This window comes from Schistocerca gregaria, chromosome 11 (assembly GCF_023897955.1).
Source record: "Schistocerca gregaria isolate iqSchGreg1 chromosome 11, iqSchGreg1.2, whole genome shotgun sequence".
Taxonomy (NCBI): Eukaryota; Metazoa; Arthropoda; class Insecta; order Orthoptera; family Acrididae; genus Schistocerca; species Schistocerca gregaria.
Genome location: NC_064930.1, coordinates 33,265,506 through 34,418,938, shown reverse-complemented (window position 1 = coordinate 34,418,938; position 1,153,433 = coordinate 33,265,506).

The window sequence follows — 1,153,433 nt, the reverse complement described above, 5'->3', positions numbered from 1 at the left end:
TGCGCACTTTTCCAAATGGGAGTAATGTCTCAAACTGTCTACTCTTTGATCGATTCCTGGAACACCAGTAGTAGTTTCCGAAGCACATCTAGAGGCTTCCTGTAATCTGTGGACGTTCAGAGTTTTGATGAAAGACATAAATTGCATCGGGGTTGAATATAACGGGCACCATGCGGACTTTTCTCCCTGGGAGTAATGTCTCAAACTGTCTACTCTTTGATCGATTCCTGGAACACCAGTAGTAGTTTCCGAAGCACATCTGGAGGCTTCCTGTAATCTGTGGACGTTCAGAGTTTTGATGAAAGACATAAATTGCATCGGGGTTGAATTTAACGGGCACCATGCGGACTTTTCTCCATGGGAGTAATGTCTCAAACTGTCTACTCTTTGATCGATTCCTGGGACACCAGTAGTAGTTTCCGAAGCACATCTGGAGGCTTCCTGTAATCTGTGGACGTTCAGAGTTATGATGAAAGACAGAAATTGCATCGGGATTGCATATAACGGGCACCATGCGGACTTTTCTCCATGGGAGTAATGTCTCAAACTGTTTACTCTCTGATCGATTCCTAGAACACCAGTAGTAGTTTCCGAAGCACATCTGGAAGCTTCCTGTAATCTGTGGACGTTCAGAGTTGTGATGAAAGACAGAAAAGTCATCGGGGTTGAATATAACGGGCACCATGCGGACTTTTCTCCATGGGAGTAATGTCTCAAACTGTCTACTCTTTGATCGCTTCCTGGGACACCAGTAGTAGTTTCCGAAGCACATCTGGAGGCTTCCTGTAATCTGTGGACGTTCAGAGTTTTGATGAAAGACAGAAATTGTGTCGGGGTTTAATATAACGGGCACCATGCGGACTTTTCTCCATGGGAGTAATGTCTCAAACTGTCTACTCTTTGATCGATTCCTGGGACACCAGTAGTAGTTTCCGAAGCACATCTTTATTCTACCTGTAATCTGTGCACGTTCAGAGTTTAGATGAAAGACAGAAATTAAATCGGGGTTGAATATAACGGGCACCATGCGGACTTTTCCCCATGGGAGTAATGTCTCAAACTGTGTACTCATTGATCGATACCTGGGACACCAGTAGCAGTTTCCGAAGCACATCTGGAGGCTTCCTGTAATCTGTGGACGTTCAGAGTTTGGATGAAAGACAGAAATTGCATCGGGGTTGGATATAATGGGCACCATGCTGACTTTTCTCCATGGGAGTAATGTCTCAAACTGTCTACTATTTGATCGCTTCCTGGGACAACAGTAGTAGTTTCTGAAGCACATCTGGAGAATTCCTGTAATCTGTGGACGTTCAGAGTTTTAGTGAAAGACAGATATTGCATCGGGGTTGAATATAACGGGCACGATGCGGACTTTTCTCCATGGGAGTAATGTCTCAAACTGTCTACTCTTTGATAACTTCCTGGAACTCCAGTAGTAGTTTCCGAAGCACATCTGGAGGCTTCCTGTAATATGTGCACATTCAGAGTATTGATGAAAGAGAGAAATTGCATCGGGATTGAATATAACGGGCACAATTAGGACTTTTCTCCATGGGAGTAATGTCTCAAACTGTCTACGCTTTGATCGCTTCCTGGGACACCAGTAGTAGTTTCCGAAGCACATCTGGAGGCTTCCTGTAATCTGTGGACGTTCAGAATTTTGATGAAAGAGAGAAATTGCATATGGATTGAATATAACGGGCACCATGCGGACTTTTCTCCATGGGAGTAATGTCTCAAACTGTGTACTCTTTGATCGATTCCTGGGACACCAGTAGTAGTTTCCGAAGCACATCTGGTGGCTTCCTGTAATCTGTGGACGTTCAGAGTTCTGATGAAAGACAGAAATTGCATCGGGGTTGAATATAACGGGCACCATGCGGACTTTTCTCCATGGGAGTAATGTCTCAAACTGTCTACTCTTTGATCGATTTCTGGAACACAAGTAGTAGTTTCTGAAGCACATCTGGATTGTTCCTGTTATCTACAGACGTTCAGAGTTTTGATGAAAGACAGAAATTGCATTGAGGTTGACTATAACGGGCACCATGCGGACTTTTCTCCATGGGAGTAATGTCTCAAACTGTCTTCCCTTTGCTCGATTCCTGGAAAACCAGTAGTAGTTTCCGAAGCACATCTGGAGGCTTCCTATAATCTGTGGACGTTCAGAGTTTTGATGAAAGACAGAAATTGCATCGGGGTTGAATATAACGGGCACCATGCGGACTTTTCTCCCTGGGAGTAATGTCTCAAACTGTCTACTCTTTGATCGATTCCTGGAACACCAGTAGTAGTTTCCGAAGCACATCTGGAGGCTTCCTGTAATCTGTGGACGTTCAGAGTTTTGATGAAAGACATAAATTGCATCGGGGTTGAATATAACGGGCACCAAGCGGACTTATCTCCATGGGAGTAATGTCTCAAACTGTCTACTCTTTGATCGATTTCTGGAACACAAGTAGTAGTTTCTGAAGCACATCTGGATTGTTCCTGTAATCTACGGACGTTCAGAGTTTTGATGAAAGACATAAATTGCATTGAGGTTGACTATAACGGGCACCATGCGGACTTTTCTCCATGGGAGTAATGTCTCAAACTGTCTACTCTTTGATCGATTCCAGGGACACCAGTAGTAGTTTCCGAAGCACATCTGGAGGCTTCCTGTAATCTGTGGACGTTCAGAGTTATGATGAAAGACAGAAATTGCATCGGGATTGCATATAACGGGCACCATGCGGACTTTTCTCCATGGGAGTAATGTCTCAAACTGTTTACTCTCTGATCGATTCCTAGAACACCAGTAGTAGTTTCCGAAGCACATCTGGAGGCTTCCTGTAATCTGTGGACGTTCAGAGTTTTGATGAAAGACAGAAATTGCATCGGGGTTGAATATAACGGGCACCATGCGGACTTTTCTCCATGGGAGTAATGTCTCAAACTGTCTACTCTTTGATCGCTTCCTGGGACACCAGTAGTAGTTTCCGAAGCACATCTGGAGGCTTCCTGTAATCTGTGGACGTTCAGAGTTTTGATGAAAGACAGAAATTGTGTCGGGGTTTAATATAACGGGCACCATGCGGACTTTTCTCCATGGGAGTAATGTCTCAAACTGTCTACTCTTTGATCGATTCCTGGGACACCAGTAGTAGTTTCCGAAGCACATCTTTATTCTACCTGTAATCTGTGCACGTTCAGAGTTTTGATGAAAGAGAGATATTGCATCGGGGTTGAATATAACGGACACGATGCGGACTTTTCTCCATGGGAGTAATGTCTCAAACTGTCTACTCTTTGATAACTTCCTGGAACACCAGTAGTAGTTTCCGAAGCACATCTGGAGGCTTCCTGTAATATGTGCACATTCAGAGTATTGATGAAAGAGAGAAATTGCATCGGGATTGAATATAACGATCACAATGCGGACTTTTCTCCATGGGAGTAATGTCTCAAACTGTCTACGCTTTGATCGCTTCCTGGGACACCAGTAGTAGTTTCCGAAGCACATCTGGAGGCTTCCTGTAATCTGTGGACGTTCAGAATTTTGATGAAAGAGAGAAATTGCATATGGATTGAATATAACGGGCACCATGCGGACTTTTCTCCATGGGAGTAATGTCTCAAACTGTGTACTCTTTGATCGATTCCTGGGACACCAGTAGTAGTTTCCGAAGCACATCTGGAGGCTTCCTGTAATCTGTGGACGTTCAGTGTTTGGATGAAAGACAGAAATTGAATCGGGGTTGAATATAATGGGCACCATGCTGACTTTTCTCCATGGGAGTAATGTCCCAAACTGTCTACTCTTTGATCGCTTCCTGGGACAACAGTAGTAGTTTCTGAAGCACATCTGGAGGCTTCCTGTAAGCTGTGGACGTTCAGAGTTTTGATGAAAGACAGAAATGACATCGTGATTGAATATAACGGGTACCATGCCGACTTTTCTCCATGGGAGTAATGTCTCAAACTGTCTACTCTTTGATCGATTCCTGGGACACCAGTAGTAGTTTCCGAAGCACATCTGGAGGCTTCCTGTAATCTGTGGACATTCAGAGTTTTGATGAAAGACAGAAATTGCATCGGGATTGAATATAACGGGCACCATGCGGACTTTTCCCCATGGGAGTAATGTCTCAATCTGTGTACTCTTTGATCGATTCCTGGGACACCAGTAGCAGTTTCCGAAGCACATCTGGAGGCTTCCTGTAATCTGTGGACGTTCAGAGGTTGGATGAAAGACAGAAATTGCATCGGGGTTGAATATAATGGGCACCATGCTGACTTTTCCCAATGGGAGTAATGTCCAAACTGTCTACTCTTTGATCGCTTCCTGATACAACAGTAGTAGTTTCTGAAGCACATCTGGAGGCTTCCTGTAATCTGTGGACGTTCAGAGTTTTAGTGAAAGACAGATATTGCATCGGGGTTGAATATAACGGGCACAATGCGGACTTTTCTCCATGGGAGTAATGTCTCAAACTGTCTACGCTTTGATCGCTTCCTGGCACACCAGTAGTAGTTTCCGAAGCACATCTGGAGGCTTCCTGTAATCTGTGGACGTTCAGAATTTTGATGAAAGAGAGAAATTGCATATGGATTGAATATAACGGGCACCATGCGGACTTTTCTCCATGGGAGTAATGTCTCAAACTGTGTACTCTTTGATCGATTCCTGGGACACCAGTAGTAGTTTCCGAAGCACATCTGGAGGCTTCCTGTAATCTGTGGACGTTCAGAGTTTTGATGAAAGACAGAAATTGCATCGAGGTTGAATATAACGGGCACCATGCGGACTTTTCTCCATGGGAGTAATGTCTCAAACTGTCTACTCTTTGATCGCTTCCTGGGACACCAGTAGTAGTTTCCGAAGCACATCTGGAGGCTTCCTGTAATCTGTGGACGTTCAGAGTTTTGATGAAAGACAGAAATTGTATCGGGGTTGAATATAACGGGCACCATGCGGACTTTTCTCCATGGAAGTAATGTCTCAAACTGTCTACCCTTTGATCGATTCCTGGAACACCAGTAGTAGTTTCCGAAGCACATCTTTATGCTACCTGTAATCTGTGGACGTTCAGAGTTTTGATGAAAGACAGAAATTGCATCGGGGTTGAATATAACGGGCACCATGCGGACTTTTCCCCATGGGAGTAATGTCTCAAACTGTCTACTCTTTGATCGATTCCTGGGACACCAGTAGTAGTTTCCGAAGCACATCTGGAGGCTTCCTGTAATCTGTGGACGTTCAGAGTTTGGATGAAAGACAGAAATTGCATCGGGGTTGAATATAATGGGCACCATGCTGACTTTTCTCCATGGGAGTAATGTCTCAAACTGTCTACTATTTGATCGCATCCTGGGACAACAGTAGTAGTTTCTGAAGCACATCTGGAGGCTTCCTGTAATCTGTGGACGTTCAGAGTTTTGATGAAAGACAGAAATGACATCGGGATTGAATATAACGGGCACCATGCCGACTTTTCTCCATGGGAGTAATGTCTCAAACTGTCTACTCTTTGATCGATTCCTGGGAAACCAGTAGTAGTTTCCGAAGCACATCTGGAGGCTTCCTGTAATCTGTGGACGTTCAGAGTTTTGATGAAAGACATAAATTGCATCGCGATTGAATATAATGGGCACCATGAGGACTTTTCTCCATGGGAGTAATATCTCAAACTGCCTACTCTTTGATCGATTCCTGGAACACCAGTAGTAGGTTCCGAAGCACATCTGGAGGCTTCCTGTAATCTGTGGACGTTCAGAGTCTTGATGAAAGACAGAAATTGCATCGGGATTGAATATAACTGGCACCATGCGGACTTTTCTCCATGGGAGTAATGTCTCAATCTGTCTACTCTTTGATCGATTCCTGGAACACCAGTAGTAGTTTCCGAAGCACATCTGGAGGCTTCCTGTAATCTGTGGACGTTCAGAGTTTTGGTGAAAGACAGAAATTGCATCCGGGTTGAATATAAAGATCACCATGCGGACTTTTCTCCATGGGAGTAATGTCTCAAACTGTCTACTCTTTGATCGATTCCTGGGACACCAGTAGTAGTTTCCGAAGCACATCTGGAGGCTTCCTGTAAACTGTGCACATTCAGAGTATTGATGAAAGAGAGAAATTGCATCGGGATTGAAAATAACGGGCACCATGCGGACTTTTCTCCATGGGAGTAATGTCTCAAACTGTCTACCCTTTGCTCGATTCCTGGAAAACCAGTAGTAGTTTCCAAAGCACATCTGGAGGCTTCCTGTAATCTGTTGACGTTCAGAGTTTTCATGAAAGACAGAAATTGCATTGAGGTTGAATATAACGGGCACCATGCGGACTTTTCTCCATGGAAGTAATGTCTCAAACTGTCTACCCTTTGATCGATTCCTGGAACACCAGTAGTAGTTTCCGAAGCACATCTTTATGCTACCTGTAATCTGTGGACGTTCAGAGTTTTGATGGAAGACAGAAATTGTATCGGGGTTGAATATAACGGGCACCATGCGGACTTTACTCCATGGAAGTAATGTCTCAAACTGTCTACCCTTTGATCGATTCCTGGAACACCAGTAGTAGTTTCCGAAGCACATCTTTATGCTACCTGTAATCTGTGGACGTTCAGAGTTTTGATGAAAGACAGAAATTGCATCGGGGTTGAATATAACGGGCACCATGCGGACTTTTCCCCATGGGAGTAATGTCTCAAACTGTCTACTCTTTGATCGATTCCTGGGACACCAGTAGTAGTTTCCGAAGCACATCTGGAGGCTTCCTGTAATCTGTGGACGTTCAGAGTTTGGATGAAAGACAGAAATTGCATCGGGGTTGAATATAATGGGCACCATGCTGACTTTTCTCCATGGGAGTAATGTCTCAAACTGTCTACTATTTGATCGCTTCCTGGGACAACAGTAGTAGTTTCTGAAGCACATCTGGAGGCTTCCTGTAATCTGTGGACGTTCAGAGTTTTGATGAGAGACAGAAATGACATCGGGATTGAATATAACGGGCACCATGCCGACTTTTCTCCATGGGAGTAATGTCTCAAACTGTCTACTCTTTGATCGATTCCTGGGACACCAGTAGTAGTTTCCGAAGCACATCTGGTGGCTTCCTGTAATCTGTGGACGTTCAGAGTTTGGATGAAAGACAGAAATTGCATCGGGGTTGAATATAATGGGCACAATTAGGACTTTTCTCCATGGGAGTAATGTCTCAAACTGTCTACGCTTTGATCGCTTCCTGGGACACCAGTAGTAGTTTCCGAAGCACATCTGGAGGCTTCCTGTAATCTGTGGACGTTCAGAATTTTGATGAAAGAGAGAAATTGCATATGGATTGAATATAACGGGCACCATGCGGACTTTTCTCCATGGGAGTAATGTCTCAAACTGTGTACTCTTTGATCGATTCCTGGGACACCAGTAGTAGTTTCCGAAGCACATCTGGTGGCTTCCTGTAATCTGTGGACGTTCAGAGTTCTGATGAAAGACAGAAATTGCATCGGGGTTGAATATAACGGGCACCATGCGGACTTTTCTCCATGGGAGTAATGTCTCAAACTGTCTACTCTTTGATCGATTTCTGGAACACAAGTAGTAGTTTCTGAAGCACATCTGGATTGTTCCTGTTATCTACAGACGTTCAGAGTTTTGATGAAAGACAGAAATTGCATTGAGGTTGACTATAACGGGCACCATGCGGACTTTTCTCCATGGGAGTAATGTCTCAAACTGTCTTCCCTTTGCTCGATTCCTGGAAAACCAGTAGTAGTTTCCGAAGCACATCTGGAGGCTTCCTATAATCTGTGGACGTTCAGAGTTTTGATGAAAGACAGAAATTGCATCGGGGTTGAATATAACGGGCACCATGCGGACTTTTCTCCCTGGGAGTAATGTCTCAAACTGTCTACTCTTTGATCGATTCCTGGAACACCAGTAGTAGTTTCCGAAGCACATCTGGAGGCTTCCTGTAATCTGTGGACGTTCAGAGTTTTGATGAAAGACATAAATTGCATCGGGGTTGAATATAACGGGCACCAAGCGGACTTATCTCCATGGGAGTAATGTCTCAAACTGTCTACTCTTTGATCGATTTCTGGAACACAAGTAGTAGTTTCTGAAGCACATCTGGATTGTTCCTGTAATCTACGGACGTTCAGAGTTTTGATGAAAGACATAAATTGCATTGAGGTTGACTATAACGGGCACCATGCGGACTTTTCTCCATGGGAGTAATGTCTCAAACTGTCTACTCTTTGATCGATTCCAGGGACACCAGTAGTAGTTTCCGAAGCACATCTGGAGGCTTCCTGTAATCTGTGGACGTTCAGAGTTATGATGAAAGACAGAAATTGCATCGGGATTGCATATAACGGGCACCATGCGGACTTTTCTCCATGGGAGTAATGTCTCAAACTGTTTACTCTCTGATCGATTCCTAGAACACCAGTAGTAGTTTCCGAAGCACATCTGGAGGCTTCCTGTAATCTGTGGACGTTCAGAGTTTTGATGAAAGACAGAAATTGCATCGGGGTTGAATATAACGGGCACCATGCGGACTTTTCTCCATGGGAGTAATGTCTCAAACTGTCTACTCTTTGATCGCTTCCTGGGACACCAGTAGTAGTTTCCGAAGCACATCTGGAGGCTTCCTGTAATCTGTGGACGTTCAGAGTTTTGATGAAAGACAGAAATTGTGTCGGGGTTTAATATAACGGGCACCATGCGGACTTTTCTCCATGGGAGTAATGTCTCAAACTGTCTACTCTTTGATCGATTCCTGGGACACCAGTAGTAGTTTCCGAAGCACATCTTTATTCTACCTGTAATCTGTGCACGTTCAGAGTTTTGATGAAAGAGAGAAATTAAATCGGGGTTGAATATAACGGGCACCATGCGGACTTTTCCCCATGGGAGTAAAGTCTCAAACTGTGTACTCTTTGATCGATTCCTGGGACACCAGTAGCAGTTTCCGAAGCACATCTGGAGGCTTCCTGTAATCTGTGGACGTTCAGAGTTTGGATGAAAGACAGAAATTGCATCGGGGTTGAATATAATGGGCACCATGCTGACTTTTCTCCATGGGAGTAATGTCTCAAACTGTCTACTCTTTGATCGCTTCCTGGGACAACAGTAGTAGTTTCTGAAGCACATCTGGAGGCTTCCTGTAATCTGTGGACGTTCAGAGTTTTAGTGAAAGACAGATATTGCATCGGGGTTGAATATAACGGACACGATGCGGACTTTTCTCCATGGGAGTAATGTCTCAAACTGTCTACTCTTTGATAACTTCCTGGAACACCAGTAGTAGTTTCCGAAGCACATCTGGAGGCTTCCTGTAATATGTGCACATTCAGAGTATTGATGAAAGAGAGAAATTGCATCGGGATTGAATATAACGATCACAATGCGGACTTTTCTCCATGGGAGTAATGTCTCAAACTGTCTACGCTTTGATCGCTTCCTGGGACACCAGTAGTAGTTTCCGAAGCACATCTGGAGGCTTCCTGTAATCTGTGGACGTTCAGAATTTTGATGAAAGAGAGAAATTGCATATGGATTGAATATAACGGGCACCATGCGGACTTTTCTCCATGGGAGTAATGTCTCAAACTGTGTACTCTTTGATCGATTCCTGGGACACCAGTAGTAGTTTCCGAAGCACATCTGGAGGCTTCCTGTAATCTGTGGACGTTCAGTGTTTGGATGAAAGACAGAAATTGAATCGGGGTTGAATATAATGGGCACCATGCTGACTTTTCTCCATGGGAGTAATGTCCCAAACTGTCTACTCTTTGATCGCTTCCTGGGACAACAGTAGTAGTTTCTGAAGCACATCTGGAGGCTTCCTGTAAGCTGTGGACGTTCAGAGTTTTGATGAAAGACAGAAATGACATCGTGATTGAATATAACGGGTACCATGCCGACTTTTCTCCATGGGAGTAATGTCTCAAACTGTCTACTCTTTGATCGATTCCTGGGACACCAGTAGTAGTTTCCGAAGCACATCTGGAGGCTTCCTGTAATCTGTGGACATTCAGAGTTTTGATGAAAGACAGAAATTGCATCGGGATTGAATATAACGGGCACCATGCGGACTTTTCCCCATGGGAGTAATGTCTCAATCTGTGTACTCTTTGATCGATTCCTGGGACACCAGTAGCAGTTTCCGAAGCACATCTGGAGGCTTCCTGTAATCTGTGGACGTTCAGAGGTTGGATGAAAGACAGAAATTGCATCGGGGTTGAATATAATGGGCACCATGCTGACTTTTCCCAATGGGAGTAATGTCCAAACTGTCTACTCTTTGATCGCTTCCTGATACAACAGTAGTAGTTTCTGAAGCACATCTGGAGGCTTCCTGTAATCTGTGGACGTTCAGAGTTTTAGTGAAAGACAGATATTGCATCGGGGTTGAATATAACGGGCACAATGCGGACTTTTCTCCATGGGAGTAATGTCTCAAACTGTCTACGCTTTGATCGCTTCCTGGCACACCAGTAGTAGTTTCCGAAGCACATCTGGAGGCTTCCTGTAATCTGTGGACGTTCAGAATTTTGATGAAAGAGAGAAATTGCATATGGATTGAATATAACGGGCACCATGCGGACTTTTCTCCATGGGAGTAATGTCTCAAACTGTGTACTCTTTGATCGATTCCTGGGACACCAGTAGTAGTTTCCGAAGCACATCTGGAGGCTTCCTGTAATCTGTGGACGTTCAGAGTTTTGATGAAAGACAGAAATTGCATCGAGGTTGAATATAACGGGCACCATGCGGACTTTTCTCCATGGGAGTAATGTCTCAAACTGTCTACTCTTTGATCGCTTCCTGGGACACCAGTAGTAGTTTCCGAAGCACATCTGGAGGCTTCCTGTAATCTGTGGACGTTCAGAGTTTTGATGAAAGACAGAAATTGTATCGGGGTTGAATATAACGGGCACCATGCGGACTTTTCTCCATGGAAGTAATGTCTCAAACTGTCTACCCTTTGATCGATTCCTGGAACACCAGTAGTAGTTTCCGAAGCACATCTTTATGCTACCTGTAATCTGTGGACGTTCAGAGTTTTGATGAAAGACAGAAATTGCATCGGGGTTGAATATAACGGGCACCATGCGGACTTTTCCCCATGGGAGTAATGTCTCAAACTGTCTACTCTTTGATCGATTCCTGGGACACCAGTAGTAGTTTCCGAAGCACATCTGGAGGCTTCCTGTAATCTGTGGACGTTCAGAGTTTGGATGAAAGACAGAAATTGCATCGGGGTTGAATATAATGGGCACCATGCTGACTTTTCTCCATGGGAGTAATGTCTCAAACTGTCTACTATTTGATCGCATCCTGGGACAACAGTAGTAGTTTCTGAAGCACATCTGGAGGCTTCCTGTAATCTGTGGACGTTCAGAGTTTTGATGAAAGACAGAAATGACATCGGGATTGAATATAACGGGCACCATGCCGACTTTTCTCCATGGGAGTAATGTCTCAAACTGTCTACTCTTTGATCGATTCCTGGGAAACCAGTAGTAGTTTCCGAAGCACATCTGGAGGCTTCCTGTAATCTGTGGACGTTCAGAGTTTTGATGAAAGACATAAATTGCATCGCGATTGAATATAATGGGCACCATGAGGACTTTTCTCCATGGGAGTAATATCTCAAACTGCCTACTCTTTGATCGATTCCTGGAACACCAGTAGTAGGTTCCGAAGCACATCTGGAGGCTTCCTGTAATCTGTGGACGTTCAGAGTCTTGATGAAAGACAGAAATTGCATCGGGATTGAATATAACTGGCACCATGCGGACTTTTCTCCATGGGAGTAATGTCTCAATCTGTCTACTCTTTGATCGATTCCTGGAACACCAGTAGTAGTTTCCGAAGCACATCTGGAGGCTTCCTGTAATCTGTGGACGTTCAGAGTTTTGGTGAAAGACAGAAATTGCATCCGGGTTGAATATAAAGATCACCATGCGGACTTTTCTCCATGGGAGTAATGTCTCAAACTGTCTACTTTTTGATCGATTCCTGGGACACCAGTAGTAGTTTCCGAAGCACATCTGGAGGCTTCCTGTAAACTGTGCACATTCAGAGTATTGATGAAAGAGAGAAATTGCATCGGGATTGAAAATAACGGGCACCATGCGGACTTTTCTCCATGGGAGTAATGTCTCAAACTGTCTACCCTTTGCTCGATTCCTGGAAAACCAGTAGTAGTTTCCAAAGCACATCTGGAGGCTTCCTGTAATCTGTTGACGTTCAGAGTTTTCATGAAAGACAGAAATTGCGTTGAGGTTGAATATAACGGGCACCATGCGGACTTTTCTCCATGGAAGTAATGTCTCAAACTGTCTACCCTTTGATCGATTCCTGGAACACCAGTAGTAGTTTCCGAAGCACATCTTTATGCTACCTGTAATCTGTGGACGTTCAGAGTTTTGATGGAAGACAGAAATTGTATCGGGGTTGAATATAACGGGCACCATGCGGACTTTACTCCATGGAAGTAATGTCTCAAACTGTCTACCCTTTGATCGATTCCTGGAACACCAGTAGTAGTTTCCGAAGCACATCTTTATGCTACCTGTAATCTGTGGACGTTCAGAGTTTTGATGAAAGACAGAAATTGCATCGGGGTTGAATATAACGGGCACCATGCGGACTTTTCCCCATGGGAGTAATGTCTCAAACTGTCTACTCTTTGATCGATTCCTGGGACACCAGTAGTAGTTTCCGAAGCACATCTGGAGGCTTCCTGTAATCTGTGGACGTTCAGAGTTTGGATGAAAGACAGAAATTGCATCGGGGTTGAATATAATGGGCACCATGCTGACTTTTCTCCATGGGAGTAATGTCTCAAACTGTCTACTATTTGATCGCTTCCTGGGACAACAGTAGTAGTTTCTGAAGCACATCTGGAGGCTTCCTGTAATCTGTGGACGTTCAGAGTTTTGATGAGAGACAGAAATGACATCGGGATTGAATATAACGGGCACCATGCCGACTTTTCTCCATGGGAGTAATGTCTCAAACTGTCTACTCTTTGATCGATTCCTGGGACACCAGTAGTAGTTTCCGAAGCACATCTGGGGGCTTCCTGTAATCTGTGGACGTTCAGAGTTTTGATGAAAGACATAAATTGCATCGCGATTGAATATAATGGGCACCATGAGGACTTTTCTCCATGGGAGTAATATCTCAAACTGCCTACTCTTTGATCGATTCCTGGAACACCAGTAGTAGGTTCCGAAGCACATCTGGAGGCTTCCTGTAATCTGTGGACGTTCAGAGTCTTGATGAAAGACAGAAATTGCATCGGGATTGAATATAACTGGCACCATGTGGACTTTTCTCCATGGGAGTAATGTCTCAATCTGTCTACTCTTTGATCGATTCCTGGAACACCAGTAGTAGTTTCCGAAGCGCATTTGGAGGCTTCCTGTAATCTGTGGACGTTCAGAGTTTTGGTGAAAGACAGAAATTGCATCGGGGTTGAATATAACGATCACCATGCGGACTTTTCTCCATGGGAGTAATGTCTCAAACTGTCTACTCTTTGATCGATTCCTGGGACACCAGTAGTAGTTTCCGAAGCACATCTGGAGGCTTCCTGTAATCTGTGCACATTCAGAGTATTGATGAAAGAGAGAAATTGCATCGGGATTGAAAATAACGGGCACCATGCGGACTTTTCTCCATGGGAGTAATGTCTCAAACTGTCTACTCTTTGATCGATTCCTGGAACACCAGTAGTAGTTTCCGAAGCACATCTGGAGGCTTCCTGTAATCTGTGGACGTTCGGAGTTTTGATGAAAGACAGAAATTGCATCTGGATTGAATATAACGGGCACCATGCGGACTTTTCTCCCTGGGATTAATGTCTCAAACTGTCTACTCTTTGATCGATTCCTGGAACACCAGTAGTAGTTTCCGAAGCACATCTGGAGGCTTCCTGTAATCTGTGGACGTTCAGAGTTTTGATGAAAGACAGAAATTGCATCGGGGTTGAATATAACGGGCACCATGCGGACTTTTCCCCATGGGAGTAATGTCTCAAACTGTGTACTCTTTGATCGATTCCTGGGACACCAGTAGTAGTTTCCGAAGCACATCTGGAGGCTTCCTGTAATCTGTGGACGTTCAGAGTTTGGATGAAAGACAGAAATTGCATCGGGGTTGAATATAATGTGCACCATGCTGACTTTTCTCCATGGGAGTAATGTCTCAAACTGTCTACTCTTTGATCGCTTCCTGGGACACCAGTAGTAGTTTCCGAAGCACATCTGGAGGCTTCCTGTAATCTGTGGACGTTCAGAGTTTTGATGAAAGACATAAATTGCATCGGGATTGAATATAATGGGCACCATGAGGACTTTTCTCCATGGGAGTAATATCTCAAACTGCCTACTCTTTGATCGATTCCTGGAACACCAGTAGTAGGTTCCGAAGCACATCTGGAGGCTTCCTGTAATCTGTAGACGTTCAGAGTCTTGATGAAAGACAGAAATTGCATCGGGATTGAATATAACGGGCACCATGCGGACTTTTCTCCATGGGAGTAATGTCTCAAACTGTTTACTCTTTGATCGATTTCTGGAACACAAATAGTAGTTTCTGAAGCACATCTGGATTCTTCCTGTTATCTGTGGACGTTCAGAGTTTTGATGAAAGACAGAAATTGCATCGGGATTGAATATAACGGGCATCATGAGGACTTTCTCCATGGGAGTAATGTCTCAAACTGTCTACCCTTTGATCGATTCCTGGAACACAAGTAGTAGTTTCTGAAGCACATCTGGATTCTTCCTGTAATCTGTGGACGTTCAGAGTTTTGATGAGAGACAGGAATTGCATCGGGATTGAATATAACGGGCACCATGCGGACTTTCTCCATGGGAGTAATGTCTCAAACTGTCTAACCTTTGATCGATTCCTGGAACACCAGTGGTAGTTTCTGAAGCACATCTGGAGGCTTCCGGTTATCTGTGGACGTTCAGAGTTTTGATGAAAGACAGAAATTGCATTGAGCTTGACTATAACGGGCACCATGCGGACTTTTCTCCAAGGGAGTAATGTCTCAAACTGTCTACTCTTTGATCGATTTCTGGAACACAAGTAGTAGTTTCTGAAGCACATCTGGATTCTTCCTGTAATCTGTGGACGTTCAGAGATTTGATGAAAGACAGAAATTGCATCGGGATTGAATATAAAGGGCACCATACGCACTTTTCCAAATGGGAGTAATGTCTCAAACTGTCTACTCTTTGATCGATTCCTGGAACACCAGTAGTAGTTTCCGAAGCACATCTGGAGGCTTCCTGTAATCTGTGGACGTTCAGAGTTTTGATGAAAGACATAAATTGCATCGGGGTTGAATATAACGGGCACCATGCGGACTTTTCTCCCTGGGAGTAATGTCTCAAACTGTCTACTCTTTGATCGATTCCTGGAACACCAGTAGTAGTTTCCGAAGCACATCTGGAGGCTTCCTGTAATCTGTGGACGTTCAGAGTTTTGATGAAAGACATAAATTGCATCGGGGTTGAATTTAACGGGCACCATGCGGACTTTTCTCCATGGGAGTAATGTCTCAAACTGGTTACTCTCTGATCGATTCCTAGAACACCAGTAGTAGTTTCCGAAGCACATCTGGAAGCTTCCTGTAATCTGTGGACGTTCAGAGTTGTGATGAAAGACAGAAATTGCATCGGGGTTGAATATAACGGGCACCATGCGGACTTTTCTCCATGGGAGTAATGTCTCAAACTGTCTACTCTTTGATCGATTTCTGGAACACAAGTAGTAGTTTCTGAAGCACATCTGGATTGTTCCTGTTATCTACAGACGTTCAGAGTTTTGATGAAAGACAGAAATTGCATTGAGGTTGACTATAACGGGCACCATGCGGACTTTTCTCCATGGGAGTAATGTCTCAAACTGTCTTCCCTTTGCTCGATTCCTGGAAAACCAGTAGTAGTTTCCGAAGCACATCTGGAGGCTTCCTATAATCTGTGGACGTTCAGAGTTTTGATGAAAGACAGAAATTGCATCGGGGTTGAATAGAACGGGCACCATGCGGACTTTTCTCCCTGGGAGTAATGTCTCAAACTGTCTACTCTTTGATCGATTCCTGGAACACCAGTAGTAGTTTCCGAAGCACATCTGGAGGCTTCCTGTAATCTGTGGACGTTCAGAGTTTTGATGAAAGACATAAATTGCATCGGGGTTGTATATAACGGGCACCATGCGGACTTATCTCCATGGGAGTAATGTCTCAAACTGTGTACTCTTTGATCGATTTCTGGAACACAAGTAGTAGTTTCTGAAGCACATCTGGATTGTTCCTGTAATCTACGGACGTTCAGAGTTTTGATGAAAGACAGAAATTGCATTGAGGTTGACTATAACGGGCACCATGCGGACTTATCTCCATGGGAGTAATGTCTCAAACTGTCTACTCTTTGATCGATTCCTGGGACACCAGTAGTAGTTTCCGAAGCACATCTGGAGGCTTCCTGTAATCTGTGGACGTTCAGAGTTATGATGAAAGACAGAAATTGCATCGGGATTGCATATAACGGGCACCATGCGGACTTTTCTCCATGGGAGTAATGTCTCAAACTGTTTACTCTCTGATCGATTCCTAGAACACCAGTAGTAGTTTCCGAAGCACATCTGGAGGCTTCCTGTAGTCTGTGGACGTTCAGAGTTTTGATGAAAGACAGAAATTGCATCGGGGTTGAATATAACGGGCACCATGCGGACTTTTCTCCATGGGAGTAATGTCTCAAACTGTCTACTCTTTGATCGCTTCCTGGGACACCAGTAGTAGTTTCCGAAGCACATCTGGAGGCTTCCTGTAATCTGTGGACGTTCAGAGTTTTGATGAAAGACAGAAATTGTGTCGGGGTTTAATATAACGGGCACCATGCGGACTTTTCTCCATGGGAGTAATGTCTCAAACTGTCTACTCTTTGATCGATCCTGGGACACCAGTAGTAGTTTCCGAAGCACATCTTTATTCTACCTGTAATCTGTGCACGTTCAGAGTTTTGATGAAAGACAGAAATTAAATCGGGGTTGAATATAACGGGCACCATGCGGACTTTTCCCCATGGGAGTAAAGTCTCAAACTGTGTACTCTTTGATCGATTCCTGGGACACCAGTAGCAGTTTCCGAAGCACATCTGGAGGCTTCCTGTAATCTGTGGACGTTCAGAGTTTGGATGAAAGACAGAAATTGCATCGGGGTTGAATATAATGGGCACCATGCTGACTTTTCTCCATGGGAGTAATGTCTCAAACTGTCTACTCTTTGATCGCTTCCTGGGACAACAGTAGTAGTTTCTGAAGCACATCTGGAGGCTTCCTGTAATCTGTGGACGTTCAGAGTTTTAGTGAAAGACAGATATTGCATCGGGGTTGAATATAACGGGCACGATGCGGACTTTTCTCCATGGGAAAAATGTCTCAAACTGTCTACTCTTTGATAACTTCCTGGAACACCAGTAGTAGTTTCCGAAGCACATCTGGAGGCTTCCTGTAATATGTGCACATTCAGAGTATTGATGAAAGAGAGAAATTGCATCGGGATTGAATATAACGGGCACAATGCGGACTTTTCTCCATGGGAGTAATGTCTCAAACTGTCTACGCTTTGATCGCTTCCTGGGACACCAGTAGTAGTTTCCGAAGCACATCTGGAGGCTTCCTGTAATCTGTGGACGTTCAGAATTTTGATGAAAGAGAGAAATTGCATATGGATTGAATATAACGGGCACCATGCGGACTTTTCTCCATGGGAGTAATGTCTCAAACTGTGTACTCTTTGATCGATTCCTGGGACACCAGTAGTAGTTTCCGAAGCACATCTGGAGGCTTCCTGTAATCTGTGGACGTTCAGTGTTTGGATGAAAGACAGAAATTGAATCGGGGTTAAATATAATGGGCACCATGCTGACTTTTCTCCATGGGAGTAATGTCCCAAACTGTCTACTCTTTGATCGCTTCCTGGGACAACAGTAGTAGTTTCTGAAGCACATCTGGAGGCTTCCTGTAAGCTGTGGACGTTCAGAGTTTTGATGAAAGACAGAAATGACATCGGGATTGAATATAACGGGTACCATGCCGACATTTCTCCATGGGAGTAATGTCTCAAACTGTCTACTCTTTGATCGATTCCTGGGACACCAGTAGTAGTTTCCGAAGCACATCTGGAGGCTTCCTGTAATCTGTGGACATTCAGAGTTTTGATGAAAGACAGAAATTGCATCGGGATTGAATATAACGGGCACAAAGCGGACTTTTCCCCATGGGAGTAATGTCTCAATCTGTGTACTCTTTGATCGATTCCTGGGACACCAGTAGCAGTTTCCGAAGCACATCTGGAGGCTTCCTGTAATCTGTGGACGTTCAGAGTTTGGATGAAAGACAGAAATTGCATCGGGGTTGAATATAATGGGCACCATGCTGACTTTTCTCAATGGGAGTAATGTCCAAACTGTCTACTCTTTGATCGCTTCCTGATACAACAGTAGTAGTTTCTGAAGCACATCTGGAGGCTTCCTGTAATCTGTTGACGTTCAGAGTTTTAGTGAAAGACAGATATTGCATCGGGGTTGAATATAACGGGCACAATGCGGACTTTTCTCCATGGGAGTAATGTCTCAAACTGTCTACGCTTTGATCGCTTCCTGTTACACCAGTAGTAGTTTCCGAAGCACATCTGGAGGCTTCCTGTAATCTGTGGACGTTCAGAATTTTGATGAAAGAGAGAAATTGCATATGGATTGAATATAACGGGCACCATGCGGACTTTTCTCCATGGGAGTAATGTCTCAAACTGTGTACTCTTTGATCGATTCCTGGGACACCAGTAGTAGTTTCCGAAGCACATCTGGAGGCTTCCTGTAATCTGTGGACGTTCAGAGTTTGGATGAAAGACAGAAATTGAATCGGGGTTGAATATAATGGGCACCATGCTGACTTTTCTCCATGGGAGTAATGTCCCAAACTGTCTACTCTTTGATCGCTTCCTGGGACAACAGTAGTAGTTTTGGAGCACATCTGGAGGCTTCCTGTAATCTGTGGACGTTCAGAGTTTTGATGAAAGACAGAAATGACATCGGGATTGAATATAACGGGCACCATGCCGACTTTTCTCCATGGGAGTAATGTCTCAATCTGTCTACTCTTTGATCGATTCCTGGGACACCAGTAGTAGTTTCCGAAGCACATCTGGAGGCTTCCTGTAATCTGTGGACATTCAGAGTTTTGATGAAAGACAGAAATTGCATCGGGATTGAATATAATGGGCACCATGAGGACTTTTCTCCATGGGAGTAATGTCTCAAACTGTTTACTCTTTGATCGATTCCTAGAACACCAGTAGTAGTTTCCGAAGCACATCTGGAGGCTTCCTGTAATCTGTGGACGTTCAGAGTTTTGATGAAAGACAGAAATTGCATCGAGGTTGAATATAACGGGCACCATGCGGACTTTTCTCCATGGGAGTAATGTCTCAAACTGTCTACTCTTTGATCGCTTCCTGGGACACCAGTAGTAGTTTCCGAAGCAAATCTGGAGGCTTCCTGTAATCTGTGGACGTTCAGAGTTTTGATGAAAGACAGAAATTGTATCGGGGTTGAATATAACGGGCACCATGCGGACTTTTCTCCATGGAAGTAATGTCTCAAACTGTCTACCCTTTGATCGATTCCTGGAACACCAGTAGTAGTTTCCGAAGCACATCTTTATGCTACCTGTAATCTGTGGACGTTCAGAGTTTTGATGAAAGACAGAAATTGCATCGGGGTTGAATATAACGGGCACCATGCGGACTTTTCCCCATGGGAGTAATGTCTCAAACTGTCTACTCTTTGATCGATTCCTGGGACACCAGTAGTAGTTTCCGAAGCACATCTGGAGGCTTCCTGTAATCTGTGGACGTTCAGAGTTTTGATGAAAGACAGAAATGACATCGGGATTGAATATAACGGGCACCATGCCGACTTTTCTCCATGGGAGTAATGTCTCAAACTGTCTACTCTTTGATCGATTCCTGGGACACCAGTAGTAGTTTCCGAAGCACATCTGGAGGCTTCCTGTAATCTGTGGACATTCAGAGTTTTGATGAAAGACAGAAATTGCATCGGGATTGAATATAATGGGCACCATGAGGACTTTTCTCCATGGGAGTAATGTCTCAAACTGTTTACTCTTTGATCGATTCCTAGAACACCAGTAGTAGTTTCCGAAGCACATCTGGAGGCTTCCTGTAATCTGTGGACGTTCAGAGTTTTGATGAAAGACAGAAATTGCATCGAGGTTGAATATAACGGGCACCATGCGGACTTTTCTCCATGGGAGTAATGTCTCAAACTGTCTACTCTTTGATCGCTTCCTGGGACACCAGTAGTAGTTTCCGAAGCAAATCTGGAGGCTTCCTGTAATCTGTGGACGTTCAGAGTTTTGATGAAAGACAGAAATTGTATCGGGGTTGAATATAACGGGCACCATGCGGACTTTTCTCCATGGAAGTAATGTCTCAAACTGTCTACCCTTTGATCGATTCCTGGAACACCAGTAGTAGTTTCCGAAGCACATCTTTATGCTACCTGTAATCTGTGGACGTTCAGAGTTTTGATGAAAGACAGAAATTGCATCGGGGTTGAATATAACGGGCACCATGCGGACTTTTCCCCATGGGAGTAATGTCTCAAACTGTCTACTCTTTGATCGATTCCTGGGACACCAGTAGTAGTTTCCGAAGCACATCTGGAGGCTTCCTGTAATCTGTGGACGTTCAGAGTTTGGATGAAAGACAGAAATTGCATCGGGGTTGAATATAATGGGCACCATGCTGACTTTTCTCCATGGGAGTAATGTCTCAAACTGTCTACTATTTGATCGCATCCTGGGACAACAGTAGTAGTTTCTGAAGCACATCTGGAGGCTTCCTGTAATCTGTGGACGTTCAGAGTTTTGATGAAAGACAGAAATGACATCGGGATTGAATATAACGGGCACCATGCCGACTTTTCTCCATGGGAGTAATGTCTCAAACTGTCTACTCTTTGATCGATTCCTGGGAAACCAGTAGTAGTTTCCGAAGCACATCTGGAGGCTTCCTGTAATCTGTGGACGTTCAGAGTTTTGATGAAAGACATAAATTGCATTGCGATTGAATATAATGGGCACCATGAGGACTTTTCTCCATGGGAGTAATATCTCAAACTGCCTACTCCTTGATCGATTCCTGGAACACCTGTAGTAGGTTCCGAAGCACATCTGGAGGCTTCCTGTAATCTGTGGACGTTCAGAGTCTTGATGAAAGACAGAAATTGCATCGGGATTGAATATAACTGGCACCATGCGGACTTTTCTCCATGGGAGTAATGTCTCAATCTGTCTACTCTTTGATCGATTCCTGGAACACCAGTAGTAGTTTCCGAAGCACATCTGGAGGCTTCCTGTAATCTGTGGACGTTCAGAGTTTTGGTGAAAGACAGATATTGCATCCGGGTTGAATATAAAGATCACCATGCGGACTTTTCTCCATGGGAGTAATGTCTCAAACTGTCTACTCTTTGATCGATTCCTGGGACACCAGTAGTAGTTTCCGAAGCACATCTGGAGGCTTCCTGTAAACTGTGCACATTCAGAGTATTGATGAAAGAGAGAAATTGCATCGGGATTGAAAATAACGGGCACCATGCGGACTTTTCTCCATGGGAGTAATGTCTCAAACTGTCTACCCTTTGCTCGATTCCTGGAAAACCAGTAGTAGTTTCCAAAGCACATCTGGAGGCTTCCTGTAATCTGTTGACGTTCAGAGTTTTCATGAAAGACAGAAATTGCATTGAGGTTGAATATAACGGGCACCATGCGGACTTTTCTCCATGGAAGTAATGTCTCAAACTGTCTACCCTTTGATCGATTCCTGGAACACCAGTAGTAGTTTCCGAAGCACATCTTTATGCTACCTGTAATCTGTGGACGTTCAGAGTTTTGATGGAAGACAGAAATTGTATCGGGGTTGAATATAACGGGCACCATGCGGACTTTTCTCCATGGAAGTAATGTCTCAAACTGTCTACCCTTTGATCGATTCCTGGAACACCAGTAGTAGTTTCCGAAGCACATCTTTATGCTACCTGTAATCTGTGGACGTTCAGAGTTTTGATGAAAGACAGTAATTGCATCGGGGTTGAATATAACGGGCACCATGCGGACTTTTCCCCATGGGAGTAATGTCTCAAACTGTCTACTCTTTGATCGATTCCTGGGACACCAGTAGTAGTTTCCGAAGCACATCTGGAGGCTTCCTGTAATCTGTGGACGTTCAGAGTTTGGATGAAAGACAGAAATTGCATCGGGGTTGAATATAATGGGCACCATGCTGACTTTTCTCCATGGGAGTAATGTCTCAAACTGTCTACTATTTGATCGCATCCTGGGACAACAGTAGTAGTTTCTGAAGCACATCTGGAGGCTTCCTGTAATCTGTGGACGTTCAGAGTTTTGATGAAAGACAGAAATGACATCGGGATTGAATATAACGGGCACCATGCCGACTTTTCTCCATGGGAGTAATGTCTCAAACTGTCTACTCTTTGATCGATTCCTGGGAAACCAGTAGTAGTTTCCGAAGCACATCTGGAGGCTTCCTGTAATCTGTGGACGTTCAGAGTTTTGATGAAAGACATAAATTGCATTGCGATTGAATATAATGGGCACCATGAGGACTTTTCTCCATGGGAGTAATATCTCAAACTGCCTACTCCTTGATCGATTCCTGGAACACCTGTAGTAGGTTCCGAAGCACATCTGGAGGCTTCCTGTAATCTGTGGACGTTCAGAGTCTTGATGAAAGACAGAAATTGCATCGGGATTGAATATAACTGGCACCATGCGGACTTTTCTCCATGGGAGTAATGTCTCAATCTGTCTACTCTTTGATCGATTCCTGGAACACCAGTAGTAGTTTCCGAAGCACATCTGGAGGCTTCCTGTAATCTGTGGACGTTCAGAGTTTTGGTGAAAGACAGATATTGCATCCGGGTTGAATATAAAGATCACCATGCGGACTTTTCTCCATGGGAGTAATGTCTCAAACTGTCTACTCTTTGATCGATTCCTGGGACACCAGTAGTAGTTTCCGAAGCACATCTGGAGGCTTCCTGTAAACTGTGCACATTCAGAGTATTGATGAAAGAGAGAAATTGCATCGGGATTGAAAATAACGGGCACCATGCGGACTTTTCTCCATGGGAGTAATGTCTCAAACTGTCTACCCTTTGCTCGATTCCTGGAAAACCAGTAGTAGTTTCCAAAGCACATCTGGAGGCTTCCTGTAATCTGTTGACGTTCAGAGTTTTCATGAAAGACAGAAATTGCATTGAGGTTGAATATAACGGGCACCATGCGGACTTTTCTCCATGGAAGTAATGTCTCAAACTGTCTACCCTTTGATCGATTCCTGGAACACCAGTAGTAGTTTCCGAAGCACATCTTTATGCTACCTGTAATCTGTGGACGTTCAGAGTTTTGATGGAAGACAGAAATTGTATCGGGGTTGAATATAACGGGCACCATGCGGACTTTTCTCCATGGAAGTAATGTCTCAAACTGTCTACCCTTTGATCGATTCCTGGAACACCAGTAGTAGTTTCCGAAGCACATCTTTATGCTACCTGTAATCTGTGGACGTTCAGAGTTTTGATGAAAGACAGTAATTGCATCGGGGTTGAATATAACGGGCACCATGCGGACTTTTCCCCATGGGAGTAATGTCTCAAACTGTCTACTCTTTGATCGATTCCTGGGACACCAGTAGTAGTTTCCGAAGCACATCTGGAGGCTTCCTGTAATCTGTGGACGTTCAGAGTTTGGATGAAAGACAGAAATTGCATCGGGGTTGAATATAATGGGCACCATGCTGACTTTTCTCCATGGGAGTAATGTCTCAAACTGTCTACTATTTGATCGCTTCCTGGGACAACAGTAGTAGTTTCTGAAGCACATCTGGAGGCTTCCTGTAATCTGTGGACGTTCAGAGTTTTGATGAAAGACAGAAATGACATCGGGATTGAATATAACGGGCACCATGCCGACTTTTCTCCATGGGAGTAATGTCTCAAACTGTCTACTCTTTGATCGATTCCTGGGACACCAGTAGTAGTTTCCGAAGCACATCTGGGGGCTTCCTGTAATCTGTGGACGTTCAGAGTTTTGATGAAAGACATAAATTGCATCGCGATTGAATATAATGGGCACCATGAGGACTTTTCTCCATGGGAGTAATATCTCAAACTGCCTACTCTTTGATCGATTCCTGGAACACCAGTAGTAGGTTCAGAAGCACATCTGGAGGCTTCCTGTAATCTGTGGACGTTCAGAGTCTTGATGAAAGACTGAAATTGCATCGGGATTGAATATAACTGGCACCATGCGGACTTTTCTCCATGGGAGTAATGTCTCAATCTGTCTACTCTTTGATCGATTCCTGGAACACCAGTAGTAGTTTCCGAAGCACATTTGGAGGCTTCCTGTAATCTGTGGACGTTCGGAGTTTTGATGAAAGACAGAAATTGCATCTGGATTGAATATAACGGGCACCATGCGGACTTTTCTCCCTGGGAGTAATGTCTCAAACTGTCTACTCTTTGATCGATTCCTGGAACACCAGTAGTAGTTTCCGAAGCACATCTGGAGGCTTCCTGTAATCTGTGGACGTTCAGAGTTTTGATGAAAGACAGAAATTGCATCGGAATTGAATATAACGGGCACCATGCGGACTTTTCTCCATGGAAGTAATGTCTCAAACTGTCTACTCTTTGATCGATTCCTGGGACACCAGTAGTAGTTTCCGAAGAACATCTGGAGGCTTCCTGTAATCTGTGCACATTCAGAGTATTGATTAAAGAGAGAAATTGCATCGGGATTGAAAATAACGATCACCATGCGGACTTTTCTCCATGGGAGTAATGTCTCAAACTGTCTACTCTTTGATCGCTTCCTGGGACATTAGTAGTAGTTTCCGAAGCACATGTGGAGGCTTCCTGTAATCTGTGGACGTTCAGAGTTTTGATGAAAGACAGAAATTGTATCGGGGTTGAATATAACGGGCACCATGCGGACTTTTCTCCATGGAAGTAATGTCTCAAACTGTCTACCCTTTGATCGATTCCTGGAACACCAGTAGTAGTTTCCGAAGCACATCTTTATGCTACCTGTAATCTGTGGACGTTCAGAGTTTTGATGAAAGACAGAAATTGCATCGGGGTTGAATATAACGGGAACCATGCGGACTTTTCCCCATGGGAGTAATGTCTCAAACTGTCTACTCTTTGATCGATTCCTGGGACACCAGTAGTAGTTTCCGAAGCACATCTGGAGGCTTCCTGTAATCTGTGGACGTTCAGAGTTTGGATGAAAGACAGAAATTGCATCGGGGTTGAATATAATGGGCACCATGCTGACTTTTCTCCATGGGAGTAATGTCTCAAACTGTCTACTATTTGATCGCTTCCTGGGACAACAGTAGTAGTTTCTGAAGCACATCTGGAGGCTTCCTGTAATCTGTGGACGTTCAGAGTTTTGATGAAAGACAGAAATGACATCGGGATTGAATATAACGGGCACCATGCCGACTTTTCTCCATGGGAGTAATGTCTCAAACTGTCTACTCTTTGATCGATTCCTGGGACACCAGTAGTAGTTTCCGAAGCACATCTGGAGGCTTCCTGTAATCTGTGGACGTTCAGAGTTTTGATGAAAGACATAAATTGCATCGCGATTGAATATAATGGGCACCATGAGGACTTTTCTCCATGGGAGTAATATCTCAAACTGCCTACTCTTTGATCGATTCCTGGAACACCAGTAGTAGGTTCCGAAGCACATCTGGAGGCTTCCTGTAATCTGTGGACGTTCAGTGTCTTGATGAAAGACAGAAATTGCATCGGGATTGAATATAACTGGCACCATGCGGACTTTTCTCCATGGGAGTAATGTCTCAATCTGTCTACTCTTTGATCGATTCCTGGAACACCAGTAGTAGTTTCCGAAGCACATCTGGAGGCTTCCTGTAATCTGTGGACGTTCAGAGTTTTGGTGAAAGACAGAAATTGCATCGGGGTTGAATATAACGATCACCATGCGGACTTTTCTCCATGGGAGTAATGTCTCAAACTGTCTACTCTTTGATCGATTCCTGGGACACCAGTAGTAGTTTCCGAAGCACATCTGGAGGCTTCCTGTAAACTGTGCACATTCAGAGTATTGATGAAAGAGAGAAATTGCATCGGGATTGAAAATAACGGGCACCATGCGGACTTTTCTCCATGGGAGTAATGTCTCAAACTGTCTACCCTTTGCTCGATTCCTGGAAAACCAGTAGTAGTTTCCAAAGCACATCTGGAGGCTTCCTGTAATCTGTTGACGTTCAGAGTTTTCATGAAAGACAGAAACTGCATTGAGGTTGAATATAACGGGCACCATGCGGACTTTTCTCCATGGAAGTAATGTCTCAAACTGTCTACCCTTTGATCGATTCCTGGAACACCAGTAGTAGTTTCCGAAGCACATCTTTATGCTACCTGTAATCTGTGGACGTTCAGAGTTTTGATGGAAGACAGAAATTGTATCGGGGTTGAATATAACGGGCACCATGCGGACTTTTCTCCATGGAAGTAATGTCTCAAACTGTCTACCCTTTGATCGATTCCTGGAACACCAGTAGTAGTTTCCGAAGCACATCTTTATGCTACCTGTAATGTGTGGACGTTCAGAGTTTTGATGAAAGACAGTAATTGCATCGGGGTTGAATATAACGGGCACCATGCGGACTTTTCCCCATGGGAGTAATGTCTCAAACTGTCTACTCTTTGATCGATTCCTGGGACACCAGTAGTAGTTTCCGAAGCACATCTGGAGGCTTCCTGTAATCTGTGGACGTTCAGAGTTTGGATGAAAGACAGAAATTGCATCGGGGTTGAATATAATGGGCACCATGCTGACTTTTCTCCATGGGAGTAATGTCTCAAACTGTCTACTATTTGATCGCTTCCTGGGACAACAGTAGTAGTTTCTGAAGCACATCTGGAGGCTTCCTGTAATCTGTGGACGTTCAGAGTTTTGATGAAAGACAGAAATGACGTCGGGATTGAATATAACGGGCACCATGACGACTTTTCTCCATGGGAGTAATGTCTCAAACTGTCTACTCTTTGATCGATTCCTGGGACACCAGTAGTAGTTTCCGAAGCACATCTGGGGGCTTCCTGTAATCTGTGGACGTTCAGAGTTTTGATGAAAGACATAAATTGCATCGCGATTGAATATAATGGGCACCATGAGGACTTTTCTCCATGGGAGTAATATCTCAAACTGCCTACTCTTTGATCGATTCCTGGAACACCAGTAGTAGGTTCAGAAGCACATCTGGAGGCTTCCTGTAATCTGTGGACGTTCAGAGTCTTGATGAAAGACAGAAATTGCATCGGGATTGAATATAACTGGCACCATGCGGACTTTTCTCCATGGGAGTAATGTCTCAATCTGTCTACTCTTTGATCGATTCCTGGAACACCAGTAGTAGTTTCCGAAGCACATTTGGAGGCTTCCTGTAATCTGTGGACGTTCGGAGTTTTGATGAAAGACAGAAATTGCATCTGGATTGAATATAACGGGCACCATGCGGACTTTTCTCCCTGGGAGTAATGTCTCAAACTGTCTACTCTTTGATCGATTCCTGGAACACCAGTAGTAGTTTCCGAAGCACATCTGGAGGCTTCCTGTAAACTGTGCACGTTCAGAGTTTTGATGAAAGACAGAAATTGCATCGGAATTGAATATAACGGGCACCATGCGGACTTTTCTCCATGGAAGTAATGTCTCAAACTGTCTACTCTTTGATCGATTCCTGGGACACCAGTAGTAGTTTCCGAAGAACATCTGGAGGCTTCCTGTAATCTGTGCACATTCAGAGTATTGATTAAAGAGAGAAATTGCATCGGGATTGAAAATAACGATCACCATGCGGACTTTTCTCCATGGGAGTAATGTCTCAAACTGTCTACTCTTTGATCGCTTCCTGGGACATTAGTAGTAGTTTCCGAAGCACATGTGGAGGCTTCCTGTAATCTGTGGACGTTCAGAGTTTTGATGAAAGACAGAAATTGTATCGGGGTTGAATATAACGGGCACCATGCGGACTTTTCTCCATGGAAGTAATGTCTCAAACTGTCTACCCTTTGATCGATTCCTGGAACACCAGTAGTAGTTTCCGAAGCACATCTTTATGCTACCTGTAATCTGTGGACGTTCAGAGTTTTGATGAAAGACAGAAATTGCATCGGGGTTGAATATAACGGGCACCATGCGGACTTTTCCCCATGGGAGTAATGTCTCAAACTGTCTACTCTTTGATCGATTCCTGGGACACCAGTAGTAGTTTCCGAAGCACATCTGGAGGCTTCCTGTAATCTGTGGACGTTCAGAGTTTGGATGAAAGACAGAAATTGCATCGGGGTTGAATATAATGGGCACCATGCTGACTTTTCTCCATGGGAGTAATGTCTCAAACTGTCTACTATTTGATCGCTTCCTGGGACAACAGTAGTAGTTTCTGAAGCACATCTGGAGGCTTCCTGTAATCTGTGGACGTTCAGAGTTTTGATGAAAGACAGAAATGACATCGGGATTGAATATAACGGGCACCATGCCGACTTTTCTCCATGGGAGTAATGTCTCAAACTGTCTACCCTTTGATCGATTCCTGGGACACCAGTAGTAGTTTCCGAAGCACATCTGGAGGCTTCCTGTAATCTGTGGACGTTCAGAGTTTTGATGAAAGACATAAATTGCATCACGATTGAATATAATGGGCACCATGAGGACTTTTCTCCATGGGAGTAATATCTCAAACTGCCTACTGTTTGATCGATTCCTGGAACACCAGTAGTAGGTTCCGAAGCACATCTGGAGGCTTCCTGTAATCTGTGGACGTTCAGAGTCTTGATGAAAGACAGAAATTGCATCGGGATTGAATATAACTGGCACCATGCGGACTTTTCTCCATGGGAGTAATGTCTCAATCTGTCTACTCTTTGATCGATTCCTGGAACACCAGTAGTAGTTTCCGAAGCACATCTGGAGGCTTCCTGTAATCTGTGGACAATCAGAGTTTTGGTGAAAGACAGAAATTGCATCGGGGTTGAATATAACGATCACCATGCGGACTTTTCTCCATGGGAGTAATGGCTCAAACTGTCTACTCTTTGATCGATTCCTGGGACACCAGTAGTAGTTTCCGAAGCACATCTGGAGGCTTCCTGTAATCTGTGCACATTCAGAGTATTGATGAAAGAGAGAAATTGCATCGGGATTGAAAATAACGGGCACCATGCGGACTTTTCTCCATGGGAGTAATGTCTCAAACTGTCTACCCTTTGCTCGATTCCTGGAAAACCAGTAGTAGTTTCCAAAGCACATCTGGAGGCTTCCTGTAATCTGTGCACATTCAGAGTATTGATGAAAGAGTGAAATTGCATCGGGATTGAAAATAACGGGCACCATGCGGACTTTTCTCCATGGGAGTAATGTCTCAAACTGTCTACCCTTTGATCGATTCCTGGAACACCAGTAGTAGTTTCCGAAGCACATCTGGAGGCTTCCTGTAATCTGTGGACGTTCGGAGTTTTGATGAAAGACAGAAATTGCATCTGGATTGAATATAACGGGCACCATGCGGACTTTTCTCCCTGGGAGTAATGTCTCAAACTGTCTACTCTTTGATCGATTCCTGGAACACCAGTAGTAGTTTCCGAAGCACATCTGGAGGCTTCCTGTAATCTGTGGACGTTCAGAGTTTTGATGAAAGACAGAAATTGCATCGGAATTGAATATAACGGGCACCATGCGGACTTTTCTCCATGGAAGTAATGTCTCAAACTGTCTACTCTTTGATCGATTCCTGGGACACCAGTAGTAGTTTCCGAAGAACATCTGGAGGCTTCCTGTAATCTGTGCACATTCAGAGTATTGATTAAAGAGAGAAATTGCATCGGGATTGAAAATAACGATCACCATGCGGACTTTTCTCCATGGGAGTAATGTCTCAAACTGTCTACTCTTTGATCGCTTCCTGGGACATTAGTAGTAGTTTCCGAAGCACATGTGGAGGCTTCCTGTAATCTGTGGACGTTCAGAGTTTTGATGAAAGACAGAAATTGTATCGGGGTTGAATATAACGGGCACCATGCGGACTTTTCTCCATGGAAGTAATGTCTCAAACTGTCTACCCTTTGATCGATTCCTGGAACACCAGTAGTAGTTTCCGAAGCACATCTTTATGCTACCTGTAATCTGTGGACGTTCAGAGTTTTGATGAAAGACAGAAATTGCATCGGGGTTGAATATAACGGGCACCATGCGGACTTTTCCCCATGGGAGTAATGTCTCAAACTGTCTACTCTTTGATCGATTCCTGGGACACCAGTAGTAGTTTCCGAAGCACATCTGGAGGCTTCCTGTAATCTGTGGACGTTCAGAGTTTGGATGAAAGACAGAAATTGCATCGGGGTTGAATATAATGGGCACCATGCTGACTTTTCTCCATGGGAGTAATGTCTCAAACTGTCTACTATTTGATCGCTTCCTGGGACAACAGTAGTAGTTTCTGAAGCACATCTGGAGGCTTCCTGTAATCTGTGGACGTTCAGAGTTTTGATGAAAGACAGAAATGACATCGGGATTGAATATAACGGGCACCATGCCGACTTTTCTCCATGGGAGTAATGTCTCAAACTGTCTACTCTTTGATCGATTCCTGGGACACCAGTAGTAGTTTCCGAAGCACATCTGGAGGCTTCCTGTAATCTGTGGACGTTCAGAGTTTTGATGAAAGACATAAATTGCATCGCGATTGAATATAATGGGCACCATGAGGACTTTTCTCCATGGGAGTAATATCTCAAACTGCCTACTCTTTGATCGATTCCTGGAACACCAGTAGTAGGTTCCGAAGCACATCTGGAGGCTTCCTGTAATCTGTGGACGTTCAGAGTCTTGATGAAAGACAGAAATTGCATCGGGATTGAATATAACGGGCACCATGCGGACTTTTCTCCATGGGAGTAATGTCTCAAACTGTCTACTCTTTGATCGATTCCTGGAACACCAGTAGTAGTTTCCGAAGCACATCTGGAGGCATCCTGTAATCTGTGGACGTTCAGAGTTTAGATGAAAGGCATAAATTGCATCGGGATTGAATATAACGGGCACCATGCGGACTTTTCTCCAATGGAGTAATGTCTCAAACTGTCTACTCTTTGATCGATTCCTGGAACACCAGTAGTAGTTTCCGAAGCACATCTGGAGGCTTCCTGTTATCTGTGGACGTTCAGAGTTTTGATGAAAGACATAAATTGCATCGGGATTGAATATAACGGGCACCATGCGGACATTTCTCCATGGAAGTAATGTCTCAAACTGTCTACTCTTTGATCGATTCCTGGGACACCAGTAGCAGTTTCCGAAGCACATCTGGAAGCTTCGTGTAATCTGTGGACGTGCAGAGTTTTGATGAAAGACAGAAATTGCATCGGGATTGAATATAACGGGCGCCATGCAGACTTTTCTCCATGGGAGTAATGTCTCAAACTGTCTACTCTTTGATCGATTCCTGGAACACCAGTAGTAGTTTCCAAAGCATATCTGGAGGCTTCCTGTAATCTGTGGACGTTCAGAATTTTGGTGAAAGACAGAAATTGCATCGGGGTTGAATATAACGGGCACCATGCGGACTTTTCTCCATGGGAGTAATGTCTCAAACTGTCTACTCTTTGATCACTTCCTGGGACACCAGTAGTAGTTTCCGAAGCACATCTGGAGGCTTCCTGTAATCTGTGGACGTTCAGAATTTTGATGAAAGAGAGAAATTGCATATGGATTGAATATAACGGGCACCATGCGGACTTTTCTCCATGGGAGTAATGTCTCCAAGTGTGTACTCTTTGATCGATTCCTGGGACACCAGTAGTAGTTTCCGAAGCACATCTGGAGGCTTCCTGTAATCTGTGGACGTTCAGAGTTTGGATGAAAGACAGAAATTGAATCGGGGTTGAATATAATGGGCACCATGCTGACTTTTCTCCATGGGAGTAATGTCCCAAACTGTCTACTCTTTGATCGCTTCCTGGGACAACAGTAGTAGTTTCTGAAGCACATCTGGAGGCTTCCTGTAATCTGTGGACGTTCAGAGTTTTGATGAAAGACAGAAATGACATCGGGATTGAATATAACGGGCACCATGCCGACTTTTCTCCATGGGAGTAATGTCTCAAACTGTCTACTCTTTGATCGATTCCTGGGACACCAGTAGTAGTTTCCGAAGCACATCTGGAGGCTTCCTGTAATCTGTGGACGTTCAGAGTTTTGATGAAAGACATAAATTGCATCGCGATTGAATATAATGGGCACCATGAGGACTTTTCTCCATGGGAGTAATATCTCAAACTGCCTACTCTTTGATCGATTCCTGGAACACCAGTAGTAGGTTCCGAAGCACATCTGGAGGCTTCCTGTAATCTGTGGACGTTCAGAGTCTTGATGAAAGACAGAAATTGCATCGGGATTGAATATAACGGGCACCATGCGGACTTTTCTCCATGGGAGTAATGTCTCAAACTGTCTACTCTTTGATCGATTCCTGGAACACCAGTAGTAGTTTCCGAAGCACATCTGGAGGCATCCTGTAATCTGTGGACGTTCAGAGTTTAGATGAAAGGCATAAATTGCATCGGGATTGAATATAACGGGCACCATGCGGACTTTTCTCCAATGGAGTAATGTCTCAAACTGTCTACTCTTTGATCGATTCCTGGAACACCAGTAGTAGTTTCCGAAGCACATCTGGAGGCTTCCTGTTATCTGTGGACGTTCAGAGTTTTGATGAAAGACATAAATTGCATCGGGATTGAATATAACGGGCACCATGCGGACATTTCTCCATGGAAGTAATGTCTCAAACTGTCTACTCTTTGATCGATTCCTGGGACACCAGTAGCAGTTTCCGAAGCACATCTGGAAGCTTCGTGTAATCTGTGGACGTGCAGAGTTTTGATGAAAGACAGAAATTGCATCGGGATTGAATATAACGGGCGCCATGCAGACTTTTCTCCATGGGAGTAATGTCTCAAACTGTCTACTCTTTGATCGATTCCTGGAACACCAGTAGTAGTTTCCAAAGCATATCTGGAGGCTTCCTGTAATCTGTGGACGTTCAGAATTTTGGTGAAAGACAGAAATTGCATCGGGGTTGAATATAACGGGCACCATGCGGACTTTTCTCCATGGGAGTAATGTCTCAAACTGTCTACTCTTTGATCACTTCCTGGGACACCAGTAGTAGTTTCCGAAGCACATCTGGAGGCTTCCTGTAATCTGTGGACGTTCAGAATTTTGATGAAAGAGAGAAATTGCATATGGATTGAATATAACGGGCACCATGCGGACTTTTCTCCATGGGAGTAATGTCTCCAAGTGTGTACTCTTTGATCGATTCCTGGGACACCAGTAGTAGTTTCCGAAGCACATCTGGAGGCTTCCTGTAATCTGTGGACGTTCAGAGTTTGGATGAAAGACAGAAATTGAATCGGGGTTGAATATAATGGGCACCATGCTGACTTTTCTCCATGGGAGTAATGTCCCAAACTGTCTACTCTTTGATCGCTTCCTGGGACAACTGTAGTAGTTTCTGAAGCACATCTGGAGGCTTCCTGTAATCTGTGGACGTTCAGAGTTTTGATGAAAGACAGAAATGACATCGGGATTGAATATAACGGGCACCATGCCGACTTTTCTCCATGGGAGTAATGTCTCAAACTGTCTACTCTTTGATCGAATCCTGGGACACCAGTAGTAGTTTCCGAAGCACATCTGGAGGCTTCCTGTAATATGTGGACATTCAGAGTTTTGATGAAAGACAGAAATTGCATCGGGATTGAATATAATGGGCACCATGAGGACTTTTCTCCATGGGAGTAATGTCTCAAACTGTTTACTCTTTGATCGATTCCTAGAATACCAGTAGTAGTTTCCGAAGCACATCTGGAGGCTTCCAGTAATCTGTGGACGTTCAGAGTTTTGATGAAAGACAGAAATTGCATCGAGGTTGAATATAACGGGCACCATGCGGACTTTTCTCCATGGGAGTAATGTCTCAAACTGTCTACTCTTTGATCGCTTCCTGGGACACCAGTAGTAGTTTCCGAAGCACATCTGTAGGCTTCCTGTAATCTGGGGACGTTCAGAGTTTTGATGAAAGACAGAAATTGCATTGAGGTTGAATATAACGGGCACCATGCGGACTTTTCTCCATGGAAGTAATGTCTCAAACTGTCTACTCTTTGATCGATTCCTGGAACACCAGTAGTAGTTTCCGAAGCACATCTTTATGCTACCTGTAATCTGTGGACGTTCAGAGTTTTGATGAAAGACAGAAATTGCATCGGGGTTGAATATAACGGGCACCATGCGGACTTCTCCCCATGGGAGTAATGTCTCAAACTGTCTACTCTTTGATCGATTCCTGGGACACCAGTAGTAGTTTCCGAAGCACATCTGGAGGCTTCCTGTAATCTGTGGACGTTCAGAGTTTGGATGAAAGACAGAAATTGCATCGGGGTTGAATATAATGGGCACCATGCTGACTTTTCTCCATGGGAGTAGTGTCTCAAACTGTCTACTCTTTGATCGCTTCCTGGGACAACAGTAGTAGTTTCTGAAGCACATCTGGAGGCTTCCTGTAATCTGTGGACGTTCAGAGTTTTGATGAAAGACAGAAATGACATCGGGATTGAATATAACGGGCACCATGCCGACTTTTCTCCATGGGAGTAATGTCTCAAACTGTCTACTCTTTGATCGATTCCTGGGACACCAGTAGTAGTTTCCGAAGCACATCTGGAGGCTTCCTGTAATCTGTGGACGTTCAGAGTTTTGATGAAAGACATAAATTGCATCACGATTGAATATAATGGGCACCATGAGGACTTTTCTCCATGGGAGTAATATCTCAAACTGCCTACTTTTTGATCGATTCCTGGAACACCAGTAGTAGGTTCCGAAGCACATCTGGAGGCTTCCTGTAATCTGTGGACGTTCAGAGTCTTGATGAAAGACAGAAATTGCATCGGGATTGAATATAACTGGCACCATGCGGACTTTTCTCCATGGGAGTAATGTCTCAAACTGTCTACTCTTTGATCGATTCCTGGAACACCAGTAGTAGTTTCCGAAGCACATCTGGAGGCTTCCTGTAATCTGTGGACGTTCAGAGTTTTGGTGAAAGACAGAAATTGCATTGGGGTTGAATATAACGATCACCATGCGGACTTTTCTCCATGGGAGTAATGTCTCAAACTGTCTACTCTTTGATCGATTCCTGGGACACCAGTAGTAGTTTCCGAAGCACATCTGGAGGCTTCCTGTAATCTGTGCACATTCAGAGTATTGATGAAAGAGAGAAATTGCATCGGGATTGAAAATAACGGGCACCATGCGGACTTTTCTCCATGGGAGTAATGTCTCAAACTGTCTACCCTTTGCTCGATTCCTGGAAAACCAGTAGTAGTTTCCGAAGCACATCTGGAGGCTTCCTGTAATCTGTGGACATTCAGAGTTTTGATGAAAGACAGAAATTGCATCGGGGTTGAATATAACGGGCACCATGCGGACTTTTCTCCATGGGAGTAATGTCTCAAACTGTCTACTCTTTGATCGATACCTGGAACACCAGTTGTAGTTTCCGAAGCACATCTGGAGGCTTCCTGTAATCTGTGGACGTTCGGAGTTTTGATGAAAGACAGAAATTGCATCTGGATTGAATATAACGGGCACCATGCGGACTTTTCTCCCTGGGAGTAATGTCTCAAACTGTCTACTCTTTGATCGATTCCTGGAACACCAGTAGTAGTTTCCGAAGCACATCTGGAGGCTTCCTGTAATCTGTGGACGTTCAGAGTTTTGATGAAATACAGAAATTGCATCGGAATTGAATATAACGGGCACCATGCGGACTTTACTCCATGGAAGTAATGTCTCAAACTGTCTACTCTTTGATCGATTCCTGGGACACCAGTAGTAGTTTCCGAAGCACATCTGGAGGCTTTCTGTAATCTGTGGACCTTCAGATTATTGATGAAAGAGAGAAATTGCATCGGGATTGAATATAACGGGCACCATGCGGACTTTTCTCCATGGGAGTAATGTCTCAAACTGTCTACCCTTTGCTCGATTCCTGGAACACCAGTAGTTGTTTCCGAAGCACATCTGGAGGCTTCCTGCAATCTGTGGACGTTCAGAGTTTTGATGAAAGACAGAAATTGCATTGGGGTTGAATATAACGGGCACCATGCGGAGTTTTCTCCATTGGAGTAATGTCTCAAACTGTCTACTCTGTGATCGATTCCTGGAACACCAGTAGTAGTTTCCGAACCACATCTGGAGGCTTCCTGTAATCTGTGGACGTTCAGAGTTTTGATGAAAGACAGAAATTGCATCGGCATTGAATATAACGGGCACCATGCGGACTTTTCTCCCTGGGAGTAATGTCTCAAACTGTCTACTCTTTGATCGATTCCTGGAACACCAGTAGTAGTTTCCGAAGCACATCTGGAGGCTTCCTGTAATCTGTGGACGTTCAGAGTTTTGTTGAAAGACAGAAATTGCATCGGGGTTGAATATAACGGGCACCATGCGGACTTTTCTCCACGGGAGTAATGTCTCAAACTCTCTACCCTTTGCTCGATTCCTGGAACACCAGTAGTTGTTTCCGAAGCACATCTGGAGGCTTCCTGTAATCTGTGGACGTTCAGAGTTTTGATGAAAGACAGAAATTGTATCGGGGTTGAATATAACGGGCACCATGCGGAGTTTTCTCCATTGGAGTAATGTCTCAAACTGTCTACTCTGTGATCGATTCCTGGAACACCAGTAGTAGTTTCCGAAGCACATCTGGAGGCTTCCTGTAATCTGTGGACGTTCAGAGTTTTGATGAAAGACAGAAATTGCATCGGCATTGAATATAACGGGCACCATGCGGACTTTTCTCCTGGGAGTAATGTCTCAAACTGTCTACTCTTTGATCGATTCCTGGAACACCAGTAGCAGCTTCCGAAGCACATCAGGAGGCTTCCTGTAATCTGTGGACGTTCAGAGTTTTGATGAAAGACAGAAATTGCATCGGGGTTGAATATAACGGGCACCATGCGGACTTTTCTCCATGGGAGTAATGTCTCAAACTGTCTACTCTTTGATCGATTCCTGGAACACCAGTAGTAGTTTCCGAAGCACATCTGGAGGCTTCCTGTAATCTGTGGACGTTCAGAGTTTTGATGAAAGACAGGAATTGCATCGGGGTTGAATATAACGGGCACCATGCGGACTTTTCTCCATGTGAGTAATGTCTCAAACTGAGTACTCTTTGATCGATTCCTGGAACACCAGTAGTAGTTTCCGAAGCACATCTGGAGGCTTCCTGTAATCTGTGGACGTTCAGAGATTTGATGAAAGACAGAAATTGCATCGGGGTTGAATATAACGGGCACCATGCGGACTTTTCTCCATGGGAGTAATGTCTCAAACTGTCTACTCTTTGATCGATTCCTGGAACACCAGTAGTAGTTTCCGAAGCACATCTGGAGGCTTCCTGTAATCTGTGGACGTTCAGAGTTTTGATGAAAGACAGAAATTGCATCGGGATTGAATATAACGGGCACCATGCGGACTTTTCTCCATGGGAGTAATGTCTCAAACTGTCTACTCTTTGATCGATTCCTGGAACACCAGTAGTAGTTTCCGAAGCACATCTGGAGGCATCCTGTAATCTGTGGACGTTCAGAGTTTAGATGAAAGGCATAAATTGCATCGGGATTGAATATAACGGGCACCATGCGGACATTTCTCCATGGGAGTAATGTCTCAAACTGTCTACTCTTTGATCGATTCCTGGAACACCAGTAGTAGTTTCCGAAGCACATCTGTAGGCTTCCTGTAATCTGTGGACGTTCAGAGTTTTGATGAAAGACATAAATTGCATCGGGATTGAATATAACGGGCACCATGCGGACTTTTCTCCATGGAAGTAATGTCACAAACTGTCTACTCTTTGATCGATTCCTGGGACACCAGTAGCAGTTTCCGAAGCACATCTTTAAGCTTCGTGTAATCTGTGGACGTGCAGAGTTTTGATGAAAGACAGAAATTGCATCGGGATTGAATATAACGGGCACCATGCAGACTTTTCTCCATGGGAGTAATGTCTCAAACTGTCTACTCTTTGATCGATTCCTGGAACACCAGTAGTAGTTTCCAAAGCACATCTGGAGGCTTCCTGTAATCTGTGGACGTTCAGAGCATTGATGAAAGAGAGAAATTGCATCGGGATTGAAAATAACGGGCACCATGCGGACTTTTCACCATGGGAGTAATGTCTCAAACTGTCTACCCTTTGCTCGATTCCTGGAAAACCAGTAGTAGTTTCCGAAGCACATCTGGAGGCTTCCTGTAATCTGTGGACGTTCAGAGTTTTGATGAAAGACAGAAATTGCATCGGGGTTGAATATAACGGGCACCATGCGGACTTTTCTCCATGGGAGTAATGTCTCAAACTGTCTACTCTTTGATCGATTCCTGGAACACCAGTAGTAGTTTCCGAAGCACATCTGGAGGCTTCCTGTAATCTGTGGACGTTCGGAGTTTTGATGAAAGACAGAAATTGCATCTGGATTGAATATAACGGGCACCATGCGGACTTTTCTCCCTGGGAGTAATGTCTCAAACTGTCTACTCTTTGATCGATTCCTGGAACACCAGTAGTAGTTTCCGAAGCACATCTGGAGGCTTCCTGTAATCTGTGGACGTTCAGAGTTTTGATGAAAGACAGAAATTGCATCGGAATTGAATATAACGGGCACCATGCGGACTTTTCTCCATGGAAGTAATGTCTCAAACTGTCTACTCTTTGATCGATTCCTGGGACACCAGTAGTAGTTTCCGAAGCACATCTGGAGGCTTTCTGTAATCTGTGGACCTTCAGAGTATTGATGAAAGAGAGAAATTGCATCGGGATTGAATATAACGGGCACCATGCGGACTTTCCTCCATGGGAGTAATGTCTCAAACTGTCTACCCTTTGCTCGATTCCTGGAACACCAGTAGTTGTTTCCGAAGCACATCTGGAGGCTTCCTGTAATATGTGGACGTTCAGAGTTTTGATGAAAGACAGAAATTGCATCGTGATTGAATATAACGGGCACCATGCGGAGTTTTCTCCATTGGAGTAATGTCTCAAACTGTCTACTCTGTGATCGATTCCTGGAACACCAGTAGTAGTTTCCGAACCACATCTGGAGGCTTCCTGTAATCTGTGGACGTTCAGAGTTTTGATGAAAGACAGAAATTGCATCGGCATTGAATATAACGGGCACCATGTTGACTTTTCTCCCTGGGAGTAATGTCTCAAACTGTCTACTCTTTGATCGATTCCTGAAACACCAGTAGTAGTTTCCGAAGCACATCTGGAGGCTTCCTGTAATCTGTGGACGTTCAGAGTTTTGATGAAAGACAGAATTTGCATCGGGATTGAATATAACGGGCACCATTCGGACTTTTCTCCATGGGAGTAATGTCTCAAACTGTCTACTCTTTGATCGATTCCTGGAACACCAGTAGTAGTTTCCGAAGCACATCTGGAGGCATCCTGTAATCTGTGGACGTTCAGAGTTTAGATGAAAGGCATAAATTGCATCGGGATTGAATATAACGGGCACCATGCCGACTTTTCTCCATGGGAGTAATGTCTCAAACTGTCTACTCTTTGATCGATTCCTGGGACACCAGTAGTAGTTTCCGAAGCACATCTGGAGGCTTCCTGTAATCTGTGGACGTTAAGAGTTTTGATGAAAGACATAAATTGCATCGCGATTGAATATAATGGGCACCATGAGGACTTTTCTCCATGGGAGTAATATCTCAAACTGCCTACTCTTTGATCGATTCCTGGAACACCAGTAGTAGTTTCCGAAGCACATCTGGAGGCTTCCTGTAATCTGTGGACGTTCAGAGTTTTGGTGAAAGACAGAAATTGCATCGGGGTTGAATATAACGATCACCATGCGGACTTTTCTCCATGGGAGTAATGTCTCAAACTGTCTACTCTTTGATCGATTCCTGGGACACCAGTAGTAGTTTCCGAAGCACATCTGGAGGCTTCCTGTAATCTGTGCACATTTAGAGTATTGATGAAAGAGAGAAATTGCATCGGGATTGAAAATAACGGGCACCATGCGGACTTTTCTCCATGGGAGTAATGTCTCAAACTGTCTACCCTTTGCTCGATTCCTGGAAAACCAGTTGTAGTTTCCGAAGCACATCTGGAGGCTTCCTGTAATCTGTGGACGTTCAGAGTTTTGATGAAAGACAGAAATTGCATCGGGGTTGAGTATAACGGGCACCATGCGGACTTTTCTCCATGGGAGTAATGTCTCAAACTGTCTACTCTTTGATCGATTCCTGGAACACCAGTTGTAGTTTGCGAAGCACATCTGGAGGCTTCCTGTAATCTGTGGACGTTCGGAGTTTTGATGAAAGACAGAAATTGCATCTGGATTGAATATAACGGGCACCATGCGGACTTTTCTCCCTGGGAGTAATGTCTCAAACTGTCTACTCTTTGATCGATTCCTGGAACACCAGTAGTAGTTTCCGAAGCACACCTGGAGGCTTCCTGTAATCTGTGGACGTTCAGAGTTTTGATGAAATACAGAAATTGCATCGGAATTGAATATAACGGGCACCATGCGGACTTTACTCCATGGAAGTAATGTCTCAAACTGTCTACTCTTTGATCGATTCCTGGGACACCAGTAGTAGTTTCCGAAGCACATCTGGAGGCTTTCTGTAATCTGTGGACCTTCAGAGTATTGATGAAAGAGAGAAATTGCATCGGGATTGAATATAACGGGCACCATGCGGACTTTTCTCCATGGGAGTAATGTCTCAAACTGTCTACCCTTTGCTCGATTCCTGGAACACCAGTAGTTGTTTCCGAAGCACATCTGGAGGCTTCCTGCAATCTGTGGACGTTCAGAGTTTTGATGAAAGACAGAAATTGCATTGGGGTTGAATATAACGGGCACCATGCGGAGTTTTCTCCATTGGAGTAATGTCTCAAACTGTCTACTCTGTGATCGATTCCTGGAACACCAGTAGTAGTTTCCGAACCACATCTGGAGGCTTCCTGTAATCTGTGGACGTTCAGAGTTTTGATGAAAGACAGAAATTGCATCGGCATTGAATATAACGGGCACCATGCGGACTTTTCTCCCTGGGAGTAATGTCTCAAACTGTCTACTCTTTGATCGATTCCTGGAACACCAGTAGTAGTTTCCGAAGCACATCTGGAGGCTTCCTGTAATCTGTGGACGTTCAGAGTTTTGTTGAAAGACAGAAATTGCATCGGGGTTGAATATAACAGGCACCATGCGGACTTTTCTCCACGGGAGTAATGTCTCAAACTCTCTACCCTTTGCTCGATTCCTGGAACACCAGTAGTTGTTTCCGAAGCACATCTGGAGGCTTCCTGTAATCTGTGGACGTTCAGAGTTTTGATGAAAGACAGAAATTGCATCGGGGTTGAATATAACGGGCACCATGCGGAGTTTTCTCCATTGGAGTAATGTCTCAAACTGTCTACTCTGTGATCGATTCCTGGAACACCAGTAGTAGTTTCCGAAGCACATCTGGAGGCTTCCTGTAATCTATGGACGTTCAGAGTTTTGATGAAAGACAGAAATTGCATCGGCATTGAATATAACGGGCACCATGCGGACTTTTCTCCCTGGGAGTAATGTCTCAAACTGTCTACTCTTTGATCGATTCCTGGAACACCAGTAGTAGCTTCCGAAGCACATCTGGAGGCTTCCTGTAATCTGTGGACGTTCAGAGTTTTGATGAAAGACAGAAATTACATCGGGGTTGAATATAACGGGCACCATGCGGACTTTTCTCCATGGGAGTAATGTCTCAAACTGTCTACTCTTTGATCGATTCCTGGAACACCAGTAGTAGTTTCCGAAGCACATCTGGAGGCTTCCTGTAATCTGTGGACGTTCAGAGTTTTGATGAAAGACAGGAATTGCATCGGGGTTGAATATAACGGGCACCATGCGGACTTTTCTCCATGTGAGTAATGTCTCAAACTGAGTACTCTTTGATCAATTCCTGGAACACCAGTAGTAGTTTCCGAAGCACATCTGGAGGCTTCCTGTAATCTGTGGACGTTCAGAGATTTGATGAAAGACAGAAATTGCATCGGGGTTGAATATAACGGGCACCATGCGGACTTTTCTCCATGGGAGTAATGTCTCAAACTGTCTACTCTTTGATCGTTTCCTGGAACACCAGTAGTAGTTTCCGAAGCACATCTGGAGGCTTCCTGTAATCTGTGGACGTTCAGAGTTTTGATGAAAGACAGAAATTGCATCGGGATTGAATATAACGGGCACCATGCGGCCTTTTCTCCATGGGAGTAATGTCTCAAACTGTCTACTCTTTGATCGATTCCTGGAACACCAGTAGTAGTTTCCGAAGCACATCTGGAGGCATCCTGTAATCTGTGGACGTTCAGAGTTTAGATGAAAGGCATAAATTGCATCGGGATTGAATATAACGGGCACCATGCGGACATTTCTCCATGGGAGTAATGTCTCAAACTGTCTACTCTTTGATCGATTCCTGGAACATTAGTAGTAGTTTCCGAAGCACATCTGGAGGCTTCCTGTTATCTGTGGACGTTCAGAGTTTTGATGAAAGACAGAAATTGCATCGGGATTGAATATAACGGGCACCATGCGGACTTTTCTCCATGGATGTAATGTCTCAAACTGTCTACTCTTTGATCGATTCCTGGGACACCAGTAGCAGTTTCCGAAGCACATCTTTAAGCTTCGTGTAATCTGTGGACGTGCAGAGTTTTGATGAAAGACAGAAATTGCATCGGGATTGAATATAACGGGCACCATGCAGACTTTTCTCCATGGGAGTAATGTCTCAAACTGTCTACTCTTTGATCGATTCCTGGAACACCAGTAGTAGTTTCCAAAGCACATCTGGAGGCTTCCTGTAATCTGTGGACGTTCAGAGTATTGATGAAAGAGAGAAATTGCATCGGGATTGAAAATAACGGGCACCATGCGGCCTTTTCTCCATGGGAGTAATGTCTCAAACTGTCTACCCTTTGCTCGATTCCTGGAAAACCAGTAGTAGTTTCCGAAGCACATCTGGATGCTTCCTGTAATCTGTGGACGTTCAGAGTTTTGATGAAAGACAGAAATTGCATCGGGGTTGAATATAACGGGCACCATGCGGACTTTTCTCCATGGGAGTAATGTCTCAAACTATCTACTCTTTGATCGATTCCTGGAACACCAGTAGTAGTTTCCGAAGCACATCTGGAGGCTTCCTGTAATCTGTGGACGTTCGGAGTTTTGATGAAAGACAGAAATTGCATCTGGATTGAATATAACGGGCACCATGCGGACTTTTCTCCCTGGGAGTAATGTCTCAAACTGTCTACTCTTTGATCGATTCCTGGAACACCAGTAGTAGTTTCCGAAGCACATCTGGAGGCTTCCTGTAATCTGTGGACGTTCAGAGTTTTGATGAAAGACAGAAATTGCATCGGAATTGAATATAACGGGCACCATGCGGACTTTTCTCCATGGAAGTAATGTCTCAAACTGTCTACTCTTTGATCGATTCCTGGGACACCAGTAGTAGTTTCCGAAGCACATCTGGAGGCTTTCTGTAATCTGTGGACCTTCAGAGTATTGATGAAAGAGAGAAATTGCATCGGGATTGAATATAACGGGCACCATGCGGACTTTTCTCCATGGGAGTAATGTCTCAAACTGTCTACCCTTTGCTCGATTCCTGGAACACCAGTAGTTGTTTCCGAAGCACATCTGGAGGTTTCCTGTAATCTGTGGACGTTCAGAGTTTTGATGAAAGACAGAAATTGCATCGTGATTGAATATAACGGGCACCATGCGGAGTTTTCTCCATTGGAGTAATGTCTCAAACTGTCTACTCTGTGATCGATTCCTGGAACACCAGTAGTAGTTTCCGAACCACATCTGGAGGCTTCCTGTAATCTGTGGACGTTCAGAGTTTTGATGAAAGACAGAAATTGCATCGGCATTGAATATAACGGGCACCATGCGGACTTTTGTCCCTGGGAGTAATGTCTCAAACTGTCTACTCTTTGATCGATTCCTGGAACACCAGTAGTAGTTTCCGAAGCACATCTGGAGGCTTCCTGTAATCTGTGGACGTTCAGAGTTTTGATGAAAGACAGAAATTGCATCGTGGTTGAATATAACGGGCACCATGCGGACTTTTCTCCATGTGAGTAATGTCTCAAACTGAGTACTCTTTGATCGATTCCTGGAACACCAGTAGTAGTTTCCGAAGCAAATCTGGAGGCTTCCTGTAATCTGTGGACGTTCAGAGATTTGATGAAAGACAGAAATTGCATCGGGGTTGAATATAACGGGCACCATGCGGACTTTTCTCCGTGGGAGTAATGTCTCAAACTGCCTACTCTTTGATCGATTCCTGGAACACCTGTAGTAGTTTCCAAAGCACATCTGGAGGCTTCCTGTAATCTGTGGACGTTCAGAGTTTTGATGAAAGACAGAAATTGCATCGGGATTGAATATAACGGGCACCATTCGGACTTTTCTCCATGGGAGTAATGTCTCAAACTGTCTACTCTTTGATCGATTCCTGGAACACCAGTAGTAGTTTCCGAAGCACATCTGGAGGCATCCTGTAATCTGTGGACGTTCAGAGTTTAGATGAAAGGCATAAATTGCATCGGGATTGAATATAACGGGCACCATGCGGACTTTTCTCCATGGGAGTAATGTCTCAAACTGTCTACTCTTTGATCGATTCCTGGAACACCAGTAGTAGTTTCCGAAGCACATCTGGAGGCTTCCTGTTATCTGTGGACGTTCAGAGTTTAGATGAAAGACATAAATTGCATCGGGATTGAATATAACGGGCACCATGCGGACTTTTCTCCATGGAAGTAATGTCTCAAACTATTTACTCTTTGATCGATTCCTGGGACACCAGTAGCAGTTTCCGAAGCACATCTATAAGCTTCGTGTAATCTGTGGACGTGCAGAGTTTTGATGAAAGACAGAAATTGCATCGGGATTGAATATAACGGGCACCATGCAGACTTTTCTCCATGGGAGTAATGTCTCAAACTGTCTACTCTTTGATCGATTCCTGGAACACCAGTAGTAGTTTCCAAAACACATCTGGAGGCTTCCTGTCATCTGTGGACGTTCAGAATTTTGGTGAAAGACAGAAATTGCATCGGGGTTGAATATAACGGGCACCATGCGGACTTTTCTCCATGGGAGTAATGTCTCAAACTGTCTACTCTTTGATCACTTCCTGGGACACCAGTAGTAGTTTCCGAAGCACATCTGGAGGCTTCCTGTAATCTGTGCACATTCAGAGTATTGATGAAAGAAAGATATTGCATCTTGATTGAATATAACGGGCACCATGCGGACTTTTCTCCATGGGAGTAATGTCTCAAACTGTCTACCCTTTGAAACTCCCTGGCAGATTAAAACTGTGTGCCCGACCGAGACTCGAACTCGGGACCTTTGCCTTTCGCGGGCAAGTGCTCTACCAACTGAGCTACCGAAGCACGACTCACGCCCGGTACTCACAGCTTTACTTCTGCCAGTACCTCGTCTCCTACCTTCCAAACTTTACAGAAGCTCTCCTGCGAGACATGCAGAACTAACACTCCTGAAAGAAAGGATATTGCGGAGACATGGCTTAGCCACAGCCTGGGGGATGTTTCCAGAATGAGATTTTCACTCTGCAGCGAAGTGTGCGCTGATATGAAACTTCCTGGCAGATTAAAACTGTGTGCCCGACCAGGTCCCGAGTTCGAGTCTCGGTCGGGCACACAGTTTTAATCTGCCAGGAAGTTTCATATCAGCGCACACTCCGCTGCAGAGTGAAAATCTCATTCTGTCTACCCTTTGCTCGATTCCTGGAAAATCAGTTGTAGTTCCCGAAGTACATCTGGAGGCTTCCTGTAATCTGTGGACGTTCAGAGTTTTGATGAAAGACAGAAATTGCATCGGGATTGAATATAACGGGCACCATGCGGACTTTTCTCCCTGGGAGTAATGTCTCAAACTGTCTACTCTGTGATCGATTCCTGGAACACCAGTAGTAGTTTCCGAAGCACATCTGGAGGCTTCCTAGAATCTGTGGACGTTCAGAGTTTTGATGAAAGACATAAATTGCATCGGGATTGAATATAACGGGCACCATGCGGACTTTTCTCCATGGAAGTAATGTCTCAAACTGTCTACTCTTTGATCGATTCCTGGGACAACAGTAGTAGTTTCCGAAGCACATCTAAGGCTTCCTGTAGTCTGTGGACTTTCAGAGTTTTGATGAAAGACAGAAATTGCATCGGGATTGAATATAACGGGCACCATGCGGACTTTTCTCCATGGGACTAATGTCTCAAACTGTCTACTCTTTGATCGATTCCTGGAACACCAGTAGTAGTTTCCGAAGCACATCTGGAGGCTTCCTGTAATCTGTGGACGTTCAGAGTTTAGATGAAAGACATAAATTGCATCGGGATTGAATATAACGGGCACCATGAGGACTTTTCTCCATGGGAGTAATGTCTCAAACTGTCTACTATTTGATCGATTCCTGGAACACCAGTAGTAGTTTCCGAAGCACATCTGGAGGCTTCCTGTAATCTGTGGACGTTCAGAGTTTAGATGAAAGACATAAATTGCATCGGGATTGAATATAACGGGCACCATGAGGACTTTTCTCCATGGGAGTAATGTCTCAAGCTGTCTACTCTTTGATCACTTCCTGGGACACCAGTAGTAGTTTCCGAAGCACATCTGGAGGCTTCCTGTAATCTGTGCACATTCAGAGTATTGATGAAAGAGAGATATTGCATCGGGATTGAATATAACGGGCACCATGCATACTTTTCTCCATGGGAGTAATGTCTCAAACTGTCTACACTTTGCTCGATTCCTGGAAAACCAGTAGTAGTTCCCGAAGCACATCTGGAGGCTTCCTGTAATCTGTGGACGTTCAGAGTTTTGATGAAAGACAGTAATTGCATCGGGGTTGAATATAACGGGCACCATGCGGAGTTTTCTCCATGGGAGTAATGTCTCGAACTGTCTACTCTTTGATCGATTCCTGGAACACCAGTAGTAGTTTCCGAAGCACATCTGGAGGCTTCCTGTAATCTGTGGACGTTCAGAGTTTTGATGAAAGACAGAAATTGCATCGGGATTGAATATAACGGCCACCATGCGGACATTTCTCCCTGGGAGTAATGTCTCAAACTGTCTACTCTCTGATCGATTCCTGGAACACCAGTAGTAGTTTCCGAAGCACATCTGGAGGCTTCCTGTAATCTGTGGACGTTCAGAGTTTTGATGAAAGACATAAATTGCATCGGGATTGAATATAACGGGCACCATGCGGACTTTTCTCCGTGGAAGTAATGTCTCAAACTGTCTACACTTTGATCGATTCCTGGGACAACAGTAGTAGTTTCCGAAGCAAGTCTGGGGGCTTCCTGTAATCTGTGGACGTTCAGAGTTTTGATGAAAGACATAAATTGCATCGGGATTGAACATAACGGGCACCATGCGGACTTTTCTCCATGGAAGTAATGTCTCAAACTGTCTACTCTTTGATCACTTCCTGGGACACCAGTAGTAGTTTCCGAAGCACATCTGGAGGCTTCCTGTAATCTGTGCACATTCAGAGTATTGATGAAAGAGAGATATTGCATCGTGATTGAATATAACGGGCACCATGCGGACTTTTCTCCCTGGGAGTAATGTCTCAAACTGTCTACTCTGTGATCGATTCCTGGAACACCAGTAGTAGCTTCCGAAGCACATCTGGAGGCTTCCTGTAATCTGTGGACGTTCAGAGTTTTGATGAAAGACAGAAATTGCATCGGGATTGAATATAACGGGCACCATGCGGACTTTTCTCCATGGGAGTAATGTCTCAAGCTGTCTACTCTTTGATCACTTCCTGGGACACCAGTAGTAGTTTCCGAAGCACATCTGGAGGCTTCCTGTAATCTGTGCACATTCAGAGTGTTGATGAAAGAGAGATATTGCATCGTGATTGAATATAACGGGCACCATGCGGACTTTTCTCCCTGGGAGTAATGTCTCAAACTGTCTACTCTGTGATCGATTCCTGGAACACCAGTAGTAGCTTCCGAAGCACATCTGGAGGCTTCCTGTAATCTGTGGACGTTCAGAGTTTTGATGAAAGACATAAATTGCATCGGGATTGAATATAACGGGCACCATTCGGACTTTTCTCCATGGAAGTAATGTCTCAAACTGTCTACTCTTTGATCGATTCCTGGGACAACAGTAGTAGTTTCCGAAGCACATCTGGAAGCTTCGTGTAATCTGTGGACGTTCAGAGTTTTGATGAAAGACAGAAATTGCATCGGGATTGAATATAACGGGCACCATGCGGAGTTTTCTCCATGGGAGAAATGTCTCAAACTGTCTACTCTTTGATCGATTTCTGGAACACCAGTAGTAGTTTCCGAAGCACATCTGGAGGCTTCCTGTAATCTGTGGACGTTCAGAGTTTTGATGAAAGACAGAAATTGCATCTGGATTGAATATAACGGGCACCATGCGGACTTTTCTCCCTGGGAGTAATGTCTCAAACTGTCTACTCTTTGATCGATTCCTGGAACACCAGTAGTAGTTTCCGAAGCACATCTGGAGGCTTCCTGTAATCTGTGGACGTTCAGAGTTTTGATGAAAGACAGAAATTGCATCGGGGTTGAATATAACGGGCACCATGCGGACTTTTCTCCATGGGAGTAATGTCTCAAACTGAGTACTCTTTGATCGATTCCTGGAACACCAGTAGTAGTTTCCGAAGCTCATCTGGAGGCTTCCTGTAATCTGTGGACGTTCAGAGATTTGATGAAAGACAGAAATTGCATCGGGGTTGAATATAACGGGCACCATGCGGAGTTTTCTCCATGGGAGTAATGACTCAAACTGTGTACTCTTTGATCGATTTCTGGAACACCAGTAGTAGTTTCCGAAGCACATCTGGAGGCTTCCTGTAATCTGTGGACGTTCAGAGTTTTGATGAAAGACAGAAATTGCATCGGGGTTGAATATAACGGGCACCATGCGGACTTTTCTCCATGGGAGTAATGTCTCAAACATTCTACTCTTTGATCACTTCCTGGGACACCAGTAGTAGTTTCCGAAGCACATCTGGAGGCTTCCTGTAATCTGTGCACATTTAGAGTATTGATGAAAAAGAGAAATTGCATCGGGATTGAATATAACGGGCACCATGCGGACTTTTCTCCATGGGAGTAATGTCTCAAACTGTCTACCCTTTGCTCGATTCCTGGAAAACCAGTAGTTGTTTCCGAAGCACATCTGGAGGCTTCCTGTAATCTGTGGACGTTCAGAGTTTTGATGAAAGACAGAAATTGCATCGGGGTTCAATATAACGGGGACCATGCGTACTTTTCTCCATGGGAGTAATGTCTCAAACTGTCTACGCTTTTTTCGATTCCTTGAACACCAGTAGTAGTTTCCGAAGCACATCTGGAGGCTTCCTGTAATCTGTGGACGTTCAGAGTTTTGATGAAAGACAGAAAATGCATCGGGGTTGAATATAACGGGCACCATGCGGACTTTTCTCCTTGGGAGTAATGTCTCAAACTGAGTACTCTTTGATCGATTCCTGGAACACCAGTAGTAGTTTGCGAAGCACATCTGGAGGCTTCCTGTAATCTGTGGACGTTCAGAGTTTTGATGAAAGACAGAAATTGCATCGGGATTGAATATAACGGGCACCATTCGGACTTTTCTCCATGGAAGTAATGTCTCAAACTGTCTACTCTTTGATCGATTCCTGGGACAACAGTAGTAGTTTCCGAAGCACATCTGGAAGCTTCGTGTAATCTGTGGACGTTCAGAGTTTTGATGAAAGACAGAAATTGCATCGGGATTGAATATAACGGGCACCATGCGGAGTTTTCTCCATGGGAGAAATGTCTCAAACTGTCTACTCTTTGATCGATTTCTGGAACACCAGTAGTAGTTTCCGAAGCACATCTGGAGGCTTCCTGTAATCTGTGGACGTTCAGAGTTTTGATGAAAGACAGAAATTGCATCTGGATTGAATATAACGGGCACCATGCGGACTTTTCTCCCTGGGAGTAATGTCTCAAACTGTCTACTCTTTGATCGATTCCTGGAACACCAGTAGTAGTTTCCGAAGCACATCTGGAGGCTTCCTGTAATCTGTGGACGTTCAGAGTTTTTATGAAAGACAGAAATTGCATCGGGGTTGAATATAACGGGCACCATGCGGACTTTTCTCCATGGGAGTAATGTCTCAAACTGAGTACTCTTTGATCGATTCCTGGAACACCAGTAGTAGTTTCCGAAGCTCATCTGGAGGCTTCCTGTAATCTGTGGACGTTCAGAGATTTGATGAAAGACAGAAATTGCATCGGGATTGAATATAACGGGCACCATGTGGAGTTTTCTCCATGGGAGTAATGACTCAAACTGTGTACTCTTTGATCGATTTCTGGAACACCAGTAGTAGTTTCCGAAGCACATCTGGAGGCTTCCTGTAATCTGTGGACGTTCAGAGTTTTGATGAAAGACAGAAATTGCATCGGGGTTGAATATAACGGGCACCATGCGGACTTTTCTCCATGGGAGTAATGTCTCAAACATTCTACTCTTTGATCACTTCCTGGGACACCAGTAGTAGTTTCCGAAGCACATCTGGAGGCTTCCTGTAATCTGTGCACATTTAGAGTATTGATGAAAAACAGAAATTGCATCGGGATTGAATATAACGGGCACCATGCGGACTTTTCTCCATGGGAGTAATGTCTCAAACTGTCTACCCTTTGCTCGATTCCTGGAAAACCAGTAGTTGTTTCCGAAGCACATCTGGAGGCTTCCTGTAATCTGTGACGTTCACAGTTTTGATAAAAGACAGAAATTGCATCGGGGTTGAATATAACGGGCACCATGCGGAGTTTTCTCCATTGGAGTAATATCTCAAACTGTCTACTCTGTGATCGATTCCTGGAACACCAGTAGTAGTTTCCGAACCACATCTGGAGGCTTCCTGTAATCTGTGGACGTTCAGAGTTTTGATGAAAGACAGAAATTGCATCGGGATTGAATATAACGGGCACCATGCGGACTTTTATCCCTGGGAGTAATGTCTCAAACTGTCTACTCTTTGATCGATTCCTGGAACACCAGTAGTAGTTTCCGAAGCACATCTGGAGGCTTCCTGTAATCTGTGGACGTTCAGAGTTTTGATGAAAGACAGAAATTGCATCGGGGTTCAATATAACGGGGACCATGCGGACTTTTCTCCATGGGAGTAATGTCTCAAACTGTCTACGCTTTTTTCGATTCCTTGAACACCAGTAGTAGTTTCCGACGCACATCTGGAGGCTTCCTGTAATCTGTGGACGTTCAGAGTTTTGATGAAAGACAGAAAATGCATCGGGGTTGAATATAACGGGCACCATGCGGACTTTTCTCCTTGGGAGTAATGTCTCAAACTGAGTACTCTTTGATCGATTCCTGGAACACCAGTAGTAGTTTGCGAAGCACATCTGGAGGCTTCCTGTAATCTGTGGACGTTCAGAGATTTGATGAAAGACAGAAATTGTATCGGGGTTGAATATTACGGGCACCATGCGGACTTTTCTCCATGGGAGTAATGTCTCAAACTGTCTACTCTTTGATCGATTCCTGGAACACCAGTGGTAGTTTCCGAAACACATCTGGATGCTTCCTGTAATCTGTGGACGTTCACAGTTTTGATGAAAGACAGAAATTGCATCGGGATTGAATATAACGGGCACCATGCGGACTTTTCTCCATGGGAGTAATGTCTCAAACTGTCTACTCTTTGATCGATTCCTGGAACACCGGTAGTAGTTTCCGAAGCACATCTGGAGGCTTCCTGTAATCTGTGGACGTTCAGAGTTTAGATGAAAGACATAAATAGCATCGGGATTGAATATAACGGGCACCATGCGGACTTTTCTCCATGGGAGTAATGTCTCAAACTGTCTACTCTTTGATCGATTCCTGGAACACCAGTAGTAGTTTACGAAGCACATCTAGAGGCTTCCTGTTATCTGTGGACGTTCAGAGTTTTGATGAAAGACATAAATTGCATCGGGATTGAATATAACGGGCACCATGCGGACTTTTCTCCATGGAAGTAGTGTCTCAAACAGTCTACTCTTTGATCGATTCCTGGGACACCAGTAGCTGTTTCCGAAGCACATCTGGAAGCTTCGTGTAATCTGTGGACGTTCAGAGTTTTGATGAAAGACAGAAATTGCATCGGGATTGAATATAACGGGCACCATGCAGACTTTTCTCTATGGGAGTAATGTCACAAACTGTCTACTGTTTGATCGATTCCTGGAACACCAGTAGTAGTTTCCGAAGCACATCTGGAGGCTTCCTGTAACCTGTGGACGTTCAGAGTTTTGGTGAAAGACAGAAATTGCATCGGGGTTGAATATAACGGGCACCATGCAGTCTTTTCTCCATGGGAGTAATGTCTCGAACTGTCTACTCTTTGATCGATTCCTGGAACACCAGTAGTAGTTTCCGAAGCACATCTGGAGGCTTCCTGTAATCTGTGGACTTTCAGAGTTTTGATGAAAGACAGAAATTGCATCGGGATTGAATATAACGGGCACCATGCGGACTTTTCTCCCTGGGAGTAATGTCTCAAACTGTCTACTCTTTGATCGATTCCTGGAACACCAGTAGTAGTTTCCGAAGCACATCTGGAGGCTTCCTGTAATCTGTGGACGTTCAGAGTTTTGATGAAAGACATAAATTGCATCGGGATTGAATATAACGGGCACCATGCGGACTTTTCTCCATGGAAGTAATGTCTCAAACTGTCTACTCTTTGATCGATTCCTGGGTTACCAGTAGTAGTTTCCGAAGCACATCTGGAAGCTTCGTGTAATCTGTGGACGTTCAGAGTTTTGATGAAAGACAGAAATTGCATCGGGATTGAATATAACGGGCACCGTGCTGAGTTTTCTCCATGGGAGTAATGTCTCAAACTGTCTACTCTTTGATCGATTTCTGGAACACCAGTAGTAGTTTCCGAAGCACATCTGGAGGCTTCCTGTAATCTGTGGACGTTCAGAGTTTTGATGAAAGACAGAAATTGCATCGGGGTTGAATATAACGGGCAAAATGCGGACTTTTCTCCATGGGAGTAATGTCTCAAACTGTCTACTCTTTGATCACTTCCTGGTACACCAGTAGTAATTTCCGAAGCACATCTGGAGGCTTCCTGTAATCTGTGCACATTCAGAGTATTGATGAAAGAGAGAAATTGCATCGGGACTGAATATAACGGGCACCATGCGGACTTTTCTCCATGAGAGTAATGTCTCAAACTGTTTACCATTTGCTCGATTCCTGGAACACCAGTAGTAGTTTCCGAAGCACATCTGGAGGCTTCCTGTAATCTGTGGACGTTCACAGTTTTGATGAAAGACATAAATTGCATCGGGATTGAATATAACGGGCACCATGCGGACTTTTCTCCATGGAAGTAGTGTCTCAAACTGTCTACTCTTTGATCGATTCCTGGGACACCAGTAGCTGTTTCCGAAGCACATCTGGAAGCTTCGTGTAATCTGTGGACGTTCAGAGTTTTGATGAAAGACAGAAATTGCATCGGGGTTGAATATAACGGGCACCATGCGGACTTTTCTCCATGGGAGTAATGTCTCAAACTGAGTACACTTTGATCGATTCCTGGAACACCAGTAGTAGTTTCCGAAGCACATCTGGAGGCTTCCTGTAATCTGTGGACGTTCAGAGATTTGATGAAAGACAGAAATTGCATCGGGGTTGAATATTACGGGCACCATGCGGACTTTTCTCCATGGGAGTAATGTTTCAATTTGTCTACTCTTTGATCGATTCCTGGAACACCAGTGGTAGTTTCCGAAGCACATCTGGAGGCTTCGTGTAATCTGTGGACGTTCAGAGTTTTGATGAAAGACAGAAATTGCATCGGGATTGAATATAACGGGCACCATGCGGACTTTTCTCCATGGGAGTAATGTCTCAAACTGTCTACTCTTTGATCGATTCCTGGAACACCAGTAGTAGTTTCCGAAGCTCATCTGGAGGCTTCCTGTAATCTGTGGACGTTCAGAGATTTGATGAAAGACAGAAATTGCATCGGGGTTGAATATTACGGGCACCATGCGGACTTTTCTCCATGGGAGTAATGTTTCAAACTGTCTACTCTTTGATCGATTCCTGGAACACCAGTGGTAGTTTCCGAAGCACATCTGGAGGCTTCCTGTAATCTGTGGACGTTCAGAGTTTTGATGAAAGACAGAAATTGCATCGGGATTGAATATAACGGGCACCATGCGGACTTTTCTCCATGGAAGTAGTGTCTCAAACTGTCTACTCTTTGATCGATTCCTGGGACACCAGTAGCTGTTTCCGAAGCACATCTGGAGGCTTCCTGTAATCTGTGGACGTTCAGAGTTTTGATGAAAGACAGAAATTGCATCGGGATTGAATATAACGGGCACCATGCAGACTTTTCTCTATGGGAGTAATGTCTCAAACTGTCTACTGTTTGATCGATTCCTGGAACACCAGTAGTAGTTTCCGAAGCACATCTGGAGGCTTCCTGTAACCTGTGGACGTTCAGAGTTTTGGTGAAAGACAGAAATTGCATCGGGGTTGAATATAACGGGCACCATGCAGACTTTTCTCCATGGGAGTAATGTCTCGAACTGTCTACACTTTGATCGATTGCTGGAACACCAGTAGTAGTTTCCGAAGCACATCTGTAGGCTTCCTGTAATCTGTGGACGTTCAGAGTTTTGATGAAAGACATAAATTGCATCGGGATTGAATATAACGGGCACCATGCGGGCTTTTCTCCATGGAAATAATGTCTCAAACTAGATACTCTTTGATCGATTCCTGGTACACTAGCAGTAGTTTCCGAAGCACATCTGGAAGCTTCGTGTAATCTGTGGACGTCCAGAGTTTTGATGAAAGACAGAAATTGCATCGGGATGAATATAACGGGCACCATGCGGATTTTTCTCCATGGGAGTAATGTCTCAAACTGTGTACTCTTTAATCGATTCCTGGAACACCAGTAGTAGTTTCCCAAGCACATCTGGAGGCTTCCTGTAATCTGTGGACGTTCAGAGTTTTGATGAAAGACAGAAATTGCATCGGGGTTGAATATAACGGGCACCATGCGGAGTTTTCTCCATTGGAGAAATGTCTCAAACTGTCTACTCTGTGATCGATTCCTGGAACACCAGTAGTTGTTTCCGAAGCACATCTGGAGGCTTCCTGTAATCTGTGGACGTTCAGAGTTTTGATGAAAGACAGAAATTGCATCGGGATTGAATATAACGGGCACCATGCGGACTTTTCTCCCTGGGAGTAATGTTTCAAACTGTCTACTCTTTGATCGATTATTGGAACAACAGTAGAAGTTTCCGAAGCACATCTGGAGGCTCCCTGTAATCTGTGGACGTTCAGAGTTTTGATGAAAGACAGAAATTGCATCGGGATTGAATATAACGGGCACCATGCGGACTTTTCTCCCTGGGAGTAATGTCTCAAACTGTCTACACTTTGATCGATTGCTGGAACACTAGTAGTAGTTTCCGAAGCACATCTGTAGGCTTCCTGTAATCTGTGGACGTTCAGAGTTTTGATGAAAGACATAAATTGCATCGGGATTGAATATAACGGGCACCATGCGGGCTTTTCTCCATGGAAATAATGTCTCAAACTAGATACTCTTTGATCGATTCCTGGGACACCGGCAGTAGTTTCCGAAGCACATCTGGAAGCTTCGTGTAATCTGTGGACGTTCAGAGTTTTGATGAAAGACAGAAATTGCATCGGGATGAATATAACGGGCACCATGCGGACTTTTCTCCATGGGAGTAATGTCTCAAACTGTGTACTCCTTAATCGATTCCTGGAACACCAGTAGTAGTTTCCCAAGCACATCTGGAGGCTTCCTGTAATCTGTGGACGTTCAGAGTTTTGATGAAAGACAGAAGTTGCATCGGGGTTGAATATAACGGACACCATGCGGAGTTTTCTCCATTGGAGTAATGCCTCAAACTGTCTACTCTGTGATCGATTCCTGGAACACCAGTAGTAGTTTCCGAAGCACATCTGGAGGCTTCCTGTAATCTGTGGACGTTCAGAGTTTGGATGAAAGACAGAAATTGCATCGGGATTGAATATAACGGGCACCATGCGGACTTCTCTTCCTGGGAGTAATGTTTCAAACTGTCTACTCTTTGATCGATTATTGGAACAACAGTAGAAGTTTCCGAAGAACATCTGGAGGCTTCCTGTAATCTATGGACGATCAGAGTTTTGATAAAAGACAGAAATTGCATCGGGATTGAATATAACGGGCACCATGCGGACTTTTCTCCATGGGAGTAATGTCTCAAACTGTCTACTCTTTGATCGATTCCTGGAACACCTGTAGTAGTTTCCGAAGCACATCTGGAGGCTTCCTGTAATCTGTGGACGTTCAGAGTTTTGATGAAACACAGAAATTGCATCGGGGTTGAATATAACGGGCACCATGCGGACTTATCTCCATGGGAGTAATGTCTCAAAATGTCTACTCTTTGATCGATTCCTGGAACACCAGTAGTAGTTTCCGAAGCACATCTGGAGGCTTCCTGTAATCTGTGGACGTTCAGAGATTTGATGAAAGACAGAAATTGAATCGGGGTTGAATATAACGGGCACCATGCGGACTTTTCTCCATGGGGGTAATGTCTCAAACTGTCTACTCTTTGATCACTTCCTGGGACACCAGTAGTAGTTTCCGAAGCACATCTGGAGGCTTCCTGTAATCTGTGCACATTCAGAGTATTGATGAAAGAGAGATATTGCATCGGGATTGAATATAACGGGCACCATGCAGACTTTTCTCCATGGGAGTAATGTCTCAAACTGTCTACTCTTTGATCGATTCCTGAAACACCTGTAGTAGTTTCCGAAGCACATCTGGAGGCTTCCTGTAATCTGTGGACGTTCAGAGTTTTGATGAAAGACAGAAATTGCATCGGGGTTGAATATAACGGGCACCATGCGGACTTTTCTCCATGGGAGTAATGTCTCAAACTGTCTATTCTTTGATCGATTCCTGGAACACCAGTAGTAGTTTCCGAAGCACATCTGGAGGCTTCCTGTAATCTGTGGACGTTCAGAGTTTTGATGAAAGACAGAAATTGCATCGGGGTTGAATATAACGGGCACCATGCGGACTTTTCTCCATGGGAGTAATGTCTCAAAATGTCTACTCTTTGATCGATTCCTGGAACACCTGTAGTAGTTTCCGAAGCACATCTGGAGGCTTCCTGTAATCTGTGGACGTTCAGACTTTTGGTGAAAGACAGAAATTGCATCGGGGTTGAATATAACGGGCACCATGCGGACTTTTCTCCATGGGAGTAATGTCTCAAACTGTCTACTTTTTGGTCACTTCCTGGGACACCAGTAGTAGTTTCCGAAGCACATCTGGAGGCTTCCTGTAATCTGTGGACGTTCAGAGTTTTGATGAAAGACAGAAATTGCATCGGGGTTGAATATAACGGGCACCATGCGGACTTTTCTCCATGGGAGTAATGTCTCAAACTGTCTACTCTTTGATCGATTCCTGAAACACCTGTAGTAGTTTCCGAAGCACATCTGGAGGCTTCCTGTAATCTGTGGACGTTCAGAGTTTTGATGAAAGACAGAAATTGCATCGGGATTGTATATAACGGGCACCATGCGGACTTTTCTCCCTGGGAGTAATGTCTCAAACTGTCTACACTTTGATCGATTGCTGGAACACCAGTAGTAGTTGCCGAAGCACATCTGTAGGCTTCCTGTAATCTGTGGACGTTCAGAGTTTTGATGAAAGACATAAATTGCATCGGGATTGAATATAACGGGCACCATGCGGGCTTTTCTCCATGGAAATAATGTCTCAAACTAGATACTCTTTGATCGATTCCTGGGACACCAGCAGTAGTTTCCGAAGCACATCTGGAAGCTTCGTGTAATCTGTGGACGTTCAGAGTTTTGATGAAAGACAGAAATTGCATCGGGATGAATATAACGGGCACCATGCGGACTTTTCTCCATGGGAGTAATGTCTCAAACTGTGTACTCTTTAATCGATTCCTGGAACACCAGTAGTAGTTTCCCAAGCACATCTGGAGGCTTCCTGTAATCTGTGGACGTTCAGAGTTTTGATGAAAGACAGAAATTGCATCGGGGTTGAATATAACGGGCACCATGCGGACTTTTCTCCATTGGAGTAATGTCTCAAACTGTCTACTCTGTGATCGATTATTGGATCACCAGTAGTAGTTTCCGAAGCACATCTGGAGGCTTCCTGTAATCTGTGGACGTTCAGAGTTTTGATGAAAGACAGAAATTGCATCGGGGTTGAATATAACGGCACCATGCGTACTTTTCTCCATGGGAGTAATGTCTCAAACTGTCTATTTTTTGATCGATTCCTGGAACACCAGTAGTAGTTTCCGAAGCACATCTGGAGGCTTCCTGTAATCTGTGGACGTTCAGAGTTTTGATGAAAGACAGAAATTGCATCGGGGTTGAATATAACGGGCACCATGCGGACTTTTCTCCATGGGAGTAATGTCTCAAAATGTCTACTCTTTGATCGATTCCTGGAACACCTGTAGTAGTTTCCGAAGCACATCTGTAGGCTTCCTGTAATCTGTGGACGTTCAGAGTTTTGGTGAAAGACAGAAATTGCATCGGGGTTGAATATAACGGGCACCATGCGGACTTTTCTCCATGGGAGTAATGTCTCAAACTGTCTACTCTTTGATCACTTCATGGGACACCAGTAGTAGTTTCCGAAGCACATCTGGAGGCTTCCTGTAATCTGTGGACGTTCAGAGTTTTGATGAAAGACAGAAATTGCATCGGGGTTGAATATAACGGGCACCATGCGGACTTTTCTCCATGGGAGTAATGTCTCAAACTGTCTACTCTTTGATCGATTCCTGAAACACCTGTAGTAGTTTCCGAAGCACATCTGGAGGCTTCCTGTAATCTGTGGACGTTCAGAGTTTTGATGAAAGACAGAAATAGCATCGGGATTGAATATAACGGGCACCATGCGGACTTCTCTTCCTGGGAGTAATGTTTCAAACTGTCTACTCTTTGATCGATTATTGGAACAACAGTAGAAGTTTCCGAAGAACATCTGGAGGCTTCCTGTAATCTATGGACGATCAGAGTTTTGATGAAAGACAGAAATTGCATCGGGGTTGAATATAACGGGCACCATGCGGACTTTTCTCCATGGGAGTAATGTCTCAAACTGTCTACTCTTTGATCGATTCCTGGAACACCAGTAGTAGTTTCCGAAGCACATCTGGAGGCTTCCTGTAATCTGTGGACGTTCAGAGTTTTGATGAAACACAGAAATTGCATCGGGGTTGAATATAACGGGCACCATGCGGACTTATCTCCATGGGAGTAATGTCTCAAAATGTCTACTCTTTGATCGATTCCTGGAACACCAGTAGTAGTTTCCGAAGCACATCTGGAGGCTTCCTGTAATCTGTGGACGTTCAGAGATTTGATGAAAGACAGAAATTGAATCGGGGTTGAATATAACGGGCACCATGCGGACTTTTCTCCATTGGAGTAATGTCTCAAACTGTCTACTCTTTGATCCATTCATCGAACACCAGTAGTAGTTTCCGAAGCACATCTGGAAGGTTCGTGTAATCTGTGGACGTTCAGAGTTTTGATGAAAGACAGAAATTGCATCGGGATTGAATATCACGGGCACCATGCAGACTTTTCTCCATGGGAGTAATGTCTCAAACTGTCTACTCTTTGATCGATTCCTGGAACACCAGTAGTAGTTTCCGAAGCACATCTGGAGGCTTCCTGTAATCTGTGGACATTCAGAGTTTTGGTGAAAGACAGAAATTGCATCGGGGTTGAATATAACGGGCACCATGCGGACTTTTCTCCATGGGGGTAATGTCTCAAACTGTCTACTCTTTGATCACTTCCTGGGACACCAGTAGTAGTTTCCGAAGCACATCTGGAGGCTTCCTGTAATCTGTGCACATTCAGAGTATTGATGAAAGAGAGATATTGCATCGGGATTGAATATAACGGGCACCATGCAGACTTTTCTCCATGGGAGTAATGTCTCAAACTGTCTACTCTTTGATCGATTCCTGAAACACCTGTAGTAGTTTCCGAAGCACATCTGGAGGCTTCCTGTAATCTGTGGACGTTCAGAGTTTTGATGAAAGACAGAAATTGCATCGGGGTTGAATATAACGGGCACCATGCGGACTTTTCTCCATGGGAGTAATGTCTCAAACTGTCTATTCTTTGATCGATTCCTGGAACACCAGTAGTAGTTTCCGAAGCACATCTGGAGGCTTCCTGTAATCTGTGGACGTTCAGAGTTTTGATGAAAGACAGAAATTGCATCGGGGTTGAATATAACGGGCACCATGCGGACTTTTCTCCATGGGAGTAATGTCTCAAAATGTCTACTCTTTGATCGATTCCTGGAACACCTGCAGTAGTTTCCGAAGCACATCTGGAGGCTTCCTGTAATCTGTGGACGTTCAGAGTTTTGGTGAAAGACAGAAATTGCATCGGGGTTGAATATAACGGGCACCATGCGGACTTTTCTCCATGGGAGTAATGTCTCAAACTGTCTACTTTTTGATCACTTCCTGGGACACCAGTAGTAGTTTCCGAAGCACATCTGGAGGCTTCCTGTAATCTGTGGACGTTCAGAGTTTTGATGAAAGACAGAAATTGCATCGGGGTTGAATATAACGGGCACCATGCGGACTTTTCTCCATGGGAGTAATGTCTCAAACTGTCTACTCTTTGATCGATTCCTGAAACACCTGTAGTAGTTTCCGAAGCACATCTGGAGGCTTCCTGTAATCTGTGGACGTTCAGAGTTTTGATGAAAGACAGAAATTGCATCGGGATTGAATATAACGGGCACCATGCGGACTTTTCTCCCTGGGAGTAATGTCTCAAACTGTCTACACTTTGATCGATTGCTGGAACACCAGTAGTAGTTGCCGAAGCACATCTGTAGGCTTCCTGTAATCTGTGGACTTTCAGAGTTTTGATGAAAGACATAAATTGCATCGGGATTGAATATAACGGGCACCATGCGGGCTTTTCTCCATGGAAATAATGTCTCAAACTAGATACTCTTTGATCGATTCCTGGGACACCAGCAGTAGTTTCCGAAGCACATCTGGAAGCTTCGTGTAATCTGTGGACGTTCAGAGCTTTGATGAAAGACAGAAATTGCATCGGGATGAATATAACGGGCACCATGCGGACTTTTCTCCATGGGAGTAATGTCTCAAACTGTGTACTCTTTAATCGATTCCTGGAACACCAGTAGTAGTTTCCCAAGCACATCTGGAGGCTTCCTGTAATCTGTGGACGTTCAGAGTTTTGATGAAAGACAGAAATTGCATCGGGGTTGAATATAACGGGCACCATGCGGACTTTTCTCCATTGGAGTAATGTCTCAAACTGTCTACTCTGTGATCGATTCCTGGATCACCAGTAGTAGTTTCCGAAGCACATCTGGAGGCTTCCTGTAATCTGTGGACGTTCAGAGTTTTGATGAAAGACAGAAATTGCATCGGGGTTGAATATAACGGGCACCATGCGGACTTTTCTCCATGGGAGTAATGTCTCAAACTGTCTATTCTTTGATCGATTCCTGGAACACCAGTAGTAGTTTCCGAAGCACATCTGGAGGCTTCCTGTAATATGTGGACGTTCAGAGTTTTGATGAAAGACAGAAATTGCATCGGGGTTGAATATAACGGGCACCATGCGGACTTTTCTCCATGGGAGTAATGTCTCAAAACGTCTACTCTTTGATCGATTCCTGGAACACCTGTAGTAGTTTCCGAAGCACATCTGGAGGCTTCCTGTAATCTGTGGACGTTCAGAGTTTTGGTGAAAGACAGAAATTGCATCGGGGTTGAATATAACGGGCACCATGCGGACTTTTCTCCATGGGAGTAATGTCTCAAACTGTCTACTCTTTGATCACTTCATGGGACACCAGTAGTAGTTTCCGAAGCACATCTGGAGGCTTCCTGTAATCTGTGGACGTTCAGAGTTTTGATGAAAGACAGAAATTGCATCGGGGTTGAATATAACGGGCACCATGCGGACTTTTCTCCATGGGAGTAATGTCTCAAACTGTCTACTCTTTGATCGATTCCTGAAACACCTGTAGTAGTTTCCGAAGCACATCTGGAGGCTTCCTGTAATCTGTGGACGTTCAGAGTTTTGATGAAAGACAGAAATTGCATCGGGATTGAATATAACGGGCACCATGCGGACTTTTCTCCCTGGGAGTAATGTCTCAAACTGTCTACACTTTGATCGATTGCTGGAACACCAGTAGTAGTTGCCGAAGCACATCTGTAGGCTTCCTGTAATCTGTGGACGTTCAGAGTTTTGATGAAAGACATAAATTGCATCGGGATTGAATATAACGGGCAAAATGCGGGCTTTTCTCCATGGAAATAATGTCTCAAACTAGATACTCTTTGATCGATTCCTGGGACACCAGCAGTAGTTTCCGAAGCACCTCTGGAAGCTTTGTGTAATCTGTGGACGTTCAGAGTTTTGATGAAAGACAGAAATTGCATCGGGATTGAATATCACGGGCACCATGCAGACTTTTCTCCATGGGAGTAATGTCTCAAACTGTCTACTCTTTGATCGATTCCTGGAACACCAGTAGTAGTTTCCGAAGCACATCTGGAGGCTTCCTGTAATCTGTGGACATTCAGAGTTTTGGTGAAAGACAGAAATTGCATCGGGGTTGAATATAACGGGCACCATGCGGACTTTTCTCCATGGGAGTAATGTCTCAAACTGTCTACTCTTTGATCACTTCCTGGGACACCAGTAGTAGTTTCCGAAGCACATCTGGAGGCTTCCTGTAATCTGTGCACATTCAGAGTATTGATGAAAGAGAGATATTGCATCGGGATTGAATATAACGGGCACCATGCAGACTTTTCTCCATGGGAGTAATGTCTCAAACTGTCTACTCTTTGATCGATTCCTGAAACACCTGTAGTAGTTTCCGAAGCACATCTGGAGGCTTCCTGTAATCTGTGGACGTTCAGAGTTTTGATGAAAGACAGAAATTGCATCGGGGTTGAATATAACGGGCACCATGCGGACTTTTCTCCATGGGAGTAATGTCTCAAACTGTCTATTCTTTGATCGATTCCTGGAACACCAGTAGTAGTTTCCGAAGCACATCTGGAGGCTTCCTGTAATCTGTGGACGTTCAGAGTTTTGATGAAAGACAGAAATTGCATCGGGGTTGAATATAACGGGCACCATGCGGACTTTTCTCCATGGGAGTAATGTCTCAAAATGTCTACTCTTTGATCGATTCCTGGAACACCTGTAGTAGTTTCCGAAGCACATCTGGAGGCTTCCTGTAATCTGTGGACGTTCAGAGTTTTGGTGAAAGACAGAGATTGCATCGGGGTTGAATATAACGGGCACCATGCGGACTTTTCTCCATGGGAGTAATGTCTCAAACTGTCTACTCTTTGATCACTTCCTGGGACACCAGTAGTAGTTTCCGAAGCACATCTGGAGGCTTCCTGTAATCTGTGGACGTTCAGAGTTTTGATGAATGACAGAAATTGCATCGGGGTTGAATATAACGGGCACCATGCGGACTTTTCTCCATGGGAGTAATGTCTCAAACTGTCTACTCTTTGATCGATTCCTGAAACACCTGTAGTAGTTTCCGAAGCACATCTGGAGGCTTCCTGTAATCTGTGGACGTTCAAAGTTTTGATGAAAGACAGAAATTGCATCGGAATTGAATATAACGGGCACCATGCGGACTTTTCTCCCTGGGAGTAATGTCTCAAACTGTCTACACTTTGATCGATTGCTGGAACACCAGTAGTAGTTGCCGAAGCACATCTGTAGGCTTCCTGTAATCTGTGGACGTTCAGAGTTTTGATGAAAGACATAAATTGCATCGGGATTGAATATAACGGGCACCATGCGGGCTTTTCTCCATGGAAATAATGTCTCAAACTAGATACTCTTTGATCGATTCCTGGGACACCAGCAGTAGTTTCCGAAGCACATCTGGAAGCTTCGTGTAATCTGTGGACGTTCAGAGCTTTGATGAAAGACAGAAATTGCATCGGGATGAATATAACGGGCACCATGCGGACTTTTCTCCATGGGAGTAATGTCTCAAACTGTGTACTCTTTAATCGATTCCTGGAACACCAGTAGTAGTTTCCCAAGCACATCTGGAGGCTTCCTGTAATCTGTGGACGTTCAGAGTTTTGATGAAAGACAGAAATTGCATCGGGGTTGAATATAACGGGCACCATGCGGACTTTTCTCCATTGGAGTAATGTCTCAAACTGTCTACTCTGTGATCGATTCCTGGATCACCAGTAGTAGTTTCCGAAGCACATCTGGAGGCTTCCTGTAATCTGTGGACGTTCAGAGTTTTGATGAAAGACAGAAATTGCATCGGGGTTGAATATAACGGGCACCATGCGGACTTTTCTCCATGGGAGTAATGTCTCAAACTGTCTATTCTTTGATCGATTCCTGGAACACCAGTAGTAGTTTCCGAAGCACATCTGGAGGCTTCCTGTAATATGTGGACGTTCAGAGTTTTGATGAAAGACAGAAATTGCATCGGGGTTGAATATAACGGGCACCATGCGGACTTTTCTCCATGGGAGTAATGTCTCAAAACGTCTACTCTTTGATCGATTCCTGGAACACCTGTAGTAGTTTCCGAAGCACATCTGGAGGCTTCCTGTAATCTGTGGACGTTCAGAGTTTTGGTGAAAGACAGAAATTGCATCGGGGTTGAATATAACGGGCACCATGCGGACTTTTCTCCATGGGAGTAATGTCTCAAACTGTCTACTCTTTGATCACTTCATGGGACACCAGTAGTAGTTTCCGAAGCACATCTGGAGGCTTCCTGTAATCTGTGGACGTTCAGAGTTTTGATGAAAGACAGAAATTGCATCGGGGTTGAATATAACGGGCACCATGCGGACTTTTCTCCATGGGAGTAATGTCTCAAACTGTCTACTCTTTGATCGATTCCTGAAACACCTGTAGTAGTTTCCGAAGCACATCTGGAGGCTTCCTGTAATCTGTGGACGTTCAGAGTTTTGGTGAAAGACAGAAATTGCATCGGGGTTGAATATAACGGGCACCATGCGGACTTTTCTCCATGGGAGTAATGTCTCAAACTGTCTACTCTTTGATCACTTCATGGGACACCAGTAGTAGTTTCCGAAGCACATCTGGAGGCTTCCTGTAATCTGTGGACGTTCAGAGTTTTGATGAAAGACAGAAATTGCATCGGGATTGAATATAACGGGCACCATGCGGACTTTTCTCCCTGGGAGTAATGTCTCAAACTGTCTACACTTTGATCGATTGCTGGAACACCAGTAGTAGTTGCCGAAGCACATCTGTAGGCTTCCTGTAATCTGTGGACGTTCAGAGTTTTGATGAAAGACATAAATTGCATCGGGATTGAATATAACGGGCAAAATGCGGGCTTTTCTCCATGGAAATAATGTCTCAAACTAGATACTCTTTGATCGATTCCTGGGACACCAGCAGTAGTTTCCGAAGCACCTCTGGAAGCTTTGTGTAATCTGTGGACGTTCAGAGTTTTGATGAAAGACAGAAATTGCATCGGGATTGAATATCACGGGCACCATGCAGACTTTTCTCCATGGGAGTAATGTCTCAAACTGTCTACTCTTTGATCGATTCCTGGAACACCAGTAGTAGTTTCCGAAGCACATCTGGAGGCTTCCTGTAATCTGTGGACATTCAGAGTTTTGGTGAAAGACAGAAATTGCATCGGGGTTGAATATAACGGGCACCATGCGGACTTTTCTCCATGGGAGTAATGTCTCAAACTGTCTACTCTTTGATCACTTCCTGGGACACCAGTAGTAGTTTCCGAAGCACATCTGGAGGCTTCCTGTAATCTGTGCACATTCAGAGTATTGATGAAAGAGAGATATTGCATCGGGATTGAATATAACGGGCACCATGCAGACTTTTCTCCATGGGAGTAATGTCTCAAACTGTCTACTCTTTGATCGATTCCTGAAACACCTGTAGTAGTTTCCGAAGCACATCTGGAGGCTTCCTGTAATCTGTGGACGTTCAGAGTTTTGATGAAAGACAGAAATTGCATCGGGGTTGAATATAACGGGCACCATGCGGACTTTTCTCCATGGGAGTAATGTCTCAAACTGTCTATTCTTTGATCGATTCCTGGAACACCAGTAGTAGTTTCCGAAGCACATCTGGAGGCTTCCTGTAATCTGTGGACGTTCAGAGTTTTGATGAAAGACAGAAATTGCATCGGGGTTGAATATAACGGGCACCATGCGGACTTTTCTCCATGGGAGTAATGTCTCAAAATGTCTACTCTTTGATCGATTCCTGGAACACCTGTAGTAGTTTCCGAAGCACATCTGGAGGCTTCCTGTAATCTGTGGACGTTCAGAGTTTTGGTGAAAGACAGAGATTGCATCGGGGTTGAATATAACGGGCACCATGCGGACTTTTCTCCATGGGAGTAATGTCTCAAACTGTCTACTCTTTGATCACTTCCTGGGACACCAGTAGTAGTTTCCGAAGCACATCTGGAGGCTTCCTGTAATCTGTGGACGTTCAGAGTTTTGATGAATGACAGAAATTGCATCGGGGTTGAATATAACGGGCACCATGCGGACTTTTCTCCATGGGAGTAATGTCTCAAACTGTCTACTCTTTGATCGATTCCTGAAACACCTGTAGTAGTTTCCGAAGCACATCTGGAGGCTTCCTGTAATCTGTGGACGTTCAAAGTTTTGATGAAAGACAGAAATTGCATCGGAATTGAATATAACGGGCACCATGCGGACTTTTCTCCCTGGGAGTAATGTCTCAAACTGTCTACACTTTGATCGATTGCTGGAACACCAGTAGTAGTTGCCGAAGCACATCTGTAGGCTTCCTGTAATCTGTGGACGTTCAGAGTTTTGATGAAAGACATAAATTGCATCGGGATTGAATATAACGGGCACCATGCGGGCTTTTCTCCATGGAAATAATGTCTCAAACTAGATACTCTTTGATCGATTCCTGGGACACCAGCAGTAGTTTCCGAAGCACATCTGGAAGCTTCGTGTAATCTGTGGACGTTCAGAGTTTTGATGAAAGACAGAAATTGCATCGGGATGAATATAACGGGCACCATGCGGACTTTTCTCCATGGGAGTAATGTCTCAAACTGTGTACTCTTTAATCGATTCCTGGAACACCAGTAGTAGTTTCCCAAGCACATCTTAAGGCTTCCTGTAATCTGTGGACGTTCAGAGTTTTGATGAAAGACAGAAATTGCATCGGGGTTGAATATAACGGGCACCATGCGGAGTTTTCTCCATTGGAGTAATGTCTCAAACTGTCTACTCTGTGATCGATTCCTGGAACACCAGTAGTAGTTTCCGAAGCACATCTGGAGGCTTCCTGTAATCTGTGGAAGTTCAGAGTTTTGATGAAAGACAGAAATTGCATCTGGATTGAATATAACGGGCACCATGCGGACTTTTCTCCCTGGGAGTAATGTTTCAAACTGTCTACTCTTTGATCGATTATTGGAACAACAGTAGAAGTTTCCGAAGCACATCTGGAGGCTTCCTGTAATCTATGGACGTTCAGAGTTTTGATGAAAGACAGAAATTGCATCGGGGTTGAATATAACGGGCACCATGCGGACTTTTCTCCATGGGAGTAATGTCTCAAACTGTCTACTCTTTGATCGATTCCTGGAACACCAGTAGTAGTTTCCGAAGCACATCTGGAGGCTTCCTGTAATCTGTGGACGTTCAGAGTTTTGATGAAAGACAGAAATTGCATCGGGGTTGAATATAACGGGCACCATGCGGACTTTTCTCCATGGGAGTAATGTCTCAAAATGTCTACTCTTTGATCGATTCCTGGAACACCAGTAGTAGTTTCCGAAGCACATCTGGAGGCTTCCTGTAATCTGTGGACGTTCAGAGATTTGATGAAAGACAGAAATTGAATCGGGGTTGAATATAACGGGCACCATGCGGACTTTTCTCCATGGGAGTAATGTCTCAAACTGTCTTCTCTTTGATCCATTCCTCGAACACCAGTAGTAGTTTCCGAAGCACATCTGGAGGCTTCCTGTAATCTGTGGACGTTCAGAGTTTTGATGAAAGACATAAATTGCATCGGGATTGAATATAACGGGCACCATGCGGGCTTTTCTTCATGGAAATAATGTCTCAAACTAGATACTCTTTGATCGATTCCTGGGACACCAGCAGTAGTTTCCGAAGCACATCTGGAAGCTTCGTGTAATCTGTGGACGTTCAGAGCTTTGATGAAAGACAGAAATTGCATCGGGATGAATATAACGGGCACCATGCGGACTTTTCTCCATGGGAGTAATGTCTCAAACTGTGTACTCTTTAATCGATTCCTGGAACACCAGTAGTAGTTTCCCAAGCACATCTGGAGGCTTCCTGTAATCTGTGGACGTTCAGAGTTTTGATGAAAGACAGAAATTGCATCGGGGTTGAATATAACGGGCACCATGCGGACTTTTCTCCATTGGAGTAATGTCTCAAACTGTCTACTCTGTGATCGATTCCTGGATCACCAGTAGTAGTTTCCGAAGCACATCTGGAGGCTTCCTGTAATCTGTGGACGTTCAGAGTTTTGATGAAAGACAGAAATTGCATCGGGGTTGAATATAACGGGCACCATGCGGACTTTTCTCCATGGGAGTAATGTCTCAAACTGTCTATTCTTTGATCGATTCCTGGAACACCAGTAGTAGTTTCCGAAGCACATCTGGAGGCTTCCTGTAATCTGTGGACGTTCAGAGTGTTGATGAAAGACAGAAATTGCATCGGGGTTGAATATAACGGGCACCATGCGGACTTTTCTCCATGGGAGTAATGTCTCAAAACGTCTACTCTTTGATCGATTCCTGGAACACCTGTAGTAGTTTCTGAAGCACATCTGGAGGCTTCCTGTAATCTGTGGACGTTCAGAGTTTTGGTGAAAGACAGAAATTGCATCGGGGTTGAATATAACGGGCACCATGCGGACTTTTCTCCATGGGAGTAATGTCTCAAACTGTCTACTCTTTGATCACTTCATGGGACACCAGTAGTAGTTTCCGAAGCACATCTGGAGGCTTCCTGTAATCTGTGGACGTTCAGAGTTTTGATGAAAGACAGAAATTGCATCGGGGTTGAATATAACGGGCACCATGCGGACTTTTCTCCATGGGAGTAATGTCTCAAACTGTCTACTCTTTGATCGATTCCTGAAACACCTGTAGCAGTTTCCGAAGCACATCTGGAGGCTTCCAGTAATCTGTGGACGTTCAGAGTTTTGATGAAAGACAGAAATTGCATCGGGATTGAATATAACGGGCACCATGCGGACTTTTCTCCCTGGGAGTAATGTCTCAAACTGTCTACACTTTGATCGATTGCTGGAACACCAGTAGTAGTTGCCGAAGCACATCTGTAGGCTTCCTGTAATCTGTGGACGTTCAGAGTTTTGATGAAAGACATAAATTGCATCGGGATTGAATATAACGGGCAAAATGCGGGCTTTTCTCCATGGAAATAATGTCTCAAACTAGTTACTCTTTGATCGATTCCTGGGACACCAGCAGTAGTTTCCGAAGCACATCTGGAAGCTTCGTGTAATCTGTGGACGTTCAGAGTTTTGATGAAAGACAGAAATTGCATCGGGATTGAATATCACGGGCACCATGCAGACTTTTCTCCATGGGAGTAATGTCTCAAACTGTCTACTCTTTGATCGATTCCTGGAACACCAGTAGTAGTTTCCGAAGCACATCTGGAGGCTTCCTGTAATCTGTGGACATTAAGAGTTTTGGTGAAAGACAGAAATTGCATCGGGGTTGAATATAACGGGCACCATGCGGACTTTTCTCCATGGGAGTAATGTCTCAAACTGTCTACTCTTTGATCACTTCCTGGGACACCAGTAGTAGTTTCCGAAGCACATCTGGAGGCTTCCTGTAATCTGTGCACATTCAGAGTATTGATGAAAGAGAGATATTGCATCGGGATTGAATATAACGGGCACCATGCAGACTTTTCTCCATGGGAGTAATGTCTCAAACTGTCTACTCTTTGATCGATTCCTGAAACACCTGTAGTAGTTTCCGAAGCACATCTGGAGGCTTCCTGTAATCTGTGGACGTTCAGAGTTTTGATGAAAGACAGAAATTGCATCGGGGTTGAATATAACGGGCACCATGCGGACTTTTCTCCATGGGAGTAATGTCTCAAACTGTCTATTCTTTGATCGATTCCTGGAACACCAGTAGTAGTTTCCGAAGCACATCTGGAGGCTTCCTGTAATCTGTGGACGTTCAGAGTTTTGATGAAAGACAGAAATTGCATCGGGTTTGAATATAACGGGCACCATGCGGACTTTTCTCCATGGGAGTAATGTCTCAAAATGTCTACTCTTTGATCGATTCCTGGAACACCTGTAGTAGTTTCCGAAGCACATCTGGAGGCTTCCTGTAATCTGTGGACGTTCAGAGTTTTGGTGAAAGACAGAAATTGCATCGGGGTTGAATATAACGGGCACCATGCGGACTTTTCTCCATGGGAGTAATGTCTCAAACTGTCTACTCTTTGATCACTTCCTGGGACACCAGTAGTAGTTTCCGAAGCACATCTGGAGGCTTCCTGTAATCTGTGGACGTTCAGAGTTTTGATGAAAGACAGAAATTGCATCGGGGTTGAATATAAGGGCACCATGCGGACTTTTCTCCATGGGAGTAATGTCTCAAACTGTCTACTCTTTGATCGATTCCTGAAACACCTGTAGCAGTTTCCGAAGCACATCTGGAGGCTTCCTGTAATCTGTGGACGTTCAAAGTTTTGATGAAAGACAGAAATTGCATCGGAATTGAATATAACGGGCACCATGCGGACTTTTCTCCCTGGGAGTAATGTCTCAAACTGTCTACACTTTGATCGATTGCTGGAACACCAGTAGTAGTTGCCGAAGCACATCTGTAGGCTTCCTGTAATCTGTGGACGTTCAGAGTTTTGATGAAAGACATAAATTGCATCGGGATTGAATATAACGGGCACCATGCGGGCTTTTCTCCATGGAAATAATGTCTCAAACTAGATACTCTTTGATCGATTCCTGGGACACCAGCAGTAGTTTCCGAAGCACATCTGGAAGCTTCGTGTAATCTGTGGACGTTCAGAGTTTTGATGAAAGACAGAAATTGCATCGGGATGAATATAACGGGCACCATGCGGACTTTTCTCCATGGGAGTAATGTCTCAAACTGTGTACTCTTTAATCGATTCCTGGAACACCAGTAGTAGTTTCCCAAGCACATCTGGAGGCTTCCTGTAATCTGTGGACGTTCAGAGTTTTGATGAAAGACAGAAATTGCATCGGGGTTGAATATAACGGGCACCATGCGGAGTTTTCTCCATTGGAGTAATGTCTCAAACTGTCTACTCTGTGATCGATTCCTGGAACACCAGTAGTAGTTTCCGAAGCACATCTGGAGGCTTCCTGTAATCTGTGGAAGTTCAGAGTTTTGATGAAAGACAGAAATTGCATCTGGATTGAATATAACGGGCACCATGCGGACTTTTCTCCCTGGGAGTAATGTTTCAAACTGTCTACTCTTTGATCGATTATTGGAACAACAGTAGAAGTTTCCGAAGCACATCTGGAGGCTTCCTGTAATCTATGGACGTTCAGAGTTTTGATGAAAGACAGAAATTGCATCGGGGTTGAATATAACGGGCACCATGCGGACTTCTCTCCATGGGAGTAATGTCTCAAACTGTCTACTCTTTGATCGATTCCTGGAACACCAGTAGTAGTTTCCGAAGCACATCTGGAGGCTTCCTGTAATCTGTGGACGTTCAGAGTTTTGATGAAAGACAGAAATTGCATCGGGGTTGAATATAACGGGCACCATGCGGACTTTTCTCCATGGAAGTAATGTCTCAAACTGTCTACTCTTTGATCGATTCCTGGAACACCAGTAGTAGTTTCCCAAGCACATCTGGAGGCTTCCTGTAATCTGTGGACGTTCAGAGTTTTGATGAAAGACAGAAATTGCATCGGGGTTGAATATAACGGGCACCATGCGGAGTTTTCTCCATTGGAGTAATGTCTCAAACTGTCTACTCTGTGATCGATTCCTGGAACACCAGTAGTAGTTTCCGAAGCACATCTGGAGGCTTCCTGTAATCTGTGGAAGTTCAGAGTTTTGATGAAAGACAGAAATTGCATCTGGATTGAATATAACGGGCACCATGCGGACTTTTCTCCATGGGAGTAATGTCTCAAAATGTCTACTCTTTGATCGATTCCTGGAACACCAGTAGTAGTTTCCGAAGCACATCTGGAGGCTTCCTGTAATCTGTGGACGTTCAGAGATTTGATGAAAGACAGAAATTGAATCGGGGTTGAATATAACGGGCACCATGCGGACTTTTCTCCATGGGAGTAATGTCTCAAACTGTCTTCTCTTTGATCCATTCCTCGAACACCAGTAGTAGTTTCCGAAGCACATCTGGAGGCTTCCTGTAATCTGTGGACGTTCAGAGTTTTGATGAAAGACAGAAATTGCATTGGGATTGAATATAACGGGCACCATGCGGACTTTTCTCCATGGGAGTAATGTCTCAAACTGTCTACTCTTTGATCGATTCCTGGAAAAACAGTAGTAGTTTCCGAAGCACATCTGGAGGCTTCCTGTAATCTGTGGACGTTCAGAGTATTGATGAAAGAGAGAAATTGCATCGGGATTGAATATAACGGGCACCATGCGGACTTTTCTCCATGGAAGTAATGTCTCAAACTGTCTACTCTTTGATCGATTCCTGGAACACCAGTAGCAGTTTCCGAAGCACATCTGGAAGCTTCGTGTAATCTGTGGACGTTCAGAGTTTTGATGAAAGACAGAAATTGCATCGGGATTGAATATCACGGGCACCATGCGGACTTTTCTCCATGGGAGTAATGTCTCAAGCTGTCTACTCTTTGATCGATTCCTGGAACACCAGTAGTAGTTTCAGAAGCACATCTGGAGGCTTCCAGTAATCTGTGGACGTTCAGAGTTTTGATGAAAGACATAAATTGCTTCGGGATTGAATATAACGGGCACCATGCGGATTTTTCTCCATGGAAGTAATGTCTCAAACTGTCTACTCTTTGATCGATTCCTGGGACACCAATAGTAGTTTCCGAAGCACATCTGGAAGCTTCCTGTAATCTGTGGACGTTCAGAGTTTTGATGAAAGACATAAATTGCATCGGGATTGAATATAACGGGCACCATGCGGGCTTTTCTCCATGGAAATAATGTCTCAAACTAGATACTCTTTGATCGATTCCTGGGACACCAGCAGTAGTTTCCGAAGCACATCTGGAAGCTTCGTGTAATCTGTGGACGTTCAGAGTTTTGATGAAAGACAGAAATTGAATCGGGATGAATATAACGGGCACCATGCGGACTTTTCTCCATGGGAGTAATGTCTCAAACTGTGTACTCTTTAATCGATTCCTGGAACACCAGTAGTAGTTTCCCAAGCACATCTGGAGGCTTCCTGTAATCTGTGGACGTTCAGAGTTTTGATGAAAGACAGAAATTGCATCGGGGTTGAATATAACGGGCACCATGCGGACTTTTCTCCATTGGAGTAATGTCTCAAACTGTCTACTCTGTGATCGATTCCTGGATCACCAGTAGTAGTTTCCGAAGCACATCTGGAGGCTTCCTGTAATCTGTGGACGTTCAGAGTTTTGATGAAAGACAGAAATTGCATCGGGGTTGAATATAACGGGCACCATGCGGACTTTTCTCCATGGGAGTAATGTCTCAAACTGTCTATTCTTTGATCGATTCCTGGAACACCAGTAGTAGTTTCCGAAGCACATCTGGAGGCTTCCTGTAATCTGTGGACGTTCAGAGTTTTGATGAAAGACAGAAATTGCATCGGGGTTGAATATAACGGGCACCATGCGGACTTTTCTCCATGGGAGTAATGTCTCAAAATGTCTACTCTTTGATCGATTCCTGGAACACCTGTAGTAGTTTCCGAAGCACATCTGGAGGCTTCCTGTAATCTGTGGACGTTCAGAGTTTTGGTGAAAGACAGAAATTGCATCGGGGTTGAATATAACGGGCACCATGCGGACTTTTCTCCATGGGAGTAATGTCTCAAACTGTCTACTCTTTGATCACTTCCTGGGACACCAGTAGTAGTTTCCGAAGCACATCTGGAGGCTTCCTGTAATCTGTGGACGTTCAGAGTTTTGATGAAAGACAGAAATTGCATCGGGGTTGAATATAACGGGCACCATGCGGACTTTTCTCCATGGGAGTAATGTCTCAAACTGTCTACTCTTTGATCGATTCCTGAAACACCTGTAGTAGTTTCCGAAGCACATCTGGAGGCTTCCTGTAATCTGTGGACGTTCAGAGTTTTGATGAAAGACAGAAATTGCATCGGGATTGAATATAACGGGCACCATGCGGACTTTTCTCCCTGGGAGTAATGTCTCAAACTGTCTACACTTTGACCGATTGCTGGAACACCAGTAGTAGTTGCCGAAGCACATCTGTAGGCTTCCTGTAATCTGTGGACGTTCAGAGTTTTGATGAAAGACATAAATTGCATCGGGATTGAATATAACGGGCAAAATGCGGGCTTTTCTCCATGGAAATAATGTCTCAAACTAGTTACTCTTTGATCGATTCCTGGGACACCAGCAGTAGTTTCCGAAGCACATCTGGAAGCTTCGTGTAATCTGTGGACGTTCAGAGTTTTGATGAAAGACAGAAATTGCATCGGGATTGAATATCACGGGCACCATGCAGACTTTTCTCCATGGGAGTAATGTCTCAAACTGTCTACTCTTTGATCGATTCCTGGAACACCAGTAGTAGTTTCCGAAGCACATCTGGAGGCTTCCTGTAATCTGTGGACATTAAGAGTTTTGGTGAAAGACAGAAATTGCATCGGGGTTGAATATAACGGGCACCATGCGGACTTTTCTCCATGGGAGTAATGTCTCAAACTGTCTACTCTTTGATCACTTCCTGGGACACCAGTAGTAGTTTCCGAAGCACATCTGGAGGCTTCCTGTAATCTGTGCACATTCAGAGTATTGATGAAAGAGAGATATTGCATCGGGATTGAATATAACGGGCACCATGCAGACTTTTCTCCATGGGAGTAATGTCTCAAACTGTCTACTCTTTGATCGATTCCTGAAACACCTGTAGTAGTTTCCGAAGCACATCTGGAGGCTTCCTGTAATCTGTGGACGTTCAGAGTTTTGATGAAAGACAGAAATTGCATCGGGGTTGAATATAACGGGCACCATGCGGACTTTTCTCCATGGGAGTAATGTCTCAAACTGTCTATTCTTTGATCGATTCCTGGAACACCAGTAGTAGTTTCCGAAGCACATCTGGAGGCTTCCTGTAATCTTCCTGTAATCTGTGGACGTTCAGAGTTTTGATGAAAGACAGAAATTGCATCGGGTTTGAATATAACGGGCACCATGCGGACTTTTCTCCATGGGAGTAATGTCTCAAAATGTCTACTCTTTGATCGATTCCTGGAACACCTGTAGTAGTTTCCGAAGCACATCTGGAGGCTTCCTGTAATCTGTGGACGTTCAGAGTTTTGGTGAAAGACAGAAATTGCATCGGGGTTGAATATAACGGGCACCATGCGGACTTTTCTCCATGGGAGTAATGTCTCAAACTGTCTACTCTTTGATCACTTCCTGGGACACCAGTAGTAGTTTCCGAAGCACATCTGGAGGCTTCCTGTAATCTGTGGACGTTCAGAGTTTTGATGAAAGACAGAAATTGCATCGGGGTTGAATATAACGGGCACCATGCGGACTTTTCTCCATGGGAGTAATGTCTCAAACTGTCTACTCTTTGATCGATTCCTGAAACACCTGTAGCAGTTTCCGAAGCACATCTGGAGGCTTCCTGTAATCTGTGGACGTTCAAAGTTTTGATGAAAGACAGAAATTGCATCGGAATTGAATATAACGGGCACCATGCGGACTTTTCTCCCTGGGAGTAATGTCTCAAACTGTCTACACTTTGATCGATTGCTGGAACACCAGTAGTAGTTGCCGAAGCACATCTGTAGGCTTCCTGTAATCTGTGGACGTTCAGAGTTTTGATGAAAGACATAAATTGCATCGGGATTGAATATAACGGGCACCATGCGGGCTTTTCTCCATGGAAATAATGTCTCAAACTAGATACTCTTTGATCGATTCCTGGGACACCAGCAGTAGTTTCCGAAGCACATCTGGAAGCTTCGTGTAATCTGTGGACGTTCAGAGTTTTGATGAAAGACAGAAATTGCATCGGGATGAATATAACGGGCACCATGCGGACTTTTCTCCATGGGAGTAATGTCTCAAACTGTGTACTCTTTAATCGATTCCTGGAACACCAGTAGTAGTTTCCCAAGCACATCTGGAGGCTTCCTGTAATCTGTGGACGTTCAGAGTTTTGATGAAAGACAGAAATTGCATCGGGGTTGAATATAACGGGCACCATGCGGAGTTTTCTCCATTGGAGTAATGTCTCAAACTGTCTACTCTGTGATCGATTCCTGGAACACCAGTAGTAGTTTCCGAAGCACATCTGGAGGCTTCCTGTAATCTGTGGAAGTTCAGAGTTTTGATGAAAGACAGAAATTGCATCTGGATTGAATATAACGGGCACCATGCGGACTTTTCTCCCTGGGAGTAATGTTTCAAACTGTCTACTCTTTGATCGATTATTGGAACAACAGTAGAAGTTTCCGAAGCACATCTGGAGGCTTCCTGTAATCTATGGACGTTCAGAGTTTTGATGAAAGACAGAAATTGCATCGGGGTTGAATATAACGGGCACCATGCGGACTTCTCTCCATGGGAGTAATGTCTCAAACTGTCTACTCTTTGATCGATTCCTGGAACACCAGTAGTAGTTTCCGAAGCACATCTGGAGGCTTCCTGTAATCTGTGGACGTTCAGAGTTTTGATGAAAGACAGAAATTGCATCGGGGTTGAATATAACGGGCACCATGCGGACTTTTCTCCATGGGAGTAATGTCTCAAAATGTCTACTCTTTGATCGATTCCTGGAACACCAGTAGTAGTTTCCGAAGCACATCTGGAGGCTTCCTGTAATCTGTGGACGTTCAGAGATTTGATGAAAGACAGAAATTGAATCGGGGTTGAATATAACGGGCACCATGCGGACTTTTCTCCATGGGAGTAATGTCTCAAACTGTCTTCTCTTTGATCCATTCCTCGAACACCAGTAGTAGTTTCCGAAGCACATCTGGAGGCTTCCTGTAATCTGTGGACGTTCAGAGTTTTGATGAAAGACAGAAATTGCATTGGGATTGAATATAACGGGCACCATGCGGACTTTTCTCCATGGGAGTAATGTCTCAAACTGTCTACTCTTTGATCGATTCCTGGAAAAACAGTAGTAGTTTCCGAAGCACATCTGGAGGCTTCCTGTAATCTGTGGACGTTCAGAGTATTGATGAAAGAGAGAAATTGCATCGGGATTGAATATAACGGGCACCATGCGGACTTTTCTCCATGGAAGTAATGTCTCAAACTGTCTACTCTTTGATCGATTCCTGGAACACCAGTAGCAGTTTCCGAAGCACATCTGGAAGCTTCGTGTAATCTGTGGACGTTCAGAGTTTTGATGAAAGACAGAAATTGCATCGGGATTGAATATCACGGGCACCATGCGGACTTTTCTCCATGGGAGTAATGTCTCAAGCTGTCTACTCTTTGATCGATTCCTGGAACACCAGTAGTAGTTTCAGAAGCACATCTGGAGGCTTCCAGTAATCTGTGGACGTTCAGAGTTTTGATGAAAGACATAAATTGCTTCGGGATTGAATATAACGGGCACCATGCGGATTTTTCTCCATGGAAGTAATGTCTCAAACTGTCTACTCTTTGATCGATTCCTGGGACACCAATAGTAGTTTCCGAAGCACATCTGGAAGCTTCCTGTAATCTGTGGACGTTCAGAGTTTTGATGAAAGACATAAATTGCATCGGGATTGAATATAACGGGCACCATGCGGGCTTTTCTCCATGGAAATAATGTCTCAAACTAGATACTCTTTGATCGATTCCTGGGACACCAGCAGTAGTTTCCGAAGCACATCTGGAAGCTTCGTGTAATCTGTGGACGTTCAGAGTTTTGATGAAAGACAGAAATTGAATCGGGATGAATATAACGGGCACCATGCGGACTTTTCTCCATGGGAGTAATGTCTCAAACTGTGTACTCTTTAATCGATTCCTGGAACACCAGTAGTAGTTTCCCAAGCACATCTGGAGGCTTCCTGTAATCTGTGGACGTTCAGAGTTTTGATGAAAGACAGAAATTGCATCGGGGTTGAATATAACGGGCACCATGCGGACTTTTCTCCATTGGAGTAATGTCTCAAACTGTCTACTCTGTGATCGATTCCTGGATCACCAGTAGTAGTTTCCGAAGCACATCTGGAGGCTTCCTGTAATCTGTGGACGTTCAGAGTTTTGATGAAAGACAGAAATTGCATCGCGGTTGAATATAACGGGCACCATGCGGACTTTTCTCCATGGGAGTAATGTCTCAAACTGTCTACTCTTTGATCACTTCATGGGACACCAGTAGTAGTTTCCGAAGCACATCTGGAGGCTTCCTGTAATCTGTGGACGTTCAGAGTTTTGATGAAAGACAGAAATTGCATCGGGGTTGAATATAACGGGCACCATGCGGACTTTTCTCCATGGGAGTAATGTCTCAAACTGTCTACTCTTTGATCGATTCCTGAAACACCTGTAGTAGTTTCCGAAGCACATCTGGAGGCTTCCTGTAATCTGTGGACGTTCAGAGTTTTGATGAAAGACAGAAATTGCATCGGGATTGAATATAACGGGCACCATGCGGACTTTTCTCCCTGGGAGTAATGTCTCAAACTGTCTACACTTTGATCGATTGCTGGAACACCAGTAGTAGTTGCCGAAGCACATCTGTAGGCTTCCTGTAATCTGTGGACGTTCAGAGTTTTGATGAAAGACATAAATTGCATCGGGATTGAATATAACGGGCAAAATGCGGGCTTTTCTCCATGGAAATAATGTCTCAAACTAGATACTTTTTGATCGATTCCTGGGACACCAGCAGTAGTTTCCGAAGCACATCTGGAAGCTTCGTGTAATCTGTGGACGTTCAGAGTTTTGATGAAAGACAGAAATTGCATCGGGATTGAATATCACGGGCACCATGCAGACTTTTCTCCATGGGAGTAATGTCTCAAACTGTCTACTCTTTGATCGATTCCTGGAACAGCAGTAGTAGTTTCCGAAGCACATCTGGAGGCTTCCTGTAATCTGTGGACATTCAGAGTTTTGGTGAAAGACAGAAATTGCATCGGGGTTGAATATAACGGGCACCATGCGGACTTTTCTCCATGGGAGTAATGTCTCAAACTGTCTATTCTTTGATCGATTCCTGGAACACCAGTAGTAGTTTCCGAAGCACATCTGGAGGCTTCCTGTAATCTGTGGACGTTCAGAGTTTTGATGAAAGACAGAAATTGCATCGGGGTTGAATATAACGGGCACCATGCGGACTTTTCTCCATGGGAGTAATGTCTCAAAATGTCTACTCTTTGATCGATTCCTGGAAAACCTGTAGTAGTTTCCGAAGCACATCTGGAGGCTTCCTGTAATCTGTGGACGTTCAGAGTTTTGGTGAAAGACAGAAATTGCATCGGGGTTGAATATAACGGGCACCATGCGGACTTTTCTCCATGGGAGTAATGTCTCAAACTGTCTACTCTTTGATCACTTCCTGGGACACCAGTAGTAGTTTCCGAAGCACATCTGGAGGCTTCCTGTAATCTGTGGACGTTCAAAGTTTTGATGAAAGACAGAAATTGCATCGGAATTGAATATAACGGGCACCATGCGGACTTTTCTCCCTGGGAGTAATGTCTCAAACTGTCTACACTTTGATCGATTGCTGGAACACCAGTAGTAGTTGCCGAAGCACATCTGTAGGCTTCCTGTAATCTGTGGACGTTCAGAGTTTTGATGAAAGACATAAATTGCATCGGGATTGAATATAACGGGCACCATGCGGGCTTTTCTCCATGGAAATAATGTCTCAAACTAGATACTCTTTGATCGATTCCTGGGACACCAGCAGTAGTTTCCGAAGCACATCTGGAAGCTTCGTGTAATCTGTGGACGTTCAGAGTTTTGATGAAAGACAGAAATTGCATCGGGATGAATATAACGGGCACCATGCGGACTTTTCTTCATGGGAGTAATGTCTCAAACTGTGTACTCTTTAATCGATTCCTGGAACACCAGTAGTAGTTTCCCAAGCACATCTGGAGGCTTGCTGTAATCTGTGGACGTTCAGAGTTTTGATGAAAGACAGAAATTGCATCGGGGTTGAATATAACGGGCACCATGCGGAGTTTTCTCCATTGGAGTAATGTCTCAAACTGTCTACTCTGTGATCGATTCCTGGAACACCAGTAGTAGTTTCCGAAGCACATCTGGAGGCTTCCTGTAATCTGTGGAAGTTCAGAGTTTTGATGAAAGACAGAAATTGCATCGGGATTGAATATAACGGGCACCATGCCGACTTTTCTCCCTGGGAGTAATGTTTCAAACTGTCTACTCTTTGATCGATTATTGGAAAAACAGTAGAAGTTTCCGAAGCACATCTGGAGGCTTCCTGTAATCTATGGACGTTCAGAGTTTTGATGAAAGACAGAAATTGCATCGGGGTTGAATATAACGGGCACCATGCGGACTTTTCTCCATGGGAGTAATGTCTCAAACTGTCTACTCTTTGATCGATTCCTGGAACACCAGTAGTAGTTTCCGAAGCACATCTGGAGGCTTCCTGTAATCTGTGCACATTCAGAGTATTGATGAAAGAGAGAAATTGCATCGGGATTGAATATAACGGGCACCATGCGGACTTTTCTCCATGGGAGTAATGTCTCAAACTGTCTTCCCTTTGCTCGATTCCTGGAAAACCAGTAGTAGTTTCCGAAGCACATCTGGAGGCTTCCTGTAATCTGTGGACGTTCAGAGTTTTGATGAAAGACAGAAATTGCATCGGGGTTGAATATAACGGGCACCATGCGGACTTTTCTCCATGGGAGTAATGTCTCAAACTGTCTACTCTTTGATCGATTCCTGGAACACCAGTAGTAGTTTCCGAAGCACATCTGGATGCTTCCTGTAATCTGTGGACGTTCAGAGTTTTGATGAAAGACAGAAATTGCATCTGGATTGAATAAACCGGGCACCATGCGGACTTTTCTCCCTGGAAGTAATGTCTCAAACTGTCTACTCTTAGATCGATTCCTGGAACACCAGTAGTAGTTTCCGAAGCACATCTGGAGGCTTCCTGTAATCTGTGGACGTTCAGAGTTTTGATGAAAGACAGAAATTGCATCGGGATTGAATATAACGGGCACCATGCGGACTTTTCTCCCTGGGAGTAATGTCTCAAACTGTCTACACTTTGATCGATTGCTGGAACACCAGTAGTAGTTACCGAAGCACAACTGTAGGCTTCCTGTAATCTGTGGACGTTCAGAGTTTTGATGAAAGACATAAATTGCATCGGGATTGAATATAACGGGCACCATGCGGGCTTTTCTGCATGGAAATAATGTCTCAAACTAGATACTCTTTGATCGATTCCTGGGACACCAGCAGTAGTTTCCGAAGCACATCTGGAAGCTTCGTGTAATCTGTGGACGTTCAGAGTTTTGATGAAAGACAGAAATTGCATCGGGATGAATATAACGGGCACCATGCGGACTTTTCTCCATGGGAGTAATGTCTCAAACTGTGTACTCTTTAATCGATTCCTGGAACACCAGTAGTAGTTTCCCAAGCACATCTGGAGGCTTCCTGTAATCTGTGGACGTTCAGAGTTTTGATGAAAGACAGAAATTGCATCGGGGTTGAATATAACGGGCACCATGCGGAGTTTTCTCCATTGGAGTAATGTCTCAAACTGTCTACTCTGTGATCGATTCCTGGAACACCAGTAGTAGTTTCCGAAGCACATCTGGAGGCTTCCTGTAATCTGTGGACGTTCAGAGTTTTGATGAAAGACAGAAATTGCATCGGGATTGAATATAACGGGCACCATGCGGACTTTTCTCCCTGGGAGTAATGTCTCAAACTGTCTACACTTTGATCGATTGCTGGAACACCAGTAGTAGTTGCCGAAGCACATCTGTAGGCTTCCTGTAATCTGTGGACGTTCAGAGTTTTGATGAAAGACATAAATTGCATCGGGATTGAATATAACGGGCACCATGCGGGCTTTTCTCCATGGAAATAATGTCTCAAACTAGATACTCTTTGATCGATTCCTGGGACACCAGCAGTAGTTTCCGAAGCACATCTGGAAGCTTCGTGTAATCTGTGGACGTTCAGAGTTTTGATGAATGACAGAAATTGCATCGGGATTGAATATCACAGGCACCATGCAGACTTTTCTCCATGGGAGTAATGTCTCAAACTGTCTGCTCTTTGATCGATTCCTGGAACACCAGTAGTAGTTTCCGAAGCACATCTGGAGGCTTCCTGTAATCTGTGGACATTCAGAGTTTTGGTGAAAGACAGAAATTGCATCGGGGTTGAATATAACGGGCACCATGCGGACTTTTCTCCATGGGAGTAATGTCTCAAACTGTCTACTCTTTGATCACTTCCTGGGACACCAGTAGTAGTTTCCGAAGCACATCTGGAGGCTTCCTGTAATCTGTGCACATTCAGAGTATTGATGAAAGAGAGATATTGCATCGGGATTGAATATAACGGGCACCATGCAGACTTTTCTCCATGGGAGTAATGTCTCAAACTGTCTACTCTTTGATCGATTCCTGAAACACCTGTAGTAGTTTCCGAAGCACATCTGGAGGCTTCCTGTAATCTGTGGACGTTCAGAGTTTTGATGAAAGACAGAAATTGCATCGGGGTTGAATATAACGGGCACCATGCGGACTTTTCTCCATGGGAGTAATGTCTCAAACTGTCTATTCTTTGATCGATTCCTGGAACACCAGTAGTAGTTTCCGAAGCACATCTGGAGGCTTCCTGTAATCTGTGGACGTTCAGAGTTTTGATGAAAGACAGAAATTGCATCGGGGTTGAATATAACGGGCACCATGCGGACTTTTCTCCATGGGAGTAATGTCTCAAAATGTCTACTCTTTGATCGATTCCTGGAACACCTGTAATAGTTTCCGAAGCACATCTGGAGGCTTCCTGTAATCTGTGGACGTTCAGAGTTTTGGTGAAAGACAGAAATTGCATCGGGGTTGAATATAACGGGCACCATGCGGACTTTTCTCCATGGGAGTAATGTCTCAAACTGTCTACTCTTTGATCGATTCCTGAAACACCTGTAGTAGTTTCCGAAGCACATCTGGAGGCTTCCTGTAATCTGTGGACATTCAGAGTTTTGATGAAAGACAGAAATTGCATCGGGATTGAATATAACGGGCACCATGCGGACTTTTCTCCCTGGGAGTAATGTCTCAAACTGTCTACACTTTGATCGATTGCTGGAACACCAGTAGTAGTTGCCGAAGCACATCTGTAGGCTTCCTGTAATCTGTGGACGTTCAGAGTTTTGATGAAAGACATAAATTGCATCGGGATTGAATATAACGGGCACCATGCGGGCTTTTCTCCATGGAAATAATGTCTCAAACTAGATACTCTTTGATCGATTCCTGGGACACCAGCAGTAGTTTCCGAAGCACATCTGGAAGCTTCGTGTAATCTGTGGACGTTCAGAGTTTTGATGAAAGACAGAAATTGCATCGGGATGAATATAACGGGCACCATGCGGACTTTTCTCCATGGGAGTAATGTCTCAAACTGTGTACTCTTTAATCGATTCCTGGAACACCAGTAGTAGTTTCCCAAGCACATCTGGAGGCTTCCTGTAATCTGTGGACGTTCAGAGTTTTGATGAAAGACAGAAATTGCATCGGGGTTGAATATAACGGGCACCATGCGGACTTTTCTCCATGGGAGTAATGTCTCAAACTGTCTACTCTTTGATCGATTCCTGGAACACCAGTAGTAGTTTCCGAAGCACATCTGGAGGCTTCCTGTAATCTGTGGTCGTTCAGAGTTTTGATGAAAGACAGAAATTGCATCGGGGTTGAATATAACGGGCACCATGCGGACTTTTCTCCATGGGAGTAATGTCTCAAAATGTCTACTCTTTGATCGATTCCTGGAACACCAGTAGTAGTTTCCGAAGCACATCTGGAGGCTTCCTGTAATCTGTGGACGTTCAGAGATTTGATGAAAGACAGAAATTGAATCGGGGTTGAATATAACGGGCACCATGCGGACTTTTCTCCATGGGAGTAATGTCTCAAACTGTCTTCTCTTTGATCCATTCCTCGAACACCAGTAGTAGTTTCCGAAGCACATCTGGAGGCTTCCTGTAATCTGTGGACGTTCAGAGTTTTGATGAAAGACAGAAATTGCATTGGGATTGAATATAACGGGCACCATGCGGACTTTTCTCCATGGGAGTAATGTCTCAAACTGTCTACTCTTTGATCGATTCCTGGAAAAACAGTAGTAGTTTCCGAAGCACATCTGGAGGCTTCCTGTAGTCTGTGGACGTTCAGAGTATTGATAAAAGAGAGAAATTGCATCGGGATTGAATATAACGGGCACCATGCGGACTTTTCTCCATGGAAGTAATGTCTCAAACTGTCTACTCTTTGATCGATTCCTGGGACACCAGTAGCAGTTTCCGAAGCACATCTGGAAGCTTCGTGTAATCTGTGGACGTTCAGAGTTTTGATGAAAGACAGAAATTGCATCGGGATTGAATATCACGGGCACCATGCGGACTTTTCTCCATGGGAGTAATGTCTCAAACTGTCTACTCTTTGATCGATTCCTGGAACACCAGTAGTAGTTTCCGAAGCACATCTGGAGGCTTCCAGTAATCTGTGGACGTTCAGAGTTTTGGTGAAAGACAGAAATTGCATCGGGGTTGAATATAAGGGCACCATGCGGACTTTTCTCCATGCGAGTAATGTCTCAAACTGTCTACTCTTTGATCACTTCCTGGGACACCAGTAGTAGTTTCCGAAGCACATCTGGAGGCTTCCTGTAATCTGTGCACATTCAGAGTATTGATGAAAGAGAGATATTGCATCGGGATTGAATATAACGGGCACCATGCGGACTTTTCTCCATGTGGAGTAATGTCTCAAACTGTCTACTCTTTGATCGATTCCTGGAACACCAGTAGTAGTTTCCGAAGCACATCTGGAGGCTTCCTGTAATCTGTGGACGTTCAGAGTTTAGATGAAAGACATAAATTGCATCAGGATTGAATATAACGGGCACCATGCGGACTTTTCTCCATGGGAGTAATGTCTCAAACTGTCTACTCTTTGATCGATTCCTGGAACACCAGTAGTAATTTCCGAAGCACATCTGGAGGCTTCCTGTAATCTGTGGACGTTCAGAGTTTTGATGAAAGACATAAATTGCATCGGGATTGAATATAACGGGCACCATGCGGACTTTTCTCCATGGGAGTAATGTCTCAAACTGTCTACTCTTTTATCGATTCCTGGGACACCAGTAAGAGTTTCCGAAGCACATCTGGAGGCTTCCTGTAATCTGTGGACGTTCAGAGTTTTGATGAAAGACAGAAATTGCATCGGGATTGAATATAATGGGCACCATGAGGACTTTTCTCCATGGGAGTAATGTCTCAAACTGCCTACTCTTTGATCGATTCCTGGAACACCAGTAGTAGGTTCCGAAGCACATCTGGAGGCTTCCTGTAATCTGTGGACGTTCAGAGTCTTGATGAAAGACAGAAATTGCATCGGGATTGAATACAACGGGCACCACGCGGACTTTTCTCCATGGGAGTAATGTCTCAAACTGTCAACTCTTTGCTCGATTCCTGGAACACCAGTAGTAGTTTCTGAAGCACATCTGGAGGCGTCCTGTCATCTGTGGACGTTCAGAGTTTTGATGAAAGACAGAAATTGCATTGAGGTTGAATATAACGGTCACCATGCGGACTTTTCTCCATTTGAGTAATGTCTCAAACTGTCTACTCTTTGATCGATATCTGGAACACAAGTAGTAGTTTCTGAAGCACATCTGGAATCTTCCTGTAATCTGTGGACGTTCAGAGTTTTCATGAAAGACAGAAATTGCATCGGGATTGAATATAACGTTCACCATGCGGACTTTCTCCATGGGAGTAGTGTCTCAAACTGTCTACTCTTTGATCGATTCCTGGAACACCAGTAGTAGTTTCCGAAACACATCTGGAGGCTTCCTGTAATCTGTGGACGTTCAGAGTTTTGGTGAAAGACAGAAATTGCATCGGGGTTGAATATAACGGGCACCATGCGGAGTTTTCTCCATGGGAGTAATGTCTCAAACTGTCTACTCTTTGATCGATTCCTGGAACACCAGTAGTAGTTTCCGAAGCACATCTGGAGGCTTCCTGTAATCTGTGCACATTCAGAGTATTGATGAAAGAGAGAAATTGCATCGGGATTGAATATAACGGGCACCATGCGGACTTTTCTCCATGGGAGTAATGTCTCAAACTGTCTTCCCTTTGCTCGATTTCTGGAAAACCAGTAGTAGTTTCCGAAGCACATCTGGAGGCTTCCTGTAATCTGTGGACGTTCAGAGTTTTGATGAAAGACAGAAATTGCATCGGGGTTGAATATAACGGGCACCATGCGGACTTTTCTCCATGGGAGTAATGTCTCAAACTGTCTACTCTTTGATCGATTCCTGGAACACCAGTAGTAGTTTCCGAAGCACATCTGGATGCTTCCTGTAATCTGTGGACGTTCAGAGTTTTGATGAAAGACAGAAATTGCATCTGGATTGAATAAACCGGGCACCATGCGGACTTTTCTCCCTGGGAGTAATGTCTCAAACTGTCTACTCTTTGATCGATTCCTGGAACACCAGTAGTAGTTTCCGAAGCACATCTGGAGGCTTCCTGTAAACTGTGGACGTTCAGAGTTTTGATGAAAGACAGAAATTGCATCGGGATTGAATATAACGGGCACCATGCGGACTTTTCTCCCTGGGAGTAATGTCTCAAACTGTCTACACTTTGATCGATTGCTGGAACACCAGTAGTAGTTGCCGAAGCACAACTGTAGGCTTCCTGTAATCTGTGGACGTTCAGAGTTTTGATGAAAGACATAAATTGCATCGGGATTGAATATAACGGGCACCATGCGGGCTTTTCTCCATGGAAGTAATGTCTCAAACTAGATACTCTTTGATCGATTCCTGGGACACCAGCAGTAGTTTCCGAAGCACATCTGGAAGCTTCGTGTAATCTGTGGACGTTTAGAGTTTTGATGAAAGACAGAAATTGCATCGGGATGAATATAACGGGCACCATGCGGACTTTTCTCCATGGGAGTAATGTCTCAAACTGTCTACTCTTTGATCGATTCCTGGAACACCAGTAGTAGTTTCCGAAGCACATCTGGAGGCTTCCTGTAATCTGTGGTCGTTCAGAGTTTTGATGAAAGACAGAAATTGCATCGGGGTTGAATATAACGGGCACCATGCGGACTTTTCTCCATGGGAGTAATGTCTCAAAATGTCTACTCTTTGATCGATTCCTGGAACACCAATAAAAGTTTCCGAAGCACATCTGGAGGCTTCCTGTAATCTGTGGACGTTCAGAGATTTGATGAAAGACAGAAATTGAATCGGGGTTGAATATAACGGGCACCATGCGGACTTTTCTCCATGGGAGTAATGTCTCAAACTGTCTTCTCTTTGATCCATTCCTCGAACACCAGTAGTAGTTTCCGAAGCACATCTGGAGGCTTCCTGTAATCTGTGGACGTTCAGAGTTTTGATGAAAGACAGAAATTGCATTGGGATTGAATATAACGGGCACCATGCGGACTTTTCTCCATGGGAGTAATGTCTCAAACTCTCTACTCTTTGATCGATTCCTGGAAAAACAGTAGTAGTTTCCGAAGCACATCTGGAGGCTTCCTGTAATCTGTGGACGTTCAGAGTATTGGTGAAAGAGAGAAATTGCATCGGGATTGAATATAACGGGCACCATGCGGACTTTTCTCCATGGAAGTAATGTCTCAAACTGTCTACTCTTTGATCGATTCCTGGGACACCAGTAGCAGTTTCCGAAGCACATCTGGAAGCTTCGTGTAATCTGTGGACGTTCAGAGTTTTGATGAAAGACAGAAATTGCATCGGGATTGAATATCACGGGCACCATGCGGACTTTTCTCCATGGGAGTAATGTCTCAAACTGTCTACTCTTTGATCGATTCCTGGAACACCAGTAGTAGTTTCCGAAGCACATCTGGAGGCTTCCAGTAATCTGTGGACGTTCAGAGTTTTGGTGAAAGACAGAAATTGCATCGGGGTTGAATATAAGGGCACCATGCGGACTTTTCTCCATGCGAGTAATGTCTCAAACTGTCTACTCTTTGATCACTTCCTGGGACACCAGTAGTAGTTTCCGAAGCACATCTGGAGGCTTCCTGTAATCTGTGCACATTCAGAGTATTGATGAAAGAGAGATATTGCATCGGGATTGAATATAACGGGCACCATGCGGACTTTTCTCCATGTGGAGTAATGTCTCAAACTGTCTACTCTTTGATCGATTCCTGGAACACCAGTAGTAGTTTCCGAAGCACATCTGGAGGCTTCCTGTAATCTGTGGACGTTCAGAGTTTAGATGAAAGACATAAATTGCATCAGGATTGAATATAACGGGCACCATGCGGACTTTTCTCCATGGGAGTAATGTCTCAAACTGTCTACTCTTTGATCGATTCCTGGAACACCAGTAGTAATTTCCGAAGCACATCTGGAGGCTTCCTGTAATCTGTGGACGTTCAGAGTTTTGATGAAAGACATAAATTGCATCGGGATTGAATATAACGGGCACCATGCGGACTATTCTCCATGGAAGTAATGTCTCAAACTGTCTACTCTTTTATCGATTCCTGGGACACCAGTAAGAGTTTCCGAAGCACATCTGGAGGCTTCCTGTAATCTGTGGACGTTCAGAGTTTTGATGAAAGACAGAAATTGCATCGGGATTGAATATAATGGGCACCATGAGGACTTTTCTCCATGGGAGTAATGTCTCAAACTGCCTACTCTTTGATCGATTCCTGGAACACCAGTAGTAGGTTCCGAAGCACATCTGGAGGCTTCCTGTAATCTGTGGACGTTCAGAGTCTTGATGAAAGACAGAAATTGCATCGGGATTGAATATAACGGGCACCACGCGGACTTTTCTCCATGGGAGTAATGTCTCAAACTGTCAACTCTTTGCTCGATTCCTGGAACACCAGTAGTAGTTTCTGAAGCACATCTGGAGGCGTCCTGTAATCTGTGGACGTTCAGAGTTTTGATGAAAGACAGAAATTGCATTGAGGTTGAATATAACGGTCACCATGCGGACTTTTCTCCATTTGAGTAATGTCTCAAACTGTCTACTCTTTGATCGATATCTGGAACACAAGTAGTAGTTTCTGAAGCACATCTGGAATCTTCCTGTAATCTGTGGACGTTCAGAGTTTTGATGAAAGAGAGAAATTGCATTGGGATTGAATATAACGGGCACCATGCGGACTTTTCTCCATGGGAGTAATGTCTCAAACTGTCTTCCCTTTGCTCGATTTCTGGAAAACCAGTAGTAGTTTCCGAAGCACATCTGGAGGCTTCCTGTAATCTGTGGACGTTCAGAGTTTTGATGAAAGACAGAAATTGCATCGGGGTTGAATATAACGGGCACCATGCGGACTTTTCTCCATGGGAGTAATGTCTCAAACTGTCTACTCTTTGATCGATTCCTGGAACACCAGTAGTAGTTTCCGAAGCACATCTGGATGCTTCCTGTAATCTGTGGACGTTCAGAGTTTTGATGAAAGACAGAAATTGCATCTGGATTGAATAAACCGGGCACCATGCGGACTTTTCTCCCTGGGAGTAATGTCTCAAACTGTCTACTCTTTGATCGATTCCTGGAACACCAGTAGTAGTTTCCGAAGCACATCTGGAGGCTTCCTGTAATCTGTGGACGTTCAGAGTTTTGATGAAAGACAGAAATTGCATCGGGATTGAATATAACGGGCACCATGCGGACTTTTCTCCCTGGGAGTAATGTCTCAAACTGTCTACACTTTGATCGATTGCTGGAACACCAGTAGTAGTTGCCGAAGCACAACTGTAGGCTTCCTGTAATCTGTGGACGTTCAGAGATTTGATGAAAGACATAAATTGCATCGGGATTGAATATAACGGGCACCATGCGGGCTTTTCTCCATGGAAATAATGTCTCAAACTAGATACTCTTTGATCGATTCCTGGGACACCAGCAGTAGTTTCCGAAGCACATCTGGAAGCTTTGTGTAATCTGTGGACGTTTAGAGTTTTGATGAAAGACAGAAATTGCATCGGGATGAATATAACGGGCACCATGCGGACTTTTCTCCATGGGAGTAATGTCTCAAACTGTGTACTCTTTAATCGATTCCTGGAACACCAGTAGTAGTTTCCCAAGCACATCTGGAGGCTTCCTGTAATCTGTGGACGTTCAGAGTTTTGATGAAAGACAGAAATTGCATCGGGGTTGAATATAACGGGCACCATGCGGAGTTTCCTCCATTGGAGTAATGTCTCAAACTGTCTACTCTGTGATCGATTCCTGGAACACCAGTAGTAGTTTCCGAAGCACATCTGGAGACTTCCTGTAATCTGTGGACGTTCAGAGTTTTGATGAAAGACAGAAATTGCATCGGGGTTGAATATAACGGGCACCATGCGGACTTTTCTCCATGGGAGTAATGTCTCAAAATGTCTACTCTTTGATCGATTCCTGGAACACCAGTAGTAGTTTCCGAAGCACATCTGGAGGCTTCCTGTAATCTGTGGACGTTCAGAGATTTGATGAAAGACAGAAATTGAATCGGGGTTGAATATAACGGGCACCATGCGGACTTTTCTCCATGCGAGTAATGTCTCAAACTGTCTTCTCTTTGATCCATTCCTCGAACACCAGTAGTAGTTTCCGAAGCACATCTGGAGGCTTCCTGTAATCTGTGGACGTTCAGAGTTTTGATGAAAGACAGAAATTGCATTGGGATTGAATATAACGGGCACCATGCGGACTTTTCTCCATGGGAGTAATGTCTCAAACTGTCTACTCTTTGATCGATTCCTGGAACAACAGTAGTAGTTTCCGAAGCACATCTGGAGGCTTCCTGTAATCTGTGGACGTTCAGAGTATTGATGAAAGAGAGAAATTGCATCGGGATTGAATATAACGGGCACCATGCGGACTTTTCTCCATGGAAGTAATGTCTCAAACTGTCTACTCTTTGATCGATTCCTGGGACACCAGTAGCAGTTTCCGAAGCACATCTGGAAGCTTCGTGTAATCTGTGGACGTTCAGAGTTTTGATGAAAGACAGAAATTGCATCGGGATTGAATATCACGGGCACCATGCGGACTTTTCTCCATGGGAGTAATGTCTCAAACTGTCTACTCTTTGATCGATTCCTGGAACACCAGTAGTAGTTTCCAAAGCACATCTGGAGGCTTCCAGTAATCTGTGGACGTTCAGAGTTTTGGTGAAAGACAGAAATTGCATCGGGGTTGAATATAAGGGCACCATGCGGACTTTTCTCCATGCGAGTAATGTCTCAATCTGTCTACTCTTTGATCACTTCCTGGGACACCAGTAGTAGTTTCCGAAGCACATCTGGAGGCTTCCTGTAATCTGTGGACGTTCAGAGTTTTGATGAAAGACAGAAATTGCATCGGGATTGAATATAACGGGCACCATGCGGACTTTTCTCCCTGGGAGTAATGTCTCAAACTGTCTACACTTTGATCGATTGCTGGAACACCAGTAGTAGTTGCCGAAGCACAACTGTAGGCTTCCTGTAATCTGTGGACGTTCAGAGTTTTGATGAAAGACATAAATTGCATCGGGATTGAATATAACGGGCACCATGCGGGCTTTTCTCCATGGAAATAATGTCTCAAACTAGATACTCTTTGATCGATTCCTGGGACACCAGCAGTAGTTTCCGAAGCACATCTGGAAGCTTCGTGTAATCTGTGGACGTTTAGAGTTTTGATGAAAGACAGAAATTGCATCGGGATGAATATAACGGGCACCATGCGGACTTTTCTCCATGGGAGTTATGTCTCAAACTGTGTACTCTTTAATCGATTCCTGGAACACCAGTAGTAGTTTCCCAAGCACATCTGGAGGCTTCCTGTAATCTGTGGACGTTCAGAGTTTTGATAAAAGACAGAAATTGCATCGGGGTTGAATATAACGGGCACCATGCGGAGTTTCCTCCATTGGAGTAATGTCTCAAACTGTCTACTCTGTGATCGATTCCTGGAACACCAGTAGTAGTTTCCGAAGCACATCTGGAGACTTCCTGTAATCTGTGGACGTTCAGAGTTTTGATGAAAGACAGAAATTGCATCGGGGTTGAATATAACGGGCACCATGCGGACTTTTCTCCATGGGAGTAATGTCTCAAAATGTCTACTCTTTGATCGATTCCTGGAACACCAGTAGTAGTTTCCGAAGCACATCTGGAGGCTTCCTGTAATCTGTGGACGTTCAGAGATTTGATGAAAGACAGAAATTGAATCGGGGTTGAATATAACGGGCACCATGCGGACTTTTCTCCATGCGAGTAATGTCTCAAACTGTCTTCTCTTTGATCCATTCCTCGAACACCAGTAGTAGTTTCCGAAGCACATCTGGAGGCTTCCTGTAATCTGTGGACGTTCAGAGTTTTGATGAAAGACAGAAATTGCATTGGGATTGAATATAACGGGCACCATGCGGACTTTTCTCCATGGGAGTAATGTCTCAAACTGTCTACTCTTTGATCGATTCCTGGAACAACAGTAGTAGTTTCCGAAGCACATCTGGAGGCTTCCTGTAATCTGTGGACGTTCAGAGTATTGATGAAAGAGAGAAATTGCATCGGGATTGAATATAACGGGCACCATGCGGACTTTTCTCCATGGAAGTAATGTCTCAAACTGTCTACTCTTTGATCGATTCCTGGGACACCAGTAGCAGTTTCCGAAGCACATCTGGAAGCTTCGTGTAATCTGTGGACGTTCAGAGTTTTGATGAAAGACAGAAATTGCATCGGGATTGAATATCACGGGCACCATGCGGACTTTTCTCCATGGGAGTAATGTCTCAAACTGTCTACTCTTTGATCGATTCCTGGAACACCAGTAGTAGTTTCCGAAGCACATCTGGAGGCTTCCAGTAATCTGTGGACGTTCAGAGTTTTGGTGAAAGACAGAAATTGCATCGGGGTTGAATATAAGGGCACCATGCGGACTTTTCTCCATGGAAGTAATGTCTCAAACTGTCTACTCTTTTATCGATTCCTGGGACACCAGTAGTAGTTTCCGAAGCACATCTGGATGCTTCCTGTAATCTGTGGACGTTCAGAGTTTTGATGAAAGACAGAAATTGCATCTGGATTGAATAAACCGGGCACCATGCGGACTTTTCTCCCTGGGAGTAATGTCTCAAACTGTCTACTCTTTGATCGATTCCTGGAACACCAGTAGTAGTTTCCGAAGCACATCTGGAGGCTTCCTGTAATCTGTGGACGTTCAGAGTTTTGATGAAAGACAGAAATTGCATCGGGATTGAATATAACGGGCACCATGCGGACTTTTCTCCCTGGGAGTAATGTCTCAAACTGTCTACACTTTGATCGATTGCTGGAACACCAGTAGTAGTTGCCGAAGCACAACTGTAGGCTTCCTGTAATCTGTGGACGTTCAGAGTTTTGATGAAAGACATAAATTGCATCGGGATTGAATATAACGGGCACCATGCGGGCTTTTCTCCATGGAAATAATGTCTCAAACTAGATACTCTTTGATCGATTCCTGGGACACCAGCAGTAGTTTCCGAAGCACATCTGGAAGCTTTGTGTAATCTGTGGACGTTTAGAGTTTTGATGAAAGACAGAAATTGCATCGGGATGAATATAACGGGCACCATGCGGACTTTTCTCCATGGGAGTAATGTCTCAAACTGTGTACTCTTTAATCGATTCCTGGAACACCAGTAGTAGTTTCCCAAGCACATCTGGAGGCTTCCTGTAATCTGTGGACGTTCAGAGTTTTGATGAAAGACAGAAATTGCATCGGGGTTGAATATAACGGGCACCATGCGGAGTTTCCTCCATTGGAGTAATGTCTCAAACTGTCTACTCTGTGATCGATTCCTGGAACACCAGTAGTAGTTTCCGAAGCACATCTGGAGACTTCCTGTAATCTGTGGACGTTCAGAGTTTTGATGAAAGACAGAAATTGCATCGGGGTTGAATATAACGGGCACCATGCGGACTTTTCTCCATGGGAGTAATGTCTCAAAATGTCTACTCTTTGATCGATTCCTGGAACACCAGTAGTAGTTTCCGAAGCACATCTGGAGGCTTCCTGTAATCTGTGGACGTTCAGAGATTTGATGAAGGCAGAAATTGAATCGGGGTTGAATATAACGGGCACCATGCGGACTTTTCTCCATGCGAGTAATGTCTCAAACTGTCTTCTCTTTGATCCATTCCTCGAACACCAGTAGTAGTTTCCGAAGCACATCTGGAGGCTTCCTGTAATCTGTGGACGTTCAGAGTTTTGATGAAAGACAGAAATTGCATTGGGATTGAATATAACGGGCACCATGCGGACTTTTCTCCATGGGAGTAATGTCTCAAACTGTCTACTCTTTGATCGATTCCTGGAACAACAGTAGTAGTTTCCGAAGCACATCTGGAGGCTTCCTGTAATCTGTGGACGTTCAGAGTATTGATGAAAGAGAGAAATTGCATCGGGATTGAATATAACGGGCACCATGCGGACTTTTCTCCATGGAAGTAATGTCTCAAACTGTCTACTCTTTGATCGATTCCTGGGACACCAGTAGCAGTTTCCGAAGCACATCTGGAAGCTTCGTGTAATCTGTGGACGTTCAGAGTTTTGATGAAAGACAGAAATTGCATCGGGATTGAATATCACGGGCACCATGCGGACTTTTCTCCATGGGAGTAATGTCTCAAACTGTCTACTCTTTGATCGATTCCTGGAACACCAGTAGTAGTTTCCGAAGCACATCTGGAGGCTTCCAGTAATCTGTGGACGTTCAGAGTTTTGGTGAAAGACAGAAATTGCATCGGGGTTGAATATAAGGGCACCATGCGGACTTTTCTCCATGCGAGTAATGTCTCAATCTGTCTACTCTTTGATCACTTCCTGGGACACCAGTAGTAGTTTCCGAAGCACATCTGGAGGCTTCCTGTAATCTGTGGACGTTCAGAGTTTTGATGAAAGACAGAAATTGCATCGGGATTGAATATAACGGGCACCATGCGGACTTTTCTCCCTGGGAGTAATGTCTCAAACTGTCTACACTTTGATCGATTGCTGGAACACCAGTAGTAGTTGCCGAAGCACAACTGTAGGCTTCCTGTAATCTGTGGACGTTCAGAGTTTTGATGAAAGACATAAATTGCATCGGGATTGAATATAACGGGCACCATGCGGGCTTTTCTCCATGGAAATAATGTCTCAAACTAGATACTCTTTGATCGATTCCTGGGACACCAGCAGTAGTTTCCGAAGCACATCTGGAAGCTTCGTGTAATCTGTGGACGTTTAGAGTTTTGATGAAAGACAGAAATTGCATCGGGATGAATATAACGGGCACCATGCGGACTTTTCTCCATGGGAGTAATGTCTCAAACTGTTTACTCTTTAATCGATTCCTGGAACACCAGTAGTAGTTTCCCAAGCACATCTGGAGGCTTCCTGTAATCTGTGGACGTTCAGAGTTTTGATGAAAGACAGAAATTGCATCGGGGTTGAATATAACGGGCACCATGCGGAGTTTCCTCCATTGGAGTAATGTCTCAAACTGTCTACTCTGTGATCGATTCCTGGAACACCAGTAGTAGTTTCCGAAGCACATCTGGAGACTTCCTGTAATCTGTGGACGTTCAGAGTTTTGATGAAAGACAGAAATTGCATCGGGGTTGAATATAACGGGCACCATGCGGACTTTTCTCCATGGGAGTAATGTCTCAAAATGTCTACTCTTTGATCGATTCCTGGAACACCAGTAGTAGTTTCCGAAGCACATCTGGAGGCTTCCTGTAATCTGTGGACGTTCAGAGATTTGATGAAAGACAGAAATTGAATCGGGGTTGAATATAACGGGCACCATGCGGACTTTTCTCCATGCGAGTAATGTCTCAAACTGTCTTCTCTTTGATCCATTCCTCGAACACCAGTAGTAGTTTCCGAAGCACATCTGGAGGCTTCCTGTAATCTGTGGACGTTCAGAGTTTTGATGAAAGACAGAAATTGCATTGGGATTGAATATAACGGGCACCATGCGGACTTTTCTCCATGGGAGTAATGTCTCAAACTGTCTACTCTTTGATCGATTCCTGGAACAACAGTAGTAGTTTCCGAAGCACATCTGGAGGCTTCCTGTAATCTGTGGACGTTCAGAGTATTGATGAAAGAGAGAAATTGCATCGGGATTGAATATAACGGGCACCATGCGGACTTTTCTCCATGGAAGTAATGTCTCAAACTGTCTACTCTTTGATCGATTCCTGGGACACCAGTAGCAGTTTCCGAAGCACATCTGGAAGCTTCGTGTAATCTGTGGACGTTCAGAGTTTTGATGAAAGACAGAAATTGCATCGGGATTGAATATCACGGGCACCATGCGGACTTTTCTCCATGGGAGTAATGTCTCAAACTGTCTACTCTTTGATGGATTCCTGGAACACCAGTAGTAGTTTCCGAAGCACATCTGGAGGCTTCCAGTAATCTGTGGACGTTCAGAGTTTTGGTGAAAGACAGAAATTGCATCGGGGTTGAATATAAGGGCACCATGCGGACTTTTCTCCATGCGAGTAATGTCTCAATCTGTCTACTCTTTGATCACTTCCTGGGACACCAGTAGTAGTTTCCGAAGCACATCTGGAGGCCTCCTGTAATCTGTGCACATTCAGAGTATTGATGAAAGAGAAATATTGCATCGGGATTGAATATAACGGGCACCATGCGGACTTTTCTCCATGTGGAGTAATGTCTCAAACTGTCTACTCTTTGATCGATTCCTGGAACACCAGTAGTAGTTTCCGAAGCACATCTGGAGGCTTCCTGTAATCTGTGGACGCTTAGAGTTTAGATGAAAGACATAAATTGCATCAGGATTGAATATAACGGGCACCATGCGGACTTTTCTCCATGGGAGTAATGTCTCAAACTGTCTACTCTTTGATCGATTCCTGGAACACCAGTAGTAATTTCCGAAGCACATCTGGAGGCTTCCTGTAATCTGTGGACGTTCAGAGTTTTGATGAAAGACATAAATTGCACCGGGATTGAATATAACGGGCACCATGCGGACTTTTCTCCATGGAAGTAATGTCTCAAACTGTCTACTCTTTTATCGATTCCTGGGACACCAGTAAGAGTTTCCGAAGCACATCTGGAGGCTTCCTGTAATCTGTGGACGTTCAGAGTTTTGATGAAAGACAGAAATTGCATCGGGATTGAATATAATGGGCACCATGAGGACTTTTCTCCATGGGAGTAATGTCTCAAACTGCCTACTCTTTGATCGATTCCTGGAACACCAGTAGTAGGTTCCGAAGCACATCTGGAGGCTTCCTGTAATCTGTGGACGTTCAGAGTCTTGATGAAAGACAGAAATTGCATCGGGATTGAATACAACGGGCACCACGCGGACTTTTCTCCATGGGAGTAATGTCTCAAACTGTCTACTCTTTGATCGATTCCTGGAACACCAGTAGTAGTTTCTGAAGCACATCTGGAGGCGTCCTGTAATCTGTGACGTTCAGAGTTTTGATGAAAGACAGAAATTGCATTGAGGTTGAATATAACGGTCACCATGCGGACTTTTCTCCATTTGAGTAATGTCTCAAACTGTCTACTCTTTGATCGATATCTGGAACACAAGTAGTAGTTTCTGAAGCACATCTGGAATCTTCCTGTAATCTGTGGACGTTCAGAGTTTTCATGAAAGACAGAAATTGCATCGGGATTGAATATAACGTTCACCATGCGGACTTTCTCCATGGGAGTAGTGTCTCAAACTGTCTACTCTTTGATCGATTCCTGGGACACCAGTAGTAGTTTCCGAAACACATCTGGAGGCTTCCTGTAATCTGTGGACGTTCAGAGTTTTGGTGAAAGACAGAAATTGCATCGGGGTTGAATATAACGGGCACCATGCGGAGTTTTCTCCATGGGAGTAATGTCTCAAACTGTCTACTCTTTGATCGATTCCTGGGACACCAGTAGTAGTTTCCGAAGCACATCTGGAGGCTTCCTGTAATCTGTGCACATTCAGAGTATTGATGAAAGAGAGAAATTGCATCGGGATTGAATATAACGGGCACCATGCGGACTTTTCTCCATGGGAGTAATGTCTCAAACTGTCTTCCCTTTGCTCGATTCCTGGAAAACCAGTAGTAGTTTCCGAAGCACATCTGGAGGCTTCCTGTAATCTGTGGACGTTCAGAGTTTTGATGAAAGACAGAAATTGCATTGAGGTTGAATATAACGGGCACCATGCGGACTTTTCTCCATGGGAGTAATGTCTCAAACTGTCTACTCTTTGCTCGATTCCTGGGACACCAGTAGTAGTTTCCGAAGCACATCTGGAGGCTTCCTGTAATCTGTGCACTTTCAGAGTATTGATGAAAGAGAGAAATTGCATCTGGATTGAATAAACCGGGCACCATGCGGACTTTTCTCCCTGGGAGTAATGTCTCAAACTGTCTACTCTTTGATCGATTCCTGGAACACCAGTAGTAGTTTCCGAAGCACATCTGGAGGCTTCCTGTAATCTGTGGACGTTCAGAGTTTTGATGAAAGACAGAAATTGCATTGAGGTTGAATATAACGGGCACCATGCGGACTTTTCTCCATGGGAGTAATGTCTCAAAGTGTCTACTCTTTGCTCGATTCCTGGAACACCAGTAGTAGTTTCTGAAGCACATCTGGAGGCGTCCTGTAATCTGTGGACGTTCAGAGTTTTGATGAAAGACAGAAATTGCATTGAGGTTGAATATAACGGTCACCATGCGGACTTTTCTCCATGGGAGTAATGTCTCAAACTGTCTACTCTTTGATCGATTCCTGGAACACCAGTAGTAGTTTCCGAAGCACATCTGGAGGCTTCCTGTAATCTGTGGACGTTCAGAGTTTTGATGAAAGACATAAATTGCTTCGGGATTGAATATAACGGGCACCATGCGGACTTTTCTCCATGGAAGTAATGTCTCAAACTGTCTACTCTTTGATCGATTCCTGGGACACCAATAGTAGTTTCCGAAGCACATCTGGAAGCTTCGTGTAATCTGTGAACGTTTAGAGTTTTGATGAAAGACAGAAATTGCATCGGGATTGAATATAACGAGCACCATGCGGAGTTTTCTCCATGGGAGTAATGTCTCAAACTGTGTACTCTTTGATCGATTTCTGGAACACCAGTAGTAGTATCCGAAGCACATCTGGAGGCTTCCTGTAATCTGTGGACGTTCAGAGTTTTGATGAAAGACAGATATAGCATCGGGGTTGAATATAACGGGCACCATGCGGACTTTTCTCCATGGGAGTAATGTCTCAAACTGTCTACTCTTTGATCACGTCCTGGGACACCAGTAGTAGTTTCCGAAGCACATCTGGAGGCTTCCTGTAATCTGTGCACATTCAGAGTATTGATGAAAGAGAGAAATTGCATCGGGATTGAATATAACGGGCACCATGCGGACTTTTCTCCATGGGAGAAATGTCTCAAACTGTCTACTCTTTGATCGATTCCTGGAACACCAGTAGTTGTTTCCGAAGCACATCTAGAGGCTTCCTGTAATCTGTGGACGTTCAGAGTATTGATGAAAGACAGAAATTGCATCGGGATTGAATATAACGGGCACCATGCGGACTTTTCTCCCTGGGAGTAATGTCTCAAACTGTCTACTCTTTGATCGATTCCTGGAACACTAGTTGTAGTTTCCGAAGCACATCTGGAGGCTTCCTGTAATCTGTGGACGTTCAGAGTTTTGATGAAAGACAGAAATTGCATCGGGGTTGAATATAACGGGCACCATGCGGACTTTTCTCCCTGGGAGTAATGTCTCAAACTGTCTACTCTTTGATCGATTCCTGGAACACCAGTAGTAGTTTCCGAAGCACATCTGGAGGCTTCCTGTAATCTGTGGACGTTCAGAGTTTTGATGAAAGACAGAAATTGCATCGGGGTTGAATATAACGGGCACCATGCCGACTTTTCTCCTTGGGAGTAATGTCTCAAACTGAGTACTCTTTGATCGATTCCTGGAACACCAGTAGTAGTTTCCGAAGCACATCTGGAGGCTTCCTGTAATCTGTGCACATTCAGAGTGTTGATGAAAGAGAGATATTGCATCGTGATTGAATATAACGTGCACCATGCGGACTTTTCTCCATGGGAGTAATGTCTCAAACTGTCTACTCTTTGATCGATTCCTGGAACACCAGTAGTAGTTTCCGAAGCACATCTGGAGGCTTCCTGTAATCTGTGGACGTTCAGAGTTTTGATGAAAGACAGAAATTGCATCGGGATTGAATATAACGGGCACCATGCGCACTTTTCTCCATGGGAGTAATGTCTCAAACTGTCTACTCTTTGATCGATTCCTGGAACACCAGTAGTAGTGTCCGAAGCACATCTGGAGGCTTCCTGTAATCTGTGGACGTTCAGAGTTTAGATGAAAGACATAAATTGCATCGGGATTGAATATAACGGGCACCATGCGGACTTTTCTCCATGGAACTAATGTCTCAAACTGTCTACTCTTTGATCGATTCCTGGGACACCAGTAGCAGTTTCCGAAGCACATCTGGAAGCTTCCTGTAATCTGTGGACGTTCAGAGTTTTGATGAAAGACAGAAATTGCATCGGGATTGAATATAACGGGCACCATGTAGACTTTTCTCCATGGGAGTAATGTCTGAATCTGTCTACTCTTTGGTCGATTCCTGGAACACCAGTAGTAGTTTCCAAAGCACATCTAGAGGCTTCCTGTAATCTGTGGACGTTCAGAGTTTTGGTGAAAGACAGAAATAGCATCGGGGTTGAATATAACGGGCACCATGCGGACTTTTCTCCATGGGAGTAATGTCTCAAACCGTCTACTCTTTGGTCACTTCCTGGGACACCAGTAGTAGTTTCCGAAGCACATCTGGAGGATTCCTGTAGTCTGTGGACGTTCAGAGTTTTGATGAAAGACATAAATTGCATCGGGATTGAATATAACAGGCAATATGCGGACTTTTCTCCATGGAAGTAATGTCTCAAACTGTCTACTCTTTGATCGATTTCTGGGACACCAGTAGTAGTTTCCGAAGCACATCTGGAGGCTTCCTGTAATCTGTGGACGTTCAGAGTTTTGATGAAAGACAGAAATTGCATCGGGATTGAATATAACGGGCACCATGTAGACTTTTCTCCATGGGAGTAATGTCTCAAACTGTCTACTCTTTGATCGATTTCTGGAACACCAGTAGTAGTTTCCGAAGCACATCTGGAGGCTTCCTGTAATCTGTGGACGTTCAGAGTTTTGGTGAAAGACAGAAATTGCATCGGGGTTGAATATAACGGGCACCATGCGGACTTTTCTCCATGGGAGTAATGTCTCAAACTGTCTACTCTTTGATCGCTTCCTGGGACACCAGTAGTAGTTTCCGGAGCACATCTGGAGGCTTCCTGTAATCTGTGCACATTCAGAGTATTGATGAAAGAGAGAAATTGCATCAGGATTGAATATAACGGGCACCATGCGGACTTTTCTCCATGCGAGTAATGTCTCAAACTGTCTTCCCTTTGCTCGATTCCTGGAAAACCAGTAGTAGTTTCCGAAGCACATCTGGAGGCTTCCTGTAATCTGTGGACGTTCAGAGTTTTGATGAAAGACAGAAATTGCATCGGGGTTGAATATAACGGGCACCATGCGGACTTTTCTCCCTGGGAGTAATTTCTCAAACTGTCTACTCTTTGATCGATTCCTGGAACACCAGTAGTAGTTTCCGAAGCACATCTGGATGCTTCCAGTAATCTGTGGACGTTCAGAGTTTTGATGAAAGACAGAAATTGCATCTGGATTGAATATAACGGGCACCATGCGGACTTTTCTCCCTGGGAGTAATGTCTCAAACTGTCTACTCTTTGATCGATTCCTGGAACACCAGTAGTAGTTCCCGAAGCACATCTGGAGGCTTCCTGTAATCTGTGGACGTTCAGAGTTTTGATGAAAGACATAAATTGCTTCGGGATTGAATATAACGGGCCCCATGCGGACTTTTCTCCATGGAAGTAATGTCTCAAACTGTCTACTCTTTGATCGATTCCTGGGACACCAATAGTAGTTTCCGAAGCACATCTGGAAGCTTCGTGTATTCTGTGGACGTTTAGAGTTTTGATGAAAGACAGAAATTGCATCGGGATTGAATATAACGGGCACAATGCGGACTTTTCTCCATGGGAGAAATGTCTCAAACTGTCTACTCTTTGATCGATTCCTGGAACACCAGTAGTTGTTTCCGAAGCACATCTAGAGGCTTCCTGTAATCTGTGGACGTTCAGAGTATTGATGAAAGACAGAAATTGCATCGGGGTTGAATATAACGGGCACCATGCGGAGTTTTCTCCATTCGAGTAATGTCTCAAACTGTCTAATCTGTGATCGATTCCTGGAACACCAGTAGTAGTTTCCGAAGCACATCTGGAGGCTTCCTGTAATCTGTGGACGTTCAGAGATTTGATGAAAGACAGAAATTGCATCGGGGTTGAATATAACGGGCACCATGCGGACTTTTCTCCATGGGAGTAATGTCTCAAACTGTCTACTCTTTGATCGATTCCTGGAACACCAGTAGTAGTTTCCGAAGCACATCTAGAGGCTTCCTGTAATCTGTGGACGTTCAGAGTTTTGATGAAAGACAGAAATTGCATCGGGATTGAATATAACGGGCACCATGCGCACTTTTCTCCATGGGAGTAATGTCTCAAAATGTCTACTCTTTGATCGATTCCTGGAACACCAGTAGTAGTGTTCGAAGCACATCTGGAGGCTTCCTGTAATCTGTGGACGTTCAGAGTTTAGGTGAAAGACATAAATTGCATCGGGATTGAATATAACGGGCACCATGCGGACTTTTCTCCATGGGAGTAATGTCTCAAACTGTCTATTCTCTGATCGAATCCTGGAACACCAGTAGTAGTTTCCGAAGCACATCTGGAGGCTTCCTGTTATCTGTGGACGTTCAGAGTTTTGATGAAAGACATAAATTGCATCGGGATTGAATATAACGGGCACCATGCGGACTTTTCTCCATGGAACTAATGTCTCAAACTGTCTACTCTTTGATCGATTCCTGGGACACCAGTAGCAGTTTCCGAAGCACATCTGGAAGCTTCCTGTAATCTGTGGACGTTCAGAGTTTTGATGAAAGACAGAAATTGCATCGGGATTGAATATAACGGGCACCATGTAGACTTTTCTCCATGGGAGTAATGTCTCAAACTGTCTACTCTTTGATCGATTCCTGGAACACCAGTAGTAGTTTCCAAAGCACATCTGGAGGCTTCCTGTAATCTGTGGACGTTCAGAGTTTTGGTGAAAGACAGAAATAGCATCGGGGTTGAATATAACGGGCACCATGCGGACTTTTCTCCATGGGAGTAATGTCTCAAACTGTCTACTCTTTGATCACTTCCTGGGACACCAGTAGTAGTTTGCGAAGCACATCTGGAGGCTTCCTGTAGTCTGTGGACGTTCAGAGTTTTGATGAAAGACATAAATTGCATTGGGATTGAATATAACGGGCAATATGCGGACTTTTCTCCATGGAAGTAATGTCTCAAACTGTCTACTCTTTGATCGATTTCTGGGACACCAGTAGTAGTTTCCGAAGCACATCTGGAGGCTTCCTGTAATCTGTGGACGTTCAGAGTTTTGATGAAAGACAGAAATTGCATCGGGATTGAATATAACGAGCACCATGTAGACTTTTCTCCATGGCAGTAATGTCTCAAACTGTCTACTCTTTGATCGATTTCTGGAACACCAGTAGTAGTTTCCGAAGCACATCTGGAGGCTTCCGGTAATCTGTGGACGTTCAGAGTTTTGGTGAAAGACAGAAATTGCATCGGGGTTGAATATAACGGGCACCATGCGGACTTTTCTCCCTGGGAGTAATGTCTCAAACTGTCTACCCTTTGATCGATTCCTGGGACACCAGTAGTAGTTTCCGAAGCACATCTGGAGGCTTCCTGTAATCTGTGCACATTCAGAGTATTGATGAAAGAGAGAAATTGCATCAGGATTGAATATAACGGGCACCATGCGGACTTTTCTCCATGCGAGTAATGTCTCAAAGTGTCTTCCATTTGCTCGATTCCTGGAAAACCAGTAGTAGTTTCCGAAGCACATCTGGAGGCTTCCTGTAATCTGTGGACGTTCAGAGTTTTGATGAAAGACAGAAATTGCATCGGGGTTGAATATAACGGGCACCATGCGGACTTTTCTCCATGGGAGTAATGTCTCAAACTGTCTACTCTTTGATCGATTCCTGGAACACCAGTAGTAGTTTCCGAAGCACATCTAGAGGCTTCCTGTAATCTGTGGACGTTCAGAGTTTTGATGAAAGACAGAAATTGCATCGGGATTGAATATAACGGGCACCATGCGCACTTTTCTCCATGGGAGTAATGTCTCAAAATGTCTACTCTTTGATCGATTCCTGGAACACCAGTAGTAGTGTTCGAAGCACATCTGGAGGCTTCCTGTAATCTGTGGACGTTCAGAGTTTAGGTGAAAGACATAAATTGCATCGGGATTGAATATAACGGGCACCATGCGGACTTTTCTCCATGGGAGTAATGTCTCAAACTGTCTACTCTTTGATCGATTCCTGGAACACCAGTAGTAGTTTCCGAAGCACATCTGGAGGCTTCCTGTAATCTGTGGACGTTCAGAGTTTTGATGAAAGACAGAAATTGCATCGTGGTTGAATATAACGGGCACCATGCGGACTTTTCTCCATGGGAGTAATGTCTCAAACTGTCTACTCTTTGATCGATTCCTGGAACACCAGTAGTAGTTTCCGAAGCACATCTGGAGCCTTCCTGTAATCTGTGGACGTTCAGAGTTTTGATGAAAGACAGAAATTGCATCGGTTTTGAATATAACGGGCACCATGCCGACTTTTCTCCTTGGGAGTAATGTCTCAAACTAAGTACTCTTTCATCGATTCCTGGAACACCAGTAGTAGTTTCCGAAGCACATCTGGAGGCTTCCTGTAATCTGTGGACGTTCAGAGATTTGATGAAAGACAGAAATTGCATCGGGGTTGAATATAACGGGCACCATGCGGACTTTTCTCCATGGGAGTAATGTCTCAAACTGTCTACTCTTTGATCGATTCCTGGAACACCAGTAGTAGTTTCCGAAGCACATCTGGAGGCTTCCTGTAATCTGTGGACGTTCAGAGTTTTGATGAAAGACAGAAATTGCATCGGGATTGAATATAACGGGCACCATGCGCACTTTTCTCCATGGGAGTAATGTCTCAAACTGTCTACTCTTTGATCACTTCCTGGGACACCAGTAGTAGTTTGCGAAGCACATCTGGAGGCTTCCTGTAGTCTGTGGACGTTCAGTGTTTTGATGAAAGACATAAATTGCATCGGGATTGAATATAACGGGCAATATGCGGACTTTTCTCCATGGAAGTAATGTCTCAAACTGTCTACTCTTTGATCGATTTCTGGGACACCAGTAGTAGTTTCCGAAGCACATCTGGAAGCTTCCTGTAATCTGTGGACGTTCAGAGTTTTGATGAAAGACAGAAATTGCAACGGGATTGAATATAACGGGCACCATGTAGACTTTTCTCCATGGGAGTAATGTCTCAAACTGTCTACTCTTTGATCGATTTCTGGAACACCAGTAGTAGTTTCCGAAGCACATCTGGAGGCTTCCTGTAATCTGTGGACGTTCAGAGTTTTGGTGAAAGACAGAAATTGCATCGGGGTTGAATATAACGGGCACCAAGCGGACTTTTCTCCATGGGAGTAATGTCTCAAACTGTCTACTCTTTGATCGAATCCTGGGACACCAGTAGTAGTTTCCGAAGCACATCTGGAGGCTTCCTGTAATCTGTGCACATTCAGAGTATTGATCAAAGAGAGAAATTGCATCAGGATTGAATATAACGGGCACCATGCGGACTTTTCTCCATGCGAGTAATGTCTCAAACTGTCTTCCCTTTGCTCGATTCCTGGAAAACCAGTAGTAGTTTCCGAAGCACATCTGGAGGCTTCCAGTAATCTGTGGACGTTCAGAGTATTGATGAAAGACAGAAATTTCATCGAGATTGAATATAACGGGCACCATGTAGACTTTTCTCCATGGGAGTAATGTCTCAAACTGTCTACTCTTTGATCGATTCCTGGAACACCAGTAGTAGTTTCCAAAGCACATCTGGAGGCTTCCTGTAATCTGTGGACGTTCAGAGTTTTGGTGAAAGACAGAAATAGCATCGGGGTTGAATATAACGGGCACCATGCGGACTTTTCTCCATGGGAGTAATGTCTCAAACTGTCTACTCTTTGATCACTTCCTGGGACACCAGTAGTAGTTTGCGAAGCACATCTGGAGGCTTCCTGTAGTCTGTGGACGTTCAGTGTTTTGATGAAAGACAGATATTGCATCGGGATTGAATATAACGGGCAATATGCGGACTTTTCTCCATGGAAGTAATGTCTCAAACTGTCTACTCTTTGATCGATTTCTGGGACACCAGTAGTAGTTTCCGAAGCACATCTGGAGGCTTCCTGTAATCTGTGGACGTTCAGAGTTTTGATGAAAGACAGAAATTGCATCGGGATTGTATATAACGGGCACCATGTAGACTTTTCTCCATGGGAGTAATGTCTCAAACTGTCTACCCTTTGATCGATTTCTGGAACAGCAGTAGTAGTTTCCGAAGCACATCTGGAGGCTTCCTGTAATCTGTGGACGTTCAGAGTTTTGGTGAAAGACAGAAATTGCATCGGGGTTGAATATAACGGGCACCATGCGGACTTTTCTCCATGGGAGTAATGTCTCAAACTGTCTACTCTTTGATCGAATCCTGGGACACCAGTAGTAGTTTCCGAAGCACATCTGGAGGCTTCCTGTAATCTGTGCACATTCAGAGTATTGATGAAGGCGAGAAATTGCATCAGGATTGAATATAACGGGCACCATGCGGACTTCTCTCCATGCGAGTAATGTCTCAAACTGTCTTCCCTTTGCTCGATTCCTGGAAAACCAGTAGTAGTTTCCGAAGCACATCTGGAGGCTTCCTGTAATCTGTGGACGTTCTGAGTTTTGATGAAAGACAGAAATTGCATCGGGGTTGAATATAACGGGCACCATGCGGACTTTTCTCCATGGGAGTAATTTCTTAAACTGTCTACTCTTTGATCGATTCCTGGAACACCAGTAGTAGTTTCCGAAGCACATCTGGATGCTTCCTGTAATCTGTGGACGTTCAGAGATTTGATGAAAGACAGAAATTGCATCGGGGTTGAATATAACGGGCACCATGCGGACTTTTCTCCATGGGAGTAATGTCTCAAACTGTCTACTCTTTGATCGATTCCTGGAACACCAGTAGTAGTTTCCGAAGCACATCTGGAGGCTTCCTGTAATCTGTGGACGTTCAGAGTTTTGATGAAAGACAGAAATTGCATCGGGATTGAATATAACGGGCACCATGCGCACTTTTCTCCATGGGAGTAATGTCTCAAACTGTCTACTCTTTGATCACTTCCTGGGACACCAGTAGTAGTTTGCGAAGCACATCTGGAGGCTTCCTGTAGTCTGTGGACGTTCAGTGTTTTGATGAAAGACATAAATTGCATCGGGATTGAATATAACGGGCAATATGCGGACTTTTCTCCATGGAAGTAATGTCTCAAACTGTCTACTCTTTGATCGATTTCTGGGACACCAGTAGTAGTTTCCGAAGCACATCTGGAAGCTTCCTGTAATCTGTGGACGTTCAGAGTTTTGATGAAAGACAGAAATTGCATCGGGATTGAATATAACGGGCACCATGTAGACTTTTCTCCATGGGAGTAATGTCTCAAACTGTCTACTCTTTGATCGATTTCTGGAACACCAGTAGTAGTTTCCGAAGCACATCTGGAGGCTTCCTGTAATCTGTGGACGTTCAGAGTTTTGGTGAAAGACAGAAATTGCATCGGGGTTGAATATAACGGGCACCAAGCGGACTTTTCTCCATGGGAGTAATGTCTCAAACTGTCTACTCTTTGATCGAATCCTGGGACACCAGTAGTAGTTTCCGAAGCACATCTGGAGGCTTCCTGTAATCTGTGCACATTCAGAGTATTGATGAAAGAGAGAAATTGCATCAGGATTGAATATAACGGGCACCATGCGGACTTTTCTCCATGCGAGTAATGTCTCAAACTGTCTTCCCTTTGCTCGATTCCTGGAAAACCAGTAGTAGTTTCCGAAGCACATCTGGAGGCTTCCAGTAATCTGTGGACGTTCAGAGTATTGATGAAAGACAGAAATTGCATCGAGATTGAATATAACGGGCACCATGTAGACTTTTCTCCATGGGAGTAATGTCTCAAACTGTCTACTCTTTGATCGATTCCTGGAACACCAGTAGTAGTTTCCAAAGCACATCTGGAGGCTTCCTGTAATCTGTGGACGTTCAGAGTTTTGGTGAAAGACAGAAATAGCATCGGGGTTGAATATAACGGGCACCATGCGGACTTTTCTCCATGGGAGTAATGTCTCAAACTGTCTACTCTTTGATCACTTCCTGGGACACCAGTAGTAGTTTGCGAAGCACATCTGGAGGCTTCCTGTAGTCTGTGGACGTTCAGTGTTTTGATGAAAGACAGATATGGCATCGGGATTGAATATAACGGGCAATATGCGGACTTTTCTCCATGGAAGTAATGTCTCAAACTGTCTACTCTTTGATCGATTTCTGGGACACCAGTAGTAGTTTCCGAAGCATATCTGGAGGCTTCCTGTAATCTGTGGACGTTCAGAGTTTTGATGAAAGACAGAAATTGCTTCGGGATTGTATATAACGGGCACCATGTAGACTTTTCCCCATGGGAGTAATGTCTCAAACTGTCTACCCTTTGATCGATTTCTGGAACAGCAGTAGTAGTTTCCGAAGCACATCTGGAGGCTTCCTGTAATCTGTGGACGTTCAGAGTTTTGGTGAAAGACAGAAATTGCATCGGGGTTGAATATAACGGGCACCATGCGGACTTTTCTCCATGGGAGTAATGTCTCAAACTGTCTACTCTTTGATCGAATCCTGGGACACCAGTAGTAGTTTCCGAAGCACATCTGGAGGCTTCCTGTAATCTGTGCACATTCAGAGTATTGATGAAGGAGAGAAATTGCATCAGGATTGAATATAACGGGCACCATGCGGACTTCTCTCCATGCGAGTAATGTCTCAAACTGTCTTCCCTTTGCTCGATTCCTGGAAAACCAGTAGTAGTTTATGAAGCACATCTGGAGGCTTCCTGTAATCTGTGGACGTTCTGAGTTTTGATGAAAGACAGAAATTGCATCGGGGTTGAATATAACGGGCACCATGCGGACTTTTCTCCATGGGAGTAATTTCTTAAACTGTCTACTCTTTGATCGATTCCTGGAACACCAGTAGTAGTTTCCGAAGCACATCTGGATGCTTCCTGTATTCTGTGGACGTTCAGAGTTTTGATGAAAGACAGAAATTGCATCTGAATTAAATATAACGGGCACCATGCGGACTTTTCTCCCTGGGAGTAATGTCTCAAAGTGTCTACTCTTTGATCGATTCCTGGAACACCAGTAGTAGATTCCGAAGCACATCTGGAGGCTTCCTGTAATCTGTGGACGTTCTGAGTTTTGATGAAAGACAGAAATTGCATCGGGGTTGAATATAACGGGCACCATGCGGACTTTTCTCCATGGGAGTAATGTCTCAAACTGTCTACTCTTTGATCGATTCCTGGAACACCAGTAGTAGTTTCCGAAGCACATCTGGAGGCTTCCTGTAATCTGTGGACGTTCAGAGTTTTGATGAAAGACAGAAATTGCATCGGGATTGAATATAACGGGCACCATGCGCACTTTTCTCCATGGGAGTAATGTCTCAAACTGTCTACTCTTTGATCACTTCCTGGGACACCAGTAGTAGTTTGCGAAGCACATCTGGAGGCTTCCTGTAGTCTGTGGACGTTCAGTGTTTTGATGAAAGACATAAATTGCATCGGGATTGAATATAACGGGCAATATGCGGACTTTTCTCCATGGAAGTAATGTCTCAAACTGTCTACTCTTTGATCGATTTCTGGGACACCAGTAGTAGTTTCCGAAGCACATCTGGAAGCTTCCTGTAATCTGTGGACGTTCAGAGTTTTGATGAAAGACAGAAATTGCATCGGGATTGAATATAACGGGCACCATGTAGACTTTTCTCCATGGGAGTAATGTCTCAAACTGTCTACTCTTTGATCGATTTCTGGAACACCAGTAGTAGTTTCCGAAGCACATCTGGAGGCTTCCTGTAATCTGTGGACGTTCAGAGTTTTGGTGAAAGACAGAAATTGCATCGGGGTTGAATATAACGGGCTCCAAGCGGACTTTTCTCCATGGGAGTAATGTCTCAAACTGTCTACTCTTTGATCGAATCCTGGGACACCAGTAGTAGTTTCCGAAGCACATCTGGAGGCTTCCTGTAATCTGTGCACATTCAGAGTATTGATGAAAGAGAGAAATTGCATCAGGATTGAATATAACGGGCACCATGCGGACTTTTCTCCATGCGAGTAATGTCTCAAACTGTCTTCCCTTTGCTCGATTCCTGGAAAACCAGTAGTAGTTTCCGAAGCACATCTGGAGGCTTCCTGTAATCTGTGGACGTTCAGAGTATTGATGAAAGACAGAAATTGCATCGAGATTGAATATAACGGGCACCATGTAGACTTTACTCCATGGGAGTAATGTCTCAAACTGTCTACTCTTTGATCGATTCCTGGAACACCATTAGTAGTTTCCAAAGCACATCTGGAGGCTTCCTGTAATCTGTGGACGTTCAGAGTTTTGGTGAAAGACAGAAATAGCATCGGGGTTGAATATAACGGGCACCATGCGGACTTTTCTCCATGGGAGTAATGTCTCAAACTGTCTACTCTTTGATCACTTCCTGGGACACCAGTAGTAGTTTGCGAAGCACATCTGGAGGCTTCCTGTAGTCTGTGGACGTTCAGTGTTTTGATGAAAGACAGATATTGCATCGGGATTGAATATAACGGGCAATATGCGGACTTTTCTCCATGGAAGTAATGTCTCAAACTGTCTACTCTTTGATCGATTTCTGGGACACCAGTAGTAGTTTCCGAAGCACATCTGGAGGCTTCCTGTAATCTGTGGACGTTCAGAGTTTTGGTGAAAGACAGAAATTGCATCGGGGTTGAATATAACGGGCACCATGCGGACTTTTCTCCATGGGAGTAATGTCTCAAACTGTCTACTCTTTGATCGAATCCTGGGACACCAGTAGTAGTTTCCGAAGCACATCTGGAGGCTTCCTGTAATCTGTGCACATTCAGAGTATTGATGAAGGAGAGAAATTGCATCAGGATTGAATATAACGGGCACCATGCGGACTTCTCTCCATGCGAGTAATGTCTCAAACTGTCTTCCCTTTGCTCGATTCCGGGAAAACCAGTAGTAGTTTCCGAAGCACATCTGGAGGCTTCCTGTAATCTGTGGACGTTCTGAGTTTTGATGAAAGACAGAAATTGCATCGGGGTTGAATATAACGGGCACCATGCGGACTTTTCTCCATGGGAGTAATTTCTTAAACTGTCTACTCTTTGATCGATTCCTGGAACACCAGTAGTAGTTTCCGAAGCACATCTGGATGCTTCCTGTATTCTGTGGACGTTCAGAGTTTTGATGAAAGACAGAAATTGCATCTGAATTAAATATAACGGGCACCATGCGGACTTTTCTCCCTGGGAGTAATGTCTCAAAGTGTCTACTCTTTGATCGATTCCTGGAACACCAGTAGTAGTTTCCGAAGCACATCTGGAGGCTTCCTGTAATCTGTGGACGTTCACAGTTTTGATGAAAGACATAAATTGCTTCGGGATTGAATATAACGGGCACCATGCGGACTTTTCTCCATGGAAGTAATGTCTCAAACTGTCTACTCTTTGATCGATTCCTGGGACACCAATAGTAGTTTCCGAAGCACATCTGGAAGCTTCGCGTAATCTGTGGACGTTCAGAGTTTTGATGAAAGACAGAAATTGCACCGGGATTGAATATAACGGGCACCATGCGGACTTTTTTCCATGGGAGTAATGTCTCAAACTGTCTACTCTTTGATCTCGTCCTGGGACACCAGTAGTAGTTTCCGAAGCACATCTGGAGGCTTCCTGTAATCTGTGCACATTCAGAGTATTGAAGAAAGAGAGAAATTGCATCGGGATTGAATATAATGGGCACCATGCGGACTTTTCTCCATGGGAGTAAAGTCTCAAACAGTCTACCCTTTGCTCGATTCCTGGAACACCAGTAGTTGTTTCCGAAGCACATCTGGAGGCTTCCTGTAATCTGTGGACGTTCAGAGTTTTGATGAAAGACAGAAATTGCATCGGGGTTCAATATAACGGGCACCATGCGGAGTTTTCTCCATTCGAGTAATGTCTCAAACTGTCTACTCTGTGATCGAATCCTGGAACACCAGTAGTGGTTTCCGAAGCACATCTGGAGGCTTCCTGTAATCTGTGGACGTTCAGAGTTTTGATGAAAGACAGTAATTGCATCGGGATTGAATATATAACGGGCAACATGCGGACTTTTCTCCCTGGGAGTAATGTCTCAAACTGTCTACTCTTTGATCGATTCCTGGAACACCAGTAGTAGTTTCCGAAGCACATCTGGAGGCTTCCTGTAATCTGTGGACGTTCAGAGATTTGATGAAAGACAGACATTGCATCGGGGTTGAATATAACGGGCACCATGCGGACTTTTCTCCATGGGAGTAATGTCTTAAACTGTCTACTCTTTGATCGATTCCTGGAACACCAGTAGTAGTTTCCGAAGCACATCTGGAGGCTTCCTGTAATCTGTGGACGTTCAGAGTTTTGATGAAAGACAGAAATTGCATCGGGATTGAATATAACGGGCACCATGCGGACTTTTCTCCATGGGAGTAATGTCTCAAACTGTCTACTCTTTGATCGATTCCTGGAACACCAGTAGTAGTGTCCGAAGCACATCTGGAGGCTTCCTGTAATCTGTGGACGTTCAGAGTTTAGATGAAAGACATAAATTGCATCGGGGTTCAATATAACGGGCACCATGCGGACTTTTCTCCATGGAACTAATGTCTCAAACTGTCTACTCTTTGATCGATTCCTGGGACACCAGTAGCAGTTTCCGAAGCACATCTGGAAGCTTCGTGTAATCTGTGGACGTTCAGAGTTTTGATGAAAGACAGAAATTGCATCGGGATTGAATATAATGGGCACCATGCAGACTCTTCTCCATGGGAGTAATGTCTCAAACTGTCTACTCTTTGATCGATTCCTGGAACACCAGTAGTAGTTTCCAAAGCACATCTGGAGGCTTCCTGTAATCTGTGGACGTTCAGAGTTTTGGTGAAAGACAGAAATAGCATCGGGGTTGAATATAACGGGCACCATGCGGACTTTTCTCCATGGGAGTAATGTCTCAAACTGTCTACCCTTTGCTCGATTCCTGGAACACCAGTAGTAGTTTCCGAAGCACATCTGGAGGCTTCCTGTAATCTGTGGACGTTCAGAGTTTTGATGAAAGACAGAAATTGCATCGGGGTTGAATATAACGGGCACCATGCGGACTTTTCTCCATGGGAGTAATGTCTCGAACTGTCTACTCTTTGATCGATTCCTGGAACACGAGTAGTAGTTTCCGAAGCACATCTGGAGGCTTCCTGTAATCTGTGGACGTTCAGAGTTTTGATGAAAGACAGAAATTGCATCGGGATTGAATATAACGGGCACCATGCGGACTTTTCTCCATGGGAGTAATGTCTCAAACTGTCTACTCTTTGATCACTTCCTGGGACACCAGTAGTAGTTTGCGAAGCACATCTGGAGGCTTCCTGTAATCTGTGCACATTCAGAGTATTGATGAAAGAGAGAAATTGCATCGGGATTGAATATAACGGGCACCATGCGGACTTTTCTCCCTGGGAGTAATGTCTCAAACTGTCTACTCTTTGATCGATTCCTGAAACACCTGTAGTAGTTTCCGAAGCACATCTGGAGGCTTCCTGTAATCTGTGGACGTTCAGAGTTTTGATGAAAGACAGAAATTGCATCGGGGTTGAATATAAGGGGCACCATGCGGAGTTTTCTCCATGGGAGTAATGTCTCAAACTGTCTACTCTTTTATCGATTCCTGGAACACCAGTAGTAGTTTCCGAAGCACATCCGGAGGCTTCCTGTAATCTGTGGTCGTTCAGAGTTTTGATGAAAGACAGAAATTGCATCGGGGTTGAGTATAACGGGCACCATTCGGACTTTTCTCCATGGGAGTAATGTCTCAAACTGTCTACTCTTTGATCGTTTCCTGGAACACCAGTAGTAGTTTCCGAAGCACATCTGGATACTTCCTGTAATCTGTGGACGTTCAGAGTTTTGATGAAAGACATAAATTGCATCGGGATTGAATATAACGGGCACCATGCGAACTTTTCTCCCTGGGATTAATGTCTCAAACTGTCTACACTTTGATCGATTGCTGGAACACCAGTTGTAGTTTCCGAAGCACATCTGTAGGCTTCCTGTAACCTGTGGACGTTCAGAGTTTTGATAAAAGACATAAATTGCATCGGGATTGAATATAACGGGAACCATGCGGTCTTTTCTCCATGAAAGTAATGTCTCAAACTAGATACTCTTTGATCGATTCCTGGGACACCAGCAGTAGTTTCCGAAGCACATCTGGAAGCTTCGTGTAATCTGTGGACGTTCAGAGTTTTGATGAAAGACAGAAATTGCATCGGGATTGAATATAACGGGCACCATGCGACTTTTCGCCCTGGGAGTAATGTTTCAAACTGTCTACTCTTTGATCGATTCCTGGAACACCAGTAGAAGTTTCCGAAGCACATCTGGAGGCTTCCTGTAATCTATGGACGTTCAGAGTTTTGATGAAAGACAGAAATTGCATCGGGTTTGAATATAACGGGCACCATGCGGACTTTTCTCCATGGGAGTAATGTCTCAAACTGTCTACTCTTTGATCGATTCCTGGAACACCAGTAGTAGATTCCGAAGCACATCTGGAGGTTTCCTGTAATCTGTGGACGTTCAGAGTTTTGATGAATGACAGAAATTGCATCGGGGTTGAATATAACGGGCACCATGCGGACTTTTCTCCATGGGAGTAATGTCTCAAACTGTCTACCCTTTGCTCGATTCCTGGAACACCAGTAGTAGTTTCCGAAGCACATCTGGAGGCTTCCTGTAATCTGTGGACGTTCAGAGTTTTGATGAAAGACATAAATTGCATCGGGATTGAATATAAAGGGCACCATGCGGACTTTTCTCCATGGAAGTAATGTCTTAAACTGTCTACTCTTTGATCGATTCCTGGGACACCAGTAGCAGTTTCCGAAGCACATCTGGAAGCTTCGTGTAATCTGTGGACGTTCAGAGTTTTGATGAAAGACAGAAATTGCATCGGGGTTGAATATAACGGGCACCATGCGGACCTTTCTCCATGGGAGTAATGTCTCAAACTGTCTACCCTTTGCTCGATTCCTGGAACTCCAGTAGTAGTTTCCGAAGCACATCTGGCGGCTTCGTGTAATCTGTGGACGTACAGAGTTTTGATGAAAGACAGAAATTGCATCGGGGTTGAATATAAGGGGCACCATGCGGAGTTTTCTCCATTGGAGTAATGTCTCAAACTGTCTACTCTATGATCGATTCCTGGAACACCAGTAGTAGTTTCCAAAGCACATCTGGAGGCTTCCTGTAATCTGTGGACTTTTAGAGTTTTGATGAAAGACAGAAATTGCATCGGGGTTGAATATAACGGGCACCATGCGGACTTTTCCCCATGTGAGTAATGTCTCAAACTGAGTACTCTTTGATCGATTCCTGGAACACCAGTAGTAGTTTCCGAAGCACATCTGGCGGCTTCGTGTAATCTGTGGACGTACAGAGTTTTGATGAAAGACAGAAATTGCATCGGGATTGAATATAACGGGCACCATGCGGACTTTTCTCCATGGGAGTAATGTCTCAAACTGTGTACTCTTTGATCGATTCCTGGAACACCAATAGTAGTTTCCGAAGCACATCTGGAAGCTTCGTGTAATCTGTGGACGTTCAGAGTTTTGACGAAAGACAGAAATTGCATCGGGGTTGAATATAACGGGCACCATGCGGACTTTTCCCCATGTGAGTAATGTCTCAAACTGAGTACTCTTTGATCGATTCCTGGAACACCAGTAGTAGTTTCCGAAGCACATCTGGAGGCTTCCTGTAATCTGTGGACGTTCAGAGTTTTGATGAAAGACAGAAATTGCATCGGGGTTGAATATAACGGGCACCATGCGGACTTTTCCCCATGTGAGTAATGTCTCAAACTGAGTACTCTTTGATCGATTCCTGGAACACCAGTAGTAGTTTCCGAAGCACATCTGGCGGCTTCGTGTAATCTGTGGACGTACAGAGTTTTGATGAAAGACAGAAATTGCATCGGGGTTGAATATAAGGGGCACCATGCGGAGTTTTCTCCATTGGAGTAATGTCTCAAACTGTCTACTCTATGATCGATTCCTGGAACACCAGTAGCAGTTTCCAAAGCACATCTGGAGGCTTCCTGTAATCTGTGGACTTTTAGAGTTTTGATGAAAGACAGAAATTGCATCGGGGTTGAATATAACGGGCACCATGCGGACTTTTCCCCATGTGAGTAATGTCTCAAACTGAGTACTCTTTGATCGATTCCTGGAACACCAGTAGTAGTTTCCGAAGCACATCTGGCGGCTTCGTGTAATCTGTGGACGTACAGAGTTTTGATGAAAGACAGAAATTGCATCGGGGTTGAATATAAGGGGCACCATGCGGAGTTTTCTCCATTGGAATAATGTCTCAAACTGTCTACTCTATGATCGATTCCTGGAACACCAGTAGTAGTTTCCAAAGCACATCTGGAGGCTTCCTGTAATCTGTGGACTTTTAGAGTTTTGATGAAAGACAGAAATTGCATCGGGGTTGAATATAACGGGCACCATGCGGACTTTTCCCCATGTGAGTAATGTCTCAAACTGAGTACTCTTTGATCGATTCCTGGAACACCAGTAGTAGTTTCCAAAGCACATCTGGAGGCTTCCTGTAATCTGTGGACGTTTAGAGTTTTGATGAAAGACAGAAATTGCATCGGGATTGAATATAACGGGCACCATGCGGACTTTTCTCCATGGGAGTAATGTCTCAAACTGTGTACTCTTTGATCGATTCCTGGAACACCAATAGTAGTTTCCGAAGCACATCTGGAGGCTTCCTGTTATCTGTGGACGTTCAGAGTTTTGATGAACGTCATAAATTGCATCGGGATTGAATATAACGGGCACCATGCGGACTTTTCTCCATGGAAGTAATATCTCAAACTGTCTACACTTTGATCGATTCCTGGAACACCAGTAGTAGTTTCCGAAGCACATCTGGAGGCTTCCTGTAATCTGTGGACGTTCAGAGTTTTGGTGAAAGACAGAAATTGCATCGGGGTTGAATATAAAGGGCACCATGCGGACTTTTCTCCATGGGAGTAATGTCTCAAACTGTGTACTCTTTGATCGATTCCTGGAACACCAATAGTAGTTTCCGAAGCACATCTAAAAGCTTCGTGTAATCTGTGGACGTTCAGAGTTTTGATGAAAGACAGAAATTGCATCGGGATTGAATATAAAGGGCACCATGCGGACTTTTCTCCATGGGAGTAATGTCTCAAACTGTGTACTCTTTGATCGATTCCTGGAACACCAATAGTAGTTTCCGAAGCACATCTGGAAGCTTCGTGTAATCTGTGGACGTTCAGAGTTTTGATGAAAGACAGAAATTGCATCGGGGTTGAATATAACGGGCACCATGCGGACTTTTCCCCATGTGAGTAATGTCTCAAACTGTCTACCCTTTGCTCGATTCCTGGAACACCAGTAGTAGTTTCCGAAGCACATCTGGCGGCTTCGTGTAATCTGTGGACGTACAGAGTTTTGATGAAAGACAGAAATTGCATCGGGGTTGAATATAAGGGGCACCATGCGGAGTTTTCTCCATTGGAGTAATGTCTCAAACTGTCTACTCTATGATCGATTCCTGGAACACCAGTAGTAGTTTCCAAAGCACATCTGGAGGCTTCCTGTAATCTGTGGACGTTTAGAGTTTTGATGAAAGACAGAAATTGCATCGGGGTTGAATATAAGGGGCACCATGCGGAGTTTTCTCCATTGGAGTAATGTCTCAAACTGTCTACTCTATGATCGATTCCTGGAACACCAGTAGTAGTTTCCGAAGCACATCTGGAAGCTTCGTGTAATCTGTGGACGTTCAGAGTTTTGACGAAAGACAGAAATTGCATCGGGGTTGAATATAACGGGCACCATGCGGACTTTTCCCCATGTGAGTAATGTCTCAAACTGAGTACTCTTTGATCGATTCCTGGAACACCAGTAGTAGTTTCCGAAGCACATCTGGAGGCTTCCTGTAATCTGTGGACGTTCAGAGTTTTGATGAAAGACAGAAATTGCATCGGGGTTGAATATAACGGGCACCATGCGGACTTTTCCCCATGTGAGTAATGTCTCAAACTGAGTACTCTTTGATCGATTCCTGGAACACCAGTAGTAGTTTCCAAAGCACATCTGGAGGCTTCCTGTAATCTGTGGACGTTTAGAGTTTTGATGAAAGACAGAAATTGCATCGGGATTGAATATAACGGGCACCATGCGGACTTTTCTCCATGGGAGTAATGTCTCAAACTGTGTACTCTTTGATCGATTCCTGGAACACCAATAGTAGTTTCCGAAGCACATCTGGAGGCTTCCTGTTATCTGTGGACGTTCAGAGTTTTGATGAACGTCATAAATTGCATCGGGATTGAATATAACGGGCACCATGCGGACTTTTCTCCATGGAAGTAATGTCTCAAACTGTCTACTCTTTGATCGATTCCTGGAACACCAGTAGTAGTTTCCGAAGCACATCTGGAGGCTTCCTGTAATCTGTGGACGTTCAGAGTTTTGGTGAAAGACAGAAATTGCATCGGGGTTGAATATAACGGGCACCATGCGGACTTTTCCCCATGGGAGTAATGTCTCAAACTGTCTACTCTTTGATCACTTCCTGGGACACCAGTAGTAGTTTCCGAAGCACATCTGGAGGCTTCCTGTAATCTGTGCACATTCAGAGTATTGATGAAAGAGAGATATTGCATCGGGATTGAATATAACGTGCACCATGCGGACTTTTCTCCATGGGAGTAATGTCTCAAACTGTCTACTCTTTGATCGATGCCTGGAACACCAGTAGTAGTTTCCGAAGCACATCTGGAGGCTTCCTGTAATCTGTGGACGTTCAGAGTTTAGATGAAAGACATAAATTGCATCGGGATTGAATATAACGGGCACCATGCGGACTTTTCTCCATGGCAGTAATATCTCAAACTGTCTACTCTTTGATCGATTCCTGGAACACCAGTAGTAGTTTCCGAAGCACATCTGGAGGCTTCCTGTTATCTGTGGACGTTCAGAGTTTTGATGAAAGACATAAATTGCATCGGGATTAAGTATAACGGGCACCATGCGGACTTTTCTCCATGGAAGTAATGTCTCAAACTGTCTACTCTTTGATCGATTCCTGGGACACCAGTAGTAGTTTCCGAAGCACATCTGGAGGCTTCCTGTAATCTGTGGACGTTCACAGTTTTGATGAAAGACATAAATTGCATCGGGATTGAATATAATGGGCACCATGAGGACTTTTCTCCATGGGAGTAATGTCTCAAACTGCCTACTCTTTGATCGATTCCTGGAACACCAGTAGTAGGTTCCGAAGCACATCTGGAGGCTTCCTGTAATCTGTGGACGTTCAGAGTCTTGATGAAAGACAGAAATTGCATCGGGATTGAATATAACATGCACCATGCGGACTTTTCTCCATGGGAGTAATGTCTCAAACTGTCTACTCTTTGCTCGATTCCTGGAACACCAGTAATAGTTTCTGAAGCACATCTGGAGGCGTCCTGTAATCTGTGGACGTTCAGAGTTTTGATGAAAGACAGAAATTGCATTGAGGTTGAATATAACGGTCACCATGCGGACTTTTCTTCATTTGAGTAATGTCTCAAACTGTCTACTCTTTGATCGATTTCTGGAACACAAGTAGTAGTTTCTGAAGCACATATGGAGGCTTCCTGTAATCTGTGGACGTTCAGAGTTTTCATGAAAGACAGAAATTGCATCGGGATTGAATATAACGTTCACCATGCGGACTTCCTCCATGGGAGTAGTGTCTCAAACTGTCTACTCTTTGATCGATTCCTGGGACACCAGTAGTAGGTTCCGAAGCACATCTGGAGGCTTCCTGTAATCTGTGGACGTTCAGAGTTTTGATGAAAGACATAAATTGCTTCGGGATTGAATATAACGGGCAACATGCGGTCTTTTCTCCATGGAAGTAATGTCACAAACTGTCTACTCTTTGATCGATTCCTGGGACACCAATAGTAGCTTCCTAAGCACATCTGGAAGCTTCGTGTAATCTGTGGACGTTCAGAGTTTTGATGAAAGACAGAAATTGCATCGGGATTGAATATAACGTGCACCATGCGGAGTTTTCTCCATGGGAGTAATGTCTCAAACTGTGTACTCTTTGATCGATTTCTGGAACACCAGTAGTAGTTTCCGAAGCACATCTGGAGGCTTCCTGTAATCTGTGGACGTTCAGAGTTTTGATGAAAGACAGAAATTGCATCGGGGTTGAATATAACGGGCTCCATGCGGACTTTTCTCCATGGGAGTAATGTCTCAAACTGTCTACTCTTTGATCACGTCCTGGGACACCAGTAGTAGTTTCCGAAGCACATCTGGAGGCTTCCTGTAATCTGTGGACGTTCAGAGATTTGATGAAAGACAGAAATTGCATCGGGGTTGAATATAACGGGCACCATGCGGACTTTTCTCCATGGAAGTAATGTCTCAAACTGTCTACTCTTTGATCGATTCCTGGGACACCAGTAGTAGTTTCCGAAGCACATCTGGAGGCTTCCTGTAATCTGTGGACGTTCAGAGTTTTGATGAAAGACATAAATTGCATCGGGATTGAATATAACGGGCACCATGCGGACTTTTCTCCATGGAAGTAATGTCTCAAACTGTCTACTCTTTGATCGATTCCTGGGACACCAGTAGTAGTTTCCGAAGCACATCTGGAGGCTTCCTGTAATCTGTGGACGTTCAGAGTTTTGATGAAAGACATAAATTGCATTGGGATTGAATATAACGGGCAATATGCGGACTTTTCTCCATGGGAGTAATGTCTCAAACTGCCTACTCTTTGATCGATTCCTGGAACACCAGTAGTAGGTTCCGAAGCACATCTGGAGGCTTCCTGTAATCTGTGGACGTTCAGAGTCTTGATGAAAGACAGAAATTGCATCGGGATTGAATATAACGGGCACCATGCGGACTTTTCTCCATGAGAGTAATGTCTCAAACTGTCTACTCTTTGCTCGATTCCTGGAACACCAGTAGTAGTTTCTGAAGCACATCTGGAGGCGTCCTGTAATCTGTGGACGTTCAGAGTTTTGATGAAAGACAGAAATGGCATTGAGGTTGAATATAACGGTCACCATGCGGACTTTTCTTCATTTGAGTAATGTCTCAAACTGTCTACTCTTTGATCGATTTCTGGAACACAAGTAGTAGTTTCTGAAGCACATTTGGATTCTTCCTGTAATCTGTGGACGTTCAGAGTTTTCATGAAAGACAGAAATTGCATCGGGATTGAATATAACGTTCACCATGCGGACTTCCTCCATGGGAGTAGTGTCTCAAACTGTCTACTCTTTGATCGATTCCTGGAACACCAGTAGTAGTTTCCGAAGCACATCTGGAGGCTTCCTGTAATCTGTGGACGTTCAGAGTTTTGGTGAAAGACAGAAATTGCATCGGGGTTGAATATAACGGGCACCATGCGGACTTTTCTCCATGGGAGTTATGTCTCAAACTGTCTACTCTTTGATCGATTCCTGGGACACCAGTAGTAGTTTCCGAAGCACATCTGGAGGCTTCCTGTAATCTGTGCACATTCAGAGTATTGATGAAAGAGAGATATTGCATCGTGATTGAATATAACGGGCACCATGCGGACTTTTCTTTCTGGGAGTAATGTCTCAAACTGTCTACTCTGTGATCGATTCCTGGAACACCAGTAGTAGCTTCCGAAGCACATCTGGAGGCTTCCTGTAATCTGTAAACGTTCAGGGTTTTGATGAAAGACAGAAATTGCATCGGGGTTGAATATAACGGGCACCATGCGGTGTTTTCTCCATTGGAGTAATGTCTCAAACTGTCTACTCTGTGATCGATTCCTGGAACACCAGTAGTAGTTTCCGAAGCACATCTGGAGGCTTCCTGTAATCTGTGGACGTTCAGAGTTTTGATGAAAGACAGAAATTGCATCGGGATTGAATATAACGGGCACCATGCGGACTTTTCTCCATGGGAGTAATTTCTCAAACTGAGTACTCTTTGATAGATTCCTGAAACACCAGTAGTAGTTTCCGAAGCACATCTGGAGGCTTCCTGTAATCTGTGGACGTTCAGAGATTTGATGAAAGACAGAAATTGCATCGGGGTTGAATATAACGGGCACCATGCGGACTTTTCTCCATGGGAGTAATGTCTCAAACTGTCTACTCTTTGATCGATTCCTGGGACACCAGTAGTAGTTTCCGAAGCACATCTGGAGGCTTCCTGTAATATGTGCACATTCAGAGTATTGATGAAAGAAAGAAATTGCATCGGGATTGAATATGACGGGCACCATGCGGACTTTTCTCCATGGGAGTAATGTCTCAAACTGTCTACCCTTTGCTCGATTCCTGGAAAACCAGTAGTAGTTTCCGAAGCACATCTGGAGGCTTCCTGTAATCTGTGCACATTCAGAGTATTGATGAAAGAGAGAAATTGCATCGGGATTGAATATAACGGGCACCATGCGGACTTTTCTCCATGGCAGTAATGTCTCAAACTGTCTACCCTTTGCTCGATTCCTGGAACACCAGTAGTTATTTCCGAAGCACATCTGGAGGCTTCCTGTAATCTGTGGACGTTCAGGGTTTTGATGAAAGACAGAAATTGCATCGGGGTTGAATATAACGGGCACCATGCGGTGTTTTCTCCATTGGAGTAATGTCTCAAACTGTCTACTCTGTGATCGATTCCTGGAACACCAGTAGTAGTTTCCGAAGCACATCTGGAGGCTTCCTGTAATCTGTGGACGTTCAGAGTTTTGATGAAAGACAGAAATTGCATCGGGATTGAATATAACGGGCACCATGCGGACTTTTCTCCCTGGGAGTAATGTCTCAAACTGTCTACTCTTTGATCGATTCCTGGAACACCAGTAGTAGTTTCCGAAGCACATCTGGAGGCTTCCTGTAATCTGTGGACGTTCAGAGTTTTGATGAAAGACAGAAATTGCATCGGGGTTGAATATAACGGGCACCATGCGGACTTTTCTCCATGGGAGTAATGTCTCAAACTGTCTACTCTTTGATCGATTCCTGGAACACCAGTAGTAGTTTCCGAAGCACATCTGGAGGCTTCCTGTAATCTGTGGACGTTCAGAGTTTTGATGAAAGACAGAAATTGCATCGGGGTTGAATATAACGGGCACCATGCGGACTTTTCTCCATGGGAGTAATTTCTCAAACTAAGTACTCTTTGATCGATTCCTGGAACACCAGTAGTAGTTTCCGAAGCACATCTGGAGGCTTCCTGTAATCTGTGGACGTTCAGAGATTTGATGAAAGACAGAAATTGCATCGGGGTTGAATATAACGGGCACCATGCGGACTTTTCTCCATGGGAGTAATGTCTCAAACTGTCTACTCTTTGATCGATTCCTGGGACACCAGTAGTAGTTTCCGAAGCACATCTGGAGGCTTCCTGTAATATGTGCACATTCAGAGTATTGATGAAAGAAAGAAATTGCATCGGGATTGAATATGACGGGCACCATGCGGACTTTTCTCCATGGGAGTAATGTCTCAAACTGTCTACCCTTTGCTCGATTCCTGGAAAACCAGTAGTAGTTTCCGAAGCACATCTGGAGGCTTCCTGTAATCTGTGGACGTTCAGAGTTTTGATGAAAGACAGAAATTGCATCGGGGTTGAATATAACGGGCACCATGCGGACTTTTCTCCATGGGAGTAATGTCTCAAACTGTCTACTCTTTGATCGATTCCTGGAACACCAGTAGTAGTTTCCGAAGCACATCTGGGGGCTTCCTGTAATCTGTGGACGTTCATAGTTTTCATGAAAGACAGAAATTGCATCTGGATTGAATATAACGGGCACCATGCGGACTTTTCTCCCTGGGAGTAATGTCTCAAACTGTCTACTCTTTGATCGATTCCTGGAACACCAGTAGTAGTTTCCGAAGCACATCTGGAGGCTTCCTGTAATCTGTGGACGTTCAGAGTTTTGATGAAAGACATAAATTGCTTCGGGATTGAATATAACGGGCACCATGCGGACTTTTCTCCATGGAAGTAATGTCTCAAACTGTCTACTCTTTGATCGATTCCTGGGACACCAATAGTAGTTTCCGAAGCACATCTGGAAGCTTCGTGTAATCTGTGGACGTTCAGAGTTTTGATGAAAGACAGAAATTGCATCGGGATTGAATATAACGGGCACCATGCGGACATTTCTCCCTGGGAGTAATGTCTCAAACTGTCTACTCTTTGATCGATTTCTGGAACACCAGTAGTAGTTTCCGAAGCACATCTGGAGGCTTCCTGTAATCTGTGGACGTTCAGAGTTTTGATGAAAGACAGAAATTGCATCGGGGTTGAATATAACGGGCACCATGCGGACTTTTCTCCATGGGAGTAATGTCTCAAACTGTCTACCCTTTGATCACGTCCTGGGACACCAGTAGTAGTTTCCGAAGCACATCTGGAGGCTTCCTGTAATCTGTGCACATTCAGAGTATTGATGAAAGAGAGACATTGCATCGGTATTGAATATAACGGGCACCATGCGGACTTTTCTCCATGGGAGTAATGTCTCAAACTGTCTACCCTTTGCTCGATTCCTGGAACACCAGTAGTTGTTTCCGAAGCACATCTGGAGGCTTCCTGTAATCTGTGGACGTTCAGAGTTTTGATGAAAGACAGAAATTGCATCGGGGTTGAATATAACGGGCACCATGCGGAGTTTTCTCCATTCGAGTAATGTCTCAAACTGTCTACTCTGTGTTCGATTCCTGGAACACCAGTAGTAGTTTCCGAAGCACATCTGGAGGCTTCCTGTAATCTGTGGACGTTCAGAGTTTTGATGAAAGACAGAAATTGCATCGGGATTGAATATAACGGGCACCATGCGGACATTTCTCCCTGGGAGTAATGTCTCAAACTGTCTACTCTTTGATCGATTCCTGGAACACCAGTAGTAGTTTCCGAAGCACATCTGGAGGCTTCCTGTTATCTGTGGACGTTCAGAGTTTTGATGAAAGACATAAATTGCATCGGGATTAAATATAACGGGCACCATGCGGACTTTTCTCCATGGAAGTAATGTCTCAAACTGTCTACTCTTTGATCGATTCCTGGGACACCAGTAGTAGTTTCCGACGCACATCTGGAGGCTTCCTGTAATCTGTGGACGTTCAGAGTTTTGATGAAAGACAGAAATTGCATCGGGATTGAATATAATGGGCACCATGAGGACTTTTCTCCATGGGAGTAATGTCTCAAACTGCCTACTCTTTGATCGATTCCTGGAACACCAGTAGTAGTTTCCGACGCACATCTGGAGGCTTCCTGTAATCTGTGGACGTTCAGAGTTTTGATGAAAGACAGAAATTGCATCGGGATTGAATATAACGGGCACCATGCGGACTTTTCTCCATGGCAGTAATGTCTCAAACTGTCTACCCTTTGCTCGATTCCTGGAACACCAGTAGTTATTTCCGAAGCACATCTGGAGGCTTCCTGTAATCTGTGGACGTTCAGGGTTTTGATGAAAGACAGAAATTGCATCGGGGTTGAATATAACGGGCACCATGCGGTGTTTTCTCCATTGGAGTAATGTCTCAAACTGTCTACTCTGTGATCGATTCCTGGAACACCAGTAGTAGTTTCCGAAGCACATCTGGAGGCTTCCTGTAATCTGTGGACGTTCAGAGTTTTGATGAAAGACAGAAATTGCATCGGGATTGAATATAACGGGCACCATGCGGACTTTTCTCCCTGGGAGTAATGTCTCAAACTGTCTACTCTTTGATCGATTCCTGGAACACCAGTAGTAGTTTCCGAAGCACATCTGGAGGCTTCCTGTAATCTGTGGACGTTCAGAGTTTTGATGAAAGACAGAAATTGCATCGGGGTTGAATATAACGGGCACCATGCGGACTTTTCTCCATGGGAGTAATGTCTCAAACTGTCTACTCTTTGATCGATTCCTGGAACACCAGTAGTAGTTTCCGAAGCACATCTGGAGGCTTCCTGTAATCTGTGGACGTTCAGAGTTTTGATGAAAGACAGAAATTGCATCGGGGTTGAATATAACGGGCACCATGCGGACTTTTCTCCATGGGAGTAATTTCTCAAACTAAGTACTCTTTGATCGATTCCTAGAACACCAGTAGTAGTTTCCGAAGCACATCTGGAGGCTTCCTGTAATCTGTGGACGTTCAGAGATTTGATGAAAGACAGAAATTGCATCGGGGTTGAATATAACGGACACCATGCGGACTTTTCTCCATGGGAGTAATGTCTCAAACTGTCTACTCTTTGATCGATTCCTGGGACACCAGTAGTAGTTTCCGAAGCACATCTGGAGGCTTCCTGTAATATGTGCACATTCAGAGTATTGATGAAAGAAAGAAATTGCATCGGGATTGAATATGACGGGCACCATGCGGACTTTTCTCCATGGGAGTAATGTCTCAAACTGTCTACCCTTTGCTCGATTCCTGGAAAACCAGTAGTAGTTTCCGAAGCACATCTGGAGGCTTCCTGTAATCTGTGGACGTTCAGAGATTTGATGAAAGACAGAAATTGCATCGGGGTTGAATATAACGGGCACCATGCGGACTTTTCTCCATGGGAGTAATGTCTCAAACTGTCTACTCTTTGATCGATTCCTGGAACACCAGTAGTAGTTTCCGAAGCACATCTGGGGGCTTCCTGTAATCTGTGGACGTTCATAGTTTTCATGAAAGACAGAAATTGCATCTGGATTGAATATAACGGGCACCATGCGGACTTTTACTCCCTGGGAGTAATGTCTCAAACTGTCTACTCTTTGATCGATTCCTGGAACACCAGTAGTAGTTTCCGAAGCACATCTGGAGGCTTCCTGTAATCTGTGGACGTTCAGAGTTTTGATGAAAGACATAAATTGCTTCGGGATTGAATATAACGGGCACCATGCGGACTTTTCTCCATGGAAGTAATGTCTCAAACTGTCTACTCTTTGATCGATTCCTGGGACACCAATAGTAGTTTCCGAAGCACATCTGGAAGCTTCGTGTAATCTGTGGACGTTCAGAGTTTTGATGAAAGACAGAAATTGCATCGGGATTGAATATAACGTGCACCATGCGGAGTTTTCTCCATGGGAGTAATGTCTCAAACTGTGTACTCTTTGATCGATTTCTGGAACACCAGTAGTAGTTTCCGAAGCACATCTGGAGGCTTCCTGTAATCTGTGGACGTTCAGAGTTTTGATGAAAGACAGAAATTGCATCGGGGTTGAATATAACGGGCACCATGCGGACTTTTCTCCATGGGAGTAATGTCTCAAACTGTCTACTCTTTGATCACGTCCTGGGACACCAGTAGTAGTTTCCGAAGCACATCTGGAGGCTTCCTGTAATCTGTGCACATTCAGAGTATTGATGAAAGAGAGACATTGCATCGGTATTGAATATAACGGGCACCATGCGGACTTTTCTCCATGGGAGTAATGTCTCAAACTGTCTACCCTTTGCTCGATTCCTGGAACACCAGTAGTTGTTTCCGAAGCACATCTGGAGGCTTCCTGTAATCTGTGGACGTTCAGAGTTTTGATGAAAGACAGAAATTGCATCGGGGTTGAATATAACGGGCACCATGCGGAGTTTTCTCCATTCGAGTAATGTCTCAAACTGTCTACTCTGTGTTCGATTCCTGGAACACCAGTAGTAGTTTCCGAAGCACATCTGGAGGCTTCCTGTAATCTGTGGACGTTCAGAGTTTTGATGAAAGACAGAAATTGCATCGGGATTGAATATAACGGGCACCATGCGGACATTTCTCCCTGGGAGTAATGTCTCAAACTGTCTACTCTTTGATCGATTTCTGGAACACCAGTAGTAGTTTCCGAAGCACATCTGGAGGCTTCCTGTTATCTGTGGACGTTCAGAGTTTTGATGAAAGACATAAATTGCATCGGGATTAAATATAACGGGCACCATGCGGACTTTTCTCCATGGAAGTAATGTCTCAAACTGTCTACTCTTTGATCGATTCCTGGGACACCAGTAGTAGTTTCCGACGCACATCTGGAGGCTTCCTGTAATCTGTGGACGTTCAGAGTTTTGATGAAAGACAGAAATTGCATCGGGATTGAATATAATGGGCACCATGAGGACTTTTCTCCATGGGAGTAATGTCTCAAACTGCCTACTCTTTGATCGATTCCTGGAACACCAGTAGTAGGTTCCGAAGCACATCTGGAGGCTTCCTGTAATCTGTGGACGTTCAGAGTCTTGATGAAAGACAGAAATTGCATCGGGATTGAATATAACGGGCACCATGCGGACTTCTCTCCATGGGAGTAATGTCTCAAACTGTCTACTCTTTGCTCGATTCCTGGAACACCAGTAGTAGTTTCTGAAGCACATCTGGATGCGTCCTGTAATCTGTGGACGTTCAGAGTTTTGATGAAAGACAGAAATGGCATTGAGGTTGAATATAACGGTCACCATGCGGACTTTTCTTCATTTGAGTAATGTCTCAAACTGTCTACTCTTTGATCGATTTCTGGAACACAAGTAGTAGTTTCTGAAGCACATTTGGATTCTTCCTGTAATCTGTGGACGTTCAGAGTTTTCATGAAAGACAGAAATTGCATCGGGATTGAATATAACGTTCACCATGCGGACTTCCTCCATGGGAGTAGTGTCTCAAACTGTCTACTCTTTGATCGATTCCTGGAACACCAGTAGTAGTTTCCGAAGCACATCTGGAGGCTTCCTGTAATCTGTGGACGTTCAGAGTTTTGGTGAAAGACAGAAATTGCATCGGGGTTGAATATAACGGGCACCATGCGGACTTTTCTCCATGGGAGTTATGTCTCAAACTGTCTACTCTTTGATCGATTCCTGGGACACCAGTAGTAGTTTCCGAAGCACATCTGGAGGCTTCCTGTAATCTGTGGACGTTCAGAGTTTTGATGAAAGACAGAAATTGCATCGGGGTTGAATATAACGGGCACCATGCGGACTTTTCTCCATGGGAGTAATGTCTCAAACTGTCTACTCTTTGATCGATTCCTGGAACACCAGTAGTAGTTTCCGAAGCACATCTGGAGGCTTCCTGTAATCTGTGGACGTTCAGAGTTTTGATGAAAGACAGAAATTGCATCGGGGTTGAATATAACGGGCACCATGCGGACTTTTCTCCATGGGAGTAATTTCTCAAACTAAGTACTCTTTGATCGATTCCTGGAACACCAGTAGTAGTTTCCGAAGCACATCTGGAGGCTTCCTGTAATCTGTGGACGTTCAGAGATTTGATGAAAGACAGAAATTGCATCGGGGTTGAATATAACGGACACCATGCGGACTTTTCTCCATGGGAGTAATGTCTCAAACTGTCTACTCTTTGATCGATTCCTGGGACACCAGTAGTAGTTTCCGAAGCACATCTGGAGGCTTCCTGTAATATGTGCACATTCAGAGTATTGATGAAAGAAAGAAATTGCATCGGGACTGAATATGACGGGCACCATGCGGACTTTTCTCCATGGGAGTAATGTCTCAAACTGTCTACCCTTTGCTCGATTCCTGGAAAACCAGTAGTAGTTTCCGAAGCACATCTGGAGGCTTCCTGTAATCTGTGGACGTTCAGAGTTTTGATGAAAGACAGAAATTGCATCGGGGTTGAATATAACGGGCACCATGCGGACTTTTCTCCATGGGAGTAATGTCTCAAACTGTCTACTCTTTGATCGATTCCTGGAACACCAGTAGTAGTTTCCGAAGCACATCTGGGGGCTTCCTGTAATCTGTGGACGTTCATAGTTTTCATGAAAGACAGAAATTGCATCTGGATTGAATATAACGGGCACCATGCGGACTTTTCTCCCTGGGAGTAATGTCTCAAACTGTCTACTCTTTGATCGATTCCTGGAACACCAGTAGTAGTTTCCGAAGCACATCTGGAGGCTTCCTGTAATCTGTGGACGTTCAGAGTTTTGATGAAAGACATAAATTGCTTCGGGATTGAATATAACGGGCACCATGCGGACTTTTCTCCATGGAAGTAATGTCTCAAACTGTCTACTCTTTGATCGATTCCTGGGACACCAATAGTAGTTTCCGAAGCACATCTGGAAGCTTCGTGTAATCTGTGGACGTTCAGAGTTTTGATGAAAGACAGAAATTGCATCGGGATTGAATATAACGTGCACCATACGGAGTTTTCTCCATGGGAGTAATGTCTCAAACTGTGTACTCTTTGATCGATTTCTGGAACACCAGTAGTAGTTTCCGAAGCACATCTGGAGGCTTCCTGTAATCTGTGGACGTTCAGAGTTTTGATGAAAGACAGAAATTGCATCGGGGTTGAATATAACGGGCACCATGCGGACTTTTCTCCATGGGAGTAATGTCTCAAACTGTCTACCCTTTGATCACGTCCTGGGACACCAGTAGTAGTTTCCGAAGCACATCTGGAGGCTTCCTGTAATCTGTGCACATTCAGAGTATTGATGAAAGAGAGACATTGCATCGGTATTGAATATAACGGGCACCATGCGGACTTTTCTCCATGGGAGTAATGTCTCAAACTGTCTACCCTTTGCTCGATTCCTGGAACACCAGTAGTTGTTTCCGATGCACATCTGGAGGCTTCCTGTAATCTGTGGACGTTCAGAGTTTTGATGAAAGACAGAAATTGCATCGGGGTTGAATATAACGGGCACCATGCGGAGTTTTCTCCATTCGAGTAATGTCTCAAACTGTCTACTCTGTGTTCGATTCCTGGAACACCAGTAGTAGTTTCCGAAGCACATCTGGAGGCTTCCTGTAATCTGTGGACGTTCAGAGTTTTGATGAAAGACAGAAATTGCATCGGGATTGAATATAACGGGCACCATGCGGACATTTCTCCCTGGGAGTAATGTCTCAAACTGTCTACTCTTTGATCGATTCCTGGAACACCAGTAGTAGTTTCCGAAGCACATCTGGAGGCTTCCTGTTATCTGTGGACGTTCAGAGTTTTGAAGAAAGACATAAATTGCATCGGGATTAAATATAACGGGCACCATGCGGACTTTTCTCCATGGAAGTAATGTCTCAAACTGTCTACTCTTTGATCGATTCCTGGGACACCAGTAGTAGTTTCCGACGCACATCTGGAGGCTTCCTGTAATCTGTGGACGTTCAGAGTTTTGATGAAAGACAGAAATTGCATCGGGATTGAATATAATGGGCACCATGAGGACTTTTCTCCATGGGAGTAATGTCTCAAACTGCCTACTCTTTGATCGATTCCTGGAACACCAGTAGTAGGTTCCGAAGCACATCTGGAGGCTTCCTGTAATCTGTGGACGTTCAGAGTCTTGATGAAAGACAGAAATTGCATCGGGATTGAATATAACGGGCACCATGCGGACTTTTCTCCATGGGAGTAATGTCTCAAACTGTCTACTCTTTGCTCGATTCCTGTAACACCAGTAGTAGATTCTGAAGCACATCTGGAGGCGTCCTGTAATCTGTGGACGTTCAGAGTTTTGATGAAAGACATAAATTGCTTCGGGATTGAATATAACGGGCAACATGCGGACTTTTCTCCATGGAAGTAATGTCTCAAACTGTCTACTCTGTGATCGATTCCTGGGACACCAATAGTAGTTTCCTAAGCACATCTGGAAGCTTCGTGTAATCTGTGGACGTTCAGAGTTTTGATGAAAGACAGAAATTGCATCGGGATTGAATATAACGTGCACCATGCGGAGTTTTCTCCATGGGAGTAATGTCTCAAACTGTGTACTCTTTGATCGATTTCTGGAACACCAGTAGTAGTTTCCGAAGCACATCTGGAGGGCTCCTGTAATCTGTGGACGTTCCGAGTTTTGATGAAAGACAGAAATTGCATCGGGGTTGAATATAACGGGCTCCATGCGGACTTTTCTCCATGGGAGTAATGTCTCAAACTGTCTACTCTTTGATCACGTCCTGGGACACCAGTAGTAGTTTCCGAAGCACATCTGGAGGCTTCCTGTAATCTGTGCACATTCAGAGTATTGATGAAAGAGAGACATTGCATCGGTATTGAATATAACGGGCACCATGCGGACTTTTCTCCATGGGAGTAATGTCTCAAACTGTCTACCCTTTGCTCGATTCCTGGAACACCAGTAGTTGTTTCCGATGCACATCTGGAGGCTTCCTGTAATCTGTGGACGTTCAGAGTTTTGATGAAAGACAGAAATTGCATCGGGGTTGAATATAACGGGCACCATGCGGAGTTTTCTCCATTCGAGTAATGTCTCAAACTGTCTACTCTGTGTTCGATTCCTGGAACACCAGTAGTAGTTTCCGAAGCACATCTGGAGGCTTCCTGTAATCTGTGGACGTTCAGAGTTTTGATGAAAGACAGAAATTGCATCGGGATTGAATATAACGGGCACCATGCGGACATTTCTCCCTGGGAGTAATGTCTCAAACTGTCTACTCTTTGATCGATTCCTGGAACACCAGTAGTAGTTTCCGAAGCACATCTGGAGGCTTCCTGTTATCTGTGGACGTTCAGAGTTTTGATGAAAGACATAAATTGCATCGGGATTAAATATAACGGGCACCATGCGGACTTTTCTCCATGGAAGTAATGTCTCAAACTGTCTACTCTTTGATCGATTCCTGGGACACCAGTAGTAGTTTCCGACGCACATCTGGAGGCTTCCTGTAATCTGTGGACGTTCAGAGTTTTGATGAAAGACAGAAATTGCATCGGGATTGAATATAATGGGCACCATGAGGACTTTTCTCCATGGGAGTAATGTCTCAAACTGCCTACTCTTTGATCGATTCCTGGAACACCAGTAGTAGGTTCCGAAGCACATCTGGAGGCTTCCTGTAATCTGTGGACGTTCAGAGTCTTGATGAAAGACAGAAATTGCATCGGGATTGAATATAACGGGCACCGTGCGGACTTTTCTCCATGGGAGTAATGTCTCAAACTGTCTACTCTTTGCTCGATTCCTGTAACACCAGTAGTAGATTCTGAAGCACATCTGGAGGCGTCCTGTAATCTGTGGACGTTCAGAGTTTTGATGAAAGACATAAATTGCTTCGGGATTGAATATAACGGGCAACATGCGGACTTTTCTCCATGGAAGTAATGTCTCAAACTGTCTACTCTTTGATCGATTCCTGGGACACCAGTAGTAGTTTCCGAAGCACATCTGGAGGCTTCCTGTAATCTGTGGACGTTCAGAGTTTTGATGAAAGACATAAATTGCATTGGGATTGAATATAACGGGCAATATGCGGACTTTTCTCCATGGGAGTAATGTCTCAAACTGCCTACTCTTTGATCGATTCCTGGAACACCAGTAGTAGGTTCCGAAGCACATCTGGAGGCTTCCTGTAATCTGTGGACGTTCAGAGTCTTGATGAAAGACAGAAATTGCATCGGGATTGAATATAACGGGCACCATGCGGACTTTTCTCCATGGGAGTAATGTCTCAAACTGTCTACTCTTTGCTCGATTCCTGGAACACCAGTAGTAGTTTCTGAAGCACATCTGGAGGCGTCCTGTAATCTGTGGACGTTCAGAGTTTTGATGAAAGACAGAAATGGCATTGAGGTTGAATATAACGGTCACCATGCGGACTTTTCTTCATTTGAGTAATGTCTCAAACTGTCTACTCTTTGATCGATTTCTGGAACACAAGTAGTAGTTTCTGAAGCACATTTGGATTCTTCCTGTAATCTGTGGACGTTCAGAGTTTTCATGAAAGACAGAAATTGCATCGGGATTGAATATAACGTTCACCATGCGGACTTCCTCCATGGGAGTAGTGTCTCAAACTGTCTACTCTTTGATCGATTCCTGGGACACCAGTAGTAGTTTCCGAAGCACATCTGGAGGCTTCCTGTAATCTGTGCACATTCAGAGTATTGATGAAAGAGAGATATTGCATCGTGATTGAATATAACGGGCACCATGCGGACTTTTCTTTCTGGGAGTAATGTCTCAAACTGTCTACTCTGTGATCGATTCCTGGAACACCAGTAGTAGCTTCCGAAGCACATCTGGAGGCTTCCTGTAATCTGTAAACGTTCAGGGTTTTGATGAAAGACAGAAATTGCATCGGGGTTGAATATAACGGGCACCATGCGGTGTTTTCTCCATTGGAGTAATGTCTCAAACTGTCTACTCTGTGATCGATTCCTGGAACACCAGTAGTAGTTTCCGAAGCACATCTGGAGGCTTCCTGTAATCTGTGGACGTTCAGAGTTTTGATGAAAGACAGAAATTGCATCGGGATTGAATATAACGGGCACCATGCGGACTTTTCTCCCTGGGAGTAATGTCTCAAACTGTCTACTCTTTGATCGATTCCTGGAACACCAGTAGTAGTTTCCGAAGCACATCTGGAGGCTTCCTGTAATCTGTGGACGTTCAGAGTTTTGATGAAAGACAGAAATTGCATCGGGGTTGAATATAACGGGCACCATGCGGACTTTTCTCCATGGAAGTAATGTCTCAAACTGTCTACTCTTTGATCGATTCCTGGAACACCAGTAGTAGTTTCCGAAGCACATCTGGAGGCTTCCTGTAATCTGTGGACGTTCAGAGTTTTGATGAAAGACAGAAATTGCATCGGGGTTGAATATAACGGGCACCATGCGGACTTTTCTCCATGGGAGTAATTTCTCAAACTGAGTACTCTTTGATAGATTCCTGGAACACCAGTAGTAGTTTCCGAAGCACATCTGGAGGCTTCCTGTAATCTGTGGACGTTCAGAGATTTGATGAAAGACAGAGATTGCATCGGGGTTGAATATAACGGGCACCATGCGGACTTTTCTCCATGGGAGTAATGTCTCAAACTGTCTACTCTTTGATCGATTCCTGGGACACCAGTAGTAGTTTCCGAAGCACATCTGGAGGCTTCCTGTAATATGTGCACATTCAGAGTATTGATGAAAGAAAGAAATTGCATCGGGATTGAATATGACGGGCACCATACGGACTTTTCTCCATGGGAGTAATGTCTCAAACTGTCTACACTTTGCTCGATTCCTGGAAAACCAGTAGTAGTTTCCGAAGCACATCTGGAGGCTTCCTGTAATCTGTGCACATTCAGAGTATTGATGAAAGAGAGAAATTGCATCGGGATTGAATATAACGGGCACCATGCGGACTTTTCTCCATGGCAGTAATGTCTCAAACTGTCTACCCTTTGCTCGATTCCTGGAACACCAGTAGTTATTTCCGAAGCACATCTGGAGGCTTCCTGTAATCTGTGGACGTTCAGGGTTTTGATGAAAGACAGAAATTGCATCGGGGTTGAATATAACGGGCACCATGCGGTGTTTTCTCCATTGGAGTAATGTCTCAAACTGTCTACTCTGTGATCGATTCCTGGAACACCAGTAGTAGGTTCCGAAGCACATCTGGAGGCTTCCTGTAATCTGTGGACGTTCAGAGTTTTGATGAAAGACAGAAATTGCATCGGGATTGAATATAACGGGCACCATGCGGACTTTTCTCCCTGGGAGTAATGTCTCAAACTGTCTACTCTTTGATCGATTCCTGGAACACCAGTAGTAGTTTCCGAAGCACATCTGGAGGCTTCCTGTAATCTGTGGACGTTCAGAGTTTTGATGAAAGACAGAAATTGCATCGGGGTTGAATATAACGGGCACCATGCGGACTTTTCTCCATGGGAGTAATGTCTCAAACTGTCTACTCTTTGATCGATTCCTGGAACACCAGTAGTAGTTTCCGAAGCACATCTGGAGGCTTCCTGTAATCTGTGGACGTTCAGAGTTTTGATGAAAGACAGAAATTGCATCGGGGTTGAATATAACGGGCACCATGCGGACTTTTCTCCATGGGAGTAATTTCTCAAACTAAGTACTCTTTGATCGATTCCTGGAACACCAGTAGTAGTTTCCGAAGCACATCTGGAGGCTTCCTGTAATCTGTGGACGTTCAGAGATTTGATGAAAGACAGAAATTGCATCGGGGTTGAATATAACGGGCACCATGCGGACTTTTCTCCATGGGAGTAATGTCTCAAACTGTCTACTCTTTGATCGATTCCTGGGACACCAGTAGTAGTTTCCGAAGCACATCTGGAGGCTTCCTGTAATATGTGCACATTCAGAGTATTGATGAAAGAAAGAAATTGCATCGGGATTGAATATGACGGGCACCATGCGGACTTTTCTCCATGGGAGTAATGTCTCAAACTGTCTACCCTTTGCTCGATTCCTGGAAAACCAGTAGTAGTTTCCGAAGCACATCTGGAGGCTTCCTGTAATCTGTGGACGTTCAGAGTTTTGATGAAAGACAGAAATTGCATCGGGGTTGAATATAACGGGCACCATGCGGACTTTTCTCCATGGGAGTAATGTCTCAAACTGTCTACTCTTTGATCGATTCCTGGAACACCAGTAGTAGTTTCCGAAGCACATCTGGGGGCTTCCTGTAATCTGTGGACGTTCATAGTTTTCATGAAAGACAGAAATTGCATCTGGATTGAATATAACGGGCACCATGCGGACTTTTCTCCCTGGGAGTAATGTCTCAAACTGTCTACTCTTTGATCGATTCCTGGAACACCAGTAGTAGTTTCCGAAGCACATCTGGAGGCTTCCTGTAATCTGTGGACGTTCAGAGTTTTGATGAAAGACATAAATTGCTTCGGGATTGAATATAACGGGAACCATGCGGACTTTTCTCCATGGAAGTAATGTCTCAAACTGTCTACTCTTTGATCGATTCCTGGGACACCAATAGTAGTTTCCGAAGCACATCTGGAAGCTTCGTGTAATCTGTGGACGTTCAGAGTTTTGATGAAAGACAGAAATTGCATCGGGATTGAATATAACGTGCACCATGCGGAGTTTTCTCCATGGGAGTAATGTCTCAAACTGTGTACTCTTTGATCGATTTCTGGAACACCAGTAGTAGTTTCCGAAGCACATCTGGAGGCTTCCTGTAATCTGTGGACGTTCAGAGTTTTGATGAAAGACAGAAATTGCATCGGGGTTGAATATAACGGGCACCATGCGGACTTTTCTCCATGGGAGTAATGTCTCAAACTGTCTACCCTTTGATCACGTCCTGGGACACCAGTAGTAGTTTCCGAAGCACATCTGGAGGCTTCCTGTAATCTGTGCACATTCAGAGTATTGATGAAAGAGAGACATTGCATCGGTATTGAATATAACGGGCACCATGCGGACTTTTCTCCATGGGAGTAATGTCTCAAACTGTCTACCCTTTGCTCGATTCCTGGAACACCAGTAGTTGTTTCCGAAGCACATCTGGAGGCTTCCTGTAATCTGTGGACGTTCAGAGTTTTGATGAAAGACAGAAATTGCATCGGGGTTGAATATAACGGGCACCATGCGGAGTTTTCTCCATTCGAGTAATGTCTCAAACTGTCTACTCTGTGTTCGATTCCTGGAACACCAGTAGTAGTTTCCGAAGCACATCTGGAGGCTTCCTGTAATCTGTGGACGTTCAGAGTTTTGATGAAAGACAGAAATTGCATCGGGATTGAATATAACGGGCACCATGCGGACATTTCTCCCTGGGAGTAATGTCTCAAACTGTCTACTCTTTGATCGATTCCTGGAACACCAGTAGTAGTTTCCGAAGCACATCTGGAGGCTTCCTGTTATCTGTGGACGTTCAGAGTTTTGATGAAAGACATAAATTGCATCGGGATTAAATATAACGGGCACCATGCGGACTTTTCTCCATGGAAGTAATGTCTCAAACTGTCTACTCTTTGATCGATTCCTGGGACACCAGTAGTAGTTTCCGACGCACATCTGGAGGCTTCCTGTAATCTGTGGACGTTCAGAGTTTTGATGAAAGACAGAAATTGCATCGGGATTGAATATAATGGGCACCATGAGGACTTTTCTCCATGGGAGTAATGTCTCAAACTGCCTACTCTTTGATCGATTCCTGGAACACCAGTAGTAGGTTCCGAAGCACATCTGGAGGCTTCCTGTAATCTGTGGACGTTCAGAGTCTTGATGAAAGACAGAAATTGCATCGGGATTGAATATAACGGGCACCATGCGGACTTTTCTCCATGGGAGTAATGTCTCAAACTGTCTACTCTTTGCTCGATTCCTGGAACACCAGTAGTAGATTCTGAAGCACATCTGGAGGCGTCCTGTAATCTGTGGACGTTCAGAGTTTTGATGGAAGACAGTAATTGCATTGAGGTTGAATATAACGGTCACCATGCGGACTTTTCTTCATTTGTGTAATGTCTCAAACTGTCTACTCTTTGATCGATTTCTGGAACACAAGTAGTAGTTTCTGAAGCACATCTGGATTCTTCCTGTAATCTGTGGACGTTCAGAGTTTTCATGAAAGACAGAAATTGCATCGGGATTGAATATAACGTTCACCATGCGGACTTTCTCCATGGGAGTAGTGTCTCAAACTGTCTACTCTTTGATCGATTCCTGGAACACCAGTAGTAGTTTCCGAAGCACATCTGGAGGCTTCCTGTAATCTGTGGACGTTCAGAGTTTTGATGAAAGACATAAATTGCTTCGGGATTGAATATAACGGGCAACATGCGGACTTTTCTCCATGGAAGTAATGTCTCAAACTGTCTACTCTTTGATCGATTCCTGGGACACCAATAGTAGTTTCCTAAGCACATCTGGAAGCTTCGTGTAATCTGTGGACGTTCAGAGTTTTGATGAAAGGCAGAAATTGCATCGGGATTGAATATAACGTGCACCATGCGGAGTTTTCTCCATGGGAGTAATGTCTCAAACTGTGTACTCTTTGATCGATTTCTGGAACACCAGTAGTAGTTTCCGAAGCACATCTGGAGGCTTCCTGTAATCTGTGGACGTTCAGAGTTTTGATGAAAGACAGAAATTGCAACGGGGTTGAATATAACGGGCACCATGCGGACTTTTCTCCATGGGAGTAATGTCTCAAACTGTCTACTCTTTGATCACGTCCTGGGACACCAGTAGTAGTTTCCGAAGCACATCTGGAGGCCTCCTGTAATCTGTGGACGTTCAGAGTTTTGATGAAAGACATAAATTGCATCGGGATTGAATATAACGGGCACCATGCGGACTTTTCTCCATGGAAGTAATGTCTCAAACTGTCTACTCTTTGATCGATTCCTGGGACACCAGTAGTAGTTTCCGAAGCACATCTGGAGGCTTCCTGTAATCTGTGGACGTTCAGAGTTTTGATGAAAGACAGAAATTGCATCGGGGTTGAATATAACGGGCACCATGCGGACTTTTCTCCATGGGAGTAATTTCTCAACCTAAGTACTCTTTGATCGATTCCTGGAACACCAGTAGTAGTTTCCGAAGCACATCTGGAGGCTTCCTGTAATCTGTGGACGTTCAGAGATCTGACGAAAGACAGAAATTGCATCGGGGTTGAATATAACGGGCACCATGCGGACTTTTCTCCATGGGAGTAATGTCTCAAACTGTCTACTCTTTGATCGATTCCTGGGACACCAGTAGTAGTTTCCGAAGCACATCTGGAGGCTTCCTGTAATATGTGCACATTCAGAGTATTGATGAAAGAAAGAAATTGCATCGGGATTGAATATGACGGGCACCATGCGGACTTTTCTCCATGGGAGTAATGTCTCAAACTGTCTACCCTTTGCTCGATTCCTGGAAAACCAATAGTAGTTTCCGAAGCACATCTGGAGGCTTCCTGTAATCTGTGGACGTTCAGAGTTTTGATGAAAGACAGAAATTGCATCTGGATTGAATATAACGGGCACCATGCGGACTTTTCTCCCTGGGAGTAATGTCTCAAACTGTCTACTCTTTGATCGATTCCTGGAACACCAGTAGTAGTTTCCGAAGCACATCTGGAGGCTTCCTGTAATCTGTGGACGTTCAGAGTTTTGATGAAAGACATAAATTGCTTCGGGATTGAATATAACGGGCACCATGCGGACTTTTCTCCATGGAAGTAATGTCTCAAACTGTCTACTCTTTGATCGATTCCTGGGACACCAATAGTAGTTTCCGAAGCACATCTGGAAGCTTCGTGTAATCTGTGGACGTTCAGAGTTTTGATGAAAGACAGAAATTGCATCGGGATTGAATATAACGTGCACCATGCGGAGTTTTCTCCATGGGAGTAATGTCTCAAACTGTGTACTCTTTGATCGATTTCTGGAACACCAGTAGTAGTTTCCGAAGCACATCTGGAGGCTTCCTGTAATCTGTGGACGTTCAGAGTTTTGATGAAAGACAGAAATTGCATCGGGGTTGAATATAACGGGCACCATGCGGACTTTTCTCCATGGGAGTAATGTTTTAAACTGTCTACTCTTTGATCACGTCCTGGGACACCAGTAGTAGTTTCCGAAGCACATCTGGAGGCTTCCTGTAATCTGTGCACATTCAGAGTATTGATGAAAGAGAGACATTGCATCGGTATTGAATATAACGGGCACCATGCGGACTTTTCTCCATGGGAGTAATGTCTCAAACTGTCTACCCTTTGATCGATTCCTGGAACACCAGTAGTAGTTTCCGAAGCACATCTGGAGGCTTCCTGTTATCTGTGGACGTTCAGAGTTTTGATGAAAGACATAAATTGCATCGGGATTAAATATAACGGGCACCATGCGGACTTTTCTCCATGGAAGTAATGTCTCAAACTGTCTACTCTTTGATCGATTCCTGGGACACCAGTAGTAGTTTCCGACGCACATCTGGAGGCTTCCTGTAATCTGTGGACGTTCAGAGTTTTGATGAAAGACAGAAATTGCATCGGGATTGAATATAATGGGCACCATGAGGACTTTTCTCCATGGGAGTAATGTCTCAAACTGCCTACTCTTTGATCGATTCCTGGAACACCAGTAGTAGTTTCCGAAGCACATCTGGAGGCTTCCTGTAATCTGTGGACGTTCATAGTTTTCATGAAAGACAGAAATTGCATCTGGATTGAATATAACGGGCACCATGCGGACTTTTCTCCCTGGGAGTAATGTCTCAAACTGTCTACTCTTTGATCGATTCCTGGAACACCAGTAGTAGTTTCCAAAGCACATCTGGAGGCTTCCTGTAATCTGTGGACGTTCAGAGTTTTGATGAAAGACATAAATTGCTTCGGGATTGAATATAACGGGAACCATGCGGACTTTTCTCCATGGAAGTAATGTCTCAAACTGTCTACTCTTTGATCGATTCCTGGGACACCAATAGTAGTTTCCGAAGCACATCTGGAAGCTTCGTGTAATCTCTGGACGTTCAGAGTTTTGATGAAAGACAGAAATTGCATCGGGATTGAATATAACGTGCACCATGCGGAGTTTTCTCCATGGGAGTAATGTCTCAAACTGTGTACTCTTTGATCGATTTCTGGAACACCAGTAGTAGTTTCCGAAGCACATCTGGAGGCTTCCTGTAATCTGTGGACGTTCAGAGTTTTGATGAAAGACAGAAATTGCATCGGGGTTGAATATAACGGGCACCATGCGGACTTTTCTCCATGGGAGTAATGTCTCAAACTGTCTACCCTTTGATCACGTACTGGGACACCAGTAGTAGTTTCCGAAGCACATCTGGAGGCTTCCTGTAATCTGTGCACATTCAGAGTATTGATGAAAGAGAGACATTGCATCGGTATTGAATATAACGGGCACCATGCGGACTTTTCTCCATGGGAGTAATGTCTCAAACTGTCTACCCTTTGCTCGATTCCTGGAACACCAGTAGTTGTTTCCGAAGCACATCTGGAGGCTTCCTGTAATCTGTGGACGTTCAGAGTTTTGATGAAAGACAGAAATTGCATCGGGGTTGAATATAACGGGCACCATGCGGAGTTTTCTCCATTCGAGTAATGTCTCAAACTGTCTACTCTGTGTTCGATTCCTGGAACACCAGTAGTAGTTTCCGAAGCACATCTGGAGGCTTCCTGTAATCTGTGGACGTTCAGAGTTTTGATGAAAGACAGAAATTGCATCGGGATTGAATATAACGGGCACCATGCGGACATTTCTCCCTGGGAGTAATGTCTCAAACTGTCTACACTTTGATCGATTCCTGGAACACCAGTAGTAGTTTCCGAAGCACATCTGGAGGCTTCCTGTTATCTGTGGACGTTCAGAGTTTTGATGAAAGACATAAATTGCATCGGGATTAAATATAACGGGCACCATGCGGACTTTTCTCCATGGAAGTAATGTCTCAAACTGTCTACTCTTTGATCGATTCCTGGGACACCAGTAGTAGTTTCCGACGCACATCTGGAGGCTTCCTGTAATCTGTGGACGTTCAGAGTTTTGATGAAAGACAGAAATTGCATCGGGATTGAATATAATGGGCACCATGAGGACTTTTCTCCATGGGAGTAATGTCTCAAACTGCCTACTCTTTGATCGATTCCTGGAACACCAGTAGTAGGTTCCGAAGCACATCTGGAGGCTTCCTGTAATCTGTGGACGTTCAGAGTCTTGATGAAAGACAGAAATTGCATCGGGATTGAATATAACGGGCACCATGCGGACTTTTCTCCATGGGAGTAATGTCTCAAACTGTCTACTCTTTGCTCGATTCCTGGAACACCAGTAGTAGATTCTGAAGCACATCTGGAGGCGTCCTGTAATCTGTGGACGTTCAGAGTTTTGATGAAAGACAGTAATTGCATTGAGGTTGAATATAACGGTCACCATGCGGACTTTTCTTCATTTGTGTAATGTCTCAAACTGTCTACTCTTTGATCGATTTCTGGAACACAAGTAGTAGTTTCTGAAGCACATCTGGATTCTTCCTGTAATCTGTGGACGTTCAGAGTTTTCATGAAAGACAGAAATTGCATCGGGATTGAATATAACGTTCACCATGCGGACTTTCTCCATGGGAGTAGTGTCTCAAACTGTCTACTCTTTGATCGATTCCTGGAACACCAGTAGTAGTTTCCGAAGCACATCTGGAGGCTTCCTGTAATCTGTGGACGTTCAGAGTTTTGATGAAAGACATAAATTGCTTCGGGATTGAATATAACGGGCAACATGCGGACTTTTCTCCATGGAAGTAATGTCTCAAACTGTCTACTCTTTGATCGATTCCTGGGACACCAATAGTAGTTTCCTAAGCACATCTGGAAGCTTCGTGTAATCTGTGGACGTTCAGAGTTTTGATGAAAGGCAGAAATTGCATCGGGATTGAATAAAACGTGCACCATGCGGAGTTTTCTCCATGGGAGTAATGTCTCAAACTGTGTACTCTTTGATCGATTTCTGGAACACCAGTAGTAGTTTCCGAAGCACATCTGGAGGCTTCCTGTAATCTGTGGACGTTCAGTGTTTTGATGAAAGACAGAAATTGCAACGGGGTTGAATATAACGGGCACCATGCGGACTTTTCTCCTTGGGAGTAATGTCTCAAACTGTCTTCTCTTTGATCACGTCCTGGGACACCAGTAGTAGTTTCCGAAGCACATCTGGAGGCCTCCTGTAATCTGTGGACGTTCAGAGTTTTGATGAAAGACATAAATTGCATCGGGATTGAATATAACGGGCACCATGCGGACTTTTCTCCATGGAAGTAATGTCTCAAACTGTCTACTCTTTGATCGATTCCTGGGACACCAGTAGTAGTTTCCGAAGCACATCTGGAGGCTTCCTGTAATCTGTGGACGTTCAGAGTTTTGATGAAAGACAGAAATTGCATCGGGGTTGAATATAACGGGCACCATGCGGACTTTTCTCCATGGGAGTAATTTCTCAACCTAAGTACTCTTTGATCGATTCCTGGAACACCAGTAGTAGTTTCCGAAGCACATCTGGAGGCTTCCTGTAATCTGTGGACGTTCAGAGATCTGACGAAAGATAGAAATTGCATCGGGGTTGAATATAACGGGCACCATGCGGACTTTTCTCCATGGGAGTAATGTCTCAAACTGTCTACTCTTTGATCGATTCCTGGGACACCAGTAGTAGTTTCCGAAGCACATCTGGAGGCTTCCTGTAATATGTGCACATTCAGAGTATTGATGAAAGAAAGAAATTGCATCGGGATTGAATATGACGGGCACCATGCGGACTTTTCTCCATGGGAGTAATGTCTCAAACTGTCTACCCTTTGCTCGATTCCTGGAAAACCAATAGTAGTTTCCGAAGCACATCTGGAGGCTTCCTGTAATCTGTGGACGTTCAGAGTTTTGATGAAAGACAGAAATTGCATCTGGATTGAATATAACGGGCACCATGCGGACTTTTCTCCCTGGGAGTAATGTCTCAAACTGTCTACTCTTTGATCGATTCCTGGAACACCAGTAGTAGTTTCCGAAGCACATCTGGAGGCTTCCTGTAATCTGTGGACGTTCAGAGTTTTGATGAAAGACATAAATTGCTTCGGGATTGAATATAACGGGCACCATGCGGACTTTTCTCCATGGAAGTAATGTCTCAAACTGTCTACTCTTTGATCGATTCCTGGGACACCAATAGTAGTTTCCGAAGCACATCTGGAAGCTTCGTGTAATCTGTGGACGTTCAGAGTTTTGATGAAAGACAGAAATTGCATCGGGATTGAATATAACGTGCACCATGCGGAGTTTTCTCCATGGGAGTAATGTCTCAAACTGTGTACTCTTTGATCGATTTCTGGAACACCAGTAGTAGTTTCCGAAGCACATCTGGAGGCTTCCTGTAATCTGTGGACGTTCAGAGCTTTGATGAAAGACAGAAATTGCATCGGGGTTGAATATAACGGGCACCATGCGGACTTTTCTCCATGGGAGTAATGTTTTAAACTGTCTACTCTTTGATCACGTCCTGGGACACCAGTAGTAGTTTCCGAAGCACATCTGGAGACTTCCTGTAATCTGTGCACATTCAGAGTATTGATGAAAGAGAGACATTGCATCGGTATTGAATATAACGGGCACCATGCGGACTTTTCTCCATGGGAGTAATGTCTCAAACTGTCTACCCTTTGATCGATTCCTGGAACACCAGTAGTAGTTTCCGAAGCACATCTGGAGGCTTCCTGTAATCTGTGGACGTTCAGAGTTTTGATGAAAGACATAAATTGCATCGGGATTAAATATAACGGGCACCATGCGGACTTTTCTCCATGGAAGTAATGTCTCAAACTGTCTACTCTTTGATCGATTCCTGGGACACCAGTAGTAGTTTCCGACGCACATCTGGAGGCTTCCTGTAATCTGTGGACGTTCAGAGTTTTGATGAAAGACAGAAATTGCATCGGGATTGAATATAATGGGCACCATGAGGACTTTTCTCCATGGGAGTAATGTCTCAAACTGCCTACTCTTTGATCGATTCCTGGAACACCAGTAGTAGGTTCCGAAGCACATCTGGAGGCTTCCTGTAATCTGTGGACGTTCAGAGTCTTGATGAAAGACAGAAATTGCATCGGGATTGAATATAACGGGCACCATGCGGACTTTTCTCCGTGGGAGTAATGTCTCAAACTGTCTACTCTTTGCTCGATTCCTGGAACACCAGTAGTAGTTTCTGAAGAACATCTGGAGGCGTCCTGTAATCTGTGGACGTTCAGAGTTTTGATGACAGACAGAAATTGCATTGAGGTTGAATATAACGGTCACCATGCGGACTTTTCTCCATGGGAGTAATGTCTCAAACTGTCTACTCTTTGATCGATTTCTGGAACACAAGTAGTAGTTTCTGAAGCACATCTGGATTCTTCCTGTAATCTGTGGACGTTCAGAGTTTTCATGAAAGACAGAAATTGCATCGGGATTGAATATAACGTTCACCATGCGGACTTTCTCCATGGGAGTAGTGTCTCAAACTGTCTACTCTTTGATCGATTCCTGGGACACCAGTAGTAGTTTCCGAAGCACATCTGGAGGCTTCCTGTAATCTGTGGACGTTCAGGCTTTTGATGATAGACAGAAATTGCATCGGGATTATGGGCACCATGAGGACTTTTCTCCATGGGAGTAATGTCTCAAACTGCCTACTCTTTGATCGATTCCTGGAACACCAGTAGTAGTTTCCGAAGCACATCTGGAGGCTTCCTGTAATCTGTGGACGTTCAGAGTTTTGATGAAAGACATAAATTGCTTCGGGATTGAATATAACAGGCAACATGCGGACTTTTCTCCATGGAAGTAATGTCTCAAACTGTCTACTCTTTGATCGATTCCTGGGACACCAATAGTAGTTTCCTAAGCACATCTGGAAGCTTCGTGTAATCTGTGGACGTTCAGAGTTTTGATGAAAGACAGAAATTGCATCGGGATTGAATATAACGTGCACCATGCGGAGTTTTCTCCATGGGAGTAATGTCTCAAACTGTGTACTCTTTGATCGATTTCTGGAACACCAGTAGTAGTTTCCGAAGCACATCTGGAGGCTTCCTGTAATCTGTGGACATTCAGAGTTTTGATGAAAGACAGAAATTGCAACGGGGTTGAATATAATGGGCACCATGCGGACTTTTCTCCATGGGAGTAATGTCTCAAACTGTCTACTCTTTGATCACGTCCTGGGACACCAGTAGTAGTTTCCGAAGCACATCTGGAGGCTTCCTGTAATCTGTGGACGTTCAGAGTTTTGATGAAAGACATAAATTGCATCGGGATTGAATATAACGGGCACCATGCGGACTTTTCTCCATGGAAGTAATGTCTCAAACTGTCTACTATTTGATCGATTCCTGGGACACCAGTAGTAGTTTCCGAAGCACATCTGGAGGCTTCCTGTAATCTGTGGACGTTCAGAGTTTTGGTGAAAGACAGAAATTGCATCGGGGTTGAATATAACGGGCACCATGAGGACTTTTCTCCATGGGAGTAATGTCTCAAACTGCCTACTCTTTGATCGATTCCTGGAACACCAGTAGTAGGTTCCGAAGCACATCTGGAGGCTTCCTGTAATCTGTGGACGTTCAGAGTCTTGATGAAAGACAGAAATTGCATCGGGATTGAATATAACGGGCACCATGCGGACTTTTCTCCATGGGAGTAATGTCTCAAACTGTCTACTCTTTGCTCGATTCCTGGAACACCAGTAGTAGTTTCTGAAGCACATCTGGAGGCGTCCTGTAATCTGTGGACGTTCAGAGTTTTGATGAAAGACAGAAATCGCATTGAGGTTGAATATAACGGTCACCATGCGGACTTTTCTTCATTTGAGTAATGTCTCAAACTGTCTACTCTTTGATCGATTTCTGGAACACAAGTAGTAGTTTCTGAAGCACATTTGGATTCTTCCTGTAATCTGTGGACGTTCAGAGTTTTCATGAAAGACAGAAATTGCATCGGGATTGAATATAACGTTCACCATGCGGACTTTCTCCATGGGAGTAGTGTCTCAAACTGTCTACTCTGTGATCGATTCCTGGAACACCAGTAGTAGCTTCCGAAGCACATCTGGAGGCTTCCTGTAATCTGTAAACGTTCAGGGTTTTGATGAAAGACAGAAATTGCATCGGGGTTGAATATAACGGGCACCATGCGGTGTTTTCTCCATTGGAGTAATGTCTCAAACTGTCTACTCTGTGATCGATTCCTGGAACACCAGTAGTAGTTTCCGAAGCACATCTGGAGGCTTCCTGTAATCTGTGGACGTTCAGAGTTTTGATGAAAGACAGAAATTGCATCGGGATTGAATATAACGGGCACCATGCGGACTTTTTCCCTGGGAGTAATGTCTCAAACTGTCTACTCTTTGATCGATTCCTGGAACACCAGTAGTAGTTTCCGAAGCACATCTGGAGGCTTCCTGTAATCTGTGGACGTTCAGGCTTTTGATGAAAGACATAAATTGCTTCGGGATTGAATATAACGGGCAACATGCGGACTTTTCTCCATGGAAGTAATGTCTCAAACTGTCTACTCTTTGATCGATTCCTGGGACACCAATAGTAGTTTCCTAAGCACATCTGGAAGCTTCGTGTAATCTGTGGACGTTCAGAGTTTTGATGAAAGACAGAAATTGCATCGGGATTGAATATAACGTGCACCATGCGGAGTTTTCTCCATGGGAGTAATGTCTCAAACTGTGTACTCTTTGATCGATTTCTGGAACACCAGTAGTAGTTTCCGAAGCACATCTGGAGGCTTCCTGTAATCTGTGGACGTTCAGAGTTTTGATGAAAGACAGAAATTGCAACGGGGTTGAATATAACGGGCACCATGCGGACTTTTCTCCATGGGAGTAATGTCTCAAACTGTCTACTCTTTGATCACGTCCTGGGACACCAGTAGTAGTTTCCGAAGCACATCTGGAGGCTTCCTGTAATCTGTGGACGTTCAGAGTTTTGATGAAAGACATAAATTGCATCGGGATTGAATATAACGGGCACCATGCGGACTTTTCTCCATGGAAGTAATGTCTCAAACTGTCTACTCTTTGATCGATTCCTGGGACACCAGTAGTAGTTTCCGAAGCACATCTGGAGGCTTCCTGTAATCTGTGGACGTTCAGAGTTTTGGTGAAAGACAGAAATTGCATCGGGGTTGAATATAACGGGCACCATGAGGACTTTTCTCCATGGGAGTAATGTCTCAAACTGCCTACTCTTTGATCGATTCCTGGAACACCAGTAGTAGGTTCCGAAGCACATCTGGAGGCTTCCTGTAATCTGTGGACGTTCAGAGTTTTGATGAAAGACAGAAATTGCATCGGGGTTGAATATAACGGGCACCATGCGGACTTTTCTCCATGAGAGTAATTTCTCAAACTGAGTACTCTTTGATCGATTCCTGGAACACCAGTAGTAGTTTCCGAAGCACATCTGGAGGCTTCCTGTAATCTGTGGACGTTCAGAGATTTGATGAAAGACAGAAATTGCATCGGGGTTGAATATAACGGGCACCATGCGGACTTTTCTCCATGGGAGTAATGTCTCAAACTGTCTACTCTTTGATCGATTCCTGGGACACCAGTAGTAGTTTCAGAAGCACATCTGGAGGCTTCCTGTAATATGTGCACATTCAAAGTATTGATGAAAGAAAGAAAACCAGTAGTAGTTTCCGAAGCACATCTGGAGGCTTCCTGTAATCTGTGGACGTTCAGAGTTTTGATGAAAGACAGAAATTGCATCGGGGTTGAATATAACGGGCACCATGCGGACTTTTCTCCATGGGAGTAATGTCTCAAACTGTCTACTCTTTGATCGATTCCTGGAACACCAGTAGTAGTTTCCGAAGCACATCTGGAGGCTTCCTGTAATCTGTGGACGTTCAGAGTTTTGATGAAAGACATAAATTGCTTCGGGATTGAATATAACGGGCACCATGCGGACTTTTCTCCATGGGGGTAATGTCTCAAACTGTCTACTCTTTGATCGATTCCTGGAACACCAGTAGTAGTTTCCGAAGCACATCTGGAGGCTTCCTGTAATCTGTGGACGTTCAGAGTTTTGATGAAAGACAGATATTGCATCGGGATTGAATATAACGTGCACCATGCGGGGTTTTCTCCATGGGAGTAATGTCTCAAACTGTGTACTCTTTGATCGATTTCTGGAACATCAGTAGTAGTTTCCGAAGCACATCTGGAGGCTTCCTGTAATCTGTGGACGTTCAGAGTTTTGATGAAAGACAGAAATTGCATCGGGGTTGAATATAACGGGTACCATGCGGACTTTTCTCCATGGGAGTAATGTCTCAAACTGTCTACCCTTTGATCACGTCCTGGGACACCAGTAGTAGTTTCCGAAGCACATCTGGAGGCTTCCTGTAATCTGTGCACATTCAGAGTATTGATGAAAGAGAGAAATTGCATCGGGATTGAATATAACGGGCACCATGCGGACTTTTCTCCATGGGAGTAATGTCTCAAACTGTCTACTATTTGATCGATTCCTGGAACACCAGTAGTTGTTTCCGAAGCACATCTGGAGGCTTCCTGTAATCTGTGGACGTTCAGAGTTTTGATGAAAGACAGAAATTGCATCGGGGTTGAATATAACGGGCACCATGCGGAGTTTTCTCCATTCGAGTAATGTCTCAAACTGTCTACTCTGTGTTCGATTCCTGGAACACCAGTAGTAGTTTCCGAAGCACATCTGGAGGCATCCTGTAATCTGTGGACGTTCAGAGTTTTGATGAAAGACAGAAATTGCATCGGGATTGAATATAAAGGGCACCATGCGGACTTTTCTCCCTGGGAGTAATGTCTCAAACTGTCTACTCTTTGATCGATTCCTGGAACACCAGTAGTAGTTTCCGAAGCACATCTGGAGGCTTCCTGTAATCTGTGGACGTTCAGAGTTTTGATGAAAGACAGAAATTGCATCGGGGTTGAATATAACGGGCACCATGCGGACTTTTCTCCATGGGAGTAATGTCTCAAACTGTCTACTCTTTGATCGATTCCTGGAACACCGGTAGTAGTTTCCGAAGCACATCTGGAGGCTTCCTGTAATCTGTGGACGTTCAGAGTTTTGATGAAAGACAGAAATTGCATCGGGGTTGAATATAACGGGCACCATGCGGACTTTTCTCCATGGGAGTAATGTCTCAAACTGTCTACTCTTTGATCGATTCCTGGAACACCAGTAGTAGTTTCCGAAGCACATATGGAGGCTTCCTGTAATCTGTGGACGTTCAGAGATTTGATGAAAGACAGAAATTGCATCGGGGTTGAATATAACGGGCACCATGCGGACTTTTCTCCATGGGAGTAATGTCTCAAACTGTCTACTCTTTGATCGATTCCTGGAACACCAGTAGTAGTGTCCGAAGCACATCTGGAGGCTTCCTGTAATCTGTGGACGTTCAGAGTTTAGATGAAAGACATAAACTGCATCGGGATTGAATATAACGGGCACCATGCGGACTTTTCTACATGGGAGTAATGTCTCAAACTGTCTACTCTTTGATCGATTCCTGGAACACCAGTAGTAGTTTCCGAAGCACATCTGGAGGCTTCCTGTTATCTGTGGACGTTCAGAGTTTTGATAAAAGACATAAATTGCATCGGGATTGAATATAACGGGCACCATGCGGACTTTTCTCCATGGAACTAAAGTCTCAAACTGTCTACTCTTTGATCGATTCCTGGGACACCAGTAGCAGTTTCCGAAGCTCATCTGGAAGCTTCGTGTAATCTGTGGACGTTCAGAGTTTTGATGAAAGACAGAAATTGCATCGGGATTGAATATAACGGACACCATGCAGACTTTTCTCCATGGGACTAATGTCTCAAACTGTCTACTCTTTGATCGATTCCTGGAACACCAGTAGTAGTTTCCAAAGCACATCTGGAGGCTTCCTGTAATCTGTGGACGTTCAGAGTTTTGGTGAAAGACAGAAATAGCATCGGGGTTGAATATAACGGGCACCATGCGGACTTTTCTCCATGGGAGTAATGTCTCAAACTGTCTACTCTTTGATCACTTCCTGGGACACCAGTAGTAGTTTTCGAAGCACATCTGGAGGCTTCCTGTAATCTGTGCACATTCAGAGTATTGATGAAAGAGAGATATTGCATCGGGATTGATTATAACGGGCACCATGCGGACTTTTCTCCATGGGAGTAATGTCTCAAACTGTCTACCCTTTGCTCGATTCCTGGAACACCAGTAGTAGTTTCCGAAGCACATCTGGAGGCTTCCTGTAATCTGTGGACGTTCAGAGTTTTGATGAAAGACAGAAATTGCATCGGGATTGAATATAACGGACACCATGCAGACTTTTCTCCATGGGACTAATGTCTCAAACTGTCTACTCTTTGATCGATTCCTGGAACACCAGTAGTAGTTTCCAAAGCACATCTGGAGGCTTCCTGTAATCTGTGGACGTTCAGAGTTTTGGTGAAAGACAGAAATAGCATCGGGGTTGAATATAACGGGCACCATGCGGACTTTTCTCCATGGGAGTAATGTCTCAAACTGTCTACTCTTTGATCACTTCCTGGGACACCAGTAGTAGTTTTCGAAGCACATCTGGAGGCTTCCTGTAATCTGTGCACATTCAGAGTATTGATGAAAGAGAGATATTGCATCGGGATTGATTATAACGGGCACCATGCGGACTTTTCTCCATGGGAGTAATGTCTCAAACTGTCTACCCTTTGCTCGATTCCTGGAACACCAGTAGTAGTTTCCGAAGCACATCTGGAGGCTTCCTGTAATCTGTGGACGTTCAGAGTTTTGATGAAAGACAGAAATTGCATCGGGGTTGAATATAACGGGCACCATGCGGAGTTTTCTCCATGGGAGTAATGTCTCAAACTGTCTACTATTTGATCGATTTCTGGAACACCAGTAGTAGTTTCCGAAGCACATCTGGAGGATTCCTGTAATCTGTGGACGTTCAGAGTTTTGATGAAAGACAGAAATTGCGTCGGGGTTGAATATAACGGGCACCATGCGGACTTTTCTCCATGGGAGTAATGTCTCAAACTGTCTACTCTTTGATCACTTCCTGGGACACCAGTAGTAGTTTCCGAAGCACATCTGGAGGCTTCCTGTAATCTGTGCACATTCAGAGTATTGATGAAAGAGAGAAATTGCATCGGGATTGAATATAACGGGCACCATGCGGACTTTTCTCCCTGGGAGTAATGTCTCAAACTGTCTACTCTTTGATCGATTCCTGAAACACCTGTAGTAGTTTCCGAAGCACATCTGGAGGCTTCCTGTAATCTGTAGACGTTCAAAGTTTTCATGAAAGACAGAAATTGCATCGGGGTTGAATATAACGGGCACCATGCGGAGTTTTCTCCATGGGAGTAATGTCTCAAACTGTCTACTCTTTGATCGATTCTTGGAACACCAGTAGTAGTTTCCAAAGCACATCTCGAGGCTTCCTGTAATCTGTGGAGGTTCAGAGTTTTGTTGAAAGACAGAAATTGCATCGGGGTTGAATATAACGGGCACCATTCGGACTTTTCTCCATGGGAGTAATGTCTCATACTGTCTACTCTTTGATCGTTTCCTGGAACACCAGTAGTAGTTTCCGAAGCACATCTGGATGCTTCCTGTAATCTGTGGACGTTCAGAGTTTTGATGAAAGACATAAATTGCATCGGGATTGAATATAACGGGCACCATGCGGACTTTTCTCCATGGAAGTAATGTCTCAAATTAGATACTCTTTGATCGATTCCTGGGATACCAGCAGTAGTTTCCGAAGCACCTCTGGAAGCTTCGTGTAATCTGTGGACGTTCAGAGTTTTGATGAAAGACAGAAATTGCATCGGGATTGAATATAACGGGCACCATGCGGACTTTTCTCCCTGGGAGTAATGTTTCAAACTGTCTACTCTTTGATCGATTCCTGGAACACCAGTAGAAGTTTCCGAAGCACATCTGGAGGCTTCCTGTAGTCTATTGACGTACAGAGTTTTGATGAAAGACAGAAATTGCATCGGGGTTGAATATAACGGGCACCATGCGGACTTTTCTCCATGGGAGTAATGTCTCAAACTGTCTACTCTTTGATCGATTCCTGGAACACCAGTAGTAGTTTCCAAAGCACATCTGGAGGTTTCCTGTAATCTGTGGACGTTCAGAGTTTTGATGAAAGACAGAAATTGCATCGGGGTTGAATATAACGGGCACCATGCGGACTTTTCTCCATGGGAGTAATGTCTCAAACTGTCTACTCTTTGATCGATTCCTGGAACACCAGTAGTAGTTTCCGAAGCACATCTGTAGGCTTCCTGTAATCTTTAGACGTTCAGAGATTTGATGAAAGACAGAAATTGAATCGGGGTTGAATATAACGGGCACCATGCGGACTTTTCTCCATGGGAGAAATGTATCAAACTGTCTACTCTTTGATCGATTTCTGGAACACCAGTAGTAGTTTCCGAAGCACAGCTGGAGGCTTCCTGTAATCTGTGGACGTTCAGAGTTTTGATGAAAGACAGAAATTGCATCGGGATTGAATATAACGGGCACCATGCGGACTTTTCTCCATGGGAGTAATGTCTCAAACTGTCTACCCTTTGCTCGATTCCTGGAAAACCAGTAGTAGTTTCCGAAGCACATCTGGAGGCTTCCTGTAATCTGTGGACGTTCAGAGTTTTGATGAAAGACAGAAATTGCATCGGGGTTGAATATAACGGGCACCATGCGGACTTTTCTCCATGGGAGTAATGTCTCAAACTGTCTACTCTTTGATCGATTCCTGGAACACCAGTAGTAGTTTCCGAAGCACATCTGGAGGCTTCCCGTAATCTGTGGACGTTCAGAGTTTTGATGAAAGACAGAAATTGCATCTGGATTGAATATAACGGGCACCATGCGGACTTTTCTCCCTGGGAGTAATGTCTCAGACTGTCTACTCTTTGATCGATTCCTGGAACACCAGTAGTAGTTTCCGAAGCACATCTGGAGGCTTCCTGTAATCTGTGGACGTTTAGAGTTTTGATGAAAGACATAAATTGCTTCGGGATTGAATATAACGGGCACCATGCGGACTTTTCTCCATGGAAGTAATGTCTCAAACTGTCTACTCTTTGATCGATTCCTGGGACACCAATAGTAGTTTCCGAAGCACATCTGGAAGCTTCGTGTAATCTGTGGAAGTTCAGAGTTTTGATGAAAGACAGAAATTGCATTGGGATTGAATATAACGTGCACCATGCGGAGTTTTCTCCATGGGAGTAATGTCTCAAACTGTCTACTATTTGATCGATTCCTGGAACACCTGTAGTAGTTTCCGAAGCACATCTGGAGGCTTCCTGTAATCTGTGGACGTTCAGAGTTTTGATGAAAGACAGAAATTGCATCGGGGTTGAATATAACGGGCACCATGTGGACTTTTCTCCATGGGAGTAATGTCTCAAACTGAGTACTCTTTGATCGATTCCTGGAACACCAGTAGTAGTTTCCGAAGCACATGTGGAGGCTTCCTGTAATCTGTGGACGTTCAGAGATTTGATGAAAGACAGAAAGTGCATAGGGGTTGAATATAACGGGCACCATGCGGACATTTCTCCCTGGGAGTAATGTCTCAAACTGTCTACTCTTTGATCGATTCCTGGAACACCAGTAGTAGTTTCCGAAGCACATCTGGAGGCTTCCTGTAATCTGTGGACGTTCAGAGATTTGATGAAAGACAGAAATTGCATCGGGGTTGAATATAACGGGCACCATGCGGACTTTTCTCCATGGGAGTAATGTCTCAAACTGTCTACTCTTTGATCGATTCCTGGAACACCAGTAGTAGTTTCCGAAGCACATCTGGAGGCTTCCTGTAATCTGTGGACGTTCAGAGTTTTGATGAAAGACAGAAATTGCATCGGGGTTGAATATAACGGGCACCATGCGGACTTTTCTCCATGGGAGTAATGTCTCAAACTGTCTACTCTTTGATCACGTCCTGGGACACCAGTAGTAGTTTCCGAAGCACATCTGGAGGCTTCCTGTAATCTGTGCACATTCAGAGTATTGATGAAAGAGAGAAATTGCATCGGGATTGAATATAACGGGCACCATGCGGACTTTTCTCCATGGGAGTAATGTCTCAAACTGTCTACCCTTTGCTCGATTGCTGGAACACCAGTAGTTGTTTCCGAAGCACATCTGGAGGCTTCCTGTAATCTGTGGACGTTCAGAGTTTTGATGAAAGACAGAAATTGCATCGGGGTTGAATATAACGGGCACCATGCGGAGTTTTCTCCATTCGAATAATGTCTCAAACTGTCTACTCTGTGATCGATTCCTGGAACACCAGTAGTAGTTTCCGATGCACATCTGGAGGCTTCCTGTAATCTGTGGACGTTCAGAGTTTTGATGAAAGACAGAAATTGCATCGGGATTGAATATAACGTGCACCATGCGGACTTTTCTCCCTGGGAGTAATGTCTCAAACTGTCTACTCTTTGATCGATTCCTGGAACACCAGTAGTAGTTTCCGAAGCACATCTGGAGGCTTCCTGTAATCTGTGGACGTTCAGAGTTTTGATGAAAGACAGAAATTGCATCGGGGTAGAATATAACGGGCACCATGTGGACTTTTCTCCATGGGAGTAATGTCTCAAACTGAGTACTCTTTGATCGATTCCTGGAACACCAGTAGTAGTTTCCGAAGCACATCTGGAGGCTTCCTGTAATCTGTGGACGTTCAGAGATTTGATGAAAGACAGATATTGCATCGGGGTTGAATATAACGGGCACCATGCGGACTTTTCTCCATGGGAGTAATGTCTCAAACTGTCTACTCTTTGATCGATTCCTGGAACACCAGTAGTAGTTTCCGAAGCACATCTGGAGGCTTCCTGTAATCTGTGCACATTCAGAGTATTGATGAAAGAGAGAAATTGCATCGGGATTGAATATAACGGGCACCATGCGGACTTTTCTCCATGGGAGTAATGTCTCAAACTGTCTACCCTTTGCTCGATTCCTGGAAAACCAGTAGCTGTTTCCGAAGCACATCTGGAGGCTTCCTGTAATCTGTGGAAGTTCAGAGTTTTGATGAAAGACAGAAATTGCATCGGGGTTGAATATAACGGGCACCATGCGGACTTTTCTCCATGGGAGTAATGTCTCAAACTGTCTACTCTTTGATCGATTCCTGGAACACCAGTAGTAGTTTCCGAAGCACATCTGGAGGCTTCCTGTAATCTGTGGACGTTCAGAGTTTTGATGAAAGACAGAAATTGCATCTGGATTGAATATAACGGGCACCATGCGGACTTTTCTCCCTGGGAGTAATGTCTCAAACTGTCTACTCTTTGATCGATTCCTGGAACACCAGTAGTAGTTTCCGAAGCACATCTGGAGGCTTCCTGTAATCTGTGGACGTTCAGAGTTTTGATGAAAGACATAAATTGCTTCGGGATTGAATATAACGGGCACCATGCGGATTTTTCTCCATGGAAGTAATGTCTCAAACTGTCTACTCTTTGATCGATTCCTGGGACACCAATAGTAGTTTCCGAAGCACATCTGGAAGCTTCGTGTAATCTGTGGGCGTTCAGAGTTTTGATGAAAGACAGAAATTGCATCGGGATTGAATATAACGTGCACCATGCGGAGTTTTCTCCATGGGAGTAATGTCTCAAACTGTGTACTCTTTGATCGATTTCTGGAACACCAGTAGTAGTTTCCGAAGCACATCTGGAGGCTTCCTGTAATCTGTGGACGTTCAGAGTTTTGATTAAAGACAGAAATTGCATCGGGGTTGAATATAACGGGCACCATGCGGACTTTTCTCCATGGGAGTAATGTCTCAAACTGTCTACTCTTTGATCACGTCCTGGGACACCAGTAGTAGTTTTCGAAGCACATCTGGAGGCTTCCTGTAATCTGTGCACATTCAGAGTATTGATGAAAGAGAGAAATTGCATCGGGATTGAATATAACGGGCACCATGCGGACTTTTCTCCATTGGAGTAATGTCTCAAACTGTCTACCCTTTGCTCGATTCCTGGAACACCAGTAGTTGTTTGCGAAGCACATCTGGAGGCTTCCTGTAATCTGTGGACGTTCAGAGTTTTGATGAAAGACAGAAATTGCATCGGGGTTGAATATAACAGGCAACATGCGGAGTTTTCTCCATTCGAGTAATGTCTCAAACTGTCTACTCTGTGATCGATTCCTGGAACACCAGTAGTAGTTTCCGAAGCACATCTGGAGGCTTCCTGTAATCTGTGGACGTTCAGAGTTTTGATGAAAGACAGAAATTGCATCGGGATTGAAAATAACGGGCACCATGCGGACTTTTCTCCCTGGGAGTAATGTCTCAAACTGTCTACTCTTTGATCGATTCCTGGAACACCAGTAGTAGTTTCCGATGCACATCTGGAGGCTTCCTGTAATCTGTGGACGTTCAGAGTTTTGATGAAAGACAGAAATTGCATCGGGGTTGAATATAACGGGCACCATGCGGACTTTTCTCCATGGGAGTAATGTCTCAAACTGTCTACTCTTTGATCGATTCCTGGAACACCAGTAGTAGTTTCCGAAGCACATCTGGAGGCTTCCTGTAATCTGTGGACGTTCAGAGTTTTGATGAAAGACAGAAATTGCATCGGGGTTGAATATAACGGGCACCATGCGGACTTTTCTCCATGGGAGTAATGTCTCAAACTGTCTACTCTTTGATCACGTCCTGGGACACCAGTAGTAGTTTCCGAAGCACATCTGGAGGCTTCCTGTAATCTGTGCACATTCAGAGTATTGATGAAAGAGAGAAATTGCATCGGGATTGAATATAACGGGCACCATGCGGACTTTTCTCCATGGGAGTAATGTCTCAAACTGTCTACCCTTTGCTCGATTGCTGGAACACCAGTAGTTGTTTCCGAAGCACATCTGGAGGCTTCCTGTAATCTGTGGACGTTCAGAGTTTTGATGAAAGACAGAAATTGCATCGGGGTTGAATATAACGGGCACCATGCGGAGTTTTCTCCATTCGAGTAATGTCTCAAACTGTCTACTCTGTGATCGATTCCTGGAACACCAGTAGTAGTTTCCGAAGCACATCTGGAGGCTTCCTGTAATCTGTGGACGTTCAGAGTTTTGATGAAAGACAGAAATTGCATCGGGATTGAATATAACGTGCACCATGCGGACTTTTCTCCCTGGGAGTAATGTCTCAAACTGTCTACTCTTTGATCGATTCCTGGAACACCAGTAGTAGTTTCCGAAGCACATCTGGAGGCTTCCTGTAATCTGTGGACATTCAGAGTTTTGATGAAAGACAGAAATTGCATCGGGGTAGAATATAACGGGCACCATGTGGACTTTTCTCCATGGGAGTAATGTCTCAAACTGAGTACTCTTTGATCGATTCCTGGAACACCAGTAGTAGTTTCCGAAGCACATCTGGAGGCTTCCTGTAATCTGTGGACGTTCAGAGATTTGATGAAAGACAGAAATTGCATCGGGGTTGAATATAACGGGCACCATGCGGACTTTTCTCCCTGGGAGTAATGTCTCAAACTGTCTACTCTTTGATCGATTCCTGGAACACCAGTGGTAGTTTCCGAAGCACATCTGGAGGCTTCCTGTAATCTGTGGACGTTCAGAGTTTTGATGAAAGACAGAAATTGCATCTGGATTGAATATAACGGGCACCATGCGGACTTTTCTCCCTGGGAGTAATGTCTCAAACTGTCTACTCTTTGATCGATTCCTGGAACACCAGTAGTAGTTTCCGAAGCACATCTGGAGGCTTCCTGTAATCTGTGGACGTTCAGAGTTTTGATGAAAGACATAAATTGCTTCGGGATTGAATATAACGGGCACCATGCGGATTTTTCTCCATGGAAGTAATGTCTCAAACTGTCTACTCTTTGATCGATTCCTGGGACACCAATAGTAGTTTCCGAAGCACATCTGGAAGCTTCGTGTAATCTGTGGGCGTTCAGAGTTTGGTGAAAGACAGAAATTGCATCGGGATTGAATATAACGTGCACCATGCGGAGTTTTCTCCATGGGAGTAATGTCTCAAACTGTGTACTCTTTGATCGATTTCTGGAACACCAGTAGTAGTTTCCGAAGCACATCTGGAGGCTTCCTGTAATCTGTGGACGTTCAGAGTTTTGATTAAAGACAGAAATTGCATCGGGGTTGAATATAACGGGCACCATGCGGACTTTTCTCCATGGGAGTAATGTCTCAAACTGTCTACTCTTTGATCACGTCCTGGGACACCAGTAGTAGTTTCCGAAGCACATCTGGAGGCTTCCTGTAATCTGTGCACATTCAGAGTATTGATGAAAGAGAGAAATTGCATCGGGATTGAATATAACGGGCACCATGCGGACTTTTCTCCATTGGAGTAATGTCTCAAACTGTCTACCCTTTGCTCGATTCCTGGAACACCAGTAGTTGTTTGCGAAGCACATCTGGAGGCTTCCTGTAATCTGTGGACGTTCAGAGTTTTGATGAAAGACAGAAATTGCATCGGGATTGAATATAACGGGCACCATGCGGACTTTTCTCCCTGGGAGTAATGTCTCAAACTGTCTACTCTTTGATCGATTCCTGGAACACCAGTAGTAGTTTACGAAGCACATCTGGAGGCTTCCTGTAATCTGTGGACGTTCAGAGTTTTGATGAAAGACAGAAATTGCATCGGGATTGAATATAACGTGCACCATGCGGAGTTTTCTCCATGGGAGTAATGTCTCAAACTGTCTACTCTTTGATCGATTCCTATAACACCGGTAGTAGTTTCCGAAGCACATCTGGAGGCTTCCTGTAATCTGTGGACGTTCAGAGTTTTGATGAAAGACAGAAATTGCATCGGGGTTGAATATAACGGGCACCATGCGGACTTTTCTCCATGCGAGTAATGTCTCAAACTGAGTACTCTTTGATCGATTCCTGGAACACCAGTAGTAGTTTCCGAAGCACATCTGGAGGCTTCCTGTAATCTGTGGACGTTCAGTGATTTGATGAAAGACAGAAATTGCATCGGGGTTGAATATAACGGGCACCATGCGGACTTTTCTCCATGGGAGTAATGTCTCAAACTGTCTACCCTTTGATCGATTCCTGGAACACCAGTAGTAGTTTCCGAAGCACATCTGGAGGCTTCCTGTAATCTGTGGACGTTCAGAGTTTTGATGAAAGACAGAAATTGCATCGGGATTGAATATAACGGGCACCATGCGGACTTTTCTCCATGGGAGTAATGTCTCAAACTGTCTACTTTTTGATCGATTCCTGGAACACCAGTAGTAGTGTCCGAAGCACATCTGGAGGCTTCCTGTAATCTGTGGACGTTCAGAGTTTAGATGAAAGACATAAATTGCATCGGGATTGAATATAACGGGCACCATGCGGACTTTTCTCCATGGGAGTAATGTCTCAAACTGTCTACGCTTTGATCGATTCCTGGAACACCAGTAGTAGTTTCCGAAGCACATCTGGAGGCTTCCTGTTATCTGTGGACGTTCAGAGTTTTGATGAAAGACATAAATTGCATCGGGATTGAATATAACGGGCACCATGCGGACTTTTCTCCATGGAACTAATGTCTCAAACTGTCTACTCTTTGATCGATTCCTGGGACACCAGTAGCAGTTTCCGAAGCACATCTGGAAGCTTCGTGTAATCTGTGGACGTTCAGAGTTTTGATGAAAGACAGAAATTGCGTCGGGATTGAATATAACGGGCACCATGCAGACTTTTCTCCATGGGAGTAATGGGTTAAACTGTCTACTCTTTGATCGATTCCTGGAACACCAGTAGTAGTTTCCAAAGCACATCTGGAGGCTTCCTGTAATCTGTGGACGTTCAGAGTTTTGATGAAAGACAGAAATTGCATCGGGGTTGAATATAACGGGCACCATGCGGACTTTTCTCCATGGGAGTAATGTCAAACTGTCTACTCTTTGATCACTTCCTGGGACACCAGTAGTAGTTTCCGAAGCACATCTGGAGGCTTCCTGTAATCTGTGCACATTCAGAGTATTGATGAAAGAGAGAAATTGCATCGGGATTGAATATAACGGGCACCATGCGGACTTTTCTCCCTGGGAGTAATGTCTCAAACTGTCTACTCTTCGATCGATTCCTGAAACACCTGTAGTAGTTTCCGAAGCACATCTGGAGGCTTCCTGTAATCTGTGGACGATCAGAGTTTTGATGAAAGACAGAAATTGCATCGGGGTTGAATATAACGGGCACCATGCGGACTTTTCTCCATGGGAGTAATGTCTCAAACTGTCTACTCATTGATCGATTCCTGGAACACCAGTAGTAGTTTCCGAAGCACATCTGGAGGCTTCCTGTAATCTGTGGACGTTCAGAGTTTTGATGAAAGACAGAAATTGCATCGGAGTTGAATATAACGGCCACCATTCGGACTTTTCTCCATGGGAGTAATGTCTCAAACTGTCTACTCTTTGATCGTTTCCTGGAACACCAGTAGTAGTTTCCGAAGCACATCTGGATGCTTCCTGTAATCTGTGGACGTTCAGAGTTTTGATGAAAGACAGAAATTGCATCGGGATTGAATATAACGGGCACCATGCGGACTTTTCCCCCTGGGAGTAATGTCTCAAACTGTCTACACTTTGATCGATTGCTGGAACACCAGTAGTAGTTTCCGAAGCACATCTGTAGGCTTCCTGTAATCTGTGGACGTTCAGAGTTTTGATGAAAGACATAAATTGCATCGGGATTGAATATAACGGGCACCATGCGGACTTTTCCAAATGGGAGTAATGTCTCAAACTAGATACTCTTTGATCGATTCCTGGGACACCAGCAGTAGTTTCCGAAGCACATCTGGAAGCTTCGTGTAATCTGTGGACGTTCAGAGTTTTGATGAAACACAGAAATTGCATCGGGATTGAATATAACGGGCACCATGCGGACTTTTCTCCCTGGGAGTAATGTTTCAAACTGTCTACTCTTTGATCGATTCCTGGAACACCAGTAGAAGTTTCCGAAGCACATCTGGAGGCTTCCTGTAATCTATGGACGTTCAGAGTTTTGATGAAACACAGAAATTGCATCGGGGTTGAATATAACGGGCACCATGCGGACTTTTCTCCATGGGAGTAATGTCTCAAACTGTCTACTTTTTGATCGATTCCTGGAACACCAGTAGTAGTTTCCGAAGCACATCTGGAGGTTTCCTGTAATCTGTGGACCTTCAGAGTTTTGATGAAAGACAGAAATTGCATCGGGGTTGAATATAACGGGCACCATGCGGACTTTTCTCCATGGGAGTAATGTCTCAAACTGTCTACTCTTTGATCGATTCCTGGAACACCAGTAGTAGTTTCCGAAGCACATCTGTAGGCTTCCTGTAATCTGTAGACGTTCAGAGATTTGATGAAAGACAGAAATTGAATCGGGGTTGAATATAACGGGCACCATGCGGACTTTTCTCCATGGGAGTAATGTCTCAAACTGTCTACTCTTTGATCGACTCCTGGAACACCAGTAGTAGTTTCCGAAGCACATCTGGAGGCTTCCTGTAATCTGTGGACGTTCAGAGTTTAGATGAAAGACATAAATTGAATCGGGATTGAATATAACGGGCACCATGCGGACTTTTCTCCATGGGAGTAATGTCTCAAACTGTCTACTCTTTGATCGATTCCTGGAACACCAGTAGTAGTTTCCGAAGCACATCTGTAGGCTTCCTGTAATCTGTAGACGTTCAGAGATTTGATGAAAGACAGAAATTGAATCGGGGTTGAATATAACGGGCACCATGCGGACTTTTCTCCATGGGAGTAATGTCTCAAACTGTCTACTCTTTGATCGACTCCTGGAACACCAGTAGTAGTTTCCGAAGCACATCTGGAGGCTTCCTGTAATCTGTGGACGTTCAGAGTTTTGATGAAAGACAGAAATTGCATCGGAGTTGAATATAACGGGCACCATGCGGACTTTTCTCCATGGGAGTAATGTCTCAAACTGTCTACTCTTTGATCGATTCCTGAAACACCAGTAGTTGTTTCCGAAGCACATCTGGAGGCTTCCTGTAATCTGTGGACGTTCAGAGTTTTGATGAAAGACAGAAATTGCATCTGGATTGAATATAACGGGCACCATGCGGACTTTTCTCCCTGGGAGTAATGTCTCAAACTGTCTACTCTTTGATCGATTCCTGGAACACCAGTAGTAGTTTCCGAAGCACATCTGGAGGCTTCCTGTAATCTGTGGACGTTCAGAGTTTTGATGAAAGACATAAATTGCTTCGGGATTGAATATAACGGGCACCATGCGGATTTTTCTCTATGGAAGTAATGTCTCAAACTGTCTACTCTTTGATCGATTCCTGGGACACCAATAGTAGTTTCCGAAGCACATCTGGAAGCTTCGTGTAATCTGTGGGCGTTCAGAGTTTTGATGAAAGACAGAAATTGCATCGGGATTGAATATAACGTGCACCATGCGGAGTTTTCTCCATGGGAGTAATGTCTCAAACTGTGTACTCTTTGATCGATTTCTGGAACACCAGTAGTAGTTTCCGAAGCACATCTGGAGGCTTCCTGTAATCTGTGGACGTTCAGAGTTTTGATTAAAGACAGAAATTGCATCGGGGTTGAATATAACGGGCACCATGCGGACTTTTCTCCATGGGAGTAATGTCTCAAACTGTCTACTCTTTGATCACGTCCTGGGACACCAGTAGTAGTTTCCGAAGCACATCTGGAGGCTTCCTGTAATCTGTGCACATTCAGAGTATTGATGAAAGAGAGAAATTGCATCGGGATTGAATATAACGGGCACCATGCGGACTTTTCTCCATTGGAGTAATGTCTCAAACTGTCTACCCTTTGCTCGATTCCTGGGACACCAATAGTAGTTTCCGAAGCACATCTGGAAGCTTCGTGTAATCTGTGGGCGTTCAGAGTTTTGATGAAAGACAGAAATTGCATCGGGATTGAATATAACGTGCACCATGCGGAGTTTTCTCCATGGGAGTAATGTCTCAAACTGTGTACTCTTTGATCGATTTCTGGAACACCAGTAGTAGTTTCCGAAGCACATCTGGAGGCTTCCTGTAATCTGTGGACGTTCAGAGTTTTGATTAAAGACAGAAATTGCATCGGGGTTGAATATAACGGGCACCATGCGGACTTTTCTCCATGGGAGTAATGTCTCAAACTGTCTACTCTTTGATCACGTCCTGGGACACCAGTAGTAGTTTCCGAAGCACATCTGGAGGCTTCCTGTAATCTGTGCACATTCAGAGTATTGATGAAAGAGAGAAATTGCATCGGGATTGAATATAACGGGCACCATGCGGACTTTTCTCCATTGGAGTAATGTCTCAAACTGTCTACCCTTTGCTCGATTCCTGGAACACCAGTAGTTGTTTGCGAAGCACATCTGGAGGCTTCATGTAATCTGTGGACGTTCAGAGTTTTGATGAAAGACAGAAATTGCATCGGGGTTGAATATAACGGGCACCATGCGGAGTTTTCTCCATTCGAGTAATGTCTCAAACTGTCTACTCTTTGATCGATTCCTGGAACACCAGTAGTAGTTTCCGAAGCACATCTGGAGGCTTCCTGTAATCTGTGGACGTTCAGAGTTTTGATGAAAGACAGAAATTGCATCGGGATTGAATATAACGGGCACCATGCGGACTTTTCTCCATGGGAGTAATGTCTCAAACTGTCTACTCTTTGATCGATTCCTATAACACCGGTAGTAGTTTCCGAAGCACATCTGGAGGCTTCCTGTAATCTGTGGACGTTCAGAGTTTTGTTGAAAGACAGAAATTGCATCGGGGTTGAATATAACGGGCACCATGCGGACTTTTCTCCATGGGAGTAATGTCTCAAACTGAGTACTCTTTGATCGATTCCTGGAACACCAGTAGTAGTTTCCGAAGCACATCTGGAGGCTTCCTGTAATCTGTGGACGTTCAGTGATTTGATGAAAGACAGAAATTGCATCGGGGTTGAATATAACGGGCACCATGCGGACTTTTCTCCATGGGAGTAATGTCTCAAACTGTCTACTCTTTGATCGATTCCTGGAACACCAGTAGTAGTTTCCGAAGCACATCTGGAGGCTTCCTGTAATCTGTGGACGTTCAGAGTTTTGATGAAAGACAGAAATTGCATCGGGATTGAATATAACGGGCACCATGCGGACTTTTCTCCATGGGAGTAATGTCTCAAACTGTCTACTTTTTGATCGATTCCTGGAACACCAGTAGTAGTGTCCGAAGCACATCTGGATGCTTCCTGTAATCTGTGGACGTTCAGAGTTTTGATGAAAGACAGAAATTGCATCGGGATTGAATATAACGGGCACCATGCGGACTTTTCCCCCTGGGAGTAATGTCTCAAACTGTCTACACTTTGATCGATTGCTGGAACACCAGTAGTAGTTTCCGAAGCACATCTGTAGGCTTCCTGTAATCTGTGGACGTTCAGAGTTTTGATGAAAGACATAAATTGCATCGGGATTGAAGATAACGGGCACCATGCGGACTTTTCCAAATGGGAGTAATGTCTCAAACTAGATACTCTTTGATCGATTCCTGGGACACCAGCAGTAGTTTCCGAAGCACATCTGGAAGCTTCGTGTAATCTGTGGACGTTCAGAGTTTTGATGAAACACAGAAATTGCATCGGGATTGAATATAACGGGCACCATGCGGACTTTTCTCCCTGGGAGTAATGTTTCAAACTGTCTACTCTTTGATCGATTCCTGGAACACCAGTAGAAGTTTCCGAAGCACATCTGGAGGCTTCCTGTAATCTATGGACGTTCAGAGTTTTGATGAAACACAGAAATTGCATCGGGGTTGAATATAACGGGCACCATGCGGACTTTTCTCCATGGGAGTAATGTCTCAAACTGTCTACTTTTTGATCGATTCCTGGAACACCAGTAGTAGTTTCCGAAGCACATCTGGAGGTTTCCTGTAATCTGTGGACCTTCAGAGTTTTGATGAAAGACAGAAATTGCATCGGGATTGAATATAACGGGCACCATGCGGACTTTTCTCCATGGGAGTAATGTCTCAAACTGTCTACTCTTTGATCGATTCCTGGAACACCAGTAGTAGTTTCCGAAGCACATCTGTAGGCTCCCTGTAATCTGTAGACGTTCAGAGATTTGATGAAAGACAGAAATTGAATCGGGGTTGAATATAACGGGCACCATGCGGACTTTTCTCCATGGGAGTAATGTCTCAAACTGTCTACTCTTTGATCGACTCCTGGAACACCAGTAGTAGTTTCCGAAGCACATCTGGAGGCTTCCTGTAATCTGTGGACGTTCAGAGTTTAGATGAAAGACATAAATTGAATCGGGATTGAATATAACGGGCACCATGCGGACTTTTCTCCATGGGAGTAATGTCTCAAACTGTCTACTCTTTGATCGATTCCTGGAACACCAGTAGTAGTTTCCGAAGCACATCTGTAGGCTTCCTGTAATCTGTAGACGTTCAGAGATTTGATGAAAGACAGAAATTGAATCGGGGTTGAATATAACGGGCACCATGCGGACTTTTCTCCATGGGAGTAATGTCTCAAACTGTCTACTCTTTGATCGACTCCTGGAACACCAGTAGTAGTTTCCGAAGCACATCTGGAGGCTTCCTGTAATCTGTGGACGTTCAGAGTTTTGATGAAAGACAGAAATTGCATCGGAGTTGAATATAACGGGCACCATGCGGACTTTTCTCCATGGGAGTAATGTCTCAAACTGTCTACTCTTTGATCGATTCCTGAAACACCAGTAGTTGTTTCCGAAGCACATCTGGAGGCTTCCTGTAATCTGTGGACGTTCAGAGTTTTGATGAAAGACAGAAATTGCATCTGGATTGAATATAACGGGCACCATGCGGACTTTTCTCCCTGGGAGTAATGTCTCAAACTGTCTACTCTTTGATCGATTCCTGGAACACCAGTAGTAGTTTCCGAAGCACATCTGGAGGCTTCCTGTAATCTGTGGACGTTCAGAGTTTTGATGAAAGACATAAATTGCTTCGGGATTGAATATAACGGGCACCATGCGGATTTTTCTCCATGGAAGTAATGTCTCAAACTGTCTACTCTTTGATCGATTCCTGGGACACCAATAGTAGTTTCCGAAGCACATCTGGAAGCTTCGTGTAATCTGTGTTCGTTCAGAGTTTTGATGAAAGACAGAAATTGCATCGGGATTGAATATAACGTGCACCATGCGGAGTTTTCTCCATGGGAGTAATGTCTCAAACTGTGTACTCTTTGATCGATTTCTGGAACACCAGTAGTAGTTTCCGAAGCACATCTGGAGGCTTCCTGTAATCTGTGGACGTTCAGAGTTTTGATTAAAGACAGAAATTGCATCGGGGTTGAATATAACGGGCACCATGCGGACTTTTCTCCATGGGAGTAATGTCTCAAACTGTCTACTCTTTGATCACGTCCTGGGACACCAGTAGTAGTTTCCGAAGCACATCTGGAGGCTTCCTGTAATCTGTGCACATTCAGAGTATTGATGAAAGAGAGAAATTGCATCGGGATTGAATATAACGGGCACCATGCGGACTTTTCTCCATTGGAGTAATGTCTCAAACTGTCTACCCTTTGCTCGATTCCTGGAACACCAGTAGTTGTTTGCGAAGCACATCTGGAGGCTTCCTGTAATCTGTGGACGTTCAGAGTTTTGATGAAAGACAGAAATTGCATCGGGGTTGAATATAACGGGCACCATGCGGAGTTTTCTCCATTCGAGTAATGTCTCAAACTGTCTACTCTGTGATCGATTCCTGGAACACCAGTAGTAGTTTCCGAAGCACATCTGGAGGCTTCCTGTAATCTGTGGACGTTCAGAGTTTTGATGAAAGACAGAAATTGCATCGGGATTGAATATAACGGGCACCATGCGGACTTTTCTCCCTGGGAGTAATGTCTCAAACTGTCTACTCTTTGATCGATTCCTGGAACACCAGTAGTAGTTTCCGAAGCACATCTGGAGGCTTCCTGTAATCTGTGGACGTTCAGAGTTTTGATGAAAGACAGAAATTGCATCGGGATTGAATATAACGGGCACCATGCGGACTTTTCTCCATGGGAGTAATGTCTCAAACTGTCTACTCTTTGATCGATTCCTATAACACCGGTAGTAGTTTCCGAAGCACATCTGGAGGCTTCCTGTAATCTGTGGACGTTCAGAGTTTTGTTGAAAGACAGAAATTGCATCGGGGTTGAATATAACGGGCACCATGCGGACTTTTCTCCATGGGAGTAATGTCTCAAACTGAGTACTCTTTGATCGATTCCTGGAACACCAGTAGTAGTTTCCGAAGCACATCTGGAGGCTTCCTGTAATCTGTGGACGTTCAGAGTTTAGATGAAAGACATAAATTGCATCGGGATTGAATATAACGGGCACCATGCGGACTTTTCTCCATGGGAGTAATGTCTCAAACTGTCTACGCTTTGATCGATTCCTGGAACACCAGTAGTAGTTTCCGAAGCACATCTGGAGGCTTCCTGTTATCTGTGGACGTTCAGAGTTTTGATGAAAGACATAAATTGCATCGGGATTGAATATAACGGGCACCATGCGGACTTTTCTCCATGGGAGTAATGTCTCAAATTGTCTACTTTTTGATCGATTCCTGGAACACCAGTAGTAGTGTCCGAAGCACATCTGGAGGCTTCCTGTAATCTGTGGACGTTCAGAGTTTAGATGAAAGACATAAATTGCATCGGGATTGAATATAACGGGCACCATGCGGACTTTTCTCCATGGGAGTAATGTCTCAAACTGTCTACGCTTTGATCGATTCCTGGAACACCAGTAGTAGTTTCCGAAGCACATCTGGAGGCTTCCTGTTATCTGTGGACGTTCAGAGTTTTGATGAAAGACATAAATTGCATCGGGGTTGAATATAACGGGCACCATGCGGAGTTTTCTCCATTCGAGTAATGTCTCAAACTGTCTACTCTGTGATCGATTCCTGGAACACCAGTAGTAGTTTCCGAAGCACATCTGGAGGCTTCCTGTAATCTGTGGACGTTCAGAGTTTTGATGAAAGACAGAAATTGCATCGGGATTGAATATAACGGGCACCATGCGGACTTTTCTCCCTGGGAGTAATGTCTCAAACTGTCTACTCTTTGATCGATTCCTGGAACACCAGTAGTAGTTTCCGAAGCACATCTGGAGGCTTCCTGTAATCTGTGGACGTTCAGAGTTTTGATGAAAGACAGAAATTGCATCGGGATTGAATATAACGGGCACCATGCGGACTTTTCTCCATGGGAGTAATGTCTCAAACTGTCTACTCTTTGATCGATTCCTATAACACCGGTAGTAGTTTCCGAAGCACATCTGGAGGCTTCCTGTAATCTGTGGACGTTCAGAGTTTTGTTGAAAGACAGAAATTGCATCGGGGTTGAATATAACGGGCACCATGCGGACTTTTCTCCATGGGAGTAATGTCTCAAACTGAGTACTCTTTGATCGATTCCTGGAACACCAGTAGTAGTTTCCGAAGCACATCTGGAGGCTTCCTGTAATCTGTGGACGTTCAGAGTTTTGACGACAGACAGAAATTGCATCGGGATTGAATATAACGGGCACCATGCAGACTATTCTCCATAGGTGTAACGTCTCAAACTGTCTATTCTTTGATCGATTTCTGGAAAACCAGTAGTAGTTTCCGAAGCACATCTGGAGGCTTCCTGTAATCTGTGGACGTTCAGTGATTTGATGAAAGACAGAAATTGCATCGGGGTTGAATATAACGGGCACCATGCGGACTTTTCTCCATGGGAGTAATGTCTCAAACTGTCTACTCTTTGATCGATTCCTGGAACACCAGTAGTAGTTTACGAAGCACATCTGGAGGCTTCCTGTAATCTGTGGACGTTCAGAGTTTTGATGAAAGACAGAAATTGCATCGGGATTGAATATAACGGGCACCATGCGGACTTTTCTCCATGGGAGTAATGTCTCAAATTGTCTACTTTTTGATCGATTCCTGGAACACCAGTAGTAGTGTCCGAAGCACATCTGGAGGCTTCCTGTAATCTGTGGACGTTCAGAGTTTAGATGAAAGACATAAATTGCATCGGGATTGAATGTAACGGGCACCATGCAGACTTTTCTCCATGGGAGTAATGTCTCAAACTGTCTACGCTTTGATCGTTTCCTGGAACACCAGTAGTAGTTTCCGAAGCACATCTGGAGGCTTCCTGTTATCTGTGGACGTTCAGAGTTTTGATGAAAGACATAAATTGCATCGGGATTGAATATAACGGGCACCATGCGGACTTTTCTCCATGGAACTAATGTCTCAAACTGTCTACTCTTTGATCGATTCCTGGGACACCAGTAGCAGTTTCCGAAGCACATCTGGAAGCTTCGTGTAATCTGTGGACGTTCAGAGTTTTGATGAAAGACAGAAATTGCGTCGGGATTGAATATAACGGGCACCATGCAGACTTTTCTCCATGGGAGTAATGGGTTAAACTGTCTACTCTTTGATCGATTCCTGGAACACCAGTAGTAGTTTCCAAAGCACATCTGGGGGCTTCCTGTAATCTGTGGACGTTCAGAGTTTTGATTAAAGACAGAAATTGCATCGGGGTTGAATATAACGGGCACCATGCGGACTTTTCTCCATGGGAGTAATGTCTCAAACTGTCTACTCTTTGATCACGTCCTGGGACACCAGTAGTAGTTTCCGAAGCACATCTGGAGGCTTCCTGTAATCTGTGCACATTCAGAGTATTGATGAAAGAGAGAAATTGCATCGGGATTGAATATAACGGGCACCATGCGGACTTTTCTCCATTGGAGTAATGTCTCAAACTGTCTACCCTTTGATCGATTCCTGGAACACCAGTAGTAGTTTCCAAAGCACATCTGGGGGCTTCCTGTAATCTGTGGACGTTCAGAGTTTTGATTAAAGACAGAAATTGCATCGGGATTGAATATAACGGGCACCATGCGGACTTTTCTCCATGGGAGTAATGTCTCAAATTGTCTACTTTTTGATCGATTCCTGGAACACCAGTAGTAGTGTCCGAAGCACATCTGGAGGCTTCCTGTAATCTGTGGACGTTCAGAGTTTTGATGAAAGACAGAAATTGCGTCGGGATTGAATATAACGGGCACCATGCAGACTTTTCTCCATGGGAGTAATGGGTTAAACTGTCTACTCTTTGATCGATTCCTGGAACACCAGTAGTAGTTTCCAAAGCACATCTGGGGGCTTCCTGTAATCTGTGGACGTTCAGAGTTTTGATGAAAGACATAAATTGCTTCGGGATTGAATATAACGGGCACCATGCGGATTTTTCTCCATGGAAGTAATGTCTCAAACTGTCTACTCTTTGATCGATTCCTGGGACACCAATAGTAGTTTCCGAAGCACATCTGGAAGCTTCGTGTAATCTGTGGGCGTTCAGAGTTTTGATGAAAGACAGAAATTGCATCGGGATTGAATATAACGTGCACCATGCGGAGTTTTCTCCATGGGAGTAATGTCTCAAACTGTGTACTCTTTGATCGATTTCTGGAACACCAGTAGTAGTTTCCGAAGCACATCTGGAGGCTTCCTGTAATCTGTGGACGTTCAGAGTTTTGATTAAAGACAGAAATTGCATCGGGGTTGAATATAACGGGCACCATGCGGACTTTTCTCCATGGGAGTAATGTCTCAAACTGTCTACTCTTTGATCACGTCCTGGGACACCAGTAGTAGTTTCCGAAGCACATCTGGAGGCTTCCTGTAATCTGTGCACATTCAGAGTATTGATGAAAGAGAGAAATTGCATCGGGATTGAATATAACGGGCACCATGCGGACTTTTCTCCATTGGAGTAATGTCTCAAACTGTCTACCCTTTGCTCGATTCCTGGAACACCAGTAGTTGTTTGCGAAGCACATCTGGAGGCTTCCTGTAATCTGTGGACGTTCAGAGTTTTGATGAAAGACAGAAATTGCATCGGGGTTGAATATAACGGGCACCATGCGGAGTTTTCTCCATTCGAGTAATGTCTCAAACTGTCTACTCTGTGATCGATTCCTGGAACACCAGTAGTAGTTTCCGAAGCACATCTGGAGGCTTCCTGTAATCTGTGGACGTTCAGAGTTTTGATGAAAGACAGAAATTGCATCGGGATTGAATATAACGGGCACCATGCGGACTTTTCTCCCTGGGAGTAATGTCTCAAACTGTCTACTCTTTGATCGATTCCTGGAACACCAGTAGTAGTTTCCGAAGCACATCTGGAGGCTTCCTGTAATCTGTGGACGTTCAGAGTTTTGATGAAAGACAGAAATTGCATCGGGATTGAATATAACGGGCACCATGCGGACTTTTCTCCATGGGAGTAATGTCTCAAACTGTCTACTCTTTGATCGATTCCTATAACACCGGTAGTAGTTTCCGAAGCACATCTGGAGGCTTCCTGTAATCTGTGGACGTTCAGAGTTTTGTTGAAAGACAGAAATTGCATCGGGGTTGAATATAACGGGCACCATGCGGACTTTTCTCCATGGGAGTAATGTCTCAAACTGAGTACTCTTTGATCGATTCCTGGAACACCAGTAGTAGTTTCCGAAGCACATCTGGAGGCTTCCTGTAATCTGTGGACGTTCAGTGATTTGATGAAAGACAGAAATTGCATCGGGGTTGAATATAACGGGCACCATGCGGACTTTTCTCCATGGGAGTAATGTCTCAAACTGTCTACTCTTGACCGATTCCTGGAACACCAGTAGTAGTTTCCGAAGCACATCTGGAGGCTTCCTGTAATCTGTGGACGTTCAGAGTTTTGATGAAAGACAGAAATTGCATCGGGATTGAATATAACGGGCACCATGCGGACTTTTCTCCATGGGAGTAATGTCTCAAATTGTCTACTTTTTGATCGATTCCTGGAACACCAGTAGTAGTGTCCGAAGCACATCTGGAGGCTTCCTGTAATCTGTGGACGTTCAGAGTTTAGATGAAAGACATAAATTGCATCGGGATTGAATATAACGGGCACCATGCGGACATTTCTCCATGGGAGTAATGTCAAACTGTCTACTCTTTGATCACTTCCTGGGACACCAGTAGTAGTTTCCGAAGCACATCTGGAGGCTTCCTGTAATCTGTGCACATTCAGAGTATTGATGAAAGAGAGAAATTGCATCGGGATTGAATATAACGGGCACCATGCGGACTTTTCTCCCTGGGAGTAATGTCTCAAACTGTCTACTCTTTGATCGATTCCTGAAACACCTGTAGTAGTTTCCGAAGCACATCTGGAGGCTTCCTGTAATCTGTGGACGATCAGAGTTTTCATGAAAGACAGAAATTGCATCGGGGTTGAATATAACGGGCACCATGCGGACTTTTCTCCATGGGAGTAATGTCTCAAACTGTCTACTCTTTGATCGATTCCTGGAACACCAGTAGTAGTTTCCGAAGCACATCTGGAGGCTTCCTGTAATCTGTGGACGTTCAGAGTTTTGATGAAAGACAGAAATTGCATCGGAGTTGAATATAACGCCCACCATTCGGACTTATCTCCATGGGAGTAATGTCTCAAACTGTCTACTCTTTGATCGTTTCCTGGAACACCAGTAGTAGTTTCCGAAGCACATCTGGATGCTTCCTGTAATCTGTGGACGTTCAGAGTTTTGATGAAAGACAGAAATTGCATCGGGATTGAATATAACGGGCACCATGCGGACTTTTCCCCCTGGGAGTAATGTCTCAAACTGTCTACACTTTGATCGATTGCTGGAACACCAGTAGTAGTTTCCGAAGCACATCTGTAGGCTTCCTGTAATCTGTGGACTTTCAGAGTTTTGATGAAAGACATAAATTGCATCGGGATTGAATATAACGGGCACCATGCGGACTTTTCTCCATGGAAGTAATGTCTCAAACTAGATACTCTTTGATCGATTCCTGGGACACCAGCAGTAGTTTCCGAAGCACATCTGGAAGCTTCGTGTAATCTGTGGACGTTCAGAGTTTTGATGAAACACAGAAATTGCATCGGGATTGAATATAACGGGCACCATGCGGACTTTTCTCCCTGGGAGTAATGTTTCAAACTGTCTACTCTTTGATCGATTCCTGGAACACCAGTAGAAGTTTCCGAAGCACATCTGGAGGCTTCCTGTAATCTATGGACGTTCAGAGTTTTGATGAAACACAGAAATTGCATCGGGGTTGAATATAACGGGCACCATGCGGACTTTTCTCCATGGGAGTAATGTCTCAAACTGTCTACTTTTTGATCGATTCCTGGAACACCAGTAGTAGTTTCCGAAGCACATCTGGAGGTTTCCTGTAATCTGTGGACCTTCAGAGTTTTGATGAAAGACAGAAATTGCATCGGGGTTGAATATAACGGGCTACATGCGGACTTTTCTCCATGGGAGTAATGTCTCAAACTGTCTACTCTTTGATCGATTCCTGGAACACCAGTAGTAGTTTCCGAAGCACATCTGTAGGCTTCCTGTAATCTGTAGACGTTCAGAGATTTGATGAAAGACAGAAATTGAATCGGGGTTGAATATAACGGGCACCATCCGGACTTTTCTCCATGGGAGTAATGTCTCAAACTGTCTACTCTTTGATCGACTCCTGGAACACCAGTAATAGTTTCCGAAGCACATCTGGAGGCTTCCTGTAATCTGTGGACGTTCAGAGTTTAGATGAAAGACATAAATTGAATCGGGATTGAATATAACGGGCACCATGCGGACTTTTCTCCATGGGAGTAATGTCTCAAACTGTCTACTCTTTGATCGATTCCTGGAACACCAGTAGTAGTTTCCGAAGCACATCTGTAGGCTTCCTGTAATCTGTAGACGTTCAGAGATTTGATGAAAGACAGAAATTGAATCGGGGTTGAATATAACGGGCACCATGCGGACTTTTCTCCATGGGAGTAATGTCTCAAACTGTCTACTCTTTGATCGACTCCTGGAACACCAGTAGTAGTTTCCGAAGCACATCTGGAGGCTTCCTGTAATCTGTGGACGTTCAGAGTTTAGATGAAAGACATAAATTGAATCGGGATTGAATATAACGGGCACCATGCAGACTTTTCTCCATGGGAGTAATGTCTCAAACTGTCTACTCTTTGACCGATTCCTGGAACACCAGTAGTAGTTTCCGAAGCACATCTGGAGGCTTTCTGTAATCTGTGGACGTTCAGAGTTTTGATGAAAGACAGAAATTGCATCGGAATTGAATATAACGGGCACCATGCGGACTTTTCTCCATGGGAGTAATGTCTCAAACTGTCTACTCTTTGATCGACTCCTGGAACACCAGTAGTAGTTTCCGAAGCACATCTGGAGGCTTCCTGTAATCTGTGGACGTTCAGAGTTTAGATGAAAGACATAAATTGAATCGGGATTGAATATAACGGGCACCATGCAGACTTTTCTCCATGGGAGTAATGTCTCAAACTGTCTACTCTTTGATCGATTCCTGGAACACCAGTAGTAGTATCCGAAGCACATCTGGAGGCTTCCTGTAATCTGTGGACGTTCAGAGTTTTGATGAAAGACATAAATTGCATCGGGATTGAATATAAAGGGCACCATGCGAACTTTTCTCCATGGAAGTAATGTCTCAAACTGTCTACTCTTTGATCGATTCCTGGGACACCAGTAGCAGTTTCCGAAGCACATCTGGAAGCTTCGTGTAATCTGTGGACGTTCAGAGTTTTGATGAAAGACAGAAATTGCATCGGGGTTGAATATAACGGGCACCATGCGGACTTTTCTCCATGGGAGTAATGTCTCAAACTGTCTACCTTTTGCTAGATTCCTGGAACACCAGTAGTAGTTTCCGAAGCACATCTGGAGGCTTCTTGTAATCTGTGGACGTTCAGAGTTTTGATGAATGACAGATATTGCATCGGGGTTGAATATAAGGGGCACCATGCGGAGTTCTCTCCATTCGAGTAATGTCTCAAACTGTCTACTCTGTGATCGATTCCTGGAACACCAGTAGTAGTTTCCGAAGCACATCTGGAGGCTTCCTGTAATCTGTGGACGTTCAGAGTTTTGACGAAAGACAGAAATTGCATCGGGGTTGAATGTAACGGGCACCATGCGGAGTTTTCTCCATTGGAGTAATGTCTCAAACTGTCTACTCTGTGATCGATTCCTGGAACACCAGTAGTAGTTTCCGAAGCACATCTGGAGGCTTCCTGTAATCTGTGCACATTCAGAGTATTGATGAAAGAGAGAAATTGCATCGGGGTTGAATATAACGGGCACCATGCGGACTTTTCTCCATGGGAGTAATGTCTCAAACTGTCTACCTTTTGCTAGAATCCTGGAACACCAGTGGTAGTTTCCGAAGCACATCTGGAAGCTTCCTGTAATCTGTGGACGTTCAGAGTTTTGATGAATGACAGATATTGCATCGGGGTTGAATATAACGGGCACCATGCGGAGTTTTCTCCATTCGAGTAATGTCTCAAACTGTCTACTCTGTGATCGATTCCTGGAACACCAGTAGTAGTTTCCGAAGCACATCTGGAGGCTTCCTGTAATCTGTGGACGTTCAGAGTTTTGACGAAAGACAGAAATTGCATCGGGGTTGAATGTAACGGGCACCATGCGGAGTTTTCTCCATTGGAGTAATGTCTCAAACTGTCTACTCTGTGATCGATTCCTGGAACACCAGTAGTAGTTTCCGAAGCACATCTGGAGGCTTCCTGTAATCTGTGCACATTCAGAGTATTGATGAAAGAGAGAAATTGCATCGGGATTGAATATAACGGGCACCATGCGGACTTTTCTCCCTGGGAGTAATGTCTCAAACTGTCTATTCTTTGATCGATTCCTGAAACACCTGTAGTAGTTTCCGAAGCACATCTGGAGGCTTCCTGTAATCTGTGGACGTTCAGAGTTTTGATGAAAGACAGAAATTGCATCGGGGTTGAATATAACGGGCACCATGCGGACTTTTCTCCATGGGAGTAATTTCTCAAACTGTCTACTCTTTGATCGATTCCTGGAACACCAGTAGTAGTTTCCGAAGCACATCTGGAGGCTTCCTGTAATCTGTGGACGTTCAGAGTTTTGATGAAAGACAGAAATTGCATCGGAGTTGAATATAACGGGCACCATTCGCACTTTTCTCCATGGGAGTAATGTCTCAAACTGTCTCCACTTTGATCGTTTCCTGGAACACCAGTAGTAGTTTCCGAAGCACATCTGGATGCTTCCTGTAATCTGTGGACGTTCAGAGTTTTGATGAAAGACAGAAATTGCATCGGGATTGAATATAACGGGCACCATGCGGACTTTTCTCCCTGGGAGTAACGTCTCAAACTGTCTACACTTTGATCGATTGCTGGAACACCAGTAGTAGTTTCCGAAGCACATCTGTAGGCTTCCTGTAATCTGTGGACGTTCAGAGTTTTGATGAAAGACATAAATTGCATCGGGATTGAATATAGCGGGCACCATGCGGACTTTTCCCCATGGAAGTAATGTCTCAAACTGTCTACTCTTTGATCGATTCCTGGGACACCAGCAGTAGTTTCCGAAGCACATCTGGAAGCTTCGTGTAATCTGTGGACGTTCAGTTTTGATGAAAGACAGAAATTGCATCGGGATTGAATATAACGGGCACCATGCGGACTTTTCTCCCTGGGAGTCATGTTTCAAACTGTCTACTCTTTGATCGATTCCTGGAACACCAGTAGAAGTTTCCGAAGCACATCTGGAGGCTTCCTGTAATCTATGGACGTTCAGAGTTTTGATGAAAGACAGAAATTGCATCGGGGTTGAATATAACGGGCACCATGCGGACTTTTCTCCATGGGAGTAATGTCTCAAACTGTCTACTCTTTGATCGATTCCTGGAACACCAGTAGTAGCTTCCGAAGCACATCTGGAGGTTTCCTGTAATCTGTGGACCTTCAGAGTTTTGATGAAAGACAGAAATTGCATCGGGGTTGAATATAACGGGCACCATGCGGACTTTTCTCCATGGGAGTAATGTCTCAAACTGTCTACTCTTTGATCGATTCCTGGAACACCAGTAGTAGTTTCCGAAGCACATCTGTAGGCTTCCTGTAATCTGTAGACGTTCAGAGATCTGATGAAAGACAGAAATTGAATCGGGGTTAAATATAACGGGCACCATGCGGACTTTTCTCCATGGGAGTAATGTCTCAAACTGTCTACTCTTTGATCGATTCCTGGAACACCAGTAGTAGTTTCCGAAGCACATCTGGAGGCTTCCTGTAATCTGTGGACGTTCAGAGTTTTGATGAGAGACATAAATTGCATCGGGATTGAATATAAAGGGCACCATGCGGACTTTTCTCCATGGAAGTAATGTCTCAAACTGTCTACTCTTTGATCGATTCCTGGGACACCAGTAGCAGTTTCCGAAGCACATCTGGAAGCTTCGTGTAATCTGTGGACGTTCAGAGTTTTGATGAAAGACAGAAATTGCATCGGGGTTGAATATAACGGGCACCATGCGGACTTTTCCCCATGGGAGTAATGTCTCAAACTGTCTACTCTTTGCTCGATTCCTGGAACACCAGTAGTAGTTTCCGAAGCACATCTGGAGGCTTCCTGTAATCTGTGGACGTTCAGAGTTTTGATGAAAGACAGATATTGCATCGGGGTTGAATATAAGGGGCATCATGCGGAGTTTTCTCCATTCGAGTAATGTCTCAAACTGTCTACTCTGTGATCGATTCCTGGAACATCAGTAGTAGTTTCCGAAGCACATCTGGAGGCTTCCTGTAATCTGTGGACGTTCAGAGTTTTGACGAAAGACAGAAATTGCATCGGGGTTGAATATAACGGGCACCATGCGGACTTTTCTCCATGGGAGTAATGTCTCAAACTGTCTACTCTTTGATCGATTCTCGGAACACCAGTAGTAGTTTCCGAAGCACATCTGTAGGCTTCCTGTAATCTGTGGACGTTCAGAGTTTTGATGAAAGACAGAAATTGCATCGGGGTTGAATATAACGGGCACCATGCGGAGTTTTCTCCATTGGAGTAATGTCTCAAACTGTCTACTCTGTGATCGATTCCTGGAACATCAGTAGTAGTTTCCGAAGCACATCTGGAGGCTTCCTGTAATCTGTGGACGTTCAGAGTTTTGATGAAAGACAGAAATTGCATCGGGGTTGAATATAACGGGCACCATGCGGACTTTTCTCCATGGGAGTAATGTCTCAAACTGAGTACTGTTTGATCGATTCCTGGAACACCAGTAGTAGTTTCCGAAGCACATCTGGAGGCTTCCTGTAATCAGTGGACGTTCAGAGATTTGATGACAGACAGAAATTGCATCGGGGTTGAATATAACGGGCACCATGCGGACTTTTCTCCATGGGAGTAATGTCTCAAACTGTCTACTCTTTGATCGATAACTAGAACACCAGTAGTAGTTTCCGAAGCACATCTGGAGGCTTCCTGTAATCTGTGGACGTTCAGAGTTTTGATGAAAGACAGAAATTGCATCGGGATTGAATATAACGGGCACCATGCGGACTTTTCTCCATGGGAGTAATGTCTCAAACTGTCTACTCTTTGATCGATTCCTGGAACACCAGTAGTAGTTTCCGAAGCACATCTGGAGGCTTCCTGTTATCTGTGGACGTTCAGAGTTTTGACGAACGTTATAAATTGCATCGGGATTGAATATAACGGGCACCATGCGGACTTTTCTCCATGGAAGTAATGTCTCAAACTGTCTACTCTTTGATCGATTCCTGGGACACCAGTAGCAGTTTCCGAAGCACATCTGTAAGCTTCGTGTAATCTGTGGACGTTCAGAGTTTTGATGAAAGACAGAAATTGCATCGGGGTTTAATATAACGGGCACCATGCGGACTTTTCTCCATGGGAGTAATGTCTCGAACTGTCTACTCTTTGATCGATTCTTGGAACACCAGTAGTAGATTTCGAAGCACATCTGGAGGCTTCCTGTAATCTGTGGACGTTCAGAGTTTTGATGAAAGACAGAAATTGCATCGGGATTGAATATAACGGGCACCATGCGGACTTTTCTCCATGGGAGTAATGTCTCAAACTGTCTACTCTTTGATCGATATCTGGAACACCAGTAGTAGTTTCCGAAGCACATCTGGAGGCTACCTGTAATCCGTGGACGTTCAGAGTTTTGATGAAAGACAGAAATTGCATCGGGGTTGAATATAACGGGCACCATACGGACTTTCCTCCATGGGAGTAATGTCTCAAACTGTCTACTCTTTGATCACTTCCTGGGACACCAGTAGTAGTCTCCGAAGCACATCTGGAGGCTACCTGTAATCTGTGCACATTCAGAGTATTGATGAAAGAGAGAAATTGCATCGGGATTGAATATAACGGGCACCATGCGGACTTTTCTCCATGGGAGTAATGTCTCAAACTGTCTACCCTTTGCTCGATTCCTGGAACACCAGTAGTAGTTTCCGAAGCACATCTGGAGGCTTCCTGTAATCTGTGGACGTTCAGAGTTTTGATGAAAAACAGAAATTGCATCGGGGTTGAATATAACGGGCACCATGCGGACTTTTCTCCATGGGAGTAATGTCTCAAACTGTCTACTCTTTGATCGATTCCTGGAACACCAATAGTAGTTTCCGAAGCACATCTGGAGGCTTCCTGTAATCTGTGGACGTTCAGAGTTTTGATGAAAGACAGAAATTGCATCGGGATTGAATATAACGGGCACCATGGGGACTTTTCTCCCTGGGAGTAATGTCTCAAACTGTCTACTCTTTGATCGATTCCTGGAACACCTATAGTAGTTTCTGAAGCACATCTGGAGGCTTCCTGTAATCTGTGGACGTTCAGAGTTTTGATGAAAGACAGAAATTGCATCGGGGTTGAATATAACGGGCACCATGAGGACTTTTCTCCATGGGAGTAATGTCTCACACTGTCTACTCTTTGATCGATTCCTGGAACACCAGTAGTAGTTTCCGAAGCACATCTGTAGGCTTCCTGTAATCTGTGGACGTTCCGAGTTTTGATGAAAGACTGAAATTGCATCGGGGTTGAGTATAACGGGCACCATGCGGACTTTTCTCCATGGGAGTAATGTCTCAAACTGTCTACTCTTTGATCGATTCCTGGACACCAGTAGTAGTTTCCGAAGCACATCTGGAGGCTTCCTGTAATCTGTGGACGTTTAGAGTTTTGATGAAAGACAGAAATTGCATCGGGATTGAATATAACGGGCACCATGCGGACTTTTCTCCCTGGGAGTAATGTCTCAAACTGTCTACTCTTTGATCACTTCCTGGGACACCAGTAGTAGTTTCCGAAGCACATCTGGAGGCTTCCTGTAATCTGTGGACGTTCAGAGTTTTGATGAAAGACAGAAATTGCATCGGGATTGAATATAACGGGCACCATGCAGACTTTTCTCCATGGGAGTAATGTCTCAAACTGTCTACTCTTTGATCGATATCTGGAACACCAGTAGTAGTTTCCGAAGCACATCTGGAGGCTACCTGTAATCCGTGGACGTTCAGAGTTTTGATGAAAGACAGAAATTGCATCGGGGTTGAATATAACGGGCACCATACGGACTTTTCTCCATGGGAGTAATGTCTCAAACTGTCTACTCTTTGATCACTTCCTGGGACACCAGTAGTAGTTTCCGAAGCACATCTGGAGGCTACCTGTAATCTGTGCACATTCAGAGTATTGATGAAAGAGAAAAATTGCATCGGGATTGAATATAACGGGCACCATGTGGACTTTTCTCCATGGGAGTAATGTCTCAAACTGTCTACCCTTTGCTCGATTCCTGGAACACCATTAGTAGTTTCCGAAGCACATCTGGATGCTTCCTGTAATCTGTGGACGTTCAGAGTTTTGATGAAAAACAGAAATTGCATCGGGGTTGAATATAACGGGCACCATGCGGAGTTTTCTCCATGGGAGTAATGTCTCAAACTGTCTACTCTTTGATCTATTCCTGGAACACCAGTAGTAGTTTCCAAAGCACATCTGGAGGCTTCCTGTAATCTGTGGACGTTCAGAGTTTTGATGAAAGACAGAAATTGCATCGGGATTGAATATAACGGGCACCATGCGGACTTTTCTCCCTGGGAGTAATGTCTCAAACTGTCTACTCTTTGATCGATTCCTGGAACACCAGTAGTAGTTTCCGAAGCACATCTGGAGGCTTCCTGTAATCTGTGGACGTTCAGAGTTTTGATGAAAGACAGAAATTGCATCGGGATTGAATATAACGGGCACCATGCGGACTTTTCTCCCTGGGAGTAATGTCTCAAACTGTCTACTCTTTGATCGATTCCTGAAACACCTGTAGTAGTTTCCGAAGCACATCTGGAGGCTTCCTGTAATCTGTGGACGTTCAGAGTTTTGATGAAAGACAGAAATTGCATCGGGGTTGAATATAACGGGCACCATGCGGACTTTTCTCCATGGGAGTAATTTCTCAAACTGTCTACTCTTTGATCGATTCCTGGAACACCAGTAGTAGTTTCCGAAGCACATCTGGAGGCTTCCTGTAATCTGTGGACGTTCAGAGTTTTGATGAAAGACAGAAATTGCATCGGAGTTGAATATAACGGGCACCATTCGCACTTTTCTCCATGGGAGTAATGTCTCAAACTGTCTACTCTTTGATCGTTTCCTGGAACACCAGTAGTAGTTTCCGAAGCACATCTGGATGCTTCCTGTAATCTGTGGACGTTCAGAGTTTTGATGAAAGACAGAAATTGCATCGGGATTGAATATAACGGGCACCATGCGGACTTTTCTCCCTGGGAGTAACGTCTCAAACTATCTACACTTTGATCGATTGCTGGAACACCAGTAGTAGTTTCCGAAGCACATCTGTAGGCTTCCTGTAATCTGTGGACGTTCAGAGTTTTGATGAAAGACATAAATTGCATCGTGATTGAATATAACGGGCACCATGCGGACTTTTCTCCATGGAAGTAATGTCTCAAACTGTCTACTCTTTGATCGATTCCTGGGACACCAGCAGTAGTTTCCGAAGCACATCTGGAAGCTTCGTGTAATCTGTGGACGTTCAGAGTTTTGATGAAAGACAGAAATTGCATCGGGATTGAATATAACGGGCACCATGCGGACTTTTCTCCCTGGGAGTCATGTTTCAAACTGTCTACTCTTTGATCGATTCCTGGAACACCAGTAGAAGTTTCCGAAGCACATCTGGAGGCTTCCTGTAATCTATGGACGTTCAGAGTTTTGATGAAAGACAGAAATTGCATCGGGGTTGAATATAACGGGCACCATGCGGACTTTTCTTCATGGGAGTAATGTCTCAAACTGTCTACTCTTTGATCGATTCCTGGAACACCAGTAGTAGCTTCCGAAGCACATCTGGAGGTTTCCTGTAATCTGTGGACCTTCAGAGTTTTGATGAAAGACAGAAATTGTATCGGGGTTGAATATAACGGGCACCATGCGGACTTTTCTCCATGGGAGTAATGTCTCAAACTGTCTACTCTTTGATCGATTCCTGGAACACCAGTAGTAGTTTCCGAAGCACATCTGTAGGCTTCCTGTAATCTGTAGACGTTCAGAGATCTGATGAAAGACAGAAATTGAATCGGGGTTAAATATAACGGGCACCATGCGGACTTTTCTCCATGGGTGTAATGTCTCAAACTGTCTACTCTTTGATCGATTCCTGGAACACCAGTAGTAGTTTCCGAAGCACATCTGGAGGCTTCCTGTAATCTGTGGACGTTCAGAGTTTTGATGAAAGACAGAAATTGCATCGGGATTGAATATAACGGGCACCATGCGGACTTTTCTCCATAGGAGTAATGTCTCAAACTGTCTACTCTTTGATCGACTCCTGGAACACCAGTAGTAGTTTCCGAAGCACATCTGGAGGCTACCTGTAATCTGTGGACGTTCAGAGTTTTGATGAAAGACATAAATTTCATCGGGATTGAATATAGCGGGCACCATGCGGACTTTTCTCCATGGGAGTAATGTCTTAAACTGTCTACTCTTTGATCGATTCCAGGAACACCAGTAGTAGTTTCCGAAGCACATCTGGAGGCTTCCTGTAATCTGTGGACGTTCAGAGTTTTGATGAGAGACATAAATTGCATCGGGATTGAATATAAAGGGCACCATGCGGACTTTTCTCCATGGAAGTAATGTCTCAAACTGTCTACTCTTTGATCGATTCCTGGGACACCAGTAGCAGTTTCCGAAGCACATCTGGAAGCTTCGTGTAATCTGTGGACGTTCAGAGTTTTGATGAAAGACAGAAATTGCATCGGGGTTGAATATAACGGGCACCATGCGGACTTTTCCCCATGGGAGTAATGTCTCAAACTGTCTACCCTTTGCTCGATTCCTGGAACACCAGTAGTAGTTTCCGAAGCACATCTGGAGGCTTCCTGTAATCTGTGGACGTTCAGAGTTTTGATGAAAGACAGATATTGCATCGGGGTTGAATATAAGGGGCATCATACGGAGTTTTCTCCATTCGAGTAATGTCTCAAACTGTCTACTCTGTGATCGATTCCTGGAACACCAGTAGTAGTTTCCGAAGCACATCTGGAGGCTTCCTGTAATCTGTGGACGTTCAGAGTTTTGATGAAAGACAGAAATTGCATCGGGGTTGAATATAACGGGCACCATGCGGACTTTTCTCCATGGGAGTAATGTCTCAAACTGAGTACTGTTTGATCGATTCCTGGAACACCAGTAGTAGTTTCCGAAGCACATCTGGAGGCTTCCTGTAATCTGTGGACGTTCAGAGATTTGATGACAGACAGAAATTGCATCGGGGTTGAATATAACGGGCACCATGCGGACTTTTCTCCATGGGAGTAATGTCTCAAACTGTCTACTCTTTGATCGATTCCTAGAACACCAGTAGTAGTTTCCGAAGCACATCTGGAGGCTTCCTGTAATCTGTGGACGTTCAGAGTTTTGATGAAAGACAGAAATTGCATCGGGATTGAATATAACGGGCACCATGCGGACTTTTCTCCATGGGAGTAATGTCTCAAACTGTCTACTCTTTGATCGATTCCTGGAACACCAGTAGTAGTTTCCGAAGCACATCTGGAGGCTTCCTGTTATCTGTGGACGTTCAGAGTTTTGACGAACGTTATAAATTGCATCGAGATTGAATATAACGGGCACCATGCGGACTTTTCTCCATGGGAGTAATGTCTCAATCTGTCTACTCTTTGATCGATTCCTGGAACACCAGTAGTAGTTTCCGAAGCACATCTGGAGGCTTCCTGTAATCTGTGGACGTTCAAAGTTTTGATGAAAGACATAAATTGCATCGGGATTGAATATAACGGGCCCCATGCGGACTTTTCTCCATGGAAGTAAAGTCTCAAACTGTCTACTCTTTGATCGATTCCTGGGACACCAGTAGCAGTTTCCGAAGCACATCTGTAAGCTTCGTGTAATCTGTGGACGTTCAGAGTTTTGATGAAAGACAGAAATTGCATCGGGGTTTAATATAACGGGCACCATGCGGACTTTTCTCCATGGGAGTAATGTCTCGAACTGTCTACTCTTTGATCGATTCTTGGAACACCAGTAGTAGATTTCGAAGCACATCTGGAGGCTTCCTGTAATCTGTGGACGTTCAGAGTTTTGATGAAAGACAGAAATTGCATCGGGATTGAATATAACGGGCACCATGCGGACTTTTCTCCATGGGAGTAATGTCTCAAACTGTCTACTCTTTGATCGATATCTGGAACACCAGTAGTAGTTTACGAAGCACATCTGGAGGCTACCTGTAATCCGTGGACGTTCAGAGTTTTGATGAAAGACAGAAATTGCATCGGGGTTGAATATAACGGGCACCATACGGACTTTTCTCCATGGGAGTAATGTCTCAAACTGTCTACTCTTTGATCACTTCCTGGGACACAAGTAGTAGTTTCCGAAGCACATCTGGAGGCTACCTGTAATCTGTGCACATTCAGAGTATTGATGAAAGAGAGAAATTGCATCGGGATTGAATATAACGGGCACCATGCGGACTTTTCTCCATGGGAGTAATGTCTCAAACTGTCTACCCTTTGCTCGATTCCTGGAACACCAGTAGTAGTTTCCGAAGCACATCTGGAGGCTTCCTGTAATCTGTGGACGTTCAGAGTTTTGATGAAAAACAGAAATTGCATCGGGGTTGAATATAACGGGCACCATGCGGAGTTTTCTCCATGGGAGTAATGTCTCAAACTGTCTACTCTTTGATCGATTCCTGGAACACCAATAGTAGTTTCCGAAGCACATCTGGAGGCTTCCTGTAATCTGTGGACGTTCAGAGTTTTGATGAAAGACAGAAATTGCATCGGGATTGAATATAACGGGCACCATGGGGACTTTTCTCCCTGGGAGTAATGTCTCAAACTGTCTACTCTTTGATCGATTCCTGGAACACCAGTAGTAGTTTCCGAAGCACATCTGGAGGCTTCCTGTAATCTGTGGACGTTCAGAGTTTTGATGAAAGACAGAAATTGCATCGGGGTTGAATATAACGGGCACCATGCGGACGTTTCTCCACGGGAGTAATGTGTCACACTGTCTACTCTTTGATCGATTCCTGGAACACCAGTAGTAGTTTCCGAAGCACATCTGTAGGCTTCCTGTAATCTGTGGACGTTCCGAGTTTTGATGAAAGACAGAAATTGCATCGGGGTTGAGTATAACGGGCACCATGCGGACTTTTCTCCATGGGAGTAATGTCTCGAACTGTCTACTCTTTGATCGATTCCTTGACACCAGTAGTAGTTTCCGAAGCACATCTGGAGGCTTCCTGTAATATGTGGACGTTTAGAGTTTTGATGAAAGACAGAAATTGCATCGGAATTGAATATAACGGGCACCATGCGGACTTTTCTCCCTGGGAGTAATGTCTCAAACTGTCTACTCTTTGATCACTTCCTGGGACACCAGTAGTAGTTTCCGAAGCACATCTGGAGGCTTCCTGTAATCTGTGCACATTCAGAGTTTTGATGAAAGACAGAAAATGCATCGGGGTTGAATATAACGGGCACCATTCGGAGTTTTCTCCATGGGAGTAATGTCTCAAACTGTCTAACCTTTGCTCGATTTCTAGAACACCAGTAGTAGTTTCCGAAGCACATCTGGAGGCTTCCTGTAACTTGTGGACATTCAGAGTTTTGATGAAAGACAGAAATTGCATCGGGGTTGAATATAACGGGCACCATACGGACTTTTCTCCATGGGAGTAATGTCTCAAACTGTCTACTCTTTGATCACTTCCTGGGACACCAGTAGTAGTTTCCGAAGCACATCTGGAGGCTACCTGTAATCTGTGCACATTCAGAGTATTGATGAAAGAGAGAAATTGCATCGGGATTGAATATAACGGGCACCATGCGGACTTTTCTCCATGGGAGTAATGTCTCAAACTGTCTACTCTTTGATCGATTACTGGGACACCAGTAGTAGTTTCCGAAGCACATCTCGAGCCTTCCTGTAATCTGTGGACGTTCAGAGTTTTGATGAAAGACAGAAATTGCATCGGGATTGAATATAATGGGCACCATGCGGACTTTTCTCCCTGGGAGTAATGTCTCAAACTGTGTACTCTTTGATCAATTCCTGGAACACCAGTAGTAGTTTCCGAAGCACATCTGGAGGCTTCCTGTAATCTGTGGACGTTCAGAGTTTTGATGAAAGACAGAAATTGCATCGGGATTGAATATAACGGGCACCATGCAGACTTTTCTCCATGGGAGTAATGTCTCAAACTGTCTACTCTTTGATCGATATCTGGAACACCAGTAGTAGTTTCCGAAGCACATCTGGAGGCTACCTGTAATCCGTGGACGTTCAGAGTTTTGATGAAAGACAGAAATTGCATCGGGGTTGAATATAACGGGCACCATACGGACTTTTCTCCATGGGAGTAATGTCTCAAACTGTCTACTCTTTGATCACTTCCTGGGACACCAGTAGTAGTTTCCGAAGCACATCTGGAGGCTACCTGTAATCTGTGCACATTCAGAGTATTGATGAAAGGGAGAAATTGCATCGGGATTGAATATAACGGGCACCATGCGGACTTTTCTCCATGGGAGTAATGTCTCAAACTGTCTACCCTTTGCTCGATTCCTGGAACACCAGTAGTAGTTTCCGAAGCACATCTGGAGGCTTCCTGTAATCTGTGGACGTTCAGAGTTTTGATGAAAAACAGAAATTGCATCGGGGTTGAATATAACGGGCACCATGCGGAGTTTTCTCCATGGGAGTAATGTCTCAAACTGTCTACTCTTTGATCAATTCCTGGAACACCAGTAGTAGTTTCCAAAGCACATCTGGAGGCTTCCTGTAATCTGTGGACGTTCAGAGTTTTGATGAAAGACAGAAATTGCATCGGGATTGAATATAACGGGCACCATGCGGACTTTTCTCCCTGGGAGTAATGTCTCAAACTGTCTAGTCTTTGATCGATTCCTGGAAAACCAGTAGTAGTTTCCGAAGCACATCTGGAGGCTTCCTGTAATCTGTGGACGTTCAGAGTTTTGATGAAAGACAGAAATTGCATCGGGGTTTAATATAACGGGCACCATGCGGACTTTTCTCCATGGGAGTAATGTCTCAAACTGTCTACTCTTTGATCGATTTCTGGAACACCAGTAGTAGTTTCCGAAGCACATGTGGATTCTTCATGTAATCTGTGGACGTTCAGAGTTTTGATGAAAGACAGAAATTGCATGGAGATTGAATATAACGGGCAATATGGGGACTTTTCTCCCTGGGAGTAATGTTTCAAACTGTCTACTCTTTGATCGATTCCTGGGACACCAGTAGTAGTTTCCGAAGCACATCTCGAGCCTTCCTGTAATCTGTGGACGTTCAGAGTTTTGATGAAAGACAGAAATTGCATCGGGGTTGAATATAACGGGCACCATGCGGACTTTTCCCCATGGGAGTAATGTCTCAAACTGTCTACTCTTTGATCGATTACTGGGACACCAGTAGTAGTTTCCGAAGCACATCTCGAGCCTTCCTGTAATCTGTGGACGTTCAGAGTTTTGATGAAAGACAGAAACTGCATCGGGATTGAATATAACGGGCACCATGGGGACTTTTCTCCCTGGGAGTAATGTCTCATACTGTCTACTCTTTGATCGATTCCTGGAACACCAGTAATGGTTTCCGAAGCACATCTGTAAGGTTCCTGTAATCTGTGGACGTTCAGAGTTTTGATGAAAGACAGAAATTGCATCGGGATTGAATATAACGGGCACCATGCGGACTTTTCTCCCTGGGAGTAATGTCTCAAACTGTGTACTCTTTGATCGATTCCTGGAACACCAGTAGTAGTTTCCGAAGCACATCTGGAGGCTTCCTGTAATCTGTGGACGTTCAGAGTTTTGATGAAAGAGAGAAATTGCATCGGGATTGAATATAACGGGCACCATGCGGACTTTTCTCCAAGGAAGTAATGTCTCAAACTGTGTACTCTTTGATCGATTCCTGGGACACCAGTAGTAGTTTCCGAAGCACATCTGGAGGCTTCCTGTAATCTGTGGACGATCAGAGTTTTGATGAAGGAAACAGAAATTGCATCGGGATTGAATATAATGGGCACCATGCGGACTTTTCTCCCTGGGAGTAATGTCTCAAACTGTGTACTCTTTGATCAATTCCTGGAACACCAGTAGTAGTTTCCGAAGCACATCTGGAGGCTTCCTGTAATCTGTGGACGTTCAGAGTTTTGATGAAACAGAGAAATTACATCGTGATTGAATATAACGGGCACCATGTGGACTTTTCTCCATGGAAGTAATGTCTCAAACTGTGCACTATTTGATCGATTCCTGGGACACCAGTAGTAGTTTCCGAAGCACATCTGGAGGCTTCCTGTAATCTGTGGACGTTCAGAGATTTGATGAAGGAAACAGAAATTGCATCGGGATTGAATATAACGGGCACCATGCGGAGTTTTCTCCATGGGAGTAATGTCTCAAACTGTCTACTCTTTGATCGATTTCTGGATCACCAGTAGTAGTTTCCGAAGCACATCTGGATTCTTCCTGTAATCTGTGGACGTTCAGAGTTTTGATGAAAGACAGATATTGCATCGGGATTGAATATAACTGGCAACATGGGGACTTTTCTCCCTGGGAGTAATGTCTCAAACTGTCTACTCTTTGATCGATTCCTGGAACACCAGTAGTAGTTTCCGAAGCACATCTGTAAGCTTCCTGTAATCTGTGGACGTTCAGAGTTTTGATGAAAGACAGAAATTGCATTGAGGTTGAATATAACGGGCACCATGCGGACTTTTCTCCATGGGAGTAATGTCTCAAACTGTCTACTCTTTGATCGATTCCTGGGACACCAGTAGTAGTTTCAGAAGCACATCTCGGGCCTTCCTGTAATCTGTTGACGTTCAGAGTTTTGATGAAAGACAGAAATTGCATCGGGGTTGAATATAACGGGCACCATGCGGACTTTTCCCCATGGGAGTAATGTCTCAAACTGTGTACTCTTTGATCGATTCCTGGGACACCAGTAGTAGTTTCCGAAGCACATCTGGAGGCTTCCTGTAATCTGTGGACGTTCAGAGTTTTGATGAAAGACAGAAATTGCATCGGGGTTGAATATAACGGGCACCATGCGGACTTTTCTCCATGGGAGTAAGGTCTCAAACTGTCTACTCTTTGATCGATTAATGGAACACCAGTAGTAGTTTCCGAAGCACATCTGGAGGCTTCCTGTAATCTGTGGACGTTCAGAGTTTTGATGAAAGACAGAAATTGCATCGGGATTGAATATAACGGGTGCAATTCGGACTTTTCTCCATGGGAGTAATATCTCAAACTGTCTACTCTTTGATCACTTCCTAGGACACCAGTAGTAGTTTCTGAAGCACATCTGGACTCTTCCTGTAATCTGTGCACATTCAGAGTATTGATGAAAGACAGAAATTGAATCGGGATTGAATATAACGGGCACCATGGGGACTTTTCTCCCTGGGAGTAATGTCTCATACTGTCTACTCTTTGATCGATTCCTGGAACACCAGTAATGGTTTCCGAAGCACATCTGTAAGGTTCCTGTAATCTGTGGACGTTCAGAGTTTTGATGAAAGACAGAAATTGCATCGGGATTGAATATAACGGGCACCATGCGGACTTTTCTCCCTCGGAGTAATGTCTCAAACTGTGTACTCTTTGATCGATTCCTGGAACACCAGTAGTAGTTTCCGAAGCACATCTGGAGGCTTCCTGTAATCTGTGGACGTTCAGAGTTATGATGAAAGAGAGAAATTGCATCGGGATTGAATATAACGGGCACCATGCGGACTTTTCTCCAAGGAAGTAATGTCTCAAACTGTGTACTCTTTGATCGATTCCTGGGACACCAGTAGTAGTTTCCGAAGCACATCTGGAGGCTTCCTGTAATCTGTGGACGTTCAGAGTTTTGATGAAGGAAACAGAAATTGCATCGGGATTGAATATAATGGGCACCATGCGGACTTTTCTCCCTGGGAGTAATGTCTCAAACTGTGTACTCTTTGATCAATTCCTGGAACACCAGTAGTAGTTTCCGAAGCACATCTGGAGGCTTCCTGTAATCTGTGGACGTTCAGAGTTTTGATGAAGGAAACAGAAATTGAATCGGGATTGAATATAACGGGCACCATGGGGACTTTTCTCCCTGGGAGTAATGTCTCATACTGTCTACTCTTTGATCGATTTCTGGAACACCAGTAATGGTTTCCGAAGCACATCTGTAAGGTTCCTGTAATCTGTGGACGTTCAGAGTTTTGATGAAAGACAGAAATTGCATCGGGATTGAATATAACGGGCACCATGCGGACTTTTCTCCCTCGGAGTAATGTCTCAAACTGTGTACTCTTTGATCGATTCCTGGAACACCAGTAGTAGTTTCCGAAGCACATCTGGAGGCTTCCTGTAATCTGTGGACGTTCAGAGTTATGATGAAAGAGAGAAATTGCATCGGGATTGAATATAACGGGCACCATGCGGACTTTTCTCCAAGGAAGTAATGTCTCAAACTGTCTACCCTTTGCTCGATTCCTGGAAAACCAGTAGTAGTTTCCGAAGCACATCTGTAAGCTTCCTGTAATCTGTGGACGTTCAGAGTTTTGATGAAAGACAGAAATTGCATTAAGGTTGAATATAACGGGCACCATGCGGACTTTTCTCCATGGGAGTAATGTCTCAAACTGTCTACTCTTTGATCGATTCCTGGAACACCAGTAGTAGTTTCCGAAGCACATCTTTAAGCTTCCTCTAATCTGTGGACGTTCAGAGTGTTGATGAAAGACAGAAATTGCATTGAGGTTGAATATAACGGGCACCATGCGGACTTTTCTCCATGGGAGTAATGTCTCAAACTGTCTACTCTTTGATCGATTCCTTGAACACCAGTAGTAGTTTCCGAAGCACATATGGATTCTTCCTGTAATCTGTGGACGTTCAGAGTTTTGATGAAAGACAGAAATTACATCGGGATTGAATATAACGGGCACCATGGGGTCTTTTCTCCATGGGAGTAATTCCTCAAACTGCCTACTCTTTGATTGATTCTTGGGACACCAGTAGTAGTTTCCGAAGCACATCTCGAGCCTTCCTGTAATCTGTGGACGTTCAGAGTTTTGATGAAAGACAGAAATTGCATCTGAATTGAATATAACGGGCACCATGCGGACTTTATTCCCTGGGAGTAATGTCTCAAACTGTCTACTCTTTGATCGATTCCTGGAACACCAGTAGTAGTTTCCGAAGCACATATGTAAGCTTCCTGTAATCTGTGGACGTTCAGAGTTTTGATGAAAGACAGAAATTGCATCGGGGTTGAATATAACGGGCACCATACGGACTTTTCTCCATGGGAGTAATGTCTCAAACTGTCTACTCTTTGATCACTTCCTGGGACACCAGTAGTAGTTTCCGAAGCACATCTGGAGGCTACCTGTAATCTGTGCACATTCAGAGTATTGATGAAAGAGAGAAATTGCATCGGGATTGAATATAACGGGCACCATGCGGACTTTTCTCCATGGGAGTAATGTCTCAAACTGTCTACCATTTGCTCGATTCCTGGAACACCAGTAGTAGTTTCCGAAGCACATCTGGAGGCTTCCTGTAATCTGTGGACGTTCAGAGTTTCGATGAAAGACAGAAATTGCATCGGGGTTGAATATAACGGGCACCATGCGGAGTTTTCTCCATGGGAGTAATGTCTCTAACTGTCTACTCTTTGATCAATTCCTGGAACACCAGTAGTAGTTTCCGAAGCACATCTGGAGGCTTCCTGTAATCTGTGGACGTTCAGAGTTTTGATGAAAGACAGAAATTGCATCTGGATTGAATATAACGGGCACCATGGGGACTTTTCTCCCTGGGAGTAATGTCTCAAACTGTCTACTCTTTGATCGATTCCTGGAACACCAGTAGTAGTTTCCGAAGCACATCTGGAGGCTTCCTGTAATCTGTGGACGTTCAGAGTTTTGATGAAAGACAGAATTTGCATCGGGGTTGAATATAACGGGCACCACGCGGACTTTTCTCCATGGGAGTAATGTCTCAAACTGTCTACTCTTTGATCGATTCCTGGAACACCAGTAGTAGTTTCCGAAGCACATCTGTAGGCTTCCTGAAATCTGTGGAAGTTCAGAGTTATGATGAAAGACTTAAATTGCATCGGGATTGAATATAACGGGCACCATGCGGAGTTTTCTCCATGGGAGTAATGTCTCAAACTGTCTACTCTTTGATCGATTTCTGGAACACCAGTAGTAGTTTCCGAAGCACATCTGGATTCTTCCTGTAATATGTGGACGTTCAGAGTTTTGATGAAAGACAGAAATTGCATCGAGATTGAATATAACGGGCAATATGGGGACTTTTCTCCCTGGGAGTAATGTCTCAAACTGTCTACTCTTTGATCGATTCCTGGAACACCAGTAGTAGTTTCCGAAGCACATCTGTAAGCTTCCTGTAATCTGTGGACGTTCAGAGTTCTGATGAAAGACAGAAATTGCATTGAGGTTGAATATAACGGGCACCATGCGGACTTTTCTCCATGGGAGTAATGTCTCAAACTGTCTACTCTTTGATCGATTCCTGGGACACCAGTAGTAGTTTCCGAAGCACATCTCGAGCCTTCCTGTAATCTGTTGACTTTCAGAGTTTTGATGAAAGACAGAAATTGCATCGGGGTTGAATATAACGGGCACCATGCGGACTTTTCCCCATGGGAGTAATGTCTCAAACTGTCTACTCTTTGATCGATTCCTGGGACACCAGTAGTAGTTTCCGAAGCACATATCGAGCCTTCCTGTAATCTGTGGACGTTCAGAGTTTTGATGAAAGACAGAAATTGCATCGGGATTGAATATAACGGGCACCATGGGGACTTTCCTCCCTGGGAGTAATGTCTCATACTGTCTACTCTTTGATCGATTCCTGGAACACCAGTAATGGTTTCCGAAGCACATCTGTAAGGTTCCTGTAATCTGTGGACGTTCAGAGTTTTGATGAAAGATAGAAATTGCATCGGGATTGAATATAACGTTCACCATGGGGACTTTTCTCCCTGGGAGTAATGTCTCATACTGTCTACTCTTTGATCGATTCCTGGAACACCAGTAGTAGTTTCCGAAGCACATCTGTAAGCTTCCTGCAATCTGTGGACGTTCAGAGTTCTGATGAAAGACAGAAATTGCATTGAGGTTGAATATAACGGGCATCATGCGGACTTTTCTCCATGGGAGTAATGTCTCAAACTGTCTACTCTTTGATCGATTCCTGGGACACCAGTTTTCTGTTTCCGAAGCACATCTCGAGCCTTCCTGTAATCTGTTGACGTTCAGAGTTTTGATGAAAGACAGAAATTGCATCGGGGTTGAATATAACGGGCACCATGCGGACTTTTCCCCATGGGAGTAATGTCTCAAACTGTCTACTCTTTGATCGATTCCTGGGACACCAGTAGTAGTTTCCGAAGCACATATCGAGCCTTCCTGTAATCTGTGGACGTTCAGAGTTTTGATGAAAGACAGAAATTGCATCGGGATTGAATATAACGGGCACCATGGGGACTTTTCTCCCTGGGAGTAATGTCTCATACTGTCTACTCCTTGATCGATTCCTGGAACACCAGTAATGGTTTCCGAAGCACATCTGTAAGGTTCCTGTAATCTGTGGACGTTCAGAGTTTTGATGAAAGACAAAAATTGCATCGGGATTGAATATAACGGGCACCATGCGGACTTTTCTCCAAGGAAGTAATGTCTCAAACTGTGTACTCTATGATCGATTCCTGGGACACCAGTAGTAGTTTCCGAAGCACATCTGGAGGCTTCCTGTAATCTGTGGACGTTCAGAGTTTTGATGAAAGAGAGAAATTACATCGGGATTGAATATAACGGGCACCATGCGGACTTTTCTCCATGGAAGTAATGTCTCAAACTGTGTACTCTTTGATCGATTCCTGGGACACCAGTAGTAGTTTCCGAAGCACATCTGGAGGCTTCCTGTAATCTGTGGACGTTCAGAGTTTTGATGAAGGAAACAGAAATTGCATCGGGATTGAATATAACGGGCACCATGCGGAGTTTTCTCCATGGGAGTAATGTCTCAAACTGTCTACTCTTTGATCGATTTCTGGATCACCAGTAGTAGTTTCCGAAGCACATCTGGATTCTTCCTGTAATCTGTGGACGTTCAGAGTTTTGATGAAAGACAGAAATTACATCGGGATTGAAAATAACGGGCACCATGCGGAGTTTTCTCCATGGGAGTAATGTCTCAAACTGTCTACTCTTTGATCGATTCCTGGAACACCAGTAGTAGTTTCCGAAGCACATCTGGAGGCTTCCTGTAATCTGTGGACGTTCAGAGTTTTGATGAAAGACAGAAATTGCATCGGGATTGAATATAACGGGCACCATGGGGACTTTTCTCCCTGGGAGTAATGTCTCAAAGTGTCTACTCTTTGATCGATCCCTGGAACACCAGTAGTAGTTTCCGAAGCACATCTGGAGGCTTCCTGTAGTCTGTGGACGTTCAGAGTTTTGATGAAAAACAGAAATTGCATCGGGGTTGAATATAACGGGCACCATGCGGAGTTTTCTCCATGGGAGTAATGTCTCAAACTGTCTACTCTTTGATCGATTCCTGGAACACCAGTAGTAGTTTCCGAAGCACATCTGGAGGCTTCCTGTAATCTGTGGACGTTCAGAGTTTTGATGAAAGACAGAAATTGCATCGGGATTGAATATAACGGGCACCATGGGGACTTTTCTCCCTGGGAGTAATGTCTCAAACTGTCTACTTTTTGATCGATTCCTGGAACACCAGTAGTAGTTTCCGAAGCACATCTGGAGGCTTCCTGTAATCTGTGGACGTTCAGAGTTTTGATGAAAGACAGAAATTGATCGGGGTTGAATATAACGGGCACCATGCGGACTTTTCTCCATGGGAGTAATGTCTCAAACTGTCTACTCTTTGATCGATTCCTGGAACGCCAGTAGTAGTTTCCGAAGCACATCTGTAAGCTTCCTGTAATCTGTGGACGTTCAGAGTTATGATGAAAGACATAAATTGCATCGGGATTGAATATAACGAGCACCATGCGGACTTTTCTCCATGGGAGTAATGTCTCAAACTGTCTACTCTTTGATCGATTTCTGGAACACCAGTAGTAGTTTCCGAAGCACATCTGGATTCTTCCTGTAATCTGTGGACGTTCAGAGTTTTGATGAAAGACAAAAATTGCATCGAGATTGAATATAACGGGCAATATGGGGACTTTTCTCCCTGGGAGTAATCTCTCAAACTGTCTACACTTTGATCGATTCCTGGAACACCAGTAGTAGTTTCCGAAGCACATCTGTAAGCTTCCTGTAATCTGTGGACGTTCAGAGTTTTGATGAAAGACAGAAATTGCATTGAGGTTGAATATAACGGGCACCATGCGGACTTTTCTCCATGGGAGTAATGTCTCAAACTGTCTACTCTTTGATCGATTCCTGGGACACCAGTAGTAGTTTCCGAAGCACATCTCGAGCCTTCCTGTAATCTGTTGACGTTCAGAGTTTTGATGAAAGACAGAAATTGCATCGGGGTTGAATATAACGGGCACCATGCGGACTTTTCCCCATGGGAGTAATGTCTCAAACTGTCTACTCTTTGATCGATTCCTGGGACACCAGTAGTTGTTTCCGAAGCACATCTCGAGCCTTCCTGTAATCTGTGGACGTTCAGAGTTTTGATGAAAGACAGAAATTGCATCGGGATTGAATATAACGGGCACCATGGGGACTTTTCTCCCTGGGAGTAATGTCTCATACTGTCTACTCTTTGATCGATTCCTGGAACACCAGTAATGGTTTCCGAAGCACATCTGTAAGGTTCCTGTAATCTGTGGACGTTCAGAGTTTTGATGAAAGACAGAAATTGCATCGGGATTGAATATAACGGGCACCATGCGGACTTTTCTCCCTGGGAGTAATGTCTCAAACTGTGTACTCTTTGATCGATTCCTGGAACACCAGTAGTAGATTCCGAAGCACATCTGGAGGCTTCCTGTAATCTGTTGACGTTCAGAGTTTTGATGGAAGACAGAAATTGCATCGGGGTTGAATATAACGGGCACCATGCGGACTTTTCTCCCTGGGAGTAATGTCTCATACTGTCTACTCTTTGATCGATTCCTGGAACACCAGTAGTAGTTTCCGAAGCACATCTGTAAGCTTCCTGTAATCTGTGGACGTTCAGAGTTTTGATGAAAGACAGAAATTGCATTGAGGTTGAATATAACGGGCACCATGCGGACTTTTCTCCATGGGAGTAATGTCTCAAACTGTCTACTCTTTGATCGATTCCTGGGACACCAGTAGTAGTTTCAGAAGCACATCTCGGGCCTTCCTGTAATCTGTTGACGTTCAGAGTTTTGATGAAAGACAGAAATTGCATCGGGGTTGAATATAACGGGCACCATGCGGACTTTTCCCCATGGGAGTAATGTCTCAAACTGTGTACTCTTTGATCGATTCCTGGGACACCAGTAGTAGTTTCCGAAGCACATCTGGAGGCTTCCTGTAATCTGTGGACGTTCAGAGATTTGATGAAAGACAGAAATTGCATCGGGATTGAATATAACGGGTGCAATTCGGACTTTTGTCCATGGGAGTAATATCTCAAACTGTCTACTCTTTGATCACTTCCTAGGACACCAGTAGTAGTTTCTGAAGCACATCAGGAATATTCCTGTAATCTGTGCACATTCAGAGTATTGATGAAAGACAGAAATTGAATCGGGATTGAATATAACGGGCACCATGCGGACTTTTCTCCATGGGAGTAATGTCTCAAACTGTCTACCCTTTGCTCGATTCCTGGAACACCAGTAGTAGTTTCCGAAGCACACATCTCGAGGCTTCCTGTAATCTGTGGACGTTCGGAGTTTTGATGAAAGACAGAAATTGCATCGGGATTGAATATAACGGGCACCATGCGGACTTTTCTCCATGGGAGTAATGTCTCAAACTGTCTACTCTTTGATCTATTCCTGGAACACCAGTAGTAGTTTCCGAAGCACATCTTTAAGCTTCCTGTAAACTGTGGACGTTCAGAGTTTTGATGAAAGACAGAAATTGCATTGAGGTTGAATATAACGGGCACCATGCGGACTTTTCTCCATGGGAGTAATGTCTCAAACTGTCTACTCTTTGATCGATTCCTTGAACACCAGTAGTAGTTTCCGAAGCACATCTGGATTCTTCCTGTAATCTGTGGACGTTCAGAGTTTTGATGAAAGACAGAAATTACTTCGGGATTGAATATAACGGGCACCATGGGGTCTTTTCTCCCTGGGAGTAATGTCTAAAACTATCTACTCTTTGATCGATTCCTGGAACACCAGTAGTAGTTTCCGTAGCACATCTGTGAGCTTCCTGTAATCTGTGGACGTTCAGAGTTTTGATGAAAGACAGAAATTGCATTGAGGTTGAATATAACGTTCACCATGCGGACTTTTCTCCATGGGAGAAATGTCTCAAACTGCCTACTCTTAGATTGATTCTTGGGACACCAGTAGTAGTTTCCGAAGCACATCTCGAGCCTTCCTGTAATCTGTGGACGTTCAGAGTTTTGATGAAAGACAGAAATTGCATCTGGATTGAATATAACGGGCACCATGGGGTCTTTTCTCCCTGGGAGTAATGTCTAAAACTATCTACTCTTTGATCGATTCCTGGAACACCAGTAGTAGTTTCCGTAGCACATCTGTGAGCTTCCTGTAATCTGTGGACGTTCAGAGTTTTGATGAAAGACAGAAATTGCATTGAGGTTGAATATAACGTTCACCATGCGGACTTTTCTCCATGGGAGAAATGTCTCAAACTGCCTACTCTTAGATTGATTCTTGGGACACCAGTAGTAGTTTCCGAAGCACATCTCGAGCCTTCCTGTAATCTGTTGACGTTCAGAGTTTTGATGAAAGACAGAAATTGCATCGGGATTGAATATAACCTGCACCTTGCGGACTTTTCTATATGGGAGTAATGTCTCAAACTGCCTACTCTTTGCTCGATTCCTGGAACACCAGTAGTAGTCTCCGAAGCACATCTCGAGCCTTCCTGTAATCTGTGGACTATCAGAGTTTTGACGAAAGACAGAAATTGCATCGGGATTGAATATAACGGGCACCATGCGGACTTTTCTCCATGGGAGTAATGTCTCAAACTGTCTACCCTTTGCTCGATTCCTGGAACACCAGTAGTAGTTTCCGAAGCACATCTGTAGGCTTCCTGTAATCTGTGGACGTTCAGAGTTATGATGAAAGACATAAATTGCATCGGGATTGAATATAACGGGCACCATGCGGAGTTTTCTCCATGGGAGTAATGTCTCAAACTGTCTACACTTTGATCGATTCCTGGAACACCAGTAGTAGTTTCCGAAGCACATCTGGAGGCTTCCTGTAATCTGTGGACGTTCAGAGTTTTGATGAAAGACAGAAATTGCATCGGGATTGAATATAACGGGCACCATGGGGACTTTTCTCCCTGGGAGTAATGTCTCAAACTGTCTACTCTTTGATCGATTCCTGGAACACCAGTAGTAGTTTCCGAAGCACATCTGGAGGCTTCCTGTAATCTGTGGACGTTCAGAGTTTTGATGAAAGACAGAAATTGCATCGGGGTTGAATATAACGGGCACCATGCGGACTTTTCTCCATGGGAGTAATGTCTCAAACTGTCTACTCTTTGATCGATTCCTGGAACACCAGTAGTAGTTTCCGAAGCACATCTGTAGGCTTCCTGTAATCTGTGGACGTTCAGAGTTATGATGAAAGACATAAATTGCATCGGGATTGAATATAACGGGCACCATGCGGACTTTTCTCCATGGGAGTAATGTCTCAAACTGTCTACTCTTTGATCGATTTCTGGAACACCAGTAGTAGTTTCCGAAGCACATCTGGATTCTTCCTGTAATCTGTGGACGTTCAGAGTTTTGATGAAAGACAGAAATTGCATCGGGATTGAATATAACGGGCAATATGGGGACTTTTCTCCCTGGGAGTAATGTCTCAAACTGTCTACTCTTTGATCGATTCCTGGAACACCAGTAGTAGTTTCCGAAGCACATCTGTAAGCTTCCTGTAATCTGTGGACGTTCAGAGTTTTGATGAAAGACAGAAATTGCATTGAGGTTGAATATAACGAGCACCATGCGGACTTTTCTCCATGGGAGTAATGTCTCAAACTGTCTACTCTTTGATCGATTCCTGGGACACCAGTAGTAGTTTCCGAAGCACATCTCGAGCCTTCCTGTAATCTGTTGACGTTCAGAGTTTTGATGAAAGACAGAAATTGCATCGGGGTTGAATATAACGTTCACCATGCGGACTTTTCTATATGGGAGTAATGTCTCAAACTGTCTACTCTTTGATCGATTCCTGGGACACCAGTAGTAGTTTCCGAAGCACATCTCGAGCCTTCCTGTAATCTGTGGACGTTCAGAGTTTTGATGAAAGACAGAAATTGCATCGGGATTGAATATAACGGGCACCATGGGGACTTTTCTCCCTGGGAGTAATGTCTCATACTGTCTACTCTTTGATCGATTCCTGGAACACCAGTAATGGTTTCCGAAGCACATCTGTAAGGTTCCTGTAATCTGTGGACGTTCAGAGTTTTGATGAAAGACAGAAATTGCATCGGGATTGAATATAACGGGCACCATGCGGACTTTTCTCCCTGGGAGTAATGTCTCAAACTGTGTACTCTTTGATCGATTCCTGGAACACCAGTAGTAGTTTCCGAAGCACATCTGGAGGCTTCCTGTAATCTGTGGACGTTCAGAGTTTTGATGGAAGACAGAAATTGCATCGGGGTTGAATATAACGGGCACCATGCGGACTTTTCTCCCTGGGAGTAATGTCTCATACTGTCTACTCTTTGATCGATTCCTGGAACACCAGTAGTAGTTTCCGAAGCACATCTGTAAGCTTCCTGTAATCTGTGGACGTTCAGAGTTTTGATGAAAGACAGAAATTGCATTAAGGTTGAATATAATGGGCACCATGCGGACTTTTCTCCATGGGAGTAATGTCTCAAACTGTCTACTCTTTGATCGATTCCTGGAACACCAGTAGTAGTTTCAGAAGCACATCTTTAAGCTTCCTGTAACCTTTGGACGTTCAGAGTTTTGATGAAAAACAGAAATTGCATTGAGGTTGAATATAACGGGCACCATGCGGACTTTTCTCCATGGGAGTAATGTCTCAAACTGTCTACTCTTTGATCGATTCCTTGAACACCAGTAGTAGTTTCCGAAGCACATCTGGATTCTTCCTGTAATCTGTGGACGTTCAGAGTTTTGATGAAAGACAGAAATTACATCGGGATTGAATATAACGGGCACCATGGGGTCTTTTCTCCCTGGGAGTAATGTCTCAAACTATCTACTCTTTGATCGATTCCTGGAACACCAGTAGTAGTTTCCGTAGCACATCTGTGAGCTTCCTGTAATCTGTGGACGTTCAGAGTTTTGATGAAAGACAGAAATTGCATTGAGGTTGAATATAACGTTCACCATGCGGACTTTTCTCCATGGGAGTAATGCCTCAAACTACCTACTCTTTGATTGATTCTTGGGACACAAGTAGTAGTTTCCGAAGCACATCTCGAGCCTTCCTGTAATCTGTGGACGTTCAGAGTTTTGATGAAAGACAGAAATTGCATCTGGATTGAATATAACGGGCACCATGCGGACTTTTCTCCCTGGGAGTAATGTCTCAAACTGTCTACTCTTTGCTCGATTCCTGGAACACCAGTAGTAGTTTCCGAAGCACATCTGGAGGCTTCCTGTAATCTGTGGACGTTCAGAGTTTTGATGAAAGACAGAAATTGCATCGGGGTTGAATATAACGGGCACCATGCGGAGTTTTCTCCATGGGAGTAATGTCTCAAACTGTCTACTCTTTGATCGATTCCTGGAACACCAGTAGTAGTTTCCGAAGCACATCTGGAGGCTTCCTGTAATCTGTGGATGTTCAGAGTTTTGATGAAAGACAGAAATTGCATCGGGATTGAATATAACGGGCACCATGGGGACTTTTCTCCCTGGGAGTAATGTCTCAAACTGTCTACTCTTTGATCGATTCCTGGAACACCAGTAGTAGTTTCCGAAGCAAATCTGGAGGCTTCCTGTAATCTGTGGACGTTCAGAGTTTTGATGAAAGACAGAAATTGCATCGGGGTTGAATATAACGGGCACCATGCGGACTTTTCTCCATGGGAGTAATGTCTCAAACTGTCTACTCTTTGATCGATTCCTGGAACACCAGTAGTAGTTTCCGAAGCACATCTGTAGGCTTCCTGTAATCTGTGGACGTTCAGAGTTATGATGAAAGACATAAATTGCATCGGGATTGAATATAACGGGCACCATGCGGACTTTTCTCCATGGGAGTAATGTCTCAAACTGTCTACTCTTTGATCGAATTCTGGAACACCAGTAGTAGTTTCCGAAGCACATCTGGATTCTTCCTGTAATCTGTGGACGTTCAGAGTTTTGATGAAAGACAGAAATTGCATCGGGATTGAATATAACGGGCAATATGGGGACTTTTCTCCCTGGGAGTAATGTCTCAAACTGTCTACTCTTTGATCGATTCCTGGAACACCAGTAGTAGTTTCCGAAGCACATCTGTAAGCTTCCTGTAATCTGTGGACGTTCAGAGTTTTGATGAAAGACAGAAATTGCATCGGGATTGAATATAACGGGCACCATGCGGACTTTTCTCCCTGGGAGTAATGTCTCAAACTGTGTACTCTTTGATCGATTCCTGGAACACCAGTAGTAGTTTCCGAAGCACATCTGGAGGCTTCCTGTAATCTGTGGACGTTCAGAGTTTTGATGAAAGAGAGAAAAATGCATCGGGATTGAATATAACGGGCACCATGCGGACTTTTCTCCATGGAAGTAATGTCTCAAACTGTGTTTTCTTTGATCGATTCCTGGGACACCAGTAGTAGTTTCCGAAGCACATCTGGAGGCTTCCTGTAATCTGTGGACGTTCAGAGTTTTGATGAAGGAAACAGAAATTGCATCGGGATTGAATATAACGGGCACCATGCGGACTTTTCTCCATGGGAGTAATGTCTCAAACTGTCTACTCTTTGATCGATTCCTTGAACACCAGTAGTAGTTTCCGAAGCACATCTGGATTCTTCCTGTAATCTGTGGACGTTCAGAGTTTTGATGAAAGACAGAAATTACATCGGGATTGAATGTAACGGGCACCATGGGGTCTTTTCTCCCTGGGAGTAATGTCTCAAACTATCTACTCTCTGATCGATTCCTGGAACACCAGTAGTAGTTTCCGTAGCACATCTGTGAGCTTCCTGTAATCTGTGGACGTTCAGAGTTTTGATGAAAGACAGAAATTGCATTGAGGTTGAATATAACGTTCACCATGCGGACTTTTCTCCATGGGAGTAATGCCTCAAACTGCCTACTCTTTGATTGATTCTTGGGACACAAGTAGTAGTTTCCGAAGCACATCTCGAGCCTTCCTGTAATCTGTGGACGTTCAGAGTTTTGATGAAAGACAGAAATTGCATCTGGATTGAATATAACGGGCACCATACGGACTTTTCTCCCTGGGAGTAATGTCTCAAACTGTCTACTCTTTGCTCGATTCCTGGAACACCAGTAGTAGTTTCCGAAGCACATCTGGAGGCTTCCTGTAATCTGTGTACGTTCAGAGTATTGATGAAAGACAGAAATTGCATCGGGGTTGAATATAACGGGCACCATGCGGAGTTTTCTCCATGGGAGTAATGTCTCAAACTGTCTACTATTTGATCGATTCCTGGAACACCAGTAGTAGTTTCCGAAGCACATCTGGAGGCTTCCTGTAATCTGTGGACGTTCAGAGTTTTGATGAAAGACAGAAATTGCATCGGGATTGAATATAACGGGCACCATGGGGACTTTTCTCCCTGGGAGTAATGTCTCAAACTGTCTACTCTTTGATCGATTCCTGGAACACCAGTAGTAGTTTCCGAAGCACATCTGGAGGCTTCCTGTAATCTGTGGACGTTCAGAGTTTTGATGAAAGACAGAAATTGCATCGGGGTTGAATATAACGGGCACCATGCGGACTTTTCTCCATGGGAGTAATGTCTCAAACTGTCTACTCTTTGATCGATTCCTGGAACACCAGTAGTAGTTTCCGAAGCACATCTGTAGGCTTCCTGTAATCTGTAGACTTTCAGAGTTATGATGAAAGACATAAATTGCATCGGGATTGAATATAACGGGCACCATGCGGACTTTTCTCCATGGAAGTAATGTCTCAAACTGTGTACTCTTTGATCGATTCCTGGGACACCAGTAGTAGTTTCCGAAGCACATCTGGAGGCTTCCTGTAATCTGTGGACGTTCAGAGTTTTGATGAAGGAAACAGAAAATGCATCGGGATTGAATATAATGGGCACCATGCGGACTTTTCTCCCTGGGAGTAATGTCTCAAACTGTGTACTCTTTAATCGATTCCTGGAACACCAGTAGTAGTTTCCGAAGCACATCTGGAGGCTTCCTGTAATCTGTGGACGTTCAGAGTTTTGATGAAAGAGAGAAATTGCATCGGGATTGAATATAACGGGCACCATGCGGACTTTTCTCCATGGAAGTAATGTTTCAAACTGTGTACTCTTTGATCGATTCCTGGGACACCAGTAGTAGTTTCCGAAGCACATCTGGAGGCTTCCTGTAATCTGTGGACGTTCAGAGTTTTGATGAAGGAAACAGAAATTGCATCGGGATTGAATATAATGGGCACCATGCGGACTTTTCTCCCTGGGAGTAATGTCTCAAACTGTGTACTCTTTAATCGATTCCTGGAACACCAGTAGTAGTTTCCGAAGCACATCTGGAGGCTTCCTGTAATCTGTGGACGTTCAGAGTTTTGATGAAAGAGAGAAATTGCATCGGGATTGAATATAACGGGCACCATGCGGACTTTTCTCCATGGAAGTAATGTCTCAAACTGTGTACTCTTTGATCGATTCCTGGGACACCAGTAGTAGTTTCCGAAGCACATCTGGAGGCTTCCTGTAATCTGTGGACGTTCAGAGTTTTGATGAAGGAAACAGAAATTGCATCGGGATTGAATATAATGGGCACCATGCGGACATTTCTCCCTGGGAGTAATGTCTCAAACTGTGTACTCTTTAATCGATTCCTGGAACACCAGTAGTAGTTTCCGAAGCACATCTGGAGGCTTCCTGTAATCTGTGGACGATCAGAGTTTTGATGAAAGACATAAATTGCATCGGGATTGAATATAACGGGCACCATGCGGACTTTTCTCCATGGAAGTAATGTCTCAAACTGTGTACTCGTTGATCGATTCCTGGGACACCAGTAGTAGTTTCCGAAGCACATCTGGAGGCTTCCTGTAATCTGTGGACGTTCAGAGTTTTGATGAAGGAAACAGAAATTGCATCGGGATTGAATATAACGGGCACCATGCGGAGTTTTCTCCATGGGAGTAATGTCTCAAACTGTCTACTCTTTGATCGATTTCTGGAACACCAGTAGTAGTTTCCGAAGCACATCTGGATTCTTCCTGTAATCTGTGGACGTTCAGAGTTTTGATGAAAGACAGATATTGCATCGGGATTGAATATAACTGGCAACATGGGGACTTTTCTCCCTGGGAGTAATGTCTCAAACTGTCTACTCTTTGATCGATTCCTGGAACACCAGTAGTAGTTTCCGAAGCACATCTGTAAGCTTCCTGTAATCTGTGGACGTTCAGAGTTTTGATGAAAGACAGAAATTGCATTGAGGTTGAATATAACTGGCACCATGCGGACTTTTCTCCATGGGAGTAATGTCTCAAACTGTCTACTCTTTGATCGATTCCTGGGACACCAGTAGTAGTTTCAGAAGCACATCTCAGGCCTTCCTGTTATCTGTTGACGTTCAGAGTTTTGATGAAAGACAGAAATTGCATCGGGGTTGAATATAACGGGCACCATGCGGACTTTTCCCCATGGGAGTAATGTCTCAAACTGTGTACTCTTTGATCGATTCCTGGGACACCAGTAGTAGTTTCCGAAGCACATCTGGAGGCTTCCTGTAATCTGTGGACGTTCAGAGTTTTGATGAAAGACAGAAATTGCATCGGGGTTGAATATAACGGGCACCATGCGGACTTTTTTCCATGGGAGTAATGTCTCAAACTGTCAACGCTTTGATCGCTTCCTGGGACACCAGTAGTAGTTTCCGAAGCACATCTGGAGGCTTCCTGTAATCTGTGGACGTTCAGAGTTTTGGTGAAAGAGAGCTATTGCACTGTGATTGAATATAACGGGCACCATGCGGACTTTTCTCCATGGGAGTAATGTCTCAAACGGTCTACTCTTTGATCGATTCCTGGAACACCAGTAGTAGTTTCCGAAGCATATCTGGAGGCTTCCTGTAATCTGTGGACGTTCAGAGTTTTGATGAAAGACAGAAATTGCATCGGGATAGAATATAACGGGCATCATGCGGACTTTTCTCCATGGGAGGAAGGTCTCAAACTGTCTACTCTTTGATCGATTCCTAGAACACCAGTAGTAGTTTCCGAAGCACATCTGGAGGCTTCCTGTAATCTGTGGACGTTCAGAGTTTTGATGAAAGACAGAAATTGCATCGGGGTTGAATATAACGGGTGCAATGTGGACTTTTCTCCATGGGAGTAATATCTCAAACTGTCTACTCTTTGATCATTTCCTAGGACACCAGTAGTAGTTTCTGAAGCACATCTGGACTCTTCCTGTAATCTGTGGACGTTCAGAGTTTTGATGAAAGACAGAAATTGCATCGGGATTGAATATAACGGGCACCATGCGTACTTTTCTCCATGGGAGTAATCTCTCAAACTGTCTACTCTTTGATCGACTCCTGGAACACCAGTAGTAGTTTCCGAAGCACATTTGGATTCTTCCTGTAATCTGTGGACGTTCAGAGTTTTGATGAATGACAGAAATTGCATCGGGATTGAATATAACGGGCACCATGAGGACTTTTCTCCATGGGAGTAATGTCTCAAACTGTCTACTCTTTGATCGATTCCTCGGACAACAGTAGTAGTTTCCGAAGCACATCTGGAGGCTTCCTGTAATCTGTGGACGTTCAGAGTTTTGATGAAAGACAGAAATTGCATCGGGATTGAAAATAACGGGCACATTGCGGACTTTTCTCAACGGGAGTAATGTCTTAAACTGTCTACTCTTTGATCGATTTATGGAACACCAGTAGTAGTTTCCGAAGCACATCTGGATTCTTCCTGTAATCTGTGGACGTTCAGAGTTTTGATGAAAGACAGAAATTGCATTAAGGTTGAATATAACGGGCACCATGCGGACTTTTCTCCATGGGAGTAATGTCTCAAACTGTCTACTCTTTGATCGATTCCTGGAACACCAGTAGTAGTTTCCGAAGCACATCTTTAAGCTTCCTGTAATCTGTGGACGTTCAGAGATTTGATGAAAGACAGAAATTGCATTGAGGTTGAATATAACGGGCACCATGCGGACTTTTCTCCATGGGAGTAATGTCTCAAACTGTCTACTCTTTGATCGATTCCTTCAACACCAGTAGTAGTTTCCGAAGCACATCTGGATTCTTCCTGTAATCTGTGGACGTTCAGAGTTTTGATGAAAGACAGAAATTACATCGCGATTGAATATAACGGGCACCATGGGGTCTTTTCTCCCTGGGAGTAATGTCTCAAACTATCTACTCTTTGATCGATTCCTGGAACACCAGTAGTAGTTTCCGTAGCACATCTGTGAGCTTCCTGTAATCTGTGGACGTTCAGAGTTTTGATGAAAGACAGAAATTGCATCGGGATTGAATATAACGAGCACCATGCGGAGTTTTCTCCATGGGAGTAATGTCTCAAACTGTGTACTCTTTGATCGATTTCTGGAACACCAGTAGTAGTATCCGAAGCACATCTGGAGGCTTCCTGTAATCTGTGGACGTTCAGAGTTTTGATGAAAGACAGATATAGCATCGGGGTTGAATATAACAAGCACCATGCGGACTTTTCTCCATGGGAGTAATGTCTCAAACTGTCTACTCTTTTATCGCTTCCTGGGACACGAGTAGTAGTTTCCGAAGCACATCTGGAGGCTTCCTGCAATCTGTGGACGTTCAGAGTTTTGATGAAAGACAGAAATTGCATTGAGGTTGAATATAACGTTCACCATGCGGGCTTTTCTCCATGGGAGTAATGCCTCAAACTGTCTACTCTTTGATTGATTCTTGGGACACCAGTAGTAGTTTCCGAAGCACATCTCGAGCCTTCCTGTAATCTGTGGACGTTCAGAGTTTTGATGAAAGACAGAAATTGCATCTGGATTGAATATAACGGGCACCATGCGGACTTTTCTCCCTGGGAGTAATGTCTCAAACTGTCTACTCTTTGATCGATTCCTGGAACACCAGTAGTAGTTTCCGAAGCACATATGTAAGCTTCCTGTAATCTGTGGACGTTCAGAGTTTTGACGAAAGACAGAAATTGCATCCGGATTGAATATAACGTGCACCATGCGGACTTTTCTCCCTGGGAGTAATGTCTCAAACTGTCTACTATTTGATCGATTCCTGGAACACCAGTAGTAGTTTCCGAAGCACATCTGGAGGCTTCCTGTAATCTGTGGACGTTCAGAGTTTTGATGGAAGAGAGAAATTGCACCGGGATTGAATATAACGGGCACCATGCGGACTTTTCTCCATGGAAGTAATGTCTCAATCTGTCTACTCTTTGATCGATTCCTGGGACACCAGTAGTAATTTCCGAAGCACATCTCGAGCCTTCCTGTAATCTGTTGACGTTCAGAGTTTTGATGAAAGACAGAAATTGCATCGGGGTTGAATATAACGGGCACCATGCGGACTTTTCCCCATGGGAGTAATGTCCCAAACTGTGTACTCTTTGACCGATTCCTGGGACACCAGTAGTAGTTTCCGAAGCACATCTGGAGGCTTCCTGTAATCTGTGGACGTTCAGAGTTTTGATGAAAGACAGAAATTGCATCGGGGTTGAATATAACGGGCACCATGCGGACTTTTCTCCATGGGAGTAATGTCTCAAACTGTCTACGATTTGATCGCTTCCTGGGACACCAGTAGTAGTTTCCGAAGCACGTCTGGACTCTTCCTGTAATCTGCGCACATTCAGAGTTTTGATGAAAGACAGAAATTGCATCGGGGTTGAATATAACGGGCACCATGCGGACTTTTCTCCATGGGAGTAATGTCTCATTCTGTCTACGATTTGATCGCTTCCTGGGACACCAGTAGTAGTTTCCGAAGCACATCTGGAGGCTTCCTGTAATCTGTGGACGTTCATAGTTTTGATGAAAGACAGAAATTGCATCGGGGTTGAATTAAACGGACACCATGCGGACTTTTCTCAATGGGAGTAATATCTCAAACTGTCTACTCTTTGATCGCTTCCTGGGACAACAGTAGTAGTTTTTGAAACATATCTGGGGGCTTCCTGTAATCTGTGGACGTTCAGAGTTTTGATGAAAGACAGAAATTGCATCGGGATTGAATATAACGGGCACCATGCGGACTTTTCTCAACGGGAGTAATGTCTTAAACTGTCTACTCTTTGATCGATTTATGGAACACCATTAGTAGTTTCCGATGCACATCTGGATTCTTCCTGAATTCTGTGGACGTTCAGAGTTTTGATGAAAGACAGAAATTGCATCTGAATTGAATATAACGGGCACCATGCGGACTTTTCTCCATGGGAGTAATGTCTCAATCTGTCTACTCTTTGATCGATTCCTGGAACACCAGTAGTAGTTTCCGAAGCACATCTGGAGGCTTCCTATAATCTGTGGACGTTCAGAGTTTTGATGAAAGAAAGAATTTGCATCGGGGTTGAATATAACGGGCACCATGCAGACTTTTCTCCATGAGAGTAATATCTCAAACTGTCTACTCTTTGATCACTTCCTGGGACACCAGTAGTAGTTTCCGAAGCACATCTGGAGGCTTCCTGTAATCTGTGCACATTCAGAGTATTGATGAAAGACAGAAATTGCATCGGTACTGAATATAACGGGCACCATGCGGACTTTTCTCCATGGGAGTAATGTCTCAAACTGTCTACCCTTTGCTCGATTCCTGGAACACCAGTAGTAGTTTCCGAAGCACCTCTGGAGGCTTCCTGTAATCTGTGGACGTTCAGAGTTTTGATGAAAGACAGAAATTGCATCGGGGTTGAATTAAACGGGCACCATGCGGACTTTTCTCAACGGGAGTAATGTCTCAAACTGTCTACTCTTTGTTCGCTTCCTGGGACACAAGTAGCAGTTTCCGAAGCACCTCTGGAGGCTTCCTGTAATCTGTGGACGTTCAGAGTTTTGATGAAAGACAGAAATTGCATCGGGATTGAATATAACGGGCACCATGCGGACTTTTCTACATGGGAGTAATGTCTCAAACTGTCTACTCTTTAGTCGATTCCTGGGACACCAGTAGTAGTTTCCAAAGCACATCTGGAGGCTTCCTGTAATCTGTGGACGTTCAGAGTTTTGATGAAAGACATAAATTGCATCGGGATTGAATATAACGGGCACCATGAGGACTTTTCTCCATGCTTGTAATGTCTCAAACTGCCTACTCTTTGATCGATTCCTGGAACATAAGTAGTTGGTTCCGAAGCACATCTGGAGGCTTAATGTAACCTGTGGACGTTCAGAGTTTTGATGAAAGACAGAAATTGCATCGGGGTTGAATATAACGGGTGCAATGCGGACTTTTCTCCATGGGAGTAATATCTCAAACTGTCTACTCTTTGATCACTTCCTAGGACACCAGTAGCAGTTTCTGAAGCACATCTGGACTCTTCCTGTAATCTGTGGACGTTCAGAGTTTTGATGAAAGACAGAAATTGCATCGGGATTGAATATAACGGGCACCATGCGTACTTTTCTCCATGGGAGTAATCTCTCAAACTGTCTACTCTTTGATCGACTCCTGGAACACCAGTAGTAGTTTCCGAAGCACATTTGGATTCTTCCTGTAATCTGTGGACGTTCAGAGTTTTGATGAATGACAGAAATTGCATCGGGATTGAATATAACGGGCACCATGAGGACTTTTCTCCATGGGAGTAATGTCTCAAACTGTCTACTCTTTGATCGATTCCTCGGACACCAGTAGTAGTTTCCGAAGCACATCTAGAGGCTTCCTGTAATCTGTGGACGTTCAGAGTTTTGATGAAAGACAGAAATTGCATCGGGATTGAAAATAACGGGCACCATGCGGACTTTTCTCAACGGGAGTAATGTCTTAAACTGTCTACTCTTTGATCGATTTATGGAACACCAGTAGTAGTTTCCGAAGCACATCTGGATTCTTCCTGTAATCTGTGGACGTTCAGAGTTTTGATGAAAGACAGAAATTGCATTAAGGTTGAATATAACGGGCACCATGCGGACTTTTCTCCCTGGGAGTAATGTCTCAAACTATCTACTCTTTGATCGATTCCTGGAACACCAGTAGTAGTTTCCGTAGCACATCTGTGAGCTTCCTGTAATCTGTGGACGTTCAGAGTTTTGATGAAAGACAGAAATTGCATTGAGGTTGAATATAACGTTCACCATGCGGACTTTTCTCCATGGGAGTAATGCCTCAAACTGTCTACTCTTTGATTGATTCTTGGGACACCAGTAGTAGTTTCCGAAGCACATCTCGAGCCTTCCTGTAATCTGTGGACGTTCAGAGTTTTGATGAAAGACAGAAATTGCATCTGGATTGAATATAACGGGCACCATGCGGACTTTTCTCCCTGGGAGTAATGTCTCAAACTGTCTACTCTTTGATCGATTCCTGGAACACCAGTAGTAGTTTCCGAAGCACATATGTAAGCTTCCTGTAATCTGTGGACGTTCAGAGTTTTGACGAAAGACAGAAATTGCATCCGGATTGAATATAACGTGCACCATGCGGACTTTTCTCCCTGGGAGTAATGTCTCAAACTGTCTACTATTTGATCGATTCCTGGAACACCAGTAGTAGTTTCCGAAGCACATCTGGAGGCTTCCTGTAATCTGTGGACGTTCAGAGTTTTGATGGAAGAGAGAAATTGCACCGGGATTGAATATAACGGGCACCATGCGGACTTTTCTCCATGGAAGTAATGTCTCAATCTGTCTACACTTTGATCGATTCCTGGGACACCAGTAGTAGTTTCCGAAGCACATCTCGAGCCTTCCTGTAATCTGTTGACGTTCAGAATTTTGATGAAAGACAGAAATTGCATCGGGGTTGAATATAACGGGCACCATGCGGACTTTTCCCCATGGGAGTAATGTCTCAAACTGTGTACTCTTTGACCGATTCCTGGGACACCAGTAGTAGTTTCCGAAGCACATCTGGAGGCTTCCTGTAATCTGTGGACGTTCAGAGTTTTGATGAAAGACAGAAATTGCATCGGGGTTAAATATAACGGGCACCATGCGGACTTTTCTCCATGGGAGTAATGTCTCAAACTGTCTACGCTTTGATCGCTTCCTGGGACACCAGTAGTAGTTTCCGAAGCACGTCTGGACTCTTCCTGTAATCTGCGCACATTCAGAGTTTTGATGAAAGACAGAAATTGCATCGGGGTTGAATATAACGGGCACCATGCGGACTTTTCTCCATGGGAGTAATGTCTCATTCTGTCTACGCTTTGATCGCTTCCGGGGACACCAGTAGTAGTTTCCGAAGCACATCTGGAGGCTTCCTGTAATCTGTGGACGTTCATAGTTTTGAAGAAAGACAGAAATTGCATCGGGGTTGAATTAAACGGACACCATGCGGACTTTTCTCAAAGGGAGTAGTATCTCAAACTGTCTACTCTTTGATCGCTTCCTGGGACAACAGTAGTAGTTTCCGAAACATATCTGGGGGCTTCCTGTAATCTGTGGACGTTCAGAGTTTTGATGAAAGACAGAAATTGCATCGGGATTGAATATAACGGGCACCATGCGGACTTTTCTCAACGGGAGTAATGTCTTAAACTGTCTACTCTTTGATCGATTTATGGAACACCAGTAGTAGTTTCCGATGCACATCTGGATTCTTCCAGTATTCTGTGGACGTTCAGAGTTTTGATGAAAGACAGAAAATGCATCGGGATTGAATATAACTGGCACCATGCGGACTTTTCTCCATGGGAGTAATGTCTCAATCTGTCTACACTTTGATCGATTCCTGGAACACCAGTAGTAGTTTCCGAAGCACCTCTGGAGGCTTCCTGTAATCTGTGGACGTTCAGAGTTTTGATGAAAGACAGAAATTGCATCGGGGTTGAATTAAACGGGCACCATGCGGACTTTTCTCAACGGGAGTAATGTCTCAAACTGTCTACTCTTTGTTCGCTTCCTGGGACACAAGTAGCAGTTTCCGAAGCACCTCTGGAGGCTTCCTGTAATCTGTGGACGTTCAGAGTTTTGATGAAAGACAGAAATTGCATCGGGATTGAATATAACGGGCACCATGCGGACTTTTCTACATGGGAGTAATGTCTCAAACTGTCTACTCTTTAGTCGATTCCTGGGACACCAGTAGTAGTTTCCAAAGCACATCTGGAGGCTTCCTGTAATCTGTGGACGTTCAGAGTTTTGATGAAAGACATAAATTGCATCGGGATTGAATATTACGGGCACCATGAGGACTTTTCTCCATGCTTGTAATGTCTCAAACTGCCTACTCTTTGATCGATTCCTGGAACATAAGTAGTTGGTTCCGAAGCACATCTGGAGGCTTAATGTAACCTGTGGACGTTCAGAGTTTTGATGAAAGACAGAAATTGCATCGGGATTGAATATATCGGGCACCATGCGGACTTTTCTCCATGGGAGTATTGTCTCAAACTGTCTACTTTTTGATTGATTCCTCAGACACCAGTAGTAGTTTCCGAAGCACATCTGGATTCTTCCTGTAATCCGTGGACGTTCAGAGTTTTGATGAAAGACAGAAATTGCATCGGGATTGAATATAACGGGCACCATGCGTACTTTTCTCCATGGGAGTAATCTCTCAAACTGTCTACTCTTTGATCGACTCCTGGAACACCAGTAGTAGTTTCCGAAGCACATTTGGATTCTTCCTGTAATCTGTGGACGTTCAGAGTTTTGATGAATGACAGAAATTGCATCGGGATTGAATATAACGGGCACCATGAGGACTTTTCTCCATGGGAGTAATGTCTCAAACTGTCTACTCTTTGATCGATTCCTCGGACACCAGTAGTAGTTTCCGAAGCACATCTGGAGGCTTCCTGTAATCTGTGGACGTTCAGAGTTCTGATGAAAGACAGAAATTGCATCGGGATTGAATATAACGGGCACCATGCGGACTTTTCGCAACGGGAGTAATGTCTTAAACTGTCTACCCTTTGATCGATTTATGGAACACCAGTAGTAGTTTCAGAAGCACATCTGGATTCTTCCTGTAATCTGTGGACGTTCAGAGTTTTGATGAGAGACAGAAATTGCATCGGGGTTGAATATAACTGGCACCATGCGGACTTTTCTCCATGGGAGTAGTGTCTCAATCTGTCTACTCTTTGATCGATTTATGGAACACCAGTAGTAGTTTCCGAAGCACATCTGGATTCTTCCTGTAATCTGTGGACGTTCAGAGTTTTGATGAAAGACAGAAATTGCATCGGGATTGAATATAACTGGCACCATGCGGACTTTTCTCCATGGGAGTAATGTCTCAATCTGTCTACTCTTTGATCGATTCCTGGAACACCAGTAGTAGTTTCCGAAGCACATCTGGAGGCTTCCTGTTATCTTTGGACGTTCAGAGTTATGATGAAAGAAAGAAATTGCATCGGGGTTGAATATAACGGGCACCATGCGGACTTTTCTCCATGAGAGTAATATCTCAAACTGTCTACTCTTTGATCACTTCCTGGGACACCAGTAGTAGTTTCCGAAGCACATCTGGAGGCTTCCTGTAATCTGTGCACATTCAGTGTATTGATGAAAGACAGAAATTGCATCGGTACTGAATATAACGGGCACCATGCGGACTTTTCTCCATGGGAGTAATGTCTCAAACTGTCTACCCTTTGCTCGATTCCTGGAACACCAGTAGTAGTTTCCGAAGCACCTCTGGAGGCTTCCTGTAATCTGTGGACGTTCAGAGTTTTGATGAAAGACAGAAATTGCATCGGGGTTGAATTAAACGGGCACCATGCGGACTTTTCTCAACGGGAGTAATGTCTCGAACTGTCTACTCTTTGTTCGCTTCCTGGGACACAAGTAGCAGTTTCCGAAGCACCTCTGGAGGCTTCCTGCAATCTGTGGACGTTCAGAGTTTTGATGAAAGACAGAAATTGCATCGGGATTGAATATAACGGGCACCATGCGGACTTTTCTACATGGGAGTAATGTCTCAAACTGTCTACTCTTTAGTCGATTCCTGGGACACCAGTAGTAGTTTCCGAAGCACATCTGGAGGCTTCCTGTAATCTGTGGACGTTCAGAGTTTTGATGAAAGACATAAATTGCATCGGGATTGAATATAACGGGCACCATGAGGACTTTTCTCCATGCTTGTAATGTCTCAAACTGCCTACTCTTTGATCGATTCCTGGAACACCTGTAGTAGGTTCTGAACCACATCTGGAGGCTTAATGTAACCTGTGGACGTTCAGAGTTTTGATGAAAGACAGAAATTGCATCGGGATTGAATATATCGGGCACCATGCGGACTTTTCTCCATGGGAGTATTGTCTCAAACTGTCTACATTTTGATTGATTCCTCAGACACCAGTAGTAGTTTCCGAAGCACATCTGGATTCTTCCTGTAATCTGTGGACGTTCAGAGTTTTGATGAAAGACAGAAATTTCATCGGGGTGGAATATAACGGGCACCATGCGGACTTTTCTCCATGGGAGTAATGTGTCAAACTGTCTACGCTTTGATCTATTCCTGCTACACCAGTAGTAGTTTCTGAAGCACATCTGGAGGCTTCCTGTAATCTGTGGACGTTTAGAGTTTTGATGAAAGACAGAAATTGCATCGGGATTGAATATAACGGGCACCATGCGGAGTTTTCTCTATGGGAGTAATGTCTCAAACTGTCTACTCTTTGATCGATTCCTGGAACACCAGTAGTAGTTTCCGAAGCACATCTGGAGGCTTCCTGTAATCTGTGGACGTTCAGAGTTTTGATGAAAGACAGAAATTGCATCGGGGTTGAATATAACGGGCACCATGCGGACTTTTCTCCATGGGAGTAATGTCTCATAACTGTCTACTCTTTGATCGATTCCTGGAACACCAGTAGTAGTTTCCGAAGCACATCTCGAGCCTTCCTGTAATCTGTTGACTTTCAGAGTTTTGATGAAAGACAGAAATTGCATCGGGGTTGAATATAACGGGCACCACGCGGACTTTTCCCAATGGGAGTAATGTCTCAAACTGTGTACTCTTTGATCGATTCCTGGGACACCAGTAGTAGTTTCCGAAGCACATCTGGAGGCTTCCTGTAATCTGTGGACGTTCATAGTTTTGATGAAAGACTGAAATTGCATCGGGGATGAATTAACCGGGCACCATGCGGACTTTTCTCAAAGAGAGTAATGTCTCAAACTGTCTACTCTTTGATCACTTCCTGGGACACCAGTAGTAGTTTCCGAAGCACATAGGGAGGTTTCCTGTAATCTGTGCACATTCAGAGTATTGATGAAAGACAGAAATTGCATCGGGATTGAAAATAACGGGCACCATGCGGACTTTTCTCCATGGGAGTAATGTCTCAAACTGTCTACCCTTTGTTCGATTCCTGGAACAAGAGTAGTAGTTTCCGAAGCACATCTGGAGGCTTCCTGTAATCTGTGGACGTTCCGAGTTTTGATGAAAGACAGAAATTGCATCGGGGTTGAATATAACGGGCACCATGCGGACTTTTCTCCATGGGAGTAATGTCTCAAACTGTCTACCCTTTGATCGATTCCTGGAACACCAGTAGTAGTTTCCGAAGCACATCTCGAGCCTTCCTGTAATCTGTGGACGTTCATAGTTTTCATGAAAGACAGAAATTGCATCGGGGATGAATTAAACGGGCACCATGCGGACTTTTCTCAAAGAGAGTAATGTCTCAAACTGTCTACTCTTTGATCGCTTCCTGTGACACCAGTAGTAGTTTCCGAACCACATCTGGAGGCTTCCTGTAATCTGTGGACGTTCAGAGTTTTGATGAAAGAGAGATATTGCACTGGGATTGAATATAGCGGGCACCATGCAGACTTTTCTCCATGGGAGTAATGTCTCAAACTGTCTACTCTTTGATCGATTCCTGGGACACCAGTAGTAGTTTGCGAAGCATATCTGGAGGCTTCCTGTAATCTGTGGACGTTCAGAGTTTTGATGAAAGACAGAAATTCCATCGGGATTGAATATAACGGTCACCATGCGGACTTTTCTCCATGGGAGTAATGTCTCAAACTGTCTATTTTTTTAATCGATACCTGGAACGCCAGTAGTAGTTTCCGAAGCACATCTGGAGGCTTCCTGTAATCTGTGGACGTACAGAGTTTTGATGAAAGAGAGATATTGCACTGGGATTGAATATAACGGGCACCATGCGGACTTTTCTCCATGGGAGTAATGTCTCAAACTGTTTACTCTTTGATCGATTCCTGGGACACCAGTAGTAGTTTCCGAAGCACATCTGGATTCTTCCTGTAATCTGTGGACGTTCAGAGTTTTGATTAAAGACAGAAATTGCATCGGGATTGAATTTAACGGGCACCATGCGGACTTTTCTCCATAGGAGTAATGTCTCAAACTGTCTACTTTTTGGTCGATTTCTGGAACACCAGTATTAGTTTCCGAAGCACATCTGGATTCTTCCTGTAATCTGTGGACATTCAGAGTTTTGATGAAAGACTGAAATTGCATCGGGATTGAATATAACGGGCACCATGCGGACTTTTCTCCATGGGAGTAATGTCTCAAACTGTCTACTCTTTGATCGATTCCTGGGACACCTAGTAGTAGTTTCCGAAGCACATCTGGAGGCTTCCTGTAATCTGTGGACGTTCAGAGTTTTGATGAAAGACAGAAATTGCATCGGGATTGAATATAATGGGCACCATGAGGACTTTTCTCCATGGGAGTAATGTCTCAAACTGTCTACTCTTTGATCGATTCCTGGAACTCCAGTAGTAGTTTCCGAAGCTCATCTCAAGCCTTCCTGTAATCTGTTGACGTTCAGAATTTTGATGAAAGACAGAAATTGCATCGGGGTTGAATATAACGGGCACCATGCGGACTTTTCCCAATGGGAGTAATGTCTCAAACTGTGTACTCTTTGATCGATTCCTGGGACACCAGTAGTAGTTTCCGAAGCACATCTGGAGGCTTCCTGTAATCTGTGGACGTTCAGAGTTTTGATGAAAGACAGAAATTGCATCGGTGTCGAATATATCGGGCACCATGCGGACTTTTCTCCATGGGAGTAATGTCTCAAACTGTCTACGCTTTGATCGCTTCCTGGGACACCAGTAGTAGTTTCCGAAGCACATCTGGAGGCTTCCTGTAATCTTTGGACGTTCAGAGTTTTGATGAAAGACAGAAATGGCATCGGGATTGAATATAACGGACAATATGCGGACTTTTCTCCATGGGAGTAATGTCTCAAACTGTCTACTCTTTGATCGATTCCTGGAACACCAGTAGTAGTTTCCGAAGCACATCTCGAGCCTTCCTGTAATCTGTTGACGTTCAGAGTTTTGATGAAAGACAGAAATTGCATCGGGGTTGAATATAACGGGCACCATGCGGACTTTTCCCAATGGGAGTAATGTCTCAAACTGTGTACTCTTTGATCGATTCCTGGGACACCAGTATTAGTTTCCGAAGCACATCTGGAGGCTTCCTGTAATCTGTGTACGTTCATAGTTTTGATGAAAGACAGAAATTCCATCGGGGATGCATTGAACGGGCACCATGATGACTTTTCTCAAAGAGAGTAATGTCTCAAACTGTCTACTCTTTGATCGCTTCCTGTGACACCCGTAGTAGTTTCCGAAGCACATCTGGAGGCTTCCTGTAATCTGTGGACATTCAGAGTTTTGATGAAAGAGAGATATTGCACTTGGATTGAATATAACGGGCACCATGCGGACTTTTCTCCATGGGAGTAATGTCTCAAACTGTCTACTCTTTGATCGATTCCTGGAACACCAGTAGTAGTTTCCGAAGCACATCTCGAGCCTTCCTGCAATCTGTTGACGTTCAGAGTTTTGATGAAAGACAGAAATTCCATCGGGATTGAATATAACGGTCACCATGCGGACTTTTCTCCATGGGAGTAATGTCTCAAACTGTCTACTCTTTGATCGATTCCTGGAACGCCAGTAGTAGTTTCCGAAGCACATCTGGAGGCTTCCTGTAATCTGTGGACGTACAGAGTTTTGATGAAAGAGAGATATTGCACTGGGATTGAATATAACGGGCACCATGCGGACTTTTCTCCATGGGAGTAATGTCTCAAACTGTCTACTCTTTGATCGATTCCTGGGACACCAGTAGTAGTTTGCGAAGCATATCTGGAGGCTTCCTGTAATCTGTGGATGTTCAGAGTTTTGATGAAAGACAGAAATTCCATCGGGGATGAATTGAACGGGCACCATGATGACTTTTCTCAAAGAGAGTAATGTCTCAAACTGGTACTCTTTGATCGCTTCCTGTGGCACCCGTAGTAGTTTCCGAAGCACATCTGGAGGCTTCCTGTAATCTGTGGACATTCAGAGTTTTGATGAAAGAGAGATATTGCACTTGGATTGAATATAACGGGCACCATGCGGACTTTTCTCCATGGGAGTAATGTCTCAAACTGTCTACTCTTTGATCGATTCCTGGAACACCAGTAGTAGTTTCCGAAGCACATCTCGAGCCTTCCTGCAATCTGTTGACGTTCAGAGTTTTGATGAAAGACAGAAATTCCATCGGGATTGAATATAACGGTCACCATGCGGACTTTTCTCCATGGGAGTAATGTCTCAAACTGTCTACTCTTTGATCGATTCCTGGAACGCCAGTAGTAGTTTCCGAAGCACATCTGGAGGCTTCCTGTAATCTGTGGACGTACAGAGTTTTGATGAAAGAGAGATATTGCACTGGGATTGAATATAACGGGCACCATGTGGACTTTTCTCCATGGGAGTAATGTCTCAAACTGTCTACTCTTTGATCGATTCCTGGGACACCAGTAGTAGTTTGCGAAGCATATCTGGAGGCTTCCTGTAATCTGTGGATGTTCAGAGTCTTGATGAAAGACAGAAAATGCATCGGGGTTGAATATAACGGGCACCATGCGGACTTTTCTCCATGGGAGTAATGTCTCAAACTGTCTACTCTTTAGAATGAGATTTTCGCTCTGCAGCGGAGTGTGCGCTGATATTGGAAGGTAGGAGACGGATACTGGCAGAAGTAAAGCTGTGAGTACCGGACGTGAGTCGTGCTTCGGTAGCTCAGTTGGTAGAGCACTTGCCCGCGAAAGGCAAAGGTCCCGAGTTCGAGTCTCGGTCGGGCACTCAGTTTTAATCTGCCAGGAAGTTTCATGTCTACTCTTTGATCGATTCCTGGAACACCAGTAGTAGTTTCCGAAGCACATCTGGAGGCTTCCTGTAATCTGTGGACTTTCAGAGTTTTGATATAAGACAGAAATTGCATCGGGATTGAATATAACGGGCACCATGCGGACTTTTCTCCATGGGAGTAATGTCTCAAACTGTCTACACTTTGATCGCTTCCTGGGACACAAGTAGTAGTTTCCGAAGCACATCTCTAGGCTTCCCGTAATCTGTGGACGTTCAGAGTTTTTATGAAAGACAGAAATTGCATCGGGATTGAATATAACGGGCACCATGCGGACTTTTCTACATGGGAGTAATGTCTCAAACTGTCTACTCTTTAGTCGATTCCTGGGATACCAGTAGTAGTTTCCGAAGCACATGTGGAGGCTTCCTGTAATCTGTGGACGTTCAGAGTTTTGATGAAAGACAGAAATTGCATCGGGATTGAATATAACCGTCACCATGAGGACTTTTCTCCATGCTAGTAATGTCTCAAACTGCCTACTCTTTGATCGATTCCTGGAACACCAGTAGTAGGTTCCGAAACACATCTGGAGGCTTAATGTAAACTGTGGACGTTCAGAGGTGTGATGAAAGACAGAAATGGCATCGGGATTGAATATAACGGGCACCATGCGGACTTTTCTCCATGGGAGTAATGTCTCAAACTGTCTAATCTTTGATTGATTCCTCAGACACCAGTAGTAGTTTCCTAAGCACATCTGGTTGCTTCCTGTAATTTGTGGACGTTCAGAGTTTTGATGAAAGACAGAAATTGCATTGGGGTTGAATATAACGGGCACCATGCGGACTTTTCTCCATGGGAGTAATGTCTCAAACTGTCTACTCTTTGATCACTTCCTGGGACACCAGTAGTAGTTTCCGAAGCACATCTGCAGGATTCCTGTAATCTGTGGACGTTCAGAGTTTTGATGAAAGAGAGATATTGCACTGGGATTGAAATAACGGGCACCATGCGGACTTTTCTCCATGGGAGTAATGTCTTAAACTGTCTACTCTTTGATCGACTTCTGGGACACCAGTAGTAGTTTCCGAAGCATATCTGGAGGCTTCCTGTAATCTGTGGACGTTCAGAGTTTTGATGAAAGACAGAAATTGCATCGGGATTGAATATAACGGGCCCCATGCGGACTTTTCTCCATGGGAGTAATGTCTCAAACTGTCTACTCTTTGATCAATTTCTGGAACACCAGTAGTAGCTTCCGAAGCACATCTGGATTCTTCCTGTAATATGTGGACGTTCAGAGTTTTGATGAAAGACAGAAATTGCATCGGGATTGAATATAACGGGCACCATGCGGACTTTTCTCCATGGGAGTAATGTCTCAAACTGTCTACTCTTTGAGCACTTCCTGAGACACCAGTAGTAGTTTCCGAAGCACATTGGGAGGCTTCCGGTAATCTGTGCACTATCAGAGTATTGATGAAAGACAGAAATTGCATCGGGATTGAATATAACGGGCACCATGAGGACTTTTCTCCATGGGAGTAATGTCTCAAACTGTCTACCATTTGCTCGATTCCTGCAACACCAGTAGTAGTTTCCGAAGCACATCTGGAGGCTTCCTGTAATCTGTGGACGTTCAGAGTTTTGATGAAAGACAGAAATTGCATCGGGGTTGAATATAACGGGCACCATGCGGACTTTTCTCCATGGGAGTAATGTCTCAAACTGCCTACTCTTTGATCGATTCCTGGAACACCAGTAGTAGTTTCCGAAACACATCTGGAGGCTTAATGTAAACTGTGGACGTTCAGAGGTTTGATGAAAGACAGAAATGGCATCGGGATTGAATATAACGGGCACCATGAGGGCTTTTCTCCATGGGAGTAATGTCTCAAACTGTCTAATCTTTGATTGATTCCTCAGACACCAGTAGTAGTTTCCTAAGCACATCTGGATGCTTCCTGTAATTTGTGGACGTTCAGAGTTTTGATGAAAGACAGAAATTGCATTGGGGTTGAATATAACGGGCACCATGCGGACTTTTCTCCATGGGAGTAATGTCTCAAACTGTCTACTCTTTGATCGATTTCTGGGACACCAGTAGTAGTTTCCGAAGCACATCTGGAGGCTTCCTGTAATCTGTGGACGTTCAGAGTTTTGATGAAAGACAGAAATTGCATCGGTGTCGAATATATCGGGCACCATGCGGACTTTTCTCCATGGGAGTAATGTCTCAAACTGTCTACGCTTTGATCGCTTCCTGGGACACCAGTAGTAGTTTCCGAAGCACATCTGGAGGCTTCCTGTAATCTGTGGACGTTCAGAGTTTTGATGAAAGACAGAAAATGCATCGGGATTGAATATAACGGGCACCATGCGGACTTTTCTCCATGGGAGTAATGTCTCAAACTGTCTACTCTTTGATCGATTCCTGGAACACCAGTAGTAGTTTCCGAAGCACATCTGGAGGCTTCCTGTAATCTGTAAACGTTCAGAGTTTTGATATAAGACAGAAATTGCATTGGGGTTGAATTAAACTGGCACCATGCGGACTTTTCTTCATGGGAGTAATGTCTCAAACTGTCTACACTTTGATCGCTTCCTGGGACACAAGTAGTAGTTTCCGAAGCACATCTCTAGGCTTCCCGTAATCTGTGGACGTTCAGAGTTTTGATGAAAGACAGAAATTGCATCGGGATTGAATATAACGGGCACCATGCGGACTTTTCTACATGGGAGTAATGTCTCAAACTGTCTACTCTTTAGTCGATTCCTGGGACACCAGTAGTAGTTTCTGAAGCACATGTGGAGGCTTCCTGTAATCTGTGGACGTTCAGAGTTTTGATGAAAGACAGAAATTGCATCGGTATTGAATATAACCGTCACCATGAGGACTTTTCTCCATGCTAGTAATGTCTCAAACTGCCTACTCTTTGATCGATTCCTGGAACACCAGTAGTAGGTTCCGAAACACATCTGGAGGCTTAATGTAAACTGTGGACGTTCAGAGGTTTGATGAAAGACAGAAATGGCATCGGGATTGAATATAACGGGCACCATGCGGACTTTTCTCCATGGGAGTAATGTCTCAAACTGTCTAATCTTTGATTGATTCCTCAGACACCAGTAGTAGTTTCCTAAGCACATCTGGATGCTTCCTGTAATTTGTGGACGTTCAGAGTTTTGATGAAAGACAGAAATTGCATTGGGGTTGAATATAACGGGCACCATGCGGACTTTTCTCCATGGGAGTAATGTCTCAAACTGTCTACTCTTTGATCACTTCCTGGGACACCAGTAGTAGTTTCCGACGCACATCTGGAGGATTCCTGTACTCTGTGGACGTTCAGAGTTTTGATGAAAGAGAGATATTGCACTGTAATTGAAATAACGGGCACCATGCGGACTTTTCTCCATGGGAGTAATGTCTTAAACTGTCTACTCTTTGATCGACTTCTGGGACACCAGTAGTAGTTTCCGAAGCATATCTGGAGGCTTCCTGTAATCTGTGGACGTTCAGAGTTTTGATGAAAGACAGAAATTGCATCGGGATTGAATATAACGGGCCCCATGCGGACTTTTCTCCATGGGAGTAATGTCTTAAACTGTCTACTCCTTGATCAATTTCTGGAGCACCAGTAGTAGCTTCCGAAGCACATCTGGATTCTTCCTGTAATATGTGACGTTCAGAGTTTTGATGAAAGACAGAAATTGCATCGGGATTGAATATAACGGGCACCATGCGGACTTTTCTCCATGGGAGTAATGTCTCAAACTGTCTACTCTTTGAGCACTTCCTGAGACACCAGTAGTAGTTTCCGAAGCACATAGGGAGGCTTCCGGTAATCTGTGCACAATCAGAGTATTGATGAAAGACAGAAATTGCATCGGGATAGAATATAACGGGCACCATGAGGACTTTTCTCCATGGGAGTAATGTCTCAAACTGTCTACCATTTGCTCGATTCCTGCAACACCAGTAGTAGTTTCCGAAGCACATCTGGAGGCTTCCTGTAATCTGTGGACGTTCAGAGTTTTGATGAAAGACAGAAATTGCATCGGGGTTGAATATAACGGGCACCATGCGGACTTTTCTCCATGGGAGTAATGTCTCAAACTGCCTACTCTTTGATCGATTCCTGGAACACCAGTAGTAGGTTCCGAAACACATCTGGACACTTAATGTAAACTGTGGACGTTCAGAGGTTTGATGAAAGACAGAAATGGCATCGGGATTGAATATAACGGGCACCATGCGGACTTTTCTACATGGGAGTAATGTCTCAAACTGTCTAATCTTTGATTGATTCCTCAGACACCAGTAGTAGTTTCCTAAGCACATCTGGATGCTTCCTGTAATTTGTGGACGTTCAGAGTTTTGATGAAAGACAGAAATTGCATTGGGGTTGAATATAACGGGCACCATGCGGACTTTTCTCCATGGGAGTAATGTCTCAAACTGTCTACTCTTTGATCGATTTCTGGGACACCAGTAGTAGTTTCCGAAGCATATCTGGAGGCTTCCTGTAATCTGTGGACGTTCAGAGTTTTGATGAAAGACAGAAATTGCATCGGGATTGAATATAACGGGCACCATGCGGACTCTTCTCCATGGGAGTAATGTCTCAAACTGTCTACTCTTTGATCAATTTCTGGAACACCAGTAGTAGCTTCCGAAGCACATCTGGATTCTTCCTGTAATATGTGGACGTTCAGAGTTTTGATGAAAGACAGAAATTGCATCGGGATTGAATATAACGGGCACCATGCAGACTTTTCTCCATGGGAGTAATGTCTCAAACTGTCTACTCTTTGAGCACTTCCTGGGACACCAGTAGTAGTTTCCGAAGCACATAGGGAGGTTTCCGGTAATCTGTGCACAATCAGAGTATTGATGAAAGACAGAAATTGCATCGGGATTGAATATAACGGGCCCCATGAGGACTTTTCTCCATGGAAGTAATGTCTCAAACTGTCTACCCTTTGCTCGATTCCTGCAACACCAGTAGTAGTTTCCGAAGCACATCTGGAGGCTTCCTGTAATCTGTGGACGTTCAGAGTTTTGATGAAAGACAGAAATTGCATCGGGGTTGAATATAACGGGCACCATGCGGTCTTTTCTCCATGGGAGTTATGTCTCAAACTGACTACTCTTTGATCGATTCCTGGAACACCAGTAGTAGTTTCCGAAGCACATCTGGAGGCTTCCTGTAATCTGTGGACTTTCAGAGTTTTGATGAAAGACAGAAATTGCATCGGGTTTGAATATAACGGGCGCCATGCGTACTTTTCTCCATGGGAGTAATGTCTCAAACTGTCTACTCTTTGATCGATTCGTGGAACACCAGTAGTTGTTTCCGAAGCACATCTCGAGCCTTCCTGTAATCAGTTGACGTTCAGAGTTTCGATGAAAGACAGAAATTGCATCGGGGATGAATTGAACGGGCACCATGATGACTTTTCTCAAAGAGAGTAATGTCTCAAACTGTCTACTCTTTGATCGCTTCCTGTGACACCCGTAGTAGTTTCCGAAGCACATCTGGAGGCTTCCTGTAATCTGTGGACATTCAGAGTTTTGATGAAAGAGAGATATTGCACTTGCATTGTATATAACGGGCACCATGCGGACTTTTCTCCATGGGAGTAATGTCTCAAACTGTCTACTCTTTGATCGATTCCTGGAACACCAGTAGTATTTTCCGAAGCACATCTCGAGCCTTCCTGTAATCTGTTGACGTTCAGAGTTTTGATGAAAGACAGAAATTGCATCGGGGTTGAATATAATTGGCACCATGCGAACTTTTCCCAATGGGAGTAATGTCTCAAACTGTCTACTCTTTGATCGATTCCTGGGACACCAGTAGTAGTTTCCGAAGCATATCTGGAGGCTTCCTGTAATCTGTGGATGTTCAGAGTTTTGATGAAAGACAGAAAATGCATCGGGATTGAATATAACGGGCACCAAGCGGACTTTTCTCCATGGGAGTAATGTCTCAAACTGTCTACTCTTTGATCGATTCCTCGAACACCAGTAGTAGTTTCCGAAGCACATCTGATGGCTTCCTGTAATCTGTGGACGTTCAGAGTTTTGATATAAGACAGAAATTGCATCGGGGATGAATTAAACGGGCACCATGCGGACTTTTCTCCATGGGAGTAATGTCTCAAACTGTCTACACTTTGATCGCTTCCTGGGACACAAATAGTAGTTTCCGAAGCACATCTCTAGGCTTCCCGTAATCTGTGGACGTTCAGAGTTTTGATGAAAGACAGAAATTGCATCGGGATTGAATATAACGGGCACCATGCGGACTTTTCTACATGGGAGTAATGTCTCAAACTGTCTACTCTTTAGTCGATTCCTGGGACACCAGTAGTAGTTTCCGAAGCACATGTGGAGGCTTCCTGTAATCTGTGGACGTTCAGAGTTTTGATGAAAGACAGAAATTGCATCGGGATTGAATATAACCGTCACCATGAGGACTTTTCTCCATGCTAGTAATGTCTCAAACTGCCTACTATTTGATAGATTCCTGAAACACCAGTAGTAGGTTCCGAAACACATCTGGAGGCTTAATGTAAACTGTGGACGTTCAGAGGTTTGATGAAAGACAGAAATGGCATCGGGATTGAATATAACGGGCATCATGCGGACTTTTCTCCATGGGAGTAATGTCTCAAACTGTCTAATCTTTGATTGATTCCTCAGACACCAGTAGTAGTTTCCTAAGCACATCTGGATGCTTCCTGTAATATGTGGACGTTCACAGTTTTGATGAAAGACAGAAATTGCATTGGGGTTGAATATAACGGGCACCATGCGGACTTTTCTCCATGGGAGTAATGTCTCAAACTGTCTACTCTTTGATCACTTCCTGGGACACCAGTAGTAGTTTCCGAAGCACATCTGGAGGCTTCCTGTAATCTGTGGACGTTCAGAGTTTTGATGAAAGAGAGATATTGCACTGGGATTGAAATAACGGGCACCATGCGGACTTTTCTCCATGGGAGTAATGTCTCAAACTGTCTACTCTTTGATCAATTTCTGGAACACCAGTAGTAGCTTCCGAAGCACATCTGGATTCTTCCTGTAATATGTGGACGTTCAGAGTTTTGATGAAAGACAGAAATTGCATCGGGTTTGAATATAACGGGCGCCATGCGGACTTTTCTCCATGGGAGTAATGTCTCAAACTGTGTACTCTTTGATCGATTCCTGGGACACCAGTATTAGTTTCCGAAGCACATCTGGAGGCTTCCTGTAATCTGTGGACGTTCATAGTTTTGATGAAAGACAGAAATTGCATCGGGGATGAATTGAACGGGCACCATGATGACTTTTCTCAAAGAGAGTAATGTCTCAAACTGTCTACTCTTTGATCGCTTCCTGTGACACCCGTAGTAGTTTCCGAAGCACATCTGGAGGCTTCCTGTAATCTGTGGACATTCAGAGTTTTGATGAAAGAGAGATATTGCACTTGCATTGAATATAACGGGCACCATGCGGACTTTTCTCCATGGGAGTAATGTATCAAACTGTCTACTCTTTGATCGATTCCTGGAACACCAGTAGTATTTTCCGAAGCACATCTCGAGCCTTCCTGTAATCTGTTGACGTTCAGAGTTTTGATGAAAGACAGAAATTGCATCGGGTTTGAATATAATTGGCACCATGCGAACTTTTCCCAATGATAGTAATGTCTCAAACTGTCTACTCTTTGATCGATTCCTGGGACACCAGTAGTAGTTTCCGAAGCATATCTGGAGGCTTCCTGTAATCTGTGGATGTTCAGAGTTTTGATGAAAGACAGAAAATGCATCGGGATTGAATATAACGGGCACCATGCGGACTTTTCTCCATGGGAGTAATGTCTCAAACTGTCTACTCTTTGATCGATTCCTGGAACACCAGTAGTAGTTTCCGAAGCACATCTGGTGGCTTCCTGTAATCTGTGGACGTTCAGAGTTTTGATATAAGACAGAAATTGCATCGGGGATGAATTAAACGGGCACCATGCGGACTTTTCTCCATGGGAGTAATGTCTCAAACTGTCTACACTTTGATCGCTTCCTGGGACACAAATAGTAGTTTCCGAAGCACATCTCTAGGCTTCCCGTAATCTGTGGACGTTCAGAGTTTTGATGAAAGACAGAAATTGCATCGGGATTGAATATAACGGGCACCATGCGGACTTTTCTACATGGGAGTAATGTCTCAAACTGTCTACTCTTTAGTCGATTCCTGGGACACCAGTAGTAGTTTCCGAAGCACATGTGGAGGCTTCCTGTAATCTGTGGCCGTTCAGAGTTTTGATGAAAGACAGAAATTGCATCGGAATTGAATATAACCGTCACCATGAGGACTTTTCTCCATGCTAGTAATGTCTCAAACTGCCTACTCTTTGATCGATTCCTGGAACACCAGTAGTAGGTTCCGAAATACATCTGGAGGCTTAATGTAAACTGTGGACGTTAAGAGGTTTGATGAAAGACAGAAATGGCATCGCGATTGAATATAACGGGCACCATGCGGACTTTTCTCCATGGGAGTAATGTCTCAAACTGTCTAATCTTTGATTGATACCTCAGACACCAGTAGTAGTTTCCTAAGCACATCTGGATGCTTCCTGTAATATGTGGACGTTCACAGTTTTGATGAAAGAGAGATATTGCACTTGCATTGAATATAACGGGCACCATGCGGACTTTTCTCCATGGGAGTAATGTCTCAAACTGTCTACTCTTTGATCACTTCCTGGGACACCAGTAGTAGTTTCCGAAGCACATCTGGAGGCTTCCTGTAATCTGTGGACGTTCAGAGTTTTGATGAAAGAGAGATATTGCACTGGGATTGAAATAACGGGCCCCATGCGGACTTTTCTCCATGGGAGTAATTTCTCAAACTGTCTACTCTTTGATCGATTTCTGGGACACCAGTAGTAGTTTCCGAAGCATATCTGGAGGCTTCCTGTAATCTGTGGACGTTCAGAGTTTTGATGAAAGACAGAAATTGCATCGGGATTGAATATAACGGGCACCATGCGGACTTTTCTGCATGGGAGTAATGTCTCAAACTGTCTACTCTTTGAGCACTTCCTTGGACACCAGTAGTAGTTTCCGAAGCACATAGGGAGGCTTCCGGTAATCTGTGCACAATCAGAGTATTGATGAAAGACAGAAATTGCATCGGGATTGAATATAACGGGCACCATGAGGACTTTTCTCCATGGGAGTAATGTCTCAAACTGTCTACCCTTTGCTCGATTCCTGCAACACCAGTAGTAGTTTCCGAAGCACATCTGGAGTCTTCCTGTAATCTGTGGACGTTCAGAGTTTTGATGAAAGACAGAAATTGCATCGGGGTTGAATATTACGGGCACCATGCGGACTTTTCTCCATGGGGGTAATGTCTCAAACTGCCTACTCTTTGATCGATTCCTGGAACACCAGTAGTAGGTTCCGAAACACATCTGGAGGCTTAATGTAAACTGTGGACGTTCAGAGGTTTGATGAAAGACAGAAATGGCATCGGGATTGAATATAACGGGCACCATGCGGACTTTTCTCCATGGGAGTAATGTCTCAAACTGTCTAATCTTTGATTGATTCCTCAGACACCAGTAGTAGTTTCCTAAGCACATCTGGATGCTTCCTGTAATTTGTGGACGTTCAGAGTTTTGATGAAAGACAGAAATTGCATTGGGGTTGAATATAACGGGCACCATGCGGACTTTTCTCCATGGGAGTAATGTCTCAAAATGTCTACTCTTTGATCACTTCCTGGGACACCAGTAGTAGTTTCCGAAGCACATCTGGAGGCTTCCTGTAATCTGTGGACGTTCAGAGTTTTGATGAAAGAGAGATATTGCACTGGGATTGAAATAACGGGCACCATGCGGACTTTTCTCCATGGGAGTAATGTCTCAAACTGTCTACTCTTTGATCGATTTCTGGGACACCAGTAGTAGTTTCCGAAGCATATCTGGAGGCTTCCTGTAATCTGTGGACGTTCAGAGTTTTGATGAAAGACAGAAATTGCATCGGGATTGAATATAACGGGCACCATGCAGACTTTTCTCCATGGGAGTAATGTCTCAAACTGTCTACTCTTTGATCAATTTCTGGAACACCAGTAGTAGCTTCCGAAGCACATCTGGATTCTTCCTGTGATATGTGGACGTTCAGAGTTTTGATGAAAGACAGAAATTGCATCGGGATTGAATATAACGGGCACCATGCGGACTTTTCTCCATGGGAGTAATGTCTCAAACTGTCTACTTTTTGAGCACTTCCTGGGACACCAGTAGTAGTTTCCGAAGCACATAGGGAGGCTTCCGGTAATCTGTGCACAATCAGAGTATTGATGAAAGACAGAAATTGCATCGGGATTGAATATAACGGGCACCATGAGGACTTTTCTCCATGGGAGTAATGTCTCAAACTGTCTACCCTTTGCTCGATTCCTGCAACACCAGTAGTAGTTTCCGAAGCACATCTGGAGGCTTCCTGTAATCTGTGGACGTTCAGAGTTTTGATGAAAGAAAGAAATTGCATCGGGGTTGAATATGACGGGCACCATGCGGACTTTTCTCCATGGGAGTAATGTCTCAAACTGACTACTCTTTGATCGATTCCTGGAACACCAGTAGTAGTTTCCGAAGCACATCTGGAGGCTTCCTGTAATCTGTGGACTTTCAGAGTTTTGATGAAAGACAGAAATTGCATCGGGTTTGAATATAACGGGCGCCATGCGGACTTTTCTCCATGGGAGTAATGTCTCAAACTGTCTACGCTTTGATCGCTTCCTGGGACACCAGTAGTAGTTTCCGAAGCACATCTGGAGGCTTCCTGTAATCTGTGGACGTTCATAGTTTTGATGAAAGACAGAAATTGCATCGGGGTTGAATTAAACGGGCACCATGCGGACTTTTCTCAAAGGGAGTAATGTCTCTACTCTTTGATCGATTCCTGGATCACCAGTAGTAGTTTCCGAAGCACATCTCGAGCCTTCCTGTAATCTGTGGACGTTCAGAGTTTTGACGAAAGACAGAAATTGCTTCGGGATTGAATATAACGGGCACCATGCGGACTTTTCTCCATGGCAGTAATATCTCAAACTGTCTACTCTTTGATCGATTCCTGGAACACCAGTAGTAGTTTCCGAAGCACATCTGGAGCCTTCCTGTAATCTGTGGACGTTCAGAGTTTTGATGAAAGACAGAAATTGCATCGGAATTGAATATAACGGGCACCATGCGGTCTTTTCTCCATAGGTGTAATGTCTCAAACTGTCTACTCTTTGATCGATTTCTGGATCACCATTAGTAGTTTCCGAAGCCCATCTGGAGGCTTCCTGTAATCTGTGGTCGTTCAGGGTTTTGATGAAAGACAGAAATTGCATCGGGATTGAATATAACGGGCACCATGCGGACTTTTCTCCATGGGAGTAATGTCTCAAACTGTCTACTCTTTGATCGATTTCTGGAACACCAGTAGTAGTTTCCGAAGCACATCTGGATTCTTCCTGTAATCTGTGGACGTTCAGAGTTTTGATGAAAGACAGAAATTGCATCGGGGTTGAATATAACGGGCACCATGCGTACTTTTCTCCATGGGAGTAATGTCTCAAACTGTCTACTCTTTGATCACTTCCTGGGACACCAGTAGTAGTTTCCGAAGCACATAGGGAGGCTTCCTGTAATCTGTGCACATTCAGAGTATTGATGAAAGACAGAAATTGCATCGGGATTGAATATAACGGGCACCATGCGGACTTTTCTCCATGGGAGTAATGTCTCAAACTGTCTACGCTTTGCTCTATTCCTGGAACTCCAGTAGTAGTTTTCGAAGCACATCTGGAGGCTTCCTGTAATCTGTGGACGTTCAGAGATTTGATGAAAGACAGAAATTGCATCGGGGTTGAATATAACGGGCACCATGCGGACTTTTCTCCATGGGAGTAATGTCTCAAACTGTCTACTCTTTGATCGATTCCTGGAACACCAGTAGTAGTTTCAGAAGCACATCTGGATTCTTCCTGTAATCTGTGGACGTTCAGAGTTTTGATGAAAGACAGAAATTGCATCGGGATTGAATATAACGGGCACCATGCGGTCTTTTCTGCATGGGAGTAATGTCTCAAACTGTCTACTCTTTGATCGATTCCTGGAACACCAGTAGTAGTTTCCGAAGCACATCTGCAGGCTTCCTGTAATCTGTGGACGTTCAGAGTTTTGATGAAAGACATAAATTGCATCGGGGTTGAATATAACGGGCACCATGCGTACTTTTCTCCATGGGAGTAATGTCTCAAACTGTCTACTCTTTGATCACTTCCTGGGACACCAGTAGTAGTTTCCGAAGCACATAGGGAGGCTTCCTGTAATCTGTGCACATTCAGAGTATTGATGAAAGACAGAAATTGCATCGGGATTGAATATAACGGGCACCATGCGGACTTTTCTCCATGGGAGTAATGTCTCAAACTGTCTACGCTTTGCTCTATTCCCGGAACTCCAGTAGTAGTTTTCGAAGCACATCTGGAGGCTTCCTGTAATCTGTGGACGTTCAGAGATTTGATGAAAGACAGAAATTGCATCGGGGTTGAATATAAAAGGCACCATGCGTACTTTTCTCCATGGGAGTAATGTCTCAAACTGTCTACTCTTTGATCACTTCCTGGGACACCAGTAGTAGTTTCCAAAGCACATAGGGAGGCTTCCTGTAATCTGTGCACATTCAGAGTATTGATGAAAGACAGAAATTGCATCGGGGTTGAATATAACGGGCACCATGCGGACTTTTCTCCATGGGAGTAATGTCTCAAACTGTCTACGCTTTGATCGATTCCTGGAACACCAGTAGTAGTTTCAGAAGCACATCTTTATTCTTCCTGTAATCTGTGGACGTTCAGAGTTTTGATGAAAGACAGAAATTGCATCGGGATTGAATATAACGGGCACCATGCGGTCTTTTCTGCATGGGAGTAATGTCTCAAACTGTCTACTCTTTGATCGATTCCTGGAAAACCAGTAGTAGTTTCCGAAGCACATCTGCAGGCTTCCTGTAATCTGTGGACGTTCAGAGTTTTGATGAAAGACAGAAATTGCATCGGGGTTGAATATAACGGGCACCATGCGTACTTTTCTCCATGGGAGTAATGTCTCAAACTGTCTACTCTTTGATCACTTCCTGGAACACCAGTAGTAGTTTCCGAAGCACATAGGGAGGCTTCCTGTAATCTGTGCACATTCAGAGTATTGATGAAAGACAGAAATTGCATCGGGATTGAATATAACGGGCACCATGCGGACTTTTCTCCATGGGAGTAATGTCTCAAACTGTCTACGCTTTGCTCTATTCCTGGAACTCCAGTAGTAGTTTTCGAAGCACATCAGGAGGCTTCCTGTAATCTGTGGACGTTCAGAGATTTGATGAAAGACAGAAATTGCATCGGGGTTGAATATAACGGGCACCATGCGGACTTTTCTCCATGGGAGTAATGTCTCAAACTGTCTACTCTTTGATCGATTCCTGGAACACCAGTAGTAGTTTCAGAAGCACATCTGGATTCTTCCTGTAATCTGTGGACGTTCAGAGTTTTGATGAAAGACAGAAATTGCGTCGGGGTTGAATATAACGGGCACCATGCGTACTTTTCTCCATAGGAGTAATGTCTCAAACTGTCTACTCTTTGATCACTTCCTGGGACACCAGTAGTAGTTTCCGAAGCACATAGGGAGGTTTCCTGTAATCTGTGCACATTCAGAGTATTGATGAAAGACAGAAATTGCATCGGGATTGAATATAACGGGCACCATTCGGACTTTTCTCCATGGAGTAATGTCTCAAACTGGCTACCCTTTGCTCGATTCCTGGAACACCAGTAGTAGTTTCCGAAGCACATATGGAGGCTTCCTGTAATTTGTGGACGTTCAGAGTTTTAATGAAAGACAGAAATTGCATCGGGATTGAATATAACGGGCACCATGCGTACTTTTCTCCATGGGAGTAATGTCTCAAACTGTCTACTCTTTGATCGATTCCTGGAACACCAGTAGTAGTTTCCGAAGCACATCTGGAGGCTTCCTGTAAAATGTGGACGTTCAGAGTTTTGATGAAAGACAGAAATTGCATCGGGTTTGAATATAACGGGCACCAGGCGGACTTTTCTCCATTGGAGTAATGTCTCAAACTGTCTACGCTTTGATCGCTTCCTGGGACACCAGTAGTAGTTTCCGAAGCACATCTGGAGGCTTCCTGTAATCTGTGGACGTTCATAGTTTTCATGAAATACAGAAATTGCATCGGGGTTGAATTAAACGGGCACCATGCGGACTTTTCTCAAAGGGAGTAATGTCTCAAACTGTCTACTCTTTAGTCGATTCCTGGGACAGCAGCAGTAGTTTCCGAAGCACATCTGGAGACATCCTGTAATCTGTGGACGTTCAGAATTTTGATGAAAGACAGAAATTGTATCGGGATTGAATACAACGGGCACCATGCGGACTTTTCTCCATGGGAGTAATGTCTCAAACTGTCTACTCTATGATCGCTTCCTGGGACACCAGTAGTAGTTTCCGAAGCACATCTGGAGGCTTCCTGTAATCTGTGGACGTTCATAGTTTTGATGAAAGACAGAAATTGCATCGGGGTTGAATTAAACGGGCACCATGCGGACTTTTCTCAAAGGGAGTAATGTCTCTACTCTTTGATCGATTCCTGGATCACCAGTAGTAGTTTCCGAAGCACATCTCGAGCCTTCCTGTAAACTGTGGACGTTCAGAGTTTTGACGAAAGACAGAAATTGCTTCGGGATTGAATATAACGGGCACCATGCGGACTTTTCTCCATGGCAGTAATATCTCAAACTGTCTACTCTTTGATCGATTCCTGGAACACCCGTAGTAGTTTCCGAAGCACATCTGGAGCCTTCCTGTAATCTGTGGACGTTCAGAGTTTTGATGAAAGACAGAAATTGCATCGGAATTGAATATAACGGGCACCATGCGGTCTTTTCTCCATGGGTGTAATGTCTCAAACTGTCTACTCTTTGATCGATTTCTGGATCACCATTAGTAGTTTCCGAAGCACATTGGAGGCTTCCTGTAATCTGTGGTCGTTCAGGGTTTTGATGAAAGACAGAAATTGCATCGGGATTGAATATAACGGGCACCATGCGGACTTTTCTCCATGGGAGTAATGTCTCAAACTGTCTACTCTTTGATCGATTTCTGGAACACCAGTAGTAGTTTCCGAAGCACATCTGGATTCTTCCTGTAATCTGTGGACGTTCAGAGTTTTGATGAAAGACAGAAATTGCATCGGGGTTGAATATAACGGGCACCATGCGTACTTTTCTCCATGGGAGTAATGTCTCAAACTGTCTACTCTTTGATCACTTCCTGGGACACCAGTAGTAGTTTCCGAAGCACATAGGGAGGCTTCCTGTAATCTGTGCACATTCAGAGTATTGATGAAAGACAGAAATTGCATCGGGATTGAATATAACGGGCACCATGCGGACTTTTCTCCATGGGAGTAATGTCTCAAACTGTCTACGCTTTGCTCTATTCCTGGAACTCCAGTAGTAGTTTTCAAAGCACATCTGGAGGCTTCCTGTAATCTGTGGACGTTCAGAGATTTGATGAAAGACAGAAATTGCATCGGGGTTGAATATAACGGGCACCATGCGGACTTTTCTCCATGGGAGTAATGTCTCAAACTGTCTACTCTTTGATCGATTCCTGGAACACCAGTAGTAGTTTCAGAAGCACATCTGGATTCTTCCTGTAATCTGTGGACGTTCAGAGTTTTGATGAAAGACAGAAATTGCATCGGGATTGAATATAACGGGCACCATGCGGTCTTTTCTGCATGGGAGTAATGTCTCAAACTGTCTACTCTTTGATCGATTCCTGGAACACCAGTAGTAGTTTCCGAAGCACATCTGCAGGCTTCCTGTAATCTGTGGACGTTCAGAGTTTTGATGAAAGACAGAAATTGCATCGGGGTTGAATATAACGGGCACCATGCGTACTTTTCTCCATGGGAGTAATGTCTCACACTGTCTACTCTTTGATCACTTCCTGGGACACCAGTAGTAGTTTCCGAAGCACATAGGGAGGCTTCCTGTAATCTGTGCACATTCAGAGTATTGATGAAAGACAGAAATTGCATCGGGGTTGAATATAACGGGCACCATGCGGACTTTTCTCCATGGGAGTAATGTCTCAAACTGTCTACTCTTTGATCGATTCCTGGAACACCAGTAGTAGTTTCAGAAGCACATCTGGATTCTTCCTGTAATCTGTGGACGTTCAGAGTTTTGATGAAAGACAGAAATTGCATCGGGATTGAATATAACGGGCACCATGCGGTCTTTTCTGCATGGGAGTAATGTCTCAAACTGTCTACTCTTTGATCGATTCCTGGAACACCAGTAGTAGTTTCCGAAGCACATCTGCAGGCTTCCTGTAATCTGTGGACGTTCAGAGTTTTGATGAAAGACAGAAATTGCATCGGGGTTGAATATAACGGGCACCATGCGTACTTTTCTCCATGGGAGTAATGTCTCAAACTGTCTACTCTTTTATCACTTCCTGGGACACCAGTAGTAGTTTCCGAAGCACATAGGGAGGCTTCCTGTAATCTGTGCACATTGAGAGTATTGATGAAAGACAGAAATTGCATCGGGATTGAATATAACGGGCACCATGCGGACTTTTCTCCATGGGAGTAATGTCTCAAACTGTCTACGCTTTGCTCTATTCCTGGAACTCCAGTAGTAGTTTTCGAAGCACATCTGGAGGCTTCCTGTAATCTGTGGACGTTCAGAGATTTGATGAAAGACAGAAATTGCATCGGGGTTGAATATAACGGGCACCATGCGGACTTTTCTCCATGGGAGTAATGTCTCAAACTGTCTACTCTTTGATCGATTCCTGGAACACCAGTAGTAGTTTCAGAAGCACATCTGGATTCTTCCTGTAATCTGTGGACGTTCAGAGTTTTGATGAAAGACAGAAATTGCGTCGGGGTTGAATATAACGGGCACCATGCGTACTTTTCTCCATGGGAGTAATGTCTCAAACTGTCTACTCTTTGATCACTTCCTGGGACACCAGTAGTAGTTTCCGAAGCACATAGGGAGGTTTCCTGTAATCTGTGCACATTCAGAGTATTGATGAAAGACAGAAATTGCATCGGGATTGAATATAACGGGCACCATGCGGACTTTTCTCCATGGGAGTAATGTCTCAAACTGTCTACCCTTTGCTCGATTCCTGGAACACCAGTAGTAGTTTCCGAAGCACATCTGGAGGCTTCCTGTAATTTGTGGACGTTCAGAGTTTTAATGAAAGACAGAAATTGCATCGGGGTTGAATATAACGGGCACCATGCGGACTTTTCTCCATGGGAGTAATGTCTCAAACTGTCTACTCTTTGATCGATTCCTGGAAAACCAGTAGTAGTTTCCGAAGCACATCTGGAGGTTTCCTGTAATCTGTGCACATTCAGAGTATTGATGAAAGACAGAAATTGCATCGGGATTGAATATAACGGGCACCATGCGGACTTTTCTCCATGGAGTAATGTCTCAAACTGTCTACCCTTTGCTCGATTCCTGGAACACCAGTAGTAGTTTCCGAAGCACATCTGGAGGCTTCCTGTAATTTGTGGACGTTCAGAGTTTTAATGAAAGACAGAAATTGCATCGGGGTTGAATATAACGGGCACCATGCGTACTTTTCTCCATGGGAGTAATGTCTCAAACTGTCTACTCTTTGATCGATTCCTGGAACACCAGTAGTAGTTTCCGAAGCACATCTGGAGGCTTCCTGTAAAATGTGGACGTTCAGAGTTTTGATGAAAGACAGAAATTGCATGGGGTTTGAATATAACGGGCACCAGGCGGACTTTTCTCCATGGGAGTAATGTCTCAAACTGTCTACGCTTTGATCGCTTCCTGGGACACCAGTAGTAGTTTCCGAAGCACATCTGGAGGCTTCCTGTAATCTGTGGACGTTCATAGTTTTCATGAAATACAGAAATTGCATCGGGATTGAATTAAACGGGCACCATGCGGACTTTTCTCAAAGGGAGTAATGTCTCAAACTGTCTACTCTTTAGTCGATTCCTGGGACAGCAGCAGTAGTTTCCGAAGCACATCTGGAGACATCCTGTAATCTGTGGACGTTCAGAATTTTGATGAAAGACAGAAATTGTATCGGGATTGAATACAACGGGCACCATGCGGACTTTTCTCCATGGGAGTAATGTCTCAAACTGTCTACTCTATGATCGCTTCCTGGGACACCAGAAGTAATTTCCGAAGCACATCTGGAGGCTTCCTGTAACCTGTGGACGTTCAGATTTTTGATGAAAGCCCAAAATTGCATCGGGATTGAATATAACGGGCACCATGCGGACTTTTCACCATGGGAGTAATGTCTCAAACTGTCTACTCTTTGCTCGATTCCTGGAACACCAGTAGTAGTCTCCGAAGCACATCTCGAGCCTTCCTGTAATCTGTGGACGTTCAGAGTTTTGATGAAAGACAGAAATTGCATCGGGATTGAATATAACGGGCACCATGCGGACTTTTCTATATGGGAGTAATGTCTCAAACTGTCTACTCTTTGCTCGATTCCTGGAACACCAGTAGTAGTCTCCGAAGCACATATCGAGCCTTCCTGTAATCTGTGGACGTTCAGAGTTTTGACGAAAGACAGAAATTGCGTCGCGATTGAATATAACGGGCACCATGCGGACTTTTCTCCATGGGAGTAATGTCTCAAACTCTCTATTCTTTGCTCGATTCCTGGAACACCAGTAGTAGTCTTCGGAGCACATCTCGAGCCTTTCTGTAATCTGTGGACGTTCAGAGTTTTGATGAAAGGCAGAAATTGCATCGGGTTTGAATATAACGGGCACCAAGCGGACTTTTCTCCATGGGAGTAATGTCTCAAACTGTCTACGCTTTGATCGCTTCCTGGGACACCAGTAGTAGTTTCCGAAGCACATTGGAGGCTTCCTGTAACCTGTGGACGTTCAGAGTTCTGATGAAAGACAGAAATTGCATCGGGATTGAATATAACGGGCACCATGCGGACTTTTCTCCATGGGAGTAATGTCTCAAACTGTCTACTCTTTTATCGCTTCCTGGGACACGAGTAGTAGTTTCCGAAGCACATCTGGAGGCTTCCTGTAATCTGTGCACATTCAGAGTATTGATGAAAGACAGAAATTGCATCGGGATTGAATATAACGGGCACCATGCGGACTTTTCTCCATGGGAGTAATGTCTCAAACTGTCTACTCTTTGATCACTTCCTGGGACACCAGTAGTAGTTTCCGAAGCACATCGGGAGGCTTCCTGTAATCTGTGCACATTCAGAGTATTGATGAAAGACAGAAATTGCATCGGGATTGAATATAACGGGCACCATGCGGACTTTTCTCCATGGGAGTAATGTCTCAAACTGTCTACGCTTTGCTCTATTCCTGGAACTCCAGTAGTAGTTTTCGAAGCACATCTGGAGGCTTCCTATAATCTGTGGACGTTCAGAGATTTGATGAAAGACAGAAATTGCATCGGGGTTGAATATAACGGGCACCATGCGGACTTTTCTCCATGGGAGTAATGTCTCAAACTGTCTACTCTTTGATCACTTCCTGGGACACCAGTAGTAGTTTCCGAAGCACATCTGGAGGCTTCCTGTAACCTGTGCACGTTCAGAGTTTTGATGAAAGACAGAAATTGCATCGGGGTTGAATATAACGGGCACCATGCGTACTTTTCTCCATGGGAGTAATGTCTCAAACTGTCTACTCTTTGATCACTTCCTGGGACACCAGTAGTAGTTTCCGAAGCACATCGGGAGGCTTCCTGTAATCTGTGCACATTCAGAGTATTGATGAAAGACAGAAATTGCATCGGGATTGAATATAACGGGCACCATGCGGACTTTTCTCCATGGGAGTAATGTCTCAAACTGTCTACGCTTTGCTCTATTCCTGGAACTCCAGTAGTAGTTTTCGAAGCACATCTGGAGGCTTCCTATAATCTGTGGACGTTCAGAGATTTGATGAAAGACAGAAATTGCATCGGGGTTGAATATAACGGGCACCATGCGGACTTTTCTCCATGGGAGTAATGTCTCAAACTGTCTACTCTTTGATCGATTCCTGGAACACCAGTAGTAGTTTCAGAAGCACATCTGGAGGCTTCCTGTAATCTGTGGACGTTCAGAGTTTTGATGAAAGACAGAAATTGCGTCGGGGTTGAATATAACGGGCACCATGCGTACTTTTCTCCATGGGAGTAATGTCTCAAACTGTCTACTCTTTGATCACTTCCTGGGACACCAGTAGTAGTTTCCGAAGCACATAGGGAGGTTTCCTGTAATCTGTGCACATTCAGAGTATTGATGAAAGACAGAAATTGCATCGGGATTGAATATAACGGGCACCATGCGGACTTTTCTCCATGGGAGTAATGTCTCAAACTGTCTACCATTTGCTCGATTCCTGGAACACCAGTAGTAGTTTCCGAAGCACATCTGGAGGCTTCCTGTAATTTGTGGACGTTCAGAGTTTTAATGAAAGACAGAAATTGCATCGGGGTTGAATATAACGGGCACCATGCGGACTTTTCTCCATGGGAGTAATGTCTCAAACTGTCTACTCTTTGATCGATTCCTGGAACACCAGTAGTAGTTTCCGAAGCACATCTGGAGGTTTCCTGTAATCTGTGCACATTCAGAGTATTGATGAAAGACAGAAATTGCGTCGGGGTTGAATATAACGGGCACCATGCGTACTTTTCTCCATGGGAGTAATGTCTCAAACTGTCTACACTTGGATCACTTCCTGGGACACCAGTAGTAGTTTCCGAAGCACATAGGGAGGTTTCCTGTAATCTGTGCACATTCAGAGTATTGATGAAAGACAGAAATTGCATCGGGATTGAATATAACGGGCACCATGCGGACTTTTCTATATGGGAGTAATGTCTCAAACAGTCTACTCTTTGCTCGATTCCTGGAACACCAGTAGTAGTCTCCGAAGCACATCTCGAGCCTTCCTGTAATCTGTGGACGATCAGAGTTTTGACGAAAGACAGAAATTGCATCGGGATTGAATATAACGGGCACCATGCGGACTTTTCTCCATGGGAGTAATGTCTCAAACTCTCTATTCTTTGCTCGATTCCTGGAACACCAGTAGTAGTCTTCGGAGCACATCTCGAGCCTTTCTGTAATCTGTGGACGTTCAGAGTTTTGATGAAAGGCAGAAATTGCATCGGGTTTGAATATAACGGGCACCAAGCGGACTTTTCTCCATGGGAGTAATGTCTCAAACTGTCTACACTTTGATCGCTTCCTGGGACACCAGTAGTAGTTTCCGAAGCACATTGGAGGCTTTCTGTAACCTGTGGACGTTCAGAGTTCTGATGAAAGACAGAAATTGCATCGGGATTGAATATAACGGGCACCATGCGGACTTTTCTCCATGGGAGTAATGTCTCAAACTGTCTACTCTTTTATCGCTTCCTGGGACACGAGTAGTAGTTTCCGAAGCACATCTGGAGGCTTCCTGTAATCTGTGCACGTTCCGAGTTTTGATGAAAGACAGAAATTGCATCGGGGTTGAATATAACGGGCACCATGCGATCTTTTCTGCATGGGAGTAATGTCTCAAACTGTCTACTCTTTGATCACTTCCTGGGACACCAGTAGTAGTTTCCGAAGGACATAGGGAGGCTTCCTGTAATCTGTGCACATTCAGAGTTTTGATGAAAGACAGAAATTGCATCGGGATTGAATATAACGGGCACCATGCGGACTTTTCTCCATGGGAGTAATGTCTCAAACTGTCTACACTTTGCTCGATTCCTGGAACACCAGTAGTAGTTTCCGAAGCACATCTGGAGGCTTCCTGTAATCTGTGGACGTTCAGAGTTTTGATGAAAGACAGAAATTGCATCGGGGTTGAATATAACGGGCACCATGCGGACTTTTCTCCATGGGAGTAATGTCTCAAACTGTCTACTCTTTGATCGATTCCTGGAACACCAGTAGTAGTTTCCGAAGCACATCTGGAGGCTTCCTGTAATCTGTGGACTTTCAGAGTTTTGATGAAAGACAGAAATTTCATCGGGTTTGAATATAACGGGCGCCATGCGGACTTTTCTCAATGGGAGTAATGTCTCAAACTGTCTACGCTTTGATCGCTTCCTGGGACACCAGTAGTAGTTTCCGAAGCACATCTGGAGGCTTCCTGTAATCTGTGGACGTTCATAGTTTTGATGAAAGACAGAAATTGCATCGGGGTTGTTTTAAACGGTCACCATGCGGACTTTTCTCAAAGGGAGAAATGTCTCTACTCTTTGATCGATTCCTGGAACACCAGTAGTAGTTTCCGAAGCACATAGGGAGGCTTCCTGTAATCTGTGCACATTCAGAGTATTGATGAAAGACAGAAATTGCATCGGGATTGAATATAACGGGCACCATGCGGACTTTTCTCCATGGGAGTAATGTCTCAAACTGTCTACGCTTTGATCGCTTCCTGGGACACCAGTAGTAGTTTCCGAAGCACATCTGGAGGCCTCCTGTAATCTGTGGACGTTCAGAGTTTTCACGAAAGACAGAAATTACATCGGGGTTGAATATAACGGGCACCATGCGTACTTTTCTCCATGGGAGTAATGTCTCAAACTGTCTACTCTTTGATCACTTCCTGGGACACCAGTTGTAGTTTCCGAAGCACATAGGGAGGCTTCCTGTAATCTGTGCACATTCAGAGTATTGATGAAAGACAGAAATTGCATCGGGATTGTATATAACGGGCACCATGCGTACTTTTCTCCATGGGAGTAATGTCTCAAACTGTCTACTATTTGATCACTTCCTGGGACACCAGTAGTAGTTTCCGAAGCACATAGGGAGATTTCCTGTAATCTGTGCACATTCAGAGTATTGATGAAAGACAGAAATTGCATCGGGATTGAATATAACGGGCATCATGCGGACTTTTCTCCATGGGAGTAATGTCTCAACTGTCTATCATTTGCTCGATTCCTGGAACACCAGTAGTAGTTTCCGAAGCACATCTGGAGGCTTCCTGTAATCTGTGGACGTACAGAGTTTTGATGAAAGACAGAAATTGCATCGGGGTTGAATATAACGGCACCATGCGGACTTTTCTCCATGGGAGTAATGTCTCAAACTGTCTACTCTTTGATCGATTCCTGGAACACCAGTAGTAGTTTCCGAAGCACATCTGGAGGCTTCCTGTAAAATGTGGACGTTCAGAGTTTTGATGAAAGACAGAAATTGCATCGGGTTTGAATATAACGGGCACCAGGCGGACTTTTCTCCATGGGAGTAATGTCTCAAACTGTCTACGCTTTGATCGCTTCCTGGGACACCAGTAGTAGTTTCCGAAGCACATCTGGAGGCTTCCTGTAATCTGTGGACGTTCATAGTTTTCATGAAATACAGAAATTGCATCGGGGTTGAATTAAACGGGCACCATGCGGACTTTTCTCAAAGGGAGTAATGTCTCATACTGTCTTCTCTTTGATCGATTCCTGGAACACCAGTAGTAGTTTCCGAAGCACATCTGGAGGCTTCCTGTAGTCTGTGGACGTTCAGACTTTTGATGAAAGACAAAAATTGCATCGGGATTGAATATAACGGGCACCATGCGGCCTTTTCTACATTGGATAATGTCTCAAACTGTCTACTCTTTAGTCGATTCCTGGGACAGCAGTAGTAGTTTCCGAAGCACATCTGGAGACATCCTGTAATCTGTGGACGTTCAGAGTTTTGATGAAAGACAGAAATTGTATCGGGATTGAATACAACGGGCACCATGCGGACTTTTCTCCATGGGAGTAATGTCTCAAACTGTCTACTCTATGATCGCCTCCTGGGACACCAGAAGTAATTTCCGAAGCACATCTGGAGGCTTCCTGTAACCTGTGGACGTTCAGAGTTTTGATGAAAGACCAAAATTGCATCGGGATTGAATATAACGGGCACCATGCGGACTTTTCACCATGGGAGTAATGTCTCAAACTGTCTACTCTTTGCTCGATTCCTGGAACACCAGTAGTAGTCTCCGAAGCACATCTCGAGCCTTCCTGTAATCTGTGGACGTTCAGAGATTTGATGAAAGACAGAAATTGCATCGGGATTGAATATAACGGGCACCATGCGGACTTTTCTATATGGGAGTAATGTCTCAAACTGTCTACTCTTTGCTCGATTCCTGGAACACCAGTAGTAGTCTCCGAAGCACATCTCGAGCCTTCCTGTAATCTGTGGACGTTCAGAGTTTTGATGAAAGACAGAAATTGCATCGGGATTGAATATAACGGGCACCATGCGGACTTTTCTCCATGGGAGTAATGTGTCAAACTCTCTATTCTTTGCTCGATTCCTGGAACACCAGTAGTAGTCTTCGGAGCACATCTCGAGCCTTTCTGTAATCTGTGGACGTTCAGAGTTTTGATGAAAGGCAGAAATTGCATCGGGTTTGAATATAACGGGCACCATGCGATCTTTTCTGCATGGGAGTAATGTCTCAAACTGTCTACGCTTTGATCGCTTCCTGGGACACCAGTAGTAGTTTCCGAAGCACATTGGAGGCTTCCTGTAACCTGTGGACGTTCAGAGTTTTGATGAAAGACAGAAATTGCATCGGGATTGAATATAACGGGCACCATGCGGACTTTTCTCCATGGGAGTAATGTCTCAAACTGTCTACTCTTCGATCACTTCCTGGGACACCAGTAGTAGTTTCCGAAGCACATAGGGAGGCTTCCTGTAATCTGTGCACATTCAGAGTATTGATGAAAGACAGAAATTGCATCGGGATTGTATATAACGGGCACCATGCGGACTTTTCTCCATGGGCGTAATGTCTCAAACTGTCTACCCTTTGCTCTATTCCTGGAACTCCAGTAGTAGTTTCCGAAGCACATCTGGAGGCTTCCTGTAATCTGTGGACGTTCAGAGTTTTGATGAAAGACAGAAATTGCATCGGGGTTGAATATAACGGGCACCATGCGGACTTTTCTCCATGGGAGTAATGTCTCAAACTGTCTACTCTTTGATCGATTCCTGGAACACCAGTAGTAGTTTCCGAAGCACATCTGGAGGCTTCCTGTAATCTGTGGACGTTCAGGGTTTTGATGAAAGACAAAAATTGCATCGGGATTGAATATAACGGGCACCATGCGGACGTTTCTCCATGGGAGTAATGTCTCAAACTGTCTACTCTTTGATCGATTTCTGGAACACCAGTAGTAGTTTCCGAAGCACATCTGGATTCTTCCTGTAATCTGTGGACGTTCAGAGTTTTGATGAAAGACAGAAATTGCATCGGGATTGAATATAACGGGCACCATGCGGTCTTTTCTGCATGGGAGTAATGTCTCAAACTGTCTACTCTTTGATCGATTCCTGGAACACCAGTAGTAGTTTCCGAAGCACATCTGCAGACTTCCTGTAATCTGTGGACGTTCAGAGTTTTGATGAAAGACAGAAATTGCATCGGGGTTGAATATAACGGGCACCATGCGTACTTTTCTCCATGGGAGTAATGTCTCAAACTGTCTACTCTTTGATCACTTCCTGGGACACCAGTAATAGTTTCCGAAGCACATAGGGAGGTTTCCTGTAATCTGTGCACAGTCAGAGTATTGATGAAAGACAGAAATTGCATCGGGATGGAATATAACGGGCACCATGCGGACATTTCTCCATGGGAGTAATGTCTCAAACTGTCTACCCTTTGCTCGATTCCTGGAACACCAGTAGTAGTTTAAGAAGCACATCTGGAGGATTCCTGTAATCTGTGGACGTTCATAATTTTGGTGAAAGACAAAAATTGCATCGGGGTTCAATTAAACGGGCACCATGCGGACTTTTCTCAAAGGGAGTAATGTCTCATACTGTCTTCTCTTTGATCGATTCCTGAAACACCAGTAGTAGTTTCCGAAGCACATCTGGAGGCTTCCTGTAATCTGTGGACGTTCAGAGTTTTGATGAAAGACAGAAATTGCATCGGGATTGAATACAACGGGCACCATGCGGACTTTTCTCCATGGGAGTTATGTCTCAAACTGTCTACTCCTTGCTCGATTCCTGGAACACCAGTAGTAGTATCCGAAGCACATCTCTAGCCTTCGTGTAATCTGTGGACGTTCAGAGTTTTGACGAAAGACAGAAATTGCATTGGGATTGAATATAACGGGCACCATGCGGACTTTTCTCCATGGGAGTAATGTCTCAAACTGTCTACTCTTTGATCGATTCCTCGGACACCAGTAGTAGTTTCCGAAGCACATCTAGAGGCTTCCTTTAGTCTGTTGACGTTCAGAGTTTTGATGAAAGACAGAAATTGCATCGGGGTTGTATATAACGAGCACCATGAGGACTTTTCTCCATGTGAGTAATGTCTCAAACTGTCTACTCTATGATCGCTTCCTGGGACACCAGAACTAATTTCCGAAGCACATCTGGAGGCTTCCTGTAACCTGTGGACGTTCAGAGTTTTGAGGAAAGCCCAAAATTGCATCGGGATTGAATATAACGGGCACCATGCGGACTTTTCTCCATGGGAGTAATGTCTCAAAATGTCTACTCTTTGCTCGATTCCTGGAACACCAGTAATAGTCTCCGAAGCACATCTCGAGCCTTCCTGTAATCTGTGGACGTTCAGAGTTTAGACAAAAGACAGACATTGCATCGGGATTGAATATAACGGGCACCATGCGGACTTTTCTCCATGGGAGTAATGTCTGAAACTGTCTACTCTTTGCTCGATTCCTGGAACACCAGTAGTAGTCTCCGAAGCACATCTCGAGCCTTCCTGTAATCTGTGGACTTTCAGAGTTTTGATAGAAGACAGAAATTGCATCGGGATTGAATATAACGGGCACCATGCGGGCTTTTCTATATGGGAGTAATGTCTCAAACTGTCTACTCTTTGCTCGATTCCTGGAACACCAGTAGTAGTCTCCGAAGCACATCTCAAGCCTTCCTGTAATCTGTGGACGTTCATATTTTTGATGAAAGACAGAAATTGCATCGGGGTGAATTAAACGGGCACCATGCGGACTTTTCTCAAAGGGAGTAATGTCTCTTACTGTCTTCTCTTTGATCGATTCCTTAAACACCAGTAGTAGTTTCCGAAGCACATCTGGAGGCTTCCTGTAATCTGTGGACGTTCAGACTTTTGATGAAAGACAAAAATTGCATCGGGATTGAATATAACGGGCTCCATGCGGCCTTTTCTACATTGGAGTAATGTCTCAAACTGTCTACTCTTTAGTCGATTCCTGGGACACCAGTAGTAGTTTCCGAAGCACATCTGGAGGCTTCCTGTAATCTGTGGACGTTCAGAGTTTTGATGAAAGACAGAAATTGCATCGGGATTGAATACAACGGGCACCATGCGGACTTTTCTCCATGGGAGTAATGTCTCAAACTGTCTAATCTATGATCGCTTCCTGGGACACCAGAAGTAATTTCCGAAGCACATCTGGAGGCTTCCTGTAACCTGTGGACGTTCAGAGTTTTGATGAAAGCCCAAAATTGCATCGGGATTGAATATAACGGGCACCATGCGGACTTTTCTCCATGGGAGTAATGTCTCAAACTGTCTACTCTTTGCTCGATTCCTGGAACACCAGTAGTAGTCTCCGAAGCACATCTCGAGCCTTCCTGTAATCTGTGGACGTTCAGAGTTTTGACAAAAGACAGAAATTGCATCGGGATTAAATATAACGGGCACCATGCGGACTTTTCTCCATGGGAGTAATGTCTCAAGCTGTGTACTCTTTGATCGATTCCTGGAACACCAGTAGTAGTCTCCGAAGCACATCTCGAGCCTTCCTGTAATCTGTGGACGTTCAGAGTTTTGATGGAACACAGAAATTGCATCGGGATTGAATATAACGGGCACCATGCGGACTTTTCTCCATGGGAGTAATGTCTCAAACTGTCTACTCTTTGCTCGATTCCTGGAACACCAGTAGTAGTCTCCGAAGCACATCTCGAGCCTTCCTGTAATCTGTGGACGTTCACAGTTTTGACGAAAGACAGTAATTGCATCGGGATTGAATATAACGGGCACCATGCGGACTTTTCTCCATGGGAGTAATGTCTCAAACTCTCTACTCATTGCTCGATTCCTGGAACACCAGTAGTAGTCTTCGGAGCACATCTCGAGCCTTCCTGTAATCTGTGGACGTTCAGAGTTTTGACGAAAGACAGAAATTGCATCGGGATTGAATATAACGGGCACCATGCGGACTTTTCTCCATGGGAGTAATGTCTCAAACTGTCTACTCTTTGATCGCTTCCTGGGACACCAGTAGTAGTTTCCGAAGCACATTGGAGGCTTCCTGTAACCTGTGCACGTTCAGAGTTTTGATGAAAGACAGAAATTGCATCGGGATTGAATATAACTGGCACCATGCGGTCTTTTCTGCATGGGAGTAATGTCTCAAACTGTCTACTCTTTGATCGATTCCTGGAACACCAGTAGTAGTTTCCGAAGCACATCTGGAGGCTTCCTGTAATCTGTGGACGTTCAGAGTTTTGATGAAAGACAGAAATTGCATCGGGGTTTAATATAACGGGCACCATGCGTACTTTTCTCCATGAAAGTAATGTCTCAAACTGTCTACTCTTTGATCACTTCCTGGGACACCAGTAGTAGTTTCCGAAGCACATAGGGAGGCTTCCTGTAATCTGTGCACATTCAGAGTATTGATGAAAGACAGAAATTGCATCGGGATTGAATATAACGGGCACCATGCGGACTTTTCTCCATGGGAGTAATGTCTCAAACTGTCTACACTTTGCTCGATTCCTGGAACAGCAGTAGTAGTTTCCGAAGCACATCTGGAGGCTTCCTGTAATCTGTGGACGTATAGAGTTTTGATGAAAGACAGAAATTGCATCGGGGTTGAATATAACGGGCACCATGCGGACTTTTCTCCATGGGAGTAATGTCTCAAACAGTCTACTCTTTTATCGCTTCCTGGGACACGAGTAGTAGTTTCCGAAGCACATCTGGAGGTTTCCTGTAATCTGTGCACGTTCAGAGTTTTGATGAAAGACAGAAATTGCATCGGGATTGAAAATAACGCGCACCATGCGGTCTTTTCTGCATGGGAGTAATGTCTCAAACTGTCTACTCTTTGATCGATTCCTGTAACACCAGTAGTAGTTTCCGAAGCACATCTGGAGGCTTCCTGTAATCTGTGGACGTTCAGACTTTTGATGAAAGACAAAAATTGCATCGGGATTGAATATAACGGGCTCCATGCGGCCTTTTCTACATTGGAGTAATGTCTCAAACTGTCTACTCTTTAGTCGATTCCTGGGACACCAGTAGTAGTTTCCGAAGCACATCTGGAGGCTTCCTGTAATCTGTGGACGTTCAGAGTTTTGATGAAAGACAGAAATTGCATCGGGATTGAATACAACGGGCACCATGCGGACTTTTCTCCATGGGAGTAATGTCTCAAACTGTCTACTCTATGATCGCTTCCTGGGACACCAGAAGTAATTTCCGAAGCACATCTGGAGGCTTCCTGTAACCTGTGGACGTTCAGAGTTTTGATGAAAGCCCAAAATTGCATCGGGATTGAATATAACGGGCACCATGCGGACTTTTCTCCATGGGAGTAATGTCTCAAACTGTCTACTCTTTGCTCGATTCCTGGAACACCAGTAGTAATCTCCGAAGCACATCTCGAGCCTTCCTGTAATCTGTGGACGTTCAGAGTTTTGACAAAAGACAGAAATTGCATCGGGATTGAATATAACGGGCACCATGCGGACTTTTCTCCATGGGAGTAATGTCTCAAGCTGTGTACTCTTTGATCGATTCCTGGAACACCAGTAGTAGTCTCCGAAGCACATCCCGAGCCTTCCTGTAATCTGTGGACGTTCAGAGTTTTGATGAAAGACAGAAATAGCATCGGGATTGAATATAACGGGCACCATGCGGACTTTTCTCCATGGGAGTAATGTCTCAAACTGTCTACTCTTTGCTCGATTCCTGGAACACCAGTAGTAGTCTCCGAAGCACATCTCGAGCCTTCCTGTAATCTGTGGACGTTCAGAGTTTTGATGGAAGACAGAAATTGCATCGGGATTGAATATAACGGGCACCATGCGGACTTTTCTCCATGGGAGTAATGTCTGAAACTGTCTACTCTTTGCTCGATTCCTGGAACACCAGTAGTAGTCTCCGAAGCACATCTCGAGCCTTCCTGTAATCTGTGGACGTTCACAGTTGTGACGAAAGACAGAAATTGCATCGGGATTGAATATAACGTGCACCATGCGGACTTTTCTCCATGGGAGTAATGTCTCAAACTCTCTACTCATTGCTCGATTCCTGGAACACCAGTAGTAGTCTTCGGAGCACAACTCTAGCCTTCCTGTAATCTGTGGACGTTCAGAGTTTTGACGAAAGACAGAAATTGCATCGGGATTGAATATAACGGGCACCATGCGGACTTTTCTCCATGGGAGTAATGTCTCAAACTGTCTACTCTTTGATCGCTTCCTGGGACACCAGTAGTAGTTTCCGAAGCACATTGGAGGCTTCCTGTAACCTGTGCACGTTCAGAGTTTTGATGAAAGACAGAAATAGCATCGGGATTGAAAATAACGCGCACCATGCGGTCTTTTCTGCATGGGAGTAATGTCTCAAACTGTCTACTCTTTGATCGATTCCTGTAACACCAGTAGTAGTTTCCGAAGCACATCTGGAGGCTTCCTGTAATCTGTGGACGTTCAGAGTTTTGATGAAAGACAGAAATTGCATCGGGGTTGAATATAACGGGCACCATGCGTACTTTTCTCCATGGAAGTAATGTCTCAAACTGTCTACTCTTTGATCACTTCCTGGGACACCAGTAGTAGATTCCGAAGCACATAGGGAGGCTTCCTGTAATCTGTGCACATTCAGAGTATTGATGAAAGACAGAAATTGCATCGGGATTGAATATAATGGGCACCATGCGGACTTTTCTCCATGGGAGTAATGTCTCAAACTGTCTAACCTTTGCTCGATTCCTGTAATAGCAGTAGTAGTTTCCGAAGCACATCTGGAGGCTTCCTGTAATCTGTGGACGTTTAGAGTTTTGAAGACAGACAGAAATTGCATCGGCATCGGGCACCATTCGGACTTTTCTCCATGGGAGTAATGTCTCAAACTGTCTACTCTATGATCGCTTCCTGGGACACCAGAAGTAGTTTCTGAAGCACATCTGGAGCCTTCCTGTTACCTGTGGACGTTCAGAGTTTTGATGAAAGCCCAAAATTGCATCGGGATTGAATATAACGGGCACCATGCGGACTTTTCTCCATGGGAGTAATGTCTCAAACTGTCTACTCTTTGCTCGATTCCTGGAACACCAGTAGTAGTCTCCGAAGCACATCTCGAGCCTTCCTGTAATCTGTGGACGTTCAGAGTTTTGATGAAAGACAGAAATTGCATCGGGATTGAATATAACGGGCACCATGCGGACTTTTCTCCATGGGAGTAATGTCTCGAACTGTCTACTCTTTGCTCGATTCCTGGAACACCAGTAGTAGTCTCCGATGCACATCTCGAGCCTTCCTGTAATCTGTGGACGTTCAGAGTTTTGACGAAAGACAGAAATTGCATCGGGATTGAATATAACGGGCACCATGCGTACTTTTCTCCATGCGAGTAATGTGTCAAACTTTCTACGCTTTGATCGATTCCTGGAACACCAGTAGTAGTTTCCGAAGCACATTGGAGGCTTCCTTTAACCTGTGGACGTTCAGAGTTTTGATGAAAGACAGAAATTGCATCGGGATTGAATATAACGGGCACCATGCGGACTTTTCTCCATGGGAGTTATGTCTCAAACTGTCTACTCTTTGCTCGATTCCTGGAACACCAGTAGTAGTCTCCGAAGCACATCTCGAGCCTTCCTGTAATCTGTGCACGTTCAGAGTATTGATGAAAGACAGAAATTGCATCGGGATTGAATATAACAAGCACCATGCGGACTTTTCTCCATGGGTGTAATGTCTCAAACTGTCTACTCTTTGATCGATTCCTGGAACACCAGTAGTAGTCTTCGGAGCACATCTCGAGCCTTCCTGTAATCTGTGGACGTTCAGAGTATTGATGAAAGACAGAAATTGCATCGGGATTGAATATAACAAGCACCATGCGGACTTTTCTCCATGGGAGTAATGTCTCAAACTGTCTACTCTTTTATCGCTTCCTGGGACACGAGTAGTAGTTTCCGAAGCACATCTGGAGGCTTCCTGCAATCTGTGCACGTTCAGAGTTTTGATGAAAGACAGAAATTGCATCGGGATTGAATATAACGGGCACCATGCGGTCTTTTCTGCATGGCAGTAATGTCTCAAACTGTCTACTCTTTGATCGATTCCTGGAACACCAGTAGTAGTTTCCGAAGCACATCTGGAGGCTTCCTGTAATCTGTGGACGTTCAGAGTTTTGATGAAAGACAGAAATTGCATCGGGGTTGAATATAACGGGCTCCATACTTACTTTTCTCCATGGGAGTAATGTCTCAAACTGTCTACTCTTTGATCACTTCCTGGGACACCAGTAGTAGTTTCCGAAGCACATATTGAGGCTTCCTGTAATCTGTGCACATTCAGAGTATTGATGAAAGACAGAAATTGCATCGGGATTGAATATAACGGGCACCATGCGGACTTTTCTCCATGGGAGTTATGTCTCAAACTGTCTACTCTTTTATCGCTTCCTGGGACACGAGTAGTAGTTTCCGAAGCACATCTGGAGGCTTCCTGTAATCTGTGGACGTTCAGAGTTTTGATGAAAGACAGAAATTGCATCGGGATTGAATATAACAAGCACCATGCGGACTTTTCTCCATGGGTGTAATGTCTCAAACTGTCTACTCTTTGATCGATTCCTGGAACACCAGTAGTAGTCTTCGGAGCACATCTCGAGCCTTCCTGTAATCTGTGGACGTTCAGAGTATTGATGAAAGACAGAAATTGCATCGGGATTGAATATAACAAGCACCATGCGGACTTTTCTCCATGGGAGTAATGTCTCAAACTGTCTACTCTTTTATCGCTTCCTGGGACACGAGTAGTAGTTTCCGAAGCACATCTGGAGGCTTCCTGCAATCTGTGCACGTTCAGAGTTTTGATGAAAGACAGAAATTGCATCGGGATTGAATATAACGGGCACCATGCGGTCTTTTCTGCATGGCAGTAATGTCTCAAACTGTCTACTCTTTGATCGATTCCTGGAACACCAGTAGTAGTCTTCGGAGCACATCTCGAGCCTTCCTGTAATCTGTGGACGTTCAGAGTATTGATGAATGACAGAAATTGCATCGGGATTGAATATAACAAGCACCATGCGGACTTTTCTCCATGGGTGTAATGTCTCAAACTGTCTACTCTTTTATCGCTTCCTGGAACACCAGTAGTAGTCTTCGGAGCACATCTCGAGCCTTCCTGTAATCTGTGGACGTTCAGAGTATTGATGAAAGACAGAAATTGCATCGGGATTGAATATAACAAGCACCATGCGGACTTTTCTCCATGGGTGTAATGTCTCAAACTGTCTACTCTTTTATCGCTTCCTGGAACACCAGTAGTAGTCTTCGGAGCACATCTCGAGCCTTCCTGTAATCTGTGGACGTTCAGAGTTTTGATGAAAGACAGAAATTGCATCGGGATTGAATATAACAAGCACCATGCGGACTTTTCTCCATGGGTGTAATGTCTCAAACTGTCTACTCTTTGATCGATTCCTGGAACACCAGTAGTAGTCTTCGGAGCACATCTCGAGCCTTCCTGTAATCTGTGGACGTTCAGAGTATTGATGAAAGACAGAAATTGCATCGGGATTGAATATAACAAGCACCATGCGGACTTTTCTCCATGGGTGTAATGTCTCAAACTGTCTACTCTTTGATCGATTCCTGGAACACCAGTAGTAGTCTTCGGAGCACATCTCGAGCCTTCCTGTAATCTGTGGACGTTCAGAGTATTGATGAAAGACAGAAATTGCATCGGGATTGAATATAACAAGCACCATGCGGACTTTTCTCCATGGGAGTAATGTCTCAAACTGTCTACTCTTTGCTCGATTCCTGGGACACCAGTAGTAGTCTTCGGAGCACATCTCGAGCCTTCCTGTAATCTGTGGACGTTCAGAGTATTGATGAAAGACAGAAATTGCATCGGGATTGAATATAACAAGCACCATGCGGACTTTTCTCCATGGGAGTAATGTCTCAAACTGTCTACTCTTTGCTCGATTCCTGGGACACCAGTAGTAGTCTTCGGAGCACATCTCGAGCCTTCCTGTAATCTGTGGACGTTCAGAGTATTGATGAAAGACAGAAATTGCATCGGGATTGAATATAACAAGCACCATGCGGACTTTTCTCCATGGGAGTAATGTCTCAAACTGTCTACTCTTTTATCGCTTCCTGGGACACGAGTAGTAGTTTCCGAAGCACATCTGGAGGCTTCCTGCAATCTGTGCACGTTCAGAGTTTTGATGAAAGACAGAAATTGCATCGGGATTGAATATAACGGGCACCATGCGGTCTTTTCTGCATGGCAGTAATGTCTCAAACTGTCTACTCTTTGATCGATTCCTGGAACACCAGTAGTAGTTTCCGAAGCACATATTGAGGCTTCCTGTAATCTGTGCACATTCAGAGTATTGATGAAAGACAGAAATTGCATCGGGATTGAATATAACGGGCACCATGCGGACTTTTCTCCATGGGAGTTATGTCTCAAACTGTCTACTCTTTTATCGCTTCCTGGGACACGAGTAGTAGTTTCCGAAGCACATCTGGAGGCTTCCTGTAATCTGTGGACGTTCAGAGTTTTGATGAAAGACAGAAATTGCATCGGGATTGAATATAACAAGCACCATGCGGACTTTTCTCCATGGGTGTAATGTCTCAAACTGTCTACTCTTTGATCGATTCCTGGAACACCAGTAGTAGTCTTCGGAGCACATCTCGAGCCTTCCTGTAATCTGTGGACGTTCAGAGTATTGATGAAAGACAGAAATTGCATCGGGATTGAATATAACAAGCACCATGCGGACTTTTCTCCATGGGAGTAATGTCTCAAACTGTCTACTCTTTGCTCGATTCCTGGGACACCAGTAGTAGTCTTCGGAGCACATCTCGAGCCTTCCTGTAATCTGTGGACGTTCAGAGTATTGATGAAAGACAGAAATTGCATCGGGATTGAATATAACAAGCACCATGCGGACTTTTCTCCATGGGAGTAATGTCTCAAACTGTCTACTCTTTGCTCGATTCCTGGAACACCAGTAGTAGTCTTCGGAGCACATCTCGAGCCTTCCTGTAATCTGTGCACATTCAGAGTATTGATGAAAGACAGAAATTGCATCGGGATTGAATATAACAAGCACCATGCGGACTTTTCTCCATGGGAGTTATGTCTCAAACTGTCTACTCTTTTATCGCTTCCTGGGACACGAGTAGTAGTTTCCGAAGCACATCTGGAGGCTTCCTGCAATCTGTGCACGTTCAGAGTTTTGATGAAAGACAGAAATTGCATCGGGATTGAATATAACGGGCACCATGCGGTCTTTTCTGCATGGCAGTAATGTCTCAAACTGTCTACTCTTTGATCGATTCCTGGAACACCAGTAGTAGTCTTCGGAGCACATCTCGAGCCTTCCTGTAATCTGTGGACGTTCAGAGTATTGATGAAAGACAGAAATTGCATCGGGATTGAATATAACAAGCACCATGCGGACTTTTCTCCATGGGAGTAATGTCTCAAACTGTCTACTCTTTTATCGCTTCCTGGGACACGAGTAGTAGTTTCCGAAGCACATCTGGAGGCTTCCTGCAATCTGTGCACGTTCAGAGTTTTGATGAAAGACAGAAATTGCATCGGGATTGAATATAACGGGCACCATGCGGTCTTTTCTGCATGGCAGTAATGTCTCAAACTGTCTACTCTTTGATCGATTCCTGGAACACCAGTAGTAGTTTCCGAAGCACATATTGAGGCTTCCTGTAATCTGTGCACATTCAGAGTATTGATGAAAGACAGAAATTGCATCGGGATTGAATATAACGGGCACCATGCGGACTTTTCTCCATGGGAGTTATGTCTCAAACTGTCTACTCTTTTATCGCTTCCTGGGACACGAGTAGTAGTTTCCGAAGCACATCTGGAGGCTTCCTGTAATCTGTGGACGTTCAGAGTTTTGATGAAAGACAGAAATTGCATCGGGATTGAATATAACAAGCACCATGCGGACTTTTCTCCATGGGTGTAATGTCTCAAACTGTCTACTCTTTGATCGATTCCTGGAACACCAGTAGTAGTCTTCGGAGCACATCTGGAGGCTTCCTGTAATCTGTGGACGTTCAGAGTTTTGATGAAAGACAGAAATTGCATCGGGATTGAATATAACAAGCACCATGCGGACTTTTCTCCATGGGTGTAATGTCTCAAACTGTCTACTCTTTGATCGATTCCTGGAACACCAGTAGTAGTCTTCGGAGCACATCTCGAGCCTTCCTGTAATCTGTGGACGTTCAGAGTATTGATGAAAGACAGAAATTGCATCGGGATTGAATATAACGGGCACCATGCGGACTTTTCTCCATGGGAGTAATGTCTCAAACTGTCTACTCTTTTATCGCTTCCTGGGACACGAGTAGTAGTTTCCGAAGCACATCTGGAGGCTTCCTGTAATCTGTGGACGTTCAGAGTTTTGATGAAAGACAGAAATTGCATCGGGGTTGAATATAACGGGCTCCATGCTTACTTTTCTCCATGGGAGTAATGTCTCAAACTGTCTACTCTTTGATCACTTCCTGGGACACCAGTAGTAGTTTCCGAAGCACATATTGAGGCTTCCTGTAATCTGTGCACATTCAGAGTATTGATGAAAGACAGAAATTGCATCGGGATTGAATATAACGGGCACCATGCGGACTTTTCTCCATGGGAGTAATGTCTCAAACTGTCTACCCTTTGCTCGATTCCTGGAACACCAGTAGTAGTTTCCGAAGCACATCTGGAGGCTTCCTGTAACCTGTGGACGTTCAGAGTTTTGATGAAAGACAGAAATTGCATCGGGGTTGAATATAACGGGCACCATGCGGACTTTTCTCCATGGGAGTAATGTCTCAAACTGTCTACTCTTTTATCGCTTCCTGGGACACGAGTAGTAGTTTCCGAAGCACATCTGGAGGCTTCCTGCAATCTGTGCACGTTCAGAGTTTTGATGAAAGACAGAAATTGCATCGGGGTTGTATATAACGAGCACCATGCGGACTTTTCTCCATGGGAGTAATGTCTCAAACTGTCTACTCTTTGCTCGATTCCTGGAGCACCTGTAGTAGTCTCCGAAGCACAACTCTAGCCTTCCTGTAATCTGTGGACGTTCAGAGTTTTGACGAAAGACAGAAATTGCATTGGGATTGAATATAACGGGCACCATGCGGACTTTTCTCCATGGGAGTAATGTCTCAAACTGTCTACTCCCTGATCGATTCCTCGGACGCCAGTAGTAGTTTCCGAAGCACATCTGGAGGCTTCCTGTAATCTGTGGACGTTCAGAGTTTTGATGAAAGACAGAAATTGCATCGGGATTGAATATAACAAGCACCATGCGGACTTTTCTCCATGGGAGTAATGTCTCAAACTGTCTACTCTTTTATCGCTTCCTGGGACACGAGTAGTAGTTTCCGAAGCACATCTGGAGGCTTCCTGCAATCTGTGCACGTTCAGAGTTTTGATGAAAGACAGAAATTGCATCGGGGTTGTATATAACGAGCACCATGCGGACTTTTCTCCATGGGAGTAATGTCTCAAACTGTCTACTCTTTGCTCGATTCCTGGAGCACCTGTAGTAGTCTCCGAAGCACAACTCTAGCCTTCCTGTAATCTGTGGACGTTCAGAGTTTTGACGAGAGACAGAAATTGCATTGGGATTGAATATAACGGGCACCATGCGGACTTTTCTCCATGGGAGTAATGTCTCAAACTGTCTACTCCCTGATCGATTCCTCGGACGCCAGTAGTAGTTTCCGAAGCACATCTGGAGGCTTCCTGTAATCTGTGGACGTTCAGAGTTTTGATGAAAGACAGAAATTGCATCGGGGAAGTATATAACGAGCACCATGCGGACTTTTCTCCATGGGAGTAATGTCTCAAACTGTCTACTCTATGATCGCTTCCTGGGACACCAGAAGTAGTTTCTGAAGCACATCTGGAGGCTTTCTGTAACCTGTGGACGTTCAGAGTTTTGATGAAGGCCCAAAATTGCATCGGGATTGAATATAACGGGCACCATGCGGACTTTTCTCCATGGGAGTAATGTCTCAAACTGTCTACTCTTTGCTCGATTCCTGCAACACCAGTAGTAGTCTCCGAAGCACATCTCGAGCCTTCCTGTAATCTGTGCACATTCAGAGTATTGATGAAAGACAGAAATTGCATCGGGTTTGAATATAACGGGCACCATGCGGACTTTTCTCCATGGGAGTAATGTCTCAAACTGTCTACCTTTTGCTCGATTCCTGGAACACCAGTAGTAGTTTCCGAAGCACATCTGGAGGCTTCCTGTAATCTGTGGACGTTCAGAGTTTTGATGAAAGACAGAAATTGCATCGGGGTTGAATATAACGGGCACCATGCGGACTTTTCTCCATGGGAGTAATGTCTCAAACTGTCTACTCTTTGATCGATTCCTGGAACACCAGTAGTAGTTTCCGAAGCACATCTGGAGGCTTCCTGTAATCTGTGGACGTTCAGAGTTTTGATGAAAGGCAGAAATAGCATCGGGTTTGAATATAACGGGCACCAAGCGGACTTTTCTCCATGGGAGTAATGTCTCAAACTGTCTACGCTTTGATCGCTTCCTGGGACACCAGTAGTAGTTTCCGAAGCACATCTGGAGTTTTCCTGTAATCTGTGGACGTTCATAGTTTTGATGAAAGACAGAAATTGCATCGGGGTTGAATTAAACGGGCACCATGCGGACTTTTCTCAAATGGAGTAATGTCTCATACTGTCATCTCTTTAATCGATTCCTGGAACACCAGTAGTAGTTTCCGAAGCACATCTGGAGGCTTCCTGTAATCTGTGGACGTTCAGAGTTTTGATGAAAGACAAAAATTGCATCGGGATTGAATATAACGGGCACCATGCGGCCTTTTCTACATTGGAGTAATGTCTCAAACTGTCTACTCTTTAGTCGACTCCTGGGACTCCAGTAGTAGTTTCCGAAGCACATCTGGAGGCTTCCTGTAATCTGTGGACGTTCAGAGTTTTGATGAAAGACAGAAATTGCATCGGGATTGAATACAACGGGCACCATGCGGACTTATCTCCATGGGAGTAATGTCTCAAACTGTCTACTCTTTGCTCGATTCCTGGAACACCAGTAGTAGTCTCCGAAGCACCACTCTAGCCTTCCTGTAATCTGTGGACGTTCAGAGTTTTGACGAAAGACAGAAATTGCATCGGGATTGAATATAACGGGCACCATGCGGACTTTTCTCCATGGGAGTAATGTCTCAAACTCTCTACTCTTTGCTCGATTCCTGGAACACCAGTAGTAGTCTCCGGAGCACATCTCGAGCCTTCCCGTAATCTGTGGACGTTCAGAGTTTTGACGAAAGACAGAAATTGCATCGGGATTGAATATAACGGGCACCATGCGGACTTTTCTCCATGGTAGTAATGTCTCAAACTGTCTACTCTTTGCTCGATTCCTGGAACACCAGTAGTAGTCTCCGATGCACATCTCGAGCCTTCCTGTAATCTGTGGACGTTCAGAGTTTTGACGAAAGACAGAAATTGCATCGGGATTGAATATAACGGGCACCATGCGGACTTTTCTCCATGGGAGTAATGTCTGAAACTGTCTACTCTTTGCTCGATTCCTGGAACACCAGTAGTAGACTCCGAAGCACATCTCGAGCCTTCCTGTAATCTGTGGACGTTCAGAGATTTGACGAAAGACAGAAATTGCATCGGGATTGAATATAACGGGCACCATGCGGTCTTTTCTGCATGGCAGTAATGTCTCAAACTGTCTACTCTTTGATCGATTCCTGGAACACCAGTAGTAGTTTCCGAAGCACATCTGGAGGCTTCCTGTAATCTGTGGACGTTCAGAGTTTTGATGAAAGACAGAAATTGCATCGGGGTTGAATATAACGGGCACCATGCTTACTTTTCTCCATGGGAGTAATGTCTCAAACTGTCTACTCTTTGATCACTTCCTGGGACACCAGTAGTAGTTTCCGAAGCACATATTGAGGCTTCCTGTAATCTGTGCACATTCAGAGTATTGATGAAAGACAGAAATTGCATCGGGATTGAATATAACGGGCACCATGCGGACTTTTCTCCATGGGAGTAATGTCTCAAACTGTCTACCCTTTGCTCGATTCCTGGAACACCAGTAGTAGTTTCCGAAGCACATCTGGAGGCTTCCTGTAACCTGTGGACGTTCAGAGTTTTGATGAAAGACAGAAATTGCATCGGGGTTGAATATAACGGGCACCATGCGGACTTTTCTCCATGGGAGTAATGTCTCAAACTGTCTACTCTTTTATCGCTTCCTGGGACACGAGTAGTAGTTTCCGAAGCACATCTGGAGGCTTCCTGCAATCTGTGCACGTTCAGAGTTTTGATGAAAGACAGAAATTGCATCGGGGTTGTATATAACGAGCACCATGCGGACTTTTCTCCATGGGAGTAATGTCTCAAACTGTCTACTCTTTGCTCGATTCCTGGAGCACCTGTAGTAGTCTCCGAAGCACAACTCTAGCCTTCCTGTAATCTGTGGACGTTCAGAGTTTTGACGAAAGACAGAAATTGCATTGGGATTGAATATAACGGGCACCATGCGGACTTTTCTCCATGGGAGTAATGTCTCAAACTGTCTACTCCCTGATCGATTCCTCGGACGCCAGTAGTAGTTTCCGAAGCACATCTGGAGGCTTCCTGTAATCTGTGGACGTTCAGAGTTTTGATGAAAGACAGAAATTGCATCGGGGTTGTATATAACGAGCACCATGCGGACTTTTCTCCATGGGAGTAATGTCTCAAACTGTCTACTCTATGATCGCTTCCTGGGACACCAGAAGTAGTTTCTGAAGCACATCTGGAGGCTTTTTGTAACCTGTGGACGTTCAGAGTTTTGATGAAGGCCCAAAATTGCATCGGGATTGAATATAACGGGCACCATGCGGACTTTTCTCCATGGGAGTAATGTCTCAAACTGTCTACTCTTTGCTCGATTCCTGGAACACCAGTAGTAGTCTCCGATGCACATCTCGAGCCTTCCTGTAATCTGTGGACGTTCAGAGTTTTGACGAAAGACAGAAATTGCATCGGGATTGAATATAACGGGCACCATGCGGACTTTTCTCCATGGGAGTAATGTCTCGAACTGTCTACTCTTTGCTCGATTCCTGGAACACCAGTGGTAGTCTCCGATGCACATCTCGAGCCTTCCTGTAATCTGTGGACGTTCAGAGTTTTGACGAAAGACAGAAATTGCATCGGGATTGAATATAACGGGCACCATGCGTACTTTTCTCCATGCGAGTAATGTGTCAAACTTTCTACGCTTTGATCGATTCCTGGAACACCAGTAGTAGTTTCCGAAGCACATTGGAGGCTTCCTTTAACCTGTGGACGTTCAGAGTTTTGATGAAAGACAGAAATTGCATCGGGATTGAATATAACGGGCACCATGCGGACTTTTCTCCATGGGAGTAATGTCTCAAACTGTCTACTCTTTTATCGCTTCCTGGGACACGAGTAGTAGTTTCCGAAGCACATCTGGAGGTTTCCTGTAATCTGTGGACGTTCAGAGTTTTGATGAAAGACAGAAATTGCATCGGGATTGAATATAACGGGCACCATGCGGACTTTTCTCCATGGGAGTAATGTCTCAAACTGTCTACTCTTTTATCGCTTCCTGGGACACGAGTAGTAGTCTCCGATGCACATCTCGAGCCTTCCTGTAATCTGTGGACGTTCAGAGTTTTGACGAAAGACAGAAATTGCATCGGGATTGAATATAACGGGCACCATGCGTACTTTTCTCCATGCGAGTAATGTGTCAAACTTTCTACGCTTTGATCGATTCCTGGAACACCAGTAGTAGTTTCCGAAGCACATTGGAGGCTTCCTTTAACCTGTGGACGTTCAGAGTTTTGATGAAAGACAGAAATTGCATCGGGATTGAATATAACGGGCACCATGCGGACTTTTCTCCATGGGAGTAATGTCTCAAACTGTCTACTCTTTTATCGCTTCCTGGGACACGAGTAGTAGTTTCCGAAGCACATCTGGAGGTTTCCTGTAATCTGTGCACGTTCAGAGTATTGATGAAAGACAGAAATTGCATCGGGATTGAATATAACAAGCACCATGCGGACTTTTCTCCATGGGTGTAATGTCTCAAACTGTCTACTCTTTGATCGATTCCTGGAACACCAGTAGTAGTCTTCGGAGCACATCTCGAGCCTTCCTGTAATCTGTGGACGTTCAGAGTTTTGACGAAAGACAGAAATTGCATCGGGATTGAATATAACGGGCACCATGCGGACTTTTCTCCATGGGAGTAATGTCTCAAACTGTCTACTCTTTGATCGCTTCCTGGGACACCAGTAGTAGTTTCCGAAGCACATTGGAGGCTTCCTGTAACCTGTGGAAGTTCAGAGTTTTGATGAAAGACAGAAATTGCATCGGGATTGAATATAACGGGCACCATGCGGACTTTTCTCCATGGGAGTAATGTCTCAAACTGTCTACTCTTTGATCGATTCCTGGAACACCAGTAGTAGTTTCCGAAGCACATCTGGAGGCTTCCTGTAATCTGTGGACGTTCAGAGTTTTGATGAAAGACAGAAATTGCATCGGGATTGAATATAACGGGCACCATGCGGACTTTTCTCCATGGGAGTAATGTCTCAAACTGTCTACTCTTTTATCGCTTCCTGGGACACGAGTAGTAGTTTCCGAAGCACATCTGGAGGCTTCCTGCAATCTGTGCACGTTCAGAGTTTTGATGAAAGACAGAAATTGCATCGGGATTGAATATAACGGGCACCATGCGGTCTTTTCTGCATGGCAGTAATGTCTCAAACTGTCTACTCTTTGATCGATTCCTGGAACACCAGTAGTAGTTTCCGAAGCACATCTGGAGGCTTCCTGTAATCTGTGGACGTTCAGAGTTTTGATGAAAGACAGAAATTGCATCGGGGTTGAATATAACGGGCACCATGCTTACTTTTCTCCATGGGAGTAATGTCTCAAACTGTCTACTCTTTGATCACTTCCTGGGACACCAGTAGTAGTTTCCGAAGCACATATTGAGGCTTCCTGTAATCTGTGCACATTCAGAGTATTGATGAAAGACAGAAATTGCATCGGGATTGAATATAACGGGCACCATGCGGACTTTTCTCCATGGGAGTAATGTCTCAAACTGTCTACCCTTTGCTCGATTCCTGGAACACCAGTAGTAGTTTCCGAAGCACATCTGGAGGCTTCCTGCAATCTGTGCACGTTCAGAGTTTTGATGAAAGACAGAAATTGCATCGGGGTTGTATATAACGAGCACCATGCGGACTTTTCTCCATGGGAGTAATGTCTCAAACTGTCTACTCTTTGCTCGATTCCTGGAGCACCTGTAGTAGTCTCCGAAGCACAACTCTAGCCTTTCTGTAATCTGTGGACGTTCAGAGTTTTGACGAAAGACAGAAATTGCATTGGGATTGAATATAACGGGCACCATGCGGACTTTTCTCCATGGGAGTAATGTCTCAAACTGTCTACTCCCTGATCGATTCCTCGGACGCCAGTAGTAGTTTCCGAAGCACATCTGGAGGCTTCCTGTAATCTGTGGACGTTCAGAGTTTTGATGAAAGACAGAAATTGCATCGGGGTTGTATATAACGAGCACCATGCGGACTTTTCTCCATGGGAGTAATGTCTCAAACTGTCTACTCTATGATCGCTTCCTGGGACACCAGAAGTAGTTTCTGAAGCACATCTGGAGGCTTTTTGTAACCTGTGGACGTTCAGAGTTTTGATGAAGGCCCAAAATTGCATCGGGATTGAATATAACGGGCACCATGCGGACTTTTCTCCATGGGAGTAATGTCTCAAACTGTCTACTCTTTGCTCGATTCCTGGAACACCAGTAGTAGTCTCCGATGCACATCTCGAGCCTTCCTGTAATCTGTGGACGTTCAGAGTTTTGACGAAAGACAGAAATTGCATCGGGATTGAATATAACGGGCACCATGCGGACTTTTCTCCATGGGAGTAATGTCTCGAACTGTCTACTCTTTGCTCGATTCCTGGAACACCAGTAGTAGTCTCCGATGCACATCTCGAGCCTTCCTGTAATCTGTGGACGTTCAGAGTTTTGACGAAAGACAGAAATTGCATCGGGATTGAATATAACGGGCACCATGCGTACTTTTCTCCATGCGAGTAATGTGTCAAACTTTCTACGCTTTGATCGATTCCTGGAACACCAGTAGTAGTTTCCGAAGCACATTGGAGGCTTCCTTTAACCTGTGGACGTTCAGAGTTTTGATGAAAGACAGAAATTGCATCGGGATTGAATATAACGGGCACCATGCGGACTTTTCTCCATGGGAGTAATGTCTCAAACTGTCTACTCTTTTATCGCTTCCTGGGACACGAGTAGTAGTTTCCGAAGCACATCTGGAGGTTTCCTGTAATCTGTGGACGTTCAGAGTTTTGATGAAAGACAGAAATTGCATCGGGATTGAATATAACGGGCACCATGCGGACTTTTCTCCATGGGAGTAATGTCTCAAACTGTCTACTCTTTTATCGCTTCCTGGGACACGAGTAGTAGTCTCCGATGCACATCTCGAGCCTTCCTGTAATCTGTGGACGTTCAGAGTTTTGACGAAAGACAGAAATTGCATCGGGATTGAATATAACGGGCACCATGCGTACTTTTCTCCATGCGAGTAATGTGTCAAACTTTCTACGCTTTGATCGATTCCTGGAACACCAGTAGTAGTTTCCGAAGCACATTGGAGGCTTCCTTTAACCTGTGGACGTTCAGAGTTTTGATGAAAGACAGAAATTGCATCGGGATTGAATATAACGGGCACCATGCGGACTTTTCTCCATGGGAGTAATGTCTCAAACTGTCTACTCTTTTATCGCTTCCTGGGACACGAGTAGTAGTTTCCGAAGCACATCTGGAGGTTTCCTGTAATCTGTGCACGTTCAGAGTATTGATGAAAGACAGAAATTGCATCGGGATTGAATATAACAAGCACCATGCGGACTTTTCTCCATGGGTGTAATGTCTCAAACTGTCTACTCTTTGATCGATTCCTGGAACACCAGTAGTAGTCTTCGGAGCACATCTCGAGCCTTCCTGTAATCTGTGGACGTTCAGAGTTTTGACGAAAGACAGAAATTGCATCGGGATTGAATATAACGGGCACCATGCGGACTTTTCTCCATGGGAGTAATGTCTCAAACTGTCTACTCTTTGATCGCTTCCTGGGACACCAGTAGTAGTTTCCGAAGCACATTGGAGGCTTCCTGTAACCTGTGGAAGTTCAGAGTTTTGATGAAAGACAGAAATTGCATCGGGATTGAATATAACGGGCACCATGCGGACTTTTCTCCATGGGAGTAATGTCTCAAACTGTCTACTCTTTGATCGATTCCTGGAACACCAGTAGTAGTTTCCGAAGCACATCTGGAGGCTTCCTGTAATCTGTGGACGTTCAGAGTTTTGATGAAAGACAGAAATTGCATCGGGATTGAATATAACGGGCACCATGCGGACTTTTCTCCATGGGAGTAATGTCTCAAACTGTCTACTCTTTTATCGCTTCCTGGGACACGAGTAGTAGTTTCCGAAGCACATCTGGAGGCTTCCTGCAATCTGTGCACGTTCAGAGTTTTGATGAAAGACAGAAATTGCATCGGGATTGAATATAACGGGCACCATGCGGTCTTTTCTGCATGGCAGTAATGTCTCAAACTGTCTACTCTTTGATCGATTCCTGGAACACCAGTAGTAGTTTCCGAAGCACATCTGGAGGCTTCCTGTAATCTGTGGACGTTCAGAGTTTTGATGAAAGACAGAAATTGCATCGGGGTTGAATATAACGGGCACCATGCTTACTTTTCTCCATGGGAGTAATGTCTCAAACTGTCTACTCTTTGATCACTTCCTGGGACACCAGTAGTAGTTTCCGAAGCACATATTGAGGCTTCCTGTAATCTGTGCACATTCAGAGTATTGATGAAAGACAGAAATTGCATCGGGATTGAATATAACGGGCACCATGCGGACTTTTCTCCATGGGAGTAATGTCTCAAACTGTCTACCCTTTGCTCGATTCCTGGAACACCAGTAGTAGTTTCCGAAGCACATCTGGAGGCTTCCTGCAATCTGTGCACGTTCAGAGTTTTGATGAAAGACAGAAATTGCATCGGGGTTGTATATAACGAGCACCATGCGGACTTTTCTCCATGGGAGTAATGTCTCAAACTGTCTACTCTTTGCTCGATTCCTGGAGCACCTGTAGTAGTCTCCGAAGCACAACTCTAGCCTTTCTGTAATCTGTGGACGTTCAGAGTTTTGACGAAAGACAGAAATTGCATTGGGATTGAATATAACGGGCACCATGCGGACTTTTCTCCATGGGAGTAATGTCTCAAACTGTCTACTCCCTGATCAATTCCTCGGACGCCAGTAGTAGTTTCCGAAGCACATCTGGAGGCTTCCTGTAATCTGTGGACGTTCAGAGTTTTGATGAAAGACAGAAATTGCATCGGGGTTGTATATAACGAGCACCATGCGGACTTTTCTCCATGGGAGTAATGTCTCAAACTGTCTACTCTATGATCGCTTCCTGGGACACCAGAAGTAGTTTCTGAAGCACATCTGGAGGCTTTCTGTAACCTGTGGACGTTCAGAGTTTTGATGAAGGCCCAAAATTGCATCGGGATTGAATATAACGGGCACCATGCGGACTTTTCTCCATGGGAGTAATGTCTCAAACTGTCTACTCTTTGCTCGATTCCTGCAACACCAGTAGTAGTCTCCGAAGCACATCTCGAGCCTTCCTGTAATCTGTGCACATTCAGAGTATTGATGAAATACAGAAATTGCATCGGGTTTGAATATAACGGGCACCATGCGGACTTTTCTCCATGGGAGTAATGTCTCAAACTGTCTACCTTTTGCTCGATTCCTGGAACACCAGTAGTAGTTTCCGAAGCACATCTGGAGGCTTCCTGTAATCTGTGGACGTTCAGAGTTTTGATGAAAGACAGAAATTGCATCGGGGTTGAATATACCGGGCACCATGCGGACTTTTCTCCATGGGAGTAATGTCTCAAACTGTCTACTCTTTGATCGATTCCTGGAACACCAGTAGTAGTTTCCGAAGCACATCTGGAGGCTTCCTGTAATCTGTGGACGTTCAGAGTTTTGATGAAAGGCAGAAATAGCATCGGGTTTGAATATAACGGGCACCAAGCGGACTTTTCTCCATGGGAGTAATGTCTCAAACTGTCTACGCTTTGATCGCTTCCTGGGACACCAGTAGTAGTTTCCGAAGCACATCTGGAGTTTTCCTGTAATCTGTGGACGTTCATAGTTTTGATGAAAGACAGAAATTGCATCGGGGTTGAATTAAACGGGCACCATGCGGACTTTTCTCAAATGGAGTAATGTCTCATACTGTCATCTCTTTAATCGATTCCTGGAACACCAGTAGTAGTTTCCGAAGCACATCTGGAGGCTTCCTGTAATCTGTGGACGTTCAGAGTTTTGATGAAAGACAAAAATTGCATCGGGATTGAATATAACGGGCACCATGCGGCCTTTTCTACATTGGAGTAATGTCTCAAACTGTCTACTCTTTAGTCGACTCCTGGGACTCCAGTAGTAGTTTCCGAAGCACATCTGGAGGCTTCCTGTAATCTGTGGACGTTCAGAGTTTTGATGAAAGACAGAAATTGCATCGGGATTGAATACAACGGGCACCATGCGGACTTATCTCCATGGGAGTAATGTCTCAAACTGTCTACTCTTTGCTCGATTCCTGGAACACCAGTAGTAGTCTCCGAAGCACAACTCTAGCCTTCCTGTAATCTGTGGACGTTCAGAGTTTTGACGAAAGACAGAAATTGCATCGGGATTGAATATAACGGGCACCATGCGGACTTTTCTCCATGGGAGTAATGTCTCAAACTCTCTACTCTTTGCTCGATTCCTGGAACACCAGTAGTAGTCTCCGGAGCACATCTCGAGCCTTCCCGTAATCTGTGGACGTTCAGAGTTTTGACGAAAGACAGAAATTGCATCGGGATTGAATATAACGGGCACCATGCGGACTTTTCTCCATGGTAGTAATGTCTCAAACTGTCTACTCTTTGCTCGATTCCTGGAACACCAGTAGTAGTCTCCGATGCACATCTCGAGCCTTCCTGTAATCTGTGGACGTTCAGAGTTTTGACGAAAGACAGAAATTGCATCGGGATTGAATATAACAAGCACCATGCGGACTTTTCTCCATGGGAGTAATGTCTGAAACTGTCTACTCTTTGCTCGATTCCTGGAACACCAGTAGTAGACTCCGAAGCACATCTCGAGCCTTCCTGTAATCTGTGGACGTTCGGAGATTTGACGAAAGACAGAAATTGCATCGGGATTGAATATAACGGGCACCATGCGTACTTTTCTCCATGCGAGTAATGTCTCAAACTTTCTACGCTTTGATCGATTCCTGGAACACCAGTAGTAGTTTCCGAAGCACATTGGAGGCTTCCTGTAATCTGTGGACGTTCAGAGTTTTGATGAAAGACAAAAATTGCATCGGGATTGAATATAACGGGCACCATGCGGCCTTTTCTACATTGGAGTAATGTCTCAAACTGTCTACTCTTTAGTCGACTCCTGGGACTCCAGTAGTAGTTTCCGAAGCACATCTGGAGGCTTCCTGTAATCTGTGGACGTTCAGAGTTTTGATGAAAGACAGAAATTGCATCGGGATTGAATACAACGGGCACCATGCGGACTTATCTCCATGGGAGTAATGTCTCAAACTGTCTACTCTTTGCTCGATTCCTGGAACACCAGTAGTAGTCTCCGAAGCACAACTCTAGCCTTCCTGTAATCTGTGGACGTTCAGAGTTTTGACGAAAGACAGAAATTGCTTCGGGATTGAATATAACGGCCACCATGCGGACTTTTCTCCATGGGAGTAATGTCTCAAACTCGCTACTCTTTGCTCGATTCCTGGAACACCAGTAGTAGTCTCCGGAGCACATCTCGAGCCTTCCCGTAATCTGTGGACGTTCAGAGTTTTGACGAAAGACAGAAATTGCATCGGGATTGAATATAACGGGCACCATGCGGACTTTTCTCCATGGGAGTAATGTCTCAAACTGTCTACTCTTTGCTCGATTCCTGGAACACCAGTAGTGGTCTCCGATGCACATCTCGAGCCTTCCTGTAATCTGTGGACGTTCAGAGTTTTGACGAAAGACAGAAATTGCATCGGGATTGAATATAACGGGCACCATGCGGACTTTTCTCCATGGGAGTAATGTCTGAAACTGTCTACTCTTTGCTCGATTCCTGGAACACCAGTAGTAGACTCCGAAGCACATCTCGAGCCTGCCTGTAATCTGTGGACGTTCAGAGATTTGACGAAAGACAGAAATTGCATCGGGATTGAATATAACGGGCACCATGCGTACTTTTCTCCATGCGAGTAATGTCTCAAACTTTCTACGCTTTGATCGATTCCTGGAACACCAGTAGTAGTTTCCGAAGCACATTGGAGGCTTCCTTTAACCTGTGCACGTTCAGAGTTTTGATGAAAGACAGAAATTGCATCGGGATTGAATATAACGGGCACCATGCGGTCTTTTCTGCATGGCAGTAATGTCTCAAACTGTCTACTCTTTGATCGATTCCTGGAACACCAGTAGTAGTTTCCGAAGCACATCTGGAGGCTTCCTGTAATCTGTGGACGTTCAGAGTTTTGATGAAAGGCAGAAATTGCATCGGGTTTGAATATAACGGGCACCAAGCGGACTTTTCTCCATGGGAGTAATGTCTCAAACTGTCTACGCTTTGATCGCTTCCTGGGACACCAGTAGTACTTTCCGAAGCACACCTGGAGGCTTCCTGTAATCTGTGGACGTTCAGAGTTTTGATGAAAGACAGAAATTGCATCGGGATTGAATACAACGGGCACCATGCGGACTTTTCTCCATGGGAGTAATGTCTCAAACTGTCTACTCTTTGCTCGATTCCTGGAACACCAGTAGTAGTCTCCGAAGCACAACTCTAGCCTTCCTATAATCTGTGGACGTTCAGAGTTTTGACGAAAGACAGAAATTGCATTGGGATTGAATATAACGGGCACCATGCGGACTTTTCTCCATGGGAGTAATGTCTCAAACTCTCTACTCTTTGCTCGATTCCTGGAACACCAGTAGTAGTCTCCGGAGCACATCTCGAGCCTTCCCGTTATCTGTGGACGTTCAGAGTTTTGACGAAAGACAGAAATTGCATCGGGATTGAATATAACGGGCACCATGCGGACTTTTCTCCATGGTAGTAATGTCTCAAACTGTCTACTCTTTGCTCGATTCCTGGAACACCAGTAGTAGTCTCCGATGCACATCTCGAGCCTTCCTGTAATCTGTGGACGTTCAGAGTTTTGACGAAAGACAGAAATTGCATCGGGATTGAATATAACGGGCACCATGCGGACTTTTCTCCATGGGAGTAATGTCTGAAACTGTCTACTCTTTGCTCGATTCCTGGAACACCAGTAGTAGACTCCGAAGCACATCTCGAGCCTTCCTGTAATCTGTGGACGTTCAGAGATTTGACGAAAGACAGAAATTGCATCGGGATTGAATATAACGGGCACCATGCGTACTTTTCTCCATGCGAGTAATGTCTCAAACTTTCTACGCTTTGATCGATTCCTGGAACACCAGTAGTAGTTTCCGAAGCACATTGGAGGCTTCCTGTAATCTGTGGACGTTCAGAGTTTTGATGAAAGACAAAAATTGCATCGGGATTGAATATAACGGGCACCATGCGGCCTTTTCTACATTGGAGTAATGTCTCAAACTGTCTACTCTTTAGTCGACTCCTGGGACTCCAGTAGTAGTTTCCGAAGCACATCTGGAGGCTTCCTGTAATCTGCGGACGTTCAGAGTTTTGATGAAAGACAGAAATTGCATCGGGATTGAATACAACGGGCACCATGCGGACTTATCTCCATGGGAGTAATGTCTCAAACTGTCTACTCTTTGCTCGATTCCTGGAACACCAGTAGTAGTCTCCGAAGCACAACTCTAGCCTTCCTGTAATCTGTGGACGTTCAGAGTTTTGACGAAAGACAGAAATTGCATCGGGATTGAATATAACGGGCACCATGCGGACTTTTCTCCATGGGAGTAATGTCTCAAACTCTCTACTCTTTGCTCGATTCCTGGAACACCAGTAGTAGTCTCCGGAGCACATCTCGAGCCTTCCCGTAATCTGTGGACGTTCAGAGTTTTGACGAAAGACAGAAATTGCATCGGGATTGAATATAACGGGCACCATGCGGACTTTTCTCCATGGGAGTAATGTCTCAAACTGTCTACTCTTTGCTCGATTCCTGGAACACCAGTAGTAGTCTCCGATGCACATCTCGAGCCTTCCTGTAATCTGTGGACGTTCAGAGTTTTGACGAAAGACAGAAATTGCATCGGGATTGAATATAACGGGCACCATGCGGACTTTTCTCCATGGGAGTAATGTCTGAAACTGTCTACTCTTTGCTCGATTCCTGGAACACCAGTAGTAGACTCCGAAGCACATCTCGAGCCTTCCTGTAATCTGTGGACGTTCAGAGATTTGACGAAAGACAGAAATTGCATCGGGATTGAATATAACGGGCACCATGCGTACTTTTCTCCATGCGAGTAATGTCTCAAACTTTCTACGCTTTGATCGATTCCTGGAACACCAGTAGTAGTTTCCGAAGCACATTGGAGGCTTCCTTTAACCTGTGGACGTTCAGAGTTTTGATGAAAGACAGAAATTGCATCGGGATTGAATATAACGGTCACCATGCGGACTTTTCTCCATGGGAGTAATGTCTCAAACTGTCTACTCTTTTATCGCTTCCTGGGACACGAGTAGTAGTTTCCGAAGCACATCTGGAGGCTTCCTGTAATCTGTGAACGTTCAGAGTATTGATGAAAGACAGAAATTGCATCGGGATTGAATATAACAAGCACCATGCGGACTTTTCTCCATGGGAGTAATGTCTCAAACTGTCTACTCTTTGATCGAATCCTGGAACACCAGTAGTAGTCTTCGGAGCACATCTCGAGCCTTCCTGTAATCTGTGGACGTTCAGAGTTTTGACGAAAGACAGAAATTGCATCGGGATTGAATATAACGGGCACCATGCGGACTTTTCTCCATGGGAGTAATGTCTCAAACTGTCTACTCTTTGATCGCTTCCTGGGACACCAGTAGTAGTTTCCGAAGCACATTGGAGGCTTCCTGTAACCTGTGGACGTTCAGAGTTTTGACGAAAGACAGAAATTGCATCGGGATTGAATATAACGGGCACCATGCGGACTTTTCTCCATGGGAGTAATGTCTCAAACTGTCTACTCTTTGATCGCTTCCTGGGACACCAGTAGTAGTTTCCGAAGCACATTGGAGGCTTCCTGTAACCTGTGGACGTTCAGAGTTTTGACGAAAGACAGAAATTGCATCGGGATTGAATATAACGGGCACCATGCGGACTTTTCTCCATGGGAGTAATGTCTCAAACTGTCTACTCTTTGATCGCTTCCTGGGACACCAGTAGTAGTTTCCGAAGCACATCTGGAGGCTTCCTGCAATCTGTGCACGTTCAGAGTTTTGATGAAAGACAGAAATTGCATCGGGATTGAATATAACGGGCACCATGCGGTCTTTTCTGCATGGCAGTAATGTCTCAAACTGTCTACTCTTTGATCGATTCCTGGAACACCAGTAGTAGTTTCCGAAGCACATCTGGAGGCTTCCTGTAATCTGTGGACGTTCAGAGTTTTGATGAAAGACAGAAATTGCATCGGGGTTGAATATAACGGGCACCATGCGTACTTTTCTCCATGGGAGTAATGTCTCAAACTGTCTACTCTTTGATCACTTCCTGGGACACCAGTAGTAGTTTCCGAAGCACATAGGGAGGCTTCCTGTAATCTGTGCACATTCAGAGTATTGATGAAAGACAGAAATTGCATCGGGATTGAATATAACGGGCACCATGCGGACTTTTCTCCATGGGAGTAATGTCTCAAACTGTCTACCCTTTGCTCGATTCCTGGAACACCAGTAGTAGTTTCCGAAGCACATCTGGAGGCTTCCTGTAATCTGTGGACGTTCAGAGTTTTGATGAAAAACAGAAATTGCATCGGGGTTGAATATAACGGGCACCATGCGGACTTTTCTCCATGGGACTAATGTCTCAAACTGTCTACTCTTTGATCGATTCCTGGAACACCAGTAGTAGTTTCCGAAGCACATCTGGAGGCTTCCTGTAATCTGTGGACGTTCAGAGTTTTGATGAAAGGCAGAAATTGCATCGGGTTTGAATATAACGGGCACCAAGCGGACTTTTCTCCATGGGAGTAATGTCTCAAACTGTCTACGCTTTGATCGCTTCCTGGGACACCAGTAGTACTTTCCGAAGCACACCTGGAGGCTTCCTGTAATCTGTGGACGTTCAGAGTTTTGATGAAAGACAGAAATTGCATCGGGATTGAATACAACGGGCACCATGCGGACTTTTCTCCATGGGAGTAATGTCTCAAACTGTCTACTCTTTGCTCGATTCCTGGAACACCAGTAGTAGTCTCCGAAGCACAACTCTAGCCTTCCTATAATCTGTGGACGTTCAGAGTTTTGACGAAAGACAGAAATTGCATTGGGATTGAATATAACGGGCACCATGCGGACTTTTCTCCATGGGAGTAATGTCTCAAACTGTCTACTCTTTGATCGATTCCTCGGACACCAGTAGTAGTTTCCGAAGCACATCTGGAGGCTTCCTGTAATCTGTGGACGTTCAGAGTTTTGATGAAAGACAGAAATTGCATCGGGGTTGTATATAACGAGCACCATGCGGACTTTTCTCCATGGGAGTAATGTCTCAAACTGTCTACTCTTTGCTCGAATCCTGGAACACCAGTAGTAGTCTCCGAAGCACATCTCGAGCCTTCCTGTAATCTGTGGACGTTCAGAGTTTTGACAAAAGACAGAAATTGCATCGGGATTGAATATAACGGGCACCATGCGGACTTTTCTCCATGGGAGTAATGTCTCAAGCTGTCTACTCTTTGATCGATTCCTGGAACACCAGTAGTAGTCTCCGAAGCACATCCCGAGCCTTCCTGTAATCTGTGGACGTTCAGAGTTTTGATGAAAGACAGAAATAGCATCGGATTGAATATAAAGGGCACCATGCGGTCTTTTCTGCATGGCAGTAATGTCTCAAACTGTCTACTCTTTGATCGATTCCTGGAACACCAGTAGTAGTTTCCGAAGCACATCTGGAGGCTTCCTGTAATCTGTGGACGTTCAGAGTTTTGATGAAAGACAGAAATTGCATCGGGGTTGAATATAACGGGCACCATGCGTACTTTTCTCCATGGGAGTAATGTCTCAAACTGTCTACTCTTTGATCACTTCCTGGGACACCAGTAGTAGCTACCGAAGCACATAGGGAGGCTTCCTGTAATCTGTGCACATTCAGAGTATTGATGAAAGACAGAAATTGCATCGGGATTGAATATAACTGGCACCATGCGGACTTTTCTTCATGGGAGTAATGTCTCAAACTGTCTACCCTTTGTTCGATTCCTGGAACACCAGTAGTAGTTTCCGAAGCACATCTGGAGGCTTCCTGTAATCTGTGGACGTTCAGAGTTTTGATGAAAGACAGAAATTGCATCGGGGTTGAATATAACGGGCACCATGCGGACTTTTCCCCATGGGAGTAATGTCTCAAACTGTCTACTCTTTGATCGATTCCTGGAACACCAGTAGTAGTTTCCGAAGCACATCTGGAGGCTTCCTGTAATCTGTGGACGTTCAGAGTTTTGATGAAAGGCAGAAATTGCATCGGGTTTGAATATAACGGGCACCAAGCGGACTTTTCTCCATGGGAGTAATGTCTCAAACTGTCTACTCTTTGCTCGATTCCTGGAACACCAGTAGTAGTTTCCGAAGCACATCTGGAGGCTTCCTGTAATCTGTGGACGTTCAGAGTTTTGACGAAAGACAGAAATTGCATCGGGATTGAATATAACGGGCACCATGCGGACTTATCTCCATGGGAGTAATGTCTCAAACTGTCTACTCTTTGCTCGATTCCTGGAACACCAGTAGTAGTCTCCGAAGCACATCTCGAGCCTTCCTGTAATCTGTGGACGTTCAGAGTTTTGACGAAAGACAGAAATTGCATCGGGATTGAATATAACGGGCACCATGCGGACTTATCTCCATGGGAGTAATGTCTCAAACTGTCTACTCTTTGCTCGATTCCTGGAACACCAGTTGTAGTCTCCGAAGCACATCTCGAGCCTTCCTGTAATCTGTGGACGTTCAGAGTTTTGATGAAAGACAAAAATTGCATCGGGATTGAATATAACGGGCACCATGCGGCCTTTTCTACATTGGAGTTATGTCTCAAACTGTCTACTCTTTAGTCGATTCCTGGGACTCCAGTAGTAGTTTCCGAAGCACATCTGGAGGCTTCCTGTAATCTGTGGACGTTCAGAGTTTTGATGAAAGACAGAAATTGCATCGGGATTGAATACATTGGGCACCATGCGGACTTATCTCCATGGGAGTAATGTCTCAAACTGTCTACTCTTTGCTCGATTCCTGGAACACCAGTAGTAGTCTCCGAAGCACAACTCTAGCCTTCCTGTAATCTGTGGACGTTCAGAGTTTTGACGAAAGACAGAAATTGCATTGGGATTGAATATAACGGGCACCATGCGGACTTTTCTCCATGGGAGTAATGTCTCAAACTGTCTACTCTTTGATCGATTCCTCGGACACCAGTAGTAGTTTCCGAAGCACATCTGGAGGCTTCCTGTAATCTGTGGACGTTCAGAGTTTTGATGAAAGACAGAAATTGCATCGGGGTTGTATATAACGAGCACCATGCGGACTTTTCTTCATGGGAGTAATGTCTCAAACTGTCTACTCTATGATCGCTTCCTGGGACACCAGAAGTAGTTTCTGAAGCACATCTGGAGGCTTTCTGTAACCTGTGGACGTTCAGAGTTTTGATGAAAGCCCAAAATTGCATCGGGATTGAATATAACGGGCACCATGCGGACTTTTCTCCATGGGAGTAATGTCTCAAACTGTCTACTCTTTGCTCGATTCCTGGAACACCAGTAGTAGTCTCCGAAGCACATCTCGAGCCTTCCTGTAATCTGTGTACGTTCAGAGTTTTGACGAAAGACAGAAATTGCATCGGGATTGAATATAACGGGCACCATGCGGACTTTTCTCCATGGGAGTAATGTCTCAAACTGTCTACTCTTTGCTCGATTCCTGGAACACCAGTTGTAGTCTCCGAAGCACATCTCGAGCCTTCCTGTAATCTGTGGACGTTCAGACTTTTGATGGAAGACAGAAATTGCATCGCGATTGAATATAACGGGCACCATGCGGACTTTTCTCCATGGGAGTAATGTCTCAAACTGTCAACTCTTTGAACGATTCCTGGAACATCAGTAGTAGTCTCCGAAGCACATCTCGAGCCTTCCTGTAATCTGTGGACGTTCAGAGTTTTGACGAAAGACAGAAATTGCATCGGGATTGAATATAACGGGCACCACGCGGACTTTTCTCCATGGGAGTAATGTCTGAAACTGTCTACTCTTTGCTCGATTCCTGGAACACCAGTAGTAGACTCCGAAGCACATCTCGAGCCTTCCTGTAATCTGTGGACGTTCAGAGTATTGATGAAAGACAGAAATTGCATCGGGATTGAATATAACGGTCACCATGCGGACTTTTCTCCATGGGAGTAATGTCTCAAACTGTCTACCCTTTGCTCGATTCCTGGAACACCAGTAGTAGTTTCCGAAGCACATCTGGAGGCTTCCTGTAATCTGTGGACGTTCCGAGTTTTGATGAAAGACAGAAATTGCATCGGGATTGAATACAACGGGCACCATGCGGACTTATCTCCATGGGAGTAATGTCTCAAACTGTCTACTTTTTGCTCGATTCCTGGAACACCAGTAGTAGTTTCCGAAGCACATCTGGAGGCTTCCTGTAATCTGTGGACGTTCAGAGTTTTGATGAAAGACAGAAATTGCATCGGGGATGTATATAACGAGCACCATGCGGACTTTTCTCCATGGGAGTAATGTCTCAAACTGTCTACTCTATGATCGCTTCCTGGGACACCAGAAGTAGTTTCTGAAGCACATCTGGAGGCTTTCTGTAACCTGTGGACGTTCAGAGTTTTGATGAAAGCCCAAAATTGCATCGGGATTGAATATAACGGGCACCATGCGGACTTTTCTCCATGGGAGTAATGTCTCAAACTGTCTACTCTTTGCTCCATTCCTGGAACACCAGTAGTAGTCTCCGAAGCACATCTCGAGCCTTCCTGTAATCTGTGGACGTTCAGAGTTTTGACAAAAGACAGAAATTGCATCGGGATTGAATATAACGGGCACCATGCGGACTTTTCTCCATGGGGGTAATGTCTCAAGCTGTCTACTCTTTGATCGATTCCTGGAACACCAGTAGTAGTCTCCGAAGCACATCCCGAGCCTTCCTGTAATCTGTGGACGTTCAGAGTTTTGATGAAAGACAGAAATAGCATCGGATTGAATATAAAGGACACCAAGCGGACTTTTCTCCATGGGAGTAATGTCTCAAACTGTCTACGCTTTGATCGCTTCCTGGGACACCAGTAGTAGTTTCCGAAGCACATCTGGATTCTTCCTGTAATCTGTGGACGTTCATAGTTTTGATGAAAGACAGAAATTGCATCGGGGTTGAATTAAACGGGCACCTTGCGGACTTTTCTCAAATGGAGTAATGTCTCATACTGTCTTCTCTTTAATCGATTCCTGGAACACCAGTAGTAGTTTCCGAAGCACATCTGGAGGCTTCCTGTAATCTGTGGACGTTCAGAGTTTTGATGAAAGACAAAAATTGCATCGGGATTGAATATAACGGGCACCATGCGGCCTTTTCTACATTGGAGTAATGTCTCAAACTGTCTACTCTTTAGTCGATTCCTGGGACTCCAGTAGTAGTTTCCGAAGCACATCTGGAGGCTTCCTGTAATCTGTGGACGTTCAGAGTTTTGATGAAAGACAGAAATTGCATCGGGATTGAATACAACGGGCACCATGCGCACTTATCTCCATGGGAGTAATGTCTCAAACTGTCTACTCTTTGCTCGATTCCTGGAACACCAGTAGTAGTCTCCGAAGCACAACTCTAGCCTTCCTGTAATCTGTGGACGTTCAGAGTTTTGACGAAAGACAGAAATTGCATTGGGATTGAATATAACGGGCACCATGCGGACTTTTCTCCATGGGAGTAATGTCTCAAACTGTCTACTCTTTGATCGATTCCTCGGACACCAGTAGTAGTTTCCGAAGCACATCTGGAGGCCTCCTGTAATCTGTGGACGTTCAGAGTTTTGATGAAAGACAGAAATTGCATCGGGGTTTATATAACGAGCACCATGCGGACTTTTCTCCATGGGAGTAATGTCTCAAACTGTCTACTCTATGATCGCTTCCTGGGACACCAGAAGTAGTTTCTGAAGCACATCTGGAGGCTTTCTGTAACCTGTGGACGTTCAGAGTTTTGATGAAAGCCCAAAATTGCATCGGGATTGAATATAACGGGCACCATGCGGACTTTTCTCCATGGGAGTAATGTCTCAAACTGTCTACTCTTTGCTCGATTCCTGGAACACCAGTAGTAGTCTCCGAAGCACATCTCGAGCCTTCCTGTAATCTGTGGACGTTCAGAGTTTTGACGAAAGACAGAAATTGCATCGGGATTGAATATAACGGGCACCATGCGGACTTATCTCCATGGGAGTAATGTCTCAAACTGTCTACTCTTTGCTCGATTCCTGGAACACCAGTTGTAGTCTCCGAAGCACATCTCGAGCCTTCCTGTAATCTGTGGACGTTCAGAGTATTGATGAAAGACAGAAATTGCATCGGGATTGAATATAACGGGCACCATGCGGACTTTTCTCCATGGGAGTAATGTCTCAAACTGTCTACCCTTTGCTCGATTCCTGGAACACCAGTAGTAGTTTCCGAAGCACATCTGGAGGCATCCTGTAATCTGTGGACGTTCAGAGTTTTGATGAAAGACAGAAATTGCATCGGGATTGAATACAACGGGCACCATGAGGACTTATCTCCATGGGAGTAATGTCTCAAACTGTCTACTCTTTGCTCGATTCCTGGAACACCAGTAGTAGTCTCCGAAGCACAACTCTAGCCTTCCTGTAATCTGTGGACGTTCAGAGTTGTGACGAAAGACAGAAATTGCATTGGGATTGAATATAACACGCACCATGCGGACTTTTCTCCATGGGAGTAATGTCTCAAACTGTCTACTCTTTGATCGATTCCTCGGACACCAGTAGTAGTTTCCGAAGCACATCTGGAGGCTTCCTGTAATCTGTGGACGTTCAGAGTTTTGATGAAAGACAGAAATTGCATCGGGGTTGTATATAACGAGCACCATGCGGACTTTTCTCCATGGGAGTAATGTCTCAAACTGTCTACTCTATGATCGCTTCCTGGGACACCAGAAGTAGTTTCTGAAGCACATCTGGAGGCTTTCTGTAACCTGTGGACGTTCAGAGTTTTGATGAAAGCCCAAAATTGCATCGGGATTGAATATAACGGGCACCATGCGGACTTTTCTCCATGGGAGTAATGTCTCAAACTGTCTACTCTTTGCTCGATTCCTGGAACACCAGTAGTAGTCTCCGAAGCACATCTCGAGCCTTCCTGTAATCTCTGGACGTTCAGAGTTTTGACCAAAGACAGAAATTGCATCGGGATTGAATATAACGGGCACCATGCGGACTTTTCTCCATGGGAGTAATGTCTCAAACTGTCTACTCTTTGCTCGATTCCTGGAACACCAGTAGTATTCTCCGAAGCACATCTCGAGCCTTCCTGTAATCTGTGGACGTTCAGAGTTTTGACGAAAGACAGAAATTGCATCGGGATTGAATATAACGGGCACCATGCGGACGTTTCTCCATGGGCGTAATGTCTCAAACTGTCTACTCTTTGCTCGATTCCTGGAACACCAGTAGTAGTCTACGAAGCACATCTCGAGCCTTCCTGTAATCTGTGGACGTTCAGAGTTTTGATGGAAGACAGAAATTGCATCGCGATTGAATATAACGGGCACCATGCGGACTTTTCTCCATGGGAGTAAAGTCTCAAACTGTCTACTCTTTGCTCGATTCCTGGAACACCAGTAGTAGTCTCCGAAGCACATCTCGAGCCTTCCTGTAATCTGTGGACGTTCAGAGTTTTGACGAAAGACAGAAATTGCATCGGGATTGAATATAACGGGCACCATGCGGACTTTTCTCCATGGGAGTAATGTCTGAAACTGTCTACTCTTTGCTCGATTCCTGGAACACCAGTAGTAGACTCCGAAGCACATCTCGAGCCTTCCTGTAATGTGTGGACGTTCAGAGTATTGATGAAAGACAGAAATTGCATCGGGATTGAATATAACGGGCACCATGCGGACTTTTCTCCATGGGAGTAATGTCTCAAACTGTCTACCCTTTGCTCGATTCCTGGAACACCAGTAGTAGTTTCCGAAGCACATCTGGAGGCTTCCTGTAATCTGTGGACGCTCAGAGTTTTGATGAAAGACAGAAATTGCATCGGGGTTGAATATAACGGGCACCATGCGGACTTTTCTACATTGGAGTAATGTCTCAAACTGTCTACTCTTTGATCGATTCCTGGAACACCAGTAGTAGTTTCCGAAGCACATCTGGAGGCTTCCTGTAATCTGTGGACGTTCAGAGTTTTGATGAAAGACAGAAATTGCATCGGGTTTGAATATAACGGGCACCAAGCGGACTTTTCTCCATGGAGTAATGTCTCAAACTGTCTACGCTTTGATCGCTTCCTGGGACACCAGTAGTAGTTTCCGAAGCACATCTGGATTCTTCCTGTAATCTGTGGACGTTCATAGTTTTGAAGAAAGACAGAAATTGCATCGGGGTTGAATTAAACGGGCACCATGCGGACTTTTCTCCATGGGAGTAATGTCTCATACTGTCTTCTCTTTGATCGATTCCTGGAACACCAGTAGTAGTTTCCGAAGCACATCTGGAGGCTTCCTGTAATCTGTGGACGTTCAGAGTTTTGACGAAAGACAGAAATTGCATCGGGATTGAATATAACGGGCACCATGCGGACTTTTCTCCATGGGAGTAATGTCTCAAACTGTCTACTCTTTGCTCGATTCCTGGAACACCAGTAGTAGTCTCCGAAGCACATCTCGAGCCTTCCTGTAATCTGTGGACGTTCAGAGTATTGACGAAAGAGAGAAATTGCATTGGGATTGAATATAACGGGCACCATGCGGACTTTTCTCCATGGGAGTAATGTCTCAAACTCTCTACGCTTTGCTCGATTCCTGGAACACCATTAGTAGTCTCCGGAGCACATCTCGAGCCTTCCTGTAATCTGTGGACGTTCAGAGTTTTGATGAAAGACAGAAATTGCATCGGGTTTGAATATAACGGGCACCAAGCGGACTTTTCTCCATGGGAGTAATGTCTCAAACTGTCTACGCTTTGATCGCTTCCTGGGACACCAGTAGTAGTTTCCGAAGCACATCTGGAGGCTTCCTGTAATCTGTGGACGTTCAGAGTTTTGACGAAAGACAGAAATTGCATCGGGATGAATATAACGGGCACCATGCGGACTTTTCTCCATGGGAGTAATGTCTCAAACTGTCTACTCTTTGCTCGATTCCTGGAACACCAGTTGTAGTCTCCGAAGCACATCTCGAGCCTTCCTGTAATCTGTGGACGTTCAGAGTTTTGATGGAAGACAGAAATTGCATCGCGATTGAATATAACGGGCACCATGCGGACTTTTCTCCATGGGAGTAATGTCTCAAACTGTCTACTCTTTGCTCGATTCCTGGAACACCAGTAGTAGTCTCCGAAGCACATCTTGAGCCTTCCTGTAATCTGTGGACGTTCAGAGTTTTTACGAAAGACAGAAATTGCATCGGGATTGAATATAACGGGCACCATGCGGACTTTTCTCCATGGGAGTAATGTCTGAAACTGTCTACTCTTTGCTCGATTCCTGGAACACCAGTAGTAGACTCCGAAGCACAACTCGAGCCTTCCTGTAATCTGTGGACGTTCAGAGTATTGATGAAAGACAGAAATTGCATCGGGATTGAATATAACGGGCACCATGCGGACTTTTCTCCATGGGAGTAATGTCTCAAACTGTCTACCCTTTGCTCGATTCCTGGAACACCAGTAGTAGTTTCCGAAGCACATCTGGAGGCTTCCTGTAATCTGTGGACGTTCAGAGTTTTGATGAAAGACCGAAATTGCATCGGGGTTGAATATAACGGGCACCATGCGGACTTTTCTCCATGGGAGTAATGTCTCAAACTGTCTACTCTTTGATCGATTCCTGGAACACCAGTAGTAGTTTCCGAAGCACATCTGGAGGCTTCCTGTAATCTGTGGACGTTCAGAGTTTTGATGAAAGGCAGAAATTGCATCGGGTTTGAATATAACGGGCACCAAGCGGACTTTTCTCCATGGAGTAATGTCTCAAACTGTCTACGCTTTGATCGCTTCCTGGGACACCAGTAGTAGTTTCCGAAGCACATCTGGATTCTTCCTGTAATCTTTGGACGTTCATAGTTTTGATGACAGACAGAAATTGCATCGGGGTTGAATTAAACGGGCACCATGCGGACTTTTCTCAAATGGAGTAATGTCTCATACTGTCTTCTCTTTGATCGATTCCTGGAACACCAGTAGTAGTTTCCGAAGCACATCTGGAGGCTTCCTGTAATCTGTGGACGTTCAGAGTTTTGATGAAAGACAAAAATTGCACCGGGATTGAATATAACGGGCACCATGCGGCCTTTTCTACATTGGAGTAATGTCTCAAACTGTCTACTCTTTAGTCGATTCCTGGGACACCAGTAGTAGTTTCCGAAGCACATCTGGAGTCTTCCTGTAATCTGTGGACGTTCAGAGTTTTGATGAAAGACAGAAATTGCATCGGGATTGAATACAACGGGCACCATGCGGACTTTTCTCCATGGGAGTAATGTTTTAAACTGTCTACTCTTTGCTCGATTCCTGGAACACCAGTAGTAGTCTCCGAAGCACAACTCTAGCCTTCCTGTAATCTGTGGACGTTCAGAGTTTTGACGAAAGACAGAAATTGCATTGGGACTGAATATAACGGGCACCATGCGGACTTCTCCATGGGAGTAATGTCTCAAACTGTCTACTCTTTGATCGATTCCTCGGACACCAGTAGTAGTTTCCGAAGCACATCTGGAGGCTTCCTGTAATCTGTGGACGTTCAGAGTTTTGATGAAAGACAGAAATTGCATCGGGGTTGTATATAACGTGCACCATGCGGACTTTTCTCCATGGGAGTAATGTCTCAAACTGTCTACTCTATGATCGCTTCCTGGGACACCAGAAGTAGTTTCTGAAGCACATCTGGAGGCTTCCTGTAACCTGTGGACGTTCAGAGTTTTGAAGAAAGCCCAAAATTGCATCGGGATTGAATATAACGGGCACCATGCGGACTTTTCTCCATGGGAGTAATGTCTCAAACTGTCTACTCTTTGCTCAATTCCTGGAACACCAGTAGTAGTCTCCGAAGCACATCTCGAGCCTTCCTGTAATCTGTGGACGTTCAGAGTTTTGACAGAAGACAGAAATTGCATCGGGATTGAATATAACGGGCACCATGCGGACTTTTCTCCATGGGAGTAATGTCTCATGCTGTCTACTCTTTGATCGATTCCTGGAACACCAGTAGTAGTCTCCGAAGCACATCCCGAGCCTTCCTGTAATCTGTGGACGTTCAGAGTTTTGATGAAAGACAGAAATAGCATCGGGATTGAATATAACGGGCACCATGCGGACTTTTCTCCATGGGAGTAATGTCTCAAACTGTTTACTCTTTGCTCGATTCCTGGAACACCAGTAGTAGTCTCCGAAGCACATCTCGAGCCTTCCTGTAATCTGTGGACGTTCAGAGTTTTGACGAAAGACAGAAATTGCATCGGGATTGAATATAACGGGCACCATGCGGACTTTTCTCCATGGGAGTAATGTCTCAAACTGTCTACTCTTTGCTCGATTCCTGGAACACCAGTAGTAGTCTCCGAAGCACATCTGGAGGCTTCCTGTAATCTGTGGACGTTCAGAGTTTTGATGAAAGACAGAAATTGCATCGGGGTTGAATATAACGGGCACCATGCGGACTTTTCTCCATGGGAGTAATGTCTCAAACTGTCTACTCTTTGATCGATTCCTGGAACACCAGTAGTAGTTTCCGAAGCACATCTGGAAGCTTCCTGTAATCTGTGGACGTTCAGAGTTTTGATGAAAGGCAGAAATTGCATCGGGTTTGAATATAACGGGCACCAAGCGGACTTTTCTCCATGGAGTAATGTCTCAAACTGTCTACGCTTTGATCGCTTCCTGGGACACCAGTAGCAGTTTCCGAAGCACATCTGGATTCTTCCTGTAATCTGTGGACGTTCATAGTTTTGATGACAGACAGAAATTGCATCGGGGTTGAATTAAACGGGCACAATGCGGACTTTTCTCAAATGGAGTAATGTCTCATACTGTCTTCTCTTTGATCGACTCCTGGAACACCAGTAGTAGTTTCCGAAGCACATCTGGAGGCTTCCTGTAATCTGTGGACGTTCAGAGTTTTGATGAAAGACAAAAATTGCACCGGGGTTGAATATAACGGGCACCATGCGGCCTTTTCTACATTGGAGTAATGTCTCAAACTGTCTACTCTTTAGTCGATTCCTGGGACACCAGTAGTAGTCTCCGAAGCACAACTCTAGCCTTCCTGTAATCTGTGGACGTTCAGAGTTTTGACGAAAGACAGAAATTGCATTGGGATTGAATATAACGGGCACCATGCGGACTTCTCCATGGGAGTAATGTCTCAAACTGTCTACTCTTTGATCGATTCCTCGGACACCAGTAGTAGTTTCCGAAGCACATCTGGAGGCTTCCTGTAATCTGTGGACGTTCAGAGTTTTGATGAAAGACAGAAATTGCATCGGGGTTGTATATAACGTGCACCATGCGGACTTTTCTCCATGGCAGTAATGTCTCAAACTGTCTATTCTATGATCGCTTCCTGGGACACCAGAAGTAGTTTCTGAAGCACATCTGGAGGCTTCCTGTAACCTGTGGACGTTCAGAGTTTTGAAGAAAGCCCAAAATTGCATCGGGATTGAATATAACGGGCACCATGCGGACTTTTCTCCATGGGAGTAATGTCTCAAACTGTCTACTCTTTGCTCGATTCCTGGAACACCAGTAGTAGTCTCCGAAGCACATCTCGAGCCTTCCTGTAATCTGTGGACGTTCAGAGTTTTGACAAAAGACAGAAATTGCATCGGGATTGAATATAACGGGCACCATGCGGACTTTTCTCCATGGGAGTAATGTCTCAAACTGTCTACTCTTTGCTCGATTCCTGGAACACCAGTAGTAGTCTCCGAAGCACATCTGGAGGCTTCCTGTAATCTGTGCACGTTCAGAGTTTTGATGAAAGACAGAAATTGCATCGGGGTTGAATATAACGGGCACCATGCGGACTTTTCTCCATGGGAGTAATGTCTCAAACTGTCTACTCTTTGATCGATTCCTGGAACACCAGTAGTAGTCTCCGAAGCACATCCTGAGCCTTCCTGTAATCTGTGGACGTTCAGAGTTTTGATGAAAGACAGAAATAGCATCGGGTTTGAATATAACGGGCACCAAGCGGACTTTTCTCCATGGAGTAATGTCTCAAACTGTCTACGCTTTGATCGCTTCCTGGGACACCAGTAGTAGTTTCCGAAGCACATCTGGATTCTTCCTGTAATCTGTGGACGTTCATAGTTTTGATGACAGACAGAAATTGCATCGGGGTTGAATTAAACGGGCACCATGCGGACTTTTCTCAAATGGAGTAGTGTCTCATACTGTCTTCTCTTTGATCGATTCCTGGAACACCAGTAGTAGTTTCCGAAGCACATCTGGAGGCTTCCTGTAATCTGTGGACGTTCAGAGTTTTGATGAAAGACAAAAATCGCACCGGGATTGAATATAACGGGCACCATGCGGCCTTTTCTACATTGGAGTAGTGTCTCAAACTGTCTACTCTTTAGTCGATTCCTGGGACACCAGTAGTAGTTTCCGAAGCACATCTGGAGTCTTCCTGTAATCTGTGGACGTTCAGAGTTTTGATGAAAGACAGAAATTGCATCGGGATTGAATACAACGGGCACCATGCGGACTTTTCTCCATGGGAGTAATGTTTTAAACTGTCTACTCTTTGCTCGATTCCTGGAACACCAGTAGTAGTCTCCGAAGCACAACTCTAGCCTTCCTGTAATCTGTGGACGTTCAGAGTTTTGACGAAAGACAGAAATTGCATTGGGATTGAATATAACGGGCACCATGCGGACTTCTCCATGGGAGTAATGTCTCAAACTGTCTACTCTTTGATCGATTCCTCGGACACCAGTAGTAGTTTCCGAAGCACATCTGGAGGCTTCCTGTAATCTGTGGACGTTCAGAGTTTTGATGAAAGACAGAAATTGCATCGGGGTTGTATATAACGTGCACCATGCGGACTTTTCTCCATGGCAGTAATGTCTCAAACTGTCTATTCTATGATCGCTTCCTGGGACACCAGAAGTAGTTTCTGAAGCACATCTGGAGGCTTCCTGTAACCTGTGGACGTTCAGAGTTTTGAAGAAAGCCCAAAATTGCATCGGGATTGAATATAACGGGCACCATGCGGACTTTTCTCCATGGGAGTAATGTCTCAAACTGTCTACTCTTTGCTCGATTCCTGGAACACCAGTAGTAGTCTCCGAAGCACATCTCGAGCCTTCCTGTAATCTGTGGACGTTCAGAGTTTTGACAAAAGACAGAAATTGCATCGGGATTGAATATAAAGGGCACCATGCGGACTTTTCTCCATGGGAGTAATGTCTCAAACTGTCTACTCTTTGCTCGATTCCTGGAACACCAGTAGTAGTCTCCGAAGCACATCTGGAGGCTTCCTGTAATCTGTGCACGTTCAGAGTTTTGATGAAAGACAGAAATTGCATCGGGGTTGAATATAACGGGCACCATGCGGACTTTTCTCCATGGGAGTAATGTCTCAAACTGTCTACTCTTTGATCGATTCCTGGAACACCAGTAGTAGTCTCCGAAGCACATCCCGAGCCTTCCTGTAATCTGTGGACGTTCAGAGTTTTGATGAAAGACAGAAATAGCATCGGGATTGAATATAACGGGCACCATGCGGACTTTTCTCCATGGGAGTAATGTCTCAAACTGTTTACTCTTTGCTCGATTCCTGGAACACCAGTAGTAGTCTCCGAAGCACATCTCGAGCCTTCCTGTAATCTGTGGACGTTCAGAGTTTTGACGAAAGACAGAAATTGCATCGGGATTGAATATAACGGGCACCATGCGGACTTTTCTCCATGGGAGTAATGTCTCAAACTGTCTACTCTTTGCTCGATTCCTGGAACACCAGTAGTAGTCTCCGAAGCATATCTGGAGGCTTCCTGTAATCTGTGGACGTTCAGAGTTTTGATGAAAGACAGAAATTGCATCGGGGTTGAATATAACGGGCACCATGCGGACTTTTCTCCATGGGAGTAATGTCTCAAACTGTCTACTCTTTGATCGATTCCTGGAACACCAGTAGTAGTTTCCGAAGCACATCTGGAGGCTTCCTGTAATCTGTGGACGTTCAGAGTTTTGATGAAAGGCAGAAATTGCATCGGGTTTGAATATAACGGGCACCAAGCGGACTTTTCTCCATGGAGTAATGTCTCAAACTGTCTACGCTTTGATCGCTTCCTGGGACACCAGTAGTAGTTTCCGAAGCACATCTGGATTCTTCCTGTAATCTGTGGACGTTCATAGTTTTGATGACAGACAGAAATTGCATCGGGGTTGAATTAAACGGGCACCATGCGGACTTTTCTCAAATGGAGTAATGTCTCATACTGTCTTCTCTTTGATCGATTCCTGGAACACCAGTAGTAGTTTCCGAAGCACATCTGGAGGCTTCCTGTAATCTGTGGACGTTCAGAGTTTTGATGAAAGACAAAAATCGCACCGGGATTGAATATAACGGGCACCATGCGGCCTTTTCTACATTGGAGTAATGTCTCAAACTGTCTACTCTTTAGTCGATTCCTGGGACACCAGTAGTAGTTTCCGAAGCACATCTGGAGTCTTCCTGTAATCTGTGGACGTTCAGAGTTTTGATGAAAGACAGAAATTGCATCGGGATTGAATACAACGGGCACCATGCGGACTTTTCTCCATGGGAGTAATGTTTTAAACTGTCTACTCTTTGCTCGATTCCTGGAACACCAGTAGTAGTCTCCGAAGCACAACTCTAGCCTTCCTGTAATCTGTGGACGTTCAGAGTTTTGACGAAAGACAGAAATTGCATTGGGATTGAATATAACGGGCACCATGCGGACTTCTCCATGGGAGTAATGTCTCAAACTGTCTACTCTTTGATCGATTCCTCGGACACCAGTAGTAGTTTCCGAAGCACATCTGGAGGCTTCCTGTAATCTGTGGACGTTCAGAGTTTTGATGAAAGACAGAAATTGCATCGGGGTTGTATATAACGTGCACCATGCGGACTTTTCTCCATGGCAGTAATGTCTCAAACTGTCTATTCTATGATCGCTTCCTGGGACACCAGAAGTAGTTTCTGAAGCACATCTGGAGGCTTCCTGTAACCTGTGGACGTTCAGAGTTTTGAAGAAAGCCCAAAATTGCATCGGGATTGAATATAACGGGCACCATGCGGACTTTTCTCCATGGGAGTAATGTCTCAAACTGTCTACTCTTTGCTCGATTCCTGGAACACCAGTAGTAGTCTCCGAAGCACATCTCGAGCCTTCCTGTAATCTGTGGACGTTCAGAGTTTTGACAAAAGACAGAAATTTCATCGGGATTGAATATAACGGGCACCATGCGGACTTTTCTCCATGGGAGTAATGTCTCAAACTGTCTACTCTTTGCTCGATTCCTGGAACACCAGTAGTAGTCTCCGAAGCACATCTGGAGGCTTCCTGTAATCTGTGCACGTTCAGAGTTTTGATGAAAGACAGAAATTGCATCGGGGTTGAATATAACGGGCACCATGCGGACTTTTCTCCATGGGAGTAATGTCTCAAACTGTCTACTCTTTGATCGATTCCTGGAACACCAGTAGTAGTCTCCGAAGCACATCCCGAGCCTTCCTGTAATCTGTGGACGTTCAGAGTTTTGATGAAAGACAGAAATAGCATCGGGATTGAATATAACGGGCACCATGCGGACTTTTCTCCATGGGAGTAATGTCTCAAACTGTTTACTCTTTGCTCGATTCCTGGAACACCAGTAGTAGTCTCCGAAGCACATCTCGAGCCTTCCTGTAATCTGTGGACGTTCAGAGTTTTGACGAAAGACAGAAATTGCATCGGGATTGAATATAACGGGCACCATGCGGACTTTTCTCCATGGGAGTAATGTCTCAAACTGTCTACTCTTTGCTCGATTCCTGGAACACCAGTAGTAGTCTCCGAAGCATATCTGGAGGCTTCCTGTAATCTGTGGACGTTCAGAGTTTTGATGAAAGACAGAAATTGCATCGGGGTTGAATATAACGGGCACCATGCGGACTTTTCTCCATGGGAGTAATGTCTCAAACTGTCTACTCTTTGATCGATTCCTGGAACACCAGTAGTAGTTTCCGAAGCACATCTGGAGGCTTCCTGTAATCTGTGGACGTTCAGAGTTTTGATGAAAGGCAGAAATTGCATCGGGTTTGAATATAACGGGCACCAAGCGGACTTTTCTCCATGGAGTAATGTCTCAAACTGTCTACGCTTTGATCGCTTCCTGGGACACCAGTAGTAGTTTCCGAAGCACATCTGGATTCTTCCTGTAATCTGTGGACGTTCATAGTTTTGATGACAGACAGAAATTGCATCGGGGTTGAATTAAACGGGCACCATGCGGACTTTTCTCAAATGGAGTAATGTCTCATACTGTCTTCTCTTTGATCGATTCCTGGAACACCAGTAGTAGTTTCCGAAGCACATCTGGAGGCTTCCTGTAATCTGTGGACGTTCAGAGTTTTGATGAAAGACAAAAATCGCACCGGGATTGAATATAACGGGCACCATGCGGCCTTTTCTACATTGGAGTAATGTCTCAAACTGTCTACTCTTTAGTCGATTCCTGGGACACCAGTAGTAGTTTCCGAAGCACATCTGGAGTCTTCCTGTAATCTGTGGACGTTCAGAGTTTTGATGAAAGACAGAAATTGCATCGGGATTGAATACAACGGGCACCATGCGGACTTTTCTCCATGGGAGTAATGTTTTAAACTGTCTACTCTTTGCTCGATTCCTGGAACACCAGTAGTAGTCTCCGAAGCACAACTCTAGCCTTCCTGTAATCTGTGGACGTTCAGAGTTTTGACGAAAGACAGAAATTGCATTGGGATTGAATATAACGGGCACCATGCGGACTTCTCCATGGGAGTAATGTCTCAAACTGTCTACTCTTTGATCGATTCCTCGGACACCAGTAGTAGTTTCCGAAGCACATCTGGAGGCTTCCTGTAATCTGTGGACGTTCAGAGTTTTGATGAAAGACAGAAATTGCATCGGGGTTGTATATAACGTGCACCATGCGGACTTTTCTCCATGGGAGTAATGTCTCAAACTGTCTACTCTATGATCGCTTCCTGGGACACCAGAAGTAGTTTCTGAAGCACATCTGGAGGCTTCCTGTAACCTGTGGACGTTCAGAGTTTTGAAGAAAGCCCAAAATTGCATCGGGATTGAATATAACGGGCACCATGCGGACTTTTCTCCATGGGAGTAATGTCTCAAACTGTCTACTCTTTGCTCGATTCCTGGAACACCAGTAGTAGTCTCCGAAGCACATCTCGAGCCTTCCTGTAATCTGTGGACGTTCAGAGTTTTGACAAAAGACAGAAATTGCATCGGGATTGAATATAACGGGCACCATGCGGACTTTTCTCCATGGGAGTAATGTCTCAAGCTGTCTACTCTTTGATCGATTCCTGGAACACCAGTAGTAGTCTCCGAAGCACATCCCGAGCCTTCCTGTAATCTGTGGACGTTCAGAGTTTTGATGAAAGACAGAAATAGCATCGGGATTGAATATAACGGGCACCATGCGGACTTTTCTCCATGGGAGTAATGTCTCAAACTGTCTACTCTTTGCTCGATTCCTGGAACACCAGTAGTAGTCTCCGAAGCACATCTCGAGCCTTCCTGTAATCTGTGGACGTTCAGAGTTTTATGGAAGACAGAAATTGCATCGGGATTGAATATAACGGGCACCATGCGGACTTTTCTATATGGGAGTAATGTCTCAAACTGTCTACTCTTTGCTCGATTCCTGGAACACCAGTAGTAGTCTCCGAAGCACATCTCGAGCCTTCCTGTAATCTGTGGACGTTCAGAGTATTGACGAAAGACAGAAATTGCATCGGGATTGAATATAACGGGCACCATGCGGACTTTTCTCCATGGGAGTAATGTCTCAAACTCTCTACTCTTTGCTCGATTCCTGGAACACCAGTAGTAGTCTACGGAGCACATCTCGAACCTTCCTGTAATCTGTGGACATTCAGAGTTTTGATGAAAGGCAGAAATTGCATCGGGTTTGAATATAACGGGCACCAAGTGGACTTTTCTCCATGGGAGTAATGTCTCAAACTGTCTACGCTTTGATCGCTTCCTGGGACACCAGTAGTAGTTTCCGAAGCACATCTGGAGGCTTCCTGTAAACTGTGGACCATCATAGTTTTGATGAAAGACAGAAATTGCATCGGGGTTGAATTAAACGGGCACCATGCGGACTTTTCTCCATGGGAGTAATGTCTCAAACTCTCTACTCTTTGCTCGATTCCTGGAACACCAGTAGTAGTCTACGGAGCACATCTCGAGCCTTCCTGTAATCTGTGGACGTTCAGAGTATTGACGAAAGACAGAAATTGCATTGGGATTGAATATAACGGGCACCATGCGGACTTTTCTCCATGGGAGTAATGTCTCAAACTCTCTACTCTTTGCTCGATTCCTGGAACACCAGTAGTAGTCTCCGGAGCACATCTCGAGCCTTCCTGTAATCTGTGGACGTTCAGAGTTTTGATGAAAGACAGAAATTGCATCGGGTTTGGATATAACGGGCACCAAGCGGACTTTTCTCCATGGGAGTAATGTCTCAAACTGTCTACGCTTTGATCGCTTCCTGGGACTCCAGTAGTAGTTTCCGAAGCACATCTGGAGGCTTCCTGTAATCTGTGGACGTTCAGAGTTTTGACGAAAGACAGAAATTGCATTGGGATTGAATATAACGGGCACCATGCGGACTTTTCTCCATGGGAGTAATGTCTCAAACTGTCTACTCTTTGCTCGATTCATGGAACACCAGTTGTAGTCTCCGAAGCACATCTCGAGCCTTCCTGTAATCTGTGGACGTTCAGAGTTTTGATGGAAGACAGAAATTGCATCGCGATTGAATATAACGGGCACCATGCGGACTTTTCTCCATGGGAGTAATGTCTCAAACTGTCTACTCTTTGCTCGATTCCTGGAACACCAGTAGTAGTCTCCGAAGCACATCTTGAGCCTTCCTGTAATCTGTGGACGTTCAGAGTTTTGACGAAAGACAGAAATTGCATCGGGATTGAATATAACGGGCACCATGCGGACTTTTCTCCATGGGAGTAATGTCTGAAACTGTCTACTCTTTGCTCGATTCCTGGAACACCAGTAGTAGACTCCGAAGCACAACTCGAGCCTTCCTGTAATCTGTGGACGTTCAGAGTATTGATGAAAGACAGAAATTGCATCGGGATTGAATATAACGGGCACCATGCGGACTTTTCTCCATGGGAGTAATGTCTCAAACTGTCTACCCTTTGCTCGATTCCTGGAACACCAGTAGTAGTTTCCGAAGCACATCTGGAGGCTTCCTGTAATGTGTGGACGTTCAGAGTTTTGATGAAAGACAGAAATTGCATCGGGGTTGAATATAACGGGCACCATGCGGACTTTTCTCCATGGGAGTAATGTCTCAAACTGTCTACTCTTTGATCGATTCCTGGAACACCAGTAGTAGTTTCCGAAGCACATCTGGAGGCTTCCTGTAATCTGTGGACGTTCAGAGTTTTGATGAAAGGCAGAAATTGCATCGGGTTTGAATATAACGGGCACCAAGCGGACTTTTCTCCATGGAGTAATGTCTCAAACTGTCTACGTTTTGATCGCTTCCTGGGACACCAGTAGTAGTTTCCGAAGCACATCTGGATTCTTCCTGTAATCTGTGGACGTTCATAGTTTTGATGACAGACAGAAATTGCATCGGGGTTGAATTAAACGGGCACCATGCGGACTTTTCTCAAATGGAGTAATGTCTCATACTGTCTTCTCTTTGTTCGATTCCTGGAACACCAGTAGTAGTTTCCGAAGCACATCTGGAGGCTTCCTGTAATCTGTGGACGTTCAGAGTTTTGATGAAAGACAAAAATTTCACCGGGATTGAATATAACGGGCACCATGCGGCCTTTTCTACATTGGAGTAATGTCGCAAACTGTCTACTCTTTAGTCGATTCCTGGGACACCAGTAGTAGTTTCCGAAGCACATCTGGAGTCTTCCTGTAATCTGTGGACGTTCAGAGTTTTGATGAAAGACAGAAATTGCATCGGGATTGAATACAACGGGCACCATGCGGACTTTTCTCCATGGGAGTAATGTTTTAAACTGTCTACTCTTTGCTCGATTCCTGGAACACCAGTAGTAGTCTCCGAAGCACAACTCTAGCCTTCCTGTAATCTGTGGACGTTCAGAGTTTTGACGAAAGACAGAAATTGCATTGGGATTGAATATAACGGGCACCATGCGGACTTCTCCATGGGAGTAATGTCTCAAACTGTCTACTCTTTGATCGATTCCTCGGACACCAGTAGTAGTTTCCGAAGCACATCTGGAGGCTTCCTGTAATCTGTGGACGTTCAGAGTTTTGATGAAAGACAGAAATTGCATCGGGGTTGTATATAACGTGCACCATGCGGACTTTTCTCCATGGGAGTAATGTCTCAAACTGTCTACTCTATGATCGCTTCCTGGGACACCAGAAGTAGTTTCTGAAGCACATCTGGAGGCTTCCTGTAACCTGTGGACGTTCAGAGTTTTGAAGAAAGCCCAAAATTGCATCGGGATTGAATATAACGGGCACCATGCGGACATTTCTCCATGGGAGTAATGTCTCAAACTGTCTACTCTTTGCTCGATTCCTGGAACACCAGTAGTAGTCTCCGAAGCACATCTCGAGCCTTCCTGTAATCTGTGGACGTTCAGAGTTTTGACAAAAGACAGAAATTGCATCGGGATTGAATATAACGGGCACCATGCGGACTTTTCTCCATGGGAGTAATGTCTCAAGCTGTCTACTCTTTGATCGATTCCTGGAACACCAGTAGTAGTCTCCGAAGCACATCCCGAGCCTTCCTGTAATCTGTGGACGTTCAGAGTTTTGATGAAAGACAGAAATAGCATCGGGATTGAATATAACGTGCACCATGCGGACTTTTCTCCATGGGAGTAATGTCTCAAACTGTTTACTCTTTGCTCGATTCCTGGAACACCAGTAGTAGTCTCCGAAGCACATCTCGAGCCTTCCTGTAATCTGTGGACGTTCAGAGTTTTGACGAAAGACAGAAATTGCATCGGGATTGAATATAACGGGCACCATGCGGACTTTTCTCCATGGGAGTAATGTCTCAAACTGTCTACTCTTTGCTCGATTCCTGGAACACCAGTAGTAGTCTCCGAAGCACATCTCGAGCCTTCCTGTAATCTGTGGACGTTCAGAGTTTTAATGGAAGACAGAAATTGCATCGGGATTGAATATAACGGGCACCATGCGGACTTTTCTATATGGGAGTAATGTCTCAAACTGTCTACTCTTTGCTCGATTCCTGGAACACCAGTAGTAGTCTCCGAAGCACATCTCGAGCCTTCCTGTAATCTGTGGACGTTCAGAGTATTGACAAAAGACAGAAATTGCATCGGGATTGAATATAACGGGCACCATGCGGACTTTTCTCCATGGGAGTAATGTCTCAAACTCTCTACTCTTTGCTCGATTCCTGGAACACCAGTAGTAGTCTACGGAGCACATCTCGAACCTTCCTGTAATCTGTGGACGTTCAGAATTTTGATGAAAGGCAGAAATTGCATCGGGTTTGAATATAACGGGCACCAAGCGGACTTTTCTCCATGGGAGTAATGTCTCAAACTGTCTACTCTTTGATCGATTCCTCGGACACCAGTAGTAGTTTCCGAAGCACATCTGGAGGCTTCCTGTAATCTGTGGACGTTCAGAGTTTTGATGAAAGACAGAAATTGCATCGGGGTTGTATATAATGAGCACCATGCGGACTTTTCTCCATGGGAGTAATGTCTCAAACTGTCTACTCTATGATCGCTTCCTGGGACACCAGAAGTAGTTTCTGAAGCACATCTGGAGGCTTCGTGTAACCTGTGGACGTTCAGAGTTTTGATGAAAGCCCAAAATTGCATCGGGATTGAATATAACGGGCACCATGCGGACTTTTCTCCATGGGAGTAATGTCTCAAACTGTCTACTCTTTGCTCGAATCCTGGAACACCAGTAGTAGTCTCCGAAGCACATCTCGAGCCTTCCTGTAATCTGTGGACGTTCAGAGTTTTGATGGAAGACAGATATTGCATCGGGATTGAATATAACGGGCACCGTGCGGACTTTGCTATATGGGAGTAATGTCTCAAACTGTCTACTCTTTGCTCGATTCCTGGAACACCAGTAGTAGTCTCCGAAGCACATCTCGAGCCTTCCTGTAATCTGTGGCGTTTCAGAGTTTTGACGAAAGACAGAAATTGCATCGGGATTGAATATAACGGGCACCATGCGGACTTTTCTCCATGGGAGTAATGTCTCAAACTCTCTACTCTTTGCTCGATTCCTGGAACACCAGTAGTAGTCTCCGGAGCACATCTCGAGCCTTCCTGTAATCTGTGGACGTTCAGAGTTTTGACGAAAGACAGAAATTGCATCGGGATTGAATATAACGGGCACCATGCGGACTTTTCTCCATGGGAGTAATGTCTCAAACTGTCTACTCTTTGCTCGATTCCTGGAACACCAGTAGTAGTCTCCGAAGCACATCTCGAGCCTTCCTGTCATCTGTGGACGTTCAGAGCTTTGACGAAAGACAGAAATTGCATCGGGATTGAATATTACGGGCACCATGCGGACTTTTCTACATGGGAGTAATGTCTGAAACTGTCTACTCTTTGCTCGATTCCTGGAACACCAGTAGTAGACTCCGAAGCACATCTCGAGCCTTCCTGTAATCTGTGGACGTTCAGAGTTTTGACGAAAGACAGAAATTGCATCGGGATTGAATATAACGGGCACCATGCGTACTTTTCTCCATGGGAGTAATGTCTCAAACTGTCTACTCTTTGATCGATTCCTGGAACACCAGTAGTAGTTTCCGAAGCACATTGGAGGCTTCCTTTAACCTGTGGACGTTCAGAGTTTTGATGAAAGACAGAAATTGCATCGGGATTGAATATAACGGGCACCATGCGGACTTTTCTCCATGGGAGTAATGTCTCAAACTGTCTACTCTTTTATCGCTTCCTGGGACACGAGTAGTAGTCTCCGGAGCACATCTCGAGCCTTCCTGTAATCTGTGGACGTTCAGAGTTTTGATGAAAGACAGAAATTGCATCGGGATTGAATATAACGGGCACCATGCGGACTTTTCTCCATGGGAGTAATGTCTCAAACTGTCTACTCTTTGCTCGATTCCTGGAACACCAGTAGTAGTCTCCGAAGCACATCTCGAGCCTTCCTGTTATCTGTGGACGTTCAGAGTTTTGATGAAAGACAGAAATTGCATCGGGATTGAATATAACCTGCACCTTGCGGACTTTTCTATATGGGAGTAATGTCTCAATTGCCTACTCTTTGCTCGATTCCTGGAACACCAGTAGTAGTCTCCGAAGCTCATCTCGAGCCTTCCTGTAATCTGTGGACGTTCAGAGTTTTGACGAAAGACAGAAATTGCATCGGGATTGAATATAACGGGCACCATGCGGACTTTTCTCCATGGGAGTAATGTCTCAAACTGTCTACTCTTTGCTCGATTCCTGGAACACCAGTAGTAGTCTCCGGAGCACATCTCGAGCCTTCCTGTAAACTGTGGACGTTCAGAGTTTTGACGAAAGACAGAAATTGCATCCGGATTGAATATAACGGGCACCATGCGGACTTTTCTTCATGGGAGTAATATCTCAAACTGTCAACTCTCTGCTCGATTCCCGGAACACCAGTAGTAGTCTCCGAAGCACATCTCGAGCCTTCCTGTAATCTGTGGACGTTCAGAGTTTTGACGAAAGACAGAAACTGCATCGGGATTGAATATAACGGGCATCATGCGTACTTTTCTCCATGGGAGTAATGTCTCAAACTGTCTACTCTTTGATCGATTCCTCGGACACCAGTAGTAGTTTCCGAGGCACATCTGGAGCCTTCCTGTAATCTGTGGACGTTCAGAGTTTTGACGAAAGACAGAAATTGCATCGGGATTGAATATAACGTGCACCATGCGGACTTTTCTCCATGGGAGTAATGTCTCAAAATGTCTAGTCTTTGATTGATTCCTGGAACACCAGTTGTAGTTTCCGAAGCACATCTGGAGGCTTCCTGAAATCTGTGGACGTTCAGAGTTTTGATGAAAGAGAGAAATTGCATCGGGATTGAATATAACGGGCACCATGCGTACTTTTCTCCATGGGAGTAATGTCTCAAACTGTCTACTCTTTGATCTATTGCTGGGACACCAGTAGTAGTTTCCGAAGCACATCTGGATTCTTCCTGTAGTCTGTGGACGCTCAGAGTTTTGATGAAAGACAGAACTTGCATCGGGGTTGAATATAACGGGCACCATGCGGACTTTTTTATATGGGAGTAATGTCTCAAACTGTCTACTCTTTGCTCGATTCCTGGAACACCAGTAGTAGCCTCCGAAGCACATCTCGAGCCTTCCTGTAATCTGTGGACGTTCAGAGTTTTGACGAAAGACAGAAATTGCATCGGGATTGAATATAACGGGCACCATGCGGACATTTCTCCATGGGAGTAATGTCTCAAACTGTCTACTCTTTGCTCGATTCCTGGAACACCAGTAGTAGTCTCCGAAGCACATCTCGAGCCTTCCTGTCATCTGTGGACGTTCAGAGCTTTGACGAAAGACAGAAATTGCATCGGGATTGAATATTACGGGCACCATGCGGACTTTTCTCCATGGGAGTAATGTCTGAAACTGTCTACTCTTTGCTCGATTCCTGGAACACCAGTAGTAGACTCCGAAGCACATCTCGAGCCTTCCTGTAATCTGTGGACGTTCAAAGTTTTGACGAAAGACAGAAATTGCATCGGGATTGAATATAACGGGCACCATGCGTACTTTTCTCCATGGGAGTAATGTCTCAAACTGTCTACTCTTTGATCGATTCCTGGAACACCAGTAGTAGTTTCCGAAGCACATTGGAGGCTTCCTTTAACCTGTGGACGTTCAGAGTTTTGATGAAAGACAGAAATTGCATCGGGATTGTATATAACGGGCACCATGCGGACTTTTCTCCATGGGAGTAATGTCTCAAACTGTCTACTCTTTTATCGCTTCCTGGGACACGAGTAGTAGTCTCCGGAGCACATCTCGAGCCTTCCTGTAATCTGTGGACGTTCAGAGTTTTGATGAAAGACAGAGATTGCATCGGGATTGAATATAACGGGCACCATGCGGACTTTTCTCCATGGGAGTAATGTCTCAAACTGCCTACTCTTTGCTCGATTCCTGGAACACCAGTAGTAGTCTCCGAAGCACATCTCGAGCCTTCCTGTAATCTGTGGACGTTCAGAGTTTTGACGAAAGACAGAAATTGCATCGGGATTGAATATAACGGGCACCATGCGGACATTTCTCCATGGGAGTAATGTCTCAAACTCTCTACTCTTTGCTCGATTCCTGGAACACCAGTAGTAGTCTCCGGAGCACATCTCGAGCCTTCCTGTAATCTGTGGACGTTCAGAGTTTTGACGAAAGACAGAAATTACATCGGGATTGAATATAACGTGCACCATGCGGACTTTTCTCCATGGGAGTAATGTCTCAAACTGTCTACTCTTTGCTCGATTCCTGGAACACCAGTAGTAGTCTCCGAAGCACATCTCGAGCCTTCCTGTCATCTGTGGACGTTCAGAGCTTTGACGAAAGACAGAAATTGCATCGGGATTGAATATTACGGGCACCATGCGGACTTTTCTCCATGGGAGTAATGTCTGAAACTGTCTACTCTTTGCTCGATTCCTGGAACACCAGTAGTAGACTCCGAAGCACATCTCGAGCCTTCCTGTAATCTGTGGACGTTCAAAGTTTTGACGAAAGACAGAAATTGCATCGGGATTGAATATAACGGGCACCATGCGTACTTTTCTCCATGGGAGTAATGTCTCAAACTGTCTACTCTTTGATCGATTCCTGGAACACCAGTAGTAGTTTCCGAAGCACATTGGAGGCTTCCTTTAACCTGTGGACGTTCAGAGTTTTGATGAAAGACAGAAATTGCATCGGGATTGAATATAACGGGCACCATGCGGACTTTTCTAAATGGGAGTAATGTCTCAAACTGTCTACTCTTTTATCGCTTCCTGGGACACGAGTAGTAGTCTCCGGAGCACATCTCGAGCCTTCCTGTAATCTGTGGACGTTCAGAGTTTTGATGAAAGACAGAAATTGCATCGGGATTGAATATAACGGGCACCATGCGGACTTTTCTCCATGGGAGTAATGTCTCAAACTGCCTACTCTTTGCTCGATTCCTGGAACACCAGTAGTAGTCTCCGAAGCACATCTCGAGCCTTCCTGTAATCTGTGGACGTTCAGAGTTTTGACGAAAGACAGAAATTGCATCGGGATTGAATATAACGGGCACCATGCGGACTTTTCTCCATGGGAGTAATGTCTCAAACTGTCAACTCTCAGCTCGATTCCCGGAACACCAGTAGTAGTCTCCGAAGCACATCTCGAGCCTTCCTGTAATCTGTGGACGTTCAGAGTTTTGACGAAAGACAGAAACTGCATCGGGATTGAATATAACGGGCACCATGCGTACTTTTCTCCATGGGAGTAATGTCTCAAACTGTCTACTCTTTGATCGATTCCTCGGACACCAGTAGTAGTTTCCGAGGCACATCTGGAGCCTTCCTGTAATCTGTGGACGTTCAGAGTTTTGACGAAAGACAGAAATTGCATCGGGATTGAATATAACGTGCACCATGCGGACTTTTCTCCATGGGAGTAATGTCTCAAACTGTCTACTCTTTGCTCGAATCCTGGAACACCAGTAGTAGTCTCCGAAGCACATCTCGAGCCTTCCTGTAATCTGTGGACGTTCAGAGTTTTGATGGAAGACAGAAATTGCATCGGGATTGAATATAACGGGCACCATGCGGACTTTTCTATATGGGAGTAATGTCTCAAACTGTCTACTCTTTGCTCGATTCCTGGAACACCAGTAGTAGTCTCCGAAGCACATCTCGAGCCTTCCTGTAATCTGTGGACGTTCAGAGTTTTGACGAAAGACAGAAATTGCATCGGGATTGAATATAACGGGCACCATGCGGACTTTTCTCCATGGGAGTAATGTCTCAAACTCTCTACTCTTTGCTCGATTCCTGGAACACCAGTAGTAGTCTCCGGAGCACATCTCGAGCCTTCCTGTAATCTGTGGACGTTCAGAGTTTTGACGAAAGACAGAAATTGCATCGGGATTGAATATAACGGGCACCATGCGGACTCTTCTCCATGGGAGTAATGTCTCAAACTGTCTACTCTTTGCTCGATTCCTGGAACACCAGTAGTAGTCTCCGAAGCACATCTCGAGCCTTCCTGTCATCTGTGGACGTTCAGAGCTTTGACGAAAGACAGAAATTGCATCGGGATTGAATATTACGGGCACCATGCGGACTTTTCTCCATGGGAGTAATGTCTGAAACTGTCTACTCCTTGCTCGATTCCTGGAACACCAGTAGTAGACTCCGAAGCACATCTCGAGCCTTCCTGTAATCTGTGGACGTTCAGAGTTTTGACGAAAGACAGAAATTGCATCGGGATTGAATATAACGGGCACCATGCGTACTTTTCTCCATGGGAGTAATGTCTCAAACTGTCTACTCTTTGATCGATTCCTGGAACACCAGTAGTAGTTTCCGAAGCACACTGGAGGCTTCCTTTAACCTGTGGACGTTCAGAGTTTTGATGAAAGACAGAAATTGCATCGGGATTGAATATAACGGGCACCATGCGGACTTTTCTCCATGGGAGTAATGTCTCAAACTGTCTACTCTTTTATCGCTTCCTGGGACACGAGTAGTAGTCTCCGGAGCACATCTCGAGCCTTCCTGTAATATGTGGACGTTCAGAGTTTTGATGAAAGACAGAAATCGCATCGGGATTGAATATAACGGGCACCATGCGGACTTTTCTCCATGGGAGTAATGTCTCAAACTGTCTACTCTTTGCTCGATTCCTGGAACACCAGTAGTAGTCTCCGAAGCACATCTCGAGCCTTCCTGTTATCTGTGGACGTTCAGAGTTTTGATGAAAGACAGAAATTGCATCGGGATTGAATATAACCTGCACCTTGCGGACTTTTCTATATGGGAGTAATGTCTCAAACTGCCTACTCTTTGCTCGATTCCTGGAACACCAGTAGTAGTCTCCGAAGCACATCTCGAGCCTTCCTGTAATCTGTGGACGTTCAGAGTTTTGACGAAAGACAGAAATTGCATCGGGATTGAATATAACGGGCACCATGCGGACTTTTCTCCATGGGAGTAATGTCTCAAACTGTCTACTCTTTGCTCGATTCCTGGAACACCAGTAGTAGTCTCCGTAGCACATCTCGAGCCTTCCTGTAAACTGTGGACGTTCAGAGTTTTGACGAAAGACAGAAATTGCATCCGGATTGAATATAACGGGCACCATGCGGACTTTTCTCCATGGGAGTAATATCTCAAACTGTCAACTCTCTGCTCGATTCCCGGAACACCAGTAGTAGTCTCCGAAGCACATCTCGAGCCTTCCTGTAATCTGTGGACGTTCAGAGTTTTGACGAAAGACAGAAACTGCATCGGGATTGAATATAACGGGCACCATGCGTACTTTTCTCCATGGGAGTAATGTCTCAAACTGTCTACTCTTTGATCGATTCCTCGGACACCAGTAGTAGTTTCCGAGGCACATCTGGAGCCTTCCTGTAATCTGTGGACGTTCAGAGTTTTGACGAAAGACAGAAATTGCATCGGGATTGAATATAACGTGCACCATGCGGACTTTTCTCCATGGGAGTAATGTCTAAAAATGTCTAGTCTTTGATTGATTCCTGGAACACCAGTTGTAGTTTCCGAAGCACATGTGGAGGCTTCCTGAAATCTGTGGACGTTCAGAGTTTTGATGAAAGAGAGAAATTGCATCGGGATTGAATATAACGGGCACCATGCGGACTTTTCTCCATGGGAGTAATGTCTCAAACTGTCTACTCTTTGATCTATTGCTGGGACACCAGTAGTAGTTTCCGAAGCACATCTGGATTCTTCCTGTAGTCTGTGGACGCTCAGAGTTTTGATGAAAGACAGAACTTGCATCGGGGTTGAATATAACGGGCACCATGCGGACTTTTTTATATGGGAGTAATGTCTCAAACTGTCTACTCTTTGCTCGATTCCTGGAACACCAGTAGTAGCCTCCGAAGCACATCTCGAGCCTTCCTGTAATCTGTGGACGTTCAGAGTTTTGACGAAAGACAGAAATTGCATCGGGATTGAATATAACGGGCACCATGCGGACATTTCTCCATGGGAGTAATGTCTCAAACTCTCTACTCTTTGCTCGATTCCTGGAACACCAGTAGTAGTCTCCGGAGCACATCTCGAGCCTTCCTGTAATCTGTGGACGTTCAGAGTTTTGACGAAAGACAGAAATTACATCGGGATTGAATATAACGGGCACCATGCGGACTTTTCTCCATGGGAGTAATGTCTCAAACTGTCTACTCTTTGCTCGATTCCTGGAACACCAGTAGTAGTCTCCGAAGCACATCTCGAGACTTCCTGTCATCTGTGGACGTTCAGAGCTTTGACGAAAGACAGAAATTGCATCGGGATTGAATATTACGGGCACCATGCGGACTTTTCTCCATGGGAGTAATGTCTGAAACTGTCTACTCTTTGCTCGATTCCTGGAACACCAGTAGTAGACTCCGAAGCACATCTCGAGCCTTCCTGTAATCTGTGGACGTTCAAAGTTTTGACGAAAGACAGAAATTGCATCGGGATTGAATATAACGGGCACCATGCGTACTTTTCTCCATGGGAGTAATGTCTCAAACTGTCTACTCTTTGATCGATTCCTGGAACACCAGTAGTAGTTTCCGAAGCACATTGGAGGCTTCCTTTAACCTGTGGACGTTCAGAGTTTTGATGAAAGACAGAAATTGCATCGGGATTGAATATAACGGGCACCATGCGGACTTTTCTCCATGGGAGTAATGTCTCAAACTGTCTACTCTTTTATCGCTTCCTGGGACACGAGTAGTAGTCTCCGGAGCACATCTCGAGCCTTCCTGTAATCTGTGGACGTTCAGAGTTTTGATGAAAGACAGAAATTGCATGAGGGATTTAATATAACGGGCACCATGCGGACTTTTCTCCATGGGAGTAAAGTCTCAAACTGCCTACTCTTTGCTCGATTCCTGGAACACCAGTAGTAGACTCCGGAGCACATCTCGAGCCTTCCTGTAACCTGTGGACGTTCAGAGTTTTGACGAAAGACAGAAACTGCATCGGGATTGAATATAACGGGCACCATGCGTACTTTTCTCCATGGGAGTAATGTCTCAAACTGTCTACTCTTTGATCGATTCCTCGGACACCAGTAGTAGCTTCCGAGGCACATCTGGAGCCTTCCTGTAATCTGTGGACGTTCAGAGTTTTGACGAAAGACAGAAATTGCATCGGGATTGAATATAACGTGCACCATGCGGACTTTTCTCCATGGGAGTAATGTCTCAAAATGTCTAGTCTTTGATTGATTCCTGGAACACCAGTTGTAGTTTCCGAAGCACATCTGGAGGCTTCCTGAAATCTGTGGACGTTCAGAGTTTTGATGAAAGAGAGAAATTGCATCGGGATTGAATATAACGGGCACCATGCGGACTTTTCTCCATGGGAGTAATGTCTCAAACTGTCTACTCTTTGATCTATTGCTGGGACACCAGTAGTAGTTTCTGAAGCACATCTGGATTCTTCCTGTAGTCTGTGGACGCTCAGAGTTTTGATGAAAGACAGAACTTGCATCAGGGTTGAATATAACGGGCACCATGCGGACTTTTCTCCATGGGAGTAATGTCTCAAACTGTCTACTCTTTGATCGATTCCTGGGACACCAGTAAAAGTTTCCGAAGCACATCTGGAGGCTTCCTGTAATCTGTGGTCGTTCAGAGTTTTGATGAAAGACAGAAATTGGATCGGGATTGAATATAACGGGCACCATGAGGACTTTTCTCCATGGGAGTAATGTCTCAATCTGTCTACTCTTTGATCGATACCTGGAACACCTGTAGTAGTTTCCGAAGCACATCTGCTTTCTTCCTGTAATCTGTGGACGTTCAGAGTTTTGATCAAAGACAGAAATTGCATCGGGATTGAATATAACGGGCACCATGAGGACTTTTCTCCTTGGGAGTAAAGTCTCAAACTGTCTACTCTTTGATCGATTCCTGGAACATCAGTAGTAGTTTCCGAAGCACATCTGGCGGTTTCGTGTTATGTGTGGACGTTCAGAGTTTTGATGAAAGACAGAAATTACATCGGGATTCAATATAACCGGCCCATCAGGACTTTTCTCCATGGGAGTAATGTCTCAAACTGTCTACTCTTTGATCGATACCTGGAACACCAGTTGTAGTTTCCGAAGCACATCTGCTTTATTCCTGTAATCTGTGGACGTTCAGAGTTTTGATGAAAGACAGAAATTGCATCGGGATTGAATATAACGGGCACCATGCGGACGTTTCTCCATGGGAGTAATATCTCAAACTGTCTACTCTTTGCTCGAATCCTGGAACCCCAGTAGTAGTCTCCGAAGCACATCTCGAGCCTTCCTGTAATCTGTGGACGTTCAGAGTTTTGATGGAAGACAGAAATTGCATCGGGATTGAATATAACGGGCACCATGCGGACTTTTCTATATGGGAGTAATGTCTCAATCTGTCTACTCTTTGCTCGATTCCTGGAACACCAGTAGTAGTCCCCGAAGCACATCTCGAGCCTTCCTGTAATCTGTGGACGTTCAGAGTTTTGACGAAAGACAGAAATTGCATCGGGATTGAATATAACGGGCACCATGCGGACTTTTCTCCATGGGAGTAATGTCTCAAACTGTCTACTCTTTGCTCGATTCCTGGAACACCAGTAGTAGTCTCCGAAGCACATCTCGAGCCTTCCTGTCATCTGTGGACGTTCAGAGCTTTGACGAAAGACAGAAATTGCATCGGGATTGAATATTACGGGCACCATGCGGACTTTTCTCCATGGGAGTAATGTCTGAAACTGTCTACTCTTTGCTCGATTCCTGGAACACCAGTAGTAGACTCCGAAGCACATCTCCAGCCTTCCTGTAATCTGTGGACGTTCAGAGTTTTGACGAAAGACAGAAATTGCATCGGGATTGAATATAACGGGCACCATGCGTACTTTTCTCCATGGGAGTAATGTCTCAAACTGTCTACTCTTTGATCGATTCCTGGAACACCAGTAGTAGTTTCCGAAGCACATTGGAGGCTTCCTTTAACCTGTGGACGTTCAGAGTTTTGATGAAAGACAGAAATTGCATCGGGATTGAATATAACGGGCACCATGCGGACTTTTCTCCATGGGAGTAATGTCTCAAACTGTCAACTCTTTTATCGCCTCCTGGGACACGAGTAGTAGTCTACGGAGCACATCCCGAGCCTTCCTGTAATCTGTGGACGTTCCGAGTTTTGACGAAAGACAGAAATTGCATCGGGATTGAATATAACGGGCACCATGCGGACTTTTCTCCATGCGAGTAATGTCTCAAACTGTCTACTCTTTGCTCGATTCCTGGAACACCAGTAGTAGTCTCCGAAGCACATCTCGAGCCTTCCTGTAATCTGTGGACGTTCAGAGTTTTGATGGAAGACAGAAATTGCATCGGGATTGAATATAACGGGCACCATGCGGACTTTTCTATATGGGAGTAATGTCTCAAACTGTCTACTCTTTGCTCGATTCCTGGAACACCAGTAGTAGTCTCCGAAGCACATCTCGAGCCTTCCTGTAATCTGTGGACGTTCAGAGTTTTGATGAAAGACAGAAATTGCATCGGGATTGAATATAACGGGCACCATGCGGACTTTTCTCCATGGGAGTAATGTCTCAAACTGTCTACTCTTTTATCGCTTCCTGGGACACGAGTAGTAGTCTCCGGAGCACATCTCGAGCCTTCCTGTAATCTGTGGACGTTCAGAGTTTTGATGAAAGACAGAAATTGCATCGGGATTGAATATAACGGGCACCATGCGGACTTCTCTCCATGGGAGTAATGTCTCAAACTGCCTACTCTTTGCTCGATTCCTGGAACACCAGTAGTAGTCTCCGGAGCACATCTCGAGCCTTCCTGTAATCTGTGGACGTTCAGAGTTTTGACGAAAGACAGAAACTGCATCGGGATTGAATATAACGGGCACCATGCGTACTTTTCTCCATGGGAGTAATGTCTCAAACTGTCTACTCTTTGATCGATTCCTCGGACACCAGTAGTAGTTTCCGAGGCACATCTGGAGCCTTCCTGTAATCTGTGGACGTTCAGAGTTTTGACGAAAGACAGAAATTGCATCGGGATTGAATATAACGTGCACCATGCGGACTTTTCTCCATGGGAGTAATGTCTCAAAATGTCTAGTCTTTGATTGATTCCTGGAACACCAGTTGTAGTTTCCGAAGCACATCTGGAGGCTTCCTGAAATCTGTGGACGTTCAGAGTTTTGATGAAAGAGAGAAATTGCATCGGGATTGAATATAACGGGCACCATGCGGACTTTTCTCCATGGGAGTAATGTCTCAAACTGTCTACTCTTTGATCTATTGCTGGGACACCAGTAGTAGTTTCTGAAGCACATCTGGATTCTTCCTGTAGTCTGTGGACGCTCAGAGTTTTGATGAAAGACAGAACTTGCATCGGGGTTGAATATAACGGGCACCATGCGGACTTTTCTCCATGGGAGTAATGTCTCAAACTGTCTACTCTTTGATCGATTCCTGGGACACCAGTAAAAGTTTCCGAAGCACATCTGGAGGCTTCCTGTAATCTGTGGTCGTTCAGAGTTTTGATGAAAGACAGAAATTGGATCGGGATTGAATATAACGGGCACCATGAGGACTTTTCTCCATGGGAGTAATGTCTCAATCTGTCTACTCTTTGATCGATACCTGGAACACCTGTAGTAGTTTCCGAAGCACATCTGCTTTCTTCCTGTAATCTGTGGACGTTCAGAGTTTTGATCAAAGACAGAAATTGCATCGGGATTGAATATAACAGGCACCATGAGGACTTTTCTCCTTGGGAGTAAACTCTCAAACTGTCTACTCTTTGATCGATTCCTGGAACATCAGTAGTAGTTTCCGAAGCACATCTGGCGGTTTCGTGTTATGTGTGGACGTTCAGAGTTTTGATGAAAGACAGAAATTACATCGGGATTCAATATAACCGGCCCATCAGGACTTTTCTCCATGGGAGTAATGTCTCAAACTGTCTACTCTTTGATCGATACCTGGAACACCAGTAGTAGTTTCCGAAGCACATCTGCTTTATTCCTGTAATCTGTGGACGTTCAGAGTTTTGATGAAAGACAGAAATTGCATCGGGATTGAATATAACGGGCACCATGCGGACGTTTCTCCATGGGAGAAATATCTCAAACTGTCTACTCTTTGCTCGAATCCTGGAACCCCAGTAGTAGTCTCCGAAGCACATCTCGAGCCTTCCTGTAATCTGTGGACGTTCAGAGTTTTGATGGAAGACAGAAATTGCATCGGGATTGAATATAACGGGCACCATGCGGACTTTTCTATATGGGAGTAATGTCTCAATCTGTCTACTCTTTGCTCGATTCCTGGAACACCAGTAGTAGTCCCCGAAGCACATCTCGAGCCTTCCTGTAATCTGTGGACGTTCAGAGTTTTGACGAAAGACAGAAATTGCATCGGGATTGAATATAACGGGCACCATGCGGACTTTTCTCCATGGGAGTAATGTCTCAAACTGTCTACTCTTTGCTCGATTCCTGGAACACCAGTAGTAGTCTCCGAAGCACATCTCGAGCCTTCCTGTCATCTGTGGACGTTCAGAGCTTTGACGAAAGACAGAAATTGCATCGGGATTGAATATTACGGGCACCATGCGGACTTTTCTCCATGGGAGTAATGTCTGAAACTGTCTACTCTTTGCTCGATTCCTGGAACACCAGTAGTAGACTCCGAAGCACATCTCCAGCCTTCCTGTAATCTGTGGACGTTCAGAGTTTTGACGAAAGACAGAAATTGCATCGGGATTGAATATAACGGGCACCATGCGTACTTTTCTCCATGGGAGTAATGTCTCAAACTGTCTACTGTTTGGTCGATTCCTGGAACACCAGTAGTAGCTTCCGAAGCACATTGGAGGCTTCCTTTAACCTCTGGACGTTCAGAGTTTTGATGAAAGACAGAAATTGCATCGGGATTGAATATAACGGGCACCATGCGGACTTTTCTCCATGGGAGTAATGTCTCAAACTGTCTACTCTTTTATCGCTTCCTGGGACACGAGTAGTAGTCTACGGAGCACATCCCGAGCCTTCCTGTAATCTGTGGACGTTCCCAGTTTTGACGAAAGACAGAAATTGCATCGGGATTGAATATAACGGGCACCATGCGGACTTTTCTCCATGCGAGTAATGTCTCAAACTGTCTACTCTTTGCTCGATTCCTGGAACACCAGTAGTAGTCTCCGAAGCACATCTCGAGCCTTCCTGTAATCTGTGGACGTTCAGAGTTTTGATGGAAGACAGAAATTGCATCGGGATTGAATATAACGGGCACCATGCGGACTTTTCTATATGGGAGTAATGTCTCAAACTGTCTACTCTTTGCTCGATTCCTGGAACACCAGTAGTAGTCTCCGAAGCACATCTCGAGCCTTCCTGTAATCTGTGGACGTTCAGAGTTTTGATGAAAGACAGAAATTGCATCGGGATTGAATATAACCTGCACCTTGCGGACTTTTCTATATGGGAGTAATGTCTCAAACTGCCTACTCTTTGCTCGATTCCTGGAACACCAGTAGTAGTCTCCGAAGCACATCTCGAGCCTTCCTGTAATCTGTGGACTTTCAGAGTTTTGACGAAAGACAGACATTGCATCGGGATTGAATATAACGGGCACCATGCGGACTTTTCTCCATGGGAGTAATGTCTCAAACTGTCTACTCTTTGCTCGATTCCTGGAACACCAGTAGTAGTCTCCGGAGCACATCTCGAGCCTTCCTGTAAACTGTGGACGTTCAGAGTTTTGACGAAAGACAGAAATTGCATCGGGATTGAATATAACGGGCACCATGCGGACTTTTCTCCATGGGAGTAATGTCTCAAACTGTCTACTCTTTGCTCGATTCCTGGAACACCAGTAGTAGTCTCCGAAGCACATCTCGAGCCTTCCTGTCATCTGTGGACGTTCAGAGATTTGACGAAAGACAGAAATTCCATCGGGATTGAATATTACGGGCACCATGCGGACTTTTCTCCATGGGAGTAATGTCTCAAACTGTCTACTCTTTGATCGATTCCTCGGACACCAGTAGTAGTTTCCGAGGCACATCTGGAGCTTTCCTGTAATCTGTGGACATTCAGAGTTTTGACGAAAGACAGAAATTGCATCGGGATTGAATATAACGTGCACCATGAGGACTTTTCTCCATGGGAGTAATGTCTCAAAATGTCTAGTCTTTGATTGATTCCTGGAACACCAGTTGTAGTTTCCGAAGCACATCTGGAGGCTTCCTGAAATCTGTGGACGTTCAGAGTTTTGATGAAAGAGAGAAATTGCATCGGGATTCAATATAACGGGCACCATGCGGACTTTTCTCCATGGGAGTAATGTCTCAAATTGTCTACTCTTTGATCTATTGCTGGGACACCAGTAGTAGTTTCCGAAGCACATCTGGATTCTTCCTGTAGTCTGTGGACGCTCAGAGTTTTGATGAAAGACAGAACTTGCATCGGGGTTGAATATAACGGGCACCATGCGGACCTTTCTCCATGGGAGTAATGTCTCAAACTGTCTACTCTTTGCTCGATTCCTGGAACACCAGTAGTAGTCTCCGAAGCACATCTCGAGCCTTCCTGTAATCTGTGGACGTTCAGAGTTTTGATGGAAGACAGAAATTGCATCGGGATTGAATATAACGGGCACCATGCGGACTTTTCTATATGGGAGTAATGTCTCAAACTGTCTACTCTTTTATCGCTTCCTGGGACACGAGTAGTAGTCTACGGAGCACATCCCGAGCCTTCCTGTAATCTGTGGACGTTCCCAGTTTTGACGAAAGACAGAAATTGCATCGGGATTGAATATAACGGGCACCATGCGGACTTTTCTCCATGCGAGTAATGTCTCAAACTGTCTACTCTTTGCTCGATTCCTGGAACACCAGTAGTAGTCTCCGAAGCACATCTCGAGCCTTCCTGTAATCTGTGGACGTTCAGAGTTTTGATGGAAGACAGAAATTGCATCGGGATTGAATATAACGGGCACCATGCGGACTTTTCTATATGGGAGTAATGTCTCAAACTGTCTACTCTTTGCTCGATTCCTGGAACACCAGTAGTAGTCTCCGAAGCACATCTCGAGCCTTCCTGTAATCTGTGGACGTTCAGAGTTTTGATGAAAGACAGAAATTGCATCGGGATTGAATATAACCTGCACCTTGCGGACTTTTCTATATGGGAGTAATGTCTCAAACTGCCTACTCTTTGCTCGATTCCTGGAACACCAGTAGTAGTCTCCGAAGCACATCTCGAGCCTTCCTGTAATCTGTGGACTTTCAGAGTTTTGACGAAAGACAGACATTGCATCGGGATTGAATATAACGGGCACCATGCGGACTTTTCTCCATGGGAGTAATGTCTCAAACTGTCTACTCTTTGCTCGATTCCTGGAACACCAGTAGTAGTCTCCGGAGCACATCTCGAGCCTTCCTGTAAACTGTGGACGTTCAGAGTTTTGACGAAAGACAGAAATTGCATCGGGATTGAATATAACGGGCACCATGCGGACTTTTCTCCATGGGAGTAATGTCTCAAACTGTCTACTCTTTGCTCGATTCCTGGAACACCAGTAGTAGTCTCCGAAGCACATCTCGAGCCTTCCTGTCATCTGTGGACGTTCAGAGATTTGACGAAAGACAGAAATTCCATCGGGATTGAATATTACGGGCACCATGCGGACTTTTCTCCATGGGAGTAATGTCTCAAACTGTCTACTCTTTGATCGATTCCTCGGACACCAGTAGTAGTTTCCGAGGCACATCTGGAGCTTTCCTGTAATCTGTGGACATTCAGAGTTTTGACGAAAGACAGAAATTGCATCGGGATTGAATATAACGTGCACCATGAGGACTTTTCTCCATGGGAGTAATGTCTCAAAATGTCTAGTCTTTGATTGATTCCTGGAACACCAGTTGTAGTTTCCGAAGCACATCTGGAGGCTTCCTGAAATCTGTGGACGTTCAGAGTTTTGATGAAAGAGAGAAATTGCATCGGGATTCAATATAACGGGCACCATGCGGACTTTTCTCCATGGGAGTAATGTCTCAAATTGTCTACTCTTTGATCTATTGCTGGGACACCAGTAGTAGTTTCCGAAGCACATCTGGATTCTTCCTGTAGTCTGTGGACGCTCAGAGTTTTGATGAAAGACAGAACTTGCATCGGGGTTGAATATAACGGGCACCATGCGGACCTTTCTCCATGGGAGTAATGTCTCAAACTGTCTACTCTTTGATCGATTCCTGGGACACCAGTAATAGTTTCCGAAGCACATCTGGAGACTTCCTGCAATCTGTGGACGTTCAGAGTTTTGATGAAAGACAGAAATTGGATCGGGATTGAATATAACGGGCACCAAGAGGACTTTTCTCCTTGGGAGTAAAGTCTCAAACTGTCTACTCTTTGATCGATTCCTGGGACACCAGTAGTAGTTTCCGAAGCACAGCTGGAGGCTTCCCGTAATCTGTGGGCGTTCAGAGTTTTGATGAAAGACAGAAATTGCATCGGGATTGAATATAACGGGCACCATGAGGACTTTTCTCCATGGGAGTAATGTCTCAATCTGTCTACTCTTTAATCGATATCTGGAACACCAGTAATAGTTTCCGAAGCACATCTGCTTTCTTCCTGTAATCTGTGGACGTTCAGAGTTTTGATCAAAGACAGAAATTGCATCGGGATTGAATATAACGGGCACCATGAGGACTTTTCTCCTTGGGAGTAAAGTCTCAAACTGTCTACTCTTTGATCGATTCCTGGAACATCAGTAGTAGTTTCCGAAGCACATCTGGCGGTTTCGTGTTATGTGTGGACGTTCAGAGTTTTGATGAAAGACAGAAATTACATCGGGATTCAATATAACCGGCCCATCAGAACTTTTCTCCATGGGAGTAATGTCTCAAACTGTCTACTCTTTGATCGATACCTGGAACACCAGTAATAGTTTCCGAAGCACATCTGGAGACTTCCTGCAATCTGTGGACGTTCAGAGTTTTGATGAAAGACAAAAATTGCATCGGGATTGAATATAACGTGCACCATGCGGACTTTTCTCCATGGGAGTAATGTCTAAAGATGTCTAGTCTTTGATTGATTCCTGGAACACCAGTTGTAGTTTCCGAAGCACATGTGGAGGCTTCCTGAAATCTGTGGACGTTCAGAGTTTTGATGAAAGAGAGAAATTGCATCGGGATTGAATATAACGGGCACCATGCGGACTTTTCTCCATGGGAGTAATGTCTCAAACTGTCTACTCTTTGATCTATTGCTGGGACACCAGTAGTAGTTTCCGAAGCACATCTGGATTCTTCCTGTAGTCTGTGGACGCTCAGAGTTTTGATGAAAGACAGAACTTGCATCGGGGTTGAATATAACGGGCACCATGCGGACTTTTTTATATGGGAGTAATGTCTCAAACTGTCTACTCTTTGCTCGATTCCTGGAACACCAGTAGTAGCCTCCGAAGCACATCTCGAGCCTTCCTGTAATCTGTGGACGTTCAGAGTTTTGACGAAAGACAGAAATTGCATCGGGATTGAATATAACGGGCACCATGCGGACATTTCTCCATGGGAGTAATGTCTCAAACTCTCTACTCTTTGCTCGATTCCTGGAACACCAGTAGTAGTCTCCGGAGCACATCTCGAGCCTTCCTGTAATCTGTGGACGTTCAGAGTTTTGACGAAAGACAGAAATTACATCGGGATTGAATATAACGGGCACCATGCGGACTTTTCTCCATGGGAGTAATGTCTCAAACTGTCTACTCTTTGCTCGATTCCTGGAACACCAGTAGTAGTCTCCGAAGCACATCTCGAGACTTCCTGTCATCTGTGGACGTTCAGAGCTTTGACGAAAGACAGAAATTGCATCGGGATTGAATATTACGGGCACCATGCGGACTTTTCTCCATGGGAGTAATGTCTGAAACTGTCTACTCTTTGCTCGATTCCTGGAACACCAGTAGTAGACTCCGAAGCACATCTCGAGCCTTCCTGTAATCTGTGGACGTTCAAAGTTTTGACGAAAGACAGAAATTGCATCGGGATTGAATATAACGGGCACCATGCGTACTTTTCTCCATGGGAGTAATGTCTCAAACTGTCTACTCTTTGATCGATTCCTGGAACACCAGTAGTAGTTTCCGAAGCACATTGGAGGCTTCCTTTAACCTGTGGACGTTCAGAGTTTTGATGAAAGACAGAAATTGCATCGGGATTGAATATAACGGGCACCATGCGGACTTTTCTCCATGGGAGTAATGTCTCAAACTGTCTACTCTTTTATCGCTTCCTGGGACACGAGTAGTAGTCTCCGGAGCACATCTCGAGCCTTCCTGTAATCTGTGGACGTTCAGAGTTTTGATGAAAGACAGAAATTGCATCGGGATTGAATATAACGGGCACCATGCGGACTTTTCTCCATGGGAGTAAAGTCTCAAACTGCCTACTCTTTGCTCGATTCCTGGAACACCAGTAGTAGTCTCCGGAGCACATCTCGAGCCTTCCTGTAATCTGTGGACGTTCAGAGTTTTGACGAAAGGCAGAAACTGCATCGGGATTGAATATAACGGGCACCATGCGTACTTTTCTCCATGGGAGTAATGTCTCAAACTGTCTACTCTTTGATCGATTCCTCGGACACCAGTAGTAGTTTCCGAGGCACATCTGGAGCCTTCCTGTAATCTGTGGACGTTCAGAGTTTTAACGAAAGACAGAAATTGCATCGGGATTGAATATAACGTGCACCATGCGGACTTTTCTCCATGGGAGTAATGTCTCAAAATGTCTAGTCTTTGATTGATTCCTGGAACACCAGTTGTAGTTTCCGAAGCACATCTGGAGGCTTCCTGAAATCTGTGGACGTTCAGAGTTTTGATGAAAGAGAGAAATTGCATCGGGATTGAATATAACGGGCACCATGCGGACTTTTCTCCATGGGAGTAATGTCTCAAACTGTCTACTCTTTGATCTATTGCTGGGACACCAGTAGTAGTTTCTGAAGCACATCTGGATTCTTCCTGTAGTCTGTGGACGCTCAGAGTTTTGATGAAAGACAGAACTTGCATCGGGGTTGAATATAACGGGCACCATGCGGACTTTTCTCCATGGGAGTAATGTCTCAAACTGTCTACTCTTTGATCGATTCCTGGGACACCAGTAAAAGTTTCCGAAGCACATCTGGAGGCTTCCTGTAATCTGTGGTCGTTCAGAGTTTTGATGAAAGACAGAAATTGGATCGGGATTGAATATAACGGGCACCATGAGGACTTTTCTCCATGGGAGTAATGTCTCAATCTGTCTACTCTTTGATCGATACCTGGAACACCTGTAGTAGTTTCCGAAGCACATCTGCTTTCTTCCTGTAATCTGTGGACGTTCAGAGTTTTGATCAAAGACAGAAATTGCATCGGGATTGAATATAACGGGCACCATGAGGACTTTTCTCCTTGGGAGTAAAGTCTCAAACTGTCTACTCTTTGATCGATTCCTGGAACATCAGTAGTAGTTTCCGAAGCACATCTGGCGGTTTCGTGTTATGTGTGGACGTTCAGAGTTTTGATGAAAGACAGATATTACATCGGGATTCAATATAACCGGCCCATCAGGACTTTTCTCCATGGGAGTAATGTCTCAAACTGTCTACTCTTTGATCGATACCTGGAACACCAGTAGTAGTTTCCGAAGCACATCTGCTTTATTCCTGTAATCTGTGGACGTTCAGAGTTTTGATGAAAGACAGAAATTGCATCGGGATTGAATATAACGGGCACCATGCGGACGTTTCTCCATGGGAGTAATATCTCAAACTGTCTACTCTTTGCTCGAATCCTGGAACCCCAGTAGTAGTCTCCGAAGCACATCTCGAGCCTTCCTGTAATCTGTGGACGTTCAGAGTTTTGATGGAAGACAGAAATTGCATCGGGATTGAATATAACGGGCACCATGCGGACTTTTCTATATGGGAGTAATGTCTCAATCTGTCTACTCTTTGCTCGATTCCTGGAACACCAGTAGTAGTCCCCGAAGCACATCTCGAGCCTTCCTGTAATCTGTGGACGTTCAGAGTTTTGACGAAAGACAGAAATTGCATCGGGATTGAATATAACGGGCACCATGCGGACTTTTCTCCATGGGAGTAATGTCTCAAACTGTCTACTCTTTGCTCGATTCCTGGAACACCAGTAGTAGTCTCCGAAGCACATCTCGAGCCTTCCTGTCATCTGTGGACGTTCAGAGCTTTGACGAAAGACAGAAATTGCATCGGGATTGAATATAACGGGCACCATGCGTACTTTTCTCCATGGGAGTAATGTCTCAAACTGTCTACTCTTTGATCGATTCCTGGAACACCAGTAGTAGTTTCCGAAGCACATTGGAGGCTTCCTTTAACCTGTGGACGTTCAGAGTTTTGATGAAAGACAGAAATTGCATCGGGATTGAATATAACGGGCACCATGCGGACTTTTCTCCATGGGAGTAATGTCTCAAACTGTCTACTCTTTTATCGCTTCCTGGGACACGAGTAGTAGTCTCCGGAGCACATCCCGAGCCTTCCTGTAATCTGTGGACGTTCCGAGTTTTGACGAAAGACAGAAATTGCATCGGGATTGAATATAACGGGCACCATGCGGACTTTTCTCCATGCGAGTAATGTCTCAAACTGTCTACTCTTTGCTCGATTCCTGGAACACCAGTAGTAGTCTCCGAAGCACATCTCGAGCCTTCCTGTAATCTGTGGACGTTCAGAGTTTTGATGGAAGACAGAAATTGCATCGGGATTGAATATAACGGGCACCATGCGGACTTTTCTATATGGGAGTAATGTCTCAAACTGTCTACTCTTTGCTCGATTCCTGGAACACCAGTAGTAGTCTCCGAAGCACATCTCGAGCCTTCCTGTAATCTGTGGACGTTCAGAGTTTTGATGAAAGACAGAAATTGCATCGGGATTGAATATAACGGGCACCATGCGGACTTTTCTCCATGGGAGTAATGTCTCAAACTGTCTACTCTTTTATCGCTTCCTGGGACACGAGTAGTAGTCTCCGGAGCACATCTCGAGCCTTCCTGTAATCTGTGGACGTTCAGAGTTTTGATGAAAGACAGAAATTGCATCGGGATTGAATATAACGGGCACCATGCGGACTTCTCTCCATGGGAGTAATGTCTCAAACTGCCTACTCTTTGCTCGATTCCTGGAACACCAGTAGTAGTCTCCGGAGCACATCTCGAGCCTTCCTGTAATCTGTGGACGTTCAGAGTTTTGACGAAAGACAGAAACTGCATCGGGATTGAATATAACGGGCACCATGCGTACTTTTCTCCATGGGAGTAATGTCTCAAACTGTCTACTCTTTGATCGATTCCTCGGACACCAGTAGTAGTTTCCGAGGCACATCTGGAGCCTTCCTGTAATCTGTGGACGTTCAGAGTTTTGACGAAAGACAGAAATTGCATCGGGATTGAATATAACGTGCACCATGCGGACTTTTCTCCATGGGAGTAATGTCTCAAAATGTCTAGTCTTTGATTGATTCCTGGAACACCAGTTGTAGTTTCCGAAGCACATCTGGAGGCTTCCTGAAATCTGTGGACGTTCAGAGTTTTGATGAAAGAGAGAAATTGCATCGGGATTGAATATAACGGGCACCATGCGGACTTTTCTCCATGGGAGTAATGTCTCAAACTGTCTACTCTTTGATCTATTGCTGGGACACCAGTAGTAGTTTCTGAAGCACATCTGGATTCTTCCTGTAGTCTGTGGACGCTCAGAGTTTTGATGAAAGACAGAACTTGCATCGGGGTTGAATATAACGGGCACCATGCGGACTTTTCTCCATGGGAGTAATGTCTCAAACTGTCTACTCTTTGATCGATTCCTGGGACACCAGTAAAAGTTTCCGAAGCACATCTGGAGGCTTCCTGTAATCTGTGGTCGTTCAGAGTTTTGATGAAAGACAGAAATTGGATCGGGATTGAATATAACGGGCACCATGAGGACTTTTCTCCATGGGAGTAATGTCTCAATCTGTCTACTCTTTGATCGATACCTGGAACACCTGTAGTAGTTTCCGAAGCACATCTGCTTTCTTCCTGTAATCTGTGGACGTTCAGAGTTTTGATCAAAGACAGAAATTGCATCGGGATTGAATATAACAGGCACCATGAGGACTTTTCTCCTTGGGAGTAAACTCTCAAACTGTCTACTCTTTGATCGATTCCTGGAACATCAGTAGTAGTTTCCGAAGCACATCTGGCGGTTTCGTGTTATGTGTGGACGTTCAGAGTTTTGATGAAAGACAGAAATTACATCGGGATTCAATATAACCGGCCCATCAGGACTTTTCTCCATGGGAGTAATGTCTCAAACTGTCTACTCTTTGATCGATACCTGGAACACCAGTAGTAGTTTCCGAAGCACATCTGCTTTATTCCTGTAATCTGTGGACGTTCAGAGTTTTGATGAAAGACAGAAATTGCATCGGGATTGAATATAACGGGCACCATGCGGACGTTTCTCCATGGGAGTAATATCTCAAACTGTCTACTCTTTGCTCGAATCCTGGAACCCCAGTAGTAGTCTCCGAAGCACATCTCGAGCCTTCCTGTAATCTGTGGACGTTCAGAGTTTTGATGGAAGACAGAAATTGCATCGGGATTGAATATAACGGGCACCATGCGGACTTTTCTATATGGGAGTTATGTCTCAATCTGTCTACTCTTTGCTCGATTCCTGGAACACCAGTAGTAGTCCCCGAAGCACATCTCGAGCCTTCCTGTAATCTGTGGACGTTCAGAGTTTTGACGAAAGACAGAAATTGCATCGGGATTGAATATAACGGGCACCATGCGGACTTTTCTCCATGGGAGTAATGTCTCAAACTGTCTACTCTTTGCTCGATTCCTGGAACACCAGTAGTAGTCTCCGAAGCACATCTCGAGCCTTCCTGTCATCTGTGGACGTTCAGAGCTTTGACGAAAGACAGAAATTGCATCGGGATTGAATATTACGGGCACCATGCGGACTTTTCTCCATGGGAGTAATGTCTGAAACTGTCTACTCTTTGCTCGATTCCTGGAACACCAGTAGTAGACTCCGAAGCACATCTCCAGCCTTCCTGTAATCTGTGGACGTTCAGAGTTTTGACGAAAGACAGAAATTGCATCGGGATTGAATATAACGGGCACCATGCGTACTTTTCTCCATGGGAGTAATGTCTCAAACTGTCTACTGTTTGGTCGATTCCTGGAACACCAGTAGTAGCTTCCGAAGCACATTGGAGGCTTCCTTTAACCTCTGGACGTTCAGAGTTTTGATGAAAGACAGAAATTGCATCGGGATTGAATATAACGGGCACCATGCGGACTTTTCTCCATGGGAGTAATGTCTCAAACTGTCTACTCTTTTATCGCTTCCTGGGACACGAGTAGTAGTCTACGGAGCACATCCCGAGCCTTCCTGTAATCTGTGGACGTTCCGAGTTTTGACGAAAGACAGAAATTGCATCGGGATTGAATGTAACGGGCACCATGCGGACTTTTCTCCATGCGAGTAATGTCTCAAACTGTCTACTCTTTGCTCGATTCCTGGAACACCAGTAGTAGTCTCCGAAGCACATCTGGAGCCTTCCTGTAATCTGTGGACGTTCAGAGTTTTGATGGAAGACAGAAATTGCATCGGGATTGAATATAACGTGCACCATGCGGACTTTTCTATATGGGAGTAATGTCTCAAACTGTCTACTCTTTGCTCGATTCCTGGAACACCAGTAGTAGTCTCCGAAGCACATCTCGAGCCTTCCTGTAATCTGTGGACGTTCAGAGTTTTGATGAAAGACAGAAATTGCATCGGGATTGAATATAACCTGCACCTTGCGGACTTTTCTATATGGGAGTAATGTCTCAAACTGCCTACTCTTTGCTCGATTCCTGGAACACCAGTAGTAGTCTCCGAAGCACATCTCGAGCCTTCCTGTAATCTGTGGACTTTCAGAGTTTTGACGAAAGACAGAAATTGCATCGGGATTGAATATAACGGGCACCATGCGGACTTTTCTCCATGGGAGTAATGTCTCAAACTGTCTACTCTTTGCTCGATTCCTGGAACACCAGTAGTAGTCTCCGGAGCACATCTCGAGCCTTCCTGTAAACTGTGGACGTTCAGAGTTTTGACGAAAGACAGAAATTGCATCGGGATTGAATATAACGGGCACCATGCGGACTTTTCTCTATGGGAGTAATGTCTCAAACTGTCTACTCTTTGCTCGATTCCTGGAACACCAGTAGTAGTCTCCGAAGCACATCTCGAGCCTTCCTGTCATCTGTGGACGTTAAGAGATTTGACGAAAGACAGAAATTCCATCGGGATTGAATATTACGGGCACCATGCGGACTTTTCTCCATGGGAGTAATGTCTCAAACTGTCTACTCTTTGATCGATTCCTCGGACACCAGTAGTAGTTTCCGAGGCACATCTGGAGCTTTCCTGTAATCTGTGGACATTCAGAGTTTTGACGAAAGACAGAAATTGCATCGGGATTGAATATAACGTGCACCATGCGTACTTTTCTCCATGGGAGTAATGTCTCAAAATGTCTAGTCTTTGATTGATTCCTGGAACACCAGTTGTAGTTTCCGAAGCACATCTGGATGCTTCCTGAAATCTGTGGACGTTCAGAGTTTTGATGAAAGAGAGAAATTGCATCGGGATTGAATATAACGGGCACCATGCGGACTTTTCTCCATGGGAGTAATGTCTCAAATTGTCTACTCTTTGATCTATTGCTGGGACACCAGTAGTAGTTTCCGAAGCACATCTGGATTCTTCCTGTAGTCTGTGGACGCTCAGAGTTTTGATGAAAGACAGAACTTGCATCGGGGTTGAATATAACGGGCACCATGCGGACTTTTCTCCATGGGAGTAATGTCTCAAACTGTCTACTCTTTGATCGATTCCTGGGACACCAGTAATAGTTTCCGAAGCACATCTGGAGACTTCCTGCAATCTGTGGACGTTCAGAGTTTTGATGAAAGACAGAAATTGGATCGGGATTGAATATAACGGGCACCAAGAGGACTTTTCTCCTTGGGAGTAAAGTCTCAAACTGTCTACTCTTTGATCGATTCCTGGGACACCAGTAGTAGTTTCCGAAGCACAGCTGGAGGCTTCCCGTAATCTGTGGGCGTTCAGAGTTTTGATGAAAGACAGAAATTGCATCGGGATTGAATATAACGGGCACCATGAGGACTTTTCTCCATGGGAGTAATGTCTCAATCTGTCTACTCTTTAATCGATACCTGGAACACCAGTAATAGTTTCCGAAGCACATCTGCTTTCTTCCTGTAATCTGTGGACGTTCAGAGTTTTGATCAAAGACAGAAATTGCATCGGGATTGAATATAACGGGCACCATGAGGACTTTTCTCCTTGGGAGTAAAGTCTCAAACTGTCTACTCTTTGATCGATTCCTGGAACATCAGTAGTAGTTTCCGAAGCACATCTGGCGGTTTCGTGTTATGTGTGGACGTTCAGAGTTTTGATGAGAGACAGAAATTACATCGGGATTCAATATAACCGGCCCATCAGAACTTTTCTCCATGGGAGTAATGTCTCAAACTGTCTACTCTTTGATCGATACCTGGAACACCAGTAGTAGTTTCCGAAGCACATCTGCTTTATTCCTGTAATCTGTGGACGTTCAGAGTTTTGATGAAAGACAGAAATTGCATCGGGATTGAATATAACGGGCACCATGCGGACTTTTCTCCACGGGAGTAGTGTCTCAAACTGTCTACTCTTTGAGCACTTCCTTGGACACCAGTAGTAGTTTCCGAAGCACATATTGAGGCTTCCGGTAATCAGTGCACAATCAGAGTATCGATGAAAGACATAAATTGCATCGGGATTGAATATAACGGGCACCATGAGGACTTTTTTTCCATGGGAGTAATGTCTCAAACTGTCTACTCTTTGATCGCATCCTGGGACACCAGTAGTAGTTTCCGAAGCACATCTGGAGGCTTCCTGTAATCTGTGCACGTTCAGAGTATTGATGAAAGACAGAAATTCCATCGGGATTGAATATAACGGGCACCATGCGGACTTTTCTCCATGGGAGTAATGTCTAAAACTGTCTACTCTTTGCTCGATTCCTGGAACACCAGTAGCAAATTCCGAAGCACATCTGGAGGCTTCCTGTAATATGAGGACGTTCAGAGTTTTGATGAAAGAGAGAAATTGCATCGGGATTGAATATAACAGGCACCATGCGGGCTTTTCTCCATGGGAGTAATGTCTCAAACTGTCTACTCTTTGATCGATTTCTGGAACACCAGTAGTAGTTTCCGAAGCACATCTGGAGGCTTCCTGTAATCTGTGGACGTTCAGAGTTTTGATGAAAGACAGAAATTGCGTCGGGGTTGAATATAACAGGCACCACGCGGACTTTTCTCCATGGGAGTAATGTCTCAAACTGTCTACTCTTTTATCGCTTCCTGGGACACGAGTAGTAGTCTCCGGAGCACATCTCGAGCCTTCCTGTAATCTGTGGACGTTCAGAGTTTTGACGAAAGACAGAAATTGCATCGGGGTTGAATATAACGTGCACTATGCGGACTTTTCTCCATGGGAGTAATGTCTCAAACTGTCTACTCTTTGCTCGATTCCTGGAACACCAGTAGTAGTCTCCGAAGCACATCTGGAGGCTTCCTGTAATCTGTGGACGTTCAGAGTTTTGATGAACGACAGAAATTGCATCGGGATTGAATACAACGGGCACCATGCGGACTTTTCTCCATGGGAGTAATATCTCAAACTGTCTACTCTTTGATCGATTCCTCGGACACCAGTAGTAGTTTCCGAAGCACATCTGGAGGCTTCCTGTAATCTGTGGACGTTCAGAGTTTTAATGAAAGACAGAAATTGCATCGGGGTTGTATATAACGAGCACCATGCGGACTTTTCTCCATGGGAGTAATGTCTCAAACTGTCTACTCTATTATCGCTTCCTGGGACACCAGAAGTAGTTTCCGAAGCACATCTGGAGGCTTCCTGTAACCTGTGGACGTTCAGAGTTTTGATGAAAGCCCAAAATTGCATCGGGATTGAATATAACGGGCACCATGCGGACTTTTCTCCTTGGGAGTAAAGTCTCAAACTGTCTACTCTTTGATCGATTCCTGGAACATCAGTAGTAGTTTCCGAAGCACATCTGGCGGTTTCGTGTTATGTGTGGACGTTCAGAGTTTTGATGAAAGACAGAAATTACATCGGGATTCAATATAACCGGCCCATCAGGACTTTTCTCCATGGGAGTAATGTCTCAAACTGTCTACTCTTTGATCGATACCTGGAACACCAGTAATAGTTTCCGAAGCACATCTGCTTTATTGCTGTAATCTGTGGACGTTCAGAGTTTTGATGAAAGACAGAAATTGCATCGGGATTGAATATAACGGGCACCATGCGGACTTTTCTCCATGGGAGTAATGTCTCAAGCTGTTTACTATTTGATCGATTCCTGGAACACCAGTAGTAGTCTCCGAAGAACATCTCGAGCCTTCCTGTAATCTGTGGACGTTCCGAGTTTTGACGAAAGACAGAAATTACATCGGGATTGAATATAACGGGCACCATGCGGACTTTTCTCCATGCGAGTAATGTCTCAAACTGTCTTCTTTGCTCGATTCCTGGAACACCAGTAGTAGTCTCCGAAGCACATCTCGAGCCTTCCTGTAATCTGTGGACGTTCAGAGTTTTGATGGAAGACAGAAATTGCATCGGGATTGAATTTAACGGGCACCATGCGGACTTTTCTCCATGGGAGTAATGTCTCAAACTGTCTACTCTTTGATCGATTCCTGGGACACCAGTAATAGTTTCCGAATCACATCTGGAGACTTCCTGTAATCTGTGGACGTTCAGAGTTTTGATGAAAGACAGAAATTGGATCGGGATTGAATATAACGGGCACCTTGAGGACTTTTCTCCTTGGGAGTAAAGTCTCAAACTGTCTACTCTTTGATCGATTCCTGGGACACCAGTAGTAGTTTCCGAAGCACAGCTGGAGGCTTCCCGTAATCTGTGGACGTTCAGAGATTTGACGAAAGACAGAAATTCCATCGGGATTGAATATTACGGGCACCATGCGGACTTTTCTCCATGGGAGTAATGTCTCAAACTGTCTACTCTTTGCTCGATTCCTGGAACACCAGTAGTAGTCTCCGAAGCACATCTCGAGCCTTCCTGTCATCTGTGGACGTTCAGAGATTTGACGAAAGACAGAAATTCCATCGGGATTGAATATTACGGGCACCATGCGGACTTTTCTCCATGGGAGTAATGTCTCAAACTGTCTACTCTTTGATCGATTCCTCGGACACCAGTAGTAGTTTCCGAGGCACATCTGGAGCTTTCCTGTAATCTGTGGACATTCAGAGTTTTGACGAAAGACAGAAATTGCATCGGGATTGAATATAACGTGCACCATGCGTACTTTTCTCCATGGGAGTAATGTCTCAAAATGTCTAGTCTTTGATTGATTCCTGGAACACCAGTTGTAGTTTCCGAAGCACATCTGGAGGCTTCCTGAAATCTGTGGACGTTCAGAGTTTTGATGAAAGAGAGAAATTGCATCGGGATTGAATATAACGGGCACCATGCGGACTTTTCTCCATGGGAGTAATGTCTCAAATTGTCTACTCTTTGATCTATTGCTGGGACACCAGTAGTAGTTTCCGAAGCACATCTGGATTCTTCCTGTAGTCTGTGGACGCTCAGAGTTTTGATGAAAGACAGAACTTGCATCGGGGTTGAATATAACGGGCACCATGCGGACTTTTCTCCATGGGAGTAATGTCTCAAACTGTCTACTCTTTGATCGATTCCTGGGACACCAGTAATAGTTTCCGAAGCACATCTGGAGACTTCCTGCAATCTGTGGACGTTCAGAGTTTTGATGAAAGACAGAAATTGGATCGGGATTGAATATAACGGGCACCAAGAGGACTTTTCTCCTTGGGAGTAAAGTCTCAAACTGTCTACTCTTTGATCGATTCCTGGGACACCAGTAGTAGTTTCCGAAGAACAGCTGGAGGCTTCCCGTAATCTGTGGGCGTTCAGAGTTTTGATGAAAGACAGAAATTGCATCGGGATTGAATATAACGGGCACCATGAGGACTTTTCTCCATGGGAGTAATGTCTCAATCTGTCTACTCTTTAATCGATACCTGGAACACCAGTAATAGTTTCCGAAGCACATCTGCTTTCTTCCTGTAATCTGTGGACGTTCAGAGTTTTGATCAAAGACAGAAATTGCATCGGGATTGAATATAACGGGCACCATGAGGACTTTTCTCCTTGGGAGTAAAGTCTCAAACTGTCTACTCTTTGATCGATTCCTGGAACATCAGTAGTAGTTTCCGAAGCACATCTGGCGGTTTCGTGTTATGTGTGGACGTTCAGAGTTTTGATGAAAGACAGAAATTACATCGGGATTCAATATAACCGGCCCATCAGAACTTTTCTCCATGGGAGTAATGTCTCAAACTGTCTACTCTTTGATCGATACCTGGAACACCAGTAGTAGTTTCCGAAGCACATCTGCTTTATTCCTGTAATCTGTGGACGTTCAGAGTTTTGATGAAAGACAGAAATTGCATCGGGATTGAATATAACGGGCACCATGCGGACTTTTCTCCACGGGAGTAGTGTCTCAAACTGTCTACTCTTTGAGCACTTCCTTGGACACCAGTAGTAGTTTCCGAAGCACATATTGAGGCTTCCGGTAATCAGTGCACAATCAGAGTATCGATGAAAGACATAAATTGCATCGGGATTGAATATAACGGGCACCATGAGGACTTTTTTCCATGGGAGTAATGTCTCAAACTGTCTACTCTTTGATCGCATCCTGGGACACCAGTAGTAGTTTCCGAAGCACATCTGGAGGCTTCCTGTAATCTGTGCACGTTCAGAGTATTGATGAAAGACAGAAATTCCATCGGGATTGAATATAACGGGCACCATGCGGACTTTTCTCCATGGGAGTAATGTCTAAAACTGTCTACTCTTTGCTCGATTCCTGGAACACCAGTAGCAAATTCCGAAGCACATCTGGAGGCTTCCTGTAATATGAGGACGTTCAGAGTTTTGATGAAAGAGAGAAATTGCATCGGGATTGAATATAACAGGCACCATGCGGGCTTTTCTCCATGGGAGTAATGTCTCAAACTGTCTACTCTTTGATCGATTTCTGGAACACCAGTAGTAGTTTCCGAAGCACATCTGGAGGCTTCCTGTAATCTGTGGACGTTCAGAGTTTTGATGAAAGACAGAAATTGCGTCGGGGTTGAATATAACAGGCACCACGCGGACTTTTCTCCATGGGAGTAATGTCTCAAACTGTCTACTCTTTTATCGCTTCCTGGGACACGAGTAGTAGTCTCCGGAGCACATCTCGAGCCTTCCTGTAATCTGTGGACGTTCAGAGTTTTGACGAAAGACAGAAATTGCATCGGGGTTGAATATAACGTGCACTATGCGGACTTTTCTCCATGGGAGTAATGTCTCAAACTGTCTACTCTTTGCTCGATTCCTGGAACACCAGTAGTAGTCTCCGAAGCACATCTGGAGGCTTCCTGTAATCTGTGGACGTTCAGAGTTTTGATGAACGACAGAAATTGCATCGGGATTGAATACAACGGGCACCATGCGGACTTTTCTCCATGGGAGTAATGTCTCAAACTGTCTACACGTTGCTCGATTCCTGGAATACCAGTAGTAGTCTCCGAAGCACATCTCTAGCCTTCCTGTAATCTGTGGACGTTCAGAGTTTTGACGAAAGACAGAAATTGCATTGGGATTGAATATAACGGGCACCATGCGGACTTTTCTCCATGGGAGTAATGTCTCAAACTGTCTACTCTTTGATCGATTCCTCGGACACCAGTAGTAGTTTCCGAAGCACATCTGGAGGCTTCCTGTAATCTGTGGACGTTCAGAGTTTTAATGAAAGACAGAAATTGCATCGGGGTTGTATATAACGAGCACCATGCGGACTTTTCTCCATGGGAGTAATGTCTCAAACTGTCTACTCTATTATCGCTTCCTGGGACACCAGAAGTAGTTTCCGAAGCACATCTGGAGGCTTCCTGTAACCTGTGGACGTTCAGAGTTTTGATGAAAGCCCAAAATTGCATCGGGATTGAATATAACGGGCACCATGCGGACTTTTCTCCTTGGGAGTAAAGTCTCAAACTGTCTACTCTTTGATCGATTCCTGGAACATCAGTAGTAGTTTCCGAAGCACATCTGGCGGTTTCGTGTTATGTGTGGACGTTCAGAGTTTTGATGAAAGACAGAAATTACATCGGGATTCAATATAACCGGCCCATCAGGACTTTTCTCCATTGGAGTAATGTCTCAAACTGTCTACTCTTTGATCGATACCTGGAACACCAGTAGTAGTTTCCGAAGCACATCTGCTTTATTGCTGTAATCTGTGGACGTTCAGAGTTTTGATGAAAGACAGAAATTGACCGGGATTGAATATAACGGGCACCATGCGGACTTTTCTCCATGGGAGTAATGTCTCAAGCTGTTTACTATTTGATCGATTCCTGGAACACCAGTAGTAGTCTCCGAAGAACATCTCGAGCCTTCCTGTAATCTGTGGACGTTCCGAGTTTTGACGAAAGACAGAAATTACATCGGGATTGAATATAACGGGCACCATGCGGACTTTTCTCCATGCGAGTAATGTCTCAAACTGTCTACTCTTTGCTCGATTCCTGGAACACCAGTAGTAGTCTCCGAAGCACATCTCGAGCCTTCCTGTAATCTGTGGACGTTCAGAGTTTTGATGGAAGACAGAAATTGCATCGGGATTGAATTTAACGGGCACCATGCGGACTTTTCTCCATGGGAGTAATGTCTCAAACTGTCTACTCTTTGATCGATTCCTGGGACACCAGTAATAGTTTCCGAAGCACATCTGGAGCCTTCCTGTAATCTGTGGACGTTCAGAGTTTTGATGAAAGACAGAAATTGGATCGGGATTGAATATAACGGGCACCTTGAGGACTTTTCTCCTTGGGAGTAAAGTCTCAAACTGTCTACTCTTTGATCGATTCCTGGGACACCAGTAGTAGTTTCCGAAGCACAGCTGGAGGCTTCCCGTAATCTGTGGACGTTCAGAGTTTTGATGAAAGACAGAAATTGCATCGGGATTGAATATAACGGGCACCATGAGGACTTTTCTCCATGGGAGTAATGTCTCAATCTGTCTACTCTTTAATCGATACCTGGAACACCTGTAGTAGTTTCCGAAGCACATCTGCTTTCTTCCTGTAATCTGTGGACGTTCAGAGTTTTGATCAAAGACAGAAATTGCATCGGGATTGAATGTAACGGGCACCATGAGGACTTTTCTCGTTGGGAGTAAAGTCTCAAACTGTCTACTCTTTGATCGATTCCTGGAACATCAGTAGTAGTTTCCGAAGCACATCTGGCGGTTTCGTGTTATGTGTGGACGTTCAGAGTTTTGATGAAAGACAGAAATTACATCGGGATTCAATATAACCGGCCCATCAGGACTTTTCTCCATGGGAGAAATGTCTCAAACTGTCTACTCTTTGATCGATACCTGGAACACCAGTAGTAGTTTCCGAAGCACATCTGCTTTATTGCTGTAATCTGTGGACGTTCAGAGTTTTGATGAAAGACAGAAATTGCATCGGGATTGAATATAACGGGCACCATGCGGACTTTTCTCCATGGGAGTAATGTCTCAAACTGTCTACTCTTTGAGCACTTCCTTGGACACCAGTAGTAGTTTCCGAAGCACATAGGGAGGCTTCCGGTAATCTGTGCACAATCAGAGTATCGATGAAAGACAGAAATTGCATCGGGATTGAATATAAAGGGCACCATGAGGAATTTTCTCCATGGGAGTAATGTCTCAAACTGTCTACTCTTTGATCGCATCCTGGGACACCAGTAGTAGTTTCCGAAGCACATCTGGAGGCTTCCTGTAATCTGTGCACGTTCAGAGTATTGATGAAAGACAGAAATTCCATCGGGATTGAATATAACGGGCACCATGCGGACTTTTCTCCATGGGAGTAATGTCTAAAACTGTCTACTCTTTGCTCGATTCCTGGAACACCAGTAGCAAATTCCGAAGCACATCTGGAGGCTTCCTGTAATCTGAGGACGTTCAGAGTTTTGATGAAAGAGAGAAATTGCATCGGGATTGAATATAACAGGCACCATGCGGACTTTTCTCCATGGGAGTAATGTCTCAAACTGTCTACTCTTTGATCGATTTCTGGAACACCAGTAGTAGTTTCCGAAGCACATCTGGCGGTTTCGTGTTATGTGTGGACGTTCAGAGTTTTGATGAAAGACAGAAATTACATCGGGATTCAATATAACCGGCCCATCAGGACTTTTCTCCATGGGAGAAATGTCTCAAACTGTCTACTCTTTGATCGATACCTGGAACACCAGTAGTAGTTTCCGAAGCACATCTGCTTTATTGCTGTAATCTGTGGACGTTCAGAGTTTTGATGAAAGACAGAAATTGCATCGGGATTGAATACAACGGGCACCATGCGGACTTTTCTCCATGGGAGTAATGTCTCAAACTGTCTACACGTTGCTCGATTCCTGGAACACCAGTAGTAGTCTCCGAAGCACATCTCTAGCCTTCCTGTAATCTGTGGACGTTCAGAGTTTTGACGAAAGACAGAAATTGCATTGGGATTGAATATCACGGGCACCATGTGGTCTTTTCTCCATGGGAGTAATGTCTCAAACTGTCTACTCTTTGATCGATTCCTCGGACACCAGTAGTAGTTTCCGAAGCACATCTGGAGGCTTCCTGTAATCTGTGGACGTTCAGAGTTTTCATGAAAGACAGAAATTGCATCGGGGTTGTATATAACGAGCACCATGCGGACTTTTCTCCATGGGAGTAATGTCTCAAACTGTCTACTCTATGATCGCTTCCTGGGACACCAGAAGTAGTTTCCGAAGCACATCTGGAGGCTTCCTGTAATCTGTGGACGTTCAGAGTTTTGATGAAAGACAGAAATTGCATCGGGATTGAATATAACGGGCACCATGCGGACTTTTCTCCATGGGAGTAATGTCTCAAACTGTCAACTCTTTGCTCGATTCCTGGAACACCAGTAGTAGTCTCCGAAGCACATCTCGAGCCTTCCTGTAATCTGTGGACGTTCAGAGTTTTGACAAAAGACAGAAATTGCATCGGGATTGAATATAACGGGCACCATGCGGACTTTTCTCCAGGGGAGTAATGTCTCAAGCTGTTTACTATTTGATCGATTCCTGGAACACCAGTAGTAGTCTCCGAAGCACATCTCGAGCCTTCTTGTAATCTGTGGACGTTCCGAGTTTTGACGAAAGACAGGAATTGCATCGGGATTGAATATAACGGGCACCATGCGGACTTTTCTCCATGCGAGTAATGTCTCAAACTGTCTACTCTTTGCTCGATTCCTGTAACACCAGTAGTAGTCTCCGAAGCACATCTCGAGCCTTCCTGTAATCTGTGGACGTTCAGAGTTTTGATGGAAGACAGAAATTGCATCGGGATTGAATATAACGGGCACCATGCGGACTTTTCTATATGGGAGTAATGTCTCAAACTGTCTACTCTTTGCTCGATTCCTGGAACACCAGTAGTAGTCTCCGAAGCACATCTCGAGCCTTCCTGTAATCTGTGGACGTTCAGACTTTTGATGAAAGACAGAAATTGCATCGGGATTGAATATAACGGGCACCATGCGGACTTTTCTCCATGGGAGTAATGTCTCAAACTGTCTACTCTTTTATCGCTTCCTGGGACACGAGTAGTAGTTTCCGAAGCACGTCTGGAGGCTTCCTGTAATCTGTGCACTTTCAGAGTATTGATGAAAGACAGAAATTGCATCGGGATTGAATATAACAAGCACCATGCGGACTTTTCTCCATGGGAGTAATGTCTCAAACTGTCTACTCTTTGATCGATTCCTGGAACACCAGTAGTAGTCTCCGAAGCACATCTCCAGCCTTCCTGTAATCTGTGGACGTTCAGAGTTTTGACGAAAGACAGATATTGCATCGGGATTGAATATAACGGGCACCATGCGGACTCTTCTCCATGGGAGTAATGTCTGAAACTGTCTACTCTTTGCTCGATTCCTGGAACACCAGTAGTAGTCTCCGAAGCACATCTCGAGCCTTCCTGTAATCTGTGGACGTTCAGAGTTTTGACGAAAGACAGAAATTGCATCGGGATTGAATATAACGGGCACCATACGTACTTTTCTCCATGGGAGTAATGTCTCAAACTGTCTACTCTTTGATCGATTCTTGGAACACCAGTAGTAGTCTCCGAAGCACATCTCGAGCCATCCTGTAATCTGTGGACGTTCAGTGTTTTGATGAAAGACAGAAATTGCATCGGGATTGAATATAACGGGCACCATGCGGACTTTTCTATATGGGAGTAATGTCTCAAACTGTCTACTTTTTGCTTGATTCCTGGAACACCAGTAGTAGTCTCCGAAGCACATCTCGAGCCTTCCTGCAATCTGTGGACGTTCAGAGTTTTGACGAAAGACAGAAATTGCATCGGGATTGAATATAACGGGCACCATGCGGACTTTTCTCCATGGGAGTAATGTCTCAAACTGTCTACTCTTTGCTCGATTCCTGGAACACCAGTAGTAGTCTCCGAAGCACATCTCGAGCCTTCCTGTAATCTGTGGACGTTCAGAGTTTTGACGAAAGACAGAAATTGCATCTTGATTGAATATAACGGGCACCATGCGAACTTTTCTCCATGGGAGAAATGTCTCAAACTGTCTACTCTTTTATCGCTTCCTGGGACACGAGTAGTAGTCTCCGGAGCACATCTCGAGCCTTCCTGTAATCTGTGGACGTTCAGAGTTTTGACGAAAGACAGAAATTGCATCGGGATTGAATATAACGGGCACCAAGCGGACTTTTCTCCATGGGAGTAATGTCTCAAACTGTCTACTCTTTGATCGATTCCTGGAACACCAGTAGTAGTCTCCGAAGCACATCTCGAGCCTTCCTGTAATCTGTGGACGTTCAGAGTTTTGATGAAAGACAGAAATTGCATCGGGATTGAATATAACCTGCACCTTGCGGACTTTTCTATATGGGAGTAATGTCTCAAACTGCCTACTCTTTGCTCGATTCCTGGAACACCAGTAGTAGTCTACGAAGCACATCTCGAGCCTTCCTGTAATCTGTGGACGTTCAGAGTTTTGACGAAAGACAGAAATTGCATCGGGATTGAATATAACGGGCACCATGCGGACTTTTCTCCATGGAAGTAATGTCTCAAACTGTCTACTCTTTGATCGATTCCTCGGACACCAGTAGTAGTTTCCGAGGCACATCTGGAGCCTTCCTGTAATCTGTGGACGTTCCGAGTTTTGACGAAAGACAGAAATTGCATCGGGATTGAATATAACGGGCACCATGCGGCCTTTTCTACATTGGAGTAATGTCTCAAACTGTCTACTCTTTAGTTGATTCCTGGGACACCAGTAGTAGTTTCCGAAGCACATCTGGAGGCTTCCTCTAATCTGTGGACGTTCAGAGTTTTGATGAAAGACAGAAATTGCATCGGGATTGAATACAACGGGCACCATGCGGAGTTTTCTCCATGGGAGTAATGTCTCAAACTGTCTACACGTTGCTCGATTCCTGGAACACCAGTAGTAGTCTCCGAAGCACATCTCTAGCCTTCCTGTAATCTGTGGACGTTCAGAGTTTTGACGAAAGACAGAAATTGCATTGGGATTGATTATAACGGGCACCATGCGGACTTTTCTCCATGGGAGTAATGTCTCAAACTGTCTACTCTTTGATCGATTCCTCGGACACCAGTAGTAGTTTCCGAAGCACATCTGGAGGCTTCCTGTAATCTGTGGACGTTCAGAGTTTTCATGAAAGACAGAAATTGCATCGGGGTTGTATATAACGAGCACCATGCGGACTTTTCTCCATGGGAGTAATGTCTCAAACTGTCTACTCTATGATCGCTTCCTGGGACACCAGAAGTAGTTTCTGAAGCACATCTGGAGGCTTCCTGTAACCTGTGGACGTTCAGAGTTTTGATGAAAGCCCAAAATTGCATCGGGATTGAATATAACGGGCACCATGCGGACTTTTCTCCATTGGAGTAATGTCTCAAACTGTCAACTCTTTGCTCGATTCCTGGAACACCAGTAGTAGTCTCCGAAGCACATCTCGAGCCTTCCTGTAATCTGTGGACGTTCAGAGTTTTGACAAAAGACAGAAATTGCATCGGGATTGAATATAACGGGCACCATGCGGACTTTTCTCCATGGGAGTAATGGCTCAAGCTGTTTACTATTTGATCGATTCCTGGAACACCAGTAGTAGTCTCCGAAGCACATCTCGAGCCTTCCTGTAATCTGTGGACGTTCCGAGTTTTGACGAAAGACAGAAATTGCATCGGGATTGAATATAACGGGCACCATGCGGACTTTTCTCCATGCGAGTAATGTCTCAAACTGTCTACTCTTTGCTCGATTCCTGGAACACCAGTAGTAGTCTCCGAAGCACATCTCTAGCCTTCCTGTAATCTGTGGACGTTCAGAGTTTTGACGAAAGACAGAAATTGCATTGGGATTGATTATAACGGGCACCATGCGGACTTTTCTCCATGGGAGTAATGTCTCAAACTGTCTACTCTTTGATCGATTCCTCGGACACCAGTAGTAGTTTCCGAAGCACATCTGGAGGCTTCCTGTAATCTGTGGACGTTCAGAGTTTTCATGAAAGACAGAAATTGCATCGGGGTTGTATATAACGAGCACCATGCGGACTTTTCTCCATGGGAGTAATGTCTCAAACTGTCTACTCTATGATCGCTTCCTGGGACACCAGAAGTAGTTTCTGAAGCACATCTGGAGGCTTCCTGTAACCTGTGGACGTTCAGAGTTTTGATGAAAGCCCAAAATTGCATCGGGATTGAATATAACGGGCACCATGCGGACTTTTCTCCATTGGAGTAATGTCTCAAACTGTCAACTCTTTGCTCGATTCCTGGAACACCAGTAGTAGTCTCCGAAGCACATCTCGAGCCTTCCTGTAATCTGTGGACGTTCAGAGTTTTGACAAAAGACAGAAATTGCATCGGGATTGAATATAACGGGCACCATGCGGACTTTTCTCCATGGGAGTAATGGCTCAAGCTGTTTACTATTTGATCGATTCCTGGAACACCAGTAGTAGTCTCCGAAGCACATCTCGAGCCTTCCTGTAATCTGTGGACGTTCCGAGTTTTGACGAAAGACAGAAATTGCATCGGGATTGAATATAACGGGCACCATGCGGACTTTTCTCCATGCGAGTAATGTCTCAAACTGTCTACTCTTTGCTCGATTCCTGGAACACCAGTAGTAGTCTCCGAAGCACATCTCGAGCCTTCCTGTAATCTGTGGACGTTCAGAGTTTTGACGAAAGACAAAAATTGCATCGGGATTGACCATAACGGGCACCATGCGTACTTTTCTCCATGGGAGTAATGTCTCAAACTGTCTACTCTTTAATCGATTCCTGGAACACCAGTAGTAGTTTCCGAAGCACATTGGAGGCTTCCTGTAACCTGTGGACGTTCAGAGTTTTGATGAAAGACAGAAATTGCATCGGGATTGAATATAACGGGCACCATGCGGACTTTTCTCCATGGGAGTAATGTCTCAAACTGTCTACTCTTTGATCGATTCCTGGAACACCAGTAGTAGTCTCCGAAGCACATCTCCAGCCTTCCTGTAATCTGTGGACGTTCAGAGTTTTGACGAAAGACAGATATTGCATCGGGATTGAATATAACGGGCACCATGCGGACTCTTCTCCATGGGAGTAATGTCTGAAACTGTCTACTCTTTGCTCGATTCCTGGAACACCAGTAGTAGTCTCCGAACCACATCTCGAGCCTTCCTGTAATCTGTGGACGTTCAGAGTTTTGATGAAAGACAGAAATTGCATCGGGATTGAATATAACGGGCACCATACGTACTTTTCTCCATGGGAGTAATGTCTCAAACTGTCTACACTTTGATCGATTCTTGGAACACCAGTAGTAGTCTCCGAAGCACATCTCGAGCCATCCTGTAATCTGTGGACGTTCAGTGTTTTGATGAAAGACAGAAATTGCATCGGGATTGAATATAACGGGCACCATGCGGACTTTTCTATATGGGAGTAATGTCTCAAACTGTCTACTTTTTGCTTGATTCCTGGAACACCAGTAGTAGTCTCCGAAGCACATCTCGAGCCTTCCTGCAATCTGTGGACGTTCAGAGTTTTGACGAAAGACAGAAATTGCATCGGGTTTGAATATAACGGGCACCATGCGGAATTTTCTCCATGGGAGTAATGTCTCAAACTGTCTACTCTTTGCTCGATTCCTGGAACACCAGTAGTAGTCTCCGAAGCACATCTCCAGCCTTCCTGTAATCTGTGGACGTTCAGAGTTTTGACGAAAGACAGAAATTGCATCTTGATTGAATATAACGGGCACCATGCGAACTTTTCTCCATGGGAGTAATGTCTCAAACTGTCTACTCTTTTATCGCTTCCTGGGACACGAGTAGTAGTCTCCGGAGCACATCTCGAGCCTTCCTGTAATCTGTGGACGTTCAGAGTTTTGACGAAAGACAGAAATTGCATCGGGATTGAATATAACGGGCACCAAGCGGACTTTTCTCCATGGGAGTAATGTCTCAAACTGTCTACTCTTTGATCGATTCCTGGAACACCAGTAGTAGTCTCCGAAGCACATCTCGAGCCTTCCTGTAATCTGTGGACGTTCAGAGTTTTGATGAAAGACAGAAATTGCATCGGGATTGAATATAACCTGCACCTTGCGGACTTTTCTATATGGGAGTAATGTCTCAAACTGCCTACTCTTTGCTCGATTCCTGGAACACCAGTAGTAGTCTACGAAGCACATCTCGAGCCTTCCTGTAATCTGTGGACGTTCAGAGTTTTGACGAAAGATAGAAATTGCATCGGGATTGAATATAACGGGCACCATGCGTACTTTTCTCCATGGAAGTAATGTCTCAAACTGTCTACTCTTTGATCGCATCCTGGGACAACAGTAGTAGTTTCCGAAGCACATCTGGATTCTTCCTGTAATCTGTGGATGCTCAGATGTTTGATGAAAGACAGAACTTGCATCGGGGTTGAATATAACGGGCACCATGCGGACTTTTCTCCATGGGAGTAATGTCTCAAACTGTCTACTCTTTGATCGATTCCTGGGACACCGGTAATAGTTTCCGAAGCACATCTGGAGGCTTCCTGTAATCTGTGGACGTTCAGAGTTTTGATGAAAGACAGAAATGGCATCGGAATTGAATATAACGGGCACCATGGGGACTTTTCTCCTTGGGAGTAAAGTCTCAAACTGTCTACTCTTTGATCGATTCCTGGGACACCAGTAGTAGTTTCCGAAGCACAGCTGGAGGCTTCCCGTAATCTGTGGACGTTCAGAGTTTTGATGAAAGACAGAAACTGCATCGGGATTGAATATAACGGGCACCATGAGGACTTTTCTCCATGGGAGTAATGTCTCAATCTGTCTACTCTTTGATCGATACCTGGAACACCAGTAGTAGTTTCCGAAGCACATCTGCTTTCTTCCTGTAATCTGTGGACGTTCAGAGTTTTGATGAAAGACAGAAATTGCATCGTGATTGAATATAAAGGGCACCATGAGGCCTTTTCTCCTTGGGAGTAAAGTCTCAAACTGTCTACTATTTGATCGATTCCTGGAACATCAGTAGTAGTTTGCGAAGCACATCTGGCGGTTTCCTGTAATCTGTGGACGTTCAGAGTTTTGATGAAAGACAGAAATTACATCTGGATTCAATATAACGGGCCCATCAGGACTTTTCTCCATGGGAGTAATGTCTCAAACTGTCTACTCTTTGATCGATACCTGGAACATGAGTAGTAGTTTCCGAAGCACATCGGCTTTCTTCCTGTAATCTGTGGACGTTCAGAGTTTTGATGAAAGACAGAAATTGCATCGGGATTGAATATAACGGGCACCATGCGGACTTTTCTCCATGGGAGTAATGTCTCAAACTGTCTACTCTTTGCTCGATTCCTGGAACACCAGTAGTACTCTCTGAAGCACATCTCGAGCTTTCCTGTAATCTGTGGACGTTCAGAGTTTTGACGAAAGACGAAAATTGCATCGGGATTGAATATAACGGGCACCATGCGTACTTTTCTCCATGGGAGTAATGTCTCAAAATGTCTACTCTTTGATCGATTTCTGGAACACCAGTAGTAGTTTCCGAAGCACATCTGGAGGCTTCCTGTAATCTGTGGATGTTCAGAGTTTTGATGAAAGACAGAAATTGCGTCGGGGTTGAATATAACGGGCACCACGCGGACTTTTCTCCATGGGAGTAATGTCTCAAACTGTCTACACTTTTATCGCTTCCTGGGACACGAGTAGTAGTCTCCGGAGCACATCTCGAGCCTTCCTGTAATCTGTGGACGTTCAGAGTTTTGACGAAAGACAGAAATTGCATCGGGATTGAATATAACGGGCACCATGCGGACTTTTCTCCATGGAAGTAATGTCTCAAACTGTCTACTATTTGCTCGATTCCTGGAACACCGGTAGTAGTCTCCGGAGCACATCTCGAGCCTTCCTGTAATCTGTGGACGTTCAGAGATTTGACGAAAGACAGATATTGCATCGGGATTGAATATAACGGGCACCATGCGGACTTTTCTCCATGGGAGTAATGTCTCAAACTGTCTACTCTTTGCTCGATTCCTGGAACACCAGTAGTAGTCTCTGAAGCACATCTCGAGCTTTCCTGTAATCTGTGGACGTTCAGAGTTTTGACGAAAGACGAAAATTGCATCGGGATTGAATATAACGGGCACCATGCGTACTTTTCTCCATGGGAGTAATGTCTCAAAATGTCTACTCTTTGATTGATTCCTGGAACACCAGTTGTAGTTTCCGAAGCACATCTGGAGGCTTCCTGCAATCTGTGGACGTTCAGAGTTTTGATGAAAGAGAGAAATTGCATCGGGATTGAATATAACGGGCACCATGCGGACTTTTCTCCATGGGAGTAATGTCTCAAACTGTCTACTCTTTTATCGCTTCCTGGGACACGAGTAGTAGTTTCCGAAGCACATCTGGAGGCTTCCTGTAATCTGTGCACGTTCAGAGTATTGATGAAAGACAGAAATTGCATCGGGATTGAATATAACAAGCACCATGCGGACTTTTCTCCATGGGAGTAATGTCTCAAACTGTCTACCCTTTGATCGATTCCTGGAACACCAGTAGTAGTTTCCGAAGCACATCTGCATTCTTCCTGTAATCAGTGGACGTTCAGAGTTTTGATGAAAGACAGAAATTGCATCGGGATTGAATATAACGGGCACCATTCGAACTTTTCTCCATGGGAGTAATGTCTCAAACTGTCTACTCTTTGAGCGATTTCTGGATCACCATTAGTAGTTTCCGAAGCACATCTGGAGGCTTCCTGTAATCTGTGGACGTTCAGTGTTTTGATAAAAGACAGAAATTGCATCGGGATTGAATATAACGGGCACCATGCGGACTTTTCCCCATGGGAGTATGTCTCGAACTATCTACTCTTGTATCGATTCCTCTCACACACGTAGTAGTTTCCGAAGCACATCTGGAGGCTTCCTGTAGTCTGTGGACGTTCAGAGTTTTGATGAAAGACAGAAATTGCATCGGGGTTGAGTATAACGGGCAACATGCGGACTTTTCTCCGTGGGAGTAATGTCTCAAACTGTCTACGCATTGATCGATTCCTGGAACACCAGTAGTAGTTTCCGAAGCACATCTGGAGCCTTCCTGTAATCTGTGGACGTTCAGAGTTTTGATGAAAGACAGAAATTGAATCGGGATTGAATATAACGGGCACCATGAGGACTTTTCTCCATGGGAGTAAAGTCTCAAACTATCTACTCTTTGATCGATTCCTGGGACACCAGTAGTAGTTTCCGAAACACAGCTGGAGGCTTCCTGCAATCTGTGGACGTTCAGAGTTTTGATGAAAGACAGAACTTGCATCGGGGTTGAATATAACGGGCACCACGCGGACTTTTCTCCATGGGAGTAATGTCGCAAACTGTCTACTCTTTGATCGATTCCTGGGACACCAGTAGTAGTTTCCGAAGCACATCTGGAGGCTTCCTGTAATCTGTGGACGTTCAGAGTTTTGATGAAAGACAGAAATTGAATCGGGATTGAATATAACGGGCACCATGAGGACTTTTCTCCATGGGAGTAAAGTCTCAAACTGTCTACTCTTTGATCGATTCCTGGGACACCAGTAGTAGTTTCCGAAACACAGCTGGAGGCTTCCTGCAATCTGTGGACGTTCAGAGTTTTGATGAAAGACAGAAATTACATCGGGATTCAATATAACGGGCCCATCAGGACTTTTCTCAATGGGAGTAATGTCTCAAACTGTCTACTCTTTGATCGATACCTGGAACACCAGTAGTAGTTTCTGAAGCACATCTGCTTTCTTCCTGTAATCTGTGGACGTTCAGAGATTTGACGAAAGACAGAAATTGCATCGGGATTGAATATAACGGGCACCATGCGGACTTTTCTCCATGGAAGTAATGTCTCAAACTGTCTACTCTTTGATCGACTCCTGGAACACCAGTAGTAGTTTCCGAAGCACATTTGGAGGCTTCATGTAATGTGTGGACATTCAGAGTTTTGATGAAAGACAGAAATTGCATCGGGGTTGTATATAACGGGCACCATGTGGACTTTTCTCCATGGGAGTAATGTCTCAAACTGTCTACTCTTTGATCGCTTCCTGGGACACCAGTAGTACTTTCCGAAGCACATCTGGAGACTTCCTGTAATCTGTGCACGTTCAGAGTATTGATGAAAGACAGAAATTCCATCGGGATTGAATATAACGGGCACCATGCGTACTTTTCTCCATGGGAGCAATGTCTCAAAGTGTCTACTCTTTGCTCGATTCCTGGAACACCAGTAGTAGTTTCCGAAGCACATCTGCTTTCTTCCTGTAATCTGTGGACGTTCAGTGTTTTGATGAAAGACAGAAATTGCATCGGGATTGAATATAACGGGCACCATGTGGACTTTTCTCCATGGGAGTAATGTCTCAAACTGTCTACTCTTTGATCGATTTCTGGAACACCAGTAGTAGTTTCCGAAGCACATCTGGAGGCTTCCTGTAATCTGTGGACGTTCAGAGTTTTGATGAAAGACAGAAATTGCGTCGGGGTTGAATATAACGGGCACCACGCGGACTTTTCTCCATGGGAGTAATGTCTCAAACTGTCTACTCTTTGATCGATTCCTGGAACACCAGTAGTAGTTTCCGAAGCACATGTGGAGCCTTCCTGTAATCTGTGGACGTTCAGAGTTTTGATGAAAGACAGAAATTGCATCGGGGTTGAATATAACGGGCACCATGCGGACTTTTCTCCATGGGAGTAATGTCTCAAACTGTCTACTCTTTGATCGATTCCTGGAACACCAGTAGTAGTTTCCGAAGCACATCTGGAGGCTTCCTGAAATCTTGGACGTTTAGAGTTTTGATGAAAGATAGAAATTGCATCGGAATTGAATATAACGGGCACCATGGGGACTTTTCTCCATGGGAGTAATGTCTCAAAATGTCTACTCTTTGATCGATTCCTGGGACACCAGTAGTAGTTTCCGAAGCACATCTCGAGCCTTCCTGTAATCTGTGGACGTTCAGAGTTTTGATGAAAGACAGAAATTGCATCGGGATTGAATATAACTGCAACCATGCGGACTTTTCTCCATGGGAGTAATGTCTCAAACTGTCTACTCTTTGCTCGATTCCTGGAACACCAGTAGTAGTCTCCGAAGCACATCTCGAGCCTTCCTGTAATCTGTGGACGTTCAGAGTTTTGACGAAAGACAGAAATTGCATCGGGATTGGATATAACGGGCACCATGCAGACTTTTCTCCATGGGAGTAATGTCCCAAACTGTCTACTCTTTGATCGATTCCTCGGACACCAGTAGTAGTTTCTGAGGCACATCTGGATTCTTCCTGTAATCTGTGGACGTTCAGAGTTTTGACGAAAGGCAGAAATTGCATCGGGATTGAATATAACGGTCACCATGCGGACTTTTCTCCATGGGAGTAATGTCTCAAACTGTCTACTCTTTGATCGATTCCTGGAACACCAGTTGTAGTTTCCGAAGCACATGTGGAGCCTTCCTGTACTCTGTGGACGTTCAGAGATTTGATGAAAGACAGAAATTGCATCGGGATTGAATATAACGGGCACCATGCGGACTTTTCTATATGGGAGTAATGTCTCAAACTGTCTACTTTTTGCTTGATTCCTGGAACACCAGTAGTAGTCTCCGAAGCACATCTCGAGCCTTCCTGCAATCTGTGGACGTTCAGAGTTTTGACGAAAGACAGAAATTGCATCGGGTTTGAATATAACGGGCACCATGCGGAATTTTCTCCATGGGAGTAATGTCTCAAACTGTCTACTCTTTGCTCGATTCCTAGAACACCAGTAGTAGTCTCCGAAGCACATCTCGAGCCTTCCTGTAATCTGTGGACGTTCAGAGTTTTGACGAAAGACAGAAATTGCATCTTGATTGAATATAACGGGCACCATGCGAACTTTTCTCCATGGGAGTAATGTCTCAAACTGTCTACTCTTTTATCGCTTCCTGGGACACGAGTAGTAGTCTCCGGAGCACATCTCGAGCCTTCCTGTAATCTGTGGACGTTCAGAGTTTTGACGAAAGACAGAAATTGCATCGGGATTGAATATAACGGGCACCAAGCGGACTTTTCTCCATGGGAGTAATGTCTCAAACTGTCTACTCTTTGATCGATTCCTGGAACACCAGTAGTAGTCTCCGAAGCACATCTCGAGCCTTCCTGTAATCTGTGGACGTTCAGAGTTTTGATGAAAGACAGAAATTGCATCGGGATTGAATATAACCTGCACCTTGCGGACTTTTCTATATGGGAGTAATGTCTCAAACTGCCTACTCTTTGCTCGATTCCTGGAACACCAGTAGTAGTCTACGAAGCACATCTCGAGCCTTCCTGTAATCTGTGGACGTTCAGAGTTTTGACGAAAGTTAGAAATTGCATCGGGATTGAATATAACGGGCACCATGCGTACTTTTCTCCATGGAAGTAATGTCTCAAACTGTCTACTCTTTGATCGCATCCTGGGACAACAGTAGTAGTTTCCGAAGCACATCTGGATTCTTCCTGTAATCTGTGGATGCTCAGATGTTTGATGAAAGACAGAACTTGCATCGGGGTTGAATATAACGGGCACCTTGCGGACTTTTCTCCATGGGAGTAATGTCTCAAACTGTCTACTCTTTGATCGATTCCTGGGACACCGGTAATAGTTTCCGAAGCACATCTGGAGGCTTCCTGTAATCTGTGGACGTTCAGAGTTTTGATGAAAGACAGAAATGGCATCGGAATTGAATATAACGGGCACCATGGGGACTTTTCTCCTTGGGAGTAAAGTCTCAAACTGTCTACTCTTTGATCGATTCCTGGGACACCAGTAGTAGTTTCCGAAGCACAGCTGGAGGCTTCCCGTAATCTGTGGACGTTCAGAGTTTTGATGAAAGACAGAAACTGCATCGGGATTGAATATAACGGGCACCATGAGGACTTTTCTCCATGGGAATAATGTCTCAATCTGTCTACTCTTTGATCGATACCTGGAACACCAGTAGTAGTTTCCGAAGCACATCTGCTTTCTTCCTGTAATCTGTGGACGTTCAGAGTTTTGATGAAAGACAGAAATTGCATCGTGATTGAATATAAAGGGCACCATGAGGCCTTTTCTCCTTGGGAGTAAAGTCTCAAACTGTCTACTCTTTGAACGATTCCTGGAACATCAGTAGTAGTTTGCGAAGCACATCTGGCGGTTTCCTGTAATCTGTGGACGTTCAGAGTTTTGATGAAAGACAGAAATTACATCTGGATTCAATATAACGGGCCCATCAGGACTTTTCTCCATGGGAGTAATGTCTCAAACTGTCTACTCTTTGATCGATACCTGGAACATGAGTAGTAGTTTCCGAAGCACATCTGCTTTCTTCCTGTAATCTGTGGACGTTCAGAGTTTTGATGAAAGACAGAAATTGCATCGGGATTGAATATAACGGGCACCATGCGGACTTTTCTCCATGGGAGTAATGTCTCAAACTGTCTACTCTTTGATCGCATCCTGGGACACCAGTAGTAGTTTCCGAAGCACATCTGGAGGCTTCCTGTAATCTGTGGATGTTCAGAGTTTTGATGAAAGACAGAAATTGCGTCGGGGTTGAATATAACGGGCACCACGCGGACTTTTCTCCATGGGAGTAATGTCTCAAACTGTCTACACTTTTATCGCTTCCTGGGACACGAGTAGTAGTCTCCGGAGCACATCTCGAGCCTTCCTGTAATCTGTGGACGTTCAGAGTTTTGACGAAAGACAGAAATTGCATCGGGATTGAATATAACGGGCACCATGCGGACTTTTCTCCATGGGAGTAATGTCTCAAACTGTCTACTCTTTGCTCGATTCCTGGAACACCAGTAGTAGTCTCCGAAGCACATCTCGAGCCTTCCTGTAATATGTGGACGTTCAGAGTTTTGATGAAAGGCAGAAATTGCATCGGGATTGAATATAACCTGCACCATGCAGACTTTTCTATATGGGAGTAATGTCTCAAACTGTCTATTCTTTGCTCGATTCCTGGAACACCAGTAGTAGTCTCCGAAGCACATCTCGAGCCTTCCTGTAATCTGTGGACGTTCAGAGTTTTGACGAAAGACAGAAATTGCATCGGGATTGAATATAACGGGCACCATGCGGACTTTTCTCCATGGAAGTAATGTCTCAAACTGTCTACTATTTGCTCGATTCCTGGAACACCGGTAGTAGTCTCCGGAGCACATCTCGAGCCTTCCTGTAATCTGTGGACGTTCAGAGATTTGACGAAAGACAGATATTGCATCGGGATTGAATATAACGGGCACCATGCGGACTTTTCTCCATGGGAGTAATGTCTCAAACTGTCTACTCTTTGCTCGATTCCTGGAACACCAGTAGTAGTCTCTGAAGCACATCTCGAGCTTTCCTGTAATCTGTGGACGTTCAGAGTTTTGACGAAAGACGAAAATTGCATCGGGATTGAATATAACGGGCACCATGCGTACTTTTCTCCATGGGAGTAATGTCTCAAAATGTCTACTCTTTGATCGATTCCTGGAACACCAGTTGTAGTTTCCGAAGCACATCTGGAGGCTTCCTGCAATCTGTGGACGTTCAGAGTTTTGATGAAAGAGAGAAATTGCATCGGGATTGAATATAACGGGCACCATGCGGACTTTTCTCCATGGGAGTAATGTCTCAAACTGTCTACTCTTTTATCGCTTCCTGGGACACGAGTAGTAGTTTCCGAAGCACATCTGGAGGCTTCCTGTAATCTGTGCACGTTCAGAGTATTGATGAAAGACAGAAATTGCATCGGGATTGAGTATAACAAGCACCATGCGGACTTTTCTCCATGGGAGTAATGTCTCAAACTGTCTACCCTTTGATCGATTCCTGGAACACCAGTAGTAGTTTCCGAAGCACATCTGCATTCTTCCTGTAATCAGTGGACGTTCAGAGTTTTGATGAAAGACAGAAATTGCATCGGGATTGAATATAACGGGCACCATTCGAACTTTTCTCCATGGGAGTAATGTCTCAAACTGTCTACTCTTTGATCGATTTCTGGATCACCATTAGTAGTTTCCGAAGCACATCTGGAGGCTTCCTGTAATCTGTGGACGTTCAGTGTTTTGATAAAAGACAGAAATTGCATCGGGATTGAATATAACGGGCACCATGCGGACTTTTCCCCATGGGAGTATGTCTCGAACTATCTACTCTTGTATCGATTCCTCTCACACACGTAGTAGTTTCCGAAGCACATCTGGAGGCTTCCTGTAGTCTGTGGACGTTCAGAGTTTTGATGAAAGACAGAAATTGCATCGGGGTTGAGTATAACGGGCAACATGCGGACTTTTCTCCGTGGGAGTAATGTCTCAAACTGTCTACGCTTTGATCGATTCCTGGAACACCAGTAGTAGTTTCCGAAGCACTTCTGGAGCCTTCCTGTAATCTGTGGACGTTCAGAGTTTTGATGAAAGACAGAAATTGAATCGGGATTGAATATAACGGGCACCATGAGGACTTTTCTCCATGGGAGTAAAGTCTCAAACTGTCTACTCTTTGATCGTTTCCTGGGACACCAGTAGTAGTTTCCGAAACACAGCTGGAGGCTTCCTGCAATCTGTGGACGTTCAGAGTTTTGATGAAAGACAGAACTTGCATCGTTGTTGAATATAACGGGCACCACGCGGACTTATCTCCATGGGAGTAATGTCGCAAACTGTCTACTCTTTGATCGATTCCTGGGACACCAGTAGTAGTTTCCGAAGCACATCTGGAGGCTTCCTGTAATCTGTGGACGTTCAGAGTTTTGATGAAAGACAGAAATTGAATCGGGATTGAATATAACGGGCACCATGAGGACTTTTCTCCATGGGAGTAAAGTCTCAAACTGTCTACTCTTTGATCGATTCCTGGGACACCAGTAGTAGTTTCCGAAACACAGCTGGAGGCTTCCTGCAATCTGTGGACGTTCAGAGTTTTGATGAAAGACAGAAATTACATCGGGATTCAATATAACGGGCCCATCAGGACTTTTCTCAATGGGAGTAATGTCTCAAACTGTCTACTCTTTGATCGATACCTGGAACACCAGTAGTAGTTTCTGAAGCACATCTGCTTTCTTCCTGTAATCTGTGGACGTTCAGAGATTTGACGAAAGACAGAAATTGCATCGGGATTGAATATAACGGGCACCATGCGGACTTTTCTCCATGGGAGTAATGTCTCAAACTGTCTACTCTTTGATCGACTCCTGGAACACCAGTAGTAGTTTCCGAAGCACATTTGGAGGCTTCATGTAATCTGTGGACATTCAGAGTTTTGATGAAAGACAGAAATTGCATCGGGGTTGTATATAACGGGCACCATGTGGACTTTTCTCCATGGGAGTAATGTCTCAAACTGTCTACTCTTTGATCGCTTCCTGGGACACCAGTAGTACTTTCCGAAGCACATCTGGAGGCTTCCTGTAATCTGTGCACGTTCAGAGTATTGATGAAAGACAGAAATTCCATCGGGATTGAATATAACGGGCACCATGCGGACTTTTCTCCATGGGAGTAATGTCTCAAGGTGTCTACTCTTTGCTCGATTCCTGGAACACCAGTAGTAGTTTCCGAAGCACATCTGCTTTCTTCCTGTAATCTGTGGACGTTCAGTGTTTTGATGAAAGACAGAAATTGCATCGGGATTGAATATAACGGGCACCATGTGGACTTTTCTCCATGGGAGTAATGTCTCAAACTGTCTACTCTTTGATCGATTTCTGGAACACCAGTAGTAGTTTCCGAAGCACATCTGGAGGCTTCCTGTAATCTGTGGACGTTCAGAGTTTTGATGAAAGACAGAAATTGCGTCGGGGTTGAATATAACGGGCACCACGCGGACTTTTCTCCATGGGAGTAATGTCTCAAACTGTCTACTCTTTGATCGATTCCTGGAACACCAGTAGTAGTTTCTGAAGCACATGTGGAGCCTTCCTGTAATCTGTGGACGTTCAGAGTTTTGATGAAAGACAGAAATTGCATCGGGGTTGAATATAACGGGCACCATGCGGACTTTTCTCCATGGGAGTAATGTCTCAAACTGTCTACTCATTGATCGATTCCTGGAACACCAGTAGTAGTTTCCGAAGCACATCTGGAGGCTTCCTGAAATCTTGGACGTTTAGAGTTTTGATGAAAGATAGAAATTGCATCGGAATTGAATATAACGGGCACCATGGGGACTTTTCTCCATGGGAGTAATGTCTCAAAATGTCTACTCTTTGTTCGATTCCTGGGACACCAGTAGTAGTTTCCGAAGCACATCTCGAGCCTTCCTGTAATCTGTGGACGTTCAGAGTTTTGATGAAAGACAGAAATTGCATCGGGATTGAATATAACTGCCACCATGCGGACTTTTCTCCATGGGAGTAATGTCTCAAACTGTCTACTTTTTGCTCGATTCCTGGAACACCAGTAGTAGTCTCCGAAGCACATCTCGAGGCTTCCTGTAATCTGTGGACGTTCAGAGTTTTGACGAAAGACAGAAATTGCATCGCGATTGGATATAACGGGCACCATGCAGACTTTTCTCCATGGGAGTAATGTCCCAAACTGTCTACTCTTTGATCGATTCCTCGGACACCAGTAGTAGTTTCTGAGGCACATCTGGATTCTTCCTGTAATCTGTGGACGTTCAGAGTTTTGACGAAAGGCAGAAATTGCATCGGGATTGAATATAACGGTCACCATGCGGACTTTTCTCCATGGGAGTAATGTCTCAAACTGTCTACTCTTTGATCGATTCCTGGAACACCAGTTGTAGTTTCCGAAGCACATGTGGAGCCTTCCTGTACTCTGTGGACGTTCAGAGATTTGATGAAAGACAGAAATTGCATCGGGATTGCATATAACGGGCACCATGCGTACTTTTCTCCATGGGAGTAATGTCTCAAACTGTCTACTCTTTGATCGATTCCTGGAACACCAGTAGTAGTTTCCGAAGCACATTGGAGGCTTCCTTTAACCTGTGGACGTTCAGAGTTTTGATGAAAGACAGAAATTGCATCGGGATTGAATATAACGGGCACCATGCGGACTTTTCTCCATGGGAGTAATGTCTCAAACTGTCTACTCTTTGCTCGATTCCTGGAACACCAGTAGTAGTCTCCGAAGCACATCTCGAGCCTTCCTGTAATATGTGGACGTTCAGAGTTTTGATGAAAGGCAGAAATTGCATCGGGATTGAATATAACCTGCACCATGCAGACTTTTCTATATGGGAGTAATGTCTCAAACTGTCTATTCTTTGCTCGATTCCTGGAACACCAGTAGTAGTCTCCGAAGCACATCTCGAGCCTTCCTGTAATCTGTGGACGTTCAGAGTTTTGACGAAAGACAGAAATTGCATCGGGATTGAATATAACGGGCACCATGCGGACTTTTCTCCATGGAAGTAATGTCTCAAACTGTCTACTATTTGCTCGATTCCTGGAACACCGGTAGTAGTCTCCGGAGCACATCTCGAGCCTTCCTGTAATCTGTGGACGTTCAGAGATTTGACGAAAGACAGATATTGCATCGGGATTGAATATAACGGGCACCATGCGGACTTTTCTCCATGGGAGTAATGTCTCAAACTGTCTACTCTTTGCTCGATTCCTGGAACACCAGTAGTAGTCTCTGAAGCACATCTCGAGCTTTCCTGTAATCTGTGGACGTTCAGAGTTTTGACGAAAGACGAAAATTGCATCGGGATTGAATATAACGGGCACCATGCGTACTTTTCTCCATGGGAGTAATGTCTCAAAATGTCTACTCTTTGATCGATTCCTGGAACACCAGTTGTAGTTTCCGAAGCACATCTGGAGGCTTCCTGCAATCTGTGGACGTTCAGAGTTTTGATGAAAGAGAGAAATTGCATCGGGATTGAATATAACGGGCACCATGCGGACTTTTCTCCATGGGAGTAATGTCTCAAACTGTCTACTCTTTTATCGCTTCCTGGGACACGAGTAGTAGTTTCCGAAGCACATCTGGAGGCTTCCTGTAATCTGTGGACGTTCAGAGTTTTGATGAAAGACAGAAATTGCATCGGGATTGAATATAACAAGCACCATGCGGACTTTTCTCCATGGGAGTAATGTCTCAAACTGTCTACTCTTTTATCGCTTCCTGGGACACGAGTAGTAGTTTCCGAAGCACATCTGGAGGCATCCTGTAATCTGTGCACGTTCAGAGTATTGATGAAAGACAGAAATTGCATCGGGATTGAATATAACAAGCACCATGCGGACTTTTCTCCATGGGAGTAATGTCTCAAACTGTCTACTCTTTTATCGCTTCCTGGGACACGAGTAGTAGTTTCCGAAGCACATCTGGAGGCTTCCTGTAATCTGTGCACGTTCAGAGTATTGATGAAAGACAGAAATTGCATCGGGATTGAATATAACAAGCACCATGCGGACTTTTCTCCATGGGAGTAATGTCTCAAACTGTCTACCCTTTGATCGATTCCTGGAACACCAGTAGTAGTTTCCGAAGCACATCTGCATTCTTCCTGTAATCAGTGGACGTTCAGAGTTTTGATGAAAGACAGAAATTGCATCGGGATTGAATATAACGGGCACCATTCGAACTTTTCTCCATGGGAGTAATGTCTCAAACTGTCTACTCTTTGATCGATTTCTGGATCACCATTAGTAGTTTCCGAAGCACATCTGGAGGCTTCCTGTAATCTGTGGACGTTCAGTGTTTTGATAAAAGACAGAAATTGCATCGGGATTGAATATAACGGGCACCATGCGGACTTTTCCCCATGGGAGTATGTCTCGAACTATCTACTCTTGTATCGATTCCTCTCACACACGTAGTAGTTTCCGAAGCACATCTGGAGGCTTCCTGTAGTCTGTGGACGTTCAGAGTTTTGATGAAAGATAGAAATTGCATCGGGGTTGAGTATAACGGGCAACATGCGGACTTTTCTCCGTGGGAGTAATGTCTCAAACTGTCTACGCTTTTATCGATTCCTGGAACACCAGTAGTAGTTTCCGAAGCACATCTGGAGCCTTCCTGTAATCTGTGGACGTTCAGAGTTTTGATGAAAGACAGAAATTGAATCGGGATTGAATATAACGGGCACCATGAGGACTTTTCTCCATGGGAGTAAAGTCTCAAACTGTCTACTCTTTGATCGATTCCTGGGACACCAGTAGTAGTTTCCGAAACACAGCTGGAGGCTTCCTGCAATCTGTGGACGTTCAGAGTTTTGACGAAAGACAGAACTTGCATCGGGGTTGAATATAACGGGCACCACGCGGACTTATCTCCATGGGAGTAATGTCGCAAACTGTCTACTCTTTGATCGATTCCTGGGACACCAGTAGTAGTTTCCGAAGCACATCTGGAGGCTTCCTGTAATCTGTGGACGTTCAGAGTTTTGATGAAAGACAGAAATTGAATCGGGATTGAATATAACGGGCACCATGAGGACTTTTCTCCATGGGAGTAAAGTCTCAAACTGTCTACTCTTTGATCGATTCCTGGGACACCAGTAGTAGTTTCCGAAACACAGCTGGAGGCTTCCTGCAATCTGTGGACGTTCAGAGTTTTGATGAAAGACAGAAATTACATCGGGATTCAATATAACGGGCCCATCAGGACTTTTCTCAATGGGAGTAATGTCTCAAACTGTCTACTCTTTGATCGATACCTGGAACACCAGTAGTAGTTTCTGAAGCACATCTGCTTTCTTCCTGTAATCTGTGGACGTTCAGAGATTTGACGAAAGACAGAAATTGCATCGGGATTGAATATAACGGGCACCATGCGGACTTTTCCCCATGGGAGTATGTCTCGAACTATCTACTCTTGTATCGATTCCTCTCACACACGTAGTAGTTTCCGAAGCACATCTGGAGGCTTCCTGTAGTCTGTGGACGTTCAGAGTTTTGATGAAAGATAGAAATTGCATCGGGGTTGAGTATAACGGGCAACATGCGGACTTTTCTCCGTGGGAGTAATGTCTCAAACTGTCTACGCTTTTATCGATTCCTGGAACACCAGTAGTAGTTTCCGAAGCACATCTGGAGCCTTCCTGTAATCTGTGGACGTTCAGAGTTTTGATGAAAGACAGAAATTGAATCGGGATTGAATATAACGGGCACCATGAGGACTTTTCTCCATGGGAGTAAAGTCTCAAACTGTCTACTCTTTGATCGATTCCTGGGACACCAGTAGTAGTTTCCGAAGCACATCTGGAGGCTTCCTGTAATCTGTGGACGTTCAGAGTTTTGATGAAAGACAGAAATTGCATCGGGATTGAATATAACAAGCACCATGCGGACTTTTCTCCATGGGAGTAATGTCTCAAACTGTCTACTCTTTTATCGCTTCCTGGGACACGAGTAGTAGTTTCCGAAGCACATCTGGAGGCATCCTGTAATCTGTGCACGTTCAGAGTTTTGATGAAAGACAGAAATTGCATCGGGATTGAATATAACAAGCACCATGCGGACTTTTCTCCATGGGAGTAATGTCTCAAACTGTCTACTCTTTTATCGCTTCCTGGGACACGAGTAGTAGTTTCCGAAGCACATCTGGAGGCTTCCTGTAATCTGTGCACGTTCAGAGTATTGATGAAAGACAGAAATTGCATCGGGATTGAATATAACAAGCACCATGCGGACTTTTCTCCATGGGAGTAATGTCTCAAACTGTCTACCCTTTGATCGATTCCTGGAACACCAGTAGTAGTTTCCGAAGCACATCTGCATTCTTCCTGTAATCAGTGGACGTTCAGAGTTTTGATGAAAGACAGAAATTGCATCGGGATTGAATATAACGGGCACCATTCGAACTTTTCTCCATGGGAGTAATGTCTCAAACTGTCTACTCTTTGATCGATTTCTGGATCACCATTAGTAGTTTCCGAAGCACATCTGGAGGCTTCCTGTAATCTGTGGACGTTCAGTGTTTTGATAAAAGACAGAAATTGCATCGGGATTGAATATAACGGGCACCATGCGGACTTTTCCCCATGGGAGTATGTCTCGAACTATCTACTCTTGTATCGATTCCTCTCACACACGTAGTAGTTTCCGAAGCACATCTGGAGGCTTCCTGTAGTCTGTGGACGTTCAGAGTTTTGATGAAAGATAGAAATTGCATCGGGGTTGAGTATAACGGGCAACATGCGGACTTTTCTCCGTGGGAGTAATGTCTCAAACTGTCTACGCTTTTATCGATTCCTGGAACACCAGTAGTAGTTTCCGAAGCACATCTGGAGCCTTCCTGTAATCTGTGGACGTTCAGAGTTTTGATGAAAGACAGAAATTGAATCGGGATTGAATATAACGGGCACCATGAGGACTTTTCTCCATGGGAGTAAAGTCTCAAACTGTCTACTCTTTGATCGATTCCTGGGACACCAGTAGTAGTTTCCGAAACACAGCTGGAGGCTTCCTGCAATCTGTGGACGTTCAGAGTTTTGACGAAAGACAGAACTTGCATCGGGGTTGAATATAACGGGCACCACGCGGACTTATCTCCATGGGAGTAATGTCGCAAACTGTCTACTCTTTGATCGATTCCTGGGACACCAGTAGTAGTTTCCGAAGCACATCTGGAGGCTTCCTGTAATCTGTGGACGTTCAGAGTTTTGATGAAAGACAGAAATTGAATCGGGATTGAATATAACGGGCACCATGAGGACTTTTCTCCATGGGAGTAAAGTCTCAAACTGTCTACTCTTTGATCGATTCCTGGGACACCAGTAGTAGTTTCCGAAACACAGCTGGAGGCTTCCTGCAATCTGTGGACGTTCAGAGTTTTGATGAAAGACAGAAATTACATCGGGATTCAATATAACGGGCCCATCAGGACTTTTCTCAATGGGAGTAATGTCTCAAACTGTCTACTCTTTGATCGATACCTGGAACACCAGTAGTAGTTTCTGAAGCACATCTGCTTTCTTCCTGTAATCTGTGGACGTTCAGAGATTTGACGAAAGACAGAAATTGCATCGGGATTGAATATAACGGGCACCATGCGGACTTTTCTCCATGGGAGTAATGTCTCAAACTGTCTACTCTTTGATCGACTCCTGGAACACCAGTAGTAGTTTCCGAAGCACATTTGGAGGCTTCATGTAATCTGTGGACATTCAGAGTTTTGATGAAAGACAGAAATTGCATCGGGGTTGTATATAACGGGCACCATGTGGACTTTTCTCCATGGGAGTAATGTCTCAAACTGTCTACTCTTTGATCGCTTCCTGGGACACCAGTAGTACTTTCCGAAGCACATCTGGAGGCTTCCTGTAATCTGTGCACGTTCAGAGTATTGATGAAAGACAGAAATTCCATCGGGATTGAATATAACGGGCACCATGCGGACTTTTCTCCATGGGAGTAATGTCTCAAGGTGTCTACTCTTTGCTCGATTCCTGGACCACCAGTAGTAGTTTCCGAAGCACATCTGCTTTCTTCCTGTAATCTGTGGACGTTCAGTGTTTTGATGAAAGACAGAAATTGCATCGGGATTGAATATAACGGGCACCATGTGGACTTTTCTCCATGGGAGTAATGTCTCAAACTGTCTACTCTTTGATCGATTTCTGGAACACCAGTAGTAGTTTCCGAAGCACATCTGGAGGCTTCCTGTAATCTGTGGACGTTCAGAGTTTTGATGAAAGACAGAAATTGCGTCGGGGTTGAATATAACGGGCACCACGCGGACTTTTCTCCATGGGAGTAATGTCTCAAACTGTCTACTCTTTGATCGATTCCTGGAACACCAGTAGTAGTTTCCGAAGCACATGTGGAGCCTTCCTGTAATCTGTGGACGTTCAGAGTTTTGATGAAAGACAGAAATTGCATCGGGGTTGAATATAACGGGCACCATGCGGACTTTTCTCCATGGGAGTAATGTCTCAAACTGTCTACTCATTGATCGATTCCTGGAACACCAGTAGTAGTTTCCGAAGCACATCTGGAGGCTTCCTGAAATCTTGGACGTTTAGAGTTTTGATGAAAGATAGAAATTGCATCGGAATTGAATATAACGGGCACCATGGGGACTTTTCTCCATGGGAGTAATGTCTCAAAATGTCTACTCTTTGATCGATTCCTGGGACACCAGTAGTAGTTTCCGGAGCACATCTCGAGCCTTCCTGTAATCTGTGGACGTTCAGAGTTTTGATGAAAGACAGAAATTGCATCGGGATTGAATATAACTGCCACCATGCGGACTTTTCTCCATGGGAGTAATGTCTCAAACTGTCTACTCTTTGCTCGATTCCTGGAACACCAGTAGTAGTCTCCGAAGCACATCTCGAGCCTTCCTGTAATCTGTGGACGTTCAGAGTTTTGACGAAAGACAGAAATTGCATCGGGATTGGATATAACGGGCACCATGCAGACTTTTCTCCATGGGAGTAATGTCCCAAACTGTCTACTCTTTGATCGATTAATCGGACACCAGTAGTAGTTTCTGAGGCACATCTGGATTCTTCCTGTAATCTGTGGACGTTCAGAGTTTTGACGAAAGGCAGAAATTGCATCGGGATTGAATATAACGGTCACCATGCGGACTTTTCTCCATGGGAGTAATGTCTCAAACTGTCTACTCTTTGATCGATTCCTGGAACACCAGTTGTAGTTTCCGAAGCACATGTGGAGCCTTCCTGTACTCTGTGGACGTTCAGAGATTTGATGAAAGACAGAAATTGCATCGGGATTGCATATAACGGGCACCATGCGGACTTTTCTCCATGGGAGTAATGTCTCAAACTGTCTACTCTTTGATCGATTCCTGGAACACCAGTAGTAGTTTCCGAAGCACATGTGGAGCCTTCCTGTAATCTGTGGACGTTCAGAGTTTTGATGAAAGACAGAAATTGCATCGGGGTTAAATATAACGGGCACCATGCGGACTTTTCTCCATGGGAGTAATGTCTTAAACTGTCTACTCTTTGATCGATTCCTGGAACACCAGTAGTAGTTTCCGAAGCACATCTGGAGGCTTCCTGTAATCTTGGACGTTTAGAGTTTTGATGAAAGATAGAAATTGCATCGGGATTGAATATAACGGGCACCATGGGGACTTTTCTCCATGGGAGTAATGTCTCAAACTGTCTACTCTTTGATCGATTCCTGGGACACTAGTAGTAGTTTCCGAAGCACATCTCGAGCCTTCCTGTAATCTGTGGACGTTCAGAGTTTTGATGAAAGACAGAAATTGCATCGGGATTGAATATAACGGGCATCATGCGGACTTTTCTCCATGGGAGTAATGTCTCAAACTGTCTACTCTTTGCTCGATTCCTGGAACACCAGTAGTAGTCTCCGAAGCACATCTCGAGCCTTCCTGTAATCTGTGGACGTTCAGAGTTTTGACGAAAGACAGAAATTGCATCGGGATTGGATATAACAGGCACCATGCGGACTTTTCTCCATGGGAGTAATGTCTCAAACTGTCTACTTTTTAATCGATTCCTCGGACACCAGTAGTAGTTTCCGAAGCACATCTGGAGGCTTCCTGTAATCTGTGGACGTTCAGAGTTTTGATGAAAGACAGAAATTGCATCGGGGTTCTATATAACGGGCACCATGCGGACTTTTCACCATGGGAGTTGTGTGAAAACTGTCTACTCTTTGATCGCTTCCTGGGACACCAGTAGTAGTTTCTGAAGCACATCTGGAGGCTTCCTGTAACCTGTGGACGTTCAGAGTTTTGATGAAAGACAGAAATTGCATCGGGATTGAATATAACGGGCACCATGCGGACTTTTCTCCATGGGAGCAATGTCTCGAACTGTCTACTCTTTGATCGATTCCTCGGACACCAGTAGTAGTTTCTGAGGCACATCTGGATTCTTCCTGTAATCTGTGGACGTTCAGAGTTTTGACGAAAGACAGAAATTGCATCGGGATTGAATATAACGGGCAATATGAGGACTTTTCTCCATGGGAGTAAAGTCTCAAGCTGTCTACTCTTTGATCGATTCCTGGGACACCAGTAGTGGTTTCCGAAGCACATCTGGAGGCTTCCTGTAATCTTGGACGTTTAGAGTTTTGGTGAAAGCTAGAAATTGCATCGGGATTTAATATAACGGGCACCATGCGGGCTTTTCTCCATGGGAGTAATGTCTCAAACTGTCTACTCTTTCATCGATTCCTGGGACACCAGTAGTAGTTTCCGAAGCACATCTGGAGGCTTCCTGTAATCTGTGGACGTTCAGAGTTTTGATGAAAGACAGAAATTGCATCGGGGTTGTATATAACGGGCACCATGCGGACTTTTCACCATGGGAGTTGTGTTTCAAAGTGTCTACTCTTTGTTCGCTTCCTGGGACACCAGTAGTAGTTTCCGAAGCACATCTGGAGGCTTCCTGTAACCTGTGGACGTTCAGAGTTTTGATGAAAGACAGAGATTGCATCGGGATTGAATATAACGGGCACCATGCGGACTTTTCTCCATGGGAGCAATGTCTCAAACTGTCTACTCTTTGATCGATTCCTCGGGCACCAGTAGTAGTTTCTGAGGCACATCTGGATTCTTCCTGTAATCTGTGGACGTTCAGAGTTTTGACGAAAGACAGAAATTGCATCGGGATTGAATATAACGGGCACCATGCGGACATTTCTCAATGGGAGTAATGTCTCAAACTGACTACTCTTTGATCGATTCCTGGAACACCAGTTGTAGTTTCCGAAACACATCTGGAGGCTTCCTGTAATCTGTGGACGTTCAGAATTTTGTTGAAAGACAGAAATTGGATCGGGATTGAATATAAGGGGCACCATGAGGACTTTTCTCCATGGGAGTAAAGTCTCAAACTGTCTACTCTTTGATCGATTCCTGGGACACCAGTAGTAGTTTCCGAAGCACAGCTGGAGGCTTCCTGTAATCTGTGGACGTTCAGAGTTTTGATGAAAGACAGAAATTGCATCGGGATTGAATATAACGGGCACCATGCGGACTTTTCTCCATGGGAGTAATGTCTCAAACTGTCTACTCTTTGATCGATTCCTGGAACACCAGTAGTAGTTTCCGAAGCACATCTGGAGGCTACCTGTAATCTTGGACGTTTAGAGTTTTGGTGAAAGCTAGAAATTGCATCGGGATTTAATATAACGGGCACCATGCGGAATTTTCGCCATGGGAGTAATGTCTCAAACTGTCTACTCTTTGCTCGATTCCTGGAACACCAGTAGTAGTCTCCGAAGCACATCTCGAGCCTTCCTGTAATCTGTGGACGTTCAGAGTTTTGACGAAAGACAGAAATTGCATCTTGATTGAATATAACGAGCACCATGCGAACTTTTCTCCATGGGAGTAATGTCTCAAACTGTCTACTCTTTTATCGCTTCCTGGGACACGAGTAGTAGTCTCCGGAGCACATCTCGAGCCTTCCTGTAATCTGTGGACGTTCAGAGTTTTGACGAAAGACAGAAATTGCATCGGGATTGAATATAACTGGCACCAAGCGGACTTTTCTCCATGGGAGTAATGTCTCAAACTGTCTACTCTTTGATCGATTCCTGGAACACCAGTAGTAGTCTCCGAAGCACATCTCGAGCCTTCCTGTAATCTGTGGACGTTCAGAGTTTTGATGAAAGACAGAAATTGCATCGGGATTGAATATAACCTGCACCTTGCGGACTTTTCTATATGGGAGTAATGTCTCAAACTGCCTACTCTTTGCTCGATTCCTGGAACACCAGTAGTAGTCTACGAAGCACATCTCGAGCCTTCCTGTAATCTGTGGACGTTCAGAGTTTTGACGAAAGATAGAAATTGCATCGGGATTGAATATAACGGGCACCATGCGTACTTTTCTCCATGGAAGTAATGTCTCAAACTGTCTACTCTTTGATCGCATCCTGGGACAACAGTAGTAGTTTCCGAAGCACATCTGGATTCTTCCTGTAATCTGTGGATGCTCAGATGTTTGATGAAAGACAGAACTTGCATCGGGGTTGAATATAACGGGCACCATGCGGACTTTTCTCCATGGGAGTAATGTCTCAAACTGTCTACTCTTTGATCGATTCCTGGGACACCGGTAATAGTTTCCGAAGCACATCTGAAGGCTTCCTGTAATCTGTGGACGTTCAGAGTTTTGATGAAAGACAGAAATGGCATCGGAATTGAATATAACGGGCACCATGGGGACTTTTCTCCTTGGGAGTAAAGTCTCAAACTGTCTACTCTTTGATCGATTCCTGGGACACCAGTAGTAGTTTCCGAAGCACAGCTGGAGGCTTCCCGTAATCTGTGGACGTTCAGAGTTTTGATGAAAGACAGAAACTGCATCGGGATTGAATATAACGGGCACCATGAGGACTTTTCTCCATGGGAGTAATGTCTCAATCTGTCTACTCTTTGATCGATACCTGGAACACCAGTAGTAGTTTCCGAAGCACATCTGCTTTCTTCCTGTAATCTGTGGACGTTCAGAGTTTTGATGAAAGACAGAAATTGCATCGTGATTGAATATAAAGGGCACCATGAGGCCTTTTCTCCTTGGGAGTAAAGTCTCAAACTGTCTACTCTTTGATCGATTCCTGGAACATCAGTAGTAGTTTGCGAAGCACATCTGGCGGTTTCCTGTAATCTGTGGACGTTCAGAGTTTTGATGAAAGACAGAAATTACATCTGGATTCAATATAACGGGCCCATCAGGACTTTTCTCCATGGGAGTAATGTCTCAAACTGTCTACTCTTTGATCGATACCTGGAACATGAGTAGTAGTTTCCGAAGCACATCTGCTTTCTTCCTGTAATCTGTGGACGTTCAGAGTTTTGATGAAAGACAGAAATTGCATCGGGATTGAATATAACGGGCACCATGCGGACTTTTCTCCATGGGAGTAATGTCTCAAACTGTCTACTCTTTGATCGCATCCTGGGACACCAGTAGTAGTTTCCGAAGCACATCTGGATTCTTCCTGTAATCTGTGGATGCTCAGATGTTTGATGAAAGACAGAACTTGCATCGGGGTTGAATATAACGGGCACCATGCGGACTTTTCTCCATGGGAGTAATGTCTCAAACTGTCTACTCTTTGATCGCATCCTGGGACAACAGTAGTAGTTTCCGAAGCACATCTGGATTCTTCCTGTAATCTGTGGATGCTCAGATGTTTGATGAAAGACAGAACTTGCATCGGGGTTGAATATAACGGGCACCATGCGGACTTTTCTCCATGGGAGTAATGTCTCAAACTGTCTACTCTTTGATCGATTCCTGGGACACCGGTAATAGTTTCCGAAGCACATCTGAAGGCTTCCTGTAATCTGTGGACGTTCAGAGTTTTGATGAAAGACAGAAATGGCATCGGAATTGAATATAACGGGCACCATGGGGACTTTTCTCCTTGGGAGTAAAGTCTCAAACTGTCTACTCTTTGATCGATTCCTGGGACACCAGTAGTAGTTTCCGAAGCACAGCTGGAGGCTTCCCGTAATCTGTGGACGTTCAGAGTTTTGATGAAAGACAGAAACTGCATCGGGATTGAATATAACGGGCACCATGAGGACTTTTCTCCATGGGAGTAATGTCTCAATCTGTCTACTCTTTGATCGATACCTGGAACACCAGTAGTAGTTTCCGAAGCACATCTGCTTTCTTCCTGTAATCTGTGGACGTTCAGAGTTTTGATGAAAGACAGAAATTGCATCGTGATTGAATATAAAGGGCACCATGAGGCCTTTTCTCCTTGGGAGTAAAGTCTCAAACTGTCTACTCTTTGATCGATTCCTGGAACATCAGTAGTAGTTTGCGAAGCACATCTGGCGGTTTCCTGTAATCTGTGGACGTTCAGAGTTTTGATGAAAGACAGAAATTACATCTGGATTCAATATAACGGGCCCATCAGGACTTTTCTCCATGGGAGTAATGTCTCAAACTGTCTACTCTTTGATCGATACCTGGAACATGAGTAGTAGTTTCCGAAGCACATCTGCTTTCTTCCTGTAATCTGTGCACGTTCAGAGTATTGATGAACGACAGAAATTCCATCGGGATTGAATATAACGGGCACCATGCGGACTTTTCTCCATGGGAGTAATGTCTCAAACTGTCTACTCTTTGCTCGATTCCTGGAACACCAGTAGCAAATTCCGAAGCACATTTGGAGGCTTCCTGTAATCTGTTGACGTTCAGAGTTTTGATGAAAGAGAGAAATTACATCGGGAATGAATATAACGGGCACCATGCGGACTTTTCTCCATGGGTGTAATGTCTCAAACTGTCTACACTTTTATCGCTTCCTGGGACACGAGTAGTAGTCTCCGGAGCACATCTCGAGCCTTCCTGTAATCTGTGGACGTTCAGAGTTTTGACGAAAGACAGAAATTGCATCGGGATTGAATATAACGGGCACCATGCGGACTTTTCTCCATGGGAGTAATGTCTCAAACTGTCTACTCTTTGCTCGATTCCTGGAACACCAGTAGTAGTCTCCGAAGCACATCTCGAGCCTTCCTGTAATCTGTGGACGTTCAGAGTTTTGATGAAAGGCAGAAATTGCATCGGGATTGAATATAACCTGCACCATGCAGACTTTTCTATATGGGAGTAATGTCCCAAACTGTCTATTCTTTGCTCGATTCCTGGAACACCAGTAGTAGTCTCTGAAGCACATCTCGAGCTTTCCTGTAATCTGTGGACGTTCAGAGTTTTGACGAAAGACGAAAATTGCATCGGGATTGAATATAACGGGCACCATGCGTACTTTTCTCCATGGGAGTAATGTCTCAAAATGTCTACTCTTTGATCGATTCCTGGAACACCAGTTGTAGTTTCCGAAGCACATCTGGAGGCTTCCTGCAATCTGTGGACGTTCAGAGTTTTGATGAAAGAGAGAAATTGCATCGGGATTGAATATAACGGGCACCATGCGGACTTTTCTCCATGGGAGTAATGTCTCAAACTGTCTACTCTTTTATCGCTTCCTGGGACACGAGTAGTAGTTTCCGAAGCACATCTGGAGGCTTCCTGTAATCTGTGCACGTTCAGAGTATTGATGAAAGACAGAAATTGCATCGGGATTGAATATAACAAGCACCATGCGGACTTTTCTCCATGGGAGTAATGTCTCAAACTGTCTACTGTTTGATCGATTCCTGGAACTCCAGTAGTAGTTTCCGAAGCACATCTGGAGGCTTCCTGTAATCTGTGGACGTGCAGAGTTTTGATGAAAGACAGAAATTGCATCGGGATTGAATATAACAGGCTCCATGCGGACTTTTCTCCATGGGAGTAATGTCTCAAACTGTCTACTCTTTGATCGATTCCTGAAACACCAGTAGTAGTTTCCGAAGCACATCTGGAGGCTTCCTGTAATCTTGGACGTTTAGAGTTTTGGTGAAAGCTAGAAATTGCATCGGGATTTAATATAACGGGCACCATGCGGACTTTTCTCCATAGGAGTAATGTCTCAAACTGTCTACTCTTTCATCGATTCCTGGGACACCAGTAGTAGTTTCCGAAGCACATCTGGATTCTTCCTGTAATCTGTGGACGTTCAGAGTTTTGATGAAAGACAGAAATTGCATCGGGATTGAATATAACGGGCACCATTCGAACTTTTCTCCATGGGAGTAATGTCTCAAACTGTCTACTCTTTGATCGATTTCTGGATCACCATTAGTAGTTTCCGAAGCACATCTGGAGGCTTCCTGTAATCTGTGGACGTTCAGTGTTTTGATAAAAGACAGAAATTGCATCGGGATTGAATATAACGGGCACCATGCGGACTTTTCCCCATGGGAGTATGTCTCGAACTATCTACTCTTGTATCGATTCCTCTCACACACGTAGTAGCTTCCGAAGCACATCTGGAGGCTTCCTGTAGTCTGTGGACGTTCAGAGTTTTGATGAAAGACAGAAATTGCATCGGGGTTGAGTATAACGGGCAACATGCGGACTTTTCTCCGTGGGAGTAATGTCTCAAACTGTCTACGCTTTGATCGATTCCTGGAACACCAGTAGTAGTTTCCGAAGCACATCTGGAGCCTTCCTGTAATCTGTGGACGTTCAGAGTTTTGATGAAAGACAGAAATTGAATCGGGATTGAATATAACGGGCACCATGAGGACTTTTCTCCATGGGAGTAAAGTCTCAAACTGTCTACTCTTTGATCGATTCCTGGGACACCAGTAGTAGTTTCCGAAACACAGCTGGAGGCTTCCTGCAATCTGTGGACGTTCAGAGTTTTGATGAAAGACAGAACTTGCATCGGGGTTGAATATAACGGGCACCACGCGGACTTTTCTCCATGGGAGTAATGTCGCAAACTGTCTACTCTTTGATCGATTCCTGGGACACCAGTAGTAGTTTCCGAAGCACATTTGGAGGCTTCATGTAATCTGTGGACATTCAGAGTTTTGATGAAAGACAGAAATTGCATCGGGGTTGTATATAACGGGCACCATGTGGACTTTTCTCCATGGGAGTAATGTCTCAAACTGTCTACTCTTTGATCGCTTCCTGGGACACCAGTAGTACTTTCCGAAGCACATCTGGAGGCTTCCTGTAATCTGTGCACGTTCAGAGTATTGATGAAAGACAGAAATTCCATCGGGATTGAATATAATTGGCACCATGCGGACTTTTCTCCATGGGAGTAATGTCTCAAACTGTCTACTCTTTGCTCGATTCCTGGAACACCAGTAGTAGTTTCCGAAGCACATCTGCTTTCTTCCTGTAATCTGTGGACGTTCAGAGTTTTGATGAAAGACAGAAATTGAATCGGGATTGAATATAACGGGCACCATGATGACTTTTCTCCATGGGAGTAAAGTCTCAAACTGTCTACTCTTTGATCGCTTCCTGGGACACCAGTAGTACTTTCCGAAGCACATCTGGAGGCTTCCTGTAATCTGTGCACGTTCAGAGTATTGATGAAAGACAGAAATTGCGTCGGGGTTGAATATAACGGGCACCACGCGGACTTTTCTCCATGGGAGTAATGTCTCAAACTGTCTACTCTTTGATCGATTCCTGGAACACCAGTAGTAGTTTCCGAAGCACATGTGGAGCCTTCCTGTAATCTGTGGACGTTCAGAGTTTTGATGAAAGACAGAAGTTGCATCGGGGTTGAATATAACGGGCACCATGCGGACTTTTCTCCATGGGAGTAATGTCTCAAACTGTCTACTCTTTGATCGATTCCTGGAACACCAGTAGTAGTTTCCGAAGCACATCTGGAGGCTTCCTGAAATCTTGGACGTTTAGAGTTTTGATGAAAGATAGAAATTGCATCGGAATTGAATATAACGGGCACCATGGGGACTTTTCTCCATGGGAGTAATGTCTCAAACTGTCTACTCTTTGCTCGATTCCTGGAACACCAGTAGTAGTCTCCGAAGCACATCTCGAGCCTTCCTGTAATCTGTGGACGTTCAGAGTTTTGACGAAAGACAGAAATTGCATCGGGATTGGATATAACGGGCACCATGCAGACTTTTCTCCATGGGAGTAATGTCCCAAACTGTCTACTCTTTGATCGATTCCTCGGACACCAGTAGTAGTTTCTGAGGCACATCTGGATTCTTCCTGTAATCTGTGGACGTTCAGAGTTTTGACGAAAGGCAGAAATTGCATCGGGATTGAATATAACGGGCACCATGCGGACTTTTCTCCATGGGAGTAATGTCTCAAACTGTCTACTCTTTGATCGATTCCTGGAACACCAGTTGTAGTTTCCGAAGCACATGTGGAGCCTTCCTGTAATCTGTGGACGTTCAGAGATTTGATGAAAGACAGAAATTGCATCGGGATTGCATATAACGGGCACCATGCGGACTTTTCTCCATGGGAGTAATGTCTCAAACTGTCTACTCTTTGATCGATTCCTGGAACACCAGTAGTAGTTTCCGAAGCACATGTAGAGCCTTCCTGTAATCTGTGGACGTTCAGAGTTTTGATGAAAGACAGAAATTGCATCGGGGTTAAATATAACGGGCACCATGCGGACTTTTCTCCATGGGAGTAATGTCTTAAACTGTCTACTCTTTGATCGATTCCTGGAACACCAGTAGTAATTTCCGAAGCACATCTGGAGGCTTCCTGTAATCTTGGACGTTTAGAGTTTTGATGAAAGATAGAAATTGCATCGGGATTGAATATAACGGGCACCATGGGGACTTTTCTCCATGGGAGTAATGTCTCAAACTGTCTACTCTTTGATCGATTCCTGGGACACTAGTAGTAGTTTCCGAAGCACATCTCGAGCCTTCCTGTAATCTGTGGACGTTCAGAGTTTTGATGAAAGACAGAAATTGCATCGGGATTGAATATAACGGGCATCATGCGGACTTTTCTCCATGGGAGTAATGTCTCAAACTGTCTACTCTTTGCTCGATTCCTGGAACACCAGTAGTAGTCTCCGAAGCACATCTCGAGCCTTCCTGTAATCTGTGGACGTTCAGAGTTTTGACGAAAGACAGAAATTGCATCGGGATTGGATATAACAGGCACCATGCGGACTTTTCTCCATGGGAGTAATGTCTCAAACTGTCTACTTTTTAATCGATTCCTCGGACACCAGTAGTAGTTTCCGAAGCACATCTGGAGGCTTCCTGTAACCTGTGGACGTTCAGAGTTTTGATGAAAGACAGAAATTGCATCGGGATTGAATATAACGGGCACCATGCGGACTTTTCTCCATGGGAGCAATGTCTCGAACTGTCTACTCTTTGATCGATTCCTCGGACACCAGTAGTAGTTTCTGAGGCACATCTGGATTCTTCCTGTAATCTGTGGACGTTCAGAGTTTTGACGAAAGACAGTAATTGCATCGGGATTGAATATAACGGGCACCATGAGGACTTTTCTCCATGGGAGTAAAGTCTCAAGCTGTCTACTCTTTGATCGATTCCTGGGACACCAGTAGTGGTTTCCGAAGCACATCTGGACGCTTCCTGTAATCTTGGACGTTTAGAGTTTTGGTGAAAGCTAGAAATTGCATCGGGATTTAATATAACGGGCACCATGCGGGCTTTTCTCCATGGGAGTAATGTCTCAAACTGTCTACTCTTTCATCGATTCCTGGGACACCAGTAGTAGTTTCCGAAGCACATCTGGAGGCTTTCTGTAATCTGTGGACGTTCAGAGTTTTGATGAAAGACAGAAATTGCATCGGGGTTGTATATAACGGGCACCATGCGGACTTTTCACCATGGGAGTTGTGTTCCAAAGTGTCTACTCTTTGATCGCTTCCTGGGACACCAGTAGTAGTTTCCGAAGCACATCTGGAGGCTTCCTGTAACCTGTGGACGTTCAGAGTTTTGATGAAAGACAGAGATTGCATCGGGATTGAATATAACGGGCACCATGCGGACTTTTCTCCATGGGAGCAATGTCTCAAACTGTCTACTCTTTGATCGATTCCTCGGGCACCAGTAGTAGTTTCTGAGGCACATCTGGATTCTTCCTGTAATCTGTGGACGTTCAGAGTTTTGACGAAAGACAGAAATTGCATCGGGATTGAATATAACGGGCACCATGCGGACATTTCTCCATGGGAGTAATGTCTCAAACTGACTACTCTTTGATCGATTCCTGGAACACCAGTTGTAGTTTCCGAAACACATCTGGAGGCTTCCTGTAATCTGTGGACGTTCAGAATTTTGTTGAAAGACAGAAATTGGATCGGGATTGAATATAAGGGGCACCATGAGGACTTTTCTCCATGGGAGTAAAGTCTCAAACTGTCTACTCTTTGATCGATTCCTGGGACACCAGTAGTAGTTTCCGAAGCACAGCTGGAGGATTCCTGTAATCTGTGGACGTTCAGAGTTTTGATGAAAGACAGAAATTGCATCGGGATTGAATATAACGGGCACCATGCGGACTTTTCTCCATGGGAGTAATGTCTCAAACTGTCTACTCTTTGATCGATTCCTGGAACACCAGTAGTAGTTTCCGAAGCACATCTGGAGGCTACCTGTAATCTTGGACGTTTAGAGTTTTGGTGAAAGCTAGAAATTGCATCGGGATTTAATATAACGGGCACCATGCGGACTTTTCTCCATGGGAGTAATGTCTCAAACTGTCTACTCTTTGATCGATTCCTGGAACACCAGTAGTAGTTTCCGAAGCACATCTGGAGGTTTCCTGTAATCTGTGGACGTTCTGAGATTTGATGAAAGACAGAAATTACATCGGGATTCAATACAACGGGCCCATCAGGACTTTTCTCCATGGGAGTAATGTCTCAAACTGTCTACTCTTTGATCGATACCTGGAACACCAGTAGTAGTTTCCGAAGCACATCTGCTTTCTTCCTGTAATCTGTGGATGTTCAGAGTTTTGATGAAAGACAGAAATTGCATCGGGATGAATATAATGGGCACCATGCGTACTTTTCTTCATGGGAGTAATGTCTCAAACTGTCTACTCTTTGATCGACTCCTGGAACACCAGTAGTAGTTTCCGAAGCACATTTGGATCCTTCCTGTAGTCTGTGGACGTTCAGAGTTTTGATGAATGACAGAAATTGCATTGGGATTGAATATAACGGGCACCATGCCGACTTTTCCCCATGGGAGTAATGTCTCAAACTGTCTACTCTTTGCTCGATTCCTGGAACACCAGTAGTAGTCTCCGGAGCACATCTCGAGCCTTCCTGTTATCTGTGGACGTTCAGAGTTTTGACGAAAGACAGAAATTGCATCGGGACTGAATATAACGGGCTCCATGCGGACTTTTCTCCATGGGAGTAATGTCTCAAACTGTCTAATCTTTGATCGATTCCTCGGACACCAGTAGTAGTTTCCGAAGCACATCTGGAGGCTTCCTGTAATCTGTGCACGTTCAGAGTATTGATAAGAGACAGAAATTGCATCGGGATTGAATATAACGGGCACCATGAGGACTTTTCTCCATGGGAGTAAAGTCTCAAACTGTCTACTCTTTGATCGATTCCTGGGACACCATTAGTAGTTTCCGAAGCACAGCTGGAGGCTTCCTGTAATCTGTGGACGTTCAGAGTTTTGATGAAAGACAGAAATTGCATCGGGATTGAATACAACGGGCACCATGAGGACTTTTCTCCATGGGAGTAATGTCTCAAACTGTCTACTCTTTGATCGATTCCTGGAACACCAGTAGTAGTTTCCGAAGCACATCTGGAGGCTTCCTGTAATCTGTGGACGTTCAGAGTTTTGATGAAAGACAGAAATTGCATCGGGATTGAATATAACGGGCACCATGCGGACTTTTCTCCATTGGGTGTAATGTCTCAAACTGTCTACCCTTTGATCGATAACTGGAACACCAGTAGTAGTTTCCGAAGCACATCTGGAGGCTTCCTGTAATATGTGGACGTTCAGAGTTTTGATGAAAGACAGAAATTGCATCGTGGTTGTATATAACGGGCACCATGCGGACTTTTCTCCATGGGAGTAATGTCTCAAAGTGTCTACTCTTTGATCGATTCCTGGGACACCAGTAGTAGTTTCCGAAGCACATCTGGAGGCTTCCTGTAATCTGTGGACGTGCAGAGTTTTGATGAAAGACAGAAAGTGCATCGGGATTGAATATAACGGGCACCATGCGGACTTTTCTCCATGGGAGTAATGTCTCAAACTGTCTACATCTTGATCGATTCCTGGGACACCAGTAGTAGTTTCCGAAGCACATCCGAAGGCTTCCTGCAATCTGTGGACGTTCAGAGTTTTGATGAAAGACAGAAATTGCATCGGGATTGAATATAACGGGCACCATGCGGACTTTTCTCCGTGAGAGTAATGTCTCAAACTGTCTACTCTTTGATCGATTCCTGAAACACCAGTAGTAGTTTCCGAAGCACATCTGGAGGCTTCCTGTAATCTGTGGACGTTCAGAGTTTTGATGAAAGACAGGAATTGCATCGGGATTGAATGTAACAGGCACCATGCGGACTTTTCTCAATGGGAGTAATGTCTCAAACTGTCTACTGTTTGATCGATTCCTGGAACACCAGTAGTAATTTCCGAAGCACATCTGGAGGCTTCCTGTAATCTGTGGACGTTCAGAGTTTTGATGAAAGACTTAAATTGCATCGGGATTGAATATCACAAGCACAATGCAAACTTTTCTCCATGAGAGTAATGTCTCAAATTGTCTACTCTTTGATCGATTCCTGGAACACTAGTAGTAGTTTCCGAAGCACAACCGGAGGCCCCCTGTAATCTGTTGACGTTCAGAGTTCTGATGAAAGACAGAAATTGCATCGGGATTGTATATAACGGGAAACATGCGGACTTTTCTCCATTGGAGTAAAGTCTCAAACTGTCTACTTTTTTGATCGATTCCGGGAACACCAGTAGTAGTTTCTGAAGCACATCTGGAGGCTTCCTGTAAACTGTGGCCGTTCTGAGTTTTGATGAAAGACAGAAATTGCATCGGGATTGAATATAACGGGCACCATGCGTACTTTTCTCCATGGGAGTAATGTCTCAAACTGTCTACTATTTGATCGATTCCTGAGACACCAGTAGTAGTTTCCGAAGCACAGCTGGAGTCTTCCTGTATTCAGTGGACGTTCAGAGTTTTGATGAAAGACAGATATTGCATCGGGATTGAATATAACAGGCACCATGAGGACTTTTCTCCATGGGAGTAATGTCTCAAACTGTCTCCTCTTTGATCGATTCCTGGAACACCAGTAGTAGTTTCCGAAGCACATCTGGAGGCTTCCTGTAATCTGTGGACGTTCAGAGTTTTGATGAAAGACAGGAATTGCATCGGGATTGAATGTAACGGGAACCATAAGGTCTTTTCTCAATAGGAGTAATGTCTCAAACTGTCTACTGTTTGATCGATTCCTGGAACACCAGTAGTAATTTCCGAAGCACATCTTGAGGCTTCCTGTATCTGTGGACGTTCAGAGTTTTGATGAAAGACAGAAATTGCATCGGGATTGAATATCACGGGCACAATGCAAACTTTTCTCCATGAGAATAATGTCTCAAACTGTCTACTCTTTGATCGATTCCTGAAACACCAGTAAAAGTTTCCGAAGCACATCTGGAGGCTTCATGTAATCTTGGACCTTTAGAGTTTTGGTGAAAGCTAGAAATTGCATCGGGATTTAATATAACGGGCACCATGCGGACTCTTCTCCATAGGAGTAATGTCTCAAACTGTCTACTCTTTGATCGGTTCCTGGGACACCAGTAGTAGTTTCCGAAGCACATCTGGAGGCTTCCTGTAATCTGTAGACGTTCAGAGTTTTGATGATAGACAGAAATTGCATCGGGATTGAATATAACGGGCACCATGAGGACTTTTCTCCATGGGAGTAAAGTCTCAAACTGTCTACTCTTCGATCGATTCCTGGGACACCAGTAGTAGTTTCCGAAGCACTGCTGGAGGCTTCCTGTAATCTGTGGACGTTCAGAGTTTCGATGAAAGACAAAAATTGCATCGGGATTGAATATAACGGGCACCATAAGGACTTTTCTCCATGAGAGTAATGTCTCAAACTGTCTACTCTTTGATCGATTCCTGGAACACCAGTAGTAGTTTCCGAAGCACATCTGGAGGTTTCCTGTAATCTGTGGACGTTCTGAGTTTTGATGAAAGACAGAAATTACATCGGGATTCAATACAACGGGCCCATCAGGACTTTTCTCCAAGGGAGTAATGTCTCAAACTGTCTACTGTTTGATCGATACCTGGAACACCAGTAGTAGTTTCCGAGGCACATTTGGATTCTTCCTGTAATCTGTGGACGTTCGGAGTTTTGATGAAAGACAGAAATTGCATCGGGATTGAATATAACGGGCACCATGCGTACTTTTCTCCATGGGAGTAATGTCTCAAACTGTCTACTCTTTGATCGACTCCTGGAACACCAGTAGTAGTTTCCGAAGCACATTTGGATTCTTCCTGTAATCTGTGGACGTTCAGAGTTTTGATAAATGACAGATATTGCATCGGGATTGAATATAACCGGCACCATGCGGTCTTTTCACCATGGGAGTAATGTCTCAAACTGTCTACTCTTTGCTCGATTCCTGGAACACCAGTAGTAGTCTCCGAAGCACATCTCGAGCCTTCCTGTAATCTGTGGACGTTCAGAGTTTTGACGAAAGACAGAAATTGCATCGGGGTTGTATATAACGGGTACCATGCGGACTTTTCTCCATGGGAGTAATGTCTCAAACTGTCTACTCTTTGATCGCTTCCTGGGACACCAGTAGTAGTTTCCGAAGCACATCTGGAGGCTTCCTGTAAACTGTGGACGTTCTGAGTTTTGATGAAAGACAGAAATTGCATCGGGATTGAATATAACGGGCGCCATGCGGACTTTTCTCCATGGGAGTAATGTCTCAAACTGTCTACTGTTTGATCGGTTCCTGGAACACCAGTAGTAGTTTCCGAAGCACATCTGGAGGCTTCCTGTAATCTGTGGACGTTCAGAGTTTTGATGAAAGACCGAAATTGCATCGGGATTGAATATAACGGGCTCCATGCGGACTTTTCTTCATGGGAGTAATGTCTCAAACTGTCTACTCTTTGATCGATTCCTGAAACACCAGTAGTAGTTTCCGAAGCACATCTGGAGGCTTCCTGTAATCTTGGACCTTTAGAGTTTTGGTGAAAGCTAGAAATTGCATCGGGATTTAATATAACGGGCACCATGCGGACTCTTCTCCATGGGAGTAATGTCTCAAACTGTCTACTCTTTCATCGATTCCTGGGACACCAGTAGTAGTTTCCGAAGCACATCTGGATTCTTCCAGTAATCTGTGGACGTTTAGAGTTTTGATGAAAGACAGAACTTGCATCGCGATTGAATATAACGAGCACCATGAGGACTTTTCTCCATGGGAGTTAAGTCTCAAACTGTCTACTCTTTGATCGATTCCTGGGACACTAGTAGTAGTTTCCGAAGCACAGCTGGAGGCTTCCTGTAATCTGTGGACGTTCAGAGTTTCGATGGAAGACAGAAATTGCATCGGGATTGAATATAACGGGCACCATAAGAACTTTTCTCCATGGGAGTAATGTCTCAAACTGTCTACTCTTTGATCGATTCCTGGAACACCAGTAGTAGTTTCCGAAGCACATCTGCTTTCTTCCTGTAATCTGTGGACGTTCGGAGTTTTGATGAAAGACAGAAATTGCATCGGGATTGAATATAACGGGCACCTTGCGTACTTTTCTCCATAGGAGTAATGTCTCAAACTGTCTACTCTTTGATTGACTCCTGGAACACCAGTAGTAGTTTCCGAAGCACATTTGGATTCTTCCTGTAACCTGTGGACGTTCAGAGTTTTGATGAATGACAGAAATTGCATCGGGATTGAATATAACGGGCACCATGCGGACTTTTCTCCATGGGAGTAAAGTCTCAAACTGTCTACTCTTTGATCGATTCCTGGGACACCAGTAGTAGTTTCCGAAGCACAGCTGGAGGCTTGCTGTAATCTGTGGACGTCCAGAGTTTTGATGAAAGACAGAAATTGCATCGGGATTGAATATAACGGGCACCATAAGGACTTTTCTCCATGGGAGTAATGTCTCAAACTGTCTACTCTTTGCTCGATTCCTGGAACACCAGTAGTAGTCTCCGAAGCACATCTCGAGCCTTCCTGTAACCTGTGGACGTTCAGAGTTTTGACGAAAGACGGAAATTGCATCGGGGTTGTATATAGCGGGCACCATGCGGACTTTTCTCCATGGGAGTAATGTCTCAAACTGTCTACTATTTGATCGCTTCCTGGGACACCAGTAGTAGTTTCCGAAGCACATCTGGAGGCTTCCTGTAAACTGTGGACGTTCTGAGTTTTAATGAAAGACAGAACTTGCATCGGGATTGAATATAACGTGCACCATGAGGACTTTTCTCCATGGGAGCAATGTCTCAAACTGTCTACTCTTTGATCGATTCCTGAAACACCAGTAGTAGTTTCCGAAGCACATCTGGAGGCTTCCTGTAATCTTGGACCTTTAGAGTTTTGGTGAAAGCTAGAAATTGCATCGGGATTTAATATAACGGGCACCATGCGGACTCTTCTCCATGGGAGTAATGTCTCAAACTGTCTACTCTTTCATCGATTCCTGGGACACCAGTAGTAGTTTCCGAAGCACATCTGGATTCTTCCAGTAATCTGTGGACGTTTAGAGTTTTGATGAAAGACAGAAATTGCATCGGGATTGAATATAACGGGCACCATGAGGACTTTTCTCCATGGGAGTTAAGTCTCAAACTGTCTACTCTTTGATCGATTCCTGGGACACTAGTAGTAGTTTCCGAAGCACAGCTGGAGGCTTCCTGTAATCTGTGGACGTTCAGAGTTTCGATGGAAGACAGAAATTGCATCGGGATTGAATATAACGGGCACCGTAAGGACTTTTCTCCATGGGAGTAATGTCTCAAACTGTCTACTCTTTGATCGATTCCTGGAACACTAGTAGTAGTTTCCGAAGCACATCAGCTTTCTCCCTGTAATCTGTGGACGTTCGGAGTTTTGATGAAAGACAGAAATTGCATCGGGATTGAATATAACGGGCACCTTGCGTACTTTTCTCCATGGGAGTAATATCTCAAACTGTCTACTCTTTGATTGACTCCTGGAACACCAGTAGTAGTTTCCGAAGCACATTTGGATTCTTCCTGTAATCTGTGGACGTTCAGAGTTTTGATGAAAGACAGAAATTGCATCGGGATTGAATATAACGGGCACCATAAGGACTTTTCTCCATGGGAGTAATGTCTCAAACTGTCTACTCTTTGCTCGATTCCTGGAACACCAGTAGTAGTCTCCGAAGCACATCTCGAGCCTTCCTGTAATCTGTGGACGTTCAGAGTTTTGACGAAAGACAGAAATTGCATCGGGGTTGTATATAGCGGGCACCATGCGGACTTTTCTCCATGGGAGTAATGTCTCAAACTGTCTACTATTTGATCGCTTCCTGGGACACCAGTAGTAGTTTCCGAAGCACATCTGGAGGCTTCCTGTAAACTGTGGACGTTCTGAGTTTTGATGAAAGACAGAACTTGCATCGGGATTGAATATAACGGGCACCATGAGGACTTTTCTCCATGGGAGTAAAGTCTCAAACTGTCTACCCTTTGATCGATTCCTGGGACACCAGTAGTAGTTTCCGAAACACAGCTGGAGGCTTCCTGTAATCTGTGGACGTTCAGAGTTTCGATGAAAGACAGAAATTGCATCGGGATTGAATATAACGGGCACCATAAGGACTTTTCTCCATGGGAGTAATGTCTCAAACTGTCTACTCTTTGTGGACGTTCGGATTTTTGATGAAAGACAGAAATTGCATCGGGATTGAATATAACGGGCACCTTGCGTACTTTTCTCCATGGGAGTAATGTCTCAAACTGTCTACTCTTTGATCGACTCCTGGAACAGCAGTAGTAGTTTCCGAGGCACATTTGGATTCTTCCTGTAATCTGTGGACGTTCAGAGTTTTGACGAAAGACAGAAATTGCATCGGGGTTGTATATAACGGGAACCATGCGGACTTTTCTCCATGGGAGTAATGTCTCAAACTGTCTACTCTTTGATCGCTTCCTGGGACACCAGTAGTAGTTTCCGAAGCACATCTGGAGGCTTCCTGTAAACTGTGGACGTTCTGAGTTTTGATGAAAGACAGAACTTGCATCGGGATTGAATATAACGGGCACCATAAGTACTTTTCTCCATGGGAGTAATGTCTCAAACTGTCTACTCTTTGCTCGATTCCTGGAACACCAGTAGTAGTCTCCGAAGCACATCTCGAGCCTTCCTGTAATCTGTGGACGTTCAGAGTTTTGACGAAAGACAGAAATTGAATCGGGGTTGTATATAACGGGCACCATGCGGACTTTTCTCCATGGGAGTAATGTCTCAAACTGTCTACTCTTTGATCGCTTCCTGGGACACCAGTAGTAGTTTCCGAAGCACATCTGGAGGCTTCCTGTAAACTGTGGACGTTCTGAGTTTTGATGAAAGACAGAACTTGCATCGGGATTGAATATAACGGGCACCATGAGGACTTTTCTCCATGGGAGTAATGTCTCAAACTGTCTATTCTTTGATCGATACCTGGAGCACCAGTAGTAGTTTCCGAAGCACATCTGCTTTCTTCCTGTAATCTGTGGACGTTCGGAGTTTTGATGAAAGACAGAAATTGCATCGGGATTGAATATAACGGGCACCATGCGGACTTTTCTCCATGGGAGTAATGTCTCAAACTGTCTACTCTTTCATCGATTCCTGGGACACCAGTAGTAGTTTCCGAAGCACATCTAGATTCTTCCTGTAATCTGTGGACGTTCAGAGTTTTGATGAAAGACAGAAATTGCATCGGGATTGAATATAACGGGCACCATTAGGACTTTTCTCCATGGGAGTAAAGTCTCAAACTGTCTACTCTTTGATCGATTCCTGGGACACCAGTAGTAGTTTCCGAAGCACATCTGGAGGCTTCCTGTATCTGTGGACGTTCAGAGTTTTGATGAAAGACAGAAATTGCATCGGGATTGAATATCACGGGCACAATGCAAACTTTTCTCCATGAGAATAATGTCTCAAACTGTCTACTCTTGGATCGATTCCTGAAACACCAGTAAAAGTTTCCGAAGCACATCTGTAGGCTTCCTGTAATCTTGGACCTTTAGAGTTTTGGTGAAAGCTAGAAATTGCATCGGGATTTAATATAACGGGCACCATGCGGACTCTTCTCCATAGGAGTAATGTCTCAAACTGTCTACTCTTTGATCGATTCCTGGGACACCAGTAGTAGTTTCCGAAGCACATCTGGAGGCTTCCTGTAATCTTGGACCTTTAGAGTTTTGGTGAAAGCTAGAAATTGCATCGGGATTTAATATAACGGGCACCATGCGGACTCTTCTCCATGGGAGTAATGTCTCAAACTGTCTACTCTTTCATCGATTCCTGGGACACCAGTAGTAGTTTCCGAAGCACATCTGGATTCTTCCAGTAATCTGTGGACGTTTAGAGTTTTGATGAAAGACAGAACTTGCATCGGGATTGAATATAACGGGCACCATGAGGACTTTTCTCCATGGGAGTTAAGTCTCAAACTGTCTACTCTTTGATCGATTCCTGGGACACTAGTAGTAGTTTCCGAAGCACAGCTGGAGGCTTCCTGTAATCTGTGGACGTTCAGAGTTTCGATGGAAGACAGAAATTGCATCGGGATTGAATATAACGGGCACCGTAAGGACTTTTCTCCATGGGAGTAATGTCTCAAACTGTCTACTCTTTGATCGATTCCTGGAACAACAGTAGTAGTTTCCGAAGCACATCAGCTTTCTCCCTGTAATCTGTGGACGTTCGGAGTTTTGATGAAAGACAGAAATTGCATCGGGATTGAATATAACGGGCACCTTGCGTACTTTTCTCCATGGGAGTAATATCTCAAACTGTCTACTCTTTGATTGACTCCTGGAACACCAGTAGTAGTTTCCGAAGCACATTTGGATTCTTCCTGTAATCTGTGGACGTTCAGAGTTTTGATGAGTGACAGAAGTTGCATCGGGATTGAATATAACGGGCACCATGCGGACTTTTCTCCATGGGAGTAAAGTCTCAAACTGTCTACTCTTTGATCGATTCCTGGGACACCAGTAGTAGTTTCCGAAGCACAGCTGGAGGCTTCCTGTAATCTGTGGACGTTCAGAGTTTTGATGAAAGACAGAAATTGCATCGGGATTGAATATAACGGGCACCATAAGGACTTTTCTCCATGGGAGTAATGTCTCAAACTGTCTACTCTTTGCTCGATTCCTGGAACACCAGTAGTAGTCTCCGAAGCACATCTCGAGCCTTCCTGTAATCTGTGGACGTTCAGAGTTTTGACGAAAGACAGAAATTGCATCGGGGTTGTATATAGCGGGCACCATGCGGACTTTTCTCCATGGGAGTAATGTCTCAAACTGTCTACTATTTGATCGCTTCCTGGGACACCAGTAGTAGTTTCCGAAGCACATCTGGAGGCTTCCTGTAAACTGTGGTCGTTCTGAGTTTTGATGAAAGACAGAACTTGCATCGGGATTGAATATAACGGGCACCATGAGGACTTTTCTCCATGGGAGTAAAGTCTCAAACTGTCTACCCTTTGATCGATTCCTGGGACACCAGTAGTAGTTTCCGAAACACAGCTGGAGGCTTCCTGTAATCTGTGGACGTTCAGAGTTTCGATGAAAGACAGAAATTGCATCGGGATTGAATATAACGGGCACCATAAGGACTTTTCTCCATGGGAGTAATGTCTCAAACTGTCTACTCTTTGTGGACGTTCGGATTTTTGATGAAAGACAGAAATTGCATCGGGATTGAATATAACGGGCACCTTGCGTACTTTTCTCCATGGGAGTAATGTCTCAAACTGTCTACTCTTTGATCGACTCCTGGAACAGCAGTAGTAGTTTCCGAGGCACATTTGGATTCTTCCTGTAATCTGTGGACGTTCAGAGTTTTGACGAAAGACAGAAATTGCATCGGGGTTGTATATAACGGGAACCATGCGGACTTTTCTCCATGGGAGTAATGTCTCAAACTGTCTACTCTTTGATCGCTTCCTGGGACACCAGTAGTAGTTTCCGAAGCACATCTGGAGGCTTCCTGTAAACTGTGGACGTTCTGAGTTTTGATGAAAGACAGAACTTGCATCGGGATTGAATATAACGGGCACCATAAGTACTTTTCTCCATGGGAGTAATGTCTCAAACTGTCTACTCTTTGCTCGATTCCTGGAACACCAGTAGTAGTCTCCGAAGCACATCTCGAGCCTTCCTGTAATCTGTGGACGTTCAGAGTTTTGACGAAAGACAGAAATTGAATCGGGGTTGTATATAACGGGCACCATGCGGACTTTTCTTAATGGGAGTAATGTCTCAAACTGTCTACTCTTTGATCGCTTCCTGGGACACCAGTAGTAGTTTCCGAAGCACATCTGGAGGCTTCCTGTAAACTGTGGACGTTCTGAGTTTTGATGAAAGACAGAACTTGCATCGGGATTGAATATAACGGGCACCATGAGGACTTTTCTCCATGGGAGTAATGTCTCAAACTGTCTATTCTTTGATCGATACCTGGAACACCAGTAGTAGTTTCCGAAGCACATCTGCTTTCTTCCTGTAATCTGTGGACGTTCGGAGTTTTGATGAAAGACAGAAATTGCATCGGGATTGAATATAACGGGCACCATGCGGACTTTTCTCCATGGGAGTAATGTCTCAAACTGTCTACTCTTTCATCGATTCCTGGGACACCAGTAGTAGTTTCCGAAGCACATCTAGATTCTTCCTGTAATCTGTGGACGTTCAGAGTTTTGATGAAAGACAGAAATTGCATCGGGATTGAATATAACGGGCACCATTAGGACTTTTCTCCATGGGAGTAAAGTCTCAAACTGTCTACTCTTTGATCGATTCCTGGGACACCAGTAGTAGTTTCCGAAGCACATCTGGAGGCTTCCTGTATCTGTGGACGTTCAGAGTTTTGATGAAAGACAGAAATTGCATCGGGATTGAATATCACGGGCACAATGCAAACTTTTCTCCATGAGAATAATGTCTCAAACTGTCTACTCTTGGATCGATTCCTGAAACACCAGTAAAAGTTTCCGAAGCACATCTGTAGGCTTCCTGTAATCTTGGACCTTTAGAGTTTTGGTGAAAGCTAGAAATTGCATCGGGATTTAATATAACGGGCACCATGCGGACTCTTCTCCATAGGAGTAATGTCTCAAACTGTCTACTCTTTGATCGATTCCTGGGACACCAGTAGTAGTTTCCGAAGCACATCTGGAGGCTTCCTGTAATCTGTAGACGTTCAGAGTTTTGATGAAAGACAGAAATTGCATCGGGATTGAATATAACGGGCACCATGAGGACTTTTCTCCATGGGAGTAAAGTCTCAAACTGTCTACTCTTCGATCGATTCCTGGGACACCAGTAGTAGTTTCCGAAGCACTGCTGGAGGCTTCCTGTAATCTGTGGACGTTCAGAGTTTCGATGAAAGACAAAATTTGCATCGGGATTGAATAAAACGGGCACCATAAGGTCTTTTCTCCATGAGAGTAATGTCTCAAACTGTCTACTCTTTGATCGATTCCTGGAACACCAGTAGCAGTTTCCGAAGCACATCTGGAGGTTTCCTGTAATCTGTGGACGTTCTGAGTTTTGATGAAAGACAGAAATTACATCGGGATTCAATACAACGGGCCCATCAGGACTTTTCTCCATGGGAGTAATGTCTCAAACTGTCTACTGTTTGATCGATACCTGGAACACCAGTAGTAGTTTCCGAGGCACATTTGGATTCTTCCTGTAATCTGTGGACGTTCGGAGTTTTGATGAAAGACAGAAATTGCATCGGAATTGAATATAACGGGCACCATGCGTACTTTTCTCCATGGGAGTAATGTCTCAAACTGTCTACTCTTTGATCGACTCCTGGAACACCAGTAGTAGTTTCCGAAGCACATTTGGATTCTTCCTGTAATCTGTGGACGTTCAGAGTTTTGATAAATGACAGATATTGCATCGGGATTGAATATAACCGGCACCATGCGGTCTTTTCACCATGGGAGTAATGTCTCAAACTGTCTACTCTTTGCTCGATTCCTGGAACACCAGTAGTAGTCTCCGAAGCACATCTCGAGCCTTCCTGTAATCTGTGGACGTTCAGAGTTTTGACGAAAGACAGAAATTGCATCGGGGTTGTATATAACGGGCACCATGCGGACTTTTCTCCATGGGAATAATGTCTCAAACTGTCTACTCTTTGATCGCTTCCTGGGACACCAGTAGTAGTTTCCGAAGCACATCTGGAGGCTTCCTGTAAACTGTGGACGTTCTGAGTTTTGATGAAAGACAGAAATTAAATCGGGATTGAATATAACGGGCGCCATGCGGACTTTTCTCCATGGGAGTAATGTCTCAAACTGTCTACTGTTTAATCGGTTCCTGTAACACCAGTAGTAGTTTCCGAAGCACATCTGGAGGCTTCCTGTAATCTGTGGACGTTCAGAGTTTTGATGAAAGACCGAAATTGCATCGGGATTGAATATAACGGGCTCCATGCGGACTTTTCTTCATGGGAGTAATGTCTCAAACTGTCTACTCTTTGATCGATTCCTGAAACACCAGTAGTAGTTTCCGAAGCACATCTGGAGGCTTCCTGTAATCTTGGACCTTTAGAGTTTTGGTGAAAGCTAGAAATTGCATCGGGATTTAATATAACGGGCACCATGCGGACTCTTCTCCATGGGAGTAATGTCTCAAACTGTCTACTCTTTCATCGATTCCTGGGACACCAGTAGTAGTTTCCGAAGCACAGCTGGAGGCTTCCTGTAATCTGTGGACGTTCAGAGTTCTGACGAAAGACAGAAATTGCATCGGGGTTGTATATAGCGGGCACCATGCGGACTTTTCTCCATGGGAGTAATGTCGCAAACTGTCTACTATTTGATCGCTTCCTGGGACACTAGTAGTAGTTTCCGAAGCACATCTGGAGGCTTCCTGTAAACTGTGGACGTTCTGAGTTTTGATGAATGACAGAACTTGCATCGGGATTGAATTAACGGGCACCATGAGGACTTTTCTCCATGGGAGTAAAGTCTCAAACTGTCTACTCTTTGATCGATTCCTGGGACACCAGTAGTAGTTTCCGAAGCACAGCTGGAGGCTTCCTGTAATCTGTGGACGTTCAGAGTTTCGATGAAAGACAGAAATTGCATCGGGATTGAATATAACGGGCACCATAAGGACTTTTCTCCATGGGAGTAATGTCTCAAACTGTCTACTCTTTGATCGATTCCTGGAACACCAGTAGTAGTTTCCGAAGCACATCTGCTTTCTTCCTGTAATCTGTGGACGTTCGGAGTTTTGATGAAAGACAGAAATTGCATCGGGATTGAATATAACGGGCACCTTGCGTACTTTTCTCCATGGGAGTAATGTCTCAAACTGACTACTCTTTGATCGACTCCTGGAACACCAGTAGTAGTTTCCGAGGCACATTTGGATTCTTCCTGTAATCTGTGGACGTTCTGAGTTTTGATGAAAGACAGAACTTGCATCGGGATTGAATATAACGGGCACCATGAGGACTTTTCTCCATGGGAGTAATGTCTCAAACTGTCTATTCTTTGATCGATACCTGGAACACCAGTAGTAGTTTCCGAAGCACATCTGCTTTCTTCCTGTAATCTGTGGACGTTCGGAGTTTTGATGAAAGACAGAAATTGCATCGGGATTGAATATAACGGGCACCATGCGGACTTTTCTCCATGGGAGTAATGTCTCAAACTGTCTACTCTTTCATCGATTCCTGGGACACCAGTAGTAGTTTCCGAAGCACATCTAGATTCTTCCTGCAATCTGTCGACGTTCAGAGTTTTGATGAAAGACAGAAATTGCATCGGGATTGAATATAACGGGCACCATAAGGACTTTTCTCCATGGGAGTAATGTCTCAAACTGTCTACTCTTTGATCGATTCCTGGAACACCAGTAGTAGTTTCCGAAGCACATCTGCTTTCTTCCTGTAATCTGTGGACGTTCGGAGTTTTGATGAAAGACAGAAATTGCATCGGGATTGAATATAACGGGCACCTTGCGTACTTTTCTCCATGGGTGTAATGTCTCAAACTGTCTACTCTTTGATCGACTCCTGGAACAGCAGTAGTAGTTTCCGAGGCACATTTGGATTCTTCCTGTAATCTGTGGACGTTCAGAGTTTTGACGAAAGACAGAAATTGCATCGGGGTTGTATATAACGGGAACCATGCGGACTTTTCTCCATGGGAGTAATGTCTCAAACTGTCTACTCTTTGATCGCTTCCTGGGACACCAGTAGTAGTTTCCGAAGCACATCTGGAGGCTTCCTGTAAACTGTGGACGTTCTGAGTTTTGATGAAAGACAGAACTTGCATCGGGATTGAATATAACGGGCACCATAAGTACTTTTCTCCATGGGAGTAATGTCTCAAACTGTCTACGCTTTGCTCGATTCCTGGAACACCAGTAGTAGTCTCCGAAGCACATCTCGAGCCTTCCTGTAATCTGTGGACGTTCAGAGTTTTGACGAAAGACAGAAATTGAATCGGGGTTGTATATAACGGGCACCATGCGGACTTTTCTCCATGGGAGTAATGTCTCAAACTGTCTACTCTTTGATCGCTTCCTGGGACACCAGTAGTAGTTTCCGAAGCACATCTGGAGGCTTCCTGTAAACTGTGGACGTTCTGAGTTTTGATGAAAGACAGAACTTGCATCGGGATTGAATATAACGGGCACCATGAGGACTTTTCTCCATGGGAGTAATGTCTCAAACTGTCTATTCTTTGATCGATACCTGGAACACCAGTAGTAGTTTCCGAAGCACATCTGCTTTCTTCCTGTAATCTGTGGACGTTCGGAGTTTTGATGAAAGACAGAAATTGCATCGGGATTGAATATAACGGGCACCATGCGGACTTTTCTCCATGGGAGTAATGTCTCAAACTGTCTACTCTTTCATCGATTCCTGGGACACCAGTAGTAGTTTCCGAAGCACATCTAGATTCTTCCTGTAATCTGTGGACGTTCAGAGTTTTGATGAAAGACAGAAATTGCATCGGGATTGAATATAACGGACACCATTAGGACTTTTCTCCATGGGAGTAAAGTCTCAAACTGTCTACTCTTTGATCGATTCCTGGGACACCAGTAGTAGTTTCCGAAGCACAGCTGGAGGCTTCCTGTAATCTGTGGACGTTCAGAGTTTCGATGAAAGACAGAAATTGCATCGGGATTGAATATAACGGGCACCATAAGGACTTTTCTCCATGGGAGTAATGTCTCAAACTGTCTACTCTTTGATCGATTCCTGGAACACCAGTAGTAGTTTCCGAAGCACATCTGGAGTTTTCCTGTAATCTGTGGTCGTTCTGAGTTTTGATGAAAGACAGAAATTACATCGGGATTCAATACAACGGGCCCATCAGGACTTTTCTCCATGGGAGTAATGTCTCAAACTGTCTACTCTTTGATCGATACATGGAACACCAGTAGTAGTTTCCGAAGCACATCTGGAGGCTTCCTGTACTCTGTGGACGTTCAGAGTTTTGATGAAAGACAGAAATTGCATCGGGATTGAATATAACGGGCACCATGCGGACTTTTCTCCGTGGGAGTAATGTCTCAAACAGTCTACTCTTTGATCGATTCCTGAAACACCAGTAGTAGTTTCCGAAGCACATCTGGAGGCTTCCTGTAATCTGTGGACGTTCAGAGTTTTGATGAAAGACAGGAATTGCATCGGGATTGAATGTAACGGGCACCATAAGGTCTTTTCTCAATGGGAGTAATGTCTCAAACTGTCTACTGTTTGATCGATTCCTGGAACACCAGTAGTAATTTCCGAAGCACATCTGGAGGCTTCCTGTATCTGTGGACGTTCAGAATTTTGATGAAAGACAGAAATTGCATCGGGATTGAATATCACGTTCACAATGCAAACTTTTCTCCATGAGAATAATGTCTCAAACTGTCTACTCTTGGATCGATTCCTGAAACACCAGTAAAAGTTTCCGAAGCACATCTGTAGGCTTCCTGAAATCTTGGACCTTTAGAGTTTTGGTGAAAGCTAGAAATTGCATCGGGATTTAATATAACGGGCACCATGCGGACTCTTCTCCATAGGAGTAATGTCTCAAACTGTCTACTCTTTGATCGATTCCTGGGACACCAGTAGTAGTTTCCGAAGCACATCTGGAGGCTTCCTGTAATCTGTAGACGTTCAGAGTTTTGATGAAAGACAGAAATTGCATCGGGATTGAATATAACGGGCACCATGAGGACTTTTCTCCATGGGAGTAAAGTCTCAAACTGTCTACTCTTCGATCGATTCCTGGGACACCAGTAGTAGTTTCCGAAGCACTGCTGGAGGCTTCCTGTAATCTGTGGACGTTCAGAGTTTCGATGAAAGACAAAATTTGCATCGGGATTGAATAAAACGGGCACCATAAGGTCTTTTCTCCATGAGAGTAATGTCTCAAACTGTCTACTCTTTGATCGATTCCTGGAACACCAGTAGCAGTTTCCGAAGCACATCTGGAGGTTTCCTGTAATCTGTGGACGTTTTGAGTTTTGATGATAGACAGAAATTACATCGGGATTCAATACAACGGGCCCATCAGGACTTTTCTCCATGGGAGTAATGTCTCAAACTGTCTACTGTTTGATCGATACCTGGAACACCAGTAGTAGTTTCCGAGGCACATTTGGATTCTTCCTGTAATCTGTGGACGTTCGGAGTTTTGATGAAAGACAGAAATTGCATCGGAATTGAATATAACGGGCACCATGCGTACTTTTCTCCATGGGAGTAATGTCTCAAACTGTCTACTCTTTGATCGACTCCTGGAACACCAGTAGTAGTTTCCGAAGCACATTTGGATTCTTCCTGTAATCTGTGGACGTTCAGAGTTTTGATAAATGACAGATATTGCATCGGGATTGAATATAACCGGCACCATGCGGTCTTTTCACCATGGGAGTAATGTCTCAAACTGTCTACTCTTTGCTCGATTCCTGGAACACCAGTAGTAGTCTCCGAAGCACATCTCGAGCCTTCCTGTAATCTGTGGACGTTCAGAGTTTTGACGAAAGACAGAAATTGCATCGGGGTTGTATATAACGGGCACCATGCGGACTTTTCTCCATGGGAATAATGTCTCAAACTGTCTACTCTTTGATCGCTTCCTGGGACACCAGTAGTAGTTTCCGAAGCACATCTGGAGGCTTCCTGTAAACTGTGGACGTTCTGAGTTTTGATGAAAGACAGAAATTAAATCGGGATTGAATATAACGGGCGCCATGCGGACTTTTCTCCATGGGAGTAATGTCTCAAACTGTCTACTGTTTAATCGGTTCCTGTAACACCAGTAGTAGTTTCCGAAGCACGTCTGGAGGCTTCCTGTAATCTGTGGACGTTCAGAGTTTTGATGAAAGACCGAAATGGCATCGGGATTGAATATAACGGGCTCCATGCGGACTTTTCTTCATGGGAGTAATGTCTCAAACTGTCTACTCTTTGATCGATTCCTGAAACACCAGTAGTAGTTTCCGAAGCACATCTGGAGGCTTCCTGTAATCTTGGACCTTTAGAGTTTTGGTGAAAGCTAGAAATTGCATCGGGATTTAATATAACGGGCACCATGCGGACTCTTCTCCATGGGAGTAATGTCTCAAACTGTCTACTCTTTCATCGATTCCTGGGACACCAGTAGTAGTTTCCAAAGCACAGCTGGAGGCTTCCTGTAATCTGTGGACGTTCAGAGTTCTGACGAAAGACAGAAATTGCATCGGGGTTGTATATAGCGGGCACCATGCGGACTTTTCTCCATGGGAGTAATGTCGCAAACTGTCTACTATTTGATCGCTTCCTGGGACACCAGTAGTAGTTTCCGAAGCACATCTGGAGGCTTCCTGTAAACTGTGGACGTTCTGAGTTTTGATGAATGACAGAACTTGCATCGGGATTGAATATAACGGGCACCATGAGGACTTCTCTCCATGGGAGTAAAGTCTCAAACTGTCTACTCTGTGATCGATTCCTGGGACACCAGTAGTAGTTTCCGAAGCACAGCTGGAGGCTTCCTGTAATCTGTGGACGTTCAGAGTTTCGATGAAAGACAGAAATTGCATCGGGATTGAATATAACGGGCACCATAAGGACTTTTCTCCATGGGAGTAATGTCTCAAACTGTCTACTCTTTGATGGATTCCTGGAACACCAGTAGTAGTTTCCGAAGCACATCTGCTTTCTTCCTGTAATCTGTGGACGTTCGGAGTTTTGATGAAAGACAGAAATTGCATCGGGATTGAATATAACGGGCACCTTGCGTACTTTTCTCCATGGGAGTAATGTCTCAAACTGACTACTCTTTGATCGACTCCTGGAACACCAGTAGTAGTTTCCGAGGCACATTTGGATTCTTCCTGTAATCTGTGGACGTTCTGAGTTTTGATGAAAGACAGAACTTGCATCGGGATTGAATATAACGGGCACCATGAGGACTTTTCTCCATGGGAGTAATGTCTCAAACTGTCTATTCTTTGATCGATACCTGGAACACCAGTAGTAGTTTCCGAAGCACATCTGCTTTCTTCCTGTAATCTGTGGACGTTCGGAGTTTTGATGAAAGACAGAAATTGCATCGGGATTGAATATAACGGGCACCATGCGGACTTTTCTCCATGGGAGTAATGTCTCAAACTGTCTACTCTTTCATCGATTCCTGGGACACCAGTAGTAGTTTCCGAAGCACATCTAGATTCTTCCTGCAATCTGTGGACGTTCAGAGTTTTGATGAAAGACAGAAATTGCATCGGGATTGAATATAACGGGCACCATGAGGACTTTTCTCCATGGGAGTAAAGTCTCAAACTGTCTACTCTTTGATCGATTCCTGGGACACCAGTAGTAGTTTCCGAAGCACAGCTGGAGGCTTCCTGTAATCTGTGGACGTTCAGGGTTTCGATGAAAGACAGAAATTGCATCGAGATTGAATATAACGGGCACCATAAGGACTTTTCTCCATGGGAGTAATGTCTCAAACTGTCTACTCTTTGATCGATTCCTGGAACACCAGTAGTAGTTTCCGAAGCACATCTGGAGGTTTCCTGTAAGCTGTGGACGTTCTGAGTTTTGATGAAAGACAGAAATTACATCGGGATTCAATACAACGGGCCCATCAGGACTTTTCTCCATGGGAGTAATGTCTCAAACTGTCTACTCTTTGATCGATACATGGAACACCAGTAGTAGTTTCCGAAGCACATCTGGAGGCTTCCTGTAATCTGTGGACTTTCAGAGTTTTGATGAAAGACAGTAATTGCATCGGGGTTGTATATAACGGGCACCATGCGGACTTTTCTCCATGGGAGTAATGTCTCAAACTGTCTACTCTTTGATCGCTTCCTGGGACACCAGTAGTAGTTTCCGAAGCACATCTGGAGGCTTCCTGTAATCTGTGCACGTTCAGAGTATTGATGAAAGACAGAAATTCCATCGGGATTGAATATAACGGGCACCATGCGGACTTTTCTCCATGGGAGTAATGTCTAAAACTGTCTACTCTTTGATCGATTTCTGGAAACCAGTAGTAGTTTCAAAAGCACATCTGGAGGCTTCCTGTAATCTGTGGACGTTCAGAGTTTTGATGAAAGACAGAAACTGCATCGGGATTGAATATAACGGGCACCATGCGGACTTTTCTCCATGGGAGTAAAGTCTCAAACTGTCTACTCTTTGATCGAATCTTGGGACTCCAGTAGTAGTTTCCGAAGGACAGATGGAGGCTTCCTGTAATCTGTGGACGTAAAGAGTTTCGATGAAAGACAGAAATTGCATCGGGATTGAATATAACGGGCACCATAAGGACTTTTCTCCATGGGAGTAATGTCTCAAACTGTCTACTCTTTGATCGATTCCTGGAACACCAGTAGTAGTTTCCGAAGCACATCTGGAGGTTTCCTGTAATCTGTGGACGTTCTGAATTTTGATGAAAGACAGAAATTACATCGGGATTCAATACAACGGGCCCATCAGGACTTTTCTCAATGGCAGTAATGTCTCAAACTGTCTACTGTTTGATCGATACCTGGAACACCAGTAGTAGTTTCCGAAGCACATCTGCTTTCTTCCTGTAATCTGTGGACTTTCGGAGTTTTGATGAAAGACAGAAATTGCATCGGGATTGAATATAACGGGCACCATGCGTACTTTTCTCCATGGGAGTAATGTCTCAAACTGTCTACTCTTTCATCGACTCCTGGAACACCAGTAGTAGTTTCCGAAGCACATTTGGATTCTTCCTGTAATCTGTGGACGTTCAGAGTTTTGATGAATGACAGAAATTGCATCGGCATTGAATATAACGGGCACCATGCGGACTTTTCTCCATGGGAGTAATGTCTAAAACTGTCTACTCTTTGATCGATTTCTGGAAACCAGTAGTAGTTTCAAAAGCACATCTGGAGGCTTCCTGTAATCTGTGGACTTTCAGAGTTTTGATGAAAGACAGAAATTGCGTCGGGGTTGAATATAACGGGCACCTTGCGGACTTTTCTCCATGGGAGTAATGTCTCAAACTGTCTACTCTTTTATCGCTTCCTGGGACACGAGTAGTAGTTTCCGAAGCACATCTGGATACTTCCTGTAATCTGTGCACGTTCAGAGGTTTGATGAAAGACAGAAATTGCATCAGGATTGAATATAACAGGCACCATGAGGACTTTTCTCCATGGGAGTAATGTCTCAAACTGTCTACTCTTTGATTGATCCCTGGAACACCAGTAGTAGTATCCGAAACACATCTGGAGGCTTCCTGTAATCTGTGGACGTTCAGAGTTTTGATGAAAGACAGAAATTGCATCGGGATTTAATATAACGGGCACCATGCGGACTTTTCTCCATTGGGTGTAATGTCTCAAACTGTCTACCCTTTGATCGATATCTGGAACACCAGTAGTAGTTTCCGAAGCACATCTGGAGGCTTCCTGTAATATGTGGTCGTTCAGAGTTTTGATGAAAGACAGAAATTGCATCGAGGTTGTATATAAAGGGCACCATGCGGACTTTTCTCCCTGGGAGTAATGTCTCAAACTGTCTACTCTTTGATCGATTCCTGAAACACCAGTAGTAGTTTCTGAAGCACATCTGGAGGCTTCCTGTAATCTGTGGACATTCAGAGTTTTGATGAAAGACAGGAATTGCATCGGCATTGAATGTAACGGGCACCATGCGGACTTTTCTCAATGGGAGTAATGTCTCAAAATGTCTAGTGTTCGATCGATTCCTGGAACACCAGTAGTAATTTCCGAAGCACATCTGGAGGCTTCCTGTAATCTGTGGACGTTCAGAGTTTTGATGAAAGACAGAAATTGCATCGGGATTGAATATCACGGGCAAAATGCAAACTTTTCTCCATGAGACTAATGTCTCAAACTGTCTACTCTTTGATCGATTCCTGGAACACCAGTAGTAGTTTCCGAAGCACATCTGGAGTCTCCCTGTAATCTGTTTACGTTCAGAGTTCTGGTGAAAGACAGAAATTGCATCGGGGTTGAATATAACGGGCACCATGCGGACTTTTCTCCATGGGAGTAATGTCTCAAACTGTCTACTGTTTGATCGATTCCTGGAACACCAGTAGTAGTTTCCGAAGCACATCTGGAGGCTTCCTGTAATCTTGGACGTTTAGAGTTTTGGTGAAAGCTAGAAATTGCATCGGGATTTAATATATCGGGCACCATGAGGACTCTTCTCCATGGGAGTAATGTCTCAAACTGTCTACTCTTTCATCGATTCCTGAAACACCAGTAGTAGTTTCCGAAGCACATCTGGAGGCTTCCTGTAATCTGTGGACGTTCAGAGTTTTGATGAGAGACTGAAATTGCGTCGGGGTTGAATATAACGGGCACCATGCGGACTTTTCTCCATGGGAGTAATGTCTCAAACTGTCGACTATTTTATCGCTTCCTGGGACACGAGTAGTAGTTTCCGAAGCACATCTGGAGGCTTCCTGTAATCTGTGCACGTTCAGAGTTATGATGAAAGACAGAAATTGCATCGGGATTGAATATAACAGGCACCATGAGGACTTTTCTCCATGGGAGTAATGTCTCAAACTGTCTACTCTTTGATCGATTCCTGGAACACCAGTAGTAGTTTCCGAAGCACATCTGGAGGCTTCCTGTAATCTGTGGACGTTCAGAGTTTTGATGAAAGACAGAAAGTGCATCGGGATTGAATATAACGGGCACCATGCGGACTTTTCTCCATGGGAGTAAAGTCTCAAACTGTCTACTCTTTGATCGATTACTAGGACACCAGTAGTAATTTCCGAAGCACATCTGGAGGCTTCCTGTAATCTGTGCACGTTCAGAGTTATGATGAAAGACAGAAATTGCATCGGGATTGAATATAACAGGCACCATGAGGACTTTTCTCCATGGGAGTAATGTCTCAAACTGTCTACTCTTTGATCGATTCCTGGAACACCAGTAGTAGTTTCCGAAGCACATCTGGAGGCTTCCTGTAATCTGTGGACGTTCAGAGTTTTGATGAAAGACAGAAAGTGCATCGGGATTGAATATAACGGGCACCATGCGGACTTTTCTCCATGGGAGTAAAGTCTCAAACTGTCTACTCTTTGATCGATTACTAGGACACCAGTAGTAATTTCCGAAGCACATCTGGAGGCTTCCTGTAATCTGTGGACGTTCAGAGTTTTGATGAAAGACAGAAATTGCATCGGGATTGAATATAACGGGCACCATGCGGACTTTTCTACGTGGGAGTAATGTCTCAAACTGTCTACTCTTTGATCGATTCCTGAAACACCAGTAGTAGTTTCCGAAGCACATCTGGAGGCTTCCTGTAATCTGTGGACGTTCAGAGTTTTGATGAAAGACAGGAATTGCATCGGGAATGAATGTAACGGGCACCATGCGGACTTTTCTCAATGGGAGTAATGTCTCAAACTGTCTACTGTTTGATCGATTCCTGGAAAGCCAGTAGTAATTACCGATGCACATCTGGAAGCTTCCTGTAATCTGTGGACGTTCAGAGTTTTGATGAAAGACAGAAATTGCATCGGGATTGAATATAACAGGCTCCATGCGGACTTTTCTCCATGGGAGTAATGTCTCAAACTGTCTACTCTTTGATCGATTCCTGAAACACCAGTAGTAGTTTCCGAAGCACATCTGGAGGCTTCCTGTAATCTTGGACGTTTAGAGTTTTGGTGAAAGCTAGAAATTGCATCGGGATTTAATATAACGGGCACCATGCGGACTTTTCTCCATAGGAGTAATGTCTCAAACTGTCTACTCTTTCATCGATTCCTGGGACACCAGTAGTAGTTTCCGAAGCACATCTGGATTCTTCCTGTAATCTGTGGACGTTCAGAGTTTTGATGAAAGACAGAACTTGCATCGGGGTTGAATATAACGGGCACCATGCGGACTTTTCTCCATGGGAGTAATGTCTCAAACTGTCTACTCTTTGATCGATTCCTGGAACACCAGTAGTAGTTTCCGAAGCACATCTGGAGGCATCCTGTAATCTGTGGACGTTCAGAGTTTTGATGAAAGACAGAAATTGCATCGGGATAGAATATAACGGGCACCATAAGGACTTTTCTCCATGGGAGTAAAGTCTCAAACTAGCTACTCTTTGATCGATTCCTGGGACACCAGTAGTAGTTTCCGAAGCACAGCTGGAGGCTTCCTTTAATCTGTGGATGTTCAGTGTTTTGATGAAAGACTGAAATTGCATCGGGGTTGAATATAACGGGCACCATGAAGACTGTTCACCATGGGAGTAAAGTCTCAAACTGTCTACTCTTTGATCGATTCCTGGGACACCAGTAGTACTTTCCGAAGCACAGCCGGAGGCTTCCTGTAATCTGTGGACTTTCAGAGTTTTGATGAAAGACAGAAATTGCATCGGGATTGAATATAACGGGCACCATGAGGACTTTTCTCCATGGGAGTAATGTCTCAAACTGTCTACTCTTTGATCGATTCCTGGAACACCAGTAGTAGTTTCCAAAGCACATCTGGAGGCTCCCTGTAATCTGTTTACGTTCAGAGTTTTGATGAAAGACAGAAATTGCATCGGGATTGTATATAACGGGAAACATGCGGACTTTTCTCCATTGGAGTAATGTCTCAAACTGTCTACTTTTTTGATCGATTCCTGGAACACCAGTAGTAGATTCTGAAGCACATCTGGAGGCTTCCTGTAAACTGTGGACGTTCTGAGTTTTGATGAAAGACAGAAATTGCATCGGGATTGAATATAGCGGGCGCCATGCGGACTTTTCTCCATGGGAGTAATGTCTCAAACTCTCTACTGTTTGATCGATTTCTGGAACACCAGTAGTAGTTTCCGAAGCACATCTGGAGGCTTCCTGTAATCTGTGGACGTTCAGAGTTTTTATGAAAGAGAGAAATTGCATCGGGATTGAATATAACGGCCACCATGCGGACTTTTCTCCATGGGAGTAATGTCTCAAACTGTCTACTCTTTGATCGATTTCTGGAACACCAGTAGTAGTTTCAAAAGCACATCTGGAGGCTTCCTGTAATCTGTGGACGTTCAGAGTTTTGATGAAAGACAGGAATTGCGTCGGGGTTGAATATAACGGGCACCATGCGGACTTTTCTCCATGGGAGTAATGTCTCAAACTGTCTACTGTTTGATCGATTCCTGGAACACCAGTAGTAGTTACCGAAGCACATTTGGAGGCTTCCTGTAATCTGTGGACGTTCAGAGTTTTGATGAAAGACAGAAATTGCATCGGGATTGAATATAACGGGCACCATGCGGACTTTTCTCCCTGGGAGTAATGTCTCAAACTGTCTACTCTTTGATCGATTCCTGAAACACCAGTAGTAGTTTCTGAAGCACATCTGGAGGCTTCCTGTAATCTGTGGACATTCAGAGTTTTGATGAAAGACAGGAATTGCATCGGCATTGAATGTAACGGGCACCATGCGGACTTTTCTCAATGGGAGTAATGTCTCAAAATGTCTAGTGTTTGATCGATTCCTGGAACACCAGTAGTAATTTCCGAAGCACATCTGGAGGCTTCCTGTAATCTGTGGACGTTCAGAGTTTTGATGAAAGACAGAAATTGCATCGGGATTGAATATCACGGGCAAAATGCAAACTTTTCTCCATGAGAGTAATGTCTCAAACTGTCTACTCTTTGATCGATTCCTGGAACACCAGTAGTAGTTTCCGAAGCACATCTGGAGTCTCCCTGTAATCTGTTTACGTTCAGAGTTCTGGTGAAAGACAGAAATTGCATCGGGATTGTATATAACGGGAAACATGCGGACTTTTCTCCATTGGAGTAATGTCTCAAACTGTCTACTTTTTTGATCGATTCCTGGAACACCAGTAGTAGTTTCTGAAGCACATCTGGAGGCTTCCTGTAAACTGTGGACGTTCTGAGTTTTGATGAAAGACAGAAATTGCATCGGGATTGAATATAACGGGCGCCATGCGGACTTTTCTCCATGGGAGTAATGTCTCAAACTGTCTACTGTTTGATCGATTCCTGGAACACCAGTAGTAGTTTCCGAAGCACATCTGGAGGCTTCCTGTAATCTTGGACGTTTAGAGTTTTGGTGAAAGCTAGAAATTGCATCGGGATTTAATATATCGGGCACCATGAGGACTCTTCTCCATGGGAGTAATGTCTCAAACTGTCTACTCTTTCATCGATTCCTGAAACACCAGTAGTAGTTTCCGAAGCACATCTGGAGGCTTCCTGTAATCTGTGGACGTTCAGAGTTTTGATGAGAGACTGAAATTGCGTCGGGGTTGAATATAACGGGCACCATGCGGACTTTTCTCCATGGGAGTAATGTCTCAAACTGTCGACTATTTTATCGCTGCCTGGGACACGAGTAGTAGTTTCCGAAGCACATCTGGAGGCTTCCTGTAATCTGTGCACGTTCAGAGTTATGATGAAAGACAGAAATTGCATCGGGATTGAATATAACAGGCACCATGAGGACTTTTCTCCATGGGAGTAATGTCTCAAACTGTCTACTCTTTGATCGATTCCTGGAACACCAGTAGTAGTTTCCGAAGCACATCTGGAGGCTTCCTGTAATCTGTGGACGTTCAGAGTTTTGATGAAAGACAGAAAGTGCATCGGGATTGAATATAACGGGCACCATGCGGACTTTTCTCCATGGGAGTAAAGTCTCAAACTGTCTACTCTTTGATCGATTACTAGGACACCAGTAGTAATTTCCGAAGCACATCTGGAGGCTTCCTGTAATCTGTGGACGTTCAGAGTTTTGATGAAAGACAGAAATTGCATCGGGATTGAATATAACGGGCACCATGCGGACTTTTCTACGTGGGAGTAATGTCTCAAACTGTCTACTCTTTGATCGATTCCTGAAACACCAGTAGTAGTTTCCGAAGCACATCTGGAGGCTTCCTGTAATCTGTGGACGTTCAGAGTTTTGATGAAAGACAGGAATTGCATCGGGAATGAATGTAACGGGCACCATGCGGACTTTTCTCAATGGGAGTAATGTCTCAAACTGTCTACTGTTTGATCGATTCCTGGAAAGCCAGTAGTAATTACCGATGCACATCTGGAAGCTTCCTGTAATCTGTGGACGTTCACAGTTTTGATGAAAGACAGAACTTGCATCGGGGTTGAATATAACGGGCACCATGCGGACTTTTCTCCATGGGAGTAATGTCTCAAACTGTCTCCTCTTTGATCGATTCCTGGAACACCAGTAGTAGTTTCCGAAGCACATCTGGAGGCATCCTGTAATCTGTGGACGTTCAGAGTTTTGATGAAAGACAGAAATTGCATCGGGATAGAATATAACGGGCACCATAAGGACTTTTCTCCATGGGAGTAAAGTCTCAAACTAGCTACTCTTTGATCGATTCCTGGGACACCAGTAGTAGTTTCCGAAGCACAGCTGGAGGCTTCCTTTAATCTGTGGATGTTCAGTGTTTTGATGAAAGACTGAAATTGCATCGGGGTTGAATATAACGGGCACCATGAAGACTGTTCACCATGGGAGTAAAGTCTCAAACTGTCTACTCTTTGATCGATTCCTGGGACACCAGTAGTACTTTCCGAAGCACAGCCGGAGGCTTCCTGTAATCTGTGGACTTTCAGAGTTTTGATGAAAGACAGAAATTGCAACGGGATTGAATATAACGGGCACCATGAGGACTTTTCTCCATGGGAGTAATGTCTCAAACTGTGTACTCTTTGATCGATTCCTGGAACACCAGTAGTAGTTTCCAAAGCACATCTGGAGGCTCCCTGTAATCTGTTTACGTTCAGAGTTTTGATGAAAGACAGAAATTGCATCGGGATTGTATATAACGGGAAACATGCGGACTTTTCTCCATTGGAGTAATGTCTCAAACTGTCTACTTTTTTGATCGATTCCTGGAACACCAGTAGTAGATTCTGAAGCACATCTGGAGGCTTCCTGTAAACTGTGGACGTTCTGAGTTTTGATGAAAGACAGAAATTGCATCGGGATTGAATATAACGGGCGCCATGCGGACTTTTCTCCATGGGAGTAATGTCTCAAACTCTCTACTGTTTGATCGATTTCTGGAACACCAGTAGTAGTTTCCGAAGCACATCTGGAGGCTTCCTGTAATCTGTGGACGTTCAGAGTTTTTATGAAAGAGAGAAATTGCATCGGGATTGAATATAACGGCCACCATGCGGACTTTTCTCCATGGGAGTAATGTCTCAAACTGTCTACTCTTTGATCGATTTCTGGAACACCAGTAGTAGTTTCAAAAGCACATCTGGAGGCTTCCTGTAATCTGTGGACGTTCAGAGTTTTGATGAAAGACAGGAATTGCGTCGGGGTTGAATATAACGGGCACCATGCGGACTTTTCTCCATGGGAGTAATGTCTCAAACTGTCTACTGTTTGATCGATTCCTGGAACACCAGTAGTAGTTACCGAAGCACATTTGGAGGCTTCCTGTAATCTGTGGACGTTCAGAGTTTTGGTGAAAGCTAGAAATTGCATCGGGATTTAATATATCGGGCACCATGAGGACTCTTCTCCATGGGAGTAATGTCTCAAACTGTCTACTCTTTCATCGATTCCTGAAACACCAGTAGTAGTTTCCGAAGCACATCTGGAGGCTTCCTGTAATCTGTGGACGTTCAGAGTTTTGATGAGAGACTGAAATTGCGTCGGGGTTGAATATAACGGGCACCATGCGGACTTTTCTCCATGGGAGTAATGTCTCAAACTGTCGACTATTTTATCGCTTCCTGGGACACGAGTAGTAGTTTCCGAAGCACATCTGGAGGCTTCCTGTAATCTGTGCACGTTCAGAGTTATGATGAAAGACAGAAATTGCATCGGGATTGAATATAACAGGCACCATGAGGACTTTTCTCCATGGGAGTAATGTCTCAAACTGTCTACTCTTTGATCGATTCCTGGAACACCAGTAGTAGTTTCCGAAGCACATCTGGAGGCTTCCTGTAATCTGTGGACGTTCAGAGTTTTGATGAAAGACAGAAAGTGCATCGGGATTGAATATAACGGGCACCATGCGGACTTTTCTCCATGGGAGTAAAGTCTCAAACTGTCTACTCTTTGATCGATTACTAGGACACCAGTAGTAATTTCCGAAGCACATCTGGAGGCTTCCTGTAATCTGTGGACGTTCAGAGTTTTGATGAAAGACAGAAATTGCATCGGGATTGAATATAACGGGCACCATGCGGACTTTTCTCCCTGGGAGTAATGTCTCAAACTGTCTACTCTTTGATCGATTCCTGAAACACCAGTAGTAGTTTCTGAAGCACATCTGGAGGCTTCCTGTAATCTGTGGACATTCAGAGTTTTGATGAAAGACAGGAATTGCATCGGCATTGAATGTAACGGGCACCATGCGGACTTTTCTCAATGGGAGTAATGTCTCAAACTGTCTACTGTTTGATCGATTCCTGGAAAGCCAGTAGTAATTACCGATGCACATCTGGAAGCTTCCTGTAATCTGTGGACGTTCAGAGTTTTGATGAGAGACTGAAATTGCGTCGGGGTTGAATATAACGGGCACCATGCGCACTTTTCTCCATGGGAGTAATGTCTCAAACTGTCTACTGTTTGATCGATTCCTGGAACTCCAGTAGTAGTTTCCGAAGCACATCTGGAGGCTTCCTGTAATCTGTGGACGTGCAGAGTTTTGATGAAAGACAGAAATTGCATCGGGATTTAATATAACAGGCTCCATGCGGACTTTTCTCCATGGGAGTAATGTCTCAAACTGTCTACTCTTTGATCGATTCCTGAAACACCAGTAGTAGTTTCCGAAGCACATCTGGAGGCTTCCTGTAATCTTGGACGTTTAGAGTTTTGGTGAAAGCTAGAAATTGCATCGGGATTTAATATAACGGGCACCATGCGGACTTTTCTCCATAGGAGTAATGTCTCAAACTGTCTACTCTTTCATCGATTCCTGGGACACCAGTAGTAGTTTCCGAAGCACATCTGGATTCTTCCTGTAATCTGTGGACGTTCAGAGTTTTGATGAAAGACAGAACTTGCATCGGGGTTGAATATAACGGGCACCATGCGGACTTTTCTCCATGGGAGTAATGTCTCAAACTGTCTACTCTTTGATCGATTCCTGGAACACCAGTAGTAGTTTCCGAAGCACATCTGGAGGCATCCTGTAATCTGTGGACGTTCAGAGTTTTGATGAAAGACAGAAATTGCATCGGGATAGAATATAACGGGCACCATAAGGACTTTTCTCCATGGGAGTAAAGTCTCAAACTAGCTACTCTTTGATCGATTCCTGGGACACCAGTAGTAGTTTCCGAAGCACAGCTGGAGGCTTCCTTTAATCTGTGGATGTTCAGAGTTTTGATGAAAGACTGAAATTGCATCGGGGTTGAATATAACGGGCACCATGAAGACTGTTCACCATGGGAGTAAAGTCTCAAACTGTCTACTCTTTGATCGATTCCTGGGACACCAGTAGTACTTTCCGAAGCACAGCCGGAGGCTTCCTGTAATCTGTGGACTTTCAGAGTTTTGATGAAAGACAGAAATTGCATCGGGATTGAATATAACGGGCACCATGAGGACTTTTCTCCATGGGAGTAATGTCTCAAACTGTCTACTCTTTGATCGATTCCTGGAACACCAGTAGTAGTTTCCAAAGCACATCTGGAGGCTCCCTGTAATCTGTTTACGTTCAGAGTTTTGATGAAAGACAGAAATTGCATCGGGATTGTATATAACGGGAAACATGCGGACTTTTCTCCATTGGAGTAATGTCTCAAACTGTCTACTTTTTTGATCGATTCCTGGAACACCAGTAGTAGATTCTGAAGCACATCTGGAGGCTTCCTGTAAACTGTGGACGTTCTGAGTTTTGATGAAAGACAGAAATTGCATCGGGATTGAATATAACGGGCGCCATGCGGACTTTTCTCCATGGGAGTAATGTCTCAAACTCTCTACTGTTTGATCGATTTCTGGAACACCAGTAGTAGTTTCCGAAGCACATCTGGAGGCTTCCTGTAATCTTTGGACGTTCAGAGTTTTTATGAAAGAGAGAAATTGCATCGGGATTGAATATAACGGCCACCATGCGGACTTTTCTCCATGGGAGTAATGTCTCAAACTGTCTACTCTTTGATCGATTTCTGGAACACCAGTAGTAGTTTCAAAAGCACATCTGGAGGCTTCCTGTAATCTGTGGACGTTCAGAGTTTTGATGAAAGACAGGAATTGCGTCGGGGTTGAATATAACGGGCACCATGCGGACTTTTCTCCATGGGAGTAATGTCTCAAACTGTCTACTGTTTGATCGATTCCTGGAACACCAGTAGTAGTTACCGAAGCACATTTGGAGGCTTCCTGTAATCTGTGGACGTTCAGAGTTTTGATGAATGACAGAAATTGCATCGGGATTGAATATAACGGGTTCCATGCGGACTTTTCTCCATGGGAGTAATGTCTCAAACTGTCTACTCTTTGATCGATTCCTGAAACACCAGTAGTAGTTTCCGAAGCACATCTGGAGGCTTCCTGTAATCTTGGACGTTTAGAGTTTTGGTGAAAGCTAGAAATTGCATCGGGATTTAATATATCGGGCACCATGCGGACTTTTCTCCATTGGAGTAATGTCTCAAACTGTCTACTCTTTCATCGATTCCTGGGACACCAGTAGTAGTTTCCGAAGCACATCTGGAGGCTTCCTGTAATCTGTGGACGCTCAGAGTTTTGATGAGAGACTGAAATTGCGTCGGGGTTGAATATAACGGGCACCATGTGGACTTTTCTCCATGGGAGTAGTGTCTCAAACTGTCGACAATTTTATCGCTTCCTGGGACACGAGTAGTAGTTTCCGAAGCACATCTGGAGGCTTTCTGTAATCTGTGCACGTTCAGAGTTATGATGAAAGACAGAAATTGCATCGGGATTGAATATAACAGGCACCATGAGGACTTTTCTCCATGGGAGTAATGTCTCAAACTGTCTACTCTTTGATCGATTCCTGGAACACCAGTAGTAGTTTCCGAAGCACATCTGCAGGCCTCCTGTAATCTGTGGCCGTTCAGAGTTTTGATGAAAGACAGAAAGTGCATCGGGATTGAATATAACGCGCACCATGCGGACTTTTCTCCATGGGAGTAATGTCTCAAACTGTCTACTCTTTCATCGATTCCTGGGACACCAGTAGTAGTTTCCGAAGCACATCTGGAGGCTCCCTGTAATCTGTGGACGTTCAGAGTTTTGATGAAAGACAGGAATTGCATCGGGAATGAATGTAACGGGCACCATGCGGACTTTTCTCCATGGGAGTAATGTCTCAAACTGTCTACTCTTTGATCGATTCCTGGGACACCAGTAGTAGTTTCCGAAGCACATCTGGAGGCATCCTGTAATCTGTGGACGTTCAGAGTTTTGATGAAAGACAGAAATTGCATCGGGATTGAATATAACGGGCACCATGCGGACTTTTCTACGTGGGAGTAATGTCTCAAGCTGTCTACTCTTTGATCGATTCCTGAAACACCAGTAGTAGTTTCCGAAGCACATCTGGAGGCTCCCTGTAATCTGTGGACGTTCAGAGTTTTGATGAAAGACAGGAATTGCATCGGGAATGAATGTAACGGGCACCATGCGGACTTTTCTACGTGGGAGTAATGTCTCAAGCTGTCTACTCTTTGATCGATTCCTGAAACACCAGTAGTAGTTTCCGAAGCACATCTGGAGGCTCCCTGTAATCTGTGGACGTTCAGAGTTTTGATGAAAGACAAGAATTGCATCGGGTATGAATGTAACGGGCACCATGCGGACTTTTCTCCATGGGAGTATTGTCTCAAACTGTCTACTCTTTGATCGATTCCTGGGACACCAGTAGTAGTTTCCGAAGCACATCTGGAGGCATCCTGTAATCTTTGGACGTTCAGAGTTTTGATGAAAGACAGAAATTGCATCGGGATTGTATATAACGGGAAACATGCGGACTTTTCTCCATTGGAGTAATGTCTCAAACTGTCTACTTTTTTGATCGATTCCTGAAACACCAGTAGTAGATTCTGAAGCACATCTGGAGGCTTCCTGTAAACTGTGGACGTTCAGAGTTTTGATGAAAGACAGAAATTGCATCGGGATTGAATATAACGGGCACCATGCGGACTTTTCTACGTGGGAGTAATGTCTCAAACTGTCTACTCTTTGATCGATTCCTGAAACACCAGTAGTAGTTTCCGAAGCACATCTGGAGGCTCCCTGTAATCTGTGGACGTTCAGAGTTTTGATGAAAGACAGGAATTGCATCGGGAATGAATGTAACGGGCACCATGCGGACTTTTCTCCATTGGAGTAATGTCTCAAACTGTCTACTCTTTGATCGATTTCTGGAACACCAGTAGTAGTTTCAAAAGCACATCTGGAGGCTTCCTGTAATCTGTGGACGTTCAGAGTTTTGATGAAAGACAGGAATTGCGTCGGGGTTGAATATAACGGGCACCATGCGGACTTTTCTCCATGGGAGTAATGTCTCAAACTGTCTACTCTTTTATCGCTTCCTGGAACACCAGTAGTAGTTTCCGAAGCACATCTGGAGGCTCCCTGTAATCTGTTGGCGTTCAGAGTTCTGATGAAAGACAGAAATTGCATCGGGATTGTATATAACGGGAAACATGCGGACTTTTCTCCATTGGAGTAATGTCTCAAACTGTCTACTTTTTTGATCGATTCCTGGAACACCAGTAGTAGTTTCTGAAGCACATCTGTAGGCTTCCTGTAAACTGTGGACGATCTGAGTTTTGATGAAAGACAGAAATTGCATCGGGATTGAATATGACGGGCACCATGCGGACTTTTCTCCATGGGAGTATTGTCTCAAACTGTCTACTCTTTGATCGATTCCTGGGACACCAGTAGTAGTTTCCGAAGCACATCTGGAGGCATCCTGTAATCTTTGGACGTTCAGAGTTTTGATGAAAGACAGAAATTGCATCGGGATTGTATATAACGGGAAACATGCGGACTTTTCTCCATTGGAGTAATGTCTCAAACTGTCTACTTTTTTGATCGATTCCTGAAACACCAGTAGTAGATTCTGAAGCACATCTGGAGGCTTCCTGTAAACTGTGGACGTTCAGAGTTTTGATGAAAGACAGAAATTGCATCGGGATTGAATATAACGGGCACCATGCGGACTTTTCTACGTGGGAGTAATGTCTCAAACTGTCTACTCTTTGATCGATTCCTGAAACACCAGTAGTAGTTTCCGAAGCACATCTGGAGGCTCCCTGTAATCTGTGGACGTTCAGAGTTTTGATGAAAGACAGGAATTGCATCGGGAATGAATGTAACGGGCACCATGCGGACTTTTCTCCATTGGAGTAATGTCTCAAACTGTCTACTCTTTGATCGATTTCTGGAACACCAGTAGTAGTTTCAAAAGCACATCTGGAGGCTTCCTGTAATCTGTGGACGTTCAGAGTTTTGATGAAAGACAGGAATTGCGTCGGGTTGAATATAACGGGCACCATGCGGACTTTTCTCCATGGGAGTAATGTCTCAAACTGTCTACTCTTTTATCGCTTCCTGGAACACCAGTAGTAGTTTCCGAAGCACATCTGGAGGCTCCCTGTAATCTGTTGGCGTTCAGAGTTCTGATGAAAGACAGAAATTGCATCGGGATTGTATATAACGGGAAACATGCGGACTTTTCTCCATTGGAGTAATGTCTCAAACTGTCTACTTTTTTGATCGATTCCTGGAACACCAGTAGTAGTTTCTGAAGCACATCTGTAGGCTTCCTGTAAACTGTGGGCGATCTGAGTTTTGATGAAAGACAGAAATTGCATCGGGATTGAATATGACGGGCGCCATGCGGACTTTTCTCCATGGGAGTAATGTCTCAAACTGTCTACTCTTTGATCGATTCCTGGAACACCAGTAGTAGTTTCCGAAGCACATTTGGAGGCTTCCTGTAATCTGTGGACGTTCAGAGTTTTGATGAAAGGCAGAAATTGCATCGGGATTGAATATAACGGGTTCCATGCGGACTTTTCTCCATGGGAGTAATGTCTCAAACTGTCTACTATTTGATCGATTCCTGAAACACCAGTAGTATTTCCCGAAGCACATCTGGAGGCTTCCTGTAATCTTGGACGTTTAGAGTTTTGGTGAAAGCTAGAAATTGCATCGGGATTTAATATATCGGGCACCATGCGGACTTTTCTCCATGGGAGTAATGTCTCAAACTGTCTACTCTTTCATCGATTCCTGGGACACCAGTAGTAGTTTCCGAAGCACATCTGGAGGCTTCCTGTAATCTGTGGACGTTCAGAGTTTTGATGAGAGACTGAAATTGCGTCGGGGTTGAATATAACGGGCACCATGCGGACTTTTCTCCATGGGAGTAATGTCTCAAACTGTCTACTCTTTGATCGATTACTAGGACACCAGTAGTAATTTCCGAAGCACATCTAGAGGCTTCCTGTAATCTGTGGACGTTCAGAGTTTTGATGAAAGACAGAAATTGCATCGGGATTGAATATAACGGCACCATGCGGACTTTTCTACGTGGGAGTAATGTCTCAAACTGTCTACTCTTTGATCGATTCCTGAAACACCAGTAGTATTTCCCGAAGCACATCTGGAGGCTTCCTGTAATCTTGGACGTTTAGAGTTTTGGTGAAAGCTAGAAATTGCATCGGGATTTAATATATCGGGCACCATGCGGACTTTTCTCCATGGGAGTAATGTCTCAAACTGTCTACTCTTTCATCGATTCCTGGGACACCAGTAGTAGTTTCCGAAGCACATCTGGAGGCTTCCTGTAATCTGTGGACGTTCAGAGTTTTGATGAAAGACAGAAAGTGCATCGGGATTGAATATAACGGGCACCATGCGGACTTTTCTCCATGGGAGTAATGTCTCAAACTGTCTACTCTTTGATCGATTACTAGGACACCAGTAGTAATTTCCGAAGCACATCTAGAGGCTTCCTGTAATCTGTGGACGTTCAGAGTTTTGATGAAAGACAGAAATTGCATCGGGATTGAATATAACGGCACCATGCGGACTTTTCTACGTGGGAGTAATGTCTCAAACTGTCTACTCTTTGATCGATTCCTGAAACACCAGTAGTATTTCCCGAAGCACATCTGGAGGCTTCCTGTAATCTTGGACGTTTAGAGTTTTGGTGAAAGCTAGAAATTGCATCGGGATTTAATATATCGGGCACCATGCGGACTTTTCTCCATGGGAGTAATGTCTCAAACTGTCTACTCTTTCATCGATTCCTGGGACACCAGTAGTAGTTTCCGAAGCACATCTGGAGGCTTCCTGTAATCTGTGGACGTTCAGAGTTTTGATGAGAGACTGAAATTGCGTCGGGGTTGAATATAACGGGCACCATGCGGACTTTTCTCCATGGGAGTAATGTCTCAAACTGTCTACTCTTTCATCGATTCCTGGGACACCAGTAGTAGTTTCCGAAGCACATCTGGAGGCTTCCTGTAATCTGTGGACGTTCAGAGTTTTGATGAGAGACTGAAATTGCGTCGGGGTTGAATATAACGGGCACCATGCGGACTTTTCTCCATGGGAGTAATGTCTTAAACTGTCGACTATTTTATCGCTTCCTGGGACACGAGTAGTAGTTTCCGAAGCACATCTGGAGGCTTCCTGTAATCTGTGGACGTTCAGAGTTTTGATGAAAGACAGAAAGTGCATCGGGATTGAATATAACGGGCACCATGCGGACTTTTCTCCATGGGAGTAATGTCTCAAACTGTCTACTCTTTGATCGATTACTAGGACACCAGTAGTAATTTCCGAAGCACATCTAGAGGCTTCCTGTAATCTGTGGACGTTCAGAGTTTTGATGAAAGGCAGAAATTGCATCGGGATTGAATATAACGGGTTCCATGCGGACTTTTCTCCATGGGAGTAATGTCTCAAACTGTCTACTATTTGATCGATTCCTGAAACACCAGTAGTATTTCCCGAAGCACATCTGGAGGCTTCCTGTAATCTTGGACGTTTAGAGTTTTGGTGAAAGCTAGAAATTGCATCGGGATTTAATATATCGGGCACCATGCGGACTTTTCTCCATGGGAGTAATGTCTCAAACTGTCTACTCTTTCATCGATTCCTGGGACACCAGTAGTAGTTTCCGAAGCACATCTGGAGGCTTCCTGTAATCTGTGGACGTTCAGAGTTTTGATGAGAGACTGAAATTGCGTCGGGGTTGAATATAACGGGCACCATGCGGACTTTTCTCCATGGGAGTAATGTCTTAAACTGTCGACTATTTTATCGCTTCCTGGGACACGAGTAGTAGTTTCCGAAGCACATCTGGAGGCTTCCTGTAATCTGTGGACGTTCAGAGTTTTGATGAAAGACAGAAAGTGCATCGGGATTGAATATAACGGGCACCATGCGGACTTTTCTCCATGGGAGTAATGTCTCAAACTGTCTACTCTTTGATCGATTACTAGGACACCAGTAGTAATTTCCGAAGCACATCTAGAGGCTTCCTGTAATCTGTGGACGTTCAGAGTTTTGATGAAAGGCAGAAATTGCATCGGGATTGAATATAACGGGTTCCATGCGGACTTTTCTCCATGGGAGTAATGTCTCAAACTGTCTACTATTTGATCGATTCCTGAAACACCAGTAGTATTTCCCGAAGCACATCTGGAGGCTTCCTGTAATCTTGGACGTTTAGAGTTTTGGTGAAAGCTAGAAATTGCATCGGGATTTAATATATCGGGCACCATGCGGACTTTTCTCCATGGGAGTAATGTCTCAAACTGTCTACTCTTTCATCGATTCCTGGGACACCAGTAGTAGTTTCCGAAGCACATCTGGAGGCTTCCTGTAATCTGTGGACGTTCAGAGTTTTGATGAGAGACTGAAATTGCGTCGGGGTTGAATATAACGGGCACCATGCGGACTTTTCTCCATGGGAGTAATGTCTCAAACTGTCTACTCTTTCATCGATTCCTGGGACACCAGTAGTAGTTTCCGAAGCACATCTGGAGGCTTCCTGTAATCTGTGGACGTTCAGAGTTTTGATGAGAGACTGAAATTGCGTCGGGGTTGAATATAACGGGCACCATGCGGACTTTTCTCCATGGGAGTAATGTCTTAAACTGTCGACTATTTTATCGCTTCCTGGGACACGAGTAGTAGTTTCCGAAGCACATCTGGAGGCTTCCTGTAATCTGTGGACGTTCAGAGTTTTGATGAAAGACAGAAAGTGCATCGGGATTTAATATATCGGGCACCATGCGGACTTTTCTCCATGGGAGTAATGTCTCAAACTGTCTACTCTTTCATCGATTCCTGGGACACCAGTAGTAGTTTCCGAAGCACATCTGGAGGCTTCCTGTAATCTGTGGACGTTCAGAGTTTTGATGAGAGACTGAAATTGCGTCGGGGTTGAATATAACGGGCACCATGCGGACTTTTCTCCATGGGAGTAATGTCTTAAACTGTCGACTATTTTATCGCTTCCTGGGACACGAGTAGTAGTTTCCGAAGCACATCTGGAGGCTTCCTGTAATCTGTGGACGTTCAGAGTTTTGATGAAAGACAGAAAGTGCATCGGGATTTAATATATCGGGCACCATGCGGACTTTTCTCCATGGGAGTAATGTCTCAAACTGTCTACTCTTTCATCGATTCCTGGGACACCAGTAGTAGTTTCCGAAGCACATCTGGAGGCTTCCTGTAATCTGTGGACGTTCAGAGTTTTGATGAGAGACTGAAATTGCGTCGGGGTTGAATATAACGGGCACCATGCGGACTTTTCTCCATGGGAGTAATGTCTTAAACTGTCGACTATTTTATCGCTTCCTGGGACACGAGTAGTAGTTTCCGAAGCACATCTGGAGGCTTCCTGTAATCTGTGGACGTTCAGAGTTTTGATGAAAGACAGAAAGTGCATCGGGATTGAATATAACGGGCACCATGCGGACTTTTCTCCATGGGAGTAATGTCTCAAACTGTCTACTCTTTGATCGATTACTAGGACACCAGTAGTAATTTCCGAAGCACATCTAGAGGCTTCCTGTAATCTGTGGACGTTCAGAGTTTTGATGAAAGGCAGAAATTGCATCGGGATTGAATATAACGGGTTCCATGCGGACTTTTCTCCATGGGAGTAATGTCTCAAACTGTCTACTATTTGATCGATTCCTGAAACACCAGTAGTATTTCCCGAAGCACATCTGGAGGCTTCCTGTAATCTTGGACGTTTAGAGTTTTGGTGAAAGCTAGAAATTGCATCGGGATTTAATATATCGGGCACCATGCGGACTTTTCTCCATGGGAGTAATGTCTCAAACTGTCTACTCTTTCATCGATTCCTGGGACACCAGTAGTAGTTTCCGAAGCACATCTGGAGGCTTCCTGTAATCTGTGGACGTTCAGAGTTTTGATGAGAGACTGAAATTGCGTCGGGGTTGAATATAACGGGCACCATGCGGACTTTTCTCCATGGGAGTAATGTCTTAAACTGTCGACTATTTTATCGCTTCCTGGGACACGAGTAGTAGTTTCCGAAGCACATCTGGAGGCTTCCTGTAATCTGTGGACGTTCAGAGTTTTGATGAAAGACAGAAAGTGCATCGGGATTGAATATAACGGGCACCATGCGGACTTTTCTCCATGGGAGTAATGTCTCAAACTGTCTACTCTTTGATCGATTACTAGGACACCAGTAGTAATTTCCGAAGCACATCTAGAGGCTTCCTGTAATCTGTGGACGTTCAGAGTTTTGATGAAAGGCAGAAATTGCATCGGGATTGAATATAACGGGTTCCATGCGGACTTTTCTCCATGGGAGTAATGTCTCAAACTGTCTACTATTTGATCGATTCCTGAAACACCAGTAGTATTTCCCGAAGCACATCTGGAGGCTTCCTGTAATCTTGGACGTTTAGAGTTTTGGTGAAAGCTAGAAATTGCATCGGGATTTAATATATCGGGCACCATGCGGACTTTTCTCCATGGGAGTAATGTCTCAAACTGTCTACTCTTTCATCGATTCCTGGGACACCAGTAGTAGTTTCCGAAGCACATCTGGAGGCTTCCTGTAATCTGTGCACGTTCAGAGTTATGATGAAAGACAGAAATTGCATCGGGATTGAATATAACAGGCACCATGAGGACTTTTCTCCATGGGAGTAATGTCTCAAACTGTCTACTCTTCGATCGATTCCTGGAACACCAGTAGTAGTTTCCGAAGCACATCTGGAGGCTTCCTGTAATCTGTGGACGTTCAGAGTTTTGATGAAAGACAGAAAGTGCATCGGGATTGAATATAACGGGCACCATGCGGACTTTTCTCCATGGGAGTAATGTCTCAAACTGTCTACTCTTTGATCGATTACTAGGACACCAGTAGTAATTTCCGAAGCACATCTAGAGGCTTCCTGTAATCTGTGGACGTTCAGAGTTTTGATGAAAGACAGAAATTGCATCGGGATTGAATATAACGGCACCATGCGGACTTTTCTACGTGGGAGTAATGTCTCAAACTGTCTACTCTTTGATCGATTCCTGAAACACCAGTAGTAGTTTCCGAAGCACATCTGGAGGCTTCCTGTAATCTTGGACGTTTAGAGTTTTGGTGAAAGCTAGAAATTGCATCGGGATTTAATATAACGGGCACCATGCGGACTTTTCTCCATAGGAGTAATGTCTCAAACTGTCTACTCTTTCATCGATTCCTGGGACACCAGTAGTAGTTTCCGAAGCACATCTGGATTCTTCCTGTAATCTGTGGACGTTCAGAGTTTTGATGAAAGACAGAACTTGCATCGGGGTTGAATATAACGGGCACCATGCGGACTTTTCTCCATGGGAGTAATGTCTCAAACTGTCTACTCTTTGATCGATTCCTGGAACACCAGTAGTAGTTTCCGAAGCACATCTGGAGGCATCCTGTAATCTGTGGACGTTCAGAGTTTTGATGAAAGACAGAAATTGCATCGGGATAGAATATAACGGGCACCATAAGGACTTTTCTCCATGGGAGTAAAGTCTCAAACTAGCTACTCTTTGATCGATTACTAGGACACCAGTAGTAATTTCCGAAGCACATCTAGAGGCTTCCTGTAATCTGTGGACGTTCAGAGTTTTGATGAAAGACAGGAATTGCATCGGCATTGAATGTAACGGGCACCATGCGGACTTTTCTCAATGGGAGTAATGTCTCAAACTGTCTACTGTTTGATCGATTCCTGGAAAGCCAGTAGTAATTACCGATGCACATCTGGAGGCTTCCTGTAATCTGTGGACGTTCAGAGTTTTGATGAAAGACAGAAATTGCATCGGGATTGAATATGACGGGCGCCATGCGCACTTTTCTCCATGGGAGTAATGTCTCAAACTGTCTACTGTTTGATCGATTCCTGGAACTCCAGTAGTAGTTTCCGAAGCACATCTGGAGGCTTCCTGTAATCTGTGGACGTGCAGAGTTTTGATGAAAGACAGAAATTGCATCGGGATTTAATATAACAGGCTCCATGCGGACTTTTCTCCATGGGAGTAATGTCTCAAACTGTCTACTCTTTGATCGATTCCTGAAACACCAGTAGTAGTTTCCGAAGCACATCTGGAGGCTTCCTGTAATCTTGGACGTTTAGAGTTTTGGTGAAAGCTAGAAATTGCATCGGGATTTAATATAACGGGCACCATGCGGACTTTTCTCCATAGGAGTAATGTCTCAAACTGTCTACTCTTTCATCGATTCCTGGGACACCAGTAGTAGTTTCCGAAGCACATCTGGATTCTACCTGTAATCTGTGGACGTTCAGAGTTTTGATGAAAGACAGAACTTGCATCGGGGTTGAATATAACGGGCACCATGCGGACTTTTCTCCATGGGAGTAATGTCTCAAACTGTCTACTCTTTGATCGATTCCTGGAACACCAGTAGTAGTTTCCGAAGCACATCTGGAGGCATCCTGTAATCTGTGGACGTTCAGAGTTTTGATGAAAGACAGAAATTGCATCGGGATAGAATATAACGGGCACCATAAGGACTTTTCTCCATGGGAGTAAAGTCTCAAACTAGCTACTCTTTGATCGATTCCTGGGACACCAGTAGTAGTTTCCGAAGCACAGCTGGAGGCTTCCTTTAATCTGTGGATGTTCAGAGTTTTGATGAAAGACTGAAATTGCATCGGGGTTGAATATAACGGGCACCATGAAGACTGTTCACCATGGGAGTAAAGTCTCAAACTGTCTACTCTTTGATCGATTCCTGGGACACCAGTAGTACTTTCCGAAGCACAGCCGGAGGCTTCCTGTAATCTGTGGACTTTCAGAGTTTTGATGAAAGACAGAAATTGCATCGGGATTGAATATAACGGGCACCATGAGGACTTTTCTCCATGGGAGTAATGTCTCAAACTGTCTACTCTTTGATCGATTCCTGGAACACCAGTAGTAGTTTCCAAAGCACATCTGGAGGCTCCCTGTAATCTGTTTACGTTCAGAGTTTTGATGAAAGACAGAAATTGCATCGGGATTGTATATAACGGGAAACATGCGGACTTTTCTCCATTGGAGTAATGTCTCAAACTGTCTACTTTTTTGATCGATTCCTGGAACACCAGTAGTAGATTCTGAAGCACATCTGGAGGCTTCCTGTAAACTGTGGACGTTCTGAGTTTTGATGAAAGACAGAAATTGCATCGGGATTGAATATAACGGGCGCCATGCGGACTTTTCTCCATGGGAGTAATGTCTCAAACTCTCTACTGTTTGATCGATTTCTGGAACACCAGTAGTAGTTTCCGAAGCACATCTGGAGGCTTCCTGTAATCTTTGGACGTTCAGAGTTTTTATGAAAGAGAGAAATTGCATCGGGATTGAATATAACGGCCACCATGCGGACTTTTCTCCATGGGAGTAATGTCTCAAACTGTCTACTCTTTGATCGATTTCTGGAACACCAGTAGTAGTTTCAAAAGCACATCTGGAGGCTTCCTGTAATCTGTGGACGTTCAGAGTTTTGATGAAAGACAGGAATTGCGTCGGGGTTGAATATAACGGGCACCATGCGGACTTTTCTCCATGGGAGTAATGTCTCAAACTGTCTACTGTTTGATCGATTCCTGGAACACCAGTAGTAGTTACCGAAGCACATTTGGAGGCTTCCTGTAATCTGTGGACGTTCAGAGTTTTGATGAATGACAGAAATTGCATCGGGATTGAATATAACGGGTTCCATGCGGACTTTTCTCCATGGGAGTAATGTCTCAAACTGTCTACTCTTTGATCGATTCCTGAAACACCAGTAGTAGTTTCCGAAGCACATCTGGAGGCTTCCTGTAATCTTGGACGTTTAGAGTTTTGGTGAAAGCTAGAAATTGCATCGGGATTTAATATATCGGGCACCATGCGGACTTTTCTCCATTGGAGTAATGTCTCAAACTGTCTACTCTTTCATCGATTCCTGGGACACCAGTAGTAGTTTCCGAAGCACATCTGGAGGCTTCCTGTAATCTGTGGACGCTCAGAGTTTTGATGAGAGACTGAAATTGCGTCGGGGTTGAATATAACGGGCACCATGTGGACTTTTCTCCATGGGAGTAGTGTCTCAAACTGTCGACAATTTTATCGCTTCCTGGGACACGAGTAGTAGTTTCCGAAGCACATCTGGAGGCATCCTGTAATCTGTGCACGTTCAGAGTTATGATGAAAGACAGAAATTGCATCGGGATTGAATATAACAGGCACCATGAGGACTTTTCTCCATGGGAGTAATGTCTCAAACTGTCTACTCTTTGATCGATTCCTGGAACACCAGTAGTAGTTTCCGAAGCACATCTGCAGGCCTCCTGTAATCTGTGGCCGTTCAGAGTTTTGATGAAAGACAGAAAGTGCATCGGGATTGAATATAACGCGCACCATGCGGACTTTTCTCCATGGGAGTAATGTCTCAAACTGTCTACTCTTTCATCGATTCCTGGGACACCAGTAGTAGTTTCCGAAGCACATCTGGAGGCTTCCTGTAATCTGTGGACGCTCAGAGTTTTGATGAGAGACTGAAATTGCGTCGGGGTTGAATATAACGGGCACCATGTGGACTTTTCTCCATGGGAGTAGTGTCTCAAACTGTCGACAATTTTATCGCTTCCTGGGACACGAGTAGTAGTTTCCGAAGCACATCTGGAGGCATCCTGTAATCTGTGCACGTTCAGAGTTATGATGAAAGACAGAAATTGCATCGGGATTGAATATAACAGGCACCATGAGGACTTTTCTCCATGGGAGTAATGTCTCAAACTGTCTACTCTTTGATCGATTCCTGGAACACCAGTAGTAGTTTCCGAAGCACATCTGCAGGCCTCCTGTAATCTGTGGCCGTTCAGAGTTTTGATGAAAGACAGAAAGTGCATCGGGATTGAATATAACGCGCACCATGCGGACTTTTCTCCATGGGAGTAATGTCTCAAACTGTCTACTCTTTCATCGATTCCTGGGACACCAGTAGTAGTTTCCGAAGCACATCTGGAGGCTCCCTGTAATCTGTGGACGTTCAGAGTTTTGATGAAAGACAGGAATTGCATCGGGAATGAATGTAACGGGCACCATGCGGACTTTTCTCCATGGGAGTAATGTCTCAAACTGTCTACTCTTTGATCGATTCCTGGGACACCAGTAGTAGTTTCCGAAGCACATCTGGAGGCATCCTGTAATCTGTGGACGTTCAGAGTTTTGATGAAAGACAGAAATTGCATCGGGATTGAATATAACGGGCACCATGCGGACTTTTCTACGTGGGAGTAATGTCTCAAGCTGTCTACTCTTTGATCGATTCCTGAAACACCAGTAGTAGTTTCCGAAGCACATCTGGAGGCTCACTGTAATCTGTGGACGTTCAGAGTTTTGATGAAAGACAGGAATTGCATCGGGAATGAATGTAACGGGCACCATGCGGACTTTTCTACGTGGGAGTAATGTCTCAAGCTGTCTACTCTTTGATCGATTCCTGAAACACCAGTAGTAGTTTCCGAAGCACATCTGGAGGCTCCCTGTAATCTGTGGACGTTCAGAGTTTTGATGAAAGACAAGAATTGCATCGGGTATGAATGTAACGGGCACCATGCGGACTTTTCTCCATGGGAGTATAGTCTCAAACTGTCTACTCTTTGATCGATTCCTGGGACACCAGTAGTAGTTTCCGAAGCACATCTGGAGGCATCCTGTAATCTTTGGACGTTCAGAGTTTTGATGAAAGACAGAAATTGCATCGGGATTGTATATAACGGGAAACATGCGGACTTTTCTCCATTGGGGTAATGTCTCAAACTGTCTACTTTTTTGATCGATTCCTGAAACACCAGTAGTAGATTCTGAAGCACATCTGGAGGCTTCCTGTAAACTGTGGACGTTCAGAGTTTTGATGAAAGACAGAAATTGCATCGGGATTGAATATAACGGGCACCATGCGGACTTTTCTACGTGGGAGTAATGTCTCAAACTGTCTACTCTTTGATCGATTCCTGAAACACCAGTAGTAGTTTCCGAAGCACATCTGGAGGCTCCCTGTAATCTGTGGACGTTCAGAGTTTTGATGAAAGACAGGAATTGCATCGGGAATGAATGTAACGGGCACCATGCGGACTTTTCTCCATTGGAGTAATGTCTCAAACTGTCTACTCTTTGATCGATTTCTGGAACACCAGTAGTAGTTTCAAAAGCACATCTGGAGGCTTCCTGTAATCTGTGGACGTTCAGAGTTTTGATGAAAGACAGGAATTGCGTCGGGGTTGAATATAACGGGCACCATGCGGACTTTTCTCCATGGGAGTAATGTCTCAAACTGTCTACTCTTTTATCGCTTCCTGGAACACCAGTAGTAGTTTCCGAAGCACATCTGGAGGCTCCCTGTAATCTGTTGGCGTTCAGAGTTCTGATGAAAGACAGAAATTGCATCGGGATTGTATATAACGGGAAACATGCGGACTTTTCTCCATTGGAGTAATGTCTCAAACTGTCTACTTTTTTGATCGATTCCTGGAACACCAGTAGTAGTTTCTGAAGCACATCTGTAGGCTTCCTGTAAACTGTGGACGATCTGAGTTTTGATGAAAGACAGAAATTGCATCGGGATTGAATATGACGGGCACCATGCGGACTTTTCTCCATGGGAGTATTGTCTCAAACTGTCTACTCTTTGATCGATTCCTGGGACACCAGTAGTAGTTTCCGAAGCACATCTGGAGGCATCCTGTAATCTTTGGACGTTCAGAGTTTTGATGAAAGACAGAAATTGCATCGGGATTGTATATAACGGGAAACATGCGGACTTTTCTCCATTGGAGTAATGTCTCAAACTGTCTACTTTTTTGATCGATTCCTGAAACACCAGTAGTAGATTCTGAAGCACATCTGGAGGCTTCCTGTAAACTGTGGACGTTCAGAGTTTTGATGAAAGACAGAAATTGCATCGGGATTGAATATAACGGGCACCATGCGGACTTTTCTACGTGGGAGTAATGTCTCAAACTGTCTACTCTTTGATCGATTCCTGAAACACCAGTAGTAGTTTCCGAAGCACATCTGGAGGCTCCCTGTAATCTGTGGACGTTCAGAGTTTTGATGAAAGACAGGAATTGCATCGGGAATGAATGTAACGGGCACCATGCGGACTTTTCTCCATTGGAGTAATGTCTCAAACTGTCTACTCTTTGATCGATTTCTGGAACACCAGTAGTAGTTTCAAAAGCACATCTGGAGGCTTCCTGTAATCTGTGGACGTTCAGAGTTTTGATGAAAGACAGGAATTGCGTCGGGTTGAATATAACGGGCACCATGCGGACTTTTCTCCATGGGAGTAATGTCTCAAACTGTCTACTCTTTTATCGCTTCCTGGAACACCAGTAGTAGTTTCCGAAGCACATCTGGAGGCTCCCTGTAATCTGTTGGCGTTCAGAGTTCTGATGAAAGACAGAAATTGCATCGGGATTGTATATAACGGGAAACATGCGGACTTTTCTCCATTGGAGTAATGTCTCAAACTGTCTACTTTTTTGATCGATTCCTGGAACACCAGTAGTAGTTTCTGAAGCACATCTGTAGGCTTCCTGTAAACTGTGGGCGATCTGAGTTTTGATGAAAGACAGAAATTGCATCGGGATTGAATATGACGGGCGCCATGCGGACTTTTCTCCATGGGAGTAATGTCTCAAACTGTCTACTCTTTGATCGATTCCTGGAACACCAGTAGTAGTTTCCGAAGCACATTTGGAGGCTTCCTGTAATCTGTGGACGTTCAGAGTTTTGATGAAAGGCAGAAATTGCATCGGGATTGAATATAACGGGTTCCATGCGGACTTTTCTCCATGGGAGTAATGTCTCAAACTGTCTACTATTTGATCGATTCCTGAAACACCAGTAGTATTTCCCGAAGCACATCTGGAGGCTTCCTGTAATCTTGGACGTTTAGAGTTTTGGTGAAAGCTAGAAATTGCATCGGGATTTAATATATCGGGCACCATGCGGACTTTTCTCCATGGGAGTAATGTCTCAAACTGTCTACTCTTTCATCGATTCCTGGGACACCAGTAGTAGTTTCCGAAGCACATCTGGAGGCTTCCTGTAATCTGTGGACGTTCAGAGTTTTGATGAGAGACTGAAATTGCGTCGGGGTTGAATATAACGGGCACCATGCGGACTTTTCTCCATGGGAGTAATGTCTTAAACTGTCGACTATTTTATCGCTTCCTGGGACACGAGTAGTAGTTTCCGAAGCACATCTGGAGGCTTCCTGTAATCTGTGCACGTTCAGAGTTATGATGAAAGACAGAAATTGCATCGGGATTGAATATAACAGGCACCATGAGGACTTTTCTCCATGGGAGTAATGTCTCAAACTGTCTACTCTTCGATCGATTCCTGGAACACCAGTAGTAGTTTCCGAAGCACATCTGGAGGCTTCCTGTAATCTGTGGACGTTCAGAGTTTTGATGAAAGACAGAAAGTGCATCGGGATTGAATATAACGGGCACCATGCGGACTTTTCTCCATGGGAGTAATGTCTCAAACTGTCTACTCTTTGATCGATTACTAGGACACCAGTAGTAATTTCCGAAGCACATCTAGAGGCTTCCTGTAATCTGTGGACGTTCAGAGTTTTGATGAAAGACAGAAATTGCATCGGGATTGAATATAACGGCACCATGCGGACTTTTCTACGTGGGAGTAATGTCTCAAACTGTCTACTCTTTGATCGATTCCTGAAACACCAGTAGTAGTTTCCGAAGCACATCTGGAGGCTCCCTGTAATCTGTGGACGTTCAGAGTTTTGATGAAAGACAGGAATTGCATCGGGAATGAATGTAACGGGCACCATGCGGACTTTTCTCAATGGGAGTAATGTCTCAAACTGTCTACTGTTTGATCGATTCCTGGAAAACCAGTAGTAATTACCGATGCACATCTGGAGGCTTCCTGTAATCTGTGGACGTTCAGAGTTTTGATGAAAGACAGAAATTGCATCGGGATTGAATATCACGGGCACAATGCAAACTTTTCTCCATGGTAGTAATGTCTCAAACTGTCTGCTCTTTGATCGATTCCTGGAACACCAGTAGTAGTTTCCGAAGCACATCTGGAGGCTCCCTGTAATCTGTTGGCGTTCAGAGTTCTGATGAAAGACAGAAATTGCATCGGGATTGTATATAACGGGAAACATGCGGACTTTTCTCCATTGGAGTAATGTCTCAAACTGTCTACTTTTTTGATCGATTCCTGGAACACCAGTAGTAGTTTCTGAAGCACATCTGTAGGCTTCCTGTAAACTGTGGACGTTCTGAGTTTTGATGAAAGACAGAAATTGCATCGGGATTGAATATGACGGGCGCCATGCGGACTTTTCTCCATGGGAGTAATGTCTCAAACTGTCTACTGTTTGATCGATTCCTGGAACACCAGTAGTAGTTTCCGAAGCACATCTGGAGGCTTCCTGTAATCTGTGGACGTTCAGAGTTTTGATGAAAGACAGAAATTGCATCGGGATTGAATATAACGGGCTCCATGCGGACTTTTCTCCATGGGAGTAATGTCTCAAACTGTCTACTCTTTGATCGATTCCTTAAACACCAGTAGTAGTTTCCGAAGCACATCTGGAGGCTTCCTGTAATCTTGGACGTTTAGAGTTTTGGTGAAAGCTAGAAATTGCATCGGGATTTAATATAACGGGCACCATGCGGACTTTTCTCCATGGGAGTAATGTCTCAAACTGTCTACTCTTTCATCGATTTCTGGGACACCAGTAGTAGTTTCCGAAGCACATCTGGATTCTTCCTGTAATCTGTGGACGTTCAGAGTTTTGATGAAAGACAGAACTTGCATCGGGGTTGAATATAACGACCACCATGCGGACTTTTCTCCATGGGAGTAATGTCTCAAACTGTCTACACTTTGATCGATTCCTGGGACACCAGTAGTAGTTTCCGAAGCACATCTGGAGGCATCCTGTAATCTGTGGACGTTCAGAGTTTTGATGAAAGAGAGAAATTGCATCGGGATTGAATATAACGGCCACCATGCGGACTTTTCTCCATGGGAGTAATGTCTCAAACTATCTATTCTTTGATCGATTTCTGGAACACCAGTAGTAGTTTCAAAAGCACATCTGGAGGCTTCCTGTAACCTGTGGACGTTCAGAGTTTTGATGAAAGACAGGAATTGCGTCGGGGTTGAATATAACGGGCACCATGCGGACTTTTCTTAATGGGAGTAATGTCTCAAACTGTCTACTCTTTTATCGCTTCCTGGGACACCAGTAGTAGTTTCCGAAGCACATCTGGAGGCATCCTGTAATCTGTGGACGTTCAGAGTTTTAAGGAAAGACAGAAATTGCATCGGGATTTAATATAACGGGCACCATGCGGACTTTTCTCCATTGGGTGTAATGTCTCAAACTGTCTACCCTTTGATCGATATCTGGAACACCAGTAGCAGTTTCCGAAGCACATCTTTAGGCTTCCTGTAATATGTGGACGTTCAGAGTTTTGATGAAAGACAGAAATTGCATCGGGGTTATATATAACGGGCACCATGCGGACTTTTCTCCATGGGAGTAATGTCTCAAACTGTCTACTCTTTGATCGATTCCTGGGACACCAGTAGTAGTTTCCGAAGCACATCTGGAGGCTTCCTGTAATCTGTGGACGTGCAGAGTTTTGATGAAAGACAGAAAGTGCATGGGGATTGAATATAACGGGCACCATGCGGACTTTTCTCCATGGGAGTAATTACTCAAACTGTCTACTCTTTGATCGATTACTAGGACACCAGTAGTAATTTCCGAAGCACATCTGGAGGCTTCCTGTAAACTGTGGACGTTCTGAGTTTTGATGAAAGACAGAAATTGCATCGGGATTCAATATGGCGGGCGCCATGAGGACTTTTCTCCATGAGAGTAATGTCTCAAACTCTCTACTGTTTGATCGATTCCTGGAACACCAGTAGTAGTTTCCGAAGCACATCTGGAGGCTTCCTGTAATCTGTGGACGTTCAGAGTTTTGATGAAAGACAGAAATTGCATCGGGATTGAATATAACGGGCTCCATGCGGACTTTTCTCCATGGGAGTAATGTCTCAAACTGTCTACTCTTTGATCGATTCCTGGGACACCAGTAGTAGTTTCCGAAGCACATCTGGACGCTTCCTGTAATCTGTGGACGTTCAGAGTTTTGATGAAAGACAGAAATTGCATCGGGATTGAATATAACGGGAACCATGAGGACTTTTCTCCATGGTAGTAATGTCTCAAACTGTCTACTGTTTGATCGATTCCTGGAACACCAGTAGTAGTTTCCGAAGCACATCTGGAGGCTTCCTGTAATCTGTGGACGTTCAGAGTTTTGATGAAAGACAGAAATTGCATCGGGATTGAATATAACGGGCACCATGAGGACTTTTCTCCATGGGAGTATTGTCTCAAACTGTCTACTCTTTGCTCGATTCCTGGAACACCAGTAGTAGACTCCGAAGCACATCTCGAACCTTCCTGTAATCTGTGGACGTTCAGAGTTTTTAAGAAAGACAGAAATGGCATCGGGATTGAATATAACGGGCACCATGCGGACTTTTCTCCATGGGAGTAATGTCTCAAACTGTCTACTCTTTGAACGATTCCTCGGACACCAGTAGTACTTTCCGAAGCACATCTGGAGGCTTATTGTAATCTGTGGACGTTCAGAGTTTTGATGAAAGACAGAAATTGCATCGGGGTTGTATATAACGGGCACCATGCGGACTTTTCTCCATGGGCATAATGTCTCAAACTGTCTACTCTTTGATCGCTTCCTGGGACACCTGTAGTAGTTTCCGAAGCACATCTGGAGGCTTCCTGTAATCTGTGGACGTTCAGAGTTTTGATGAAAGACAGAAATTGCATCGGGATTTAATATAACGGGCAGCATGCGGACTTTTCTTCATTGGGTGCAATGTCTCAAACTGTCTAACCTTTGATCGATATCTGGAACACCAGTAGCAGTTTAAGAAGCACATCTGGAGGCTTCCTGTAATATGTGGACGATCAGAGTTTTGATGAAAGACAGATATTGCATCGGGGTTATATATTACGGGCACCATTCGGACTTTTATCCATGGGAGTAATGTCTCAAACTGTCTACTCTTTGATCGATTACTAGGACACCAGTAGTAATTTCCGAAGCACTCCTGGAGGCTTCCTGTAATCTGTGGACGTTCAGAGTTTTGATGAAATACAGAAATTGCATCGGGATGGAATATAACGGGCACCATGCGGACTTTTCTCCGTGGGAGTAATGTCTCAAACTTTCTACTCTTTGATCGATTCCTGAAACACCAGTAGTAGTTTCCGAAGCACATCTGGAGGCTTCCTGTAATCTGTGGACGTTCAGAGTTTTGATGAAAGACAGGAATTGCATCGGGATTGAATGTAACGGGCACCATGCGGACTTTTCTCAATGGGAGTAATGTCTCAAACTATCTACCGTTTGATCGATTCCTGGAAAACCAGTAGTAATTTCCGATGCACATCTGGAGGCTTCCTGTAATCTGTGGACGTTCAGAGTTTTGATGAAAGACAGAAATTGCATCGGGATTGAATATCACGGGCACAATGCAAACTTTTCTCCATGAGAGTAATGTCTCAAACTGTCTACTCTTTGAACGATTCCTGGAACACCAGTAGTAGTTTCCGAAGCGCTTCTGGAGGCTCCCTGCAATCTGTTGACGTTCAGAGTTCTGATGAAAGACAGAAATTGCATCGGGATTGTATATAACGGGAAACATGCGGACTTTTCTCCATTGGAGTAATGTCTCAAACTGTCTACTTTTTTGATCGATTCCTGGAACACCAGTAGTAGTTTCTGAAGCACATCTGGAGGCTTCCTGTAAACTGTGGACGTTCTGAGTTTTGATGAAAGACAGAAATTGCATCGGGATTGAATATGACGTACGCCATGCGGACTTTTCTCCATGGGAGTAATGTCTCAAACTGTCTACTGTTTGATCGATTCCTGGAACACCAGTAGTAGTTTCCGAAGTACATCTGGAGGCTTCCTGTAATCTGTGGACGTTCAGAGTTTTGATGAAAGACAGAAATTGCATCGGGATTGAATATAACGGGCTCCATGCGGACTTTTCTCCATGGGAGTAATGTCTCAAACTGTCTACTCTTTGATCGATTCCTGAAACACCAGTAGTAGTTTCCGAAGCACATCTGGAGGCTTCCTGTAATCTTGGACGTTTAGAGTTTTGGTGAAAGCTAGAAATTGCATCGGGATTTAATATAACGGGCACCATGCGGACTTTTCTCCATGGGAGTAATGTCTTAAACTGTCTACTCTTACATCGATTCGTGGGACACCAGTAGTAGTTTCCGAAGCACATCTGGATTCTTCCTGTAATCTGTGGACGTTCAGAGTTTGGTGAAAGACAGAACATGCATCGGGGTTGAATATAACTAGCACCATGCGGACTTTTCTCCATGGGAGTAATGTCTCAAACTGTCTACTCTTTGATCGATTCCTGGGACACCAGTAGTAGTTTCCGAAGCACATCTGGAGGCTTCCTGTAATCTGTGGACGTTCTGTGTTTTGATGAAAGACAGAAATTGCATCGGGATTGAATATAACGGGCACCATGAGGACTTTTCTCCATGGGAGTAAAGTCTCAAACTGTCTACTCCTTGATCGATTCCTGGGACACCAGTAGTAGTTTCCGAAGCACAGCTGGAAGCTTCCTGTAATCTGTGGACGTTCAGAGTTTTGATGAAAGACAGAAATTGCTTCGGGATTGAATATAACGGGCACCATGAGGACTTTTCTCCATGGGAGTAATGTATCAAACTGTCTACTCTTTGATCGATTCCTGAAACACCAGTAGTAGTTTCCGAAGCACATCTGGAGGCTTCCTGTAATCTTGGACGTTTAGAGTTTTGGTGAAAGCTAGAAATTGCATCGGGATTTAATATAACGGGCACCATGCGGACTTTTCTCCATGGGAGTAATGTCTCAAACTGTCTACTCTTTCATCGATTCCTGGGACACCAGTAGTAGTTTCCGAAGCACATCTGGATTCTTCCTGTAATCTGTGGACGTTCAGAGTTTTGATGAAAGACAGAACTTGCATCGGGGTTGAATATAACGGGCACCATGCGGACTTTTCTCCATGGGAGTAATGTCTCAAACTGTCTACTCTTTGATCGATTCCTGGGACACCAGTAGTAGTTTCCGAAGCACATCTGGAGGCATCCTGTAATCTGTGGACGTTCAGAGTTTTGATGAAAGAGAGACATTGCATCGGGATTTAATATAACGGCCACCATGCGGACTTTTCTCCATGGGAGTAATGTCTCAAACTATCTACTCTTTGATCGATTTCTGGAACACCAGTAGTAGTTTCAAAAGCACATCTGGAGGCTTCCTGTAATCTGTGGACGTTCAGAGTTTTGATGAAAGACAGGAATTGCGTCGGGGTTGAATATAACGGGCACCAAGCGGACTTTTCTCCATGGGAGTAATGTCTCAAACTGTCTACTCTTTTATCGCTTCCTGGGACACGAGTAGTAGTTTCCGAAGCACATCTGGAGGCTTCCTGTAATCTGTGGACGTTCAGAGTTTTAAGGAAAGACAGAAATTGCATCGGGATTTAATATAACGGGCACCATGCGGACTTTTCTCCATTGGGTGTAATGTCTCAAACTGTCTACCCTTTGATCGATATCTGGAACACCAGTAGCAGTTTCCGAAGCACATCTTTAGGCTTCCTGTAATATGTGGACCTTCAGAGTTTTGATGAAAGACAGAAATTGCATCGGGGTTATATATAACGGGCACCATGCGGACTTTTCTCCATGGGAGTAATGTCTCAAACTGTCTACTCTTTGAACGATTCCTGGAACACCAGTAGTAGTTTCCGATGCGCTTCTGGAGGCTCCCTGCAATCTGTTGACGTTCAGAGTTCTGATGAAAGACAGAAATTGCATCGGGATTGTATATAACGGGAAACATGCGGACTTTTCTCCATTGGAGTAATGTCTCAAACTGTCTACTTTTTTGATCGATTCCTGGAACACCAGTAGTAGTTTCTGAAGCACATCTGGAGGCTTCCTGTAAACTGTGGACGTTCTGAGTTTTGATGAAAGACAGAAATTGCATCGGGATTGAATATGACGTACGCCATGCGGACTTTTCTCCATGGGAGTAATGTCTCAAACTGTCTACTGTTTGATCGATTCCTGGAACACCAGTAGTAGTTTCCGAAGCACATCTGGAGGCTTCCTGTAATCTGTGGACGTTCAGAGTTTTGATGAAAGACAGAAATTGCATCGGGATTGAATATAACGGGCTCCATGCGGACTTTTCTCCATGGGAGTAATGTCTCAAACTGTCTACTCTTTGATCGATTCCTGAAACACCAGTAGTAGTTTCCGAAGCACATCTGGAGGCTTCCTGTAATCTTGGACGTTTAGAGTTTTGGTGAAAGCTAGAAATTGCATCGGGATTTAATATAACGGGCACCATGCGGACTTTTCTCCATGGGAGTAATGTCTTAAACTGTCTACTCTTACATCGATTCCTGGGACACCAGTAGTAGTTTCCGAAGCACATCTGGATTCTTCCTGTAATCTGTGGACGTTCAGAGTTTGGTGAAAGACAGAACTTGCATCGGGGTTGAATATAACTGGCACCATGCGGACTTTTCTCCATGGGAGTAATGTCTCAAACTGTCTACTCTTTGATCGATTCCTGGGACACCAGTAGTAGTTTCCGAAGCACATCTGGAGGCTTCCTGTAATCTGTGGACGTTCTGTGTTTTGATGAAAGACAGAAATTGCATCGGGATTGAATATAACGGGCACCATGAGGACTTTTCTCCATGGGAGTAAAGTCTCAAACTGTCTACTCCTTGATCGATTCCTGGGACACCAGTAGTAGTTTCCGAAGCACAGCTGGAAGCTTCCTGTAATCTGTGGACGTTCAGAGTTTTGATGAAAGACAGAAATTGCTTCGGGATTGAATATAACGGGCACCATGAGGACTTTTCTCCATGGGAGTAATGTATCAAACTGTCTACTCTTTGATCGATTCCTGAAACACCAGTAGTAGTTTCCGAAGCACATCTGGAGGCTTCCTGTAATCTTGGACGTTTAGAGTTTTGGTGAAAGCTAGAAATTGCATCGGGATTTAATATAACGTGCACCATGCGGACTTTTCTCCATGGGAGTAATGTCTCAAACTGTCTACTCTTTCATCGATTCCTGGGACACCAGTAGTAGTTTCCGAAGCACATCTGGATTCTTCCTGTAATCTGTGGACGTTCAGAGTTTTGATGAAAGACAGAACTTGCATCGGGGTTGAATATAACGGGCACCATGCGGACTTTTCTCCATGGGAGTAATGTCTCAAACTGTCTGCTCTTTGATCGATTCCTGGGACACCAGTAGTAGTTTCCGAAGCACATCTGGAGGCTTCCTGTAATCTGTGGACGTTCAGAGTTTTGATGAAAGACAGGAATTGCGTCGGGGTTGAATATAACGGGCACCAAGCGGACTTTTCTCCATGGGAGTAATGTCTCAAACTGTCTACTCTTTTATCGCTTCCTGGGACACGAGTAGTAGTTTCCGAAGCACATCTGGAGGCTTCCTGTAATCTGTGGACGTTCAGAGTTTTAAGGAAAGACAGAAATTGCATCGGGATTTAATATAACGGGCACCATGCGGACTTTTCTCCATTGGGTGTAATGTCTCAAACTGTCTACCCTTTGATCGATATCTGGAACACCAGTAGCAGTTTCCGAAGCACATCTTTAGGCTTCCTGTAATATGTGGACCTTCAGAGTTTTGATGAAAGACAGAAATTGCATCGGGGTTATATATAACGGGCACCATGCGGACTTTTCTCCATGGGAGTAATGTCTCAAACTGTCTACTCTTTGATCGACTCCTGGGACACCAGTAGTAGTTTCCGAAGCACATCTGGAGGCTTCCTGTAATCTGTGGACGTGCAGAGTTTTGATGAAAGACAGAAAGTGCATCGGGATTGAATATAATGGGCACCATGCGGACTTTTCTCCATGGGAGTAATTACTCAAACTGTCTACTCTTTGATCGATTACTAGGACACCAGTAGTAATTTCCAAAGCACATCTGGAGGCTTCCTGTAATCTGTGGACGTTCAGAGTTTTGATGAAAGACAGAAATTGCATCGGGATTTAATATAACGGGCACCATGCGGACTTTTCTTCATTGGGTGCAATGTCTCAAACTGTCTAACCTTTGATCGATATCTGGAACACCAGTAGCAGTTTAAGAAGCACATCTGGAGGCTTCCTGTAATATGTGGACGTTCAGAGTTTTGATGAAAGACAGATATTGCATCGGGGTTATATATAACGGGCACCATTCGGACTTTTATCCATGGGAGTAATGTCTCAAACTGTCTACTCTTTGATCGATTACTAGGACACCAGTAGTAATTTCCGAAGCACTTCTGGAGGCTTCCTGTAATCTGTGGACGTTCAGAGTTTTGATGAAATACAGAAATTGCATCGGGATGGAATATAACGGGCACCATGCGGACTTTTCTCCGTGGGAGTAATGTCTCAAACTTTCTACTCTTTGATCGATTCCTGAAACACCAGTAGTAGTTTCCGAAGCACATCTGGAGGCTTCCTGTAATCTGTGGACGTTCAGAGTTTTGATGAAAGACAGGAATTGCATCGGGATTGAATGTAACGGGCACCATGCGGACTTTTCTCAATGGGAGTAATGTCTCAAACTGTCTACTGTTTGATCGATTCCTGGAAAACCAGTAGTAATTTCCGATGCACATCTGGAGGCTTCCTGTAATCTGTGGACGTTCAGAGTTTTGATGAAAGACAGAAATTGCATCGGGATTGAATATCACGGGCACAATGCAAACTTTTCTCCATGAGAGTAATGTCTCAAACTGTCTACTCTTTGAACGATTCCTGGAACACCAGTAGTAGTTTCCGAAGCGCTTCTGGAGGCTCCCTGCAATCTGTTGACGTTCAGAGTTCTGATGAAAGACAGAAATTGCATCGGGATTGAATATGACGTACGCCATGCGGACTTTTCTCCATGGGAGTAATGTCTCAAACTGTCTACTGTTTGATCGATTCCTGGAACATCAGTAGTAGTTTCCGAAGCACATCTGGAGGCTTCCTGTAATCTGTGGACGTTCAGAGTTTTGATGAAAGACAGAAATTGCATCGGGATTGAATATAACGGGCTCCATGCGGACTTTTCTCCATGGGAGTAATGTCTCAAACTGTCTACTCTTTGATCGTTTCCTGAAACACCAGTAGTAGTTTCCGAAGCACATCTGGAGGCTTCCTGTAATCTTGGACGTTTAGAGTTTTGGTGAAAGCTAGAAATTGCATCGGGATTTAATATAACGGGCACCATGCGGACTTTTCTCCATGGGAGTAATATCTTAAACTGTCTACTCTTACATCGATTCCTGGGACACCAGTAGTAGTTTCCGAAGCACATCTGGATTCTTCCTGTAATCTGTGGACGTTCAGAGTTTGGTGAAAGACAGAACTTGCATCGGGGTTGAATATAACTGGCACCATGCGGACTTTTCTCCATGGGAGTAATGTCTCAAACTGTCTACTCTTTGATCGATTCCTGGGACACCAGTAGTAGTTTCCGAAGCACATCTGGAGGCTTCCTGTAATCTGTGGACGTTCTGTGTTTTGATGAAAGACAGTAATTGCATCGGGATTGAATATAACGGGCACCATGAGGACTTTTCTCCATGGGAGTAAAGTCTCAAACTGTCTACTCCTTGATCGATTCCTGGGACACCAGTAGTAGTTTCCGAAGCACAGCTGGAAGCTTCCTGTAATCTGTGGACGTTCAGAGTTTTGATGAAAGACAGAAATTGCTTCGGGATTGAATATAACGGGCACCATGAGGACTTTTCTCCATGGGAGTAATGTATCAAACTGTCTACTCTTTGATCGATTCCTGAAACACCAGTAGTAGTTTCCGAAGCACATCTGGAGGCTTCCTGTAATCTTGGACGTTTAGAGTTTTGGTGAAAGCTAGAAATCGCATCGGGATTTAATATAACGGGCACCATGCGGACTTTTCTCCATGGGAGTAAGGTCTCAAACTGTCTACTCTTTCATCGATTCCTGGGACACCAGTAGTAGTTTCCGAAGCACATCTGGATTCTTCCTGTAATCTGTGGACGTTCAGAGTTTTGATGAAAGACAGAACTTGCATCGGGGTTGAATATAACGGGCACCATGCGGACTTTTCTCCATGGGAGTAATGTCTCAAACTGTCTAACTCTTTGATCGATTCCTGGGACACGAGTAGTAGTTTCCGAAGCACATCTGGAGGCTTCCTGTAATCTGTGGACGTTCAGAGTTTTGATGAAAGACAGAAATTGCATCGGGATATAATATAACGGGCACCATGCGGAATTTTCTCCATTGGGTGTAATGTCTCAAACTGTCTACCCTTTGATCGATATCTGGAACACCAGTAGCAGTTTCCGAAGCACATCTTTAGGCTTCCTGTAATATGTGGACCTTCAGAGTTTTGATGAAAGACAGAAATTGCATCGGGGTTATATATAACGGGCACCATGCGGACTTTTCTCCATGGGAGTAATGTCTCAAACTGTCTACTCTTTGATCGATTCCTGGGACACCAGTAGTAGTTTCCGAAGCACAACCGGAGGCTTCCTGTAATCTGTGGACGTGCAGAGTTTTGATGAAAGACAGAAAGTGCATCGGGATTGAATATAATGGGCACCATGCGGACTTTTCTCCATGGGAGTAATTACTCAAACTGTCTACTCTTTGATCGATTACTAGGACACCAGTAGTAATTTCCAAAGCACTCTGGAGGCTTCCTGTAATCTGTGGACGTTCAGAGTTTTGATGAAAGACAGAAATTGCATCGGGATTTAATATAACGGGCACCATGCGGACTTTTCTTCATTGGGTGCAATTTCTCAAACTGTCTAACCTTTGATCGATATCTGGAACACCAGTAGCAGTTTAAGAAGCACATCTGGAGGCTTCCTGTAATATGTGGACGTTCAGAGTTTTGATGAAAGACAGATATTGCATCGGGGTTATATATAACGGGCACCATTCGGACTTTTATCCATGGGAGTAATGTCTCAAACTGTCTACTCTTTGATCGATTACTAGGACACCAGTAGTAATTTCCGAAGCACTTCTGGAGGCTTCCTGTAATCTGTGGACGTTCAGAGTTTTGATGAAATACAGAAATTGCATCGGGATGGAATATAACGGGCACCATGCGGACTTTTCTCCGTGGGAGTAATGTCTCAAACTTTCTACTCTTTGATCGATTCCTGAAACACCAGTAGAAGTTTCCGAAGCACATCTGGGGGCTTCCTGTAATCTGTGGACGTTCAGAGTTTAGATGAAAGACAGGAATTGCATCGGGATTGAATGTAACGGGCACCATGCGGACTTTTCTCAATGGGAGTAATGTCTCAAACTGTCTACTGTTTGATCGATTCCTGGAAAACCAGTAGTAATTTCCGATGCACATCTGGAGGCTTCCTGTAATCTGTGGACGTTCAGAGTTTTGATGAAAGACAGAATTTGCATCGGGATTGAATATCACGGGCACAATGCAAACTTTTCTCCATGAGAGTAATGTCTCAAACTGTCTACTCTTTGAACGATTCCTGGAACACCAGTAGTAGTTTCCGAAGCGCTTCTGGAGGCTCCCTGCAATCTGTTGACGTTCAGAGTTCTGATGAAAGACAGAAATTGCATCGGGATTGTATATAACGGGAAACATGCGGACTTTTCTCCATTGGAGTAATGTCTCAAACTGTCTACTTTTTTGATCGATTCCTGGAACACCAGTAGTAGTTTCTGAAGCACATCTGGAGGCTTCCTGTAAACGGTGGACGTTCTGAGTTTTGATGAAAGACAGAAATTGCATCGGGATTGAATATAACAGGCACCATGCGGACTTTTCTCCATGGGAGTAATGTCTCAAACTGTCTACTGTTTGATCGATTCCTGGAACACCAGTAGTAGTTTGCGAAGCACATCTGGAGGCTTCCTGTAATCTGTGGACGTTCAGAGTTTTGATGAAAGACAGAAATTGCATCGGGATTGAATATAACGGGCTCCATGCGGACTTTTCTCCATGGGAGTAATGTCTCAAACTGTCTACTCTTTGATCGATTCCTGAAACACCAGTAGTAGTTTCCGAAGCACATCTGGAGGCTTCCTGTAATCTTGGACGTTTAGAGTTTTGGTGAAAGCTAGAAATTGCATCGGGATTTAATATAACGGGCACCATGCGGACTTTTCTCCATGGGAGTAATGTCTTAAACTGTCTACTCTTACATCGATTCCTGGGACACCAGTAGTAGTTTCCGAAGCACATCGGGATTCTTCCTGTAATCTGTGGACGTTCAGAGTTTGGTGAAAGACAGAACTTGCATCGGGGTTGAATATAACTGGCACCATGCGGACTTTTCTCCATGGGAGTAATGTCTCAAACTGTCTACTCTTTGATCGATTCCTGGGACACCAGTAGTAGTTTCCGAAGCACATCTGGAGGCTTCCTGTAATCTGTGGACGTTCTGTGTTTTGATGAAAGACAGAAATTGCATCGGGATTGAATATAACGGGCACCATGAGGACTTTTCTCCATGGGAGTAAAGTCTCAAACTGTCTACTCTTTGATCGATTCCTGGGACACCAGTAGTAGTTTCCGAAGCACAGCTGGAAGCTTCCTGTAATCTGTGGACGTTCAGAGTTTTGATGAAAGACAGAAATTGCTTCGGGATTGAATATAACGGGCACCATGAGGACTTTTCTCCATGGGAGTAATGTATCAAACTGTCTACTCTTTGATCGATTCCTGAAACACCAGTAGTAGTTTCCGAAGCACATCTGGAGGCTTCCTGTAATCTTGGACGTTTAGAGTTTTGGTGAAAGCTAGAAATTGCATCGGGATTTAATATAACGGGCACCATGCGGACTTTTCTCCATGGGAGTAATGTCTCAAACTGTCTACTCTTTCATCGATTCCTGGGACACCAGTAGTAGTTTCCGAAGCACATCTGGATTCTTCCTGTAATCTGTGGACGTTCAGAGTTTTGATGAAAGACAGAACTTGCATCGGGGTTGAATATAACGGACACCATGCGGACTTTTCTCCATGGGAGTAATGTCTCAAACTGTCTACTCTTTGATCGATTCCTGGGACACCAGTAGTAGTTTCCGAAGCACATCTGGAGGCATCCTGTAATCTGTGGACGTTCAGAGTTTTGATGAAAGAGAGAAATTGCATCGGGATTTAATATAACGGCCACCATGCGGACTTTTCTCCATGGGAGTAATGTCTCAAACTATCTACTCTTTGATCGATTTCTGGAACACCAGTAGTAGTTTCAAAAGCACATCTGGAGGCTTCCTGTAATCTGTGGACGTTCAGAGTTTTGATGAAAGACAGGAATTGCGTCGGGGTTGAATATAACGGGCACCAAGCGGACTTTTCTCCATGGGAGTAATGTCTCAAACTGTCTACTCTTTTATCGCTTCCTGGGACACGAGTAGTAGTTTCCGAAGCACATCTGGAGGCTTCCTGTAATCTGTGGACGTTCAGAGTTTTAAGGAAAGACAGAAATTGCATCGGGATTTAATATAACGGGCACCATGCGGACTTTTCTCCATTGGGTGTAATGTCTCAAACTGTCTACCCTTTGATCGATATCTGAAACACCAGTAGCAGTTTCCGAAGCACATCTTTAGGCTTCCTGTAATATGTGGACCTTCAGAGTTTTGATGAAAGACAGAAATTGCATCGGGGATATATATAACGGGCACCATGCGGACTTTTCTCCATGGGAGTAATGTCTCAAACTGTCTACTCTTTGATCGATTCCTGGGACACCAGTAGTAGTTTCCGAAGCACATCTGGAGGCTTCCTGTAATCTGTGGACGTGCAGAGTTTTGATGAAAGACAGAAAGTGCATCGGGATTGAATATAATGGGCACCATGCGGACTTTTCTCCATGGGAGTAATTACTCAAACTGTCTACTCTTTGATCGATTACTAGGACACCAGTAGTAATTTCCAAAGCACATCTGGAGGCTTCCTGTAATCTGTGGACGTTCAGAGTTTTGATGAAAGACAGAAATTGCATCGTGATTGAATATAACGGGCACCATGCGGACTTTTCTCCGTGGGAGTAATGTCTCAAACTGTTTACTCTTTGATCGATTCCTGAAACACCAGTAGTAGTTTCCGAAGCACATCTGGAGGCTTCCTGTAATCTGTGGACGTTCAGAGTTTTGATGAAAGACTAGAATTGCATCGGGATTGAATGTAACGGGCACCATGCGGACTTTTCTCAATGGGAGTAATGTCTCAAACTGTCTACTGTTTGATCGATTCCTGGAAAACCAGTAATAATTTCCGATGCACATCTGAAGGCTTCCTGTAATCTGTGGACGTTCAGAGTTTTGATGAAAGACAGAAATTGCATCGGGATTGAATATGACGGGCACAATGCAAACTTTTCTCCATGAGAGTAATGTCTCAAACTGTCTACTCTTTGAAAGATTCCTGGAACACCAGTAGTAGTTTCTGAAGCACATCTGGAGGCTTCCTGTAAACTGTGGACGTTCAGAGTTTTGATGAAAGACAGAAATTGCATCGGGATTCAATATGGCGGGCGCCATGAGGACTTTTCTCCATGGGAGTAATGTCTCAAACTGTTTACTGTTTGATCGATTCCTGGAACACCAGTAGTAGTTTCCGAAGCACATCTGGAGGCTTCCTGTAATCTGTGGACGTTCAGAATTTTGATGAAAGACAGAAATTGCATCGGGATTGAATATAACGGGCTCCATGCGGACTTTTCTCCATGGGAGTAATGTCTCAAACTGTCTACTCTTTGATCGATTCCTGGGACACCAGTAGTAGTTTCCGAAGCACATCTGGACGCTTCCTGTAATCTGTGGACGTTCAGAGTTTTGATGAAGACAGAAATTGCATCGGGATTGAATATAACGGGCACCATGAGGACTTTTCTCCATGGGAGTAAAGTCTCAAACTGTCTACTCTTTGATCGATTCCTGGGACACCAGTAGTAGTTTCCGAAGCACAGCTTTAGGCTTCCTGTAATCTGTGGACGTTCAGAGTTTTGATGCAAGACAGAAATAGCATCGGGATTGAATATAACGGACACCATGAGGACTTTTCTCAATAGGAGTAATGTCTCAAACTGTCTACTCTTTGATCGATTACTGAAACACCAGTAGTAGTTTCCGAATCACATCTGGAGGCTTCCTGTAATCTTGGACGTTTAGAGTTTTGGTGAAAGCTAGAAATTGCATCGGGATTTAATATAACGGGCACCATGCGGACTTTTCTCCATGGGAGTAATGTCTAAAACTGTCTACTCCTTCATCGATTCCTGGGACACCAGTAGTAGTTTCCGAAGCACATCTGGAGGCTTCCTGTAATCTGTGCAAGTTCAGAGTTATGATGAAAGACAGAAATTGCATCGGGATTGAATATAACAGGCACCATGAGGACTTTTCTCCATGGGAGTAATGTCTCATACTGTCTACTCTTTGATCGATTCCTGGAACACCAGTAGTAGTTTCCGAAGCACATCTGGAGGCTTCCTGTAGTCTGTGGACGTTCAGACTTTTGATGAAAGACAAAAATTGCATCGGGATTGAATATAACGGGCACCATGCGGCCTTTTCTACATTGGATAATGTCTCAAACTGTCTACTCTTTAGTCGATTCCTGGGACAGCAGTAGTAGTTTCCGAAGCACATCTGGAGACATCCTGTAATCTGTGGACGTTCAGAGTTTTGATGAAAGACAGAAATTGTATCGGGATTGAATACAACGGGCACCATGCGGACTTTTCTCCATTGGGTGTAATGTCTCAAACTGTCTACCCTTTGATCGAATTCTGGAACACCAGTAGCAGTTTCCGAAGCACATCTTTAGGCTTCCTGTAATATGTGGACCTTCAGAGTTTTGATGAAAGACAGAAATTGCATCGGGGTTATATATAACGGGCACCATGCGGACTTTTCTCCATGGGAGTAATGTCTCAAACTGTCTACTCTTTGATCGATTCCTGGGACACCAGTAGTAGTTTCCGAAGCACATCTGGAGGCTTCCTGTAATCTGTGGACGTGCAGAGTTTTGATGAAAGACAGAGAGTGCATCGGGATTGAATATAATGGGCACCATGCGGACTTTTCTCCATGGGAGTAATTACTCAAACTGTCTACTCTTTGATCGGTTACTAGGACACCAGTAGTAATTTCCAAAGCACATCTGGAGGCTTCCTGTAATCTGTGGACGTTCAGAGTTTTGATGAAAGACAGAAATTGCATCGGGATTAAATATAACGGGCACCATGCGGACTTTTCTCCGTGGGAGTAATGTCTCAAACTGTTTACTCTTTGATCGATTCCTGAAACACCAGTAGTAGTTTCCGAAGCACATCTGGAGGCTTCCTGTAATCTGTGGACGTTCAGAGTTTTGATGAAAGACTAGAATTGCATCGGGATTGAATGTAACGGGCACCATGCGGACTTTTCTCAATGGGAGTAATGTCTCAAACTGTCTACTGTTTGATCGATTCCTGGAAAACCAGTAATAATTTCCGATGCACATCTGAAGGCTTCCTGTAATCTGTGGACGTTCAGAGTTTTGATGAAAGACAGAAATTGCATCGGGATTCAATATGGCGGGCGCCATGAGGACTTTTCTCCATGGGAGTAATGTCTCAAACTGTCTACTGTTTGATCGATTCCTGGAACACCAGTAGTAGTTTCCGAAGCACATCTGTGGACGTTCAGTTTTGATGAAATACAGAAATTGCATCGGGATTGAGTATAACGGGCTCCATGCGGACTTTTCTCCATGGGAGTAATGTCTCAAACTGTCTACTCTTTGATCGATTCCTGGGACACCAGTAGTAGTTTCCGAAGCACATCTGGACGCTTCCTGTAATCTGTGGACGTTCAGAGTTTTGATGAAAGACAGAAATTGCATCGGGATTGAATATAACGGGCACCATGAGGACTTTTCTCCATGGGAGTAAAGTCTCAAACTGTCTACTCTTTGATCGATTCCTGGGACACCAGTAGTAGTTTCCGAAGCACAGCTTTAGGCTTCCTGTAATCTGTGGACGTTCAGAGCTTTGATGCAAGACAGAAATAGCATCGGGATTGAATATAACGGGCACCATGAGGACTTTTCTCAATAGGAGTAATGTCTCAAACTGTCTACTCTTTGATCGATTACTGAAACAAGAGTAGTAGTTTCCGAATCACATCTGGAGGCTTCCTGTAATCTTGGACGTTTAGAGTTTTGGTGAAAGCTAGAAATTGCATCGGGATTTAATATAACGGGCACCATGCGGACTTTTCTCCATGGGAGTAATGTCTCAAACTGTCTACTCCTTCATCGATTCCTGGGACACCAGTAGTAGTTTCCGAAGCACATCTGGAGGCTTCCTGTAATCTGTGCAAGTTCAGAGTTATGATGAAAGACAGAAATTGCATCGGGATTGAATATAACAGGCACCATGAGGACTTCTCTCCATGGGAGTAATGTCTCATACTGTCTACTCTTTGATCGATTCCTGGAACACCAGTAGTAGTTTCCGAAGCACATCTGGAGGCTTCCTGTGATGTGTGGACGTTCAGAGTTTGGATGAAAGATAGAAATTGCATCGGGATTTAATATAACGGGCACCATGCGGACTTTTCTCCATTGGGTGTAATGTCTCAAACTGTCTACCCTTTGATCGATATCTGGAAAACCAGTAGTAGTTTCCGAAGCACATCTGGAGGCTTCCTGTAATCTGTGGACGTTCAGAGTTTTGATGAAAGACAGAAATTGCATCGGGATTTAATATAACGGGCAGCATGCGGACTTTTCTTCATTGGGTGTAATGTCTCAAACTGTCTACCCTTTGATCGACATCTGGAACACCAGTAGCAGTTTAAGAAGCACATCTGGAGGCTTCCTGTAATATGTGGACGTTCAGAGTTTTGATGAAAGACAGATATTGCATCGGGGTTATATATAACGGGCACCATTCGGACTTTTATCCATGGGAGTAATGTCTCAAACTGTCTACTCTTTGATCGATTACTAGGACACCAGTAGTAATTTCCGAAGCACTACTGGAGGCTTCCTGTAATCTGTGGACGTTCAGAGTTTTGATGAAAGACAGAAATTGCATCGGGATGGAATATAACGGGCACCATGCGGACTTTTCTCCGTGGGAGTAATGTCTCAAACTGTCTACTCTTTGATCGATTCCTGAAACACCAGTAGTAGTTTCCGAAGCACATCTGGAGGCTTCCTGTAATCTGTGGACGTTCAGAGTTTTGATGAAAGACAGGAATTGCATCGGGATTGAATGTAACGATCACCATGCGGACTTTTCTCAATGGGAGTAATGTCTCAAACTGTCTACTGTTTGATCGATTCCTGGAAAACCAGTAGTAATTTCCGATGCACATCTGGAGGCTTCCTGTAATCTGTGGACTTTCAGAGTTTTGATGAAAGACAGAAATTGCATCGGGATTGAATATCACGGGCACAATGCAAACTTTTCTCCAGGAGAGTAATGTCTCAAACTGACTACACTTTCAACGATTCCTGGAACACCAGTAGTAGTTTCCGAAGCACATCTGGAGGCTCCCTGTAATCTGTTGACGTTCAGAGTTCTGATGAAAGACAGAAATTGCATCGGGATTGTATATAACGGGAAACATGCGGACTTTTCTCCATTGGAGTAATGTCTCAAACTGTCTACTTTTTTGATCGATTCCTGGAACACCAGTAGTAGTTTCTGAATCACATCTGGAGGCTTCCTGTAAACTGTGGACGTTCTGAGTTTTGATGAAAGACAGAAATTGCATCGGGATTGAATATGACGGGCACCATGCGGACTTTTCTCCATGGGAGTAATGTCTCAAACTGTCTACTCCTTCATCGATTCCGGGGACACCAGTAGTAGTTTCCGAAGCACATCTGGAGGCTTCCTGTAATCTGTGCAAGTTCAGAGTTATGATGAAAGACAGAAATTGCATCGGGATTGAATATAACAGGCACCATGAGGACTTTTCTCCATGGGAGTAATGTCTCATACTGTCTACTCTTTGATCGATTCCTGGAACACCAGTAGTAGTTTCCGAAGCACATCTGGAGGCTTCCTGTGATCTGTGGACGTTCAGAGTTTGGATGAAAGATAGAAATTGCATCGGGATTTAATATAACGGGCACCATGCGGACTTTTCTCCATTGGGTGTAATGTCTCAAACTGTCTACCCTTCGATCGATATCTGGAAAACCAGTAGTAGTTTCCGAAGCACATCTGGAGGCCTCCTGTAATCTGTGGACGTTCAGAGTTTTGATGAAAGACAGAAATTGCATCGGGATTTAATATAACGGGCAGCATGCAGACTTTTCTTCATTGGGTGTAATGTCTCAAACTGTCTACCCTTTGATCGATATCTGGAACACCAGTAGCAGTTTAAGAAGCACATCTGGAGGCTTCCTGTAATATGTGGACGTTCAGAGTTTTGATGAAAGACAGATATTGCATCGGGGTTATATATAACGGGCACCATTCGGACTTTTATCCATGGGAGTAATGTCTCAAACTGTCTACTCTTTGATCGATTACTAGGACACCAGTAGTAATTTCCGAAGCACTTCTGGAGGCTTCCTGTAATCTGTGGACGTTCAGAGTTTTGATGAAATACAGAAATTGCATCGGGATGGAATATAACGGGCACCATGGGGACTTTTCTCCGTGGGAGTAATGTCTCAAACTGTCTACTCTTTGATCGATTCCTGAAACACCAGTAGTAGTTTCCGAAGCACATCTGGAGGCTTCCTGTAATCTGTGGACGTTCAGAGTTTTGATGAAAGACAGAAATTGCATCGGGATTGAATATAACGGGCTCCATGCGGACTTTTCTCCATGGGAGTAATGTCTCAAACTGTCTACTCTTTGATCGATTCCTGAAACACCAGTAGTAGTTTCCGAAGCACATCTGGATTCTTCCTGTAATCTGTGGACGATCAGAGTTTGGTGAAAGACAGAACTTGCATCGGGGTTGAATATAACGGGCACCATGCGGACTTTTCTCCATGGGAGTAATGTCTCAAACTGTCTACTCTTTTATCGATTCCTGGGACACCAGTAGTAGTTTCCGAAGCACATCTGGAGGCTTCCTGTAATCTGTGGACGTTCAGAGTTTTGATGAAAGACAGAAATTGCATCGGGATTGAATATAACGGGCACCATGAGGACTTTTCTCCATGGGAGTAAAGTCTCAAACTGTCTACTGTTTGACCGATTCCTGGGACACCAGTAGTAGTTTCCGAAGCACAGCTGGAAGCTTCCTGTAATCTGTGGACGTTCAGAGTTTTGATGAAAGACAGAAATTGCTTCGGGATTGAATATAATGGGCACCATGAGGACTTTTCTCCATGGGAGTAATGTCTCAAACTGTCTACTCTTTGATCGATTCCTGGAACACCAGTAGTAGTTTCCGAAGCACATCTAGAGGTTTCCTGTAATATGTGGACGTTCTGAGTTTTGATGAAAGACAGAAATTACATCGGGATTCAATACAACGGGCCCATCAGGACTTTTCTCCATGGGAGTAATGTCTCAAACTGTCTACTCTTTGATCGATTACTGAAACACCAGTAGTAGTTTCCGAATCACATCTGGAGGCTTCCTGTAATCTTGGACGTTTAGAGTTTTGGTGAAAGCTAGAAATTGCATCGGGATTTAATATAACGGGCACCATGCGGACTTTTCTCCATGGGAGTAATGTCTCAAACTGTCTACTCCTTCATCGATTCCTGGGACACCAGTAGTAGTTTCCGAAGCACGTCTGGAGGCTTCCTGTAATCTGTGCAAGTTCAGAGTTATGATGAAAGACAGAAATTGCATCGGGATTGAATATAACAGGCACCATGAGGACTTTTCTCCATGGGAGTAATGTCTCATACTGTCTACTCTTTGATCGATTCCTGGAACACCAGTAGTAGTTTCCGAAGCACATCTGGAGGCTTCCTGTAATCTGTGGACGTTCAGAGTTTTGATGAAAGACAGAAATTGCATCGGGATTTAATATAACGGGCACCATGCGGACTTTTCTCCATTGGGTGTAATGTCTCAAACTGTCTACCCTTTGATCGATATCTGGAAAACCAGTAGTAGTTTCCGAAGCACATCTGGAGGCTTCCTGTAATATGTGGACTTTCAGAGTTTTGATGAAAGACAGAAATTGCATCGGGATTGAATATAACGGGCACCATGCGGACTTTTCTCCGTGGGAGTAATGTCTCAAACTGTCTACTCTTTGATCGATTCCTGAAACACCAGTAGTAGTTTCCGAAGCACATCTGGAGACTTCCTGTAATCTGTGGACGTTCAGAGTTTTGATGAAAGACAGGAATTGCATCGGGATTGAATGTAACGGGCACCATGCGGACTTTTCTCAATGGGAGTAATGTCTCAAACTGTCTACTGTTTGATCGATTCCTGGAACACCAGTAGTAATTTCCGAAGCACATCTGGAGGCTTCCTGTAATCTGTGGACGTTCAGAGTTTTGATGAAAGACAGAAAGTGCATCTGGATTGAGTATCACGGGCACAATGCAAACTTTTCTCCATGAGAGTAATGTCACAAACTGTCTACTCTTTGATCGATTCCTGGAACACCAGTAGTAGTTTCCGAAGCACATCTGGAGGCTCCCTGTAATCTGTTGACTTTCAGAGTTCTGATGAAAGACAGAAATTGCATCGGGATTGTATATAACGGGAAACATGCGGACCTTTCTCCATTGGAGTAATGTCTCAAACTGTCTACTTTTTTGATCGATTCCTGGAACACCAGTAGTAGTTTCTTAAGCAAATCTGGAGGCTTCCTGTAAACTGTGGACGTTCTGAGATTTGATGAAAGACAGAAATTGCATCGGAATTGAATATAACGGGCGCCATGCGGACTTTTCTCCATGGGAGTAATGTCTCAAACTGTCTACTGTTTGATCGATTCCTGGAACACCAGTAGTAGTTTCCGAAGCACATCTGGAGGCTTCCTGTAATCTGTGGACGTTCAGAGTTTTGATGAAAGACAGAAATTGCATCGGGATTGAATATAACGGGCTCCATGCGGACTTTTCTCCATGGGAGTAATGTCTCAAACTGTCTACTCTTTGATCGATTCCTGAAACACCAGTAGTAGTTTCCAAAGCACATCTGGAGGCTTCCTGTAATCTTGGATCTTAGAGTTTTGGTGAAAGCTAGAAATTGCATCGGGATTTAATATAACGGGCACCATGCGGACTTTTCTCCATGGGAGTATTGTCTCAAACTGTCTACTCTTTCATCGATTCCTGGGACACCAGTAGTAGTTTCCAAAGCACATCTGGATTCTTCCTGTAATCTGTGGACGTTCAGAGTTTTGATGAAAGACAGAACTTGCATCGGGGTTGAATATAACGGGCACCATGCGGACTTTTCTCCATGGGAGTAATGTCTCAAACTGTCTACTGTTTGATCGATTCCTGGAACACCAGTAGTAGTTTCCGAAGCACATCTGGAGGCTTCCTGTAATCTGTGGACGTTCAGAGTTTTGATGAAAGACAGAAATTGCATCGGGATTGAATATAACAGGCTCCATGCCGACTTCTCTCCATGGGAGTACTGTCTCAAACTGTCTACTCTTTGATCGATTCCTGGAACACCAGAAGTAGTTTCCGAAGCACATCTGGAGGCTTCCTGTAAACTGTGGACGTTCAGAGTTTTGATGAAAGACAGAAATTGCTTCGGGATTGAATATAATGGGAACCATGCGGACTTTTCTCCATGGGAGTAATGTCTCAAACTGTCTACTCTTTGATCGATACCTGGAATACCAGTAGTAGTTTCCGAAGCACATCTGGAGGCTACCTGTAATCTGTGGACGTTCTGAGTTTTGATGAAAGACAGAAATTGCATCAGGATTGAATATAACGGGCACCATGCGGACTTTTCTCCAGGGGAGTAATGTCTCAAACTGTCTACTCTTTGGTCGGTTCCTGGGACACCAGTAGTAGTTTCCGAAGCACATCTGGAGGCATCCTGTCATCTGTGGACTTTCAGAGTTTTGATGAAAGACAGAAATTGCATCGAGATTGAATATAACGGGCACCATGCGGACTTTTCTCCATGGGAGTAATGTCTCAAATAGTCTACTCTTTGATCGATTCATTGGACACCAGTAGTAGTTTCCGAAGCACATATGGAGGCTTCCAATAATCTGAGGACGTTCAGAGTTTTCATGAAAGACAGAAATTGCATCGGGATTGAATATATCGGGAACCATGCGGACTTTTCTCCATGTGAGTAATGTCTCAAACTATCTACTCTTTGATCGATTCCTGGATCACCAGTAGTAGTTTCCAGAGAACATCTGGAGGCTTCCTGTAATACTGTGGACGTTCAGAGTTTTGATGAAAGACAGAAATTGCATCGGGATTGAATATAACTTGTACCATGCGGACTATTCTCCATTGGAGTAATGTCTCATACTGTCTACTCTTTGATCGATTCCTGGAACACCAGTAGTAGTTTCCGAAGCACATCTGGAGGCTTCCTGTGATCTGTGGACGTTCAGAGTTTGGATGAAAGATAGAAATTGCATCGGGATTTAATATAACGGGCACCATGCGGACTTTTCTCCATTGGGTGTAATGTCTCAAACTGTCTACCCTTCGATCGATATCTGGAAAACCAGTAGTAGTTTCCGAAGCACATCTGGAGGCTTCCTGTAATCTGTGGACGTTCAGAGTTTTGATGAAAGACAGAAATTGCATCGGGATTTAATATAACGGGCAGCATGCGGACTTTTCTTCATTGGGTGTAATGTCTCAAACTGTCTACCCTTTGATCGATATCTGGAACACCAGTAGCAGTTTAAGAAGCACATCTGGAGGCTTCCTGTAATATGTGGACGTTCAGAGTTTTGATGAAAGACAGATATTGCATCGGGGTTATATATAACGGGCACCATTCGGACTTTTATCCATGGGAGTAATGTCTCAAACTGTCTACTCTTTGATCGATTACTAGGACACCAGTAGTAATTTCCGAAGCACTTCTGGAGGCTTCCTGTAATCTGTGGACGTTCAGAGTTTTGATGAAATACAGAAATTGCATCGGGATGGAATATAACGGGCACCATGGGGACTTTTCTCCGTGGGAGTAATGTCTCAAACTGTCTACTCTTTGATCGATTCCTGAAACACCAGTAGTAGTTTCCGAAGCACATCTGGAGGCTTCCTGTAATCTGTGGACGTTCAGAGTTTTGATGAAAGACAGAAATTGCATCGGGATTGAATATAACGGGCTCCATGCGGACTTTTCTCCATGGGAGTAATGTCTCAAACTGTCTACTCTTTGATCGATTCCTGAAACACCAGTAGTAGTTTCCGAAGCACATCTGGAGGCTTCCTGTAATCTTGGACGTTTAGAGTTTTGGTGAAAGCTAGAAATTGCATCGGGATTTAATATAACGGGCACCATGCGGACTTTTCTCCATGGGAGTAATGTCTCAAACTGTCTACTCTTACATCGATTCCTGGGACACCAGTAGTAGTTTCCGAAGCACATCTGGATTCTTCCTGTAATCTGTGGACGTTCAGAGTTTGGTGAAAGACAGAACTTGCATCGGGGTTGAATATAACGGGCACCATGCGGACTTTTCTCCATGGGAGTAATGTCTCAAACTGTCTACTCTTTTATCGATTCCTGGGACACCAGTAGTAGTTTCCGAAGCACATCTGGAGGCTTCCTGTAATCTGTGGACGTTCAGAGTTTTGATGAAAGACAGAAATTGCATCGGGATTGAATATAACGGGCACCATGAGGACTTTTCTCCATGGGAGTAAAGTCTCAAACTGTCTACTGTTTGACCGATTCCTGGGACACCAGTAGTAGTTTCCGAAGCACAGCTGGAAGCTTCCTGTAATCTGTGGACGTTCAGAGTTTTGATGAAAGACAGAAATTGCTTCGGGATTGAATATAATGGGCACCATGAGGACTTTTCTCCATGGGAGTAATGTCTCAAACTGTCTACTCTTTGATCGATTCCTGGAACACCAGTAGTAGTTTCCGAAGCACATCTAGAGGTTTCCTGTAATATGTGGACGTTCTGAGTTTTGATGAAAGACAGAAATTACATCGGGATTCAATACAACGGGCCCATCAGGACTTTTCTCCATGGGAGTAATGTCTCAAACTGTCTACTCTTTGATCGATTACTGAAACACCAGTAGTAGTTTCCGAATCACATCTGGAGGCTTCCTGTAATCTTGGACGTTTAGAGTTTTGGTGAAAGCTAGAAATTGCATCGGGATTTAATATAACGGGCACCATGCGGACTTTTCTCCATGGGAGTAATGTCTCAAACTGTCTACTCCTTCATCGATTCCTGGGACACCAGTAGTAGTTTCCGAAGCACGTCTGGAGGCTTCCTGTAATCTGTGCAAGTTCAGAGTTATGATGAAAGACAGAAATTGCATCGGGATTGAATATAACAGGCACCATGAGGACTTTTCTCCATGGGAGTAATGTCTCATACTGTCTACTCTTTGATCGATTCCTGGAACACCAGTAGTAGTTTCCGAAGCACATCTGGAGGCTTCCTGTAATCTGTGGACGTTCAGAGTTTTGATGAAAGACAGAAATTGCATCGGGATTTAATATAACGGGCACCATGCGGACTTTTCTCCATTGGGTGTAATGTCTCAAACTGTCTACCCTTTGATCGATATCTGGAAAACCAGTAGTAGTTTCCGAAGCACATCTGGAGGCTTCCTGTAATATGTGGACTTTCAGAGTTTTGATGAAAGACAGAAATTGCATCGGGATTGAATATAACGGGCACCATGCGGACTTTTCTCCGTGGGAGTAATGTCTCAAACTGTCTACTCTTTGATCGATTCCTGAAACACCAGTAGTAGTTTCCGAAGCACATCTGGAGACTTCCTGTAATCTGTGGACGTTCAGAGTTTTGATGAAAGACAGGAATTGCATCGGGATTGAATGTAACGGGCACCATGCGGACTTTTCTCAATGGGAGTAATGTCTCAAACTGTCTACTGTTTGATCGATTCCTGGAACACCAGTAGTAATTTCCGAAGCACATCTGGAGGCTTCCTGTAATCTGTGGACGTTCAGAGTTTTGATGAAAGACAGAAAGTGCATCTGGATTGAGTATCACGGGCACAATGCAAACTTTTCTCCATGAGAGTAATGTCACAAACTGTCTACTCTTTGATCGATTCCTGGAACACCAGTAGTAGTTTCCGAAGCACATCTGGAGGCTCCCTGTAATCTGTTGACTTTCAGAGTTCTGATGAAAGACAGAAATTGCATCGGGATTGTATATAACGGGAAACATGCGGACCTTTCTCCATTGGAGTAATGTCTCAAACTGTCTACTTTTTTGATCGATTCCTGGAACACCAGTAGTAGTTTCTTAAGCAAATCTGGAGGCTTCCTGTAAACTGTGGACGTTCTGAGATTTGATGAAAGACAGAAATTGCATCGGAATTGAATATAACGGGCGCCATGCGGACTTTTCTCCATGGGAGTAATGTCTCAAACTGTCTACTGTTTGATCGATTCCTGGAACACCAGTAGTAGTTTCCGAAGCACATCTGGAGGCTTCCTGTAATCTGTGGACGTTCAGAGTTTTGATGAAAGACAGAAATTGCATCGGGATTGAATATAACGGGCTCCATGCGGACTTTTCTCCATGGGAGTAATGTCTCAAACTGTCTACTCTTTGATCGATTCCTGAAACACCAGTAGTAGTTTCCAAAGCACATCTGGAGGCTTCCTGTAATCTTGGATCTTAGAGTTTTGGTGAAAGCTAGAAATTGCATCGGGATTTAATATAACGGGCACCATGCGGACTTTTCTCCATGGGAGTATTGTCTCAAACTGTCTACTCTTTCATCGATTCCTGGGACACCAGTAGTAGTTTCCAAAGCACATCTGGATTCTTCCTGTAATCTGTGGACGTTCAGAGTTTTGATGAAAGACAGAACTTGCATCGGGGTTGAATATAACGGGCACCATGCGGACTTTTCTCCATGGGAGTAATGTCTCAAACTGTCTACTGTTTGATCGATTCCTGGAACACCAGTAGTAGTTTCCGAAGCACATCTGGAGGCTTCCTGTAATCTGTGGACGTTCAGAGTTTTGATGAAAGACAGAAATTGCATCGGGATTGAATATAACAGGCTCCATGCCGACTTCTCTCCATGGGAGTACTGTCTCAAACTGTCTACTCTTTGATCGATTCCTGGAACACCAGAAGTAGTTTCCGAAGCACATCTGGAGGCTTCCTGTAAACTGTGGACGTTCAGAGTTTTGATGAAAGACAGAAATTGCTTCGGGATTGAATATAATGGGAACCATGCGGACTTTTCTCCATGGGAGTAATGTCTCAAACTGTCTACTCTTTGATCGATACCTGGAATACCAGTAGTAGTTTCCGAAGCACATCTGGAGGCTACCTGTAATCTGTGGACGTTCTGAGTTTTGATGAAAGACAGAAATTGCATCAGGATTGAATATAACGGGCACCATGCGGACTTTTCTCCAGGGGAGTAATGTCTCAAACTGTCTACTCTTTGGTCGGTTCCTGGGACACCAGTAGTAGTTTCCGAAGCACATCTGGAGGCATCCTGTCATCTGTGGACTTTCAGAGTTTTGATGAAAGACAGAAATTGCATCGAGATTGAATATAACGGGCACCATGCGGACTTTTCTCCATGGGAGTAATGTCTCAAATAGTCTACTCTTTGATCGATTCATTGGACACCAGTAGTAGTTTCCGAAGCACATATGGAGGCTTCCAATAATCTGAGGACGTTCAGAGTTTTCATGAAAGACAGAAATTGCATCGGGATTGAATATAACGGGAACCATGCGGACTTTTCTCCATGTGAGTAATGTCTCAAACTATCTACTCTTTGATCGATTCCTGGATCACCAGTAGTAGTTTCCAGAGAACATCTGGAGGCTTCCTGTAATACTGTGGACGTTCAGAGTTTTGATGAAAGACAGAAATTGCATCGGGATTGAATATAACTTGTACCATGCGGACTATTCTCCATTGGAGTAATGTCTCAAACTGTCTACTCTTTGATCGATTCGTGGAACACCAGCAGTAGTTTCTGAAGCACATCTGGAGTCTTCCTGTAAACTGTGAACGTTCAGAGTTTTGATGAAAGACAGATATTGCATCGGGATTGAATATAACGGGCGCCATGCGGACTTTTCTCCATGGGAATAGTGTCTCAAACTGTCTACTGTTTGATCGATTCATTGGACACCAGTTGTAGTTTCCGAAGCACATCTGGAGGTTTCCTGTAATCTGTAGACGTTCAGAGTTTTGATGAAAGACAGAAATTGCATCGGGATTGAATATAATGAGCACCATGCGGACTTTTCTCCATGGGAGTAATGTCTCAAACTGTCTACTCTTTGATCGATTCCTGGAACACCAGTTGTAGTTTCCGAAGCACATCTCGAGCCTTCCTGTAATCTGTGGACTTTCAGAGTTTTGACGAAAGACAGAAATTGCATCGGGATTGAATATAACAGGTACCATGCGGACTTTTCTCCATGGGAGTAATGTCTCAAACTGTCTACTCTTTGATCGATTCCTCGGACACCAGTAGTAGTTTCCGAAGCACATCTGGAGGCTTCCTGTAATATGTGGACGTTCAGAGTTTTGATGAAAGACAGAAATTGCATCGGAGTTATATATAACGGGCACCATGCGGACTTTTCTCCGTGGGAGTAATGTCTCAAACTGTCTACTCTTTGATCGATTCCTGAGACACCAGTAGTAGTTTCCGAAGCACATCTGGAGGCTTCCTGTAATCTGTGGACGTGCAGAGTTTTGATGAAAGACAGAAAGTGCATCGGGATTGAATATAACGGGCACCATGCGGATTTTTCTCCGTGGGGGTAATGTCTCAAACTGTCTACTCTTTGATCGATTCCTGAAACACCAGTAGTAGTTTCCGAAGCACATCTGGAGGCTTCCTGTAATCTGTGGACGTTCAGAGTTTTGATGAAAGACAGGAATTGCATCGGGATTGAATGTAACGGGCACCATGCGGACTTTTCTCAATGGGAGTAATGTCTCAAACTGTCTACTGTTTGATCGATTCCTGGAAAACCAGTAGTAATTTCCGATGCACATCTGGAGGCTTCCTGTAATCTTGGACGTTTAGAGTTTTGGTGAAAGCTAGAAATTGCATCGGGATTTAATATAACGGGCACCATGCGGACTTTTCTCCATGGGAGTAATGCCTCAAACTGTCTACTGTTTGATCGATTCCTGGAACACCAGTAGTAGTTTCCGAAGCACATCTGGAGGCTTCCTGTAATCTGTGGACGTTCAGAGTTTTGATGAAAGACAGAAATTGCATCGGGATTGAATATAACAGGCTCCATGCCGACTTCTCTCCATGGGAGTACTGTCTCAAACTGTCTACTCTTTGATCGATTCCTGGAACACCAGAAGTAGTTTCCGAAGCACATCTGGAGGCTTCCTGTAAACTGTGGACGTTCAGAGTTTTGATGAAAGACAGAAATTGCTTCGGGATTGAATATAATGGGAACCATGCGGACTTTTCTCCATGGGAGTAATGTCTCAAACTGTCTACTCTTTGATCGATACCTGGAATACCAGTAGTAGTTTCCGAAGCACATCTGGAGGCTACCTGTAATCTGTGGACGTTCTGAGTTTTGATGAAAGACAGAAATTGCATCAGGATTGAATATAACGGGCACCATGCGGACTTTTCTCCAGGGGAGTAATGTCTCAAACTGTCTACTCTTTGGTATGTTCCTGGGACACCAGTAGTAGTTTCCGAAGCACATCTGGAGGCATCCTGTCATCTGTGGACTTTCAGAGTTTTGATGAAAGACAGAAATTGCATCGAGATTGAATATAACGGGCACCATGCGGACTTTTCTCCATGGGAGTAATGTCTCAAATAGTCTACTCTTTGATCGATTCATTGGACACCAGTAGTAGTTTCCGAAGCACATATGGAGGCTTCCAATAATCTGAGGACGTTCAGAGTTTTCATGAAAGACAGAAATTGCATCGGGATTGAATATAACGGGAACCATGCGGACTTTTCTCCATGTGAGTAATGTCTCAAACTATCTACTCTTTGATCGATTCCTGGATCACCAGTAGTAGTTTCCAGAGAACATCTGGAGGCTTCCTGTAATACTGTGGACGTTCAGAGTTTTGATGAAAGACAGAAATTGCATCGGGATTGAATATAACTTGTACCATGCGGACTATTCTCCATTGGAGTAATGTCTCAAACTGTCTACTCTTTGATCGATTCGTGGAACACCAGCAGTAGTTTCTGAAGCACATCTGGAGTCTTCCTGTAAACTGTGAACGTTCAGAGTTTTGATGAAAGACAGATATTGCATCGGGATTGAATATAACGGGCGCCATGCGGACTTTTCTCCATGGGAATAGTGTCTCAAACTGTCTACTGTTTGATCGATTCATTGGACACCAGTTGTAGTTTCCGAAGCACATCTGGAGGTTTCCTGTAATCTGTAGACGTTCAGAGTTTTGATGAAAGACAGAAATTGCATCGGGATTGAATATAATGAGCACCATGCGGACTTTTCTCCATGGGAGTAATGTCTCAAACTGTCTACTCTTTGATCGATTCCTGGAACACCAGTTGTAGTTTCCGAAGCACATCTCGAGCCTTCCTGTAATCTGTGGACTTTCAGAGTTTTGACGAAAGACAGAAATTGCATCGGGATTGAATATAACAGGTACCATGCGGACTTTTCTCCATGGGAGTAATGTCTCAAACTGTCTACTCTTTGATCGATTCCTCGGACACCAGTAGTAGTTTCCGAAGCACATCTGGAGGCTTCCTGTAATATGTGGACGTTCAGAGTTTTGATGAAAGACAGAAATTGCATCGGAGTTATATATAACGGGCACCATGCGGACTTTTCTCCGTGGGAGTAATGTCTCAAACTGTCTACTCTTTGATCGATTCCTGAGACACCAGTAGTAGTTTCCGAAGCACATCTGGAGGCTTCCTGTAATCTGTGGACGTGCAGAGTTTTGATGAAAGACAGAAAGTGCATCGGGATTGAATATAACGGGCACCATGCGGATTTTTCTCCGTGGGGGTAATGTCTCAAACTGTCTACTCTTTGATCGATTCCTGAAACACCAGTAGTAGTTTCCGAAGCACATCTGGAGGCTTCCTGTAATCTGTGGACGTTCAGAGTTTTGATGAAAGACAGGAATTGCATCGGGATTGAATGTAACGGGCACCATGCGGACTTTTCTCAATGGGAGTAATGTCTCAAACTGTCTACTGTTTGATCGATTCCTGGAAAACCAGTAGTAATTTCCGATGCACATCTGGAGGCTTCCTGTAATCTTGGACGTTTAGAGTTTTGGTGAAAGCTAGAAATTGCATCGGGATTTAATATAACGGGCACCATGCGGACTTTTCTCCATGGGAGTAATGCCTCAAACTCTCTACTTTTTTGATCGATTCCTGGATCACCAGTAGTAGTTTCTGAAGCACATCTGGAGGCTTCCTGTAAACTGTGGACGTTCTGAGTTTTGATGAAAGAGAGAAATTGCATCGGGATTGAATATAACGGGCGCCATGCGGACTTTTCTCCATGGGAGTAATGTCTCAAATTGTCTACTGTTTGATCGATTCCTGGAACACCAGTAGTAGTTTCCGAAGCACATCTGGAGGCTTCCTGTAATCTGTGGACGTTCAGAGTTTTGATGAAAGACAGAAATTGCATCGGGATTGAATATAACGGGCTCCATGCTGACTTTTCTCCATGGGAGTAATGTCTCAAACTGTCTACTCTTTGATCGATTCCTGAAACACCAGTAGTAGTTTCCGAAGCACATCTGGAGGCTTCCTGTAATCTTGGACGTTTAGAGTTTTGGTGAAAGCTAGAAATTGCATCGGGATTTAATATAACGGGCACCATGCGGACTTTTCTCCATGGGAGTAATGTCTTAAACTGTCTACTCTTTCATCGATTCCTGGGACACCAATAGTAGTTTCCGAAGCACATCTGGAGGCTTCCTGTAATCTGTGCACGTTCAGAGTATTGATGAAAGACAGAAATTCCATCGGGATTGAATATAATGGGCACCATGCGGACTTTTCTCCATGGGAGTAATGTCTCAAACTGTCTACTGTTTGATCGATTCCTGGAACACCAGTAGTAGTTTCCGAAGAACCTCTGGAGGCTTCCTGTAATCTGTGGACTTTCAGAGTTTTGATGAAAGACAGGAATTGTATCGGGATTGAATATAACGGGCACCATGCGGACTTTTCTCCATGGGAGTAATGTCTCAAACTGTCTACTCTTTGATCGATTCCTGGAACACCAGTAGTAGTTTCCGAAGCACATCTGGGGGCTTCCTGTAATCTGTGGACGTTCAGCCTTTTGATGAAAGACAGAAATTGCATCGGGATTGAATATAACGGGCACCATGTGGACTTTTCTCCATGGGAGTAATGTCTCAAACTGTCTACTCTTTGATCAATTCCTGGAACACCAGTAGTAGTTTCCGAAGCACATCTGGAGGCTTCCTGTAATCTGTGGACAGTCAGAGTTTTGATGAAATACAGAAATTGCATTGGGATTGAATATAAAGGGCACCATGCAGACTTTTCTCCATAGGAGTAATGTCTCAAACTCTTTACCCTTTGATCGATTTCTGGAATACCAGTAGTAGTTTCCGATGCACATCTGGAGGCTTCCTGTAATCTGTGGATGTTCAGAGTTTTGATGAAAGTTAGAAATTGCATCTGGGTTGAATATAACGGGCACCATGCAGACTTTTCTCCTTGGGAGTAATGTCTCAAACCGTCTACTCTTTGATCGATTCCTGGAACACCAGTAGTAGTTTCCGAAGCACGTCTGGAGGCTTCCTGTAATCTGTGGACGTTCAGAGTTTTGATGAAAGACAGAAATTGCATCGGCGTCGGGCACCATGCGGACTTTTCTCCATGGGAGTAATGTCTCAAACTGTCTACTCTTTGATCGATTCCTGGGACACCAGTAGTAGTTTCCGAAGCACATCTGGTGGCTTCCTGTAATCTGTGGACGGTCAGATGTTGATGAAAGACGGAAATTGCGTCGGGATTGAATATAACAGGCACCATGTGGACTTTTCTCCATGGGAGTAATGTCTCAAACTGTCTACTATTTGATCGATTTCTGGAACACCAGTAATAATTTCCGAAGCACATCTGGAGGCTTCCTGTAATCTGTGGACGTTCAGAGTTTTGATGAAAGACAGAAATTGCATCGGGATTGAACATAACGGGCATCATGCGGACTTTTCTCGATGGGAGTAATGTCTTAAACTGTATACACTTTGATCGATTCCTTTAACACCAGTAGTAGTTTCCGAAGCAAATCTGGAGGCTTCCTGTAATCTGTGGATGTTCAGAGTTTTGACGAAAGACAGAAATTGCATCGGGATTGAATATAACGGGCACCATGCAGACTTTTCTCCATGGGAGTAATGTCTCAAACTGTCTACTCTTTGATCGATTCCTGGAACACCAGTAGTAGCTTCCGAAGCACATCTGGAGGCTTCCTGTAATCTGTGGACGTTCAGAGTTTTGATGAAAGACAGAAATTGCATCGGCTTCGGGCACCATGCGGACTTTTCTCCATGGGAGTAATGTGTCAAACTGTCTTCTCTTTGATTGATTCCTCAGCCACCAGTAGTAGTTTCCGAAGCACATCTGGATGCTTCCTGTAATCTGTGGACGTTCAGAGTTTTGATGAAAGACAGGAATTGTATCGGGATTGAATATAACGGGCAACATGCGGACTTTTCTCCATGCGAGTAATGTCTCAAACTGTCTACTCTTTGATCGATTGCTGGAACACCTGTAGTAGTTTCCGAAGCACATCTGGTGGCTTCCTGCAATCTGTGGAGGTTCAGACATTTGATGAAAGACAGAAATTGCATCGGGATTGAATATAACGGGCAACATGTGGACTTTTCTCCATGGGAGTAATGTCTCAAACTGTCTACTCTTTGATCAATTCCTGGAACACCAGTAGTAGTTTCCGAAGCACATCTGGAGGCTTCCTGTAATCTGTTGACGTTCAGAGTTTTGATGAAAGACAGAAATTGCATCGGGGTTGAATATAACGGGCACCATGCGGACTTTTCTCCATGGGAGTAATGTCTCAAACTGTCTACTCTTTGATCGATTCCTGGAACACCAGTAGTAGTTTCCGAAGCACATCTGGAGGCTTCCTGTAATCTGTGGACGTTCAGAGTTTTGATGAAAGACAGAAATTGCATCGGCATTTTGCACCATGCGGACTTTTCTCCATGCGAGTAATGTCTCAAGCTGTCTACTCTTTGAACGATTCCTGGAACACCAGTAGTAGTTTCCAAAGCACATCTAGAGGCTTCCTGTAATCTGTGGACAGTCAGAGTTTTGATGAAATACAGAAATTACATCGGGATTGAATATAATGGGCACCATGCGGACTTCCCTCCATGGGAGTAATGTCTCAAACTGTCTACTCTTTGATCGATTCCTGGGACGCCAGTAGTAGTTTCCGATGCACATCTGGTGGCTTCCTGTAATCTGTGGATGTTCAGAGTTTTGATGAAAGTTAGAAATTGCATCGGGATTGAATATAACGGGCACCATGCAGACTTTTCTCCTTGGGAGTAATGTCTCAAACCGTCTACTCTTTGATCGATTCCTGGAACACCAGTAGTAGTTTCCGAAGCACATCTGGAGGCTTCGTGTAATCTGTGGACGTTCAGAGTTTTGATGAAAGACAGAAATTGCATCGGCATTTTGCACCATGCGGACTTTTCTCCATGCGAGTAATGTCTCAAGCTGTCTACTCTTTGAACGATTCCTGGAACACCAGTAGTAGTTTCCAAAGCATATCTGGAGGCTTCCTGTAATCTGTGGACGTTCAGAGTTTTGATGAAAGACAGAAATTGCATCGGCATTTTGCACCATGCGGACTTTTCTCCATGCGAGTAATGTCTCAAGCTGTCTACTCTTTGAACGATTCCTGGGACACCAGTAGTAGTTTCCAAAGCACATCTGGAGGCTTCCTGTAATCTGTGGACGTTCAGAGTTTTGATGAAAGACAGGAATTGTATCGGGATTGAATATAACGGGCAACATGCGGACTTTTCTCCATTGGAGTAATGTCTCAAACTGTCTACATTTTTGATCGATTCCTGGAACACCAGTAGTAGTTTCTGAAGCACATCTGGAGGCTTCCTGTAAACTGTGGACGTTCTGAGTTTTGATGAAAGACAGAAATTGCATCGGGATTGAATATGACGTACGCCATGCGGACTTTTCTCCATGGGAGTAATGTCTCAAACTGTCTACTAATTGATCGATTCCTGGAACACCAGTAGTAGTTTCCGAAGCACATCTGGAGGCTTCCTGTAATCTGTGGACGTTCAGAGTTTTGATGAAAGACAGAAATTGCATCGGGATTGAATATAACGGGCTCCATGCGGACTTTTCTCCATGGGAGTAATGTCTCAAACTGTCTACTCTTTGATCGATTCCTGAAACACCAGTAGTAGTTTCCGAAGCACATCTGGAGGCTTCCTGTAATCTTGGACGTTTAGAGTTTTGGTGAAAGCTAGAATTTGCATCGGGATTTAATATAACGGGCACCATGCGGACTTTTCTCCATGGGAGTAATGTCTTAAACTGTCTACTCTTACATCGATTCCTGGGACACCAGTAGTAGTTTCCGAAGCACATCTGGATTCTTCCTGTAATCTGTGGACGTTCAGAGTTTGGTGAAAGACAGAACTTGCATCGGGGTTGAATATAACTGGCACCATGCGTACTTTTCTCCATGGGAGTAATGTCTCAAACTGTCTACTCTTTGATCGATTCCTGGGACACCAGTAGTAGTTTCCGAAGCACATCTGGAGGCTTCCTGTAATCTGTGGACGTTCTGTGTTTTGATGAAAGACAGAAATTGCATCGGGATTGAATATAACGGGCACCATGAGGACTTTTCTCCATGGGAGTAAAGTCTCAAACTGTCTACTCTTTGATCGATTCCTGGGACAGCAGTAGTAGTTTCCGAAGCACAGCTGGAAGCTTCCTGTAATCTGTGGACGTTCAGAGTTTTGATGAAAGACAGAAATTGCTTCGGGATTGAATATAACGGGCACCATGAGGACTTTTCTCCATGGGAGTAATGTATCAAACTGTCTACTCTTTGATCGATTCCTGAAACACCAGTAGTAGTTTCCGAAGCACATCTGGAGGCTTCCTGTAATGTTGGACGTTTAGAGTTTTGGTGAAAGCTAGAAATTGCATCGGGATTTAATATAACGGGCACCATGTGGACTTTTCTCCATGGGAGTAATGTCTCAAACTGTCTACTCTTTCATCGATTCCTGGGACACCAGTAGTAGTTTCCGAAGCACATCTGGATTCTTCCTGTAATCAGTGGACGTTCAGAGTTTTGATGAAAGACAGAACTTGCATCGGGGTTGAATAAAACGGGCACCATGCGGACTTTTCTCCATGGGAGTAATGTCTCAAACTGTCTACTCTTTGATCGATTCCTGGGACACCAGTAGTAGTTTCCGAAGCACATCTGGAGGCATCCTGTAATCTGTGGACGTTCAGAGTTTTGATGAAAGAGAGAAATTGCATCGGGATTTAATATAACGGCCACCATGCGGACTTTTCTCCCTGGGAGTAATGTCTCAAACTATCTACTCTTTGATCGATTTCTGGAACACCAGTAGTAGTTTCAAAAGCACATCTGGAGGCTTCCTGTAATCTGTGGACGTTCAGAGTTTTGATGAAAGACAGGAATTGCGTCGGGGTTGAATATAACGGGCACCAAGCGGACTTTTCTCCATGGGAGTAATGTCTCAAACTGTCTACTCTTTTATCGCTTCCTGGGACACGAGTAGTAGTTTCCGAAGCACATCTGGAGGCTTCCTGTAATCTGTGGACGTTCAGAGTTTTAAGGGAAGACAGAAATTGCATCGGGATTTAATATAACGGGCACCATGCGGACTTTTCTCCATTGGGTGTAATGTCTCAAACTGTCTGCCTTTTGATCGATATCTGGAACACCAGTAGCAGTTTCCGAAGCACATCTTTAGGCTTCCTGTAATATGTGGACCTTCAGAGTTTTGATGAAAGACAGAAATTGCATCGGGGTTATATATAACGGGCACCATGCGGACTTTTCTCCATGGGAGTAATGTCTCAAACTGTCTACTCTTTGATCGATTCCTGGGACACCAGTAGTAGTTTCCGAAGCACATCTGGAGGCTTCCTGTAATCTGTGGACGTGCAGAGTTTTGATGAAAGACAGAAAGTGCATCGGGATTGAATATAATGGGCACCATGCGGACTTTTCTCCATGGGAGTAATTACTCAAACTGTCTACTCTTTGATCGATTACTAGGACACCAGTAGTAATTTCCAAAGCACATCTGGAGGCTTCCTGTAATCTGTGGACGTTCAGAGTTTTGATGAAAGACAGAAATTGCATCGGGATTGAATATAACGGGCACCATGCGTACTTTTCTCCGTGGGAGTAATGTCTCAAACTGTCTACTCTTTGATCGATTCCTGAAACACCAGTAGTAGTTTCCGAAGCACATCTGGAGGCTTCCTGTAATCTGTGGACGTTCAGAGTTTTGATGAAAGACTAGAATTGCATCGGGATTGAATGTAACGGGCACCATGCGGACTTTTCTCAATGGGAGTTATGTCTCAAACTGTCTACTGTTTGATCGATTCCTGGAAAACCAGTAATAATTTCCGATGCACATCTGAAGGCTTCCTGTAATCTGTGGACGTTCAGAGTTTTGATGAAAGACAGAAATTGCATCGGGATTGAATATGACGGGCACAATGCAAACTTTTCTCCATGAGAGTAATGTCTCAAACTGTCTACTCTTTGAAAGATTCCTGGAACACCAGTAGTAGTTTCTGAAGCACATCTGGAGGCTTCCTGTAAACTGTGGACGTTCAGAGTTTTGATGAAAGACAGAAATTGCATCGGGATTCAATATGGCGGGCGCCATGAGGACTTTTCTCCATGGGAGTAATGTCTCAAACTGTCTACTGTTTGATCGATTCCTGGAACACCAGTAGTAGTTTCCGAAGCACATCTGGAGGCTTCCTGTAATCTGTGGACGTTCAGAGTTTTGATGAAAGACAGAAATTGCATCGGGATTGAATATAACGTGCTCCATGCGGACTTTTCTCCATGGGAGTAATGTCTCAAACTGTCTACTCTTTGATCGATTCCTGGGACACCAGTAGTAGTTTCCGAAGCACATCTGGACGCTTCCTGTAATCTGTGGACGTTCAGAGTTTTGATGAAAGACAGAAATTGCATCGGGATTGAATATAACGGGCACCATGAGGACTTTTCTCCGTGGGAGTAAAGTCTCAAACTGTCTACTCTTTGATCGATTCCTGGGACACCAGTAGTAGTTTCCGAAACACAGCTTTAGGCTTCCTGTAATCTGTGGACGTTCAGAGTTTTGATGCAAGACAGAAATAGCATCGGGATTGAATATAACGGGCACCATGAGGACTTTTCTCAATAGGAGTAATGTCTCAAACTGTCTACTCTTTGATCGATTACTGAAACACCAGTAGTAGTTTCCGAATCACATCTGGAGGCTTCCTGTAATCTTGGACGTTTAGAGTTTTGGTGAAAGCTAGAAATTGCATCGGGATTTAATATAACGGGCACCATGCGGACTTTTCTCCATGGGAGTAATGTCTCAAACTGTCTACTTCTTCATCGATTCCTGGGACACCAGTAGTAGTTTCCGAAGCACATCTGGAGGCTTCCTGTAATCTGTGCAAGTTCAGAGTTATGATGAAAGACAGAAATTGCATCGGGATTGAATATAACAGGCACCATGAGGACTTTTCTCCATGGGAGTAATGTCTCATACTGTCTACTCTTTGATCGATTCCTGGTACACCAGTAGTAGTTTCCGAAGCACATCTGGAGGCTTCCTGTGATGTGTGGACGTTCAGAGTTTGGATGAAAGATAGAAATTGCATCGGGATTTAATATAACGGGCACCATGCGGACTTTTCTCCATTGGGTGTAATGTCTCAAACTGTCTACCCTTTGATCGATATCTGGAAAACCAGTAGTAGTTTCCGAAGCACATCTGGAGGCTTCCTGTAATCTGTGGACGTTCAGAGTTTTGATGAAAGACAGGAATTGCATCGGGATTGAATGTAACGGGCACCATGCGGACTTTTCTCAATGGGAGTAATGTCTCAAACTGTCTACTGTTTGATCGATTCCTGGAAAACCAGTAGTAATTTCCGATGCACATCTGGAGGCTTCCTGTAATCTGTGGACTTTCAGAGTTTTGATGAAAGACAGAAATTGCATCGGGATTGAATATCACGGGCACAATGCAAACTTTTCTCCAGGAGAGTAATGTCTCAAACTGTCTACACTTTGAACGATTCCTGGAACACCAGTAGTAGTTTCCGAAGCACATCTGGAGGCTCCCTGTAATCTGTTGACGTTCAGAGTTCTGATGAAAGACAGAAATTGCATCGGGATTGTATATAACGGGAAACATGCGGACTTTTCTCCATTGGAGTAATGTCTCAAACTCTCTACTTTTTTGATCGATTCCTGGAACACCAGTAGTAGTTTCTGAAGCACATCTGGAGGCTTCCTGTAAACTGTGGACGTTCTGAGTTTTGATGAAAGACAGAAATTGCATCGGGATTGAATATGACGGGCACCATGCGGACTTTTCTCCATGGGAGTAATGTCTAAACTGTCTACTCCTTCATCGATTCCTGGGACACCAGTAGTAGTTTCCGAAGCACATCTGGAGGCTTCCTGTAATCTGTGCAAGTTCAGAGTTATGATGAAAGACAGAAATTGCATCGGGATTGAATATAACAGGCACCATGAGGACTTTTCTCCATGGGAGTAATGTCTCATACTGTCTACTCTTTGATCGATTCCTGGAACACCAGTAGTAGTTTCCGAAGCACATCTGGAGGCTTCCTGTGATCTGTGGACGTTCAGAGTTTGGATGAAAGATAGAAATTGCATCGGGATTTAATATAACGGGCACCATGCGGACTTTTCTCCATTGGGTGTAATGTCTCAAACTGTCTACCCTTTGATCGATATCTGGAAAACCAGTAGTAGTTTCCGAAGCACATCTGGAGGCTTCCTGTAATCTGTGGACGTTCAGAGTTTTGATGAAAGACAGAAATTGCATCGGGATTTAATATAACGGGCAGCATGCGGACTTTTCTTCATTGGGTGTAATGTCTCAAACTGTCTACCCTTTGATCGATATCTGGAACACCAGTAGCAGTTTAAGAAGCACATCTGGAGGCTTCCTGTAATATGTGGACGTTCAGAGTTTTGATGAAAGACAGATATTGCATCGGGGTTATATATAACGGGCACCATTCGGACTTTTATCCATGGGAGTAATGTCTCAAACTGTCTACTCTTTGATCGATTACTAGGAGACCAGTAGTAATTTCCGAAGCACTTCTGGAGGCTTCCTGTAATCTGTGGACGTTCAGAGTTTTGATGAAACACAGAAATTGCATCGGGATGGAATATAACGGGCACCATGCGGACTTTTCTCCGTGGGAGTAATGTCTCAAACTGTCTACTCTTTGATTGATTCCTGAAACACCAGTAGTAGTTTCCGAAGCACATCTGGAGGCTTCCTGTAATCTGTGGACGTTCAGAGTTTTGATGAAAGACAGAAATTGCATCGGGATTGAATATAACGGGCTCCATGCGGACTTTTCTCCATGGGAGTAATGTCTCAAACTGTCTACTCTTTGATCGATTCCTGAAACACCAGTAGTAGTTTCCGAAGCACATCTGGAGGCTTCCTGTAATCTTGGACGTTTAGTGTTTTGGTGAAAGCTAGAAATTGCATCGGGATTTAATATAACGGGCACCATGCGGACTTTTCTCCATGGGAGTAATGTCTCAAACTGTCTACTCTTACATCGATTCCTGGGACACCAGTAGTAGTTTCCGAAGCACATCTGGATTCTTCCTGTAATCTGTGGACGTTCAGAGTTTGGTGAAAGACAGAACTTGCATCGGGGTTGAATATAACGGGCACCATGCGGACTTTTCTCCATGGGAGTAATGTCTCAAACTGTCTACTCTTTTATCGATTCCTGGGACACCAGTAGTAGTTTCCGAAGCACATCTGGAGGCTTCCTGTAATCTGTGGACGTTCAGAGTTTTGATGAAAGACAGAAATTGCATCGGGATTGAATATAACGGGCACCATGAGGACTTTTCTCCATGGGAGTAAAGTCTCAAACTGTCTACTCTTTGACCGATTCCTGGGACACCAGTAGTAGTTTCCGAAGCACAGCTGGAAGCTTCCTGTAATCTGTGGACGTTCAGAGTTTTGATGAAAGACAGAAATTGCATCGGGGTTGAATATAACGGGCACCATGCGGACTTTTCTCCATGGGAGTAATGTCTCAAACTGTCTACTCTTTTATCGATTCCTGAAACACCAGTAGTAGTTTCCGAAGCACATCTGGAGGCTTCCTGTAATCTGTGGACGTTCAGAGTTTTGATGAAAGACAGGAATTGCATCGGGATTGAATGTAACGGGCACCATGCGGACTTTTCTCAATGGGAGTAATGTCTCAAACTGTCTACTGTTTGATCGATTCCTGGAAAACCAGTAGTAATTTCCGATGCACATCTGGAGGCTTCCTGTAATATGTGGACTTTCAGAGTTTTGATGAAAGACAGAAATTGCATCGGGATTGAATATCACGGGCTCAATGCAAACATTTCTCCAGGAGAGTAATGTCTCAAACTGTCTACACTTTGAACGATTCCTGGAACACCAGTAGTAGTTTCCGAAGCACATCTGGAGGCTCCCTGTAATCTGTTGACGTTCAGAGTTCTGATGAAAGACAGAAATTGCATCGGGATTTTATATAACGGGAAACATGCGGACTTTTCTCCATTGGAGTAATGTCTCAAACTGTCTACTTTTTTGATCGATTCCTGGAACACCAGTAGTAGTTTCTGAAGCACATCTGGAGGCTTCCTGTAAACTGTGGACGTTCTGAGTTTTGATGAAAGACAGAAATTGCATCGGGATTGAATATAACGGGCACCATGCGGACTTTTCTCCATGGGAGTAATGTCTCAAACTGTCTACTCCTTCATCGATTCCTGGGACACCAGTAGTAGTTTCCGAAGCACATCTGGAGGCTTCCTGTAATCTGTGGACGTTCAGAGTTTTGATGAAAGACAGGAATTGCATCGGGATTGAATGTAACGGGCACCATGCGGACTTTTCTCAATGGGAGTAATGTCTCAAACTGTCTACTGTTTGATCGATTCCTGGAAAACCAGTAGTAATTTCCGATGCACATCTGGAGGCTTCCTGTAATCTGTGGACTTTCAGAGTTTTGATGAAAGACAGAAATTGCATCGGGATTGAATATCACGGGCACAATGCAAACATTTCTCCAGGAGAGTAATGTCTCAAACTGTCTACACTTTGAACGATTCCTGGAACACCAGTAGTAGTTTCCGAAGCACATCTGGAGGCTCCCTGTAATCTGTTGACGTTCAGAGTTCTGATGAAAGACAGAAATTGCATCGAGATTTTATATAACGGGAAACATGCGGACTTTTCTCCATTGGAGTAATGTCTCAAACTGTCTACTTTTTTGATCGATTCCTGGAACACCAGTAGTAGTTTCTGAAGCACATCTGGAGGCTTCCTGTAAACTGTGGACGTTCTGAGTTTTGATGAAAGACAGAAATTGCATCGGGATTGAATATGACGGGCACCATGCGGACTTTTCTCCATGGGAGTAATGTCTCAAACTGTCTACTCCTTCATCGATTCCTGGGACACCAGTAGTAGTTTCCGAAGCACATCTGGAGGCTTCCTGTAATCTGTGGACGTTCAGAGTTTTGATGAAAGACAGGAATTGCATCGGGATTGAATGTAACGGGCACCATGCGGACTTTTCTCAATGGGAGTAATGTCTCAAACTGTCTACTGTTTGATCGATTCCTGGAAAACCAGTAGTAATTTCCGATGCACATCTGGAGGCTTCCTGTAATCTGTGGACTTTCAGAGTTTTGATGAAAGACAGAAATTGCATCGGGATTGAATATCACGGGCACAATGCAAACATTTCTCCAGGAGAGTAATGTCTCAAACTGTCTACACTTTGAACGATTCCTGGAACACCAGTAGTAGTTTCCGAAGCACATCTGGAGGCTCCCTGTAATCTGTTGACGTTCAGAGTTCTGATGAAAGACAGAAATTGCATCGGGATTTTATATAACGGGAAACATGCGGACTTTTCTCCATTGGAGTAATGTCTCAAACTGTCTACTTTTTTGATCGATTCCTGGAACACCAGTAGTAGTTTCTGAAGCACATCTGGAGGCTTCCTGTAAACTGTGGACGTTCTGAGTTTTGATGAAAGACAGAAATTGCATCGGGATTGAATATGACGGGCACCATGCGGACTTTTCTCCATGGGAGTAATGTCTCAAACTGTCTACTCCTTCATCGATTCCTGGGACACCAGTAGTAGTTTCCGAAGCACATCTGGAGGCTTCCTGTAATCTGTGCAAGTTCAGAGTTATGATGAAAGACAGAAATTGCATCGGGATTGAATATAACAGGCACCATGAGGACTTTTCTCCATGGGAGTAATGTCTCATACTGTCTACTCTTTGATCGATTCCTGGAACACCAGTAGTAGTTTCCGAAGCACATCTGGAGGCTTCCTGTGATCTGTGGACGTTCAGAGTTTGGATGAAAGATAGAAATTGCATAGGGATTTAATATAACGGGCACCATGCGGACTTTTCTCCATTGGGTGTAATGTCTCAAACTGTCTACCCTTTGATCGATATCTGGAAAACCAGTAGTAGTTTCCGAAGCACATCTGGAGGCTTCCTGTAATCTGTGGACGTTCAGAGTTTTGATGAAAGACAGAAATTGCATCGGGATTTAATATAACGGGCAGCATGCGGACTTTTCTTCATTGGGTGTAATGTCTCAAACTGTCTACCCTTTGATCGATATCTGGAACACCAGTAGCAGTTTAAGAAGCACATCTGGAGGCTTCCTGTAATATGTGGACGTTCAGAGTTTTGATGAAAGACAGATATTGCATCGGGGTTATATATAACGGGCACCATTCGGACTTTTATCCATGGGAGTAATGTCTCAAACTGTCTACTCTTTGATCGATTACTAGGAGACCAGTAGTAATTTCCGAAGCACTTCTGGAGGCTTCCTGTAATCTGTGGACGTTCAGAGTTTTGATGAAATACAGAAATTGCATCGGGATGAAATATAACGGGCACCATGCGGACTTTTCTCCGTGGGAGTAATGTCTCAAACTGTCTACTCTTTGATCGATTCCTGAAACACCAGTAGTAGTTTCCGAAGCACATCTGGAGGCTTCCTGTAATCTGTGGACGTTCAGAGTTTTGATGAAAGACAGAAATTGCATCGGGATTGAATATAACGGGCTCCATGCGGACTTTTCTCCATGGGAGTAATGTCTCAAACTGTCTACTCTTTGATCGATTCCTGAAACACCAGTAGTAGTTTCCGAAGCACATCTGGAGGCTTCCTGTAATCTTGGACGTTTAGAGTTTTGGTGAAAGCTAGAAATTGCATCGGGATTTAATATAACGGGCACCATGCGGACTTTTCTCCATGGGAGTAATGTCTCAAACTGTCTACTCTTACATCGATTCCTGGGACACCAGTAGTAGTTTCCGAAGCACATCTGGAGGCTTCCTGTAATCTGTGGACGTTCAGAGTTTTGATGAAAGACAGAAATTGCATCGGGATTGAATATAACGGGCACCATGAGGACTTTTCTCCATGGGAGTAGAGTCTCAAACTGTCTACTCTTTGACCGATTCCTGGGACACCAGTAGTAGTTTCCGAAGCACAGCTGGAAGCTTCCTGTAATCTGTGGACGTTCAGAGTTTTGATGAAAGACAGAAATTGCTTCGGGATTGAATATAACGGGCACCATGAGGACTTTTCTCCATGGGAGTAATGTCTCAAACTGTCTACTCTTTGATCGATTCCTAAAACACCAGTAGTAGTTTCCGAAGCACATCTAGAGGTTTCCTGTAATATGTGGACGTACAGAGTTTTGATGAAAGACAGAAATTACATCGGGATTCAATACAACGGGCCCATTAGGACTTTTCTCCATGGGAGTAATGTCTCAAACTGTCTACTCTTTGATCGATACCTGGAACACCAGTAGTAGTTTCCGAAGCACATCTGCTTTCTTCCTGTAATCTGTGGACGTTCAGAGTTTTGATGAAAGACAGAAGTTGCATCGGGATTGAATGTAACTTGCACCATGCGGACTTTTCTCCATGGTAGTAATGTCTCAAGCTGTCTACTATTTGGTCGATTCCTGGAACACCAGTAGTAGTTTCCAAAGCACATCTGGAGGCTTCCTGAAGTCTTTGGAGGTTCAGAGTTTTGATGAAAGAAAGAAATTGCATCGGGATTGAATATAACGGGCACCATGCGGACTTTTCTCCCTGGGAGTAATGTCTCAAACTGTCTACTCTTTGCTCGATTCCTGAAACATTAGTAGTAGTTTCCGAAGCACATCTGGAGGCTTCCTGTAATCTGTGCACGTTCAGACTATTGATGAAAGACAGAAATTCCATCGGGATTGAATATAACGGGCACCATGCGGACTTTTCTCCATGGGAGTAATGTCTCAAACTGCTTACTCTTTGCTCGATTCCTGGAACACCAGTAGTAGTTTCCGAGGCACATCTGGAGGCTTCCTGTAATCTGTGGACGTTCAGAGTTTTGATGAGAGAGAGAAATTGCATCGGGATTGTATATAATGGGAAACATGCGGACTTTTCTCCATTGGAGTAATGTCTCAAACTGTCTACTTTTTGGATCGATTCCTGGAACACCAGTAGTAGCTTCTGAAGCACACCTGGAGGCTTCCTGTAAACTGTGGACGTTCTGAGTTTTGATGAAAGACAGAAATTGCATCGGGATTGAATATAACGGGCGCCATGCGGAGTTTTCTCCATGGGAGTAATGTCTGAAACTGTCTACTCTTTGATCGATTACTGAAACACCAGTAGTAGTTTCCGAATCACATCTGGAGGCTTCCTGTAATCTTGGACGTTTAGAGTTTTGGTGAAAGCTAGAAATTGCATCGGGATTTAATATAACGGGCACCATGCGGACTTTTCTCCATGGGAGTAATGTCTCAAACTGTCTACTCCTTCATCGATTCCTGGGACACCAGTAGTAGTTTCCGAAGCACGTCTGGAGGCTTCCTGTAATCTGTGCAAGTTCAGAGTTATGATGAAAGACAGAAATTGCATCGGGATTGAATATAACAGGCACCATGAGGACTTTTCTCCATGGGAGTAATGTCTCATACTGTCTACTCTTTGATCGATTCCTGGAACACCAGTAGTAGTTTCCGAAGCACATCTGGAGGCTTCCTGTAATCTGTGGACGTTCAGAGTTTTGATGAAAGACAGAAATTGCATCGGGATTTAATATAACGGGCACCATGCGGACTTTTCTCCATTGGGTGTAATGTCTCAAACTGTCTACCCTTTGATCGATATCTGGAAAACCAGTAGTAGTTTCCGAAGCACATCTGGAGGCTTCCTGTAATATGTGGACTTTCAGAGTTTTGATGAAAGACAGAAATTGCATCGGGATTGAATATAACGGGCACCATGCGGACTTTTCTCCGTGGGTGTAATGTCTCAAACTGTCTACTCTTTGATCGATTCCTGGAACACCAGTAGTAGTTTCCGAAGCACATCTGGAGGCTTCCTGTAATCTGTGGACGTTCAGAGTTTTGATGAAAGACAGAAATTGCATCGGGATTTAATATAACGGGCACCATGCGGACTTTTCTCCATTGGGTGTAATGTCTCAAACTGTCTACCCTTTGATCGATATCTGGAAAACCAGTAGTAGTTTCCGAAGCACATCTGGAGGCTTCCTGTAATATGTGGACTTTCAGAGTTTTGATGAAAGACAGAAATTGCATCGGGATTGAATATAACGGGCACCATGCGGACTTTTCTCCGTGGGAGTAATGTCTCAAACTGTCTACTCTTTGATCGATTCCTGAAACACCAGTAGTAAATTCCGAAGCACATCTGGAGACTTCCTGTAATCTGTGGACGTTCAGAGTTTTGATGAAAGACAGGAATTGCATCGGGATTGAATGTAACGGGCACCATGCGGACTTTTCTCAATGGGAGTAATGTCTCAAACTGTCTACTGTTTGATCGATTCCTGGAACACCAGTAGTAATTTCCGAAGCACATCTGGAGGCTTCCTGTAATCTGTGGACGTTCAGAGTTTTGATGAAAGACAGAAAGTGCATCTGGATTGAGTATCACGGGCACAATGCAAACTTTTCTCCATGAGAGTAATGTCTCAAACTGTCTACTCTTTGATCGATTCCTGGAACACCAGTAGTAGTTTCCGAAGCACATCTGGAGGCTCCCTGTAATCTGTTGACTTTCAGAGTTCTGATGAAAGACAGAAATTGCATCGGGATTGAATATAACGGGAAACATGCGGACCTTTCTCCATTGGAGTAATGTCTCAAACTGTCTACTTTTTTGATCGATTCCTGGAACACCAGTAGTAGTTTCTGAAGCAAATCTGGAGGCTTCCTGTAAACTGTGGACGTTCTGAGATTTGATGAAAGACAGAAATTGCATCGGAATTGAATATAACGGGCGCCATGCGGACTTTTCTCCATGGGAGTAATGTCTCAAACTGTCTACTGTTTGATCGATTCCTGGAACACCAGTAGTAGTTTCCGAAGCACATCTGGAGGCTTCCTGTAATCTGTGGACGTTCAGAGTTTTGATGAAAGACAGAAATTGCATCGGGATTGAATATAACGGGCTCCATGCGGACTTTTCTCCATGGGAGTAATGTCTCAAACTGTCTAATCTTTGATCGATTCCTGAAACACCAGTAGTAGTTTCCAAAGCACATCTGGAGGCTTCCTGTAATCTTGGATCTTAGAGTTTTGGTGAAAGCTAGAAATTGCATCGGGATTTAATATAACGGGCACCATGCGGACTTTTCTCCATGGGAGTAATGTCTCAAACTGTCTACTCTTTCATCGATTCCTGGGACACCAGTAGTAGTTTCCAAAGCACATCTGGATTCTTCCTGTAATCTGTGGACGTTCAGAGTTTTGATGAAAGACAGAACTTGCATCGGGGTTGAATATAACGGGCACCATGCGGACTTTTCTCCATGGGAGTAATGTCTCAAACTGTCTACTGTTTGATCGATTCCTGGAACACCAGTAGTAGTTTCCGAAGCACATCTGGAGGCTTCCTGTAAACTGTGGACGTTCAGAGTTTTGATGAAAGACAGAAATTGCATCGGGATTGAATATAACAGGCTCCATGCCGACTTCTCTCCATGGGAGTAATGTCTCAAACTGTCTACTCTTTGATCGATTCCTGGAACACCAGAAGTAGTTTCCGAAGCACATCTGGAGGCTTCCTGTAAACTGTGGACGTTCAGAGTTTTGATGAAAGACAGAAATTGCTTCGGGATTGAATATAACGGGAACCATGCGGACTTTTCTCCATGGGAGTAATGTCTCAAACTGTCTACTCTTTGATCGACACCTGGAATACCAGTAGTAGTTTCCGAAGCACATCTGGAGGCTTCCTGTAATCTGTGGACGTTCTGAGTTTTGATGAAAGACAGAAATTGCATCAGGATTGAATATAACGGGCACCATGCGGACTTTTCTGCAGGGGAGTAATGTCTCAAACTGTCTACTCTTTGGTCGGTTCCTGGGACACCAGTAGTAGTTTCCGAAGCACATCTGGAGGCATCCTGTCATCTGTGGACGTTCAGAGTTTTGATGAAAGACAGAAATTGCATCGAGATTGAATATAACGGGCACCATGCGGACTTTTCTCCATGGGAGTAATGTCTCAAATAGTCTACTCTTTGATCGATTCATTGGACACCAGTAGTAGTTTCCGAAGCACATATGGAGGCTTCCAATAATCTGAGGACGTTCAGAGTTTTCATGAAAGACAGAAATTGCATCGGGATTGAATATAACGGGAACCATGCGGACTTTTCTCCATGTGAGTAATGTCTCAAACTATCTACTCTTTGATCGATTCCTGGAACACCAGTAGTAGTTTCCAGAGAACATCTGGAGGCTTCCTGTAATACTGTGGACGTTCAGAGTTTTGATGAAAGACAGAAATTGCATCGGGATTGAATATAACTTGTACCATGCGGACTATTCTCCATTGGAGTAATGTCTCAAACTGTCTACTTTTTGATCGATTCGTGGAACACCAGCAGTAGTTTCTGAAGCACATCTGGAGTCTTCCTGTAAACTGTGAACGTTCAGAGTTTTGATGAAAGACAGATATTGCATCGGGATTGAATATAACGGGCGCCATGCGGACTTTTCTCCATGGGAATAGTGTCTCAAACTGTCTACTGTTTGATCGATTCATTGGACACCAGTTGTAGTTTCCGAAGCACATCTGGAGGTTTCCTGTAATCTGTGGACGTTCAGAGTTTTGATGAAAGACAGAAATTGCATCGGGATTGAATATAATGAGCACCATGCGGACTTTTCTCCATGGGAGTAATGTCTCAAACTGTCTACTCTTTGATCGATTCCTGGAACACCAGTTGTAGTTTCCGAAACACATCTGGTGGCATCCTGTAATCTGTGGACGTTCAGAATTTTGATGAAAGACAGAAATTGCATCTGGATTGAATATAACGGGCACCATGCGGACTTTTCACCATGGGAGTAATGTCTCAAACTGTCTACTCTTTGCTCGATTCCTGGAACACCAGTAGTAGTCTCCGAAGCACATCTCGAGCCTTCCTGTAATCTGTGGACGTTCAGAGTTTTGACGAAAGACAGAAATTGCATCGGGATTGAATATAACAGGTACCATGCGGACTTTTCTCCATGGGAGTAATGTCTCAAACTGTCTACTCTTTGATCGATTCCTCGGACACCAGTAGTAGTTTCCGAAGCACATCTGGAGGCTTCCTGTAATATGTGGACGTTCAGAGTTTTAATGAAAGACAGAAATTGCATCGGAGTTATATATAACGGGCACCATGCGGACTTTTCTCCGTGGGAGTAATGTCTCAAACTGTCTACTCTTTGATCGATTCCTGAGACACCAGTAGTAGTTTCCGAAGCACATCTGGAGGCTTCCTGTAATCTGTGGACGTGCAGAGTTTTGATGAAAGACAGAAAGTGCATCGGGATTGAATATAACGGGCACCATGCGGACTTTTCTCCATGGGAGTAATGTCTCAAACTGTCTACTCTTTGATCGATTACTAGGACACCAGTAGTAATTTTCGAAGCACATCTGGAGGCTTCCTGTAATCTGTGGACGTTCAGTGTATTGATGAAAGACAGAAATTGCATCGGGATTGAATATAACGGGCACCATGCGGATTTTTCTCCGTGGGAGTAATGTCTCAAACTGTCTACTCTTTGATCGATTCCTGAAACACCAGTAGTAGTTTCCGAAGCACATCTGGAGGCTTCCTGTAATCTGTGGACGTTCAGAGTTTTGATGAAAGACAGGAATTGCATCGGGATTGAATGTAACGGGCACCATGCGGACTTTTCTCAATGGGAGTAATGTCTCAAACTGTCTACTGTTTGATCGATTCCTGGAAAACCAGTACTAATTTCCGATGCACATCTGGAGGCTTCCTGTAATCTATGGACGTTCAGAGTTTTGATGAAAGACAGAAATTGCATCGGGATTGAATATCACGGGCACAATGCAAACTTTTCTCCATGAGAGTAATGTCTCAAACTGTCTACTCTTTGAACGATTCCTGGAACACCAGTAGTAGTTTCCGAAGCACATCTGGAGGCTCCCTGTAATCTGTTGACGTTCAGAGTTCTGATGAAAGACAGATATTGCATCGGGATTGTATGTAACGGGGAACATGCGGACTTTTCTCCATTGGAGTAATGTCTCAAACTGTCTACTTTTTTGATCGATTCCTGGATCACCAGTAGTAGTTTCTAAAGCACATCTGGAGGCTTCCTGTAAACTGTGGACGTTCTGAGTTTTGATGAAAGAGAGAAATTGCATCGGGATCGAATATAACGGGCGCCATGCGGACTTTTCTCCATGGGAGTAATGTCTCATATAGTCTACTGTTTGATCGATTCCTGGAACACCAGTAGTAGTTTCCGAAGCACATCTGGAGGCTTCCTGTAATCTGTGGACGTTCAGAGTTTTGATGAAAGACAGAAATTGCATCGGGATTGAATATAACGGGCTCCATGCTGACTTTTCTCCATGGGAGTAATGTCTCAAACTGTCTACTCTTTGATCGATTCCTGAAACACCAGTAGTAGTTTCCGAAGCACATCTGGAGGCTTCCTGTAATCTTGGACGTTTAGAGTTTTGGTGAAAGCTAGAAATTGCATGTGGATTTAATATAACGGGCACCATGCGGACTTTTCTCCATGGGAGTAATGTCTTAAACTGTCAACTCTTTCATCGATTCCTGGGACACCAATAGTAGATTCCGAAGCACATCTGGAGGCTTCCTGTAATCTGTGCACGTTCAGAGTTTTGATGAAAGACAGAAATTGCATCGGGATTGAATATAACGGGCTCCATGCGGACTTTTCTCCATGGGAGTAATGTCTCAAACTGTCTAATCTTTGATCGATTCCTGAAACACCAGTAGTAGTTTCCAAAGCACATCTGGAGGCTTCCTGTAATCTTGGATCTTAGAGTTTTGGTGAAAGCTAGAAATTGCATCGGGATTTAATATAACGGGCACCATGCGGACTTTTCTCCATGGGAGTAATGTCTCAAACTGTCTACTCTTTCATCGATTCCTGGGACACCAGTAGTAGTTTCCAAAGCACATCTGGATTCTTCCTGTAATCTGTGGACGTTCAGAGTTTTGATGAAAGACAGAACTTGCATCGGGGTTGAATATAACGGGCACCATGCGGACTTTTCTCCATGGGAGTAATGTCTCAAACTGTCTACTGTTTGATCGATTCCTGGAACACCAGTAGTAGTTTCCGAAGCACATCTGGAGGCTTCCTGTAAACTGTGGACGTTCAGAGTTTTGATGAAAGACAGAAATTGCATCGGGATTGAATATAACAGGCTCCATGCCGACTTCTCTCCATGGGAGTAATGTCTCAAACTGTCTACTCTTTGATCGATTCCTGGAACACCAGAAGTAGTTTCCGAAGCACATCTGGAGGCTTCCTGTAAACTGTGGACGTTCAGAGTTTTGATGAAAGACAGAAATTGCTTCGGGATTGAATATAACGGGAACCATGCGGACTTTTCTCCATGGGAGTAATGTCTCAAACTGTCTACTCTTTGATCGACACCTGGAATACCAGTAGTAGTTTCCGAAGCACATCTGGAGGCTTCCTGTAATCTGTGGACGTTCTGAGTTTTGATGAAAGACAGAAATTGCATCAGGATTGAATATAACGGGCACCATGCGGACTTTTCTGCAGGGGAGTAATGTCTCAAACTGTCTACTCTTTGGTCGGTTCCTGGGACACCAGTAGTAGTTTCCGAAGCACATCTGGAGGCATCCTGTCATCTGTGGACGTTCAGAGTTTTGATGAAAGACAGAAATTGCATCGAGATTGAATATAACGGGCACCATGCGGACTTTTCTCCATGGGAGTAATGTCTCAAATAGTCTACTCTTTGATCGATTCATTGGACACCAGTAGTAGTTTCCGAAGCACATATGGAGGCTTCCAATAATCTGAGGACGTTCAGAGTTTTCATGAAAGACAGAAATTGCATCGGGATTGAATATAACGGGAACCATGCGGACTTTTCTCCATGTGAGTAATGTCTCAAACTATCTACTCTTTGATCGATTCCTGGAACACCAGTAGTAGTTTCCAGAGAACATCTGGATTCTTCCTGTAATACTGTGGACGTTCAGAGTTTTGATGAAAGACAGAAATTGCATCGGGATTGAATATAACTTGTACCATGCGGACTATTCTCCATTGGAGTAATGTCTCAAACTGTCTACTTTTTGATCGATTCGTGGAACACCAGCAGTAGTTTCTGAAGCACATCTGGAGTCTTCCTGTAAACTGTGAACGTTCAGAGTTTTGATGAAAGACAGATATTGCATCGGGATTGAATATAACGGGCGCCATGCGGACTTTTCTCCATGGGAATAGTGTCTCAAACTGTCTACTGTTTGATCGATTCATTGGACACCAGTTGTAGTTTCCGAAGCACATCTGGAGGTTTCCTGTAATCTGTGGACGTTCAGAGTTTTGATGAAAGACAGAAATTGCATCGGGATTGAACATAATGAGCACCATGCGGACTTTTCTCCATGGGAGTAATGTCTCAAACTGTCTACTCTTTGATCGATTCCTGGAACACCAGTTGTAGTTTCCGAAACACATCTGGTGGCATCCTGTAATCTGTGGACGTTCAGAATTTTGATGAAAGACAGAAATTGCATCTGGATTGAATATAACGGGCACCATGCGGACTTTTCACCATGGGAGTAATGTCTCAAACTGTCTACCCTTTGCTCGATTCCTGGAACACCAGTAGTAGTCTCCGAAGCACATCTCGAGCCTTCCTGTAATCTGTGGACGTTCAGAGTTTTGACGAAAGACAGAAATTGCATCGGGATTGAATATAACAGGTACCATGCGGACTTTTCTCCATGGGAGTAATGTCTCAAACTGTCTACTCTTTGATCGATTCCTCGGACACCAGTAGTAGTTTCCGAAGCACATCTGGAGGCTTCCTGTAATATGTGGACGTTCAGAGTTTTGATGAAAGACAGAAATTGCATCGGAGTTATATATAACGGGCACCATGCGGACTTTTCTCCGTGGGAGTAATGTCTCAAACTGTCTACTCTTTGATCGATTCCTGAGACACCAGTAGTAGTTTCCGAAGCACATCTGGAGGCTTCCTGTAATCTGTGGACGTGCAGAGTTTTGATGAAAGACAGAAAGTGCATCGGGATTGAATATAACGGGCACCATGCGGACTTTTCTCCATGGGAGTAATGTCTCAAACTGTCTACTCTTTGATCGATTACTAGGACACCAGTAGTAATTTTCGAAGCACATCTGGAGGCTTCCTGTAATCTGTGGACGTTCAGTGTATTGATGAAAGACAGAAATTGCATCGGGATTGAATATAACGGGCACCATGCGGATTTTTCTCCGTGGGAGTAATGTCTCAAACTGTCTACTCTTTGATCGATTCCTGAAACACCAGTAGTAGTTTCCGAAGCACATCTGGAGGCTTCCTGTAATCTGTGGACGTTCAGAGTTTTGATGAAAGACAGGAATTGCATCGGGATTGAATGTAACGGGCACCATGCGGACTTTTCTCAATGGGAGTAATGTCTCAAACTGTCTACTGTTTGATCGATTCCTGGAAAACCAGTAGTAATTTCCGATGCACATCTGGAGGCTTCCTGTAATCTATGGACGTTCAGAGTTTTGATGAAAGACAGAAATTGCATCGGGATTGAATATCACGGGCACAATGCAAACTTTTCTCCATGAGAGTAATGTCTCAAACTGTCTACTCTTTGAACGATTCCTGGAACACCAGTAGTAGTTTCCGAAGCACATCTGGAGGCTCCCTGTAATCTGTTGACGTTCAGAGTTCTGATGAAAGACAGATATTGCATCGGGATTGTATGTAACGGGGAACATGCGGACTTTTCTCCATTGGAGTAATGTCTCAAACTGTCTACTTTTTTGATCGATTCCTGGATCACCAGTAGTAGTTTCTAAAGCACATCTGGAGGCTTCCTGTAAACTGTGGACGTTCTGAGTTTTGATGAAAGAGAGAAATTGCATCGGGATCGAATATAACGGGCGCCATGCGGACTTTTCTCCATGGGAGTAATGTCTCATATAGTCTACTGTTTGATCGATTCCTGGAACACCAGTAGTAGTTTCCGAAGCACATCTGGAGGCTTCCTGTAATCTGTGGACGTTCAGAGTTTTGATGAAAGACAGAAATTGCATCGGGATTGAATATAACGGGCTCCATGCTGACTTTTCTCCATGGGAGTAATGTCTCAAACTGTCTACTCTTTGATCGATTCCTGAAACACCAGTAGTAGTTTCCGAAGCACATCTGGAGGCTTCCTGTAATCTTGGACGTTTAGAGTTTTGGTGAAAGCTAGAAATTGCATGGGGATTTAATATAACGGGCACCATGCGGACTTTTCTCCATGGGAGTAATGTCTTAAACTGTCAACTCTTTCATCGATTCCTGGGACACCAATAGTAGATTCCGAAGCACATCTGGAGGCTTCCTGTAATCTGTGCACGTTCAGAGTATTGATGAAAGACAGAAATTCCATCGGGATTGAATATAACGGGCACCATGCGGACTTTTCTCCATGGGAGTAATGTCTCAAACTGTCTACTGTTTGATCGATTCCTGGAACACCAGTAGTAGTTTCCGAAGCACCTCTGGAGGCTTCCTGTAATCTGTGGACTTTCAGAGTTTTGATGAAAGACAGGAATTGTATCGGGATTGAATATAACGGGCACCATGCGGACTTTTCTCCATGGGAGTAATGTCTCAAACTGTCTACTCTTTGATCGATTCCTGGAACACCAGTAGTAGTTTCCGAAGCACATCTGGGGGCTTCCTGTAATCTGTGGACGTTCAGACTTTTGATGAAAGACAGAAATTGCATCGGGATTGAATATAACGGGCACCATGTGGACTTTTCTCCATGGGAGTAATGTCTCAAACTGTCTACTCTTTGATCAATTCCTGGAACACCAGTAGTAGTTTCCGAAGCACATCTGGAGGCTTCCTGTAATCTGTGGACAGTCAGAGTTTTGATGAAATACAGAAATTGCATTGGGATTGAATATAAAGGGCACCATGCAGACTTTTCTCCATAGGAGTAATGTCTCAAACTCTTTACTCTTTGATCGATTTCTGGAATACCAGTAGTAGTTTCCGATGCACATCTGGAGGCTTCCTGTAATCTGTGGATGTTCAGAGTTTTGATGAAAGTTAGAAATTGCATCGGGGTTGAATATAACGGGCACCATGCAGACTTTTCTCCTTGGGAGTAATGTCTCAAACCGTCTACTCTTTGATCGATTCCTGGAACACCAGTAGTAGATTCCGAAGCACGTCTGGAGGCTTCCTGTAATCTGTGGACGTTCAGAGTTTTGATGAAAGACAGAAATTGCATCGGCGTCGGGCACCATGCGGACTTTTCTCCATGGGAGTAATGCCTCAAACTGTCTACTCTTTGATCGATTCCTGGGACACCAGTAGTAGTTTCCGAAGCACATCTGGTGGCTTCCTGTAATCTGTGGACGGTCAGATGTTGATGAAAGACGGAAATTGCGTCGGGATTGAATATAACAGGCACCATGTGGACTTTTCTCCATGGGAGTAATGTCTCAAACTGTCTACTATTTGATCGATTTCTGGAACACCAGTAATAATTTCCGAAGCACATCTGGAGGCTTCCTGTAATCTGTGGACGTTCAGAGTTTTGATGAAAGACAGAAATTGCATCGGGATTGAATATAACGGGCATCATGCGGACTTTTCTCCATGGGAGTAATGTCTTAAACTGTATACACTTTGATCGATTCCTTTAACACCAGTAGTAGTTTCCGAAGCAAATCTGGAGGCTTCCTGTAATCTGTGGATGTTCAGAGTTTTGACGAAAGACAGAAATTGCATCGGGATTGAATATAACGGGCACCATGCAGACTTTTCTCCATGGGAGTAATGTCTCAAACTGTCTACTCTTTGATCGATTCCTGGAACACCAGTAGTAGCTTCCGAAGCACATCTGGAGGCTTCCTGTAATCTGTGGACGTTCAGAGTTTTCATGAAAGACAGAAATTGCATCGGCATCGGGCACCATGCGGACTTTTCTCCATGGGAGTAATGTGTCAAACTGTCTTCTCTTTGATTGATTCCTCAGCCACCAGTAGTAGTTTCCGAAGCACATCTGGATGCTTCCTGTAATCTGTGGACGTTCAGAGTTTTGATGAAAGACAGGAATTGTATCGGGATTGAATATAACGGGCAACATGCGGACTTTTCTCCATGCGAGTAATGTCTCAAACTGTCTACTCTTTGATCGATTGCTGGAACACCTGTAGTAGTTTCCGAAGCACATCTGGTGGCTTCCTGCAATCTGTGGAGGTTCAGACATTTGATGAAAGACAGAAATTGCATCGGGATTGAATATAACGGGCAACATGTGGACTTTTCTCCATGGGAGTAATGTCTCAAACTGTCTACTCTTTGATCAATTCCTGGAACACCAGTAGTAGTTTCCGAAGCACATCTGGAGGCTTCCTGTAATCTGTTGACGTTCAGAGTTTTGATGAAAGACAGAAATTGCATCGGGGTTGAATATAACGGGCACCATGCGGACTTTTCTCCATGGGAGTAATGTCTCAAACTGTCTACTCTTTGATCGATTCCTGGAACACCAGTAGTAGTTTCCGAAGCACATCTGGAGGCTTCCTGTAATCTGTGGACGTTCTGAGTTTTGATGAAAGACAGAAATTGCATCGGCATTTTGCACCATGCGGACTTTTCTCCATGCGAGTAATGTCTCAAGCTGTCTACTTTTTGAACGATTCCTGGAACACCAGTAGTAGTTTCCAAAGCACATCTGGAGGCTTCCTGTAATCTGTGGACAGTCAGAGTTTTGATGAAATACAGAAATTACATCGGGATTGAATATAATGGGCACCATGCGGACTTCTCTCCATGGGAGTAATGTCTCAAACTGTCTACTCTTTGATCGATTCCTGGGACGCCAGTAGTAGTTTCCGATGCACATCTGGTGGCTTCCTGTAATCTGTGGATGTTCAGAGTTTTGATGAAAGTTAGAAATTGCATCGGGATTGAATATAACGTGCACCATGCAGACTTTTCTCCTTGGGAGTAATGTCTCAAACCGTCTACTCTTTGATCGATTCCTGGAACACCAGTAGTAGTTTCCGAAGCACATCTGGAGGCTTCCTGTAATCTGTGGACCTTCAGAGTTTTGATGAAAGACAGAAATTGCATCGGCGTCGGGCACCATGCGGACTTTTCCCCATAGGAGTAATGTCTCAAACTATCTACTCTTTGGTCGATTCCTAGGAAACCAGTAGTAGTTTCCGAAGCACATCTGGTGGCTTCCTGTAATCTGTGGACGGTCAGATGTTGATGAAAGACGGAAATTGCGTCGGGATTGAATATAACAGGCACCATGAGGACTTTTCTCCATGGGAGTAATTTCTCAAACTGTCTACTATTTGATCGATTTCTGGAACACAAGTAGTAGTTTCCGAAGCACATCTGGAGGCTTCCTGTAATCTGTGGATGTTCAGAGTTTTGACGAAAGACAGAAATTGCATCGGGATTGAATATAACGGGCACCATGCAGACTTTTCTCCATGGGAGTAATGTCTCAAACTGTCTACTCTTTGATCGATTCCTGGAACACCAGTAGTAGCTTCCGAAGCACATCTGGAGGCTTCCTGTAATCTGTGGACGTTCAGAGTTTTGATGAAAGACAGAAATTGCATCGGGATCGAATATAACGGGCACCATGCGGTCTTTTCTCAATGGGAGTAATGTCTCAAACTGTCTACTCTTTGATCGATTCCTGGAACACCAGTAGTAGTTTCCGAAGCACATCTGGAGGCATCCTGTCATCTGTGGACGTTCAGAGTTTTGATGAAAGACAGAAATTGCATCGGGATTGAATATAACGGGCACCATGCGGACTTTTCTCCATGGGAGTAATGTCTCAAACTGTCTACTCTTTGATCGATTCCTGGAACAATAGTAGTAGTTTCCGAAGCACATCTGGGGGCTTCCTGTAATCTGTGGACGTTCAGACTTTTGATGAAAGACAGAAATTGCATCGGGATTGAATATAACGGGCACCATGCGGACTTTTCTCCGTGGGAGTAACGTCTCAAACTGTCTTCTCCTTGATCGATTCCTGGAACACCAGTAGTAGTTTCCGTAGCACATCTGGAGGGTTCCTGTAATACTGTGGACGCTCAGAGTTCTGATGAAAGACAGAAATTGCATCGGGATTGAATATAACGGGAACCATGCGGACTTATCTCCATGGGAGTAATGTCTCAAACTGTCTACTGTTTGATCGATTCCTGGAACACCAGTAATAGTTTCCGAAGCACATCTGGAGGCTTCCTGTAATATGTGGACGTTCAGAGTTTTGATGAAAGACAGGAATTGTATCGGGATTGAATATAACGGGCACCATGCGGACTTTTCTCCATGGGAGTAATGTCTTAAACTGTCTACTCTTTGATCGATTCCTGGAACACCAGTAGTAGTTTCCGAAGCACATCTGGAGGCTTCCTGTAATCTGTGGACGTTCAGAGTTTTGATGAAAGACAGAAATTGCATCGGGATTGAATATAACGGGCACCATGTGGACTTTTCTCCATGGGAGTAATGTCTCAAACTGTCTACTCCTTGATCAATTCCTGGAACACCAGTAGTAGTTTCCGAAGCACATCTGGAGGCTTCCTGTAATCTGTGGACAGTCTGAGTTTTGGTTAAATACAGAAATTGCATTGGGATTGAATATAAAGGGCACCATGCAGACTTTTCTCCATAGGAGTAATGTCTCAAACTCTTTACCCTTTGATCGATTTCTGGAATACCAGTAGTAGTTTCCGATGCACATCTGGAGGCTTCCTGTAATCTGTGGATGTTCAGAGTTTTGATGAAAGTTAGAAATTGCATCGGGGTTGAATATAACGGGCACCATGCAGACTTTTCTCCTTGGGAGTAATGTCTCAAACCGTCTACTCTTTGATCGATTCCTGGAACACCAGTAGTAGTTTCCGAAGCACGTCTGGAGGCTTCCTGTATTATGTGGACGTTAAGAGTTTTGATGAAAGACAGAAATTGCATCGGCGTCGGGCACCATGCGGACTTTTCTCCATGGGAGTAATGTCTCAAACTGTCTACTCTTTGATCGATTCCTATGACACCAGTAGTAGTTTCCGAAGCACATCTGGATGCTTCCTGTAATCTGTGGACGGTCAGATGTTGATGAAAGACGGAAATTGCGTCGGGATTGAATATAACAGGCACCATGTGGACTTTTCTCCATGGGAGTAATGTCTCAAACTGTCTACTATTTGATCGATTTCTGGAACACCAGTAATAATTTCCGAAGCACATCTGGAGGCTCCCTGTAATCTGTGGATGTTCAGAGTTTTGATGAAAGACAGAAATTGCATCGGGATCGAATATAACGGGCACCATGCGGACTTTTCTCAATGGGAGTAATGTCTCAAACTGTCTACTCTTTGATCGATTCCTGGAACACCAGTAGTAGTTTCCGAAGCACATCTGGAGGCATCCTGTCATCTGTGGACGTTCAGAGTTTTGATGAAAGACAGAAATTGCATCGGGATTGAATATAACGGGCACCATGCGGACTTTTCTCCATGGGAGTAATGTCTCAAACTGTCTACTCTTTGATCGATTCCTGGAACAATAGTAGTAGTTTCCGAAGCACATCTGGGGGCTTCCTGTAATCTGTGGACGTTCAGACTTTTGATGAAAGACAGAAATTGCATCGGGATTGAATATAACGGGCACCATGCGGACTTTTCTAAGTGGGAGTAACGTCTCAAACTGTCTTCTCCTTGATCGATTCCTGGAACACCAGTAGTAGTTTCCGTAGCACATCTGGAGGGTTCCTGTAATACTGTGGACGCTCAGAGTTCTGATGAAAGACAGAAATTGCATCGGGATTGAATATAACGGGAACCATGCGGACTTATCTCCATGGGAGTAATGTCTCAAACTGTCTACTGTTTGATCGATTCCTGGAACACCAGTAATAGTTTCCGAAGCACATCTGGAGGCTTCCTGTAATATGTGGACGTTCAGAGTTTTGATGAAAGACAGGAATTGTATCGGGATTGAATATAACGGGCACCATGCGGACTTTTCTCCATGGGAGTAATGTCTTAAACTGTCTACTCTTTGATCGATTCCTGGAACACCAGTAGTAGTTTCCGAAGCACATCTGGAGGCTTCCTGTAATCTGTGGACGTTCAGAGTTTTGATGAAAGACAGAAATTGCATCGGGAGTGAATATAACGGGCACCATGTGGACTTTTCTCCATGGGAGTAATGTCTCAAACTGTCTACTCTTTGATCAATTCCTGGAACACCAGTAGTAGTTTCCGAAGCACATCTGGAGGCTTCCTGTAATCTGTGGACAGTCTGAGTTTTGGTTAAATACAGAAATTGCATTGGGATTGAATATAAAGGGCACCATGCAGACTTTTCTCCATAGGAGTAATGTCTCAAACTCTTTACCCTTTGATCGATTTCTGGAATACCAGTAGTAGTTTCCGATGCACATCTGGAGGCTTCCTGTAATCTGTGGATGTTCAGAGTTTTGATGAAAGTTAGAAATTGCATCGGGGTTGAATATAACGGGCACCATGCAGACTTTTCTCCTTGGGAGTAATGTCTCAAACCGTCTACTCTTTGATCGATTCCTGGAACACCAGTAGTAGTTTCCGAAGCACGTCTGGAGGCTTCCTGTATTATGTGGACGTTAAGAGTTTTGATGAAAGACAGAAATTGCATCGGCATTTTGCACCATGCGGACTTTTCTCCATGCGAGTAATGTCTCAAGCTGTCTACTTTTTGAACGATTCCTGGAACACCAGTAGTAGTTTCCAAAGCACATCTGGAGGCTTCCTGTAATCTGTGGACAGTCAGAGTTTTGATGAAATACAGAAATTACATCGGGATTGAATATAATGGGCACCATGCGGACTTCTCTCCATGGGAGTATTGTCTCAAACTGTCTACTCTTTGATCGATTCCTGGGACGCCAGTAGTAGTTTCCGATGCACATCTGGTGGCTTCCTGTAATCTGTGGATGTTCAGAGTTTTGATGAAAGTTAGAAATTGCATCGGGATTGAATATAACGTGCACCATGCAGACTTTTCTCCTTGGGAGTAATGTCTCAAACCGTCTACTCTTTGATCGATTCCTGGAACACCAGTAGTAGTTTCCGAAGCACATCTGGAGGCTTCCTGTAATCTGTGGACCTTCAGAGTTTTGATGAAAGACAGAAATTGCATCGGCGTCGGGCACCATGCGGACTTTTCCCCATAGGAGTAATGTCTCAAACTATCTACTCTTTGATCGATTCCTAGGAAACCAGTAGTAGTTTCCGAAGCACATCTGGTGGCTTCCTGTAATCTGTGGACGGTCAGATGTTGATGAAAGACGGAAATTGCGTCGGGATTGAATATAACAGGCACCATGAGGACTTTTCTCCATGGGAGTAATTTCTCAAACTGTCTACTATTTGATCGATTTCTGGAACACCAGTAGTAGTTTCCGAAGCACATCTGGAGGCTTCCTGTAATCTGTGGATGTTCAGAGTTTTGACGAAAGACAGAAATTGCATCGGGATTGAATATAACGGGCACCATGCAGACTTTTCTCCATGGGAGTAATGTCTCAAACTGTCTACTCTTTGATCGATTCCTGGAACACCAGTAGTAGCTTCCGAAGCACATCTGGAGGCTTCCTGTAATCTGTGGACGTTCAGAGTTTTGATGAAAGACAGAAATTGCATCGGGATCGAATATAACGGGCACCATGCGGACTTTTCTCAATGGGAGTAATGTCTCAAACTGTCTACTTTTTGATCGATTCCTGGAACACCAGTAGTAGTTTCCGAAGCACATCTGGAGGCATCCTGTCATCTGTGGACGTTCAGAGTTTTGATGAAAGACAGAAATTGCATCGGGATTGAATATAACGGGCACCATGCGGACTTTTCTCCATGGGAGTAATGTCTCAAACTGTCTACTCTTTGATCGATTCCTGGAACAATAGTAGTAGTTTCCGAAGCACATCTGGGGGGCTTCCTGTAATCTGTGGACGTTCAGACTTTTGATGAAAGACAGAAATTGCATCGGGATTGAATATAACGGGCACCATGCGGACTTTTCTCCGTGGGAGTAAAGTCTCAAACTGTCTTCTCCTTGATCGATTCCTGGAACACCAGTAGTAGTTTCCGTAGCACATCTGGAGGGTTCCTGTAATACTGTGGACGCTCAGAGTTCTGATGAAAGACAGAAATTGCATCGGGATTGAATATAACGGGAACCATGCGGACTTATCTCCATGGGAGTAATGTCTCAAACTGTCTACTGTTTGATCGATTCCTGGAACACCAGTAATAGTTTCCGAAGCACATCTGGAGGCTTCCTGTAATATGTGGACGTTCAGAGTTTTGATGAAAGACAGGAATTGTATCGGGATTGAATATAACGGGCACCATGCGGACTTTTCTCCATGGGAGTAATGTCTTAAACTGTCTACTCTTTGATCGATTCCTGGAACACCAGTAGTAGTTTCCGAAGCACATCTGGAGGCTTCCTGTAATCTGTGGACGTTCAGAGTTTTGATGAAAGACAGAAATTGCATCGGGATTGAATATAACGGGCACCATGTGGACTTTTCTCCATGGGAGTAATGTCTCAAACTGTCTACTCTTTGATCAATTCCTGGAACACCAGTAGTAGTTTCCGAAGCACATCTGGAGGCTTCCTGTAATCTGTGGACAGTCTGAGTTTTGGTTAAATACAGAAATTGCATTGGGATTGAATATAAAGGGCACCATGCAGACTTTTCTCCATAGGAGTAATGTCTCAAACTCTTTACCCTTTGATCGATTTCTGGAATACCAGTAGTAGTTTCCGATGCACATCTGGAGGCTTCCTGTAATCTGTGGATGTTCAGAGTTTTGATGAAAGTTAGAAATTGCATCGGGGTTGAATATAACGGGCACCATGCAGACTTTTCTCCTTGGGAGTAATGTCTCAAACCGTCTACTCTTTGATCGATTCCTGGAACACCAGTAGTAGTTTCCGAAGCACGTCTGGAGGCTTCCTGTATTATGTGGACGTTAAGAGTTTTGATGAAAGACAGAAATTGCATCGGCGTCGGGCACCATGCGGACTTTTCTCCATGGGAGTAATGTCTCAAACTGTCTACTCTTTGATCGATTCCTATGACACCAGTAGTAGTTTCCGAAGCACATCTGGATGCTTCCTGTAATCTGTGGACGGTCAGATGTTGATGAAAGACGGAAATTGCGTCGGGATTGAATATAACAGGCACCATGTGGACTTTTCTCCATGGGAGTAATGTCTCAAACTGTCTACTATTTGATCGATTTCTGGAACACCAGTAATAATTTCCGAAGCACATCTGGAGGCTCCCTGTAATCTGTGGATGTTCAAAGTTTTGATGAAAGACAGAAATTGCATCGGGATTGAATATAACGGGCATCATGCGGACTTTTCTCCATGGGAGTAATGTCTTAAACTGTATACACTTTGATCGATTCCTTTAACACCAGTAGTAGTTTCCGAAGCAAATCTGGAGGCTTCCTGTAATCTGTGGATGTTCAGAGTTTTGACGAAAGACAGAAATTGCATCGGGATTGAATATAACGGGCACCATGCAGACTTTTCTCCATGGGAGTAATGTCTCAAACTGTCTACTCTTTGATCGATTCCTGGAACACCAGTAGTAGCTTCCGAAGCACATCTGGAGGCTTCCTGTAATCTGTGGACGTTCACAGTTTTGATGAAAGACAGAAATTGCATCGGCTTCGGGCACCATGCGGACTTTTCTCCATGGGAGTAATGTGTCAAACTGTCTTCTCTTTGATTGATTCCTCAGCCACCAGTAGTAGTTTCCGAAGCACATCTGGATGCTTCCTGTAATCTGTGGACGTTCAGAGTTTTGATGAAAGACAGGAATTGTATCGGGATTGAATATAACGGGCAACATGTGGACTTTTCTCCATGGGAGTAATGTCTCAAACTGTCTACTCTTTGATCAATTCCTGGAACACCAGTAGTAGTTTCCGAAGCACATCTGGAGGCTTCCTGTAATCTGTTGACGATCAGAGTTTTGATGAAAGACAGAAATTGCATCGGGGTTGAATATAACGGGCACCATGCGGACTTTTCTCCATGGGAGTAATGTCTCAAACTGTCTACTCTTTGATCGATTCCTGGAACACCAGTAGTAGTTTCCGAAGCACATCTGGAGGCTTCCTGTAATCTGTGGACGTTCAGAGTTTTGATGAAAGACAGATATTGCATCGGCGTCGGGCACCATAGGGACTTTTCTACATGGGAGTAATGTGTCAAACTGTCTACTCTTTGATCCATTCCTGGGACACCAGTAGTAGTTTCTGAAGCACATCTGGTGGCTTCCTGTAATCTGTGGACGTTCAGATTTTGATGAAAGACGGAAATTGCATTGGGATTGAATATAACAGGCACCATGAGGACTTTTCTCCATGGGAGTAATGTCTTAAACTGTATACACTTTGATCGATTCCTTTAACAACAGTAGTAGTTTCCAAAGCACATCTGGAGGCTCCCTGTAATCTGTGGATGTTCAGAGTTTTGACGAAAGACAGAAATTGCATCGGGATTGAATATAACGGGCACCATGCAGACTTTTCTCCATGGGAGTAATGTCTCAAACTGTCTACTCTTTGATCGATTTCTGGAACACCAGTAGTAGCTTCCAAAGCACATCTGGAGGCTTCCTGTAATCTATGGACGTTCAGAGTTTTGATGAATGACAGAAATTGCATCGGGATTGAATATAACTGGCACCATGCGGACTTTTCTCAATGGGAGTAATGTCTCAAACTGTCTACTCTTTGATCGATTCCTGGAACACCAGTAATAATTTGCGAAGCACATCTGGAGGCTTCCTGTAATCTGTGGACGTTCAGAGTTTTGATGAAAGACAGAAATTGCATCGGGATTGAATATCACGGGCACAATGCAAAATTTTCTCCATGGGAGTAATGTCTCAAACTGTCTACTCTTTGATCGATTCCTGGAACACCAGTAGTAGTTTCCGAAGCACATCTGGAGGCTCCCTGTAATCTGTTGACGTTCAGAGTTCTGATGAAAGACGGAAATTGCATCGGGATTGGATATAACGGGAACCATGCGGACTTTACTCCATTGGAGTAATGCTTAAACTGTCTACTCTTTGATCGATTCCTGGAACACCAGTAGTAGTTTCCGTAGCACATCTGGAGGGTTCCTGTATTACTGTGGGCGCTCAGAGTTTTGATGAATGACAGAAATTGCATCGGGATTGAATATAACGGGAACCATGCGGACTTTTCTCCATTGGAGTAATGTCTCAAACTGTCTACTATTTGTTCGAATCCTGGAACACCTGTAGTAGTTTCTGAAGGACATCTGGAGGCTTCCTGCAATCTGTGCACGTTCAGAGTTTTGATGAAAGACAGGAATTGTATCGGGATTGAATATAACGGGCGCCATGCGGACTTTTCTCCATGGGAGTAATGTCTCAAAATGTCTACTGTTTGATCGATTCCTGGAACACCAGTAGTAGTTTCCGAAGCACATCTGGGGGCTTCCTGTTACCTGTGGACGTTCAGAATTTTGATGAAAGACAGAAATTGCATCGGGATTGAATATAACGGGCACCATGCCGACTTTTCTCCGTGGGAGTAACGTCTCAAACTGTCTTTTCTTTTATCGATTCCTGGAACACCAGTAGTAGTTTCCGTAGCACATCTGGAGGGTTCCTGTAATACTGTGGACGCTCAGAGTTTTGATGAAAGACAGAAATTGCATCGGGATTGAATATAACGGGAACCATGCGGACTTTTCTCCATGGGAGTAATGTCTCAAACTGTCTACTGTTTGATCGATTCCTGGAACACCAGTAATAGTTTCCGAAGCACATCTGGAGGCTTAATGTAATCTGTGGACGATCAGACTTTTGATGAAAGACAGGAATTGTATCGGAATTGAATGTAACGGGCACCATGCGGACTTTTCTCCATGGGAGTAATGTCTCAAACTGTCAACTCTTTGATCGCTTCCTAGGATACCAGTAGCAGTTTCCGAAGCACATCTGGAGGCTTCCTGTAATCTGTGGACGTTCAGAGTTTTGATGAAAGACAGAAATTGCATCGGCATCGGGCACCATGCGGACTTTGCTCCATGGGAGTAATGTCTCAAACTGTCTACTCTTTGATCGATTCCTGGAACACCAGTAGTAGTTTGCGAAGCACATCTGGAGGCTTCCTGTAATCTGTGGACGTTCAGAGTTTTGACGAAAGACAGAAATTGCATTGGGATTGAATATAACGGGCACCATGCAGACTTTTCTCCATAGGAGTAATGTCTCAAACTGTTTACACTTCGATCGATTTCTGGAACACCAGTAGTAGTTTCCGAAGCACATCTGGAGGCTTCCTGTAATCTGTGGATGTTCAGAGTTTTGATGAAAGTTAGAAATTGCATCGGGATTGAATATAACGGGCACCATGCAGACTTTTCTCCTTGGGAGTAATGTCTCAAACCGTCTAATCTTTGATCGATTCCTGGAACACCAGTAGTAGTTTCCGAAGCACATCTGGAGGCTTCCTGTAATCTGTGGACGTTCAGAGTTTTGATGAAAGACAGAAATTGCATCGGCATCGGGCACCAAGCGGACTTTGCTCCATGGGAGTAATGTCACAAACTGTCTACTCTTTGATCGATTCCTGGAACACCAGTAGTAGTTTGCGAAGCACATCTGGAGGCTTCCTGTAATCTGTGGACGTTCAGAGTTTTGACGAAAGACAGAAATTGCATTGAGATTGAATATAACGGGCACCATGCAGACTTTTCTCCATAGGAGTAATGTCTCAAACTGTTTACCCTTTGATCGATTTCTGGAACACCAGTAGTAGTTTCCGAAGCACATCTGGAGGCTTCCTGTAATCTGTGGATGTTCAGAGTTTTGATGAAAGTTAGAAATTGCATCGGGATAAAATATAACGGGCACCATGCAGACTTTTCTCCTTGGGAGTAATGTCTCAAACCGTCTACTCTTTGATCGATTCCTGGAACACCAGTAGTAGTTTCCGAAGCACATCTGGAGGCTTCCTGTAATCTGTGGACGTTCAGAGTTTTGATGAAAGACAGAAATTGCATCGGCGTCGGGCACCATGCGGACTTTTCTCCATGGGAGTAATGTCTCAAACTGTCTACTCTTTGATCGATTCCTGTGACACCAGTAGTAGTTTCCGAAGCACATCTGGTGGCTTCCTGTAATCTGTGGACGGTCAGATGTTGATGAAAGACGGAAATTGCGTCGGGATTGAATATAACAGGCACCATGAGGACTTTTCTCCATGGAAGTAATTTCTCAAACTGTCTACTATTTGATCGATTTCTGGAACACCAGTAGTAGTTTCCGAAGCACATCTGGAGGCTTCCTGTAATCTGTGGACTTTCAGAGTTTTGATGAAAGACAGAAATTGCATCGGGGTTGAATATAACGGGCATAATGCGGACTTTTCTCCATGGGAGTAATGTCTTAAACTGTCTACACTTTGATCGATTCCTTTAACACCAGTAGTAGTTTCCGAAGCACATCTGGAGGCTTCCTGTAATCTGTGGATGTTCAGAGTTTTGACGAAAGACAGAAATTGAATCGGGATTGAATATAACGGGCACCATGCGCACTTTTCTACATGGGAGTAATGTGTCAAACTGTCTACTCTTTGATCGATTCCTGGAACACCAGTAGTAGTTTGCGAAGCACATTTGGTGGCTTCCTGTAATCTGTGGACGTTCAGATTTTGATGAAAGACGGAAATTGCATCGGGATTGAATATAACAGGCACCATGACGACTTTTCTCCATGGGAGTAATGTCTCAAATTGACTACAATTTGATCGATTCCTGGAACACCAGTAGTAGTTTCCGAAGCACATCTGGAGGCTTCCTGTAACCTGTGGACGTTCAGAGTTTTGATGAAAGATAGAAATTGGATCGGTATTGAATATAAGGTGCATCATGCGGACGTTTCTCCATGGGAGTAATGTCTCAAACTGTCTACTCTTTGATCGATTCCTGGAACACCAGTAGTAGTTTCCGAAGCACATCTGGAGGCTCCCTGTAATCTGTTGATGTTCAGAGTTCTGATGAAAGACGGAAATTGCATCGGGATTGAATATAACGGGAACCATGCGGACTTTTCTCCATTGGAGTAATGTCTCAAACTGTCTACTCTTTGATCGATTCCTGGAACACCAGTAGTAGTTTCCGTAGCACATCTGGAGGGTTCCTGTAATCTGTGGACGTTCAGAGTTTTGATGAAAGACAGAAATTGCATCGGTATTGAATATAACGGGCGCCATGCGGACTTTTCTCCATAGGAGTAATGTCTCAAACTGTTTACCCTTTGATCGATTTCTGGAACACCAGTAGTAGTTTCCGAAGCACATCTGGAGGCTTCCTGTAATCTATGGATGTTCAGAGTTTTTATGAAAGTTAGAAATTGCATCGGGATTGAATATAACGGGCACCATGCAGACATTTCTCCATGGGAGTAATGTCTCAAACTGTCTACTCTGTAATCGCTTCCTGGGATACCAGTAGTAGTTTCCGAAGCACATCTGGAGGCTTCCTGTAAACTGTGGACGTTCAGAGTTTTGATGAAAGACAGAAACTGCATCGGCATCGGGCACCATGCGGACTTTGCTCCATGGGAGTAATGTCACAAACTGTCTACTCTTTGATCGATTCCTGGAACACCAGTAGTAGTTTGCGAAGCACATCTGGAGGCTTCCTGTAATCTGTGGACGTTCAGAGTTTTGACGAAAGACAGAAATTGCATTGGGATTGAATATAACGGGCACCATGCAGACTTTTCTCCATAGGAGTAATGTCTCAAACTGTTTACCCTTTGATCGATTTCTGGAACACCAGTAGTAGTTTCCGAAGCACATCTGGAGGCTTCCTGTAATCTGTGGATGTTCAGAGTTTTGATGAAAGTTAGAAATTGCATCGGGATTGAATATAACGGGCACCATGCAGACTTTTCTCCTTGGGAGTAATGTCTCAAACCGTCTACTCTTTGATCGATTCCTGTAACACCAGTAGTAGTTTCCGAAGCACATCTGGAGGCTTCCTGTAATCTGTGGACGTTCAGAGTTTTGATGAAAGACAGAAATTGCATCGGCATCGGGCACCATGCGGACTTTGCTCCATGGGAGTAATGTGTCAAACTGTCTACTCTTTGATCGATTCCTGGGACACCAGTAGTAGTTTCCGAAGCACATCTGGTGGCTTCCTGTAATCTGTGGACGGTCAGATGTTGATGAAAGACGGAAATTGCGTCGGGATTGAATATAACAGGCACCATGAGGACTTTTCTCCATGGGAGTAATTTCTCAAACTGTCTACTATTTGATCGATTTCTGGAACACCAGTAGTAGTTTCCGAAGCACATCTGGAGGCTTCCTGTAATCTGTGGACGTTCAGAGTTTTGATGAAAGACAGAAATTGCATCGGGGTTGAATATAACGGGCATAATGCGGACTTTTCTCCATGGGAGTAATGTCTTAAACTGTCTACACTTTGATCGATTCCTTTAACACCAGTAGTAGTTTCCGAAGCACATCTGGAGGCTTCCTGTAATCTGTGGATGTTCAGAGTTTTGACGAAAGACAGAAATTGAATCGGGATTGAATATAACGGGCACCATGCAGACTTTTCTCCATGGGAGTAATGTCTGAAACTGTCTACTCTTTGATCGATTCCTGGAACACCAGTAGTAGATTCCGTAGCACATCTGGAGGGTTCCTGTAATCTGTGGACGTTCAGAGTTTTGATGAAATACAGAAATTGCATCGGGATTGAATATAACGGGCGCCATGCGGACTTTTCTCCATGGGAGTAATGTCTCAAAATGTCTACTGTTTGATCGATTTCTGGAACACCAGTAGTAGTTTCCGAAGCACATCTGGAGGCTTCCTGTAATCTGTGGACGTTCAGAGTTTTGATGAAAGACAGGAATTGTATCGGGATTGAATATAACGGGCACCATGCGGACTTTTCTCCATGGGAGTAATGTCTCAAACTGTCTACCCTTTGATCGATTCCTGGAGCACCAGTAGTAGTTTCCGAAGCACATCTGGGGGCTTCCTGTAATCTGTGGACGTTCAGAGTTTTGATGAATGACAGAAATTACGTCGGGATTGAATATAACGGGCACCATGTGGACTTTTCTCCATGGGAGTAATGTCTCAAACTGTCTACTTTTTGATCAATTCCTGGAACACCAGTAGTAGTTTCCGAAGCACATCTGGAGGCTTCCTGTAAACTGTGGACGTTCAGAGTTTTGATGAAAGACAGAAATTGCTTCGGGATTGAATATAACGGGAACCATGCGGACTTTTCACCATGGGAGTAATGTCTCAAACTGTCTACACTTTGATCGATTCCTGGAACACCAGTAGTAGTTTCCGAAGCACATCTGGAGGCTTCCTGTAATCTGTTGACGTTCAGAGTTTTGATGAAAGACAGAAATTGCATCGGGGTTGAATATAACGGGCACCATGCGGACTTTTCTCCATGGGAGTAGTGTCTCAAACTGTCTACTCTTTGATCGATTCCTGGAACACCAGTAGTAGTTTCCGAAGCACATCTGGAGGCTTCCTGAAATCTGTGGACGTTCAGAGTTTTGATGAAAGACAGAAATTGCATTGGGATTGAATATAACGAGAACCAAGCAGACTTTTCTCCTTGGGAGTAATGTTCAAACCGTCTACTCTTTGATCGATTCCTGGAACACCAGTAGTAGTTTCCGAAGCACATCTGGAGGCTTCCTGTAATCTGTGGACGTTCAGAGTTTTGATGAAAGACAGAAATTGCATCGGCATCGGGCACCATGCGGACTTTGCTCCATGGGAGTAATGTGTCAAACTGTCTACTCTTTGATCGATTCCTGGGACACAAGTAGTAGTTTCCGAAGCACATCTGGTGGCTTCCTGTAATCTGTGGACGTTCAGATTTTGATGAAAGACGGAAATTGCATCGGGATTACATATAACAGGCACCATGCAGACTTTTCTCCATGGGAGTAATGTCTCAAACTGTCAACTCTTTGATCGCTTCCTAGGATACCAGTTTCCGAAGCACATCTGGAGGCTTCCTGTAATCTGTGGACGTTCAGAGTTTTGATGAAAGACAGAAACTGCATCGGCATCGGGCACCATGCGGACTTTGCTCCATGGGAGTAATGTCTCAAACTGTCTACTCTTTGATCGATTCCTGGAACACCAGTAGTAGTTTGCGAAGCACATCTGGAGGCTTCCTGTAATCTGTGGACGTTCAGAGTTTTGACGAAAGACAGAAATTGCATTGGGATTGAATATAACGGGCACCATGCAGACTTTTCTCCATAGGAGTAATGTCGCTAACTGTTTACCCTTTGATCGATTTCTGGAACAATAGTAGTAGTTTCCGAAGCACATCTGGAGGCTTCCTGTAATCTGTGGATGTTCAGAGTTTTGATGAAAGTTAGAAATTGCATCGGGATTGAATATAACGGGCACCATGCAGACTTTTCTCCTTGGGAGTAATGTCACAAACTGTCTACTCTTTGATCGATTCCTGGAACACCAGTAGTAGTTTGCGAAGCACATCTGGAGGCTTCCTGTAATCTGTGGACGTTCAGAGTTTTGACGAAAGACAGAAATTGCATTGGGATTGAATATAACGGGCACCATGCAGACTTTTCTCCATAGGAGTAATGTCTCAAACTGTTTACCCTTTGATCGATTTCTGGAACACCAGTAGTAGTTTCCGAAGCACATCTGGAGGCTTCCTGTAATCTGTGGATGTTCAGAGTTTTGATAAAAGTTAGAAATTGCATCGGGACTGAATATTACGGGCACCATGCAGACTTTCCTGCTTGGGAGTAATGTCTCAAACCGTCTACTCTTTGATCGATTCCTGGAACACCAGCAGTAGTTTCCGAAGCACATCTGGAGGCTTCCTGTAATCTGTGGATGTTCAGAGTTTTGACGAAAGACAGAAATTGAATCGGGATTGAATATAACGGGCACCATGCAGACTTTTCTCCATGGGAGTAATGTCTCAACCTGTCTACTCTTTGATCGATACCTGCAACACCAGTAGTAGCTTCCGAAGCACATCTGGAGGCTTCCTGTAATCTGTGGACGTTCAGAGTTTTGATGAAAGACAGAAATTGCATCGGCGTCGGGCACCATGCGGACTTTTCTACAGGGGATTAATGTGTTAAACTCTCTACTCTTTGATCGATTCCTGGGACACCAGCAGTAGTTTCTGAAGCACATTTGGTGGCTTCCTGTAATCTGTGGACGTTCAGATTTTGATGAAAGACGGAAATTGCATCGGGATTGAATATAACAGGCACCATGAGGACTTTTCTCCATGGGAGTAATGTCTCAAATTGACTACTATTTGATCGATTCCTGGAACACCAGTAGTAGTTTCCGAAGCAAATCTGGAGGCTTCCTGTAACCTGTGGACGTTCAGAGTTTTGATGAAACATAGAAATTGCATCGGGATTGAATATAAGGTGCATCATGCGGACTTTTCTCCATGGGAGTAATGTCTCAAACTGTTTACTCTTTGATCGATTCCTGGAACACCAGTAGTTGTTTCCGAAGCACATCTGGAGGCTCCCTGTAATCTGTTGATGTTCAGAGTTCTGATGAAAGACGGAAATTGCATCGGGATTGAATATAACGGGAACCATGAGGACTTTTCTCCATTGGAGTAATGTCTCAAACTGTCTACTCTTTGATCGATTCCTGGAACACCAGTAGTAGTTTGCGAAGCACATCTGGAGGCTTCCTGTAATCTGTGGACGTTCAGAGTTTTGACGAAAGACAGAATTTGCATTTTGATTGAATATAACGGGCACCATGCAGACTTTTCTCCATAGGAGTAATGTCTCAAACTGTTTACCCTTTGATCGATTTCTGGAACACCAGTAGTAGTTTCCGAAGCACATCTGGAGGCTTCCTGTAATCTGTGGATGTTCAGAGCTTTGATGAAAGTTAGAAATTGCATCGGGATTGAATATAACGGGCACCATGCAGCCTTTTCTCCATGGGAGTAACGTCTCAAACTGTCTACTCTGTAATCGCTTCCTGGGATACCAGTAGTAGTTTCCGAAGCACATCTGGAGGCTTCCTGTAATCTGTGGACGTTCAGAGTTTTGATGAAAGACAGAAACTGCATCGGCATCGGGCACCATGCGGACTTTGCTCCATGGGAGTAATGTCACAAACTGTCTACTCTTTGATCGATTCCTGGAACACCAGTAGTAGTTTGCGAAGCACATCTGGAGGCTTCCTGTAATCTGTGGACGTTCAGAGTTTTGACGAAAGACAGAAATTGCATTGGGATTGAATATAACGGGCACCATGCAGACTTTTCTCCATAGGAGTAATGTCAAAAATGTTTACCTTTGATCGATTTCTGGAACACCAGTAGTAGTTTCCGAAGCACATCTGGAGGCTTCCTGTAATCTGTGGATGTTCAGAGTTTTGATGAAAGTTAGAAATTGCATCGGGATTGAATATAACGGGCACCATGCAGACTTTTCTCCTTGGGAGTAATGTCTCAAACCGTCTACTATTTGATCGATTCCTGGAACACCTGTAGTAGTTTCCGAAGCACATCTGGAGGCTTCCTGTAATCTGTGGACGTTCAGAGTTTTGATGAAAGACAGAAATTGCATCGGCGTCGGGCACCATGCGGACTTTTCTCCATGGGAGTAATGTCTCAAACTGTCTACTCTTTGATCGATTCCTGTGACACCAGTAGTAGTTTCCGAAGCACATCTGGTGGCTTCCTGTAATCTGTGGACGGTCAGATGTTGATGAAAGACGGAAATTGCGTCGGGATTAAATATAACAGGCACCATGAGGACTTTTCTCCATGGGAGTAATTTCTCAAACTGTCTACTATTTGATCGATTTCTGGAACACCAGTAGTAGTTTCCGAAGCACATCTGGAGGCTTCCTGTAATCTGTGGACGTTCAGAGTTTTGATGAAAGACAGAAATTGCATCGGGGTTGAATATAACGGTCATAATGCGGACTTTTCTCCATGGGAGTAATGTCTTAAACTGTCTACACTTTGATCGATTCCTTTAACACCAGTAGTAGTTTCCGAAGCACATCTGGAGGCTTCCTGTAATCTGTGGATGTTCAGAGTTTTGACGAAAGACAGAAATTGAATCGGGATTGAATATAACGGGCACCATGATGTCTTTTCTCCATGGGAGTAATGTCTCAAACTGTCCACTCTTTGATCGATTCCTGGAACACCAGTAGTAGCTTCCGAAGCACATCTGGAGGCTTCCTGTAATCTGTGGACGTTCAGAGTTTTGATGAAAGACAGAAATTGGATCGGCGTCGGGCACCATGCGGACTTTTCTACATGGGAGTAATGTGTCAAACTGTCTACTCTTCGATCGATTCCTGGGACACCAGTAGTAGTTTCTGAAGCACATTTGGTGGCTTCCTGTAATCTGTGGACGTTCAGATTTTGATGAAAGACGGAAATTGCATCGGGATTGAATATAACAGGCACCATGAGGACTTTTCTCCATGGGAGTAATGTCTCAAATTGACTACTATTTGATCGATTCCTGGAACACCAGTAGTAGATTCCGAAGCAAATCTGGAGGCTTCCTGTAACCTGTGGACGTTCAGAGTTTTGATGAAAGATAGAAATTGCATCGGGATTGAATATAAGGTGCATCATGCGGACTTTTCTTCATGGGAGTAATGTCTCAAACTGTCTACTCTTTGATCGATTCCTGGAACACCAGTAGTAGTTTCCGAAGCACATCTGGAGGCTCCCTGTAATCTGTTGATGTTCAGAGTTCTGACGAAAGACGGAAATTGCATCGGGATTGAATATAACGGGAACCATGCGGACTTTTCTCCATGGGAGTAATGTCTCAAACTGTCTACTCTTTGATCGATTCCTGGAACACCAGTAGTAGTTTCCGTAGCACATCTGGAGGGTTCCTGTAATCTGTGGACGTTCAGAGTTTTGATGAAATACAGAAATTGCATCGGGATTGAATATAACGGGCGCCATGCGGACTTTTCTCCATGGGAGTAATGTCTCAAAATGTCTACTGTTTGATCGATTCCTGGAACACCAGTAGTAGTTTCCGAAGCACATCTGGAGGCTTCCTGTAATCTGTGGACGTTCAGAGTTTTGATGAAAGACAGGAATTGTATCGGGATTGAATATAACGGGCACCATGCGGACTTTTCTCCATGGGAGTAATGTCTCAAACTGTCTACCCTTTGATCGATTCCTGGAACACCAGTAGTAGTTTCCGAAGCACATCTGGGGGCTTCCTGTAATCTGTGGACGTTCAGAGTTTTGATGAAAGACAGAAATTGCGTCGGGATTGAATATAACGGGCACCATGTGGACTTGTCTCCATGGGAGTAATGTCTCAAACTGTCTACTTTTTGATCAATTCCTGGAACACCAGTAGTAGTTTCCGAAGCACATCTGGAGGCTTCCTGTAAACTGTGGACGTTCAGAGTTTTGATGAAAGACAGAAATTGCTTCGGGATTGAATATAACGGGAACCATGCGGACTTTTCACCATGGGAGTAATGTCTCAAACTGTCTACTCTTTGATCGATTCCTGGAACACCAGTAGTAGTTTCCGAAGCACATCTGGAGGCTTCCTGTAATCTGTTGACGTTCAGAGTTTTGATGAAAGACAGAAATTGTATCGGGGTTGAATATAACGGGCACCATGCGGACTTTTCTCCATGGGAGTAGTGTCTCAAACTGTCTACTCTTTGATCGATTCCTGGAACACCAGTAGTAGTTTCCGAAGCACATCTGGAGGCTTCCTGTAATCTGTGGACGTTCAGAGTTTTGATGAAAGACAGAAATTGCATTGGGATTGAATATAACGGGAACCAAGCAGACTTTTCTCCATAGGAGTAATGGCTCAAACTGTTTACCCTTTGATCGATTTCTGGAACACCAGTAGTAGTTTACGAAGCACATCGGGAGGCTTCCTGTAATCTGTGGACGTTCAGAGTTTTGATGAAAGACAGAAATAGCATCGGCGTCGGGCACCATGCGGACTTTGCTCCATGGGAGTAATGTCTCAAACTGTCTACTCTTTGATCGATTCCTGGAACACCAGTAGTAGTTTGCGAAGCACATCTGGAGGCTTCCTGTAATCTGTGGACGTTCAGAGTTTTGACGAAAGACAGAAATTGCATTGGGATTGAATATAACGGGCACCATGCAGACTTTTCTCCATAGGAGTAATGTCTCAAACTGTTTACCCTTTGATCGATTTCTGGAACACCAGTAGTAGTTTCCGAAGCACCTCTGGAGGCTTCCTGTAATCTGTGGATGTTCAGAGTTTTGATGAAAGTTAGAAATTGCATCGGGATTGAATATAACGGGCACCATGCAGACTTTTCTCCTTGGGAGTAATGTCACAAACTGTCTACTCTTTGATCGATTCCTGGAACACCAGTAGTAGTTTGCGAAGCACATCTGGAGGCTTCCTGTAATCTGTGGAATTTCAGAGTTTTGACGAAAGACAGAAATTGCATTGGGATTGAATATAACGGGCACCATGCAGACTTTTCTCCATAGGAGTAATGTCTCAAACTGTTTACCCTTTGATCGATTTCTGGAACACCAGTAGTAGTTTCCGAAGCACATCTGGAGGCTTCCTGTAATCTGTGGATGTTCAGAGTTTTGATGAAAGTTAGAAATTGCATCGGGATTGAATATAACGGGCACCATGCAGACTTTTCTCCTTGGGAGTAATGTCTCAAACCGTCTACTCTTTGATCGATTCCTGGAACACCAGTAGTAGTTTCCGAAGCACATCTGGAGGCTTCCTGTAATCTGCGGATGTTCAGAGTTTTGACGAAAGACAGAAATTGAATCGGGATTGAATATAACGGGCACCATGCAGACTTTTCTCCATGGGAGTAATGTCTCAAACTGTCTACTCTTTGATCGATTCCTGCAACACCAGTAGTAGCTTCCGAAGCACATCTGGAGGCTTCCTGTAATCTGTGGACGTTCAGAGTTTTGATGAAAGACAGAAATTGCATCGGCGTCGGGCACCATGCGGACTTTTCTACATGGGAGTAATGTGTTAAACTGTCTACTCTTTGATCGATTCCTGGGACACCAGTAGTAGTTTCTGAAGCACATTTGGTGGCTTCCTGTAATCTGTGGACGTTCAGATTTTGATGAAAGACGGAAATTGCATCGGGATTGAATATAACAGGCACCATGAGGACTTTTCTCCATGGGAGTAATGTCTCAAATTGACTACTATTTGATCGATTCCTGGAACACCAGTAGTAGTTTCCGAAGCAAATCTGGAGGCTTCCTGTAACCTGTGGACGTTCAGAGTTTTGATGAAACATAGAAATTGCATCGGGATTGAATATAAGGTGCATCATGCGGACTCTTCTCCATGGGAGTAATGTCTCAAACTGTCTACTCTTTGATCGATTCCTGGAACACCAGTAGTAGTTTCCGAAGCACATCTGGAGGCTCCCTGTAATCTGTTGATGTTCAGAGTTCTGATGAAAGACGGAAATTGCATCGGGATTGAATATAACGGGAACCATGCGGACTTTTCTCCATTGGAGTAATGTCTCAAACTGTCTACTCTTTGATCGATTCCTGGAACACCAGTAGTAGTTTGCGAAGCACATCTGGAGGCTTCCTGTAATCTGTGGACGTTCAGAGTTTTGACGAAAGACAGAAATTGCATTGGGATTGAATATAACGGGCACCATGCAGACTTTTCTCCATAGGAGTAATGTCTCAAACTGTTTACTCTTTGATCGATTTCTGGAACACCAGTAGTAGTTTCCGAAGCACATCTGGAGGCTTCCTGTAATCTGTGGATGTTCAGAGTTTTGATGAAAGTTAGAAATTGCATCGGGATTGAATATAACGGGCACCATGCAGACTTTTCTCCATGGGAGTAACGTCTCAAACTGTCTACTCTGTAATCGCTTCCTGGGATACCAGTAGTAGTTTCCGAAGCACATCTGGAGGCTTCCTGTAATCTGTGGACGTTCAGAGTTTTGATGAAAGACAGAAATTGCATCGGCATCGGGCACCATGCGGACTTTGCTCCATGGGAGTAATGTCACAAACTGTCTACTCTTTGATCGATTCCTGGAACACCAGTAGTAGTTTGCGAAGCACATCTGGAGGCCTCCTGTAATCTGTGGACGTTCAGAGTTTTGACGAAAGACAGAAACTGCATTGGGATTGAATACAACGGGCACCATGCAGACTTTTCTCCATAGGAGTAATGTCTCAAACTGTTTACCTTTGATCGATTTCTGGAACACCAGTAGTAGTTTCCGAAGCACATCTGGAGGCTTCCTGTAATCTGTGGATGTTCAGAGTTTTGATGAAAGTTAGAAATTGCATCTGGATTGAATATAACGGGCACCATGCAGACTTTTCTCCTTGGGAGTAATGTCTCAAACCGTCTACTATTTGATCGATTCCTGGAACACCTGTAGTAGTTTCCGAAGCACATCTGGAGGCTTCCTGTAATCTGTGGACGTTCAGAGTTTTGATGAAAGACAGAAATTGCATCGGCGTCGGGCACCATGCGGACTTTTGTCCATGGGAGTAATGTCTCAAACTGTCTACTCTTTGATCGATTCCTGTGACACCAGTAGTAGTTTCCGAAGCATATCTGGTGGCTTCCTGTAATCTGTGGACGGTCAGATGTTGATGAAAGACGGAAATTGCGTCGGGATTGAATATAACAGGCACCATGAGGACTTTTCTCCATGGGAGTAATTTCTCAAACTGTCTACTATTTGATCGATTTCTGGAACACCAGTAGTAGTTTCCGAAGCACATCTGGAGGCTTCCTGTAATCTGTGGACGTTCAGAGTTTTGATGAAAGACAGAAATTGCATCGGGGTTGAATATAACGGGCATAATGCGGACTTTTCTCCATGGGAGTAATGTCTTAAACTGTCTACACTTTGATCGATTCCTTTAACACCAGTAGTAGTTTCCGAAGCACATCTGGAGGCTTCCTGTAATCTGTGGATGTTCAGAGTTTTGACGAAAGACAGAAATTGAATCGGGATTGAATATAACGGGCACCATGCAGACTTTTCTCCATGGGAGTAATGTCTCAAACTGTCCACTCTTTCATCGATTCCTGGAACACCAGTAGTAGCTTCCGAAGCACATCTGGAGGCTTCCTGTAATCTGTGGACTTTCAGAGTTTTGATGAAAGACAGAAATTGCATCGGCGTCGGGCACCATGCGGACTTTTCTACATGGGAGTAATGTGTCAAACTGTCTACTCTTTGATCGATTCCTGGGACACCAGTAGTAGTTTCTGAATCACATTTGGTGGCTTCCTGTAATCTGTGGACGTTCAGATTTTGATGAAAGACGGAAATTGCATCGGGATTGAATATAACAGGCACCATGAGGACTTTTCTCCATGGGAGTAATGTCTCAAATTGACTACTATTTGATCGATTCCTGGAACACCAGTAGTAGTTTCCGAAGCAAATCTGGAGGCTTCCTGTAACCTGTGGACGTTCAGAGTTTTGATGAAAGATAGAAATTGCATCGGGATTGAATATAAGGTGCATCATGCGGACTTTTCTTCATGGGAGTAATGTCTCAAACTGTCTACTCTTTGATCGATTTCTGGAACACCAGTAGTAGTTTCCGAAGCACATCTGGAGGCTTCCTGTAATCTGTGGACGTTCAGAGTTTTGATGACAGACAGAAATTGCGTCGGGATTGAATATAACGGGCACCATGTGGACTTTTCTCCATGGGAGTAATGTCTCAAACTGTCTACTTTTTGATCAATTCCTGGAACACCAGTAGTAGTTTCCGAAGCACATCTGGAGGCTTCCTGTAAACTGTGGACGTTCAGAGTTTTGATGAAAGACAGAAATTGCTTCGGGATTGAATATAACGGGAACCATGCGGACTTTTCACCATTGGAGTAATGTCTCAAACTGTCTACTCTTTGATCGATTCCTGGAACACCAGTAGTAGTTTCCGAAGCACATCTGGAGGCTTCCTGTAATCTGTTGACGTTCAGAGTTTTGATGAAAGACAGAGATTGCATCGGGGTTGAATATAACGGGCACCATGCGGACTTTTCTCCATGGGAGTAGTGACTCAAACTGTCTACTCTTTGATCGATTCCTGGAACACCAGTAGTAGTTTCCGAAGCACATCTGGAGGCTTCCTGTAATCTGTGGACGTTCAGAGTTTTGATGAAAGATAGAAATTGCATCGGGATTGAATATTTCGGGCATCATGCGGACTTTTCTCCATGGGAGTAATGTCTTAAACTGTCTACACTTTGATCGATTCCTTTAACACCAGTAGTAGTGTCCGAAGCACATCTGGAGGCTTCCTGTAATCTGTGGATGTTCAGAGTTTTGACGAAAGACAGAAATTGCATCGGGATTGAATATAACGGGCACCATGCAGACTTTTCTCCATGGGAGTAATGTCTCAAACTGTCAGCTCTTTGATCGATTTCTGGAACACCAGTAGTAGCTTCCGAAGCACATCTGGAGGCTTCCTGTAATCTGTGGACGTTCAGAGTTTTGATGAAAGACAGAAATTGCATCGGGATTAAATATATCGGGCACCATGCGGACTTTTCTCAATGGGAGTAATGTCTCAAACTGTCTACTCTTTGATCGATTCCTGGAACACCAGTAATAATTTCCGAAGCACATCTGGAGGCTTCCTGTAATCTGTGGACGTTCAGAGTTTTGATGAAAGACAGAAATTGCATCGGGATTGAATATCAAGGGCACAATGCAAACTTTTCTCCATGGGAGTAATGTCTCAAACTGTCACTCTTTCATCGATTCCTGGAACACCAGTAGTAGTTTCCGAAGCACATCTGGAGGCTCCCTGTAATCTGTTGACGTTCAGAGTTCTGATGAAAGACAGAAATTGCATCGGGATTGAATATAACGGGAACCATTTGGACTTTTCTCCATTGGAGTAATGTCTCAAACTGTCTACTCTTTGATCGATTCCTGGGACACCAATAGTAGTTTCCGAAGCACATCTGGAAGCTTCGTGTAATCTGTGGGCGTTCAGAGTTTTGATGAAAGACAGAAATTGCTTCGGGATTGAATATAACGGGAGCCATGCGGACTTTTCTTCATGGGAGTAATGTCTCAAACTGTCTACTGTTTGATCGATTCCTGGAACACCAGTAGTAGTTTCCGAAGCACATCTGGAGGCTTCCTGTAATCTGTGGACCTTCAGAGTTTTGGTGAAAGACATGAATTGTATCGGGATTGAATATAACGGGCACCATGCTGACTTTTCTCCATGGGAGTAATGTCTCAAACTGTCTACCCTTTGATCGATTCCTGGAACACCAGTAGTAGCTTCCGAAGCACATCTGGGGGCTTCCTGTAATCTGTCGACGGTCAGAGTTTTGATGAAAGACAGGAATTGTATCGGGATTGAATATAACGGGCACCATGCGGACTTTTCTCCATGGGAGTAATGTCTCAAACTGTCTACCCTTTGATCGATTCCTGGAACACCAGTAGTAGTTTCCGAAGCCCTCCTGGGGGCTTCCTGTAATCTGTGGACGTTCAGAGTTTTGATGAAAGACAGAAATTGCGTCGGGATTGAATATAACGGGCACCATGTGGACTTTTCTCCATGGGAGTAATGTCTCAAACTGTCTACTTTTTGATCAATTCCTGGAACACCAGTAGTAGTTTCCGAAGCACATCTGGAGGCTTCCTGTAAACTGTGGACGTTCAGAGTTTTGATGAAAGACAGAAATTGCTTCGGGATTGAATATAACGGGAACCATGCGGACTTTTCACCATGGGAGTAATGTCTCAAACTGTCTACTCTTTGATCGATTCCTGGAACACCAGTAGTAGTTTCCGAAGCACATCTGGAGGCTTCCTGTAATCTGTTGACGTTCAGAGTTTTGATGAAAGACAGAAATTGCATCGGGGTTGAATATAACGGGCACCATGCGGACTTTTCTCCATGGGAGTAGTGTCTCAAACTGTCTACTCTTTGATCGATTCCTGGAACACCAGTAGTAGTTTCCGAAGCACATCTGGAGGCTTCCTGTAATCTGTGGACGTTCAGAGTTTTGATGAAAGACAGAAATGCATTGGGATTGAATATAACGGGAACCAAGCAGACTTTTCTCCATAGGAGTAATGGCTCAAACTGTTTACCCTTTGATCGATTTCTGGAACACCAGTAGTAGTTTCCGAAGCACATCGGAAGGCTTCCTGTAATCTGTGGACGTTCAGAGTTTTGATGAAAGACAGAAATTGCATCGGCGTCGGGCACCATGCGGACTTTTCTCCATGGGAGTAATGTGTCAAACTGTCTACTCTTTGATCGATTCCTGGGACACCAGTAGTAGTTTCCGAAGCACATCTGTTGGCTTCCTGTAATCTGTGGACGTTCAGATTTTGATGAAAGACGGAAATTGCATCGGGATTGCATATAACAGGCACCATGCAGACTTTTCTCCATGGGAGTAATGTCTCAAACTGTCTACTATTTGATCGATTCTTGGAACACCAGTAGTAGTTTCCGAAGCACATCTGGAGGCTTCCTGTAATCTGTGGACGTTCAGAGTTTTGATGAAAGATAGAAATTGCATCGGGATTGAATATTTCGGGCATCATGCGGACTTTTCTCCATGGGAGTAATGTCTTAAACTGTCTACACTTTGATCGATTCCTTTAACACCAGTAGTAGTGTCCGAAGCACATCTGGAGGCTTCCTGTAATCTTTGGATGTTCAGAGTTTTGACGAAAGACAGAAATTGCATCGGGATTGAATATAACGGGCACCATGCAGACTTTTCTCCATGGGAGTAATGTCTCAAACTGTCAACTCTTTGATCGATTTCTGGAACACCAGTAGTAGCTTCCGAAGCACATCTGGAGGCTTCCTGTAATCTGTGGACGTTCAGAGTTTTGATGAAAGACAGAAATTGCATCGGGATTAAATATATCGGGCACCATGCGGACATTTCTCAATGGGAGTAATGTCTCAAACTGTCTACTCTTTGATCGATTCCTGGAACACCAGTAATAATTTCCGAAGCACATCTGGAGGCTTCCTGTAATCTGTGGACGTTCAGAGTTTTGATGAAAGACAGAAATTGCATCGGGATTGAATATCAAGGGCACAATGCAAACTTTTCTCCATGGGAGTAATGTCTCAAACTGTCACTCTTTCATCGATTCCTGGAACACCAGTAGTAGTTTCCGAAGCACATCTGGAGGCTCCCTGTAATCTGTTGACGTTCAGAGTTTTGATGAAAGACAGAAATTGCTTCGGGATTGAATATAACGGGAGCCATGCGGACTTTTCTTCATGGGAGTAATGTCTCAAACTGTCTACTGTTTGATCGATTCCTGGAACACCAGTAGTAGTTTCCGAAGCACATCTGGAGGCTTCCTGTAATCTGTGGACCTTCAGAGTTTTGGTGAAAGACATGAATTGTATCGGGATTGAATATAACAGGCACCATGCTGACTTTTCTCCATGGGAGTAATGTCTCAAACTGTCTACCCTTTGATCGATTCCTGGAACACCAGTAGTAGCTTCCGAAGCACATCTGGGGGCTTCCTGTAATCTGTGGACGGTCAGAGTTTTGATGAAAGACAGAAATTGCATCGGGACTGAATATAACGGGCACCATGTGGACTTTTCTCCATGCGAGTAATGTCTCAAACTGTCTACTCTTTGATCAATTCCTGGAACACCAGTAGTAGTTTCCGAAGCACATCTGGAGGCTTCCTGTAAACTGTGGACGTTCAGAGTTTTGATGAAAGACAGAAATTGCTTCGGGATTGAATATAACGGGAACCATGCGGACTTTTCACCATGGGAGTAATGTCTCAAACTGTCTACTCTTTGATCGATTCCTGGAACACCAGTAGTAGTTTCCGAAGCACATCTGGAGGCTTCCTGTAATCTGTTGACGTTCAGAGTTTTGACGAAAGACAGAAATTGCATCGGGGTTGAATATAACGGGCACCATGCGGACTTTTCTCCATGGGAGTAATGTCTCAAACTGTCTACTCTTTGATCGATTCCTGTAACACCAGTAGTAGTTTCCGAAGTACATCTGGAGGCTTCCTGTAATCTGTGGACGTTCAGAGTTTTGATGAAAGACAGAAATTGCATCGGCATCGGTCACCATGCGGACTTTGCTCCATGGGAGTAATGTCTCAAACTGTCTACTCTTTGTTCAATTCCTGGGACACCAGTAGTAGTTTCCGAAGCACATCTGGAGGCTTCCTGTAAACTGTGGACGTTCAGAGTTTTGATGAAAGACAGAATTTGCTTCGGGATTGAATATAACGGGAACCATGCGGACTTTTCACCATGGGAGTAATGTCTCAAACTGTCTACTCTTTGATCGATTCCTGGAACACCAGTAGTAGTTTCCGAAGCACATCTGGAGGCTTCCTGTAATCTGTTGACGTTCAGAGTTTTGACGAAAGACAGAAATTGCATCGGGGTTGAATATAACGGGCACCATGCGGACTTTTCTCCATGGGAGTAATGTCTCAAACTGTCTACTCTTTGATCGATTCCTGTAACACCAGTAGTAGTTTCCGAAGTACATCTGGAGGCTTCCTGTAATCTGTGGACGTTCAGAGTTTTGATGAAAGACAGAAATTGCATCGGCATCGGTCACCATGCGGACTTTGCTCCATGGGAGTAATGTCTCAAACTGTCTACTCTTTGTTCAATTCCTGGGACACCAGTAGTAGTTTCCGAAGCACATCTGGAGGCTTCCTGTAAACTGTGGACGTTCAGAGTTTTGATGAAAGACAGAAATTGCTTCGGGATTGAATATAACGGGAACCATGCGGACTTTTCACCATGGGAGTAATGTCTCAAACTGTCTACTCTTTGATCGATTCCTGGAACACCAGTAGTAGTATCCGATGCACATCTGGAGGCTTCCTGTAATCTGTTGACGTTCAGAGTTTTGACGAAAGACAGAAATTGCATCGGGGTTGAATATAACGGGCTCCATGCGGACTTTTCTCCATGGGAGTAATGTCTCAAACTGTCTACTCTTTGATCGATTCCTGGAAAACCAGTAGTAGTTTCCGAAGCACATCTGGAGGCTTCCTGTAATCTGTTGACGTTCAGAGTTTTGATGAAAGACAGAGATTGCATCGAGGTTGAATATAACGGGCACCATACGGACTTTTCTCCATGGGAGTAGTGACTGAAACTGTCTACTCTTTGATCGATTCCTGGAACACCAGTAGTAGTTTCCGAAGCACATCTGGAGGCTTCCTGTAATCTGTGGACGTTCAGAGTTTTGATGAAAGACAGAAATTGCATTGGGATTGAATATAACGGGAACCAAGCAGACTTTTCTCCATAGGAGTAATGGCTCAAACTGTTTACCCTTTGATCGATTTCTGGAACAACAGTAGTAGTTTCCGAAGCACAACGGGAGGCTTCCTGTAATCTGTGGACGTTCAGAGTTTTGATGAAAGACAGAAATAGCATCGGCGTCGGGCACCATGCGGACTTTTCTCCATGGGAGTAATGTGTCAAACTGTCTACTCTTTGATCGATTCCTGGGACACCAGTAGTAGTTTCCGAAGCACATCTGGTGGCTTCCTGTAATCTGTGGACGTTCAGATTTTGATGAAAGACGAAAATTGCATCGGGATTGCATATAACAGGCACCATGCAGACTTTTCTCCATGGGAGTAATGTCTCCAACTGTCTACTATTTGATCGATTCTTGGAACACCAGTAGTAGTTTCCGAAGCACATCTGGAGGCTTCCTGTAATCTGTGGACGTTCAGAGTTTTGATGAAAGACAGAAATTGCATCGGGATTGAATATTTCGGGCATCATGCGGACTTTTCTCCATGGGAGTAATGTCTTAAACTGTCTACACTTTGATCGATTCCTTTAACACCAGTAGTAGTGTCCGAAGCACATCTGGAGGATTCCTGTAATCTGTGGATGTTCAGAGTTTTGACGAAAGACAGAAATTGCATCGGGATTGAATATAACGGGCACCATGCAGACTTTTCTCCATGAGAGTAATGTCTCAAACTGTCAACTCTTTGATCGATTTCTGGAACACCAGTAGTAGCTTCCGAAGCACATCTGGAGGCTTCCTGTAATCTGTGGACGTTCAGAGTTTTGATGAAAGACAGAAATTGCATCGGGATTAAATATATCGGGCACCATGCGGACTTTTCTCAATGGGAGTAATGTCTCAAACTGTCTACTCTTTGATCGATTCCTGGAACACCAGTAATAATTTCCGAAGCATATCTGGAGGCTTCCTGTAATCTGTGGACGTTCAGAGTTTTGATGAAAGACAGAAATTGCATCGGGATTGAATATTTCGGGCATCATGCGGACTTTTCTCCATGGGAGTAATGTCTTAAACTGTCTACACTTTGATCGATTCCTTTAACACCAGTAGTAGTGTCCGAAGCACATCTGGAGGCTTCCTGTAATCTGTGGATGTTCAGAGTTTTGACGAAAGACAGAAATTGCATCGGGATTGAATATAACGGGCACCATGCAGACTTTTCTCCATGGGAGTAATGTCTCAAACTGTCAACTCTTTGATCGATTTCTGGAACACCAGTAGTAGCTTCCGAAGCACATCTGGAGGCTTCCTGTAATCTGTGGACGTTCAGAGTTTTGATGAAAGACAGAAATTGCATCGGGATTAAATATATCGGGCACCATGCGGACTTTTCTCAATGGGAGTAATGTCTCAAACTGTCTACTCTTTGATCGATTCCTGGAACACCAGTAATAATTTCCGAAGCACATCTGGAGGCTTCCTGTAATCTGTGGACGTTCAGAGTTTTGATGAAAGACAGAAATTGCATCGGGATTGAATATCAAGGGCACAATGCAAACTTTTCTCCATGGGAGTAATGTCTCAAACTGTCACTCTTTCATCGATTCCTGGAACACCAGTAGTAGTTTCCGAAGCACATCTGGAGGCTCCCTGTAATCTGTTGACGTTCAGAGTTCTGATGAAAGACAGTAATTGCATCGGGATTGAATATAACGGGAACCATTTGGACTTTTCTCCATTGGAGTAATGTCTCAAACTGTCTACTCTTTGATCGATTCCTGGAACACCAGTAGTAGTTTCCTTAGCACATCTGGAGGGTTCCTGTATTACTGTGGACGCTCAGAGTTTTGATGAAAGACAGAAATTGCTTCGGGATTGAATATAATGGGAGCCATGCGGACTTTTCTTCATGGGAGTAATGTCTCAAACTGTCTACTGTTTGATCGATTCCTGGAACACCAGTAGTAGTTTCCGAAGCACATCTGGAGGCTTCCTGTAATCTGTGGACCTTCAGAGTTTTGGTGAAAGACATGAATTGTATCGGGATTGAATATAACGGGCACCATGCTGACTTTTCTCCATGGGAGTAATGTCTCAAACTGTCTACCCTTTGATCGATTCCTGGAACACCAGTAGTAGCTTCCGAAGCACATCTGGGGGCTTCCTGTAATCTGTCGACGGTCAGAGTTTTGATGAAAGACAGGAATTGTATCGGGATTGAATATAACGGGCACCATGCGGACTTTTCTCCATGGGAGTAATGTCTCAAACTGTCTACCCTTTGATCGATTCCTGGAACACCAGTAGTAATTTCCGAAGCCCTCCTGGGGGCTTCCTGTAATCTGTGGACGTTCAGAGTTTTGATGAAAGACAGAAATTGAGTCGGGATTGAATATAACGGGCACCATGTGGACTTTTCTCCATGGGAGTAATGTCTCAAACTGTCTACTTTTTGATCAATTCCTGGAACACCAGTAGTAGTTTCCGAAGCACATCTGGAGGCTTCCTGTAAACTGTGGACGTTCAGAGTTTTGATGAAAGACAGAAATTGCTTCGGGATTGAATATAACGGGAACCATGCGGACTTTTCACCATGGGAGTAATGTCTCAAACTGTCTACTCTTTGATCGATTCCTGGGACACCAGTAGTAGTTTCCGAAGCACATCTGGTGGCTTCCTGTAATCTGTGGACGTTCAGATTTTGATGAAAGACGGAAATTGCATCGGGATTGCATATAACAGGCACCATGCAGACTTTTCTCCATGGGAGTAATGTCTCAAACTGTCTACTATTTGATCGATTCTTGGAACACCAGTAGTAGTTTCCGAAGCACATCTGGAGGCTTCCTGTAATCTGTGGACGTTCAGAGTTTTGATGAAAGATAGAAATTGCATCGGGATTGAATATTTCGGGCATCATGCGGACTTTTCTCCATGGGAGTAATGTCTTAAACTGTCTACACTTTGATCGATTCCTTTAACACCAGTAGTAGTGTCCGAAGCACATCTGGAGGCTTCCTGTAATCTGTGGATGTTCAGAGTTTTGACGAAAGACAGAAATTGCATCGGGATTGAATATAACGGGCACCATGCAGACTTTTCTCCATGGGAGTAATGTCTCAAACTGTCAACTCTTTGATCGATTTCTGGAACACCAGTAGTAGCTTCCGAAGCACATCTGGAGGCTTCCTGTAATCTGTGGACCTTCAGAGTTTTGATGAAAGACAGAAATTGCATCGGGATTAAATATATCGGGCACCATGCGGACTTTTCTCAATGGGAGTAATGTCTCAAACTGTCTACTCTTTGATCGATTCCTGGAACACCAGTAATAATTTCCGAAGCACATCTGGAGGCTTCCTGTAATCTGTGGACGTTCAGAGTTTTGATGAAAGACAGAAATTGCATCGGGATTGAATATCAAGGGCACAATGCAAACTTTTCTCCATGGGAGTAATGTCTCAAACAGTCACTCTTTCATCGATTCCTGGAACAAAAGTAGTAGTTTCCGAAGCACATCTGGAGGCTCCCTGTAATCTGTTGACGTTCAGAGTTTTGATGAAAGACAGAAATTGCTTCGGGATTGAATATAACGGGAGCCATGCGGACTTTTCTTCATGGGAGTAATGTCTCAAACTGTCTACTGTTTGATCGATTCCTGGAACACCAGTAGTAGTTTCCGAAGCACATCTGGAGGCTTCCTGTAATCTGTGGACCTTCAGAGTTTTGGTGAAAGACATGAATTGTATCGGGATTGAATATAACGGGCACCATGCTGACTTTTCTCCATGGGAGTAATGTCTCAAACTGTCTACCCTTTGATCGATTCCTGGAACACCAGTAGTAGCTTCCGAAGCACATCTGGGGGCTTCCTGTAATCTGTGGACGGTCAGAGTTTTGATGAAAGACAGAAATTGCATCGGGACTGAATATAACGGGCACCATGTGGACTTTTCTCCATGCGAGTAATGTCTCAAACTGTCTACTCTTTGATCAATTCCTGGAACACCAGTAGTAGTTTCCGAAGCACATCTGGAGGCTTCCTGTAAACTGTGGACGTTCAGAGTTTTGATGAAAGACAGAAATTGCTTCGGGATTGAATATAACGGGAACTATGCGGACTTTTCACCATGGGAGTAATGTCTCAAACTGTCTACTCTTTGATCGATTCCTGGAACACCAGTAGTAGTTTCCGAAGCACATCTGGAGGCTTCCTGTAATCTGTTGACGTTCAGAGTTTTGACGAAAGACAGAAATTGCATCGGGGTTGAATATAACGGGCACCATGCGGACTTTTCTCCATGGGAGTAATGTCTCAAACTGTCTACTCTTTGATCGATTCCTGTAACACCAGTAGTAGTTTCCGAAGTACATCTGGAGGCTTCCTGTAATCTGTGGACGTTCAGAGTTTTGATGAAAGACAGAAATTGCATCGGCATCGGTCACCATGCGGACTTTGCTCCATGGGAGTAATGTCTCAAACTGTCTACTCTTTGTTCAATTCCTGGGACACCAGTAGTAGTTTCCGAAGCACATCTGGAGGCTTCCTGTAAACTGTGGACGTTCAGAGTTTTGATGAAAGACAGAAATTGCTCCGGGATTGAATATAACGGGAACCATGCGGACTTTTCACCATGGGAGTAATGTCTCAAACTGTCTACTCTTTGATCGATTCCTGGAACACCAGTAGTAGTTTCCGATGCACATCTGGAGGCTTCCTGTAATCTGTTGACGTTCAGAGTTTTGACGAAAGACAGAAATTGCATCGGGGTTGAATATAATGGGCACCATGCGGACTTCTCTCCATGGGAGTAATGTCTCAAACTGTCTACTCTTTAATCGATTCCTGGGACACCAGTAGTAGTTTCCGAAGCACATCTGGAGGCTTCCTGTAAACTGTGGATGTTCAGAGTTTTGACGAAAGACAGAAATTGCATCGGGATTGAATATAATGGGCACCATGCAGACTTTTCTCCATGGGAGTAATGTCTCAAACTGTCTACTCTTTGATCGATTTCTGGAACACCAGTAGTAGCTTCCGAAGCACATCTGGAGGCTTCCTGTAATCTGTGGACGTTCAGAGTTTTGATGAAAGACAGAAATTGCATCGGGGTTGAATATAACGGGCATCATGCGGACTTTTCTCCATGGGAGTAATGTCTTAAACTGTCTACACTTTGATCGATTCCTTTAACACCAGTAGTAGTTTCCGAAGCACATCTGGAGGCTTCCTGTAATCTGTGGATGTTCAGAGTTTTGACGAAAGACAGAAATTGAATCGGGATTGAATTTAACGGGCACCATGCAGACTTTTCTCCATGGGAGTAATGTCTCAAACTGTCTACTCTTTGATCGATTCCTGGAACACCAGTAGTAGCTTCCGAAGCACATCTGGAGGCTTCCTGTAATCTGTGGACGTTCAGAGTTTTGATGAAAGACAGAAATTGCATCGGCGTCGGGCACCATGCGGACTTTTCTACATGGGAGTAATGTGTCAAACTGTCTACTCTTTGATCGATTCCTGGGACACCAGTAGTAGTTTCTGAAGCACATCTGGTGGCTTCCTGTAATCTGTGGACGTTCAGATTTTGATGAAAGACGGAAATTGCATCGGGATTGAATATAACGGGAACCATGCGGACTTTTCTCCATTGGAGTAATGTCTCAAACTGTCTACACTTTGATCGATTCCTGGAACACCAGTAGTAGTTTCCGTAGCACATCTGGAGGGTTCCTGTAATCTGTGGACGTTCAGAGTTTTGATGAAAGATAGAAATTGCATCGGGATTGAAAATAAGGTGCATCATGCGGACTTTTCTCCGTGGGAGTAATGTCTCAAACTGTCTACTCTTTGATCGATTCCTGGAACACCAGTAGTAGTTTCCGAAGCACATCTGGAGGCTCCCTGTAATCTGTTGATGTTCAGAGTTCTGATGAAAGACGGAAATTGCATCGGGATTGAATATAACGGGAACCATGTGGACTTTTCTCCATTGGAGTAATGTCTCAAACTGTCTACTCTTTGATCGATTCCTGGAACACCAGTAGTAGTTTCCGTAGCACATCTGGAGGGTTCCTGTAATCTGTGGACGTTCAGAGTTTTGGTGAAATACAGAAATTGCATCGGGATTGAATATAACGTGCGCCATGCGGACTTTTCTCCATGGGAGTAATGTCTCAAAATGTCTACTGTTTGATCGATTCCTGGAACACCTGTAGTAGATTCCGAAGCACATCTGGAGGCTTCCTGTAATCTGTGGACGTTCAGAGTTTTGATGAAAGACAGGAATTGTATCGGGATTGAATATAACGGGCACCATGCGGACTTTTCTCCATGGGAGTAATGTCTTAAACTGTCTACACTTTGATCGATTCCTTTAACACCAGTAGTAGTGTCCGAAGCACATCTGGAGGCTTCCTGTAATCTGTGGATGTTCAGAGTTTTGACGAAAGACAGAAATTGCATCGGGATTGAATATAACGGGCACCATGCAGACTTTTCTCCATGGGAGTAATGTCTCAAACTGTCAACTCTTTGATCGATTTCTGGAACACCAGTAGTAGCTTCCGAAGCACATCTGGAGGCTTCCTGTAATCTGTGGACGTTCAGAGTGTTGATGAAAGACAGAAATTGCATCGGGATTAAATATATCGGGCACCATGCGGACTTTTCTCAATGGGAGTAATGTCTCAAACCGTCTACTCTTTGATCGATTCCTGGAACACCAGTAATAATTTCCCAAGCACATCTGGAGGCTTCCTGTAATCTGTGGACGTTCAGAGTTTTGATGAAAGACAGAAATTGCATCGGGATTGAATATCAAGGGCACAATGCAAACTTTTCTCCATGCGAGTAATGTCTCAAACTGTCACTCTTTCATCGATTCCTGGAACACCAGTAAAAGTTTCCGAAGCACATCTGGAGGCTCCCTGTAATCTGTTGACGTTCAGAGTTCTGATGAAAGACAGAAATTGCATCGGGATTGAATATAACGGGAACCATTTGGACTTTTCTCCATTGGAGTAATGTCTCAAACTGTCTACTTTTTGATCGATTCCTGGAACACCAGTAGTAGTTTCCGTAGCACATCTGGAGGGTTCCTGTATTACTGTGGACGCTCAGAGTTTTGATGAAAGACAGAAATTGCTTCGGGATTGAATATAACGGGAGCCATGCGGACTTTTCTTCATGGGAGTAATGTCTCAAACTATCTACTGTTTGATCGATTCCTGGAACACCAGTAGTAGTTTCCGAAGCACATCTGGAGGCTTCCTGTAATCTGTGGACCTTCAGAGTTTTGGTGAAAGACATGAATTGTATCGGGATTGAATATAACGGGCACCATGCTGACTTTTCTCCATGGGAGTAATGTCTCAAACTGTCTACCCTTTAATCGATTCCTGGAACACCAGTGGTACCTTCCGAAGCACATCTGGGGGCTTCCTGTAATCTGTGGACGGTCAGAGTTTTGATGAAAGACAGAAATTGCATCGGGACTGAATATAACGGGCACCATGTGGACTTTTCTCCATGCGAGTAATGTCTCAAACTGTCTACTCTTTGATCAATTCCTGGAACACCGGTAGTAGTTTCCGAAGCACATCTGGAGGCTTCCTGTAAACTGTGGACGTTCAGAGTTTTGATGAAAGACAGAAATTGCTTCGGGATTGAATATAACGGGAACCATGCGGACTTTTCACCATGGGAGTAATGTCTCAAACTGTCTACTCTTTGATCGATTCCTGGAACACCAGTAGTAGTTTCCGAAGCACATCTGGAGGCTTCCTGTTATCTGTTGACGTTCAGAGTTCTGATGAAAGACGGAAATTGCATCGGGATTGAATATAACGGGAACCATGTGGACTTTTCTCCATTGGAGTAATGTCTCAAACTGTCTACTCTTTGATCGATTCCTGGAACACCAGTAGTAGTTTCCGTAGCACATCTGGAGGCTCCCTGTAATCTGTTGATGTTCAGAGTTCTGATGAAAGACAGAAATTGCATCGGGATTGAATATAACGTGCGCCATGCGGACTTTTCTCCATGGGAGTAATGTCTCAAAATGTCTACTGTTTGATCGATTCCTGGAACACCTGTAGTAGATTCCGAAGCACATCTGGAGGCTTCCTGTAATCTGTGGACGTTCAGAGTTTTGATGAAAGACAGGAATTGTATCGGGATTGAATATAACGGGCACCATGCGGACTTTTCTCCATGGGAGTAATGTCTTAAACTGTCTACACTTTGATCGATTCCTTTAACACCAGTAGTAGTGTCCGAAGCACATCTGGAGGCTTCCTGTAATCTGTGGATGTTCAGAGTTTTGACGAAAGACAGAAATTGCATCGGGATTGAATATAACGGGCACCATGCAGACTTTTCTCCATGGGAGTAATGTCTCAAACTGTCAACTCTTTGATCGATTTCTGGAACACCAGTAGTAGCTTCCGAAGCACATCTGGAGGCTTCCTGTAATCTGTGGACGTTCAGAGTGTTGATGAAAGACAGAAATTGCATCGGGATTAAATATATCGGGCACCATGCGGACTTTTCTCAATGGGAGTAATGTCTCAAACTGTCTACTCTTTGATCGATTCCTGGAACACCAGTAATAATTTCCGAAGCACATCTGGAGGCTTCCTGTAATCTGTGGACGTTCAGAGTTTTGATGAAAGACAGAAATTGCATCGGGATTGAATATCAAGGGCACAATGCAAACTTTTCTCCATGCGAGTAATGTCTCAAACTGTCACTCTTTCATCGATTCCTGGAACACCAGTAAAAGTTTCCGAAGCACATCTGGAGGCTCCCTGTAATCTGTTGACGTTCAGAGTTCTGATGAAAGACAGAAATTGCATCGGGATTGAATATAACGGGAACCATTTGGACTTTTCTCCATTGGAGTAATGTCTCAAACTGTCTACTTTTTGATCGATTCCTGGAACACCAGTAGTAGTTTCCGTAGCACATCTGGAGGGTTCCTGTATTACTGTGGACGCTCAGAGTTTTGATGAAAGACAGAAATTGCTTCGGGATTGAATATAACGGGAGCCATGCGGACTTTTCTTCATGGGAGTAATGTCTCAAACTGTCTACTGTTTGATCGATTCCTGGAACACCAGTAGTAGTTTCCGAAGCACATCTGGAGGCTTCCTGTAATCTGTGGACCTTCAGAGTTTTGGTGAAAGACATGAATTGTATCGGGATTGAATATAACGGGCACCATGCTGACTTTTCTCCATGGGAGTAATGTCTCAAACTGTCTACCCTTTAATCGATTCCTGGAACACCAGTGGTACCTTCCGAAGCACATCTGGAGGCTTCCTGTAATCTGTGGACGGTCAGAGTTTTGATGAAAGACAGAAATTGCATCGGGACTGAATATAACGGGCACCATGTGGACTTTTCTCCATGCGAGTAATGTCTCAAACTGTCTACTCTTTGATCAATTCCTGGAACACCGGTAGTAGTTTCCGAAGCACATCTGGAGGCTTCCTGTAAACTGTAAACGTTCAGAGTTTTGATGAAAGATAGAAATTGCTTCGGGATTGAATATAACGGGAACCATGCGGACTTTTCACCATGGGAGTAATGTCTCAAACTGTCTACTCTTTGATCGATTCCTGGAACACCAGTAGTAGTTTCCGAAGCACATCTGGAGGCTTCCTGCAATCTGTTGACGTTCAGGGTTTTGACGAAAGACAGAAATTGCATCGGGCTTGAATATAACGGGCTCCATGCGGACTTTTCTCCATGGGAGTAATGTCTCAAACTGTCTACTCTTTGATAGATTCCTGGAACACCAGTAGTAGTTTCCGAAGTACATCTGGAGGCTTCCTGTAATCTGTGGACGTTCAGAGTTTTGATGAAAGACAGAAATTGCATCGGCATCGGGCACCATGCGGACTTTGCTCCATGGGAGTAATGTCTCAAACTGTCTACTCTTTGTTCAATTCCTGGGACACCAGTAGTAGTTTCCGAAGCACATCTGGAGGCTTCCTGTAAACTGTGGACGTTCAGAGTTTTGATGAAAGACAGAAATTGCTTCGGGATTGAATATAACGGGAACCATGCGGACTTTTCACCATGGGAGTAATGTCTCAAACTGTCTACTCTTTGATCGATTCCTGGAACACCAGTAGTAGTTTCCGATGCACATCTGGAGGCTTCCTGTAATCTGTTGACGTTCAGAGTTTTGACGAAAGACAGAAATTGCATCGGGGTTGAATATAACGGGCTCCATGCGGACTTTTCTCCATGGGAGTAATGTCTCAAACTGTCTACTCTTTGATCGATTCCTGGAACACCAGTAGTAGTTTCCGAAGTACATCTGGAGGCTTCCTGTAATCTGTGGACGTTCAGAGTTTTGATGAAAGACAGAAATTGCATCGGCATCGGGCACCATGCGGACTTTTCTCCATGGGAGTAATGTCTCAACTGTCTACTCTTCGATCGATTTCTGCAACACCAGTAGTAGTTTCCAAAGCACATCTGGAGGCTTTCTGTAATCTGTGGAGGATCAGAGTTTTCATGAAATACAGAAATTGCATCGGGATTGAATATAATGGGCACCATGCAGACTTTTCTCCATGGGAGTAATGTCTCAAACTGTCTACTCTTAGATCGATTTCTGGAACACCAGTAGCAGTTTCCGAAGCACATCTGGAGGCTTCCTGTAATCTGTGGACGTTCAGAGTTTTGATGAAAGACAGAAATTGCATCGGGGTTGAATATAACGGGCATCATGCGGACTTTTCTCCATGGGAGTAATGTCTTAAACTGTCTACACTTTGATCGATTCCTTTAACACCAGTAGTAGTTTCCGAAGCACATCTGGAGGCTTCCTGTAATCTGTGGATGTTCAGAGTTTTGACGAAAGACAGAAATTGCATCGGGATTGAATATAAGGTGCATCATGCAGACTTTTCTCCATGGGAGTAATGTCTCAAACTGTCTACTCTTTGATCGATTCCTGGAACACCAGTAGTAGTTTCCGAAGCACATCTGGAGGCTCCCTGTAATCTGTTGATGTTCAGAGTTCTGATGAAAGACGGAAATTGCATCGGGATTGAATATAACGGGAACCATGCGGACTTTTCTCCATTGGAGTAATGTCTCAAACTGTCTACTCTTTGATCGATTCCTGGAACACCAGTAGTAGTTTCTGTAGCACATCTGGAGGGTTCCTGTAATCTGTGGACGTTCAGAGTTTTGATGAAATACAGAAATTGCATCGGGATTGAATATAACGTGCGCCATGCGGACTTTTCTCCATGGGAGTAATGTCTCAAAATGTCTACTGTTTGATCGATTCCTGGAACACCTGTAGTAGTTTCCGAAGCACATCTGGAGGCTTCCTGTAATCTCTGGACGTTCAGAGTTTTGATGAAAGACAGGAATTGTATCGGGATTGAATATAACGGGCACCATGCGGACTTTTCTCCATGGGAGTAATGTCTCAAACTGTCTACCCTTTGATCGATTCCTGGAACACCAGTAGTAGTTTCCGAAGCACATCTGGGGGCTTCCTGTAATCTGTGGACGTTCAGAGTTTTGATGTAAGACAGAAATTGCGTCGGGATTGAATATAACGGGCACCATGTGGACTTTTCTCCATGGGAGTAATGTCTCAAACTGTCTACTTTTTGATCAATTCCTGGAACACCAGTAGTAGTTTCCGAAGCACATCTGGAGGCTTCCTGTAAACTGTGGACGTTCAGAGTTTTGATGAAAGACAGAAATTGCTTCGGGATTGAATATAACGGGAACCATGCGGACTTTTCACCATGGGAGTAATGTCTCAAACTGTCTACTCTTTGATCGATTCCTGGAACACCAGTAGTAGTTTCCGAAGCACATCTGGAGGCTTCATGTAATCTGTTGACGTTCAGAGTTTTGATGAAAGACAGAAATTGCATCGGGGTTGAATATAACGGGCACCATGCGGACTATTCTCCATGGGAGTAGTGTCTCAAACTGTCTACTCTTTGATCGATTCCTGGAACACCAGTAGTAGTTTCCGAAGCACATCTGGAGGCTTCCTGTAATCTGTGGATGTTCAGAGTTTTGACGAAAGACAGAAATTGAATCGGGATTGAATATAACGGGCACCATGCAAACTTTTCTCCATGGGAGTAATGTCTCAAACTGTCACTCTTTCATCGATTCCTGGAACACCAGTAGTAGTTTCCGAAGCACATCTGGAGGCTCCCTGTAATCTGTTGACGTTCAAAGTTCTGATGAAAGACAGAAATTGCATCGGGATTGAATATAACGGGAACCATTTGGACTTTTCTCCATTGGAGTAATGTCTCAAACTGTCTACTCTTTGTTCGATTCCTGGAACACCAGTAGTAGTTTCCGTAGCACATCTGGAGGGTTCCTGTATTACTGTGGACGCTCAGAGTTTTGATGAAAGACAGAAATTGCTTCGGGATTGAATATAACGGGAGCCATGCGGACTTTTCTTCATGGGAGTAATGTCTCAAACTGTCTACTGTTTGATCGATTCCTGGAACACCAGTAGTAGTTTCCGAAGCACATCTGGAGGCTTCCTGTAATCTGTGGACCTTCAGAGTTTTGGTGAAAGACATGAATTGTATCGGGATTGAATATAACGGGCACCATGCTGACTTTTCTCCATGGGAGTAATGTCTCAAACTGTCTACCCTTTGATCGATTCCTGGAACACCAGTAGTAGCTTCCGAAGCACATCTGGGGGCTTCCTGTAATCTGAGGACGGTCAGAGTTTTGATGAAAGACAGAAATTGCATCGGGACTGAATATAACGGGCACCATGTGGACTTTTCTCCATGCGAGTAATGTCTCAAACTGTCTACTCTTTGATCAATTCCTGGAACACCAGTAGTAGTTTCCGAAGCACATCTGGAGGCCTCATGTAATCTGTTGACGTTCAGAGTTTTGACGAAAGACAGAAATTGCATCGGGGTTGAATATAACGGGCTCCATGCTGACTTTTCTCCATGGGAGTAATGTCTCAAATTGTCTACTCTTTGATCGATTCCTGGAACACCAGTAGTAGTTTCCGAAGTACATCTGGAGGCTTCCTGTAATCTGTGGACGTTCAGAGTTTTGATGAAAGACAGAAATTGCATCGGCATCGGGCACCATGCGGACTTTGCTCCATGGGAGTAATGTCTCAAACTGTCTACTCTTTGTTCAATTCCTGGGACACCAGTAGTAGTTTCCGAAGCACATCTGGAGGCTTCCTGTAAACTGTGGACGTTCAGAGTTTTGATGAAAGACAGAAATTGCTTCGGGATTGAATATAACGGGAACCATGCGGACTTTTCACCATGGGAGTAATGTCTCAAACTGTCTACTCTTTGATCGATTCCTGGAACACCAGTAGTAGTTTCCGATGCACATCTGGAGGCTTCCTGTAATCTGTTGACGTTCAGAGTTTTGACGAAAGACAGAAATTGCATCGGGGTTGAATATAAAGGGCTCCATGCGGACTTTTCTCCATGGGAGTAATGTCTCAAACTGTCTACTCTTTGATCGGTTCCTGGAACACCAGTAGTAGTTTCCAAAGCACATCTGGAGGCTTTCTGTAATCTGTGGAGGATCAGAGTTTTGATGAAATACAGAAATTGCATCGGGATTGAATATAATGGGCACCATGCGGACTTCTCTCCATGGGAGTAATGTCTCAAACTGTCTACTCTTTGATCGATTCCTGGGACACCAGTAGTAGTTTCCGAAGCACATCTGGAGGCTTCCTGTAAACTGTGGATGTTCAGAGTTTTGACGAAAGACAGAAATTGCATCGGGATTGAATATAATGGGCACCATGCAGACTTTTCTCCATGGGAGTAATGTCTCAAACTGTCTACTCTTTGATCGATTTCTGGAACACCAGTAGTAGCTTCCGAAGCACATCTGGAGGCTTCCTGTAATCTGTGGACGTTCAGAGTTTTGATGAAAGACAGAAATTGCATCGGGGTTGAATATAACGGGCATCATGCGGACTTTTCTCCATGGGAGTAATGTCTTAAACTGTCTACACTTTGATCGATTCCTTTAACACCAGTAGTAGTTTCCGAAGCACATCTGGAGGCTTCCTGTAATCTGTGGATGTTCAGAGTTTTGACGAAAGACAGAAATTGAATCGGGATTGAATATAACGGGCACCATGCAGACTTTTCTCCATGGGAGTAACGTCTCAAACTGTCTACTCTTTGATCGATTCCTGGAACACCAGTAGTAGCTTCCGAAGCACATCTGGAGGCTTCCTGTAATCTGTGGACGTTCTGAGTTTTGATGAAAGACAGAAATTGCATCGGCGTCGGGCACCATGCGGACTTTTCTACATGGGAGTAATGTGTCAAACTGTCTACTCTTTGATCGATTCCTGGGACACCAGTAGTAGTTTCTGAAGCACATCTGGTGGCTTCCTGTAATCTGTGGACGTTCAGATTTTGATGAAAGACGGAAATTGCATAGGGATTGAATATAACGGGAACCATGCGGACTTTTCTCCATTGGAGTAATGTCTCAAACTGTCTACACTTTGATCGATTCCTGGAACACCAGTAGTAGTTTCCGTAGCACATCTGGAGGGTTCCTGTAATCTGTGGACGTTCAGAGTTTTGATGAAAGACAGAAATTGCATCGGGGTTGAATATAACGGGCATCATGCGGACTTTTCTCCATGGGAGTAATGTCTCAAACTGTCTACTCTTTGATCGATTCCTGGAACACCAGTAGTAGTTTCCGAAGCAAATCTGGAGGCTTCCTGTAACCTGTGGACGTTCAGAGTTTTGATGAAAGATAGAAATTGCATGGGGATTGAATATAAGGTGCATCATGCGGACTTTTCTCCATGGGAGTAATGTCTCAAACTGTCTACTCTTTGATCGATTCCTGGAACACCAGTAGTAGTTTCCGAAGCACATCCGGAGGCTCCCTGTAATCTGTTGATGTTCAGATTTCTGATGAAAGACGGAAATTGCATCGGGATTGAATATAACGGGAACCATGCGGACTTTTCTCCATTGGAGTAATGTCTCAAACTGTCTACTCTTTGATCGATTCCTGGAACACCAGTAGTAGTTTCCGTAGCACATCTGGAGGGTTCCTGTAATCTGTGGACGTTCAGAGTTTTGATGAAATACAGATATTGCATCGGGATTGAATATAACGGGAACCATGCGGACTTTTCACCATGGGAATATGTCTCAAACTGTCTACTCTTTGATCGATTCCTGGAACACCAGTAGTAGTTTCCGAAGCACATCTGGAGGCTTCATGTAATCTGTTGACGTTCAGAGTTTTGATGAAAGACAGAAATTGCATCGGGGTTGAATATAACGGGCACCATGCGGACTTTTCTCCATGGGAGTAGTGTCTCAAACTGTCTACTCTTTGATCGATTCCTGGAACACCAGTAGTAGTTTCCGAAGCACATCTGGAGGCTTCCTGTAATCTGTGGATGTTCAGAGTTTTGACGAAAGACAGAAATTGAATCGGGATTGAATATAACGGGCACCATGCAGACTTTTCTCCATGGGAGTAATGTCTCAAACTGTCTACTCTTTGATCGATTCCTGGAACACCAGTAGTAGCTTCCGAAGCACATCTGGAGGCTTCCTGTAATCTGTGGACGTTCAGAGTTTTGATGAAAGACAGAAATTGAATCGGCGTCGGGCACCATACGGACTTTTCTACATGGGAGTAATGTCTCAAACTGTCTACTCTTTGATAGATACCTGGGACACCAGTAGTAGTTTCTGAAGCACATTTGGTGGCTTCCTGTAATCTGTGGACGTTCAGATTTTGATGAAAGACGGAAATTGCATCGGGATTGAATATAACTGGCACCATGAGGACTTTTCTCCATGGGAGTAATGTCTCAAATTGACTACTATTTGATCAGTTCCTGGAACACCAGTAGTAGTTTCCGAAGCAAATCTGGAGACTTTCTGTAACCTGTGGACGTTCAGAGTTTTGATGAAAGATAGAAATTGCATCGGGATTGAATATAAGGTGCATCATGCGGACTTTTCTCCATGGGAGTAATGTCTCAAACTGTCTACTCTTTGATCGATTCCTGGAACACCAGTAGTAGTTTCCGAAGCACATCTGGAGGCTCCCTGTAATCTGTTGATGTTCAGAGTTCTGATGAAAGACGGAAATTGCATCGGGATTGAATATAACGGGAACCATGCGGACTTTTCTCCATTGGAGTAATGTCTCAAACTGTCTACTCTTTGATCGATTCCTGGAACACCAGTAGTAGTTTGCGAAGCACATCTGGAGGCTTCCTGTAATCTGTGGACGTTCAGAGTTTTGACGAAAGACAGAAATTGCATTGGGATTGAATATAACGGGCACCATGCAGACTTTTCTCCATAGGAGTAATGTCGCAAACTGTTTACCTTTGATCGCTTCCTGGGATACCAGTAGTAGTTTCCGAAGCACATCTGGAGGCTTCCTGTAATCTGTGGACGTTCAGAGTTTTGATGAAAGACAGAAATTGCATCGGCATCGGGCACCATGCGGACTTTGCTCCATGGGAGTAATGTCACAAACTGTCTACTCTTTGATCGATTCCTGTGACACCAGTAGTAGTTTCCGAAGCACATCTGGTGGCTTCCTGTAATCTGTGGACGGTCAGATGTTGATGAAAGACGGAAATTGCATCGGGATTGAATATAACAGGCACCATGAGGACTTTTCTCCATGGGAGTAATTTCTCAAACTGTCTACTATTTGATCGATTTCTGGAACACCAGTAGTAGTTTCCGAAGCACATCTGGAGGCTTCCTGTAATCTGTGGACGTTCATAGTTTTGATGAAAGACAGAAATTGCATCGGGGTTGAATATAACGGGCATAATGCGGACTTTTCTCCATGGGAGTAATGTCTTAAACTGACTACACTTTGATCGATTCCTTTAACACCAGTAGTAGTTTCCGAAGCACATCTGGAGGCTTCCTGTAATCTGTGGATGTTCAGAGTTTTGACGAAAGACAGAAATTGAAACGGGATTGAATATAACGGGCACCATGCAGACTTTTCTCCATGGGAGTAATGTCTCAAACTGTCTACTCTTTGATCGATTCCTGGAACACCAGTAGTAGCTTCCGAAGCACATCTGGAGGCTTCCTGTAATCTGTGGACGTTCAGAGTTTTGATGAAAGACAGAAATTGCATCGGCGTCGGGCACCATGCGGACTTTTCTACATGGGAGTAATGTGTCAAACTGTCTACTCTTTGATCGATTCCTGGGACACCAGTAGTAGTTTCTGAAGCACATTTGGTGGCTTCCTGTAATCTGTGGACGTTCAGATTTTGATGAAAGACGGAAATTGCATCGGGATTGAATATAACAGGCACCATGAGGACTTTTCTCCATGGGAGTAATGTCTCAAATAGACTACTATTTGATCGATTCCTGGAACACCAGTAGTAGTTTCCGAAGCAAATCTGGAGGCTTCCTGTAACCTGTGGACGTTCAGAGTTTTGATGAAAGATAGAAATTGCATCGGGATTGAATATAAGGTGCATCATGCGGACTTTTCTCCATGGGAGTAATGTCTCAAACTGTGTACTCTTTGATCGATACCTGGAACACCAGTAGTAGTTTCCGAAGCACATCTGGAGGCTCCCTGTAATCTGTGGACGTTCAGAGTTTTGATGAAATACAGAAATTGCTTCGGGATTGAATATAACGGGAACCATGCGGACTTTTCACCATGGGAGTAATGTCTCAAACTGTCTACTCTTTGATCGATTCCTGGAACACCAGTAGTAGTTTCCGAAGCACATCTGGAGGCTTCCTGTAATCTGTTGACGTTCAGAGTTTTGATGAAAGACAGAAATTGCATCGGGGTTGAATATAATGGGCACCATGCGGACTTTTCTCCATGGGAGTAGTGTCTCAAACTGTCTACTCTTTGATCGATTCCTGGAACACCAGTAGTAGTTTCCGAAGCACATCTGGAGGCTTCCTGTAATCTGTGGACGATCAGAGTTTTGATGAAAGACAGAAATTGCATTGGGATTGAATATAACGGGAACCAAGCAGACTTTTCTCCATAGGAGTAATGGCTCAAACTGTTTACCCTTTGATCGATTTCTGGAACACCAGTAGTAGTTTCCGAAGCACATCGGGAGGCTTCCTGTAATCTGTGGACGTTCAGAGTTTTGATGAAAGACAGAAATTGCATCGGCGTCGGGAACCATGCGGACTTTTCTCCATGGGAGTAATGTGTCAAACTGTCTACTCTTTGATCGATTCCTGGGTCACCAGTAGTAGTTTCCAAAGCACATCTGGTGGCTTCCTGTAATCTGTAGACGTTCAGATTTTGATGAAAGACGGAAATTGCATCGGGATTGCATATAACAGGCACCATGCAGACTTTTCTCCATGGGAGTAATGTCTCAAACTGTCTACTATTTGATCGATTCTTGGAACACCAGTAGTAGTTTCCGAAGCACATCTGGAGGCTTCCTGTAATCTGTGGACGTTCAGAGTTTTGATGAAAGATAGAAATTGCATCGGGATTGAATATTTCGGGCATCATGCGGACTTTTCTCCATGGGAGTAATGTCTTAAACTGTCTACACTTTGATCGATTCCTTTAACACCAGTAGTAGTGTCCGAAGCACATCTGGAGGCTTCCTGTAATCTGTGGATGTTCAGAGTTTTGACGAAAGACAGAAATTGCATCGGGATTGAATATAACGGGCACCATGCAGACTTTTCTCCATGGGAGTAATGTCTCAAACTGTCAACTCTTTGATCGATTTCTGGAACACCAGTAGTAGCTTCCGAAGCACATCTGGAGGCTTCCTGTAATCTGTGGACGTTCAGAGTTTTGATGAAAGACAGAAATTGCATCGGGATTAAATATATCGGGCACCATGCGGACTTTTCTCAATGGGAGTAATGTGTCAAACTGTCTACTCTTTGATCGATTCCTGGAACACCAGTCGTAGTTTCCGTAGCACATCTGGAGGGTTCCTGTAATCTGTGGACGTTCAGAGTTTTGACGAAAGACAGAAATTGAATCGGGATTGAATATAACGGGCACCATGCAGACTTTTCTCCATGGGAGTAACGTCTCAAACTGTCTACTCTTTGATAGATTCCTGGAACACCAGTAGTAGCTTCCGAAGCACATCTGGAGGCTTCCTGTAATCTGTGGACGTTCTGAGTTTTGATGAAAGACAGAAATTGCATCGGCGTCGGGCACCATGCGGACTTTTCTACATGGGAGTAATGTGTCAAACTGTCTACTCTTTGAGCGATTCCTGGGACACCAGTAGTAGTTTCTAAAGCACATCTGGTGGCTTCCTGTAATCTGTGGACGTTCAAATTTTGATGAAAGACGGAAATTGCATCGGGATTGAATATAACGGGAACCATGCGGACTTTTCTAAATTGGAGTAATGTCTCAAACTGTCTACACTTTTATCGATTCCTGGAACACCAGTAGTAGTTTCCGTAGCACATCTGGAGGGTTCCTGTAATCTGTGGACGTTCAGAGTTTTGATGAAAGACAGAAATTGCATCGGGGTTGAATATAACGGGCATCATGCGGACTTTTCTCCATGGGAGTAATGTCTCAAACTGTCTACTCTTTGATCGATTCCTGGAACACCAGTAGTAGTTTCCGAAGCAAATCTGGAGGCTTCCTGTAACCTGTGGACGTTCAGAGTTTTGATGAAAGATAGAAATTGCATGGGGATTGAATATAAGGTGCATCATGCGGACTTTTCTCCATGGGAGTAATGTCTCAAACTGTCTACTCTTTGATCGATCCTGGAACACCAGTAGTAGTTTCCGAAGCACATCTGGAGGCTCCCTGTAATCTGTTGATGTTCAGATTTCTGATGAAAGACGGAAATTGCATCGGGATTGAATATAACGGGAACCATGCGGACTTTTCTCCATTGGAGTAATGTCTCAAACTGTCTACTCTTTGATCGATTCCTGGAACACCAGTAGTAGTTTCCGTAGCACATCTGGAGGGTTCCTGTAATCTGTGGACGTTCAGAGTTTTGATGAAATACAGATATTGCATCGGGATTGAATATAACGTGCGCCATGCGGACTTTTCTCCATGGGAGTAATGTCTCAAAATGTCTACTGTTTGATCGATACCTGGAACACCTGTAGTAGTTTCCGAAGCACATCTGGAGGCTTCCTGTAATCTGTGGACGTTCAGAGTTTTGATGAAAGACAGGAATTTTATCGGGATTGAATATATCGGGCACCATGTGGACTTTTCTCCATGGGAGTAATGTCTCAAACTGTCTACTTTTTGATCAATTCCTGGAACACCAGTAGTAGTTTCCGAAGAACATCTGGAGGCTTCCTGTAAACTGTGGACGTTCAGAGTTTTGATGAAAGACAGAAATTGCTTCGGGATTGAATATAACGGGAACCATGCGGACTTTTCACCATGGGAATATGTCTCAAACTGTCTACTCTTTGATCGATTCCTGGAACACCAGTAGTAGTTTCCGAAGCACATCTGGAGGCTTCATGTAATCTGTTGACGTTCAGAGTTTTGATGAAAGACAGAAATTGCATCGGGATTGAATATAACGGGAACCATGCGGACTTTTCTCCATTGGAGTAATGTCTCAAACTGTCTACTCGTTGATCGATTCCTGGAACACCAGTAGTAGTTTGCGAAGCACATCTGGAGGCTTCCTGTAATCTGTGGACGTTCAGAGTTTTGACGAAAGACAGAAATTGCATTGGGATTGAATATAACGGGCACCATGCAGACTTTTCTCCATAGGAGTAATGTCTCAAACTGTTTACCTTTGATCGCTTCCTGGGATACCAGTAGTAGTTTCCGAAGCTTATCTGGAGGCTTCCTGTAATCTGTGAACGTTCAGAGTTTTGATGAAAGACAGAAATTGCATCGGCATCGGGCACCATGCGGACTTTGCTCCATGGGAGTAATGTCACAAACTGTCTACTCTTTGATCGATTCCTGGAACACCAGTAGTAGTTTGCGAAGCACATCTGGAGGCTTCCTGTAATCTGTGGACGTTCAGAGTTTTGACGAAAGACAGAAATTGCATTGGGACTGAATATAACGGGCACCATGCAGACTTTTCTCCATAGGAGTAATGTCTCAAACTGTTTACCTTTGATCGATTTCTGGAACACCAGTAGTAGTTTCCGAAGCACATCTGGAGGCTTCCTGTAATCTGTGGATGTTCAGAGTTTTGATGAAAGTTAGAAATTGCATCGGGATTGAATATAACGGGCACCATGCAGACTTTTCTCCTTGGGAGTAATGTCTCAAACCGTCTACTCTTTGATCGATTCCTGGAACACCAGTAGTAGTTTCCGAAGCACATCTGGAGGCTTCCTGTGATCTGTGGACGTTCAGAGTTTTGATGAAAGACAGAAATTGCATCGGCGTCGGGCACCATGCGGACTTTTCTCCATGGGAGTAATGTCTCAAACTGTCTACTCTTTGATCGATTCCTGTGACACCAGTAGTAGTTTCCGAAGCACATCTGGTGGCTTCCTGTAATCTGTGGACGGTCAGATGTTGATGAAAGACGGAAATTGCGTCGGGATTGAATATAACAGGCACCATGAGGACTTTTCTCCATGGGAGTAATTTCTCAAACTGTCTACTATTTGATCGATTTCTGGAACACCAGTAGTAGTTTCCGAAGCACATCTGGAGGCTTCCTGTAATCTGTGGACGTTCAGAGTTTTGATGAAAGACAGAAATTGCATCGGGGTTGAATATAACGGGCATAATGCGGACTTTTCTCCATGGGAGTAATGTCTTAAACTGACTACACTTTGATCGATTTCTGGAACACCAGTAGTAGTTTCCGAAGCACATCTGGAGGCTTCCTGTAATCTGTGGATGTTCAGAGTTTTGACGAAAGACAGAAATTGAAACGGGATTGAATATAACGGGCACCATGCAGACTTTTCTCCATGGGAGTAATGTCTCAAACTGTCTACTCTTTGATCGATTCCTGGAACACCAGTAGTAGCTTCCGAAGCACATCTGGAGGCTTCCTGTAATCTGTGGACGTTCAGAGTTTTGATGAAAGACAGAAATTGCATCGGCGTCGGGCACCATGCGGACTTTTCTACATGGGAGTAATGTGTCAAACTGTCTACTCTTTGATCGATTCCTGGGACACCAGTAGTAGTTTCTGAAGCACATTTGGTGGCTTCCTGTAATCTGTGGACGTTCAGATTTTGATGAAAGACGGAAATTGCATCGGGATTGAATATAACAGGCGCCATGTGGACTTTTCTCCATGGGAGTAATGTCTCAAAATGTCTCCTGTTTGAGCGATTCCTGGAACACCAGTAGTAGTTTCCGAAGCACATCTGGAGGCTTCCTGTAATCTGTGGACGTTCAGAGTTTTGATGAAAGACAGGAATTGTATCGGGATTGAATATAACGGGCACCATGCGGACTTTTCTCCATGGGAGTAATGTCTCAAACTGTCTACCCTTTGATCGATTCCTGGAACACCAGTAGTAGTTTCCGAAGCACATCTGGGGGATTCCTGTAATCTGTGGACGTTCAGAGTTTTGATGAAAGACAGAAATTGCGTCGGGATTGAATATAACGGGCACCATGTGGACTTTTCTCCATGGGAGTAATGTCTCAAACTGTCTACTTTTTGATCAATTCCTGGAACACCAGTAGTAGTTTCCGAAGCACATCTGGAGGCTTCCTGTAAACTGTGGACATTCAGAGTTTTGATGAAAGACAGAAATTGCTTCGGGATTGAATATAACGGGAACCATGCGGACTTTTCACCATGGGAGTAATGTCTCAAACTGTCTACTCTTTGATCGATTCCTGGAACACCAGTAGTAGTTTCCGAAGCACATCTGGAGGCTTCCTGTAATCTGTTGACGTTCAGAGTTTTGATGAAAGACAGAAATTGCATCGGGGTTGAATATAATGGGCACCATGCGGACTTTTCTCCATGGGAGTAGTGTCTCAAACTGTCTACTCTTTGATCGATTCCTGGAACACCAGTAGTAGTTTCCGAAGCACATCTGGAGGCTTCCTGTAATCTGTGGACGTTCAGAGTTTTGATGAAAGACAGAAATTGCATTGGGATTGAATATAACGGGAACCAAGCAGACTTTTCTCCATAGGAGTAATGGCTCAAACTGTTTACCCTTTGATCGATTTCTGGAACACCAGTAGTAGTTTCCGAAGCACATCGGGAGGCTTCCTGTAATCTGTGGACGTTCAGAGTTTTGATGAAAGACAGATATTGCATCGGCGTCGGGCACCATGCGGACTTTTCTCCATGGGAGTAATGTGTCAAACTGTCTACTCTTTGATCGATTCCTGGGACACCAGTAGTAGTTTCCGAAGCACATCTGGTGGCTTCCTGAAATCTGTAGACGTTCAGATTTTGATGAAAGACGGAAATTGCATCGGGATTGCATATAACAGGCACCATGCAGACTTTTCTCCATGGGAGTAATGTCTCAAACTGTCTACTATTTGATCGATTCTTGGAACACCAGTAGTAGTTTCCGAAGCACATCTGGAGGCTTCCTGTAATCTGTGGACGTTCAGAGTTTTGATGAAAGATAGAAATTGCATCGGGATTGAATATTTCGGTCATCATGCGGACTTTTCTCCATGGGAGTAATGTCTTAAACTGTCTACACTTTGATCGATTCCTTTAACACCAGTAGTAGTGTCCGAAGCACATCTGGAGGCTTCCTGTAATCTGTGGATGTTCAGAGTTTTGACGAAAGACAGAAATTGCATCGGGATTGAATATAACGGGCACCATGCAGACTTTTCTCCATGGGAGTAATGTCTCAAACTGTCAACTCTTTGATCGATTTCTGGAACACCAGTAGTAGCTTCCGAAGCACATCTGGAGGCTTCCTGTAATCTGTGGACGTTCAGAGTTTTGATGAAAGACAGAAATTGCATCGGGATTAAATATATCGGGCACCATGCGGACTTTTCTCAATGGGAGTAATGTGTCAAACTGTCTACTGTTTGATCGATTCCTGGAACACCAGTAGTAGTTTCCGAAGCACATCTGGTTGCTTCCTTTAATCTGTGGACCTTCAGAGTTTTGGTGAAAGACATGAATTGTATCGGGATTGAATATAACGGGCACCATGCTAACTTTCTCCATGGGAGTAATGTCTCAAACTGTCTACCCTTTGATCGATTCCTGGAACACCAGTAGTAGCTTCCGGAGCACATCTGGGGGCTTCCTGTAATCTGTGGACGGTCAGAGTTTTGATGAAAGACAGAAATTGCATCGGGACTGAATATAACGGGCACCATGTGGACTTTTCTAAATGCGAGTAATGTCTCAAACTGTCTACTATTTGATCAATTCCTGGAACACCAGTAGTAGTTTTCGAAGCACATCTCGAGGCTTCCTGTAAACTGTGGACGTTCAGAGTTTTGATGAAAGACAGAAATTGCTTCGGGATTGAATATAACGGGAACCATGCGGACTTTTCAAAATGGGAGTAATGTCTCAAACTGTCTACTCTTTGATCGATTCCTGGAACACCAGTAGTAGTTTCCGAAGCACATCTGGAGGCTTCCTGTAATCTGTTGACGTTCAGAGTTTTGACGAAAGACAGAAATTGCATCGGGGTTGAATATAACGGGCTCCATGCGGACTTTTCCCCATGGGAGTAATGTCTCAAACTGTCTACTCTTTGATCGATTCCTGGAACACCAGTAGTAGTTTCCGAAGTACATCTGGAGACTTCCTGTAGTCTGTGGACGTTCAGAGTTTTGATGAAAGACAGAAATTGCATCGGGGTTGAATATAACGGGCTCCATGCGGACTTTTCTCCATGGGAGTAATGTCTCAACTGTCTACTCTTCGATCGATTTCTGCAACACCAGTAATAGTTTCCATAGCACATCTGGAGGCTTTCTGTAATCTGTGGAGGATCAGAGTTTTGATGAAATACAGAAATTGCATCGGGATTGAATATAATGGGCACCATGCGGACTTCTCTCCATGGGAGTAATGTCTCAAACTGTCTACTCTTTGATCGATTCCTGGGACACCAGTAGTAGTTTCCGTAGCACATCTGGAGGCTTCCTGTAAACTGTGGATGTTCAGAGTTTTGACGAAAGACAGAAATTGCATCGGGATTGAATATAATGGGCACCATGCAGACTTTTCTCCATGGCAGTAATGTCTCAAACTGTCTACTCTTTGATCGATTTCTGGAACACCAGTAGTAGCTTCCGAAGCACATCTGGAGGCTTCCTGTAATCTGTGGACGTTCAGAGTTTTGATGAAAGACAGAAATTGCATCGGGGTTGAATTTAACGGGCATCATCCGGACTTTTCTCCATGGGGGTAATGTCTTAAACTGTCTACACTTTGATCGATTCCTTTAACACCAGTAGTAGTTTCCGAAGCACATCTGGAGGCTTCCTGTAATCTGTGGATGTTCAGAGTTTTGACGAAAGACAGAAAGTGAATCGGGATTGGATATAACGGGCACCATGCAGACTTTTCTCCATGGGAGTAATGTCTCAAACTGTCTACTCTTTGATCGATTCCTGGAACACCAGCAGTAGCTTCCGAAGCACATCTGGAGGCTTCCTGTAAACTGTGGACGTTCAGAGTTTTGATGAAAGACAGAAATTGCTTCGGGATTGAATATAACGGGAACCATGCGGACTTTTCACCATGGGAGTAATGTCTCAAACTGTCTACTCTTTGATCGATTCCTGGAACACCAGTAGTAGTTTCCGAAGCACATCTGGAGGCTTCCTGTAATCTGTTGACGTTCAGAGTTTTGATGAAAGACAGAAATTGCATCGGGGTTGAATATAACGGGCACCATGCGGACTTTTCTCCATGGGAGTAGTGTCTCAAACTGTCTACTCTTTGATCGATTCCTGGAACACCAGTAGTAGTTTCCGAAGCACATCTGGAGGCTTCCTGTAATCTGTGGACGTTCAGAGTTTTGATGAAAGACAGAAATTGCATTGGGATTGAATATAACGGGAACCAAGCAGACTTTTCTCCATAGGAGTAATGGCTCAAACTGTTTACCCTTTGATCGATTTCTGGAACACCAGTAGTAGTTTCCGAAGCACATCGGGAGGCTTCCTGTAATCTGTGGACGTTCAGAGTTTTGATGAAAGACAGAAATTGCATCGGGATTAAATATATCGGGCACCATGCGGACTTTTCTCAATGGGAGTAATGTCTCAAACTGTCTACTCTTTGATCGATTCCTGGAACACCAGTAATAATTTCCGAAGCACATCTGGAGGCTTCCTGTAATCTGTGGACGTTCAGAGTTTTGATGAAAGACAGAAATTGCATCGGGATTGAATATCAAGGGCACAATGCAAACTTTTCTCCATGGGAGTAATGTCTCAAACTGTCACTCTTTCATCGATTCCTGGAACACCAGTAGTAGTTTCCGTAGCACATCTGGACGGTTCCTGTATTACTGTGGACGCTCAGAGTTTTGATGAAAGACAGAAATTGCTTCGGGATTGAATATAACGGGAACCATGCGGACTTTTCTTCATGGGAGTAATGTCTCAAACTGTCTACTGTTTGATCGATTCCTGGAACACCAGTAGTAGTTTCCGAAGCACATCTGGAGGCTTCCTGTAATCTGTGGACCTTCAGAGTTTTGGTGAAAGAGATGAATTGTATCGGGATTGAATATAACGGGCACCATGCTGACTTTTCTCCATGGGAGTAATGTCTCAAACTGTCTACCCTTTGATCGATTCCTGGAACACCAGTAGTAGCTTCCGAAGCACATCTGGGGGCTTCCTGTAATCTGTGGACAGTCAGAGTTTTGATGAAAGACAGAAATTGCATCGGGACTGAATATAACGGGCACCATGTGGACTTTTCTCCATGCGAGTAATGTCTCAAACTGTCTACTCTTTGATCAATTCCTGGAACACCAGTAGTAGTTTCCGAAGCACATCTGGAGGCTTCCTGTAAACTGTGGACGTTCAGAGTTTTGATGAAAGACAGAAATTGCTTCGGGATTGAATATAACGGGAACCATTCGGACTTTTCACCATGGGAGTAATGTCTCAAACTGTCTACTCTTTGATCGATTCCTGGAACACCAGTAGTAGTTTCCGAAGCACATCTGGAGGCTTCCTGTAATCTGTTGAAGTTCAGAGTTTTGACGAAAGACAGAAATTGCATCGGGGTTGAATATAACGGTCTCCATGCGGACTTTTCTCCATGGGAGTAATGTCTCAAACTGTCTACTCTTTGATCGATTCCTGGAACACCAGTAGTAGTTTCCGAAGTACATCTTTAGACTTCCTGTTATCTGTGGACGTTCAGAGTTTTGATGAAAGACAGAGATTGCATCGGCATCGGGCACCATGCGGACTTTGCTCCATGGGAGTAATGTCTCAAACTGTCTACTCTTTGTTCAATTCCTGGGACACCAGTAGTAGTTTCCGAAGCACATCTGTAGGCTTCCTGTAAACTGTGGACGTTCAGAGTTTTGATGAAAGACAGAAATTGCTTCGGGATTGAATATAACGGGAACCATGCGGACTTTTCACCATGGGAGTAATGTCTCAAACTGTCTACTCTTTGATCGATTCCTGGAACACCAGTAGTAGTTTCCGAAATACATCTGGAGGCTTCCTGTAATCTGTGGACGTTCAGAGTTTTGATGAAAGACAGAAATTGCATCGGCATCGGGCACCATGCGGACTTTTCTCCATGGGAGTAATGTCTCAACTGTCTACTCTTCGATCGATTTCTGCAACACCAGTAGTAGTTTCCAAAGCACATCTGGAGGCTTTCTGTAATCTGTGGAGGATCAGAGTTTTGATGAAATACAGAAATTGCATCGGGATTGAATATAATGGGCACCATGCGGACTTCTCTCCATGGGAGTAATGTCTCAAACTGTCTACTCTTTGATCGATTCCTGGGACACCAGTAGTAGTTTCCGAAGCACATCTGGAGGCTTCCTGTAAACTGTGGATGTTCAGAGTTTTGACGAAAGACAGAAATTGCATCGGGATTGAATATAATGGGCACCATGCAGACTTTTCTCCATGGGAGTAATGTCTCAAACTGTCTACTCTTTGATCGATTTCTGGAACACCAGTAGTAGCTTCCGAAGCACATCTGGAGGCTTCCTGTAATCTGTGGACGTTCAGAGTTTTGATGAAAGACAGAAATTGCATCGGGGTTGAATATAACGGGCATCATGCGGACTTTTCTCCATGGGAGTAATGTCTTAAACTGTCTACACTTTGATCGATTCCTTTAACAGCAGTAGTAGTTTCCGAAGCACATCTGGAGGCTTCCTGTAATCTGTGGATGTTCAGAGTTTTGACGAAAGACAGAAATTGAATCGGGATTGAATATAACGGGCACCATGCAGACTTTTCTCCATGGGAGTAATGTCTCAAACTGTCTACTCTTTGATCGATTCCTGGAACACCAGTAGTAGCTTCCGAAGCACATCTGGAGGCTTCCTGTAATCTGTGGACGTTCAGAGTTTTGATGAAAGACAGAAATTGCATCGGCGTCGGGCACCATGCGGACTTTTCTACATGGGAGTAATGTGTCAAACTGTCTACTCTTTGATCGATTCCTGGGACACCAGTAGTAGTTCTGAAGCACATCTGGTGGCTTCCTGTAATCTGTGGACGTTCAGATTTTGATGAAAGACGGAAATTGCATCGGGATTGAATATAACGGGAACCATGCGGACTTTTCTCCATTGGAGTAATGTCTCAAACTGTCTACACTTTGATCGATTCCTGGAACACCAGTAGTAGTTTCCGTAGCACATCTGGAGGGTTCCTGTAATCTGTGGACGTTCAGAGTTTTGATGAAAGACAGAAATTGCATCGGGGTTGAATATAACGGGCATCATGCGGACTTTTCTCCATGGGAGTAATGTCTCAAACTGTCTACTGTTTGATCGATTCCTGGAACACCAGTAGTAGTTTCCGAAGCAAATCTGGAGGCTTCCTGTAACCTGTGGACGTTCAGAGTTTTAATGAAAGATAGAAATTGCATCGGGATTGAATATAAGGTGCATCATGCGGACTTTTCTCCATGGGAGTAAAGTCTCAAACTGTCTACTCTTTCATCGATTCCTGGAACACCAGTAGTAGTTTCCGAAGCACATCTGGAGGCTCCCTGTAATCTGTTGATGTTCAGAGTTCTGATGAAAGTCGGAAATTGCATCGGGATTGAATATAACGGGAACCATGCGGACTTTTCTCCATTGGAGTAATGTCTCAAACTGTCTACTCTTTGATCGATTCCTGGAACACCAGTAGTAGTTTCCGTAGCACATCTGGAGGGTTCCTGTAATCTGTGGACGTTCAGAGTTTTGATGAAATACAGAAATTGCATCGGGATTGAATATAACGGGCGCCATGCGGACTTTTCTCCATGGGAGTAATGTCTCAAAATGTCTACTGTTTGATCGATTCCTGGAACACCTGTAGTAGTTTCCGAAGCACATCTGGAGGCTTCCTGTAATCTGTGGACGTTCAGAGTTTTGATGAAAGACAGGAATTGTATCGGGATTGAATATAACGGGCACCATGCGGACTTTTCTCCATGGGAGTAATGTCTCAAACTGTCTACTTTTTGATCAATTCCTGGAACACCAGTAGTAGTTTCCGAAGCACATCTGGAGGCTTCCTGTAAACTGTGGACGTTCAGAGTTTTGATGAAAGACAGAAATTGCTTCGGGATTGAATATAACGGGCACCATGCGGACTTTTCACCATGGGAGTAATGTCTCAAACTGTCTACTCTTTGATCGATTCCTGGAACACCAGTAGTAGTTTCCGAAGCACATCTGGAGGCTTCCTTTTAATCTGTTGACGTTCAGAGTTTTGATGAAAGACAGAAATTGCATCGGGGTTGAATATAACGGGCACCATGCGGACTTTTCTCCATGGGAGTAGTGTCTCAAACTGTCTACTCTTTGATCGTTTCCTGGAACACCAGTAGTAGTTTCCGAAGCACATCTGGAGGCTTCCTGTAATCTGTGGACGTTCAGAGTTTTGATGAAAGACAGAAATTGCATTGGGATTGAATATAACGGGAACCAAGCAGACTTTTCTCCATAGGAGTAATGTCTCAAACTGTTTACCCTTGATCGATTTCTGGAACACCAGTAGTAGTTTCCGAAGCACATCTGGATGCTTCCTGTACTCTGTGGACGTTCAGAGTTTTGATGAAAGACAGAAATTGCATCGGCGTCGGGCACCATGCGGACTTTTCTCCATGGAAGTAATGTGTCAAACTGTCTACTCTTTGATCGATTCCTGGGACACCAGTAGTAGCTTCCGAAGCACATCTGGAGGCTTCCTGTAATCTGTGGACGTTCAGAGTTTTGATGAAAGACAGAAATTGCATCGGGATTAAATATATCGGGCACCATGCGGACTTTTCTCAATGGGAGTAATGTCTCAAACTGTCTACCCTTTGATCGATTCCTGGAACACCAGTAATAATTTCCGAAGCACATCTGGAGGCTTCCTGTAATCTGTGGACGTTCAGAGTTTTGATGAAAGACAGAAATTGCATCGGGATTGAATATCAAGTGCACAATGCAAACTTTTGTCCATGGGAGTAATGTCTCAAACTGTCACTCTTTCATCGATTCCTGGAACACCAGTAGTAGTTTCCGAAGCACATCTGGAGGCTCCCTGTAATCTGTTGACGTTCAGAGTTCTGATGAAAGACAGAAATTGCATCGGGATTGAATATAACGGGAACAATGCGGACTTTTCTCCATTGGAGTAATGTCTCAAACTGTCTACTCTTTGAAGGATTCCTTTAACACCAGTAGTAGTTTCCGTAGCACATCTGGAGGGTTCCTGTATTACTGTGGACGCTCAGAGTTTTGATGAAAGACAGAAATTGCTTCGGGATTGAATATAACGGGAACCATGCGGACTTTTCTTCATGGGAGTAATGTCTCAAACTGTCTACTGTTTGATCGATTCCTGGAACACCAGTAGTAGTTTCCGAAGCACATCTGGAGGCTTCCTGTAATCTGTGGACCTTCAGAGTTTTGGTGAAAGACATGAATTGTATCGGGATTGAATATAACGGGCACCATGCTGACTTTTCTCCATGGGAGTAATGTCTGTAACTGTCTACCCTTTGATCGATTCCTGGAACACCAGTAGTAGCTTCCGAAGCACATCTGGGTTCTTCCTGTAATCTGTGGACGGTCAGAGTTTTGATGAAAGACAGAAATTGCATCGGGACTGAATATAACGGGCACCATGTGGAGTTTTCTCCATGCGAGTAATGTCTCAAACTGTCTACTCTTTGATCAATTCCTGGAACACCAGTAGTAGTTTCCGAAGCACATCTGAAGGCTTCCTGTAAACTGTGGACGTTCAGAGTTTTGATGAAAGACAGAAATTGCTTCGGGGTGGAATATAACGGGAACCATGCGGACTTTTCAAAATGGGAGTAATGTCTCAAACTGTCTACTCTTTGATCGATTCCTGGAACACCAGTAGTAGTTTCCGAAGCACATCTGGAGGCTTCCTGTAATCTGTTGACGTTCAGAGTTTTGACGAAAGACAGAAATTGCATCGGGGTTGAATATAACGGGCTCCATGCGGACTTTTCTCCATGGGAGTAATGTCTCAAACTGTCTACTCTTTGATCAATTCCTGGAACACCAGTAGTAGTTTCCGAAGCACATCTGGAGGCTTCCTGTAAACTGTGGACGTTCAGAGTTTTGATGAAAGACAGAAATTGCTTCGGGATTGAATATAACGGGAACCATGCGGACTTTTCACCATGGGAGTAATGTCTCAAACTGTCTACTCTTTGATCGATTCCTGGAACACCAGTAGTAGTTTCCGAAGCACATCTGGAGGCTTCCTGTAATCTGTTGAAGTTCAGGGTTTTGACGAAAGACAGAAATTGCATCGGGGTTGAATATAACGGGCTCCATGCGGACTTTTCTCCATGGGAGTAATGTCTCAAACCGTCAACTCTTTGATCGATTTCTGGAACACCAGTAGTAGCTTCCGAAGCACATCTGGAGGCTTCCTGTAATCTGTGGACGTTCAGAGTTTTGATGAAAGACAGAAATTGCATCGGGATTAAATATATCGGGCACCATGCGGACTTTTCTCAATGGGAGTAATGTGTCAAACTGTCTACTCTTTCATCGATTCCTGGAACACCAGTAGTAGTTTCCGAAGGACATCTGGAGGCTCCCTGTAATCTGTTGACGTTCAGAGTTCTGATGAAAGACAGAAATTGCATCGGGTTTGAATATAACGGGAACAATGCGGACTTTTCTCCATTGGAGTAATGTCTCAAACTGTCTACTCTTTGAAGGATTCCTTTAACACCAGTAGTAGTTTCCGTAGCACATCTGGAGGGTTCCTGTATTACTGTGGACGCTCAGAGTTTTGATGAAAGACAGAAATTGCTTCGGGATTGAATATAACGGGAACCATGCGGACTTTTCTTCATGGGAGTAATGTCTCAAACTGTCTACTGTTTGATCGATTCCTGGAACACCAGTAGTAGTTTCCGAAGCACATCTGGAGGCTTCCTGTAATCTGTGGACCTTCAGAGTTTTGGTGAAAGACATGAATTGTATCGGGATTGAATATAAGGGGCACCATGCTGACTTTTCTCCATGGGAGTAATGTCTGTAACTGTCTACCCTTTGATCGATTCCTGGAACACCAGTAGTAGCTTCCGAAGCACATCTGGGTTCTTCCTGTAATCTGTGGACGGTCAGAGTTTTGATGAAAGACAGAAATTGCATCGGGACTGAATATAACGGGCACCATGTGGAGTTTTCTCCATGCGAGTAATATCTCAAACTGTCTACTCTTTGATCAATTCCTGGAACACCAGTAGTAGTTTCCGAAGCACATCTGGAGGCTTCCTGTAAACTGTGGACGTTCAGAGTTTTGATGAAAGACAGAAATTGCTTCGGGATTGAATATAACGGGAACCATGCGGACTTTTCAAAATGGGAGTAATGTCTCAAACTGTCTACTCTTTGATCGATTCCTGGAACACCAGTAGTAGTTTCCGAAGCACATCTGGAGGCTTCCTGTAATCTGTTGACGCTCAGAGTTTTGACGAAAGACAGAAATTGCATCGGGGTTGAATATAACGGGCTCCATGCGGACTTCTCTCCATGGGAGTAATGTCTCAAACTGTCTACTCTTTGATCAATTCCTGGAACACCAGTAGTAGTTTCCGAAGCACATCTGGAGGCTTCCTGTAAACTGTGGACGTTCAGAGTTTTGATGAAAGACAGAAATTGCTTCGGGATTGAATATAACGGGAACCATGCGGACTTTTCACCATGGGAGTAATGTCTCAAACTGTCTACTCTTTGATCGATTCCTGGAACACCAGTAGTAGTTTCCGAAGCACATCTGGAGGCTTCCTGTAATCTGTGGACCTTCAGAGTTTTGGTGAAAGACATGAATTGTATCGGGATTGAATATAACGGGCACCATGCTGACTTTTCTCCATGGGAGTAATGTCTGTAACTGTCTACCCTTTGATCGATTCCTGGAACACCAGTAGTAGCTTCCGAAGCACATCTGGGTTCTTCCTGTAATCTGTGGACGGTCAGAGTTTTGATGAAAGACAGAAATTGCATCGGGACTGAATATAACGGGCACCATGTGGAGTTTTCTCCATGCGAGTAATGTCTCAAACTGTCTACTCTTTGATCAATTCCTGGAACACCAGTAGTAGTTTCCGAAGCACATCTGGAGGCTTCCTGTAAACTGTGGACGTTCAGAGTTTTGATGAAAGACAGAAATTGCTTCGGGATTGAATATAACGGGAACCATGCGGACTTTTCAAAATGGGAGTAATGTCTCAAACTGTCTACTCTTTGATCGATTCCTGGAACACCAGTAGTAGTTTCCGAAGCACATCTGGAGGCTTCCTGTAATCTGTTGACGTTCAGAGTTTTGACGAAAGACAGAAATTGCATCGGGGTTGAATATAACGGGCTCCATGCGGACTTTTCTCCATGGGAGTAATGTCTCAAACTGTCTACTCTTTGATCAATTCCTGGAACACCAGTAGTAGTTTCCGAAGCACATCTGGAGGCTTCCTGTAAACTGTGGACGTTCAGAGTTTTGATGAAAGACAGAAATTGCTTCGGGATTGAATATAACGGGAACCATGCGGACTTTTCTTAATGGGAGTAATGTCTCAAACTGTCTACTCTTTGATCGATTCCTGGAACACCAGTAGTAGTTTCCGAAGCACATCTGGAGGCTTCCTGTAATCTGTTGAAGTTCAGAGTTTTGATGAAAGACAGAAATTGCTTCGGGATTGAATATAACGGGAACCATGCGGACTTTTCAAAATGGGAGTAATGTCTCAAACTGTCTACTCTTTGATCGATTCCTGGAACACCAGTAGTAGTTTCCGAAGCACATCTGGAGGCTTCCTGTAATCTGTTGACGCTCAGAGTTTTGACGAAAGACAGAAATTGCATCGGGGTTGAATATAACGGGCTCCATGCGGACTTCTCTCCATGGGAGTAATGTCTCAAACTGTCTACTCTTTGATCAATTCCTGGAACACCAGTAGTAGTTTCCGAAGCACATCTGGAGGCTTCCTGTAAACTGTGGACGTTCAGAGTTTTGATGAAAGACAGAAATTGCTTCGGGATTGAATATAACGGGAACCATGCGGACTTTTCACCATGGGAGTAATGTCTCAAACTGTCTACTCTTTGATCGATTCCTGGAACACCAGTAGTAGTTTCCGAAGCACATCTGGAGGCTTCCTGTAATCTGTGGACCTTCAGAGTTTTGGTGAAAGACATGAATTGTATCGGGATTGAATATAACGGGCACCATGCTGACTTTTCTCCATGGGAGTAATGTCTGTAACTGTCTACCCTTTGATCGATTCCTGGAACACCAGTAGTAGCTTCCGAAGCACATCTGGGTTCTTCCTGTAATCTGTGGACGGTCAGAGTTTTGATGAAAGACAGAAATTGCATCGGGACTGAATATAACGGGCACCATGTGGAGTTTTCTCCATGCGAGTAATATCTCAAACTGTCTACTCTTTGATCAATTCCTGGAACACCAGTAGTAGTTTCCGAAGCACATCTGGAGGCTTCCTGTAAACTGTGGACGTTCAGAGTTTTGATGAAAGACAGAAATTGCTTCGGGATTGAATATAACGGGAACCATGCGGACTTTTCAAAATGGGAGTAATGTCTCAAACTGTCTACTCTTTGATCGATTCCTGGAACACCAGTAGTAGTTTCCGAAGCACATCTGGAGGCTTCCTGTAATCTGTTGACGCTCAGAGTTTTGACGAAAGACAGAAATTGCATCGGGGTTGAATATAACGGGCTCCATGCGGACTTCTCTCCATGGGAGTAATGTCTCAAACTGTCTACTCTTTGATCAATTCCTGGAACACCAGTAGTAGTTTCCGAAGCACATCTGGAGGCTTCCTGTAAACTGTGGACGTTCAGAGTTTTGATGAAAGACAGAAATTGCTTCGGGATTGAATATAACGGGAACCATGCGGACTTTTCACCATGGGAGTAATGTCTCAAACTGTCTACTCTTTGATCGATTCCTGGAACACCAGTAGTAGTTTCCGAAGCACATCTGGAGGCTTCCTGTAATCTGTGGACCTTCAGAGTTTTGGTGAAAGACATGAATTGTATCGGGATTGAATATAACGGGCACCATGCTGACTTTTCTCCATGGGAGTAATGTCTGTAACTGTCTACCCTTTGATCGATTCCTGGAACACCAGTAGTAGCTTCCGAAGCACATCTGGGTTCTTCCTGTAATCTGTGGACGGTCAGAGTTTTGATGAAAGACAGAAATTGCATCGGGACTGAATATAACGGGCACCATGTGGAGTTTTCTCCATGCGAGTAATGTCTCAAACTGTCTACTCTTTGATCAATTCCTGGAACACCAGTAGTAGTTTCCGAAGCACATCTGGAGGCTTCCTGTAAACTGTGGACGTTCAGAGTTTTGATGAAAGACAGAAATTGCTTCGGGATTGAATATAACGGGAACCATGCGGACTTTTCAAAATGGGAGTAATGTCTCAAACTGTCTACTCTTTGATCGATTCCTGGAACACCAGTAGTAGTTTCCGAAGCACATCTGGAGGCTTCCTGTAATCTGTTGACGTTCAGAGTTTTGACGAAAGACAGAAATTGCATCGGGGTTGAATATAACGGGCTCCATGCGGACTTTTCTCCATGGGAGTAATGTCTCAAACTGTCTACTCTTTGATCAATTCCTGGAACACCAGTAGTAGTTTCCGAAGCACATCTGGAGGCTTCCTGTAAACTGTGGACGTTCAGAGTTTTGATGAAAGACAGAAATTGCTTCGGGATTGAATATAACGGGAACCATGCGGACTTTTCACCATGGGAGTAATGTCTCAAACTGTCTACTCTTTGATCGATTCCTGGAACACCAGTAGTAGTTTCCGAAGCACATCTGGAGGCTTCCTGTAATCTGTTGAAGTTCAGAGTTTTGACGAAAGACAGAAATTGCATCGGGGTTGAATATAACGGGCTCCATGCGGACTTTTCTCCATGGGAGTAATGTCTCAAACTGTCAACTCTTTGATCGATTTCTGGAACACCAGTAGTAGCTTCCGAAGCACATCTGGAGGCTTCCTGTAATCTGTGGACGTTCAGAGTTTTGATGAAAGACAGAAATTGCATCGGGATTAAATATATCGGGCACCATGCGTACTTTTCTCAATGGGAGTAATGTGTCAAACTGTCTACTCTTTCATCGATTCCTGGAACACCAGTAGTAGTTTCCGAAGCACATCTGGAGGCTCCCTGTAATCTGTTGACGTTCAGAGTTCTGATGAAAGACAGAAATTGCATCGGGATTGAATATAACGGGAACAATGCGGACTTTTCTCCATTGGAGTAATGTCTCAAACTGTCTACTCTTTGAAGGATTCCTTTAACACCAGTAGTAGTTTCCGTAGCACATCTGGAGGGTTCCTGTATTACTGTGGACGCTCAGAGTTTTGATGAAAGACAGAAATTGCTTCGGGATTGAATATAACGGGAACCATGCGGACTTTTCTTAATGGGAGTAATGTCTCAAACTGTCTACTGTTTGATCGATTCCTGGAACACCAGTAGTAGTTTCCGAAGCACATCTGGAGGCTTCCTGTAATCTGTGGACCTTCAGAGTTTTGGTGAAAGACATGAATTGTATCGGGATTGAATATAACAGGCACCATGCTGACTTTTCTCCATGGGAGTAATGTCTGTAACTGTCTACCCTTTGATCGATTCCTGGAACACCAGTAGTAGCTTCCGAAGCACATCTGGGTTCTTCCTGTAATCTGTGGACGGTCAGAGTTTTGATGAAAGACAGAAATTGCATCGGGACTGAATATAACGGGCACCATGTGGAGTTTTCTCCATGCGAGTAATATCTCAAACTGTCTACTCTTTGATCAATTCCTGGAACACCAGTAGTAGTTTCCGAAGCACATCTGGAGGCTTCCTGTAAACTGTGGACGTTCAGAGTTTTGATGAAAGACAGAAATTGCTTCGGGATTGAATATAACGGGAACCATGCGGACTTTTCAAAATGGGAGTAATGTCTCAAACTGTCTACTCTTTGATCGATTCCTGGAACACCAGTAGTAGTTTCCGAAGCACATCTGGAGGCTTCCTGTAATCTGTTGACGTTCAGAGTTTTGACGAAAGACAGAAATTGCATCGGGGTTGAATATAACGGGCTCCATGCGGACTTTTCTCCATGGGAGTAATGTCTCAAACTGTCTACTCTTTGATCGATTCCTGGAACACCAGTAGTAGTTTCCGAAGTACATCTGGAGACTTCCTGTAATCTGTGGACGTTCAGAGTTTTGATGAAAGACAGAAATTGCATCGGGGTTGAATATAACGGGCTCCATGCGGACTTTTCTCCATGGGAGTAATGTCTCAACTGTCTACTCTTCGATCGATTTCTGCAACACCAGTAGTAGTTTCCATAGCACATCTGGAGGCTTTCTGTAATCTGTGGAGGATCAGAGTTTTGATGAAATACAGAAATTGCATCGGGATTGAATATAATGGGCACCATGCGGACTTCTCTCCATGGGAGTAATGTCTCAAACTGTCTACTCTTTGATCGATTCCTGGGACACCAGTAGTAGTTTCCGAAGCACATCTGGAGGCTTCCTGTAAACTGTGGATGTTCAGAGTTTTGACGAAAGACAGAAATTGCATCGGGATTGAATATAATGGGCACCATGCAGACTTTTCTCCATGGGAGTAATGTCTCAAACTGTATACTCCTTGATCGATTTCTGGAACACCAGTAGTAGCTTCCGAAGCACATCTGGAGGCTTCCTGTAATCTGTGGACGTTCAGAGTTTTGATGAAAGACAGAAATTGCATCGGGGTTGAATATAACGGGCATCATGCGGACTTTTCTCCATGGGAGTAATGTCTTAAACTGTCTACACTTTGATCGATTCCTTTAACACCAGTAGTAGTTTCCGAAGCACATCTGGAGGCTTCCTGTAATCTGTGGATGTTCAGAGTTTTGACGAAAGACAGAAAGTGAATCGGGATTGAATATAACGGGCACCATGCAGACTTTTCTCCATGGGAGTAATGTCTCAAACTGTCTACTCTTTGATCGATTCCTGGAACACCAGCAGTAGCTTCCGAAGCACATCTGGAGGCTTCCTGTAAACTGTGGACGTTCAGAGTTTTGATGAAAGACAGAAATTGCATCGGGGTTGAATATAACGGGCACCATGCGGACTTTTCTCCATGGGAGTAGTGTCTCAAACTGTCTACTCTTTGATCGATTCCTGGAACACCAGTAGTAGTTTCCGAAGCACATCTGGAGGCTTCCTGTAATCTGTGGACGTTCAGAGTTTTGATGAAAGACAGAAATTGCATTGGGATTGAATATAACGGGAACCAAGCAGACTTTTCTCCATAGGAGTAATGGCTCAAACTGTTTACCCTTTGATCGATTTCTGGAACACCAGTAGTAGTTTCCGAAGCACATCGGGAGGCTTCCTGTAATCTGTGGACGTTCAGAGTTTTGATGAAAGACAGAAATTGCATCGGGATTAAATATATCGGGCACCATGCGGACTTTTCTCAATGGGAGTAATGTCTCAAACTGTCTACTCTTTGATCGATTCCTGGAACACCAGTAATAATTTCCGAAGCACATCTGGAGGCTTCCTGTAATCTGTGGACGTTCAGAGTTTTGATGAAAGACAGAAATTGCATCGGGATTGAATATAACGGGAACCATGCGGACTTTTCTTCATGGGAGTAATGTCTCAAACTGTCTACTGTTTGATCGATTCTTGGAACACCAGTAGTAGATTCCGAAGCACATCTGGAGGCTTCCTGTAATCTGTGGACCTTCAGAGTTTTGGTGAAAGAGATGAATTGTATCGGGATTGAATATAACGGGCACCATGCTGACTTTTCTCCATGGGAGTAATGTCTCAAACTGTATACTCTTTGATCGATTTCTGGAACACCAGTAGTAGCTTCCGAAGCACATCTGGAGGCTTCCTGTAATCTGTGGACGTTCAGAGTTTTGATGAAAGACAGAAATTGCATCGGGGTTGAATATAACGGGAACCATTTGGACTTTTCTCCATTGGAGTAATGTCTCAAACTGTCTACTCTTTGATCGATTCCTGGAACACCAGTAGTAGTTTCCGTAGCACATCTGGAGGGTTCCTGTATTACTGTGGACGCTCAGAGTTTTGATGAAAGACAGAAATTGCTTCGGGATTGAATATAACGGGAACCATGCGGACTTTTCTTCATGTGAGTAATGTCTTAAACTGTCTACTGTTTGATCGATTCCTGGAACACCAGTAGTAGTTTCCGAAGCACATCTGGAGGCTTCCTGTAATCTGTGGACCTTCAGAGTTTTGGTGAAAGAGATGAATTGTATCGGGATTGAATATAACGGGCACCATGCTGACTTTTCTCCATGGGAGTAATGTCTCAAACTGTCTACCCTTTGATCGATTCCTGGAACACCAGTAGTAGCTTCCGAAGCACATCTGGGGGCTTCCTGTAATCTGTGGACAGTCAGAGTTTTGATGAAAGACAGAAATTGCATCGGGACTGAATATAACGGGCACCATGTGGACTTTTCTCCATGCGAGTAATGTCTCAAACTGTCTACTCTTTGATCAATTCCTGGAACACCAGTAGTAGTTTCCGAAGCACATCTGGAGGCTTCCTGTAAACTGTGGACGTTCAGAGTTTTGATGAAAGACAGAAATTCCTTCGGGATTGAATATAACGGGAACCATGCGGACTTTTCACCATGGGAGTAATGTCTCAAACTGTCTACTCTTTGATCGATTCCTGGAACACCAGTAGTAGTTTCCGAAGCACATCTGGAGGCTTCCTGTAATCTGTTGAAGTTCAGAGTTTTGACGAAAGACAGAAATTGCATCGTGGTTGAATATAACGGGCTCCATGCGGACTTTTCTCCATGGGAGTAATGTCTCAAACTGTCTACTCTTTGATCGATTCCTGGAACACCAGTAGTAGTTTCCGAAGTACATCTGGAGACTTCCTGTAATCTGTGGACGTTCAGAGTTTTGATGAAAGACAGAGATTGCATCGGCATCGGGCACCATGCGGACTTTGCTCCATGGGAGTAATGTCTCAAACTGTCTACTCTTTGTTCAATTCCTGGGACACCAGTAGTAGTTTCCGAAGCACATCTGGAGGCTTCCTGTAAACTGTGGACGTTCAGAGTTTTGATGAAAGACAGAAATTGCTTCGGGATTGAATATAACGGGAACCATGCGGACTTTTCACCATGGGAGTAATGTCTCAAACTGTCTACTCTTTGATCGATTCCTGGAACACCAGTAGTAGTTTCCGAAGCACATCTGGAGGCTTCCTGTAATCTGTTGACGTTCAGAGTTTTGACGAAAGACAGAAATTGCATCGGGGTTGAATATAACGGGCTCCATGCGGACTTTTCTCCATGGGAGTAATGTCTCAAACTGTCTACTCTTTGATCGATTCCTGGAACACCAGTAGTAGTTTCCGAAATACATCTGGAGGCTTCCTGTAATCTGTGGACGTTCAGAGTTTTGATGAAAGACAGAAATTGCATCGGCATCGGGCACCATGCGGACTTTTCTCCATGGGAGTAATGTCTCAACTGTCTACTCTTCGATCGATTTCTGCAACACCAGTAGTAGTTTCCAAAGCACATCTGGAGGCTTTCTGTAATCTGTGGAGGATCAGAGTTTTGATGAAATACAGAAATTGCATCGGGATTGAATATAATGGGCACCATGCGGACTTCTCTCCATGGGAGTAATGTCTCAAACTGTCTACTCTTTGATCGATTCCTGGGACACCAGTAGTAGTTTCCGAAGCACATCTGGAGGCTTCCTGTAAACTGTGGATGTTCAGAGTTTTGACGAAAGACAGAAATTGCATCGGGATTGAATATAATGGGCACCATGCAGACTTTTCTCCATGGGAGTAATGTCTCAAACTGTCTACTCTTTGATCGATTTCTGGAACACCAGTAGTAGCTTCCGAAGCACATCTGGAGGCTTCCTGTAATCTGTGGACGTTCAGAGTTTTGATGAAAGACAGAAATTGCATCGGGGTTGAATATAACGGGCATCATGCGGACTTTTCTCCATGGGAGTAATGTCTCAAACTGTCTACTCTTTGATCGATTCCTGGAACACCAGTAGTAGTTTCCGAAGCAAATCTGGAGGCTTCCTGTAACCTGTGGACGTTTAGAGTTTTAATGAAAGATAGAAATTGCATCGGGATTGAATATAAGGTGCATCATGCGGACTTTTCTCCATGGGAGTAATGTCTCAAACTGTCTACTCTTTGATCGATTCCTGGAACACCAGTAGTAGCTTCCGAAGCACATCTGGAGGCTTCCTGTAATCTGTGGACGTTCAGAGTTTTGATGAAAGACAGAAATTGCATCGGCGTCGGGCACCATGCGGACTTTTCTACATGGGAGTAATGTGTCAAACTGTCTACTCTTTGATCGATTCCTGGGACACCAGTAGTAGTTTCTGAAGCACATCTGGTGGCTTCCTGTAATCTGTGGACTTTCAGATTTTGATGAAAGACGGAAATTGCATCGGGATTGAATATAACGGGAACCATGCGGACTTTTCTCCATTGGAGTAATGTCTCAAACTGTCTACACTTTGATCGATTCCTGGAACACAAGTAGTAGTTTCCGTAGCACATCTGGAGGGTTCCTGTAATCTGTGGACGTTCAGAGTTTTGATGAAAGACAGAAATTGCATCGGGGTTGAATATAACGGGCATCATGCGGACTTTTCTCCATGGGAGTAATGTCTCAAACTGTCTACTCTTTGATCGATTCCTGGAACACCAGTAGTAGTTTCCGAAGCAAATCTGGAGGCTTCCTGTAACCTGTGGACGTTCAGAATTTTAATGAAAGATAGAAATTGCATCGGGATTGAATATAAGGTGCATCATGCGGACTTTTCTCCATGGGAGTAATGTCTCAAAGTGTCTACTCTTTCATCGATTCCTGGAACACCAGTAGTAGTTTCCGAAGCACATCTGGAGGCTCCCTGTAATCTGTTGATGTTCAGAGTTCTGATGAAAGTCGGAAATTGCATCGGGATTGAATATAACGGGAACCATGCGGACTTTTCTCCATTGGAGTAATGTCTCAAACTGTCTACTTTTTGATCAATTCCTGGAACACCAGTAGTAGTTTCCGAAGCACATCTGGAGGCTTCCTGTAAACTGTGGACGTTCAGAGTTTTGATGAAAGACAGAAATTCCTTCGGGATTGAATATAACGGGAACCATGCGGACTTTTCACCATGGGAGTAATGGCTCAAACTGTCTACTCTTTGATCGATTCCTGGAACACCAGTAGTAGTTTCCGAAGCACATCTGGAGGCTTCCTTTTAATCTGTTGACGTTCAGAGTTTTGATGAAAGACAGAAATTGCATCGGGGTTGAATATAACGGGCACCATGCGGACTTTTCTCCATGGGAGTAGTGTCACAAACTGTCTACTCTTTGATCGTTTCCTGGAACACCAGTAGTAGTTTCCGAAGCACATCTGGAGGCTTCCTGTAATCTGTGGACGTTCAGAGTTTTGATGAAAGACAGAAATTGCATTGGGATTGAATATAACGGGAACCAAGCAGACTTTTCTCCATAGGAGTAATGTCTCAAACTGTTTACCCTTTGATCGATTTCTGGAACACCAGTAGTAGTTTCCGAAGCACATCTGGAGGCTTCCTGTACTCTGTGGACGTTCAGAGTTTTGATGAAAGACAGAAATTGCATCGGCGTCGGGCACCATGCGGACTTTTCTCTATGGGAGTAATGTGTCAAACTGTCTACTCTTTGATCGATTCCTGGGACACCAGTAGTAGCTTCCGAAGCACATCTGGAGGCTTCCTGTAATCTGTGGACGTTCAGAGTTTTGACGAAAGACAGAAATTGCATCGGGATTAAATATATCGGGAACCATGCGGACTTTTCTCAATGGGAGTAATGTCTCAAACTGTCTACTCTTTGATCGATTCCTGGAACACCAGTAATAATTTCCGAAGCACATCTGGAGGCTTCCTGTAATCTGTGGACGTTCAGAGTTTTGATGAAAGACAGAAATTGCATCGGGATTGAATATCAAGTGCACAATGCAAACTTTTCTCCATGGGAGTAATGTCTCAATCTGTCACTCTTTCATCGGTTCCTGGAACACCAGTAGTAGTTTCCGAAGCACATCTGGAGGCTCCCTGTAATCTGTTGACGTTCAGAGTTCTGATGAAAGACAGAAATTGCATCGGGATTGAATATAACGGGAACAATGCGGACTTTTCTCCATTGGAGTAATGTCTCAAATTGTCTACTCTTTGAAGGATTCCTATAACACCAGTAGTAGTTTCCGTAGCACATCTGGAGGGTTCCTGTATTACTGTGGACGCTCAGAGTTTTGATGAAAGACAGAAATTGCTTCGGGATTGAATATAACGGGAACCATGCGGACTTTTCTTCATGGGAGTAATGTCTCAAACTGTCTACTGTTTGATCGATTCCTGGAACACCAGTAGTAGTTTCCGAAGCACATCTGGAGGCTTCCTGTAATCTGTGGACCTTCAGAGTTTTGGTGAAAGACATGAATTGTATCGGGATTGAATATAACGGGCACCATGCTGACTTTTCTCCATGGGAGTAATGTCTGTAACTGTCTACCCTTTGATCGATTCCTGGAACACCAGTAGTAGCTTCCGAAGCACATCTGGGTTCTTCCTGTAATCTGTGGACGGTCAGAGTTTTGATGAAAGACAGAAATTGCATCGGGACTGAATATAACGGGCACCATGTGGACTTTTCTCCATGCGAGTAATGTCTCAAACTGTCTACTCTTTGATCAATTCCTGGAACACCAGTAGTAGTTTCCGAAGCACATCTGGAGGCTTCCTGTAAACTGTGGACGTTCAGAGTTTTGATGAAAGACAGAAATTGCTTCGGGATTGAATATAACGGGAACCATGGGGACTTTTCACCATGGGAGTAATGTCTCAAACTGTCTACTCTTTGATCGATTCCTGGAACACCAGTAGTAGTTTCCGAAGCACATCTGGAGGCTTCCTGTAATCTGTTGACGTTCAGAGTTTTGACGAAAGACAGAAACTGCATCGGGGTTGAATATAACGGGCTCCATGCGGACTTTTCTCCATGGGAGTAATGTCTCAAACTGTCTACTCTTTGATCAATTCCTGGAACACCAGTAGTAGTTTCCGAAGCACATCTGGAGGCTTCCTGTAAACTGTGGACGTTCAGAGTTTTGATGAAAGACAGAAATTGCTTCGGGATTGAATATAACGGGAACCATGCGGACTTCTCACCATGGGAGTTATGTCTCAAACTGTCTACTCTTTGATCGATTCCTGGAACACCAGTAGTAGTTTCCGAACCACATCTGGAGGCTTCCTGTAATCTGTTGAAGTTCAGAGTTTTGACGAAAGACAGAAATTGCATCGGGGTTGAATATAACGGGCTCCATGCGGACTTTTCTCCATGGGAGTAATGTCTCAAACTGTCTACTCTTTGATCGATTCCTGGAACACCAGTAGTAGTTTCCGAAGTACATCTGGAGACTTCCTGTAATCTGTGGACGTTCAGAGTTTTGATGAAAGACAGAGATTGCATCGGCATCGGGCACCATGCGGACTTTGCTCCATGGGAGTAATGTCTCAAACTGTCTACTCTTTGTTCAATTCCTGGGACACCAGTAGTAGTTTCCGAAGCACATCTGGAGGCTTCCTGTAAACTGTGGACGTTCAGAGTTTTGATGAAAGACAGAAATTGCTTCGGGATTGAATATAACGTGAACCATGCGGACTTTTCACCATGGGAGTAATGTCTCAAACTGTCTACTCTTTGATCGATTCCTGGAACACCAGTAGTAGTTTCCGAAGCACATCTGGAGGCTTCCTGTAATCTGTTGACGTTCAGAGTTTTGACGAAAGACAGAAATTGCATCGGGGTTGAATATAACGGGCTCCATGCGGACTTTTCTCCATGGGAGTAATGTCTCAAACTGTCTACTCTTTGATCGATTCCTGGAACACCAGTAGTAGTTTCCGAAATACATCTGGAGGCTTCCTGTAATCTGTGGACGTTCAGAGTTTTGATGAAAGACAGAAATTGCATCGGCATCGGGCACCATGCGGACTTTTCTCCATGGGAGTAATGTCTCAACTGTCTACTCTTCGATCGATTTCTGCAACACCAGTAGTAGTTTCCAAAGCACATCTGGAGGCTTTCTGTAATCTGTGGAGGATCAGAGTTTTGATGAAATACAGAAATTGCATCGGGATTGAATATAATGGGCACCATGCGGACTTCTCTCCATGGGAGTAATGTCTCAAACTGTCTACTCTTTGATCGATTCCTGGGACACCAGTAGTAGTTTCCGAAGCACATCTGGAGGCTTCCTGTAAACTGTGGACAGTCAGAGTTTTGACGAAAGACAGAAATTGCATCGGGATTGAATATAATGGGCACCATGCAGACTTTTCTCCATGGGAGTAATGTCTCAAACTGTCTACTCTTTGATCGATTTCTGGAACACCAGTAGTAGCTTCCGAAGCACATCTGGAGGCTTCCTGTAATCTGTGGACGTTCAGAGTTTTGATGAAAGACAGAAATTGCATCGGGGTTGAATATAACAGGCATCATGCGGACTTTTCTCCATGGGAGTAATGTCTTAAACTGTCTACACTTTGATCGATTCCTTTAACACCAGTAGTAGTTTCCGAAGCACATCTGGAGGCTTCCTGTAATCTGTGGATGTTCAGAGTTTTGACGAAAGACAGAAATTGAATCGGGATTGAATATAACGGGCACCATGCAGACTTTTCTCCATGGGAGTAATGTCTCAAACTGTCTACTCTTTGATCGGTTCCTGGAACACCAGTAGTAGCTTCCGAAGCACATCTGGAGGCTTCCTGTAATCTGTGGACGTTCAGAGTTTTAATGAAAGACAGAAATTGCATCGGCGTCGGGCACCATGCGGACTTTTCTACATGGGAGTAATGTCTCAAACTGTCTACTCTTTGATCGATTCCTGGGACACCAGTAGTAGTTTCTGAAGCACATCTGGTGGCTTCCTGTAATCTGTGGACGTTCAGATTTTGATGAAAGACGGAAATTGCATCGGGATTGAATATAACGGGAACCATGCGGACTTTTCTCCATTGGAGTAATGTCTCAAACTGTCTACACTTTGATCGATTCCTGGAACACAAGTAGTAGTTTCCGTAGCACATTTGGGGGTTCCTGTAATCTGTGGACGTTCAGAATTTTAATGAAAGATAGAAATTGCATCGGGATTGAATATAAGGTGCATCATGCGGACTTTTCTCCATGGGAGTAATGTCTCAAAGTGTCTACTCTTTCATCGATTCCTGGAACACCAGTAGTAGTTTCCGAAGCACATCTGGAGGCTCCCTGTAATCTGTTGATGTTCAGAGTTCTGATGAAAGTCGGAAATTGCATCGGGATTGAATATAACGGGAACCATGCGGACTTTTCTCCATTGGAGTAATGTCTCAAACTGTCTACTCTTTGATCGTTTCCTGGAACACCAGTAGTAGTTTCCGTAGCACATCTGGAGGGTTCCTGTAATCTGTGGACGTTCAGAGTTTTGATGAAATACAGAAATTGCATCGGGATTGAATATAACGGGCGCCATGCGGACTTTTCTCCATGGGAGTAATGTCTCAAAATGTCTACTGTTTGATCGATTCCTGGAACACCTGTAGTAGTTTCCGAAGCACATCTGGAGGCTTCCTGTAATCTGAGGACGTTCAGAGTTTTGATGAAAGACAGGAATTGTATCGGGATTGAATATAACGGGCACCATGCGGACTTTTCTCCATGGGAGTAATGTCTCAAACTGTCTACTTTTTGATCAATTCCTGGAACACCAGTAGTAGTTTCCGAAGCACATCTGGAGGCTTCCTGTAAACTGTGGACGTTCAGAGTTTTGATGAAAGACAGAAATTGCTTCGGGATTGAATATAACGGGAACCATGCGGACTTTTCACCATGGGAGTAATGGCTCAAACTGTCTACTCTTTGATCGATTCCTGGAACACCAGTAGTAGCTTCCGAAGCACATCTGGAGGCTTCCTTTTAATCTGTTGACGTTCAGAGTTTTGATGAAAGACAGAAATTGCATCGGGGTTGAATATAACGGGCACCATGCGGACTTTTCTCCATGGGAGTAGTGTCACAAACTGTCTACTCTTTGATCGTTTCCTGGAACACCAGTAGTAGTTTCCGAAGCACATCTGGAGGCTTCCTGTAATCTGTGGACGTTCAGAGTTTTGATGAAAGACAGAAATTGCATTGGGATTGAATATAACGGGAACCAAGCAGACTTTTCTCCATAGGAGTAATGTCTCAAACTGTTTACCCTTTGATCGATTTCTGGAACACCAGTAGTAGTTTCCGAAGCACATCTGGAGGGTTCCTGTACTCTGTGGACGTTCAGAGTTTTGATGAAAGACAGAAATTGCATCGGCGTCGGGCACCATGCAGACTTTTCTCCATGGGAGTAATGTGTCAAACTGTCTACTCTTTGATCGATTCCTGGGACACCAGTAGTAGCTTCCGAAGCACATCTGGAGGCTTCCTGTAATCTGTGGACGTTCAGAGTTTTGACGAAAGACAGAAATTGCATCGGGATTAAATATATCGGGAACCATGCGGACTTTTCTCAATGGGAGTAATGTCTCAAACTGTCTACTCTTTGATCGATTCCTGGAACACCAGTAATAATTTCCGAAGCACATCTGGAGGCTTCCTGTAATCTGTGGACGTTCAGAGTTTTGATGAAAGACAGAAATTGCATCGGGATTGAATATCAAGTGCACAATGCAAACTTTTCTCCATGGGAGTAATTTCTCAATCTGTCACTCTTTCATCGATTCCTGGAACACCAGTAGTAGTTTCCGAAGCACATCTGGAGGCTCCCTGTAATCTGTTGACGTTCAGAGTTCTGATGAAAGACAGAAATTGCATCGGGATTGAATATAACGGGAACAATGCGGACTTTTCTCCATTGGAGTAATGTCTCAAACTGTCTACTCTTTGAAGGATTCCTTTAACACCAGTAGTAGTTTCCGTAGCACATCTGGAGGGTTCCTGTATTACTGTGGACGCTCAGAGTTTTGATGAAAGACAGAAATTGCTTCGGGATTGAATATAACGGGAACCATGCGGACTTTTCTTCATGGGAGTAATGTCTCAAACTGTCTACTGTTTGATCGATTCCTGGAACACCAGTAGTAGTTTCCGAAGCACATCTGGAGGCTTCCTGTAATCTGTGGACCTTCAGAGTTTTGGTGAAAGACATGAATTGTATCGGGATTGAATATAACGGGCACCATGCTGACTTTTCTCCATGGGAGTAATGTCTGTAACTGTCTACCCTTTGATCGATTCCTGGAACACCAGTAGTAGCTTCCGAAGCACATCTGGGTTCTTCCTGTAATCTGTGGACGGTCAGAGTTTTGATGAAAGACAGAAATTGCATCGGGACTGAATATAACGGGCACCATGTGGACTTTTCTCCATGCGAGTAATGTCTCAAACTGTCTACTCTTTGATCAATTCCTGGAACACCAGTAGTAGTTTCCGAAGCACATCTGGAGGCTTCCTGTAAACTGTGGACGTTCAGAGTTTTGATGAAAGACAGAAATTGCTTCGGGATTGAATATAACGGGAACCATGCGGACTTTTCACCATGGGAGTAATGTCTCAAACTGTCTACTCTTTGATCGATTCCTGGAACACCAGTAGTAGTTTCCGAAGCACATCTGGAGGCTTCCTGTAATCTGTTGACGTTCAGAGTTTTGACGAAAGACAGAAATTGCATCGGGGTTGAATATAACGGGCTCCATGCGGACTTTTCTCCATGGGAGTAATGTCTCAAACTGTCTACTCTTTGATCAATTCCTGGAACACCAGTAGTAGTTGCCGAAGCACATCTGGAGGCTTCCTGTAAACTGTGGACGTTCAGAGTTTTGATGAAAGACAGAAATTGCTTCGGGATTGAATATAACGGGAACCATGCGGACTTTTCACCATGGGAGTTATGTCTCAAACTGTCTACTCTTTGATCGATTCCTGGAACACCAGTAGTAGTTTCCGAACCACATCTGGAGGCTTCCTGTAATCTGTTGAAGTTCAGAGTTTTGACGAAAGACAGAAATTGCATCGGGGTTGAATATAACGGGCTCCATGCGGACTTTTCTCCATGGGAGTAATGTCTCAAACTGTCTACTCTTTGATCGATTCCTGGAACACCAGTAGTAGTTTCCGAAGTACATCTGGAGACTTCCTGTAATCTGTGGACGTTCAGAGTTTTGATGAAAGACAGAGATTGCATCGGCATCGGGCACCATGCGGACTTTGCTCCATGGGAGTAATGTCTCAAACTGTCTACTCTTTGTTCAATTCCTGGGACACCAGTAGTAGTTTCCGAAGCACATCTGGAGGCTTCCTGTAAACTGTGGACGTTCAGAGTTTTGATGAAAGACAGAAATTGCTTCGGGATTGAATATAACGTGAACCATGCGGACTTTTCACCATGGGAGTAATGTCTCAAACTGTCTACTCTTTGATCGATTCCTGGAACACCAGTAGTAGTTTCCGAAGCACATCTGGAGGCTTCCTGTAATCTGTTGACGTTCAGAGTTTTGACGAAAGACAGAAATTGCATCGGGGTTGAATATAACGGGCTCCATGCGGACTTTTCTCCATGGGAGTAATGTCTCAAACTGTCTACTCTTTGATCGATTTCTGGAACACCAGTAGTAGCTTCCGAAGCACATCTGGAGGCTTCCTGTAATCTGTGGACGTTCAGAGTTTTGATGAAAGACAGAAATTGCATCGGGGTTGAATATAACGGGCATCATGCGGACTTTTCTCCATGGGAGTAATGTCTTAAACTGTCTACACTTTGATCGATTCCTTTAACAGCAGTAGTAGTTTCCGAAGCACATCTGGAGGCTTCCTGTAATCTGTGGATGTTCAGAGTTTTGACGAAAGACAGAAATTGAATCGGGATTGAATATAACGGGCACCATGCAGACTTTTCTCCATGGGAGTAATGTCTCAAACTGTCTACTCTTTGATCGATTCCTGGAACACCAGTAGTAGCTTCCGAAGCACATCTGGAGGCTTCCTGTAATCTGTGGACGTTCAGAGTTTTGATGAAAGACAGAAATTGCATCGGGGTTGAATATAACGGGCATCATGCGGACTTTTCTCCATGGGAGTAATGTCTTAAACTGTCTACACTTTGATCGATTCCTTTAACAGCAGTAGTAGTTTCCGAAGCACATCTGGAGGCTTCCTGTAATCTGTGGATGTTCAGAGTTTTGACGAAAGACAGAAATTGAATCGGGATTGAATATAACGGGCACCATGCAGACTTTTCTCCATGGGAGTAATGTCTCAAACTGTCTACTCTTTGATCGATTCCTGGAACACCAGTAGTAGCTTCCGAAGCACATCTGGAGGCTTCCTGTAATCTGTGGACGTTCAGAGTTTTGATGAAAGACAGAAATTGCATCGGCGTCGGGCACCATGCGGACTTTTCTACATGGGAGTAATGTGTCAAACTGTCTACTCTTTGATCGATTAGTGGGACACCAGTAGTAGTTTCTGAAGCACATCTGGTGGATTCCTGTAATCTGTGGACGTTCAGATTTTGATGAAAGACGGAAATTGCATCGGGATTGAATATAACGGGAACCATGCGGACTTTTCTCCATTGGAGTAATGTCTCAAACTGTCTACACTTTGATCGATTCCTGGAACACCAGTAGTAGTTTCCGTAGCACATCTGGAGGGTTCCTGTAATCTGTGGACGTTCAGAGTTTTGATGAAAGACAGAAATTGCATCGGGGTTGAATATAACGGGCATCATGCGGACTTTTCTCCATGGGAGTAATGTCTCAAACTGTCTACTCTTTGATCGATTCCTGGAACACCAGTAGTAGTTTCCGAAGCAAATCTGGAGGCTTCCTGTAACCTGTTTACGTTTAGAGTTTTAATGAAAGATAGAAATTGCATCGGGATTGAATATAAGGTGCATCATGCGGACTTTTCTCCATGGGAGTAATGTCTCAAACTGTCTACTCTTTCATCGATTCCTGGAACACCAGTAGTAGTTTCCGAAGCACATCTGGAGGCACCCTGTAATCTGTTGATGTTCAGAGTTCTGATGAAAGTCGGAAATTGCATCGGGATTGAATATAACGGGAACCATGCGGACTTTTCTCCATTGGAGTAATGTCTCAAACTGTCTACTCTTTGATCGATTCCTGGAACACCAGTAGTAGTTTCCGTAGCACATCTGGAGGGTTCCTGTAATCTGTGGACGTTCAGAGTTTTGATGAAATACAGAAATTGCATCGGGATTGAATATAACGGGCGCCATGCGGACTTTTCTCCATGGGAGTAATGTCTCAAAATGTCTACTGTTTGATCGATTCCTGGAACACCTGTAGTAGTTTCCGAAGCACATCTGGAGGCTTCCTGTAATCTGTGGACGTTCAGAGTTTTGATGAAAGACAGGAATTGTATCGGGATTGAATATAACGGGCACCATGCGGACTTTTCTCCATGGGAGTAATGTCTCAAACTGTCTACTTTTTGATCAATTCCTGGAACACCAGTAGTAGTTTCCGAAGCACATCTGGAGGCTTCCTGTAAACTGTGGACGTTCAGAGTTTTGATGAAAGACAGAAATTGCATCGGGATTGAATATAACGGGAACCATGCGGACTTTTCACCATGGGAGTAATGTCTCAAACTGTCTACTCTTTGATCGATTCCTGGGACACCAGTAGTAGTTTCCGAAGCACATCTGGAGGCTTCCTGTAAACTGTGGACAGTCAGAGTTTTGACGAAAGACAGAAATTGCATCGGGATTGAATATAATGGGCACCATGCAGACTTTTCTCCATGGGAGTAATGTCTCAACTGTCTACTCTTCGATCGATTTCTGCAACACCAGTAGTAGTTTCCAAAGCACATCTGGAGGCTTTCTGTAATCTGTGGAGGATCAGAGTTTTGATGAAATACAGAAATTGCATCGGGATTGAATATAATGGGCACCATGCGGACTTCTCTCCATGGGAGTAATGTCTCAAACTGTCTACTCTTTGATCGATTCCTGGGACACCAGTAGTAGTTTCCGAAGCACATCTGGAGGCTTCCTGTAAACTGTGGACAGTCAGAGTTTTGACGAAAGACAGAAATTGCATCGGGATTGAATATAATGGGCACCATGCAGACTTTTCTACATGGGAGTAATGTCTCAAACTGTCTACTCTTTGATCGATTTCTGGAACACCAGTAGTAGCTTCCGAAGCACATCTGGAGGCTTCCTGTAATCTGTGGACGTTCAGAGTTTTGATGAAAGACAGAAATTGCATCGGGGTTGAATATAACGGGCATCATGCGGACTTTTCTCCATGGGAGTAATGTCTTAAACTGTCTACACTTTGATCGATTCCTTTAACAGCAGTAGTAGTTTCCGAAGCACATCTGGAGGCTTCCTGTAATCTGTGGATGTTCAGAGTTTTGACGAAAGACAGAAATTGAATCGGGATTGAATATAACGGGCACCATGCAGACTTTTCTCCATGGGAGTAATGTCTCAAACTGTCTACTCTTTGATCGATTCCTGGAACACCAGTAGTAGCTTCCGAAGCACATCTGGAGGCTTCCTGTAATCTGTGGACGTTCAGAGTTTTGATGAAAGACAGAAATTGCATCGGGGTTGAATATAACGGGCATCATGCGGACTTTTCTCCATGGGAGTAATGTCTTAAACTGTCTACACTTTGATCGATTCCTTTAACAGCAGTAGTAGTTTCCGAAGCACATCTGGAGGCTTCCTGTAATCTGTGGATGTTCAGAGTTTTGACGAAAGACAGAAATTGAATCGGGATTGAATATAACGGGCACCATGCAGACTTTTCTCCATGGGAGTAATGTCTCAAACTGTCTACTCTTTGATCGATTCCTGGAACACCAGTAGTAGCTTCCGAAGCACATCTGGAGGCTTCCTGTAATCTGTGGACGTTCAGAGTTTTGATGAAAGACAGAAATTGCATCGGCGTCGGGCACCATGCGGACTTTTCTACATGGGAGTAATGTGTCAAACTGTCTACTCTTTGATCGATTAGTGGGACACCAGTAGTAGTTTCTGAAGCACATCTGGTGGATTCCTGTAATCTGTGGACGTTCAGATTTTGATGAAAGACGGAAATTGCATCGGGATTGAATATAACGGGAACCATGCGGACTTTTCTCCATTGGAGTAATGTCTCAAACTGTCTACACTTTGATCGATTCCTGGAACACCAGTAGTAGTTTCCGTAGCACATCTGGAGGGTTCCTGTAATCTGTGGACGTTCAGAGTTTTGATGAAAGACAGAAATTGCATCGGGGTTGAATATAACGGGCATCATGCGGACTTTTCTCCATGGGAGTAATGTCTCAAACTGTCTACTCTTTGATCGATTCCTGGAACACCAGTAGTAGTTTCCGAAGCAAATCTGGAGGCTTCCTGTAACCTGTTTACGTTTAGAGTTTTAATGAAAGATAGAAATTGCATCGGGATTGAATATAAGGTGCATCATGCGGACTTTTCTCCATGGGAGTAATGTCTCAAACTGTCTACTCTTTCATCGATTCCTGGAACACCAGTAGTAGTTTCCGAAGCACATCTGGAGGCACCCTGTAATCTGTTGATGTTCAGGGTTCTGATGAAAGTCGGAAATTGCATCGGGATTGAATATAACGGGAACCATGCGGACTTTTCTCCATTGGAGTAATGTCTCAAACTGTCTACTCTTTGATCGATTCCTGGAACACCAGTAGTAGTTTCCGTAGCACATCTGGAGGGTTCCTGTAATCTGTGGACGTTCAGAGTTTTGATGAAATACAGAAATTGCATCGGGATTGAATATAACGGGCGCCATGCGGACTTTTCTCCATGGGAGTAATGTCTCAAAATGTCTACTGTTTGATCGATTCCTGGAACACCTGTAGTAGTTTCCGAAGCACATCTGGAGGCTTCCTGTAATCTGTGGACGTTCAGAGTTTTGATGAAAGACAGGAATTGTATCGGGATTGAATATAACGGGCACCATGCGGACTTTTCTCCATGGGAGTAATGTCTCAAACTGTCTACTTTTTGATCAATTCCTGGAACACCAGTAGTAGTTTCCGAAGCACATCTGGAGGCTTCCTGTAAACTGTGGACGTTCAGAGTTTTGATGAAAGACAGAAATTGCATCGGGATTGAATATAACGGGAACCATGCGGACTTTTCACCATGGGAGTAATGTCTCAAACTGTCTACTCTTTGATCGATTCCTGGAACACCAGTAGTAGTTTCCGAAGCACATCTGGAGGCTTCCTGTAATCTGTTGACGTTCAGAGTTTTGATGAAAGACAGAAATTGCATCGGGGTTGAATATAACGGGCACCATGCGGACTTTTCTCCATGGGAGTAGTGTCTCAAACTGTCTACTCTTTGATCGTTTCCTGGAACACCAGTAGTTGTTTCCGAAGCACATCTGGAGGCTTCCTGTAATCTGTGGACGTTCAGAGTTTTGATGAAAGACAGAAATTGCATTGGGATTGAATATAACGGGAACCAAGCAGACTTTTCTCCATAGGAGTAATGTCTCAAACTGTTTACCCTTTGATCGATTTCTGGAACACCAGTAGTAGTTTCCGAAGCACATCTGGAGGCTTCCTGTACTCTGTGGACGTTCAGAGTTTTGATGAAAGACAGAAATTGCATCGGCGTCGGGCACCATGCGGACTTTTCTCCATGGGAGTAATGTGTCAAACTGTCTACTCTTTGATCGATTCCTGGGACACCAGTAGTAGCTTCCGAAGCACAACTGGAGGCTTCCTGTAATCTGTGGACGTTCAGAGTTTTGATGAAAGACAGAAATTGCATCGGGATTAAATATATCGGGCACCATGCGGACTTTTCTCAATGGGAGTAATGTCTCAAACTGTCTACTCTTTGATCGATTCCTGGAACACCAGTAGTAATTTCCGAAGCACATCTGGAGGCTTCCTGTAATCTGTGGACGTTCAGAGTTTTGATGAAAGACAGAAATTGCATCGGGATTGAATATCAAGTGCACAATGCAAACTTTTCTCCATGGGAGTAATGTCTCAAACTGTCACTCTTTCATCGATTCCTGGAACACCAGTAGTAGTTTCCGAAGCACATCTGGAGGCTCCCTGTAATCTGTTGACGTTCAGAGTTCTGATGAAAGACAGAAATTGCATCGGGATTGAATATAACGGGAACAATGCGGACTTTTCTCCATTGGAGTAATGTCTCAAACTGTCTACTCTTTGAAGGATTCCTTTAACACCAGTAGTAGTTTCCGTAGCACATCTGGAGGGTTCCTGTATTACTGTGGACGTTCAGAGTTTTGATGAAAGACAGAAATTGCATCGGGATTGAATATAACGGGAACAATGCGGACTTTTCTCCATTGGAGTAATGTCTCAAACTGTCTACTCTTTGAAGGATTCCTTTAACACCAGTAGTAGTTTCCGTAGCACATCTGGAGGGTTCCTGTATTACTGTGGACGTTCAGAGTTTTGATGAAAGACAGAAATTGCATCGGGGTTGAATATAACGGGAACCATGCGGACTTTTCTTCATGGGAGTAATGTCTCAAACTGTCTACTGTTTGATCGATTCCTGGAACACCAGTAGTAGTTTCCGAAGCACATCTGGAGGCTTCCTGTAATCTGTGGACCTTCAGAGTTTTGGTGAAAGACATGAATTGTATCGGGATTGAATACAACGGGCACCATGCTGACTTTTCTCCATGGGAGTAATGTCTGTAACTGTCTACCCTTTGATCGATTCCTGGAACACCAGTAGTAGCTTCCGAAGCACATCTGGGTTCTTCCTGTAATCTGTGGACGGTCAGAGTTTTGATGAAAGACAGAAATATCATCGGGACTGAATATAACGGGCACCATGTGGACTTTTCTCCATGCGAGTAATGTCTCAAACTGTCTACTCTTTGATCAATTCCTGGAACTTCAGTAGTAGTTTCCGAAGCACATCTGGAGGCTTCCTGTAAACTGTGGACGTTCAGAGTTTTGATGAGAGACAGAAATTGCTTCGGGATTGAATATAACGGGAACCATGCGGACTTTTCACCATGGGAGTAATGTCTCAAACTGTCTACTCTTTGATCGATTCCTGGAACACCAGTAGTAGTTTCCGAAGCACATCTGGAGGCTTCCTGTAATCTGTTGACGTTCAGAGTTTTGACGAAAGACAGAAATTGCATCGGGGTTGAATATAACGGGCTCCATGCGGACTTTTCTCCATGGGAGTAATGTCTCAACTGTCTACTCTTCGATCGATTTCTGCAACACCAGTAGTAGTTTCCAATGCACATCTGGAGGCTTTCTGTAGTCTGTGGAGGATCAGAGTTTTGATGAAATACAGAAATTGCATCGGGATTGAATATAATGGGCACCATGCGGACTTCTCTCCATGGGAGTACTGTCTCAAACTGTCTACTCTTTGATCGATTCCTGGGACACCAGTAGTAGTTTCCGAAGCACATCTGGAGGCTTCCTGTAAACTTTGGATGTTCAGAGTTTTGACGAAAGACAGAAATTGCATCGGGATTGAATATAATGGGCACCATGCAGACTTTTCTCCATGGGAGTAATGTCTCAAACTGTCTACTCTTTGATCGATTCCTGTTACACCAGTAGTAGTTTCCGAAGCACATCTGGAGGCTTCCTGTAAACTGTGGATGTTCAGAGTTTAGACGAAAGACAGTAATTGCATCGCGATTGAATATAATGGGCACCATGCAGACTTTTCTCCATGGGAGTAGTGTCTCAAACTGTCTACTCTTTGATCGATTCCTGGAACACCAGTAGTAGTTTCCGAAGCACATCTGGAGGCTTCCTGTAATCTGTGGACCTTCAGAGTTTTGGTGAAAGACATGAATTGTATCGGGATTGAATATAACGGGCACCATGCTGACTTTTCTCCATGGCAGTAATGTCTGTAACTGTCTACCCTTTGATCGATTTCTGGAACACCAGTAGTAGCTTCCGAAGCACATCTGGGTTCTTCCTGTAATCTGTGGACGGTCAGAGTTTTGATGAAAGACAGAAATTGCATCGGGACTGAATATAACGGGAACCATGCGGACTTTTCTCCATGGGAGTAATGTCTCAAACTGTCTACTCTTTGTTCAATTCCCGGGACACCAGTAGTAGTTTCCGAAGCACATCCTGAGGCTTCCTGTAAACTGTGGACGTTCAGAGTTTTGATGAAAGACAGAGATTGCTTCGGGATTGAATATAACGGGAACCATGCGGACTTTTCACCATGGGAGTAATGTCTCAAACTGTCTACTCTTTGATCGATTCCTGGAACACCAGTAGTAGTTTCCGAAGCACATCTGGAGGCTTCCTGTAATCTGTTGACGTTCAGAGTTTTGACGAAAGACAGAAATTGCATCGGGGTTGAATATAACGGGCTCCATGCGGACTTTTCTCCATGGGAGTAATGTCTCAAACTGTCTACTCTTTGATCGATTCCTGGAACACCAGTAGTAGTTTCCGAAGTACATCTGGAGGCTTCGTGTAATCTGTGGACGTTCAGAGTTTTGATGAAAGACAGAAATTGCATCGGCATCGGGCACCATGCGGACTTTTCTCCATGGGAGTAATGTCTCAACTGTCTACTCTTCGATCGATTTCTGCAACACCAGTAGTAGTTTCCAAAGCACATCTGGAGGCTTTCTGTAATCTGTGGAGGATCAGAGTTTTCATGAAATACAGAAATTGCATCGGGATTGAGTATAATGGGCACCATGCGGACTTCTCTCCATGGGAGTAATGTCTCAAACCGTCTACTCTTTGATCGATTCCTGGGACACCAGTAGTAGTTTCCGAAGCACATCTGGAGGCTTCCTGTAAACTGTGGATGTTCAGAGTTTTGACGAAAGACAGAAATTGCATCGGGATTGAATATAATGGGCACCATGCAGACTTTTCTCCATGGGAGTAATGTCTCAAACTGTCTACTCTTTGATCGATTTCTGGAACACCAGTAGTAGCTTCCGAAGCACATCTGGAGGCTTCCTGTAATCTGTGGACATTCAGAGTTTTGATGAAAGACAGAAATTGCATCGGGATTGAATATAACGGGCACCATGCGGACTTTTCTCAATGGGAGTAATGTCTCAAACTGTCTACTCTTTGATCGATTCCTGGAACACCAGTAATAATTTCCGAAGCACATCTGGAGGCTTCCTGTAATCTGTGGACATTCAGAGTTTTGATGAAAGACAGAAATTGCATCGGGATTGAATATAACGGGCACCATGCGGACTTTTCTCCATTGCAATAATGTCTCAAACTGTCTACTATTTGATCGATTCCTGGAACACCTGTAGTAGTTTCTGAAGCACATCTGGAGGCTTCCTGTTAACTGTGGACGTTCAGAGTTTTGATGAAATATAGAAATTGCATCGGGATTAAATATATCGGGCACCATGCGGACTTTTCTCAATGGGAGTAATGTCTCAAACTGTCTACTTTTTGATCCATTCCTGGAACACCAGTAATAATTTCCGAAGCACATCTGGAGGCTTCCTGTAATCTGTGGACGTTCAGAGTTTTGATGAAAGACAGAAATTGCATCGGGATTGAATATCAAGGGAACAATGCAAACTTTTCTCCATGGGAGTAATGTCTCAAACTGTCTACTCTTTCATCGATTCCTGGAACACCAGTAGTAGTTTCCGAAGCACATCTGGAGGCTCCCTGTAATCTGTTGACGTTCAGAGTTCTGATGAAAGACAGAAATTGCTTCGGGATTGAATATAACGGGAACCAAGCGGACTTTTCACCATGGGAGTAATGTCTCAAACTGTCTACTCTTTGATCGATTCCTGGAACACCAGTAGTAGTTTCCGAAGCACCTCTGGAGGCTTCCTGTTATCTGTTGACGTTCAGAGTTTTGACGAAAGACAGAAATTGCATCGGGGTTGAATATAACGGGCTCCATGCGGACTTTTCTCCATGGGAGTAATGTCTCAAACTGTCTACCCTTTGATCGATTCCTGGAACACCAGTAGTAGTTTCCGAAGCACATCTGGAGGGTTCCTGTATTACTGTGGACGCTCAGAGTTTTGATGAAACACAGAAATTGCTTCGGGATTGAATATAACGGGAACCATGCGGACTTTTCTTCATGGGAGTAATGTCTCAAACTGTCTACTGTTTGATCGATTCCTGGAACACCAGTAATAGTTTCCGAAGGACATCTGGAGGCTTCCTGTAATCTGTGGACCTTCAGAGTTTTGGTGAAAGACATGAATTGTATCGGGATTGAATATAACGGGCACCATGCTGACTTTTCTCCATGGGAGTAATGTCTCAAACTGTCTACCCTTTGATCGATTCCTGGAACACCAGTAGTAGTTTCCGAAGCAAGTCTGGGGGCTTCCTGTAATCTGTGGACGGTCAGAGTTTTGATGAAAGACAGAAATTGCTTCGGGGTTGAATATAACGGGAACCATGCGGACTTTTCACCATGGGAGTAATGTCTCAAACTGTCTACTCTTTGATCAATTCCTGGAACACCAGAAGTAGCTTCCGAAGCACATCTGGAGGCTTCCTGTAATCTGTTGACGTTCAGAGTTTTGATGAAAGACAGAAATTGCATCGGGGTTGAATATAACGGGCACCATGCGGACTTTGCTCAATGGGAGTAATGTCTCAAACTGTCTACTCTGTGATCGCTTCCTGGGATACCAGAAGTAGTTTCCGAAGCACATCTGGAGGCTTCCTGTAATCTGTGGACGTTCAGAGTTTTGATGAAAGACAGAAATTGCATCGGCATCGGGCACCATGCGGACTTTGCTCCATGGGAGTAATGTCTCAAACTGTCTACTCTTTGTTCAATTCCTGGGACACCAGTAGTAGTTTCCGAAGCACATCAGGAGGCTTCCTGTATACTGTGGACGTTCAGAGTTTTGATGAAAGACAGAAATTGCTTCGGGATTGAATATAACGGGAACCATGCGGACTTTTCACCATGGGAGTAATGTCTCAAACTGTCTACTCTTTGATCGATTCCTGGAACACCAGTAGTAGTTTCCGAAGCACATCTGGAGGCTTCCTGTAATCTGTTGACGTTCAGAGTTTTGACGAAAGACAGAAATTGCATCGGGGTTGAATATAACGGGCTCCATGCGGACTTTTCTCCATGGGAGTAATGTCTCAAACTGTCTACCCTTTGATCGATTCCTGGAACACCAGTAGTAGTTTCCGAAGCACATCTGGGGGCTTCCTGTAATCTGTGGACGGTCAGAGTTTTGATGAAAGACAGAAATTTCTTCGGGACTGAATATAACGGGCACCATGTGGACTTTTCTCCATGGGAGTAATGTCTCAAACTGTCTACTCTTTGATCAATTCCTGGAACACCAGTAGTAGTTTCCGAAGCACATCTGGAGGCTTCCTGTAAACTGTGGACGTTCAAAGTTTTGATGAAGGACAGAAATTGCATCGGCATCGGGCACCATGCGAACTTTGCTCCATGGGAGTAATGTCTCAAACTGTCTACTGTGTGATCGATTCCTGGAACACCAGTAGTAGTTTCCGAAGCACATCTGGAGGCTTCCTGTAATCTGTGGACGTTCAGAGTTTTGATGAAAGACAGGAATTGTATCGGGATTGAATATAACGGGCACCATGCGGACATTTCTCCATGGGAGTAATGTCTCAAACTGTCTACTCTTTGATCGATTCCTGGAACACCAGTAGTAGTTTCCGAAGCACATCTGGGGGCTTCCTGTAATCTGTGGACGTTCAGAGTTTTGATGAAAGACAGAAATTGCATCTGGATTGAGTATAACGGGCACCATGTGGACTTTTCTCCATGGGAGTAAGGTCTCAAACTGTCTACTCTTTGATCAATTCCTGGAACACCAGTAGTAGTTTCCGAAGCACATCTGGAGGCTTCCTGTAAACTGTGGACGTTCAGAGTTTTGATGAAAGACAGAAATTGCTTCGGGATTGAATATAACGGGAACCAAGCGGACTTTTCACCATGGGAGTAATGTCTCAAACTGTCTACTCTTTGATCGATTCCTGGAACACCAGTAGTAGTTTCCGAAGCACCTCTGGAGGCTTCCTGTTATCTGTTGACGTTCAGAGTTTTGATGAAAGACAGAAATTGCATCGGGGTTGAATATAACGGGCACCATGCGGACTTTTCTCCATGGGAGTAATGTCTCAACTGTCTATTCTTCGATCGATTTCTGCAACACCAGTAGTAGTTTCCAAAGCACATCTGGAGGCTTTCTGTAATCTGTGGAGGATCAGAGTTTTGATGAAATACAGAAATTGCATCGGGATTTAACATCATGGGCACCATGCGGACTTCTCTCCATGGGAGTAATGTCTCAAACTGTCTACTGTGTGATCGATTCCTGGAACACCAGTAGTAGTTTCCGAAGCACATCTGGAGGCTTCCTGTAATCTGTGGACGTTCAGAGTTTTGATGAAAGACAGAAATTGCATCTGGATTGAGTATAACGGGCACCATGTGGACTTTTCTCCATGGGAGTAAGGTCTCAAACTGTCTACTCTTTGATCAATTCCTGGAACACCAGTAGTAGTTTCCGAAGCACATCTGGAGGCTTCCTGTAAACTGTGGACGTTCAGAGTTTTGATGAAAGACAGAAATTGCTTCGGGATTGAATATAACGGGAACCAAGCGGACTTTTCACCATGGGAGTAATGTCTCAAACTGTCTACTCTTTGATCAATTCCTGGAACACCAGTAGTAGTTTCCGAAGCACATCTGGAGGCTTCCTGTAAACTGTGGACGTTCAGAGTTTTGATGAAAGACAGAAATTGCTTCGGGATTGAATATAACGGGAACCAAGCGGACTTTTCACCATGGGAGTAATGTCTCAAACTGTCTACTCTTTGATCGATTCCTGGGACACCAGTAGTAGTTTCCGAAGCACATCTGGAGGCTTCCTGTAAACTGTGGATGTTCAGAGTTTTGACGAAAGACAGAAATTGCATCGGGATTGAATATAATGGGCACCATGCAGACTTTTCTCCATGGGAGTAATGTCTCAAACTGTCTACTCTTTGATCGATTTCTGGAACACCAGTAGTAGCTTCCGAAGCACATCTGGAGGCTTCCTGTAATCTGTGGACATTCAGAGTTTTGATGAAAGACAGAAATTGCATCGGGATTGAATATAACGGGCACCATGCGGACTTTTCTCAATGGGAGTAATGTCTCAAACTGTCTACTCTTTGATCGATTCCTGGAACACCAGTAATAATTTCCGAAGCACATCTGGAGGCTTCCTGTAATCTGTGGACGTTCAGAGTTTTGATGAAAGACAGAAATTGCATCGGGATTGAATATAACGGGCACCATGCGGACTTTTCTCCATTGGAGTAATGTCTCAAACTGTCTACTATTTGATCGATTCCTGGAACACCTGTAGTAGTTTCTGAAGCACATCTGGAGGCTTCCTGTAAACTGTGGACGTTCAGAGTTTTGATGAAATACAGAAATTGCATCGGGATTGAATATAACGGGCGCCATGCGGACTTTTCTCCATGGGAGTAATGTCTCAAACTGTCTACTGTGTGATCGATTCCTGGAACACCAGTAGTAGTTTCCGAAGCACATCTGGAGGCTTCCTGTAATCTGTGGACGTTCAGAGTTTTGATGAAAGACAATAATTGTATCGGGATTGAATATAACGGGCACCATGCGGACATTTCTCCATGGGAGTAATGTCTCAAACTGTCTACTCTTTGATCGATTCCTGGAACACCAGTAGTAGTTTCCGAAGCACATCTGGGGGCTTCCTGTAATCTGTGGACGTTCAGAGTTTTGATGAAAGACAGAAATTGCATCTGGATTGAGTATAACGGGCACCATGTGGACTTTTCTCCATGGGAGTAAGGTCTCAAACTGTCTACTCTTTGATCAATTCCTGGAACACCAGTAGTAGTTTCCGAAGCACATCTGGAGGCTTCCTGTAAACTGTGGACGTTCAGAGTTTTGATGAAAGAGAGAAATTGCTTCGGGATTGAATATAACGGGAACCAAGCGGACTTTTCACCATGGGAGTAATGTCTCAAACTGTCTACTCTTTGATCGATTCCTGGAACACCAGTAGTAGTTTCCGAAGCACCTCTGGAGGCTTCCTGTTATCTGTTGACGTTCAGAGTTTTGATGAAAGACAGAAATTGCATCGGGGTTGAATATAACGGGCACCATGCGGACTTTTCTCCATGGGAGTAATGTCTCAACTGTCTACTCTTCGATCGATTTCTGCAACACCAGTAGTAGTTTCCAAAGCACATCTGGAGGCTTTCTGTAATCTGTGGAGGATCAGAGTTTTGATGAAATACAGAAATTGCATCGGGATTTAATATCATGGGCACCATGCGGACTTCTCTCCATGGGAGTAATGTCTCAAACTGTCTACTCTTTGATCGATTCCTGGGACACCAGTAGTAATTTCCGAAGCACATCTGGAGGCTTCCTGTAATCTGTGGACATTCGGAGTTTTGATGAAAGACAGATATTGCATCGGGATTGAATATAACGGGCACCATGCAAACTTTTCTCCATGGGAGTAATGTCTCAAACTGTCTACTCCTTGATCGATTCCTGGAACACCAGTAGTAGTTTCCGAAGCACATCTGGAGGCTCCCTGTAATCTGCTGACGTTCAGAGTTCTGATGAAAGACAGAAATTTCATCGAGATTGAACATAACGGGCACCATGCAGACTTTTCTCCATGGGAGTAATGTCTCAAACTGTCTACTCTTTGATCGATTTCTGGAACACCAGTAGTAGCTTCCGAAGCACATCTGGAGGCTTCCTGTAATCTGTGGACGTTCAGAGTTTTGATGAAAGACAGATATTGCATCGGGATTGAATATAACGGGCACCATGCGGACTTCTCTCCATGGGAGTAATGTCTCAAAGTGTCTACCCTTTGATCGATTCCTGGAACACCAGTAGTCGTTTCCGAAGCACAACTGGAGGCTTCCTGTAATCTGTGGACGTTCAGAGTTTTGACGAAAGACAGCAAATGCATCGGCATCGGGCACCAGGCGGACTTTTCTCCATGGGAGTAATGTCTCAAACAGTCTACTCTTTGGTCGACTCATCGGACACCAGTAGTAGTTTCCGAAGCACATCTGGAGGCTTCCAGTAATCTGTGGAAGTTCAGAGTTTTGATGAAAGACAGAAATTGCATCGGGATTGAATATAACGGGCACCATGCGGACTTCTCTCCATGTGAGTAATATCTCAAACTGTCTACTCTTTGATCGATTCCTGGAACACCAGTAGTAGTTTCCGAAGCACATCTGGAGGCTTCCTGTAATACTATGGACTTTCAGAGTTTTGATGAAAGACGAAAATTGCATCGGGATAGAATATAACGGGCACCATGCGGACTTTTCTACATGGGAGTAATGTCTCAAACTGTCTACTCTTTGGTCGGTTCCTGGAACACCAGTAGTAGTTTCCGAAGCACATCTGGAGGCTTCCTGTAATCTGTGGACGTTCAGAGTTTTCATGAAAGACAGAAATTGCATCAGGATTGAATATAACGGGCACCATGCGGACTTTTCTCCATGGGAGTAATGTCTCAAACTGTCTACTCTTTGGTAGATTCCTGGGACACCTGTAGTAGTTTCCGAAGCACATCTGTAGCCTTCCTGTCATCTGTGGACGTTCAGAGTTTTGTTAAATGACAGAAATTGCATCGGGATTGAATATAACGGGCACCATGCGGACCTTTCTCCATGGGAGTAATGTCTCAAACAGTCTACTGTGTGATCGATTCCTTTAACACCAGTAGTCGTTTCCGAAGCACATCTGGAGGCTTTCTGTAATCTGTGGACGTTCAGAGTTTTGTTGAAAGACAGGTATTGTATCGGGATTGAATATAACGGGCACCATGCGGACATTTCTCCATGGGAGTAATGTCTCAAACTGTCTACTCTTTGATCGAGACCTGGAACACCAGTAGTAGTTTCCGAAGCACATCTGGGGGCTTCCTGTAATCTGTGGACGTTCAGAGTTTTGATGAAAGACAGAAATTGCATCGGCTTCGGGCACCATACGGACTTTTCTCCATGGGAGTAATGTGTCAAACTGTCTTCTCTTTGATTGATTCCTCAGGCCACCAGTAGTAGTTTCCGAAGCACATCTGGATGCTTCCTGTAATCTGTGGACGTTCAGAGTTTTGATGAAAGACAGAAATTGCATCGGGATCGAATATAACGGGCACCATGCAGACTTTTCTCCATGGGAGTAATGTCTCAAACTGTCTACTCTTTGATCGATTCCTGGAACACCAGTAGTAGTTTCCGAAGCACATCTGGAGGCTTCCTGTAATCTGCTGACGTTCAGAGTTTTGATGAAAGACAGAAATTGCATCGGGTTTGAATATAACGGGCACCATGCGGACTTTTCTCCATGGGAGTAATGTCTCAAACTGTCTACTCTTGGATCGATTCCTGGAACACCAGTAGTAGTTTCCGAAGCACATCTGGAGGCTTCCTGTAATCTGTGGACGTTCAGAGTTTTGATGAAAGACAGAAATTGCATCGGCATCGGGCACCATGCGGACTTTTCTCCATGGGAGTAATGTCTCAAACTGTCTACTCTTTGATCGATTCCTGGAACACCAGTAGTAGTTTCCAAAGCACATCTGGAGGCTTCCTGTAATCTGTGGACAGTCAGAGTTTTGATGAAATACAGAAATTGCATCGGGATTGAATATAATGGGCACCATGCGGACTTCTCTCCATGGGAGTAATGTCTCAAACTGTCTACTCTTTGATCGATTCCTGGGTCGCCAGTAGTAGTTTCCGATGCACATCTGGTGGCTCCCTGTAATCTGTGGATGTTCAGAGTTTTGATGAAAGTTAGAAATTGCATCGGGATTGAATATAACGGGCACCATGCAGACTTTCCGCCTTGTGAGTAATGCCTCAAACCGTCTACTCTTTGATCGATTCCTGGAACACCAGTAGTAGTTTCCGAAGCACATCTGGAGGCTTCCTGTAATCTGTGGATGTTCAGAGATTTGACGAAAGACAGAAATTGCATCGGGATTGAATATAGCGGGCACCATGCAGACTTTTCCCCATGGGAGTAATGTCTCAAACTGTCTACTCTGTGATCGCTTCCTGGGATACCAGTAGTAGTCTCCGAAGCACATCTGGAGGCTTCCTGTAAACTGTGGATGTTCAGAGTTTTGATGAAAGACAGAAATTGCATCGGCATCGGGCACCATGCGGACTTTTCTCCATGGGAGTAATGTCTCAACTGTCTACTCATCGATCGATTTCTGCAACACCAGTAGTAGTTTCCAAATCACATCTGGAGGCTTTCTGTAATCTGTGGAGGATCAGAGTTTTGATGAAATACAGAAATTGCATCGGGATTGAATATAATGGGCACCATGCGGGCTTCTCTCCATGGGAGTAATGTCTCAAACTGTCTACTCTTTGATCTATTCCTGGGACACCAGTAGTAGTTTCCGAAGCACATCTGGAGGCTTCCTGTAATCTGTGGACATTCAGAGTTTTGATGAAAGACAGAAATTGCATCGGGATAGAATATAACGGGCACCATGCGGACTTTTCTCCATTGGAGTAATGTCTCAAACTGTCTACTATTTGATCGATTTCTGGAACACCAGTAGTACTTTCCGAAGCACATCTGGAGGCTTCCTGTAATCTGTGGACGTTCAGAGTTTTGATGAAAGACAGAAATTGCATCGGGGTTGAATATAACGGGCATCATGCGGACTTTTCTCCATGGGAGTAATGTCTTAAATTGTCTACACTTTGATCGATTCCTTTATCACCAGTAGTAGTTTCCGAAGCACATCTGGAGGCTTCCTGTAATCTGTGGATGTTCAGAGTTTTGACGAAAGACAGATATTGCATCGGGATTGAATATAACGGGCACCATGCAGACTTTTCCCCATGGGAGAAATGTCTCAAACTGTCTACTCTTTGATCGATTCCTGGAACACCAGTAGTAGCTTCCGAAGCACATCTGGAGGCTTCCTGTAATCTGTTGACGTTCAGAGTTTTGATGAAAGACAGAAATTGCATCGGGGTTGAATATAACGGGCACCATGCGGACTTTTCTCAATGGGAGTAATGTCTCAAACTGTCTACTCTTTGTTCAATTCCTGGGACACCAGTAGTTGTTTCCGAAGCACATCTGGAGGCTTCCTGTAATCTGTGGACGTTCAGAGTTTTGATGAAAGACAGAAATTGCATCGGCATCGGGCACCATGCGGACTTTTCTCCATGGGAGTAATGTCTCAACTGTCTACTCTTCGATCGATTTCTGCAACACCAGTAGTAGTTTCCAAAGCACATCTGGAGGCTTTCTGGAATCTGTGGAGGATCAGAGTTTTGATGAAATACAGAAATTGCATCGGGATTGAATATAATGGGCACCATGCGGACTTCTCTCCATGGGAGTAATGTCTCAAACTGTCTACTCTTTGATCGATTCCTGGGACACCAGTAGTAGTTTCCGAAGCACATCTGGAGGCTTCCTGTAAACTGTGGATGTTCAGAGTTTTGACGAAAGACAGAAATTGCATCGGGATTGAATATAACGGGAACCATGCGGTCTTTTCTCCATTGGAGTAATGTCTCAAACTGTCTACTCTTTGATCGATTCCTGGAACACCAGTAGTAGCTTCCGAAGCACATCTGGAGGCTTCCTGTAATCTGTGGACATTCAGAGTTTTGATGAAAGAGAGAAATTGCATCGGGATTGAATATAACGGGCACCATGAGGACTTTTCTCCATTGGAGTAATGTCTCAAACTGTCTACTGTGTGATCGATTCCTGCAACACCAGTAGTAGTTTCCGAAGCACATCTGGAGGCTTCCTGTAGTCTGTGGACCTTCAGAGTTTTGATGAAAGACAGGAATTGTATCGGGATTGAATATAACGGGCACCATGCGGACATTTCTCCATGGGAGTAAGGTCTCAAACTGTCTACTCTTTGATCAATTCCTGGAACACCAGTAGTAGTTTCCGAAGCACATCTGGAGGCTTCCTGTAAACTGTGGACGTTCAGAGTTTTGATGAAAGACAGAAATTGCTTCGGGATTGAATATAACGGGAACCAAGCGGACTTTTCACCACGGGAGTAATGTCTCAAACTGTCTACTCTTTGATCGATTCCTGGAACACCAGCAGTAGTTTCCGAAGCACATCTGGAGGCTTCATGTAATCTGTTGACGTTCAGAGTTTTGATGAAAGACAGAAATTGCATCGGGGTTGAATATAACGGGCACCATGCGGACTTTTCTCCATGGGAGTAATGTCTCTAACTGTCTACTCTTTGATCGATTCCTGGAACACCAGTAGTAGTTTCCGAAGCACATTTGGAGGCTTCCTGTAATCTGTGGAGGATCAAAGTTTTGATGAAATACAGAAATTGCATCGGGATTGACTATAATGGGCACCATGCGGGCTTCTCTCCACAGGAGTAATGTCTCAAACTGTCTACTCTTTGATCGATTCCTGGAACACCAGTAGTAGTTTCCGAAGCACATCTGGAGGCTTCATGTAATCTGTTGACGTGCAGAGTTTTGATGAAAGACAGAAATTGCATCGGGGTTGAATATAACTTGCACCATGCGGACTTTTCTCCATGGGAGTAATGTCTCAAACTGTCTACTCTTTGATCGATTCCTGGAACACCAGTAGTAGTTTCCGAAGCACATCTGGAGGCTCCCTGTAATCTGTTGACGTTCAGAGTTCTGATGAAAGACAGAAATTGCTTCGGGATTGAATATAACGGGAACCATGCGGTCTTTTCTCCATTGGAGTAATGTCTCAAACTGTCTACTCTTTGATCGATTCCTGGAACACCAGTAGTAGCTTCTGAAGCACATCTGGAGACTTCCTGTAATCTGTGGACATTCAGAGTTTTGATGAAAGAGAGAAATTGCATCGGGATTGAATATAACGGGCACCATGCGGACTTTTCTCCATTGGAGTAATGTCTCAAACTGTCTACTGTGTGATCGATTCCTGGAACACCAGTAGTAGTTTCCGAAGCACATCTGGAGGCTTCCTGTAGTCTGTGGATCTTCAGAGTTTTGATGAAAGACAGGAATTGTATCGGGATTGAATATAACGGGCACCATGCGGACATTTCTCCATGGGAGTAAGGTCTCAAACTGTCTACTCTTTGATCAATTCCTGGAACACCAGTAGTAGTTTCCGAAGCACATCTGGAGGCTTCCTGTAAACTGTGGACGTTCAGAGTTTTGATGAAAGACAGAAATTGCTTCGGGATTGAATATAACGGGAACCAAGCGGACTTTTCACCATGGGAGTAAGGTCTCAAACTGTCTACTCTTTGATCGATTCCTGGGATACCAGTAGTAGTTTCCGACGCACATCTGGTGGCTTCCTGTAATCTGTGGACGTTCAGAGTTTTGATGAAAGACAGAAATTGCATCGGGATTGAAGATAACGGGAACCATGCGGACTTTGCTCCATGGGAGTAATGTCTCAAACTGTCTACTCATTGATCGATTCCTGGAACACCAGTAGTAGTTTGCGAAGCACATCTGGAGGCTTCCTGTAATCTGTGGACGTTCAGAGTTTTGACGAAAGACAGAAATTGCATTGGGATTGAATATAACGGGCACCATGCAGTCCTTTCTCCATAGGAGTAATGTCTCAAACTGTTTACCCTTTGATCGATTTCTGGAACATCAGTAGTAGTTTCCGAAGCACATCTGGAGGCTTCCTGTAATCTTTGGACGTTCAGAGTTTTGATGAAAGACAGAAATTGCATCGGCGTCGGGCACCATGCGGACTTTTCTCCATGGGAGTAATGTCTCAAACTGTCTACTCTTTGATCGATTCCTAGGACACCAGTAGTAATTTCCGAAGTACATCTGGAGTCTTCCTGTAATCTGTGGACGTTCAGAGTTTTGATGAAAGACAGATATTGCATCGGGATTGAATATAACGGGCACCATGCAAACTTTTCTCCATGGGAGTAATGTCTCAAACTGTCTACTCCTTGATCGATTCCTGGAACACCAGTAGTAGTTTCCGAAGCACATCTGGAGGCTCCCTGCAATCTGTTGACGTTCAGAGTTCTGATGAAAGACAGAAATTGCATCGGGATTGAACATAACGGGCACCATGCAGACTTTTCTCCATGGGAGTAATGTCTCAAACTGTCTACTCTTTGATCGATTTCTGTAACACCAGTAGTAGCTTCCGAAGCACATCTGGAGGCTTCCTGTAATCTGTGGACGTTCAGAGTTTTGATGAAAGACAGATATTGCATCGGGATTGAATATAACGGGCACCAGGCGGACTTTTCTCCATGGGAGTAATGTCTCAAACTGTCTACTCTTTGATCGATTCCTGGAACACCAGTAGTATTTTCCGAAGCACATCTGGAGGCTTCCTGTAATCTGTGGACGTTCAGAATTTTGATGAAAGACAGAAATTGCATCAGGATGAATATAACGGGCACCATGCGGACTTTTCTCCAGGGGAGTAATGTCTCAAACTGTCTACTCTTTGGTCGGTTCCTGGGACACCAGTAGTAGTTTCCGAAGCACATCTGGAGGCATCCTGTCTTCTGTGGACATTCAGAGTTTTGATGAAAGACAGAAATTGCATCTGGATTGAATATAACGGGCACCATGCGGACTTTTCTCCATGGGAGTAATGTCTCAAACAGTCTACTCTTTGGTCGATTCATTGGACACCAGTAGTAGTTTCCGAAGCACATCTGGAGGCTTCCAGTAATCTGTGAAAGTTCAGAGTTTTGATGAAAGACAGAAATTGCATCGGGATTGAATATAACGTGCACCATGCGGACTTTTCTCCATGTGAGTAATATCTCAAACTGTCTACTCTTTGATCGATTCCTGGAACACCAGTAGTAGTTTCCGAAGCACATCTGGAGGCTTCCTGTAATACTATGGACTTTCAGAGTTTTGATGAGAGACGAAAATTGCATCGGGATTGAATATAACGGGCACCATGCGGAATTTTCTACATGGGAGTAATGTCTCAAACTGTCTACTCTTTGGTCGATTCCTGGGACACCAGTAGTAGTTTCCGAAGCACATCTGGAGGCTTCCTGTAATCTGTGGACGTTCAGAGTTTTCATGAAAGACAGAAATTGCATCAGGATTGAATATAACGGGCACCATGCGGACTTTTCTCCATGGGAGTAATGTCTCAAACTGTCTACTCTTTGGTCGATTCCTGGGACACCTGTAGTAGTTTCCGAAGCACATCTGTAGGCTTCCTGTCATCTGTGGACGTTCAGAGTTTTGTTGAAAGACAGAAATTGCATCGGGATTGAATATAACGGGCACCATGCGCACTTTTCTCCATGGGAGTAATGTCTCAAACTGTCTACTGTGTGATCGATTCCTGGAACACCAGTAGTAGTTTCCGAAGCACATCTGGAGACTTCCTGTAATCTGTGGACGTTCAGAGTTTTGATGAAAGACTGGAATTGTATCGGGATTGAATATAACGGGCACCATGCGGACATATCTCCATGGGAGTAATGTCTCAAACTGTCTCCTCTTTGATCGATTCCTGGAACACCAGTAGTAGTTTCCGAAGCACATGTGGGGGCTTCCTGTAATTTGTGGACGTTCAGAGTTTTGATGAAAGACAGAAATTGCATCGGCTTCGGGCACCATGCGGACTTTTCTCCATGGGAGTAATGTGTCAAACTGTCTTCTCTTTGATTGATTCCTCAGCCACCAGTAGTAGTTTCCGAAGCACATCTGGATGCTTCCTGTAATCTGTGGACGTTCAGAGTTTTGATGAAAGACAGAAATTGCATCGGGATCGAATATAACGGGCACCATGCAGACTTTTCTCCATGGGAGTAATGTCTCAAACTGTCTACTCTTTGATCGATTCCTGGAACACCAGTAGTAGTTTCCGAAGCACATCTGGAGGCTTCCTGTAATCTGATGACGTTCAGAGCTTTGATGAAAGACAGAAATTGCATCGGGGTTGAATATAACGGGCACCATGCGGACTTTTCTCCATGGGAGTAATGTCTCAAACTGTCTACTCTTTGATCGATTCCTGGGTCGCCAGTAGTAGTTTCCGATGCACATCTGGTGGCTTCCTGTAATCTGTGGATGTTCAGAGTTTTGATGAAAGTTAGAAATTGCATCGGGATTGAATATAACGGGCACCATGCAGACTTTTCTCCTTGTGAGTAATGCCTCAAACCGTCTACTCTTTGATCGATTCCTGGAACACCAGTAGTAGTTTCCGAAGCACATCTGGAGGCTTCCTGTAATCTGTGGATGTTCAGAGATTTGACGAAAGACAGAAATTGCATCGGGATTGAATATAACGGGCACCATGCAGACTTTTCCCCATGGGAGTAATGTCTCAAACTGTCTACTCTGTGATCGCTTCCTGGGATACCAGTAGTAGTCTCCGAAGCACATCTGGAGGCTTCCTGTAAACTGTGGATGTTCAGAGTTTTGATGAAAGACAGAAATTGCATCGGCATCGGGCACCATGCGGACTTTTCTCCATGGGAGTAATGTCTCAACTGTCTACTCATCGATCGATTTCTGCAACACCAGTAGTAGTTTCCGAAGCACATCTGGAGGCTTCCTGTAATCTGTGGATGTTCAGAGTTTTGACGAAAGACAGATATTGCATCGGGATTGAATATAACGGGCACCATGCAGACTTTTCCCCATGGGAGAAATGTCTCAAACTGTCTAATCTTTGATCGATTCCTGGAACACCAGTAGTAGCTTCCGAAGCACATCTGGAGGCTTCCTGTAATCTGTTGACGTTCAGAGTTTTGATGAAAGACAGAAATTGCATCGGGGTTGAATATAACGGGCACCATGCGGACTTTTCTCAATGGGAGTAATGTCTCAAACTATCTACTCTTTGTTCAATTCCTGGGACACCAGTAGTTGTTTCCGAAGCACATCTGGAGGCTTCCTGTAATCTGTGGACGTTCAGAGTTTTGATGAAAGACAGAAATTGCATCGGCATCGGGCACCATGCGGACTTTTCTCCATGGGAGTAATGTCTCAACTGTCTACTCTTCGATCGATTTCTGCAACACCAGTAGTAGTTTCCAAAGCACATCTGGAGGCTTTCTGGAATCTGTGGAGGATCAGAGTTTTGATGAAATACAGAAATTGCATCGGGATTGAATATAATGGGCACCATGCGGACTTCTCTCCATGGGAGTAATGTCTCAAACTGTCTACTCTTTGATCGATTCCTGGGACACCAGTAGTAGTTTCCGAAGCACATCTGGAGGCTTCCTGTAAACTGTGGATGTTCAGAGTTTTGACGAAAGACAGAAATTGCATCGGGATTGAATATAATGGGCACCATGCAGACTTTTCTCCATGGGAGTAATGTCTCAAACTGTCTACTCTTTGATCGATTTCTGGAACACCAGTAGTAGCTTCCGAAGCACATCTGGAGGCTTCCTGTAATCTGTGGACATTCAGAGTTTTGATGAAAGACAGAAATTGCATCGGGATTGAATATAACGGGCACCACGCGGACTTATCTCAATGGGAGTAATGTCTCAAACTGTCTACTCTTTGATCGATTAATGGAACACCAGTAATAATTTCCGAAGCACATCTGGAGGCTTCCTGTATTCTGTGGACGTTCAGATTTTTGATGAAAGACAGAATTTGCATCGGGATTGAATATCACGGACACAATGCAAACTTTTCTCCATGGGAGTAATGTCTCAAACTGTCTACTCTTTGATCGATTCCTGGAACACCAGTAGTAGTTTCCGAAGCACATCTGGAGGCTCCCTGTAATCTGTTGACGTTCAGAGTTCTGATGAAAGACAGAAATTGCATCGGGATTGAATATAACGGGAACCATGCGGTCTTTTCTCCATTGGAGTAATGTCTCAAACTGTCTACTCTTTGATCGATTCCTGGAACACCAGTAGTAGCTTCCGAAGCACATCTGGAGGCTTCCTGTAATCTGTGGACATTCAGAGTTTTGATGAAAGAGAGAAATTGCATCGGGATTGAATATAACGGGCACCATGAGGTCTTTTCTCCATTGGAGTAATGTCTCAAACTGTCTACTGTGTGATCGATTCCTGGAACACCAGTAGTAGTTTCCGAAGCACATCTGGAGGCTTCCTGTAGTCTGTGGACCTTCAGAGTTTTGATGAAAGACAGGAATTGTATCGGGATTGAATATAACGGGCACCATGCGGACATTTCTCCATGGGAGTAAGGTCTCAAACTGTCTACTCTTTGATCAATTCCTGGAACACCAGTAGTAGTTTCCGAAGCACATCTGGAGGCTTCCTGTAAACTGTGGACGTTCAGAGTTTTGATGAAAGACAGAAATTGCTTCGGGATTGAATATAACGGGAACCAAGCGGACTTTTCACCATGGGAGTAATGTCACAAACTGTCTACTCTTTGATCGATTCCTGGAACACCAGCAGTAGTTTCCGAAGCACATCTGGAGGCTTCATGTAATCTGTTGACGTGCACAGTTTTGATGAAAGACAGAAATTGCATCGGGGTTGAATATAACTTGCACCATGCGGACTTTTCTCTATGGGAGTAATGTCTCAAACTGTCTACTCTTTGATCGATTCCTGGAACACCAGTAGTAGTTTCCGAAGCACATCTGGAGGCTCCCTGTAATCTGTTGACGTTCAGAGTTCTGATGAAAGACAGAAATTGCATCGGGGTTGAATATAACTTGCACCATGCGGACTTTTCTCCATTGGAGTAATGTCTCAAACTGTCTACTCTTTGATCGATTCCTGGAACACCAGTAGTAGCTTCCGAAGCACATCTGGAGACTTCCTGTAATCTGTGGACATTCAGAGTTTTGATGAAAGAGAGAAATTGCATCGGGATTGAATATAACGGGCACCATGCGGACTTTTCTCCATTGGAGTAATGTCTCAAACTGTCTACTGTGTGATCGATTCCTGGAACACCAGTAGTAGTTTCCGAAGCACATCTGGAGGCTTCCTGTAGTCTGTGGACCTTCAGAGTTTTGATGAAAGACAGGAATTGTATCGGGATTGAATATAACGGGCACCATGCGGACATTTCTCCATGGGAGTAAGGTCTCAAACTGTCTACTCTTTGATCAATTCCTGGAACACCAGTAGTAGTTTCCGAAGCACATCTGGAGGCTTCCTGTAAACTGTGGACGTTCAGAGTTTTGATGAAAGACAGAAATTGCTTCGGGATTGAATATAACGGGAACCAAGCGGACTTTTCACCATGGGAGTAAGGTCTCAAACTGTCTACTCTTTGATCGATTCCTGGGACACCAGTAGTAGTTTCCGAAGCACATCTGGAGGCTTCCTGTAATCTGTGGACGTTCAGAGTTTTGACGAAAGACAGAAATTGCATTGGGATTGAATATAACGGGCACCATGCAGTCCTTTCTCCATAGGAGTAATGTCTCAAACTGTTTACCCTTTGATCGATTTCTGGAACATCAGTAGTAGTTTCCGAAGCACATCTGGAGGCTTCCTGTAATCTTTGGACGTTCAGAGTTTTGATGAAAGACAGAAATTGCATCGGCGTCGGGCACCATGCGGACTTTTCTCCATGGGAGTAATGTGTCAAACTGTCTACTCTTTGATCGATTCCTAGGACACCAGTAGTAATTTCCGAAGTACATCTGGAGTCTTCCTGTAATCTGTGGACGTTCAGAGTTTTGATGAAAGACAGATATTGCATCGGGATTGAATATAACGAGCACCATGCAAACTTTTCTCCATGGGAGTAATGTCTCAAACTGTCTACTCCTTGATCGATTCCTGGAACACCAGTAGTAGTTTCCGAAGCACATCTGGAGGCTCCCTGCAATCTGTTGACGTTCAGAGTTCTGATGAAAGACAGAAATTGCATCGGGATTGAACATAACGGGCACCATGCAGACTTTTCTCCATGGGAGTAATGTCTCAAACTGTCTACTCTTTGATCGATTTCTGTAACACCAGTAGTAGCTTCCGAAGCACATCTGGAGGCTTCCTGTAATCTGTGGACGTTCAGAGTTTTGATGAAAGACAGATATTGCATCGGGATTGAATATAACGGGCACCAGGCGGACTTTTCTCCATGGGAGTAATGTCTCAAACTGTCTACTCTTTGATCGATTCCTGGAACACCAGTAGTATTTTCCGAAGCACATCTGGAGGCTTCCTGTAATCTGTGGACGTTCAGAATTTTGATGAAAGACAGAAATTGCATCAGGATGAATATAACGGGCACCATGCGGACTTTTCTCCAGGGGAGTAATGTCTCAAACTGTCTACTCTTTGGTCGGTTCCTGGGACACCAGTAGTAGTTTCCGAAGCACATCTGGAGGCATCCTGTCTTCTGTGGACGTTCAGAGTTTTGATGAAAGACAGAAATTGCATCTGGATTGAATATAACGGGCACCATGCGGACTTTTCTCCATGGGAGTAATGTCTCAAACAGTCTACTCTTTGGTCGATTCATTGGACACCAGTAGTAGTTTCCGAAGCACATCTGGAGGCTTCCAGTAATCTGTGAAAGTTCAGAGTTTTGATGAAAGACAGAAATTGCATCGGGATTGAATATAACGTGCACCATGCGGACTTTTCTCCATGTGAGTAATATCTCAAACTGTCTACTCTTTGATCGATTCCTGGAACACCAGTAGTAGTTTCCGAAGCACATCTGGAGGCTTCCTGTAATACTATGGACTTTCAGAGTTTTGATGAAAGACGAAAATTGCATCGGGATTGAATATAACGGGCACCATGCGGAATTTTCTACATGGGAGTAATGTCTCAAACTGTCTACTCTTTGGTCGATTCCTGGGACACCAGTAGTAGTTTCCGAAGCACATCTGGAGGCTTCCTGTAATCTGTGGACGTTCAGAGTTTTCATGAAAGACAGAAATTGCATCAAGATTTAATATAACGGGCACCATGCGGACTTTTCTCCATGGGAGTAATGTCTCAAACTGTCTACTCTTTGGTCGATTCCTGGGACACCTGTAGTAGTTTCCGAAGCACATCTGTAGGCTTCCTGTCATCTGTGGACGTTCAGAGTTTTGTTGAAAGACAGAAATTGCATCGGGATTGAATATAACGGGCACCATGCGCACTTTTCTCCATGGGAGTAATGTCTCAAACTGTCTACTGTGTGATCGATTCCTGGAACACCAGTAGTAGTTTCCGAAGCACATCTGGAGGCTTCCTGTAATCTGTTGACGTTCAGAGTTTTGATGAAAGACTGGAATTGTATCGGGATTGAATATAACGGGCACCATGCGGACATATCTCCATGGGAGTAATGTCTCAAACTGTCTCCTCTTTGATCGATTCCTGGAACACCAGTAGTAGTTTCCGAAGCACATCTGGGGGCTTCCTGTAATTTGTGGACGTTCAGAGTTTTGATGAAAGACAGAAATTGCATCGGCTTCGGGCACCATGCGGACTTTTCTCCATGGGAGTAATGTGTCAAACTGTCTTCTCTTTGATTGATTCCTCAGCCACCAGTAGTAGTTTCCGAAGCACATCTGGATGCTTCCTGTAATCTGTGGACGTTCAGAGTTTTGATGAAAGACAGAAATTGCATCGGGATCGAATATAACGGGCACCATGCAGACTTTTCTCCATGGGAGTAATGTCTCAAACTGTCTACTCTTTGATCGATTCCTGGAACACCAGTAGTAGTTTCCGAAGCACATCTGGAGGCTTCCTGTAATCTGATGACGTTCAGAGCTTTGATGAAAGACAGAAATTGCATCGGGGTTGAATATAACGGGCACCATGCGGACTTTTCTCCATGGGAGTAATGTCTCAAACTGTCTACTCTTTGATCGATTCCTGGAACACCAGTAGTAGTTTCCGAAGCACATCTGGAGGCTTCCTGTAATCTGTGGACGTTCAGAGTTTTGATGAAATACAGAAATTGCATCGGGATTGAATATAATGGGCACCATGCGGACTTCTCTCCATGGGAGTAATGTCACAAACTGTCTACTCTTTGATCGATTCCTGGGACGCCAGTAGTAGTTTCCAAAGCACATCTGGAGGCTTCCTGTAATCTGTGGACAGTCAGAATTTTGATGAAATACGGAAATTGCATCGGGATTGAATATAATGGGCACCATGCGGACTTCACTCCATGGTAGTAATGTCTCAAACTGTCTACTCTTTGATCGATTCCTGGGACGCCAGTAGTAGTTTCCGATGCACATCTGGTGGCTTCCTGTAATCTGTGGATGTTCAGAGTTTTGATGAAAGTTAGAAATTGCATCGGGATTGAATATAATGGGCACCATGCGGACTTTTCTCCATGGGAGTAATGTCTCAAACTGTCTACTCTTTGGTCGATTCCTGGGACACCTGTAGTAGTTTCCGAAGCACATCTGTAGGCTTCCTGTCATCTGTGGACGTTCAGAGTTTTGTTGAAAGACAGAAATTGCATCGGGATTGAATATAACGGGCACCATGCGCACTTTTCTCCATGGGAGTAATGTCTCAAACTGTCTACTGTGTGATCGATTCCTGGAACACCAGTAGTAGTTTCCGAAGCACATCTGGAGGCTTCCTGTAATCTGTGGACGTTCAGAGTTTTGATGAAAGACTGGAATTGTATCGGGATTGAATATAACGGGCACCATGCGGACATATCTCCATGGGAGTAATGTCTCAAACTGTCTCCTCTTTGATCGATTCCTGGAACACCAGTAGTAGTTTCCGAAGCACATCTGGGGGCTTCCTGTAATTTGTGGACGTTCAGAGTTTTGATGAAAGACAGAAATTGCATCGGCTTCGGGCACCATGCGGACTTTTCTCCATGGGAGTAATGTGTCAAACTGTCTTCTCTTTGATTGATTCCTCAGCCACCAGTAGTAGTTTCCGAAGCACATCTGGATGCTTCCTGTAATCTGTGGACGTTCAGAGTTTTGATGAAAGACAGAAATTGCGTCGGCTTTGTGCACCATGCGGACTTTTCTCCATGGGAGTAATGTGTCAAACTGTCTTCTCTTTGATTGATTCCTCAGCCACCAGTAGTAGTTTCCGAAGCACATCTGGATGCTTCCTGTAATCTGTGGACGTTCAGAGTTTTGATGAAAGACAGAAATTGCATCGGGATCGAATATAACGGGCACCATGCAGACTTCTCTCCATGGGAGTAATGTCTCAAACTGTCTACTCTTTGATCGATTCCTGGGACGCCAGTAGTAGTTTCCGAAGCACATCTGGTGGCTTCCTGTAATCTGTGGACGGTCAGATGTTGATGAAAGACGGAAATTGCGTCGGGATTGAATATAACAGGCACCATGAGGACTTTTCTCCATGGGAGTAATTTCTCAAACTGTCTACTATTTGATCGATTTCTTTAACACCAGTAGTAGTTTCCGAAGCACATCTGGAGGCTTCCTGTAATCTGTGGACGGTCAGAGTTTTGATGAAAGACAGAAATTGCATCGGGGTTGAATATAACGGGCATCATGCGGACTTTTCTCCATGGGAGTAATGTCTCAAACTGTCTACTCTTTGATCGATTCCTTTAACACCAGTAGTAATTTCCGAAGCACATCTGGAAGCTTCCTGTAATCTGTGGACGTTCAGAGTTTTGATGAAAGACAGAAATTGCATCGGCGTCGGGGACCATGGGGACATTTCTACATGGGAGTAATGTGTCAAACTGTCTACTCTTTGATCGATTCCTGAGACACCAGTAGTATTTTCTGAAGCACATCTGGTGGCTTCCTGTAATCTGTGGACGTTCAGATTTTGATGAAAGACGGAAATTGCATCGGGATTGAATATAACAGGCACCATGAGGACTTTTCTCCATGGGAGTAATGTCTCAAATTGACTACTATTTGATCGATTCCTGGAACACCAGTAGTAGTTTCCGAAGCACATCTGGAGGCTTCCTGTAATCTGTGGACGTTCAGAGTTTTGATGAAATACAGAAATTGCATCGGGATTGAATATAATGGGCACCATGCGGACTTCTCTCCATGGGAGTAATGTCTCAAACTGTCTACTCTTTGATCGATTCCTGGAACACCAGTAGTAGTTTCCGAAGCACATCTGGGGGCTTCCTGTAATTTGTGGACGTTCAGAGTTTTGATGAAAGACAGAAATTGCATCGGCTTCGGGCACCATGCGGACTTTTCTCCATGGGAGTAATGTGTCAAACTGTCTTCTCTTTGATTGATTCCTCAGCCACCAGTAGTAGTTTCCGAAGCACATCTGGATGCTTCCTGTAATCTGTGGACGTTCAGAGTTTTGATGAAAGACAGAAATTGCATCGGGATCGAATATAACGGGCACCATGCAGACTTTTCTCCATGGGAGTAATGTCTCAAACTGTCTACTCTTTGATCGATTCCTGGAACACCAGTAGTAGTTTCCGAAGCACATCTGGAGGCTTCCTGTAATCTGATGACGTTCAGAGCTTTGATGAAAGACAGAAATTGCATCGGGGTTGAATATAACGGGCACCATGCGGACTTTTCTCCATGGGAGTAATGTCTCAAACTGTCTACTCTTTGATCGATTCCTGGAACACCAGTAGTAGTTTCCGAAGCACATCTGGAGGCTTCCTGTAATCTGTGGACGTTCAGAGTTTTGATGAAATACAGAAATTGCATCGGGATTGAATATAATGGGCACCATGCGGACTTCTCTCCATGGGAGTAATGTCTCAAACTGTCTACTCTTTGATCGATTCCTGGGACGCCAGTAGTAGTTTCCAAAGCACATCTGGAGGCTTCCTGTAATCTGTGGACAGTCAGAATTTTGATGAAATACGGAAATTGCATCGTGATTGAATATAATGGGCACCATGCGGACTTCACTCCATGGTAGTAATGTCTCAAACTGTCTACTCTTTGATCGATTCCTGGGACGCCAGTAGTAGTTTCCGATGCACATCTGGTGGCTTCCTGTAATCTGTGGATGTTCAGAGTTTTGATGAAAGTTAGAAATTGCATCGGGATTGAATATAATGGGCACCATGCGGACTTCTCTCCATGGGAGTAATGTCTCAAACTGTCTACTCTTTGATCGATTCCTGGGACGCCAGTAGTAGTTTCCGAAGCACATCTGGTGGCTTCCTGTAATCTGTGGACGGTCAGATGTTGATGAAAGACGGAAATTGCGTCGGGATTGAATATAACAGGCACCATGAGGACTTTTCTCCATGGGAGTAATTTCTCAAACTGTCTACTCTTTGATCGATTCCTTTAACACCAGTAGTAATTTCCGAAGCACATCTGGAAGCTTCCTGTAATCTGTGGACGTTCAGAGTTTTGATGAAAGACAGAAATTGCATCGGCGTCGGGGACCATGGGGACATTTCTACATGGGAGTAATGTGTCAAACTGTCTACTCTTTGATCGATTCCTGAGACACCAGTAGTATTTTCTGAAGCACATCTGGTGGCTTCCTGTAATCTGTGGACGTTCAGATTTTGATGAAAGACGGAAATTGCATCGGGATTGAATATAACAGGCACCATGAGGACTTTTCTCCATGGGAGTAATGTCTCAAATTGACTACTATTTGATCGATTCCTGGAACACCAGTAGTAGTTTCCGAAGCACATCTGGAGGCTTCCTGTCATCTGTGGACGTTCAGAGTTTTGATGAAAGATAGAAATTGCATCGGGATTGAATATAACGGGCATCATGCGGACTTTTCTCCATGGGAGTAATGTCTTAAGTTGTATACACTTTGATCGATTCCTTTAACAACAGTAGTAGTTTCCGAAGCACATCTGGAGGCTTCCTGTAATCTGTGGATGTTCAGAGTTTTGACGAAAGACAGAGATTGCATCGGGACTGAATATAACGGGCACCATGCAGACTTTTCTCCATGGGAGTAATGTCTCAAACTGTCTACTCTTTGATCGATTTCTGGAACACCAGTAGTAGCTTCCGAGGCACATCTGGAGGCTTCCTGTAATCTATGGACGTTCAGAGTTTTGATGAAATTGCATCGGGATTGAATATAATGGGCACCATGCGGACTTCTCTCCATGGGAGTAATGTCTCAAACTGTCTACTCTTTGATCGATTCCTGGGACGCCAGTAGTAGTTTCCGATGCACATCTGGTGGGTTCCTGTAATCTGTGGACGTTCAGAGTTTTGATGAAAGAATGAAATTGCATCGGGATTGAATATAACGGGAACCATGCGGACTTTTCTCCATGGGAGTAATGTCTCAAACTGTCTACTCTTTGATCGATTCCTGGGACACCAGTAGTAGTTTCCGAAGCACATCTGGTGGCTTCCTGTAATCTGTGGACGCTCAGATGTTGATGAAAGACGGAAATTGCGTCGGGATTGAATATAACAGGCACCATGAGGACTTTTCTCCATGGGAGTAATTTCTCAAACTGTCTACTATTTGATCGATTTCTGGAACACCAGTAGTAGTTTCCGAAGCACATCTGGAGGCTTCCTGTAATCTGTGGACGTTCAGAGTTTTGATGAAAGACAGAAATTGCATCGGGATTGAATATAACGGGAACCATGCGGACTTTTCTCCATGGGAGTAATGTCTCAAACTGTCTACTCTTTGATCGATTCCTGGGACACCAGTAGTAGTTTCCGAAGCACATCTGGTGGCTTCCTGTAATCTGTGGACGTTCAGATGTTGATGAAAGACGGAAATTGCGTCGGGATTGAATATAACAGGCACCATGAGGACTTTTCTCCATGGGAGTAATTTCTCAAACTGTCTACTATTTGATCGATTTCTGGAACACCAGTAGTAGTTTCCGAAGCACATCTGGAGGCTTTCTGTAATCTGTGGACAGTCAGAGTTTTGATGAAAGACAGGAATTGTATCGGGATTGAATATAAAGGGCACCATGCGGACTTTTCTCCATGGGAGTTATGTCTCAAACTGTCTACTCTTTGATCGATTCCTGGGACGCCAGTAGTAGTTTCCGATGCACATCTGGTGGGTTCCTGTAATCTGTGGACGTTCAGACTTTTGATGAAAGACAGAAATTGCATCGGGATTGAATATAACGGGCACCATGTGGACTTTTCTCCATGGGAGTAATGTCTCAAACTGTCTACTCTTTGATCAATTCCTGGAACACCAGTAGTAGTTTCCGAAGCACATCTGGAGGCTTTCTGTAATCTGTGGACAGTCAGAGTTTTGATGAAATACAGAAATTGCATCGGGATTGAATATAATGAGCACCATGCGGACTTCTCTCCATGGGAGTAATGTCTCAAACTGTCTACTCTTTGATCGATTCCTGGGACGCCAGTAGTAGTTTCCGATGCACATCTGGTGGGTTCCTGTAATCTGTGGACGTTCAGAGTTTTGATGAAAGACAGAAATTGCATCGGGATTGAATATAACGGGAACCATGCGGACTTTTCTCCATGGGAGTAATGTCCCAAACTGTCTCCTCTTTGATCGATTCCTGGAACACCAGTAGTAGTTTCCGAAGCACATCTGGAGGCTTCCTGTAATCTGTGGACAGTCAGAATTTTGATGAAAGACAGGAATTGTATCGGGATTGAATATAATGGGCACCATGTGGACTTCTCTCCATGGGAGTAATGTCTCAAACTGTCTACTCTTTGATCGATTCCTGGGACACCAGTAGTAGTTTCCGAAGCACATCTGGTGGCTTCCTGTAATCTGTGGACGGTCAGATGTTGATGAAAGACGGAAATTGCGTCGGGATTGAATGTAACAGGCACCATGAGGACTTTTCTCCATGGGAGTAATTTCTCAAACTGTCTATTATTTGATCGATTTCTGGAACACCAGTAGTAGTTTCCGAAGCACATCTGGAGGCTTTCTGTAATCTGTGGACAGTCAGAGTTTTGATGAAAGACAGGAATTGTATCGGGATTGAATATAACGGGCACCATGCGGACTTTTCTCCATGGGAGTAATGTCTCAAACTGTCTACTCTTTGATCGAATCCTGGAACACCAGTAGTAGTTTCCGAAGCACATCTGGGGGCTTCCTGTAATCTGTGGACGTTCAGACTTTTGATGAAAGACAGAAATTGCATCGGGATTGAATATAACGGGCACCATGTGGACTTTTCTCCATGGGAGTAATGTCTCAAACTGTCTACTCTTTGATCAATTCCTGGAGCACCAGTAGTAGCTTCCGAAGCACATCTGGAGGCTTTCTGTAATCTGTGGACAGTCACAGTTTTGATGAAATACAGAAATTGCATCGGGATTGAATATAATGGGCACCATGCGGACTTCTCTCCATGGGAGTAATGTCTCCAACTGTCTACTCTTTGATCGATTCCTGGGACACCAGTAGTAGTTTCCGAAGCACATCTGGTGGCTTCCTGTAATCTGTGGACGCTCAGATGTTGATGAAAGACGGAAATTGCGTCGGGATTGAATATAACAGGCACCATGAGGACTTTTCTCCATGGGAGTAATTTCTCAAACTGTCTACTATTTGATCGATTTCTGGAACACCAGTAGTAGTTTCCGAAGCACATCTGGAGGCTTCCTGTAATCTGTGGACGTTCAGAGTTTTGATGAAAGACAGAAATTGCATCGGGATTGAATATAACGGGAACCATGCGGACTTTTCTCCATGGGAGTAATGTCTCAAACTGTCTACTCTTTGATCGATTCCTGGGACACCAGTAGTAGTTTCCGAAGCACATCTGGTGGCTTCCTGTAATCTGTGGACGTTCAGATGTTGATGAAAGACGGAAATTGCGTCGGGATTGAATATAACAGGCACCATGAGGACTTTTCTCCATGGGAGTAATTTCTCAAACTGTCTACTATTTGATCGATTTCTGGAACACCAGTAGTAGTTTCCGAAGCACATCTGGAGGCTTTCTGTAATCTGTGGACAGTCAGAGTTTTGATGAAAGACAGGAATTGTATCGGGATTGAATATAAAGGGCACCATGCGGACTCTTCTCCATGGGAGTAATGTCTCAAACTGTCTACTCTTTGATCGATTCCTGGGACGCCAGTAGTAGTTTCCGATGCACATCTGGTGGGTTCCTGTAATCTGTGGACGGTCAGAGTTTTGATGAAAGACAGAAATTGCATCGGGATTGAATATAACGGGCACCATGTGGACTTTTCTCCATGGGAGTAATGTCTCAAACTGTCTACTCTTTGATCAATTCCTGGAACATTAGTAGTAGTTTCCGAAGCACATCTGGAGGCTTTCTGTAATCTGTGGACAGTCAGAGTTTTGATGAAATACAGAAATTGCATCGGGATTGAATATAATGAGCACCATGCGGACTTCTCTCCATGGGAGTAATGTCTCAAACTGTCTACTCTTTGATCGATTCCTGGGACGCCAGTAGTAGTTTCCGATGCACATCTGGTGGGTTCCTGTAATCTGTGGACGTTCAGAGTTTTGATGAAAGACAGAAATTGCATCGGGATTGAATATAACGGGAACCATGCGGACTTTTCTCCATGGGAGTAATGTCCCAAACTGTCTCCTCTTTGATCGATTCCTGGAACACCAGTAGTAGTTTCCGAAGCACATCTGGAGGCTTCCTGTAATCTGTGGACAGTCAGAATTTTGATGAAAGACAGGAATTGTATCGGGATTGAATATAATGGGCACCATGTGGACTTCTCTCCATGGGAGTAATGTCTCAAACTGTCTACTCTTTGATCGATTCCTGGGACACCAGTAGTAGTTTCCGAAGCACATCTGGTGGCTTCCTGTAATCTGTGGACGGTCAGATGTTGATGAAAGACGGAAATTGCGTCGGGATTGAATGTAACAGGCACCATGAGGACTTTTCTCCATGGGAGTAATTTCTCAAACTGTCTATTATTTGATCGATTTCTGGAACACCAGTAGTAGTTTCCGAAGCACATCTGGAGGCTTTCTGTAATCTGTGGACAGTCAGAGTTTTGATGAAAGACAGGAATTGTATCGGGATTGAATATAACGGGCACCATGCGGACTTTTCTCCATGGGAGTAATGTCTCAAACTGTCTACTCTTTGATCGAATCCTGGAACACCAGTAGTAGTTTCCGAAGCACATCTGGGGGCTTCCTGTAATCTGTGGACGTTCAGACTTTTGATGAAAGACAGAAATTGCATCGGGATTGAATATAACGGGCACCATGTGGACTTTTCTCCATGGGAGTAATGTCTCAAACTGTCTACTCTTTGATCAATTCCTGGAGCACCAGTAGTAGCTTCCGAAGCACATCTGGAGGCTTTCTGTAATCTGTGGACAGTCACAGTTTTGATGAAATACAGAAATTGCATCGGGATTGAATATAATGGGCACCATGCGGACTTCTCTCCATGGGAGTAATGTCTCCAACTGTCTACTCTTTGATCGATTCCTGGGACACCAGTAGTAGTTTCCGAAGCACATCTGGTGGCTTCCTGTAATCTGTGGACGGTCAGATGTTGATGAAAGACGGAAATTGCGTCGGGATTGAATATAACAGGCACCATGAGGACTTTTCTCCATGGGAGTAATTTCTCAAACTGTCTAGTCTCTGATCGATTCCTGACACACCAGTAGTAGTTTCTGAAGCACATCTGGAGGCTTTCTGTAATCTGTGGACAGTCAGAGTTTTGATGAAAGACAGGCATTGTATCGGGATTGAATATAACGGGCACCATGCGGTCTTTTCTCCATGGGAGTAATGTCTCAAACTGTCTACTCTTTGATCGATTCCTGGAACACCAGTAGTAGTTTCCGAAGCACATCTGGGGGCTTCCTGTAATCTGTGGACGTTCAGACTTTTGATGAAAGACAGAAATTGCATCGGGGTTGAATATAACGGGCACCATGTGGACTTTTCTCCATGGGAGTAATGTCTCAAACTGTCTACTCTTTGATCAATTCCTGGAACACCAGTAGTAGTTTCCGAAGCACATCTGGAGGCTTTCTGTAACCTGTGGACTGTCAGAGTTTTGATGAAATACAGAAATTGCATCGGGATTGAATATAATGGGCACCATGCGGACTTCTCTCCATGGGAGTAATGTCTCAAACTGTCTACTTTTTGATCGATTCCTGGGACGCCAGTAGTAGTTTCCGATGCACATCTGGTGGGTTCCTGTAATCTGTGGACGTTCAGAGTTTTGATGAAAGACAGAAATTGCATCGGGATTGAATATAACGGGAACCATGCGGACTTTTCTCCATGGGAGTAATGTCTCAAACTGTTTACATTTTGATCGATTTCTGGAAAACCAGAAGTAGTTTCCGAAGCACCTCTGGCGGCTTCCTGTAATCTGTGGATTTTCAGAGTTTTGATAAAAGTTAGAAATTGCATCGGGATTGAATATAACGGGCACCATGCAGACTTTTCTCCTTGGGAGTAATGTCTCAAACCGTCTACTCTTTGATCGATTCCTGGAAAACCAGTAGTAGTTTCCGAAGCACATCTGGAGGCTTCCTGTAATCTGTGGACGTTCAGAGTTTTGATGAAAGATAGAAATTGCATCGGCGTCGGGCACCATGCGGACTTTTCTCCATGGGAGTAATGTCTCAAACTGTCTACTCTTTGATCGATTCCTGGGACACCAGTAGTAGTTTCCGAAGCACATCTGGTGGCTTCCTGTAATCTGTGGACGGTCAGATGTTGATGAAAGACGGAAATTGCGTCGGGATTGAATATAACAGGCACCATGAGGACTTTTCTCCATGGGAGTAATTTCTCAAACTGTCTACTATTTGATCGATTTCTGGAACACCAGTAGTAGTTTCCGAAGCACATCTGGAGGCTTCCTGTAATCTGTGGACGTTCAGAGTTTTGATGAAAGACAGAAATTGCATCGGGGTTGAATATAACGGGCATCATGCGGACTTTTCTCCATGGGAGTAATGTCTTAAACTGTCTACACTTTGATCGATTCCTTTAACAACAGTAGTAGTTTCCGAAGCACATCTGGAGGCTTCCTGTAATCTGTGGATGTTCAGAGTTTTGACGATAGACAGAAATTGAATCGGGATTGAATATAACGGGCACCATGCAGACTTTTCTCCATGGGAGTAATGTCTCAAACTGTATACACTTTGATCGATTCCTGGAACACCACTAGTAGCTTCCGAAGCACATCTGGAGGCTTCCTGTAATCTGTGGACGTTCAGAGTTTTGATGAAAGACAGAAATTGCATCGGCGTCGGGCACCATGCGGACTTTTCTCCATGGGAGTAATGTGACAAACTGTCTACTCTTTGATCGATTCCTGGGACACCAGTAGTAGTTTCTGATGCACATCTGGTGGCTTCCTGTAATCTGTGGACGTTCAGATTTTGATGAAAGACGGAAATTGCATCGGGATTGAATATAACAGGCACCATGAGGACTTTTCTCCATGGGAGTAATGTCTTAAACTGTGTACACTTTGATCGATTCCTTTAACAACAGTAGTAGTTTCCGAAGCACATCTGGAGGCTTCCTGTAATCTGTGGACGTTCAGATTTTGATGAAAGACGGAAATTGCATCGGGATTGAAGATAACAGGCACCATGAGGTCTTTTCTCCATGGGAGTAATGTCTCAAATTGACTACTATTTGATCGATTCCTGGAACACCAGTAGTAGTTTCCGAAGCACATCTGGAGGCTTCCTGTAATCTGTGGATGTTCAGAGTTTTGACGAAAGACAGAAATTGCATCGGGATTGAGTATAACGGGCACCATGTGGACTTTTCTCCATGGGAGTAAGGTCTCAAACTGTCTACTCTTTGATCAATTCCTGGAACACCAGTAGTAGTTTCCGAAGCACATCTGGAGGCTTCCTGTAAACTGTGGACGTTCAGAGTTTTGATGAAAGACAGAAATTGCTTCGGGATTGAATATAACGGGAACCAAGCGGACTTTTCACCATGGGAGTAATGTCTCAAACTGTCTACTCTTTGATCGATTCCTGGAACACCAGTAGTAGTTTCCGAAGCACATCTGGAGGCTTCCTGTAATCTGTGGACGTTCAGAGTTTTGATGAGAGACAGAAATTGCATCGGCGTCGGGCACCATGGGGACTTTTCTCCATGGGAGTAATGTCTCAAACTGTCTACTCTTTGATCGATTCCTGGGACACCAGTAGTAGTTTCCGAAGCACATCTGGTGGCTTCCTGTAATCTGTGGACGGTCAGATGTTGATGAAAGACGGAAATTGCGTCGGGATTGAATATAACAGGCACCATGAGGACTTTTCTCCATGGGAGTAATTTCTCAAACTGTCTACTATTTGATCGATTTCTGGAACACCAGTAATAGTTTCCGAAGCACATCTGGAGGCTTCCTGTAATCTGTGGACGTTCAGAGTTTTGATGAAAGACAGAAATTGCATCGGGATTGAATATAACGGGAACCATGCGGACTTTTCTCCATGGGAGTAATGTCTCAAACTGTCTACTCTTTGATCGATTCCTGGGACACCAGTAGTAGTTTCCGAAGCACATCTGGTGGCTTCCTGTAATCTGTGGACGTTCAGATGTTGATGAAAGACGGAAATTGCGTCGGGATTGAATATAACAGGCACCATGAGGACTTTTCTCCATGGGAGTAATTTCTCAAACTGTCTACTATTTGATCGATTTCTGGAACACCAGTAAAAGTTTCCGAAGCACATCTGGAGGCTTTCTGTAATCTGTGGACAGTCAGAGTTTTGATGAAAGACAGGAATTGTATCGGGATTGAATATAACGGGCACCATGCGGACTTTTCTCCATGGGAGTAATGTCTCAAACTGTCTACTCTTTGATCGATTCCTGGAACACCAGTAGTAGTTTCCGAAGCACATCTGGGGGCTTCCTGTAATCTGTGGACGTTCAGACTTTTGATGAAAGACAGAAATTGCATCGGGATTGAATATAACGGGCACCATGTGGACTTTTCTCCATGGGAGTAATGTCTCAAACTGTCTACTCTTTGATCAATTCCTGGAACACCAGTAGTAGTTTCCGAAGCACATCTGGAGGCTTTCTGTAATCTGTGGACAGTCAGAGTTTTGATGAAATACAGACATTGCATCGGGATTGAATATAATGAGCACCATGCGGACTTCTCTCCATGGGAGTAATGTCTCAAACTGTCTACTCTTTGATCGATTCCTGGGACGCCAGTAGTAGTTTCCGATGCACATCTGGTGGGTTCCTGTAATCTGTGGACGTTCAGAGTTTTGATGAAAGACAGAAATTGCATCGGGATTGAATATAACGGGAACCATGCGGACTTTTCTCCATGGGAGTAATGTCCCAAACTTTCTCCTCTTTGACGATTCCTGGAGCACCAGTAGTAGTTTCCGAAGCACATCTGGAGGCTTCCTGTAATCTGTGGACAGTCAGAATTTTGATGAAAGACAGGAATTGTATCGGGATTGAATATAATGGGCACCATGCGGACTTCTCTCCATGGGAGTAATGTCTCAAACTGTCTACTCTTTGATCGATTCCTGGGACACCAGTAGTAGTTTCCGAAGCACATCTGGTGGCTTCCTGTAATCTGTGGACGGTCAGATGTTGATGAAAGACGGAAATTGCGTCGGGATTGAATATAACGGGCACCATGAGGACTTTTCTCCATGGGAGTAATTTCTCAAACTGTCTACTACTTGATCGATTTCTGGAACACCAGTAGTAGTTTCCGAAGCACATCTGGAGGCTTTCTGTAATCTGTGGACAGTCAGAGTTTTGATGAAAGACAGGAATTGTATCGGGATTGAATATAACGGGCACCATGCGGACTTTTCTCCATGGGAGTAATGTCTCAAACTGTCTACTCTTTGATCGAATCCTGGAACACCAGTAGTAGTTTCCGAAGCACATCTGGGGGCTTCCTGTAATCTGTGGACGTTCAGACTTTTGATGAAAGACATAAATTGCATCGGGATTGAATATAACGGGCACCATGAGGACTTTTCTCCATGGGAGTAATGTCTCAAACTGTCTACTCTTTGATCAATTCCTGGAACACCAGTAGTAGTTTCCGAAGCACATCTGGAGGCTTTCTGTAATCTGTGGACAGTCACAGTTTTGATGAAATACAGAAATTGCATCGGGATTGAATATAATGGGCACCATGCGGACTTCTCTCCATGGGAGTAATGTCTCCAACTGTCTACTCTTTGATCGATTCCTGGGACACCAGTAGTAGTTTCCGAAGCACATCTGGTGGCTTCCTGTAATCTGTGGACGGTCAGATGTTGATGAAAGACGGAAATTGCGTCGGGATTGAATATAACAGGCACCATGAGGACTTTTCTCCATGGGAGTAATTTCTCAAACTGTCTAGTCTCTGATCGATTCCTGACACACCAGTAGTAGTTTCTGAAGCACATCTGGAGGCTTTCTGTAATCTGTGGACAGTCAGAGTTTTGATGAAAGACAGGAATTGTATCGGGATTGAATATAACGGGCACCATGCGGTCTTTTCTCCATGGGAGTAATGTCTCAAACTGTCTACTCTTTGATCGATTCCTGGAACACCAGTAGTAGTTTCCGAAGCACATCTGGGGGCTTCCTGTAATCTGTGGACGTTCAGACTTTTGATGAAAGACAGAAATTGCATCGGGGTTGAATATAACGGGCACCATGTGGACTTTTCTCCATGGGAGTAATGTCTCAAACTGTCTACTCTTTGATCAATTCCTGGAACACCAGTAGTAGTTTCCGAAGCACATCTGGAGGCTTTCTGTAACCTGTGGACTGTCGGAGTTTTGATGAAATACAGAAATTGCATCGGGATTGAATATAATGGGCACCATGCGGACTTCTCTCCATGGGAGTAATGTCTCAAACTGTCTACTCTTTGATCGATTCCTGGGACGCCAGTAGTAGTTTCCGATGCACATCTGGTGGGTTCCTGTAATCTGTGGACGTTCAGAGTTTTGATGAAAGACAGAAATTGCATCGGGATTGAATATAACGGGAACCATGCGGACTTTTCTCCATGGGAGTAATGTCTAAACTGTTTACATTTTGATCGATTTCTGGAAAACCAGAAGTAGTTTCCGAAGCACCTCTGGCGGCTTCCTGTAATCTGTGGATTTTCAGAGTTTTGATAAAAGTTAGAAATTGCATCGGGATTGAATATAACGGGCACCATGCAGACTTTTCTCCTTGGGAGTAATGTCTCAAACCGTCTACTCTTTGATCGATTCCTGGAAAACCAGTAGTAGTTTCCGAAGCACATCTGGAGGCTTCCTGTAATCTGTGGACGTTCAGAGTTTTGATGAAAGATAGAAATTGCATCGGCGTCGGGCACCATGCGGACTTTTCTCCATGGGAGTAATGTCTCAAACTGTCTACTCTTTGATCGATTCCTGGGACACCAGTAGTAGTTTCCGAAGCACATCTGGTGGCTTCCTGTAATCTGTGGACGGTCAGATGTTGATGAAAGACGGAAATTGCGTCGGGATTGAATATAACAGGCACCATGAGGACTTTTCTCCATGGGAGTAATTTCTCAAACTGTCTACTATTTGATCGATTTCTGGAACACCAGTAGTAGTTTCCGAAGCACATCTGGAGGCTTCCTGTAATCTGTGGACGTTCAGAGTTTTGATGAAAGACAGAAATTGCATCGGGGTTGAATATAACGGGCATCATGCGGACTTTTCTCCATGGGAGTAATGTCTTAAACTGTCTACACTTTGATCGATTCCTTTAACAACAGTAGTAGTTTCCGAAGCACGTCTGGAGGCTTCCTGTAATCTGTGGATGTTCAGAGTTTTGACGATAGACAGAAATTGAATCGGGATTGAATATAACGGGCACCATGCAGACTTTTCTCCATGGGAGTAATGTCTCAAACTGTATACACTTTGATCGATTCCTGGAACACCACTAGTAGCTTCCGAAGCACATCTGGAGGCTTCCTGTAATCTGTGGACGTTCAGAGTTTTGATGAAAGACAGAAATTGCATCGGCGTCGGGCACCATGCGGACTTTTCTCCATGGGAGTAATGTGACAAACTGTCTACTCTTTGATCGATTCCTGGGACACCAGTAGTAGTTTCTGATGCACATCTGGTGGCTTCCTGTAATCTGTGGACGTTCAGATTTTGATGAAAGACGGAAATTGCATCGGGATTGAATATAACAGGCACCATGAGGACTTTTCTCCATGGGAGTAATGTCTTAAACTGTGTACACTTTGATCGATTCCTTTCACAACAGTAGTAGTTTCCGAAGCACATCTGGAGGCTTCCTGTAATCTGTGGACGTTCAGATTTTGATGAAAGACGGAAATTGCATCGGGATTGAAGATAACAGGCACCATGAGGTCTTTTCTCCATGGGAGTAATGTCTCAAATTGACTACTATTTGATCGATTCCTGGAACACCAGTAGTAGTTTCCGAAGCACATCTGGAGCCTTCCTGTAATCTGTGGATGTTCAGAGTTTTGACGAAAGACAGAAATTGCATCGGGATTGAGTATAACGGGCACCATGTGGACTTTTCTCCATGGGAGTAAGGTCTCAAACTGTCTACTCTTTGATCAATTCCTGGAACACCAGTAGTAGTTTCCGAAGCACATCTGGAGGCTTCCTGTAAACTGTGGACGTTCAGAGTTATGATGAAAGACAGAAATTGCTTCGGGATTGAATATAACGGGAACCAAGCGGACTTTTCACCATGGGAGTAATGTCTCAAACTGTCTACTCTTTGATCGATTCCTGGAACACCAGTAGTAGTTTCCGAAGCACATCTGGAGGCTTCCTGTAATCTGTGGACGTTCAGAGTTTTGATGAGAGACAGAAATTGCATCGGCGTCGGGCACCATGCGGACTTTTCTCCATGGGAGTAATGTCTCAAACTGTCTACTCTTTGATCGATTCCTGGGACACCAGTAGTAGTTTCCGAAGCACATCTGGTGGCTTCCTGTAATCTGTGGACGGTCAGATGTTGATGAAAGACGGAAATTGCGTCGGGATTGAATATAACAATCACCATGAGGACTTTTCTCCATGGGAGTAATTTCTCAAACTGTCTACTATTTGAACGATTTCTGGAACACCAGTAGTAGTTTCCGAAGCACATCTGGAGGCTTCCTGTAATCTGTGGACGTTCAGAGTTTTGATGATAGACAGAAATTGCATCGGGGTTGAATCTAACGGGCATCATGCGGACTTTTCTCCATGGGAGTAATGTCTTAAACTGTCTACACTTTGATCGATTCCTTTAACAACAGTAGTAGTTTCCGAAGCACATCTGGAGGCTTCCTGTAATCTGTGGATGTTCAGAGTTTTAACGATAGACAGAAATTGAATCGGGATTGAATATAACGGGCACCATGCGGACTTTTCTCCATGGGAGTAATGTGTCAAACTGTCTACTCTTTGATCGATTCCTGGGACACCAGTAGTAGTTTCTGAAGCACATCTGGTTTCTTTCTGTAATCTGTGGACGTTCAGATTTTGATGAAAGACGGAAATTGCATCGGGATTGAATATAACAGGCACCATGAGGACTTTTCTCCATGGGAGTAATGTCTTAAACTGTGTACACTTTTATCGATTCCTTTAACAACAGTAGTATTTTCCGAAGCACATCTGGAGGCTTCCTGTAATCTGTGGACGTTCATATTTTGATGAAAGACGGAAATTGCATCGGGATTGAATATAACGGGAACCAAGCGGACTTTTCACCATGGGAGTAATGTCTCAAACTGTCTACTCTTTGATCGATTCCTGGAACACCAGTAGTAGTTTCCGAAGCACATCTGGAGGCTTCCTGTAATCTGTGGATGTTCAGAGTTTTGACGAAACACAGAAATTGCATCGGGATTGAGTATAACGGGCACCATGTGGACTTTTCTCCATGGGAGTAAGGTCTCAAACTGTCTACTCTTTGATCAATTCCTGGAACACCTGTAGTAGTTTCCGAAGCACATCTGGAGGCTTCCTGTAAACTGTGGACGTTCAGAGTTTTGATGAAAGACAGAAATTGCTTCGGGATTGAATATAACGGGAACCAAACGGACTTTTCACCATGGGAGTAATGTCTCAAACTGTCTACTCTTTGATCGATTCCTGGAACACCAGTAGTAGTTTCCGAAGCACATCTGGAGGCTTCCTGTAATCTGTGGACGTTCAGAGTTTTGATGAGAGACAGAAATTGCATCGGCGTCGGGCACCATGCGGACTTTTCTCCATGCGAGTAATGTCTCAAACTGTCTACTCTTTGATCAATTCCTGGGACACCAGTAGTAGTTTCCGAAGCACATCTGGTGGCTTCCTGTAATCTGTGGACGGTCAGATGTTGATGAAAGACGGAAATTGCGTCGGGATTGAATATAACAGGCACCATGAGGACTTTTCTCCATGGGAGTAATTTCTCAAACTGTCTACTATTTGATCGATTTCTGGAACACCAGTAGTAGTTTCCGAAGCACATCTGGAGGCTTCCTGTAATCTGTGGACGTTCAGAGTTTTGATGATAGACAGAAATTGCATCGGGGTTGAATCTAACGGGCATCATGCGGACTCTTCTCCATGGGAGTAATGTTTTAAACTGTCTACACTTTGATCGATTCCTTTAACAACAGTAGTAGTTTCCGAAGCACATCTGGAGGCTTCCTGTAATCTGTGGATGTTCAGAGTTTTAACGATAGACAGAAATTGAATCGGGATTGAATATAACGGGCACCATGCAGACTTTTCTCCATGGGAGTAATGTCTCAAACTGTCTACTCTTTGATCGATTCCTGGAACACCAGTAGTAGCTTCCGAAGCACATCTGGAGGCTTCCTGTAATCTGTGGACGTTCAGAGTTTTGATGAAAGACAGAAATTGCATCGGCGTCGGGCACCATGCGGCCTTTTCTCCATGAGAGTAATGTGTCAAACTGTCTACTCTTTGATCGATTCCTGGGACACCAGTAGTAGTTTCTGAAGCACATCTGGTTTCTTCCTGTAATCTGTGGACGTTCAGATTTTGATGAAAGACGGAAATTGCATCGGGATTGAATATAACAGGCACCATGAGGACTTTTCTCCATGGGAGTAATGTCTTAAACTGTGTACACTTTTATTGATTCCTTTAACAACAGTAGTATTTTCCGAAGCACATCTGGAGGCTTCCTGTAATCTGTGGACGTTCAGATTTTGATGAAAGACGGGAATTGCATCGGGATTGAATATAACGGGAACCAAGCGGACTTTTCACCATGGGAGTAATGTCTCAAACTGTCTACTCTTTGATCGATTCCTGGAACACCAGTAGTAGTTTCCGAAGCACATCTGGAGGCTTCCTGTAATCTGTGGACGTTCAGAGTTTTGATGAGAGACAGAAATTGCATCGGCGTCGGGCACCATGCGGACTTTTCTCCATGGGAGTAATGTCTCAAACTGTCTACTCTTTGATCGATTCCTGGGACACCAGTAGTAGTTTCCGAAGCACATCTGGTGGCTTCCTGTAATCTGTGGACGGTCAGATGTTGATGAAAGACGGAAATTGCGTCGGGATTGAATATAACAGGCACCATGAGGACTTTTCTCCATGGGAGTAATTTCTCAAACTGTCTACTATTTGATCGATTTCTGGAACACCAGTAGTAGTTTCCGAAGCACATCTGGAGGCTTCCTGTAATCTGTGGACGTTCAGAGTTTTGATGATAGACAGAAATTGCATCGGGGTTGAATCTAACGGGCATCATGCGGACTTTTCTCCATGGGAGTAATGTCTTAAACTGTCTACACTTTGATCGATTCCTTTAACAGCAGTAGTAGTTTCCGAAGCACATCTGGAGGCTTCCTGTAATCTGTGAATGTTCAGAGTTTTAACGATAGACAGAAATTGAATCGGGATTGAATATAACGGGCACCATGCGGACTTTTCTCCATGGGAGTAATGTGTCAAACTGTCTACTCTTTGATCGATTCCTGGGACACCAGTAGTAGTTTCTGAAGCACATCTGGTTTCTTTCTGTAATCTGTGGACGTTCAGATTTTGATGAAAGACGGAAATTGCATCGGGATTGAATATAACAGGCACCATGAGGACTTTTCTCCATGGGAGTAATGTCTTAAACTGTGTACACTTTTATCGATTCCTTTAACAACAGTAGTATTTTCCGAAGCACATCTGGAGGCTTCCTGTAATCTGTGGACGTTCAGATTTTGATGAAAGACGGAAATTGCATCGGGATTGAATATAACGGGAACCAAGCGGACTTTTCACCATGGGAGTAATGTCTCAAACTGTCTACTCTTTGATCGATTCCTGGAACACCAGTAGTAGTTTCCGAAGCACATCTGGAGGCTTCCTGTAATCTGTGGATGTTCAGAGTTTTGACGAAACACAGAAATTGCATCGGGATTGAGTATAACGGGCACCATGTGGACTTTTCTCCATGGGAGTAAGGTCTCAAACTGTCTACTCTTTGATCAATTCCTGGAACACCAGTAGTAGTTTGCGAAGCACATCTGGAGGCTTCCTGTAATCTGTTAACGTTCAGAGTTTTGATGAAAGACAGAAATTGCATCGGGGTTGAATATAACGGGCACCATGCGGACTTTTCTCCATGGGAGTAATGTCTCAAACTGTCTACTCTTTGATCGATTCCTGGAACACCAGTAGTAGTTTCCGAAGTACATTTGGAGGCTTCCTGTAATCTGTGGACGTTCAGAATTTTGATGAAAGACAGTAATTGCATCGGCATCGGGCACCAGGCGGACTTTTCTCCATGGGAGTAATGTCTCAAACTGTCTACTCTTTGATCGATTCCTGGAACACCAGTAGTATTTTCCGAAGCACATCTGGAGGCTTCCTGTAATCTGTGGACGTTCTGAGTTTGATGAAAGACAGAAATTGCATCAGGATTGAATATAACGGGCACCATGCGGACTTTTCTCCAGGGGAGTAATGTCTCAAACTGTCTACTCTTTGGTCTGTTCCTGGGACACCAGTAGTAGTTTCCGAAGCACATCTGGAGGCTTCCAGTAATCTGTGGAAGTTCAGAGTTTTGATGAAAGACAGAAATTGCATCGGGATTGAATATAATGGGCACCATGCGGACTTTTCTCCATGTGAGTAATATCTCAAACTGTCTACTCCTTGATCGATTCCTGGAACACCATTAGTAGTTTCCGAAGCACATCTGGAGGCTCCCTGTAATCTGTTGACGTTCAGAGTTCTGATGAAAGACAGAAATTGCATCGGGATTGAACATAACGGGCACCATGCAGACTTTTCTCCATGGGAGTAATATCTCAAACTGTCTACACTTTGATCGATTTCTGGAACACCAGTAGTAGCTTCCGAAGCACATCTGGAGGCTTCCTGTAATCTGTGGACGTTCAGAGTTTTGATGAAAGACAGATATTGCATCGGGATTGAATATAACGGGCAGCATGCGGACTTCTCTCCATGGGAGTAATGTCTCAAAGTGTCTACTCTTTGATCGATTCCTGGAAAACCAGTAGTCGTTTCCGAAGCACATCTGGAGGCTTCCTGTAATCTGTGGACGTTCAGAGTTTAGACGAAAGACAGCAATTGCATCGGCATCGGGCACCAGGCGGACTTTTCTCCATGGGAGTAATGTCTCAAACTGTCTACTCTTTGATCGATTCCTGGAACACCAGTAGTATTTTCCGAAGCACATCTGGAGGCTTCCTGTAATCTGTGGACGTTCTGAGTTTGATGAAAGACAGAAATTGCATCGGCATCGGGCACTATGCGGACTTTTCTCCATGGGAGTAATGTCTCAAACTGTCTACGCTTTGATCGATTCCTGGAACACCAGTAGTAGTTTCCAAAGCACATCTGGAGGCTTCCTGTAATCTGTGGAGTATCAAAGTTTTGATGAAATACAGAAATTGCATCGGCGTCGGGCACCATGCGGACTTTTCCCCATTTGAGTAATGTCTCAAACTGTCTACTCTTTGATCGATTCCCGGGACACCAGTAGTAGTTTCCGAAGCACATCTGGTGGCTTCCTGTAATCTGTGGACGTTCAGAGTTTTGATGAAAGACAGAAATTGCATCGGGATTGAATATAACGGGAACCATGCAGACTTTGCTCCATGGGAGTAATGTCTCAAACTGTCTACTCATTGATCGATTCCTGGAACACCAGTAGTAGTTTGCGAAGCACATCTGGAGGCTTCCTCTAATCTGTGGACGTTCAGAGTTTAGACGAAGGACAGAAATTGCATTGGGATTGAATATAACGGGCACCATGCAGTCCTTTCTCCATAGGAGTAATGTCTCAAACTGTTTACCCTTTGATCGATTTCTGGAACACCAGTAGTAGTTTCCGAAGCACATCTGGAGGCTTCCTGTAATCTGTGGACGTTCAGAGTTTTGATGAAAGACAGAAATTGCATCGGCGTCGGGCACCATGCAGACTTTTCTCCATGGGAGTAATGTCTCAAACTGTCTACTCTTTGATCGATTCCTGGGAAACCAGTAGTAATTTCCGAAGTACATCTGGAGGCTTCCTGCAATCTGTGGACGTTCAGAGTTTTGTTGAAAGACAGAAATTGCATCGGGATTGAATATAATGGGCACCATGCGGACTATTCTCCATGTGAGTAATATCTCAAACTGTCTACTCCTTGATCGATTCCTGGAACACCATTAGTAGTTTCCGAAGCACATCTGGAGGCTCCCTGTAATCTGTTGACGTTCAGAGTTCTGATGAAAGACAGAAATTGCATCGGGATTGAACATAACGGGCACCATGAAGACTTTTCTCCATGCGAGTAATGTCTCAAACTGTCTACACTTTGATCGATTTCTGGAACACCAGTAGTAGCTTCCGAAGCACATCTGGAGGCTTCCTGTAATCTGTGGACGTTCAGAGTTTTGATGAAAGACAGATATTGCATCGGGATTGAATATAACGGGCAGCATGCGGACTTCTCTCCATGGGAGTAATGTCTCAAAGTGTCTACTCTTTGATCGATTCCTGGAAAACCAGTAGTCGTCTCCGAAGCACATCTGGAGGCTTCCTGTAATCTGTGGACGTTCAGAGTTTAGACGAAAGACAGCAATTGCATCGGCATCGGGCACCAGGCGGACTTTTCTCCATGGGAGTAATGTCTCAAACTGTCTACTCTTTGATCGATACCTGGAACACCAGTAGTATTTTCCGAAGCACATCTGGAGGCTTCCTGTAATCTGTGGACGTTCTGAGTTTGATGAAAGACAGAAATTGCATCAGGATTGAATGTAACGGGCACCATGCGGACTTTTCTCCAGGGGAGTAATGTCTCAAACTGTCTACTCTTTGGTCGGTTCCTGGGACACCAGTAGTAGTTTCCGAAGCACATCTGGAGGCATCCTGTCATCTGTGGACGTTCAGAGTTTTGATGAAAGACAGAAATTGCATCTGGATTGAATATAACGGGCACCATGCGGACTTTTCTCCATGGGAGTAATGTCTCAAACAGTCTACTCTTTGGTCGATTCATTGGACACCAGTAGTAGTTTCCGAAGCACATCTGGAGGCTTCCAGTAATCTGTGGAAGTTCAGAGTTTTGATGAAAGACAGAAATTGCATCGGGATTGAATATAACGGGCACCATGCGGACTTTTCTCCATGTGAGTAATATCTCAAACTGTCTACTCTTTGATCGATTCCTGGAACAGCAGTAGTAGTTTCCGAAGCACATCTGGAGGCTTCCTGTAATACTATGGACTTTCAGAGTTTTGATGAAAGACGAAAATTGCATCGGGATTGAATATAACGGGCACCATGCGGACTTTTCTCCATGGGAGTAATGTCTCAAACTGTCTACTCATTGGTCGATTCCTGGGACACCTGTAGTAGTTTCCGAAGCACATCTGTAGGCTTCCTGTCATCTGTGGACGTTCAGAGTTTTGTTGAAAGACAGAAATTGCATCGGGATTGAATATAACGGGCACCATGCGGACTTTTCTCCATGGGAGTAATGTCTTAAACTGTCTACTGTGTGATCGATTCCTGGAACACCAGTAGTAGTTTCCGAAGCACATCTGGAGGCTTCCTGTAATCTGTGGACGTTCAGAGTTTTGATGAAAGACAGGAATTGTATCGGGATTGAATATAACGGGAACCATGCGGACTTTGCTCCATGGGAGTAATGTCTCAAACTGTCTACTCATTGATCGATTCCTGGAACACCAGTAGTAGTTTGCGAAGCACATCTGGAGGCTTCCTCTAATCTGTGGACGTTCAGAGTTTAGACGAAGGACAGAAATTGCATTGGGATTGAATATAACGGGCACCATGCAGTCCTTTCTCCATAGGAGTAATGTCTCAAACTGTTTACCCTTTGATCGATTTCTGGAACACCAGTAGTAGTTTCCGAAGCACATCTGGAGGCTTCCTGTAATCTGTGGACGTTCAGAGTTTTGATGAAAGACAGAAATTGCATCGGCGTCGGGCACCATGCAGACTTTTCTCCATGGGAGTAATGTCTCAAACTGTCTACTCTTTGATCGATTCCTGGGAAACCAGTAGTAATTTCCGAAGTACATCTGGAGGCTTCCTGCAATCTGTGGACGTTCAGAGTTTTGTTGAAAGACAGAAATTGCATCGGGATTGAATATAATGGGCACCATGCGGACTATTCTCCATGTGAGTAATATCTCAAACTGTCTACTCCTTGATCGATTCCTGGAACACCATTAGTAGTTTCCGAAGCACATCTGGAGGCTCCCTGTAATCTGTTGACGTTCAGAGTTCTGATGAAAGACAGAAATTGCATCGGGATTGAACATAACGGGCACCATGAAGACTTTTCTCCATGCGAGTAATGTCTCAAACTGTCTACACTTTGATCGATTTCTGGAACACCAGTAGTAGCTTCCGAAGCACATCTGGAGGCTTCCTGTAATCTGTGGACGTTCAGAGTTTTGATGAAAGACAGATATTGCATCGGGATTGAATATAACGGGCAGCATGCGGACTTCTCTCCATGGGAGTAATGTCTCAAAGTGTCTACTCTTTGATCGATTCCTGGAAAACCAGTAGTCGTCTCCGAAGCACATCTGGAGGCTTCCTGTAATCTGTGGACGTTCAGAGTTTAGACGAAAGACAGCAATTGCATCGGCATCGGGCACCAGGCGGACTTTTCTCCATGGGAGTAATGTCTCAAACTGTCTACTCTTTGATCGATACCTGGAACACCAGTAGTATTTTCCGAAGCACATCTGGAGGCTTCCTGTAATCTGTGGACGTTCTGAGTTTGATGAAAGACAGAAATTGCATCAGGATTGAATGTAACGGGCACCATGCGGACTTTTCTCCAGGGGAGTAATGTCTCAAACTGTCTACTCTTTGGTCGGTTCCTGGGACACCAGTAGTAGTTTCCGAAGCACATCTGGAGGCATCCTGTCATCTGTGGACGTTCAGAGTTTTGATGAAAGACAGAAATTGCATCTGGATTGAATATAACGGGCACCATGCGGACTTTTCTCCATGGGAGTAATGTCTCAAACAGTCTACTCTTTGGTCGATTCATTGGACACCAGTAGTAGTTTCCGAAGCACATCTGGAGGCTTCCAGTAATCTGTGGAAGTTCAGAGTTTTGATGAAAGACAGAAATTGCATCGGGATTGAATATAACGGGCACCATGCGGACTTTTCTCCATGTGAGTAATATCTCAAACTGTCTACTCTTTGATCGATTCCTGGAACAGCAGTAGTAGTTTCCGAAGCACATCTGGAGGCTTCCTGTAATACTATGGACTTTCAGAGTTTTGATGAAAGACGAAAATTGCATCGGGATTGAATATAACGGGCACCATGCGGACTTTTCTCCATGGGAGTAATGTCTCAAACTGTCTACTCATTGGTCGATTCCTGGGACACCTGTAGTAGTTTCCGAAGCACATCTGTAGGCTTCCTGTCATCTGTGGACGTTCAGAGTTTTGTTGAAAGACAGAAATTGCATCGGGATTGAATATAACGGGCACCATGCGGACTTTTCTCCATGGGAGTAATGTCTTAAACTGTCTACTGTGTGATCGATTCCTGGAACACCAGTAGTAGTTTCCGAAGCACATCTGGAGGCTTCCTGTAATCTGTGGACGTTCAGAGTTTTGATGAAAGACAGGAATTGTATCGGGATTGAATATAACGGGCACCATGCGGACATTTCTCCATTGGAGTAATGTCTCAAACTGTCTACTCTTTGATCGACTCCTGGAACACCAGTAGTAGTTTCCGAAGCACATCTGGGGGCTTCCTGCAATCTGTGGACGTTCAGAGTTTTGATGAAAGACAGAAATTGCATCGGCTTCGGGCACCATGCGGACTTTTCTCCATGGGAGTAATGTGTCAAACTGTCTTCTCTTTGATTGATTCGTCAGCCACCAGTAGTAGTTTCCGAAGCACATCTGGATGCTTCCTGTAATCTGTGGACGTTCAGAGTTTTGATGAAAGACAGAAATTGCATCGGGATCGAATAAACGGGCACCATGCAGACTTTTCTCCATGGGAGTATAGTCTCAAACTGTCTACTCTTTGATCGATTCCTGGAACACCAGTAGTAGTTTCCGAAGCACATCTGGAGGCTTCCTGTAATCTGTTGACGTTCAGAGTTTTGATGAAACACAGAAATTGCATCGGGGTTGAATATAACGGGCACCATGCGGACTTTTCTCCATGGGAGTAATGTCTCAAACTGTCTACTCTTTGATCGATTCCTGGAACACCAGTAGTAGTTTCCGAAGCACATCTGGAGGCTTCCTGTAATCTGTGGACGTTCAGAGTTTTGATGAAAGACAGAAATTGCATCGGCATCGGGCACCATGCGGACTTTTCTCCATGGGAGTAATGTCTCTAACTGTCTACTCTTTGATCGATTCCTGGAACACCAGTAGTAGTTTCCAAAGCACATCTGGAGGTTTCCTGTAATCTGTGGACAGTCAGAGTTTTGATGAAATACAGAAATTGCATCGGGATTGAATATAATGGGCACCATGCGGACTTCTCTCTATGGGAGTAATGTCTCAAACTGTCTACTCTTTGATCGATTCCTGGGACGCCAGTAGTAGTTTCCGATGCACATCTGGTGGCTTCCTGTAATCTGTGGACGTTCAGAGTTTTGATGAAAGACAGATATTGCATTGGGATTGAATATAACGGGCACCATGCAAACTTTTCTCCATGGGAGTAATATCTCAAACTGTCTTCTCCTTGATCGATTCCTGGAACACCATTAGTAGTTTCCGAAGCACATCTGGAGGCTCCCTGTAATCTGTTGACGTTCAGAGTTCTGATGAAAGACAGAAATTGCATCGGGATTGAACATAACGGGCAGCATGCAGACTTTTCTCATGGGAGTAATGTCCCAAACTGTCTACACTTTGATCGATTTCTGGAACACCAGTAGTAGCTTCCGAAGCACATCTGGAGGGTTCCTGTAATCTGTGGACGTTCAGAGTTTTGATGAAAGACAGATATTGCATCGGGATTGAATATAACGGGCAGCGTGCGGACTTCTCTCCATGGGAGTAATGTCTCAAAGTGTCTACTCTTTGATCGATTCCTGGAAAACCAGTAGTCGTTTCCGAAGCACATCTGGAGGCTTCCTGTAATCTGTGGACGTTCAGAGTTTAGACGAAAGACAGCAATTGCATCGGCATCGGGCACCAGGCGGACTTTTCTCCATGGGAGTAATGTCTCAAACTGTCTACTCTTTGATCGATTCCTGGAACACCAGTAGTATTTTCCGAAGCACATCTGGAGGCTTCCTGTAATCTGTGGACGTTCTGAGTTTGATGAAAGACAGAAATTGCATCAGGATTGAATATAACGGGCACCATGCGGACTTTTCTCCAGGGGAGTAATGTCTCAAACTGTCTACTCTTTGGTCGGTTCCTGGGACACCAGTAGTAGTTTCCGAAGCACATCTGGAGGCATCCTGTCATCTGTGGACGTTCAGAGTTTTGATGAAAGACAGACATTGCATCTGGATTGAATATAACGGGCACCATGCCTACTTTTCTCCATGGGAGTAATGTCTCAAACAGTCTACTCTTTGGTCGATTCATTGGACACCAGTAGTAGTCTCCGAAGCACATCTGGAGGCTTCCAGTAATCTGTGGAAGTTCAGAGTTTTGATGAAAGACAGAAATTGCATCGGGATTGAATATAACGGGCAGCATGCGGACTTTTCTCCATGTGAGTAATATCTCAAACTGTCTACTCTTTGATCGATTCCTGGAACAGCAGTAGTAGTTTCCGAAGCACATCTGGAGGCTTCCTGTAATACTATGGACTTTCAGAGTTTTGATGAAAGACGAAAATTGCATCGGGATTGAATATAACGGGCACCATGCGGACTTTTCTACATGGGAGTAATGTCTCAAACTGTCTACTCTTTGGTCGATTCCTGGGACACCAGTAGTAGTTTCCGAATCACATCTGGAGGCTTCCTGTAATCTGTGGACGTTCAGAGTTTTCATGAAAGACAGAAATTGCATCAGGATTGAATATAACGGGCACCATGCGGACTTTTCTCCATGGGAGTAATGTCTCAAACTGTCTACTCTTTGGTCGATTCCTGGGACACCTGTAGTAGTTTCCGAAGCACATCTGTAGGCTTCCTGTCATCTGTGGACGTTCAGAGTTTTGTTGAAAGACAGAAATTGCATCGGGATTGAATATAACGGGCACCATGCGGACTTTTCTCCATGGGAGTAATGTCTCAAACTGTCTACTGTGTGATCGATTCCTGGAACACCAGTAGTAGTTTCCGAAGCACATCTGGAGGCTTCCTGTAATCTGTGGACGTTCAGAGTTTTGATGAAAGACAGGAATTGTATCGGGATTGAATATAACGGGCACCATGCGGACATTTCTCCATGGGAGTAATGTCTCAAACTGTCTACTCTTTGATCGATTCCTGGAACACCAGTAGTAGTTTCCGAAGCACATCTGGGGGCTTCCTGTAATCTGTGGACGTTCAGAGTTTTGATGAAAGACAAATTGCATCGGCTTCGGGCACCATGCGGACTTTTCTCCATGGGAGTAATGTGTCAAACTGTCTTCTCTTTGATTGATTCCTCAGCCACCAGTAGTAGTTTCCGAAGCACATCTGGATGCTTCCTGTAATCTGTGGACGTTCAGAGTTTTGATGAAAGACAGAAATTGCATCGGGATCGAATATAACGGGCATCATGCAGACTTTTCTCCATGGGAGTATAGTCTCAAACTGTCTACTCTTTGATCGATTCCTGGAACACCAGTAGTAGTTTCCGAAGCACATCTGGAGGCTTCCTGTAATCTGTTGACGTTCAGAGTTTTGGTGAAAGACAGAAATTGCATCGGCATCGGGCACCATGCGGACTTTTCTCCATGGGAGTAATGTCTCAAACTGTCTACTCTTTGATCGATTCCTGGAACACCAGTAGTAGTTTCCAAAGCACATCTGGAGGCTTCCTGTAATCTGTGGACAGTCAGAGTTTTGATGAAATACAGAAATTGCATCGGGATTGAATATAATGGGCACCATGCGGACTTCTCTCTATGGGAGTAATGTCTCAAACTGTCTACTCTGTGATCGATTCCTGGGACGCCAGTAGTAGTTTCCGATGCACATCTGGTGGCTTCCTGTAATCTGTGGACGTTCAGAGTTTTGATGAAAGACAGATATTGCATCGGGATTGAATATAACGGGCACCATGCAAACTTTTCTCCATGGGAGTAATGTCTCAAACTGTCTACTCCTTGATCGATTCCTGGAACACCAGTAGTAAATTCCGAAGCACATCTGGAGGCTCCCTGTAATCTGTTGACGTTCAGAGTTCTGATGAAATACAGAAATTGCATCGGGATTGAACATAACGGGCACCATGCAGACTTTTCTCCATGGGAGTAATGTCTCAAACTGTCTACTCTTTGATCGATTTCTGGAACACCAGTAGTAGCTTCCGAAGCACATCTGGAGGCTTCCTGTAATCTGTGGACGTTCAGAGTTTTGATGAAAGACAGATATTGCATCGGGATTAAATATAACGGGCACCATGCGGACTTCTCTCAATGGGAGTAATGTCTCAAAGTGTCTACTCTTTGATCGATTCCTGGAAAACCAGTAGTCGTTTCCGAAGCACATCTGGAGGCTTCCTGTAATCTGTGGACGTTCAGAGTTTTTACGAAAGACAGCAATTGCATCGGCATCGGGCACCAGGCGGACTTTTCTCCATGGGAGTAATGTCTCAAACTGTCTACTCTTTGATCGATTCCTGGAACACCAGTAGTATTTTCCGAAGCACATCTGGAGGCTTCCTGTAATCTGTGGACGTTCTGAGTTTGATGAAAGACAGAAATTGCATCAGGATTGAATATAACGGGCACCATGCGGACTTTTCTCCATGGGAGTAATGTCTCAAACTGTCTACTGTGTGATCGATTCCTGGAACACCAGTAGTAGTTTCCGAAGCACATCTGGAGGCTTCCTGTAATCTGTGGACGTTCAGAGTTTTGATGAAAGACAGGAATTGTATCGGGATTGAATATAACGGGCACCATGCGGACATTTCTCCATGGGAGTAATGTCTCAAACTGTCTACTCTTTGATCGATTCCTGGAACACCAGTAGTAGTTTCCGAAGCACATCTGGGGGCTTCCTGTAATCTGTGGACGTTCAGAGTTTTGATGAAAGACAGAAATTGCATCGGCTTCGGGCACCATGCGGACTTTTCTCCATGGGAGTAATGTGTCAAACTGTCTTCTCTTTGATTGATTCCTCAGCCACCAGTAGTAGTTTCCGAAGCACATCTGGATGCTTCCTGTAATCTGTGGACGTTCAGAGTTTTGATGAAAGACAGAAATTGCATCGGGATCGAATATAACGGGCACCATGCAGACTTTTCTCCATGGGAGTATAGTCTCAAACTGTCTACTCTTTGATCGATTCCTGGAACACCAGTAGTAGTTTCCGAAGCACATCTGGAGGCTTCCTGTAATCTGTTGACGTTCAGAGTTTTGATGAAAGACAGAAATTGCATCGGGGTTGAATATAACGGGCACCATGCGGACTTTTCTCCATGGGAGTAATGTCTCAAACTGTCTACTCTTTGATCGATTCCTGGAACACCAGTAGTAGTTTCCGAAGCACATCTGGAGGCTTCCTGTAATCTGTGGACGTTCAGAGTTTTGATGAATTACAGAAATTGCATCGTGATTGAATATAATGGGCACCATGCGGACTTCTCTCCATGGGAGTAATGTCTCAAACTGTCTACTCTTTGATCGATTCCTGGGACGCCAGTAGTAGTTTCCAAAGCACATCTGGAGGCTTCCTGTAATCTGTGGACAGTCAGAATTTTGATGAAATACGGAAATTGCATCGGGATTGAATATAATGGGCACCATGCGGACTTCACTCCATGGTAGTAATGTCTCAAACTGTCTACTCTTTGATCGATTCCTGGGACGCCAGTAGTAGTTTCCGATGCACATCTGGTGGCTTCCTGTAATCTGTGGATGTTCAGAGTTTTGATGAAAGTTAGAAATTGCATCGGGATTGAATATAATGGGCACCATGAGGACTTTTCTCCATGGGAGTTATTTCTCAAACTGTCTACTATTTGATCGATTTCTGGAACACCAGTAGTAGTTTCCGAAGCACATCTGGAGGCTTCCTGTAATCTGTGGACGTTCAAAGTTCTGATGAGAGACACAAAATGCATCGGGGTTGAATATAACGGGCATCATGCGGACTTTTCTCCATGGGAGTAATGTCTTAAACTGACTACACTTTGATCGATTCCTTTAACACCAGTAGTAGTTTCCGAAGCACATCTGGAGGCCTCCTGTAATCTGTGGATGTTCAGAGTTTTGACGAAAGACAGAAATTGCATCGGGATTGAATATAACGGGCACCATGCAGACTTTTCTCCATGGGAGTAATGTCTCAAACTGTCTACTCTTTGATCGATTCCTGGAACACCAGTAGTAGCTTCCGAAGCACATCTGGAGGCTTCCTGTAATCTGTTGACGTTCAGAGTTTTGATGAAAGACAGATATTGCATCGGGGTTGAATATAACGGGCACCATGCGGACTTTTCTCAATGGGAGTAATGTCTCAAACTGTCTACTCTTTGATCGATTTCTGGGACACTAGTAGTAGTTTTCGAAGCACATCTGGAGGCTTCCTGAAATCTGTGGACGTTCAGAGTTTTGATGAAAGACAGAAATTGCATCGGCATCGGTCACCATGCGGACTTTGCTCCATGGGAGTAATGTCTCAAACTGTCTACTCTTTGTTCAATTCCTGGGACACCAGTAGTAGTTTCCGAAGCACATCTGGAGGCTTCCTGTAAACTGTGGACGTTCAGAGTTTTGATGAAAGACAGAAATTGCTTCGGGATTGAATATAACGGGAACCATGCGGACTTTTCTCAATGGGAGTAATGTCTCAAACTGTCTACTCTTTGATCGATTCCTGAAACACCAGTAGTAGTTTCCGAAGCACATATGGAGGCTTCCTGTAATCTGTGGACGTTCAGAGTTTTGATGAAAGACAGAAATTGCATCGGCATCGGTCACCATGCGGACTTTGCTCCATGGGAGTAATGTCTCAAACTGTCTACTCTTTGTTCAATTCCTGGGACACCAGTAGTAGTTTCCGAAGCACATCTGGAGGCTTCCTGTAAACTGTGGACGTTCAGAGTTTTGATGAAAGACAGAAATTGCTTCGGGATTGAATATAACGGGAACCATGCGGACTTTGCACCATGGGAGTAATGTCTCAAACTGTCTACCACCTGATCGATTCCTGGAACACCAGTAGTAGTTTCCGAAGCACATCTGGAGGCTTCCTGTAATCTGTTGACGTTCAGAGTTTTGACGAAAGACAGAAATTGCATCGGGGTTGAATATAACGGGCTCCATGCGGACTATTCTCCATGGGAGTAATGTCTCAAACTGTCTACTCTTGGATCGATTCCTGGAACACCAGTAGTAGTTTCCGAAGTACATCTGGAGGCTTCCTGTAATCTGTGGACGTTCAGAGTTTTGATGAAAGACAGAAATTGCATCGGCATCGGGCACCATGCGGACTTTTCTCCATGGGAGTAATGTCTCAACTGTCTACTCTTCGATCGATTTCTGCAACACCAGTAGTAGTTTCCAAAGCACATCTGGTGGCTTTCTGTAATCTGTGGAGGATCAGAGTTTTGATGAAATACTGAAATTGCATCGGGATTGAATATAATGGGCACCATGCGGACTTCTCTCCATGGGAGTAATGTCTCAAACTGTTTACTCTTTGATCGATTCCTGGGACACGAGTAGTAGTTTCCGAAGCACGTCTGGAGCCTTCCTGTAAACTGTGGATGTTCAGAGTTTTGACGAAAGACAGAAATTGCATCGGGATTGAATATAAGGGGCACCATGCAGACTTTTCTCCATGGGAGTAATGTCTCAAACTGTCTACTCTTTGATCGATTTCTGGAACACCAGTAGTAGCTTCCGAAGCACATCTGGAGGCTTCCTGTAATCTGTGGACATTCAGAGTTTTGATGAAAGACAGAAATTGCATCGGCGTCTGGCACCATGCGGACTTTTCTCCATGGGAGTAATGTCTCAAAATGTCTACTCTTTGATCGATTCCTGGGTCACCAGTAGTAATTTCCGAAGTACATCTGGAGTTTTCCTGTAATCTGTGGACGTTCAGAGTTTTGATGAAAGACAGATATTGCATCGGGATTGAATATAACGGGCACCATGCAAACTTTTCTCAATGGGAGTAATGTCTCAAACTGTCTACCCTTTGATCGATTCCTGGAACACCAGTAATAATTTCCGAAGCACATCTGGAGGTTTCCTGTAATCTGTGGACGTTCAGAGTTTTGACGAAAGACAGAAATTGCATTGGGATTGAATATAACGGGCACCATGCAGTCCTTTCTCCATAGGAGTAATGTCTCAAACTGTTTACCCTTTGATCGATTTCTGGAACACCAGTAGTAGTTTCCGAAGCACATCTGGAGGCTTCCTGTAATCTGTGGACGTTCAGAGTTTTGATGAAAGACAGAAATTGCATCGGCGTCGGGCACCATGCGGACTTTTCTCCATGGGAGTAATGTCTCAAAATGTCTACTCTTTGATCGATTCCTGGAACACCAGTAGTATTTTCCGAAGCACATCTGGAGGCTTCCTGTAATCTGTGGACGTTCTGAGTTTTAAGAAAGACAGAAATTGCATCAGGATTGAATATAACGGGCACCATGCAGACTTTTCTCCAGGGGAGTAATGTCTCAAACTGTCTACTCTTTGGTCTGTTCCTGGGACACCAGTAGTAGTTTCCGAAGCACATCTGGAGGCTTCCAGTAATCTGTGGAAGTTCAGAGTTTTGATGAAAGGCAGAAATTGCATCGGGATTGAATATAACGGGCACCATGCGGACTTTTCTCCATGTGAGTAATATCTCAAACTGTCTACTCCTTGATTGATTCCTGGAACACCAGTAGTAGTTTCCGAAGCACATCTGGAGGCTCCCTGTAATCTGTTGACGTTCAGAGTTCTGATGAAAGACAGAAATTGCATCGGGATTGAACATAACGGGCACCATGCAGACTTTTCTCCATGGGAGTAATGTCTCAAACTGTCTACACTTTGATCGATTTCTGGAACACCAGTAGTAGCTTCCGAAGCACATCTGGAGGCTTCCTGTAATCTGTGGACGTTCAGAGTTTTGATGAAAGACAGATATTGCATCGGGATTGAATATAACGGGCAGCATGCGGACTTCTCTCCATGGGAGTAATGTCTCAAAGTGTCTACTCTTTGATCGATTCCTGGAAAACCAGTAGTCGTTTCCGAAGCACATCTGGAGACTTCCTGTAATCTGTGGACGTTCAGAGTTTTGACGAAAGACAGCAATTGCATCGGCATCGGGCACCAGGCGGACTTTTCTCCATGGGAGTAATGTCTCAAACTGTCTACTCTTTGATCGATTCCTGGAACACCAGTAGTATTTTCCGAAGCACATCTGGAGGCTTCCTGTAATCTGTGGACGTTCTGAGTTTGATGAAAGACAGAAATTGCATCAGGATTGAATATAACGGGCACCATGCGGACTTTTCTCCATGGGAGTAATGTCTCAAACTGTCTACTGTGTGATCGATTCCTGGAACACCAGTAGTAGTTTCCGAAGCACATCTGGAGGCTTCCTGTAATCTGTGGACGTTCAGAGTTTTGATGAAAGACAGGAATTGTATCGGGATTGAATATAACGGGCACCATGCGGACATTTCTCCATGGGAGTAATGTCTCAAACTGTCTACTCTTTGATCGATTCCTGGAACACCAGTAGTAGTTTCCGAAGCACATCTGGGGGCTTCCTGTAATCTGTGGACGTTCAGAGTTTTGATGAAAGACAGAAATTGCATCGGCTTCGGGCACCATGCGGACTTTTCTCCATGGGAGTAATGTGTCAAGCTGTCTTCTCTTTGATTGATTCCTCAGCCACCAGTAGTAGTTTCCGAAGCACATCTGGATGCTTCCTGTAATCTGTGGACGTTCAGAGTTTTGACGAAAGACAGAAATTGCATTGGGATTGAATATAACGGGCACCATGCAGTCCTTTCTCCATAGGAGTAATGTCTCAAACTGTTTACCCTTTGATCGATTTCTGGAACACCAGTAGTAGTTTCCGAAGCACATCTGGAGGCTTACTGTAATCTGTGGACGTTCAGAGTTTTGATGAAAGACAGAAATTGCATCGGCGTCGGGCACCATGCGGACTTTTCTCCATGGGAGTAATGTCTCAAAATGTCTACTCTTTGATCGATTCCTGGAACACCAGTAGTATTTTCCGAAGCACATCTGGAGGCTTCCTGTAATCTGTGGACGTTCTGAGTTTGATGAAAGACAGAAATTGCATCAGGATTGAATATAACGGGCACCATGCAGACTTTTCTCCAGGGGAGTAATGTCTCAAACTGTCTACTCTTTGGTCTGTTCCTGGGACACCAGTAGTAGTTTCCGAAGCACATCTGGAGGCTTCCAGTAATCTGTGGAAGTTCAGAGTTTTGATGAAAGGCAGAAATTGCATCGGGATTGAATATAACGGGCACCATGCGGACTTTTCTCCATGTGAGTAATATCTATAAACTGTCTACTCCTTGATTGATTCCTGGAACACCAGTAGTAGTTTCCGAAGCACATCTGGAGGCTCCCTGTAATCTGTTGACGTTCAGAGTTCTGATGAAAGACAGAAATTGCATCGGGATTGAACATAACGGGCACCATGCAGACTTTTCTCCATGGGAGTAATGTCTCAAACTGTCTACACTTTGATCGATTTCTGGAACACCAGTAGTAGCTTCCGAAGCACATCTGGAGGCTTCCTGTAATCTGTGGACGTTCAGAGTTTTGATGAAAGACAGATATTGCATCGGGATTGAATATAACGGGCAGCATGCGGACTTCTCTCCATGGGAGTAATGTCTCAAAGTGTCTACTCTTTGATCGATTCCTGGAAAACCAGTAGTCGTTTCCGAAGCACATCTGGAGACTTCCTGTAATCTGTGGACGTTCAGAGTTTTGACGAAAGACAGCAATTGCATCGGCATCGGGCACCAGGCGGACTTTTCTCCATGGGAGTAATGTCTCAAACTGTCTACTCTTTGATCGATTCCTGGAACACCAGTAGTATTTTCCGAAGCACATCTGGAGGCTTCCTGTAATCTGTGGACGTTCTGAGTTTGATGAAAGACAGAAATTGCATCAGGATTGAATATAACGGGCACCATGCGGACTTTTCTCCATGGGAGTAATGTCTCAAACTGTCTACTGTGTGATCGATTCCTGGAACACCAGTAGTAGTTTCCGAAGCACATCTGGAGGCTTCCTGTAATCTGTGGACGTTCAGAGTTTTGATGAAAGACAGGAATTGTATCGGGATTGAATATAACGGGCACCATGCGGACATTTCTCCATGGGAGTAATGTCTCAAACTGTCTACTCTTTGATCGATTCCTGGAACACCAGTAGTAGTTTCCGAAGCACATCTGGGGGCTTCCTGTAATCTGTGGACGTTCAGAGTTTTGATGAAAGACAGAAATTGCATCGGCTTCGGGCACCATGCGGACTTTTCTCCATGGGAGTAATGTGTCAAACTGTCTTCTCTTTGATTGATTCCTCAGCCACCAGTAGTAGTTTCCGAAGCACATCTGGATGCTTCCTGTAATCTGTGGACGTTCAGAGTTTTGATGAAAGACAGAAATTGCATCGGGATCGAATATAACGGGCACCATGCAGACTTTTCTCCATGGGAGTATAGTCTCAAACTGTCTACTCTTTGATCGATTCCTGGAACACCAGTAGTAGTTTCCGAAGCACATCTGGAGGCTTCCTGTAATCTGTTGACGTTCAGAGTTTTGATGAAAGACAGAAATTGCATCGGGGTTGAATATAACGGGCACCATGCGGACTTTTCTCCATGGGAGTAATGTCTCAAACTGTCTACCCTTTGATCGATTCCTGGAACACCAGTAGTAGTTTCCGAAGCACATCTGGAGGCTTCCTGTAATCTGTGGACGTTCAGAGTTTTGATGAAATACAGAAATTGCATCGTGATTGAATATAATGGGCACCATGCGGACTTCTCTCCATGGGAGTAATGTCTCAAACTGTCTACTCTTTGATCGATTCCTGGGACGCCAGTAGTAGTTTCCGATGCACATCTGGTGGCTTCCTGTAATCTGTGGATATTCAGAGTTTTGATGAACGTTAGAAATTGCATCGGGATTGAATATAACGGGCACCATGCAGACTTTTCTCCTTGGGAGTAGTGTCTCAAAACGTCTACTCTTTGATCGATTCCTGGAACACCAGTAGTAGTTTCCGATGCACATCTGGTGGCTTCCTGTAATCTGTGGATGTTCAGAGTTTTGATGAAAGATAGAAATTGCATCGGGATTGAATATAACGGGCACCATGCGGACTTTTCCCCATGGGAGTAATGTCTCAAACTGTCTACTCTTTGATCGATTCCTGGGACACCAGTAGTAGTTTCCGAAGCACATCTGGTGGCTTCCTGTAATCTGTGGACGGTCTGATGTTGATGAAAGACGGAAATTGCGTCGGGATTGAATATAACAGGCACCATGAGGACTTTTCTCCATGGGAGTTATTTCTCAAACTGTCTACTATTTGATCGATTTCTGGAACACCAGTAGTAGTTTCCGAAGCACATCTGGAGGCTTCCTGTAATCTGTGGACGTTCAAAGTTCTGATGAGAGACACAAAATGCATCGGGGTTGAATATAACGGGCATCATGCGGACTTTTCTCCATGGGAGTAATGTCTTAAACTGTCTACACTTTGATCGATTCCTTTAACACCAGTAGTAGTTTCCGAAGCACATCTGGAGGCCTCCTGTAATCTGTGGATGTTCAGAGTTTTGACGAAAGACAGAAATTGCATCGGGATTGAATATAACGGGCACCATGCAGACTTTTCTCCATGGGAGTAATGTCTCAAACTGTCTACTCTTTGATCGATTCCTGGAACACCAGTAGTAGCTTCCGAAGCACATCTGGAGGCTTCCTGTAATCTGTTGACGTTCAGAGTTTTTGATGAAAGACAGATATTGCATCGGGGTTGAATATAACGGGCACCATGCGGACTTTTCTCAATGGGAGTAATGTCTCAAACTGTCTACTCTTTGATCGATTCCTGGGACACTAGTAGTAGTTTTCGAAGCACATCTGGAGGCTTCCTGAAATCTGTGGACGTTCAGAGTTTTGATGAAAGACAGAAATTGCATCGGCATCGGTCACCATGCGGACTTTGCTCCATGGGAGTAATGTCTCAAACTGTCTACTCTTTGTTCAATTCCTGGGACACCAGTAGTAGTTTCCGAAGCACATCTGGAGGCTTCCTGTAAACTGTGGACGTTCAGAGTTTTGATGAAAGACAGAAATTGCTTCGGGATTGAATATAACGGGAACCATGCGGACTTTGCACCATGGGAGTAATGTCTCAAACTGTCTACCACCTGATCGATTCCTGGAACACCAGTAGTAGTTTCCGAAGCACATCTGGAGGCTTCCTGTAATCTGTTGACGTTCAGAGTTTTGACGAAAGACAGAAATTGCATCGGGGTTGAATATAACGGGCTCCATGCGGACTTTTCTCCATGGGAGTAATGTCTCAAACTGTCTACTCTTGGATCGATTCCTGGAACACCAGTAGTAGTTTCCGAAGTACATCTGGAGGCTTCCTGTAATCTGTGGACGTTCAGAGTTTTGATGAAAGACAGAAATTGCTTCGGGATTGAATATAACGGGAACCATGCGGACTTTGCACCATGGGAGTAATGTCTCAAACTGTCTACCACCTGATCGATTCCTGGAACACCAGTAGTAGTTTCCAAAGCACATCTGGTGGCTTTCTGTAATCTGTGGAGGATCAGAGTTTTGATGAAATACTGAAATTCCATCGGGATTAAATATAATGGGCACCATGCGGACTTCTCTCCATGGGAGTAATGTCTCAAACTGTTTACTCTTTGATCGATTCCTGGGACACGAGTAGTAGTTTCCGAAGCACGTCTGGAGCCTTCCTGTAAACTGTGGATGTTCAGAGTTTTGACGAAAGACAGAAATTGCATCGGGATTGAATATAAAGGGCACCATGCCGACTTTTCTCCATGGGAGTAATGTCTCAAACTGTCTACTCTTTGATCGATTTCTGGAACACCAGTAGTAGCTTCCGAAGCACATCTGGAGGCTTCCTGTAATCTGTGGACATTCAGAGTTTTGATGAAAGACAGAAATTGCATCGGCGTCTGGCACCATGCGGACTTTTCTCCATGGGAGTAATGTCTCAAAATGTCTACTCTTTGATCGATTCCTGGGTCACCAGTAGTAATTTCCGAAGTACATCTGGAGTTTTCCTGTAATCTGTGGACGTTCAGAGTTTTGATGAAAGACAGATATTGCATCGGGATTGAATATAACGGGCACCATGCAAACTTTTCTCAATGGGAGTAATGTCTCAAACTGTCTACCCTTTGATCGATTCCTGGAACACCAGTAATAATTTCCGAAGCACATCTGGAGGTTTCCTGTAATCTGTGGACGTTCAGAGTTTTGACGAAAGACAGAAATTGCATTGGGATTGAATATAACGGGCACCATACAGTCCTTTCTCCATAGGAGTAATGTCTCAAACTGTTTACCCTTTGATCGATTTCTGGAACACCAGTAGTAGCTTCCGAAGCACATCTGGAGGCTTCCTGTAATCTGTGGACATTCAGAGTTTTGATGAAAGACAGAAATTGCATCGGCGTCTGGCACCATGCGGACTTTTCTCCATGGGAGTAATGTCTCAAAATGTCTACTCTTTGATCGATTCCTGGGTCACCAGTAGTAATTTCCGAAGTACATCTGGAGTTTTCCTGTAATCTGTGGACGTTCAGAGTTTTGATGAAAGACAGATATTGCATCGGGATTGAATATAACGGGCACCATGCAAACTTTTCTCAATGGGAGTAATGTCTCAAACTGTCTACACTTTGATCGATTTCTGGAACACCAGTAGTAACTTCCGAAGCACATCTGGAGGCTTCCTGTAATCTGTGGACGTTCAGAGTTTTGATGAAAGACAGATATTCCATCGGGATTGAATATAACGGGCAGCATGCGGACTTCTCTCCATGGGAGTAATGTCTCAAAGTGTCTACTCTTTGATCGATTCCTGGAAAACCAGTAGTCGTTTCCGAAGCACATCTGGAGGCTTCCTGTAATCTGTGGACGTTCAGAGTTTTGACGAAAGACAGCAATTGCATCGGCATCGGGCACCAGGCGGACTTTTCTCCATGGGAGTAATGTCTCAAACTGTCTACTCTTTGATCGATTCCTGGAACACCAGTAGTATTTTCCGAAGCACATCTGGAGGCTTCCTGTAATCTGTGGACGTTCTGAGTTTGATGAAAGACAGAAATTGCATCAGGATTGAATATAACGGGCACCATGCGGACTTTTCTCCAGGGGAGTAATGTCTCAAACTGTGTACTCTTTGGTCGGTTCCTGGGACACCAGTAGTAGTTTCCGAAGCACATCTGGAGGCATCCTGTCATCTGTGGACGTTCAGAGTTTTGATGAAAGACAGAAATTGCATTTGGATTGAATATAACAGGCACCATGCGGACTTTTCTCCATGGGAGTAATGTCTCAAACAGTCTACTCTTTGGTCGATTCATTGGACACCAGTAGTAGTTTCCGAAGCACATCTGGAGGCTTCCAGTAATCTGTGGAAGTTCAGAGTTTTGATGAAAGACAGAAATTGCATCGGGATTGAATATAACGGACAGCATGCGGACTTTTCTCCATGTGAGTAATATCTCAAACTGTCTACTCTTTGATCGATTCCTGGAACAGCAGTAGTAGTTTCCGAAGCACATCTGGAGGCTTCCTGTAATACTATGGACTTTCAGAGTTTTGATGAAAGACGAAAATTGCATCGGGATTGAATATAACGGGCAACATGCGGACTTTTCTACATGGGAGTAATGTCTCAAACTGTCTACTCTTTGGTCGATTCCTGGGACACCAGTAGTAGTTTCCGAAGCACATCTGGAGGCTTCCTGTAATCTGTGGTCGTTCAGAGTTTTCATGAAAGACAGAAATTGCATCAGGATTGAATATAACGGGCACCATGCGGACTTTTCTCCATGGGAGTAATGTCTCAAACTGTCTACTCTTTGGTCGATTCCTGGGAAACATGTAGTAGTTTCCGAAGCACATCTGTAGGCTTCCTGTCATCTGTGGACGTTCAGAGTTTTGTTGAAAGACAGAAATTGCATCGGGATTGAATATAACGGGCACCATGCGGACTTTTCTCCATGGGAGTAATGTCTCAAACTGTCTACTGTGTGATCGATTCCTGGAACACCAGTAGTAGTTTCCGAAGCACATCTGGAGGCTTCCTGTAATCTGTGGACGTTCAGAGTTTTGATGAAAGACAGAAATTGCATCGGCATCGGGCACCATGCGGACTTTTCTCCATGGGAGTAATGTCTCAAAATGTCTACTCTTTGATCGATTCCTGGAACACCAGTAGTACTTTCCAAAGCACATCTGGAGGCTTCCTGTAATCTGTGGACAGTCAGAGTTTTGATGAAATACAGAAATTGCATCAGGATTGAATATAATGGGCACCATGCGGACTTCTCTCCATGGGAGTAATGTCTCAAACTGTCTACTCTTTGATCGATTCCTGGGACGCCAGTAGTAGTTTCCGATGCACATCTGGTGGCTTCCTGTAATCTGTGGATGTTCAGAGTTTTGATGAAAGTTAGAAATTGCATCGGGATTGAATATAACGGGCACCATGCAGACTTTTCTCCTTGGGAGTAATGTCTCAAACCGTCTACTCTTTGATCGATTCCTGGAACACCAGTAGTAGTTTCCAAAGCACATCTGGAGGCTTCCTGTAATCTGTGGACGTTCAGAGTTTTGATGAAAGACAGAAATTGCATCGGCATCGGTCACCATGCGGACTTTGCTCCATGGGAGTAATGTCTCAAACTGTATACTCTTTGATCGATTCCTGGAACACCAGTAGTAGTTTCCGAAGCACATCTGGAATCTTCCTGTAATCTGTGGACGTTCAGAGTTTTGATGAAAGACAGAAATTGCATCGGCATCGGGCACCATGCGGACTTTTCTCCATGGGAGTAATGTCTCAAACTGTCTACTCTTTGTTCAATTCCTGGGACACCAGTAGTAGTTTCCGAAGCACATCTGGAGGCTTCCTGTAATCTGTGGACGTTCAGAGTTTTGATGAAAGACAGAAATTGCATCGGCATCGGTCACCATGCGGACTTTGCTCCATGGGAGTAATGTCTCAAACTGTCTACTCTTTGTTCAATTCCTGGGACACCAGTAGTAGTTTCCGAAGCACATCTGGAGGCTTCCTGTAATCTGTTGACGTTCATAGTTTTGACGAAAGACAGAAATTGCATTGGGGTTGAATATTACGGGGCTCCATGCGGACTTTTCTCCATGGGAGTAATGTCTCAAACTGTCTACTCTTGGATCGATTCCTGGAACACCAGTAGTAGTTTCCGAAGTACATCTGGAGGCTTCCTGTAATCTGTGGACGTTCAGAGTTTTGATGAAAGACAGAAATTGCATCGGCATCGGGCACCATGCGGACTTTTTTCCATGGGAGTAATGTCTCAACTGTCTACTCTTCGATCGATTGCTGCAACACCAGTAGTAGTTTCCAAAGCACATCTGGTGGCTTTCTGTAATCTGTGGAGGATCAGAGTTTTGATGAAATACTGAAATTGCATCGGGATTGAATATAATGGGCACCATGCGGACTTCTCTCCATGGGAGTAATGTCTCAAACTGTCTACTCTTTGATCGATTCCTGGGACACCTGTAATAATTTCCGAAGCACATCTGGAGGCTTCCTGTAAACTGTGGATGTTCGGAGTTTTGACGAAAGACAGAAATTGCATCGGGATTGAATATAAAGGGCACCATGCAGACTTTTCTCCATGGGAGTAATGTCTCAAACTGTCTACTCTTTGATCGATTTCTGGAACACCAGTAGCAGCTTCCGAAGCACATCTGGAGGCTTCCTGTAATCTGTGGACATTCAGAGTTTTGATGAAAGACAGAAATTGCATCGGCGTCGGGCACCATGCGGACTTTTCTCCATGGGAGTAATGTCTCAAAATGTCTACTCTTTGATCGATTCCTGGGACACCAGTAGTAATTTCCGAAGTACATCTGGAGTCTTCCTGTAATCTGTGGACGTTCAGAGTTTTGATGAAAGACAGATATTGCATCGGGATTGAATATAACGGGCACCATGCAAACTTTTCTCAATGGGAGTAATGTCTCAAACTGTCTACCCTTTGATCGATTCCTGGGACACCAGTAGTAGTTTCCGAAGCACATCTGGTGGCTTCCTGTAATCTGTGGACGGTCAGATGTTGATGAAAGACGGAAATTGCGTCGGGCTTGAATATAACAGGCACCATGAGGACTTTTCTCCATGGGAGTTATTTCTCAAACTGTCTACTATTTGATCGATTTCTGGAACACCAGTAGTAGTTTCCGAAGCACATCTGGAATCTTCCTGTAATCTGTGGACGTTCAGAGTTTTGATGAAAGACAGAAATTGCATCGGCATCGGTCACCATGCGGACTTTGCTCCATGGGAGTAATGTCTCAAACTGTATACTCTTTGATCGATTCCTGGAACACCAGTAGTAGTTTCCGAAGCACATCTGGAATCTTCCTGTAATCTGTGGACGTTCAGAGTTTTGATGAAAGACAGAAATTGCATCGGCATCGGGCACCATGCGGATTTCTCTCCATGGGAGTAATGTCTCAAACTGTCTACTCTTTGATCGATTCCTGGGACGCCTGTAGTAGTTTCCGAAGCACATCTGGATGCTTCCTGTAATCTGTGGACGTTCAGAGTTTTGATGAAAGACAGAAATTGCATCGGGGTTGAATATAACGGGCACCATGAGGACTTTTCCCCATGGGAGTAATGTCTCAAACTGTCTACTCTTTGATCGATTCCTGGGACACCAGTAGTAGTTTCCGAAGCACATCTGGTGGCTTCCTGTAATCTGTGGACGGTCAGATGTTGATGAAAGACGGAAATTGCGTCGGGCTTGAATATAACAGGCACCATGAGGACTTTTCTCCATGGGAGTTATTTCTCAAACTGTCTACTATTTGATCGATTTCTGGAACACCAGTAGTAGTTTCCGAAGCACATCTGGAGGCTTCCTGTAATCTGTGGACGTTCAAAGTTTTGATGAGAGACACAAAATGCATCGGGGTTGAATATAACGGGCATCATGCGGACTTTTCTCCATGGGAGTAATGTGTTAAACTGTCTACACTTTGATCGATTCCTTTAACACCAGTAGTAGTTTCCGAAGCACATCTGGAGGCTTCCTGTAATCTGTGGATGTTCAGAGTCTTGACGAAAGACAGAAATTGCATCGGGATTGAATATAACGGGCAGCATGCGGACTTCTCTCCATGGGAGTAATGTCTCAAAGTGTCTACTCTTTGATCGATTCCTGGAAAACCAGTAGTCGTTTCCGAAGCACATCTGGAGGCTTCCTGTAATCTGTGGACGTTCAGAGTTTTGACGAAAGACAGCAATTGCATCGGCATCGGGCACCAGGCGGACTTTTCTCCATGGGAGTAATGTCTCAAACTGTCTACTCTTTGATCGATTCCTGGAACACCAGTAGTATTTTCCGAAGCACATCTGGAGGCTTCCTGTAATCTGTGGACGTTCTGAGTTTGATGAAAGACAGAAATTGCATCAGGATTGAATATAACGGGCACCATGCGGACTTTTCTCCAGGGGAGTAATGTCTCAAACTGTGTACTCTTTGGTCGGTTCCTGGGACACCAGTAGTAGTTTCCGAAGCACATCTGGAGGCATCCTGTCATCTGTGGACGTTCAGAGTTTTGATGAAAGACAGAAATTGCATTTGGATTGAATATAACAGGCACCATGCGGACTTTTCTCCATGGGAGTAATGTCTCAAACAGTCTACTCTTTGGTCGATTCATTGGACACCAGTAGTAGTTTCCGAAGCACATCTGGAGGCTTCCAGTAATCTGTGGAAGTTCAGAGTTTTGATGAAAGACAGAAATTGCATCGGGATTGAATATAACGGGCAGCATGCGGACTTTTCTCCATGTGAGTAATATCTCAAACTGTCTACTCTTTGATCGATTCCTGGAACAGCAGTAGTAGTTTCCGAAGCACATCTGGAGGCTTCCTGTAATACTATGGACTTTCAGAGTTTTGATGAAAGACGAAAATTGCATCGGGATTGAATATAACGGGCAACATGCGGACTTTTCTACATGGGAGTAATGTCTCAAACTGTCTACTCTTTGGTCGATTCCTGGGACACCAGTAGTAGTTTCCGAAGCACATCTGGAGGCTTCCTGTAATCTGTGGTCGTTCAGAGTTTTCATGAAAGACAGAAATTGCATCAGGATTGAATATAACGGGCACCATGCGGACTTTTCTCCATGGGAGTAATGTCTCAAACTGTCTACTCTTTGGTCGATTCCTGGGAAACATGTAGTAGTTTCCGAAGCACATCTGTAGGCTTCCTGTCATCTGTGGACGTTCAGAGTTTTGTTGAAAGACAGAAATTGCATCGGGATTGAATATAACGGGCACCATGCGGACTTTTCTCCATGGGAGTAATGTCTCAAACTGTCTACTGTGTGATCGATTCCTGGAACACCAGTAGTAGTTTCCGAAGCACATCTGGAGGCTTCCTGTAATCTGTGGACGTTCAGAGTTTTGATGAAAGACAGAAATTGCATCGGCATCGGGCACCATGCGGACTTTTCTCCATGGGAGTAATGTCTCAAAATGTCTACTCTTTGATCGATTCCTGGAACACCAGTAGTACTTTCCAAAGCACATCTGGAGGCTTCCTGTAATCTGTGGACAGTCAGAGTTTTGATGAAATACAGAAATTGCATCAGGATTGAATATAATGGGCACCATGCGGACTTCTCTCCATGGGAGTAATGTCTCAAACTGTCTACTCTTTGATCGATTCCTGGGACGCCAGTAGTAGTTTCCGATGCACATCTGGTGGCTTCCTGTAATCTGTGGATGTTCAGAGTTTTGATGAAAGTTAGAAATTGCATCGGGATTGAATATAACGGGCACCATGCAGACTTTTCTCCTTGGGAGTAATGTCTCAAACCGTCTACTCTTTGATCGATTCCTGGAACACCAGTAGTAGTTTCCAAAGCACATCTGGAGGCTTCCTGTAATCTGTGGACGTTCAGAGTTTTGATGAAAGACAGAAATTGCATCGGCATCGGTCACCATGCGGACTTTGCTCCATGGGAGTAATGTCTCAAACTGTATACTCTTTGATCGATTCCTGGAACACCAGTAGTAGTTTCCGAAGCACATCTGGAATCTTCCTGTAATCTGTGGACGTTCAGAGTTTTGATGAAAGACAGAAATTGCATCGGCATCGGGCACCATGCGGACTTTTCTCCATGGGAGTAATGTCTCAAACTGTCTACTCTTTGTTCAATTCCTGGGACACCAGTAGTAGTTTCCGAAGCACATCTGGAGGCTTCCTGTAATCTGTGGACGTTCAGAGTTTTGATGAAAGACAGAAATTGCATCGGCATCGGTCACCATGCGGACTTTGCTCCATGGGAGTAATGTCTCAAACTGTCTACTCTTTGTTCAATTCCTGGGACACCAGTAGTAGTTTCCGAAGCACATCTGGAGGCTTCCTGTAATCTGTTGACGTTCATAGTTTTGACGAAAGACAGAAATTGCATTGGGGTTGAATATTACGGGGCTCCATGCGGACTTTTCTCCATGGGAGTAATGTCTCAAACTGTCTACTCTTGGATCGATTCCTGGAACACCAGTAGTAGTTTCCGAAGTACATCTGGAGGCTTCCTGTAATCTGTGGACGTTCAGAGTTTTGATGAAAGACAGAAATTGCATCGGCATCGGGCACCATGCGGACTTTTTTCCATGGGAGTAATGTCTCAACTGTCTACTCTTCGATCGATTGCTGCAACACCAGTAGTAGTTTCCAAAGCACATCTGGTGGCTTTCTGTAATCTGTGGAGGATCAGAGTTTTGATGAAATACTGAAATTGCATCGGGATTGAATATAATGGGCACCATGCGGACTTCTCTCCATGGGAGTAATGTCTCAAACTGTCTACTCTTTGATCGATTCCTGGGACACCTGTAATAATTTCCGAAGCACATCTGGAGGCTTCCTGTAAACTGTGGATGTTCGGAGTTTTGACGAAAGACAGAAATTGCATCGGGATTGAATATAAAGGGCACCATGCAGACTTTTCTCCATGGGAGTAATGTCTCAAACTGTCTACTCTTTGATCGATTTCTGGAACACCAGTAGCAGCTTCCGAAGCACATCTGGAGGCTTCCTGTAATCTGTGGACATTCAGAGTTTTGATGAAAGACAGAAATTGCATCGGCGTCGGGCACCATGCGGACTTTTCTCCATGGGAGTAATGTCTCAAAATGTCTACTCTTTGATCGATTCCTGGGACACCAGTAGTAATTTCCGAAGTACATCTGGAGTCTTCCTGTAATCTGTGGACGTTCAGAGTTTTGATGAAAGACAGATATTGCATCGGGATTGAATATAACGGGCACCATGCAAACTTTTCTCAATGGGAGTAATGTCTCAAACTGTCTACCCTTTGATCGATTCCTGGGACACCAGTAGTAGTTTCCGAAGCACATCTGGTGGCTTCCTGTAATCTGTGGACGGTCAGATGTTGATGAAAGACGGAAATTGCGTCGGGCTTGAATATAACAGGCACCATGAGGACTTTTCTCCATGGGAGTTATTTCTCAAACTGTCTACTATTTGATCGATTTCTGGAACACCAGTAGTAGTTTCCGAAGCACATCTGGAATCTTCCTGTAATCTGTGGACGTTCAGAGTTTTGATGAAAGACAGAAATTGCATCGGCATCGGTCACCATGCGGACTTTGCTCCATGGGAGTAATGTCTCAAACTGTATACTCTTTGATCGATTCCTGGAACACCAGTAGTAGTTTCCGAAGCACATCTGGAATCTTCCTGTAATCTGTGGACGTTCAGAGTTTTGATGAAAGACAGAAATTGCATCGGCATCGGGCACCATGCGGATTTCTCTCCATGGGAGTAATGTCTCAAACTGTCTACTCTTTGATCGATTCCTGGGACGCCTGTAGTAGTTTCCGAAGCACATCTGGATGCTTCCTGTAATCTGTGGACGTTCAGAGTTTTGATGAAAGACAGAAATTGCATCGGGGTTGAATATAACGGGCACCATGAGGACTTTTCCCCATGGGAGTAATGTCTCAAACTGTCTACTCTTTGATCGATTCCTGGGACACCAGTAGTAGTTTCCGAAGCACATCTGGTGGCTTCCTGTAATCTGTGGACGGTCAGATGTTGATGAAAGACGGAAATTGCGTCGGGCTTGAATATAACAGGCACCATGAGGACTTTTCTCCATGGGAGTTATTTCTCAAACTGTCTACTATTTGATCGATTTCTGGAACACCAGTAGTAGTTTCCGAAGCACATCTGGAGGCTTCCTGTAATCTGTGGACGTTCAAAGTTTTGATGAGAGACACAAAATGCATCGGGGTTGAATATAACGGGCATCATGCGGACTTTTCTCCATGGGAGTAATGTGTTAAACTGTCTACACTTTGATCGATTCCTTTAACACCAGTAGTAGTTTCCGAAGCACATCTGGAGGCTTCCTGTAATCTGTGGATGTTCAGAGTCTTGACGAAAGACAGAAATTGCATCGGGATTGAATATAACGGGCGCCATGCAGACTTTTCTCCATGTGAGTAATGTCTCAAACTGTCTACTCTTTGATCGATTCCTGGAACACCAGTAGTAGCTTCCGAAGCACATCTGGAGGCTTCCTGTAATCTGTTGACGTTCAGAGTTTTGATGAAAGACAGATATTGCATCGGGGTTGAATATAACGGGCACCATGCGGACTTTTCTCAATGGGAGTAATGTCTCAAACTGTCTACTCTTTGTTCAATTCCTGGGACACCAGTAGTAGTTTCCGAAGCACATCTGGAGGCTTCCTGTAAACTGTGGACGTTCAGAGTTTTGATGAAAGACAGAAATTGCTTCGGGATTGAATATAACGGGAACCATGCGGACTTTTCTCAATGGGAGTAATGTCTCAAACTGTCTACTCTTTGATCGATTCCTGAAACACCAGTAGTAGTTTCCGAAGCACATCTGGAGGCTTCCTGTAATCTGTGGACGTTCAGAGTTTTGATGAAAGACAGAAATTGCATCGGCATCGGTCACCATGCGGACTTTGCTCCATGGGAGTAATGTCTCAAACTGTCTACTCTTTGTTCAATTCCTGGGACACCAGTAGTAGTTTCCGAAGCACATCTGGAGGCTTCCTGTAAACTGTGGACGTTCAGAGTTTTGATGAAAGACAGAAATTGCTTCGGGATTGAATATAACGGGAACCATGCGGACTTTGCACCATGGGAGTAATGTCTCAAACTGTCTACCCCCTGATCGATTCCTGGAACACCAGTAGTAGTTTCCGAAGCACATCTGGAGGCTTCCTGTAATCTGTTGACGTTCAGAGTTTTGACGAAAGACAGAAATTGCATCGGGGTTGAATATTACGGGGCTCCATGCGGACTTTTCTCCATGGGAGTAATGTCTCAAACTGTCTACTCTTGGATCGATTCCTGGAACACCAGTAGTAGTTTCCGAAGTACATCTGGAGGCTTCCTGTAATCTGTGGACGTTCAGAGTTTTGATGAAAGACAGAAATTGCATCGGCATCGGGCACCATGCGGACTTTTCTCCATGGGAGTAATGTCTCAACTGTCTACTCTTCGATCGATTGCTGCAACACCAGTAGTAGTTTCCAAAGCACATCTGGTGGCTTTCTGTAATCTGTGGAGGATCAGAGTTTTGATGAAATACTGAAATTGCATCGGGATTGAATATAATGGGCACCATGCGGACTTCTCTCCATGGGAGTAATGTCTCAAACTGTCTACTCTTTGATCGATTCCTGGGACACCTGTAATAATTTCCGAAGCACATCTGGAGGCTTCCTGTAATCTGTGGACGTTCAGAGTTTTGACGAAAGACAGAAATTGCATTGGGATTGAATATAACGGGAACCATGCGGACTTTGCACCATGGGAGTAATGTCTCAAACTGTCTACCCCCTGATCGATTCCTGGGACACCAGTAGTAGTTTCCGAAGCACGTCTGGAGGCTTCCTGTAAACTGTGGATGTTCGGAGTTTTGACGAAAGACAGAAATTGCATCGGGATTGAATATAAAGGGCACCATGCAGACTTTTCTCCATGGGAGTAATGTCTCAAACTGTCTACTCTTTGATCGATTTCTGGAACACCAGTAGCAGCTTCCTAAGCACATCTGGAGGCTTCCTGTAATCTGTGGACATTCAGAGTTTTGATGAAAGACAGAAATTGCATCGGCGTCGGGCAACATGCGGACTTTTCTCCATGGGAGTAATGTCTCAAAATGTCTACTCTTTGATCGATTCCTGGGACACCAGTAGTAATTTCCGAAGTACATCTGGAGTCTTCCTGTAATCTGTGGACGTTCAGAGTTTTGATGAAAGACAGATATTGCATCGGGATTGAATATAACGGGCACCATGCAAACTTTTCTCAATGGGAGTAATGTCTCAAACTGTCTACCCTTTGATCGATTCCTGGAACACCAGTAATAATTTCCGAAGCACATCTGGAGGCTTCCTGTAATCTGTGGACGTTCAGAGTTTTGACGAAAGACAGAAATTGCATTGGGATTGAATATAACAGGCACCATGCAGTCCTTTCTCCATAGGAGTAATGTCTCAAACTGTTTACCCTTTGATCGATTTCTGGAACACCAGTAGTAGTTTCCGAAGCACATCTGGAGGCTTCCTGTAATCTGTGGACGTTCAGAGTTTTGATGAAAGACAGAAATTGCATCGGCGTCGATCACCATGCGGACTTTTCTCCATGGGAGTAATGTCTCAAAATGTCTACTCTTTGATCGATTCCTGGGATACCAGTAGTAATTTCCGAAGTACATCTGGAGTCTTCCTGTAATCTGTGGACGTTCAGAGTTTTGATGAAAGACAGATATTGCATCGGGATTGAATATAACGGGCACCATGCAAACTTTTCTCCATGGGAGTAATGTCTCAAACTGTCTACTCCTTGATCGATTCCTGGAACACCAGTAGTAGTTTCCGAAGCACATCTGGCGGCTCCCTGTAATCTGTTGACGTTCAGAGTTCTGAAGAAAGACAGAAATTGCATCGGGATTGAACATAACGGGCACCATGCAGACTTTTCTCCATGGGAATAATGTCTCTAACTGTCTACTCTTTGATCGATTTCTGGAACACCAGCAGTAGCTTCCGAAGCACATCTGGAGGCTTCCTGTAATCTGTGGACATTCAGAGTTTTGATGAAAGACAGATATTGCATCGGGATTGAATATAACGGGCACCATGCGGACTTCTCTCCATGGGAGTAACGTCTCAAAGTGTCTACTCTTTGATCGATTCCTGGAAAACCAGTAGTCGTCTCCGAAGCACATCTGGAGGCTTCCTGTAATCTGTGGACGTGCAGAGTTTTGACGAAAGACAGCAATTGCATCGGCATCGGGCACCAGGCGGACTTTTCTCCATGGGAGTAATGTCTCAATCTGTCTACTCTTTGATCGATTCCTGGAACACCAGTAGTATTTTCCGAAGCACATCTGGAGGCTTCCTGTAATCTGTGGACGTTCTGAGTTTGATGAAAGACAGAAATTGCATCAGGATTGAATATAACGGGCACCATGCGGACTTTTCTCCAGGGGAGTAATGTCTCAAACTGTCTACTTTTTGGTCGGTTCCTGGGACACCAGTAGTAGTTTCCGAAGCACATCTGGAGGCATCCTGTAATCTGTGGACGTTCTGAGTTTGATGAAAGACAGAAATTGCATCAGGATTGAATATAACGGGCACCATGCGGACTTTTCTCCATGGGAGTAATGTCTCAAACTGTCTACTGTGTGATCGATTCCTGGAACACCAGTAGTAGTTTCCGAAGCACATCTGGAGGCTTCCTGTAATCTGTGGACGTTCAGAGTTTTGATGAAAGACAGAAATTGCATCGGCATCGGGCACCATGCGGACTTTTCTCCATGGGAGTAATGTCTCAAAATGTCTACTCTTTGATCGATTCCTGGAACACCAGTAGTACTTTCCAAAGCACATCTGGAGGCTTCCTGTAATCTGTGGACAGTCAGAGTTTTGATGAAATACAGAAATTGCATCAGGATTGAATATAATGGGCACCATGCGGACTTCTCTCCATGGGAGTAATGTCTCAAACTGTCTACTCTTTGATCGATTCCTGGGACGCCAGTAGTAGTTTCCGATGCACATCTGGTGGCTTCCTGTAATCTGTGGATGTTCAGAGTTTTGATGAAAGTTAGAAATTGCATCGGGATGGAATATAACGGGCACCATGCAGACTTTTCTCCTTGGGAGTAATGTCTCAAACCGTCTACTCTTTGATCGATTCCTGGAACACCAGTAGTAGTTTCCAAAGCACATCTGGAGGCTTCCTGTAATCTGTGGACGTTCAGAGTTTTGATGAAAGACAGAAATTGCATCGGCATCGGTCACCATGCGGACTTTGCTCCATGGGAGTAATGTCTCAAACTGTATACTCTTTGATCGATTCCTGGAACACCAGTAGTAGTTTCCGAAGCACATCTGGAATCTTCCTGTAATCTGTGGACGTTCAGAGTTTTGATGAAAGACAGAAATTGCATCGGCATCGGGCACCATGCGGACTTTTCTCCATGGGAGTAATGTCTCAAACTGTCTACTCTTTGTTCAATTCCTGGGACACCAGTAGTAGTTTCCGAAGCACATCTGGAGGCTTCCTGTAATCTGTGGACGTTCAGAGTTTTGATGAAAGACAGAAATTGCATCGGCATCGGTCACCATGCGGACTTTGCTCCATGGGAGTAATGTCTCAAACTGTCTACTCTTTGTTCAATTCCTGGGACACCAGTAGTAGTTTCCGAAGCACATCTGGAGGCTTCCTGTAATCTGTTGACGTTCATAGTTTTGACGAAAGACAGAAATTGCATTGGGGTTGAATATTACGGGGCTCCATGCGGACTTTTCTAAATGGGAGTAATGTCTCAAACTGTCTACTCTTGGATCGATTCCTGGAACACCAGTAGTAGTTTCCGAAGTACATCTGGAGGCTTCCTGTAATCTGTGGACGTTCAGAGTTTTGATGAAAGACAGAAATTGCATCGGCATCGGGCACCATGCGGACTTTTCTCCATGGGAGTAATGTCTCAACTGTCTACTCTTCGATCGATTGCTGCAACACCAGTAGTAGTTTCCAAAGCACATCTGGTGGCTTTCTGTAATCTGTGGAGGATCAGAGTTTTGATGAAATACTGAAATTGCATCGGGATTGAATATAATGGGCACCATGCGGACTTCTCTCCATGGGAGTAATGTCTCAAACTGTCTACTCTTTGATCGATTCCTGGGACACCTGTAATAATTTCCGAAGCACATCTGGAGGCTTCCTGTAAACTGTGGATGTTCGGAGTTTTGACGAAAGACAGAAATTGCATCGGGATTGAATATAAAGGGCACCATGCAGACTTTTCTCCATGGGAGTAATGTCTCAAACTGTCTACTCTTTGATCGATTTCTGGAACACCAGTAGCAGCTTCCGAAGCACATCTGGAGGCTTCCTGTAATCTGTGGACATTCAGAGTTTTGATGAAAGACAGAAATTGCATCGGCGTCGGGCACCATGCGGACTTTTCTCCATGGGAGTAATGTCTCAAAATGTCTACTCTTTGATCGATTCCTGGGACACCAGTAGTAGTTTCCGAAGCGCATCTGGTGGCTTCCTGTAATCTGTGGACGGTCAGATGTTGATGAAAGACGGAAATTGCATCGGGATTGAATATAACGGGCACCATGCAAACTTTTCTCAATGGGAGTAATGTCTCAAACTGTCTACCCTTTGATCGATTCCTGGGACACCAGTAGTAGTTTCCGAAGCACATCTGGTGGCTTCCTGTAATCTGTGGACGGTCAGATGTTGATGAAAGACGGAAATTGCGTCGGGCTTGAATATAACAGGCACCATGAGGACTTTTCTCCATGGGAGTTATTTCTCAAACTGTCTACTATTTGATCGATTTCTGGAACACCAGTAGTAGTTTCCGAAGCACATCTGGAATCTTCCTGTAATCTGTGGACGTTCAGAGTTTTGATGAAAGACAGAAATTGCATCGGCATCGGTCACCATGCGGACTTTGCTCCATGGGAGTAATGTCTCAAACTGTATACTCTTTGATCGATTCCTGGAACACCAGTAGTAGTTTCCGAAGCACATCTGGAATCTTCCTGTAATCTGTGGACGTTCAGAGTTTTGATGAAAGACAGAAATTGCATCGGCATCGGGCACCATGCGGACTTCTCTCCATGGGAGTAATGTCTCAAACTGTCTACTCTTTGATCGATTCCTGGGACGCCTGTAGTAGTTTCCGAAGCACATCTGGATGCTTCCTGTAATCTGTGGACGTTCAGAGTTTTGATGAAAGACAGAAATTGCATCGGGATCGAATATAACGGGCACCATGCAGACTTTTCTCCTTGGGAGTAATGTCTTAAACTGTCTACACTTTGATCGATTCCTTTAACACCAGTAGTAGTTTCCGAAGCACATCTGGAGGCTTCCTGTAATCTGTGGATGTTCAGAGTCTTGACGAAAGACAGAAATTGCATCGGGATTGAATATAACGGGCGCCATGCAGACTTTTCTCCATGTGAGTAATGTCTCAAACTGTCTACTCTTTGATCGATTCCTGGAACACCAGTAGTAGCTTCCGAAGCACGTCTGGAGGCTTCCTGTAATCTGTTGACGTTCAGAGTTTTGATGAAAGACAGATATTGCATCGGGGTTGAATATAACGGGCACCATGCGGACTTTTCTCAATGGGAGTAATGTCTCAAACTGTCTACTCTTTGTTCAATTCCTGGGACACCAGTAGTAGTTTCCGAAGCACATCTGGAGGCTTCCTGTAAACTGTGGACGTTCAGAGTTTTGATGAAAGACAGAAATTGCTTCGGGATTGAATATAACGGGAACCATGCGGACTCTTCTCAATGGGAGTAATGTCTCAAACTGTCTACTCTTTGATCGATTCCTGAAACACCAGTAGTAGTTTCCGAAGCACATCTGGAGGCTTCCTGTAATCTGTGGACGTTCAGAGTTTTGATGAAAGACAGAAATTGCATCGGCATCGGTCACCATGCGGACTTTGCTCCATGGGAGTAATGTCTCAAACTGTCTACTCTTTGTTCAATTCCTGGGACACCAGTAGTAGTTTCCGAAGCACATCTGGAGGCTTCCTGTAATCTGTTGACGTTCAGAGTTTTGATGAAAGACAGATATTGCATCGGGGTTGAATATAACGGGCACCATGCGGACTTTTCTCAATGGGAGTAATGTCTCAAACTGTCTACTCTTTGTTCAATTCCTGGGACACCAGTAGTAGTTTCCGAAGCACATCTGGAGGCTTCCTGTAAACTGTGGACGTTCAGAGTTTTGATGAAAGACAGAAATTGCTTCGGGATTGAATATAACGGGAACCATGCGGACTTTTCTCAATGGGAGTAATGTCTCAAACTGTCTACTCTTTGATCGATTCCTGAAACACCAGTAGTAGTTTCCGAAGCACATCTGGAGGCTTCCTGTAATCTGTGGACGTTCAGAGTTTTGATGAAAGACAGAAATTGCATCGGCATCGGTCACCATGCGGACTTTGCTCCATGGGAGTAATGTCTCAAACTGTCTACTCTTTGTTCAATTCCTGGGACACCAGTAGTAGTTTCCGAAGCACATCTGGAGGCTTCCTGTAAACTGTGGACGTTCAGAGTTTTTATGAAAGACAGAAATTGCTTCGGGATTGAATATAACGGGAACCATGCGGACTTTGCACCATGGGAGTAATGTCTCAAACTGTCTACCCCCTGATCGATTCCTGGAACACCAGTAGTAGTTTCCGAAGCACATCTGGAGGCTTCCTGTAATCTGTTGACGTTCAGAGTTTTGACGAAAGACAGAAATTGCATCGGGGTTGAATATTACGGGGCTCCATGCGGACTTTTCTCCATGGGAGTAATGTCTCAAACTGTCTACTCTTGGATCGATTCCTGGAACACCAGTAGTAGTTTCCGAAGTACATCTGGAGGCTTCCTGTAATCTGTGGACGTTCAGAGTTTTGATGAAAGACAGAAATTGCATCGGCATCGGGCACCATGCGGACTTTTCTCCATGGGAGTAATGTCTCAACTGTCTACTCTTCGATCGATTGCTGCAACACCAGTAGTAGTTTCTAAAGCACATCTGGTGGCTTTCTGTAATCTGTGGAGGATCAGAGTTTTGATGAAATACTGAAATTGCATCGGGATTGAATATAATGGGCACCATGCGGACTTCTCTCCATGGGAGTAATGTCTCAAACTGTCTACTCTTTGATCGATTCCTGGGACACCTGTAATAATTTCCGAAGCACATCTGGAGGCTTCCTGTAATCTGTGGACGTTCAGAGTTTTGACGAAAGACAGAAATTGCATTGGGATTGAATATAACGGGAACCATGCGGACTTTGCACCATGGGAGTAATGTCTCAAACTGTCTACCCCCTGATCGATTCCTGGGACACCAGTAGTAGTTTCCGAAGCACGTCTGGAGGCTTCCTGTAAACTGTGGATGTTCGGAGTTTTGACGAAAGACAGAAATTGCATCGGGATTGAATATAAAGGGCACCATGCAGACTTTTCTCCATGGGAGTAATGTCTCAAACTGTCTACTCTTTGATCGATTTCTGGAACACCAGTAGCAGCTTCCTAAGCACATCTGGAGGCTTCCTGTAATCTGTGGACATTCAGAGTTTTGATGAAAGACAGAAATTGCATCGGCGTCGGGCAACATGCGGACTTTTCTCCATGGGAGTAATGTCTCAAAATGTCTACTCTTTGATCGATTCCTGGGACACCAGTAGTAATTTCCGAGGTACATCTGGAGTCTTCCTGTAATCTGTGGACGTTCAGAGTTTTGATGAAAGACAGATATTGCATCGGGATTGAATATAACGGGCACCATGCAAACTTTTCTCAATGGGAGTAATGTCTCAAACTGTCTACCCTTTGATCGATTCCTGGAACACCAGTAATAATTTCCGAAGCACATCTGGAGGCTTCCTGTAATCTGTGGACGTTCAGAGTTTTGACGAAAGACAGAAATTGCATTGGGATTGAATATAACAGGCACCATGCAGTCCTTTCTCCATAGGAGTAATGTCTCAAACTGTTTACCCTTTGATCGATTTCTGGAACACCAGTAGTAGTTTCCGAAGCACATCTGGAGGCTTCCTGTAATCTGTGGACGTTCAGAGTTTTGATGAAAGACAGAAATTGCATCGGCGTCGGGCACCATGCGGACTTTTCTCCATGGGAGTAATGTCTCAAAATGTCTACTCTTTGATCGATTCCTGGGATACCAGTAGTAATTTCCGAAGTACATCTGGAGTCTTCCTGTAATCTGTGGACGTTCAGAGTTTTGATGAAAGACAGATATTGCATCGGGATTGAATATAACGGGCACCATGCAGACTTTTCTCCATGGGAATAATGTCTCTAACTGTCTACTCTTTGATCGATTTCTGGAACACCAGCAGTAGCTTCCGAAGCACATCTGGAGGCTTCCTGTAATCTGTGGACGTTCAGAGTTTTGATGAAAGACAGATATTGCATCGGGATTGAATATAACGGGCACCATGCGGACTTCTCTCCATGGGAGTAACGTCTCAAAGTGTCTACTCTTTGATCGATTCCTGGAAAACCAGTAGTCGTCTCCGAAGCACATCTGGAGGCTTCCTGTAATCTGTGGACGTGCAGAGTTTTGACGAAAGACAGCAATTGCATCGGCATCGGGCACCAGGCGGACTTTTCTCCATGGGAGTAATGTCTCAAACTGTCTACTCTTTGATCGATTCCTGGAACACCAGTAGTATTTTCCGAAGCACATCTGGAGGCTTCCTGTAATCTGTGGACGTTCTGAGTTTGATGAAAGACAGAAATTGCATCAGGATTGAATATAACGGGCACCATGCGGACTTTTCTCCAGGGGAGTAATGTCTCAAACTGTCTACTTTTTGGTCGGTTCCTGGGACACCAGTAGTAGTTTCCGAAGCACATCTGGAGGCATCCTGTCATCTGTGGACGTTCAGAGTTTTGATGAAAGACAGAAATTGCATCTGGATTAAATATAACAGGCACCATGCGGACTTTTCTCCATGGGAGTAATGTCTCAAACAGTCTACTCTTTGTTCGATTCATTGGACACCAGTGGTAGTTTCCGAAGCACATCTGGAGGCTTCCAGTAATCTGTGGAAGTTCAGAGTTTTGATGAAAGACAGAAATTGCATCGGGATTGAATATAACGGGCACCATGCGGACTTTTCTACATGAGAGTAATGTCTCAGACTGTCTACTCTTTGGTCGATTCCTGGGACACCAGTAGTAGTTTCCGAAGCACATCTGGAGGCTTCCTGTAATCTGTGGACGTTCAGAGTTTTCATGAAAGACAGAAATTGCATCAGGATTGAATATAACGGGCACCATGCGGACTTTTCTCCATGGGAGTAATGTCTCAAACTGTCTACTCTTTGGTCGATTCCTGGGACACCTGTAGTAGTTTCCGAAGTACATCTGTAGGCTTCCTGTCATCTGTGGACGTTCAGAGTTTTGTTGAAAGACAGAAATTGCATCGGGATTGAATATAACGGGCACCATGCGGACTTTTCTCCATGGGAGTAATGTCTCAAACTGTCTACTGTGTGATCGATTCCTGGAACACCAGTAGTAGTTTCCGAAGCACATCTGGAGGCTTCCTGTAATGTGTGGACGTTCAGAATTTTGATGAAAGACAGGAATTGTATCGGGATTGAATATAACGGGCACCATGCGGACATTTCTCCATGGGAGTAATGTCTCAAACTGTCTACTCTTTGATCGATTCCTGGAACACCAGTAGTAGTTTCCGAAGCACATCTGGGGGCTTCCTGTAATCTGTGGACGTTCAGAGTTTTGATGAAAGACAGAAATTGCATCCGCTTCGGGCAATATGCGGACTTTTCTCCATGGGAGTAATGTGTCAAACTTTCTTCTCTTTGATTGATTCCTCAGCCACCAGTAGTAGTTTCCGAAGCACATCTGGATGCTTCCTGTAATCTGTGGACGTTCAGAGTTTTGATGACAGACAGAAATTGCATCGGGATCGAATATAACGGGCACCATGCAGACTTTTCTCCATGGGAGTAATGTCTCAAACTGTCTACTCTTTGATCGATTCCTGGAACACCAGTAGTAGTTTCCGAAGCACATCTGGAGGCTTCCTGTAATCTCTTGACGTTCAGAGTTTTGATAAAAGACAGAAATTGCATCGGGGTTGAATATAACGGGCACCATGCGGACTTTTCTCCATGGGAGTAATGTCTCAAACTGTCTACTCTTTCATCGATTCCTGGAACACCAGTAGTAGTTTCCGAAGCATATCTGGAGGCTTCCTGTAATCTGTGGACGTTTAGAGTTTTGATAAAAGACAGAAATTGCATCGGCATCGGGCACCATGCGGACTTTTCTCCATGGGAGTAATGTCTCAAACTGTCTACTCTTTGATCGATTCCTGGAACACCAGTAGTAGTTTCCAAAGCACATCTGGAGGCTTCCTGTAATCTTAGGACAGTCAGAGTTTTGATGAAATACAGAAATTGCATCGGGATTGAATATAATGGGCACCATGCGGACTTCTCTTCATGGGAGTAATGTCTCAAACTGTCTACTCTTTGATCGATTCCTGGGACGCCAGTAGTAGTTTCCGATGCACATCTGGTGGCTTCCTGTAATCTGTGGTAGTTCAGAGTTTTGATGAAAGTTAGAAATTTTATCGGGATTGAATATAACGGGGACCATGCAGACTTTTCTCCTTGGGAGTAATGTCTCAAACCGTCTACTCTTTGATCGATTCCTGGAACACCAGTAGTAGTTTCCGAAGCACATCTGGAGGCTTCCTGTAATCTGTGGACGGTCAGATGTTGATGAAAGACGGAAATGGCGTCGGGATTGAATATAACAGGCACCATGAGGACTTTTCTCCATGGGAGTAATTTCTCAAACTGTCTACTATTTGATCGGTTTCTGGAACACCAGTAGTAGTTTCCGAAGCACATCTGGAGGCTTCCTGTAATTTGTGGACGTACAGAGTTTTGATGAAAGACAGAAATTGCATCGGGGTTGAATATAACGGGCATCATGCGGACTTTTCTCCATGGGAGTAGTGTCTTAAACTGTCTACACTTTGATCGATTCCTTTAACACCAGTAGTAGTTTCCGAAGCACATCTGGAGGCTTCCTGTAATCTGTGGATGTTCAGAGCTTTGACGAAAGACAGAAATTGCATCGGGATTGAATATAACGGGCACCATGCAGACTTTTCTCCATGGGAGTAATGTCTCAAATTGTCTACTCTTTGATCGATTCCTGGAACACCAGTAGTAGCTTCCGAAGCACATCTGGAGGCTTCCTGTAATCTGTTGACGTTCAGAGTCTTGATGAAAGACAGAAATTGCATCGGGGTTGAATATAACGGGCACCATGCGGACTTTTCTCCATGGGAGTAATGTCTCAAACTGTCTACTCTTTGATCGATTCCTGGAACACCAGCAGTAGCTTCCGAAGCACATCTGGAGGCTTCCTGTAATCTGTGGACGTTCAGAGTTTTGATGAAAGACAGAAATTGCATCGGGATTGAATATAACGGGCACCATGCACACTTTTCTCCATGGGAGTAATGTCTCAAGCTGTCTACTCTTTGATCGATTCCTGGAACACCAGTAGTAGTTTCCGAAGCACATCTGGAGGCTTCCTGTAATCTGTGGACGTTCAGAGTTTTGACGAAAGACAGAAATTGCATTGGGACTGAATATAACGGGCACCATGCAGTCCTTTCTCCATAGGAGTAATGTCTCAAACTGTTTACCCTTTGATCGATTTCTGGAACACCAGTAGTAGTTTCCGAAGCACATCTGGAGGCTTCCTGTAATCTGTGGTCGTTCAGAGTTTTGATGAAAGACAGAAATTGCATCGGCGTCGGGCACCATGCGGACTTTTCTCCATGGGAGTAATGTCTCAAAATGTCTACTCTTTAATCGATTCCTGGGACACCAGTAGTAATTTCCGAAGTACATCTGGAGTCTTCCTGTAATCTGTGGACGTTCAGAGTTTTGATGAAAGACAGATATTGCATCGGGATTGAATATAACGGGCACCATGCAAACTTTTCTCCATGGGAGTAATGTCTCAAACTGTCTACTCCTTGATCGATTCCTGGAACACCAGTAGTAGTTTCCGAAGCACATCTGGCGGCTCCCTGTAATCTGTTGACGTTCAGAGTTCTGAAGAAAGACAGAAATTGCATCGGGATTGAACATAACGGGCAACATGCAGACTTTTCTCCATGGGAATAATGTCTCTAACTGTCTACTCTTTGATCGATTTCTGGAACACCAGTAGTAGCTTCCAAAGCACATCTGGAGGCTTCCTGTAATCTGTGGACGTTTAGAGTTTTGATGAAAGACAGATATTGCATCGGGATTGAATATAACGGGCACCATGCGGACTTCTCCCCATGGGAGTAACGTCTCAAGGTGTCTACTCTTTGATCGATTCCTGGAAAACCAGTAGTCGTCTCCGAAGCACATCTGGAGGCTTCCTGTAATCTGTGGACGTGCCGAGTTTTGACGAAAGACAGCAATTGCTTCGGCATCGGGCACCAGGCGGACTTTTCTCCATGGGAGTAATGTCTCAAACTGTCTACTCTTTGATCGATTCCTGGAACACCAGTAGTATTTTCCGAAGCACATCTGGAGGCTTCCTGTAATCTGTGGACGTTCTGAGTTTGATGAAAGACAGAAATTGCATCAGGATTGAATATAACGGGCACCATGCGGACTTTTCTCCAGGGGAGTAATGTCTCAAACTGTCTACTTTTTGGTCGGTTCCTGGGACACCAGTAGTAGTTTCCGAAGCACATCTGGAGGCATCCTGTCATCTGTGGACGTTCAGAGTTTTGATGAAAGACAGAAATTGCATCTGGATTAAATATAACAGGCACCATGCGGACTTTTCTCCATGGGAGTAATGTCTCAAACAGTCTACTCTTTGTTCGATTCATTGGACACCAGTAGTAGTTTCCGAAGCACATCTGGAGGCTTCCAGTAATCTGTGGAAGTTCAGAGTTTTGATGAAAGACAGAAATTGCATCGGGATTGAATATAACGGGCACCATGCGGACTTTTCTACATGAGAGTAATGTCTCAGACTGTCTACTCTTTGGTCGATTCCTGGGACACCAGTAGTAGTTTCCGAAGCACATCTGGAGGCTTCCTGTAATCTGTGGACGTTCAGAGTTTTCATGAAAGACAGAAATTGCATCAGGATTGAATATAACGGGCACCATGCGGACTTTTCTCCATGGGAGTAATGTCTCAAACTGTCTACTCTTTGGTCGATTCCTGGGACACCTGTAGTAGTTTCCGAAGTACATCTGTAGGCTTCCTGTCATCTGTGGACGTTCAGAGTTTTGTTGAAAGACAGAAATTGCATCGGGATTGAATATAACGGGCACCATGCGGACTTTTCTCCATGGGAGTAATGTCTCAAACTGTCTACTGTGTGATCGATTCCTGGAACACCAGTAGTAGTTTCCGAAGCACATCTGGAGGCTTCCTGTAATCTGTGGACGTTCAGAATTTTGATGAAAGACAGGAATTGTATCGGGATTGAATATAACGGGCACCATGCGGACATTTCTCCATGGGAGTAATGTCTCAAACTGTCTACTCTTTGATCGATTCCTGGAACACCAGTAGTAGTTTCCGAAGCACATCTGGGGGCTTCCTGTAATCTGTGGACGTTCAGAGTTTTGATGAAAGACAGAAATTGCATCGGCTTCGGGCACCATGCGGACTTTTCTCCATGGGAGTAATGTGTCAAACTTTCTTCTCTTTGATTGATTCCTCAGACACCAGTAGTAGTTTCCGAAGCACATCTGGATGCTTCCTGTAATCTGTGGACGTTCAGAGTTTTGATGACAGACAGAAATTGCATCGGTATCGAATATAACGGGCACCATGCAGACTTTTCTCCATGGGAGTAATGTCTCAAACTGTCTACTCTTTGATCGATTCCTGGAACACCAGTAGTAGTTTCCGAAGCACATCTGGAGGCTTCCTGTAATCTGTTGACGTTCAGAGTTTTGATAAAATACAGAAATTGCATCGGGGTTGAATATAACGGGCACCATGCGGACTTTTCTCCATGGGAGTAATGTCTCAAACTGTCTACTCTTTGATCGATTCCTGGAACACCAGTAGTAGTTTCCGAAGCACATCTGGAGGCTTCCTGTAATCTGTGGACGTTTAGAGTTTTGATGAAAGACAGAAATTGCATCGGCATCGGGCACCATGCGGACTTTTCTCCATGGGAGTAATGTCTCAAACTGTCTACTCTTTGATCGATTCCTGGAACACCAGTAGTAGTTTCCAAAGCACATCTGGAGGCTTCCTGTAATCTGTGGACAGTCAGAGTTTTGATGAAATACAGAAATTGCATCGGGATTGAATATAATGGGCACCATGCGGACTTCTCTCCATGGGAGTAATGTCTCAAACTGTCTACTCTTTGATCGATTCCTGGGACGCCAGTAGTAGTTTCCGATGCACATCTGGTGGCTTCCTGTAATCTGTGGTAGTTCAGAGTTTTGATGAAAGTTAGAAATTTTATCGGGATTGAATATAACGGGCACCATGCAGATTTTTCTCCTTGGGAGTAATGTCTCAAACCGTCTACTCTTTGATCGTTTCCTGGAACACCAGTAGTAGTTTCCGAAGCACATCTGGAGGCTTCCTGTAACCTGGGGACGTTCAGAGTTTTGACGAAAGACAGAAATTGCATCGGCGTCGGGCACCATGCGGACTTTTCCCCATGGGAGTAATGTCTCAAACTGTCTACTCTTTGATCGATTCCTGGGACACCAGTAGTAGTTTCCGAAGCACATCTGGTGGCTTCCTGTAATCTGTGGACGGTCAGATGTTGATGAAAGACGGAAATTGCGTCAGGATTGAATATAACAGGCACCATGAGGACTTTTCTCCATGGGAGTAATTTCTCAAACTGTCTACTATTTGATCGGTTTCTGGAACACCTGTAGTAGTTTCCGAAGCACATCTGGAGGCTTCCTGTAATTTGTGGACGTACAGAGTTTTGATGAAAGACAGAAATTGCATCGGGGTTGAATATAACGGGCATCATGCGGACTTTTCTCCATGGGAGTAGTGTCTTAAACTGTCTACACTTTGATCGATTCCTTTAACACCAGTAGTAGTTTCCGAAGCACATCTGGAGGCTTCCTGTAATCTGTGGATGTTCAGAGCTTTGACGAAAGACAGAAATTGCATCGGGATTGAATATAACGGGCACCATGCAGATTTTTCTCCTTGGGAGTAATGTCTCAAATTGTCTACTCTTTGATCGATTCCTGGAAAACCAGTAGTCGTCTCCGAAGCACATCTGGAGGCTTCCTGTAATCTGTGGACGTGCAGAGTTTTGACGAAAGACAGCAATTGCATCGGCATCGGGCACCAGGCGGACTTTTCTCCATGGGAGTAATGTCTCAAACTGTCTACTCTTTGATCGATTCCTGGAACACCAGTAGTATTTTCCGAAGCACATCTGGAGGCTTCCTGTAATCTGTGGACGTTCTGAGTTTGATGAAAGACAGAAATTGCATCAGGATTGAATATAACGGGCACCATGCGGACTTTTCTCCAGGGGAGTAATGTCTCAAACTGTCTACTTTTTGGTCGGTTCCTGGGACACCAGTAGTAGTTTCCGAAGCACATCTGGAGGCATCCTGTCATCTGTGGACGTTCAGAGTTTTGATGAAAGACAGAAATTGCATCTGGATTAAATATAACAGGCACCATGCGGACTTTTCTCCATGGGAGTAATGTCTCAAACAGTCTACTCTTTGTTCGATTCATTGGACACCAGTAGTAGTTTCCGAAGCACATCTGGAGGCTTCCAGTAATCTGTGGAAGTTCAGAGTTTTGATGAAAGACAGAAATTGCATCGGGATTGAATATAACGGGCACCATGCGGACTTTTCTACATGAGAGTAATGTCTCAGACTGTCTACTCTTTGGTCGATTCCTGGGACACCAGTAGTAGTTTCCGAAGCACATCTGGAGGCTTCCTGTAATCTGTGGACGTTCAGAGTTTTCATGAAAGACAGAAATTGCATCAGGATTGAATATAACGGGCACCATGCGGACTTTTCTCCATGGGAGTAATGTCTCAAACTGTCTACTCTTTGGTCGATTCCTGGGACACCTGTAGTAGTTTCCGAAGTACATCTGTAGGCTTCCTGTCATCTGTGGACGTTCAGAGTTTTGTTGAAAGACAGAAATTGCATCGGGATTGAATATAACGGGCACCATGCGGACTTTTCTCCATGGGAGTAATGTCTCAAACTGTCTACTGTGTGATCGATTCCTGGAACACCAGTAGTAGTTTCCGAAGCACATCTGGAGGCTTCCTGTAATCTGTGGACGTTCAGAATTTTGATGAAAGACAGGAATTGTATCGGGATTGAATATAACGGGCACCATGCGGACATTTCTCCATGGGAGTAATGTCTCAAACTGTCTACTCTTTGATCGATTCCTGGAACACCAGTAGTAGTTTCCGAAGCACATCTGGGGGCTTCCTGTAATCTGTGGACGTTCAGAGTTTTGATGAAAGACAGAAATTGCATCGGCTTCGGGCACCATGCGGACTTTTCTCCATGGGAGTAATGTGTCAAACTTTCTTCTCTTTGATTGATTCCTCAGCCACCAGTAGTAGTTTCCGAAGCACATCTGGATGCTTCCTGTAATCTGTGGACGTTCAGAGTTTTGATGACAGACAGAAATTGCATCGGTATCGAATATAACGGGCACCATGCAGACTTTTCTCCATGGGAGTAATGTCTCAAACTGTCTACTCTTTGATCGATTCCTGGAACACCAGTAGTAGTTTCCGAAGCACATCTGGAGGCTTCCTGTAATCTGTTGACGTTCAGAGTTTTGATAAAATACAGAAATTGCATCGGGGTTGAATATAACGGGCACCATGCGGACTTTTCTCCATGGGAGTAATGTCTCAAACTGTCTACTCTTTGATCGATTCCTGGAACACCAGTAGTAGTTTCCGAAGCACATCTGGAGGCTTCCTGTAATCTGTGGACGTTTAGAGTTTTGATGAAAGACAGAAATTGCATCGGCATCGGGCACCATGCGGACTTTTCTCCATGGGAGTAATGTCTCAAACTGTCTACTCTTTGATAGATTCCTGGAACACCAGTAGTAGTTTCCAAAGCACATCTGGAGGCTTCCTGTAATCTGTGGACAGTCAGAGTTTTGATGAAATACAGAAATTGCATCGGGATTGAATATAATGGGCACCATGCGGACTTCTCTCCATGGGAGTAATGTCTCAAACTGTCTACTCTTTGATCGATTCCTGGGACGCCAGTAGTAGTTTCCGATGCACATCTGGTGGCTTCCTGTAATCTGTGGTAGTTCAGAGTTTTGATGAAAGTTAGAAATTTTATCGGGATTGAATATAACGGGCACCATGCAGACTTTTCTCCTTGGGAGTAATGTCTCAAACGGTCTACTCTTTGATCGATTCCTGGAACACCAGTAGTAGTTTCCGAAGCACATCTGGAGGCTTCCTGTAATCTGGGGACGTTCAGAGTTTTGATGAAAGACAGAAATTGCATCGGCGTCGGGCACCATGCGGACTTTTCCCCATGGGAGTAATGTCTCAAACTGTCTACTCTTTGATCGATTCCTGGGACACCAGTAGTAGTTTCTGAAGCACATCTGGTGGCTTCCTGTAATCTGTGGACGGTCAGATGTTGATGAAAGACGGAAATTGCGTCGGGATTGAATATAACAGGCACCATGAGGACTTTTCTCCATGGGAGTAATTTCTCAAACTGTCTACTATTTGATCGGTTTCTGGAACACCTGTAGTAGTTTCCGAAGCACATCTGGAGGCTTCCTGTAATTTGTGGACGTACAGAGTTTTGATGAAAGACAGAAATTGCATCGGGGTTGAATATAACGGGCATCATGCGGACTTTTCTCCATGGGAGTAGTGTCTTAAACTGTCTACACTTTGATCGATTCCTTTAACACCAGTAGTAGTTTCCGAAGCACATCTGGAGGCTTCCTGTAATCTGTGGATGTTCAGAGCTTTGACGAAAAACAGAAATTGCATCGGGATTGAATATAACGGGCACCATGCAGACTTTTCTCCATGGGAGTAATGTCTCAAATTGTCTACTCTTTGATCGATTCCTGGAACACCAGTAGTAGCTTCCGAAGCACATCTGGAGGCTTCCTGTAATCTGTTGACGTTCAGAGTCTTGATGAAAGACAGAAATTGCATCGGGGTTGAATATAACGGGCACCATGCGGACTTTTCTCCATGGGAGTAATGTCTCAAACTGTCTACTCTTTGATCGATTCCTGGAACACCAGTAGTAGTTTCCGAAGCACATCTGGAGGCTTCCTGTAATCTGTTGACGTTCAGAGTTTTGATGAAAGACAGAAATTGCATCGGGGTTGAATATAACGGGCACCATGCAGACTTTTCTCCATGGGAGTAATGTCTCAAACTCTCTACTATTTGATCGATTCCTGGAACATCAGTAGTAGCTTCCGAAGCACATCTGGAGGCTTCCTGTAATCTGTTGACGTTCAGAGTTTTGACGAAAGACAGAAATTTCATCGGGGTTGAATATAACGGGCACCATGCAGACTTTTCTCCATGGGAGTAATGTCTCAAACTCTCTACTATTTGATCGATTCCTGGAACACCAGTAGTAGTTTCCGAAGTACATCTGGAGGCTTCCTGTAATCTGTGGACGTTCAGAGTTTTGATGAAAGACAGAAATTGCATCGGCATCGGGCACCATGCGGACTTTTCTCCATGGGAGTAATGTCTCAACAGTCTACTCTTCGGTCGATTTCTGCAACACCAGTAGCAGTTTCCAAAGCACATCTGGAGGCTTTCTGTAATCTGTGGACGTTCAGAGTTTTGATGAAATACAGAAATTGCATCGGGATTGAATATAACGGGCACCATGTGGACTTTTCTCCATGGGAGTAATGTCTCAAACTGTCTACTCTTTGATCGATTCCTGGAACACCAGTAGTAGTTTCCGAAGCACATCTGGAGGCTTCCTGTAATCTGTGGACGTTCAGAGTTTTGACGACAGACAGAAATTGCATCGGGATTGAATATAACGGGTACCATGCAGACTTTTCTCCATAGGTGTAATGTCTCAAACTGTCTACTCTTTGATCGATTCCTGGGACACCTGTAGCAGTTACCGAAGTACATCTGGAGGCTTCCTGTAATCTGTGGACGTTCAGAGTTTTGATGAAAGACAGAAATTGCATCGGCATCGGGCACCATGCGAACTTTTCTCCATGGGAGTAATGTCTCAACTGTCTAATCTTCGATCGATTTCTGCAACACCAGTAGTAGTTTCCAAAGCACATCTGGAGGCTTTCTGTAATCTGTGGAGGATCAGAGTTTTGATGAAATACAGAAATTGCATCGGGATTGAATATAATGGGCACCATGCGGACTTCTCTCCATGGGAGTAATGTCTCAAACTGTCTACTCTTTGATCGATTACTGGGACACCAGTTGTAGTTTCCGAAGCACATCTGGGGGCTTCCTGTAATCTGTGGACGTTCAGAGTTTTGATGAAAGACAGAAATTGCATCGGGATTGAGTATAACGGGCACCATGTGGACTTCTCTCCATGGGAGAAAGGTCTCAAACTGTCTACTCTTTGATCAATTCCTGGAACACCAGTAGTAGTTTCCGAAGCACATCTGGAGGCTTCCTGTAATCTGTGGACGTTCAGAGTTTTGAAGAAAGACAGAAATTGCATCGGGGTTGAATATAACAGGCATCATGCGGACTTTTCTCCATGGGAGTAGTGTCTTAAACTGCCTACACTTTGATCGATTCCTTTAACACCAGTAGTAGTTTCCGAAGCACATCTGGAGGCTTCCTGTAATCTGTGAATGTTCAGAGTTTTGACGAAAGACAGAAATTGCATCGGGATTGAATATAACGGGCACCATGCAGACTTTTCTCCATGGGAGTAATGTCTCAAACTGTCTACTCTTTGATCGATTCCTGGAACACCAGTAGTAGCTTCCGAAGCACATCTGGAGGCTTCCTGTATTCTGTTGACGTTCAGAGTTTTGATGAAAGACAGAAATTGCATCGGGGTTGAATATAACGGGAACCGTGCGGACTTTTGTCAATGGGAGTAATGTCTCAAACTGTCTACTCTTTGATCGATTCCTGGAACACCAGTAGTAGTTTCCGAAGCACATCTGGAGGCTTCCTGTAAACTGTGGACGATCAGAGTTTTTATGAAAGACAGAAATTGCTTCGGGATTGAATATAACATGAACCATGCGGACTTTTCACCATAGGAGTAATGTCTCAAACTGTCTACTCTTTGATCGATTCCTGGAACACCAGTAGTAGTTTCCGAAGCACATCTGGAGGCTTCCTGTAATCTTTTGACGTTCAGAGTTTTGACGAAAGACAGAAATTGCATCGGGGTTGAATATAACGGGCTCCATGCGGACTTTTCTCCATGGGAGTAATGTCTCAAACTGTCTACTCTTTGATCGATTCCTGGAACACCAGTAGTAGTTTCCGAAGTACATCTGGAGGCTTCCTGTAATCTGTGGACGTTCAGAGTTTTGATGAAAGACAGAAATTGCATCGGCATCGGGCACCATGCGGACTTTTCTCCATTGGAGTAATGTCTCAACTGTCTACTCTTCGATCGATTTCTGCAACACCAGTAGCAGTTTCCAAAGCACATCTGGAGGCTTTCTGTAATCTGTGGAGGATCAGAGTTTTGATGAAATACAGAAATTGCATCGGGATTGAATATAACGGGCACCATGTGGACTTTTCTCCATGGGAGTAATGTCTTAAACTGTCTACTATTTTAAGGATTCCTGGAACACCAGTAGTAGTTTCCGAAGCACATCTGGAGGCTTCCTGTAATCTGTGGACGTTCAGAGTTTTAATGAAAGACAGAAATTGCATCGGCATCGGGCACCATGCGGACTTTTCTCCATGGGAGTAATGTCTCAACTGTCTACTCTTCGATCGAGTTCTACAACACCAATAGTAGTTTCCAAAGCACATCTGGAGGCTTTCTGTAATCTGTGGAGGATCAGAGTTTTGATGAAATACAGAAATTGCATCGGGATTGAATCTAATGGGCATCATGCGGACTTCTCTCCATGGGAGTAATGTCTCAAACTGTCTACTGTGTGATCGATTCCTGGAACACCAGTAGTAGTTTCCGAAGCACATCTGGAGGCTTCCTGTAATCTGTGGACGTTCAGAATTTTGATGAAAGACAGGAATTGTATCGGGATTGAATATAACGGGCACCATGCGGACATTTCTCCATGGGAGTAATGTCTCAAACTGTCTACTCTTTGATCGATTCCTGGAACACCAGTAGTAGTTTCCGAAGCACATCTGGGGGCTTCCTGTAATCTGTGGACGTTCAGAGTTTTGATGAAAGACAGAAATTGCATCGGCTTCGGGCACCATGCGGACTTTTCTCCATGGGAGTAATGTGTCAAACTTTCTTCTCTTTGATTGATTCCTCAGCCACCAGTAGTAGTTTCCGAAGCACATCTGGATGCTTCCTGTAATCTGTGGACGTTCAGAGTTTTGATGACAGACAGAAATTGCATCGGTATCGAATATAACGGGCACCATGCAGACTTTTCTCCATGGGAGTAATGTCTCAAACTGTCTACTCTTTGATCGATTCCTGCAACACCAGTAGTAGTTTCCGAAGCACATCTGGAGGCTTCCTGTAATCTGTTGACGTTCAGAGTTTTGATAAAATACAGAAATTGCATCGGGGTTGAATATAACGGGCACCATGCGGACTTTTCTCCATGGGAGTAATGTCTCAAACTGTCTACTCTTTGATCGATTCCTGGAACACCAGTAGTAGTTTCCGAAGCACATCTCCAGGCTTCCTGTAATCTGTGGACGTTTAGAGTTTTGATGAAAGACAGAAATTGCATCGGCATCGGGCACCATGCGGACTTTTCTCCATGGGAGTAATGTCTCAAACTGTCTACTCTTTGATCGATTCCTGGAACACCAGTAGTAGTTTCCAAAGCACATCTGGAGGCTTCCTGTAATCTGTGGACAGTCAGAGTTTTGATGAAATACAGAAATTGCATCGGGATTGAATATAATGGGCACCATGCGGACTTCTCTCCATGGGAGTAATGTCTCAAACTGTCTACTCTTTGATCGATTCCTGGGACGCCAGTAGTAGTTTCCGATGCACATCTGGTGGCTTCCTGTAATCTGTGATAGTTCAGAGTTTTGATGAAAGTTAGAAATTTTATCGGGATTGAATATAACGGGCACCATGCAGACTTTTCTCCTTATGAGTAATGTCTCAAACGGTCTACTCTTTGATCGATTCCTGGAACACCAGTAGTAGTTTCCGAAGCACATCTGGAGGCTTCCTGTAATCTGGGGACGTTCAGAGTTTTGATGAAAGACAGAAATTGCATCGGCGTCGGGCACCATGCGGACTTTTCCCCATGGGAGTAATGTCTCAAACTGTCTACTCTTTGATCGATTCCTGGGACACCAGTAGTAGTTTCCGAAGCACATCTGGTGGCTTCCTGTAATCTGTGGACGGTCAGATGTTGATGAAAGACGGAAATTGCGTCGGGATTGAATATAACAGGCACCATGAGGACTTTTCTCCATGGGAGTAATTTCTCAAACTGTCTACTATTTGATCGGTTTCTGGAACACCTGTAGTAGTTTCCGAAGCACATCTGGAGGCTTCCTGTAATTTGTGGACGTACAGAGTTTTGATGAAAGACAGAAATTGCATCGGGGTTGAATATAACGGGCATCATGCGGACTTTTCTCCATGGGAGTAGTGTCTTAAACTGTCTACACTTTGATCGATTCCTTTAACACCAGTAGTAGTTTCCGAAGCACATCTGGAGGCTTCCTGTAATCTGTGGATGTTCAGAGCTTTGACGAAAAACAGAAATTGCATCGGTATTGAATATAACGGGCACCATGCAGACTTTTCTCCATGGGAGTAATGTCTCAAATTGTCTACTCTTTGATCGATTCCTGGAACACCAGTAGTAGCTTCCGAAGCACATCTGGAGGCTTCCTGTAATCTGTTGACGTTCAGAGTCTTGATGAAAGACAGAAATTGCATCGGGGTTGAATATAACGGGCACCATGCGGACTTTTCTCCATGGGAGTAATGTCTCAAACTGTCTACTCTTTGATCGATTCCTGGAACACCAGTAGTAGTTTCCGAAGCACATCTGGAGGCTTCCTGTAATCTGTTGACGTTCAGAGTTTTGATGAAAGACAGAAATTGCATCGGGGTTGAATATAACGGGCACCATGCAGACTTTTCTCCATGGGAGTAATGGCTCAAACTGTCTACTCTTTGATCGATTCCTGGAACACCAGTAGTAGCTTCCGAAGCACATCTGGAGGCTTCCTGTAATCTGTGGACGTTCAGAGTTTTTATGAAAGACAGAAATTGCATCGGGATTGAATATAACGGGCACCATGCAGACTTTTCTCCATGGGAGTAATGTCTCAAACTCTCTACTATTTGATCGATTCCTGGAACATCAGTAGTAGCTTCCGAAGCACATCTGGAGGCTTCCTGTAATCTGTGGACGTTCAGAGTTTTGATGAAAGACAGAAATTGCATCGGGATTGAATATAACGGGCACCATGCAGACTTTTCTCCATGGGAGTAATGTCTCAAACTGTCTACTCTTTGATCGATTCCTGGAACACCAGTAGTAGCTTCCGAAGCACATCTGGAGGCTTCCTGTAATCTGTTGACGTTCAGAGTTTTGACGAAAGACAGAAATTTCATCGGGGTTGAATATAACGGGCTCCATGCGGACTTTTCTCCATGGGAGTAATGTCTCAAACTGTCTACTCTTTGATCGATTCCTGGAACACCAGTAGTAGTTTCCGAAGTACATCTGGAGGCTTCCTGTAATCTGTGGACGTTCAGAGTTTTGATGAAAGACAGAAATTGCATCGGCATCGGGCACCATGCGGACTTTTCTCCATGGGAGTAATGTCTCAACAGTCTACTCTTCGGTCGATTTCTGCAACACCAGTAGCAGTTTCCAAAGCACATCTGGAGGCTTTCTGTAATCTGTGGACGTTCAGAGTTTTGATGAAATACAGAAATTGCATCGGGATTGAATATAACGGGCACCATGTGGACTTTTCTCCATGGGAGTAATGTCTCAAACTGTCTACTCTTTGATCGATTCCTGGAACACCAGTAGTAGTTTCCGAAGCACATCTGGAGGCTTCCTGTAATCTGTGGACGTTCAGAGTTTTGACGACAGACAGAAATTGCATCGGGATTGAATATAACGGGTACCATGCAGACTTTTCTCCATAGGTGTAATGTCTCAAACTGTCTACTCTTTGATCGATTCCTGGGACACCTGTAGCAGTTACCGAAGTACATCTGGAGGCTTCCTGTAATCTGTGGACGTTCAGAGTTTTGATGAAAGACAGAAATTGCATCGGCATCGGGCACCATGCGGACTTTTCTCCATGGGAGTAATGTCTCAACTGTCTAATCTTCGATCGATTTCTGCAACACCAGTAGTAGTTTCCAAAGCACATCTGGAGGCTTTCTGTAATCTGTGGAGGATCAGAGTTTTGATGAAATGCAGAAATTGCATCGGGATTGAATATCATGGGCACCATGCGGACTTCTCTCCATGGGAGTAATGTCTCAAACTGTCTACTCTTTGATCGATTACTGGGACACCAGTAGTAGTTTCCGAAGCACATCTGGAGGCTTCCTGTAATCTGTGGACGTTCAGAGTTTTGATGAAAGACAGAAATTGCATCGGGGTTGAATATAACAGGCATCATGCGGACTTTTCTCCATGGGAGTAGTGTCTTAAACTGCCTACACTTTGATCGATTCCTTTAACACCAGTAGTAGTTTCCGAAGCACATCTGGAGGCTTCCTGTAATCTGTGGATGTTCAGAGTTTTGACGAAAGACAGAAATTGCATCGGGATTGAATATAACGGGCACCATGCAGACTTTTCTCCATGGGAGTAATGTCTCAAACTGTCTACTCTTTGATCGATTCCTGGAACACCAGTAGTAGCTTCCGAAGCACATCTGGAGGCTTCCTGTATTCTGTTGACGTTCAGAGTTTTGATGAAAGACAGAAATTGCATCGGGGTTGAATATAACGGGAACCATGCGGACTTTTGTCAATGGGAGTAATGTCTCAAACTGTCTACTCTTTGATCGATTCCTGGAACACCAGTAGTAGTTTCCGAAGCACATCTGGAGGCTTCCTGTAAACTGTGGACGATCAGAGTTTTTATGAAAGACAGAAATTGCTTCGGGATTGAATATAACATGAACCATGCGGACTTTTCACCATAGGAGTAATGTCTCAAACTGTCTACTCTTTGATCGATTCCTGGAACACCAGTAGTAGTTTCCGAAGCACATCTGGAGGCTTCCTGTAATCTTTTGACGTTCAGAGTTTTGACGAAAGACAGAAATTGCATCGGGGTTGAATATAACGGGCTCCATGCGGACTTTTCTCCATGGGAGTAATGTCTCAAACTGTCTACTCTTTGATCGATTCCTGGAACACCAGTAGTAGTTTCCGAAGTACATCTGGAGGCTTCCTGTAATCTGTGGACGTTCAGAGTTTTGATGAAAGACAGAAATTGCATCGGCATCGGGCACCATGCGGACTTTTCTCCATTGGAGTAATGTCTCAACTGTCTACTCTTCGATCGATTTCTGCAACACCAGTAGCAGTTTCCAAAGCACATCTGGAGGCTTTCTGTAATCTGTGGAGGATCAGAGTTTTGATGAAATACAGAAATTGCATCGGGATTGAATATAACGGGCACCATGTGGACTTTTCTCCATGGGAGTAATGTCTTAAACTGTCTACTCTTTGAAGGATTCCTGGAACACCAGTAGTAGTTTCCGAAGCACATCTGGAGGCTTCCTGTAATCTGTGGACGTTCAGAGTTTTAATGAAAGACAGAAATTGCATCGGCATCGGGCACCATGCGGACTTTTCTCCATGGGAGTAATGTCTCAACTGTCTACTCTTCGATCGAGTTCTACAACACCAATAGTAGTTTCCAAAGCACATCTGGAGGCTTTCTGTAATCTGTGGAGGATCAGAGTTTTGATGAAATACAGAAATTGCATCGGGATTGAATCTAATGGGCATCATGCGGACTTCTCTCCATGGGAGTAATGTCTCAAACTGTCTACTGTGTGATCGATTCCTGGAACACCAGTAGTAGTTTCCGAAGCACATCTGGAGGCTTCCTGTAATCTGTGGACGTTCAGAATTTTGATGAAAGACAGGAATTGTATCGGGATTGAATATAACGGGCACCATGCGGACATTTCTCCATGGGAGTAATGTCTCAAACTGTCTACTCTTTGATCGATTCCTGGAACACCAGTAGTAGTTTCCGAAGCACATCTGGGGGCTTCCTGTAATCTGTGGACGTTCAGAGTTTTGATGAAAGACAGAAATTGCATCGGCTTCCTGCACCATGCGGACTTTTCTCCATGGGAGTAATGTGTCAAACTTTCTTCTCTTTGATTGATTCCTCAGCCACCAGTAGTAGTTTCCGAAGCACATCTGGATGCTTCCTGTAATCTGTGGACGTTCAGAGTTTTGATGACAGACAGAAATTGCATCGGTATCGAATATAACGGGCACCATGCAGACTTTTCTCCATGGGAGTAATGTCTCAAACTGTCTACTCTTTGATCGATTCCTGCAACACCAGTAGTAGTTTCCGAAGCACATCTGGAGGCTTCCTGTAATCTGTTGACGTTCAGAGTTTTGATAAAATACAGAAATTGCATCGGGGTTGAATATAACGGGCACCATGCGGACTTTTCTCCATGGGAGTAATGTCTCAAACTGTCTACTCTTTGATCGATTCCTGGAACACCAGTAGTAGTTTCCGAAGCACATCTCCAGGCTTCCTGTAATCTGTGGACGTTTAGAGTTTTGATGAAAGACAGAAATTGCATCGGCATCGGGCACCATGCGGACTTTTCTCCATGGGAGTAATGTCTCAAACTGTCTACTCTTTGATCGATTCCTGGAACACCAGTAGTAGTTTCCAAAGCACATCTGGAGGCTTCCTGTAATCTGTGGACAGTCAGAGTTTTGATGAAATACAGAAATTGCATCGGGATTGAATATAATGGGCACCATGCGGACTTCTCTCCATGGGAGTAATGTCTCAAACTGTCTACTCTTTGATCGATTCCTGGGACGCCAGTAGTAGTTTCCGATGCACATCTGGTGGCTTCCTGTAATCTGTGATAGTTCAGAGTTTTGATGAAAGTTAGAAATTTTATCGGGATTGAATATAACGGGCACCATGCAGACTTTTCTCCTTATGAGTAATGTCTCAAACGGTCTACTCTTTGATCGATTCCTGGAACACCAGTAGTAGTTTCCGAAGCACATCTGGAGGCTTCCTGTAATCTGGGGACGTTCAGAGTTTTGATGAAAGACAGAAATTGCATCGGCGTCGGGCACCATGCGGACTTTTCCCCATGGGAGTAATGTCTCAAACTGTCTACTCTTTGATCGATTCCTGGGACACCAGTAGTAGTTTCCGAAGCACATCTGGTGGCTTCCTGTAATCTGTGGACGGTCAGATGTTGATGAAAGACGGAAATTGCGTCGGGATTGAATATAACAGGCACCATGAGGACTTTTCTCCATGGGAGTAATTTCTCAAACTGTCTACTATTTGATCGGTTTCTGGAACACCTGTAGTAGTTTCCGAAGCACATCTGGAGGCTTCCTGTAATTTGTGGACGTACAGAGTTTTGATGAAAGACAGAAATTGCATCGGGGTTGAATATAACGGGCATCATGCGGACTTTTCTCCATGGGAGTAGTGTCTTAAACTGTCTACACTTTGATCGATTCCTTTAACACCAGTAGTAGTTTCCGAAGCACATCTGGAGGCTTCCTGTAATCTGTGGATGTTCAGAGCTTTGACGAAAAACAGAAATTGCATCGGTATTGAATATAACGGGCACCATGCAGACTTTTCTCCATGGGAGTAATGTCTCAAATTGTCTACTCTTTGATCGATTCCTGGAACACCAGTAGTAGCTTCCGAAGCACATCTGGAGGCTTCCTGTAATCTGTTGACGTTCAGAGTCTTGATGAAAGACAGAAATTGCATCGGGGTTGAATATAACGGGCACCATGCGGACTTTTCTCCATGGGAGTAATGTCTCAAACTGTCTACTCTTTGATCGATTCCTGGAACACCAGTAGTAGTTTCCGAAGCACATCTGGAGGCTTCCTGTAATCTGTTGACGTTCAGAGTTTTGATGAAAGACAGAAATTGCATCGGGGTTGAATATAACGGGCACCATGCAGACTTTTCTCCATGGGAGTAATGGCTCAAACTGTCTACTCTTTGATCGATTCCTGGAACACCAGTAGTAGCTTCCGAAGCACATCTGGAGGCTTCCTGTAATCTGTGGACGTTCAGAGTTTTTATGAAAGACAGAAATTGCATCGGGATTGAATATAACGGGCACCATGCAGACTTTTCTCCATGGGAGTAATGTCTCAAACTCTCTACTATTTGATCGATTCCTGGAACATCAGTAGTAGCTTCCGAAGCACATCTGGAGGCTTCCTGTAATCTGTGGACGTTCAGAGTTTTGATGAAAGACAGAAATTGCATCGGGATTGAATATAACGGGCACCATGCAGACTTTTCTCCATGGGAGTAATGTCTCAAACTGTCTACTCTTTGATCGATTCCTGGAACACCAGTAGTAGCTTCCGAAGCACATCTGGAGGCTTCCTGTAATCTGTTGACGTTCAGAGTTTTGACGAAAGACAGAAATTTCATCGGGGTTGAATATAACGGGCTCCATGCGGACTTTTCTCCATGGGAGTAATGTCTCAAACTGTCTACTCTTTGATCGATTCCTGGAACACCAGTAGTAGTTTCCGAAGTACATCTGGAGGCTTCCTGTAATCTGTGGACGTTCAGAGTTTTGATGAAAGACAGAAATTGCATCGGCATCGGGCACCATGCGGACTTTTCTCCATGGGAGTAATGTCTCAACAGTCTACTCTTCGGTCGATTTCTGCAACACCAGTAGCAGTTTCCAAAGCACATCTGGAGGCTTTCTGTAATCTGTGGACGTTCAGAGTTTTGATGAAATACAGAAATTGCATCGGGATTGAATATAACGGGCACCATGTGGACTTTTCTCCATGGGAGTAATGTCTCAAACTGTCTACTCTTTGATCGATTCCTGGAACACCAGTAGTAGTTTCCGAAGCACATCTGGAGGCTTCCTGTAATCTGTGGACGTTCAGAGTTTTGACGACAGACAGAAATTGCATCGGGATTGAATATAACGGGTACCATGCAGACTTTTCTCCATAGGTGTAATGTCTCAAACTGTCTACTCTTTGATCGATTCCTGGGACACCTGTAGCAGTTACCGAAGTACATCTGGAGGCTTCCTGTAATCTGTGGACGTTCAGAGTTTTGATGAAAGACAGAAATTGCATCGGCATCGGGCACCATGCGGACTTTTCTCCATGGGAGTAATGTCTCAACTGTCTAATCTTCGATCGATTTCTGCAACACCAGTAGTAGTTTCCAAAGCACATCTGGAGGCTTTCTGTAATCTGTGGAGGATCAGAGTTTTGATGAAATGCAGAAATTGCATCGGGATTGAATATCATGGGCACCATGCGGACTTCTCTCCATGGGAGTAATGTCTCAAACTGTCTACTCTTTGATCGATTACTGGGACACCAGTAGTAGTTTCCGAAGCACATCTGGGGGCTTCCTGTAATCTGTGGACGTTCAGAGTTTTGATGAAAGACAGAAATTGCATCGGGATTGAGTATAACGGGCACCATGTGGACTTCTCTCCATGGGAGAAAGGTCTCAAACTGTCTACTCTTTGATCAATTCCTGGAACACCAGTAGTAGTTTCCGAAGCACATCTGGAGGCTTCCTGTAATCTGTGGACGTTCAGAGTTTTGATGAAAGACAGAAATTGCATCGGGGTTGAATATAACAGGCATCATGCGGACTTTTCTCCATGGGAGTAGTGTCTTAAACTGCCTACACTTTGATCGATTCCTTTAACACCAGTAGTAGTTTCCGAAGCACATCTGGAGGCTTCCTGTAATCTGTGGATGTTCAGAGTTTTGACGAAAGACAGAAATTGCATCGGGATTGAATATAACGGGCACCATGCAGACTTTTCTCCATGGGAGTAATGTCTCAAACTGTCTACTCTTTGATCGATTCCTGGAACACCAGTAGTAGCTTCCGAAGCACATCTGGAGGCTTCCTGTATTCTGTTGACGTTCAGAGTTTTGATGAAAGACAGAAATTGCATCGGGGTTGAATATAACGGGCACCATGCGGACTTTTGTCAATGGGAGTAATGTCTCAAACTGTCTACTCTTTGATCGATTCCTGGAACACCAGTAGTAGTTTCCGAAGCACATCTGGAGGCTTCCTGTAAACTGTGGACGATCAGAGTTTTTATGAAAGACAGAAATTGCTTCGGGATTGAATATAACATGAACCATGCGGACTTTTCACCATAGGAGTAATGTCTCAAACTGTCTACTCTTTGATCGATTCCTGGAACACCAGTAGTAGTTTCCGAAGCACATCTGGAGGCTTCCTGTAATCTGTTGACGTTCAGAGTTTTGACGAAAGACAGAAATTGCATCGGGGTTGAATATAACGGGCTCCATGCGGACTTTTCTCCATGGGAGTAATGTCTCAAACTGTCTACTCTTTGATCGATTCCTGGAACACCAGTAGTAGTTTCCGAAGTACATCTGGAGGCTTCCTGTAATCTGTGGACGTTCAGAGTTTTGATGAAAGACAGAAATTGCATCGGCATCGGGCACCATGCGGACTTTTCTCCATTGGAGTAATGTCTCAACTGTCTACTCTTCGATCGATTTCTGCAACACCAGTAGCAGTTTCCAAAGCACATCTGGAGGCTTTCTGTAATCTGTGGAGGATCAGAGTTTTGATGAAATACAGAAATTGCATCGGGATTGAATATAACGGGCACCATGTGGACTTTTCTCCATGGGAGTAATGTCTTAAACTGTCTACTCTTTGAAGGATTCCTGGAACACCAGTAGTAGTTTCCGAAGCACATCTGGAGGCTTCCTGTAATCTGTGGACGTTCAGAGTTTTGATGAAAGACAGAAATTGCATCGGCATCGGGCACCATGCGGACTTTTCTCCATGGGAGTAATGTCTCAACTGTCTACTCTTCGATCGATTTCTACAACACCAATAGTAGTTTCCAAAGCACATCTGGAGGCTTTCTGTAATCTGTGGAGGATCAGAGTTTTGATGAAATACAGAAATTGCATCGGGATTGAATATAATGGGCACCATGCGGACTTCTCTCCATGGGAGTAATGTCTCAAACTGTCTACTCTTTGATCGATTCCTGGGACACCAGTAGTAGTTTCTGAAGCACATCTGGAGGCTTCCTGTAAACTGTGGATGTTCAGAGTTTTGACGAAAGACAGAAATTGCATCGGGATTGAATATAATGGGCACCATGCAGACTTTTCTCCATGGGAGTAATGTCTCAAATTGTCTACTCTTTGATCGATTTCTGGAACACCAGTAGTAGCTTCCGAAGCACATCTGGAGGCTTCCTGTAATCTGTGGACATTCAGAGTTTTGATGAAAGACAGAAATTGCATCGGGATTGAATATAACGGGCACCATGCGGACTTTTCTCAATGGGAGTAATGTCTCAAACTAACTACTCTTTGATCGATTCCTGGAACACCAGTAATAATTTCCGAAGCACATCTGGAGGCTTCCTGTAATCTGTGGACGTTCAGATTTTTGATGAAAGACAGAAATTGCATCGGGATTGAATATAACGGGAACCATGCGGTCTTTTCTCCATTGGAGTAATGTCTCAAACTGTCTACTCTTTGATCGATTCCTGGAACACCAGCAGTAGTTTCCGTAGCACATCTGGAGGCTTCCTGTAAACTGTGGATGTTCAGAGTTTTGACGAAAGACAGAAATTGCATCGGGATTGAATATAATGGGCACCATGCAGACTTTTCTCCATGGGAGTAATGTCTCAAACTGTCTACTCTTTGATCGATTTCTGGAACACCAGTAGTAGCTTCCGAAGCACATCTGGAGGCTTCCTGTAATCTGTGGACATTCAGAGTTTTGATGAAAGACAGAAATTGCATCGGGATTGAATATAACGGGCGCCATGCGGACTTTTCTCCATGGGAGTAATGTCTCAAACTGTCTACTGTGTGATCGATTCCTGGAACACCAGTAGTAGTTTCCGAAGCACATCTGGAGGCTTCCTGTAATCTGTGGACGTTCAGAGTTTTGATGAAAGACAGGAATTGTATCGGGATTGAATATAACGGGCACCATGCGGACATTTCTATATGGGAGTAACGTCTCAAACTGTCTACTCTTTGATCGATTCCTGGAACACCAGTAGTAGTTTCCGAAGCACATCTGGGGGCTTCCTGTAATCTGTGGACGTTCAGAGTTTTGATGAAAGACAAAAATTGCATCGGGATTGAGTATAACGGGCACCATGTGGACTTCTCTCCATGGGAGAAAGGTCTCAAACTGTCTACTCTTTGATCAATTCCTGGAACACCAGTAGTAGTTTCCGAAGCACATCTGGAGGCTTCCTGTAAACTGTGGACGTTCAGAGTTTTGATGAAATACAGAAATTGCATCGGGATTGAATATAACGGGCGCCATGCGGACTTTTCTCCATGGGAGTAATGTCTCAAACTGTCTACTGTGTGATCGATTCCTGGAACACCAGTAGTAGTTTCCGAAGCACATCTGGAGGCTTCCTGTAATCGGTGGACGTTCAGAGTTTTGATGAAAGACAGAAATTGCATCGGGGTTGAATATAACGGGCATCATGCGGACTTTTCTCCATGGGAGTAGTGTCTTAAACTGACTACACTTTGATCGATTCCTTTAACACCAGTAGTAGTTTCCGAAGCACATCTGGAGGCTTCCTGTAATCTGTGGATGTTCAGAGTTTTGACGAAAGACAGAAATTGCATCGGGATTGAATATAACGGGCACCATGCATACTTTTCTCCATGGGAGTAATGTCTCAAACTGTCTACTCTTTGATCGATTCCTAGAACACCAGTAGTAGCTTCCGAAGCACATCTGGAGGCTTCCTGTAATCTGTTGACGTTCAGAGTTTTGATGAAAGACAGAAATTGCATCGGGGTTGAATATAACGGGCACCATGCGGACTTTTGTCAATGGGAGTAATGTCTCAAACTGTCTACTCTTTGATCGATTGCTGGAACACCAGTAGTAGTTTCCGAAGTACATCTGGAGGCTTCCTGTAATCTGTGGACGTTCAGAGTTTTGATGAAAGACAGAAATTGCATCTGCATCGGTCATCATGCGGACTTTGCTCCATGGGAGTTATGTCTCAAACTGTCTACTCTTTGTTCAATTCCTGGGACACCAGTAGTAGTTTCCGAAGCACATCTGGAGGCTTCCTGTAAACTGTGGACGTTCAGAGTTTTGATGAAAGACAGAAATTGCTTCGGGATTGAATATAACGGGAACCATGCGGACTTTTCACCATGGGAGTAATGTCTCAAACTGTCTACTCTTTGATCGATTCCTGGAACACCAGTAGTAGTTTCCGAAGCACATCTGGAGGCTTCCTGTAATCTGTGGACGTTCAGAGTTTTAATGAAAGACAGAAATTGCATCGGCATCGGGCACCATGCGGACTTTTCCCATGGGAGTAATGTCTCAACTGTCTACTCTTCGATCGATTTCTGCAACACCAGTAGTAGTTTCCAAAGCACATCTGGAGGCTTTCTGTAATCTGTGGTGGATCAGAGTTTTGATGAAATACAGAAATTGCATCGGGATTGAATATAATGGGCACCATGCGGACTTCTCTCCATGGGATTAATGTCTCAAACTGTCTACTGTTTGATCGATTCCTGGGACACCAGTGGTAGTTTCCGAAGCACATCTGGAGGCTTCCTGTAAACTGTGGATGTTCAGAGTTTTGACGAAAGACAGAATTTGCATCGGGATTGAATATAATGCGCACCATGCAGACTTTTCTCCATGGGAGTAATGTCTCAAATTGTCTACTCTTTGATCGATTTCTGGAACACCAGTAGTAGCTTCCGAAGCACATCTGGAGGCTTCCTGTAATCTGTGGACATTCAGAGTTTTGATGAAAGACAGAAATTGCATCGGGATTGAATATAACGGGCACCATGCGGACTTTTCTCAATGGGAGTAATGTCTCAAACTGTCTACTCATTGATCGATTCCTGGAACACCAGTAATAATTTCCGAAGCACATCTGGAGGCTTCCTGTAATCTGTGGACGTTCAGATTTTTGATGAAAGACAGAAATTGCATCGGGATTGAATATAATGGGAACCATGCGGTCTTTTCTCCATTGGAGTAATGTCTCAAACTGTCTACTCTTTGATCGATTCCTGGAACACCAGCAGTAGTTTCCGTAGTACATCTGGAGGCTTCCTGTAAACTGTGGATGTTCAGAGTTTTGACGAAAGACAGAAATTGCATCGGGATTGAATATAATGGGCACCATGCAGACTTTTCTCCATGGGAGTAATGTCTCAAACTGTCTACTCTTTGATCGATTTCTGGAACACCAGTAGTAGTTTCCGATGCACATCTGGAGGCTTCCTGTAATCTGTGGACATTCAGAGTTTTGATGAAAGACAGAAATTGCATCGGGATTGAATATAACGGGCACCATGCGGACTTTTCTCCATTGGAGTAATGTCTCAAACTGTCTACTATTTGATCGATTCCTGGAACACCTGTAGTAGTTTCTGAAGCACATCTGGAGGCTTCCTGTAAACTGTGGACGTTCAGAGTTTTGATGAAATACAGAAATTGCATCGGGATTGAATATAACGGGCGCCATGCGGACTTTTCTCCATGGGAGTAATGTCTCAAAGTGTCTACTGTGTGATCGATTCCTGGAACACCAGTAGTAGTTTCCGAAGCACATCTGGAGGCTTCCTGTAATCTGTGGACGTTCAGAGTTTTGATGAAAGACAGGAATTGTATCGGGATTGAATATAACGGGCACCATGCGGACATTTCTCCATGGGAGTAACGTCTCAAACTGTCTACTCTTTGATCGATTCCTGGAACACCAGTAGTAGTTTCCGAAGCACATCTGGGGGCTTCCTGTAATCTGTGGACGTTCAGAGTTTTGATGAAAGACAGAAATTGCATCGGGATTGAGTATAACGGGCACCATGTGGACTTCTCTCCATGGGAGAAAGGTCTCAAACTGTCTACTCTTTGATCAATTCCTGGAACACCAGTAGTAGTTTCCGAAGCACATCTGGAGGCTTCCTGTAAACTGTGGACGTTCAGAGTTTTGATGAAATACAGAAATTGCATCGGGATTGAATATAACGGGCGCCATGCGGACTTTTCTCCATGGGAGTAATGTCTCAAACTGTCTACTGTGTGATCGATTCCTGGAACACCAGTAGTAGTTTCCGAAGCACATCTGGAGGCTTCCTGTAATCTGTGGACGTTCAGAGTTTTGATGAAAGACAGAAATTGCATCGGGGTTGAATATAACGGGCATCATGCGGACTTTTCTCCATGGGAGTAGTGTCTTAAACTGTCTACACTTTGATCGATTCCTTTAACACCAGTAGTAGTTTCCGAAGCATATCTGGAGGCTTCCTGTAATCTGTGGATGTTCAGAGTTTTGACGAAAGACAGAAATTGCATCGGGATTGAATATAACGGGCACCATGCAGACTTTTCTCCATGGGAGTAATGTCTCAAACTGTCTACTCTTTGATCGATTCCTGGAACACCAGTAGTAGCTTCCGAAGCACATCTGGAGGCTTCCTGTAATCTGTTGACGTTCAGAGTTTTGATGAAATACAGAAATTGCATCGGGGTTGAATATAACGGGCACCATGCGGACTTTTGTCAATGGGAGTAATGTCTCAAACTGTCTACTCTTTGATCGATTCCTGGAACACCAGTAGTAGTTTCCGAAGTACATCTGGAGGCTTCCTGTAATCTGTGGACGTTCAGAGTTTTGATGAAAGACAGAAATTGCATCTGCATCGGTCACCATGCGGACTTTGCTCCATGGGAGTTATGTCTCAAACTGTCTACTCTTTGTTCAATTCCTGGGACACCAGTAGTAGTTTCCGAAGCACATCTGGAGGCTTCCTGTAAACTGTGGACGTTCAGAGTTTTGATGAAAGACAGAAATTGCTTCGGGATTGAATATAACGGGAACCATGCGGACTTTTCACCATGGGAGTAATGTCTCAAACTGTCTACTCTTTGATCGATTCCTGGAACACCAGTAGTAGTTTCCGAAGCACATCTGGAGGCTTCCTGTAATCTGTTGACGTTCAGAGTTTTGACGAAAGACAGAAATTGCATCGGGGTTGAATATAACGGGCTCCATGCGGACTTTTCTCCATGGGAGTAATGTCTCAAACTGTCTACTCTTTGATCGATTCCTGGAACACCAGTAGTAGTTTCCGAAGTACATCTGGAGGCTTCCTGTAATCTGTGGACGTTCAGAGTTTTGATGAAAGACAGAAATTGCATCGGCATCGGGCACCATGCGGACTTTTCTCCATGGGAGTAATGACTCAACTGTCTACTCTTCGATCGATTTCTGCAACACCAGTAGCAGTTTCCAAAGCACATCTGGAGGCTTTCTGTAATCTGTGGAGGATCAGAGTTTTGATGAAATACAGAAATTGCATCGGGATTGAATATAACGGGCACCATGTGGACTTTTCTCCATGGGAGTAATGTCTCAAACTGTCTACTCTTTGAAGGATTCCTGGAACACCAGTAGTAGTTTCCGAAGCACATCTGGAGGCTTCCTGTAATCTGTGGACGTTCAGAGTTTTGACGACAGACAGAAATTGCATCGGGATTGAATATAACGGGCACCATGCAGACTTTTCTCCATAGGTGTAATGTCTCAAACTGTGTACTCTTTGATCGCTTCCTGAAACACCTGTAGCAGTTTCCGAAGTACATCTGGAGGCTTCCTGTAATCTGTGGACGTTCAGAGTTTTGATGAAAGACAGAAATTGCATCGGCATCGGGCACCATGCGGACTTTTCTCCATGGGAGTAATGTCTCAACTGTCTACTCTTCGATCGATTTCTGCAACACCAGTAGTAGTTTCCAAAGCACACCTGGAGGCTTTCTGTAATCTGTGGAGGATCAGAGTTTTGATGAAATACAGAAATTGCATCGGGATTGAATATAATGGGCACCATGCGGACTTCTCTCCATGGGAGTAATGTCTCAAACTGTCTACTCTTTGATTGATTCCTGGGACACCAGTAGTAGTTTCCGAAGCACATCTGGAGGCTTCCTGTAAACTGTGGATGTTCAGAGTTTTGACGAAAGACAGAAATTGCATCGGGATTGAATATAATGGGCACCATGCAGACTTTTCTCCATGGGAGTAATGTCTCAAATTGTCTACTCTTTGATCGATTTCTGGAACACCAGTAGTAGCTTCCGAAGCACATCTGGAAGCTTCCTGTAATCTGTGGACATTCAGAGTTTTGATGAAAGACAGAAATTGCATCGGGATTGAATATAACGGGCACCATGCGGACTTTTCTCAATGGGAGTAATGTCTCAAACTGTCTACTCTTTGATCGATTCCTGGAACACCAGTAATAATTTCCGAAGCCCATCTGGAGGCTTCCTGTAATCTGTGGACGTTCAGATTTTTGATGAAAGACAGAAATTGCATCGGGATTGAATATAACGGGAACCATGCGGCCTTTTCTCCATTGGAGTAATGTCTCAAACTGTGTACTCTTTGATCGATTCCTGGAACACCAGCAGTAGTTTCTGTAGCACATCTGGAGGCTTCCTGTAAACTGTGGATGTTCAGAGTTTTGACGAAAGACAGAAATTGCATCGGGATTGAATATAATGGGCACCATGCAGACTTTTCTCCATGGGAGTAATGTCTCAAACTGTCTACTCTTTGATCGATTTCTGGAACACCAGTAGTAGCTTCCGAAGCACATCTGGAGGCTTCCTGTAATCTGTGGACATTCAGAGTTTTGATGAAAGACAGAAATTGCATCGGGATTGAATATAACGGGCACCATGCGGACTTTTCTCCATTGGAGTAATGTCTCAAACTGTCTACTATTTGATCGATTCCTGGAACACCTGTAGTAGTTTCTGAAGCACATCTGGAGGCTTCCTGTAAACTGTGGACGTTCAGAGTTTTGGTGAAATACAGAAATTGCATCGGGATTGAATATAACGGGCGCCATGCGGACTTTTCTCCATGGGAGTAATGTCTCAAACTGTCTACTGTGTGATCGATTCCTGGAACACCAGTAGTAGTTTCCGAAGCACATCTGGAGGCTTCCTGTAATCTGTGGACGTTCAGAGTTTTGATGAAAGACAGGAATTGTATCGGGATTGAATATAACGGGCAAAATGCGGACATTTCTCCATGGGAGTAACGTCTCAAACTGTCTACTCTTTGATCGATTCCTGGAACACCAGTAGTAGTTTCCGAAGCACATCTGGGGGCTTCCTGTAATCTGTGGACGTTCAGAGTTTTGATGAAAGACAGAAATTGCATCGGGATTGAGTATAACGGGCACCATGTGGACTTCTCTCCATGGGAGAAAGGTCTCAAACTGTCTACTCTTTGATCAATTCCTGGAACACCACTAGTAGTTTCCGAAGCACATCTGGAGGCTTCCTGTAAACTGTGGACGTTCAGAGTTTTGATTAAATACAGAAATTGCATCGGGATTGAATATAACGGGCGCCATGCGGACTTTTCTCCATGGGAGTAATGTCTCAAACTGTCTACTGTGTGATCGATTTCTGGAACACCAGTAGTAGTTTCCGAAGCACATCTGGAGGCTTCCTGTAATCTGTGGACATTCAGAGTTTTGATGAAAGACAGAAATTGCATCGGGATTGAATATAACGGGCACCATGCGGACTTTTCTCAATGGGAGTAATGTCTCAAACTGTCTATTCTTTGATCGATTTCTGGAAAACCAGTAGTAGCTTCCGAAGCACATCTGGAGGCTTCCTGTAATCTGTGGACATTCAGAGTTTTGATGAAAGACAGAAATTGCATCGGGATTGAATATAACGGGCACCATGCGGACTTTTCTCCATGGGAGTAATGTCTCAAACTGTCTACTCTTTGAAGGATTCCTGGAACACCAGTAGTAGTTTCCGAAGCACATCTGGAGGCTTCCTGTAATCTGTGGACGTTCAGAGTTTTGACGACAGACAGAAATTGCATCGGGATTGAATATAACGGGCACCTTGCAGACTTTTCTCCATAGGTGTAATGTCTCAAACTGTCTACTCTTTGATCGATTCCTGGGACACCTGTAGCAGTTTCCGAAGTACATCTGGAGGCTTCCTGTAATCTGTGGACGTTCAGAGTTTTGATGAAAGACAGAAATTGCATCGGCATCGGGCACCATCGGACTTTTCTCCATGGGAGTAATGTCTCAACTGTCTACTCTTCGATCGATTTCTGCAACACCAGTAGTAGTTTCCAAAGCACATCTGGAGGCTTTCTGTAATCTGTGGAGGATCAGAGTTTTGATGAAATACAGAAATTGCATCGGGATTGAATATAATGTTCACCATGCGGACTTCTCTCCATGGGAGTAATGTCTCAAACTGTCTACTCTTTGATCGATTCCTGGGACACCAGTAGTAGTTTCCGAAGCACATCTGGAGGCTTCCTGTAAACTGTGGATGTTCAGAGTTTTGACGAAAGACAGAAATTACATCGGGATTGAATATAATGGGCACCATGCAGACTTTTCTCCATGGGAGTAATGTCTCAAATTGTCTACCCTTTGATCGATTTCTGGAACACCAGTAGTAGCTTCCGAAGCACATCTGGAGGCTTCCTGTAATCTGTGGACATTCAGAGTTTTGATGAAAGACAGAAATTGCATCGGGATTGAATATAACGGGCACCATGCGGACTTTTCTCAATGGGAGTAATGTCTCAAACTGTCTACTCTTTGATCGATTCCTGGAACACCAGTAATAATTTCCGAAGCACATCTGGAGGCTTCCTGTAATCTGTGGACGTTCAGATTTTTGATGAAAGACAGAAATTGCATCGGGATTGAATATAACGGGAACCATGCGGTCTTTTCTCCATTGGAGTAATGTCTCAAACTGTCTACTCTTTGATCGATTCCTGGAACACCAGCAGTAGTTTCCGTAGCACATCTGGAGTCTTCCTGTAAACTGTGGATGTTCAGAGTTTTGACGAAAGACAGAAATTGCATCGGGATTGAATATAATGGGCACCATGCAGACTTCTCTCCATGGGAGTAATGTCTCAAACTGTCTACTCTTTGATCGATTTCTGGAACACCAGTAGTAGCTTCCGAAGCACATCTGGAGGCTTCCTGTAATCTGTGGACATTCAGAGCTTTGATGAAAGACAGAAATTGCATCGGGATTGAATATAACGGGCACCATGCGGACTTTTCTCCATTGGAGTAATGTCTCAAACTGTCTACTATTTGATCGATTCCTGGAACACCTGTAGTAGTTTCTGAAGCCCATCTGGAGGTTTCCTGTAAACTGTGGACGTCCAGAGTTTTGATGAAATACAGAAATTGCATCGGGATTGAATATAACGGGCGCCATGCGGACTTTTCTCCATGGGAGTAATGTCTCAAACTGTCTACAGTGTGATCGATTCCTGGAACACCAGTAGTAGTTTCCGAAGCACATCTGGAGGCTTCCTGAAATCTGTGGACGTTCAGAGTTTTGATGAAAGACAGGAATTGTATCGGGATTGAATATAACGGGCACCATGCGGACATTTCTCCATGGGAGGAACGTCTCAAACTGTCTACTCTTTGATAGAGTCCTGGAACACCAGTAGTAGTTTACGAAGCACATCTGGGGGCTTCCTGTAATCTGTGGACGTTCAGAGTTTTGATGAAAGACAGAAATTGCATCGGGATTGAGTATAACGGGCACCATGTGGACTTCTCTCCATGGGAGAAATGTCTCAAACTGTCTACTCTTTGATCAATTCCTGGAACACCAGTAGTAGTTTCCGAAGCACATCTGGAGGCTTCCTGTAAACTGTGGACGTTCAGAGTTTTGATGAAATACAGAAATTGCATCGGGATTGAATATAACAGGCGCCATGCGGACTTTTCTCCATGGGAGTTATGTCTCAAACTGTCTACTGTGTGATCGATTCCTGGAACACCAGTAGTAGTTTCCGAAGCACATCTGGAGGCTTCCTGTAATCTGTGGACGTTCAGAGTTTTGATGAAAGACAGCAATTGTATCGGGATTGAATATAACGGGCACCATGCGGACATTTCTCCATGGGAGTAATGTCTCAAACTGTCTACTCTTTGACCGACTCCTGGAACACCAGTAGTAGTTTCCGAAGCACATCTGGGGGCTTCCTGTAATCTGCGGACGTTCAGAGTTTTGATGAAAGACAGAAATTGCATCGGGATTGAGTATAACGGGCACCATGTGGACTTCTCTCCATGGGAGTAAGGTCTCAAACTGTCTACTCTTTGATCAATTCCTGGAACACCAGTAGTAGTTTCCGAAGCACATCTGGAGGCTTCCTGTAATCTGTGGACGTTCAGAGTTTTGACGAAAGACAGCAATTGTATCGGCATCGGGCACCAGGCGGACTTTTCTCCATGGAAGTAATGTCTCAAACTGTCTACTCTTTGATCGATTCCTGGAACACCAGTAGTATTTTCCGAAGCACATCTGGAGGCTTCCTGTAATCTGTGGACGCTCTGAGTTTGATGAAAAACAGAAATTGCATCAGGATTGAATATAACGGGCACCATGCGGACTTTTCTCCAGGGGAGTAATGTCTCAAACTGTCTACTCTTTGGTCGATTCATTGGACACCAGTAGTAGTTTCCGAAGCACATCTGTAGGCTTCCTGTCATCTGTGGACGTTCAGAGTTTTGTTGAAAGACAGAAATTGCATCGGGATTGAATATAACGTTCACCATGCGGACTTTTCTCCATGGGAGTAATGTCTCAAACTGTCTACTGTGTGATCGATTCCTGGAACACCAGTAGTAGTTTCCGAAGCACATCTGGAGGCTTCCTGTAATCTGTGGACGTTCAGAGTTTTGATGAAAGACAGAAATTGCATCGGCATCGGGCACCAATGCGGACTTTTCTCCATGGGAGTAATGTCTCAAACTGTCTACTCTTTGATCGATTCCTGGAACACCAGTAGTAGTTTCCAAAGCACATCTGGAGGCTTCCTGTAATCTGTGGACAGTCAGAGTTTTGATGAAATACAGAAATTGTATCGGGATTGAATATAATGGGCACCATGCGGACTTCTCTCCATGGGAGTAATGTCTCAAACTGTCTACTCATTGATCGATTCCTGGGACGCCAGTAGTAGTTTCCGATGCACATCTGGTGGCTTCCTGTAATCTGTGGATGTTCAGAGTTTTGATGAAAGTTAGAAATTGCATCGGGATTGAATATAACGGGGACCATGCAGACTTTTCTCCTTGGGAGTAATGTCTCAAACTGTCTACTCTTTGATCGATTCCTGGAACACCAGTAGTAGTTTCCGAAGCACATCTGGAGGCTTCCTGTAATCTGTGGACGTTCAGAGTTTTGATGAAAGACAGAAATTGCATCGGGGTTGAATATAACGGGCATCATGCGGACTTTTCTCCATGGGAGTAATGTCTTAAACTGTCTACACTTTGATCGATTCCTTTAACACCAGTAGTAGTTTCCGAAGCACATCTGGGGGCTTCCTGTAATCTGTGGATGTTCAGAGTTTTGACGAAAGACAGAAATTGCATCGGGATTGAATATAATGGGCACCATGCAGACATTTCTCCATGGGAGTAATGTCTCAAACTGTCTACTCTTTGATCGATTCCTGGAACACCAGTAGTAGCTTCCGAAGCACATCTGGAGGCTTCCTGTAATCTGTTGACGTTCAGAGTTTTGATGAAAGACAGAAATTGCATCGGTGTTGAATATAACTGGCACCATGCGGACTTTTCTCAATGGGAGTAATGTCTCAAACTGTCTACACTTTGATCGATTCATGGAACACTAGTAGTAGTTTCCGAAGTACATCTGGAGGCTTCCTGTAATCTGTGGACGTTCAGAGTTTTGATGAAAGACAGAAATTGCATCGGCATCGGGCACCATGCGGACTTTTCTCCATGGGAATAATGTCTCAACTGTCTACTTTTCGATCGATTTCTGCAACACCAGTAGTAGTTTCCAAAGCACATCTGGAGGCTTTCTGTAATCTGTGGAGGATCAGAGTTTTGATGAAATACAGAAATTGCATCGGGATTGAATATAACGGGCACCATGTGGACTTTTCTCCATGGGAGTAATGTCTCAAACTGTCTACTCTTTGAAGGATTCCTGGAACACCAGTAGTAGTTTCCGAAGCACATCTGGAGGCTTCCTGTAATCTGTGGACGTTCAGAGTTTTGACGACAGACAGAAATTGCATCAGGATTGAATATAACGGGCACAATGCAGACTTTTCTCCATAGGTGTAATGTCTCAAACTGTCTATTCTGTGATCGATTCCTGGGACACCAGTAGCAGTTTCCGAAGTACATCTGGAGGCTTCCTGTAATCTGGGGACGTTCAGAGTTTTGATGAAAGACAGAAATTGCATCGGCATCGGGCACCATGCGGACTTTTCTACATGGGAGTAATGTATCAATTGTCTACTCTTCGATCGATTCCTGCAACACCAGTAGTAGTTTCCAAAGCACATCTGGAGGCTTTCTGTAATCTGTGGAGGATCAGAGTTTTGATGAAATAAAGAAATTGCATCGGCATTGAATATAATGGGCACCATGCGGACTTCTCTCCATGGGAGTAATGTCTCAAACTGTCTACTCTTTGATCGATTCCTGGGACACCAGTAGTAGTTTCCGAAGCACATCTGGAGGCTTCCTGTAAACTGTGGATGTTCAGAGTTTTGACGAAAGACAGAAATTGCATCAGGATTGAATATAATGGGCACCATGCAGACTTTTCTCCATGGGAGTAATGTCTCAAACTGTCTACTCTTTGATCGATTTCTGGAACCCCAGTAGTAGCTTCCGAAGCACATCTGGAGGCTTCCTGTAATCTGTGGACATTCAGAGTTTTGATGAAAGACAGAAATTGCATCGGGATTGAATATAACGGGCACCATGCGGACTTTTCTCAATGGGAGTAATGTCTCAAACTGTCTACTCTTTGATCGATTCCTGGAACACCAGTAATAATTTCCGAAGCACATCTTTAGGCTTCCTGTAATCTGTGGACGTTCAGATTTTTGATGAAAGACAGAAATTGCATCGGGGTTGAATATAACGGGAACCATGCGGTCTTTTCTCCATTCTAGTAATGTCTCAGACTGTCTACTCTTTGATCGATTCCTGGAACACCAGCAGTAGTTCCCGTAGCACATCTGGAGGCTTCCTGTAAACTGTGGATGTTCAGAGTTTTGACGAAAGACAGAAATTGCATCGGGATTGAATATAATGGGCACCATGCAGACTTTTCTCCATGGGAGTAATGTCTCAAACTGTCTACTCTTTGATCGATTTCTGGAACACCAGTAGTAGCTTCCGAAGCACATCTGGAGGCTTCCTGTAATCTGTGGACATTCAGAGTTTTGATGAAAGACAGAAATTGCATCGGGATTGAATATAACGGGCACCATGCGGACTTTTCTCCATTGGAGTAATGTCTCAAACTGTCTCCTCTTTGATCGATTCCTGGAACACCAGTAGTAGTTTCCGAAGTACATCTGGGGGCTTCCTGTAATCTGTGGACGTTCAGAGTTTTGATGAAGACAGAAATTGCATCGGGATTGAGTATAACGGGCACCATGTGGACTTTTCTCCATGGGAGTAAGGTCTCAAACTGTCTACTCATTGATCAATTCCTGGAACACCAGTAGTAGTTTCCGAAGCACATCTGGAGGCTTCCTGTAAACTGTGGACGTTCAGAGTTTTGATGAAATACAGAAATTGCATCGGGATTGAATATAACGGGCGCCATGCGGACTTTTCTTTATGGGAGTAATGTCTCAAACTGTCTACTGTGTGATCGATTTCTGGAACACCAGTAGTAGTTTCCGAAGCACATCTCGAGGCTTCCTGTAATCTGTGGACGTTCATAGTTTTGATGAAAGACAGGAATTGTATCGGGATTGAATATAACGGGCACCATGCGGACATTTCTCCATAGGAGTAATGTCTCAAACTGTCTACTGTGTGATCGATTCCTGGAACACCAGTAGTAGTTTCCGAAACACATCTGGAGGCTTCCTGTAATCTGTTGACGTTCAGAGTTTTGATGAAAGACAGAAATTGCATCGGGGTTGAATATAACGGGCACCATGCGGACTTTTCTCCATGGGAGTAATGTCTCAAACTGTCTACTCATTGATCGATTCCTGGAACACCAGTAGTAGTTTCCGAAGCACATCTGGAGGCTTCCTGTAATCTGTGGACGTTCAGAGTTTTGATGAAAGACAGAAATTGCATCGGCATCGGGCACCATGCGGACTTTTCTCCATGGGAGTAATGTCTCAAACTGTCTACTCTTTGATCGATTCCTGGAACACCAGTAGTAGTTTCCAAAGCACATCTGGAGGCTTCCTGTAATCTGTGGACAGTCAGAGTTTTGATGAAATACAGAAATTGCATCGGGATTGAATATAATGGGCACCATGCGGACTTCTCTCCATGGGAGTAATGTCTCAAACTGTCTATTCTTTGATCGATTCCTGGGACGACAGTAGTAGTTTCCGATGCACATCTGGTGGCTTCCTGTAATCTGTGGATGTTCAGAGTTTTGATGAAAGTTAGAAATTGCATCGGGATTGAATATAACGGGCACCATGTGGACTTTTCTCCATGGGAGTAAGGTCTCAAACTGTCTACTCTTTGATCAATTCATGGAACACCAGTAGTAGATCCGAAGCACATCTGGAGGCTTCCTGTAATCTGTGGACGTTCAGAGTTTTGACGAAAGACAGCAATTGCATCGGCAACGGGCACCAGGCGGACTTTTCTCCATGGGAGTAATGTCTCAAACTGTCTACTCTTTGATCGATTCCTGGAACAACAGTAGTATTTTCCGAAGCAAATCTGGAGGCTTCCTGTAATATGTGGACGTTCTGAGTTTGATGAAAGACAGAAATTGCATCAGGATTGAATATAACGGGCACCATGCGGACTTTTCTCCATGGGAGTAATGTCTCAAACTGTCTACTCTTTGGTCGGTTCCTGGGACACCAGTAGTAGTTTCCGAAGCACATCTGGAGGCATCCAGTCATCTGTGGACGTTCAGAGTTTTGATGAAAGGCAGAATTTGCATCTGGATTGAATATAACGGGCACCATGCGGACTTTTCTCCATGGGAGTAATGTCTCAAACAGTCTACTCTTTGGTCGATTCATTGGACACCAGTAGTAGTTTCCGAAGCACATCTGGACTCTTCCAGTAATCTGTGGAAGTTCAGAGTTTTGATGAAAGACAGAAATTGCATCGGGATTGAATATAACGGGCACCATGCGGACTTTTCTCCATGTGAGTAATATCTCAAACTGTCTACTCTTTGATCGATTCCTGGAACACCAGTAGTAGTTTCCGAAGCACATCTGGAGGCTTCCTGTAATACTATGGACTTTCAGAGTTTTGATGAAAGACGAAAATTGCATCTGGATTGAATATAACGGGCACCATGCGGACTGTTCTACATGGGAGTAATGTCTCAAACAGTCTACTCTTTGGTCGATTCATTGGACACCAGCAGTAGTTTCCGAAGCACATCTGGAGGCTTCCAGTAATCTGTGGAAGTTCAGAGTTTTGATGAAAGACAGAAATTGCATCAGGATTGAATATAACGGGCACCACGCGGACTTTTCTCCATGTGAGTAATATCTCAAACTGTCTACTCTTTGATCGATTCCTGGAACACCAGTAGTAGTTTCCGAAGCACATCTGGAGGCTTCCTGTAATACTATGGACTTTCAGAGTTTGGATGAAAGACGAAAATTGCATCGGGATTGAATATAACGGGCACCATGCGGACTATTCTACATGGGAGTAATGTCTCAAACTGTCTACTCTTTGGTCGATTCCTGGGACACCTGTAGTAGTTTCTGAAGCACATCTGTAGGCTTCCTGTCATCTGTGGACGTTCAGAGTTTTGTTGAAAGACAGAAATTGCATCGGGATTGAATATAACGGGCGCCATGCGGACTTTTCTAAATGGGAGTAATGTCTCAAACTGTCTACTGTGTGATCGATTCCTGGAACACCAGTAGTAGTTTCCGAAACTCATCTGGAGGCTTCCTGTAATCTGTTGACGTTCAGAGTTTTGATGAAAGACAGAAATTGCATCGGGGTTGAATATAACGGGCACCATGCGGACTTTTCTCAATGGGAGAAATGTCTCAAACTGTCTACTCTGTGATCGCTTCCTGGAATACCAGTAGTAGTTTCCGAAGCACATCTGGAGGCTTCCTGTAATCTGTTGACGTTCAGAGTTTTGATGAAAGACAGAAATTGAATCGGGGTTGAATATAACGGGCACCATGCGGACTTTTCTCCATGGGAGTAAAGTCTCAAACTGTCTACTCTTTGATCGATTCCTGGAACACCAGTAGTAGTTTCCGAAGCACATCTGGAGGCTTCCTGTAATCTGTGGACGTTCAGAGTTTTGATGAAAGACAGAAATTGCATCGGCATCGGGCACCATGCGGACTTTTCTCCATGGGAGTAATGTCTCAAACTGTCTACTCTTTGATCGATTCCTGGAACACCAGTAGTAGTTTCCAAAGCACATCTGGAGGCTTCCTGTAATCTGTGGACAGTCAGAGTTTTGATGAAATACAGAAATTGCATCGGGATTGAATATAATGGGCACCATGCGGACTTCTCTCCATGGGAGTAATGTCTCAAACTGTCTATTCTTTGATCGATTCCTGGGACGCCAGTAGTAGTTTCCGATGCACATCTGGTGGCTTCCTGTAATCTGTGGATGTTCAGAGTTTTGATGAAAGTTAGAAATTGCATCGGGATTGATTATAACGGGCACCATGTGGACTTTTCTCCATGGGAGTAAGGTCTCAAACTGTCTACTCTTTGATCAATTCCTGGAACACCAGTAGTAGATCCGAAGCACATCTGGAGGATTCCTGTAATCTGTGGACGTTCAGAGTTTTGACGAAAGACAGCAATTGCATCGGCAACGGGCACCAGGCGGACTTTTCTCCATGGGAGTAATGTCTCAAACTGTCCTCTCTTTGATCGATTCCTGGAACACCAGTAGTATTTTCCGAAGCACATCTGGAGGCTTCCTGTAATCTGTGGACGTTCTGAGTTTGATGAAAGACAGAAATTGCATCAGGATTGAATATAACGGGCACCATGCGGACTTTTCTCCATGGGAGTAATGTCTCAAACTGTCTACTCTTTGGTCGGTTCCTGGGACACCAGTAGTAGTTTCCGAAGCACATCTGGAGGCATCCTGTCATCTGTGGACGTTCAGAGTTTTGATGAAAGACAGAAATTGCATCTGGATTGAATATAACGGGCACCATGCGGACTTTTCTCCATGGGAGTAATGTCTCAAACAGTCTACTCTTTGGTCGATTCATTGGACACCAGTAGTAGTTTCCGAAGCACATCTGGACCCTTCCAGTAATCTGTGGAAGTTCAGAGTTTTGATGAAAGACAGAAATTTCATCGGGATTGAATATAACGGGCACCATGCGGACTTTTCTCCATGTGAGTATTATCTCAAACTGTCTACTCTTTGATCGATTCCTGGAACACCAGTAGTAGTTTCCCAAGCACATCTGGGGGCTTCCTGTAATACTATGGACTTTCAGAGTTTTGATGAAAGACGAAAATTGCATCTGGATTGAATATAACGGGCACCATGCGGACTGTTCTACATGGGAGTAATGTCTCAAAGTGTCTACTCTTTGGTCGATTCCTGAGTCACCAGTAGTAGTTTCCGAAGCACATCTGGAGGCTTCCTGTAATCTGTGGACGTTCAGAGTTTTCATGAAAGACAGAAATTGCATCAGGATTAAATATAACAGGCACCATGCGGACTTTTCTCCATGGGAGTAATGTCTCAAACTGTCTACTCTTTGGTCGATTCCTGGGACACTTGTAGTAGTTTCCGAAGCACATCTGTAGGCTTCCTGTCATCTGTGGACGTTCAGAGTTTTGTTGAAAGACAGAAATTGCATCGGGATTGAATATAACGGGCACCATGCGGACTTTTCTCCATGGCAGTAATGTCTCAAACTGTCTACTGTGTGATCGATTCCTGGAACACCAGTAGTAGTTTCCGAAGCACATCTGGAGGCTTCCTGTAATCTGTGGACGTTCAGAGTTTTGATGAAAGACAGAAATTGCATCGGCTTCGGGCACCATGCGGACTTTTCTCCATGGGAGTAATGTGTCAAACTGTCTTCTCTTTGATTGATTCCCAGCCACCAGTAGTAGTTTCCGAAGCACATCTGGATGCTTCCTGTAATCTGTGGACGTGCAGAGTTTTGATGAAAGACAGAAATTGCATCGGGATCGAATATAACGGGCACCATGCAGACTTTTCTCCATGGGAGTAATGTCTCAAACTGTCTACTCTTTGATCGATTCCTGGAACACCAGTAGTAGTTTCCGAAGCACATCTGGAGGCTTCCTGTAATCTGTTGACGTTCAGAGTTTTGATGAAAGACAGAAATTGCATCGGGGTTGAATATAACGGGCACCATGTGGACTTTTCTCCATGGGAGTAATGTCTCAAACTGTCTACTCTTTGATCGATTCCTGGAACACCAGTAGTAGTTTCCGAAGCACATCTGGAGGCTTCCTGCAATCTGTGGACGTTCAGAGTTTTGATGAAAGACAGAAATTGCATCGGCATCGGGCACCATGCGGACTTTTCTCCATGGGAGTAATGTCTCAAACTGTCTACTCTTTGATCGATTCCTGGAACACCAGTAGTAGTTTCCAAAGCACATCTGGAGGCTTCCTGTGATCTGTGGACAGTCAGAGTTTTGATGAAATACAGAAATTGCATCGGGATTGAATATAATGGGCACCATGCGGACTTCTCTCCATGGGAGTAATGTCTCAAACTTTCTACTCTTTGATCGATTTCTGGAACACCAGTAGTAGTTTCCGAAGCACATCTGGAGGCTTCCTGTAATCGGTGGACGTTCAGAGTTTTGATGAAAGACAGAAATTGCATCGGGGTTGAATATAACGGGCATCATGCGGACTTTTCTCCATGGGAGTAATGTCTTAAACTGTCTACTCTGTGATCGCTTCCTGGGATACCAGTAGTAGTTTCCGAAGCACATCTGGAGGCTTCCTGTAATCTGTGGACGTTCAGAGTTTTGATGAAAGACAGAAATTGCATCGGCATCGGTCACCATGCGGACTTTGCTCCATGGGAGTAATGTCTCAAACTGTCTACTCTTTGTTCAATTCCTGGGACACCAGTAGTAGTTTCCGAAGCACATCTGGAGACTTCCTGTAATCTGTGGACGTTCAGAGTTTTGATGAAATACAGAAATTGCTTCCGGATTGAATATAACGGGAACCATGCGGACTTTTCACCATGGGAGTAATGTCTCAAACTGTCTACTCTTTGATCGATTCCTGGAACACCAGTAGTAGTTTCCGAAGCACATCTGGAGGCTTCCTGTAATCTGTTGACGTTCAGAGTTTTGACGAAAGACAGAAATTGCATCGGGGTTGAATATAACGGGCTCCATGCGGACTTTTCTCCATGGGAGTAATATCTCAAACTGTCTACTCTTTGATCGATTCCTGGAACACCAGTAGTAGTTTCCGAAGTACATCTGGAGGCTTCCTGTAATCTGTGGACGTTCAGAGTTCTGATGAAAGACAGAAATTGCATCGGCATCGGGCACCATGCGGACTTTTCTCCATGGGAGTAATGTCTCAACTGTCTACTCTTCGATCGATTTCTGCAACACCAGTAGTAGTTTCCAAAGCACATCTGGAGGCTTTCTGTAATCTGTGGAGGATCAGAGTTTTGATGAAATACAGAAATTGCATCGGGATTGAATATAATGGGCACCATGCGGACTTCTCTCCATGGGAGTAATGTCTCAAACTGTCTACACTTTGATCGGTTCCTGGAACACCAGCAGTAGTTTCTGTAGCACATCTGGAGGCTTCCTGTAAACTGTGGATGTTCAGAGTTTTGACGAAAGACAGGAATTGCATCGGGATTGAATATAATGGGCACCATGCAGACTTTTCTCCATGGGAGTAATGTCTCAAACTGTCTACTCTTTGATCGATTTCTGGAACACCTGTAGTAGTTTCTGAAGCACATCTGGAGGCTTCCTGTAAACTGTGGACGTTCAGACTTTTGATGAAATACAGAAATTGCATCGGGATTGAATATAACGGGCGCCATGCGGACTTTTCTCCATGGGAGTAATGTCTCCAACTGTCTACTGTGTGATCGATTCCTGGAACACCAGTAGTAGTTTCCGAAGCACATCTGGAGGCTTCCTGTAATCTGTGGCCGTTCAGAGTTTTGATGAAAGACAGGAATTGTATCGGGATTGAATATAACGGGCACCATGCGGACATTTCTCCATGGGAGTAATGTCTCAAACTGTCTACTCTTTGATCGATTCCTGGAACACCAGTATTAGTTTCCGAAGCACATCTGGGGGCTTCCTGTAATCTGTGGACGTTCAGAGTTTTGATGAAAGACAGAAATTGCATCGGCTTCGGGCACCATGCGGACTTTTCTCCATGGGAGTAATGTCTCAAACTGTCTACTCTTTGATCGATTCCTGGAACACCAGTAGTAGTTTCCGAAGCACATCTGGAGGCTTCCTGTAATCTGTGGACGTTCAGAGTTTTGATGAAGGACAGAAATTGCATCGGCATGGGGCACCATGCGGACTTTTCTCCATGGGAGTAATGTCTCAAACTGTCTACTCTTTGATCGATTCCTGGAACACCAGTAGTAGTTTCCAAAGCACATCTGGAGGCTTCCTGTAATCTGTAGACAGTCAGAGTTTTGATGAAATACAGAAATTGCATCGGGATTGAATATAATGGGCACCATGCGGACTTCTCTCCATGGGAGTAATGTCTCAAACTGTCTACTCTTTGATCGATTCCTGAGACGCCAGTAGTAGTTTCCTATGCACATCTGGTGGCTTCCTGTAATCTGTGGATGTTCAGACTTTTGATGAAAGTTAGAAGTTGCATCGGGATTGAATATAACGGGCACCATGCAGACTTTTCTCTTTGGGAGTAATGTCTCAAACCGTCTACTCTTTGATCGATTCCTGGAACACCAGTAGTAGTTCCCGAAGCACATCTGGAGGCTTCCTGTAATCTGTGGACGTTCAGAGTTTTGATGAAAGACAGAAATTGCATCGGCGTCGGGCACCATGCGGACTTTTCCCCATGGGAGTAATGTCTCAAACTGTCTACTCTTTGATCGATTCCTGGGACACCAGTAGTAGTTTCCGAAGCACATCTGGTGGCTTCCTGTAATCTGTGGACGGTCAGATGTTGATGAATGTCGGAAATTGCGTCGGGATTGAATATAACAGGCACCATGAGGACTTTTCTCCATGGGAGTAATTTCTCAAACTGTCTACTATTTTATCGATTTCTGGAACACCAGTAGTAGTTTCCGAAGCACATCTGGAGGCTTCCTGTAATGTGTGGACGTTCAGAGTTTTGATGAAAGACAGAAATTGCATCGGGGTTGAATATAACGGGCATCATGCGGACTTTTCTCCTGGGAGTAATGTCTTAAACTGTCTACACTTTGATCGATTCCTTTAACACCAGTAGTAGTTTCCGAAGCACATCTGGAGGCTTCCTGTAATCTGTGGATGTTCAGAGTTTTGACGAAAGACAGAAATTGCATCGGGATTGAATATAACGGGCACCATGCAGACTTTTCTCCATGGGAGTAATGTCTCAAACTGTCTACTCTTTGATCGATTCCTGGAACACCAGTAGTAGCTTCCGAAGCACATCTGGAGGCTTCCTGTAATCTGTTGACGTTCAGAGTTTTGATGAAAGACAGAAATTGCATCGGGGTTGAATATAACGGGCACCATGCGGACTTTTCTCAATGGGAGTAATGTCTCAAACTGTCTACTCTGTGATCGCTTCCTGGGATACCAGTAGTAGTTTCCGAAGCACATCTGGAGGCTTCCTGTAATCTGTGGACGTTCAGAGTTTTGACGAAAGACAGAAATTGCATTGGGATTGAATATAACGGGCACCATGCAGTCCTTTCTCCATAGGAGTAATGTCTCAAACTGTTTACCCTTTGATCGATTTCTGGAACACCAGTAGAAGTTTCCGAAGCACATCTGGAGGCTTCCTGTATTCTGTGGACGTTCAGAGTTTTGATGAAAGACAGAAATTGCATCGGCGTCGGGCACCATGCGGACTTTTCTCCATGGGAGTAATGTCTCAAACTGTCTACTCTTTGATCGATTCCTGGGACACCAGTAGTAGTTTCCGAAGTACATCTGGAGGCTTCCTGTAATCTGTGGACGTTCAGAGTTTTGATGAAAGACAGATATTGCATCAAGATTGAATATAACGGGCACCATGCAAACTTTTCTCCATGGGAGTAATGTCTCAAACTGTCTACTCCTTGATCGATTCCTGGAACACCAGTAGTAGATTCCGAAGCACATCTGGAGGCTTCCTGTAATCTGTTGACGTTCAGAGTTCTGATGAAAGACAGAAATTGCATCTGGATTGAATATAACGGGCACCATGCAGACTTTTCTCCATGGGAGTAATGTCTCAATTGTCTACTCTTTGATCGATTTCTGGAACACCAGTAGTAGCTTCCGAAGCACATCTGGAGGATCCTGTAAACTGTGGACGTTCAGAGTTTTGATGAAAGACAGATATTGCATCGGGATTGAATATAGCGGGCACCATGCGGACTTCTCTCCATGGGAGTAATGTCTCAGAGTGTCTACTCTTTGATCGATTCCTGGAACACCAGTAGTCGTTTCCGAAGCACATCTGGAGGCTTCCTGTAATCTGTGGACGTTCAGAGTTTTGACGAAAGACAGCAATTGCATCGGCATCGGGCACCAGGCGGACTTTTCTCCATGGGAGTAATGTCTCAAACTGTCTACTCTTTGATCGATTCCTGGAACACCAATAGTATTTTCCGAAGCACATCTGGAGGCTTCCTGTAATCTGTGGGCGTTTTGAGTTTGATGAAAGACAGAAATTGCGTCAGGATTGAATATAACGGGCACCATGCGGACTTTTCTCCAGGGGAGTAATGTCTCAAACTGTCTACTCTTTGGTCGGTTCCTGGGACACCAGTAGTAGTTCCGAAGCACATCTGGAGGCTCCCTGTAATCTGTTGACGTTCAGAGTTCTGATGAAAGACAGAAATTGCATCGGGATTGAACATAACGGGCACCATGCAGACTTTTCTCCATGGGAGTAATGTCTCAAACTGTCTACTCTTTGATCGATTCCTGGAACACCAGTAGTAGCTTCCGAAGCACATCTGGAGGCTTCCTGTAATCTGTTGACGTTCAGAGTTTTGATGAAAGACAGAAATTGCATTGGGGTTGAATATAACGGGCACCATGCGGACTTTTCTCAATGGGAGTAATGTCTCAAACTGTCTACTCTGTGATCGCTTCCTGGGATACCAGTAGTAGTTTCCGAAGCACATCTGGAGGCTTCCTGTAATCTGTGGACGTTCAGAGTTTTGATGAAAGACAGAAATTGCATCGGCATCGGGCACCATGTGGACTTTGCTCCATGGGAGAAATGTCTCAAACTGTCTACTCTTTGTTCAATTCCTGGGACACCAGTAGTAGTTTCCGAAGCACATCTGGAGGCTTCCTGTAAACTGTGGACGTTCAGAGTTTTGATGAAAGACAGAAATTGCATCGGGGTTGAATATAATGGGCACCATGTGGACTTTTCTCCATGGGAGTAATGTCTCAAACTGTCTACTCTTTGATCGATTCCTGGAACACCAGTAGTAGTTTCCGAAGCACATCTGGAGGCTTCCTGCAATCTGTGGACGTTCAGAGTTTTGATGAAAGACAGAAATTGCATCGGCATCGGGCACCATGCGGACTTTTCTCCATGGGAGTAATGTCTCAAACTGTCTACTCTTTGATCGATTCCTGGAACACCAGTAGCAGTTTCCAAAGCACATCTGGAGGCTTCCTGTGATCTGTGGACAGTCAGAGTTTTGATGAAATACAGAAATTGCATCGGGATTGAATATAATGGGCACCATGCGGACTTCTCTCCATGGGAGTAATGTGTCAAACTTTCTACTCTTTGATCGATTTCTGGAACACCAGTAGTAGTTTCCGAAGCACATCTGGAGGCTTCCTGTAATCGGTGGACGTTCAGAGTTTTGATGAAAGACAGAAATTGCATCGGGGTTGAATATAACGGGCATCATGCGGACTTTTCTCCATGGGAGTAATGTCTTAAACTGTCTACTCTGTGATCGCTTCCTGGGATACCAGTAGTAGTTTCCGAAGCACATCTGGAGGCTTCCTGTAATCTGTGGACGTTCAGAGTTTTGATGAAAGACAGAAATTGCATCGGCATCGGTCACCATGCGGACTTTGCTCCATGGGAGTAATGTCTCAAACTGTCTACTCTTTGTTCAATTCCTGGGACACCAGTAGTAGTTTCCGAAGCACATCTGGAGACTTCCTGTAATCTGTGGACGTTCAGAGTTTTGATGAAATACAGAAATTGCTTCCGGATTGAATATAACGGGAACCATGCGGACTTTTCACCATGGGAGTAATGTCTCAAACTGTCTACTCTTTGATCGATTCCTGGAACACCAGTAGTAGTTTCCGAAGCACATCTGGAGGCTTCCTGTAATCTGTTGACGTTCAGAGTTTTGACGAAAGACAGAAATTGCATCGGGGTTGAATATAACGGGCTCCATGCGGACTTTTCTCCATGGGAGTAATATCTCAAACTGTCTACTCTTTGATCGATTCCTGGAACACCAGTAGTAGTTTCCGAAGTACATCTGGAGGCTTCCTGTAATCTGTGGACGTTCAGAGTTCTGATGAAAGACAGAAATTGCATCGGCATCGGGCACCATGCGGACTTTTCTCCATGGGAGTAATGTCTCAACTGTCTACTCTTCGATCGATTTCTGCAACACCAGTAGTAGTTTCCAAAGCACATCTGGAGGCTTTCTGTAATCTGTGGAGGATCAGAGTTTTGATGAAATACAGAAATTGCATCGGGATTGAATATAATGGGCACCATGCGGACTTCTCTCCATGGGAGTAATGTCTCAAACTGTCTACTCTTTGATCGATTCCTGGGACACCAGTAGTAGTTTCCGAAGCACATCTGGAGGCTTCCTGTAAACTGTGGATGTTCAGAGTTTTGACGAAAGACAGAAATTGCATCGGGATTGAATATAATGGGCACCATGCAGACTTTTCTCCATGGGAGTAATGTCTCAAACTGTCTACTCTTTGATCGATTTCTGGAACGCCAGTAGTAGCTTCCGAAGCACATCTGGAGGCTTCCTGTAATCTGTGGACATTCAGAGTTTTGATGAATGACAGAAATTGCATCGGGATTGAATATAACGGGCACCATGCGGACTTTTCTCAATGGGAGTAATGTCTCAAACTGTCTACTCTTTGATCGATTCCTGGAACACCAGCAGTAGTTTCTGTAGCACATCTGGAGGCTTCCTGTAAACTGTGGATGTTCAGAGTTTTGACGAAAGACAGGAATTGCATCGGGATTGAATATAATGGGCACCATGCAGACTTTTCTCCATGGGAGTAATGTCTCAAACTGTCTACTCTTTGATCGATTTCTGGAACACCAGTAGTAGCTTCCGAAGCACATCTGGAGGCTTCCTGTAATCTGTGGACATTCAGAGTTTTGATGAAAGACAGAAATTGCATCGGGATTGAATATAACGGGCACCATGCGGACTTTTCTCCATTGGAGTAATGTCTCAAACTGTCTACTATTTGATCGATTCCTGGAACACCTGTAGTAGTTTCTGAAGCACATCTGGAGGCTTCCTGTAAACTGTGGACGTTCAGACTTTTGATGAAATACAGAAATTGCATCGGGATTGAATATAACGGGCGCCATGCGGACTTTTCTCCATGGGAGTAATGTCTCCAACTGTCTACTGTGTGATCGATTCCTGGAACACCAGTAGTAGTTTCCGAAGCACATCTGGAGGCTTCCTGTAATCTGTGGACGTTCAGAGTTTTGATGAAAGACAGGAATTGTATCGGGATTGAATATAACGGGCACCATGCGGACATTTCTCCATGGGAGTAATGTCTCAAACTGTCTACTCTTTGATCGATTCCTGGAACACCAGTATTAGTTTCCGAAGCACATCTGGGGGCTTCCTGTAATCTGTGGACGTTCAGAGTTTTGATGAAAGACAGAAATTGCATCGGCTTCGGGCACCATGCGGACTTTTCTCCATGGGAGTAATGTCTCAAACTGTCTACTCTTTGATCAATTCCTGGAACACCAGTAGTAGTTTCCGAAGCACATCTGGAGGCTTCCTGTAATCTGTGGACGTTCAGAGTTTTGATGAAACACAGATATTGCATCGGGATTGAATATAGCGGGCACCATGCGGACTTCTCTCCATGGGAGTAATGTCTCAGAGTGTCTACTCTTTGATCGATTCCTGGAACACCAGTAGTCGTTTCCGAAGCACATCTGGAGGCTTCCTGTAATCTGTGGACGTTCAGAGTTTTGACGAAAGACAGCAATTGCATCGGCATCGGGCACCAGGCGGACTTTTCTCCATGGGAGTAATGTCTCAAACTGTCTACTCTTTGATCGATTCCTGGAACACCAATAGTATTTTCCGAAGCACATCTGGAGGCTTCCTGTAATCTGTGGGCGTTTTGAGTTTGATGAAAGACAGAAATTGCATCAGGATTGAATATAACGGGCACCATGCGGACTTTTCTCCAGGGGAGTAATGTCTCAAACTGTCTACTCTTTGGTCGGTTCCTGGGACACCAGTAGTAGTTCCGAAGCACATCTGGAGGCTCCCTGTAATCTGTTGACGTTCAGAGTTCTGCTGAAAGACAGAAATTGCATCGGGATTGAACATAACGGGCACCATGCAGACTTTTCTCCATGGGAGTAATGTCTCAAACTGTCTACTCTTTGATCGATTCCTGGAACACCAGTAGTAGCTTCCGAAGCACATCTGGAGGCTTCCTGTAATCTGTTGACGTTCAGAGTTTTGATGAAAGACAGAAATTGCATTGGGGTTGAATATAACGGGCACCATGCGGACTTTTCTCAATGGGAGTAATGTCTCAAACTGTCTACTCTGTGATCGCTTCCTGGGATACCAGTAGTAGTTTCCGAAGCACATCTGGAGGCTTCCTGTAATCTGTGGACGTTCAGAGTTTTGATGAAAGACAGAAATTGCATCGGCATCGGGCACCATGTGGACTTTGCTCCATGGGAGAAATGTCTCAAACTGTCTACTCTTTGTTCAATTCCTGGGACACCAGTAGTAGTTTCCGAAGCACATCTGGAGGCTTCCTGTAAACTGTGGACGTTCAGAGTTTTGATGAAAGACAGAAATTGCATCGGGGTTGAATATAACGGGCACCATGTGGACTTTTCTCCATGGGAGTAATGTCTCAAACTGTCTACTCTTTGATCGATTCCTGGAACACCAGTAGTAGTTTCCGAAGCACATCTGGAGGCTTCCTGCAATCTGTGGACGTTCAGAGTTTTGATGAAATACAGAAATTGCTTCCGGATTGAATATAACGGGAACCATGCGGACTTTTCACCATGGGAGTAATGTCTCAAACTGTCTACTCTTTGATCGATTCCTGGAACACCAGTAGTAGTTTCCGAAGCACATCTGGAGGCTTCCTGTAATCTGTTGACGTTCAGAGTTTTGACGAAAGACAGAAATTGCATCGGGGTTGAATATAACGGGCTCCATGCGGACTTTTCTCCATGGGAGTAATATCTCAAACTGTCTACTCTTTGATCGATTCCTGGAACACCAGTAGTAGTTTCCGAAGTACATCTGGAGGCTTCCTGTAATCTGTGGACGTTCAGAGTTCTGATGAAAGACAGAAATTGCATCGGCATCGGGCACCATGCGGACTTTTCTCCATGGGAGTAATGTCTCAACTGTCTACTCTTCGATCGATTTCTGCAACACCAGTAGTAGTTTCCAAAGCACATCTGGAGGCTTTCTGTAATCTGTGGAGGATCAGAGTTTTGATGAAATACAGAAATTGCATCGGGATTGAATATAATGGGCACCATGCGGACTTCTCTCCATGGGAGTAATGTCTCAAACTGTCTACTCTTTGATCGATTCCTGGGACACCAGTAGTAGTTTCCGAAGCACATCTGGAGGCTTCCTGTAAACTGTGGATGTTCAGAGTTTTGACGAAAGACAGAAATTGCATCGGGATTGAATATAATGGGCACCATGCAGACTTTTCTCCATGGGAGTAATGTCTCAAACTGTCTACTCTTTGATCGATTTCTGGAACGCCAGTAGTAGCTTCCGAAGCACATCTGGAGGCTTCCTGTAATCTGTGGACATTCAGAGTTTTGATGAATGACAGAAATTGCATCGGGATTGAATATAACGGGCACCATGCGGACTTTTCTCAATGGGAGTAATGTCTCAAACTGTCTACTCTTTGATCGATTCCTGGAACACCAGCAGTAGTTTCTGTAGCACATCTGGAGGCTTCCTGTAAACTGTGGATGTTCAGAGTTTTGACGAAAGACAGGAATTGCATCGGGATTGAATATAATGGGCACCATGCAGACTTTTCTCCATGGGAGTAATGTCTCAAACTGTCTACTCTTTGATCGATTTCTGGAACACCAGTAGTAGCTTCCGAAGCACATCTGGAGGCTTCCTGTAATCTGTGGACATTCAGAGTTTTGATGAAAGACAGAAATTGCATCGGGATTGAATATAACGGGCACCATGCGGACTTTTCTCCATTGGAGTAATGTCTCAAACTGTCTACTATTTGATCGATTCCTGGAACACCTGTAGTAGTTTCTGAAGCACATCTGGAGGCTTCCTGTAAACTGTGGACGTTCAGACTTTTGATGAAATACAGAAATTGCATCGGGATTGAATATAACGGGCGCCATGCGGACTTTTCTCCATGGGAGTAATGTCTCCAACTGTCTACTGTGTGATCGATTCCTGGAACACCAGTAGTAGTTTCCGAAGCACATCTGGAGGCTTCCTGTAATCTGTGGACGTTCAGAGTTTTGATGAAAGACAGGAATTGTATCGGGATTGAATATAACGGGCACCATGCGGACATTTCTCCATGGGAGTAATGTCTCAAACTGTCTACTCTTTGATCGATTCCTGGAACACCAGTATTAGTTTCCGAAGCACATCTGGGGGCTTCCTGTAATCTGTGGACGTTCAGAGTTTTGATGAAAGACAGAAATTGCATCGGCTTCGGGCACCATGCGGACTTTTCTCCATGGGAGTAATGTCTCAAACTGTCTACTCTTTGATCGATTCCTGGAACACCAGTAGTAGTTTCCGAAGCACATCTGGAGGCTTCCTGTAATCTGTGGACGTTCAGAGTTTTGATGAAGGACAGAAATTGCATCGGCATGGGGCACCATGCGGACTTTTCTCCATGGGAGTAATGTCTCAAACTGTCTACTCTTTGATCGATTCCTGGAACACCAGTAGTAGTTTCCAAAGCACATCTGGAGGCTTCCTGTAATCTGTAGACAGTCAGAGTTTTGATGAAATACAGAAATTGCATCGGGATTGAATATAACGGGCACCATGCAGACTTTTCTCTTTGGGAGTAATGTCTCAAACCGTCTACTCTTTGATCGATTCCTGGAACACCAGTAGTAGTTCCCGAAGCACATCTGGAGGCTTCCTGTAATCTGTGGACGTTCAGAGTTTTGATGAAAGACAGAAATTGCATCGGCGTCGGGCACCATGCGGACTTTTCCCCATGGGAGTAATGTCTCAAACTGTCTACTCTTTGATCGATTCCTGGGACACCAGTAGTAGTTTCCGAAGCACATCTGGTGGCTTCCTGTAATCTGTGGACGGTCAGATGTTGATGAATGACGGAAATTGCGTCGGGATTGAATATAACAGGCACCATGAGGACTTTTCTCCATGGGAGTAATTTCTCAAACTGTCTACTATTTGATCGATTTCTGGAACACCAGTAGTAGTTTCCGAAGCACATCTGGAGGCTTCCTGTAATGTGTGGACGTTCAGAGTTTTGATGAAAGACAGAAATTGCATCGGGGTTGAATATAACGGGCATCATGCGGACTTTTCTCCTGGGAGTAATGTCTTAAACTGTCTACACTTTGATCGATTCCTTTAACACCAGTAGTAGTTTCCGAAGCACATCTGGAGGCTTCCTGTAATCTGTGGATGTTCAGAGTTTTGACGAAAGACAGAAATTGCATCGGGATTGAATATAACGGGCACCATGCAGACTTTTCTCCATGGGAGTAATGTCTCAAACTGTCTACTCTTTGATCGATTCCTGGAACACCAGTAGTAGCTTCCGAAGCACATCTGGAGGCTTCCTGTAATCTGTTGACGTTCAGAGTTTTGATGAAAGACAGAAATTGCATCGGGGTTGAATATAACGGGCACCATGCGGACTTTTCTCAATGGGAGTAATGTCTCAAACTGTCTACTCTGTGATCGCTTCCTGGGATACCAGTAGTAGTTTCCGAAGCACATCTGGAGGCTTCCTGTAATCTGTGGACGTTCAGAGTTTTGATGAAAGACAGAAATTGCTTCGGGATTGAATATAACGGGAACCAAGCGGACTTTTCACCATGGGAGTAATGTCTCAAACTGTCTACTTTTTGATCGATTCCTGGAACACCAGTAGTAGTTTGCGAAGCACATCTGGAGGCTTCCTGTAATCTGTGGACGTTCAGAGTTTTGATGAAAGACAGAAATTGCTTCGGGATTGAATATAACGGGAACCATGCGGACTTTTCACAATGGGAGTAATGTCTCAAACTGTCTACTCTTCGATCGATTTCTGCAACACCAGTAGTAGTTTCCAAAGCACATCTGGAGGCTTCCTGTAATCTGTGGAGGATCAGAGTTTTGATGAAATACAGAAATTGCATCGGGATTGAATATAATGGGCACCATGCGGACTTCTCTTCATGGGAGTAATGTCTCAAACTGTCTACTCTTTGATCGATTTCTGGATCACCAGTAGTAGCTTCCGAAGCACATCTGCAGGCTTCCTGTAATCTGTGGACATTCAGAGTTTTGATGAAAGACAGAAATTGCATCGGGATTGAATATAACGGGCACCATGCGGACTTTTCTCAATGGGAGTAGTGTCTCAAACTGTCTACCCTTTGATCGATTCCTGGGACACTAGTAATAATTTCCGAAGCACATCTGGAGGCTTCCTGTAATCTGTGGACGTTCAGATTTTTGATGAAAGACAGAATTTGCATCGGGATTGAATATCACGGGCACAATGCAAACTTTTCTCCATGGGAGTAATGTCTCAAACTGTCCACTATTTGATCGATTCCTGGAACACCCGTAGTAGTTTCCGAAGCACATCTGGAGGCTCCCTGTAATCTGTTGACGTTCAGAGTTCTGTTGAAAGACAGAAATTGCATCGGGATTGAATATAACGGGCACCATGCAGACTTTTCTCCATGGGAGTAATGTCTCAATTGTCTACTCTTTGATCGATTTCTGGAACACCAGTAGTAGCTTCCGAAGCACATCTGGAGGATCCTGTAAACTGTGGACGTTCAGAGTTTTGATGAAAGACAGATATTGCATCGGGATTGAATATAGCGGGCACCATGCGGACTTCTCTCCATGGGAGTAATGTCTCAAACTGTCTACTCTTTGATCGATTCCTGGGACACCAGTAGTAGTTTCCGAAGCACATCTGGAGGCTTCCTGTAAACTGTGGATGTTCAGAGTTTTGACGAAAGACAGAAATTGCATCGGGATTGAATATAATGGGCACAATGCAGACTTTTCTCCATGGGAGTAATGTCTCAAACTGTCTACTCTTTGATCGATTTCTGGAACGCCAGTAGTAGCTTCCGAAGCACATCTGGAGGCTTCCTGTAATCTGTGGACATTCAGAGTTTTGATGAATGACAGAAATTGCATCGGGATTGAATATAACGGGCACCATGCGGACTTTTCTCAATGGGAGTAATGTCTCAAACTGTCTACTTTTTGATCGATTCCTGGAACACCAGCAGTAGTTTCTGTAGCACATCTGGAGGCTTCCTGTAAACTGTGGATGTTCAGAGTTTTGACGAAAGACAGAAATTGCATCGGGATTGAATATAATGGGCACCATGCAGACTTTTCTCCATGGGAGTAATGTCTCAAACTGTCTACTCTTTGATCGATTTCTGGAACACCAGTAGTAGCTTCCGAAGCACATCTGGAGGCTTCCTGTAATCTGTGGACATTCAGAGTTTTGATGAAAGACAGAAATTGCATCGGGATTGAATATAACGGGCACCATGCGGACTTTTCTCCATTGGAGTAATGTCTCAAACTGTCTACTATTTGATCGATTCCTGGAACACCTGTAGTAGTTTCTGAAGCACATCTGGAGGCTTCCTGTAAACTGTGGACGTTCAGACCTTTGATGAAATACAGAAATTGGATCGGGATTGAATATAACGGGCGCCATGAGGACTTTTCTCCATGGGAGTAATGTCTCCAACTGTCTACTGTGTGATCGATTCCTGGAACACCAGTAGTAGTTTCCGAAGCACATCTGGAGGCTTCCTGTAATCTGTGGACGTTCAGAGTTTTGATGAAAGACAGGAATTGTATCGGGATTGAATATAACGGGCACCATGCGGACATTTCTCCATGGGAGTAATGTCTCAAACTGTCTACTCTTTGATCGATTCCTGGAACACCAGTATTAGTTTCCGAAGCACATCTGGGGGCTTCCTGTAATCTGTGGACGTTCAGAGTTTTGATGAAAGACAGAAATTGCATCGGCTTCGGGCACCATGCGGACTTTTCTCCATGGGAGTAATGTGTCAAACTGTCTTCTCTTTGATTGATTCCTCAGCCTCCAGTAGTAGTTTCCGAAGCACATCTGGATGCTTCCTGTACTCTGTGGACGTTCAGAGTTTTGATGAAAGACAGAAATTGCGTCGGGATCGAATATAACGGGCACCATGCAGACTTTTCTCCATGGGAGTAATGTCTCAAACTGTCTACTCTTTGATCGATTCCTGGAACACCAGTAGTAGTTTCCGAAGCACATCTGGAAGCTTCCTGTAATCTGTTGACGTTCAGAGTTTTGATGAAAGACAGAAATTGCATCGGGGTTGAATATAACGGGCACCATGCGGACTTTTCTCCATGGGAGTAATGTCTCAAACTGTCTACTCTTTGATCGATTCCTGGAACACCAGTAGTAGTTTCCGAAGCACATCTGGAGGCTTCCTGTAACCTGTGGACGTTCAGAGTTTTGATGAAGGACAGAAATTGCATCGGCATGGGGCACCATGCGGACTTTTCTCCATGGGAGTAATGTCTCAAACTGTCTACTCTTTGATCGATTCCTGGAACACCAGTAGTAGTTTCCAAAGCACATCTGGAGGCTTCCTGTAATCTGTGGACAGTCAGAGTTTTGATGAAATACAGAAATTGCATCGGGATTGAATATAATGGGCACCATGCGGACTTCTCTCCATGGGAGTAATGTCTCAAACTGTCTACTCTTTGATCGATTCCTGAGACGCCAGTAGTAGTTTCCTATGCACATCTGGTGGCTTCCTGTAATCTGTGGATGTTCAGACTTTTGATGAAAGTTAGAAGTTGCATCGGGATTGAATATAACGGGCACCATGCAGACTTTTCTCTTTGGGAGTAATGTCTCAAACCGTCTACTCTTTGATCGATTCCTGGAACACCAGTAGTAGTTCCCGAAGCACATCTGGAGGCTTCCTGTAATCTGTGGACGTTCAGAGTTTTGATGAAAGACAGAAATTGCATCGGCGTCGGGCACCATGCGGACTTTTCCCCATGGGAGTAATGTCTCAAACTGTCTACTCTTTGATCGATTCCTGGGACACCAGTAGTAGTTTCCGAAGCACATCTGGTGGCTTCCTGTAATCTGTGGACGGTCAGATGTTGATGAATGACGGAAATTGCGTCGGGATTGAATATTACAGGCACCATGAGGACTTTTCTCCATGGGAGTAATTTCTCAAACTGTCTACTATTTGATCGATTTCTGGAACACCAGTAGTAGTTTCCGAAGCACATCTGGAGGCTTCCTGTAATGTGTGGACGTTCAGAGTTTTGATGAAAGACAGAAATTGCATCGGGGTTGAATATAACGGGCATCATGCGGACTTTTCTCCTGGGAGTAATGTCTTAAACTGTCTACACTTTGATCGATTCCTTTAACACCAGTAGTAGTTTCCGAAGCACATCTGGAGGCTTCCGGTAATCTGTGGATGTTCAGAGTTTTGACGAAAGACAGAAATTGCATCGGGATTGAATATAACGGGCACCATGCAGACTTTTCTCCATGGGAGTAATGTCTCAAACTGTCTACTCTTTGATCGATTCCTGGAACACCAGTAGTAGCTTCCGAAGCACATCTGGAGGCTTCCTGTAATCTGTTGACGTTCAGAGTTTTGATGAAAGACAGAAATTGCATCGGGGTTGAATATCACGGGCACCATGCGGACTTTTCTCAATGGGAGTAATGTCTCAAACTGTCTACTCTGTGATCGCTTCCTGGGATACCAGTAGTAGTTTCCGAAGCACATCTGGAGGCTTCCTGTAATCTGTGGACGTTCAGAGTTGTGATGAAAGACAGAAATTGCTTCGGGATTGAATATAACGGGAACCAAGCGGACTTTTCACCATGGGAGTAATGTCTCAAACTGTCTACTCTTTGATCGATTCCTGGAACACCAGTAGTAGTTTGCGAAGCACATCTGGAGGCTTCCTGTAATCTGTGGACGTTCAGAGTTTTGACGAAAGACAGAAATTGCATTGGGATTGAATATAACGGGCACCATGCAGTCCTTTCTCCATAGGAGTAATGTCACAAACTGTTTACCCTTTGATCGATTTCTGGAACACCAGTAGAAGTTTCCGAAGCACATCTGGAGGCTTCCTGTATTCTGTGGACGTTCAGAGTTTTGATGAAAGACAGAAATTGCATCGGCGTCGGGCACCATGCGGACTTTTCTCCATGGGAGTAATGTCTCAAACTGTCTACTCTTTGATCGATTCCTGGGACACCAGTAGTAATTTCCGAAGTACATCTGGAGGCTTCCTGTAATCTGTGGACGTTCAGAGTTTTGATGAAAGACAGATATTGCATCAAGATTGAATATAACGGGCACCATGCAAACTTTTCTCCATGGGAGTAATGTCTCAAACTGTCTACTCCTTGATCGATTCCTGGAACACCAGTAGTAGTTTCCGAAGCACATCTGGAGGCTTCCTGTAATCTGTTGACGTTCAGAGTTCTGATGAAAGACAGAAATTGCATCGGGATTGAATATAACGGGCACCATGCAGACTTTTCTCCATGGGAGTAATGTCTCAATTGTCTACTCTTTGATCGATTTCTGGAACACCAGTAGTAGCTTCCGAAGCACATCTGGAGGATCCTGTAAACTGTGGACGTTCAGAGTTTTGATGAAAGACAGATATTGCATCGGGATTGAATATAGCGGGCACCAAGAGGACTTCTCTCCATGGGAGTAATGTCTCAGAGTGTCTACTCTTTGATCGATTCCTGGAACACCAGTAGTCGTTTCCGAAGCACATCTGGAGGCTTCCTGTAATCTGTGGACGTTCAGAGTTTTGACGAAAGACAGCAATTGCATCGGCATCGGGCACCAGGCGGACTTTTCTCCATGGGAGTAATGTCTCAAACTGTCTACTCTTTGATCGATTCCTGGAACACCAATAGTATTTTCCGAAGCACATCTGGAGGCTTCCTGTAATCTGTGGACGTTCTGAGTTTGATGAAAGACAGAAATTGCATCAGGATTGAATATAACGGGCACCATGCGGACTTTTCTCCAGGGGAGTAATGTCTCAAACTGTCTACTCTTTGGTCGGTTCCTGGGACACCAGTAGTAGTTCCGAAGCACATCTGGAGGCTCCCTGTAATCTGTTGACATTCAGAGTTCTGATGAAAGACAGAAATTGCATCGGGATTGAACATAACGGGCACCATGCAGACTTTTCTCCATGGGAGTAATGTCTCAAACTGTCTACTCTTTGATCGATTCCTGGAACACCATTAGTAGCTTCCGAAGCACATCTGGAGGCTTCCTGTAATCTGTTGACGTTCAGAGTTTTGATGAAAGACAGAAATTGCATTGGGGTTGAATATAACGGGCACCATGCGGACTTTTCTCAATGGGAGTAATGTCTCAAACTGTCTACTCTGTGATCGCTTCCTGGGATACCAGTAGTAGTTTCCGAAGCACATCTGGAGGCTTCCTGTAATCTGTGGACGTTCAGAGTTTTGATGAAAGACAGAAATTGCATCGGCATCGGGCACCATGTGGACTTTGCTCCATGGGAGAAATGTCTCAAACTGTCTACTCTTTGTTCAATTCCTGGGACACCAGTAGTAGTTTTCGAAGCACATCTGGAGGCTTCCTGTAAACTGTGGACATTCAGAGTTTTGATGAAAGACAGAAATTGCTTCGGGATTGAATATAACGGGAACCATGCGGACTTTTCACAATGGGAGTAATGTCTCAAACTGTCTACTCTTCGATCGATTTCTGCAACACCAGTAGTAGTTTCCAAAGCACATCTGGAGGCTTCCTGTAATCTGTGGAGGATCAGAGTTTTGATGAAATACAGAAATTGCATCGGGATTGAATATAATGGGCACCATGCGGACTTCTCTTCATGGGAGTAATGTCTCAAACTGTCTACTCTTTGATCGATTTCTGGATCACCAGTAGTAGCTTCCGAAGCACATCTGGAGGCTTCCTGTAATCTGTGGACATTCAGAGTTTTGATGAAAGACAGAAATTGCATCGGGATTGAATATAACGGGCACCATGCGGACTTTTCTCAATGGGAGTAGTGTCTCAAACTGTCTACCCTTTGATCGATTCCTGGAACACCAGTAATAATTTCCGAAGCACATCTGGAGGCTTCCTGTAATCTGTGGACGTTCAGATTTTTGATGAAAGACAGAATTTGCATCGGGATTGAATATCACGGGCACAATGCAAACTTTTCTCCATGGGAGTAATGTCTCAAACTGTCTACTCTTTGATCGATTCCTGGAACACCCGTAGTAGTTTCCGAAGCACATCTGGAGGCTCCCTGTAATCTGTTGACGTTCAGAGTTCTGTTGAAAGACAGAAATTGCATCGGGATTGAATATAACGGGCACCATGCAGACTTTTCTCCATGGGAGTAATGTCTCAATTGTCTACTCTTTGATCGATTTCTGGAACACCAGTAGTAGCTTCCGAAGCACATCTGGAGGATCCTGTAAACTGTGGACGTTCAGAGTTTTGATGAAAGACAGATATTGCATCGGGATTGAATATAGCGGGCACCATGCGGACTTCTCTCCATGGGAGTAATGTCTCAGAGTGTCTACTCTTTGATCGATTCCTGGAACACCAGTAGTCGTTTCCGAAGCACATCTGGAGGCTTCCTGTAATCTGTGGACGTTCAGAGTTTTGACGAAAGACAGCAATTGCATCGGCATCGGGCACCAGGCGGACTTTTCTCCATGGGAGTAATGTCTCAAACTGTCTACTCTTTGATCGATTCCTGGAACACCAATAGTATTTTCCGAAGCACATCTGGAGGCTTCCTGTAATCTGTGGACGTTCTGAGTTTGATGAAAAACAGAAATTGCATCAGGATTGAATATAACGGGCACCATGCGGACTTTTCTCCAGGGGAGTAATGTCTCAAACTGTCTACTCTTTGGTCGGTTCTTGGGACACCAGTAGTAGTTCCGAAGCACATCTGGAGGCTCCCTGTAATCTGTTGACGTTCAGAGTTCTGATGAAAGACAGAAATTGCATCGGGATTGAACATAACGGGCACCATGCAGACTTTTCTCCATGGGAGTAATGTCTCAAACTGTCTACTCTTTGATCGATTCCTGGAACACCAGTAGTAGCTTCCGAAGCACATCTGGAGGCTTCCTGTAATCTGTTGACGTTCAGAGTTTTGATGAAAGACAGAAATTGCATTGGGGTTGAATATAACGGGCACCATGCGGACTTTTCTCAATGGGAGTAATGTCTCAAACTGTCTACTCTGTGATCGCTTCCTGGGATACCAGTAGTAGTTTCCGAAGCACATCTGGAGGCTTCCTGTAATCTGTGGACGTTCAGTTTTTTGATGAAAGACAGAAATTGCATCGGCATCGGGCACCATGTGGACTTTGCTCCATGGGAGAAATGTCTCAAACTGTCTACTCTTTGTTCAATTCCTGGGACACCAGTAGTAGTTTCCGAAGCACATCTGGAGGCTTCCTGTAAACTGAGGACGTTCAGAGTTTTGATGAAAGACAGAAATTGCTTCGGGATTGAATATAACGGGAACCATGCGGACTTTTCACAATGGGAGTAATGTCTCAAACTGTCTACTCTTCGATCGATTTCTGCAACACCAGTAGTAGTTTCCAAAGCACATCTGGAAGCTTCCTGTAATCTGTGGAGGATCAGAGTTTTGATGAAATACAGAAATTGCATCGGGATTGAATATAATGGGCACCATGCGGACTTCTCTCCATGGGAGTAATGTCTCAAACTGTCTACTCTTTGATCGATTTCTGGATCACCAGTAGTAGCTTCCGAAGCACATCTGGAGGCTTCCTGTAATCTGTGGACATTCAGAGTTTTGATGAAAGACAGAAATTGCATCGGGATTGAATATAACGGGCACCATGCGGACTTTTCTCAATGGGAGTAGTGTCTCAAACTGTCTACCCTTTGATCGATTCCTGGAACACCAGTAATAATTTCCAAAGCACATCTGGAGGCTTCCTGTAATCTGTGGACGTTCAGATTTTTGATGAAAGACAGAATTTGCATCGGGATTGAATATCACGGGCACAATGCAAACTTTTCTCCATGGGAGTAATGTCTCAAACTGTCTACACTTTGATCGATTCCTGGAACACCCGTAGTAGTTTCCGAAGCACATCTGGAGGCTCCCTGTAATCTGTTGACGTTCAGAGTTCTGTTGAAAGACAGAAATTGCATCGGGATTGAATATAACGGGAACCATGCGGTCTTTTCTCCATTGGAGTAATGTCTCAAATTGTCTACTCTTTGATCGATTCCTGGAACACCAGCAGTAGTTTCCGTAGCACATCTGGAGGCTTCCTGTAAACTGTGGATATTCAGAGTTTTGACGAAAGACAGAAATTGCATCGGGATTGAATATATAACGGGCGCCATGCGGACTTTTCTCCATGGGAGTAATGTCTCAAACTGTCTACTGTGTGATCGATTCCTGGAACACCAGTAGTAGTTTCCGAAGCACATCTGGAGGCTTCCTGTAATCTGTGGACGTTCAGGGTTTTGATGAAAGACAGGAATTGTATCGCGATTGAATATATCGGGCACCATGCGGACATTTCTCCATGGGAGTAATGTCTCAAACTGTCTACTCTTTGATCGATTAATGGAACACCAGTAGTAGTTTCCGAAGCACATCTGGGGGCTTCCTGTAATCTGTGGACGTTCAGAGTTTTGATGAAAGACAGAAATTGCATCGGGATTGAGTATAACGTGCACCATGTGGACTTTTCTCCATGGGAGTAAGGTCTCAAACTGTCTACTCTTTGATCAATTCCTGGAACACCAGTAGTAGTTTCCGAAGCACATCTGGAGGCTTCCTGTAAACTGTGGACCTTCAGAGTTTTGATGAAAGACTGAAATTGCTTCGGGATTGAATATAACGGAAAGCAAGCGGACTTTTCACCATGGGAGTACTGTCTCAAACTGTCTACTCTTTGATCGATTCCTGGAACACCAGTACTAGTTTCCAAAGCACATCTGGAGGCTTCCTGTAATCTGTGGAGGATCAAAGTTTTGATGAAATACAGAAATTGCATCGGGATTGACTATAATGGGCACCATGCGGGCTTCTCTCCACAGGAGTAATGTCTCAAACTGTCTACTCTTTGATCGATTCCTGGAACACCAGTAGTCATTTCCGAAGCACATCTGGAGGCTTCCTGTAATCTGTGGACGTTCAGAGTTTTGATGCAAGACAGAAATTGCATCGGCGTCGGGCACCATGCGAACTTTTCTCCATGGGAGTAATGTCTCAAACTGTCTACTCTTTGATCGATTTCTGGGACACCAGTAGTAATTTCCGAAGCACATCTGGAGGCTCCCTGTAATCTGTTGACGTTCAGAGTTCTGATGAAAGACAGAAATTGCATCGGGATTGAACATAACGGGCACCATGCAGACTTTTCTCCATGGGAGTAATGTCTCAAACTGTCTACTCTTTGATCGATTTCTGGAACACCAGTAGTAGCTTCCGAAGCACATCTGGAGGTTCCTGTAATCTGTGGACGTTCAGAGTTTTGATGAAATACAGATATTGCATCGGGATTGAATATAACGGGCACCATGCGGACTTCTCTCCATGGAAGTAAGGTCTCAAAGTGTCTACTCTTTGATCGATTCCTGGAACACCAGTAGTCGTTTCCGAAGCACATCTGGAGGCTTCCTGTAATCTGTGGACGTTCAGAGTTTTGACGAAAGACAGCAATTGCATCGGCATCGGGCACCAGGCGGACTTTTCGCCATGGGAGTAATGTCTCAAACTGTCTACTCTTTGATCGATTCCTGGAACACCAGTAGTATTTTCCGAAGCACATCTGGAGGCTTCCTGTAATCTGTGGACGTTCTGAGTTTGATGAAAGACAGAAATTGCATCAGGATTGAATATAACGGGCACCATGCGGACTTTTCTCCAGGGGAGTAATGTCTCAAACTGTCTACTCTTTGGTCGGTTCCTGGGACACCAGTAGTAGTTTCCGAAGCACATCTGGAGGCATCCTGCCATCTGTGGACGTTCAGAGTTTTGATGAAAGACAGAAATTGCATCTGGATTGAATATAACGGGCACCATGCGGACTTTTCTCCATGGGAGTAATGTCTCAAACAGTCTACTCTTTGGTCGATTCATTGGACACCAGTAGTAGTTTCCAAAGCACATCTGGAGGCTTCCTGTAATACTATGGACTTTCAGAGTTTTGATGAAAGACGAAAATTGCATCGGGATTCAATATAACGGCCACCATGCGGACTTTTCTACATGGGAGTAATGTCTCAAACTGTCTACTCTTTGGTCGATTACTGGGACACCAGTAGTAGTTCCGAAGCACATCTGGAGGCTTCCTGTAATCTGTGGACGTTCGGAGTTTTCATGAAAGACAGAAATTGCATCAGGATTGAATATAACGGGCACCATGCGGACTTTTCTCCATGGGAGTAATGTCTCAAACTGTCTACTCTTCGGTCGATTCCTGGGACACCTGTAGTAGTTTCCGAAGCATATCTGTAGGCTTCCTGTCATCTGTGGACGTTCAGAGTTTTGTTGAAAGACAGAAATTGCATCGGGATTGAATATAAAGGGCACCATGCGGACTTTTCTCCATGGGAGTAATGTCTCAAACTGTCTACTGTGTGATCGATTCCTGGAACACCAGTAGTAGTTTCCGAAGCACATCTGGGGGCTTCCTGTAATCTGTGGACGTTCAGAGTTTTGATGCAAGACAGAAATTGCATCGGCGTCGGGCACCATGCGAACTTTTCTCCATGGGAGTAATGTCTCAAACTGTCTACTCTTTGATCGATTTCTGGGACACCAGTAGTAATTTCCGAAGTACATCTGGAGGCTTCATTTAATCTGTGGACGTTCAGAGTTTTGATGAAAGACAGATATTGCATCGGGATTGAATATAACGGGCACCATGCAAACTTTTCTCCATGGGAGTAATGTCTCAAACTGTCTACTCCTTGATCGATTCCTGGAACACCAGTAGTAGTTTCCGAAGCACATCTGGAGGCTCCCTGTAATCTGTTGACGTTCAGAGTTCTGATGAAAGACAGAAATTGCATCGGGATTGAACATAACGGGCACCATGCAGACTTTTCTCCATGGGAGTAATGTCTCAAACTGTCTACTCTTTGATTGATTTCTGGAACACCAGTAGTAGCTTCCGAAGCACATCTGGAGGTTCCTGTAATCTGTGGACGTTCAGAGTTTTGATGAAATACAGATATTGCATCGGGATTGAATATAACGGGCACCATGCGGACTTCTCTCCATGGAAGTAAGGTCTCAAAGTGTCTACTCTTTTATCGATTCCTGGAACACCAGTAGTCGTTTCCGAAGCACATCTGGAGGCTTCCTGTAATCTGTGGACGTTCAGAGTTTTGACGAAAGACAGATATTTCATCGGGATTGAATATAACGGGCACCATGCGGACTTCTCTCCATGGAAGTAAGGTCTCAAAGTGTCTACTCTTTTATCGATTCCTGGAACACCAGTAGTCGTTTCCGAAGCACATCTGGAGGCTTCCTGTAATCTGTGGACGTTCAGAGTTTTGACGAAAGACAGCAATTGCATCGGCATCGGGCACCAGGCGGACTTTTCGCCATGGGAGTAATGTCTCAAACTGTCTACTCTTTGATCGATTCCTGGAACACCAGTAGTATTTTCCGAAGCACATCTGGAGGCTTCCTGTAATCTGTGGACGTTCAGAATTTTGATGAAAGACAGAAATTGCATCGGCATCGGGCACTATGCGGACTTTTCTCCATGGGAGTAATGTCTCAAACTGTCTACGCTTTGATCGATTCCTGGAACACCAGTAGTAGTTTCCAAAGCACATCTGGAGGCTTCCTGTAATCTGTGGAGGATCAATGTTTTGATGAAATACAGAAATTGCATCGGGATTGACTATAATGGGCACCATGCGGGCTTCTCTCCACAGGAGTAATGTCTCAAACTGTCTACTGTGTGATCGATTCCTGGAACACCAGTAGTAGTTTCCGAAGCACATCTGGAGGCTTCCTGTAATCTGTGGACGTTCAGGGTTTTGATGAAAGACAGGAATTGTATCGCGATTGAATATATCGGGCACCATGCGGACATTTCTCCATGGGAGTAATGTCTCAAACTGTCTACTCTTTGATCGATTAATGGAACACCAGTAGTAGTTTCCGAAGCACATCTGGGGGCTTCCTGTAATCTGTGGACGTTCAGAGTTTTGATGAAAGACAGAAATTGCATCGGGATTGAGTATAACGGGCACCATGTGGACTTTTCTCCCTGGGAGTAATGTCTCAAACTGTCTACTCTTTGATCGATTCCTGACACACCAGTAGTAGTTTCCGAAGCATATCTGGAGACTTCCTTTAATCTGTGGAGGTTCAGAGTTTTGATGAAAGACAGAAATTGCATCGGGATTGAATATAACGGGAACCATGCGGTCTTTTCTCCATTGGAGTAATGTCTCAAATTGTCTACTCTTTGATCGATTCCTGGAACACCAGCAGTAGTTTCCGTAGCACATCTGGAGGCTTCCTGTAAACTGTGGATGTTCAGAGTTTTGACGAAAGACAGAAATTGCATCGGGATTGAATATATAACGGGCGCCATGCGGACTTTTCTCCATGGGAGTAATGTCTCAAACTGTCTACTGTGTGATCGATTCCTGGAACACCAGTAGTAGTTTCCGAAGCACATCTGGAGGCTTCCTGTAATCTGTGGACGTTCAGGGTTTTGATGAAAGACAGGAATTGTATCGCGATTGAATATATCGGGCACCATGCGGACATTTCTCCATGGGAGTAATGTCTCAAACTGTCTACTCTTTGATCGATTAATGGAACACCAGTAGTAGTTTCCGAAGCACATCTGGGGGCTTCCTGTAATCTGTGGACGTTCAGAGTTTTGATGAAAGACAGAAATTGCATCGGGATTGAGTATAACGTGCACCATGTGGACTTTTCTCCATGGGAGTAAGGTCTCAAACTGTCTACTCTTTGATCAATTCCTGGAACACCAGTAGTAGTTTCCGAAGCACATCTGGAGGCTTCCTGTAAACTGTGGACCTTCAGAGTTTTGATGAAAGACTGAAATTGCTTCGGGATTGAATATAACGGAAAGCAAGCGGACTTTTCACCATGGGAGTACTGTCTCAAACTGTCTACTCTTTGATCGATTCCTGGAACACCAGTACTAGTTTCCAAAGCACATCTGGAGGCTTCCTGTAATCTGTGGAGGATCAAAGTTTTGATGAAATACAGAAATTGCATCGGGATTGACTATAATGGGCACCATGCGGGCTTCTCTCCACAGGAGTAACGTCTCAAACTGTCTACTCTTTGATCGATTCCTGGAACACCAGTAGTCATTTCCGAAGCACATCTGGAGGCTTCCTGTAATCTGTGGACGTTCAGAGTTTTGATGCAAGACAGAAATTGCATCGGCGTCGGGCACCATGCGAACTTTTCTCCATGGGAGTAATGTCTCAAACTGTCTACTCTTTGATCGATTTCTGGGACACCAGTAGTAATTTCCGAAGCACATCTGGAGGCTCCCTGTAATCTGTTGACGTTCAGAGTTCTGATGAAAGACAGAAATTGCATCGGGATTGAACATAACGGGCACCATGCAGACTTTTCTCCATGGGAGTAATGTCTCAAACTGTCTACTCTTTGATCGATTTCTGGAACACCAGTAGTAGCTTCCGAAGCACATCTGGAGGTTCCTGTAATCTGTGGACGTTCAGAGTTTTGATGAAATACAGATATTGCATCGGGATTGAATATAACGGGCACCATGCGGACTTCTCTCCATGGAAGTAAGGTCTCAAAGTGTCTACTCTTTGATCGATTCCTGGAACACCAGTAGTCGTTTCCGAAGCACATCTGGAGGCTTCCTGTAATCTGTGGACGTTCAGAGTTTTGACGAAAGACAGCAATTGCATCGGCATCGGGCACCAGGCGGACTTTTCGCCATGGGAGTAATGTCTCAAACTGTCTACTCTTTGATCGATTCCTGGAACACCAGTAGTATTTTCCGAAGCACATCTGGAGGCTTCCTGTAATCTGTGGACGTTCTGAGTTTGATGAAAGACAGAAATTGCATCAGGATTGAATATAACGGGCACCATGCGGACTTTTCTCCAGGGGAGTAATGTCTCAAACTGTCTACTCTTTGGTCGGTTCCTGGGACACCAGTAGTAGTTTCCGAAGCACATCTGGAGGCATCCTGCCATCTGTGGACGTTCAGAGTTTTGATGAAAGACAGAAATTGCATCTGGATTGAATATAACGGGCACCATGCGGACTTTTCTCCATGGGAGTAATGTCTCAAACAGTCTACTCTTTGGTCGATTCATTGGACACCAGTAGTAGTTTCCAAAGCACATCTGGAGGCTTCCTGTAATACTATGGACTTTCAGAGTTTTGATGAAAGACGAAAATTGCATCGGGATTCAATATAACGGCCACCATGCGGACTTTTCTACATGGGAGTAATGTCTCAAACTGTCTACTCTTTGGTCGATTACTGGGACACCAGTAGTAGTTCCGAAGCACATCTGGAGGCTTCCTGTAATCTGTGGACGTTCGGAGTTTTCATGAAAGACAGAAATTGCATCAGGATTGAATATAACGGGCACCATGCGGACTTTTCTCCATGGGAGTAATGTCTCAAACTGTCTACTCTTCGGTCGATTCCTGGGACACCTGTAGTAGTTTCCGAAGCATATCTGTAGGCTTCCTGTCATCTGTGGACGTTCAGAGTTTTGTTGAAAGACAGAAATTGCATCGGGATTGAATATAAAGGGCACCATGCGGACTTTTCTCCATGGGAGTAATGTCTCAAACTGTCTACTGTGTGATCGATTCCTGGAACACCAGTAGTAGTTTCCGAAGCACATCTGGGGGCTTCCTGTAATCTGTGGACGTTCAGAGTTTTGATGCAAGACAGAAATTGCATCGGCGTCGGGCACCATGCGAACTTTTCTCCATGGGAGTAATGTCTCAAACTGTCTACTCTTTGATCGATTTCTGGGACACCAGTAGTAATTTCCGAAGTACATCTGGAGGCTTCATTTAATCTGTGGACGTTCAGAGTTTTGATGAAAGACAGATATTGCATCGGGATTGAATATAACGGGCACCATGCAAACTTTTCTCCATGGGAGTAATGTCTCAAACTGTCTACTCCTTGATCGATTCCTGGAACACCAGTAGTAGTTTCCGAAGCACATCTGGAGGCTCCCTGTAATCTGTTGACGTTCAGAGTTCTGATGAAAGACAGAAATTGCATCGGGATTGAACATAACGGGCACCATGCAGACTTTTCTCCATGGGAGTAATGTCTCAAACTGTCTACTCTTTGATTGATTTCTGGAACACCAGTAGTAGCTTCCGAAGCACATCTGGAGGTTCCTGTAATCTGTGGACGTTCAGAGTTTTGATGAAATACAGATATTGCATCGGGATTGAATATAACGGGCACCATGCGGACTTCTCTCCATGGAAGTAAGGTCTCAAAGTGTCTACTCTTTTATCGATTCCTGGAACCCCAGTAGTCGTTTCCGAAGCACATCTGGAGGCTTCCTGTAATCTGTGGACGTTCAGAGTTTTGACGAAAGACAGATATTGCATCGGGATTGAATATAACGGGCACCATGCGGACTTCTCTCCATGGAAGTAAGGTCTCAAAGTGTCTACTCTTTTATCGATTCCTGGAACACCAGTAGTCGTTTCCGAAGCACATCTGGAGGCTTCCTGTAATCTGTGGACGTTCAGAGTTTTGACGAAAGACAGCAATTGCATCGGCATCGGGCACCAGGCGGACTTTTCGCCATGGGAGTAATGTCTCAAACTGTCTACTCTTTGATCGTATCCTGGAACACCAGTAGTATTTTCCGAAGCACATCTGGAGGCTTCCTGTAATCTGTGGACGTTCAGAATTTTGATGAAAGACAGAAATTGCATCGGCATCGGGCACTATGCGGACTTTTCTCCATGGGAGTAATGTCTCAAACTGTCTACGCTTTGATCGATTCCTGGAACACCAGTAGTAGTTTCCAAAGCACATCTGGAGGCTTCCTGTAATCTGTGGAGGATCAATGTTTTGATGAAATACAGAAATTGCATCGGGATTGACTATAATGGGCACCATGCGGGCTTCTCTCCACAGGAGTAATGTCTCAAACTGTCTACTGTGTGATCGATTCCTGGAACACCAGTAGTAGTTTCCGAAGCACATCTGGAGGCTTCCTGTAATCTGTGGACGTTCAGGGTTTTGATGAAAGACAGGAATTGTATCGCGATTGAATATATCGGGCACCATGCGGACATTTCTCCATGGGAGTAATGTCTCAAACTGTCTACTCTTTGATCGATTAATGGAACACCAGTAGTAGTTTCCGAAGCACATCTGGGGGCTTCCTGTAATCTGTGGACGTTCAGAGTTTTGATGAAAGACAGAAATTGCATCGGGATTGAGTATAACGGGCACCATGTGGACTTTTCTCCATGGGAGTAAGGTCTCAAACTGTCTACTCTTTGATCAATTCCTGGAAAACCAGTAGTAGTTTCCGAAGCACATCTGGAGGCTTCCTGTAAACTGTGGACCTTCAGAGTTTTGATGAAAGACTGAAATTGCTTCGGGATTGAATATAACGGAAAGCAAGCGGACTTTTCACCATGGGAGTACTGTCTCAAACTGTCTACTCTTTGATCGATTCCTGGAACACCAGTACTAGTTTCCAAAGCACATCTGGAGGCTTCCTGTAATCTGTGGAGGATCAAAGTTTTGATGAAATACAGAAATTGCATCGGGATTGACTATAATGGGCACCATGCGGGCTTCTCTCCACAGGAGTAATGTCTCAAACTGTCTACTCTTTGATCGATTCCTGGAACACCAGTAGTCATTTCCGAAGCACATCTGGAGGCTTCCTGTAATCTGTGGACGTTCAGAGTTTTGATGCAAGACAGAAATTGCATCGGCGTCGGGCACCATGCGAACTTTTCTCCATGGGAGTAATGTCTCAAACTGTCTACTCTTTGATCGATTTCTGGGACACCAGTAGTAATTTCCGAAGTACATCTGGAGGCTTCCTTTAATCTGTGGACGTTCAGAGTTTTGATGAAAGACAGATATTGCATCGGGATTGAATATAACGGGCACCATGCAAACTTTTCTCCATGGGAGTAATGTCTCAAACTGTCTACTCCTTGATCGATTCCTGGAACACCAGTAGTAGTTTCCGAAGCACATCTGGACGCTCCCTGTAATCTGTTGACGTTCAGAGTTCTGATGAAAGACAGAAATTGCATCGGGATTGAACATAACGGGCACCATGCAGACTTTTCTCCATGGGAGTAATGTCTCAAACTGTCTACTCTTTGATCGATTTCTGGAACACCAGTAGTAGCTTCCGAAGCACATCTGGAGGTTCCTGTAATCTGTGGACGTTCAGAGTTTTGATGAAATACAGATATTGCATCGGGATTGAATATAACGTTCACCATGCGGACTTCTCTCCATGGAAGTAAGGTCTCAAAGTGTCTACTCTTTGATCGATTCCTGGAACACCAGTAGTCGTTTCCGAAGCACATCTGGAGGCTTCCTGTAATCTGTGGACGTTCAGAGTTTTGACGAAAGACAGCAATTGCATCGGCATCGGGCACCAGGCGGACTTTTCGCCATGGGAGTAATGTCTCAAACTGTCTACTCTTTGATCGATTCCTGGAACACCAGTAGTATTTTCCGAAGCACATCTGGAGGCTTCCTGTAATCTGTGGACGTTCTGAGTTTGATGAAAGACAGAAATTGCATCAGGATTGAATATAACGGGCACCATGCGGACTTTTCTCCAGGGGAGTAATGTCTCAAACTGTCTACTCTTTGGTCGGTTCCTGGGACACCAGTAGTAGTTTCCGAAGCACATCTGGAGGCATCCTGCCATCTGTGGACGTTCAGAGTTTTGATGAAAGACAGAAATTGCATCTGGATTGAATATAACGGGCACCATGCGGACTTTTCTCCATGGGAGTAATGTCTCAAACAGTCTACTCTTTGGTCGATTCATTGGACACCAGTAGTAGTTTCCAAAGCACATCTGGAGGCTTCCAGTAATCTGTGGAAGTTCAGAGTTTTGATGAAAGACAGAAATTGCATCGGGATTGAATATAACGGGCACCATGCGGACTTTTCTCCATGTGAGTAATATCTCAAACTGTCTACTCTTTGATCGATTCCTGGAACACCAGTAGTAGTTTCCGAAGCACATCTGGAGGCTTCCTGTAATACTATGGACTTTCAGAGTTTTGATGAAAGACGAAAATTGCATCGGGATTCAATATAGCGGGCACCATGCGGACTTTTCTACATGGGAGTAATGTCTCAAACTGTCTACTCTTTGGTCGATTACTGGGACACCAGTAGTAGTTCCGAAGCACATCTGGAGGCTTCCTGTAATCTGTGGACGTTCAGAGTTTTCATGAAAGACAGAAATTGCATCAGGATTGAATATAACGGGCACCATGCGGACTTTTCTCCATGGGAGTAATGTCTCAAACTGTCTACTCTTTGGTCGATTCCTGGGACACCTGTAGTAGTTTCCGAAGCATATCTGTAGGCTTCCTGTCATCTGTGGACATTCAGAGTTTTGTTGAAAGACAGAAATTGCATCGGGATTGAATATAAAGGGCACCATGCGGACTTTTCTCCATGGGAGTAATGTCTCAAACTGTCTACTGTGTGATCGATTCCTGGAACACCAGTAGTAGTTTCCGAAGCACATCTGGGGGCTTCCTGTAATCTGTGGACGTTCAGAGTTTTGATGCAAGACAGAAATTGCATCGGCGTCGGGCACCATGCGAACTTTTCTCCATGGGAGTAATGTCTCAAACTGTCAACTCTTTGATCGATTTCTGGGACACCAGTAGTAATTTCCGAAGTACATCTGGAGGCTTCCTTTAATCTGTGGACGTTCAGAGTTTCGATGAAAGACAGATATTGCATCGGGATTGAATATAACGGGCACCATGCAAACTTTTCTCCATGGGAGTAATGTCTCAAACTGTCTACTCCTTGATCGATTCCTGGAACACCAGTAGTAGTTTCCGAAGCACATCTGGAGGCTCCCTGTAATCTGTTGACGTTCAGAGTTCTGATGAAAGACAGAAATTGCATCGGGATTGAACATAACGGGCACCATGCAGACTTTTCTCCATGGGAGTAATGTCTCAAACTGTCTACACTTTGATCGATTTCTGGAACACCAGTAGTAGCTTCCGAAGCACATCTGGAGGTTCCTGTAATCTGTGGACGTTCAGAGTTTTGATGAAATACAGATATTGCATCGGGATTGAATATAACGGGCACCATGCGGACTTCTCTCCATGGAAGTAAGGTCTCCAAGTGTCTACTCTTTGATCGATTCCTGGAACACCAGTAGTCGTTTCCGAAGCACATCTGGAGGCTTCCTGTAATCTGTGGACGTTCAGAGTTTTGACGAAAGACAGCAATTGCATCGGCATCGGGCACCAGGCGGACTTTTCGCCATGGGAGTAATGTCTCAAACTGTCTACTCTTTGATCGATTCCTGGAACACCAGTAGTATTTTCCGAAGCACATCTGGAGGCTTCCTGTAATCTGTGGACGTTCTGAGTTTGATGAAAGACAGAAATTGCATCAGGATTGAATATAACGGGCACCATGCGGACTTTTCTCCAGGGGAGTAATGTCTCAAACTGTCTACTCTTTGGTCGGTTCCTGGGACACCAGTAGTAGTTTCCGAAGCACATCTGGAGGCATCCTTCCATCTGTGGACGTTCAGAGTTTTGATGAAAGACAGAAATTGCATCTGGATTGAATATAACGGGCACCATGCGGACTTTTCTCCATGGGAGTAATGTCTCAAACAGTCTACTCTTTGGTCGATTCATTGGACACCAGTAGTAGTTTCCAAAGCACATCTGGAGGCTTCCAGTAATCTGTGGAAGTTCAGAGTTTTGATGAAAGACAGAAATTGCATCGGGATTGAATATAACGGGCACCATGCGGACTTTTCTCCATGTGAGTAATATCTCAAACTGTCTACTCTTTGATCGATTCCTGGAACATTAGTAGTAGTTTCCGAAGCACATCTGGAGGCTTCCTGTAATACTATGGACTATCAGAGTTTTGATGAAAGACGAAAATTGCATCGGGATTCAATATAACGGGCACCATGCGGACTTTTCTACATGGGAGTAATGTCTCAAACTGTCTACTCTTTGGTCGATTACTGGGACACCAGTAGTAGTTCCGAAGCACATCTGGAGGCTTCCTGTAATCTGTGGACGTTCAGAGTTTTCATGAAAGACAGAAATTGCATCAGGATTGAATATAACGGGCACCATGCGGACTTTTCTCCATGGGAGTAATGTCTCAAACTGTCTACTCTTCGGTCGATTCCTGGGACACCTGTAGTAGTTTCCGAAGCATATCTGTAGGCTTCCTGTCATCTGTGGACGTTCAGAGTTTTGTTGAAAGACAGAAATTGCATCGGGATTGAATATAAAGGGCACCATGCGGACTTTTCTCCATGGGAGTAATGTCTCAAACTGTCTACTGTGTGATCGATTCCTGGAACACCAGTAGTAGTTTCCGAAGCACATCTGGGGGCTTCCTGTAATCTGTGGACGTTCAGAGTTTTGATGCAAGACAGAAATTGCATCGGCGTCGGGCACCATGCGAACTTTTCTCCATGGGAGTAATGTCTCAAACTGTCTACTCTTTGATCGATTTCTGGGACACCAGTAGTAATTTCCGAAGTACATCTGGAGGCTTCCTTTAATCTGTGGACGTTCAGAGTTTTGATGAAAGACAGATATTGCATCGGGATTGAATATAACGGGCACCATGCAAACTTTTCTCCATGGGAGTAATGTCTCAAACTGTCTACTCCTTGATCGATTCCTGGAACACCAGTAGTAGTTTCCGAAGCACATCTGGAGGCTCCCTGTAATCTGTTGACGTTCAGAGTTCTGATGAAAGACAGAAATTGCATCGGGATTGAACATAACGGGCACCATGCAGACTTTTCTCCATGGGAGTAATGTCTCAAACTGTCTACTCTTTGATCGATTTCTGGAACACCAGTAGTAGCTTCCGAAGCACATCTGGAGGTTCCTGTAACCTGTGGACGTTCAGAGTTTTGATGAAATACAGATATTGCATCGGGATTGAATATAACGGGCACCATGCGGACTTCTCTCCATGGAAGTAAGGTATCAAAGTGTCTACTCTTTGATCGATTCCTGGAACACCAGTAGTCGTTTCCGAAGCACATCTGGAGGCTTCCTGTAATCTGTGGACGTTCAGAGTTTTGACGAAAGACAGCAATTGCATCGGCATCGGGCACCAGGCGGACTTTTCGCCATGGGAGTAATGTCTCAAACTGTCTACTCTTTGATCGATTCCTGGAACACCAGTAGTATTTTCCGAAGCACATCTGGAGGCTTCCTGTAATCTGTGGACGTTCAGAATTTTGATGAAAGACAGAAATTGCATCGGCATCGGGCACTATGCGGACTTTTCTCCATGGGAGTAATGTCTCAAACTGTCTACGCTTTGATCGATTCCTGGAACACCAGTAGTAGTTTCCAAAGCACATCTGGAGGCTTCCTGTAATCTGTGGAGGATCAAAGTTTTGATGAAATACAGAAATTGCATCGGGATTGACTATAATGGGCACCATGCGGGCTTCTCTCCACAGGAGTAATGTCTCAAACTGTCTACTCTTTGATCGATTCCTGGAACACCAGTAGTCGTTTCCGAAGCACATCTGGAGGCTTCCTGTAATCTGTGGACGTTCAGAGTTTTGATGCAAGACAGAAATTGCATCGGCGTCGGGGACCATGCGAACTTTTCTCCATGGGAGTAATGTCTCAAACTGTCTACTCTTTGATCGATTTCTGGGACACCAGTAGTAATTTCCGAAGTACATCTGGAGGCTTCCTTTAATCTGTGGACGTTCAGAGTTTTGATGAAAGACAGATATTGCATCGGGATTGAATATAACGGGCACCATTAGGACTTTTCTCCATGGGAGTAATGTCTCAAACTGTCTACTCTTTGATCGATTCCTGGAACACCAGTAGTATTTTCCGAAGCACATCTGGAGGCTTCCTGTAATCTGTGGACGTTCTGAGTTTGATGAAAGACAGAAATTGCATCAGGATTGAATATAACGGGCACCATGCGGACTTTTCTCCAGGGGAGTAATGTCTCAAACTGTCTACTCTTTGGTCGGTTCCTGGGACACCAGTAGTAGTTTCCGAAGCACATCTGGAGGCATCCTGCCATCTGTGGACGTTCAGAGTTTTGATGAAAGACAGAAATTGCATCTGGATTGAATATAACGGGCACCATGCGGACTTTTCTCCATGGGAGTAATGTCTCAAAGTGTCTACTCTTTGATCGATTCCTGGAACACCAGTAGTCGTTTCCGAAGCACATCTGGAGGCTTCCTGTAATCTGTGGACGTTCAGAGTTTTGACGAAAGACAGCAATTGCATCGGCATCGGGCACCAGGCGGACTTTTCGCCATGGGAGTAATGTCTCAAACTGTCTACTCTTTGATCGATTCCTGGAACACCAGTAGTATTTTCCGAAGCACATCTGGAGGCTTCCTGTAATCTGTGGACGTTCTGAGTTTGATGAAAGACAGAAATTGCATCAGGATTGAATATAACGGGCACCATGCGGACTTTTCTCCAGGGGAGTAATGTCTCAAACTGTCTACTCTTTGGTCGGTTCCTGGGACACCAGTAGTAGTTTCCGAAGCACATCTGGAGGCATCCTGCCATCTGTGGACGTTCAGAGTTTTGATGAAAGACAGAAATTGCATCTGGATTGAATATAACAGGCACCATGCGGACTTTTCTCCATGAGAGTAATGTCTCAAACAGTCTACTCTTTGGTCGATTCATTGGACACCAGTAGTAGTTTCCAAAGCACATCTGGAGGCTTCCAGTAATCTGTGGAAGTTCAGAGTTTTGATGAAAGACAGAAATTGCATCGGGATAGAATATAACGGGCACCATGCGGACTTTTCTCCATGTGAGTAATATCTCAAACTGTCTACTCTTTGATCGATTCCTGGAACACCAGTAGTAGTTTCCGAAGCACATCTGGAGGCTTCCTGTAATACTATGGACTTTCAGAGTTTTGATGAAAGACGAAAATTGCATCGGGATTCAATATAACGGGCACCATGCGGACTTTTCTACATGGGAGTAATGTCTCAAACTGTCTACTCTTTGGTCGATTACTGGGACACCAGTAGTAGTTCCAAAGCACATCTGGAGGCTTCCTGTAATCTGTGGACGTTCAGAGTTTTCATGAATGACAGAAATTGCATCAGGATTGAATATAACGGGCACCATGCGGACTTTTCTCCATGGGAGTAATGTCTCAAACTGTCTACTCTTTGGTCGATTCCTGGGACACCTGTAGTAGTTTCCGAAGCACATCTGTAGGCTTCCTGTCATCTGTGGACGTTCAGAGTTTTGTTGAAAGACAGAAATTGCATCGGGATTGAATATAAAGGGCACCATGCGGACTTTTCTCCATGGGAGTAATGTCTCAAACTGTCTACTGTGTGATCGATTCCTGGAACACCAGTAGTAGTTTCCGAAGCACATCTGGGGGCTTCCTGTAATCTGTGGACGTTCAGAGTTTTGATGAAAGGCAGAAATTGCATCGGCTTCGGGCACCATGCGGACTTTTCTCCATGGGAGTAATGTCTCAAACTGTCTACTCTTTGATCGATTCCTGGAACACCAGTAGTAGTTTCCGAAGCACATCTGGAGGCTTCCTGTAATCTGTTGACGTTCAGAGTTTTGATGAAAGACAGAAATTGCATCGGGAATGAATATAACGGGCACCATGCGGACTTTTCTCCATGGGAGTAATGTCTCAAACTGTCTACTCTTTGATCGACTCCTGGAACACCAGTAGTAGTTTCCGAAGCACATCTGGAGGCTTCCTGTAATCTGTGGACGTTCAGAGTTTTGATGAAAGACAGAAATTGCATTGGGGTTGAATGTAACGGGCACCATGCGGACTTTTCTCAATGGGAGTAATGTCTCAAACTGTCTACTCTTTGATCGATTCCTGGGACACCAGTAGTAGTTTCCGAAGCACATCTGGAGGCGTCCTGTAAACTGTGGAAGTTCAGAGTTTTGAAGAAAGACAGAAATTGCATCGGGATTGAATATAATGGGCACCATGCAGTCTTTTCTCCATGGGAGTAATGTCTCAAACTGTCTACTCTTTGATCGATTTCTGGATCACCAGTAGTAGCTTCCGAAGCACATCTGGAGGCTTCCAGTAATCTGTGGAAGTCCAGAGTTTTGATGAAAGACAGAAATTGCATCGGGATTGAATATAACGGGCACCATGCGGACTTTTCTCCATGTGAGTAATATCTCAAACTGTCTACTCTTTGATCGATTTCTGGGACACCAGTAGTAATTTCCGAAGTACATCTGGAGGCTTCCTTTAATCTGTGGACGTTCAGAGTTTTGATGAAAGACAGATATTGCATCGGGATTGAATATAACGGGCACCATGCAAACTTTTCTCCATGGGAGTAATGTCTCAAACTGTCTACTCCTTGATCGATACCTGGAACACCAGTAGTAGTTTCCGAAGCACATCTGGAGGCTCCCTGTAATCTGTTGACGTTCAGAGTTCTGATGAAAGACAGAAATTGCATCGGGATTGAACATAACGGGCACCATGCAGACTTTTCTCCATGGGAGTAATGTCTGAAACTGTCTACTCTTTGATCGATTTCTGGAACACCAGTAGTAGCTTCCGAAGCACATCTGGAGGTTCCTGTAATCTGTGGACGTTCAGAGTTTTGATGAAATACAGATATTGCATCGGGATTGAATATAACGGGCACCATGCGGACTTCTCTCCATGGAAGTAATGTCTCAAAGTGTCTACTCTTTGATCGATTCCTGGAACACCAGTAGTCGTTTCCGAAGCACATCTGGAGGCTTCCTGTAATCTGTGGACGTTCAGAGTTTTGACGAAAGACAGCAATTGCATCGGCATCGGGCACCAGGCGGAATTTTCGCCATGGGAGTAATGTCTCAAACTGTCTACTCTTTGATCGATTCCTGGAACACCAGTAGTAGTTTCCGAAGCACATCTGGAGGCTTCCTGTAATCTGTTGACGTTCAGAGTTTTGATGAAAGACAGAAATTGCATCGGGGTTGAATATAACGGGCACCATGCGGACTTTTCTCCATGGGAGTAATGTCTCAAACTGTCTACTCTTTGATCGATTCCTGGAACACCAGTAGTAGTTTCCGAAGCACATCTGGAGGCTTCCTGTAATCTGTGGACGTTCAGAGTTTTGATGAAAGACAGAAATTGCATCGGGAATGAATATAACGGGCACCATGCGGACTTTTCTCCATGGGAGTAATGTCTCAAACTGTCTACTCTTTGATCGACTCCTGGAACACCAGTAGTAGTTTCCGAAGCACATCTGGAGGCTTCCTGTAATCTGTGGACGTTCAGAGTTTTGATGAAAGACAGAAATTGCATTGGGGTTGAATGTAACGGGCACCATGCGGACTTTTCTCAATGGGAGTAATGTCTCAAACTGTCTACTCTTTGATCGATTTCTGGGACACCAGTAGTAGTTTCCGAAGCACATCTGGAGGCGTCCTGTAAACTGTGGAAGTTCAGAGTTTTGACGAAAGACAGAAATTGCATCGGGATTGAATATAATGGGCACCATGCAGTCTTTTCTCCATGGGAGTAATGTCTCAAACTGTCTACTCTTTGATCGATTTCTGGATCACCAGTAGTAGCTTCCGAAGCACATCTGGAGGCTTCCAGTAATCTGTGGAAGTCCAGAGTTTTGATGAAAGACAGAAATTGCATCGGGATTGAATATAACGGGCAGCATGCGGACTTTTCTCCATGTGAGTAATATCTCAAACTGTCTACTCTTTGATCGATTCCTGGGACACCAGTAGTAGTTTCCGAAGCACATCTGGAGGCTTCCTTTAATCTGTGGACGTTCAGAGTTTTGATGAAAGACAGATATTGCATCGGGATTGAATATAACGGGCACCATTAGGACTTTTCTCCATGGGAGTAATGTCTCAAACTGTCTACTCCTTGATCGATACCTGGAACACCAGTAGTAGTTTCCGAAGCACATCTGGAGGCTCCCTGTAATCTGTTGACGTTCAGAGTTCTGATGAAAGACAGAAATTGCATCGGGATTGAACATAATGGGCACCATGCAGACTTTTCTCCATGGGAGTAATGTCTGAAACTGTCTACTCTTTGATCGATTTCTGGAACACCAGTAGTAGCTTCCGAAGCACATCTGGAGGTTCCTGTAATCTGTGGACGTTCAGAGTTTTGATGAAATACAGATATTGCATCGGGATTGAATATAACGGGCACCATGCGGACTTCTCTCCATGGAAGTAATGTCTCAAAGTGTCTACTCTTTGATCGATTCCTGGAACACCAGTAGTCGTTTCCGAAGCACATCTGGAGGCTTCCTGTAATCTGTGGACGTTCAGAGTTTTGACGAAAGACAGCAATTGCATCGGCATCGGGCACCAGGCGGAATTTTCGCCATGGGAGTAATGTCTCAAACTGTCTACTCTTTGATCGATTCCTGGAACACCAGTAGTATTTTCCGAAGCACATCTGGAGGCTTCCTGTAATCTGTGGACGTTCTGAGTTTGATGAAAGACAGAAATTGCATCAGGATTGAATATAACGGGCACCATGCGGACTTTTCTCCAGGGGAGTAATGTCTCAAACTGTCTACTCTTTGGTCGGTTCCTGGGACACCAGTAGTAGTTTCCGAAGCACATCTGGAGGCATCCTGCCATCTGTGGACGTTCAGAGTTTTGATGAAAGACAGAAATTGCATCTGGACTGAATATAACGGGCACCATGCGGACTTTTCTCCATGGGAGTAATGTCTCAAACAGTCTACTCTTTGGTCGATTCATTGGACACCAGTAGTAGTTTCCAAAGCACATCTGGAGGCTTCCAGTAATCTGTGGAAGTTCTGAGTTTTGATGAAAGACAGAAATTGCATCGGGATTGAATATAACGGGCACCATGCGGACTTTTCTCCATGTGAGTAATATCTCAAACTGTCTACTCTTTGATCGATTCCTGGAACACCAGTAGTAGTTTCCGAAGCACATCTGTAGGCTTCCTGTAATACTATGGGCTTTCAGAGTTTTGATGAAAGACGAAAATTGCATCGGGATTCAATATAACGGGCACCATGCGGACTTTTCTACATGGGAGTAATGTCTCAAACTGTCTACTCTTTGGTCGATTACTGGGACACCAGTAGTAGTTCCGAAGCACATCTGGAGGCTTCCTGTAATCTGTGGACGTTCAGAGTTTTCATGAAAGACAGAAACTGCATCAGGATTGAATATAACGGGCACCATGCGGACTTTTCTCCATGGGAGTAATGTCTCAAACTGTCTACTCTTTGGTCGATTCCTGGGACACCTGTAGTAGTTTCCGAAGCACATCTGTAGGCTTCCTGTCATCTGTGGACGTTCAGAGTTTTGTTGAAAGACAGAAATTGCATCGGGATTGAATATAAAGGGCACCATGCGGACTTTTCTCCATGGGAGTAATGTCTCAAACTGTCTACTGTGTGATCGATTCCTGGAACACCAGTAGTAGTTTCCGAAGCACATCTGGGGGCTTCCTGTAATCTGTTGACGTTCAGAGTTTTGATGAAAGACAGAAATTGCATCGGGGTTGAATATAACGGGCACCATGCGGACTTTTCTCCATGGGAGTAATGTCTCAAACTGTCTACTCTTTGATCGATTCCTGGAACACCAGTAGTAGTTTCCGAAGCACATCTGGAGGCTTCCTGTAATCTGTGGACGTTCAGAGTTTTGATGAAAGACAGAAATTGCATCGGGAATGAATATAACGGGCACCATGCGGACTTTTCTCCATGGGAGTAATGTCTCAAACTGTCTACTCTTTGATCGACTCCTGGAACACCAGTAGTAGTTTCCGAAGCACATCTGGAGGCTTCCTGTAATCTGTGGACGTTCAGAGTTTTGATGAAAGACAGAAATTGCATTGGGGTTGAATATAACGGGCACCATGCAGACTTTTCTCAATGGGAGTAATGTCTCAAACTGTCTACTCTTTGATCGATTCCTGGGACACCAGTAGTAGTTTCCGAAGCACATCTGGAGGCGTCCTGTAAACTGTGGATGTTCTGAGTTTTGACGAAAGACAGAAATTGCATCGGGATTGAATATAATGGGCACCATGCAGTCTTTTCTCCATGGGAGTAATGTCTCAAACTGTCTACTCTTTGATCGATTTCTGGATCACCAGTAGTAGCTTCCGAAGCACATCTGGAGGCTTCCTGTAATCTGTGGACATTCAGAGTTTTGATGAAAGACAGAAATTGCATCGGGATTGAATATAACGGGCACCATGCGGACTTTTCTCAATGGGAGTAGTGTCTCAAACTGTCTACCCTTTGATCGATTCCTGGAACACCAGTAATAATTTCCGAAGCACATCTGGAGGCTTCCTGTAATCTGTGGACGTTAAGATTTCTGATGAAAGACAGAATTTGCATCGGGATTGAATATCACGGGCACAATGCAAACTTTTCTCCATGGGAGTAATGTCTCAAACTGTCTACTCTTTGATCGATTCCTGGAACACCAGTAGTAGTTTCCGAAGCACATCTGGAGGCTCCCTGTAATCTGTTGACGTTCAGAGTTCTGTTGACAGACAGAAATTGCATCGGGATTGAATATAACGGAAACCATCCGGTCTTTTCTCCATTGGAGTAATGTCTCAAACTGTCTACTCTTTGATCGATTCCTGGAACACCAGCAGTAGTTTCCGTAGCACATCTGGAGGCTTCCTGTAAACTGTGGATGTTCAGAGTTTTGACGAAAGACAGAAATTGCATCGGGATTGAATATAATGGGCACCATGCAGACTTTTCTCCATGGGAGTAATGTCTAAAACTGTCTACACTTTGATCGATTTCTGGAACACCAGTAGTAGCTTCCGAAGCACATCCGGAGGCTTCCTGTAATCTGTGGACATTCAGACTTTTGATGAAAGACAGAAATTGCATCGGGATTGAATATAACTGGCACCATGCGGACTTTTCTCCATTGGAGTAATGTCTCAAACTGTCTACTATTTGATCGATTCCTGGAATACCTGTAGTAGTTTCTGAAGGACATCTGGAGGCTTCCTGTAAACTGTGGACGTTCAGAGTTTTGATGAAATACAGAAATTGCATCGGGATTGAATATAACGGGCGCCATGCGGACTTTTGTCCATGGGAGTAATGTCTCAAACTGTCTACTGTGTGATCGATTCCTGGAACACCAGTAGTAGTTTCCGAAGCACATCTGGGTTCTTCCTGTAATCTGTGGACGTTCAGAGTTTTAATGAAAGACAGAAATTGCATCGGGATTGAGTATAACGGGCACCATGTGGACTTTTCTCCATGGGAGTAAGGTCTCAAACTGTCTACTCTTTGATCAATTCCTGGAACACCAGTAGTAGTTTCCGAAGCACATCTGGAGGCTTCCTGTAAACTGTGGACCTTCAGAGTTTTGATGAAAGACAGAAATTGCTTCGGGATTGAACATAACAGAAAGCAAGCGGACTTTTCACCATGGGAGTAATGTCTCAAACTGTCTACTCTTTGATCGATTGCTGGAACACCAGTAGTAGTTTCCGAAGCACATCTGGAGGCTTCCTGTAATCTGTTGACGTTCAGAGTTTTGATGAAAGACAGAAATTGCATCGGGGTTGAATATAACGGTCACCATGCGGACTTTTCTCCATGGGAGTAATGTCTCAAACTGTCTACTCTTTGATCGATTCCTGGAACACCAGTAGTAGTTTCCGAAGCACATTTGGAGGCTTCCTGTAATCTGTGGACGTTCAGAATTTTGATGAAAGACAGAAATTGCATCGGCATCGGGCACTATGCGGACTTTTCTCCATGGGAGTAATGTCTCAAACTGTCTACGCTTTGATCGATTCCTGGAACACCAGTAGTAGTTTCCAAAGCACATCTGGAGGCTTCCTGTAATCTGTGGAGGATCAAAGTTTTGATTAAATACAGAAATTGCATCGGGATTGACTATAATGGGCACCATGCGGGCTTCTCTCCACAGGAGTAATGTCTCAAACTGTCTACTCTTTGATCGATTCCTGGAACACCAGTAGTCGTTTCCGAAGCACATCTGGAGGCTTCCTGTAATCTGTGGACGTTCAGAGTTTTGATGCAAGACAGAAATTGCATCGGCGTAGGGCACCATGCGAACTTTTCTCCATGGGAGTAATGTCTCAAACTGTCTACTCTTTGATCGACTCCTGGGACACCAGTAGTAATTTCCGAAGTACATCTGGAGGCTCCCTTTAATCTGTGGACGTTCAGAGTTTTGATGAAAGACAGATATTGCATCGGGATTGAATATAACGGGCACCATGCAAACTTTTCTCCATGGGAGTAATGTCTCAAACTGTCTACACCTTGATCGATTCCTGGAACACCAGTAGTAGTTTCCGAAGCACATCTGGAGGCTCCCTGTAATCTGTTGACGTTCAGAGTTCTGATGAAAGACAGAAATTGCATCGGGATTGAACATAACGGGCACCATGCAGACTTTTCTCCATGGGAGTAATGTCTCAAACTGTCTACTCTTTGATCGATTCCTGGAACACCAGTAGTAGTTTCCGAAGCACATCTGGAGGCTTCCTGTAATCTGTGGACTTTCAGAGTTTTGATGAAAGACAGAAATTGCATCGGGAATGAATATAACGGGCACCATGCGGACTTTTCTCCATGGGAGTAATGTCTCAAACTGTCTACTCTTTGATCGACTCCTGGAACACCAGTAGTAGTTTCCGAAGCACATCTGGAGGCTTCCTGTAATATGTGGACGTTCAGAGTTTTGATGAAAGACATAAATTGCATCGGGATTGAATATAATGGGCACCATGCGGACTTCTTTCCACGGGAATAATGTCTCAAACTGTCTACTATTTGATCGATTTCTGGAACACCAGTAGTAGTTTCCGAAGCACATCTGGAGGCTTCCTGTAATCTGTGGACGTTCAGAGTTTTGATGAAAGACAGAAATTGCATCGGGGTTGAATATAACGGGCATCATGCGGACTTTTCTCAATGGGAGTAATGTCTCAAACTGTCTACTCTTTGATCGATTCCTGGAACACTAGTAGTAATTTCCGAAGCACATCTGGAAGCTTCCTGTAATCTGTGGACGTTCAGAGTTTTGATGAAAGACAGAAATTGCATCGGCGTCGGGCACCATGGGGACTTTTCTACATGGGAGTAATGTGTCAAACTGTCTACTCTTTGATCGATTCCTGGGACACCAGTAGTAGTTTCTGAAGCACATCTGAAGGCTTCCTGTTATCTGATTGACGTTCAGATTTTGATGAAAGACGGAAATTGCATCGGGATTGAATATAACAGGCAGCATGAGGACTTTTCTCCATGGGAGTAATGTCTCAAATTGACTACTATTTGATCGATTCCTGGAACATTAGTAGTAGTTTCCGAAGCACATCTGGAGTCTTCCTGTAATCTGTGGACGTTCAGAGTTTTGATGAAAGATAGAAATTGCATCGGGATTGAATATAACGGGCATCATGCGGACTTTTCTCCATGGGAGTAATGTCTTAAACTGTATACACTTTGATCGATTCCTTTAACAACAGTAGTAGTTTCCGAAGCACATCTGGAGGCTTCCTGTAATCTGTGGATGTTCAGAGTTTTGACGAAAGACAGAAATTGCATCGGGATTGAATATAACGGGCACCATGCAGACTTTTCTCCATGGGAGTAATGTCTCAAACTGTCTACTCTTTGATCGATTTCTGGAACACCAGTAGTAGCTTCCGAAGCACATCTGGAGGCTTCCTGTAATGTATGGACGTTCAGAGTTTTGATGAAAGACTGAAATTGCATCGGGATTGAATATAACGGGCACCATGCGGACATTTCTCAATGGGAGTAATGTCTCAAACTGTCTACACTTTGATCGATTCCTGGAACACCAGTAATAATTTGCGAAGCACATCTGGAGGCTTCCTGTAATCTGTGGACGTTTAGAGGTTTGATGAAAGACAGAAATTGCATCGGGATTGAATATCACGGGCACAATGCAAACTTTTCTCCATGGGAGTAATGTCTCAAACTGTCTACTCTTTGATCGATTCCTGGAACACCAGTAGTAGTTTCCGAAGCACATCTGGAGGCTCCCTGTAATCTGTTGACGTTCAGAGGTCTGATGAAAGACGGAAATTGCATCTGGATTGAATATAACGGGAACCATGCGGACTTTTCTCCATTAGAGTAATGTCTCAAACTGTCTACTCTTTGATCGATTCCTGGAACACCAGTAGTAGTTTCCGTAGCACATCTGGAGGGTTCCTGTATTACTGTGGGCGCTCAGAGTTTTGATGAAAGACAGAAATTGCATCGGGATTGAATATAACGGGAACCATGCGGACTTTTCTCCATTGGAGTAATGTCTCAAACTGTCTACTATTTGATCGATTCCTGGAACACCAGTAGTAGTTTCCGAAGCACATCTGGAGGCTTCCTATAATCTGTGGACGTTCTGAGTTAGATGAAAGACAGAAATTGCATCAGGATTGAATATAACGGGAACCATGCGGACTTTTCTCCATGGGAGTAATGTCTCAAACTGTCTACTCTTTGATCGATTCCTGGAACACCAGTAGTAGTTTCCGAAGCACATCTGGAGGCTTCCTGTAATCTGTGGACGTTCAGAGTTTTCATGAAAGACAGAAATTGCATCGGCATTGAATATAAAGGGCACCATGTGGACTTTTCTCCATGGGAGTAATGTCTCAAACTGTCTACTCTTTGATCGATTCCTGGAGCACCAGTAGTAGTTTCCGAAGCACATCTGGAGGCTTCCTGTAATCTGTGGGCGTTCAGAGTTTTCATGAAAGACAGAAATTGCATCAGGATTGAATATAACGGGCACCATGCGGACTTTTCTCCATGGGATTAATGTCTCAAACTGTCTACTCTTTGGTCGATTCCTGGGACACCTGTAGTAGTTTCCGAAGCACATCTGGAGGCTTCCTGTCATCTGTGGACGTTCAGAGTTTTGTTGAAAGACAGAAATTGCATCGGGATTGAATATAACGAGAACCATGTGGACTTTTCTCCATTGGAGTAATGTCTCAAACTGTCTACTATTTGATCGATTCTTGGAACACCTGTAGTAGTTTCTGAAGCACATCTGGAGGCTTCCTTAAACTGTGGACGTTCAGAGTTTTGATGAAATACAGAAATTGCATCGGGATTGAATATAACGGGAACCATGCGGATTTTTCTCCATGGGAGTAATGTCTCAAACTGTCTACTCTTTGATCGATTCAATGGACACCAGTAGTAGTTTCCGAAGCACATATGGAGGCTTCATATAATCTGTGGACGTTCAGAGTTTTGATGAAAGACATAAATTACATCGGGATTGAATATAACGGGCACCATACGGACTTTTCTCCATGGGAGTAATGTCTCATGCTGCCTACTCTTTGATCGATTCCTGCAACACCAGTAGTAGTTTCCTAAGCACATCTAGAGGCTTCCTGTAATCTGTTAACGTTCAGAGTTTTGATGAAAGACAGAAATTGCATTGGGGTTGAATATAACGGCACCATTCGGACTTTTCTCCATAAGAGTAATTTCTCAAACTCTCTACTCTTTGATCGATTCCTGGAACACCAGTAGTAGTTTCCGAAGCACATCTGGAGGCTTCCTGTAATCTGTGGACGTTCAGAGTTTTGATGAAAGACAGAAATTGCATCTTCATCGGGCACCATGCGGACTTTTCTCCATGGGAGTAATGTGTCAAACTGTCTACTCTTTGATCGATTCCTGGAACACCAGTAGTAGTTTCCAAAGCACATCTGGAGGGTTTCTGTAATACTGTGGACGCTCAGAGTTTTGTAGAAAGACAGAAATTGCATCGGGATTGAAAATAACGAGAACCATGTGGACTTTTCTCCATTGGAGTAATGTCTCAAACTGTCTACTATTTGATCGATTCTTGGAACACCTGTAGTAGTTTCTGAAGCACATCTGGAGGCTTCCTTAAACTGTGGACGTTCAGAGTTTTGATGAAATACAGAAATTGCATCGGGATTGAATATAACGGGAACCATGCGGATTTTTCACCATGGGAGTAATGTCTCAAACTGCCTACTCTTTGATCGATTCCTGGAACAAAAGTAGTAGTTTCCGAAGCACATCTGGAGGCTTCCTGTAATCTGTGGACGTTCAGAGTTTTGATGAAAGACAGAAATTGCATCGGGATTGAATATAATGGGCACCATGCGGACTTTTCTCCATGGGAGTAATGCCTCAAACTGTCTACTCTTTGATCGATTCCTGGAACACCAGTAGTAGTTTCCGAAACACATCTGAAGGCTTCCTGTATCCTGTGGACGTTCAGAGTTTTGATGAAAGACAGAATTTGCATCGGGATTGAATATAACGGGCACCATGCGGACTTTTCTCCATGGGTGTAACGTCTCAAACTGTCTACTCTTTGATCGATTCCTGGAACACCAGTAGTAGTTTCCGTAGCACATCTGGAGGTTTCCTGTAAAACTGTGGACGCTCAGAGTTTTGTAGAAAGACAGAAATTGCATCGGGATTGAATATAACGGGAACCATGCGGACTTTTCTCCATTGGAGTAATGTCTCAAACTGTCTACTATTTGATCGATTCCGGGAACACCTGTAGTAGTTTCTAAAGCACATCTGGAGGCTTCCTGTAAACTGTGCACGTTCAGAGATTTGATGAAATACAGAAATTGCATCGGGATTGAATATAAGGGGCGCCATGCGGACTTTTCTCCATGGGAGTAATGTCTCAAACTGTCTACTGTTTGATCGATTCCTGGAACACCAGTAGTAGTTTCCGAAGCACAACTGGAGGCTGCCTGCAATCTGTAGACGTTCAGAGTTTTGATGAAAGACAGAAATTCCATCGGCATCGATCACTATGCGGACTTTTCTCCGTAGGAGTAATGTCTCAAACTGTCTATTCCCCGATCGATTCCTGGAACACCAGTAGTAGTTTCCAAAGCACATCTGGAGTCTTCCTGTAATCTGTGGAGGATCAGAGTTTTGATGAAAGACAGAAATTGCATCGGGATTGAATATAACGGGAACCATGCGGACTTTTCTCCATGGGAGTAATGTCTCAAACTGTCTACTCTTTGGTCGGTTCCTGGAACACCAGTAGTAGTTTCCAAAGCACATCTGGAGTCTTCCTGTAATCTGTGGAGGATCAGAGTTTTGATGAAAGACAGAAATTGCATCGGGATTGAATATAACGGGCACCATGTGGGCTTTTCTCCAGGGGAGTAATGTCTCAAACTGCCTACTCTTTGGTCGGTTCCTGGAACACCAGTAGTAGTTTCCGAAACACATCTGGAGGCTTCCTGTAATCTGTGGACGTTCAGAGTTTTTAAGGAAAGACAGAAATTGCATCGGAATTGAATATAACAGGCACCATGCGGACTTTTCTCCATTGGAGTAATGTCTCAAACTGTCTACTATTTGATCGATTCCGGGAACACCTGTAGTAGTTTCTAAAGCACATCTGGAGGCTTCCTGTAAACTGTGCACGTTCAGAGATTTGATGAAATACAGAAATTGCATCGGGATTGAATATAAGGGGCGCCATGCGGACTTTTCTCCATGGGAGTAATGTCTCAAACTGTCTACTGTTTGATCGATTCCTGGAACACCAGTAGTAGTTTCCGAAGCACAACTGGAGGCTGCCTGCAATCTGTAGACGTTCAGAGTTTTGATGAAAGACAGAAATTCCATCGGCATCGATCACTATGCGGACTTTTCTCCATAGGAGTAATGTCTCAAACTGTCTACTCCCCGATCGATTCCTGGAACACCAGTAGTAGTTTCCAAAGCACATCTGGAGTCTTCCTGTAATCTGTGGAGGATCAGAGTTTTGATGAAAGACAGAAATTGCATCGGGATTGAATATAACGGGAACCATGCGGACTTTTCTCCATGGGAGTAATGTCTCAAACTGTCTACTCTTTGATCGATTCCTGGAACACCAGTAGTAGTTTCCGAAGCACATCTGGAAGCTTCCTGTAATCTGTGGACGTTCAGAGTTTTGATGAAAGACAGAAATTGCATCGGCATCGGGCACCATGCGGACTTTGCTCCATGGGAGTAATGTCTCAAACTGTCTACTCTTTGATCGATTCCTCAGCCACCAGTAGTAGTTTGCGAAGCACATCTGGAGGGTTCCTGTGATCTGTGGACGTTCAGAGTCTTGTTGAAAGACAGAAATTGCATCGGGATTGAATATAACGGGCACCATGTGGACTTTTCTCCAGGGGAGTAATGTCTCAAACTGTCTACTCTTTGGTCGGTTCCTGGAACACCAGTAGTAGTTTCCGAAGCACATCTGTAGGCTTCCTGTAATCTGTGGACATTCAGAGTTTTTAAGGAAAGAAAGAAATTGCATCGGAATTGAATATAACAGGCACCATGCGGACTTTTCTCCATTGGAGTAATGTCTTAAACTGTCTACTCTTTGATCGATTCCTGGAACACCAGTAGTAGTTTCCGAAGCACATCTGGAGGCTTCCTGTAAAGTGTGGACGTTCAGAGTTTTGATGAAAGACAGAAATTTCATCGGGATTGTATATAACGGGAACCAATCGGACTTTTCCCCATGGGAGTAATGTCTCAAACTGTCTACTCTTTGATCGATTCCTGGAACACCAGTAGTAGTTTCCGAAGCACATCTGGAAGCTTCCTGTAATCTGTGGACGTTCAGAGTTTTGATGAAAGACAGAAATTGCATCGGCATCGGGCACCATGCGGACTTTGCTCCATGGGAGTAATGTCTCAAACTGTCTACTCTTTGATCGATTCCTCAGCCACCAGTAGTAGTTTGCGAAGCACATCTGGAGGCTTCCTGTAAACTGTGGACGTTCAGAGTCTTGATGAAAGACAGAAATTGCATCGGGATTGAATATAACGGGCACCATGTGGGCTTTTCTCCAGGGGAGTAATGTCTCAAACTGCCTACTCTTTGGTCGGTTCCTGGAACACCAGTAGTAGTTTCCGAAACACATCTGGAGGCTTCCTGTAATCTGTGGACGTTCAGAGTTTTTAAGGAAAGACAGAAATTGCATCGGAATTGAATATAACAGGCACCATGCGGACTTTTCTCCATTGGAGTAATGTCTTAAACTGTCTACTCTTTGATCGATTCCTGGAACACCAGTAGTAGTTTCCAAAGCACATCAGGAGGCTTCCTGTAAAGTGTGGACGTTCAGAGTTTTGATGAAAGACAGAAATTTCATCGTGATTGTATATAACGGGAACCAATCGGACTTTTCCCCATGGGAGTAATGTCTCAAACTGTCTACTCTTTGATCGATTCCTGGAACACCAGTAGTAGTTTCCGAAGCACATCTGGAGGCTTCCTGTAATCTGTGGACGTTCAGAGTTTTGACAAAAGACAGAAATTGCATCGGGGATGAATATAACGGGCACCATGCAGACTTTTCTCCATAGGAGTAATGTCTCAAACTGTCTACACTTTGATCGATTTCTGGAACACCAGTAGTAGCTTCCGAAGCACATCTGGAGGCTTCCTGTAATCTGTGGACGTTCAGATTTTGATGAAATTCGGAAATTGCATCGGGAATGAATTTAACAGACACCATGAGGACTTTTCTCCATGGGAGTAATGTCTCAAACTGTCTACACTTTGATCGATTTCTGGAACACCTGTAGTAGCTTCCGAAGCACATCTGGAGGCTTCCTGTAATCTGTGGACGTTCAGAGTTTTGATGAAAGACAGAAATTGCATCGGGATTCAATATAACGGGCACCATGTGGACTTTTCTCCATGGGAGTAATGTCTCAAACTCTCTACTTTTTGATCGATTCCTGGAACACCAGCAGCAGTTTCCGAAGCACATCTGGAGGCTTCCTGGAATCTGTGGACGTTCAGAGTTTTGATGAAAGACAGAAACTGCATCTGGATTGAATATAACGGGCACCATGTGGACTTTTCTCCATATGGAGTAATGTCTCAAACTGTCTACTTTTTGATCGATTCTTGAAACACCAGTAGTAGTTTTCAAAGCACATCTCTAGGCTTCCTGTAATCTGCTGAAGTTCAGAGTTTTGATGAAAGACAGAAAATGCTTCGGGATTGAATATAACGGGCACCATGAGGACTTTTCGTCATGGGAGTAATATCTGAAACTGTCTACTCTTTGATCGATTCCTGGAACACCAGTAGAAGTTTCCGAAGCACATCTGGAGGCTTCCTGTAATCTGTGTACCTTCAGAGTTTTGATGAAAGACAGAAATTGCATCGGGATTGAATATTACGGGCACCATGCGGACTTTTCTCCCTGGGAGTAATGTCTCAAAGTTTCTCCTCTTTGATCGATTCCTGAAACACCAGTAGTAGTTTCCGAAGCACATCTGGAGGCTTCCTGTAGTCTGTGGACGTTCAGGGTTTTGATGAAAGACAGATATTGCTTGGGATTGAATATAACGGGCACCATGAGGACTTTTCTCCATGGGAGTAATGTCTCAAACTGTCTACTGTTTAATCGATTCCTGGAACACCAGTAGTAGTTTCCGAAGCACAACTGGAGGCTGCCTGCAAAATGTGGACGTTCAGAGTTTTGATGAAAGACAGAAATTCCATCGGCATCGGGCACCATGCGGACTTTTCTCCATGTGAGTACTATCTCAAACTGTCTACTCTCTGATCGATTCCTGGAACACCAGTAGTAGTTTCCAAAGCACATCTGGAGTCTTCCTGTAATCTGTGGAGGATCAGAGTTTTGATGAAAGACAGAAATTGCATCGGGATTGAATATAACGGGCATCATGCGCACTTTTCTGCATGGGAGTAATGTCTCAAACTGTCTACACTTTGATCGATTCCTTTAACACCAGTAGTAGTTTCCGAAGCACATCTCGAGGCTTCCTGTAATCTGTGGACGTTCAGAGTATTGACGAAGGACAGAAATTGCATCGGGATTGAATATAACGGGCACCATGCAGACTTTTCTCCATGGGAGTAATGTCTCAAACTGTCTACACTTTGATCGATTTCTGGAACACCAGTAGTAGCTTCCGAAGCACATCTGGAGGCTTCCTGTAATCTGTGGACGTTCAGAGTTTTGATGAAAGACAGAAATTGCATCGGGATTGAATATAACGGGCACCATGTGGACTTTTCTCCATGGGAGTAATGTCTCAAACTGTCTACTCTTTGATCGATTCCTGGAACACCAGTAGTAGTTTCCGAAGCATATCTGGAGGCTTCCTGTTATCTGTAGACGTTCAGAGTTTTGATGAAAAATGAATTTGCATCGGGATTGAATATAACGGGCACCATGGGGACTTTTCTCCATGGGAGTTATGTCTCTGACTGTCTACTATTTGATCGATTCTTGAAACACCAGTAGTAGTTTCCAAAGCGCATCTCTAGGCTTCCTGTAATCTGCTGACGTTCAGAGTTTTGATGAAAGACAGAAATTGCTTCGGGATTGAATATAACGGGCACCATGAGGACTTTTCTCCATGGGTGTAATGTCTCAAACTGTCTACTGTTTGATCGATTCCTGGGACATCAGTAGTAGTTTCCGAAGCACATCTGGAGGCTTCCTGTAATCTGTGGACGTTCAGATTTTGATGAAAGTCGGAAATTGCATCGGGAATGAATTTAACAGACACCATGAGGACTTTTCTCCAAGGGAGTAATGTCTCAAACTGTCTACTATTTAGTCGATTCCTGGAACACCAGTAGTAGTTTCCGAAGCACTTCTGGAGGCTTCCTGTAATCTGTGGACGTTCAGAGTTTTGATGACAGACAGAAATTGCATCGGGATTGAATATAACGGGCATCATGCGCACTTTTCTCCATGGGAGTAATGTCTCAAACTGTCTACACTTTGATCGATTCCTTTAACACCAGTAGTAGTTTCCGAAGCACATCTCGAGGCTTCCTGTAATCTGTGGACGTTCAGAGTATTGACGAAGGACAGAAATTGCATCGGGATTGAATATAACGGGCACCATGCAGACTTTTCTCCATGGGAGTAATGTCTCAAACTGTCTACACTTTGATCGATTTCTGGAACACCAGTAGTAGCTTCCGAAGCACATCTGGAGGCTTCCTGTAATCTGTGGACGTTCAGAGTTTTGATGAAAGACCGAAATTGCATCGGGATTGAATATAACGGGCACCATGTGGACTTTTCTCCATGGGAGTAATGTCTCAAACTGTATACTTTTTGATCGATTCCTGGAACACCAGCAGCAGTTTCCGAAGCACATCTGGAGGCTTCCTGGAATCTGTGGACGTTCAGAGTTTTGATGAAAGACAGAAACTGCATCTGGATTGAATATAACGGGCACCATGTGGACTTTTCTCCATATGGAGTAATGTCTCAAACTGTCTACTTTTTGATCGATTCTTGAAACACCAGTAGTAGTTTTCAAAGCACATCTCTAGGCTTCCTGTAATCTGCTGAAGTTCAGAGTTTTGATGAAAGACAGAAAATGCTTCGGGATTGAATATAACGGGCACCATGAGGACTTTTCGTCATGGGAGTAATGTCTGAAACTGTTTACTCTTTGACCGATTCCTGGAACACCAGTAGAAGTTTCCGAAGCACATCAGGAGGCTTCCTGTAATCTGTGTACCTTCAGAGTTTTGATGAAAGACAGAAATTGCATCGGGATTGAATATTACGGGCACCATGCGGACTTTTCTCCCTGGGAGTAATGTCTCAAAGTTTCTACTCTTTGATCGATTCCTGAAACACCAGTAGTAGTTTCCGAAGCACATCTGGAGGCTTCCTGTAGTCTGTGGACGTTCAGGGTTTTGATGAAAGACAGAAATTGCTTGGGATTGAATATAACGGGCACCATGAGGACTTTTCTCCATGGGAGTATTGTCTCAAACTGTCTACTGTTTGATCGATTCCTGGAACACCAGTAGTAGTTTCCAAAGCACATCTGGAGTCTTCCTGTAATCTGTGGAGGATCAGAGTTTTGATGAAAGACAGAAATTGCATCGGGATTGAATATAACGGGAACCATGCGGACTTTTCTCCATGGGAGTAATGTCTCAAACTGTCTACTCTTTGATCGATTCCTGGAACACCAGTAGTAGTTTCCGAAGCCCATCTGGAAGCTTCCTGTAATCTGTGGACGTTCAGAGTTTTGAAGAAAGACATAAATTGCATCGGCATCAGGCACCATGCGGACTTTGCTCCATGGGAGTAATGTCTCAAACTGTCTACTCTTTGATCGATTCCTCAGCCACCAGTAGTAGTTTGCGAAGCACATCTGGAGGCTTCCTGTAATCTGTGGACGTTCAGAGTCTTGATGAAAGACAGAAATTGCATCGGGATTGAATATAACGGGCACCATGTGGACTTTTCTCCATATGGAGTAATGTCTCAAACTGTCTACTTTTTGATCGATTCTTGAAACACCAGTAGTAGTTTTCAAAGCACATCTCTAGGCTTCCTGTAATCTGCTGAAGTTCAGAGTTTTGATGAAAGACAGAAAATGCTTCGGGATTGAATATAACGGGCACCATGAGGACTTTTCGTCATGGGAGTAATGTCTGAAACTGTTTACTCTTTGATCGATTCCTGGAACACCAGTAGAAGTTTCCGAAGCACATCAGGAGGCTTCCTGTAATCTGTGTACCTTCAGAGTTTTGATGAAAGACAGAAATTGCATCGGGATTGAATATTACGGGCACCATGCGGACTTTTCTCCCTGGGAGTAATGTCTCAAAGTTTCTACTCTTTGATCGATTCCTGAAACACCAGTAGTAGTTTCCGAAGCACATCTGGAGGCTTCCTGTAGTCTGTGGACGTTCAGGGTTTTGATGAAAGACAGAAATTGCTTGGGATTGAATATAACGGGCACCATGAGGACTTTTCTCCATGGGAGTATTGTCTCAAACTGTCTACTGTTTGATCGATTCCTGGAACACCAGTAGTAGTTTCCAAAGCACATCTGGAGTCTTCCTGTAATCTGTGGAGGATCAGAGTTTTGATGAAAGACAGAAATTGCATCGGGATTGAATATAACGGGAACCATGCGGACTTTTCTCCATGGGAGTAATGTCTCAAACTGTCTACTCTTTGATCGATTCCTGGAACACCAGTAGTAGTTTCCGAAGCCCATCTGGAAGCTTCCTGTAATCTGTGGACGTTCAGAGTTTTGAAGAAAGACATAAATTGCATCGGCATCAGGCACCATGCGGACTTTGCTCCATGGGAGTAATGTCTCAAACTGTCTACTCTTTGATCGATTCCTCAGCCACCAGTAGTAGTTTGCGAAGCACATCTGGAGGCTTCCTGTAATCTGTGGACGTTCAGAGTCTTGATGAAAGACAGAAATTGCATCGGGATTGAATATAACGGGCACCATGTGGACTTGTCTCCATGGGAGTAATGTCTCAAACTGTCTACTCTTTGATCGATTCCTGGAACACCAGTAGTAGTTTCCGAAGCATATCTGGAGGCTTCCTGTAATCTGTAGACGTTCAGAGTTTTGATGAAAAATGAATTTGCATCGGGATGGAATATAACGGGCACCATGGGGACTTTTCTCCATGGGAGTTATGTCTCTGACTGTCTACTATTTGATCGATTCTTGAAACACCAGTAGTAGCTTCCAAAGCGCATCTCTAGGCTTCCTGTAATCTGCTGACGTTCAGAGTTTTGATGAAAGACAGAAATTGCTTCGGGATTGAATATAACGGGCACCATGAGGACTTTTCTCCATGGGAGTAATGTCTCAAACTGTCTACTGTTTGATCGATTCCTGGGACATCAGTAGTAGTTTCCGAAGCACATCTGGAGGCTCCCTGTAATCTGTTGACGTTCAGAGTTCTGATGAAAGACGGAAATTGCATCGGGATTGAATATAACGGGAACCATGCGGACTTTTCTCCATTGGAGTAATGTCTCAAACTGTCTACTGTTTGATCGATTCCTGGAACACCTGTAGTAGTTTCGGAAGGGCATCTGGAGGCTTCCTGTAATCTGTGGACGTTCAGAGTTTTGATGAAAGACAGGAATTGCATCGGCATTGAATATAATGGGAACCATGCGAACTTTTCTCCATGTGAGTAATGTCTCAAACTGTCTACTCTTTGATCGATTCCTGGAACACCAGTAGTAGTTTCCGAAGCACATCTGGAGGCTTCCTGTAATCTGTGGACGTTCAGAGTTTTGACGAAATACAGAAATTGCATCGGCATCGGGCACCATGCGGACTTTTCTCCATGGGAGTAATGTCTCAAACTGTCTACTCTTTGATCGATTCCTGGAACACCAGTAGTAGTTTCCGAAGCACATCTGGAGGCTTCCTGTAATCTGTGGACGTTCTGAGTTTGATGAAAGACAGAAATTGCATCAGGATTGAAAATAACGGGCACCATGTGGACTTTTCTCCAGGGGAGTAATGTCTCAAACTGTCTACTCTTTGGTCGGTTCCTGGGACACCTGTAGTAGTTCCGAAGCACATCAGGAGGCTTCCTGTCATCTGTGGACGTTCAGAGTTTTGTTGAAATACAGAAATTGCATCGGGATTGAATATAACGGGCATCATGCGGACTTTTCTCAATGGGAGTAATGTCTCAAACTGTTTACTCTTTGATCGATACCTGGAACACCAGTAGTAGTTTCCGAAACACATCTGGAGGCTTCCTGTAATCTGTGGACGTTCAGAGTTTTCATGAAAGACAGAAATTGCATCAGGATTGAATATAACGGGCACCATGCGGACTTTTCTCCATGGGATTAATGTCTCAAACTGCCTACTCTTTGATCGAATCCTGCAACACCAGTAGTAGTTTCCTAAGCACATCTAGAGGCTTCCTGTAATCTGTTGACGTTCAGAGTTTTGATGAAAGACAGAAATTGCATCGGGGTTGAATATAACGGGCACCATGCGGACTTTTCTCCATAAGAGTAATTTCTCAATCTGTCTACTATTTGATCGATTCTTGAAACACCAGTAGTAGTTTCCAAAGCGCATCTCTAGGCTTCCTGTAATCTGCTGACGTTCAGAGTTTTGATGAAAGACAGATATTGCTTCAGGATTGAATATAACGGGCACCATGAGGACTTTTCTCCATGGGAGTAATGTCTCAAACTGTCTACTGTTTAATCGATTCCTGGGACATCAGTAGCAGTTTCCGAAGCACATCTGGAGGCTTCCTGTAATCTGTGGACGTTCAGATTTTGATGAAAGTCGGAAATTGCATCGGGAATGAATTTAACAGACACCATGAAGACTTTTCTCCATGGGAGTAATGTCTCAAACTGTCTACTATTTAGTCGATTCCTGGAACACCAGTAGTAGTTTCCGAAGCACTTCTGGAGGCTTCCTGTAATCTGTGGACGTTCAGAGTTTTGATGACAGACAGAAATTGCATCGGGATTGAATATAACGGGCATCATGCGCACTTTTCTCCATGGGAGTAATGTCTCAAACTGTCTACACTTTGATCGATTCCTTTAACACCAGTAGTAGTTTCCGAAGCACATCTCGAGGCTTCGTGTAATCTGTGGACGTTCAGAGTATTGACGAAGGACAGAAATTGCATCGGGATTGAATATAACGGGCACCATGCAGACTTTTCTCCATGGGAGTAATGTCTCAAACTGTCTACACTTTGATCGATTTCTGGAACACCAGTAGTAGCTTCCGAAGCACATCTGGAGGCTTCCTGTAATCTGTGGACGTTCAGAGTTTTGATGAAAGACAGAAATTGCATCGGGATTGAATATAACGGGCACCATGTGGACTTTTCTCCATGGGAGTAAAGTCTCAAACTGTCTACTTTTAGATCGATTCCTGGAACACCAGCAGCAGTTTCCGAAGCACATCTGGAGGCTTCCTGGAATCTGTGGACGTTCAGAGTTTTGATGAAAGACAGAAACTGCATCGGGATTGAATATAACGGGCACCATGTGGACTTTTCTCCATATGGAGTAATGTCTCAAACTGTCTACTTTTTGATCGATTCTTGAAACACCAGTAGTAGTTTCCAAAGCACATCTCTAGGCTTCCTGTAATCTGCTGAAGTTCAGAGTTTTGATGAAAGACAGAAAATGCTTCGGGATTGAATATAACGGGCACCATGAGGACTTTTCTTCATGGGAGTAATGTCGCAAACTGTCTACTCTTTGATCGATTCCTGGAATACCAGTAGAAGTTTCCGAAGCACATCTGGAGGCTTCCTGTAATCTGTGTACCTTCAGAGTTTTGATGAAAGACAGAAATTGCATCGGGATTGAATATTACGGGCACCATGCGGACATTTCTCCCTGGGAGTAATGTCTCAAAGTTTCTACTCTTTGATCGATTCCTGAAACACCAGTGGTAGTTTCCGAAGCACATCTGGAGGCTTCCTGTAGTCTGTGGACGTTCAGGGTTTTGATGAAAGACAGAAATTGCTTGGGATTGAATATAACGGGCACCATGAGGACTTTTCCTCATGGGAGTAATGTCTCAAAATGTCTACCCTTCGATCGATTCCTGGGACACCAGTAGCAGTATCCGAAGCACATCTGGAGGCTTCCTGTAATCTGTGGATGTTCAGATTTTGATGAAAGACGGAAATTGCATCGGGATTGAATATAACAAGCACCATGAGAATTTTTCTCCATGGGAGTAATGTCTCAAACTGTCTACTATTTGATCGATTCCTGGAACACCAGTAGTAGTTTCCGAAGCACATCTGGAGGCTTCGTGTAATCTGTGGACGTTCAGAGTTTTGATGAAAGACAGAATTTGCATCGGGATTGAATATAGCGGGCATCATGCGGACTTTTCTCCATGGGAGTAATGTCTCAAACTGTCTACTCTTTGATCGATTCCTGGAACACCAGTAGTAGTTTCCGAAGCACATCTGGAGGCTTCCTGTAATCTGTGGACGTTCAGAGTTTTGACGACAGACGGAAATTGCATCGGGATTGAATATAACAAGCACCATGAGAATTTTTCTCCATGGGAGTAATGTCTCAAACTGTCTACTCTTTCATCGATTTTTGGAAAACCAGTAGTAGTTTCCGAAGCACATCTGGAGGCTCCCTGTAATCTGTTGACGTTCAGAGTTCTGATGAAAGACGGAAATTGCATCGGGATTGAATATAACGGGAACCATGCGGACTTTTCTCCATTGGAGTAATGTCTCAAACTGTCTACTCTTTGATCGATTCCTGGAACACCAGTAGTAGTTTCCGTAGCACATCTGGAGGGTTCCTGTATTACTGTGGGCGCTCAGAGTTTTGATGAAAGACAGAAATTGCATCGGGATTGAATATAATGGGAACCATGCGGACTTTTCTCCATTGGAGTAATGTCTCAAACTGTCTACTCTTTGATCGATTCCTGGAACGCCAGTAGTAGTTTCCGAAGCACATCTGGAGGCTTCCTGTAATCTGTGGACGTTCTGAGTTTGATGAAAGACAGAAATTGCATCAGGATTGAATATAACGGGCACCATGTGGACTTTTCTCCAGGGGGGTAATGTCTCAAACTGTCTACTCTTTGGCCGGTTCCTCGGACACCAGTAATAGTTTCCGAAGCACATCTGGAGGCTTCCTGTAATCTGTGGACGTTCAGAGTTTTCATGAAAGACAGAAATTGCATCGGCATTGAATATAACGGGCACCATGCGGACTTTTCTCCATGGGAGTAATGTCTCAAACTGTCTACTCTTTGGTCGATTCCTGGGACACCTGTAGTAGTTCCGAAGCACATCAGGAGGCATCCTGTCATCTGTGGACGTTCAGAGTTTTGATGAAATACAGAAATTGCATCGGGATTGAATATAACGGGCATCATGCGGACTTTTCTCAATGGGAGTAATGTCTCACACTGTCTACTCTTTGATTGATTCCTGGAACACCAGTAGTGATTTCTGAAGCACATCTGGAGGCTTCCTGTAATCTGCTGACGTTCAGAGTTTTGATGAAAGAGAGATATTGCATCGGGATTGAATATCACAGGCACCATGCGGATTTTTCTCCATGGGAGTAATGTCTCAAACTGTCTACTCTTTGATCGATTCCTGGAACACCAGTAGTAGTTTCCGAAGCACATCTGGAGGCTTCCTGTAATCTGTGGACGTTCAGAGTTTTCATGAAAGACAGAAATTGCATCAGGTTTGAATATAACGGGTACCATGCGGACTTTTCTCCATGGGATTAATGTCTCAAACTGCCTACTCTTTGATCGATTCCTGCAACACCAGTAGTAGTTTCCTAAGCACATCTAGAGGCTTCCTGTAATCTGTTGACGTTCAGAGTTTTGATGAAAGACAGAAATTGCATCGGGGTTGAATATAACGGGCACCATGCGGACTTTTCTCCATAAGAGTAATTTCTCAATCTGTCTACTCTTTGATCGATTCCTGGAACACCAGTAGTAGTTTCCGAAGCACATCTCGAGGCTTCCTGTAATCTGTGGACGTTCAGAGTTTTGATGAAAGACAGAAATTGCATCTTCATCGGGCACCATGCGGACATTTCTCCATGGGAGTAATGTCTCAAACTGTCTACTCTTTGATCGATTCCTGGAACACCAGTAGTAGTTTCCAAAGCACATCTGGAGGGTTCCTGTAATACTGTGGACGCTCAGAGTTTTGTAGAAAGACAGAAATTGCATCGGGATTGAATATAACGGGAACCATGTGGACTTTTCTCCATTGGAGTAATGCCTCAAACTGTCTACTATTTGATCGATTCCTGGAACACCTGTAGTAGTTTCTGAAGCACATCTGGAGGCTTCCTTAAACTGTGGACGTTCAGAGTTTAGATGAAATACAGAAATTGCATCGGGATTGAATATAATGGGCACCTTGCGGACTTTTCTCCATGGGAGTAATGTCTCAAACTGTCTATTCTTTGATCGATTCCTGGAACACCATTAGTAGTTTCCGAAACACATGTGAAGGCTTCCTGTATCCTGTGGACGTCCAGAGTTTTGATGAAAGACAGAATTTGCATCGGGATTGAATATAACGGGCACCATGCGGACTTTTCTCCATGGGTGTACCGTCTCAAACTGTCTACTCTTTGATCGATTCCTGGAACACCAGTAGTAGTTTCCGTGGCACATCTGGAGGTTTCCTGTAATACTGTGGACGCTCAGAGTTTTGTAGAAAGACAGACATTGCATCGGGATTGAATATAACGGGAACCATGCGGACTTTTCTCCATTGGAGTAATGTCTCAAACTGTCTACTATTTGATCGATTCCGGGAACACCTGTACTAGTTTCTAAAGCACATCTGGAGGCTTCCTGTAAACTGTGCACGTTCAGAGATTTGATGAAATACAGAAATTGCATCGGGATTGAATATAACGGGCGCCATGCGGACTTTTCTCCATGGGAGTAATGTCTCAAACTGTCTACTGTTTGATCGATTCCTGGAACACCAGTAGTAGTTTCCGAAGCACAACTGGAGGCTGCCTGCAATCTGTGGACGTTCAGAGTTTTGATGAAAGACAGAAATTCCATCGGCATCGGGCACCATCCGGACTTTTCTCTATGGGAGTAATGTCTCAAACTGTCTACTCTTTGATCGATTCCTGGAACACCAGTAGTAGTTTCCAAAGCACATCTGGAGTCTTCCTGTAACCTGTGGAGGATCAGAGTTTTGATGAAAGACAGAAATTGCATCGGGATTGAATATAACGGGAACCATGCGGACTTTTCTCCAGGGGAGTAATGTCTCAAACTGTCTCCTCTTTGATCGATTCCTGGAACACCAGTAGTAGTTTCCGAAGCACATCAGGAGGCTTCCTGTAAAGTGTGGACGTTCAGAGTTTTGATGAAAGACAGAAATTTCATCGGGATTGTATATAACGGGAACCAATAGGACTTTTCCCCATGGGAGTAATGTCTCAAACTGTCTACACTTTGATCGATTCCTTTAACACCAGTAGTAGTTTCCGAAGCACATCTCGAGGCTTCCTGTAATCTGTGGACGTTCAGAGTATTGACGAAGGACAGAAATTGCATCGGGATTGAATATAACGGGCACCATGCAGACTTTTCTCCATGGGAGTAATGTCTCAAACTGTCTACACTTTGATCGATTTCTGGAACACCAGTAGTAGCTTCCGAAGCACATCTGGAGGCTTCCTGTAATCTGTGGACGTTCAGAGTTTTGATGAAAGACAGAAATTGCATCGGGATTGAATATAACGGGCACCATGTGGACTTTTCTCCATGGGAGTAATGTCTCAAACTGTCTACTTTTTGATCGATTCCTGGAACACCAGCAGTAGTTTCCGAAGCACATCTGGAGGCTTCCTGGAATCTGTGGACGTTCAGAGTTTTGATGAAAGACAGAAATTGCATCGTGATTGAATATAAAGGGCACCATGTGGACTTTTCTCCATGGGAGTAATGTCTCAAACTGTCTACTCTTTGATCGATTCCTGGAACACCAGTAATAGTTTCGGAAGCACATCTGGAGGCTTCCTGTTCTCTGTGGACGTTCAGAGTTTTGATGAAAGACAGAAATTGCATCGGGGTTGAATATAACGGGCATCATGCGCACTTTTCTCCATGGGAGTAATGTCTCAAACTGTCTACACTTTGATCGATTCCTTTAACACCAGTAGTAGTTTCCGAAGCACATCTCGAGGCTTCCTGTAATCTGTGGACGTTCAGAGTTTTGATGAAAGACAGAAATTGCATCGGGGTTGAATATAACGGGCACCATGCGGACTTTTCTCCATGGGAGTAATGTCTTAAACTATCTACTCTTTGATCGATTCCTGGAACACCAGTAGTAGTGTCCGAAGCACATCTGGAGGCTTCCTGTTCTCTGTGGACGTTCAGAGTTTTGATGAAAGACAGAAATTGCATCGGGGTTGAATATAACGTGCATCATGCGCACTTTTCTCCATGGGAGTAATGTCTCAAACTGTCTACTATTTGATCGATTCCTGGAACGCCAGTAGTAGTTTCCGTAGCACATCTGGAGGCTTCCTGTAATCTGTGGACGTTCAGAGTTTTGACGACAGACAGAAATTGCATCGGGATTGAATATAACGGGCACCAGGCAGACTTTTCTCCATAGGTGTAATGTCTCAAACTGTCTACTCTTTGATCGTTTTTTGGAAAACCAGTAGTAGTTTCCGAAGCACATCTGGAGGCTTCCTGTAATCTGTTGACGTTCAGAGTTTTTATACAAGACACAAATTGCATCGGGGTTGAATATAACGGGCACCATGCGGACTTTTCTCCATGGGAGTAATGTCTCAAACTGTCTACTTTTGATCGATTCCTGGAACACCAGTAGTAGTTTCCGAAGCACATCTGGAGGCTTCCTGTAATCTGTGGACGTTCAGAGTTTTGATGAAAGACAGAAATTGCATCGGAATTAAATATAATTTGCACCATGCGGACTTTTCTCCATGGGAGTAATGTCTCAAACTGTCTACTCTTTGATCGATTCCTGGAACACCAGTAGTAGTTTCCAAAGCACATCTGGAGGCTTCCTGTAATCTGTGGACGTTCAGAGTTTTGATGAATGACAGAGATTGCATCGGGATTGAATATAACGGGCACCATGCGGACTTTTCTCCGTGGGAGTAATGTCTCAAACTGTCTACTCTTTGATCGATTGCTGGGACACCAGTAGCAGTTTCTGAAGCACATCTGGAGGCTTCCTGTTATCTGTGGACGTCCAGATTTTGATGAAAGGCAGAAATATCATCGGGATTGAATATAACAGGCACCATGAGGATTTTTCTCCATGGGAGTAATGTCTCAAAATGTCTACTATTTGATCGATTCCTGGAACACCAGTAGTAGTTTCTGAAGCACATCTGGAGGCTTCCTGTAATCTGTGGACGTTCAGAGTTTTGATGAAAGACAGATATGGCATCGGTGTTGAATATATCGGGCACCATGCGGACTTTTCTCCATAGGAGTAATGTCTCAAACTGTCTACTTTTGATCGATTCCTGGAACACCAGTAGTAGTTTCCGAAGCACATCTGGAGGCTTCCTGTAATCTGTCGACGTTCAGAGTTTTGATAAAAGACAGAAATTGCATCGGAATTGAATATAATTGGCACCATGCCTAGTTTTCTCCATGGGAGTAATGTCTCAGACTGTCTACGCTTTGATCGATTCCTGGAACACCAGTAGTAGTTTCCGAAGCACATCTGGAGGCTTCCTGTAATCTGTGGACTATCAGAGTTTTGATGAAAGACAGAAATTGCATCGGGATTGAATATAACGGGCACCATGCGGACTTTTCTCCATGGGAGTAATGTCTCAAAATGTCTACTCCTTGATCGGTTCCTGGAACACCAGTAGTAGTTTCCGAAGCACATCTGGAGGCTTCCTGTAATCTGTTGACGTTCAGAGTTTTTATGAAAGACAGAAATTGCATCGGGGTGGAATATAACGGGCACCATTCGGACTTTTCTCCATGGGAGTAATGTCTCAAACTGTCTACTTTTGATCGATTCCTGGAACACCAGTAGTAGTTTCCGAAGCACATCTGGAGGCTTCCTGTAATCTGTGGACGTTCAGAGTTATGATGAAAGACAGAAATTGCATCGGAATTGATTATAATTGGCACCATGCGGACTTTTCTCCATGGGAGTAATGTCTCAAACTGTCTACGCTTTGATCGATTCCTGGAACACCAGTAGTAGTTTCCGAAGCACATCTGGAGGCTTCCTGTAATCTGTGGACTTTCAGAGTTTTGATGAAAGACAGAAATTGCATCGGGATTGAATATAACGGGCACCATGCGGACTTTTCTCCATGGGAGTAATGTCTCAAACTGTCTACTATTTGATCGATTCCTGGAACACCAGTAGTAGTTTCCAAAGCACATGTGGAGGCTTCCTGTAATCTGTGGACGTTCAGAGTTTTGATGAAAGACAGAGATTGCATCGGGATTGAATATAACGGGCACCATGCGGACTTTTCTCCATGGGAGTAATGTCTCAAACTGTCTACTCTTTGATCGATACCTGGGACACCAGTAGTAGCTTCCGAAGCACATCTGGAGGCTTCCTGTAATCTGTGGACGTTCAGAGTTTTGATGAAAGACAGATATTGCATCAGTGTTGAATATAACGGGCACCATGCGGACTTTTCTCCATGGCAGTAATGTCTCAAACTGTCTACTTTTGATCGATTCCTGGAACACCAGTAGTAGTTTCCGAAGCACATCTGGAGGCTTCCTGTAATATGTGGACGTTCAGAGTTTTCATGAAAGACAGAAATTGCATCGGAATTGAATATAATTGGCACCATGCCTACTTTTCTCCATGGGAGTAATGTCTAAGACTGTCTACGCTTTGATCGATTCCTGGAACACCAGTAGTAGTTTCCGAAGCACATCTGGAGGCTTCCTGTAATCTGTGGACTTTCAGAGTTTTGATGAAAGACAGAAATTGCATCGGGATTGAATATAACGGGCACGATGCGGACTTTTCTCCATGGGAGTAATGTCTCAAAATGTCTACTCTTTGATCGATTCCCGGAACACCAGTAATAGTTTCCGAAGCACATCTGGAGGCTTCCTGTAATCTGCTGACGTTCAGAGTTTTGATGAAAGACAGAAATTGCTTCGGGATTGAATATAACGGGCACCATGAGGACTTTTCTTCAAGGGAGTAATGTCTCAAACTCTCTACTCTTCGATCGATTCCTGGAACACCAGTAGTAGTTTCCAAAGCACATCTGGAGGCTTCCTGTAATCTGTAGACGTTCAAAGTTTTGATTAAAGACAGAAATTGCATCGGGATTGAATATAACGGGCACCATGCGGACTTTTCTCCATGGGAGTAATGTCTCAAACTGTCTACTCTTTGGTCGGTTCCTAAGACACCAGTAGTAGTTTCCGAAGCACATATGGAGGATTCCAATAAACTGTGGACGTTCAGAGTTTTGATGAAAGACAGAAATTGCATCAGGATAGAATATAACGGGCACCATGCGGACTTTTCTCCATGTGAGTAATGTCTCAAAATGTCTACTCTTTGATCGATTCCTGGAACACCAGTAGTAATTTCCGAAGCACATCTGGAGGCTTCCTGTAATTCTGTATACGTTCAGAGTTTTGATGAAAGACAGAAATTGCATCGGGATTGAATATAACGGGTACCATGAAGACTATTCTCCATTGAAGTAATGTCTCAAACTGTCTACTATTTGACCTATTCCTGGAACACCAGTAGTAGTTTCTGAAGCACATCTGGAGTCTTCCTGTAAACTGTGGACGTTCAGAGTTTTGATGAAAGACAGAATTTGCATCGGCATCGGGCACCATGCGGAATTTTCTCCATGGGAGTAATGTCTCAAACTGTGTACTCTTTGATCGATTCCTGGAACACCAGTAGTAGTTTCCAAAGCACATCTGGCGGCTTCCTGTAGTCTGTGGACGTTCAGAGTTTTGGTGAAAGACAGAGATTGCATCGGGATTGAATCTAAGGGGACCATGCGGACTTTTCTCCATGTTAGTAAAGTCTCAAACTGTCTACTCTTTGATCGATTCCTGGGACACCAGTAGCAGTTTCCGAAGCACATCTAGAGGCTTCCTGTAATCTGTGGATGTTCAGAGTTTTGATGAAAGACAGATATTGCTCCGGGATTGAATATAACGGTCACCATGTGGACTTTTTTCCATGGGAGTAATGTCTCAAACTGTCTACTCTTTGAAGGATTCCTGGAACACCAGTAGTAGTTTCCGAAGCACATCTGGAGGCTTCCTGTAATCTGTGGACGTTCCGAGTTTTGACGACAGACAGAAATTGCATCGGGATTGAATATAACGGGCACCATGCAGACTTTTATCCATAGGTGTAATGTCTCAAACTGTCTACTCTTTGATCGATTCCTGGGACACCAGTAGCAGTTTCCGAAGCACATCTGGATTCTTCCTGTAATCTGTGGATGTTCAGAGTTTTGGTGAAAGACAGATATTGCATCGGGATTGAATATAACAGGCACCATGAGGATTTTTCTCCATGGGAGTAATGTCTCAAACTGTCTACTCTTTGAAGGATTCCTGGAACACCAGTAGTAGTATCCGAAGCACATCTGGAGGCTCCCTGTAATCTGTGGACGTTCAGAGTTTTGACGACAGACAGAAATTGCATCGGGATTGAATATACCGGGCACCATGCAGACTTTTCTCCATAGGTGTAATGTCTCTAACTGTCTACTCTTTGATCGATTCCTGGGACACCAGTAGCAGTTTCCGAAGCACATCTGGAGGCTTCCTGTAGTCTGTGGATGTTCAGAGTTTTGATGAAAGACAGAAATTGCATCGGGATTCAATATAACGGTCACCATGTGGACTTTTCTCCATGGGAGTAATGTCTCAAACTGTCTAGTCTTTGAAGGATTCCTGGAACACCAGTAGTAGTTTCCGAAGCACATCTGAAGGCTTCCTGTAATCTGTGGACGTTCAGAGTTTAGACGACAGACAGAAATTGCATCGGGATTGAATATAACGGGCACCATGCAGACTTTTCTCAATAGGTGTAATGTCTCAAACTGTCTACTCTTTGATCGATTTCTGGAAAACCAGTAGTAGTTTCCGAAGCACATCTGGAGGCTTCCTGTAATCTGTGGACGTTCAGAGTTTTGATGAAAGACAGATATTGCATCGGGGTTGAATATAACAGGCACCATGCGGTCTTTTCTCCATGGGAGTAATGTCTCAAACTGTCTACTCTTTGATCGATTCCTGGGACACCAGTAGCAGATTCCGAAGCACATCTGGAGGCTTCCTGTAATCTGTGGACGTTCAGATTTTGATGAAAGACAGAAATTGCATCGGGATTGAATATAACAGGCACCATGAGGATTTTTCTCCATGGGAGTAATGCCTCAAACTGTCTACTCTTTGAAGGATTCCTGGAACACCAGTAGTAGTTTCCGAAGCACATCTGGAGGCTTCCTGTAGTCTGTGGACGTTCAGAGTTTTGGTGAAAGACAGAGATTGCATCGGGATTGAATCTAACGGGCACCATGCGGACTTTTCTCCATGGGAGTAATGTCTCAAACTGTCTACTCTTTGATCGATTCCTGGGACACCACTAGCAGTTTCCGAAGCACATCTAGAGGCTTCCTGTAATCTGTGGATGTTCAGAGTTTTGATGAAAGACAGATATTGCATCGGGATTGAATACAACGGTCACCATGTGGACTTTTTTCCATGGGAGTAATGTCTCAAACTGTCTACTCTTTGAAGGATTCCTGGAACACCAGTAGTAGTTTCCGAAGCACATCTGGAGGCTTCCTGTAATCTGTGGACGTTCAGAGTTTTGACGACAGACAGAAATTGCATCGGGATTGAATATAACGGGCACCATGCAGACTTTTCTCCATAGGTGTAATGTCTCAAACTGTCTACTCTTTGATCGATTCCTGGGACGCCAGTAGCAGTTTCCGAAGCACATCTGGAGGCTTCCTGTAACCTGTGGATGTTCAGAGTTTTGGTGAAAGACAGATATTGCATCGGGATTGAATATAACAGGCACCATGAGGATTTTTCTCCATGGGAGTAATGTCTCAAACTGTCTACTCTTTGAAGGATACCTGGAACACCAGTAGTAGTTTCCGAAGCACATCTGGAGGCTTCCTGTAATCTGTGGACGTTCAGAGTTTTGACGACAGACAGAAATTGCAACGGGATTGAATATAACGGGCACCATGCAGACTTTTCTCCATAGGTGTAATGTCTCAAACTGTCTACTCTTTGATCGATTCCTGGGACACCAGTAGCAGTTTCCGAAGCACATCTGGAGGCTTCCTGTAATCTGTGGATGTTCAGAGTTTTGATGAAAGACAGAAATTGCATCGGGATTGAATATAACGGTCACCATGTGGACTTTTCTCCATGGGAGTAATGTCTCAAACTGTCTAGTCTTTGAAGGATTCCTGGAACACCAGTAGTAGTTTCCGAAGCACATCTGGAGGCTTCATGTAATCTGTGGACGTTCAGAGTTTTGACGACAGACAGAAATTGCATCGGGATTATATATAACGGGCACCATGCAGACTTTTCTCCATAGGTGTAATGTCTCAAACTGTCTACTCTTTGATCGATTTCTGGAAAACCAGTAGTAGTTTCCGAAGCACATCTGGAGGCTTCCTGTAATCTGTGGACGTTCAGAGTTTTGATGAAAGACAGAAATTGCATCGGGGTTGAATATAACGGGCACCATGCGGACTTTTCTCCATGGGAGTAATGTCTCAAACTGTCTACTCTTTGATCGATTCCTGGGACACCGGTAGCAGATTCCGAAGCACATCTGGAGGCTTCCTGTAATCTGTGGACGTTCAGATTTTGATGAAAGACAGAAATTGCATCGGGATTGTATATAACAGGCACCATGAGGATTTTTCTCCATGGGAGTAATGTCTCAAACTGTCTACTCTTTGAAGGATTCCTGGAACACCAGTAGTAGTTTCCGAAGCACATCTGGAGACATCCTGTAATCTGTGGACGTTCAGAGTTTTGATGAAAGACAGAAATTGCATCGGGATTGAATATAACGGGCATCATACGGACTTTTCTCCATGGGAGTAATGTCTCAAACTGTCTACTCTTTGATCGATTCCTGGAAAACCAGTAGTAGTTTCCGAAGCACATCTGGAGGCTTCCTGTAATCTGTGGACGTTAAGAGTTTTGATGAAAGACAGAAATTGCATCGGGATTGAATATAACGGGCACCATGCGGACTTATCTCCATGGGAGTAATGTCTCAAAATGTCTACTCTTTGATCGATACCTGGAACACCAGTAGTAGTTTCCGAAGCATATCTGGAGGCTTCCTGTAATCTGTAGACGCTCAGAGTTTTGATGAAAAAATGAATTTGCATCGGGATTGAATATTACGGGCACCATGGGGACTTTTGTCCATGGGAGTAACGTCTCAAACTGTCTGCTCTTCGATCGATTCCTGGAACACCAGTAGTAGTTTCCAAAGCACATCTGGAGGCTTCCGGTAATCTGTAGACGTTCAAAGTTTTGATTAAAGACAGAAATTGCATCGGGATTGAATATAACGGGCACCATGCGGACTTTTCTCCATGGGAGTAATGTCTCAAACTGTCTACTCTTTGGTCGGTTCCTAAGACACCAGTAGTAGTTTCCGAAGCACATCTGGAGGCTTCCTGTAATCTGTGGATGTTCAGAGTTTTGATGAAAGACAGAAATTGCATCGGGATTCAATATAACGGTCACCATGTGGACTTTTCTCCATGGGAGTAATGTCTCAAACTGTCTAGTCTTTGAAGGATTCCTGGAACACCAGTAGTAGTTTCCGAAGCACATCTGAAGGCTTCCTGTAATCTGTGGACGTTCAGAGTTTAGACGACAGACAGAAATTGCATCGGGATTGAATATAACGGGCACCATGCAGACTTTTCTCCATAGGTGTAATGTCTCAAACTGTCTACTCTTTGATCGATTTCTGGAAAACCAGTAGTAGTTTCCGAAGCACATCTGGAGGCTTCCTGTAATCTGTGGACGTTCAGAGTTTTGATGAAAGACAGATATTGCATCGGGGTTGAATATAACAGGCACCATGCGGTCTTTTCTCCATGGGAGTAATGTCTCAAACTGTCTACTCTTTGATCGATTCCTGGGACACCAGTAGCAGATTCCGAAGCACATCTGGAGGCTTCCTGTAATCTGTGGACGTTCAGATTTTGATGAAAGACAGAAATTGCATCGGGATTGAATATAACAGGCACCATGAGGATTTTTCTCCATGGGAGTAATGCCTCAAACTGTCTACTCTTTGAAGGATTCCTGGAACACCAGTAGTAGTTTCCGAAGCACATCTGGAGGCTTCCTGTAGTCTGTGGACGTTCAGAGTTTTGGTGAAAGACAGAAATTGCATCGGGATTGAATATAACGGGCACCATGCAGACTTTTCTCCATAGGTGTAATGTCTCAAACTGTCTACTCTTTGATCGATTCCTGGGACGCCAGTAGCAGTTTCCGAAGCACATCTGGAGGCTTCCTGTAACCTGTGGATGTTCAGAGTTTTGGTGAAAGACAGATATTGCATCGGGATTGAATATAACAGGCACCATGAGGATTTTTCTCCATGGGAGTAATGTCTCAAACTGTCTACTCTTTGAAGGATACCTGGAACACCAGCAGTAGTTTCCGAAGCACATCTGGAGGCTTCCTGTAATCTGTGGACGTTCAGAGTTTTGACGACAGACAGAAATTGCATCGGGATTATATATAACGGGCACCATGCAGACTTTTCTCCATAGGTGTAATGTCTCAAACTGTCTACTCTTTGATCGATTTCTGGAAAACCAGTAGTAGTTTCCGAAGCACATCTGGAGGCTTCCTGTAATCTGTGGACGTTCAGAGTTTTGATGAAAGACAGAAATTGCATCGGGGTTGAATATAACGGGCACCATGCGGACTTTTCTCCATGGGAGTAATGTCTCAAACTGTCTACTCTTTGATCGATTCCTGGGACACCGGTAGCAGATTCCGAAGCACATCTGGAGGCTTCCTGTAATCTGTGGACGTTCAGATTTTGATGAAAGACAGAAATTGCATCGGGATTGTATATAACAGGCACCATGAGGATTTTTCTCCATGGGAGTAATGTCTCAAACTGTCTACTCTTTGAAGGATTCCTGGAACACCAGTAGTAGTTTCCGAAGCACATCTGGAGACATCCTGTAATCTGTGGACGTTCAGAGTTTTGATGAAAGACAGAAATTGCATCGGGATTGAATATAACGGGCATCATACGGACTTTTCTCCATGGGAGTAATGTCTCAAACTGTCTACTCTTTGATCGATTCCTGGAAAACCAGTAGTAGTTTCCGAAGCACATCTGGAGGCTTCCTGTAATCTGTGGACGTTCAGAGTTTTGATGAAAGACAGAAATTGCATCGGGATTGAATATAACGGGCACCATGCGGACTTATCTCCATGGGAGTAATGTCTCAAAATGTCTACTCTTTGATCGATACCTGGAACACCAGTAGTAGTTTCCGAAGCATATCTGGAGGCTTCCTGTAATCTGTAGACGCTCAGAGTTTTGATGAAAAAATGAATTTGCATCGGGATTGAATATTACGGGCACCATGGGGACTTTTGTCCATGGGAGTAACGTCTCAAACTGTCTGCTCTTCGATCGATTCCTGGAACACCAGTAGTAGTTTCCAAAGCACATCTGGAGGCTTCCGGTAATCTGTAGACGTTCAAAGTTTTGATTAAAGACAGAAATTGCATCGGGATTTAATATAACGGGCACCATGCGGACTTTTCTCCATGGGAGTAATGTCTCAAAATGTCTACTCTTTGAAGGATTCCTGGAACACCAGTAGTAGTTTCCGAAGCACATCTGGAGGCTTCCTGTAATCTGTGGACGTTCAGAGTTTTGACGACAGACATAAATTGCATCGGGATTGAATATAACGGGCACCATGCAGACATTTCTCCATAGGTGTAATGTCTCAAACTCTCTACTCTTTGATCGATTCCTGTGACACCAGTAGTAGTTTCCGAAGCACATCTGGAGGCTTCCTGTAATCTGTGGATGTTCAGAGTTTTGATGAAAGACAGAAATTGCATCGGGATTGAATATAACGGTCACCATGTGGACTTTTCTCCGTGGGTGTAATGTCTCAAACTGTCTAGTCTTTGAAGGATTCCTGGAAAACCAGTAGTAGTTCCCGAAGCACATCTGGAGGCTTCCTGTAATCTGTGGACGTTCAGAGTTTTGACGACAGACAGAAATTGCATCGGGATTGAATATAACGGGCACCATGCAGACTTTTCTCCATAGGTGTAATGTCTCAAACTGTCTACTCTTTGATCGATTCCTGGGACACCAGTAGCAGATTCCGAAGCACATCTGGAGGCTTCCTCTAATCGGTGGACGTTCAGATTTTGATGAAAGACAGAAATTGCATCGGGATTGAATATAACAGGCACCATGAGGATTTTTCTCCATGGGAGTAATGTCTCAAACTGTCTACTCTTTGAAGGATTCCTGGAACACCAGTAGTAGTTTCCGAAGCACATCTGGAGGCTTCCTGTAATCTGTGGACGTTCAGAGTTTTGACGACAGACAGAAATTGCATCGGGATTGAATATAACGGGCACCATGCAGACTTTTCTCCATAGGTGTAATGTCTCAAACTGTCTACTCTTTGATCGATTTCTGGAAAACCAGTAGTAGTTTCCGAAGCACATCTGGAGGCTTCCTGTAATCTGTGGACGTTCAGAGTTTTGATGAAAGACAGAAATTGCATCGGGGTTGAATATAACGGGCACCATGCGGACTTTTCTCCATGGGAGTAATGTGTCAAACAGTCTACTCTTTGATCGATTCCTGGGACACCAGTAGCAGTTTCCGAAGCACATCTGGAGGCTTCCTGTAATCTGTGGACGTTCAGATTTTGATGAAAGACAGAAATTGCATCGGGATTGAATATAACAGGCACCATGAGGATTTTTCTCCATGGGAGTAATGTCTCAAACTGTCTACTCTTTGAAGGATTCCTGGAACACCAGTAGTAGTTTCCGAAGCACATCTGGAGACTTTCTGTAATCTGTGGACGTTCAGAGCTTTGATGAAAGACAGAAATTGCATCGGGATTGAATATAACGGGCATCATACGGACTTTTCTCCATGGGAGTAATGTCTCAAACTGTCTACTCTTTGATCGATTCCTGGAAAACCAATAGTAGTTTCCGAAGCACATCTGGAGGCTTCCTGTAATCTGTGGATGTTCAGAGTTTTGATGAAAAAGTGAGTTTGCATCGGGATTGAATATAACGGGCACCATGGGGACTTTTCTCCATGGGAGTAATGTCTCTGACTGTCTACTCTTTGATCGCGTCCTGGGATACCAGTAGTAGTTTCCAAAGCACATCTGGAGGCTTCCTGTAATCTGCTGACGTTCAGAGTTTTGATGAAAGCCAGAAATTGCTTCGGGATTGAATATAACGGGCACCATAATGACTTTTCTTCAAGGGAGTAATGTCTCAAACTGTCTACTCTTCGATCGATTCCTGGAACACCAGTAGTAGTTTCCAAAGCACATCTGGAGGCTTCCTGTAATCTGTAGACGTTCAAAGTTTTGATTAAAGACAGAAATTGCATCGGGATTGAATATAACAGGCACCATGCGGACTTTTCTCCATGGGAGTAATGTCTCAAACTGTCTACTCTTTGGTCGGTTCCTAAGACACCAGTAGTAGTTTCCGAAGCACATATGGAGGATTCCAATAATCTGTGGACGTTCAGAGTTTTGATGAAAGACAGAAATTGCATCGGGATAGAATATAACGGGCACCATGCGGACTCTTCCCCATGTGAGTAATGTCTCAAAATGTCTACTCTTTGATCGATTCCTGGAACACCAGTAGTAGTTTCCGAAGCACATCTGGAGGCTTCCTGTAATTCTGTGGACGTTCAGAGTTTTGATGAAAGACAGAAATTGCATCGGGATTGAATATAACGGGTACCATGAAGACTATTCTCCGTGGAAGTAATGTCTCAAACTGTCTACTATTTGATCGATTCCTGGAACACCAGTAGTAGTTTCTGAAGCACATCTGGAGTCTTCCTGTAAACTGTGGACGTTCAGAGTTTTGATGAAAGACAGAATTTGCATCGGCATCGGGCACCATGCGGAATTTTCTCCATGGGAGTAATGTCTCAAACTGTCTACTCTTTGATCGATTAGTGGAACACCAGTTGTAGTTTCCAAAGCACATCTGGAGGCTTCCTGTAGTCTGTAGACGTTCAGAGTTTTGGTGAAAGACAGAGATTGCATCGGGATTGAATCTAACGGGCACCATGCGGACTTTTCTCCAGGGGAGTAATGTCTCAAACTGTCTACTCCTTGATCGATTCCTGGGACACCAGTAGCAGTTTCCGAAGCACATCTAGAGGCTTCCTGTAATCTGTGGATGTTCAGAGTTTTGATGAAAGACAGATATTGCATCGGGATTGAATATAACGGTCACCATGTGGACTTTTTTCCATGGGAGTAATGTCTCAAACTGTCTACTCTTTGAAGGATTCCTGGAACACCAGTAGTAGTTTCCGAAGCACATCTGGAGGCTTCCTGTAATCTGTGGACGTTCAGAGTTTTGACGACAGACAGAAATTGCATCGGGATTGAATATAACGGGCACCATGCAGACTTTTCTCCATAGGTGTAATGTCTCAAACTGTCTACTCTTTGATCGATTCCTGGGACACCAGTAGCAGTTTCCGAAGCACATCTGGAGGCTTCCTGTAACCTGTGGATGTTCAGAGTTTTGATGAAAGACAGAAATTGCATCGGGATTGAATATAACGGTCACCATGTGGACTTTTCTCCATGGGAGTAATGTCTCAAACTGTCTAGTCTTTGAAGGATTCCTGGAACACCAGTAGTAGTTTCCGAAGCACATCTGGAGGCTTCCTGTAATCTGTGGACGTTCAGAGTTTTGACGACAGACAGAAATTGCATCGGGATTGAATATAACGGGCACCATGCAGACTTTTCTCCATAGGTGTAATGTCTCAAACTGTCTACTCTTTGATCGATTTCTGGAAAACCAGTAGTAGTTTCCGAAGCACATCTGGAGGCTTCCTGTAATCTGTGGACGTTCAGAGTTTTGATGAAAGACAGAAATTGCATCGGGGTTGAATATAACGGGCACCATGCGGACTTTTCTCCATGGGAGTAATGTGTCAAACAGTCTACTCTTTGATCGATTCCTGGGACACCAGTAGCAGTTTCCGAAGCACATCTGGAGGCTTCCTGTAATCTGTGGACGTTCAGATTTTGATGAAAGACAGAAATTGCATCGGGATTGAATATAACGGGCATCATACGGACTTTTCTCCATGGGAGTAATGTCTCAAACTGTCTACTCTTTGATCGATTCCTGGAACACCAGTAGTAGTTTCCGAAGCAAATCAGGAGACTTCCTGTAATCTGTGGACGTTCAGAGTTTTGATGAAAGACAGAAATTGCATCGGGATAGAATATAACGGGCATCATACGGACTTTTCTCCATGGGAGTAATGTCTCAAACTGTCTACTCTTTGATCGATTCCTGGAACACCAGTAGTAGTTTCCGAAGCACATCTGCAGGCTTCCTGTAATCTGTGGACGTTCAGAGTTTTGATGAAAGACAGAAATTGCATCGGGATTGAATATAACGGGCATCATACGGACTTTTCTCCATGGGAGTAATGTCTCAAACTGTCTACTCTTTGATCGATTCCTGGGGCACCAGTAGCAGTTTCTGAAGCACATCTGGAGGCTTCCTGTTATCTGTGGACGTCCAGATTTTGATGAAAGACAGAAATTGCATCGGGATTGAATATAACAGGCACCATGCGGACTTTTCTCCATGGGAGTAATGTCTCAAAATGTCTACTCTTTGATCGATTCCTGGAACACCAGTAGTAGTTTCCAAAGCATATCTGGAGGCTTCCTGCAATCTGTAGACGTTCAGAGTTTTGATGAAAAAATGAATTTGCATCGGGATTGAATATAACGGGCACCATGTGGACTTTTCTCCATGGGAGTAATGTCTCTGACTGTCTACTCTTTGATCGATTCCTGGAAAACCAGTAGTAGTTTCCGAAGCACATCTGGAGGCTTCCTGTTATCAGTGGACGTCCAGATTTTGATGAAAGACAGAAATTGCATCGGGATTGAATATAACAGGCACCATGCGGACTTTTCTCCATGGGAGTAATGTCTCAAAATGTCTACTATTTGATCGATTCCTGGAACACCAGTAGTAGTTTCCGAAGCATATCTGGAGTCTTCCTGTAATCTGTAGACGTTCAGAGTTTTGATGAAAGACAGATATTGCATCGGTGTTGAATATAACATGCACCATGCGGACTTTTCTCCATGGGAGTAATGTCTCAAACTGTCTACATTTGATCGATTCCTGGAACACCAGTAGTAGTTTCCGAAGCACATCTGGAGGCTTCCTGTAATCTGTGGACGTTCAGAGTTTTGATGAAAGACATAAATTGCATCGGAATTGAATATAATTGGCACCATGCCTACTTTTCTCCATGGGAGTAATGTCTCAGACTGTCTACGCTTTGATCGATTCCTGGAACACCAGTAGTAGTTTCCGAAGCACATCTGGAGGCTTCCTGTAATCTGTGGACTTTCAGAGTTTTGATGAAAGACAGAAATTGCATCGGGATTGAATATAACGGTCACCATGCGGACTTTTCTCCATGGGAGTAATGTCTCAAAATGTCTACTCTTTGATCGATTCCTGGAACACCAGTAGTAGTTTCCGAAGCATATCTGGAGGCTTCCTGTAATCTGTAGACGTTCAGAGTTTTGATGAAAAAATGAATTTGCATCGGGATTGAATATAACGGGCACCATGGGGACTTTTCTCCATGGGAGTAATGTCTCTGACTGTCTACTCTTTGATCGATTCTTGAAACACCAGTAGTAGTTTCCAAAGCACATCTGGAGGCTTCCTGTAATCTGCTGACGTTCAGAGTTTTGATGAAAGACAGAAATTGCTTCGGGATTGAATATAACGGGCACCATGAGGACTTTTCTTCAAGGGAGTAATGTCTCAACCTGTCTACTCTTCGATCGATTGCTGGAACACCAGTAGTAGTTTCCAAAGCACATCTGGAGGCTTCCTGTAATCTGTAGACGTTCAAAGTTTTGAATAAAGACAGAAATTGCATCGGGATTGAATATAACGGGCACCATGCGGACTTTTCTCCATGGGAGTAATGTCTCAAACTGTCTACTCTTTGGTCGGTTCCTAAGACACCAGTAGTAGTTTCCGAAGCACATATGGAGGATTCCAATAATCTGTGGACGTTCAGAGTATTGATGAAAGACAGAAATTGCATCGGGATTGAATATAACAGGCACCATGAGGATTTTTCTACATGGGAGTAATGTCTCAAACTGTCTACATTTGATCGATTCCTGGGACACCAGTAGTAGTTTCCGAAGCACATCTGGAGGCTTCCTGTAATCTGTGGACGTTCAGAGTTTTGATGAAAGACATAAATTGCATCGGAATTGAATATAATTGGCACCATGCCTACTTTTCTCCATGGGAGTAATGTCTCAGACTGTCTACGCTTTGATCGATTCCTGGAACACCAGTAGTAGTTTCCGAAGCACATCTGGAGGCTTCCTGTAATCTGTGGACTTTCAGAGTTTTGATGAAAGACAGAAATTGCATCGGGATTGAATATAACGGTCACCATGCGGACTTTTCTCCATGGGAGTAATGTCTCAAAATGTCTACTCTTTGATCGATTCCTGGAACACCAGTAGTAGTTTCCGAAGCATATTTGGAGGCTTCCTGTAATCTGTAGACGTTCAGAGTTTTGATGAAAAAATGAATTTGCATCGGGATTGAATATAACGGGCACCATGGGGACTTTTCTCCATTTGAGTAATGTCTCTGACTGTCTACTCTTTGATCGATTCTTGAAACACCAGTAGTAGTTTCCAAAGCACATCTGGAGGCTTCCTGTAATCTGCTGACGTTCAGAGTTTTGATGAAAGACAGAAATTGCTTCGGGATTGAATATAACGGGCACCATGAGGACTTTTCTTCAAGGGAGTAATGTCTCAAACTGTCTACACTTCGATCGATTGCTGGAACACCAGTAGTAGTTTCAAAAGCACATCTGGAGGCTTCCTGTAATCTGTAGACGTTCAAAGTTTTGATTAAAGACAGAAATTGCATCGGGATTGAATATAACGGGCAGCATGCGGACTTTTCTCCATGGGAGTAATGTCTCAAATTGTCTACTCTTTGGTCGGTTCCTAAGACACCAGTAGTAGTTTCCGAAGCACATATGGAGGATTCCAATAATCTGTGGACGTTCAGAGTATTGATGAAAGACAGAAATTGCATCGGGATTGAATATAACAGGCACCATGAGGATTTTTCTACATGGGAGTAATGTCTCAAAATGTCTACTATTTGATCGATTCCTGGAACACCAGTAGTAGTTTCCGAAGCACATCTGGAGGCTTCCTGTAATCTGTGGACGTTCAGAGTTTTGATGAAAGACAGATATTGCATCGGTGTTGAATATAACGTGCACCATGCGGACTTTTCTCCATGGGAGTAATGTCTCAAACTGTCTACTTTTGATCGATTCCTGGAACACCAGTAGTAGTTTCCGAAGCACATCTGGAGGCTTCCTGTAATCTGTGGACGTTCAGAGTTTTGATGAAAGACATAAATTGCATCGGAATTGAATATAATTGGCACCATGCCTACTTTTCTCCATGGGAGTAATGTCTCAGACTGTCTACGCTTTGATCGATTCCTGGAACACCAGTAGTAGTTTCCGAAGCACATCTGGAGGCTTCCTGTAATCTGTGGACTTTCAGAGTTTTGATGAAAGACAGAAATTGCATCGGGATTGAATATAATGGGCACAATGCGGACTTATCTACATGGGAGTAATGTCTCAAACTGTCTACTCTTCGATCGATTGCTGGAACACCAGTAGTAGTTTCCAAAGCACATCTGGAGGCTTCCTGTAATCTGTAGACGTTCAAAGTTTTGATTAAAGACAGAAATTGCATCGGGATTGAATATAACGGGCACCATGTGGACTTTTCTCCATGGGAGTAATGTCTCAAACTGTCTACTCTTTGGTCGGTTCCTAAGACACCAGTAGTAGTTTCCGAAGCACATATGGAGGATTCCAATAATCTGTGGACGTTCAGAGTATTGATGAAAGACAGAAATTGCATCGGGATTGAATATAACGGGTACCATGAAGACTATTCTCCATTGCAGTAATGTCTCAAACTGTCTACTATTTGATCGATTCCTGGAACACCAGTAGTAGTTTCTGAAGCACATCTGGAGTCTTCCTGTAAACTGTGGACGTTCAGAGTTTTGATGAAAGACAGAATTTGCATCGGCATCGGGCACCATGCTCAATTTTCTCCATGGGAGTAATGTCTCAAACTGTCTACTCTTTGATCGATTCCTGGAACACCAGTAGTAGTTTCCAAAGCACATCTGGAGGCTTCCTGTAGTCTGTGGACGTTCAGAGTTTTGGTGAAAGACAGAGATTGCATCGGGATTGAATCTAACGGGCACCATGCGGACTTTTCTCCATGGGAGTAATGTCTCAAACTGTCTACTCTTTGATCGATTCCTGGGACACCAGTAGCAGTTTCCGAAGCACATCTGGAGGCTTCCTGTAATCTGTGGATGTTCAGAGTTTTGATGAAAGACAGATATTGCATCGGGATTGAATATAACGGGCACCATGTGGACTTTTCTTCATGGGAGTAATGTCTCAAACTGTCTACTCTTTGAAGGATTCCTGGAACACCAGTAGTAGTTTCCGAAGCACATCTGGAGGCTTCCTGTAATCTGTGGACGTTCAGAGTTTTAGACGACAGACAGAAATTGCATCGGGATTGAATATAACGGGCACCATGCAGACTTTTCTCCATAGGTGTAATGTCTCAAAGTGTCTACTCTTTGATCGATTCCTGGGACACCTGTAGCAGTTTCCGAAGCACATCTGGAGGCTTCCTGTAGTCTGTGGATGTTCAGAGTTTTGGTGAAAGACAGATATTGCATCGGGATGGAATATAACATTCACCATGAGGATTTTTCTCCATTGGAGTAATGTCTCAAACTGTCTACTCTTTGAAGGATTCCTGGAACACCAGTAGTACTTTCCGAAGCACATCTGGAGGCTTCCTGTAATCTGTGGACGTTCAGAGTTTTGACGACAGACAGAAATTGCATCGGGATTGAATATAACGGGCACCATGCAGACTTTTCTCCATAGGTGTAATGTCTCAAACTGTCTACTCTTTGATCGATTCCTGGGACACCAGTAGCAGTTTCCGAAGCACATCTGGAGGCTTCCTGTAATCTGTGGATGTTCAGAGTTTTGATGAAAGACAGGAATTGCATCGGGATTGAATATAACGGTCACCATGTGGACTTTTCTCCATGGGAGTAATGTTCAAACTGTCTAGTCTTTGAATAATTCCTGGAACACCAGTAGTAGTTTCCGAAGCACATCTGGAGGCTTCCTGTAATCTGTGGACGTTCAGAGTTTTGACGACAGACAGAAATTGCATCGGGATTGAATATAACGGGCACCATGCAGACTTTTCTCCATAGGTGTAATGTCTCAAACTGTCTACTCTTTGATCGATTTCTGGAAAACCAGTAGTAGTTTCCGAAGCACATCTGGAGGCTTCCTGTAATCTGTGGATGTTCAGAGTTTTGATGAAAGACAGAAATTGCATCGGGATTGAATATAACGGTCACCATGCGGACTTTTCTCCATGGGAGTAATGTCTCAAAATGTCTACTCTTTGATCGATTCCTGGAACACCAGTAGTAGTTTCCGAAGCATATCTGGAGGCTTCCTGTAATCTGTAGACGTTCAGAGTTTTGATGAAAAAATGAATTTGCATCGGGATTGAATATAACGGGCACCATGGGGACTTTTCTCCATGGGAGTAATGTCTCTGACTGTCTACTCTTTGATCGATTCTTGAAACACCAGTAGTAGTTTCCAAAGCACATCTGGAGGCTTCCTGTAATCTGCTGACGTTCAGAGTTTTGATGAAAGACAGAAATTGCTTCGGGATTGAATATAACGGGCACCATGAGGACTTTTCTTCAAGGGAGTAATGTCTCAACCTGTCTACTCTTCGATCGATTGCTGGAACACCAGTAGTAGTTTCCAAAGCACATCTGGAGGCTTCCTGTAATCTGTAGACGTTCAAAGTTTTGAATAAAGACAGAAATTGCATCGGGATTGAATATAACGGGCACCATGCGGACTTTTCTCCATGGGAGTAATGTCTCAAACTGTCTACTCTTTGGTCGGTTCCTAAGACACCAGTAGTAGTTTCCGAAGCACATATGGAGGATTCCAATAATCTGTGGACGTTCAGAGTATTGATGAAAGACAGAAATTGCATCGGGATTGAATATAACAGGCACCATGAGGATTTTTCTACATGGGAGTAATGTCTCAAAATGTCTACTATTTTGATCGATTCTTGGAACACCAGTAGTAGTTTCCGAAGCACATCTGGAGGCTTCCTGTAATCTGTGGACGTTCAGAGTTTTGATGAAAGACAAATATTGCATCGGTGTTGAATATAACGTGCACCATGCGGACTTTTCTCCATGGGAGTAATGTCTCAAACTGTCTACTTTTGATCGATTCCTGGAACACCAGTAGTAGTTTCCGAAGCACATCTGGAGGCTTCCTGTAATCTGTGGACGTTCAGAGTTTTGATGAAAGACATAAATTGCATCGGAATTGAATATAATTGGCACCATGCCTACTTTTCTCCATGGGAGTAATGTCTCAGACTGTCTACGCTTTGATCGATTCCTGGAACACCAGTAGTAGTTTCCGAAGCACATCTGGAGGCTTCCTGTAATCTGTGGACTTTCAGAGTTTTGATGAAAGACAGAAATTGCATCGGGATTGAATATAACGGTCACCATGCGGACTTTTCTCCATGGGAGTAATGTCTCAAAATGTCTACTCTTTGATCGATTCCTGGAACACCAGTAGTAGTTTCCGAAGCATATTTGGAGGCTTCCTGTAATCTGTAGACGTTCAGAGTTTTGATGAAAAAATGAATTTGCATCGGGATTGAATATAACGGGCACCATGGGGACTTTTCTCCATGGGAGTAATGTCTCTGACTGTCTACTCTTTGATCGATTCTTGAAACACCAGTAGTAGTTTCCAAAGCACATCTGGAGGCTTCCTGTAATCTGCTGACGTTCAGAGTTTTGATGAAAGACAGAAATTGCTTCGGGATTGAATATAACGGGCACCATGAGGACTTTTCTTCAAGGGAGTAATGTCTCAAACTGTCTACACTTCGATCGATTGCTGGAACACCAGTAGTAGTTTCAAAAGCACATCTGGAGGCTTCCTGTAATCTGTAGACGTTCAAAGTTTTGATTAAAGACAGAAATTGCATCGGGATTGAATATAACGGGCAGCATGCGGACTTTTCTCCATGGGAGTAATGTCTCAAATTGTCTACTCTTTGGTCGGTTCCTAAGACACCAGTAGTAGTTTCCGAAGCACATATGGAGGATTCCAATAATCTGTGGACGTTCAGAGTATTGATGAAAGACAGAAATTGCATCGGGATTGAATATAACAGGCACCATGAGGATTTTTCTACATGGGAGTAATGTCTCAAAATGTCTACTATTTGATCGATTCCTGGAACACCAGTAGTAGTTTCCGAAGCACATCTGGAGGCTTCCTGTAATCTGTGGACGTTCAGAGTTTTGATGAAAGACAGATATTGCATCGGTGTTGAATATAACGTGCACCATGCGGACTTTTCTCTATGGGAGTAATGTCTCAAACTGTCTACTTTTGATCGATTCCTGGAACACCAGTAGTAGTTTCCGAAGCACATCTGGAGGCTTCCTGTAATCTGTGGACGTTCAGAGTTTTGATGAAAGACATAAATTGCATCGGAATTGAATATAATTGGCACCATGCCTACTTTTCTCCATGGGAGTAATGTCTCAGACTGTCTACGCTTTGATCGATTCCTGGAACACCAGTAGTAGTTTCCGAAGCACATCTGGAGGCTTCCTGTAATCTGTGGACTTTCAGAGTTTTGATGAAAGACAGAAATTGCATCGGGATTGAATATAATGGGCACAATGCGGACTTATCTACATGGGAGTAATGTCTCAAACTGTCTACTCTTCGATCGATTGCTGGAACACCAGTAGTAGTTTCCAAAGCACATCTGGAGGCTTCCTGTAATCTGTAGACGTTCAAAGTTTTGATTAAAGACAGAAATTGCATCGGGATTGAATATAACGGGCACCATGTGGACTTTTCTCCATGGGAGTAATGTCTCAAACTGTCTACTCTTTGGTCGGTTCCTAAGACACCAGTAGTAGTTTCCGAAGCACATATGGAGGATTCCAATAATCTGTGGACGTTCAGAGTATTGATGAAAGACAGAAATTGCATCGGGATTGAATATAACGGGTACCATGAAGACTATTCTCCATTGCAGTAATGTCTCAAACTGTCTACTATTTGATCGATTCCTGGAACACCAGTAGTAGTTTCTGAAGCACATCTGGAGTCTTCCTGTAAACTGTGGACGTTCAGAGTTTTGATGAAAGACAGAATTTGCATCGGCATCGGGCACCATGCTCAATTTTCTCCATGGGAGTAATGTCTCAAACTGTCTACTCTTTGATCGATTCCTGGAACACCAGTAGTAGTTTCCAAAGCACATCTGGAGGCTTCCTGTAGTCTGTGGACGTTCAGAGTTTTGGTGAAAGACAGAGATTGCATCGGGATTGAATCTAACGGGCACCATGCGGACTTTTCTCCATGGGAGTAATGTCTCAAACTGTCTACTCTTTGATCGATTCCTGGGACACCAGTAGCAGTTTCCGAAGCACATCTGGAGGCTTCCTGTAATCTGTGGATGTTCAGAGTTTTGATGAAAGACAGATATTGCATCGGGATTGAATATAACGGGCACCATGTGGACTTTTCTTCATGGGAGTAATGTCTCAAACTGTCTACTCTTTGAAGGATTCCTGGAACACCAGTAGTAGTTTCCGAAGCACATCTGGAGGCTTCCTGTAATCTGTGGACGTTCAGAGTTTTAGACGACAGACAGAAATTGCATCGGGATTGAATATAACGGGCACCATGCAGACTTTTCTCCATAGGTGTAATGTCTCAAAGTGTCTACTCTTTGATCGATTCCTGGGACACCTGTAGCAGTTTCCGAAGCACATCTGGAGGCTTCCTGTAGTCTGTGGATGTTCAGAGTTTTGGTGAAAGACAGATATTGCATCGGGATGGAATATAACATTCACCATGAGGATTTTTCTCCATTGGAGTAATGTCTCAAACTGTCTACTCTTTGAAGGATTCCTGGAACACCAGTAGTACTTTCCGAAGCACATCTGGAGGCTTCCTGTAATCTGTGGACGTTCAGAGTTTTGACGACAGACAGAAATTGCATCGGGATTGAATATAACGGGCACCATGCAGACTTTTCTCCATAGGTGTAATGTCTCAAACTGTCTACTCTTTGATCGATTCCTGGGACACCAGTAGCAGTTTCCGAAGCACATCTGGAGGCTTCCTGTAATCTGTGGATGTTCAGAGTTTTGATGAAAGACAGGAATTGCATCGGGATTGAATATAACGGTCACCATGTGGACTTTTCTCCATGGGAGTAATGTTCAAACTGTCTAGTCTTTGAATAATTCCTGGAACACCAGTAGTAGTTTCCGAAGCACATCTGGAGGCTTCCTGTAATCTGTGGACGTTCAGAGTTTTGACGACAGACAGAAATTGCATCGGGATTGAATATAACGGGCACCATGCAGACTTTTCTCCATAGGTGTAATGTCTCAAACTGTCTACTCTTTGATCGATTTCTGGAAAACCAGTAGTAGTTTCCGAAGCACATCTGGAGGCTTCCTGTAATCTGTGGACGTTCAGATTTTGATGAAAGACAGAAATTGCATCGGGATTGAATATAACAGGCACCATGAGGATTTTTCTCCATGGGAGTAATGTCTCAAACTGTCTACTATTTGATCGATTCCTGGAAAACCAGTAGTAGTTTCCGAAGCACATCTGGAGGCTTCCTGTAATCTGTGGATGTTCAGAGTTTTGATGAAAGACAGATATTGCATCGGGATTGAATATAACGGGCACCATGTGGACTTTTCTCCATGGGAGTAATGTCTAATCTGTCTACTCTTTGATCGATTCCTGGGACACCAGTAGCAGTTTCTGAAGCACATCTGGAGGCTTCCTGTAATCTGTGGACGTTCAGATTTTGATGAAAGACAGAAATTGCATCGGGATTGAATATAACAGGCACCATGAGGATATTTCTCCATGGGAGTAATGTCTCACACTGTGTACTCTTTGAAGGATTCCTGGAACACCAGTAGTAGTTTCCGAAGCACATCTGGAGACTTCCTGTAATCTGTGGACGTTCAGAGTTTTGATGAAAGACAGAAATTGCATCGGGATTGAATATAACGGGCACCATGCAGACTTTTCTCCATAGGTGTAATGTCTCAAACTGTCTACTCTTTGATCGATTTCTGGAAAACCAGTAGTAGTTTCCGAAGCACATCTGGAGGATTCCTGTAATCTGTGGACGTTCAGAGTTTTGATGAAAGACAGAAATTGCATCGGGGTTGAATATAACGGGCACCATGCGGACTTTTCTCCATGGGAGTAATGTCTCAAACTGTCTACCCTTTGATCGATTCCTGGGACACCAGTAGCAGTTTCCGAAGCACATCTGGTAGCTTCCTGTAATCTGTGGATGTTCAGAGTTTTGATGAAAGACAGATATTGCATCGGGATTGAATATAACGGGCATTATGTGGACTTTTCTCCATGGGAGTAATGTCTCAAACTGTCTACTCTTTGAAGGATTCCTGGAACACCAGTAGTAGTTTCCGAAGCACATCTGGAGGCTTCCTGTAATCTGTGGATGTTCAGAGTTTTGACGACAGACAGAAATTGCATCGGGATTGAATATAACGGGCACCATGCAGACTTTTCTCCATAGGTGTAATGTCTCAAACTGTCTTCTCTTTGATCGATTTCTGGATAACCAGTAGTAGTTTCCGAAGCACATCTGGAGGCTTCCTGTAATCTGTGGACGTTCAGAGTTTTGATGAAAGACAGAAATTGCATCGGGATTGAATATAACGGGCATCACACGGACTATTCTCCATGGGAGTAATGTCTCAAACTGTCTACTCTTTGATCGATTCCTGGAAAACCAGTAGTAGTTTCCGAAGCACATCTGGAGGCTTCCTGTAATCTGTGGACGTTCAGAGTTTTGACGACAGACAGAAATTGCATCGGGATTGAATATAACGGGCACCATGCAGACTTTTCTCCATAGGTGTAGTGTCTCAAACTGTCTACTCTTTGATCGATTTCTGGAAAACTAGTAGTAGTTTCCGAAGCACATCTGGAGGCTTCCTGTTATCAGTGGACGTCCAGATTTTGATGAAAGACAGAAATTGCATCGGGATTGAATATAACAGGCACCATGCGGACTTTTCTCCATGGGAGTAATGTCTCAAAATGTCTACTATTTGATCGATTCCTGGAACACCAGTAGTAGTTTCCGAAGCATATCTGGAGTCTTCCTGTAATCTGTAGACGTTCAGAGTTTTGATGAAAGACAGATATTGCATCGGTGTTGAATATAACATGCACCATGCGGACTTTTCTCCATGGGAGTAATGTCTCAAACTGTCTACATTTGATCGATTCCTGGAACACCAGTAGTAGTTTCCGAAGCACATCTGGAGGCTTCCTGTAATCTGTGGACGTTCAGAGTTTTGATGAAAGACATAAATTGCATCGGAATTGAATATAATTGGCACCATGCCTACTTTTCTCCATGGGAGTAATGTCTCAGACTGTCTACGCTTTGATCGATTCCTGGAACACCAGTAGTAGTTTCCGAAGCACATCTGGAGGCTTCCTGTAATCTGTGGACTTTCAGAGTTTTGATGAAAGACAGAAATTGCATCGGGATTGAATATAACGGTCACCATGCGGACTTTTCTCCATGGGAGTAATGTCTCAAAATGTCTACTCTTTGATCGATTCCTGGAACACCAGTAGTAGTTTCCGAAGCATATCTGGAGGCTTCCTGTAATCTGTAGACGTTCAGAGTTTTGATGAAAAAATGAATTTGCATCGGGATTGAATATAACGGGCACCATGGGGACTTTTCTCCATGGGAGTAATGTCTCTGACTGTCTACTCTTTGATCGATTCTTGAAACACCAGTAGTAGTTTCCAAAGCACATCTGGAGGCTTCCTGTAATCTGCTGACGTTCAGAGTTTTGATGAAAGACAGAAATTGCTTCGGGATTGAATATAACGGGCACCATGAGGACTTTTCTTCAAGGGAGTAATGTCTCAACCTGTCTACTCTTCGATCGATTGCTGGAACACCAGTAGTAGTTTCCAAAGCACATCTGGAGGCTTCCTGTAATCTGTAGACGTTCAAAGTTTTGAATAAAGACAGAAATTGCATCGGGATTGAATATAACGGGCACCATGCGGACTTTTCTCCATGGGAGTAATGTCTCAAACTGTCTACTCTTTGGTCGGTTCCTAAGACACCAGTAGTAGTTTCCGAAGCACATCTGGAGGCTTCCTGTAATCTGTGGACGTTCAGAGTTTTGATGAAAGACATAAATTGCATCGGAATTGAATATAATTGGCACCATGCCTACTTTTCTCCATGGGAGTAATGTCTCAGACTGTCTACGCTTTGATCGATTCCTGGAACACCAGTAGTAGTTTCCGAAGCACATCTGGAGGCTTCCTGTAATCTGTGGACTTTCAGAGTTTTGATGAAAGACAGAAATTGCATCGGGATTGAATATAACGGTCACCATGCGGACTTTTCTCCATGGGAGTAATGTCTCAAAATGTCTACTCTTTGATCGATTCCTGGAACACCAGTAGTAGTTTCCGAAGCACATCTGGAGGCTTCCTGTAATCTGTGGACGTTCAGAGTTTTGATGAAAGACATAAATTGCATCGGAATTGAATATAATTGGCACCATGCCTACTTTTCTCCATGGGAGTAATGTCTCAGACTGTCTACGCTTTGATCGATTCCTGGAACACCAGTAGTAGTTTCCGAAGCACATCTGGAGGCTTCCTGTAATCTGTGGACGTTCAGAGTTTTGACGACAGACAGAAATTGCATCGGGATTGAATATAACGGGCACCATGCAGACTTTTCTCCATAGGTGTAATGTCTCAAACTGTCTACTTTTGATCGATTCCTGGAACACCAGTAGTAGTTTCCGAAGCACATCTGGAGGCTTCCTGTAATCTGTGGACGTTCAGAGTTTTGATGAAAGACAGAAATTGCATCGGAATTGAATATAACGGGCACCATGCGGACTTTTCTCCGTGGGAGTAATGTCTCAAACTGTCTACTATTTGATCGATTCCTGGGACACCAGTAGCAGTTTCCGAAGCACATCTGGAGGCTTCCTGTAATCTGTGGACGTTCAGATTTTGATGAAAGACAGAAATTGCATCGGGATTGAATATAACACTCACCATGAGGATTTTTCCCATTGGAGTAATGTCTCAAACTGTCTACTCTTTGAAGGATTCCTTTAACACCAGTAGTAGTTTCCGAAGCACATCTGGAGACTTCCTGTAATCTGTGGACGTTCAGAGTTTTGATGAAAGACAGATATTGCATCGGGATTGAATATAACGGGCATCATACGGACTTTTCTCCATGGGAGTAATGTCTCAAACTGTCTACCCTTTGATCGATTCCTGGAACACCAGTAGCAGTTTCCGAAGTACATCTGGAGGCTTCCTGTAATCTGTGGACGTTCAGATTTTGATGAAAGACAGAAATTCCATCGGGATTGAATATAACAGGCACCATGAGCATTTTTCTCCATGGGAGTAATGTCTCAAACTGTCTACTCTTTGAAGGATTCCTGGAACACCAGTAGTAGTTTCCGAAGAACATCTGGAGACTTCCTGTAATCTGTGGACGTTCAGAGTTGTGATGAAAGACAGAAATTGCATCGGGGTTGAATATAAAGGGCACAATGCGGACTTTTCTCCATGGGAGTAATGTCTCAAACTGTCTACTCTTTGATCGATTCCTGGAACACCAGTAGTAGTTTCCGAAGCACATCTGGAGTCTTCCTGTAATCTGTGGACGTTCAGATTTTGATGAAAGACAGAAATTGCATCGGGATTGAATATAACAGGCACCATGAGGATTTTTCTGCATGGGAGTAATGTTTCAAACTGTCTACTATTTGATCGATTCCTGGAACACCAGTAGTAGTTTCCGAAGCACATCTGGAGTCTTCCTGTAATCTGTGGACGTTCAGAGTTTTGATGAAAGACATAAATTGCATCGGGATTGAATATAACGGGCATCATGCGGACTTTTCTCCATGGGAGTAATGTCTCAAACTGTCTACTCGTTGATCGATACCTGGAACACCAGTAGTAGTTTCCGAAGCACATCTGGAGGCTTCCTGCAATCTGTGGACGTTCAGAGTTTTGATGAAAGACAGAAATTGCATCGGAATTGAATATAATTGGCACCATGCGGACTGTTCTCCATGGGAGTAATGTCTTAAACTGTCTACGCTTTGATCGATTCCTGGAACACCAGTAGTAGTTTATGAAGCACATCAGGAGGCTTCCTGTAAAATGTGGACGTTCAGAGTTTTGATGAAAGGCAGAAATTTCATCGGGATTGTAGATAACGGGAACCATGCGGACTTTTCACCATGGGAGTAATGTCTCAAACTGTCTACTCTTTGATCGATTCCTGGAACACCAGTAGTAGTTTCCGAAACACATCTGGAGGCTTCCTGTAATCTGTGGACGTTCAGAGTTTTGACGACAGACAGAAATTGCATCGGGATTGAATATAACGGGCACCATGCAGACTTTTCTCCATAGGTGTAATGTCTCAAACTGTCTACTCTTTGAACGATTTCTGGAAAACCAGTAGTAGTTTCCGAAGCACATCTGGAGGCTTCCTGTAATCTGTGGACGTTCAGATTTTGATGAAAGACGGAAATTGCATCGGGATTGAATATAACAGGCACCATGAGGATTTTTCTCCATGGGAGTAATGTCTCAAACTGTCTACTATTTGATCGATTCCTGGAACACCAGTAGTAGTTTCCGAAGCACATCTGGAGGCTTCCTGTAATCTGTGGACGTTCAGAGTTTTGATGAAAGACAGAAATTGCATCGGGATTGAATATAGCGGGCATCATGCGGACTTTTCTCCATGGGAGTAATGTCTCAAACTGTCTACTCTTTAATCAATTCCTGGAACACCAGTAGTAGTTTCCGAAGCACATCTGGAGGCTTCCTGTAATCTGTGGACGTTCAGAGTTTTGATGAAAGACAGATATTGCATCGGGATTGAATATAACGGGCACCATGCAGACTTTTCTCCATAGGTGTAATGTCTCAAACTGTCTACTCTTTAATCGATTTCTGGAAAACCAGAAGTAGTTTCCCAAGCACATCTGGAGGCCTCCTGTAATCTGTTGACCTTTAGAATTTTTATGAAAGACAGAATTTGCATCGGGGTTGAATATAACGGGCACCATGCGGACTTTTCTCCATGGGAGTAATGTCTCAAACTGTCTACCTTTGATCGATTCCTGGAACACCAGTAGTAGTTTCCGAAGCACATCTGGAGGCTTCCTGTAATCTGTGGCCGTTCAGAGTTTTGACGACAGACAGACATTGCATCGGGATTGAATATAACGGGCACGATGCAGACTTTTCTCCATAAGTGTAATGTCTCAAACTGTCTACTCTTTGATCGATTCCTGGGACACCAGTAGCAGTTTCCGAAGCACATCTGGAGGCTTCCTGTAATCTGTGGACGTTCAGATTTTGATGATAGACAGAAATTGTATCGGGATTGAATATAACAGGCACCATGAGGATTTTTCTCCATGGGAGTAATGTCTCAAACTGTCTACTATTTGATCGATTCCTGGAACACCAGTAGTAGTTTCCGAAGCACATCTGGAGGCTTCCTGTAATCTGTTTACGTTCAGAGTTTTGATGAAAGATATAAATTGCATCGGGATTGAATATAACGGGCATCATGCGGACTTTTCTCCATGGGAGTAATGTCTCAAACTGTCTACTTGTTGATCGATACCTGGAACACCAGTAGTAGTTTCCGAAGCACATCTGGAGGCTTCCTGTAATCTGTGGACGTTCAGAGTTTTGACGACAGACAGAAATTGCATCGGGATTGAATATAACGGGCACCAGGCGGACTTTTCTCCATGGGTGTATTGTCTAAGAACTGTCTACTCTTTGATCGATTTCTGGAAAACCAGTAGTAGTTTCCGAAGCACATCTGGAGGCTTCCTGTAATCTGTGCACGTTCAGAGTTTTGATGAAAGACAGAAATTGCATCGGGGTTGAATATAACGGGCACAATGCGGACTTTTCTCCATGGGAGTAATGTCTCAAACTGTCTACTTTTGATCGATTCCTGGAACACCAGTAGTAGTTTCCGAAGCACATCTGGAGGCTTCCTGTAATCTGTGTACGTTCAGAGTTTTGATGAAAGACAGAAATTGCATCGGAATTGAATATAATTGGCACCATGCGGACTTTTCTCCATGGGAGTAATGTATCAAACTGTCTACGATTTGATCGATTCCTGGAACACCAGTAGTAGTTTCCGAAGCACATCTGGAGGCTTCCTGTAAAGTGTGGACGTTCAGAGTTTTGATGAAAGACAGAAATTTCATCGGGATTGTGTATAACGGGAACCATGCGGACTTTTCACCATGGGAGTAATGTCTCAAACTGTCTACTCTTTGATCGATTCCTGGAACACCAGTAGTAGTTTCCGAAACACATCTGGAGGCTTCCTGTAATCTGTGGACGTTCAGAGTTTTGACGACAGACAGAAATTGCATCGGGATTGAATAAAACGGGCACCATGCAGACTTTTCTCCATAGGTGTAATGTCTCAAACTGTCTACTCTTTGACCGATTTCTGGAAAACCAGTAGTAGTTTCCGAAGCACATCTGGAGGCTTCCTGTAATCTGTGGACGTTCAGAGTTTTGATGAAAGACAGAAATTGCATCGGGGTTGAATATAACGGGCACCATGCGGACTTTTCTCCATGGGAGTAATGTCTCAAACTGTCTACTCTTTGATCGATTCCTGGAACACCAGTTGTAGTTTCCGAAGCTCATCTGGAGGCTTCCTGTTCTCTGTGGACGTTCAGAGTTTTGATGAAAGACAGAAATTGCATCGGCATCGGGCACCATGCGGACTTTTCACCATGGGAGTAATGTCTCAAACTGTCTACTCTTTGATCTATTCCTGGGACATCTGTAGTAGTTTCCGAAGCACATCTAGAGGCTTCCTGTAATCTGTGGGCGTTCAGATTTTGATGAAAGAGGGAAATTGCATCGGGATTGAATATAACAGGCACCATGAGGACTTTTCTCCATGGGAGTAATGTCTCAAACTGTCTACTATTTAGTCGATTCCTGGAACACCAGTAGTAGTTTCCGAAGCACATCTGGAGGCTTCCTGTAATCTGTGGACGTTCAGGGTATTGACGAAAGACAGAAATTGCATCGGGATTGAATATAACGGGCACTTTGCAGACTTTTCTCCATGGGAGTAATGTCTCAAACTGTCTACTCTTTGATCGATTTCTGGAACACCAGTAGTAGCTTCCGAAGCACATCTGGGGGCTTCCTGTAATCTGTGGACGTTCAGAGTTTTGATGAAAGACAGAAATTGCATCGGGATTGAATATAACGGGCACCATGTGGACTTTTCTTCATGGGAGTAATGTCTCAAAATGTCTACTCTTCGATCTATTCCTGGGACACCAGTAGCAGTTTCCGAAGCACATCTGGAGGCTTCCTGTAATCTGTGGACGTTCAGATTTTGATGAAAGACGGAAATTGCATCGGGATTGAATATAACAGGCACCATGAGGATTTTTCTCCATGGGAGTAATGTCTCCAACTGTCTACTATTTGATCGATTCCTGGAACACCAGTAGTAGTTTCCGAAGCACATCTGGAGGCTTCCTGTAATCTGTGGACGTTCAGAGTTTTGATGAAAGACAGAAATTGCATCGGGATTGAATATAACGGGCACCATGCAGACTTTTCTCCATAGGTGTAATGTCTCAAACTGTCTACTCTTTAATCGATTTCTGGAAAACCAGAAGTAGTTTCCCAAGCACATCTGGAGGCTTCCTGTAATCTGTTGACCTTCAGAGTTTTTATGAAAGACGGAATTTGCATCGGGGTTGAATATAACGGGCACCATGCGGACTTTTCTCCATGGGAGTAATGTCCCAAACTGTCTACCTTTGATCGATTCCTGGAACACCAGTAGTAGTTTCCGAAGCACATCTGGAGGCTACCTGTAATCTGTGGACGTTCAGAGTTTTGACGACAGACAGAAATTGCATCGGGATTGAATATAACGGGCACCATGCAGACTTTTCTCCATAGGTGTAATGTCTCAAACTGTGTACTCTTTGATCGATTTCTGGAAAACCAGTAGTAGTTTCCGAAGCACATCTGGAGGCTTCCTGTAATCTGTGGACGTTCAGAGTGTTGATGAAAGACAGAAATTGCATCGGGGTTGAATATAACGGGCACCATGTGGACTTTTCTCCATGGGAGTAATGTCTCAAACTGTCTACTTTTGATCGATTCCTGGAACACCAGTAGTAGTTTCCGAAGCACATCTGGAGGCTTCCTGTAATCTGTGGATGTTCAGAGTTTTGATGAAAGACAGAAATTGCATCGGGATTGAATATAACGGGCATCATGCGGACTTTTCTCCATGGGAGTAATGTCTCAAACTGTCTACTTGTTGATCGATACCTGGAACACCAGTAGTAGATTCCGAAGCACATCTGGAGGCTTCCTGTAATCTGTGGACGTTCAGAGTTTTGATGAAAGACAGAAATTGCATCGGGATTGAATATAACGGGCACCATGCGGACTTTTCTCCATGGGTGTATTGTCTAAGAACTGTCTACTCTTTGATCGATTTCTGGAAAACCTGTAGTAGTTTCCGAAGCACATCTGGAGGCTTCCTGTAATCTGTGCACGTTCAGAGTTTTGATGAAAGACAGAAATTGCATCGGGGTTGAATATAACGGGCAAAATGCGGACTTTTCTCCATGGGAGTAATGTCTCAAACTGTCTACTTTTGATCGATTCCTGGAACACCAGTAGTAGTTTATGAAGCACATCAGGAGGCTTCCTGTAAAATGTGGTCGTTCAGAGTTTTGATGAAAGGCAGAAATTTCATCGGGATTGTAGATAACGGGAACCATGCGGACTTTTCACCATGGGAGTAATGTCTCAAACTGTCTACTCTTTGATCGATTCCTGGAACACCAGTAGTAGTTTCCGAAACACATCTGGAGGCTTCCTGTAATCTGTGGACGTTCAGAGTTTTGACGACAGACAGAAATTGCATCGGGATTGAATATAACGGGCACCATGCAGACTTTTCTCCATAGGTGTAATGTCTCAAACTGTCTACTCTTTGATCGATTTCTGGAAAACCAGTAGTAGTTTCCGAAGCACATCTGGAGGCATCCTGTAATCTGTGGACGTTCAGAGTTTTGATGAAAGACAGAAATTGCATCGGGGTTGAATATAACGAGCACCATGCGGACTTTTCTCCATGGGAGTAATGTCTCAAACTGTCTACTCTTTGATCGATTCCTGGAACACCAGTTGTAGATTCCGAAGCACATCTGGAGGCTTCCTGTTCTCTGTGGACGTTCAGAGTTTATATGAAAGACAGAAATTGCATCGGCATCGGGCACCATGCGGACTTTTCACCATGGGAGTAATGTCTCAAACTGTCTACTCTTTGATCGATTCCTGGGACATCTGTAGTAGATTCCGAAGCACATCTTGAGGCTTCCTGTAATCTGTTGGCGTTCAGATTTTGATGAAAGACGGAAATTGCATCGGGATTGAATATAACAGGCACCATGAGGACTTTTCTCCATGGGAGTAATGTCTCAAACTGTCTACTATTTAGTCGATTCCTGGAACACCAGTAGTAGTTTCCGAAGCACATCTGGAGGCTTCCTGTAATCTGTGGACGTTCAGAGTTTTGATGAAAGACAGAAATTGCATCGGGATTGAATATAACGGGCATAATGCGCACTTTTCTCCATGGGAGTAATGTCTCAAACTGTCTACACTTTGATCGATTCCTTTAACACCAGTAGTAGTTTCCGAAGCACATCTGGAGTCTTCCTGTAATCTGTGGACGTTCAGGGTATTGACGAAAGACAGAAATTGCATCGGGATTGAATATAACGGGCACCTTGCAGACTTTTCTCCATGGGAGTAATGTCTCAAACTGTCTACTCTTTGATCGATTTCTGGAACACCAGTAGTAGCTTCCGAAGCACATCTGGGGGCTTCCTGTAATCTGTGGACGTTCAGAGTTTTGATGAAAGACAGAAATTGCATCGGGATTGAATATAACGGGCACCGTGTGGACTTTTCTCCATGGGAGTAATGTCTCAAACTGTCTACTTTTTGATCGATTCCTGGAACACCAGTAGTAGTTTCCGAAGCACATCTGGAGGCTTCCTGGAATCTGTTTACATTCAGAGTTTTGATGAAAGACAGAAATTGCATCGGGATTGAATATAACGGGCACCATGCGGACTTTTCTCCCTGGGAGTAATGTCTCAAAGTTTCTACTCTTTGATCGATTCCTGAAACACCAGTAGTAGTTTCCGAAGCACATCTGGAGGCTTCCTGTAGTCTGTGGACGTTCAGGGTTTTGATGAAAGACAGAAATTGCTTCGGGATTGAATATAACGGGCACCATGAGGACTTTTCTTCATGGGAGTAATGTCTCAAAATGTCTACTCTTCGATCTATTCCTGGGACACCAGTAGCAGTTTCCGAAGCACATTTGGAGGCTTCCTGTAGTCTGTGGACGTTCAGGGTTTTGATGAAAGACAGAAATTGCTTCGGGATTGAATATAACGGGCACCATGAGGACTTTTCTTCATGGGAGTAATGTCTCAAAATGTCTACTCTTCGATCTATTCCTGGGACACCAGTAGCAGTTTCCGAAGCACATCTGGAGGCTTCCTGTAATCTGTGGACGTTCAGATTTTGATGAAAGACGGAAATTGCATCGGGATTGAATATAACAGGCACCATGAGGATTTTTCTCCATGGGAGTAATGTCTCAAACTGTCTACTATTTGATCGATTCCTGGAACACCAGTAGTAGTTTCCGAAGCACATCTGGAGGCTTCCTGTAATCTGTGGACGTTCAGAGTTTTGATGAAAGACAGAAATTGCATCGGGATTGAATATAGCGGGCATCATGCGGACTTTTCTCCATGGGAGTAATGTCTCAAACTGTCTACTCTTTGATCGATTCCTGGAACACCAGTAGTAGTTTCCGAAACACATCTGGAGGCTTCCTGTAATCTGTGGACGTTCAGAGTTTTGACGACAGACAGAAATTGCATCGGGATTGAATATAACGTTCACCATGCAGACTTTTCTCCATAGGTGTAATGTCTCAAACTGTGTACTCTTTGATCGATTTCTGGAAAAACCAGTAGTAGTTTCCGAAGCACATCTGGAGGCTTCCTGTAATCTGTGGACGTTCAGAGTGTTGATGAAAGACAGAAATTGCATCGGGGTTGAATATAACGGGCACCATGTGGACTTTTCTCCATGGGAGTAATGTCTCAAACTGTCTACTTGTTGATCGATACCTGGAACACCAGTAGTAGTTTCCGAAGCACATCTGGAGGCTTCCTGTAATCTGTGGACGTTCAGAGTTTTGACGACAGACAGAAATTGCATCGGGATTGAATATAACGGGCACCATGCGGACTTTTCTCCATGGGTGTATTGTCTAAGAACTGTCTACTCTTTGATCGATTTCTGGAAAACCAGTAGTAGTTTCCGAAGCACATCTGGAGGCTTCCTGTAATCTGTGCACGTTCAGAGTTTTGATGAAAGACAGAAATTGCATCGGGGTTGAATATAACGGGCACAATGCGGACTTTTCTCCATGGGAGTAATGTCTCAAACTGTCTACTTTTGATCGATTCCTGGAACACCAGTAGTAGTTTATGAAGCACATCAGGAGGCTTCCTGTAAAATGTGGTCGTTCAGAGTTTTGATGAAAGGCAGAAATTTCATCGGGATTGTAGATAACGGGAACCATGCGGACTTTTCACCATGGGAGTAATGTCTCACACTGTCTACTCTTTGATCGATTCCTGGAACACCAGTAGTAGTTAGCGAAACACATCTGGAGGCTTCCTGTAATCTGTGGACGTTCAGAGTTTTGACGACAGACATAAATTGCATCGGGATTGAATATAACGGGCACCATGCAGACTTTTCTCCATAGGTGTAATGTCTCAAACTGTCTACTCTTTGATCGATTTCTGGAAAACCAGTAGTAGTTTCCGAAGCACATCTGGAGGCTTCCTGTAATCTGTGGACGTTCAGAGTTTTGATGAAAGACAGAAATTGCATCGGGGTTGAATATAACGGGCACCATGCGGACTTTTCTCCATGGGAGTAATGTCTCAAACTGTCTACTCTTTGATCGATTCCTGGAACACCAGTTGTAGTTTCCGAAGCACATCAGGAGGCTTCCTGTTCTCTGTGGACGTTCAGAGTTTATATGAAAGACAGAAATTGCATCGGCATCGGGCACCATGCGGACTTTTCACCATGGGAGTAATGTCTCTAACTGTCTACTCTTTGATCGATTCCTGGGACATCTGTAGTAGTTTCCGAAGCACATCTTGAGGCTTCCTGTAATCTGTTGGCGTTCAGATTTTGATGAAAGACGGAAATTGCATCGGGATTGAATATAACAGGCACCATGAGGACTTTTCTCCATGGGAGTAATGTCTCAAACTGTCTACTATTTAGTCGATTCCTGGAACACCAGTAGTAGTTTCCGAAGCACATCTGGAGGCTTCCTGTAATCTGTGGACGTTCCGAGTTTTGATGAAAGACAGAAATTGCATCGGGATTGAATATAACGGGCATAATGCGCACTTTTCTCCATGGGAGTAATGTCTCAAACTGTCTACACTTTGATCGATTCCTTTAACACCAGTAGTAGTTTCCGAAGCACATCTGGAGTCTTCCTGTAATCTGTGGACGTTCAGGGTATTGACGAAAGACAGAAATTGCATCGGGATTGAATATAACGGGCACCTTGCAGACTTTTCTCCATGGGAGTAATGTCTCAAACTGTCTACTCTTTGATCGATTTCTGGAACACCAGTAGTAGCTTCCGAAGCACATCTGGGGGCTTCCTGTAATCTGTGGACGTTCAGAGTTTTGATGAAAGACAGAAATTGCATCGGGATTGAATATAACGGGCACCATGTGGACTTTTCTCCATGGGAGTAATGTCTCAAACTGTCTACTTTTTGATCGATTCCTGGAACACCAGTAGTAGTTTCCGAAGCACATCTGGAGGCTTCCTGGAATCTGTTTACATTCAGAGTTTTGATGAAAGACAGAAATTGCATCGGGATTGAATATAACGGGCACCATGCGGACTTTTCTCCCTGGGAGTAATGTCTCAAAGTTTCTACTCTTTGATCGATTCCTGAAACACCAGTAGTAGTTTCCGAAGCACATCTGGAGGCTTCCTGTAGTCTGTGGACGTTCAGGGTTTTGATGAAAGACAGAAATTGCTTCGGGATTGAATATAACGGGCACCATGAGGACTTTTCTTCATGGGAGTAATGTCTCAAAATGTCTACTCTTCGATCTATTCCTGGGACACCAGTAGCAGTTTCCGAAGCACATCTGGAGGCTTCCTGTAATCTGTGGACGTTCAGATTTTGATGAAAGACGGAAATTGCATCGGGATTGAATATAACAGGCACCATGAGGATTTTTCTCCATGGGAGTAATGTCTCAAACTGTCTACTATTTGATCGATTCCTGGAACACCAGTAGTAGTTTCCGAAGCACATCTGGAGGCTTCCTGTAATCTGTGGACGTTCAGAGTTTTGATGAAAGACAGAAATTGCATCGGGATTGTATATAGCGGGCATCATGCGGACTTTTCTCCATGGGAGTAATGTCTCAAACTGTCTACTCTTTGATCGATTCCTGGAACACCAGTAGTAGTTTCCGAAACACATCTGGAGGCTTCCTGTAATCTGTGGACGTTCAGAGTTTTGACGACAGACAGAAATTGCATCGGGATTGAATATAACGGGCACCATGCAGACTTTTCTCCATAGGTGTAATGTCTCAAACTGTGTACCCTTTGATCGATTTCTGGAAAACCAGTAGTAGTTTCCGAAGCACATCTGGAGGCTTCCTGTAATCTGTGGACGTTCAGAGTGTTGATGAAAGACAGAAATTGCATCGGGGTTGAATATAACGGGCACCATGTGGACTTTTCTCCATGGGAGTAATGTCTCAAACTGTCTACATTTGATCGATTCCTGGAACACCAGTAGTAGTTTCCGAAGCACATCTGGAGGCTTCCTGTAATCTGTGGATGTTCAGAGTTTTGATGAAAGACAGAAATTGCATCGGGATTGAATTTAACGGGCATCATGCGGACTTTTCTCCATGGGAGTAATGTCTCCAACTGTCTACTTGTTGATCGATACCTGGAACACCAGTAGTAGTTTCCGAAGCACATCTGGAGGCTTCCTGTAATCTGTGGACGTTCAGAGTTTTGACGACAGACAGAAATTGCATCGGGATTGAATATAACGGGCACCATGCGGACTTTTCTCCATGGGTGTATTGTCTAAGAACTGTCTACTCTTTGATCGATTTCTGGAAAACCAGTAGTAGTTTCCGAAGCACATCTGGAGGCTTCCTGTAATCTGTGCACGTTCAGAGTTTTGATGAAAGACAGAAATTGCATCGGGGTTGAATATAACGGGCACAATGCGGACTTTTCTCCATGGGAGTAATGTCTCAAACTGTCTACTTTTGATCGATTCCTGGAACACCAGTAGTAGTTTATGAAGCACATCAGGAGGCTTCCTGTAAAATGTGGTCGTTCAGAGTTTTGATGAAAGGCAGAAATTTCATCGGGATTGTAGATAACGGGAACCATGCGGACTTTTCACCATGGGAGTAATGTCTCAAACTGTCTACTCTTTGATCGATTCCTGGAACACCAGTAGTAGTTAGCGAAACACATCTGGAGGCTTCCTGTAATCTGTGGACGTTCAGAGTTTTGACGACAGACATAAATTGCATCGGGATTGAATATAACGGGCACCATGCAGACTTTTCTCCATAGGTGTAATGTCTCAAACTGTCTACTCTTTGATCGATTTCTGGAAAACCAGTAGTAGTTTCCGAAGCACATCTGGAGGCTTCCTGTAATCTGTGGACGTTCAGAGTTTTGATGAAAGACAGAAATTGCATCGGGGTTGAATATAACGGGCACCATGCGGACTTTTCTCCATGGGAGTAATGTCTCAAACTGTCTACTCTTTGATCGATTCCTGGAACACCAGTTGTAGTTTCCGAAGCACATCTGGAGGCTTCCTGTTCTCTGTGGACGTTCACAGTTTATATGAAAGACAGAAATTGCATCGGCATCGGGCACCATGCGGACTTTTCACCATGGGAGTAATGTCTCAAACTGTCTACTCTTTGATCGATTCCTGGGACATCTGTAGTAGTTTCCGAAGCACATCTTGAGGCTTCCTGTAATCTGTTGGCGTTCAGATTTTGATGAAAGACGGAAATTGCATCGGGATTGAATATAACAGGCACCATGAGGACTTTTCTCCATGGGAGTAATGTCTCAAACTGTCTACTATTTAGTCGATTCCTGGAACACCAGTAGTAGTTTCCGAAGCACATCTGGAGGCTTCCTGTAATCTGTGGACGTTCAGAGTTTTGATGAAAGACAGAAATTGCATCGGGATTGAATATAACGGGCATAATGCGCACTTTTCTCCATGGGAGTAATGTCTCAAACTGTCTACACTTTGATCAATTCCTTTAACACCAGTAGTAGTTTCCGAAGCACATCTGGAGTCTTCCTGTAATCTGTGGACGTTCAGGGTATTGACGAAAGACAGAAATTGCATCGGGATTGAATTTAACGGGCACCTTGCAGACTTTTCTCCATGGGAGTAATGTCTCAAACTGTCTACTCTTTGATCGATTTCTGGAACACCAGTAGTAGCTTCCGAAGCACATCTGGGGGCTTCCTGTAATCTGTGGACGTTCAGAGTTTTGATGAAAGACAGAAATTGCATCGGGATTGAATATAACGGGCACCATGTGGACTTTTCTCCATGGGAGTAATGTCTCAAACTGTCTACTTTTTGATCGATTCCTGGAACACCAGTAGTAGTTTCCGAAGCACATCTGGAGGCTTCCTGTTCTCTGTGGACGTTCAGAGTTTTGATGAAATACACAAATTGCATCGGAATCGGGCACCATGCGGACTTTTCACCATGGGAGTAATGTCTCAAACTGTCTACTCTTTGATCGATTCCTGGGACATCAGTAGTAGTTTCCGAAGCATATCTGGAGTCTTCCTGTAATCTGTGGCCGTTCAGGGTATTGACGAAAGACAGAAATTGCGTCGGTTTTGAATATAACGGGCACCTTGCAGACTTTTCTCCATGGGAGTAATGTCTCAAACTGTCTACTCTTTGATCGATTTCTGGAACACCAGTAGTAGCTTCCGAAGCACATCTGGAGGCTTCCTGTAATCTGTGGACGTTCAGAGTTTTGATGAAAGACAGAAATTGCATCGGGATAGAATATAACGGGCACCATGTGGACTTTTCTCCATGGGAGTAATGTCTCAAACTGTCTACTTTTTGATCGATTCCTGGAACACCAGCAGTAGTTTCCGAAGCACATCTGGAGGCTTCCTGGAATCTGTGGACGTTCAGAGTTTTGATGAAAGATAGAAATTGCATCGGGATTGAATATAACGGGCACCATGCGGACTTTTCTCCCTGGGAGTAATGTCTCAAAGTTTCTACTCTTTGATCGATTCCTGAAACACCAATAGTAGTTTCCGAAGCTCATCTGGAGGCTTCCTGTAGTCTGTGGACGTTCAGGGTTTTGATGAAAGACAGAAATTGCTTCGGGATTGAATATAACGGGCACCATGAGGAATTTTCTTCATGGGAGTAATGTCTCAAAATGTCTACTCTTCGATCGATTCCTGGGACACCAGTAGCAGTTTCCGAAGCGCATTTGGAGGCTTCCTGTAATCTGTGGACGTTCAGATTTTGATGAAAGACGGAAATTGCATCGGGATTGAATATAACAGGCACCATGAGGATTTTTCTCCATGGGAGTAATGTCTCAAACTGTCTACTATTTGATCGATTCCTGGAACACCAGTAGTAGTTTCCGAAGCACATCTGGAGGCTTCCTGTAATCTGTGGACGTTCAGAGTTTTGATGAAAGACAGAAATTGCATCGGGATTGAATATAGCGGGCATCATGCGGACTTTTCTCCATGGGAGTAATGTCTCAAACTGTCTACTCTTTGATCGATTCCTGGAACACCAGTAGTAGTTTCCGAAGCACATCTGGAGGCTTCCTGTAATCTGTGGACGTTCAGAGTTTTGATGAAAGACAGAAATTGCATCGGGATTGAATATAACGGGCACCATGCAGACTTTTCTCCATAGGTGTAATGTCTCAAACTGTCTACTCTTTAATCGATTTCTGGAAAACCAGTAGTAGTTTCCCAAGCACATCTGGAGGCTTCCTGTAATCTGTTGACGTTCTGAGTTTTTATGAAAGACAGAATTTGCATCGGGGTTAAATATAACGGGCACCATGCGGACTTTTCTCCATGGGAGTAATGTCTCAAACTGTCTACTCTTTGATCGATTTCTGGAAAACCAGTAGTAGTTTCCGAAGCACATCTGGAGGCTTCCTGTAATCTGTGGACGTTCAGAGTTTTGACGACAGACAGAAATTGCATCGGGATTGAATATAACGGGCACCATGCAGACTTTTCTCCATAGGTGTAATGTTTCAAACTGTCTACTCTTTGATCGATTTCTGGAAAACCAGTAGTAGTTTCCGAAGCACATCTGGAGGCTTCCTGTAATCTGTGGACGTTCAGAGTTTTGATGAAAGACAGAAATTGCATCGGGGTTGAATATAACGGGCACCATGCGGACTTTTCTCCATGGGAGTAATGTCTCAAACTGTCTACTGTTGAGCGATTCCTGGAACACCAGTAGTAGTTTCCGAAGCACATCTGGAGGCTTCCTGTAATCTGTGGACGTTCAGAATTTTGATGAAAGACAGAAATTGCATCGGAATTGAATATAACGGGCACCATGCGGACTTTTCTCCATGGGAGTAATGTCTCAAACTGTTAACTCTTTGATCGATTCCTGGGACACCAGTAGCAGTTTCCGAAGCACATCTGGAGGCTTCCTGTAATCTGTGGACGTTCAGATTTTGATGAAAGACAGAAATTGCATCGGTATTGAATATAACAGGCACCATGAGGATTTTTCTCCATGGGAGTAATGTCTCAAACTGTCTACTATTTCATCGATTCCTGGAACACCAGTAGTAGTTTCCGAAGCACATCTGGAGGCTTCCTGTAATCCGTGGACGTTCAGAGTTTTGAAAAAAGACATAAATTGCATCGGGATTGAATATAACGGGCATCATGCGGACTTTTCTCCATGGGAGTAATGTCTCAAACTGTCTACTTGTTGATCGATACCTGGAACACCGGTAGTAGTTTCCGAAGCACATCTGGAGGCTTCCTGTAATCTGTGGACGTTCAGAGTTTTGACGACAGACAGAAATTGCATCGGGATTGAATATAACGGGCACCATGCGGACTTTTCTCCATGGGTGTATTGTCTAAGAACTGTCTACTCTTTGATCGATTTCTGGAAAACCAGTAGTAGTTTCCGAAGAACATCTGGAGGCTTCCTGTAATCTGTGCACGTTCAGAGTTTTGATGAAAGACAGAAATTACATCGGGGTTGAATATAACGGGCACAATGCGGACTTTTCTCCATGGGAGTAATGTCTCAAACTGTCTACTTTTGATCGATTCCTGGAACTCCAGTAGTAGTTTCCAAAGCACATCTGGAGGCTTCCTGTAATCTGTGGACGTTCAGAGTTTTGATGAAAGACAGAAATTGCATCGGAATTAAATATAATTGGCACCATGCGGACTTTTCTCCATGGGAGTAATGTCTCAAACTGTCTACGATTTGATCGATTCCTGGAACACCAGTAGTAGTTTCCGAAGCACATCAGGAGGCTTCCTGTAAAGTGTGGACGTTCAGAGTTTTGATGAAAGACAGAAATTTCATCGGGATTGTATATAACGGGAACCATGCGAACTTTTCACCATGGGAGTAATGTCTCAAACTGTCTACTCTTTGATCGATTCCTGGAACACCAGTAGTAGTTTCCGAAGCACATCTGGAGGCTTCCTGTAATCTGTGGACGTTCAGAGTTTTGATGAAAGACAGAAATTGCATCGGGGTTGAATATAACGGGCACCATGCGGACTTTTCTCCATGGGAGTAATGTCTCAAACTGTCTACTCTTTGATCGATTCCTGGAACACCAGTAGTAGTTTCCGAAGCACATCTGGAGGCTTCCTGTTCTCTGTGGACGTTCAGAGTTTTGATGAAAGACAGAAATTGCATCGGTATTGAATATAACAGGCACCATGAGGATTTTTCTCCATGGGAGTAATGTCTCAAACCGTCTACTCTTTGATCGATTCCTGGAACACCAGTAGTAGTTTCCGAAGCACATCTGGAGGCTTCCTGTAATCTGTGGACGTTCAGATTTTGATGAAAGACAGAAATTGCATCGGGATTGAATATAACAGGCACCATGAGGATTTTTCTCCATGGGAGTAATGTCTCAAACTGTCTACTATTTGATCGATTCCTGGAACACCAGTAGTAGTTTCCGAAGCACATCTGGAGGCTTCCTGTAATCTGTGGACGTTCAGAGTTTTGAAGAAAGACATAAATTGCATCGGGATTGAATATAACGGGCATCATGCGGACTTTTCTCCATGGTAGTAATGTCTCAAACTGTCTACTTGTTGATCGATACCTGGAACACCAGTAGTAGTTTCCGAAGCACATCTGGAGGCTTCCTGTAATCTGTGGACGTTCAGAGTTTTGACGACAGACAGAAATTGCATCGGGATTGAAAATAACGGGCGTCATGCGGACTTTTCTCCATGGGTGTATTGTCTAAGAACTGTCTACTCTTTGATCGATTTCTGGAAAACCAGTAGTAGTTTCCGAAGCACATCTGGAGGATTCCTGTAATCTGTGGACGTTCAGAGTTTTGATGAAAGACAGAAATTGCATCGGGGTTGAATATAACGGGCACAATGTGGACTTTTCTCCATGGGAGTAATGTCTCAAACTGTCTACTTTTGATCGATTCCTGGAACACCAGTAGTAGTTTCCGAAGCACATCTGGAGGCTTCCTGTAGTCTGTGGACGTTCAGAGTTTTGATGAAAGACAGAAATTGCATCGGAATTGAATATAATTGGCACCATGCGGACTTTTCTCTATGGGATTAATGTCTCAAACTGTCTACTCTTTGATCGATTCCTGGAACACCAGTAGTAGCTTCCGAAGCACATCAGGAGGCTTCCTGTAAAGTGTGGACGTTTAGTGTTTTGATGAAAGACAGAAATTTCATCGGGATTGTACATAACGGGAACCATGCGAACTTTTCACCATGGGAGTAATGTCTCAAACTGTATACTCTTTGATCGATTCCTGGAACACCAGTAGTAGTTTCCGAAGCACATCTGGAGGCTTCCTCTAATCTGTGGACTTTCAGAGTTTTGACGACAGACAGAAATTGCATCGGGATTGAATATAACGAGCACCATGCAGACTTTTCTCCATAGGTGTAATGTCTCAAACTGTCTACTCTTTGATCGATTTCTGGAAAACCAGTAGTAGTTTCCGAAGCACATCTGGAGGCTTCCTGTAATCTGTGGACGTTCAGAGTTTTGATGAAAGACAGAAATTGCATCGGGGTTGAATATAACGGGCACCATTAGGACTTTTCTCCATGGGAGTAATGTCTCAAACTGTCTACTTTTGATCGATTCCTGGAACACCAGTAGTAGTTTCCGAAGCACATCTGGAGGCTTCCTGTAATCTGTGGACGTTCAGAGTTTTGATGAAAGACAGAAATTGCATCGGAATTGAATATAACGGGCACCATGCGGACTTTTCTCCATGGGAGTAATGTCTCAAACTGTTAACTCTTTGATCGATTCCTGGGACACCAGTAGCAGTTTCCGAAGCACATCTGGAGGCTTCCTGTAATCTGTGGACGTTCAGATTTTGATGAAAGACAGAAATTGCATCGGGATTGAATATAACAGGCACCATGAGGATTTTTCTCCATGGGAGTAATGTCTCAAACTGTCTACTATTTGATCGATTCCTGGAACACCAGTAGTAGTTTCCGAAGCACATCTGGAGGCTTCCTGTAATCTGTGGACGTTCAGAGTTTTGAAGAAAGACATAAATTGCATCGGGATTGAATATAACGGGCATCATGCGGACTTTTCTCCATGGGAGTAATGTCTCAAACTGTCTACTTGTTGATCGATACCTGGAACACCAGTAGTAGTTTCCGAAGCACATCTGGAGGCTTCCTGTAATCTGTGGACGTTCAGAGTTTTGACGACAGACAGAAATTGCATCGGGATTGAATATAACGGGCACCATGCGGACTTTTCTCCATGGGTGTATTGTCTAAGAACTGTCTACTCTTTGATCGATTTCTGGAAAACCAGTAGTAGTTTCCGAAGCACATCTGGAGGCTTCCTGTAATCTGTGGACGTTCAGAGTTTTGATGAAAGACAGAAATTGCATCGGAATTGAATATAATTGGCACCATGCGGACTTTTCTCTATGGGAGTAATGTCTCAAACTGTCTACGATTTGATCGATTCCTGGAACACCAGTAGTAGTTTCCGAAGCACATCAGGAGGCTTCCTGTAAAATGTGGACGTTCAGAGTTTTGATGAAAGACTGAAATTTCATCGGGATTGTATATAACGGGAACCATGCGAACTTTTCACCATGGGAGTAATGTCTCAAACTGTCTACTCTTTGATCGATTCCTGGAACACCAGTAGTAGTTTCCGAAGCACATCTGGAGGCTTCCAGTAATCTGTGGACGTTCAGAGTTTTGACGACAGACAGAAATTGCATCGGGATTGAATATAACGAGCACCATGCAGACTTTTCTCCATAGGTGTAATGTCTCAAACTGTCTACTCTTTGATCGATTTCTGGAAAACCAGTAGTAGTTTCCGAAGCACATCTGGAGGCTTCCTGTAATCTGTGGACGTTCAGAGTTTTGATGAAAGACAGAAATTGCATCGGGGTTGAATATAACGGGCACCATTAGGACTTTTCTCCATGGGAGTAATGTCTCAAACTGTCTACTTTTGATCGATTCCTGGAACACCAGTAGTAGTTTCCGAAGCACATCTGGAGGCTTCCTGTAATCTGTGGACGTTCAGAGTTTTGATGAAAGACAGAAATTGCATCGGAATTGAATATAACGGGCACCATGCGGACTTTTCTCCATGGGAGTAATGTCTCAAACTGTTAAATCTTTGATCGATTCCTGGGACACCGGTAGCAGTTTCCGAAGCACATCTGGAGGCTTCCTGTAATCTGTGGACGTTCAGATTTTGATGAAAGACAGAAATTGCATCGGGATTGAATATAACAGGCACCATGAGGATTTTTCTCCATGGGAGTAATGTCTCAAACTGTCTACTATTTGATCGATTCCTGGAACACCAGTAGTAGTTTCCGAAGCACATCTGGAGGCTTCCTGTAATCTGTGGACGTTCAGAGTTTTGAAGAAAGACATAAATTGCATCGGGATTGAATATAACGGGCATCATGCGGACTTTTCTCCATGGGAGTAATGTCTCAAACTGTCTACTTGTTGATCGATACCTGGAACACCAGTAGTAGTTTCCGAAGCACATCTGGAGGCTTCCTGCAATCTGTGGACGTTCAGAGTTTTGACGACAGACAAAAATTGCATCGGGATTGAATATAACGGGCACCATGCGGACTTTTCTCCATGGGTGTATTGTCTAAGAACTGTCTACTCTTTGATCGATTTCTGGAAAACCAGTAGTAGTTTCCGAAGCACATCTGGAGGCTTCCTGTAATCTGTGGACGTTCAGAGTTTTGATGAAAGACTGAAATTTCATCGGGATTGTATATAACGGGAACCATGCGAACTTTTCACCATGGGAGTAATGTCTCAAACTGTCTACTCTTTGATCGATTCCTGGAACACCAGTAGTAGTTTCCGAAGCACATCAGGAGGCTTCCTGTAAAGTGTGGACGTTCAGAGTTTTGATGAAAGACTGAAATTTCATCGGGATTGTATATAACGGGAACCATGCGAACTTTTCACCATGGGAGTAATGTCTCAAACTGTCTACTCTTTGATCGATTCCTGGAACACCAGTAGTAGTTTCCGAAGCACATCTGGAGGCTTCCTGTAATCTGTGGACGTTCAGAGTTTTGATGAAAGACAGAAATTGCATCGGAATTGAATATAATTGGCACCATGCGGACTTTTCTCTATGGGAGTAATGTCTCAAACTGTCTACGATTTGATCGATTCCTGGAACACCAGTAGTAGTTTCCGAAGCACATCAGGAGGCTACCTGTAAAGTGTGGACGTTCAGAGTTTTGATGAAAGACTGAAATTTCATCGGGATTGTATATAACGGGAACCATGCAAACTTTTCACCATGGGAGTAATGTCTCAAACTGTCTACTCTTTGATCGATTCCTGGAACACCAGTGGTAGTTTCCGAAGCACATCTGGAGGCTTCCTGTAATCTGTGGACGGTCAGAGTTTTGATGAAAGACAGAAATTGCATCGGGGTTGAATATAACGGGCACCATGCGGACTTTTCTCCATGGGAGTAATGTCTCAAACTGTCTACTCTTTGATCGATTCCTGGAACACCAGTAGTAGTTTCCGAAGCACATCTGGAGGCTTCCTGTTCTCTGTGGACGTTCAGAGTTTTGATGAAAGACAGAAATTGCATCGGCATCGGGCACCATGCGGACTTTTCACCATGGGAGTAATGTCTCTGACTGTCTACTCTTTGATCGATTCCTGGGACATCAGTAGTAGTTTCCGAAGCACATCTGGAGGCTTCCTGTAATCTGTGGGCGTTCAGATTTTGATGAAAGACGGAAATTGCATCGGGATTGAATATAACAGGCACCATGAGGATTTTTCTCCATGGGAGTAATGTCTCAAACTGTCTACTATTTGATCGATTCCTGGAACACCAGTAGTAGTTTCCGAAGCACATCTGGAGGCTTCCTGTAATCTGTGGACGTTCAGAGTTTTGATGAAAGACAGAAATTGCATCGGGATTGAATATAGCGGGCATCATGCGGACTTTTCTCCATGGGTGTATTGTCTAAGAACTGTCTACTCTTTGATCGATTTCTGGAAAACCAGTAGTAGTTTCCGAAGCACATCTGGAGGCTTCCTGTAATCTGTGGACGTTCAGAGGTTTGATGAAAGACAGAAAATGCATCGAGGTTGAATATAACGGGCACCATGCGGACTTTTCTCCATGGGAGTAATGTCTCAAACTGTCTACTCTTTGATCGATTCCTGGAACACCAGTAGTAGTTTCCGAAGCACAGCTGGAGGCTTCCTGTTCTCTGTGGACGTTCAGAGTTTTGATGAAAGACAGAAATTGCATCGGCATCGGGCACCATGCGGACTTTTCACCATGGGAGTAATGTCTCAAACTGTCTACTCTTTGATCGATTCCTGGGACATCAGTAGTAGTTTCCGAAGCACATCTGGAGGCTTCCTGTAATCTGTGGGCGTTCAGATTTTGATGAAAGACGGAAATTGCATCGGGATTGAATATAACAGGCACCATGAGGATTTTTCTCCATGGGAGGAATGTCTCAAACTGTCTACAATTTGATCGATTCCTGGAACACCAGTAGTAGTTTCCGAAGCACATCTGGAGGCTTCCTGTAATCTGTGGACGTTCAGAGTTTTGATGAAAGTCAGAAATTGCATCGGGATTGAATATAGCGGGCATGATGCGCACTTTTCTCCATGGGAATAATGTCTCAAACTGTCTACTATTTGATCGATTCCTGGAACACCAGTAGTAGTTTCCGAAGCACATCTGGAGGCTTCCTGTAATCTGTGGACGTTCAGAGTTTTGATGAAAGACAGAAATTGCATCGGGATTGAATATAACGGGCACCATGCAGACTTTACTCCATAGGTGTAATGTCTCAAACTGTCTACTCTTTAATCGATTTCTGCAAAACCAGTAGTAGTTTCCCAAGCACATCCGGAGGCTTCCTGTAATCTGTTGACGTTCAGAGTTTTTATGAAAGACAGAATTTGCATCGGGGTTGAATATAACGGGCACCATGCGGACTTTTCTCCATGGGAGTAATGTCTCAAACTGTCTACTTTTGATCGATTCCTGGGACACCAGTAGTAGTTTCCGAAGCACATCCGGAGGCTTCCTGTAATCTGTTGACGTTCAGAGTTTTGATGAAAGACAGAAATTGCATCGGGGTTGAATATAACGGGCACCATGCGGACTTTTCTCCATGGGAGTAATGTCTCAAACTGTCTACTTTTGATCGATTCCTGGGACACCAGTAGCAGTTTCCGAAGCACATCTGGAGGCTTCCTGTAATCTGTGGACGTTCAGATTTTGAAGAAAGACAGATATTGCATCGGGATTGAATATAACAGGCACCATGAGGATTTTTCTCCATGGGAGTAATGTCTCAAACTGTCTACTATTTGATCGATTCCTGGAACACCAGTAGTAGTTTCCGAAGCACATCTGGAGGCTTCCTGTAATCTGTGGACGTTCAGAGTTTTGAAGAAAGACATAAATTGCATTGGGATTGAATATAACGGGCATCATGCGGACTTTTCTCCATGGGAGTAATGTCTCAAACTGTCTACTTGTTGATCGATACCTGGAACACCAGTAGTAGTTTCCGAAGCACATCTGGAGGCTTCCTGTAATCTGTGGACGTTCAGAGTTTTGACGACAGACAGAAATTACATCGGGATTGAATATAACGGGCACTATGCGGACTTTTCTCCATGGGTGTATTGTCTAAGAACTGTCTACTCTTTGATCGATTTCTGGAAAACCAGTAGTAGTTTCCGAAGCACATCTGGAGGCTTCCTGTAATCTGTGGACGTTCAGAGTTTTGATGAAAGACAGAAATTGCATCGGGGTTGAATATAACGGGCACCATGCGGACTTTTCTCCATGGGAGTAATGTCTCAAACTGTCTACTCTTTGATCGATTCCTGGAACACCAGTAGTAGTTTCCGAAGCACATCTGGAGGCTTCCTGTTCTCTGTGGACGTTCCGAGTCTTGATGAAAGACAGAAATTGCATCGGCATCGGGCACCATGCGGACTTTTCACCATGGGAGTAATGTCTCAAACTGTCTACTCTTTGATCGATTCCTGGGACATCAGTAGTAGTTTCCGAAGCACATCTGGAGGCTTCCTGTAATCTGTGGGCGTTCAGATTTTGATGAAAGACGGAAATTGCATCGGGATTGAATATAACAGGCACCATGAGGACTTTTCTCCATGGGAGTAATGTCTCAAACTGTCTACTATTTAGTCGATTCCTGGAACAACAGTAGTAGTTTCCGAAGCACATCTGGAGGCTTCCTGTAATCTGTGGACGTTCAGAGTTTTGATGAAAGACAGAATTTGCATCGGGATTGAATATAACGGGCATAATGCGCACTTTTCTCCATGGGAGTAATGTCTCAAACTGTCTACACTTTGATCGATTCCTTTAAAACCAGTAGTAGTTTCCGAAGCACATCTGGAGTCTTCCTGTAATCTGTGGACGTTCAGAGTATTGACGAAAGACAGAAATTGCATCGGGATTGAATATAACGGGCACCATGTGGACTTTTCTCCATGGGAGTAATGTCTCAAACTGTCTACTTTTTGATCGATTCCTGGAACACCAGCAGTAGTTTCCGAAGCACATCTGGAGTCTTCCTGTAATCTGTGGACGTTCAGAGTTTTGATGAAAGACAGAAATTGCATCGGCATCGGGCACCATGCGGACTTTTCACCATGGGAGTAATGTCTCAAACTGTCTACTCTTTGATCGATTCCTGGGACATCAGTAGTAGTTTCCGAAGCACATCTGGAGGCTTCCTGTAATCTGTGCGCGTTCAGATTTTGATGAAAGACGGAAATTGCATCGGGATTGAATATAACAGGCACCATGAGGACTTTTCTCCATGGGAGTAATGTCTCAAACTGTCTACTATTTAGTCATTCCTGGAACAACAGTAGTAGTTTCCGAAGCACATCTGGAGGCTTCCTGTAATCTGTGGACGTTCAGAGTTTTGATGAAAGACAGAATTTGCATCGGGATTGAATATAACGGGCATAATGCGCACTTTTCTCCATGGGAGTAATGTCTCAAACTGTCTACACTTTGATCGATTCCTTTAAAACCAGTAGTAGCTTCCGAAGCACATATGGAGGCTTCCTGTAATCTGTGGACGTTCAGAGTTTTGATGAAAGACAGAAATTGCATCGGGATTGAATATAACGGGCACCATGTGGACTTTTCTCCATGGGAGTAATGTCTCAAACTGTCTACTTTTTGATCGATTCCTGGAACACCAGCAGTAGTTTCCGAAGCACATCTGGAGGCTTCCTGTAATCTGTGGACGTTCAGAGATTTGATGAAAGACAGAATTTGCTTCGGGATTGAATATAACGGGCACCATGAGGACTTTTCTTCATGGGAGTAATGTCTCAAACTGTCTACTCTTCGATCGATTCCTGGAACACCAGTAGTAGTTTCCAAAGCACATCTGGAGGCTTCCTGTAATCTGTGGACGTTCAGAGTTTTCATTAAAGACAGAAATTGCATCGGGATTGAATATAACGGGCACCATGCGGACTTTTCTCTATGGGAGTAATGTCTCAAACTGTCTACTCTTTGATCGATTCCTGGAACACCAGTAGTAGTTTCCGAAGCATATCTGGAGGCTTCATGTAATCTGTAGACGTTCAGAGTTTTGATGAAAAATGAATTTGCATCGGGATTGAATATAACGGGCACCATGGGGACTTTTCTCCATGGGAGTAATGTCTCTGACTGTCTACTATTTGATCGATTCTTGAAACACCAGTAGTAGTTTCCAAAGCACATCTCTAGGCTTCCTGTAATCTGCTGACGTTCAGAGTTTTGATGAAAGACAGAAATTGCTTCGGGATTGAATAAATCGGGCACCATGAGGACTTTTCTTCATGGGAGTAATGTCTCAAAGTTTCTACTCTTTGATCGATTCCTGAAACACCAGTAGTAGTTTCCGAAGCACATCTGGAGGGTTCCTGTAATCTGTGGACGTTCAGGGTTTTGATGAAAGACAGAAATTGCTTCGGGATTGAATATAACGGGCACCATGAGGACTTTTCTCCATGGGAGTAATATCTCAAACTGTCTGCTTTTGATCGATTCCTGGAACACCAGTAGTAGTTTCCGAAGCACATCTGGAGGCTTCCTGTAATCTGTGGACGTTCAGAGTTTTGATGAAAGACAGAAATTGCATCGGCATCGGGCACCATGCGGACTTTTCACCATGGGAGTAATGTCTCAAACTGTCTACTCTTTGATCGATTCCTGGGACATCAGTAGTAGTTTCCGAAGCACATCTGGAGGCTTCCTGTAATCTGTGGACGTTCAGAGTTTTGATGAAAGACAGAAATTGCATCGGGATTGAATATAGCGGGCATCATGCGGACTTTTCTCCATGGGAGTAATGTCTCAAACTGTCTACTCTTTGATCGATTCCTGGAACACCAGTAGTAGTTTCCGAAGCACATCTGGAGGCTTCCTGTAATCTGTGGACGTTCAGAGTTTTGATGAAAGACAGAAATTGCATCGGGATTGAATATAGCGGGCATCATGCGGACTTTTCTCCATGGGAGTAATGTCTCAAACTGTCTACTCTTTGATCGATTCCTGGAACACCAGTAGTAGTTTCCGAAGCACATCTGGAGGCTTCCTGTAATCTGTGGACGTTCAGAGTTTTGATGAAAGACAGAAATTGCATCGGGATTGAATATAACGGGCACCATGCAGACTTTTCTCCATAGGTGTAATGTCTCAAACTGTCTACTCTTTAATCGATTTCTGGAAAACCAGTAGTAGTTTCCCAAGCACATCTAAAGGCTTCCTGTAATCTGTTGACATTCAGAGTTTTTATGAAAGACAGAATTTGCATCGGGGTTGAATATAACGGGCACCATGCGGACTTTTCTCCATGGGAGTAATGTCTCAAACTGTCTACCTTTGATCGATTCCTGGAACACCAGTAGTAGTTTCCGAAGCACATCTGGAGGCTTCCTGTAATCTGTGGACGTTCAGAGTTTTGACGACAGACAGAAATTGCATCGGGATTGAATATAACGGGCACCATGCAGACTATTCTCCATAGGTGTAACGTCTCAAACTGTCTATTCTTTGATCGATTTCTGGAAAACCAGTAGTAGTTTCCGAAGCACATCTGGAGGCTTCCTGTAATCTGTGGACGTTCAGAGTTTTGATGAAAGACAGAAATTGCATCGGGGTTGAATATAACGGGCACCATGCGGACTTTTCTCCATGGGAGTAATGTCTCCAACTGTCTACTTTTGATCGATTCCTGGAACACCAGTAGTAGTTTCCGAAGCACATCTGGAGGCTTCCTGTAATCTGTGGACGTTCAGAGTTTTGATGAAAGACAGAAATTGCATCGGAATTGAATATAACCGGCACCATGCGGACTTTTCTCCATGGCAGTAATGTCTCAAACTGTCTACACTTTGATCGATTCCTTTAACACCAGTAGTAGTTTCCGAAGCACATCTGGAGGCTTCCTGTAATCTGTGGACGTTCAGAGTTTTGAAGAAAGACAGAAATTGCATCGGGATTGAATATAACGGGCATCATGCGGACTTTTCTCCATGGGAGTAATGTCTCAAACTGTCTACTTGTTGATCGATACCTGGAACACCAGTAGTAGTTTCCGAAGCACATCTGGAGGCTTCCTGTAATCTGTGGACGTTCAAAGTTTTGACGACAGACAGAAATTGCATCGGGATTGAATATAACGGGCACCATGCGGACTTTTCTCCATGGGTGTATTGTCTAAGAACTGTCTACTCTTTGATCGATTTCTGGAAAACCAGTAGTAGTTTCCGAAGCACATCTGGAGGCTTCCTGTAATCTGTGGACGTTCAGAGTTTTGCTGAAAGACAGAAATTGCATCGGGGTTGAATATAACGGGCACCATGCGGACTTTTCTCCATGGGAGTAATGTCTCAAACTGTCTACTATTTAGTCGATTCCTGGAACAACAGTATGAGTTTCCGAAGCACATCTGGAGGCTTCCTGTAATCTGTGGACGTTCAGAGTTTTGATGAAAGACAGAATTTGCATCGGGATTGAATATAACGGGCATAATGCGCACTTTTCTCCATGGGAGTAATGTCTCAAACTGTCTACACTTTGATCGATTCCTTTAAAACCAGTAGTAGTTTCCGAAGCACATCTGGAGTCTTCCTGTAATCTGTGGACGTTCAGAGTATTGACGAAAGACAGAAATTGCATCGGGATTGAATATAACGGGCAACTTGCAGACTTTCCTCCATGGGAGTAATGTCTCAAACTGTCTACTCTTTGATCGATTTCTGGAACACCAGTAGTAGCTTCCGAAGCACATATGGAGGCTTCCTGTAATCTGTCGACGTTCAGAGTTTTGATGAAAGACAGAAATTGCATCGGGATTGAATATAACGGGCACCATGTGGACTTTTCTCCATGGGAGTAATGTCTCAAACTGTCTACTTTTTGATCGATTACTGGAACACCAGCAGTAGTTTCCGAAGCACATCTGGAGGCTTCCTGTAATCTGTGGACGTTCAGAGTTTTGATGAAAGACAGAAATTGCTTCGGGATTGAATATAACGGGCACCATGAGGACTTTTCTTCATGGGAGTAATGTCTCAAACTGTCTACTCTTCGATCGATTCCTGGAACACCAGTAGTAGTTTCCAAAGCACATCTGGAGGCTTCCTGTTATCTGTGGACGTTCAGAGTTTTGAATAAAGACAGAAATTGCATCGGGATTGAATATAACGGGCACCATGCGGACTTTTCTCTATGGGAGTAATGTCTCAAACTGTCTACTCTTTGATCGATTCCTGGAACACCAGTAGTAGTTTCCGAAGCATATCTGGAGGCTTCCTGTAATCTGTAGACGTTCAGAGTTTTGATGAAAAATTAATTTGCATCGGGATTGATATAACGGGCACCATGGGGACTTTTCTCCATGGGAGTAATGTCTCTGACTGTCTACTATTTGATCGATTCTTGAAACACCAGTAGTAGTTTCCAAAGCACATCTCTAGGCTTCCTGTAATCTGCTGACGTTCAGAGTTTTGATGAAAGACAGAAATTGCTTCGGGATTGAATAAAACGGTCACCATGAGGACTTTTCTTCATGGGAGTAATGTCTCAAACTGTCAACTCTTTGATCGATTCCTGGAACACCAGTAGATGTTTCCGAAGCACATCTGGAGGCTTCCTGTAATCTGTGGAGCTTCAGAGTTTTGATGAAAGACAGAAATTGCATCGGGATTGAATATAACGGGCACCATGCGGACTTATCTCCCTGGGAGTAATGTCTCAAAGTTTCTACTCTTTGATCCATTCCTGAAACACCAGTAGTAGTTTCCGAGGCACATCTGGAGGCTTCCTGTAATCTGTGGACGTTCAGGATTTTGATGAAAGACAGAAATTGCTTCGGGATTGAATATAACGGGCACCATGAGGACTTTTCTCCATGGGAGTAATGTCTCAAACTGTCTGCTTTTGATCGATTCCTGGAACACCAGTAGTAGTTTCCGAAGCACATCTGGAGGCTTCCTGTAATCTGTTGACGTTCAGAGTTTTTATGAAAGACAGAAATTGCATCGGGGTTACATATAACGGGCACCATGCGGACTTTTCTCCATGGGAGTAATGTCTCAAACTGTCTACTTTTGATCGATTCCTGGAACACCAGTAGTAGTTTCGAAGCACATCTGGAGGCTTCCTGTAATCTGTGGACGTTCGGAGTTTTGATGAAAGTCAGAAATTGCATCGGAATTGAATATAATTGGCACCATGCCTACTTTTCTCCAAGGGAGTAATGTCTCAAACTGTCTACGCTTTGATCGATTCCTGGAACACCAGTAGTAGTTTCCGAAGCACATCTGGAGGCTTCCTGTTATCTGTGGACTTTCAGAGTTTTGATGAAAGACAGAAATTGCATCGGGATTGAATATAACGGGCACCACGCGGACTTTTCTCCATGGGAGTAATGTCTCAAACTGTCTACTCTTCGATCGATTCCTGGAACACCAGTAGTAGTTTCCAAAGCACATCTGGAGGCTTCCTGTAATCTGTAGACGTTCAGAGTTTTTATGAAAGACAGAATTTGCATCGGGGTTGAATATAACGGGCACCATGCGGACTTTTCTCCATGGGAGTAATGTCTCAAACTGTCTACTTTTGATCGATTCCTGGAACACCAGTAGTAGTTTCCGAAGCATATCAGGAGGCTTCCTGTAATCTGTAGACGTTCAGAGTTTTGATGAAAAAATGAATTTGCATCGGAATTGAATATAACGGGCACCATGAGGACTTTTCTTCATGGGAGTAATGTCTCAAACTGTCTACTCTTCGATCGATTCCTGGAACACCAGTAGTAGTTTTCAAAGCACATCTGGAGGCTTCCTGTAATCTGTGAACGTTCAGAGTTTTGATTAAAGACAGAAATTGCATCGGGATTGAATATAACGGGCACCATGCGGACTTTTCTCTATGGGAGTAATGTCTCAAACTGTCTACTCTTTGATCGATTCCTGGAACACCAGTAGTAGTTTCCGAAGCACATCTGGAGGCTTCCTGTAATCTGTGGACGTTCAGAGTTTTGATGAAAGACAGAAATTGCATCGGGGTTGAATATAACGGGCACCATGCGGACTTTTCTCCATGGGAGTAATGTCTCAAACTGTCTACTCTTTGATCGATTCCTGGAACACCAGTAGTAGTTTCCGAAGCACATCTGGAGGCTTCCTGTTCTCTGTGGACGTTCAGAGTTTTGATGAAAGAAATTGCACCGGCATCGGGCACCATGCGGACTTTTCACCATGGGACTAATGTCTCAAACTGTCTACTCTTTGATCGATTCCTGGAACACCAGCAGTAGTTTCCGAAGCACATCTGGAGGCTTCCTGTAATCTGTGGACGTTCAGAGCTTTGATGAAAGACAGAAATTGCTTCGGGATTGAATATAACGGGCACCATGCGGACTTTTCTCCATGGGAGTAATGTCTCAAACTGTCTACTCTTTGATCGATTCCTGGGACACCAGTAGCAGTTTCCGAAGCACATCTGGAGGCTTTCTGTAATCTGTGGACGTTCAGATTTTGATGAAAGACAGAAATTGCATCGGGATTGAATATAACAGGCACCATGAGGATTCTTCTCCATGGGAGTAATGTCTCAAACTGTCTACTATTTGATCGATTCCTGGAACACCAGTAGTAGATTCCGAAGCACATCTGGAGGCTTCCTGTAATCTGTGGACTTTCAGAGTTTTGAAGAAAGACATAAATTGCATCGGGATTGAATATAACGGGCATCATGCGGACTTTTCTCCATGGGAGTAATGTCTCAAACTGTCTACTTGTTGATCGATACCTGGAACACCAGTAGTAGTTTCCGAAGCACATCCGGAGGCTTCCTGTAATCTGTGGACGTTCAGAGTTTTGACGACAGACAGAAATTGCATCGGGATTGAATATAACGGGCACCATGCGGACTTTTCTCCATGGGTGTATTGTCTAAGAACTGTCTACTCTTTGATCGATTTCTGGAAAACCAGTAGTAGCTTCCGAAGCACATCTGGAGGCTTCCTGTAATCTGTGCACGTTCAGAGTTTTGAAGAAAGACAGAAATTGCATCGGGGTTGAATATAACGGGCACAATGCGGACATTTCTCCATGGGAGTAATGTCTCAAACTGTCTACTTTTGATCGATTCCTGGAACACCAGTAGTAGTTTCCGAAGCACATCTGGAGGCTTCCTGTAGTCTGTGGACGTTCAGAGTTTTGATGAAAGACAGAAATTGCATCGGAATTGAATATAATTGGCACCATGCGGACTTTTCTCTATGGGAGTAATGTCTCAAACTGTCTACGATTTGATCGATTCCTGGAACACCAGTAATAGTTTCCGAAGCACATCAGGAGGCTTCCTGTAAAGTGTGGACGTTCAGAGTTTTGATGAAAGACAGAAATTTCATCGGGATTGTATATAACGGGCACCATGCGAACTTTTCACCATGGGAGTAATGTCTCAAACTGTCTACTCTTTGATCGATTCCTGGAACACCAGTAGTAGTTTCCGAAGCACATCTGGAGGCTTCCTGTAATCTGTGGACGTTCAGAGTCTTGATGAAAGACAGAAATTGCATCGGCATCGGGCACCATGCGGACTTTTCACTATGGGAGTAATGTCTCAAACTGTCTACTCTTTGATCGATTCCTGGGACATCAGTAGTAATTTCCGAAGCACATCTGGAGGCTTCCTGTAATCTGTGGGCGTTCAGATTTTGATGAAAGACGGAAATTGCATCGGGATTGAATATAACAGGCACCATGAGGACTTTTCTCCATGGGAGTAATGTCTCAAACTGTCTACTATTTAGTCGATTCCTGGAACAACAGTAGTAGTTTCCCAAGCACATCTGGAGGCTTCCTGTAATCTGTGGACGTTCAGAGTTTTGATGAAAGACAGAAATTGCATCGGTATTGAATATAACGGGCATAATGCGCACTTTTCTCCATGGGAGTAATGTCTCAAACTGTCTACACTTTGATCGATTCCTTTAACACCAGTAGTAGTTTCGGAAGCACATCTGGAGGCTTCCTGTAATCTGTGGACGTTCTGAGTATTGACGAAAGACAGAAATTGCATCGGGATTGAATATAACGGGCACCTTGCAGACTTTTCTCCATGGGAGTAATGTCTCAAACTGTCTACACTTTGATCGATTTCTGGAACACCAGTAGTAGCTTCCGAAGCACATCAGGAGGCTTCCTGTAATCTGTGGACGTTCAGAGTTTTGATGAAAGACAGAAATTGCATCGGGATTGAATATAACGGGCACCATGTGGACTTTTCTCCATGGGAGTAATGTCTCAAACTGTCTACTTTTTGATCTATTCCTGGAACACCAGCAGTAGTTTCCGAAGCACATCTGGAGGCTTCCTGGAATCTGTGGACGTTCAGAGTTTTGATGAAAGACAGAAATTGCTTCGGGATTGAATATAACGGGCACCATGAGGACTTTTCTTCATGGGAGTAATGTCTCAAACTGTCTACTCTTCGATCGATTCCTGGAACACCAGTAGTAGTTTCCAAAGCACATCTGGAGGCTTCCTGTAATCTGTGGACGTTCAGAGTTTTGATTAAAGACAGAAATTGCATCGGGATTGAATATAACGGGCACCATGCGGACTTTTCCCTATGGGAGTAATGTCTCAAACTGTCTACTCTTTGATCGATTCCTGGAACGCCAGTAGTAGTTTCCGAAGCATATCTGGAGGCTTCCTGTAATCTGTAGACGTTCAGAGTTTTGATGAAAAATGAATTTGCATCGGGATTGAATATAACGGGCACCATGGGGACATTTCTCCATGGGAGTAATGTCTCTGACTGTCTACTATTTGATCGATTCTTGAAACACCAGTAGTAGTTTCCAAAGCACATCTCTAGGCTTCCTGTAATCTGCTGACGTTCAGAGTTTTGATGAAAGACAGAAATTGCTTCGGGATTGAATAAAACGGGCACCATGAGGAGTTTTCTTCATGGGAGTAATGTCTCAAACTGTCTACTCTTTGATCGATTCCTGGAACACCAGTAGATGTTTCCGAAGCACATCTGGAGGCTTCCTGTAATCTGTGGACGTTCTGAGTATTGACGAAAGACAGAAATTGCATAGGGATTGAATATAACGGGCACCTTGCAGACGTTTCTCCATGGGAGTAATGTCTCAAACTGTCTACTCTTTGATCGATTTCTGGAACACCAGTAGTAGCTTCCGAAGCACATCAGGAGGCTTCCTGTAATCTGTGGACGTTCAGAGTTTTGATGAAAGACAAAAATTGCATCGGGATTGAATATAACGGGCACCATGTGGACTTTTCTCCATGGGAGTAATGTCTCAAACTGTCTACTTTTTGATCTATTCCTGGAACACCAGCGGTAGTTTCCGAAGCACATCTGGAGGCTTCCTGGAATCTGTGGACGTTCAGAGTTTTGATGAAAGACAGAAATTGCTTCGGGATTGAATATAAGGGGCACCATGAGGACTTTTCTTCATGGGAGTAATGTCTCAAACTGTCTACTCTTCGATCGATTCCTGGAACACCAGTAGTAGTTTCCAAAGCACATCTGGAGGCTTCCTGTAATCTGTGGACGTTCAGAGTTTTGATTAAAGACAGAAATTGCATCGGTATTGAATATAACGGGCATAATGCGCACTTTTCTCCATGGGAGTAATGTCTCAAACTGTCTACACTTTGATCGATTCCTTTAACACCAGTAGTAGTTTCCGAAGCACATCTGGAGACTTCCTGTAATCTGTGGACGTTCTGAGTATTGACGAAAGACAGAAATTGCATCGGGATTGAGTATAATAGGCACCTTGCAGACTTTTCTCCATGGGAGTAATGTCTCAAACTGTCTACTCTTTGATCGATTTCTGGAACACCAGTAGTAGCTTCCGAAGCACATCAGGAGGCTTCCTGTAATCTGTGGACGTTCAGAGTTTTGATGAAAGACAAAAATTGCATCGGGAATCAATATAACGGGCACCATGTGGACTTTTCTCCATGGGAGTAATGTCTCAAACTGTCTACTTTTTGATCTATTCCTGGAACACCAGCGGTAGTTTCCGAAGCACATCAGGAGGCTTCCTGGAATCTGTGGACGTTCAGAGTTTTGATGAAAGACAGAAATTGCTTCGGGATTGAATATAACGGGCACCATGAGGACTTTTCTTCATGGGAGCAATGTCTCAAACTGTCTACTCTTCGATCGATTCCTGGAACACCAGTAGTAGTTTCCAAAGCACATCTGGAGGCTTCCTGTAATCTGTGGACGTTCAGAGTTTTGATTAAAGACAGAAATTGCATCGGGATTGAATATAACGGGCACCATGCGGACTTTTCTCTATGGGAGTAATGTCTCAAACTGTCTACTCTTTGATCGATTCCTGGAACGCCAGTAGTAGTTTCCGAAGCATATCTGGAGGCTTCCTGTAATCTGTAGACGTTCAGAGTTTTGATGAAAAATGAATTTGCATCGGGATTGAATATAACGGGCACCATGGGGACTTTTCTCCATGGGAGAAATGTCTCTGACTGTCTACTATTTGATCGATTCTTGAAACACCAGTAGTAGTTTCCAAAGCACATCTCTAGGCTTCCTGTAATCTGCTGACGTTCAGAGTTTTGATGAAAGACAGAAATTGCTTCGGGATTGAATATAACGGGCACCATGAGGACTTTTCTTCATGGGAGTAATGTCTCAAAATTTTTATTCTTCGATCGATTCCTGGGACACCAGTAGTAGTTTCCGAAGCACATCTGGAGGCTTCCTGTAGTCTGTGGACGTTCAGAGTTTTGATGAAAGACAGAAATTGCATCGGAATTGAAAATAATTGGCACCATGCGGACTTTTCTCTATGGGAGTAATGTCTCAAACTGTCTACGATTTGATCGATTCCTGGAACACCAGTAATAGTTTCCGAAGCACATCAGGAGGCTTCCTGTAAAGTGTGGACGTTCAGAGTTTTGATGTAAGACAGAAATTTCATCGGGATTGTATATAACGGGAACCATGCGAACTTTTCACCATGGGAGTAATGTCTCAAACTGTCTACTCTTTGATCGATTCCTGGAACACCAGTAGTAGTTTCCGAAGCACATCTGGAGGCTTCCTGTAATCTGTGGACGTTCAGAGTTTTGATGAAAGACAGATATTGCATCGGGGTTGAATATAACGGGCACCATGCGGACTTTTCTCCATGGGAGTAATGTCTCAAACTGTCTACTCTTTGATCGATTCCTGGAACACCAGTAGTAGTTTCCGAAGCACATCTGGAGGCTTCCTGTTCTCTGTGGACGTTCAGAGTCTTGATGAAAGACAGAAATTGCATCGGCATCGGGCACCATGCGGACTTTTCACTATGGGAGTAATGTCTCAAACTGTCTACTCTTTGATCGATTCCTGGGACATCAGTAGTAGTTTCCGAAGCACATCTGGAGGCTTCCTGTAATCTGTGGGCGTTCAGATTTTAATGAAAGAAGGAAATTGCATCGGGATTGAATATAACAGGCACCATGAGGACTTTTCTCCATGGGAGTAATGTCTCAAACTGTCTACTATTTAGTCGATTCCTGGAACAACAGTAGTAGTTTCCGAAGCACATCTGGAGGCTTCCTGTAATCTGTGGACGTTCAGAGTTTTGATGAAAGACAGAAATTGCATCGGTATTGAATATAACGGGCATAATGCGCACTTTTCTCCATGGGAGTAATGTCTCAAACTGTCTACACTTTGATCGATTCCTTTAACACCAGTAGTAGTTTCCGAAGCACATCTGGAGTCTTCCTGTAATCTGTGGACGTTCTGAGTATTGACGAAAGACAGAAATTGCATCGGGATTGAATATAACGGGCACCTTGCAGACTTTTCTCCATGGGAGTAATGTCTCAAACTGTCTACTCTTTGATCGATTTCTGGAACACCAGTAGTAGCTTCCGAAGCACATCAGGAGGCTTCCTGTAATCTGTAGACGTTCAGAGTTTTGATGAAAGACAGAAATTGCATCGGGATTGAATATAACGGGCACCATGTGGACTTTTCTCCATGGGAGTAATGTCTCAAACTGTCTACTTTTTGATCTATTCCTGGAACACCAGCAGTAGTTTCCGAAGCACATCTGGAGGCTTCCTGGAATCTGTGGACGTTCAGAGTTTTGATGAAAGACAGAAATTGCTTCGGGATTGAATATAACGGGCACCATGAGGACTTTTCTTCATGGGAGTAATGTCTCAAACTGTCTGCTCTTCGATCGATTCCTGGAACACCAGTAGTAGTTTCCAAAGCACATCTGGAGGCTTCCTGTAATCTGTGGACGTTCAGAGTTTTGATTAAAGACAGAAATTGCATCGGGATTGAATATAACGGGCACCATGCGGACTTTTCTCTATGGGAGTAATGTCTCAAACTGTCTACTCATTGATCGATTCCTGGAACGCCAGTAGTAGTTTCCGAAGCATATCTGGAGGCTTCCTGTAATCTGTAGACGTTCAGAGTTTTGATGAAAAATGAATTTGCATCGGGATTGAATATAACGGGCACCATGAGGACTTTTCTCCATGGGAGTAATGTCTCTGACTGTCTACTATTTGATCGATTCTTGAAACACCAGTAGTAGTTTCCAAAGCACATCTCTAGGCTTCCTGTAATCTGCTGACGTTCAGAGTTTTGATGAAAGACAGAAATTGCTTCGCGATTGAATAAAACGGGCACCATGAGGAGATTTCTTCATGGGAGTAATGTCTCAAACTGTCTACTCTTTGATCGATTCCTGGAACACCAGTAGATGTTTCCGAAGCACATCTGGAGACTTCCTGTAATCTGTGGACCTTCAGAGTTTTGATGAAAGACAGAAATTGCATCGGGATTGAATATAACGGGCACCATGCGGACTTTTCTCCCTGGGAGTAATGTCTCAAAGTTTCTACTCTTTGATCGATTCCTGAAACACCAGTAGTAGTTTCCGAAGCACATCTGGCGGCTTCCTGTAATCTGTGGACGTTCAGGGTTTTGATGAAAGACAGAAATTGCTTCGGGATTGAATATAACGGGCACCATGAGGACTTTTCTTCATGGGAGTAATGTCTCAAAATTTCTACTCTTCGATCGATTCCTGGGACACCAGTAGCAGTTTCCGAAGCACATCTGGAGGCTTCCTGTAATCTGTGGACGTTCAGATTTTGATGAATGACGGAAATTGCATCGGGATTGAATATAACAGGCACCATGAGGATTTTTCTCCATGGGAGTAATGTCTCAAACTGTCTACTATTTGATCGATTCCTGGAACACCAGTAGTAGTTTCCGAAGCACATCTGGAGGCTTCCTGTAATCTGTGGACGTTCAGAGTTTTGATGAAAGACAGAAATTGCATCGGGATTGAATATAGCGGGCATCATGCGGACTTTTCTCCATGGGAGTAATGTCTCAAACTGTCTACTCTTTCATCGATTCCTGGAACACCAGTAGTAGTTTCCGAAGCACATCTGGAGGCTTCCTGTAATCTGTGGACGTTCAGAGTTTTGATGAAAGACAGAAATTGCATCGGGATTGAATATAACGGGCACCATGCAGACTTTTCTCCATAGGTGTAATGTCTCAAACTGTCTACTCTTTGATCGATTTCTGGAAAACAAGTAGTAGTTTCCTAAGCACATCTGGAGAATTCCTGTAATCTGTTGACGTTCAGAGTTTTTATGAAAGACAGAATTTGCATCGGGGTTGAATATAACGGGCACCATGCGGACTTTTCTCCATGGGAGTAATGTCTCAAACTGTCTACTTTTGATCGATTCCTGGAACACCAGTAGTAGTTTCGAAGCACATCTGGAGGCTTCCTGTAATCTGTGGACGTTCGGAGTTTTGATGAAAGTCAGAAATTGCATCGGAATTGAATATAATTGGCACCATGCCTACTTTGCTCCAAGGGAGTAATGTCTCAAACTGTCGACGATTTGATCGATTCCTGGAACACCAGTAGTAGTTTCCGAAGCACATCAGGAGGCTTCCTGTAATCTGTAGAAGTTCAGAGTTTTGATGAAAAAATGAATTTGCATCGGGATTGAATATAACGGGCACCATGAGGACTTTTCTTCATGGGAGTAATGTCTCAAACTGTCTACTCTTCGATCGATTCCTGGAACACCAGTAGTAGTTTCCAAAGCACATCTGGAGGCTTCCTGTAATCTGTGGACGTTCAGAGTTTTGATTAAAGACAGAAATTGCATCGGGATTGAATATAACGGGCACCATGCGGACTTTTCTCTATGGGAGTAATTTCTCAAACTGTCTACTCTTTGATCGATTCCTGGAACACCAGTAGTAGTTTCCGAAGCACATCTGGAGGCTTCCTGTAATCTGTGGACGTTCAGGGTTTTGATGAAAGACAGAAATTGCATCGGGGTTGAATATAACGGGCACCATGCGGACTTTTCTCCATGGGAGTAATGTCTCAAACTGTCTACTCTTTGATCGATTCCTGGAACACCAGTAGTAGTTTCCGAAGCACATCTGGAGGCTTCCTGTTCTCTGTGGACGTTCAGAGTTTTGATGAAAGACAGAAATTGCATCGGCATCGGGCACCATGCGGACTTTTCACCATGGGAGTAATGTCTCAAACTGTCTACTCTTTGATCGATTCCTGGGACATCAGTAGTAGTTTCCGAAGCACATCTGGAGGCTTCCTGTAATCTGTGGACGTTCAGAGTTTTGATTAAAGACGAAATTGCATCGGGATTGAATATAACGGGCACCATGCGGACTTTTCTCTATGGGAGTAATGTCTCAAACTGTCTACTCTTTGATCGATTCCTGGAACACCAGTAGTAGTTTCCGAAGCACATCTGGTGGCTTCCTGTAATCTGTGGACGTTCAGAGTTTTGATTAAAGACAGAAATTGCATCGGGATTGAATATAACGGGCACCATGCGGACTTTTCTCTATGGGAGTAATGTCTCAAACTGTCTACTCTTTGATCGATTCCTGGAACACCAGTAGTAGTTTCCGAAGCATATCTGGAGGCTTCCTGTAATCTGTAGACGTTCAGAGTTTTGATGAAAAATGAATTTGCATCGGGATTGAATATAACGGGCACCATGGGGACTTTTCTCCATGGGAGTAATGTCTCAGACTGTCTACTATTTGATCGATTCTTGAAACACCAGTAGTAGTTTCCAAAGCACATCTCTAGGCTTCCTGTAATCTGCTGACGTTCAGAGTTTTGATGAAAGACAGAAATTGCTTCGGGAGTGAGTAAAACGGGCACCATGAGGACTTTTCTTCATGGGAGTAATGTCTCAAACTGTCTACTCTTTGATCGAATCCTGGAACACCAGTAGATGTTTCCGAAGCACATCTGGAGGCTTCCTGTAATCTGTGGACCTTCAGAGGTTTGATGAAAGACAGAAATTGCATCGGGATTGAATATAACGGGCACCATGCGGTCTTTTCTCCCTGGGAGTAATGTCTCAAAGTTTCTACTCTTTGATCGATTCCTGAAACACCAGTAGTAGTATCCGAAGCACATCTGGAGGCTTCCTGTAGTCTGTGGACGTTCAGGGTTTTGATGAAAGACAGAAATTGCTTCGGGATTGAATATAACGGGCACCATGAGGACTTTTCTTCATGGGAGTAATGTCTCAAAATTTCTACTTTTCGATCGATTCCTGGGACACCAGTAGCAGTTTCCAAAGCACATCTGGAGGCTTCCTGTAATCTGTGGACGTTCAGATTTTGATGAAAAACGGAAATTGCATCGGGATTGAATATAACAGGCACCATGAGGTTTTTTCTCCATGGGAGTAATGTCTCAAACTGTCTACTATTTGATCGATTCCTGGAACACCAGTAGTAGTTTCCGAAGCACATCTGGAGGCTTCAAGTAAACTGTGGACGTTCAGAGTTTTGATGAAAGACAGAAATTTCATCGGGATTGAATATAACGGGCACCATGCAGACTTTTCTCCATAGGTGTAATGTCTCAAACTGTCTACTCTTTGATCGATTTCTGGAAAACAAGTAGTAGTTTCCCAAGCACATCTGGAGGCTTCCTGTATTCTGTTGACGTTCAGAGTTTTTATGAAAGACAGAATTTGCATCGGGGTTGAATATAACGGGCATCATGCGGACTTTTCTCCATGGGAGTAATGTCTCAAACTGTCTACTTTTGATCGATTCCTGGAACACCAGTAGTAGTTTCCGAAGCAAATCTGGAGGCTTCTTGTAATCTGTGGACGTTCAGAGTTTTGACGACAGACAGAAATTGCATCGGGATTGAATATAACGGGCACCATGCAGACTTTTGTCCATAGGTGTAATGTCTCAAACTGTCTACTTTTTGATCGATTTCTGGAAAACCAGTAGTAGTTTCCGAAGCACATCTGGAGGCTTCCTGTAATCTGTTGACGTTCAGAGTTTTTATGAAAGACAGAAATTGCATCGGGGTTACATATAACGGGCACCATGCGGACTTTTCTCCTTGGGAGTAATGTCTCAAACTGTCTACTTTTGATCGATTCCTGGAACACCAGTAGTAGTTTCGAAGCACATCTGGAGGCTTCCTGTAATCTGTGGACGTTCGGAGTTTTGATGAAAGTCAGAAATTGCATCGGAATTGAATATAATTGGCACCATGCCTACTTTTCTCCAAGGGAGTAATGTCTCAAACTGTCTACGCTTTGATCGATTCCTGGAACACCAGTAGTAGTTTCAGAAGCACATCTGGAGGCTTCTTGTAATCTGTGGACGTTCAGAGTTTTGATGAAAGTCAGAAATTGCATCGGAATTGAATATAATTGGCACCATGCCTACTTTTCTCCAAGGGAGTAATGTCTCAAACTGTCTACGCTTTGATCGATTCCTGGAACACCAGTAGTAGTTTCCGAAGCACATCTGGAGGCTTCCTGTAATCTGTGGACTTTCAGAGTTTTGATGAAAGACAGAAATTGCATCGGGATTGAATATAACGGGCACCATGCGGACTTTTCTCCATGGGAGTAATGTCTCAAACTGTCTACTCTTCGATCGATTCCTCGAACACCAGTAGTAGTTTCCAAAGCACATCTGGAGGCTTCCTGTAATCTGTAGACGTTCAGAGTTTTTATGAAAGACAGAATTTGCATCGGGGTTGAATATAACGGGCACCATGCGGACTTTTCTCCATGGGAGTAATGTCTCAAACTGTCTACTTTTGATCGATTCCTGGAACACCAGTAGTAGTTTCCGAAGCATATCAGGAGGCTTCCTGTAATCTGTAGACGTTCAGAGTTTTGATGAAAAAATGAATTTGCATCGGGATTGAATATAACGGGCACCATGAGGACTTTTCTCCATGGGAGTAATGTCACTGACTGTCTACTCTTTGACCGATTCTTGAAACACCAGTAGTAGTTTCCAAAGCACATCTATAGGCTTCCTGTAATCTGCTGACGTTCAGAGTTTTGATGAAAGACAGAAATAACTTCGGGATTGAATATAACGGGCACCATGAGGACTTTTCTTCAAGGGAGTAATGTCTCAAAGTTTCTACTCTTTCATCGATTCCTGAAACACCAGTAGTAGTTTCCGAAGCACATCTGAAGGCTTCCTGTAGTCTGTGGAAGTTCAGGGTTTTGATGAAAGACAGAAATTGCTTCGGGATTGAATATAACGGGCACCATGAGACTTTTCTTCATGGGAGTAATGTCTCAAAATGTCTACTCTTCGATCGATTCCTGGGACACCAGTAGCAGCTTCCGATGCACATCTGGAGGCTTCCTGTAATCTGTGGACGTTCAGATTTTGATGAAAGACGGAAATTGCATCGGGATTGAATATAACAGGCACCATGAGGATTTTTCTCCGTGGGAGTAATGTCTCAAACTGTCTACTATTTGATCGATTCCTGAAACACCAGTAGTAGTTTCCGAAGCACATCTAGAGGCTTCCTGGAATCTGTGGACGTTCAGAGTTTTGATGAAAGACAGAAATTGCATCGGGATTGAATATAGCGGGCATCATGCAGACTTTTCTCAATGGGAGTAATGTCTCAAACTGTCTACTCTTTGATCGATTCCTGGAACACCAGTAGTAGTTTCCGAAGCACATCTGGTGGCTTCCTGTAATCTGTGGACGTTCAGAGTTTTGATGAAAGACAGAAATTGCATCGGGATTGAATATAACGGGCACCATGCAGACGTTTCTCCATAGGTGCAATGTCTCAAACTGTCTACTCTTTGATCGATTTCTGGAAAACCAGTAGTAGTTTCCCAAGCACATCTGGAGGCTTCCTGTATTCTGTTGACGTTCAGAGTTTTTATGAAAGACAGAATTTGCATCGGGGTTGAATATAACGGGCATCATGCGGACTTTTCTCCATGGGAGTAATGTCTCAAACTGTCTACTTTTGATCGATTCCTGGAACACCAGTAGTAGTTTCCGAAGCAAATCTGGAGGCTTCTTGTAATCTGTGGACGTTCAGAGTTTTGACGACAGACAGAAATTGCATCGGGATTGAATATAACGGGCACCATGCAGACTTTTGTCCATAGGTGTAATGTCTCAAACTGTCTACTTTTTGATCGATTTCTGGAAAACCAGTAGTAGTTTCCGAAGCACATCTGGAGGCTTCCTGTAATCTGTTGACGTTCAGAGTTTTTATGAAAGACAGAAATTGCATCGGGGTTACATATAACGGGCACCATGCGGACTTTTCTCCTTGGGAGTAATGTCTCAAACTGTCTACTTTTGATCGATTCCTGGAACACCAGTAGTAGTTTCGAAGCACATCTGGAGGCTTCCTGTAATCTGTGGACGTTCGGAGTTTTGATGAAAGTCAGAAATTGCATCGGAATTGAATATAATTGGCACCATGCCTACTTTTCTCCAAGGGAGTAATGTCTCAAACTGTCTACGCTTTGATCGATTCCTGGAACACCAGTAGTAGTTTCAGAAGCACATCTGGAGGCTTCTTGTAATCTGTGGACGTTCAGAGTTTTGATGAAAGTCAGAAATTGCATCGGAATTGAATATAATTGGCACCATGCCTACTTTTCTCCAAGGGAGTAATGTCTCAAACTGTCTACGCTTTGATCGATTCCTGGAACACCAGTAGTAGTTTCCGAAGCACATCTGGAGGCTTCCTGTAATCTGTGGACTTTCAGAGTTTTGATGAAAGACAGAAATTGCATCGGGATTGAATATAACGGGCACCATGCGGACTTTTCTCCATGGGAGTAATGTCTCAAACTGTCTACTCTTCGATCGATTCCTCGAACACCAGTAGTAGTTTCCAAAGCACATCTGGAGGCTTCCTGTAATCTGTAGACGTTCAGAGTTTTTATGAAAGACAGAATTTGCATCGGGGTTGAATATAACGGGCACCATGCGGACTTTTCTCCATGGGAGTAATGTCTCAAACTGTCTACTTTTGATCGATTCCTGGAACACCAGTAGTAGTTTCCGAAGCATATCAGGAGGCTTCCTGTAATCTGTAGACGTTCAGAGTTTTGATGAAAAAATGAATTTGCATCGGGATTGAATATAACGGGCACCATGAGGACTTTTCTCCATGGGAGTAATGTCACTGACTGTCTACTCTTTGACCGATTCTTGAAACACCAGTAGTAGTTTCCAAAGCACATCTATAGGCTTCCTGTAATCTGCTGACGTTCAGAGTTTTGATGAAAGACAGAAATAACTTCGGGATTGAATATAACGGGCACCATGAGGACTTTTCTTCAAGGGAGTAATGTCTCAAAGTTTCTACTCTTTCATCGATTCCTGAAACACCAGTAGTAGTTTCCGAAGCACATCTGAAGGCTTCCTGTAGTCTGTGGAAGTTCAGGGTTTTGATGAAAGACAGAAATTGCTTCGGGATTGAATATAACGGGCACCATGAGACTTTTCTTCATGGGAGTAATGTCTCAAAATGTCTACTCTTCGATCGATTCCTGGGACACCAGTAGCAGCTTCCGATGCACATCTGGAGGCTTCCTGTAATCTGTGGACGTTCAGATTTTGATGAAAGACGGAAATTGCATCGGGATTGAATATAACAGGCACCATGAGGATTTTTCTCCGTGGGAGTAATGTCTCAAACTGTCTACTATTTGATCGATTCCTGAAACACCAGTAGTAGTTTCCGAAGCACATCTAGAGGCTTCCTGGAATCTGTGGACGTTCAGAGTTTTGATGAAAGACAGAAATTGCATCGGGATTGAATATAGCGGGCATCATGCAGACTTTTCTCAATGGGAGTAATGTCTCAAACTGTCTACTCTTTGATCGATTCCTGGAACACCAGTAGTAGTTTCCGAAGCACATCTGGTGGCTTCCTGTAATCTGTGGACGTTCAGAGTTTTGATGAAAGACAGAAATTGCATCGGGATTGAATATAACGGGCACCATGCAGACGTTTCTCCATAGGTGCAATGTCTCAAACTGTCTACTCTTTGATCGATTTCTGGAAAACCAGTAGTAGTTTCCCAAGCACATCTGGAGGCTTCCTGTAATCTGTTGACGTTCAGAGTTTTTATGAAAGACAGAATTTGCATCGGGGTTGAATATAACGGGCACCATGCGGACTTTTCTCCATGGGAGTTATGTCTCAAACTGTCTACTTTTGATCGATTCCTGGAACACCAGTAGTAGTTTCCGAAGCACATCTGGAGGCTTCCTGTAATCTGTGGACGTTCAGAGTTTTGACGACAGACAGATATTGCATCGGGATTGAATATAACGGGCACCATGCAGACTTTTCTCCATAGGAGTAATGTCTCAAACTGTCTACTTTTGATCGATTTCTGGAAAACTAGTAGTAGTTTCCGAAGCACATCTGGAGGCTTCCTGTAATCTGTAGACGTTCAGAGTTTTGATGAAAAAATGAATTTGCATCGGGATTGAATATAACGGGCACCATGGGGACTTTTCTCCATGGGAGTATTGTCACTGACTGTCTACTCTTTGATCGATTCTTGAAACACCAGTAGTAGTTTCCAAAGCACATCTATAGGCTTCCTGTAATCTGCTGACGTTCAGAGTTTTGATGAAAGACAGAAATTGCTTCGGGATTGAATATAACGGGCACCATGAGGACTTTTCTTCAAGGGAGTAATGTCTCAAACTGTCTACTCTTTGATCGATTCCTGGAACACCAGTAGTAGTTTCTGAAGCACATCTGGAGGTTTAATGTAATCTGTGGACGTTCAGAGTTTTGATGAAAGACAGAAATTGCATCGGGATTGAATATAACGGGCACCATGCGTATTTTTCTCCCTGGGAGTAATGTCTCAAAGTTTCTACTCTTTGATCGATTCCTGGAACACCAGTAGTATTTTCCGAAGCTCATCTGGAGGCTTTCTGGAATCTGTGGACGTTCAGATTTTTGATGAAAGACAGAAATTGCATCGGGGTTGAATATAACGGGCACCATGCGGACTTTTCTCCATGGGGGTAATGTCTCAAACTGTCTACTCTTTGATCGATTCCTGGAACACCAGTAGTAGTTTCCGAAGCACATCTGGAGGCTTCCTGTAATCTGTGGACGTTCAAAGTTTTGATGAAATACAGAAATTGCATCGGGATTGAATATAACGGGTACCATGAAGACTATTCTCCGATGAAGTAATGTCTCAAACTGTCTACTCTTTGATCGACGCCTGGAACACCAGTAGTAGTTTCTGAAGCACATCTGGAGTCTTCCTGTAAACTGTGGACGTTCAGAGTTTTGATGAAAGACAGAATTTGCATCGGCATCGGGCACCATGCGGAATTTTCTCCATGGGAGTAATGTCTCAAACTGTCTACTCTTTGATCGATTCCTGGATCACCAGTAGTAGTTTCCAAAGCACATCTGGAGGCTTCCTGTAGTCTGTGGACGTTCAGAGTTTTGGTAAAAGACAGAGATTTCATCTGGATTGAATCTAACGGGCACCATGCGGACTTTTCTCCATGGGAGTAATGTCTCAAACTGTCTACTCTTTGATCGACTCCTGGGACACCAGTAGCAGTTTCCGAATTACATCTGGAGGCTACCTGTAATCTGTGGACTTTCAGATTTTGATGAAAGACAGAAATTGCATCGGGATTGAATATAACAGGCCCCATGCCTATTTTTCTCCAAGGGAGTAATGTCTCAAACTGTCTACGCTTTGATCGATTCCTGGAACACCAGTAGTAGTTTTCGAAGCACATCTGGAGGCTTCCTGTAATCTGTGGACGTTCAGAGTTTTGATGAAAGTCAGAAATTGCATCGGAATTGAATATAATTGGCACCATGCCTACTTTTCTCCAAGGGTGTAATGTCTCAAACTGTCTACTCTTCGATCGATTCCTGGAACACCACTAGTAGTTTCCAAAGCACATCTGGAGGCTTCCTGTAATCTGCTGACGTTCAGAGTTTTGATGAAACACAGAAATTGCTTCGGGATTGAATATAACGGGCACCATGAGGACTTTTCTTCATGGGAGTAATGTCTCAAACTGTCTACTTTTTGATCGATTCCTGGAACACCAGTAGTATTTTCCGAAGCTCATCTGGAGGCTTTCTGGAATCTGTGGACGTTCAGATTTTTGATGAAAGACAGAAATTGCATCGGGGTTGAATATAACGGGCACCATGCGGACTTTTCTCCATGGGGGTAATGTCTCAAACTGTCTACTCTTTGATCGATTCCTGGAACACCAGTAGTAGTTTCCGAAGCACATCTGGAGGCTTCCTGTAATCTGTGGACGTTCAAAGTTTTGATGAAATACAGAAATTGCATCGGGATTGAATATAACGTGCACCATGCGTACTTTTTTCCACGGGAGTAATGTCTCAAACTGTCTACTCTTTGGTCGGTTCCTAAGTCACCAGTAGTAGTTTCCGAAGCACATATGGATTATTCCAATAATATGTGGACGTTCAGAGTTTTGATGAAAGACAGAAATTGCATCGGGATAGAATATAACGGGCACCATGCGGACTTTTCTCCATGTGAGTAATGTCTCAAAATGTCTACTCTTTGATCGATTCCTGGAACACCAGTAGTAGTTTCCGAAGCACATCTGGAGGCTTCCTGTAATTCTGTGGACGTTCAGTGTTTTGATGAAAGACAGAAATTGCATCGGGATTGAATATAACGGGTACCATGAAGACTATTCTCCGATGAAGTAATGTCTCAAACTGTCTACTCTTTGATCGACTCCTGGAACACCAGTAGTAGTTTCTGAGGCACATCTGGAGTCTTCCTGTAAACTGTGGACGTTCAGAGTTTTGATGAAAGACAGAATTTGCATCGGCATCGGGCACCATGCGGAATTTTCTCCATGGGAGTAATGTCTCAAACTGTCTACTCTTTTATCGATTCCTGGAACACCAGTAGTAGTTTCCAAAGCACATCTGGAGGCTTCCTGTAGTCTGTGGACGTTCAGAGTTTTGGTGAAAGACAGAGATTTCATCTGGATTGAATATAACGGGCACCATGCGGACTTTTCTCCATGGGAGTAATGTCTCAAACTGTCTACTCTTTGATCGACTCCTGGGACACCAGTAGCAGTTTCCGAATTACATCTGGAGGCTACCTGTAATCTGTGGACTTTCAGATTTTGATGAAAGACAGAAATTGCATCGGGATTGAATATAACAGGCCCCATGCCTATTTTTCTCCAAGGGAGTAATGTCTCAAACTGTCTACGCTTTGATCGATTCCTGGAACACCAGTAGTAGTTTCCGAAGCACATCTGGAGGCTTCCTGTAATCTGTGGACGTTCAGAGTTTTGATGAAAGTCAGAAATTGCATCGGAATTGAATATAATTGGCACCATGCCTACTTTTCTCCAAGGGAGTAATGTCTCAAACTGTCTACGCTTTGATCGATTCCTGGAACACCAGTAGTAGTTTCCGAAGCACATCTGGAGGCTTCCTGTAATCTGTGGACTTTCAGAGTTTTGATGAAAGACAGAAATTGCATCGGGATTGGATATAACGGGCACCATGCGGACTTTTCTCCATGGGAGTAATGTCTCAAACTGTCTACTCTTCGATCGATTCCTGGAACACCAGTAGTAGTTTCCAAAGCACATCTGGAGGCTTCCTGTAATCTGTAGACGTTCAAAGTTTTGATTAAAGACAGAAATTGCATCGGGATTGAATATAACGGGCACCATGCGGACTTTTCTCCATGGGAGTAATGTCTCAAACTGTCTACTCTTTGATCGATTCCTGGAACACCAGTAGTAGTTTCCGAAGCATATTTGGAGGCTTCCTGTAATCTGTAGACGTTCAGAGTTTTGATGAAGAAATGAATTTGCATCGGGATTGAATATAACGGGTACCATGGGGACTTTTCTCCATGGGAGTAATGACACTGACTGTCTACTCTTTGATCGATTCTTGAAACACCAGTAGTAGTTTCCAAAGCACATCTATAGGCTTCCTGTAATCTGCTGACGTTCAGAGTTTTGATGAAAGACAGAAATTGCTTCGGGATTGAAAATCAAGGGCACCATGAGGACTTTTCTTCAAGGGAGTAATGTCTCAAACTGTCTACTCTTTGATCGATTCCTGGAACACCAGTAGTAGTTTCCGAAGCACATCTGGAGGCTTCCTGTAATCTGGGGACGTTCAGAGTTTTGATGAAAGACAGAAATTGCTTCGGGATTGAAAATAACGGGCACCATGAGGACTTTTCTTCAAGGGAGTAATGTCTCAAAGTTTCTACTCTTTGATCGATTCCTGGAACACCAGTAGTAGTTTCCGAAACACATCTGGAGGCTTCTTGTAGTCTGTGGACGTTCAGAGTTTTGGTGAAAGACAGAGATTGCATCTGGATTGAATCTAACGGGCACCATGCGGACTTTTCTCCATGGGAGTAATGTCTCAAACTGTCTACTCTTTGATCGATTCCTGGGACACCAGTAGCAGTTTCCGAATTACATCTGGAGGCTACCTGTAATCTGTGGACTTTCAGATTTTGATGAAAGACAGAAATTGCATCGGGATTGAATATAACGGGCACCATGCAGACGTTTCTCCATAGGTGTAATGTCTCAAACTGTCTACTCTTTGATCGATTTCTGGAAAACCAGTAGTAGTTTCCCAAGCACATCTGGAGGCTTCCTGTAATCTGTTGACGTTCAGAGTTTTTATGAAAGACAGAATTTGCATCGGGGTTGAATATAACGGGCACCATGCGGACTTTTCTCCATGGGAGTTATGTCTCAAACTGTCTACCTTTGATCGATTCCTGGAACACCAGTAGTAGTTTCCGAAGCACATCTGGAGGCTTCCTGTAATCTGTGGACGTTCAGAGTTTTGACGACAGACAGATATTGCATCGGGATTGAATATAACGGGCACCATGCAGACTTTTCTCCATAGGTGTAATGTCTCAAACTGTCTACTTTTGATCGATTTCTGGAAAACTAGTAGTAGTTTCCGAAGCACATCTGGAGGCTTCCTGTAATCTGTTGACGTTCAGAGTTTTTATGAAAGACAGAAATTGCATCGGGGTTGCATATAACGGGCACCATGCGGACTTTTCTCCATGGGAGTAATGTCTCAAACTGACTACTCTTTGATCGATTCCTGGAACACCAGTAGTAGTTTCCGAAGCATATCTGGAGGCTTCCTGTAATCTGTAGACGTTCAGAGTTTTGATGAAAAAATGAATTTGCATCGGGATTGAATATAACGGGCACCATGGGGACTTTTCTCCATGGGAGTATTGTCACTGACTGTCTACTCTTTGATCGATTCTTGAAACACCAGTAGTAGTTTCCAAAGCACATCTATAGGCTTCCTGTAATCTGCTGACGTTCAGAGTTTTGATGAAAGACAGAAATTGCTTCGGGATTGAATATAACGGGCACCATGAGGACTTTTCTTCAAGGGAGTAATGTCTCAAACTGTCTACTCTTTGATCGATTCCTGGAACACCAGTAGTAGTTTCTGAAGCACATCTGGAGGTTTAATGTAATCTGTGGACGTTCAGAGTTTTGATGAAAGACAGAAATTGCATCGGGATTGAATATAACGGGCACCATGCGTATTTTTCTCCCTGGGAGTAATGTCTCAAAGTTTCTACTCTTTGATCGATTCCTGGAACACCAGTAGTAGTTTCCGAAGCACATCTGGATTCTTCCTGTAGTCTGTGGACGTTCAGGGTTTTGATGAAAGACAGTAATTGCTTCGGGATTGAATATAACGGGCACCATGAGGACTTTTCTTCATGGGAGTAGTGTCTCAAACTGTCTACTCTTTGATCGATTCCTGGAACACCAGTAGTAGTTTCCGAAGCACATCTGGAGGCTTCCTGTAATCTGCTGACGTTCAGAGTTTTGATGAAACACAGAAATTGCTTCGGGATTAATTATAACGGGCACCATGAGGACTTTTCTTCATGGGAGTAATGTCTCAAACTGTCTACTTTTTGATCGATTCCTGGAACACCAGTAGTATTTTCCGAAGCTCATCTGGAGGCTTTCTGGAATCTGTGGACGTTCAGATTTTTGATGAAACACAGAAATTGCTTCGGGATTGAATATAACGGGCACCATGCGGACTTTTCTCCATGGGGGTAATGTCTCAAACTGTCTACTCTTTGATCGATTCCTGGAACACCAGTAGTAGTTTCCGAAGCACATCTGGAGGCTTCCTGTAATCTGTGGACGTTCAAAGTTTTGATGAAATACAGAAATTGCATCGGGATTGAATATAACGGGTACCATGAAGACTATTCTCCGATGAAGTAATGTCTCAAACTGTCTACTCTTTGATCGACGCCTGGAACACCAGTAGTAGTTTCTGAAGCACATCTGGAGTCTTCCTGTAAACTGTGGACGTTCAGGGTTTTGATGAAAGACAGAATTTGCATCGGCATCGGGCACCATGCGGAATTTTCTCCATGGGAGTAATGTCTCAAACTGTCTACACTTTGATCGATTCCTGGAACACCAGTAGTAGTTTCCAAAGCACATCTGGAGGCTTCCTGTAGTCTGTGGACGTTCAGAGTTTTGGTGAAAGACAGAGATTTCATCTGGATTGAATCTAACGGGCACCATGCGGACTTTTCTCCATGGGAGTAATGTCTCAAACTGTCTACTCTTTGATCGACTCCTGGGACACCAGTAGCAGTTTCCGAATTACATCTGGAGGCTACCTGTAATCTGTGGACTTTCAGATTTTGATGAAAGACAGAAATTGCATCGGGATTGAATATAACAGGCCCCATGCCTATTTTTCTCCAAGGGAGTAATGTCTCAAACTGTCTACGCTTTGATCGATTCCTGGAACACCAGTAGTAGTTTCCGAAGCACATCTGGAGGCTTCCTGTAATCTGTGGACGTTCAGAGTTTTGATGAAAGTCAGAAATTGCATCGGAATTGAATATAATTGGCACCATGCCTACTTTTCTCCAAGGGTGTAATGTCTCAAACTGTCTACGCTTTGATCGATTCCTGGAACACCAGTAGTAGTTTCCGAAGCACATCTGGAGGCTTCCTGTAATCTGTGGACTTTCAGAGTTTTGATGAAAGACAGAAATTGCATCGGGATTGGATATAACGGGCACCATGCGGACTTTTCTCCATGGGAGTAATGTCTCAAACTGTCTACTCTTCGATCGATTCCTGGAACACCAGTAGTAGTTTCCAAAGCACATCTGGAGGCTTCCTGTAATCTGCTGACGTTCAGAGTTTTGATGAAACACAGAAATTGCTTCGGGATTGAATATAACGGGCACCATGAGGACTTTTCTTCATGGGAGTAATGTCTCAAACTGTCTACTTTTTGATCGATTCCTGGAACACCAGTAGTATTTTCCGAAGCTCATCTGGAGGCTTTCTGGAATCTGTGGACGTTCAGATTTTTGATGAAAGACAGAAATTGCATCGGGGTTGAATATAACGGGCACCATGCGGACTTTTCTCCATGGGGGTAATGTCTCAAACTGTCTACTCTTTGATCGATTCCTGGAACACCAGTAGTAGTTTCCGAAGCACATCTGGAGGCTTCCTGTAATCTGTGGACGTTCAAAGTTTTGATGAAATACAGAAATTGCATCGGGATTGAATATAACGTGCACCATGCGTACTTTTTTCCACGGGAGTAATGTCTCAAACTGTCTACTCTTTGGTCGGTTCCTAAGTCACCAGTAGTAGTTTCCGAAGCACATATGGATTATTCCAATAATATGTGGACGTTCAGAGTTTTGATGAAAGACAGAAATTGCATCGGGATAGAATATAACGGGCACCATGCGGACTTTTCTCCATGTGAGTAATGTCTCAAAATGTCTACTCTTTGATCGATTCCTGGAACACCAGTAGTAGTTTCCGAAGCACATCTGGAGGCTTCCTGTAATTCTGTGGACGTTCAGAGTTTTGATGAAAGACCGAAATTGCATCGGGATTGAATATAACGGGTACCATGAAGACTATTCTCCGATGAAGTAATGTCTCAAACTGTCTACTCTTTGATCAACTCCTGGAACACCAGTAGTAGTTTCTGAAGCACATCTGGAGTCTTCCTGTAAACTGTGGACGTTCAGAGTTTTGATGAAAGACAGAATTTGCATCGGCATCGGGCAGCATGCGGAATTTTCTCCATGGGAGTAATGTCTCAAACTGTCTACTCTTTGATCGATTCCTGGAACACCAGTAGTAGTTTCCGAAGCACATCTGGAGGCTTCCTGTAATCTGTGGACGTTCAGAGTTTTGATGAAAGTCAGAAATTGCATCGGAATTGAATATAATTGGCACCATGCCTACTTTTCTCCAAGGGAGTAATGTCTCAAACTGTCTACGCTTTGATCGATTCCTGGAACACCAGTAGTAGTTTCCGAAGCACATCTGGAGGCTTCCTGTTATCTGTGGACTTTCAGAGTTTTGATGAAAGACAGAAATTGCATCGGGATTGGATATAACGGGCACCATGCGGACTTTTCTCCATGGGAGTAATGTCTCAAACTGTCTACTCTTCGATCGATTCCTGGAAGACCAGTAGTAGTTTCCAAAGCACATCTGGAGGCTTCCTGTAATCTGTAGACGTCCAAAGTTTTGATTAAAGACAGAAATTGCATCGGGATTGAATATAACGGGCACCATGCGGACTTTTCTCCATGGGAGTAATGTCTCAAACTGTCTACTCTTTGATCGATTCCTGGGACACCAGTAGCAGTTTCCGAATTACATCTGGAGGCTACCTGTAATCTGTGGACTTTCAGATTTTGATGAAAGACAGAAATTGCATCGGGATTGAATATAACAGGCACCATGCCTACTTTTCTCCAAGGGAGTAATGTCTCAAACTGTCTACGCTTTGATCGATTCCTGGAACACCAGTAGTAGTTTCCGAAGCACATCTGGAGGCTTCCTGTAATATGTGGACGTTCAGAGTTTTGATGAAAGTCAGAAATTGCTTCGGAATTGAATATAATTGGCACCATGCCTACTTTTCTCCAAGGGAGTAATGTCTCAAACTGTCTACGTTTTGATCGATTCCTGGAACACCAGTAGTAGTTTCCGAAGCACATCTGGAGGCTTCCTGTAATCTGTGGACTTTCAGAGTTTTGATGAAAGACAGAAATTGCATCGGGATTGAATATAACGGGCACCATGCAGACTTTTCTCCATGGGAGTAATGTCGCAAACTGTCTACTCTTCGATCGATTCCTGGAACACCAGTAGTAGATTCCGAAGCACATCTGGAGGCTTCCTGTAATCTGTGGACGTTCAGAGTTTTGATGAAAGACAGAAATTGCATCGGGATTGAATATAACGGGCACCATGCGTACTTTTCTCCCTGGGAGTAATGTCTCAAAGTTTCTACTCTTTGATCGATTCCTGGAACACCAGTAGTAGTTTCCGAAGCACATCTGGTGGCTTCCTGTAGTCTGTGGACGTTCAGGGTTTTGATGAAAGACAGTAATTGCTTCGGGATCGAATATAACGGGCACCATGAGGACTTTTCTTCATGGGAGTAATGTCTCAAACTGTCTACTCTTTGATCGATTCCTGGAACACCAGTAGTAGTTTCCGAAGCACATATGGAGGCTTCCTGTAATCTGCTGACGTTCAGAGTTTTGATGAAAGACAGAATTTGCTTCGGGATTGAATATAACGGGCACCATGAGGACTTTTCTTCATGGGAGTAATGTCTCAAACTGTCTACTCTTTGATCGATTCCTGGGACACCAGTAGTAGTTTCCGAAGCACATCTCGAGCCTTCCTGTAATCTGTTGACGTTCAGAGTTTTGATGAAAGACAGAAATTGCATCGGGGTTGAATATAACGGGCACCATGCGGACTTTACCCCATGGGAGTAATGTCTCAAACTGTGTACTCTTTGACCGATTCCTGGGACACCAGTAGTAGTTTCCGAAGCACATCTGGAGGCTTCCTGTAATCTGTGGACGTTCATAGGTTTGATGAAAGACAGAAATTGCATCGGGGTTGAATATAACGGGCACCATGCGGACTTTTCCCCATGGGAGTAATGTCTCAAACTGTGTACTCTTTGACCGATTCCTGGGACACCAGTAGTAGTTTCCGAAGCACATCTGGAGGCTTCCTGTAATCTGTGGACGTTCAGAGTTTTGATGAAAGACAGAAATGGCATCGGGATTGAATATAACGGGCACCATGCGGACTTTTCTCCAAGGGAGTAATGTCTCAAACTGTCTACTATCTGATCGATTCCTGGAACACCAGTAGTGGTTTCCAAAGCACATCTGGAGGCTTCCTGTAGTCTGTGGACGTTCAGAGTTTTGGTTAAAGACAGAGATTGCATCTGGATTGAATCTAACGGGCACAATGCGGACTTTTCTAAATGGGAGTAATGTCTCAAACTGTCTACTCTTTGATCGATTCCTGGGACACCAGTAGCAGTTTCCGAATTACATCTGGAGGCTTCCTGTAATCTGTGGACTTTCAGATTTTGATGAAAGACAGAAATTGCATCGGGATTGAATATAACAGGCACCATGAGGATTTTTCTCCTTGGGAGTAATGTCTCAAGCTGTCTACTCTTTGATCGATTCCTGGGACACCAGTAGCAGTTTCCGAATTACATCTGGAGGCTTCCTGTAATCTGTGGACTTTCAGATTTTGATGAAAGACAGAAATTGCATCGGGATTGAATATAACAGGCACCATGAGGATTTTTCTCCTTGGGAGTAATGTCTCAAGATGTCTACTCTTTGATCGATTCCTGGAACTCCAGTAGTAGTTTCCGAAGCACATCTGGAGGCTTCCTGTAATCTGTGGACGTTCAGATTTTGATGAAAGACAGAAATTGCATCGGGATTTAATATAAGGGGCACCATGCTTACTTTTCTCCATGGGAGTAATGTCTCAAACTGTCTACCCTTTGATCGATTCCTGGAACACCAGTTGTAGTTTCCAAAGCACATCTGGAGACTTCCTGGAATCTGTGGACGTTCAGAGTTTTGATAAAAGACAGATAGTGCATCGGGATTGAATATAACGGGCACCATGCGGACTTTTCTCCATGGGAGTAATGTCTCAAACTGTCTACTCTTTGATCGATTCCTGGGACACCAGTAGCAGTTTCCGAAGCACATCTGGAGGCTTCCTGTAATCTGTGGACGTTCAGATTTTGATGAAAGACAGAAATTGCATCGGGATTGAATATAACAGGCACCATGAGGATTTTTCTCCATGGGAGTAATGTCTCAAACTTTCTACTATTTGATCGATTCCTGGAACACCAGTAGTAGTTTCCGAAGCACATCTGGAGGCTTCCTGTAATCTGTGGGCTTTCAGAGTTTTGATGAAAGACATAAATTCCATGGGGATTGAATATAACGGGCATCATGCGGACTTTTCTCCGTGGGAGTAATGTCTCAAACTGTCTACTCGTTGATCGATTCCTGGAACACCAGTAGTAGTTTCCGAAGCACATCTGGAGGCTTCCTGTAATCTGTGGACGTTCAGAGTTTTGACGACAGACAGAAATTGCGTCGGGATTGAATATAACGGGCACCATGCGGACTTTTCTGCATGGGTGTAATGTCTCAAACTGTCTACTCTTTGATCGATTTCTGGAAAGCCAGTAGTAGTTTCCGAAGCACATCTGGAGGCTTCCTGTAATCTGTGGACGTTCAGAGTTTTGATGAAAGACAGAAATTGCATCGGGGTTGTATATAACGGGCACCATGCGGACTTTTCTCCATGGGAGTAATGACTCAAACTGTCTACATTTGATCGACACCTGGAACACCAGTAGTAGTTTCCGAAGCACATCTGGAGGCTTCCTGTAATCTGTGGACGTTCAGAGGTTTGATGAAAGACAGAAATTGCATCGGAATTGAATATAATTGGCACCATGCTCACTTTTCTCCACGGGAGTAATGTCTCAAACTGTCTACGCTTTGATCGATTCCTGGAACACCAGTAGTAGTTTCCGAAGCACATCTGGAGGCTTCCTTTAATCTGTGGACTTTCAGAGTTTTGATGAAAGACAGAAATTTCATCGGGATTGAATATAACGGGCACCATGCGGACTTTTCTCCATGGGAGTAATGTCTCAAACTGTCTACTCTTTGATCGATTCCTGGAACACCAGTAGTAGTTTCCGAAGCACATCTGGGGGCTTCCTGTAATCTGTAGACGTTCAGAGTTTTGATGAAAGCCTGAAATTGCATCGGGATTGAATATAACGGTCAACATGAGGACTTTTCTTCATGGGAGTAATGTCTGAAACTGTCTACTCTTTGATCGATTCCTGGAACACCAGTAGTAGTTTCCGAAGCACATCTGGAGGCTTCCTGTAATCTGTGGACGTTCAGAGTTTTGATGAAAGACAGAAATTGCAACGGGATTGAATATAACGTGCACCATGCGGACTTTTCTCCATGGGAGTAATGTCTCAAACTGTCTACTCTTTGATCGATTCCTGGGACACCAGTAGCAGTTTCGGAATTAAATCTGGAGGCTACCTGTATTCTGTGGACTTTCAGATTTTGATGAAAGACAGAAATTGCATCGGGATTGAATATAAAGGCACCATGCCTACTTTTCTCCAAGGGAGTAATGTCTCAAACTGTCTACGCTTTGATCGATTCCTGGAACACCAGTAGTAGTTTCCGAAGCACATCTGGAGGCTTCCTGTAATCTGCGGACGTTCAGAGTTTTGATGAAAGTCAGAAATTGCATCGGAATTGAATATAATTGGCACCATGCCTACTTTTCTCCAAGGGAGTAATGTCTCAAACTGTCTACTCTTCGATCGATTTCTGGAACACCAGTAGTAGTTTCCAAAGCACATCTGGAGGCTTCCTGTAATCTGTAGACGTTCAAAGTTTTGATTAAAGATAGAAATTGCATCGGGATTGAATATAACGGGCACCATGCGTACTTTTCTCCCTGGGAGTAATGTCTCAAAGTTTCTACTCTTTGATCGATTCCTGGAACACCAGTAGTAGTTTCCGAAGCACATCTGGAGGCTTCCTGTAGTCTGTGGACGTTCAGGGTTTTGATGAAAGACAGTAATTGCTTCGGGATTGAATATAACGGGCACCATGAGGACTTTTCTTCATGGGAGTAATGTCTCAAACTGTCTACTTTTTTATCGATTGCCTGGAACACCAGTAGTAGTTTCCGAAGCACATCAGGAGGCTTTCTGGAATCTGTGGACGTTCAGAGTTTTGATGAAAGACAGAAATTGCATCGGGGTTGAATATAACGGGCACCATGCGGACTTTTCTCCATGGGAGTAATGTCTCAAACTGTCTATACTTTGATCGATTCCTGGAACACCAGTAATAGTTTCCGAAGGACATCTGGAGGCTTCCTGTAATCTGTGGACGTTCAGAGTTTTGATGAAATACAGAAATTGCATCGGGATTGAATATAACGTGCACCATGCGTACTTTTTTCCATGGGAGTAATGTCTCAAACTGTCTACTCTTTGGTCGGTTCCTAAGACACCAGTAGTAGTTTCCGAAGCACATATGGATTATTCCAATAATATGTGGACGTTCAGAGTTTTGATGAAAGACAGAAATTGCATCGGGATAGAATATAACGGGCACCATGCGGACTTTTCTCCATGTGAGTAATGTCTCAAAATGTCTACTCTTTGATCGATTCCTGGAACACCAGTAGTAGATTCCGAAGCACATCTGGAGGCTTCCAGTAATTCTGTGGACGTTCAGAGTTTTGCTGAAAGACAGAAATTGCATCGGGATTGAATATAACGGGTACCATGAAGTCTATTCTCCATTGAAGTAATGTCTGAAACTGTCTACTCTTTGATCGATTCCTGGAACACCAGTAGTGGTTTCTGAAGCACATCTGGAGTCTTCCTGTAAACTGTGGACGTTCAGAGTTTTGATGAAAGACAGAATTTGCATCGGCATCGGGCACCATGCGGAATTTTCTCCATGGGAGTAATGTCTCAAACTGTCTACTCTTTGATCGATTCCTGGAACACCAGTAGTAGTTTTCAAAGCACATCTGGAGGCTCCCTGGAATCTGTTGACGTTCAGAGTTTTGATAAAAGACAGATATTGCATCGGGATTGAATATAAGGGGCACCATGCGGACTTTTCTCCCTGGGAGTAATGTCTCAAACTGTCTATACTTTGATCGATTCCTGGAACACCAGTAGTAGTTTCCGAAGCACATCTGGAGGCTTCCTGTAATCTGTGGACGTTCAGAGTTTTGATGAAATACAGAAATTGCATCGGGATTGAATATAACGTGCACCATGCGTACTTTTTTCCATGGGAGTAATGTCTCAAACTGTCTACTCTTTGGTCGGTTCCTAAGACACCAGTAGTAGTTTCCGAAGCACATATGGATTATTCCAATAATATGTGGACGTTCAGAGTTTTGATGAAAGACAGAAATTGCATCGGGATAGAATATAACGGGCACCATGCGGACTTTTCTCCATGTGAGTTATGTCTCAAAATGTCTACTCTTTGATCGAATACTGGAACACCAGTAGTAGTTTCCGAAGCACATCTGGAGGCTTCCAGTAATTCTGTGGACGTTCAGAGTTTTGATGAAAGACAGAAATTGCATCGGGATTGAATATAACGGGTACCATGAGGTCTATTCTCCATAGAAGTAATGTCTGAAACTGTCTACTCTTTGATCGATTCCTGGAACACCAGTAGTAGTTTCTGAAGCACATCTGGAGTCTTCCTGTAAACTGTGGACGTTCAGAGTTTTGATGAAAGACAGAATTTGCATCGGCATCGGGCACCATGCGGAATTTTCTCCATGGGAGTAATGTCTCAAACTGTCTACTCTTTGATCGATTCCTGGAACACCAGTAGTAGTTTTCAAAGCACATCTGGAGGCTTCCTGGAATCTGTTGACGTTCAGAGTTTTGATAAAAGACAGATATTGCATCGGGATTGAATATAAAGGGCACCATGCGGACTTTTCTCCCTGGGAGTAATGTCTCAAACTGTCTACTCTTTGATCGATTCCTGGGACACCAGTAGCAGTTTCCGAAGCGCATCTGGAGGCTTCCTGTAATCTGTGGACGTTCAGATTTTGATGAAAGACAGAAATTGCATAGGGATTGAATATAACAGGCACCATGAGGATTTTTCTCCATGGGAGTAATGTCTCAAACTTTCTACTATTTGATCGATTCCTGGAACACCAGTAGTAGTTTCCGTAGCACATCTGGAGGCTTCCTGTAATCTGTGGGCTTTCAGAGTTTTGATGAAAGACAGAAATTGCATCGGGATTGAATATAACGGGCATCATGCGGACTTTTCTCCGTGGGAGTAATGTCTCAAACTGTCTACTCGTTGATCGATTCCTGGAACACCAGTAGTAGTTTCCGAAGCACATCTGGAGGCTTCCTGTAATCTGTGGACGTTCAGAGTTTTGACGACAGACAGAAATTGCATCGGGATTGAATATAACGGGCACAATGCGGACTTTTCTGCATTGGGTGTAATGTCTCAAACTGTCTACCCTTTGATCGATTTCTGGAAAACCAGTAGTAGTTTCCGAAGCACATCTGGAGGCTTCCTGTAATCTGTGGACGTTCAGAGTTTTGTTGAAAGACAGAAATTGCATCGGGGTTGAATATAACGGGCACCATGCGGACTTTTCTCCATGGGAGTAATGTCTCAAACTGTCTACATTTGATCGACACCTGGAACACCAGTAGTAGTTTCCGAAGCACATCTGGAGGCTTCCTGTAATCTGTGGACGTTCAGAGTTTTGATGAAAGACAGAAATTGCATCGGAATTGAATATAATTGGCACCATGCGGACTTTTCTCCATGGGAGTAATGTCTCAAACTGTCTACTCTTAGATCGATTCCTGGAACACCAGTAGTAGTTTCCGAAGCACATCTGGAGGCTTCCTGTAATCTGTGGACGTTCAGAGTTTTGATGAAATACAGAAATTTCATCGGGATTGAATATAACGGGCACCATGCGGACTTTTCTCCATGGGAGTAATGTCTCAAACTGTCTACATTTGATCGACACCTGGAACACCAGTAGTAGTTTCCGAAGCACATCTGGAGGCTTCCTGTAATCTGTGGACGTTCAGAGTTTTGATGATAGACAGATATTGCATCGGGATTGAATATAACGGGCACCATGCGGACATTTCTCATTGGGAGTAATGTCTCAAACTGTCTACTATTTGATCGATTCCTGGAACACCAGTAGTAGTTTCCGAAGTACATCTGGAGGCTTCCTGTAATCTGTGGACGTTCAGAGTTTTGATGAAAGACAGAAATTGCAACGGGATTGAATATAACGTGCACAATGTGGACTTTTCTCCATGGGAGTAATGTCTCAAACTGTCTATTTTTTGATCGATTCATTTGACACCAGTAGTAGTTTCCGATGAACATATGGAGGCTTCCAAAAATCGGTGGGCGTTCAGAGTTTTGATGAAAGACAGATATTGCATCGGGATTGAATATAGCGGGCACCATGTGGACATTTCTCCATGGGAGTAATGTCTCAAACTGTCTACTATTTGATCGTTCCTGGAACACCAGTAGTAGTTTCCGAAGCACATCTGGAGGCTTCCTGTAATCTGTGGACGTTCAGAGTTTTGATGAAAGACATAAATTGCATTGGGATTGAATATAACGGGCATCATGCGGACTTTTCTCCATGGGAGTAATGTCTCAAACTGTCTACTCTTTGATCGATTCCTGGGACACCAGTAGCAGTTTCCGAAGCACATCTGGAGGCTTCCTGTAATCTATGGATGTTAAGAGTTTTGATGAAAGACAGATATTGCATCGGGATTGTATATAACGGGCAGCATGTGGACTTTTCTCCATGGGAGTAATGTCTCAAACTGTCTACTCTTTGATCGATTCCTGGGACACCAGTAGCACTTTCCGAAGCACATCTCGAGGCTTCCTGTAATCTGTGGACGTTCAGATTTTTATGAAAGACAGAAATTGCATCGGGATTGAATATAACAGGCACCATGAGGATTTTTCTCCATGGGAGTAATGTCTCAAACTGTCTACTCTTTGATCGATTCCTGGAACACCAGTAGTAGTTTCCGAAGCGCATCTGGAGGCTTCCTGTAATCTGTAGACGTTCAGAGTTTTGACGACAGACAGAAATTGCATCGGTATTGAATATAACGGGCACCATGCAGAATTTTCTCCATACGTGTAATGTCTCAAACTGTCTACTCTTTGATCGATTTCTGGAAAACCAGTAGTAGTTTCCGAAGCACATCTGGAGGCTTCCTGTAATCTGTGGACGTTCAGAGTTTTGATGAAAGACATAAACTGCATCGGGATTGAATATAACGGGCATCATGCGGACTTTTCTCCATGGGAGTAATGTCTCAAACTGTCTACTCTTTGATCGATTCCTGGGACACCAGTAGCAGTTTCCGACGCACATCTGGAGGCTTCCTGTAATCTGTGGATGTTAAGAGTTTTGATGAAAGACAGATATTGCATCGGGATTGAATATAACGGGCACCATGTGGACTTTTCTCCATGGGAGTAATGTCTCAAACTGTCTACACTTTGATCGATTCCTGGGACACCAGTAGCACTTTCCGAAGCACATCTGGAGGCTTCCTGTAATCTGTGGACGTTCAGATTTTGATGAAAGACAGAAATTTCATCGGGATTGAATATAACAGGCACCATGAGGATTTTTCTCCATGGGAGTAGTCTCAAACTGTCTACTCTTTGATCGATTCCTGGAACACCAGTAGTAGTTTCCGAAGCACATCTGGGGGCTTCCTGTAATCTGTGGACGTTCAGAGTTTTGACGACAGACAGAAATTGCATCGGGATTGAATATAACGGGCACCATGCAGATTTTTCTCCATAGGTGTAATGTCTCAAAGTGTCTACTCTTTGATCGATTTCTGCAAAGCCAGTAGTAGTTTCCGAAGCACATCTGGAGGCTTCCTGTAATCTGTGGACGTTCAGAGTTTTGACGACAGACAGAAATTGCATCGGGATTGAATATAACAGGCACCATGAGGATTTTTCTCCATGGGAGTAATGTCTCAAACTGTCTACTCTTTGTTCGCGTCCTGGGATACCAGTAGTAGTTTCCGAAGCACATCTGGAGGCTTCCTGCAATCTGTGGATGTTAAGAGTTTTGATGAAAGACAGATATTGCATCGGGATTGAATATAACGGGCACCATGTGGACTTTTCTCCATGGGAGTAATGTCTCAAACTGTCTACTCTTTGATCGATTCATTGGACACCAGTAGTAGTTTCCGATGAACATATGGAGGTTTCCAAAAATCTGTGGGCGTTCAGAGTTTTGATGAAAGACAGATATTGCATCGGGATTGAATATAACGGGCACCATGCTGACATTTCTCCGAGGGAGTAATGTCCTAAACTGTCTACTATTTGATCGATTCCTGGAACACCAGTAGTAGTTTCCGAAGCACATCTGGAGGCTTCCTGTAATCTGTGGACGTTCAGAGCTTTGACGACAGACAGAAATTGCATCGGGATTGAATACAACGGGCACCATGCATAATTTTCTCCATAGGTGTAATGTCTCAAACTGTCTACTCTTTGATCGATTTCTGGAAAACCAGTAGTAGTTTCCGAAGCACATCTGGAGGCTTTCTGTAATCTGTGGACGTTCAGAGTTTTGATGAAAGACAGAAATTGCAACGGGATTGAATATAACGTGCACCATGCGAACTTTTCTCCATGGGAGTACTGTCTCAAACTGTCTACTCTTTGTTCGATTCACTGGACACCAGTAGTAGTTTCCGATGAACATATGGAGGCTTCCAAAAATCCGTGGGCGTTCAGAGTTTTGATGAAAGACAGATATTGCATCGGGATTGAATATAACGGGCACCATGCGGACATTTCTCCATGGGAGTAATGTCTCAAACTGTCTACTATTTGATCGATTCCTGGAACACCAGTAGTAGCTTCCGAAGCACATCTGGAGGCTTCCTGTAATCTGTGGACGTTCAGAGTTTTGACGACACACAGAAATTGCATCGGGATTGAATATAACGGGCACCATGCAGATTTTTCTCCATAGGTGTAATGTATCAAACTGTCTACCCTTTGATCGATTTCTGGAAAACCAGTAGTAGTTTCCGAAGCACATCTGGAGGCTTCCTGTAATCTGTGGACGTTCAGAGTTTTGATGAAAGACATAAATTGCATCGGGATTGAATATAACGGGCATCATGCGGACTTTTCTCCATGGGAGTAATGTCTCAAACTGTCTACTCTTTGATCGATTCCTGCTACACCAGTAGCAGTTTCCGAAGCACATCTGGAGGCTTCCTGTAATCTGTGGAAGTTAAGGGTTTTGATGAAAGACAGATATAGCATCGGGATTGAATATAACGGGCACCATGTGGACTTTTCTCCATGGGAGTAATGACTCAAACTGTCTACTCTTTGATCGATTCCTGGGACACCAGTAGCAGTTTCCGAAGCACATCTGGAGGCTTCCTGTAATCTGTGGATGTTAAAAGTTTTGATGAAAGACAGATATTGCATCGGGATTGAATATAACGGGCACCATGTGGACTTATCTCCATGGGAGTAATGTCTCAAACTGTCTACTCTTTGATCGATTCCTGGGACACCAGTAGCACTTTCCGAAGCACATCTCGAGGCTTCCTGTAATCTGTGGACGTTCAGATTTTTATGAAAGACAGAAATTGCATCGGGATTGAATATAACACGCACCATGAGGATTTTTCTCCATGGGAGTAATGTCTGAAACTGTCTACTCTTTGATCGATTCCTGGAACACCAGTAGTAGTTTCCGAAGCGCATCTGGAGGCTTCCTGTAATCTAAGGACGTTCAGAGTTTTGACGACAGACAGAAATTGCATCGGTATTGAATATAACGGGCTCCATGCAGAATTTTCTCCATAGGTGTAATGTCTCAAACTGTCTACTCTTTGATCGATTTCTGGAAAACCAGTAGTAGTTTCCGAAGCACATCTGGAGGCTTCCTGTAATCTGTGGACGTTTAGAGTTTTGATGAAAGTCATAAATTGCATCGGGATTGAATATAACGGGCATCATGCGGACTTTTCTCCATGGGAGTAATGTCTCAAACTGTCTACTCTTTGATCGATTCCTGGGACACCAGTAGCAGTTTCCGAAGCACATCTGGAGGCTTCCTGTAATCTGTGGAAGTTAAGAGTTTTGATGAAAAACAGATATGGCATCGGGATTGAATATAACGGGCACCATGTGGACTTTTCTCCATGGGAGTAATGTCTCAAACTGTCTACTCTTTGATCGATTCTTGGGACACCAGTAGCACTTTCCGAAGCACATCTGGAGGCTTCCTGTAATCTGTGGACGTTCAGATTTTGATGAAAGACAGAAATTGCATCGGGATTGAATATAACAGGCACCATGAGGATTTTTCTCCATGGGAGTAATGTCTCAAACTGTCTACTCTTTGATCGATTCCTGGAACACCAGTAGTAGTTTCCGAAGCACATCTGTAGGCTTCCTGTAATCTCTAGACGTTCAGAGTTTTGACGACAGACAGAAATTGCATCGGTATTGAATATAACGGGCACCATGCAGAATTTTCTCCATAGGTGTAATGTCTCAAACTGTCTACTCTTTGATCGATTTCTGGAAAACCAGTAGTAGTTTCCGAAGCACATCTGGAGGCTTCCTGTAATCTGTGGACGTTCAGAGTTTTGATGAAGGACATAAATTGCATCGGGATTGAATATAACGGGCATCATGCGGACTTTTCTCCATGGGAGTAATGTCTCAAACTGTCTACTCTTTGATCGATTCCTGGGACACCAGTAGCAGTTTCCGAAGCACATCTGGAGGCTTCCTGTAATCTGTGGAAGTTAAGAGTTTTGACGACAGACAGAAATTGTATCGGGATTGAATATAACGGGCACCATGCAGAATTTTCTCCATAGGTGTAATGTCTCAAACTGTCTACTCTTTGAACGATTTCTGGAAAACCAGTAGTAGTTTCCAAAGCACATCTGGAGGCTTCCTGTAATCTGTGGACGTTCAGAGTTTTGATGAAAGACAGAAATTGCATCGGGATTGAATATAACGGGCATCATGCGGACTTTTCTCCATGGGAGTAATGTCTCAAACTGTCTACTCTTTGATCGATTCCTGGAACACCAGTAGCAGTTTCCGACGCACATCTGGAGGCTTCCTGTAATCTGTGGATGTTAAGAGTTTTGATGAAAGACAGATATTGCATCGGGATTGAATATAACGGGCACCATGTGGACTTTTCTCCATGGGAGTAATGTCTCAAACTGTCTACTCTTTGATCGATTCCTGGGACACCAGTAGCACTTTCCGAAGCACATCTGGAGGCTTCCTGTAATCTGTGGACGTTCAGATTTTGATGAAAGACAGAAATTTCATCGGGATTGAATATAACAGGCACCATGAGGATTTTTCTCCATGGGAGTAGTCTCAAACTGTCTACTCTTTGATCGATTCCTGGAACACCAGTAGTAGTTTCCGAAGCACATCTGGAGGCTTCCTGTAATCTGTGGACGTTCAGAGTTTTAACGACAGACAGAAATTGCATCGGGATTGAATATAACGGGCACCATGCAGATTTTTCTCCATAGGTGTAATGTCTCAAACTGTCTACTCTTTGATCGATTTCTGGAAAGCCAGTAGTAGTTTCCGAAGCACATCTGGAGGCTTCCTGTAATCTCTGGACGTTCAGAGTTTTGACGACAGACAGAAATTGCATCGGGATTGAATATAACAGGCACCATGAGGATTTTTCTCAATGGGAGTAATGTCTCAAACTGTCTACTCTTTGATCGCGTCCTGGGATACCAGTAGTAGTTTCCGAAGCACATCTGGAGGCTTCCTGCAATCTGTGGATGTTAAGAGTTTTGATGAAAGACAGATATTGCATCGGGATTGAATATAACGGGCACCATGTGGACTTTTCTCCATGGGAGTAATGTCTCAAACTGTCTACTCTTTGATCGATTCATTGGACACCAGTAGTAGTTTCCGATGAACATATGGAGGTTTCCAAAAATCTGTGGGCGTTCAGAGTTTTGATGAAAGACAGATATTGCATCGGGATTGAATATAACGGGCACCATGCTGACATTTCTCCGAGGGAGTAATGTCTCAAACTGTCTACTATTTGATCGATTCCTGGAACACCAGTAGTAGTTTCCGAAGCACATCTGGAGGCTTCCTGTAATCTGTGGACGTTCAGAGCTTTGACGACAGACAGAAATTGCATCGGGATTGAATACAACGGGCACCATGCATAATTTTCTCCATAGGTGTAATGTCTCAAACTGTCTACTCTTTGATCGATTTCTGGAAAACCAGTAGTAGTTTCCGAAGCACATCTGGAGGCTTTCTGTAATCTGTGGACGTTCAGAGTTTTGATGAAAGACAGAAATTGCAACGGGATTGAATATAACGTGCACCATGCGGACTTTTCTCCATGGGAGTAATGTCTCAAACTGTCTACTCTTTGATCGATTCACTGGACACCAGTAGTAGTTTCCGATGAACATATGGAGGCTTCCAAAAATCCGTGGGCGTTCAGAGTTTTGATGAAAGACAGATATTGCATCGGGATTGAATATAACGGGCATCATGCGGACTTTTCTCCATGGGAGTAATGTCTCAAACTGTCTACTTTTTGATCGATTCCTGGAACACCAGTAGTAGTTTCCGAAGCGCATCTGGAGGCTTCCTGTAATCTGAGGACGTTCAGAGTTTTGACGACAGACAGAAATTGCATCGGTATTGAATATAACGGGCACCATGCAGAATTTTCTCCATAGGTGTAATGTCTCAAACTGTCTACTCTTTGATCGATTTCTGGAAAACCAATAGTAGTTTCCGAAGCACATCTGGAGGCTTCCTGTAATCTGTGGACGTTCAGAGTTTTGATGAAAGACATAAATTGCATCGGGATTGAATATAACGGGCATCATGCGGACTTTTCTCCATGGGAGTAATGTCTCAAACTGTCTACTCTTTGATCGATTCCTGGGACACCAGTAGCAGTTTCCGAAGCACATCTGGAGGCTTCCTGTAATCTGTGGAAGTTAAGAGTTTTGATGAAAGACAGATATGGCATCGGGATTGAATATAACGGGCACCATGTGGACTTCTCTCCATGGGAGTAATGTCTCAAACTGTCTACTCTTTGATCGATTCCTGGGACACCAGTAGCAGTTTCCGAAGCACATCTGGAGGCTTCCTGTAATCTGTGGATGTTAAAAGTTTTGATGAAAGACAGATATTGCATCGGGATTGAATATAACGGGCACCATGTGGACTTTTCTCCATGGGAGTAATGTCTCAAACTGTCTACTCTTTGATCGATTCCTGGGACACCAGTAGCACTTTCCGAAGCACATCTCGAGGCTTCCTGTAATCTGTGGACGTTCAGATTTTTATGAAAGACAGAAATTGCATCGGGATTGATTATAACAGGCACCATGAGGATTTTTCTCCATGGGAGTAATGTCTCAAACTGTCTACTCTTTGATCGATTCCTGGAACACCAGTAGTAGTTTCCGAAGCGCATCTGGAGGCTTCCTGTAATCTAAGGACGGTCAGAGTTTTGACGACAGACAGAAATTGCATCGGTATTGAATATAACGGGCTCCATGCAGAATTTTCTCCATAGGTGTAATGTCTCAAACTGTCTACTCTTTGATCGATTTCTGGAAAACCAGTAGTAGTTTCCGAAGCACATCTGGAGGCTTCCTGTAATCTGTGGACGTTCAGAGTTTTGATGAAAGTCATAAATTGCATCGGGATTGAATATAACGGGCATCATGCGGACTTTTCTCCATGGGAGTAATGTCTCAAACTGTCTACTCTTTGATCGATTCCTGGGACACCAGTAGCAGTTTCCGAAGCACATCTGGAGGCTTCCTGTAATCTGTGGAAGTTAAGAGTTTTGATGAAAAACAGATATGGCATCGGGATTGAATATAACGGGCACCATGTGGACTTTTCTCCATGGGAGTAATGTCTCAAACTGTCTACTCTTTGATCGATTCTTGGGACACCAGTAGCACTTTCCGAAGCACATCTGGAGGCTTCCTGTAATCTGTGGACGTTCAGATTTTGATGAAAGACAGAAATTGCATCGGGATTGAATATAACAGGCACCATGAGGATTTTTCTCCATGGGAGTAATGTCTCAAACTGTCTACTCTTTGATCGATTCCTGGAACACCAGTAGTAGTTTCCGAAGCACATCTGTAGGCTTCCTGTAATCTGTGGACGTTCAGAGTTTTGATGAAAGACATAAATTGCATCGGGATTGAATATAACGGGCATCATGCGGACTTTTCTCCATGGGAGTAATGTCTCAAACTGTCTACTATTTGATCGATACCTGGAACACCAGTAGTAGTTTCCGAAGCACATCTGGAGGCTTCCTGTAATCTGATGACGTTCAGAGTTTTGACGACAGACAGAAATTGCTTCGGGATTGAATATAACGGGCACCATGCAGAATTTTCTCCATAGGTGTAATGTCTCAAACTGTCTACTCTTTGATCGATTTCTGGAAAACCAGTAGTAGTTTCCGAAGCACATCTGGAGGCTTCCTGTAATCTGTGGACGTTCAGAGTTTTGATGAAAGACATAAATTGCATCGGGATTGAATATAACGGGCAACATGCGGACTTTTCTCCATGGGAGAAATGTCTCAAACTGTCTACTCTTTGATCGATTCCTGGGACACCAGTAGCAGTTTCCGAAGCACATCTGGAGGCTTCCTGTAATCTGTGGATGTTAAGAGTTTTGATGAAAGACAGATATTTCATCGGGATTGAATATAACGGGCACCATGTGGACTTTTCTCCATGGGAGTAATGTCTCAAACTGTCTACTCTTTGATCGATTCCTGGGACACCAGTAGCACTTTCCGAAGCACATCCGGAGGCTTCCTGTAATCTGTGAACGTTCAGATTTTGATGAAAGACAGAAATTGCATCGGGATTGAATATAACGTGCACCATGCGGACTTTTCTCCATGGGAGTAATGTCTCTAACTGTCTACCCTTTGATCGATTCATTGGACACCAGTAGTAGTTTCCGAAGCACATATGGAGGCTTCCAATAATCTGTGGACGTTCAGAGTTTTGATGAAAGACAGAAATTGCATCGGCATTGGATATAATGGGCACCATGCGGTCTTTTCTCAATGGGAGTAATGTCTCAAACTGTCTACGCTTTGATATATTCCTGGGACACCAGTAGCAGTTTCCGAAGCACATCTGGAGGCTTCCTGTAATCTGTGGACTTTCAGAGTTTTGATGAAAGACAGAAATTGCATCGGGATTGAATATAACGGGCACCATGCGGACATTTCTCCATGGGAGTAATGTCTCAAACTGTCTACTCTTTGATCGCGTCCTGGGATACCAGTAGTAGTTTCCGAAGCACATCTGGGGGCTTTCTGTAATCTGTGGACGTTCAGAGATTTGATGAAAGACAGAAATTGCATCGGCATTGGATATAATGGGCACCATGCAGAATTTTCTCCATAGGTGTAATGTCTCAAACTGTCTACTATTTGATCGATTTCTGGAAAACCAGTAGTAGATTCCGAAGCACATCTGGAGGCTTCCTGTAATCTGTGGACGTTCAGAGTTTTGATGAAAGACATAAATTGCATCGGGATTGAATATAACGGGCACCATGCGGACATTTCTCCATGGGAGTAATGTCTCAAACTGTCTACTCTTTGATCGCGTCCTGGGATACCAGTAGTAGTTTCCGAAGCACATCTGGGGGCTTTCTGTAATCTGTGGACGTTCAGAGATTTGATGAAAGACAGAAATTGCATCGGCATTGGATATAATGGGCACCATGCGGTCTTTTCTCAATGGGAGTAATGCCTCAAACTGTCTACGGTTTGATCGATTCCTGGGACACCAGTAGCAGTTTCCGAAGCACATCTGGAGGCTTCCTGTAATCTGTGGACGTTCAGATTTTGATGAAAGACAGAAATTTCATCGGGATTGAATATAACAGGCACCATGAGGATTTTTCTCCATGGGAGTAGTCTCAAACTGTCTACTCTTTGATCGATTCCTGGAACACCAGTAGTAGTTTCCGAAGCACATCTGGAGGCTTCCTGTAATCTGTGGACGTTCAGAGTTTTAACGACAGACAGAAATTGCATCGGGATTGAATATAACGGGCACCATGCAGATTTTTCTCCATAGGTGTAATGTCTCAAACTGTCTACTCTTTGATCGATTTCTGGAAAGCCAGTAGTAGTTTCCGAAGCACATCTGGAGGCTTCCTGTAATCTCTGGACGTTCAGAGTTTTGACGACAGACAGAAATTGCATCGGGATTGAATATAACAGGCACCATGAGGATTTTTCTCAATGGGAGTAATGTCTCAAACTGTCTACTCTTTGATCGCGTCCTGGGATACCAGTAGTAGTTTCCGAAGCACATCTGGAGGCTTCCTGCAATCTGTGGATGTTAAGAGTTTTGATGAAAGACAGATATTGCATCGGGATTGAATATAACGGGCACCATGTGGACTTTTCTCCATGGGAGTAATGTCTCAAACTGTCTACTCTTTGATCGATTCATTGGACACCAGTAGTAGTTTCCGATGAACATATGGAGGTTTCCAAAAATCTGTGGGCGTTCAGAGTTTTGATGAAAGACAGATATTGCATCGGGATTGAATATAACGGGCACCATGCTGACATTTCTCCGAGGGAGTAATGTCTCAAACTGTCTACTATTTGATCGATTCCTGGAACACCAGTAGTAGTTTCCGAAGCACATCTGGAGGCTTCCTGTAATCTGTGGACGTTCAGAGCTTTGACGACAGACAGAAATTGCATCGGGATTGAATACAACGGGCACCATGCATAATTTTCTCCATAGGTGTAATGTCTCAAACTGTCTACTCTTTGATCGATTTCTGGAAAACCAGTAGTAGTTTCCGAAGCACATCTGGAGGCTTTCTGTAATCTGTGGACGTTCAGAGTTTTGATGAAAGACAGAAATTGCAACGGGATTGAATATAACGTGCACCATGCGGACTTTTCTCCATGGGAGTAATGTCTCAAACTGTCTACTCTTTGATCGATTCACTGGACACCAGTAGTAGTTTCCGATGAACATATGGAGGCTTCCAAAAATCCGTGGGCGTTCAGAGTTTTGATGAAAGACAGATATTGCATCGGGATTGAATATAACGGGCATCATGCGGACTTTTCTCCATGGGAGTAATGTCTCAAACTGTCTACTTTTTGATCGATTCCTGGAACACCAGTAGTAGTTTCCGAAGCGCATCTGGAGGCTTCCTGTAATCTGAGGACGTTCAGAGTTTTGACGACAGACAGAAATTGCATCGGTATTGAATATAACGGGCACCATGCAGAATTTTCTCCATAGGTGTAATGTCTCAAACTGTCTACTCTTTGATCGATTTCTGGAAAACCAATAGTAGTTTCCGAAGCACATCTGGAGGCTTCCTGTAATCTGTGGACGTTCAGAGTTTTGATGAAAGACATAAATTGCATCGGGATTGAATATAACGGGCATCATGCGGACTTTTCTCCATGGGAGTAATGTCTCAAACTGTCTACTCTTTGATCGATTCCTGGGACACCAGTAGCAGTTTCCGAAGCACATCTGGAGGCTTCCTGTAATCTGTGGAAGTTAAGAGTTTTGATGAAAGACAGATATGGCATCGGGATTGAATATAACGGGCACCATGTGGACTTCTCTCCATGGGAGTAATGTCTCAAACTGTCTACTCTTTGATCGATTCCTGGGACACCAGTAGCAGTTTCCGAAGCACATCTGGAGGCTTCCTGTAATCTGTGGATGTTAAAAGTTTTGATGAAAGACAGATATTGCATCGGGACTGAATATAACGGGCACCATGTGGACTTTTCTCCATGGGAGTAATGTCTCAAACTGTCTACTCTTTGATCGATTCCTGGGACACCAGTAGCACTTTCCGAAGCACATCTCGAGGCTTCCTGTAATCTGTGGACGTTCAGATTTTTATGAAAGACAGAAATTGCATCGGGATTGAATATAACAGGCACCATGAGGATTTTTCTCCATGGGAGTAATGTCTCAAACTGTCTACTCTTTGATCGACTCCTGGAACACCAGTAGTAGTTTCCGAAGCGCATCTGGAGGCTTCCTGTAATCTAAGGACGGTCAGAGTTTTGACGACAGACAGAAATTGCATCGGTATTGAATATAACGGGCTCCATGCAGAATTTTCTCCATAGGTGTAATGTCTCAAACTGTCTACTCTTTGATCGATTTCTGGAAAACCAGTAGTAGTTTCCGAAGCACATCTGGAGGCTTCCTGTAATCTGTGGACGTTCAGAGTTTTGATGAAAGTCATAAATTGCATCGGGATTGAATATAACGGGCATCATGCGGACTTTTCTCCATGGGAGTAATGTCTCAAACTGTCTACTCTTTGATCGATTCCTGGGACACCAGTAGCAGTTTCCGAAGCACATCTGGAGGCTTCCTGTAATCTGTGGAAGTTAAGAGTTTTGATGAAAAACAGATATGGCATCGGGATTGAATATAACGGGCACCATGTGGACTTTTCTCCATGGGAGTAATGTCTCAAACTGTCTACTCTTTGATCGATTCTTGGGACACCAGTAGCACTTTCCGAAGCACATCTGGAGGCTTCCTGTAATCTGTGGACGTTCAGATTTTGATGAAAGACAGAAATTGCATCGGGATTGAATATAACAGGCACCATGAGGATTTTTCTCCATGGGAGTAATGTCTCAAACTGTCTACTCTTTGATCGATTCCTGGAACACCAGTAGTAGTTTCCGAAGCACATCTGTAGGCTTCCTGTAATCTGTGGACGTTCAGAGTTTTGATGAAAGACATAAATTGCATCGGGATTGAATATAACGGGCATCATGCGGACTTTTCTCCATGGGAGTAATGTCTCAAACTGTCTACTATTTGATCGATACCTGGAACACCAGTAGTAGTTTCCGAAGCACATCTGGAGGCTTCCTGTAATCTGATGACGTTCAGAGTTTTGACGACAGACAGAAATTGCTTCGGGATTGAATATAACGGGCACCATGCAGAATTTTCTCCATAGGTGTAATGTCTCAAACTGTCTACTCTTTGATCGATTTCTGGAAAACCAGTAGTAGTTTCCGAAGCACATCTGGAGGCTTCCTGTAATCTGTGGACGTTCAGAGTTTTGATGAAAGACATAAATTGCATCGGGATTGAATATAACGGGCAACATGCGGACTTTTCTCCATGGGAGAAATGTCTCAAACTGTCTACTCTTTGATCGATTCCTGGGACACCAGTAGCAGTTTCCGAAGCACATCTGGAGGCTTCCTGTAATCTGTGGATGTTAAGAGTTTTGATGAAAGACAGATATTGCATCGGGATTGAATATAACGGGCACCATGTGGACTTTTCTCCATGGGAGTAATGTCTCAAACTGTCTACTCTTTCATCGATTCCTGGGACACCAGTAGCACTTTCCGAAGCACATCCGGAGGCTTCCTGTAATCTGTGAACGTTCAGATTTTGATGAAAGACAGAAATTGCATCGGGATTGAATATAACGTGCACCATGCGGACTTTTCTCCATGGGAGTAATGTCTCTAACTGTCTACCCTTTGATCGATTCATTGGACACCAGTAGTAGTTTCCGAAGCACATCTGGAGGCTTCCAATAATCTGTGGACGTTCAGAGTTTTGATGAAAGACAGAAATTGCATCGGCATTGGATATAATGGGCACCATGCGGTCTTTTCTCAATGGGAGTAATGTCTCAAACTGTCTACGCTTTGATATATTCCTGGGACACCAGTAGCAGTTTCCGAAGCACATCTGGAGGCTTCCTGTAATCTGTGGACTTTCAGAGTTTTGATGAAAGACAGAAATTGCATCGGGATTGAATATAACGGGCACCATGCGGACATTTCTCCATGGGAGTAATGTCTCAAACTGTCTACTCTTTGATCGCGTCCTGGGATACCAGTAGTAGTTTCCGAAGCACATCTGGGGGCTTTCTGTAATCTGTGGACGTTCAGAGATTTGATGAAAGACAGAAATTGCATCGGCATTGGATATAATGGGCACCATGCAGAATTTTCTCCATAGGTGTAATGTCTCAAACTGTCTACTCTTTGATCGATTCCTGGAACACCAGTAGCAGTTTCCGACGCACATCTGGAGGCTTCCTGTAATCTGTGGATGTTAAGAGTTTTGATGAAAGACAGATATTGCATCGGGATTGAATATAACGGGCACCATGTGGACTTTTCTCCATGGGAGTAATGTCTCAAACTGTCTACTCTTTGATCGATTCCTGGGACACCAGTAGCAGTTTCCGAAGCACATCTGGAGGCTTCCTGTAATCTGTGGAAGTTAAGAGTTTTGATGAAAAACAGATATGGCATCGGGATTGAATATAACGGGCACCATGTGGACTTTTCTCCATGGGAGTAATGTCTCAAACTGTCTACTCTTTGATCGATTCTTGGGACACCAGTAGCACTTTCCGAAGCACATCTGGAGGCTTCCTGTAATCTGTGGACGTTCAGATTTTGATGAAAGACAGAAATTGCATCGGGATTGAATATAACAGGCACCATGAGGATTTTTCTCCATGGGAGTAATGTCTCAAACTGTCTACTCTTTGATCGATTCCTGGAACACCAGTAGTAGTTTCCGAAGCACATCTGTAGGCTTCCTGTAATCTGTGGACGTTCAGAGTTTTGATGAAAGACATAAATTGCATCGGGATTGAATATAACGGGCATCATGCGGACTTTTCTCCATGGGAGTAATGTCTCAAACTGTCTACTATTTGATCGACACCTGGAACACCAGTAGTAGTTTCCGAAGCACATCTGGAGGCTTCCTGTAATCTGATGACGTTCAGAGTTTTGACGACAGACAGAAATTGCTTCGGGATTGAATATAACGGGCACCATGCAGAATTTTCTCCATAGGTGTAATGTCTCAAACTGTCTACTCTTTGATCGATTTCTGGAAAACCAGTAGTAGTTTCCGAAGCACATCTGGAGGCTTCCTGTAATCTGTGGACGTTCAGAGTTTTGATGAAAGACATAAATTGCATCGGGATTGAATATAACGGGCAACATGCGGACTTTTCTCCATGGGAGAAATGTCTCAAACTGTCTACTCTTTGATCGATTCCTGGGACACCAGTAGCAGTTTCCGAAGCACATCTGGAGGCTTCCTGTAATCTGTGGATGTTAAGAGTTTTGATGAAAGACAGATATTGCATCGGGATTGAATATAACGGGCACCATGTGGACTTTTCTCCATGGGAGTAATGTCTCAAACTGTCTACTCTTTGATCGATTCCTGGGACACCAGTAGCACTTTCCGAAGCACATCCGGAGGCTTCCTGTAATCTGTGAACGTTCAGATTTTGATGAAAGACAGAAATTGCATCGGGATTGAATATAACGTGCACCATGCGGACTTTTCTCCATGGGAGTAATGTCTCTAACTGTCTACCCTTTGATCGATTCATTGGACACCAGTAGTAGTTTCCGAAGCACATCTGGAGGCTTCCAATAATCTGTGGACGTTCAGAGTTTTGATGAAAGACAGAAATTGCATCGGCATTGGATATAATGGGCACCATGCGGTCTTTTCTCAATGGGAGTAATGTCTCAAACTGTCTACGCTTTGATATATTCCTGGGACACCAGTAGCAGTTTCCGCAGCACATCTGGAGGCTTCCTGTAATCTGTGGACTTTCAGAGTTTTGATGAAAGACAGAAATTGCATCGGGATTGAATATAACGGGCACCATGCGGACATTTCTCCATGGGAGTAATGTCTCAAACTGTCTACTCTTTGATCGCGTCCTGGGATACCAGTAGTAGTTTCCGAAGCACATCTGGGGGCTTTCTGTAATCTGTGGACGTTCAGAGATTTGATGAAAGACAGAAATTGCATCGGCATTGGATATAATGGGCACCATGCAGAATTTTCTCCATAGGTGTAATGTCTCAAACTGTCTACTCTTTGATCGATTTCTGGAAAACCAGTAGTAGTTTCCGAAGCACATCTGGAGGCTTCCTGTAATCTGTGGACGTTCAGAGTTTTGATGAAAGACATAAATTGCATCGGGATTGAATATAACGGGCACCATGCGGACATTTCTCCATGGGAGTAATGTCTCAAACTGTCTACTCTTTGATCGCGTCCTGGGATACCAGTAGTAGTTTCCGAAGCACATCTGGGGGCTTTCTGTAATCTGTGGACGTTCAGAGATTTGATGAAAGACAGAAATTGCATCGGCATTGGATATAATGGGCACCATGCGGTCTTTTCTCAATGGGAGTAATGCCTCAAACTGTCTACGGTTTGATCGATTCCTGGGACACCAGTAGCAGTTTCCGAAGCACATCTGGAGGCTTCCTGTAATCTGTGGACGTTCAGAGTTTTGATGAAAGACAGAAATTGCATCGGGATTGAATATAACGGGCACCATGCGGACATTTCTCCATGGGAGTAATGTCTCTAACTGTCTACTCTTTGATCGCGTCCTGGGATACCAGTAGTAGTTTCCGAAGCACATCTGGAGGCTTTCTGTAATCTGTGGACGTTCAGAGTTTTGATGCAAGACAGAAATTGCATCGGCATTGGATATAATGGGCACCATGCGGTCTTTTCTCAATGGGAGTAATGTCTCAAACTGTCTGCGCTTTGATCGATTCCTGGGACACCAGTAGCAGTTTCCGAAGCACATCTGGAGGCTTCCTGTAATCTGTGGACCTTCAGAGTTTTGATGAAAGACAGAAATTGCATCGGTATTGAATATAACGGGCACCATGCAGAATTTTCTCCATAGGTGTAATGTCTCAAACTGTCTACTCTTTGATCGATTTCTGGAAAACCAGTAGTAGTTTCCGAAGCACATCTGGAGGCTTCCTGTAATCTGTGGACGTTCAGAGTTTTGATGAAAGACAGAAATTGCATCGGGATTGAATATAACGGGCATCATGCGGACTTTTCTCCAAGGGAGTAATGTCTCAAACTGTCTACTCTTTGATCGATTCCTGGGACACCAGTAGCAGTTTCCGAAGCACATCTGGAGGCTTCCTGTAATCTGTGGAAGTTAAGAGTTTTGACGACAGACAGAAATTGTATCGGGATTGAATATAACGGGCACCATGCAGAATTTTCTCCATAGGTGTAATGTCTCAAACTGTCTACTCTTTGATCGATTTCTGGAAAACCAGTAGTAGTTTCCGAAGCACATCTGGAGGCTTCCTGTAATCTGTGGACGTTCAGAGTTTTGATGAAAGACATAAATTGCATCGGGATTGAATATAACTGGCATCATGCGGACTTTTCTCCATGGGAGTAATGTCTCAAACTGTCTACTCTTTGATCGATTCCTGGGACACCAGTAGCAGTTTCCGACGCACATCTGGAGGCATCCTGTAATCTGTGGATGTTAAGAGTTTTGATGATTGACAGATATTGCATCGGGATTGAATATAACGGGCACCATGTGGACTTTTCTCCATGGGAGTAATGTCTCAAACTGTCTACTCTTTGATCGATTCCTGGGACACCAGTAGCACTTTCCGAAGCACATCTGGAGGCTTCCTGTAATCTGTGGACGTTCAGATTTTGATGAAAGACAGAAATTTCATCGGGATTGAATATAACAGGCACCATGAGGATTTTTCTCCATGGGAGTAGTCTCAAACTGTCTACTCTTTGATCGATTCCTGGAACACCAGTAGTAGTTTCCGAAGCACATCTGGAGGCTTCCTGTAATCTGTGGACGTTCAGAGTTTTGACGACAGACAGAAATTGCATCGGGATTGAATATAACGGGCACCATGCAGAATTTTCTCCATAGGTGTAATGTCTCAAACTGTCTACTCTTTGATCGATTTCTGGAAAACCAGTAGTAGTTTCTGAAGCACATCTGGAGGCTTTCTGTAATCTGTGGACGTACAGAGTTTTGATGAAAGACAGAAATTGCAACGGGATTGAATATAACGTGCACCATGCGGACTTTTCTCCATGGGAGTAATGTCTCAAACTGTCTACTCTTTGATCGATTCATTGGACACCAGTAGTAGTTTCCGATGAACATATGGAGGCTTCCAAAAATCCGTGGGCGTTCAGAGTTTTGATGAAAGACAGATATTGCATCGGGATTGAATATAACGGGCACCATGCGGACATTTCTCCATGGGAGTAATGTCTCAAACTGTCTACTATTTGATCGATTTCTGGAACACCAGTAGTAGTTTCCGAAGCACATCTGGAGGCTTCCTGTAATCTGTGGACGTTCAGAGTTTTGACGACAGACAGAAATTGCATCGGAATTGAATATATCGGGCACCATGCAGATTTTTCTCCATAGGTGTAATGTCTCAAACTGTCTACTCTTTGATCGATTTCTGGAAAACCAGTAGTAGTTTCCGAAGCACATCTGGAGGCTTCCTGTAATCTGTGGACGTTCAGAGTTTTGATGAAAGACATAAATTGCATCGGGATTGAATATAACGGGCATCATGCGGTTTTTTCTCCATGGGAGTAATGTCTCAAACTGTCTACTCTTTTATCGATTCCTGGGACACCAGTAGCAGTTTCCGAAGCACATCTGGAGGCTTCCTGTAATCTGTGGATGTTAAGAGTTTTGATTAAAGACAGATATTGCATCGGGATTGAATATAACGGGCACCATGTGGACTTTTCTCCATGGGAGTAATGTCTCAAACTGTCTACTCTTTGATCGATTCCTGGGACACCAGTAGCACTTTCCGAAGCACATCCGGAGGCTTCCTGTAATCTGTGAACGTTCAGATTTTGATGAAAGACAGAAATTGCATCGGGATTGAATATAACGTGCACCATGCGGACTTTTCTCCATGGGAGTAATGTCTCTAACTGTCTACCCTTTGATCGATTCATTGGACACCAGTAGTAGTTTCCGAAGCACATATGGAGTCTTCCAATAATCTGTGGACGTTCAGAGTTTTGATGAAAGACAGAAATTGCATCGGCATTGGATATAATGGGCACCATGCGGTCTTTTCTCAATGGGAGTAATGTCTCAAACTGTCTACGCTTTGATCGATTCCTGGGACACCAGTAGCAGTTTCCAAAGCACATCTGGAGGCTTCCTGTAATCTGTGGACTTTCAGAGTTTTGATGAAAGACAGAAATTGCATCGGGATTGAATATAACGGGCACCATGCGGACATTTCTCCATGGGAGTAATGTCTCAAACTGTCTACTCTTTGATCGCGTCCTGGGATACCAGTAGTAGTTTCAGAAGCACATCTGGAGGCTTTCTGTAATCTGTGGACGTTCAGAGATTTGATGAAAGACAGAAATTGCATCGGCATTGGATATAATGGGCACCATGCTGTCTTTTCTCAATGGGAGTAATGTCTCAAACTGTCTACGCTTTGATCGATTCCTGGGACACCAGTAGCAGTTTCCGAAGCACATCTGGAGGCTTCCTGTAATCTGTGGACGTTCAGAGTTTTGATGAAAGACAGAAATTGCATCGGGATTGAATATAACGGGCACCATGCGGACATTTCTCCATGGGAGTAATGTCTCAAACTGTCTACTCTTTGATCGCGTCCTGGGATACCAGTAGTAGTTTCAGAAGCACATCTGGAGGCTTTCTGTAATCTGTGGACGTTCAGAGTTTTGATGCAAGACAGAAATTGCATCGGCATTGGATATAATGGGCACCATGCGGTCTATTCTCAATGGGAGTAATGTCTTAAACTGTCTACGCTTTGATCGATTCCTGGGACACCAGTAGCACTTTCCGAAGCACATCTCGAGGCTTCCTGTAATCTGTGGACGTTCAGATTTTTATGAAAGACAGAAATTGCATCGGGATTGAATATAACAGGCACCATGAGGATTTTTCTCCATGGGAGTAATGTCTCAAACTGTCTACTCTTTGATCGATTCCTGGAACACCAGTAGTAGTTTCCGAAGCGCATCTGGAGGCTTCCTGTAATCTGAAGACGTTCAGAGTTTTGACGACAGACAGAAATTGCATCGGTATTGAATATAACGGGCTCCATGCTGAATTTTCTCCATAGGTGTAATGTCTCAAACTGTCTACTCTTTGATCGATTTCTGGAAAACCAGTAGTAGTTTCCGAAGCACATCTGGAGGCTTCCTGTAATCTGTGGACGTTCAGAGTTTTGATGAAAGTCATAAATTGCATCGGGATTGAATATAACGGGTATCATGCGGACTTTTCTCCATGGGAGTAATGTCTCAAACTGTCCACTCTTTGATCGATTCCTGGGACACCAGTAGCAGTTTCCGAAGCACATCTGGAGGCTTCCTGTAATCTGTCGAAGTTAAGAGTTTTGATGAAAAACAGATATGGCATCGGGATTGAATATAACGGGCACCATGTGGACTTTTCTCCATGGGAGTAATGTCTCAAACTGTCTACTCTTTGATCGATTCTTGGGACACCAGTAGCACTTTCCGAAGCACATCTGGAGGCTTCCTGTAATCTGTGGACGTTCACATTTTGATGAAAGACAGAAATTGCATCGGGATTGAATATAACAGGCACCATGAGGATTTTTCTCCATGGGAGTAATGTTTCAAACTGTCTACTCTTTGATCGATTCCTGGAACACCAGTAGTAGTTTCCGAAGCACATCTGTAGGCTTCCTGTAATCTGTGGACGTTCAGAGTTTTGATGAAAGACAGAAATTGCATCGTTATTGAATATAACGGGCATCATGCGGACTTTTCTCCATAGGAGTAATGTCTCAAACTGTCTACTATTTGATCGATTCCTGGAACACCAGTAGTAGTTGCCGAAGCACATCTGGAGGCTTCCTGTAATCTGATGACGTTCAGAGTTTTGACGACAGACAGAAATTGCATCGGGATTGAATATAACGGGCACCATGCAGAATTTTCTCCATAGGTGTAATGTCTCAAACTGTCTACTCTTTGATCGATTTCTGGAAAACCAGTAGTAGTTTCCGAAGCACATCTGGAGGCTTCCTGTAATCTGTGGACGTTCAGAGTTTTGATGAAAGACATAAATTGCATCGGGATTGAATATAACGGGCAACATGCGGACTTTTCTCCATGGGAGTAATGTCTCAAACTGTCTACTCTTTGATCGATTCCTGGGACACCAGTAGCAGTTTCCGAAGCACATCTGGAGGCTTCCTGTAATCTGTGGATGTTAAGAGTTTTGATGAAAGACAGATATTGCATCGGGATTGAATATAACGGGCACCATGTGGACTTTTCTCCATGGGAGTAATGTCTCAAACTGTCTACTCTTTGATCGATTCCTGGGACACCAGTAGCACTTTCCGAAGCACATCCGGAGGCTTCCTGTAATCTGTGAACGTTCAGATTTTGATGAAAGACAGAAATTGCATCGGGATTGAATATGACGTGCACCATGCGGACTTTTCTCCATGGGAGTAATGTCTCTAACTGTCTACCCTTTGATCGATTCATTGGACACCAGTAGTAGTTTCCGAAGCACATATGGAGGCTTCCAATAATCTGTGGACGTTCAGAGTTTTGATGAAAGACAGAAATTGCATCGGCATTGGATATAATGGGCACCATGCGGTCTTTTCTCAATGGGAGTAATGTCTCAAACTGTCTACGCTTTGATCGATTCCTGGGACACCAGTAGCAGTTTCCGAAGCACATCTGGAGGCTTCCTGTAATCTGCGGACTTTCAGAGTTTTGATGAAAGACAGAAATTGCATCGGGATTGAATATAACGGGCACCATGCGGACATTTCTCCATGGGAGTAATGTCTCAAACTGTCTACTCTTTGATCGCGTCCTGGGATACCAGTAGTAGTTTCCGAAGCACATCTGGGGGCTTCCTGTAATCTATGGACGTTCAGAGATTTGATGACAGACAGAAATTGCATCGGCATTGGATATAATGGGCACCATGCGGTCTTTTCTCAATGGGAGTAATGTCTCAAACTGTCTACGCTTTGATCGATTCCTGGGACACCAGTAGCAGTTTCCGAAGCACATCTGTAGGCTTCCTGTAATCTGTGGACGTTCAGAGTTTTGATGAAAGACAGAAATTGCATCGGGATTGAATATAACGGGCACCATGCGGACATTTCTCCATGGGAGTAATGTCTCAAACTGTCTACTCTTTGATCGCGTCCAGGGATACCAGTAGTAGTTTCCGAAGCACATCTGGAGGCTTTCTGTAATCTGTGGACGTTCAGAGTTTTGATGCAAGACAGAAATTGCATCGGCATTGGATATAATGGGCACCATGCGGTCTTTTCTCAATGGGAGTAATGTCTCAAACTGTCTACGATTTGATCGATTCCTGGGACACCAGTAGCAGTTTCCGAAGCACATCTGGAGGCTTCCTGTAATCTGTGGACGTTCAGAGTTTTGATGAAAGGCAGAAATTGCATCGGTATTGAATATGACGGGCACCATGCAGAATTTTCTCCATAGGTGTAATGTCTCAAACTGTCTACTCTTTGATCGATTTCTGGAAAACCAGTAGTAGTTTCCGAAGCACATCTGGAGGCTTCCTGTAATCTGTGGACGTTCAGAGTTTTGATGAAAGACAGAAATTGCATCGGGATTGAATATAACGGGCATCATGCGGACTTTTCTCCAAGGGAGTAATGTCTCAAACTGTCTACTCTTTGATCGATTCCTGGGACACCAGTAGCAGTTTCCGAAGCACATCTGGAGGCTTCCTGTAATCTGTGGAAGTTAAGAGTTTTGACGACAGACAGAAATTGTATCGGGATTGAATATAACGGGCACCATGCAGAATTTTCTCCATAGGTGTAATGTCTCAAACTGTCTACTCTTTGATCGATTTCTGGAAAACCAGTAGTAGTTTCCGAAGCACATCTGGAGGCTTCCTGTAATCTGTGGACGTTCAGAGTTTTGATGAAAGACATAAATTGCATCGGGATTGAATATAACGGGCATCATGCGGACTTTTCTCCATGGGAGTAATGTCTCAAACTGTCTACTCTTTGATCGATTCCTGGGACACCAGTAGCAGTTTCCGACGCACATCTGGAGGCATCCTGTAATCTGTGGATGTTAAGAGTTTTGATGAAAGACAGATATTGCATCGGGATTGAATATAACGGGCACCATGTGGACTTTTCTCCATGGGAGTAATGTCTCAAACTGTCTACTCTTTGATCGCGTCCTGGGACACCAGTAGCACTTTCCGAAGCACATCTGGAGGCTTCCTGTAATCTGTGGACGTTCAGATTTTGATGAAAGACAGAAATTTCATCGGGATTGAATATAACAGGCACCATGAGGATTTTTCTCCATGGGAGTAGTCTCAAACTGTCTACTCTTTGATCGATTCCTGGAACACCAGTAGTAGTTTCCGAAGCACATCTGGAGGCTTCCTGTAATCTGTGGACGTTCAGAGTTTTGACGACAGACAGAAATTGCATCGGGATTGAATATAACGGGCACCATGCAGAATTTTCTCCATAGGTGTAATGTCTCAAACTGTCTACTCTTTGATCGATTTCTGGAAAGCCAGTAGTAGTTTCCGAAGCACATCTGGAGGCTTCCTGTAATCTGTGGACGTTCAGAGTTTTGACGACAGACAGAAATTGCATCGGGATTGAATATAACAGACACCATGAGGATTTTTCTCCATGGGAGTAATGTCTCAAACTGTCTACTCTTTGATCGCGTCCTGGGATACCAGTAGTAGTTTCCGAAGCACATCTGGAGGCTTCCTGCAATGTGTGGATGTTAAGAGTTTTGATGAAAGACAGATATTGCATCGGGATTGAATATAACGGGCACCATGTGGACTTTTCTCCATGGGAGTAATGTCTCAAACTGTCTACTCTTTGATCGATTCATTGGACACCAGTAGTAGTTTCCGATGAACATATGGAGGCTTCCAAATATCTGTGGGCGTTCAGAGTTTTGATGAAAGATAGATATTGCATCGGGATTGAATATAACGGGCACCATGCTGACATTTCTCCATGGGAGTAATGTCTCAAACTGTCTACTATTTGATCGATTCCTGGAACACCAGTAGTAGTTTCCGAAGCACATCTGGAGGCTTCCTGTAATCTGTGGACGTACAGAGTTTTGATGAAAGACAGAAATTGCAACGGGATTGAATATAACGTGCACCATGCGGACTTTTCTCCATGGGAGTAATGTCTCAAACTGTCTACTCTTTGATCGATTCATTGGACACCAGTAGTAGTTTCCGATGAACATATGGAGGCTTCCAAAAATCCGTGGGCGTTCAGAGTTTTGATGAAAGACAGATATTGCATCGGGATTGAATATAACGGTCACCATGCGGACATTTCTCCATGGGAGTAAAGTCTCAAACTGTCTACTATTTGATCGATTCCTGGAACACCAGTAGTGATTTCCGAAGCACATCTGGAGGCTTCTTGTAATCTGTGGACGTTCAGAGTTTTGACGACAGACAGAAATTGCATCGGAATTGAATATATCGGGCACCATGCAGTTTTTTCTCCATAGGTGTAATGTCTCAAACTGTCTACTCTTTGATCGATTTCTGGAAAACCAGTAGTAGTTTCCGAAGCACATCTGGAGGCTTCCTGTAATCTGTGGACGTTCAGAATTTTGATGAAAGACATAAATTGCATCGGGATTGAATATAACGGGCATCATGCGGTTTTTTCTCCATGGGAGTAATGTCTCAAACTGTCTACTCTTTGATCGATTCCTGGGACACCAGTACCAGTTTCCGAAGCACATCTGGAGGCTTCCTGTAATCTGTGGATGTTAAGAGTTTTGATGAAAGACAGATATTGCATCGGGATTGAATATAACGGGCACCATGTGGACTTTTCTCCATGGGAGTAATGTCTCAAACTGTCTACTCTTTGATCGATTCCTGGGACACCAGTAGCACATTCCGAAGCACATCCGGAGGCTTCCTGTAATCTGTGAACGTTCAGATTTTGATGAAAGACAGAAATTGCATCGGGATTGAATATAACGTGCACCATGCGGACTTTTCTCCATGGGAGTAATGTCGTTAACTGTCTACCCTTTGATCGATTCATTGGACACCAGTAGTAGTTTCCGAAGCACATATGGAGTCTTCCAATAATCTGTGGACGTTCAGAGTTTTGATGAAAGACAGAAATTGCATCGGCATTGGATATAATGGGCACCATGCGGTCTTTTCTCAATGGGAGTAATGTCTCAAACTGTCTACGCTTTGATCAATTCCTGGGACACCAGTAGCAGTTTCCGAAGCACATCTGGAGGCTTCCTGTAATCTGTGGACGTTCAGAGTTTTGATGAAAGACAGAAATTGCATCGGGATTGAATATAACGGGCACCATGCGGACATTTCTCCATGGGAGTAATGTCTCTAACTGTCTACTCTTTGATCGCGTCCTGGGATACCAGTAGTAGTTTCCGAAGCACATCTGGAGGCTTTCTGTAATCTGTGGACGTTCAGAGTTTTGATGCAAGACAGAAATTGCATCGGCATTGGATATAATGGGCACCATGCGGTCTTTTCTCAATGGGAGTAATGTCTCAAACTGTCTACGCTTTGATCGATTCCTGGGACACCAGTAGCAGTTTCCGAAGCACATCTGGAGGCTTCCTGTAATCTGTGGACGTTCAGAGTTTTGATGAAAGACAGAAATTGCATCGGTATTGAATATAACGGGCACCATGCAGAAATTTCTCCATAGGTGTAATGTCTCAAACTGTCTACTCTTTGATCGATTTCTGGAAAACCAGTAGTAGTTTCCGAAGCACATCTGGAGGCTTCCTGTAATCTGTGGACGTTCAGAGTTTTGATGAAAGACAGAAATTGCATCGGGATTGAATATAACGGGCATCATGCGAACTTTTCTCCAAGGGAGTAATGTCTCAAACTGTCTACTCTTTGATCGATTCCTGGGACACCAGTAGCAGTTTCCGAAGCACATCTGGAGGCTTCCTGTAATCTGTGGAAGTTAAGAGTTTTGACGACAGACAGAAATTGTATCGGGATTGAATATAACGGGCACCATGCAGAATTTTCTCCATGGGTGTAATGTCTCAAACTGTCTACTCTTTGATCGCGTCCTGGGATACCAGTAGTAGTTTCCGAAGCACATCTGGAGGCTTCCTGTAATCTGTGGACGTTCAGAGTTTTGATGAAAGACATAAATTGCATCGGGATTGAATATAACGCGCATCATGCGGACTTTTGTCCATGGGAGTAATGTCTCAAACTGTCTACTCTTTGATCGATTCCTGGGACACCAGTAGCAGTTTCCGACGCACATCTGGAGGCATCCTGTAATCTGTGGATGTTAAGAGTTTTGATGAAAGACAGATATTGCATCGGGATTGAATATAACGGGCACCATGTGGACTTTTCTCCATGGGAGTAATGTCTCAAACTGTCTACTCTTTGATCGATTCATTGGACACCAGTAGTAGTTTCCGATGAACATATGGAGGCTTCCAAATATCTGTGGGCGTTCAGAGTTTTGATGAAAGATAGATATTGCATCGGGATTGAATATAACGGGCACCATGCTGACATTTCTCCATGGGAGTAATGTCTCAAACTGTCTACTATTTGATCTATTCCTGGAACACCAGTAGTAGTTTCCGAAGCACATCTGGAGGCTTCCTGTAATCTGTGGACGTTCAGAGCTTTGACGACAGACAGAAATTGCATCGGGATTGAATATAACGGACACCATGCAGAATTTTCTCCATAGGTGTAATGTCTCAAACTGTCTACTCTTTGATCGATTTCTGGAAAACCAGTAGTAGTTTCTGAAGCACATCTGGAGGCTTTCTGTAATCTGTGGACTACAGAGTTTTGATGAAAGACAGAAATTGCAACGGGATTGAATATAACGTGCACCATGCGGACTTTTCTCCATGGGAGTAATGTCTCAAACTGTCTACTCTTTGATCGATTCATTGGACACCAGTAGTAGTTTCCGATGAACATATGGAGGCTTCCAAAAATCCGTGGGCGTTCAGAGTTTTGATGAAAGACAGATATTGCATCGGGATTGAATATAACGGGCACCATGCGGATATTTCTCCATGGGAGTAATGTATCAAACTGTCTACTATTTGATCGATTCCTGGAACACCAGTAGTAGTTTCCGAAGCACATCTGGAGGCTTCCTGTAATCTGTGGACGTTCAGAGTTTTGACGACAGACAGAAATTGCATCGGAATTGAATATATCGGGCACCATGCAGATTTTTCTCCATAGGTGTAATGTCTCAAACTGTCTACTCTTTGATCGATTTCTGGAAAACCAGTAGTAGTTTCCGAAGCACATCTGGAGGCTTCCTGTAATCTGTGGACGTTCAGAGTTTTGATGAAAGACATAAATTGCATCGGGATTGACTATAACGGGCATCATGCGGTTTTTTCTCCATGGGAGTAATGTCTCAAACTGTCTACTCTTTGATCGATTCCTGGGACACCAGTAGCAGTTTCCGAAGCACATCTGGAGGCTTCCTGTAATCTGTGGATGTTAAGAGTTTTGATGAAAGACAGATATTGCATCGTGATTGAATATAACGGGCACCATGTGGACTTTTCTCCATGGGAGTAATGTCTCAAACTGTCTACTCTTTGATCGATTCCTGGGACACCAGTAGCACTTTCCGAAGCACATCCGGAGGCTTCCTGTAATCTGTGAACGTTCAGATTTTGATGAAAGACAGAAATTGCATCGGGATTGAATGTAACGTGCACCATGCGGACTTTTCTCCATGGGAGTAATGTCTCTAACTGTCTACACTTTGATCGATTCATTGGACACCAGTAGTAATTTCCGAAGCACATATGGAGTCTTCCAATAATCTGTGGACGTTCAGAGTTTTGATGAAAGACAGAAATTGCATCGGCATTGGATATAATGGGCACCACGCGGTCTTTTCTCAATGGGAGTAATGTCTCAAACTGTCTACTCTTTGATCGATTCCTGGGACACCAGTAGCAGTTTCCGAAGCACATCTGGAGGCTTCCTGTAATCTGTGGACTTTCAGAGTTTTGATGAAAGACAGAAATTGCATCGGGATTGAATATAACGGGCACCATGCGGACATTTCTCCATGGGAGTAATGTCTCAAACTGTCTACTCTTTGATCGCGTCCTGGGATACCAGTAGTAGTTTCCGAAGCACATCTGGAGGCTTTCTGTAATCTGTGGACGTTCAGAGTTTTGATGCAAGACAGAAATTGCATCGGCATTGGATATAATGGGCACCATGCGGTCTTTTCTCAATGGGAGTAATGTCTCAAACTGTCTACGCTTTGATCGATTCCTGGGACACCAGTAGCAGTTTCCGAAGCACATCTGGAGGCTTCCTGTAATCTGTGGACGTTCAGAGTTTTGATGAAAGACAGAAATTGCATCGGGATTGAATATAACAGGCACCATGCGGACATTTCTCCATGGGAGTAATGTCTCTAACTGTCTACTCTTTGATCGCGTCCTGGGTACCAGTAGTAGTTTCCGAAGCACATCTGGAGGCTTTCTGTAATCTGTGGACGTTCAGAGTTTTGATGCAAGACAGAAATTGCATCGGCATTGGATATAATGGGCACCATGCGGTCTTTTCTCAATGGGAGTAATGTCTCAAACTGTCTACGCTTTGATCGATTCCTGGGACACCAGTAGCAGTTTCCGAAGCACACCTGGAGGCTTCCTGTAATCTGTGGACGTTCAGAGTTTTGATGAAAGACAGAAATTGCATCGGGATTGAATATAACAGGCACCATGCGGACATTTCTCCATGGGAGTAATGTCTCTAACTGTCTACTTTTTGATCGCGTCCTGGGATACCAGTAGTAGTTTCCGAAGCACATCTGGAGGCTTTCTGTAATCTGTGGACGTTCAGAGTTTTGATGCAAGACAGAAATTGCATCGGCATTGGATATAATGGGCACCATGCGGTCTTTTCTCAATGGGAGTAATGTCTCAAACTGTCTACGCTTTGATCGATTCCTGGGACACCAGTAGCAGTTTCCGAAGCACATCTGGAGGCTTCCTGTAATCTGTGGACGTTCAGAGTTTTGATGAAAGACAGAAATTGAATCGGTATTGAATATAACGGGCACCATGCAGAATTTTCTCCATAGGTGTAATGTCTCAAACTGTCTACTCTTTGATCGATTTCTGGAAAACCAGTAGTAGTTTCCGAAGCACATCTGGAGGCTTCCTGTAATCTGTGGACGTACAGAGTTTTGATGAAAGACATAAATTGCATCGGGATTGACTATAACGGGCATCATGCGGTTTTTTCTCCATGGGAGTAATGTCTCAAACTGTCTACTCTTTGATCGATTCCTGGGACACCAGTAGCAGTTTCCGAAGCACATCTGGAGGCTTCCTGTAATCTGTGGATGTTAAGAGTTTTGATGAAAGACAGATATTGCATCGGGATTGAATATAACGGGCACCATGTGGACTTTTCTCCATGGGAGTAATGTCTCAAACTGTCTACTCTTTGATCGAGTCCTGGGACACCAGTAGCACTTTCCGAAGCACATCCGGAGGCTTCCTGTAATCTGTGAACGTTCAGATTTTGATGAAAGACAGAAATTGCATCGGGATTGAATATAACGTGCACCATGCGGACTTTTCTCCATGGGAGTAATGTCTCTAACTGTCTACCATTTGATCGATTCATTGGACACCAGTAGTAGTTTCCGAAGCACATATGGAGTCTTCCAATAATCTGTGGACGTTCAGAGTTTTGATGAAAGACAGAAATTGCAACGGCATTGGATATAATGGGCACCATGCGGTCTTTTCTCAATGGGAGTAATGTCTCAAACTGTCTACGCTTTGATCGATTCCTGGGACACCAGTAGCAGTTTCCGAAGCACATCTGGAGGCTTCCTGTAATCTGTGGACGTTCAGAGTTTTGATGAAAGACAGAAATTGCATCGGGATTGAATATAACAGGCACCATGCGGACATTTCTCCATGGGAGTAATGTCTCTAACTGTCTACTCTTTGATCGCGTTCTGGGATACCAGTAGTAGTTTCCGAAGCACATCTGGAGGCTTTCTGTAATCTGTGGACGTTCAGAGTTTTGATGCAAGACAGAAATTGCATCGGCATTGGATATAATGGGCACCATGCGGTCTTTTCTCAATGGGAGTAATGTCTCAAACTGTCTACGCTTTGATCGATTCCTGGGACACCAGTAGCAGTTTCCGAAGCACATCTGGAGGCTTCCTGTAATCTGTGGACGTTCAGAGTTTTGATGAAAGACAGAAATTGAATCGGTATTGAATATAACGGGCACCATGCAGAATTTTCTCCATAGGTGTAATGTCTCAAACTGTCTACTCTTTGATCGATTTCTGGAAAACCAGTAGTAGTTTCCGAAGCACATCTGGAGGCTTCCTGTAATCTGTGGACGTTCAGAGTTTTGATGAAAGGCAGAAATTGCATCGGGATTGAATATAACGGGCATCATGCGGACTTTTCTCCAAGGGAGTAATGTCTCAAACTGTCTACTCTTTGATCGATTCCTGGGACACCAGTAGCAGTTTCCGAAGCACATCTGGAGGCTTCCTGTAATCTGTGGAAGTTAAGAGTTTTGACGACAGACAGAAATTGTATCGGGATTGAATATAACGGGCACCATGCAGAATTTTCTCCATAGGTGTAATGTCTCAAACTGTCTACTCTTTGATCGATTTCTGGAAAACCAGTAGTAGTTTCCGAAGCACATCTGGAGGCTTCCTGTAATCTGTGGACGTTCAGAGTTTTGATGAAAGACATAAATTGCATCGGGATTGAATATGACGGGCATCATGCGGACTTTTCTCCATGGGAGTAATGTCTCAAACAGTCTACTCTTTGATCGATTCCTGGGACACCAGTAGCAGTTTCCGACGCACATCTGGAGGCATCCTGTAATCTGTGGATGTTAAGAGTTTTGATGAAAGACAGATATTGCATCGGGATTGAATATAACGGGCACCATGTGGACTTTTCTCTATGGGAGTAATGTCTCAAACTGTCTACTCTTTGATCGATTCCTGGGACACCAGTAGCACATTCCGAAGCACATCTGGAGGCTTCCTGTAATCTGTGGACGTTCAGATTTTGATGAAAGACAGAAATTTCATCGGGATTGAATATAACAGGCACCATGAGGATTTTTCTCCATGGGAGTAGTCTCAAACTGTCTACTCTTTGATCGATTCCTGGAACACCAGTAGTAGTTTCCGAAGCACATCTGGAGGCTTCCTGTAATCTGTGGACGTTCAGAGTTTTGACGACAGACAGAAATTGCATCGGGATTGAATATAACGGGCACCATGCAGAATTTTCTCCATAGGTGTAATGTCTCAAACTGTCTCCTCTTTGATCGATTTCTGGAAAGCCAGTAGTAGTTTCCGAAGCACATCTGGAGGCTTCCTGTAATCTGTGGACGTTCAGAGTTTTGACGACAGACAGAAATTGCATCGGGATTGAATATAACAGGCACCATGAGGATTTTTCTCCATGGGAGTAATGTCTCAAACTGTCTACTCTTTGATCGCGTCCTGGGATACCAGTAGTAGTTTCCGAAGCACATCTGGAGGCTTCCTGCAATCTGTGGATGTTAAGAGTTTTGATGAAAGACAGATATTGCATCGGGATTGAATATAACGGGCACCATGTGGACTTTTCTCCATGGGAGTAATGTCTCAAACTGTCTACTCTTTGATCGATTCATTGGACACCAGTAGTAGTTTCCGATGAACATATGGAGGCTTCCAAAAATCTGTGGGCGTTCAGAGTTTTGATGAAAGATAGATATTGCATCGGGATTGAATATAACGGGCACCATGCTGACATTTCTCCATGGGAGTAATGTCTCAAACTGTCTACTATTTGATCGATTCCTGGAACACCAGTAGTAGTTTCCGAAGCACATCTGGAGGCTTCCTGTAATCTGTGGACGTTCAGAGCTTTGACGACAGACAGAAATTGCATCGGGATTGAATATAACGGGCACCATGCAGAATTTTCTCCATAGGTGTAATGTCTCAAACTGTCTACTCTTTGATCGATTTCTGGAAAACCAGTAGTAGTTTCTGAAGCACATCTGGAGGCTTTCTGTAATCTGTGGACGTACAGAGTTTTGATGAAAGACAGAAATTGCAACGGGATTGAATATAACGTGCACCATGCGGACTTTTCTCCATGGGAGTAATGTCTCAAACTGTCTACTCTTTGATCGATTCATTGGACACCAGTAGTAGTTTCCGATGAACATATGGAGGCTTCCAAAAATCCGTGGGCGTTCAGAGTTTTGATGAAAGACAGATATTGCATCGGGATTGAATATAACGGGCACCATGCGGACATTTCTCTATGGGAGTAATGTCTCAAACTGTCTACTATTTGATCGATTCCTGGAACACCAGTAGTAGTTTCCGAAGCACATCTGGAGGCTTCCTGTAATCTGTGGACGTTCAGAGTTTTGACGACAGACAGAAATTGCATCGGAATTGAATATATCGGGCACCATGCAGATTTTTCTCCATAGGTGTAATGTCTCAAACTGTCTACTCTTTGATCGATTTCTGGAAAACAAGTAGTAGTTTCCGAAGCACATCTGGAGGCTTCCTGTAATCTGTGGACGTTCAGAGTTTTGATGAAAGACAGAAATTGCATCGGGATTGAATATAACGGGCATCATGCGGACTTTTCTCCAAGGGAGTAATGTCTCAAACTGTCTACTCTTTGATCGATTCCTGGGACACCAGTAGCAGTTTCCGAAGCACATCTGGAGGCTTCCTGTAATCTGTGGAAGTTAAGAGTTTTGACGAGAGACAGAAATTGTATCGGGATTGAATATAACGGGCACCATGCAGAATTTTCTCCATAGGTGTAATGTCTCAAACTGTCTACTCTTTGATCGATTTCTGGAAAACCAGTAGTAGTTTCCGAAGCACATCTGGAGGCTTCCTGTAATCTGTGGACGTTCAGAGTTTTGATGAAAGACATAAATTGCATCGGGATTGAATATAACGGGCATCATGCGGACTTTTCTCCATGGGAGTAATGTCTCAAACTGTCTACTCTTTGATCGATTCCTGGGACACCAGTAGCAGTTTCCGACGCACATCTGGAGGCATCCTGTAATCTGTGGATGTTAAGAGTTTTGATGAAAGACAGATATTACATCGGGATTGAATATAACGGGCACCATGTGGACTTTTCTCCATGGGAGTAATGTCTCAAACTGTCTACTTTTTGATCGATTCCTGGGACACCAGTAGCACTTTCCGAAGCACATCTGGAGGCTTCCTGTAATCTGTGGACGTTCAGATTTTGATGAAAGACAGAAATTTCATCGGGATTGAATATAACAGGCACCATGAGGATTTTTCTCCATGGGAGTAATGTCTCAAACTGTCTACTCTTTGATCGATTCCTGGGACACCAGTAGCAGTTTCCGAAGCACATCTGGAGGCTTCCTGTAATCTGTGGAAGTTAAGAGTTTTGATGAAAGACAGATATTGCATCGGGATTGAATATAACGGGCACCATGTGGACTTTTCTCCATGGGAGTAATGTCTCAAACTGTCTACTCTTTGATCGATTCCTGGGACACCAGTAGCACTTTCCGAAGCACATCTGGAGGCTTCCTGTAATCTGTGGACGTTCAGATTTTGATGAAAGACAGAAATTGCATCGGGATTGAATATAACAGGCACCATGAGGATTTTTCTCCATGGGAGTAATGTCTCAAACTGTCTACTCTTTGATCGATTCCTAGAACACCAGTAGTAGTTTCCGAAGCACATCTCTAGGCTTCCTGTAATCTGTGGACGTTCAGAGTTTTGATGAAAGACATAAATTGCATCGGGATTGAATATAACGGGCATCATGCGGACTTTTCTCCATGGGAGTAATGTCTCAAACTGTCTACTATTTGATCGATTCCTGGAACACCAGTAGTAGTTTCCGAAGCACATCTGGAGGCTTCCTGTAATCTGATGACGTTCAGAGTTTTGACGACAGACAGAAATTGCATCGGGATTGAATATAACGGGCACCATGTGGACTTTTCTCCATGGGAGTAATGTCTCAAACTGTCTACTCTTTGATCGATTCCTGGGACACCAGTAGCAGTTTCCGAAGCACATCTGGAGGCTTCCTGTAATCTGAGGATGTTAAGAGTTTTGATGAAAGACAGATATTGCATCGGGATTGAATATAACGGGCACCATGTGGACTTTTCTCCATGGGAGTAATGTCTCACACTGTCTACTCTTTGATCGATTCCTGGGACACCAGTAGCACTTTCCGAAGCACATCCGGTGGCTTCCTGTAATCTGTGAACGTTCTGATTTTGATGAAAGACAGAAATTGCATCGGGATTGAATATAACGTGCACCATGCGGACTTTTCTCCATGGGAGTAATGTCTCTAACTGTCTACTCTTTGATCGATTCATTGGACACCAGTAGTAGTTTCCGAAGCACATATGGAGGTTTCCAATAATCTGTGGACGTTCAGAGTTTTGATGAAGGACAGAAATTGCATCGGCATTGGATATAATGGGCACCATGCGGTCTTTTCTCAATGGGAGTAATGTCTCAAACTGTCTACGCTTTGATCGATTGCTGGGACACCAGTAGCAGTTTCCGAAGCACATCTGGAGGCTTCTTGTTATCTGTGGACGTTCAGAGTTTTGATGAAAGACAGAAATTGCATCGGGATTGAATATAACGGGCACCATGCGGACATTTCTCCATGGGAGTAATGTCTCAAACTTCCTACTCTTTGATCGCGTCCTGGGATACCAGTACTAGTTTCCGAAGCACATCTGGAGGCTTTCTGTAATCTGTGACGTTCAGAGATTTGATGAAAGACAGAAATTGCATCGGCATTGGATATAATGGGCACCATGCGGTCTTTTCTCAATGGGAGTAATGTCTCAAACTGTCTACGCTTTGATCGATCCCTGGGACACCAGTAGCAGTTTCCGAAGCACATCTGGAGGCTTCCTGTAATCTGTGGACGTTCAGAGTTTTGATGAAAGACAGAAATTGCATCGGGATTGAATATAACGGGCACCATGCGGACATTTCTCCATGGGAGTAATGTCTCTAACTGTCTACTCTTTGATCGCGTCCTGGGATACCAGTAGTAGTTTCCGAAGCACATCTGGAGGCTTTCTGTAATCTGTGGACGTTCAGAGTTTTGATGAAAGACAGAAATTGCATCGGCATTGGACATAATGGGCACCATGCGGTCTTTTCTCAGTGGGAGTAATGTCTCAAACTGTCTACGCTTTGATCGATTCCTGGGACACCAGTAGCAGTTTCCGAAGCACATCTGGAGGCTTCCTGTAATCTGTGGACGTTCAGAGTTTTGATGAAAGACAGAAATTGCATCGGGATTGAATATAACGGGCACCATGCGGACATTTCTCCATGGGAGTAATGTCTCAAACTGTCTACTCTTTGATCGCGTCCTGGGATACCAGTAGTAGTTTCCGAAGCACATATGGAGGCTTTCTGTAATCTGTGGACGTTCAGAGTTTTGATGAAAGACAGAAATTGCATCGGCATTGGACATAAGGGGCACCATGCGGTCTTTTCTCAATGGGAGTAATGTCTCAAACTGTCTACGCTTTGATCGATTCCTGGGACACCAGTAGCAGTTTCCGAAGCACATCTGGAGGCTTCCTGTAATCTGTGGACGTTCAGAGTTTTGATGAAAGACAGAAATTGCATCGGGATTGAATATAACGGGCACCATGCGGACATTTCTCCATGGGAGTAATGTCTCAAACTGTCTACTCTTTGATCGCGTCCTGGGATACCAGTAGTAGTTTCCGAAGCACATCTGGAGGCTTTCTGTAATCTGTGGACGTTCAGAGTTTTGATGAAAGACAGAAATTGCATCGGCATTGGATATAATGAGCACCATGCGGTCTTTTCTCAATGGGAGTAATGTCTCAAACTGTCTACGATTTGATCGATTCCTGGGACACCAGTAGCAGTTTCCGAAGCACATCTGGAGGCTTCCTGTATTCTGTGGACGTTCAGAGTTTTGATGAAAGACAGAAATTGCATCGGGATTGAATATAATGGGCACCATGCGGACATTTCTCAATGGGAGTAATGTCTCTAACTGTCTACTCCTTGATCGCGTCCTGGGATGCCAGTAGTAGTTTCCGAAGCACATCTGGAGGCTTCCTGTAATCTGTGGACGTTCAGAGTTTTGATGAAAGACAGAAATTGCATCGGGATTGAATATAACGGGCACCATGCGGACATTTCTCCATGGGAGTAATGTCTCAAACTGTCTACTATTTGATCGCGTCCTGGGATACCAGTGGTAGTTTCCGAAGCACATCTGGAGGCTTTCTGTAATCTGTGGACGTTCAGAGGTGTGATGAAAGACAGAAATTGCACCGGCATTGGATATAATGGGCACCATGCGGTCTTTTCTCAATGGGAGTAATGTCTCAAACTGTCTACGCTTTGATCGATTCCTGGGACACCAGTAGCAGTTTCCGAAGCACATCTGGAGGCTTCCTGTATTCTGTGGACGTTCAGAGTTTTGATGGAAGACAGAAATTGCATCGGGATTGAATATAACGGGCACCATGCGGACATTTCTCCATGGGAGTAATGTCTCTAACTGTCTACTCTTTGATCGCGTCCTGGGATGCCAGTAGTAGTTTCCGAAGCACATCTGGAGGCTTCCTGTAATCTGTGGACGTTCAGAGTTTTGATGAAAGACAGAAATTGCATCGGGATTGAATATAACGGGCACCATGCGGACATTTCTCCATGGGAGTAATGTCTCAAACTGTCTACTCTTTGATCGCGTCCTGGGATACCAGTAGTAGTTTCCGAAGCACATATGGGGGCTTTCTGTAATCTGTGGACGTTCAGAGTTTTGATGAAAGACAGAAATTGCATCGGCATTGGATATAATGGGCACCATGCGGTCTTTTCTCAATGGGAGTAATGTCTCAAACTGTCTACGCTTTGATCGATTCCTGGGACACCAGTAGCAGTTTCCGAAGCACATCTGGAGGCTTCCTGTAATCTGTGGACGTTCAGAGTTTTGATGAAAGACAGAAATTGCATCGGGATTGAATATAACGGGCACCATGCGGACATTTCTCCATGGGAGTAATGTCTCAAACTGTCTACTCTTTGATCGCGTCCTGGGATACCAGTAGTAGTTTCCGAAACACATCTGGAGGCTTTCTGTAATCTGTGGACGTTCAGAGTTTTGATGAAAGACAGAAATTGCATCGGCATTGGATATAATGGGCACCATGCGGTCTTTTCTCAATGGGAGTAATGTCTCAAACTGTCTACGATTTGATCGATCCCTGGGACACCAGTAGCAATTTCCGAAGCACATATGGAGGCTTCCAATAATCTGTGGACGTTCAGAGTTTTGATGAAAGACAGAAATTGCATCGGGATTGAATATAACGGGCACCATGCGGACATTTCTCCATGGGAGTAATGTCTCAAACTGTCTACTCTTTGATCGCGTCCTGGGATACCAGTAGTAGTTTCCGAAGCACATCTGGAGGCTTTCTGTAATCTGTGGACGTTCAGAGGTGTGATGAAAGACAGAAATTGCACCGGCATTGGATATAATGGGCACCAAGCGGTCTTTTCTCAATGGGAGTAATGTCTCAAACTGTCTACGCTTTGATCGATTCCTGGGACACCAGTAGCAGTTTCCGAAGCACATCTGGAGGCTTCCTGTATTCTGTGGACGTTCAGAGTTTTGATGAAAGACAGAAATTGCATCGGGATTGAATATAACGGGCACCATGCGGACATTTCTCCATGGGAGTAATGTCTCTAACTGTCTACTCTTTGATCGCGTCCTGGGATGCCAGTAGTAGTTTCCGAAGCACATCTGGAGGCTTCCTGTAATCTGTGGACGTTCAGAGTTTTGATGAAAGACAGAAATTGCATCGGGATTGAATATAACGGGCATCATGCGGACATTTCTCCATGGGAGTAATGTCTCAAACTGTCTACTCTTTGATCGCGTCCTGGGATACCAGTAGTAGTTTCCGAAGCACATCTGGAGGCTTTCTGTAATCTGTGGACGTTCAGAGTTTTGATGAAAGACAGAAATTGCATCGGGATTGAATATAACGGGCACCATGCGGACATTTCTCCATGGGAGTAATGTCTCTAACTGTCTACTCTTTGATCGCGTCCTGGGATACCAGTAGTAGTTTCCGAAGCACATCTGGAGGCTTTCTGTAATCTGTGGACGTTCAGAGGTGTGATGAAAGACAGAAATTGCACCGGCATTGGATATAATGGGCACCAAGCGGTCTTTTCTCAATGGGAGTAATGTCTCAAACTGTCTACGCTTTGATCGATTCCTGGGACACCAGTAGCAGTTTCCGAAGCACATCTGGAGGCTTCCTGTATTCTGTGGACGTTCAGAGTTTTGATGAAAGACAGAAATTGCATCGGGATTGAATATAACGGGCACCATGCGGACATTTCTCCATGGGAGTAATGTCTCTAACTGTCTACTCTTTGATCGCGTCCTGGGATACCAGTAGTAGTTTCCGAAGCACATCTGGAGGCTTCCTGTAATCTGTGGACGTTCAGAGTTTTGATGAAAGACAGAAATTGCATCGGGATTGAATATAACGGGCATCATGCGGACATTTCTCCATGGGAGTAATGTCTCAAACTGTCTACTCTTTGATCGCGTCCTGGGATACCAGTAGTAGTTTCCGAAGCACATCTGGAGGCTTCCTGTAATCTGTGGACGTTCAGAGTTTTGATGAAAGACAGAAATTGCATCGGGATTGAATATAACGGGCACCATGCGGACATTTCTCCATGGGAGTAATGTCTCTAACTGTCTACTCTTTGATCGCGTCCTGGGATACCAGTAGTAGTTTCCGAAGCACATATGGGGGCTTTCTGTAATCTGTGGACGTTCAGAGTTTTGATGAAAGACAGAAATTGCATCGGCATTGGATATAATGGGCACCATGCGGTCTTTTCTCAATGGGAGTAATGTCTCAAACTGTCTACGCTTTGATCGATTCCTGGGACACCAGTAGCAGTTTCCGAAGCACATCTGGAGGCTTCCTGTAATCTGTGGACGTTCAGAGTTTTGATGAAAGACAGAAATTGCATCGGGATTGAATATAACGGGCACCATGCGGACATTTCTCCATGGGAGTAATGTCTCTAACTGTGTACTCTTTGATCGCGTCCTGGGATGCCAGTAGTAGTTTCCGAAGCACATCTGGAGGCTTCCTGTAATCTGTGGACGTTCAGAGTTTTGATGAAAGACAGAAATTGCATCGGGATTGAATATAACGGGCACCATGCGGACATTTCTCCATGGGAGTAATGTCTCAAACTGTCTACTCTTTGATCGCGTCCTGGGATACCAGTAGTAGTTTCCGAAGCACATCTGGAGGCTTTCTGTAATCTGTGGACATTCAGAGTTTTGATGAAAGACAGAAATTGAATCGGGATTGAATATAACGGCCACCATGCGGACATTTCTCCATGGGAGTAATGTCTCAAACTGTCTACTCTTTGATCGCGTCCTGGGATACCAGTAGTAGTTTCCGAAGCACATCTGGAGGCTTTCTGTAATCTGTGGACGTTCAGAGTTTTGATGAAAGACAGAAATTGCATCGGGATTGAATATAACGGGCACCATGCGGACATTTCTCCATGGGAGTAATGTCTCAAACTGTCTACTCTTTGATCGCGTCCTGGGATACCAGTAGTAGTTTCCGAAACACATCTGGAGGCTTTCTGTAATCTGTGGACGTTCAGAGTTTTGATGAAAGACAGAAATTGCATCGGCATTGGATATAATGGGCACCATGCGGTCTTTTCTCAATGGGAGTAATGTCTCAAACTGTCTACGATTTGATCGATCCCTGGGACACCAGTAGCAATTTCCGAAGCACATATGGAGGCTTCCAATAATCTGTGGACGTTCAGAGTTTTGATGAAAGACAGAAATTGCATCGGGATTGAATATAACGGGCACCATGCGGACATTTCTCCATGGGAGTAATGTCTCAAACTGTCTACTCTTTGATCGCGTCCTGGGATACCAGTAGTAGTTTCCGAAGCACATCTGGAGGCTTTCTGTAATCTGTGGACGTTCAGAGGTGTGATGAAAGACAGAAATTGCACCGGCATTGGATATAATGGGCACCATGCGGTCTTTTCTCAATGGGAGTAATGTCTCAAACTGTCTACGCTTTGATCGATTCCTGGGACACCAGTAGCAGTTTCCGAAGCACATCTGGAGGCTTCCTGTATTCTGTGGACGTTCAGAGTTTTGATGAAAGACAGAAATTGCATCGGGATTGAATATAACGGGCACCATGCGGACATTTCTCCATGGGAGTAATGTCTCTAACTGTCTACTCTTTGATCGCGTCCTGGGATGCCAGTAGTAGTTTCCGAAGCACATCTGGAGGCTTCCTGTAATCTGTGGACGTTCAGAGTTTTGATGAAAGACAGAAATTGCATCGGGATTGAATATAACGGGCATCATGCGGACATTTCTCCATGGGAGTAATGTCTCAAACTGTCTACTCTTTGATCGCGTCCTGGGATACCAGTAGTAGTTTCCGAAGCACATCTGGAGGCTTTCTGTAATCTGTGGACGTTCAGAGTTTTGATGAAAGACAGAAATTGCATTGGCATTGGATATAATGGGCACCATGCGGTCTTTTCTCAATGGGAGTAATGTCTCAAACTGTCTACGCTTTGATCGATTCCTGGGACACCAGTAGCAGTTTCCGAAGCACATCTGGAGGCTTCCTGTAATCTGTGGACGTTCAGAGTTTTGATGAAAGACAGAAATTGCATCGGGATTGAATATAACGGGCACCATGCGGACATTTCTCCATGGGAGTAATGTCTCAAACTGTCTACTCTTTGATCGCGTCCTGGGATACCAGTAGTAGTTTCCGAAGCACATCTGGAGGCTTTCTGTAATCTGTGGACGTTCAGAGTTTTGATGAAAGACAGAAATTGCATCGGCATTGGATATAATGGGCACCATGCGGTCTTTTCTCAATGGGAGTAATGTCTCAAACTGTCTACGCTTTGATCGATTCCTGGGACACCAGTAGCAGTTTCCGAAGCACATCTGGAGGCTTCCTGTAATCTGTGGACGTTCAGAGTTTTGATGAAAGACAGAAATTGCATCGGGATTGAATATAACGGGCACCATGCGGACATTTCTCCATGGGAGTAATGTCTCTAACTGTGTACTCTTTGATCGCGTCCTGGGATGCCAGTAGTAGTTTCCGAAGCACATCTGGAGGCTTCCTGTAATCTGTGGACGTTCAGAGTTTTGATGAAAGACAGAAATTGCATCGGGATTGAATATAACGGGCACCATGCGGACATTTCTCCATGGGAGTAATGTCTCAAACTGTCTACTCTTTGATCGCGTCCTGGGATACCAGTAGTAGTTTCCGAAGCACATCTGGAGGCTTTCTGTAATCTGTGGACATTCAGAGTTTTGATGAAAGACAGAAATTGAATCGGGATTGAATATAACGGCCACCATGCGGACATTTCTCCATGGGAGTAATGTCTCAAACTGTCTACTCTTTGATCGCGTCCTGGGATACCAGTAGTAGTTTCCGAAGCACATCTGGAGGCTTTCTGTAATCTGTGGACGTTCAGAGTTTTGATGAAAGACAGAAATTGCATCGGGATTGAATATAACGGGCACCATGCGGACATTTCTCCATGGGAGTAATGTCTCAAACTGTCTACTCTTTGATCGCGTCCTGGGATACCAGTAGTAGTTTCCGAAGCACATCTGGAGGCTTTCTGTAATCTGTGGACGTTCAGAGTTTTGATGAAAGACAGAAATTGCATCGGCATTGGATATAATGGGCACCATGCGGTCTTTTCTCAATGGGAGTAATGTCTCAAACTGTCTACGCTTTGATCGATTCCTGGGACACCAGTAGCAGTTTCCGAAGCACATCTGGAGGCTTCCTGTAATCTGTGAACGTTCAGAGTTTTGATGAAAGACAGAAATTGCATCGGGATTGAATATAACGGGCACCATGCGGACATTTCTCCATTGGAGTAATGTCTCTAACTGTCTACTCTTTGATCGCGTCCTGGGATACCAGTAGTAGTTTCCGAAGCACATCTGGAGGCTTTCTGTAATCTGTGGACGCTGAGAGTTTTGATGAAGGACAGAAATTGCATCGGCATTGGATATAATGGGCACCATGCGGTCTTTTCTCAATGGGAGTAATGTCTCAAACTGTCTACGCTTAGATCGACTCCTGGGACACCAGTAGCAGTTTCCGAAGCACATCTGGAGGCTTCCTGTAATCTGTGGACGTTCAGAGTTTTGATGAGAGACAGAAATTGCATCGGATTGAATATAACGTGCACCATGCGGACTTTTCTCCATGGGAGTAATGTCTCAAACTGTCTACTCTTTGATCGATTCCTGGAACACCAGTAGTAGTTTCCGAAGCACATCTGGAGGCTTCCTGTAATCTGTGGACGTTCAGAGTTTTGACGACAGACAGAAATTGCATCGGAATTGAATATAACGGGCACCATGCAGATTTTTCTCCATAGGTGTAATGTCTCAAACTGTCTACTATTTGATCGATTTCTGGAAAACCAGTAGTAGTTTCCGAAGCACATCTGGAGGCTTCCTGTAATCTGTGGACGTTCAGTGTTTTGATGAAAGACATAAATTGCATCGGGATTGAATATAACGGGCATCATGCGGACTTTTCTCCATGGGAGTAATGTCTCAAACTGTCTACTCTTTGATCGATTCCTGGGACACCAGTAGCAGTTTCCGAAGCACATCTGGAGGCTTCCTGTAATCTGTGGATGTTAAGAGTTTTGATGAAAGACAGATATTGCATCGGGATAGAATATAACGGGCACCATGTGGACTTTTCTCCATGGGAGTAATGTCTCAAACTGTCTACGCTTTGATCGATTCCTGGGACACCAGTAGCAGTTTCCGAAGCACATCTGGAGGCTTCCTGTAATCTGTGAACGTTCAGAGTTTTGATGAAAGACAGAAATTGCATCGGGATTGAATATAACGGGCACCATGCGGACATTTCTCCATGGGAGTAATGTCTCTAACTGTCTACTCTTTGATCGCGTATTGGGATGCCAGTAGTAGTTTCCGAAGCACATCTGGAGGCTTCCTGTAATCTGTGGACGTTCAGAGTTTTGATGAAAGACAGAAATTGCATCGGGATTGAATATAACGGGCACCATGCGGACATTTCTCCATGGGAGTAATGTCTCAAACTGTCTACTCTTTGATCGCGTCCTGGGATACCAGTAGTAGTTTCCGAAGCACATATGGGGGCTTTCTGTAATCTGTGGACGTTCAGAGTTTTGATGAAAGACAGAAATTGCATCGGCATTGGATATAATGGGCACCATGCGGTCTTTTCTCAATGGGAGTAATGTCTCAAACTGTCTACGCTTTGATCGATTCCTGGGACACCAGTAGCAGTTTCCGAAGCACATCTGGAGGCTTCCTGTAATCTGTGGACGTTCAGAGTTTTGATGAAAGACAGAAATTGCATCGGGATTGAATATAACGGGCACCATGCGGACATTTCTCCATGGGAGTAATGTCTCAAACTGTCTACTCTTTGATCGCGTCCTGGGATACCAGTAGTAGTTTCCGAAGCACATCTGGAGGCTTTCTGTAATCTGTGGACGTTCAGAGTTTTGATGAAAGACAGAAATTGCATCGGCATTGGATATAATGGGCACCATGCGGTCTTTTCTCAATGGGAGTAATGTCTCCAACTGTCTACGATTTGATCGATCCCTGGGACACCAGTAGCAATTTCCGAAGCACATATGGAGGCTTCCAATAATCTGTGGACGTTCAGAGTTTTGATGAAAGACAGAAATTGCATCGGGATTGAATATAACGGGCACCATGCGGACATTTCTCCATGGGAGTAATGTCTCAAACTGTCTACTCTTTGATCGCGTCCTGGGATACCAGTAGTAGTTTCCGAAGCACATCTGGAGGCTTTCTGTAATCTGTGGACGTTCAGAGGTGTGATGAAAGACAGAAATTGCACCGGCATTGGATATAATGGGCACCATGCGGTCTTTTCTCAATGGGAGTAATGTCTCAAACTGTCTACGCTTTGATCGATTCCTGGGACACCAGTAGCAGTTTCCGAAGCACATCTGGAGGCTTCCTGTATTCTGTGGACGTTCAGAGTTTTGATGAAAGACAGAAATTGCATCGGGATTGAATATAACGGGCACCATGCGGACATTTCTCCATGGGAGTAATGTCTCTAACTGTCTACTCTTTGATCGCGTCCTGGGATGCCAGTAGTAGTTTCCGAAGCACATCTGGAGGCTTCCTGTAATCTGTGGACGTTCAGAGTTTTGATGAAAGACAGAAATTGCATCGGGATTGAATATAACGGGCATCATGCGGACATTTCTCCATGGGAGTAATGTCTCAAACTGTCTACTCTTTGATCGCGTCCTGGGATACCAGTAGTAGTTTCCGAAGCACATCTGGAGGCTTTCTGTAATCTGTGGACGTTCAGAGTTTTGATGAAAGACAGAAATTGCATTGGCATTGGATATAATGGGCACCATGCGGTCTTTTCTCAATGGGAGTAATGTCTCAAACTGTCTACGCTTTGATCGATTCCTGGGACACCAGTAGCAGTTTCCGAAGCACATCTGGAGGCTTCCTGTAATCTGTGGACGTTCAGAGTTTTGATGAAAGACAGAAATTGCATCGGGATTGAATATAACGGGCACCATGCGGACATTTCTCCATGGGAGTAATGTCTCAAACTGTCTACTCTTTGATCGCGTCCTGGGATACCAGTAGTAGTTTCCGAAGCACATCTGGAGGCTTTCTGTAATCTGTGGACGTTCAGAGTTTTGATGAAAGACAGAAATTGCATCGGCATTGGATATAATGGGCACCATGCGGTCTTTTCTCTATGGGAGTAATGTCTCAAACTGTCTACGCTTTGATCGATTCCTGGGACACCAGTAGCAGTTTCCGAAGCACATCTGGAGGCTTCCTGTAATCTGTGGACGTTCAGAGTTTTGATGAAAGACAGAAATTGCATCGGGATTGAATATATCGGGCACCATGCGGACATTTCTCCATGGGAGTAATGTCTCTAACTGTGTACTCTTTGATCGCGTCCTGGGATGCCAGTAGTAGTTTCCGAAGCACATCTGGAGGCTTCCTGTAATCTGTGGACGTTCAGAGTTTTGATGAAAGACAGAAATTGCATCGGGATTGAATATAACGGGCACCATGCGGACATTTCTCCATGGGAGTAATGTCTCAAACTGTCTACTCTTTGATCGCGTCCTGGGATACCAGTAGTAGTTTCCGAAGCACATCTGGAGGCTTTCTGTAATCTGTGGACATTCAGAGTTTTGATGAAAGACAGAAATTGAATCGGGATTGAATATAACGGCCACCATGCGGACATTTCTCCATGGGAGTAATGTCTCAAACTGTCTACTCTTTGATCGCGTCCTGGGATACCAGTAGTAGTTTCCGAAGCACATCTGGAGGCTTTCTGTAATCTGTGGACGTTCAGAGTTTTGATGAAAGACAGAAATTGCATCGGGATTGAATATAACGGGCACCATGCGGACATTTCTCCATGGGAGTAATGTCTCAAACTGTCTACTCTTTGATCGCGTCCTGGGATACCAGTAGTAGTTTCCGAAGCACATCTGGAGGCTTTCTGTAATCTGTGGACGTTCAGAGTTTTGATGAAAGACAGAAATTGCATCGGCATTGGATATAATGGGCACCATGCGGTCTTTTCTCAATGGGAGTAATGTCTCAAACTGTCTACGCTTTGATCGATTCCTGGGACACCAGTAGCAGTTTCCGAAGCACATCTGGAGGCTTCCTGTAATCTGTGAACGTTCAGAGTTTTGATGAAAGACAGAAATTGCATCGGGATTGAATATAACGGACACCATGCGGACATTTCTCCATTGGAGTAATGTCTCTAACTGTCTACTCTTTGATCGCGTCCTGGGATACCAGTAGTAGTTTCCGAAGCACATCTGGAGGCTTTCTGTAATCTGTGGACGTTCAGAGTTTTGATGAAGGACAGAAATTGCATCGGCATTGGATATAATGGGCACCATGCGGTCTTTTCTCAATGGGAGTAATGTCTCAAACTGTCTACGCTTTGATCGATTCCTGGGACACCAGTAGCAGTTTCCGAAGCACATCTGGAGGCTTCCTGTAATCTGTGGACGTTCAGAGTTTTGATGAGAGACAGAAATTGCATCGGGATTGAATATAACGTGCACCATGCGGACTTTTCTCCATGGGAGTAATGTCTCAAACTGTCTACTCTTTGATCGATTCATTGGACACCAGTAGTAGTTTCCGATGAACATATGGAGGCTTCCAAAAATCCGTGGGCGTTCAGAGTTTTGATGAAAGACAGATATTGATCGGGATTGAATATAACGGGCACCATGCGGACATTTCTCCATGGGAGTAATGTCTCCAACTGTCTACTATTTGATCGATTCCTGGAACACCAGTAGCAGTTTCCGAAGCACATCTGGAGGCTTCCTGTAATCTGTGGACGTTCAGAGTTTTGACGACAGACAGAAATTGCATCGGAATTGAATATAACGGCCACCATGCAGATTTTTCTCCATAGGTGTAATGTCTCAAACTGTCTACTCTTTGATCGATTTCTGGAAAACCAGTAGTAGTTTCCGAAGCACATCTGGAGGCTTCCTGTAATCTGTGGACGTTCAGTGTTTTGATGAAAGACATAAATTGCATCGGGATTGAATATAACGGGCATCATGCGGACTTTTCTCCATGGGAGTAATGTCTCAAACTGTCTACTCTTTGATCGATTCCTGGGACACCAGTAGCAGTTTCCGAAGCACATCTGGAGGCTTCCTGTAATCTGTGGATGTTAAGAGTTTTGATGAAAGACAGATATTGCATCGGGATAGAATATAACGGGCACCATGTGGACTTTTCTCCATGGGAGTAATGTCTCAAACTGTCTACTCTTTGATCGATTCCTGGGACACCAGTAGCACTTTACGAAGCACATCTCGAGGCTTCCTGTAATCTGTGGACGTTCAGATTCTTATGAAAGACAGAAATTGCATCGGGATTGAATATAACAGGCACCATGAGGATTTTTCTCCATGGGAGTAATGTCTCAAACTGTCTACTCTTTGATCGATTCCTGGAACACCAGTAGTAGTTTCCGAAGCGCATCTGGAGGCTTCCTGTAATCTGAGGACGTTCAGAGTTTTGACGACAGACAGGAATTGCATCGGTATTGAATATAACGTTCACCATGCGGAATTTTCTCCATAGGTGTATTGTCTCAAACTGTCTACTTTTTGATCGATTTCTGGAAAACCAGTAGTAGTTTCCGAAGCACATCTGGAGGCTTCCTGTAATCTGTGGACGTTCAGAGTTTTGATGAAAGACATAAATTGCATCGGGATTCAATATAACGGGCATCATGCGGACTTTTCTCCATGGGAGTAATGTCTCAAACTGTCTACTCTTTGATCGATTCCTGGGACACCAGTAGCAGTTTCCGAAGCACATCTGGAGGCTTCCTGTAATCTGTGGAACTTAAGAGTTTTGATGAAAGACAGATATTGCATCGGGATTGAATATAACGGGCACCATGTGGACTTTTCTCCATGGGAGTAATGTCTCAAACTGTCTACTCTTTGATCGATTCCTGGGACACCAGTAGCATTTTCCGAAGCACATCTGGAGGCTTCCTGTAATCTGTGGACGTTCAGATTTTGATGAAAGACAGAAATTGCATCGGTATTGAATATAACAGGCACCATGAGGATTTTTCTCCATGGGAGTAATGTCTCAAACTGTCTACTCTTTGATCGATTCCTGGAACACCAGTAGTAGTTTCCGAAGCACATCTGTAGGCTTCCTGTAATCTGTGGACGTTCAGAGTTTTGATGAAAGACATAAATTGCATCGGGATTGAATATAACGGGCATCATGCGGACTTTTCTCCATGGGAGTAATGTCTCAAACTGTCTACTCTTTGATCGATTCCTGGGACACCAGTAGCAGTTTCCGAAGCACATCTGGAGGCTTCCTGTAATCTGTGGATGTTAAGAGTTTTGATGAAAGACAGATATTGCATCGGGATAGAATATAACGGGCACCATGTGGACTTTTCTCCATGGGAGTAATGTCTCAAACTGTCTACTCTTTGATCGATTCCTGGGACACCAGTAGCACTTTCCGAAGCACATCTCGAGGCTTCCTGTAATCTGTGGACGTTCAGATTCTTATGAAAGACAGAAATTGCATCGGGATTGAATATAACAGGCACCATGAGGATTTTTCTCCATGGGAGTAATGTCTCAAACTGTCTACTCTTTGATCGATTCCTGGAACACCAGTAGTAGTTTCCGAAGCGCATCTGGAGGCTTCCTGTAATCTGAGGACGTTCAGAGTTTTGACGACAGACAGGAATTGCATCGGTATTGAATATAACGTTCACCATGCAGAATTTTCTCCATAGGTGTATTGTCTCAAACTGTCTACTTTTTGATCGATTTCTGGAAAACCAGTAGTAGTTTCCGAAGCACATCTGGAGGCTTCCTGTAATCTGTGGACGTTCAGAGTTTTGATGAAAGACATAAATTGCATCGGGATTCAATATAACGGGCATCATGCGGACTTTTCTCCATGGGAGTAATGTCTCAAACTGTCTACTCTTTGATCGATTCCTGGGACACCAGTAGCAGTTTCCGAAGCACATCTGGAGGCTTCCTGTAATCTGTGGAACTTAAGAGTTTTGATGAAAGACAGATATTGCATCGGGATTGAATATAACGGGCACCATGTGGACCTTTCTCCATGGGAGTAATGTCTCAAACTGTCTACTCTTTGATCGATTCCTGGGACACCAGTAGCATTTTCCGAAGCACATCTGGAGGCTTCCTGTAATCTGTGGACGTTCAGATTTTGATGAAAGACAGAAATTGCATCGGTATTGAATATAACAGGCACCATGAGGATTTTTCTCCATGGGAGTAATGTCTCAAACTGTCTACTCTTTGATCGATTCCTGGAACACCAGTAGTAGTTTCCGAAGCACATCTGTAGGCTTCCTGTTATCTGTGGACGTTCAGAGTTTTGATGAAAGACATAAATTGCATCGGGATTGAATATAACGGGCATCATGCGGACTTTTCTCCATGGGAGTAATGTCTCAAACTGTCTACTATTTGATCGATTCCTGGAACACCAGTAGTAGTTTCCGAAGCACATCTGGAGGCTTCCTGTAATCTGATGACGTTCAGAGTTTTGACGACAGACAGAAATTGCATCGGGATTGAATATAACGGGCACCATGCAGAATTTTCTCCATAGGTGTAATGTCTCAAACTGTCTACTCTTTGATCGATTTCTGGAAAACCAGTAGTAGTTTCCGAAGCACATCTGGAGGCTTCCTGTAATCTGTGGACGTTCAGAGTTTTGATGAAAGACATAAAATGCATCGGGATTGAATATAACGGGCAACATGCGGACTTTTCTCCATGGGAGTAATGTCTCAAACTGTCTACTCTTTGATCGATTCCTGGGACACCAGTAGCAGTTTCCGAAGCACATCTGGAGGCTTCCTGTAATCTGAGGATGTTAAGAGTTTTGATGAAAGACAGATATTGCATCGGGATTGAATATAACGGGCACCATGTGGACTTTTCTCCATGGGAGTAATGTCTCAAACTGTCTACTCTTTGATCGATTCCTGGGACACCAGTAGCACTTTCCGAAGCACATCCGGAGGCTTCCTGTAATCTGTGAACGTTCAGATTTTCATGAAAGACAGAGATTGCATCGGGATTGAATATAACGTGCACCATGCGGACTTTTCTCCATGGGAGTAATGTCTCTAACTGTCTACTCTTTGATCGATTCATTGGACACCAGTAGTAGTTTCCGAAGCTCATATGGAGGCTTCCAATAATCTGTGGACGTTCAGAGTTTTGATGAAGGACAGAAATTGCATCGGCATTGGATATAATGGGCACCATGCGGTCTTTTCTCAGTGGGAGTAATGTCTCAAACTGTCTACGCTTTGATCGATTCCTGGGACACCAGTAGCAGTTTCCGAAGCACTTCTGGAGGCTTCCTGTAATCTGTGGACGTTCAGAGTTTTGATGAAAGACAGAAATTGCATCGGGATTGAATATAACGGGCACCATGCGGACATTTCTCCATGGGAGTAATGTCTCAAACTGTCTACCCTTTGATCGCGTCCTGGGATACCAGTAGTAGTTTCCGAAGCACATCTGGAGGCTTTCTGTAATCTGTGGACGTTCAGAGATTTGATGAAAGACAGAAATTGCATCGGCATTGGATATAATGGGCACCATGCGGTCTTTTCTCAATGGGAGTAATGTCTCAAACTGTCTACGCTTTGATCGATCCCTGGGACACCAGCAGCAGTTTCCGAAGCACATCTGGAGGCTTCCTGTAATCTGTGGCCGTTCAGAGTTTTGATGAAAGACAGAAATTGCATCGGGATTGAATATAACGGGCACCATGCGGACATTTCTCCATGGGAGTAATGTCTCTAACTGTCTACTCTTTGTTCGCGTCCTGGGATACCAGTAGTAGTTTCCGAAGCACATCTGGAGGCTTTCTGTAATCTGTGAGCGTTCAGAGTTTTGATGAAAGACAGAAATTGCATCGGCATTGGATATAATGGGCACCATGCGGTCTTTTCTCAATGGGAGTAATGTCTCAAACTGTCTACGATTTGATCGATTCCTGGGACACCAGTAGCAATTTCCGAAGCACATATGGAGGCTTCCAATAATCTGTGGACGTTCAGAGTTTTGATGAAAGACAGAAATTGCATCGGGATTGAATATAACGGGCACCATGCGGACATTTCTCCATGGGAGTAATGTCTCAAACTGTCTACTCTTTGATCGCGTCCTGGGATACCAGTAGCAGTTTCCGAAGCACATCTGGAGGCTTCCTGTAATCTGTGGACGTTCAGAGTTTTGATGAAAGACAGATATTGCATCGGGATTGAATATAACGGGCACCATGCGGACATTTCTCCATGGGAGTAATGTCTCTAACTGTCTACTCTTTGATCGCGTCCTGGGATGCCAGTAGTAGTTTCCGAAGCACATCTGGAGGCTTCCTGTAATCTGTGGACGTTCAGAGTTTTGATGAAAGACAGAAATTGCATCGGGATTGAATATAACGGGCACCATGCGGACATTTCTCCATGGGAGTAATGTCTCAAACTGTCTACTCTTTGATCGCGTCCTGGGATACCAGTAGTAGTTTCCGAAGCACATCTGGAGGCTTTCTGTAATCTGTGGACGTTCAGAGTTTTGATGAAAGACAGAAATTGCATCGGGATTGAATATAACGGGCACCATGCGGACATTTCTCCATGGGAGTAATGTCTCAAACTGTCTACTCTTTGATCGATTCCTGGGATACCAGTAGTAGTTTCCGAAGCACATCTGGAGGCTTTCTGTAATCTGTGGACGTTCAGAGTTTTGATGAAAGACAGAAATTGCATCGGGATTGAATATAACGGGCACCATGCGGACATTTCTCCATGGGAGTAATGTCTCAAACTGTCTACTCTTTGATCACGTCCTGGGATACCAGTAGTAGTTTCCGAAGCACATCTGGAGGCTTTCTGTAATCTGTGGACGTTCAGAGTTTTGATGAAAGACAGAAATTGCATCGGGATTGAATATAACGGGCACCATGCGGACATTTCTCCATGGGAGTAATGTCTCAAACTGTCTACTCTTTGATCGCGTCCTGGGATACCAGTAGCAGTTTCCGAAGCACATCTGGAGGCTTTCTGTAATCTGTGGACGTTCAGAGTTTTGATGAAAGACAGAAATTGCATCGGGATTGAATATAACGGGCACCATGCGGACATTTCTCCATGGGAGTAATGTCTCAAACTGTCTACTCTTTGATCGCGTCCTGGGATACCAGTAGTAGTTTCCGAAGCACATCTGGAGGCTTTCTGTAATCTGTGGACGTTCAGAGTTTTGATGAAAGACAGAAATTGCATCGGGATTGAATATAACGGGCACCATGCGGACATTTCTCCATGGGAGTAATGTCTCAAACTGTCTACTCTTTGATCGCGTCCTGGGATACCAGTAGTAGTTTCCGAAGCACATCTGGAGGCTTCCTGTAATCTGTGGACGTTCAGAGTTTTGATGAAAGACAGAAATTGCATCGGGATTGAATATAGCGGGCACCATGCGGACATTTCTCCATGGGAGTAATGTCTCAAACTGTCTACTCTTTGATCGCGTCCTGGGATACCAGTAGTAGTTTCCGAAGCACATCTGGAGGCTTTCTGTAATCTGTGGACGTTCAGAGTTTTGATGAAAGACAGAAATTGCGTCGGGATTGAATATAACGGGCACCATGCGGACATTTCTCCATGGGAGTAATGTCTCAAACTGTCTACTCTTTGATCGCGTCCTGGGATACCAGTAGTAGTTTCCGAAGCACATCTGGAGGCTTTCTGTAATCTGTGGACGTTCAGAGTTTTGATGAAAGACAGAAATTGCATCGGGATTGAATATAACGGGCACCATGCGGACATTTCTCCATGGGAGTAATGTCTCAAACTGTCTACTCTTTGATCGCGTCCTGGGATACCAGTAGTAGTTTCCGAAGCACATCTGGAGGCTTTCTGTAATCTGTGGACGTTCAGAGTTTTGATGAAAGACAGAAATTGCATCGGGATTGAAGATAACGGGCACCATGCGGACATTTCTCCATGGGAGTAATGTCTCAAACTGTCTACTTTTTGATCGCGTCCTGGGATACCAGTAGTAGTTTCCGAAGCACATCTGGAGGCTTTCTGTAATCTGTGGACGTTCAGAGTTTTGATGAAAGACAGAAATTGCATCGGGATTGTATATAACGGGCACCATGCGGACATTTCTCCATGGGAGTAATGTCTCAAACTGTCTACTCTTTGATCGCGTCCTGGGATACCAGTAGTAGTTTCCGAAGCACATCTGGAGGCTTTCTGTAATCTGTGGACGTTCAGAGTTTTGATGAAAGACAGAAATTGCATCGGGATTGAATATAACGGGCTCCATGCGGACATTTCTCCATGGGAGTAATGTCTCTAACTGTCTACTCTTTGATCGCGTCCTGGGATACCAGTAGTAGTTTCCGAAGCACATCTGGAGGCTTTCTGTAATCTGTGGACGTTCAGAGTTTTGATGAAAGACAGAAATTGCATCGGGATTGAATATAACGGGCACCATGCGGACATTTCTCCAGGGGAGTAATGTCTCAAACTGTCTACTCTTTGATCGCGTCCTGGGATACCAGTAGTAGTTTCCGAAGCACATCTGGAGGCTTTCTGTAATCTGTGGACGTTCAGAGTTTTGATGAAAGACAGAAATTGCATCGGGATTGAATATGACGGGCACCATGCGGACATTTCTCCATGGGAGTAATGTCTCAAACTGTCTACTCTTTGATCGCGTCCTGGGATACCAGTAGTAGTTTCCGAAGCACATCTGGAGGCTTTCTGTAATCTGTGGACGTTCAGAGTTTTGATGAAAGACAGAAATTGCATCGGGATTGAATATAACGGGCACCATGCGGACATTTCTCCATGGGATTAATGTCTCAAACTGTCTACTCTTTGATCGCGTCCTGGGATACCAGTAGTAGTTTCCGAAGCACATCTGGAGGCTTTCTGTAATCTGTGGACGTTCAGAGTTTTGATGAAAGACAGAAATTGCATCGGGATTGAATATAACGGGCACCATGCGGACATTTCTCCATGGGAGTAATGTCTCAAACTGTCTACTCTTTGATCGCGTCCTGGGATACCAGTAGTAGTTTCCGAAGCACATCTGGAGGCTTTCTGTAATCTGTGGACGTTCAGAGTTTTGATGAAAGACAGAAATTGCATCGGCATTGGATATAATGGGCACCATGCGGTCTTTTCTCAATGGGAGTAATGTCTCAAACTGTCTACGCTTTGATCGATTCCTGGGACACCAGTAGCAGTTTCCGAAGCACATCTGGAGGCTTCCTGTAATCTGTGGACGTTCAGAGTTTTGATGAAAGACAGAAATTGCATCGGGATTGAATATAACGGGCACCTTGCGGACATTTCTCCATGGGAGTAATGTCTCAAACTGTCTACTCTTTGATCGCGTCCTGGGATACCAGTAGTAGTTTCCGAAGCACATCTGGAGGCTTTCTGTAATCTGTGGACGTTCAGAGTTTTGATGAAAGACAGAAATTGCATCGGGATTGAATATAACGGGCACTATGCGGACATTTCTCCATGGGAGTAATGTCTCAAACTGTCTACTCTTTGATCGCGTCCTGGGATACCAGTAGTAGTTTCCGAAGCACATCTGGAGGCTTTCTGTAATCTGTGGACGTTCAGAGTTTTGATGAAAGACAGAAATTGCGTCGGGATTGAATATAACGGGCACCATGCGGACATTTCTCCATGGGAGTAATGTCTCAAACTGTCTACTCTTTGATCGCGTCCTGGGATACCAGTAGTAGTTTCCGAAGCACATCTGGAGGCTTTCTGTAATCTGTGGACGTTCAGAGTTTTGATGAAAGACAGAAATTGCATCGGGATTGAATATAACGGGCACCATGCGGACATTTCTCCATGGGAGTAATGTCTCAAACTGTCTACTCTTTGATCGCGTCCTGGGATACCAGTAGTAGTTTCCGAAGCACATCTGGAGGCTTTCTGTAATCTGTGGACGTTCAGAGTTTTGATGAAAGACAGAAATTGCATCGGGATTGAATATAACGGGCACCATGCGGACATTTCTCCATGGGAGTAATGTCTCAAACTGTCTACTTTTTGATCGCGTCCTGGGATACCAGTAGTAGTTTCCGAAGCACATCTGGAGGCTTTCTGTAATCTGTGGACGTTCAGAGTTTTGATGAAAGACAGAAATTGCATCGGGATTGTATATAACGGGCACCATGCGGACATTTCTCCATGGGAGTAATGTCTCAAACTGTCTACTCTTTGATCGCGTCCTGGGATACCAGTAGTAGTTTCCGAAGCACATCTGGAGGCTTTCTGTAATCTGTGGACGTTCAGAGTTTTGATGAAAGACAGAAATTGCATCGGGATTGAATATAACGGGCTCCATGCGGACATTTCTCCATGGGAGTAATGTCTCTAACTGTCTACTCTTTGATCGCGTCCTGGGATACCAGTAGTAGTTTCCGAAGCACATCTGGAGGCTTTCTGTAATCTGTGGACGTTCAGAGTTTTGATGAAAGACAGAAATTGCATCGGGATTGAATATAACGGGCACCATGCGGACATTTCTCCAGGGGAGTAATGTCTCAAACTGTCTACTCTTTGATCGCGTCCTGGGATACCAGTAGTAGTTTCCGAAGCACATCTGGAGGCTTTCTGTAATCTGTGGACGTTCAGAGTTTTGATGAAAGACAGAAATTGCATCGGGATTGAATATAACGGGCACCATGCGGACATTTCTCCATGGGAGTAATGTCTCAAACTGTCTACTCTTTGATCGCGTCCTGGGATACCAGTAGTAGTTTCCGAAGCACATCTGGAGGCTTTCTGTAATCTGTGGACGTTCAGAGTTTTGATGAAAGACAGAAATTGCATCGGGATTGAATATAACGGGCGCCATGCGGACATTTCTCCATGGGAGTAATGTCTCTAACTGTCTACTCTTTGATCGCGTCCTGGGATGCCAGTAGTAGTTTCCGAAGCGCATCTGGAGGCTTTCTGTAATCTGTGGACGTTCAGAGTTTTGATGAAAGACAGAAATTGCATCGGGATTGAATATGACGGGCACCATGCGGACATTTCTCCATGGGAGTAATGTCTCAAACTGTCTACTCTTTGATCGCGTCCTGGGATACCAGTAGTAGTTTCCGAAGCACATCTGGAGGCTTTCTGTAATCTGTGGACGTTCAGAGTTTTGATGAAAGACAGAAATTGCATCGGGATTGAATATAACGGGCACCATGCGGACATTTCTCCATGGGATTAATGTCTCAAACTGTCTACTCTTTGATCGCGTCCTGGGATACCAGTAGTAGTTTCCGAAGCACATCTGGAGGCTTTCTGTAATCTGTGGACGTTCAGAGTTTTGATGAAAGACAGAAATTGCATCGGGATTGAATATAACGGGCACCATGCGGACATTTCTCCATGGGAGTAATGTCTCAAACTGTCTACTCTTTGATCGCGTCCTGGGATACCAGTAGTAGTTTCCGAAGCACATCTGGAGGCTTTCTGTAATCTGTGGACGTTCAGAGTTTTGATGAAAGACAGAAATTGCATCGGCATTGGATATAATGGGCACCATGCGGTCTTTTCTCAATGGGAGTAATGTCTCAAACTGTCTACGCTTTGATCGATTCCTGGGACACCAGTAGCAGTTTCCGAAGCACATCTGGAGGCTTCCTGTAATCTGTGGACGTTCAGAGTTTTGATGAAAGACAGAAATTGCATCGGGATTGAATATAACGGGCACCTTGCGGACATTTCTCCATGGGAGTAATGTCTCAAACTGTCTACTCTTTGATCGCGTCCTGGGATACCAGTAGTAGTTTCCGAAGCACATCTGGAGGCTTTCTGTAATCTGTGGACGTTCAGAGTTTTGATGAAAGACAGAAATTGCATCGGGATTGAATATAACGGGCACTATGCGGACATTTCTCCATGGGAGTAATGTCTCAAACTGTCTACTCTTTGATCGCGTCCTGGGATACCAGTAGTAGTTTCCGAAGCACATCTGGAGGCTTTCTGTAATCTGTGGACGTTCAGAGTTTTGATGAAAGACAGAAATTGCATCGGGATTGAATATAACGGGCACCATGCGGACATTTCTCCATGGGAGTAATGTCTCAAACTGTCTACTCTTTGATCGCGTCCTGGGATACCAGTAGTAGTTTCCGAAGCACATCTGGAGGCTTTCTGTAATCTGTGGACGTTCAGAGTTTTGATGAAAGACAGAAATTGCATCGGGATTGAATATAACGGGCACCATGCGGACATTTCTCCATGGGAGTAATGTCTCAAACTGTCTACTCTTTGATCGCGTCCTGGGATACCAGTAGTAGTTTCCGAAGCACATCTGGAGGCTTTCTGTAATCTGTGGACGTTCAGAGTTTTGATGAAAGACAGAAATTGCATCGGGATTGAATATAACGGGCACCATGCGGACATTTCTCCATGGGAGTAATGTCTCAAACTGTCTACTCTTTGATCGCGTCCTGGGATACCAGTAGTAGTTTCCGAAGCACATCTGGAGGCTTCCTGTAATCTGTGGACGTTCAGAGTTTTGATGAAAGACAGAAATTGCATCGGGATTGAATATAACGGGCACCATGCGGACATTTCTCCATGGGAGTAATGTCTCAAACTGTCTACTCTTTGATCGCGTCCTGGGATACCAGTAGTAGTTTCCGAAGCACATCTGGAGGCTTTCTGTAATCTGTGGACGTTCAGAGTTTTGATGAAAGACAGAAATTGCATCGGGATTGAATATAACGGGCACTATGCGGACATTTCTCCATGGGAGTAATGTCTCAAACTGTCTACTCTTTGATCGCGTCCTGGGATACCAGTAGTAGTTTCCGAAGCACATCTGGAGGCTTTCTGTAATCTGTGGACGTTCAGAGTTTTGATGAAAGGCAGAAATTGCATCGGGATTGAATATAACGGGCACCATGCGGACATTTCTCCATGGGAGTAATGTCTCAAACTGTCTACTCTTTGATCGCGTCCTGGGATACCAGTAGTAGTTTCCGAAGCACATCTGGAGGCTTTCTGTAATCTGTGGACGTTCAGAGTTTTGATGAAAGACAGAAATTGCATCGGGATTGAATATAACGGGCACTATGCGGACATTTCTCCATGGGAGTAATGTCTCAAACTGTCTACTCTTTGATCGCGTCCTGGGATACCAGTAGTAGTTTCCGAAGCACATCTGGAGGCTTTCTGTAATCTGTGGACGTTCAGAGTTTTGATGAAAGACAGAAATTGCATCGGGATTGAATATAACGGGCACTATGCGGACATTTCTCCATGGGAGTAATGTCTCAAACTGTCTACTCTTTGATCGCGTCCTGGGATACCAGTAGTAGTTTCCGAAGCACATCTGGAGGCTTTCTGTAATCTGTGGACGTTCAGAGTTTTGATGAAAGACAGAAATTGCATCGGGATTGAATATAACGGGCACCATGCGGACATTTCTCCATGGGAGTAATGTCTCAAACTGTCTACTCTTTGATCGCGTCCTGGGATACCAGTAGTAGTTTCCGAAGCACATCTGGAGGCTTTCTGTAATCTGTGGACGTTCAGAGTTTTGAAGAAAGACAGAAATTGCATCGGGATTGAATATAACGGGCACTATGCGGACATTTCTCCATGGGAGTAATGTCTCAAACTGTCTACTCTTTGATCGCGTCCTGGGATACCAGTAGTAGTTTCCGAAGCACATCTGGAGGCTTTCTGTAATCTGTGGACGTTCAGAGTTTTGATGAAAGACAGAAATTGCATCGGGATTGAATATAACGGGCACCATGCGGACATTTCTCCATGGGAGTAATGTCTCAAACTGTCTACTCTTTGATCGCGTCCTGGGATACCAGTAGTAGTTTCCGAAGCACATCTGGAGGCTTTCTGTAATCTGTGGACGTTCAGAGTTTTGATGAAAGACAGAAATTGCATCGGGATTGAATATAACGGGCACTATGCGGACATTTCTCCATGGGAGTAATGTCTCAAACTGTCTACTCTTTGATCGCGTCCTGGGATACCAGTAGTAGTTTCCGAAGCACATCTGGAGGCTTTCTGTAATCTGTGGACGTTCAGAGTTTTGATGAAAGACAGAAATTGCATCGGGATTGAATATAACGGGCACCATGCGGACATTTCTCCATGGGAGTAATGTCTCAAACTGTCTACTCTTTGATCGCGTCCTGGGATACCAGTAGTAGTTTCCGAAGCACATCTGGAGGCTTTCTGTAATCTGTGGACGTTCAGAGTTTTGATGAAAGACAGAAATTGCATCGGGATTGAATATAACGGGCACCATGCGGACATTTCTCCATGGGAGTAATGTCTCAAACTGTCTACTCTTTGATCGCGTCCTGGGATGCCAGTAGTAGTTTCCGAAGCACATCTGGAGGCTTCCTGTAATCTGTGGACGTTCAGAGTTTTGATGAAAGACAGAAATTGCATCGGGATTGAATATAACGGGCACCATGCGGACATTTCTCCATGGGAGTAATGTCTCAAACTGTCTACTCTTTGATCGCGTCCTGGGATACCAGTAGTAGTTTCCGAAGCACATCTGGAGGCTTTCTGTAATCTGTGGACGTTCAGAGTTTTGATGAAAGACAGAAATTGCATCGGGATTGAATATAACGGGCACCATGCGGACATTTCTCCATGGGAGTAATGTCTCAAACTGTCTACTCTTTGATCGCGTCCTGGGATACCAGTAGTAGTTTCCGAAGCACATCTGGAGGCTTCCTGTAATCTGTGGACGTTCAGAGTTTTGATGAAAGACAGAAATTGCATCGGGATTGAATATAACGGGCACCATGCGGACATTTCTCCATGGGAGTAATGTCTCAAACTGTCTACTCTTTGATCGCGTCCTGGGATACCAGTAGTAGTTTCCGAAGCACATCTGGAGGCTTTCTGTAATCTGTGGACGTTCAGAGTTTTGATGAAAGACAGAAATTGCGTCGGGATTGAATATAACGGGCACCATGCGGACATTTCTCCATGGGAGTAATGTCTCAAACTGTCTACTCTTTGATCGCGTCCTGGGATACCAGTAGTAGTTTCCGAAGCACATCTGGAGGCTTTCTGTAATCTGTGGACGTTCAGAGTTTTGATGAAAGACAGAAATTGCATCGGGATTGAATATAATGGGCACCATGCGGACATTTCTCCATGGGAGTAATGTCTCAAACTATCTACTCTTTGATCGCGTCCTGGGATACCAGTAGTAGTTTCCGAAGCACATCTGGAGGCTTTCTGTAATCTGTGGACGTTCAGAGTTTTGATGAAAGACAGAAATTGCATCGGGATTGAATATAACGGGCACCATGCGGACATTTCTCCATGGGAGTAATGTCTCAAACTGTCTACTCTTTGATCGCGTCCTGGGATACCAGTAGTAGTTTCCGAAGCACATCTGGAGGCTTTCTGTAATCTGTGGACGTTCAGAGTTTTGATGAAAGACAGAAATTGCATCGGGATTGTATATAACGGGCACCATGCGGACATTTCTCCATGGGAGTAATGTCTCAAACTGTCTACTCTTTGATCGCGTCCTGGGATACCAGTAGTAGTTTCCGAAGCACATCTGGAGGCTTTCTGTAATCTGTGGACGTTCAGAGTTTTGATGAAAGACAGAAATTGCATCGGGATTGAATATAACGGGCACCATGCGGACATTTCTCCATGGGAGTAATGTCTCAAACTGTCTACTCTTTGATCGCGTCCTGGGATACCAGTAGTAGTTTCCGAAGCACATCTGGAGGCTTTCTGTAATCTGTGGACGTTCAGAGTTTTGATGAAAGACAGAAATTGCATCGGGATTGAATATAACGGGCACCATGCGGACATTTCTCCATGGGAGTAATGTCTCAAACTGTCTACTCTTTGATCGCGTCCTGGGATACCAGTAGTAGTTTCCGAAGCACATCTGGAGGCTTTCTGTAATCTGTGGACGTTCAGAGTTTTGATGAAAGACAGAAATTGCATCGGGATTGAATATAACGGGCACCATGCGGACATTTCTCCATGGGAGTAATGTCTCAAACTGTCTACTCTTTGATCGCGTCCTGGGATACCAGTAGTAGTTTCCGAAGCACATCTGGAGGCTTTCTGTAATCTGTGGACGTTCAGAGTTTTGATGAAAGACAGAAATTGCATCGGGATTGAATATAACGGGCACCATGCGGACATTTCTCCATGGGAGTAATGTCTCAAACTGTCTACTCTTTGATCGCGTCCTGGGATACCAGTAGTAGTTTCCGAAGCACATCTGGAGGCTTTCTGTAATCTGTGGACGTTCAGAGTTTTGATGAAAGACAGAAATTGCGTCGGGATTGAATATAATGGGCACCATGCGGACATTTCTCCATGGGAGTAATGTCTCAAACTGTCTACTCTTTGATCGCGTCCTGGGATACCAGTAGTAGTTTCCGAAGCACATCTGGAGGCTTTCTGTAATCTGTGGACGTTCAGAGTTTTGATGAAAGACAGAAATTGCATCGGGATTGAATATAACTGGCACCATGCGGACATTTCTCCATGGGAGTAATGTCTCAAACTGTCTACTCTTTGATCGCGTCCTGGGATACCAGTAGTAGTTTCCGAAGCACATCTGGAGGCTTTCTGTAATCTGTGGACGTTCAGAGTTTCGATGAAAGACAGAAATTGCATCGGGATTGAATATAACGGGCACCATGCGGACATTTCTCCATGGGAGTAATGTCTCAAACTGTCTACTCTTTGATCGCGTCCTGGGATACCAGTAGTAGTTTCCGAAGCACATCTGGAGGCTTTCTGTAATCTGTGGACGTTCAGAGTTTTGATGAAAGACAGAAATTGCATGGGGATTGAATATAATGGGCACCATGCGGACATTTCTCCATGGGAGTAATGTCTCAAACTGTCTACTCTTTGATCGCGTCCTGGGATACCAGTAGTAGTTTCCGAAGCACATCTGGAGGCTTTCTGTAATCTGTGGACGTTCAGAGTTTTGATGAAAGACAGAAATTGCATCGGGATTGAATATAACGGGCACCATGCCGACATTTCTCTATGGGAGTAATGTCTCAAACTGTCTACTCTTTGATCGCGTCCTGGGATACCAGTAGTAGTTTCCGAAGCACATCTGGAGGCATTCTGTAATCTGTGGACGTTCAGGGTTTTGATGAAAGACAGAAATTGCATCGGGATTGTATATAACGGGCACCATGCGGACATTTCTCCATGGGAGTAATGTCTCAAACTGTCTACTCTTTGATCGCGTCCTGGGATACCAGTAGTAGTTTCCGAAGCACATCTGGAGGCTTTCTGTAATCTGTGGACGTTCAGAGTTTTGATGAAAGACAGAAATTGCATCGGGATTGAATATAACGGGCACCATGCGGACATTTCTCCATGGGAGTAATGTCTCTCACTGTCTACTCTTTGATCGCGTCCTGGGATACCAGTAGTAGTTTCCGAAGCACATCTGGAGGCTTTCTGTAATCTGTGGACGTTCAGAGTTTTGATGAAAGACAGAAATTGCATCGGGATTGAATATAACGGGCACCATGCGGACATTTCTCCATGGGAGTAATGTCTCAAACTGTCTACTCTTTGATCGCGTCCTGGGATACCAGTAGTAGTTTCCGAAGCACATCTGGAGGCTTTCTGTAATCTGTGGACGTTCAGAGTTTTGATGAAAGACAGAAATTGCATCGGGATTGTATATAACGGGCACCATGCGGACATTTCTCCATGGGAGTAATGTCTCAAACTGTCTACTCTTTGATCGCGTCCTGGGATACCAGTAGTAGTTTCCGAAGCACATCTGGAGGCATTCTGTAATCTGTGGACGTTCAGAGTTTTGATGAAAGACAGAAATTGCATCGGGATTGTATATAACGGGCACCATGCGGACATTTCTCCATGGGAGTAATGTCTCAAACTGTCTACTCTTTGATCGCGTCCTGGGATACCAGTAGTAGTTTCCGAAGCACATCTGGAGGCTTTCTGTAATCTGTGGACGTTCAGAGTTTTGATGAAAGACAGAAATTGCATCGGGATTGAATATAACGGGCACCATGCGGACATTTCTCCATGGGAGTAATGTCTCTAACTGTCTACTCTTTGATCGCGTCCTGGGATACCAGTAGTAGTTTCCGAAGCACATCTGGAGGCTTTCTGTAATCTGTGGACGTTCAGAGTTTTGATGAAAGACAGAAATTGCATCGGGATTGAATATAACGGGCACCATGCGGACATTTCTCCATGGGAGTAATGTCTCAAACTGTCTACTCTTTGATCGCGTCCTGGGATACCAGTAGTAGTTTCCGAAGCACATCTGGAGGCTTTCTGTAATCTGTGGACGTTCAGAGTTTTGATGAAAGACAGAAATTGCATCGGGATTGTATATAACGGGCACCATGCGGACATTTCTCCATGGGAGTAATGTCTCAAACTGTCTACTCTTTGATCGCGTCCTGGGATACCAGTAGTAGTTTCCGAAGCACATCTGGAGGCTTTCTGTAATCTGTGGACGTTCAGAGTTTTGATGAAAGACAGAAATTGCATCGGGATTGAATATAACGGGCACCATGCGGACATTTCTCCATGGGAGTAATGTCTCTAACTGTCTACTCTTTGATCGCGTCCTGGGAAACCAGTAGTAGTTTCCGAAGCACATCTGGAGGCTTTCTGTAATCTGTGGACGTTCAGAGTTTTGATGAAAGACAGAAATTGCATCGGGATTGAATATAACGGGCACCATGCGGACATTTCTCCATGGGAGTAATGTCTCAAACTGTCTACTCTTTGATCGCGTCCTGGGATACCAGTAGTAGTTTCCGAAGCACATCTGGAGGCTTTCTGTAATCTGTGGACGTTCAGAGTTTTGATGAAAGACAGAAATTGCATCGGGATTGAATATAACGGGCACCATGCGGACATTTCTCCATGGGAGTAATGTCTCAAACTGTCTACTCTTTGATCGCGTCCTGGGATACCAGTAGTAGTTTCCGAAGCACATCTGGAGGCTTTCTGTAATCTGTGGACGTTCAGAGTTTTGATGAAAGACAGAAATTGCATCGGGATTGAATATAACGGGCACCATGCGGACATTTCTCCATGGGAGTAATGTCTCAAACTGTCTACTCTTTGATCGCGTCCTGGGATACCAGTAGTAGTTTCCGAAGCACATCTGGAGGCTTTCTGTAATCTGTGGACGTTCAGAGTTTTGATGAAAGACAGAAATTGCGTCGGGATTGAATATAACGGGCACCATGCGGACATTTCTCCATGGGAGTAATGTCTCAAACTGTCTACTCTTTGATCGCGTCCTGGGATACCAGTAGTAGTTTCCGAAGCACATCTGGAGGCTTTCTGTAATCTGTGGACGTTCAGAGTTTTGATGAAAGACAGAAATTGCATCGGGATTGAATATAACGGGCACCATGCGGACATTTCTCCATGGGAGTAATGTCTCAAACTGTCTACTCTTTGATCGCGTCCTGGGGTACCAGTAGTAGTTTCAGAAGCACATCTGGAGGCTTTCTGTAATCTGTGGACGTTCAGAGTTTTGATGAAAGACAGAAATTGCGTCGGGATTGAATATAATGGGCACCATGCGGACATTTCTCCATGGGAGTAATGTCTCAAACTGTCTACTCTTTGATCGCGTCCTGGGATACCAGTAGTAGTTTCCGAAGCACATCTGGAGGCTTTCTGTAATCTGTGGACGTTCAGAGTTTTGATGAAAGACAGAAATTGCATCGGGATTGTATATAACGGGCACCATGCGGACATTTCTCCATGGGAGTAATGTCTCAAACTGTCTACTCTTTGATCGCGTCCTGGGATACCAGTAGTAGTTTCCGAAGCACATCTGGAGGCTTTCTGTAATCTGTGGACGTTCAGAGTTTTGATGAAAGACAGAAATTGCATCGGGATTGAATATAACGGGCACCATGCGGACATTTCTCCATGGGAGTAATGTCTCAAACTGTCTACTCTTTGATCGCGTCCTGGGATACCAGTAGTAGTTTCCGAAGCACATCTGGAGGCTTTCTGTAATCTGTGGACGTTCAGAGTTTTGATGAAAGACAGAAATTGCATCGGGATTGAATATAACGGGCACCATGCGGACATTTCTCCATGGGAGTAATGTCTCAAACTGTCTACTCTTTGATCGCGTCCTGGGATACCAGTAGTAGTTTCCGAAGCACATCTGGAGGCTTTCTGTAATCTGTGGACGTTCAGAGTTTTGATGAAAGACAGAAATTGCATCGGGATTGTATATAACGGGCACCATGCGGACATTTCTCCATGGGAGTAATGTCTCAAACTGTCTACTCTTTGATCGCGTCCTGGGATACCAGTAGTAGTTTCCGAAGCACATCTGGAGGCTTTCTGTAATCTGTGGACGTTCAGAGTTTTGATGAAAGACAGAAATTGCATCGGGATTGAATATAACGGGCACCATGCGGACATTTCTCCATGGGAGTAATGTCTCTAACTGTCTACTCTTTGATCGCGTCCTGGGATACCAGTAGTAGTTTCCGAAGCACATCTGGAGGCTTTCTGTAATCTGTGGACGTTCAGAGTTTTAATGAAAGACAGAAATTGCATCGGGATTGAATATAACGGGCACCATGCGGACATTTCTCCATGGGAGTAATGTCTCAAACTGTCTACTCTTTGATCGCGTCCTGGGATACCAGTAGTAGTTTCCGAAGCACATCTGGAGGCTTTCTGTAATCTGTGGACGTTCAGAGTTTTGATGAAAGACAGAAATTGCATCGGGATTGAATATAACGGGCACCATGCGGACATTTCTCCATGGGAGTAATGTCTCAAACTGTCTACTCTTTGATCGCGTCCTGGGATACCAGTAGTAGTTTCCGAAGCACATCTGGAGGCTTTCTGTAATCTGTGGACGTTCAGAGTTTTGATGAAAGACAGAAATTGCATCGGGATTGAATATAACGGGCACCATGCGGACATTTCTCCATGGGAGTAATGTCTCAAACTGTCTACTCTTTGATCGCGTCCTGGGATACCAGTAGTAGTTTCCGAAGCACATCTGGAGGCTTTCTGTAATCTGTGGACGTTCAGAGTTTTGATGAAAGACAGAAATTGCATCGGGATTGAATATAACGGGCACCATGCGGACATTTCTCCATGGGAGTAATGTCTCTAACTGTCTACTCTTTGATCGCGTCCTGGGATACCAGTAGTAGTTTCCGAAGCACATCTGGAGGCTTTCTGTAATCTGTGGACGTTCAGAGTTTTGATGAAAGACAGAAATTGCATCGGGATTGAATATAACGGGCACCATGCGGACATTTCTCCATGGGAGTAATGTCTCAAACTGTCTACTCTTTGATCGCGACCTGGGATACCAGTAGTAGTTTCCGAAGCACATCTGGAGGCTTTCTGTAATCTGTGGACGTTCAGAGTTTTGATGAAAGACAGAAATTGCATCGGGATTGAATATAACGGGCACCATGCGGACATTTCTCCATGGGAGTAATGTCTCAAACTGTCTACTCTTTGATCGCGTCCTGGGATACCAGTAGTAGTTTCCGAAGCACATCTGGAGGCTTTCTGTAATCTGTGGACGTTCAGAGTTTTGATGAAAGACAGAAATTGCATCGGGATTGAATATAACGGGCACCATGCGGACATTTCTCCATGGGAGTAATGTCTCAAACTGTCTACTCTTTGATCGCGTCCTGGGATGCCAGTAGTAGTTTCCGAAGCGCATCTGGAGGCTTTCTGTAATCTGTGGACGTTCAGAGTTTTGATGAAAGACAGAAATTGCATCGGGATTGAATATGACGGGCACCATGCGGACATTTCTCCATGGGAGTAATGTCTCAAACTGTCTACTCTTTGATCGCGTCCTGGGATACCAGTAGTAGTTTCCGAAGCACATCTGGAGGCTTTCTGTAATCTGTGGACGTTCAGAGTTTTGATGAAAGACAGAAATTGCATCGGGATTGAATATAACGGGCACCATGCGGACATTTCTCCATGGGAGTAATGTCTCAAACTGTCTACTCTTTGATCGCGTCCTGGGATACCAGTAGTAGTTTCCGAAGCACATCTGGAGGCTTTCTGTAATCTGTGGACGTTCAGAGTTTTGATGAAAGACAGAAATTGCATCGGGATTGAATATAACGGGCACCATGCGGACATTTCTCCATGGGAGTAATGTCTCAAACTGTCTACTCTTTGATCGCGTCCTGGGATACCAGTAGTAGTTTCCGAAGCACATCTGGAGGCTTTCTGTAATCTGTGGACGTTCAGAGTTTTGATGAAAGACAGAAATTGCATCGGGATTGAATATAACGGGCACCATGCGGACATTTCTCCATGGGAGTAATGTCTCAAACTGTCTACTCTTTGATCGCGTCCTGGGATACCAGTAGTAGTTTCCGAAGCACATCTGGAGGCTTTCTGTAATCTGTGGACGTTCAGAGTTTTGATGAAAGACAGAAATTGCATCGGCATTGGATATAATGGGCACCATGCGGTCTTTTCTCAATGGGAGTAATGTCTCAAACTGTCTACGCTTTGATCGATTCCTGGGACACCAGTAGCAGTTTCCGAAGCACTTCTGGAGGCTTCCTGTAATTTGTGGACGTTCAGAGTTTTGATGAAAGACAGAAATTGCATCGGGATTGAATATAACGGGCACCATGCGGACATTTCTCCATGGGAGTAATGTCTCAAACTGTCTACTCTTTGATCGCGTCCTGGGATACCAGTAGTAGTTTCCGAAGCACATCTGGAGGCTTTCTGTAATCTGTGGACGTTCAGAGTTTTGATGAAAGACAGAAATTGCATCGGCATTGGATATAATGGGCACCATGCGGTCTTTTCTCAATGGGAGTAATGTGTCAAACTGTCTACGCTTTGATCGATTCCTGGGACACCAGTAGCAGTTTCCGAAGCACATCTGGAGGCTTCCTGTAATCTGTGGACGTTCAGAGTTTTGATGAAAGACAGAACTTGCATCGGGATTGAATATAACGGGCACCATGCGGACATTTCTCCATGGGAGTAATGTCTCTAACTGTCTACTCTTTGATCGCGTCCTGGGATGCCAGTAGTAGTTTCCGAAGCACATCTGGAGGCTTCCTGTAATCTGTGGACGTTCAGAGTTTTGATGAAAGACAGAAATTGCATCGGGATTGAATATAACGGGCACCATGCGGACATTTCTCCATGGGAGTAATGTCTCTAACTGTCTACTCTTTGATCGCGTCCTGGGATGCCAGTAGTAGTTTCCGAAGCACATCTGGAGGCTTCCTGTAATCTGTGGACGTTCAGAGTTTTGATGAAAGACAGAAATTGCATCGGGATTGAATATAACGGGCACCATGCGGACATTTCTCCATGGGAGTAATGTCTCTAACTGTCTACTCTTTGATCGCGTCCTGGGATGCCAGTAGTAGTTTCCGAAGCACATCTGCAGGCTTCCTGTAATCTGTGGACGTTCAGAGTTTTGATGAAAGACAGAAATTGCATCGGGATTGAATATAACGGGCTCCATGCGGACATTTCTCCATGGGAGTAATGTCTCAAACTGTCTACTCTTTGATCGCGTCCTGGGATACCAGTAGTAGCTTCCGAAGCACATCTGGAGGCTTTCTGTAATCTGTGGACGTTCAGAGTTTTGATGAAAGACAGAAATTGCATCGGCATTGGATATAATGGGCACCATGCGGTCTTTTCTCAATGGGAGTAATGTCTCAAACTGTCTACGCTTTGATCGATTCCTGGGACACCAGTAGCAGTTTCCGAAGCACATCTGGAGGCTTCCTGTAATCTGTGGACGTTCAGAGTTTTGATGAAAGACAGAAATTGCATCGGGATTGAATATAACGGGCACCATGCGGACATTTCTCCATGGGAGTAATGTCTCTAACTGTCTACTCTTTGATCGCGTCCTGGGATGCCAGTAGTAGTTTCCGAAGCACATCTGGAGGCTTCCTGTAATCTGTGGACGTTCAGAGTTTTGATGAAAGACAGAAATTGCATCGGGATTGAATATAACAGGCACCATAAGGACATTTCTCCATGGGAGTAATGTCTCTAACTGTCTATTCTTTGATCGCGTCCTGGGATGCCAGTAGTAGTTTCCGAAGCACATCTGGAGGCTTCCTGTAATCTGTGGACGTTCAGAGTTTTGATGAAAGACAGAAATTGCATCGGGATTGAATATAACGGGCACCATGCGGTCTTTTCTCAATGGGAGTAATGTCTCAAACTGTCTACGCTTTGATCGATTCCTGGGACACCAGTAGCAGTTTCCGAAGCACATCTGGAGGCTTCCTGTAATCTGTGGACGTTCAGAGTTTTGATGAAAGACAGAAATTGCATCGGGATTGAATATAACGGGCACCATGCGGACATTTCTCCATGGGAGTAATGTCTCAAACTGTCTACTCTTTGATCGCGTCCTGGGATGCCAGTACTAGTTTCCGAAGCACATCTGGAGGCTTCCTGTAATCTGTGGACGTTCAGAGTTTTGATGAAAGTCAGAAATTGCATCGGGATTGAATATAACGGGCACCATGCGGACATTTCTCCATGGGAGTAATGTCTCTAACTGTCTACTCTTTGATCGCGTCCTGGGATGCCAGTAGTAGTTTCCGAAGCACATCTGGAGGCTTCCCGTAATCTGTGGACGTTCAGAGTTTTGATGAATGACAGAAATTGCATCGGGATTGAATATAACGGGCACCATGCGGACATTTCTCCATGGGAGTAATGTCTCAAACTGTCTACTCTTTGATCGCGTCCTGGGATGCCAGTAGTAGTTTCCGAATCACATCTGGAGGCTTCCTGTAATCTGTGGACGTTCAGAGTTTTGATGAAAGTCAGAAATTGCATCGGGATTGAATATAACGGGCACCATGCGGACATTTCTCCATGGGAGTAATGTCTCTAACTGTCTACTCTTTGATCGCGTCCTGGGATGCCAGTAGTAGTTTCCGAAGCGCATCTGGAGGCTTCCTGTAATCTGTGGACGTTCAGAGTTTTGATGAAAGACAGAAATTGCATCGGGATTGAATATAACGGGCACCATGCGGACATTTCTCCATGGGAGTAATGTCTCTAACTGTCTACTCTTTGATCGCGTCCTGGGATGCCAGTAGTAGTTTCCGAAGCACATCTGGAGGCTTCCTGTAATCTGTGGACGTTCAGAGTTTTGATGAAAGTCAGAAATTGCATCGGGATAGAATATAACGGGCACCATGCGGACATTTCTCCATGGGAGTAATTTCTCAAACTGTCTACTCTATGATCGCGTCCTGGGATGCCAGTAGTAGTTTCCGAAGCACATCTGGAGGCTTCCTGTAATCTGTGGACGTTCAGAGTTTTGATGAAAGTCAGAAATTGCATCGGGATTGAATATAACGGGCACCATGCGGACATTTCTCCATGGGAGTAATGTCTCTAACTGTCTACTCTTTGATCGCGTCCTGGGATACCAGTAGTAGTTTCCGAAGCAAATCTGGAGGCTTCCTGTAATCTGTGGACGTTCAGAGTTTTGATGAAAGACAGAAATTGCATCGGGATTGAATATAACGGGCACCATGCGGACATTTCTCCATGGGAGTAATGTCTCAAACTGTCTACTCTTTGATCGCGTCCTGGGATGCCAGTAGTAGTTTCCGAAGCACATCTGGAGGCTTCCTGTAATCCGTGGACGTTCAGAGTTTTGATGAAAGACAGAAATTGCATCGGGATTGAATATAACGGGCACCATGCGGACATTTCTCCATGGGAGTAATGTCTCAAACTGTCTACTCTTTGATCGCGTTCTGGGATGCCAGTAGTAGTTTCCGAAGCACATCTGGAGGCTTCCTGTAATCTGTGGACGTTCAGAGTTTTGATGAAAGTCAGAAATTGCATCGGGATTGAATATAACGGGCACCATGCGGACATTTCTCCATGGGAGTAATGTCTCTAACTGTCTACTCTTTGATCGCGTCCTGGGATGCCAGTAGTAGTTTCCGAAGCACATCTGGAGGCTTCCTGTAATCTGTGGACGTTCAGAGTTTTAATGAAAGTCAGAAATTGCATCGGGATTGAATATAACGGGCACCATGCGGACATTTCTCCATGGGAGTAATGTCTCTAACTGTCTACTCTTTGATCGCGTCCTGGGATGCCAGTAGTAGTTTCCGAAGCACATCTGGAGGCTTCCTGTAATCTGTGGACGTTCAAATTTTGATGAAAGACAGAAATTGCATCGGGATTGAATATAACGGGCACCATGCGGACATTTCTCCATGGGAGTAATGTCTCTAACTGTCTACTCTTTGATCGCGTCCTGGGATGCCAGTAGTAGTTTCCGAAGCACATCTGGAGGCTTCCTGTAATCTGTGGACGTTCAGAGTTTTGATGAAAGTCAGAAATTGCATCGGGATTGAATATAACGGGCACCATGCGGACATTTCTCCATGGGTGTAATGTCTCAAACTGTCTACTCTTTGATCGCGTCCTGGGATGCCAGTAGTAGTTTCCGAAGCACATCTGGAGGCTTCCTGTAATCTGTGGACGTTCAGAGTTTTGATGAAAGACAGAAATTGCATCGGGATTGAATATAACGGGCACCATGCGGACATTTCTCCATGGGAGTAATGTCTCTAACTGTCTACTCTTTGATCGCGTCCTGGGACACCAGTAGCAGTTTCCGAAGCACATCTGGAGGCTTCCTGTAATCTGTGGACGTTCAGAGTTTTGATGAAAGACAGAAATTGCATCGGGATTGAATATAACGGGCACCATGCGGACATTTCTCCATGGGAGTAATGTCTCTAACTGTCTACTCTTTGATCGCGTCCTGGGATGCCAGTAGTAGTTTCCGAAGCACATCTGGAGGCTTCCTGTAATCTGTGGACGTTCAGAGTTTTGATGAAAGACAGAAATTGCATCGGGATTGAATATAACGGGCACCATGCGGACATTTCTCCATGGGAGTAATGTCTCAAACTGTCTACTCTTTGATCGCGTCCTGGGATGCCAGTAGTAGTTTCCGAAGCACATCTGGAGGCTTCCTGTAATCTGTGGACGTTCAGAGTTTTGATGAAAGTCAGAAATTGCATCGGGATTGAATATAACGGGCACCATGCGGACATTTCTCCATGGGAGTAATGTCTCTAACTGTCTACTCTTTGATCGCGTCCTGGGATGCCAGTAGTAGTTTCCGAAGCACATCTGGAGGCTTCCTGTAATCTGTGGACGTTCAGAGTTTTGATGAAAGTCAGAAATTGCATCGGGATTGAATATAACGGGCACCATGCGGACATTTCTCCATGGGAGTAATTTCTCAAACTGTCTACTCTATGATCGCGTCCTGGGATGCCAGTAGTAGTTTCCGAAGCACATCTGGAGGCTTCCTGTAATCTGTGGACGTTCAGAGTTTTGATGAAAGTCAGAAATTGCATCGGGATTGAATATAACGGGCACCATGCGACATTTCTCCATGGGAGTAATGTCTCTAACTGTCTACTCTTTGATCGCGTCCTGGGATACCAGTAGTAGTTTCCGAAGCAAATCTGGAGGCTTCCTGTAATCTGTGGACGTTCAGAGTTTTGATGAAAGACAGAAATTGCATCGGGATTGAATATAACGGGCACCATGCGGACATTTCTCCATGGGAGTAATGTCTCAAACTGTCTACTCTTTGATCGCGTCCTGGGATGCCAGTAGTAGTTTCCGAAGCACATCTGGAGGCTTCCTGTAATCCGTGGACGTTCAGAGTTTTGATGAAAGACAGAAATTGCATCGGGATTGAATATAACGGGCACCATGCGGACATTTCTCCATGGGAGTAATGTCTCAAACTGTCTACTCTTTGATCGCGTTCTGGGATGCCAGTAGTAGTTTCCGAAGCACATCTGGAGGCTTCCTGTAATCTGTGGACGTTCAGAGTTTTGATGAAAGTCAGAAATTGCATCGGGATTGAATATAACGGGCACCATGCGGACATTTCTCCATGGGAGTAATGTCTCTAACTGTCTACTCTTTGATCGCGTCCTGGGATGCCAGTAGTAGTTTCCGAAGCACATCTGGAGGCTTCCTGTAATCTGTGGACGTTCAGAGTTTTGATGAAAGTCAGAAATTGCATCGGGATTGAATATAACGGGCACCATGCGGACATTTCTCCATGGGAGTAATGTCTCTAACTGTCTACTCTTTGATCGCGTCCTGGGATGCCAGTAGTAGTTTCCGAAGCACATCTGGAGGCTTCCTGTAATCTGTGGACGTTCAAATTTTGATGAAAGACAGAAATTGCATCGGGATTGAATATAACGGGCACCATGCGGACATTTCTCCATGGGAGTAATGTCTCTAACTGTCTACTCTTTGATCGCGTCCTGGGATGCCAGTAGTAGTTTCCGAAGCACATCTGGAGGCTTCCTGTAATCTGTGGACGTTCAGAGTTTTGATGAAAGTCAGAAATTGCATCGGGATTGAATATAACGGGCACCATGCGGACATTTCTCCATGGGTGTAATGTCTCAAACTGTCTACTCTTTGATCGCGTCCTGGGATGCCAGTAGTAGTTTCCGAAGCACATCTGGAGGCTTCCTGTAATCTGTGGACGTTCAGAGTTTTGATGAAAGACAGAAATTGCATCGGGATTGAATATAACGGGCACCATGCGGACATTTCTCCATGGGAGTAATGTCTCTAACTGTCTACTCTTTGATCGCGTCCTGGGACACCAGTAGCAGTTTCCGAAGCACATCTGGAGGCTTCCTGTAATCTGTGGACGTTCAGAGTTTTGATGAAAGACAGAAATTGCATCGGGATTGAATATAACGGGCACCATGCGGACATTTCTCCATGGGAGTAATGTCTCTAACTGTCTACTCTTTGATCGCGTCCTGGGATGCCAGTAGTAGTTTCCGAAGCACATCTGGAGGCTTCCTGTAATCTGTGGACGTTCAGAGTTTTGATGAAAGACAGAAATTGCATCGGGATTGAATATAACGGGCACCATGCGGACATTTCTCCATGGGAGTAATGTCTCAAACTGTCTACTCTTTGATCGCGTCCTGGGAAGCCAGTAGTAGTTTCCGAAGCACATCTGGAGGCTTCCTGTAATCTGTGGACGTTCAGAGTTTTGATGAAAGTCAGAAATTGCATCGGGATTGAATATAACGGGCACCATGCGGACATTTCTCCATGGGAGTAATGTCTCAAACTGTCTACTCTTTGATCGCGTCCTGGGATGCCAGTAGTGGTTTCCGAAGCACATCTGGAGGCTTCCTGTAATCTGTGGACGTTCAGAGGTTTGATGAAAGACAGAAATTGCATCGGGATTGAATATAACGGGCACCATGCGGACATTTCTCCATGGGAGTAATGTCTCTAACTGTCTACTCTTTGATCGCGTCCTGGGATGCCAGTAGTAGTTTCCGAAGCACATCTGGAGGCTTCCTGTAATCTGTGGACGTTCAGAGTTTTGATGAAAGACAGAAATTGCATCGGGATTGAATATAACGGGCACCATGCGGATATTTCTCCATGGGAGTAATGTCTCTAACTGTCTACTCTTTGATCGCGTCCTGGGATGCCAGTAGTAGTTTCCGAAGCACATCTGGAGGCTTCCTGTAATCTGTGGACGTTCAGAGTTTTGATGAAAGACAGAAATTGCATCGGGATTGAATATAACGGGCACCATGCGGACATTTCTCCATGGGAGTAATGTCTCAAACTGTCTACTCTTTGATCGCGTCCTATGATGCCAGTAGTAGTTTCCGAAGCACATCTGGAGGCTTCCTGTAATCCGTGGACGTTCAGAGTTTTGATGAAAGACAGAAATTGCATCGGGATTGAATATAACGGGCACCATGCGGACATTTCTCCATGGGAGTAATGTCTCAAAGTGTCTACTCTTTGATCGCGTCCTGGGATGCCAGTAGTAGTTTCCGAAGCACATCTGGAGGCTTCCTGTAATCTGTGGACGTTCAGAGTTTTGATGAAAGTCAGAAATTGCATCGGGATTGAATATAACGGGCACCATGCGGACATTTCTCCATGGGAGTAATGTCTCTAACTGTCTACTCTTTGATCGCGTCCTGGGATGCCAGTAGTAGTTTCCGAAGCACATCTGGAGGCTTCCTGTAATCTGTGGACGTTCAGAGTTTTGATGAAAGTCAGAAATTGCATCGGGATTGAATATAACGGGCACCATGCGGACATTTCTCCATGGGAGTAATGTCTCAAACTGTCTACTCTTTGATCGCGTCCTGGGATGCCAGTAGTAGTTTCTGAAGCACATCTGGAGGCTTCCTGTAATCTGTGGACGTTCAGAGTTTTGATGAAAGACAGAAATTGCATCGGGATTGAATGTAACGGGCACCATGCGGACATTTCTCCATGGGAGTAATGTCTCTAACTGTCTACTCTTTGATCGCGTCCTGGGATGCCAGTAGTAGTTTCCGAAGCACATCTGGAGGCTTCCTGTAATCTGTGGACGTTCAGAGTTTTGATGAAAGACAGAAATTGCATCGGGATTGAATATAACGGGCACCATGCGGACATTTCTCCATGGGAGTAATGTCTCAAACTGTCTACTCTTTGATCGCGTCCTGGGATGCCAGTAGTAGTTTCCGAAGCACATCTGGAGGCTTCCTGTAATCTGTGGACGTTCAGAGTTTTGATGAAAGACAGAAATTGCATCGGGATTGAATATAACGGGCACCATGCGGACATTTCTCCATGGGAGTAATGTCTCAAACTGTCTACTCTTCGATCGCGTCCTGGGATGCCAGTAGTAGTTTCCGAAGCACATCTGGAGGCTTCCTGTAATCCGTGGACGTTCAGAGTTTTGATGAAAGACAGAAATTGCATCGGGATTGAATATAACGGGCACCATGCGGACATTTCTCCATGGGAGTAATGTCTCAAACTGTCTACTCTTTGATCGCGTCCTGGGATGCCAGTAGTAGTTTCCGAAGCACATCTGGAGGCTTCCTGTAATCTGTGGACGTTCAGAGTTTTGATGAAAGTCAGAAATTGCATCGGGATTGAATATAACGGGCACCATGCGGACATTTCTCCATGGGAGTAATGTCTCAAACTGTCTACTCTTTGATCGCGTCCTGGGATGCCAGTAGTAGTTTCCGAAGCACATCTGGAGGCTTCCTGTAATCTGTGGACGTTCAGAGTTTTGATGAAAGTCAGAAATTGCATCGGGATTGAATATAACGGGCACCATGCGGACATTTCTCCATGGGAGTAATGTCTCAAACTGTCTACTCTTTGATCGCGTCCTGGGATGCCAGTAGTAGTTTCCGAAGCACATCTGGAGGCTTCCTGTAATCTGTGGACGTTCAGAGTTTTGATGAAAGACAGAAATTGCATCGGGATTGAATATAACGGGCACCATGCGGACATTTCTCCATGGGAGTAATGTCTCTAACTGTCTACTCTTTGATCGCGTCCTGGGATGCCAGTAGTAGTTTCCGAAGCACATCTGGAGGCTTCCTGTAATCTGTGGACGTTCAGAGTTTTGATGAAAGTCAGAAATTGCATCGGGATTGAATATAACGGGCACCATGCGGACATTTCTCCATGGGAGTAATGTCTCTAACTGTCTACTCTTTGATCGCGTCCTGGGATGCCAGTAGTAGTTTCCGAAGCACATCTGGAGGCTTCCTGTAATCTGTGGACGTTCAGAGTTTTGATGAAAGACAGAAATTGCATCGGGATTGAATATAACGGGCACCATGCGGACATTTCTCCATGGGAGTAATGTCTCTAACTGTCTACTCTTTGATCGCGTCCTGGGATGCCAGTAGTAGTTTCCGAAGCACATCTGGAGGCTTCCTGTAATCTGTGGACGTTCAGAGTTTTGATGAAAGTCAGAAATTGCATCGGGATTGAATATAACGGGCACCATGCGGACATTTCTCCATGCGAGTAATGTCTCAAACTGTCTACTCTTTGATCGCGTCCTGGGATGCCAGTAGTAGTTTCCGAAGCACATCTGGAGGCTTCCTGTAATCTGTGGACGTTCAGAGTTTTGATGAAAGTCAGAAATTGCATCGGGATTGAATATAACGGGCACCATGCGGACATTTCTCCATGGGAGTAATGTCTCAAACTGTCTACTCTTTGATCGCGTCCTGGGATGCCAGTAGTAGTTTCCGAAGCACATCTGGAGGCTTTCTGTAATCTGTGGACGTTCAGAGTTTTGATGAAAGTCAGAAATTGCATCGGGATTGAATATAACGGGCACCATGCGGACATTTCTCCATGGGAGTAATGTCTCAAACTGTCTACTCTTTGATCGCGTCCTGGGATGCCAGTAGTAGTTTCCGAAGCACATCTGGAGGCTTCCTGTAATCTGTGGACGTGCAGAGTTTTGATGAAAGTCAGAAATTGCATCGGGATTGAATATAACGGGCACCATGCGGACATTTCTCCATGGGAGTAATGTCTCAAACTGTCTACTCTTTGATCGCGTCCTGGGATGCCAGTAGTACTTTCCGAAGCACATCTGGAAACTTCCTGTAATCTGTGGACGTTCAGAGTTTTGATGAAAGACAGAAATTGCATCGGGATTGAATATAACGGGCACCATGCGGACATTTCTCCATGGGAGTAATGTCTCTAACTGTCTACTCTTTGATCGCGTCCTGGGATGCCAGTAGTAGTTTCCGAAGCACATCTGGAGGCTTCCTGTAATCTGTGGACGTTCAGAGTTTTGACGAAAGACAGAAATTGCATTGGGATTGAATATAACGGGCACCATGCGGACTTTTCTCCATGGGAGTAATGTCTCAAACTGTCTACTCTTTGCTCGATTCATGGAACACCAGTTGTAGTCTCCGAAGCACATCTCGAGCCTTCCTGTAATCTGTGGACGTTCAGAGTTTTGATGGAAGACAGAAATTGCATCGCGATTGAATATAACGGGCACCATGCGGACATTTCTCCATGGGAGTAATGTCTCTAACTGTCTACTCTTTGATCGCGTCCTGGGATGCCAGTAGTAGTTTCCGAAGCACATCTGGAGGCTTCCTGTAATCTGTGGACGTTCAGAGTTTTGATGAAAGACAGAAATTGCATCGGGATTGAATATAACGGGCACCATGCGGACATTTCTCCATGGGAGTAATGTCTCAAACTGTCTACTCTTTGATCGCGTCCTGGGAAGCCAGTAGTAGTTTCCGAAGCACATCTGGAGGCTTCCTGTAATCTGTGGACGTTCAGAGTTTTGATGAAAGTCAGAAATTGCATCGGGATTGAATATAACGGGCACCATGCGGACATTTCTCCATGGGAGTAATGTCTCAAACTGTCTACTCTTTGATCGCGTCCTGGGATGCCAGTAGTGGTTTCCGAAGCACATCTGGAGGCTTCCTGTAATCTGTGGACGTTCAGAGGTTTGATGAAAGACAGAAATTGCATCGGGATTGAATATAACGGGCACCATGCGGACATTTCTCCATGGGAGTAATGTCTCTAACTGTCTACTCTTTGATCGCGTCCTGGGATGCCAGTAGTAGTTTCCGAAGCACATCTGGAGGCTTCCTGTAATCTGTGGACGTTCAGAGTTTTGATGAAAGACAGAAATTGCATCGGGATTGAATATAACGGGCACCATGCGGATATTTCTCCATGGGAGTAATGTCTCTAACTGTCTACTCTTTGATCGCGTCCTGGGATGCCAGTAGTAGTTTCCGAAGCACATCTGGAGGCTTCCTGTAATCTGTGGACGTTCAGAGTTTTGATGAAAGACAGAAATTGCATCGGGATTGAATATAACGGGCACCATGCGGACATTTCTCCATGGGAGTAATGTCTCAAACTGTCTACTCTTTGATCGCGTCCTATGATGCCAGTAGTAGTTTCCGAAGCACATCTGGAGGCTTCCTGTAATCCGTGGACGTTCAGAGTTTTGATGAAAGACAGAAATTGCATCGGGATTGAATATAACGGGCACCATGCGGACATTTCTCCATGGGAGTAATGTCTCAAAGTGTCTACTCTTTGATCGCGTCCTGGGATGCCAGTAGTAGTTTCCGAAGCACATCTGGAGGCTTCCTGTAATCTGTGGACGTTCAGAGTTTTGATGAAAGTCAGAAATTGCATCGGGATTGAATATAACGGGCACCATGCGGACATTTCTCCATGGGAGTAATGTCTCTAACTGTCTACTCTTTGATCGCGTCCTGGGATGCCAGTAGTAGTTTCCGAAGCACATCTGGAGGCTTCCTGTAATCTGTGGACGTTCAGAGTTTTGATGAAAGTCATAAATTGCATCGGGATTGAATATAACGGGCACCATGCGGACATTTCTCCATGGGAGTAATGTCTCAAACTGTCTACTCTTTGATCGCGTCCTGGGATGCCAGTAGTAGTTTCCGAAGCACATCTGGAGGCTTCCTGTAATCTGTGGACGTTCAGAGTTTTGATGAAAGACAGAAATTGCATCGGGATTGAATGTAACGGGCACCATGCGGACATTTCTCCATGGGAGTAATGTCTCTAACTGTCTACTCTTTGATCGCGTCCTGGGATGCCAGTAGTAGTTTCCGAAGCACATCTGGAGGCTTCCTGTAATCTGTGGACGTTCAGAGTTTTGATGAAAGACAGAAATTGCATCGGGATTGAATATAACGGGCACCATGCGGACATTTCTCCATGGGAGTAATGTCTCAAACTGTCTACTCTTTGATCGCGTCCTGGGATGCCAGTAGTAGTTTCCGAAGCACATCTGGAGGCTTCCTGTAATCTGTGGACGTTCAGAGTTTTGATGAAAGACAGAAATTGCATCGGGATTGAATATAACGGGCACCATGCGGACATTTCTCCATGGGAGTAATGTCTCAAACTGTCTACTCTTCGATCGCGTCCTGGGATGCCAGTAGTAGTTTCCGAAGCACATCTGGAGGCTTCCTGTAATCTGTGGACGTTCAGAGTTTTGATGAAAGACAGAAATTGCATCGGGATTGAATATAACGGGCACCATGCGGACATTTCTCCATGGGAGTAATGTCTCAAACTGTCTACTCTTTGATCGCGTCCTGGGATGCCAGTAGTAGTTTCCGAAGCACATCTGGAGGCTTCCTGTAATCTGTGGACGTTCAGAGTTTTGATGAAAGACAGAAATTGCATCGGGATTGAATGTAACGGGCACCATGCGGACATTTCTCCATGGGAGTAATGTCTCTAACTGTCTACTCTTTGATCGCGTCCTGGGATGCCAGTAGTAGTTTCCGAAGCACATCTGGAGGCTTCCTGTAATCTGTGGACGTTCAGAGTTTTGATGAAAGACAGAAATTGCATCGGGATTGAATATAACGGGCACCATGCGGACATTTCTCCATGGGAGTAATGTCTCAAACTGTCTACTCTTCGATCGCGTCCTGGGATGCCAGTAGTAGTTTCCGAAGCACATCTGGAGGCTTCCTGTAATCTGTGGACGTTCAGAGTTTTGATGAAAGACAGAAATTGCATCGGGATTGAATGTAACGGGCACCATGCGGACATTTCTCCATGGGAGTAATGTCTCTAACTGTCTACTCTTTGATCGCGTCCTGGGATGCCAGTAGTAGTTTCCGAAGCACATCTGGAGGCTTCCTGTAATCTGTGGACGTTCAGAGTTTTGATGAAAGACAGAAATTGCATCGGGATTGAATATAACGGGCACCATGCGGACATTTCTCCATGGGAGTAATGTCTCAAACTGTCTACTCTTCGATCGCGTCCTGGGATGCCAGTAGTAGTTTCCGAAGCACATCTGGAGGCTTCCTGTAATCTGTGGACGTTCAGAGTTTTGATGAAAGTCAGAAATTGCATCGGGATTGAATATAACGGGCACCATGCGGACATTTCTCCATGGGAGTAATGTCTCAAACTGTCTACTCTTTGATCGCGTCCTGGGATGCCAGTAGTAGTTTCCGAAGCACATCTGGAGGCTTCCTGTAATCTGTGGACGTTCAGAGTTTTGATGAAAGACAGAAATTGCATCGGGATTGAATGTAACGGGCACCATGCGGACATTTCTCCATGGGAGTAATGTCTCTAACTGTCTACTCTTTGATCGCGTCCTGGGATGCCAGTAGTAGTTTCCGAAGCACATCTGGAGGCTTCCTGTAATCTGTGGACGTTCAGAGTTTTGATGAAAGACAGAAATTGCATCGGGATTGAATGTAACGGGCACCATGCGGACATTTCTCCATGGGAGTAATGTCTCTAACTGTCTACTCTTTGATCGCGTCCTGGGATGCCAGTAGTAGTTTCCGAAGCACATCTGGAGGCTTCCTGTAATCTGTGGACGTTCAGAGTTTTGATGAAAGACAGAAATTGCATCGGGATTGAATATAACGGGCACCATGCGGACATTTCTCCATGGGAGTAATGTCTCAAACTGTCTACTCTTCGATCGCGTCCTGGGATGCCAGTAGTAGTTTCCGAAGCACATCTGGAGGCTTCCTGTAATCTGTGGACGTTCAGAGTTTTGATGAAAGTCAGAAATTGCATCGGGATTGAATATAACGGGCACCATGCGGACATTTCTCCATGGGAGTAATGTCTCAAACTGTCTACTCTTCGATCGCGTCCTGGGATGCCAGTAGTAGTTTCCGAAGCACATCTGGAGGCTTCCTGTAATCTGTGGACGTTCAGAGTTTTGATGAAAGACAGAAATTGCATCGGGATTGAATATAACGGGCACCATGCGGACATTTCTCCATGGGAGTAATGTCTCAAACTGTCTACTCTTCGATCGCGTCCTGGGATGCCAGTAGTAGTTTCCGAAGCACATCTGGAGGCTTCCTGTAATCTGTGGACGTTCAGAGTTTTGATGAAAGACAGAAATTGCATCGGGATTGAATGTAACGGGCACCATGCGGACATTTCTCCATGGGAGTAATGTCTCTAACTGTCTACTCTTTGATCGCGTCCTGGGATGCCAGTAGTAGTTTCCGAAGCACATCTGGAGGCTTCCTGTAATCTGTGGACGTTCAGAGTTTTGATGAAAGACAGAAATTGCATCGGGATTGAATATAACGGGCACCATGCGGACATTTCTCCATGGGAGTAATGTCTCAAACTGTCTACTCTTCGATCGCGTCCTGGGATGCCAGTAGTAGTTTCCGAAGCACATCTGGAGGCTTCCTGTAATCTGTGGACGTTCAGAGTTTTGATGAAAGACAGAAATTGCATCGGGATTGAATGTAACGGGCACCATGCGGACATTTCTCCATGGGAGTAATGTCTCTAACTGTCTACTCTTTGATCGCGTCCTGGGATGCCAGTAGTAGTTTCCGAAGCACATCTGGAGGCTTCCTGTAATCTGTGGACGTTCAGAGTTTTGATGAAAGACAGAAATTGCATCGGGATTGAATATAACGGGCACCATGCGGACATTTCTCCATGGGAGTAATGTCTCAAACTGTCTACTCTTCGATCGCGTCCTGGGATGCCAGTAGTAGTTTCCGAAGCACATCTGGAGGCTTCCTGTAATCTGTGGACGTTCAGAGTTTTGATGAAAGACAGAAATTGCATCGGGATTGAATATAACGGGCACCATGCGGACATTTCTCCATGGGAGTAATGTCTCAAACTGTCTACTCTTCGATCGCGTCCTGGGATGCCAGTAGTAGTTTCCGAAGCACATCTGGAGGCTTCCTGTAATCTGTGGACGTTCAGAGTTTTGATGAAAGACAGAAATTGCATCGGGATTGAATGTAACGGGCACCATGCGGACATTTCTCCATGGGAGTAATGTCTCTAACTGTCTACTCTTTGATCGCGTCCTGGGATGCCAGTAGTAGTTTCCGAAGCACATCTGGAGGCTTCCTGTAATCTGTGGACGTTCAGAGTTTTGATGAAAGACAGAAATTGCATCGGGATTGAATATAACGGGCACCATGCGGACATTTCTCCATGGGAGTAATGTCTCAAACTGTCTACTCTTTGATCGCGTCCTGGGATGCCAGTAGTAGTTTCCGAAGCACATCTGGAGGCTTCCTGTAATCTGTGGACGTTCAGAGTTTTGATGAAAGACAGAAATTGCATCGGGATTGAATATAACGGGCACCATGCGGACATTTCTCCATGGGAGTAATGTCTCAAACTGTCTACTCTTCGATCGCGTCCTGGGATGCCAGTAGTAGTTTCCGAAGCACATCTGGAGGCTTCCTGTAATCCGTGGACGTTCAGAGTTTTGATGAAAGACAGAAATTGCATCGGGATTGAATATAACGGGCACCATGCGGACATTTCTCCATGGGAGTAATGTCTCAAACTGTCTACTCTTTGATCGCGTCCTGGGATGCCAGTAGTAGTTTCCGAAGCACATCTGGAGGCTTCCTGTAATCTGTGGACGTTCAGAGTTTTGATGAAAGTCAGAAATTGCATCGGGATTGAATATAACGGGCACCATGCGGACATTTCTCCATGGGAGTAATGTCTCAAACTGTCTACTCTTTGATCGCGTCCTGGGATGCCAGTAGTAGTTTCCGAAGCACATCTGGAGGCTTCCTGTAATCTGTGGACGTTCAGAGTTTTGATGAAAGTCAGAAATTGCATCGGGATTGAATATAACGGGCACCATGCGGACATTTCTCCATGGGAGTAATGTCTCAAACTGTCTACTCTTTGATCGCGTCCTGGGATGCCAGTAGTAGTTTCCGAAGCACATCTGGAGGCTTCCTGTAATCTGTGGACGTTCAGAGTTTTGATGAAAGACAGAAATTGCATCGGGATTGAATATAACGGGCACCATGCGGACATTTCTCCATGGGAGTAATGTCTCTAACTGTCTACTCTTTGATCGCGTCCTGGGATGCCAGTAGTAGTTTCCGAAGCACATCTGGAGGCTTCCTGTAATCTGTGGACGTTCAGAGTTTTGATGAAAGTCAGAAATTGCATCGGGATTGAATATAACGGGCACCATGCGGACATTTCTCCATGGGAGTAATGTCTCTAACTGTCTACTCTTTGATCGCGTCCTGGGATGCCAGTAGTAGTTTCCGAAGCACATCTGGAGGCTTCCTGTAATCTGTGGACGTTCAGAGTTTTGATGAAAGACAGAAATTGCATCGGGATTGAATATAACGGGCACCATGCGGACATTTCTCCATGGGAGTAATGTCTCTAACTGTCTACTCTTTGATCGCGTCCTGGGATGCCAGTAGTAGTTTCCGAAGCACATCTGGAGGCTTCCTGTAATCTGTGGACGTTCAGAGTTTTGATGAAAGTCAGAAATTGCATCGGGATTGAATATAACGGGCACCATGCGGACATTTCTCCATGCGAGTAATGTCTCAAACTGTCTACTCTTTGATCGCGTCCTGGGATGCCAGTAGTAGTTTCCGAAGCACATCTGGAGGCTTCCTGTAATCTGTGGACGTTCAGAGTTTTGATGAAAGTCAGAAATTGCATCGGGATTGAATATAACGGGCACCATGCGGACATTTCTCCATGGGAGTAATGTCTCAAACTGTCTACTCTTTGATCGCGTCCTGGGATGCCAGTAGTAGTTTCCGAAGCACATCTGGAGGCTTTCTGTAATCTGTGGACGTTCAGAGTTTTGATGAAAGTCAGAAATTGCATCGGGATTGAATATAACGGGCACCATGCGGACATTTCTCCATGGGAGTAATGTCTCAAACTGTCTACTCTTTGATCGCGTCCTGGGATGCCAGTAGTAGTTTCCGAAGCACATCTGGAGGCTTCCTGTAATCTGTGGACGTGCAGAGTTTTGATGAAAGTCAGAAATTGCATCGGGATTGAATATAACGGGCACCATGCGGACATTTCTCCATGGGAGTAATGTCTCAAACTGTCTACTCTTTGATCGCGTCCTGGGATGCCAGTAGTACTTTCCGAAGCACATCTGGAAACTTCCTGTAATCTGTGGACGTTCAGAGTTTTGATGAAAGACAGAAATTGCATCGGGATTGAATATAACGGGCACCATGCGGACATTTCTCCATGGGAGTAATGTCTCTAACTGTCTACTCTTTGATCGCGTCCTGGGATGCCAGTAGTAGTTTCCGAAGCACATCTGGAGGCTTCCTGTAATCTGTGGACGTTCAGAGTTTTGATGAAAGACAGAAATTGCATCTGGATTGAATATAACGGGCACCATGCGGACATTTCTCCATGGGAGTAATGTCTCAAACTGTCTACTCTTTGATCGCGTCCTGGGATGCCAGTAGTAGTTTCCGAAGCACATCTGGAGGCTTCCTGTAATCTGTGGACGTTCAGAGTTTTGATGAAAGTCAGAAATTGCATCGGGATAGAATATAACGGGCACCATGCGGACATTTCTCCATGGGAGTAATTTCTCAAACTGTCTACTCTATGATCGCGTCCTGGGATGCCAGTAGTAGTTTCCGAAGCACATCTGGAGGCTTCCTGTAATCTGTGGGCGTTCAGAGTTTTGATGAAAGTCAGAAATTGCATCGGGATTGAATATAACGGGCACCATGCGGACATTTCTCCATGGGAGTAATGTCTCTAACTGTCTACTCTTTGATCGCGTCCTGGGATACCAGTAGTAGTTTCCGAAGCAAATCTGGAGGCTTCCTGTAATCTGTGGACGTTCAGAGTTTTGATGAAAGACAGAAATTGCATCGGGATTGAATATAACGGGCACCATGCGGACATTTCTCCATGGGAGTAATGTCTCAAACTGTCTACTCTTTGATCGCGTCCTGGGATGCCAGTAGTAGTTTCCGAAGCACATCTGGAGGCTTCCTGTAATCCGTGGACGTTCAGAGTTTTGATGAAAGACAGAAATTGCATCGGGATTGAATATAACGGGCACCATGCGGACATTTCTCCATGGGAGTAATGTCTCAAACTGTCTACTCTTTGATCGCGTTCTGGGATGCCAGTAGTAGTTTCCGAAGCACATCTGGAGGCTTCCTGTAATCTGTGGACGTTCAGAGTTTTGATGAAAGTCAGAAATTGCATCGGGATTGAATATAACGGGCACCATGCGGACATTTCTCCATGGGAGTAATGTCTCTAACTGTCTACTCTTTGATCGCGTCCTGGGATGCCAGTAGTAGTTTCCGAAGCACATCTGGAGGCTTCCTGTAATCTGTGGACGTTCAAATTTTGATGAAAGACAGAAATTGCATCGGGATTGAATATAACGGGCACCATGCGGACATTTCTCCATGGGAGTAATGTCTCTAACTGTCTACTCTTTGATCGCGTCCTGGGATGCCAGTAGTAGTTTCCGAAGCACATCTGGAGGCTTCCTGTAATCTGTGGACGTTCAGAGTTTTGATGAAAGTCAGAAATTGCATCGGGATTGAATATAACGGGCACCATGCGGACATTTCTCCATGGGTGTAATGTCTCAAACTGTCTACTCTTTGATCGCGTCCTGGGATGCCAGTAGTAGTTTCCGAAGCACATCTGGAGGCTTCCTGTAATCTGTGGACGTTCAGAGTTTTGATGAAAGACAGAAATTGCATCGGGATTGAATATAACGGGCACCATGCGGACATTTCTCCATGGGAGTAATGTCTCTAACTGTCTACTCTTTGATCGCGTCCTGGGACACCAGTAGCAGTTTCCGAAGCACATCTGGAGGCTTCCTGTAATCTGTGGACGTTCAGAGTTTTGATGAAAGACAGAAATTGCATCGGGATTGAATATAACGGGCACCATGCGGACATTTCTCCATGGGAGTAATGTCTCTAACTGTCTACTCTTTGATCGCGTCCTGGGATGCCAGTAGTAGTTTCCGAAGCACATCTGGAGGCTTCCTGTAATCTGTGGACGTTCAGAGTTTTGATGAAAGACAGAAATTGCATCGGGATTGAATATAACGGGCACCATGCGGACATTTCTCCATGGGAGTAATGTCTCAAACTGTCTACTCTTTGATCGCGTCCTGGGAAGCCAGTAGTAGTTTCCGAAGCACATCTGGAGGCTTCCTGTAATCTGTGGACGTTCAGAGTTTTGATGAAAGTCAGAAATTGCATCGGGATTGAATATAACGGGCACCATGCGGACATTTCTCCATGGGAGTAATGTCTCTAACTGTCTACTCTTTGATCGCGTCCTGGGATGCCAGTAGTAGTTTCCGAAGCACATCTGGAGGCTTCCTGTAATCTGTGGACGTTCAGAGTTTTGATGAAAGTCAGAAATTGCATCGGGATAGAATATAACGGGCACCATGCGGACATTTCTCCATGGGAGTAATTTCTCAAACTGTCTACTCTATGATCGCGTCCTGGGATGCCAGTAGTAGTTTCCGAAGCACATCTGGAGGCTTCCTGTAATCTGTGGACGTTCAGAGTTTTGATGAAAGTCAGAAATTGCATCGGGATTGAATATAACGGGCACCATGCGACATTTCTCCATGGGAGTAATGTCTCTAACTGTCTACTCTTTGATCGCGTCCTGGGATACCAGTAGTAGTTTCCGAAGCAAATCTGGAGGCTTCCTGTAATCTGTGGACGTTCAGAGTTTTGATGAAAGACAGAAATTGCATCGGGATTGAATATAACGGGCACCATGCGGACATTTCTCCATGGGAGTAATGTCTCAAACTGTCTACTCTTTGATCGCGTCCTGGGATGCCAGTAGTAGTTTCCGAAGCACATCTGGAGGCTTCCTGTAATCCGTGGACGTTCAGAGTTTTGATGAAAGACAGAAATTGCATCGGGATTGAATATAACGGGCACCATGCGGACATTTCTCCATGGGAGTAATGTCTCAAACTGTCTACTCTTTGATCGCGTTCTGGGATGCCAGTAGTAGTTTCCGAAGCACATCTGGAGGCTTCCTGTAATCTGTGGACGTTCAGAGTTTTGATGAAAGTCAGAAATTGCATCGGGATTGAATATAACGGGCACCATGCGGACATTTCTCCATGGGAGTAATGTCTCTAACTGTCTACTCTTTGATCGCGTCCTGGGATGCCAGTAGTAGTTTCCGAAGCACATCTGGAGGCTTCCTGTAATCTGTGGACGTTCAGAGTTTTGATGAAAGTCAGAAATTGCATCGGGATTGAATATAACGGGCACCATGCGGACATTTCTCCATGGGAGTAATGTCTCTAACTGTCTACTCTTTGATCGCGTCCTGGGATGCCAGTAGTAGTTTCCGAAGCACATCTGGAGGCTTCCTGTAATCTGTGGACGTTCAAATTTTGATGAAAGACAGAAATTGCATCGGGATTGAATATAACGGGCACCATGCGGACATTTCTCCATGGGAGTAATGTCTCTAACTGTCTACTCTTTGATCGCGTCCTGGGATGCCAGTAGTAGTTTCCGAAGCACATCTGGAGGCTTCCTGTAATCTGTGGACGTTCAGAGTTTTGATGAAAGTCAGAAATTGCATCGGGATTGAATATAACGGGCACCATGCGGACATTTCTCCATGGGTGTAATGTCTCAAACTGTCTACTCTTTGATCGCGTCCTGGGATGCCAGTAGTAGTTTCCGAAGCACATCTGGAGGCTTCCTGTAATCTGTGGACGTTCAGAGTTTTGATGAAAGACAGAAATTGCATCGGGATTGAATATAACGGGCACCATGCGGACATTTCTCCATGGGAGTAATGTCTCTAACTGTCTACTCTTTGATCGCGTCCTGGGACACCAGTAGCAGTTTCCGAAGCACATCTGGAGGCTTCCTGTAATCTGTGGACGTTCAGAGTTTTGATGAAAGACAGAAATTGCATCGGGATTGAATATAACGGGCACCATGCGGACATTTCTCCATGGGAGTAATGTCTCTAACTGTCTACTCTTTGATCGCGTCCTGGGATGCCAGTAGTAGTTTCCGAAGCACATCTGGAGGCTTCCTGTAATCTGTGGACGTTCAGAGTTTTGATGAAAGACAGAAATTGCATCGGGATTGAATATAACGGGCACCATGCGGACATTTCTCCATGGGAGTAATGTCTCTAACTGTCTACTCTTTGATCGCGTCCTGGGAAGCCAGTAGTAGTTTCCGAAGCACATCTGGAGGCTTCCTGTAATCTGTGGACGTTCAGAGTTTTGATGAAAGTCAGAAATTGCATCGGGATTGAATATAACGGGCACCATGCGGACATTTCTCCATGGGAGTAATGTCTCAAACTGTCTACTCTTTGATCGCGTCCTGGGATGCCAGTAGTGGTTTCCGAAGCACATCTGGAGGCTTCCTGTAATCTGTGGACGTTCAGAGTTTTGATGAAAGACAGAAATTGCATCGGGATTGAATATAACGGGCACCATGCGGACATTTCTCCATGGGAGTAATGTCTCTAACTGTCTACTCTTTGATCGCGTCCTGGGATGCCAGTAGTAGTTTCCGAAGCACATCTGGAGGCTTCCTGTAATCTGTGGACGTTCAGAGTTTTGATGAAAGACAGAAATTGCATCGGGATTGAATATAACGGGCACCATGCGGATATTTCTCCATGGGAGTAATGTCTCTAACTGTCTACTCTTTGATCGCGTCCTGGGATGCCAGTAGTAGTTTCCGAAGCACATCTGGAGGCTTCCTGTAATCTGTGGACGTTCAGAGTTTTGATGAAAGACAGAAATTGCATCGGGATTGAATATAACGGGCACCATGCGGACATTTCTCCATGGGAGTAATGTCTCAAACTGTCTACCCTTTGATCGCGTCCTATGATGCCAGTAGTAGTTTCCGAAGCACATCTGGAGGCTTCCTGTAATCCGTGGACGTTCAGAGTTTTGATGAAAGACAGAAATTGCATCGGGATTGAATATAACGGGCACCATGCGGACATTTCTCCATGGGAGTAATGTCTCAAAGTGTCTACTCTTTGATCGCGTCCTGGGATGCCAGTAGTAGTTTCCGAAGCACATCTGGAGGCTTCCTGTAATCTGTGGACGTTCAGAGTTTTGATGAAAGTCAGAAATTGCATCGGGATTGAATATAACGGGCACCATGCGGACATTTCTCCATGGGAGTAATGTCTCTAACTGTCTACTCTTTGATCGCGTCCTGGGATGCCAGTAGTAGTTTCCGAAGCACATCTGGAGGCTTCCTGTAATCTGTGGACGTTCAGAGTTTTGATGAAAGTCAGAAATTGCATCGGGATTGAATATAACGGGCACCATGCGGACATTTCTCCATGGGAGTAATGTCTCAAACTGTCTACTCTTTGATCGCGTCCTGGGATGCCAGTAGTAGTTTCCGAAGCACATCTGGAGGCTTCCTGTAATCTGTGGACGTTCAGAGTTTTGATGAAAGACAGAAATTGCATCGGGATTGAATATAACGGGCACCATGCGGACATTTCTCCATGGGAGTAATGTCTCTAACTGTCTACTCTTTGATCGCGTCCTGGGATGCCAGTAGTAGTTTCCGAAGCACATCTGGAGGCTTCCTGTAATCTGTGGACGTTCAGAGTTTTGATGAAAGACAGAAATTGCATCGGGATTGAATATAACGGGCACCATGCGGACATTTCTCCATGGGAGTAATGTCTCAAACTGTCTACTATTTGATCGCGTCCTGGGATGCCAGTAGTAGTTTCCGAAGCACATCTGGAGGCTTCCTGTAATCTGTGGACGTTCAGAGTTTTGATGAAAGACAGAAATTGCATCGGGATTGAATATAACGGGCACCATGCGGACATTTCTCCATGGGAGTAATGTCTCAAACTGTCTACTCTTCGATCGCGTCCTGGGATGCGAGTAGTAGTTTCCGAAGCACATCTGGAGGCTTCCTGTAATCCGTGGACGTTCAGAGTTTTGATGAAAGACAGAAATTGCATCGGGATTGAATATAACGGGCACCATGCGGACATTTCTCCATGGGAGTAATGTCTCAAATTGTCTACTCTTTGATCGCGTCCTGGGATGCCAGTAGTAGTTTCCGAAGCACATCTGGAGGCTTCCTGTAATCTGTGGACGTTCAGAGTTTTGATGAAAGTCAGAAATTGCATCGGGATTGAATATAACGGGCACCATAAGGACATTTCTCCATGGGAGTAATGTCTCAAACTGTCTACTCTTTGATCGCGTCCTGGGATGCCAGTAGTAGTTTCCGAAGCACATCTGGAGGCTTCCTGTAATCTGTGGACGTTCAGAGTTTTGATGAAAGTCAGAAATTGCATCGGGATTGAATATAACGGGCACCATGCGGACATTTCTCCATGGGAGTAATGTCTCAAACTGTCTACTCTTTGATCGCGTCCTGGGATGCCAGTAGTAGTTTCCGAAGCACATCTGGAGGCTTCCTGTAATCTGTGGACGTTCAGAGTTTTGATGAAAGACAGAAATTGCATCGGGATTGAATATAACGGGCACCATGCGGACATTTCTCCATGGGAGTAATGTCTCTAACTGTCTACTCTTTGATCGCGTCCTGGGATGCCAGTAGTAGTTTCCGAAGCACATCTGGAGGCTTCCTGTAATCTGTGGACGTTCAGAGTTTTGATGAAAGTCAGAAATTGCATCGGGATTGAATATAACGGGCACCATGCGGACATTTCTCCATGGGAGTAATGTCTCAAACTGTCTACTCTTTGATCGCGTCCTGGGATGCCAGTAGTGGTTTCCGAAGCACATCTGGAGGCTTCCTGTAATCTGTGGACGTTCAGAGTTTTGATGAAAGACAGAAATTGCATCGGGATTGAATATAACGGGCACCATGCGGACATTTCTCCATGGGAGTAATGTCTCTAACTGTCTACTCTTTGATCGCGTCCTGGGATGCCAGTAGTAGTTTCCGAAGCACATCTGGAGGCTTCCTGTAATCTGTGGACGTTCAGAGTTTTGATGAAAGACAGAAATTGCATCGGGATTGAATATAACGGGCACCATGCGGATATTTCTCCATGGGAGTAATGTCTCTAACTGTCTACTCTTTGATCGCGTCCTGGGATGCCAGTAGTAGTTTCCGAAGCACATCTGGAGGCTTCCTGTAATCTGTGGACGTTCAGAGTTTTGATGAAAGACAGAAATTGCATCGGGATTGAATATAACGGGCACCATGCGGACATTTCTCCATGGGAGTAATGTCTCAAACTGTCTACCCTTTGATCGCGTCCTATGATGCCAGTAGTAGTTTCCGAAGCACATCTGGAGGCTTCCTGTAATCCGTGGACGTTCAGAGTTTTGATGAAAGACAGAAATTGCATCGGGATTGAATATAACGGGCACCATGCGGACATTTCTCCATGGGAGTAATGTCTCAAAGTGTCTACTCTTTGATCGCGTCCTGGGATGCCAGTAGTAGTTTCCGAAGCACATCTGGACGCTTCCTGTAATCTGTGGACGTTCAGAGTTTTGATGAAAGTCAGAAATTGCATCGGGATTGAATATAACGGGCACCATGCGGACATTTCTCCATGGGAGTAATGTCTCTAACTGTCTACTCTTTGATCGCGTCCTGGGATGCCAGTAGTAGTTTCCGAAGCACATCTGGAGGCTTCCTGTAATCTGTGGACGTTCAGAGTTTTGATGAAAGTCAGAAATTGCATCGGGATTGAATATAACGGGCACCATGCGGACATTTCTCCATGGGAGTAATGTCTCAAACTGTCTACTCTTTGATCGCGTCCTGGGATGCCAGTAGTAGTTTCCGAAGCACATCTGGAGGCTTCCTGTAATCTGTGGACGTTCAGAGTTTTGATGAAAGACAGAAATTGCATCGGGATTGAATATAACGGGCACCATGCGGACATTTCTCCATGGGAGTAATGTCTCTAACTGTCTACTCTTTGATCGCGTCCTGGGATGCCAGTAGTAGTTTCCGAAGCACATCTGGAGGCTTCCTGTAATCTGTGGACGTTCAGAGTTTTGATGAAAGACAGAAATTGCATCGGGATTGAATATAACGGGCACCATGCGGACATTTCTCCATGGGAGTAATGTCTCAAACTGTCTACTCTTTGATCGCGTCCTGGGATGCCAGTAGTAGTTTCCGAAGCACATCTGGAGGCTTCCTGTAATCTGTGGACGTTCAGAGTTTTGATGAAAGACAGAAATTGCATCGGGATTGAATATAACGGGCACCATGCGGACATTTCTCCATGGGAGTAATGTCTCAAACTGTCTACTCTTCGATCGCGTCCTGGGATGCCAGTAGTAGTTTCCGAAGCACATCTGGAGGCTTCCTGTAATCCGTGGACGTTCAGAGTTTTGATGAAAGACAGAAATTGCATCGGGATTGAATATAACGGGCACCATGCGGACATTTCTCCATGGGAGTAATGTCTCAAATTGTCTACTCTTTGATCGCGTCCTGGGATGCCAGTAGTAGTTTCCGAAGCACATCTGGAGGCTTCCTGTAATCTGTGGACGTTCAGAGTTTTGATGAAAGTCAGAAATTGCATCGGGATTGAATATAACGGGCACCATGCGGACATTTCTCCATGGGAGTAATGTCTCAAACTGTCTACTCTTTGATCGCGTCCTGGGATGCCAGTAGTAGTTTCCGAAGCACATCTGGAGGCTTCCTGTAATCTGTGGACGTTCAGAGTTTTGATGAAAGTCAGAAATTGCATCGGGATTGAATATAACGGGCACCATGCGGACATTTCTCCATGGGAGTAATGTCTCAAACTGTCTACTCTTTGATCGCGTCCTGGGATGCCAGTAGTAGTTTCCGAAGCACATCTGGAGGCTTCCTGTAATCTGTGGACGTTCAGAGTTTTGATGAAAGACAGAAATTGCATCGGGATTGAATATAACGGGCACCATGCGGACATTTCTCCATGGGAGTAATGTCTCTAATTGTCTACTCTTTGATCGCGTCCTGGGATGCCAGTAGTAGTTTCCGAAGCACATCTGGAGGCTTCCTGTAATCTGTGGACGTTCAGAGTTTTGATGAAAGTCAGAAATTGCATCGGGATTGAATATAACGGGCACCATGCGGACATTTCTCCATGGGAGTAATGTCTCTAACTGTCTACTCTTTGATCGCGTCCTGGGATGCCAGTAGTAGTTTCCGAAGCACATCTGGAGGCTTCCTGTAATCTGTGGACGTTCAGAGTTTTGATGAAAGTCAGAAATTGCATCGGGATTGAATATAACGGGCACCATGCGGACATTTCTCCATGGGAGTAATGTCTCAAACTGTCTACTCTTTGATCGCGTCCTGGGATGCCAGTAGTAGTTTCCGAAGCACATCTGGAGGCTTCCTGTAATCTGTGGACGTTCAGAGTTTTGATGAAAGACAGAAATTGCATCGGGATTGAATATAACGGGCACCATGCGGACATTTCTCCATGGGAGTAATGTCTCTAACTGTCTACTCTTTGATCGCGTCCTGGGATGCCAGTAGTAGTTTCCGAAGCACATCTGGAGGCTTCCTGTAATCTGTGGACGTTCAGAGTTTTGATGAAAGACAGAAATTGCATCGGGATTGAATATAACGGGCACCATGCGGACATTTCTCCATGGGAGTAATGTCTCAAACTGTCTACTCTTTGATCGCATCCTGGGATGCCAGTAGTAGTTTCCGAAGCACATCTGGAGGCTTCCTGTAATCTGTGGACGTTCAGAGTTTTGATGAAAGACAGAAATTGCATCGGGATTGAATATAACGGGCACCATGCGGACATTTCTCCATGGGAGTAATGTCTCAAACTGTCTACTCTTCGATCGCGTCCTGGGATGCGAGTAGTAGTTTCCGAAGCACATCTGGAGGCTTCCTGTAATCCGTGGACGTTCAGAGTTTTGATGAAAGACAGAAATTGCATCGGGATTGAATATAACGGGCACCATGCGGACATTTCTCCATGGGAGTAATGTCTCAAATTGTCTACTCTTTGATCGCGTCCTGGGATGCCAGTAGTAGTTTCCGAAGCACATCTGGAGGCTTCCTGTAATCTGTGGACGTTCAGAGTTTTGATGAAAGTCAGAAATTGCATCGGGATTGAATATAACGGGCACCATGCGGACATTTCTCCATGGGAGTAATGTCTCAAACTGTCTACTCTTTGATCGCGTCCTGGGATGCCAGTAGTAGTTTCCGAAGCACATCTGGAGGCTTCCTGTAATCTGTGGACGTTCAGAGTTTTGATGAAAGTCAGAAATTGCATCGGGATTGAATATAACGGGCACCATGCGGACATTTCTCCATGGGAGTAATGTCTCAAACTGTCTACTCTTTGATCGCGTCCTGGGATGCCAGTAGTAGTTTCCGAAGCACATCTGGAGGCTTCCTGTAATCTGTGGACGTTCAGAGTTTTGATGAAAGACAGAAATTGCATCGGGATTGAATATAACGGGCACCATGCGGACATTTCTCCATGGGAGTAATGTCTCTAACTGTCTACTCTTTGATCGCGTCCTGGGATGCCAGTAGTAGTTTCCGAAGCACATCTGGAGGCTTCCTGTAATCTGTGGACGTTCAGAGTTTTGATGAAAGTCAGAAATTGCATCGGGATTGAATATAACGGGCACCATGCGGACATTTCTCCATGGGAGTAATGTCTCAAACTGTCTACTCTTTGATCGCGTCCTGGGATGCCAGTAGTGGTTTCCGAAGCACATCTGGAGGCTTCCTGTAATCTGTGGACGTTCAGAGTTTTGATGAAAGACAGAAATTGCATCGGGATTGAATATAACGGGCACCATGCGGACATTTCTCCATGGGAGTAATGTCTCTAACTGTCTACTCTTTGATCGCGTCCTGGGATGCCAGTAGTAGTTTCCGAAGCACATCTGGAGGCTTCCTGTAATCTGTGGACGTTCAGAGTTTTGATGAAAGACAGAAATTGCATCGGGATTGAATATAACGGGCACCATGCGGATATTTCTCCATGGGAGTAATGTCTCTAACTGTCTACTCTTTGATCGCGTCCTGGGATGCCAGTAGTAGTTTCCGAAGCACATCTGGAGGCTTCCTGTAATCTGTGGACGTTCAGAGTTTTGATGAAAGACAGAAATTGCATCGGGATTGAATATAACGGGCACCATGCGGACATTTCTCCATGGGAGTAATGTCTCAAACTGTCTACCCTTTGATCGCGTCCTATGATGCCAGTAGTAGTTTCCGAAGCACATCTGGAGGCTTCCTGTAATCCGTGGACGTTCAGAGTTTTGATGAAAGACAGAAATTGCATCGGGATTGAATATAACGGGCACCATGCGGACATTTCTCCATGGGAGTAATGTCTCAAAGTGTCTACTCTTTGATCGCGTCCTGGGATGCCAGTAGTAGTTTCCGAAGCACATCTGGAGGCTTCCTGTAATCTGTGGACGTTCAGAGTTTTGATGAAAGTCAGAAATTGCATCGGGATTGAATATAACGGGCACCATGCGGACATTTCTCCATGGGAGTAATGTCTCTAACTGTCTACTCTTTGATCGCGTCCTGGGATGCCAGTAGTAGTTTCCGAAGCACATCTGGAGGCTTCCTGTAATCTGTGGACGTTCAGAGTTTTGATGAAAGTCAGAAATTGCATCGGGATTGAATATAACGGGCACCATGCGGACATTTCTCCATGGGAGTAATGTCTCAAACTGTCTACTCTTTGATCGCGTCCTGGGATGCCAGTAGTAGTTTCCGAAGCACATCTGGAGGCTTCCTGTAATCTGTGGACGTTCAGAGTTTTGATGAAAGACAGAAATTGCATCGGGATTGAATATAACGGGCACCATGCGGACATTTCTCCATGGGAGTAATGTCTCTAACTGTCTACTCTTTGATCGCGTCCTGGGATGCCAGTAGTAGTTTCCGAAGCACATCTGGAGGCTTCCTGTAATCTGTGAATGTTCAGAGTTTTGATGAAAGACAGAAATTGCATCGGGATTGAATATAACGGGCACCATGCGGACATTTCTCCATGGGAGTAATGTCTCAAACTGTCTACTCTTTGATCGCGTCCTGGGATGCCAGTAGTAGTTTCCGAAGCACATCTGGAGGCTTCCTGTAATCTGTGGACGTTCAGAGTTTTGATGAAAGACAGAAATTGCATCGGGATTGAATATAACGGGCACCATGCGGACATTTCTCCATGGGAGTAATGTCTCAAACTGTCTACTCTTCGATCGCGTCCTGGGATGCCAGTAGTAGTTTCCGAAGCACATCTGGAGGCTTCCTGTAATCCGTGGACGTTCAGAGTTTTGATGAAAGACAGAAATTGCATCGGGATTGAATATAACGGGCACCATGCGGACATTTCTCCATGGGAGTAATGTCTCAAATTGTCTACTCTTTGATCGCGTCCTGGGATGCCAGTAGTAGTTTCCGAAGCACATCTGGAGGCTTCCTGTAATCTGTGGACGTTCAGAGTTTTGATGAAAGTCAGAAATTGCATCGGGATTGAATATAACGGGCACCATGCGGACATTTCTCCATGGGAGTAATGTCTCAAACTGTCTACTCTTTGATCGCGTCCTGGGATGCCAGTAGTAGTTTCCGAAGCACATCTGGAGGCTTCCTGTAATCTGTGGACGTTCAGAGTTTTGATGAAAGTCAGAAATTGCATCGGGATTGAATATAACGGGCACCATGCGGACATTTCTCCATGGGAGTAATGTCTCAAACTGTCTACTCTTTGATCGCGTCCTGGGATGCCAGTAGTAGTTTCCGAAGCACATCTGGAGGCTTCCTGTAATCTGTGGACGTTCAGAGTTTTGATGAAAGACAGAAATTGCATCGGGATTGAATATAACGGGCACCATGCGGACATTTCTCCATGGGAGTAATGTCTCTAACTGTCTACTCTTTGATCGCGTCCTGGGATGCCAGTAGTAGTTTCCGAAGCACATCTGGAGGCTTCCTGTAATCTGTGGACGTTCAGAGTTTTGATGAAAGTCAGAAATTGCATCGGGATTGAATATAACGGGCACCATGCGGACATTTCTCCATGGGAGTAATGTCTCTAACTGTCTACTCTTTGATCGCGTCCTGGGATGCCAGTAGTAGTTTCCGAAGCACATCTGGAGGCTTCCTGTAATCTGTGGACGTTCAGAGTTTTGATGAAAGTCAGAAATTGCATCGGGATTGAATATAACGGGCACCATGCGGACATTTCTCCATGGGAGTAATGTCTCTAACTGTCTACTCTTTGATCGCGTCCTGGGATGCCAGTAGTAGTTTCCGAAGCACATCTGGAGGCTTCCTGTAATCTGTGGACGTTCAGAGTTTTGATGAAAGTCAGAAATTGCATCGGGATTGAATATAACGGGCACCATGCGGACATTTCTCCATGGGAGTAATGTCTCAAACTGTCTACTCTTTGATCGCGTCCTGGGATGCCAGTAGTAGTTTCCGAAGCACATCTGGAGGCTTCCTGTAATCTGTGGACGTTCAGAGTTTTGATGAAAGTCAGAAATTGCATCGGGATTGAATATAACGGGCACCATGCGGACATTTCTCCATGGGAGTAATGTCTCAAACTGTCTACTCTTTGATCGCGTCCTGGGATGCCAGTAGTAGTTTCCGAAGCACATCTGGAGGCTTTCTGTAATCTGTGGACGTTCAGAGTTTTGATGAAAGTCAGAAATTGCATCGGGATTGAATATAACGGGCACCATGCGGACATTTCTCCATGGGAGTAATGTCTCAAACTGTCTACTATTTGATCGCGTCCTGGGATGCCAGTAGTAGTTTCCGAAGCACATCTGGAGGCTTCCTGTAATCTGTGGACGTGCAGAGTTTTGATGAAAGTCAGAAATTGCATCGGGATTGAATATAACGGGCACCATGCGGACATTTCTCCATGGGAGTAATGTCTCAAACTGTCTACTCTTTGATCGCGTCCTGGGATGCCAGTAGTACTTTCCGAAGCACATCTGGAGGCTTCCTGTAATCTGTGGACGTTCAGAGTTTTGATGAAAGACAGAAATTGCATCGGGATTGAATATAACGGGCACCATGCGGACATTTCTCCATGGGAGTAATGTCTCTAACTGTCTACTCTTTGATCGCGTCCTGGGATGCCAGTAGTAGTTTCCGAAGCACATCTGGAGGCTTCCTGTAATCTGTGGACGTTCAGAGTTTTGATGAAAGACAGAAATTGCATCTGGATTGAATATAACGGGCACCATGCGGACATTTCTCCATGGGAGTAATGTCTCAAACTGTCTACTCTTTGATCGCGTCCTGGGATGCCAGTAGTAGTTTCCGAAGCACATCTGGAGGCTTCCTGTAATCTGTGGACGTTCAGAGTTTTGATGAAAGTCAGAAATTGCATCGGGATTGAATATAACGGGCACCATGCGGACATTTCTCCATGGGAGTAATGTCTCAAACTGTCCACTCTTTGATCGCGTCCTGGGATGCCAGTAGTAGTTTCCGAAGCACATCTGGAGGCTTCCTGTAATCTGTGGACGTTCAGAGTTTTGATGAAAGACAGAAATTTCATCGGGATTGAATATAACGGGCACCATGCGGACATTTCTCCATGGGAGTAATGTCTCTAACTGTCTACTCTTTGATCGCGTCCTGGGATGCCAGTAGTAGTTTCCGAAGCACATCTGGAGGCTTCCTGTAATCTGTGGACGTTCAGAGTTTTGATGAAAGTCAGAAATTGCATCGGGATTGAATATAACGGGCACCATGCGGACATTTCTCCATGGGAGTAATGTCTCAAACTGTCTACTCTTTGATCGCATCCTGGGATGCCAGTAGTAGTTTCCGAAGCACATCTGGAGGCTTCCTGTAATCTGTGGACGTTCAGAGTTTTGATGAAAGTCAGAAATTGCATCGGGATTGAATATAACGGGAACCATGCGGACATGTCTCCATGGGAGTAATGTCTCAAACTGTCTACTCTTTGATCGCGTCCTGGGATGCCAGTAGTAGTTTCCGAAGCACATCTGGAGGCTTCCTGTAATCTGTGGACGTTCAGAGTTTTGATGAAAGTCAGAAATTGCATCGGGATTGAATATAACGGGCACCATGCGGACATTTCTCCATGGGTGTAATGTCTCAAACTGTCTACTCTTTGATCGCGTCCTGGGATGCCAGTAGTAGTTTCCGAAGCACATCTGGAGGCTTCCTGTAATCTGTGGACGTTCAGAGTTTTGATGAAAGACAGAAATTGCATCGGGATTGAATATAACGGGCACCATGCGGACATTTCTCCATGGGAGTGATGTCTCTAACTGTCTACTCTTTGATCGCGTCCTGGGATGCCAGTAGTAGTTTCCGAAGCACATCTGGAGGCTTTCTGTAATCTGTGGACGTTCTGAGTTATGATGAAAGACAGAAATTGCATCGGGATTGAATATAACGGGCACCATGCGGACATTTCTCCATGGGAGTAATGTCTCTAACTGTCTACTCTTTGATCGCGTCCTGGGATGCCAGTAGTAGTTTCCGAAGCACATCTGGAGGCTTCCTGTAATCTGTGGACGTTCAGAGTTTTGATGAAAGACAGAAATTGCATCGGGATTGAATATAACGGGCACCATGCGGACATTTCTCCATGGGAGTAATGTCTCTAACTGTCTACTCTTTGATCGCGTCCTGGGATGCCAGTAGTAGTTTCCGAGGCACATCTGGAGGCTTCCTGTAATCTGTGGACGTTCAGAGTTTTGATGAAAGACAGAAATTGCATCGGGATTGAATATAACGGGCACCATGCGGACATTTCTCCATGGGAGTAATGTCTCTAACTGTCTACTCTTTGATCGCGTCCTGGGATGCCAGTAGTAGTTTCCGAAGCACATCTGGAGGCTTTCTGTAATCTGTGGACGTTCAGAGTTATGATGAAAGACAGAAATTGCATCGGGATTGAATATAACGGGCACCATGCGGACATTTCTCCATGGGAGTAATGTCTCTAACTGTCTACTCTTTGATCGCGTCCTGGGATGCCAGTAGTAGTTTCCGAAGCACATCTGGAGGCTTCCTGTAATCTGTGTACGTTCAGAGTTTTGATGAAGGTCAGAAATTGCATCGGGATTGAATATAACGGGCACCATGCGGACATTTCTCCATGGGAGTAATGTCTCTAACTGTCTACTCTTTGATCGCGTCCTGGGATGCCAGTAGTAGTTTCCGAAGCACATCTGGAGGCTTCCTGTAATCTGTGGACGTTCAGAGTTTTGATGAAAGACAGAAATTGCATCGGGATTGAATATAACGGGCACCATGCGGACATTTCTCCATGGGAGTAATGTCTCTAACTGTCTACTCTTTGATCGCGTCCTGAGATGCCAGTAGTAGTTTCCGAAGCACATCTGGAGGCTTCCTGTAATCTGTGGACGTTCCGAGTTTTGATGAAAGTCAGAAATTGCATCGGGATTGAATATAACGGGCACCATGCGGACATTTCTCCATGGGAGTAATGTCTCAAACTGTCTACTCTTTGATCGCGTCCTGGGATACCAGTAGTAGTTTCCGAAGCACATCTGGAGGCTTTCTGTAATCTGTGGACGTTCAGAGTTTTGATGAAAGACAGAAATTGCATCGCCATTGTATATAATGGGCACCATGCGGTCTTTTCTCAATGGGAGTAATGTCTCAAACTGTCTACGCTTTGATCGATTCCTGGGACACCAGTAGCAGTTTCCGAAGCACATCTGGAGGCTTCCTGTAATCTGTGGACGTTCAGAGTTTTGATGAAAGACAGAAATTGCATCGGGATTGAATATAACGGGCACCATGCGGACATTTCTCCATGGGAGTAATGTCTCAAACTGTCTACTCTTTGATCGCGTCCTGGGATACCAGTAGTAGTTTCCGAAGCACATCTGGAGGCTTTCTGTAATCTGTGGACGTTCAGAGTTTTGATGAAAGACAGAAATTGCATCGGGATTGAATATAACGGGCACCATGCGGACATTTCTCCATGAGAGTAATGTCTCAAACTGTCTACTATTTGATCGCGTCCTGGGATACCAGTAGTAGTTTCCGAAGCACATCTGGAGGCTTTCTGTAATCTGTGGACGTTCAGAGTTTTGATGAAAGACAGAAATTGCATCGGGATTGAATATAACGGGCACCATGCGGACATTTCTCCATGGGAGTAATGTCTCAAACTGTCTACTCTTTGATCGCGTCCTGGGATACCAGTAGTAGCTTCCGAAGCACATCTGGAGGCTTTCTGTAATCTGTGGACGTTCAGAGTTTTGATGAAAGACAGAAATTGCATCGGCATTGGATATAATGGGCACCATGCGGTCTTTTCTCAATGGGAGTAATGTCTCAAACTGTCTACGCTTTGATCGATTCCTGGGACACCAGTAGCAGTTTCCGAAGCACACCTGGAGGCTTCCTGTAATCTGTGGACGTTCAGAGTTTTGATGAAAGACAGAAATTGCATCGGGATTGAATATAACGGGCACCATGCGGACATTTCTCCATGGGAGTAATGTCTCTAACTGTCTACTCTTTGATCGCGTCCTGGGATGCCAGTAGTAGTTTCCGAAGCACATCTGGAGGCTTCCTGTAATCTGTGGAAGTTCAGAGTTTTGATGAAAGTCAGAAATTGCATCGGGATTGAATATAACGGGCACCATGCGGACATTTCTTCATGGGAGTAATGTCTCAAACTGTCTACTCTTTGATCGCGTCCTGGGATACCAGTAGTAGTTTCCGAAGCACATCTGGAGGCTTTCTGTAATCTGTGGACGTTCAGAGTTTTGATGAAAGACAGAACTTGCATCGGGATTGAATATAACGGGCACCATGCGGACATTTCTCCATGGGAGTAATGTCTCTAACTGTCTACTCTTTGATCGCGTCCTGGGATACCAGTAGTAGTTTCCGAAGCACATCTGGAGGCTTTCTGTAATCTGTGGACGTTCAGAGGTTTGATGAAAGTCAGAAATTGCATCGGCATCGTATATAATGGGCACCATGCGGTCTTTTGTCAATGGGAGTAATGTCTCAAACTGTCTACGCTTTGATCGATTCCTGGGACACCAGTAGCAGTTTCCGAAGCACATCTGGAGGCTTCCTGTAATCTGTGGACGTTCAGAGTTTTGATGAAAGACAGAAATTGCATCGGGATTGAATATAACGGGCACCATGCGGACATTTCTCCATGGGAGTAATGTCTCAAACTGTCTACTCTTTGATCGCGTCCTGGGATACCAGTAGTAGTTTCCGAAGCACATCTGGAGGCTTTCTGTAATCTGTGGACGTTCAGAGTTTTGATGAAAGACAGAAATTGCATCGGGATTGAATATAACGGGCACCATGCGGACATTTCTCCATGGGAGTAATGTCTCAAACTGTCTACTCTTTGATCGCGTCCTGGGATACCAGTAGTAGTTTCCGAAGCACATCTGGAGGCTTTCTGTAATCTGTGGACGTTCAGAGTTTTGATGAAAGACAGAAGTTGCATCGGGATTTAATATAACGGGCACCATGCGGACATTTCTCCATGGGAGTAATGTCTCAAACTGTCTACTCTTTGATCGCGTCCTGGGATACCAGTAGTAGTTTCCGAAGCACATCTGGAGGCTTTCTGTAATCTGTGGACGTTCAGAGTTTTGATGAAAGACAGAACTTGCATCGGGATTGAATATAACGGGCACCATGCGGACATTTCTCCATGGGAGTAATGTCTCTAACTGTCTACTCTTTGATCGCGTCCTGGGATACCAGTAGTAGTTTCCGAAGCACATCTGGAGGCTTTCTGTAATCTGTGGACGTTCAGAGTTTTGATGAAAGACAGAAATTGCATCGGCATTGTATATAGTGGGCACCATGCGGTCTTTTCTCAATGGGAGTAATGTCTCAAACTGTCTACGCTTTGATCGATTCCTGGGACACCAGTAGCAGTTTCCGAAGCACATCTGGAGGCTTCCTGTAATCTGTGGACGTTCAGAGTTTTGATGAAAGACAGAAATTGCATCGGGATTGAATATAACAGGCACCATGAGGATTTTTCTCCATGGGAGTAATGTCTCAAACTGTCTACTCTTTGATCGATTCCTGGAACACCAGTAGTAGTTTCCGAAGCACATCTGGAGGCTTCCTGTAATCTGTGGACGTTCAGAGTTTTGATGAAAGACAGAAATTGCATCGGGATTGAATATAACGGGCAACATGCGGACTTTTCTCCATGGGAGTAATGTCTCAAACTGTCTACTCCTTGATCACGTCCTGGGATACCAGTAGTAGTTCCGAAGCACATCTGGAGGCTTCCTGTAATCTGTGGACGTTCAGAGTTTTGATGAAAGACAGATATTGCATCGGGATTGAATATAACGGGCATCATGCGGACTTTTCTCCATGGGAGTAATGTCTCAAACTGTCTACTCTTTGATCGATTCCTGGGACACCAGTAGCAGTTTCCGAAGCACATCTGGAGGCTTCCTGTAATCTGTGGACGTTCAGAGTTTTGATGAAAGACAGAAATTGCATCGGGATTGAATATAACGGGCACCATGTGGACATTTCTCCATGGGAGTAATGTCTCAAACTGTCTACAATTTGATCGCGTCCTGGGATACCAGTAGTAGTTTCCGAAGCACATCTGGAGGCTTTCTGTAATCTGTGGACGTTCAGAGTTTTGATGAAAGACAGAAATTGCATCGGCATTGTATATAATGGGCACCATGCGGTCTTTTCTCAATGGGAGTAATGTCTCAAACTGTCTACGCTTTGATCGATTCCTGGGACACCAGTAGCAGTTTCCGAAGCACATATGGAGGCTTCCAATAATCTGTGGACGTTCAGAGTTTTGATGAAAGACAGAAATTGCATCGGGATTGAATATAACAGGCACCATGAGGATTTTTCTCCATGGGAGTAATGTCTCAAACTGTCTACTCTTTGATCGATTCCTGGAACACCAGTAGTAGTTTCCGAAGCACATCTGGAGGCTTCCTGTAATCTGTGGACGTTCAGAGTTTTGATGAAAGACAGAAATTGCATCGGGATTGAATATAACGGGCAACATGCGGACTTTTCTCCATGGGAGTAATGTCTCAAACTGTCTACTCCTTGATCACGTCCTGGGATACCAGTAGTAGTTCCGAAGCACATCTGGAGGCTTCCTGTAATCTGTGGACGTTCAGAGTTTTGATGAAAGACAGATATTGCATCGGGATTGAATATAACGGGCATCATGCGGACTTTTCTCCATGGGAGTAATGTCTCAAACTGTCTACTCTTTGATCGATTCCTGGGACACCAGTAGCAGTTTCCGAAGCACATCTGGGGGCTTCCTGTAATCTGTGGATGTTTAGAGTTTTGATGAAAGACAGATATTGCATCGGGATTGAATATAACGGGCACCATGTGGACTTTTCTCCATGGGAGTAATGTCTCAAACTGTCTACTCTTTGATCGATTCCTAGAACACCAGTAGTAGTTTCCTAAGCACATCTGGAGGCTTCCTGTAATCTATGGACGTTCAGAGTTTTGACGAAAGACAGAAATTGCATCGGGATTGAATATAACGTGCACCATGCCGACTTTTCTCCATGGGAGTAATGTCTCTAACTGTCTACTCTTTGATCGATTCATTGGACACCAGTAGTAGTTTTCGAAGCACATATGGAGGCTTCCAATAATCTGTGGACGTTCAGAGTTTTGATGAAAGACAGAAATTGCATCGGCATTGGATATAATGGGCACCATGCGGACATTTCTCCATGGGAGTAATGTCTCTAACTGTCTACTCTTTGATCGATTCATTGGACACCAGTAGTAGTTTCCGAAGCACATATGGAGGCTTCCAATAATCTGTGGACGTTCAGAGTTTTGATGAAAGACAGAAATTGCATCGGGATTGAATATAACGGGCACCATGCGGACATTTCTCCATGGGAGTAATGTCTCAAACTGTCTACTCTTTGATCGCGTCCTGGGATACCAGTAGTAGTTTCCGAAGCACATCTGGAGGCTTTCTGTAATCTGTGGACGTTCAGAGTTTTGACGAAAGACAGAAATTGCACCGGCATTGGATATAATGGACACCATGCGGACTTTTCTCAATGGGAGTAATGTCTCAAACTGTCTACGCTTTGATCGATTCCTGGGACACCAGTAGCAGTTTCCGAAGCACATCTGGAGGCTTCCTGTAATCTGTGGACGTTCAGAGTTTTGATGAAAGACAGAAATTGCATCGGGATTGAATATAACAGGCACCATGAGGATTTTTCTCCATGGGAGTAATGTCTCAAACTGTCTACTCCTTGATCGATTCCTGGAACACCAGTAGTAGTTTCCGAAGCACATCTGGAGGCTTCCTGTAATCTGTGGACGTTCAGAGTTTTGATGAAAGACAGATATTGCATCGGGATTGAATATAACGGGCATCATGCGGACTTTTCTCCATGGGAGTAATGTCTCAAACTGTCTACTCTTTGATCGATTCCTGGGACACCACTAGCAGTTTCCGAAGCACATCTGGAGGCTTCCTGTAATCTGTGGATGTTAAGAGTTTTGATGAAAGACAGATATTGCATCGGGATTGAATATAACGGGCACCATGTGGACTTTTCTCCATGGGAGTAATGTCTCAAACTGTCTACTCTTTGATCGATTCCTGGGACACCAGTAGCAGTTTCCGAAGCACATCTGGAGGCTTCCTGTAATCTGTGGACGTTCAGATTTTGATGAAAGACAGAAATTGCATCGGGATTGAATATAACAGGCACCATGAGGATTTTTCTCCATGGGAGTAATGTCTCAAACTGTCTACTCTTTGATCGATTCCTGGGACACCAGTAGCAGTTTCCGAAGCACATCTGGAGGCTTCCTGTAATCTGTGGATGTTAAGAGTTTTGATGAAAGACAGATATTGTATCGGGATTGAATATAACGGGCACCATGTGGACTTTTCTCCATGGGAGTAATGTCTCAAACTGTCTACTCTTTGATCGATTCCTGGGACACCAGTAGCAGTTTCCGAAGCACATCTGGAGGCTTCCTGTAATCTGTGGACGTTCAGAGTTTTGATGAAAGACAGAAATTGCATCGGGATTGAATATAACGGGCACCATGCGGACATTTCTCCATGGGAGTAATGTCTCTAACTGTCTACTCTTTGATCGCGTCCTGGGATGCCAGTAGTAGTTTCCGAAGCACATCTGGAGGCTTCCTGTAATCTGTGGACGTTCAGAGTTTTGATGAAAGACAGAAATTGCATCGGGATTGAATATAACAGGCACCATAAGGACATTTCTCCATGGGAGTAATGTCTCTAACTGTCTATTCTTTGATCGCGTCCTGGGATGCCAGTAGTAGTTTCCGAAGCACATCTGGAGGCTTCCTGTAATCTGTGGACGTTCAGAGTTTTGATGAAAGACAGAAATTGCATCGGGATTGAATATAACGGGCACCATGCGGTCTTTTCTCAATGGGAGTAATGTCTCAAACTGTCTACGCTTTGATCGATTCCTGGGACACCAGTAGCAGTTTCCGAAGCACATCTGGAGGCTTCCTGTAATCTGTGGACGTTCAGAGTTTTGATGAAAGACAGAAATTGCATCGGGATTGAATATAACGGGCACCATGTGGACTTTTCTCCATGGGAGTAATGTCTCAAACTGTCTACTCTTTGATCGGTTCCTGGGACACCAGTAGCAGTTTCCGAAGCACATCTGGAGGCTTCCTGTAATCTGCGGACGTTCAGAGTTTTGATGAAAGACAGAAATTGCATCGGGATTGAATATAACGGGCATCATGCGGACTTTTCTCCATGGGAGTAATGTCTCAAACTGTCTACTCTTTGATCGATTCCTGGGACACCAGTAGTAGTTTCCGAAGTACATCTGGAAGCTTCCTGTAATCTGTGGACGTTCAGATTTTGATGAAAGACAGAAATTGCATCGGGATTGAATATAACGCTCACCATGCGGAATTTTCCAAATGGGAGTAATGTCTCAAACTGTCTACTCTTTGATCGCGTCCTGGGATACCAGTAGTAGTTTCCGAAGCACATCTGGAGGCTTCCTGTAATCTGTGGATGTTAAGAGTTTTGATGAAAGACAGATATTGCATCGGGATTGAATATAACGGGCACCATGTGGACTTTTCTCCATGGGAGTAATGTCTCAAACTGTCTACTCTTTGATCGGTTCCTGGGACACCAGTAGCAGTTTCCGAAGCACATCTGGAGGCTTCCTGTAATCTGTGGACGTTCAGATTTTGATGAAAGACAGAAATTGCATCGGGATTGAATATAACGCTCACCATGCGGAATTTTCCAAATGGGAGTAATGTCTCAAACTGTCTACTCTTTGATCGCGTCCTGGGATACCAGTAGTAGTTTCCAAAGCACATCTGGAGGCTTCCTGTAATCTGTGGACGTTCAGATTTTGATGAAAGACAGAAATTGCATCGGGATTGAATATAACGCTCACCAAGCGGAATTTTCCAAATGGGAGTAATGTCTCAAACTGTCTACTCTTTGATCGCGTCCTGGGATACCAGTAGTAGTTTCCGAAGCACAACTGGAGGCTTCCTGTAATATGTGGATGTTAAGAGTTTTGATGAAAGACAGATATTGCATCGGGATTGAATATAACGGGCACCATGTGGACTTTTCTCCATGGGCGTAATGTCTCAAACTGTCTACTCTTTGATCGGTTCCTGGGACACCAGTAGCAGTTTCCGAAGCACATCTGGAGGCTTCCTGTAATCTGTGGACGTTCAGATTTTGATGAAAGACAGAAATTGCATCGGGATTGAATATAACAGGAACCATGAGGATTTTTCTCCATGAGAGTAATGTCTCAAACTGTCTACTCTTTGATCGATTCCTGGAACACCAGTAGTAGTTTCCGAAGCACATCTGGAGGCTTCCTGTAATCTGTGGACGTTCAGAGTTTTGATGAAAGACAGAAATTGCATCGGGATTGAATATAACGGGCATCATGCGGACTTTTCTCCATGGGAGTAATGTCTCAAACTGTCTACTCTTTGATCGCGTCCTGGGATACCAGTAGTAGTTTCCGAAGCACATCTGGAGGCTTCCTGTAATCTGTGGACGTTCAGATTTCGATGAAAGACAGAAATTGCATCGGGATTGAATATAACGGGCACCATGCGGACATTTCTCCATGGGAGTAATGTCTCTAACTGTCTACTCTTTGATCGCGTCCTGGGATGCCAGTAGTAGTTTCCGAAGCACATCTGGAGGCTTCCTGTAATCTGTGGACGTTCAGAGTTTTGATGAAAGACAGAAATTGCATCGGGATTGAATATAACAGGCACCATAAGGACATTTCTCCATGGGAGTAATGTCTCTAACTGTCTATTCTTTGATCGCGTCCTGGGATGCCAGTAGTAGTTTCCGAAGCACATCTGGAGGCTTCCTGTAATCTGTGGACGTTCAGAGTTTTGATGAAAGACAGAAATTGCATCGGGATTGAATATAACGGGCACCATGCGGTCTTTTCTCAATGGGAGTAATGTCTCAAACTGTCTACGCTTTGATCGATTCCTGGGACACCAGTAGCAGTTTCCGAAGCACATCTGGAGGCTTCCTGTAATCTGTGGACGTTCAGAGTTTTGATGAAAGACAGAAATTGCATCGGGATTGAATATAACGGGCACCATGTGGACTTTTCTCCATGGGAGTAATGTCTCAAACTGTCTACTCTTTGATCGGTTCCTGGGACACCAGTAGCAGTTTCCGAAGCACATCTGGAGGCTTCCTGTAATCTGCGGACGTTCAGAGTTTTGATGAAAGACAGAAATTGCATCGGGATTGAATATAACGGGCATCATGCGGACTTTTCTCCATGGGAGTAATGTCTCAAACTGTCTACTCTTTGATCGATTCCTGGGACACCAGTAGTAGTTTCCGAAGTACATCTGGAAGCTTCCTGTAATCTGTGGACGTTCAGATTTTGATGAAAGACAGAAATTGCATCGGGATTGAATATAACGCTCACCATGCGGAATTTTCCAAATGGGAGTAATGTCTCAAACTGTCTACTCTTTGATCGCGTCCTGGGATACCAGTAGTAGTTTCCGAAGCACATCTGGAGGCTTCCTGTAATCTGTGGATGTTAAGAGTTTTGATGAAAGACAGATATTGCATCGGGATTGAATATAACGGGCACCATGTGGACTTTTCTCCATGGGAGTAATGTCTCAAACTGTCTACTCTTTGATCGGTTCCTGGGACACCAGTAGCAGTTTCCGAAGCACATCTGGAGGCTTCCTGTAATCTGTGGACGTTCAGATTTTGATGAAAGACAGAAATTGCATCGGGATTGAATATAACGCTCACCATGCGGAATTTTCCAAATGGGAGTAATGTCTCAAACTGTCTACTCTTTGATCGCGTCCTGGGATACCAGTAGTAGTTTCCAAAGCACATCTGGAGGCTTCCTGTAATCTGTGGACGTTCAGATTTTGATGAAAGACAGAAATTGCATCGGGATTGAATATAACGCTCACCATACGGAATTTTCCAAATGGGAGTAATGTCTCAAACTGTCTACTCTTTGATCGCGTCCTGGGATACCAGTAGTAGTTTCCGAAGCACAACTGGAGGCTTCCTGTAATATGTGGATGTTAAGAGTTTTGATGAAAGACAGATATTGCATCGGGATTGAATATAACGGGCACCATGTGGACTTTTCTCCATGGGCGTAATGTCTCAAACTGTCTACTCTTTGATCGGGTTCTGGGACACCAGTAGCAGTTTCCGAAGCACATCTGGAGGCTTCCTGTAATCTGTGGACGTTCAGATTTTGATGAAAGACAGAAATTGCATCGGGATTGAATATAACAGGAACCATGAGGATTTTTCTCCATGAGAGTAATGTCTCAAACTGTCTACTCTTTGATCGATTCCTGGAACACCAGTAGTAGTTTCCGAAGCACATCTGGAGGCTTCCTGTAATCTGTGGACGTTCAGAGTTTTGATGAAAGACAGAAATTGCATCGGGATTGAATATAACGGGCATCATGCGGACTTTTCTCCATGGGAGTAATGTCTCAAACTGTCTACTCTTTGATCGCGTCCTGGGATACCAGTAGTAGTTTCCGAAGCACATCTGGACTCTTCCTGTAATCTGTGGACGTTCAGATTTTGATGAAAGACAGAAATTGCATCGGTATTGAGTATAACGCTCACCATGCGGAATTTTCCAAATGGGAGTAATGTCTCAAACTGTCTACTCTTTGATCGCGTCCTGGGATACCAGTAGTATTTTCCGAAGCACATCTGGAGGCTTCCTGTAATCTGTGGATGTTAAGAGTTTTGATGAAAGACAGATATTGCATCGGGATTGAATATAACGGGCACCATGTGGACTTTTCTCCATGGGAGTAATGTCTCAAACTGTCTACTCTTTGATCGGTTCCTGGGACACCAGTAGCAGTTTCCGAAGCACATCTGGAGGCTTCCTGTAATCTGTGGACGTTCAGATTTTGATGAAAGACAGCAACTGCATCGGGATTGAATATAACAGGCACCATGAGGATTTTTCTCCATGGGAGTAGTGTCTCAAACTGTCTACTCTTTGATCGCGTCCTGGGATACCAGTAGTAGTTTCCGAAGCACATCTGGAGGCTTCCTGTAATCTGTGGATGTTAAGAGTTTTGATGAAAGACAGATATTGCATCGGGATCGAATATAACGGGCACCATGTGGACTTTTCTCCATGGGAGTAATGTCTCAAACTGTCTACTCTTTGATCGGTTCCTGGGACACCAGTAGCAGTTTCCGAAGCACATCTGGAGACTTCCTGTAATCTGTGGACGTTCAGATTTTGATGAAAGACAGAAATTGCATCGGGATTGAATATAACAGGCACCATGAGGATTTTTCTCCATGGGAGTAATGTCTCAAACTGTGTACTCTTTGATCGATTCCTGGGACACCAGTAGCAGTTTCCGAAGCACATCTGGAGGCTTCCTGTAATCTGTGGATGTTAAGAGTTTTGATGAAAGACAGATATTGCATCGGGATTGAATATAACGGGCACCATGTGGACTTTTCTCCATGGGAGTAATGTCTCAAACTGTCTACTTTTTGATCGATTCCTGGAAAACCAGTAGTAGTTTCCGAAGCACATCTGGAGGCTTCCTGTAATCTGTGGACGTTCAGAGTTTTGATGAAAGACAGAAATTGCATCGGGATTGAATATAACGGGCATCATGCGGACTTTTCTCCATGGGAGTAATGTCTCAAACTGTCTACTCTTTGATCGCGTCCTGGGATACCAGTAGTAGTTTCCGAAGCACATCTGGAGGCTTCCTGTAATCTGTGGATGTTAAGAGTTTTGATGAAAGACAGATATTGCATCGGGATTGAATATAACGGGCACCTTGTGGACTTTTCTCCATGGGAGTAATGTCTCAAACTGTCTACTCTTTGATCGGTGCCTGGGACACCAGTAGCAGTTTCCGAAGCACATCTGGAGGCTTCCTGTAATCTGTGGACGTTCAGATTTTGATGAAAGACAGAAATTGCATCGGGATTGAATATAACAGGCACCATGAGAATTTTTCTCCATGGGAGTAATGTCTCAAACTGTCTACTCTTTGATCGCGTCCTGGGATACCAGTAGTAGTTTCCGAAGCACATCTGGAGGCTTCCTGTAATCTGTGGACGTTCAGAGTTTTGATGAAAGACAGAAATTGCATCGGGATTGAATATAACGGGCATCATGCGGACTTTTCTCCATGGGAGTAATGTCTCAAACTGTCTACTCTTTGATCGCGTCCTGGGATACCAGTAGTAGTTTCCGAAGCACATCTGGAGGCTTCCTGTAATCTGTGGATGTTAAGAGTTTCGATGAAAACAGATATTGCATCGGGATTGAATATAACAGGCACCATGAGGATTTTTCTCCATGGGAGTACTGTCTCAAACTGTCTACTCTTTGATCGATTCCTGGAACACCAGTAGTAGTTTCCGAAGCACATCTGGAGGCTTCCTGTAATCTGTGGACGTTCAGAGTTTTGATGAAAGACAGAAATTGCATCGGGATTGAATATAACGGGCATCATGCGGACTTTTCTCCATGGGAGTAATGTCTCAAACTGTCTACTCTTTGATCGCGTCCTGGGATACCAGTAGTAGTTTCCGAAGCACATCTGGAGGCTTCCTGTAATCTGTGGACGTTCAGATTTCGATGAAAGACAGAAATTGCATCGGGATTGAATATAACGGGCACCATGCGGACATTTCTCCATGGGAGTAATGTCTCTAACTGTCTACTCTTTGATCGCGTCCTGGGATGCCAGTAGTAGTTTCCGAAGCACATCTGGAGGCTTCCTGTAATCTGTGGACGTTCAGAGTTTTGATGAAAGACAGAAATTGCATCGGGATTGAATATAACAGGCACCATAAGGACATTTCTCCATGGGAGTAATGTCTCTAACTGTCTATTCTTTGATCGCGTCCTGGGATGCCAGTAGTAGTTTCCGAAGCACATCTGGAGGCTTCCTGTAATCTGTGGACGTTCAGAGTTTTGATGAAAGACAGAAATTGCATCGGGATTGAATATAACGGGCACCATGCGGTCTTTTCTCAATGGGAGTAATGTCTCAAACTGTCTACGCTTTGATCGATTCCTGGGACACCAGTAGCAGTTTCCGAAGCACATCTGGAGGCTTCCTGTAATCTGTGGACGTTCAGAGTTTTGATGAAAGACAGAAATTGCATCGGGATTGAATATAACGGGCACCATGTGGACTTTTCTCCATGGGAGTAATGTCTCAAACTGTCTACTCTTTGATCGGTTCCTGGGACACCAGTAGCAGTTTCCGAAGCACATCTGGAGGCTTCCTGTAATCTGCGGACGTTCAGAGTTTTGATGAAAGACAGAAATTGCATCGGGATTGAATATAACGGGCATCATGCGGACTTTTCTCCATGGGAGTAATGTCTCAAACTGTCTACTCTTTGATCGATTCCTGGGACACCAGTAGTAGTTTCCGAAGTACATCTGGAAGCTTCCTGTAATCTGTGGACGTTCAGATTTTGATGAAAGACAGAAATTGCATCGGGATTGAATATAACGCTCACCATGCGGAATTTTCCAAATGGGAGTAATGTCTCAAACTGTCTACTCTTTGATCGCGTCCTGGGATACCAGTAGTAGTTTCCGAAGCACATCTGGAGGCTTCCTGTAATCTGTGGATGTTAAGAGTTTTGATGAAAGACAGATATTGCATCGGGATTGAATATAACGGGCACCATGTGGACTTTTCTCCATGGGAGTAATGTCTCAAACTGTCTACTCTTTGATCGGTTCCTGGGACACCAGTAGCAGTTTCCGAAGCACATCTGGAGGCTTCCTGTAATCTGTGGACGTTCAGATTTTGATGAAAGACAGAAATTGCATCGGGATTGAATATAACGCTCACCATGCGGAATTTTCCAAATGGGAGTAATGTCTCAAACTGTCTACTCTTTGATCGCGTCCTGGGATACCAGTAGTAGTTTCCAAAGCACATCTGGAGGCTTCCTGTAATCTGTGGACGTTCAGATTTTGATGAAAGACAGAAATTGCATCGGGATTGAATATAACGCTCACCATGCGGAATTTTCCAAATGGGAGTAATGTCTCAAACTGTCTACTCTTTGATCGCGTCCTGGGATACCAGTAGTAGTTTCCGAAGCACAACTGGAGGCTTCCTGTAATATGTGGATGTTAAGAGTTTTGATGAAAGACAGATATTGCATCGGGATTGAATATAACGGGCACCATGTGGACTTTTCTCCATGGGCGTAATGTCTCAAACTGTCTACTCTTTGATCGGTTCCTGGGACACCAGTAGCAGTTTCCGAAGCACATCTGGAGGCTTCCTGTAATCTGTGGACGTTCAGATTTTGATGAAAGACAGAAATTGCATCGGGATTGAATATAACAGGAACCATGAGGATTTTTCTCCATGAGAGTAATGTCTCAAACTGTCTACTCTTTGATCGATTCCTGGAACACCAGTAGTAGTTTCCGAAGCACATCTGGAGGCTTCCTGTAATCTGTGGACGTTCAGAGTTTTGATGAAAGACAGAAATTGCATCGGGATTGAATATAACGGGCATCATGCGGACTTTTCTCCATGGGAGTAATGTCTCAAACTGTCTACTCTTTGATCGCGTCCTGGGATACCAGTAGTAGTTTCCGAAGCACATCTGGACTCTTCCTGTAATCTGTGGACGTTCAGATTTTGATGAAAGACAGAAATTGCATCGGTATTGAGTATAACGCTCACCATGCGGAATTTTCCAAATGGGAGTAATGTCTCAAACTGTCTACTCTTTGATCGCGTCCTGGGATACCAGTAGTATTTTCCGAAGCACATCTGGAGGCTTCCTGTAATCTGTGGATGTTAAGAGTTTTGATGAAAGACAGATATTGCATCGGGATTGAATATAACGGGCACCATGTGGACTTTTCTCCATGGGAGTAATGTCTCAAACTGTCTACTCTTTGATCGGTTCCTGGGACACCAGTAGCAGTTTCCGAAGCACATCTGGAGGCTTCCTGTAATCTGTGGACGTTCAGATTTTGATGAAAGACAGCAACTGCATCGGGATTGAATATAACAGGCACCATGAGGATTTTTCTCCATGGGAGTAGTGTCTCAAACTGTCTACTCTTTGATCGCGTCCTGGGATACCAGTAGTAGTTTCCGAAGCACATCTGGAGGCTTCCTGTAATCTGTGGATGTTAAGAGTTTTGATGAAAGACAGATATTGCATCGGGATCGAATATAACGGGCACCATGTGGACTTTTCTCCATGGGAGTAATGTCTCAAACTGTCTACTCTTTGATCGGTTCCTGGGACACCAGTAGCAGTTTCCGAAGCACATCTGGAGACTTCCTGTAATCTGTGGACGTTCAGATTTTGATGAAAGACAGAAATTGCATCGGGATTGAATATAACAGGCACCATGAGGATTTTTCTCCATGGGAGTAATGTCTCAAACTGTCTACTCTTTGATCGATTCCTGGGACACCAGTAGCAGTTTCCGAAGCACATCTGGAGGCTTCCTGTAATCTGTGGATGTTAAGAGTTTTGATGAAAGACAGATATTGCATCGGGATTGAATATAACGGGCACCATGTGGACTTTTCTCCATGGGAGTAATGTCTCAAACTGTCTACTTTTTGATCGATTCCTGGAAAACCAGTAGTAGTTTCCGAAGCACATCTGGAGGCTTCCTGTAATCTGTGGACGTTCAGAGTTTTGATGAAAGACAGAAATTGCATCGGGATTGAATATAACGGGCATCATGCGGACTTTTCTCCATGGGAGTAATGTCTCAAACTGTCTACTCTTTGATCGCGTCCTGGGATACCAGTAGTAGTTTCCGAAGCACATCTGGAGGCTTCCTGTAATCTGTGGATGTTAAGAGTTTTGATGAAAGACAGATATTGCATCGGGATTGAATATAACGGGCACCTTGTGGACTTTTCTCCATGGGAGTAATGTCTCAAACTGTCTACTCTTTGATCGGTGCCTGGGACACCAGTAGCAGTTTCCGAAGCACATCTGGAGGCTTCCTGTAATCTGTGGACGTTCAGATTTTGATGAAAGACAGAAATTGCATCGGGATTGAATATAACAGGCACCATGAGAATTTTTCTCCATGGGAGTAATGTCTCAAACTGTCTACTCTTTGATCGCGTCCTGGGATACCAGTAGTAGTTTCCGAAGCACATCTGGAGGCTTCCTGTAATCTGTGGACGTTCAGAGTTTTGATGAAAGACAGAAATTGCATCGGGATTGAATATAACGGGCATCATGCGGACTTTTCTCCATGGGAGTAATGTCTCAAACTGTCTACTCTTTGATCGCGTCCTGGGATACCAGTAGTAGTTTCCGAAGCACATCTGGAGGCTTCCTGTAATCTGTGGATGTTAAGAGTTTCGATGAAAACAGATATTGCATCGGGATTGAATATAACAGGCACCATGAGGATTTTTCTCCATGGGAGTACTGTCTCAAACTGTCTACTCTTTGATCGATTCCTGGAACACCAGTAGTAGTTTCCGAAGCACATCTGGAGGCTTCCTGTAATCTGTGGACGTTCAGAGTTTTGATGAAAGACAGAAATTGCATCGGGATTGAATACAACGACCATCATGCGGACTTCTCTCCATGGGAGTAATGTCTCAAACTGTCTACTCTTTGACCGCGTCCTGGGATACCAGTAGTAGTTTCCGAAGCACATCTGGAGGCTTCCTGTAATCTGTGGATGTTAAGAGTTTTGATGAAAGACAGATATTGCATCGGGATTGAATATAACGGGCACCATGTGGACTTTTCTCCATGGGAGTAATGTCTCAAACTGTCTACTCTTTGATCGGTTCCTGGGACACCAGTAGCAGTTTCCGAAGCACATCTGGAGGCTTCCTGTAATCTGTGGACGTTCAGATTTTGATGAAAGACAGAAATTGCATCGGGATTGAATATAACAGGCACCATGAGGATTTTTCTCCATGGGAGTAATGTCTCAAACTGTCTACTCTTTGATCGATTCCTGGAACACCAGTAGCAGTTTCCGAAGCACATCTGGAGGCTTCCTGTAATCTGTGGACGTTAAGATTTTGATGAAAGACAGAAATTGCATCGGGATTGAATATAACAGGCACCATGAGGATTTTTCTCCATGGCAGTAATGTCTCAAACTGTCTACTCTTTGATCGATTCCTGGAACACCAGTAGTAGTTTCCGAAGCACATCTGGAGGCTTCCTGTAATCTGTGGACGTTCAGATTTTGATGAAAGACAGAAATTGCATCGGGATTGAATATAACGGGCATCATACGGACTTTTCTCCATGGGAGTAATGTCTCAAACTGTCTACTCTTTGATCGATTCCTGGAACACCAGTAGTAATTTCCGAAGCACATCTGGAGGCTTCCTGTAATTTGTGGACGTTCAGATTTTGATGAAGACAGAAATTGCATCGGGATTGAATGTAACAGGCACCATGAGGATTTTTCTCCATGGGAGTAATGTCTCAAACTCTCTACTCTTTGATCGATTCCTGGAACACCAGTAGTAGTTTCCGAAGCACATCTGGAGGCTTCCTGTAATCTGTGGACGTTAAGATTTTGATGAAAGACAGAAATTGCATCGGGATTGAATATAACAGGCACAATGAGGATTTTTCTCCATGGGAGTAATGTCTCAAACTGTCTACTCTTTGATCGATTCCTGGAACACCAGTAGTAGTTTCCGAAGCACATCTGGAGGCTTCCTGTAATCTGTGGACGTTAAGATTTTGATGAAAGACAGAAATTGCATCGGGATTGAATATAACAGGCACCATGAGGATTTTTCTCCATGGGAGTAATGTCTCAAACTGTCTACTCTTTGATCGATTACTGGAACACCAGTAGTAGTTTCCGAAGCACATCTGGAGGCTTCCTGTAATCTGTGGACGTTCAGAGTTTTGATGAAAGACAGAAATTGCCTCGGGATTGAATATAACGGGCACCATGTGGACTTTTCTCCATGGGAGTAATGTCTCAAACTGTCTACTCTTTGATCGGTTCCTGGGACACCAGTAGCAGTTTCCGAAGCACATCTGGAGGCTTCCTGTAATCTGTGGACGTTCAGATTTTGATGAAAGACAGAAATTGCATCGGGATTGAATATAACAGGCACCATGAGAATTTTTCTCCATGGGAGTAATGTCTCAAACTGTCTACTCTTTGATCGATTCCTGGGACAACCGTAGCAGTTTCCGAAGCACATCTGGAGGCTTCCTGTAATCTATGGATGTTAAGAGTTTCGATGAAAGACAGATATTGCATCGGGATTGAATATAACGGGCACCATGTGGACTTTTCTCCATGGGAGTAATGTCTCAAACTGTCTACTGTTTGATCGATTCCTGGAACACCAGTAGTAGTTTCCGAAGCACATCTGGAGGCTTCCTGTAATCTGTGGACGTTCAGATTTTGATGAAAGACAGAAATTGCATCGGGATTGAATATAACAGGCACCATGAGGATTTTTCTCCATGGGAGTAATGTCTCAAACTGTCTACTCTTTGATCGCGTCCTGGGATACCAGTAGTAGTTTCCGAAGCACATCTGGAGGCTTCCAGTAATCTGTGGATGTTAAGAGTTTTGATAAAAGACAGAAATTGCATCGGGATTGAATATAACGGGCACCATGTGGACTTTTCTCCATGGGAGTAATGTCTCAAACTGTCTACTCTTTGATCGATTCCTGGAACACCAGTAGTAGTTTCCGAAGCACATCTGGAGGCTTCCTGAAATTTGTGGACGTTCAGATTTTGATGAAGACAGAAATTGCATCGGGATTGAATGTAACAGGCACCATGAGGATTTTTCTCCATGGGAGTAATGTCTCAAACTCTCTACTCTTTGATCGATTCCTGGAACACCAGTAGTAGTTTCCGAAGCACATCTGGAGGCTTCCTGTAATCTGTGGACGTTCAGAGTTTTGATGAAAGACAGAAATTGCATCGGGATTGAATATAACAGGCACCATGTGGACTTTTCTCCATGGGAGTAATGTCTCAAACTGTCTACTCTTTGATCGATTCCTGGAACAAAAGTAGTAGTTTCCGAAGCACATCTGGAGGCTTCCTGTAATCTGTGGACGTTCAGTGTTTTGATGAAAGACAGAAATTGCATCGGGATTGAATATAACGGGCATCATACGGACTTTTCTCCATGGGAGTAATGTCTCAAACTGTCTACTCTTTGATCGATTCCTGGAACACCAGTAGTAGTTTCCGAAGCACATCTGGAGGCATCCTGTATTCTGTGGACGTTCAGATTTTGATGAAAGACAGAAATTGCATCGGGATTGAATATAACAGGCACCATGAGGATTTTTCTCCATGGGAGTAATGTCTCAAACTCTCTACTCTTTGATCGATTCCTGGGACGCCAGTAGCAGTTTCCGAAGCACATCTGGAGGCTTCCTGTAATCTGTGGACGTTCAGATTTCGATGGAAGACAGAAATTGCATCGGGATTGAATATAACAGGCACCATGAGAATTTTTCTCCATGGGAGTAATGTCTCAAACTGTCTACTCTTTGATCGATTCCTGGGACACCAGTAGCAGTTTCCGAAGCACATCTGGAGGCTTCCTGTAATCTGTGGACGTTCAGAGTATTGATGAAAGTCAGAAATTGCATCGGGATTGAATATAACAGGCACCATGTGGACTTTTCTCCATGGGAGTAATGTCTCAAACTGTCTACTCTTTGATCGATTCCTGGAACACCAGTAGTAGCTTCCGAAGCACATCTGGACTCTTCCTGTAATCTGTGGACGTACAGATTTTGATGAAAGACAGAAATTGCATCGGGATTGAATATAACAGGCACCATGAGGATTTTTCTCCATGGGAGTAATGTCTCAAACTGTCTACTCTTTGATCGCGTCCTGGGATACCAGTAGTAGTTTCCGAAGCACATCTGGAGGCTTCCTGTAATCTGTGGATGTTAAGAGTTTTGATGAAAGACAGATATTGCATCGGGATTGAATATAACGGGCACCATGTGGACTTTTCTCCATGGGAGTAATGTCTCAAACTGTGTACTCTTTGATCGATTCCTGGGACACCAGTAGCAGTTTCCGAAGCACATCTGGAGGCGTCCTGTAATCTGTGGACGTTCAGATTTTGATGAAAGACAGAAATTGCATCGGGATTGAATATAACAGGCACCATGAGGATTTTTCTCCATGGGAGTAATGTCTCAAACTGTCTACTCTTTGATCGATTCCTGGAACACCAGTAGTAGTTTCCGAAGCACATCTGGAGGCTTCCTGTAATCTGTGGACGTTCAGAATTTTGATGAAAGACAGAAATTGCATCGGGATTGAATATAACAGGCATCATACGGACTTTTCTCCATGGGAGTAATGTCTCAAACTGTCTACTCTTTGATCGATTCCTGGAACACCAGTAGTAGTTTCCGAAGCACATCTGGAGGCTTCCTGTATTCTGTGGACGTTCAGATTTTGATGAAAGACAGAAATTGCATCGGGATTGAATATAACAGGCACCGTGAGGATTTTTCTCCATGGGAGTAATGTCTCAAACTGTCTACTCTTTGATCGATTCCTGGGACACCAGTAGCAGTTTCCGAAGCACATCTGGAGGCTTCCTGTAATCTGTGGACGTTCAGATTTCGATGGAAGACAGAAATTGCATCGGGATTGAATATAACAGGCACCGTGAGAATTTTTCTCCATGGGAGTAATGTCTCAAACTGTCTACTCTTTGATCGATTCCTGGGACACCAGTAGCAGTTTCCGAAGCACATCTGGAGGCTTCCTGTAATCTGTGGACGTTCAGAGTTTTGATGAAAGACAGAAATTGCATCGGGATTGAATATAACGGGCATCAAACGGACTTTTCTCCATGGGAGTAATGTCTCAAACTGTCTACTCTTTGATCGATTCCTGGAACACCAGTAGTAGTTTCCGAAGCACATCTGGATGCTTCCTGTAATCTGTGGACATTCATAGTTTTGATGAAAGACAGAAATTGCATCGGGATTGAATATAACGGTCATCATCCGGACTTTTCTCCATGGGAGTAATGTCTCAAACTGTCTACTCTTTGATCGATTCCTTGGACACCAGTAGCAGTTTCCGAAGCACATCTGGAGGCTTCCTGCAATCTGTGGACGTTCAGATTTTGATGAAAGACAGAAATTGCATCGGGATTGAATATAACAGGCACCATGAGGATTTTTCTCCATGGGAGTAATGTCTCAAACTGTCTACTCTTTGATCGATTCCTGGAACACCAGTAGTAGTTTCCGAAGCACATCTGGAGTCTTCCTGTAATCTGTGGATGTTAAGAGTTTTGATGAAAGACAGATATTGCATCGGGATTGAATATAACGGGCACCATGTGGACTTTTCTCCATGGGAGTAATCTCTCAAACTGTCTACTCTTTGAACGATTCCTGGGACACCAGTAGCAGTTTCCGAAGCACATCTGGAGGCTTCCTGTAATCTGTGGACGTTCAGATTTTGATGAAAGACAGAAATTGCATCGGGATTGAATATAACGGGCATCATGCGGACTTTTCTCCATGGGAGTAATGTCTCAAACTGTCTACTCTTTGATCGCGTCCTGGGATACCAGTAGTAGTTTCCGAAGCACATCTGGAGGCTTCCTGTAATCTGTGGATGTTAAGAGTTTTGATGAAAGACAGAAATTTCATCGGGATTGTATATAACGGGAACCATGCGAACTTTTCTCCATGGGAGTAATGTCTCAAACTGTCTACTCTTTGATCGATTCCTGGGACACCAGTAGCAGTTTCCGAAGCACATCTGGAGGCTTCCTGTAATCTGTGGACGTTCAGATTTCGATGGAAGACAGAAATTGCATCGGGATTGAATATAACAGGCACCATGAGAATTTTTCTCCATGGGAGTAATGTCTCAAACTGTCTACTCTTTGATCGATTCCTGGGACACCAGTAGCAGTTTCCGAAGCACATCTGGAGGCTTCCTGTAATCTGTGGACGTTCAGAGTTTTGATGAAAGACAGAAATTGCATCGGGATTGAATATAACAGGCACCATGTGGACTTTTCTCCATGGGAGTAATGTCTCAAACTGTCTACTCTTTGATCGATTCCTGGAACACCAGTAGTAGCTTCCGAAGCACATCTGGAGGCTTCCTGTAATCTGTGGACGTTCAGATTTTGATGAAAGACAGAAATTGCATCGGGATTGAATATAACAGGCACCATGAGGATTTTTCTCCATGGGAGTAATGTCTCAAACTGTCTACTCTTTGATCGCGTCCTGGGATACCAGTAGTAGTTTCCGAAGCACATCTGGAGGCTTCCTGTAATCTGTGGATGTTAAGAGTTTTGATGAAAGACAGATATTGCATCGGGATTGAATATAACGGGCACCATGTGGACTTTTCTCCATGGGAGTAATGTCTCAAACTGTGTACTCTTTGATCGATTCCTGGGACACCAGTAGCAGTTTCCGAAGCACATCTGGAGGCGTCCTGTAATCTGTGGACGTTCAGATTTTGATGAAAGACAGAAATTGCATCGGGATTGAATATAACAGGCACCATGAGGATTTTTCTCCATGGGAGTAATGTCTCAAACTGTCTACTCTTTGATCGATTCCTGGAACACCAGTAGTAGTTTCCGAAGCACATCTGGAGGCTTCCTGTAATCTGTGGACGTTCAGAATTTTGATGAAAGACAGAAATTGCATCGGGATTGAATATAACGGGCATCATACGGACTTTTCTCCATGGGAGTAATGTCTCAAACTGTCTACTCTTTGATCGATTCCTGGAACACCAGTAGTAGTTTCCGAAGCACATCTGGAGGCTTCCTGTATTCTGTGGACGTTCAGATTTTGATGAAAGACAGAAATTGCATCGGGATTGAATATAACAGGCACCGTGAGGATTTTTCTCCATGGGAGTAATGTCTCAAACTGTCTACTCTTTGATCGATTCCTGGGACACCAGTAGCAGTTTCCGAAGCACATCTGGAGGCTTCCTGTAATCTGTGGACGTTCAGATTTCGATGGAAGACAGAAATTGCATCGGGATTGAATATAACAGGCACCATGAGAATTTTTCTCCATGGGAGTAATGTCTCAAACTGTCTACTCTTTGATCGATTCCTGGGACACCAGTAGCAGTTTCCGAAGCACATCTGGAGGCTTCCTGTAATCTGTGGACGTTCAGAGTTTTGATGAAAGACAGAAATTGCATCGGGATTGAATATAACGGGCATCAAACGGACTTTTCTCCATGGGAGTAATGTCTCAAACTGTCTACTCTTTGATCGATTCCTGCAACACCAGTAGTAGTTTCCGAAGCACATCTGGAGGCTTCCTGTAATCTGTGGACATTCAGAGTTTTGATGAAAGACAGAAATTGCATCGGGATTGAATATAACGGTCATCCTCCGGACTTTTCTCCATGGGAGTAATGTCTCAAACTGTCTACTCTTTGATCGATTCCTGGGACACCAGTAGCAGTTTCCGAAGCACATCTGGAGGCTTCCTGCAATCTGTGGACGTTCAGATTTTGATGAAAGACAGAAATTGCATCGGGATTGAATATAACAGGCACCATGAGGATTTTTCTCCATGGGAGTAATGTCTCAAACTGTCTACTCTTTGATCGATTCCTGGAACACCAGTAGTAGTTTCCGAAGCACATCTGGAGTCTTCCTGTAATCTGTGGATGTTAAGAGTTTTGATGAAAGACAGATATTGCATCGGGATTGAATATAACGGGCACCATGTGGACTTTTCTCCATGGGAGTAATGTCTCAAACTGTCTACTCTTTGATCGATTCCTGGGACACCAGTAGCAGTTTCCGAAGCACATCTGGAGGCTTCCTGTAATCTGTGGACGTTCAGATTTTGATGAAAGACAGAAATTGCATCGGGATTGAATATAACAGGCACCATGAGGATTTTTCTCCATGGGAGTAATGTCTCAAACTGTCTACTCTTTGATCGCGTCCTGGGATACCAGTAGTAGTTTCCGAAGCACATCTGGAGGCTTCCTGTAATTTGTGGATGTTAAGAGTTTTGATGAAAGACAGATATTGCATCGGGATTGAATATAACTGGCACCATGTGGACTTTTCTCCATGGGAGTAATGTCTCAAACTGTCTACTCTTTGATCGATTCCTGGGACACCAGTAGCAGTTTCCGAAGCACATCTGGAGGCTTCCTGTAATCTGTGGACGTTCAGATTTTGATGAAAGACAGAAATTGCATCGGGATTGAATATAACTGGCACCATGAGGATTTTTCTCCATGGGAGTAATGTCTCAAACTGTCTACTCTTTGATCGATTCCTGGGACACCAGTAGCAGTTTCCGAAGCACATCTGGAGGCTTCCTGTAATCTGTGGACGTTCAGATTTTGATGAAAGACAGAAATTGCATCGGGATTGAATATAACAGGCACCATGAGGATTTTTCTCCATGGGAGTAATGTCTCAAACTGTCTACTCTTTGATCGATTCCTGGGACACCAGTAGCAGTTTCCGAAGCACATCTGGAGGCCTCCTGTAATCTGTGGATGTTAAGAGTTTTAATGAAAGACAGATATTGCATCGGGATTGAATATAACGGGCACCATGTGGACTTTTCTCCATGGGAGTAATGTCTCAAACTGTCTACTCTTTGATCGATTCCTGGAACACCAGTAGTAGTTTCCGAAGCACATCTGGAGGCTTCCTGTAATCTGTGGACGTTCAGATTTTGATGAAAGACAGAAATTGCATCGGGATTGAATATAACAGGCACCATGAAGATTTTTCTCCATGGGAGTAATGTCTCAAACTGTCTACTCTTTGATCGATTCCTGGAACACCAGTAGTAGTTTCCGAAGCACATCTGGAGGCTTCCTGTAATCTGTGGACGTTCAGATTTTGATGAAAGACAGAAATTGCATCGGGATTGAATATAACAGGCACCATGAGGATTTTTCTCCAGGGGAGTAATGTCTCAAACTGTCTACTCTTTGATCGCGTCCTGGGATACCAGTAGTAGTTTCCGAAGCACATCTGGAGGCTTCCTGTAATCTGTGGATGTTAAGAGTTTTGATGAAAGACAGAAATTGCATCGGGATTGAATATAACGGGCACCATGTGGACTTTTCTCCATGGGAGTTATGTCTCAAACTGTCTACTCTTTGATCGATTCCTGGAACACCAAAAGTAGTTTCCGAAGCACATCTGGAGGCTTCCTGTAATTTGTGGACGTTCAGATTTTGATGAAGACAGAAATTGCATCGGGATTGAATGTAACAGGCACCATGAGGATTTTTCTCCATGGGAGGAATGTCTCAAACTGTCTACTCTTTGATCGATTCCTGGAACACCAGTAGTAGTTTCCGAAGCACATCTGGAGGCTTCCTGTAATCTGTGGATGTTAAGAGTTTTGATGAAAGACAGATATTGCATCGGGATTGAATATAACGGGCACCATGTGGACTTTTCGCCATGGGAGAAATGTCTCAAACTGTCTACTCTTTGATCGATTCCTGGGACACCAGTAGCAGTTTCCGAAGCACATCTGGAGGCTTCCTGTAATCTGTGGAAGTTCAGATTTTGATGAAAGACAGAAATTGCATCGGGATTGAATATAACGGGCATCATACGGACTTTTCTCCATGGGAGTAATGTCTCAAACTGTCTACTCTTTGATCGATTCCTGGAACACCAGTAGTAGTTTCCGAAGCACATCTGGAGGCTTCCTGTAATCTGTGGACATTCAGAGTTTTGATGAAAGACAGAAATTGCATCGGGATGGAATATAACGGGCATCATACGGACTTTTCTCCACGGGAGTAATGTCTCAAACTGTCTACTCTTTGATCGATTCCAGGGACACCAGTAGCAGTTTCCGAAGCACATCTGGAGGCTTCCTGCAATCTGTGGACGTTCAGATTTTGATGAAAGACAGAAATTGCATCGGGATTGAATATAACAGGCACCATGAGGATTTTTCTCCATGGGAGTAATGTCTCAAACTGTCTACTCTTTGATCGATTCCTGGAACACCAGTAGTAGTTTCCGAAGCACATCTGGAGGCTTCCTGTAATCTGTGGACGTTCAGATTTTGATGAAAGACAGAAATTGCATCCGGATTGAATATAACAGGCACCATGAGGATTTTTCTCCATGGGAGTAATGTCTCAAACTGTCTACTCTTTGATCGCGTCCTGGGATACCAGTAGTAGTTTCCGAAGCACATCTGGAGGCTTCCTGTAATCTGTGGATGTTAAGAGTTTTGATGAAAGACAGAAATTGCATCGGGATTGAATATAACGGGCACCATGTGGAATTTTCTCCATGGGAGTAATGTCTCAAACTGTGTACTCGTTGATCGATTCCTGGGACACCAGTGGCAGTTTCCGAAGCACATCTGGAGGCTTCCTGTAATCTGTGGACGTTCAGACTTTGATGAAAGACAGAAATTGCATCGGGATTGAATATAACAGGCACCATGAGGATTTTTCTCCATGGGAGTAATGTCTCAAACTGTCTACTCTTTGATCGATTCCTGGAACACCAGTAGTAGTTTCCGAAGCACATCTGGAGGCTTCCTGTAATCTGTGGACGTTCAGAGTTTTGATGAAAGACAGAAATTGCATCGGGATTGAATATAACGGGCATCATACGGACTTTTCTCCATGGGAGTAATGTCTCAAACTGTCTACTCTTTGATCGATTCCTGGGACACCAGTAGCAGTTTCCGAAGCACATCTGGAGGCTTCCTGTAATCTGTGGACGTACAGATTTTGATGAAAGACAGAAATTGCATCGGGATTGAATATAACGGGCATCATACGGACTTTTCTCCATGGGAGTAATGTCTCAAACTGTCTACTCTTTGATCGATTCCTGGAACACCAGTAGTAGTTTCCGAAGCACATCTGGAGGCTTCCTGTAATCTGTGGACATTCAGAGTTTTGATGAAAGACAGAAATTGCATCGGGATTGAATATAACGGGCATCATACGGACTTTTCTCAACGGGAGTAATGTCTCAAACTGTCTCATCTTTGATCGATTCCAGGGACACCAGTAGCAGTTTCCAAAGCACATCTGGAGGCTTCCTGCAATCTGTGGACGTTCAGATTTTGATGAAAGACAGAAATTGCATCGGGATTGAATATAACAGGCACCATGAGGATTTTTCTCCATGGGAGTAATGTCTCAAACTGTCTACTCTTTGATCGATTCCTGGGACACCAGTAGTAGTTTCCGCAGCTCATCTGGAGGCTTCCTGTAATCTGTGGACGTTCAGAGTTTTGATGAAAGACAGAAATTGCATCGGGATTGAATATAACGGGCATCATACGGACTTTTCTCCATGGGAGTAATGTCTCAAACTGTCTACTCTTTGATCGATTCCTGGAACACCAGTAGTAGTTTCCGAAGCACATCTGGAGGCTTCCTGTAATTTGTGGACGTTCAGATTTTGATGAAGACAGAAATTGCATCGGGATTGAATGTAACAGGCACCATGAGGATTTTTCTCCATGGGAGTAATGTCTCAAACTCTCTACTCTTTGATCGATTCCTGGAACACCAGTAGTAGTTTCCGAAGCACATCTGGAGGCTTCCTGTAATCTGTGGACGTTCAGAGTTTTGATGAAAGACAGAAATTGCATCGGGATTGAATATAACAGGCACCACGTGGACTTTTCTCCATGGGAGTAATGTCTCAAACTGTCTACTCTTTGATCGATTCCTGGAACACCAGTAGAAGTTTCCGAAGCACATCTGGAGGCTTCCTGTATTCTGTGGACGTTCAGATTTTGATGAAAGACAGAAATTGCATCGGGATTGAATATAACAGGCACCATGAGGATTTTTCTCCATGGGAGTAATGTCTCAAACTGTCTACTCTTTGATCGATTCCTGGGACACCAGTAGCAGTTTCCGAAGCACATCTGGAGGCTTCCCGTAATCTGTGGACGTTCAGAGTTTTGATGAAAGACAGAAATTGCATCGGGATTGAATATAACGGGCATCATACGGACTTTTCTCCATGGGAGTAATGTCTCAAACTGTCTACTCTCTGATCGATTCCTGGAACACCAGTAGTAGTTTCCGAAGCACATCTGGAGGCTTCCTGTAATCTGTGGACATTCAGAGTTTTGATGAAAGACAGAAATTGCATCGGGATTCAATATAACGGTCATCATCCGGACTTTTCTCCATGGGAGTAATGTCTCAAACTGTCTACTCTTTGATCGATTCCTGGGACACCAGTAGCAGTTTCCGAAGCACATCTGGAGGCTTCCTGCAATCTGTGGACGTTCAGATTTTGATGAAAGACAGAAATTGCATCGGGATTGAATATAACAGGCACCATGAGGATTTTTCTCCATGGGAGTAATGTCTCAAACTGTCTACTCTTTGATCGATTCCTGGAACACCAGTAGTAGTTTCCGAAGCACATCTGGAGGCTTCCTGTAATCTGTGGATGTTAAGAGTTTTGATGAAAGACAGATATTCTATCGGGATTGAATATAACGGGCACCATGTGGACTTTTCTCCATGGGAGTAATGTCTCAAACTGTCTACTCTTTGATCGATTCCTGGGACACCAGTAGCAGTTTCCGAAGCACATCTGGAGGCTTCCTGTAATTTGTGGACGTTCAGATTTTGATGAAAGACAGAAATTGCATCGGGATTGAATATAACGGGCATCATGCGGACTTTTCTCCATGGGAGTAATGTCTCAAACTGTCTACTCTTTGATCGCGTCCTGGGATACCAGTAGTAGTTTCCGAAGCACATCTGGAGGCTTCCTGTAATCTGTGGATGTTAAGAGTTTTGATGAAAGACAGAAATTTCATCGGGATTGTATATAACGGGAACCATGCGAACTTTTCTCCATGGGAGTAATGTCTCAAACTGTCTACTCTTTGATCGAGTCCTGGGACACCAGTAGCTGTTTCCGAAGCACATCTGGAGGCTTCCTGTAATCTGTAGACGTTCAGATTTTGATGAAAGACAGAAATTGCATCGGGATTGAATATAACAGGCACCATGAGGATTTTTCTCCATGGGAGTAATGTCTCAAACTGTCTACTCTTTGATCGCGTCCTGGGATACCAGTTGTAGTTTCCGAAGCACATCTGGAGGCTTCCTGTAATCTGTGGATGTTAAGAGTTTTGATGAAAGACAGATATTGCATCGGGATTGAATATAACGGGCACCATGTGGACTTTTCTCCATGGGAGTAATGTCTCAAACTGTCTACTCTTTGATCGATTCCTGGGACACCAGTAGCAGTTTCCGAAGCACATCTGGAGGCTTCCTGTAATCTGTGGACGTTCAGATTTTGATGAAAGACAGAAATTGCATCGGGATTGAATATAACAGGCACCATGAGGATTTTTCTCCATGGGAGTAATGTCTCAAACTGTCTACTCTTTGATCGATTCCTGGAACACCAGTAGTAGTTTCCGAAGCACATCTGGAGGCTTCCTGTAATCTGTGGATGTTAAGAGTTTTGATGAAAGACAGACATTCTATCGGGATTGAATATAACGGGCACCATGTGGACTTTTCTCCATGGGAGTAATGTCTCAAACTGTCTACTCTTTGATCGATTCCTGGGACACCAGTAGCAGTTTCCGAAGCACATCTGGAGGCTTCCTGTAATTTGTGGACGTTCAGATTTTGATGAAAGACAGAAATTGCATCGGGATTGAATATAACGGGCATCATGCGGACTTTTCTCCATGGGAGTAATGTCTCAAACTGTCTACTCTTTGATCGCGTCCTGGGATACCAGTAGTAGTTTCCGAAGCACATCTGGAGGCTTCCTGTAATCTGTGGATGTTAAGAGTTTTGATGAAAGACAGAAATTTCATCGGTATTGTATATAACGGGAACCATGCGAACTTTTCTCCATGGGAGTAATGTCTCAAACTGTCTACTCTTTGATCGATTCCTGGGACACCAGTAGCTGTTTCCGAAGCACATCTGGAGGCTTCCTGTAATCTGTAGACGTTCAGATTTTGATGAAAGACAGAAATTGCATCGGGATTGAATATAACAGGCACCATGAGGATTTTTCTCCATGGGAGTAATGTCTCAAACTGTCTACTCTTTGATCGCGTCCTGGGATACCAGTAGTAGTTTCCGAAGCACATCTGGAGGCTTCCTGTAATCTGTGGATGTTAAGAGTTTTGATGAAAGACAGATATTGCATCGGGATTGAATATAAATGGCACCATGTGGACTTTTCTCCATGGGAGTAATGTCTCAAACTGTCTACTCTTTGATCGATTCCTGGGACACCAGTAGCAGTTTCCGAAGCACATCTGGAGGCTTCCTGTAATCTGTGGACGTTCAGATTTTGATGAAAGACAGAAATTGCATCGGGATTGAATATAACAGGCACCATGAGGATTTTTCTCCATGGGAGTAATGTCTCAAACTGTCTACTTTTTGATCGATTCCTGGAACACCAGTAGTAGTTTCCGAAGCACATCTGGAGGCTTCCTGTAATCTGTGGACGTTCAGAGTTTTGATGAAAGACAGAAATTGCATCGGGATTGAATATAACGGGCATCATACGGACTTTTCTCCATGGGAGTAATGTCTCAAACTGTCTACTCTTTGATCGATTCCTGGAACACCAGTAGAAGTTTCCGAAGCACATCTGGAGGCTTTCTGTATTCTGTGGACGTTCAGATTTTGATGAAAGACAGAAATTGCATCGGGATTGAATATAACAGGCACCATGAGGATTTTTCTCCATGGGAGTAATGTCTCAAACTGTCTACTCTTTGATCGATTCCTGGGACACCAGTAGCAGTTTCCGAAGCACATCTGGAGGCTTCCTGTAATCTGTGGACGTTCAGATTTCGATGAAAGACAGAAATTGCATCGGGATTGAATATAACAGGCACCATGAGGATTTTTCTCCATGGGAGTAATGTCTCAAACTGTCTACTCTTTGATCGATTCCTGGGACACCAGTAGCAGTTTCCGAAGCACATCTGGAGGCTTCCTGTAATCTGTGGACGTTCAGAGTTTTGATGAAAGGCAGAAATTGCATCGGGATTGAATATAACGGGCATCATACGGACTTTTCTCCATGGGAGTAATGTCTCAAACTGTCTACTCTTTGATCGATTCCTGGAACACCAGTAGTAGTTTCCGAAGCACATCTGGAGGCTTCCTGTAATCTGTGGACGTTCAGAGTTTTGATGAAAGACAGAAATTGCATCGGGATTGAATATAACGGGCATCATACGGACTTTTCTCCATGGGAGTAATGTCTCAAACTGTCTACTCTTTGATCGATTCCTGGAACACCAGTAGTAGTTTCCGAAGCACATCTGGAGGCTTCCTGTAATTTGTGGACGTTCAGATTTTGATGAAGACAGAATTTGCATCGGGATTGAATGTAACAGGCACCATGAGGATTTTTCTCCATGGGAGTAATGTCTCAAACTCTCTACTCTTTGATCGATTCCTGGAACACCAGTAGTAGTTTCCGAAGCACATCTGGAGGCTTCCTGTAATCTGTGGACGTTCAGAGTTTTGATGAAAGACAGAAATTGCATCGGGATTGAATGTAACAGGCACCATGAGGATTTTTCTCCATGGGAGTAATGTCTCAAACTGTCTACTCTTTGATCGATGCCTGGAACACCAGTAGTAGTTTCCGAAGCACATCTGGAGGCTTCCTGTAATCTGTGGACGTTCAGATTTTGATGAAAGACAGAAATTGCATCGGGATTGAATATAACAGGCACCATGAGGATTTTTCTCCATGGGAGTAATGTCTCAAACTGTCTACTCTTTGATCGCGTCCTGGGATACCAGTAGTAGTTTCCGAAGCACATCTGGAGGCTTCCTGTAATCTGTGGACGTTCAGAGTTTTGATGAAAGACAGAAATTGCATCGGGATTGAATATAACGGGCATCATACGGACTTTTCTCCATGGGAGTAATGTCTCAAACTGTCTACTCTTTGATCGATTCCTGGAACACCAGTAGAAGTTTCCGAAGCACATCTGGAGGCTTCCTGTATTCTGTGGACGTTCAGATTTTGATGAAAGACAGAAATTGCATCGGGATTGAATATAACAGGCACCATGAGGATTTTTCTCCATGGGAGTAATGTCTCAAACTGTCTACTCTTTGATCGATTCCTGGGACACCAGTAGCAGTTTCCGAAGCACATCTGGAGGCTTCCTGTAATCTGTGGACGTTCAGATTTCGATGAAAGACAGAAATTGCATCGGGATTGAATATAACAGGCACCATGAGGATTTTTCTCCATGGGAGTAATGTCTCAAACTGTCTACTCTTTGATCGATTCCTGGGACACCAGTAGCAGTTTCCGAAGCACATCTGGAGGCTTCCCGTAATCTGTGGACGTTCAGAGTTTTGATGAAAGACAGAAATTGCATCGGGATTGAATATAACGGGCATCATACGGACTTTTCTCCATGGGAGTAATGTCTCAAACTGTCTACTCTCTGATCGAATCCTGGAACACCAGTAGTGGTTTCCGAAGCACATCTGGAGGCTTCCTGTAATCTGTGGACATTCAGAGTTTTGATGAAAGACAGAAATTGCATCGGGATTCAATATAACGGTCATCATCCGGACTTTTCTCCATGGGAGTAATGTCTCAAACTGTCTACTCTTTGATCGATTCCTGGGACACCAGTAGCAGTTTCCGAAGCACATCTGGAGGCTTCCTGCAATCTGTGGACGTTCAGATTTTGATGAAAGACAGAAATTGCATCGGGATTGAATATAACAGGCACCATGAGGATTTTTCTCCATGGGAGTAATGTCTCAAACTGTCTACTCTTTGATCGATTCCTGGAACACCAGTAGTAGTTTCCGAAGCACATCTGGAGGCTTCCTGTAATCTGTGGATGTTAAGAGTTTTGATGAAAGACAGATATTCTATCGGGATTGAATATAACGGGCACCATGTGGACTTTTCTCCATGGGAGAAATGTCTCAAACTGTCTACTCTTTGATCGATTCCTGGGACACCAGTAGCAGTTTCCGAAGCACATCTGGAGGCTTCCTGTAATTTGTGGACGTTCAGATTTTGATGAAAGACAGAAATTGCATCGGGATTGAATATAACGGGCATCATGCGGACTTTTCTCCATGGGAGTAATGTCTCAAACTGTCTACTCTTTGATCGCGTCCTGGGATACCAGTAGTAGTTTCCGAAGCACATCTGGAGGCTTCCTGTAATCTGTGGATGTTAAGAGTTTTGATGAAAGACAGAAATTTCATCGGGATTGTATATAACGGGAACCATGCGAACTTTTCTCCATGGGAGTAATGTCTCAAACTGTCTACTCTTTGATCGATTCCTGGGACACCAGTAGCAGTTTCCGAAGCACATCTGGAGGCTTCCTGTAATCTGTAGACGTTCAGATTTTGATGAAAGACAGAAATTGCATCGGGATTGAATATAACAGGCACCATGAGGATTTTTCTCCATGGGAGTAATGTCTCAAACTGTCTACTCTTTGATCGCGTCCTGGGATACCAGTAGTAGTTTCCGAAGCACATCTGGAGGCTTCCTGTAATCTGTGGATGTTAAGAGTTTTGATGAAAGACAGATATTGCATCGGGATTGAATATAACGGGCACCATGTGGACTTTTCTCCATGGGAGTAATGTCTCAAACTGTCTACTCTTTGATCGATTCCTGGGACACCAGTAGCAGTTTCCGAAGCACATCTGGAGGCTTCCTGTAATCTGTGGACGTTCAGATTTTGATGAAAGACAGAAATTGCATCGGGATTGAATATAACAGGCACCATGAGGATTTTTCTCCATGGGAGTAATGTCTCAAACTGTCTACTTTTTGATCGATTCCTGGAACACCAGTAGTAGTTTCCGAAGCACATCTGGAGGCTTCCTGTAATCTGTGGACGTTCAGAGTTTTGATGAAAGACAGAAATTGCATCGGGATTGAATATAACGGGCATCATACGGACTTTTCTCCATGGGAGTAATGTCTCAAACTGTCTACTCTTTGATCGATTCCTGGAACACCAGTAGAAGTTTCCGAAGCACATCTGGAGGCTTTCTGTATTCTGTGGACGTTCAGATTTTGATGAAAGACAGAAATTGCATCGGGATTGAATATAACAGGCACCATGAGGATTTTTCTCCATGGGAGTAATGTCTCAAACTGTCTACTCTTTGATCGATTCCTGGGACACCAGTAGCAGTTTCCGAAGCACATCTGGAGGCTTCCTGTAATCTGTGGACGTTCAGATTTCGATGAAAGACAGAAATTGCATCGGGATTGAATATAACAGGCACCATGAGGATTTTTCTCCATGGGAGTAATGTCTCAAACTGTCTACTCTTTGATCGATTCCTGGGACACCAGTAGCAGTTTCCGAAGCACATCTGGAGGCTTCCTGTAATCTGTGGACGTTCAGAGTTTTGATGAAAGACAGAAATTGCATCGGGATTGAATATAACGGGCATCATACGGACTTTTCTCCATGGGAGTAATGTCTCAAACTGTCTACTCTTTGATCGATTCCTGGAACACCAGTAGTAGTTTCCGAAGCACATCTGGAGGCTTCCTGTAATCTGTGGACGTTCAGAGTTTTGATGAAAGACAGAAATTGCATCGGGATTGAATATAACGGGCATCATACGGACTTTTCTCCATGGGAGTAATGTCTCAAACTGTCTACTCTTTGATCGATTCCTGGAACACCAGTAGTAGTTTCCGAAGCACATCTGGAGGCTTCCTGTAATTTGTGGACGTTCAGATTTTGATGAAGACAGAAATTGCATCGGGATTGAATGTAACAGGCACCATGAGGATTTTTCTCCATGGGAGTAATGTCTCAAACTCTCTACTCTTTAATCGATTCCTGGAACACCAGTAGTAGTTTCCGAAGCACATCTGGAGGCTTCCTGTAATCTGTGGACGTTCAGAGTTTTGATGAAAGACAGAAATTGCATCGGGATTGAATATAACAGGCACCACGTGGACTTTTCTCCATGGGAGTAATGTCTCAAACTGTCTACTCTTTGATCGATTCCTGGAACACCAGTAGTAGTTTCCGAAGCACATCTGGAGGCTTCCTGTAATCTGTGGACGTTCAGATTTTGATGAAAGACAGAAATTGCATCGGGATTGAATATAACAGGCACCATGAGGATTTTTCTCCATGGGAGTAATGTCTCAAACTGTCTACTCTTTGATCGCGTCCTGGGATACCAGTAGTAGTTTCCGAAGCACATCTGGAGGCTTCCTGTAATCTGTGGACGTTAAGAGTTTTGATGAAAGACAGATATTGCATCGGGATTGAATATAACGGGCACCATGTGGACTTTTCTCCATGGGAGTAATGTCTCAAACTGTGTACTCTTTGATCGATTCCTGGGACACCAGTAGCAGTTTCCGAAGCACATCTGGAGGCTTGCTGTAATCTGTGGACGTTCAGACTTTGATGAAAGACAGAAATTGCATCGGGATTGAATATAACAGGCACCATGAGGATTTTCCTCCATGGGAGTAATGTCTCAAACTGTCTACTCTTTGATCGATTCCTGGAACACCAGTAGTAGTTTCCGAAGCACATCTGGAGGCTTCCTGTAATCTGTGGACGTTCAGAGTTTTGATGAAAGACAGAAATTGCATCGGGATTGAATATAACGGGCATCATACGGACTTTTCTCCATGGGAGTAATGTCACAAACTGTCTACTCTTTGATCGATTCCTGGAACACCAGTAGAAGTTTCCGAAGCACATCTGGAGGCTTCCTGTATTCTGTGGACGTTCAGATTTTGATGAAAGACAGAAATTGCATCGGGATAGAATATAACAGGCACCATGAGGATTTTTCTCCATGGGAGTAATGTCTCAAACTGTCTACTCTTTGATCGATTCCTGGGACACCAGTAGCAGTTTCCGAAGCACATCTGGAGGCTTCCTGTAATCTGTGGACGTTCAGATTTCGATGAAAGACAGAAATTGCATCGGGATTGAATATAACAGGCACCATGAGGATTTTACTCCATGGGAGTAATGTCTCAAACTGTCTACTCTTTGATCGATTCCTGGGACACCAGTAGCAGTTTCCGAAGCACATCTGGAGGCTTCCCGTAATCTGTGGACGTTCAGAGTTTTGATGAAAGACAGAAATTGCATCGGGATTGAATATAACGGGCATCATACGGACTTTTCTCCATGGGAGTAATGTCTCAAATTGTCTACTCTCTGATCGATTCCTGGAACACCAGTAGTAGTTTCCGAAGCACATCTGGAGGCTTCCTGTAATCTGTGGACATTCAGAGTTTTGATGAAAGACAGAAATTGCATCGGGATTAAATATAACGGTTATCATCCGGACTTTTCTCCATGGGAGTAATGTCTCAAACTGTCTACTCTTTGATCGATTCCTGGGACACCAGTAGCAGTTTCCGAAGCACATCTGGAGGCTTCCTGCAATCTGTGGACGTTCAGATTTTGATGACAGACAGAAATTGCATCGGGATTGAATATAACAGGCACCATGAGGATTTTTCTCCATGGGAGTAATGTCTCAAACTGTCTACTCTTTGATCGATTCCTGGAACACTAGTAGTAGTTTCCGAAGCACATCTGGAGGCTTCCTGTAATCTGTGGACGTTCAGATTTTGATGAAATACAGAAATTGCATCGGGATTGAATATAACAGGCACCATGAGGATTTTTCTCCAGGGGAGTAATGTCTCAAACTGTCTACTCTTTGATCGCGTCCTGGGATACCAGTAGTAGTTTCCGAAGCACATCTGGAGGCTTCCTGTAATCTGTGGATGTTAAGAGTTTTGATGAAAGACAGAAATTGCATCGGGATTGAATATAACGGGCACCATGTGGACTTTTCTCCATGGGAGTAATGTCTCAAACTGTCTACTCTTTGATCGATTCCTGGGACACCAGTAGCAGTTTCCGAAGCACATCTGGAGGCTTCCTGTAATCTGTGGACGTTCAGATTTTGATGAAAGACAGAAATTGCATCGGGATTGAATATAACAGGCACCATGAGGATTTTTCTCCATGGGAGTAATGTCTCAAACTGTCTACTTTTTGATCGATTCCTGGAACACCAGTAGTAGTTTCCGAAGCACATCTGGAGGCTTCCTGTAATCTGTGGACGTTCAGATTTCGATGAAAGACAGAAATTGCATCGGGATTGAATATAACGGGCACCATGTGGACTTTTCTCCATGGGAGTAATGTCTCAAACTGTCTACTCTTTGATCGATTCCTGGGACACCAGTAGCAGTTTCCGAAGCACATCTGGAGGCTTCCTGTAATCTGTGGACGTTCAGATTTTGATGAAAGACAGAAATTGCATCGGGATTGAATATAACAGGCACCATGAGGATTATTCTCCATGGGAGTAATGTCTCAAACTGTCTACTCTTTGATCGATTCCTGGGACACCAGTAGCAGTTTCCGAAGCACATCTGGAGGCTTCCTGTAATCTGTGGACGTTCAGATTTTGATGAAAGACAGAAATTGCATCGGGATTGAATATAAAAGGCACCATCAGGATTTTTCTCCATGGGAGTAATGTCTCTAACTGTTTACTCTTTGATCGATTCCTGGGACACCAGTAGCAGTTTCCGAAGCACATCTGGAGGCTTCCTGTAATCTGTGGATGTTAAGAGTTTTGATGAAAGACAGATATTGCATCGGGATTGAATATAACGGGCACCATGTGGACTTTTCTCCATGGGAGTAATGTCTCAAACTGTCTACTCTTTGATCGATTCCTGGAACACCAGTAGTAGTTTCCGAAGCACATCTGGAGGCTTCCTGTAATCTGTGGACGTTCAGATTTTGATGAAAGACAGAAATTGCATCGGGATTAAATATAACAGGCACCATGAGGATTTTTCTCCATGGGAGTAATGTCTCAAACTGTCTACTCTTTGATCGATTCCTGGAACACCAGTAGTAGTTTCCGAAGCACATCTGGAGGCTTCCTGTAATCTGTGGACGTTCAGATTTTGATGAAATACAGAAATTGCATCGGGATTGAATATAACAGGCACCATGAGGATTTTTCTCCAGGGGAGTAATGTCTCAAACTGTCTACTCTTTGATCGCGTCCTGGGATACCAGTAGTAGTTTCCGAAGCACATCTGGAGGCTTCCTGTAATCTGTGGATGTTAAGAGTTTTGATGAAAGACAGAAATTGCATCGGGATTGAATATAACGGGCACCATGTGGACTTTTCTCCATGGGAGTAATGTCTCAAACTGTCTACTCTTTGATCGCGTCCTGGGATACCAGTAGTAGTTTCCGAAGCACATCTGGAGGCTTCCTGTAATCTGTGGACGTTCAGAGTTTTGATGAAAGACAGAAATTGCATCGGGATTGAATATAACGGGCATCATACGGACTTTTCTCCATGGGAGTAATGTCTCAAACTGTCTACTCTTTGATCGATTCCTGGAACACCAGTAGAAGTTTCCGAAGCACATCTGGAGGCTTCCTGTATTCTGTGGACGTTCAGATTTTGATGAAAGACAGAAATTGCATCGGGATTGAATATAACAGGCACCATGAGGATTTTTCTCCATGGGAGTAATGTCTCAAACTGTCTACTTTTTGATCGATTCCTGGGACACCAGTAGCAGTTTCCGAAGCACATCTGGAGGCTTCCTGTAATCTGTGGACGTTCAGATTTCGATGAAAGACAGAAATTGCATCGGGATTGAATATAACAGGCACCATGAGGATTTTTCTCCATGGGAGTAATGTCTCAAACTGTCTACTCTTTGATCGATTCCTGGGACACCAGTAGCAGTTTCCGAAGCACATCTGGAGGCTTCCCGTAATCTGTGGACGTTCAGAGTTTTGATGAAAGACAGAAATTGCATCGGGATTGAATATAACGGGCATCATACGGACTTTTCTCCATGGGAGTAATGTCTCAAACTGTCTACTCTCTGATCGATTCCTGGAACACCAGTAGTAGTTTCCGAAGCACATCTGGAGGCTTCCTGTATTCTGTGGACATTCAGAGTTTTGATGAAAGACAGAAATTGCATCGGCATTCAATATAACGGTCATCATCCGGACTTTTCTCCATGGGAGTAATGTCTCAAACTGTCTACTCTTTGATCGATTCCTGGGACACCAGTAGCAGTTTCCGAAGCACATCTGGAGGCTTCCTGCAATCTGTGGACGTTCAGATTTTGATGAAAGACAGAAATTGCATCGGGATTGAATATAACAGGCACCATGAGGATTTTTCTCCATGGGAGTAATGTCTCAAACTGTCTACTCTTTGATCGATTCCTGGAACACCAGTAGTAGTTTCCGAAGCACATCTGGAGGCTTCCTGTAATCTGTGGATGTTAAGAGTTTTGATGAAAGACAGATATTCTATCGGGATTGAATATAACGGGCACCATGTGGACTTTTCTCCATGGGAGTAATGTCTCAAACTGTCTACTCTTTGATCGATTCCTGGGACACCAGTAGCAGTTTCCGAAGCACATCTGGAGGCTTCCTGTAATTTGTGGACGTTCAGATTTTGATGAAATACAGAAATTGCATCGGGATTGAATATAACGGGCATCATGCGGACTTTTCTCCATGGGAGTAATGTCTCAAACTGTCTACTCTTTGATCGCGTCCTGGGATACCAGTAGTAGTTTCCGAAGCACATCTGGAGGCTTCCTGTAATCTGTGGATGTTAAGAGTTTTGATGAAAGACAGAAATTTCATCGGGATTGTATATAACGGGAACCATGCGAACTTTTCTCCATGGGAGTAATGTCTCAAACTGTCTACTCTTTGATCGATTCCTGGGACACCAGTAGCAGTTTCCGAAGCACATCTGGAGGCTTCCTGTAATCTGTAGACGTTCAGATTTTGATGAAAGACAGAAATTGCATCGGGATTGAATATAACAGGCACCATGAGGATTTATCTCCATGGGAGTAATGTCTCAAACTGTCTACTCTTTGATCGCGTCCTGGGATACCAGTAGTAGTTTCCGAAGCACATCTGGAGGCTTCCTGTAATCTGTGGATGTTAAGAGTTTTGATGAAAGACAGATATTGCATCGGGATTGAATATAACGGGCACCATGTGGACTTTTCTCCATGGGAGTAATGTCTCAAACTGTCTACTCTTTGATCGATTCCTGGGACACCAGTAGCAGTTTCCGAAGCACATCTGGAGGCTTCCTGTAATCTGTGGACGTTCAGATTTTGATGAAAGACAGAAATTGCATCGGGATTGAATATAACAGGCACCATGAGGATTTTTCTCCATGGGAGTAATGTCTCAAACTGTCTACTTTTTGATCGATTCCTGGAACACCAGTAGTAGTTTCCGAAGCACATCTGGAGGCTTCCTGTAATCTGTGGACGTTCAGAGTTGTGATGAAAGACAGAAATTGCATCGGGATTGAATATAACGGGCATCATACGGACTTTTCTCCATGGGAGTAATGTCTCAAACTGTCTACTCTTTGATCGATTCCTGGAACACCAGTAGAAGTTTCCGAAGCACATCTGGAGGCTTTCTGTATTCTGTGGACGTTCAGATTTTGATGAAAGACAGAAATTGCATCGGGATTGAATATAACAGGCACCATGAGGATTTTTCTCCATGGGAGTAATGTCTCAAACTGTCTACTCTTTGATCGATTCCTGGGACACCAGTAGCAGTTTCCGAAGCACATCTGGAGGCTTCCTGTAATCTGTGGACGTTCAGATTTCGATGAAAGACAGAAATTGCATCGGGATTGAATATAACAGGCACCATGAGGATTTTTCTCCATGGGAGTAATGTCTCAAACTGTCTACTCTTTGATCGATTCCTGGGACACCAGTAGCAGTTTCCGAAGCACATCTGGAGGCTTCCTGTAATCTGTGGACGTTCAGAGTTTTGATGAAAGACAGAAATTGCATCTGGATTGAATATAAGGGGCATCATACTTACTTTTCTCCAATGGAGTAATGTCTCAAACTGTCTACTCTTTGATCGATTCCTGGAACACCAGTAGTAGTTTCCGAAGCACATCTGGAGGCTTCCTGTAATCTGTGGACGTTCAGAGTTTTGATGAAAGACAGAAATTGCATCGGGATTGAATATAACGGGCATCATACGGACTTTTCTCCATGGGAGTAATGTCTCAAACTGTCTACTCTTTGATCGATTCCTGGAACACCAGTAGTAGTTTCCGAAGCACATCTGGAGGCTTCCTGTAATTTGTGGACGTTCAGATTTTGATGAAGACAGAAATTGCATCGGGATTGAATGTAACAGGCACCATGAGGATTTTTCTCCATGGGAGTAATGTCTCAAACTCTCTACTCTTTGATCGATTCCTGGAACACCAGTAGTAGTTTCCGAAGCACATCTGGAGGCTTCCTGTAATCTGTGGACGTTCAGAGTTTTGATGAAAGACAGAAATTGCATCGGGATTGAATATAACAGGCACCATGAGGATTATTCTCCATGGGAGTAATGTCTCAAACTGTCTACTCTTTGATCGATTCCTGGGACACCAGTAGCAGTTTCCGAAGCACATCTGGAGGCTTCCTGTAATCTGTGGACGTTCAGATTTTGATGAAAGACAGAAATTGCATCGGGATTGAATATAAAAGGCACCATCAGGATTTTTCTCCATGGGAGTAATGTCTCTAACTGTTTACTATTTGATCGATTCCTGGGACACCAGTAGCAGTTTCCGAAGCACATCTGGAGGCTTCCTGTAATCTGTGGATGTTAAGAGTTTTGATGAAAGACAGATATTGCATCGGGATTGAATATAACGGGCACCATGTGGACTTTTCTCCATGGGAGTAATGTCTCAAACTGTCTACTCTTTGATCGATTCCTGGAACACCAGTAGTAGTTTCCGAAGCACATCTGGAGGCTTCCTGTAATCTGTGGACGTTCAGATTTTGATGAAAGACAGAAATTGCATCGGGATTAAATATAACAGGCACCATGAGGATTTTTCTCCATGGGAGTAATGTCTCAAACTGTCTACTCTTTGATCGATTCCTGGAACACCAGTAGTAGTTTCCGAAGCACATCTGGAGGCTTCCTGTAATCTGTGGACGTTCAGATTTTGATGAAATACAGAAATTGCATCGGGATTGAATATAACAGGCACCATGAGGATTTTTCTCCAGGGGAGTAATGTCTCAAACTGTCTACTCTTTGATCGCGTCCTGGGATACCAGTAGTAGTTTCCGAAGCACATCTGGAGGCTTCCTGTAATCTGTGGATGTTAAGAGTTTTGATGAAAGACAGAAATTGCATCGGGATTGAATATAACGGGCACCATGTGGACTTTTCTCCATGGGAGTAATGTCTCAAACTGTCTACTCTTTGATCGCGTCCTGGGATACCAGTAGTAGTTTCCGAAGCACATCTGGAGGCTTCCTGTAATCTGTGGACGTTCAGAGTTTTGATGAAAGACAGAAATTGCATCGGGATTGAATATAACGGGCATCATACGGACTTTTCTCCATGGGAGTAATGTCTCAAACTGTCTACTCTTTGATCGATTCCTGGAACACCAGTAGAAGTTTCCGAAGCACATCTGGAGGCTTCCTGTATTCTGTGGACGTTCAGATTTTGATGAAAGACAGAAATTGCATCGGGATTGAATATAACAGGCACCATGAGGATTTTTCTCCATGGGAGTAATGTCTCAAACTGTCTACTTTTTGATCGATTCCTGGGACACCAGTAGCAGTTTCCGAAGCACATCTGGAGGCTTCCTGTAATCTGTGGACGTTCAGATTTCGATGAAAGACAGAAATTGCATCGGGATTGAATATAACAGGCACCATGAGGATTTTTCTCCATGGGAGTAATGTCTCAAACTGTCTACTCTTTGATCGATTCCTGGGACACCAGTAGCAGTTTCCGAAGCACATCTGGAGGCTTCCCGTAATCTGTGGACGTTCAGAGTTTTGATGAAAGACAGAAATTGCATCGGGATTGAATATAACGGGCATCATACGGACTTTTCTCCATGGGAGTAATGTCTCAAACTGTCTACTCTCTGATCGATTCCTGGAACACCAGTAGTAGTTTCCGAAGCACATCTGGAGGCTTCCTGTAATCTGTGGACATTCAGAGTTTTGATGAAAGACAGAAATTGCATCGGCATTCAATATAACGGTCATCATCCGGACTTTTCTCCATGGGAGTAATGTCTCAAACTGTCTACTCTTTGATCGATTCCTGGGACACCAGTAGCAGTTTCCGAAGCACATCTGGAGGCTTCCTGCAATCTGTGGACGTTCAGATTTTGATGAAAGACAGAAATTGCATCGGGATTGAATATAACAGGCACCATGAGGATTTTTCTCCATGGGAGTAATGTCTCAAACTGTCTACTCTTTGATCGATTCCTGGAACACCAGTAGTAGTTTCCGAAGCACATCTGGAGGCTTCCTGTAATCTGTGGATGTTAAGAGTTTTGATGAAAGACAGATATTCTATCGGGATTGAATATAACGGGCACCATGTGGACTTTTCTCCATGGGAGTAATGTCTCAAACTGTCTACTCTGTGATCGATTCCTGGGACACCAGTAGCAGTTTCCGAAGCACATCTGGAGGCTTCCTGTAATTTGTGGACGTTCAGATTTTGATGAAATACAGAAATTGCATCGGGATTGAATATAACGGGCATCATGCGGACTTTTCTCCATGGGAGTAATGTCTCAAACTGTCTACTCTTTGATCGCGTCCTGGGATACCAGTAGTAGTTTCCGAAGCACATCTGGAGGCTTCCTGTAATCTGTGGATGTTAAGAGTTTTGATGAAAGACAGAAATTTCATCGGGATTGTATATAACGGGAACCATGCGAACTTTTCTCCATGGGAGTAATGTCTCAAACTGTCTACTCTTTGATCGATTCCTGGGACACCAGTAGCAGTTTCCGAAGCACATCTGGAGGCTTCCTGTAATCTGTAGACGTTCAGATTTTGATGAAAGACAGAAATTGCATCGGGATTGAATATAACAGGCACCATGAGGATTTATCTCCATGGGAGTAATGTCTCAAACTGTCTACTCTTTGATCGCGTCCTGGGATACCAGTAGTAGTTTCCGAAGCACATCTGGAGGCTTCCTGTAATCTGTGGATGTTAAGAGTTTTGATGAAAGACAGATATTGCATCGGGATTGAATATAACGGGCACCATGTGGACTTTTCTCCATGGGAGTAATGTCTCAAACTGTCTACTCTTTGATCGATTCCTGGGACACCAGTAGCAGTTTCCGAAGCACATCTGGAGGCTTCCTGTAATCTGTGGACGTTCAGATTTTGATGAAAGACAGAAATTGCATCGGGATTGAATATAACAGGCACCATGAGGATTTTTCTCCATGGGAGTAATGTCTCAAACTGTCTACTTTTTGATCGATTCCTGGAACACCAGTAGTAGTTTCCGAAGCACATCTGGAGGCTTCCTGTAATCTGTGGACGTTCAGAGTTTTGATGAAAGACAGAAATTGCATCGGGATTGAATATAACGGGCATCATACGGACTTTTCTCCATGGGAGTAATGTCTCAAACTGTCTACTCTTTGATCGATTCCTGGAACACCAGTAGAAGTTTCCGAAGCACATCTGGAGGCTTTCTGTATTCTGTGGACGTTCAGATTTTGATGAAAGACAGAAATTGCATCGGGATTGAATATAACAGGCACCATGAGGATTTTTCTCCATGGGAGTAATGTCTCAAACTGTCTACTCTTTGATCGATTCCTGGGACACCAGTAGCAGTTTCCGAAGCACATCTGGAGGCTTCCTGTAATCTGTGGACGTTCAGATTTCGATGAAAGACAGAAATTGCATCGGGATTGAATATAACAGGCACCATGAGGATTTTTCTCCATGGGAGTAATGTCTCAAACTGTCTACTCTTTGATCGATTCCTGGGACACCAGTAGCAGTTTCCGAAGCACATCTGGAGGCTTCCTGTAATCTGTGGACGTTCAGAGTTTTGATGAAAGACAGAAATTGCATCTGGATTGAATATAAGGGGCATCATACTTACTTTTCTCCATGGGAGTAATGTCTCAAGCTGTCTACTCTTTGATCGATTCCTGGAACACCAGTAGTAGTTTCCGAAGCACATCTGGAGGCTTCCTGTAATCTGTGGACGTTCAGAGTTTTGATGAAAGACAGAAATTGCATCGGGATTGAATATAACGGGCATCATACGGACTTTTCTCCATGGGAGTAATGTCTCAAACTGTCTACTCTTTGATCGATTCCTGGAACACCAGTAGTAGTTTCCGAAGCACATCTGGAGGCTTCCTGTAATTTGTGGACGTTCAGATTTTGATGAAGACAGAAATTGCATCGGGATTGAATGTAACAGGCACCATGAGGATTTTTCTCCATGGGAGTAATGTCTCAAACTCTCTACTCTTTGATCGATTCCTGGAACACCAGTAGTAGTTTCCGAAGCACATCTGGAGGCTTCCTGTAATCTGTGGACGTTCAGAGTTTTGATGAAAGACAGAAATTGCATCGGGATTGAATATAACAGGCACCACGTGGACTTTTCTCCATGGGAGTAATGTCTCAAACTGTCTACTCTTTGATCGATTCCTGGAACACCAGTAGTAGTTTCCGAAGCACATCTGGAGGCTTCCTGTAATCTGTGAACGTTCAGATTTTGATGAAAGACAGAAATTGCATCGGGATTGAATATAACAGGCACCATGAGGATTTTTCTCCATGGGAGTAATGTCTCAAACTGTCTACTCTTTGATCGCGTCCTGGGATACCAGTAGTAGTTTCCGAAGCACATCTGGAGGCTTCCTGTAATCTGTGGACGTTAAGAGTTTTGATGAAAGACAGATATTGCATCGGGATTGAATATAACGGGCACCATGTGGACTTTTCTCCATGGGAGTAATGTCTCAAACTGTCTACTCTTTGATCGATTCCTGGGACAGCAGTAGCAGTTTCCGAAGCACATCTGGAGGCTTCCTGTATTCTGTGGACGTTAAGATTTTGATGAAAGACAGAAATTGCATCGGGATTGAATATAACAGGCACCATGAGGATTTTTCTCCATGGGAGTAATGTCTCAAACTGTCTACTCTTTGATCGATTCCTGGGACACCAGTAGCAGTTTCCGAAGCACATCTGGAGGCTTCCTGCAATCTGTGGACGTTCAGATTTTGATGACAGACAGAAATTGCATCGGGATTGAATATAACAGGCACCATGAGGATTTTTCTCCATGGGAGTAATGTCTCAAACTGTCTACTCTTTGATCGCGTCCTGGGATACCAGTAGTAGTTTCCGAAGCACATCTGGAGGCTTCCTGTAATCTGTGGATGTTAAGAGTTTTGATGAAAGACAGATATTGCATCGGGATTGAATATAACGGGCACCATGTGGACTTTTCTCCATGGGAGTAATGTCTCAAACTGTCTACTCTTTGATCGATTCCTGGGACACCAGTAGCAGTTTCCGAAGCACATCTGGAGGCTTCCTGTAATCTGTGGACGTTCAGATTTTGATGAAAGACAGAAATTGCATCGGGATTGAATATAACAGGCACCATGAGGATTTTTCTCCATGGGAGTAATGTCTCAAACTGTCTACTTTTTGATCGATTCCTGGAACACCAGTAGTAGTTTCCGAAGCACATCTGGAGGCTTCCTGTAATCTGTGGACGTTCAGATTTCGATGAAAGACAGAAATTGCATCGGGATTGAATATAACGGGCACCATGTGGACTTTTCTCCATGGGAGTAATGTCTCAAACTGTCTACTCTTTGATCGATTCCTGGGACACCAGTAGCAGTTTCCGAAGCACATCTGGAGGCTTCCTGTAATCTGTGGACGTTCAGATTTTGATGAAAGACAGAAATTGCATCGGGATTGAATATAACAGGCACCATGAGGATTTTTCTCCATGGGAGTAATGTCTCAAACTGTCTACTCTTTGATCGATTCCTGGGACACCAGTAGCAGTTTCCGAAGCACATCTGGAGGCTTCCTGTAATCTGTGGACGTTCAGATTTTGATGAAAGACAGAAATTGCATCGGGATTGAATATAAAAGGCACCATGAGGATTTTTCTCCATGGGAGTAATGTCTCAAACTGTTTACTCTTTGATCGATTCCTGGGACACCAGTAGCAGTTTCCGAAGCACATCTGGAGGCTTCCTGTAATCTGTGGATGTTAAGAGTTTTGATGAAAGACAGATATTGCATCGGGATTGAATATAACGGGCACCATGTGGACTTTTCTCCATGGGAGTAATGTCTCAAACTGTCTACTCTTTGATCGATTCCTGGAACACCAGTAGTAGTTTCCGAAGCACATCTGGAGGCTTCCTGTAATCTGTGGACGTTCAGATTTTGATGAAAGACAGAAATTGCATCGGGATTAAATATAACAGGCACCATGAGGATTTTTCTCCATGGGAGTAATGTCTCAAACTGTCTACTCTTTGATCGATTCCTGGAACCCCAGTAGTAGTTTCCGAAGCACATCTGGAGGCTTCCTGTAATCTGTGGACGTTCAGATTTTGATGAAATACAGAAATTGCATCGGGATTGAATATAACAGGCACCATGAGGATTTTTCTCCAGGGGAGTAATGTCTCAAACTGTCTACTCTTTGATCGCGTCCTGGGATACCAGTAGTAGTTTCCGAAGCACATCTGGAGGCTTCCTGTAATCTGTGGATGTTAAGAGTTTTGATGAAAGACAGAAATTGCATCGGGATTGAATATAACGGGCACCATGTGGACTTTTCTCCATGGGAGTAATGTCTCAAACTGTCTACTCTTTGATCGATTCCTGGGACACCAGTAGCAGTTTCCGAAGCACATCTGGAGGCTTCCTGTAATCTGTGGACGTTAAGATTTTGAAGAAAGACAGAAATTGCATCGGGATTGAATATAACAGGCACCATGAGGATTTTTCTCCATGGGAGTAATGTCTCAAACTGTCTACTCTTTGATCGATTCCTGGAACACCAGTAGTAGTTTCCGAAGCACATCTGGAGGCTTCCTGTAATCTGTGGACGTTCAGAGTTTTGATGAAAGACAGAAATTGCATCGGGATTGAATATAACGGGCATCATACGGACTTTTCTCCATGGGAGTAATGTCACAAACTGTCTACTCTTTGATCGATTCCTGGAACACCAGTAGTAGTTTCCGAAGCACATCTGGAGGCTTCCTGTAATTTGTGGACGTTCAGATTTTGATGTAGACAGAAATTGCATCGGGATTGAATGTAACAGGCACCATGAGGATTTTTCTCCATGGGAGTAATGTCTCAAACTCTCTACTCTTTGATCGATTCCTGGAACACCAGTAGTAGTTTCCGAAGCACATCTGGAGGCTTCCTGTAATCTGTGGACGTTCAGATTTTGATGAAAGACAGAAATAGCATCGGGATTGAATATAACAGGCACCATAAGGATTTTTCTCCATGGGAGTAATGTCTCAAACTGTATATTCTTTGATCGCGTCCTGGGATACCAGTAGTAGTTTCCGAAGCACATCTGGAGGCTTCCTGTAATCTGTGGATGTTAAGAGTTTTGATGAAAGACAGAAATTTCATCGGGATTGTATATAACGGGAACCATGCGAACTTTTCTCCATGGGAGTAATGTCTCAAACTGTCTACTCTTTGATCGATTCCTGGGACACCAGTAGCAGTTTCCGAAGCACATCTGGAGGCTTCCTGTAATCTGTAGACGTTCAGATTTTGATGAAAGACAGAAATTGCATCGGGATTGAATATAACAGGCACCATGAGGATTTTTCTCCATGGGAGTAATGTCTCAAACTGTCTACTCTTTGATCGCGTCCTGGGACACCAGTAGTAGTTTCCGAAGCACATCTGGAGGCTTCCTGTAATCTGTGGACGTTCAGATTTCGATGAAAGACAGAAATTGCATCGGGATTGAATATAACGGGCACCATGTGGACTTTTCTCCATGGGAGTAATGTCTCAAACTGTCTACTCTTTGATCGATTCCTGGGACACCAGTAGCAGTTTCCGAAGCACATCTGGAGGCTTCCTGTAATCTGTGGACGTTCAGATTTTGATGAAAGACAGAAATTGCATCGGGATTGAATATAACAGGCACCATGAGGATTTTTCTCCATGGGAGTAATGTCTCAAACTGTCTACTCTTTGATCGATTCCTGGGACACCAGTAGCAGTTTCCGAAGCACATCTGGAGGCTTCCTGTAATCTGTGGACGTTCAGATTTTGATGAAAGACAGAAATTGCATCGGGATTGAATATAAAAGGCACCATGAGGATTTTTCTCCATGGGAGTAATGTCTCAAACTGTTTACTCTTTGATCGATTCCTGGGACACCAGTAGCAGTTTCCGAAGCACATCTGGAGGCTTCCTGTAATCTGTGGATGTTAAGAGTTTTGATGAAAGACAGATATTGCATCGGGATTGAATATAACGGGCACCATGTGGACTTTTCTCCATGGGAGTAATGTCTCAAACTGTCTACTCTTTGATCGATTCCTGGAACACCAGTAGTAGTTTCCGAAGCACATCTGGAGGCTTCCTGTAATCTGTGGACGTTCAGATTTTGATGAAAGACAGAAATTGCATCGGGATTAAATATAACAGGCACCATGAGGATTTTTCTCCATGGGAGTAATGTCTCAAACTGTCTACTCTTTGATCGATTCCTGGAACCCCAGTAGTAGTTTCCGAAGCACATCTGGAGGCTTCCTGTAATCTGTGGACGTTCAGATTTTGATGAAATACAGAAATTGCATCGGGATTGAATATAACAGGCACCATGAGGATTTTTCTCCAGGGGAGTAATGTCTCAAACTGTCTACTCTTTGATCGCGTCCTGGGATACCAGTAGTAGTTTCCGAAGCACATCTGGAGGCTTCCTGTAATCTGTGGATGTTAAGAGTTTTGATGAAAGACAGAAATTGCATCGGGATTGAATATAACGGGCACCATGTGGACTTTTCTCCATGGGAGTAATGTCTCAAACTGTCTACTCTTTGATCGATTCCTGGGACACCAGTAGCAGTTTCCGAAGCACATCTGGAGGCTTCCTGTAATCTGTGGACGTTAAGATTTTGAAGAAAGACAGAAATTGCATCGGGATTGAATATAACAGGCACCATGAGGATTTTTCTCCATGGGAGTAATGTCTCAAACTGTCTACTCTTTGATCGATTCCTGGAACACCAGTAGTAGTTTCCGAAGCACATCTGGAGGCTTCCTGTAATCTGTGGACGTTCAGAGTTTTGATGAAAGACAGAAATTGCATCGGGATTGAATATAACGGGCATCATACGGACTTTTCTCCATGGGAGTAATGTCACAAACTGTCTACTCTTTGATCGATTCCTGGAACACCAGTAGTAGTTTCCGAAGCACATCTGGAGGCTTCCTGTAATTTGTGGACGTTCAGATTTTGATGTAGACAGAAATTGCATCGGGATTGAATGTAACAGGCACCATGAGGATTTTTCTCCATGGGAGTAATGTCTCAAACTCTCTACTCTTTGATCGATTCCTGGAACACCAGTAGTAGTTTCCGAAGCACATCTGGAGGCTTCCTGTAATCTGTGGACGTTCAGATTTTGATGAAAGACAGAAATAGCATCGGGATTGAATATAACAGGCACCATAAGGATTTTTCTCCATGGGAGTAATGTCTCAAACTGTATATTCTTTGATCGCGTCCTGGGATACCAGTAGTAGTTTCCGAAGCACATCTGGAGGCTTCCTGTAATCTGTGGATGTTAAGAGTTTTGATGAAAGACAGAAATTTCATCGGGATTGTATATAACGGGAACCATGCGAACTTTTCTCCATGGGAGTAATGTCTCAAACTGTCTACTCTTTGATCGATTCCTGGGACACCAGTAGCAGTTTCCGAAGCACATCTGGAGGCTTCCTGTAATCTGTAGACGTTCAGATTTTGATGAAAGAGAGAAATTGCATCGGGATTGAATATAACAGGCACCATGAGGATTTTTCTCCATGGGAGTAATGTCTCAAACTGTCTACTCTTTGATCGCGTCCTGGGACACCAGTAGTAGTTTCCGAAGCACATCTGGAGGCTTCCTGTAATCTGTGGACGTTCAGATTTTGATGAAAGACAGAAATTGCATCGGGATTGAATATAAGGGGCATCATGCGGACTTTTCTCCATGGGAGTAATGTCTCAAACTGTCTACTCTTTGATCGATTCCTGGGACACCAGTAGCAGTTTCCGAAGCACATCTGGAGGCTTCCTGTAATCTGTGGACGTTCAGATTTTGATGAAAGACAGAAATTGCATCGGGATTGAATATAAGGGGCATCATGCGGACTTTTCTCCATGGGAGTAATGTCTCAAACTGTCTATTATTTGATAGCGTCCTGGGATACCAGTAGTAGTTTCCGAAGCACATCTGGAGGCTTCCTGTAATCTGTGGATGTTCAGAGTTTTGATGAAAGACAGAAATTTCATCGGGATTGTATATAACGGGAACCATGCAAACTTTTCTCCATGGGAGTAATGTCTCAAACTGTCTACTCTTTGATCGATTCCTGGAACACCAGTAGTAGTTTCCGAAGCACATCTGGAGGCTTCCTGTAATCTGTGGATGTTAAGAGTTTTGATGAAAGACAGATATTCTATCGGGATTGAATATAACGGGCACCATGTGGACTTTTCTCCATGGGAGTAATGTCTCAAACTGTCTACTCTTTGATCGATTCCTGGGACACCAGTAGCAGTTTCCGAAGCACATCTGGAGGCTTCCTGTAATCTGTGGACGTTCAGATTTTGATGAAAGACAGAAATTGCATCGGGATTGAATATAAGGGGCATCATGCGGACTTTTCTCCATGGGAGTAATGTCTCAAACTGTCTATTATTTGATCGCGTCCTGGGATACCAGTAGTAGTTTCCGAAGCACATCTGGAGGCTTCCTGTAATCTGTGGATGTTAAGAGTTTTGATGAAAGACAGAAATTTCATCGGGATTGTATATAACGGGAACCATGCGAACTTTTCTCCATGGGAGTAATGTCTCAAACTGTCTACTCTTTGATCGATTCCTGGAACACCAGTAGTAGTTTCCGAAGCACATCTGGAGGCTTCCTGTAATCTGTGGATGTTAAGAGTTTTGATGAAAGACAGATATTCTATCGGGATTGAATATAACGGGCACCATGTGGACTTTTCTCCATGGGAGTAATGTCTCAAACTGTCTACTCTTTGATCGATTCCTGGGACACCAGTAGCAGTTTCCGAAGCACATCTGGAGGCTTCCTGTAATCTGTGGACGTTCAGATTTTGATGAAAGACAGAAATTGCATCGGGATTGAATATAAGGGGCATCATGCGGACTTTTCTCCATGGGAGTAATGTCTCAAACTGTCTGTTATTTGATCGCGTCCTGGGATACCAGTAGTAGTTTCCGAAGCACATCTGGAGGCTTCCTGTAATCTGTGGATGTTAAGAGTTTTGATGAAAGACAGAAATTTCATCGGGATTGTATATAACGGGAACCATGCGAACTTTTCTCCATGGGAGTAATGTCTCAAACTGTCTACTCTTTGATCGATTCCTGGGACACCAGTAGCAGTTTCCGAAGCACATCTGGAGGCTTCCTGTAATCTGTAGACGTTCAGATTTTGATGAAAGACAGAAATTGCATCGGGATTGAATATAACAGGCACCATGAGGATTTTTCTCCATGGGAGTAATGTCTCAAACTGTCTACTCTTTGATCGCGTCCTGGGATACCAGTAGTAGTTTCCGAAGCACATCTGGAGGCTTCATGTAATCTGTGGATGTTAAGAGTTTTGATGAAAGACAGAAATTTCATCGGGATTGTATATAACGGGAACCATGCGAACTTTTCTCCATGGGAGTAATGTCTCAAACTGTCTACTCTTTGATCGATTCCTGGAACACCAGTAGTAGTTTCCGAAGCACATCTGGAGGCTTCCTGTAATCTGTGGATGTTAAGAGTTTTGATGAAAGACAGATATTCTATCGGGATTGAATATAACGGGCACCATGTGGACTTTTCTCCATGGGAGTAATGTCTCAAACAGTCTACTCTTTTATCGATTCCTGGGACACCAGTAGCAGTTTCCGAAGCACATCTGGAGGCTTCCTGTAATCTGTGGACGTTCAGATTTTGATGAAAGACAGAAATTGCATCGGGATTGAATATAAGGGGCATCATGCGGACTTTTCTCCATTGAGTAATGTCTCAAACTGTCTATTATTTGATCGCGTCCTGGGATACCAGTAGTAGTTTCCGAAGCACATCTGGAGGCTTCCTGTAATCTGTGGATGTTAAGAGTTTTGATGAAAGACAGAAATTTCATCGGGATTGTATATAACGGGAACCATGCGAACTTTTCTCCATGGGAGTAATGTCTCAAACTGTCTACTCTTTGATCGATTCCTGGGACACCAGTAGCAGTTTCCGAAGCACATCTGGAGGCTTCCTGTAATCTGTAGACGTTCAGATTTTGATGAAAGACAGAAATTGCATCGGGATTGAATATAACAGGCACCATGAGGATTTTTCTCCATGGGAGTAATGTCTCAAACTGTCTACTTTTTGATCGATTCCTGGAACACCAGTAGTAGTTTCCGAAGCACATCTGGAGGCTTCCTGTAATCTGTGGACGTTCAGATTTCGATGAAAGACAGAAATTGCATCGGGATTGAATATAACGGGCACCATGTGGACTTTTCTCCATGGGAGTAATGTCTCAAACTGTCTACTCTTTGATCGATTCCTGGGACACCAGTAGCAGTTTCCGAAGCACATCTGGAGGCTTCCTGTAATCTGTGGACATTCAGATTTTGATGAAAGACAGAAATTGCATCGGGATTGAATATAACAGGCACCATGTGGATTTTTCTCCATGGGAGTAATGTCTCAAACTGTCTACTCTTTGATCGATTCCTGGGACACCAGTAGCAGTTTCCGAAGCACATCTGGAGGCTTCCTGTAATCTGTGGACGTTCAGATTTTGATGAAAGACAGAAATTGCATCGGGATTGAATATAAGGGGCATCATGCGGACTTTTCTCCATGGGAGTAATGTCTCAAACTGTCTATTATTTGATCGCGTCCTGGGATACCAGTAGTAGTTTCCGAAGCACATCTGGAGGCTTCCTGTAATCTGTGGATGTTCAGAGTTTTGATGAAAGACAGAAATTTCATCGGGATTGTATATAACGGGAACCATGCGAACTTTTCTCCATGGGAGTAATGTCTCAAACTGTCTACTCTTTGATCGATTCCTGGAACACCAGTAGTAGTTTCCGAAGCACATCTGGAGGCTTCCTGTAATCTGTGGATGTTAAGAGTTTTGATGAAAGACAGATATTCTATCGGGATTGAATATAACGGGCACCATGTGGACTTTTCTCCATGGGAGTAATGTCTCAAACTGTCTACTCTTTGATCGATTCCTGGGACACCAGTAGCAGTTTCCGAAGCACATCTGGAGGCTTCCTGTAATCTGTGGACGTTCAGATTTTGATGAAAGACAGAAATTGCATCGGGATTGAATATAAGGGGCATCATGCGGACTTTTCTCCATGGGAGTAATGTCTCAAACTGTCTATTATTTGATCGCGTCCTGGGATACCAGTAGTAGTTTCCGAAGCACATCTGGAGGCTTCCTGTAATCTGTGGATGTTAAGAGTTTTGATGAAAGACAGAAATTTCATCGGGATTGTATATAACGGGAACCATGCGAACTTTTCTCCATGGGAGTAATGTCTCAAACTGTCTACTCTTTGATCGATTCCTGGGACACCAGTAGCAGTTTCCGAAGCACATCTGGAGGCTTCCTGTAATCTGTAGACGTTCAGATTTTGATGAAGGACAGAAATTGCATCGGGATTGAATATAACAGGCACCATGAGGATTTTTCTCCATGGGAGTAATGTCTCAAACTGTCTACTCTTTGATCGCGTCCTGGGATACCAGTAGTAGTTTCCGAAGCACATCTGGAGGCTTCCTGTAATCTGTGGATGTTAAGAGTTTTGATGAAAGACAGATATTGCATCGGGATTGAATATAACGGGCACCCTGTGGACTTTTCTCCATGGGAGTAATGTCTCAAACTGTCTACTCTTTGATCGATTCCTGGGACACCAGTAGCAGTTTCCGAAGCACATCTGGAGGCTTCCTGTAATCTGTGGACGTTCAGATTTTGATGAAAGACCGAAATTGCATCGGGATTGAATATAACAGGCACCATGAGGATTCTTCTCCATGGGAGTAATGTCTCAAACTGTCTACTTTTTGATCGATTCCTGGAACACCAGTAGTAGTTTCCGAAGCACATCTGGAGGCTTCCTGTAATCTGTGGACGTTCAGATTTCGATGAAAGACAGAAATTGCATCGGGATTGAATATAACGGGCATCATACGGACTTTTCTCCATGGGAGTAATGTCTCAAACTGTCTACTCTTTGATCGATTCCTGGAACACCAGTAGAAGTTTCCGAAGCACATCTGGAGGCTTCCTGTATTCTGTGGACGTTCAGATTTTGATGAAAGACAGAAATTGCATCGGGATTGAATATAACAGGCACCATGAGGATTTTTCTCCATGGGAGTAATGTCTCAAACTGTCTACTCTTTGATCGCGTCCTGGGATACCAGTAGTAGTTTCCGAAGCACATCTGGAGGCTTCCTGTAATCTGTGGATGTTAAGAGTTTTGATGAAAGACAGATATTGCATCGGGATTGAATATAACAGGCACCATGAGGATTTTTCTCCATGGGAGTAATGTCTCAAACTGTCTACTCTTTGATCGATTCCTGGAACACCAGTAGTAGTTTCCGAAGCACATCTGGAGGCTTCCTGTAATCTGTGGATGTTAAGAGTTTTGATGAAAGACAGATATTCTATCGGGATTGAATATAACGGGCACCATGTGGACTTTTCTCCATGGGAGTAATGTCTCAAACTGTCTACTCTTTGATCGATTCCTGGGACACCAGTAGCAGTTTCCGAAGCACATCTGGAGGCTTCCTGTAATCTGTGGACGTTCAGATTTTGATGAAAGACAGAAATTGCATCGGGATTGAATATAACGGGCATCATGCGGACTTTTCTCCATGGGAGTAATGTCTCAAACTTTCTACTCTTTGATCGCGTCCTGGGATACCAGTAGTAGTTTCCGAAGCACATCTGGAGGCTTCCTGTAATCTGTGGATGTTAAGAGTTTTGATGAAAGACAGAAATTTCATCGGGATTGTATATAACGGGAACCATGCGAACTTTTCTCCATGGGAGTAATGTCTCAAACTGTCTACTCTTTGATCGATTCCTGGGACACCAGTAGCAGTTTCCGAAGCACATCTGGAGGCTTCCTGTAATCTGTGGACGTTCAGATTTTGATGAAAGACAGAAATTGCATCGGGATTGAATATAACAGGCACCATGAGGATTTTTCTCCATGGGAGTAATGTCTCAAACTGTCTACTCTTTGATCGCGTCCTGGGATACCAGTAGTAGTTTCCGAAGCACATCTGGAGGCTTCCTGTAATCTGTGGATGTTAAGAGTTTTGATGGAAGACAGATATTGCATCGGGATTGAATATAACGGGCACCATGTGGACTTTTCTCCATGGGAGTAATGTCTCAAACTGTCTACTCTTTGATCGATTCCTGGGACACCAGTAGCAGTTTCCGAGGCACATCTGGAGGCTTCCTGTAATCTGTGGACGTTCAGATTTTGATGAAAGACAGAAATTGCATCGGGATTGAATATAACAGGCACCATGAGGATTTTTCTCCATGGGAGTAATGTCTCAAACTGTCTACTCTTTGATCGATTCCTGGGACACCAGTAGCAGTTTCCGAAGCACATCTGGAGGCTTCCTGTAATCTGTGGACGTTCAGATTTTGATGAAAGACAGAAATTGCATCGGGATTGAATATAAAAGGCACCATGAGGATTTTTCTCCATGGGAGTAATGTCTCAAACTGTCTACTCTTTGATCGCGTCCTGGGATACCAGTAGTAGTTTCCGAAGCACATCTGGAGGCTTCCTGTAATCTGTGGATGTTAAGAGTTTTGATGAAAGACAGATATTGCATCGGGATTGAATATAACGGGCACCATGTGGACTTTTCTCCATGGGAGTAATGTCTCAAACATTCTACTCTTTGATCGATTCCTGGAACACCAGTAGCAGTTTCCGAAGCACATCTGGAGGCTTCCTGTAATCTGTGGACGTTCAGATTTTGATGAAAGACAGAAATTGCATCGGGATTAAATATAACAGGCACCATGAGGATTTTTCTCCATGGGAGCAATGTCTCAAACTGTCTACTCTTTGATCGATTCCTGGAACACCAGTAGTAGTTTCCGAAGCACATCTGGAGGCTTCCTGTAATCTGTGGACGTTCAGATTTTGATGAAATACAGAAATTGCATCGGGATTGAATATAACAGGCACCATGAGGATTTTTCTCCAGGGATGTAATGTCTCAAACTGTCTACTCTTTGATCGCGTCCTGGGATACCAGTAGTAGTTTCCGAAGCACATCTGGAGGCTTCCTGTAATCTGTGGATGTTAAGAGTTTTGATGAAAGACAGAAATTGCATCGGGATTGAATATAACGGGCACCATGTGGACTTTTCTCCATGGGAGTAATGTCTCAAACTGTCTACTCTTTGATCGATTCCTGGGACACCAGTAGCAGTTTCCGAAGCACATCTGGAGGCTTCCTGTAATCTGTGGACGTTAAGATTTTGATAAAAGACAGAAATTGCATCGGGATTGAATATAACAGGCACCATGAGGATTTTTCTCCATGGGAGTAATGTCTCAAACTGTCTACTCTTTGATCGATTCCTGGAAAACCAGTAGTAGTTTCCGAAGCACATCTGGAGGCTTCCTGTAATCTGTGGACGTTCAGAGTTTTGATGAAAGACAGAAATTGCATCGGGATTGAATATAACGGGCATCATACGGACTTTTCTCCATGGGAGTAATGTCTCAAACTGTCTACTCTTTGATCGATTCCTGGAACACCAGTAGTAGTTTCCGAAGCACATCTGGAGGCTTCCTGTAATTTGTGGACATTCAGATTTTGATGAAGACAGAAATTGCATCGGGATTGAATGTAACAGGCACCATGAGGATTTTTCTCCATGGGAGTAATGTCTCAAACTCTCTACTCTTTGATCGATTCCTGGAACACCAGTAGTAGTTTCCGAAGCACATCTGGAGGCTTCCTGTAATCTGTGGACGTTCAGATTTTGATGAAAGACAGAAATAGCATCGGGATTGAATATAACAGGCACCATGAGGATTTTTCTCCATGGGAGTAATGTCTCAAACTGTCTACTCTTTGATCGCGTCCTGGGATACCAGTAGTAGTTTCCGAAGCACATCTGGAGGCTTCCTGTAATCTGTGGATGTTAAGAGTTTTGATGAAAGACAGATATTGCATCGGGATTGAATATAACGGGCACCATGTGGACTTTTCTCCATGGGAGTAATGTCTCAAACTGTCTACTCTTTGATCGATTCCTGGAACACCAGTAGCAGTTTCCGAAGCACATCTGGAGGCTTCCTGTAATCTGTGGACGTTCAGATTTTGATGAAAGACAGAAATAGCATCGGGATTGAATATAACAGGCACCATGAGGATTTTTCTCCATGGGAGTAATGTCTCAAACTGTCTACTCTTTGATCGATTCCTGGAACACCAGTAGTAGTTTCCGAAGCACATCTGGAGGCTTCCTGTAATCTGTGGACGTTCAGATTTTGATGAAAGACAGAAATAGCATCGGGATTGAATATAACAGGCACCATGAGGATTTTCCTCCATGGGAGTAATGTCTCAAACTGTCTACGCTTTGATCGATTCCTGGAACACCAGTAGTAGTTTCCGAAGCACATCTGGAGGCTTCCTGTAATCTGTGGATGTTAAGAGTTTTGATGAAAGACAGATATTGCATCGGGATTGAATATAACAGGCACCATGAGGATTTTTCTCCATGGGAGTAATGTCTCAAACTGTCTACTCTTTGATCGATTCCTGGAACACCAGTAGTAGTTTCCGAAGCACATCTGGAGGCTTCCTGTAATCTGTGGACGTTCAGATTTTGATGAAAGACAGAAATAGCATCGGGATTGAATATAACAGGCACCATGAGGATTTTTCTCCATGGGAGTAATGTCTCAAACTGTCTACTCTTTGATCGATTCCTGGAACACCAGTAGTAGTTTCCGAAGCACATCTGGAGGCTTCCTGTAATCTGTGGATGTTAAGAGTTTTGATGAAAGACAGATATTGCATCGGGATTGAATATAACGGGCACCATGTGGACTTTTCTCCATGGGAGTAATGTCTCAAACTGTGTACTCTTTGATCGATTCCTGGGACACCAGTAGCAGTTTCCGAAGCACATCTGGAGGCTTCCTGTAATCTTTGGACGTTCAGACTTTGATGAAAGACAGAAATTGCATCGGGATTGAATATAACAGGCACCATGAGGATTTTTCTCCATGGGAGTAATGTCTCAAACTGTCTACCCTTTGATCGCGTCCTGGGACACCAGTAGTAGTTTCCGAAGCACATCTGGAGGCTTCCTGTAATCTGTGGACGTTCAGATTTTGATGAAAGACAGAAATTGCGTCGGGATTGAATATAAGGGGCATCATGCGGACTTTTCTCCATGGGAGTAATGTCTCAAACTGTCTATTCTTTGATCGCGTCCTGGGATACCAGTAGTAGTTTCCGAAGCACATCTGGAGGCTTCCTGTAATCTGTGGATGTTAAGAGTTTTGATGAAAGACAGAAATTTCATCGGGATTGTATATAACGGGAACCATGCGAACTTTTCTCCATGGGAGTAATGTCTCAAACTGTCTACTCTTTGATCGATTCCTGGGACACCAGTAGCAGTTTCCGAAGCACATCTGGAGGCTTCCTGTAATCTGTAGACGTTCAGATTTTGATGAAAGACAGAAATTGCATCGGGATTGAATATAACAGTCACCATGAGGATTTTTCTCCATGGGAGTAATGTCTCAAACTGTCTACTCTTTGATCGCGTCCTGGGATACCAGTAGTAGTTTCCGAAGCACATCTGGAGGCTTCCTGTAATCTGTGGATGTTAAGAGTTTTGATGAAAGACAGATATTGCATCGGGATTGAATATAACGGGCACCATGTGGACTTTTCTCCATGGGAGTAATGTCTCAAACTGTCTACTCTTTGATCGATTCCTGGAACACCAGTAGTAGTTTCCGAAGCACATCTGGAGGCTTCCTGTAATCTGTGGACATTCAGAGTTTTGATGAAAGACAGAAATTGCATCGGGATTGAATATAACGGTCATCATCCGGACTTTTCTCCATGGGAGTAATGTCTCAAACTGTCTACTCTTTGATCGATTCCTGGAACACCAGTAGTAGTTTCCGAAGCACATCTGGAGGCTTCCTGTAATCTGTGGATGTTAAGAGTTTTGATGAAAGACAGATATTCTATCGGGATTGAATATAACGGGCACCATGTGGACTTTTCTCCATGGGAGTAATGTCTCAAACTGTCTACTCTTTGATCGATTCCTGGGACACCAGTAGCAGTTTCCGAAGCACATCTGGAGGCTTCCTGTAATCTGCTGACGTTCAGATTTTGATGAAAGACAGAAATTGCATCGGGATTGAATATAACGGGCATCATGCGGACTTTTCTCCATGGGAGTAATGTCTCAAACTTTCTACTCTTTGATCGCGTCCTGGGATACCAGTAGTAGTTTCCGAAGCACATCTGGAGGCTTCCTGTAATCTGTGGATGTTAAGAGTTTTGATGAAAGACAGAAATTTCATCGGGATTGTATATAACGGGAACCATGCGAACTTTTCTCCATGGGAGTAATGTCTCAAACTGTCTACTCTTTGATCGATTCCTGGGACACCAGTAGCAGTTTCCGAAGCACATCTGGAGGCTTCCTGTAATCTGTGGACGTTCAGATTTTGATGAAAGACAGAAATTGCATCGGGATTGAATATAACAGGCACCATGAGGATTTTTCTCCATGGGAGTAATGTCTCAAACTGTCTACTCTTTGATCGATTCCTGGGATACCAGTAGTAGTTTCCGAAGCACATCTGGAGGCTTCCTGTAATCTGTGGATGTTAAGAGTTTTGATGAAAGACAGATATTGCATCGGGATTGAATATAACGGGCACCATGTGGACTTTTCTCCATGGGAGTAATGTCTCAAACTGTCTACTCTTTGATCGATTCCTGGGACACCAGTAGCAGTTTCCGAAGCACATCTGGAGGCTTCCTGTAATCTGTGGACGTTCAGATTTTGATGAAAGACAGAAATTGCATCGGGATTGAATATAACAGGCACCATGAGGATTTTTCTCCATGGGAGTAATGTCTCAAACTGTCTACTCTTTGATCGATTCCTGGGACACCAGTAGCAGTTTCCGAAGCACATCTGGAGGCTTCCTGTAATCTGTGGACGTTCAGATTTTGATGAAAGACAGAAATTGCATCGGGATTGAATATAAAAGGCACCATGAGGATTTTTCTCCATGGGAGTAATGTCTCAAACTGTTTACTCTTTGATCGATTCCTGGGACACCAGTAGCAGTTTCCGAAGCACATCTGGAGGCTTCCTGTAATCTGTGGATGTTAAGAGTTTTGATGAAAGACAGATATTGCATCGGGATTGAATATAACGGGCACCATGTGGACTTTTCTCCATGGGAGTAATGTCTCAAACTGTCTACTCTTTGATCGATTCCTGGAACACCAGTAGTAGTTTCCGAAGCACATCTGGAGGCTTCCTGTAATCTGTGGACATTCAGAGTTTTGATGAAAGACAGAAATTGCATCGGGATTGAATATAACGGTCATCATCCGGACTTTTCTCCATGGGAGTAATGTCTCAAACTGTCTACTCTTTGATCGATTCCTGGAACACCAGTAGTAGTTTCCGAAGCACATCTGGAGGCTTCCTGTAATCTGTGGATGTTAAGAGTTTTGATGAAAGTCAGATATTCTATCGGGATTGAATATAACGGGCACCATGTGGACTTTTCTCCATGGGAGTAATGTCTCAAACTGTCTACTCTTTGATCGATTCCTGGGACACCAGTAGCAGTTTCCGAAGCACATCTGGAGGCTTCCTGTAATCTGCTGACGTTCAGATTTTGATGAAAGACAGAAATTGCATCGGGATTGAATATAACGGGCATCATGCGGACTTTTCTCCATGGGAGTAATGTCTCAAACTTTCTACTCTTTGATCGCGTCCTGGGATACCAGTAGTAGTTTCCGAAGCACATCTGGAGGCTTCCTGTAATCTGTGGATGTTAAGAGTTTTGATGAAAGACAGAAATTTCATCGGGATTGTATATAACGGGAACCATGCGAACTTTTCTCCATGGGAGTAATGTCTCAAACTGTCTACTCTTTGATCGATTCCTGGGACACCAGTAGCAGTTTCCGAAGCACATCTGGAGGCTTCCTGTAATCTGTGGACGTTCAGATTTTGATGAAAGACAGAAATTGCATCGGGATTGAATATAACAGGCACCATGAGGATTTTTCTCCATGGGAGTAATGTCTCAAACTGTCTACTCTTTGATCGATTCCTGGGATACCAGTAGTAGTTTCCGAAGCACATCTGGAGGCTTCCTGTAATCTGTGGATGTTAAGAGTTTTGATGAAAGACAGATATTGCATCGGGATTGAATATAACGGGCACCATGTGGACTTTTCTCCATGGGAGTAATGTCTCAAACTGTCTACTCTTTGATCGATTCCTGGGACACCAGTAGCAGTTTCCGAAGCACATCTGGAGGCTTCCTGTAATCTGTGGACGTTCAGATTTTGATGAAAGACAGAAATTGCATCGGGATTGAATATAACAGGCACCATGAGGATTTTTCTCCATGGGAGTAATGTCTCAAACTGTCTACTCTTTGATCGATTCCTGGGACACCAGTAGCAGTTTCCGAAGCACATCTGGAGGCTTCCTGTAATCTGTGGACGTTCAGATTTTGATGAAAGACAGAAATTGCATCGGGATTGAATATAACGGGCACCATGTGGACTTTTCTCCATGGGAGTAATGTCTCAAACTGTCTACTCTTTGATCGATTCCTGGAACACCAGTAGTAGTTTCCGAAGCACATCTGGAGGCTTCCTGTAATCTGTGGACGTTCAGATTTTGATGAAAGACAGAAATTGCATCGGGATTAAATATAACAGGCACCATGAGGATTTTTCTCCATGGGAGTAATGTCTCAAACTGTCTACTCTTTGATCGATTCCTGGAGCACCAGTAGTAGTTTCCGAAGCACATCTGGAGGCTTCCTGTAATCTGTGGACGTTCAGATTTTGATGAAATACAGAAATTGCATCGGGATTGAATATAACAGGCACCATGAGGATTTTTCTCCAGGGGAGTAATGTCTCAAACTGTCTACTCTTTGATCGCGTCCTGGGATACCAGTAGTAGTTTCCGAAGCACATCTGGAGGCTTCCTGTAATCTGTGGATGTTAAGAGTTTTGATGAAAGACAGAAATTGCATCGGGATTGAATATAACGGGCACCATGTGGACTTTTCTCCATGGGAGTAATGTCTCAAACTGTCTACTCTTTGATCGATTCCTGGGACACCAGTAGCAGTTTCCGAAGCACATCTGGAGGCTTCCTGTAATCTGTGGACGTTAAGATTTTGATGAAAGACAGAAATTGCATCGGGATTGAATATAACAGGCACCATGAGGATTTTTCTCCATGGGAGTAATGTCTCAAACTGTCTACTCTTTGATCGATTCCTGGAACACCAGTAGTAGTTTCCGAAGCACATCTGGAGGCTTCCTGTAATCTGTGGACGTTCAGAGTTTTGATGAAAGACAGAAATTGCATCGGGATTGAATATAACGGGCATCATACGGACTTTTCTCCATGGGAGTAATGTCTCAAACTGTCTACTCTTTGATCGATTCCTGGAACACCAGTAGTAGTTTCCGAAGCACATCTGGAGGCTTCCTGTAATTTGTGGACGTTCAGATTTTGATGAAGACAGAAATTGCATCGGGATTGAATGTAACAGGCACCATGAGGATTTTTCTCCATGGGAGTAATGTCTCAAACTCTCTACTCTTTGATCGATTCCTGGAACACCAGTAGTAGTTTCCGAAGCACATCTGGAGGCTTCCTGTAATCTGTGGACGTTCAGATTTTGATGAAAGACAGAAATAGCATCGGGATTGAATATAACAGGCACCATGAGGATTTTTCTCCATGGGAGTAATGTCTCAAACTGTCTACTCTTTGATCGCGTTCTGGGATACCAGTAGTAGTTTCCGAAGCACATCTGGAGGCTTCCTGTAATCTGTGGATGTTAAGAGTTTTGATGAAAGACAGATATTGCATCGGGATTGAATATAACGGGCACCATGTGGACTTTTCTCCATGGGAGTAATGTCTCAAACTGTCTACTCTTTGATCGATTCCTAGAACACCAGTAGCAGTTTCCGAAGCACATCTGGAGGCTTCCTGTAATCTGTGGACGTTCAGATTTTGATGAAAGACAGAAATAGCATCGGGATTGAATATAACAGGCACCATGAGGATTTTTCTCCATGGGAGTAATGTCTCAAACTGTCTACTCTTTGATCGATTCCTGGAACACCAGTGGTAGTTTCCGAAGCACATCTGGAGGCTTCCTGTAATCTGTGGACGTTCAGATTTTGATGAAAGACAGAAATAGCATCGGGATTGAATATAACAGGCACCATGAGGATTTTTCTCCATGGGAGTAATGTCTCAAACTGTCTACTCTTTGATCGATTCCTGGAACACCAGTAGTAGTTTCCGAAGCACATCTGGAGGCTTCCTGTAATCTGTGGATGTTAAGAGTTTTGATGAAAGACAGATATTGCATCGGGATTGAATATAACAGGCACCATGAGGATTTTTCTCCATGGGAGTAATGTCTCAAACTGTCTACTCTTTGATCGATTCCTGGAACACCAGTAGTAGTTTCCGAAGCACATCTGGAGGTTTCCTGTAATCTGTGGACGTTCAGATTTTGATGAAAGACAGAAATAGCATCGGGATTGAATATAACAGGCACCATGAGGATTTTTCTCCATGGGAGTAATGTCTCAAACTGTCTACTCTTTGATCGATTCCTGGAACACCAGTAGTAGTTTCCGAAGCACATCTGGAGGCTTCCTGTAATCTGTGGATGTTAAGAGTTTTGATGAAAGACAGATATTGCATCGGGATTGAATATAACGGGCACCATGTGGACTTTTCTCCATGGGAGTAATGTCTCAAACTGTGTACTCTTTGATCGATTCCTGGGACACCAGTAGCAGTTTCCGAAGCACATCTGGAGGCTTCCTGTAATCTGTGGACGTTCAGACTTTGATGAAAGACAGAAATTGCATCGGGATTGAATATAACAGGCACCATGAGGATTTTTCTCCATGGGAGTAATGTCTCAAACTGTCTACTCTTTGATCGCGTCCTGGGATACCAGTAGTAGTTTCCGAAGCACATCTGGAGGCTTCCTGTAATCTGTGGACGTTCAGACTTTGATGAAAGACAGAAATTGCATCGGGATTGAATATAACAGGCACCATGAGGATTTTTCTCCATGGGAGTAATGTCTCAAACTGTCTACTCTTTGATCGCGTCCTGGGATACCAGTAGTAGTTTCCGAAGCACATCTGGAGGCTTCCTGTAATCTGTGGACGTTCAGATTTTGATGAAAGACAGAAATAGCATCGGGATTGAATATAACAGGCACCATGAGGATTTTTCTCCATGGGAGTAATGTCTCAAACTGTCTACTCTTTGATCGATTCCTGGAACACCAGTAGTAGTTTCCGAAGCACATCTGGAGGCTTCCTGTAATCTGTGGACGTTCAGATTTTGATGAAAGACAGAAATAGCATCGGGATTGAATATAACAGGCACCATGAGGATTTTTCTCCATGGGAGTAATGTCTCAAACTGTCTACTCTTTGGTCGCGTCCTGGGATACCAGTAGTAGTTTCCGAAGCACATCTGGAGGCTTCCTGTAATCTGTGGATGTTAAGAGTTTTGATGAAAGACAGATATTGCATCGGGATTGAATATAACGGGCACCATGTGGACTTTTCTCCATGGGAGTAATGTCTCAAACTGTGTACTCTTTGATCGATTCCTGGGACACCAGTAGCAGTTTCCGAAGCACATCTGGAGGCTTCCTGTAATCTGTGGACGTTCAGACTTTGATGAAAGACAGAAATTGCATCGGGATTGAATATAACAGGCACCATGAGGATTTTTCTCCATGGGAGTAATGTCTCAAACTGTCTACTCTTTGATCGATTCCTGGAACACCAGTAGTAGTTTCCGAAGCACATCTGGAGGCATCCTGTAATCTGTGGACGTTCAGAGATTTGATGAAAGACAGAAATTGCATCGGGATTGAATATAACGGATATCATACGGACTTTTCTCCATGGGAGTAATGTCTCAAACTGTCTACTCTTTGATCGATTCCTGGAACACCAGTAGAAGTTTCCGAAGCACATCTGGAGGCTTCCTGTATTCTGTGGACGTTCAGATTTTGATGAAAGACAGAAATTGCATCGGGATTGAATATAACAGGCACCATGAGGATTTTTCTCCATGGGAGTAATGTCTCAAACTGTCTACTCTTTGATCGATTCCTGGGACACCAGTAGCAGTTTCCGAAGCACATCTGGAGGCTTCCTGCAATCTATGGACGTTCAGATTTTGATGAAAGACAGAAATTGCATCGGGATTGAATATAACAGGCACCATGAGGATTTTTCTCCATGGGAGTAATGTCTCAAACTGTCTACTCTTTGATCGATTCCTGGTACACCAGTAGTAGTTTCCGAAGCACATCTGGAGGCTTCCTGTAATCTGTGGATGTTAAGAGTTTTGATGAAAGACAGATATTCTATCGGGATTGAATACAACGGGCACCATGTGGACTTTTCTCCATGGGAGTAATGTCTCAAACTGTCTACTCTTTGATCGATTCCTGGGACACCAGTAGCAGTTTCCGAAGCACATCTGGAGGCTTCCTGTAATCTGTGGACGTTCAGATTTTGATGAAAGACAGAAATTGCATCGGGATTGAATATAACAGGCACCATGAGGATTTTTCTCCATGGGAGTAATGTCTCAAACTGTCTACTCTTTGATCGCGTCCTGGGATACCAGTAGTAGTTTCCGAAGCACATCTGGAGGCTTCCTGTAATCTGTGGATGTTAAGAGTTTTGATGAAAGACAGATATTGCATCGGGATTGAATATAACAGGCACCATGAGGATTTTTCTCCATGGGAGTAATGTCTCAAACTGTCTACTCTTTGATCGATTCCTGGAACACCAGTAGTAGTTTCCGAAGCACATCTGGAGGCTTCCTGTAATCTGTGGATGTTAAGAGTTTTGATGAAAGACAGATATTCTATCGGGATTGAATATAACGGGCACCATGTGGACTTTTCTCCATGGGAGTAATGTCTCAAACTGTCTACTCTTTGATCGATTCCTGGGACACCAGTAGCAGTTTCCGAAGCACATCTGGAGGCTTCCTGTAATCTGTGGACGTTCAGATTTTGATGAAAGACAGAAATTGCATCGGGATTGAATATAACGGGCATCATGCGGACTTTTCTCCATGGGAGTAATGTCTCAAACTTTCTACTCTTTGATCGCGTCCTGGGATACCAGTAGTAGTTTCCGAAGCACATCTGGAGGCTTCCTGTAATCTATGGATGTTAAGAGTTTTGATGAAAGACAGAAATTTCATCGGGATTGTATATAACGGGAACCATGCGAACTTTTCTCCATGGGAGTAATGTCTCAAACTGTCTACTCTTTGATCGATTCCTGGGACACCAGTAGCAGTTTCCGAAGCACATCTGGAGGCTTCCTGTAATCTGTGGACGTTCAGATTTTGATGAAAGACAGAAATTGCATCGGGATTGAATATAACAGGCACCATGAGGATTTTTCTCCATGGGAGTAATGTCTCAAACTGTCTACTCTTTGATCGCGTCCTGGGATACCAGTAGTAGTTTCCGAAGCACATCTGGAGGCTTCCTGTAATCTGTGGATGTTAAGAGTTTTGATGGAAGACAGATATTGCATCGGGATTGAATATAACGGGCACCATGTGGACTTTTCTCCATGGGAGTAATGTCTCAAACTGTCTACTCTTTGATCGATTCCTGGGACACCAGTAGCAGTTTCCGAGGCACATCTGGAGGCTTCCTGTAATCTGTGGACGTTCAGATTTTGATGAAAGACAGAAATTGCATCGGGATTGAATATAACAGGCACCATGAGGATTTTTCTCCATGGGAGTAATGTCTCAAACTGTCTACTCTTTGATCGATTCCTGGGACACCAGCAGCAGTTTCCGAAGCACATCTGGAGGCTTCCTGTAATCTGTGGACGTTCAGATTTTGATGAAAGACAGAAATTGCATCGGGATTGAATATAAAAGGCACCATGAGGATTTTTCTCCATGGGAGTAATGTCTCAAACTGTCTACTCTTTGATCGCGTCCTGGGATACCAGTAGTAGTTTCCGAAGCACATCTGGAGGCTTCCTGTAATCTGTGGATGTTAAGAGTTTTGATGAAAGACAGATATTGCATCGGGATTGAATATAACGGGCACCATGTGGACTTTTCTCCATGGGAGTAATGTCTCAAACTGTCTACTCTTTGATCGATTCCTGGAACACCAGTAGCAGTTTCCGAAGCACATCTGGAGGCTTCCTGTAATCTGTGGACGTTCAGATTTTGATGAAAGACAGAAATTGCATCGGGATTAAATATAACAGGCACCATGAGGATTTTTCTCCATGGGAGTAATGTCTCAAACTGTCTACTCTTTGATCGATTCCTGGAACACCAGTAGTAGTTTCCGAAGCACATCTGGAGGCTTCCTGTAATCTGTGGACGTTCAGATTTTGATGAAATACAGAAATTGCATCGGGATTGAATATAACAGGCACCATGAGGATTTTTCTCCAGGGGAGTAATGTCTCAAACTGTCTACTCTTTGATCGCGTCCTGGGATACCAGTAGTAGTTTCCGAAGCACATCTGGAGGCTTCCTGTAATCTGTGGATGTTAAGAGTTTTGATGAAAGACAGAAATTGCATCGGGATTGAATATAACGGGCACCATGTGGACTTTTCTCCATGGGAGTAATGTCTCAAACTGTCTACTCTTTGATCGATTCCTGGGACACCAGTAGCAGTTTCCGAAGCACATCTGGAGGCTTCCTGTAATCTGTGGACGTTAAGATTTTGATGAAAGACAGAAATTGCATCGGGATTGAATATAACAGGCACCATGAGGATTTTTCTCCATGGGAGTAATGTCTCAAACTGTCTACTCTTTGATCGATTCCTGGAAAACCAGTAGTAGTTTCCGAAGCACATCTGGAGGCTTCCTGTAATCTGTGGACGTTCAGAGTTTTGATGAAAGACAGAAATTGCATCGGGATTGAATATAACGGGCATCATACGGACTTTTCTCCATGGGAGTAATGTCTCAAACTGTCTACTCTTTGATCGATTCCTGGAACACCAGTAGTAGTTTCCGAAGCACATCTGGAGGCTTCCTGTAATTTGTGGACATTCAGATTTTGATGAAGACAGAAATTGCATCGGGATTGAATGTAACAGGCACCATGAGGATTTTTCTCCATGGGAGTAATGTCTCAAACTCTCTACTCTTTGATCGATTCCTGGAACACCAGTAGTAGTTTCCGAAGCACATCTGGAGGCTTCCTGTAATCTGTGGACGTTCAGATTTTGATGAAAGACAGAAATAGCATCGGGATTGAATATAACAGGCACCATGAGGATTTTTCTCCATGGGAGTAATGTCTCAAACTGTCTACTCTTTGATCGCGTCCTGGGATACCAGTAGTAGTTTCCGAAGCACATCTGGAGGCTTCCTGTAATCTGTGGATGTTAAGAGTTTTGATGAAAGACAGATATTGCATCGGGATTGAATATAACGGGCACCATGTGGACTTTTCTCCATGGGAGTAATGTCTCAAACTGTCTACTCTTTGATCGATTCCTGGAACACCAGTAGCAGTTTCCGAAGCACATCTGGAGGCTTCCTGTAATCTGTGGACGTTCAGATTTTGATGAAAGACAGAAATAGCATCGGGATTGAATATAACAGGCACCATGAGGATTTTTCTCCATGGGAGTAATGTCTCAAACTGTCTACTCTTTGATCGATTCCTGGAACACCAGTAGTAGTTTCCGAAGCACATCTGGAGGCTTCCTGTAATCTGTGGACGTTCAGATTTTGATGAAAGACAGAAATAGCATCGGGATTGAATATAACAGGCACCATGAGGGTTTTCCTCCATGGGAGTAATGTCTCAAACTGTCTACGCTTTGATCGATTCCTGGGACACCAGTAGTAGTTTCCGAAGCACATCTGGAGGCTTCCTGTAATCTGTGGATGTTAAGAGTTTTGATGAAAGACAGATATTGCATCGGGATTGAATATAACAGGCACCATGAGGATTTTTCTCCATGGGAGTAATGTCTCAAACTGTCTACTCTTTGATCGATTCCTGGAACACCAGTAGTAGTTTCCGAAGCACATCTGGAGGCTTCCTGTAATCTGTGGACGTTCAGATTTTGATGAAAGACAGAAATAGCATCGGGATTGAATATAACAGGCACCATGAGGATTTTTCTCCATGGGAGTAATGTCTCAAACTGTCTACTCTTTGATCGATTCCTGGAACACCAGTAGTAGTTTCCGAAGCACATCTGGAGGCTTCCTGTAATCTGTGGATGTTAAGAGTTTTGATGAAAGACAGATATTGCATCGGGATTGAATATAACGGGCACCATGTGGACTTTTCTCCATGGGAGTAATGTCTCAAACTGTGTACTCTTTGATCGATTCCTGGGACACCAGTAGCAGTTTCCGAAGCACATCTGGAGGCTTCCTGTAATCTTTGGACGTTCAGACTTTGATGAAAGACAGAAATTGCATCGGGATTGAATATAACAGGCACCATGAGGATTTTTCTCCATGGGAGTAATGTCTCAAACTGTCTACCCTTTGATCGCGTCCTGGGACTCCAGTAGTAGTTTCCGAAGCACATCTGGAGGCTTCCTGTAATCTGTGGACGTTCAGATTTTGATGAAAGACAGAAATTGCGTCGGGATTGAATATAAGGGGCATCATGCGGACTTTTCTCCATGGGAGTAATGTCTCAAACTGTCTATTCTTTGATCGCGTCCTGGGATACCAGTAGTAGTTTCCGAAGCACATCTGGAGGCTTCCTGTAATCTGTGGATGTTAAGAGTTTTGATGAAAGACAGAAATTTCATCGGGATTGTATATAACGGGAACCATGCGAACTTTTCTCCATGGGAGTAATGTCTCAAACTGTCTACTCTTTGATCGATTCCTGGGACACCAGTAGCAGTTTCCGAAGCACATCTGGAGGCTTCCTGTAATCTGTAGACGTTCAGATTTTGATGAAAGACAGAAATTGCATCGGGATTGAATATAACAGTCACCATGAGGATTTTTCTCCATGGGAGTAATGTCTCAAACTGTCTACTCTTTGATCGCGTCCTGGGATACCAGTAGTAGTTTCCGAAGCACATCTGGAGGCTTCCTGTAATCTGTGGATGTTAAGAGTTTTGATGAAAGACAGATATTGCATCGGGATTGAATATAACGGGCACCATGTGGACTTTTCTCCATGGGAGTAATGTCTCAAACTGTCTACTCTTTGATCGATTCCTGGAACACCAGTAGTAGTTTCCGAAGCACATCTGGAGGCTTCCTGTAATCTGTGGACATTCAGAGTTTTGATGAAAGACAGAAATTGCATCGGGATTGAATATAACGGTCATCATCCGGACTTTTCTCCATGGGAGTAATGTCTCAAACTGTCTACTCTTTGATCGATTCCTGGAACACCAGTAGTAGTTTCCGAAGCACATCTGGAGGCTTCCTGTAATCTGTGGATGTTAAGAGTTTTGATGAAAGACAGATATTCTATCGGGATTGAATATAACGGGCACCATGTGGACTTTTCTCCATGGGAGTAATGTCTCAAACTGTCTACTCTTTGATCGATTCCTGGGACACCAGTAGCAGTTTCCGAAGCACATCTGGAGGCTTCCTGTAATCTGCTGACGTTCAGATTTTGATGAAAGACAGAAATTGCATCGGGATTGAATATAACGGGCATCATGCGGACTTTTCTCCATGGGAGTAATGTCTCAAACTTTCTACTCTTTGATCGCGTCCTGGGATACCAGTAGTAGTTTCCGAAGCACATCTGGAGGCTTCCTGTAATCTGTGGATGTTAAGAGTTTTGATGAAAGACAGAAATTTCATCGGGATTGTATATAACGGGAACCATGCGAACTTTTCTCCATGGGAGTAATGTCTCAAACTGTCTACTCTTTGATCGATTCCTGGGACACCAGTAGCAGTTTCCGAAGCACATCTGGAGGCTTCCTGTAATCTGTGGACGTTCAGATTTTGATGAAAGACAGAAATTGCATCGGGATTGAATATAACAGGCACCATGAGGATTTTTCTCCATGGGAGTAATGTCTCAAACTGTCTACTCTTTGATCGATTCCTGGGATACCAGTAGTAGTTTCCGAAGCACATCTGGAGGCTTCCTGTAATCTGTGGATGTTAAGAGTTTTGATGAAAGACAGATATTGCATCGGGATTGAATATAACGGGCACCATGTGGACTTTTCTCCATGGGAGTAATGTCTCAAACTGTCTACTCTTTGATCGATTCCTGGGACACCAGTAGCAGTTTCCGAAGCACATCTGGAGGCTTCCTGTAATCTGTGGACGTTCAGATTTTGATGAAAGACAGAAATTGCATCGGGATTGAATATAACAGGCACCATGAGGATTTTTCTCCATGGGAGTAATGTCTCAAACTGTCTACTCTTTGATCGATTCCTGGGACACCAGTAGCAGTTTCCGAAGCACATCTGGAGGCTTCCTGTAATCTGTGGACGTTCAGATTTTGATGAAAGACAGAAACTGCATCGGGATTGAATATAAAAGGCACCATGAGGATTTTTCTCCATGGGAGTAATGTCTCAAACTGTTTACTCTTTGATCGATTCCTGGGACACCAGTAGCAGTTTCCGAAGCACATCTGGAGGCTTCCTGTAATCTGTGGATGTTAAGAGTTTTGATGAAAGACAGATATTGCATCGGGATTGAATATAACGGGCACCATGTGGACTTTTCTCCATGGGAGTAATGTCTCAAACTGTCTACTCTTTGATCGATTCCTGGAACACCAGTAGTAGTTTCCGAAGCACATCTGGAGGCTTCCTGTAATCTGTGGACATTCAGAGTTTTGATGAAAGACAGAAATTGCATCGGGATTGAATATAACGGTCATCATCCGGACTTTTCTCCATGGGAGTAATGTCTCAAACTGTCTACTCTTTGATCGATTCCTGGAACACCAGTAGTAGTTTCCGAAGCACATCTGGAGGCTTCCTGTAATCTGTGGATGTTAAGAGTTTTGATGAAAGACAGATATTCTATCGGGATTGAATATAACGGGCACCATGTGGACTTTTCTCCATGGGAGTAATGTCTCAAACTGTCTACTCTTTGATCGATTCCTGGGACACCAGTAGCAGTTTCCGAAGCACATCTGGAGGCTTCCTGTAATCTGCTGACGTTCAGATTTTGATGAAAGACAGAAATTGCATCGGGATTGAATATAACGGGCATCATGCGGACTTTTCTCCATGGGAGTAATGTCTCAAACTTTCTACTCTTTGATCGCGTCCTGGGATACCAGTAGTAGTTTCCGAAGCACATCTGGAGGCTTCCTGTAATCTGTGGATGTTAAGAGTTTTGATGAAAGACAGAAATTTCATCGGGATTGTATATAACGGGAACCATGCGAACTTTTCTCCATGGGAGTAATGTCTCAAACTGTCTACTCTTTGATCGATTCCTGGGACACCAGTAGCAGTTTCCGAAGCACATCTGGAGGCTTCCTGTAATCTGTGGACGTTCAGATTTTGATGAAAGACAGAAATTGCATCGGGATTGAATATAACAGGCACCATGAGGATTTTTCTCCATGGGAGTAATGTCTCAAACTGTCTACTCTTTGATCGATTAATGGGATACCAGTAGTAGTTTCCGAAGCACATCTGGAGGCTTCCTGTAATCTGTGGATGTTAAGAGTTTTGATGAAAGACAGATATTGCATCGGGATTGAATATAACGGGCACCATGTGGACTTTTCTCCATGGGAGTAATGTCTCAAACTGTGTACTCTTTGATCGATTCCTGGGACACCAGTAGCAGTTTCCGAAGCACATCTGGAGGCTTCCTGTAATCTGTGGACGTTCAGATTTTGATGAAAGACAGAAATTGCATCGGGATTGAATATAACAGGCACCATGAGGATTTTTCTCCATGGGAGTAATGTCTCAAACTGTCTACTCTTTGATCGATTCCTGGGACACCAGTAGCAGTTTCCGAAGCACATCTTGAGGCTTCCTGTAATCTGTGGACGTTCAGATTTTGATGAAAGACAGAAATTGCATCGGGATTGAATATAACGGGCACCATGTGGACTTTTCTCCATGGGAGTAATGTCTCAAACTGTCTACTCTTTGATCGATTCCTGGAACACCAGTAGTAGTTTCCGAAGCACATCTGGAGGCTTCCTGTAATCTGTGGACGTTCAGATTTTGATGAAAGACAGAAATTGCATCGGGATTAAATATAACAGGCACCATGAGGATTTTTCTCCATGGGAGTAATGTCTCAAACTGTCTACTCTTTGATCGATTCCTGGAGCACCAGTAGTAGTTTCCGAAGCACATCTGGAGGCTTCCTGTAATCTGTGGACGTTCAGATTTTGATGAAATACAGAAATTGCATCGGGATTGAATATAACAGGCACCATGAGGATTTTTCTCCAGGGGAGTAATGTCTCAAACTGTGTACTCTTTGATCGATTCCTGGGACACCAGTAGCAGTTTCCGAAGCACATCTGGAGGCTTCCTGTAATCTGTGGACGTTCAGACTTTGATGAAAGACAGAAATTGCATCGGGATTGAATATAACAGGCACCATGACGATTTTTCTCCATGGGAGTAATGTCTCAAACTGTCTACTCTTTGATCGATTCCTGGAACACCAGTAGTAGTTTCCGAAGCACATCTGGAGGCATCCTGTAATCTGTGGACGTTCAGAGATTTGATGAAAGACAGAAATTGCATCGGGATTGAATATAACGGATATCATACGGACTTTTCTCCATGGGAGTAATGTCTCAAACTGTCTACTCTTTGATCGATTCCTGGAACACCAGTAGAAGTTTCCGAAGCACATCTGGAGGCTTCCTGTATTCTGTGGACGTTCAGATTTTGATGAAAGACAGAAATTGCATCGGGATTGAATATAACAGGCACCATGAGGATTTTTCTCCATGGGAGTAATGTCTCAAACTGTCTACTCTTTGATCGATTCCTGGGACACCAGTAGCAGTTTCCGAAGCACATCTGGAGGCTTCCTGCAATCTATGGACGTTCAGATTTTGATGAAAGACAGAAATTGCATCGGGATTGAATATAACAGGCACCATGAGGATTTTTCTCCATGGGAGTAATGTCTCAAACTGTCTACTCTTTGATCGATTCCTGGAACACCAGTAGTAGTTTCCGAAGCACATCTGGAGGCTTCCTGTAATCTGTGGATGTTAAGAGTTTTGATGAAAGACAGATATTCTATCGGGATTGAATACAACGGGCACCATGTGGACTTTTCTCCATGGGAGTAATGTCTCAAACTGTCTACTCTTTGATCGATTCCTGGGACACCAGTAGCAGTTTCCGAAGCACATCTGGAGGCTTCCTGTAATCTGTGGACGTTCAGATTTTGATGAAAGACAGAAATTGCATCGGGATTGAATATAACGGGCATCATGCGGACTTTTCTCCATGGGAGTAATGTCTCAAACTGTCTACTCTTTGATCGCGTCCTGGGATACCAGTAGTAGTTTCCGAAGCACATCTGGAGGCTTCCTGTAATCTGTGGACGTTCAGAGTTTTGATGAAAGACAGAAATTGCATCGGGATTGAATATAACGGGCATCATACGGACTTTTCTCCATGGGAGTAATGTCTCAAACTGTCTACTCTTTGATCGATTCCTGGAACACCAGTAGTAGTTTCCGAAGCACATCTGGAGGCTTCCTGTAATTTGCGGACGTTCACACTTTGATGAAGACAGAAATTGCATCGGGATTGAATGTAACAGGCACCATGAGGATTTTTCTCCATGGGAGTAATGTCTCAAACTCTCTACTCTTTGATCGATTCCTGGAACACCAGTAGTAGTTTCCGAAGCACATCTGGAGGCTTCCTGTAATCTGTGGACGTTCAGATTTTGATGAAAGACAGAAATAGCATCGGGATTGAATATAACAGGCACCATGAGGATTTTTCTCCATGGGAGTAATGTCTCAAACTGTCTACTCTTTGATCGCGTTCTGGGATACCAGTAGTAGTTTCCGAAGCACATCTGGAGGCTTCCTGTAATCTGTGGATGTTAAGAGTTTTGATGAAAGACAGATATTGCATCGGGATTGAATATAACGGGCACCATGTGGACTTTTCTCCATGGGAGTAATGTCTCAAACTGTCTACTCTTTGATCGATTCCTAGAACACCAGTAGCAGTTTCCGAAGCACATCTGGAGGCTTCCTGTAATCTGTGGACGTTCAGATTTTGATGAAAGACAGAAATAGCATCGGGATTGAATATAACAGGCACCATGAGGATTTTTCTCCATGGGAGTAATGTCTCAAACTGTCTACTCTTTGATCGATTCCTGGAACACCAGTGGTAGTTTCCGAAGCACATCTGGAGGCTTCCTGTAATCTGTGGACGTTCAGATTTTGATGAAAGACAGAAATAGCATCGGGATTGAATATAACAGGCACCATGAGGATTTTTCTCCATGGGAGTAATGTCTCAAACTGTCTACTCTTTGATCGATTCCTGGAACACCAGTAGTAGTTTCCGAAGCACATCTGGAGGCTTCCTGTAATCTGTGGATGTTAAGAGTTTTGATGAAAGACAGATATTGCATCGGGATTGAATATAACAGGCACCATGAGGATTTTTCTCCATGGGAGTAATGTCTCAAACTGTCTACTCTTTGATCGATTCCTGGAACACCAGTAGTAGTTTCCGAAGCACATCTGGAGGTTTCCTGTAATCTGTGGACGTTCAGATTTTGATGAAAGACAGAAATAGCATCGGGATTGAATATAACAGGCACCATGAGGATTTTTCTCCATGGGAGTAATGTCTCAAACTGTCTACTCTTTGATCGATTCCTGGAACACCAGTAGTAGTTTCCGAAGCACATCTGGAGGCTTCCTGTAATCTGTGGATGTTAAGAGTTTTGATGAAAGACAGATATTGCATCGGGATTGAATATAACGGGCACCATGTGGACTTTTCTCCATGGGAGTAATGTCTCAAACTGTGTACTCTTTGATCGATTCCTGGGACACCAGTAGCAGTTTCCGAAGCACATCTGGAGGCTTCCTGTAATCTGTGGACGTTCAGACTTTGATGAAAGACAGAAATTGCATCGGGATTGAATATAACAGGCACCATGAGGATTTTTCTCCATGGGAGTAATGTCTCAAACTGTCTACTCTTTGATCGCGTCCTGGGATACCAGTAGTAGTTTCCGAAGCACATCTGGAGGCTTCCTGTAATCTGTGGACGTTCAGACTTTGATGAAAGACAGAAATTGCATCGGGATTGAATATAACAGGCACCATGAGGATTTTTCTCCATGGGAGTAATGTCTCAAACTGTCTACTCTTTGATCGCGTCCTGGGATACCAGTAGTAGTTTCCGAAGCACATCTGGAGGCTTCCTGTAATCTGTGGACGTTCAGATTTTGATGAAAGACAGAAATAGCATCGGGATTGAATATAACAGGCACCATGAGGATTTTTCTCCATGGGAGTAATGTCTCAAACTGTCTACTCTTTGATCGATTCCTGGAACACCAGTAGTAGTTTCCGAAGCACATCTGGAGGCTTCCTGTAATCTGTGGACGTTCAGATTTTGATGAAAGACAGAAATAGCATCGGGATTGAATATAACAGGCACCATGAGGATTTTTCTCCATGGGAGTAATGTCTCAAACTGTCTACTCTTTGGTCGCGTCCTGGGATACCAGTAGTAGTTTCCGAAGCACATCTGGAGGCTTCCTGTAATCTGTGGATGTTAAGAGTTTTGATGAAAGACAGATATTGCATCGGGATTGAATATAACGGGCACCATGTGGACTTTTCTCCATGGGAGTAATGTCTCAAACTGTGTACTCTTTGATCGATTCCTGGGACACCAGTAGCAGTTTCCGAAGCACATCTGGAGGCTTCCTGTAATCTGTGGACGTTCAGACTTTGATGAAAGACAGAAATTGCATCGGGATTGAATATAACAGGCACCATGAGGATTTTTCTCCATGGGAGTAATGTCTCAAACTGTCTACTCTTTGATCGATTCCTGGAACACCAGTAGTAGTTTCCGAAGCACATCTGGAGGCATCCTGTAATCTGTGGACGTTCAGAGATTTGATGAAAGACAGAAATTGCATCGGGATTGAATATAACGGATATCATACGGACTTTTCTCCATGGGAGTAATGTCTCAAACTGTCTACTCTTTGATCGATTCCTGGAACACCAGTAGAAGTTTCCGAAGCACATCTGGAGGCTTCCTGTATTCTGTGGACGTTCAGATTTTGATGAAAGACAGAAATTGCATCGGGATTGAATATAACAGGCACCATGAGGATTTTTCTCCATGGGAGTAATGTCTCAAACTGTCTACTCTTTGATCGATTCCTGGGACACCAGTAGCAGTTTCCGAAGCACATCTGGAGGCTTCCTGCAATCTATGGACGTTCAGATTTTGATGAAAGACAGAAATTGCATCGGGATTGAATATAACAGGCACCATGAGGATTTTTCTCCATGGGAGTAATGTCTCAAACTGTCTACTCTTTGATCGATTCCTGGAACACCAGTAGTAGTTTCCGAAGCACATCTGGAGGCTTCCTGTAATCTGTGGATGTTAAGAGTTTTGATGAAAGACAGATATTCTATCGGGATTGAATACAACGGGCACCATGTGGACTTTTCTCCATGGGAGTAATGTCTCAAACTGTCTACTCTTTGATCGATTCCTGGGACACCAGTAGCAGTTTCCGAAGCACATCTGGAGGCTTCCTGTAATCTGTGGACGTTCAGATTTTGATGAAAGACAGAAATTGCATCGGGATTGAATATAACGGGCATCATGCGGACTTTTCTCCATGGGAGTAATGTCTCAAACTGTCTACTCTTTGATCGCGTCCTGGGATACCAGTAGTAGTTTCCGAAGCACATCTGGAGGCTTCCTGTAATCTGTGGATGTTAAGAGTTTTGATGAAAGACAGAAATTTCATCCGGATTGTATATAACGGGAACCATGCGAACTTTTCTCCATGGGAGTAATGTCTCAAACTGTCTACTCTTTGATCGATTCCTGGGACACCAGTAGCAGTTTCCGAAGCACATCTGGAGGCTTCCTGTAATCTGTGGCCGTTCAGATTTTGATGAAAGACAGAAATAGCATCGGGATTGAATATAACAGGCACCATGAGGATTTTTCTCCATGGGAGTAATGTCTCAAACTGTCTACTCTTTGATCGCGTCCTGGGATACCAGTAGTAGTTTCCGAAGCACATCTGGAGGCTTCCTGTAATCTGTGGATGTTAAGAGTTTTGATGAAAGACAGATATTGCATCGGGATTGAATATAACGGGCACCATGTGGACTTTTCTCCATGGGAGTAATGTCTCAAACTGTCTACTCTTTGATCGATTCCTGGGACACCAGTAGCAGTTTCCGAAGCACATCTGGAGGCTTCCTGTAATCTGTGGACGTTCAGATTTTGATGAAAGACAGAAATTGCATCGGGATTGAATATAACAGGCACCATGAGGATTTTTCTCCATGGGAGTAATGTCTCAAACTGTCTACTCTTTGATCGATTCCTGGAACACCAGTAGTAGTTTCCGAAGCACATCTGGAGGCTTCCTGTAATCTGTGGACGTTCAGAGTTTTGATGAAAGACAGAAATTGCATCGGGATTGAATATTACGGGCATCATACGGACTTTTCTCCATGGGAGTAATGTCTCAAACTGTCTACTCTTTGATCGATTCCTGGAACACCAGTAGAAGTTTCCGAAGCACATCTGGAGGCTTCCTGTATTCTGTGGACGTTCAGATTTTGATGAAAGACAGAAATTGCATCGGGATTGAATATAACAGGCACCATGAGGATTTTTCTCCATGGGAGTAATGTCTCAAACTGTCTACTCTTTGATCGATTCCTGGGACACCAGTAGCAGTTTCCGAAGCACATCTGGAGGCTTCCTGTAATCTGTGGACGTTCAGATTTCGATGAAAGACAGAAATTGCATCGGGATTGAATATAACAGGCACCATGAGGATTTTTCTCCATGGGAGTAATGTCTCAAACTGTCTACTCTTTGATCGATTCCTGGGACACCAGTAGCAGTTTCCGAAGCACATCTGGAGGCTTCCTGTAATTTGTGGACGTTCAGAGTTTTGATGAAAGACAGAAATTGCATCGGGTTTGAATATAACGGGCATCATACGGCCTTTTCTCCATGGGAGTAATGTCTCAAACTGTCTACTCTTTGATCGATTCCTGGAACACCAGTAGTAGTTTCCGAAGCACATCTGGAGGCTTCCTGTAATCTGTGGACATTCAGAGTTTTGATGAAAGACAGAAATTGCATCGGGATTGAATATAACGGTCATCATCCGGACTTTTCTCCATGGGAGTAATGTCTCAAACTGTCTACTCTTTGATCGATTTCTGGGGCACCAGTAGCAGTTTCCGAAGCACATCTGGAGGCTTCCTGCAATCTGTGGACGTTCAGATTTTGATGAAAGACAGAAATTGCATCGGGATTGAATATAACAGGCACCATGAGGATTTTTCTCCATGGGAGTAATGTCTCAAACTGTCTACTCTTTGATCGATTCCTGGAACACCAGTAGTAGTTTCCGAAGCACATCTGGAGGCTTCCTGTAATCTGTGGATGTTAAGAGTTTTGATGAAAGACAGATATTCTATCGGGATTGAATCTAACGGGCACCATGTGGACTTTTCTCCATGGGAGTAATGTCTCAAACTGTCTACTCTTTGATCGATTCCTGGGACACCAGTAGCAGTTTCCGAAGCACATCTGGAGGCTTCCTGTAATCTGTGGACGTTCAGATTTTGATGAAAGACAGAAATTGCATCGGGATTGAATATAACGGGCATCATGCGGACTTTTCTCCATGGGAGTAATGTCTCAAACTGTCTACTCTTTGATCGCGTCCTGGGATACCAGTAGTAGTTTCCGAAGCACATCTGGAGGCTTCCTGTAATCTGTGGATGTTAAGAGTTTTGATGAAAGACAGAAATTTCATCGGGATTGTATATAACGGGAACCATGCGAACTTTTCTCCATGGGAGTAATGTCTCAAACTGTCTACTCTTTGATCGATTCCTGGGACACCAGTAGCAGTTTCCGAAGCACATCTGGAGGCTTCCTGTAATCTGTGGACGTTCAGATTTTGATGAAAGACAGAAATTGCATCGGGATTGAATATAACAGGCACCATGAGGATTTTTCTCCATGGGAGTAATGTCTCAAACTGTCTACTCTTTGATCGATTCCTGGGACACCAGTAGCAGTTTCCGAAGCACATCTGGAGGCTTCCTGTAATCTGTGGACGTTCAGATTTTGATGAAAGACAGAAATTGCATGGGGATTGAATATAAAAGGCACCATGAGGATTTTTCTCCATGGGAGTAATGTCTCAAACTGTTTACTCTTTGATCGATTCCTGGGACACCAGTAGCAGTTTCCGAAGCACATCTGGAGGCTTCCTGTAATCTGTGGATGTTAAGAGATTTGATGAAAGACAGATATTGCATCGGGATTGAATATAACGGGCACCCTGTGGACTTTTCTCCATGGGAGTAATGTCTCAAACTGTCTACTCTTTGATCGATTCCTGGGACACCAGTAGCAGTTTCCGAAGCACATCTGGAGGCTTCCTGTAATCTGTGGACGTTCAGATTTTGATGAAAGACAGAAATTGCATCGGGATTGAATATAACAGGCACCATGAGGATTCTTCTCCATGGGAGTAATGTCTCAAACTGTCTACTTTTTGATCGATTCCTGGAACACCAGTAGTAGTTTCCGAAGCACATCTGGAGGCTTCCTGTAATCTGTGGACGTTCAGATTTCGATGAAAGACAGAAATTGCATCGGGATTGAATATAACGGGCATCATACGGACTTTTCTCCATGGGAGTAATGTCTCAAACTGTCTACTCTTTGATCGATTCCTGGAACACCAGTAGAAGTTTCCGAAGCACATCTGGAGGCTTCCTGTATTCTGTGGACGTTCAGATTTTGATGAAAGACAGAAATTGCATCGGGATTGAATATAACAGGCACCATGAGGATTTTTCTCCATGGGAGTAATGTCTCAAACTGTCTACTCTTTGATCGCGTCCTGGGATACCAGTAGTAGTTTCCGAAGCACATCTGGAGGCTTCCTGTAATCTGTGGATGTTAAGAGTTTTGATGAAAGACAGATATTGCATCGGGATTGAATATAACAGGCACCATGAGGATTTTTCTCCATGGGAGTAATGTCTCAAACTGTCTACTCTTTGATCGATTCCTGGAACACCAGTAGTAGTTTCCGAAGCACATCTGGAGGCTTCCTGTAATCTGTGGATGTTAAGAGTTTTGATGAAAGACAGATATTCTATCGGGATTGAATATAACGGGCACCATGTGGACTTTTCTCCATGGGAGTAATGTCTCAAACTGTCTACTCTTTGATCGATTCCTGGTACACCAGTAGCAGTTTCCGAAGCACATCTGGAGGCTTCCTGTAATCTGTGGACGTTCAGATTTTGATGAAAGACAGAAATTGCATCGGGATTGAATATAACGGGCATCATGCGGACTTTTCTCCATGGGAGTAATGTCTCAAACTTTCTACTCTTTGATCGCGTCCTGGGATACCAGTAGTAGTTTCCGAAGCACATCTGGAGGCTTCCTGTAATCTGTGGATGTTAAGAGTTTTGATGAAAGACAGAAATTTCATCGGGATTGTATATAACGGGAACCATGCGAACTTTTCTCCATGGGAGTAATGTCTCAAACTGTCTATTCTTTGATCGATTCCTGGGACACCAGTAGCAGTTTCCGAAGCACATCTGGAGGCTTCCTGTAATCTGTGGACGTTCAGATTTTGATGAAAGACAGAAATTGCATCGGGATTGAATATAACAGGCACCATGAGGATTTTTCTCCATGGGAGTAATGTCTCAAACTGTCTACTCTTTGATCGCGTCCTGGGATACCAGTAGTAGTTTCCGAAGCACATCTGGAGGCTTCCTGTAATCTGTGGATGTTAAGAGTTTTGATGGAAGACAGATATTGCATCGGGATTGAATATAACGGGCACCATGTGGACTTTTCTCCATGGGAGTAATGTCTCAAACTGTCTACTCTTTGATCGATTCCTGGGACACCAGTAGCAGTTTCCGAGGCACATCTGGAGGCTTCCTGTAATCTGTGGACGTTCAGATTTTGATGAAAGACAGAAATTGCATCGGGATTGAATATAACAGGCACCATGAGGATTTTTCTCCATGGGAGTAATGTCTCAAACTGTCTACTCTTTGATCGATTCCTGGGACACCAGTAGCAGTTTCCGAAGCACATCTGGAGGCTTCCTGTAATCTGTGGACGTTCAGATTTTGATGAAAGACAGAAATTGCATCGGGATTGAATATAAAAGGCACCATGAGGATTTTTCTCCATGGGAGTAATGTCTCAAACTGTCTACTCTTTGATCGATTCCTGGAACACCAGCAGTAGTTTCCGAAGCACATCTGGAGGTTTCCTGTAATCTGTGGACGTTCAGATTTTGATGAAAGACAGAAATAGCATCGGGATTGAATATAACAGGCACCATGAGGATTTTTCTCCATGGGAGTAATGTCTCAAACTGTCTACTCTTTGATCGATTCCTGGAACACCAGTAGTAGTTTCCGAAGCACATCTGGAGGCTTCCTGTAATCTGTGGATGTTAAGAGTTTTGATGAAAGACAGATATTGCATCGGGATTGAATATAACGGGCACCATGTGGACTTTTCTCCATGGGAGTAATGTCTCAAACTGTGTACTCTTTGATCGATTCCTGGGACACCAGTAGCAGTTTCCGAAGCACATCTGGAGGCTTCCTGTAATCTGTGGACGTTCAGACTTTGATGAAAGACAGAAATTGCATCGGGATTGAATATAACAGGCACCATGAGGATTTTTCTCCATGGGAGTAATGTCTCAAACTGTCTACTCTTTGATCGCGTCCTGGGATACCAGTAGTAGTTTCCGAAGCACATCTGGAGGCTTCCTGTAATCTGTGGACGTTCAGACTTTGATGAAAGACAGAAATTGCATCGGGATTGAATATAACAGGCACCATGAGGATTTTTCTCCATGGGAGTAATGTCTCAAACTGTCTACTCTTTGATCGCGTCCTGGGATACCAGTAGTAGTTTCCGAAGCACATCTGGAGGCTTTCTGTAATCTGTGGACGTTCAGATTTTGATGAAAGACAGAAATAGCATCGGGATTGAATATAACAGGCACCATGAGGATTTTTCTCCATGGGAGTAATGTCTCAAACTGTCTACTCTTTGATCGATTCCTGGAACACCAGTAGTAGTTTCCGAAGCACATCTGGAGGCTTCCTGTAATCTGTGGACGTTCAGATTTTGATGAAAGACAGAAATAGCATCGGGATTGAATATAACAGGCACCATGAGGATTTTTCTCCATGGGAGTAATGTCTCAAACTGTCTACTCTTTGGTCGCGTCCTGGGATACCAGTAGTAGTTTCCGAAGCACATCTGGAGGCTTCCTGTAATCTGTGGATGTTAAGAGTTTTGATGAAAGACAGATATTGCATCGGGATTGAATATAACGGGCACCATGTGGACTTTTCTCCATGGGAGTAATGTCTCAAACTGTGTACTCTTTGATCGATTCCTGGGACACCAGTAGCAGTTTCCGAAGCACATCTGGAGGCTTCCTGTAATCTGTGGACGTTCAGACTTTGATGAAAGACAGAAATTGCATCGGGATTGAATATAACAGGCACCATGAGGATTTTTCTCCATGGGAGTAATGTCTCAAACTGTCTACTCTTTGATCGATTCCTGGAACACCAGTAGTAGTTTCCGAAGCACATCTGGAGGCATCCTGTAATCTGTGGACGTTCAGAGATTTGATGAAAGACAGAAATTGCATCGGGATTGAATATAACGGATATCATACGGACTTTTCTCCATGGGAGTAATGTCTCAAACTGTCTTCTCTTTGATCGATTCCTGGAACACCAGTAGAAGTTTCTGAAGCACATCTGGAGGCTTCCTGTATTCTGTGGACGTTCAGATTTTCATGAAAGACAGAAATTGCATCGGGATTGAATATAACAGGCACCATGAGGATTTTTCTCCATGGGAGTAATGTCTCAAACTGTCTACTCTTTGATCGATTCCTGGGACACCAGTAGCAGTTTCCGAAGCACATCTGGAGGCTTCCTGCAATCTATGGACGTTCAGATTTTGATGAAAGACAGAAATTGCATCGGGATTGAATATAACAGGCACCATGAGGATTTTTCTCCATGGGAGTAATGTCTCAAACTGTCTACTCTTTGATCGATTCCTGGAACACCAGTAGTAGTTTCCGAAGCACATCTGGAGGCTTCCTGTAATCTGTGGATGTTTAGAGTTTTGATGAAAGACAGATATTCTATCGGGATTGAATACAACGGGCACCATGTGGACTTTTCTCCATGGGAGTAATGTCTCAAACTGTCTACTCTTTGATCGATTCCTGGGACACCAGTAGCAGTTTCCGAAGCACATCTGGAGGCTTCCTGTAATCTGTGGACGTTCAGATTTTGATGAAAGACAGAAATTGCATCGGGATTGAATATAACGGGCATCATGCGGACTTTTCTCCATGGGAGTAATGTCTCAAACTGTCTACTCTTTGATCGCGTCCTGGGATACCAGTAGTAGTTTCCGAAGCACATCTGGAGGCTTCCTGTAATCTGTGGATGTTAAGAGTTTTGATGAAAGACAGAAATTTCATCCGGATTGTATATAACGGGAACCATGCGAACTTTTCTCCATGGGAGTAATGTCTCAAACTGTCTACTCTTTGATCGATTCCTGGGACACCAGTAGCAGTTTCCGAAGCACATCTGGAGGCTTCCTGTAATCTGTGGCCGTTCAGATTTTGATGAAAGACAGAAATAGCATCGGGATTGAATATAACAGGCACCATGAGGATTTTTCTCCATGGGAGTAATGTCTCAAACTGTCTACTCTTTGATCGCGTCCTGGGATACCAGTAGTAGTTTCCGAAGCACATCTGGAGGCTTCCTGTAATCTGTGGATGTTAAGAGTTTTGATGAAAGACAGATATTGCATCGGGATTGAATATAACGGGCACCATGTGGACTTTTCTCCATGGGAGTAATGTCTCAAACTGTCTACTCTTTGATCGATTCCTGGGACACCAGTAGCAGTTTCCGAAGCACATCTGGAGGCTTCCTGTAATCTGTGGACGTTCAGATTTTGATGAAAGACAGAAATTGCATCGGGATTGAATATAACAGGCACCATGAGGATTTTTCTCCATGGGAGTAATGTCTCAAACTGTCTACTCTTTGATCGATTCCTGGAACACCAGTAGTAGTTTCCGAAGCACATCTGGAGGCTTCCTGTAATCTGTGGACGTTCAGAGTTTTGATGAAAGACAGAAATTGCATCGGGATTGAATATTACGGGCATCATACGGACTTTTCTCCATGGGAGTAATGTCTCAAACTGTCAACTCTTTGATCGATTCCTGGAACACCAGTAGAAGTTTCCGAAGCACATCTGGAGGCTTCCTGTATTCTGTGGACGTTCAGATTTTGATGAAAGACAGAAATTGCATCGGGATTGAATATAACAGGCACCATGAGGATTTTTCTCCATGGGAGTAATGTCTCAAACTGTCTACTCTTTGATCGATTCCTGGGACACCAGTAGCAGTTTCCGAAGCACATCTGGAGGCTTCCTGTAATCTGTGGACGTTCAGATTTCGATGAAAGACAGAAATTGCATCGGGATTGAATATAACAGGCACCATGAGGATTTTTCTCCATGGGAGTAATGTCTCAAACTGTCTACTCTTTGATCGATTCCTGGGACACCAGTAGCAGTTTCCGAAGCACATCTGGAGGCTTCCTGTAATTTGTGGACGTTCAGAGTTTTGATGAAAGACAGAAATTGCATCGGGTTTGAATATAACGGGCATCATACGGCCTTTTCTCCATGGGAGTAATGTCTCAAACTGTCTACTCTTTGATCGATTCCTGGAACACCAGTAGTAGTTTCCGAAGCACATCTGGAGGCTTCCTGTAATCTGTGGACATTCAGAGTTTTGATGAAAGACAGAAATTGCATCGGGATTGAATATAACGGTCATCATCCGGACTTTTCTCCATGGGAGTAATGTCTCAAACTGTCTACTCTTTGATCGATTTCTGGGGCACCAGTAGCAGTTTCCGAAGCACATCTGGAGGCTTCCTGCAATCTGTGGACGTTCAGATTTTGATGAAAGACAGAAATTGCATCGGGATTGAATATAACAGGCACCATGAGGATTTTTCTCCATGGGAGTAATGTCTCAAACTGTCTACTCTTTGATCGATTCCTGGAACACCAGTAGTAGTTTCCGAAGCACATCTGGAGGCTTCCTGTAATCTGTGGATGTTAAGAGTTTTGATGAAAGACAGATATTCTATCGGGATTGAATCTAACGGGCACCATGTGGACTTTTCTCCATGGGAGTAATGTCTCAAACTGTCTACTCTTTGATCGATTCCTGGGACACCAGTAGCAGTTTCCGAAGCACATCTGGAGGCTTCCTGTAATCTGTGGACGTTCAGATTTTGATGAAAGACAGAAATTGCATCGGGATTGAATATAACGGGCATCATGCGGACTTTTCTCCATGGGAGTAATGTCTCAAACTGTCTACTCTTTGATCGCGTCCTGGGATACCAGTAGTAGTTTCCGAAGCACATCTGGAGGCTTCCTGTAATCTGTGGATGTTAAGAGTTTTGATGAAAGACAGAAATTTCATCGGGATTGTATATAACGGGAACCATGCGAACTTTTCTCAATGGGAGTAATGTCTCAAACTGTCTACTCTTTGATCGATTCCTGGGACACCAGTAGCAGTTTCCGAAGCACATCTGGAGGCTTCCTGTAATCTGTGGACGTTCAGATTTTGATGAAAGACAGAAATTGCATCGGGATTGAATATAACAGGCACCATGAGGATTTTTCTCCATGGGAGTAATGTCTCAAACTGTCTACTCTTTGATCGATTCCTGGGACACCAGTAGCAGTTTCCGAAGCACATCTGGAGGCTTCCTGTAATCTGTGGACGTTCAGATTTTGATGAAAGACAGAAATTGCATGGGGATTGAATATAAAAGGCACCATGAGGATTTTTCTCCATGGGAGTAATGTCTCAAACTGTTTACTCTTTGATCGATTCCTGGGACACCAGTAGCAGTTTCCGAAGCACATCTGGAGGCTTCCTGTAATCTGTGGATGTTAAGAGTTTTGATGAAAGACAGATATTGCATCGGGATTGAATATAACGGGCACCCTGTGGACTTTTCTCCATGGGAGTAATGTCTCAAACTGTCTACTCTTTGATCGATTCCTGGGACACCAGTAGCAGTTTCCGAAGCACATCTGGAGGCTTCCTGTAATCTGTGGACGTTCAGATTTTGATGAAAGACAGAAATTGCATCGGGATTGAATATAACAGGCACCATGAGGATTCTTCTCCATGGGAGTAATGTCTCAAACTGTCTACTTTTTGATCGATTCCTGGAACACCAGTAGTAGTTTCCGAAGCACATCTGGAGGCTTCCTGTAATCTGTGGACGTTCAGATTTCGATGAAAGACAGAAATTGCATCGGGATTGAATATAACGGGCATCATACGGACTTTTCTCCATGGGAGTAATGTCTCAAACTGTCTACTCTTTGATCGATTCCTGGAACACCAGTAGAAGTTTCCGAAGCACATCTGGAGGCTTCCTGTATTCTGTGGACGTTCAGATTTTGATGAAAGACAGAAATTGCATCGGGATTGAATATAACAGGCACCATGAGGATTTTTCTCCATGGGAGTAATGTCTCAAACTGTCTACTCTTTGATCGCGTCCTGGGATACCAGTAGTAGTTTCCGAAGCACATCTGGAGGCTTCCTGTAATCTGTGGATGTTAAGAGTTTTGATGAAAGACAGATATTGCATCGGGATTGAATATAACAGGCACCATGAGGATTTTTCTCCATGGGAGTAATGTCTCAAACTGTCTACTCTTTGATCGATTCCTGGAACACCAGTAGTAGTTTCCGAAGCACATCTGGAGGCTTCCTGTAATCTGTGGATGTTAAGAGTTTTGATGAAAGACAGATATTCTATCGGGATTGAATATAACGGGCACCATGTGGACTTTTCTCCATGGGAGTAATGTCTCAAACTGTCTACTCTTTGATCGATTCCTGGGACACCAGTAGCAGTTTCCGAAGCACATCTGGAGGCTTCCTGTAATCTGTGGACGTTCAGATTTTGATGAAAGACAGAAATTGCATCGGGATTGAATATAACGGGCATCATGCGGACTTTTCTCCATGGGAGTAATGTCTCAAACTTTCTACTCTTTGATCGCGTCCTGGGATACCAGTAGTAGTTTCCGAAGCACATCTGGAGGCTTCCTGTAATCTGTGGATGTTAAGAGTTTTGATGAAAGACAGAAATTTCATCGGGATTGTATATAACGGGAACCATGCGAACTTTTCTCCATGGGAGTAATGTCTCAAACTGTCTATTCTTTGATCGATTCCTGGGACACCAGTAGCAGTTTCCGAAGCACATCTGGAGGCTTCCTGTAATCTGTGGACGTTCAGATTTTGATGAAAGACAGAAATTGCATCGGGATTGAATATAACAGGCACCATGAGGATTTTTCTCCATGGGAGTAATGTCTCAAACTGTCTACTCTTTGATCGCGTCCTGGGATACCAGTAGTAGTTTCCGAAGCACATCTGGAGGCTTCCTGTAATCTGTGGATGTTAAGAGTTTTGATGGAAGACAGATATTGCATCGCGATTGAATATAACGGGCACCATGTGGACTTTTCTCCATGGGAGTAATGTCTCAAACTGTCTACTCTTTGATCGATTCCTGGGACACCAGTAGCAGTTTCCGAGGCACATCTGGAGGCTTCCTGTAATCTGTGGACGTTCAGATTTTGATGAAAGACAGAAATTGCATCGGGATTGAATATAACAGGCACCATGAGGATTTTTCTCCATGGGAGTAATGTCTCAAACTGTCTACTCTTTGATCGATTCCTGGGACACCAGTAGCAGTTTCCGAAGCACATCTGGAGGCTTCCTGTAATCTGTGGACGTTCAGATTTTGATGAAAGACAGAAATTGCATCGGGATTGAATATAAAAGGCACCATGAGGATTTTTCTCCATGGGAGTAATGTCTCAAACTGTCTACTCTTTGATCGATTCCTGGAACACCAGTAGTAGTTTCCGAAGCACATCTGGAGGTTTCCTGTAATCTGTGGACGTTCAGATTTTGATGAAAGACAGAAATAGCATCGGGATTGAATATAACAGGCACCATGAGGATTTTTCTCCATGGGAGTAATGTCTCAAACTGTCTACTCTTTGATCGATTCCTGGAACACCAGTAGTAGTTTCCGAAGCACATCTGGAGGCTTCCTGTAATCTGTGGATGTTAAGAGTTTTGATGAAAGACAGATATTGCATCGGGATTGAATATAACGGGCACCATGTGGACTTTTCTCCATGGGAGTAATGTCTCAAACTGTGTACTCTTTGATCGATTCCTGGGACACCAGTAGCAGTTTCCGAAGCACATCTGGAGGCTTCCTGTAATCTGTGGACGTTCAGACTTTGATGAAAGACAGAAATTGCATCGGGATTGAATATAACAGGCACCATGAGGATTTTTCTCCATGGGAGTAATGTCTCAAACTGTCTACTCTTTGATCGCGTCCTGGGATACCAGTAGTAGTTTCCGAAGCACATCTGGAGGCTTCCTGTAATCTGTGGACGTTCAGACTTTGATGAAAGACAGAAATTGCATCGGGATTGAATATAACAGGCACCATGAGGATTTTTCTCCATGGGAGTAATGTCTCAAACTGTCTACTCTTTGATCGCGTCCTGGGATACCAGTAGTAGTTTCCGAAGCACATCTGGAGGCTTCCTGTAATCTGTGGACGTTCAGATTTTGATGAAAGACAGAAATAGCATCGGGATTGAATATAACAGGCACCATGAGGATTTTTCTCCATGGGAGTAATGTCTCAAACTGTCTACTCTTTGATCGATTCCTGGAACACCAGTAGTAGTTTCCGAAGCACATCTGGAGGCTTCCTGTAATCTGTGGACGTTCAGATTTTGATGAAAGACAGAAATAGCATCGGGATTGAATATAACAGGCACCATGAGGATTTTTCTCCATGGGAGTAATGTCTCAAACTGTCTACTCTTTGGTCGCGTCCTGGGATACCAGTAGTAGTTTCCGAAGCACATCTGGAGGCTTCCTGTAATCTGTGGACGTTCAGACTTTGATGAAAGACAGAAATAGCATCGGGATTGAATATAACAGGCACCATGAGGATTTTTCTCCATGGGAGTAATGTCTCAAACTGTCTACTCTTTGGTCGCGTCCTGGGATACCAGTAGTAGTTTCCGAAGCACATCTGGAGGCTTCCTGTAATCTGTGGATGTTAAGAGTTTTGATGAAAGACAGATATTGCATCGGGATTGAATATAACGGGCACCATGTGGACTTTTCTCCATGGGAGTAATGTCTCAAACTGTGTACTCTTTGATCGATTCCTGGGACACCAGTAGCAGTTTCCGAAGCACATCTGGAGGCTTCCTGTAATCTGTGGACGTTCAGACTTTGATGAAAGACAGAAATTGCATCGGGATTGAATATAACAGGCACCATGAGGATTTTTCTCCATGGGAGTAATGTCTCAAACTGTCTACTCTTTGATCGATTCCTGGAACACCAGTAGTAGTTTCCGAAGCACATCTGGAGGCTTCCTGTAATCTGTGGATGTTAAGAGTTTTGATGAAAGACAGATATTGCATCGGGATTGAATATAACGGGCACCATGTGGACTTTTCTCCATGGGAGTAATGTCTCAAACTGTGTACTCTTTGATCGATTCCTGGGACACCAGTAGCAGTTTCCGAAGCACATCTGGAGGCTTCCTGTAATCTGTGGACGTTCAGACTTTGATGAAAGACAGAAATTGCATCGGGATTGAATATAACAGGCACCATGAGGATTTTTCTCCATGGGAGTAATGTCTCAAACTGTCTACTCTTTGATCGATTCCTGGAACACCAGTAGTAGTTTCCGAAGCACATCTGGAGGCTTCCTGTAATCTGTGGATGTTAAGAGTTTTGATGAAAGACAGATATTGCATCGGGATTGAATATAACGGGCACCATGTGGACTTTTCTCCATGGGAGTAATGTCTCAAACTGTGTACTCTTTGATCGATTCCTGGGACACCAGTAGCAGTTTCCGAAGCACATCTGGAGGCTTCCTGTAATCTGTGGACGTTCAGACTTTGATGAAAGACAGAAATTGCATCGGGATTGAATATAACAGGCACCATGAGGATTTTTCTCCATGGGAGTAATGTCTCAAACTGTCTACTCTTTGATCGCGTCCTGGGATACCAGTAGTAGTTTCCGAAGCACATCTGGAGGCTTCCTGTAATCTGTGGACGTTCAGACTTTGATGAAAGACAGAAATTGCATCGGGATTGAATATAACAGGCACCATGAGGATTTTTCTCCATGGGAGTAATGTCTCAAACTGTCTACTCTTTGATCGCGTCCTGGGATACCAGTAGTAGTTTCCGAAGCACATCTGGAGGCTTCCTGTAATCTGTGGACGTTCAGATTTTGATGAAAGACAGAAATAGCATCGGGATTGAATATAACAGGCACCATGAGGATTTTTCTCCATGGGAGTAATGTCTCAAACTGTCTACTCTTTGATCGATTCCTGGAACACCAGTAGTAGTTTCCGAAGCACATCTGGAGGCTTCCTGTAATCTGTGGACGTTCAGATTTTGATGAAAGACAGAAATAGCATCGGGATTGAATATAACAGGCACCATGAGGATTTTTCTCCATGGGAGTAATGTCTCAAACTGTCTACTCTTTGGTCGCGTCCTGGGATACCAGTAGTAGTTTCCGAAGCACATCTGGAGGCTTCCTGTAATCTGTGGATGTTAAGAGTTTTGATGAAAGACAGATATTGCATCGGGATTGAATATAACGGGCACCATGTGGACTTTTCTCCATGGGAGTAATGTCTCAAACTGTGTACTCTTTGATCGATTCCTGGGACACCAGTAGCAGTTTCCGAAGCACATCTGGAGGCTTCCTGTAATCTGTGGACGTTCAGACTTTGATGAAAGACAGAAATTGCATCGGGATTGAATATAACAGGCACCATGAGGATTTTTCTCCATGGGAGTAATGTCTCAAACTGTCTACTCTTTGATCGATTCCTGGAACACCAGTAGTAGTTTCCGAAGCACATCTGGAGGCATCCTGTAATCTGTGGACGTTCAGAGATTTGATGAAAGACAGAAATTGCATCGGGATTGAATATAACGGATATCATACGGACTTTTCTCCATGGGAGTAATGTCTCAAACTGTCTACTCTTTGATCGATTCCTGGAACACCAGTAGAAGTTTCCGAAGCACATCTGGAGGCTTCCTGTATTCTGTGGACGTTCAGATTTTGATGAAAGACAGAAATTGCATCGGGATTGAATATAACAGGCACCATGAGGATTTTTCTCCATGGGAGTAATGTCTCAAACTGTCTACTCTTTGATCGATTCCTGGGACACCAGTAGCAGTTTCCGAAGCACATCTGGAGGCTTCCTGCAATCTATGGACGTTCAGATTTTGATGAAAGACAGAAATTGCATCGGGATTGAATATAACAGGCACCATGAGGATTTTTCTCCATGGGAGTAATGTCTCAAACTGTCTACTCTTTGATCGATTCCTGGAACACCAGTAGTAGTTTCCGAAGCACATCTGGAGGCTTCCTGTAATCTGTGGATGTTAAGAGTTTTGATGAAAGACAGATATTCTATCGGGATTGAATACAACGGGCACCATGTGGACTTTTCTCCATGGGAGTAATGTCTCAAACTGTCTACTCTTTGATCGATTCCTGGGACACCAGTAGCAGTTTCCGAAACACATCTGGAGGCTTCCTGTAATCTGTGGACGTTCAGATTTTGATGAAAGACAGAAATTGCATCGGGATTGAATATAACGGGCATCATGCGGACTTTTCTCCATGGGAGTAATGTCTCAAACTGTCTACTCTTTGATCGCGTCCTGGGATACCAGTAGTAGTTTCCGAAGCACATCTGGAGGCTTCCTGTAATCTGTGGATGTTAAGAGTTTTGATGAAAGACAGAAATTTCATCCGGATTGTATATAACGGGAACCATGCGAACTTTTCTCCATGGGAGTAATGTCTCAAACTGTCTACTCTTTGATCGATTCCTGGGACACCAGTAGCAGTTTCCGAAGCACATCTGGAGGCTTCCTGTAATCTGTGGCCGTTCAGATTTTGATGAAAGACAGAAATAGCATCGGGATTGAATATAACAGGCACCATGAGGATTTTTCTCCATGGGAGTAATGTCTCAAACTGTCTACTCTTTGATCGCGTCCTGGGATACCAGTAGTAGTTTCCGAAGCACATCTGGAGGCTTCCTGTAATCTGTGGATGTTAAGAGTTTTGATGAAAGACAGATATTGCATCGGGATTGAATATAACGGGCACCATGTGGACTTTTCTCCATGGGAGTAATGTCTCAAACTGTCTACTCTTTGATCGATTCCTGGGACACCAGTAGCAGTTTCCGAAGCACATCTGGAGGCTTCCTGTAATCTGTGGACGTTCAGATTTTGATGAAAGACAGAAATTGCATCGGGATTGAATATAACAGGCACCATGAGGATTTTTCTCCATGGGAGTAATGTCTCAAACTGTCTACTCTTTGATCGATTCCTGGAACACCAGTAGTAGTTTCCGAAGCACATCTGGAGGCTTCCTGTAATCTGTGGACGTTCAGAGTTTTGATGAAAGACAGAAATTGCATCGGGATTGAATATTACGGGCATCATACGGACTTTTCTCCATGGGAGTAATGTCTCAAACTGTCTACTCTTTGATCGATTCCTGGAACACCAGTAGAAGTTTCCGAAGCACATCTGGAGGCTTCCTGTATTCTGTGGACGTTCAGATTTTGATGAAAGACAGAAATTGCATCGGGATTGAATATAACAGGCACCATGAGGATTTTTCTCCATGGGAGTAATGTCTCAAACTGTCTACTCTTTGATCGATTCCTGGGACACCAGTAGCAGTTTCCGAAGCACATCTGGAGGCTTCCTGTAATCTGTGGACGTTCAGATTTCGATGAAAGACAGAAATTGCATCGGGATTGAATATAACAGGCACCATGAGGATTTTTCTCCATGGGAGTAATGTCTCAAACTGTCTACTCTTTGATCGATTCCTGGGACACCAGTAGCAGTTTCCGAAGCACATCTGGAGGCTTCCTGTAATTTGTGGACGTTCAGAGTTTTGATGAAAGACAGAAATTGCATCGGGTTTGAATATAACGGGCATCATACGGCCTTTTCTCCATGGGAGTAATGTCTCAAACTGTCTACTCTTTGATCGATTCCTGGAACACCAGTAGTAGTTTCCGAAGCACATCTGGAGGCTTCCTGTAATCTGTGGACATTCAGAGTTTTGATGAAAGACAGAAATTGCATATGGATTGAATATAACGGTCATCATCCGGACTTTTCTCCATGGGAGTAATGTCTCAAACTGTCTACTCTTTGATCGATTTCTGGGGCACCAGTAGCAGTTTCCGAAGCACATCTGGAGGCTTCCTGCAATCTGTGGACGTTCAGATTTTGATGAAAGACAGAAATTGCATCGGGATTGAATATAACAGGCACCATGAGGATTTTTCTCCATGGGAGTAATGTCTCAAACTGTCTACTCTTTGATCGATTCCTGGAACACCAGTAGTAGTTTCCGAAGCACATCTGGAGGCTTCCTGTAATCTGTGGATGTTAAGAGTTTTGATGAAAGACAGATATTCTATCGGGATTGAATCTAACGGGCACCATGTGGACTTTTCTCCATGGGAGTAATGTCTCAAACTGTCTACTCTTTGATCGATTCCTGGGACACCAGTAGCAGTTTCCGAAGCACATCTGGAGGCTTCCTGTAATCTGTGGACGTTCAGATTTTGATGAAAGACAGAAATTGCATCGGGATTGAATATAACGGGCATCATGCGGACTTTTCTCCATGGGAGTAATGTCTCAAACTGTCTACTCTTTGATCGCGTCCTGGGATACCAGTAGTAGTTTCCGAAGCACATCTGGAGGCTTCCTGTAATCTGTGGATGTTAAGAGTTTTGATGAAAGACAGAAATTTCATCGGGATTGTATATAACGGGAACCATGCGAACTTTTCTCCATGGGAGTAATGTCTCAAACTGTCTACACTTTGATCGATTCCTGGGACACCAGTAGCAGTTTCCGAAGCACATCTGGAGGCTTCCTGTAATCTGTGGACGTTCAGATTTTGATGAAAGACAGAAATTGCATCGGGATTGAATATAACAGGCACCATGAGGATTTTTCTCCATGGGAGTAATGTCTCAAACTGTCTACTCTTTGATCGATACCTGGAACACCAGTAGTAGTTTCCGAAGCACATCTGGAGGCTTCCTGTAATCTGTGGATGTTAAGAGTTTTGATGAAAGACAGATATTGCATCGGGATTGAATATAACGGGCACCATGTGGACTTTTCTCCATGGGAGTAATGTCTCAAACTGTGTACTCTTTGATCGATTCCTGGGACACCGGTAGCAGTTTCCGAAGCACATCTGGAGGCTTCCTGTAATCTGTGGACGTTCAGACTTTGATGAAAGACAGAAATTGCATCGGGATTGAATATAACAGGCACCATGAGGATTTTTCTCCATGGGAGTAATGTCTCAAACTGTCTACTCTTTGATCGCGTCCTGGGATACCAGTAGTAGTTTCCGAAGCACATCTGGAGGCTTCCTGTAATCTGTGGACGTTCAGACTTTGATGAAAGACAGAAATTGCATCGGGATTGAATATAACAGGCACCATGAGGATTTTTCTCCATGGGAGTAATGTCTCAAACTGTCTACTCTTTGATCGCGTCCTGGGATACCAGTAGTAGTTTCCGAAGCACATCTGGAGGCTTCCTGTAATCTGTGGACGTTCAGATTTTGATGAAAGACAGAAATAGCATCGGGATTGAATTTAACAGGCACCATGAGGATTTTTCTCCATGGGAGTAATGTCTCAAACTGTCTACTCTTTGATCGATTCCTGGAACACCAGTAGTAGTTTCCGAAGCACATCTGGAGGCTTCCTGTAATCTGTGGACGTTCAGATTTTGATGAAAGACAGAAATAGCATCGGGATTGAATATAACAGGCACCATGAGGATTTTTCTCCATGGGAGTAATGTCTCAAACTGTCTACTCTTTGGTCGCGTCCTGGGATACCAGTAGTAGTTTCCGAAGCACATCTGGAGGCTTCCTGTAATCTGTGGATGTTAAGAGTTTTGATGAAAGACAGATATTGCATCGGGATTGAATATAACGGGCACCATGTGGACTTTTCTCCATGGGAGTAATGTCTCAAACTGTGTACTCTTTGATCGATTCCTGGGACACCAGTAGCAGTTTCCGAAGCACATCTGGAGGCTTCCTGTAATCTGTGGACGTTCAGACTTTGATGAAAGACAGAAATTGCATCGGGATTGAATATAACAGGCACCATGAGGATTTTTCTGCATGGGAGTAATGTCTCAAACTGTCTACTCTTTGATCGATTCCTGGAACACCAGTAGTAGTTTCCGAAGCACATCTGGAGGCATCCTGTAATCTGTGGACGTTCAGAGATTTGATGAAAGACAGAAATTGCATCGGGATTGAATATAACGGATATCATACGGACTTTTCTCCATGGGAGTAATGTCTCAAACTGTCTACTCTTTGATCGATTCCTGGAACACCAGTAGAAGTTTCCGAAGCACATCTGGAGGCTTCCTGTATTCTGTGGACGTTCAGATTTTGATGAAAGACAGAAATTGCATCGGGATTGAATATAACAGGCACCATGAGGATTTTTCTCCATGGGAGTAATGTCTCAAACTGTCTACTCTTTGATCGATTCCTGGGACACCAGTAGCAGTTTCCGAAGCACATCTGGAGGCTTCCTGCAATCTATGGACGTTCAGATTTTGATGAAAGACAGAAATTGCATCGGGATTGAATATAACAGGCACCATGAGGATTTTTCTCCATGGGAGTAATGTCTCAAACTGTCTACTCTTTGATCGATTCCTGGAACACCAGTAGTAGTTTCCGAAGCACATCTGGAGGCTTCCTGTAATCTGTGGATGTTAAGAGTTTTGATGAAAGACAGATATTCTATCGGGATTGAATACAACGGGCACCATGTGGACTTTTCTCCATGGGAGTAATGTCTCAAACTGTCTACTCTTTGATCGATTCCTGGGACACCAGTAGCAGTTTCCGAAGCACATCTGGAGGCTTCCTGTAATCTGTGGACGTTCAGATTTTGATGAAAGACAGAAATTGCATCGGGATTGAATATAACGGGCATCATGCGGACTTTTCTCCATGGGAGTAATGTCTCAAACTGTCTACTCTTTGATCGCGTCCTGGGATACCAGTAGTAGTTTCCGAAGCACATCTGGAGGCTTCCTGTAATCTGTGGATGTTAAGAGTTTTGATGAAGGACAGAAATTTCATCCGGATTGTATATAACGGGAACCATGCGAACTTTTCTCCATGGGAGTAATGTCTCAAACTGTCTACTCTTTGATCGATTCCTGGGACACCAGTAGCAGTTTCCGAAGCACATCTGGAGGCTTCCTGTAATCTGTGGCCGTTCAGATTTTGATGAAAGACAGAAATAGCATCGGGATTGAATATAACAGGCACCATGAGGATTTTTCTCCATGGGAGTAATGTCTCAAACTGTCTACTCTTTGATCGCGTCCTGGGATACCAGTAGTAGTTTCCGAAGCACATCTGGAGGCTTCCTGTAATCTGTGGATGTTAAGAGTTTTGATGAAAGACAGATATTGCATCGGGATTGAATATAACGGGCACCATGTGGACTTTTCTCCATGGGAGTAATGTCTCAAACTGTCTACTCTTTGATCGATTCCTGGGACACCAGTAGCAGTTTCCGAAGCACATCTGGAGGCTTCCTGTAATCTGTGGACGTTCAGATTTTGATGAAAGACAGAAATTGCATCGGGATTGAATATAACAGGCACCATGAGGATTTTTCTCCATGGGAGTAATGTCTCAAACTGTCTACTCTTTGATCGATTCCTGGAACACCAGTAGTAGTTTCCGAAGCACATCTGGAGGCTTCCTGTAATCTGTGGACGTTCAGAGTTTTGATGAAAGACAGAAATTGCATCGGGATTGAATATTACGGGCATCATACGGACTTTTCTCCATGGGAGTAATGTCTCAAACTGTCTACTCTTTGATCGATTCCTGGAACACCAGTAGAAGTTTCCGAAGCACATCTGGAGGCTTCCTGTATTCTGTGGACGTTCAGATTTTGATGAAAGACAGAAATTGCATCGGGATTGAATATAACAGGCACCATGAGGATTTTTCTCCATGGGAGTAATGTCTCAAACTGTCTACTCTTTGATCGATTCCTGGGACACCAGTAGCAGTTTCCGAAGCACATCTGGAGGCTTCCTGTAATCTGTGGACGTTCAGATTTCGATGAAAGACAGAAATTGCATCGGGATTGAATATAACAGGCACCATGAGGATTTTTCTCCATGGGAGTAATGTCTCAAACTGTCTACTCTTTGATCGATTCCTGGGACACCAGTAGCAGTTTCCGAAGCACATCTGGAGGCTTCCTGTAATTTGTGGACGTTCAGAGTTTTGATGAAAGACAGAAATTGCATCGGGTTTGAATATAACGGGCATCATACGGCCTTTTCTCCATGGGAGTAATGTCTCAAACTGTCTACTCTTTGATCGATTCCTGGAACACCAGTAGTAGTTTCCGAAGCACATCTGGAGGCTTCCTGTAATCTGTGGACATTCAGAGTTTTGATGAAAGACAGAAATTGCATCGGGATTGAATATAACGGTCATCATCCGGACTTTTCTCCATGGGAGTAATGTCTCAAACTGTCTACTCTTTGATCGATTTCTGGGGCACCAGTAGCAGTTTCCGAAGCACATCTGGAGGCTTCCTGCAATCTGTGGACGTTCAGATTTTGATGAAAGACAGAAATTGCATCGGGATTGAATATAACAGGCACCATGAGGATTTTTCTCCATGGGAGTAATGTCTCAAACTGTCTACTCTTTGATCGATTCCTGGAACACCAGTAGTAGTTTCCGAAGCACATCTGGAGGCTTCCTGTAATCTGTGGATGTTAAGAGTTTTGATGAAAGACAGATATTCTATCGGGATTGAATCTAACGGGCACCATGTGGACTTTTCTCCATGGGAGTAATGTCTCAAACTGTCTACTCTTTGATCGATTCCTGGGACACCAGTAGCAGTTTCCGAAGCACATCTGGAGGCTTCCTGTAATCTGTGGACGTTCAGATTTTGATGAAAGACAGAAATTGCATCGGGATTGAATATAACGGGCATCATGCGGACTTTTCTCCATGGGAGTAATGTCTCAAACTGTCTACTCTTTGATCGCGTCCTGGGATACCAGTAGTAGTTTCCGAAGCACATCTGGAGGCTTCCTGTAATCTGTGGATGTTAAGAGTTTTGATGAAAGACAGAAATTTCATCGGGATTGTATATAACGGGAACCATGCGAACTTTTCTCCATGGGAGTAATGTCTCAAACTGTCTACTCTTTGATCGATTCCTGGGACACCAGTAGCAGTTTCCGAAGCACATCTGGAGGCTTCCTGTAATCTGTGGACGTTCAGATTTTGATGAAAGACAGAAATTGCATCGGGATTGAATATAACAGGCACCATGAGGATTTTTCTCCATGGGAGTAATGTCTCAAACTGTCTACTCTTTGATCGATTCCTGGGACACCAGTAGCAGTTTCCGAAGCACATCTGGAGGCTTCCTGTAATCTGTGGACGTTCAGATTTTGATGAAAGACAGAAATTGCATGGGGATTGAATATAAAAGGCACCATGAGGATTTTTCTCCATGGGAGTAATGTCTCAAACTGTTTACTCTTTGATCGATTCCTGGGACACCAGTAGCAGTTTCCGAAGCACATCTGGAGGCTTCCTGTAATCTGTGGATGTTAAGAGTTTTGATGAAAGACAGATATTGCATCGGGATTGAATATAACGGGCACCCTGTGGACTTTTCTCCATGGGAGTAATGTCTCAAACTGTCTACTCTTTGATCGATTCCTGGGACACCAGTAGCAGTTTCCGAAGCACATCTGGAGGCTTCCTGTAATCTGTGGACGTTCAGATTTTGATGAAAGACAGAAATTGCATCGGGATTGAATATAACAGGCACCATGAGGATTCTTCTCCATGGGAGTAATGTCTCAAACTGTCTACTTTTTGATCGATTCCTGGAACACCAGTAGTAGTTTCCGAAGCACATCTGGAGGCTTCCTGTAATCTGTGGACGTTCAGATTTCGATGAAAGACAGAAATTGCATCGGGATTGAATATAACGGGCATCATACGGACTTTTCTCCATGGGAGTAATGTCTCAAACTGTCTACTCTTTGATCGATTCCTGGAACACCAGTAGAAGTTTCCGAAGCACATCTGGAGGCTTCCTGTATTCTGTGGACGTTCAGATTTTGATGAAAGACAGAAATTGCATCGGGATTGAATATAACAGGCACCATGAGGATTTTTCTCCATGGGAGTAATGTCTCAAACTGTCTACTCTTTGATCGCGTCCTGGGATACCAGTAGTAGTTTCCGAAGCACATCTGGAGGCTTCCTGTAATCTGTGGATGTTAAGAGTTTTGATGAAAGACAGATATTGCATCGGGATTGAATATAACAGGCACCATGAGGATTTTTCTCCATGGGAGTAATGTCTCAAACTGTCTACTCTTTGATCGATTCCTGGAACACCAGTAGTAGTTTCCGAAGCACATCTGGAGGCTTCCTGTAATCTGTGGATGTTAAGAGTTTTGATGAAAGACAGATATTCTATCGGGATTGAATATAACGGGCACCATGTGGACTTTTCTCCATGGGAGTAATGTCTCAAACTGTCTACTCTTTGATCGATTCCTGGGACACCAGTAGCAGTTTCCGAAGCACATCTGGAGGCTTCCTGTAATCTGTGGACGTTCAGATTTTGATGAAAGACAGAAATTGCATCGGGATTGAATATAACGGGCATCATGCGGACTTTTCTCCATGGGAGTAATGTCTCAAACTTTCTACTCTTTGATCGCGTCCTGGGATACCAGTAGTAGTTTCCGAAGCACATCTGGAGGCTTCCTGTAATCTGTGGATGTTAAGAGTTTTGATGAAAGACAGAAATTTCATCGGGATTGTATATAACGGGAACCATGCGAACTTTTCTCCATGGGAGTAATGTCTCAAACTGTCTACTCTTTGATCGATTCCTGGGACACCAGTAGCAGTTTCCGAAGCACATCTGGAGGCTTCCTGTAATCTGTGGACGTTCAGATTTTGATGAAAGACAGAAATTGCATCGGGATTGAATATAACAGGCACCATGAGGATTTTTCTCCATGGGAGTAATGTCTCAAACTGTCTACTCTTTGATCGCGTCCTGGGATACCAGTAGTAGTTTCCGAAGCACATCTGGAAGCTTCCTGTAATCTGTGGATGTTAAGAGTTTTGATGGAAGACAGATATTGCATCGGGATTGAATATAACGGGCACCATGTGGACTTTTCTCCATGGGAGTAATGTCTCAAACTGTCTACTCTTTGATCGATCCCTGGGACACCAGTAGCAGTTTCCGAGGCACATCTGGAGGCTTCCTGTAATCTGTGGATGTTCAGATTTTGATGAAAGACAGAAATTGCATCGGGATTGAATATAACAGGCACCATGAGGATTTTTCTCCATGGGAGTAATGTCTCAAACTGTCTACTCTTTGATCGATTCCTGGGACACCAGTAGCAGTTTCCGAAGCACATCTGGAGGCTTCCTGTAATCTGTGGACGTTCAGATTTTGATGAAAGACAGAAATTGCATCGGGATTGAATATAAAAGGCACCATGAGGATTTTTCTCCATGGGAGTAATGTCTCAAACTGTCTACTCTTTGATCGATTCCTGGAACACCAGTAGTAGTTTCCGAAGCACATCTGGAGGTTTCCTGTAATCTGTGGACGTTCAGATTTTGATGAAAGACAGAAATAGCATCGGGATTGAATATAACAGGCACCATGAGGATTTTTCTCCATGGGAGTAATGTCTCAAACTGTCTACTCTTTGATCGATTCCTGGAACACCAGTAGTAGTTTCCGAAGCACATCTGGAGGCTTCCTGTAATCTGTGGATGTTAAGAGTTTTGATGAAAGACAGATATTGCATCGGGATTGAATATAACGGGCACCATGTGGACTTTTCTCCATGGGAGTAATGTCTCAAACTGTGTACTCTTTGATCGATTCCTGGGACACCAGTAGCAGTTTCCGAAGCACATCTGGAGGCTTCCTGTAATCTGTGGACGTTCAGACTTTGATGAAAGACAGAAATTGCATCGGGATTGAATATAACAGGCACCATGAGGATTTTTCTCCATGGGAGTAATGTCTCAAACTGTCTACTCTTTGATCGCGTCCTGGGATACCAGTAGTAGTTTCCGAAGCTCATCTGGAGGCTTCCTGTAATCTGTGGACGTTCAGACTTTGATGAAAGACAGAAATTGCATCGGGATTGAATATAACAGGCACCATGAGGATTTTTCTCCATGGGAGTAATGTCTCAAACTGTCTACTCTTTGATCGCGTCCTGGGATACCAGTAGTAGTTTCCGAAGCACATCTGGAGGCTTCCTGTAATCTGTGGACGTTCAGATTTTGATGAAAGACAGAAATAGCATCGGGATTGAATATAACAGGCACCATGAGGATTTTTCTCCATGGGAGTAATGTCTCAAACTGTCTACTCTTTGATCGATTCCTGGAACACCAGTAGTAGTTTCCGAAGCACATCTGGAGGCTTCCTGTAATCTGTGGACGTTCAGATTTTGATGAAAGACAGAAATAGCATCGGGATTGAATATAACAGGCACCATGAGGATTTTTCTCCATGGGAGTAATGTCTCAAACTGTCTACTCTTTGGTCGCGTCCTGGGATACCAGTAGTAGTTTCCGAAGCACATCTGGAGGCTTCCTGTAATCTGTGGATGTTAAGAGTTTTGATGAAAGACAGATATTGCATCGGGATTGAATATAACGGGCACCATGTGGACTTTTCTCCATGGGAGTAATGTCTCAAACTGTGTACTCTTTGATCGATTCCTGGGACACCAGTAGCAGTTTCCGAAGCACACCTGGAGGCTTCCTGTAATCTGTGGACGTTCAGACTTTGATGAAAGACAGAAATTGCATCGGGATTGAATATAACAGGCACCATGAGGATTTTTCTCCATGGGAGTAATGTCTCAAACTGTCTACTCTTTGATCGATTCCTGGAACCCCAGTAGTAGTTTCCGAAGCACATCTGGAGGCATCCTGTAATCTGTGGACGTTCAGAGATTTGATGAAAGACAGAAATTGCATCGGGATTGAATATAACGGATATCATACGGACTTTTCTCCATGGGAGCAATGTCTCAAACTGTCTACTCTTTGATCGATTCCTGGAACACCAGTAGAAGTTTCCGAAGCACATCTGGAGGCTTCCTGTATTCTGTGGACGTTCAGATTTTGATGAAAGACAGAAATTGCATCGGGATTGAATATAACAGGCACCATGAGGATTTTTCTCCATGGGAGTAATGTCTCAAACTGTCTACTCTTTGATCGATTCCTGGGACACCAGTAGCAGTTTCCGAAGCACATCTGGAGGCTTCCTGCAATCTATGGACGTTCAGATTTTGATGAAAGACAGAAATTGCATCGGGATTGAATATAACAGGCACCATGAGGATTTTTCTCCATGGGAGTAATGTCTCAAACTGTCTACTCTTTGATCGATTCCTGGAACACCAGTAGTAGTTTCCGAAGCACATCTGGAGGCTTCCTGTAATCTGTGGATGTTAAGAGTTTTGATGAAAGACAGATATTCTATCGGGATTGAATACAACGGGCACCATGTGGACTTTTCTCCATGGGAGTAATGTCTCAAACTGTCTACTCTTTGATCGATTCCTGGGACACCAGTAGCAGTTTCCGAAGCACATCTGGAGGCTTCCTGTAATCTGTGGACGTTCAGATTTTGATGAAAGACAGAAATTGCATCGGGATTGAATATAACGGGCATCATGCGGACTTTTCTCCATGGGAGTAATGTCTCAAACTGTCTACTCTTTGATCGCGTCCTGGGATACCAGTAGTAGTTTCCGAAGCACATCTGGAGGCTTCCTGTAATCTGTGGACGTTCAGAGTTTTGATGAAAGACAGAAATTGCATCGGGATTGAATATAACGGGCATCATACGGACTTTTCTCCATGGGAGTAATGTCTCAAACTGTCTACTCTTTGATCGATTCCTGGAACACCAGTAGTAGTTTCCGAAGCACATCTGGAGGCTTCCTGTAATTTGTGGACGTTCAGATTTTGATGAAGACAGAAATTGCATCGGGATTGAATGTAACAGGCACCATGAGGATTTTTCTCCATGGGAGTAATGTCTCAAACTCTCTACTCTTTGATCGATTCCTGGAACACCAGTAGTAGTTTCCGAAGCACATCTGGAGGCTTCCTGTAATCTGTGGACGTTCAGATTTTGATGAAAGACAGAAATAGCATCGGGATTGAATATAACAGGCACCATGAGGATTTTTCTCCATGGGAGTAATGTCTCAAACTGTCTACTCTTTGATCGCGTTCTGGGATACCAGTAGTAGTTTCCGAAGCACATCTGGAGGCTTCCTGTAATCTGTGGATGTTAAGAGTTTTGATGAAAGACAGATATTGCATCGGGATTGAATATAACGGGCACCATGTGGACTTTTCTCCATGGGAGTAATGTCTCAAACTGTCTACTCTTTGATCGATTCCTAGAACACCAGTAGCAGTTTCCGAAGCACATCTGGAGGCTTCCTGTAATCTGTGGACGTTCAGATTTTGATGAAAGACAGAAATTGCATCGGGATTGAATATAACAGGCACCATGAGGATTTTTCTCCATGGGAGTAATGTCTCAAACTGTCTACTCTTTGATCGATTCCTGGAACACCAGTGGTAGTTTTCGAAGCACATCTGGAGGCTTCCTGTAATCTGTGGACGTTCAGATTTTGATGAAAGACAGAAATAGCATCGGGATTGAATATAACAGGCACCATGAGGATTTTTCTCCATGGGAGTAATGTCTCAAACTGTCTACTCTTTGATCGATTCCTGGAACACCAGTAGTAGTTTCCGAAGCACATCTGGAGGCTTCCTGTAATCTGTGGATGTTAAGAGTTTTGATGAAAGACAGATATTGCATCGGGATTGAATATAACAGGCACCATGAGGATTTTTCTCCATGGGAGTAATGTCTCAAACTGTCTACTCTTTGATCGATTCCTGGAACACCAGTAGTAGTTTCCGAAGCACATCTGGAGGTTTCCTGTAATCTGTGGACGTTCAGATTTTGATGAAAGACAGAAATAGCATCGGGATTGAATATAACAGGCACCATGAGGATTTTTCTCCATGGGAGTAATGTCTCAAACTGTCTACTCTTTGATCGATTCCTGGAACACCAGTAGTAGTTTCCGAAGCACATCTGGAGGCTTCCTGTAATCTGTGGATGTTAAGAGTTTTGATGAAAGACAGAAATTGCATCGGGATTGAATATAACGGATATCATACGGACTTTTCTCCATGGGAGTAATGTCTCAAACTGTCTACTCTTTGATCGATTCCTGGAACACCAGTAGAAGTTTCCGAAGCACATCTGGAGGCTTCCTGTATTCTGTGGACGTTCAGATTTTGATGAAAGACAGAAATTGCATCGGGATTGAATATAACAGGCACCATGAGGATTTTTCTCCATGGGAGTAATGTCTCAAACTGTCTACTCTTTGATCGATTCCTGGGACACCAGTAGCAGTTTCCGAAGCACATCTGGAGGCTTCCTGTAATCTGTGGCCGTTCAGATTTTGATGAAAGACAGAAATAGCATCGGGATTGAATATAACAGGCACCATGAGGATTTTTCTCCATGGGAGTAATGTCTCAAACTGTCTACTCTTTGATCGCGTCCTGGGATACCAGTAGTAGTTTCCGAAGCACATCTGGAGGCTTCCTGTAATCTGTGGATGTTAAGAGTTTTGATGAAAGACAGATATTGCATCGGGATTGAATATAACGGGCACCATGTGGACTTTTCTCCATGGGAGTAATGTCTCAAACTGTCTACTCTTTGATCGATTCCTGGGACACCAGTAGCAGTTTCCGAAGCACATCTGGAGACTTCCTGTAATCTGTGGACGTTCAGATTTTGATGAAAGACAGAAATTGCATCGGGATTGAATATAACAGGCACCATGAGGATTTTTCTCCATGGGAGTAATGTCTCAAACTGTCTACTCTTTGATCGATTCCTGGAACACCAGTAGTAGTTTCCGAAGCACATCTGGAGGCTTCCTGTAATCTGTGGACGTTCAGAGTTTTGATGAAAGACAGAAATTGCATCGGGATTGAATATTACGGGCATCATACGGACTTTTCTCCATGGGAGTAATGTCTCAAACTGTCTACTCTTTGATCGATTCCTGGAACACCAGTAGAAGTTTCCGAAGCACATCTGGAGGCTTCCTGTATTCTGTGGACGTTCAGATTTTGATGAAAGACAGAAATTGCATCGGGATTGAATATAACAGGCACCATGAGGATTTTTCTCCATGGGAGTAATGTCTCAAACTGTCTACTCTTTGATCGATTCCTGGGACACCAGTAGCAGTTTCCGAAGCACATCTGGAGGCTTCCTGTAATCTGTGGACGTTCAGATTTCGATGAAAGACAGAAATTGCATCGGGATTGAATATAACAGGCACCATGAGGATTTTTCTCCATGGGAGTAATGTCTCAAACTGTCTACTCTTTGATCGATTCCTGGGACACCAGTAGCAGTTTCCGAAGCACATCTGGAGGCTTCCTGTAATTTGTGGACGTTCAGAGTTTTGATGAAAGACAGAAATTGCATCGGGTTTGAATATAACGGGCATCATACGGCCTTTTCTCCATGGGAGTAATGTCTCAAACTGTCTACTCTTTGATCGATTCCTGGAACACCAGTAGTAGTTTCCGAAGCACATCTGGAGGCTTCCTGTAATCTGTGGACATTCAGAGTTTTGATGAAAGACAGAAATTGCATCGGGATTGAATATAACGGTCATCATCCGGACTTTTCTCCATGGGAGTAATGTCTCAAACTGTCTACTCTTTGATCGATTTCTGGGGCACCAGTAGCAGTTTCCGAAGCACATCTGGAGGCTTCCTGCAATCTGTGGACGTTCAGATTTTGATGAAAGACAGAAATTGCATCGGGATTGAATATAACAGGCACCATGAGGATTTTTCTCCATGGGAGTAATGTCTCAAACTGTCTACTCTTTGATCGATTCCTGGAACACCAGTAGTAGTTTCCGAAGCACATCTGGAGGCTTCCTGTAATCTGTGGATGTTAAGAGTTTTGATGAAAGACAGATATTCTATCGGGATTGAATACAACGGGCACCATGTGGACTTTTCTCCATGGGAGTAATGTCTCAAACTGTCTACTCTTTGATCGATTCCTGGGACACCAGTAGCAGTTTCCGAAGCACATCTGGAGGCTTCCTGTAATCTGTGGACGTTCAGATTTTGATGAAAGACAGAAATTGCATCGGGATTGAATATAACGGGCATCATGCGGACTTTTCTCCATGGGAGTAATGTCTCAAACTGTCTACTCTTTGATCGCGTCCTGGGATACCAGTAGTAGTTTCCGAAGCACATCTGGAGGCTTCCTGTAATCTGTGGATGTTAAGAGTTTTGATGAAAGACAGAAATTTCATCCGGATTGTATATAACGGGAACCATGCGAACTTTTCTCCATGGGAGTAATGTCTCAAACTGTCTACTCTTTGATCGATTCCTGGGACACCAGTAGCAGTTTCCGAAGCACATCTGGAGGCTTCCTGTAATCTGTGGCCGTTCAGATTTTGATGAAAGACAGAAATAGCATCGGGATTGAATATAACAGGCACCATGAGGATTTTTCTCCATGGGAGTAATGTCTCAAACTGTCTACTCTTTGATCGCGTCCTGGGATACCAGTAGTAGTTTCCGAAGCACATCTGGAGGCTTCCTGTAATCTGTGGATGTTAAGAGTTTTGATGAAAGACAGATATTGCATCGGGATTGAATATAACGGGCACCATGTGGACTTTTCTCCATGGGAGTAATGTGTCAAACTGTCTACTCTTTGATCGATTCCTGGGACACCAGTAGCAGTTTCCGAAGCACATCTGGAGGCTTCCTGTAATCTGTGGACGTTCAGATTTTGATGAAAGACAGAAATTGCATCGGGATTGAATATAACAGGCACCATGAGGATTTTTCTCCATGGGAGTAATGTCTCAAACTGTCTACTCTTTGATCGATTCCTGGAACACCAGTAGTAGTTTCCGAAGCACATCTGGAGGCTTCCTGTAATCTGTGGACGTTCAGAGTTTTGATGAAAGACAGAAATTGCATCGGGATTGAATATTACGGGCATCATACGGACTTTTCTCCATGGGAGTAATGTCTCAAACTGTCTACTCTTTGATCGATTCCTGGAACACCAGTAGAAGTTTCCGAAGCACATCTGGAGGCTTCCTGTATTCTGTGGACGTTCAGATTTTGATGAAAGACAGAAATTGCATCGGGATTGAATATAACAGGCACCATGAGGATTTTTCTCCATGGGAGTAATGTCTCAAACTGTCTACTCTTTGATCGATTCCTGGGACACCAGTAGCAGTTTCCGAAGCACATCTGGAGGCTTCCTGTAATCTGTGGACGTTCAGATTTCGATGAAAGACAGAAATTGCATCGGGATTGAATATAACAGGCACCATGAGGATTTTTCTCCATGGGAGTAATGTCTCAAACTGTCTACTCTTTGATCGATTCCTGGGACACCAGTAGCAGTTTCCGAAGCACATCTGGAGGCTTCCTGTAATTTGTGGACGTTCAGAGTTTTGATGAAAGACAGAAATTGCATCGGGTTTGAATATAACGGGCATCATACGGCCTTTTCTCCATGGGAGTAATGTCTCAAACTGTCTACTCTTTGATCGATTCCTGGAACACCAGTAGTAGTTTCCGAAGCACATCTGGAGGCTTCCTGTAATCTGTGGACATTCAGAGTTTTGATGAAAGACAGAAATTGCATCGGGATTGAATATAACGGTCATCATCCGGACTTTTCTCCATGGGAGTAATGTCTCAAACTGTCTACTCTTTGATCGATTTCTGGGGCACCAGTAGCAGTTTCCGAAGCACATCTGGAGGCTTCCTGCAATCTGTGGACGTTCAGATTTTGATGAAAGACAGAAATTGCATCGGGATTGAATATAACAGGCACCATGAGGATTTTTCTCCATGGGAGTAATGTCTCAAACTGTCTACTCTTTGATCGATTCCTGGAACACCAGTAGTAGTTTCCGAAGCACATCTGGAGGCTTCCTGTAATCTGTGGATGTTAAGAGTTTTGATGAAAGACAGATATTCTATCGGGATTGAATCTAACGGGCACCATGTGGACTTTTCTCCATGGGAGTAATGTCTCAAACTGTCTACTCTTTGATCGACTCCTGGGACACCAGTAGCAGTTTCCGAAGCACATCTGGAGGCTTCCTGTAATCTGTGGACGTTCAGATTTTGATGAAAGACAGAAATTGCATCGGGATTGAATATAACGGGCATGATGCGGACTTTTCTCCATGGGAGTAATGTCTCAAACTGTCTACTCTTTGATCGCGTCCTGGGATACCAGTAGTAGTTTCCGAAGCACATCTGGAGGCTTCCTGTAATCTGTGGATGTTAAGAGTTTTGATGAAAGACAGAAATTTCATCGGGATTGTATATAACGGGAACCATGCGAACTTTTCTCCATGGGAGTAATGTCTCAAACTGTCTACTCTTTGATCGATTCCTGGGACACCAGTAGCAGTTTCCGAAGCACATCTGGAGGCTTCCTGTAATCTGTGGACGTTCAGATTTTGATGAAAGACAGAAATTGCATCGGGATTGAATATAACAGGCACCATGAGGATTTTTCTCCATGGGAGTAATGTCTCAAACTGTCTACTCTTTGATCGATTCCTGGGACACCAGTAGCAGTTTCCGAAGCACATCTGGAGGCTTCCTGTAATCTGTGGACGTTCAGATTTTGATGAAAGACAGAAATTGCATGGGGATTGAATATAAAAGGCACCATGAGGATTTTTCTCCATGGGAGTAATGTCTCAAACTGTTTACTCTTTGATCGATTCCTGGGACACCAGTAGCAGTTTCCGAAGCACATCTGGAGGCTTCCTGTAATCTGTGGATGTTAAGAGTTTTGATGAAAGACAGATATTGCATCGGGATTGAATATAACGGGCGCCCTGTGGACTTTTCTCCATGGGAGTAATGTCTCAAACTGTCTACTCTTTGATCGATTCCTGGGACACCAGTAGCAGTTTCCGAAGCACATCTGGAGGCTTCCTGTAATCTGTGGACGTTCAGATTTTGATGAAAGACAGAAATTGCATCGGGATTGAATATAACAGGCACCATGAGGATTCTTCTCCATGGGAGTAATGTCTCAAACTGTCTACTTTTTGATCGATTCCTGGAACACCAGTAGTAGTTTCCGAAGCACATCTGGAGGCTTCCTGTAATCTGTGGACGTTCAGATTTCGATGAAAGACAGAAATTGCATCTGGATTGAATATAACGGGCATCATACGGACTTTTCTCCATGGGAGTAATGTCTCAAACTGTCTACTCTTTGATCGATTCCTGGAACACCAGTAGAAGTTTCCGAAGCACATCTGGAGGCTTCCTGTATTCTGTGGACGTTCAGATTTTGATGAAAGACAGAAATTGCATCGGGATTGAATATAACAGGCACCATGAGGATTTTTCTCCATGGGAGTAATGTCTCAAACTGTCTACTCTTTGATCGCGTCCTGGGATACCAGTAGTAGTTTCCGAAGCACATCTGGAGGCTTCCTGTAATCTGTGGATGTTAAGAGTTTTGATGAAAGACAGATATTGCATCGGGATTGAATATAACAGGCACCATGAGGATTTTTCTCCATGGGAGTAATGTCTCAAACTGTCTACTCTTTGATCGATTCCTGGAACACCAGTAGTAGTTTCCGAAGCACATCTGGAGGCTTCCTGTAATCTGTGGATGTTAAGAGTTTTGATGAAAGACAGATATTCTATCGGGATTGAATATAACGGGCACCATGTGGACTTTTCTCCATGGGAGTAATGTCTCAAACTGTCTACTCTTTGATCGATTCCTGGGACACCAGTAGCAGTTTCCGAAGCACATCTGGAGGCTTCCTGTAATCTGTGGACGTTCAGATTTTGATGAAAGACAGAAATTGCATCGGGATTGAATATAACGGGCATCATGCGGACTTTTCTCCATGGGAGTAATGTCTCAAACTTTCTACTCTTTGATCGCGTCCTGGGATACCAGTAGTAGTTTCCGAAGCACATCTGGAGGCTTCCTGTAATCTGTGGATGTTAAGAGTTTTGATGAAAGACAGAAATTTCATCGGGATTGTATATAACGGGAACCATGCGAACTTTTCTCCATGGGAGTAATGTCTCAAACTGTCTACTCTTTGATCGATTCCTGGGACACCAGTAGCAGTTTCCGAAGCACATCTGGAGGCTTCCTGTAATCTGTGGACGTTCAGATTTTGATGAAAGACAGAAATTGCATCGGGATTGAATATAACAGGCACCATGAGGATTTTTCTCCATGGGAGTAATGTCTCAAACTGTCTACTCTTTGATCGCGTCCTGGGATACCAGTAGTAGTTTCCGAAGCACATCTGGAGGCTTCCTGTAATCTGTGGATGTTAAGAGTTTTGATGGAAGACAGATATTGCATCGGGATTGAATATAACGGGCACCATGTGGACTTTTCTCCATGGGAGTAATGTCTCAAACTGTCTACTCTTTGATCGATTCCTGGGACACCAGTAGCAGTTTCCGAGGCACATCTGGAGGCTTCCTGTAATCTGTGGACGTTCAGATTTTGATGAAAGACAGAAATTGCATCGGGATTGAATATAACAGGCACCATGAGGATTTTTCTCCATGGGAGTAATGTCTCAAACTGTCTACTCTTTGATCGATTCCTGGGACACCAGTAGCAGTTTCCGAAGCACATCTGGAGGCTTCCTGTAATCTGTGGACGTTCAGATTTTGATGAAAGACAGAAATTGCATCGGGATTGAATATAAAAGGCACCATGAGGATTTTTCTCCATGGGAGTAATGTCTCAAGCTGTCTACTCTTTGATCGCGTCCTGGGATACCAGTAGTAGTTTCCGAAGCACATCTGGAGGCTTCCTGTAATCTGTGGATGTTAAGAGTTTTGATGAAAGACAGATATTGCATCGGGATTGAATATAACGGGCACCATGTGGACTTTTCTCCATGGGAGTAATGTCTCAAACTGTCTACTCTTTGATCGATTCCTGGAACACCAGTAGCAGTTTCCGAAGCACATCTGGAGGCTTCCTGTAATCTGTGGACGTTCAGATTTTGATGAAAGACAGAAATTGCATCGGGATTAAATATAGCAGGCACCATGAGGATTTTTCTCCATGGGAGTAATGTCTCAAACTGTCTACTCTTTGATCGATTCCTGGAACACCAGTAGTAGTTTCCGAAGCACATCTGGAGGCTTCCTGTAATCTGTGGACGTTCAGATTTTGATGAAATACAGAAATTGCATCGGGATTGAATATAACAGGCACCATGAGGATTTTTCTCCAGGGGAGTAATGTCTCAAACTGTCTACTCTTTGATCGCGTCCTGGGATACCAGTAGTAGTTTCCGAAGCACATCTGGAGGCTTCCTGTAATCTGTGGATGTTAAGAGTTTTGATGAAAGACAGAAATTGCATCGGGATTGAATATAACGGGCACCATGTGGACTTTTCTCCATGGGAGTAATGTCTCAAACTGTCTACTCTTTGATCGATTCCTGGGACACCAGTAGCAGTTTCCGAAGCACATCTGGAGGCTTCCTGTAATCTGTGGACGTTAAGATTTTGATGAAAGACAGAAATTGCATCGGGATTGAATATAACAGGCACCATGAGGATTTTTCTCCATGGGAGTAATGTCTCAAACTGTCTACTCTTTGATCGATTCCTGGAAAACCAGTAGTAGTTTCCGAAGCACATCTGGAGGCTTCCTGTAATCTGTGGACGTTCAGAGTTTTGATGAAAGACAGAAATTGCATCGGGATTGAATATAACGGGCATCATACGGACTTTCCTCCATGGGAGTAATGTCTCAAACTGTCTACTCTTTGATCGATTCCTGGAACACCAGTAGTAGTTTCCGAAGCACATCTGGAGGCTTCCTGTAATTTGTGGACATTCAGATTTTGATGAAGACAGAAATTGCATCGGGATTGAATGTAACAGGCACCATGAGGATTTTTCTCCATGGGAGTAATGTCTCAAACTCTCTACTCTTTGATCGATTCCTGGAACACCAGTAGTAGTTTCCGAAGCACATCTGGAGGCTTCCTGTAATCTGTGGACGTTCAGATTTTGATGAAAGACAGAAATAGCATCGGGATTGAATATAACAGGCACCATGAGGATTTTTCTCCATGGGAGTAATGTCTCAAACTGTCTACTCTTTGATCGCGTCCTGGGATACCAGTAGTAGTTTCCGAAGCACATCTGGAGGCTTCCTGTAATCTGTGGATGTTAAGAGTTTTGATGAAAGGCAGATATTGCATCGGGATTGAATATAACGGGCACCATGTGGACTTTTCTCCATGGGAGTAATGTCTCAAACTGTCTACTCTTTGATCGATTCCTGGAACACCAGTAGCAGTTTCCGAAGCACATCTGGAGGCTTCCTGTAATCTGTGGACGTTCAGATTTTGATGAAAGACAGAAATAGCATCGGGATTGAATATAACAGGCACCATGAGGATTTTTCTCCATGGGAGTAATGTCTCAAACTGTCTACTCTTTGATCGATTCCTGGAACACCAGTAGTAGTTTCCGAAGCACATCTGGAGGCTTCCTGTAATCTGTGGATGTTAAGAGTTTTGATGAAAGACAGATATTGCATCGGGATTGAATATAACGGGCACCATGTGGACTTTTCTCCATGGGAGTAATGTCTCAAACTGTGTACACTTTGATCGATTCCTGGGACACCAGTAGCAGTTTCCGAAGCACATCTGGAGGCTTCCTGTAATCTTTGGACGTTCAGACTTTGATGAAAGACAGAAATTGCATCGGGATTGAATATAACAGGCACCATGAGGATTTTTCTCCATGGGAGTAATGTCTCAAACTGTCTACCCTTTGATCGCGTCCTGGGACACCAGTAGTAGTTTCCGAAGCACATCTGGAGGCTTCCTGTAATCTGTGGACGTTCAGATTTTGATGAAAGACAGAGATTGCGTCGGGATTGAATATAAGGGGCATCATGCGGACTTTTCTCCATGGGAGTAATGTCTCAAACTGTCTATTCTTTGATCGCGTCCTGGGATACCAGTAGTAGTTTCCGAAGCACATCTGGAGGCTTCCTGTAATCTGTGGATGTTAAGAGTTTTGATGAAAGACAGAAATTTCATCGGGATTGTATATAACGGGAACCATGCGAACTTTTCTCCATGGGAGTAATGTCTCAAACTGTCTACTCTTTGATCGATTCCTGGGACACCAGTAGCAGTTTCCGAAGCACATCTGGAGGCTTCCTGTAATCTGTAGACGTTCAGATTTTGATGAAAGACAGAAATTGCATCGGGATTGAATATAACAGTCACCATGAGGATTTTTCTCCATGGGAGTAATGTCTCAAACTGTCTACTCTTTGATCGCGTCCTGGGATACCAGTAGTAGTTTCCGAAGCACATCTGGAGGCTTCCTGTAATCTGTGGATGTTAAGAGTTTTGATGAAAGACAGATATTGCATCGGGATTGAATATAACGGGCACCATGTGGACTTTTCTCCATGGGAGTAATGTCTCAAACTGTCTACTCTTTGATCGATTCCTGGAACACCAGTAGTAGTTTCCGAAGCACATCTGGAGGCTTCCTGTAATCTGTGGACATTCAGAGTTTTGATGAAAGACAGAAATTGCATCGGGATTGAATATAACGGTCATCATCCGGACTTTTCTCCATGGGAGTAATGTCTCAAACTGTCTACTCTTTGATCGATTCCTGGAACACCAGTAGTAGTTTCCGAAGCACATCTGGAGGCTTCCTGTAATCTGTGGATGTTAAGAGTTTTGATGAAAGACAGATATTCTATCGGGATTGAATATAACGGGCACCATGTGGACTTTTCTCCATGGGAGTAATGTCTCAAACTGTCTACTCTTTGATCGATTCCTGGGACACCAGTAGCAGTTTCCGAAGCACATCTGGAGGCTTCCTGTAATCTGCTGACGTTCAGATTTTGATGAAAGACAGAAATTGCATCGGGATTGAATATAACGGGCATCATGCGGACTTTTCTCCATGGGAGTAATGTCTCAAACTTTCTACTCTTTGATCGCGTCCTGGGATACCAGTAGTAGTTTCCGAAGCACATCTGGAGGCTTCCTGTAATCTGTGGATGTTAAGAGTTTTGATGAAAGACAGAAATTTCATCGGGATTGTATATAACGGGAACCATGCGAACTTTTCTCCATGGGAGTAATGTCTCAAACTGTCTACTCTTTGATCGATTCCTGGGACACCAGTAGCAGTTTCCGAAGCACATCTGGAGGCTTCCTGTAATCTGTGGACGTTCAGATTTTGATGAAAGACAGAAATTGCATCGGGATTGAATATAACAGGCACCATGAGGATTTTTCTCCATGGGAGTAATGTGTCAAACTGTCTACTCTTTGATCGATTCCTGGGATACCAGTAGTAGTTTCCGAAGCACATCTGGAGGCTTCCTGTAATCTGTGGATGTTAAGAGTTTTGATGAAAGACAGATATTGCATCGGGATTGAATATAACGGGCACCATGTGGACTTTTCTCCATGGGAGTAATGTCTCAAACTGTCTACTCTTTGATCGATTCCTGGGACACCAGTAGCAGTTTCCGAAGCACATCTGGAGGCTTCCTGTAATCTGTGGACGTTCAGATTTTGATGAAAGACAGAAATTGCATCGGGATTGAATATAACAGGCACCATGAGGATTTTTCTCCATGGGAGTAATGTCTCAAACTGTCTACTCTTTGATCGATTCCTGGGACACCAGTAGCAGTTTCCGAAGCACATCTGGAGGCTTCCTGTAATCTGTGGACGTTCAGATTTTGATGAAAGACAGAAATTGCATCGGGATTGAATATAAAAGGCACCATGAGGATTTTTCTCCATGGGAGTAATGTCTCAAACTGTTTACTCTTTGATCGATTCCTGGGACACCAGTAGCAGTTTCCGAAGCACATCTGGAGGCTTCCTGTAATCTGTGGATGTTAAGAGTTTTGATGAAAGACAGATATTGCATCGGGATTGAATTTAACGGGCACCATGTGGACTTTTCTCCATGGGAGTAATGTCTCAAACTGTCTACTCTTTGATCGATTCCTGGAACACCAGTAGTAGTTTCCGAAGCACATCTGGAGGCTTCCTGTAATCTGTGGACATTCAGAGTTTTGATGAAAGACAGAAATTGCATCGGGATTGAATATAACGGTCATCATCCGGACTTTTCTCCATGGGAGTAATGTCTCAAACTGTCTACTCTTTGATCGATTCCTGGAACACCAGTAGTAGTTTCCGAAGCACATCTGGAGGCTTCCTGTAATCTGTGGATGTTAAGAGTTTTGATGAAAGACAGATATTCTATCGGGATTGAATATAACGGGCACCATGTGGACTTTTCTCCATGGGAGTAATGTCTCAAACTGTCTACTCTTTGATCGATTCCTGGGACACCAGTAGCAGTTTCCGAAGCACATCTGGAGGCTTCCTGTAATCTGCTGACGTTCAGATTTTGATGAAAGACAGAAATTGCATCGGGATTGAATATAACGGGCATCATGCGGACTTTTCTCCATGGGAGTAATGTCTCAAACTTTCTACTCTTTGATCGCGTCCTGGGATACCAGTAGTAGTTTCCGAAGCACATCTGGAGGCTTCCTGTAATCTGTGGATGTTAAGAGTTTTGATGAAAGACAGAAATTTCATCGGGATTGTATATAACGGGAACCATGCGAACTTTTCTCCATGGGAGTAATGTCTCAAACTGTCTACTCTTTGATCGATTCCTGGGACACCAGTAGTAGTTTCCGAAGCACATCTGGAGGCTTCCTGTAATTTGTGGACGTTCAGATTTTGATGAAGACAGAAATTGCATCGGGATTGAATGTAACAGGCACCATGAGGATTTTTCTCCATGGGAGTAATGTCTCAAACTCTCTACTCTTTGATCGATTCCTGGAACACCAGTAGTAGTTTCCGAAGCACATCTGGAGGCTTCCTGTAATCTGTGGACGTTCAGATTTTGATGAAAGACAGAAATTGCATCGGGATTGAATATAACAGGCACCATGAGGATTTTTCTCCATGGGAGTAATGTCTCAAACTGTCTACTCTTTGATCGCGTTCTGGGATACCAGTAGTAGTTTCCGAAGCACATCTGGAGGCTTCCTGTAATCTGTGGATGTTAAGAGTTTTGATGAAAGACAGATATTGCATCGGGATTGAATATAACGGGCACCATGTGGACTTTTCTCCATGGGAGTAATGTCTCAAACTGTCTACTCTTTGATCGATTCCTAGAACACCAGTAGCAGTTTCCGAAGCACATCTGGAGGCTTCCTGTAATCTGTGGACGTTCAGATTTTGATGAAAGACAGAAATAGCATCGGGATTGAATATAACAGGCACCATGAGGATTTTTCTCCATGGGAGTAATGTCTCAAACTGTCTACTCTTTGATCGATTCCTGGAACACCAGTAGTAGTTTCCGAAGCACATCTGGAGGCTTCCTGTAATCTGTGGACGTTCAGATTTTGATGAAAGACAGAAATAGCATCGGGATTGAATATAACAGGCACCATGCGGATTTTTCTCCATGGGAGTAATGTCTCAAACTGTCTACTCTTTGGTCGCGTCCTGGGATACCAGTAGTAGTTTCCGAAGCACATCTGGAGGCTTCCTGTAATCTGTGGATGTTAAGAGTTTTGATGAAAGACAGATATTGCATCGGGATTGAATATAACGGGCACCATGTGGACTTTTCTCCATGGGAGTAATGTCTCAAACTGTGTACTCTTTGATCGATTCCTGGGACACCAGTAGCAGTTTCCGAAGCACATCTGGAGGCTTCCTGTAATCTGTGGACGTTCAGACTTTGATGAAAGACAGAAATTGCATCGGGATTGAATATAACAGGCACCATGAGGATTTTTCTCCATGGGAGTAATGTCTCAAACTGTCTACTCTTTGATCGATTCCTGGAACACCAGTAGTAGTTTCCGAAGCACATCTGGAGGCATCCTGTAATCTGTGGACGTTCAGAGATTTGATGAAAGACAGAAATTGCATCGGGATTGAATATAACGGATATCATACGGACTTTTCTCCATGGGAGTAATGTCTCAAACTGTCTACTCTTTGATCGATTCCTGGAACACCAGTAGAAGTTTCCGAAGCACATCTGGAGGCTTCCTGTATTCTGTGGACGTTCAGATTTTGATGAAAGACAGAAATTGCATCGGGATTGAATATAACAGGCACCATGAGGATTTTTCTCCATGGGAGTAATGTCTCAAACTGTCTACTCTTTGATCGATTCCTGGGACACCAGTAGCAGTTTCCGAAGCACATCTGGAGGCTTCCTGCAATCTATGGACGTTCAGATTTTGATGAAAGACAGAAATTGCATCGGGATTGAATATAACAGGCACCATGAGGATTTTTCTCCATGGGAGTAATGTCTCAAACTGTCTACTCTTTGATCGATTCCTGGAACACCAGTAGTAGTTTCCGAAGCACATCTGGAGGCTTCCTGTAATCTGTGGATGTTAAGAGTTTTGATGAAAGACAGATATTCTATCGGGATTGAATACAACGGGCACCATGTGGACTTTTCTCCATGGGAGTAATGTCTCAAACTGTCTACTCTTTGAGCGATTCCTGGGACACCAGTAGCAGTTTCCGAAGCACATCTGGAGGCTTCCTGTAATCTGTGGACGTTCAGATTTTGATGAAAGACAGAAATTGCATCGGGATTGAATATAACGGGCATCATGCGGACTTTTCTCCATGGGAGTAATGTCTCAAACTGTCTACTCTTTGATCGCGTCCTGGGATACCAGTAGTAGTTTCCGAAGCACATCTGGAGGCTTCCTGTAATCTGTGGATGTTAAGAGTTTTGATGAAAGACAGAAATTTCATCCGGATTGTATATAACGGGAACCATGCGAACTTTTCTCCATGGGAGTAATGTCTCAAACTGTCTACTCTTTGATCGATTCCTGGGACACCAGTAGCAGTTTCCGAAGCACATCTGGAGGCTTCCTGTAATCTGTGGCCGTTCAGATTTTGATGAAAGACAGAAATAGCATCGGGATTGAATATAACAGGCACCATGAGGATTTTTCTCCATGGGAGTAATGTCTCAAACTGTCTACTCTTTGATCGCGTCCTGGGATACCAGTAGTAGTTTCCGAAGCACATCTGGAGGCTTCCTGTAATCTGTGGATGTTAAGAGTTTTGATGAAAGACAGATATTGCATCGGGATTGAATATAACGGGCACCATGTGAACTTTTCTCCATGGGAGTAATGTCTCAAACTGTCTACTCTTTGATCGATTCCTGGGACACCAGTAGCAGTTTCCGAAGCACATCTGGAGGCTTCCTGTAATCTGTGGACGTTCAGATTTTGATGAAAGACAGAAATTGCATCGGGATTGAATATAACAGGCACCATGAGGATTTTTCTCCATGGGAGTAATGTCTCAAACTGTCTACTCTTTGATCGATTCCTGGAACACCAGTAGTAGTTTCCGAAGCACATCTGGAGGCTTCCTGTAATCTGTGGACGTTCAGAGTTTTGATGAAAGACAGAAATTGCATCGGGATTGAATATTACGGGCATCATACGGACTTTTCTCCATGGGAGTAATGTCTCAAACTGTCTACTCTTTGATCGATTCCTGGAACACCAGTAGAAGTTTCCGAAGCACATCTGGAGGCTTCCTGTATTCTGTGGACGTTCAGATTTTGATGAAAGACAGAAATTGCATCGGGATTGAATATAACAGGCACCATGAGGATTTTTCTCCATGGGAGTAATGTCTCAAACTGTCTACTCTTTGATCGATTCCTGGGACACCAGTAGCAGTTTCCGAAGCACATCTGGAGGCTTCCTGTAATCTGTGGACGTTCAGATTTCGATGAAAGACAGAAATTGCATCGGGATTGAATATAACAGGCACCATGAGGATTTTTCTCCATGGGAGTAATGTCTCAAACTGTCTACTCTTTGATCGATTCCTGGGACACCAGTAGTAGTTTCCGAAGCACATCTGGAGGCTTCCTGTAATTTGTGGACGTTCAGAGTTTTGATGAAAGACAGAAATTGCATCGGGTTTGAATATAACGGGCATCATACGGCCTTTTCTCCATGGGAGTAATGTCTCAAACTGTCTACTCTTTGATCGATTCCTGGAACACCAGTAGTAGTTTCCGAAGCACATCTGGAGGCTTCCTGTAATCTGTGGACATTCAGAGTTTTGATGAAAGACAGAAATTGCATCGGGATTGAATATAACGGTCATCATCCGGACTTTTCTCCATGGGAGTAATGTCTCAAACTGTCTACTCTTTGATCGATTTCTGGGGCACCAGTAGCAGTTTCCGAAGCACATCTGGAGGCTTCCTGCAATCTGTGGACGTTCAGATTTTGATGAAAGACAGAAATTGCATCGGGATTGAATATAACAGGCACCATGAGGATTTTTCTCCATGGGAGTAATGTCTCAAACTGTCTACTCTTTGATCGATTCCTGGAACACCAGTAGTAGTTTCCGAAGCACATCTGGAGGCTTCCTGTAATCTGTGGATGTTAAGAGTTTTGATGAAAGACAGATATTCTATCGGGATTGAATCTAACGGGCACCATGTGGACTTTTCTCCATGGGAGTAATGTCTCAAACTGTCTACTCTTTGATCGATTCCTGGGACACCAGTAGCAGTTTCCGAAGCACATCTGGAGGCTTCCTGTAATCTGTGGACGTTCAGATTTTGATGAAAGACAGAAATTGCATCGGGATTGAATATAACGGGCATCATGCGGACTTTTCTCCATGGGAGTAATGTCTCAAACTGTCTACTCTTTGATCGCGTCCTGGGATACCAGTAGTAGTTTCCGAAGCACATCTGGAGGCTTCCTGTAATCTGTGGATGTTAAGAGTTTTGATGAAAGACAGAAATTTCATCGGGATTGTATATAACGGGAACCATGCGAACTTTTCTCCATGGGAGTAATGTCTCAAACTGTCTACTCTTTGATCGATTCCTGGGACACCAGTAGCAGTTTCCGAAGCACATCTGGAGGCTTCCTGTAATCTGTGGACGTTCAGATTTTGATGAAAGACAGAAATTGCATCGGGATTGAATATAACAGGCACCATGAGGATTTTTCTCCATGGGAGTAATGTCTCAAACTGTCTACTCTTTGATCGATTCCTGGGACACCAGTAGCAGTTTCCGAAGCACATCTGGAGGCTTCCTGTAATCTGTGGACGTTCAGATTTTGATGAAAGACAGAAATTGCATGGGGATTGAATATAAAAGGCACCATGAGGATTTTTCTCCATGGGAGTAATGTCTCAAACTGTTTACTCTTTGATCGATTCCTGGGACACCAGTAGCAGTTTCCGAAGCACATCTGGAGGCTTCCTGTAATCTGTGGATGTTAAGAGTTTTGATGAAAGACAGATATTGCATCGGGATTGAATATAACGGGCACCCTGTGGACTTTTCTCCTTGGGAGTAATGTCTCAAACTGTCTACTCTTTGATCGATTCCTGGGACACCAGTAGCAGTTTCCGAAGCACATCTGGAGGCTTCCTGTAATCTGTGGACGTTCAGATTTTGATGAAAGACAGAAATTGCATCGGGATTGAATATAACAGGCACCATGAGGATTCTTCTCCATGGGAGTAATGTCTCAAACTGTCTACTTTTTGATCGATTCCTGGAACACCAGTAGTAGTTTCCGAAGCACATCTGGAGGCTTCCTGTAATCTGTGGACTTTCAGATTTCGATGAAAGACAGAAATTGCATCGGGATTGAATATAACGGGCATCATACGGACTTTTCTCCATGGGAGTAATGTCTCAAACTGTCTACTCTTTGATCGATTCCTGGAACACCAGTAGAAGTTTCCGAAGCACATCTGGAGGCTTCCTGTATTCTGTGGACGTTCAGATTTTGATGAAAGACAGAAATTGCATCGGGATTGAATATAACAGGCACCATGAGGATTTTTCTCCATGGGAGTAATGTCTCAAACTGTCTACTCTTTGATCGCGTCCTGGGATACCAGTAGTAGTTTCCGAAGCACATCTGGAGGCTTCCTGTAATCTGTGGATGTTAAGAGTTTTGATGAAAGACAGATATTGCATCGGGATTGAATATAACAGGCACCATGAGGATTTTTCTCCATGGGAGTAATGTCTCAAACTGTCTACTCTTTGATCGATTCCTGGAACACCAGTAGTAGTTTCCGAAGCACATCTGGAGGCTTCCTGTAATCTGTGGATGTTAAGAGTTTTGATGAAAGACAGATATTCTATCGGGATTGAATATAACGGGCACCATGTGGACTTTTCTCCATGGGAGTAATGTCTCAAACTGTCTACTCTTTGATCGATTCCTGGGACACCAGTAGCAGTTTCCGAAGCACATCTGGAGGCTTCCTGTAATCTGTGGACGTTCAGATTTTGATGAAAGACAGAAATTGCATCGGGATTGAATATAACGGGCATCATGCGGACTTTTCTCCATGGGAGTAATGTCTCAAACTTTCTACTCTTTGATCGCGTCCTGGGATACCAGTAGTAGTTTCCGAAGCACATCTGGAGGCTTCCTGTAATCTGTGGATGTTAAGAGTTTTGATGAAAGACAGAAATTTCATCGGGATTGTATATAACGGGAACCATGCGAACTTTTCTCCATGGGAGTAATGTCTCAAACTGTCTACTCTTTGATCGATTCCTGGGACACCAGTAGCAGTTTCCGAAGCACATCTGGAGGCTTCCTGTAATCTGTGGACGTTCAGATTTTGATGAAAGACAGAAATTGCATCGGGATTGAATATAACAGGCACCATGAGGATTTTTCTCCATGGGAGTAATGTCTCAAACTGTCTACTCTTTGATCGATTCCTGGGATACCAGTAGTAGTTTCCGAAGCACATCTGGAGGCTTCCTGTAATCTGTGGATGTTAAGAGTTTTGATGGAAGACAGATATTGCATCGGGATTGAATATAACGGGCACCATGTGGACTTTTCTCCATGGGAGTAATGTCTCAAACTGTCTACTCTTTGATCGATTCCTGGGACACCAGTAGCAGTTTCCGAGGCACATCTGGAGGCTTCCTGTAATCTGTGGACGTTCAGATTTTGATGAAAGACAGAAATTGCATCGGGATTGAATATAACAGGCACCATGAGGATTTTTCTCCATGGGAGTAATGTCTCAAACTGTCTACTCTTTGATCGATTCCTGGGACACCAGTAGCAGTTTCCGAAGCACATCTGGAGGCTTCCTGTAATCTGTGGACGTTCAGATTTTGATGAAAGACAGAAATTGCATCGGGATTGAATATAAAAGGCACCATGAGGATTTTTCTCCATGGGAGTAATGTCTCAAACTGTCTACTCTTTGATCGATTCCTGGAACACCAGTAGTAGTTTCCGAAGCACATCTGGAGGTTTCCTGTAATCTGTGGACGTTCAGATTTTGATGAAAGACAGAAATAGCATCGGGATTGAATATAACAGGCACCATGAGGATTTTTCTCCATGGGAGTAATGTCTCAAACTGTCTACTCTTTGATCGATTCCTGGAACACCAGTAGTAGTTTCCGAAGCACATCTGGAGCCTTCCTGTAATCTGTGGATGTTAAGAGTTTTGATGAAAGACAGATATTGCATCGGGATTGAATATAACGGGCACCATGTGGACTTTTCTCCATGGGAGTAATGTCTCAAACTGTGTACTCTTTGATCGATTCCTGGGACACCAGTAGCAGTTTCCGAAGCACATCTGGAGGCTTCCTGTAATCTGTGGACGTTCAGACTTTGATGAAAGACAGAAATTGCATCGGGATTGAATATAACAGGCACCATGAGGATTTTTCTCCATGGGAGTAATGTCTCAAACTGTCTACTCTTTGATCGATTCCTGGAACACCAGTAGTAGTTTCCGAAGCACATCTGGAGGCTTCCTGTAATCTGTGGATGTTAAGAGTTTTGATGAAAGACAGATATTGCATCGGGATTGAATATAACGGGCACCATGTGGACTTTTCTCCATGGGAGTAATGTCTCAAACTGTCTACTCTTTGATCGATTCCTGGGACACCAGTAGCAGTTTCCGAAGCACATCTGGAGGCTTCCTGTAATCTGTGGACGTTCAGATTTTGATGAAAGACAGAAATTGCATCGGGATTGAATATAACGGGCATCATGCGGACTTTTCTCCATGGGAGTAATGTCTCAAACTGTCTACTCTTTGATCGCGTCCTGGGATACCAGTAGTAGTTTCCGAAGCACATCTGGAGGCTTCCTGTAATCTGTGGATGTTAAGAGTTTTGATGAAAGACAGAAATTTCATCCGGATTGTATATAACGGGAACCATGCGAACTTTTCTCCATGGGAGTAATGTCTCAAACTGTCTACTCTTTGATCGATTCCTGGGACACCAGTAGCAGTTTCCGAAGCACATCTGGAGGCTTCCTGTAATCTGTGGCCGTTCAGATTTTGATGAAAGACAGAAATAGCATCGGGATTGAATATAACAGGCACCATGAGGATTTTTCTCCATGGGAGTAATGTCTCAAACTGTCTACTCTTTGATCGCGTCCTGGGATACCTGTAGTAGTTTCCGAAGCACATCTGGAGGCTTCCTGTAATCTGTGGATGTTAAGAGTTTTGATGAAAGACAGATATTGCATCGGGATTGAATATAACGGGCACCATGTGGACTTTTCTCCATGGGAGTAATGTCTCAAACTGTCTACTCTTTGATCGATTCCTGGGACACCAGTAGCAGTTTCCGAAGCACATCTGGAGGCTTCCTGTAATCTGTGGACGTTCAGATTTTGATGAAAGACAGAAATTGCATCGGGATTGAATATAACAGGCACCATGAGGATTTTTCTCCATGGGAGTAATGTCTCAAACTGTCTACTCTTTGATCGATTCCTGGAACACCAGTAGTAGTTTCCGAAGCACATCTGGAGGCTTCCTGTAATCTGTGGACGTTCAGAGTTTTGATGAAAGACAGAAATTGCATCGGGATTGAATATTACGGGCATCATACGGACTTTTCTCCATGGGAGTAATGTCTCAAACTGTCTACTCTTTGATCGATTCCTGGAACACCAGTAGAAGTTTCCGAAGCACATCTGGAGGCTTCCTGTATTCTGTGGACGTTCAGATTTTGATGAAAGACAGAAATTGCATCGGGATTGAATATAACAGGCACCATGAGGATTTTTCTCCATGGGAGTAATGTCTCAAACTGTCTACTCTTTGATCGATTCCTGGGACACCAGTAGCAGTTTCCGAAGCACATCTGGAGGCTTCCTGTAATCTGTGGACGTTCAGATTTCGATGAAAGACAGAAATTGCATCGGGATTGAATATAACAGGCACCATGAGGATTTTTCTCCATGGGAGTAATGTCTCAAACTGTCTACTCTTTGATCGATTCCTGGGACACCAGTAGCAGTTTCCGAAGCACATCTGGAGGCTTCCTGTAATTTGTGGGCGTTCAGAGTTTTGATGAAAGACAGAAATTGCATCGGGTTTGAATATAACGGGCATCATACGGCCTTTTCTCCATGGGAGTAATGTCTCAAACTGTCTACTCTTTGATCGATTCCTGGAACACCAGTAGTAGTTTCCGAAGCACATCTGGAGGCTTCCTGTAATCTGTGGACATTCAGAGTTTTGATGAAAGACAGAAATTGCATCGGGATTGAATATAACGGTCATCATCCGGACTTTTCTCCATGGGAGTAATGTCTCAAACTGTCTACTCTTTGATCGATTTCTGGGGCACCAGTAGCAGTTTCCGAAGCACATCTGGAGGCTTCCTGCAATCTGTGGACGTTCAGATTTTGATGAAAGACAGAAATTGCATCGGGATTGAATATAACAGGCACCATGAGGATTTTTCTCCATGGGAGTAATGTCTCAAACTGTCTACTCTTTGATCGATTCCTGGAACACCAGTAGTAGTTTCCGAAGCACATCTGGAGGCTTCCTGTAATCTGTGGATGTTAAGAGTTTTGATGAAAGACAGATATTCTATCGGGATTGAATCTAACGGGCACCATGTGGACTTTTCTCCATGGGAGTAATGTCTCAAACTGTCTACTCTTTGATCGATTCCTGGGACACCAGTAGCAGTTTCCGAAGCACATCTGGAGGCTTCCTGTAATCTGTGGACGTTCAGATTTTGATGAAAGACAGAAATTGCATCGGGATTGAATATAACGGGCATCATGCGGACTTTTCTCCATGGGAGTAATGTCTCAAACTGTCTACTCTTTGATCGCGTCCTGGGATACCAGTAGTAGTTTCCGAAGCACATCTGGAGGCTTCCTGTAATCTGTGGATGTTAAGAGTTTTGATGAAAGACAGAAATTTCATCGGGATTGTATATAACGGGAACCATGCGAACTTTTCTCCATGGGAGTAATGTCTCAAACTGTCTACTCTTTGATCGATTCCTGGGACACCAGTAGCAGTTTCCGAAGCACATCTGGAGGCTTCCTGTAATCTGTGGACGTTCAGATTTTGATGAAAGACAGCAATTGCATCGGGATTGAATATAACAGGCACCATGAGGATTTTTCTCCATGGGAGTAATGTCTCAAACTGTCTACTCTTTGATCGATTCCTGGGACACCAGTAGCAGTTTCCGAAGCACATCTGGAGGCTTCCTGTAATCTGTGGACGTTCAGATTTTGATGAAAGACAGAAATTGCATGGGGATTGAATATAAAAGGCACCATGAGGATTTTTCTCCATGGGAGTAATGTCTCAAACTGTTTACTCTTTGATCGATTCCTGGGACACCAGTAGCAGTTTCCGAAGCACATCTGGAGGCTTCCTGTAATCTGTGGATGTTAAGAGTTTTGATGAAAGACAGATATTGCATCGGGATTGAATATAACGGGCACCCTGTGGACTTTTCTCCATGGGAGTAATGTCTCAAACTGTCTACTCTTTGATCGATTCCTGGGACACCAGTAGCAGTTTCCGAAGCACATCTGGAGGCTTCCTGTAATCTGTGGACGTTCAGATTTTGATGAAAGACAGAAATTGCATCGGGATTGAATATAACAGGCACCATGAGGATTCTTCTCCATGGGAGTAATGTCTCAAACTGTCTACTTTTTGATCGATTCCTGGAACACCAGTAGTAGTTTCCGAAGCACATCTGGAGGCTTCCTGTAATCTGTGGACGTTCAGATTTCGATGAAAGACAGAAATTGCATCGGGATTGAATATAACGGGCATCATACGGACTTTTCTCCATGGGAGTAATGTCTCAAACTGTCTACTCTTTGATCGATTCCTGGAACACCAGTAGAAGTTTCCGAAGCACATCTGGAGGCTTCCTGTATTCTGTGGACGTTCAGATTTTGATGAAAGACAGAAATTGCATCGGGATTGAATATAACAGGCACCATGAGGATTTTTCTCCATGGGAGTAATGTCTCAAACTGTCTACTCTTTGATCGCGTCCTGGGATACCAGTAGTAGTTTCCGAAGCACATCTGGAGGCTTCCTGTAATCTGTGGATGTTAAGAGTTTTGATGAAAGACAGATATTGCATCGGGATTGAATATAACAGGCACCATGAGGATTTTTCTCCATGGGAGTAATGTCTCAAACTGTCTACTCTTTGATCGATTCCTGGAACACCAGTAGTAGTTTCCGAAGCACATCTGGAGGCTTCCTGTAATCTGTGGATGTTAAGAGTTTTGATGAAAGACAGATATTGCATCGGGATTGAATATAACGGGCACCATGTGGACTTTTCTCCATGGGAGTAATGTCTCAAACTGTCTACTCTTTGATCGATTCCTGGGACACCAGTAGCAGTTTCCGAAGCACATCTGGAGGCTTCCTGTAATCTGTGGACGTTCAGATTTTGATGAAAGACAGAAATTGCATCGGGATTGAATATAACAGGCACCATGAGGATTTTTCTCCATGGGAGTAATGTCTCAAACTGTCTACTCTTTGATCGATTCCTGGAACACCAGTAGTAGTTTCCGAAGCACATCTGGAGGCTTCCTGTAATCTGTGGACGTTCAGAGTTTTGATGAAAGACAGAAATTGCATCGGGATTGAATATTACGGGCATCATACGGACTTTTCTCCATGGGAGTAATGTCTCAAACTGTCTACTCTTTGATCGATTCCTGGAACACCAGTAGAAGTTTCCGAAGCACATCTGGAGGCTTCCTGTATTCTGTGGACGTTCAGATTTTGATGAAAGACAGAAATTGCATCGGGATTGAATATAACAGGCACCATGAGGATTTTTCTCCATGGGAGTAATGTCTCAAACTGTCTACTCTTTGATCGATTCCTGGGACACCAGTAGCAGTTTCCGAAGCACATCTGGAGGCTTCCTGTAATCTGTGGACGTTCAGATTTCGATGAAAGACAGAAATTGCATCGGGATTGAATATAACAGGCACCATGAGGATTTTTCTCCATGGGAGTAATGTCTCAAACTGTCTACTCTTTGATCGATTCCTGGGACACCAGTAGCAGTTTCCGAAGCACATCTGGAGGCTTCCTGTAATTTGTGGACGTTCAGAGTTTTGATGAAAGACAGAAATTGCATCGGGTTTGAATATAACGGGCATCATACGGCCTTTTCTCCATGGGAGTAATGTCTCAAACTGTCTACTCTTTGATCGATTCCTGGAACACCAGTAGTAGTTTCCGAAGCACATCTGGAGGCTTCCTGTAATCTGTGGACATTCAGAGTTTTGATGAAAGACAGAAATTGCATCGGGATTGAATATAACGGTCATCATCCGGACTTTTCTCCATGGGAGTAATGTCTCAAACTGTCTACTCTTTGATCGATTTCTGGGGCACCAGTAGCAGTTTCCGAAGCACATCTGGAGGCTTCCTGCAATCTGTGGACGTTCAGATTTTGATGAAAGACAGAAATTGCATCGGGATTGAATATAACAGGCACCATGAGGATTTTTCTCCATGGGAGTAATGTCTCAAACTGTCTACTCTTTGATCGATTCCTGGAACACCAGTAGTAGTTTCCGAAGCACATCTGGAGGCTTCCTGTAATCTGTGGATGTTAAGAGTTTTGATGAAAGACAGATATTCTATCGGGATTGAATCTAACGGGCACCATGTGGACTTTTCTCCATGGGAGTAATGTCTCAAACTGTCTACTCTTTGATCGATTCCTGGGACACCAGTAGCAGTTTCCGAAGCACATCTGGAGGCTTCCTGTAATCTGTGGACGTTCAGATTTTGATGAAAGACAGAAATTGCATCGGGATTGAATATAACGGGCATCATGCGGACTTTTCTCCATGGGAGTAATGTCTCAAACTGTCTACTCTTTGATCGCGTCCTGGGATACCAGTAGTAGTTTCCGAAGCACATCTGGAGGCTTCCTGTAATCTGTGGATGTTAAGAGTTTTGATGAAAGACAGAAATTTCATCGGGATTGTATATAACGGGAACCATGCGAACTTTTCTCCATGGGAGTAATGTCTCAAACTGTCTACTCTTTGATCGATTCCTGGGACACCAGTAGCAGTTTCCGAAGCACATCTGGAGGCTTCCTGTAATCTGTGGACGTTCAGATTTTGATGAAAGACAGAAATTGCATCGGGATTGAATATAACAGGCACCATGAGGATTTTTCTCCATGGGAGTAATGTCTCAAACTGTCTACTCTTTGATCGATTCCTGGGACACCAGTAGCAGTTTCCGAAGCACATCTGGAGGCTTCCTGTAATCTGTGGACGTTCAGATTTTGATGAAAGACAGAAATTGCATGGGGATTGAATATAAAAGGCACCATGAGGATTTTTCTCCATGGGAGTAATGTCTCAAACTGTTTACTCTTTGATCGATTCCTGGGACACCAGTAGCAGTTTCCGAAGCACATCTGGAGGCTTCCTGTAATCTGTGGATGTTAAGAGTTTTGATGAAAGACAGATATTGCATCGGGATTGAATATAACGGGCACCCTGTGGACTTTTCTCCATGGGAGTAATGTCTCAAACTGTCTACTCTTTGATCGATTCCTGGGACACCAGTAGCAGTTTCCGAAGCACATCTGGAGGCTTCCTGTAATCTGTGGACGTTCAGATTTTGATGAAAGACAGAAATTGCATCGGGATTGAATATAACAGGCACCATGAGGATTCTTCTCCATGGGAGTAATGTCTCAAACTGTCTACTTTTTGATCGATTCCTGGAACACCAGTAGTAGTTTCCGAAGCACATCTGGAGGCTTCCTGTAATCTGTGGACGTTCAGATTTCGATGAAAGACAGAAATTGCATCGGGATTGAATATAACGGGCATCATACGGACTTTTCTCCATGGGAGTAATGTCTCAAACTGTCTACTCTTTGATCGATTCCTGGAACACCAGTAGAAGTTTCCGAAGCACATCTGGAGGCTTCCTGTATTCTGTGGACGTTCAGATTTTGATGAAAGACAGAAATTGCATCGGGATTGAATATAACAGGCACCATGAGGATTTTTCTCCATGGGAGTAATGTCTCAAACTGTCTACTCTTTGATCGCGTCCTGGGATACCAGTAGTAGTTTCCGAAGCACATCTGGAGGCTTCCTGTAATCTGTGGATGTTAAGAGTTTTGATGAAAGACAGATATTGCATCGGGATTGAATATAACAGGCACCATGAGGATTTTTCTCCATGGGAGTAATGTCTCAAACTGTCTACTCTTTGATCGATTCCTGGAACACCAGTAGTAGTTTCCGAAGCACATCTGGAGGCTTCCTGTAATCTGTGGATGTTAAGAGTTTTGATGAAAGACAGATATTCTATCGGGATTGAATATAACGGGCACCATGTGGACTTTTCTCCATGGGAGTAATGTCTCAAACTGTCTACTCTTTGATCGATTCCTGGGACACCAGTAGCAGTTTCCGAAGCACATCTGGAGGCTTCCTGTAATCTGTGGACGTTCAGATTTTGATGAAAGACAGAAATTGCATCGGGATTGAATATAACGGGCATCATGCGGACTTTTCTCCATGGGAGTAATGTCTCAAACTTTCTACTCTTTGATCGCGTCCTGGGATACCAGTAGTAGTTTCCGAAGCACATCTGGAGGCTTCCTGTAATCTGTGGATGTTAAGAGTTTTGATGAAAGACAGAAATTTCATCGGGATTGTATATAACGGGAACCATGCGAACTTTTCTCCATGGGGGTAATGTCTCAAACTGTCTACTCTTTGATCGATTCCTGGGACACCAGTAGCAGTTTCCGAAGCACATCTGGAGGCTTCCTGTAATCTGTGGACGTTCAGATTTTGATGAAAGACAGAAATTGCATCGGGATTGAATATAACAGGCACCATGAGGATTTTTCTCCATGGGAGTAATGTCTCAAACTGTCTACTCTTTGATCGCGTCCTGGGATACCAGTAGTAGTTTCCGAAGCACATCTGGAGGCTTCCTGTAATCTGTGGATGTTAAGAGTTTTGATGGAAGACAGATATTGCATCGGGATTGAATATAACGGGCACCATGTGGACTTTTCTCCATGGGAGTAATGTCTCAAACTGTCTACTCTTTGATCGATTCCTGGGACACCAGTAGCAGTTTCCGAGGCACATCTGGAGGCTTCCTGTAATCTGTGGACGTTCAGATTTTGATGAAAGACAGAAATTGCATCGGGATTGAATATAACAGGCACCATGAGGATTTTTCTCCATGGGAGTAATGTCTCAAACTGTCTACTCTTTGATCGATTCCTGGGACACCAGTAGCAGTTTCCGAAGCACATCTGGAGGCTTCCTGTAATCTGTGGACGTTCAGATTTTGATGAAAGACAGAAATTGCATCGGGATTGAATATAACAGGCACCATGAGGATTTTTCTCCATGGGAGTAATGTCTCAAACTGTCTACTCTTTGATCGATTCCTGGAACACCAGTAGTAGTTTCCGAAGCACATCTGGAGGCTTCCTGTAATCTGTGGACGTTCAGAGTTTTGATGAAAGACAGAAATTGCATCGGGATTGAATATTACGGGCATCATACGGACTTTTCTCCATGGGAGTAATGTCTCAAACTGTCTACTCTTTGATCGATTCCTGGGACACCAGTAGCAGTTTCCGAAGCACATCTGGAGGCTTCCTGTAATCTGTGGACGTTCAGATTTTGATGAAAGACAGAAATTGCATCGGGATTGAATATAACAGGCACCATGAGGATTTTTCTCCATGGGAGTAATGTCTCAAACTGTCTACTCTTTGATCGATTCCTGGAACACCAGTAGTAGTTTCCGAAGCACATCTGGAGGCTTCCTGTAATCTGTGGACGTTCAGAGTTTTGATGAAAGACAGAAATTGCATCGGGATTGAATATTACGGGCATCATACGGACTTTTCTCCATGGGAGTAATGTCCTGTAATCTGTGGATGTTAAGAGTTTTGATGAAAGACAGAAATTTCATCGGGATTGTATATAACGGGAACCATGCGAACTTTTCTCCATGGGAGTAATGTCTCAAACTGTCTACTCTTTGATCGATTCCTGGGACACCAGTAGCAGTTTCCGAAGCACATCTGGAGGCTTCCTGTAATCTGTGGACGTTCAGATTTCGATGAAAGACAGAAATTGCATCGGGATTGAATATAACAGGCACCATGAGGATTTTTCTCCATGGGAGTAATGTCTCAAACTGTCTACTCTTTGATCGATTCCTGGAACACCAGTAGTAGTTTCCGAAGCACATCTGGAGGCTTCCTGTAATCTGTGGACGTTCAGATTTTGATGAAAGACAGAAATTGCATCGGGATTGAATATAACAGGCACCATGAGGATTTTTCTCCATGGGAGTAATGTCTCAAACTGTCTACTCTTTGATCGATTCCTGGAACACCAGTAGTAGTTTCCGAAGCACATCTGGAGGCTTGCTGTAATCTGTGGATATTAAGAGTTTTGATGAAAGACAGATATTGCATCGGGATTGAATATAACGGGCACCATGTGGACTTTTCTCCTGGGAGTAATGTCTCAAACTGTCTACTCTTTGATCGATTCCTGGGACACCAGTAGCAGTTTCCGAAGCACATCTGGAGGCTTCCTGTAATCTGTGGACGTTCAGATTTTGATGAAAGACAGAAATTGCCTCGGGATTGAATATAACGGGCATCATACGGACTTTTCTCCATGGGAGTAATGTCTCAAACTGTCTACTCTTTGATCGATTCCTGGAACACCAGTAGTAGTTTCCGAAGCACATCTGGAGGCTTCCTGTAATCTGTGGACATTCAGAGTTTTGATGAAAGACAGAAATTGCATCGGGATTGAATATAACGGGCATCATACGGACTTTTCTCCATGGGAGTAATGTCTCAAACTGTCTACTCTTTGATCGATTCCTGGGACACCAGTAGCAGTTTCCGAAGCACATCTGGAGGCTTCCTGTAATCTGTGGACGTTCACATTTTGATGAAAGACAGAAATTGCATCTGGATTGAATATAACTGGCACCATGAGGATTTTTCTCCATGGGAGTAATGTCTCAAACTGTCTACTCTTTGATCGATTCCTGGAACACCAGTAGTAGTTTCCGAAGCACATCTGGAGGCTTCCTGTAATCTGTGGACATTCAGAGTTTTGATGAAAGACAGAAATTGCATCGGGATTGAATATAACAGTCACCATGAGGATTTTTCTCCATGGGAGTAATGTCTCAAACTGTCTACTCTTTGATCGATTCCTGGGACACCAGTAGCAGTTTCCGAAGCACATCTGGAGGCTTCCTGTAATCTGTGGACGTTCAGATTTTGATAAAAAAAAGAAATTGCATCGGGATTGAATATAACAGCCACCATGAGGATTTTTCTCCATGGGAGTAATGTCTCAAACTGTCTACTCTTTGATCGATTTCTGGAACACCAGTAGTAGTTTCCGAAGCACATCTGGAGGCTTCCTGTAATCTGTGGACGTTCAGAGTTTTGATGAAAGACAGAAATTGCATCGGGATTGAATATAACAGGCACCATGAGGATTTTTCTCCATGGGAGTAATGTCTCAAACTGTCTACTCTTTGATCGATTCCTGGAACACCAGTAGTAGTTTCCGAAGCACATCTGGAGGCTTCCTGTAATCTGTGGACGTTCAGAGTTTTGATGAAAGACAGATATTGCATCGGGATTGAATATAACGGGCTCCATGTGGACTTTTCTCCATGGGAGTAATGTCTCAAACTGTCTACTCTTTGATCGATTCCTGGGACACCAGTAGCAGTTTCCGAAGCACATCTGGAGGCTTCCCGTAATCTGTGGACGTTCAGATTTCGATGAAAGACAGAAATTGCATCGGGATTGAATATAACAGGCACCATGAGGATTTTTCTCCATTCGAGTAATGTCTCAAAGTGTCTACTCTTTGATCGCGTCCTGGGATACCAGTAGTAGTTTCCGAAGCACATCTGGAGGCTTCCTGTAATCTGTGGATGTTAAGAGTTTTGATGAAAGACAGATATTGCATCGGGATTGAATATAACGGGCACCATGTGGACTTTTCTCCATGGGAGTAATGTCTCAAACTGTCTACTATTTGATCGCGTCCTGGGATACCAGTAGTAGTTTCCGAAGCACATCTGGAGGCTTCCTGTAATCTGTGGATGTTAAGAGTTTTGATGAAAGACAGATATTGCATCGGGATTGAATATAAAGGGCACCATGTGGACTTTTCTCCATGGGAGTAATGTCTCAAACTGTCTACACTTTGATCGATTCCTGGGACACCAGTAGCAGTTTCCGAAGCACATCTGGAGGCTTCCTGTAATCTGTGGATGTTAAGAGTTTTGATGAAAGACAGATATTGCATCGGGATTGAATATAACGGGCACCATGTGGACTTTTCTCCATGGGAGTAATGTCTCAAACTGTCTACTCTTTGATCGATTCCTGGGACACCAGTAGCAGTTTCCGAAGCACATCTGGAGGCTTCCTGTAATCTGTGGACGTTCAGATTTTGATGAAAGACAGAAATTTGCATCGGGATTGAATATAACAGGCACCATGAGGATTTTTCTCCATGGGAGTAATGTCTCAAACTGTCTACTCTTTGATCGATTCCTGGGACACCAGTAGCAGTTTCCGAAGCACATCTGGAGGCTTCCTGTAATCTGTGGATGTTAAGAGTTTTGATGAAAGACAGATATTGCATCGGGATTGAATATAACGGGCACCATGTGGACTTTTCTCCATGGGAGTAATGTCTCAAACTGTCTACTCTTTGATCGATTCCTGGAACACCAGTAGTAGTTTCCGAAGCACATCTGGAGGCTTCCTGTAATCTGTGGACGTTCAGATTTTGATGAAAGGCAGAAATTGCATCGGGATTGAATATAACAGGCACCATGAGGATTTTTCTCCATGGGAGTAATGTCTCAAACTGTCTACTCTTTGATCGATTCCTGGAACACCAGTAGTAGTTTCCGTAGCACATCTGGAGGCTTCCTGTAATCTGTGGACGTTCAGAGTTTTGATGAAAGACAGAAATTGCATCGGGATTGAATATAACAGGCACCATGAGGATTTTTCTCCATGGGAGTAATGTCTCAAACTGTCTACTCGTTGATCGATTCCTGGAACACCAGTAGTAGTTTCCGAAGCACATCTGGAGGCTTCCTGTATTCTGTGGACGTTCAGAGTTTTGATGAAAGACAGAAATTGCATCGGGATTGAATATAACAGGCACCATGAGGATTTTTCTCCATGGGAGTAATGTCTCAAACTGTCTACTCTTTGATCGATTCCTGGAACACCAGTAGTATTTTCCGAAGCACATCTGGAGGCTTCCTGTAATCTGTGGACGTTCAGAGTTTTGATGAAAGACAGAAATTGCATCGGGATTGAATATAACAGGCACCATGAGGATTTTTCTCCATGGGACTAATGTCTCAAACTGTCTACTCTTTGATCGATTCCTGGAACACCAGTAGTAGTTTCCGAAGCACATCTGGAGGCTTCCTGTAATCTGTGGACGTTCAGAGATTTGATGAAAGACAGAAATTGCATCGGGATTGAATATAACAGGCACCATGAGGATTTTTCTCCATGGGAGTAATGTCTCAAACTGTCTACTCTTTGATCGATTCCTGGAACACCAGTAGTAGTTTCCGAAGCACATCTGGAGGCTTCCTGTAATCTGTGGACATTCAGAGTTTTGATGAAAGACAGATATTGCATCGGGATTGAATATAACGGGCTCCATGTGGACTTTTCTCCATGGGAGTAATGTCTCAAACTGTCTACTCTTTGATCGATTCCTGGGACACCAGTAGCAGTTTCCGAAGCACATCTGGAGGCTTCCTGTAATCTGTGGACGTTCAGATTTTGATGAAAGACAGAATTTGCATCGGGATTGAATATAACTGGCACCATGAGGATTTTTCTCCATGGGAGTATTGTCTCAAACTGTCTACTCTTTGATCGATTCCTGGAACACCAGTAGTAGTTTCCGAAGCACATCTGGAGGCTTCCTGTAATCTGTGGACATTCAGAGTTTTGATGAAAGACAGAAATTGCATCGGGATTGAATATAACGGGCATCATACGGACTTTTCTCCATGGCGGTAATGTCTCAAACTGTCTACTCTTTGATCGATTCCTGGGACACCAGTAGCAGTTTCCGAAGCACATCTGGAGGCTTCCTGTAATCAGTGGATGTTAAGAGTTTTGATGAAAGACAGATATTGCATCGGGATTGAATATAACGGGCACCATGTGGACTTTTCTCCATGGGAGTAGAATCTCAAATTGTCTACTCTTTGATCGATTCCTGGGACACCAGAAGCAGTTTCCGAAGCTCATCTGGAGGCTTCCTGTAATCTGTGGACGTTCAGATTTTGATGAAAGACAGAAATTGCATCGGGATTGAATATAACAGGCACCATGAGGATTTTTCTCCATGGGAGTAATATCTCAAACTGTCTACTCTTTTATCGCGTCCTGGGATACCAGTAGTAGTTTCCGAAGCACATCTGGAGGCTTCCTGTAATCTGTGGATGTTAAGAGTTTTGATGAAAGACAGATATTGCATCGGGATTGAATATAACGGGCACCATGTGCACATTTCTCCATGGGAGTAATGTCTCAAACTGTCTACACTTTGATCGATTCCTGGGACAACAGTAGCAGTTTCCGAAGCACATCTGGAGGCTTCCTGTAATCTGTGGACGTTCAGATTTTGATGAAAGACAGAAATTGCATCGGGATTGAATATAACAGGCACCATGAGGATTTTTCTCCATGGGAGTAATGTCTCAAACTGTCTACTCTTTGATCGATTCCTGGGACACCAGTAGCAGTTTCCGAAGCACATCTGGAGGCTTCTTGTAATCTGTGGACGTTCAGATTTTGATGAAAGACAGAAATTGCATCGGGATTGAATATAACAGGCACCATGAGGATTTTTCTCCATGGGAGTAATGTCTCAAACTGTCTACTCTTTGATCGATTTCTGGAACACCAGTAGTAGTTTCCGAAGCACATCTGGAGGCTTCCTGTAATCTGTGGACGTTCAGAGTTTTGATGAAAGACAGAAATTGCATCGGGATTGAATATAACAGGCACCATGAGGATTTTTCTCCATGGGAGTAATGTCTCAAACTGTCTACTCTTTGATCGATTCCTGGAACACCAGTAGTAGTTTCCGTAGCACATCTGGTGGCTTCCTGTAATCTGTGGACGTTCAGAGTTTTGATGAAAGACAGAAATTGCATCGGGATTGAATATAACAGGCACCATGAGGATTTTTTCCATGGGAGTAATGTCTCTAACTGTCTACTCTTTGATCGATTCCTGGAACACCAGTAGTAGTTTCCGAAGCACATCTGGAGGCTTCCTGTAATCTGTGGACGTTCAGAGTTTTGATGAAAGACAGAAATTGCATCGGGATTGAATATAACAGGCACCATGAGGATTTTTCTCCATGGGAGTAATGTCTCAAACTGTCTACTCTTTGATCGATTCCTGGAGCACCAGTAGTATTTTCCGAAGCACATCTGGAGGCTTCCTGTAATCTGTGGACGTTCAGAGTTTTGATGAAAGACAGAAATTGCATCGGGATTGAATATAACAGGCACCATGAGGATTTTTCTCCATGGGAGTAATGTCTCAAACTGTCTACTCTTTGATCGATTCCTGGAACACCAGTAGTAGTTTCCGAAGCACATCTGGAGGCTTCCTGTAATCTGTGGACGTTCAGAGTTTTGATGAAAGACAGATATTGCATCGGGATTGAATATAACGGGCTCCATGTGGACTTTTCTCCATGGGAGTAATGTCTCAAACTGTCTACTCTTTGATCGATTCCTGGGACACCAGTAGCAGATTCCGAAGCACATCTGGAGGCTTCCTGTAATCTGTGGACGTTCAGATATTGATGAAAGACAGAAATTGCATCGGGATTGAATATAACAGGCACCATGAGGATTTTTCTCCATTCGAGTAATGTCTCAAACTGTCTACTCTTTGATCGCGTCCTGGGATACCAGTAGTAGTTTCCGAAGCACATCTGGAGGCTTCCTGTAATCTGTGGATGTTAAGAGTTTTGATGAAAGACAGATATTGCATCGGGATTGAATATAACGGGCACCATGTGGACTTTTCTCCATGGGAGTAATGTCTCAAACTGTCTACTATTTGATCGCGTCTTGGGATACCAGTAGTAGTTTCCGAAGCACATCTGGAGGCTTCCTGTAATCTGTGGATGTTAAGAGTTTTGATGAAAGACAGATATTGCATCGGGATTGAATATAAAGGGCACCATGTGGACCTTTCTCCATGGGAGTAATGTCTCAAACTGTCTACACTTTGATCGATTCCTGGGACACCAGTAGCAGTTTCCGAAGCACATCTGGAGGCTTCCTGTAATCTGTGGATGTTAAGAGTTTTGATGAAAGACAGATATTGCATCGGGATTGAATATAACAGGCACCATGAGGATTTTTCTCCATGGGAGTAATGTCTCAAACTGTCTACTCTTTGATCGATTCCTGGGACACCAGTAGCAGTTTCCGAAGCACATCTGGAGGCTTCCTGTAATCTGTGGATGTTAAGAGTTTTGATGAAAGACAGATATTGCATCGGGATTGAATATAACGGGCACCATGTGGACTTTTCTCCATGGGAGTATTGTCTCAAACTGTCTACTCTTTGATCGATTCCTGGAACACCAGTAGTAGTTTCCGAAGCACATCTGGAGGCTTCCTGTAATCTGTGGATATTAAGAGTTTTGATGAAAGACAGATATTGCATCGGGATTGAATATAACGGGCACCATGTGGACTTTTCTCCTGGGAGTAATGTCTCAAACTGTCTACTCTTTGATCGATTCCTGGGACACCAGTAGCAGTTTCCGAAGCACATCTGGAGGCTTCCCGTAATCTGTGGACGTTCAGAGTTTTGATGAAAGACAGAAATTGCATCGGGATTGAATATAACAGGCACCATGAGGATTTTTCTCCATGGGAGTAATGTCTCAAACTGTCTACTCGTTGATCGATTCCTGGAACACCAGTAGTAGTTTCCGAAGCACATCTGGAGGCTTCCTGTAATCTGTGGACGTTCAGAGTTTTGATGAAAGACAGAAATTGCATCGGGATTGAATATAACAGGCACCATGAGGATTTTTCTCCATGGGAGTAATGTCTCAAACTGTCTACTCTTTGATCGATTCCTGGAACACCAGTAGTATTTTCCGAAGCACATCTGGAGGCTTCCTGTAATCTGTGGACGTTCAGAGTTTTGATGAAAGACAGAAATTGCATCGGGATTGAATATAACAGGCACCATGAGGATTTTTCTCCATGGGACTAATGTCTCAAACTGTCTACTCTTTGATCGATTCCTGGAACACCAGTAGTAGTTTCCGAAGCACATCTGGAGGCTTCCTGTAATCTGTGGACGTTCAGAGATTTGATGAAAGACAGAAATTGCATCGGGATTGAATATAACAGGCACCATGAGGATTTTTCTCCATGGGAGTAATGTCTCAAACTGTCTACTCTTTGATCGACTCCTGGAACACCAGTAGTAGTTTCCGAAGCACATCTGGAGGCTTCCTGTAATCTGTGGACGTTCAGATTTTGATGAAAGACAGAAATTGCATCGGGATTGAATATAACAGGCACCATGAGGATTTTTCTCCATTAGAGTAATGTCTCAAACTGTCTACTCTTTGATCGCGTCCTGGGATACCAGTAGCAGTTTCCGAAGCACATCTGGAGGCTTCCTGTAATCTGTGGATGTTAAGAGTTTTGATGAAAGACAGATATTGCATCGGGATTGAATATAACGGGCACCATGTGGACTTTTCTCCGTGGGAGTAATGTCTCAAACTGTCTACTCTTTGATCGATTCCTGGGACACCAGTAGCAGTTTCCGAAGCACATCTGGAGGCTTCCTGTAATCTGTGGACGTTCAGATTTTGATGAAAGACAGAAATTGCATCGAGATTGAATATAACAGGCACCATGAGGATTTTTCTCCATTCGAGTAATGTCTCAAACTGTCTACTCTTTGATCGATTCCTGGGACACCAGTAGCAGTTTCCGAAGCACATCTGGAGGCTTCCTGTAATCTGTGGACGTTCAGATTTTGATGAAAGACAGAAATTGCATCGGGATTGAATATAACAGGCACCATGAGGATTTTTCTCCATGGGAGTAATGTCTCAAACTGTCTACTCTTTGATCGATTCCTGGAACACCAGTAGTAGTTTCCGAAGCACATCTGGAGGCTCCCTGTAATCTGTGGACGTTCAGAGTTTTGATGAAAGACAGAAATTGCATCGGGATTGAATATAACAGGCACCATGAGGATTTTTCTCCATGGAAGTAATGTCTCAAACTGTCTTCTCTTTGATCGCGTCCTGGGATACCAGTAGAAGTTTCCGAAGCACATCTGGAGGCTTCCTGTAATCTGTGGACGTTCAGAGTTTTGATGAAAGACAGAAATTGCATCGGGATTGAATATAACAGGCACCATGAGGATTTTTCTCCATGGGACTAATGTCTCAAACTGTCTACTCTTTGATCGATTCCTGGAACACCAGTAGTAGTTTCCGAAGCACATCTGGAGGCTTCCTGTAATCTGTGGACGTTCAGAGATTTGATGAAAGACAGAAATTGCATCGGGATTGAATATAACAGGCACCATGAGGATTTTTCTCCATGGGAGTAATGTCTCAAACTGTCTACTCTTTGATCGACTCCTGGAACACCAGTAGTAGTTTCCGAAGCACATCTGGAGGCTTCCTGTAATCTGTGGACGTTCAGATTTTGATGAAAGACAGAAATTGCATCGGGATTGAATATAACAGGCACCATGAGGATTTTTCTCCATTAGAGTAATGTCTCAAACTGTCTACTCTTTGATCGCGTCCTGGGATACCAGTAGCAGTTTCCGAAGCACATCTGGAGGCTTCCTGTAATCTGTGGATGTTAAGAGTTTTGATGAAAGACAGATATTGCATCGGGAATGAATATAACGGGCACCATGTGGACTTTTCTCTGTGGGAGTAATGTCTCAAACTGTCTACTCTTTGATCGATTCCTGGGACACAAGTAGCAGTTTCCGAAGCACATCTGGAGGCTTCCTGTAATCTGTGGACGTTCAGATTTTGATGAAAGACAGAAATTGCATCGAGATTGAATATAACAGGCACCATGAGGATTTTTCTCCATTCGAGTAATGTCTCAAACTGTCTACTCTTTGATCGATTCCTGGGACACCAGTAGCAGTTTCCGAAGCACATCTGGAGGCTTCCTGTAATCTGTGGACGTTCAGATTTTGATGAAAGACAGAAATTGCATCGGGATTGAATATAACAGGCACCATGTGGATTTTTCTCCATGGGAGTAATGTCTCAAACTGTCTACTCTTTGATCGATTCCTGGAACACCAGTAGTAGTTTCCGAAGCACATCTGGAGGCTCCCTGTAATCTGTGGACGTTCAGAGTTTTGATGAAAGACAGAAATTGCATCGGGATTGAATATAACAGGCACCATGAGGATTTTTCTCCATGGAAGTAATGTCTCAAACTGTCTTCTCTTTGATCGCGTCCTGGGATACCAGTAGAAGTTTCCGAAGCACATCTGGAGGCTTCCTGTAATCTGTGGATGTTAAGAGTTTTGATGAAAGACAGATATTGCATCGGGATTGAATATAACGGGCACCATGTGGACTTTTCTCCATGGGAGTAATGTCTCAAACTGTCTACTCTTTGATCGATTCCTGGGACACCAGTAGCAGTTTCCGAAGCACATCTGGAGGCTTCCTGTAATCTGTGGACGTTCAGATTTTGATGAAAGACAGATATTGCATCGGGATTGAATATAACGGGCACCATGTGGACTTTTCTCCATGGGAGTAATGTCTCAAACTGTCTACACTTTGATCGATTCCTGGGACACCAGTAGCAGTTTCCGAAGCACATCTGGAGGCTTCCTGTAATCTGTGGATGTTAAGAGTTTTGATGAAAGACAGATATTGCATCGGGATTGAATATAACGGGCACCATGTGGACTTTTCTCCATGGGAGTAATGTCTCAAACTGTCTACACTTTGATCGATTCCTGGGACACCAGTAGCAGTTTCCGAAGCACATCTGGAGGCTTCCTGTAATCTCTGGACGTTCAGATTTTGATGAAAGACAGAAATTGCATCGGGATTGAATATAACAGGCACCATGAGGATTTTTCTCCATGGGAGTAACGTCTCAAACTGCCTACTCTTTGATCGATTCCTGGGACACCAGTAGCAGTTTCCGAAGCACATCTGGAGGCTTCCTGTAATCTGTGGACGTTCAGATTTTGATGAAAGACAGGAATTGCATCGGGATTGAATATAACGGGCACCATGTGGACTTTTCTCCATGGGAGTAATGTCTCAAACTGTCTACTCTTTGATCGATTCCTGGGACACCAGTAGCAGTTTCCGAAGCACATCTGGAGGCTTCCTGTAATCTGTACACGTTCAGATTTTGATGAAAGACAGAAATTGCATCGGGATTGAATATAACAGGCACCATGAGGATTTTTCTCCATGGGAGTAATGTCTCAAACTGTCTACTCTTTGATCGATTCCTGGAACACCAGTAGTAGTTTCCGTAGCACATCTGGAGGCTTCCTGTAATCTGTGGACGTTCAGAGTTTTGATGAAAGACAGAAATTGCATCGGGATTGAATATAACAGGCACCATGAGGATTTTTCTCCATGGGAGTAATGTCTCAAACTGTCTACTCGTTGATCGACTCCTGGAACACCAGTAGTAGTTTCCGAAGCACATCTGGAGGCTTCCTGTAATCTGTGGACGTTCAGAGTTTTGATGAAAGACAGAAATTGCATCGGGATTGAATATAACAGGCACCATGAGGATTTTTCTCCATGGGAGTAATGTCTCAAACTGTCTACTCTTTGATCGATTCCTGGAACACCAGTAGTAGTTTCCGTAGCACATCTGGAGGCTTCCTGTAATCTGTGGACGTTCAGAGTTTTGATGAAAGACAGAAATTGCATCGGGATTGAATATAACAGGCACCATGAGGATTTTTCTCCATGGGAGTAATGTCTCAAACTGTCTACTCGTTGATCGATTCCTGGAACACCAGTAGTAGTTTCCGAAGCACATCTGGAGGCTTCCTGTAATCTGTGGACGTTCAGAGTTTTGATGAAAGACAGAAATTGCATCGGGATTGAATATAACAGGCACCATGAGGATTTTTCTCCATGGGAGTAATGTCTCAAACTGTCTACTCTTTGATCGATTCCTGGAACACCAGTAGTAGTTTCCGAAGCACATCTGGAGGCTTCCTGTAATCTGTGGACATTCAGAGTTTTGATGAAAGACAGATATTGCATCGGGATTCAATATAACGGGCTCCATGTGGACTTTTCTCCATGGGAGTAATGTCTCAAACTGTCTACTCTTTGATCGATTCCTGGGACACCAGTAGCAGTTTCCGAAGCACATCTGGAGGCTTCCTGTAATCTGTGGACGTTCAGATTTTGATGAAAGACAGAAATTGCATCGGGATTGAATATAACGGGCTCCATGTGGACTTTTCTCCATGGGAGTAATGTCTCAAACTGTCTACTCTTTGATCGATTCCTGGGACACCAGTAGTAGTTTCCGAAGCACATCTGGAGGCTTCCTGTAATCTGTGGACATTCAGAGTTTTGATGAAAGACAGAAATTGCATCGGGATTGAATATAACAGGCACCATGAGGATTTTTCTCCGTTAGAGTAATGTCTCAAACTGTCTACTCTTTGATCGCGTCCTGGGATACCAGTAGCAGTTTTCGAAGCACATCTGGAGGCTTCCTGTAATCTGTGGATGTTAAGAGTTTTGATGAAAGACAGATATTGCATCGGGATTGAATGTAACTGGCACCATGTGGACTTTTCTCCATGGGAGTAATGTCTCAAACTGTCTACTCTTTGATCGATTCCTGGGACACCAGTAGCAGTTTCCGAAGCACATCTGGAGGCTTCCTGTAATCTGTGGACGTTCAGATTTTGATGAAAGACAGAAATTGCATCGGGATTGAATATAACAGGCACCATGAGGGTTTTTCTCCATTCGAGTAATGTCTCAAACTGTCTACTCTTTGATCGATTCCTGGGACACCAGTAGCAGTTTCCGAAGCACATCTGGAGGCTTCCTGTAATCTGTGGACGTTCAGATTTTGATGAAAGACAGAAATTGCATCGGGATTGAATATAACAGGCACCATGAGGATTTTTCTCCATGGGAGTAATGTCTCAAACTGTCTACTCTTTGATCGATTCCTGGAACACCAGTAGTAGTTTCCGAAGCACATCTGGAGGCTCCCTGTAATCTGTGGACGTTCAGAGTTTTGATGAGAGACAGAAATTGCATCGGGATTGAATATAACAGGCACCATGAGGATTTTTCTCCATGGAAGTAATGTCTCAAACTGTCTTCTCTTTGATCGCGTCCTGGGATACCAGTAGAAGTTTCCGAAGCACATCTGGAGGCTTCCTGTAATCTGTGGATGTTAAGAGTTTTGATGAAAGACAGATATTGCATCGGGATTGAATATAACGGGCACCATGTGGACTTTTCTCCATGGGAGTAATGTCTCAAACTGTCTACTCTTTGATCGATTCCTGGGACACCAGTAGCAGTTTCCGAAGCACATCTGGAGGCTTCCTGTAATCTGTGGACGTTCAGATTTTGATGAAAGGCAGAAATTGCATCGGGATTGAATATAACAGGCACCATGAGGATTTTTCTCCATGGGAGTAATGTCTCAAACTGTCTACTCTTTGATCGATTCCTGGAACACCAGTAGTAGTTTCCGTAGCACATCTGGAGGCTTCCTGTAATCTGTGGACTTTCAGAGTTTTGATGAAAGACAGAAATTGCATCGGGATTGAATATAACAGGCACCATGAGGATTTTTCTCCATGGGAGTAATGTCTCAAACTGTCTACTCGTTGATCGATTCCTGGAACACCAGTAGTAGTTTCCGAAGCACATCTGGAGGCTTCCTGTAATCTGTGGACGTTCAGAGTTTTGATGAAAGACAGAAATTGCATCGGGATTGAATATAACAGGTTCCATGAGGATTTTTCTCCATGGGAGTAATGTCTCAAACTGTCTACTCTTTGATCGATTCCTGGAACACCAGTAGTAGTTTCCGAAGCACATCTGGAGGCTTCCTGTAATCTGTGGACATTCAGAGTTTTGATGAAAGACAGATATTGCATCGGGATTCAATATAACGGGCTCCATGTGGACTTTTCTCCATGGGAGTAATGTCTCAAACTGTCTACTCTTTGATCGATTCCTGGGACACCAGTAGCAGTTTCCGAAGCACATCTGGAGGCTTCCTGTAATCTGTGAACGTTCAGATTTTGATGAAAGACAGAAATTGCATCGGGATTGAATATAACGGGCTCCATGTGGACTTTTCTCCATGGGAGTAATGTCTCAAACTGTCTACTCTTTGATCGATTCCTGGGACACCAGTAGTAGTTTCCGAAGCACATCTGGAGGCTTCCTGTAATCTGTGGACATTCAGAGTTTTGATGAAAGACAGATATTGCATCGGGATTGAATATAACGGGCTCCATGTGGACTTTTCTCCATGGGAGTAATGTCTCAAACTGTCTACTCTTTGATCGATTCCTGGGACACCAGTAGCAGTTTCCGAAGCACATCTGGAGGCTTCCTGTAATCTGTGGACGTTCAGATTTTGATGAAAGACAGAAATTGCATCGGGATTGAATATAACAGGCACCATGAGGATTTTTCTCCGTTAGAGTAATGTCTCAAACTGTCTACTCTTTGATCGCGTCCTGGGATACCAGTAGCAGTTTTCGAAGCACATCTGGAGGCTCCCTGTAATCTGTGGATGTTAAGAGTTTTGATGAAAGACAGATATTGCATCGGGATTGAATGTAACTGGCACCATGTGGACTTTTCTCCATGGGAGTAATGTCTCAAACTGTCTACTCTTTGATCGATTCCTGGGACACCAGTAGCAGTTTCCGAAGCACATCTGGAGGCTTCCTGTAATCTGTGGACGTTCAGATTTTGATGAAAGACAGAAATTGCATCGGGATTGAATATAACAGGCACCATGAGGGTTTTTCTCCATTCGAGTAATGTCTCAAACTGTCTACTCTTTGATCGATTCCTGGGACACCAGTAGCAGTTTCCGAAGCACATCTGGAGGCTTCCTGTAGTCTGTGGACGTTCAGATTTTGATGAAAGACAGAAATTGCATCGGGATTGAATATAACAGGCACCATGAGGATTTTTCTCCATGGGAGTAATGTCTCAAACTGTCTACTCTTTGATCGATTCCTGGAACACCAGTAGTAGTTTCCGAAGCACATCTGGAGGCTCCCTGTAATCTGTGGACGTTCAGATTTTTGATGAGAGACAGAAATTGCATCGGGATTGAATATAACAGGCACCATGAGGATTTTTCTCCATGGAAGTAATGTCTCAAACTGTCTTCTCTTTGATCGCGTCCTGGGATACCAGTAGAAGTTTCCGAAGCACATCTGGAGGCTTCCTGTAATCTGTGGATGTTAAGAGTTTTGATGAAAGACAGATATTGCATCGGGATTGAATATAACGGGCACCATGTGGACTTTTCTCCATGGGAGTAATGTCTCAAACTGTCTACTCTTTGATCGATTCCTGGGACACCAGTAGCAGTTTCCGAAGCACATCTGGAGGCTTCCTGTAATCTGTGGACGTTCAGATTTTGATGAAAGGCAGAAATTGCATCGGGATTGAATATAACAGGCACCATGAGGATTTTTCTCCATGGGAGTAATGTCTCAAACTGTCTACTCTTTGATCGATTCCTGGAACACCAGTAGTAGTTTCCGTAGCACATCTGGAGGCTTCCTGTAATCTGTGGACGTTCAGAGTTTTGATGAAAGACAGAAATTGCATCGGGATTGAATATAACAGGCACCATGAGGATTTTTCTCCATGGGAGTAATGTCTCAAACTGTCTACTCGTTGATCGATTCCTGGAACACCAGTAGTAGTTTCCGAAGCACATCTGGAGGCTTCCTGTAATCTGTGGACGTTCAGAGTTTTGATGAAAGACAGAAATTGCATCGGGATTGAATATAACAGGTTCCATGAGGATTTTTCTCCATGGGAGTAATGTCTCAAACTGTCTACTCTTTGATCGATTCCTGGAACACCAGTAGTAGTTTCCGAAGCACATCTGGAGGCTTCCTGTAATCTGTGGACATTCAGAGTTTTGATGAAAGACAGATATTGCATCGGGATTCAATATAACGGGCTCCATGTGGACTTTTCTCCATGGGAGTAATGTCTCAAACTGTCTACTCTTTGATCGATTCCTGGGACACCAGTAGCAGTTTCCGAAGCACATCTGGAGGCTTCCTGTAATCTGTGGACGTTCAGATTTTGATGAAAGACAGAAATTGCATCGGGATTGAATATAACGGGCTCCATGTGGACTTTTCTCCATGGGAGTAATGTCTCAAACTGTCTACTCTTTGATCGATTCCTGGGACACCAGTAGTAGTTTCCGAAGCACATCTGGAGGCTTCCTGTAATCTGTGGACATTCAGAGTTTTGATGAAAGACAGATATTGCATCGGGATTGAATATAACGGGCTCCATGTGGACTTTTCTCCATGGGAGTAATGTCTCAAACTGTCTACTCTTTGATCGATTCCTGGGACACCAGTAGCAGTTTCCGAAGCACATCTGGAGGCTTCCTGTAATCTGTGGACGTTCAGATTTTGATGAAAGACAGAAATTGCATCGGGATTGAATATAACAGGCACCATGAGGATTTTTCTCCGTTAGAGTAATGTCTCAAACTGTCTACTCTTTGATCGCGTCCTGGGATACCAGTAGCAGTTTTCGAAGCACATCTGGAGGCTTCCTGTAATCTGTGGATGTTAAGAGTTTTGATGAAAGACAGATATTGCATCGGGATTGAATATAACTGGCACCATGTGGACTTTTCTCCATGGGAGTAATGTCTCAAACTGTCTACTCTTTGATCGATTCCTGGGACACCAGTAGCAGTTTCCGAAGCACATCTGGAGGCTTCCTGTAATCTGTGGACGTTCAGATTTTGATGAAAGACAGAAATTGCATCGGGATTGAATATAACAGGCACCATGAGGATTTTTCTCCATGGGAGTAATGTCTCAAACTGTCTACTCTTTGATCGATTCCTGGAACACCAGTAGTAGTTTCCGTAGCACATCTGGAGGCTTCCTGTAATCTGTGGACGTTCAGAGTTTTGATGAAAGACAGAAATTGCATCGGGATTGAATATAACAGGCACCATGAGGATTTTTCTCCATGGGAGTAATGTCTCAAACTGTCTACTCGTTGATCGATTCCTGGAACACCAGTAGTAGTTTCCGAAGCACATCTGGAGGCTTCCTGTAATCTGTGGACGTTCAGAGTTTTGATGAAAGACAGAAATTGCATCGGGATTGAATATAACAGGCACCATGAGGATTTTTCTCCATGGGAGTAATGTCTCAAACTGTCTACTCTTTGATCGATTCCTGGAACACCAGTAGTAGTTTCCGTAGCACATCTGGAGGCTTCCTGTAATCTGTGGACGTTCAGAGTTTTGATGAAAGACAGAAATTGCATCGGGATTGAATATAACAGGCACCATGAGGATTTTTCTCCATGGGAGTAATGTCTCAAACTGTCTACTCGTTGATCGATTCCTGGAACACCAGTAGTAGTTTCCGAAGCACATCTGGAGGCTTCCTGTAATCTGTGGACGTTCAGAGTTTTGATGAAAGACAGAAATTGCATCGGGATTGAATATAACAGGCACCATGAGGATTTTTCTCCATGGGAGTAATGTCTCAAACTGTCTACTCTTTGATCGATTCCTGGAACACCAGTAGTAGTTTCCGAAGCACATCTGGAGGCTTCCTGTAATCTGTGGACATTCAGAGTTTTGATGAAAGACAGATATTGCATCGGGATTCAATATAACGGGCTCCATGTGGACTTTTCTCCATGGGAGTAATGTCTCAAACTGTCTACTCTTTGATCGATTCCTGGGACACCAGTAGCAGTTTCCGAAGCACATCTGGAGGCTTCCTGTAATCTGTGGACGTTCAGATTTTGATGAAAGACAGAAATTGCATCGGGATTGAATATAACGGGCTCCATGTGGACTTTTCTCCATGGGAGTAATGTCTCAAACTGTCTACTCTTTGATCGATTCCTGGGACACCAGTAGTAGTTTCCGAAGCACATCTGGAGGCTTCCTGTAATCTGTGGACATTCAGAGTTTTGATGAAAGACAGATATTGCATCGGGATTGAATATAACGGGCTCCATGTGGACTTTTCTCCATGGGAGTAATGTCTCAAACTGTCTACTCTTTGATCGATTCCTGGGACACCAGTAGCAGTTTCCGAAGCACATCTGGAGGCTTCCTGTAATCTGTGGACGTTCAGATTTTGATGAAAGACAGAAATTGCATCGGGATTGAATATAACAGGCACCATGAGGATTTTTCTCCGTTAGAGTAATGTCTCAAACTGTCTACTCTTTGATCGCGTCCTGGGATACCAGTAGCAGTTTTCGAAGCACATCTGGAGGCTTCCTGTAATCTGTGGATGTTAAGAGTTTTGATGAAAGACAGATATTGCATCGGGATTGAATGTAACTGGCACCATGTGGACTTTTCTCCATGGGAGTAATGTCTCAAACTGTCTACTCTTTGATCGATTCCTGGGACACCAGTAGCAGTTTCCGAAGCACATCTGGAGGCTTCCTGTAATCTGTGGACGTTCAGATTTTGATGAAAGACAGAAATTGCATCGGGATTGAATATAACAGGCACCATGAGGGTTTTTCTCCATTCGAGTAATGTCTCAAACTGTCTACTCTTTGATCGATTCCTGGGACACCAGTAGCAGTTTCCGAAGCACATCTGGAGGCTTCCTGTAATCTGTGGACGTGCAGATTTTGATGAAAGACAGAAATTGCATCGGGATTGAATATAACAGGCACCATGAGGATTTTTCTCCATGGGAGTAATGTCTCAAACTGTCTACTCTTTGATCGATTCCTGGAACACCAGTAGTAGTTTCCGAAGCACATCTGGAGGCTCCCTGTAATCTGTGGACGTTCAGAGTTTTGATGAGAGACAGAAATTGCATCGGGATTGAATATAACAGGCACCATGAGGATTTTTCTCCATGGAAGTAATGTCTCAAACTGTCTTCTCTTTGATCGCGCCCTGGGATACCAGTAGAAGTTTCCGAAGCACATCTGGAGGCTTCCTGTAATCTGTGGATGTTAAGAGTTTTGATGAAAGACAGATATTGCATCGGGATTGAATATAACGGGCACCATGTGGACTTTTCTCCATGGGAGTAATGTCTCAAACTGTCTACTCTTTGATCGATTCCTGGGACACCAGTAGCAGTTTCCGAAGCACATCTGGAGGCTTCCTGTAATCTGTGGACGTTCAGATTTTGATGAAAGGCAGAAATTGCATCGGGATTGAATATAACAGGCACCATGAGGATTTTTCTCCATGGGAGTAATGTCTCAAACTGTCTACTCTTTGATCGATTCCTGGAACACCAGTAGTAGTTTCCGTAGCACATCTGGAGGCTTCCTGTAATCTGTGGACGTTCAGAATTTGATGAAAGACAGAAATTGCATCGGGATTGAATATAACAGGCACCATGAGGATTTTTCTCCATGGGAGTAATGTCTCAAACTGTCTACTCGTTGATCGATTCCTGGAACACCAGTAGTAGTTTCCGAAGCACATCTGGAGGCTTCCTGTAATCTGTGGACGTTCAGAGTTTTGATGAAAGACAGAAATTGCATCGGGATTGAATATAACAGGTTCCATGAGGATTTTTCTCCATGGGAGTAATGTCTCAAACTGTCTACTCTTTGATCGATTCCTGGAACACCAGTAGTAGTTTCCGAAGCACATCTGGAGGCTTCCTGTAATCTGTGGACATTCAGAGTTTTGATGAAAGACAGATATTGCATCGGGATTCAATATAACGGGCTCCATGTGGACTTTTCTCCATGGGAGTAATGTCTCAAACTGTCTACTCTTTGATCGATTCCTGGGACACCAGTAGCAGTTTCCGAAGCACATCTGGAGGCTTCCTGTAATCTGTGGACGTTCAGATTTTGATGAAAGACAGAAATTGCATCGGGATTGAATATAACGGGCTCCATGTGGACTTTTCTCCATGGGAGTAATGTCTCAAACTGTCTACTCTTTGATCGATTCCTGGGACACCAGTAGTAGTTTCCGAAGCACATCTGGAGGCTTCCTGTAATCTGTGGACATTCAGAGTTTTGATGAAAGACAGATATTGCATCGGGATTGAATATAACGGGCTCCATGTGGACTTTTCTCCATGGGAGTAATGTCTCAAACTGTCTACTCTTTGATCGATTCCTGGGACACCAGTAGCAGTTTCCGAAGCACATCTGGAGGCTTCCTGTAATCTGTGGACGTTCAGATTTTGATGAAAGACAGAAATTGCATCGGGATTGAATATAACAGGCACCATGAGGATTTTTCTCCGTTAGAGTAATGTCTCAAACTGTCTACTCTTTGATCGCGTCCTGGGATACCAGTAGCAGTTTTCGAAGCACATCTGGAGGCTTCCTGTAATCTGTGGATGTTAAGAGTTTTGATGAAAGACAGATATTGCATCGGGATTGAATATAACTGGCACCATGTGGACTTTTCTCCATGGGAGTAATGTCTCAAACTGTCTACTCTTTGATCGATTCCTGGGACACCAGTAGCAGTTTCCGAAGCACATCTGGAGGCTTCCTGTAATCTGTGGACGTTCAGATTTTGATGAAAGACAGAAATTGCATCGGGATTGAATATAACAGGCACCATGAGGGTTTTTCTCCATTCGAGTAATGTCTCAAACTGTCTACTCTTTGATCGATTCCTGGGACACCAGTAGCAGTTTCCGAAGCACATCTGGAGGCTTCCTGTAATCTGTGGACGTTCAGATTTTGATGAAAGACAGAAATTGCATCGGGATTGAATATAACAGGCACCATGAGGATTTTTCTCCATGGGAGTAATGTCTCAAACTGTCTACTCTTTGATCGATTCCTGGAACACCAGTAGTAGTTTCCGAAGCACATCTGGAGGCTCCCTGTAATCTGTGGACGTTCAGAGTTTTGATGAAAGACAGAAATTGCATCGGGATTGAATATAACAGGCACCATGAGGATTTTTCTCCATGGAAGTAATGTCTCAAACTGTCTTCTCTTTGATCGCGTCCTGGGATACCAGTAGAAGTTTCCGAAGCACATCTGGAGGCTTCCTGTAATCTGTGGATGTTAAGAGTTTTGATGAAAGACAGATATTGCATCGGGATTGAATATAACGGGCACCATGTGGACTTTTCTCCATGGGAGTAATGTCTCAAACTGTCTACTCTTTGATCGATTCCTGGGACACCAGTAGCAGTTTCCGAAGCACATCTGGAGGCTTCCTGTAATCTGTGGACGTTCAGATTTTGATGAAATACAGAAATTGCATCGGGATTGAATATAACAGGCACCATGAGGATTTTTCTCCATGGGAGTAATGTCTCAAACTGTCTACTCTTTGATCGATTCCTGGGACACCAGTAGCAGTTTCCGAAGCACATCTGGAGGCTTCCTGTAATCTGTGGATGTTAAGAGTTTTGATGAAAGACAGATATTGCATCGGGATTGAATATAACGTTCACCATGTGGACTTTTCTCCATGGGAGTAATGTCTCAAACTGTCTACTCTTTGATCGATTCCTGGAACACCAGTAGTAGTTTCCGAAGCACATCTGGAGGCTTCCTGTAATCTGTGGACGTTCAGATTTTGATGAAAGGCAGAAATTGCATCGGGATTGAATATAACAGGCACCATGAGGATTTTTCTCCATGGGATAATGTCTCAAACTGTCTACCCTTTGATCGATTCCTGGAACACCAGTAGTAGTTTCCGTAGCACATCTGGAGGCTTCCTGTAATCTGTGGACGTTCAGAGTTTTGATGAAAGACAGAAATTGCATCACGATTGCATATAACAGGCACCATGAGGATTTTTCTCCATGGGAGTAATGTCTCAAACTGTCTACTCGTTGATCGATTCCTGGAACACCAGTAGTAGTTTCCGAAGCACATCTGGAGGCTTCCTGTAATCTGTGGACGTTCAGAGTTTTGATGAAAGACAGAAATTGCATCGGGATTGAATATAACAGGCACCATGAGGATTTTTCTCCATGGGAGTAATGTCTCAAACTGTCTACTCTTTGATCGATTCCTGGAACACCAGTAGTATTTTCCGAAGCACATCTGGAGGCTTCCTGTAATCTGTGGACGTTCAGAGTTTTGATGAAAGACAGAAATCGCATCGGGATTGAATATAACAGGCACCATGAGGATTTTTCTCCATGGGAGTAATGTCTGAAACTGTCTACTCTTTGATCGATTCCTGGAACACCAGTAGTAGTTTCCGAAGCACATCTGGAGGCTTCCTGTAATCTGTGGACGTTCAGAGATTTGATGAAAGACAGAAATTGCATCGTGATTGAATATAACAGGCACCATGAGGATTTTTCTCCATGGGAGTAATGTCTCAAACTGTCTACTATTTGATCGATTCCTGGAACACCAGTAGTAGTTTCCGAAGCACATCTGGAGGCTGCCTGTAATCTGTGGACATTCAGAGTTTTGATGAAAGACAGATATTGCATCGGGATTGAATATAACTGGCACCATGTGGACTTTTCTCCATGGGAGTAATGTCTCAAACTGTCTACTCTTTGATCGATTCCTGGGACACCAGTAGCAGTTTCCGAAGCACATCTGGAGGCTTCCTGTAATCTGTGGACGTTCAGATTTTGATGAAAGACAGAAATTGCATCTGGATTGAATATAACAGGCACCATGAGGATTTTTCTCCATTCGAGTAATGTCTCAAACTGTCTACTCTTTGATCGCGTCCTGGGATACCAGTAGCAGTTTCCGAAGCACATCTGGAGGCTTCCTGTAATCTGTGGATGTTAAGAGTTTTGATGAAAGACAGATATTGCATCGGGATTGAATATAACGGGCACCATGTGGACTTTTCTCCATGGGAGTAATGTCTCAAACTGTCTACTCTTTGATCGATTCCTGGGACACCAGTAGCAGTTTCCGAAGCACATCTGGAGGCTTCCTGTAATCTGTGGACGTTCAGATTTTGATGAAAGACAGATATTGCATCGGGATTGAATATAACGGGCACCATGTGGACTTTTCTCCATGGGAGTAATGTCTCAGACTGTCTACTCTTTGATCGCGTCCTGCGATACCAGTAGTAGTTTCCGAAGCACATCTGGAGGCTTCCTGTAATCTGTGGATGTTAAGAGTTTTGATGAAAGACAGATATTGCATCGGGATTGAATATAACGGGCACCATGTGGACTTTTCTCCATGGGAGTAATGTCTCAAACTGTCTACACTTTGATCGATTCCTGGGACACCAGTAGCAGTTTCCCAAGCACATCTGGAGGCTTCCTGTAATCTGTGGATGTTAAGAGTTTTGATGAAAGACAGATATTGCATCGGGATTGAATATAACGGGCACCATGTGGACTTTTCTCCATGGGAGTAATGTCTCAAACTGTCTACACTTTGATCGATTCCTGGGACACCAGTAGCAGTTTCCGAAGCACATCTGGAGGCTTCCTGTAATCTGTGGACGTTCAGATTTTGATGAAGGACAGAAATTGCATCGGGATTGAATATAACAGGCACCATGAGGATTTTTCTCCATGGGAGTAATGTCTCAAACTGTCTACTCTTTGATCGATTCCTGGGACACCAGTAGCAGTTTCCGAAGCACATCTGGAGGCTTCCTGTAATCTGTGGACGTTCAGATTTTGATGAAAGACAGAAATTGCATCGGGATTGAATATAACAGGCACCATGAGGATTTTTCTCCATGGCAGTAATGTCTCAAACTGTCTACTCTTTGATCGATTCCTGGAACACCAGTAGTAGTTTCCGAAGCACATCTGGAGGCTTCCTGTAATCTGTGGACGTTCAGAGTTTTGATGAAAGACAGAAATTGCATCGGGATTGAATATAACAGGCACCATGAGGATTTTTCTCCATGGGAGTAATGTCTCAAACTGTCTTCTCTTTGATCGCGTCCTGGGATACCAGTAGAAGTTTCCGAAGCACATCTGGAGGCTTCCTGTAATCTGTGGATGTTAAGAGTTTTGATGAAAGACAGATATTGCATCGGGATTGAATATAACGGGCACCATGTGGACTTTTCTCCATGGGAGTAATGTCTCAAACTGTCTACTCTTTGATCGATTCCTGGGACACCAGTAGCAGTTTCCGAAGCACATCTGGAGGCTTCCTGTAATCTGTGGACGTTCAGATTTTGATGAAAGACAGAAATTGCATCGGGATTGAATATAACAGGCACCATGAGGATTTTTCTCCATGGGAGTAATGTCTCAAACTGTCTACTCTTTGATCGATTTCTGGGACACCAGCAGCAGTTTCCGAAGCACATCTGGAGGCTTCCTGTAATCTGTGGATGTTAAGAGTTTTGATGAAAGACAGATATTGCTTCGAAATTGAATATAACGGGCACCATGTGGACTTTTCTCCATGGGAGTAATGTCTCAAACTGTCTACTCTTTGATCGATTCCTGGTACACAAGTAGTAGTTTCCGAAGCACTTCTGGAGGCTTCCTGTAATCTGTGGACGTTCAGATTTTGATGAAAGGCAGAAATTGCATCGGGATTGAATATAACAGGCACCATGAGGATTTTTCTCCATGGGAGTAATGTCTCAAACTGTCTACACTTTGATCGATTCCTGGAACACCAGTAGTAGTTTCCGTAGCACATCTGGAGGCTTCCTGTAATCTGTGGACGTTCAGAGTTTTGATGAAAGACAGAAATTGCATCGGGATTAAATATAACAGGCACCATGAGGATTTTTCTCCATGGGAGTAATGTCTCAAACTGTCTACTCGTTGATCGATTCCTGGAACACCAGTAGTAGTTTCCGAAGCACATCTGGAGGCTTCTTGTAATCTGTGGACGTTCAGAGTTTTGATGAAAGACAGAAATTGCATCGGGATTGAATATAACAGGCACCATGAGGATTTTTCTCCATGGGAGTAATGTCTCAAACTGTCTACTCTTTGATCGATTCCTGGAACACCAGTAGTATTTTCCGAAGCACATCTGGAGGCTTCCTGTAATCTGTGGACGTTCAGATTTTGATGAAAGACAGAAATTGCATCGGGATTGAATATAACAGGCACCATGAGGATTTTTCTCCATGGGAGTAATGTCTCAAACTGTCTACTCTTTGATCGATTCCTGGAACACCAGTAGTAGTTTCCGAAGCACATCTGGAGGCTTCCTGTAATCTGTGGACGTTCAGAGATTTGATGAAAGACAGAAATTGCATCGGGATTGAATATAACAGGCACCATGAGGATTTTTCTCCATGGGAGTAATGTCTCAAACTGTCTACTCTTTGATCGATTCCTGGAACACCAGTAGTAGTTTCCGAAGCACATCTGGAGGCTTCCTGTAATCTGTGGACATTCAGAGTTTTGATGAAAGACAGATATTGCATCGGGATTGAATATAACGGGCTCCATGTGGACTTTTCTCCATGGGAGTAATGTCTCAAACTGTCAACTCTTTGATCGATTCCTGGGACACCAGTAGCAGTTTCCGAAGCACATCTGGAGGCTTCCTGTAATCTGTGGACGTTCAGATTTTGATGAAAGACAGAAATTGCATCGGGATTGAATATAATGGGCACCATGAGGATTTTTCTCCATTCGAGTAATGTCTCAAACTGTCTACTCTTTGATCGCGTCCTGGGATACCTGTAGTAGTTTCCGAAGCACATCTGGAGGCTTCCTGTAATCTGTGGATGTTAAGAGTTTTGATGAAAGACAGATATTGCATCGGGATTGAATATAATGGGCACCATGTGGACTTTTCTCCATGGGAGTAATGTCTCAAACTGTCTACTCTTTGATCGATTCCTGGGACACCAGTAGCAGTTTCCGAAGCACATCTGGAGGCTTCCTGTAATCTGTGGACGTTCAGATTTTGATGAAAGACAGAAATTGCATCGGGATTGAATATAACAGGCACCATGAGGATTTTTCTCCATTCGAGTAATGTCTCAAACTGTCTACTCTTTGATCGCGTCCTGGGATACCAGTAGTAGTTTCCGAAGCACATCTGGAGGCTTCCTGTAATCTGTGGATGTTAAGAGTTTTGATGAAAGACAGATATTGCATCGGGATTGAATATAACGGGCACCATGTGGACTTTTCTCCATGGGAGTAATGTCTCAAACTGTCTACTCTTTGATCGCGTCCTGGGATACCAGTAGTAGTTTCCGAAGCACATCTGGAGGCTTCCTGTAATCTGTGGATGTTAAGAGTTTTGATGAAAGACAGATATTGCATCGGGATTGAATATAACGGGCACCATGTGGACTTTTCTCCATGGGAGTAATGTCTCAAACTGTCTACACTTTCATCGATTCCTGGGACACCAGTAGCAGTTTCCGAAGCACATCTGGAGGCTTCCTGTAATCTGTGGATGTTAAGAGTTTTGATGAAAGACAGATATTGCATCGGGATTGAATATAACGGGCACCATGTGGACTTTTCTCCATGGGAGTAATGTCTCAAACTGTCTACACTTTGATCGATTCCTGGGACACCAGTAGCAGTTTCCGAAGCACATCTGGAGGCTTCCTGTAATCTGTGGACGTTCAGATTTTGATGAAAGACAGAAATTGCATCGGGATTGAATATAACAGGCACCATGAGGATTTTTCTCCATGGGAGTAATGTCTCAAACTGTCTACTTTTTGATCGATTCCTGGGACACCAGTAGCAGTTTCCGAAGCACATCTGGATTCTTCCTGTAATCTGTGGACGTTCAGATTTTGATGAAAGACAGAAATTGCATCGGGATTGAATATAACAGGCACCATGAGGATTTTTCTCCATGGGAGTAATGTCTCAAACTGTCTACTCTTTGATCGATTCCTGGAACACCAGTAGTAGTTTCCGAAGCACATCTGGAGGCTTCCTGTAATCTGTGGACGTTCAGAGTTTTGATGAAAGACAGAAATTGCATCGGGATTGAATATAACAGGCACCATGAGGATTTTCCTCCATGGGAGTAATGTCTCAAACTGTCTTCTCTTTGATCGCGTCCTGGGATACCAGTAGAAGTTTCCGAAGCACATCTGGAGGCTTCCTGTAATCTGTGGATGTTAAGAGTTTTGATGAAAGACAGATATTGCATCGGGATTGAATATAACGGGCACCATGTGGACTTTTCTCCATGGGAGTAATGTCTCAAACTGTCTACTCTTTGATCGATTCCTGGGACACCAGTAGCAGTTTCCGAAGCACATCTGGAGGCTTCCTGTAATCTGTGGACGTTCAGATTTTGATGAAAGACAGAAATTGCATCGGGATTGAATATAACAGGCACCATGAGGATTTTTCTCCATGGGAGTAATGTCTCAAACTGTCTACTCTTTGATCGATTCCTGGGACACCAGTAGCAGTTTCCGAAGCACATCTGGAGGCTTCCTGTAATCTGTGGATGTTAAGAGTTTTGATGAAAGACAGATATTGCATCGGGATTGAATATAACGGGCACCATGTGGACTTTTCTCCATGGGAGTAATGTCTCAAACTGTCTACTCTTTGATCGATTACTGGAACACCAGTAGTAGTTTCCGAAGCACATCTGGAGGCTTCCTGTAATCTGTGGACGTTCAGAGTTTTGATGAAAGACAGAAATTGCATCGGGATTGAATATAACAGGCACCATGAGGATTTTTCTCCATGGGAGTAATGTCTCAAACTGTCTACTCGTTGATCGATTCCTGGAACACCAGTAGTAGTTTCCGAAGCACATCTGGAGGCTTCCTGTAATCTGTGGACGTTCAGAGTTTTGATGAAAGACAGAAATTGCATCGGGACTGAATATAACAGGCACCATGAGGATTTTTCTCCATGGGAGTAATGTCTCAAACTGTCTACTCTTTGATCGATTCCTGGAACACCAGTAGTATTTTCCGAAGCACATCTGGAGGCTTCCTGTAGTCTGTGGAAGTTCAGAGTTTTGATGAAAGACAGAAATTGCATCGGGATTGAATATAACAGGCACCATGAGGATTTTTCTCCATGGGAGTAATGTCTCAAACTGTCTACTCTTTGATCGATTCCTGGAACACCAGTAGTAGTTTCCGAAGCACATCTGGAGGCTTCCTGTAAACTGTGGACGTTCAGAGTTTTGACGACAGACAGAAATTGCATCGGGATTGAATATAACGGGCACAATGCAGAATTTTCTCCATAGGTGTAATGTCTCAAACTGTCTACTCTTTGATCGATTTCTGGAAAACCAGTAGTAGTTTCCGAAGCACATCTGGAGGCTTCCTGTAATCTGTGGACGTTCAGAGTTTTGACGACAGACAGAAATTGCATCGGGATTGAATATAACGGGCACCATGCAGAATTTTCTCCATAGGTGTAATGTCTCAAACTGTCTACTCTTTGATCGATTTCTGGAAAACCAGTAGTAGTTTCCGAAGCACATCTGGAGGCTTCCTGTAATCTGTGGACGTTCAGAGTTTTGATGAAAGACAGAAATTGCATCGGGGTTGAATATAACGGGCACCATGCAGAATTTTCTCCATGGGAGTAATGTCTCAAACTGTCTACTCTTTGATCGATTCCTGGAACACCAGTAGTAGTTTCCAAAGCACATCTAGAGGCTTCCTGTAATACTGTGGACGTTCAGAGTTTTGATGAAAGAGAGAAATTGCATCGGGATTGATTATAACGGGTACCATGCGGACTATTCTCCATTGGAGTAATGTCTCAAACTGTCTACTCATTGATATATTCCTGGAACACCTGTAGTAGTTTCTGAAGCACATCTGGAGACTTCCTGTAAACTGTGGACGTTCAGAGCTTTGACGAAAGACAGAAATTGCATCTGGATTGAATATAACGGGCACCATGAGGACTTTTCTCCATGGGAGTAATGTCTCAAACTGTCTACTCTTTGATCGATTCCTGGAACACCAGTAGTAGTTTCCGAAGCACATCAGGAGTCTTTCTGTAATCTGTGGACGTTCAGAGTTCTGATGAAAGACAGAAATTACATCGGGATTGAATATAACGGGCACCATGCGGACTTTTCTCCATGGGAGTAATGTCTCAAACTGTCTACTCTTTGATCGATTCCTGGAACACCAGTAGTAGTTTCCGAAGCACATCTGGAGGCTTCCTGTAATCTGTAGACTTTCAGAGTATTGATGAAAGACAGAAATTGCATCGGGATTGAATATAACGGGCACCATGGGGACTCTTCTCCATGGGAGTAATGTCTCTAACTGTCTACTCTTTGATCGATTCCTTGAACACCAGTAGTAGTTTCCGAAACACATCTGGATGCTTCCTGTGATCTGTGGACGTTCAGAGTTTTGATGAAAGACAGAAATTGGATCGGCATTGGATATAATGGGCACCATGCGGTCTTTTCTCAATGGGAGTAATGTCTCAAACTGTCTACGCTTTGATCGATTCCTGGAACACCAGTAGTAGTTTCCGAAGCACATCTGAAGGCTTCCTGGAGTCTGTGGACGTTCAGAGTTTTGATGAAAGACAGAAATTGCTTCGGGGTTGTATGTAACGGGCACCATGCGGACTTTTCTCCATGGGAGTAATGTCTCAAACTGTCTATTCTTTGATAGACTCCTGGAACACCAGTAGTAGTTTCCGAAGCACATCTGGAGGCTTCCTGTAATACTGTGGACGTTCAGAGTTTTGATGAAGGACAGAAATTGCATCTGGAGTGAATATAACGGGGGCCATGCGGACTTTTCTCCATGGGAGTAATGTCTCGAACTGTCTACTGTTTGATCGATTGATTGGACACCAGTAGTAGTTTCCGAAGAACATCTGGAGGCTTCCTGTAATCTGTGGACGTTCAGAGTTTTGATGAAAGACAGAAATTGCATCGGGATTGAATATAACGTGCACCATGAGGACTTTTCTCCATGGGAGTAATTTCTCAAACTGTCTACTCTTTGATCGATTCCTGGAACGCCAGTAGTAGTTTCCGAAGCACATCTGGAGGCTTCCTGTAATCTGTGGACGTTCAGAGTTTTGATGAAGCCAGAAAGTGCATCGGGGTTGAATATAACGGGCACCATGCGGACTTTTCTCCATGGGAGTAATGTCTCAAACTGTCTACTCTTTGATCGATTCCCGTAACACCAGTAGTAGTTTCCGAAGCACATCTGGAGGCTTCCTGTAATCTGTAGACTTTCAGAGTTTTGATGAAAGACAGAAAGTGCATCGGGGTTGAATATAACGGGCACCATGCGGACTTTTCTCCATGGGAGTAATGTCTCAAACTGTCTACTGTTTGATCGATTCCTGGAACACCAGTAGTAGTTTCCGAAGCACATCTGGAGGCTTCCTGGAAACTGTGGACGCTCAGAGTTTTGATGAAAGACAGAAATTGCTTCGGGGTTGAATGTAACGGGCACCATGCGGACTTTTCTCCATGGGAGTAATGTCTCAAACTGTCTATTCTTGATCGATTCCTGGAACACAAGTAGTAGTTTCCGAAGCACATCTGGAGGCTTCCTAGAATCTGTGGACGTTCAGAGTTTTGATGAAAGACAGAAATTGCATCGGGATTGAATGTAACGGGCACCATTCGGACTTTTCTCCATGGGAGTAATGTCTCAAACTGTCTACTCTTTGATCGCTTCCTGGGACACCAGTAGTAGTTTCCGAAGCACATCTGGATTCTTCCTGTAATCTGTGGACGTTCAGACTTTTGATGAAAGACAGAAAGTGCATCGGGGTTGAATATAACGGGCACCATGCGGACTTTTCTCCATGGGAGTAATGTCTCAATCTGTCTACCCTTTGATCGATTCCCGGAACACCAGTCGTAGTTTCCGAAGCACATCTGGAGGCTTCCTGTAATCTGTGGACGTTCAGAGTTTTGATGAAAGACAGAAATTGCGTCGGGATTGAATGTAACGGGCACCATGCGGACTTTTCTCCATGGGAGTAATGTCTCAATCTGTCTACTCTTTGATCGATTCCCGGAACACCAGTAGTAGTTTCCGAAGCACATCTTGAGGCTTCCCGTAATCTGTGGACGTTCAGAGTTTTGATGAAAGACAGAAATTGCATCGGGATTGAATATAAGGGGCACCATGAGGACTTTTCTCCCTGGGAGTAATGTGTCAAACTGTATACTCTTCGATCGATTCCTGGAACACCAGTAATAGTTTCCGAAGCACATCTGGAGGCTTCCTGTAATCTGTGGACGTTCAGAGTTTTGATGGAAGACAAAAAGTGCATCGGGGTTGAATATAACGGGCACCATGCGGACTTTTCTCCATGGGAGTAATGTCTCAAACTATCTACTCTTTGATCGATTCCCGTAACACCAGTAGTAGTTTCCGAAGCACATCTGGAGGCTTCCTGTAATCTGTGGACGTTCAGAGTTTTGATGAAAGACAGGTATTGCATCGGCATCGGGCACCATGCGGACTTTTCTCCATGGGGGTAATGTCTCAAACTGTCTACTCTTTGATCGATTCCTGGAGCACCAGTAGTAGTTTCCGAAGCACATCTGGAGGCTTCCTGGAATCTGTGGACGCTCAGAGTTTTGATGAAAGACAGAAATTGCTTCGGGGTTGAATGTAACGGGCACCATGCGTACTTTTCTCCATGGGAGTAATGTCTCAAACTTTCTATTCTTTGATCGATCCCTGGAACAACAGTAGTAGTTTCCGAAGCACATCTGGAGGCTTCCTGTAATCTGTGGACGTTCAGAGTTTTGATGAAAGACAGAAATTGCATCGGGATTGAATGTAACGGGCACCATGCGGACTTTTCTCCATGGGAGTAATGTCTCAAACTGTCTACTCTTTGATCGCTTTCTGGGACACCAGTAGTAGTTTCCGAAGCACATCTGGATACTTCCTGTAATCTGTGGACGTTCAGAGTTTTGATGAAAGACAGAAAGTGCATCGGGGTTGAATATAACGGGCACCATGCGGACTTCTCTCCATGGGAGTAATGTCTCAAACTGTCTACTCTTTGATCGAGTCCTGGAACACCAGTAGTAGTTTCCGAAGCACATCTGGTGGCTTCCTGTAATCTGTGGACGTTCAGAGTTTTGATGAAAGACAGAAATTGCATCGGGATTGAATATAACGTGCACCATGCGGACTTTTCTCCATGGGAGTAACGTCTCAAACTGTCTACTCTTTGATCGATTCCTGGAACTCCAGTAGTAGTTTCCGAAGCACATCTGGAGGCTTCCTGTAGTCTGTGGACGTTCAGGGTTTTGATGAAAGACAGAAATTGCATCGGGATTGAATATAAGGGGCACCATGAGGACTTTTCTCCCTGGGAGTAATGTGTCAAACTGTCTACTCTTCGACCGATTCCTGGAACACCAGTAATAGTTTGCGAAGCACATCTGGAGGATTCCTGTAATCTGTGGACGTTCAGAGTTTTGATGAAAGACAGAAAGTGCATCGGGGTTGAATATAACGGACACCATGCGGACTTTTCTGCATGGGAGTAATGTCTCAAACTGTCTACTCTTTGATCGATTCCCGTAACACCAGTAGTAGTTTCCAAAGCACATCTGGAGGCTTCCTGTAATCAGTGGACGTTCAGAGTTTTGATGAAAGACAGAAAGTGCATCGGGGTTGAATATAACGGGCACCATGAGTACTTTTCTCCATGGGAGTAATGTCTCAAACTGTCTACTCTTTGATCGATTCCTGAAACACCAGTAGTAGTTTCCGAAGCACATCTGGAATCTTCCTGTAATCTGTGGACGTTCAGAGTTTTGATGAAAGACAGAAATTGCATCGGCATTGGATATAATGTGCACCATGCGGTCTTTTCTCAATGGGAGTAATGTCTCAAACTGTCTACGCATTGATCGATTCATTGGACACCAGTAGTAGTTTCCGAAGCACATATGGAGGCTTCCAATAATCTGTGGACGTTCAGAGTTTTGATGAAAGACAGAAATTACATCGGGATTGAATATAACGTACACCATGTGGACTTTTCTACATGTGAGTAATGTCTCAAAGTGTCTACCCTTTGATCGATTCCTGGAACACCAGTATTAGTTTCCGAACCACATCTGGAGGCTTCCTGTAGTCTGTGGACGTTCAGGGTTTTGATGAAAGACAGAAATTGCATCGGGATTGAATATAAGGGGCACCATGAGGACTTTTCTCCCGGGGAGTAATGTGTCAAACTGTCTACTCTTTGATCGATTCCTGGAACACCAGTAGTAGTTTCCGAAGCACATCTGGAGGCTTCCTGGAGTCTGTGGACGTTCAGAGTTTTGATGAAAGACAGAAATTGCTTCGGGGTTGAATGTAACGGGCACCATGCGGACTTTTCTCCATGGGTGTAATGTCTCGAACTGTCTATTCTTTGATCGATTACTGGAACACCAGTAGTAGTTTCCGAAGCACATCTGGAGGCTTCCTGTAATACTGTGGACGTTCAGAGTTTTGATGAAAGACAGAAATTGCATCGGGATTGAATATAACGGGGGGCATGCGGACTTTTCTCCATGGGAGTAACGTCTCAAACTGTCTACTGTTTGATAGATTGATTGGACACCAGTAGTAGTTTCCGAAGAACATCTAGAGGCTTCCTGTAATCTGTGGACGTTCAGAGTTTTGATGAAAGACAGAAATTGCATCGGGATTGAATATAACGTGCACCATGAGGACTTTTCTCCATGGGAGTAATGTCTCAAACTGTCTACTCTTTGATCGATTCCTGGAATTCCAGTAGTAGTTTCCGAAGCACATCTGGAGGCTTCCTGGTATATGTGGACGCTCAGAGTTTTGATGAAAGACCGAAATTGCTTCGGGGTTGAATGTAACGGGAACCATGCGGACTTTTCTCCATGGGAGTTATGTCTCAAACTGTCTATTCTTTGATCGATTCCTGGAACACCAGTAGTAGTTTCCGAAGCACATCTGGAGGCTTCCTGTAATCTGTAGATTTTCAGAGTTTTGATGAAAGACAGAAATTGCATCGGGGTTGAATGTAACAGGCACCATGCGGACTTTTCTCCATGGGAGTAAAGTCTCAAACTGTCTACTCTTTGATCGATTCCTGGAACACCTGTAGTAGTTTCCGAAGCACATCTGGAGGCTTCCTGGAATCTGTGGACGCTCAAAAATTTTGATGAAAGACAGAAATTGCTTCGGGGTTGAATGTAAAGGGCACCATGCGGACTTTTCTCCATGGGAGTAATGTCTCAAACTGTCTATTCTTTGATCGATTCCTGGAACACCAGTAGTAGTTTCCGAAGCACATCTGGAGGCTTCCTGTAATCTGTGGACGTACAGAGTTTTTATGAAAGATAGAAATTGCATCGGGATTGAATTTAACGGGCACCATGCTGACTTTTCTCCATGGGAGTAATGTCTCCAAGTGTCTACTCTTTCATCGATTCCTGGAACACCAGTAGTAGTTTCCGAAGATCATCTGGAGGCTTCCTGTAATCTGTGGACGTTCAGGGTTTTGATAAAAGACAGAAATTGCATCGGCATCGGGCACCATGCGGACTTTTCTCCATGGGACTAATGTCTCAAACTGTCTACTCTTTGATCGATACCTGGAACACCAGTAGTAGTTTCCGAAGCACATCTGCAGGCTTCCTGGAATCTGTGGACGTTCAGAGTTTTGATGAAAGACAGAAATTGCATCGGGGTTGAATATAACGGGCACCATGCGGACTTTTCTCCATGGGAGTAATGTCTCAAACTGTCTATTCTTTGATCGATTCCTGGAACACCAGTAGTAGTTTCCGAAGCACATCTGGAGGCTTCCTGGAATCTGTGGACGCTCAGAGTTTTGATGAAAGAGAGAAATTGCTTCGGAGTTGAATGTAACGGCCACCATGCGGACTTTTCTCCATGGGAGTAATGTCTCAAACTGTCTACTCTTTGATCGAGTCCTGGAACACCAGTAGTAGTATCCGAAGCACATCTGGTGGCTTCCTGTAAACTGAGGACGTTCAGAGTTTTGATGAAAGACAGAAATTACATCGGGATTGAATATAACGTGCACCATGCGGACTTTTCTCCATGGGAGTAATGTCTCAAACTGTCTACTCTTTGATCGATTCCTGGAACTTGGAACTCCAGTAGTAGTTTCCGAAGCACATCTGGAGGCTTCCAGTAGTCTGTGGACGTTCAGGGTTTTGATGAAAGACAGAAATTGCATCGGGATTGAATATAAGGGGCACCATAAGGTTTTTTCTCCCTGGGAGTAATGTGTCAAACTGTCTACTCTTCGATCAATTCCTGGAGCACCAGTAATAGTTTCCGAAGCACATCTGGAGGCTTCCTGTAATCTGTGGATGTTCAGAGTTTTGATGAAAGACAGAAAGTGCATCGGGGTTGAATATAACGGGCACCATGCGGACTTTTCTCCATGGGAGTAATGTCTCAAACTGTCTACTCTTTGATCGATTCCCGTAACACCAGTAGTAGTTGCCGAAGCACATCTGGAGGCTTCCTGTTATCTGTGGACGTTCAGAGTTTTGACGAAAGACAGAAATTGCATCGGGATTGTATATAAGGGGCACCATTCGGACTTTTCTCCCTGGGAGTAATGTGTCAAACTGTTTACTATTCGATCGATTCCTGGAACACCAGTAATAGTTTCCGAAGCACATCTGGAGGCTTCCTGTAATCTGTGGACGTTCAGAGTTTTGATGAAAGACAGAAATTGCATCGGGATTGAATATAATGGGCACCATGCGGACATTTCTCCATGGGAGTAATGTCTCAAACTGTCTACTTTTGATCGATTCCTGGAACACCAGTAGTAGTTTCCGAAGCACATCTGGAGGCTTCCTGTAATCTGTGGACGTTCAGAGTTTTGATGAAAGACAGAAGTTGCATCGGCATTGGATATAATGGTCACCATGCGGTCTTTTCTCCATGGGAGTAATGTCTCAAACTGTCTACTCTTTGATCGATTCCTGGAACACCAGTAGTAGTTTCCGAAGCACATCTGGAGGCTTCCTGTAATCTGTGGACGTTCAGAGTTTTGATGAAAGACAGAAATTGCATCGGGATTGAATATAATGGGCACCATGCGGACATTTCTCCATGGGAGTAATGTCTCAAACTGTCTACTTTTGATCGATTCCTGGAACACCAGTAGTAGTATCCGAAGCACATCTGGAGGCTTCCTGTAATCTGTGGACGTTCAGAGTTTTGATGAAAGACAGAAATTGCATCGGGATTGAATATAATGGGCACCATGCGGACATTTCTCCATGGGAGTAATGTCTCAAACTGTCTACTTTTGATCGATTCCTGGAACACCAGTAGTAGTTTCCGAAGCACATCTGGAGGCTTCCTGTAATCTGTGGACGTTCACAGTTTTGATGGAAGACAGAAATTACATCGCGATTGAATATAACGGGCACCATGCGGACTTTTCTCCATGGGAGTAATGTCTCAAAGTGTCTACTCTTTCATCGATTCCTGGAACACCAGTAGTAGTTTCCGAAGCACATCTGGAGGCTTCCTGTAATCTGTGGACGTTCAGGGTTTTGATGAAAGACAGAAATTGCATCGGCATCGGGCACCATGCGGACTTTTCTCCATGGGACTAATGTCTCAAACTGTCTACTCTTTGATCGATACCTGGAACACCAGTAGTTGTTTCCGAAGCACATCTGGAGGCTTCCTGTAATCTGTGGACGTTCAGAGTTTTGATGAAAGACAGATATTGCATCGGCATCGGGCACCATGCGGACTTTTCTCCATGGGAGTAATGTCTCAAACTGTCTACTCTTTGATCGATTCCTGGAACACCAGAAGTAGTTTCCGAAGCACATCTGGAGGCTTCCTGGAATCTGTGGACGCTCAGAGTTTTGATGAAAGACAGAAATTCCTTCGGGGTTGAATGTAACGGGCACCATGCGGACTTTTCTCCATGGGAGTAATGTCTCAAACTGTCTATTCTTTGATCGATTCCTGGAACACCAGTAGTAGTTTCCGAAGCACATCTGGAGGCTTCCTGTAATCTGTGGACGTTTAGAGTTTTGATGAAAGACAGAAATTTCATCGGAATTGAATGTAACGGGCACCATGAGGACTTCTCTCCCTGGGAGTAATGTGTCAAACTGTCTACTCTTCGATCGATTCCTGGAACACCAGTAATAGTTTCCGAAGCACATCTGGAGGCTTCCTGTAATCTGTGGACGTTCAGAGTTCTTATGAAAGACAGAAAGTGCATCGGGGTTGAATATAACGGGCACCATGCGGACTTTTCTCCATGGGAGTAATGTCTCAAACTGTCTACGCTTTGATCGATTCCCGTAACACCAGTAGTAGTTTCCGAAGCACATCTGGAGGCTTCCTGTAATCTGTGGACGTTCAGGGTTTTGATGAAAGACAGAAATTGCATCGGCATCGGGCACCATGCGGACTTTTCTCCATGGGACTAATGTCTCAAACTGTCTACTCTTTGATCGATACCTGGAACACCAGTAGTAGTTTCCGAAGCACATCTGGAGGCTTCCTGTAATCTGTGGACGTTCAGAGTTTTGATGAAAGACAGATATTGCATCGGCATCGGGCACCATGCGGACTTTTCTCCATGGGAGTAATGTCTCAAACTGTCTACTCTTTGATCGATTCCTGGAAAACACCAGTAGTAGTTTCCGAAGCACATCTGGAGGCTTCCTGGAATCTGTGGACGCTCAGAGTTTTGATGAAAGACAGAAATTGCTTCGGGGTTGAATGTAACGGGCACCATGCGGACTTTTCCCCATGGGAGTAATGTCTCAAACTGTCTACGCTTTGATCGATTCCTGGTAACACCAGTAGTAGTTTCCGAAGCACATCTGGAGGCTTCCTGGAATCTGTGGACGCTCAGAGTTTTGATGAAAGACAGAAATTGCTTCGGGGTTGAATGTAACGGGCACCATGCGGACTTTTCTCCATGGGAGTAGTGTCTCAAACTGTCTATTCTTTGATCGATTCCTGGAACACCAGTAGTAGTTTCCGAAGCACATCTGGAGGCTTCCTGTAATCTGTGGACGTTTAGAGTTTTGATGAAAGACAGAAATTTCATCGGAAGTGAATGTAACGGGCACCATGAGGACTTCTCTCCCTGGGAGTAATGTCTCAAACTGTCTACGCTTTGATCGATTCCCATAACACCAGTAGTAGTTTCCGAAGCACATCTGGAGGCTTCCTGTAATCTGTGGACGTTCAGAGTTTTGATGAAAGACAGAAATTGCATCGGGATTGTATATAACGGGCACCATGAAGACTTTTCTCCATGGGAGTAATGTCTCAAACTGTCTACGATTTGATCGATTCCCGTAACACTAGTAGTAGTTTCCGAAGCACATCTGGAGGCTTCCTGTAATCTGTGGACGTTCAGAGTTTTGATGAAAGACAGAAATTGCATCCGGATTGTATATAACGGGCACCATGAAGACTTTTCTCCATGGGAGTAATGTCTCAAACTCTCTAATCTCTGATCGATTCCTGGAACACCAGTAGTAGTTTGCGAAGCACATCTGGTGGCTTCCTGTAATCTGTGGACGTTCAGAGTTTTGATGCAAGACAGAAAGTGCATCGGGGTTGAATATAATTGGCACCATGCGGACTTTTCTCCATGGGAGTAGTGTCTCAAACTGTCTACTCTTTCATCGAGACCTGGAACACCAGTAGTAGTTTCCGAAGCACATCTTGTAGCTTCCTGTAATCTGTGGACGTTCAGAGTTTTGATGAAAGACAGTAATTGCATCGGGATTGTATATAACGGGCCCATGCGGACTTTTCTCCATGGGAGTAATGGCTCAAACTGTCTACTCTTTGATCGAGTCCTGAAACACCAGTAGTAGTTTCCGAAGCACATCTGGAGGCGTCCTGTAATCTGTGGACGTTTAGAGTTTTGATGAAAGACAGAAATTGCATCGGGATTGAATATAATGGGTACCATGCGGACATTTCTCCATGGGAGTAATGTCTCAAACTGTCTACGCTTTGATCGATTCCTGGGACACCAGTAGTAGTTTCCGAAGCACATCTGGAGGCTTCCTGGATTCTGTGGACGTTCAGAGTTTTGATGAAAGACAGAAATTGCATCGGGGTTGAATATAACGGGCACCATGCGGACTTTTCTCCATGGGAGTAAAGTCTCAAACTGTCTATTCTTTGATCGATTCCTGGAACACCAGTAGTAGTTTCCGAAGCACATCTGGAAGCTTCCTGTAATCTGTGGACGTTCAGAGTTTTGATGAAAGACAGAAATTGCATCGGGATTGAATTTAACGGGCACCATGCTGACTTTTCTCCATGGGAGTAATGTCTCAAATTGTCTACTCTTTGATCGAGTCCTGGAACACCAGTAGCAGTTTCCGAAGCACATCTGGAGGCCTCCTGTAATCTGTGGACGTTCACAGTTTTGATGAAAGACAGATATTGCATCTGGATTGAATATAACGTGCACCATGCGGAATTTTCTCCATGGGAGTAATGTCTCAAACTGTCTACGCTTTGATCGATTCCCGTAACACCAGTAGTAGTTTCCGAAGCACATCTGGAGGCTTCCTGTAATCTGTGGACGTTCAGGGTTTTGATGAAAGACAGAAATTGCATCGGCATCGGGCACCATGCGGACTTTTCTCCATGGGACTAATGTCTCAAACTGTCTACTCTTTGATCGATACCTGGAACACCAGTAGTAGTTTCCGAAGCACATCTGGAGGCTTCCTGTAATCTGTGGACGTTCAGAGTTTTGATGAAAGACAGATATTGCATCGGCATCGGGCACCATGCGGACTTTTCTCCATGGGAGTAATGTCTCAAACTGTCTACTCTTTGATCGATTCCTGGAACACCAGTAGTAGTTTCCGAAGCACATCTGGAGGCTTCCTGGAATCTGTGGACGCTCAGAGTTTTGATGAAAGACAGAAATTGCTTCGGGGTTGAATGTAACGGGCACCATGCGGACTTTTCTCCGAGGGAGTAATGTCTCAAACTGTCTACGCTTTGATCGATTCCCGTAACACCAGTAGTAGTTTCCGAAGCACATCTGGAGGCTTCCTGGAATCTGTGGACGCTCAGAGTTTTGATGAAAGACAGAAATTGCTTCGGGGTTGAATGTAACGGGCACCATGCGGACTTTTCTCCATGGGAGTAGTGTCTCAAACTGTCTATTCTTTGATCGATTCCTGGAACACCAGTAGTAGTTTCCGAAGCACATCTGGAGGCTTCCTGTAATCTGTGGACGTTTAGAGTTTTGATGAAAGACAGAAATTTCATCGGAATTGAATGTAACGGGCACCATGAGGACTTCTCTCCCTGGGAGTAATGTCTCAAACTGTCTACGCTTTGATCGATTCCCATAACACCAGTAGTAGTTTCCGAAGCACATCTGGAGGCTTCCTGTAATCTGTGGACGTTCAGAGTTTTGATGAAAGACAGAAATTGCATCGGGATTGTATATAACGGGCACCATGAAGACTTTTCTCCATGGGAGTAATGTCTCAAACTGTCTACGATTTGATCGATTCCCGTAACACCAGTAGTAGTTTCCGAAGCACATCTGGAGGCTTCCTGTAATCTGTGGACGTTCAGAGTTTTGATGAAAGACAGAAATTGCATCCGGATTGTATATAACGGGCACCATGAAGACTTTTCTCCATGGGAGTAATGTCTCAAACTCTCTACTCTCTGATCGATTCCTGGAACACCAGTAGTAGTTTGCGAAGCACATCTGTTGGCTTCCTGTAATCTGTGGACGTTCAGAGTTTTGATGCAAGACAGAAAGTGCATCGGGGTTGAATATAATTGGCACCATGCGGACTTTTCTCCATGGGAGTAGTGTCTCAAACTGTCTACTCTTTCATCGAGACCTGGAACACCAGTAGTAGTTTCCGAAGCACATCTTGTAGCTTCCTGTAATCTGTGGACGTTCAGAGTTTTGATGAAAGACAGTAATTGCATCGGGATTGTATATAACGGGCCCATGCGGACTTTTCTCCATGGGAGTAATGGCTCAAACTGTCTACTCTTTGATCGAGTCCTGATACACCAGTAGTAGTTTCCGAAGCACATCTGGAGGCTTCCTGTAATCTGTGGACGTTTAGAGTTTTGATGAAAGACAGAAATTGCATCGGGATTGAATATAATGGGTACCATGCGGACATTTCTCCATGGGAGTAATGTCTCAAACTGTCTACTTTTGATCGATTCCTGGAACACCAGTAGTAGTTCCCGAAGCACATCTGGAGGCTTCCTGTAATCTGTGGACGTTCAGAGTTTTGATGAAAGACAGAAATTGCATCGGCATTGGATATAATGGTCACCATGCGTTCTTTTCTCCATGGGAGTAATGTCTCAAACTGTCTACGCTTTGATAGATTCCTGGGACACCAGTAGTAGTTTCCGAAGCACATCTGGAGGCTTCCTGGAATCTGTGGACGTTCAGAGTTTTGATGAAAGACAGAAATTGCATCGGGGTTGAATATAACGGGCACCATGCGGACTTTTCTCCATGGGAGTAAAGTCTCAAACTGTCTATTCTTTGATCGATTCCTGGAACACCAGTAGTAGTTTCCGAAGCACATCTGGAAGCTTCCTGTAATCTGTGGACGTTCAGAGTTTTGATGAAAGACAGAAATTGCATCGGGATTGAATTTAACGGACACCATGCTGACTTTTCTCGATGGGAGTAATGTCTCAAATTGTCTACTCTTTGATCGAGTCCTGGAACACCAGTAGCAGTTTCCGAAGCACATCTGGAGGCCTCCTGTAATCTGTGGACGTTCACAGTTTTGATGAAAGACAGATATTGCATCTGGATTGAATATAACGTGCACCATGCGGAATTTTCTCCATGGGAGTAATGTCTCTAACTGTCTACTCTTTGATCGATTCATTGCACACCAGTAGTAGTTTCCGAAGCACATATGGAGGCTTCCTGTAATCTGTGGAGGTTCAGAGTTTTGATGAAAGACAGAAATTGCATCGGGATTGAATATAACGGGCACCATGCGTACTTTTCTCCATGTAAGTGATGTCTAAACTGTCTACTATTTGATCGATTCCTGGAACACTAGTAGTAGTTACCGAAGCACATCTGGAGGCTTCCTGTAATCTGTGGACGTTCAGGGTTTTTAAGAAAGACAGAAATTGCATCGGCATTGGATATAATGGTCACCATGCGGTCTTTTCTCCATGTGAGTAATGTCTCAAACTGTCTACGCTTTGATCGATTCCTGGGACACAAGTAGTAGTTTCCGAAGCACATCTGGAGGCTTCCTGTAATCTGTGGACGTTCACAGTTTTGATGAAAGACAGAAATTACATCGCGATTGAATATAACGGGCACCATGCGGGCTTTTCTCCATGGGAGTAATGTCTCAAACTGTCTATTCTTTGATCGATTCCTGGAACACCAGTAGTAGTTTCCGAAGCACATCTGGAAGCTTCCTGTAATCTGTGGACGTTCAGGGTTTTGATGAAAGACAGAAATTGCATCATCATCGGGCACCATGCGGACTTTTCTCCATGGGACTAATGTCTCAAACTGTTTACTCTTTGATCGATACCTGGAACACCAGTAGTAGTTTCCGAAGCACATCTGGAGGCCTCCTGGAATCTGTGGACGTTCATAGTTTTGATGAAAGACAGAAATTGCATCGGGGTTGAATATAACGGGCACCGTGCGGACTTTTCTCCATGGGAGTAATGTCTCAAACTGTCTATTCTTTGATCGATTCCTGGAACACCAGTAGTAGTTTCCGAAGCACATCTGGAGGCTTCCTGTAATCTGTGGACGTTCAGGGTTTTGATGAAAGACAGAAATTGCATCGGCATCGGGCACCATGCGGACTTTTCTCCATGGGACTAATGTCTCAAACTGTTTACTCTTTGATCGATACCTGGAACACCAGTAGTAGTTTCCGAAGCACATCTGGAGGCTCCCTGTAATCTGTGGACGTTCAGAGTTTTGACGAAAGACAGAAATTGCATCGGGATTGTATATAAGGGGCACCATTCGGACTTTTCTCCCTGGGAGTAATGTGTCAAACTGTTTACTATTCGACCGATTCCTGGAATACCAGTAGTAGTTTCCGAAGCACATCTGGAGGCTTCCTGTAATCTGTTGACGTTCAGAGTTTTGATGAAAGACATAAAGTGCATCGGGGTTTAATATAACGGGCACCATGCGTACTTTTCTCCATGGGAGTAATGTCTCAGACTGTATACTCATTGATCGATTCCCGTAACACCAGTAGTAGTTTCCGAAGCACATCTGGAGGCTTCCTATAATCTGTGGACGTTCAGAGTTTTGATGAAAGACAGAAATTGCATCGGGATTGAATTTAACGGGCACCATGCTCACTTTTCTCCATGGGAGTAATGTCTCAAATTGTCTACTCTTTGATCGAGTCCTGGAACACCAGTAGCAGTTTCCGAAGCACATCTGGAGGCCTCCTGTAATCTGTGGACGTTCACAGTTTTGATGAAAGACAGATATTGCATCTGGATTGAATATAACGTGCACCATGCGGAATTTTCTCCATGGGAGTAATGTCTCTAACTGTCTACTCTTTGATCGATTCATTGCACACCAGTAGTAGTTTCCGAAGCACATATGGAGGCTTCCTGTAATCTGTGGACGTTCAGAGTTTTGATGAAAGACAGAAATTGCATCGGGATTGAATATAACGGGCACCATGCGTACTTTTCTCCATGTAAGTGATGTCTAAACTGTCTACTATTTGATCGATTCCTGGAACACTAGTAGTAGTTACCGGAGCACATCTAGTGCCTTCCTGTAATCTGTGGACGTTCAGGGTTTTTAAGAAAGACAGAAATTGCATCGGCATTGGATATAATGGTCACCATGCGGTCTTTTCTCCATGTGAGTAATGTCTCAAACTGTCTACGCTTTGATCGATTCCTGGGACACAAGTAGTAGTTTCCGAAGCACATCTGGAGGCTTCCTGTAATCTGTGGACGTTCACAGTTTTGATGAAAGACAGAAATTACATCGCGATTGAATATAACGGGCACCATGCGGACTTTTCTCCATGGGAGTAATGTCTCAAACTGTCTATTCTTTGATCGATTCCTGGAACACCAGTAGTAGTTTCCGAAGCACATCTGGAAGCTTCCTGTAATCTGTGGACGTTCAGGGTTTTGATGAAAGACAGAAATTGCATCGGCATCGGGCACCATGCGGACTTTTCTCCATGGGACTAATGTCTCAAACTGTTTACTCTTTGATCGATACCTGGAACACCAGTAGTAGTTTCCGAAGCACATCTGGAGGCTTCCTGGAATCTGTGGACGTTCAGAGTTTTGATGAAAGACAGAAATTGCATCGGGGTTGAATATAACGGGCACCGTGCGGACTTTTCTCCATAGGAGTAATGTCTCAAACTGTCTATTCTTTGATCGATTCCTGGAACACCAGTAGTAGTTTCCGAAGCACATCTGGAGGCTTCCTGTAATCTGTGGACGTTCAGGGTTTTGATGAAAGACAGAAATTGCATCGGCATCGGGCACCATGCGGACTTTTCTCCATGGGACTAATGTCTCAAACTGTTTACTCTTTGATCGATACCTGGAACACCAGTAGTAGTTTCCGAAGCACATCTGGAGGCTTCCTGTAATCTGTGGACGTTCAGAGTTTTGACGAAAGACAGAAATTGCATCGGGATTGTATATAAGGGGCACCATTCGGACTTTTCTCCCTGGGAGTAATGTGTCAAACTGTTTACTATTCGACCGATTCCTGGAATACCAGTAGTAGTTTCCGAAGCACATCTGGAGGCTTCCTGTAATCTGTTGACGTTCAGAGTTTTGATGAAAGACAGAAAGTGCATCGGGGTTTAATATAACGGGCACCATGCGTACTTTTCTCCATGGGAGTAATGTCTCAGACTGTCTACTCATTGATCGATTCCCGTAACACCAGTAGTAGTTTCCGAAGCACATCTGGAGGCTTCCTATAATCTGTGGACGTTCAGAGTTTTGATGAAAGACAGAAATTGCACCGGCATCGGGCACCATGCGGACTTTTCTCCATGGGAGTAATGTCTCAAACTGTCTACTCTCTGATCGATTCCTGGAACACCAGTAGTAGTTTGCGAAGCACATCTGGTGGCTTCCTGTAATCTGTGGACGTTCAGAGTTTAGATGCAAGACAGAAAGTGCATCGGGGTTGAATATAACGGGCACCATGCGGACTTTTCTCCATGGGAGTAATGTCTCAAACTGTCTACGCTTTGATCGATTCCCGTAACACCAGTAGTAGTTTCCGAAGCACATCTGGAGGCTTCCTGTAATCTGTGGACGTTCAGAGTTTTGATGAAAGACAGAAAGTGCATCGGGGTTGAATATAACGGGCACCATGCGGACTTTTCTCCATGGGAGTAATGTCTCAAACTGTCTACGCTTTGATCGATTCCCGTAACACCAGTAGTAGTTTCCGAAGCACATCTGGAGGCTTCCTGTAATCTGTGGACGTTCAGGGTTTTGATGAAAGGCAGAAATTGCATCGGCATCGGGCACCATGCGGACTTTTCTCCATGGGACTAATGTCTCAAACTGTTTACTCTTTGATCGATACCTGGAACACCAGTAGTAGTTTCCGAAGCACATCTGGAGGCTTCCTGTAATCTGTGGACGTTCAGAGTTTTGACGAAAGACAGAAATTGCATCGGGATTGTATATAAGGGGCACCATTCGGACTTTTCTCCCTGGGAGTAATGTGTCAAACTGTTTACTATTCGACCGATTCCTGGAATACCAGTAGTAGTTTCCGAAGCACATCTGGAGGCTTCCTGTAATCTGTTGACGTTCAGAGTTTTGATGAAAGACAGAAAGTGCATCGGGGTTTAATATAACGGGCACCATGCGTACTTTTCTCCATGGGAGTAATGTCTCAGACTGTCTACTCATTGATCGATTCCCGTAACACCAGTAGTAGTTTCCGAAGCACATCTGGAGGCTTCCTATAATCTGTGGACGTTCAGAGTTTTGATGAAAGACAGAAATTGCACCGGCATCGGGCACCATGCGGACTTTTCTCCATGGGAGTAATGTCTCAAACTGTCTACTCTCTGATCGATTCCTGGAACACCAGTAGTAGTTTGCGAAGCACATCTGGTGGCTTCCTGTAATCTGTGGACGTTCAGAGTTTAGATGCAAGACAGAAAGTGCATCGGGGTTGAATATAATTGGCATCATGCGGACTTTTCTCCATGGGAGTAGTGTCTCAAACTGTCTACTCTTTCATCGACTCCTGGAACACCAGTAGTAGTTTCCGAAGCACATCTTGTAGCTTCCTGTAATCTGTGGACGTTCAGAGTTTTGATGAAAGACAGTAATTGCATCGGGATTGTATATAACGGGCCCATGCGGACTTTTCTCCATGGGAGTAATGGCTCAAACTGTCTACTCTTTGATCGAGTCCTGGAACACCAGTAGTAGTTTCCGAAGCACATCTTGTAGCTTCCTGTAATCTGTGGACGTTCAGAGTTTTGATGAAAGACAGTAATTGCATCGGGATTGTATATAACGGGCCCATGCGGACTTTTCTAAATGGGAGTAATGGCTCAAACTGTCTACTCTTTGATCGATTCCTGGAACACCAGTAGTAGTTCCCGAAGCACATCTGGAGGCTTCCTGTAATCTGTGGACGTTCAGAGTTTTGATGAAAGACAGAAATTGCATCGGCATTGGATATAATGGTCACCATGCGTTCTTTTCTCCATGGGAGTAATGTCTCAAACTGTCTACGCTTTGATCGATTCCTGGGACACCAGTAGTAGTTTCCGAAGCACATCTGGAGGCTTCCTGTAATCTGTGGACGTTCACAGTTTTGATGAAAGACAGAAATTACATCGCGATTGAATATAACGGGCACCATGCGGACTTTTCTCCATAGGAGTAATGTCTCAAAGTGTCTACTCTTTCATCGATTCCTGGAACCCCAGTAGTAGTTTCCGAAGCACATCTGGAGGCTTCCTGTAATCTGTGGACGTTCAGGGTTTTGATGAAAGACAGAAATTGCATCGGCATTGGATATAATGGTCACCATGCGTTCTTTTCTCCATGGGAGTAATGTCTCAAACTGTCTACGCTTTGATCGATTCCTGGGACACCAGTAGTAGTTTCCGAAGCCCATCTGGAGGCTTCCTGTAATCTGTGGACGTTCACAGTTTTGATGAAAGACAGAAATTACATCGCGATTGAATATAACGGGCACCATGCGGACTTTTCTCCATGGGACTAATGTCTCAAACTGTCTACTCTTTGATCGATACCTGGAACACAAGTAGTAGTTTCCGAAGCACATCTGGAGGCTTCCTGGAATCTGTGGACGTTCAGAGTTTTGATGAAAGACAGAAATTGCATCGGGGTTGAATATAACGGGCACCATGCGGACTTTTCTCCATGGGAGTAAAGTCTCAAACTGTCAATTTTTGATCGATTCCTGGAACACCAGTAGTAGTTTCCGAAGCACATCTGGAAGCTTCCTGTAATCTGTGAACGTTCAGAGTTTTGATGAAAGACAGAAATTGCATCGGGATAGAATTTAACGGGCACCATGCTGACTTTTCTCCATGGGAGTAATGTCCGAAACTGTCTACTCTTTGATCGAGTCCTGGAACACCAGTAGCAGTTTCCGAAGCACATCTGGAGGCCTCCTGTAATCTGTGGACGTTCACAGTTTTGATGAAAGACAGAAATTGCATCGGGATTGAATATAACGGGCACCATGCGGACTTTTCTCCATGGGAGTAATGTCTCTAACTGTCTACTCTTTGATCGAATCATTGCACACCAGTAGTAGTTTCCGAAGCACATATGGAGGCTTCCTGTAATCTGTGGACGTTCAGAGTTTTGATGAAAGACAGAAATTGCATCGGGATTGAATATAACGGGCACCATGCGGACTTTTCTCCATGTGAGTGATGTCTAAACTGTCTACTATTTGATCGATTCCTGGAACACCAGTAGTAGTTTCCGAGGCACATCTGGTGGCTTCCTGTAATCTGCGGACGTTCAGATTTTGATGAAAGACAGAAATTGCATCGGGGTTGAATATAACGGGCACCATGCGGACTTTTCTCTATGGGAGTAATGTCTCAAAGTGTCTACTCTTTGATCGATTCCTGGAACACCAGTAGTAGTTTCCGAAGCACATCTGGAGGCTTTCTGTAATACTGTGGACGTTCAGAGTTTTGATGAAAGACAGAAATTGCATCGGGATTGAATATAACGGGAACCATGCGGACTTTTCTCCATTGGAGTAATGTCTCAAACTGTCTACTATTTGATCGATTCCTGGAACACCAGTAGTAGTTCCCGAAGCACATCTGGAGGCTTCCTGTAAACTGTGGACGTTCAGAGTTTTTAAGAAAGACAGAAATTGCATCGGCATTGGATATAATGGTCACCATGCGGTCTTTTCTCCATGTGAGTAATGTCTCAAACTGTCTACATTTGATCGATTCCTGGGACACAAGTAGTAGTTTCCGAAGCACATCTGGAGGCTTCCTGTAATCTGTGGACGTTCACAGTTTTGATGAAAGACAGAAATTACATCGCGATTGAATATAACGGGCACCATGCGGACTTTTCTCCGTGGGAGTAATGTCTCAAAGTGTCTACTCTTTCATCGATTCCTGGAACACCAGTAGTAGTTTCCGAAGCACATCTGGAGGCTTCCTGTAATCTGTGGACGTTCAGGGTTTTGATGAAAGACAGAAATTGCATCGGCATCGGGCACCATGCGGACTTTTCTCCATGGGACTAATGTCTCAAACTGTCTACTCTTTGATCGATACCTGGAACACCAGTAGTAGTTTCCTAAGCACATCTGGAGGCTTCCTGGAATCTGTGGACGTTCAGAGTTTTGATGAAAGACAGAAATTGCATCGGGGTTGAATATAACGGGCACCATGCGGACTTTTCTCCATGGGAGTAATGTCTCAAACTGTCTATTCTTTGATCGATTCCTGGAAGACCAGTAGTAGTTTCCGAAGCACATCTGGAAGCTTCCTGTAATCTGTGGACGTTCAGAGTTTTGATGAAAGACAGAAATTGCATCGGGATTGAATTTAACGGGCACCATGCTGACTTTTCTCCATGGGAGTAATGTCTCAAACTGTCTACTCTTTGATAGAGTCCTGGAACACCAGTAGCAGTTTCTGAAGCACATCTGGAGGCTTCCTGTAATCTGTGGACGTTCAGAGTTTTGATGGAAGACAGAAATTGCATCGGGATTGAATATAACGGGCACCATGCGGACTTTTCTCCATGTGAGTAATGTCTAAACTGTCTACTATTTGATCGATTCCTGGAACACCAGTAGTAGTTTCCGAAGCACATCTGGTGGCTTCCTGTAATCTGTGGACGTTCAGATTTTGATGAAAGACAGAAATTGCATCGGGGTTGAATATAACGGGCACCATGCGGACTTTTCTCTATGGGAGTAATGTCTCAAAGTGTCTACTCTTTGATCGATTCCTGGAACACCAGTAGCAGTTTCTGAAGCACATCTGGAGGCTTCCTGTAATCTGTGGACGTTCAGAGTTTTGATGGAAGACAGAAATTGCATCGGGATTGAATATAACGGGCACCATGCGGACTTTTCTCCATGTGAGTAATGTCTAAACTGTCTACTATTTGATCGATTCCTGGAACACCAGTAGTAGTTTCCGAAGCACATCTGGTGGCTTCCTGTAATCTGTGGACGTTCAGATTTTGATGAAAGACAGAAATTGCATCGGGGTTGAATATAACGGGCACCATGCGGACTTTTCTCTATGGGAGTAATGTCTCAAAGTGTCTACTCTTTGATCGATTCCTGGAACACCAGTAGCAGTTTCTGAAGCACATCTGGAGGCTTCCTGTAATCTGTGGACGTTCAGAGTTTTGATGGAAGACAGAAATTGCATCGGGATTGAATATAACGGGCACCATGCGGACTTTTCTCCATGTGAGTAATGTCTAAACTGTCTACTATTTGATCGATTCCTGGAACACCAGTAGTAGTTTCGGAACCACATCTGGAGGCTTCCTGAAAACTGTGGACATTCAGGGTTTTGATGAAAGACAGAAATTGCATCGGGATTCAATATAACGGGCGCCATGCGGACTTTTCTCCATGGGAGTAATGTCTCAAACTGTTTATTCTTTGATCGATTACTGGAACACCAGTAGTAGTTTCCGAAGCACATCTGGAGGCTTCCTGTAATCTGTGGACGTTCAGTGTTTTGGTCAACGACAGAAATTGCATCGGGATTGAATATAACGGGCACCATGCCGACTTTTCTCCATGTGAGTGATGTCTAAACTGTCTACTATTTGATCGATTCCTGGAACACCAGTAGTAGTTTCCGAAGCACATCTGGTGGCTTCCTGTAATCTGCGGACGTTCAGATTTTGATGAAAGACAGAAATTGCATCGGGGTTGAATATAACGGGCACCATGCGGACTTTTCTCTATGGGAGTAATGTCGCAAAGTGTCTACTCTTTGATCGATTCCTGGAACACCAGTAGTAGTTTCCGAAGCACATCTGGAGGCTTCCTGTAATACTGTGGACGTTCAGAGTTTTGATGAAAGACAGAAATTGCATCGGGATTGAATATAACGGGAACCATGCGGACTTTTCTCCATTGGAGTAATGTCTCAAACTGTCTACTATTTGATCGATTCCTGGAACACCAGTAGTAGTTCCCGAAGCACATCTGGCGGCTTCCTGTAAACTGTGGACGTTCAGAGTTTTTAAGAAAGACAGAAATTGCATCGGCATTGGATATAATGGTCACCATGCGGTCTTTTCTCCATGTGAGTAATGTCTCAAACTGTCTACGCTTTGATCGATTCCTGGGACACAAGTAGTAGTTTCCGAAGCACATCTGGAGGCTTCCTGTAATCTGTGGACGTTCACAGTTTTGATGAAAGACAGAAATTACATCGCGATTGAATATAACGGGCACCATGCGGACTTTTCTCCATGGGAGTAATGTCTCAAAGTGTCTACTCTTTCATCGATTCCTGGAACACCAGTAGTAGTTTCCGAAGCACATCTGGAGGCTTCCTGTAATCTGTGGACGTTCAGGGTTTTGATGAATGACAGAAATTGCATCGGCATCGGGCACCATGCGGACTTTTCTCCATGGGACTAATGTCTCAAACTGTCTACTCTTTGATCGATACCTGGAACACCAGTAGTAGTTTCCGAAGCACATCTGGAGGCTTCCTGGAATCTGTGGACGTTCAGAGTTTTGATGAAAGACAGAAATTGCATCGGGATTGAATTTAACGGGCACCATGCTGACTTTTCTCCATGGGAGTAATGTCTCAAACTGTCTACTCTTTGATAGAGTCCTGGAATACCAGTAGCAGTTTCTGAAGCACATCTGGAGGCTTCCTGTAATATGTGGACGTTCAGAGTTGTGATGGAAGACAGAAATTGCATCGGGATTGAATATAACGGGCACCATGCGGACTTTTCTCCATGTGAGTAATGTCTAAACTGTCTACTATTTGATCGATTCCTGGAACACCAGTAGTAGTTTCTGTACCACATCTGGAGGCTTCCTGTAAACTGTGGACATTCAGAGTTTTGATGAAAGACAGAAATTGCATCGGGATTCAATATAACGGGCGCCATGCGGACTTTTCTCCATGGGAGTAATGTCTCAAACTGTTTATTCTTTGATCGATTACTGGAACACCAGTAGTAGTTTCCGAAGCACATCTGGAGGCTTCCTGTAATCTGTGGACGTTCAGTGTTTTGGTCAACGACAGAAATTGCATCGGGATTGAATATAACGGGCACCATGCCGACTTTTCTCCATGTGAGTAATGTCTCAAACAGTCTACTCTTTGATCGATTCCTGGAACACCAGTAGTAGTTTGCGAAGCACATCTGCAGGCTTTCTGTAATACTGTGGACGTTCAGAGTTTTGATGAAAGCCAGAAATTGCATCGGGATTGAATATAACGGGAACCATGCGGACTTTTCTCCATTGGAGTAATGTCTCAAACTGTCTACTACTTGATCGATTCCTGGAACACCAGTAGTAGTTTCTGAAGCACATCTGGAGGCTTCCTGTAAACTGTGGACGTTCAGAGTTTTGATGAAAGACAGAAATTGCATCGGGATTGAATATAACGGGCGCCATGCGGACTTTTCTCCATGGGAGTTATGTCTCAAACTGTCTACTCTTTGATCGATTCCTGGAACACCAGTAGTAGTTTCCAAAGCACATCTGGAGGCTTCCTGTAATCTGTGGACGTTCAGAGTTTCGAAGAAAGACAGAAATTGCATCGGGATTGAATATAACGGGCACCATGCGGACTTTTCTCCATGGGAGCAATGTCTCAAACCGTCTACTCTTTGATCGATTCCTGGAACACCAGTAGTAGTTTCCGAAGCACATCTGGAGGCTTCCTGTAATACTGTGGACCTTCAGAGTTTTGATGAAAGACAGAAATTGCATCGGGATTGATTATAACGGGAACCATGCGGACTTTTCTCCATTGGAGTAATGTCTCAAACTGTCTACTATTTGATCGATTCCTGGAACACCAGTAGTAGTTTCTGAAGCACATCTGGAGGCTTCCTATAAACTGTGGACGTTCAGAGTTTTGATGAAAGACAGAAATTGCATCGGGATTGAATATAACGGGCGCCATGCGGACTTTTCTCCATGGGAGTAATGTCTCAAACTGTCTATTCTTTGATCGATTCCTGGAACACCAGTAGCAGTTTCCGAAGCACATCTGGATGCTTCCTGTAATCTGTGGACGTTCAGTGTTTTGATGAAAGACAGAAATTGCATCGGGATTGAATATAACGGGCACCATGCGGACTTTTCTCCATGTGAGTAATGTCTCAAACAGTCTACTCTTTGATCGAATCCTGGAACACCAGTAGTAGTTTCAGAAGCAAATCTGGTGGCTTCCTGTAATCTGTGGACGTTCAGAGTTTTGATGAAAGACAGAAATTGCATCGGGATGGAATATAACGGGCACCATGCTTACTTTTCTTCATGGGAGTCATGTCTCAAACTGTCTACTCTTTGATCGATTCCTGGAACACCAGTAGTAGTTTCCGAAGCACGTCTGGAGGCTTCCTGTAATACTGTGGACGTTCAGATTTTTCATGAAAGACCGAAATTGCATCGGGATTGAATATAACGGGAACCATGTGGATTTTTCTCCATTGGAGTAATGTCTCAAACTGTCTACTATCTGATCGATTCCTGGAACACCAGTAGTAGTTTCCGAAGCACATCTGGAGGCTTCCTGTAATCTGTGGACGTTCAGAGTTTTGATGAAAGACAGAAGTTGCATCGGGATTGAATATAACGGGCGCCATGCGGACTTTTCACCATGGGAGTAATGTCTCAAACTGTCTATTCTTTGATCGATTCCTGGAAAATCAGTAGTAGTTTTTGAAGCACATCTGGAGGCTTCCTGTAATCTGTGGACGTTCAGTGTTTTGATGAAAGACAGAAATTGCATCGGGATTGAATATAATGGACACCATGCGGACTTTTCTCCATGGGAGTAATGTCTCAAACTGTCTACTCTTTGATCGATTCCTGGAACACCAGTAGTAGTTTCCAAAGCACATCTGGAGGCTTCCTGTAATCTGTGGACGTTCAGAGTTTTGAAGAAAGACAGAAATTGCATCGGGATTGAATATAACGGGCACCATGCGGACTTTTCTCCATGGGAGCAATGTCTCAAACCGTCTACTCTTTGATCGATTCCTGGAACACCAGTAGTAGCTTCCGAAGCACATCTGGTGGCTTCCTGTAATCTGTGGACGTTCAGAGTTTTGATGAAAGACAGAAATTGCGTCGGGATGGAATATAACGGGCACCATGCGCACTTTTCTCCATGGGAGTTATGTCTCAAATTGTCTACTCTTTGATCGATTCCTGGAACACAAGTCGTAGTTTCCGAAGCACATCTGGTGGCTTCCTGTAATCTGTGGACGTTCAGAGTTTTGAAGAAAGACAGAAATTGCATCGGGATTGAATATAACGGGCACCATGCTGACTTTTCTCCATGGGAGTAATGTCTCAAACTGTCTACTCTTTGATCGATTCCTGGAACACCAGTAGTAGTTTCCGAAGCACATCTGGAGGCTTCCTGTAGTCTGTGGACGTTCAGTGTTTTGATGAAAGACAGAAATTGCATTGGGATTGAATATAAGGGGCACCACGAGGACTTTTCTCCATGGGAGTAATGTCTCAAACTGTCTACTCTTTGATCGATTCCTGGAACACCAGTAGTAGTTTCCGAAGCACATCTGGTGGCTTCCGGTAATCTGTGGACGTTCAGACTTTTGAAGAAAGACAGAAATTGCATCGGGATTGAATATAACGGGCACCATGCGGACTTCTCTCCATAGGAGTAATGTCTCTAACTGTCTACTATTTGATCGATTCCTGGAACACCAGTAGTAGTTTCTGAAGCACATCTTGAGGCTTCCTGTAAACTGTGGACGTTCAGAGATTTGATGAAAGACAGAAATTGCATCGGGATTGAATATAACGGGAACCATGCGGACTTTTCACCATGGGAGTAATGTCTCAAACTGTCTACTCTTTGATCGATTCCTGGAACACCAGTAGTAGTTTCCGAAGCACATCTGGAGGCTTCCTGGAATCTGTGGACGTTCAGAGTTGTGATGAAAGACAAAAATTGCATCGGGTTTGAATATAACGGGCACCATGCGGACTTTTCTCCATGGGAGTAAAGTCTCAAACTGTCTATTCTTTGATCGATTCCTGGAAGTCTAGTAGTAGTTTACGAAGCACATCTGGAGGCTTCCTGTAATCTGTGGACGTTCAGAGTTTTGATGAAAGACAGAAATTGCATCGGGATTGAATATAACGGGCGCCATGCGGACTTTTCTCCATGGGAGTAATGTCTCAAAATGTCTATTCTTTGATCGATTCCTGGAACACCAGTAGTAGTTTCCGAAGCACATCTGGAGGCTTCCTGTAATCTGTGGACGTTCAGTGTTTTGATGAAAGACAGAAATTGCATCGGGATTGAATATAACGGGCACCATGCGGACTTTTCTCCATGTGAGTAATGTCTCAAACAGTCTACTCTTTGATCGAATCCTGGAACACCAGTAGTAGTTTCAGAAGCAAATCTGGTGGCTTCCTGTAATCTGTGGACGTTTAGAGTTTTGATGAAAGACAGAAATTGCATCGGGATAGAATATAACGGGCACCATGCTTACTTTTCTTCATGGGAGTCATGTCTCAAACTGTCTACTCTTTGATCGATTCCTGGAACACCAGTAGTAGTTTCCGAAGCACGTCTGGAGGCTTCCTGTATACTGTGGACGTTCAGAGTTTTGATGAAAGACAGAAATTGCATCGGGATTGAATATAACGGGAACCATGCGGACTTTTCACCATGGGAGTAATGTCTCAAACTGTCTACTCTTTGATCGATTCCTGGAACACCAGTACTAGTTTCCGAAGCACATCTGGAGGCTTCCTGTAAACTGTGGACGTTCAGAGTTTTGATGAAAGACAGAAATTGCATCGGGATTGAATATAACGGGCACCATGCGGACTTTTCTCCATAGGAGTAATGTCTCTAGCTGTCTACTATTTGATCGATTCCTGGAACACCAGTAGTAGTTTCTGAAGCACATCTTGAGGCTTCCTGTAAACTGTGGACGTTCAGAGTTTTGATGAAAGACAGAAATTGCATCGGGATTGAATATAACGGGAACCATGCGGACTTTTCACCATGGGAGTAATGTCTCAAACTGTCTACTCTTTGATCGATTCCTGGAACACCAGTAGTAGTTTCCGAAGCACATCTGGAGGCTTACTGGAATCTGTGGACGTTCAGATTTTTGATGAAAGACAAAAATTGCATCGGGTTTGAATATAACGGGCACCATGCGGACTTTTCTCCATGGGAGTAAAGTCTCAAACTGTCTATTCTTTGATCGATTCCTGGAAGTCTAGTAGTAGTTTACGAAGCACATCTGGAGGCTTCTTGTAATCTGTGGACGTTCAGAGTTTTGATGAAAGACAGAAATTGATCGGGATTGAATTTAACGGGCACCATGCTGACTTTTCTCCATGGGAGTAATGTCTCAAACTGTCTACTCTTTGATCGGTTCCCGGAACACCAGTAGTAGTTTCCGAAGCACATCTGGAGTCTTCCTGTAATCTGTGGACGTTCAGAGATTTGATGAAAGACAGAAATTGCATTGGGATTGAATATAACGGGCACCATGCGGACTTTTCTCCATGTGAGTAATGTCTCAAACTGTCTACTCTTTGATCGATTCCTGGAACACCAGTAGTAGTTTCCGAAGAACATGTGGAGGCTTCCTGTATTACTGTGGACGTTCAGAGTTTTGATGAAAGGCAGAAATTGAGTCGGGATGGAATATAACGGGCACCATGCGGACTTTTCTCCATGGGAGTTATGTCTCAAACTGTCTACTCTTTGGTCGATTCCTGGAACACCAGTAGTAGTTTCCGAAGCACATCTGGAGGCTTCCTGTAATACTGTGGACCTTCAGAGTTTTGATGAAAGACAGAAATTGCATCGGGATTGAATATAACGTGAACCATGCGGATTTTTCTCCATGGGAGTAATGTCTCTAACTGTCTACATTTTGATCGATTCATTGGACACCAGTAGTAGTTTCCGAAACACATATGGAGGCTTCCAATAATCTGTGGACGTTCAGAGTTTTGATGAAAGACAGAAATTGCATCGGGATTGAATATAACGGGCACCATGCGGACTTTTCTCGATGTGAGTAATGTCTCAAACTGTCTACTCTTTGATCGATTCCTGGAACACCAGTAGTAGTTTCCGAAGAACATCTGGAGGCTTCCTGTAATACTGTGGACGTTCAGAGTTTTGATGAAAGGCAGAAATTGCGTCGGGATGGAATATAACGGGCACCATGCGGACTTTTCTCCCTGGGAGTTATGTCTCAAACTGTCTACTCTTTGATCGATTCCTGGAACACCAGTAGTAGTTTCCGAAGCACATCTGGAGGTTTCCTGTAATACTGTGGACTTATGAGTTTTGATTAAAGACAGAAATTGCATCGGGATTGAATATAACGGGAACCATGCGGACTTTTCTCCATTGGAGTAATGTCTCAAACTGTCTACTATTTGAACGATTCCTGGAACACCAGTAGTAGTTTCTGAAGCACATCTGGAGGCTTCCTGTAAACTGTGGACGTTCAGAGTTTTGATGAAAGACAGAAATTGCATCGGGATTGAATATAACAGGCGCCATGCGGACTTTTCTCCATGGGAGTAATGTCTCAAACTGTCTATTCTTTGATCGATTCCTGGAACACCAGTAGTAGTTTCCAAAGCACATCTGGAGGCTTCCTGTAATCTGTGGACGCTCAGTGTTTTGATGAAAGACAGAAATTGCATCGGGATTGAATTTAACGGGCACCATGCGGACCTTTCTCCATGTGAGTAATGTCTCAAACAGTCTACTCTTTGATCCAGTCCTGGAACACTAGTAGTAGATTCCGAAGCACATCTGGTGGCTTCCTGTAATCTGTGGACGTTCAGAGTTTTGATGAAAGACAGAAATTGCATCGGGATTGAATATAACGGGAAACATGCGGACTTTTCTCCATTGGAGTAATGTCTCAAACTGTCTACTCCTTGATCGATTCCCGGAACACCAGTAGTAGTTTCTGAAGCACATCTGGACTCTTCCTGTAATCTGTGGACGTTCAGAGTTTTGATGAAAGAAAGAAATTGCATCGGCACCATGCGGACTTTTCTCCATGGAAGTTATGTCTCAAACTGTCTACTCTTTGATCGAGTCCTGGAACACCAGTAGCAGTTTCCGAAGCACATCTGGAGGCTTCCTGTAATCTGTGGACGTTCAGAGTTTTGATGAAAGACAGAAATTGCATCGGGATTGAATATAACGGGAACCATGCGGACTTTTCTCCATGGGAGTAATGTCTCAAACTGTCTACTCTTTGATCGATTCATTGGACACCAGTAGTAGTTTCCGAAGCACATATGGAGGCTTCCAAAATTCTGTGGACGTTCAGAGTTTTGATGAAAGACAGAAATTGCATCGGGATTGAATATAAAGGGCACCATGCGGACTTTTCTCCATGTGAGTAATGTCTCAAATTGTCTACTCTTTGATCGATTCCTGGAACACCAGTAGTAGTTTCCGAAGCACATCTGGAGGCTTCCTGTAATACTTTGGACGTTCAGTTTTGATGAAAGGCAGAAATTGCGTCGGGATGGAATATAACGGGCACCATGCGGACTTTTCTCCATGGGAGTAATGTCTCAAACGGTCTACTTTTTGATCGATTCCCGGAACACCAGTAGTAGTTTCCGAAGCACATCTGGAGCCTTCCTGTAATCTGTGGACGTTCAGAGTTTTGATGAAAGAAAGAAATTGCATCGGCATCGGGCACCATGCGGACTTTTCTCCATGGGAGTAATGTCTCAAACTCTCTACTCTTTGATAGAGTCCTGGAACACCAGTAGCAGTTTCCTAAGCACATCTGGAGGCTTCCTGTAATCTGTGGACGTTCAGAGTTTTGATGAAAGACAGAAATTGCATTGGGATTGAATATAACGGGCACCATGCGGACTTTTCTCCATGTGAGTAATGTCTCAAACTGTCTACTCTTTGATCGATTCCTGGAACACCAGTAGTAGTTTCCGAAGAACATCTGGAGGCTTCCTGTATTACTGTGGATGTTCAGAGTTATGATGAAAGACAGAAATTGCGTCGGGATGGAATATAACGGGCACCATGCTGACTTTTCTCCATGGGAGTTATGTCTCAAACTGTCTACTATTTGATCGATTCCTGGAACACCAGTAGTAGCTTCCGAAGCACATCTGGAGGCTTCCTGTAATCTGTGGACGTTCAGCGTTTTGATGAAAGAAAGAAATTGCAACGGGATTGAATATAACGGGCACCATGCTGACTTTTCTCCATGATGTAATGTCTCAAAGTGTCTAGGCTTTGATCGATTCCTGTGACACCAGTAGTAGTTTCCGAAACACATCTGGAGGCTTCCTGTAATCTGTGGACGTTCAGAGTTTTGATGAAAGAAAGAAATTGCATCGGCATCGGGCACCATGCGGACTTTTCTCCATGGGAGTAATGTCTCAAACTGTCTACTCTTTGATCGATACCTGGAACGCCAGTAGCAGTTTCCGAAGCACATCTGGAGGCTTCCTGTAATCTGTGGACGTTCAGAGTTTTGATGAAAGACAGAAATAGCATCGGGATTGAATATAACGGGCACCATGCGGACTTTTCTCCATGGGAGTAATGTTTCAAACTGTCTATTTTTTGATCTATTCCTGGAACACCAGTAGTAGTTTCCGAAGCACATCTGGAGGCTTCCTGTAATCTGTGGACGTTCAGTGTTTTGATGAAAGACAGAAATTGCATCGGTATTGAATATAACGGGCACCATGCGGACTTTTCTCCATGGGAGTAATGTATCTACCTGTCTACTCTTTGATCGATTCATTGGACACCAGTAGTAGTTTCCGAAGCACATATGGAGGCTTCCAATAATCTGTGGACGTTCAGAGTTTTGATGAAAGACAGAAATTGCATCGGGATTGAATATAACGGGCACCATGCGGACTTTTCTCCATGTGAGTAATGTCTCAAACTGACTACTCTTTGATCTATTCCTGGAACACCAGTAGTAGTTTCCGAAGAACATCTGGAGGCTTCCTGTAATACTGTGGACGTTCAGAGTCTTGATGAAAGGCAGAAATTGCGTCGGGATGGAATATAACGGGCACCATGCGGACTTTTCTCCATGGGAGTAATGTCTCAAACTGTCTACCCTTTGATCGATTCATTGGATGCCAGTAGTAGTTTCCGAAGCACATATGGAGGCTTCCGATAATCTGTGGACATTCAGAGTTTTGATGAAAGACAGAAATTGCATCGGGATTGAATATAACGGGCACCATGCGGACTATTCTCCATTGGAGTAATGTCTTAAACTGTCTACTATTTGATCGATTCCTGCAACACCAGTAGTAGTTTATGAAGCACATCTGGTGGCTTCCTGTAAACTGTGGACGTTCAGAGTTTTGATGAAAGACAGATATTGCATCGGGATTGAATATAACGGGCGCCATGCGGATTTTTCTCCATGGGAGTAATGTTTCAAACTGTCTATTCTTTGATCGATTCCTGGAACACCAGTAGTAGTTTCCGAAGCACATCTGGAGGCTTCCTTTAATCTGTGGACGTTCAGTGTTTTGATGAAAGACAGAAATTGCATCGGTATTGAATATAACGGGCACCATGCGGACTTTTCTCCATGTGAGTAATGTCTCAAACAGTCTACTCTTTGATCGATTATTGGAACACCAGTAATAACTTCCGAACCACATCGGGTGGCTTCCTGTAATCTGTGGACGTTCAGTGTTTTGATGAAAGACAGAAATTGCGTCGGGATGGAATATAACGGGCACCATGCGGACTTTTCTCCGTGTGAGTAATGTCTCAAACTGTCTACTCTTTGATCGATTCCCGGAACACCAGTATTAGTTTCCGAAGCACATCTGGAGTCTTCCTGTAATCTGTGGACGTTCAGAGTTTTGATGAAAGACAGAAATTGCATCGGGATTGAATATAACGGGCGCCATGCGGATTTTTCTCCATGGGAGTAATGTTTCAAACTGTCTATTCTTTGATCGATTCCTGGAACACCAGTAGTAGTTTCCGAAGCACATCTGGAGGCTTCCTGTAATCTGTGGACGTTCAATGTTTTGATGAAAGACAGAAATTGCATCGGTATTGAATATAACGGGCACCATGCGGACTTTTCTCCATGTGAGTAATGTCTCAAACAGTCTACTCTTTGATCGAGTCCTGGAACACCAGTAATAACTTCCGAACCACATCGGGTGGCTTCCTGTAATCTGTGGACGTTCAGAGTTTTGATGAAAGACAGAAATTGCGTCGGGATGGAATATAACGGGCACCATGCAGACTTTTCTTTATGTGAGTAATGTCTCAAACTGTCTACTCTTTGATCGATTCCCGGAACAACAGTAGTAGTTTCCGAAGCACATCTGGAGTCTTCCTGTAATCTGTGGACGTTCAGAGTTTTGATGAAAGAAAGAAATTGCATCTGCATCGGGCACCATGCGGACTTTTCTCCATGGGAGTAATGTCTCAAACTGTCTACTCTTTGATCGATTCCTGGAACACCAGTAGTAGTGTCCGTAGCACATCTGGAGGCATCCTGTAATACTGTGGACGTTCAGAGTTTTGATGAAAGACAGAAATTGCATCGGGATTGAATATAATGGGAACCATGCGGACTTTTCTCCATTGGAGTAATGTCTCAAACTGTCTACTCTTTGATCGATTCCTGGAACACCAGTAGTAGTTTCCGAAGCACATCTGGTGGCTTCCTGTAATCTGTGGACGTTCAGAGTTTTGATGAAAGACAGAAATTGCGTCGGAATGAAATATAACGGGCAACATGCGGACTTTTCTCCATGGGAGTAATGTCTCAAACTGTCTACTCTTTGATCGATTCCTGGAACACCAGTAGTAGTTTCCGAAGCACATCAGGAGGCTTCCTGTATTACTGTGGACGTTCAGAGTTTTGATGAAAGACAGAAATTGCATCGGGATTGAATATAACGGGAACCATGCGGCCTTTTCTCCATTTTAGTAATGTCTCAAACTGTCTACTATTTGATCGATTCCTGGAACACCAATAGTAGTTTCTGAAGCACATCTGGATTCTTCCTGCAAACTGTGGATGTTCAGAGTTTTGATGAAAGACAGAAATTGCATCGGGATTGAATATAACGGGCGCCATGCGGACTTTTCTCCATGGGAGTAATGTTTCAAAGTGTCTATTCTTTGATCGATTCCTGGAACACCAGTAGTAGATTCCGAAGCACATCTGGAGGCTTCCTGTAATCTGTGGACGTTCAGTGTTTTGATGAAAGACAGAAATTGCATCGGGATTGAATATAATGGGCACCATGCGAACTTTTCTCCATGGGAGTAATGTCTCAAACTGTCTACTCTTTGATCGATTCCTGGAACACCAGTAGTAGTTTCCGAAGCACATCTGGAGTCTTCCTGTTATCTGCGGACTTTCAGAGTTTTGATGAAAGAAAGAAATTGCATCGGCATCGGGCAATATGCGGACTTTTCTCCATGGGAGTAATGTCTCAAACTGTCTACTTTTTGATCGAGTCCTGGAACACCAGTAGCAGTTTCCGAAGCACATCTGGAGGCTTCCAGTAATCTGTGGACGTTCAGAGTTTTGATGAAAGACAGAAATTGCATCGGGATTGAATATAACGGGCGCCATGCGGACTTTTCTCAATGGGAGTAATGTTTCAAAGTGTCTATTCTTTGATCGATTCCTGGAACACCAGTAGTAGATTCCGAAGCACATCTGGAGGCTTCCTGTAAACTGTGGACGTTCAGAGTTTTGATGAAAGACAGAAATTGCATCGGGATTGAATATAACGGGAACCATGCGGACTTTTCACCATGGGAGTAATGTCTCAAACTGTCTACCCTTTGATCGAATCCTGGAACACCAGTAGTAGTTTCCGAAGCACATCTGGAGGCTTCCTGGAATCTGTGGACGTTCAGAGTTTTGATGAAAGACAAAAATTGCATCGGGTTTGAATATAACGGGCACCATGCGGACTCTTCTCCATGGGAGTAAAGTTTCAAACTGTCTATTCTTTGATCGATTCCTGGAAGTCTAGTAGTAGTTTACGAAGCACATCTGGAGGCTTCCTGTAATCTGTGGACGTTCAGAGTTTTGATGAAAGACAGAAATTGCATCGGGATTGAATATAACGGGCGCCATGCGGACTTTTCTCCATGGGAGTAATGTCTCAAACTGTCTATTCTTTGATCGATTCCTGGAACACCAGTAGTAGTTTCCGAAGCACATTTGGAGGCTTCCTGTGATCTGTGGACGTTCAGTGTTTTGATGAAAGACAGAAATTGCATCGGGATTGAATATAACGGGCACCATGCGGACTTTTCTCCATATGAGTAATGTCTCAAACAGTCTACTCTTTGATCGATTCCTGGAACACCAGTAGTAGTTTCAGAAGAAAATCTGGTGGCTTCCTGTAATCTGTGGACGTTCAGAGTTTTGATGAAAGACAGAAATTGCATCGGGATGGAATATAACGGGCACCATGCTTACTTTTCTTCATGGGAGTCATGTCTCAAACTGTCTACTCTTTGATCGATTCCTGGAACACCAGTAGTAGTTTCCGAAGCACGTCTGGAGGCTTCCTGTAAACTGTGGACGTTCAGAGTTTTGATGAAAGGCAGAAATTGCATCGGGATTGAATATAACGGGCGCCATGCGGACTTTTCTCCATGGGAGTAATGTCTCAAACTGTCTATTCTTTGATCGATTCCTGGAACACCAGTAGTAGTTTCCGAAGCACATCTGGAGGCTTCCTGTAATCTGTGGACGTTCAGTGTTTTGATGAAAGACAGAAATTGCATCGGGATTGAATATAACGGGCACCATGCGGACTTTTCTCCATGTGAGTAATGTCTCAAACAGTCTACTCTTTGATCGAATCCTGGAACACCAGTAGTAGTTTCAGAAGCAAATCTGGTGGCTTCCTGTAATCTGTGGACGGTCAGAGTTTTGATGAAAGACAGAAATTGCATCGGGATGGAATATAACGGGCACCATGCTTACTTTTCTTCATGGGAGTCATGTCTCAAACTGTCTACTCTTTGATCGATTCCTGGAACACCAGTAGTAGTTTCCGAAGCACGTCTGGAGGCTTCCTGTAATACTGTGGTCGTTCAGAGTTTTCATGAAAGACAGATATTGCATCGGGATTGAATATAACGGGAACCATGTGGATTTTTCTCCATTGGAGTAATGTCTCAAACTGTCTACTATCTGATCGATTCCTGGAACACCAGTAGTAGTTTCCGAAGCGCATCTGGAGGCTTCCTGTAATCTGTGGACGTTCAGAGTTTTGATGAAAGACAGAAATTGCATCGGGATTGAATATAACGGGCGCCATGCGGACTTTTCTCCATGGGAGTAATGTCTCAAACTGTCTGTTCTTTGATCGATTCCTGGAAAATCAGTAGTAGTTTTCGAAGCACATCTGGAGGCTTCCTGTAATCTGTGGACGTTCAGTGTTTTGATGAAAGACAGAAATTGCATCGGGATTGAATATAATGGACACCATGCGGACTTTTCTCCATGGGAGTAATGTCTCAAACTGTCTACTCTTTGATCGATTCCTGGAACACCAGTAGTAGTTTCCAAAGCACATCTGGAGGCTTCCTGTAATCTGTGGACGTTCAGAGTTTTGAAGAAAGACAGAAATTGCATCGGGATTGAATATAACGGGCACCATGCGGACTTTTCTCCATGGGAGCAATGTCTCAAACCGTCTACTCTTTGATCGATTCCTGGAACACCAGTAGTAGTTTCCGAAGCACATCTGGTGGCTTCCTGTAATCTGTGGACGTTCAGAGTTTTGATGAAAGACAGAAATTGCGTCGGAATGGAATATAACGGGCAACATGCGGACTTTTCTCCATGGGAGTAATGTCTCAAACTGTCTACTCTTTGATCGATTCCTGGAACACCAGTAGTAGTTTCCGAAGCACATCAGGAGGCTTCCTGTATTACTGTGGACGTTCAGAGTTTTGATGAAAGACAGAAATTGCATCGGGATTGAATATAACGGGAACCATGCGGCCTTTTCTCCATTTTAGTAATGTCTCAAACTGTCTACTATTTGATCGATTCCTGGAACACCAATAGTAGTTTCTGAAGCACATCTGGATTCTTCCTGCAAACTGTGGACGTTCAGAGTTTTGATGAAAGACAGAAATTGCATCGGGATTGAATATAACGGGCGCCATGCGGACTTTTCTCCATGGGAGTAATGTTTCAAAGTGTCTATTCTTTGATCGATTCCTGGAACACCAGTAGTAGATTGCGAAGCACATCTGGAGGCTTCCTGTAATCTGTGGACGTTCAGTGTTTTGATGAAAGACAGAAATTGCATCGGGATTGAATATAATGGGCACCATGCGAACTTTTCTCCATGGGAGTAATGTCTCAAACTGTCTACTCTTTGATCGATTCCTGGAACACCAGTAGTAGTTTCCGAAGCACATCTGGAGTCTTCCTGTTATCTGTGGACGTTCAGAGTTTTGATGAAAGAAAGAAATTGCATCGGCATCGGGCACCATGCGGACTTTTCTCCATGGGAGTAATGTCTCAAACTGTCTACTCTTTGATCGATTCCTGGAACACCAGTAGTAGTTTCCGAAGCACATCAGGAGGCTTCCTGTATTACTGTGGACGTTCAGAGTTTTGATGAAAGACAGAAATTGCATCGGGATTGAATATAACGGGAACCATGCGGCCTTTTCTCCATTTTAGTAATGTCTCAAACTGTCTACTTTTTGATCGAGTCCTGGAACACCAGTAGCAGTTTCCGAAGCACATCTGGAGGCTTCCCGTAATCTGTGGACGTTCAGAGTTTTGATGAAAGACAGAAATTGCATCGGGATTGAATATAACGGGCGCCATGCGGACTTTTCTCCATGGGAGTAATGTTTCAAAGTGTCTATTCTTTGATCGATTCCTGGAACACCAGTAATAGATTCCGAAGCACATCTGGAGGCTTCCTGTAAACTGTGGACGTTCAGAGTTTTGATGAAAGACAGAAATTGCATCGGGATTGAATATAACGGGAACCATGCGGACTTTTCACCATGGGAGTAATGTCTCAAACTGTCTACCCTTTGATCGATTCCTGGAACACCAGTAGTAGTTTCCGAAGCACATCTGGAGGCTTCCTGGAATCTGTGGACGTTCAGAGTTTTGATGAAAGACAAAAATTGCATCGGGTTTGAATATAACGGGCACCATGCGGACTCTTCTCCATGGGAGTAAAGTTTCAAACTGTCTATTCTTTGATCGATTCCTGGAAGCCTAGTAGTAGTTTACGAAGCACATCTGGAGGCTTCCTGTAATCTATGGACGTTCAGAGTTTTGATGAAAGACAGAAATTGCATCGGGATTAAATATAACGGGTGCCATGCGGACTTTTCTCCATGGGAGTAATGTCTCAAACTGTCTATTCTTTGATCGATTCCTGGAACACCAGTAGTAGTTTCCGAAGCACATCTGGAGGCTTCCTGTAATCTGTGGACGTTCAGTGTTTTGATGAAAGACAGAAATTGCATCGGGATTGAATATAACGGGCACCATGCGGACTTTTCTCCATGTGAGTAATGTCTCAAACAGTCTACTCTTTGATCGATTCCTGGAACACCAGTAGTAGTTTCAGAAGAAAATCTGGTGGCTTCCTGTAATCTGTGGACGTTCAGAGTTTTGATGAAAGACAGAAATTGCATCGGGATGGAATATAACGGGCACCATGCTTACTTTTCTTCATGGGAGTCATGTCTCAAACTGTCTACTCTTTGATCGATTCCTGGAACACCAGTAGTAGTTTCCGAAGAACGTCTGGAGGCTTCCTGTAAACTGTGGACGTTCAGAGTTTTGATGAAAGGCAGAAATTGCATCGGGATTGAATATAACGGGCGCCATGCGGACTTTTCTCCATGGGAGTAATGTCTCAAACTGTCTATTCTTTGATCGATTCCTGGAACACCAGTAGTAGTTTCCGAAGCACATCTGGAGGCTTCCTGTAATCTGTGGACGTTCAGTGTTTTGATGAAAGACAGAAATTGCATCGGGATTGAATATAACGGGCACCATGCGGACTTTTCTCCATGTGAGTAATGTCTCAAACATTCTACTCTTTGATCGAATCCTGGAACACCAGTAGTAGTTTCAGAAGCAAATCTGGTGGCTTCCTGTAATCTGTGGACGTTCAGAGTTTTGATGAAAGACAGAAATTGCATCGGGATGGAATATAACGGGCACCATGCTTACTTTTCTTCATGGGAGTCATGTCTCAAACTGTCTACTCTTTGATCGATTCCTGGAACACCAGTAGTAGTTTCCGAAGCACGTCTGGAGGCTTCCTGTAATACTGTGGACGTTCAGACTTTTCATGAAAGACAGATATTACATCGGGATTGAATATAACGGGAACCATGTGGATTTTTCTCCATTGGAGTAATGTCTCAAACTGTCTACTATCTGATCGATTCCTGGAACAAAAGTAGTAGTTTCCGAAGCACATCTGGAGGCTTCCTGTAATCTGTGGACGTTCAGAGTTTTGATGAAAGACAGAAATTGCATCGGGATTGAATATAACGGGCGCCATGCGGACTTTTCTCCATGGGAGTAATGTCTCAAACTGTCTATTCTTTGATCGATTCCTGGAAAATCAGTAGTAGTTTTCGAAGCACATCTGGAGGCTTCCTGTAATAGGTGGACGTTCAGTGTTTTGATGAAAGACAGAAATTGCATCGGGATTGAATATAATGGACACCATGCGGTCTTTTCTCCATGGGAGTAATGTCTCAAACTGTCTACTCTTTGATCGATTCCTGGAACACCAGTAGTAGTTTCCAAAGCACATCTGGAGGCTTCCTGTAATCTGTGGACGTTCAGAGTTTTGAAGAAAGACAGAAATTGCATCGGGATTGAATATAACGGGCACCATGCGGACTTTTCTCCATGGGAGCAATGTCTCAAACCGTCTACTCTTTGATCGATTCCTGGAACACCAGTAGTAGTTTCCGAAGCACATCTGGTGGCTTCCTGTAATCTGTGGACGTTCAGAGTTTTGATGAAAGACAGAAATTGCGTCGGGATGGAATATGGCACCATGCGGACTTTTCTCCATGGGAGTTATGTCTCAAACTGTCTACTCTTTGATCGATTCCTGGAACACAAGTCGTAGTTTCCGAAGCACATCTGGTGGCTTCCTGTAATCTGTGGACGTTCAGAGTTTTGAAGAAAGACAGAAATTGCATCGGGATTGAATAAGACGGGCACCATGCTGACTTTTCTCCATGGGAGTAATGTCTCAAACTGTCTACTCTTTGATCGATTCCTGGAACACCAGTAGTAGTTTCCGAAGCACATCTGGAGGCTTCCTGTAGTCTGTGGACGTTCAGTGTTTTGATGAAAGACAGAAATTGCATTGGGATTGAATATAAGGGGCACCACGAGGACTTTTCTCCATGGGAGTAATGTCCAAACTGTCTACTCTTTGATCGATTCCTGGAACACCAGTAGTAGTTTCCGAAGCACTTCTGGTGGCTTCCGGTAATCTGTGGATGTTCAAAGTTTCGAAGAAAGACAGAAATTGCATCGGGATTGAATATAACGGGCACCATGCGGACTTTTCTCCATAGGAGTAATGTCTCTAACTGTCTACTATTTGATCGATTCCTGGAGCACCAGTAGTAGTTTCTGAAGCACATCTTGAGGCTTCCTGTAAACTGTGGACGTTCAGAGTTTTGATGAAAGACAGAAATTGCATCGGGATTGAATATAACGGGAACCATGCGGACTTTTCACCATGGGAGTAATGTCTCAAACTGTCTACTCTTTGATCGATTCCTGGAACACCAGTAGTAGTATCCGAAGCACATCTGGAGGCTTCCTGGAATCTGTGGACGTTCAGAGTTTTGATGAAAGACAAAAATTGCATCGGGTTTGAATATAACGGGCACCATGCGGACTTTTCTCCATGGGAGTAAAGTCTCAAACTGTCTATCCTTTGATCGATTCCTGGAAGTCTAGTAGTAGTTTACGAAGCACATCTGGAGGCTTCCTGTAATCTGTGGACACTCAGAGTTTTGATGAAAGACAGAAATTGCATCGGGATTGAATATAACGGGCGCCATGCGGACTTTTCTCCATGGGAGTAATGTCTCAAACTGTCTATTCTTTGATCGATTCCTGGAAAATCAGTAGTAGTTTTCGAAGCACATCTGGAGGCTTCCTGTAATCTGTGGACGTTCAGTGTTTTGATGAAAGACAGAAATTGCATCAGGATTGAATATAATGGACACCATGCGGACTTTTCTCCATGGGAGTAATGTCTCAAACTGTCTACTCTTTGATCGATTCCTGGAACACCAGCAGTAGTTTCCAAAGCACATCTGGAGGCTTCCTGTAATCTGTGGACGTTCAGAGTTTTGAAGAAAGACAGAAATTGCATCGGGATTGAATATAACGGGCACCATGCGGACTTTTCTCCATGGGAGCAATGTCTCAAACCGTCTACTCTTTGATCGATTCCTGGAACACCAGTAGTAGTTTCCGAAGCACATCTGGTGGCTTCCTGTAATCTGTGGACGTTCAGAGTTTTGATGAAAGACAGAAATTGCGTCGGGATGGAATATAACGGGCACCATGCGGACTTTTCTCCATGGGAGTTATGTCTCAAACTGTCTACTCTTTGATCGATTCCTGGAACACAAGTCGTAGTTTCCGAAGCACATCTGGTGGCTTCCTGTAATCTGTGGACGTTCAGAGTTTTGAAGAAAGACAGAAATTGCATCGGGATTGAATATAACGGGCACCATGCTGACTTTTCTCCATGGGAGTAATGTCTCAAACTGTCTACTCTTTGATCGATTCCTGGAACACCAGTAGTAGTTTCCGAAGCACATCTGGAGGCTTCCTGTAGTCTGTGGACGTTCAGTGTTTTGATGAAAGACAGAAATTGCATTGAGATTGAATATAAGGGGCACCACGAGGACTTTTCTCCATGGGAGTAATGTCTCAAACTGTCTACTCTTTGATCGATTCCTGGAACACCAGTAGTAGTTTCCGAAGCACATCTGGTGGCTTCCGGTAATCTGTGGACGTTCAAAGTATTGAAGAAAGACAGAAATTGCATCGGGATTGAATATAACGGTCACCATGCGGACTTTTCTCCATAGGAGTAATGTCTCTAACGGTCTACTATTTGATCGATTCCTGGAACACCAGTAGTAGTTTCTGAAGCACATCTTGAGGCTTCCTGTAAACTGTGGACGTTCAGAGTTTTGATGAAAGACAGAAATTGCATCGGGATTGAATATAACGGGCACCATGCTGACTTTTCTACATGGGAGTAATGTCTCAAACTGTCTACTCTTTGATCGATTCCCGGAACACCAGTAGTAGTTTCCGAAGCACATCTGGAGTCTTCCTGTAATCTGTGGACGTTCAGAGTTTTGATGAAAGACAGAAATTGCATCGGGATTGAATATAACGGGCACCATGCGGACTTTTCTCCATGTGAATAATGTCTCAAACTGTCTACTCTTTGATCGATTCCTGGAACACCAGTAGTAGTTTCCGAAGAACATGTGGAGGCTTCCTGTATTACTGTGGACGTTCAGAGTTTTGATGAAAGGCAGAAATTGAGTCGGGATGGAATATAACGGGCACCATGCGGACTTTTCTCCATGGGAGTTATGTCTCAAACTGTCTACCCTTTGATCGATTCCTGGATCACCAGTAGTAGTTTCCGAAGCACATCTGGAGGCTTCCTGTAATACTGTGGACGTTCAGAGTTTTGATGAAAGACAGAAATTGCATCGGGATTGAATATAACGGGAACCATGCGGACTTTTCTCCATTGGAGTAATGTCTCAAACTGTCTACTCTTTGATCGATTCCTGGAACACCAGTAGTACTTTCTGAAGCACATCTGGAGGCTTCCTGTAAACTGTGGACGTTCAGAGTTTTGATGAAAGACAGAAATTGCATCGGGATTGAATATAACGGGCGCAATGCGGACTTTTCTCCATGGGAGTAATGTCTCAAACTGTCTACTCTTTGATCGATTCCTGGAAAACCAGTAGTAGCTTCCGAAACACATCTGGAGGCTTCCTGTAATCTGTGGACATTCAGAGTTTTGATGGAAGACAGAAATTGCTTTGGGATTGAATATAACGGGCACCATGAAGACTTTTCTCCATGGGAGTAATGTCTCAAACTGTCTACTCTTTCAACGATTACTGGAACACCAGTAGTAGGTCCCGAAGCACATCTAGAGGCTTCCTGTAATCTGTGGACGTTCAGAGTTCTGATGAAAGACAGAAATTGCATAGGGGTTGAGTATAACGGGCACCATGCGGACTTTTCTCCATGGGAGTAATGTCTCAAACTGTCTACTCTTTGATCGATTCCTGGAACACCAGTAGTAGCTTCCGAAGCACATCTGGAGGCTTCCTGTAATCTGTGGACGTTCAGAGTTTTGATGAAAGACAGAAATTGCATCGGGATTGAATATAACGTGAACCATGCGGATTTTTCTCCATGGGAGTAATGTCTCTAACTGTCTACTCTTTGATCGATTCATTGGACACCAGTAGTAGTTTCCGAAACACATATGGAGGCTTCCAATAATCTGTGGACGTTCAGAGTTTTGATGAAAGACAGAAATTGCATCGGGATTGATTATAACGTGCACCATGCGGACTTTTCTCGATGTGAGTAATGTCTCAAACTGTCTACTCTTTGATCGATTCCTGGAACACCAGTAGTAGTTTCCGAAGAACATCTGGAGGCTTCCTGTAATACTGTGGACGTTCAGAGTTTTGATGAAAGGCAGAAATTGCGTCGGGATGGAATATAACGGGCACCATGCGGACTTTTCTCCCTGGGAGTTATGTCTCAAACTGTCTACTCCTTGATCGATTCCTGGAACACCAGTAGTAGTTTCCGAAGCACATCTGGAGGCTTCCGGTAATACTGTGGACTTTTGAGTTTTGATTAAAGACAGAAATTGCATCGGGATTGAATATAACGGGAACCATGCGGACTTTTCTCCATTGGAGTAATGTCTCAAACTGTCTACTATTTGAACGATTCCTGGAACACCAGTAGTAGTTTCTGAAGCACATCTGGAGGCTTCCTGTAAACTGTGGACGTTCAGAGTTTTGATGAAAGACAGAAATTGCATCGGGATTGAATATAATAGGCGCCATGCGGACTTTTCTCCATGGGAGTAATGTCTCAAACTGTCTATACTTTGATCGATTCCTGGAACACCAGTAGTAGTTTCCAAAGCACATCTGGAGGCTTCCTGTAATCTGTGGACGCTCAGTGTTTTGATGAAAGACAGAAATTGCATCGGGATTGAATATAACGGGCACCATGCGGACTTTTCTCCATGTGAGTAATGTCTCAAACAGTCTACTCTTTCATCGAGTCCTGGAACACCAGTAGTAGATTCCGAAGCACATCTGGTGGCTTCCTGTAATCTGTGGACGTTCAGAGTTTTGATGAAAGACAGAAATTGCATCGGGATTGAATATAACGGGAAGCATGCGGACTTTTCTCCATTGGAGTAATGTCTCAAACTGTCTACTCTTTGATCGATTCCCGGAACACCAGTAGTAGTTTCTGAAGCACATCTGGACTCTTCCTGTAATCTGTGGACGTTCAGAGTTTTGATGAAAGAAAGAAATTGCATCGGCACCATGCGGACTTTTCTCCATGGAAGTAATGTCTCAAACTGTCTACTCTTTGATCGAGTCCTGGAACACCAGGTGCAGTTTCCGAAGCACATCTGAAGGCTTCCTGTAATCTGTGGACGTTCAGAGTTTTGATGAAAGACAGAAATTGCATCGGGATTGAATATAACAGGAACCATGCGGACTTTTCTCCATGGGAGTAATGTCTCAAACTGTCTACTCTTTGAGCGATTCATTGGACACCAGTAGTAGTTTCCGAAGCACATATGGAGGCTTCCAATAATCTGTGGACGTTCAGAGTTTTGATGAAAGACAGAAATTGCATCGGGATTGAATATAACGGGCACCATGCGGACTTTTCTCCATGTGAGTAATGTCTCAAATTGTCTACTCTTTGATCGATTCCTGGAACACCAGTAGTAGTTTCCGAAGAACATCTGGAGGCTTCCTGTAATACTGTGGACGTTCAGTTTTGATGAAAGGCAGAAATTGCGTCGGGATGGAATATAACGGGCACCATGCGGACTTTTCTCCATGGGAGTAATGTGTCAAACTGTCTACTCTTTGATCGATTCCCGGAACACCAGTAGTAGTTTCCGAAGCACATCTGGAGTCTTCCTGTAATCTGTGGACGTTCAGAGTTTTGATGAAAGAAAGAAATTGCATCGGCATCGGGCACCATGCGGACTTTTCTCCATGGGAGTAATGTCTCAAACTCTCTACTCTTTGATAGAGTCCTGGAACACCAGTAGCAGTTTCCTAAGCACATCTGGAGGCTTCCTGTAATCTGTGGACGTTCAGAGTTTTGATGAAAGACAGAAATTGCATCGGGATTGAATATAACGGGCACCATGCGGACTTTTCTCCATGTGAGTAATGTCTCAAACTGTCTACTCTTTGATCGATTCCTGGAACACCAGTAGTAGTTTCCGAAGAACATCTGGAGGCTTCCTGTATTACTGTGGATGTTCAGAGTTTTGATGAAAGACAGAAATTGCGTCGGGATGGAATATAACGGGCACCATGCTGACTTTTCTCCATGGGAGTTATGTCTCAAACTGTCTACTATTTGATCGATTCCTTTAACACCAGTAATAGTTTCTGAAGCACAACTGGAGGCTTCCTGTAAACTGTGGACGTTCAGAGTTTTGATGAAAGAAAGAAATTGCAACGGGATTGAATATAACGGGCACCATGCTGACTTTTCTCCATGATGTAATGTCTCAAAGTGTCTAGGCTTTGATCGATTCCTGTGACACCAGTAGTAGTTTCCGAAACACATCTGGAGGCTTCCTGTAATCTGTGGACATTCAGAGTTTTGATGAAAGAAAGAAATTGCATCGGCATCGGGCACCATGCGGACTTTTCTCCATGGGAGTAATGTCTCAAACTGTCTACTCTTTGATCGATTCCTGGAACGCCAGTAGCAGTTTCCGAAGCACATCTGGAGGCTTCCTGTAATCTGTGGACGTTCATAGTTTTGATAAAAGACAGAAATAGCATCGGGATTGAATATATCGTGCACCATGCGGACTATTCTCCATTTTAGTAATGTCTCAAACTGTCTACTATTTGATCGATTCCTGGAACACCAGTAGTAGTTTATGAAGCACATCTGGAGGCTTCCTGTAATCTGAGGACGTTCAGAGTTTTGATGAAAGACAGTAATTGCATCTGGATTGAATATAACGTGCACCATGCGGACTTTTCTCCATGGGAGTAATGTATCTACCTGTCTACTCTTTGATCGATTCATTGGACACCAGTAGTAGTTTCCGAAGCACATATGGAGGCTTCCAATAATCTGTGGACGTTCAGAGTTTTGATGAAAGACAGAAATTGCATCGGGATTGAACATAACGGGCACCATGCGGACTTTTCTCCATGTGAGTAATGTCTCAAACTGACTACTCTTTGATCGATTCCTGGAACACCAGTAGTAGTTTCCGAAGAACATCTGGAGGCTTCCTGTAATACTGTGGACGTTCAGAGTCTTGATGAAAGGCAGAAATTGCGTCGGGATGTAATATAACGGGCACCATGCGGACTTTTCTCCATGGGAGTAATGTCTCAAACTGTCTACCCTTTGATCGATTCATTGGACACCAGTAGTAGTTTCCGAAGCACTTATGGAGTCTTCCGATAATCTGTGGACATTCAGAATTTTGATGAAAGACAGAAATTGCATCGGCATTGAATATAACGGGCACCATGCGGACTATTCTCCATTGGAGTAATGTCTCAAACTGTCTACTATTTGATCGATTCCTGCAACACCAGTAGTAGTTTATGAAGCACATCTGGTGGCTTCCTGTAGACTGTGGACGTTCAGAGTTTTGATGAAAGACAGAAATTGCATCGGGATTGAATATAACGGGCGCCATGCGGATTTTTCTCCATGGGAGTAATGTTTCAAACTGTCTATTCTTTGATCGATTCCTGGAACACCAGTAGTAGTTTCCGAAGCACATCTGGAGGCTACCTGTAATCTGTGGACGTTCAGTGTTTTGATGAAAGACAGAAATTGCATCGGTATTGAATATAACGGGCACCATGCGGACTTTTCTCCATGTGAGTAATGTCTCAAACAGTCTACCCTTTGATCGAGTCCTGGAACACCAGTAATAACTTCCGAACCACATCGGGTGGCTTCCTGTAATCTGTGGACGTTCAGAGTTTTGATGAAAGACAGAAATTGCGTCGGGATGGAATATAACGGGCACCATGCGGACTTTTCTCCATGTGAGTAATGTCTCAAACTGTCTACTCTTTGATCGATTCCCGGAACACCAGTAGTAGTTTCCGAAGCACATCTGGAGTCTTCCTGTAATCTGTGGACGTTCAGAGTTTTGATGAAAGAAAGAAATTGCATCTGCATCGGGCACCATGCGGACTTTTCCCCATGGGAGTAATGTCTCAAACTGTCTACTCATTGATCGAATCCTGGAACACCAGTAGCAGTTTCCGAAGCACATCTGGAGGCTTCCTGAAATCTGAGGACGTTCAGAGTTTTGATGAAAGACAGTAATTGCATCGGGATTGAATATAACGTGCACCATGCGGACTTTTCTCCATGGGAGTTATGTCTCAAACTGTCTACTCTTTGATCGATTCCTGGAACACCAGTAGTAGTGTCCGTAGCACATCTGGAGGCATCCTGTAATACTGTGGACGTTCAGAGTTTTGATGAAAGACAGAAATTGCATCGGGATTGAATATAATGGGAACCATGCGGACTTTTCTTTATTGGAGTAAGGTCTCAAACTGTCTACTCTTTGATCGATTCCTGGAACACCAGTAGTAGTTTCCGAAGCACATCTGGTGGCTTCCTGTAATCTGTGGACGTTCAGAGTTTTGATGAAAAACAGAAATTGCATCGGGATTGAATATAACGTGCGCCATGCGGACTTTTCTCCATGGGAGTAATGTTTCAAAGTGTCTATTCTTTGATCGATTCCTGGAACACCAGTAGTAGATTCCGAAGCACGTGTGGAGGCGTCCTGTAATCTGTGGACGTTCAGATTTTTGATGAAAGACAGAAATTGCATCGGGATTGAATATAATGGGCACCATGCGAACTTTTCTCCATGGGAGTAATGTCTCAAACTGTCTACTCTTTGATCGATTCCTGGAACACCAGTAGCAGTTTCCGAAGCACATCTGGAGGCTTCCCGTAATCTGTGGACGTTCAGAGTTTTGATGAAAGACAGAAATTGCATCGGGATTGAGTATAACGGGAACCATGCGGACTTTTCTCCTTTGGAGTAATGTCTCAAACTGTCTACTCTTTGATCGATTCCCGGAACACCAGTAGTAGTTTCCGAAGCGCATCTGGAGTCTTCCTGTAATCTGTGGACGTTCAGAGTTTTGATGAAAGAAAGAAATTGCATCGGCATCGGGCACCATGCGGACTTTTCTCCATGGGAGTAATGTCTCAAACTGTCTACTCTTTGATCGAGTCCTGGAACACCAGTAGCAGTATCCGAAGCACATCTGGAGGCTTCCTGTAATACTGTGAACGTTCATAGTTTTGATGAAATTCAGGAATTGCGTCGGGATGGAATATAACGGGCACCATGCGGACTTTTCTCCATGGGAGTAATGTCTCAAACAGTCTACTCTTTGATCGAGTCCTGGAACACCAGTAGTAGTTTTCGAAGCACATCTGGTGGCTTCCTGTAATCTGTGGACGTTCAGAGTTTTGATGAAAGACAGAAACTGCATCGGGATTGAATATAACGGGCGCCATGCGGACTTTTCTCCATGGGAGTAATGTCTCAAACTGTCTACTCTTTGATCGATTCCCGGAACACCAGTAGTAGTTTCCGAAGCACATCTGGAGTCTTCCTGTAATCTGTCTACGTTCAGAGTTTTGATGAAAGAAAGAAATTGCATCGGCATCGGGCACCATGCGGACTTTTCTCCATGGGAGTAATGTCTCAAACTGTCTAATCTTTGATCGAGTCCTGGAACACCAGTAGCAATTTCGAAAGCACATCTGGAGGCTTCGTGTAATCTGTGGACGTTCAGAGTTTTGATGAAAGACAGAAATTGCATCGGGATTGAATATAAGGGGCACCATGAGGACTTTTCTCCCTGGGAGTAATGTGTCAAACTGTCTACTCTTTGATCGATACCTGGAACACCAGTAGTAGTTTCCGAAGCACATCTGGAGGCTTCCTGTAATCTGTGGACGGTGAGAGTTTTGATGAAAGACAGAAAATGCATCGGGGTTGAATATAACGGGCTCCATGCGGACTTTTCTCCATGGGAGTAATGTCTCAAACTGTCTACTATTTGATCGATTCCTGGAACACCAATAGTAGTTTCTGAAGCACATCTGGAGGCTTCCTGCAAACTGTGGACGTTCAGAGTTTTGATGAAAGACAGAAATTGCATCGGAATTGAGTATAACGGGCACCATGCGGACTTTTCACCTTGGGAGTAATGTCTCAAACTGTCTACTCTTTGATCGATTCCTGGAACACCAGTAGTAGTTTCCGAAGCACATCTGGAGTCTTCCTGTTATCTGTGGACGTTCAGAGTTTTGATGAAAGAAAGAAATTGCATCTGCATCGGGCACCATGCGGACTTTTCTCCATGGGAGTAATGTCTCAAACTGTCTACTCTTTGATCGAGTCCTATAACACCAGTAGCAGTTTCCGAAGCACATCTGGAGGCTTCCTGTAATCTGAGGACGTTCAGGGTTTTGATGAAAGACAGTAATTGCATCGGGATTGAATATAACGTGCACCATGCGGACTTTTCTCCATGGGAGTAATGTATCTACCAGTCTACTCTTTGATCGATTCATTGGACACCAGTAGTAGTTTCCGAAGCACATATAGAGTCTTCAAATAATCTGTGGACGTTCAGAGTTTTGATGAAAGACAGAAATTGCATCGGGATTGAATATAACGGGCACCATGCGGACTTTTCTCCATGTGAGTAATGTCTCAAACTGACTACTCTTTGATCGATTCCTGGAACACCAGTAGTAGTTTCCGAAGAACATCTGGAGGCTTCCTGTAATACTGTGGACGTTCAGAGTCTTGATGAAAGGCAGAAATTGCGTCGGGATGGAATATAACGGGCACCATGCGGACTTTTCTCCATGGGAGTATTGTCTCAAACTGTCTACTCTTTGATCGAGTCCTGGAACACCAGTAGCAGTATCCGAAGCACATCTGGAGGCTTCCTGTAATACTGTGAACGTTCAGAGTTTTGATGAAAGGCAGGAATTGCGTCTGGATGGAATATAACGGGCACCATGCGGACTTTTCTCCATGGGAGTAATCTCTCAAACAGTCTACTCTTTGATCGAGTCCTGGAACACCAGTAGTAGTTTCCGAAGCACATCTGGTGGCTTCCTGTAATCTGTGGACGTTCAGAGTTTTGATGAAAGACAGAAATTGCATCGGGATTGAATATAATGGGAACCATGCGGACTTTTCTCCATTGGAGTAATGTCTCAAACTGTCTACTATTTGATCGATTCCTGGAAAACCAGTAGTAGTTTCTGAAGCACATCTGGAGGCTTCCTGTAAACTGTGGACGTTCAGAGTTTTGATGAAAGACAGAAATTGCATCGGGATTAAATATAAGGGGCACCATGAGGAGTTTTCTCCCTGGGAGTAATGTGTCAAACTGTCTACTCTTTGATCGATACCAGGAACACCAGTAGTAGTTTCCGAAGCACATCTAGAGTCTTCCTGTTATCTGTGGACGTTCAGAGTTTTGAAGAAAGACAGAAATTGCATCGGGATTGAATATAACGGGCACCATGAGGACTTTTCTCCTTGGAGTAATGTCTCAAACTGTCTACTCTTTGATCGATTCCTGGAAAACCAGTAGTAGTTTCCGAAGCACATCTAGAGTCTTCCTGTTATCTGTGGACGTTCAGAGTTTTGATGAAAGAAAGAAATTGCATCTGCATCGGGCACCATGCGGACTTTTCTCCATGGGAGTAATGTCTCAAACTGTCTACTCTTTAATCGAGTCCTGGAACACCAGTAGCAGTTTCCGAAGTACATCTGGAGGCTTCCTGTAATCTGAGGACGTTCAGAGTTTTGATGAAAGACAGTAATTGCATCTGGATTGAATATAACGTGCACCATGCGGACTTTTCTGCATGGGAGTAATGTATCTACCTGTCTACTCTTTGATCGATTCATTGGACACCAGTAGTAGTTTCCGAAGCACATATGGAGTCTTCCAATAATCTGTGGACGTTCAGAGTTTTGATGAAAGACAGAAATTCCATCGGGAATGAATATAACGTGCACCATGCGGACTTTTCTCCATGTGAGTAATGTCTCAAACTGACTACTCTTTGATCGATTCCTGGAACACCAGTAGTAGTTTCGGAAGAACATCTGGAGGCTTCCTGTAATACTGTGGACGTTCAGAGTCTTGATGAAAGGCAGAAATTGCGTCGGGATGGAATATAACGGGCACCATGCGGACTTTTCTCCATGGGAGTTATGTCTCAAACTGTCTACTCTTTGATCGATTCCTGGAACACCAGTAGTAGTGTCCGTAGCACATCTGGAGGCATCCTGTAATACTGTGGACGTTCAGAGTTTTGATGAAAGACAGAAATTGCATCGGGATTGTATATAACGGGAACCATGCGGACTTTTATCCATTGGAGTAATGTGTCAAACTGTCTACTATTTGATCGATTCCTGGAACACCAGTAGTAGTTTCTGAAGCACATCTGGAGGCTTCCTGTAAACTGTGGACGTTCAGAGATTTGATGAAAGACAGAAATTGCATCGGGATTGAATATAACGGGCGCCATGCGGACTTTTCTCCATGGGAGTAATGTCTCAAACTGTCTATTCTTTGATCGATTCCTGGAACACCAGTAGTAGTTTCCGAAGCACATCTGGAGGCTTCCTGTAATCTGTGGACGTTCAGTGTTTTGATGAAAGACAGAAATTGCATCGGGATTAAATATAATGGGCACCATGCGGACTTCTCTCCATGTGAGTAATGTCTCAAACAGTCTACTCTTTGATTGAGTCCTGGAACACTAGTAGTAGTTTCCGAAGCACATCAATGTGGCTTCCTGTAATCTGTGGACGTTCAGAGTTTTGATGAAAGGCAGAAATTGCGTCGGGATGGAATATAACGGGCACCATGCGGACTTTTCTCCATGGGAGTTATGTCTCAAACTGTCTATTCTTTGATCGATTCCTGGAACACCTGTAGTAGTTTCCGAAGCACATCTGGAGGCTTCCTGTAATCTGTGGACGTTCAGTGTTTTGATGAATGACAGAAATTGCATCGGGATTGAATATAATGGGCACCATGGGGCTTTTCTCCATGGGAGTAATGTCTCAAACTGTCTACTCTTTGATCGATTCCTGGAACACCAGTAGTAGTTTCCGAAGCACATCTGGTGGCTTCCTGTAATCTGTGGACGTTCAGAGTTTTGAAGAAAGACAGAAATAGCATCGGGATTGAATATAACGGGCGCCATGCGGGCTTTTCTCCATGGGAGTAATGTCTCAAACTGCCTACTCTTTGATCGATTCCTGGAACACCAGTAGTAGTTTCCGAAGTACATCTGGAGGCTTCCTGTAATCTGTGGACGTTCAGAGTTTTGATGAAAGACAGAAACTGCATCGGGATTGAATATAACGGGCACCATGCGGACATTTCTCCATGGGAGTAATGTCTCCTACTGTCTACTTTTGATCGATTCCTGGAACACCAATAGTAGTTTCTGAAGCACATCTGGATTCTTCCTGCAAACTGTGGACGTTCAGAGTTTTGATGAAAGACAGAAATTGCATCGGGATTGAATATAACGGGTGCCATGCGGACTTTTCTCCGTGGGAGTAATGTTTCAAAGTGTCTATTCTTTGATCGATTCCTGGAACACCAGTAGTATATTCCGAAGCACATCTGGAGGCTTCCTGTAATCTGTGGACGTTCAGTGTTTTGATGAAAGACAGAAATTGCATCGGGATTGAATATAATGGGCACCATGCGGACTTTTCTCCATGGGAGTAATGTCTCAAACTGTCTACTCTTTGATCGACTCCTGGAACACCAGTAGTAGTTTCCGAAGCACATCTGGTGGCTTCCTGTAATCTGTGGACGTTCAGAGTTTTGAAGAAAGACAGAAATTGCATCGGGATTGAATATAACAGCCACCATGCGGACTTTTCTCCTTGGAGTAATGTCTCAAACTGTCTACTCTTTGATCGATTCCTGGAACACCGGTACTAGTTTCCGAAGTACATCTGGAGTCTTCCTGTTATCTGTGGACGTTCAGAGTTTTGATGAAAGAAAGAAATTGCATCGGCATCGGGCACCATGCGGACTTTTCTCCATGGGAGTAATGTCTCAATCTGTCTACTTTTTGATCGAGTCCTGGAACACCAGTAGCAGTTTCCGACGCACATCTGGAGGCTTCCTGTAATCTGTGGACGTTCAGAGTTTTGATGAAAGACAGAAAATGCATCGGGATTGAATATAACGGGAACCATGCGGACTTTTCTCCATTTTAGTAATGTCTCAAACTGTCTACTATTTGATCGATTCCTGGAACACCAATAGTAGTTTCTGAAGCACATCTGGATTCTTCCTGCAAACTGTGGACGTTCAGAGTTTTGATGAAAGACAGAAATTGCATCGGGATTGAATATAACGGGAACCATGCGGACTTTTCACCATGGGAGTAATGTCTCAAACTGTCTACTCTTTGATCGATTCCTGGAACACCAGTAGTAGTTTCCGAAGCACATCTGGTGGCTTCCTGTAATCTGTGGACGTTCAGAGTTTTGATGAAAGACAGAAATTCCGTCGGAATGGAATATAACGGGCAACATGCGGACTTTTCTCCATGGGAGTAATGTCTCAAACTGTCTACTCTTTGATCGATTCCTGGAACACCAGTAGTAGTTTCCGAAGCACATCAGGAGGCTTCCTGTAACACTGTGGACGTTCAGAGTTTTGATGAAAGACAGAAACTGCATCGGGATTGAATATAACAGGAACCATGCGGACTTTTCTCCATTTTAGTAATGTCTCAAACTGTCTACTATTTGATCGATTCCTGGAACACCGGTAGTAGTTTCCGAAGTACATCTGGGGTCTTCCTGTTATCTGTGGACGTTCAGAGTTTTGATGAAAGAAAGAAATTGCATCGGCATCGGGCACCATGCGGACTTTTCTCCATGGGAGTAATGTTTCAAAGTGTCTATTCTTTGATCGATTCCTGGAACACCAGTAGTAGATTCCGAAGCACATGTGGAGGCTTCCTGTAATCTGTGGACGTTCAGTGTTTTGATGAAAGACAGAAATTGCATCGGGATTGAATATAATGGGCACCATGCGGACTTTTCTCCATGGGAGTAATGTCTCAAACTGTCTACTCTTTGATCGACTCCTGGAACACCAGTAGTAGTTTCCAAAGCACATCTGGTGGCTTCCTGTAATCTGTGGACGTTCAGAGTTTTGAAGAAAGACAGAAATTGCATCGGGATTGAATATAACGGGCACCATGCGGACTTTTCTCCTTGGAGTAATGTCTCAAACTGTCTACTCTTTGATCGATTCCTGGAACACCGGTAGTAGTTTCCGAAGTACATCTGGGGTCTTCCTGTTATCTGTGGACGTTCAGAGTTTTGATGAAAGAAAGAAATTGCATCGGCATCGGGCACCATGCGGACTTTTCTCCATGGGAGTAATGTCTCAAACTGTCTACTCTTTGATCGAGTCCTGGAACACCAGTAGCAGTTTCCGAAGCACATCTGGAGGCTTCCTGTAATCTGTGGACGTTCAGAGTTTTGATGAAAGACAGAAATTGCATCGGGATTGAATATAACGGGCACCATGCGGACTTTTCTCCTTGGAGTAATGTCTCAAACTGTCTACTCTTTGATCGATTCCTGGAACACCGGTAGTAGTTTCCGAAGTACATCTGGAGTCTTCCTGTTATCTGTGGACGTTCAGAGTTTTGATGAAAGAAAGAAATTGCATCGGCATCGGGCACCATGCGGACTTTTCTCCATGGGAGTAATGTCTCAAACTGTCTACTTTTTGATCGAGTCCTGGAACACCAGTAGCAGTTTCCGAAGCACATCTGGAGGCTTCCTGTAATCTGTGGACGTTCAGAGTTTTGATGAAAGACAGAAATTGCATCGGGATTGAATATAACGGGCACCATGCGGACTTTTCTCCATGGGAATAATGTCTCAAACTGTCTACTCTTTGAGCGCTTCAGGGATACCAGTAGTAGTTTCCGAAGCACATCTGGAGGCTTCCTGGAATCTGTGGACGTTCAGAGTTTTGATGAAAGACAGAAATTGCATCGGGATTGAATATAACGGGCGCCATGCGGACTTTTCTCCAATAGAGTAATGTCTCAAACTGTCTACTCTTTGATCGAATCCTGGAACACCAGTAGTAGTTTCCGAAGCACATCTGGAGGCTTACTGTAATCTGTGGACGTTCAGAGTTTTGATGAAAGACAAAAATTGTATCGGGATTGAATACAACGGGCACCATGCGGACTTTACTCCATGGGAGTAATGTCTCAAACTGTCTACTCTTTGATCGATTCCTGTAACACCAGTAGTAGTTTCCGAAGCACATCTGGAGGCTTCCTGTAATCTGTAGACGTTCAGCGTTTTGATGAAAGACAGAAATTGCATCGGGATTGATTATAACGGGCGCCATGCGGACTTTTCTCCATGTGAGTAATGTCTCAAACAGTCTACTCTTTGATCGAGTCCTGGAACAACAGTAGTAGTTTCAGAAGCACATCTGGTGGCTTCCTGTAATCTGTGGACGTTCAGAGTTTTGATGAAAGACAGAAATTGCATCGGGATTGAATATAACGGGCTGCATGCGGACTTTTCTCCGTGGGAGTAATGTTTCAAAGTGTCTATTCTTTGATCGATTCCTGGAACACCAGTAGTAGATTCCGAAGCACATCTGGAGGCTTCCTGTAATCTGTGGACGTTCAGTGTTTTGATGAAAGACAGACATTGCATCGGTATTGAATATAACGGGCACCATGCGGACTTTTCTCCATGTGAGTAATGTCTCAAACAGTCTACTCTTTGATCGAGTCCTGGAACACCAGTAGTAGTTTCAGAAGCACATCTGGTGGCTTCCTGTAATCTGTGGACGTTCAGAGTTTTGATGAAAGACAGAAATTGCATCGGGATTGAATATAACGGGCACCATGCGGACTTTTCTCCATGTGAGTAATGTCTCAAACAGTCTACTCTTTGATCGAGTCCTGGAACACCAGTAGTAGTTTCAGAAGCACATCTGGTGGCTTCCTGTAATCTGTGGACGTTCAGAGTTTTGATGAAAGACAGAAATTGCATCGGGATTGAATATAATGGGCGGCATGCGGACTTTTCTCCATGTGAGTAATGTCTCAAACAGTCTACTCTTTGATCGAGTCCTGGAACACCAGTAGTAGTTTCAGAAGCACATCTGGAGGCTTCCTGTAATCTGTGGACGTTCAGAGTTTTGATGAAAGACAGAAATTGCATCGGGATTGAATATAACGGGCGGCATGCGGACTTTTCTCCGTGGGAGTAATGTTTCAAAGTGTCTATTCTTTGATCGATTCCTGGAACACCAGTAGTAGATCCTGAAGCACATCTGGAGGCTTCCTGTAATCTGTGGACGTTCAGTGTTTTGATGAAAGACAGAAATTGCATCGGGATTGAATATAATGGGCTCCATGCGGACATTTCTCCATGGGAGTAATGTCTCAAACTGTCTACTCTTTGATCGACTCCTGGAACACCAGTAGTAGTTTCCGAAGCACATCTGGTGGCTTCCTGTAATCTGTGGACGTTCAGAGTTTTGAAGAAAGACAGAAATTGCATCGGGATTGAATATAACGGGCACCATGCGGACTTTTCTCCTTGGAGTAATGTCTCAAACTGTCTACTTTTTGATCGAGTCCTGGAACACCAGTAGCAGTTTCCGAAGCACATCTGGAGGCTTCCTGTAATCTGTGGACGTTCAGAGTTTTGATGAAAGACAGAAATTGCATCGGGATTGAATATAACGGGCACCATGCGGACTTTTCTCCATGGGAATAATGTCTCAAACTGTCTACTATTTGAGCGCTTCAGGGATACCAGTAGTAGTTTCCGAAGCACATCTGGAGGCTTCCTGTAATCAGTGGACGTTCAGTGTTTTGATGAAAGACAGAAATTGCATCGGGATTGAATATAATGGGCACCATGCGGACATTTCTCCATGGGAGTAATGTCTCAAACTGTCTACTCTTTGATCGACTCCTGGAACACCAGTAGTAGTTTCCGAAGCACATCTGGTGGCTTCCTGTAATCTGTGGACGTTCAGAGTTTTGAAGAAAGACAGAAATTGCATCGGGATTGAATATAACGGGCACCATGCGGACTTTTCTCCTTGGAGTAATGTCTCAAACTGTCTACTTTTTGATCGAGTCCTGGAACACCAGTAGCAGTTTCCGAAGCACATCTGGAGGCTTCCTGTAATCTGTGGACGTTCAGAGTTTTGATGAAAGACAGAAATTGCATCGGGATTGAATATAACGGGCACCATGCGGACTTTTCTCCATGGGAATAATGTCTCAAACTGTCTACTATTTGAGCGCTTCAGGGATACCAGTAGTAGTTTCCGAAGCACATCTGGAGGCTTCCTGGAATCTGTGGACGTTCAGAGTTTTGATGAAAGACAGAAAATGCATCGGGATTGAATATAACGGGCGGCATGCGGACTTTTCTCCGTGGGAGTAATGTTTCAAAGTGTCTATTCTTTGATCGATTCCTGGAACACCAGTAGTAGATTCCGAAGCACATCTGGAGGCTTCCTGTAATCTGTGGACGTTCAGTGTTTTGATGAAAGACAGAAATTGCATCGCGATTGAATATAATGGGCACCATGCGGACATTTCTCCATGGGAGTAATGTCTCAAACTGTCTACTCTTTGATCGACTCCTGGAACACCAGTAGTAGTTTCCGAAGCACATCTGGTGGCTTCCTGTAATCTGTGGACGTTCAGAGTTTTGAAGAAAGACAGAAATTGCATCGGGATTGAATATAACGGGCACCATGCGGACTTTTCTCCTTGGAGTAATGTCTCAAACTGTCTACTTTTTGATCGAGTCCTGGAACACCAGTAGCAGTTTCCGAAACACATCTGGAGGCTTCCTGTAATCTGTGGACGTTCAGAGTTTTGATGAAAGACAGAAATTGCATCGGGATTGAATATAACGGGCACCATGCGGACTTTTCTCCATGGGAATAATGTCTCAAACTGTCTACTCTTTGAGCGCTTCAGGGATACCAGTAGTAGTTTCCGAAGCACATCTGGAGGCTTCCTGGAATCTGTGGACGTTCAGAGTTTTGATGAAAGACAGAAATTGCGTCGGAATGGAATATAACGGGCAACATGCGGACTTTTCACCATGGGAGTAATGTCTCAAACTGTCTACTCTTTGATCGATTCCTGGAACACCAGTAGTAGTTTCCGAAGCACATCAGGATTCTTCCTGTAATACTGTGGACGTTCAGAGTTTTGATGAAAGACAGAAACTGCATCGGGATTGAATATAACGGGAACCATGCGGACTTTTCTCCATTTTAGTAATGTCTCAAACTGTCTACTCTTTGATCGATTCCTGGAACACCAGTAGTAGTTTCCGAAGCACATCTGGTGGCTTCCTGTAATCTGTGGACGTTCAGAGTTTTGATGAAAGACAGAAATTCCGTCGGAATGGAATATAACGGGCAACATGCGGACTTTTCTCCATGGGAGTAATGTCTCAAACTGTCTACTCTTCGATCGATTCCTGGAACACCAGTAGTAGTTTCCGAAGCACATCAGGAGGCTTCCTGTAATACTGTGGACGTTCAGAGTTTTGATGAAAGACAGAAACTGCATCGGGATTGAATATAACGGGAACCATGCGGACTTTTCTCCATTTTAGTAATGTCTCAAACTGTCTACTATTTGATCGATTCCTGGAACACCAATTGTAGTTTCTGAAGCACATCTGGATTCTTCCTGCAAACTGTGGACGTTCAGAGTTTTGATGAAAGACAGAAATTGCATCGGGATTGAATATAACGGGCGCCATGCGGACTTTTCTCCGCGGGAGTAATGTTTCAAAGTGTCTATTCTTTGATCGATTCCTGGAACACCAGTAGTAGATTCCGAAGCACATGTGGAGGCTTCCTGTAATCTGTGGACGTTCAGTGTTTTGATGAAAGACAGAAATTGCATCGGGATTGAATATAATGGGCTCCATGCGGACTTTTCTCCATGGGAGTAATGTCTCAAACTGTCTACTATTTGATCGAGACCTGGAATTACAGTAGCAGTTGCCGAAGCACATCTGGAGGCTTCCTGTAATCTGTGGACGTTCAGAGTTTTGAAGAAAGACAGAAATTGCATCGGGATTGAATATAACGGGCACCATGCGGACTTTTCTCCATGGGAATAATGTCTCAAACTGTCTACCCTTTGAGCGCTTCAGGGATACCAGTAGTAGTTTCCGAAGCACATCTGTTGGCTTCCTGGAATCTGTGGACGTTCAGAGTTTTGATGAAAGACATAAATTGCATCGGGATTGAATATAACGGGCACCATGCGGTCTTTTCTCCATGGGAGTAATGTCTCTAACTGTCAACTCTTTGATCGATTCCTGGAACACCAGTAGTAGTTTCCGAAGCACATCTGGTGGCTTCCTGTAATCTGTGGACGTTCAGAGTTTTGATGAAAGACAGAAATTCCGTCGGAATGGAATATAACGGGCAACATGCGGACTTTTCTCCATGGGAGTAATGTCTCAAACTGTCCACTCTTTGATCGATTCCTGGAACACCAGTAGTAGTTTCCGAAGCACATCAGGAGGCTTCCTGTAATACTGTGGACGTTCAGAGTTTTGATGAAAGACAGAAACTGCATCGGGATTGAATATAACGGGAACCATGCGGACTTTTCTCCATTTTAGTAATGTCTCAAACTGTCTACTATTTGATCGATTCCTGGAACACCAATAGTAGTTTCTGA